This window comes from Cynocephalus volans, chromosome 7 (genome assembly GCF_027409185.1).
Source record: "Cynocephalus volans isolate mCynVol1 chromosome 7, mCynVol1.pri, whole genome shotgun sequence".
Lineage (NCBI taxonomy): Eukaryota > Metazoa > Chordata > Mammalia > Dermoptera > Cynocephalidae > Cynocephalus > Cynocephalus volans.
This window is the reverse complement of record NC_084466.1, coordinates 5784340-6937772: the sequence shown is the minus strand read 5'-3', so window position 1 is coordinate 6937772 and position 1153433 is coordinate 5784340. Positions and strand designations below refer to the sequence as shown.

Below are 1153433 nucleotides of genomic sequence, written 5' to 3'. Positions count from 1 at the left end.
TGAAACGTGCTTCAGCAGTTATCTCTTACTGTGCACATGGGGGCTCCACGTCCCGCCACTCTGGTCACAAGGAGGTGCGGCTGTTGACCCCATAATTTGAGTGCCTCAGCTGTGTGCCTCTTAAGTCCTTAATGGGCAGGGAGGACACACTAAATTAGGAAAGACTGCTGCTTCATGTATCCACTACACAATTTATAAACAGCAAGTATATTACTTGTTTCATGTATTATTTGTTAGGGTCATTTTTAGCAAGAGCTGAGCACATGGACCCACGTACAAGGCAGCTGTGACTCTGGTCAACCCAGCAGGGAAAAAATTGCAAACACTGAAATGAGATTGGCCGGATGGTTGCTCTCCAGGAGCACGGGCTCCCACCTGCTTTCCCTGGGCCGCCCCTTCGGGAGAAGAGGCTGCTCTCTGCCTGTCGGTTCCGCAGGGCTTTTCTCCTCTCCGTTTCTACCAAAAATAGGCATTTGGGTCTGGAAGGGAAATGCAATAATCCAAATCACTGGTCTCAGACTTTGAGAGGTTTCTGTTATACTGGGAAACTGAAAAGGAAAGCAGGGAAATTCAATTGAAAGAAACAAAAAAAGAAAAAAAAGAAAAGAAAGAAAGAAAAGCTTTTTCCTTTCTCTTTAGTAATAACAAAGAGAGAGCGCAAGAGCGAAAAGGAAATAAGACTCTTTTCTATTTTAACACTTGAGTGTATAATGGCACAGGAATAATATCATCATTTTTCTGCCACTTATTCAGATGTGAAGGAACTCAGCGAATAATAATAGCTGCTGTCAAAGGTATTTATATTTAAAAGGTCTTTATGTTAAAAAAATTTTTTTTTGTCAGGACTGATTTTTCTCTGAGAGGATCCCTTCATCTCCTAGCAACCAATATGGCTATTTTTTGAATAGATGCTGCATTTCCAGTGGGTGCATAACCTTTATGTGGAACCATTTGCAAATTTAGCAGTCAGGACTCAGATGAATTCAAAGCAAGTTGTTAAACTCATCCCAGAGCCAGACTTCTGACAGAAGTCTCAGGGGGTCTCTTCTCTTGGCAAAACCGAACACATATGACTCCCCTTCCTGTGTTGCCTGAGCCTCATGTGTTCTGCAAATGAAAAATGGCCCCTTAAAGAACCTGTTCACAGAACTTTTATCTATTTAAAAAGAAGAAAAACAAGCTAACCAGAGGAAATCCAAAGAGTTCACTTTGCAAATTACTATCCTACTGGAAAGATTGTCTCTCAAGAAAGAAAATGTCCAGCAGGAGTTCATTAATTATTTTTTTTTAAAGAATAATGGAAACATTTGGAATTCAATCATCTCTTTTGCTACTGCATTTTGATTATTTGTAATATATTAATGCCATTTTCCTTTCTTCTAAGTCTTACAACAGGGACTTTCTGCATATTCTAAACACATTGGCAAAAGCTCCTAATCTTTCTCTGAGATAAATATTGTAATAACCAAATGACAAATGAATCATCTGAGACAAAATTCATAAAATGAGGGGAGATAAGTGTAAATGTTCCCATCTCTATCCTGTAATTTCTAGTTCTATGAGGTTGTGTTTAACAGCAGAATAGATATTATCATTAAAATTAAAAACAAACCATATTTATCTCATGTGGGTGTGCACGCTATTAGAATGAGTATGTGGTTTTAAAAGAACATTTAAATAATAAAAAAAAAAAACTTTAAAAATGAGCCCCCTAGAACAGAACTTCTATATGTTAAATAGTATAGAAAAGAGCACACAGAAACCCCCATCCCTCCACAGCACACAGTGATGCACAGCTGCCTGCACCTGCACACTGCTCTCCTGCACACTGCTCTCCTGCACACTGCTCTCCATTGTCTTGCCCCACAGATGCTGAAAGAAGGCTGTGAGGTCAGCAGAGTTTGTCATCAGACCATCCTCTTTCCCCCTTTTATGCACTTTCTCCTTCCTACCTTTTCTGATTTCCACCTCTCTTTACCATCCTAAACAGGAAATGCTCAGATAACCAGATATGATACTTGTTTATTTATTGAATCACTTTAGTTTGGTTTTAATTGACTCACCTTCCATGTAACAATGCATTTTAAGTCTCTATTTGTTGCCCAAATCTAGTTCCTCTTATTAAAAAAAAATCTCCGGAGTCTAGAATAACAGTTCCTGACATTTCTGCAGTGCTTTGCAGCCACAAAGGGGCTTTCTCTTTATCTCATTGATCTTCAGAATGACCTTGTACAGGTACATTATTTTTTATCAACACCACCATTCTTACACCTGAGGAAACTGAGCTTTGCAGAGATTACCTGACTTGCTCCAGCTCATAAAACGAGTAACAGACAGTGCTGGAGTTCAAGAGCAGGTCGACTGTAGAAACCATTTGCTCTTCCCTGTAGATCACAATACTTCTCAAAAAAGTAGTTGGAAATATAATTTTGGAGGCAGACATTAGGTGAAAAATGACACGAGGTTCTTAAATGAACTCTGATTTAGTCCTCTGGGAGCTACCTTGAAGTCGGGGCAAAGGAGGTCAAGTCTCCTCCTGCCGGATGCCACACATCTGGGGGGCTGACTGCAGGGCAGTGTACCCAGACCTGGAAGCCTCTTGGGGTGGGGGAATCTGTACTGCTTCATCCCAGGCTTCCGGTAGGTTCTGGAGATGATCCTGCAGTTGATCAGGTCTCTGTCCTCAGACCAGTCTCATCAGCATCATCTGCAGGCTGACAAATGCAGCATTTCAGACCTCACTGCAGACCCACTGCGTCAGAATGTCTGTGGGTGTTGGACAGGACTCTGTGTTTTAACAAGCCCTCCAGGAGATTCTTAGGCACTTTAAAGTTTGAGAACCACTGCTCCATAGTCCTGCCCTGTGTTATGCCTGACTAAAGGGAGCCTTCATTCCCAGTGTCTGAAATTTTCACCCTAAATAGACTTCCTTTCCTCTGTTCCAAGACTCCTAGATCTGGATGTTGCTTCTCTTCCAGAAGAGCTCATTTTTATTAGTACTTAAAATCCATTATCTCCTCTTAACTGACTTTCTCAAGCTCATTGATTTTATTTCTGTAGTTTTTTTTTTAAATCTTTTATGTGAAGTTTCTAACTATGTGTTGGAATTTAAAAATTTCCCAGGTTTCTGAAAGATATTTTTACCTTTTCAAAATAGATTTGGAGCAAGAGGGGTGAATGTTTCTGAGAAAAGAAAAAAAAATGTATAAAATAAATTAGAAAGGAAACTGTTTTGAAATGTATGTTAGATATTGATATTGATTTGCTCTGGGAGTGTCTCTGCAGCTCTTATCCAGGACACAAAAGGATGCTCTATATGAGGCGGTCATAACCACAAAGCTGGGTCTGGCTGCCTTCCTGTAAGTATGAGACAGTGAATCGATTCAGTTAAGAATCTAGTTAATTCAGAGAGAAAAGTCTGATTGTTTATTTGTGGTTTCTAGGTCAACAAGCCCACCCGACATTGCTTGAGACATTCTCTTCTAATGAACTATTTTGATATCCTAGAGAAAATTTTTAAATTATGTCACTATAAATTATCCATGACTAAAGCACGGAAAAGGTGGATTTACTGTCATTTACCAGCCAAGCTTTATGTATGCTTAAAAAAGACACCAGTCATTTAAATATTTAAAAGACATTATATTTTATTCTTCCATACCTTTATTTAATCCTAAACACACATGCATGCACACACTCAGAGAAATTGCCTTTTTTAGCAAATGTGTCCCAGAGCTTTGTTTCAAACTATAGAGGGAATGAGATATCGTTCATACTGTTTTCCTCCCAGTTGAAAGCTTTTCCTTTGTAAATTTGCACAGGGTGAAGCCAGATGGGAGAGCTGAGCTATGGGGAGCACTTAGCCACATGAAGACAAATGTGCCCAGCAAAGATTTCTAGAGGAAGGGGCCACTACAATAAACTTTCCTGATTCTGTCCAGAAATCCTCAACTCAGACCATAAGAAGTGGGTTGAGGGGCAATTTGAATACATCTTTCTCCATAATCAAAAAGCATACAATTGAAGATTGAACTTGAGCTATAGCTGAATGTATTGTTTCTGTGTTGCTCTATTTTAACAGCTCCATATGGAGCCAATAAAGTGACATGACAAATAGCCTGTTGTTAAGTTTCAAGGCTTTCTCTCTGATTCCCATTCATTCTCTCCTGTCAGGTTACCAATCCCATCCCCAAACTTTTCTCCCAATTTATAGAACTTGAACAAATACATTTTCCATTTATACCTAACTGGCAGACTGACTAAAGACAGCAGAGCTACCACTAAGATCTTTTTCTTAAGAAGCTTTTCTTTTGAAGAGAAGAGGAAATATTGACTCAACTGGGTTAGGAAGATGCAGAATTTAGTTATCTTTACATGATGCTTTTTATTTATTCCTTCTCCTTAGGATTACTTTCAATTTATTTTTAGTTTGCAGACAAGTATCTTTCTTTCACTTCATGTTGACTTCACTATTTTTCAGTTTCTTAAAATGTGGCAGTTTCCCATGCATTTTTATGAAGGAAAGTTTTATCTTGATTTCAGATATTCTGAAATTTTTTTTTTAATTGAAGAACTGATTCAAAATACTTCAACTGATCGTTGTGGTATTCTGTCTGATCACTCACCATCATCAGGGCTGTTTATAGTTTTTACTTTTTTTCATTAACATGCTCCCTGGCAATGCAAAATTGCAAAATGGCAAAATTCATAGTTTTGGTTTCTAAAATGATAAGGAAAGCTTTTCTGGGGTGAATAAGAATTAAAATAAAATACAACCCTTCAAAGAACTGAAGGACACATCAAGGATCTCTGTCATCCAATTGTGAAGTTGTTGAATCAAACAGTTTATAAAGAAAGTTAAAAAGCAAACAAAAACCCCCCCTCTAATGCTAGACAGAATTCGACCTCACCATTCAATGAATGGTTTTCCACTCCAATTTTTAGAATCCCAAAGGTAGAATTTCTGCATCTCCTTTGGTAGTCTCTGTTGTCCTAATAGTTTTGCTTAGTTGCTGTGGTCTCTACCTCACAGAAGTAAGGATGCTGAGGTCACTCTCAGGACTTAGAAGTTTTCTGTTGTAAAGGAGGCTGATTCCTTTATCATTTCTTTATGGTTCCTGTGTAATGAAGGGTCAGCATTTTGAGTGCCACTGTATGGATTACAGGAAATTGCCATTACACCCTCTTCCTGGTCTCTGTGAATGAGTCCATGCTGTCACTGGAGAGTCATGGCCGACTCTTTCCTCTCCCTGCCCACTCACTCTTCCAATCTTTCCAGCTGTATCTTCATTGCCAGTGCCTATGTTCACGAACCGTTTATCTCTCTCTTGATCTTAATCAACTTATGTGACTGTATTTCCTTGTCCTAGAACTGTTCACTGGCTCCTCTTTGCTCTAAGGATATGTTCCAGGCCTACAACAGGCACAAATGATGCTTTATACATAGTTCCAACCTCGTCTCTACCCACAAATCTGGAGTTGGCACTCCTGTGGCCTCCGTACATCGTGGCTTTCCTCCGATGTAACACCCAGCACTTTGTGTTGCTGCTGCTCGCTTACCTACAGCCTCTGCTAGATTCTGTGAACACAAAAAATGTCTTATGTACTGGCATATTCCCAGCTTGTCACCTGGCCCATAGTAGACACCCAGAAACCATCTGATGACTGGCAGAAAAGAATGGTCATTTTAGGCTGGGGTGGTGAGGGATGGTTTCAAGGATGAAATTTACCACCTTTTACTAGGTTGAAAAGGTACCTGTTGGACTGCTATGATAATGTTTTCATTGGTTCCTTGTTCTTTCTGTATTCCGTTTTCTTATTATTAAGCTCTTTGTGCAGAGGGCAGTGAAGACACAAGCTGGCATTTTTTCTGCCTCCCTAAGACAGCTCATACAAGAATGAAGTTCACGCCAGAGTGAAGTTACTGAAACATGGGAAAAGAGGGCTCTGCATCTCACATAACTACAGCTAGAATCTCCCTCGAATTGAACAATTGTGGGTTGCTATAAATTTCTTTAATTTATGGAGGCACTTATTCCAACTTGGAGGTGGTGGGGTGCTGGGGGTGTCAGTAAAAGCTTTCTAGAGGGAGGAATAACTGGATTAATCTGTGAAGGCAGAGCAGGGGTTAGACCTGCAGTGTTTGGGGACATCAGAGAGCTGATGTCCCAGGCAGATGGAACATTTTGTAGGATGGTTTGAAGTAAGATGTGCTCTAGAAACCAAAGAAAGTTGGTGCAAGGAGGTGATGGTAAGGGATGAGGATAGAGGAGAGAACAGAAGTCAGATGATACTGGGCTTTGCAAGCCACGTCAGAGTTTTAGACTGTACATTTGAATAAGAAGGAGCAGCGGAGGGATTTTAAGCAGCAGAGGGCAAAGTTATATTTGCATTTTAGAAAAATAATTCTAGAAAATGGAATAGAAGTGGGCAACAAGAGAGGTTGGAAAAGCAGTTAGGACACTTAGAATCCTGAAGGGAGAAGGTAGTGAGTGTGAGCAGAATACTGGATGGGGTTGAGAGTCAGGTAGGAAACAGAATGGAAGTGACTTGTTGATTGGGAGGAGAGAGAGAAAGGAACAGCAAAGAATCAAGGTGCTGCCCTGGTTGCCAGCAAGGCCATGGGAGCTGATAGTTACATCATCCACTGAGATCTAGCAAGCTTCACGCTGGACTTGCTGAATTGGAAGAATACCCAAGGAGAATCATCTGCTGGACAGTTAGCTATATGGGTTTAAAGTCTAGGAGCCCCCTGGCTGGAGATTGAGATCAGACAGCCATTGGCAGAGACAGAGTTATTGAAACTCTTGGAATAAATGAGACCAATTGGTGAGAATGGGCGGAAGAAGAAGAGAAAGACTTTAAGACAGAAACTTGTAATATTCTAGCTTTCAAGAGGTTGGCAGAAGAAGGGTTGTGCAGAGGAGACTGGGAAGGCAGTCAGAGAGGTGGTGGGGAAACTAGACGTGCGGAAGCCGGGGGTCATGGAAACCCGGACAAGAGGGGGTGGTCAGCTACACAGTGGAGCCAAAGGATAGAGCGGTGATATTTGTGAAAATGGATTCTGTAGAGAAATCAAGGCGAAAGGCAGCTGGCAGCGGGCTGGAGACCCAAGGGAAGATGATGAAGATGATCGGGAAAATGTAGACTAAACTTTCTGAAAGTGTGGTTACGAAGAAAGGCAATTTCTAGGGAAAAAGATGATTTTGAAGTTAGGTCTCCTTCCCTTTCTCTCTCTCTTTCAATGTCAATGACTTGCATTTTTAAAAAAGTAGTTTTCGTGGACCCAGTAGAACACTAAAGTTTGAAGGAACAGAGTAGGTGGTGATGATGACAGTGGGGGAGTGCAGGGCACAGCTGTGCACCACAGAGGTGCCTGGGGAGGGGCACGCAGGACTGAGATGCAGCCTAGGTGTAGCACTTCACGAGCCTGGAGAAAGTGATGCCTTTTCATGATTAATCTTTGCACAAAGATGCACCACGGTGCTACAAGTGTTAGCAAGACCAGAGTGGAGGGGAACGGCATTTAGTAATCGACTGAATGAGGCATTGAACACATGGAAAGGGATGAAGTCTGGAGGGTGGAAGAACAAGGGACCCCAGGAAGAAGGACCCATCTTCCCAAGAGAACAAGTAAGAAGGAAGGGATGGCATCATGGTGAGAAGCTGGAGATTCCTCTCCTCTTGTATGCATTTTCTTTGTGAAAAAGGAAGAGAGCATGGGTCAGAGGAGGCTTGAAGAGAGGTGAAAAGTTTTGGAACAGCCACTGTGGTGACCTGGAGAGGGAGCTGATCGTAAGAATTGCCAAGTTCTTACTGTGCTGTTCAATTTTAGTGCTAAGTAACTAGTACAAAATTACACTACCTTACAGTTCCTTACTTGTTTTTCTCATGATGGCATCAGCAGGAGAATGTTGTTTCTTAAATTAAACATGTTTGAAATGTTTGTTGAATCTTGTTCGTTCAGTTGTATATGGTCAAATTTGTCACAAATCCAGTACTGTCTTGATTCCCTCCTTACCTCTGGGTCTCAAGCCTCAACGCTGCAGGCCACGTGGCTTTCTCCAGCATGCGGTCCTGGGGAGGCCGTGCTCTTCCTGTTTACTGTCCCTGTGCATGGCCACTGTTCTCCAAGCCAGGCTAAGGAGACACAGTGAGGCCTGGCTGGGAATGTAAAAACAAGATGGGTGGGTGACATGAGAATGCTCTAAGTGATGGATTCTGAGAAAGTGACAATGCTGACCAGGGGTTCAAGGAAGGGACACTGAGAGGATGTCCTCAGAAGGACTCCTTGAGGTGGACTGGCCATGCTTTGTCACCAGCTCTGCGGCTGATGTCTTCAGATGCTGGCTTGCTGCGAGTTATGAGCAGTCTGTGTTTTTATGATAATGGTAAATGTGTGGGCAGATGATCTCCCATCAAGCTTCCGACCTTTCATTAATTTATAATATAGTCGATGGTTGTCACTAAATATAAAATGATCTACCTGCACTTAGAAAGGAATTGACTTCATACCCGGCGTATCCACAGGGCATTTGTCTATGCCATTTCCCCTGCTGGCTTTTCTTTTCAAACTGTCACACTGCCGGGCACAAGGAGTCCACAAAAGTAGCTGCCACTTTGCCCGGGCAGTCCACGTGAGTTAGCGCTTAGCGTTCACTGTTTTCTTGCTTTCTGTATCTGTCTTACTCCTTCCCCCGCCCCTGCACCATTTAGAGAAACTGAGCAAACATATACGTGAGTTGCAAGCTATTGCTATATCAGGAACACGTATTCTTAAGCACGACATGCATCTGAGATTTGTCTCGATGTGGTCCGTTTATTTTAGTTTGGGACTGTCAGCAGAAAAAAAAAAAAAAAAAAAAAAGAAGAAGTAATTAAACTTGTGAGTAGCAAGGAAAAACATTTAAGTCCTAGGCTGCAGCCTGATCCCCACATTTCTCCTACTCGTCACATCAAAGTCTCAACGCCTAGAACTCAAGCGGTGCTTTGATTAATTACTTTATACAATGAAGTTGTAAATTATAGTTCTATGTGATTTATGTCATTTTGGCTTCAATAAGATTTTTTTTTTTTTAGGGTTGCTCTATTCACCAAGCCAGTCTGCCTTCACCTTGGAGAAAGCATGTTTTTAATATTGAATTACAGTGTTTTGTGTTTAGAAAAAAGTCATATATGAGGGTTTTCAATAATATGTTGCATCTTAACAAGAATGTAGAAAAACCTGTTATTTTACCTGGAGATAGACTTGAAAAAATAGGTTTCTTTCTATCTCCGAGTCTATTGAGCTGCGCCTCGCCCTCTTTTTCTTATATGACTCATATTCTCTCCCTTGCCAGAATAATTCATATAAGAAATGTAAAGCACTGATTTTAGGCTTCTCTCCCTATGTTCCCCCATCTTCAATTTCTTGTCAAGATAAATAAGCCTACGCTTATTTGAAATTATTAAAAATTTTCCTCCAACATTAAAATTGGGGACTGATCTGGACATAGTATACAATATTTATCAGAAAAAGCTCAACACAATTCGGGGTGTATCTTCTTGAATACAGGAGAGGAAAAGGCCTCTTCCTCCCTTGCCAGCCCAGATCCTTCACTGAAACTGAAAAAAAAAAAAATTCTCCCGTCTGTCACCTGAAGTCTCTTGTCTGACACCTGAGTCCTTCCTTTCGGAATGTGATTTTAGGTAGAACTGTCAGCCTCTTGGCTTCTGTGCTCTTCCATGTCCCCGGAAGTCTGGGGTCTTGGTTCTTAGAGAGGTGGGGGGTTCATGGAGTAGGTAGCTGTGCTGAAGACGGGTGGCCTGCAGAAGCAGAAATGGGAGAAAACCCACAAACTGAAATTGGAGATCTGTCAGGAGATTGTCAGCTGCCAGCAGGCTGACTCCGCTCACATGCACTGCTCACAAAGGTGTGTGTTTGTAAATTAAGTAAATTAAGTAAAGTAAGTACACCAAGGAATTTGGGTCTCAAAATGAGTACAGGTCAGCACAGTTTGTCTTGCATTCTTTTTTTTTTTAAACAAAAGAACCCCACAACATTGATATAAACATCATAAACATTAATATCTCCCTTCTTATTCAAAACGATTCTCAGGACAGAATTGCTACCCATGAGGACAAAAGAGAATATTGCCAAAAAATTAATAAAATATTTTTTATTATAAAAGTGATAGAAACCCCATTACAGATAATACTGAAAAGAGAGGAACTAATCATCTGTAATTCCGCTTACCTTATTCATCTAGTCTTAGTTTTTTGGATGTATTTCTTTCCCAAGTCTTTTTCTTAAGCACAGGTTAACTTTTACATTGCAATCAGAGTTTAAACATATTTTTACTTATTATTTACTTCTCATTATATCATAAACACTTTTTATGTTACTGTAGTCTGCATAATATTTCTTTAAGTGAATATACTATAATTTTCTTACCCATTTCATTATTTGCAGTTATTTAATTATTTTCTAGTTTGTCAGTATCACAAATAATGCTGAAATGAACAGCTCAGGGTATATGAGTATTGGTTAGTTTCTTAGGCTAGATTCCCTTAAGTGCAGTTACTCGGCCAAAGTTCTTGATATATCTAAAATTATCTTCTATTCATTTATAATGCCAAGAGCAATATATAAAATACAAATCTTGCTTCAAATTGGCTGATATTTTGTTATTAAAACTTTAAAACCCTATTTACTAATTTATTGGTAAAAATGTTTTTCTCTAATCTTTATGTTTTTGATTGTGAAGGTCTACAAGGGTGCTTCAAAAAGTTCATGGAAAAAAATCACATTATCTTTTAATTCCCTTTTTCCATGATTTTTTGGAAGTACCCTTGTGTGTGCTTCATATGTAGACTTACTAGCTGCTGCTCTGCCTTCCTGAATTATCTAGTCATGATCTTTCCCGTTTAGTGATACATTGCCAGATGTCTTTTAATTCATCCCCCTCTTCCCATCTTGAAAGATGAAATTTCAGCTCTCATCTTCACTCGCATTTGATTATTCCTCTTTCCTGAAACATATCCTTCTTTCAGCTTCTCTCACACCGTGCTCTCCTGCTTTCTTTTTGCATTAGCTCTTTTTTCTCTGTGTCTTCTTGGACGGGCTTCCCTTCCTCTATCGCACCTCCAATATTTGGGATTTCTTTGTTCTGTGCACTGTTCTCTTTTCCCTTGCCACCCTCTTGCGGAATGATTTTATTCTTCCCCAGGGCTATAAATACAATTCATGTATAGATGGCTCATGTATTCACCAGATTTCTTCTCTGACTCATATGCCTAATGATCTGCAGTATATCTCAAAGTAAGAATCTCGAAGCTCATATGGCTGAGGCTGAATTTTTAATTTCCCCACAAATGTTTTCCTCTCTGTCCTATCTCAGTAATGGTGCCCTCCCCTCTTTGGCTGCTCCCATGAGAAATTTGGCACTCTCCTTCACTCCTTCCTTTGCCTCGTGCTCGTTCAGTGAGCCCCATAATCCTCCTCCAAATCTATTTCCTTCCATCTTCTCTGCCACCTCCATAGTTCAGGCCATTGTCATTTGTCTGGACCGTCACAATTGTTAGCTAGCTTTCTCTCTGCTTCACTTTCCATTTGTCATCAATGCAGCCAGAGGCTGTTTAAAAAAATTTGTTTGTGTTTCTCCCCTGCTTATAATTCTTCAAAAGCTTTCCATTGCACTTGTAACAAAATCCAAGTTCTCAGTCTGGCCTATAGACCAGGCACGATTTCCCCCTGCCTGCTTCAGCACTGTGCTCTCCTTTCTTTTAACTATCCAGTCATGTTGATCTTCTTGCCTTTTCTCTGATGTGCCAAACACGGTCCTGCATCAGGGACTGAGATGTACCTGGGTCACATGCTCCTTGAGTCCTCACCCAGATCTCTACTTTTTATCTGCCAGGGCTTGCCTTAATGCCACCTTTTTCTCAAAGAAAAATTTCCTCCCTTTCTTACTGAGAACATTTTCCCATCCTTTTAATTTCCATGATAGCACTTGTTTCTTTGATAATATTCACCACAATTTGAAATTCTTCCATTCGTCACTTTATTTGCTCATTTTTTCACCCTTTGGACCATGAGCTCCGCGGTGACAAGGATCATGTCTGTTGACATTGACACCAGTGTGCTCCAGTACTAACACAATACTTGGTACAACCTAGCGCTCAATGCACGGTTACTAAATGAATATACACCAAGAGCGTTTTATGTTATCATTTGGGTAGCAGGGAGCCACTGAAAGATCTCAACCGTTGCGTTGGTGTTTGGGAAGAAGAATGGATTTGGGTTACTTGACAGAAGCCTGGACAATGGATTACAGGAGTGCGTGACTGGAAACCAAATGCCCCAGTTGGGTACCCATTGTAATCGTAAGCCTAGAGATTACGAGAGTGCAAACTAGGTGGACACGACATCTAATATACTAAGTGTAATGCCGGCTGCAGACTCAAAATGGTCCCCTCAATTTGGCAGCCAGCAAACTTGCTTTGTAACAGCAGGTTTAGTGGATTGATAGGGGCCACTGGTGCATTGCTTAAGGTTGCAGGCAGGGTGACAGCTGAGGCCAGCAGGGGTTGGGATTCCTTTAGGTGTTTGGCTGTGTGGGAAGGAGAGTGAGGGTGGTAAGAAGGGAAGGAGTAGTATTGAGGGAAGGATTTTAATCATAAAGGAAACAACTTGAGCACATTCTCATCTTCTGTAGGGGGCACAAATCTGATAGACTGAGAGACTGGCTATAGTGGAAAGGAAGAGGGCATTAGGCCAGCAAATCCAGGAGTTTGCACGGTGGAGTGTGGCGTGCAGGTGGAGGGGCCCATCTGGAGCAGGGGAAGGGAAATACTTCTCTCTCTTTGAGACTGACGTGGGCACAGAAACAGCTGAGTTGTCAAGGTTGCCATTAATGGCGTCCTTATCCTTCTAGTTTTGGTGTAAGTTCCTTGAGGGTGGGACATGATTTTATGTTCCTTTGGCATCTTCCCAAATGCAGTCCTAATTTGCCACCACAGAGAAGTCAATACACGGTAGGTTACTACGTGAGGTGGGGACTCAACCCCGTAAGGCATACTGGCACTAATTTGCTCGAGCTGTAGAGCTCACACCCACTTGTGTGGTTGGCTTTTATTACTCTAGAAACCACTCGCGAGCCACATGTGTAACATTTCTAGCCAAAGAAAGCGCCTCCCCGCCGGCTGTCTGTCAGGTTATCCCACTGCGGCAGTTCTCAGCGTGCCCAGCCGGGCAGTGTCGCAGGCCTCACTGTCTCAGCATATTTCTCCTGCCACCACCCATGCCCTCCAGCACAGATCAGCTTCTCCATTTTTGTTCATTCACTGAAGCAGGAAGAGCAATGACCTGTAAGAGGGAAGGGTGGCTTTGCTTTTCCTCCACCAAGGACCAGGCTGTGTGACCATGGCCTCATATCTGCTGTTTGGAGAGACCATCCTACATCACCTCCTTGGTCTTTCTCAGCTTCCTGGCCTCACGATGAGGTGCAGGACAGAGCCATGGTACAGCCAGGACAGTTACAGTCCTCCTGCAACTGCACAGTCAGCTGTACAGATGAGGACAGGCTCTGAGACAGTAATCAGCCTGCTGCCATGTTAATGTCAACAAACCAGATCACCTGTGGCAACGTGCTGTCCTCCAGGCTCTTTATGCCAGGCTATTAGCTGCCTCTCACTGCCACACTTGTGAACGTGGGAAGAAACCCCCAAAATACAGCAGCTCGTGTAACTGTCTGCGCTTCCTCTGCTCCAGCTCCCTGTTGAAGACGGGAGGATTTTGTTCCCACGGTGAAAGTCACTTTGCCTAGATCCAATCTATTGGATTGTGTTTAGCGACCTCTAGTTAATCCTGAGGGGATATTGTTACTGGCTGCACAGGCTCAGGCAGGAAATGGCAGCTTCAGGAGGAAAGATTCTTTAAATGATAAATTTCAGCAAAAAAGGTAAAACTCTCTATATTTATATATTTAGTCTCATATGTTATAATATTACATATTGTGTGTACTATACAATATATGTGTATAATATATATTACCTTGTATTATAGCATATTATATATTATAAAACACGAAATACATAAAATACATATTGTATGATACTCATTATAAAATGTGAGACTATGTTAATATATAGAGAGATAGGATATACCCTCTTTCTTCATGTCTTTCAAACCCAGAAAAACTCTTTTCTTTGCTTGTTTATGGTTGGACTTTTCTGGGAGAAACAGACTTCAAATTGGCATGGGGGAAACACCCAAACACTCACTGGGCAGCAGTCCTAAGCTTCAGCGGACCTACAAGCACAATCTTTTGTAGGTGGCAATGTGCCTACAAAGGTTTGAAGCTTCATTAATTCTCAGAATTTTACATGTACATTTTCTCATGCCAGTGGAATTAATGAGCAGTTTGAGAATGCAGTGCTAATTCATATATGTTGATTGGTTTACATTCACAACTTGCATAAATATGTAAGAAGTTGTTTGGAAATGTAATCCCATAACATGGATTCCACCTCTAGACCTTTGAAAGTATCTGCATATGGTTTCTTGTTTTTTAGCACTAATATCCCACCAATAAACAGGTGTAAACAGCTACAAGTGGCCTATAAACCTGAAGTGCAGCAGGCAAATATTTCACCCAGGGTCTCGGCCTGGCAAACACCACTTCTGCCTCCCTGCACTGTGGGTGGCATCCTTAGATTCTGGGTTATGCTATCATGTCATCATGGATCTCAGAATCAGGTAGGATCTCTGAGTGACTCGGTGTTGGAACGACTTTGCTTTCCCAAACTAGTGGTCACCCAGCCTGTCCAAACACTAACTTCTCAGTTCACTGTAATTTACAGGGATTCTAAGAAAAAAGTTAAGCTAGAGGTGACTATTGTTAATGTTTTGCTTATTTCCTTTCATTCTTTTAATTATAGATTGACAGAATTAGAAATATACACATATATAGTTTTGTTATCTTTTTCACACGATATTCCATTGTAGGCATCCCTGCTCTTCATGAAGACGAGCCATGTCGGGCCTGCCCGGCACTGTGTTCTGCTGTGAAATCCACCCTCCTGATCTTTGACATTAGCAATGTCTTAGTACCATAAATAATATCGTCACAGACATGCTTGTGTCTGAATGTTTGTGCCCGTCTATTTCCTTCACATAGATTCTGAAAAGTGGGATCAATTTTAGTGTTTTAATGCATATTATTAACAACTTCTAGGAAGAATCTTCCAAATTATAGACCTAACATGCTTCTTTTGCTAATACAGGATATCTCATCATTATCAAAAAAATTTTTTATAAAATGCTTTTGTTAATTTGATAGGAACTAAATGATAGCCCATTCTTTGAAGCCTTATATCTTTTTACAAGAGAGAGTAATTGTTTGTCATTATCCATTTGAAACTTTCCATGGTTGATTAAATTGATGCTCATTCTTCTTTTTCTTTTTAATTAAAATGGTGATATATATTTTCCTGGACCCATCTCAGCCATTCTCAACCTTGGCTGCACATAAGAACCATCTAGAGTGCTTTTAATAAATATGCTAATGCCAGACTCCTCCCCCAGTGATTCTGATTTAATTGGCCTGGGTTGGGCCCTAGCATTGGTATTTTTTCAGTTCTCCTGAAGATTCTGATCTATAGATAGAGTTGAAGAATACAATCTAGACTCTCCAGATAATAACCTGATGTCTTGTTAGTTTTTCCTCTTTACTTTTTAAAAATTTTACAGGTAATTACATTTTTTTATAAAGTCTAAGCATGGATTCCATAGAGTTTAAGATATGTATATACTCAGAAGCCAAACTGCTTGGGTTGGAATCCTGCCTTTGTCCTTTATAAACTATGTCATCGTGAGCAAGTCATGTTCTCTCTCACTGTCTCAGTTTTCTCTGCTGTGAAGTGGGATTAGTTTGTAGCATGCACCTCCTATCTCTGTTAAAAAGATCGAATTGGTTGGTATTTGTAAAGTGCATATAATAATGTCTAGTACATTATAAACATTTGATAAGTTACACAATTTTTAAAATCATTTCTTTCATTGATTTTATTCTAGGAAAGTCTCTTCCTGCTCTAAGATCAGGTAAATATTAATGTATATTCTCTCTCAATTTTTTTTGTTTTAGTTTTTCTGTTTCTCATTGCCTCTTAAGTCTATATTTCATTCATTCCTGGGATGAAGTTGATGTAGAAGGAAGAAACAAATCCATCAGGGCTCTGAGGGGCTAATGTACAATTTCCCTAAGTCCTAATTCCAGCTGAATCACTTACTTCTAATTTCAGGATATCAGTAAAAATTGTTTTCTAATATTATCCCTTAATTTTCAACACCCACGTAAACTGGCTCTGATGCGTACTTTATTGTATATTTGAAGCATGCCCTCTACTTGACTTGGGCCTCATCGACCCATGTTCGTCTGCATACCTCTCTGGAGCTCAAAGACAGACCAGTTGTCAAGAGGTTGCAAATTGCTTCCAAATACCTAACCATGGCAGGTCCAACATACCTCTGCAGAACTCAAAGGGAAATAATATTATTGCAGGCACATGAGTGGATGCAAAATGACCCAGGCCATTATTACAAAGCATTTTACTTCCGTGGTATCCAGAAGAGGTGATTAATGGTATGAAGATTAGAAATTTGATTATGGGATGTGAAATGTGCCTCCAAACGTTATGAGAAAGCACATCTTGGTAGGTTTTGTTCTCTCACTGTTTCCTACCTCCTGCTCACCCAGTCATTCCTTCCTCCAATTCTCCCATGTGTTAAATGTCAACCTCATTGTTTGAGTGCATGAATTACATTGCGCAATAAGTTAAACGAAAGGAGTTGAATAGCAGCAAAAACAGCAGTAAAATTTTTATGAATTTCACTTTAGGGAAGAGTATAAACATCTTCTTTGTCTTTAACTTATCAATTTTCAATCAGCTCTTTCGAGCAGCCTGTCTGCATCACTTGCTTTCGGGAATGATAGCATCAGCAAACACAGGAGAGGAGGCTGGTATGTGCTGGCGGCTGTAACGACGCCAGGATATTGGGAGTTTCGGTTGGTGTGTCGAGTCAGCCTCAGTTCTGTGGTCTGTTTTTCTTTTCCAAAACGTTTTTATGGTGATAGAGGTTATTGAAACGTAGGGCTATCTTGGAAGTACCAGGAGCCTCCATCCAGGTTAGCAAGGCTGTGCATATTTGCATTCTTTACATCTTGTAAGCTGTAATCACCAAGGCTTTTAGAGAATCTCTGAAATAAAGTAATAGGGCACACTTTTTAACTTTTATGCCTGTCACGTTTTTAGGTACAGGATTCTTAAAATCATAAATGCTCACGTTTGCAAAGGTCCTGAGAGATCAAATGCTGGAATTTAAGTCCACTGCTGAGTTAAAAGCCTGGCATAGAAAAATGTGTGTAGAATGAATGAAAGATATTTTATATTAAACAACATTAAATGTATTATCTGAGTCATTGAATTATGTGCCATTCCTTTAGTAAGTGTAGTATCCACTTAAAATATTGGACTATACTGTACTCGATTATATGTTGAGTCAGATTTCTCCCAGTCATAAAATAACTACTGTAAGTTGCATTAATCTTTGGAGGCCACTGGGGTACCCTCTGGTGCAATAGGTTTTTGTTGATTAAATTTCCGCTCCGTAATTGCAGCTTCGGTAAGTCTTTAACTTACTCCCAAGGAGTAGTTGGAACCTTAGGAAAACCCAGTTCTCTGGATTCCCTTTCTCATGGCGATAGGCTAACGATGGGGGTGGGGTGGGAGTAGAACAACTATTTTTCACCGACTGCAACTGCTGCAGGAAGACGCCTGTTACAGCGGGTCACGTTTCTCTTGTTTACCGGCCCTGGACGTTTCTGTTGCGTAGTTCTTTTGTTTTCTCTGCGTGTAATCTCTGTTGCACATGGAGTTCAGACAATGTAGATGACCCTGTCTTCTATGCACAGAGTTCTCCGTCAAGATATTGTTGTCCCTCACTGGGCTCAAGTCCCATTTTAGTACGAGAGAGAGAAAAAAAAAAAAAAAAGGAACAATAGAGACAAATTTAGATACTGATGGGAAAAGAAAAGCAGTTCACTGTCCACCCAGCTCTTTGAAGCTACACCCACCAGGCAATTTCCTTTAACCTTCCCAGGGATTCCCAGAGCTGCAGAAGAGCCTGTGGCAGCCAAGACGGATGACAGATGATTAACAAGTGGCTCACCCTTCCATGTTAAGTTCACGTCCCAGGCATTTCTTCCAAAAAAAAAAAAAAAAATACAACTTCACATATTCCAAACAGAAGCAAGAGTAATCTTTCCATTAAGATCTAGCATGGATCTTTATCAGCTTTTATTTTCCCAGCCGTTCTTGGCCGGCATTAAGCCTTGCACCAGATGCGTCTTAGGACTGTCCACGTTCACAGGCCTCTGTCCCATGATGGTGGGTAAAGGGGCCTCTACTCGGCTCACCTTTCACTCCATGTCCCCACTCTAAATGAACAGCTTCATCTCATGTCTGTGTGTTCTCTGCTCCTCCTAACTCCAGACGATGTAAATTGATCCAGTGATGTGTAGAGACATTTATCAGCACGTAAGATGGATAACAGATTTTGAAGGTATCAGAACTGTGTGCTGTTTAGGCTGGGATCTGTGTGTATGCTGCAGTGCCCTAGATAATAAGCGCAGTAAGCAGTAACAGCACAATCTCCTCTTGGACTGTCTTGTTAATGAACTGTGAAACCAGACAGATGCAGTCATAAATACATAATATGAGTGTACTCACAAAAGTTTGTGGAAGAATAGAATTAAAAGACAGTACAAATCTCTCCAAGAGCCTTTCGAAGTGTCCTTGGGCTACTTCACATAATGCTTGGTTTGAAATCATTTATCACATCACCGGGAGGTCTCATTTTAGTTGGTTACTGAATGTCTTCTACTTTTTAATGTCTTTAATAATTATGTACATTTTTAATGGGAAATACAACTCATAGGTGCATATCATCAGCGTTAGCACACATGTTATTGCATTAGTCTGTTTCTGTTGCTTAAAAGTTCCTGGAACTGAGTAATTTGTAAGAAAATGAGATTTATTCCTTACAGTTTCAGAGGCTGGGAAGTCCAAAGTCTAGAGAACACATCTGGAGAGGGTCTTCTTTGGTGATAGCTTTACGTCAATGCGGGGGTCTCACATGACAGAACATGGTGGAGCAGAGAGAGATAAACTAACCTCCTTATTCACTCTCCTTTTAAAGCTACCAGAACCACTCCCATTATTCCAAGAATGGATTGATCCATTCACAAGGGCACAGTCCTCACACTCTAATTGCCACTTTAAGGCCCCACCTTTCAATTACCATAATAGGATTTCCCACCCTCAATGGTCAAAGTGGGGATTAAGCTTCAATGAGTTTGGGAGGGACATTCAATCTACAGCAATTATATATATATCCAATTTTTCAAGCAGATTTAAAAATCTCATAGAGCAGATTCTGTGCATACATATCATAGTTACTTGAGCATCTACATGTATCAATATATCATATCTTGCTTAAGTAGATGCTCCTTCCAGAGCACAACTTTCTAGACCTGCAAGCTTTTCTCCTACTCTTGGTTCCTGATGGAGTCATTTCCTTCCATTATTTCTCTCCTTAGGTCTCCACTTCTCAAACAAGAAAGCGAAGGTGGTGGGAGGCAGAAAGGAAAAAAGTAGTTAGCAATCAGAGGTGCATGATTGGATGAGGAAATCATGAGTCCAGGGCTGAGGGAAAGAACGCCAATGTTTACTTGTTTCATCTTCACCCTGAAGAAAGATACAGCTGGCTGATTGCACATGGAAATGCAATTACCACGTCTAAAGTGGTTTAATGTGCAGAAGACAAGGGGAGGCAGGGGAAAGTGCAGACCCACACTCTTTTGCATGGATATTTTACAATTTTCCTAAAACACAAACACTTTCTAATTTCCCCCAAAACATTATCCCACCAAAATCCTAAACATCCTTTGCTACAAAATTGAGCGTATTTCACTTGATAGGCATTGAAAGCACTGTATAATGAAAACCTGAATTTTCAACCTTTGAATTTATCCATGTCTCTTTCCTTCTATTATTTGTGCAGTATTTAGTTCGTTCTTGACCAGCAAAGTCTAACTGGGATGGCTCTGAGCTGTCTTTGCCCGGCAGTGCCTGTCATCTGAACCACTCCGTGTTCCTGTGTCTCTTCCGCCCACCCCCTGGTGCCCCATCTCATTTCCAAACTCAGTGGGCTGCATCTTCTCTTCCTTCCTTTTAACTTGTTATTTTTCTTTCCCTGGGTTGTTATCAACCCTTTTAGTGGTTACTGCACTGTTTGCTGCCAAAATTTTAGAATGCAAATTAGAAATGAAGAGGTCGTGCTACATCACACGAAACAAAGTTATGCCATGCAGCCAGATCAGGAGAGGCAACATACAGAAGGTTCAAAATGGGTAAGGAATTTATTCTGTTTGTTATTTATATTCCCCAATATAGCAGCTAAAGATATCATTAAGGTGACAATGGTTACATATCAAATTTTCGTTGTTTGTTCCTTTGCTATGTTATACCTTCCTCTTCATGTTGTACAGGGAGTGTATGGCCAGTTCACTGATCTTTTTCCTTTATGATAAGATGTACACAACCTGGGACGGAAGCTTGTTTTTGGTCTCCTGTCTAAATTCTCTCCTTCATCATGGGGCTCCATAATCACATGAAAAGACAGAGCAGTCGGTGTCAGACTGGAGAGGAGAGTTTAGAACAGGGTTTCCCAACTGCAGACACGATTGACATCTTGGGCTGGATAGTTCCTTGTTGTGGGAACTGTCCTGTACATTGCAGGGTGTTCAGCAGCATGCCTGGCCTCTACCCACTAGATGACAGTCACTCATTCTCCCCACCACTGTGACAACCAAAAGTGTCTCCAGATGTTGCCAAATGTACCCAGGGTAGCAAAATCTGAGAACCACTGAGTTAGGGTCTTATAGAGATAATTTCCTTCTTCCTGCTCCTTGACCTCATCAAGCTTGTTCTGCCTCTAAATATTGGCACCATTGCTCCCTCGTCCTGGACCTGTCTTCCCGAGAACTTTACATGCCTCATTTCCTGAAATTGTTCTGCCCAAACTTACCTCTTCCCTGACCACCCCATCTTAAATAAGGTGCCACCCCCCTCCAGTTCTACTGTGTCTCTCTTCTTAAACTACTTCTTATTTCGTGGCATTTATCCCTCCCTGAACTTATATTTTTATTTGCTTTTTTGTTGTTGGCCTTACTCACTAGAACTTAAACTCCTTAAGGGCTGAAACTTCAACTTGCTCACAAATATATTCCATGCAGTCAGTACCTGGCATACAGATTGTGGTCCACATGTAGTTGTTGAATGAATGAATGGATGAGTGAATGAGTGATTGAATGAGCCACCAACACGGTTGCAGGCAAGTCCAGAATCTGGAACCACCGCTTGGAGAGAAGCACATGAGGGAATTTGCTCGCGTCCAAGGCTGAGGTGCCCACACGTTTCTCAGAGAGTTCCTGTCTATTTATAATTGGTTCATCCTATGAATTCTTCCCACCATGAAAGATTTATCAAAAAATAATTCGGTTCTCACATTCAAGTTGAATAGGTCTTTGGTATTTAATTTTTCTTTCCTGTGGAAAAGAACACTGGGAGACTATTATTGCTCCCTTTTCCTTGTTTAAATCATTATCAAGATGCTAAAGGAAGTGATGTTAGTGATTCCATCTTACTTCCCTCCCTGTGGCAAATTTCAGTTCTTTAATTAATGTGTATATTTGTAGTATGCATGTGCTGCCTACATTTTTTTTTTTCTATCCATTCTTCTTCCTTACTGAGCCAGTTTCTACCCTGCAAGGACATGAGCTGTGGAAGTAGGTCAGTGCAACATGGGCTGGAATTCTCAGAGTTGGCTTGCATCTTGCATCAAGAGCATCCTTGTGATAACTAAAGAGATGATGATTTTGCAAACAGCTCAACGTCTTTGTGGCCCCCAGGGCATACGCGTTTATCATCTTGAAATGCGATGTTGCTAGGGAGGAATGTGGTTTCGCTTGTGAGCTGGTCTATTTCAGGCTGCCTTCAAGCCTTCATCATCTGTGTGCCACTCTTACTGTCTCTTGAAGGCAGGATGGCTTCATGGTTGGGTCAGGGCCCACAGGCCAGACAAGTGGGGTATGATACAGCCTCTGCCGTCCACTGCCACCCACTGCTGCTGTCACCTTGGTAAAGACACTAATCTCTAGGTCTCAGTTTCCTCATCTGCGAAGTGAAAATACCTGGCTTTATCTACCTCATAAGATTGTTGAATTCTTAAATGAGATTGTACGTATGAAGCCCTGGCTTACAGAAAGTTCTTAAAACTGGTGACCTTTGTTGTTATCTTAACGCAGTTTAAGCCACTTCTGAGTTAAAGGAATGCCGTAATTACTGCCGGGAATATTTTCTAGTTTAACGGTCTTCAGTTCTGGCCTACTTGAGGTATGAAATGGAATAAAACAATAGGAAGTTCTTGGTTTTTTTCACTTAAAAATAAAATAATATTATTAATACTCCTTATTTATACAAATAATGCTTATTCATTACAGAAAACATGGAAAGTAAAAAAACAGAGGAAAAAATAAATGAATTGCAAATCCTCGACATTCATGTTTGTTTTTCTCTCTCTCTGTATGTTTAATCACCGAGAAATAAAGCGAACTAAAGCATATCTCCCTTTAAAAAATAAACTCATTTATTTATTTCCTTTCCTTGCTATTTAGTTAGTAGTTATTTTGTAAACACACACACACACAAGAATACAAAATAAATCACTCCTGTCTCCTCATCCTGGAGCCACACAGTTAGCATTACGTTCTGTTTCTTTTCAGGATTTGTCCCACACACAAGTTTTAGATTTGTTTCAAAAATCTAATTTTCACACTGTGAATTTTTTTTATTTGCAAAACAAATTTGAATAATAAAATGGGTGAAACACAGAGAACTGTCCTAAAATGACTTTGGAAAGGACACATGTGGAGTCCGCATTTTGTGGAGTGGGAGGAGCTTCAGCTTGGCTGAGAGGCAGTGGCTCCAACACTGTCCCCAACGCCGGGCAGCCGTGCAGCCTTCAACAAGGAGCCTCATGACATGCAGTGTTCCTAGCAGTGACACGGGGGTGACAATGAATCAAGTGTATGCAGTACACACCTAAAACAGGGACAGCACCTCGCATAAAATGGGGACGTGATATTACCTTGGCTTATCATAGTTCTTCCACATCCTACCCCATCCAGGGACATCTGACCTGGCAGCAAATCCCAATCTGCTTTTAGTTTAACAGCGGAGAGAATTCCACTCCCATCTGCCTGCTTTCTGTTTTTTTAAATTTGGAAAGAATCTTAGAGGGACATTTCCCAATGTTATGGTTGAAACGCTGAATTTGGGGGTCCCCAGAAATGCCTACTACCTACCTAAGAGCTGCCGACACTAACTTAAGGACCTATAGCTCGGGTGGGAGAAGTAGGAGGCTGGGCATTTCTAACCTGCTGGATGATGAAGTGCAGGACCGAGCTCAAGCTGCAGCTGCCAATCTGAAGCCAGAATCGAGCTTCGTGTTAACCACCAGGGATCACCCAGCCCCAAGGACCCTTTATCAGACTTTCTATATTGGAGTCTCTCATTTGAAAAATAAGATTCTGTTGCTAAAAAACGCTCAAAAACAACAGCTGTAAACAATATTATTGTTATAAAGAATTTTGAAAACTTGAAAGCATTTCTCGTGGTTTCTGTTTAATAATGTTCAGAGATACTGTCTTCCTGAGTTCTCAGATGGTGTTCCAGTATGCTGTCTGCTGCTATTTTTTATAGACCCTATTAGAGTTCGCCCCCCCTTTACTATTTTAATATCATGTGTGTATGTTTTTGAGTGTATTTCTTTCTTAAATAAGGATGGCTTTGTCTATACCTGGTGTTTTCCAACATTATATATGGCCTGCTCTTGGTTTTTCTCTCATTATCTACTTTGATAATGCTAACAGACAGTTTGGACAAAAATAAGAGACACATGTTTCTGAAAAAGTTATACAGTACAGGAAAAGTTCACAATTTAATGCTAAGTAAAAAAAGCAGGATGGCATCCTCTGTGATATCACCCCAGTGCTGTCGCGTTTTGTGCTGTCACACACACACACAAGCACTCAGTCAAGTTGCTGTCTGAATGGGGTAGTTAATCATGTCGCTGCGGGGTGGGGGTTTGACTGTTTCATTTGTTCTTTCATAAACCATTCAGCATTTTCCAAATTTTCTACAGTGAACTCGCAGAATTGTTGGAAAAGAATATAATTTCACAGAGATCTTTTCTAATTTCCCAAATGATGAAATGACTCCTACGTTTCTGAGAAATAGTGTCTATTTTATTCACAGGATCATGCTTTCCATAGAATGTAGGTCCTTTTTCATTTGTATGCTTAATTTCTTTGCTAGATTAGAAACAACTTGGGGTCAGGAATGGAATCTTCTATTACTGATAAATTACCCCTAAGAGATGCTCAAAAATGCTGTTGGGTGACATACTCAACTGTGTCAGAATGAGCCCAGTAACGACTAGGTATTAATAAATAGTTCTTCCCTCTCCCCATCAAAATTACAGGATCTGTCAAAATTGATTTTCCACTATTACACAAAAAACCAAAAAAATTATAAAATTGACTCTGACCAAGTTCTTATTGGATTGTTAATGGTGACATTGATGTGATAAAAATTTTAAGTATAAAAAGAGCTGATGGTCTGATTTTTCCATCAGGACACCTAAATGTAAACGATTCTGGTGTGTCATGTATTTAACTCAGAGAATTTTATTTCTGTGCTGTAGGTAGTTAACAAATAATTAAGCCAACTTTGATATATGCCTGTAAGATGCAATTAAGTAAATGCCCAAAGCCCTGTTTACTTCAAAATATGTTTTCCCTTCTGTGGTTTTTTTTCTTGGTGCCTGAAATCCCTACCAAATGAAGCCAACATTTGTAGGGCTAAACTCATTGTCTGTAGAAGGCTTCTATTAAAATGGAAATATGATACATGAGACGGGCACCATTAATACATTAGGATCGACTAACACCTTAGACCTGATGCACATGCCAGATGAATTCACAGACAAGCAAAGAGCAGCGTTCTGTGAGATTAGGAGAGAAACAGACACTTTCTAACAAGATGAAAGAAACTGAGGGTTCCAAGCCCTAGGTTCATGCAGTGCAGATGTGGCTGAACAACTCTAGGTAGCCAGGGGTCAGCACAGGGCTCTGGTTGCTTAGACATTTCAGAAGGGGTAGTTTTCAGAGCCTGAAGATAGTTTTCTAGGTGGGAGGCATTATGGACTCTCTGAAGGCTTATAGACACACTCACTGATCTAGCTTGTTAATAGAGGAGCCTGTTTCACAATTCCGTGCTGTTGCAGACATTGTCTCCTCTGGCATAGTACTGGTCTGAAGAGGAAGATACTGGCCACAAGGGTATGTGGTCAGTGTCCTCCTTCAGGCCAAGAAATGCAAAGTGTTGGCAGCAGTTGCACAGTCTCTGAGACCCACTACTTCTTCCTGCTCCCAGTGAGGGAACAGTGGGATTCCTCGCCCCTCACGCAGGAAAGCCCTTCCTGGTGGACTGGGAGGGGGCCACTGTGCTAGTCTGAGCTACTGGTAACATTAAGAACACTCCCCTAGTGAGCAAGTGTGATGATCCGAGCAAACGGGGACCTCAGACCAACTCCCAAGGAAAGATGCTCACGTGGCCGGGAGAGGCTGAAAGTTCTTTCGAGGGCACCTTGTCAGAGGATGAAGTGTACACACAGAGGTGAGGGCAGTTCTTATGGGAAAATTCGTGGAGATTGAAGCACAAAGGTAGTTTTAAGTATCAAGTGACTGAGAAAGCACCCAGAGAAAGGAAAAGCATTTTGAGTAGAATATAATATTTTGAAACATAGTAACATAAATGTCCAGTTGGGGGACAGACAAAAGGCACAGCTCTCACTCCCAAATGTGGCTCCTAACAGGGACACCTGAGAAGACGGTGATGGCATGATAGTCCACCAACCATGGTCTAACATGTGACTTCAGGGAGCCGCAGATGTCTCTTGTTTTTCTCACTCAGTGTTCCTTTTGACCTGGGTTCAGTGTTTCAGCGATGGCTAAGCGGCTGGACATACTGTCTGGCAAGTGCACAGGTCCTCTGCAGAGCAACTAATCTCACTCTTGCTAAAGGAAGAACATTGTTCACTAAAATAGTTTGTCTTTTGATGCCAAAGGAAATCAAATTGTAATCAAGGGCTGAGAACGGACTGAAGTCGTCAAGGCTGTCGTGCTTGCTTTAGATTGGCAACTTTACATGTTCCCAGGCTTATTAAATATAATTTACGTTTACAAAAGGGAGAGGCTTTATTGCACTGGAAATTTGTTTTAAATAATGCTTAAGTGAACCACTGAAGGAACAGCCAGCGTCAAAATCCACGGTGGCTGCTGTGAATCTCAAGGAGAGAGAGAGTCACAGACAAGGAAGAATTTAGATTTTGTTGGAACCCAATAAAAAGAGGATAGAGCTAAGTGAATTGTGCAGCCTTATTGAAATAGTGCAGAGACACCACCGTGGGTTTGTTTTGTTTTGTTTTGTTTTTATTTTTGTTTTAGTGGAGGTCAGGATATAAGAGCATGGAGTGAGAGGATGTAAACTCTTCTTTGTAGCTCTGATTTTCTTATGCTGCCCTAAGGATTCAATTCAAATTAAAACTAAACAGTGATGATTGAATGAGTACTCTACAAAACTGTTCTTTAAACGTGTTGTCTCATTTAGCCCTTAACACCAAGGTTTTGAAGTTATATTTGTCCCATTTAAGGAATCCAGAATTGAGGGTCATATGATTAAGTAATTTACCCAACGTCTCACAGCAAGTAAGTTGCAGACACAAGATGTAAGTTCAGGTCCTCTAGAGTCCAGAGATATACATACTCTTTCCCCTGTGCTCCCTGTGCTATCCTTGATGTAAAGGTCAAGGAAGGAAAAAAACAGAGAGTGAAAAATGTTTGTATCCACCACCAAGCTTTCCCTGAGAGTTGCTGTGCCTAAAAAGATCACTTTTTGCCCTTGTAAAATAAAGCAGAGAACAGAGGCAAATTGTTCATTTCCCCCAAATATTTTCCTCAGTTCTCTCTTGCGGAGCACAGGGCATTAGGTTAGCCTTGGTCATCTATATATAATATTGCCCCATTTTCCTTTGCTTTTGTAGACATGGTCACAAGCAACGATAGTGAATCCCTCTAGGTCTGCAACTAAGTTCACACACCTGGTGGGCACAGAGAATGTAAAACACAGAAGGCAAAAGGAATGTCGTCTCACTTTCGATATACAGAGGAGAAAGCATTTTCCAGATTTTAGGGAATAATCCATTAACATCTGATTTATTTAAAGTATTTTTTTGTCTGAAAAAATGCATTCATTTTTGTTCAAACTGTGGAATGATGGAAAAGATTGTTTATCTTCATCTTTTTTGGATGATATCCAGTTGGCCTCTAAATTATGGAACTATTGTGATAGTCACTAAAGTTTACTCGTCCTTCACACGTTATTAAAAAAAATGCAATTATTAGATTATATAGAAGTCACAGTGTAATCAATGAGCTTGTGTTTATTAGCTCCAGTTTTATTTATTTCTTTTAATTTAATATGATTTCATTTAGTAGTGTGCCATATTTAGACACACAGTTCACTAAGTTAAAAGAGACAACAAGAAAAAAGCTTAATGCTTTGAGGACTAATGGACCAGGATGTTTCATTATACCATCATAATGAGGTTTATATATGGAGCCAGTTTTACTTGTTGGCACAGAGTCATGAATGTTAGAAACAGCCTACTATAAAACAAAATCCTTTACATACGCATCTGATTGCCAGGCTGTCCTCTGCCCTTCACTCAGCAGCTTTGTAGTAGTTTGGGTCACAGAGCCAATGTACTTTTCTTCACATAAAGGAAATTATGATTTCTTTGGAGGCTTGGAGGGGAAAATTAAAGTCATCAAAAATCTGATTTGAGCAGGCATTTTCTTTGAGAACGTGACGCCTGTTTTGATTGACCCTGATCCCTTGCCGAGTGTGCTACAGAGAGGGCAAGTTTGGCTCTCGATTTCAATGGAATCATTTATACTATTTAATCGCACCTTCCAAAAAAGAAGGGGAAATGCTTTTTTGGCAGAGGGGAGTGAGAAGGACATGCAAAATAGGGTACAGAATTGAAATAGGGATTTTCTGCAGCTGTTCTAAAATGGAATACAAAACAGTGTCATGCACAAATAGGGTGGTGTTGGCCTGAGGCCCCTCCGTGCAACGGGAGCAACGCAGTTTCGTTCTGCGGGATACCTCTGATGCCTCCTGCTGGGGGACACTCTGGACCACGGCAGCTGGCCTTTGATCAAACGGCCACATCCTCTGGGTGGGTGCCCTTGTGCCAAACCTGACAGCCACTTGGAGCAGATGAGTAATTTTCCTCTAGTGACAGAGACATTCTCTCCCTGTCTCCTCTCAAAGTGTGTGGGCAGTGATTGCATTTTATGATAATGAGAATGAAGCGTGCAGGTAAGGTCAGGAGAATTTTCCCCTTGGTAAAACAATTGTCGCACGTCTTTCCATGTGTTGCATCCTCAGAAAAGACACTCCAGCATAGACTCCCCCCAAGAAAATCCTTATTCGAATAAACTTTAACAATAAAAGAGTATACCTGAAAAAAACCCACTGTCTATAGAAACCTTTAATAGCTTTAAAGTACTACCAAGGAGGAGCCAGGAAAGTCCACCCCAGCAAGCAGACATTTGATATTTCCTTGAGTTTATGAAATAGGGATTAGCTCTGGAATCCTGAGAAATGTCCGTGAATTTAAGCTGGTCTCATTATTCAGGTAATGGTATGATGGCGAATTTACTGAATAATGTCATTACTATGTGTTAAATATATAGTATATTGTCATCATTGTTAGTGTTCACAATCAGCACCTTGAGGCATGAACTGCATCTCATAACGATCAGAATTCAGACGGTTTCAACAGCACTTCCTTTGAATCATGATGTAATGCAAGACACAATACAGTGCAAATAAATAGATTTCCTCCTCTTTGGCCACTTGAGTTTTTCCCATTGTGTATGTCTTCGGTGGGAGTGAAAAATGGGAAATGTCTTGACAAAGGGCTTCTCTCACTTCCAGGCTGGAAGTCTCTTTCTCACTATTCTTTGTTTCTCAGATAAGTTCAGATACTTTTTTCACTATTCAGCTAAGACCATGACTAACTTCAGGAGCGCTCACCACAAAGTCTGCACCAATTGTTGGTGTGGCGAGAGAAGGTCAGGCGGGACTGTGGGAACACCTTAGAAATGCCAGTTTGTTATTTTCATAGAATGGACCCATTCATTTTGGCCTCTATGGTTGATCCAAAAGATGAAAGTCAAGGCCCAAGATGTGAACTTTGCCTTTGGTTATCAGACCACTAAGACATAAGAGCCCAGAATGAACCCTCTTTTCTGCTTTGCATGCACAGAAAACTTCCCGTCCTGCTCTCTGAGCTGGGAGGAGAGATGAGTTTTGCTGAATCCCCCATCCCCCCCGAGCTACCTGTGTGCTCTGTGCACAGCAGGAGTGGACAAGAGCCATCCAACTTCCCCCAGAGGAACACTTCTGACCCATCCTGCAAGCTAAACAGCAGATGTCACCCCAGGAACTAACCTCGAACACATCCAAGAACACTGATGCATTCAATGAATCAATAAATATTTGCTATGCACAGAGCATTGTTTCACAATTTATTTATTGTGAAAGATGCAGATGTGTTTAAGACATGCTCCCACACATCGGGGGTGATGTCACCACCTAATTTAAACTTGTGGCAGGTCTAAGTGACTTCATCACAGAAAGACAACTGCCTTGGCTCCTGTTAGACTGTGCAATGCTTTTCCTGAACATTCCTCAACAAACTCTGCACGCTTCCTCATCTCTGCCTTTGTTAGCCACCCCAGGCCTGGAACACATTTTGCCAAGAATTAATTGCATGCTTTTTGAAGGCCATTTAACCTCTGTGGCTCTCAGCGTCCTCGTCTCTAAAACAAGGGATGTCCTTGTGCTGTTGCTGTTGCTTTCCTTAGTGGGTGTCCCAAGGGTGACTGCAATGACAGGGTCCAGGTGCCTGGCTCACAGGGTTGCTTCCCTTTATCTGTTCTACATATTGCTAATTTGCTTTTAAAAAATGGGTTCCATTGCTTTCAATTTACTGAACTAGACAGTATCAGAGGCCCCTATGGCTATACAATTCTCTGATTCTAGCAATGACTCAAATTTCTGGGACTGAGGGTCCAAACTGAACTTCAGAGATATTTTTAGGGCATGCATCCTTCAAAGCCCTCTGGGCAGCCATCACTAACCCTGCCATGGGAACTTCCACCTGGACATTCAGGGTCTTCTGACATCTTATTATTCTAGCTCTGCAGCCTTATCTTTCCAAACGGTTCTACATTTAGCCAAATGAGACCATCTCTAATTTCCAGATTAACTAATGCTTTCTGCTCTAAGTCTTTGTGGATACTATATATTTTTCATTTGTTAAAATCATGTCCATCCTACAAGATTTTTCTTAGAAACTAAGGATTTATGTCTCACCATACGTGTTATATTTTGCTTTGTTGCATTCTTTTTGCTTATTTTTTTGTAAGTGTACAATTGAGGAGTTTTTATTATATTCAAGAGTTATACAACCATCATCACTTTCTAATTACAGAACATTTTCATCACACCCAAAAGAAAAACTGAACCCACTAGCAATCACTTCCCTTTCTCCTCTCTACCAGCCTCTACCCAACTTCTGGTGACTGCTAATCTACTTTCTGTCTCTCTTCATTTGCCTGTTTTGGACATTTCATATAAATGGAATCATACGAAATGTGATCATTTGTGATGGGATTCTTTCACTGATCATGATATGAACTTGGAGAAAGATTATCCGTGTTGTATGTATCAACACCTTCTTCTTATTGGTGAATGCTATCCCGCTGTATGGACATCCCATATTTTGTTTGTTTATCCATCATATACTTGGGTTGTTTTCACTTTTTGACTATTATGGATAGTACTGCTATGAATATTCATGTACTTGTTTTTGTGTGAAAATATATGTAGCTCAGAGTAGAATTGCTAGGTTACGTGGTACCCATGTTGTCATGTTCGACTTTCGGAGGGGCTGCCAAACTCTTTCCACAATTGCTGAACTATTTTACGTTCTCACCTAGAACACGTGAGAGTTCTGATTTCCTCACATCTTTGCCAACGCCTTTTATTGTCTCTCTTTTAAGATATAGCCATCTTAGTGGGTGGGAAGTAGTAACTCAGTGTGTCTTTTGTTTTTTCTTTTTTCTTTTTGGGTCTGATCTGTACAGGGATTCGAACCCTGGACCTTGGTGTTATCAGCACCATACGCCTACCAACTGAGCTAACCGGTCAGCCTCCTGGTGGTTTTGGTATTCACTTCCCTCATGACTAATGATGTTGACGATCTTTTCATGTGCTTAAAGGCCAGTCGCATATCTTCTTTGGAGAAATGTCTATGCGTGTCTTTTGACCATGTTTTAATTGGGTTATTTGCATTTTTGTTTTTGAGTTATGAGTTCTTTATATATTCTCAATATAAGAACCCTATCAAATAAATAATTTACAGATATGTTCTCCCATTCTTTGGTTTGTATTTTCACTTTCTTTATAGGGTCCATTGAAAAATAAAACTCTTTAATTTTGATGAAGTCCAATTTATCCTTTCTTTTTTGTTGCTTGTTCTTTGGTACCATATCTGAGAAATCATTGCCTAATCCAAGATCAGGAATATTTAAGCATATAAGTTTTCTTCCAAGAGTTTCATAATTTATCTCTTACATTAAGGTGTTAGAATCATTTTGAGTTAATTTTTTATATATATATATATGGTATAGAGATTCAAGTTCATTTCTTGGAATATGGATATCCAATTTTTCCAGAATTATTTATTAAAAAGACTATTCTTTCCACATAGAATTTTCTTGGCAATCCTGTTGGTAGTCAGTTGATTACAAATATAAAGGTTTATTTCTGGACTGACATTTTTCATTGACCTGTATGTCTATCCATGCCAGTACCTCACTGTCTTAATTACTATTACCTCTGTGGCAATTATAAATTTGGGAAATGTGAATTCCACAACTTTGTTCTTTTATTTTTTTTCAAGATTGTTTTGGCTATTGTGGTTACCTTGCATTTCCACATAAGCTTAAGAATTAGTTTGTCAATTTCTGCAAAAAAAAGTTGAGTTACAATTTTGGTAGGCAGTGCATGAAATTTATACATCAAATTGGGGAGATTTGCCATTTTAACAATATTAAGTCTTTGGATTCATAAACACAGAATGTTTTTTCTTTATTTAGATCTTCTTTGATTTATTTCAACAATATTTTATAATTTTTAGTGTATAAGTCTTGCACTTATTTTTCAAATTTATTTCTAATTATTTTATTCTTTTTGATGCTCTTATAAATAGAAGAATTTTCTTAATTTCACTTTCAGATTGTTCATTGTTAGTGTATAAACATACAATTGTTATTTGTATATTGATCTTACATCTTACAAACTTGCTGTGTTTTAATATAGGCGTTTATAGCTATAAATTTCCATCTAAGCTTTAGTTGCATCCCATAAATTTTGGTATGTTTTCACTTTTATTCCTCTAAAAGCATTATATAATTTTACTTGTAATTTCTTCTTTTACTCATTGATTATTTAAGAATGTGTAGTTTAGCTTTCACATGTTTGTGAATTACTCAAATTTCCTTCTGTTATTGATTTCTGTATTAGTCTGTTTCTGTTGCTTAGAATAGAATACCTGAGTCCGGGTAATTTATAAAGAAATAAAATCTATTTCCTACAGTTTGGAGGCTGGGAAGTCCAAGATCCAGGGAAAACATCTGATGAGGACCTTCTTTGCAGGGTGTCCCATGGCAAGAATGGGCTGAGCAAGAGGACTAACCTTCTCACTCCCTCTCCTTCTAAAGCCATCAGAACCATGGCCATTGCTCCATGGATGGATCAATCCATTCACAAGGGCACAGTCCACACAATCTAATCACCTCTTAAAGGCTCCACCTTTCAATTACCATAATTGAATTTCTCACCCTCTTTACACTCTTACAATGGGGGTCAAGTTTCCATTTTATGAACTTTTAGGGGAAACAACTGACTGGTAGCAAATTCTAATTTTCTTCTATTGTGTTTGGAGAATATACTTTGTACTGCTTCAATTCTTTTAAATTTATTGAGACTGTTCTATGGCAAAACATATAGTCTATTCTGGAGAATATTTCATGTGCACTTGAAAAGAATGTGCATTTTGCTGCTATTGGGTGGAATGTCCTGTAGATGTCTTTTAGATCTAATTGGTTTATAGTGTTATTTCAAGATCAAGGTGTTGGCAGGTTTGGTTTCTTCTGAAGTCACTATCCTTGGCATGTAGGTGAGCATCTTCTCACTGTGCCCTTACATGTCCTTTCTCTGTATGCACAACCCAGTGTCTCTTTTGTGTGTACAAATTTCCTCTTTTTATAATGACAACAATTAGATGGGTTAGGGCCTACCCTAATGGCCTTATTTTAACTAAATCACCTCTTCAAGGCCATATCTCCAAATACAGCCATATTCTGAGGTACTGAGAGTTAGGACTTCAATGCAAAATTTTTGGAGGGGACTGAATTCAACCCAGAAGAGTGCTATTTTCCTGTTTGTTTTCCGTATGTCTGACATCTGTTTTGTTCCTCAATTCCTCCATTACTGCCTTCTTTTGTGTTACATAGATGTTTTCTTGTGTACCATTTTAATTCTTTTGTCATTTCTTTTACTGCATTTTTTTTTTTTGAGTTATTTTCTTAGTGAATTTCTGGGGATGACAATTTACATCTTGGTTTATAGCAAGCTAGTTCAGATTAATAACAATTTAATTTCAACAGTATACTAATTACATCTTTATACATTATCAACACATCAACACAGTTTATAATTATTGCTTTATGCAATTGTCTTTTAAATCACATAGGAGAAAATATACATTTATATTTGCCTATGAGTTACCTTTTTGGTGCTTTTTATTCTTCATCAAGTTTTTGAGCTACTGTTGAGTGTCCTTTAATTTCTGTCTGCAGGGCTCCCTTTAGTATTTCTTGAAGGGCAGGTATGCTAGTGAGAAATTCTCTGTTTATCTGGGAATGTCTTAGTTCCTCCTTCATTTTTGAAGGAGAGTTTTACTGGATATAGAATTCCGGGTTGACAGTCTTTTTCTTTCAGCACTTTAAATATGTGATCACACTGCCTCTGGTTTCCATGGTTTCTGATGAGAAATCTCTGTTGATCTTACTGATGATCTTTTACAGGTGATGTCACTTCTCTTTTGATGCTCTCAAGTTTCTTTTTGTCTTTAGCTAATAACAGTTTGTTGAGATGATGCATTTAAGCACAGGTGTTTTTGAATTTATTCTACTTAGAGTTTGTTGAGCTTCTTGGATGTGTACATTAATGTTTTTTAAATCAAATCTGGAAAGTATTTGATATTATTTCTTTAATATTTTTTCTCCCTTTCCTTATTTTCCTATTCTTCTGGAAATCCTATTATGCATATGTTGGTAAGCTTGATGGCTTTGCACAGATCTCTGAGGCTCTGCTCGTTTTTCTTTATTATCTTTTTTCTTTGTTCTTTAGATAGGATAATATAATTTACCTATCTTCAAGTTTGCTATTTCTTCTTCTACTGGCTCAAATCAACTGTTAAGACCTTTAGTAAATTCTTCATTTTAGTTATTACACTTCTCAGCTCCAGAATTCCTACTTGGTTCCTTTTTGTAATTTCTATCTCTTTATTCATATTTTTATTTAGTGAAACATCATTCTCATACTATCCTTTAGTTTTTTAAATATGTTTTTATTCAGTTCTTTAGCCATATATAAAATAGCTGATTTAAAGTCCTTGTCTAGTAAGTCCAACACCTGGGAAGGTTTTTTACTGCTTTTAAAAAGTGTGTATGTGCCATATTTTTCTGTTTCTTTTTATGTCTTATAATTTTATGTTGAAAACTGGGCATTTAAAATAATATAATTTGGCAAATCTAGAAATCATATCCCCACCTGAGAATTTGTTGTTGCTGTTTGTTTAGTAATTTTGCTAAACTAATTCTGTAAAATCTGTATTCTTTGTTGTTTATGGCCACTCAAGTCTTTGCTCAGATAGCTTAGTGGTCAGTGACTGGACTATTTCCCAAGTTACCTTGAACCAATAACTATCTCAGACTTTGCCAAGGGTCTCTGAGTGCATATTGGAACATGCTTTCAACACTCCAGAGGGAAGGTTGCTACTCTTTGGTAGCTTTTACTTCCTGTTTTTGTAGAGGCTCAAGGTCTACCAGAGGTGAGATATTAGGACCTTCTCAGGCCTTTCCTGGTCCTGCCCACAGTTCTTGAACATGCACATGGGCTTCCTGATTCCCAAAATTATATCAGAGCTTTCCAAAGACTCTATGTGCATCTTATTCCCCAGATTTTCCTTTAAGTTTCTTTGTCAACTTCTCATTTGCCCCAACTGTATCACTGCCTCAGGCAGCCATGACATTAAGCAATTGGCAGTGATTCTTTTAAAGTAATGTCCTGGGGAAGAGACTGCTTGCAGTGAGTTTGTTCTTATCATCAGATAAGAACTAGCCCTGAAAGTTAGGGTTACCATAGAGCTGCAAAGCAGACCAAATGAGGATAATTCTCTGGGAATGGGTCTTTTGGGGTAACTCCAAACTCTTTCTGCATCATCTAGTGGCTCCTAGGGTACTGATTTTCATAACTATCAGAATTGCATGGCTGTTGGTTTTCAAGGTTATCACAGAGCTAGAGAGCAAAGGATAGGAATAGAGCAGGTAAAAATGCCACAAAGTTACTCTTGAGCTCACGATCCAAAATTAAGCTGCTGTTATTGAATAAACATTTATCAGATTGTTGCAAGCCTTTAGATAATTTCTGTAGTTCCCAAAATGTTTATTTTGATCACTTTGTTAGTGTTCTCATCAGTTTGATGGAGGAGTGAATTTTCAGAGGTACTTACTTTCCATTCTGGAATTGACTCTTGTTGTCTTATCTCTACTAACTCACTCTAAACATTTTTTTTTCATTTTTTTTTTTAATGCCAAAGCAGCTATGAAATCTACTGGATCTTTTGTTTTGCTCTTTTGTTTGTTTTTTGCTTGTGACCCATGATCTTGGTGTTATTTATTTATTTTTTTTAATCGAATCATAATTGATTACACATATTTTGGGGATTCAGTGTAGACTTATATTGATCAAATCAATATTACTAGTATGTATGTTGTTACAAATTGTACTTATTCTTTATGCCCCTTGTCCAATCTCTCCCTACCCCCTCTCCCTCCCTCCCTCCTCCCACCACTGATAACCCTAGATCTCTTCTCTCCTTCTGAAAGGGTAATGGTTACTCTGTTGATTTGTAGCCTAGGTGATCTGTCCAATGCTGGAGGGTGTGTTCAGGTCCCCCAATATTATCATAGAGCACATGCTTCTTCTGTCACTCTGGAATGGGCTTTGTTAAGACAGACATCCTGTTCTTCTCTTTGGTCTCTGCTGGTGACTCTCCTTGTCAATGCACTCCAGTGGCTAGTGGACCATCTGCAGTTGGCTGTGACATCTAGCCACTTTTGTGGCAGCCATGGTTACTGTGGTGGCTGTGGTGGGCCACCCACATGGAGGTGATGTTTTTGGCATGCTCTGAGGCCCTGGTGGTTTGCCTGGTGATGTGGGTGGGGGGGTTCTGGTCCCTGGCTCCATACCCCCGGCCCCTGGGTGGGGCTCTGAGATGGTGGAGGTGTGCCTGGATATGGGAGTGGGGTCTGGTCCCTGGCCCCATGCCTCAGGTCCCCTGGAGGGCCCCGAGGAGCTGGTGGTGTGCCTGTGCTGGAACTAATTTTTTGGCCTTTGCTTACTTCTAAAACGGGGGAACTTCCTGTGGGAACCAGTACTTGAGCTGTGTGGTTGAGCTAAATTGCTGCTTTGCTGCTGTTTCCCTAGGGAAGACTTTGTGCAGCTCAGCATTTAATGATTGACCTTATAGGTACTTCTGGCTCTCTAGAGACTCAGTGCACCTGGGTTGTGTAGAAACTCTGATCTGGGCCTGAATCTTTTCATCAAACCACATCCTATGCAATTATGCATTCCTGACCAGTCTCCTCTGAGTGGTCCTGTGCTGATTGGGGTGCGGGTTGGCTGTCCTTGCTGTGTCCCAGGGTTCTCCTGGTGGGCCTGTCCATGCTCCAAACACTTCCCATGGGACAGGCCCTGCGCCGGTCTCTTATGATGAGTCACTGGCCTCTCAATGGCTCCCCTTTTTCAGCTGTTCTGGCTCCTCACTCCTGCATGGGTTCATGGGAACTCTATTAGTGGTCTTGCTGTCCTGGGGACCACCAAGGCCCTCTTCTCCCCTGCTGCCTCCAAACAACTCCATCTGAAGGGCTATGGCTTCCACCGGCTCCTGCTCCATGCACTCAGCAGCTCCAGCCTTAAAGCGGCCGTGGCCCAAAACACTCTGAGCAGTTTTTTTCTTTCTCTCATCGTGGCTTCTCTACCTTCATGAACTCTGTAGGTCTCTTCTCCTCTTCTTCTGAGCTCCAGCAGCCCCAGCTTGGCTGATGTTACATTTTTATAGTTGTAAATTTGTTGATTTGTGGGAGAGGGTGATGCTAGGGACCATCTATTTCACCATCTTGACCGGAACTTTCTGACCGTGGTGTTATAAGGCTGAGCTCTACCAATGAGCTAACTAGCCAGCTCCCTACTGGATCTTTTGTGTCATGAGTTCCTACTACTGGGATTTTAAGTAAAGTGCTCCTTGGCACAGTTTCACAGCAAAGAGTTAAGGAAAGAAAGCAGAAGCTTATTGAAGTGCAAGCAGGGTTTAGTCTTAGCTTCCAGCCCCAGGACTCACAGTCTTGGTATCTGATCAATGATTAACTTTGGCAGACGTTTTCTTGACATAGCTATAAGCTCTATTTATTCTTCAGGTAGTCCTTCATCTGAATCCAGCAGGTTCTTATATATGTGCTTACACAGGGAGAATGAAGTTCATTCTCTGTTAAATGATGATATTGCTGCTATAATAATCAAATTAAAAGATGAAAGCAAAAGTTATTTGGTAACGGGAGTTAAGACAGCAAAAGAAATTTTCAAAGAATACTGTTCTATTATTTCTACATTTTAGCAATAATTTGCAAATACATATACCATTATGAATGGAGAGTCAAACTAATTAAAACATAAATAGCAATCCTCAAGCTATGTATTGTGTCGGCCATAAATGACAATCAGAGGTGCCAGGCAAGTTATTCTCTATTTCTTTTGTACAAGTTAAGCCATATAATGAAGAAAAACAAAGGACTGAACTGATATGCCCACTTCCAAATTGCGTTAATAATACCTGATTTTGTGAGAAGTGGAGTATTACTACTTTATCTTGAGGAGTACTTACAATGGGAGAAATTAATTTGTTTATTTACTTTTTTGTGTGTATGTGTGGAGAAAATAGTCTGCATATGTCTAGCAATATGCCGATTTTAATTCAAAATATTGGGGTAAAAATACTAATAATTAAGTTATATTTACTGTCATTTATTGTTTTGATGAAATACCTCCTGCTCTGTGGCTCTTTAAAAACTGTAAAAAGTTTCTCTAAAGTAATTTAGGTCTCATTGTAATTTAAAATTAATTGCCACACTAAAAAAAAAATAATCCTTTTCAGTACCTTCTAGTTCTAAATTTACAGTAGACACAGTTTTCAGGAATACGGATTTTCTTTTTTTGTTTTTTGGTCTTTTTCGTGACCGGCACTCAGCCAGTGAGTGCACTGGCCATTCCTATATAGGATCCGAACCCACGGCGGGAGCGTCTCAGCACTCCCAGCGCCGCACTCTCCCAAGTGCGCCACGGGCTCGGCCCAGGAATACAGATTTTCACTGTTTTATCCAACTCCTACTATGAGCACCTGCTCTTTGGGACATGGTGCTATCCCAGGCACTGAGGGTACCAAGCTGGTTTTCTCCTCTTGGAATTTTAACATTTTGGAAGAAACATCGGAGGGAACAAATATATTACACCAAGCCAAGTGTAGTCTGAGGGCTATTTTTTGGGAAGACCCAGAGGAAAGCATGGTACAAAGGGTTGAGAAGAAAATATAGTGGGGCTTTCTATAGGAAAAACATCTCAACAGGTTTCGTGGGGCATGGGAAATTAGACAGAGATGGAGCAGGCGTGTTACACGGAATAGTTTATTTTGGAGCTCTGGAGCTGCATTGTCCAACAGGAATATAATGTGAGTCACATATAAGCCACAGTAGCCACATTAAAAATGTAAAAAAGAAATCAGTGAAATAATTGTAAAAATATGCTTTACTTAATCCAGTATATCCAGAATGTTGCTATTTCAACATATAATCAATATATAGAATTATTAATGAGTATATTATGATTTTTCATAGAAGTTATCAACATGTGTACTCTAACAGCACATCTCAACTTGTATACCGAATTTTCAATGGAAATAATTGATCTGTATTTAGGTTTCATGAAATGAATAGTTCACAATTGGATTCACCTGCTCATGTTATTCCAAACTTCAAGTTTTCTAATAACTGAATGAAGTATCAGTTTTTAAAATTAAATTAATGACAATTAAATAAAATTTGAAATTCAGATCCTCATGCACACTAGCCACATTTCAATAGTGCAGCTATTGAGCACGTCAAATAGGCAGCTTATGCCTTGAGAGTGACCCATGTAGGTCCCTGCTTTGAATGGGCTAAGTGCTTGGTTGACAGTGGGCATTCAAAAAGTGTTTGTTGCGTTAGATTAAATGAGGCAACTGAGACCCAGTGAGGTTAAATGACATGCTTGGCATCCCCCAGATAATAAAAAGTGATGAGATAAACTAGAATCCAGGCCTCTTGCCAACTAGTAAAATCTTAGAACAGTACCCAGTGTTGCAGTTTCAGAAAATACATTTCAAGAATTTGGATAGCAAGATACTTTCTGAAAATGTCTCTTTATTAGTCCATTTCTGTCACTTATCACAGAATACCTGAAACTGGCTAATTTATAAAGAAACAAGATTACTATTTCTTGAGGTTTTTGAGGTTGGGACATCCAAAGGAACACATCTAGAGAGGGTCCTCTTCTTGGTGGTGATTCCAACTGCACTGCAGAGTATCACGTGGCAAGAATGGGCTGAACAAGAGAGCTTACCCTCTCACTCTCCCTCCTTATAAAGCCGTTAGAGCTATGCCCATGATAACTCATTAGTTCATGAATGGATTAATCCATTCACCAGGGCAGTCTTCAAGATCCGATCACCTCTCAAAGGCCATACCTTTCAAATATCGTAATTTGATTTCCTACCCTCTTAACACTGTTTCAAGGGAGATAGTTTCCAACGCATGAGCTTTTGAGGGACACGTTTGACCTATAGCAGTTTCCAAATCTATCTGCTTCTTAAGTTTGGAGAGCGAGAGCTCCAACAGGAAGAGGTAAGACAGCAAAGGATACAAACATTTCCATTGTTGAAAGCTAGGAAAGTGCAGTAGTAATAGTCTAAAGGTGCAATATAAGGCTTAACTTAGCTCTCTGTTACCCACAGAGCTTTACAATGGCTCTGGGGAGAATCTAACTCGAGCCTGAATTGCACCTTCCTTTTCAAAAATGCTTGTCAGCAGAAGTGTGCAAAAATGTGTGATAGGTGCCCAGTCTCAGATGTGAGGCAAAAGCAAATGACCTCAGGGGGTGAAGGTGGTGCAACTACCTTCAAGAACAATGGTTCAGCCCAGCTCTTGGCTTCCCTGGGAGCTAGTAGGAATCAGCCTCTTGCCTGTCCTTAGCAATAGAGCACTAAGAGCTGGAGAAAGTTACATTTGGATCAAGAGTCTTCCTCGGGGAAGAATATAATCAGACCAATGAAATAATGGTCGCTCCTACAATGAAAAAGTTGATTCTATTCAACTTACTGAGAACTTCTCCCTCTAATTTTTTGGAGAAATGGGGGAAAAGGAACAATTGAGTAAGTACAATATTATTGGCTAGAAGTAAATCTTTAAAAAAAATTGTTTAATTAGAATATTAGTTTTCATCACAATTGAAATGATAATAAGTCATGGTAAGACAGTATATTTTAAACAAATATGGTCCATTTGAAATGAACTATCTTATATAAAATCTATCATATTTTTAAAAAGGACTGCAGGTTTTTTGCATCACATCTATTTATTTTTAGCTTTTCGAATTTTGCGATTAGAGAGAAAACGGTACCATTACGTAGATAGATAAATCTGTTACAAACAAACCCAAGGGAAATGACAACTACCACTGTGGTCATTTAGTCACTCTGTCCCCTTTAGGGTCTACATCCCTATGAACCCCTGATGGTTGTCTCTGTTGGTTCCATTGAAAGGGACCCATCTACTGTTGAATTACTGCAATGTTACACTTAAGTTCAGCTTCCTAATATATTATTTTATAAGGCAGATGGCAGTGAGCTTTTAAGAGACTCAAATGTAGGCTAAAGAAGGAGAGTATAACCCATATCAATATTATAAAGGATTTGGCTAGTTGAAATTGAGTGCTTTATTTGGGAGCAGAATGGCACCCACAAAATGTCTAAGTCATCTTGAGCACTGATGTGTTAAAGTCTGCTATGATGGTCACTGAATGACCGTCGATGAGAACAGAAGGTGTTTTTAATGGAAATTTGAGGCATATTGGCAGGCTGACCTCTGTAACTTTTGCTAGTAGCCATGATCTTTCTAAGCTTCCTGAGCATGTTTCTTTGCCCTTCATTAAACAAGTACGCATTTCTTCAACTTTTAAATGATTATTTTGATTTCTACCATGAGCTAAAAATAACTGAATGGCATGCACTTAAAATGAATGGTTGTCTCTCTGGTGTAATTAAAGAGATCAGTGTCATCCAAAATCGTCATTTATTTCAAGAAAACCTAGACAAAATCATCTACTTAAGTAAGGTAGAGTCTATAAATTGGATTAATTTGCTAATGTGGTTTTAGAATAATAAAAATTCTGATGTTTAAAATTGGAAATCAGTCTTGATAATGCTTACTGAAATAAAACTATTTTACAGAGAAACTTTTAAATTTATGAATGCCTGAATTTTGAGTAGAAATTTGCTCTAATTGTAATTATGGTATATGGGTCAAGATAAGTCTGCATTTTTGCAGTGTAGACTTTCCTTCCTTCATATATGAATTGTGTGTGGTGTGGGTTTGATGAATTTTCTATCCCGATCCAGCCTCACTCCCCAAATGATGCTATGAGTCAGAGTAGAAAGAAGCTTATATGCTGGACTCACAGGTAGCCCATGTGGACATGTTTAAGAGAGCCAGCCTGGGAGGTGGCCAGAAAGCATTGAAGGGTTGTGTAAGAATGCGGTTTGTAAACTCAGAGACAAAATGATGCTATCATTCTTAACATGAATTTAAAAAATCTTTGTATTTATGAGGGACAGAGAGTAAATCATAAAGGTTGCATAGCAAAAAATCTAAAATTAGACACTGTATTTCATATCATTTTGAGCACATAATTTTTGACTGTATTCCTTTTATTTAGAAGCATACAAATTTGCTTGATTATGGATAGACATAATCTCCCCATAGCTTAGAATATCTAAACACTTTCAAATATTCATTGAAGCAAATATAATCTTGTGTTTTATTATACAATAGGTAAAATTATACCTTATATGCAAAACAGACATTACTACAATAACACATCCTTTAACCAACCTCTTCGAGGAATGAAGTGTTCCATATAAATGAGTTTTCCTAATAACTAAAGCTTTTCTCTTTGAAATAAAATAAACTCAGCAATAAAATTTTAATTCATTTCTTCATTTTTGTTACATGTCAACTTACAAGGGTACGCGTACTTCTCAGCTACTTAAGCAGAAATAATCGACAATTTTTAACTTCTCCTTGATGAGTTAGGAACATTTACAGAAAACTTCAAAGCAATAGCATTTTTGGTACAGTGTGTCTTAAAGTTTAGAGCTCATAAGATTAACCTTGGAGCTTGTCAAAGATACATATTCTTGAGACCCATCAGGAATTCTTATTCAGTGGAGTTGAGACAGGTTCTAATCTGCGTCTGTAACAAGCTTCCTGCCTGATTCTCATCCAAGCGTGGGCATAATAATCACACTTTGAGGAACCTTATCTTCTGGAAGATCATGTAGAAAATAATGATTGTAACAACCCCGTCTTCCATTGTCAGGCACTGTTTTACATCATTCTGTGAATTAGTTCATTCAACACTCACAACAACTATATAGTGTAGGCAATATTTTCACCCCCGTTTTTCTGATTTGGAATTGAGGGCCAGAGTGATTCAAATGTCTTACTAGCGTCACCTAGTCACTATGTGGTGAGCTGGTGCTTAGAACCAGCTGCCTGACTCCAGTGTTTTGCCCTCCTGTTATTCTCACAATGTAGACATACGGAGGTAAACATTTCTGAACATTTTGTAGGTTTGCTGCTTCCATTCTCTGAGTGTGTGTTAGGGGTCACATTTACTAATGCGAGTCTGTGGTATCAATCATGTGTGACGGACTCAGCTGGGGCTGGGGGCTGGTGAGGACTACAGCTGCTGGGAAGCCCATTCACTCTCCTCTTTCTCACCTACAGATCCTAAATCAGTTATGCATCAGGAAACCAGATCACCATCTGCAAAAGAAGAGGATCTGTAAAATAACCAGGCTCTGAGCAGCTTCTAAACATAATTATATTTAGTGGGTTATTTTTCTAAGTATAATGTATAATGCCAATTATATAATAATCATATGGTCTCATTATAGAAAACTTGGAAAACCAGAAAAGTATCACGGAAAATGTAATATGCAAACAGGTCAGATAATGCTGTTAGCATTGGTGTCTCTTTAAACTAGATTTTGCCTATTTAAACATAAACATGCAAATACAGATTTGTGTGTTTATATATAAATATGCAGACATTATTGATACCTTTGATGCTGTAATCTATATTACATTGTTTCACACAATTGGGACCATACTGTATATAATGATTTGTATTATTCATTCTTCACTTAAAATTGTTCGATGAAAATTTTCCCAGAATATTAATACTTTTTGTAAACTTTTTTCATTAAAATTACAGGCACAATTTTCAATCATGGCTGTATTTTAAATTTGCCTAAATCTAAACCTATTTTGAATTTATCTTGTTTCCTTTTTTAGCTATTATAAATAGTGCTGGGAGAAACATCTTTCTATATAAATTTTTGCCCACAGTCTGAATTGTTGTTTTATAATAGAGTTCTAGAAAGAGAGTTACTATGTTAAAGAGGATGACTTTTATTAAGGAACTCAATACATATTTTCTACATTACTTTTCAGAACTGCTGTGCAGCTTTATATACCCATTGCCAGTATATGAGAGACCAACTTCACGTTGCCCTTGTACACACTGAAGATTATCATTAAAAATAAATATGTGCTTACTTAATAATTTAAATAATGTCTTTTATTTCAATTTGTAGTTCTTTGATTCTTACTGTAATTGAAATTTTTCCTATATATTTCTTAGTATTTTATTTTTCTTGTTGCATGACTTGTCTGTAGTGGTTCCTTATCTTTTTTACTTATCTATAGCAGCTTTTTATATGTAAGTTTTGGCCATGTTTTCTATAAATTCTGTAAGAGATTCTTCAAAATCGAGAGAATGGCTGTGAACCCCCTCATGTTATGACAGCAGTTTTCGATGTTCGGAAGTGTTCTGATTTATCTCTAGGGTCTTGGCTCTGTTACAAACAGTTGTTGACCACACAGATATGTACAATCAACTATTTCAATTTAAAAAAAAAAAAGCAAAACTGTAAACTAACACTGAAAAAAAAAATAAAGAAATAGTGATGCTAGCATACTAGGAAACTGACTTCCAAAAACACATGCTACGTTTTGTTCTGAATAACAGTTGTAGGTTGGATTGGTGTTCTACTAAAATGATTGATTTCTCAGAAAACTTTTCAAAGACATAAGATAAATCGGGTTTTTAACTTCCTTTTATTTCAACTGTGCATTTTCAGTTTCTATCTATCACATGCCAAAACACCGTGTCAATTTCTGCAATGGAATATCAAGCACAGAGAGGTGCAGCCAGTGTATCATCAAGTATCCATCTGCAATTTTTAAATTTTTTCTCTTGCATCAGTTTCCCTAGTCTCACAAATAACAATGCATATTATATGCTTTGGCATTTTCTGACAAATTAAATATATGTTTTAATAGTATTACTCAACCTTCTGTAAAAGCATCTTATGGATTTACTTTTAAATAATTGTGGAAAAGTTGCATTGGAATAAGTAGAACAGTAGTCTGTTCAAACTGACTTTCTGAGAATTAAAATTATACACCATAAAACCCTATGCTTAATTTAATAATAAAAAATCATTTCTTTATTCAAAAAATAATTATTTTATTTTAAAAGAAGAAGAAGTTGGTGAACCAAATTCCAAAGAATCTAATGAAATTGTCACTGGTTTCAATTTTATAGAGCTATCTGAAAACCTTTTATGATTGGTTCTTGTACTTTAAAAAATGAAAACATAGAATAGAGAAAACTTGTTTGAAAAAAATAAAAGGGACATCAAAGTTTTAATAGTTACCTTAATGGCTTTAAAATATTTAAGTTATAAACAGGAAAAAATAGAAAAAATAAAACAACTTTTGGTGGGGAGGGTGACTAGCCTGTAACAGAGATTGAACCCTGAAAATAAAACAACTTTTTATAAAGGAAATACATTCTTGATTTAATAAAAAACATATAACAGAATGGGTTGTGCCTTGGTTTGAGTGTTCCCCCAAAACTTAATCCCCACTGTAATTGTTCAGGGTGGGAAATCCTATTATGCTAATTAAAAGCTGGGGCTTTGAAGAGGTGATTAGATTGCGGGACCATGCCCTAGAGAATGGATTAATAATGGCGGTCAGGGGCGTGGTTCTGAGGGCATTAAAAAGAGAGTGAATGAAGAGGTTAGTCTCTGCTCCACCATTTTTCAAAATGTGATACTCTGCTGTCACTGTTGCAACCACGAAATCTCTCACCAGATGTGTTCCCTGGACTTTGGACTTCCCAGCCTCTGAAACTGTAAGCAATACATTTCATTTTCTTATAGATTACCCCGTTCTGTGTATTTTGTTATAAGCAACAGACAGGGACTGATACAGGTCCTATGTGGAGATTTTAATAAATCTAATTCTGGCAAACACTGCCTTATGTCCATAAACCTGGTGGCCAAATAAATAACCGTGAGCCCCTGTGCCTGCCAATTTCCTCGAGATAGCACATGGCCGTCCATCACTTGGAATCATACCATCTTTATTCAAGCTTGTCTTCGTAACTACATCCAATTCTTTTGCAAATCTTTGCCTTCCCTCATAACCGTATGACCCTGAACAGGATCTGTGGGTGACTGGGAACATCTGGTCTGCCATCCCATCCCCTCCCAAAGGAGGGACGGAACAGCACCACAGTGTCCACATGGGACACCCGTGCCCAGCCACGGAGTTGCTCAGCATGTATTCATCACTCACACTCAGTTAAGGACCCAGAGAAGGCAGACAGGTGGCCTTATCCTGTCAGTCTTAGAAGAAAACATCTTGTGCCTGTTACATCAGGTTTCCTGAGGCTGAATCAGCCAAAGGCGGGCCCAGTCTCCCTCTCCCCACCTGCTTGCATTTGACCCACTATTCATGTCTCTTTATTTAAAAGGGGGGTAAGGGCAATGCTAGGTGAGCAGGTACTTGATGAGCTTCTGGGGCTGCTTTGAAGATGAGGGTGTGTGTGCATGCATGTGCATGGGCAGGGCTTGCTGGGAGGGCCCCTCCCCTCCCCTCCCCCACCCCTTCCCTCCTTCCCATCCCCTTCCCCTCTTCCCTTCTAGTGTCTTGTGCATCTGGTTGCCCACCTGCTGCCTCACGTGCACTGAAGGGATGGAGAAGCCAGTGGGGCGGGGGTATCCACGAGTAGCGCCCCTCAGTGCTATGCAGTGAGCAGAAGAAAAAGGGTGTGGGGGATGCAGGAGAAAGGGACTCTGAGAGGAGCGACATGGAGGCAGGCGGACAGCAGGAGGGAAAGATGAGAAAGGGAACGGAGAGGACAATCATGCTGCTCATCTGGGGGGAGAGGTGCGGGTGGGGACAGGTACAAAGTACGTCTGAGGGTGGGGCTGCTGGCCTGCAAATCTGCTAAAAAGGGGTATCTCTATGGCTCTTCGCTTCTTTCCTGCTCTCCTCCGTTACCTGCACAGATGCTCTCTCCTTACAGGTGACTGTCAGAAGACACTCAGACGTCATTTTGCTCGCTGGCTGCCTCCCCCCCCCCCTTTTGGCTTATCCTCTTGTTGACTGCACATATTAAAAACAAATCAAGTAGCTAATCAGCCAATCACTCATTATGTGTTGTGTTCTGTCTTCCTGTAGTGTGGCTCCTGTCTGGATCCTGTGTGGTAAGAACTCCCAGTCATAGAAAGGGGCCATCACTGCATCACCTCCTGGGAAGGGGCTGTTGGAGGGGAGGCTGGTGTCTCGGGTGATGTATAGACTCCTATCAAGGCGGTGCTTAGCCTCCTTGCTTCAGTTGGGCTTTACTCATGACATCTAATTTATTTTGACATGTTAAAAAACATTAAAGAATGCATGAGATTTTTATGTTCATAAGAAGGGAGCAGAAGTTTAAAATAAATAATACTGAAATATGGAACTGGAGCAAGCCAGTCAGCACTAACACAGCCCCCCACCCCCTCTCTCCACCCACAACCAGGCATGCTCCCCGAGGACCTGAGGCAGGAGCCGAGGGATGCCCCTGTCTGCAACCAGGCAAGGAGCTCGCCAAAAACCCCACTCCTACTCGTGTGGCCCTCCACAGCCACTGCAATGGCCATGGCTGCTGCAGAAGTGGCTGACCATAGCAGTAGCCACAGCACAGCCACCGTGCAGGTGGCCTGCCAGCCACTCGACCATTGACACAAGGACAGTCACCAGCGGAGACCAAAAAAAGAAAATGACATCTCTCTCCCAAAGCCCACTCCAGAGTAATGGAAGCAGCACCTGTTCCAGGATAATAGTGGGGGCCTGAATGCCCCTCTCTCAGCACTGGACAGATCATCTAGGCAACAAATCAACAGAGAAACCACTAATCTTTCAGAAGGAGAGAAGAAATCTATAGTTATTAGAGGTGGGGAGGGGGCTGAGAGGGATAGGGAGAGATTGGATGAGGGGCATAAAGAATAAGTATGATTTGTAATCATGAGGTATTGCTGATAATATTGATTTGTTCATCATATGTTGTACACAGGTGATGTTAGGCAGCGTTGCACCCCCAAAATATGTGTAATCAGTCATGTTTCAATAAAAATAAATTAATTAAAAAAAGAAAAAAGCACATATACAGGGCAGGCAAGTCTGGAGCAATTCTGATGGAAATGGAAACTTTAACCAGTATAACCATATAACCTTCATTGTCTTTGTGCAAAGTTATGTGCAAGAATCCAGGGCTAGTTATTTAACTTCATATATGTAACATTGCACTAGCTGGTGTTTGTAATGTGCTGAGCAATACTAAAGATGGAAGATCTTTTTGCCTTAACTACATTATTCTACCAAAGGGCTTTACGTTTTATAGTTTTGCAGACTATCTCTATGATAATCTTTAGAGAATTTAAAAAATTCTGTCAAATTATCTTTTTACATTGAAATTCAAAATGTTTACTATTAAGGGAAAATAATAACCAAAAAACGCATTTAAGACTCAAGATCTGGGGATATTTTTTAAAGTCCTCTCAATAATTTGATGGATTTTGGAAGGCAGAGTTGATTTTTGGGGGATTTTAGGTTTTGCGAGGTGAAGACAAGATTGGTTCATCTTCCTTTGTAGAGGGAAGCATGCATTATGTCATCGGTTCTAGTCTGCTCCCTGCTGAAATTCACCCATTTGTGTGCCACCCAGCTCCCCTCTAGAATACCCATCATGGCCCAGGACTTTGATAATTGTAATTTTAAAAAGACAAGTACATGGTGACAAGATGACAGCAGGCTGGGCAGCCAGAATTGGAACCACAATAGGCCAGGGTGACAAAGACCAGCTGATGAGCACTTGGAATAAATAAGGAAGTCCCAGATAGAGTAGGCTTCTACAGTATAGCTGCAGGTACAAATGCACACACATGGCTCTGGTGCCACCTTCCTGTACCCTCACAGGTGAACCAGGCCAGCCCCGAGTGAGTGTAGCACAGATGGGTGCTGAGGCCACACCAACCTGTGCTCTGGTTCTGTAGCTGGATTTGCACTGTGATGACAGCTTGCTTTGTTTGTATGTGAAAAAAAACAAACCAACCAAACAAACACACACACACACACTCAAAGGGGATGGGGGTTCCTTAAAATACAGGTTTCTGTTATTTAATGCTTGTTAAAATGTCATAGATCAAATCATATTTTCCAAAACAACAAAGAGATTCAAACACAAATTAAATCAATTCACATCTCTTGAGGCTAATTATGTACTTGATTACTATAAGTGGTGAAAAGATGACTAAGATATTGATTCTGCTTTCAAGAAACTTACAGTTTAGTGGCAGAGGTAAGACCTAAATACATGAAAAACAAGAATAAAAAGAACACTAAAAAGCTTAGGTGACATTTTAAGAGTCTAATCTAAACAGTCCCTGACTTAGGAACATCTAACAAATTACCTGTGTGCATAAACCCTTCATCTTACTGTAGAAACCATTATCTGCTCCAGAAACTCTTGGAGATCCCAAGGCATCCCACAGAGATCCCCCAAAAGCCCTTGAAAAAATCCTAAGGTACTGGAAGAAGCTTTTGGAGTCATGTAGGGAATGTAGTTTGGGGCTTCTGTTGGGGACAGTGTGTTTCTGGCATCCCAAATTGAAACTCAGAGAGTATGCTCACATAGAAACAACGTAAGTATAGGTGGTCAGGTCATAATAAGGTTGATACAGGATTGTATTACAGTTAAGTTATAATTTCTGCTAAGTAAATACATAGGAGATTAACTAGGAGAATAACCTTCATTTACAATATTAATTTCTTTGGAAAATGTTTTCTAAGTACTGTATATAGGCTTCTTTACAAATACATGTTTTAGAAATCGGGGCTGACGGTGAAAGAGATGTCACAGACAGTCCTTGATTAATTGCCAAATTAGTAGAAATGACAAAAATTATTACAGCTCAGAGGCAGAAACGTGTCACTTACAGCTAGGATGGGCAGACTCCGAAATCTGGAGCTGAAGGATGTCAAGATTCCAGCCCTTCCATCTCCTTGATGGTTAAGGCAGGGAAAGTGTCTTACAGCAATCCAGACCCCAGGGGAGGAAGGATTTGCAAAACTCAGTAGCCAGGAGACGGAAGACAGGGAAAATCCTTTCCAGGCCATCTTGCCTTACTTTTCCCTTTAAAAATACATCCAGTCAAGAAAGAGTGAAATTCAAGCAGTAATAATTAAGAACCAATGTCTAATTTTGAAGGCAGAAGACCCAGATTCAAAATTTTATATTAAAAATTGATATAATATAGAGTTCTATAAGACAGTTGATACACATATTCCTTAATGCTTATTGTATCAAATATTAAACAACTAGAATAATTAAGTAGCTTACATTCTTTGCACCAGATTCTCCCTGGTTGTAAACGTGTCAGCTGGTGTGAATTGTAGATTCAGGGGCACCATCACTTATTTTTTTCACTGTTTTCGTGGATACCTGGTGGCCTGAGAGTTAACAGGGGACCTGTCTGCCTGCCCATCTGCACCAGCAACTTCCCCTTGGAACGATCCCCTTGCAGGGGACAACAGACTCCCTCTGTTTCTTATCTGGGGTGCTCTCCTCTCCCAGCTGCCCACCGCTAGGCAAGTTTACTTATCTTATCTGTTCAAAGGGCAAGAAAGCACTCTTGGAAAGCCACCAGAGACTCTCACTGCACTCTCTCTCATCACGGTGCTGTCAAAGGATTCTTTCTGAATAGCTGCTTCTTATCTCGCTTTACTTTGAAACCCCTTCAAAGAGACTTCGGACCCGGCCAGCACAGTGTGGATGTGAGGTCAGCTCTGCTTGTCAGGGCAGAGTTCCGAGCTCTGCGAGGAGAGGCTGAGGACCCCGTGTGCCGGTGGGTTGGTTTCCACGCTGACAACTTTGTCGGCTCTGTTCTTTAAAAACGACAGCCAGATCCGTTTCTCCACTTTGAGTCTCTTCTAGAATTTTGAGGTGGAATTCCTCAGCAACTTTGTGATGACTTTTTTTTTTTTTTAACTGACATTTGTGTCTGTTTTTAAAATTAAAAAAAAAAAAAAACCTTTGATTTATCTAAAAAGCTGTATCTACAGTGTCCATGCAAAATGTTTTGGAAATCAAGTTATTTTATAATGTGTCAAGATAAATAAATAGGGTGTTAGCATGGAAATGATACTTTCATGTGTTTTGCTCAAGATTAAAGTGTATGTGTATGGGAAATAAATCTTAAAGGGAATATACAAGGATACTTCAAAAAGTTCATGGAAAAAATAGAATTCAAAGACAATATGAATCTTTCCATGAACTTTTTGACATACCGTCATATTTAAAAAATAAAATCCTAACATATTGTCAGTATTGATCTACTTAGATATATTATAGCATAGCTAAAGGACAGTAAGAAAAAGTAGGTTTATGGGCTGCCTGTGATATATAGTTTTTCAATTTATATTACAAGCTATCACGGCTCTGCTACATCTTAGGAATGTAGTTTATCTAGTAAATAGTTATAGAATGCTACTTTAAGGTCAAATCTAGTAGTTTTTTTTTTTTAAACCAATAATTAGGATTTTCTTTTCAGCTTTTATCACAGAACAATTTTGCTCCTAGAAAAGCATTCCTAGGAAATGGCCAATTTATTCATTCTTATTAGCAGCTAAAAACAAACAAACAATAAAAAAAAAACAAGTGCAATTGTGACTAAATCTTGTTTCTTGGTAACTGAAAGTAGACAGATTTGAGCAAGAAAAAAAAAAAATTTTCCAAAAGGACAAATTTTGGTGACTTCTCGCACCCTGCTTGGCCTGCTGAATATACTTGTTTATGTGTTAGGTTCAGTCTTTATTTTGAGTTTAAGCCTCTGTCAGAAAGTGTGTGATTTCCAGGGGGGAGAAACTCATTTTACAGGGCACTGGGATGGTGTTGCTTACAGCGTGGTCCATGGGACTGTCAGTGCGTTGACAAAAGAAGACGCCTCCTGCAATGCGGCCACCCTGATGAGCTCGGACTTCTCTGATGTCATAGCTGGGAGTCCTGCTGGGATAAGCAGATGTGACTGCTTACACCCCTTCTCATGGAAAAAAAAGAGAGAGAACCCCAGGCTCTTCTGGTCATTAAGATTAGTAAAGCAACAAAGTCTAACTCTCACTGAGTTTTTTTTTTTTTTTTTTCCACGGCCTAGAGATTTTGGCAACATGTCCATAAATGGGACTAAATGGAAGAGGGACAGTGCTAAATTGGTCTCTGGAGAACATCACAGCAATCTTACCCCAGGGAGCCCCTGCTTAAGTAGAATTTGGAAGCACTGTTTGTGTTATTAAAATTATTCAAGACAAGCAGACTGGTCACATTTTGGAGTTGTGGGTCAGGCGTGTTGCAGTTGTACGTGCAGCTTAAAACCCATCACAGAAAAAATGTGGATTGAGCAGGAACTAATTCAGAAAGGAATTAGGAAGCCTGACATGTTTTTACTAGGTGTTTCAAATTGATTGGTTAATCCTCATAGCATCTGGAGTGAGGAACTACAGAGAGTAGCCCCACACAGGCTGCCACTAAACTGGGATTAGGACTCAGCCAGAGTAATTAGTCCATTAAACCCAAGAAAGTGGTGAGAGAATTTCTTATATTGTACTTGGTTGATAGATTGCAAGTAATGCTGCATTTTGGGTGAAAATGAGTTTTAAATGTTTTAAACCCAATTAACGTAACTCTGAGCCTTTGCATTTTGAGCAAAATAAGCAAATTGGCTCCTGAGCCTTTTTTTCACGGTGCTATTCAAATGGAAACACTTCCCACTTCTCTTTATTTATCCAACTTCTATCACCCTGTAAGGGTGAACGCAAATGCTAACTCCTCCATGAAGCTTTTTCGGCTTATAAAAGTAGCTATGATTTATTGCTAAGCACTTTATTTCTCATCTGCTCAACAAGTCTGTGAACATTTTAAAGATAAAAAGAGCTGGGATTTAATGCCTTTTTTTCCTAATGAAAATCAGAATCAGAATTCAAACTCATGAATCCTCTGAGCTAATGCAAATGTTTTCTGAAAAAAACAAAGTTTTCCCCAGCCCTATATTGTGGAATTAATCGACCATTTGGTTGTATCTTTATTATTATTTAAATATTTTTATATTATTACAATTTTTCAATATTGCAATTATTTGAAAGCAGAAACTATCATGATATTTCTAATGAAAATTTCCTAGTCATTGGCACAATTTACAAAAGGTAAATATTTAAATACTGGTGATATAACTTTACTATTTTTAAAAAAATGTAGAAAAGGAGATTAGGTGCTGGGGCCAATGCGGTTTCTTACTGCCACTGACATGGCCCATGTGTGGTATGAAAGGTAGAAACTGTCTCTATGCTTGGTCCTGTTCTGAATGTTCCCTATGTGGCCTTTCTAGGATCTTCACTCCAGGAGAATAATCCTTGTGGGGCTGTATGACATTGTATGGAGACTGGCATGGGATAAAAAAGGTTGTTAAGTAAATAAGTGATTGAAGGCAAAGATCACCATTATATGGGGAGACTACACTCACTCGTGAAAGAGAGAAATCTTTACTCTTTGTAGACAGTAAGCTCACAGCTACGAGTGTGCAGTTTCATCTCCTTGTAGAGAAATTTCTGTTTAAAGCTAAAAAAGGTTTCATAGCACTACTTACCTCTACTGCTTGAACAGAAAATACAATGTCGGGGCTGGGGTAATGGCATTGCCCTTCTAAGATTCCTATTATGCTCTTTTAAGATTAGTGTTAAGCTGGTGAGTGTGGTGACGGTCATCTTCCTTATCTTTAAACAGAATTTACGATGTTTACCTTCAAGTGAATTTCCTTTCTTAGTAGAGATGCTATTTTGGGAGGGTTCGTCTTTTCCTGTACAAATGTCAAAATCTGCTTAGTAAGGAAACATTAGTGAAGTCCTTCATCTTGAAAACTGCAGATGATCTTGAAGAATGTAGTTAATTGTATGACCAAAGTCAACACAAAGGCTACTCTCCCAGAGTGAAGGTAGAAGCTGCTATGAAGCATATGGCGTTGGGTGCACTTCGTAGAGTAGAGATAAACACAGAAGGAAGAATGGCTCCATGATGAAGCTCGCTGTATGAAGTGGAGAGAAAGGGACTCAGTGTCTGGCAATGCAGCATTGTTTTGCAGCATAGACAGCTTATCTGTTTCTCTTACATCTAGAATACATTTGAAGAATGCAGCAAAGGGAGAAATATGCCCCAATAATGCCACAACTCGATCATCCCTCATACATCCTACATCACACGTGGAAAAAGGAACATAAGAGATGGTTCACTGCTCAGACCCCTAAAAGTCATAAAATCAGATAATGACAGTTGGAAAAGATTTTGTGAACCCTCTCAGTCAGCTCATCTTTGTTTGAGATGGACTGTTCTTGCCTCCTGCATAAAATCCCAGAAAATCTTTTGGTTGTGATATAATCACAATACAAGGTGAACTACATAGCATTGGTTCAGAATAATGGATTCGTTCACTCTCTCATTCATTCATTCATTCATTCATTCAGCAAACATGTGTTGAATAATCACTGTATGTCAGTTTCTTTACCTCCAGTTTCCAGGAATGAAAGAATGAATAAGTCAAAAGCTTTGCCTTTTGGGAAGCTTAGAGTCTAGCATTGGACTCCTGCATGTAAACGTTTAATTCTGGTAGCACATCATACTCTTTAAAAGATGAGTCTTTATAAAACGTTATGGAAATACAAAGGAGAGAATAATTTCTTCTGCTTGGCATAGATGGGGGAGATCTTTTAGGAGAGGAGGCATTGGAATTAGGATGTTTGAAAGATGAATGAATGCTCATCAGTTAGAGAAAGGAGCGGGAAAAAAGAACAGTATTCCAGATAAAAGGAAGAGGTAAAAGTATGTGGTGAGTTAACAAAGCAATAAATGATCTGATACTGTTTGAAGGCAAGTAGGAAGGTAGAGATGGTATCTGTCATTTAACCTAAGGCTTTATTGATCAGACCTGTTGCAATTATTTTAGTGTGTGTGCGCACTCCATATCCTATTTCTTCTTTTCAGCCTTGAGCAGGAAGCTGTACTCATTTCCAGAATCACGAGGAATGTTATGTAAACAGCCATGGCAGCCTTTAAAGTAACCTTATTATCCTTGAGTTAGGTAAACAGGAACCAAACCCTGACACATTATCAGAAACAAAGACAGCTGGCAATAATCACACTCTACAAATATATAGCGGTTTTGACTTCAAAAAAAAAAAAAAAAAAAGAATAAAGAATTAAAAGTGCCACATTTCCTCAATAGATACTCTTGACACTGAAGTATGTTACATTTCCCATCTTTTCTTTATAACCCATTAGAAACCACATCTTTAATTCATGTTTGCTCTTCGATTTTCACAAATCCTACTGAGAGAGTCCCATTGTCCCTTTGACATTAACTTTAGAGTTTAAGTTGATGGTAAAGACACAAAATGAAAAAAAAAAAAAAAAAAAAAAAAGAGTACTTAGCCAAATGTAGGCAACCCAGCATAAAACTAAAGGAATTTTGACTTTTCAACCTTAAGAGAGTTGTGAAAAACGTGACCACTTTTAAGGACAAGCAGCAAATTTAAAAACAAGATAAAACCCTGTAACATTTCTTTAAAACATACTACTATTCTTGAGAGCCATTTGCATCTTGCTTTTGTGTTTGAATTTTCTCTATGAAAATATACTTGGAAAAATGTCTGCAGAATAGTAGCTGGGAAGAATAATTAAAACCTTTTCTGTCAGCCTTTTCTTAATCTAACTGAGCCATCCATTCCGATTAGACTCAATTTTCTTGCTGTAGGACTTTAGCAAAGCCCAGCGGTCTGCCCAACAGTACTTTGTATTTAAATAAAACCACAAGTTTATTTCTATACTGTTCCTTCCCACTTTCAGAAGCTCCAATGATTCCCAACTTGTTTTAATGCTGTATCTCTGGCTCCCCAGCCAGCATAAGACCTTTACTTTTGTAAGACAATTATGTCTTCAACAAAAATTACATGTGCTGAAGTGTTATTCCTCTTTTAAATGCCAATTTGGAGGAGCACTGTAAAAGTGGTCAAAGAAATAGAACGACCGGCAGAAAGAACAACTTCAGAGGCATGTAGCTGCTGGACAACTCACCCAAACCCAGGCCGGTGACGTGAATACGCCACACAAAAGCACAGTTGCAGAATTACCTCAGTTTTCTAGTTTGTGTTGTGTTTAATAAATACTGATTAATTTACTGAGAAAAACAAAAAGAGCCTTTGATCGTGCCATCAATTTCTATACTTCCTAGTATTCTAATAAAAGTAGAGTAATTCTCTTTGTCCATTTGTTTGCATCATATGTTTCTTAAGGACTGATGCCTTTTTGTTTATCTTTATGTGATAACTAGCAAATAGTAGGCACCTCCAGGACACAAATTATTCTGTCTTAATATTACTAGTGAACAGTACTTACTGTGCTAAATCTAAGCTCAAAATTTTTCTCAGGTAACTCTATGTGAACTTCAAGACATGCATTTGTAATCACATGCAGCAAGTTCAGAAACATTATTTGGTTAAAATCATTTCTTCACCTACACATCTTCATTTGCTTTATGGGTTTTCACACAAATATGACAATTTTCAATTCTGATACTTGAACATTTCAATCAGGCCATACTTGACTTGAAAACAGTGAAGTCTGAAGGAGCATTTGCCAATCCAGAGTCCTCAGTGCCTCCCATGGAAATATCCTTTTGGAAAGCTTTGGCACTTAAAAAAAAAAAATCCATGCGGTCATTATTTAAAAGATTTCATGCCAAAGTATGCATTAAACAAAAAGAGGTTAGATATTTTTAAAAGTGAGAAAGGCTGACAAATAGACAAAAAAAGTGACATTTTGGGAAGACAATTCCAAAACAGACCACCAGTGAACTTCTGTTGACGTTTCTTTGATATTCAGTTATTGTTCCTTAGTAGAAAAGGAACTCTCACCTGATGTGACATGGCATGTGTTGGCTTACATATGCAGTCCTCTGCTCCCTACAAATTTGTCACCAGGTTGCTTTCTAAACGATTTGTTATTCACTATTACTTTTTACTTTTTTTTTTTGTCTCCACAGCTGTCTGAGTTTATTTCCCCTATTGACTTTTTGGTATTATTCTTTCATCCATCTTGATGAATTTCATTTTGGGGGCTGGGTTTTGTAAGAGACTTCAAACTGGAGATAAACACAAAGACTTTGAGTTATCATAGGTAAGTTGTGTTACATTAGTCTTACATGTGCCTTTTCTCTGTCTTTTTCTAGTGTTATTATTTCTGTCTTATTGCCCCTGGGATTCCTTTTTTTTTCCCCTTAGCTGATCAATGGATTAGTAAGTCTATGACTCTTCTAGTGCAAGCTTTGCCTACAGCTCTTATTTTATTTCTCTGATGTCTCCTACCAGTGTGTATGATGCCAGAATCACATGAACGAGGACTAAAGAGTTGAGAAAGAAAATAGCTCATCAAATTAATTTCACTTTCCTGAAATACAACAAGCAAGTCAAATCTTCCAAAGAGAAACCCAGGAGTATAAAAATTTCAGGCAGTGCATGCCTTCATTACAGAGAAGTTAAAAACTGAAGAGATATTTATCTGGGGACATTTTAACTGAAGTTATTCCAAGCGTGGATCTGGACCTTGATCAGCAGACCTCTGAAACCTCCTTTTATTTGATTTCAAGTCACCATGACTTACATATGTAAGACCGATTTGGTTAATCAATGGTGTTCTGGTGTTTTGTGGTGGAAGGGAAATTTTAACCTCTGAAAGTTACAGTGACCATTTATTTTATATCCATTAGAATATATAACTGATTATAAAGTGTAGCTACATTTGGAAGCAAAAGTGACATTTGAGGGCGGAAAAGCATAAGACCTACAAGAAAGGAGGCACAATTAGGTGATGTAGAAGAGACTATGTCTCATTTCTCTAGTGAATTCACTGGTGTGTTAACCTACCTGTAACATCACCTGCAGCCCGCTAATATTGGAAAGATGGGAGGCTGAACAGCACTGCAGAAACTCAGCTCCCAGGTTAAGAATAGTGTAAATTGGTTTCTTTAACCTTGTTAAAAAAGTTGTGCTGAGGTTGGACCAATAAATGCATTGCTATTTTTGATTACAATCTGAATAGAATTTCATTTTATTTCATCTTTCTTATATTTAATAAACAAATGGACAGTATTTCACTTTGCAGTTTTCAAATGTTCACAATAAAAAAAATACATAAAATATAAAATAATAGTACAAAAAAGAGTGTTTGAGTAAGGTATCAATGTGACCAGGTATATTATTATGACCAGTTCATTTTTCAGAGCAGTTCTTGCATATAGCCAATACAGAATGGCTAGTGGAATTAGAGGGATAGTTATCTGTTTTTTGACACAATAGACTTGTTGGAATAGAAGCCATATGCTCAAATAAAATGTTTTCATTACAATTCTGTGTGAACATTCAGATCATACCTGTGTCTAGATCATCCATTGACAAAGCATCTCTCATGCTTCTCTAGATTAGTGGGAGCACATTCTCAGTACTCCAACTCAATGATCGAAATATAATTTTAACATGGCAGAAGGAGAATGTAAGGTACCAGACAAGCTGCAGCTATCCAAACTTTCCTGACCTTATTCAAAGGGCCTTGAACTTTTATAGGCATCCCTTTAATTTCAACGAAGATTGAAAAATTCACAGGTAGTTTTGCTAATTTGGATATTGAGTTTTAAAATAGAGTATCTACCAAGTACAGCAAATGTTTTAAAGTATTTTTGTTGTGTGAGAAAAAGGATGCTTTCTTTAGTCAGTGTATCTCATAAAGTCAGCAAAATGTCACTCTACAGGGACATCAGATCTTTAAAGGCCGAGGTGTAAAAGATAAATGAGTGGGGGGAAAATCAAAGGGTTACTGCTGTGGAAAATAATACTTCCCTTGATAAAGATAGCTAGAGAGAGAACAGGCAGACACCAAATCTTGTATTTCCTCCAAGTGTGGTCAGTGTAACTCTCCAACATAATCCTAGATGGTAAGCACCTTAGACAACACTTCTCTAAGTATGGGAAACCTAAGGGCAGCACGTGTGCCTCCTAACGCTGGCTCCCCACAGGCTGTCTCCATTTGGAAGACGTTTATGTTGACACTGCTTTCCCAGAGGACAGTGTGTCCATCAGCAGAGGTTCCACACTGTCACAGATGTCTGCAGACTCGGCTCCCCTCCTCTGTCACTGCCCAAGACTGGGAGCACGAGGTGTAACTCAGCAGTCGCTTTGATCAGATCACACTATTCTAGTGTGAGGTGGAATGTTAATGAAAGGGTTAGGCTTTTTTATTCCAAATTCTATCTCTTAAGGGACAAAGAGTAAGAGTTGAAGAGTGAAAGGTAGATTGTTGTGAATTTGTACTTTTTTCTCCTCAAAGATATTTAAGACCTTTGGTCTCGATAGTTCCAAAATGTTTACTGCCCTGGGGTCTACTAGGAATTAATGCCTCTTTGAAATCTTCTCAAAATCTAAAGGAATTTTCAGCTTTTAACTGCAGTTCAACCACAGTGGCAATAAAAAAAAAAAAAAGAATCAGCAACCAGATGGCAATTGAAAATAAGTTATTTATTAATTATTAAGTTTTTACTTATCAACTCACCAAAAAAAAAAAAAGTTTGAGGCATATTAAATGTTAAAGCATATCTAAAATGGAACAATTAAAATGGAAAGAGAACAAAGCTCAGTTAATGAAGAAAGAATGAATTATACCTCAATGTTGAGGGGCAAATTTAGCTTTAAGCTTCTGGAAGTAAGTTAAGAAATGATTAAACTGGATGAGATTAGATTAGATTTGGTCTGTGGTGTCAGACGAAAGGAAAAAAGACACAACAAAGCAGTGAAACACATTTTTAATTGACTTAATTCTACAACGTATGCTTAGTATACAGATCTTAACAAAAATATATTCAACAGGACCATTTTGACCATGGTTTTCAATAGGTCAAATTCCATTACTGTCCACCATGTTTCTTTCCTTCAAAGTACTTATCAGAACTGTGATTTGTGTGTGATTATCTGTATTTTGAACTAAATGAGTGTACGTTCTCTAAGCATAAAGACCAAATCTGCTTTTGCTCAACACTGTATTTCAGGGCTGGCATAGTGAAGTACTCAGTGAAGATTTGTTAAATGAGTGAATTATTTTAATAAATGTCTTTTATACCATCCTCTTAAATTCAAAGACATTACATTAAATTTCAACCTGTGTAATAAATTTTCTGCAGAAGAGTGAAGGTAATCTAGTCTGATTGCTTGAGTTTCTGATAATACAATTATTGAGGAATATGGCTTAGAAAATCTAGAGAAATGTATAAATGAAATGCCCCTTACATTGTTTCTTCCAATATTGGGAGTAAGTTCTGGAAAGTGCTACCCCCCAGGAAATTCACAGTTAAGTTTTCTGAAAACAAAATACTTGAACTGTCCCTCTTTAATGATATACCAACATTGAATTGAACCAGTGCACATTATTCCATAAGAATTCAGAGTTCTGAGTTGCGTCCTGGCCTAGGTGGAGAGCTATGTCCCTCTCCTTTGAGCCAGTGTGATATAATGAAGTCAGAAAGGGATTTGGGGGCCAGCCAAACCTGGGTTCAAGTCCCTGTTCTGTCACTTGATATATTTGTGTGACACTGAGCAAATACTCTTGCTTAAGCCACAGATTTGTTAATTGTAAAGTGGGAGAATGGCATCCGTTACTTCTTAGAATTATTGTAGAAGTAAGTGACAATAAACAAAAAGTAGAGTAATACATAGAAGTTTTTTAATAGATGATTTTTGGAGACCATCAAGGCAATGGAGCTGAATAATCCCACACAGCTTCACCAAAGGTACACCTAATTCTCTGGGGGGTAATTATGAAACCAAGATGATTTGGGGATCAATAACATGTCAATAATAGTTTCCAGAAGTTTCCACAATGCCATCTAGAACTCAATCACTGGTTGTTGAATTAAGAGTAAATGAATAAGCCAATAAATTTGGATCTGAAACCTCTAGATTTTGGTTTAGCAGTGTCTGGAATAAATCCAATGGGCCAGTAGCCATTGGAGTTTATTTTAGCTTTTACATTATTTTTTCCCCATCTACGGGCTTACTTTTTGAAATCTGGGTTTTTGAGTATCCTTGAAGGTTAGTGAATTTAAAATTACGATTAGTTTCTTGAAAAGCCAAAATATGTCCCAACACCTTCTTAACACTGTATAGCACATTTTAAAACAGGCTTTCTACGTGCATGGGCTTAGGTAACGCGCAATAAGGTTTATGTGCCCTCAAACTAAGTATTTAATGAAAAGAAAAGTACAGTTATTCTTATAGCATTTTTTTTTTTTTTTTTGGTGGTGGTGGTGGTGGGGGGAATCTTTGTATTCCTGGAAACTTGCAGGCTTTCAATTAACCTGGTGAATAAATGACCAAGTGCCTTCTATTTAACATTATTTAGAGCCAACCTTAATTTTCTTATGGTCTAGATGTCCCTAATGTGCATAATTGCTGTAGTTACTAAAGTCTGAATATTCAAAATTTGCTCTGCAAGAAATCTATGTTTCATTGAGAGGCAGATAGGTAGACTATTCTCTTTTTGCTCAGGAAACAAATTTAGATTTTATTAACCTAAACTTTCCCATCTGCTCCAACTATAAATTGTACATACAATTTGTCATCAGGACAGAATGATGCCAGGTCAGAACCACTGGGCAAGAGCCGCGTCCAGAGTGCACTCTTCTGAAAAAGCCATCAGGAAAAGCCAGCAGGTCTTTTGTCACGTAGAGCAGGTAATTTTGTTAGTTTGGAGAGCTACCGTGTGCTACGGAAAGAAGGGGCACATACTCCCAATAGATCTCAAAAGCAGTGTGTTTATTTTAGAAAGAGAAATGGCTAAATCTATAAAATAATGCAACTACACCAGTATATCAAACCTTAAACAATTACTTTAATTGTCTAAAAGCAGTGTGCACAAAGGAAATTATCCAAGTTTAGGAAATAAAAGGTTTCGTACAACAGGTACTTGAAAACAGAATGGGTGTGTGTACCACTATTTCAAAATGTTTGAAAAGAAACATAGATTGATGTAAATAGGAAGTTTGGTTCTAGACACTGAGTCTGCAGCCCATGAAATAAAATGATAGACCATAGTTGGTCTTTCTCAAAGTCTGTGACTTTGTGCTTTTAAGAAGCACATGCAGAAGTGAGCGCTGGGAACCCCAGGTCAGGTATTTTGAGATTCTCCTTCAGGTCTTGCTGTGCACTACGGCTGCAGGTGTCACCATTTTCTTACTATTTCTGACCAAATATGAGTTGCATTAAGTTACTAGTGGATTTATTTATTTATTTGTTTATTAGGTTTTTAAAGCCCGCAGCACCTGGTATTCCCAGGTGGTCTCCCATGCAAATACTCACCAGGCCAATCCTGTTCAGCTTCCAAGATCAGATGAGATTGGGCACATCCAGGGCGGAGTGGCCATAGACTATTTTTTTTTAAAAATCTGTTTTGTTTAAATCTTCTAGAAGATTGTGAATGCCACTGCAGAAACAAAGAAAATCTAAATGTCAAGAGAAAATAACAGAGGGACATCCTATGTATTTAAAGTACCTCTATTACATTCTAGATTGTTGGAGGCTGTGACTGTGGGACAGGTGGTCCCTAGAGATCTGAGAGCTAAACCCACCAAATCAGCACCTCATGAGGGGAAAGGTGATCACCTAACTCTGCAACTTGGTGCTGGTTTAATCAGGGAAACTGAGCATCTGCAAACAGAACAAGACAGATGAAGAGAAGATGCTCAGCATTGAAAGAGGGTGTTGGAGGAGCAAAGATCATGCAAGCCCATCCGGCGTGGGTTAAGACAGAACCTCAGTTTTGGAGAAACATGACCTTCCAGTCTTCAGAGATGGAGCATGTTCCTGGACCTGTCCAAAGCTGAGATCAAATATCATCTTCCAAACATTTCTATTTCTCCTGTTTGGATTTCATCATAGCACTTATTAATCAGGCTAAGAAATAATTTGACTTCTTAAGTAACACTAAAGGGGGGACACCTAGTCCTACGTAGAAGGATAGGATCTGACATGTTCCTAGGAAGAGCTGGCTCCATTTATTGATGATTGTAGTGGCTCTAGCATTTGTGGGACAATTCCCTGTGAATCTTGCAAGTGTGAGTCTGCTATTATAAGTGAGATCACCTCTGGGCATCCTATACATTTTTATGTTTTAATCCAGTTTTTGAAACTTAAAGGCTGAGGATGAGAGGGTAAGGACATGACCACTCAACTGTTTGCTGCTCCTGAGAGCCTCCACCTGCACTCGGATGGCCTCCCAACACTCAGGCCCAGGTGCTGAGGCACAGTAAGGTGAGACCCATGTGTGTACGGCTTGCAGAGTGTGTCTCTGAGTTGTAAACATGCCTGATGGACCCTTCTCACCAGAGATGCCTTTTCTTGCTCTCTTTCAAGTGAGATAGAAGGCAGGGTGGTGCAGTGGTCAGCAGCTCAGGTGCTGCAGCTGGCCTGGGTTTGACTCAGAGCTGTGCCACATGGGAACTTTTCTTAGTTTCTTTGTGTCTCTGTTTCCTCATCCAATAGTACCTGCCTCCTGGGGTTTTGGGGGGATTAAGTGCATGAGTGCATGAAAAGCAGTTGGAACAGTGCTAGGTGTACAGTGTAAGTGTTGGCCTTGGGTCTGGCATGGGTCTTGTATGCACCAGAGAGATTTGCATAGGAGGAAACTGAGGTCCAGAGAAGGGAAGTAATTCATTTGGGTCATGCTGGTCTCATTAGGATGGGAACCCAAGGCTCCCAATTACTCTCCTGAGCTCTCTCTACCTTCAATACTATTTTTCTTTAAGTTTAAATTTATTTTGTTATTAATACAAATAACAGTAACTAATTTTTTAGGAATTTTTTTTTTTTTGCATATTGACTTTAGCAAGATTTTATTTATTTTAAAGATAAAGATGAGTAGATAAGTCAGTTTAAATCTTTTATTTTCCAACTACAGGTTTATATTGTATCATTAAAGTCATTATCAAAATTTGTTATGATCGGATCTAGAATCTGTGCTTACTTAAAGCTGTATGATACTGTGGACATTACATACGGTAAGCTAGCTTTCTGAGCAGAGATATTATGAAAGAAAGCTTACTCATGCCCATAGACCTAAAGACATCTTGTGATAAGCTTTTAAGAAGTATTACTCTTACCACATGACCGCAAAAACTGGGAAGACAGGAATATTAAATGAATAGTATTTTAAATGATACTTTTATTTATTAGATTTCAGCATCGTCCATTTTAATTCTTCATTACAAAAGTAAGAAAAGGATTTTCAACTAATAGAAATAGCATGTACTACTTATGATAAGTAAAATGTTTCATTAAAATGTGTTTGAGTCGTTTTAGAAGTCTCAAGTTAAGGCTTCATACTGAATCTGACCTTTCAATGACAGCAGACATTTTATGGGCATATATATATATATATATGATGTCTTTATTAGTATCTATGAAACATTTTTTTATGTTTCCCTGTTGTATCAAAATGAATAAAACAGTTTTAGGTTATCCTTATGAATGATTATTTCATATTATCATGCATTGTTTTAAACGCTTTTCCTATATTTTTCTACAGAATGATAAAAATATAGGTTTAATATGTTCTTTCCAGGCAACTTCAAGTTAGCATGGAAAAATATATATACACATTTTCTATGGATAAGTATATCTCCCAGCCAGGATAAAGGAAATTATAATAAATCTACCCATTTCTAATAACCTCCTACAATTTCTCTGCTGAATTATGTTATTTTTTTCCATCAAGGAGAAAAACCAACTGAATAAGTCAAGGTGGGTCCGTGAGCACGAGCACGCATTTCCCACAGGGGTGTGTGTGTTAGAGTCTGTACATAAACCCAGACTGGTGGGAAATGGGAAACTAGATTTATGAGAAATTGATGCTGATTCTTAACTTTTCTCATTTTATAGCCTATTGTTTTCAGAGGAGTATCTGTTTCTCACGCACAAAGAAGAGAATCCAGAGTGAGCAGCTAAAGAGAGTGGAAAGTCCTAGACGGGCATGATTTCAAAATGCATGACACAGTGCAGGAGTGGTCCGCTTGGGGCCGAGGCCAGACTGCTCCAACTGCAGCACAGAGGGACTTGGTAAGAGCTTTAAAGAGCACAAGCCACTGGGCAAATGCTTCAGGACACTGGAGCTGTAAGAAAACCTAACAGCTGGCACTAAGCAAAGTGCTCCTGTCCCTCCCAACCCCCTTTTTGATGGTTTCTAGGTGTGACTGGGAAGGATCATAACAGAGCTATTGTCTCTCTCTAACCCAGGAAAGGAAATCCAACACTCTGGTGCATTCACCCTGTGAACAAGCTTCATTTCATTCGGGAAAACAAACTGAAATTTCAGCATAGGCAAGGTGGCTGTTTCTGTTGCAGAAATGTTGAGAATATTCCTAACAGAATGTAACTCTTAATCAGGGTTGTTTATTCACACCGAGCGCCACCGTGGGTCACGCCGCTCACTTGGTGCCATTTGGTCTGCCCTGACGCCTTCCTGGACGGGAAGTCCTTGAGATTAAAGATTATATTTTTATGGTCTCATGCCTGCCTACTCGAAGCTATTAACCGAAGAGAAATGTAAGTAGGAGTCAATTTGTAGAAAGGACATGAACAATCATTCGTGTGTGTCACGAGGAAAAATAGGAGGGAATCGAGGTAGAAACCAGTTAAGTTATTGTGTGGAATATTGGAAATAAGAATATTTCTGTGTTAAGGCAAAATTTTCTCATTTGAGGTCAGTACTACATACGTAATTAAAGCAAAATTGATAAAGAACTTAGGGGATTAGGACATTCACAGATAGGACAAATAAAGGAGTTCATCTTACTCTCTGTGACTGCCTTTTACAAAGCACTCTCTTTCCAGAATAATGTCTTAGCAAATGGAAATAAGAAAATATCTGGGAAAAGAAAGACTGCATGTGAGTGCAGGAGAGGGAGCTTTGTCCTTTTGCAGGCGGCCTTGATACTGCGGCTTCCCTACAACTGTTTAAATGGGACACATTTTGAAAATCTAGTTTCTTCCTATAAGCCTGGTGGGTGACTTATGGTTCTGCGTTTCATAAACATGCCAGCCGGGTTTATGCTTTTGCATTTACTATTTGTCAAAGTAAGGTAACAAGGTGCTGCGTATGATTACATTGCATTTTAAAAAATCCTTTCACTTTTCAGAATAAAGCATTATTAATACAACAGCAAATCCATATTTATTTCCTATGCATATTGCTTTTGTGATGGTTTTAAGACTCATAACTTGGAATGTAAATTTTGAGAGACGACTGAAATTATTAGAATTTTGGATGTGTGTGTGTGGATGCATGCATATTGGAGTATACACCTCAACATGGACATGAAAGTGTATTAACATTGTCCATGAGGAAAGTTTTAAGACATTTCATTTCTTCTAGTTCTCTGTTAACCTTTGGTGAGTCACACATTAATGTTACAAAAATATTAAAGTAATTCTTAATATAAAAATATTTTAATAACTTACCTAATTTTTGTGTTATCAATAAAGCACCTGCTCATTAGCACGTAACAGAAGTTATACACATTAGTTTAAAGTTCATTTTAATACTGGAGGATGAAAAGTTTGGCATTAATAGAAGGAATCCTTTCTAAAAGGAAAAGTGTAGCAGCTTCATTTTGGGGGGAGGACAAAATTAGTGCAAATTTTAAAAATAATATTTAAATTGAAAGCAGACGTGTATTCCATTTAAAAGAAATAAAAGAAAAACGCAAAGAGGAAAATCACAGTCATCAATGGTCTCATCATCCAGTAATAACTGCTAACATTTGGTTTGCCTAATTTCAGTTCCTTTTCTATACACATATAGATATATTTAAGTAGCTCTATACTAATTTGTCAATTCCAGTAATTTTGAAAATGGATTCTGTTTTGTAATTTCTTTTTACATGCTATAACAAAAATATTTTCTAATTTTATTATTTATCCACAACTTATCTTATAATTTATTTATTTAATTAGCCTCCTATTGTTGGCCAGTTAGTTTGTTACAGTTGTTTAATAGCAGGTATTTTAAGTGGGACGTTATCTTAATGCTTGCCACTTTGGCTCCTGACAATGTACCTACGTTTGAAGGATAGGTAGATACTGAGGACAATACATTTTTAGACCTGTCCTTGGTCTAAACCCCTTCCCTCTCTGCTCCCAATATTTCTACCTAGAGCTCTCCACTACAGATTCCCCCATTTAAAACTCTCTGTCTATACTCTTCTAGTAGCTAATATCAAATTGCTAAAGATATTTTGAACTTTACACTTTGGAAAAAAAATTCTAAACCGTTGTCTTGGATGTTGCTCTTTAGATCCTGTGGGTTTTTTAGACCCTGGATATTATTTTCATCCATTGTAGGTGCAAATTCTCAAATAGATCATCCTTGTGTAGATTTTCTTAGACACTCTGAATACAGCTTCCTTCCAGTTTGTAAAAGCCAATTTTGCACTTTGCTGACAGGGCTGTGAAGGCTTGCTTTCCTGTCGTTTGCCTCCACTTTGCCTTTATGCAGATTATTTTTTGTAAACAAAAGGTGGACATCTGTTTCCAGGGGCTGGGAAGCTTGAGTTGGTTAGGCACGGAGGGAATGTTCATATGCATGTGAGATGGGGGGTCTCTGTGCCTGCCACCCCAAACGTGATCTGCAGCTGGACTTTCTGGAGCCTCATGAACCTCTGTCCTAACACCTCCAAGGAAAGGAAAGTTTCCCACAGATCATGCACATAACCAAGGAAATGTGAATCAGGCTCCATGGTGAGCTAGAAATCCTGGAAAATCCGGGAGGTTTTTTTTGAGCCTCATCCATGAAAGTTTTTCCTATTGTCCTCTGTATCTGCTTAGAAAGGCAAATATTAGAAAATTGCAGCATAATTATTTTTCTTATGTATACTTTCCATTTTTTATGTCATCTTTTTTTTTTTTTTTGAGAAAGAGAAAATGAGCCATCATTTACTACTCTTAGTTGTTTCCCTATTTTTTTGTTTGTTTGTTTGTTTCCTCCAGAGCTAAACTCATTAATGAACAAATTGTAGAACCCAGGAAATAAAACAAGGTGCCTGACTTGGTTTAGGCTCTGACAAAAGCTGCTTATGTGAAATCTGTGAACACACTAAATGGATTCTCACAGGTGTCAATAGAGCGTGTGTGCATAGTTGCCAGAAAACTGTGAATCTACACCCAAGATCTGAGATTGTTGCCAGTGTTGTTCATAATACAGGGGAAAAAAGCTCAGTGATAGAAGGCATGTGGAATTTTGTTAACCCAAATGTAGTAAATTAAATAAAGTAAACCAGAGTGATCACAGAGTGAAAACAAAAACAAAAAGCTACCCAAACTAATGAAAATTTTACCATCCCTCCCCCAGCAGCTCTGAGGGACATTCAATAGTTAATCTAGTCCATTGTTTTTAAGGCCAAAGTTCCCACAGCATAAAAACAGCACAATGGCCCCTGCTGGGCAGCTTGTGGAGCAGCAAGGACGTGCAGTTGTGTGGCTGGCTCTCTGGAGAGGGCAGCTGTCTGCACCTGCACTTGTGACCGCGGGCACCTCTGCGCTGGCTGGGCCCAGAGCCCTTTCGCTCTGCGCTGGAAGCCGCTTGCTGCTCAGGGCACACACACAGGGCGTGGGCTGGTTTCAAATGCTTCCAGAATCAGAGCCGTAGTTGCCTTCGGAAGCAGCAGCAGGACAAACTTTGAGTGGTGGCGGCTTTAGGATGGTGGTCCGTCCAGGGAGACTTCTATTGCTGGTAATCCTTTTAGATCTTCAACACCAATTGATCGTCTTTACTTCAAGCTATTGTCAGTACAGATGGTGCTGGGTTTGGAATGCAGAGGCAGCTAAATCCTGCTTGTGTTTATACAATTTATACTTTCGTGCTAAGAGATTTAACTACAAATGCTAGTAATAAAGAAAGAATATTTTCATCAGATTTTATCTGCTCTTTGTTAAAACTACTTAGGATACCTACACAGACTCAGAGATAGGCTAATGTTAAATGACTGTATATACACACATATATACATGCACATGCACGTGTAGTATATCCCTATGTATATGTAAAAAGTTTTAAAAATTAGACTTGTTTTGTAATAAATCATTAACCTCTTTATATAGTAGCTACATTACCAATAGGGAGAGTTTGAAATATGTCCTTATTTAAAAAATGAAAAGCGGGCATGGTTCTATTACTTCTACACAGTCTTTGAGAGCAGTGCTCATCGAGCTTTGTGCATTAGAGACTTATGGGGCAGGTTGTGGCACCGACTCCCCCAGACATGAGGTCCTTGGAGGTCCCAGGATTCTCACTTTGGCCTGTGGACATGAAGCTGGACTGTGCCCCACACCTGGAGAAGCCTGCAGCGGTCCCCGGGCTCAGCAGCGTGAGCCGCAGCGCCGTTCCCTGCCGGTTCCTCCCTTTACCTGTCACAGCGTCCCTCCTGCCTGGACACTGTCTTCCTCAGCATCTCCCTGCTTACCCGGCCAGCTCTTCTCATCCGGGGGTGGGCTGGGACCCTCTTGCCTCCCTCGGACCCTTGCTCAGATGACGCTCTTTTGTGTTCACCTCCACCAAACTCTTGGAGCCCTTTGAACATTTCTGCCTGCCATTCTCTAAGCTGCTTTTGGACAGTGACTGTCTCTGTCCTCTCTGGCACGCCCAAAGTCTCACACTGTCCCCAGCAAATAGCAAGTGCTCCAAAAAAGTGTGTTGAATGAAAGAGATATGAACGGGGATTTACCCAAGGAAAGAACCTCCACTGCAAAAACTGGACCCGAGCGAAGAAGGCACACACCGTGGTGGGCTCTGCAGCACCTCTCGGAGCCGCCTCTCCAAACCCAGCCGCCTGTCCCCCTGGGCTATGGCCTGCTGGGGGTCCCCGCTCGGTGCTTCTCGGCATCTTAGCTTCCCAGGGCAGCTGCAATTCGTTATGGCGACAATTGTTTACAAAAGAAAAATAAACGGCAGGGCCTCGCTCCCTCCGGAGGCTCTAGGAGAGAATCCTCCTTTGCTTCTCCCACGTCTGGTGACTCCAGGCCCTTCCTGACTTGGTGTCACTCGGATCTCTGCCTCCGGCCTCACGCAGCCTCCTCCTTTTCTCTCCACGTCTCCCCTCTGTGCGTCTCTTGTAAGGACACTTGTTATTGGATTTCGGGCCCACCCAGATAATCCAGGATGACCTCTTCTCGAGATCTTTAATTTAATCACACCTACAAGACCCTTTTTCCAAATAAGCTCACGGTTTCCAGGGCTTAGGATGTGGACATATCTCTTGGGACAGGGGAACACCAAATTTGTGGTAATTTGCTATGGCAGCTCTAGGAAATACACTCAGGGATTTCCCTGACACAGCTATGCCCTGTACCCATGAGCAGACCTTGTCCAGTGGCTGGTCAATGCGGGGACTATGAAGGCCAGTCCCTCTGCCTCAGTTGGTGGCAGCTTGAATTGTCTGAGCTCCAGAGCTCTCACGGAACCAGCTCAGGACCCACTGCGACTCCGTCACAAGTCCCCCTCTGCCAGCTCCTGGAGGGTGCTCCCGGTGAAACCACCTGCGTCCATTTCATGGTCTGTTTTCTGCTGAACCTGACCTACCACTTGCAGGAGATATCCCTTATTCTTCTAGGTTGTCTTCTTGAATTCAGCCAAGAAAATATAAGTTCTACATAAATGGATGACAGTTATACTATGAAAAATTAATAGTGAAAGAGTTTCAATTTCTTCAGGACACTATTTATTCACACATAAGGGTTCCAAACACTGTCCATTCCAATCACATGAGTAACATCTGTCTGGCTTGTGTGTGAACAGGAGTCATTGACTCAGTATTTTTCCATATGTATGTACTTTTTTAATCTGGCTGCTGTTGGCTTATTTCTGAAGCAGTGAGGTATATGGGGTGATGGATGCTGTTCACTGGGCATCTGTAGATAAAAAGAACTTCCCAAACTAAATTGATTTTAATGATGAAAGCCCAGGTACTGGCATCTGTCTAGCCTGGGTTCCAGTCCTAACTCAGACACTGACTTGGTCTTTCAGAGCTTTCCAAGGCTTCCACCGCTTGGTAAAATGATGGCAATAATACCTGAGGTGGAGCATTGTGTTGAGAAGCTTTGGGGCCACCCACTGCTACACAGAGGCCATGCTGTTTAAGCAGTGGCTATTGTCATTCCTTGGCATCTCCGCCTCCACTGGCCTCTGAACGTGTGAGGAGGGGCTGCTGGAGGAGAGCTGTACTGAAATCGCCATGTTTAGTCCATTTGCAGGGTATGGACAGGGAGGCAGCAAACCCCCTCTTTTCTCCTTTGGTCTCCAGAGAGCACCCCTTCCCATCTTTGGCCTCAGGAAAGAGTCTTATCAGTGCGCTCTCCTGGATACACAGGGAACACGAACCTCCCTGCAAGCTGCATGGGTGCATTGGGTCTTGCTTTGGGGCAGAAATCTGTCTGGCTGGAAGAGTGACCTGGCACCAGGGTGCCCTTCAGCTGCCAGGGAAGCAGCGCCAAGACCTGTAGTCCTGAAATAATGACTCCCCCATCGATGTCAAGGGGCAGCGAGGTTGCAGTTAATCTGCCTTCCAGGGCATAGGGGTATATCGCCAACACCAAAACACCAAGCCTCAGGGCACCACATTTAGTCTACAGTGGGACAGTCTTTCAAATGTGATCTCTCCTCTGCTCTTAATTTGATTGGCTATCATAATTAATTTAAATCAATGGTTTCTAAATCTCCTTTTTACTCTATAATTTTGGTATAGTCTAAGCTCTTGATCTTTGGCTTATCCATGTTCAGTAGAAAAAGAACGGTGAAAATATTATATGGCCTGTATGATTTCCTCAGATATTTTGTTTGTTTGCTTCTCTGAGCTCTTTTACTAAAGGATAACATTCACAGCATAAAGAAGGCAAGTTTTCAGTGTACACTGTGGTGGGTTTTTATTGATACACACATTTTGGTGGCCATCAGGCGGGTGGAGATGGACCAGCATGATGACATCAGCGTCTAGGAAGCCCCCGTCGTGCTCCTCCCCGTCAGTATCTCTCTGTGAAGGCCCCCAAGATTCTGACTTCGATTTTTTTTCCCATTGTTTATTTAGATCCTTGAGGACTTATTACATGTTACTATTGAACTCTTTAATGTACATTATCTATTACAATTAGTTATAATTTTTTAAAAAATCTATAAGGCAGTGGGGAGAAAGGAAAAATAAAGCACAGCAAAGCTCAGTGACTCACTCAAGTTCATAGAGCTGGAGAGAGGCTGACCTGGCAATCAAACGGGGGTGAGCTGATTGCAGAGGCCAGTTGTGTTACCTCCTGCTTCTCCTAGCAATTCACACCTTAAACAGGAAAGCTAATAGACAAAAGCTGGTCAGCAGAGTCAGTAAAGGTGGTTAAACAATTATTTCCTAAATATGATATATTCCTTGAATATAGGAGCCCTTGGCCTCCAAGGTGAATTGAAAGGTGTTTAGAAGATCGACAGTAGGAATATTATGATACCTAACCAATGTGGTTCTATGTATTATCTCACATGTATCACCTTTAATCATCATGGCACGACCTTATTTTACAGTGGAAGAAACAAGCACAGAGTCACAAAATAATTTGCTCAAGGTCACAGAGCTAGTACCTGATGAATCCTGGATTTTAAGCCAGAGCTTGTATTCCTGAGCATTACACTATATATTTGTTCTTTTCTATGTCAATTCAAAATAGATAAAAATCATATGATTATAGAACAAAATTAAAGAATATTCAGTGAAAGTTGAAATACAAATTCCTTAGCCTAAATTGATTTTTTATTTCATTCTAGCACTAACGTCTGGATTTGCAGAAACTATTTATTAGCTTAATCATAAATGTCCCTTTTAGCCTTTCTGATAATATCAAGTATATGAGTTCTAGAAATGTTAAGAATTAAGTTAATATCTCAGGACCAAGGTTGTATGTGTTTACCATCAAAAAAACCCCCAGAATTTAGGAAACCCTGGTCAGATGTATCCCCAAGAGACCACCCCAGATATCTGGGAATTAGTGAATGCACCTGATGATTTAACTGGGGCTATGTATAGAGGCTTATGAAAGGCAGTGTTTCATGGCTAACACATTGGGTGAGACATTATGCTAAGTCAACTCTACCTCTTTATGATAGATAGTCTACCCATTGTCACACATGTCCATTTGATTTGTGAACTTGTCTTTATTTCTCATGGAAGTTAAGCTTATATCTTTATATGTCTCCTGCCTGTCTGACAGTTCACCCTAGATATCTTTACCTTGTATATCTTTACCACCTAAACAGAAATACCTTGTGCATTAGCCAGTTTTCTGTTGCTCATTACAGAATACCTGAAACTGGATAATTTATAAAGAAACAAAATATATTTCTTAAAGTTTTGGAGGCTGGGAGGTCCGAGGTCCAGGGAGTGCATCTGGTGAGGGTCTTCTTGCTGGTGGGGACTTTCAGCAGAGCCCCAAGTAGGGTGAAGGGCACCACATGGTGAGAATGGCAAGAGCACATCCAGGTACTCTCCTTATAGAGCCACCAGTCCACACCTGTGACAATCCAGTAACCCATTAACCCATTAGTGAATTAATCCATGAGGCCAGGCCCTCATGAATCGATCACCTCCTGAAGGCCCCACTTCCTCATACTGCCACACTGGGGATCAAACTTCCACATGAGCTTTGGAAGGGACAAACATTCCAACCATAGAGCACCACAGCTACTGGACAGCCATTAGTGTGCCTGTTCTGATTTTCATGATCAGATATAAAAATTTCAAAAGTCCATGCCTTGACCCTCAAGTGATTTTCCTCAAATGAAACATCTCTCATCACAAAATGATTTATGTGTGTTGAGATTGAGGGTGGAGGCCCCAATTATTCCCCAAACATGTCAAAGCAAATTAGAAATGATAGGAAGCTAAATCTGCAGAAAGCTATCCATTTACACACGACGCCCATTTCAACTAAAGCTTCTAAACTTTGTCAGCCACTTACTGAGGATCAATGACTCGACTTGCTGGGAGTGAATTACTTCTGTGCGTCTGGTTTACTTGGTGAAGATTCAGATTTAAAGGAGAGTATGCAGGAGTCCCAGCCGTAAACAGCTCCAGCTGCTTCTTTTTTTCCTAATCAGTGAAGTATTTATTACTCTACACATACACACACCGTCAGGGAGCCCTAAGATGAACACCGAAACCATACTTTAGGAAGGGATAAAATAGCGTGTGTGCTGAAGGTGGGATCCAGGAATTCGAAGGTCAAGACCAACGTGACCTGAAATATTCAAGGAGACGTTAGGGAGAAATGTCGAATTTGAGTTTGTCTTTGAAGAATGAGTAGGATTTGTATGAACAAAATCAGAAGCAGTATGGACACAGGTAGAAACAAGGTTTTTGTCGGGAAGTGTGAGACTAACTAAAAAAAATTAATAACACAGATTTACATTGCACAGGGTTGGTTTTATAAATTTTGGGCTAAATTATAAAGTTTCTGGGATTTTTAATGTCAGATGAGGAATTTGAAACTGATTTTCAGAACACAGTAATGTTAATGTCAGAATTAGGGAATGATTGATAAAAGCGATCTTTCAGTCTATGTTTTTTTTCTGAAGACTTTAGGCAAAGAGATCACTCTGAAAGCTAGTGCAATAAAGAAGCAAATAGCAGCGGCCCTGGAAATAGAGAAAAAAGAGCATGTAAAACATAATATCAAATAATAAATGTTAGGAAGGGATCAAACAAGACAGATGCGTCTGATGGAACTCGAGATATAAAGTCTCCCCGTGAGAAGCGAGAAGGAAGGAGCTCTCATTGAAGTACTCACGCTGTGCCCGAAACTCAGCATTCACTGACTCGTTCAGCTCCTAGACCCACGTGGAAAGGGAATATTGCTCTCGTGGTTTTGCAGATGAGAGAAATCAAGGCAAGTGTGTTGCTCAGGATCACACGGCTCATGAGAACTGTAGCTGGACTTTGTTCCAGAATTGCCTCTTGCTCTTTCAGGACTAGGTTTCCTATTTTCTGCCTTTCCTTGGACCTTTGCCCTGTAAATCTTAATTTAGCTGAGATGATTTCCCATAACCCTTTCACTGGGTCAGGGAAAGGCTATAAGTTTGCACATATCCAAGATGGAATTTGGAGACAGAGCTCAGGTTGTGATTTCTATGCCACATTTTATGGCATTCAGTGGGACTTGTGGACTTTGGGACTACTACCCTCTAGGAGGATTGTCTCCTTTGAAAGGCTTGGTACATTCGGCTGCAGAGGGAGGCTGCCATGAGCAAAGAACAATCTCGTTCCACTGGGGTTCTTTTTTTTCCTGATACAGGATTTAATTTTTGAGACATAGAATCATGGCCTTCTAAGTCTGGGACAAATCACTTGCTTTAAAAAAATTATTTGCTCTATTGAAAAAGATAATACATGCACATGGAACAAAATCTATAGAGTATAAAAGGAAATGTAGTGAAAGTGGTTGTTGCTTGTGTCCCTCCTGATTTAAGTTTCAGCTCTTTCCAGGCCAAAAAAATCATCTGCCACTCAGTTCCAGCGGCCACACAGGTGCTCACATCTCCTATCTTCTGCTGCCTCCTCTCCGGCTCTTTTTACGTGAGTGTGCATGTGCATATGTGTGTGTGTGCATATGTGTATGTGTGCATATGCATGTGCATGTGTGCATGTGTGTGAATTCCATCGTAACTGCAGTTGCATTTATAGGAGAGGCAGAAATAAAGGTGCTGGTATGAAATACAAGTTTTACCAGAATTTTTATCTTTTTGAATTCTCTTCTTTGGCTTTTTTCTTTTTTCATTTTCTAACTCCTTGAGTTAGATTTCTATCTCATTTGTTTTTATTCTTTATTCATGGTTAATATCAATGTTTAAGGCAGGACATTTTCTCTGAAAACTGTTTTAGCTCCACAATATCTCCATTATCACTATCTTTGAGAACCTATACTTTTTATTTTTTTTTACTTCTTTTGTTATCAATAGTTCTTTAAGAGAAAACTTTAAAATTTTAAGTGGATAGATTTTTAATTTTTTTGTTTAAAAAATACTTTTTATTACATTGTGATTACAACACATTATTTTATTTCAGTTCACCTGCTGGTGAGATGCCTTGGGATTCCAGGTATTTGGACATAACACAATTAGTGGCCAGCCAGGGACTCTAGCCCTGCGCCCAGTTCCTGTTTTCAGTTGGAGTGAGCTAATGTTTTTATCTCCCATGAAGTAAAAGGGTAGGAAGTAACTACTTCGTGGTCATTTAAGGTTTGCATAGTTCAGAATATGGCAAAATTTTTAACATTGTAAGTTTACTATATTTGTGACAATGCAGACCAAAAGACAAATATTATTTTTCATTGACTTACAGTAATAATACAACCCTCACATTCTGCATTATTAAGTTTGTTATTTAGATATTGTCTCTTTCCTTTGTTGATCCTTGAAATCCAGCAGTGCTACCAGGGTATGTCCTATTGTTAACAGTTCTTTGTCTTTTTGTTTCTGTTGTGTCTCTTTTTCTAAGAAATGGTGTGCCATTTCCATGATTCTTCTTGATTTATAGAAAGTTTATGGAGTTCCCGTTTAGGGGGCAGGTGTACCAATTACTTACATGTTGGAGTTTCTTTGTCTATCTTATATTATCTATCATTACCTATCATTTTCTCACTTATTCTTTTCAGTTCTTAGTTTACTTCCATTTTATTTTTCTTACTTTTTAAGTTGTATTTTCCATCACCTTTATTAGGTTTGTATAAAAATGTCTATTTTCTATTTGCTGCCTCCAATATGGCTTTCATCTTTGAGACATTATAATTTTTAAATTTCCCACTTATTTCCTGATCTCTGCTAGCTCAGGTTTCAACTTTTCCTGTTTTCCTGACATATCTTCCCTGCACTTTTGAATTACTACACGGAACTTTTGTTTGATAAAATCACTTTTTTTTTTTTTTTTTTGGCTTGTGTCATTTTCTCATGAGCATTTGTTTAGTTGCTTCATTTCTTTTGCTTGCAGTTGTACAGATCTGTTCTTCTCTTCCTCCTCTTCCTCTTATTTTCATTTTTGGACAAGGTCAGTTCAGACTAGAAGGGACTCTCCTTAAGAAAGAAAACTGTATGTGTGACCCTGTTATTTTAGCCTTTCATGTCTCTCTGTTTAACAAAGGCAGTAGCTAAAGGGCTGCCCATAATACAGAGCCTCTTTCTTCCACTCCATCTCAACTACAGACTCCTTCCTAGACCTATGACACGTGCATGTGGCTTCCCACTCAGCCCCCTGCCTTGCTCCTTCTTATAGCCAACCAAATTTGGAGTCACTCCTGCCTTCTTACCCTCTGCTATAAATGAGGGTGTGGGATATGACAGTTACTCTGAAATAACAGTGTTCTCCTGACCGAGTCTGAAATCTGCAGCCACTGGCATCTCAGCTACATAACTTTCTGCCCTCCCATTTGACCTTCACTATACTCAGCAGTCTTTGCTCATATATTATTGACTTTCCAGGTGTTAGTACTTTCTATAAAAATGGAATGTGCATTTATTTTTAAAAGTTCTGCTAGTTGCTTTTGGGTGATCATGACAAGGGAAGAGGCATATACCGTCCTGTCTTTTGTCTTATAAGTTGAAAGTCAATTAATAAGCAAGCTAATGTGACCTATTAAGAGATAAGTATAAATTAATGAGATATTCTTTCTCTTCTTAAAAATCTCACATTATGTTATTGTGGCTAAGAAATGCAAACATGAGTAGAAAACTAAAGCAATAATAGGAACATCTGAGTGCTACCAAGTTGCACTGAGTGCTACGAAGTCCATTGAGTGTTGAGACAAGAGTGTGGAAATTTGGACCAGGGAAGAGTCGTGGGGGGCTGCGTTGTTCATGCATGTTTGTTACTCTCCATTTGCTGCTTCTCTTGAGAAGGCTGCCAGGAGTCAGAACAAGCCAAGCTCTTCCCACCTCTGATCCCTGCTCTTCCATCCAAGGCACCTCCTGCAGATGGTGAAAGAGGATCCCCCTTTGAGGGAACAGGGTAAAGCAATGTGTTGTCATGAAGTGTTTCCCAAACAATGCCTGCTCCTAAGAATCACCTGGGAAGATGATTATGACTGACTCAGAATCTCCAAAGAAGACCTGGGATCTGTATTTTTCACCAGGGCCCAGAGTAATTTGCATAAAATCCCTAGTGCAGTGGATAGAGCACTATGCTGGAAGGTAAGAGACCTGTGTTCTGTTTCTGGTTTTGCTTCTAAGTAGGTGCAGGATTTGGATACATTTCAATGTATCTGAGCCTCAATTGTCTTGTCTATAAAAGGAGGGAGCTAGGCTTGGTGAGGTCTAAAATCACTTCCAACTTTAATATCCCATGATTCTCCAAAATACACAGTTTTTATAAAACTCTCTAACTCCCTTATAAATGGGAAAGGGGATAAAAGGAGGACTAGTGGCAGGGGACCAAGGAAAAGAAATTATGAAGGTGTGTTCCTCATAGACAGAAAGAGTGGAATGAAGCCGTTTCTCCTGCTGTGCCTGAAAAAAAGAGCATCTAGGAGCAGAGCTTACAATGGACAGAGGTTCAGTGAATCTTCAGTACGAAGCAAAGGAATTGGCTCTCTTCACTGGCCCAGAGCAGAGGGTGCACTATGTTACACGTGATTTATGTTGATTATTCTGTACTGAGATATGCATTCATAGAGCATTGATTTTCTCAAAAGAAATCATAAAGCACCAGTCATGTTTTCCCCCCTCACCACCAGCATATGAAAACATTGGTTTCCACTTAAATGAAAGTTTCCCTTCCGTTGATTTTTAGTAGAATGACCATTTTCTTCCTTTTGGAGTTTGATTGACAGTTCCCTACTATGGAGGGAAAATGAATTTCAAAGACAGACCTAAGGAAAACTACTTTTTTCTTCTGTCTCTGGACTTTTATTGCTCCAGGTGTTACAGGAAAAACAAATTTCTCGACTGGTCTAGTCCTTAAGAACAGTATTATTAAGATCCCCAAGCACATCTGAGATTGCTCTTCCAAAGGGTCTGGGGAGCACCGTTCATCTGTTGGTGCCGCAGTCACAAAGGGATCACATTTTGCTTTGTCTGGAGGACCCGAGTGCCCTTATTATTTTTGTTTGTAGGAACACTGGAGTTGACATGAAAGAAGGGGGGACAGGGAGGTGGAAAGAAGAAAACAAGCCTAGAATCCGGCAGCCCATTGCCTTTTTCATTCACTTGAAAAGCCTCTTGGCTGATTGATTTGTGGCTTGCTTAGTACGGCTCCCTCTCCTCCACTCCGGACTCTGAAGTCTGCGCGTGTCACGCATGGCTGATATTCAGCAGCATCCTCAGAAGGTGAATGATTATGATGTGGATACTAATTGGTTTGTTCCACCACATTTTCCTTGAAAGTGAAACAGACTTGCAGTTTTCAATGGCCATGGGGGACAGGAACAGCATGCCTAAGTGGAATCCACAGAAAAACAAAACTACTTTCCTGCATTGTTTCCAAAGTTCTCCTGGATCAAAAGTGGACTAATCCTAAAAGCAGGGACCAGCAACGTTGGAGTGAGATTTGCCATGGACACAGGCAAGTGGCATGAGGGTTGATGTGATGCTAATTTGTTGTTGTGAGAACTGAAGGTGAGAGGCTGCGGAAGGCCGGATTGTTCAGCCTAAGCAGTAGAGTGGCAGATGTTCAGGACAAACTAGGAGGGACTCTACCTGGGAGGAAATTACACATCTGGAAAACTCACCCTTGTGCAAAAGTTATGGGCCTTCGGTAAGTGAGCCCTGAGGAGCATGAGCAATCACTGTCACCAAACCAATTGCACTTCATCACAAAGGGAAAGTGTCATGCAACCTTGGGTCATTTTTGTCAAAACAACAGGTAACAAGCTATGAGGGCAAACTCACAACTGGGGGGAGAGATGGATGGCATGAGAAAGCCATTCAGAGATTGGTGTTGGCTACAGCAGGAGAAACAGTCATGAGTTAGAAAATGGGGGCCGACCCCGTGGCTCACTCAGGAGAGTGCGGTGCTGGGAGCGCAGTGGTGCTCCCGCCGCGGGTTCGGATCCTACATAGGGATGGCCGGTGCGCTCACTGGTTGAGCGCTGTGCGGACGACACCAAGCCAAGGGTTGCAATCCCCTTACCGGTCACAAAGAAAAGAAAAGAAAGAAAGAAAGAAAATGGGAAGACTGTGTTACAGCACAGAGAGACAATTGAGGTCACCTAAGATAAGATAAATTGCAATTGTAATGTCCAAATTGACTTTGTCAACTTCACGATCCCTCTTCCAATCCACTGATGGAAACAGAGCCCCTTAAAAGCAGACCTGGTTCTGGGGATGAGAGCCTTAGGGATTCTTGATATTCTGTCTCCTGTTCACCCAACACCCCAACACTTGCTCGTTTCTGACCCCAAAACCCCTTGCTCAGTGTCCATAAGAGTTTCATTTTTCTGCCCAACCCCTTTGGGCTTGATTCTTTGTAATTCTGTGTTTAGACTGTTTCTGTGTTTTCTAACTGTTCCCTCTGGATACTTTCTTGGATCTGCCCTTTGCTCCAAGTCCTGTCTGCCCAGGGCAGCTTTGACCACAGCACCTCGGGCCTTCAGCTTGCTGGGAAGTTTGGGCAAGCAGACTCTGTAGAAGCAGGCAGTCAAATGTGGAGGGGCATGCACTGACACTGCTTTACACAAAGGTTGCAAACTTAGAGCTTTGATTAATAATACGAAACCAGGGCAGATTTTCTTCTTCCTCTTTTCACCACCATTGTGTGTGGCTCTCATTAGACCTCTGCTGGTTTATCAGAGGGAGCCTGATAGAGAAGAAAAAGTACAGGGTCAGATAGACCTGGGTTTGAATCCTAGTCTTACTTCTTCCTACCTGTTCATTCTGGCAAATCTAGCCCCTCTGGGCCCAGCATTCCCATCTGTCAATGGTAAGTGTGGGGTGCAGTGGCTAATTTTGTTATGATGATTGTTCTTGGCTCTCAAAAAAGTATGTTTTCTTTAACAGCCATAAAATATTTCTGTGCATCTACCATGTCTCAGGAACTGTTCTAGTCACTGAGGATACAGGAATGAATGACACAGATTCTTTTCAGACACCTTCCTATTTCCTAGGCATCTGCCTCTTTCTGCTTCACTCCCATGGATGCAGTCATTGCCTATTTCTAAAAATCCCTTCTGCCCTCAGGCTTTAGCCATACCTGCTGTAGTAAGTTCGTGCTGAAAAAAGACCTTCCTAGACAAACTTTAACAGCTTTGTATTAGTTTGTTTCTGAAGCTTATAGCAGAACACTTGAAACTGGGTAATTTATAAGGAAATGACATTTTTTTCTCACAGTTTTGGAGTCTGAGAAGTCTAAGGTCCAGGGAACACATGTGGTGAGGGCCTTCTTGGTGGGAACTCTCTGTAGGGTTCCATGGCGATCAGGGTGTCACATGGTGGGAATGGGCTGAGCAAGAGAGAGCTAACCTTCTCACTTGCCCTCGTTATAAAGTCATCCGAACCATGCCCATTACTCCGTAAATGGATCAATCCACTCACAAGAGCACTGTGAATACCCTAACTGGATTTCCAGCCCTCTTACCACTCTTGCAATAGGAGTTGAGTTTCTAATACATGAACTTTTGGGGGACATATTTAACCCATAGCAAGTTTTTATTCAAATATTGCAGAATGCAATTGGAGAATCACTTACTCTCTGTCTCTCTTTTTCTCTCCTACACTTCGGTCACACGCACACACACTCATACCACTTCCCTACTGACTGGGTCACACCCATGTCCCCGAGTCTGCATAAACCCTCCGGTCACCTCTCTTTAAATCCCTGCATGCATCCCTCCCACATCTGCTGCACATATTTTCCATAGCTCCCCCTGCCTCACCTTGACTTGCTCACACCTAGCAGATGACCCTACTCTTTGGGTTTCTAATAAAATTTTGCACTAAATCCTCTAGGGTCTTAGTTTTTGCTTCTGTTTGTTTGTTTTTTGTATATATGTAGGATCATATATAGACCCCTGTGTTTCTAAAATCTATGATTAGACACATTCCATTTGTGTTAAAGTTTGAAAAGCTCTTTTCTGCTCCCGTCTCTACCTCAAAGCTTCTCAGCAGCACTATCCATTTTCTCCTTCTCTGTCCCTTGAAGAGGGAGAGGCTTCCTCCGTCTTGTTAGGGTGCATCCTTCTACCGGAGGTCTTTTTCCCAGGCTCCCCGTCCTCTCTGAGGAGGTGCATCTCTCTTTTGCCTCCCTCCCCCTGCTGGTCTTCCTGTCTCTCTCACTCAATCCTTTGTCTGCAAATGTGCTCAGGTCTTGCCTGACCCAATCAAACAGCATCACAAACCGACCTTTATTTTTACCCTGCTACACATTATGCTCCCATTCTAGTTTTTCTTTTAACTTCATATACAAACTTATTGAAAAATATTTTCAAGCATATGCATTTTACCACCTAATGTGTAGGTAGCTAATACATATTTGTGTATGTATATAAATATACACTAAAACTAATAAATCTTATTAAGAAAATTGCAAAATATTTTACTGCTATCCATTTCCTAAGGATTTTCTTATCAATACCTGTTTCCTACTTTTGCCATTTTAATAAAATATTTTTACCCCAAACTACTTACTGTAAAATCTAATGGTACCTTGTAGGTTTTTCTCTCACTGAACTTCTTACCCACATTGGACTGCTGGTCAATTGTAAGTTAAAACCTTGGAATTGCCCTAGTGTGATTTGCCACGTTCTGGCTTTAGCACAGGGACTGGTAACCTTTCTCTGTAAAGGGCCAGACAGTAAACATTTTCAGCTGTGAGAACCATACGGTTACTGTCGCCACTACTCAACTCTTGCCTTGGAGCAGGAAAGCAGCCACAGACAATGTATAAACAAACCAACATGGCTGTGCTTTAATAAAATTTTACTTATAAAAGCAGGCCTTGATCTGTGGGCTGCAGTTTACAGACGCCTGGTCTAACTAAATTTCAGCCCCGTCTTAGGGATCCTGCTGCTACACCTACCATTTGTGGTAAGGGGTTTGGTGCATCCCCTGCCTTACCCTGTACACAAGTGTTTTCTTTGCTAGTGTAGGCACTACCTGATGTTGCTCCTGTTTGCTTGTTTGTTTCCTGTAGCCACAGCTGCCTATATTGTCTCTAGTCACTAAAATTTCTTCTTTTGTATGTGTTTAACTGTACAGCCATAATTCTTTCCTTTTCTTGTTTGTGCACTATTTAGTGCTGGATCCTAGCCCAGGGCTCCACAGTGAACTCTGTAATGTTCTAGACAGTGAGGAACACTGAGGAGCCTCTGGTTTTTAATCCACTTGTGTTCCTTCATCCTCTTGTCGATGAAACCCTGCTTTACTGTGCATGAACACTTCATGAGGTTTAGATGGGATCTGGCTTCTTTCTTACTCTCTTCACGGTCCGCTACAGGGGGGAAGCGCTCAGCCCTGGCCCGCCGAAGTATCCCATTGATGTCAGAGGTGGGATCCGGGGGACCTGGTAGTTGGTCTCTACCTGCCCAGTCTTCTATCTAGGATCTTGACTCCACCATAGGAAAGAATTCAAGGGCAGAGTCACAGCAGACAGTGAGAACAAGTTTGATATAATGGATAAAAAATACAGGTTCCACAGAGACAGTGCAGCACAGCTCCAGAGACTGAGCGGGGCCCATACCAAGTTTAACACAAAAGTAAGTTCAGTACAGACATCAAGTCCAACACAGAAACAAGAAAAACATATTTAAAGTTCAATAATACAAAGTGCAGCCCGGCTCAAGAGAGTGAGCAGCCCTTTGCTGGGAGAAGGTTTGATACAAAGTAAAATCTGTGCACCTCAGGCAGCAAAGTGCAGGTTGCCTCCAGGAAAGTGAGCAACAACTCTGCCTTCGGCTGGGATTCAGCTTTTATAGTTTATGTAATGAGTATTCAGTTAAGGGGGTGGTTCCCAGTTATATACACCAGACATATTCTAGAATATTCTGTGCTCTCTATTGAGCATGCCTAGCCACTGGATTGCATAAGCCAGCCCATTATGGTCTCATTTTCCCCGGGTTGGTGCTGCAAATAGGTCTAACTGGCAACAGTACTATTCCTCCAGGGGAGAGCTCAGAGGAGGGGACCTGAGACCTGAGGGAGTGGCTGGAAACTCAGATGCATGTCCTGAAACCTGAGCCCAGGGAAACTGAGCACATCCTGCATCACCATCACTCTTGCTTTAGTAACTGGCTGCAGCCCAGATCAGGTCCATCAACACTTTCCACAGGGTTTTTGCTGGATTGATGGAGGGAAACACTTGAAACACTCTTCATTCTCTGGAACTGTGGACTGTGAAGGCAGTGCTAGAGTGGGCAGCCCATGGAGGTGTTTGACCCTAGCCTGCCAGAGAAAAGGGAGAGAAGCATTGAAACCATGAGCCAGCTTTGCACCCTGAACCTAACAATTTACATAAGCCACTACATGCTTTTAGATTGAGTTTCAAAACTTACAATAGAGAGAAAATTGACTAAATATCTTCCAAATTGCTTTTCTAAAACTCTGTCATTCAATATCTTCATGAGAAGATTCTAACTTATCTTCATTACAAAAAATAATGATCAGAAAAACACAAGTATACTCATCAGACATGAACAAAAAAATAACTCCTCAACTTTTCAATGCAGACATCACTTTGAGTTCAGAGCAGTCAACTATTCCACATATTCGAAGAATTGTCATTCCATTGGCTGAAAATTTACCCTTCTTCGTTGCTCACAAGGATACCATAATAGATCTTTTCACAAATTTTGCTAAAAAGTACATAGTGTCTATCACAGTCCATTGATGGACTTTTCTAGAAAAAGCATAAGGAAAATCATCTAACCAATGAACACATTCCTTTTCTACATGCTATGGACAATTAACTTTAATAATCTATTTTGAGATTTGATATTTAGGTCACTGGTCTGTAGCTTATGGAATTCATCTTCTCTTTCTCCTTCCTCCAGTATCCATAGTTTCTCAAAGATTACAACAATTCAGAGATTCTGTTTTTAAACTAACTTAATCATATATATATATATATATATGTATGTATGTATGTATGTATGTATGTATGTATGTATGTATGTATGTATGTATGTATTCATTTGGAGTGTCCAGATACTGCTTTATAATGCCCTCATCTACTTGAAGTTTCAATTTCCTCTCATAAATATTTGTTCTGCTTTTTACATTGTGAAGACTAATCTCACTGAAAGAGTCGAAACAGGATCGGAGGTGCTCACCTTGGTCTGCACCACTGATAGATGCACCAAGCCTAGAATCTATGCGTTTCTTAGTTCTAGTTTTTCCAAACATAATTATTGAAGACTATGTAGATAGTCTCCAATTTGCTTTCTACAACATTCCTTCATTTATTCAAATTTTACTTAGTTAATATTTTTATGTATTAGTGTTTCCCAAAGTATAAGACTCTGGTTTTGCAGGCAACTACTACAGTACCATGGGACAAGATGTTTTCTGCTTTGGAATCTGTTGGCAACCATAGTAGATTTTTGGCTCAAGTTAAGTTAAAATAAAATGTTTTCAAAAACCTAGCTTAGTGTGTGGATTCAAGTCATGTTTCACTTATCACTCTCTTTCCTTTATCTTCCTTTCCTTTATTGTATTAGGTATCTCCACATTTTATAAACTATAGAAATCATAGTATCTCTTATTAATGACATAAAAAAGCACCTTTTTATCTGCTTAAAACGCATATATGACCTGTTCATATTTCAAATATTTTTACATTATTATATATACAATTTTCCAGCAAGTGGAATAATTTGAAATGAGGCAGCAAACTATGAGCACTAGTTATGGGATATAAATAATGTTATCTGTACTGCAATTGCACACTTTTAATGCCATATGTGAGCTCAAAGGCATTTAGTGATAAGTCCTAAATGAAATTGCTGGGCAACTCTGCAGGTTCTGGTGGAGAATGCATTTGGAAAATGTTAAAAGTCAGAAAGCATCAGGAGCTGAAATTTACCTTTGATGCTGCTGTCTTGGGAGCCGACAGTAAGGGAGAAGGCGAAGCATGTGGCTGTCACATCAGGAGGCTGCACATCCCAGAGACTTTGTAGGACACTGATGCTGGTTTAGATTTTTTTTCCTCTAATTAGTTTTGCTTCATAGAACAGTGAGATTGAATGCATTTATAAGTTAAAACTCCATGTACGAGTAGTTCAAGAAACTTAAATTTATTTCTTTAATTGCATGTTTAGAGGGGACAATATAACTCTTAGCAAATTGAGATGCAGATATGTGTATTTTATACACACACACTCACACACACACGAGGGGTCTTAAACAGTTCATGGACAGATTAATATTATCTTTTAATTCCATTTTTCCCCAGAAATTTTCACATACCCTTGCATATCACCTATAATAGTTTGTTATTTGTCGGTTTCTGGTCCAAATTTCCTTGTAGAACCCTTTTGGATGGTGAAGGGAAAGTATTTTAAATTGCCAATTAAAGTTAAATTATTTTTTTAGAATTAGCCTCTTCTTGATTAACTTAGTCTCTTTCATGTGAATGCTCAGGTTTGTTTTTTTAATTAAAAAAATGATGATTATTATTTTAGTGTATCTACATAATCCTTCTCCCCAAGATAGCATTTGGGTAAGGAGAACCGCCATTGACCCTATGGCAGTGACATAGACCTCAAGTCCATCCAGGCTTGAGGCTCACACAGCTCCCTGCACCCTCGGATAGTCCACTCCATGCCTGGTCACTTGTAAGCTAGCCGGTATCCGCCGATGGAGTCCACTGCTGGTGCACTTGTTTCTCTTGGCACTGATCATGACCATTGCTTTCAGTCTCCCCTGCCAGTGAGTCTCACTTTGTTCTTGCTGGTGTGTAACATCTGTGGGTCTCAGCTGAGCTGTCTGGTGGCCTCAGACTTGGACATTCCACCCTTTGGCTTCTAGGGGGCAATCTTATCACTCATGAAGGAATCTCCCCTCATTTTTCTGGCTCTTCACTGGTTACTTTCCACGTGTCCCACTGGGAATGCTCAGTAACGTCTAGATCCCAGTAGGTCCTCTCCTCCTGCCCGTGTGCTGGTGCAGAGATACTGAACAGGACAGTCTCCTTCTCAGAGCTAAAATGGGAAGCAGGGCAGGAGACCTTCTGTATTCAGCATCAGTCTCGACATACCTGGGGTGTTTTCACCTTACCCCTTCAAGGTTTAATTCTGTGAGGTCCCTGCATTAGGATTCTTGCTTTCTTCCCCCATCTCCCCCACTATTTCTCAAGAGCCTCTTTCCCCTTCCTGTCTGGTGGAAACACACTGCACATCATGACCCCTTCTTCCCTACCCTGTATACTCTCTTGGTTTTAGATAGTACCTTCTCTTTTCTTTCCTGGGTCACTAAGCTTCAGAGCTTAAAGTTAACGGTAGAAAAGGTGCAAGGAATTTAATTTATAGGAGAATTAAAATACCTTGTTTTCATATTCTGAAAGTACAGTCTGGGTTGCACCATGAAGTGGTGTGTTTTAGTGGCCTCTGTCTTGTGCTTCTCACATGGGAGCATAAGCAACAGTCTCAAACCACTCTTTAAATTCATCATACACTGATGTCTGCACCATTTGGTTCATAAAATGACATTTTCTTAACACACCCTTTCTAAGATCATCCCACTTTTATTATTATTATTATTATTATTATTATTATTATTATTATTATTATTATTATTATTATTCACTATTCTAGGCAAGGACTTTCCCATTTTGGACTTAGATCTGTCATATGATTATGAAAGACAAAATAAAAGACTGGGCTCTGGAGAAAGTTTTCCTGGTATCAAATTCTTACTAATTGTGGGAACTAAGGGCAATTATTTAATGTCTCTGTGCTCTGGTTTTCTTGTCTTTAGTCACGGTGTAATAATAGTTGTTGTGACAATGAAATGAGGTAGCACGTATAAAATGCTTAGAACAGGACCTGGCATGTGGTTAATGCTCTGTACATTTCAGCTGTTCTTATGATAGAATCAAAGAATCCCACGTGTGGTAAGACGCTAGGTCCAATCTTGCAGTGTGTGAAATCCCCTATAACATTCCTGTTAAATATTTATACCACTTTTCCTTGAATGCCTCAAGTAAAAGGAGACTCAGTAATTTGAAAGGTAATTCATTTTATCATGGAGATCTCTGAATATCATGTTCTCTTTTATCTTAAGTAAATATCCATCTCCCTGAAAAATCTATTCATTATTCCTAGAAAGTCTTCTTGAGGCCATTTAGAATAAATCTAATTGCTCATCTATCAGAGAGCTCTTTTAATATTTGGGGATGGTCAAGATGCCTGTTTCTGTTTTATATAATATTCCTTTATGAGCTAAACAGTTAACATATCTCTAACAGGTACTTCCATGATACATCCTGACTATCTGGCCATGGAAGGTCATATAAGGTGTCATTACTCCAGCAAGATCCCATTGTTCTGGAAACAAATGGATTAGGAACAACTATTTATGTTGCTTAAAATCAGAGAATAGAAAAATCCTTTAGCTCTTTGGAAATCATAGTTCACATACAAAAATGGTAGTTTTCTTTCTATCCAATTGTCTTGTAAAAACGAGGTATTCTACAGTTGAGAATTTCCCAAATAACATTAAACCTTTAAGCACCAAACAATTTTTGGGTAACTATTCATTCACTTTGCAAGTGTGATTTGAATACTTCCCCAATTCTAAAATCTTGTGGTAAGTTCTGTTAGTGTACATGAAGTTATAGTATGCATAGTCCTTACCAAACCTGACAGTCAAAAAATCTGAAAGTCAGAGGTAACACGTACACACAAATCATTGCGCAGTTTGGCAGTAGTGATCCGTGTCAACTGCAGTAACTCCGGGAATGCACCGCGATTTAGAGGAGGAGAGATCATCTCAGGCAGGAGTGAACAGAGAGGATTTTATGGTCAAGGGGGAAGAGGGAAGGGCTAGAGTTTTAATAGGTAGAAATAAGTGAAACATTGCACAAGAAACTGCATTGAAGTGCTAGAGGGTGGGGTGTGTACAGGAAGCAAGAGAGTACAAAGTGAAGTCAGAAGACAATGGAACAGCATGCTTCACACAGTAATAAAAATTAAAGTGCACTTGCTGGGATACAGATCTTGCAGAGTTGAGCAAGGACACTTCAGTTTCAGTCCTGGTGCTGCTTATAGAATATTGGGACAGAGAGGCAGAAAGCAGATTATCACACAAACAAATTAATTATAATGTTGATAGATCAGCCAAGGAAAGATACGCAATGCAGGCGAGAATATATAGCAATGAGTCCTGCAGGATCAGTGAAGTCTTCCTGAGGTTGACATTTAAGTGGGGATGTAGCAGGAGTCCGACGGGTGATATAGAAAGGTGTATATTAATAAATTTTGCAAAGAGGACAAAGGTCCTGAGGCAGAATGCGGTGTTTCTTACTAAAGCAACTTGGAGTGGTTAGAGTTTAGGGACTGAAAAGGAGAAAATCAAGAGATAAAGCAGGAGAGGGTATCAGATTTTGGATATTAATCTTAACAGCAATAGAGTGGATAGTCTGTCAGTCAATTAAGAAGATTCTGAGAGACTGGGGATCATGGAGGACCGTGAGCTTTAATCAGCAAAGTCAAGATGTAATTTCTTCCAATTCAAACACAACACTCCTAAGAAAAACTTTCCAGATCCATGAAGCTAAACGTCACCTCTTCATCTCCTAGAATGCCCATAATATTTATTTTTTCCTTTTCCTTGTGAAGGCACTTATCACTTTCCGCCCTGAAACATAATTTTTTACAGACTCATCATTTCTACAGACTACAAGCTTCCAATGTCCAAATCTGATTCTCATTCATCTTTGAATCACCCAAAGCACCAAACAGAGAGATTTGCACATAATGAGTACTGAGTTCTTACTGGATAAAAGAATGATCTGATCTGTGTAGCAGGTAGATGAATGGAATAGTTACATACAAGAAGAATTGCTGAAGAGAGACCACACACCAGGTACAGAAGTACTGCACTGAATCTTTTGGGATACAAAGATTAATGGCAGGAGAAATAGTAAGAAGAGATGAATTTGAGGAGATTTCAAAGAGAAATTGACGGGTGACCTTACCTAATTGTGTAGTTTAGATACTTGCATACACTGATGAGTTGCTTATCATGTATCTGGCCTTTGGCTCTCGTCTGAGCTCCAAGCTCATGTATTCAGCTGTTGTTCGGCATCGCCACATGATTCTCCCAGTTCTGTTCTTCCCCTTGTCTTCGTCATTTCCTTTAATGGCTTTGCCAGTCACGAATTGCTCAGGAATCATATTTAATTTGTGATTTTCTTTCTTTTTTCCTTACCTGGCCCCATATTGAGGTCTGGCTCTACATTCAAACTGTATTCCAAATTTGTCTTTTCTCATCATCTCCTATTCTAGCTACCCTCAGCCTCGTCTTCTTTTGTCTGCAGAAATACAGGGCCTCCCGATGGTCTGCCTTTTCTCTTTTCTTTCTGTGGTCCATCCTCCAGACAGCAGCCAGTGATCTTTTGCAAACTTAAGCCAGAATGTATCATCCTGCTGTTTAAGACCTTCCAGCGCTTGCCACTGCATGTAGAATAAAACCTGAAATCCTTTCTTGGCCCCTGCCTACCTTTCTGACTTCATCTGAATATTTCTCCTACATACCACCCTCCAGCCAGGCCTTGTCAGCTTGGATTCTTTGACAGAATGAAACCACAGTGCCCTGAAGCATGCATTGTATATAGTGACTTATGTCCTGCAAATCTTGGATGGCACCGAGCTTGAGAGAACTGAGAACATTGTCATTCAGATCATTTCCTATAGGGCTTCATTCACTTGGAACTCCTGGTGGAGAAAGACTGCTGGACACATGGACCTAGGTACTCTTTTTGTCACTTGAACCTGAATTCCTGCCTCTAGGCATTTGCACTTGCTCTTTACTTTACCAGGATAGCACTTTCCCCAGATCCTCAAGGAGCTGGCTCCTGCCTGTCATTCAGGATTTAGTCGAAATTTTAATGTGTTAGTTCTCAAAGAGGTCTTCCAGAACCACCTTTTCTAAGGTAGCTCCACCACCCAATCTGACTCTCTCATTACCCTTTTACTTCCTCTTTATTATCTCTTGGTATACATACATATTTATTTTTTGTTTCCTTAACTAGATTTACAACATTATAAACACAAGTCAGATGTGCACAAATGTAGCTTTCTACATTTTCTTTAGCATGACGATGAATCTTAATTTTGCTTCTGTGGTAGACAGCACAAACAACAGAAAGTCTGATTCAAGGTAATACAGTCAATCATAGTTTCATTCCATCAATTCTGATTTTGGTATAAGTGCTCAGTCTTCCCTGTGTCCTCTGTTCTTTGTTCTGAGGTAGCATCTGGGGTTCACACCTTCATAGTGTCAATGGAAAGGCCTCTGTGGTTGGTGTCTTTTGCTGATGAGCTCTGTGCTGCTTGGACTTTGAGCTTCACACGTACACACTGGCTGAAGTTATCTGCCGTCCCTGCTGCAATCTACCCCCACGAGAACCACAATTATTATTATTTTTTAAATCTTCTATGAATGCACACTTTACCTCATCCAGTCTCACAAGGAAGACAAGCACACTTGTCTTCTCTGTTCTGCCCTGCCCTTCCTTTCTTGGGAAGCCCAGAAATGGTCAGATGCTGTGATGGTGATAAAAATTGTGCCAAGATGTGCATAGCATCATCCACTACGTGGTGGTTATGGTCTGGGGATTCGTGCACGGTCCTCAGGCCTAGTGTATCAGCCAGGAGAGGCTAGGTTATGTTGTGCTAACAAGCAACTGCAAAATATCGGTGGCTTCAGACAGCGATAGTTTATTTCATGCTTCTGTAACATGTTATCCGACAGTCTTCTGGGGCTTTGCTCCGTGTCCTTCCAGGTGCCAGCAGATATAGCAGTCATCATCTTCAACATGAAACATGTCATTTTTACTCACATTTTATTGGCCAGAGCAAATCACATGTCCATTCCTAACTTTTAGGATAAAGCCATCACAATTACTCTGCAGGCCCAGAAAAAGAATAGGCACTAATTACAAATGACCCCCGGAGCCATCTTGCTTGATACCTCCCTTGGTCTTACACTTGAGTGTGTGTCAGAATCACCAGGAAGACTTGTTAAAACACAGATTGCTCAGCCTCTCCCCAGAGTTTCTGATTCAGGAAGTCGGGGACGAAGCCCAGAAATTTGCATTTCACAGGTGAAGGTGTTGCTGTTCATGGTGAGACCACCCTTGGAGAGAGCCTGTACTCTAGAGCTCAGAAACTCGGCTGGCTTGTGAGGCTTCTCCAAGAAGCTTGCAAACTCCTGAGACTAAATTCAGAAAACAAAGCGTACATCCCTGTATTCCCTTAAAGAAACCTGGCATTTCTCCTGGAGCTTCTACTGTCTTGGTGCTGTCCCACCACAAGCTGATGCTCCGGCAGTAAAGTGGTGGTCCTTCTAGTGGTCTCCTAACAGACCCCAGTCATGTCCTATCTTCTTTGTCAGCAAGTTTTCTTTAAATAAATATTGAAATTAGTGTCTGTTATACAAGGTGCATACACATAGGCTTCATCTTCTTTGCTGGTGATCTTTAAAAAGGTTTAACTAGATAGCAGCTAACATCTCTTTTAACCTTTTGCATGGTCATTCTATGATTCTCATGTGAAGGTTTTTGTAAATTAACAACTGTAAAAACCATGCTATATTTGAATGAAAAAACATAATTTATTATTGCTAAGTACATGTAATTTAAGTTAGATCAATACAGTATTCCGTAAGGAACTTGCTTTAATAAATATCAAAGTGATGTTGTTTGAAAGATGTTCATGAATTTTAAACATTAGCCCTGTAATTCACTTGTAACATGGAGAAAGATCTTGCTAAGGTCAAAATTTGGCTCATTCTTGGTCCAAACTTTTACAAATGCCATAATATCGGAGTCCACATTAGAAAAGTTCAGCTGTATTTACAAGTCACATTGAGATACACTGGAATTTAGGTCGTAGGCACACTTTTGGTGAGGGTAGCGCTATTTCATCAGAGTTAAGTTCCCACCCGAATGCCTCGTCATACTCTGAATGCCAGGCTATTTTGGAAATATTTGGTTAAACCAGCTGATATTTTTAAATAGAGGCTGTTTAAAAATCTCCGCTAAGTCTGCACAAACATATTTGTCTCCTCCCAGGCTCGAGGGGAGGTTTAGGGGATGATAAGTGTGCAAATTAGATTAATTGTAGAACTTTACCAAATGAAATATCCTACTCCGTGATAGCATTTCTTCTTGAGAATATTAATCTGTTCTTAATCATTAAGGTAGAATGTTCTTTATCTTTATAATAGCTTTTGCTTTTCATAAAAATAATACATATTCATTGTAGAAAGTTTAGAAAATACAAGAAAGGGAAAGAAAAGAAAAAACGTTTCTAATCTTAGGGTTAAGAAGTATTGCCAATATATTAATTTATATTCTTCTATTCTTTTATTTTTCTTGTGCTTATAAAGATATCTTTTTTTTAAAAAAAGGTAATATACTTACTGTTGGGCAACCTGCTGTTTGAAACCAATATATCACAAACTTTTCCCCAACTCATTAAATATATTGTACACAATATTAACAGCTGCTTTGAATTCTATTTTAATAAACAGTTTACCTGAACAAAAGAAACCAAACACACTGGAGCTTTTCTTGTTTAAGTCATCGATGGTAAAAGCACTTTCTAGGTAATTCATGGTTTTTAGCACAGGATGTGTGATAAATTTAGTGGTCATATTAGAATTTTTAAGTACTTTTACTACTAGTCTCCATCATACCCACCAAATTATTTTATTGTAGTGACTTCCTATAATGAAAGTCGCTGTAAAAAGTAGCTGCAATAATTGAGGTTGGAATCAACTTTCTAAGACTTGCAGAAAGTTTGAAATAAGTCTAAGTGCCTATGACTTTCGCAATATTTGCATCTTTAGAATCATTGCAATTCTGAGAAATAGAAGAGTACCTTTTTGGCCCAATTTACCCTAACCTGTTCACTTTAATTTGTGCATCTTAATTTGGAGCATCCACTGTGCATGAATCTTCACAGATTTTGTCTCTGATATTTTAAGATCTATAAAGAAGATCCTATCCTACAATTGCTTTTGCTAGCACCTGCCTGTGTTAAATAACTCTACTGTCTGAGAGCTCATTTTATTTCCCATATAACTTAAATTCCTCCTGCTGCGTTTTAGTTACATGCCCCTTCCCTTCCCCCATTCATTTTAATGTGGAGGAAGAACAGCTGGTCACTAATTCTCTCTTTTGAAAGTGCTTCCCAACGTGTTAATGAGCATAACTTGCAGACCACAATAGACACTCAGTTGGGCTTTTGTGTGTTCCAGCTGAGATGACTGTCAACATGTCAGAGACATGATACCTTAGGAATAGGTATCGTTTCCATTTAATATTTATTCTTCCCCACTGAGTGTATGGCACTCTAAACAAAGTGTTTACCTTGAAAGCAATCTTGAGATTCAGTGAAACCAGTGTCACTTAACGTGCTACTTAAGTCTTCATTGTCGTATATTTGACACCACTGAAAGTGATAAAATGAAAAAAAACTCCATTTAGAAGCAACTACTTCCCCTCTGTGTTTACTCAGCCAGTGACGACTAATTGTTGTGCTGACAGCCCACGGCTTCAACTTCACTGGCTGATTCTGTGATCATTTGAAAAGTTAATTATAGTTTTCATGGAGCCATTGTTTCTTCTTCCACATTTTTAGATGAAACAGGTATCTTAACTTTATCTTTTTTGAATGGCATAACCTTACTGAAAAGAATTTTTGTTTGTTTGTTTGTTTACTTGCCCATCAGGGCTTTCACCTCCTAGCAGGGAATCCTTTGTGGGCTGGAGGGGACACACGTAAGGGTTTCCGCAACCTCTCACAAAACCGTTCGCTACCGTAATGAAGCAAACAGAGCGTAATCAACATCTCCACTCCTGGCATCTCACTACGGTTCTTCATCTCTATCATCCTGTTACTGGATTTAGAACAACTTTTGTAAGTTTAGAAAACAACTCTTTGTTATGTTAGTTTGCAAATATATTTTTTTCTCCTGTTATTTTATCCTATTCTTCCCACTTGAACTATTAATAAGTAAATTAATAATAACTTATATTATAGAGTCTCTCTATGTGCCAGCCACAGTTCTAAATGTTTACGTAGATAAACTCAGCTCATTTACACCCCCCTCTCCCAAAAACCTATGAAGTAGGTTCTGTTCTTATCCTCTCTTTACAGAAGAGTAAAGTTTTTCATAAGAATACGTAACTTTCCAAAGTTATGGAACCAAGTTATCTATTTCATGCTCATAAACTTAAAATAGGAATGTGTTTGAAAAAACAATCCTCAAGGGAACCCAGAAGATTCAAGGTTTGACAAAGCAATTGGGAGAGAGCAAGGTCCAGCTCCCCTCTGTGCCGGCTGCACACGGTTTGCCTGGTCTGGGTAGAACACCCAAGGGTAGGGAATGGATGAGAGCTATGAAAGTTTTCAGAACCAAAATGAAGTCACTTGTGTTAAAAAAATAAAAAAATACAACAAATAGAGCCGGGGAAAGGCTGTGAACAGGGACGTTTTCCTGCACCTATGCCTGATAATGAGAATTATCACAAAGGACACTGTAAACCCATTACCTCGCACGGAGGCCATGGCAACCTCGCACAAGAATTACTTCTGGGAGGTCATCTGCCTGCAACTGTCCAACTCCAACTGGTGTGATCCTTGCTTTTGATCCTTGTAGCCAAGAATAATTATCTCCAATTAAGTAACCCTCCATCATTTTTCCTTTAAAACCCTTTGTCTTCCCTTACCTCCCTGAACACGCACATAGTTTACCATGGCACACGTATTTTCATTGCAATGCTCTATTCCTGAATACATATCATTTTCTTTTAAAGAGCCTCTTTCTGTTGCTTAGGTTAACAGACCAGATGTGTAAATGATGCCCAGGCAGGGTGTTCCACAGCCTGCTTCCGGAGAGTGCTGGGAGGTGGAAAAGCCTAAGAAAGGCTCTTTAGGCTCAAATCCAAGGCAGATGAGAACAAAGAAATGGCTTCAGCAATTCCAGGGCCCTCACACCACCTAGAAGTTGCAGGAAAACTCTCAAGGGCTTCAGAAGTACAGGACACAGCTGCAAGACCTGGGAGTCTGAGGGACAGAAACAAGGACAGGCTCATGGCCTGCGGTGGGTCGCCAGCCCCATCAGATGGGCTGTGGACAGCTCAGCAGACACCTGCAGGACCAGGGGACTTGAGAGACCCACTAACCCTTCCCTGGATCCCCTCCCCATGTTTAGACACGACCCTCAGAAAAGGTTGATGAAACATAAAGTTGACTGAGATTAAAGTTTCACTGTCCTGGTGGAGTCCTGCATTAAAATAAGGAAGTAGGTTAGTTGTTGAGATGCGTCGACAGTTACATTTCTTGCACACCTGGTACTACAGATGTACATGAATGTACCTGATATATTCATTTAAAGTATTACCACTGCTACAGAATTATTGCTATATAAAGAAACTCTGCTCTTTTCTGTAATTGCTTTTATGATGGGCTGATTGTTAAGACTATGCGCCACATACACAATGCATTGCTGGTCAGGAGGACCAGTGGCGGGACCTGTTTGGAGAAGCTGAGTGACTGCTAATGTTTGGAAACCACCCTTAAAACCATATCACAGCACGCAGAGTTGATGTGTATGATTTAAACACAGCTCGAAGGAAAACAAGTCTATGCTATCAGAAGTTAGGATAGTGGTCACCCTTGCCTTAGGGGTGGCTGTAGTGACTGGACAGGAGGACGGGGGTGTATCCGGAACACTCATTGTTATGGGTTAGGTTGAGTCCCCCCAAAAATCTATGTTGCTGTTTTACCAGCAGTACCTGTGCATGTGATCTTATTTGGAAATACGAGTATTCACAGATTTAATCAAATTTAATTTAATATGGCTGGTGTCCTTATAAGAAGAGGAGAGGACACACAGTGACACAGACACACAGGCCAGAAGGCCATGAAAGGCGGAGGCAGAGATTGGGAAGCCATGGAATGCCAGGAGAGAGGCAAGGAACAGAGTCTCCGTCAGGGCTGCTAGAAGGAACTGACCTTGTCCCACACTTTGATTTCAGGCTCCTAGCTTCCAGAACTATGGAGAATAAAGTTCTGTTGTTTTTAGCCACGCAGTTCACGGAACTTTGTTTCAACAGCCCTAGGAAGCTCATACACAGGTCGTGTTCTGCACTTTTTTCCTGTATGCAAAATTTCAACAAAAAGGTAAAAATATATATCATAAAGTGTATGCTTGGAGGAAGTCGAGGAAAAAGCCCTTTTCATGCTTAATTGACAGAAAGAATTTCACTCATCTTTGGTCTTCCTTCATGTGTTTGGAAATGTACTGTGGAAGAAACCACGTGGGAACACGATATAAGAAAACAGTCAGATACAGAAGCGGTTCAGAGAAAGTGAGTGCAACTGAGAGGGCTTACTTTGCACAGAGATCGACCCCCTTTTGGGGACAAACAAAAGAAAACAATAGTTTGCAAATTTAAAGGAAATTTGATTTCTCTCTTCAAGTGCTTATCTATTCACGTGATCATCACTTTTAAGTTGGTTGTAATTAGAGCTAGTTCTCTGCCAGACCCTGCGTTAATGAGGCTTTGCTCACTTCTATCAGCCGCCAGGTTTTGTTACCTAATGGGTGGCCCCCTGTTTGTCATGGAAGCTTCCACAGATAAGAGAAGAGACTGGAAGGAAACAGAGAAGCCTGAGCTGCAGGGAGTCTCTCCAGGCCCTGGAAACACTTGGAAACTTTTCTTACAACTGTCACTGGTATTAACTTCTAACCCATTAAACTCACTTACAGGACAGCTTTAGTCAGTGAAGCAAGATATGCCTTTTCTAGGCCTCTCCGTTTCCAATTCCAGCAAAAAGAATGAAACACAAAAAGTTCACAGGGGAAGTGGCTGGGGAGGCTGTGCTGGGAACTGGGGTTGGAAAGGGCTTTTAACTTGTCTTAACATCGCTGTCCTTCCCCATTTCAACTCTTATGTGCCCATTAACTCCTTACATTTGCTCATTCATCTGTCCAAAAAAGAAAAAATGATGCGTGAAAACATCTTCTCGGGGTTTCCAGGTCTGGTGTGACATCTTCGAAGTTTGTCTAACTAAACACGATCGGTTTTTCAGGACAGATTGACTCTGTTTTAGGGACGTCCATTTGTGATTTTTTTAGAACACTTATCTTTGACGTTCCTTTAGAAGTATTTCAGATCATTTCTGTTTCTGACAAAACAAATAACTATCCCAAAATGTTGCAAGGTCAATTTTTATAAATGATGAAGAATGTTTAAGATTAGTTTTCAGTGACTGTATATAGTGAAGATCACTCACACAATCTCATATGCCTTTACTTTGGAATAAGTCATACTAATTATTATGTTTACGGCCTAATAACAAAATATTCGATAAAGTATTCAAAGCTTTGATTATAATATAAAATGAGTTTATTGTTCCTAAGAATATATGCAGGTCCTTCAAAAAGTTCATGGGAAGATTTGTATTATCTTTCAATTCTATTTTTTCACTAACTTTTAATATCTATTTAAAGTATATTTATTTACTAAGTTTATATGTGATAAGACCTTGCTCAGGTCTTTGCTAACAAACTTTTGTTAAGGTCCAAAAAAGAAAAAGAATAGACCTGGCTGATTAGACAGGTTTTCTTAGATTTGACTAATAGGATCAAAGTGAAGAAAAGTGTTAGTAAATAGCTAAGGAATTCAGACAAAACTAGTATTCCATCTGGATCAAAGACATTCAATCATTCATCCATTCATCCATTCATATAACATTCAGTAAGGATAGTAGGAGATGTAAAAGATTAAGTTGCTGTACCCAAATCCGTACAGTTTTGCAAGATATAAATGTAAGACTAAAGCAACTTAAATACACTTCAAGGCAGAACACAAAAATTTCGTAATCTGTACATACTACTAATTGCTGAGATGATGGGGGTATAGATAAAATCTCCAAAAGCCTGAGACAGATGCATTTATTCCGTGATCACTGTGTACAGACAACATGTTTTATACATCAGCCCTTCTCACTTAAAACAATAGATGACCTCTGTATGTCTATATCAACTTCTGTGACAGCTGTCATGATTGTTGTTCGGATAATGAGAGCAGTTTCTGCTACTGAAATTAGAGAAGCACTGCTTGGTCAGATACCTGTAGTACAGCATCATTTTTTAGGTCAAAGCTCATTTTTTTACATCGAATCATTTATTTATAACATTAGTACATTGACAGGTCAGGACAAGGGTCATATTTCACATGACTGGCAGGATAGGGACAAGAGTCGGAATCTTGATTCAACTTTAGACATGACCACTGTTTAGTTCAGCTCAGCATAACACAGTTTTCAATATGTGTTGAGCACTGTGCTATGGTTTGGGAATTATAAGGACAAAGAGCCCAGTTGCTTGATCCATCAATGAAATCTAGTGTCTTGTGTAGGTATTTACATTCCCACAGTGGCTTGTAATGGTTGCATATATCTAGCTTAGTTACTTAACACTGATCTCTCCTAGAGTAGGGAAAATGACGTTATTTGAGCAAAAGAGTGTATATCAGAATGAGGCCTGGCTTTGGAGCAGTTCACTCTATTAAGGGAGACAAGTATGTACACAACTATGACAGAAACCAAACTACGTACACTGACAGACATGTAAACCATGTCTCACATGAGCCCGAGATGGATTAACTAATTCCGACTCCAGGAGTGGGCTGGATGTGGGAGAGGAGGGGTATTCAGTTTAAGTGAAAAAAAGAGAAAAGCCTTTCATGTAGGAAATTATGGTAAACAGATGCCTCCCCACTTGTGTAATGACTTCAGAAATTCTTGAAACTGTGTAGGACCCCGCCCTCGTCCCACACGTTCACAGCTACCCTTTCAAGTAAGGAAAGTGACTCTGCAGTCACGATGGGGCAAGGTACAGGAAACTCTTTGAAAACTGTATTCCTGAGTTTACAGAAGGCATAATTCGTGTGTTTGCTCCAAATGATCTCTTGCATTGGTTTGCTATAGCATCATGCTTTCTTAGGAACGGCCTGATGTTCCCTCGATGAAAGTTATGCTGTTGGGTAGTAAACCTGGAGCTCGGTCTCTGAGGAGTTCCAGAAGGAGCCCGTCGCAGCCGGGACAGAGGTCTGCAGATTTTCCATTCATTTCCCACCTGCACTGTGTACGTGCTGAGCTCAGCTTTAGAGCACATGGAGCTGAATCTGTGGCAAGTGCTGGAGGCTAGATGACGCTAAGGCTAGAAGGTAGGTCCAGGTGATGGCAGCCCTCCTGGAAGGTCAAAGCAGGGCAGGCCTCCCTGCTTAAAGTCTTGTCTGCAGCAAAGCCTGAGCACAACCACTCTGAAAGTGAAGATCCTGGTCTAAAACTTGGCAAACTCAGTTGGCCCCAAGCATGGCATGCTATCCATGGATTTCTTATATTTATATTGTTAAAAGACTCCTTTCCCTCCTAACCTGCTAATTCCTGGGAAATTGAGATGATTGGAGAAGTCATCTCAATAGAGTTGATAACACTCTCTACACTAATGACAGTCAAGGTCTTTCTCTGCGGAAATTCTTTTTTTTTTTTTTTTTTTTTAAAAAAAAAAGGTTGACATGTTATTTTGTGTCTTCATTTTCCTCTGTAGATTTGCTCCCCAGGATTCCAGCAGGCAGCCATAGCTTTGGGAGACTTTGCCTGAGAGAGTTGTGCAGGGCTAGAAAATAAGCTGCTTCTCCGAAAGCCCTGATTTCCTATAGCAGAAGAGGAAGCACATTCAGGGGACTGACCTTGATTGTCCCTGATGAGCTCCGGGGAGCAGGCAGACACCCCAGATGGACAGATTGTTTGCAGACTTAGTAGGGTTTCCCCTTCACTCTGTGGGAATGTGAGCCCTGGAGAAGCCTGGCTGTGTGAAGACAGCCTCTGGACTTGCAAGGGCCATGTGGGAACTGGGTGGCTAGCTGCTCCTGGAAGGATCTCCACGGGCCCTGGGGACAGGGGATGGCACAGTAATGTCTGAGTTTGTATTTCTCAAAATGCCGGAACTCTGGCAGGGGTCAGAGCCACAGAAGATGATTTACAAAAAATAAAGTAACATTTTCTGTCCACTTCATTCTGTTGGTTAAAAGTCATTCTTTTTACACTAATTATTTTATAGACACTGTTAAAAAAAAATGAGTCACTTGATCGATTTTCAATTTATCAAAATAAGCATGCTTATAAACTGATTTTAATTAGAGCCTTGCTTTTGTGGGAAGTGGAAAAATACATAGTTACTAATAAATGTCTACTTCTTCCTTCATTATTTAATATATTTTATATTTAATAATGTTAATTTATGCTTCATAACAGAGCAACAAGGGAAAAAAACCAACACATTTCTGATGCAGAATGTTATAGTTTTAAAATGTGAGAATTTCTTTTGAAAATTATTTTATAGCCTATTTTATATTTTGAACTTTTTGTGACAAGAACATGAGATGTAGAATGGTCTCTTTAGGTATTTCTGTTGAATAGCTGATTTAATTAATGAAGAGGGACCTTGCAGACACTCTCAAATTTAATTTATTAGAGTATACAGTGCACAAATTTTGGAGGGTGATTTGGCAACATTTACAAAAAGCTTAAAATTATTTATAGCTTTTGACTCAGAAGTCCCATTTCAAGGTATTTTTGTTAAGAAAGCAATTATAGACATATTAACAGAACATGTTAACAATTAGCAGAAAGAATTCTCAGCTTAATGGGATTTGTAAAAAATGTATTAGAAGATTATAAAGAACTCAATGTCCCAGTATAATGCACTGGCCAACTAAGAATGGTCCATTGTATAAAGCAATGCTATTTATCCATTAGAAATTATGCCTGCATAAATTATGTACTTGTATATTTTAAAGATAAATGCAGATATTCAAACTAAAGAGATAAATATCTTTCCACTACCAGATCTATTTGACTTGTATTTGTTTATGGGCTTTTAACTTTTACTTTTTACCTGTATCTTCTTAATTTTCTACAATGACCAATCATTACTCTTAAAATAAGGAAAAAAAGTGAATAAAGTATTTAAGATCATAAATTCAAGAAGGAAAAGGATGTGGATATATGTTGCTGCGTTTCGTTTTGTTCAATGAAAAGAAAAATATAGTTAAAAGGGTAATGATTGTCAAGTATCAACCAAAGTTGTTTCTCTTGCTCAGGATTTAGCAACAAACCTTAATCTCCACAATACATTTTTTAAAAAAAAATTTTAAATAGAGTTTATTTTTTAGAACAGTTTTAGATACAGAGAAAAATTGAGGAGATAGTACAGAGTTCTCTTACCTCCCCCGCATTTTCCCCTACTATTAATATCTTACTATTAATATCTTACATTAGTGTGGCACATCTGTTGCAGGTAATGAACTAACATTGATACCTTGTTTTTATTGGAAGTGTGTAGTCTATTGAGACTTCCTTAGTTGTCACCTAATGTCCTCTTCTGTTCTGGAATCTCATCCAGGATTCCACAGTACGTTTAGTTGTCACGTCTCCCTGGGCTCCTCCGGGCTGTGAGAGCTTCTCAGACTTTGTGTTTTGATGCCTCCGACAACTTAAGGAGGTTTGGTCAGGTATTTTGTAGGTTGTCCCTGTATTGGAATTTGTCTTAGGTTTTTCTCATGAATAGACTGGGGTTTTAATAACACATTTAAAAAAATCTTTCCTCCATCCTGCCCTTCAAAAGAAGAATCCATATCCTCAACCATTAACAAAATCTCCCAGCTTAAACCCAGGGCAATGTTATGTGTCTTCTAATTCATTGAGAAATATGCAAAATGACACTAAATACTGCCGGCTGCAGGCCTGTGCATGAGTAACCTAACACCTAGGTGGAAATAGACATCATTTAATGGAAGTTACGTCCGTGGAGGAGCCTGATCTGTGGCTTCCTGGGTGACAGGACACTCTTGTTACTTCCCTTCAGCAGCACCTTCACATTTTGAATTTTAAAATGTGGCTTCAAAGTATACTGATGCTGTTTCCTGTTTCCGTTTCAATTAGCCTCTCAGCTTTCTGACTGGACATCAGTTTCAAGCTTGAATGTAGTGTAAATAGCAAGAGGCAGATACCTCACTATTTTTTTTTTTTTTTGGTCTTTCATATTGCAACTTGTAAAGGAAGTTGCAATTTTTAAAAAAGCAAATATTACACATTATGAGAAGAAAACTTTTCATTAAACTTGTTGAGACGTACTACGAGGTCCCAATCATATGATTACCACTCCCTGCTTTTTCCTAAGTAATGTGTAGCTGCCCAGTTCAGGTCTGTACATGCTTTCCTTTTACCACATGAAATCAAATTCCTGTCTATGCCCCACAGGTTTCTTATGTCCCCTGGAATACCCCCATCTCTTAACAGAAATCTGAGACAACCTTAAGGTTAGGAGAGAAAAAAAAAAAATTTAAAAAAATGATTTTGTCATTTAAGGGCTGGCCAGTTAGCTCAGTTGGTTAGAACATTGTTCTGATAACATCAAGGTCCAGAGTTCGATTCCTGTGCTGGCCAGCCACTAAATCCCAAAACAAAACAAAACAAAAATCAGTAAATAAATAAATTAAATTAAATAAACACTAATATTTTCTTTCACTTGTCATCCCCCAGATAGGCTAAAATCAGAGGCGTGCTTGTACCTTAATAGCAGGGTGATGGGAGGAATCCTGGGTGGATAGAAATTAATAGAGCTAACCCCTAAAGAAGAGTGTCAATAATATAAAGTATATTGTCACAGGGAAGTGGGACAAGGCCAGCTCTAATGCAATAAATGGGTCGAGGTGATCCCTTGGGTATTTGTGCTGGATGAGCCTGCACTCTGGGAGCATATGATAGGGTCCAAGCTGGGGAAGGGGAATTGTAAGAAATTCACTGCATATGAGGACCAAGACCAAGCAGTCAAAGGTTTGAGGTAAAATTTCTAAAATCAGTGTAAGAGCTTGGGAGCACATCAGCACACTGATACAGGAATGCAGTCACTGGAATAAAGCAGCCAGTGCAGGAACTGTTTATAAATTGATAGTGTGGTGGGCTTGTTGGTCCAGAAGAGCAAGGCTGGATTGATGAGTTTTTCCTTTTATTTAAAATATTTTTCCTGGTTTGTTTATTTCACCCACAAACATTAGTTTTGGATTAATCTCATCTTCCAGTCTTCAATTTTTTTGAGCTTATTAGTTTGGAAAGGTCTACTCTACCATCAAATTAGATACATATTCCCTTACAGTTTGCATTAGTTTTTTTTTTTAAACATTAAATTATTTAAGTCATTTGATATTTAGTTTTAATGTGTGGTGCAAGGTGAGAATCTAGACATATTCTCTGTCTTTAAGGAATTAATTTCCCCAGTACCAACCACTGAAGAAATACTCTAGTTCTAAGGAGGGAAAGAACCTTGTCTTACTTAATTTTGCATCATAAATGTCTGCACTGAACATAGTGTCTGATCCAGAGTAGGTGCCTGGTTATACAGCTGTTGAGTAAGTGAATACTTCTTGAAGACCCTGGCATCCACTGACCCCCTCCTCCAGCTGTTCACATCTTACAGACAACACGTTTGCGTTCATAAGTCTTTCTTTTGGAAATGGAGCTACAGGTCAAGGATGTGTAATGATTGTGGCTGACTAGGAAAGAAGAAACTAATCTTCTGAATAGTAGTCAGATGCTAGGAGTTAATAGCTACCATAAAAATCTTACAGGCTGCTTCCAAGAAGGTCCATATTCTCAAGCAAAGCATCTATAGGTCCGCAACATTGCCCCGTTGCTGCCCTACACAGTGGCTCCAGAGTGTCCCTGGCCAGCTTTCCTTGGGTGACTGTGCTAACAGAGATGGTATTTTTACCATTTATTCCTTCTAACAACATTTATTGATCACCTGTGGTTATTCTCTCTCCTGGGAATAAAACATTTTTTATATTTTATATTTTAAGGCAGTGTTGTATAGTGTTTGAGAGTAAGATAACTTCCCCATTCACCTCCCATGACTTAGATTCCCTAAGCCTCAGTTTTCTCATCTGCAAAATGGGGATAATATTAGCTAACATTTACTTACCATCTACTCTGTGCCTGGTATCATTCAAAGTGCCTTATATATATTAAATTATTTAGTGCTCATACAACGTTTTGAGGTGAGCACTATTTTTATACCCACTTTACAAAATGAGGAAATAGAGGCATAAAGAGGTAACTGATATACCCATCACCTCAACCCTGATTTGATCATTACACAATTTATACATATATCAAAACATCACATCATACCCCATAAGTAGTGCGGTTATTATGTATCAATTAAAAAGATAAATAAATAAATATATATATGTATATAAATATATTTTTTTTAAAGAGGTAATTGACTTGCCTAAGGCAAAATGGGTAATAATGGAAGGGTCAGAGTTAAAACCCAGGCACTCTGGCTCCACCGTCCACAGTCTTAACCACAATGCTGAGATGCCTCCCAGGTGTGACAAACAGTAGCCCCCTCAGAGGTGATCTGAAGACCAACTGAGATACCATATGCAAAATGCACAATGAATGTTTGAAAAATGTTAGCTCTGTACCAGGAAAAAGTGCCCCCTTGATTACTGATCTTACTTCATGGGGAATATAGATGCTTAAAAAGTCACTTCCAGCACAGAGGCAAAATAGTAGGAGAGAAAGAAGTACAGGAGCCTGGCATCCCCAGCCAGATTTGGGGGATCGGGCAAGGCTTCTAGGAGGAACATTATTTGTATCTGCTATTATTTGGGGGAAAAAATGCCAAATTAAATAGTTTTTCCCTGACAAAATCTCGGGGGCTACTGTCCCTCAGCGGTCCCCGTCGTTTTGCTGCTTCGTTCTCCCTTCCCTCACCTCTCAGAATTCCCTGTGGGGCAGGGCACGGTCACACACGTGGTCATGTATTTCCATTCCACAGACACTGGTGAGTGGGGACACACCCCAAAAGAGTTTAGTTGAGTTACATCCATGGGACATAAGTTGAAGAAGAGATGGTTGGAGGGAAAAAGAATTCAATGTTTTTAGGAACATTCATACTTTTCACATTTTAAGAGATGATAATGCCTAATTAGTTATCTCTAGGATTAGCCTGGGTGGGTCTCACCACGATTTTCTGAAAGCAGCCCAATATGGGCATTGTTCCTACAGTTACGCGAATCCTGGGTGATTACATGTACGCACACCTGAAGTGACACCTTTTCAACTCATTCAGAATATTTGTAGGATGTGACATATTACACTGAGAGACCTTATGGGTCATTCAGTTCAACTTCCAACTCATAAAGACTTTGCTTTTACCAGAAAAGTGATGTATCTTGTTTATCTGTTTTCTTTTAAATAATTGCAGCCATGTGAAGTTGCCTCAAAGCAGCTGTTTGATCGTTGTGCAGCTGTGAAACTAGAAGTCTTGATTTACCTTGTCCTGACCTAAGTCTACCTGTAATTGTAATTTCCAACTCTCTGGAGAGAGAGAGAGAAAAGCATATGTTGTTTTCTGTAAATTCAGACAATTTCATGGTTTCTCTTTGTTCTTTGAATGAAATAATGTAAGTTGTTAAAGGTCTTATTTATATTACAGTAGGCAAGCTCTGCTAAATATATTACCTATATTTTTATGTTTTGATACATTCTGTTTATTTCAAAGATGTTATTACCAAGAAACTTTTGAATAATCTTGAGAAAACTGAGCATATGACATTACAAATTACTTTTAAAAGCAGAATTACCCAATAACAGCTAAGAATTAAACAATATGTATAAGAAATGCATTTTTTATTATTGCTTTATAAATTGTTTATTTCAATGTAATTGATGTAAAGATGACACCTTAGAAAATAAAAATAGCTTAAATAATAAAATCAAATATGACCTCCTTGGAATTCAAAAGAAATCTCTTATGAACATACTTTTGTAATGCATTTATAAATACGTAAAAGTTTATATATTCTTTGGAGATAAAGATGTCTTATTTGAATTCAAGCTCTTTTTGTTAAACAATAGAAATAACAGTGATAGACACATTTTCAAATAACTCTTAAGCTTTATCATGATTTTTATATTACCTCTTTAGGTTAAAATATACTCATTAAAAAGCAGGTATATTTAATAATCTCTTGTAAGAAAACTGCAATTGTATTCCATATGTTTCCATATTAACATTTCAAATTAGTAAAAGAAAATAAAAATTACTGTTAAAAATAGATTTTTTTCCCTTAGAAATAAAAAAAAAACATAAAATCTCTTTGTTAGGTTTAGAACAATTCTGATTTAACATTGTATTGGTAACACTGTGTCCCTTTGCTACCTAACCATTCTCCAAAAAGCTATGACATTACTTCTATTAGGTCGTAGTTACTTTGTTTTTAGATTTTTCCCATTCACTCAGATGTAAAGCATGAGGTAATTTATGATTTATGTAATGTAGTTTTAGATCTAATTCATGGGGATTTTCATATAAGGGTGTGCTCAGTGATATGTTTGAAGATATGCTATTGAATTTTTAAAAAAACGATGGTTTTCTCAGAAATATTAATTTCATTTTACTGTCTCCCTCCCCACCCTAGGTTATGGTTGGTTTCTTACCTTGGATCAAGTCTAAGTGAATTTAATTCACTCATATTTTGAGAGTTTATACACTTAGCTTTGCAAGGCAGAGACATTGCAGACCTATGCAAAGCAAAGCCAGACCCTTCAATTTAACCCTTTTCGACATAACTTCATTGATCAAACTTTACATGTCAGATACAGTAACACAGAAATGCAGCATGAAGACAAATGATTGTTTCGAAGCACTGTATTTATATGTGATAATTAATCAGCTGTGTAATTTTTATCTTTTAACCTTTGGGACATTAGAATAAGGTGGCATTTCCTCTGTTTCACAAAGTAATCACTGTAGCATCTGTTGAAAGACTGTTTGGCTCTCAGGGACTTTTTGGTCTTGGGTCAAATTCTGTCCCTTAAGTATCTGTATTGTTGTATGTCTTTTGTTTTGTTGTTTGAGAAGAAAATGAAGATGTTTGGCATCATTTATTCTGGAAACAAGCACCAAGTGTGTTTAACAAGAAAAATCAAGGATGTAACTTCTGCCCTGCTGATTTGAAAATCCGAAGTCTTCTTCGCAAAATAGAGTCATTCATTAGTTACAACTGGATCAAAAAGTACAAAGTTTTTGTCTAAGTCTTTAGCCTAAAACCTCCCGTGCCCTCACCCGGATTAGCTCTGTCGTGCCTGTATTAAGCCCCAAGAATCCTGGTATTGTTACCCTTCTTTACGTTTACTCCCTTGTCTCCCATTATCTTTGCTTGTCATTAGTGGGAATAAACAGAAGATGGTTTTAGCCGTGATAAGCTTCTCCACCTTGTAGTATCTATTTGAGCTTCATATTTGACACTTGTTTCCCCTTTCAATGTCAACATTCATTTTGAATCCAATAACCTTGTCAATAGAAACTGTTAACGTTAAGTGCCGAGTAGGCCATGTGAGCAAATACCACTGAAGTCTCATTAGTTATACAAAACCTAGGGCCAGAGATGACAGTTCTGGAACCAAATCAATGGTCCATTGACCTGTTTTGTTATAAACAAATAGGAAAGAATATTAACATCTGAGAAACATATCTGTTTAATATGATGAATTTAAAACAAGTACAGTATGTTCCTGGAGCTTGTCAACAGACAATTATTCATAATACATTCTATTCTTTCACTTTAAACCAGATTGGAATATTGCATGCATTTAACATAAATTTGTTGGCAGGGCAATGGATTGAAAGGCAAAGTAAACATAACTTTATGCTGGCTGTGGAAAGATATAATTTCATTCTGATCTCTAGTTATTGTTTCAGATGAGGCAGCTATTCCTGACCTTGTCCCAAAGGAAATTTGACATTGATTAGAAAGGCCATGAGCATAAAACTCTGAACTAAATTCTGGGGAACGACGAGGGTAATATTATTTTTCTTAGAAGTGTCATGACAAAGAATCAATACTGGGATCATTCTACGATGTCATAAATGGATGTACTAGCTGACCTGCCAGCCCAGCAGCAATTGCTTAAGAGCCAAGAGAGCATCACCTGGTCCTACAAGCCTTGTTCTCCATTTACAATGAGAATTGCATGAGTCTAGAACACCCCAAAGATTAGTCTGTCTGTCATGATTAAGTGAAAATAGTCACAAAACCGGAAGCTTGAGATCGTGGGTCATCTATGGTTTGACATTGCTTAGGAACTTCTTTTCCATTTTTCCAATAACAGTGCAGACCACCAAATGTTTTTACGTCCTCTCTCTGAAATGATTCTCAAATGCAGTTCTATAGTCTGGGTCAAAATATAAGGACTCAGGCATTTTCTGGGAAAGGAAGCTAGTACATTTTACTATTATTCATATTAATAGCTAACTTGAAAGGAAAGATATATTCCTGTGTTCTTTTCCCCAATATGCAAAATGAATTTGTAGGCGAATTTTGACTTTGCCATTTTTATCAAAAAGGAAATTCAGTGTTTGGGGCAAGGGCCAAAACCAGCTGCATAATTTGTGGGGCCCAGTGTCTTTTGTTGAAAAATTATTAAGGATTTCAAGATAGCAACAGCAGAGCATTAAACCAAAGACGGGACCCTTCCAAAGGCAGGGAGGGCCCAGAGTGACAAGCCAGAACAAGGGCTCATGCAGCCAGCCTGAGTGGGGGCAAAATCTTAGTATTATTCAATGGTATTTGATTCAGGGCCTGAGGAATGCCTGCTTTCTACCTCAGATCCCAGTGATCCCTCCCTGGGAGGATCCTGAGGAAGTTACAGGCAGAAGGATACAAAAGGAGAAAAAGGAAACTCAGTCTACCACTCTGTTATTCACTGGGCTCATGCACACAGTCTGCAGAGTGCTTTGGTACATGTGGCTGGAGAATGTTGCCCAACCTAAAGACCCCAAACTCCTCCCTACACTAAGCCAAACCCAATTTCGGGATCCCACTGCTCTCCTGAAGGCTGATGTATTCTGGGGGTGTCGGAGTAGAAGGGGATAAACACAGACACCAGAACGACGGCAGAGAAAGCAGGCAGCCTGAGGCACGGGAGGGAGACTTGGCAAAGGAAGTGAGGAGAGGAAGAGAGGACAGCACACCTATGAGCACGATGTTTGGACGTACAGCAACCTCCCTCAGGAAGCCAGTGGCCATGGGCCATATCCAAGTGGATCTGCCAACCCTTCTGTGCAGGGCAACGTGGGGTGGAGGGCAAGGCAGGCAGCAGCCCTCCTCTCTAACCACTGAGTGCAGTAGGGAAAACACGGTGCAGAAATAAGTAATGTCTACGAAGCATTTTTCCAGTTAAAGAATTCTATACTATTTTAACTATTAAAAAAACACGTGTTCTCTGAAGAAAATACAAAACATAAATTAAAAATATAAAGCAAAGATAAAAAAAAAAACAAATTAAATCTGCCATTGCCTCACAAGTCGGATATAAGTGATGTTAACATTTTGGGAGGTATCTTTTCTGATCTTTTTTTCCCATGCATTTATGATATAATATTTAAATTAATAAAGATTGGGATTATGTTATATGTAGCCCGTCCCTTTTGCTTAGCAAAATATTATGAATTTCTTTCCAGGCCAACGAATATTTATCTACATCTTTATTTTAAGTGGCTAAGTATTCCTTCATAGATATTTCTTTAACTCCTCATTTTCGAATATGTATGCTGTTTACTTTAGCTATTACAAACGAGTCGGCATAAACATCTTTGTATGCACAACTTTTCAACATTTCTAGTCATTTCTGTTGATTAGATTCCTAAAAATAAAATCATTTGCATCAAAGTTTATGTATATTTTAAAGGCTTTTCATGCATTTGTGAGCTGCCCTGTGATCACACTCCCACCAGCAGGAGAGAGAGGACGGCTCCGCCGTGCTGGGCCTGGTTGTTCTTTTTCAAGTTTTGCCAGTTTCTTAGGTGAAAATGTTATCTTTTCATTTTAATTGCATTGTAAAAAATGCTTAGTGAGGTTGTTCCCTTTCTTCAATTCTTAAATAGACAATATGCACAAGATACAAATTCTCTTTCAATTTTTTAAATTAACTTTATCATCAGGGTGCCCATATTTCAGGGAAAAATTTAACTCACTGAATTCCTGAAACAACCTAATAAAATGCTATTGTTTAAAAACGTTAGACTGTGTATCTGAACTTATTTTTTTTTAAAATAAAACATCAGGGCTTTGATTATAAGACCATATCTTTTAAAAACTTTATAGTAAAATTATGGTAGTAGACTGAAATGAAATTAGGGGTTACTTTGGCATGATAGTATAGCATGAGCATCCGGAAATTGAGCCAAGCATAATCAATGTCAAAAATATATATTGAACACATATTCGAGTAAAATAAGTGAGAAGACAGACAAAAAAAAAAAAAAAAAAGTTAATCAAATTAGTAACTTAAACATCTACAAACCTTTGATTAAACCTAAATTAAAAGTAATGAACTAGAATGAACATATATTCTACAAATACATGAATTAATGCAAATTTATCTGTCATATAATTATTTAAATTCAAGAAAAAAGGAATTAGATTGTCATGTGGTTTAACCATTCCATCATTTATCCCTGTCACAGCCCTGAAAAAGGAAATCTTTCTCTTACTTCTTAAAGTAATATCACATTAGTAAATATCATTTTTTTTTTTCAATTACTCTTTGGATTTTTAGAATCCTTTGGAAGACCAATTCATGGGAAATGTCTGTTACTGAAAATCCATCACTTTGCTCCAAGGGAAGAATCTTCCTTTTGGGGGATTTAAAATGCCACAAGAAAATGGAATGCGAGGTGAAGGTGCTGAGAGCTGCCTCTGCAGTGCACACTGGGGGTGTCGCTACTCACTTCAGCCATTGCAGAGATCCTACCTTCAGCAAACACAGCCTTTTAATCAAGATCGATTAATACTTTCTTTTTTCTCTGGGCATGAGCTCCTACAGTCTGGAAGATTTGAAGGGCTCATCGTTTTCTGCTGTCATTGTGATGATCTCATGTTTATATCTACACGGGCACTAACTAGCAAGTGGTGAAGATGAAACAGAGTAAGTGAGGATGTCCCTAAGTAAGCCATGTGGAAAATAGTTATTTAATGGAAGGGTCAACTCTGGAAAAAATTTAACAGTGATTATCAATATCTATATTCATTATAGAACATGTATACTGTTCAACAAATACTGCTGTCAATAGCATAGGTCTTGAAGGGAATTAGCTAACTAGGATCCAAACAGGAGGGATTTTTTTTTTTTTTGGTATCAAAATAAGAGAAAAAAATGTTTTAAGCAACAGGCCTTGGAAATACACTTTGTAATGGACTTTGTGTATGTGTGTGTGTCCATAATACTATTTTGTGTATTATATTGCAATGGTAGAAATAGAAAGCAAAAGGACTTTAAAAAGTTCATGGAAAAATAAAATTAAAAGATAAAAAATTTTAAAAACTCATAAATTTTATTTCTCAACATAAGCTCCACCAAATTCTAGACACTTTTGAAAGCAATGACACCAGCATTTAGTTCAGCCCTAAAGAACTGAGAGTTCTATGTCAATGCAGCCTTTTTTACATTATTAACTGAAGAAAAATGGTTGCCCTCTAAATCTTTTTTAAGATTAGGAAACAAAAAGAAGTCAGAGGTAGCCAAATCAGGACTGTAAGGTGGATGCCTAGTGATTTCCTGTTGAAACTCACAAAGTAGACCTTCTTTGATGAGAGGAAAAAATGGGAGTATTATCATGGTGGGGAAGGACTCTCTGGTGAAGCTTTCCCAGGCATTTTTCTGCTAAAGCATTGGCTAACTTTCTCAAAACACTCTCATAATAAGCAGGTGGTATTGTTCTTTGGCCCTCTCAGAAAGTCAGCAAGCGAAATGCTTGGAGCATCCAACAAAAGTGTTGTGATGACCTTTGTTCTTGACCAGTCTGATTTTGCTTGAACTGGACCACTTCCACCTCTTGGTGGCCTTTGCTGGGATTGTGCTGCTTTCTCTTCAGGTTTGTACTAGTAAAGCCAGGTTTCATCTCCTGTTACAATTCTTCAAAATGTTTCAGATTCTTCATCCTAATTGTTGAAAATTTTCACTGGGGGCTGGCCAGTTAGCTCCTTTGGTTAGAGTGCAGCCTTATAGTCCAGACACAGGTTCTAATCCCCATATGGGCCAGCTGCCAGAAGGAAAACAGAAAATTTTCATTGAAAACTCTGCTCTTATCTGCAGCTCATCTGGGAGCAACAGTTTTGACAACCATCCAGAGGAAAGTTTGCTCAATTGTAATTTGGTAGTTTTTCAGTCAGAATTGAATAAGCTGAACCAGTTGAGATGTCTATGGTGCTGGCTATTGTTTCTGCTGTTAATCATCCATACTATTCACTTAGGGCATGAATACAGTTAATTTTTTCTTGCAAATTGATATGGATAGTTTGCTGCTGCAGGTTTCATCTTCGATATCATATCTTCTCTTCTTAAAATTAGTTATCCATTTTTACTGCTAATTTCTTTGGGGCATTGTCCCCATAAACTTTTCACAAAGCATCAGTGATTTCACCATTCTTCCAACCAAGCTTCACCAAAAGTTTGATGTTTGTTCTTGCTTTAATTTTAACAGAATTCACATTGCTGTGATAGGGACTCTTTTCAAATTTACGTCTTAGTGCCTCTAGCTAGATCCTATTCAAACGTGTTATGACAGCTTAGTACAAGTTTATTTTGGTGCAAAAACTGCTGCAATCCATGGATAGCTTTTTCAGCAGAGTCATTTTTCATAAAGTTTTGAAGACTCCTTGTATGTCGAATGGCTGAAATTAGAAGGACATGCTTTTGATAGCAACATATGTGTAAAAGTCAGACAATGCAGGCATGAAAGGAAGAGTCTGCAGAGTGCTGACTTGCTTGTGACCACAGAAGGATCTAGAATAAAACTGAGCAGCCTGTGCATCGAACAAAGACTGAAGCCATGATGCAAAGAGATTGAGATGTGGAGAAGAGGAAAAAACATTGAAGCACCTCTCCTGAGAGCATCTTGGCTATGTGCTAGCCTGTTCTTTTCTTTCCTTGGTAAGATGATCAGACTAAAAAAACATGTTTTTGAATATATATTGCTTTCCTTTCCTTTAACACACCATTACTTCATGGATAGAAATCTCACAGGAATCAAGAAAGGGGAGACAACATAATCAAAGTCTAATTTTAGATTGATTATTCCCAATCTTTCTTTAAACACTGTTACATATTCCAATTTTCTTTGGAAATGTTAATGTCTCTGACTAGCAAGTCAAAAAATGGTAGAAAGAACAGTTTGTCCTAACCAATCTTATTTTGCACAATAAAGAAATCTCAAAGAAGAATGTTTAATTTATTACTTCAGTGAAAAAACAAAGCTCTGCATTATAGATTATAATTATTTTTATGTGATTTCTTTTCAAAGGTTTTTAAGATGCATGAGCTTTGTGTCTCTATCAAGAAAAAATTAAAAAATAAAATTGAGGTATTTTTGTTAAATTTTTAAATATAGAAATTTATAGTTTAGACAGTTCTATAGAGAATATTATAGCACAGATTTTAAAATTTTATTTGTTTATTTTGTATTTAAAGACATGCCATGGACTGCACATAAAGCCTCTGAGTTGGACTTAAGAGAAATTTTAGCCCAGTTTTTATAATATAAGGATGTTAGTAAGAAGGACCTTTGAGTGGTGGACCTGAAGAGCATCAAGGGTTGAAGCATAGTTATGGCCACTCACCTGGTGAAGCTTTCTGCTATAACAAATAGAACAAGGTGGCCGAGCAAAGTTGGTCATACAGCTTGTGGCCATCGAAGCTGTATATATATATATATATATATATATATATATATATATATATATATATATATATATATATATATATATATATATATATATATATATATATATACACATACACACACACATATATATATGAGGGTACTTCAAAAAGTTTGTAACAAACTAGAATTAAAAGATAATACAAATTTTTCCATGAACTTTTTGAAGACCCCTTGTGTGTGTGTGTGTGTGTGTGTGTATGTGTGTGTGTGTGTGTGTGTGTGTGTAATTCCCCAAGTTTGAAACTACCTAAACCCAAAAGCAATGAACACACATCTACACTCCTAACTGGCTAAGATAAAAATCAGTTAATTTTGAAGAAAAAGTAATTCATTATAGAAAGTGAGTACATACTTCCCCTACCCACCCTTTAAAAAATCTTTACTTCTCTCTGTCATCCATCTATATTCATGTATGTGTAACATATGTTATGTATATAGGTGTACACCTGACATACACAGACATACAGACATAGTCATTTATATGCATACATAATATATCTATACATGTAGGTGTATATTTATCTATATGTGCATGTATCAATATATAGGTTAGGATACCTAGGAGATTCAATTGTCATCAAAGATGAAAGGATAAAATGATCATTGCATACATTGCTCTGTCTCAAAAATCTGTCTCCTTAAAATGTCTACAACTAAGGTCAACCACTCTACAAACTAATCCTCCATGCAGAAAAAGAGAAAAGCTACGAATAAAATATATGTATCTTTCTCACATTTCATCTGAAGACCTGAAAAAGAAAAGCAATGTCACATCAGAAATACAGAACTGAAGTGATACGTACTCTTCCCCAACAGATTTGAGAATAAGACATGGAGTCACAGCCAATAAATATCTTATACACTATTTAAGGAAAATACTGTCCCCACACAGGACAAGGTCAAAAAGTGCAGACTGTGTTGGGACCAGGCAGTGTATTCAAATTGATGTGAGGGAGGACTCAGGAATAGATAGAATCTGGGTGTGAGCCCAGTTCCACCAACAGAAGGACCTGGGACAGTCCCCTCGCCAGTGTATACCTCTTTTCTTCAGCTGCAAAATATGGAGTAGTACATATGTTGGGCTAATCAGCATCTGGTACCCAGTAAGCACTCCCTAAATATCAGTGTTTATCCATGGAGGGGAGAGTGCTGGATGACGTGTGTGTTGCTATCTCTTTTTTCCTGACTCCCAAATTAAATGGGGAAAGTTTGCCTAAGAATGTTTGGTTTACCATTCTTTAAATTCTCCAAAATACTTTTGTTCTCCACAGTTTTTCTCATAACGTCATGGGATCTAAAATTCTTTGAGTCTAGTATAGACCACTTATTTTTAGAGATGTTTTAGAATATGTAGCAATACTTGGAAAAATACTACATGAGATTTTTTTTTTTAATTTAACCTATTCCTAACTTTGAGACTTGTTTCTGTGGCGAGTTGTGCTGTTCTAGCATATTAGAAGGGCTGCTACAGGAACGGCACTGCAAGAAGCCTGGAAAAAGAACTGAAAGATGATGCAAAACTTTCCACGACTTTTTGAAGTGCTTTTGCAGAATCATCATTCATTGGTTCCAGCCTCTCTGTCCTTCTAGTCATATGGATTGGGGCAAAAAAACGTAACCCCTAAGCCTCAATTTTCTTCTCAGTACAATATGGGGAAAATAGCATCTACCTCATAAAGTTTTTGTGAGAATTTTGCTCCTACTCGTGGAAAACTATTTAACAAAGTGCCTAAAAAATCTAAGTGTTCGATAATGACTTCGTCCAATGTAGGATGAAAAAATATTTATTCACTTTTCTCTAGATTCATTATTAAACTATTACTCTGAAATTAATATTCATTAAGGATCTAAACTCACATCTGTAAATTATAATTGGCATAATAAAGGAGAGGTACTTTGGAATATTTTATTTTTATATGTGTTACATTTTCTTATGCTGTTGTATTCTGTTTATATTTCCATTACATCTTTGCATTTTCCCTCTGCTAGGCAGGAACGTCCTTTGGAGTAGGGTCTTCCTCTTAGTTTTTTCACTGTATCTTTAAATGTCTTGAAAGGGAAACTCTCCAAGGTTAAGGGCTGTATCTGTGCCTCCTGTAACCTCCAAGAGAGTAGATCTGGTGCCCTGTAGGCTGCAGGCAAATGCTTTATTTTATTTACTGACTGAATTAGATAATTAGGCTGTATATTTGAATGGGCCACACAAAATGGTTTACTATCCCAGCTGCTCAGAGGTAATGTTAAATTCAAGAGAAACATATATTTAAGTGTTTAGTTAACTGGAGTCACAGCAATATATAATGATCTACACCAGGAAATCTTTGATTACTTAGACAACTCTTAGGAGATATATAACATTTTATAGATCGATTATTCCTACCTTCTATATTTCTGTTGCTTTTCCAAGCAAATCATTAGGCAGAAAGAGCTCTTGTCTCAGACTTATGTAAATCTTTCAATGGGACGCTAAGGCAGTCAGGTTTAAAATGTTACACCATGATATTTAACGGGATTACCTTCTAGGGTATGAAGTGAGAAATAAATTATCTGGGGAAATCTAATCAATGATGCTATAAAAATTAATTGCAAAAGACTGCGCTCATTTATCTTTTGTTCTATAAAATTGGTCAGTGAAGGAAAATATGGTTAGTGCTAGTGTAAGGTAAATCTGTCAATAATTGTCAGGTAATATATAATACTGAGTTTTGAAGAACTCATGGGAACTTGTGTGGATTTTTTTTTTAATGGGAAATTATAAATGTGAAATTATTTTGCATGATGATAACCTAAATTAACATTTTTGCTAGACAACTTCTGCATTTTTTAACATACTATTATAAAAATGTTCAGATACAGCAGAGTTGGAGGAATTTTTTATCCATATACCCACCATATAAATTCTATCATTAACATTTAACTAAACCTTCTTTATCATGCCTATCCACCTTTCCATCCTTCTATCCAGCAATTAATAACTGTATGTTTTTGATGCATTTCAAGTAAATTACAGATAACAGTACAAATACCCCAAAATACAAAAGCAGAAATATCACAAGTTATATTTTAATATTTATTTATATTCTTTTGATGTACAATTTACATAAAATGAAATGCACAAATCATAAGTGTATATTCTCCAAATTTCAGCAAAAGCTTACACCTGTGTAACCCAATGCACTACCAAGATATGGAACATTACATAACCCCAGAAAGTTCCACAAGCCTTTCCCAGTCAATCTTCAGCCCACTTTCCTAGGGGCGAGCACTCTTATATTTTCTAACACTCCCCCACTGATTATTTTTCCCCCCTTCAGAATTTCATATCAACACAGCAGGTATGTTTGCTTTTGTGCAGTGTTTCTGTCACTCAGCATGATGGCTTTGAGATACATGCATGTCATTCCCTGTATCTCAACAGCTCATTCCTTTTCATTGCTCAATAGTATTCCATTGTATGGATATACCACAGACTGTTTGCCTGTTCCTTTACTGATGGACATCTCGGCTCTTTCCAGTTTGAGACTATAGTGAATAAAGCTTTTATGAACATTTTTGTACAAGTCTTTTTGTGAATTTATGCTTTAATTTCTTTTTGGTAATTCCTGGGAATATACCTGCTGAATCACCCTGTAGATGTATATCAAGTTGTTTTTTTCTTTTTTTCCCTAAGCATTTTATACATGCTAACACACTTAATTCTCAAAAAAACAATCTACGAGATGGACTCTATTATCACCCTAATTTTACAAATGGAAACAATTGCAGAGATGTTATGGACACACAGGTCATAAGTGATGAAACCAAAATTTAAACAGAAGAAATTAAGTTCCAAAATTCATGCTTTTGGCACATGATAGGTAAAGTAGTGAGAAATTGAACTGAAGATTTAACCAGGATTCAGATGATTAAAAACCTTGTAAAACAGCTTAAGGGATTTAGACTTTATCTTCTGCAGGGAACCTCTTAAGTTACTCACTTCGCTGCTTCAGAAGGTTTTAAAGCAAGATAGCAGGTGATATAATCAATCCGTGCTTTAGAAAGATCACCATGTTTGCAGTAGTGTGGAGAGACCAGAAAACACGCAGTTTAGCAGAGTTATAATCAATTATTCAGCAAATAATTATATAGACCATACCACGTGAAAGAAAGTGTTCCAGGAACTGGAAATACAGTACTAAACAAACAGACATCCCTCAGGAGCTTACATTCTGGTGGGTAGAAAAAACAAACAAAAAAATATATATAGTCTGTCAGATGGTAACAGATATTTGGAGAACAATAAATGTAAAGAGGAAAAGAGAGTATTGCAGGGAGCAGAGAATAGCTGCGATTTTGTTGAGTGACTCAGGAAAGCCTCTAATCAGAGGGATTTATGCAGGACATGGCGAGCTGAGGGAGGGAGTTGTGCAGACGTCTGGAGAGAGGGTGTTCTAGTCAGAGGAAGCAGCATGTGCAAAGGTCCTGGGGGTGGGGTGGGGAATGAACTTGGCACGTTCAAGGAAGAGAGTGAAGGGAGTAGGAGGTAAAATCACTCAAAATGTGGCCATTAAAACACAAATATATTCCATTCTAGAATAGTTGTTGCTAATATCTATGTATATATTTTACAGTTTTATCTGTCTTTGGGCTACCACTGTGGGGAGATTAAAAAAAGATGCCTAGATATTTATGTTAATGTGAATGTAAATATATTTATTTTATTCTTTTGGTGTTGTTGAGATTAAGTGGTGAGTGGTAGAAGTTAGAGAGAGTGTATCACACTTGTAAAATATCTATGTTTTTATGACTTTCCTATTATTGATTACCAATATAACATATTCCAAATATATCCTTAGCTCTTTGCTCTTTTTGAGGACATCCTGTGCTTCCAGAACTAATCTCCTGAGATAAAGCCACTTTATGCTTTCCATCTTGGTGTTGGTTTTTCAGTGCAATATTTGAAACTGCCAACATACATTTGTTGGCTCAAGTGTTAGGCCTTCATTTCTGTTTACAAACACGACTGCATGTACTTCTCAAATAGACAGAGGATAGATCCTCACCAGGAACCAGTCTTTCATTATCATTATTTGCATGGACTTTGTCTTGTGCTGCTATATCTAGGAGAAATCATCTGGTTGATATTTACAGAGGTTTGAATTGCTGCCATTAAGTACACAATTCATTCTGAGATACTGCGGCTTATCGTGGGATCTACCTTCAGGAACACGTTTCATGAGAAGATATCACACTAAATAGGAATATCATCTCAAATAAAACATACCTTAGCTGTTCTCAAGCACCAGAATAGCATTAACCGTGTCCTCATCCATTTCAAAGCCTCAGACCAAATCAGAACAAATATTTGGTTATATCATATGATATTGCAATTTTTGCAGGAAATATATTCAAATCAGTTCATTTCCCCCTTTTTTCTCCACATTCTGCCTTTTCTCTTTCTTTCCACATTTTAATGAGTTTTAATTAGTGTACAAAAACTGCACATAATTAACACATACAATTAGTGGGTTTGGACATATGTGCACACTTGTGCCACCATATAACCCAGCAATCCCACATTCTGCCTTTTATATTGAAGTAAACTTTAAGCACTACTTCCATTCTCTAAGTTGCTTTTAAAATCCAATAAAATAAAATAAAAAAAAATACTCTCTAGCTAGTCTCCATAGCGAAGGCATGAAGAATCCCTCCTAAGGATTGGCTTATCAATGTAATTATCTTTTTAATATTTTCATGTACCTTGTACTGTTCAGCTAGATGGTGAAAATAACTTTCTGGGAAAAATTGTAGAGACAAGATTCAATAGTTGAATCCTGTCGGTGTATGGCCTACTGAAGATGATCTGTTATCTAGCAGCTTTCAGTGAGATGCATTTCAGAAAGGAAACAGTACTACTGTTCTCCTTTTGGACTGAAAATGCTGGCAATACAGCTTCCATAATGATTCCTTCTTTGTATTAGCTCGTCTACAGAACACTTCCAGTGTGAACCTGTTTTCCTTCATATTTCATTTGAGCTCACACGGTTCCTCTCCCTCGCTGGTGGTTTTCCCCAGGCTCTTTTCCTCGTCTGCTTTCACATCTACCTTCCCACTGGAAGCAATGGCTTGAAACACCGCCATCTGTGCTTTCAGTGAGAGGACTCACAGCCCAGCATGCGAGGCAAGGACCCCGGAGCTCATGCATTCCAGCAGGCAGGCCACTGTGGAGCAGCCCTGCTGTCCTACAAGTGTCACTCCAGTGACAGTTTACGGGGGGAGCAGAGACTGCTCAGTGGCTGTTAGATGTCTCTCTTCCACTCCCTCCTGGAAAGCTGTGGAATACCCCCAAAGAAATGAGCTAAAATCTCTCTTGGCCCCCAGGCTATCTCTTGCAGCAACACAGAATGCCTGGGATGCAAGGGAACTGATTTAGTGAAAACAATAACTCAGCATCTCCTAGCTGCCTGCGAGAGTTGCTGAAGACAGTAGCAAATGTTGATGTAACCAACAGAGAAACAGCTCCATCGGAGAGACGTGACAGTCCCTAGGATGCAGAGAGAGCAGCCCACAGCTTCCACAGCAAATGTGCCGTTCTGTCTCCTTTTTCCCTCGGATGAAATCCTTGGAGGGAAGAAAGATCCTATATTTCTGGAAGTCCCTTTTCTTTAGTAATCAACACAGAGCAGAGGTCAGGAAATAATATGTGCATTAATATTTCCTAATTTTCTTGGCTTGTTTTCTCCCATTTTTAAAGCTCAGCTTTCACTGGACGTGTCTCCCCCAGCCTCACCCCGTGGCCCTAGTTACATGAGAGGTAAAAGGAGCTCGTCTAGTTCCTCGGACACTGTTTTTCCTTCCATACAACTCTTATGCATATTTATGTGTGAAAAGGTACAAAATTGCCAACTTATGAAGTGGAAGGAATTGACTGAGAAATTTAAATTTTCATCTTTCCAGAGATTAAAAAGTTTAAATTTGACCCATTGCCAAGGTCTTATTTTTGATGCCAAAGTAGTAGACTTAAACTTGAGGCAGCGGATGCAGAGAGGATTTATTTTTTATTACATTTTAAACATGGCATGAGCGATTTGCATATAATCTCAATTAAAAAACAGATGACAACGTTTAGAAAAAAGAATAAGTTATTATGTGTTTCCCCTGTTTTATTCCTATATTTTACATTTTATTTCCCGTTCTACATTTTGACCACAGTGTATTCAAAGAGTAATTAAAAAATAAACTAACCGTTCTCCCATTTCCCATCTTTTTGTAATCAATATAGGCTGTGTCATATCCTGTGTTTGGTTCCATTCTTTAAACTACCTTTTTTTCTTTTTTAAAGATTTTATTCTTCTTCTGTAGCCTGCTTTCCGGGCTGATCTTACTCTTTTCACTCACCTGCTTATTTTAGCTGCACTGCTCACCCCTCAGTGCACGTCCGAATAACCTCCCCACACCCAGCCATTAATCATGCAGCCACAAATACCTTGGGAACACGGGCTGAAAAATGAGTTCGATTCCAGAGTTTTCTGCTTCATGCTTTAATTGAACTTCAGTAAAACTACTTATATATACATATAAGTATACATATATATGTATACATATATACACACACATATTTTAAATTTAAGCCCCACCAAAAAAATAAATAAAAAAGGGCAACACTCAGGGAAGTGATTCCTTCCTTTCATGAGCCCTAGCATCTTAGAATCGGGGAAAGCACTGCTGCCGTGGGGACAGTCCGAGTCTCCGCTGCATCCCACACTGGGCTTGAACATGCTGTGCCATCTGGGAAGCCTGTGGAACCTGCTCCACATGGGTCAAGTTCAGGGAGAAAAATGAAGATCAAAGGAGAAAGAAAACGGAATTCATTTTTATTTTTCTGGCATATTTTATATTTGATAAGGCACGTTATACTTTTTAAATCTCAGAAGATACCATCTCACCCCAGTTAGGATGGCTAAAATCCAAAAGACTCTGAACGATAAATGCTGGCGAGGTTGCAGAGAAAAAGGAACTCTCATACATTGTTGGTGGGACTGCAAAATGGTGCAGCCTCTATGGAAAATGGTATGGAGGTTCCTCAAACAATTGCAGATAGATCTGCCATATGACCCAGCTATCCCACTGCTGGGAATATACCCAGAGGAATGGAAATCATCAAGTCGAAGGTATACCTGTTCCCCAATGTTCATCGCAGCACTCTTTACAATAGCCAAGAGTTGGAACCAGCCCAAATGCCCATCATCGGATGAGTGGATACGGAAAATGTGGTACATCTACACAATGGAATACTACTCAGCTATAAAAACGAATGAAATACTGCCATTTGCAACAACATGGATGGACCTTGAGAGAATTATATTAAGTGAAACAAGTCAGGCACAGAAAGAGAAATACCACATGTTCTCACTTATTGGTGGGAGCTAAAAAATTAATATATAAATTCACACACACACACACACACACACACACACACACACACAAACAAACCGGGGGGGGGGAAGAAGATATAACAACCACCACTACTTGAAGTTGATATGACAAGCAAACAGAAAGGACACTGTTGGGGGAGGGGGGGAGGGAGAAGGGAGGGAGGTTTTGGTAAAGGGCAACAATAATCAGCCACAATGTATATCGACAAAATAAAATTAGAAAAAAAAAAAATAAAATAAATAAAAAAATAAAATAAAATGAAATAAAAAATAAATCTCAGAAGAAGGAGGTGAACTCTAAACAGAGGGGACATGGAAGATCCCTTTAAAAAATCCACTCTGTTGTTGTATTGAATCTGGAGCCATGATTATTTTCTTCTTTGTATGCAGTTAAGAGAATGAGCTAATTCTTTGTTGTTATCTTTATTGTTACCATAATTAAGGGGAGGGATTTAAAGAGTTCTCCCACTTGTAAACAATTCCAAATATTTTTCTTCATTTTTTGATCAAAGTCATTTTAGCTTTTTGTCTTAAAAAAAAAAATTACATAGTGTATCAATATGCTAAGTTCTCACAGCAAGTATTTAAGATGTTAATTTGCTTCCAAGACCAATAAAGGTACATGTATAATATTAAATTGGATAGGGGATAATTAATAATAATGCTTCATGAAACACAGACCTAGTGCCTCATTTCCCTGAAACAAATCTGCCACAGTCACCTTTGCCTTGAACAAAGTCCACGTTGGTTGGCCAGGGGTCCAGAAACCCCCTCACTCACCCCACCCTCGACCCAGCCTCAGCCGAGCCCTGACCTCATTTCTCACCTGCTCCGCACCTGCCTCCCACATGTCCTTCCAGTCCTTGCGGGTCTTCATGCCCTCGACACTGAGCACTGCACTCACTGCTACTGCCAACCCCTTTGCTCAATTTGTTTTCTTTTCCTTGATTGTCCTCTCTCTTCTCCTGAAAGAAAATTGTATTCATTATCCAAGATTGAGAACTCTGAGAAATAACCCAGTCCTAGTGGTTAAAATGAATATTTCCCTACTGTAGCCTTGCACAGCCTGTATCAGTTCGGCTGTAATGAAAGTGAGGATGTTTTGCTTTGTGTTATAGACAGTTGTACATAGAGCTGCCTTCTTCATGAAATTTCAGGTTCGTGGAAGAGCACACTCAATGTGTATTGATTGAAATAGCTATTATTTATGGAATGCATAGGCATATTGCTCTATTTTTAGATGTTCTCTAATATTCATATTCATAAAATATTGGTCAGCTCCAACTTCTTTCCCCTGGCAAATAATTGTCTACCTAAATACTAACCTATCCAGTAATCCACCATGACTGTCTCAAAATAAATACTGTGTATTAACATAAGAATTTTGTGAAAGTGCTTTGGAAATTGTAAAGTATAATATTTTAATTAGTTGGTATTGCACAGACAATTTTAAATATTGACTCCAAACACCATACCCACTTCTCTCTCTTCTCCAGTCATGAAAATAACTTTATTTTATAAACTTTTACAAGCAAGTTTCCTTTTTTTCGTGGATCAACATCCTTTCCTAGTGCGTGTGAGACCAGGTCTGGACTTTTCCTGGACAACACACCTGCTCTGGTCAGTCCACTGGTGAAACCATTGTCGAAAGTGCAAAATGTGCCTAATGAACCTGAGTGTCCACCTAATACGATTTCCAGGCAGACTTGTTAAGGGATCACCTAGCTTCTATTTGCTGCTTACAGTAAAATTGAAAAAAAAAAAAAAAAAACACTAAAAGAGAGAGCGATAAATTAAGGAAGGTGGGAGTTGCTGGTTTTGAAAACCCCAGGCCTTCCAGATAGCAAATGAAGCTAAAGCTAAAAATAGCTCCAGGGCAAATATCAAATCCAGAGCATTGTCAGAGGACATGTATGAAAAACTAGTCGAGGGTATGGCTGAAAACTCTTTTGTTAAGACATCAGAAATATCTAATGTGTACCTCAGAGGACTCTTCAAACAATGAGGCTTCTGAGAAGATTAGCAGCGCTGTCCCTCACCAGTTGTCCTCACCTTTTGATTTCACCACTTTGTCCAGTGTCACTAGGAACAACTGACCAACATCACCGTATTCTTTAGATTTTTAAAAAATGCTCAAAAGTATTATATACATAGTCACTTAGCCCGTTGTTTGTTATAAGTGGTTGATTAGTTGTATGTAATGCAGATATTTCACATGCCTCTATGAACAGTTCACACCATGGACTGTCAGTGCTCTCTTGACTACTGGAAGTAGAGTCATTAGCATCTTTAAGTCTAGTCAGAATAGAGAGAAAAGTAGAAACCCTAAAGCCAATTCAGAAAACTCATTTTAAAAATTCTGTTCCTCTAGAATTGCTCTCAGTACCAAAATCTGTATTAGTCATGATTCTCTAGAAAAACAGAACCAACAGTATATATATATATATATATATATATATATATATATATATATATATATATATATATATATATATATATATATATATATAGCTAGATAGATAGATAGATATACATAGGTGAGGAGAGAGAGACAGAGAGATCTACACGTACAGTTTTTCCCCATTATCCATGATGGATTGGCTCCAGGACCTCCTGCGGATACCAAAATCCACAGATGCTCAAGTCTCTGACATAAAATGCACAGTATTTATGTATAACCTTGATACATCCTCCTGTGCACTTAAATCATCTCTAGATTACTTATAATACGTAATACAATGTACATGCTATGGAAATAGTTGTTTTACAGTATTTTTAAGGAAATAATGACATCAAAAAAAGTCTGTACATGTTAAGTACACGTGCAGTTCTTTTTTTTTCCAAAATATTTTTGAAACGCAGTTGAATGAATCCATAGGTGTAGAGCCCACAGATATGGAGGGCTGGCTGTATATGTATATACCTGTCTACCTACCTGTCTATCTATTTATCTATCTGTATATCTATATACAGTACATATATATACATACTTCATATATAAGAGAAAGAGAGAGATTTATTATCAGAATTGGCTCATGTAATTATGGAGGCCAAGAAGTCCATGATCTGCCATCTGCAAGATGGAGAAGTGGAAAAGCCAGTGATGTAATTCAGTCCAAGTCCAAAGGCCTGAGAACCAGGAGCAATGATGCTCAAAAGCAGGAGAAGATAGATGCCTCGGCTCAAAGAGTGAGAACAAATTAACCATTCCTCCATTTTTTGGTTCTATTTGGTCCCTCATTGGATGGGACAATGCCCACCCATATTGGAGAGGATGATCTTCTTTACTCAAGCTATTGATTCAAATACTAATCTCTTCTGGAAACACCTTCACAGAAACATCCAGAATTAATGTTTTACCAGCTATCTGGGCATTTTTTAGCCCAGTTTCAAGTTGATGTATAAAATTAACCATCACAGTCACAAAGGGCATTATTATTTCTTCCTTTGTTCCTTTCTCAGATCACTCAGTCTGGGGGAAGCAGAACTATATGTTGTGAGGACACTCAGGCAGACTGTGTGGACCTCTGGAAAAGAACCTGAGGCTTCCTGTCCATGGCCAGCAACAACTTGCCAGCTATGTGCCAAGCCAAATTTAAAGGAGATCCATCAGTTAGGCCTTCAAATTATGCACCTCTGGCCAACAATTTGATTGTAACCTTTCTAGAAAGCCTGAGTTAGAACCACTCAGATAAGCCACTCTCAGATTCGCAGCCCACTGTGTTAGTTTTTTATTAGTGCAAAACAAATTATCCCCAAACTTAGTGGCTTAAAGAAAAACATACATTTATTTTTTTCAGGTTCTGAAAAGCAGGGTTTCATGAGTGGGTCAGCTGGGTGTTACTGGCTCAAGGTTCCTCATGAGGTCACAGTTAAGATATCGGTTGGGGCTACTGTCATCTGAAGGCTTGACTGGAGGTGGGAGATCCGCTTCCAAGGTGGCTCCCTCATGTGGTTGTTAAGGAGACCCTGGTTTATCACCTACTGTTGTCAGGAAATCCCAATTTCTTCTCTGTGGATCTCTCCTCAGGCTACTTGAGTGTCCTCACAATATGGCAGCTGACTTTTCCCAGGCAAGTAATCTAAGAAAGGGGACAATGTAGAAATCACAATGTTTTTATGATCTAGCCTTAGGAGAAACACTTTGTCTTTTCCACAATATCCTATTGGATACATAGGTTAGTTCTGTTCAGCATAGGAGGGAACTGTAGAAAGATGTGAAAACCAGGATATGGGAACCTCTTTGGGCCATCTTGGAAGTTGGCTACCATGGTGAGATAATAAATGGCTGTTATTGATTAATGCCACTACATTTTGGGGCACTTTATTATGCAGTGATACATAATTAATATATAAGTAGACAAATAAGGACTATTTTGGTTATTCCTAATGATTCTAAATAAAGGATGTTAGTGCTGCATGCCTCCCCTTTCCATGAAGTACTGCAAAATGTCCTGGACCAGAAGGACACACACTTGTCTCTGTTTCAACAAAGCTTGCTGGTTAGAGTGGTATCCTAGGGACCAGAATCTCTGGAATTGGTTTGACATCCTAGCAGCTGGTACTGGGGCATAAATCCTGGCAAATCATTATCTATTTATCTATTTTCTAATTTTTGTAAGTCAGCTTTTACAGTTTTGCCTAAATTCCAATCTTAGGTTGTAGAACTTTTGTATTCCTTCTGATAAACAAATGTCATATTCCTTTGGAACAAGCTTTTTACACCATGCCTTTTCAAATATAGAAGATACTGGGTTTGTTTCCTATCCAGCCTTTTTTTCAGAATGGTATAATTTAAATCAGTCTCCCCAGATAGAAGCACAGAAAAAGAGAAGATCAGGAAAGTACAGCATGTTGTTTCCAACAAGGTGGAAAATTCATCTGAAATGACAGAAATCCTGCATAATGACGAATCTCTGAGGATTCATGTGTCACAGCAAACTAGCTGATTGGTACGTGCAATTGAGCTATAGCATAATATCAATACTTACACTCCCTTTTGAATTGAAAATGAGGCAATTAAAAGTTACTAAATCCCTTGTTTTGAATTGCTTCTGGTCCCTTTGGGTTTGCCATAGCCCAGTTTTATGCCTTTTATTTTGAGAAGGCCCATCTTGCAAATTTGAAAGTTAGCAGACTCTATTTTGAAATGGGCTTTGTTCCAGAAATAGGTTTTACTTTATTATTTTCCACTCCCTCCGGGAATGTCTTGACAAAAATGGCAAAACCTTAAAACTTCCTGAAGGCTAATCTTTTTTCTGGGTCATATGATTCCTTTCAGTTTTCATCTAGAGAGGGTTTTCTGATAACAATGGGTTTGGCTGTTGGTGAACTGGAGAAAATCCTGTTGATTTAGAGCTAACAATGAGTGGAATTCCAGTGCAGTGTGGCTGTTTGCTTAATACAATAGAAGTTGGTGCAGACTGGACTTGCAAGTGTCAAATAGACCGTGTGGGAAAATCTATATTACTGTAACTGAGTCAACACACAGTTCTGAAGGGAGAAATGAGGCAAGACTGTGGCAAGCAATTTGGTCAACTTCAATTCATATCCAAAGATTAAACTGGATTAAAAAGATCCCTATGAAGAAATGATTAAATGTTAAAAACAGCAGGGATCTGAAAAGTAAGGGGGGGGGGAGGTAAAGGAAGAAGAGTCAGTGAAATGAAACATTAGAAACACAAAACATATGCAATTAATAATACCTGTCCCAGGTGTGCTACAAGGTGGAACCACAAAGGAGCAAGTGATCAGAGAAGGAGATGATGTTCTCAAATCCACTACTTACACACATTACGAAGTGTAAAACAAACGGAGATTAGATTACAGAAAGACACTCTACCTTCCAGTATTTTTAAGCTTTTAGCTCTGTTGTGTAAACAGTTTCCAAGTGGATATAAATTCACTTGAGCTTGCTGCACCTGAGTTTATTGGCCAGACACAGGTCTTCAAATATAGCTTGAATAAATCACTGCCTTATATCAGAGCAAAACCTGGACTGAAGGGAGGTTCTGAGATGCCTGAGCAGTTTGGGACAGGTCGATTTAAAGCTGTGAGCCCCAATTTCCTCACTGACAAAAGGCAAGTGTCAATTCTTTACCTGCCTGCTTCACAAAGTTGTTGCGAATGTATCAAATGTAATCTTACACACACACACACACACACACACACACACACGCACATGCACACGCACGCACACACACACACACAGAAGCACATTAGAATCCATAAAGGAGAATGACAAATGCTGGTGAGGATGCAGGGAAAGGCGAACTCTCTCCTTCACTGTTGGTGGGACTGTAAATTAGTGCAGCCATTATGGAAAACAGTATGGAGGCTCCTCCAACAACTACAGATAGAATTACCATATGATCCAGCAATCCTACTACTGGAGATATACCCCAAACAGTGGAAAACATCGTGTTGAAGAGATACCTGCACTCCTCTGTTCATTGCAGCACTATTTACAATAGCCAAGATATGGAACCAGCCAGAGTCCATTGATGGATGACTGGGTAAGGAAAATGTGGTGCATATACACAACGGAATATCACTCAGCCATAAAAAGAATGAAATTCTGCCATTTGGTCTGGAGAAATGGATGAGTAGTCTGGAGAAAACTATATTAAGTGAAATAAGCCAGACAAGGAAAGAGAAATACTACATGTTCTCACTTCTAACTGGGTGCTAAGAAAGAAGGAAGGAAGGACGGAAGGAAAGAAAGAAAGAAAGGCCACAGGAATACATTGAAATCTCAGGAGAGAACAAACCTAAGGATACTAGAGATGGGGGGTGGGGGTAAAGAGGGCGGAGGTTTGGGGAGTGATAGGTTGGGTAAAGGGTATAAAGAAAAACAGCGATTTATCATAATGAATATGCTAATAATAAATAATAAAATTTTTTAAAAAAAGAATCCATAAAGAGAAGGATCCAGCTCACTGTAGTTGATCAAAACGAAAATAAAAATAATAAATTCTAATACTCGGGGTAAGTATTATTATTGTCCTCATTATTCAAACCATGTCTCTGATGTCATTATGTCAAATGACATTATTTGCCACAAGACAAGCAGATGAAAAGGAGCAGGCCCTGAGTTTCACTAGATTTGGGGACTCCTTTGCAGACTGTTATTCTCATTCTAAAACATGGGGAAAAGAAGGAAGGGACTGGAGGCAGAATTCATAAATGTGAGGTACGATGATCCTTTAACACCTGAGCATGTATATCCTATGATTTTCCTTAGACTAGAATTCCTGGGAAACACTTGGTAATGACCCAGTCAAAGCTCATCTGCCACACATACCAAGTGTTCTGATCACTTAAAATAATGATTAGTACATGTCCTGTGTGTTTGAGGTTTGGTCTTGAATAAAAACCAGTGAAAGTCATGGTGAAAGGAAGCTTAAATTTTAGGTGCAGTCATTTGGGGAAACTCGCACTTTGTTTCATAGCTAGTGATTCAACAATGGATATCACCAGTCATACAATCCCCCTTGGAACTATTGATGTATCGGGCCCTGTACTTCCTTGTGAGGGGGCTGTCCTGTGCATTGAAGGATGTTTAGAAGCATCCCTGGCCCCTACATGCTAGACGCCAGTAGCAAACACCCTTCTTTCTCATGCCGTGACAAACAAAAAAGGTTTTCAGACATTCCCTAATATCCTCTGGGGTGCAAAGTTGCTCCCATTTGAGAACCATTGCTCTAAAAATATCTCAAAAAATACAGATTATTAGTAACTTAGGGTATAAATGTATAGCAGTTGGCAGAGTTGATATCTTGCATGCAAATTGTATATTAGTAAAAGGTCAGTAGAACATTAAACTATTTTTAAAGCAATTTTCAAATTTGTGTATGCTTCAAATAGTGATAAGTGTTTTTCCAATTGATAAGAGTGTTACCTTCTATTAATAGACTATTTTGCAATTTAATTAGTGAGCAGAGTCCTCCACTAATTCTCCTACTCTTTCTTTAGTTTTATTTGCTTTATTCCAAATAAGATTCTGAAAGTAGTGTAGCAAGAAATAAAGTATTACTATGTAAAATAAAACACATCAAAATGTAATAGCTGAAGTTTTTCTTTTAAATTTTATGTAACTGAGTTTTCTTTTACCATGCTAGCAAGATGCTCAAAAAAAGAAAAAGATTGTAATTCTCCGCATACCGACAACAGGAATATAGCAATGCCTGTATGTATCATGTATGTTATGTATGTCTGTACAGTGGGTTGAATAGTGCCTCGCAAAGACTTTTGGGACTTTAGAATGTGACCTTCTGTGAAAACAGGGTCCATTGCAGATGGGTTAAGTTATAGATCTGGAGAAGAGATCATCCTAAATTTAAGGTGGGTCCTAAATCCAGTTACTAGTGTCCCTGTAAGAGGAGAGGATACAGAGAGACACAGAAAGAAGCAATATGAAGATAAGGCAAGGACTGAAATGATGCTTCCATAGCCAGGAAGTGTCAAGACCTGCCTGCCTCCGCCAGAAGCCAGAAGAGTGGTAACAGAATAGAACACATTCTCCTCTAGAGCTTCTAAAAGGAGCCAACCCTGCCTGATTTTTGACTTCTGGCCTCCTGAACTGTGGAGGAATAAATTTCTGTTATTTTAAGCTATCCAATTTGTGGTAATTTGTTATACCATAGGAAACTAATATGGTATGTGTATATGTACTGGTATGGGTCATATTCCCAAGAATTCCTGGGAAATTAATTGATTCCAGTGTCCTTGACCAAGCCAGTACAATTTTAATTTGGCTAATTCATCTGTGACCAGAGTGTAATGAAATATTGTTCTCAGGAAAGGAATATGACACTTTTTAAAAAGCATTAAGAAATATGGACACCATGTATTCTAACCATGTAGGATGTCCTGATTATTTCTGGAAATTGTGCTAATATTTGCCAGCTTCCATTGCCACGCAACATGTTTGCACTGTGGATGCCATAGGGACAACAACATCGAGGGTCATTGTCTCTGGCCTCTCTAGTTCAGTGGATTCAACAAACGCAGGTGAGGAGCAGGTATCCATCGAGCCCTGTGTGGTGTGTTCTGGTCCAGAAATGCAGCAAGGGTTGAGGAAAACACAGTTCACTGAGTCATAATACCTGAGTAAGCTTCTTCTCAAAGGAAGAAAGATGAGTATTTGAAGTCCTGTAACGGTGGAATAGACAAAATTGTGGATTGTGGGATGGATACAATTTAATCAAAATTTGATCCAACAAAATCAGCTGGGGTATAATGAAGAAGACCTGAAAATAAGGAAGGAAGGTCTATAATAAAGAATTAAAGGAGTTGTATGAAAAGGCAGCAGCATCTAACACAGAGAACTCCCAGGCTTTGGAGGCAGGGAGAGCTGGATTTTCAGATCCTGTTTCTGCATCGTATCACTCAGGGCAGGGGAGCTGAAATCATTAAGCCATGGTTTCACATCTATTGAAAAGCCTGCTTCATGGGCTTCTTGTTTGCCGTGGCGCAGGACGGTCATTCATATAGGAAGTAGCAAGGAAATCTGGGATAGTTCCTGATCCCCTCACTCTGCAAGTGAGGGCAATAAGTCAGGAAAACCAAGAGTCATGAAATTCGGTGGCAATCTGCTCAACAGGTCTTTAAACTGATTGCTCAAAAGGCACAGGTGTGTGACGTGTGAGACGCCTGACCTAGGAGTGCCAGCCGCCTTTGCATCAGAAGGAATGTTTGTGAAAATCCCAGGGTTCTTGTCTGTCTTTTGAGGGACCCAATTTTGGTTAAGAGAATCGGGGGGAAATGTCACAAATTTTTATTTATAAAGTAACTCTTTGAAAGTGCTCCTGATCTTCAGAAAATGGAATTTAATGTTCGTGTGTTAATCCTTTTGACGAGTAGCTAGTAACGATGAGTTCAAATAGTGAAATTTACAATTATAGTTTATTGCCATATTCAAACATCCAGAAACGGAAAGAAAATTCCCAAAGGATAAATAAGGTATTTTATTGTCCTGTTCTCTATTGATATTGAGGTATATTTGTATTTATTTTTAAAGCTTAGACTTCAATGCATCTACAGAAAACCTGGCCAACATTTTAAAACATGACAGCTATAGTGCAAACATCAGAATAAATTGGATCACATTAGATTAAATTGTATTATCTGACTCCACGTTCAATAAAATGCATTCCAAAATCTGTGCTGTCTTGTAAAACATAAGATAAAACAATTTCAATGTTGTAGTGATGAAAATATTTTAAGTAAGAGGCACCATGTATCTTTGAAAAAAGATTAAAAAAGCAAATTGCTTATTTTTAGTGTAAAATTTATTTTTGATGAGCATATTTCTCCTGAGAATCAAGGAAGCAGAATTGCTGTTGACCTTCACAAGGGGGAAATCTAAACCATTTCTTTTCTTTCCCCTATTAAAAAAAAAATAACATTTTCTTAACTCGCTTACTTTTTTGGTGCACAAGCAACGCTCTCAGTTTCTTTCCTTTTTGTTCTCTTAGTTCGTTGACAGGACCTCCAGGTAAAAGAAATGTTTTTAATAAAATATATTCCCTCGCACAGTGTGGAGTGGAAGGTAGCTGAGCAAGAATAAAGGTGTTCTTGCCGGCTCCTCCGAGACTTAGACAATGTTCACTTTAATCTATTTGATCGTCCCTGAATTGCTGATTGCTGCTCTTCTCTCCCAAGGCACAAAGGGGGAGCTTAATATATTTATATGTGTACATATGCAGAATATACAGCCTGTATCAGACACGCTCATTTACTTTCTCTTTACCTCTCTCTGCTTCTGCCTTTCTTCTCCCTGTGAGCTGAAAAATGGAAGCAATTTGCTGGAGCCATTCCTGATGCTCTCCTACCCGGCGTCTTGAGTTTTATAATTGCTGTGATATTTCACTCCTGCCAGCTAAAATGAGTGAAAACTGTTAGTAGGCCATAGTGAGGGTGCTGATATGTCATGGGCTGCAGCCTATAAATATTTGTGTCCCATTTCTCCTCGGACACAGAGAAACTAGCCCAGCAGCCATGCAGGGACTCGTAGGTTTGGAAACATGACGCCTTGCTTCCTCTGGGACCTGACACATTAGTGGTCATTGTTTAAATTGCTCTTAGACAAAGAGAGCATCTTGGGTTATGACCCTTTATCCCTTCTATTGCTCTGTACAGAAATCCACACTGGATGTAAAGATACCTTGGCCCTTATTATAAAAATTAAGCATCCAAATAAACCCTGAATTGTAGGATAATAAGTTTGATCCCCTTTTCGTAATGTTGTAGTTAAAGCCCTGTCTTTGTTTGAGCAAGATCTGAATTGTTGGTTAGCTCTGAGTCCCATAGTGTTTCTTGTGCTTGCCCAGACTCAGGGCTCTCTCTTACATACATTTTCCCCAAGGCAAATTTATTTTCTGCTAACTTCAAGAAGGATGATGATTCCCGACACTGTCTAATTAATGCATCAACAACTTCCCCAAGTGCATTTTACCACACACATCAATCACTACCTCATTGTCACTCTATTATATGTAAATATGTTTAGTCAAAAACATTGAATTGCCTCTCCATCATTTATAGTGTTGTTCATGGGAAAGCTGGAATCAAAGGCAATGTGCATTTATCAGCCTCCAACTTGAGTCGTCCCCGAATCTCTCTTTCTAGCTCCTGGCATTTTGCTATATTTCAAATCTCCAGGACTCAAGAAAGTTCTGGATATGCATTCATCCACTATTTTATATTGCACATTCTTTGGTCATGTAAAGATGAACTGACAGTAATTGCAAAAACATTGAAGCCCTATGTTCATCTGCACTTATTTGTTCTAGTTCGATGTCAGGTAGTTTCATTCATTCATTCCATCATTGACAGACACCTCGTTGGGCACAGAGGATAAAGCAGAGATGAATAAGATACGGTCCTTGCTTTCAAGGAGCTCAGAGTCTGAGAGAGAACAGCAGCCACGTAAGCAAATAAACACAACCTTTCCTTGCCAGTGCGTTGGATAGCAAGCTCCTCAGTGATCACCAGGCTCAGGAGTGTTCCTTTCCAGGTCTCCAATCTGCAGATTGGATGCCTCTGTTAGCAGAAGCCCTACTAAACCCACCTTAACAGAACGAGGACATTATTTCTTTTTCCAAAAGTGTGGGAGCCTCCATTGGAAGATTTAGGAGTGGTCATCAATACAGCAGACAAAAAGGCAAAAAGGATAGCTTTTGCACATTCAAGAGCCCTGTACCTAAGCCTGTGCACTATTGCTGTCCAAACCATGCTCAGATGTGTGGTAAAGTTGTAGTGATACTACCAAGAGATTTAAGAAAAATTATATATATATATATATATGTATATATATATATATTATATATATGTATTTGATCTTTGTAACATTAAAATGTCAGTTCTTTGACATTTTTACACTTCACTGGGATAAAAAATAGTATTTGAAAAAAAAATTTGTGTTTCTTTTATAATTTACAAAATATTATAGACAGTATAAGCTTCACATAATGAATGATATTTATAATATATAGCATATATTATTGTATTTGCTAAGATTCACTCTTTAACTAGTTTTATTCACAGGAAGTTTTTACAATTGTATTTTCTGGCTTACTTTTTTTGTTTTTTACAAATGGAAAAAAATGTTTTACAGCTAAAGTTTATAGCTTTTGCATGAGCTTTTAGCATGAACTTCTATACCAATCCGTACATTTCTCTGTTCCCAATTTGATAAGGCAGAGGGCACTTCCCAAACAAAGCAAAACGACTGCATAACTTGTGCAATGCAGTGGGACACATTTCTGAATATAGATTACATTGAGAGATTTCAGTATATAATAGAAAGTGCACGGGCTTCGAAGTAAAACGGATTCGATTTCAAGCTTGCTTTGAGCATTTCCTGGCTGTATGGTCTGAGGTGTTTACTAATCCTTCTGATTTTCAGTTTCTTCATCTCTAGGGAAGCATGACAATGGCTACATTATAAATTTATTATGAGGATTAAATTAGGTATATACAAAATGCATGGAGTGTATTAGGGACATAGTGAATGACATGTGTTCCTTTAAGACAAGAGACTCAGCACATTACAACCAGTGTAGTGACAGCACAAACACCATTTTCAAAGCTTTTGTCATGAACAATCTGAAAAATTAGATCTTTCTAGGACTATACCCTAGAAGAGTATAAAGAACACATGGATCTATTTGGGGAATTTCTTCTGATTCAGCAACTTCCCAACTTTATTTTTAATAGAAAAAAATAAAATAGTATTTTTTTTTTAGGGAAAAAAAAGGTCTTCTTACAAAAAAGGGAGAAGTAGGAGCAAGAGAAAAAGCAGGAAAACGAGAAGATAAAGATAGTGACATTCACCATATGGTTAATCACATAAAAATATGAAGGTAAAATCACAGTTTTAAAGGAGAAGAAAGCAGATGTGTTAATTCTGTGAATTGATTGAGTGTAGCTTTTGGCTTGAAGCCTCCATAGCTAAAGCAGAAAGGAAAATTAAATGAGCTATGCCACATAAAGGGATGGATTGCTGTGCCACAAGAATCTGTGCACACCCACTCGGTGTTCTTGGTCCTCGTGCCTTGAGTGTGTGTTGTCCTCCAGGCTGGCACCTGCCCCCACCCCTCACCCTTTTCTTGCTGGGCTGATGCTCCTCATTTTCAAAGCAGAGCAGGTCCTTCCCGAGGGCGAGGCCTCCTGTTCACTGAACTCCCCCTTGAGGTCCTGCTGGGACTCCACGCCACATCTGCTCGCACTTAGTTGTGCACCGCCTTGTCTGCTATCGCTGTGTTTAGGGTAACCTTTCCTTTTCTCACCCTATTGAATTGGGGCTCCATGAGTGCTTGATGATTCCAGGACATGAGTCTGTGAAGCTGACAGATGAGATACTAAGTCTTGGCTCTGCCGAAAGGCTACTGTGGGATTTGGGGGAACTTTATTTACGCTCTTGGAACTTTTATTTACTCATTGCTATGGGTTGAATGTTTCCCCCAAAAGTTCATGGATTGGAAACTTGACCTCCACTGTAGTAGTGTTGAGAGGGTAGGAAATCCAGTTATGGTATTTGAATGGTGAGGGCCTTTAAGAGGTGATGAGATTGTGAGGACTGTGTGCTCATAAATGGATTGATCCAGTCATACAGTAATGAGTGTGGTTCTGACAGCTTAATAAGGACAGTAAGTGAGAAGGTTAGCTCTCTCTTGCTCAGTCCATTTTTGCCATTTGACACCCTGGTTTCCATGGGACTCTGTAGAATTCCCACCCAGAATAAGGCCCTCACCAGATGTGTGCCCTGGGCCTGGGACCTCCCTGCCTCCAAAACAGTAAGAAATAAATTGCATTTCTTTATAAATTACCCAGTTTTAGCTATTATGTTATAAACAATAGAAACGGACTAATATATACATTGACAGACTGGAGACTGCAATATTTACATAACAGGCTGTAGTGAGGAGCAGGGACATGTAGGTAAAGACTAACCCAGCTTCTGCAACATAGTAGGCAAAGAAAAATTATTAAAGGATTGAAGTGGTGAATGCATCATTTAAAAACCAAAGATAGCAGCAGGTAAAAATAGAGACTCAATAAATAGTAACTGTTATTATTGCAGATTAGCTGAGTACAAACGTTCTACTCTCTAGCCCAGGCTGAGGTACAGATGTTACTTAAGGGCCTGGAATTAGAACAATTGGAAAGTATCTGAAAAGGGTTTATGTAAACATGGTTAACATAAGCATACACATTGCTCTAATAAGTAATATGCTTATTCCTGCACGGCATCCTTTGCAAATTTATCTGTAATCTTACACTACAATACATGAGGAAGGAAGATATTGGAGAAGACGTGCATCAGATTCGGAACGTTATCTATATTGGGTGATGGATTGAAAAAGACAGAAACTACCAGTGGAAATGTCATAATAGAGAGGTTCTTTGGCAAATGTACTTTTTATAGATTTTATTTGTATCTCAAGGTTTTGCTTCCAGCAACATCTATATTAGGAAGGGACTGCCACCAATTTCTATGCTTTGATTCAAAGTTAGGATAAAAAATCTCCAAATAAAATATTCTGAGAGTGAATGGTGACTCATTCAGCGGAGAAACATTAATGACACCACTTAGATGCTGACTGGTATTTCCGAAGATGATGCTTTATTTAAAAAAAAAAAAAAAAAGGGAAGGATATTTATTTTTTCCAAAATTAAAATATCTTAAATGTTTTTGTTGATTTTGTAAGTAATGTATTCTCATTGATAAAAACTATAAACGATACAGATGCTTTTAAATAGTGAGAGAAGAAAACTGCTAACAATCTGAGTTATATCTTCTCCTGCTTTTATCATACATCTATTTATTCTTGTAATACAATCATATTACGTATTTTTATAGAACCAGCTATTTCCACCCGGTATATTGCAGGCAGCTTTTCCTTTCCATCCACTTAGATATGCCTCATTCTTTCTACTGGCTTCATGGTGTTCCACTGTACAGAGCTCTTGTAATTTTTTAACCAATTCCCATTGCTGGCTATTTAGGCAGTTTCTTGATTTTAGTATTGTGCCTGTTTCCTAGAGCTGCTGTAACAAAGTACCAGAACTGGGTGGATTAAAACAACAGACATGTAATTTTACCTGGAGGCCAGAAACCCCAAATCCAGGTGTTGGCAGGGCCAAGCCCCCCCAAAGGCTCTAGGGGAGGAACCCTTCTGGCTTGTTCGTACTTTCTAGTGGTTGGCAGTAATTCTAGGCATTCTTTGGCTTTGAGACACCTCACTCCAGTCTCTGTCTCTGTCCTTCTGTGACTTTCCTCCCTCATGTGTCTGTGTCTTTGTCTCTCTTTTCCTCTTCTTATAACAACACCAATTGTATTGGATTAAGGGTTCACCCTACTCCAGTATGACTCATCTTAACTAATTGCATCTGAAATGCCCTATTTCTAATAAATTCACATTCTGAGGTTCTGGGAAGGACATGAACTTGAGGAGGAAAGGGGAGAAGACCCTATCCAACCAAATACAAGAGTCATAAATAAACTCCAAAAAACATATAATAAGCAAACTTCTCTGATTAGTTCCTAAAATTGATAGAATTGATAGACTCAGGTGTATAACATTTTCAAGGCTTGTAATGCTTATTTCCAGTGTTTTCTCTTGAAAGGTTACATTCCCCCAAGATTAGTGTACCTGTTTTTCCACATGCTTTTCAACACTGGGCAGGGTTATGTTTGCTCAGCTGCTAACTTAAAAGGGTTATTTCATTTTTTTATTCTGAATTCTTTTGATTATCTGTAGGTTGAGCATTAAAATGGAACAAAACAGATTTATGATCATTTTCTACTCTTTTACATCTCACCATTGTGGTTCTTTGCCATTATTCTATTGTGGTATTCATATTTTTCTTAATATTCTTTAAAACACTTTTTATATGTTAACAGTATTAAGCCTTTATCTGTCTTCTCTGTGGCAGAAATAATTCCCATTTGTCGTTGCTGTTAGTATTCATAGTTCTTAATAACTTTATTTTTGCTTCATAGAATTTTTTTGCTTTTTGTGAAGTCAGACATGTTGGTCTCTTTGTGGCTCCCTTTCCCTAAAAGTATAAGACCTCCCTCACCACAGGTTTTATAGGAGATTTTCTGGGGATTTGTTGGCAAAGACATCTCGCTAGTATTCAGGCCCAGCTTTTCCTGCCTTGTCTCCACTCCTGGGATATTCCATTCTGATGAGTCCTTCTTCTTAATCCCAGGTGCCTTGCATCTCTTAGAAATTCTTCACAGTTTCTGATTGATAGGCCTGTACTCTGCCTTCCAGGATGCTGCAGATTTTTAATTTAATTTTATTTTTATCTTTCTTATTTTTTATGTCTTCTGTCATTGCCATAGGATTTGGGGAGTGATGTAGGTCTTACCATAGGCTCAATTTGCCATCTGGTAAACAGAGGCCAGTGCTCTTTAAATAGTAGACATTAGGAAATTCTTGTAGACTAGGAAAATGAACCCATATGGAAGTTGTAGACTTTATATGTTCCAAAGGAATTAAATAAATTCATGTCTTTGTGTTTGTAGTTTGAGAATGACTTAATGAAGTTTTACAAATCTGGACTCTTCTTTAAAAATAAAACATAAACTTAGTAAACAAATACTTAGAATTCTGATTGGGGCACTATTACAGGTTTTTAGTTGGAAAATATAAGCTTCCATTTAGTACTTAAAATAATAGTTAGTTTTTCACAAAGTATGCTAGTTCCCTGCCTGCCCAGCCTCTACTAAAAGTAGTTCACTGCCTACCAAAATGCTACTGTCATGTGCTTTCAATATTAACTGGCTTAACCACTCTGCAGCTCACAGTCAGAGGGTTTATTGCCTAAGCAAAGCAATTTCTGCTTTTACTTTAATTGCAAATCTGATTATATCATACCCTACTTCACCCTTTAATGGCCTCCTACTGCTCTGAGGCTAAAGTACAAAAACCAGGACATGGCCTGCAAGAGCCTTTATGAGGTGGTTTGTGCATATTCCTTCTGGCTTTTCAAAGCTCCCAACCCACTGGCCTTTTTTCAGTTCTTGACTCCTACTGCCTCAAAACCTTCAAGCTCATGGTTGCCTATACTTGCAGAGTTTTTGTCCTCAGTGTTGGGCTTCGTGTGGATAACTCCTCTACATACTTTAGGTCTTAGGGATCTTTTTCTGGAAATTCTTTCTGGGAAAACTTGCCAGGTCCTGGATCCAGGTGGCTTGGGTCCTAATCCTGGATTTGTCCCTTCCTAGGTGTATGGCCTGGAGCAAATGACCTAACCTATTTGTGCCTCAGTTTCCTCATCTCTAAATGAGGATAATAGCATTCCTGATCTTTTCAGACTTTGCAAAGGTTAAGTGACATTATATATGTGAGATTACATATATATGAATTAGGATAGTGTCTAGTGCATAGCTAGTGATCAATAAAAACTAATTATTCTAACTTTTTCTTTTGAAATAATTTTAAACCTACAGAGAAGCTGCAAAAATAGTATACAGAGTCCCTGCAAACCCTTCACCCGGATTCTCCTAATGTTGACACCTTACATGATTATAGCACATTTACCAAAACTGGGAACTCAGCATTGATACATTGCTATTAACTAGTCTACAGACCTTGCTCAGATTTTGGCTGTTTCCCCAGGGAGTTTGTATTTCTGCTCCGTGATCCCTCATTGCATTTAGTTGTCCCATCTCCTTCTCGCCTCTGATCTGTGAAAGTTCCTCTGTCTTTCTTTGTCTTTCATGACCTCGACACTTTAAAGTCAATTATTTTTTAGAAAGTGTCTCAACTGAGGTTTGTCTGATGTGCTTTGCATGGTCAGATTGAAGGCTGTACATTTTGGGAGGACAGCACAGAACTGTCCCTGTCCATCTGGGGACATCACTCCATGGGGTGCATGGTGCGGTGCCAGCTGGGTGACATGAACCCACTGGGGTGATAAAACGCATCCACCATGTGTCTCCATTTTAAAGTTACCACTTTTCTCTTCAAAATTAAAAAAGTATCTATGTGGAAGTACTTTGAGAGAATGCATATATTCTGTTTTTCATAATTTTTTCACCAATTAATTTTACTGATTAATTTTCTTTCTTTCCTTCCTTCCTTGCTTCCTAGTTCTTTTCCAAAACATATATTTCATAATTGACTCTGCCAGTTGATGCTTGTGTGTACTGCAGTGATGTGAAAACCCAGAGAGAGCAGGCTACTATCTTCTATGCCAGGGCTTGGAGAAGAGCTGTGAGCTCTGCTTGGCTTCACCAACAGGCGGGGGAAGAGCCGGGCACACGCACAGTGAGGGGAGGCAGAGGCCCACACCTGTGTGCAGAAAAGTGAATTTCTTCGGGCCTGTGAACATGTGTTCCTCAATGTCTGAGTATTACTGTGCCGAGCTGTAGATCAGAGACAGGAGCAGTGATGTCAGTGCCTGAAAGTCTTAGTTGAGCTGCGCCACCCTTCAGAAGTAGCCAAGGGGAGAGTGCTTTGTTGGCCATGGTGGTTAGCAGAAGATTCTCCAGTTTAATCAGATGCCAGTGTCTAGAATGGAAGGAGAGGGTTTTTATCCTCCTCCCTTGGGGAGGTGCATTTGACATTTTGGCTCCACATCAATAGATAAGTTGGCCTTGGCTGGCATTCCATGGCTGTGCAAAGCTGCTTGTTAAGTAAACCCTTTGATTCTTCAGGCATCAATGGCAGAACTAAAGTCACCAATAAAATCTTCAGTGGATGTTTTAGAGAATTTTTTGTGACTAACTACACAGGACAATGATGTGAACATTTGGAGCACATATTGAGGAGAAAAAAATATGTATCTACAGTTCTATCTATTTGTTTATAAATTTCTTCTCAACATAACCCAAAGCCATGGGCTCTACTTCAGCTTTCTAGTTCACTTGAACGTAAACTAATATGACATCCACTCAGTTGTGGTCTCGTTTTTTTCCCAGTGTCTGGTGATTTCCATCGTCGTCTTCTCCTGTAATTAGATAACTGAAAAACATTCCTATTTAAATGCTGGTGGACAGCTTCATACATATTAGCTTTTGGACACCACAATAATTAAGATAGCATCTGGCTCTGTTTAAACACTGCGCAGTTAGTACACAGAAAAACCTGGAATTATCTGTTCTTCTTTGAAAAAAGACAGTAGGTTTAGACTCAGTCATGCCAAAACTAAACACCAATGTCCAGAATGAAAAAAACATTTTGGTAGAATATAAGCTGTCCTATGTCCAGTCCAATTTAAACTAATACCCATTACACATTTCAAGGTATGGGGAAGGAATCTATTTTTATTTTTTATTTTTTGTCCCTGGCAGGTAAGGGGACCCAAACCCTTGACCCTGGTGTTAACAACACCATGCTCTAACCAACTGAGCTAAACAGCCAGCCAGGATCTATTTAATGTTGGAAAATCTTTAACTTTAAGATGCTGGCAGAAGTGGTAGGAGTGAAGTGTTAACTGAAGCACAGAAATACTGAGAGAAAGTCTTCTGCATCTCATCATTTTTCTAGCCTCGGGTCTCAAACCAACACTGAAATGGAAGTTTTGGTATATTTTACATCAGGCAAAGTTTTCAACATGAAGGAAATTTAAGGAATATTTTTTACTCTCTTTACAACAGATGCAAACAGACATTTACACATGGACACACATATATACATTTTTCATGAGCTTTGGAACACTGAAGACTAGAATGAGGACAGGAGAGATAAAGTAAGATTTTCCTAGATTCAATACCTTGTCACATATAAGATTTCCAGCCAAATGTTGCAGCTCTGAAAGGGAAAAACTTTGGAGAAGATTCTAAGAAACAGGCAAACTTGAGATCTTTCATTCTGTTCTCTGCCTCCGCACTTCCCCATTCAGGCAGGTATCCCTCCGTCACTAATCAGAACAGGGATTCCTTTCTGTCCTGCTTTCTTCCCATTACAAGCTAACCAATTAAAAGTGAAAAATTGTGCTTCAGCTGTGAAAAGGTTCCAGCTTGCAAAGAAGATAAACTGGAACGAAAGGCTCCTTTGTTCATTTTTCTTTTCTCTGGGAAAGCTACCTTTAAGGGTTGCAAGAATATAGCATGCAATTATTCTAAAAGGATATGCTTTGAGATTTTTAGTTCATTTTAATCTCCCTTGTATTATGAAAGCTATACTTCTTTTTAAGGCTTTCAGACAACCAGCTTAATTTTCATATTGATTCATTCAGGGACAAAACAAAACTTTGTATAAACTGAGTGGAAAATGACTCTTTTGTGGTGAAGAATCTGTGCTTGCATTTAATTATAATGCATGGAAGTGTTCCTTCCTAATTAAACATTTAAATGAAGAGGGGGTATAAATAGAAATTTAAAGAGGAAAGTGAGCACAACACAGTTCATCCATTCCAAGATGAAGGTCCTTATCGGTTCTTATTTTTGACCATACCAAAAGCTGATGTGATTGTCTGGGGTTTTGAGTGTGTCTGCACATTTTGGTGGAAAATTTTTCTGTGTATGTGATGATTACTAAATTAGCAATATTCTTCACTTACACAGACTTATCAAGGAGGGGTTTCAAAGTGCTTTATTATCTAATTAAACCTCACAACATGCTGCAATTTTATTAATACATAAAATGAGGTACAGTACAGTCACGTGTCTGGCTTGATTGCATGTGATGAAAAAGGGATGAGGATATAAATTTGGGTTTGGGAGTAGAACATACCTCAGCCCCTGGACCATCCAGACTGCTAAAATCTCAGAGAACATGTATTTCTGTTTGTTAGAAAATTTTGGCAAAACACAGAAGTCTTTTTATACAGAGATACTCAGTTTTCACAATTACAAAATTTAAAAAATAATAGCCTTATCTTATTGAGTCATTTTGTCGATTATAGACCGAGACCTCAACTTTCTCTGCCTTTTTTTCCTCCTTGTCCTACTTTCATCCCCGAACACACCTTCTTGAGCCGTAGAGAGAGAAAACAGAGTAACACTCTGCCTCTGGTTAACAGAGTGATTTTTGCTTTGCTCTAGGAGAGAAGGACATAGACACGGTTTTTATTTCCTCTAGTGCGAAGTCAGTTGGTACCTAAACCACTGTGATGCCTCGTGCTGTCCCGACATGCTACTTTATGCACATCCTCTTAGCCACTGTACACCTTAGCAGGGTACCTTGCATGTAATTGGTGCTGAATAGATATTTACCAAAAGGAATGAAAAGTCCTTTCCAGAAGCATTTCAGGGATGTGAAGAATATGTGACATGCCAGGCAGAGGTGCTGTACCTCACACTGCACATGCCTAAGAATTTACCAGAAAAAACCCCAGCAGAATGTCAAGATGGAAGCAGAGGCTGTAGGACATGCCTTGAACTTATAGAACAAAGTCCAGAAAAACTGTATGTACCTATGAAGATTGAATGCATGGACCTGTTAGCCACCACATTAATCAAACCACAGTGGTTTAGGATAATAAGTATTTGTTATTATTGATGAACATACAAGCCACTTGGGCAGTGCTCTGATCTTGGCTGGTTTAAGATAGCCTAGGCTGGGGAATGTGGGCTTTTCTCTCTGTGGTCTCTCATCTGTTGCTTTGCCTCCCATGGATTTGTCACCCCTTTTCCCCTGGGTGATGGAGTCACCAAAGATTACTCAAAGCCCATCTCTTCTGAGCAGCGAGAAGCCCCAGAAAGGGGTTAATCTCCCAGAACACTCAAGAGTGAGGCATTCCTTCTATTTGGGAAATTAACCACTAATTGGGGTTCTCTTCCCACATTTATTCTCCAGACCAGGAAGTTACAGGAAAAGAACATAGGTGGGGTTTTTTCTAAGTACAGTTTAACAGGTTTAACAATAGACATTCCATAATGCAATTTTCAAGAAGTTAAGTTCATCCACCAACAAAAGCTTGATCTTAGCAAACATTCTCTTCTTACAGCGATTTCCCAGTATCTTTACATATCAATAAGTAACCTGTCTGTCTTTGAGCCAGCAACCTTGCTGTGTTACAATTCTTTATCTTACAACAGAGACTTATAGTCTGGGGAAAATTTCCTGTCCTTTGAAAGGTCAATATTTTAAACTGCAAGCCTTTGGAAAACCAGGCCCTGTGAAGTACATTTGCTTTATGCAGACTCTATGCTCATCCTCTAAGGAGATAATCCAAGCTTGTCGAGAGAGAGCGAGTAGGTGCATGTATGGCCTTCTGGGACTGGCAAACCATCTCGTCTGTTTTGTTCTTTTGGCCAAAGCAACGAGGCTCACCAGATTAAAGGTGAAGACACAGAGTTCAGCTCTTGGTGGAGGAAGGACATGGGTGCAGGGAGACCATTGATTAGGCACATGAGTGCAATCACCTATCACAGCACATGACACAAAAATTGATATTTCAAGTCCATATAGAGAGAATTATACAGGCAAGGGTGGAGAACAACTAAACATCTAAACCCAAATTAATAGAACTGCAAGTATAACAGAAAAAAATGGAAATTTATTTTATAAACATGAGATTGAGAAGACTTTCTTAAGAAAGGTACAAATCCTAGAATTTATACTAGGGAAGATAAATAGTGTTACTACATAGAGACTTAGAGCACCTATAAAAAATATGACAGCATAAAAAAAATTTAAAAGACAAACTTCAATTTTGGTGAAAATATGCAACTATATCCATATAATCAATATCTTTAACAGTTAAGTAACTCCTACAAATCAATGTTTAAAGAAAGACTACCAACACCACAGAAAAAAAATTAAGGGAAATGTAGAGACAATATGTTGAAGAGGAAATATGAATTGCCAATTAACACAAGAAAGGAGATATGATAATTAAAACAATAGTGAGACTAAAAGGTTTTAGCCATTACATTGCTAAAATTTCAATACTGCCAAAGGTTGAAGAATAAATAGTCACTCATATACTATTTGCAGAAGTGTGAATTAAAACTGATGTTTTATCTATGAATCACATACATACAGAAATATTACCTTAGTAATTATTGGACTTATATGTTATTCTTACATATGATTTTTTTCTATGGTCTCATAACCATCGCATTATGCCTACACGTCACCTTTGAGATGATAAAATAAAAGTAAATTAAACTTTTTCCAAAATGGTAATTTTTAAAATTTTTATTGAATCAAAACTGACTATACATATTTTGGGGGTTCAACATTGAGATATGTTGATCAAATCAATATTACGAGCATACATATTGTTAAAAGTTGTAATTATTCTTTATGCCCCTTGTCCAATCCCTCCCCATCCCCCTTTCCCTCCCCTCTCCCCACTCTAATCACCCTAGATTTCTTCTCTCCTTCTGAAAGAATAATGGTTACTCTGTTGATTTGCTGCCCAAATGATCTGTCCAATGCTGAGAGGCGTGAACAGGTCCCCCAGTACTATCATAGAGCAGATGTCTCTTCCGTCACTATGAAATGGGCTCTGTGGAGACAGACATCCTCCTCCTTTCTTTATCTCTGCTGGTGACTCTCCTTGTGTCAACTCACTTCAGTGGCTGGCAGGCCATCTGTGTGGTGGTTGAGGCATCTAGCCACCTTTGTGGCAGCTGTGATTATCATGGTGGTTGTTGTGAGCCACCCACATGGAGGAGATGTTTTTGGCCTGCTGCATGGTGCTGGCAGTGTGCCTGGTTGTGGAGAGTGTCCAATCCCCATTTCCATGCCCTCGGTCCCCAAGTAGGTCCCAAGGTGCTGGCACAGTGTGCCTAGTTGTGGGAAAGGGATCCAGTCCCCTTCTCCATGCCCCAGATCCCCAGGTGGGCCCTGAGGCACTGGAAAGATGTGCCTTGTTGTGGGAGAGGGGGCCCAGTCCCTGGCTCTATACCCTGGGTCCCCAGGCAAGCCTCAAGGCACTGGTGTGGGGTGCCTCATTGTGGGAGGGGGATCCAGTCCCTTTCTCCATTCCCCAGGTCCCTGGGTGGGACCTGAGCCACTGGCAAGACATGCCTGGTTGTGGGAGGGAGGTCCAGTCCCCTTCTCCATACCCTGGGTCCCCAGGTGGGCCCCAAGCTGTTGGCGAGGTGTGCCTGGATGTGGGAGGGAGGTCCAATCCCCTTCTCCATGCTTTGGGCCCCTGGGCAGGGCCCTGATGTGTTGTCACGGTGTGCCTTGTTGTGGGAAGGTGGGTCCGGTCCCAGCTCCTTACCCCAGGTCCCTGGGTGCGCCCTGAGGCACTGGCATGGTAAGCCTGGTTGTGGAAGGGGGGTCTGGTCCCCTTCTCCATGCTTCAGGTCCTCAGGCCAGCCCCAAGGTGCTGGCATGCTGTGCCTGGTTGTGGGAAGGAGGTCCAGTCCCCTTCTCCATGACTCGGGCCCCTGGATAGGGCCCTGAGGCACTATCATGGCATGCCTTGTTGTGGGAAGAGCAGTCCAATCCCTGACTGCTAGCCCTGGTCCCTGGGCAGGCCTCTAGGCATTGGTGGTGTGCCTATATGTGGGAGTGGGGTCCTGTACCTGGCTCCAATCCTCGGGTTCCTGGGCAGGGCCCTGAGGTGCTGGCAGTGTGAGTGGTTGTGGGTAGGGGTCCTGCCCATGGCTCCATGCCTCATGTCACCTAGTGGGCCCCAAGGCATTCATGGTGTTGTCTAGGGCAGGAACTAAGTTTTTGTCCTTTGCTTGCTTTTAACACAGGGGAACTTCCTGTGGGAACCAGTACTTAGGCTGTATTGTGGAGCTAAATTGCTGCTTTGCTGCTGTTTCCCTAGGGAAGGCTTCTTGTGCAGCTCAGGGTTTAATGGTTGACCTTATAGGTACTTCTGGCTCTCCAGATACTCAGTGCACCTGGGTTGTGTAGAAACTGTGATCTGGGCCTTAGTTTTTTCATCAAACTGCACCCCATGCAATTCAGCATTTCTGACCAATCTCCTCTGAGTTGCCCTATGCTGACTGGGGGGCAGATCATCTGTCCTTTCTGTGTCCCAGTGTTCTACTGGTGGGTCCGTCTCCCCCACCACCCGTGCTGCAAACACTTCCCATGGGATGGGCCCTGAGCTGGTCCCTTGCAATGATTCACCAGCCTCTGAGTGGCTCCCCTTTTTCAGCTGTTCTGGCTCCTCATTCCTGTGTGGGTCCATGGGAACCCTATTAGAGGTCTTGCTGTCCTGGGGGCCACCCAAGTCCTCGTCTCCCCTGCCACCTCCAAGTAATTCCATCTAAAGGGCACTGCTGCGGCTTCTGCCGGCTCCTGCTCCATATGCTCCAGCATTAAAGCGGCTGCGACCCGAAATGGTCAGAGCAGTTTTTTCTTTCTCTCATAGTGGTTTCTCCCACCTTCATGAGTTCCATAGGTCTCTCCTCCTCTTCACCTGGGCTCCAGCATCCCCAGCTTGGCTGCTGTTACATTTTTATAGTTGTAAATTTGTAGATTTGTGGGAGAGAGTGATGCTGGGGACTGTCTATTCCGCCATCTTGACTGGAACTCAAAATGGTAATTTTAAGTTGTACCTATAACCTGTATACCTGCTCTTAGATATTTTATTGCCTTGTGAAAGATTCTTAAACTTTTTAACCTCACTGTTTTCATCTCCAAAAAAAAAAAAAAAAAATCTTCCATATTTCTCCCCAAAAAGTTGAAGGTAAATTAATTTACCCAAATTCATGAAATCTGATTATCTCCCAAGCTAAGTTGTTTATTAGTGGTGAATGGCCTTGTATATTGATCCCAAAGTAGATGGATGAAAATTAATACATCTTTCTAATAATAACTACATTTTTTGAGAGCTGAGTTCTAGGCATGGTCTCTGGTCCTTAGTAAATACTCAGTAACTTCTGATTGATTATCTTATTGATCAATTACTTCATTTAATTCTCAGCAGAGTCAGGCTTTACAAACCCAGCCTTTTATAGGAGAAAACTGATACTCAGAAGCTAAACAACTTGCCCAAATGTACGTAGTTAGAAAATGGCAGGGCTGGTTCACACTGAAGTTCCTCTCTGTCTGTGCTTTGTGCTTGCAGCCGTGCCTTGATGGAACTCAAACACTGGGTTCTCTCATTGCTTGCAGGTGCACCTCGTGATGTACACAGGCACTCAGAACCACCTTTTACAAACAAAAATACAACATATTCTTAATAAAATTTATTGAAATAAAATTTTTGTACTATTCTTTAAAAATTCAGTGATAAGTCAAAATTTTTGACAAAGCCCATATGAATTTAAATAACTGCAAAAGTCTTGGGGTGTTTTCAAATTGTTAAATGAAAGAAATTGTAGGATGGAAGTCAAGCAAACCTTTCCCTAGGCTTACCTGGAGCAAACCATTTTAAAATGAAAAAGCAGAAGTAAAATTATTTTTACCATCATTCATCACTATTTAAATGATTACTTCATCAAAGAGTGAAATGGTGTGAAACAACTCGACCCTTAAATGATAATGCACCTGATTCTGATACTTTACCAAATTAGAAAATGTATTACTTGCATGGCTGAGAATAAGCCAGAAGTTGTTATACATTTTATTGCTGTTTTGCTGGTTTTCTAGTGCACATGAGAATGGTTCCCCACTGGGCTGCTTTCTCTGTGTTGGAGGGTGACTTCGTCATCCTCCCCACACACTGGTGTCACTAAACTTCAACGGTGATGTAGTCCATGATCCACAACCTTTTCTCTGAGTAGAAATCATTCCAGGGCTTTCTCCTGTTAACATTTCAAGGGAAAGACAGATGACTGCATGAGCCTTTTCTTGGTGCTTTTTCCTTGGCAATGTTGCTCCTTACTTTGGAGACAGAGTTGGAAGAAACACTGGAGACTTTAAATTTTAGACCCACTAAGTAGTATTAGGTTCATAAAATGATTTTTAAAATACTGGATTACACTTTGCTTCTTTGAGTGGGAATGTGATTACATTGAAGGCTCTGTTCTGCTACAGTCACAAATAATATAGTTATTTATTTTCCAAAGCTCAGTGTAGTAGGATATCAACACAGATTATAATCATCCAAACAAATAGGCTTCCGCTGAAAGAGCTGAAGTGTTTTCTTTAGGAGGAGGGGATTCATTCATCCATGAATCTGTTTCTATGTAGTGAAAAATCTGTGTATTTGCATAAATAACCACTAAAGAGATGTAAATGACTAAAGTAGGGTTTCATTATCACAAACCTTTCAGTCAACCTGAAGGTGCCAGGAATGCCGGCAGATCTGGTTTCAAGTACCCTCTTACGTTTAAAAGACCAATACCTTAGGTATTTCTGAAAAGAGAAAGAATACTGCCATGTTTCTTGGCAACAGTCCTCACATACTAACTAGCTGGGTCCTCAAAATAAAATGCATTTGAACAGCTCCTCTCGACCGTTTGTGTATTAAATATCCATCTGCAAAATTCTCATGTGTTTCATCGTGCGTGTGGGGAAATAGGTTGTGCTGAGAACATTTCCCGAATTACTTCTGCAAAACCAATGATTATAACAGCACTAGACTAATCAGAAAGCTCTCTCTGGAGCATGGTACATTTTTGCAAGGCACTAGCACAGATTTCAATTTGTTCCCATCATGAAAAAGGAAACTCATGTGGATTTAAAAGGGAGAGTGTCGGATCTGTGATGGCAGCACTGGCTGACGCAGAACATTAGCCCCAGAACGTTGGCCATGAGAAGGCATTCCCTTTCAGTGCTGTAAATACAGGCGCAAGGTGTTTAGCAAACACAGAATTTGTGAAAGGTGAGATTGTGCAGCTGATCAGTGTGCTAGGGTTTCATCCTTGGGCTCTGCCACTCGGTCTGCTCAGGTTTCAAGGGTTGGAGGTCTGTGCTTCAGCCAAACTGCTTCAGTTCATTTTAGAAAGGACCCTGGAAATCCTCAGCCCAGCTGCCCGTGTGTGACAGTGTGTGCACTGCACAGATGCTATTGTATTTACCTCCCCAGGCAAGCCTCCTTCTCCTATCAAATTTCCGAGAATTTCTCTCCCCTCCCTTGGCTTTTCCACTGCTTTGCTCAATGCCTGAAATCGCTCCTAAAGCTCAGTTGCTGATTTGATTGCCTGCTCGTTCCATCTACTTCCCCTGCTCCTTTCCTCCTTTCTATCTAAGCCACAGCACCACGACATCTAGGGAGAAAAAAAATAAATCAATAAGGCATTTCCATTCTGGTTAAAGCATATCTCCACCTCGTCCCTCATTTAAAAAAGAAGTTAAAAAGTAAATTGAAGTGCTCAAAATGTCAGGCATTTTAGTCCAGAAAATGATTCAGCTTTGTTTTTCAGCACAATTCTCATTAATCATATTGCTTCTGATATTTCGTAAACATCAGTCTGGTTTCCTCACTGAGATGACCAGTGTGAGACTGTTTTATAGATGTACATTTCCATGAAAAAATATACTAAGATAGATGGTCACGACGATAATGTCTCTTGTCATCAACAGTTCTGTATTTAATTTTCTATTCCTCCAAGCTCTTGAAAATAAAAACATTTAATACAAACATTGAAAATTATGAAATTATGATAATATTTGTTATATATTTGACTCAGAGTAATAACAATAATAGATGACATTGCTTGACCTACACAACAGACATTGTATTAAGCTTTTTACATATATTATCTCATTCAATTCTTCAGTCAACTGTATGATGTGGGTTTGGTTATTGTCCATATTTTACAAACAAAAACTTTAACAATTTCCCCAAAGTCTCACAGCCTGGTGAGCTGTGAGTGGTGGAGCAGGTCCAATTGATACCTGTCCATCATTTGACGGTACCATATTGACTAGTAAAGTAATACAAGCAGGATTGTGCACCTGGCTAGTTGACCAGTGACGGGGTTCAGGACACACCACCCCAGAATTCAGCACCTTGGCATTTCAGAAAACAGCAAAAGCAGAAAGGCCTTTCTCACATTCCCTGCTTCTTTTCCCTTGAAGCAGGTCATAAGACCCTCATTCCAGAAGTGCCCACCCTATACCTGGAGGAAAGGAATGTCTTTATCTCTGAAGACAAAGTGACAGAGAGAAGAATCTGAACAGGTTTTCTAAGTTTACCCCAGTTTATTACCATCAGATTACATCCCTTTTGTCCAATCACTTCTCCAAAACTGTCTACTTTTCATCAAAACTAAACATAAAGTTGCAGAAGTTTACCTGTTTCTTTGGATCTTTATTTCCTTATGAAGGCTCCTATGTCACATTAACCTTTGATATATTTGTACACTTTTCTGCTAATCTGTCTTTTGCTATAGATACCTCAACATGAACCTAGTGATGGGGGAAAAAAAAGATATTTCTTTTCAACCTCTATACCAGTCATCTGTGACTCTTAAAAATTGGTGTGGGGTGACTTGGAGAAGATGGGATGATGTCAGGGGGCAGTAGTGTAGAAATGGTTAGAGGAGATCATGTTACTAGTAAATGTAATGGAGAAAAGATTTCTCACTCACTGTGATGTTCATGGCTGAGACCCCTGTAACAGAGAACAGATCAACAAAAGAAAAAGCTTAACAAATTTATTTGAAAAGTTTTACGTGACATGGAGCCTTCAGAAATGAAGACCCAAAGAAAAGGGCAAAACTGTTTTTATGGACAGTTGTGCAGAAGTGGGGTGGAGGACAGAAGGGTATGATCAGCTGATGGTTAATGAACTGGGGAGACTTAGCAAGGCCTGTTCGATCAGATTCTTCTTGGTTTTTCTTTGAGGATAAGAATATGCTTTTCCTCTGAGTATAGAGAGGACACCTCTTGAATGACCCACTTCAAGGGAATATCAGCTAAGTTTTGTTCCCCAGGGGAGAAGGGGTGAGAGAAGGTCAGAGAGAACTTCCTCTTCCACAGCCTTCTCAATTTTCTTTGGCTTCAAATACTCGACATGCCATGATGCCACGTTTTGGGGTAGTGTGTCTTAACCCCCATCACTAGTGTTACTGAAGAGCTGTGTATTAGGCAGTGAGATATAAGTCAGCATATCTCTTTTTTGGTCCTGCCTTGGAGTAAGTTAAGGTTTAACAGGAGAGAGAGAGACATTGATGAATATACCGCAGTGATGCAAACGCTTTGATACAGTTGAGTGCGATGCACCGGGAGTCAGCTCAGCATATCCTCGGACACAAGAGAAGGCTGGGACAGACACTACTTATATCCCCCTTCAGCTGCCAGGTTACCATGTTCTACTTTTGTGGGACAATGTGGCTTAAGTCACCCAGGGTAGATCAGATTTCTTTGGTGTCTTTTTATTAGTTATACTTTTAAGTTGCACCCTATGTGAGATCAAATACTGGCTCAACCCCTTAATAGTTATATCATCTTGAGCAAATTATTTTAATGTCTTTGAGTCTCTGGGTCAACTAGTAAGTATAGTTAAGTCACTATACAGATTCATTAAAGTATGTAGGTTATTAGGGCTCAACCTGCTTTAATCCCTTTGAGTCTCTGTTTCCTTGACTAATAAGCAGGGTTAAGTTATTGTGATGACTCAATTAGGTAGTTAGTACTCAATAAATACTAGACATTATCCTCCCACATTCCCTGCATGTTGCTTATTTTGTTTTGTCAGGAAAAATTGTCAAATTCTTGGAAATAAAAAAAAGGATTGCTAGGTATTCTTTTAGTGGAGTATTGGCCATGGAGTAGTGCAGTGCTATTCTGTAGAACTTTCTGTGATCATGAAAATGTTCTGCCTCTGCCTGTCCAATATTGCAGCTACTAGGCACAAGTAGCTGTTGAGCATGTGAAATTTGGCTACTGCAACTGAAGAACTGACATTTTAAATTTATTTAATTTTAATTGGTTTAATTTAAAATAGGCATATGTGATTAGTGGCTATGTTAGGTCTAGCCAACAGTGGGTACTAATTTTATAGGAGTTTGAACATGTAATTGCCGTTTTATTGACTAATCTATTTTATAACTCTTTAGGAGTGAAAGTTAAGATATTCATGCAAATGATTCTTATCTAAAGGAAAGCAAATGGATTTTGTCTAGTAGAAATATAGCTGATTTCTTTCTTTCTTTTTTTTTTGATGGCTGGCCAGTACAGGGGTCCAAACGTTGGTGTTACCAGCACTATGCTCTTCCTAGTAAGCTAACCAGCCAGCCCAAAATGTAGCTGATTTCTACCTTACAGATAAAATGATCCAAAATACTGCATTTTATTTTCCTATTGGATATTTAATATCCAATCAGTTTTGTGTCTATTTGTAAATTTCTACTGGTTCCCTCTTTCATTAATGAGTTAAATAAAATCGTGAATATGTTCATTTTATGTTTACATGAAAGTGTTCATTTTATTTAAAAAATCAAGTAGTCCCACCCTCTTATTTCCTAATAATCAGTTCAGAACAGTTATGTGGGGAAATGGGAAACTTTTTTAACGTAACCTGTGTTTGTAGTTGTTTTATATTACTGTACCTAGTTTTTCACTTGATGTAGGGGTTGCAGGAAATTACATAATGTGGTTACTGAGGAGTGGAGGGTTAGTACTAGGAAACAAAACACACAAGTTCTGTGCCTGATACATGCATTGGCCATTCCCTCCCCTCCCTCTCCCCTCTGAAAACCTGACTTCCCTGGATTAGCAATTTCGGGGCCTTAACTACAATGTCACTGCTCGTTTCATTGGTGTGCATTTCACTGCCATGAGAATGGAACAACTTGTGTCTTGGGTGTGTTCATAATCTCAGCCAAAACTTGAGGGCATTATTAGACAGCACGCATGGCGCACGGAAGCACAGGAAACGTTGGCTCATGATGACAGGAGCCGATAACATGCGTATGGTGAGACCTCATTTATTCTTGTTTGGCCTTCTGTTTCCAGGCAAGTTGTACAAATAAATATGCATAGTTTCATTTAACTGAGAAAAGTGCTCAAGAATTAGAAACAGAAGCATTTCCGCAGATCAAGAAAAACTAGAGTTGGATTATGTCTTGAGCACCCTGAAAGCAGAGTAAAAGTTTAAGAAATGGCAAAGACTTTTAAAATAACTGACATAACACACACACAACCGCAGGTTCATATTTATGACAGGTATAGTGAACCATGACCCTCATCATCCTCTGCCTGGAATGGTTCTGTGGATGAAAAACAGTAACTGTTCGTGGGCACTCAAATAGCATTGAAGGTGGAGCTTTATGTTTGCCTCGTACCACTTATACTCCTCAAAATGACCCTAAAGCTAGTGAGTAGACATAAGTACACTTCATTTAGGATTCGTGAAAATCAGCTTTGAAACACAGCTACAGGAAAGTTATGCTAGAATTTTCCACCACCTGTTACCATGACAAAGGCAACTTCCCTGCTGGAGCAGAGACAATTAAAGCAGAGGTGTTTGGCCATGCAGAAAGGAAGGAGATGAGACAAAGTAAGAGGCATATCAATATAATAGACAGAATAGGTATTACATAACTATTAAAACAATCAATATAATAACATTAGGGAAAGGAAAAAGTTGTTTTCATTCAAAAGAACGTTGATCGAAAAAGTAGATCATGATTTCACTGAGATTTTATACATGCTATGACCATTAAAGGTGTAAAACTGCTGTATTTTTATGGATTAAAAATCAGAGGGAAGAACAAATTAAAAGGAAACAAAAAAGGGCCATTTCTTTTAACTTAATTTTTTTCTTCTATTATTCTTTGAACTTGGCTTAACAATACATTATTTATGTTTGAAAACAAAGTAAAAAATGTAAGAAAAAGTAAAAAGGGAGGAGAGAAGAGATGAAAAGGCCACAATCAAAGAATAAGGGGAGCCAAAGGGAAAAGAAGAAAGCTTAAATTAGAAACAAAAGTGAGAGACTCAGAGAGGAGGTATGGAGTCCTGGGAGCTGCTCCTTTGAAGCCTGTGTCTGGGTGGCTGGATGTTTGGAATCAGGTGTCCTGTTGCATTTTCCTTCCCCACTGCACTTAAAATTATGCTGCATCAGGATGGGTCTGACGAATTTTCTGGTTTTTGTTTTCGTTCTCCTGACAACAGTGACACAAAATCTCTTTGCTTCATGCAGTGAAAGGGAGCTAGTGTTCCTTGGGTAACCTTTGTTTTAGTAAATGAAGTTGTCTGAGCAGACGCAGGCAGTCATGAGAGATAGCGGGGAACCAGCAGGCACTGAGAAAGTGGGCATTTGAGCTCTTTCCTAATGGAGAAGTTTCAGTAAGATGGTAACTTTCTCTCTGCAGTGGATGGAAGAGCTCTCCCTTGTGAAGTTTCTAAACACAACCAGAAAAAACAAATGTAAGTCAAGGGGAGGTGCTTATCACATTTTTAATTTAGGATGTAGCAGCCAGAGGTGAACACTTGGAAGACTTTATGTTACAGCAGGATGCTGCCATGGTAGACTCCAATCAGAGTAGACAGACCCATCTTTGTGCAGGCAATATAGCATTTTAGCTCCTACCTCCAGAGAACTTGGAAAGAACTACAAACAATTGACAAGACAGTTATAATATTTACAGTTTTTAAACACAAGTCTCAATTGACTAATTTGGATTTCATCTTGGCAGAGCTAATTATTAACTTTTTGTGCTTGTTTAGGGCAGTAGTCAAAACTCTTATCTATGCAAGACTTGCAGTTTCCATGAAAGACAGTGTCTTGCAAATTGTAGATGCTCAATTAGGAAACCATGCAGTGGAAAGGTGTCTTTGAGGCCAGAATGAGTTCAGATTTAAGCTCAGCCCTTAGCAGTTTATGACCTTCCTTAAACGACATCTTAGTCCATTTTCTGCTGCTATAACAGTATACCTGAGACTGGATAATTTATAAAGGAAAGAGATTTATTTAGCTCACAGTTCTCGAGGCTGGGGAGTTCAACATCAGGCAGCTACATCTGGGGAGGGCCTCATGCTGCATCATAACATGACAGATGGCATCACATGGCAGGAGCACTTGCCAGCATTCGGAGTGGGGGTGTGCAGAAGAGACACAGCAAGAGGGGTGATCTTGCTTTATTTTTCTTTCCCCACCCTCACTGGATCATATCAAGTCACATTGTGTTTTTCTAACTAAGTAACAGTTATAGTCATTTGTAATGATACATGTATGCCATTATTGGTTTGATGTCTGCCTCTTCCCTAGACAAAAGCTCCATCATTTTTGTCACTATATCCTCAGTGGCTAGCATAGTGCCTGGTACACAATAAAGTCACAATGATTACATACCAAGGGTGAACTTGCTTTAAAACAATGCTCTCTTGTGGTAACTAAACCGGTCCTGTGAGAGCAAGGACTCACTCACTCCCTATAGTTAATTAATTAACTCTATTAATCCCTTTATGAGGGAGGATCCCTTATGAACCAAACACACCTCTTAAAGGTCATATCACCTCTCAACATCATTACACTGGGCACCAAGGCTTAACATGATTTTTGGTGGGGACAAACCGTATTCAAGCCACAGTGGATGACTTACTTAATCTCTTGGTTTCTTCACCTGTAAACAGGAGACTGTGCCTTACAATGATGAGACGAGGATTTAGTGGGATGACCCAACAAGCAGGGTGTCCAATGAACAGCTGGAATTTAACAGTTAAAAGTCATTTTGGTGAAGGCATTTCAACAGTTGTGTATCTGAGTGGGGCTTTTTCCTAACATTTTGTAGCTTAGATTTTCATTGTCTTTTATCAGACACATGTATCTGTCATCTTGCATCAATGAATAAAATAGGATAAGATTAGGTACTATGAGAAGTCATATGAATTCCTTTTTTACCTATAATAGAAAAAAAGAAAATAATATTTAACAAGAATAACAAGAACCTAAACTTAAAGGAGAACAAAATTTACTAAAAAAGTATTAATAAAAACATGAGTAGAACTTGGGATAAGAAATGAACAGAAGTCGTATCATTTAATCCTCATATCAAACCAAGGAGAAAAAGTGCTATTATTACATCATTTTGCCAAAGAAGAAACTGAGTTAATGAGATAGATTGCCCAAAGCAGCACACACTGAGAAAGTAAAAAAATTCTGGAATTAGAACTTCAACTTTCTGAGTGTAGATTCTAAGATTTCACAAATAATAGACTTTGTGACGTTGTACGGGGAAGATATGATCTTAATAGTGCACAACCCAAAACTTGGAAATGGAGAAATAATATTGTTCTATGATGATTCATTTAGCAGTATACATCCAGTGAATTAGAGCACTTATAGAGAATATTCTTCAATATGAAGGAGGGGGAGTTGGTCAGAAGCAGGAAAGAGGATAAGTTAACACTGGAACCAGAAAAGAGAGTGACCGGGAGGCCAACTCTGGCAGTGAGTCTCCAGCAATGAACCAGACACCAGGTGAGACAGTTTAACCACAGGACTGTGTGCAGAGATGTGGGAGGAGTGTAGAGAAACCACAGAGGGAGTGCAGACCTTCGGGTAAGAGGGCCTTGCTACTGCCTCTAGGCATGAAGGACACCGGATTCTGGAGACAGAGCACTCTCTGAAGAGGGCTGCCTGACAAGAAAGACATGCAGTCTTTGGTTGACGGGGCAGCAGGTAGCAGTGAACCTGCAGAAAGGCGTTGGGGGAAGTGGTGCTGTGACGTCCCTCTCTTCCCTTCTTCCCATTGCCTGAGCTCCCTGCTAGCAGAACCCAACTGGAAATAGGGAGGCCACTGAAATAATGCACACCAATCAGCCTCCAGGTGAGACAAAGGAAGCGACCCAGAGCCAGGTCGTGCAGACTCTCATACAGGATGTCAAGGAGCTGGGACTTATTTTGTAGGTGACTGGAGGACATTAAAAGTCTTAGAAAGATCACTCTTCTGCTCTGTAGCCCAACAGGCACTTCCACTCGTATTTTTTGTGACCACCCAGTTAGCTCCCTTTACTCCCATTCAGTGTGAAGTGATTTTGAAGGTGATGAAATTAAGGAGGGCAAAACTGGAGGTGGAGGAGCAGTAGGGAGGCTAACACAGTGATCAGTGTGAGAGTGGTACTACAGATGGGCGTGTAAAGAGGATGAGTTTGCAAAATATTTCGGAGGTAGGTTATGGAAGTTGAAGGGAAGAAGACACAGGTCAGTCTAGATTTATTGCTTGGGATTATGAGTAGACAGTCGTACCATGAAGTGAGATAGGAAATACAGGCTTGGGAGAGAGTTTAGTGAGAAATATAATCAATTTAATAAATTTAAATATAATTACAATCTCCTCAAGATAAATTTAAAGTAACCTTGCTGTGGTATATCTACACAATGGAATACTACTCTGCCATAAAAAATAATGAAATTCTGCCATTCACAGCAACATGGTTGCACATAGAGAAAATCATGTTAAGTGAAACAAGCCAGGCACAGAAAGAGAAATACAACATGTCCCCACTCATAAGTGGGAGCTAAAAAATAAACAAATAAGTTTAAAAAAAGAAAGAAAGATACAACAATCACAATAATACACTGAACTTTCAAAAGGAGAGAACAGAACTGAAGTTATCAGAGGTGGGAAAGAGGGAGGGGGGTAAAGAAGGAATTGGGAAAGGGCCATGAAAAACAATTACTTTGTATAACGTTGAATATACTAATTATCCTGATTTGAGCATTACATATTGCACACAGGTATTGATACTCAACTCTGTACCCCACAGGTGTGTACAATCACCTATATTACAACACAAGATTAAGTTAAAATTCAAAAAATGTTATCTTGCTCTTAGGGACCTGTGATCTTTACTTTTCAGTTCAAGATCATTCATGATCTGGTCTTTATCTTTCCCACTAGTATGCTGTCTAAAATTATAGACTTTGAAACATAATGCAGGTATCGCAAATTTTTGTCTCATGGTCTTTTTTTCTAATCAACACATATTCCATATTATTATCGTTATGGAGTAGTTTAGATTTAATTGCAGCGGTTTGATTGTACGTAATCTTAATTAAATCACAAAAGAATATATATTTAAATTTATTATAAGTATTATCCAAATAAACTAAAAGAATTAATAGTCTAGCACTCCTGGATTTTTCTTCTTTCAGGGACTGTTATTATGAGTGGCCTTAGGCAAGCTACTTCTGACTCAGTTTCAATAACACATAACCACTTGTGGTGTTATAAACGAGTTTTTACAAAGCACTCCCCTATAGGCAAAATAGAAATAATAATACTTTGCAAAATTGAGGTCATAGGTATTAATTATTTCAAGTTCTAAGCCGGGATGTAGCAAACATTTTGTTTCTAGGACAGGATGCTCGTTTGCTACAATGCTTTGTTCTCCTGTGTAATTATAGATCATTTTAAAAGTATATATATGAGTTTATGTTTAAATCTTTTAAATAACATGTTCAAAGGTAGCAGTTTCATTATGGAAACATGGTTTTCTTTATTATTATGTTCTTTCATTTAAATACTGGATCGTGAGTAACTTAAATTCATTCATGAATGTAACTATTTGACATTTATTTTTGATTTGATCTACTTATTACTTATGATTTTGTAAGTTAATGTCATATGATAGAGTTTGCAAGGCTTACCCTATAGAAGGTGTTTATTTCTTTCTTGGTGCTATGTTGATAATTTCAATAGCTGCCACACTAGCTGTAGCTGTTATAATAACCCAGTATTTTCAGTTAAGATGAATTGCCAGGCGTGGATAATTTAGAACATTTATTAGCTGATTCATTTAATGTTACTTTTTGAACAATATTTTAAAGACCTTGCTAATTAGTGCCAGTTTTGTGAAACCGGTTTTTTAACAGAGTGATATTTTACTATATAAAGGTAAATGCTTAAACCAAAAAAAAAAAAAAAATCTAGAAAGATATAAGGAACTTGTTACTGTAAAGTCAGCCATATGGAATGCCACTGCTCTGCCTGGAGTTCGTTCAACCTTGCAAGATCATGGTCCATCTTTTCCTGGGATTGTCTTTTGGTACATGTCCTGCTTTGGTGGTACATTGGGACTGAGAAAAAAATGTTTCTTTACTTCTGGGAAGAAATCCTTTAACTGGATGTTTGCCTAATTACTCCATAGAACTTCACATATTTTTGCTGGTTGTGGGGACATGAAGTTGTTCCTAGAGCCAGGCTACTCCTTCTAAAATCTCCTGCTTCCTGTCCTATTTTATTCTGTCACTCGTGGGCCAACACGGAGTCACAGGCATATATCATGATCCTCCGGAAGGGGCTTTCCCCTCTAATTAGCAAGATTTGACATAATTTCTCTGCTAATATTCCACCCTTCATTTTTTCTTCAAGTAGATGAATAGTAGTACTTTTGCCAAATGGTTTTAGTGCATGCATGACCACCAGAAAAGAAAAGGTTATAACATCTTGAATAATTCACGTACAATCCAGATATTTTTCTGGCAGATAATGTAGTACATAAGAAACTGCAGGAGATGATAACCTCTTCCTCACCATGACTCTGAGTACAACCTAGTCATTGGAAGCATATTTCTGGCCAGTTTATTTGTCTGAAAAAATACAGCTATTTTCCTTTTTCGAGGCTGCAGTTTGTGATTTCAAATGAGGTGGAACATAAAGAGTTCTATCTTCAAGACAATCCTGTTGTTTGTATAGAGAAGTGATCAGCAAAGGTATAATTAAACCTAGTTTAAAAGAACTCTATTAGTTTAAAAAAGAAAAAAAAAAGTGAAATAAAACTCCTAGTGAAAAGTAGCTGTAAGTTGTAGACATGATGTCTTTGGGTTCCCGAGCAAGCAGAGCTGGGAGGCTCGTTTACAAAAATAGCTCTCTTCAGGTCTCATCCTCACAGACACGGAGAAGTTTAGCCATCTTTTTACTAATAGACCATTTAAAATGGATTTCAGTAAACTATGATTTCCCCGTTTTATCTAATTGAAAAGAGATGAAAGAAATTCAGAATTTCATGGTTATGAAGCTCTCCCTGATGTGTCATGTTGACGTGGGACCCACCCCATGTCCTTTTCCTGTTGTGATATAAGCTGAATAAACATCAGGAACTCCAATAGCCAAAACCAAAAAGTACGTCTTTTTATGAAAAATCGAGACAGGTGCAATGAGGGCATATTGCTGTAGGAGCTCAGTAGACTCTGGCAGTGACTTCACCCTCATTTGGGTTTGAAGGAAATGGGAAAGTGGAGAAAAGGTGAAACTCAGTGTGTACATCTCCTGAATTACTCAGTCAACTGATTTTTACAGAAATGAGTCTTTCCTTGCATTCTGATTTTATTGTCAAATAATCAAAGAAGGGAACAGAAGATCAAAAGAAGCAAAGAGAGTCTTTGAATTAAGGGAAGCACGATGGGCCTTCCTGACACTATGGGGCTGCCTACTCTTCTTGGACCGCTGCCTTTGGAGTCCCCCCACCCCCTTCCAAGCCCCCAACCAGGAGACCCAGAAAGATGCAAGGGGTTGGTTGTGTTTTCTCCATCCGCCCCTGCCCTCGCCTCCACCACTCTGTTTTCCTTCCTCACCCCCCAGCTCCAAGTAAGAACCAATCCGTAGACCTTCCATTCAAGAGAAGCCAAAATTCCTTATCTACATCTGCATGGATCACTGTCTTTCGAGCACTGCAATTTTATGCCTGACTTTGTGGATGACTGTCATAAAAGAGAACTGAAGGACAATGTGGACTTGAGAGAACAGTTCTCGAGGCAACCATTTAAGGGCGGTTCTCGGGAAACTCCTCCTGGTGAGGAATTGGGGGAAGGAAGGAGGATGCTTCTGCTTTACTTACAAGACCCTCTCTCTACTGCCTTTAAAAGCTGACTGAAAACAACCTGAGGAGGCATCCAGTCATGCCACTTTAATTTCAGGCTGTTTTAATTTTAGGAGAATGAAAATTCCCTATTTGGTAATTTCCTTTCTTGCTCAAGGTTTGTACTTTTACAAGGTTTTCCCTTCTTATCAGCTTGGCCACTGTCACAGCTATTGTAACTCAAATGTTGACAAAGGGGAAAAAAACCTCTCCCAAACAAAACCACAAAAACAGATTTTAAAAAGACCTCTTTTTTTAAAATTTATTTTTTATTTATTTTTTGGCATGCTGCCTCCAGAAGGGTGCAGTTCTGGGTAACAGAGACGGCAGCAAGTCTCAGGAGCACACACAAGAATGACATGGAAGGAGATGACTTTAATCTTTTTGGAAAATAAATTGAAGATAACTCCAAATATTTTCAAAGGAACTACTACACCTTGAGGTCCTCACACCCCAGAAGAGTGAGTTATTTACTCACAGCATCACTGTTTAAAACTTTTGTTTCAACCATTTTTAAGTATATTTCTTGCCATCTACAAATATGTCACAATGTGAGATGAGCTAGCGCCGGCTTACAGCACACACAATAGACGTGACCGTGTCTTACGGTCTCTGTTACACTCAGGGCATATCAAGTAGAGTCTGGAACAGAGTGGAGGCAAAGCTCGGGGAGATATCCAGTAGCATTTTCTATGAAACATGATTTATTTAGGAGACTCATTACCTTTGACTAATATTAATTTAGTCTTTTATCATGTGTCAGGGACGGTGCTGGGCTCTGACAATACAAAAACAAGTAAGACACCACCGCTCCCCCTAGAGTTGATAGAGAAGACAAAATAAACAAGCGATGCCCAGGGAGGTTTGTGCTGGAAGGCAGGGACCACAGATTGCTCTCTGCAGACATGAGGGAACAGCTCTCTCAGCTGAGACCAAGGGAGGGAAGGGCTTGGTCCTGTCTCTCAAGTTGGCCAGAGAAGAAGACATGAAACATATGGGTGGAAAGGGCATTTTCCCCTGAAATAGCCTTAATGGCAGTGAGGAGTGAATGCAGAGTCTCAGAGCTTTCCACCCACTGCCCACAGCAACCCTTTGCAAGCTTGAAAGAGTACACGAAGTCTCATGTTTTAACTTGAAAATTAGTGAAAAAATTGTATCCTATTCTGTAAGAGTAGATTGGACCATACAGAATTGCTGGTTTGTAGGTCAAAGGCATTTCAATAGTGGTAATTTGATAGGGTACAGGCATCTGAAAAGAATGCTTTGAATGATTTTGCTATTTGTATTTTACCCTGTTGTCTCGTGCACCTGTGGCACTGTCATGTTGGGGAGCAGGCATGTGGGAGAATGCCGAGGATCTTTGAGATACATGGGGAGCTGCGATTGTCTGGACTGGCTAAAGTGAGTTTCCATATCAGGGAGGTGGCAATCAGGTGGACTTAGCAGGTGTGGGGCAGAGTGCCAGGTGTGCATATTATCCTGGACTGCTCTATCAGTGTAGGTGACAGGAAGCCACTGGAGGACCGAGAGCAGGCAGATGACAATTATGGCACATGAGCTCATTCTGGTGGAGAGCTGCAGATGTATGTGAGAGCCAGAGGCTGGGGGTAGAAAGCATTTAGGAGATGAAAGGTGGTAAGGAGGAGAGGAGATATTTGGGAGTTTTTAAGGAATAAAGCAACAAAACATGGAAAGTTATTAGTTGTGAGAGCTAAGAGGAGGAAGAGGAAAATTAAAAAAATAATTGTAATTACTTCTTTATTGAGTACTCATGATGTGCAAGGCATTGCCCTAAGCACTGTGAGATTTGAATTGTTTCACTAAGTTTGTGTTACAAATCTATGTAAGACACATTTCCAAATGAAGACATGGGGACTCTCACAGAGGTTATGTAACTCACCCAGGGTCACAGAGCTTGTAAGTGATTAGTCCAAGATCCGGATCCAGGTTCATGTTTAAATTGCTGAGCAAATCCTGGTGCCATTCATTGAAACAGAGAAAAAAAGAAAAATCAAAATAGGAGAATATAACATTTATTAAGTGCTTATGATATGTCAGGCAGTACTCTACACTCTCTGCAGAAATTAATTGACTTAATCTTCAGACATCTCTATGACAGTGTGCTATTATCTCCCCAACATTACAGATGAAGAAACTAAGGCACAGAGAGGTTAGGTAATCTGACCAAGGTCACACAGCTCATAATGTAGAAGAGTGAGGATTTGAACTCAGGCACTCTGGCTCTAGAGCCCATACTTTTAAAGACTTCATTATATTAAAAGTTTAGAAATGTAATTTAAGGGACCTGTGCATATCCAAAGTGTAATGTCTTCAAGAAAGTTGGATTTATTGGGTAAAACTCAGAAGAGTTATCTGGTCTAGGCAAGTAGACTTGAAAATCACTGCTTTACAGGTAAAATTTGAGATCTTGAGTGTACAGGAGATCAACCAAAGACTACCATATGCTACACATATTATAGTGATCAGAGGACGACACCCATGTTTATGGGGCTCCTTAAATCTCCTCTAGCTGGAAGAGCACTATTTAGATATCTGTTCCATAGCAGAAAGCACTGCCACCACTCTATTCTTTCAGAGAAGTTGTCATGTCATCACTGATGTTTAATCTCATACACATGAATATTTGTTTACATGGGAAAATGTATTATAACTGAGAACCTTGGCAATGCAGTTATTTGTCATAGGTTTTTTAATTTCATCTACATCCTGTTTTTTTGGTGGATGGAAAATCTTAATATTTTGTTCTCTGAGGCTGTGGTGTTTATAATCAGAATAAAATGAAGAACTGAGGCAATTAATTACATAATTAAGAGAAAAAATATTATTTGGATAGCACAATAGTGGAGGGAAGAGAAATTATTTTTAATATTCAATTATCTCCCAAGTTGTCTCAGTTCTCCAGTCTGTGTGAATATGCCTGTGGCAGTAATATCATCATTACGAATGAAATTCAACCCGTTGCTGAAATGTTGCATGCTACAGTGGAAGTGAAATCCACCTACATTCTTCCCCAAAGTCAGTCTTTTTCTCAGAAAGGAAAGATTCAAGAATATGTTGAGTATCATAGAGAATGTTTATGTAGTTTAAAGGTAAATTTTGCTATTTTTTAGATCCTCTGTGATTATGCCTAAACAATGCCAAAATAATTCGTTAGGAAATCATGCGACCAACGAAATAGTTACTTAGTTTGTGGAAAATAGAACCTGGTAAAATCAACTGAAATCCATTCTGTTTTCTTTCTTTTATGGAATCATTCATATTGTTTTTAGTGTGTAGAAACATTGTGAACGAAAGTGAGAATCACAAAATTTGATATAGGTTCCCGTAATATTTTTAAATAGCCCCATGGGCCTTTATTTTCCTTGTTTTAGCTCACGTAATGTTTATCGCCACTGGGTGGAATAGATGCTATTTATTATTCTGACTATAAAGAAGAGAGACCAGGTTTCTGACTTTCTGCTGATTATACAGCCCTCAAGGGCACAGACAAGATTTTAAGCAGTTTTCTACGAGAAATCCAGCTGTTTTTGCTATATATTGGATTCATCTAGGTAAACACTTTCTAAATCCCAGACCATTTTTGATAATATGTTTCTACTTTTAGTTGTTGGTGATCTAATACTATAAGAGGCAAATTGTTACCATGATGGCAATTTGTTAACTAATAGGACAAATGCCTTGTGTTTATAATTGAGGAGCATGAAGTACAGATGTTCCTCAACTTACAATGGGGTTAAGTCCCAATAAACCCACGGTAAATTGACAATATCATTAAGTTGAAAATGCTTTTAATACACCTAACCTTTGCATCTAAGGCACTAGCAAGACTTAGTCCTTTAAGCCTGTTTAGCTTATCATATGCAGAAGGTGTCCCATACTCTTTAAACCTGCATGAATACCTCCTCATGATTTTTTTTCTTTCTCCCACTGAAAGAGTATTAAAAAGAACAACAATAAAATAAATTTTAGCTGAGCAATTCAGACTCAATCCAAATTCTGGTTAACTTTAGAATTGGTATCATGGGATACCACCAATGTATCATATGTTCATAGTATACACAGAAACTTTCTTATAAATGGATGTATTGTTAAGTATGCAGAGATCAGCTGGGCATATTATGGGGATTACCGTATCATTTCCTCCACAGATGGAATAATAGAAATGTTCCTAGTGATGATGTCCATGTTATACATGAAGACTTTGCTCTGACTGAGAAAAACAGGTCACCCTCCTGTGATTTTTAATTAGTTAATTAAAAATTATCATTTTTTTCTGCTTAAGAGAGTCCTCCTTGCCTGAATTGTGACTTCTTTTTATTCCTATTTTTTAATTCCTCTCAACACTGGTTCTTATCTCTAGGATAGTTTAGTTGGCTATTCTATCACAGATTTGTGTACATGTAGTCACAACTATATAGGAACAGAGATTTATTAATGTCTCTGCATAATAAGTCAGCATCCAGCAAATTTTTAAGAAGGCCTGATTTTCCTGATTCTGTGGTAATGACATTTACGCATAGCACATCTGGAATAGGTAATGTGGTTTTTATTGCAGACAAGGTCAGTAAAATGCAGAAGAATAGAACCTAAGTCTCCTCCGAGATTCTTATGCCCTGACTTGTCCGAAGTACCAGGAGCTTAAGGTCCTCACAATATGAAACATAACATAGATGGCAACAGATCCCAAAGGTCATTGTCATTTTTCTTGTAAAAGTTTGGGTAGGTAAGAGATATTTTCTATTCATATTCATGGCCAAGCCAGGGCCACTCAATCTACACGTGCTTGAACATGTGCTGATGGGTCATTCACACATTCGTTGTTGTTTTTCCTGCTTATGAAATGTGCCAGAAAAACAATTTGATTGTTATGTTGGTTCTCAATCAAAACATGTCGGTTCTCACATCAAAACTGTCCAGGCTTTGCCATATCTCAGGACTGAGACTATTTTAAGATCATATAAATAATCCCAAGGTTTCCAAGAATAAACACAGAGAATTACTCATCAAACCCAGCTATTTTAGGTCATATCCATCTACGTTTCTCTTATTTCTATTTCCCAAACCATGGATCTTTTTTTTTTTTCTGTTTTAAAGATGGCTAGCTTTACTCTTTCATAGGTCCACAAAGAGAAAACACTATGCTTCTTTTTTTAAGTTTACCACTTTGTAAATGAAGAAAATAATATGATTGCTGTTAGCATATGCTAATTTTGGCTAAACTGAGGTTACCTAAAACCTTGGCCCAAATCCTGAAGACCATTAGCAAACACAAACAAGCAGTGGCTTATGTGCATTTGTATTAAATCCAAAGCTAGTTGTCTGTTTACAAAATATACTGGTTCCTTAAGAGGACTTCCTGGAGCCTTTGCTTTGGTGTTGGGTTTCTTAGCCAGCACATACAATGCCCTGGAATTTAGAAAGTCCTGGATTATCCAGTCAGCCAAGCCAAAGAGTATGGACTAAAACAAAGTAGAAAGAAAAAGGATTTCAATGAGGATTCTTTTGGTTTTCCCTGCTTAGGCCTTCCCTGAAGGACTGCTGGATGGACTTCATTATTCAGAGGGCAGAGGTCACATTCTTGGTTTTTAAGGCAAAACGACTAGCAGTAGCCGATGGTTACTGAAGACATTTTCTTCCTTCTAGTTTCAAAGTGACTTTTATTTTCAGCTGGGTGGCAATGGACGGAGCCGTGCACACATGTGATAAGGCAGCACTTGCACCTGACAAAGTCTCCAGCAGCCCCCTCTGCTTCCCTCATCCCCCAAACATTTTGTGTTGTCTTCGAATGTGTTAAACCTCACCACCTTCAAGGGGAAATCAGTTGATAACGCTTAAAACTGATGGTTCAAGGCAGCACTATGATCATATTATTTAGTGATATCAAGATAACCAACAGAAAAGTTAAAAACAATAGAATGTTTAAAAATGGTTGTCTCTAGGAGGCAGGGCTGCTGGGGAGCAGGGAACTATTGCTTTTCTTTGTAAGCCCTTAAGTACCTGCTTTTTGTTTGTTTTTATTATTAAAGACATTATGCAGTATGTGTTACTGCTACTAAAACCAAAAAAGTATATATAATTATCTTTGGCTGTACTTATGTTATGAGCTTAGTGAGTGTATTCACTCTGAAGACAAACCAACTTGGATTTAAACACTGGCTCTTTTGCTTAGCTCTATCAGTTCATGCTGCCCTCTACATAAATGCACCTACCTACAGGGTTTTCATAAGGATTAAATGGATGATCCCTTTAAAGGGGTTAGCACATAGTAAGTGTGCAATGAACTTATAAATTATTGATAAGAAAAGCAAAAAATTTGACAAATGAGATGAACATATGCACATACGGGGTAGTGGACAGGCATAGAACTACACAGAATACGAGTGACGTTGCTGTCATGGAAGTTGGATGCATTTTCACGTATTCCCCAGTGCCACAGAAGGGAACATTTTCTTCTGAATGTAGGCAGTTGTCAAAAATTGGATGCTCATATCAATGCCTGAAACTACCTAAAGCAAAGTGACTTAGTAAGAGATAGTAGTTTCTATTAAAGTAACATCATGAAAGAGTTTTCTCTTGCTTTATAGTTTTCTAAGGACGGTTTTATTTTCCTAAAAAAATTGAGCATACTTGGTAGTTGTCCAAATAAATATCCAGTAAATCATTTAGAAATTGTATCCCTAAGGACAAGATATTCCAAAAATTAGGACCCAAGGGTAGATCGTATTCTTTCTCACTTCATTTTTTTTCACTACAGTTTCATAGGAAACAGCCTTAGCCAGGTAGACATCAGGGGAAGGAGAATTGTTTCTGTTGTATCCTCTGTTTGAATTGGTTCATGACTTGGCCTGTCCTTTTCTCAACCTTAGGCAAAGCCACATAACACTTTAGAACATGCTGTCCATCAGAGAATTAGGCCCAGGATATGTTTCACAACTGCAGTGATCTGCTCTGTGTCACACACGAATGCACACACTTCTATAGCTGTAAAGTATGTCCATGATGCTGACTTTGTTTATAAGCTTTCAAGTCATAAAAGTTTTAAAAAATACTTACTTATTAGAAGAAAACAAAAGCTAGTAGAAAATCAGAAAAAGGACCATAGGTTATTGTTAGAGAAATTAGATATTAACCAGGCATTTCTTAGGTCTTCCTTAAATATGTGAATATTGATTGCTGTTAAGTCTGTGGTGAAAATAGTCTAAAAAAATAATCTAAAAAAGTGGTTGCGTCTTTACCTATCTATGGTGCTTTAAGTAATTTGAGTACCTAGTCAATAAAAGCAATGGGAACTCACCTCTAAAAACAGAAAATACTACTATTATTGCCCAAAGTTGATTTCAAATCAGGATGTGCTCAGGATTTCATAGACCTTGCATCCTAGCCTCTTTCTTGAAAGCATCTTTGTCATTGTCCTGCATATGGTCTGCCTCTAGCCTAGATTTCCAGGATCTCCTTAGCTCTCACTATGTGCCAAGTCCTCAAGCTGAGATCACTTTTATTATCCACCTCTAACTAGCTTTGGAAGTAGAAGTTGAGTGAAATAGACTTTACTTCCATTTTGAACAGGGCTAGCTGCATCGTCCATGGGGTGCTGGTGGGGTAGGGAAGCTAGTCCCTCCTTCCCACCACCCAGCACCCCAGCCCAGGTTGGCAGTCCACACCAGGCCGCTCTCAGCACCTGGGTAGGGGTGGGCAAGAGGCCCCTCCCAGTCATTTGCTGTATGTGCCTTGGTGCTGTGGTGCTGCCAGACAGGGAAGGGGACAGCAATACTTCATCCACCTTGAGACTCTGGGGGGCTCTTGCCTGACCCCAATGTCCCCACATCATATTCAGACCCCTAGGGGAAACAGAGAGCAATGGGGGATGTGGGCCTCCCCACAGCAATGAAGCCATGGGATCTGTGTGGGGAGGGACAGGCTGGGCAGGGCCTGGGGGCACAGGGGTGACAAGCAGGTGAGCCGGTGCATGAGAACCGTGGCGGAGAGGTGCGGGTGATGGAGGGCAGAGCTTCCAAGCTGTTTGGGTGGACTTGTTTACAGAACATAATTTTCAAGATAAAATGATGAAGAATTTCAAGATGGTAAAATAGAGCAGTTTCCCTGTAGGAGTCTGTCTCTTGATAGGACTTTGTTTTTCTTTTTTCACTACCTCAGATCTAAGCTTAAGTCCTCCAGTTTGAATACTGCTCACTGATTTTGACTCTCCTGGACTCATGACTTTCTGCTCCTCATGCCCCAGGGCACACTCTTGCTGTCACCTGCTTTGTTTCCTTTCTTCAGATGACTGCCCTTGCGGGATGCATTACTTCTGACCCCCCAGACCCCAGAGCATTTCCCGTCAAAATCACATTATCTGGCCCTTGGTTATATACCGTGTTGTATTGTTACCTATTTCCTTATGTGTTGTTAGTCTTGTGTTCTAAGTTTGAGGCCAAGAAAAAAAAGTTTTAGGTTAATCTTTTTCCCCCTAAATCTTCCTCATATTTAATAAGATTTTGAGAGATACTGGGTTCAATAAATTTTTGCCATCTTAATGGACAATAAACTCATAGGTGTGGCTTTATACTTAGTCCCCAACATGGGGCGTAGAAAAGAAGAGGACAGCCAGGTTGATTGTGGACATTCTGTGTGCTGTAGAGAACTAAGCGATTCCCCAGGGATATTTTGGAATTTTATTTGCACGTGCTCCTCAGCAAAGGTTGGAGTATTTGGGAACAAACAGAAGAGAACTGAGGGGAGAAAACAGAAAATGTAAGTTAATGTGGTGTTATCAAAGCCCCAGTTCCCCAAATTTTGAATGATTAAAATATTTGCAGATACTATATTAGTTTTTTTATGGCTGCCATAAGAAAGTGCCATAAACTGGTTGGCTTAAAACTAAAGAAATATATTCTCACAATTCTGGAGGCAAGAAGTCCGAAATTAAGGTATCAGCTGGGTCGTGCTCCCTCTGAGACTCTGGAGAATCCTTTTGGCCTTTTCCTCAATTCTGGTGGTGGACATCAATTCCCAGTGTCCCTTGGCTTGTAGCTGCATCCCTACAATCTCTGCCTCTGTCATCACATGGCATTTTCTTCTTCTTATAAGGACACCAGTCATATTGGATTAGGATCCACCTAGTCATTCATCTTAAGTTGATCACATCCACAAAGATCCTATTTTCAAATAAAGTCACAGTCAAAGGTATTTTAACATATTTGCTTTGGTGGACACAATTCAATGCATAACAGAGTTATAGAAATTGAGATATGCTGTGTCAACTTTGGTTTCCATGGGGTAATTGAAGTCCCCAAATTCCCTAATGAAGTACTCAGTAGATACCCGAACCCTGCTGAGGGCCATCTGTGTTAAGAAATGAGGCCACCCTTCAGCAAAGACTCTGGGGTAACTTCTTGAACAAGACATGGTACAGACAAGGCATCTATGATACCAGTGAGAGTCAAGGTGAGATCCAGTTATCCACAGAAGGTACAGACTCTGGGGGTGAGAGAGATCAGATCTTGAGCTAAGCCATTGCAGTCTTGAAAGCCAGATGGATATGGGACATCACTCTGGAGAGCAGAGGAGGCGAAGGAAACCAATCTCAGTGACCCTGACTCTTATCCTTCACCAAGAGGTCATAAATGCTCCAACCTTCTCTTTCCTATCGACCCAAATGCTATGGAGAAGATAAAAGAACTTAGTACATAAAGGAACTGTTTCAATTGTGGCATTGGATTGGACTCAGGGCTACCTCATGTGGAGTGTTCAGGTTTTCCACTGCAAAATGACAGCACATCTACATAGGGGCTAGTCCCATGGTTGACCTGTACTAATCTGCGTGAGTGGGAGGGACCCCTGCAGGCTAGTTGGGGTTGCACCCCTGCACCTCACTCTTCTCTGCCTTCAGCAGTGCATGGGCTGAGAGGCTGAGAGGTTGAGAGGCACTGTTAGTCTCTCCTCATGGGTCCTAAGGGGAGATCAGGACTCATCAGAAAGGCATCTGGAGCCCTGGTACGGGCAAGATTGATGTTATCATGGAATTTTTTTTCAATATGTGGACCAGAGCAGGAAGAAGTAGGAAAGAGCTGAGAGGAAGAGTGAAGGATTGGGCGAGGGAAGACTGCTCTGGGGAACTAAAAGAGAAGGTCTGTGAGAAAATGCTGAACAGGCAGCAGGCCTCGTGTCATTCCAGCTGAAAAAGGGCTCGGCCAGCTAAGCCCTGAGACATACTCTTTGGACCAGAAGCTTCTGTGACATACACCCTCTGCTTGCAGAAGGTTGCTGCCTCAGAGGAACTGACTGGACCAAACTCTAGAATGAACCACATTCTGTGCACTGAGAACTAAGAAATGAAAAATTCCCCAAGGGAGATAGCACAGAAACATCAGTAACTGGAATTGGGTACAACTGGGGAAACCCAACGCTATCGGTTGAATCACAATTCATAATATTCTTTGAATTTATCATCTTTTATTAGATTTTTTCAAATATGTTAGAAATGTACTGAGACTTATAGGCTGACTATAAAAGTTGGAAACCTGACAGAGCAGCTCCTTTTTCCATTTGGTTTGTGAATGCATTCACTGCACACATGACCCGTGATCTATTAACAAACAGATAAAGAACCATTTCCTGGTGATACAGCTCCCCAACATTCTCAAGCAGAATCTCTGAAACTTTATCCTGAAGAAAAATTGTGACAATCTGCAAGTGTCTTAAAATTGACACTTGCAACAGCCTTTTGTACACTTTCTGTAAATACGGTGTTGGCTACTGTATGTGTCTCCTGAGCAGAGTCAGTCTCTGTGAATTTTTCTAGAAACATTTCTCTTTCCCCACATCTTATTCTTAGTTTTGTTCTTTTGCTTCAAACACTTAAACTTGAGCTAGATTGGAGAAGGAGAGAATTATTGTTTCTGACAAATGTTATTTGGAAAACATGATTTTTTTCCTTCCCAAGTGTATGTAGGAGGTAAATTTACTTTTAAAAATGGGACAAAGACACCCCTAGGCTTAGCAAATAAGAATATATAAATATTTTAACACCTATTTATAGTTTACTATTTAAATTTACTTATTCCTCTCAATATCCTAGAGAGATAAGGAATATTTATTTACCAAGAGGGATACAGCCTCAGTGATACATACATACACATATATAGACAGATAGGTAGATGTACACACACACAAGCTTATTTCAAAAAGTTCATTGAGAATTTGTAACATCTTTTAGTTCTATTTTTCCACAAACTTTTTGAAGTATCCTTGTACAAAATCACATCTGGATTTTAAAATATTTTTCACAGAGAGATACTAGGAACTTTTCCTCCAATATCACTGGGATGCTTATCAAATATGCAGACTCCTGGTCTCCTGCAACAATCTGCAAAATTAGAGCCTCTGGGGAGGACCAGGGAGCATCCCTTTGTAAACAACTCCCCTCTGCCCTCCGTGCACAAACACATTCTAATGCAGGGGTTGGGAATCGTTTTCTATAAAGGACTAGATGCAATGGTTGTAGTAAATGTTTTTTTAGATGTTTCAGTCAAAAACAGATCCATAAGATTATAATAGAGTTGAATAATTTCTGTTACCTAGTGGGGTTGTAGCTGTGACATCGTAGCACAATGTATTACCTTTTCTGTGTTTAGATGTGTTTAGATACACAAATACAATTGTGTTAGCCTACAGGATTCAGTACCGTAACATGCTGTACAGGTTGTAGCCTAGGTGTGTAGGAGGCTGTAGCGTCTGGGTTTGTGTGAGTGCACCCTATGATGTTTCACAATGATGAAATCACACCTAGCGATGCATTTCTCCAACTGTATCCCTGTCTTCAAGTGATGCATGAATGTAAATGACTATGCATGGATACGTTCCTAAATAACTTTATTCATGTACATTAGAATTTGAACTTTATAAATATTAATATGTCACGAAATATTCTCCTTTTTTGTTTTTTTTAAACAATTAAAAAATATAAAAATTATTCTTAGCTCTGATAAGGGCCGGATTTGATCCATAAGGAACAGTTTGAGGACCCTTAAAGACTGAGGACACCTTAGCCAAATGAATGGCAAACAGTACATACGATGGATATTTATAAATATCTGTCTAGAGCAAAAGATAGTTATGGTTTCCTGTTATTTCAACTAGAAAAACACTCTAGTTCTTTCTAATTAATCTTGTTCTGTGTTTAACAAAAGATTAACAACTTTGACAAAGGATTTTTACATGTTCAATTTTTGCTGCTGTTATAAATGAATACTTAAATTTTTCAACCTGTACATAAACAAATTAAAATAAATAGCTACAGTCTCACATCTTAAACTTTTTTCTGGCAGAGAACAGAATAAAATACACAGCATGTGGTGATAAAATGACTAGGCAGACGGCCTGGACCGATCCGTCCTTTGTGTAGCTTTATGTGGTCAAAGGAGTGAGAAAGCATTATCACAGCAAACCTTCCCCCTCATTTTGCTTCCAAATCTTTCCTCCCACTTTAACTTCAAACGACTCTAACATGTCATCTTTTTCCTGTGGATTCATGTGTAACAGGAAGACTTAATGAAATATTAATTTGTGCTGTTTCCCACCTCCAATGAGAAAGCCTCACTGATGGTTCTGTTATAGATACTGGAGCAGAAGTTGCCTGTGGAGACCCCAGTCCTGGCCATATATTCTAAAATCTACATTTATTGAGAGGATAGTGTTTGTCTGTTACAGACAGGAGGGAAAGGAGATGTTGCCCTTGCAGGGAACAAAAAACTAAAGCAAAGGAAGAGAGACGTGCAGGACAGGAACAGTGGCTCCACTTGGACCGTCATCTCTTCTTTGCAGTGAAAGGGGGAGACTTGGAAGAAAATGGATCTCAAGAGGATGACCCTGCCATGGAGCCTTGAACAAAACCCTGGTACTCACGCTTGGCCCCGAAGCAGCAGCCAAGGGATCCTGCTTCACTGGACAATAAGCCAATCAATGGTGACCAGAGTGGACAGGTGACTGAAGGACCCATTCAGCATGTTTGGACCATACAAGTCTTTGTATCTTCACACAACTTGAGGATTAGAAAGTATGAATAATGATAGAACATCATCGCCTTGGTGGACAAGATTAAGGGTTAGATTTAATAATATTGGAATAAAATTCACCCCTTCTGAACAAATATTTGTTTATCAGTTGATATAATTTAGATTTTTTTAAGTATAATTAGATTTTGTTTACCTACTTTTTTGTAACAATTATTTCTACGTCATTTATATTCATATCGTTAATTCACAGCAGCAATCACAAACATTTCAACAATTAATCATCGATTGTGAGTATAGTGATTTATTTCAACCGCTGAATAAAAAATAACATTTATGGAAGAAGACTTAATAATTTAAAAATCTCAGAATAAGAAGTAGATTTTTATGTGGTTATTATGTTTCAATTACACTGAATACTACTGTGAGCCACTGTAACTGACAGAGGAAAGAACAAGTAGTTGAAAGTTTAGAAGGAATGATCTTCTGCAATGAAGATACTGTTTAAGATTCCTGTATAATTTAAGCACAGGTGAGATTGAATGATAAATTATTTAAAAAGCAATTAGACCACAAGAATTTCTTTACTTTAGTTTTATCAAATTGGCAATAGGCCCTACCACATTTGCTAATGCTTGACTGTGGGGAAATTAAATTTGCCTCATAGGAGCTGGTTAGGGTCTGTTGGTGCAATAGGTAAATGATGTTAATTGAATTATTCCTCAGTTTTCTCTATAGAGCATTGCTTCAAGATTTCCATTCCCACTTTCTGGATTTTAAGGCCATAAAGAATTCAACAATGCTTTTAAATGAACTCATATTTTGTTAATTATAGTATGTGACAGGTTTATAGATACGGGCAGGCAGGTTATCCTTTGGTCCACAGAGACCACAGGAGAGAAGTAACCAGCCCTGCTCAGCTCAGCCTTGGTTTCTTTCTACCAGCCATGTGATAATTTCCATATGAACAAGCCACTTAATTTCTTGGGATCTCATATTTTTCATCTGCAAGTAGAAGATTCTCTACATCAATGTCTTCAAACCTGGCTTATTAGGATCACCCAGTAAGCTTTTAGAAAATATGGATTCTCTGTCTGATTCTCCAAAATTCTGTTTTCAGTGTGTGGTGAAGAATAACTTTACCTGTAGAGGGGTCTGGACTTCAGGAAGTGATATGTTGGCCCCCTAAAGTGTCTGTCTGATAGAAGTGTCTTTGTTTGCCTGGGGCCTTGGCAAAATGATTTATAATGGGGGATTCGGGGTATACACCATTAGTTTCAACCTTTAGAGAAACAGAGACAAAAGGTATTAACACAAACCTCCAAAAGGTGACGGAAGAATAAAGGTCAGCCACACAGGCAGAACGGAGTTGAGCTCCTGTAACAATGCTGGACACAAGGGTTTGGGGGAGTCCCCCTTGTGCGATGCTCTGTATGTGTCTTTGATGCCAGGAAGTAATGCATCTCTTCCTCGCATTGACTCGTTCTGATTGATATCCTTTGCCTGTAACAAATGTTACTGTGAGCATAATAGCTTTCAGGGAGTTCTGTGAGTCTTTCTAGTGAGTTATCAAACCTAAGAGTAGGCGTAGAGACCCTTGAATTTGTAGTCAGCTGGTCCGAAGTTAGGGTGCTCCCCAATCTTGGGACTTGTGTCTGAAGCAGTCCTGTCAATTTTGTTTCCTTGGACTTTTCCACTTGCCTACTCATCGTTCAATATATTTGAAAGGAGCTGCAGACTGTTAAGATACAAAAACTCAAAGGATATTGTTGGGCTATTTTATATTTAAAGGTCCTTTCCAGGTCTAAACTTTATTTATTTGTGTATTTTGTCCATTTGGCTTATACATTTGTTTTCTATTTGGACCTCAAGTGCAGAAAGATGAGTGATTCATATTCCTTAATTCATGGAACATTATCATTCTTGGTCCCCTCAAGACTTGTTCCTTTGTTTATTCTGCTTTGTTTTCCCTTCATCCTAGATTGACATTCTTGTTTCATTTTGCTGTATGGTCTTGCATATGCAGGTATCCTCGAAGGCTACATAGCACTGATTGCAGTTCATGAATTTTTATTTCACATAAATGTTATGTTATTATAGAACCTATTCAGTTTCTTACTAGTTCACGCAGTGCTAAGTATTAAGATGGGTTCCAGTTCTTGTATTACATGTGATTCACTTTTGGCATTCCTCCAAAGTATTTCTTAGTGTGCTTCCATGACATTTTGAGTATTCTTGTGCTAATGTTGGACAGCTAGATGCCTCAAACTCCCCACTACCCCGTGCAACCTGGGATGAACATCATGGTCAGTGCTTTTATGAACTGGGGTGAGAGTTCCTCTGAGACACATATCCAGGAGTGGTATCTGGGACACAGTGGCTATGCATACCTAATTTCACCAAGGACTTTGCACAGAGGTTGTAACAAATTACGCTTCTATCAATGGTGCGTGAAGATTCCTAGATTGCTACTCTTTCCAACGTTTCATTTAGTACTATTTTGCTTTCTAATTTTTAATTAACTGATGATTTCCCCTCTGAATAGTCAGTTCATATCCTTTGCCCAATTTTCCATTGCAGTTTCTTTTTCCTGTTCAATTGCTGGAGTTTCTTGTATGTTAAAAACAGGTTTAAATATTGCAAGTATCTTCTCTCAACATGCCTCTGGCCTATAAACTTTGTACATGGTTCTCTCATTTAACAGACATCCTCAGTTTTGAATAGCTAAATTGCCTTATGATCTGTCCTTCTGGGGACATGTTTAAGAAACTATTCTCACCTCGAAGCCAGTATCGCTTATGAAACAGTCTGATCTCACCCACCGATTGTGATGCTCTTTGATCATATATATATGCCAGTTTCCGACATTCAGGAGTCATTTGGGATCTATCTATTTTCTTCCTACTATTTGTTTCTGTGCCAGAATTTTTATTAATATGATTTTTAGTAGGTCTTAATATGCAATATGGAGAAATCCACATTTTGCTTCACTTCAAGTTTTTTAGGTTTTTGAGTTTTTTTCTGGTGGCTGGCCGGTATGGGGATCTGAACCCCTGACGTTGGGATCATAACACCATGCCCTAAGCAACTGAGCTAACCAGCCAGCCTCGGTTCTTTGGTTTTTAATTTAAATTTTTAAGTAAGCCTATAGTATTTTGTTTAAAATTCTGTTGTAACTTAGGTTAGATTTACAATAAGGATTATGCCATTAAATTTTTGTTGGTTTTCTGCTTTTCTCTTTAGAAAAATCATATTCTGAGGCTAATAATCTGTTTCTTCCTTTTCTGTCAACGTGCTTTTACTTCTTTGGTGTGTCTTATTTCACTGGCTGTGTCTTTCCTCCCATTACTTTGAATATTGAAGGTGACAGTAAACCTTATCTTGTTCTTACTCTTAAAGGCAGTGGATTTAGTAAGTCTACATCGAGTACTGTGCTTGCTACTGTCTTGGGAATAGTCTTTTTCAAGTTATAGAATTTATATCTATTCCTGATTCTATGAGATTTGGTTTCTGTCACTAATATTTTATTTGGGATTTCTATTTGCTTTATTAAACATAAGTAAAATAGACTTATTATACTTTTTTTTTACATTGTCCTTATTAATCCAGTCTGTAATCAATGTTACATAATTGATTATAAAGTAATTAGCTAATAAAATGTGGTGGGTAATATTACTTCTTTAAGATAGGAATAAAATGTTCTTTGAATGTTCGTTAGAATTCACCTGTTAAATTGAGTGTGCGTCTCTGTGATGTCTTTGATTACTATTCATTTCATTTTTTTTATTGATTTCTGGTATATTTGCATTTTTATTTTTCTGGCAAAAATATTGGCATTTTATATTTCCCTGAAAATGTATTTATTTCTTCTGGATTTTCAAATTTATTGGCATGTAGCATTTCTAGTACTTTTTGCTATTTTTTTCAAACGTTCATTATGTCTGTTTCTTCTTTTTCATTTTGTGTTTTATTTATAACTTCTCCCTCTTTCTCTTTTGTGAGTCTTGTCAGAGTTTTTCTTTTCTTTTACTTTTTTAGTAAATTTATTTTCAGTTTTTTTGTTGGTTATGTTGTAATTCTCTATTTCTTTGATCTATCCAAATACCTATTCTCTTTCTCACTGTTTCTTTGAGTTTCTTTTCCTGTTTTTTTCCCCCCAACTTCTTAAGTTGAACATTTACCTTATTTATTTTCCAACTTTCTTGTCCACCAAATATTCATTGTAAGCTACATGTTATTTCAGTTGAGTTGCACAGATTTTTGGTGTATAGTAATTTAACATTTAGTTTAAATATTCTATAATTTCCAGTGCAAATGGCTCTTAAACCCAAATATTCTTTGGTGATAATGTATTTAGTTTCCAGATATACAGACTTTTGCTCAGTTCTTCTTTTGTAATTGATTTCTAATTTACTAAAGTTGTAGTCAGAGAGCTTGGGTCACTGTTGCCTAAAGTTATTATATCGTTAAAAATGGCAAAATAGTGATTTTGTAATTGTCATTCCTTCTGCATTTATTGGCTGGCATTCCTCCATAAAGAAGAAATACTTCTCATCAACCATTTTCTCACCTGAAATAGGTAAAAGAAATTCAGGATGAATGTTTAATTTTTTGTCTTTATCAGTTTTCAGAATTACAGGCTGCTGCCTTATCCATCTCTAATGGTGGCCTGTGTGTGTGTTTTAATATCACAAGGCCCCGTGAGCTTTCATATGCTTGGAGAGTTTCCATTTATTGTCCATAAATTAAGTAGCAGTATCTCCAAGGTGTCCAGGCTACTTTTAGTGGAGCTTATTTAGAGACCACGGTTTGGGTGCTAGCAGTGCTCATGCTTCTAAGCTCACTGTTTCTACTCTAGAAAATACATAGTTTTTTTTAAAGCAAAATGCCTCATAAAATTGTGCTAATATTCCCAATTGAAATTCAATATTACAAGATTTTTAACTTGCCTATTTTAATTTGCTCAGAAAATTTACTTCTCTCCTTCTCCCTTAAGTAACTGCTTCATTATTTATCCTTATATTGTTTCTTTTGGAAAAAAAAAAAAATATTGTCCTTCCCTTTACTTACTCGAGTCCGCATATAGTAAACACTGATTTTCACTTGCTTCTTTTATCTGATAATAGCCTAGAGGCACATGTGACTGTGCAGAGTTCCTCTTCAGTGCTTTTTATAGTTAGTTGCATGTATTCCATTTTGTGGATGTACCTAAGTTTTCTAACCAGTCTTCTGTTGATGGACATTTGGGTTGTTTCCAATCTTTTGCTGTTAGAAGTAAATGCTGAAAATACATTCTGAGCAATTCATTTTGTGTTTTTGTCAGTGTATCTTTAAGATAGATATTAAAAAGTAGGATTGCTAGGTCAAAGAATTAATTTACATGCAACTTTCCTATATATAGCCAATTCCTCTCCACAAATGTTGAATGATTTTGCATTTCCAACAGTAATATAAGAGCACATATTTCCCCACTATCTCACCAATAGAATATAGTGTCAAATATTTGGATTTTTACTGGGCTTATAAGTACTGCATGGTATCTCAATGAATTTTAGCATACTTTCTTTTCCCTGTGAGCTAAGCTAACTGTTTTGAATCATCTCTTTTTCCTTGTGGTTTTGTTAGTTGCTTCCTTATATATTGTGAGGCAGTATTGTTAGGTTAATTAATGGTTATAGTAATAAAATCTTAAGATCTATTGTTATTTTATTATATAACGTCAGCTATGAAAGTTTTGCTTTGAATTTTTATTTTGTGTAATGTTAAAACCACTGTCTTGGCTTTCTTTTGGCTTACATTTGTCTGGTGTATCTTTCTCAATCCTGTGATTTGCAAACATCCTGGATCCTTTGGTTTTAAGTGTCTCTTGCAGACAACATGTTGCTCATTCTGTTTGAATTGTAGATTAACAATCTGAGAATGTCTTGATCACTGAGTATAACTCATTTAAAAATTCTGAGTCTTATACCTACATTTATTGTTCTATTTTGTTTTTGAACTGAAAGCACATATTTTGTTTTCTCTTTAAAGTAGATCAATATTTCTCACCCTTTTCTATTTTGTTAATTTTTACCTTTTCCCAAAACAGCAAACAGTAGTAAGTTATATTCCTCTGTAATTACATGAAATATATTTATTTTTCTTATTTTTGACCTATTTTTTTAAAGAGGGTTTTTGTCTAGTAGAACGTCTTTGGATATAAATGATTGAGAATATAATTAAGTGGAAAAATTCTAGTTTCAATATTATTATCAACACTAAAAAAATTTTCAGCATCTTCTACCTTCTTTGGTTGCTGATTAGAAGTTTAATGTCTCTCGACTTTTTCCTTCTCAAACTTTTTAACTTGATGGGGAGCAACAATCTGCCTTGAATTAAGACCAAAAAAGAAAAAGTCACCAATGAAATGCTCTGCTCAACCTGTCTCCCATCCACGCTCCTGCCTCACTTCTGTCCTGGGCTGCTGTCTTCCCACATTTCCCAGGAACCAACCACCTCCCTGGGCTGTCAAGTAGCTTTAATGATATTTTCTCACATCCATTAACTTATTCTCACTTCCATGGTGTCTCCAGACCTGGGTTCTGGAAAAGGAGCCAGCTGTCCATGTTAGTCTGTCATCCTGACAGAAACCGGAACAGCCCCGATTTCATGTAATCCTTAAACAAACAGTCCGGTTTGTACACATGGCTTTAAAACAAAGCTCTGTAACTTCTGAGTTGTTTTTAATGCTATTATTTAATTCTTTTAATATTCCACAAAAAACCTACCTCCATTTCCGTGATATATGATGATTATATATTTCTAACATAGATGATCAGGTCTTTGTTATTATTAAAAATATTTTTCATCAGTTTGGTCTTTTGTTTTTAGTCTTAGGTTACATTGTTTTTAAAAATTGATATATGTATTCATGGGGCACAGAACTGTCAGCACCTATGCCCAAGTCATGACATCAGATCAATCCTGCCATGTTTTTTATCGTTATGCTGGATAACAAGCGATGCTCAATATGTCGAATCTGATTTTGAAAAAATGACACCTTTGGTCAGCTAATCTGGATGTGTATTCTTGAACTGTTGTCAACAAGCAGAAGAAAACCTTTTATCGGTTTTGGTGAAAGGAGAATTTATTTCCTCTCTAGCAATGCTAGTGAGATCAGAGCGATTCTCCATGGGGCTATGCATATACTCCCGAATATTCTCTCCAGGCAAACTGATGATCTTTTTATAAGTGGTGACAGCTCAATGTTTCATAAAGCAGAGGCCTGAAGAGAGAATGTGGTCTGACTTCCAGTGTGGATTAGAAGTCATTTGAGGTCACTGGTCCTCTACCCTCCATATGTGGGATCACAGATGAAAGAGAAAAGCAGAGGAGACTATTCTTATGTATAAATTATTGGGCATAGTTTCTAGTGTTTGAAATTCTGATTTAAATATCCCTTATTTTGAACTCTTTTTCTTCCATTTGTTGTCGGGCCATCTTGCCATCATGAATTAGAAAGATAATTTTGACAGAAAAAGAACTTAAGAGAAGAAGCACCCTGACTGGAGAGACCCATTGGACCTGAAAGAGAAATGTAGTGAGAAGAGCACTGTAATCAAAACATGTGTTTGCAAACACCTGGATAATCCAATCATAGGAACAGGGGCATAGGTGAAGCAGCCAGGCTAAAATGGCAAATTTAAACTAGTTTCATGCAAAATTAAGAAAAATTCTTCTGTCTCTTAGATCTTCACACCTTTTAGTTTGTTTGTGTGCATCTGCTTTTCTCATGCTTTATCATGACTTATGGTAGTTGTGGCTTTTCTTACTAACTCAGGTGGTGTTGATAAAACTAATCACCTGAAGACTGATGGCACAGGAAGGCAATTCAGAAGCATCCTGTGTGGTCAGCAGAGCCTAGTGTCAGGCACCTGCTAGAAATAATCCATAAAAGGAACAATTGTATTTGGAACATTAAAACTCATTACAGAAATTATGTAGTTACCACTTCAAATAAAATTTATTACTCCAGAATGAGTGTTTTATATTTGAATACCAAAATATTGCCAATATTTAACAGATGAGAAAGAATTAAAGCAATGGATTTTATTATTTTGTAAATAATTTTAAGTACTAGGTAATAAAATAGAAATTTAGGAGAAAAATCTGTAACTCTACAAACCACAGATAAATATTGTTGAAGATTTGTGGGCATTTTTTCCATTTTTTTTCTACATGTTTTATAAATTAGATTACACATATGTGAATGTATGTTATATATATATGCACACACATATACACAGAAATATACACACAAGGGTCTTCAAAATGCTCATGAAAAGATGTATACTGTCTTTTAATTCTATTTTTTCACAAACATTTTCAAGTACCCTCATATACATATACATATATATGAGTTATATATATATATATATATATATATATATATAAAACTCTCTATCCTGCTTTTATTAATCAGATATCATTTTTTCCCTTCTAGCTAGCTGCTTCATAACACATTTTTAATGGTTGTATAATACTCCATGCTGGGAATGTGTTATAATTTATTTTTCATGATGCTTTTAAATTTTGAGACATTATTGGTTTGGCAGTTTTAATTAGAAATAGAGTTAGAAGGCATGATTAAGTTAACGGCTTTTTGATGCATCATTTAACATATTTTGGTTTCTGACTTTTTACAAGGGGGCTAATAACACATATATGACATCTGCTAAGATATGAAAGGCTGCTCTTCAAAGATAGAGAAGACAGTTATTACAACCAGGTGAAATTACTTCAATTATTTTATTCAACATTGAATTAAATTTTTTTTTTAGAAAATTTTCAATATTCCCAAGACTTGTTGAAAGATAGCCACGATCTTACATTTTGCCTCATTCTGCTAGGGTGTGTGTTTATGTGTATGCTCATTAAGTGTGCATTAATTCTGTGGAATGAACACAAGTGAGGCATTGAGAATAGAAGGTGTTGGGAATCTGTTTTATCACACCAAATGTCCTTGGTTGTTTCCAAAACTTTGCTTTAAGCCAAATATTGGAGCCTTAATTTTTAGGACCCAATGTTGCATTGTGTTTAGAATTTTCATTTAAATACAATTAAAAACATTTGGAAAGTTCATCAGTCTTGAGTAGTGATATCCTTCTACATCAATGATGGATAATGTTACCTATGATGGAAGCAAAATTAAACAATAATTGTTTTTCTTTAATGCATGATGGGTACAAAAGGAAACCATATTTTTAAAAACACTCATTCTACTCATGAAAAATCACACAACACATAGACATGTCTCATGAAAAGTATGATGTATCTATCACGGTTCGACCAGAAAAGCAGCACCTGTAGAAGATGGATAGATGAGCAGACAGATGGATATTTAGATTTATCACAAAGAATTGGCTTGAACAATTGCGGGAGTTGCCTAAACAAGCCTGAAGTACATAGAACAGGCAGGATGAGAAAATCACAGACAGGCTGGAACTTTGGGAGCTAAAGCATGAAGTCTGCGGGCTCTGTAAAAACCTCGCTCTCTTTTAACGGCTCACCTGATAAGGTCAGGCCCATCTAGGATACTCCTTTTTGATGACCTTAAAGTCAACTGGTTAGGGACTCTAACCATATCTGCAAAATCCTTTCCTAGAACTGAGCCAATTTGCCACATTAAAAAAAAACAAAAACAAAAAACATCACTTATAGAAATAAAGTAAACTGAGTTTTAAAGTCTAATTTTCAATGTGGATGAAAGAAGTCTGACAATCTTATTTATTTATTTTTTTATTTCAGCTGAAAGAGTTAGCAAAGATAGCATGACTTTTAGCAACTCATTGTTAGTCCTCTGTTGGGTTTGTAGGGGATGTACAGTTGGAAATACTCAAATTTTGTATAATTTTTCTCCATCTGTTATTGACTTTTACAGTTCTTCTTTAGGCTCTTAGCCATCATTTGCCTTAATATTAATATTTAATACAATTATGGCTAATATTATCCTCTGAAATCTTTTATATGATAATAGCTTTGAATTTCCACAATACCTCTCTTCCAAAAAGCTGTTAGTGCTTTGTCGACAGAGAGCCAGACTTCTCCCCTGTGTAAGCTGATCTCCATCATCTACCCCCACTTTAGAACATGACCTTGATTTGTACTTGTAGCAGAAATAAGTAATCAGTGTTCTTATAGCTTAAGAACCTTCTTTAATAGGTCCTAGGAGGATTATTTGGTGTTTTAAGCATGTTACAAAGTCATATATGGAATAAGTTGTTCTTTACAGTTGTGAAGTTGAACACAGAATACTGGACGCTAAGAAAGTCAGTACTTTTGCATGTCAGATAAGTTATGGCTAGAATGATACATTGCTCATATCAATGGAGTTTTCAGACTGGTGTTTGAAAAGCAGTGGTTGAGCTTGCTTAGGGTAGCAGTCTTCCTATTACATACACAGATTTTCATAACTGGGGAGAAAAATGTTCTTGGTTGTAGAGATAGTCATAACCTAAACCTCTTTGGCTGGAAAAATTAGAACCCATCTATTGTGTTCAGACTAAGATAATATCAATGGTATGTTCTAGAAGAAGATATCATCACTAAGCAGTAAGTAAAGCTGATGACACAGTTAAGAACACTAGACTAGGGGGTCGTGAAACCTCTTGCTGGTTTTGCCCCTAAATAGTCTCGTGGTTTAAGCAATCTCTTAACTTCTCTGAGTCTCTGTTTCTTCATTTATATGATTACAAAATCCTCATTCATTTTCTTTCTTTCTTTTTTTTTTTTTTTGGCAGCTGGCTGATACAGGAATTGAACCTTGGACATTCAACACCATTCTCTCACCAACTGAGCTAACCAGCCAGCCCTAGAGAACTATTCTAAATGACATTCCTCAACACATTTGTGTCTAAAAAGTAGAGGTTAAACATGTCGTAAGTAGCAAAATTACCTAGAGAAAGAGTATGGCTATTCCCATTTGCTATTAGAAATGCTTCAGGTTTTTTTTTTTTTTTTTTGTCCTTAATGCCAAATAATTTCTATACTTTATGGGGCAAAGATATAAAGGATAGCACAATATAAATAAACAAATTCAATAATTATTCTAGAGCATTAGTAACTTTAGCTGATTTTAAATATTCTAATATTATTTATAAACTTGGTAAATTATCTACTAACTTTCAACTTAAAGTTACAAATCTAAGTCAATTGCAATCCCACGGCTATTCTCCAGGATGCCAAATCTTCTTAAAGAATATAATTGTTTAAAATATGAAAATCTATGGATTATTATTACCAAAATTAACACAAAGCCTTCATACTATGAATTAGATTTATATCAATAAATTTATTCTAACCTTTTGGGTTATTTATAGTCACCTATTTATCTTTTATGGAAACAATTTCACATCCCAAGTAAACCAGGTAACATCATGTTTTGGGCTCAGTTTGTGTATTAAGAGATTTTAGCTGGGGTATAAGATCTGGAGCAGTAGATATCAATGGCAATTTTTCTTAAAACTATGAGACAGACTGAGCTTTCTTTTATAGTCTCTTGGTCAAATTGGGCTCCAAGTGCAAGCCCTACAAGTGGGATGGATCATACTTTGCACCCAGTCTGCAGTTCCCCTGACACAGGGCTCTGGTTTGTGCCAGCAACCTCCATCTAGGCTACTTCACCCCTCGTTTGAAACCATCAATGCATTTGCTATTTAGTTTGTTCTGAGTTTTTTCATACTCACCTTACTGGGATTTAAATGTCATCGGATGACTATGGATTTTTACTTTAAATATCCTATCTCATTTGAGCCTTACCCTTTCTAATGGAGAAGACAAATGTGTTAATAGTACTATTTCTGTCATTATTATTCCTAACCCGTTTGTTGAGTTTGGAGAACATTTCTAGAAACTAATACAGTAGTTACATGGTTACCTAGCAGGTCTTGCTAAACTTTTGCTTAATGAATAAAGAGCAGCTCTGAATCTTTACTGTACAATATCAGAGTTGTATAATAAGAAATATTTAATTTTTTTTTCTCTAACTCAGGCAGATCTGTTCCAAGATCTCTCCCAGCTAATAGAAAATTGAGTTCTAAAATCACAATTAAGTGGGGCATGGACCTTGGAGAGCGAGTTCTGCTGCTCCAGTGACCAGTTGGGTGAGCACCCAGGACTGTAATTCTCAGGGCTCAGTTTCTGCAGCCTCCGTCTTACAGGGCAGGTCTCTTCCTTGTAGGGTGAGCGGGAGTGGGGCCATGATTGCTGCTCCTGCACAGTCCTAGACAGGCTTCGGAGAAATTGCTTCTATGTATTATCCTCCCTCAAACCCAACTCCCTTCTTCCTACATCTGGGCACTTGGCTCCAAAGCCTCCATAACATAATCCTGAGGCTCCAAAGCCTCCATAACATAATCCTGACCTCCTCCCCCATAAGTTTAGGCTTTTCCAAATCGCCTGGGTAGGAATGGCTTCTGCATTCCTGGAAACTTCTGTTTTGTCACACACACACACTCACACACACACACACACACACACACACACACACACACACACGGAGACGAGTTCTTACTAATTTAATTTGTTAGGATGGAGGGAAAAATAGCAATAGATTAAAGAATGAAACAGGTATTAATAAATCAACAAATTACCTTGCAACATGTATTTTGAATTATTAATTATTATCATAAAACACTCTAAACTTAATTGTGATGCATATTTTACAAAGTGCTTTCATACACATATCATATTTAATCTTTCTAACTACCTTGGTGAGTAAAAAATTATAACCCCTCTTTCACAAATGAAAAACTTGAGACTTAAGTGCTTGTCTCAGGTTTCACAGGTGTGTGTGTATGTGTGTGTGTGTGCTCTCAATGGTGATTATACATTAGAATAATCAGAGAAGAATTTAAATAATGCCAATGCTCAGGACTCATCTTAGATGAATTAAATCAAAGTCTCTGGAGGTGGCCTGGTGTTATTATTTTTTTAGCATTTCCCAGCTGATTTTAATATGCAAGCAGAAGTGAGTAACAGAACTGAAAACACAGGTTTTCTGATTTCCAATGCCATGTGTTTTACATTATATGGCAGTAATCACTTGAATATGGCTAATGAGGATGTTAATTCTTGCAACTCTGTGATGTGGAGGGAAAATGATTTTGTCAGACATTTCTCAGAGTGCTCAGCCATCCAGGGAGAGGATCCTGAGATAACAGCCTGGCAGCAGGAAGCCGGCCAGGGTAGGACAGAGCACCAGGTACTCCTTGAAGTCTCGCAGTTTCTTTTGACTGGTTACATACAGTTAAATGGTGTGATATCATTAGCTCCAGGGAATTTATAGTTCCTAGGCATAAACTCTTGCTCACCAAATCCCACAGTGTTTGAAATGGGTCCTGGATGATGGGACCTGAGAAGGTGACACCTAGAAACAATAGCACTTTTGTGGCCAGAATTGGCAAGAGTGTTCTACAAGCCTGATGAATAATGTTCTTACGATGACAGCAGGTTGTCGGCTTTCTCTCTGCTAGCAGGCCTCTTTGTCATCATCGGTCATTATTTCCATCACCGCTGTTCCTCTTGCATCTTTTTGCATGTGGGAGGGACAAGAAGGGGAAAAAAAGAAAGCTGTGATTTCTTGCTAGGCTCTTGCTGCATTTATCTACAATGTAGATTCTCAGGGAGGACTAAGTTCCATTGTCACTGTGAAGAGCAAGTAGCATTCCAGTGAGGACAGTCTTTTTATTTTAGAGCTCTAGGCTTCTTATTCGGGTGATACTGATTTCCTTCTATCAGTTCACTAGAAAAATATATTTGCCACGCAGATGAACTTGGTTTTCAATGTACCTGTTTTATCGAATGGAGTATGGAAATCTTATCTACACAAGAGATAAATCAGATGATTAAGGGACAAAATCATTTAAAATGTGTGCTTTGAATTCTTTAGCTTTGGTTTTAGAAACGTATGTTCTGTGCAAAATGGTAGAATCCCGTTCACTGGGCATGTAAAGACTTGAAAAGTATAAGGGAGTGAATAAGAAAAGCCATTGTTTGTAAAATAAAGATTTGATCAGGAAAGAGATTGAAACTTGGAGGAAGTTGTCTCAAAAATAAGAAAAGAAAAGGAAATAAAAAAAAAAAGCAGCAAGAAGGAAATTGCTGGAGACAGTGTGGGGTAGAGGGGGTCTTCTAGACTTGGAGATAAAAAGCAGGCTGGTTTCTCGTCACCTTAATTGCTTCATGCCTGTTGGGTCCCTTGCAGAGAGTGAAAGCCAAGAGATTAGAGGAAGAGCAGAAATGTTCTAGAATGACAAGTAGAGGCACATCGAGAGACCCACTGCTTAATGAATGCAAGTTGCCTCCACAGCTGAGCGCATCTACGGTGGGTGATGCGGGAAAAAACCGTGGCAGGAATGAAACCCCAGAGTGGCCTAAGAATACAAGTTGGTGTACAGTCCCATGGCCAAGGATTCTAAGGTGCACATGAGCCCTGGAAGGGATATAACCCTAAAATCCAACCTCAGGGCAGGTGAGGAAGCCACTCTCTAAGAAGAGACAAGAAAGTGACAATTTCATTAAGTATGTTAGAGTTACCAAAGGCTAAAAAAGTTAACACTTTGCTTAAGCATTTGAATAATATCTTAGTCTTTAAATATCTTCTTTGCAGTGTTATTTATATCCTATTTAACAATTATACTATGCACAAAAAAATGAATGAGTATAGATCTGTGCAGTTATGTCTTTATCGTCCACTAGTTAAAAGTTTGGTAGTTGAGGCCACTCAAGTGAAGAATCTACCCGTGAACTTCTAGGGAAGCCTGTTTGATGAGGGAACAGGAACTCCCGAGAGTTCAAATCACTATCTCAGCTGTCATGTAGCTATTACAAATGTCCCTCCACAGGGCTAAAAAGCCGTTCAGAGAAGATTCCAATTTAGTCCACTGGGTGCCACTTGCTGGGAACTGACGTCTAGGAGGTACAGAACACCCTGTCCTGCAGAAGCCCCAGCCTAGAGCAGAAGTCGAAGCAACCAGTGGCTACCACGTGCTGAAAAGGGCTGACTCAAGACACTACTCCAGGCCTGTGGTCCAGCCTGAAACACAAGATGAAACTTATGAGAAGAGGCACGGGCTGCTTTCCTCCCCAAAAGCCCATTTATGTGCAGATTTTCAGATTAATTTACAGCTTTACAGATTTTCAGAAAAAAATTCTCTCAAGCACATGTGGATGTAAAGAAGGTGAGTTTTACAGCCACATAAACCTAGGCTTCAGCCTAGCATCTGGGACTAAGGCCTGGGTGGAGTTGACAAGTGTCCCTCTTTCCTGCTTGGGACACAAGGTCACCCATGATCGGCGGTGACCTACTTCTCCATCTTCTCTCCTGCCTCTGAACTTCCTCCTCCACCGACACCAAACAAGATGTGAGGACTCGGAACACAGAATATCACCCCACCAGCCTATTCCTTTGTGTGCTCTGTCCTCTGCTGGAATGCCCCTCTACCTCGACTTTCTGTAAACATTTTTTAAAATACCATGTGCTCGTGGAAAAATTCCCCGGCTATAACCGTTCCGTGATAACACGGCTGTACTCTGTACTGGATGCGCACAATTGTGTAACCGCGAGATGTTTTCATGGGCCCTCTCCCTGTCTGACTGCAAGCTCCTCAGGATCTTGTGTTTGCCTTTGTATCCCCAATTCCCAACCCAGTTCCTGGCACATAGTTGGCACTTGGGATAGTTTATTGAAGCAAACTTAACTTTGGGTGCTCACTTTTTGGTTTTTTTTCCTTCTGATTTTGTGTCGTATTTACAAATTTTTGTTTCCCTTAAGATAAAGCCCTAACAATTGCTACAGTTAATGTTAGTATTACTGATAACTACACATCTTGTTTCAGGCAGTTTATCTCCATTATTGCATGACTCAGAACTGATCTGCCACACATCATAATTTGAGTCTCCCTCCTCTCCATGTCCTTGCATAGTCTGCAGTGACCTAAGCACATCTCTAAAGCAATGTTGTCATTATTTTCTTCCTCTGGTCCCGATGACATCTGGTGCCCTCTGACCTCTTTGACCATTAACTTTAATTACATTCCATCTTTCTTATGAATTGCTATATATTGCTCCGTGGTCCCGTGTCTCCACTGTCATCTGAGGTCCCTGGATGATATATTCTGGAACCAACTCTGTGTGTCTGGAATATGCATCTCTTCATCAGAATAACCTGCGCTCGTCACCTACACTGTCATACTAATAGCACTTGGGGATATTTATGGGTCTTTGTAAATACCACAATGGCTTCTGCCACACAGCCTGATTGTTCTTATGATCCTAATGTTTGGATGTCGGCTAATTTTCTTAAGCATAATGCTGATAAAATAGTGCTATTATATAAAAGTCCTCTCCACAGAAATGTCTATTGACTCCTTCATCCTGCATGGTTTCTTTAGTCTTCTTTTTTTTTTTAGACTTTCTAATCCTTGAATCCTTTTTGACTTTGAGTTTCTTTGTAAGACATACTTGAAACAAATCATTATTTTCATGATTATCTCTATGTCACTGTCTTAAATTTAAATCACTGATTCTATTTGATGAGATTTGCAATGAAACAAAAATACCATGGACATATATTAGCACCTCTCACATCTCTAAATCAAAAGGTAGACTTGTATACCGAATATTGCCTTTGACTTTCTCGTTAGTTTTCTGTCATCACTTAAAATATATAACGTGCTCTCTGCTCTCAGTTTAATAGACAGTATTCTCTTGAATATTGGTATTTTGATGTCATTCCTTTCCTTTTACTTAGACAATGTGAATCACTGATATTGTCAACTGAATTTCTGTTTTTCCATCCAAGGCATTTTTTGGTCTTTCTCTTTCCCATGATTATTTTATTTTATTTACCTTGGATTATAATAAAATCTCATTAATTACCGCTCCACAGATTTGGGAATTGTTCTAGATCTGGGCATGAGAGGTGGTAATATGTCTTAGTTCTGCAGCTAAAAGACATGCCAAGCCAAGCATCTACTCTAGTAAGTGTTGAGACCAACACCTACCACACATCTCTTCCTCATCCTCAATGCTCCATGCCTAAAGTGAAGCTCTAGCCATCTATGCACAACTGTGCCTTCTTTCATTTCCCCTGCCCCCAGCCCTCCACCTTGACCCATCATCCACAGCCTTCCTTAATGCAAATGCCCTTGTGTCACCACTCTCTTCTCTTGGCATCCCCTCCATCTTCTTGCATTACCACCTGGCTCTCACCTGGAGGCATAACCTTCCCAGCAGCCCATCTGTAGTTGCTGTGGACATTCTTTTCCTTCATGTACTTCTGGGACAGCACATGACATGGGCTTTTCCCCTGATCCCATTGCTGCTCTCAGACCATCGTTCTTCCACTTTTCCAGTTGTGAAAAGGAAATGGAGCATCAAAAACAAACCGTGGTTTTTGAAGCTCAAGATATTTCACACTAATCACTATCTCTTTTCCTCCATTGCTATCATCTACCTCCAGATCTTGAAAATATCATGAATCTTGCACAAGACTTACAATCTTCTTCTTTTCCCCAAGTCTTGTCATCAGTGCGGGTGACTCCTCTGTGCTGTGGGTATCTGCCCATCCTTGCCTTCCACCTCTGTGGACCTCTACCCTGCTTCAGCCTGCCACTGCCACAGTGATACTGGCAAGCTCATTACCGGTCATGACTGTAAACACTTCTAAACAAGTGTTCTCTGTCCTCTGCTACCTTGCTAATTTGTTCCTACTGAGACTTCCCACCTTGCTGAACTTCCTCCTCTGTCCTCATCCAGCTTGCATTTAATGATCCATTTTTTTAAAACAATTCTTGTCAGTACCCAAAGCCCTTTCATCCCCTTCCTCTCCCACTACCTTTTGCTAATTGGCCTGACCAAAAACACACTTTGGAAGGACCCAGCTATCTCTCCTTTGCCTGCATCTAAGCAGTTGAGTGCTTCTGGAGAAAGCCACATATCAGGGGTGAGTGAATCAACTTTAAATTCATGATCACTAAACTACCATGCTGCTTGGCAATCCTACGAGATTTCTTTAGTCAGCTATTACCCCACTCTTCATCAGAATGATTTCAAACTCTTTCCAGTTTCTGCAAATCTCTGAATGTTTGGGGACACTTGGATTGTGATTCTACCATCACCTGAAACCATGCAAAAAAACCCACCTTCAGTTCTGCCTACTCTCTCTTCCCTTCTCCCCACATAATACAGTAAACCTTCCATGTATCCTCTGGACTTTATCCTCTGCCATCTTATTCTTTTTCACTGGAATGCATTTAATTTCTTTTTCTCCAGGATAATTTTCACTGGCTTCTAAATACATTTCCATTCCACAGAAATAGTCAGTTTAAAAACAAATTCAAGCACAATCCATTTTAGAAAGGAAGTGGAGCGCAGTGGTTAGCAGCACACAGACCCACGTCGCCAGGATCAGGGCCCAGCCTGGCCACTCTTCAGCTCTGCAGCTTTGGCAGGTCGCATGAACTGCTGTGGTTCATCTATAAAGTATGAAAGGTGACAGTAGAGTTGTGAGGAATAATGAATCGTATACACACGGTGATTAGAACAGTGTTTGACAAAGAATAAGTTTATAGACATGTTTGCTCTTATTATTAGGTTTATAATTGGACCACAATTTCCTTACAGAGGTTTTTGCTTGTCCTAACATTTATAGTTCCGTGCCTTTTCCATATGGTCCAATCTGTACCATCTGCTCTCTGGACTCATCCTGCTGTCATCCCGGGACTTGACTTGACCTCCTCTTGGTTTGGATCAATTGTTTCCTGAATCCCATGACTTACGCTTTCATGTTTTTTCCACCGGCTTTTCTTGGCTTATATTTGCAAGAACTTTCACAGAAGGATGTACAGGATGTGATATTTATAGATCTCTGAAGTTTGGAAAGGCGTTTAGCGTCCTTTCATGTTTGATTGATAATTTGGGTCAAAAATAATTTTCCTTTAGTATTTTATTTATTTTTATTATGCGTATGTATATACATATATCTTTTATTTAATGCTTAGATAGAAAATTATTTTCTGAACATAGAAACAAAGGAGAACATCATAAATTAAATTTAAAGTCCCTTGATAAGGAACAAGTTTAACACTCAAGGATTAACATCCTCAATGTAAAAAGGACTCTTAAAAATGAATTAGAAAATTCTAAACAGAAATTTGGTGAAGGACATGAGCAGATAAGTCACACACCCCAAAGAAACACATGTGGCTCGTACCTATATTCTAAGATGTTGTGGGGGACGGGGGAAGGCTGGCCCGTGGCTCCTGTCTCAGGTCCCTGGGTGGTTGGCTCTGTTGCTTGCCTTGTTGTGGGTGCGGTGGGGCTGAGGCCTACAGTCCCCATCTCCCTACTGGAGTTTTAAAGGCATTTCTCCATCATCTCCTATCACCAGTGTTGTTGACATCTGATATTGGTGTCACTCTTAATCTCTGATAGGCTACCACTCCCTCTTCTGCAGCACTGAAGAATTTTAACTTTGCTGTTGTGAAAATGCACTTCAGCATGGTTCTTTTGGCATCCATTTTGCTCCATACTTGTTAGATTCTTTTTTTTTTTTTCTGACCGGTCAGGGGATCGCAACCCTCGGCACGGTGTGGGCTGCACCACGCTCAGCCAGTGAGCACACTGGCCATCCCTATATAGGGTCCAAACCCACAGCCTCGGCGCTACCAGCGCTGCACTCTCCCGAGTGAGCCACGGGGCCGGCCCTGTTAGATTCTTTTTGATATGAACACAGGAGACTATTTTTCATGTTTGGGGAGTTATTTTTCCATGTCTTTGTGTATTTGTCCATTTTCTGTTGCTTATAACAGAATACCTGAAACTGGGTAATTTATAAGAAAATGAAATTTGTTCTTACAGCTTGGAAGTTGGGAAGTCCAAGGTCCAGGGGACACATCTGGTAGGGGTCTTTTTCTTGTTGGAGAGTCTCATGGTGACCAGAGCATCACATGGCGAGCATGGCATGAGCAAAAGACCTGATGGCAAGCATCACATGGCTCACTTGCTCTCCTTATAAAGCCACCAGTGCCCCTCCTATTACGCCTGCTAAACTGTTAACCCATTACTCTATGAGTGGATTAATCCATTCACAAGGGCGTAGTCCTCATGATCCGATCACCTCTTAAAGGTCCCACCTTTCAAATGTCATAATTGAATTTTCTACCCTCTCAGCACTGTTACATTAAGGATCAAGTCTCCAATACATGAACTTTTGGGGGACACATTCAACCCATAGCATTTTGTAATCTCTTCTCCACTATTTTTCTTTTCTTATTTTATGAAACCCTTACTATTTGAATATTAGATCTCCTGGATTTGTCCTCTATGCCTATTTCCTTTCATATTTTCTCCTTCTGTTATTTTGTTCCACATTCTGGGAGATTTCCTATACCTTATTTTTTGTCCCTTTCACTGATGAATTTTTTAAAAAAATTAATCAATTATCTCTAATTTCTCACCTGTTCTCTGATTGCAGCTTTTTTTCATTGTACTGTATATATTTTATAAATACACATTTTCTTAAATCTCTCTGACTCTGTCGATGAGAGGTTTTCTTTTTCTTTCTTTTTTTCTTTTCTTTTTTTCTTTCTTTCTTTTTTTTTTCTTTTCCTTTTTTAAAGTCTCTTTATTCCCTAAGTTGCCTCTTTCTTTCTGGGTTCAGATTTTCTGTTGTTTCTCTCAGTCTTGATTTTTTCATGCTTCCTCGGCAATTACAAGACTAAAGGACATGATCCTGGCTGGGACCTTCTCTCTGCAGGGTGAGAAAGTCCCCCACCCCAAACACACGCACTTCCAGGTTTCTTCTTTTCGTGGGGCAGACTAACTGGGAACCCCTTAAATGTGGGCATAGACTATTACTTTCTCGCTGGCTTCTCTTAAGTGTTGTATGGGCAGAGAGCCTGCTATCAGCTGCAAGGTCCACAAGAAAATGTCAGAACTAGAAGAGCTTAACCCAAGACTGCTGGCACCCCTGCTGTTTTTCCTATTTTCTTGTTTTACTAGAAGTAGATCTCTGGTTATCTATGTGCTAAAGATCTTCAGTGAAAGTAAACATTCGTGTATGTGTCCTGTTGTTAGTCCTGTGGTTTTTTTCTCATTCCCTGCTGTACCTGCCATTTCTCTAATGAATGACATCTCTCGGTGCAGGTGCACAGAAACACTCCCCTGTGCCCTGGAGCCCCTTCCTAGAGCAGTATGCTGTGGGCTGTGTTCCCTTGTTTCTGTTTCATGTGCCCATGGGCTTGGCTTGGCTTTTATTATTCTAATAATTCATTGATAACTCCTATCTACTGATGACTTCCCCTTTTCTTTTCTTTATAGCTATGGATTTACTCTTTTCGCACTACCCATGGGCTTCAAGAGGGATGGAAAGCAATCCAGGCACTCATTTCTGCCAATTTGAATTTGAAAGTCTCATAACTAGTTAAAAAATTCTTGAATGAAGAATTATTGTTTGAGGAATTATCAATTACTAAGCACAAGGCTTGGGACTTCCATCTGTGTCATCTCATTGACTTCCCTACGAACCCTGAGTATTCCCATTTTACAAGTGAGAAAACTGAGGTTCAGAGACATCCATTAATTTGCCTGAGGTTATACAGCTCATAAATGGTAGAGACAGCATTGGAACCCAGGTCTTCTGATTCTGAGCTGTGTGCTTCTTTATATGCTACAGCTGAAACTTAAATAGCCATCATGGGGAAGGTTGGACATTGTGAAGAAAAATGGAAATTTTGTACATAATCACTTGTGTGAGATCTTGTTTAACAATGGATGTGGAAACATCAACTTTTGAGCTTGTCCTTAGAAACTTACATAAACAGAGTAATAACAGTCAGAAATAGTAGCAATATTTGTGAGAGCCAGAAATACTTGAGGACAGAATTGGGATCCGAAATGGTCATAACAGATATAACAAGAAGAATGAAATTTAGTCAGAGTCACTTCATAAGCACAGGATTACCAGATTAGCAAGTAAAAATACAGGACACCTAGTTAAGTGTGAATTTCAGATAGACAACGAATAATATTTTATTATAAGTATGTCCCACTAAAACATTCATTGTTTATCTGAAATTCAAATTTAACTGAGCTTCCTACATTTTATCTGTCAGTGCTGCACAAGCATAAATGCATTATCTTGCATTTCAGCCTTAAAAACTCAGTTATGCAACTGCAGGATGGGGGACTGATAGGAGTGCATGTGAAAAGACTTATTTGTTTAGGTCAATTGTAACACCAATACAAGTCTTACAGTGTGGAACAAAAGAATAAGACACGAGGCCACATTAAGACAAATAGAACCCCTAGGAAATGTTTCTAAACATATGGGCTAAGGAGCATTGGCTCATAATACATGAGCTGTTTGCTTAAAATGCAGTTTTCTGGGCCTCTAGAAATATGAATGTCTCAGAATGGCTTAGAAAGTGTCCATTTTTAACAGTTCCCTAAATAATTCTTGTATAATGACAATTTGAGATTGTTCATAGGGAAAACAAGGTGGTCTTCTCAGGCACTGTGCTGACCGGGCCAGACCCAGCAGGCTGTGTGCCATTTCCAGGGCTCCATGTTATCAACACACCCTGAGCAATGAGACCGTGGTGGTGCAGGCATTTGCTGTGGTGTTACACGCGAAATATCAGAAGGAGCTAGTTCTTTTTAGCCCAGAGGACTTTTGAGAAGACATGAGCATTTCTTTTTTTTTTTTTTTTATTAATATTATTTTTTACGTTCTAGGATGTTGTTGCAGAGCAGTTGGGAGGGAGGGAGAGAGGGGAAAGGGGAAGGAAATGGGATGGAAGAAGGAGGCAGGAGAAGGGGTAGGATTGAGGCCCATAGCACCCCCCACGTTCCCACAGGGGAGACCAAGGGGCTTCCTGTGCAGATGTCAGGAGGGTATAGCAAAAGCCCTCACCCCCCACTATCTCAGCTTGGGAACCAGGACCCCTCTTGCTACGTCTTGGTGGTTGGTGTTGGGCTAGTTGTGTGTGTTGGGGGGGGCATGACCGAGGCTCAAGGCCCCCCACCACCCCAGGTCAGGAGGCCCAGGGCACTTCCTACAGCGGCTCGGTGGTCATCACTGTTCTGGCTGTGGGTGTTGGGGGGGCATTGCCAAGGCCTGAGGTCCCCCACTGCCCTGGCTCGGGAGGCCTGGGGTGCTTCCTGCAGTGGCTCGGTGGTCAGTGCTGGGCTGGCTGCTGGTGTCAGGGAGATGTGGCTGGGGCCTCACACCACCCCAGCCTGGGAAAGCCTGGGGTGCTTCCTGCAGCAGCTTGGTGGTTGCCGCTGGCTGGCTGCGTGTGTTGGGGGTGCTGAGCATTTCTTCAAATACAATCAGAGCAGAATGTTTGTACTTTCTTCTACTGCATGCCCAGAAGTTAGAATTACAACCAACGAAAACAAATTATGAGCAAAGTTGGGTTTAATATAAGGATGCATTGTGTAACATTATGCTATCTGAAAATAGAACGAGCATCCTCTGCATATAGTGACTTCTCCATCACTGGGGGTATTTTGAAAATGAAGAATGCAGAATTGCCAGACATTCTGTTTCTGGGATCCTCTCAGAGGCCAGCCTTAAGGTCAGTTCTCTGAGCCAGTGCCAGACACTTCCGAAGGGCCTGGCCCATATATCTCAGCTTCAATATTGAGAACCAGCATGTTTTCACTGAGATCAATGAATGTAATTACAGTGTTGAAATTTGATAAATAAAATAAAATAACCAGACCTTTGGATTTAGATCAGGGTAGAAAATGTTGACAGTGATATACTGATTTTCAAAATCACGTTGGATGCAGCTGAGAGTGAACTTAGGCTCTTCATTTTGGAGCTGAAGAGAAAAATGCCAGTGTCCAAAGGTGATGTTCAAAGGCAGGTTTGTGCAGGGGGTAAGGTGTGGAATTTCCTCTTCCAGAGTGAGGTCTTTCTGAACCGGCTGAATCAAGTTCATCTGAGTGGGAGGTGGACAGTGGAACATGGGAAATGTTAAGACTCTGTGTTACTCTTAGAAATCGTATGACCCTGATTTAGCTTTTTAAAATATCCTTTTCTTAAAAATTAAACATAAATAATCTGAATGGCAGTGCAACATTTTGTTTAAAAATATGAATTTTTAATTTTATTCGTTTCTAATTTGAAAGATTGGAAAGTGCTGGCTATATTTCATCTTTCGGGACAAACCAACACGCCGTCCAGCAACCTTGCATTCCATATAGAAAGTGAAGAGCACTAACTTTCTTTGAGAGAAAGGGAGACACCTTTGACTTAAGCATGTTACAGTTCAGGTCGATTTCCATGGGAGATGCAGCTGCTTGGGAACTCATTTTTTTTTTATTCCTTCTTTTCATAATATAATGAATTTTAAAAAGCGAGCCCACTCATTACTCAGAGTACCAAAGTCTTACTCACCACTGTGGAGCTGATGGGAGTTCTGGAAATCCCATGACGCCTCTGCTGCTCCGGTTCCTGCCCTGAGTCGAGTGTCCATCCTTATTCTTGTTATGTAATAGTCAGCCTTTGCCTTTATCTTTTGCTTTGCTTTTCTAAGGAGAGGACCAAACACACAAAAATAAAGGAGAGCCACAGAGACGAGCAGTACGACCCCGGAGTAAGCAAGTGGAAGTGCAGAAGAATGGGTTGGAAGTCGGGGCCTGGTGGGCTTCTGTGATCATTGCTTTAATTCCATGTTCCAAGATTTTTAAAGGGAGAAAAGGGAGAGGTGGTGGTCATGGTCATGCTGGGGGCAGGCAGAGGACAAAGGAAGGGTGGAGCTGTGGTGGGAGGGGACCCAGGCCGTTCTGGCATGGACCCTGTGAAGGAGGAGACGAGAGCCAGTGCCTGAGTGCTAAACGAAAGCATTCTATTTTTAATTCTATTCTAGACACAGAAGACCCAGAGGACCTGGCTGCAGATGTGGTTTTATTTGGGGATCAGGGCTTTCATCCCCACCTTTTCCTGCCACTCAGAATGTTCTGGTGATTCTGGTACACAAACCAAGATGTGACACCTCAGACTTGGAGAAGGAAGAAGGGTAGAGATGAGGAGGATGCTGCCCGTGGAGAGGCCCCGCACCTGCTGCAGGCACAGGGACAAGGACAGGGACAGGGACAGGAAGGCCGGCCGTGCTCCCAGTGCCACATGGGCCAGCCAGACCTGGCAGGGCTCCCGCTCCTGCGGGTCTACACTTATTGAAGGCGCTCCAGGTTCTCTTCAGAACGTAGATGCTTTTACTGCTCAGGGGGACCAGATTTAAACAGAAAGACGGGATGAGGAAGTCAATTACTGTTTGTGGCCTGCTTTTAGACAAGGTGGAGTCAGGGAGTGAAGACCAGGCTTCCTCAGGAGCAGCACTAAAGTGCAGAGGCTTCTCCAGGGGACGTGGATGTCCTCCTGCTGCATTTTGATTCTAGCATTTTCATTTTGGGGGGTCAGAAATTCCTTTATGTTAAGGCTGTGTTTTTTGGAGGGTAAGGGGCTTGGTCGAGCTGATAGGCTTTACCATTTTAGTAAACAGACATTTGTACTGTTACATGCTGCCCTCTGCTGGCTACTTGAGTTGTGTTTTACCAGCGACTGAAGCGGATGCTTGCAAATGAGGTTGGATTAATTGAAATCAACCAAAAAGCAAAAAAAAAAAAAAAAAAAAAAAAAAAAAACTAGGGAGTTACCAAACTTAAATAATACATAGATTGAGGGATTTTATTTTTTAACCTGTATGAGTATACTTGTATAGCCTCCTAAAACACAGTGGAAATTTTATTTTAAAGTCAGAGTTTGGTTCTCTGGTGTCTCTTTTTGCTTTAATGAGTTTAAAACCGTGTTTATGAGACTAGAAATTCTTTGGTTAATTAATTAGAGGCTAAATCATATTACTGTCCAAAGTGTTAGACTCTATCAGTAATACTTGATATTCAAAAAAAAAAAAAAAAAATCCCATATTGGTCAAAACCAAAGGGCAAAACAAATATGCAGTAAAGTATCCTTGAACCCCAAACAAAATTTTACAAGGCTCACTTGACATACAGCTTCTCAATATTAGGTTATGCGGAATTGCTCACTAGCAACCATCACCAGATCATTTCATGCTTTGTAATAACTTAAAGCAAATGTTCCTAAACGGTGGAGTAGAATAATGCTGAATTGTTAAAGGAACTGTGCTGGGTGAAAGTGAGTTGCAAAGCCTGGATTAGAATTCATTGTCTCAAAATCCTCAGCCTATCACTTCATCTACTGAACAATGCTCTGCCTTTATTAGTTATTAGGAGAAAGAATTTGGTGTGTCAAACATTTTATCGCAAAACCAAGGTTCAGTGGTAAATTCTAATTAGAGTCATTTTGCTATTAAAAAAGCCCAAACTTTAAACCTTTTTCAAAAAGAGTAGCTACTATGGCATGGAAATGGATTGATCATTGTTTATTTAACTGAAGTCTGGTTGAGAGTTAGGTTCTGTTGTTTGTCGTTTTGGGGGGTTCAGAGGAACCTCATGTGGCTTTTCCTCAGCTTTTCTAAATGGAACAGCCGAGTTGCACAGCCTTCATCTGGTTCTGCTTGAGTGAATTTCTTCAGGGCACTGGGGTGTCACACCCCTTCCTGGAGGAACAGTTGGTTACTGAGAGCAGGTTTATTTAAAGCAAGAAACTCGTTTAAATAAGTCTTTGGTCACGCTGTCGAGGGGGTTGTTAATGCCCTGTGAGCAACGACTATCCATGCATGGGGAAGTTTATAAAGACTCTCTGCTTTTCTGTCGATGTAGGTCTTAACGAAGTCTTTTTTGTCAACCTAAGACTTTATGTTCATTTTATTATACACAGTCTTAATTTGAGTCTGAAAAGGGGAGCTCCAGGGCAGACATAAAATTAACTTCTCTTTCAGTGTCCTAACCTTTCGGTTTTAATTTATTCACTTGTCAATCTTATGAATGCCTCATGAACTCCAGCTATTGATTTCCGTAGCCAATGCTATTTTTCCTGTTTATTATAATATATTGTCCCATTGTTGCCGGCCGTTTGCACTCAGTTAAATTTCCCACACAGTGGACAGGAAACTGCTCCATGGCATCAGACTTCCTTAGATTGATTTTCACAGAGGCAGGGAGGGCCCTGCCCACTTCTGGGCCCTTTGTGCTGAGACTACACAAGGGCCCTGTGCACGCCTGTGCAAGGACACTTCCTTCCAGGCACCCCGGTGCAGACGGCAGCCTCATCAGACCCTCCCTCTGTAGTCCCACGCCGCCCCTGGGAAAAGCTCCCCTTATCAGCGCTGAATGTTATGTCATTTCTTTTTACATACGATGTTTATTGTCTTTAGAGCCCCCTCTGTGGGAATGTTCTTTTCAAGGGCGACAATGGGAACTGCAGAACAACACTGGTGAAATCACACAGCCTGGAGCGGCAGGCCTTCCAGTCCCTTCATAATTGGAAAACAAAACACTCAGCTACAATACAAATGATGTTTTTACATTCTCCGGCTACTGAATTATTAATTAATAAAAAGCTTTATCACCAATGCATTATCCAACACCCTAAGTGTAGGTTATGTAAGACACTGAGAACTCATTGGAAATGAACCAGAAGACTTAGAGTGCTTTCTTTTTTTTAAAAAAAATTCAACGTTTATGTTACTATTTTGAGTTTGCTATATGCCCTTAAGCTTTTAAGGCAAACGTCAGCATGTACCCCAGTGAGCTAGGATTTAGGAGGCACCTGCCCTACATATCCTCGGCTCTCAGTCTGAAATAATTTTAAACTCAGCAAATTGTCTGAGACAACACATGTGGGTGTTTTATGTTAAAAAAAAAAAAAAAGTAGGTCACCACAATTATCAGTTTGCTTACATGTGTGACATCAAACTCAAAAAATTTTTTTATTGTAAATTTGCCTTTAGGACAAGTTTATTGCAAAATATAGCACACACTATGCAGTAGATAATACTATTAAAAATCAGGCACCATCCTTTGAAAATGATTACAAATTTATACTCTGAAATCATGTTCCCCCAAGGAGCTCATTATCAATTAGAAAACCTCCTGTAGTTGACTGTCAACAGATGAAGCCAGTTCCATAACCACAGCAGCAAGCCTATGGAGGCATCTGCATGTACAAGACACTTCAGGCTTTTTGGTCCTTTTTTTTTTTTTTTTTTTTTTTTTCTAGTGCAGAAGATTTTAGAAGTTGTAGGGAGAAAGTTGGAAATTTTATGGAGACTTTACCAGGGGAATCGAGTCAGTGTTGCCAAAACAAATGAATCTCCACAGAGGAAACTCAATTTCTATTTCAGAGTTGTAATTGTACAGAGTGAATCATTTCCACCTGTGGAAAGTGATGACCAATCGACCAAACTTGTTCATTTGCATCAGCAATGGGTATTGCTCATAGGATTTGACTGTTTGATTAAATCATCTCCAAAGTTTAAATTTAGTTGAATTGGCCAAATCACGAATAGGTTCTCAGGCAGAGGTTACAGACACATGCATTTTTATTTCACTAACTTGGAAACAGAAGGTCACAGGCATTACGTGTGCGATTGAACTCTATCTATAGAGCAGGTCACCTGGATGGGAGGCAAACTCTTCTTTTTACCAACCTAAATCTTTAATTTTATTTTTCTCCATTTTGGGGGGAGGGATATATTTATCTTCCGGTGAATGCATATGAAGAGTTAAAATGGATGACCAGACAATTTAATTTTACACGAATAGATACTGGGAAAGGTCTCAGGAAGGTTTTGCTTCAGGGTGACATACGGGTAAACAAAATACACACTGGGAGAAGTTTATTCCCCCTCCCTCCTCCCTTTGTAAAGTGATTTATATTGTAGTTTACAGATTTACAGATTAACAGGAGAGGCAGGCAGGCCATACAGAAGGCAAGCTACCATGTTAATAATGGATTTCAATATTCATTCTGTAAAGGATATTCCTAGTGCTATATTTCTCACTTGTTTTCTAGATTAATCTTTTATAAGCTTTGGCCAATATCAACAGATTGTGTGAATTGGATCCCAAAATTTTTGTTTACAATTTTTCTTACATAACAATTGAATGATGCCAGATCTAAGGATACAAAAATGTTGTTTTGAATTATCTTTAAGAAAATGGTTATACTTTCCCTGGGAGAGTGCATAGGCTAGAGAGCCCAGGGTGTTTCTTGGCTCTCAATTTTGTAGTCAAAGGTTGATTCAGGGAGAAATGGGGAATTTAAATTTCTGAGCAAAGAAGGCCACCAGAGGCCTGGGGCAAGGGATACTTGCCTAGTGAACTAAGGGTTCATTTGCAGGACTAATCTAGGAGTTCTCTAAGTTTCCGGCTTGGGTGATTGACTTCTTGACGATACAAGAATCTTAGCTTGGGAAAATATTAAGAGGCACCACTTTGGTTGGGAAGTCGAGTAGCTCACAAGCTTAGTTGAGGATGTGTGGGGTTTGGAGCAAGGAGCCTGAAGCACATGCAGATGTCTATGTCCAGAAGGCAACTGTCCCCAGCACAGGAGGAGAGGGAAGGGGAAAAGGTTGTGAATCTCCCGTCCTTAGATGCCTGAGACCACCTAGGGAGAGGTGACAGAAAGGAGACTAGTGGGTCAAGAGAAAAACTCCAGAAAATACCAATTTTAAGGGTAGGAAGAGGAGCACCTCAAAACAAAATAGGGGGAAAAAAAGATATAGGAAAAGAATGGTGAGAGAATAATGTCATAGAAATTTTATCAGTGAACCTTTGTGAAATCTTGACTCAGGAAACCATTCGTCATAGAACAAAGTCTCTTTTATCTGGAAACTTCATCAGGAGTTAATAAAATCTTGCTAGGGGAGCATGAGGTTGTGAGGCTCGATCTATTATCCTTTCTATAAATTATATAAATTACACAGTAAGGAGGAGCTACAGACATAGGAATGTTCTTCGCTTTTTGCCCTGTGCCTGGATAATTTTTTGCAAGCTTGTTTCTCAGAGCCCCAGAAGACATTAAAAAGAAGTTGTAAAGCATATCATCATTGAAAATCATCTCAAAAATGAAGGAAGGAGGTAGGTCACTTTATGAGGGGAGAGCAATTATGAGGCCAAGTCCACAGAGATTCATGGTGGATGAACTTCTTTCCTTAGGTAGCTTTTTCTCTGCCTACATTATGAAACCGTTCAAGAAAAGAAACATCACCAGCAAAGGGCAGAGAAATTAGCTAAAAACAAACAAAACTCTTTTGATTGAGGGCTGTCTTAGGAGCTTTACAGTCTACCTGTCACTGCCTTGAAAAAAAAAAAAAAAGACTATTTAATATGCTTATACTTTGGAAAGGAGAGTGACTCTTCCTTGATATTTGGCCAAGGAGTGTTCTAAGACGTTGAGTGATTTTGGAAGTCCAGCAAGATAAAGTCTGAGAAGTGTATGTGAGCTCTGATGATAAAGACATCTTTGTCACCCTTTGCCAGAGTCATTTCTGTGGAGTCCTGGAGGCAGAAAGCAGATGGCAGTCAGTAGAGAAATGCATGGGAGGTGAGGAAGGGAAGGAAGGGAATGGATATGTCATTTTTATCACTTTGAACAGCAGCTTGGCTGAGAAGAGAAAGGAAGCTAGAAAGTGACACAGAGTGAGAATGATTTTTGTTTATTTTATTTTAGAAAATAATTGAGGTTGCTTAGATGCTAAAAAGAATTGAGAGCAAGAGAGAGGTATTGAGAGGATACAAGTAAAAGGAGAATATCTTTGTCCCTTTGGGCTGCTATAACAAAAATAGCGTACACTGGGTGGCTTATAAACAAGAAAAATTTATTTCTCACAGTGGTGGAGTCTTCAAGATTTAGGCACTGGCTAATTCCATGTCTGGTGAGGGCTGCTTTCGGGTTCATAGATGGCTGTTTTCTCACTGTGTCCTCACATGGCAGAATTGTCAAGGAAGCTCTCTAGGGCTATTTTTATAAGAGATTTTGTTGTCCTATTTTATAAGGGATTTTATAATCCCATTCATAAGAGTGGAGCCCTTATGACTTATCTACCTACCAAAAGTCCCACCTTCAAATACCATAACATTGGGGGTTAGGATTTCACAACATGAATCTTTTTATGTTTTTTTATTTTTTTAAATTTTTTTAATTTTTAATTTTTATTTTATTTTATTTATTTATTTTTTTTAAGTTTAATTTTGTCGATATACATTGTGGCTGATTATTGCTCCCCATCACCAAAACCTCCCTCCCTTCTCCCTCCCCCCCTCCCCCCCAACAATGTCCTTTCTGTTTGCTTGTCGTATCAACTTCAAGTAGTTGTGGTTGTGATATCTTCTTCCCCCCCCCCGTTTTTTTTTTTTTTTTTGTGTGTGTGTGTGTGTGTGTGTGAATTTATATATTAATTTTTAGCTCCCACCAATAAGTGAGAACATGTGGTAGTTCTCTTTCTGTGCCTGACTTGTTTCACTTAATATAATTCTCTCGAGGTCCATCCATGTTGTTGCAAATGGCAGTATTTCATTCGTTTTTATAGCTGAGTAGTATTCCATTGTGTAGATGTACCACATTTTCCGTATCCACTCATCTGATGATGGACATTTGGGCTGGTTCCAACTCTTGGCTATTGTAAAGAGTGCTGCGATGAACATTGGGGAACAGGTATATCTTTGACTTGACGATTTCCATTCCTCTGGGTATATTCCCAACAGTGGGATAGCTGGGTCGTATGGTAGATCTATCTGCAATTGTTTGAGGAACCTCCATACCATTTTCCATAGAGGCTGCACCATTTTGCAGTCCCACCAACAATGTATGAGAGTTCCTTTTTCTCCGCAACCTCGCCAGCATTTATCGTTCAGAGTCTTTTGGATTTTAGCCATCCTAACTGGGGTTAGATGGTATCTCAATGTGGTTTTGATTTGCATTTCCCGGATGCTGAGTGATGTTGAGCATTTTTTCATATGTCTGTTGGCCATTTGTATATCTTCCTTAGATACATGCCTACTTACCACTTTTGCCCATTTTTTAATTGGGTTGCTTGTTTTCTTCTTGTAAAGTTGTTTGAGTTCCTTATATATTCTGGATATTAATCCTTTGTCAGATGTATATTTTGCAAATATTTTCTCCCACTCTGTTAGTTGTGTTTTAACTCTGTTAATTGTTTCTTTTGCTGTGCAGAAGCTTTTTAGTTTGACATAATCCCATTTGTTTATTTTTCCTTTGGTTGCCCGTGCTTTTGGGGTCGTATTCATGAAGTCTGTGCCCAGTCCTATTTCCTGAAGTGTTTCTCCTATGTTTTCTTTAAGAAGTTTTATTGTTTCAGGGTGTATATTTAAATCCTTAATCCATTTTGAGTTGATTTTAGTATACGGTGAGAGGTATGGATCTAGTTTCATTCTCCTGCATATGGATATCCAGTTATCCCAGCACCATTTGCTGAAGAGGCAGTCCCTTCCCCAGTGAATAGGCTTGGTGCCTTTGTCAAAGATCAGATGGCAGTAAGTGTGTAGGTTGATTTCTGGATTCTCTATTCTATTCCATTGGTCAGTGTGTCTGTTTTTATGCCAGTACCATACTGTTTTGGTTATTATAGCTTTGTAGTATAGCTTAAAGTCAGGTAGTGTTATGCCTCCAGCTTTATTTTTTTTGCTGAGCATTGCTTTGGCTATTCGTGGTCTTTTATTGTTCCATATAAATGTCTGAATAGTTTTTTTCCATTTCTGAGAAAAATGTCTTTGGAATTTTGATGGGGATTGCGTTGAATTTGTATATCACTTTGGGTAGTATGGACATTTTCACTCTGTTGATTCTTCCAATCCAAGAGCATGGGATATCTTTCCATCTTCTTGTATCCTCTCTAATTTCTCTCAGCAGTGGTTTGTAGTTCTCATTATAGAGATTTTTCACCTCCTTGGTTAACTCAATTCCTAAGTATTTTATTTTTTTGGTGGCTATTGTAAATGGGCAGGCTTTCTTGATTTCTCGTTCTGCATGTTCACTATTGGAGAAAAGAAATGCTACTGATTTTTGTGTGTTGATTTTGTATCCTGCTACTGTGCTGAAATCATTTATCAATTCCAACAGTTTTTTTGTAGAGGTTTTAGGCTGTTCGATATATAGGATCATGTCATCTGCAAACAGGGACAGTTTGACTTCATCTTTTCCAATCTGGATGCCCTTTATTTCCTTCTCTTCTCTGATTGCTCTGGCTAGTACTTCCAACACTATGTTGAATAGGAGTGGTGAGAGTGGACATCCTTGTCTAGTTCCTGTTCTTAAAGGAAAAGCTTTCAGCTTTTGCCCATTCAGGATGATATTGGCTGTGGGTTTGGCATATATGGCTTTAATTATGTTGAGATACTTTCCCTGTATACCTAACTTATAGAGGGTCTTTGTCATGAATGAGTGCTGAACTTTATCAAATGCTTTTTCAGCATCTATAGAGATGATCATATGGTCCTTGTGTTTGACTTTATTAATATGGTGTATCACATTTATTGATTTGCGTATGTTGAACCCACCTTGCATCCCTGGGATGAATCCCACTTGATCGTGATGAATAATTTTACGTATGTGTTGCTGTATTCTGTTTGCTAGTATTTTAGTGAGGATTTTTGCATCTATATTCATCAAGGATATCGGCCTGTAGTTTTCTTTTTTGGTTATATCTTTACCTGGTTTTGGTATCAGGATGATGTTTGCTTCATAGAATGAGTTTGGGAGATTTGCGTCCGTTTCAATCTTTTGGAATAGTTTGTAAAGAATCGGTGTCAATTCCTCTTTGAATGTTTGGTAAAATTCTGCTGTGAATCCATCTGGTCCTGGGCTTTTCTTTGTTGGGAGCCTTCTGATTACAGCTTCAATCTCCTTTATTGTTATTGGTCTGTTCAAATTCTCTGCGTCTTCATGGTTCAGTTTTGGGAGCTTGTGTGTGTCCAGAAATTTATCCATTTCCTCCAGATTTTCAAATTTGTTGGCGTATAGTTGTTTATAGTAGTCTCGAATGATTCCTTGTATTTCAGATGAATCAGTTGTAATATCGCCTTTTTCATTTCTAATTTTTGTTATTTGAGTCTTCTCTCTTCTTTTTTTTGTTAGCCATGCTAATGGTTTGTCAATTTTATTTTTCTTTTCAAAAAACCAACTTTTTGATTCGTTGATCTTTTGAATTGTTTTCTGGTTTTCAATTTCATTCAGTTCTGCTCTGATCTTAATGATTTCTTTCCATCTGCTAACTTTAGGTTTGGATTGTTCTTGTTTTTCTAGTTCTTTAAGGTGAAGTGTTAGGTTGTTCACTTGCCATCTCTCCATTCTTCTGAAGTGAGCGTTTAATGCGATAAATTTTCCCCTCAATACTGCTTTTGCAGTATCCCACAGGTTTTGGTATGATGTATCATTGTTTTCATTAGTTTCAATAAATTTTTTGATTTCCTGCTTGATTTCTTCTTGGACCCATATGTCATTAAGTAGAATGCTGTTTAATTTCCATGTGTTTGTATAGTTTCCAGAGTTTCGTTTGTTATTAATTTCTAGTTTTAATCCTTTGTGGTCTGAGAAGATACATGGGATAATTCCAATTTTTTTGAATTTATTGAGACTTGATTTGTGACCTAATATGTGATCTATCCTGGAGAATGATCCATGTGCTGCTGAGAAGAATGAATATTCTGAGGTTGTTGGGTGGAATGTTCTGTAGATATCTGCCAATTCCAATTGGTGTAGAGTATTCTTTAGATCTTGTGTTTCTCTGCTGATTCTTTGCCTAGATGATCTGTCTAATATTGACAGTGGGGTGTTCAGGTCCCCTGCTATTATGGTATTAGTGTCTATTTCCTTCTTTAGGTCTAATAGAGTTTGTTTTATAAATCTGGCTGCTCCAACATTGGGTGCGTACATATTTATGATTGTTATGTCTTCTTGATGGATCAGTCCTTTTATCATTAAGTAGTGTCCCTCATTGTCTCTTTTTATGGTTTTTAGTTTAAAGTCTATTTTGTCAGATATAAGAATAGCTACTCCAGCTCGATTTTCTTTCCTGTTTGCATGGTAAATCTTTTTCCATCCTTTCACTCTTAGTCTGTGTGAATCTTTATGGGTGAGGTGGGTCTCTTGTAGGCAGCATATAGTTGGTTCCTCCTTTTTGATCCAGTCAGCCAGTCTGTGTCTTTTGATTGGGGAATTTAAGCCTTTTACATTAAGAGTTGTTATTGAAAGGTGTTGATTTATTCCTAGCATTTTATTGGTTGTTTGGTTGTCTTAGGTGTCTTTTGTTCCTTGCTTTCTGATTTACTGTTTGGTTTCTGTGTTTGTTGGTTCCTTAGGTTGTAGATAGTGTTTTTGTTTTGCTTGTTTTCTCTTCATGGATGCCATTTTTATTATACTAGTGGGTATTGATTTTTCTTAGGTTTTTATGGCAGTGGTAGTTATTTTTCAGGAACCAAACCCAGTACTCCCTTGAGGATTTCTTGTAAGGGTGGTCGTGTGGTAGTGAACTCCCGCAGTTTTTGTTTGTCTGAGAAATATACTATTTGCCCTTCATTTCGGAAGGATAGCCTTGCAGGGTAGAGTATTCTTGGCTGGCAATCTTTGTCTTTTAGTATTTTGAAAATATCATCCCATTCCTTTCTAGCTTTTAGGGTTTGTGATGAGAAGTCTGATGTTAGCCGGATTGGGGTTCCCTTATAGGTGATTTGATGCTTTTCTCTTGCAGCTTTTAAGATTCTCTCTTTGTCTCTGAGTTTTGCCAATTTGACTATGATAGGTCTTGCAGAAGGACTTTTTGGGTTGAATACATTTGGAGGTCGTTGAGCTTCCTGGATCTGAAGATCTGTGATTTTTCCTATACCTGGGAAGTTTTCTGCCACTATTTTGTTGAATATGTTTTCAATGGAATCTCCATTTTCCTCCCCTTCTGGAATACCCATGACTCGGATATTTGAGCGCTTGAGGTTGTCTGATATCTCTCTCAGATTTTCTTCAATGTCCTTGATTCTTTTTTCTTTCTTCTTGTCTGCTTGTGTTATTTCAAACAGCCCATCTTCAAGTTCAGAGGTTCTCTCTTCAACTTCGACAAGCCTGCTGGTTAAACTCTCCGTTGTGTTTTTTTATTTCGCTGAATAACTTCTTTAGTTCAGCAAGTTCTGCTACATTTTTTTTCAGGACATTGATTTCCTTGTACATTTCCTCTTTCAGATCCTGTATACTTTTCCTCGTTTCATCATGATGTCTAGCTGAGTTTTCTTGTATCTCATTCAGTTTCCTTAGAATTATCACTCGAAACTCCTTGTCAGTCATTTCAAGGGCTTCTTGTTCTATAGGATCTAGAGTTTGAGATTTATTAACTTTTGGTGGTGTACTTTCTTGATTTTTTGTATTTCTGGTATCTTTTTTTTGGTGTTTATTCATTGTGGCAGGGGGTTTCACAGACCACTGGTTTGAGACTGATGATTAACTAGGATGTTGCTGTGGTTGCCAATTTCGTATGGCTCCCTCCGTGACTGTTCAGTTGGCCTCTAGTGCCTTGTGTGTGTGGTTGCCTTGGGTCTTGGGCTTCTCCGGGGAGCCACCTTTCTGGTCAGCTTGGACTCTGCTGGGCTCGTGGATCACGTACCACAGGGTGTGTGATCTCTGTTGAGCTTTCACTTCCTGTGCAGGACTTCTCCCTGTTCCGTATGCTCTGGCCCAGGCTGTTGGATCGTGCAGTGGCGACCCCACCGGGTGTGTGGTTTCTGTCAAGTCTCCACCTCCCAGGTCGCACGTCTCCCCACTCTGTGCGCACTGTGCTGGGCTGGGGCGTGTCTTCTGCGCCCTCTTCTATCAGCTGGGCCTTCAAGACCGTGCTCGGCACCGCCTCGCCCAGGAAGCCTGCCAGATTTCTGCTAGGCACAGACGACCGGTCTCTCTGGGTGCCTTTGTAGCACTGTGTAGATCTTTCTCGGGTCTTGTTCACCTTTGTATCCTCCCGGCATAGACCGAATCTAGCGCCCACCTGCAGCCTGCTCTCCGGCAGGTTCAAGTGGACCTGGGAACTCTCCTACCACACTATTCCCAACCAGAAATTGGTTAGGCTTTTTTCCCAACTGGTGGCTGCAGAGATGGTATCTGCCTCCCAGTAACAGGAAGTTTACTGGGGGCCGGAGTCCAGGGTATGGGGGAGTGACAGTTGGCCTGCCCGTACTTCCTTGCCCTCACGACACTGGCCGGGGATGCCCCCCGCCACCAGCCCCGCCAGAGAACTGCGGAGGGAGTGGGAGGGGAGGCCGGACCACAGGCTCCGGAAAGCCCCGTGCCGGGCCAAGCAAGTGGGAAGGCTCAGTGACGGCCGAGCCGGGTGGAGCTGCCCGCACCTGGGAAAATGGAGGCAGCCCCGGGGCGGTGAGTGGCCTGGTGATGCAGGCTGGAGCCGGGTGGGCATAATCCCCCCGAACAGAGCTGGGCCAAGGGTCACTCACAGTGTTGTGCCAGGTCGGGTGCTCACTCTCTGTCTCTGGTTTGCCGCCTTCCCTGTTCTCGGCCGCTGCCGCCTCGGGCTGTTCAGTCACGGTGCGGCTCGGGCGCTCCCAGGAATCTTCTTTAATGCCAGCCTGAAACCTCGAATCCTGAATAGGGCAGCTGGCTGCCTTCAGCGTGGCCCCGGCCTCCGGGATCCTAGCTGCATCCACAGCAGCCCTGGAGCCGTGTTCCCTGTTTAGAGACTCGCTTTTGCAGCTAAGAGACAGTTCTTTTCCTGCTCCACACTTCAAAGCTGTTGCCTGTAAATGAGGCAGCCTCTCCTGCCGGGGGCAAAGTGGCGGTCATCCCCCATGACCGGCCACCAGCAGCGGTCCTCCCTTAAGAGATGGCAAGAGGAAGGTCCACAAGTTTCCCGGCTGCCTGAGGCCCAGTGGCCGCCTTTTCCACCTCAGCTACTCCGTGCCAACCGCTGCAGCCACCGCCATCTTGAAACTCCCCACAACATGAATCTTGAGGGGATACAAAGATTTGGTTTATAGCATTCTAGCCCTGAACCCACCCCCCCAATTCATACCAATCTCACATGAAAAAAAAAAATTCCATTCATTACATTCCAAAAGCTCCCAAAGTCTTAACTCATTACAGCATCAACTCTAAAGTCTAAAATCCAAAGTCTGATCCAAAAATCATCTAAACCAGATATGGATGAGACTCAAGGTACAATTTATCCTAAGGTAAATTGCTTTCTGCTGTGAAACCAAAGAAACTATGTGCTTCCAAAATACAATGGTGGGACAGGCAAAGGCCAGACATTTATATTCCCAAAGAGACAAATAGAAAAGGAGAAAGGGGTAACAGCCCTAAGTTCAAACTACAGGCAAACTCCATGACATCTTAAGGTTCAAGAATAATCCTCCTTGGTTCAATCCTTTGCCTTCCAGCCTCACTGGGATGACAATGTCACTCCCATGGCTTGGTGGGATGGCCCTGTGTCTGCTCTCTGCTTGGGCTATGCCTCTGTGGTTCTGGGCATCTCCATCCTTTGAAACCTAGGTGGAGTCAGCCTTGCCCCCAAAGCCCATGTACTCTGTGAGCCAGTGGAGATGGCACCGTGTTGGACACTGCCACATTTGCTGCTTGTGCTCTCCAAAGGGCTGGCCACTGTGGCTTATGTCTCACTGGGACCTGCTGGAGCCACATCTGGGGTGGATGAGGACCTCAGCACTAGGGTGAAAGGGACAGAGCCTGTAATGTGAGGAGGCACTAGGTAAGGTATGTCAAGGTCCTACAGGTGTCAGTGGCTCCTCCTTTGAAACTGCTCTCTAGCACACCCACCCTTCCATCCCTGAGCCCTTGCACTCTGGGCCTGTAATGGGAATGGCAGCTCTGAGTATCTCAATTGCCTTCAAGGTCACTCTTTCATTGTTTTGGAGAGTACTGCCTGGTTTCCATTGAGATGGCTGATCCACACTAATCTCCCTAGCAAATGGTAGCTTGGTCACACCTTTAAGTTGTCATCATATTTTGCCAAATAAACAGGCTGAAACATTTCCAAATCTTTAAATTCTACTTCTGGTTTTGCTTAACAATTCTGTCTTTAAGCCATTTCTCTTTTCTTGCATTTTACTATAAGCAGTCAGTAAGAGCCAAGCTATACCTTTAGCACTTTGCTTAGAAATCACTTTGGCTAAATATACAATTTCATTACATCCAAGTGCTACCTTCCATAAAACACTAGACATAAGCACAAGTAGCCAAGTGCTTTGCCACTTTATACCAAAGATCATCTTTTTTCCACTGTCTAATAACAAGTTTCTCATTTTCTGTCTGAGACCTCATCGGAATGGCTTTTACCATACATATTTTTTACCAACGTTCTGTTCAGAATTACTTAGGTATTCCCTAAAAAGATTGAGGCTTTCTTTATAAATGTCCTTTTTTTCTTTCTGAGCCCTCACCAAAACCATCTTTGACAGTTTGTTCATGTCAATATAGGCTTTTTAAAGCATACACCTCAGAACTCTTCCAGTCTCTACCCATTATCCAGTTCCAAATATATTTGGAACATTTCTAGGTATTTGTTGTAGTAGCACCCGTACTTCTCAGTACCAATTTCTGTCGTAGTCTCTTCAGGAACATAAAAATCACATAGACTGGGTGACTCATAAACAACAGACATTTATTTCTCACAGTTCTGGAGTCTGGAAGGTCTAGGATCAAGGTACTGGACAATTTAGTGTCTGATGAAAATCATCTTCCTGGATCATAGATGGCTGGCTTCTTGCTGTATCCTCACATGGTGGAAGGAGTGAGGGAGCTCTCCAGACTCTCTTTTAAAAGATATTAATCTCACTCCTAATTATCTAGCAAAGGCCCTATTTCCAAATTCCATCATGTTGGGGTTAGAATTTCAATATATAAATTTTGGTGGGGGGTGGGGGACACAAATATTCAGCCTATAGCAAGAGCATAAAAATATTTGAGCAGGGAAATGGGAAAAAAGATGAGTCTTTTCTCTTATTACTTCTAAGTGATCTTAATAAGCATAATTACCAACCCTCTGGATTATCATATGTACAGGCCAGATTTCTCATCTGAGTTGTAAATGTCACACCACCAGGTTGTCTCCTCTTGAAGCGATGGCTCCCAAGTCTCCACTGGGCTTGATGAATTTTAGGGGATTTTATTGGACCTGTGTCTTCTTGACTTTTCCATCACAATTGCCCTCTAATTTCTCATCCTCCTTTCCCCCAATTTACGTATGCTGCTGGAAAAATTTTTCTAAATCATGTTTAATTCTCTTGTTTAAATTTCTATAATGGTTCTCTATCAACTACATTTGGATACAGCCCAAACTCTTTACTATAGAAGGGAAGACAACACATATCATATGTCTCTTTATGAATCTGGTTGTATTCCTTTTTCCATATGCATCTAATTTATGGTTATGCCAAACTATGAACTTGTAGTCCATTAAACACAGTGTATGGGCCCTGCAGAGTGTCAGCTAAGGCCAAATTTCTCATTCACCACTTATAAGTTTTGTAATCTTGGGCAAGTTAGTTAACATTTCTCCAAGTTTCTTGAAAAGTGGGACAAATGGTACTTATCTCATTGGGTTGTTGGGAGGATTAAATAAAGCAGTATTTTAAAGCACTTAGGACAGGGTCTAGTTCAGAATAGAAGTTCATATGTCATCCGTCATCAGCATTATCGTTATTGCTGTTACATTTCTTCATTCTCGTTGTTTTTTCTTTGCCTGTTCTCCCTCATTTCTTCAAGGTCAAATTCTTGTCTTGTTAGGATTCAGTTTAAATGCTAACTCTTCTCTCTAGCTTTCCTGAATGTCCTCAGGCAGTTAGCCTCATCCACACTTGTTTTCTACCTTCTACCTTCCTACCTTGTTTTCTACCTTTTCTACATGCTTTTCTGAGTGTTCAGATCTCCATGATAGCTGTTTAGCTTCAGTGGAAAGTATTTGTTTACATGACTGTCTCTTCCAGTGTGCTATAAAATCTTCAACAGCAGAAGCCATGTTATTATTCACTTTTGTTCTTCTGGAACTTTATAAAAAATGTTATCTTCTCATTAATGTTAGTAAAATACAAATACTATTTTTCAACAGTTAATGTGTTTGTGTTCTATATAGTATTATTTAGACAAATCAGATGTATGACTCCATAAACAGATAAAATGTACAAGTCTTGATTTTGGGTGTCCTCTATAACAGTGTTGAAAGCAGAATTTTAGACCCTTTGATGGAACCAAACCAAACAAAAACCATAGTTAATGCTAAAGATCAATGCATAGTTGTTAAGAGAGAGAGAAAAAAAAAAAAAAAAAAAAACCCAAAAACCAAACAAACAAAGAATTCGAGAAGGCCAAGTGAAATCTTTACTTGAGTTTTGTGAAGTGAAAGTTTCCCATCTGGAGGATGGCACAGTGCCTGGTATGTGTAGAACATTTAATACATCAGGAGTTTCTTTCTTTTTTTTTTTTTTCTTTTGTCTTTTTCGTGACCGGCACTCAGCCAGTGAGTGCACTGGCCAGTCCTATAGAGGATCCGAACCCGCGGCGGGAGCGTCGCCGCGCTCCCAGCGCTGCACTCTCCTGAGTGTGCCACGGGCTCGGCCCTACATCAGGAGTTTCTAACACTATTTGTCTAACTTAGGCTGAGGCAGTCAGTCCTTTACCCTAACGTATAACAATTTGAAGTAACATTATTTTATTAACTTCTCACCTTTTTAACAAGCTGACATGCTCTTGGTTCCATCCTAATATTCAGACATAACAGACTCATTTCCCTCACCCTCATGTACTAAGATTTCGCCTGCATTCTTTGGTGTTTAAAAGCGATGTTCTGAGTGTGGATAATAGCAACAAACACGGTGCGCCCTCTGAGGGATGTGTCAGATGCAGGATATTGTGCCTTTAGGGGTATTTTTTGTACTGGAGTTGGTGAGGCAACAAATAATCAGCATTGTGCTTTCCACTAACATGTAGAAATGTGATTGCTCTCACTTGAGAGTAGTAAGAGGCAGAAAGTAGGTCAAACCTTTGGATGAATTAAAACTTATTTAACTAAAACTTTCAATACTTGTAATTTGCTCGATGTTAGGGTGTGATGCTACAGAGTTATCAAAGGCTGTGGTAAGGTGCTCTTTGCAGGAGAACTGCAAACTTCTCCCAAGTCATTGCTAAGTTTCTGTTGTTTATAACAGAATACCTGAAACTGGGTAATTTATGAAGAAATGAAATTTATTTCTCATAACTTTGGAACCTGGGAAGTCCACACCAGGGGATGCATCTGGTATAGGGTCTTTTGGTGGTGACTCTTTACAGCAACGCAGGGTGTCATATGCTGAGTATGGCAGGAGCAAGAGAGTGCTAACCTTCTCACTCAGTCTCCTTATAAAGCCATCAAAACCATGCCCGTGGTAACTCATTACTAAGTGAATGCATCAATCCATTCACAAGGGAATAGTCTTCATGATCTAATCACCTCCCAAAGGCCCCACCTTTCAAATGCCACAATTGTATTTCCCACCCTTTTAACACTATTAAAATGGAGATCAAAGTTCCAATACATGACCTATTGAGGAACACACTTGACCCATATCACTTTCTCGTTAAGTTTACTGTACCCAGAGCTTTCCTGTCTCCTTTCCCACCAGGAGACATAGCTAGCCTTTCCTGTGGTCACCAGCTGTCCTTGTCTCTTGGCTGGAAAACTTTCTGGGACTGGCATAGTGTAGGTTTCTAGATGTCTTTCTTTGATGTCCAACCTGGTCCCATGAAAATTGTGCTATATTTTTAATCAATAGACCCTTATGATTTCATTTGGTTCTTCTCACTAGTAGTACTATTAGTGATCTTTATTGTCACTCTTACTATCATTATTTTACTTTAGAAATGTGCTTTGAAAAAGACAGGTAACTCAAAAGGGAGGCCAAAAACCTGAGCTTGCTAAATTGATTGTTTTTGTGGTTAACTGGGTTATCTGCCAAACCATTATGAACAATGTATTAATATTTTCTCTATCCCCTATAACATTTCTTCTCTCAAATATATCTTTTCAAGGTAAGTACATAAAAACTTGGATTCTGTTACAGACAATACATCAACTTTAAAAATGTGTCATGGTGCGTGACTCTGAGAACTGGTTCTCCCTAAAGGTCCAGAAAAATGGTGACAGTATAATTGCATACTCATCACATAAAAGTGTGAAAGCCATCACAAACGTTGAATTCATCAAATGACAGATGTCCCACAATACCAGATCTGCACGATACCTGTGGAAACTAGTAACCATAATAACTCTTGGTCTGTATAGATAAATCTGTGAAGAAAATAACAAGCTTTATTTACTTTCCTTCTCTTCCTTTTATCCTAATTATATCCAGATTGTCTGTGTTCAAATCCTTTCTTCTACTATGTCCTCTGATTTTTGCACATGAAGTCAAGTTAATTTTTTTTTTCTTTTGATGAGCTGTGTAAATCTATTATTCCTTTCCAGGTACCACTAACTAGTTCCTTCATTTGCAACACAGGTTCCATAAATTCTAAACAGAAATAGGCTTAATCATAAATGTAATTGCTTATTTATTACTATCTATGTACATTTAAATATGTTAAAATATGTGTTTCTCTATTTTACCTAGGAAGGTAATATATCTATCCATCTATCCATCTGTTCATTCATTTATCCCTTCCTCTATCTCTATTTGTAATCCTTGGTTTCCCATGCCATAATAAAAGTATTAAGAAAATGTGAGTCTTAACTGCCTCAGGCTCTGAAACCTTACCCAGAGAGTATTTTAGCCCTTTTTCTTTCCTGGGCTTTTGCTCTCGTATTTTTCTCACAAGTGATTTTCCTGTGGAGATACCACTTTTACCCCACCACCTGGGTCTCCATGGGGATTGCTTTACTCCCAGATATTTCAGGTATAGAAAGGAATCTCACCACTACGGTTTCCCCCGTCCTTCCTTCTCTCTCCCCCTCCTCCTTGTCAGGCATCATTGGCAAGAGGGGAACGATTTTCTCCAAACATGTCTTATATTAATAATATATGATCAGATTACCATATGGTGAACATTGCCCTTCCAAAATTTGTTGCAATCCCCTTTTTCTTACAATCCTCACGTTTCCTAAAGAACTTAGGAAAAGATCCCATAGGACTGAATAAAAAGGTTTAGGATACAGTCAACACATGTTCTTGGAACACATGGACGCAATATTGAAGGATAGGGTCTAGCCTCTTAAAATACCTTCCAGCTCAGTGTCTGCGGGGGGCAATCTATATGTTCTTCTCTCGTTTCCTGTAGAATTCATAACAGCTTTGCCTTATTCTCAGTTCATGAGTCTAGGATTCTAAACTTCCACAGTCTGGCATATGTCATTTCCAAAGTTTCTTCCCTGTTTCTCTCAGGAAGCTTATGGGATCTGTGTGCAAATAGGACTCCCACAACTTTTTAATAGGTAATTCATACCAGGAGTCTTTGCAACCCCAGCCCCTTTGCCTGCCAGGGACTATACATCTGTGTGTCATCGTGGGTCATAGGATACAACTCATATAATTCCCTCTTCCCTGATTTTGTTCAGGGTTAAAATGTAGTTCTTTGAAATAATAGAGTGAATCAGTCTCCCCAATAGTGGCTTTTAATCTTTTTCTGGACCATTGAGTATCTGAAGAAACATTTTAGTAGAAAATGTACATTAATAGAAGATTTTACCTTTCATTTTAGTTTTTCCAGAGATCCTGAAGTTATCCATGGGTTCTGGTACCTTCTACTTTGGAAATGTTATTTATGTAAAAACACTTTGTCTCCTATTAATGGATTATGGAAATATCTTTCTTCTGGATTCATTCAGGATTCTTCACGATAACCTTTATCTTTGTATCAAAGGAAATTATTATATTTCATTTCATCTTGGATAAGGAGAGTATTTATCTGAAATGAACAAATGATAATTTATTTTCTGCCTTTTGGGGGGAACATTGGTAGGTTGAAGTAATGGAAATAAATAAATGCAATCAGAAAGAAAAATAAGAAAAAAAAAGCATTAGTATGATATAGTAATAATAATGTAGATAGAATGTTCCAAATCACATAGAATGAATAAACATTGCATCTTATAAGCAAATAGTTCAGCAGTATAATAAGGTAAATAACAATTTTTGTGGGGTCAGGTAACACTTTTGAGAAAATGAATGACACAATGTTAAGTGCTTTCTCACATAGCACTTCAATGATGATGGCTACTCTAAATTACTGACATATATTTATGTACTTATCTTTCAGAATTAGCCATTGTATTAAGAAAGGAATTGTGGAGGGACATCATATTAGAAAATAGAAATAAACTGTAAAGGATGAATACACATTACAACTGCAAGTATAACTACAACTAAGAAAGCATTGAGGAAGACAATAGAAAAGGTCAGTAAGGCAGTAGTGACTACTTTCTAGAAAAATAAGTAAGTTCAATACATTCTCCTTTTAGAGAGGGGCTAACTTGTTTCGTGAGACAGTACTTTGTTCAGTTTTAATTCAAAAGAATAAAAGCTTTAGTCGAGAAACTTTATTTCCCCAGAAAAGTTTTAGGCTTCTCATATAGAAAAAATAAGTTTCTTATGCACAGTCCATAAAACTGTCTAATGAAAAGCATCTCCTTTTTGTCATGAGGCTGAACAGTGAAAGTTGGAATGTTTTGCAGAGCTGGTTTCATGAAGCACACCCAGGAAGGGCTGGAAAGGGAAGTTCTGTTGAGATGCTATTCTTCAGTTCCATCACAAGATCATTTATTTTCCATCATGCACTGTAAGAAACATCCTTGCACTTAACGATGTAACCAGCCAAGGCTAAAGCAATTAGGCACATCCTTTTGTGATGTCCTGGAAGAGATGGTTGGACGGATCTCAGCTGCCCCGTGGTGATGAAAATGTGGTTCCAGCTGACTGCAGATATTTTTACAGTTGTCTCCAAATAAATAAAGACTGGCCTTGTAGCTTTTTTTTCCCCCCAATTTATCCTCAGACTAGAAATCATGTCAGTTGGTTCTGTTTAATGCACTCTACTGATAAATCCATTTTCTTCACTCCATTTTAGCACCTTAAAATGACATTACGGATGCAATATCTATTTCTAAAGATTTCTTCTTCTTTATTACTTTCTAAGTCTTTAAATTTGCTTTAAAATCTCTTCACTATCTAACTGATTAGTTTCCTTAAAGAATGTTCCTGTTTTTACCATAATTTCCTTTTCTTCCTGGAAGTGACTGAGGAGTGAAGGGTCCTTGAAATATTGTGAGGATATTAGCTATATAAAATGAGAAAATGGGAACTGAGCTATGAATTTAGAAAGAGAATTTGTGACATGTGGATATATGCCAAAAAGAGGCCATCAGAAGAAGTCAGTTAATTGCAATGCTGGATTACATTTTCCCCTTTGCTATTGGTTTAAGAGAACTTTTCCTCTTAAGAAGGGAAATTGCTATTTATTAGCTGAGTAGTGATTTTTTTTTTCTTGCTTAAGGTCAAAGACAGAGCCATCTATCTACTCAGAAATATGAGGAAGGTGAGGGGTAGGGAAGGGGGGAGTTGGACATAAATGCATTGTGTTGATCTAATTATTAGTGGACTAGGGTCTATTGAAGTTTATGGAGATTATTTCTTCACCCCTGCTTATTACTTTCTTATTACTTTCTGGATGTGATTTTTGATGCAAGAGATAGAAACTCTTTTTCTTTCAGTTGAACAATTTAGGGATAAATGAAGATAAAGATAATATAGCTATTAATCCCAGCTCATCCATAAAAGAAGCCACAGAGTAAATGTAAAGGATATGGATACTTCTTTATTTGTCTGAGAAACATTTGATATTGGTTTCATAATTACCATGGGGTAAAGTGTCATACATTTTAATAATGTGATTTGATTTTTGAGAATTTAGCAAAAATGTTCTTAATCTCAGTGATTTACATATATTTCCATTTAAAAAGTGAGAAGGTATGAAAGATAGGAAAACCTAGGCAGTTTATAGTCCTCACCTCTTTTTGTAAATTAAAGCTTTAGCACGTTGATGACAATTTCTTGGCATATTCCCTCAATAGATAGATACATTATTCTGGTCTGTGTTAGCACTGCTTTCCAGAAAGAGGTGAGGGGAAATGAACTAAGAACAATTCAGCATTAACACACCTTTTATATAGTCATAAAAGGTTTCTGTTTTTTTCCTTTAATTATTCAAAAATGGTTCCTCATTTTTTGGGGTCAAATGTGTCCCCCAAAGTTCATGTATGGGATACTTAATCTCCATTGTAAAAGTGTTAAGAGGGTGGGAAATCCTATTATGGTATTTGAAAGGTAGGGCTTTTGAAAGGTGATAAGATTATGAGGACTGTGCCCTTGTGAATGGGTTGATCCATTCATGTATGATGGGTGGTCATGGATGTGCATCTCATTGTAATAGCAGGACCTCCCATATTTGGTTCTTTTCTTTTAGGGCTGGAGCAGGTCTCAGCCTCGGAGGAAGTTTGCATGGCAAACTCGATGGGTGGATCCCCAGAAATAGGAGTATGCTTGTCTAACAGAATATGAGATGAGCATAAAAGCTAGTTTAGCATGCATTTCTCTGAGTTCCTTCTTTTTGCATGGCTACTCGATATTTTGGACCTTGGTTACAGAGCGGGCTGGGATTATTTACATAAGCGTAGAACTGTTTTCCAGATCCTGAGAAACCGAGAAAGACCCCAATAAAGCTATGCTGATTCCACCCTGGAGTAAATCAAAGTCCTGCAAGACCCTAAGGTAATATCAAGGACAAGAACAGAAACCAGATGAGCCTTGGTGAAATTTTGCTACTGGCCCCTTACATGGACCCCCACAGCTCATGTCCCCCTCCCTCCTGCCTTTCATTTCCAGCTTCTTACCCCTTAAAACCCCTCAGTAAATCCGAGCCTGGGAGATGGGTTACTACCATCTCCTTCAGGTGTACCAGTCCTGAGTAAAGCTGCCTTTTCTTTTCCCCAACATTTGACTTTCAAGAGTCTTTTATTTCTCTTTGGTGGCAGGTGGCTGATCTTGGGTTGGTTAACATGATGGAATTATAAGGAGAGCGAGTGAGCAGGTTAGCTCTGTCTTGATTGAGCCATTCGCCATGTGATACCCTGTGTCTTTATGCAGAGTCACCACTCCCATGAAGGCCTTCACCAGATGTGTTCCCTGGACTTTGGACTTCCCAGCCTCTGAAAACTGTGAGAAATAAATTCTATTTCTTTATAAATTACCCAGTTTTAGGTATTCTGTGATAAGCAACAGAAACTGACTAATACACTCATCGTCAAGGAATCTTGATAATGATTATATTAAGAAAGATAATTTTTCCCCCTAAACTCTCAGGTAGAAATTGGCAGAATGCCATTTCTCATCAGTTAGGAATAATATTATTCAAGTAATTGAATCCATCTGGTTCTTCATCTATGTAAGAGTTATCTACATTCTCACAGGCTCTTTTTTCTTAGGCCATTGTGCAAATCTCTACACAGTTTTAATTTCACCTTCATCTTCCCTGTTAATCGGCCTTTGCATGGTCTTGAGTCAAGGAAAGGTGAAATCCACTCTTGAGCTAAAAAAAAAAAAAAAAAAAAGCAAGTTCAGTACACTGGGCTGTTGATCTTTGAGGATGGAGAAGGGTGACTCGTTGTAATGAAGTGGATAAGTACATTATGATTGGGGCTACAGAAGGTCCTCTTATTTAACTTCTTATCTCAGATAACTTCCTGTCTCCAAGAGCCTCTTTTACCTCCCGCATATGCTACTTTAAGACATCCCATCCTAATAAAGTGTCAATTTGGGGATAGGAAACTATTCCACATAAACGATTATTTTCCCGATTTTCTTTTGAAAAAATTTCCAAATCGTTCCCTTGGCCCTGTGAAAACAGGGGCATTTGGTTCATCTTTCAGTCACATCCTTGATTCCAGGAAATCTCTAGAGTATAGAAGTAACAAAACTAAGGCTTGGACTTTTGTAAGATATGTGAGTCCCTGTGGGTCAGTCAATCTGATGTGAAGAAAGGAGGGTGGTAAAAGGTGACTTTTAAGTGGGAGAAATCTCTCACTGTCAAGAAGGGCTATGAGGAGAGTGTTCTGATGGGAGGTATGACGAGAAGTGGGGAGTAAAGTGAGAGGGGAGGAAGTGGAAAACTGAGTGTAAAAGTAAAGGAATGTGTGATCCTATTTTTATATTCAGATGAGCTCTCTATATACAGGTTAAACAGTGTTCTACAGTGACAGGGGCCATGCCCATATATGACAAGGTACTGGAGCAGGCCTTGGTGAATATCATGGTTGAATCTATCACATGGCAATTTTCATGACCTGTGCAAATAGCAGAAGTATTTTATTTTTCATAGGCCTAACATAGGAAGTATATGTGTCCTGAAAAGCCACAACAAATATATATGCATGCACCCCAACCAGGGTGACCCACATAATACTACCTTCTTTAGAAAACTCTTCATGGCCTCCCTGTTGTTGGGTGGGTAAACTCCAGGGTGCCTGGCTGAGCCTACAAAGCTCTCTACCATCTGAGTTAGAGACCAGTTTCTGTCTAACTCTTCTTCCCTGTCTGCCTGTTCCAGCCATGGGAAGACCATCAAACTTCTCTGAAAGGTTATGTGAGTTCACCCTTCTCCTTTGCCATCACTCTTCCATCTGTCTGGAATGCCCTGTCCACCAGAGACTCCTGCTTACCTAAGAATCTCAGCTCAGGCATTTCATCTGCTGAAGACTTTCCAGATCTCCAGAAAGCAGTATTAGCTTTCTTTCTAATTCCATATTGCATTTTTTATTAAAATGTTTTTGACCAAGGTGCATTATGTACATGTCTGTCTCTTCCCCACTAGATTCTGAACTCTTCCAAATAGGCACCCACCCCTTACACACCATCATACACCCCCCACACAGCAATACCTGATAATTAGTGAGTGCCCTGTTAAAGGTTAGAAAGGAACATATGCATAGCTCTGACAGGACTTACTTGATCACCATATTAATAAGTAGTGCTTCTAGTACCTTCAAATATCTCCCACATAGATGAGTGAAAAGGAAGTCTTCTCAGCAGTTAATACCAAACAAAAGAAAACAAAACCAAAAACATACACACAAACAACAGAGTTCCTTGTTATGCAAAAAACTTTATACTCATTTCCTTTTTAGAAAGAATTTGAAAACCTTTATATTCATTTCCTTTTTAGAAGCCATTGAAAATAAAAAAGAGATTGAGAAATTAGCACCGAAAATATCAAAAAGTAGGAAAGAGGAACTCTGAGCAAGAAGGAACAGGAGAAAGTCAGAGCCATCGCGAAGGAAACACCCTGGTCACGACCAACATCTAGAGGAAGAGGAAAATTTTAAGGGAGCAGGAAGTCTTGAGTCTGAAACTCTGTGTATCTCTTTTATAGACACAGTTTGGAATAATAAGCTTGAAATATACGTTAGTATTTGAATTCCAGTGTACTTATCTTACAGTATCCAAATACATTTGCAGCTTCCACCTAATCTGAGGCTCAATTATTATACTGAATAAAGTAGTTATGTTGTGTTTTGAAAAATATTTTTTTTTCATGGTTGCTAGTATAAAGAGTATTTTATATAGAATAAAATTTTAAATTGGGTAAGGTGGGAAACCGTCTTTTTAATTAGGATAACAGTAAATACTTTCTACATTCTGAAGTGTGAGTGATCATTTGTATTTGGGGTGCTATCCCTTTATTCTGGGCAGAAGCACCTTGTGAACTTTGGAATTTTGTGATATGAAAAATAGACCTACCCAGTGTTACTGGAGAAGATTGCTTTAGACTCATAGTCTAAGTGTTCTCTTTTTTAAAATATAAATTGGCTAGCAAAGCAGTGTTCACCTCCTGTGCTTAGAGGAGCACTATTTTTCTTACAAATGGAGTTGGACTATACCTTCTTTGAAAAATTGTTTGTTTCATGTGTGTGTGTGTGTGTGTGTGTGTGTACGTGCATGGGTACGTGTACTTTCTCTCCAGGAGATGCCCACAATGCCCTCGGGATATTGGGAAGTTACTGAACAACAGCAGGAAGGGCTGAAGAGGCTGCTCTTACCTTTTGCCACACAGGAGACAGAGCACAAAGCCTGCCTGGCCATCCTGCTGCAGACCTTACTCTGCACTGTGTAACTCACACTTGGGAAACAGTGCCTTGAACACCAGAATCAGATGAACGGTCACATATTCACTTGGGTGTCTAATCTCAAATGTAAACTCCTAATTGCCTTCAAACCAAGTCCTCCTGCATTCTTCTACATCACAGCAGTAGGCAAATTTATCCTCCAAGGCTGCTTAGGTCACAAAAATCTTGGATTCATCATTAGGTTTCCTCTCACGTATAGTGTGCGTTCAATCCATCAGCAAAACCAGAATCTGCCTTCCAAATACTGCTACCCCATTGCTAAGTTCAAGGACCAACCTGCTGTCAACTCTTACGTGCACTATTTCAAAAACTTTCTGATGGATCTTTTTCTTCTTTCTTTGTCCCTACGTTATGTGCTGAATGCAGCATCTCAGGTTATATCGCTCTAGTCAAATGTCCTCCCATTTCACTCGGAGTAAGAGGCAATGTCTTTGAAACATTCTTTTGGACACTCTAGGTCTTCACACTTTCTAAAACAATGTCCTGATCAAGACCCTCCTACCTCATTCACTTTTTTTCCAGATCCTCCAGCTGGTTCTCTGAAACTCCAGGTGGCCCTACCTCAGGGCCTTTGCACTCTCTGTGCTCTCTGCCTGCCGTGTGCATCTCCTGTTTAGCTGTTTACAAGTCTGCTTCCATCTCACAGGTTTTTGCTTCATCGCATATTCTATTTGAGTCCTTTCCTGGCAGACACCGCCTAAAGCTGTAAACCCTCCTGACTCCCTATTTACTTTCTTTAATGATTTTCTCAGTATCTTACTTTTGTATTTTGGAGAACACTATACTCCTATATATATATATATAAACCCTATAGAGACATGAATTTTTATCTTTTAACATTTATTACTGTATCTTATTATCTGTAATTTTGCCTGGCACTAATAATTACTGAATAAGCTGTTCTGGACAAAAATAATGTTTTCCTATTCCTTTCTTTAAAAGTCATATATTAGGGTAGGGGAAGCTTTAAGCTAGAATGATAGAAGAAATAAAAAATGTCCCTCCCTTTTAGCATGTGTGATGTGATATGACAGAGATCTGTAGAAATGTTCTGGACATGCCTGACAAAGAACAGAACGCCATGAGGCAGTGGATACTGTGCAGTTTTGGATGGTGACGGTTCCATCCTAGACCCACCACAGAGAGTTTCTTCAGGGGAATGTGGATGTTTGGGGAAGTGAAACTGGCTGGATTGTGTAGGCCAGTGGTTAGATACCCTGCTCTCCTCAGGCTCAGGGATAGGCTACACCTGTTGGTGGTGTCATTATAGCAAACCTGCTTTTATTCAGAACCTATTTCCCTCTGGTTGTACAATTATTGTATTGCTTTAAGGATAACGTCATAGTATATAAGCTATGTGTGTGTCTCAATTACAAATACACAAGCGAGCCAAAAAAGAAATGAATAAATAAATAGAAAGGTAAAAGCACCTGGGCTATTTCCTAGAATCAGAGCTAAAAACAGGCTTCTCTGGCCTCCCAGCTGGCTACTGTAATTTTACAGAGAATTAAGACCATTTCATGCATTTGATCATTCTGTTAGATTGGCCTGCGAGCTTCAGTCACCTCCTGGGATCAGCACACAGATACCTATTAATTGTTAAATGTTATGGGAGTTGCATTTTGTTGGAAGTCTACCCTGTTGTGATGCGTGCAAAGTCACCTGTAACCACACGCTAAAACAGGCCAGGGGAGGATGTGTTATTCTTTGCAGTGGCTGTGATATTTCCATCACTGTTGCCTACATCCATGGCAGATCTCAACTCCTAAGCTTCCAAGGTGCAGAAGCACTTGAGGAAGTTTTGGTGAACTCTTAAAGGGCAATAAACCCCAGAAAAGAGCTCAACCAACACCCCCCAGGAAAGCCAAATAAAGCATAGAAATGTAATTTAATACTGCTTATAGCCCATTTTAAAGTAAGGAATATAGCTTGATTCACTTAATAATAATAATAAAAAAAAGTAAGGACCCTAGCACTCTTATGGAAGAGCCAATGTTCTAAAAATCAGTAATATGGTGAGGAAGCAGCTGGGGAAAGAGGAAAGAACAGGGTAGAAGGGTGGAGATTGACTAGAAGAGCCTCAGTGGAGGCCACATCCTCTCCAGTTTCTCAGCAGAGGTAGCATATTTACCACCCACTCGCAACCTAAATTCAAGGTCATTATGGTGACATTTGGTTATATTAGAAAACTATTTTGTGTTTTCAGTAAGTCACACGAGATCTAACATGTCCAAAACTCACTATCTTCTCCATTTAGAAGGGCTATTTCCCCATATCTTAATGTCGCCTTCATTGAGACTTAAAATCTCAAAGTGATAATTTCCTCTACATTGATTAAATTGTTAAATCCTGTTGGATTTGCCATTAAAATAACATTTTTAAAAAATCTTCAAATTTTCATTTCCCGGGAAGAACTTGAGGACTTCACTACGTCTATTGCAACTGATCACTCTGCTTCCAGCCTCGGTTTTTCCTTTCTATCCTGGATTCTGCTATCAGTTATCTTTGTATGCCCAAAGTTCTCCATGTTTTATGTGCTGTGACACTCAAGACAGATGACTTTCATGCAAACAACACACTGACTCCATGAACAAGGCCAGATTTTGACATAATTATAATTAGAAATAAAGCATATATGGATTTTTTTTTCAGTGTGATATTCATTAAAATATCCTGAAAGCATGAAAATAATAAAATCAACCATTTGGAGATGTCAAAAAGTGTCATTTAACTGAAAAAATAAATATGGCATTTTTAATTTTAAACATTTTTGTTTCTAATGAAATGTTTTAAACATACAGGCAGTAATGAAAATACTATAACAGATATCCATGTACTGACCACCCAGGTTTAACAGATGTTAACAGTTTTTTGTATTGGTTTCAGAGTTCTCTTTTATGTTTTAAAGAAAAAAAATTAAAGATACAGCTAAACTGGTTTCTCATCCATATTACTTCTTTTCCTCCCTAGAGGCTGAAGATTTGTGTACCATTACTGTACATAATTGTACTTTCTGCATGTTTATATTCTTAAGCACTTTATATTATTATTCTGCCTAAATTTTTACTTCCATTGTATCACACTATATGTGCCCTTTTGAATCCTGCTTTTGTAGCCAACATGTCACTACATGTTGACGTGGTTCATTTAATCATTCTTCTTCTGCTGTTCTAATATCAGAATAAACCAGTTTGTTTGTACATTTCCCTCCCAAGGAATAGTCATTTTGTCTCAGCTCTTTCATTATTTCACTGTTACAAATACTGCTGTGACAAACATCCTTGTTTACATACAAGAGACCTCCTAGTCTAGGGTAGAGAAAGTCTACTTTAGAAGGAAGGAATCTTTGTACTCTAGAGTAGATACCTCAAAGTGGACTCCCTAAATTTAGGGTGTATATACATTTTCAGGTTTACTAGGTATTGCTGATTTGCTCTGCAGATGTTTGTATTAAACACCCAGTGCATTATATCAGATTTCTTTGCTTCTTTATCACACACATTGAGTGATTAATAGTTTTTCCAGCCTGCTGAGTTGAAATGGAATTTTATTATTGGTTTAATTTGCATGTTGTTACTCCTAAGTGGGAGGAAAGAAGGAAGGAGAGAAGGAAGGAAGGAAGGAAGGAAGGAAGGAAGGAAGGAAGGAAGGAGAGAAGGAGAGAAGGAAGGAAGGAAGGAAGGAAGGAAGGAAGGAAGGAAGGAAGGAAGGAAGGAAGGAAGGAGAGAAGGAGAGAAGGAAGGAAGGAAGGAAGGAAGGAAGGAAGGAAGGAAGGAAGGAAGGAAGGAGAGAAGGAGAGAAGGAAGGAAGGAAGGAAGGAAGGAAGGAAGGAAGGAAGGAGAGAAGGAGAGAAGGAAGGAAGGAAGGAAGGAAGGAAGGAAGGAAGGAGAGAAGGAGAGAAGGAAGGAAGGAAGGAAGGAAGGAAGGAAGGAGGGAGGGAGGGAGGGAGGGAGGAAAGAAATAGAAAGAAAGAAAGAAGGACCACAATAAAACATTGAACTTTCGGAAGGAGAGAACAGACGTATAATTTCTAGTGGTGGGAAAGGAGGAGAGGGAAGGGGTTAGGGAGTAACTGGGTAAGGGATACGAAGAACAATTATGATTTGTGATGATGAAAATGCAAATAATATTGATTTGATCATCACACACTGTGCACAAATACTGATAGTCAACTCTGTACCCCATAAATATGTATAATCAAAAATAAATAAATAAGTAATTTGCATTTCCCTGATTCCTAATGATATTACAGAAATATATTTATATATTTATTTGGCTAGTCTCATTTTCTTTTCTGTGAATAGCAGAACACTCACAATTTTTGCCCACTTTTCTATTAAACTGTTGGTCTTTTTTTAAAATTAACTTGCAACATGTTCTATATTCTAATCTCTAATAGGTTATACAGATTCCAAATATTTTCTTTTGGTCTCTAGTTTTTCACTTTACTATTGGAGAGTTTTTCATTGATAAGAGTTTATTTAAACTTTTAGTTTTAATTAATTCAACTTTATCAATCTTTAGTATTTCATATTTCTTTGCTCAAGAAAAGCTGTCCAACACTGATGACATATGTTATCTTATATTTTCATACAAATGTTTTATTGAAAATAGTAGTTCAGATAAAAGTGTGTGTGTATGTGTTTGTGCATGTTGAGATAAGGATTCAGTTTCATTGTTAGCATTCGTATGGTCTGTGATCTCAACACATTTATTTAGTAGTTCATCATATTTCCACTGATTGATGATGCCACATATGGCGTGTGTTTCTGCATATATGTAGAACAAATATATATTTTGACAAAATAATCTTACGTAAAAAATAGTTCTAAAATACCCACTATGCTTTATGCACTTTTCTGTATTACATATTATATTTTATAATAAAAATTTTAAATGATAATTTTGAACTTTTCCCAAATATCAATAACATGCATAATATGAAGGATTTTCAAAAAGTTCAAGGAAAGATTCGTATTATGTTTTAATTCCATTTTTCCAAAATCTTTTTGAAGTACACTTACATAACTTTTTAAAAAGCAAGTATATACTATTAAACAATAACTACAAACAACTTTTTTTATTTAAAAAGATACATCATTGAATTTACATCATTTAAACATATTTATATATGAATACAAAATGCCAACTTCACATTAATAATTACTTTGCTTTGGTTTTCTAGATTGAGTGATATATTCATAGAATTATTCTAACCTAGGTACAATGTAGAATTGAATGACCTTTTAGTGGACATTTTATATCTGTTTTTGTCATACTAAATTATCTATAGTTTAAAATTGGAAGTTAATGTAAATATAATAAAATAATATTAGTATTACTACTATTAGCATAATAGTGAAGGCTTTTTAACTAGCAATGTATCATAGATAAGCTCGCTCTGAGCAAGCACATTTCTGTGAGAGCTCCCTGTAATTTTTGCCCCTCTTACATAAAATAATTTGAATGCAAGTAATTGGGAGGGACATTGTTATAATAGGTTCATATTTTGGCAGAGATATTTATTGCTCTCTGGATACCCATTAGCTCCCGCACATTTCCCAACCTTCTTGCAGTTATGTGAGGCCATGTGACCTGTTCTAGAAAATGGGACAGAAACAGAGGTGAAACATGTTCACTCCTGAGCCAGGACCTCTGGGAGCTGGGGCATGACATTTCACTGCTCTATTCCTCTGTAGCAGCGAACATCAAGCCGTGTGTTGCAGATGGCACCATTATGAGATGTACAAGCCTGGACCCCTGAGCCTGGAGAGCTGCTACTGGGAGAATACCATTGAATACACTTTAATTCATAAGGCTGTGGTCTTTGCATATAAAAGAAATACTTTCTACGTGTCAAGCCTTGATATTCCTGAGTTTGTTTGTATTGATATTCCACAGCATAACATACCCATCCCAGCCAAGGCAAGTATTACACAGACTGATGTATTTCTTGAGGTGGAGGTGGGAGCTCCATGAAATATTAAAAAAAAATATTTCTGTCATGATATAAAGAAATTTGAAATAAACACACTCTGGATGAGTCATTTAGATCCCTGCCTTCCAAATTGTGGTCCCAAAACATTGGCATCATCTAGGTGGGACCTGGCTAGAAGATCAGGTCCTCCCCAGACCTATGAGTCTGCATTCTAACAAGATACCCAGGTGACTTGTGTGTGCACACTTGAATTTAAGAACGATTGATCTAGATTACCAAGTATAAACATTACCGACTTCCAACTCTTTCATTGCTGCCAAAGTAGTGCTATCTGAATTGCATAGGCTAATGAGAAAAGGACAAAACAGACTGTATACATGAAAATTAAATATTTAACCTGGTGAGTCTCCATGAGCTCTTTCAGTAGTTGAACTGGAGAAAAATGGTGGGAGATTTTAAGTCAGCACATGACACCCCCTGCAGTTTAGGCAAGTCAAACTTCAAAGAACTTGGACCATGACTATAAGAGCTGTGTTCATATTGCAAACAGTGGCTCAATGTTTGCAATCTTCAGTCACATTACATTCCCATTACTATTGAGTTTTATTGGCTATACTGTATTTGTTTTACTTAATTTATAAGTAAGGTGGGATTTTGGAGATGTATTATAAGCATAAGAACAAAGAATTTATTCATTGTTTGATGTTTATACATCAACATTATAATAAAAATAATTGGTAATTGTATTAGTTTCCTATGGCTGCTGTAAAAACATAGAGCTATAAAGCAAAAGAAATTTAGTCTTTCATGGTTGTGCAGATACAAAGTCCCAAATCATTATCACTGGGCTAAAATCAAGGTGTCAGCAGGTGTCAGCCCTACTTTCTCCAGAGACTCAGAGGAGAATCTGTTCCTTGCTTCTTCCAGGTTCTGGTGGCTGCTGGAGTTCTTTGGCTTGTGGCTGCACCTTCAAATCTCTGTCTTTTCCATCACACTTGCCTTCTATGTGTGTGAAATGTCCCTTGACCTCCCTTCTATAAGGATAACATTTAGGACCCAACCAGATAATCCGGGGTAATTTCTCCATCTTAAAACCCTCAATTTAGTCACATATCCAAACCACTTTTTCCTTCCTTTGCCATATTAAGGTAACATTTGTGTGTTGCAGAAAACAGGATGTGGATATCTTTGGGAGTGGGAAATGTATTCTTCAGCCTATTACAGTGATGTTATAATGGAAATGAATGGTCAGTATTGGAGATTCAATAGAAGTCTGTTTGCTTTTTATTTTTTTCTTTTTTAGGGTCTATATACTACTCAAGTTTGAGAAATTCTATTCCTACGGGAATAATATCAATTGCACATTAATAGCATAGCAAATAAATCATTTGCAAATTTGGTACTGTGACATTATGTCACAAAGTTAGTAACACACATCAGAGTGTTATCAGTAGCTGGCATATGAGCAATTGTTTTAAAAGAAAGATGTCATCGTACTAATTCTTCTCAGTTGGTGTTCATGCCCTTTACAACCTGGCTCTTGTCTACCTTTCTAGTTTATTTTTTTACTGCACTTCTCTATTTTCTTCTTCTTCTCTTTCATCTGCCACCCATGCAGACACCAGAGGCAACATGCAGGCAAAAATAGTGGGGAATAATTGTCAGAAATTTAGTTCAAGCAAAGTCTCACCAAACCCATCCAGTTACGAGGGGAGGGATGGGGCAGAGCAGGTAGCCATAAGAAGGAGAGGTTTGGAAGAGAGAGGGGGAGGGGATGATGAATGTCAGCATAGACGTGATTGGCACCTTCATTAATACAGGGCAAAGGTGAAACTCCATTAGCTATTAGAGTGACTGATGTACAACTGATAGCTCATCTCCTAATGGTTCCAGAAGAATTGGATGCTGGGTATGAACACGCCAAAGGAATAGCTGGAATGGGTCTATGGCTGGTGCAGGAGCTCATATTTATCTGTTTTTGATTTATTAGATTTTTTTCAACTGCTCCTCTATGGGTAATAATTTTTATTAATTTCTGGCTTGTTCTTTTATGTTACTTTTAGCAAAAAATAAGTAAATATACATGCACATTCTTATTTTTACTTCTTCTTTACAAAAACATGTTGTTCATTGAATTAGTTTTCTAGGCCTGCCATAGCAAAGTCCCATAAACCCAGTGGTTTATAATAACAGAAATTATTCTCTTATAGTTCAGGAGTTCAGAAATCCAAAACCAAGGTGTCAAGAGGTTTGGTTTCTTCTTGGGGACTTAGACTAGGGAAGACCTGTTCCACGCCTCTCCTAGCTTCTGATGGGTGCCAGTATCACGGATGCTCCTTGGCTTGGGAAGCCTTGCTCCCATCTCTGCCTCTGTCTTTGCATGACCTTCTCCCCAGGTATCTGTGTCTCTGTGTCCAAATTTCCCTCTTCTTATAAGGACACCAGTCATTGATTAAGGCCCACCCTAGTCCACTATGACCTAATTTTAACTTGATTACATCGACAAAGACCCTATTTCCAAATTAGATCACATTTATAAGTACCATATCTCTTTGTGAGACAGAATTCTACCATATCGTATATAGTGCTCTGCAACCTTACATTTTTCACTTAACAGTGTAACCTAGATCCCCATATTGGTCACAGAAATGTTCCTCAATTTTTTTTTAATGGATGTCATAGTACTTTATTATTTTATTCAACCAGTCACCTACTGACAGATTTTGGGGTTATTTCCAATCTTTTGCTGTTGCAAGTAATGATTCATAAGTATTTTATGTTTGGGGAAGTGTGTATCTTCGGGGGAATTGCTAAGTCAAAAGATAAATGCAAATGCAACCTGGTTAGTTATTGCTAAATTATATTTATTGATATGTTTACCTCTTCTGTCTGGATAATTACTGAATTACTACTTGGTGAAATGTAGTAAAATAAGGGATCATGTTCATTTTGCCTTTGTATCTGAAGCTGTGAAGACTAACATGTTTTGTACACAGCAGGAGCTCATTAAATACACTGATTGTGAAAACCTTCCTTTGGGTCAGAGGCCATTTCACTCATACAATGCTTTCCACCAGAAGACTGAAATTTTCCTAGAAAGAGAAGCTTAAGTGAAAAAAGAGAAAGCTGCATCTGAAAACTGACTAATTATAGAATCCAGAGGCCATGCTGAGATTTTTTCTTTTTGGCAGGAAATTATGAGGTTTTTGGCTAAATTTAAAGACAGCTATTGTAACAACTTCAGAGATGTTTCTAGGTCAGTCGTGTGGGTGTCTATATTGCACATTGTCCTTGAAATTCTCCTCTCGTATATTGTGTGTTGTTTCTTTCTCAGAGACTACTGGAATAGAATATATAGTCCAATACTAAATATTTATTGTAGAGGGAAAATAATGCTGCCTAAAAATTATATGGACAATATGTTAAAATTAAAATAAATCCAATGTACTTTGTCTTGGAGAATTAACTCGAGATCTCTGTTATGTTTACTTTTGGAGGCTGTTTCCAAATTGACAGTCTCGATGTAAAATATTCAAGGTTCAATTCACTTTCTTTAGTGACAATTGAGAGAGAGTCTAATAACTAAGTATAGATTCTGATGAATCTCACATAAAGCAAAGTGACAAATATAATTCCACCTGTGCTTGTTATATCATCATACATCATATGTTTCAATAACCAGATATAAAAGATTTGACCCTTGACTTTAACTCTTCTTCCTGATTTTGAGCTCAATACAACAGCCCAGTTTTTTACAGGATCTATGACAAGGGTTCAGCATGGGGGCAAGAAGGTGGTTAAGTGGGAAATAATAAAGATATTCTTATTGAGAAGGTAGACTTATATGATAGTTTCCTAGGGTTGCTGTAAAAAAATACTATAAACTGGGTAAATTAAAACAACAGCAATCAATTTTCTTACAGTTCCAGAGACTGAGAGTCCAAATTAAGGTGTCAGCGGGGTTGGTTCCATCCAAGGGCTCCTGGTAGAATCCTTCTTTGCCTCTTCTTAGTTTCTGGGGTTGGCCATCAATCCTTGGTGTTTCTTGGCCTGTAGATGCGTCCCTTCAATCTCCACCTGTTGTCACGTGGAGTCCTCCCTGTGTCTGTGTGTCTTCACATGGCTGTCTTATCTCTGTGTCTTTCTCTTTTTCTTATGAGGACGCCTGTCACATTGGAGGGCCCTTCCTGCTGCAGTATAACCTCATCTTAAACTAACTCAATATATCTGCAATGACCCTATTTCCAAATTGGTTCCCATTCTGAGATACAGGTTAGGACTTCCAACATGCCTTTTTGGGGAACACAATTCAACCCATAACAGCTTCTGATGGAGAAATTCTTCCTAGAAATACTTCTGCTGATTTTTTTTTTTTTTTAAAGATGACCGGTAAGGGGATCTTCACCCTTGGCTTGGTGTTGTCAGCACCACGCTCAGCCAGTGAGCTAACTGGCCATCCCTATATGGGATCCGAACCCGGGGCCTTGGTGTTATCAGCACCGCACTCTCCCGAGTGAGCCACGGGCCGGCCCTTCTGCTGATTTTTAGAGCAGCACTTTACACAAGTAATTTTTGATATGTGGAGCTACTGGAAAAGAAGAGAGATTTACTAACAGATTACAGGAAACAAAATCACAGAACCTTAGAGCTGGAAGATACCTCAGAAAACCTTAAGTCTGGTAATTTTTCTTTTATTTAAAATGATAAAGAAATAGCATGTTTATCATAGAAAAGTCCAATTGTGTGGAAGACTGAAATTTCCTTCTCATGCTCTATTCCTGGTTTTGGGAAAAAAATCAAATGTATGTTTATTCTTCCTGAAATATTCTATGTTTATTTGAGAATATATATATATATGCATGAATATATGCATACATACATATATATATATGTATACACACATATGCACATACATATATATACACACAGGCATATATATATATACACACACATAGATGTGCATATATAAATAGATTTATAGTAAATATCTTTCTGTACAGTTTACCTTTTTTATCTTATAAGGCTTGTAGCCCAAAGGCATAGCACACAATTTTCAAACAAGCTCTGTACAGCCCTGGGCTCCATACAAGTGTTTCTAGGGCTATAAAAATTAAACATTTATTTTTGCTAAACAATTAAAATGCATACCGCCAAAGGGTCCCTTTTATCAATTTTATCTATTTTCAAAAAATGTTTTTAAAAATAAACAAACATCAATTTTGTTTAAAATAAGAGTTTTATTGCAAAGAGGAGCAGGGTAGAGAAAGATAGAAAGAGTAGATTAAAATGGATTCATCTATTTTAATTCCCTTATTTTATTACTGAGGAACTACAGGCCCAGAGAAGGGAATTAAAGAACTCACAGGAGCAGCGAGTGTGTCCTGCTTTGCCCAGCATCCTGCTCACAGTAGGTAGTTCATACATATTTGCTGGGTGTCTGATAGTGTATTAGTGAGACCTTCATCCTTTTTTTTTTTTTTTTTTTTTTTTTTGTGTGTGTGTGTGTGTGTGTGTGTGTGTGTGTGTGTGTTTGTTTTTCGGTGGCTGGCTAGTAAGGGGATCTGAACCCTGGCTCTTGGTGTCATAACACCGCACTGTAACCAACTGAGCTAACCAGCCAGCCCTAGACCTTCTTATGTGTCACTTTTGTTTCTCAAAGCATGGGTCACTTGGCTCTGTGCTCTTTGCTTCAGAATTCTGGAGAGAAGCAAGTGTGGGATTTAGTTGGAGGGATGAGTGAATAGGAGCGAGAAGGTAACTGAGGTGATCACACAGGGAGATTGACCAGGTGGAGAGGAGGGAAAACAAGAGCGTCCTGTAGATAAGGAGGGAAGGCAGGAGGAGGAGCCAGGGTTTAGAGAAGGTCCAGTGGGTACCAGTGGTGAACATGGTGGGCGAGGAGGCTGATATCAGACACTGAGCCCCCATGTTGGAAATGCAACACAGAGAAGATGTTCCGGGTAACCACACGCTTTCAGCTCTGGCTGTGGGCGAGGATGAGCCAACTGGAAGGGAGGTGAAGGTCTTAGGGAGTGACCCTGTGGGAAACTCCACGTGGGTATTAAAGACCTCCATGATGCTGGTGTAAGGAGGGATATAGATGGACACTGTCACCTTGTGCAAACCTTCAATGACTGGAGAGCCAACAGGGGGCTTTGCAGACAACCCTGACGCCGTGGGAGGAGGCCTGGACCTTGAAAGGAAGGGCGATGTCACTGAGGGGTGGAGGAGGAGGAAGGCCACCACAGGGACAAATTTTTACCTCCATTACTCTAACCTTGGTGCTGAGGCTCAGGGACACAATTCTCAAGAGGACTACGAGGGACGTCGTTTCTGAATGGGCCGAGAAAGAGGAAGAGAATATTCGTGAGAGGAAGAAGGTGCAGGGAAGTATGTTTGCAGGGGATGCCATGAAGCTCTGGGTAGGGAGGAGAGCCGAGAGGATGTCCCCACAGAACAGGAGCTGAGAGCTGCAGAGGGACCTTTCAGGGACTGTTCTCAAGAGAGCCAAGGAGCAGGCAGGACACGGGACGTGGAGGGCGCTGGCCTTCGGGTTCCTGCTGGGGCTTTGGACTCTCTGCCGCCTCGGTGGCTGCATCCGGCCGAATGGAGGGACAGACTCGGCCCGACCTGGTCGCTCTCCCAGGGACAGCAGTGGCACTGTAGGAGGGAGGACAGAGGCACGGCCGAGAGACGGTGGGCACCGCACAGCTAAGGTGTCCACAGGACCAGAGGGGGACACTGGAGGGACATGCTGTGGGGTGCAAAGTAGGGCCCCTGAGGGCCAGACTGCAGGGGATGGGTGTGTCTTTTGGTCTTGAGTTTTTGAGGAGGTGACTCTCTTGAAGTCGTCTGGGCAGGAGTCAAATCCTAAGGAGGCCCTGCCTGTCACCTTGCTTAAAGAAACTTTCTGCTCTTTGGACTTAGGACCTACAGGGTTGCTCTGTGGACGTCACTGAGAAACTGACCACTGTTGGTTAGGAGGACAAGGGACCAACCTCGACCGAGTCTGTAAAACACTGAGTTACACACAAGGTCCGACTGACCTGTGCCCAGGTGTCATCTTGGTTCCTTTAGGACGGTATGTGTACATTTCTATTAGCAACACCAATGCAATTCCCATTTTAGGTTCACTGCTGTTATCTGTCCTCCTGCCTTTCCCTGAGGATGTCCAAGGACAGTGTCATAAAGATGTTAGATGGGGAAGAAGAGATGGACTTTTACCCGTTAGGCTACTAACCTGTGTTTTTTTTTTCCCCCATAGTTATTTTCATTATCCTTAGCATGTGTATTAAAGGAGATGTGGCTTTTGACGAAAAGTGCCCACTTGGTAGATGAAAAAGGGTGCCCGTCACCTCGGCGTAGAGCAGTGGCATCTAGCACCCTCCAGTCCCTCCCATCAGACCACTCGAACCACGTGCACGGTGCAGTGACAGGAGTGCAGATAAGGGGAGACACATGGACAGCATGTGTGGACCCAAGACTTTTGACTGTGGATTGCACCCAGCAACTGATTCCACACCGAATTTAGAAGCAAATAATGACGGGACCAGAATTGCTTAATAGTTTAATAAATAATCTATTAGAATGAAGATCTTGAAAAGCATTTTGTGACCATTGACACTAAAATAGACATGCTTGCTAAAGTATTCCGGAAGAGAGAAATACACTTTAAAACAACCCTGAAGAATTAGAAAAATTATATCACAAAACAGAAAGACATTTAAAGAGATCATTTTATGGCAATAGATTTATAATGCACTGGTCAGTCTCACATCTTACATTCGAACCATATTCATAACTCCAAATCTTTTTGATATTTTTTCCAAATACTGCAATCTTTCTGTCTGGAAACGGTCTTAAATAAACATAATCAGTGTTAATATAATGACAGAATTTAATTGTTCCCATTTTCTGTATGCTCTATATCGATTTTTTTCTCAAATTATCTCTGGGGAGAAGACAGGTTTTTAAATTCCCACTTCATTGCAAAACCAGGTAAAGGAAAAGAAGTACTAGGAAAAGGAAAGTAAAAGAGAAGATGTACAAAATACAAGTGTCAATTGTTTTATTAGTGAACTCAACGGATCCACAAGCCCTTTGTCAAACTGTTCTAAATGGTTGTACAAGCTTACTCTCAACTGCTGTACCTGTCTAGGTGAGGAAGAGAACAGGTTTTGACCAGCATCATAGCACTATAATCACCACCTGTATTTATAAACTCTCTGAGCACAGAAGCCTTCCATTCGTCCCTCCTGTCCACGCAGTGCTGTCAGGGAGAGAATGACCTGCCTTTCCCCGGCAAGGCCTCCAAGAGAAATAAGACCCACTTCTTCTCCTTACAGGCTTAGAGTCTGATGCTAAATTTCTGGAGAATTGGGTGCTGGCTAACTCTACCTCTATACAATTTTGTTAGAAGCCTCTTTTATTAAATAATTATTTTTAAATGTAAAATAATGAATCTGACAGTTTGAAATGCTTTTCTATTTCCAAATTTTTTTGTTCTATAATGATTTGTTTTTTGTTGAATAATTATCAACATGTATTCCAGTTTGAACACTAGATTTTTTTTTCTTTTTAATTTATACTTGGAAATTCTCTCATTGCCTTCTCTTTATGGATTTATTTGCTTGTTGTTTAACAACAAAAACATCCTTGCATCTTTCCCTATGCTGCTAAACTCCATTTTGTTTACAATTTCAGCATATTTGGATTTTAGTACTATTGCTGAATGTGATAATTATACATCCTAGATTATCATTGGTTCATTTAATAAATGAATAGTTTATTTTCTATGTGATAAAGTTGAAATACTAAATAGTAATAGATTCCCAAACACACCTTTTACAAAATCATACTTTATTAAGCTATAAAATTGAAATGTAAGTATAAATTGATTCATATTTGAGTGAAATGCCACAATTACGTTTGTGCCCATGTAACTTTATTATGACCTCTGGTCCTAGTTTAAATTTACTCAGATTATATGGGAATGTTGCAAGAGACAATAAACTTTATTAGTGAAGAAATACGAGGCCATTTCTGACCTCTAATTTAGCAGGCTATCACTGTCGTAGGAAGAAATTATAAAACTTTGACAGTCTTTTGCTTTGCGATGGTCAGTGAATTATTATCTAGCACTCTGCTCTCCTCGGTGGTGCTTGCAAATTGATTTTTGGATGATTTGTTTCAGTTTTTCCAGGTAAGGAAAATAAGCTGACGCCTGTAGTTCCAGGGTCATTGTTCATCCCATTTTTAAATACAGACACTGCATTTGCCCTTTACAAGTCCTCTGGTACCTCTCCTGTGCCCTCCATGAGTTCTTAAAAATAATATCTGGTGGCCTTATAAATATTTCGGCCAAGTCCTCCAAGTGCTTTGAAATACAAAGTAGTTAGTCCTATGAATTTGAGCAAATGTACCCTTTTAAAATGCTTTCTAAAGTGGAAAGAAGGAGGGAGACGATGTAATTAACAGGATAAAGATAGGAAGCCATTTAATTATAGGAGCCTATCAGGTTCTGATAAAAGAATATCAACCAGGTTTTGACAGAAAGTTGCCATAAAATGTGACTTCTATTTTTTCTTGTATAAACAGAACATGGTATTCCAATAGTGGTGTGTTAATTTTGTGTCCCCTCCTGAAACAGATGCAAAAAAATGAATAGCACTTGTCACTTTTACCAAGACTCTAAACCAAACTGCAAGTCCGTATGGCCCAAGCAGAGTCTGAGCCCTTGGCAAGAACTGTCTCGGCTCATCAGAGCTAAAGTTGATATTTAGGTGATAAGAAAGGGAACTGTGAGCTCCCTGAGAGCAGAAACTGTGTTTCTGGGAGAGCCTCAGGACATTTAATAAGTGCTAAACAAATAACAGCTCAGCTCTGGAGGTCCGCTCAGCTTAGGGCCAGCCCAGGGACTGGGTGGTCTGACCTCATCCCCTAGGAGGTACAGGTTCTTTCCAACATTTATTTAGGAGGCTATCAGATGTTTCTCCCAGAAACCAGCTCTATGTCTCCACTCACTTATGGGTATAGAATTCAGTTCAGAATTCTTTTTTAGATATCCATTAATCCCTCAGGACCAACATAGTGATTGGCTTGGACCTTTAGGGAATTCCGTGTATTTTATACATAATTTCAAGGTGGTTTGCAGCCGCTGCAGTGATGAGAACCTGAGGTACAAGGGCCTCAGATTCAGTCTCATGTATCTATGCCTTCAGTACCTACTCCAGAAGAATAGATGTACCAGTCATCTGGCAAGCTCAGTTTACGGGTTAATTTGCTTATACAATATTTGGGGTAAGACTATCTGTTTCCTAAAGCATGTAGACATTTACACACATAAATCTGGCTACTTGGAGCAGTAAATTTTGCAGGATTCTTCTTAACTATACATTTCTGGGAGAGAGAGAATGCATGTTTTTCAGGTTTTCAAAACCATCTGGAGTTGTGGGGATGGGAAAACTACATTTACTGAATGAAGCTTTAAATCACTCTGTGGATGCTAACCTTTCTCCCCTGGTTCCTTCTTCTAGCAAAAAGTGACAGGTGGACTAGAGGTGTAACACATGGAACTCTTCAGCACCAATTACTGAACGCCACTCTACAATGCACCTGTTGGGCATGTTAGTGCATTGCTGAGATCCATTTCCACTTAAATCCCAAAGGAAGATATTTGACACACGGTGGTGTGTCCCTCATATCGAGGGCCTAATGGTCAGTGAGTAGACCAGCTGCACGTCCAGTGCTCTTGGGCCGCTACTCTGTGGCTGCACTTTGTGAAAGTTGAGATGACAAGGGTTTGTGTGCTTTTGCCCTCCTGCAATCCTGGCACAACACTTCCGTCCCTCAGGGGTAAGTCCATTTGGTCACACTGAGTATTTTAAGCTTCACTTGTCCCCACATGAAAAACAGATGTATTCACTTTTTCAGGACTGAGAGCCATTCTTGCATTTAATTCTGGGTGTTACTGGTTAAAACACCATGTATGCACTTTTGTAAAATCTATACTCGTATGCATAGAAAGCATGTAATCGCAACTCGGTAGCATTTTTATTAAGAATGTAGTTGCAGCTATGGAGAATCTACAGACATTAGTTTTGTGTCACCAAGGGCTTTTGATTTTCAATTAAAGGGAAAAAAGAGAAATGGAGGGGTAGTGGTAAAGATAAAAGGAGAGAGAGAGACAAGGGAGACAGAGAGAGACTTGTTTCATCTTTTATCCAATTGCATTGGACAAAAAGGGGCATTTGACATGCCTTGAACCCAAGGTGACCTGGCAGAGCCAATAGTAAGCAGCATTTTGTTATATAATTTAATGACCCTCGCATACTTCTATCAAGGTGTCTCAGGCAGTTTTCCTCTTTCATACAAATCTCATGGTGACCTTTGCTCCCCAGTGGTTTAAATCACATTCTTAAGGGATTAAACTGTTATGACAAAAGAAGAATGTTTAGATATTGTGCTTTGCAGCTCAAAATTTGTCAGATTAGAAACTGTGTATTTTATAATCTTTAGATCAAAGAAGCTCTCCATCAAAGCTTTATGTCTACTACAATATTTTCCCAACCTTTGTTGAACCTGAATTGTTTTGGATTATCTCACATTGGGTTCACTGAGCATGCCTAGACTAATGTGAAGGGAAAAGCTTTCTTCCAAATATTTTAAACATTCCGCATGTACAGGACTTGGGTGCTAAGCCCCAGGTATTAGTTTACAGAGTGGTGCAGCCTGCCTTGACAGTCTTTTTAACTCTAGTTTTATATGAGATGCTTTTTTAGATTAGCATGACAGATAAAACCCTACAGGGCAACCGTTTGTCTTCCATTAAGAACACTGCTCACTTTCTTTAACCGGCTGACCGGAATGCTCTGTAAAGAGGCCTTTTTATAGAGTTTTTACATCTCGATGGATTAGGTATCATTACCCCGTTGGAAAAAGAACAGTTCAATTTTCTCAGAAGAATGTTTTGTCAGAGTAGAGCAGTTTGTCTTTATCCATCTCTAAATCCAGCAATCATGTTTCCCAAACAGGCACAAAGCAATGATCATTCAGTTCAAAATTGCCAATTAATTTAGAACCCGCTCCCTGAATTCTTTTATTATTGTACTGCCATAAATCCAGTAAGGCAAGCATGAGGCCAACTTGGTGGTATCTATTATAAATATCTTTGTATGATAAAGGGAAAAAAAATCAGTGAAATCTTTCTTTTAATGGAAGACTTTTAAAAATCATATTTATGGATGGATAAAATGTTTCTAAGGAAAAAAAATTAAGATGAAGTGCTTTAAAAACCACTTTTTTGATAGAATGAAAATGAGAATGCAAGGAGGTAGCATATGGAAAATATAATTCCATTGTATTTATTTCTGCATTTAAAGTGTTTTTATTCATATATCATGAAGCATTTGTTTCATATACAAAGCTAATGCAGTGAATCCCTTATCATTCTGTTCCAGAAAAGCAGAAGATGAATGCTCTTTTTTTCTTTAGACCATCACCTTTATTGTAACATGCTTAATATATTTCTCAAAGGATTCAATGAGGACTAGTTTTGCAAGGATGCTGCCTTTTAATTCATTGTGATACCCATAGGATTATGTTTATCACATGAAACCCACAGGAGAATTTTCTTTCTGTTTTTGGTATTAGGAAGAGCCATGACTCATTTTAGCAACTGCTTTGCTTATAACTTAGGATCATTGTAACTCCTACCCCTGATCAATTCCTCCCATCTTCTGGGTTCCAGAACACTTGTGGTCTAGCTCCTGCAAGATGTAGTGGAATGTATGATAAACACTTTGCAATCTAACTTCATTCCAAATTTGATCTTACTTTTCAACCTTTTATGTTATCTTTACATTATCTTCATTACCTATATTAATTTGCTTTATTTTACTATATTTTATGCATCTTTGTCAGTTGACATGCTCTTGGGAACAAGAAAAGCATCAGCAAAAAGAAAAAAATAGACATTGTCTTCTTGTGAATAATCATGTGAAGTTAAAAGGTAAAAGGTGAAAATGCCAAAGCACATTGACATGAGTAGAGCATGAAGTTGTGTAGTCTGAGTGCAGTTCACCAGTCTCTCTTGCTCTAGCAGGAGCTGTACGTCAGCTTATGCCTGACCAGAATTCTCTAGCAGGTCTCAGGAAAACAGCCAGTTGGGCAGCAAGAAACCTTCCCATACAAAGGTCTGTACTGTGACTATAAGAAGATTCATGTGTCAGAAAACATCCTCCCTGACCTTGAAGATTCAGTGTTTTACTGAGAGAGGCAGATTAAACATACAATAATAAAATTTCAACACAACTAACATTTATATAAATACATACATGACCAATTATAGTTTAAAAGAGGTGTCTTTATAACTTCAGGAAAAGGAGCTACTGGAAGGGTTGTAGAAATAAGAATGAGGGAATGCTAGGTGAAATTATTGGGATGCCATTCTAGGGGTCAGAGAGAACATGAGACTCACTCAGTAGGTGACCTGTCATGCCTAGATGACAGAGTCAAATTTAGCACACCTGGATTTTCTCCATGTTAAGATCATTGGAAATTTAAGCTGATTCAGTTTGGGGAAATGTTTTCTTTATTTTAATAAAAAAATGGGTGAGATGTCAAAAATTATAGAATGTAGGAAAAAATTAATAATTTGAAAATTAGTGTCCATAACAAGTACTACTTACTGAAAAAATTTTTGTGCTCTCTACTATGCTTTCCGTTTTATAGTCACTATCATATATAATTTTTATGACTATCCTGAGAAGTAGCTGTTACTACTTCAATTTATAGTTGAGAAACCAAATACAGGGACATTTGTGGTCATCGTATTAGTCAAGGTTCTCCAGAGAAACAGAACCAATAAGATATTCATATATATATATATTATAAGGTACTGGCTTACATGCTTATGGAGGCTGAGAAGTTTTACAACCTGCCTTCTGCCAGCTGGAGACCCAAGAAGGCTAGTGATGTAAGTTCAAAGTCCTGAGAGTTAGAGGGCCGAGGGTGTAGATTCCAGTCCGGTCTGGGAGGAGATTGAAGCACCAGGTCTATGGGTCCGACAGAATTAATTCAAAACTCCTCCTCCTTTTTGTTTTCTTCAGGCCCTCAGTGGTTTCGACGATGCCCACCCACTTTGGGGAGGGCCATCTACTTTACTGAATCCACAAATCAAATGTTAATCTCTTCTGGAAATCTCTCACAGACATACACATACACAATGTTTAACCATTTATGTGGGTATCCCTTAGCCCAGTCAGGATGAGACATAAAATTAACTGTCACAGTCACCCAACAAATAATGACACGAGCAAGACTCCATCCTGGGTCTATCTGATTACAGAGACCATCTTCTTAACCAGTAAGTGACATATTCTTGGACTGGTTCATGTTGACTCCCATCAATAAACTCTACTTTTCTGCTTTTTTCTTTTTAAGCTTTATTAAAATTTGCTTCTCCTGAATCTTTCAATAAATTAATTATACGTGGTCTTTTGTGATTAGCTTCTTTTAATTAGCATATGTACTTTATTCCTTTTCATTGACTTGTAATATTGTATCGTAAAAATATACCTCATTTAATTATCCGTCCATCGACTTGTGTGTATTGGGACTATCTCCACTCACTGGCTATTAGAAATAAAGCTGCTATGAACATGTGTACAATTTTCTGTGTCTACGTATGTTTTCATTTCTCTTGGGTATATACTTAGGAGTGGAAGTGCTTACTAATATGGTCACTATGTTTAATATTTTGATGAACTGCCAAGCTATTTCCAGAATGGCGTCACCATTTTTCATTCCCAGGAGCAAGGCATGAGCGTTCCAGTAGATCCACATCCTCACCACTGACTGCCTTTTTGGTTATAGTCATTACAGGGCACGTAGAGTGGTATTTCATTGCGGTTTTGATTTGCATTTCCATAATGGGTAATGCTGTGGTGCATCTTTTCATGTGCTTATTGGCCACTAGTATATCTTCTTTGGAGAAACTAGTATATCTTCTTTGGAGAAATGTTTGTTCAAATCTTTTGCCCGTTTGGTCTTGTGTATGTCTTTTTGTGTTTCCTACTGACATTTGCTGAGCCTTTTTGATGTATAGCTTGATGTTTTTATCAAATTTGGGAAATTATAAGCCATTGTTTGTGTGTATATTTGTTCTGTTGTTTCTCTCCTTTCCTGTCGGTTCTTCTGTTACACACATGTTGAGGTGTTTAACAGTGTCCCACCTTTCTCTGAGGCTTTGTCATTTTTTCTTTCTTTTTCCTTTCTGTTCTTTAGATTGCAAAAACTTTATCAATATACAGTCATCTGCCTCAATGATGTTTCAGTCAACAATGGACCACAAATATGACAGCAGTCCCATAAGATTATAATGGCTATACTGTGTAGTCTAGTGGTGTAGCAGGCTATACCATCTGTTTGTGTAAGTACAGTTTATGATATTCACCATCATTAAATGATTCATGACCGTCTGTTCAAGTTTGCTGACTTTTTCTTCTGCCAGCTCAAGTTTTGGTTATTGATTTTTTAATTCTAGAATTGTCCGGTTATTTGTTTCAATTCTTCTTTACAGATATTTTCTGTTAGTTGAGACATTCCTATAACGCCTTCCTTCATTACTTTTTATTGGTTGTCGTAAAAAACATATAGCATAAATTTACCCACAACGGTTTTTTAAATGCACAGTGCAGTATGCACATTGTTACGTCATACCTCTAGAACTTTTTTATCTTGCATGAGTCTATACCCGTTGAGCAACAGCTCCCTGTTTCCCCTTCTCTCCAGCCCCAGGCAACCTGTTTCTACTTCCTGTTTCCACAAGATGGATTAAATACCTCACATGACTGGAATCATGCAGTATTTGCCCTTTTGTGATTGGCTTTACTTAGCAATGTCTTCAAGTTTCCGTGTTGTAGATTATGACAGAATTCTCTTCTTTTTTAAGGATAAATAATATACCACCTTTTCTTTATCCATTTATTCACTGATTGGCATTTAGTTATTTTCACATCTTGGCTATTGTGAATACTGTTGCATCAAATGTGAGAGTGCAGTTCTGTCTTTAAGAAGATCCTGTTTTATCCTGTTTTCAGTACTTTTGCATATGGGCCAGAAGTAGGATTACCATATCATAAGGTAGTTCTATTTTTATTTTTTTGAGGAATCTAAATACTGTTTTCCATAACAGCTGCACCAGTCTGAAATCCTACCAACAGTGTCCAATTTTCCACCTCTTTGACAACAAATTTTCTGTTTGTTTTTGTTTTTGTTTTTTGATAGTGACCATTCCAAGTAGTGTTAGGTGATATATCATTGAGGTTTTGATTTTCATTTCCCTGATTAGTAAAGTTGAGCACCGTTTCATATACCTGCTGGCCATTTGTAAGTCTTTTTTTTTTTTTTTCTAGAAATATCTACTCTGGCCTTTTGCTCATTTTAAAAATCATATTTTAAATCAGACTATTTGTTTTTGTACTATTAAGTTGTATTAGTCCCTTATGTATTCCAGATATCAATCCTGTATCTAATATACGATTTTCTAATATTTTCTCCTGTTCCTTAGGTTGCATTTTCACTCTGTTGATTGTTTCCTGGGGCATGTAGAAGCTTCTTAGTTTGAAGTGGTCCCATTGGTCTATTTTTGCTTTTGGAACCTGTGCTTTTGGAGTCATACCCCAAAAAACATAAAGCAAACCAATGTCAAGAAGTTTTTTCCCCGTGTTTTCTTTTACTAGTTTTATAGTTACATGTCTTACATTTTAGTTGATTTTTGTATATTACGTGAGATAAGGGTCCATCTTCATTCTATTGCATGTGGATATCCAGTTTTTCCAATTTTTTTTTTTTTTATTGAAGAGACAAGACTTTCCCCATTTTGTGTTCTTGGCACTGTGTTGAAGATCAGTTGACTGTAGACATGTGGGTTTATTTCTGGGCTCTCCATTCTGTTCTACTGGTCTATCCTTCTGTTTTTATGCTAGTACTTTTTTGATTACTGTACTGCTATGGTTTGAATATTTGTACCCTCCAAAACTTATAGTGAAATTTAATTGACTGGTATTGCAAATTTAATTATGATGGTATTGCAAGGTGGGACCTTTAAGAAATACTTAGGTCATGATGTACCACCCTCATGAATGGATTAATGCCATTATTGCAAAGGTGGGTTCACCTCTTTTGCTCTCTCTCTCTTGTCCTTCTGCCACTTGATGCCTTCCACCATGGCATGATGTAGTAAGAAGGCACTTGCAAGATGGTGGCACCTTGGTCTTGGACCCTCCAGTCTCCAGAAATGTAAGAAATAAATTTATGTCTGTTATAAATTACCCAGTCTGTGGTATTCTGTTATAGCAGCATAATAATGGCCTAAGATAAGATTGTCCATGTGTCTGTTTTTATGCTAGTCCCATACTGTCTTGATTATTGTAGGTTTGAAATATATTTTGAAACCAGAAAGTGTGATGCCCCCAGCTTTATTCTTTTTATTCAAGATTGCTTGGGGTATTTGGGGGCTTTTGTGGTTCCATATAAATTTTAGGACTTTTTTTTTCTAATTCTGTAAAGAACACCATTGGGATTTTGATTAGGATTGCATTGAATCTGTAGATCACTTTGGTTATTGTAGACATTTTGCTAAAATTAATTTTCCAACCCAAGAATGCAGGATGTCTTCACATTTATCTGAGACTTCTTCAATTTTCTTTATTAATGTTTTATAATTTGCAGTGTACAGGTCTTTCACTTCTATGGTTAATTTAATTCCTAAGTATTTTATTCTTTTTGTTGCTACTGGGAATGGGATTATTTTCTTAATTTCCTTTTTGGAGAGTTTGTAGTTTGTGTGTAGAAACATACTTTTTAATGTTGATTTTGTGTGTGTGTCCTGTGACTTCACTGACTTTATTTATTAGCTCTAATAGATTCTTTGTTAAGTCTTCAGGATTTTCTACACATACCATCATGTCTACAAACAGAGATAATTTTATTTCTTCCTTTACAAAGTAGATGACTTTTATTTCTTTTTATTGTGTAATTGCTCTGTCTAGGACTTCTAGGACTATGTTGAAAACAAGTGGGAAGTGGCGTCCTTGCCTTGTACTAGATCTTAGAGCAAAAACTTTCATTTTTTCTCCCTTGATTAAGATGTTTGTTGTGGACTTTTCATATACGGCCTTTATTGTGTTGAGGTACATTCCTTCTATACCTGTTTTGTAGAGAATTTCAGTCATGAATGGATGTTTAATGTTATCAAATGCTTTTTCGGCATCTATTGAAATGATTGTGGGGTTTTTTTCCCTTTTACTTGTTTAATGTGCTGTATCACAAGGACTGATTTGTGTATGCTGCATCCCTGAGATAAATTCCATTGGCCATGGTGTATAATTCTTTTAATGTATTATTTAATTCAGTTTGCTAGTATTTTATCAAGGAATTTTGCATCTGTGCCTATCAGGGATATAGGCTAGTAGTTTTCTTTTCTTATAGTGTCTTTGCCTGGTTTAGGTATCAAGGTGATGCTGGACTTCATAAAATGAATTTGGAAGTGTTCCCTCTCCTTCCATTTTTTTCTGAAGAAGGATTGGTATTCATTTTTAGAATGTTTGGTAGAATTTACCCATGTAGCCATCGGGTCCTGAGCTTTTCTTGTTGAGAGGTTTTTGATTACTGATTTAATTTCCTTATTTGTTACTGTTTTGTTAGGCTTTCTACTTCTTCCTGATTCAGTTTTAGTAGGCTGCATGTTTCTAGGAATTTGTTCACTTCTTCTAGGTTATACAGTTTGTTACCGTATAATTGCTCATAATAATCCCTTATGATCCTTTTTAATTCTGTAGCATCCATTGTAATGTCTCTTTCATTTCTGTTTTTATTAATTTGAGTTTTCTCTTTCTTTTTCTTAGTCTAGGTAAGAACTTGTCAGTTTTGTTTATTTGTAAAAAAGGAACTCCTAGCTTTCTTGATTTTTTTCTATTGTTTCTTGGTTGTCTATTTAAATTATTTCTGCCCTAATCTGTGTGTGTGTGTGTGGGGGGGGGGGGTTGGCCTGTACAGGGATCAAACCCTGGATCTTGATGTTATCCACACCTTACTCTAACTAGCTGAGCTAACTGGCCAACCTTATTTCTGCTTTAGTCTTTATAATTTTCTTCCTTCTGCTAATTTTGGTCACTGTTTGTTCTCCTGTTTCTAGTTCCTTGAGGTGGGAAATTAAGTTGTTTATTTGAATTTTTTCTTTTTTTTTTAATATAGGCATTTGTTGCTATAAACTTTCCTCCTATTACTATTTTTGCTGTATCCCATAGGTTTTGGCACATTGTGTTTTACTTTTCATTTGTCTTGAAATAGTTTCTTTTTTAAAAATTTATTTATTTTTAAATTAACAAATACAAATTGTACGTGTTTGTGTACATATTTTTCCCTTATTGTTATAATTTTTAATTATTTAATAAACATGTATTGATTGTACATATTTGTGGAGTACAGAATTATTGTCTTAAAAAACACTTTTCAAATTCTATTTTGATTTCTTCTTTGACCCATGGTTGTTCAATAGTGTGTTGTTTAGTTGACACTTATTTCTGAATTTTCCTGTTTTCTCACTGGTTACTGAATTCTACTTTCTTTCACTGTGGTTGGAAAAGATACTTGAAATTATTCCATTTTCTTAAGTATGTTAAGATCTTTTTTGTGACCTAACCTGTGATCTATCCTGTAGAATGTTCTGTGTATGCTTGAGAAGAAAATATACTCTGTTCTTGGGTGGAAAGTTCCGTATATATGTCAGTTAGGTCCATTTGCTTTATAGTATTGTTTGAGTCAACTGTTCTTTTTTATTCTTTGTCTGAATGTTCTATTCATTATTGTAAGTGGGATATTAAAATCTCCTATTATTATTATGTTCTTTCTTAAATTCTGTCAGTGTTTCTTCATATATTTGGGTGCTCTGATATTAGGTGCATACGTATCTATAGTTGCTATAGCTTCCTGGAGAATTGACCCTTTTAACATTATTTAATGTTCTTCTTTGTCTTTTATAACAGTTTTTGATTTAGAGACTATTTTGTCTGATAGACAAAATATGTATTTGGCCACCCCAACTCTATTTCATTTACCATTGGCATAAAATATCTTTTTTTGGTCCTGTTTACTTTTATCCTATGTGTGTTCTGTCTTGTAAGGTGAAACAGTTTTGCTAGATATAGATTTTTTGTATTGACATACTTTGATACTTTTATTATTTTCTTTTGTGTATGTTATTTTCTTTGCCATTACCATGGGGCTTACATAAAGTTTCTTGTAGTGATTTTTATGCTTTTGACTTTTAAATTCTCTACCAGAATTAAAAGCTCTTTGCACACCATTTTTACAGTATAAACTATTCTGTATTTTTCTATATATTTACCTTTGCCAGCAAGCTTTGTATTATTGTGTGTTTTTGTGTTGCTGTCTAACATTCTTTCATTTTAATATGCAGAACTCCCTTTAAGATTTCTTGCAAGGTAGGTCTAGTATGATAAACTTTTCTAGATTTTGTCTGGAAGTTTATTTCTCCTTCATTTTTGAAGGACAGTTTTTCCAGATACAGTATTTCTGTTTGGCAGTTTTCTTCTTTCAGCATTTTGAATATATCATTCCACTCCCTTCTTGTTAGTAAGGTTTCTGCTGAGAGATCTAGTGATATTCTTATAGGAGCTCCTTTGTGTCTTATGAGTTACTTTTCTCTCCCTGCTTTAAAATTTTTCTCTTTGTCCTTGACTTTTTACAGTTTAATTATAATATGTTTCTGTGTGGGACTCTTTAGGTTCATTCTTGTTAGCGTTCTTAGAGTATCTTGCGTTTAGATGTCAATTTCCTCCTTTACTTCTTATTTTTTTAATCGGCACATAACAATTGTACATATTTATGGGGTACAATGTGATGTTTTGATACATGTAATATACATTGTGTAATGTTCAAATCGTAATTAGCATATACATCGCCTTAAACATTTATTATCTCTTTGTTGTGAGAACATTCAAAATCCATTTTTCTAGCTATTTGAAATATACAATGCATTATTGTAAGGTATAGTCACCCTAGTGTCTTTCTTTACTTTTTTAAGCCTGTTTTTATTTAGTTCTTTGAACATATTTATATAAACTGCTTGAAGCCTTTGTCTGCTAAATGTAACTTCTGGGCCTTCTCAAAGCCATGTTCTCTTGTCAGTTTTTCTTTCTTTCTTTCTTTCTTTTTTTTTTTTTTTCTTGTGTATGGGTTACTCTTTCCTGTTTCATTGTACTTGTAATTTTTCATTGAAAACTGTACGTTTTAGATCATGTAATTTACCGTCTCTAAATACTGATCTCCTCCTTGGAGTTTATTGTTTTTGTTGTTTGCTTGTTTACTTGTTTGGTTTCTTACTTGGATTACTTTGGTAGAGTCTATTTCCCCTTAGTGTGCAAGTTCTAATGTCACGTCTCAAAGGATGCAGTCTAGTGCAGTCACCTTGGGATAAGTGGTTTTTCTCAGTGTTCTTTGACAGTTTTTTGGTGAACTCTCTGTTGAACTGTCTATCTCAGTTGGTGTCACACCAAGGTGTTAACATCCACCAATTTCCAGAAGATTGCTCTATTATTTTCAGGAGTGCCCTGGGTGGATCATAAATTGCTCCACTGTCTGATCCAATTTAAGCCTGTTTTCAGGGGAAGTCTTTGGGACAGTCTTTGAGGCTTGTCCGACCAACAGTGCTCCTCTTATCCATCTCTTCCCATGATTCTCTTTGGTAATAGCTGACCTGTGGTTTAACTTGCCACTCGTGTGGTGTTGCCAGCCTCTTTCAATCGCTTAGCATGGAAATCTCCATTTCCTCAGAGTTCTCTTAGGCTCCCCCACACTGTTTCAAGTAAAGTCAGATCACTTGGGGGGAAAAGTAGGGAACTCTCTGTTTTTACAATCTGCCTCCACCCCAACTCTCCCCCATGCAATACCTCTGCACCTCTGTTCCACAGCTGAGAGTGGGCAAAGTGGCTCACTCCTTTTGGTGTGACCCCACTGCTTTATAAATAGTATACAGGATGGGACCAGGAGCCTCTAGTCTTTTCACTTTGCATCTCCCAGCATGGAATTTCCATGCTATAGGTGAGCTAGTACAAGAATGACCGGGGCAAGTTATCTTCACCTGCCATACCTGAGGTAGAGCTTCTAACCTTCAAAATGAGGGTTGGAGGGAGAAAGGGCACCTTAGACCTCTAGATGTCTCTTACCTGGAATATAACTTGTGTAAAATAGAACTAGAGGAATGAGAAACACTTCAATCTGCCCCTTCTGGGAAGATACAATAGCCTTAGACTGCTGGGGACTTGTGGGAGACAGAGCTCTGCATTCTTGTATGTGCCACCTGAAGAGGAGCTTACATTATGTGCAGGAGATTCTGGAGAGAGTGGGTCATGGCCCAGATACCACATACTCTGAGTATTCTTACTGAGATTTAGTAGGTATTCTTGAATAAATGTTTCTTCATTTGCTGTACATACTTAGGACACTTTCCAGAGACTCTGTTGAATGGTTGTGTGTTTTGTTTTGTTTTTAAAGTAATTTTCACCAGCTACAGTTGTTTTGCTGGGAAAACAGTTTATTGAGCTCTTTATACTGCCCTTTTAGAAGTATCTCCTCTGTTTTTTCCTCTTTTTAAAATTTTTACTTAACTTCATTGATTACTCCTTTAGCTTGAGGTCTATCATAACTGATACTGAGTCTTTTTGTTAGATTCCAGATTCCAGCTTTCCTAGATGTTCAACTGATTTTCCATTTCAATCACATGTGCTTATTACTTCTCTTTGTCAAGCACTTTGCATTTATCCACATTCTATCTCACTGCAGTTTTATAGAGTCATATTTCAAATTGATATGGTAATTCTTCATTTTACATCTATATTTCATAGAGTAAGTATCAGGGATTCTACCTGATGTAGCATGTAAGGAATCCTAAGATTTGCAGTAGCTTCTAAATATATCTTAACATTTGATTATCAGATTCTCTATTCCTCCATATAGCTTATTAATACATAAGCTGAATATCATGGGTCCCCAAATCATCCATATAGCATACTACAGATTGACATCAAGCTACTGACATCTTTGGAATAAGGCAATTAAGTAAAATGCTCAAGCACAGTTTGTTAGTACATAGGGACCATACCACACATTCTCAACTAGGAAACCTGATCATGGTGTGGTACAGAGGTCAGAATACAAAGCCTCATCAAAATCCAGACTGTTTATTGTTTCCCTTTTGCTGGCATGTTCTGCCACTCTTTCAGATAAAACAAGATGTATCAACTTGCGTCATTTGCTTTTTACAAAGACGTGTGATTTTTTCACAGTGAGGAGCTCCTGTAGCACTTACAGACTGACCAACAGAGGAGAAAACTGCAGAGGGTGATGGTGTTGATACTAACCTGTATCTGTGGCTAGAGTTATCCTCTAGCTAGCTTTATTTCTATATGTGTCTAGAATATTGTTAAATATTCAATATATTTGTGGAATGAGTTAATAGACTCTTACATCCAACTTTCAAAACTAACTTTTCTTACTTATATGAAGATACTTATTAAATTTACTTTTATCAGTTTCATCATGTGTCATCATCATATTTATGATTAAGGATTTCCCAAATTATATATACCAAACTTGTAAGTATTCTTTTCCCTTTTTCCTCTTCTATCTTTTCCGGCTTACAGATTTCATTGCTGCTTGAGACGTCCTTTTACAGACCCCCTCCCTTTGCACGCACGCATGCACACGTGCACACACACACACACACCCCCTTCCCTTTTCTTTCATGATAGTGGTGGGTATGTAAACTGTCTATAAAGATCCCCAGGAAGGTAAACCTCAAGGGTGTTCTCCCTTGCCCCTATAAATGGTGCTTTCTCAGCTTTGATTTTGGAGGCTGGCCCAGAGAGATGAAGCAATACTCATGAACTTCAGCTTTACGAGGCAGAGAAGGGTGAATAAGCGCTCTGCAGACAGTGAAAAAGCACTTAAGAGGCACTCAAATTTGTGTTTGTAGCAAAATTATGAATGATGACCTGTCTTGTGCTGCTACAGCATTGGCCAGAGAGGTAAGACCTCAGTTGTAAAAAGACTTTGAATGGCATGCTCGCAGTTTTGCCTTTAATTTGTGAGATGGCAATAGAGAAAACCATTTTTTGTAAAGAAGAAGGTAGTCTTATATTGGCTGTGTTTTATACAGATAACACTAATATCAAGGAGAGATGGATAGCAGACCAGAGGGAGAAAAAACTGAGGACAAGGAGATATAATAAGGAGTTTTCTACTGTTGTCTAAGACAGATAATATAGGTCCCAGAACTGAAGCAGTGTCAGTTGAAAAGGGGGTAAATTAATGTCTTTTTTTGGGGGGTGGGGGCAGCTGGCTGGTACAGGGATCCAAACCCATGACCTTGGTGTTATAAGGCTGTGCTCTAACCAACTGAGTTAAACGGCCAGCCAAATGGGGGTAAATTATTGGGTTTAAAGTTCTCCAGAGTCAGGAAGACTTAAAGGGACCATATTGGGTTTCTGAGCAGGCAGAACTGGGCATGGCTCTGAACTTTCTAGTTTGGGTGAGCAGGTTTGTGATGACTTGGGTATGAACCTCTGCAATGTGAGTGATCTTTGTGTGGAAGGTAAAATGCTCGTGTGACACGGATTTTGAGATATCTGTGGCACATCTATGAGGAGAAGACTAATCAGAACTTAAAAATGTAATATTTGGAGATCAAGAGAGAATTGGTGGCTGAAGAAATGAATGGAAAATCAGCATAAAGCTGGAAATTGAAGCCACACGGATGAAACTTACCAGGAAGGAAGAGGATATAGGATGAGAAGTGGAAAGAGGATAGAGAACTGAAGAAAATAGCTACTTAATGGGCAACAGATGGCAGACGGACTAATGAAAGTAATTGGAAGGTGTAGACAGAGGTACAGGAGATGAAGATGATATTGTTCAGATGGTCAGTGAAGGATTTTCAGACAGAAGACAAAAAAAATAAAATAAAATAAAAGGCAATTACGTTTAACAATAAAGTGGGCATGAGTGACCTTAGTGAAAATTGTTTGAGCAAAGCAGAGAAATCAGACTGCTAGAGAGGTAAGAAGTAGAAGGAAGTTAGGGAAATGGAAGTAGTGCAGAATTCTTGCAGTTGATTTAACAATTTAAAAGAGCAGGAGAAGATGGGAAAAAGGAGTAAGAGAATCTATAGCAGAACAGATAGATATGGTTACCAGCTGAAGGTGCCTCCACCTCATCCACAGATATCCTGCTCCCTGATCCTGAATTCTCCGTGGCTGCCCTCAGGCTTCGATCACTCCCTGGTGAGGTTCTCTTCCTACGTCAGTGGCTCAGAACTGAGAGCGGCCGTGTTTGCCTTGGACTGCAGGCTCTCCTGCTCCCAGGATGCCAAGTTTGAAATTTGTGTTTTCTATTGCATGTGGGTCGAATAATGTAATGCTAAGTCAGCGTACTCTGATCCGGTTAAATCTTTAACTAAATAGCCATCTTGTGGTTCTGTCATGAATATCATTGACCTATGGAAAAAAAAATTTTGATTTCCAAACAAATTTCCAGAATAGAATTATCTGTTTCTATATCTAGAAATCTGCATACTATTCAATAAACTGTGTGCTCCTTATTGGAGGTTTTTATGTATCTGTTCTCCTCGATTTCATACTATCATCTCACTGAATTCTTTTCACTTTCTATTTAATCTTTAGTAGAGTTAGAGCTGGTTCAATTAGGGAAGGAAGAGCTAAATATCTTAATGTATGATATTTCAGCAACCAAAGATGAGTTTTTATGCTCTGGGAATTGAAATTCCACTTACTATGATCAGAGAAGAAAGGAAGCAGATGAAATTCGGAGGAGCTTGGAACCCCCTCATCAACAAAGATTCACTCCAGCCCTGCACTAGACGTGAGTCCATGTTCCATAGAAGTGTCACGGCCTTGCAAAGTCCATGTGACCAGCATCACAAAATCTATGCCCCAGATCCTCTATTTATCCCCACTCCATGCTGCCCAAATTTCATGAAATAAGTAACAGTGCTGAAAGATAGAGATTTATCATTTGTTGCTCTGGGGAAGAGGGTTAGAAACATTGGTCCTTCTTTATGTTTCCTCATTTCCTGGGTGGCCTCAACTCTTTAAAGGAGGCAATTGAATGCATGCTGAATTTTCCCAATGGTGAGGAAAATCAGACTTTTATTACGTATTTCTTGATTCATCTTAAAAGAGATAAATCTAGTACACAATTATAAACAAAACTCCCAATTCTCTTCTTCAGTACTTTGATATCTGGATATCTGGGCCTGATCCTTAGAAAGATATGTCTGGAAAATCACTGATATAAACTGACATTAATATGATTTGAAGGGGAAAAATCCATAAATAGCAGTATCTGTTATTGCAACCTACTTTTCCTTTCTAAGGGATTTGCCTAGGTAAAATTCATATGCTTTTGCTAATGTACACAGGTGAAGGACTTTGAATTCATGTCTTTTAGTTGGAGTCCTGATTTTAAGGTAGCATGGCAATTGCAGTGCAATTCTACTTAATTTTCTGTAGAATTAAAAAATTCATGAAAATTTTTAGCTACAGATAGTCATTCTCTTTCAAATGTTTAGTTATTGCTAGGTGCTCAAATAAAAAAATTATAAGAAATACAAGCATTTAAATGACCTCAATGTTGTGTGTGTGTTTGTCTGTGTGTACATGCATGTATACATATTTCATATTACATGTATTAGATGATTATGGCTGAATATAGTTAGATAGATGGATAGATAATTTGTTTAGTGTCAAATGAGATAAATTTCTAAAAGAACCTTGAACACTATAACACCCTAAATAAATGTAAGGCATTATTATTATTATTACTACTATTTTTAATGAGGAGGATTCTACCTTTATGCATACTAGATCTATTTCTGTTCCATTTTCAACCACTTCTCCTGCTGTACATAATGCAAAAAGAAAGCACTTTCATATTTCCCATCAGTATTGGTAATATCAGGGAATTTGTTAGAAATACAGAATCTCAGTTCAGACCTCAGGTTGAACATGCACATTTTAACAGTGTCTCCAGGTGATTCTTACATTTGAGAAGCACTGGTTTGACAGTACAGGCTACTAATCATACCTAAGGTGGCAGCAGAGCGGTGGGGAAATGTATTAGGATTGCAATCAGATTTACTTAATCACCTGATCCTCAGCTCTCCAGTCGGAAAAGTGGATTCTAGTTAAGAATCCACATACGATGTGTAAAGGTTTCTAATTCTTTATAGATGGATGGCAGTTGGCTCCCAGCCAGATGCCCAAATTGCCAGTTTGTAAGCTCCTTAGAGAAAGAAGTGAAAACTGGAGAAAGTAGGAACTTGTTATTTAAAAATGTGTCAGCTTTGTTCTTCCAGCTTCCCAGCTCTCTCCATGCGACCGCTTCACCAAGGCACTTCTGTTTCTCATCAGTGACTGTCAAAGCAGCAAACACAAATTGCTCTGAATGGCTCGTGTCATCCCCCACAGTAAGACCCCAGATGATGTTCTCTGACTTATTTCTCCGTGTACCCTACACACGTCCTGTGCTCAAACTCTTCTTCTTTGCCTTAATATAAATTCTCACTTTCAAATTCTTACTTTAGAGCACATCTCACCTGCTACCTTCTTTATACCCAGTCTCGATTCTCTACCACTGGATGTCAGGTCCTCTTCATTTGACTTCCTGGAAACTTAGTAACTCTCTTCTGGCACTTCTAGTCTGTCCTTGAGGTATATGTTTAGGAATAGGCTGTAAAATCTAAGAGATTTTTTCCTCTTTGCAATCCTGGCCATACCTGGGACATTTACCTGCCCAGAGTGACGACTTGAATGCAGTTTAGGGAGTTGAATGGAGCCAGAGATTTTAGGAATGTGATTTTGGCTCAGGTGAGGAGAAGTGGGGTTCTGAGAATCCTCAGGCCCACTGTCTTCTGTGCTTAGATTTTCCCTTCATCCCTGACATTCCCATATTTCCTGTATACACATGGCATCTCACAGTGTCTTCTTGAAACATTGGCGTATAAACTTTAAGAAGAGAGGAGCTGGGCCTGATTGAGCTTTTTTCCTTCCCATTTCTTTGAAAGCCCATGGTGGGATAATTTCACATCCTAATTTTAGCATTTCATGCCACATTTTACAACTCCACGTTCAGTCCTCTGGCTCAGTCTTCATATTCAAATTATTCTCTTTCAGACAGAAATAGAATGACTCATCCTCCAGAATGTACCAAAGAATGTAAAATAGGAGAATTTAGTCATGTGAAAATTTTCACTCAAATTATCTCAGTAGTCTGTGAACACTATTAGAGAAATGTCTACAAAAAAACCTGTAAAAACTCTATATCATCAAAGAAATACATTGTGTGATTTTCAGTTCATTTTAGCAAAAAACCAGCCATTTACACATTCAGAATGTGTAATTCTGATGTGCAAATGGCTATGTGAATTCAGAATTCAACCGAGAAACTGTTTAAACATGAATCAAACGTAGATTAATACTAGAATGATTCCTCCAGTTTTTATAATTCTTCCTCTGGTTTTGTGGCAGTTTTGTTTGTTCAGTGGCAGGGTTTTTAAGTCTAAATTTTTATTTTATTTATTTATTATTATTTTTGTTTTTTTGCAAATATTAAAGCATTTATTTTATAAAACAAAGCAAGTTCCCTTGCTTTAATGTTACCTACAAAAGCATGTCTTGATTTACTGGGCTATAAAAATATTAAAGAGTTTGCGATTTTTCAGACAAATGAAATCCTTTGGACATGAAGAAGTGAGTTATAGCAAACAGATATGACTTGAACCTTCTGAAATCCTCCTCCCCTGCTTTAGAAGACACCGTAATGTATTCATTATCAGGGGAATTTAGAGACTTCTCCTTGAAGTTAGCTAGAACTGGGTTTCAAAACAGTGCTGGACTTTTGTGTTTGGGTAGCACAGAGATAATTATTTATACTAGCTGTTGCTGCCTTAGGGAATGATGAAATTAGGAAACTGTATTTTCAAGATGATTTATTACTTTTCACATTATTTTAAGCTAAAGTTGGGGTATAACTAAAACGAAGTCTTTTGTTTTCTTATTTTTTTTTAATTTCTATTTTTTTAGCAAAGATAACAGGTTTAGGCATAGTAGCAACTGTTCTTTTTTAAAACTTTTTAAATTTCACAATAAGATTAACCAAAACACCTTTTGATGCAAATGTATCAGCACCTAGTCAGCTTATTTTAGGACTCTGTGATTGACTGTCATCTTCTTAGTCATCCATCCCACTAAGAAAGTTTCAATGTCCATCCACATTCTTAGAGACCAGATAAAATTTGCAGAATTTTGCTTAAAACTGGGTTTGCTCTGGAGAAATTAACAATTTTGGAAGAACTGATAATTTTCTAAGTCATTCACTTACCCACTTGTTAACAATGAATGTCATATCTTTCAGGTTTTAGATCAAGGTTTTGTTTTAGATTCAAATTGAGATGGACAATGGTTTGTCATTTTATGTTTTATAAAAAGCTTTTATTGTGTGTGGATTACTCATTCTCTAGTTACGATCCTTCTGAATGTTTGCCACCATGATCAGGTAGGGGACCTGCTAACGTAGTAGCACTCATCCAATTTCTTGAGCCTTTCTGAGTTGTTAGCTGGTGTGTTTGCTGAACAGTTCTACAAGGTCATTGTATATATTTAGGGTTTGGAAACTTAACAACATCATTTAGATGATTATAATTTTATTTTAATGTTGACAGATGTGATATACATGAAATATATATGTTTACACATATATATTATAAATACAGATATACACATCTGTATTTATGTTTTTATACATTTTATGCCTTTTATAAAATTATAAATATTTACTGAAACATTTAATCAGAACTCTTTGAATGATGATATAATGTTATATTGGAAAGGGTGACAGTTACAGTCTACGTAAACAGTAGTTATATTTTCTACATTTGGAACCTAAAAGAGAAAACTCAGAAAGAAATGAGTGACCAAGGCTAATGTCATCAAAGCTAATTTAAGTTTAATCCTTTATTGAAAAATACAAACAAAACATATGCTTATTTGATCAAAATCCTTAAACCATGCCAAAATTTAGAGTAAAGAATAAGATATAAAAAATCATCGAGCCCAGTTAGATGATAACATTTTGTTATCAGTCGGTATAATTGTAATTGAATATCATTAAAATATGTGAATGTAAATGTTGAGCTTATGGATATCTAATTCCCTGTTAACATAATTAAGATAATAAGGTATTCTACAAACTCTCTCAATGTGGTGAACACAAGCGTAGGACTGTAATTCACTGATCATTTGACCCTTCAGAAGTTTCTTGCTATAACATCTCTTTGTTACATCTTGGACCCAGACATTTGTGTAAAAGCAAAAACATTATATTCAGCATTTCACCCAGCAGCTTCAAAATGTTCACTGCCTGATATTACTGAGAAACCACTATAAGGCCTTGTTTAGATAAGGTGACCCTGCTATCTGCAAAGTTGACCTTACATTGGAGCTGATCTGATTAAATGGCTTTAGGTTGCAGTCAATAAATAATCTTGGAGCTAGGGAAACTATCTTAAGCCAGTCCTTGGATGAAGGGCTGTACAAACGCAGACATCAACACTTTATGCTTTCCTTGCCACGAGCTCTACCTCATACCCATACCCTCACTGTTTAATGAAGAGAGGACTCAAGTTCTCTGCATCTGTAATAAAACAACAACAACAATAATAAACAAAACCAAACCAGCAACAATCAAAACCTATTTCTTTTTTAGTTTATGAGTGTTCTCTGGTTGATTCTGGGTATTATTTCAAGTGAAACAGTCCCCTCGTCAGTGGATCTGAAACTTAAATGTGTACCAGCATTGGGTGGAAGGGGCAGTGTGGTTGAAACACAGACCGCTGGGCGCTGCTCCCAGAAGTTCTGATTCAGTGGGTCTGGCTAGAACCTGAGAACTTGCAGTTCCAACCTTGTTCAGGTGATGTTAATGCTGCTGAATCCTGAGGAATATTTTGAGAACCAATGGTTTAGTTATTATTAGTTGTTTCTTGGTTCTGCATGGTAACAGTTTTGTATCATGTTTTAGAAACAGTAGCCCTCTCTGAAAGGAAAGTTTATTCTGTCATTCTGAGAAAGGAATCACAAAGATCATATTCACATATCTGTGTGCTTTGTGACACTGTTCTGGTTGTTGCATATAATACAGGACACTCATTTAAACTCAACTTTAAGGTAAACAGCAAATGTTTTTTCAGTATAAGTATGTCCTATGCATAAATTTGCTAAATTTGGAAAGCCTACATTTGAGTCATAAAAAGTTAATTTCTACCCTATTTGTTTCATCCTGAAGTGTAATATTTTCAATTAAGCAAAGTATCATTTTAATAAAAATATGTAGATACATATGTGTATCTATGGCTATATCAAAGTTTCCATGATTTCTGTAAATGTAAACCAAATTTGAGATACTTTTTGAATTTAAATAAAATATTGCAAGTTTGAGATGCTCACTTTCAGTCAATTATGAGGTCTAATTTTATTTCTTAAATGTCTTTAAAAGATGGTTCCCCCCAAATGAAGGCAAGTGTTACAGTGTTAAATCAGCAAACTGATTTGACTTTGCTTAAAGAAGTTTAGAACCAGATGCAGCTTTGAGCAATGAGGAGGCACAGACAACTGTGGGACCTGGAGGTGCACCTCGGTTCTAATCACGAGTCACTGCAGGACTTCGAGGAAGCCAATGGTGTCCATTTTCTAATGTGTGAGGAGGACTGCAAGGGAGCAAGGCTGCACATTTGGTAAATATTAGGCTTCAGAAATTCAATGTTGAATGGGAGGTCATTGATCACAGTCGAGCTGATGGATGACAATCCACGTTAGAAAGGTGTTGCCCATGTGGATTTCAGGTGGTGATTGAATAGAAGACCCTGTTTCATATTAATGTATAACTTCTAATAACATTGGTTGGAGTTTCAGAAGTTAACGAGCCTCAGGTCTGTGATTTCTTAAATGGATCAAAATTCTACTTCAAAACTCACGTTTTCATCTTCCTTCCCATGCAAAAGAACCTTTCTAGTAGTTATAAATTGATAGCCATGCATGTTGGCCTTGCACTCATGTGCTTCTTATTTATTAAAAACAAAATGTGTTTTTAAGAGAAAGCCAGGTGGTGGCTGTTATTAGTGAGATTTCATTAATATATGTTTTTAAGTATAATATGATTCTTTTAATTGCCTGATGTGGCAAAGGTGAGGTTCCCTTTGAACTTTGACCTTTCCAGGTACACAGTCTGTAGTTGTTGAGGTTGATGTATCTTTTTTTTTTTTTCAGAGTGCAAGTTTGAGTTTTTCTCAGGTTAAGAAATGTTTTCCATGAAGTGCTATGAAAACTGACAGGAAAATTAAAAAATGATGTTGACTTTGGTGCTTTGGTTCTTAATACACAAGGAAAGGCTGTTAGGAGATTATTAAAAAAAAAAAAAAAATTGCCTGCTTTCCAGGATTTCTTAGTACTCATATTCCAGCCTACAATTTACAGGGGAAAAAAATGTCTCAAGCTTTTTGGATTAAAAGCTACTCGAGTGTTGTTTTGGAACATCCTTGCTGAAGGAACTTTGCCACTAGAATTTCTGGAAAGGAGACAGCATTTGTCAAGCTGCTTGAGTCACACCTCAGCTAAACAAGTGTCGCTGTGTCTTTCAAACATTTTTGCAAGAAAACAACCCATTTATTTTTTTGCTAAAGAAAAGCTCTTATTTCTGACACACTCAATCAAGAAAGGTTTGAAGGAAAAAGAAAACTTCTGGCATTTAAGAAGCCAATTTCTTCTTCTCCTTCTCCCCGAGTCCACTCCCATTTGGTTTTCCACCACCACCGTCCATGGAACGTGGCTTTCTCACAGTCACCACTGAGCTCCACATGTCTAAGGACAGTGGCCATTTCTTAGTCCTCATGTTACTCCTCTCCTAGCAGCACTTGGTAGAGATGGTTTCGTTCCTGGCAACACTTTCTGCTTGTGGTTTCCAGGATGCCACGTTGCCTGGACTCCTTCCCAGCCTCCCGCCGTCCCTTCCCAGGCTTCTCTGTGGGTTTCTCTGTCTCCCTGACAGCTCCAAGGCTCAGACCTCGTACTCTTCTCTTTCCTCTTACTCTTCTGGGTGATCAGACTCATGACTTCATCATCTGTAGGGCATTTCCCAGGTTTGTATCTCCAATCCAGACTTCTTCCTCTAGGCCCAAATATCCAACGAGCTTCTGGATATTCCTGCTTATCTCTCATACTAAAAATACCTAGTATACCAACTATTCTGATAGTTGATCCCACCCACAACTCTACTCTGCTCCGGCAGTCAGCAATCAACTCTGTACTCCGCCAGTTGCTCAGGCTAGATGCCATGGTGTTATACTAGACTGCCCTCTTTCTTTCTTCTCTCATTCCCCAGCCATCCAAAATGTCTACTTAAAATCTCATCTCAAACAACTACAGATAGATCTTCCATATGATCCAGCAATCCCACTTTTGGGTAAATACCCAGAGGAATGGAAATCATCATGTCATAGGGATATCTGCACTCCCATGTTCATCACAGCTCTGTTTACAATAGCCAAGACATGGAACCAACCTAAATGTCCATTGACAGATGACTGGATAAGAAAACTGTTATATATACACCATGCAATACTACTCTGCCATAAAAAAAGAATGAAATTCTGCCATTTACAACAACATGAATGAGCTTGGAGAAACATGTTTAGTGAAATAAGCAAAACACAGAGGGATAAATACTGCATGTGCTCACTCACAAGTGGGAGCTAAGAGATAAAGAAAAAAGGAAAGAAAGACCACAGTGGTGTGTTGGATTTGCAGAGAGAGAAAGCACACCTAGGGATTCAAAGTGGAGCAGGGGAAGGCAGAGGGGGAGGGAGGTTTTGGTAAATGGTTACAGGGCACGGAATACAATCACAATTTGTGGTAATGGGCATACTGCCAGTATGGATCTGGCCATCATATCCTGGGTGTGAGTGGTGACAATTACCTTTGTACCCCATGAATATCCAAAACCAATAAAAAAATGAGAAAATAAAAATAAAAAAAATAAGCCCTGTTGGGGGAAAAAATAAAATCTCATCTCGACCCCACGCTGTTATTTCATGTTCACTTTTCCTCCTTAGCATTCAGGGTTGACTAACATTCTACACATTCACTTTCCACCTTATTGCCTGTTGCCCCCCAGCTAAATGAAGTTCTATCAGAGCAGAGATTTTTGTCTGTTTTTTTCACTACTATATCCCTAAACCAGGAATAGTGCCTGATGTTGAGTAGCCACAAAATAAATGCTTGTTGAATAAATGAACAAACAAACATTAAATTACATTGTGGGATGGCTTTACTAAATTTAAGTGAGATTAAAACAGTTATATACACAAATCCAGGCCAAGTAGCAAAATGACCGCAGTTGACTCCAGATGCTGCAGCTGGAGAAGGGGATTGTTAAAGCTGGGAGGGATACAGGAAACATTCATAACATTTGTACAATGAAAGACTTCAGAGTAAGTCTTTCAGAGCAAGGAATCTTCCCAGTAAGTAAGACTTCAGAGTAAGGAATCTTCCCAGTCAACACTCTACCCATGAATTCTGTCCAATTTCTCTCAACTATTTGGTCATTGTCTTTTTGTAACAGGTATTTTGACAGAGGGCATTGATGTTAGAAAGAAGTACTATTTCTGGCAATGCAAGGATGTGTGGAACAGTAATTAGGAGGAGAAACTGCTGAAACCTCAGAATCACAGTGGTAAAATCTATACAATTTGGAGACAACTTTGAGATGGAGACAGACTGCTACACTTCACAGTGCATGCACTCACCCTGACTTAAGGATTTGATCAATTGACAAGACCGTTGAGAACAAATAGCAGAACCAAAACAAAGAGAAAGGCATCTTAAGGCTGAAGATTCTCTAGTGCTGGTCATTTCCTATGGCTTGTTTCACATTTTTGTATGTATCTTTAGTATACTGCTTAACATACTTCATCATAAAGCTCCAATGTTTTCACCTTTCTGATCATATAAGATACTTCGTTCAAAAGAACACTTAAAGTATTATTAGAAAGAGGCACTTGAACTTAGTATTTAATTTCTATTCTGGTACCTACAGTCAGGAAAGAAGGAAAGAAACACTTTCTTACAGATTGGCACCTGAATCAGATCCATTATTTGGAAGGGCTGCACGCTTCTTCTATGATTAGATCACAATGGTTTAGAATGTTCAGAAAAGGTACACGGAAAACTAGGGATGAGAAATGGAGCATGAGGGATTTGTCAGCAAATGCTAATCTCAGTTGACAGCTAGTTATGTACCTGGACTTGTGGCGTCAGCCACTATGTGTACAATCTCATTTAATGCTCACAGCATGAGGACATCGTCGGGAACTGGTGTGAGTGAGTGCGAAGGTGGAGACGTCTGCAGTGAATGTGGGGAACAGGGATGAGGTGTAGTTAGCACTGAGAAGCTGTTTTTCAAGGTAAGGGAGATTAAATTTGGAAAGGAAGGTGGATTTGCCATGGTAACAGACACTGTCTGCAACTCCTATTTCCCTGCTACCTAGGAGATTATTTGGGTTTCCCTTCTACTTATATTCCCAGGGCCTCTGACAAAATAAGGTTTATTTCCACAACCACTGTTCTTGAATCAAGGCATGGCAAACTGTTCCTGAGCATGAGCAGTAGAGAAAGGAAGACTGCCCAAACAGGTCTTAATGGAGGAAGAATTGTGCCCTGAAGGCAGAAGATTAATTGATGACTTACGACTCTTTGTCATAATCCTCAAATCTGTCAATGCAATCAAAATAATACAATACGGTCCAATTACCTAGCTGCTTTTGACCGTAATGTGAGAAACAATATCTTAGGACAGAGCAACTCAAAATTTGGAATAGTGTTTTAGAAGTTCAATGAATTTTTTTTTTATATCACTAAAGTAATAATATACTTGGACTATTTCCTTCAATGTTTTCATAAAATTAGTAGCCATGGGCATAATAGGTGTAACTTAGTTCTACCCACTCTTCTACCTTCTTACTACTCTCACCTAAGCCCACCTGCTCAAGAAGACTTAGTGGGGTAATCCCATAATTTCCCACCCCCCAAGAAAGTCCTTAACTTCAATCAACAGACGAGTTCTTTGAGCTTTAAAGCATTTATCTCACTAAGATTATCAGTAACAGAAAGTCAACTCTACTCTGCCATATTGCTCAGCATACAGAGGGTCCTCAACATATGATTTTTTACTGAGTATTTAGTAGCATTTGCGAGGTATGTTGTTGCTATTATTGCTGCTGTTATAGGGGGAAAAAGAGAGGCTGTTTTAATAGTAACATAGTGGTATTGCAAATTTCACAGCTAAATTCTCCTGTTGAAATATTTCTAAATTAATGTGTGACACTTCACTGGGTATCACTTTGAACACAGCTATAACTTCTGAAGGAAATAAATCACTGAATCAGACAGTGTTTATTAGCTAATGTGCTGTTATTTCCTAAAGCACCACTTCCACTTGTGATAAAATTGGCAGCCAGGGGAGATAAAGAGAGTATGTGCAAGTGTTATATCCACGAGTCCTAGATGAATTGCAGAAATACGATGTGTGCTACATCAAAATTTCTGTACTTTAATTTCACCTTGTTGCTTTAGAAAAATATTATATAATCTATCTTCTCTCCAATTCTGTTTAATTAAAGCATTTCACATTTATGATTTGAAAAGGGAAATCAGCATTCATTACTTTATTCTTCTTTTCAACAATGAGCTCCTGGTGCTTGCAAATTATAAAATGGGTTTTTATCTGTTTTGCAGTCCATATTCTATAATAATTATGCAACTGCTAACACTGCCTTCTCTCGAAGTCAAGGGCAGCATATCTCAGTTTTGATTGTTGCTTTCTGTTGCAGCTTGAGGGAAGACAAAAGGGCCAGTCAAATCTCAAGAGAACAAGGGCTAATGAGTGACAAATAGGTATGAGGCAGGCTGGAAGGACACTGTCTTGTTTGAACCCTGAATGTGCTCAGGTGAACCTGCTCAAGGACCCAGTGATTTTTAGGTTTTGCCATGCATTGTGGATTAGGGACCTCAAATAGTGTACATCTCAGCAAACAGTTGTAGGGAGCAGATGAGAGGTTTGCTTGGTGGCCTGTGCCTTTGTGGCAAAGCTGGCACCTCCACATCTTCCCATGTCTTCACTCCTTTACTCCTGCCTGGAAGCCAAGTTCTCTGTTTATCTACATGTCTTGGCTGCACCTCAGACTTTTTCTAAGAGTCTTGCAAGCATCCCATTTCCCAGCCAATCATTCTTCTCCGCCCTTCGTCCTCCTCCTGCCTCACAGAACTTCCAGGATCAGCAAGGCGGGGAGAATAAATGATAAATGATTTGGGGCTGCCATGGGCGAGGGTGTCTGGTAAGTTCCTGCATAGGGTGAGGACCGGCTGTACAGCAGACCATTTTCTCTTCCAGTCTGCATTCAGAGTTAGGTAACAAACTACCCTTACAAAGATAAATGTTAATTAAAAAAAAAAAACAAAAAACTTTACAATCAGAAAGCAGTCATCTTCATAGGAGAAGTATAAACTGCTCTGATGGCCATCCCACATTTAGAAAAGGTTATGAGACCCGAGCACTTGCTGAGAAAACTGCTTGATGGGTTGTCTGGAAGCCTGGTCATCTAATCTCCACCCCACAGCATCACTGGCCTCCCAGATGGGATTTGTTCTTGCAACACATTCTGTCTTTTGAAATGTGCAGGCTGTTTTCTGAATTTCATGTCAAATTTACTTTATTTATTTATTTATTTTTAAACTACAGCATCCTTTGATATCCGTGGGGAATTGGTTCCAGGACCCTCCCAGATACCAAAATCCACAGATGCTCAATCAAGTCCCTGATATAAAACGGTGTGGTATTTGCATATAACCCCACCCACATCTTCCCTTATACTTTAAGTCATCTCTAAATTACTTATAATACCGAATAGAATGCAACTGCTAGGTAAATAGATGTTATACTCAACTGCATAGGGAATAATGACAAGGAAAAAAGCCTGTGCACATTCCATACAGATGCAATTAAAACATGTACTTCGATAGGTGGTTGGTTGAATCTACGGGTGTGGAGCCCGCGGATACCGGGGGCCGACTGCATCACCGTAAATACTGCTGGATGCAACAGCGAGCTGAGTGAGCGGATCTTCCAGTGCAGAGTCCTCAAGCTATGCAGGCGACACGAGATGTCCCGGCCGCCGCCTGCCTGGGATCTCACGGGTGCAAGTGGCACAGTGAGCGACGCACACGTCCCCCGTGAGTGGCACCGAAATCCTTCGTTTTCTCTCTTCTCAGCTTGCAGCGAGCAGGGCTTCGGGGTCTCTTACCCACCCACATGCAACCTCACGTGCACCACGATGCATCATGTGGGTGAAGCTGCTGTGTCCTAAGAAGTCGTCCTATGGGGAAGTCCGCGTGGGGATCGAGCTTCAGCTCAGCTGGCTTAGCAAGGACAGAGGCGACCACCGCGTTGCCAGCTCCCTCGTGCATTGCGGCGGGAGGAACCCGCTGGTCTCGGGCGCGGTCGCCCCTGGATCGCTGCTCGCCCATCTGCGGCCACGCCGCGCCAATAAAAACAGATTTTCCAAAGCGCGGAGCAAGAGCGTTTTCTCCTACTGTGCACACGCTTCGATCTCACGTTCTCCTGCTCCCCGCTGCCCTCGCCCAGGCTGGACTCCCCGCGCCTTTGAGAACTGGTGTAAAACAGGAGCGGAGCAGCTCACCTGGTCAGCTACAGGAAATCATTTTTCAGGTAACTTGGAGAAAACAACACCTATATCTATTTCTTTTTAAAAAGTCATGCAATCGTGTAATTTTGGGGGGGAAAAAAAACTTCTCATGAAGTTTAAAAATCATTGTTTATGTTTTAGATTTCATCTTGAAACCACATTTTGAACTTTGAAAAGCACAGAATAAGTACCTTTGGGAAATATTCCAAGATTTTTTCATTTTAGTAACGTTAGACGTTCATAATCCACAGTTAAGGAACACCATATCCCAAAAAGACCCTCTAGTCCCATGCTTTCCTTTCCAAGGTCATTGAAGATCATGAGAATTGAACTTGTGGGACAGTCTGAACAGATATTCCATTTTATAAAGAGATACCCATTTAAATAAATGTGAATTCTAGAATGAGGATTGTTTAGAGAAGTCAATCACTTACAGAAATTGTTTCCTGCTGGAAATGAGAAGAAAATATTTTCCCACTCTTTTGTGAACAACTCAAAATACAGATGGCGTGAGGCCAGTGGTCATGAGGATTGGAGGTGGCACTCAGTGGTAACTCAGAGATGGCAGGGCCGCCCTCTAACTCAGACCCAGCTCGCCTGCCGGTGTGGCTGGGTGCTTTTTGTGACACAGTTACCATTCTGTTGACTTTTCTTGGCAGGACACTAGCTGCAATTATGGAGGAGGTGATGGGGATACAATATCTTCATTTTTCCCCCCTATATCTACTTTTTGCTCTAATCTCTGAGTTTCCCCCATTACTATTAGAAGTATTTCGTATTTACATACTACTTAACTGTTTTAAAATGCCCGTTATTAAGCTATTGCATTTAAAGACATGCCCAGTGCAGAAAACTGTAGTGTCTCTTGGAAAGTGACACATGCTAGCACTGAACTGACCAAGCTATTTGGTGACATGTTTATATATTATCCTGAACAGAAGCCAAGGAGCCACATGGCATAGTCTTTACATGGAGAGGCACTGGAGAGACCAGTCCAGCTGCCAAGAAGTAGATAAAAAGAAATTTCATTTTTCAAAGAACATTGAAGGGAGTCCATTTTCCTATTTTCAGCAACTTCTGAAGAGCTTTCTTTCTCCACTTTCTGTTTACTCATAATCCAGATTCTGAATTACAAAGAACCTAGGAACAGGCTGGCAAAATCTTTTGCTGACATCATAGGTGTAATGTGTGTGTGCTCACATGAGTATGTATGTAATATATTATACACATTCAGATATAATATCATTCAGATATATGTGCACATACACACATACATATGCATGTATATTACATGATGCATATATATGATACACATGAATACATAATAATACACCTATATTTATACATACATGCAAACACATGAATATACAAGAGTACTTCAAAAAATTATGGAAAAAATTTGTATTGTCTTTTAATTCTATTTTTCCGCACACTTTTTGAAGTATCCTTGTATGTATTTCAGTTTAAGCATATATATGCATAGAAATTACTGCCCAATTGGAAGTAATTGTAGCAACATATACTTGTTAGTTATATTAGGGTGGTGGGATTATACACAATTTGTTTAATTTTTATTTCCATTTATTCTCCAAAAATTCTACAACAAATATGCTAAAAACATGCCCCAAATAGTATTATTGCATATGGCACAGGCAAAAATCTTTGCCCTAGTCATGAGTCACTAGAGTTTAGAGAATCCAGAGAATATATTGATATGGTTTATATTAGTATGTTTCTGTTCCTTATAACAAAATACTTGGAACTGGATGATTTATAAAAAACCAAAATTTATTGCTTACAGCTTCTGAGGCTGGGAATTCCAAAGTTCATCTGTTGGTGGCAACAGTGACCCAGGGGTCTCACATTGCAAGAAGGTGGAAGCAGAGAGAGCAGAGAGAGAGCAAGAGAGAGACAGAATCTCCTCTTTTATAAAATCTCTCAGAACCATGGCCCTGACCACCATTTTTAATCCATTCACTAATGCATGGTCCTACAAACTAATCACCTCTTCAAGGCTCCACCTTTCAATTACTATAATAGGATTTCCCACCCTCTTAACAGTCACAGTGGGAGGCTAAGTTTCTACTACCTAAAACTTAGGGGACGCAATTCAAGCTTCAGTACATTTTTGGGGGGTATATATTTCAATTTACTACAGGTGAATATAGTCAGCAGAGCCCCAAATGAAGGAGGTGTCCCCAACTATATCTCTGCAAGAGGTTTTGGGGATGTGCATAACAGCAGCAGAGACAATCTCTGCAATGAGGGTGTCTTAGTAGCTTGGGTTGCAATAATAACATATCATAGACTGGTAGTTTAAACAATCAAAATTGATTTTCTCACAGTTCTGAAGACTAGGAGTACAAGGTCAGGGTGCCAACATGGTCAGTTTCTGGTGGAGACTGTCTTCCTGGCTTCTCGCTGTGCCCTCACATGGTGGGGAGAAAGAGAGGGAGAGAACACTCCCTGGTGTTTCTTCTTTTAAGGGCACTAATCCCATCAGACCTGATCCCCACCCACGTGACTTCATCCAACTCTAATTATCTCCCAAAGTTCCCATCTTCAAAACCATCGCAATGGGGATAAGAGCTTCAACTTATGAATTGGGTGTGGGGAGAAAATAACCACTCAGTCCTAATAGAGGACATGTGTAGATCTATTTCCATAACCACTTTAGGCTTATGAAATATCTTAGCGGGAGGTTTTCAGGGACACATTGTTCTGTTTTTGTCCCCTAACACTGAGGTGACTGCATTGCAGTGGGCAACACAATCAATGTAGAGGTAGCACAAATATCCTTTTGGAGTCCCCTGGGGTGAGAGGTAATATTATTCTAGAAATGGCAAAGAACTTTTCAACCCAACATGCTATTTTCAATTCAGTGCAGATGATAGAAAAAAGAGGCGTACACAGAAATTAAAAGAAAAACAAATTCAAAACAGATGTAAGGAAATACTTTGCTCCCCAGAGGAAGCAAAAAATAGATGAGAAGAGTAGTTAAACAAGGCAGTCTACTGAGTTAAGAAACTGGGATCATCATTTAAAAATAGAGACTGCTGGGCTGGGGGTGAGGTAGGTAGTCACTAAATTTAGAGATGTGACCTTGTGCAGAGAAAAATGAACCCAGTGTGAGTGAGTCCTGTTTATTCTGCCACACTGCCTCGCTGCCTTAGTCTCTCCTTGGGTGTTTCAAAAGGTGCACTAAAGTTGTGTTTATGAGACAGGAAATACGTGTTTTCGCAGGAAATAAATCTGTCCCTATAGACGTAGATGGCTGTGTATTTCATTAAGCTGAGAGCCAGTTGTGCCCCTTTTCACCTTTGTTTCCACTTCGGATTCCATCACATTGACAGGGGTTTCCAGACGCAGGTCTCCGGGCTGGTGCTCTGAATGACTCCAAGTCAGGTTTGCAGACCGAAATTTCCTGAGTGGTTATCGTGGGTAAAACCCCCCATTCAGCCAAGGGTTTAACACTCTCTCCTGTTTCGAGGGTGAGAGGAGCATGGGTTGAAAAGGTGAGGGGCTGTTTTGGACCAAGAAAATTCTAGTTTATTTTAGAAGTGCTTGTCCAAGAAGATTAAACATTATTAAGCTCCTCAGGCACATGATTGTGGGTTACTTCATCTCTGTATCAGTAGGTCACTTCCTTAATTACGATGTATGTATAAGGTCCCACTTTAGAAATTGAAGGTTTTGGTAAATTTTTGCATAATTAAAAAAAAATGTATGCCCGATATCAAAATATTCACAGTTTGATAGAAGTCAATGAAGTACTTGTAGTACAGAGTGGTAGGTTCCGACAAACTTTCATACAGATTACCATCTTATCTCTGGACATGTTGCCGGTGCCTAGCATAAAACTTGGCACGTAGTAAATGCTCCATAACTTGCTTTGAAGAAATAAATATTTCATGCCCTTAATCTTTGTTCAAATTACTACTTCTGTTTTTTCTCTGTTTTCCATGCAACACATTGTTTGATGCATCTAGCATCATTTAAGCACCTTTCCTGGAATCATTCCCAAAGAGCTTCCCTGCTAACTCTGCTCCTATCCCACAAAGAATTTGTCATTTCCTTCTCGAATCTCCCAGACAGCTTTGGGCATGCTGCTCCTATAGCAATTATAATAGTCTATTGTGATGTGTCTATTTGTCTCTCTTAAAAAAAGCTACTATCTCTTGAGGTCAGGAGAATTTGTTATTGCGTTGCTTGTCTGTAGGCTCTGGTACATTTTCTAGCACAGAGTTAATGGCCAAGAAAAGTTTATTGAACTGAAGTGATCCGAGAAATGGCCTTAGTTTAGGTTCATCCCCCAAAAGAGAGTTTCATACAAGGTCTTGGGTGCAGGCTGGGTATTTTAAAGATAATTCAGGAGTGAGAGCATGGGAAAGTGAGATAAGGAGAAAAGACAATATAGGGTGCATTATTAAGATGGTGATAGGTGTGAGCACAGGGGCTCCAGCCCTGTGGGGACCCTCTTAAAAGCTGAATAGCACGTAGCTCAGGACCCTCCTCCAAGGAAAGAGAGGTGGGGTCCTTTATCCACTCCCCCCTCCACTCATGAGTAATGATTGTCTTGGGGACAACACCCCACGACTCCCTGGATGTCCCAGCTGCCCAGATCTAGTGAGCTACCAAGGTGTCAGAGAAAAGCCTGAGACAGAAAAGCTGAGAGTCTCACAGGACTGCTTGGGAAGGGGAGCTGTCAGTAATGGGGGATCTGTCCATCCCAGCTGCAGCTGAAGGCAGAGGTGGGCTGAGGGGTAAAATAGTGTCTACTCAATATTCAGGAAGTATTTGTTGAATGGATGGAGAATGTCCACACAGTGCATGGACCAATCATGTCCAACTAACATCATGTGATAAACCTAGAGTGATAGATTTCATAGGTATTTCTAGTGGTCTTTCTTCCTTCCACTCATGCTGATAGGTAATGACTTTAGAGGGTCATGGTTTAAGAAAATGCAGAATTGCAAGGCAGATTTACAGCTGTGTGTGCGTACATCGTAGAGGTGGACAGGAACAGCAAGATGTCTTTCTTGCTGCCTTGAGGAATAAAGAGGGGCATGCGTGCATGTGTTTACACGTTCACAGGCATCTGTGGGGATCCCACATTCATATCCATCAGACCTCTGGTGCCTCATGTTCAGTTGTAGAAGTAATAGGAAACCTGTGTTATAATGTATCAGATACAGACATAGAAGGATTCACAATCAGTGAGTGAGGGAAGCACTTTTCCTGACTTTTATCTCCAGCACTGTCCACAGAGTTCAGCAACAGGGCTGAGTCACGCAGACCTTTCATACAAGGCAAAGTGAAGGGACTTGTAGAAAAGGACCAATGAAAATCGTCCAAACAACAAAACCATCTGAAAAATTCTGGGGGCTCCCTTTGTGGCAAACTTTTATGACATATTTTATTTGTAGAATGTTTGAATTTGAAATCAAATCATATTTGAATTTGGAGTCAGGGGAAAATTGATATTTTACTTGATTTAGAATTTAAAGTTTGGGATTACACAAAAAAACCAAGGGTGATATGTAAATAAAAGAGGATTTCAAAGATTTGGAAAGTTTGCTATATTTTAAAAATAAATGAGCTGTGTGTTTTCTGTAAGACATATTCAGACTCATAGTACATATTGTTGAATACTATGAATGTTCTTCCGTTTGAATCAGAATCAAATACAATGTTGCATTCCTGATTAAAGGCACATTCCTGTTCTTGCCATATAACATGTGGCAGGAACCCACCAATGCTGCAGCATTGAGTCCATTTGGGATCACAGGTGAGTTAAACCTAATACTTGAGAAATATGTGACCGAGAAGACTCTATTTGTAAACAGGTTGACTCAAGAAATAAGGAATGCAAGAATTAGGAGATAATTGTGGAAATTTGTCTCTGAGAGCATCTTCACAAGTCTGCTCTATTAGGACAGCTTTATTGATGGAGAAATTTCCACTCTTTCCAATCATATTTTTAGCAGTGACCTTCTCATGGATAAACCCAAGCTGTACAAATAATGGTATACTAGGTAACAAAGATTAAAGCTATTTAAAAAAGATAAATTCTGTGGTATTAGAGCAGAACAGTCAATAACTTATTTGGTCTAGAATGCACTCTGCATGGCTGCGGAAGCTAAGTAGGGTAAACCACGGAGGTTGATATTTATCCTATTCTTAAGAGAATAAGATGAGAAGAGTGGCTAAACTTTTACAAAGGAGTATTGAGTGATTCATACATCTACGAAATCCAAATACAAAGTGCAGTTATGGTTCACTCCCCATAGATGGCTAGGAAGGCCTGCTCCCTCACCCTTCTGGTGCTGGTCTTAAATGGGCCAGAGAGAAAAAAGAAAATGATGGATCATTTTAAGGAATCTCATCTTCTTCAGATTAGAAGGAGAATCAATATTCAAGTTTAATGATGTATATGAAACAATACTTTTCTATAACATCCTTATCAATAGTCTACAGGTACGTGCTTGAGTTTCAGTATTATTTCAGTATTACTCCATATTACAAGCATCCCAAACCTCCTAAGGCAGTTTCTTTTGAATTGAGATAGATGATTTCTCTGATAGCTTAAAATTCCTGGGTATTTCTCAGTATATTTCTAGACATTCTTAAAATGTAGTCTCAAAACATTCCAAAAATGATTTTAAAGTACAGAATCTTAAATTCATCATTTTATAAATTATGCAACTCTTAATGCAGCTGAATAACAAATTAGCTTTGGTTTGGCAGTAAGTCACTTTGCCCTGTTAGTTTATAAGAAGCTTAATCTACCTGTGACCACACAAGGCACTTTTATGCCTGCTACCCCCAAAGCATGAATTCTCAATTGCCTTCCTGTAGAAGTTTTGAAAATTGAAGACTGTCTAATAACTCTGAATCTGGGGGTTAATTTTAGCATTTACATTCCAGGATTACTGGCATGTTAGATTGTACCTATGCCCCACGTACACTTCCTGGCCTGGCATGCCAAGATGATATGGACTGTTTGGGCTGGAACGTTGTATGGGTCTGTGCCATTTCCCTGCTGTGGTCAGCTTTATGATGAACTTCTGTGCCTCCATATATCTAGAGCATTGGTTCTCAGCTGCTGGTGGTTTTGCCTCTCAGGAGACATTTGGCCATGTGTGAAGGCATTTTTGGTTGTCACACCTGAGAGTGGGATGTTAATGGCATCTAGAGGATAGAATCTAAAGATTCTGCTAAACATTCTACAATGAACAGGACATTCCCCACAACAAAGAGCTATAGAGTCCAAAATGTCAAGGAGTGCTGAGGTCCCTAATGTTAATCATTATTATTATCAATAATATCAATTAAGTGCCCTCCTGTGTGCACCATTGTACAAAAAGGGTTGAATTTCATTCTTGTTCTCAAGGTATTAATGCTCTCAAACAACCAGTCCCCATCAGTGGAATATAGAATGTATTGAGAAACTGCACAATAATAAAGACAAGTATGTTTCTCACTGTATTTCACACTGACACATTTAAAAGAAGAGCTGTGGCAATTTCTTCTGAGATTAGATGTCAGAAGTTTTTTAAGTTATATTCACAGTTAAACAGACAGAAGAAAAAAATGTGAACTCATATGCCAATCTTCAGTGCTGGTTTCTACAATGTGAACTATAGGTATTAGAACTTATAAATTCAGATGTATGCAAACTATAACCCTTTTAGTTAGGTACCACTAATTGTAATTCCAGAGAGATAAAGCTTTTTATAAGACTCTTCCATATTTTTTTTAAAAAATATACATTTGCAAACACAATCTCAAATTTCAGATTGTATGGATTCTCTCTCAGCTTTGATAAGACTTTTACCTTAGGTTGCCCTAATAAAAATGTATATCTTCTATGGAAACATTAACTAATTATTCAATGCAGTAATAGAGCATCCCAATGGATTTATAAGGTAACTTGATACCCACTTTATTGCAATGTTCCACCCTTCAGATTAAAAATTTTGAGACATTTCAGGAGGTAGCATTGATTGCACTTGATGACTGACTGGAAAGGGTGCAAGCAAGATAGGGAACACTTTAAGAGAATTCCCCCAGGTCTGACTTGAGCCACTCATCCATGGAAGTTCCATTCACCGGACGCGGAGGAGAACATCAGAAGTTCAGATTCGAAAATACTCAGTTTGAGTAAACTGTGTGGCTTATAAGTGAAAAATTCCATTGTACAGTTGGGTCTAGAGCTCACGAGAGAAGCCTGAGTGGAAATGTAGATAAAAGACTTTGCATAAGAAGTCATGAAATTCAACCAGATAAATCAGTTGAAAATCCACAAATTGAGGAAGTAAAGTCAGCTAAGGAGATAGAGATGGATGTAAATCCAGGTGGGTGTGGGAAATGAAAAGAGAGAGAGAGAGCAAGGTGTTTCAAGGAGCAAGTCATCAGTGGTGTTGCATGTGACAGAGTGATCAATAAGACTGTAAACTGCGGCATGCCCATAGAACAAGCTTGCATGGATATGTGCAATCACACTTATGAGCAAAAAAATAAATTTAACAGCAGTGTCTGAGCTATGCATTGACTGAACATGAGCACTGCAAATGGAGACTTGGATACCATGCAGTGAGAGTGCAGCATTGAAGCCCGGAGTCAAGCAGCCTCTCTGTCAGTGTGAGATTGTTATCAGTGGACAGCAGGATGAGACGGCAACCCTACAGGAAAAGGGATCCAGCTGAACCAATTACATTTTCTTGACTATGATCTGTACCAAAGGACTGCCCATAATTCTGTAGCTAATGATCATGTTTCAGATTCTCTCTCTTGCATGAGACCCCACTCAGGGCTCTGGAAGGGCCCCAGCAATTTGGTATTCATCATTTTGCATTACATTTGTCAAAGAAGGTTTAAAAAAAGTGTTAAGCTTTGGCTCTACAAAACTTGGTTTAGTTCCAGATCTTTCCCATTATTCATGATGTGAAGAGAGGTTGATAAATATATTTGTTTATATTAAGGGAAACTGTTGAGCATATCTCAGTTAAGCATAATGTAATATAAATTTAGTTCTATTCAATGTATTGTTTTCTGATCTTTTAAAAAAATATGAAAGTAAAAAATAGAAAAACAACCAGCATGTTCTTCAGACACTGAGAATCACAAGGTAAATCCAACCGTCACTCTCATGGTGTCAGGATCCTGTAGGTAAGGTAATAACACTCATTCAACATTTCACAGGAGGAACGCATCTGTTTTCAGTTGCTCTGTATTTAGCCTAACACATGCAATATGTTTGGATTGTGACCAGTTTAAAATGTAAGCATTCAAAACTAAAGCCATTCCGGTTGGCAGAAAAATATTAAAGGATAAATATGTGAATTACTTTCTTTAAGAATGAACTTGGAAGTTAATCCTTAGAGTGGTGTGCTTACAGATTAGAATACACAGCAAAAAATAGAGATTGAGCAGCAAGTTTTGTCTGATAGAAACAAATTAATGCATGTTCCAAGTAGCACCGCAGCATGTGAAGAATGTCCATTTCATGGTTTATTTCACGAGGCCACAATCAAGGTTGCCTAACAACTATTGTTTGGCATTTGCGGGAAGGGTGGTAGATGGAAGCTTGTTTTTTTTTTTTGTTTTTTTTTTTTTCTTTTCTCTTTCTGTCTTTCATATATTGCCTTCCCTGGGCATATTCCTCCATGCTACGAGTAGGTGCAAGAATAAATAAGACTCATGACTCCCAGTTTCTGGGTCTGGATACTCCAAGCCCTTTTAACTTTCCCACACACAGCACTGCAAACATTGAGTGTAGTGGAGCAGACTTCAGGTAAGGAGCTGGGCAGAAACAGCCACCTGGAGGAGTGGAACGGGCAGGAATAGTAAGATCAAAAGCAGGAGAGAAAGTGCTGCTGAACGTGGGGCTCTCTGGTCACCCGTAGCACACTTCATTTGATTTGAAAAGAGAATCTTATGGTTTTGATTTCCATCTTCTCCTCTCTGTTTTCCTTCTTCCTTCCTTCCTCCCTCCCTCCCCCACTCCTTCTCTCCCTCCCTTCTTTCCTCTTTCTTTCATTCCTATGAAGTAACTCCATAAAGTTAAGCTGCTGCTGGTATCAGAAATTTGCAATTAATGGACTAAAAGTTGTTTTTGTTTTTGTTTCTCCTAAGGTCAATCCTGTTACTGGCAAATGGGGTTTAAGGCAGGTCTTCATCCACTCATACTTTAAATTATAATTTCTATTTTTATTTTTTTTAAAAAAGCCCTATATACAGAAAACTGAATACAAATTAGTCAACTATTTCCCACTAAAAAGACGAAAGTGAAGGAATTAAATGAATGCAGCATGTCAAACAGAAATGAGAGTATACAGTGTTGTGTTGTTCCACTAGCTTTGTTAGACCAAATCTGAGGGTACTTGAGACAGTTGATAACATTTACTGCAGCTCTGATAATTAAACTCTCCAAATAAAAGTTTTAGCTGTATCTTTAAAAAATTTTGCCATTCAATATTGTAAAGATTTCTTCTAGAAAACACACATACTCATTTCTTTATGTAAGTCTAACATTAGCCAAATAATAGGCCAATAATTAGATGCTTGACCATTTATGAAAACTGAAAAAAGAAGAAAGCATTTGAGACCATTTAGTGTGCATTAGCACAGGAAGTATGATGTGATGTCTTACTTTTTAGACACCTATGTATCTAGAGATTACTTCACCTGTTCTCAGTTATTGATATTGATGGGACAATTCTTTATTGTAATATGGCAGCTTATTAAATCTCAGGGCCACCCATCATAATTTATGTTGCTACAGTTTGAAATATTGAAATCAGTGTTGGTACTTAAGATGTTCTTGGGTGAGGGATGGAAAGAAACGGGTAGTTTCTTTCCCTCATTTAAAAGCCTCCCTTTCCTCCGTTAGTTTAGGGTAGCTTTGCCCATATAGGAACCTGTCTGTTCAACATCTGACTGGGTCCCTTTGGGAATTTTCTTGTCACCTTGTCATTTTGTGAACTCCTTAGCCTGTTTTGCAGAAATAGTCTGTCTCTATGTACACATCCATCTCTGTTGCTCATCTATTTTGTCACTTCTATGCCGTGTTAAAAATCAAACTAGAAAAATAAAATACCACACTGGTCTTAGCCACCATTTTCTCTTGCTGGACATTCCAGTGGCCTCCCAGTGCCCTTGGCTCTCACCTTTGCCCCTAGATTACATGCTCAACAGATGAGACAGATGAACTTTTTATTATCCAGGCAGACCAAGTCACCTTCTTCTCTGTCCTCTGAGACTTCCCACATCAATTCAAGTGAAAGCCAACATCTCTATAATGGCTTTTGTGGCCCTTCCAGTTCCATTTCTGACGCCCCCCTCTTTCTGACCTCTGTCCCTTCTCCCTGAGCTCTTTCTCCCTCTGTTCCAGCTGCACTGGCCCTTCGCTGCTGTCCCCACACTCCGGGGCCTTGAACCTGCTCTCCCTTCCTCCTGGAATGTTCTTCCCAATTATGTCAGGGTGGCTTGTACTTCACTTCTTGCTGCCTGGTCCTTACTCAAATATCACTTCAGTAAGCCCTTTCTTTGACCACCTTATTTAAAAATTTTAGCCCACACATAGCACACTATGTACACATATAATGTGCATTATGTATTTAGTTCATTGTCTATCTCCCTCCCCCCCGACATAGAATATAGAGTCTATGAAGGAAGGAATATACATGCATTTTATTCAGTGTTGTATCACTGGGCAGAGAACAGTGCCTGGCACATATATGAACCCTCCCAAATGTTGGCTAAATGAATGATTGATAACAAATATTTCTAAAATCTGTTATCAAAACCTTTGTAATACTATTTTCCATCTGTTACAGTATGGTTTCCTTTGTGTTGCTTGAGCTTTCCTGCCTCCTGGGACACTCTACCGCCTGTCTTTGCAAGCACCTCTCAGTCTAACTGCTCCTTCTCCACCAAGCTGGATGTATTTTCCCCTCTTCCTGAGACTTATGGGTACTACCATGTTATGCCTTGTTTCCGTTCAATTCTTCTAAAGCAAGAGCACACCTTTGCACCTGGTACATCTTGTGGCTACTATTTGTTCAGTAATTATTTGTTTGTTGATTAAAGGAAGATATGAATAAAGAAAAAAGATAGGTGAAAAATGCTGTGTCATTTAGTGAACAGGAGGAGTCTGTAAAATCTGGAAAAAATTCATTTATAAGCATATTAGAAATATCCCAAATACACATTGATGGATTACACTGCTGATACTTTTTAATCACACACATCTTGGATGCTTTTTCATCTGATTCATCTGATTGAACTTCTTTTAGAAGAGATTACCTATTGAAAACTTACATTATCAAAGCTAAGAGCCATGTTTTAAAGAAACTTCCTCCATCCTCTTACAATGATTCATTTTTTTTTTTCCTACTGCAAGTTAACTTTTTTATTTCTTTTCATTTTCTTATCTTTAAACTATCTGGAATTTAAGTACATTGCATTTGAAGATGTTCTCTAAGCAAAGCTAAAATCATAGTTACACATTCCTGAAAAGAAACATTTTTATAAACTAATGCAGATGTTTGTTGCAAATTTTATTTTTGATACAATTTAATCACAGGAACCGAAATAAACTGCACTTGGGTTACTCCAGGAAATGAAGTAATATTTGAGCTATTAAAACAGCAAAGTTTTTGTTCTTCAGCAAAGGATACTATGCAAACACCAACTGGGCAAACTCCCATCATTTTTTAAAAAAGTAATGTATATGCGAATTTGTGTAAGTTTATGATTTGTGTGTATGTGACAGTGTTTGTGTGTTTACACGTAAAATCTGTTTAAATGAATAACATGTTAAATGAACAAGAGGTGTAAATGGAAGGGGTTTTCACCTAGAAATCAAAAGACATGAGTTCTTAAGTAATCAAGTTTATGTATCTGAAGTTAATTCTTGAATGTACGAGAATACTTTTAAAAGTTTGAGAAAAAATGGAATTAAAAAAATTATATGAATCTTTCCCTGAAACTTTTGAAGTACCCTCATATATTTATTGCTAGGTGCTTTGCATACATCCTCATTAACACTCCCAACGCATGTGTGAAATGACTACTATTATAATCCCATCGTGCTGATTAGGAAACTGAGACACAAAGAAAATGAATGATTATGGTGATAAACATAATGGCCAAGGTTATGCATTTTGGCAAATGCCTGTCTGACTCTGATTCCCCTGTTCTTTTTGAAGCTTTGCCAACAAGATCCAGCTCTCTCATTAACCAGCTTTGTGATTTTAGGAAAGCACTGGCTGGCTACAGTGAGTGGCGCTCTCTGGAATTAAGTAACACAGCTGCCACGCTTCTGTGGTCCTCAATGTCTTTATCTGTGCAATGGGGACGTAATAGCTGCTCTGCTATCTCACACTTAATTTGTGGTAGAATGTTCACACCAATTCCATAAAGGACACTAGTGCAAATAGCTCTACTATAGTTGTGTTTTGAAGACATAAGTACAGTAATGGCAGTATGCTAGTTTGAATTATTATTATTTTACATAATTAATTAATAGTAGCACAGCTACTATTACCCTCACTCAAACAACACTTTCCTGACTGCTAATTTTATTCTTTCCCTTATATTACTTTTTTATATTATTTTTTCCCGTCCTTGATAGTTTCAGTGAGGGGAGGAACCTCATACTTTTCATGATTCTAAGTCATCCTGGGATGCTCAGTTCTAATATACATCAATGTCATTTATTTCCAGACCAGGAATGGATGGATCTCAAACTTTTTCTTATTTATTTATTTATTTTTTCAGAATTTACTTAATTCCTTTAATCACCAAGTTGACTGACAATAAAGCATGTCTTCTGGTTGCCTCATGTGTACTCCACAGTATAGAACTGTCACTTCAAGTCTTTTCAGACCTTTATGGCTAAGTGCATACAGGATAATAAACAAATCTTTTATTCATATAGTTTTACTACATGAGTTGTTATTTAAACAATTTTAAATTGTTATTTAAAATAGAGGATTTAATTATTTGTATTTCAACTACTATAATTATGGGTTTAGAGTTCACGTTTGTAAACCGATGTCTTTTGTCTACTTGAAATACATTCACAATGTATGAAAGTTTTTTTTTTTTTTTTTTGACTTGCAGAAGTAACATTACATACCACTGCTTTGAGGAATTCCTGTTGAAAAATAGATGCTTTAGATCTGCACTAGGATGGTATTTATTACGTAGCCACCTGGTGTGGAGGGAAGAGTTCAACTTCTGAAATTTTTTCCCAGCCTTGCTTCCAGCTCACCCACTAGGAGGGTGGGAGGCCTGAGCGTATGGCCAGCGCGGGTCTGTGGGGCGGGAAGCCAGGTGCGTCCCCACCTGTGTGGCAGCTGCTGGTGCTCTGAGCCTAAGCCAACGGGGCACACAAGCCATCTTGAAGTAATCACAGTTTTACCTTCGTGGAGGAACCTCCACAGCTGGGATTTACACTTGACCTTGGACCAAGTCCTTAATGGCTCTCGTGCGTGGACAGAGGTGGGGCATGCTGAAACAAGATCGGGGGGACGATGCTAATCGTCCTCTGCTACACAGGAGGGGAGAGAACATGGCCTGGAAAGGCCTGTGAGAAACGAGGAATGGAAATGGAAAGCAGAAACTGCCTAACATCTTCCGTCTATTTCTCCATATTTAGCTTAGCATTGACAATTGACCCCCCCGACATTTCAATTCAATTCATGAGTTAATTATAGTGTATAGCTCTTTACTCATATATATATATATAGTTTTTTCTTTCTTTCTTTTTTTTTTTTTTTTTTTTTGAGAAACCATGACATCTTTGTTTTGCATAATATCCACGACGAGTATCATTCAGCACCAACCTACTGTGCATTCATACAACAATCCTGGCTCCGGTGCAGGATAGAATTATCTGATACCTCTTTTCTACTTCACAGCCTCTAAGGTCTATGTTAGCCTAATTAGGGACTAGTTAATAAGTCATCAGAAAGAATTTACCATTTTATAGTTTTAATGTTCTTTCATTATAGCTGCACAAAATGTAAAGCAATAAAATACAATAAATCTTAGTTTAAATGACTTTAGAAGCAGGAGACTACACTGACCAACTCTGTCTGAAAACTTTTGGTGGAAAGCAAAGTGTGATCAGCTTATTTTCACTTCTTCCAGCTCGTTTTCTTGTAGCTTGCATGTTTCATAAATATATATTGAAATATAATTCTCCAGGAATTCTGTTGTGGTTAGAACAGTCTTCAGTGAATGTCCATAGAAATAAACTGCAGTGAAGATTCTGCAATTCTAAATCACAAAGTACTATCTATGTACATGAGTAACTCTACTGGAGCACGAATTCCTACAGCTGATATAAATTTATAACATTTCTACAAAGGACCGACAAGTAGATATTAACAGGTCAAACAAATGTAGCCATCCTGGTCACTTAGTTTAAGGACACAATTTAGAGTCTTATGAGTTCACACGTTTACTTAGCAAAATGTTCACTGTATCATACCAGAAAACTAGGGGATTAAATTTCTCAATACAAATTATATTACCAAGAAGAATTTCATAAATAGCAACCATAAAATCAGATATAGGAAGAGTTAAGCCAAGCATAAAAATTCAAAAGAAATATTTTTGCTTTAGATCTGAGAAAGGACACCAACTGAATTATACACATCTTAGAGAATATATGCTTTTAACAAATGTGGAGTACACACATGTACACATACACATATGCACACACATATACACAGGAACACACACATATCACACATGCAACTATACACTTGACACAGATTTACATACCAGCACATACTCATACCACCAATAGTATTAACTCTTGATCAACAATAAATTTCATGCTATCTTTCTCCCGAAGGGCTCATACTTTATACTCCATAGGACTGAGCATATGCTCATACTGGAGGCTCTTAATAAATATTTGTTAAGTTTAGCTTAATTGAATTAAATGAGTTTAGGACTTTGTATGGACTCTTTGATTTATGAAAAGCCATTTAGATTGTTAGTGGTGACTGAACTAAGTAAAAAGATGTTTAATGTCAAATTCTCCTGCTGTGCTTCCATAATATGTAACACACTTACGTAGACTCAGGTAAAGTGGACAGAACATTCTAAATTGTTGACAGTATGCTCATTGGTAGTCTCCTAAAATTACACCATTAAAAAAAAAAAAACAAAAGCAGGTGACTATTTTGAATTCATTTACCTAATCATCTTTTCAGCTTCTCTGGCAGTTTTTCCCACAAGTCTCCAATTTAGAAAGAAAACGATGCCCAGCTTTCTGTAAGTGGGAGAAATTGTAAATTTTCCGAACACTAAAGGAGAATTCACCATTTTGCCAAACCTAGGGAAAAGTTAACATGAAAAAGACAAGCTAAAACAACAGTTCTTAGGATTTTGCTGTATGGATGTCCACATTTGGCCTGTTTCCACCTAAGGACTTTTGTGGAACCTGTACTCCTCTTTCAAAGCTTTCTTTTTATTTTTTCTCATTGACGGATAAACAAACTATAAAGAGGGCTCCTATTTTTTCCCCAGGGGTTAACTTGGCAAAGGCAACGGTTTGCTGACTTCCTGAGTGCAGTGCCGTTTCCATGGCAACGCGTCAGGTGCAACCTGTGGCCTCTGAAGTGGAGGTCCTTTCCCTGCAGGAGGCGGGAGCATGACTCCTCTCCTTAAGCAAGAGCTTCCAAAGCACCTAATCTAAAGTAAATAACGTTTCAGCGTCCTCAGGTAGAGAGCCCACATTCCTCAAAGCATTCTTGGACAAGGGAAAGGTCAGCAAAAATAACCTAAATAAAACGGCAAACCAGAAGGAATGGGTGAATGTAAGCCTAGTTACTTATACACAAATGCCTAATACAGATGTATTAATGTAAATGCATAAGCTCTTTCCTGAATTTTGCATTTACCATAAAATGATGGGGAGTCTTTAATTTCAACCCCAGAGTAGATTTGACTCTACATGGATTCCAGGTACAAATACTCATTTTTTTACAGATACATTTTCTGAAAGGAGAGCCCTTTTGAAGTACAGGAAAAGAGATGAGACTAGAGCAATGCCTTTTCTCCGGAGACTGATCTTATAGTCACTGGATAATATGGACAACAAGGGAAAGCATTTTCATGAAAATTGGGATCATTATGATTTTCAGCTTGCTGTTTAGAATAAAGCAGAATGACAATGTTATTTCCTGGAGTACCAAGACGATCACTTTTCCCACCATTAAGTTGTCTGACTTCAGACTCTGTTTAGTATCTACCAGACATCAAAATACTTTAAGAATGGCTCATCCATGCTGTGTGTCTCTTACCCACTTGGCAGTTTATTTTGTGTTCCCAATTTGCATGGAACTGCCAATTCGATGATAAAAAAAGAAAAAAGAGAAAAGAGTTTGTTTTTGCTTCGTTGCCATCTTCCTGACCTGAATTCTGACAACACAATTGCTGTGAAATATTGGTTTGAACTTAAAACTAGAATTCCTGAGTATAGCTTTCTGCCAAATAGGTGCTAGTTAGAACCAGCTGCCTGAAGCGGAACTGCTGAATGCTTCAAGGCTGCCTGTGATCTGAGCACATCCCAGACAGTGCCTTTTCAAAGGGGCAGCTGCCACTTCAGATATTTTTCTGGGATGGATTAAGATTTATCTACAGCACAATCGATGTGTTATTTCTCTTCGTGTTTAATTTATCATTGTGGTGATCCCAAACTTAAGCAGAAGTAATTGGGATTTAGATAGTGGTGGGAAGATGTGTGTGCGTGCGTGTGTGTGTGTGTGCGCGTGTGTGTGTGCGTGTGTGTGTGTGTGTGTGTGTGTGTGTGTGTGTGTGTAGAGCATGAAAGGAAAGAGATGGAATATCAATAAATCTGCAAAGGATGGCCATAGGACATATGTTTTGGAGAAGAGGCCTTGATTGTGGATATATAATGGAAATTGCAAGTCCAGACTCACTCAATGCACACTTTTACATATCTTCTTTGTGCAACAGGTGACCTTGGATCATCAAAAACAAATCATAAGTTTAACTAATAAAAAAAAAATTCTCTCTGAGGGTGGAATTGTCTTTGGTCATCTCATTATGAACACAGTTCTGTTTTCAACATAATTAGCCATCTAATTACTCATCCAAAATTAGTGCATTCATAGACCTAATTAATTATAATTTCATTCAAAGTACCCTGTTGGTAATGCTTTTGTTCTCTGTTCTGACAAATCAAATTACTGAGGGACAGATTTGATTTGGAATTGGTTTGGGTTGAGTCTCATCATAAACATATTAAAATATTAATGAATAAAACAGTGAGAGCATTAATTTCCATAATAAAGATATACCCCCAAATGTTAACTATTTCTAAGGAACACTGGTCTTAAACATTAGTGTCATAAATCTAGTGTGTCAGATTCAGTGCTGAGGTTGAAAGAGCAAGACATGAGTTCAAATACCTCCACTCCTGGTGAAGAAGCTTTGTGCACGTAGGAGTGAAAATTAGCAGGCCCTGTAGCAAGCCTGGGAGTGTGGAATGCAGTCTGGTTTCTAATGACCAGATTGTTCACTAGGGTTTGTACATTATCTATTGCTACCAGAGAAGGTTATCCTAAAAGGTAATTAACTTGTAGCGATTCGTTTAAAACTAAAGCATTTCCCCAGTAAAGATAGTAAGCTGTTGTTATATGGGCCTGATCATGCACTAGTCCTTACTCGAAGGGCTTTTCATGTTAACTCATTTAATCCTCATAATAGGCCTTTGAAGTAGGTACTATTGTGAGCCTCATTCTATGGAAGGGGAAACTGAGGCACAGAGAGTTATCCATAACTTGCCTGAAGCCACTGGAGCGAAGTGATAAAGAAATGTTTTCTTGGAAAATCAACCTTAAGGATGCAATGTATCGTGAACTTTTTATGGGAAGTGTCACAGAAGAAAATACCTCTGAATGTTAAGACTGATTATGGAGTAGATTAATAAGGATTTGCTCTTCTTGGGAGGAGATCCATACCTGTGTGATTTCCATCCATATTCAGGCATGACAATGACAAAGGCATGAGGCAGGTGCCCACTGCCTGCCTCGAAGTCTATGGGTACTCACGGGACAATGTATGAGAATGTAATCCGATCTTTTCAGAAAACATGAAGGATAATTATCAAGGCTCCCTTCTTCAAAGTAAAGCTTCATTCTAATAGGGGATGAGAAGCTGAAATGAGGAAGGAAATACTGGCTGCATTCAGCAGTTGCTGTGAGAAAGACTGGAGTGACAGGACCTGTTCTGAGGTTTTTTACCAAACATCTGTTACCGGTCACTGTCCTAACAATTTTCTCAACCCCCAGAGTACTGGCGGTGCATTGCATGGCCTGGGGCTGGCCTTGGATCCCCACCGTCCCTAACGAACCCTCACGATTTTATGACCTCTCTGGTATCAGCCCACACCATCTGAAATAGTTTCAGCAAGAGATCTCTGCTTTATGAGCTAGTTGAAAAGAATGCTGACATGGAAGATATTGGTGTTTGTATGCTGGGGTGGGGGGAGGTCATCCTTGTGCTAAATAAAGAGGTGGCTTGGACTAGTGGCCAGAGCCCTCTTTAGGAGGTGAGTTCCAGTTTCAGATTGGCCCCCAGTGAGTAGTGTATACTAGGGGGCGGGACTTAATTTCTCTGAACCTTCATTCCCCTTTTCCAAGATAAAGGTATTAATCCATTCTGGTCTAAAAATGTACTCTGTAAATAACCCAGCAAAAAAGATCTGTCGTCAATTGCCTTATACACATAACAGAAATAAAAATAGAATTAACAATAAACCTACCATTTTAAGTGAAGTGATTGTTTTGATAATATAAAATGACCTGAAGAATTTTGTTTTGATAGGTAATATAATATTATAACATATGCTTACCGTTTTTCCCTCACTCAAAATTAGCAGCTAAATGCATTCCCAGGATGCTTAATGCACAGAGAGGACCCTGGCATGAATTGGGACCATTTCATTTCTATCTATACTGTAAACTATGTTAAAAAAATCTACTTTTTGAAAAAACTAGGCCAATGACTCATCTTTGTATTATAGTTATAAAAGGAAAAAATTGAACTCAAGGGAGAGAGACAAAGTGAGAGAACCCAGTTACTGAGCTGAAACTGTACAAACATCGGTTCGCACACCCAGCCTGAGAACAATAGGTATTGTAATGAGTTACCTTTTTTCATGAGAGCCCTTGCTTCTGCCCCCCAGCTTGCTATTTTCTCCTAAGGTTGCCACCTTGCCTGGGCTGTAAAGGAATGACACACTGGTCTCCTTTCCTCAACTCCACCTCCTGAATTCAGTACAAACATTAAACCATTCATTTCCATTCTTCTCAAGTGTTTCCCTGCCTTAATGAATGCTTTTTATAAGAAAAAAGGACAGAAAAGAGTGAAGGTGAAATATACGAATAGAATACAGAAAGTCTTGAAGGGGCAAACGTGTGAAAGAGTAAAGTAAAGGTGCAGGAGAGAGAGAGAAATGGATGAAAATGAGAAATTCAATGAGAAGAGGGGCTGAGAGGCAGGGTTTCATGCCCGTCTGCCCTCATGGTGGGCTTTCCACATCTCTCCTTCCCCACTTTCATCTCCCATCCCTGTCCCTCCTGTTTCTGACTGTGCCCTTCAGGACTCAACCGAACTAGAAAGTCTCCTTGCTTTTCTTCCCAGATCCACTTGGAATGATGAAATCATAAAAGCTCTATGCATAATTGCTCTGTGCTGCTCATAAAGCATGTTCTTGAAGGGAGTTTCCTTCTGCTCCTGTGTCAGCTGTCGCTGTGTGTGTGAACATGCCTGCAGTCCTGCTTATTTCGTCACCGTTTTGTTAAGTGTCTGGGATCTGCATCTGAACCAAGACACTTCAATGATCAAATTAACACAATTTCATGGTTGATAAGTTCAATTTCTCACACTGGACTTTATATTTTTCTTTATCTTTATTAACTGGTTCCTTTCTGTCCCTTTCCCCTAATGGTACAAAGAAGCGAGTAATGTCCCTGTCTCACATTCATGAATACTTTCCATACATATCCAAGAAATTAAGCGTTGCTACAGAGCTCCCATTCCTGCAACAAAGCCTTTCCTTGTGTTTTTTCTTTATTGATTTTTAGCCTATCCGTGACATATTTATTCACAGGTTAGAAGCTTCAGTGCAGTGGGAAATACAAAATTTTCCTAGCTTTTCCTGCAACTAATTGCTTGAACTCAGTAATTTCATGTCCAAAAAGAAAATAATTTTGTGTCAATGAAAAGGGGCATCTAAACCTCGAGCTGACATTAAACTTTGAAAAGAAGAAATACAAGGAGTTATTTTTTAAGTTGCCAAACAGAAATGATAGGCATGAAGGCAACAGCTGAATAATAAAAAAGAAGGTAATTAAAGGAGCCAGAATAATTTCCCAAGCTCTCTATAGAGCTTATTTATTGCAAAGTACTTAGCACAGTTTCCAGCCTGTGTCAGGGGCCCACACATATTTGCACTTTGCCTCCTGTGAAATTCAGTGCTGCCTCTGATGCAAAGACTCAGAGGCGAAGTAACTATAATAATTCTCAAGTTTAGAAATTTATTTTGATGATGCCAACTGGCTGAGTTTATCTGCCTGCAATGCCATCTTGATAAACATCATTTTTAAAAACAGCTTTATTGAGGTATAATTTGCATACCATAATATTCATTCTCTTAAGTACATAATTCAATGAATTTTAGTAAATTTACAGACTTATGCAAATATTACCATAATCCAGATTTAGAACATTTTCCTCACTCCAGAAAAATTTGCTGTGTTTATTTCCAGTCAACTACTGTTTCCATCCCCTGGCCCCAGGCTCCACTCATGTACTTTCTTCTTTTATATTTTCCTTTACAGACATTTCATGTAAGTGGAATCATATAATATGTGGTCTTTGATGTCTGACTTGCTATATTTAGCATAATGTTTTTGAGTGTCTTCCATATTGTAGCAAGACCATTTTATTAACTTCACTTTTACTCTCATAGCTGTTCTTCCAAGAGGTTTTGGTCCAAATTGTTGTTTCTCCTATAGTCAGTTTTGCTGGAGTCTGTTTAGCTATTATGAAGATGAACAATACCAAATAACGTCAAGGTGAAAAAATAATTTTTAAATGAGCAAAATAATATTATCAAGAAGTCATTGAGTGAGATGCAAGAAAAAGTACAACTGGAAGAATGGGTTGTATATATACATAAAACATTTACAGAGAAACATAGCAGCATTTAGTGATATAACATTTGTTAAAAAACACTACTGTAAGTGAAGGCATATAGACAATGCCTGTGAAAAATACTCAGGCTGAAATATGTACATATTTCAATGTTAAGAAAAATCAGAAATGGGAATATCCTCATTTAGAAAGCAAAGAATTAGATGCATAAGATAAAATTAATTAATAGGAAACAAAATGAATGTAATAGTATCTTTTGAGTAGTCATCATTTTAGATACTAGGAAAATGTACAAAGGGTTTTGTTTTTTTCTTGAAGTATTCACAAAATGTACAGATTTCTATATGAGACCTACCTTTTAATCGATATGTTTTATTAACAGCAACAGTAAATTCAGTAGAAGTAATTTGCATGAGAGGGAAAAAACCAACGTAGATATGTCAGACTGTGTCAGTGGTATTTTCTGAAGATGAGACTTTTTCAATATAATACTATTTTTATTTTTTAAAATAAAATTACCTGCAATTTTTAAAAAGTTTTATTTTATGGCTACTAAATTTGAATTTGGCTCTTTTCTGTAGACCGTAATTTTTTTGTTGTTCATTTTTTCACAAGGCATCCATTTGTTGAGGGGTTAATGGACACGAAGAATGATTACATTCTGTAATGATGAATATGCTAATTATCCTGATTTGATTATCACATATTATGCACAAATATTATTGATAGTCAACTCTCTACCCCACAAATATGTATAATCAATTATGTTTCAATAAAAAAAAAAAAGATAGCTCAAAATCATAGTATGCTATGATTCAGGATTATTTCTGGGGAGTAATCCTGATACAAATTCAATGGAAACACCTTTACAATCTTGAAATGAATGTACAAAATATTGAGAACTTACAGTTGAATGAGTTAGGGAAATAGCCAGGGCCAGGTTGAGCCTTGTTGGAGTCCAAAGCAAGAGGGAAATGAGCACCTTTATATACATACTTTTATTGTTTTTTAAAACAGACTTTGTTTTTTCAGTTTGAGAGTTACAGAAATATTAAAAATATAGTACAACGAGTTTTCATATTTCCCCTCCCCCAGTTTCTCTGTTATTATCTTATATTAGTGTGGTAATTTGTTACTATTAATGAAACAATATTCATACCTTATTATTAATTAAAGGCAATAGCTTATTCAGATTGCATTAATTTTTACCTTATGTTCTCTTTCTAGTCCAGGATCTTATCAAGGGTGCCACATTACAGTTAGTCGTCATGTTTCCTTAGGCTCCTTTTAGGTATGACACTTTCTTAGACTTTCTTTGTTTTTGATGTCCTTGATAATTCTGAGGACTACTGACCAGGCATTCTGTGGAATCCCTTTCTATTGGAATTGGCCAGGTGTTTTGTACACGATTAGACTGGAGTTATGTGTTTTGGGGAGGAAGACCACAGAGGTAAAGTGCCATCCTGATCATACCACATCAAGGGCACAACAGAAACTATCACAGTTTGATGTTAACCTTGATCACCTGCCTTAGGTAGTCTTTATCAGGTTTCTGCACTGCAAAGTCACTCTTTTTGTCCCCCTTTCTTTTCTGAACTCTGTCTTAGAAAGTCATAATTCATAACCCATACATAAGGGGTGGGGAGTTATGCTCCACCTCCTTGGGGGTAGAGTATTTACATAAAAAAATTCGAATTCTTCTGCATGAGAGATTTGTCTTTTATTTATTTATATTAATATGGGCTCATGGATGTCTGGATGTTTTATAATTTGAGTATATTGCAGTATTGCTTGAAATTGTTGGTCAAATTGTTCCAGCTTTGGCCATCGAGAGCTTCTTTAGTTGGCTTTTGTGTTCCTTTGACATATCCCAATCAGTGTGGGGTCTTGTTTTCGTTTTTGTTCTGTTTTGTTCTATTTGTTTAGCACTTCCTTATTTTCTGGCACTACCAGAAGCTACAGCCTCATCATGTGTATTTCCTGCACCAGTCATAGATTCAGCCAGTTCTCCAAGGATGCCTGGTTCCATGGTGTTAGACACCAAAATCCAGGCCTTAGGTGTGCTTGCTTCTTCTGGGGTGTCATTTCTTCTAGGTCCTCTAAGCTGACAGAGAAAAATATATACGTATGACCATGACATTTTTAGATGATAAAATACACTTTTTATAGGTGCTGAAATAGCTAGTAAGCACACACAAAAAATTCTAAATGTATAACTTTCTTATTTATAATTTTCTTTATATTAAAATGTTTAAATATTTAAACTAAATATTTTCACATGTACTTCTATTTAAGGTACTTTCATTCAATGAGCATTTTAACAAGATTCCTTTGAATGTTTTTCAGGGGAATTAAGTTTAGATGCTGCACAATTGTAGCTCTTCTCAGTTCACTTTAATTTGTTACAAAATATAAATCTATTCCATTGAAAACAGGATTCTAACAAATGATATTTATGCTGTCAGTTTATTCCAAAATTCAATTATAGAATATCAAAGTCAAATCTTGAACATCATTCGACTTCCTACCAATTAATTAGTTTAGTTCATTCCTTTCTTTTTAAGGAACAATTTGCAATATCTTCCAAACCAGAAATTTTGTTGTAAATAATTGCAATTTGCTAGAAGCTTCATAAGCTAACATTTTTGGTCATTCCATTCATTAACTAATCTGATTAAAGATTTTCATTGATTTTGAACAAAATGGCAACCAAAACATAAAGGATTATATCACTAAAGTTCAGTGCTAGTTTAGATAGATATTAAATGGGATATTAGATATTAAACTGGATTCTTCAAAGACTCAAATATTGTACTCCATAGATATGTACAATCAATTTTGTTTCAATTAAAGATGAATTTAAAAATGGCTCAAATTCTACAAAACCTCTCACTGATGATGGGTAGCAAAGATAGTAAACCACCACGATGAAATATTTTTTGTATTTAACATTGACCTTGTCCACAAATTTTAGAGTTGAGCTTTTCTGAGTATGCATATATCAAAATATTTGAAATCATTCTACATTTGATGAAACATTATAGCTTGTTTGGGTGCCATTATGAATTATGTGTACCCCATAACTAAGTCCACTGGCTTCTCAATTTAGTAGAAACACTGTTTTACCATGATGCTGTACTTGCCCAGCATTTATATTATGCTTTACTGGTGGAAGCAAACAAACAAAACAACCGCTACTTTAACTAGAAACCCAGTCTCAGTTATCTTGTTACAGCAGCACAAATAGACTAACACAGAGATCACAGGCTTGGGAATTCATTATTGAAGGGACTTGTTCCCTAAAAAATCTCTGAGTAGAAAATAGATGCTGAGGAATGAGCACACAGGGCATAGAAAGAGGAGTCTGTCCCCTCTTTGATGTACAGTGAAAATCCATCAACAGCCTTTGTTTGATGAGGCTTTTCCTTATTTTTAATAAACACTTTCAGAAACTATAAACTAGATCGTCATACATTGAAATATAACTCTGTACTCCATAAATATGTACAATCAATGTGTTTCAATAAAACAATTAATAAAAAATAGGTGCATTTTCAATGTAAATGGAGCACTGGGTTTTTGGTGTCCAAGAAAGTTGATGGTAAATGTAACTTTCATAGATCGGATTGATTTTCAACACTGGCCCCATCCAGAGTGGACAGAAGCAGGCCCTTTGAGACACCTTCGAACCCCAGGACAGAAACAGCTTCTGAGGAACTGCAGCATCCACTTAAAAAGTGATGCTTTGTTTTTGAGACTTGGCCCAAATAGAGAAAATGTCCATTTACAAATCCCTCAGTGAAGCCTGATGTTTTATTTAGACCAATGGCTCTTGTTTAAATTAATTTCACTCACTTAACATAACATAAGTGAAGCAATCCCTGCCCATGCATTGGTAGGAGAATTTCTCAAAGAGTTAAACAGTGCCAGCTTTTTATCAGAGATGCTTGGAAGGGAAAATGAGTTGTTTCCAACAGTGGTTCTACTTTTTCATTCGGTTCACAGAATCGAAGTAAGGCTTCTGGAAGTTAATTCCGCCAAAGGTAAAACATGGTTGTAAATGTGATCTGGGGCTTCAAGGCAGTTGTTGGTGGGGGACTCAACAATTAAATGGACAATTAAAATACAGTGATACTGCTGGGGTGTATCATGGGGGTGAGGAGGGAAGAATCCTTCCCCCATCCTGGAGGAGGTGACAAATGGGGTATCTCCTAAGGATGAGTGAAAACGAGCCCAGTGAAAAAATGTGGGAGAGAGTTTGAGCCAAATGAGAAGCCTATGCAAAGAGCAAAGCTGGAGAGAGAACATGATGTATTTACGCACCTGCAGGAAGTGAAGGGTGGAAGAAGTGTGAGGCTTCAGGGATGGGGGTGAGAAAGACGCCCAAGCAAGGTCAGCAAGGCCAGGCCAGACATTTTAGGCTTCCCTTAATTAATTTCCTAATCTACTGCTGTTAGTGTTGAAAAAAATCAATCACAACCTAGCTACAGAAAAGGAAAATAGGTCCACATAAAACTTCCGTGAATTTAAGAATTGAGCTAACTGCTGCAAGGATCTAAGACCATCTTCCTTCCAGGGTTATAGATTTCTTTAGTGTCCTTTCCTTCTCTGAACATCTCAGCTATTTTTGGGTGGTATATTGTTGAATGCTATAAAGGCAGGTAATTTTTACTTAGATCTTACAAGTAATTACTTACATACGACCATAATATGTGATACAAAACTTCTAAAATATCTTGTGCTTTTTATGCAAGCAGGATGATGCTATGAATTGTATATATGTAGATATGTAGATGAGCAGTAAGGAACATTGAGCAGTCTATTTAGGAACTTGCAGTAAAGTAAAGCTAAAAGAAATAAATGTACTTTTGATTTTAAAACATGCTAATTGATAAGTGAGACAATTCTGGGAATTTTTTTTCCCCTAAAACTAAACATAGGTCAGGATGAGTGAGCATCTCAGGTGTCCCTGGCTGCGAGGGCTCAATTAAGGCTTTGGGGAGAAGAGATAACAGAGCTGGTCCTTAGTGATGGGCAGAGTTTTCAACAATGGAGAAAAACATTTCTTTATGTTTTGGGAATTGAGGGAAGAGATTTGAGCCAAAGCAAAGGAATAAAAATTTCCCCAGATATTTCCCAGGGACAGGAGAGTTACAAACATTTGTGTTGGAGCTCTGATTGGAAAAGTAATTTTGGTCCATTGCAGAAGGCTAAGGAGTGTATCCTAATTGCTAAGGCAAAAGGAAACATTCGAAAGTTCTTGTGTAAAGATGTGGCTTAGATGTACACACCTTGCAGGAGGGTATAGGATGCACTGAAGTTAGGGAAAGTCTTATTTTAACTACTACTATTGCTGAGGGCTTGAAGTGTGGTGGTGGTGGTTGAAGCTAAAAAGGTTTAGCTGATCGAAGTACAGAAGAAAAAAAAATAAAGGCAACTTGGTACTTGGATGTGGTTGGAATAAGCAGAATGGAACTTTCATGTCTGAATGTATAGACTATTTATCACTGTTCTCAGCTCTAACACACAGCATGACACAGAGTGGAAAATAAACACTTGTTGAATGAATGAATGGAAGGATGAAATTGAATATTCCAGAATTTTGACCTTGGGTAACTGAAAAGGATAACCCTATTGCCTAGAGAAACAAAGTATGGGGCATGATATGGTTTAGGAATAAATATAACAAGTTAGATTTAAACATGCTGAGTTGGCAGTGAGGATATTCCGACCAGGAGAAAATACACAGCAGGCAGCGCAACTCAGCAGAGAACTGAGGGCTGGAGAAAGGATCTGGCAACCTTTTGCATAAAGACAATAGAAGAAGCCTTGGGATCGGATGATGTGTTCAAGGAAGGGAGAATAGAGAGGACAAATGCAAATTAAAATTTACCTGCAACTGTCATTTAAGTTTATAATGTACAACAGTACTTACATGATCTCATTTACTGGTCACCATAATTTTGTGAGAAAAGCATTAAAACCTCACAACGTAGTGAAGGAGAAACCTGAGGTCGGGCAAGGTCGAGATTTATTGAAAATCACAGCATTTGCGACCAGGACAGCCAGGGGCAGCCCTCCATCCTCAGGGCAAAGTGGCCTCGGAGCAGGGATTAGCAGCTGAACACACAGAGCCAAAGTCAGTCATCACCGAGGTTCTCAAATGCAGTTGGTTTGGCTGGTTTTGATTTCAGAAGCAATTAAAAATCACACCATGCTCCTATTCCTATTCTCACAGCTTGTCCGTTTTCTGCTAAATTTTCCTGTTCTGGTAAGAACTTTCTGTGTATTTGTAGTCACTAGTTTAGGTATCCCACATTTCAGTTAAAACACGAGCCATTAAAATGACTTATAAGGTAGAATGTAAATGTCTTCCCAGCAAGATACCTATTTATAATTTTTTTCTTGAAAATAATTAAGGCCTTATTCATGCTTTTGTATTTCTTTCTTCCAATGGGTGCACATTTTTCTATCACTATTGGCAAATGATATCAGACGGAAAATAATCTCCTCCAAATACCACTACACCATTTCTCATGATTGTTTATTGCACTGAGATATCAGTTGAAATCAGATGGGGAAACTAGGGCCTTTATAATAGGTTGAATTTTCAAAATATTTACTTCATAATTTTTGCCACATCTCTCTCCTCAGATTTTTAATATATTTATGGCAGAAACCTATATTTTGTCTTGGAATCCCCAAATGCCTATCACAGAACTTGGGAAAGTAAGTGCTAGAAAATACTTGAATGATTGCATGAATGAGTCAAAATACAAGATAAAGGTCCAAGAATGTGAAGCTGGATGACATTAAAGTCTCATTTACTTTCTATACTTCTTGAAATTTATCTTTCTCCCTACCTAAGACAACACTCATAGGGTCTGTGGGCCTTTTTCTTCCTCTCCATCACACCCATGCACAAAAACTGAAACAACGAAAACACCATCAAAGGAAGCCAAAAGATAAAAATTTGCTAAAGCACAAGTAAAAAGAGTCTGAAATTTGATTGTCACTCAGCTTAATTAAATAAATTACTGAAAATAACAAAAATTGATATAATGGTAAAACACTAGGGCTTACTTTGTAGACCATCATTTTACTGCATGTAGCAAAGCAAGGGGGTGATTATTAATGTACTGTTTCTCAAACTGTGACTGAGACTCACAACGGTTGAAGAAATCAATTTATGGGTTGGAAGTGGTGTTTTGCAAAATTAATAAAATGCATAGCAGTGAAATAAAATGAAGAGATGAAAGGAGAAAATTCGTGAAACTTTTAGTTCACTTATAGATATGTATGTGTTAAAAAGGTTTGAAAAACACCAATGTGAAGAAATGCTTAAAAAAGTTATGCTTTTATAGTTGGGAGATTTCATTTTTTTTTCTAGGCCTAGATAAAAGGCATGGATGCTTTCTGCCTAATCACTTTTGGCAGCTTGTGTCTAAGGTCTGACAAGTTACTAGCAGACCAGTTCTGTAAAATCAGTGACTTGGTGTGATATAGGCATAGCCTCACTCTATAAAAGCATTACTTTTCATGTGGCACTTTTTAAAACACTGCAAAACGTCACTAGTTGTGGCGAAGGTCAGACTGATTTTGTTCCACAGCAGAAAAGCCTGCTAAAGAGCACATTAAAAGAAAAGCACATTCATTACCTCTCACCTGCTTGGCTCTCAGCCGACAGGGGAAGGCATTGAACACCTGTTAAGTGCTTCACAAAATAACGTAGGAGCAATCGTGAGGAGCACACTCATTGTTTGAATGCAAGTTGTAGCTAGAATGGCTTAAAAATAATTTACCTACCTTTACTGCAAAAAATGCTCACTAATTATTCTTCATTTTTTAGAAGACCCATTTTTTGCATAGCTTGCTATTATTAAATATATTATGTCCATGTTTAATTTATGATTTTGTGACTGATACTAACAGTATTTCATCCGCTTCTGCATACATGCATTCGTTTGCTCATTCTTCATTCACATTTGCTGAATTTTGATCCATTCCAGGTTATGAGCTAGATGCCAGGGAATAAGGAGACACAGTTTCTGCCTTTAAGAAGTTTGCAGTTTGGTAGGGGAGAGAGACAGGGAGACCAGCCAGTACAGTCTATTGTGATAGATTTCATGCTAGGGTGTTATGGAAATACTGAGGCGGGGTATCAAGATCAGAGTAGGTGTCAGGGACAGCTTCCCCCAGAAGGTGATGCTTGAATTGAGGTTTGATGGATGGAAAGTTGCTGGCCCGGTGAAGAAAGGGGTAATTGATGGGGTTCAAAGTGGTGGAGTGGTGGAGGGAAGACAAAAATAGCAAAGGCCAGAACGTTTAGAAAAAACCACACCCAACCAGTTGCCGTCACATCACATTATTGTAATAGCTTCTATCTGGTTTCCTTGACTCAGGTTGCTTCCCCTACAATTTATTCTGCACCCTGTGGCCAATGTAAGAACCCAAAGCCTTTGTTCTCATCTTATAATTTCCCTCAGTCATGGAAGATAAATGTTATCTTAACAGTTAAGGTCCTCCCTGAGTGGGCCTCATTTCTCTCTCTAACCTTGTCTTCTATTCCACAGTGAACTACATGCATCACCAACGCTGGTCCATTGTCTGCCCCTACTTCTATTCCTTCCTTACTTTTGGTGAATTACCCTAAAACCTGTATCAGAGAAAGCAGAGATGATCAAACATGCCAATTACTTACCCTCTTCCCAGGTAAAATTTTGGCTATATTATACTCAATCCCTAGTGCCGTCTACTGGTTCAAGGAAAAGGCAGATTTTCTCTTTCCTCTCCTTGCCCCTGACTGTGTGTGTTCCCTGTAGATTTGTCCTCAGCTCTCTTTTCTTCTCACTTTGTGTGCGTGTGTATGCATGTATTTCACTGGGTGATTTCATCCATACATTTGACTTCAGTTGCTACACAATGACTAGTGACTCTAAAAGCAATGTCCAGTTAAGACTTATCACTCAAGATCACAAAATGAATCTCCAGCTGTCTGTTAGACACCTAGTCTTATTCTTGGTAAAATGATGGAGGCTGGAAGCAGTCCTGCTTTTTAGCTTGAAAGAAATTATAATATATATATAGATAGATAGATAGATAGATAGATAGATAGATAGATAGATAGATAGATAGATAGATAGATAGATATAGATATAGATATAGATATAGATATAGATATAGATATATAGATATATATTAAACCTCAACTCAAGCATCATCTTCTGCGGGGTAGCTGTCCCTGACAACTACTCTGATCATATTTAGATGAAAATAGATTTATCAACTAATATTTATGCAGCAATTAATTGTCATCAATGCCAACTGATTCCTGAGATCCAGAGTATGTGCTAAACACTTTCTCTTCCTATCTCATATAATCCCCATGGCAACCCTATGTGGCAGGTATGATTGGTATCCTAATTTTATAAATAAGTAATCCATCTTGGAGAGGCTAGGTTGTGATTTCTTCAAGATCACATATCTCACATTTAGCAGATCCCGGTTCTAAACACAGGCCTAAATGTATTACAAAATCCTTGTTTTTAAATACCACACCATTCTGCTCAAATATACATGCTTGTTTTTTAAGCATTAGGAAGTGATCTGCGTTCATCTCATTAAAACTCCTGTGGGTAAATGTGTTGTTTGTCTCCAGTTTTGCCAGCTAGAAACAAGAACACAAGGAACAAGATGAGAGGCTTTCAAATTAAGCATGTTCACACAGAGAACGGTAGATCCAGGAATTAAATTCAAATTTAGTAATGCATGTAATAGAGCATAATAAAATAAAACAACGCAGACTGCAAAAATTACATTTTAAAAAATTGGCTTTAACTTCTTATATATTTTGGATTTTCATAAAGTTTGAAGACTGTCTACAATATTGATAAAGAGTATTTCATAGAGTATAGTTTTTGAAGCTCGTATGGAAGAAAGACAAGTAATTCTCAAAACCATTAATTAAAAGAGCTCTTTTCACCTTATTTTTAAACTGGTATCAAGGAAGTACTCTCTTTTAGTACATTACGAAGCTGTAACCTTTTGTGATCTGTTATCTGTGATGACAAAATGAAATATTACTGCAAAATTTCTTTCTTTTTTCCTAGAATAAGAGCTAACTGCTGAGACAGCTCCCACGAAAAGGCAGATAACACAGGCTTTAAATGTCAGAAAGAGTAAAAACTAACATATCAAAATGCCTTACAGACTTAAGCAAAGGGAAGATAATTTTGTTCCTAAATAATCATTGAGGTCATGAAAAGAAACAATATTCGACTGATTGCTTAAGGTTAACCCAGGGAACGAGGCTTTTAATTTTGTGGACACATACCTATATCCTGATCCTATGAACTCTCTCACAGGGTCATAGAGAAAAGACCATTATTCCATGTTGTTGACAAATCCAAAAAAAAAAAAAAAAAGTTTCTAAAGAAGTAACACTAAGTGAAAAAATAAACAGGAAGATGATAAAATGATAAGTGCTAAAGCTGAGTAAACTTTCCTGGTGGTAGTTTAAAAGTCATTTATGGAAAAGTTGCTAGTTATTTTCATAGACCAGTTCAGAGTGCCATAATTTCTCATTTCCCCCCAGAAGTGAAAGACTCACAAAACATACATGGTAGCTAAATATAATCTTTTATTGGTATTTGTATTATTATTGTTCCCAAAGAAACCCCTGCCAAAATCCCTCAACTTTATGCCATCTCCCATCCGTTGATTTCAGAACATTCCAGAAAGTTCTAGCTGAACCTGTTGCGCTTTTTCCTTGGATTTCAGTCAAATGTCTTGCTGCTAGTTGCTGATTTCAACTTCCAAGTTTGGGATCGAGAGTCTGTGGGTGACGTCTACTCCTGTGTGATGACTCAGACGGCTACTGCCCACTACACAGTTCATGGCAACCAGTTCCTCCTGCTGCAAGAACAGCACCTGGTGCAGAGCCAGCCGTCTAATAGGTTCTCAGTAACAAATTCAGTACAGCTTAGCAGGCAGCTCTCTAGCTACGTCTACATTTTGGAGCCAAGTTATCCTTAGATAAGAGATTTTGTGATTTCTGGCTCTTTCTCATTTTAAAGTCATATGTGTCTATCCTGATTCTTAAACACACGGTTTCATTTGTGCTGTATGGCATACCATGTCATCCATTTGAAATGCGTTGTAAGAAGAAGTAGCAAAATTTTCCTTGAAAGCTGTTCTTCAGTCTTTTCTTAGACATATTGAATTTAGATACTGAGTAATAAATAAGAAACTCTCAATATCCTGTCTAAAGTAGTTTGGAACCTAGAACTGAAAGAAACATTGTAACAATTGTTAGAGCATAAACTTAGTGAGGTAATATTTGGTTGAAATATATCTTTCTAAAACCATCATAACATCAAATGAAATATGGAATGTAAACATTCAATTTTACAAAAGCTTGGGCCGAGCCCGTGGCGCACTCAGGAGAGTGCGGCGCTGGGAGTGCAGCAACGCTCCCGCCGCGGGTTCGGATCCTATATAGGGATGGTCGCTGCACTCACTGGCTGAGTGCCGGTCACAAAAAAGACAAAAAAAAAAAAAAAAAAAAAGCTTAAGTTTTTCCTTTTATAAATCATCTTTAATAATTTATTATGAAACGCCAGTCATGATGCTGATGTACCCTTGCAATCTCTAATACCTAAGTTTAGGAAACAATCACCTCCTCGATAGTTATGCTCTTTAGAAAAAATGTGAGCCCTAATATGTAAAGAATTACCCCACACTGCCTACATACATGAGGTTAGTGATTTCTTTTTTCATCTGAGTCATTTGGCAATCTGATTAACAGTAACAAAATTCTCTTTAGTTCAGAACTTCTCTTTTGAGCTCCTATACTATCTGTTTTTAAAGATAGTCAAGTTCTGTGGACTAATCAGCAGTTCAAATCATTATCTCCCAATTCCAAAGTCAATCAGTTGTGATTCTGTTAATGAGCAGTCCCTGCAGAGTCCTTCTTTATTGGCTCCAGGAAAACTTGAAGCTTACTCAGATCTGGAGGTATCTCTTTGCAGCCTGCACAGCAACGTTGCAACAGAAGGTAATCCTAACATGTGGAGTACACAGTCAATTTATAGCCAAGAAAGATTAATTTATTTGAGAAGTTCAAACCATAACATTAGATACTGGTACAGTTAATAACAGGATTTATTCACATTTAATTCATCAAAGCAAAATGGTGACCACCACTTACCAAGAACCATCTATGTTATGGGAGCTTCATACATATATCATCATGAATTTCCATGATATTTTAAGGTAGTTGATATTAGGTCTAGTTCATGGATGGGAAGATAGGGTCAGAAAAATATAAGTTGCTCATAATTAAAGTTAGTAACTTGCTGGATTCAATCCCAGAACTGTATTGTTACAAAGTTCAGTCTCGCAAACACTTCACAATATTTGAGAAATGGCTAGATTGTTGTATAGTGAAGGTTTTCCAGATAAAGAGAACCAATAGGAAACGTGCGTGCGTGTGTGTGTGTGTATGTGTGTGTGTGTGAGTACATATATGTATGTATGCATGTGTGTGTGTATATCTGTATGAAGGGTCTTCAAAAATTTCATACAAAGATTTATGTTATCTTGTAATTCAATTTTTACATGAACTTTTTGAAGTATCCTTGTATATATGTGTGCATGTAGAAAGAGAAAGAGAGAGGATGAGAGGAGAGAGAGATTAGTTAACAATTTGCTCACGTGTAGAGAAACCACAGAGCAGGCTGAACCCACAGAAGAGCTGATGTTACGGGACTGAGCCCAAGGCCGTCCAGGCACAGAATTCCTTCCAGGAGGTCAGTCTTTCCTCTTAAGGTTTTCATCTCCTTGAATGAAGCTCATCCCCATTATGGGGGGTAATATGCTTTACCCAAGGTTTACTCATTTAAGTGTAAAGCTCATCTATATTTTCGTAGATGTGAAATGTAAATTCCATCCAGATTTTATGAAAAAATATACCTTCATTGCAACATCTAGACTGGTGTTTGACCCAAAACTGGGTACATTTGCCCAGCCAATTGGACAGAAAATTAACTACCACAATGACCATTAGACAGGAAAGTAGTAAAATGTTGAGAGTCTAATTGGTGATTGACAGTTCTGGGGCTCTTCCAAGGTTCTATGATTTTATTCTTCTACACGTGAAGCAAAATGCAGGTGATCCAGATGATTACAGCCGAGCCGGGAGACACGTAACAGTCTTCAGAGCATGTCTATGAACACAAAGACGTCCCATTAGAGGTAAAGTTCACAAAGTGGCTTTCCTGATCTTTAAAAAATAGATCATGAACACTTGCCGATGTTTTTTGGTCCTGACCCCTTTCCTGAGCTCTAGTGGCCAGCCATTTCTCAGAATAAGGAAGCAGAAGACAGAAAAGTCAGCACCATAAGTCAGTATGACTGAGGCTGAGCTGCGATGTGTTATCTTGCTCCCGGTCCTTTTCCTGCTGTCCTGGTTTCTGCCTCTGCCTTATCAGTCCAGTGCAGTTGGGTGAAATGAATGATTCTGGGCATGAAGTCAAAATCTGTGTATAACTCTGCCTTGGACTTCTTGTGGATTTACAAAGCTACGTTCATTGCATACTTAGTTTCAGGTGAAGAATGTGGGAAGTGGTTAGTGAGGATAGAAGACTTTGCTGAGCGGAGATCAACTGCACTGATCCTGATGAAACCAATATCAAAAATGATCTTCATGTCCCTGATATAACCTTGACCTGTTATTCTGTCATCGGAAAGGGTTTTGCTTGTTAGGTACCCCTTAAACCTAAACCTGGAAGTAACATTGCATGAATTTTAGGTATAAAATCAGTTTACAGCAAATATGATTAAATATGCTTTCTACCCCTGCCTGCTCCAAAATTATTTTTTCCAGGAAATCTTAGTAATGGCTGGAAAATAAATAATCCTCTTTTATTCATAACCAAATTTATTGTGCCAGCTGGTTTACTGGCCCTTTATCTTGCCAAAGGTCTCAAATCATGACCTGAAGAACAGCAACAAAATTTATTAGTGAGGCTTTTTGCAAATATTCTTAATTTACTTTTAAAATGAATAAGCCATTAAAAATCAAGCCAGTCTTCTGAAAAACTAAATCAGCCCTCAGCACCTTAGAGTTTCTAATGTAAAGATAAGATTTTAAAAACCAAGTTACTTAAAAATCTGAACAGAAACTTCACACCTGCAGATCATCTTAGAAATGTGCAAAACGCAGACACATTTTAAACAAATATAGAAATAACATCCACACGTTAGAAATAGAAACTGAGAAACATGAAATCTTACAAACTTGCAATAAACTTTTGAGATGAAAAAATTAAATGGCCCCCAAAAGAACAGATCAGTGACTTTTAATCATTCCAGTGTTAAGATGGAAAGACATTTACTATCTTTCCTAACACATTAATTTTCATCTGAAGACATTTTTAAAAATCACTTGACTGAAAATATAAATTTAAAACATTAGCGGTTTTTCTTACGAGGGAGGCTTTGCTTTTGCAAAGGGCTTGCTGAACTTGAATAACGGATTGATTACTATAAGTTCACTACCTTACCTTTCTTTACGTTACATTAACCCACCTGTAATCTGTGAAGAACAGCCCACCCTCATGGAGATTATACTAGAAGTACTGGGTGCTTTATAGTAACAAGCAAGAAATAATTCAACAGAAATACATGATCAGGCATGAAGTGGTATGTTAGTCTAAATGTGCCAAATGTCTAGGCAAAGGGAGGGAGGACACTGGGACCAGCCAGTGGGAAATCACGGTGCATTTAAAATGTTCTTGCAGGAAATGAAGCATGAACTTGAGTTAACGGGTATATGTAGATATAGCGGTGAACTTTACGTCTACTAGCCTCTCAGTAAATAACAAGAAAATTTAAAAAAAAAAAAGTGCTTCCTCAACTTTTCAAAATGTTCTCTGTATTCCATGTTTGATAACGTTAATCTATGAATGGGCATTGTGGTCACCCCAATAAAATTTAAGGGGAAACTGTAAGTATTTTCACTACTTCTGTCATAAGCCATCAAATTATAAAGTCCAAGCAGTCGGCAAGTCTAGTTTATCTTCATTGCCCCGGTATCTGTTTTCTGGCTCCCACTTTCTGCTCCCATTCTCCCCTCTGTAGCTCAGGCCGAGGCTAGCCCACTGCAAGCACTGGGCCCTGATCCCCGTCCTTACTGTCGCTTCTCTGCGCTCTCGCTGCCGTTTTATCTGCTCACCTCCTTCCTGTTTTTGTTTTGTTTTGATTTTTATCCCAATCTGCTTGCAAGACAGACACAATAATTATCTTTCAAGTATGCAAATCTGACTGCACCATTCCTCTGTTCTAATTCCTATGTCACTCATTCCTTCCTTCATTGATTCATTCATCAAACAGCTACCGTGTTGCCCCAAACTCAGTTTTTATAAGAACTACTGTACTTCTCAAAATAATGTTTAAACTACTTGCCATAGCTTTTTTTACTTCATTTCAAAAAGTGTTTGATTGTCACATGCCAGGGATTTTAGCAGACCCAGCAACACTCGAAGCCTGCTTGATGAGACCCTGCCCTTCTCTCCAGACTCCCAGCCACTCCTTAGCTTGAATATTATGCTCCAGCAGTTTTGAAGCCTCCACAGCTATTGCCTATAACCTATCATGCTGTTCTCTGACTGTCAGCTTTAACATGTGCCATTTCCTCTACCTGAACTTTCTCTGTCTTTTCATCATGCAAAACTCTTTTAATGTTTCCAGTGTCAAGCTGTGGAGAGCAGAGATTTTTGCTGTTTGTTTACTGATGTATCCCAAGCACCTAGAACAGAGTCTGGCACATAGTAGGCACTCAATAAATATTTGTTGAATGAATGAGTGAATGAATGAATGAATGAATGAAGGCCCACCTCGCACAGCTTCCTCTGGGAAGCACTGGAAATTTCTTAAAACAAACACTCCCACAGCTAACAGGGGTGATGTTGTGGAGGCGTTTGAGGGAATCCTAGGGGCTTCCCGTTCACAACCCAAGCAGAGCAGCTGCCAGCAACTTCCCCCAGTAAGCCTTTCCTGAGGAACGACTCCTACGCAAGGAAGGAGGTGGTGAGATTGGGAAGTGGAGTTCAGGGAAGCGTGTGTGCTGGTCTTCAGATGTGCCGATCTTGTACAAACTCGCACTTTTTGTTTTGGTCACTGTATTAGTCCATTTCTGTGTCTTATAACAAGATACTTGAAACGGGATGATTTATAAAGAAAATGAAATTTATTGCTTACAGTTTCTGAGGCTGGGAAGTCCAAAGTCTATCTGGCGGTGGTGACAGTGACCCAGGGGTCTCACATTGCAAGATGGTGGAATCAGAGAGAGCAGAGCGAGAGAGAGATAGACTCTCCTCTCCTTCTTCTTTTAAAGCCCTCAGAACCATGCCTCTGACCACCATTATTAATCCATTCACTACTGCATGGTCCTACAATCTAATCACCTCTACAAGGCCCCACCTTTCAGTTACCATAATAGGATTCCCCACCCTCTTAACACTATTCATAGTGGGCGCTACATTTCTAATACATAAAACTTGGGGGACAATTCAGGCTTCAGTGAGTTTGGGGGGGCCATAATTCAGTCCACTACAGTCCTTTCATTTCATGTCACTCGTCTATGACTACACTTTTGATGACTCACATGAAACATGCTTATCCTCGGTACGTAAGTGGGACATATGCATGTAAAATTAATGAGGAAAGGGCGAAGCAAACCTGTAGCAACAATGTCAGGAAAGACTCATACTCATGACGGATGAAGTTTATAAAAAAGGCTGGAAAAAAAAGGAGCTTGTTCTGTTTGAGGAACACGAACAAAGAAGGACTAGACCTTTGGGAAATATGATGTAATATCGGCCAAGGGTGAACTGCACAAGTCCCTTTGGTTCTAATGCCCTCAACTCAGAGAAGGGCCCTAACCTGTAACAGGTGGGGCAAATCTGATGGAAAAAAAAAGCCACAGCTCAAGTCAGCTGCAAACAATGTTCAAAACAAAAGCTTCTAGTTTGCATGAGTTTACACAATACATGAGATTATCCAAGAGGGCTAAACAATTTGTGTGAGTTCAGAAAAATCATCTACAGTTTTTAAAAAATATATGGATTATATGAAGGGGATATTTTATTTTGTTTTATTGGCTGGAGAATGGCAAATATGGCAAACCCTTTTGGAATTTTCAGAAAGTATAGACTGTGGTGAATTTTGTCAAAATAATAACTTTTCAGAGGATTGTTTGTAAGTATTTAGGAAAGAATCTGGTGGTTCTGGAGTTACTAAGAACATGCTGTACCCAAACAGACCAATTTAAAATTTTTCGTTAGAACTATGAGGTACGTGTTTTGGATGTACCTGATGTGGTTGTGATATTGCAGTGTTGAAGGAATAGAAGATTCTAGGACTATCACAAAGACTGACTACAGCTGGATTCCATCTGCTGTTTAATTATTGGAAGCGACTATGAAAAAGTTCAGAAGTTCAACATGCACCTGTCCTTCGATCCATCTTTTTTAAGATGTTTATTAATAACTTAAATGAAGGCATAAAAGACAGGCAAATCTATTTTGTGTTGACAAATTTATTTTGAGGAATATCTAATATACTCTACTGCAAGAATAGTGACATTTATAATTTATTGCAGAATATGTGGAACAAAATTAAGGCACATTTGGGGGATAACATCTAATTGATAATGCTAGGTGATGTAATATTTAAAATTTCTAAAAATTTGAGACACTTTTATTATTATATAGCTGTGTAGGCATTAATAATATTTTTCTTTATATTATGACATTTCATGGGCTAGATTGAGGTCTACTGATGAGGCCATCTTTGTCGCCTCTACAACCATGGCTAGCTTCATCAAACCATTCAGTCCCTCTCTGACGAGGTGCAGCTCTGCTAGATGTTGTGTAAAATTACTTTGTCTAGTCCTACTTTCTGGGTTTGTATCATGTCCATCAGCAAAGCTTTATTAGAAGTATCATGGAGAGGAAGCTGACCAATATAGAAAGGATCAAATACAAGAATGAGCGTAAGCTTTTGTTTTGTTTTGTTTCGTTTTAGGATCTACTCCTGTATTAGTGGAAGATCTTCTGTGGGACTCCCTAACGAGGTGTGATGGAGTTGAGAAGCCTATCAGCCTTCTGGCTGTTATCCAATAATTTTGTATAAGAATTATGCTTATTTAAATGGTTTCACTTTATCTTGATACTAAATGTTAGTAATTTTGAAATATGGCATTGTGGAAGGTGTGAAATATCAGTGATGATGCATGTGTCTTCATTTTTCCTACCTAAACCCAATTTAAGGGCAGTTTTCTAAGACTGTTTTCAGGTGAGTCTTTGGATGCTGGTGTATTTTCCTGCCCATTTCTGCATGACCTTGCTGTTTGAAGCTCTGACCCACCTTTTAATTTCCAACTCTGGAAAGGTAATTGTTTTAACAGGTGAGGGATTCCTCACATTTATCTTATTTTTTTTTTTTTTTTCTTTTTAACAATCTTCTAATACAGTTCTAGAAGAAGACAGTGCAGGCTTTTCAGTATTAGCTAAAGCAGCAAGTCTTCCCTTGGAAAGTTCTAATAGTGGCTAGTATCTATACATACAACTTTAAAATAAACTTAGAAACAAAACTACTTAGACTTTCTATTCTTGATATCTGCTACTTTTATTTTAGGTAAGAGGAAGGCTATGAAATCTTTTGCAAGAGGTGAGAAGTTATGTTCCATCCTCTAAGTTGATTTCCCCCAACTGGAGGGCATTTTCAACCCAATGTGAGCAGTTTTCAGCAAGCACATTTTTAAGGTTCCTTTCAACTCTCTGTTTTAGACCTATGGTGAGTGGACACGTATGCTAATAATGCATGTTTACCACCAAAGCTGAGGCTGAAATACAGCCACTGGCTCTCCTCCCATGCTCATGCCTGTCTACATTGCTGATGTGCCCAAGCTGTGACTGTTCTTTTCAGCTTCTACACATTCTTTCTTTCTTCACCCACTCTTCCTCTACCCGAGGAGATGATTTATGCTGACAATGCATTGACTCGCTCATCCTGCTCTCCCACCTAGAACGTAGTCCATGCTCCAGGTCGGGCTTCGCTCGCTCTCTGTAGAAAACCTTCTTTCCTGTGATCCATTCCCACAGTTTTTGCTTTCCAAATATCATCACTGCATGAGCTGATACTCCAAGATGAATTGCATACAGTGATTCAGTCCGGGCTCTAAAAGAGGCAGACGGCCCACTCAGAGGGTCTAATGGAGGCGAGTTTAAAAAGGAACTCTTTGCCAAGGAAGAGGCAGGGTGAAGAGAACCAGACAAGGGAAGCCAAGCATCCAGGCACTGGCCATGGTGGGAAGCTGTTCCCAGCCCTGGGCCTGAAGAGGAAGGGTTGGGAACTGTGCTTCTAAAACCTGGAGAAAGTGTCTCTCAATAGAAATGATCATTCAGCTGCTGTGAGAATTAAATGTATGGGAGAGCCCTGATTTTAGGTTGAACCCACAAGAAGCCAGAGGACAAGGGAGCCTGGGTGGTGTAGAGGTCATCCTCATTATCTAGAGGTCAGTCTCCTGCCTCTAAAGGCATAAAGCAGGGCAGAAGGGGGTGCAGAATGACCTTGGTGTGGTGGGGCAGGTGGAGGGAGAGGAAGAAGCACATTCCTAAAGAGAGACTTCTGGAGTCCCAAAGGAATTTGCTTTCCCCAAAAGTAGGGTTTCAGGCATAAAAAGGAAATGCTCCTATGAGGACAACACTAGCAGGAGCAGCTGCAGTGGTCCCAAAGCTTATGTAATGCACTACGGGATGCGAGGGAAACTGTGCAGAAGGCAGATTGATGAATTGTTCAGCTCAAATGGGAATCTGAATTCTTGCTGGAAATACTGGAAAGATAAAAATTATGCACGGCAGATATTGAGATTTGACCATCATGACTTGTGTGAAGCAGCATCTTGTTCCTGACAATAGGTGAGAGAGATTACACAACATATTTTTTAGAACCATAAAAGCTTATTAGAGTGGTGTTAAGTAGAAGCTCTGAAGTGACTGAGTTTCCTTTGCCCCGAATCAGACTCTCCTGGTTGCCAGGTTTCAAGCTAAGCTGAGACAAACCTTGCAAACAAGTTTCTGTTCTATGACTTTTTCTTTCACTTTAAAAAAATTTTTGAAACAATTTTTTCTTATAGAAAAGTTGCAAGTACAGTACAAAGAAGCTTTTTCCTTTTGAACTACTTAAGAATATTTCGTTAATATGATGCCCCATTACTTCCTGATGTTTAGTGGGCTTTTCCTATAAACAAGGATACTCTTCTGTGTAACCATGATGCAAACACCCAAATCAGGAAAATGGTATTCATCCTGCACTATCATCCACCCTCAGAGCCCATTCAAGTGCTTTTGAATTGTTCCAAAAATATGCTTTATAGTGAAACGTTTTGGTTCTGAATCACACATTGCACAATTGAGAAAGTTTTGAAGATTACAGACCATTTATTTTGTAGAATATCCCTCAATTTGGGATTGTCTGAGGTTTCCTCATGATTGAATTCAGGTAGTGTATGTATCTGGCAGGAACATCTCAGAAGCTGTGCTGTGTTCTTCACATCACATCGTACCTGTCAGAACACAACTTCGATTTGCCTCATTATTGATTAAGTTAACTCTGATGGTTTGATTAAGGTGGTGTCTGCCAGGCATCTCCACTTTAAAAGTCTTTTCCCCCCTTTTTAATCGACAGTTACTTGGATGTGTGTGGGGGTGTGGAGTACTTTAAGATTATACAAAAATCTTATTTCTTATTAAACCATCAAATTGTTCATATGTATGCACTGTTATATGCACTCATAGATTCCTATTTTATTCAATGGTTTATAATCTGTTATTATCATGATTTATTTTAATGCCCAAATTGTCCCAGATTTAGCCAGCAGGACCCTCTTTAAGATGGTTTCTGTGTCCTTTTGACATGTTCCCATGATGTTTTTAGAACATTTCTTTATTTTCTGGCACAAGATGTTTGAGGCTTATTGTGTACTTTCCTGGCTCAACCTTGGAATCGACCATTTCTTCCAGAAACCCTGGCTCATTTTAATGGAGAATAGCATTAGAAGCCAAGGTCTGGGCACAAGGTGTGCTTGTTGTTTATGTGGTGCTGTTAATCTTGGGCACTCTTAATGGACTGAGCTAAAATCTCATCAGAAAAAGTAACAAAATTAAGGACTATATGAGGCGGTTTTCTCAGTGTTGGAAGAAGGGAATTATGTATATATACATGCATTTGCACCTAAATTATTTCTCTCTATATTTGTAGATATTGAAAACCATGAGTGCACTCTGATACCTCATTTCCCGTCCAACAGCACAGGATTCTTTCTTGTTCTTTCCTCTTCCTGTTTCTAATTCTTCTCTTCCAACAGTGAGAAAGCTGACTCATACCTCCCTGTATTATTGACTTAGATGATCAAGTCCTCTTTTGGTAGCCAATCTTTCATTGCTACGACTGCCTCACCTCCACTCAGGCTGGGACTCCCCCAGCTCTGCCCACACCCCCATGCGGATGCCCTGCTCCCATTGCCTCAGCTTCAGCACTCACCCTGGGCTGGACCTTCTCTTCATGTAAATACCATCCTGACTCCACAGGGATCAGCCGCCCTGCGCTGGGCTGCCTTCTCACCCAGATTCCCCCCTTGCCTCGTCTGTGTCCCAGCTTCCTGCTGGGCTGTCACTTCCATCCCGTGTGGGTGCCGTTCTCACTCTGCTGGTCCTACATGGCTTTCAAATAAGGCTTTTCCTCCATTCTCTGCCTGGGGACTCCGAAGAACTAGAAAAGTAAATGTTATGAGTAAACATAACCATCAAATACCAGGGCAGTAAAGGGCTGATGCACTGGGCCATTGCATGCAGATTGTTCAAGAGCTTTTGCTTTATGTCAGATGATAATTTTATAAAAAATAATTCCATATAACTGTTAACCAAAAAGATTTATCACAAAAATCTTCAGTTTAATGATAGTGGTAGAAGCTGGTTTTTTTTTTTTTTTTTTTTTTTTGCTTTGGTTTGGTTTATTCTACATCTTTAAATGTGCAGCTGAGCATTTTGTTAAAAAGTGAATTTTGACCCCTTAGTTTCTACATTGCACTCTAGGAACAGTTACGAAGCAGTGGAGCTAAAGCAGTCATGCAGCTGTTTCTGCTATCTTATGTACAAAAATCAACCTTTCGTGACAGGCAAACAGTTTAAAGCAAACTTTATGTTCAAAAGAGATCCTTTAAAGTACAATCATACTTTCAACAAAATTATTTTTCACTTTTTGAAGAATTTTTATTTATAATGAGTTTGCACGCATTCACTATTTTCACCCACCTGCTTAGCTTTGTGTTCAACTCTGCATCTAATAATTCTTCCTCAAATTAGCTTTGTGTTCAACTCTGTGTCTAATAATTCTTCCTCAAATGTCTGGCCTTTGGAAATGCATCCACCCAGATTCTTGACTTGCCACCAGCACTCCTTGCCTCTGTTCTAGTCAAACGCCACTGAAACAACATTGCTACTAGGGAAATCTAAAAAGTAGTGTCTTTTGTTTTGTTTAGCCACTCACTATTTTTAAATTTCCTGCTTCTAAAAATAAACTTTAAAGGAAAGTCCTTTAGCCCAGTTAGGTCACATTTTTCAGTCTTGTCCATTTAGAATGGAAGGAGATGTTTTTACCCCACTCACGTTTGGTTTCCACCTATAATTTAACAACACCTCATGAGCATATCTCATTGTGACTCTAATCCTTGGGGAGGAATGGCTGTTTTTTCAAACAGAAAATTAAACTAGTTTTATTGCCACTGTGGTTATAATGTTCTCAAAATATGAGGCAGGATTTATTGCACTTTTTTTATATTTAATGGTCAATATACTTGATCAAAAACCCATCTCCAGCTTGTATTTTTCCATCAGATGGAAATAGAGTAGAAACCACATCAGGCCGCTGGTAAGAATTAATGTTCTTTCGTGTATTAGGAGCACATCTGACTTTCAGCTTCATTGTTCAGACAGGAAATCACCCAGTTTCCCCATATTCTATATTTTCTCTCTTTCAAAGTATATATTTAAAGTGGATTTTTATAAACGGGTATCATACAATCTAGCTTTCACACATGACAAAGGCCTTGGGGGAAGTTAATGTTTTGCTATTATTAACTTATCAAGAAACCTCAGTCCCAAGGCATTCTTTCGGGCAATAAACCATATTCCTTTTGTTGTTGGCTCACTCTTTATTTTTATGGCCCATTAACCAATGCTGAATTAAAATCAAATTTGTATAAATGATATAATACCCATATAAATAGTCTTGGAAACTAGTTAGTCATCTGAACATCCAGTACATTGCGATGCCAGAACAAGGTCATGAATCAAGTTCAAGAATAGAGTTGAAATGATCGATGGTCAAAAAACATTCTTATTTTAAAACCTATAGCAAAAAATGAGAGACAAAATGTTGAAAAAGTACCAAACAAGAGAAATTTGGCATAAACTTTAGAAAACGTTTCATTTACATAGCAGAGCAGGAATTTTTGGCTGAATAAAAGGCACACTCTGTGTTGGCAAAAGTGCAGAGTACTATTTACTTGTTTCTTGGTGTTCCCTTTTATTGGCCTTTGGAGTGGTTGAAGGTTTTTGGATTAATTTGCCCACTTCTCAATACTAATGCCATCAAAATACACTGAAGCTTTTCTTTGTGAATTCATTCATCATCCTGAAAAAAAAAAAATGAAGACTAAACAGAATTTTTTAATAAAACAATTTCTGTGATCCTAATGAGAGGTTTGGAGTTCACTGAACCACTAATTATAATGATTTGATTCTAATTTTCTTTCTCAAATAAGCAGTTCTTATTTCTGAGAGATGAAGTTAACTAATTCATTTCCTCCTAAATAAAGGTGAGCCAATCAGTGCCCATGTGACTGGCCAGAGTTTCTCCTCTGCTTTGCCCCCACCATGGCCACGTGACTGTTGGGAGAAGTAAAAAATGTCACTTGAGGTTCATGTAGTCATGTGACAACATCATCACTAAGTAGAGGATTTTCTCAGATCATTGACTCCTTGCTTTGGTGCTAGGGATGGGGGTGGGGGTTGTAATAGGACTGCTGTGAAATATTTCTTCCCCCAATGAAATATGCCTTTTCATGGTATACTTCCGTAAGAAATTTTACCAAGCAGACATCTATTTTGACTGAGATGCTACACTTTGAAATGGGAGGAACTTGTGTGGGCCTCTGAATCAGGTGAATTTGGTTCTAATCCTAACTCCACCATTTCATATACAGGCTTGTTGAACTCTTCTATAAAATGGAGATGATGTTACTTGTCACTAGGTGAATGGCAGGAATTAGATGAGATAACATGTTCAATGCAGTTTGATGCCTGAACATAGCAGAAGTTCAAGAATAGAGATTAATAAAGTAAAAACAAATAAGAGAAGACCCAGGTATTTGAATTTTCAGTTGGATTGATTTAACCTGTTGCTCTTCTCTGGGTTTCCGGAGCAATTACTTTAGCTAGGGAAACAAGGGAGGATCGGGGTCCTCAGCGCTCATGGACCCAATGCCCCCCTTTTAAAGTCAGAGATTGTTTTACAATTCTCCATTTATTATCTTCAAATGAGATGCATAGGTTAAGTTCTACACAAGTAATTTTTTAAATGCCCTAGTGATAATATAAAAAGGTAAGAAAACAAAGTAATTTAAAATAAAATAATATATATTCCAGAGAGTACAGGCTCAATAAGGTATACTACTCTAAAAGAAAGTAGTCAGGTGCTTATCCCTTGATATGGTCTGAGTATTTGTGCCCCTCCAAAATTTAAACCTTAAAACCTAATCCCCAATGTGGTGGTACTAAGTGGTGGGGCCTTTGGAAAGTGACAAGGTCATGAGAGCAGAGCTTTTGTGAATGGGATTAGTGCCTTTATAAAGTGGGCCCGAGGGAGCCTGTTTGTCCTTTTTGCCTTTCCAACATCTATGAGGAAAAGGCTCTCACCAGACACCAAATCTCTCTGCGCCCTGATCTTGGGACTTATTGGCTCCAGAACTGTGAGCAACAAATTATTTTGTTTATAAATGACACAGTCTAAGGTATTTTGTCATTGCAGCATGAATAGGCTAAGATACCCCTATATGCATATTCTCCATGAATGCAATAGATACAATGCTAACTGATTCAGATATTTCATGATGGTAATGTGAAGACCATAGGCAACTTCATAGAATTTTCTAAAATAATGAATAATTCTCGGAAAAATTCAGGGAGGAAAAAAATATCTTTCTTGTTTTATATGTAGTCGCATGCCTGGAAAAGACAATTTATATCAAAGCTGTAGAAAAGTAGTTTGCATTCACAATTAAATAGTTTTTAGGAGCAAACAACTATCCATAAGTTTTTCTTCTGCACATAAATGTCCTGTGGAATGTGGAAAGCCAAGAGGGACTTGGGACTAGTCTTCCTTTTGCAGAGCCATTCTGTGCTTTGCCAGAAGCAGCTTTCCAGGTTCCTTTTTCCTAAATGCTAGTAGAGGAGTTAATGAGTTGACAACAAAAAAATATAGCTTTGTGGGTTTTCAAAATCTCTCCTTTGGTCAATTCTTCTTTCTAGAGGAAGACATTACTTTAGAACCATAGGCCCTGCGGGTAAGAGCAGACTGGGTAAAACTAGCAGGGGAGAGGTCCTCAGATATACCAGGTACCTCAGGGTAGAGAAAAGCATTTAGGAAAAATACTGAATGGAAAGGAAAACTTGTCAAAGGTAGTTATCTGAGCACACAGGAACTTGCCCAGAAGCAGAAGCTGCAGGAGACATGAACTGGGAATCCATGACTAAGCCTGCACAGGCTCTTGACCAAGGGCCTGTCTTAGTGCATTTGGACTGCTGTAACAGAGTTTCATAAGTCGGGTGGCTTATAACCAACACAAATTTATTTCTCACAGTTCTGTAGGCTGAGAAGTCCAAGATCAAGGTGCCGGTAGATTTGGTGTCTGGTGAGGGTCCACTTCCTGGTTCATAGACAGCCGTCTTCTCCGTGTAACCTCACATGGTAGAAGGGGTGAAAGAAGTCCCTCAGGCCTCTTTCGTTAGGACACTGATTCCACTCATGAGGCATTTTGATATACGAATTTGGGGTGAATATAAACATTCAGACCATTGCAGGGACTAAGTGGGGTTGAGTCTCAGAAACCAACACTGAGTCTGATCCCAAGAGGTAGGTGGCCCCAATGGGGGAGAATAGACAGATGTTAGAGAGGGGACATGGGAGGCCACTCCTCTGCTTCCCCCTGTTCTGGAAAGCAAGGATGGAGCTCCACAGGAATCTTCTGTACTAAGGGTCTTTTCTAGTACGGCACTTTTCTCCACTGGTGACAAGAAATATCCCTAAACCAACCACTAGAACCATTCTCTGTCCACACGACCTGGAGACAGAAATAAGTTATCTTCAGAACTGATCTGCCTTCTAAAAAGTCTATTTTGAAGATCCAGAAAAACATATCTTTTCTATCTTTGATTTTGTCTCTTGTTGTATTATTCTATTATGTCATTTCAGTAGAGGAACAAATGGGAAACTGAAAGGTTACAATTGTCATTATAAATGTTTTAGAACTGTAAGTAGTGAAAGTATAGCATTTTCTTATTGTTAAAAAATGAACCAGCCCAAATGTCCATCATTGGATGAGTGGATACGGAAAATGTGGTACATCTACACAATGGAATACTACTCAGCTATAAAAACGAATGAAATACTGCCATTTGCAACAACATGGATGGACCTTGAGAGAATTATATTAAGTGACACGAGTCAGGCACAGAAAGAGAAATACCACATGTTCTCACTTATTGGTGGGAGCTAAAAATTAATATATAAATTCACACACACACACACACACACACACACACACACACACACACACACACACACACACACACACACACACACACACACAAAACCGGGGGCAGGGGGAGAAGATATAACAACCACAACTACTTGAAGTTGATATGACAAGCAAACAGAAAGGACATTGTTGGGGGGGAGGGAGGAGAGGGAGGAGGAAGGGAGGTTTTGGTAAGGGGCAACAATAATCAACCACAATGTATATCGACAAAATAAAATTTAAAAAAAAAATGAACTGCTCACAGAATATTGGTTCTTGGTATATGACATGTACCCCATAACATTAACTATATTAAGAGTCTTCCATGAGATGTTTCACAAGTGGAAATATTTGAAACTCAAGGTTTATTTCTATGTAACGAGGGCTCAATATCCTCTGGCTACATGATTAATTTTATTTACCATTATCAGTTAATTAAAAAGCCAAAAAGTTTATCCAGATCATGTGTGCTATTTTGTTTAGAGGTCAGAGCACTGGTTGTATTTATCAGTAAGGTGCATCCTTAATCCATCATAGCTCAAGAGAATGCATTTACTGGGATTTCTGCTTTGACTGTCCTACTTTCTCATTTACTTGGCTCATTTACTTTGTACTTCAGTATGTCTGCATGACTTAATAGGAATTCTGGAGATATATTCAGGCACATGTAATCTTCTCCCATATGGATCACATGTTTTTGCCCTCTCTTTGAGCTCCATGATTACAGGGAACTTGGCTGTCTGTCCATCTCTGTATCCACAGCATCTAGAATAGCTCCAGACATGGATTAGGCACCCATAACTAGCCGTTGAGTAAAAGAGTGACAGGAACCAATTTTCCAAATGTGTACTTTTTGCTCAGCTTTCTAAGCCATCTACTGCACTTAGATTTTTAAACAGCTTTATTGAGATATAAATCACACACCACACAATTCATGCACTTAAAGTGTACAATTCAATGATTTGTAGTATATTCACAGGGTTATGCAATCGTTACAATGATCAATTTTAGAACATTTCGTCACGTCTAAAAGAAACTCTGTAGTCACTTCCCTGTTTTCCCACAGCCCCTGAACTTCATACAACCACAAATGTACATTCTGTTTCTATAAATGTGCCTATTCTAGACAATTTATATAAACAGAATTATATATGGTCTTGTATGTCTTATTTCTTTCACTCGCCATAATATTTTCAAAGTTCATTCGTATTGTAGTATATCAATACCTCACTCCTTTTTGTGACTGAATAATATTCCACTGCATAGATATTCACATTAAGTCTGTTCATCATTTGATGGAAATTTTGGGATATTTTGAATAACTGTACTATAAACATTCATGTACACATTTTTTAATGAACATATGTTTTCAATTCTCTTGGGTATATATATATAAGTAAAATTTGGGGGTCATAGTAACTCTTTATCATTTTGAGGAACTGATAAAATGTTTTCCAAGTGACTGCACCATTTTAAATTTATATGGGCAACATATGAAAGTTCCAATCTCTCCACATTTTCACCAACATCATCCATCTTCTTTTATTATAGTCATCATAGAGGTTTGAAGTGGTATCTCATTGTGATTTTGGTTTACATTTCTCTAATGACTAATGTGCTTATTGGCCTTTAGTATATAGTCTTTGAAAAAATGTTTATTCAAATAATTTACTTATTTATTTATTTATTTTTTTTGTCTTTTTGTGACCGGTAAGGGGATCGCAACCCTTGGTGTGGTGTCGCCCGCACTGCGCTCAGCCAGTGAGTGCACCGGCCATTCCTATATAGGATCCGAACCCGCGGCGGGAGCGCCGCTGTGCTCCCAAGCGCTGCACTCTCCCGAGTGCGCCACGGGGCCGGCCCAATTTACTTATATTTTAATTGTGTTGCTTTTTTATTGTTGAATTGCAAAAGTTCTTTGTTTATTCTGGATATTAGACCCTTATCAGACGTGTGATTTGCAAATATTTCCTCCTGCCCTGTGGGTGTCTTTTCACGTTCTTCTTAGTGACCTTTAGAGCACAAATGTTTTTAATTTTGATGAAGTCCAATTTATCTATTTTGTCTGGTTGCTTTTGCTTTGGTGTCATATCTAAGAAACCATTGCCTACTCTGAGGACACAAAGATGTATACATATGTTTTTTTTCCTACTAGTTTTCTATTTTTATCTCTTACTTTTAGATCTTAGATCCATTTTGAGTTAAGTTTTGGATGCAATGGAAGGCAGGCTCCCACTTCATTCTTTGCAAGTAGAAATGTAGTTGTTTTCAGGCCTCATTTGTTGAAAAGATTTTTCTTTCCTTATTGAATTGTCTTGGTACCTTTGTCAAAAATTAGTTGACTGTAATGTATGGTTTTATTTCCAGGCTCACAATTATATTCCACTGATCTATGTGCGTATCCTTATGCTGGAACCACCTGGTCATGATTACATTGTTGTGAATTTTGAAATCGGGAAGGGTGAGTCCTCTAACTTTGTTCCTTTTTTTTCTTGAGATTGTTTTGACTACTCTAAGGACCCTGCATTGCTATATGAATTTAAGAATCAGCTTGTCAATTTCTGCAAAAATGGCAGCTGGGATTGTGTATAATCTATAGATCAATATGGGAAGAATTGCCATCTTAACACTATTAAGTCATTTAGTTTAAGAACACTGTATGTCTTTCCACTTATTTAGGTCTTTAATATCTTTCAATAATACTTTGTAGTTTTCAGTATTAAAGTCCCTTTGTTAATTTAAACCAAAGTTGTATTCTTTGATGCAACTGTAAATGGAATTTATTTCTTAATGTTATTTTCATATTGTTCATTTATAGTGTACAGAAACACAATTTATTTTTGTTTACCAATCTTCTATTCTGCAATCTTGATAAACTTATTTATTATCTTCAAAAGATATTTTTTTGTAGATTCCTCAGAATTTTCTGTATATAAGATCCTGTCAAAAGATTGTTTTACTTCTTTCTTTGCAATCTGTATGCGTTTTATTTATTTATTTTCTTGCCTAGTTCCCCTCATTAGAAACTCCAGTCAGTTTTGAACAGAAGTGGTAAGAGTGGTTGAATTTTTCTTGTTCCTGATTGTACATGGGAAGCTTTTAGTTTTTCACCAGTAAGTACAATGGTAGCTTTAGGGGTTTTGTAGACATATTTTAAAAGGTTGAGGAAGTTCTCTTCTGTTTCTGATTTGTTGGATTTTATTTCTTTATTTATTTATTTTGACCATGAAAGAGGGTTCAATTATATCAAAAACACATTTTTTTGTGCATCTGTTGAAATGATCATGTGATGATTGTTATTCATTTTATTAATATGGTGTATTGTATTAAATAATTTTTGTGTGTTGAACTAAACTTGCATTTCTGGGATAGATCCAGGAATGGATCATGAAATTTCCCCTCTTTCATTATCCATTTTAGTAATTTGAGTCTGTTTCTTTTCTTTCTTGGGCAGCTGAGCTAATGTTTGTCAATTTTGTTGATCTTTGGAAAAACATTTTTTAGTTTTGTTGATTTTTTTCTATTGATTTTCTATATTCTATTTTATTTACCTTCACTTTAATATTTGTTATTTCCTTTGTTCTGCTTGTTTTGATTTTAGTTTGCTTCTCATTCTAGTTTCTTAAGGAAGGCAGTTAAGTTATTGATTTATGACTCCTTTTTTATATGGGCACTTACACCTATAAATGTCCCTCTAAGCATTTTTTTTAGCTGCATTCCATAAGTTTTGGTATGTTGTGTTTTTGTTCTAATTCATCTCAAAATATTTTCTAATTTCTTTGACTCACTGGTTATTTAGGAGTGTGTCAAATGTTAATAAATTTCCCAGATTTCTATCTGTTATTGGTTTTTCATTTTATTTCATTGTGTTTTAAGAACACGCTTTGTATGATTTCACTACTTGAAGATTTATTGAGACTTATTTTATGGCCTACCATATGGTCTGTCCTGAAGATACCCATGTTCATTAAAGAAGAATGTCCATTCTGCTGTTGTTGGGTGGAGTGTTCTATAGATGTCTCCTGGGTCTAGTAGGTTTATAACGTTGCTGGTACTAGCCTATGATTTATAAATCCTCATTAAAAAGTCAGTTTTAATTAACAATTCTACAATATGCATCTTATTTGCTTATATATGTTGCTGGAGTCTTTTATTTTCTGTCTTTGTTTGTACTTTTTAAACCGGTTCAAGTTTTTTATTTCCTTGTTGAGCTTCTGACCAGTTTTTGTATTCATTGGAAGTGAGGTGGTCAGGTATTATTGTTAAACTGTTTATTTTTCCCTTCAGTTTTGTCGGTTTTTGCTTCATACACTTTGAGACTATGTTGTTATGTACCTAACATTATGATGCATATAATTGTTGTATCTTCATGGTGGATTGACACTTTCATTATAAAACATTCTTCTTTGTCTCTGGGAGTAATTTTTATTTTAAAGTCTGTTTTGTCTGAAGTAGCCACCCCACCCCTATTTTGGTTACTATTTGAATGGTACACCTCTTTCAATTCTTTTACTTAAAACCCATTGTTTGCTTGAATCTAAATAAAGTATGTCTCTTTTAAACAACATAGCGTTGAACTACTTTAAAAATAATCCATTCTGCCAGTCTCTACCTTTTGATTGTGGTATTCAATTTTTTAGTGTAGTTACTGATAAGATAGACTTTACCTCTGCCCATTTGCTGTTTGTTCTCTATATGCCTTTGTCTTTTTTGTTCCTCTATTTCTCCTTTACTGTCTTCTTTGTGTTAAATACATATTTTCTACTGCACTATTTTAATTCCCTTGTCCCTTCTTTTACTATTTTTAAAGTTATTTTCTTAGTAATCCTGAGGATTAGAATTGACATCTTAACTTAAAATAAGCCAATTCAGATTAATATTAATTTAATTCCAACAGTACACAAGGTCTTCGTGTATGAACATTCCTTTCCCCCCCCGCAATATAGAAGCACAATATATTGTTGATGTTAGTAAGTCCCTTGATACCTTTTTAAAGAAACCAAATTCACCTTTTAATTTCAGAATTAGGTGGTATATGTAATGTTTGTTATTGGCCCTCTTATGTATAATAACTTTTAGGCTTGCTTTAGGCCATTTCAAAATTCACAGTGAATGCATTTAGATCACTAATAAAATACATTTTTTTCTTGTGACTTATTCATAAATATCTTCATAATACATTAACTTATTATTTTTAAATATTATTTTTATTTAATATCTCTCACTCATTCTTGTCAAATGTAGAATTCCTATTTAGTTTCAGAATTCCCTATACACTAGCTCTTCGATTAGATGTTTGCTGAGAATAAATTAATATTGTACTTCAAGTTGTCTTTTCACACAATATATTGATTTGAACTTATACATGATCCAACTTTCACACTATAATTTAAGCTGTTAGAAAATACTACATGTCTATAAGGATATTTATCTATTCAAGTTGGCAAGTTTCAGTTTTCGAAGAAAAGCAAATGGGTGATAATAAGTTGCCTATCCTATGTTTTATTCAAATGCATTAATATATTTCAGAGGTCTTGACCCATTGGTTTCAGGTGGTCAAATGATGCCAGAATAAGTCTTATTTATACAGTATTCCTGTAGCACATGCACATACACACACACACACGTATTATTACCAGCCTATGATTTATAAATCTTCATTATACAATCAGTTTTAATCAACTCTGCAGTGCATATCTTCTTTGTTCCAAGCGAGGAGGATGATCATTGTGGAGGAACACAGAGAAGCCTGTGTCCAGTGAGTTTATCTGAAGATGAAAAAAGTAACATGAAGTAGGTCCAGAATGAAGACGTAAATTAAAACAGTTTAATACCTGACATCACTGAAGTCTCATCTCAAGCTATTAAGCCTAGAGACTAGGGAACATATAACAGTTGTCTGGAGTATTTAAAGAACCCCCATTTCATGGTGGAGTGATTAGACATTACAGGCGTGTTTCCACCATGTGAAAAGTTAGGAAGATGAGTGTAAGCTACAAGAGAGCAAACTTAAGGTAATCTAGAAGGAGATTATTTAATGGCTAGATACTTACAATGATGAAGGAGACAGTGAGCTCCTTGTTCCTGCCATGTTCAAGTATGAGCTGGGTGTACACTGGGTGGGTATTTATGGAGGAAGCTCATACAACATACCAGGTGGGTATTCGAACATTTTGGCCTTTAGTATCCCTCCCAAACCTGCACCTTTATGATTTTGTAAGTCAAAGTACCAAGGATTATTAAACTATAAAGTTAATTGTGGTACTGGCTCTGAGAAGTAAATTTCAAAGAAGATCAGAGGGTTTGAGGTGGCCCTAGCAGAGTAAGGAAAGTAGGCATCTGTAGAGAACTGGGGAGGATGTCAGGGTTGTGAAAGTGTTCTGAGGGAATCCACAGAGGAAGAAAAACAATCACCAAAGACACTCAGAGATCAGTTTGACTAAATGAAGTTTCATGTAGAATTGTATAAAAACTAGGCTCAGTGAGGTACAATGTGATACAAGTTACAGAAGCAGAAGAGATTTTGTCAACTGAGAAATACATCCAAGTGTCAAGTGTTATTTTATTTTCAATATCAGACTTAGATCTGTTAGTGAAGTGTCAGGAAGACTGGCACCTGGTAATGCCCAGGTCCAAGGCGGGTCAAAAGTGTGTGACCCAGCAGAAGCAGAGAACTCCATTTTCCAGGAAATGGGGGCCCACGCATGCAGGTGGCTTCAGAGGATAGAAGTCTGGCTGTCTGGAGAAACTAGTAAGAATAAGGAAACACCTAATCTCAACAAAATGATTTATCCTCAACAAATAACCAAGACATGAACTCAAATCTGACACCAGATACTAAAAATCCCAAGGAACAAGTCAAAAGCCCAGTGAATAGAGCTAAAATATAAGATCAGAGTGGTACTAATAAAGAGACTGACTTGTTTCTGAGCCTTTAAAATACTGATCTGAGGTTTCTTAAACTATTATCCCTACTGGAAAGGTTGACCTAGGATACTGGGTAGAGCTGAACTAGAGATGGAAGTTAAGGGGTCCTAGCCACAAAGATTGAAAAATAAGGCAGAAAGATGACACCAAAGAAGCGCAGACACAACTCATGCTCACTTTGATTCATCACTAACCTGGACCATGATCCTGAGAAGGTTTAGAAGGTGTGCTGCTACTCAGCCAAAGTAATGCCGACATTAAGTACCTGTGCCTACCCTGGCCATGGGACAGAGGACAACACATGCGTCAAGTGTTTATCATTCTTGTAGAAGACCATTCTAAATTAGGGATGAGGTTCTGGAATATATTAGAGTCAGAGTGGGACAGATCTTGATTCCCAAATTGAAAGATCATGACTTTGTATAAGAGGTAAGGGAAATCACTGGAAGATTGTGGCTAACAGAGATGTACACTCCTCCTTTTAATGAGTTAACTGAACAGGTTTGCAAAGAAGATAGGTTGGTCAGTATAGCAGTGATTCTTCAACATCTGTGTCTGTGGCTCTCAGTTTTCAACATAGTGTGAGAAATGGGATTCCGTGCCCTCATGTTCCATTTTCTATGCAGTGAATTGTAAAATCAATTGCCAATGAGAATGACTTCATGTACACATAATCCCCTGTGCAGCAGGCTGCAAATTTATTCATGATCTTCTCCAGCTAATATGAGGAAACTCAGCTGTCGTGCCAGAATGACAGGATGACTTATATATAACAGTGAAATCCACATTAAAATTCTTCCATTTGATCTGCTCTGGAATTTGAAGGGGAGTAAAAGGATGTTTAAAAAATAACCTTTCCTGAGGTAAGATGTGCAGGCAGGGGATTAGCATCATTGCTGATGAAAAGTAAAATTTGTGGGTAGTTTGTGAATGCACAGGATAAAAATAATGAAGAAATGACACCAACGCTAATGTGTAAACCAAGCAAAAATTTTAGAATTTTACCCTTAAAATTAAAAAAAAAAAATAGTTCTACTGCAAACCCATTTTATAGATGAAGAAAATGAGTCCCAGAGAACTGTAGAGATTCACTGAAGTTTTCATACCAATGAATTGACATTAGACCTGCCATGTAGAAAGCCGTTGTGCTTTCCATCTCACCATGATGTGTTTTGAGTTTTCTGTTTCTTGGAGGGCTGTTGTTATCGTCCAGTTTCTAAGATGAAAAGTCTTGGTTTTTGTTGACTGCTTCACTCTGAGTTCTCCTCCCTTGACTTCTCCCCACCTCACCCTCGGGCGCCCATTTACACCTCTCCCGCTGCTGACCCAACATCTGCATTTGTCTTTTCCTTTCCTCTTCATTTGCTGTTAAATTTTTCTTTTTTCGCCCCCAGATAGTAACATATCTGTTTTTTAAAGTTTTGTAAGTTATTTTATTTTTTTCAATTTCTTTTATTACTGGTGCTGTTGGGGTCCTACTCATAAAGTCTTTGCCCAATCCTACTTCCTGAAATGTTTCCTCAATCATTTTTTTGTAGCACTTTACCATTTTCTCACCTTCTCTTCTCCCCCTCCCCCTTTCCCACCTCTGTTCAATTCCCAGCATCAGTTCAATTCTTTCCTTTTGAAAGTTCAACAAATTGTTGTGATTGCTGTATCTTTGTTTCTTCCTTTCTTGTTGTTTTATTTTATTTTATTTTATTTAGCTCCCATTTATGGGTGAGGACATGTGGTATTCCTCTTTCTGTGCCTGGCTAATTTCACTTAACATAATTTTCTCTAAGTTCATCTACATTGCTGCGAATGGCAGAATTTCATTCTCTTTTATGGCTGAGTAGTACTCCATAGTGTATATGTACCACATTTCCTTATCCAGTCATCCACTGATGGACATTTCGGTTAGTTCAAACTCTTGGCTATTGTAAATAGAGCTGCAATAAGCACGGGAGAACAGATATCCCTTTGACATGATGATTTCATTTCCTTTGGGTGTATACTCAGTAGTGGGATTGCTGGATTGTAGTCTATTTGTAGTTGTTTGACAAAACTTCATACTGTTTTCCATAATGGTTGCACTAATTCACAGAACGATCAACAGTGTAGGATGGTTCCCCTTTCTCTGCATCCTTGCCGGCATTTGTTATTCTCTGTCTTTTTGATAATAGCCAATCTAACTGGCATGAGATCATATCTCAGTGTGGTTTTGACTTGCATTTCCCTCATGCTGAGTGATGTTGAGCATTTTTTCATGTGTTTGTTGGCCATTTGTATGTCCTCCTTTGAGAAATGCCCATTCAACCCCATTGGCCATTTTTGAATCAGGTTACTTGTTTTTTGTTTTTTTTCTTACCATGAAGTTTTTTGAGTTCCTTGTATATTCTGGATATTAAGGCCTTGTGAGATATATACTTTGTTGGTATTTTCTCCCATTCTGTATGTTGTCATTTCACTCTGTTTACTGTTTCTTTTGCTGTTCAGAAGCTTTTTAGTTTGATATAATCCCACTTGTTTGTCTTTTCTTTTATTACTGGTGCTGTTGGGGTCCTACTCATAAAGTCTTTGCCCAATCCTACTTCCTGAAATGTTTCCTCTATGTTTACTTTTAATAGTTTTATGTTTGGGTCTTATATATAAATTTGTAGTCCATCTTGAGTTGATTTTGACAAGAGGTAGAGGTTTAGTTTTATTCTTCTCCATGCTGATGTCCAGTTTTCCCAGAACCACTTACTGAAGAGGCCATCCTTTCTCCATGTATTCCCTTGTCAAATATTAATTGGCTGTAACTCTGTGGGTTGATTTCTGGGTTCTCTATTCTGTTCCATTGGTCTATGTGTCTGTTTTTATGTCAGTACCATGCTATTTTGGTTGCTATAGCTTTGTTGTATAATTTGAAGTCAGATAGTGTAATGCCTCTGGCTTTATTTTATTTATGTTTTGCTCAGGATTGCTTTGGCTATTCAGGGTCTTCTGTTGTATATGAATGTTAGGATTGTTTTCTTTAATTTCTATGAAGAATGCCAGTTGTATTTTCATGGGGATTGCATTGGATCTGTACATTTCTTTGGGTAGTATGAACATTTTCACAATGTTAATTCTTCCAATACAAGAGCACAGGATGTATTTCTATCTTTTTTTGTCCTCTTTAATTTCTTTCAGCAGTGATTTATAGCTGTTGTTATAGAGATAACTCACCTCCTTCATTAAACTGATTCCTAGTATTTTCTTTTGTTGGTGAGTATTGTAAGTGGTCTTGCTTTCTTGATTTCTTTTCTGCTAGTTTGTTATAGGAATATAAAAATGCTACTGATTTTTGCATGTTGATTTTGTATTCTGTAGCTTTACTGAAATTGTTTATCAGCTTTAAGAGTATTTTAATAGAGTCTTCAGGCTTTTCTGTATATAGGATCATGTCATCTGTGAACAGGGAGAGTTTGACTTCATCTTTTCCAATCTGGATGTCCTTTATTTCTTTCTCTTTCCTGATTGCTCCAGCAAGTACTTCTAATATTATGTTAAACAGGAGTGGTGAGAGTGGGCATCCTTGTCTTGTTCAGGATGATAGTGGTAGTGGGTTTGTTATATACAATTTTATTGTTTTGAGATACTTTCCTTCTATATGTAATTTTCTGAGAATCTTTATCATGAAGGGATCTTGCATTTTGTCAAATACTTTTTCTGCATCTATTGAGATAATCATGTTTTTCTTCCCTGATTTTGTTGATGTGGTATATCACATTTACTGACTTGCATATGTTGAACCATCCTTGCATCACTGGGATGAATCCCACTTGATTATAATGTATAATTTTCTAAATGTGTTACTGTATTCTGATTGCTTATATTTAGATGAGGATTTTCACATCTATGTTCATCAGAGATATCGGCCTGTAGTTTTCTTTTTTGTTATATTTTTGTGTGTTTTTGGTATCAGGTGATGCTGGCCTCACAGAATGAGTTTGGGAAATGGCCTCTTTCAATTTTTTTGGAATAGTTTGAAGAGAATTATAATTAATTCCTCTTTAAAGCTTTGGTAGAATGCAGCAGTAAAGTCATCTGGTTCTGAGCTTTTCTTTGTTGGAAGACTGCTGATTACTGGTTCAATTTCATTCCTTGTTATTGGTCTATTGAGGCTTTCTATTTCTTCTCCTTTCAGTCTTGGTAGTTTGCATGTGTCCAGAAATTTGTCCATTTCCTCCAGGTTTTCAAATTTGTTGGCATATAATTGTTTATAATAGTTTCTGGTGATTCTTTGCATTTCTGTGGTATTGGCTGTAATGTCACCTTTTTCATTTGTGATTTATGTTATTCGGGCCTTCTCTCTTCTTTCTATAGCTAGCCTAGCTAATGATTTGTCTATTTTGTTTATTTTCTCAAAAAAAACCCAACTTTTGTTTCATTGATCTTTTGTATCAGTTTTGGGGTCTTTATTTCATTTAGTTCTACTCTGTTCTTAATTCTTTCCTCCTGTCTACTAATTTTGGCATTGGATTATTCTTGTTTTTCTAGTTCTTTGAGATGTAGCAGTAGGTTGTTTATTTGAAATCTTTCTATTTTTTTTTTGAGGTAAGCATTTATTGCAATCACTTCATACAGCTTTCGCAGTACCCCCCAGATTTTGGAATAATATGTCTCTTTTTCATTAGTTTCAAGAATGTTCCTGGTTTCCTGCTTAATTTCTTCTTGGACCTCTAGGTCATTCAGGAGCATGTTGTTTAACTTCCATGTTTTTGTACAGTATCCAGAGTTTCATTTATTATTGATTTCTAGATTTATTCTGTTGTAGTCTAAAAAGATACTTGAAATGATTCTAATTTTTAAAAATTTGTTGAGACTTGATTTGTGTCCTAACACATTGCCTATCCTAGAGAATGTTCCATATACTGATGAGACGAATGAATATTCTGTAGTTGTTGGATGAAATGTTCTATAGATATCTGCTAGGTCCAATTGGTCTAAAGTATGGTTCAAATTCTGTGTTTCTCTGTTGATTTATTGCCCAGATGATCTGACCAGTGTGAGAGAGGGGTGTTTAGGTGTTATTATATTAACATCTTTTTCTTTAGGCTTAATAGTGTTTAATTTATATATCTGTGTGCTCTGGTATTGTGTGCATATATATTTATGATTGTTGTCTTCTTGCTGGATAGATTCCTTTATCATTAAATAATGGCCTTCTTTCTCTTTTTCATGGTTTTTGGTTTAAAGTCAATTTTCTCTGATATAAAAATAACTACTCCTGATCATTTTTATTTCCATTTGCATGGTATACCTTTTTCCATCCCTTCACTATTAATCAGTATGTGTCTTTACAGGTGAGGTGAGTCTCTTGAATACTGCATATAGTTGGGTCTAGCTTTTTAATCCAATTGGTCTGTTCTTTTGAGTGTGGAGTTTAATCTATTTACATTTAGGGTTGTTACTGAAAGGTATTGTCTTACTCCTGTCTTTTCATAGAAACTTTTGTTCTTCCCCTTTTATTGTTTGTCTTTGTTGTTTACAATTTTGATTTTCTTTGATTTCCCAAGGTGGTATAGTTTAATTTCTTTCTCTTTCTTATTTTCATTTTCAGATGCAGGAATCCCTTGAGGATTTCTTCCAGGGCTGATTGTATGGTGGTGAACTCCCACAGTTTTTGTTTGTCTGGGAAACATGCTATTTCTCCCTCGTTTCTGAAGGATTGCCTTGCTGGGTATAGTATTCTTGGCTGGTAGTTTTTTCTTTCAGTGTTTTGTATATATTATCCCATTTTCTTTGGGCCTGTAGAGTTTCTGTTGAGAAGTCTGCTCTTAGTCTGATCGGGGATCCCTCATAAGTCACTTGATGCTTTTCTCTTGCTGCTTTTGGATTCTGTCTTTGTCTTTGAGCTTTGCCAGTTGGAATATAACATGTCTCAGATAGGATCTTCTTGGATTGAATCTGTTTGGGGATCTTTGAGCCTCGTGGATCTGACGGTCCTTGTCTCCCCCTATACCTGGGGAGTTTTCCATTATTACATTGTTTAATGGGTTATCAATGCCTTTTCCTTTGTCCTCCCCTTCTGGAACACCCATGATTGGGGTGTTTATGTGCTTAAAGTTGTCTGCTAGCTCTCTTAGACTTTCTTCATTTTGAAAAAAAATATTTTTGCTTTTTTATTCATCTGCCTGAGTTATTTTGAAAAGACTGTGTTTGAGATCTGAAATTCTTTCTTCTGCTTGCTCTAGCCTGCTGCTTAAGCTCTCAGTTGTGTGTTTTATTTTCATTGAATGAATTGTTCATTAACATGAGTTCTACTACATTCTTTTTAAGGTGTTAAATTATTTGTAAATTTTCTCCTCCATCTCCTGGATATTTTTTCTCATTTCATTATGTTGTCTAACTGTGTCTTCTTGTATCTCATTGCATATCCTTAAGATTGTTGCTTGGAATTACTTTTCAGTCATTACAAGGTTTTCTTTCTCTATGGAGTCTAGTACATGAGAAATTACTCTATTACTTTGATGGTGTTACATTTTCTTGATATTTTGTATTTCTAGTATCTCTACATTGATGTCTTGTCATGCGGTAGAGCAGTTGCTTCTTCTGTTACTCTATTACTTCTATTACTGGTGTGGGCTTTGAGGAGAGACTTCCTTTTATTTTTCTGGTCTCTGCTGGTGACTCTCTTTGTGTCAATGTTGTCAAGTGGGTGGTGGGCCATCTACATGGTGGCTGTGGCTGCTATTGTGGCATTGAGCTGCTCTTGCAGTAGTAGTGGCACTGGTGGTGGTTGTAGTGGACCATCGATGCAGAAGTGCTATTTTTGTCTTGCTCCTACCTTCTGAGAGGTGATGGAGGCTTCCTATGACTCCTGACTGTTAAGTTTTTCAAATGGGCTTTTGCATGAATGTCTTCATTAGCTTGTTGGCTTTGAGGTTATTTCCTCTTTATTATATCCCAGCAACCACCATCAGATTTATGTTTATAAACATGTTTTATGTCATCTCTCCCAAGTTTGAATGCCTTCAATGATATACAGTTTCCTCTTGATTTAGGCTCAACATATTTATAACCTCACATTCAAGGATGGCTCTCCAAATCAAGCCCCAACTTCTAACTCACCTCCAGAGAAAATCACCCCTTTAGTCTACAATGTTTATATATGTGTGTGTGTGTGTGTGTGTGTGTGTGTATAGGTGTGTGTGTGTGTGTATGCATCTATATATATGTATATATGTATGTATATATGTATGTGTATGTTTATATACAAATACATAAAATATACATGTATACACACGTAATATACATATACACGCAGATATGTGTTGCTTTATAAAATTATACATATTTGTTCAGCTACACTCACTCTACTGAATTTCATTTCTTGGTCATATACTGGTCTTTCCTTAGAGGTTTTGTGCTCACAGAACGTGCCTAACTCAGTCACTTATGCTACTCAGGTTCTTGACTGCTGCATTTTTGGTGCTCAGGCATTTAGCAAATAAAACTCCCCTCCCAGTTATATGTCCTACCAATTCCTTGCACTAGCATTTACATTCCAGCTGAATTAGTCTAGTCTCTGCCCGAGTCTTATACGTTGTACTGTCCCTCATGTATGTACTTTCCCCCACCAACTTCTTTCTTTTCCTCTCTTCACAGCCATCTAGACTGGATTCTTTCCTACCATTTCAGTTCCTACCCATTCTACTCAAATGCTATTTCCTTTATATAACTTTTCTTTTTTTTTTTGTTTGGTCTTCTTCGTGACCGGTACTCAGCCAGTGAGTGCACCGGCCATTCCTATATAGGACCCGAACCCGCGGCAGGAGCATTGCTGTGCTCCCAGCACTGCACTCTCCTGAGTGCGCCATGGGCTCAGCCCTATATAACTTTTCTTGATTATAACAATTGGAAGGGATCTTTCCTACTTCAGACCTTTTATCACTTTAGAATTTCAATAGAAGGCACTTAAAATAATTGTCCCAAAAGCCTTGTGTTGAAATCATGTGTTCGCATGTTTTATTTCTTTCTAAATAACAGGGCTTGTCTTACCTATACATTTTTTCTAGAGAAGTTAGTGCCAAATGAAAGAGAATATATAAACTGCTAGTTAAAGACATAGCAATGAGTATATTACTTAATAAAAATAATAACAAAAATTACACTGCCAATGAAAAGAAAGGGTATTATAACAAACTGAAATTTTGAGGAATTTCTGTAAAAGCAAAAAAATCCAACAACCTTAAATACAGATATAAACTGGTGGACATTTTGGAACTCCACAGGGAAAGAAAAATCCTAAATTCTTTAAAAAAAAATAAGAGCAAGTACTAAACAAACACGAGTCTTCTTATTAGCAATATTGCATGTTTTACGACAATAGAGCAACAAAGGTAATGAGAGAAATCACACTAACATTCAAGGATGAGGACAAAGTTAAGGTGTTTTTTTAATATAAAGAGGCTCAGAAAGTTTATTTGGTCATGCACTTTTTTAAAAATTTTAAACAGTAAAAATTAAATCCAAGAAACAAATCCAAATCTGAGAAAGGAGAGGATACCAGTTTCAAGAAAGGTGGAACTAACTTATAACTAGGAAGAAGAAATAAATATCAGAAGGACTCCTCTACTACTGGCATAGAAATGATCATTCCAAATTAGAACATGAAGTCTGAGGGCTACATGAAAGTGTCTTCCTGAAGAAAACAGTTTCACAGAAAATGAGTGATTATTCTTTCTGTCAAGAAAAAAGAAAGGCAATTCTAAAGCGAGGTTAAATAAAAAAAAGGTAAAAATAAATCATGGTCCCAAAATGAAATTTTGACATAATTTTTTTAGCAGTTGATGGAGTTTAAAGAGCAGTGCCTTTTGAAATAACAAAGTCAAACAAATACTAGTCAGGTAACTCATAGGAAAAGAGAAGGCTGGCTGATAGTCTCAATTTCTTTATGATCACTTTGGATTTATGATAGCCACAAGTTATAATTACTTTACCATGATTTTCTTCTGTAGGAAGTGATTTATTACTTTTTACATAATGACTCACCTCCTAGTGTTTTTGAAAATTTTGACTTTATGGGGATCTTTAAAAATTTATATATATTGGTAAGAGAAAATTTTTATTCTAAATTCAGCAAGTTCTTCAATTTTATTTTTCTTTTTCCAATAAGTTTGAGTAAACTCAAATACAATTTTTAATTAAAATATTAATAGTTATTTTTCCATAGTTATTTTTCTCTATTTTTTCAAATTTTGTAGCACAAGCATATATCATTTTTAAAACAAAAACATAATGCATCATCTTAAACATGAATGTACTGGAAGTACCAAAGAATTATCTTTAATTATTCAATTTCAGGTGTTGTGACCCAACTCCAGAAACAGCTTAGAACTTAAGATAGAGGTGAAGTGGCTTCTTGGCTCTCTGTGCTGTTTATTTCTTCTACTTTTTAAAATCAAAAATCAAATTTCCCTTTTAATGTTGAATTTAAAATTTCATTATCTCTGAGCAAATTAAATAATTATTATTAATATTTAATTGTAGATTATTTTCATTTTATTTTAAGAAAAATAAACCTTAAAATTTTTAATGAAAGTCATCAAGATTCAATAAGAAGAAATGTTGCTCCAATGGCAATGGTGAAGGCAATCTGTGTATTAGGCAATTTTTATGCTATTGATTAAACATAATGCATTTAAACATAGCCCAACCTATAGTGAAGTATACTTACAGCCTTAAAAATCAAAATGAGAGATACAGAAAATTCAAAGGAACTTAGATTGGTTAGTGGGAAACAAGAAGACACAAAAAGATGAAATCACATTCCATAATCTTGGGTTGAAAGACTCAGCATTGTGAAAATGTCTATACTACTGAAAGTGATCTACAGATTCAATGCAATCCCCATCAAAATATATTTCTTCACAGAAATAGAAAAAACAATCCTGACATTCATATGAAACAACAAAAAACCACGAATAGCGAAAGCAATCCTGAGCAGAAAAAGTAAAGCTGGAGGCATAACACTACCTGACTTCAAATTATACTACAAAGCTATAGTAACCAAAACAGCAAGGTACTGGCATAAAAATAGACACTTGGACCAATGGAATAGAATAGAGAACCCAGAAATCAACCCACAGACTTATATGCAACTAATATATGACAAAGGCAACAAGAACATACAAAGGGGGGAAGACTGCCTCTTCAATAGATGGTACTGGGAAAATTGGATATCCATATGCAGAAGAGTGAAATTAGACCAGCACCTCTCACCATATACCAAAATCAACTCAAAATGAATTAAATACTTAACTATAAAACCTGAAACTGTAAAACTACTAAGGGAAAATATCCAAGAATTAGGACTGGGCAAAGACTTTATGAATAAGAGCCCCAAAGCATAAGCCACAAAATAAAAAAATAAATAAATGAGATTATGTCAAACTAAAAAGCTTCTGCACAGCAAAGGAAACAATCAACAGAGTGAAATGACAACCTACAGAATGGGAGAAAATATTTGCAAACTATACATCTGACAAGGGATTAATATCCAGAATATACAAGGAATTCAAACAACTACACAGTAAAAAAAGAACCCAGTTAAAAAATGGGCAAAGGAGCTGAATAGACATTTTTCAAAGGAAGAGATACAAATGGCCAACAGGTACATGAAAAATGCTCAACATTGCTAGTCATCAGGGAAATGTAAACTAAAATCACATTGAGATGTCATCTCACCCCAGTTAGACTGACTATAGTCAAAAAGGCTGAAAACAACAAATGCTGATGAGGATGTGGAGAAAGGGGAAAACTCCTACACTGTTGGTGGAACTGTAAATTTGTACAACCACTATGGAAAACAGTATGGAAGTTTCTCAGACATCTACAGAGAGATCTACCATATGATCCAGCCATCCCTCTCCTGGGTATATAGCCAAAGGAATGGAAATCATCATGTCGAAGGGATACTTGCACTCCCATGTTCATTGCAGCTCTGTTCACAATAGCCAAGACATGGAACCAACCTAAATGTCCATTGATGGACGACTGGGTAAGAAAAATGTGGTATTTATACACTATGGATTACTATTCTGTTATAAAAAGGAATGAAATTCTGCCATTCACAGCAACATGGATGAGCTTGGAGAAAATTATGTTAGGTGAAATAAACCAAGCACGGAGGGAAACATACCACATGTCCTCACTCCTAAGTGGGAGCTAAGAGAGAAACTAGGAAGGAAAGAAAGACCAGAGTGGTGTGCTGGACTTACAGAGGGACAGAGCATACCTAGGTTTGCCTGGGGTGGAGGTGGGGAGGAGGGGAAGTGGAAGGAGGCCAGGGAGTAATTGGTGAGGGGATATAGGAAATAATTGAAATTTGTGGTAATGAGCATGATGACAGTATTGATCTGATCATCACATCCTCAGCACAGGTGGTAACAGTCAGCTTTGTACCCCATTCATATGCATAATCAATTAAAAAAACGAGAAGGTGGCCTGTGGATTTGGCCGCTGTTGTACCCCAGCTGGACACACATGGGATCCAGAATCATGGTACAATGGGAACAAGGAGGCCAGAGGACCCAGGCAGAGCTGGGTGGGACCAGAACCGCAAAATGGCCGTGCTCTAGAGTAATTGGATCCAAACTCGAGAGAAGGGAGCTGTAGACCAATGTTACTGGCTGAAACAGACAAATGTAGACTTTGGAGTCAGAGAGACCTGGGATGAAATCTAGCATTGCAATTACACAACCAAATCATTTAACCTCTACAAGCTTGATTTTTCTTATCTTTGAAATGGTAATAATTTTTACCTAAATCCTTATCTCATAAACTTGCTATGAGGTCAGAAGCTATTTGCACAAAGCAGGTGACATAGTGCTTGGCATGTGGCATGCGATCAATACACAGTAGCGATCATCACTGTTCTCCTGGTGCCCATGGAAACCAGGGAGACCCACCTGACTCCGTCTGGAGAGGTGGCATTATCATGACACCAGAGGATCTGTTCTTGCAGAGCAGAGAAATTTAAAGATAGGTCAGGGTTCAGAGAAGATCTGTGGTCCTCATAGGTGGAACTGAAGTGTTGATAGGATATACTTGGGGAAAATAATTTGTGTGAAATTAATGTGCACAGGAATTTCTGGGGAAAAGCTGAGCTGTGTTGATCCCCAGTGTTCCTGGGTTTACTCCAGACACATAAGCTACTGGACATATTTGGAAAAAGCATTTGTTTCAGACCTCTGTCTGCTTGAAGTGGGCTGGGTCTCATAATGTCCTCTAGACGTCATCACGTTTGGTTCAGAATTCATTTGAACTAAATTTACAAGTAATGGCTCTCAACTGTACATCTGAATGATTGATAAAAAAAAATTTCAAAAAGGTATTTATACGTGGGCCCCACTTTCTATGATTTTTGTTTAATTGGTCCTAATGTGTAGCCAGGATTGAAAACCACTGAACTAAATTCATTAGTGTCTACAACTAAATGGAATTGAAAAATTTGGGGCTGCAGTTTGATTCCTTAGTTATGTAAAGATGCTACCAGGCACTTGCTCTTGACTCTAGTTCTAGAAGTGATCTTTGTCTTGGGTTCAATATCAAATTCTACTTTAATATAGATACTATTAATGCATTCCACATTTTAAAGGCTACATGATAGCTCTTTAAGTAATTCCCAATAATACACCCTTTTGAATAAAAGTTTAAAGTAATAGAGAACACCTGTACAAAGCAACTGGGAAAGCCTAATGTCATGTAAACGTGTGAATATGATGTAAAGATCACAGCCATGTTTGCCAAGTATTTAAATACACATTATATATTTATGCCAAGACAATCTCCTCGGGAATTTGCTTGTCTATACAAGGCTCGCTAAGACAGGGCGAGGCTTCGTTCAAGACTTGTTCATGGATGTCCTTGCCTTAGCTTTTAATAAGAACAGTCTTCACCCTAATGACGGTACTCCTAGGGCTAAAGTGTGTGCCTTTAGCAGATCTCTGTTTGCAGATTTATTATCATTGCACCCTAACATACATTATTGATTAATTAATTAATATACTTATTTATCCCATTCAACTTTCCAGTAAAGATTAAGAGAAGATGGCTTCTGACCCGTCCCATGACCCCACTTCCACCCCTTCCCTTGCAGAATGCATCTGCATCTGAGGGCTGCGGTCCAGGCTGAGGTGGCTAGTGAGTGACTCACTGGTTTGCCTGTCTACACACCCTGAGTCTGTGTGCTGTGGCTGCAGTCTGTTCGTTTACTCATCACTCCATATGGCCCATTGACAGCCAATGGCAACTATGCTCATCATTGCAGTTGGGTGGTTGACAGATGCCAGATGCTGGTTGGAGATGGCACTCTTGCACACGGCCGACCAATCGCCAGGTGCTCCCCAAAGGTGGGGACGAGATCCCAGCCAACAGATGGCCTGGCCTGTCTAGAATAGGCAGTAATTAAACATTTTTGGCTAGAAACCTCCCTTTTTAGGTTTTCATTAAGAAGTTGTCACTTAATCCCATATGCACTGATTTTCTCTATCCCCAAACATTCTTTCACTGTCATTCAGGCACTTGACAGAAGTTGATATGAGCTCATTTTCAGAGATTCCAATCAAACAAACTCCAGAAAACCAAAAAATGAAGGTAGTAGTGTTTAATGCATTGCAGAGAAATAATTGAATTATTGGTGACAGCTTATGAAACTCAGACGTTTTAATAGAAGACTCATTGCTTCCTTTCAAATAAAGATATTCTAAAAGGCAGTTTATTCTTTTTTTAAAACAGCTTTCTTCATATTATTGCTAATGTTTATGTTTCAAGAATATCAAGAATATTGTTCTTTTTTCCCAACTGGGGTTCTCCATCTGATTATTTGTGTAAAATAATTCCATGTATTTTTGCTGAAGACATATTTCAGATTGGGTCCCATTGCAGAACACAGGCCTGCAACAGAAAGGAACAACTTTATTCATATGGAAAGGAATCAGCTTTCTCTGGAACACTCTTCATCTGAACACTTCTTCCAGACCCACCTCTGGGGATTTTCTGCTTTGTGATTCTTTTTTCCATTTCATAGAATTTTTCTCTGTTTCACAAATATAAAGAACATTTTAAAAATCCTGCATATCTACCTAATGGAGGATAATGCATAATTTAAAAGGCTATAAAATATTTTGAGATAAAAGTATGAAAGATGCTGTTTAGCTCAGTTTACTAGAGTCTGGTGCTGATAACACCAATGTCTGAGGTTGGATCCCTGTACTGGGATAAATAAATAAACAAGTAAATAAATAAACACAAAAGGTGCTGTAAAAGACCTTGTTCTTGTCCACTAGTAAAGGAACTAATTTTCCCCCATGCAAACGGTAATAGTTTTTAAAAATCATGCTGGGTAGGGGTTTTCCTGAGAGAAATAAAAATCTCTCTTCAAAAGTCTGAGTATCCTTGTCTCGGTGAGTACTCTAGAGGAAAATATATAGACATGCATCCCTTAATGACAGGGATATGTTCCAAGAAATGTATCATTTGCCAATTTGGTCACTGTGTGGACATCATAGGGTGTACTCACACAAGCCTAGATGGTATAGCCTATGACACACATACGCTATATGGTGTAGCCTATTACTTTTAGGCTGCAAACCTGTACAGCACATTGTTGTACCAAACAATGTAAGCAACTGTAACACAATGGTAAGTAATTATGTATCTAAACATAGGAAAGGTACAATGAAAATAACATGGTATAAAAGATTAAAAGTGGCACTGCTGTATAGGGCATGTACCATGAATGGAGCTTGCAGGATGGAAGTCACTCTGTGTGAGTCAGTGGGCAGTGAGTGACTGTACAGCCTAGGACGTTACTGTGCACCTCTGCAGACTTTATAAACACTGTACACTTAGGCTACTATAAATGTAGATGTATATAAAAAAAGTAATTGCACAGCAATGTTACACTGGTTGAGATGTCACTAGGCAGTAGAGATTTTGCTCCATTATAATCTTATGGGACCACTTTTGTATATGCAGTCTGTCCTTGACCAAATCCTTGTTATGCATTGCATGAATGTATATGTACCTTTAAAATAAATTCATATCCATGATTTATTGGAGGAAAGGCTCCTGCATGTTAAATGATTATCAACGTGCTTGCATTCATCAAACGTTCTGTGTTACAGAACTTTAATTCAGTTTAATTTAAGAATTGTTTTTCTTAAAGAAAAACAAAAAGGACCATGATCAATGATAATGCAACTCTGGAACTGGATTGTACACCTGGGGCTTCTTCACAGTATCACCACTAGTGACCACGCTCCTCTCAGGTGCAGCCACCGTCAATCACTTATCATTGACATGTCGAAACGTCATAGCTTCTGCAAATCATTACCACATGTGGCAAAGGTGTGCACTGTGGAACTCTCAATCCATGGATCACAGACAGAACAAGGAGACACACTCCTTCAGAATTCTACAACATGCCAAGCCAGAGGCACTAGTAGGCCGGCACATGTGTCATGCATATTAGCACTGTTGCTTATCCCACAGTACTTCCTACGCAGGTGCCCTCATTCACGGTGTTTACATTTATTCAAGAGTTCCATCCTTGGGCTAGTATTAGGAGCCTTTTGGAAATTATGCCTCTCATTTAAATAATATCTTATGTAATCTGCCTATTTGCAATCCACATACTTGAAAATCAAGTCATTAGAAATCATATTGAAAAATAATGTATAGTAATGTATGTTCCATTTAACTTTACCTTCAAATGTTTTGACTTAAAATTCTACCTTCTAAGAGTCCATAGAATTAGTTTGTAGAAATGAAGTTATGTACAAATAATGATTTCTATCACTCCAGTCGGAAGCTGTTGGCTGTTGCGATGCAATGAAGCCGGAAGATATAGATCAAATCTGGGCTGGGTAACCTCAACTTCATACAGCTGGAACAACTGAGTGTGGGCTCACCCAGGGGCAGTTTCTGGGGCACAGTTTCTGGTGCAAGTGATTTATGAGGGCGTTCTCTCTGGAGTCAGGAGAGCAGACAGAGTGGGATGTCAGATGAAGACCCCATCCCAGCAGCATTCTACAGGGGCCCTGGAGAGTGTGTACAGCCTCAGGGCAGAGTACTGGGTGTTTGCCCTTCCACACCAGTCATCATCCTGGAGCTTGTGGGAGTGGAGTGGTCGAAAGTGATTTGAACTTCCATGCCGTCTGGCTCTGCTGTCTGTCCCAGCTGGGCAGCCAACCCATTGCCCAAGAGCACTCTCTAAAGGCAGCTGATGTGAGCCTTAGCAAGCAGTTCACTGCAGCTGAGGGAAGGACACACAGATGCAGAGGGCTGGTAAAAGGCTTAGATTCTATGTTGCCTGGGGACAGGGTGAGGTGGGCACAGACTATGCCTGCTGCAGTAAACTTGGGAAAAGTACTCACACTCTCAGAAAACCAGGTTCCTCCTCACCTGTAAGTAAAAAGGTGTGTGAGGGGGAAGAGTGGATAAAACACAGTGCAACTTGGAGGATGGAAGGATTTGTGTGTGTGTGTGTGTGTGTGTGTGTGTGTGTGTGTCGTTTTTCGTGACTGGCACTCAGCCAGTGAGTGCACTGGTCATTCCTATATAGGATCCGAACCTGCGGCGGGAGCGTCGCCGCACTCCCAGCGCCACACGCTACCGAGTGCGCCACAGGCTCGACCCGGAGGATGGAAGGATTAAATGACATCAGATGCAAAAGTGCCTGGCACAGTCGCTCAAGTACAGTAATTAATTAGCAATTGTTACTTTCTCTCCATGTTTCTTATACATATCACTTCTGTGCTTTGGAGGATTCACTGTTCCTTGTTTCCTACAGAAAACAACTTACCTTGGCATTCAAAGGCATGTCCCAATGTGAAGCCAACATTTTTACCAGCTACTGCATAGACCAAAACTGTTTAACCTGAACATGTTGGAACCCATGAAGTCCACAAACCCTATGAAATTGCATGGGAAATGCAAAAAGCACATTTTTCTAGAAAAAGGTCCCATCACTTGGAGAACCAGGATTGTATTTGAGCTCAGATTCCTGCTCCCCCATTTCTTGCTGTGTGACCTTGGGCAAACCTTATTTAAACCATTTGTACTTCAGTTTTGTTGTCTACTAAAAGGAGTCAGTGACGATACTACCCCATGGGGTTGTTGTGAGGATTAAATCAGTTAATATATGAAAAGTGTGTGTTACTGTTATATTACTGCTATTATCATCATTACTATTATCATCATCGTATATTCGTATGCTTAAAGGGGTCTGCTGTGGTCTGAATGTTTATCCCCTCCAAAGCTCACATGGAAGCTTGGTGCAATGTGACAGTGCTGAGAAGTAGGAACTTTAGGAGGTGATTGGATCATGAATGGATTAATCCATTAATGGGTTATAATGGGAGTGGACCGATGGCTTTATAAAGAGAGCATATGAACATGCTCTTGCTCAGCCCTCATCGTGTGACACCTCGTGTTGCCATGGGTCTCTGCAGAGTTCTCACCAAGCAGAAGGCCCTCACTAGATGTGCCCACTCAACCTTGGCCTTCCCAGCCTCCAAAGGTGTAAAAAAAACCAAATTTCATTTTCTTATACCTAATCCAGTTTCAGTTGTTCTGTTATAAGCAGCAAAAACCAACTAATACACATCCGTGATCAGAAATGTTTGGGAATTACTGATTTGAGACATTTGCTAATCTAACAAAGTTGATTTGACTTGCATGCCTTTGTGCCTTTGCTAACTTCCTCCTGAAGTCCCCTCTTCTCACAGCCACGTGTACTATCCTTCAAGGGCCAGCTTCTCCATCAACCCTCCCCCAGTCTATGACCCCCAGCAGTCTGGCCCGCCCTCCACTGAACTACCATCTCACCAGCAGCTGATTCAGCCAGTCGCCTGTAATCCAACACTATGTGGGCTCTCACCAAAGTATCCAATTATGTATGTCTCTTCCCCTTTAAAAAAAATTGTCAGCACTACGGGCGGCAAAGCGACTTTTTCATCATCAGTCTCATAGAATAAGCAAACCCTAAGCCTACAGAGTGGACATGCAAACACCAAGTATTAAATTCTAAAGCAGGACACCCCTGTTGCCAAAGTAAATACCAAATGAGAGTGAGTCCGTCACTTAGAAAGAGACTATTTGTTATAGGTACCTAACAGAATGCCTGACACACAGTAGGTGCTCAATAAATATTGACTGTGGCAGAGTTTTACTTAAATAACTGTGTTTGAAATTGGTACCAACATGGACGAATTTTATGGTTAAAGTTTTAAAGCAGAACTAGAAGTAAGAGAACACACTTTTTAAAATATGACCATTTTTGCCCTAGCAAAGTGTGTCACTATCTATAGCCAGCTATTGCATGGCACTAAAATAACTGTTGCTGTGGGGCCAGTTGATGATAACTCGTTAGTGATAGAAGGTAATGAGATGATAAGGGCAAGATTCATTGACCTTTCAAAGGCTTTTGATTTACTAAATGACACTGTTGGATAAGCTAATTAAATTTGGCTTTTCTCCTGCAGTGATAGCTGGGTTCTGATCTCATTTGATTTGTAAGAAAAATCAGGGGCTGTTTTAAGGCTATCAGTCTGATTTATTACTATTCCTATCTGATGGTGCCTTAGGGCTCAATAACCGATTGGCTTTATTTTATTTATTTTTAAATTATCTTTCTGATGCTAGAGATAAACCAGGAATTTACTTATAGAGTAATGATAATTCCACTTCAAATAATGTTTCTCTTAGTGTCCCAGAACTTAATATGCTTTCCTTCTGAGTCACTACATTTGACAACAAGGAAGATTTTGAAAGATAAGCTCACTGATGGTGAAAACATTACTTGGTGGCAAACTCCTTTAATGCACATAAAGGCAAATATGAATCTCAAAAAAACAGAAAAGCAAAGAATTCAGTAGTAGTTTAGTTAGTGAGCAAGCCTACCTAATTTTCAGTTCCCACGTAATTTGCTGCAATTGTATTTCAATTGTAAAAATTAAGCTTTTTTCTCAACAAATACTGATTTATTTCTGCTTACCCAAGTCCTACATTGAACTACAGACTTCTCAGTAATAGGAAAAAAATAGCTACATTTATTTTTTAGACAGAGGCATAGATTTAAAATGTTTGATACCTACAAAAAGCTTTAAATTCTATTCTTCCTTGAATATAAACTTTACTTCTATTCTTATTGACTGCAATTAAATGCAGATAATGTAAAGCAATTCTCTTTTTAAACTAGAATAAGTTTACTTTTTAGAACTTGAGAGTGTAGATTTATTTTCCTTAGGCTTTCAAAAACTCATCTGCAAATAGTCATTCAAAAAGTTGAGCTAAACTCTAGGAATAAAATAAATCATAATTCACAGCTAGAATTTACAGGAGAATGATAAATTGGGCTTCTCATCTTTCTATTATATGATATAGAACACAGCAGAGCTAAAAACCTGTTGGCAATATACACCTACCTTATGACCCCACAGACATTCTACTTCTAGGATTTACCCAAGAGAAAAGAAAGCATATTTTCATATGAAGACTCGTATGAAAATGTTCTTACTAGATTTATTTGTAATAGCCTCAAACTGGAAAAAACTCAAATATCCAACAACAAGTGAATGGATAAAAGAAAAAAAAAAAACATGGCATATACATACTATACTACATGACTCAGCTACTTAAAAAAAATGAATTACAGTCTCTCACTTCCAGTGGTTTGAGTTATGATTTTTCAACTTCACAGTGGGTTTGTTGGGGTAGTAAATGCATTTTGACTTAAGATATTTTTACTTTTATTGTGGGGTCATCAGTACACAGCCCCATTGTAAATAGAGGAGCACTGGTACTGATACATGTAACAACAGTAATGATCTCAGAATTATTGTGCTGAATGAAAAAAGCCAGACAATAAAAGAGTATATACTATATTACTTTGTGTAAAGTTCTGAAAAATGCAAAATAATCTATAGTGACAGAAAGCAGATCAGTGGTTGCCTGGATAAGTGTGGAGACTGGGTGGAGAGTTGGGGAGTGTATTAGTCAGGGTTTTCTAGAGAAACAGAATTGACTCTGTGTGTGTGTGTGTGTGTGTGTGTGTGTGTAGGGCAGAGAGAGAGAAAGAGATTTATTTTAAGATTGGCTCATGTGGTTGTGGAGGTATAAGTTCAAGATCTGCAAAGTAGGCCAGCAGGCTAGCGACCCAGGGAAGAATCCCAGAAGCAGGAAAGTCAGTGTTCCGTTCAGGCCTTCAACTGATTGGAGGAGGCCCACCCATACTATGGCAGGCAATCTGCTTTACTCAAAGTTCACTAATTTAAATGTTAATTTCATTCCAAAAACACCTTCACAGAAACATCCAGGATAACGTTTGACCAAGTATCTGGGCACAACAGTCCAGAGACGTTTATACACGGAGTTACCCTACACAAAGAGGGACAGGAGCAAAGGATCATAAAAGGGCATGACGAAATTTGGAGGGTTATGTATATACATGCTCATTACCTTAATTGTGGCCATGGTTTCACAGGTGTATATATAAGCTAAAGTTTATCAAAGTTTACATATGCACAGTTTATTTTATGTCAATGATATTTCAATAAAGTTGAAAAATAAAAGTCAGTCTTACCCAAAAGACGACAGCTGAGCCACTCTGGTCAGCACAGTGAAGGGAGAGACCTCACAGTCTCACCTACGTGTCCTAGATGACTTCTAAAGAAAATGCTCATCAGCAGAAAAATGAAATTTTTACATATGAAAATAATCTATGGAAACTGTCCAAAGGTTCTGCTGTTTGAAAATTGCATACTGAAAAAATTATGTGTGGGATAAACATACTTTTGACACTCTTCTGGGCATAACTGAAGGTCAGAGTCTGGTGTACAAATTCATGCTGACAGGGGCACTATGTACCCATGGAGGGTGACTTCTGGCAAGATAATTAACTTCAAAACGAAACATCCTGCTTGTTTTCTCCTTTCTCCCCATCCCCACTCCCACCCCCACTATAATCGGTAAATAATAATTTTAGTAGCAAAACAAACCTTCAAATTATGCACTCTTTCTTCTGAAAAAAAAAAATTAAATTCATTTCATGGTTGTAAATGTGAATGAGAGTCTGAGAGATGTTAAGTGAATGTCCAGACAGGAAGTTAATATAATTTAGGCCCAGTAGGCACACTGCCTTCTAAAAGAGTGATTAGTCATTCTTGATATGAAGTGGAATCTTTAAAATACAAAGTTAAAACTTTTACAATTTCATTTTTAAAAGTTTTCTAATCTTATATGTCAGTATTTCAAGCTGCAATTACTATCCGTAGGTCCGATGAAATGCTTCTCTTTATGACTGCTTCTCTCATTAATCTGCACCTCTTACAACGGACTTGCTGAGTTGACCCAGTATTCGCCTAGATCAGCAGAGTAACAATGGAGGTACTTTCAGGGATCATGTGGACTCAGAATCCTACTTAACACTGTGTTCCAGGAAGCCATAACAATCAAGGGAATTGACACAAATTTCCTATCATGCCAAATGGCATAGTAAATACAGGAGGACCAACTCTGTAGACATATAGTACAATCACAGGTATAAAATATCATCGTACCCAAATGCTTCTCTACCCTGTGTCTTCCAATCACACCCCTTTCTTAGCCTACATACGTAGAAAGTATCTATCTGTGTCTAGAAAGCTGAGGTTGGAGGAGATAGGAGTGTGTGTGGAGAATACTCTCCTTTTTCTGGGTGGAGAAATGTGGCACAAGATTATTTCAGTCTGCTCTTGGTTTCGGGGTGTCAGACTCCAGGAGAAGCCACAGCAGGCTGTGCTTCCTCATTAGTATTCTCCACAGGACCATGGAGTCCCTGTCGTCAATAACCAAAAGGGGATATTCATTTGTGAATCTTAAATACCTTTGTAGTCACTGAGTAATTTATATTTTTTAATAACACTCCTGTAAAGGAGCTACTGTGTGGTCAGCATTATTACTCGCATTTTACACGCAAGGGCGCAGACCTGGAAGGAAGTTGAATGACTTGGTCAGGTGCAGACCAGGCTGGGCAGAGGACGCAATGCCTTTTATTGCTGCAAATTAGTTTTTTCTCCTGGAAGTCCAATCCCCTTATACTCTCCCATCTACCACTCTCTAGTTTCTTAGTACAGAAAAAAAACAATGTTTTTTTTTTTTTTTTTCCATTAGTATTTGTCTTCCCTCCTATAACACTGTAACTAGGACCTAGAGAAGTGGAACCCAGGTACTGGCCTTTTTCTCTTGTGGCATCCATTCATCGATTGCTGTTTCTGCAGCAACACTGACAAGCACAGTGGGGCTTGAACTACCTTTTACATACAGGCTTGAGTATTCTGTTTGTTCTGAGGGAAGCAACAGTGATTGGGGAGGGGAGACATTTGCTTTACGTTCATTTATTTTGCATCACTATAGCATAGAGGGATACTTTCTATAATGTTTGTCTGAGGTCCCCAAATAAAACCTGTGTCTCTGAGCAAGCTTTCCTACTCTCGCCCTGCATGTGTCTCCTGTGATCACTTCACATCCAGAGGGGAGAAAACAACTTCAGTAATTGCTGACTTAATTGGTAAGCATGGCTCTCTAGGCTACACTTCTGTGTCTCATCATGTCAGGTGGCTCCACAATTATCTGTTGCTCCCGAATCACGTTATTCCCAAGATGGGCACTGTTCATGACTTCCATTTCCAGACACTGCACTAAATCCCACATTCTGCTCCCACTGGTTTCAACTGCCCAGACTGTAAGAAAGAGGGAGAGGGGGACACACCTGCGGCCACTTTGGTATGTCACAGGAGACTCCTTTGTGCATATGCACGTGTTTGTTTGCAAACCCTATCCACGAATTCAACTCCTTGGTGGCCCTCCATGAGCAAAGACCACTTTGGGTGTTCACCATACACAGGCCCCAGTGTTGTGGCTGGGGAATGCAGGCTTAGAGTTTCTCAGCAGGCTGAAGATTAAATTGCTTATTGAAACTGGAAATAAAAATAATGAAACCACAAGATCACAGAAATCCAAGGATTTTATAGTTGAAAGGGACCGTAGAGAACATCTAACTTAATTCCCTCTTCTATGATAAAATGTGAATCTGAGTCCCAGTAAGGTTAAAAGACTTTAGAAAGAATAATTTCATGTTTCTCTTTGCTTTCTTTTTTAAGGGCATACAATATTTTTTTGTTTATTTTGTCCTGTTTGGGTGTTTTCTTTTAGAGTCAGCTCTTAATTATACTTGATATTGAAGTGGGAAAGGCAGATACAAGGAAGAGTCTTTATATCTTTATTTTTGGACTTTACACAAGAGTGTACCATGTCTGAGAAATTCACACTGCTTTATTCTTTCACATAAAGAATAAAGCTATATTGCTACTGTACGGCTGTCCTAATGTCCTCATGTAAACTTAATGAAAGAAGTCCAAGTTCTTGATTTGATCTCTGTTCATCTTTAAGTCCTGTATTCTTTCTTCCTAGTCCCCTGACCCCAACTTAGACTATGTCAAATTAAGCCATGAGGAATCAGTTTATTGTCTCCCTAAACCATCTAAAATAACTATGTATTTTTACTAATTTGAAAATTAGATATCTGTATGTTGTTACCAGTGTAGGCCACATCTTTCAACACAGGACATGAAAACATCAATACAAATTCCAAAAATCTCAAAGCTTTCCTTGGTTCTGCTCCTGGTTCAGTACCTATTTCTAGAATATCTACTATTCCTTTGGAGTCACAAGTATTTTTGAGGATCTGACAAAGACATAATCCCACAGCTATGAAAAAACATAAATGCATACACAAAATTCTGCTTACAACTTTTTTAAAATTCAAAATATTTTAACACTTGCTTGTACATATTTGTGGAATACAGTGTGTTGCTTCAATACATGCATACACTGCACAATGATTCACTTAGGGTAGACAGCACAGTTTTGTACCTGTTAGTCCATGACTTCTTCTCTCAATCCCTCCACTCCCTCTGTCTGGTAACCAGTATTCTGTTCTCTACTAGAGAACCATTTTTTTTTTTTTTTTCAGATTTCACATATGAGTGATATGCAAAATTTGTCTTTTTGTGCCTGACTTACTTCACTTAACATGATGGTTTCCAGTTCCATGAATGTTGTAGCAAATGATAGGATAATGTATATAGTAGCTGATTAGTATTCCATTGTGTGTATATACCAGTTTTTTTAATCCATCCATCCATTGATGGACATTTAGGTTGATTCCATCTCTTGTCTATTGTGAATAGTGTTGTGATGAACATGGAAAGTTGGGTGTCTTTTTGATATATGGATTTCATCTCCTTTGGGTATATACTCAGTAGTGGGTGGTCTGCTTACAACTTCCAAGGAGTAAAAGAGCCTTGGGTCAAGAACCCCTATTATGGATTATTTATAGGAAATTGATTCCATTTTTTTTTTAGTGATTTAAGAGCTTAACTTAAATTTAACATCGAGCTGTACTAATCGTACCCCAACCAATGTTAAGAATAAGGAGAGATGCTGGAGGATTTGTAAACAGAACTGACAGCTGAACCTGGTGAAAAAGCCATTAGCCAGACCAAAGATATTTGAAATCACTGAAACCTCTTGCAAATTGGCATAATGGAAACTCATTAACGAAGAATGTGACAGTTAACAATAATTACCTTAATGGTAAATATACATAAAAATACACATGAGATGAAAAGTTGTTAATGATGTGTTTTCATAAATTCTATTATTTCAATGGAACCAAAATTAAAGGATGCACGGTGTGATTTAAATAAAATTTTCTAAATCAACCCTCCCATCAAAGGTGAGCCAAAGGTCAAAATAATATAATCCATGTAGAGTGTGTATATTTCAAGAAAAGCAGAATTATGCAATGAAATTTGCAATGCACAGAGAGTTAAGAAAATAAATATATTGCACTGGGCCTTGAAATTCCTAAGTTTAGTCTTTGAAGAAATACCAGAGACACTTTAGAAGGGGGATCTTGATGAGGAGAATACATTAGTCAGGACTTTTAGGAGTTCTAGAAAATGGAGCAAGTACACATTTCATTTAAAGATTCACATATTTTGGAAATTATACAACTCAAAGGCAAGCCATAAATTATAAATTTAAAGAGGCATAATTTAATGCAGTTATTTATTTAAAATTATTTTTATTTTGGGGCATGAGGCTAGACATGATAGAGAGAGGGGACAGTGACACCAGTTAATTACAAATCATGATTTCTATACTCAGAAAGATTATCAAGAAGAAATAAGGTACATAAAACTGCTGAATAATAATACAAGGCAGTACTTGAACATTGGCACTGGGAACAATTTAAAAAATAGAGTAAGAAATGTGAAGGAAGACATCATGGAGATATATTTTGGGGAAATTTTCTGAAGAAGCTTGAAATTAGCTGAAGTTTCTGGTGTGGAAAATATTAGAAGGGGCAACATGGGCAAGAACAGTCTATTGTTTTTTGCTTTACCTCAAGCTGTATTAACATAGTTTCCTGCCCTTCAAATGACAGGCTGAAGGAGAAGTCCTAATCACTGGACCAGTTACTGAGCCACACTAAGGAATTACAGCAGACCCTCCTACAGGCTAAGTTTAAATGGAGACCAGCCTTCCCACCCCTGACCCCTCAAGGTTGTGCATGCATGCTCCTGCCACACTGTGACCAAATAACTCACAAAAACGTTAGCTGACAGGGTTGTGTGGTGTCATGTAGACAGAACAACAGGTAGAGTGTCTCAGCCTACTTCTGGGGTGCAGCCACAGCACAGGGGGCTGCTGCCAAAGACCCACATGATTTTCATGGGGAGGGGAAACCAGGGGGCCTCTCACGCCACACTACAATAAACCCTGAATCTCTGTCCAAGTCAAGAGGGAATCAAGACAGTCTCTGAATTCTCCAGTTGGGGACTGGGCCAGGGATCCTGTTGTTGTTAACCCAGGAAAACACGGGACTCTCCTATTCTCAGTCTAGGCCAGGAAGCTTGGGGGAAAAAAAAATGTTTCTCATGTCTCTAATTTCCCTGAATAATAAACCGTGTTGGTTTCCTCCAGTTCTGCCAGGAATAAGACTTGCCAGGGTTTGAATTGTAGCTCCCACTGTTTACTAGCCATCTGGCTTTGGTCAAGTTATTTAAGCTTTCTGAACCTCCGTGTTTTTTTATCTGTAAAACATGGATAAAATAACTACCTCATCAACCTATGTGCAGATTAAATGAGATGTCTGTAAGACGCTCACATAATGCAGTTGCTGGAGCTGGTGGCCCCTGTACTGTGTGTTGGAGGACAGCGTGTCCATACCCTGAGAAGCATCTCTGTCCATGCCTGTGTCACTGGTCAGTAACTAAGACCCCAGGAGCTGACCAGCTGGTCTACACTGATGACCCCCATGTTACATCTCCTGGTCCAATCTCAACCTTTAGTTCCAGACTTGCACACCCAACTGTCTGCATGTCCAAGTAAAGAGAGGCAAAGGAAAATAAGAAATCATCTCCAGGTGTTTAAGATTCAGTGGGAAAGAGATGTGTGAGGAATACATTACAATACAGCATGGTCATCACAAATAGGTAAATACATACAATTGTATGGAGACACAGAGGCTAACCCAATGGTCTTGCCTTGTAGTCAAGGAAGCCTCCATTAGGGAGGTCAAATTTGAACTGACCCTTCATAGAAGTTTTCCCAGCAAGGAAGAGTGTGAGAAGGGAACACATGGATGCCTGAAGCACAAAGAGGACCTGAGAACTGGAGAAAGGGCTGCCAAGCCTGGGGAATGCAGAGGTAACCTAGTGTTTGAGGACAAGTGGACAGAGATGCCAGAGCGGGGGCCGGTAGGTGCTGAGTCAAAGGTTCTTGCACAGAGTTTTCACTCTGTATTCTGGAAGGTCAACAGATGTAATAAGCATGGAAGTTCCTTGATCAATTATTTTTAGAAAGATTGTTTTGACAGTGATATGATAAAGGAACTGAGGTGTGCATGTTTGGAAACTAGGACTAAACTATTGACAGGAAAACTTTATGGAGACTGTTTTAGTAGTTTGGGGAGAAAATAACAGGGTCATAGTAATGTCAGAGTAAATGAAATGGAGTGCCACAATTCAAGAAGCCACTACAGAATCAGTACAATTTAGTTGTTATTTAGAAGAGTGCCAGTTTTCTAGTTCGGAAGGCTAGATGACAGTGGGGTTATTAACTGAGATCCAGAATAGAGAAGGCAGAACAGAATTTAAGAGGAAGGAAGTAAATTCTACTCCAGACCTATGTGGCATGCAAGCATCACTATGTGTTACAGCATGCGAGAGAGATCTAGAAAGTGGCAAAGAGTCGGGCAGGTGATTTGTCATTCATAGAGATGGTGTTCAGAGCCTGTGGATGGGTAACATCCTCCAGAAAGAGAGGAGAAAAACCAATAGAGACACAGCGGGGCCATGCCAGCAGTGGAAGGGAAGTCAGGTGCAAAAGGTGTTTTGAAGAAGTGAGAACCGTAAAGGAGGTATAAAGAAACATACAGATACAGCAAAAGAGAAAGTATAAAGTGGGCATGTCTAGAAAAGTGTATGGAGAGAAATGTAACGAAAATCCAAGAGGACTCACAACTTCTGATCTGAATTGAGAATGGTCTCTTGATAGTCCTTTTTTGTGTTCTCTAATAATTTAGTTTTCTCCAAGCTCCCTTCCATGTGTGTTTTTATAACACCCTCACCTCATCCCTAGCACTAAAGAAACTTGAGTGGGTGACTGTTCCTTTTAATTAAAAGAAGCCAGCTTTTAAACTGCTCCTGGGAGAATAAATTACTAAAAACTATGTATTTTTATCCATGTAGCTTAGTATAATTATGAATATATGTACCTATAGACCTAGAACTTCAAAAGGAAATAATCAGAGATGTGCAAAAGATTTACATACAAGGATACATGTTCATTAGAGAGCTGATATTATTAGCAAAAATCTGAAAGCTACCTAAATGTATAACATATCCTCAAAACTCATGTCCACCTAGAACCTCAGAATATGACCTTACTTGGAAATAGGGTCTTAGCAGATGTAATTAGTTAAAGTGAGGTCATACTGGATCAGGGTGGTCCCTAAATCCCATGATCGGTGTCCTTATGAGAAAGGAGAGGGCCTGCAGACACACACACAGGGAAGCAACCTTGTGAAGACGAAGGCAGAAATTAGAGTGATGCAGCTGTGAGTCACGGAACGAAGGATAATCTTGTCACAGCCACCAGAAGCCAGGAGAGGTAAGGAAGGATTTTTCCCTAGGACTTTCAGAGGGATCGTGGGCCCGCTGACACCTTGATTTCAGACCTCTGGACTCCAGAACTGTGAGACAATAAATTCCTGCTGCACTAAGCCACCGCTTTCGAGTGTCGGCAGAGTTGGTTTCTTCTGAGCTCTGTGAACAAGTATCTGGTACAAGCCTCTTCCCCAGATTCTGGTGGTTTTCTGGACATCTTTGGCATTTTTTGGCTTATGGAAGCATCTACCTTAATCTCTGCATGTTCTCCCTGTGTGTGTACATGTTTGTGTCTCTGTCTCTGCTTTTAAATTTCCCTTTTTTATAAGGACGCTGGTCATATTGGACTAGCACCAACCCTAACGATCTCATTTTAACTTGATTACCTCTATAAAGACCCTAATTCCAAATAAGGTCACATTCCGTGATAGTGGGGATTAGGCCTTCAACATATCTTTTTTTGGGGGACACACTTCAATCCATAACACAGGCATTCAAGACCCATGGGTGGGCTCAAGTATTTCCAAGTCACTCCCCACCTTTCAGGAGTGGGTTCTAAGAATGCAGCAGAACTTCCACCGTTTAACCTTAGGGGTGACATCCCAGGCAGTAAACCCAAATGGCTGCCTGTTCTGTCTGTGGTCAGAGGGTTCACAGTCATCTGACTCTCATGGCTGGTCACAGGAAACCCGCCACCATGACAGTGCTGTGCTTGCCCCAGGTAAATCCTTAGCTCAAGTTTTCTCAGATCCCCAGGAAGGAAAGAGCTGAGACCTTACAGCTCATGTAACAGGTTGTCTGTCTATCTTACTCACCATCAAACACCTGCAAGTACGGCAGCGTTTTGCTGAGATCAATTATTCTCACGACGAGGGTGACCCTAAGATTGGATGTGCCCTGCACAGCTGTGATTTGTGTCTGTTCTTTAGGTGTCATTACTAATGGCTCTCCACTTTCAGTCTCAAAAGGGACCTTGTTTGGTTGTATGTTTGGGAGAAGTCCCCAACTCATCCCATCTACTTGTAAACCATTGACAGAACATGATTCTTGCACCTCATCAGATTGTCTTGGGTGAGATCATAACAAGGCACCACGTGGATTCTGGTAGACAAAACCCCCAAAGCAGTCATATTGGAGCCACAGTAGAACAATCCTACATTCACATTAGCTATGAAGAGAAAGGAGCTGTTGGTCTTGAAGGAAGACTCATGCTTGAACAACAAGTAGCCGATTCATGGTGCTGCCTTGGCTGCTAGAGGTCCTTCTCCAAGTTTCTGAATTTAGCAGCTCCAATCTCCACTTGTGGGTTGTCAATATCATATGTTAAGGCTTCTCAAGCCAGATTCGATTTAATATAGAAACATTTGATGGTTCTTGTTTCCTTGTTTGGCAGTGCTTATTATTATTATTTTATAATTTATTTTTTGAATTGAAACATAATTGATTATACATTTTTATGGGGTACAGAGTTTACCATCAGTATTTGTGAACATGTGATGATGAAATCAATATCATTATCATGTTTGTCATTACAAATCATAATTATTCTTTACGTCCCTTACTCGATTACTCCCTAACTCCCCTTCCCCTTCCTCTTTCCTAACTCTAGTAACTAGGCCTGTTCTCTCCTTCTGAAAGTTCAGTGATTTATTGCGGTCTTTCTTTCTTTCTTTGTTAGCTCCCAATTATGAGTGGGGACATGCAATATTTCTTTCTGTGCCTGGCTTATTTTGCCTAACATAATTTTCTTCAAGCTCATCCATTTTGCTGTGAATGGCAGAATTTCATTCTCTTTATGGCTTAGTAGTATTCCACTGTGTATATACACCACATTTTCCTTATCCAGTCATCTGTCGATGGACATTTAGGTTGGTTCCATATCTTGGCTACTGTAAACAGAGCTGCAGTGAACATGGGAGTGCAGGTTTCCCTTCGACATGATGATATCCACTTCTTTTGGTACATACCCAGTAGTGGGATTGCTGGATCATATGGTAGTTCTATCTGTAGTGTTCAAGAAACCTTCATACTGTTTTCCATAATGGCTGTGCTAATCTACAGCCCCACCAACAGTGTAGAAGAGTTCCCTTTTCTCCACATCCTTGCCAGCATTTGTTATTCTCGGTCTTTTTGATATTAGCCAGTTGAGCTGGTGTGAGATGATCTCTCAATATGGTTTTTATTTGCATTTCCCTGATGATTTGCGATGCTGAGCATTTTCATGTACCTGTTGCCCATTTGTATGTCTCCTTTGAAAAATGCCTATTCAGCTCCTTTGCCCATTTTTCAATTGATTCTTTTGTTTACAGTGACGTTGTTTGAGTTCCTTGTGCATTCTGGATATTATTTACCTTCATTATGGTAGTCTAAAGAGAAAACAATTAAAATGGAAAGTTATGTTTGGCCCTTTTTCAGGTTGCTCAGCACAAATATCAGTTTAACCCAATGTAGACTCAACGACTTATGAGAAAAGGAAGATGAAAATACCTCTTGTTCTTCAAAATATATATTAACTAAGTTTATACTAAATTAATTATAATAAATATTCACATAGTTTTTTAATACCCAGTGGAGCCAATGGCCATTTCATGTTGTTCTTCTTCTTCTTATTATTATTAATTTTGGCTACTGAAACCTCAACATCATTTAGTTTACTGACTGACATACAGTAGATATCAAATACTTGTTGGATCGAATTTAAGTTTGAGCTTCTGTTGATCAACAGTTAGGTTAAAATATGAGCAGTAATTAGCCTATTACCTAACCAATACCTAGTATATATGGAACATTGGGCTGAGATAGGTTTCACCTGCAAAATTACCTACTATTAGGCAGGTTAAAGACTGCCTGATCTATTCCTATGAACTGTCTCTTTCTATTCATAAATAACTTCTGAAATGTCCCAAGGACTTGTGTAATAGCTACCTACTGCTGCATAACGAAGTATCACAAACTTAGTACTTAAAGCAACACACATTGTTCTTTTCCCCTCTCAGTTTGCATGGGTTTGAAGCATGGATGAGGTTAGTTGGGTCCCTTCTCAAGTTCTCATCAGGATGAGAATCAAGGTGTCAGCTCAGCTTTAGATCACATTTGAGGCTTGGGGTTCTCTCCCAAGTCCACTGGTTGTTGGCAGAATCCAGTTCTTTGAGGTTGTAGGACTGCAGTCCTCAGATCTTAGAGGCTGCCTGCCACGTGGCCCTCTCCACACCATGATTGTTTGCTTCTTCACAGCCGATAGGAGAGTGTTTACTGCTGCTTTGTGTCTCTCTGCCTCCTTCCAACTCTGACCTCTATACTCTCTTTTATGGCGCTAACCTAGTTAGACCAGACCCCACCTCCCACATCTCCCTGAATCATCTCCCTTTGATTAACTTAAAGTCAACTGTTTAGGGACCTTAATGGTATCTAAAATCTCTTTCCCATTGCCATGTAATGAAAACTAATAAAGTGAGTGATAGTCACAGGTCCTTGCATGCTCAGAGGGAATGAGTTATGCAGGGTATGTACACGTGCATGCTCAGAGGGAATGAGTTATGCAGGGTATGTACACGTGCATGCTCAGAGGGAATGAGTTATGCAGGGTATGTACACGAGGGGGAAGGAATCTTTGGGGCCATTTTAGAACAGGGAGATAGGGAGGACATCTCAGGTTCCATCTGGAAGAGGCAAAACTTTTGTATTCATCTGTAAAGTGGGCATTGTAATACTTTAACTCACATGAATCTTATGAGGATTGACTGACATAAAGTACACATTTAGCTACACACCTAGCAACATGGTTGTACTCAGTATAACTTCTTGAAAACAAAAACTCAACCCACCGGAGACCTTAGTATTGCTTCATATTTCTGCTTTACCAAACTTAATATATTTCAAGGCCATTATTGTGCCCTGCCTTCCACCCTTCCTGCTAGGACTGCCCAGGTAGATGGGGGATGAAAAGCTGCCATAGCACCATGGCAGTTAAGAAATGGCACTTGATACAATTATGAGTAAAATTCAAGCAAGCATTTAATATTTAGCAGGGGTGATGTAGGGAGGGGCATCCAGAAGTCATATTCCAAATATTTAATAACTGAATAAGCACAGGAAATTTCTGACAAAACTAAGGCTGAATTGATACCTGGAGCTAGATCTAAAGGCCTCTTGTGGGCCAGACATTAACTCTTCAGTTTCCGGATGGTGGTAAGGTTCCATGATCCTAAGGTTGAGATCTAGGGGCTAGAAGCAGCTGCTACTTACCAAAAACTAGGAAGGCAACTGGGTATTTTATCAATTGGTATGCAACATGTGCATTCTGGCTGTCTACTGGCCCTGTTTTTAGTTTAAGAATATTTACTTCCCAAGAGCATTCCCAGGAGAGAGAATCTGTTAAGCCATCATCAGTGTATGCTGGAGATTAAACTGCAAGATCACGAGGAAAAGGCTGTTTCATACAAATGTGTTGATATGGTCCAGGATTTTGTGGTAGGGAAGGGAGAAAAGCCATTCAGAGAATAAAAGGGGTTGTTCCTGAGTCCAGCCAGTTCTCTTCCCCTGTGTCTTGTTTTTTTCCCATGCAAACCTCTAACATCTGTTACCTGCCTTAGTTACATTGCTACAGAGTCCTGGTCCCACTCTTGAGTACACAAAGCCACAGAAAACTGGCTTTATTAATTAGAGTGCTTGCCCAGTGGAACTATTTGCTTCCATTCATAATTCATCGACATCCTTGCTAAATAAATATTGGGGTGTTCACTCACCCCAAGCAATTATCTAAAAGAAGCTGCATCCATCAGAAGGTTTCATAAATGGGGAGACTCGAGTATAAAGAATCCTAATTAAAAAGAAGCCTTTTTTAATAGCAAATGTCCCCATTCTCATTCATATGCGTTAAGTTCTTACCAGTACTGGAAATGAGATGCCAGCTGAGATGATGCATGAAAACACAGCAACAGGCCTTTCTCCTTGTGTGTGGCTGTTACAGGGGAACACTGAAAAGCTTTCTTCACCTGTCTGGCAGTGAACGGTGCGAGTTCTGGGCATCCACTCTGAGCATCCTCATTGTGTGTGTGCACCAAGATTGGGGCAGAACAAAGCCCGGTCCCAGCAGTCGTGCTTGTGGAGCTCAGCCCTCCTTTCTGGGTTACAGGACTCCAGGACCTGCTTACGCTACACTACTGGGACACCCAGCAGCCATGGGGCTGCTTTCAACATTTAATGAAATTCAGGCAAGGGAGCAAATCGGGACCGACATGTGTTTCAGGTATCAGAGATCAGAGGTGCTCAGCAGGAGAGCTCTGTCTCACTTCCAGCTTGTGGAGCCTTGAAGGAAACCTCAGCACCAGCACATCCCTCTTATATCTTTCTGCTTTTGAAGGGCAAATCATTAGGGCTTCCTCTAGGGCCTGTGTCAGCTCCTAAATTAAACAAATTATGCATGGAAACTAGCAGTTCCAGCTACACTTACCCTCTTCACCTGATTACAGCAGACTTCTCCTGTGAGGTAGGTTCTGTTCTGGATACAGTAAAAAAATCCCCCTGTTGGCGGGAGGAAGAGGCCTGGGCAGCACTCCAAAGAGTTCTTTCTTTTGCCAAAACTCAGTCCCTGCTTTTATTCCTACCGAACAATGAATGGACTTTTTATTATTATCCTCAAAAACATTATTGATACTGGTATTGGGTCACTCACAAATATTTGTGCCACAATCAGTCCTGAAAATTGTCTTAAAAATCTTAGCTTCCCAAATATATACTGTCCGTTCTGGCTCCACCATGTATTCATTGATTGACAGGACATACATAATTAAGTCCCGATGTCCCAAGGACCCATTGTGCCTACCTACCACCTTACACTTTACCAGACATTAATGGTAATGTGGAAAATGATGAATCAAACATTCCGTGTTACTAAAAATAGAATAAAATATTAGTGAAAAATCTTATTTTTAAGATTTCACAGAATCATATACAACTAAAAGCAAATTAGCTTCTCTTTCCTAGTCTGAATTTAACGTTTTTTTGTGTCTTTTTGAGTCAAAATCTTTGAGAAGCATAGGATGATAATAATTTAACTATAGTCAACAATAATGTATTGTATATCTCAAAGTAACTAAGAGAGTACATTTCAAATGTATCATCACAAAAAGATAAGTGAGGTGATGGTTATTTTAGTCAACTTGATTTAATCACTGCACAGTGTATACATGTATCAAAACATTACAGTGGACCACATAAATGTGTACAATTATGGTTTGTCAATTAAATCAAATAGCAATAAAATTTAAATTAAAATAAGAAATTGATGAGGGCCAAGCCCGTGGCGCACTCAGGAGAGTGTGGCGCTGGGAGTGCGGCCGCGCTCCTGCCGCGGGTTCAGATCCTATATAGGAATGGCACTCACTGGTTGAGTACCGGTCACGAAAAAGACAAAAAAAGTAAATAAATAAATAAATAAAAGGAATTGATGATACAAGAAAAAATAAGTTTGTGAAAATGAATATTAATAAAGATGATTATAAAATGTAGAAACATTCTAATGAAATTGTGTACTGGGTTTTCAAAATAGAAGATAACACTTTGGCAACAGGTGACTGGTACTGCTAGTCTAGTCCTGGCTCCATATTTGCAGGTGTTTTTGTTTCTGTTTTCCACGTTGAACAGAGAAAAAATGTTGTCTTCCTGCCTCCCATCTGTTAAAACGATTAATGAAAAAATACTTGCTTGGCATTTGGAATTTTTCGCATAAGTTTTAATCTAAGTGTTGAGCATTTTTAAAAAATGTATTTTACTTGTTAAAAGAACATAGAATTAAAAACATCACTTCTTGGAATTTCTTCAATAGTTTTGCCCCACAGTGTATGTCAGTTACAATTAATATTAGCTAAGAAATGAGGATTGAATACATGGCATTGTGTAGAGCAGCAGTGTTGCACTTCTAAATGACAAAACAGCAATTCTCCATTGTAAACATGAAGTATTATACAATTACTTAATTCTGAGAGCAGCTATCATATCCTGCGAAGCCTCTCTCTATAGAAAATAGCAAATTAAGCCTGTGTGAAAGTCCCTCAGTTATCAGAATTTCAAATGGCATCTCCCAAAAAAAGAAATAAAATATTCATATTATGAATTTTCTTCAGAAATGTGTACTTTTGAGAAAACATATCTTTTAAATTTCAAAAGATGGCTTGCTACTTTGTGATGAGTCATTGCAATGTGTCGCTTGCATAGTGTAATTCAAAGCAACGTAAGCAAAATAAAATTATTATAATGACAACATCTTAAACTTATATAAGATTTACTCTGAAGAATACTTAGAGTCACATATAATCTTATTTAGTTCTAAAACCTCGAAAAGTTAGCAGGATGTGGTATTCTGAAAGATAGAAGTACAGGAATGCTATGTAATTCAAAAGTTGGCAGTAAGTTGAATGTAGATTCATAATTCCAATCTCCTATAAAATTATTCTCCATCAATAATTATTTATAAAATATTTGTTTGGCAAAAAACAATTAGTTTTTAATGAGGCTGTCTTGTTTCTCTCTTCTCTTCCTTTTATTTTTTCCCTGCCTTCCACAAACATTAATTTTATTTATTTGTTCACTCATCTATTTATTCATTAAGTATTTATTGAGCACCTGCTGCATGTTATATATTGTAATAGGTGCTGGGGACATAGAAGTAAATCAAAGAGAAAAAAGCCCTACAGTCACTGAGCTGGTATTCTGGTGGGTGTAGACAGGGAATGAACGTTCTCTTCTCTGTTTCTGTCTCATTCTCTCTCTCTTCTCTTTTTTTCTCTCTCCTTTCTCTTCTCCCCTTTCTCTCTCTCTTTCCCCCACCTCTATACACACACACATATAAATTGCAAATACATATTTATGTATTTATATTTATAGTAAATGAAATATTTACAACTACTATTAAAAAATACTAAGCTAGAAAGTTGGTAGGGAGAGCCAGAGGTGGAAATAATGAAGAGTGTTATATAATTTTAAAACAGGGTAATCATGGAGGGACCCATCAAGGCAGGTGCAGGGATGAGGATGGAAAGTTACGCAGCTCTTCACTGTGGGGAATGTTGTGGCAAAACAGGAGGGAGCATAACAAACAATGAACGCAAGTAGCAGACACCAAGGCTTGTTCTCCACAAGCCATTTCAAACTTTGCCCTTTCATCTACCTCTACTGTACTGGCTGGAAAGGTAAAATCCTTGACATTCCAGCCTTCATTGCTGCTTGGGGTAGTCACATGGTTCAGTCCTGGCCAGCAAGATTCAAACAGATGTCCCTGGAGCAGCCTCCCCTTTGCAAATAAGAAGGCACGTCTGTAGGAGAACGTCCATCACGATTCCCTCTTCTGCCATACGCAGTGCTGCTGGCATGCCTGGGAGTTCCACAGGCCCATGTGTGATCCTAAGTGTAGAAGGTGGAGGCACTTGAGGTAGGAAGAGGAAAGAAGCAAGCCCTGAGCATGTGCACAGCTGCCCCACCCTGGACCATAGATTCTGTACCTCTGTTGATGGCGGGAAAAATAGACCCTTATTTGTTTAGGCTGTTGTTAATAAAACTCTCTATTCTTTGGAATTAGCAGCAGTTCTTACCAATACAGGGTATGAACTCAGGGCAGTAGAAGCCTCAAGAAAGATCTGGATAGCTCTACCAAGGGAGGGAGTCTTCCCAGAGAGGATAACAATATAAAAAATAGCCAAGGACTCTCCTAGCTGAAGAACTTGGGGGTGGGAGGTGGCAGGAAATGCCCCCATGCTGTGGTGTGACTGGCATTCGGTGGACCACCTGACAGGGGAGCACTTCCTGGAAGAAGGTCACATTTACAGAGGGTCCCAAAGAACTCTTGTTTATGTGAGTTATAACTACAGGATCTATAATATTAGGCTACAAAAGAGAGAAATTGTTAATATATTTATTTATTAAATATTTTAGAATTAACAATAATAAAATCATTATATGTTAACACAAACAACATATATGTGTGAAAGTAACTATTTTGCAACACACAGAAACCGTGAGAAGTGAGACACTGTTTTACATTTTCTAAATCTCCTTAATGTCCGGCCTTATAGAAAACAGCTGGATTCTCATATCTTCTTTTATATTCAATCTATTATGAATAGGATAGGAAAAAGAAAACAAAAACAAAAACAAAAACAAAAAAACCCTGGCCTCATACAGACATTGGGTTTAAGAAGAGAGGAGTGTTACAAAATCCTTATCAGATGATTGTGCATGGTTTTTTTAATACAAGAGTACTTCAAAAAGTTCATGGAAGGATTCATCTTATCTTTCAATTCTATTGTCCAAGAATTTTTTGGACAATCTCCTGAAAGGTCAGGAGATGTGAAACCTGAAATCGCACCCTCCAATGTCCCATACACCAAAGCCATTGGTTGAGCTTGCCCTTTGGAGATTTAATTCTTGCCGAAATTAGGCAGTCGACATATATTCACATATAATCCTTTAAAAAACACGTGTCATTCTCATTACTGATCTAATCAGAAAACTCTTTAAATATTAGAATATTGTGAGGCTCACAATGGTAAATACCAGGTGTCCAAAATTCTAATTTTTGCTCAAAACTCAACATTTGACAACAGATACTGTCCATTGTTTTTCTTGCAATGATGGCCTCACTGTATTCATTTTGGAGAAAATCTCTGCCAAATACCCAAATCTGGATAAATATAGGTTGTCTGTCAGTTGTTCTTTCAAGTAAAAATATTGCCCCATGGAAAAAACCTACTAGCTCAGCTGGCAACTCCAGCAATATCATTAGTACCTCCCTCAGACAACCGTCATACTTTGGTTTTCAGCAAAAGCACTTCATGCATACTTCCCATTTCGTCGCACAGGAAAATAAAAAGTACCCACTCCAGGGTCAAGTTTAATAAAATTAATTTTTTTTCTGTGTAATCAAGAACATATCTAAGTAAAACTATCATTGTTAAAAATTGCATGCTAGTGTTGGTTAAAAAAAAAAAATGCTTACTAATAATACATTTTGCTGCCATCGAAATATATATATATATATTTTTTTTTTTTGTCTTTTTTTCGTGACCAGCACTCAGCCAGTGAGCGCACTGGTCATTCCTATATGGGATCCGAACCCGCGGCGGGAGAGTCGCCGCGCTCCCAGCGCAGCACTCTACCAAGTGCGCCACGGGCTCGGCCCGAAATATATTTTGCTGCCTTGTTAAAGCATTAGGAGTGCCATTCATTCTTGCATTTGTACCCAGAGGGCAAATATTAACACCATATGAAAGGCAATAACATTTTAGTATTATTATAAAAGTATTTGATCTCACAGCCTGGAAAGGTCTCAGGGATCCCCGGGGGCCTACAGCCATAGTTTTATAACTGCTGCCATAAAGCTGTGGTTCTCGAACTTTAGAGTGCATCAGAATCACCTGGAGGACTTATTAAAATGCAGATTGCTGCATCCACCACAGAGTTTCTGACTTAGTAGGTCTGGGGTGGAGCTCAGGTATTTGCATTTCTCCACTTTCTCAGGTGATACTGATGCTGCTGATCTGGAGACTACAATCTGAGAACCACTGCTGCCAAAGAAGGTAAATCAAATTCTTTTATATATACGCTATCTCTTATTTGAAAGTTAAGACCTGTATCTGTGCAGTTAAGAGCATGCCCTTCCCCTTCATGTCAACTAGCATTGCATTTTGCATAAAATTGACATTAAGTCAATGACTGGTCATTAAAGTAACTTGAGTATTATTATTGCCAGAAATATCTTTTCAGACAGGTAACTTGAAAGAAGACAGGGTATTATAAATATACTGCAAAAATCTAACTAGGGGTGCTGGCTGATTTTACATGTCAAATTGGCTAGGTCATGGGGTCACCAGATGTTTGGTTAAATGTTATTTCTCGGTATATCTGTGAAGCTGTTCCTGTATGAGATAAACAGTCAAATCAGTACACTGAGTAAAGCAGATTGTCTTCCCCAATATGAGTGGGATTCATCCAATCCATTGAAGGCCTGAATAGAACAGACAGCTGAGTAAGAGAGAGTTCTTTTTCTCTTTCTGACTGCCTTCAAGCTGGGGGCATTGGTCTTCTCCTGCCTTTGGACTTAGCCTTGGACTGAAATTCATGCTCTCATGTGTCTCCAGCTTGCAGATCTTGCACTTCTCAGCCTCCGTAATCATGTGAGTCAAATATTTATGTACAATCTCCATATCTTATTTGTTCTGTTTCCTTAGAGGACCCAGACTAATACATAGACTACTTGATACACCACTTTTTTTTTTTTTAAAGATGACCGGTAAGGGGATCTTCACCCTTGACTTGGTGTTGTCAGCACCACGCTCACCCAGTGAGCTAACCGGCCATCCCTATATGGGATCCGAACCTGTGGCCTTGGTGTTACCAGCACCACACTCTCCTGAGTGAGCCATGGGCTGGCCTTTGATACACCACTTCTCATCGAAGTTGTTGATGAAATTACAGGTAATATCATGTATATTATTTCAAGGACTACATAGTTTTTACTCCCTATTTCCTGAAACATTTCTGGAACGAGTCTCAATGGGGAACTGCTTGGTTGCATCTTTGCAATCCATAGAAACATGGTCTTTGAGGAAGGGCCCTTTGCGCTATAGAGCCTAGATCTCACTCAATGTCTTCAGTTCCCAGTGAAAATGAGTGAGCCTATGAATTTATTTTACCTGTCAAGAAAATCTCACTGCAATAAAGAAGGGCTGCGTACCAAAGTTTTAGAACTGGTCTTCAAGGTTACTTTGTCTGAATAAGTTTAAGGTCATTTCAAGTTAAAAAAAAAATGACGTTTGATGAATGAGAAGTGGTAGGGTAGACAAGTTCTCATTTCAAATATCAAAATAACTCAAAATGTCCACACGTTAATTACTTTTGTCAAACCACATATTTTAGATTCATTGAGTTCAGGAAAGGATGGTTAAACGTCATGAAAAATTGAAAATGTATTTTTATTTCTGCAATGATGAAGTGACATTGCATTTCTCAGCACACTGCTGTTAGCTGGTTTTTCAAAATTTATTGGCATGATATCCCAGTCAGCACCAACGTCAATCAAATTTATTAAATATTTATTTTCTGCTAAAAATACCAACATGAAAGTGAGATATACTAATAATCAAGGGCATGAATAAATAGCAAAAGAAATAATTTTTCAGTGTCTGGTACCAGATGTGTCACTATTCATTTCACTTATAAACAATGTTTCTAAATCTTTAGCCCATTTTCTTATCTCATAGATACTATTTATATTAGAATAGCACAAATACGTTTTTATTTATTAAGGTTAGGTTTTAAGACATTCATTACACGCTTGAATCACGAAAGGTTTTAAGTGTAAAAATAGTATGCCGTCAAAGAAAGGGAAGAGGGCCAAGATCCTGGTAGGAAAAGATGCTAAATCACACATTTTAGCTGCAGTGGATGAATAATTCTTAGGAAAGAATAATGTCCAATTTACTAGGACCAATGAAGGTTTTATTTATCTAAAATTATCACCACCAGCACTGACTTTCAGAAAGTCACAGAACTTGAATAGGTCATTCTAAGCTACTCTTACACATTTTCAAACCAAAGGATTAATAAACTTTAATTAAAATAACCCATTACACTGTAAAATCTAATGCAAAACTCTCTACTTGGTGTGGTTAACACCATTCATTCCCTTTCAACCGAGTTCTGATTTTTGTTGCTTTCAAATAAAGGTTTGTGCTAAACCATTGATATCCCCTCGATTGTCCTCAGTAGCATCGTTGACCATTTACAAGCAGGTATAAGTCTGGTTTCTGCTGATGTAGGTCTTTGATACAGAGAAGATGATCAGAGTGTGCTGGAGCTCTCAGTGTCATTTTGATGGGGTGTCCCCATATAGACCTAGTCTGTTGCATCTGGGATGCCTGCACAGTCTTTGTTCGTTTGAGAGTCCCGTCATTCAGGGACATATGGTACAGTTCTAATGAGTTTGATATGATAGATCGAAATAATCCCAAGTAATTGCAGAATGGTGGCAGCTGTTAGTTTGAACAGAATAAATGCAACTAGGTGTGCCTCTTAATCAGTCTCCCCCTCTTCGCATCTTCTTTTTCCTTCTGACATTTAAAGACCTTTGGCAAGAGGCTGGATGCAGATGGCACTGAATAATTGCTTGGGGATGGTGGTTTCTCTGGATTAGCTTTGTACCTTCCTACCTTTGGAAGATTATTTTAAAGCCTATTTAATGAAGTGTGACATGGGCCTGTTCTCTGGATATACCCTTTGGTCAAGTCTCTTGAAGGAGCCCTCTGTCGACAAAGCAACCAAACAGTTAGTGCTGCTGCTATCTGTTTTATGCTGGTTGTGCTGAGAGGCAGTTTGTCCCCTACAGATCCACCGCATTGGTGGCTGAATATGTTGTTGCCATTACAGTGGCAAGAATATGCATGTCAGGAAGCCACTGTTGACAACCACCCACTGCATGTTCCTGACGCTCCTTTTGGAATTAACACCGAGCAAAGTAGTATTTGGGTTAAGGTAACCTCACTGCTCAGAGATCATGAGGTCATGGCATTCAAGAATGAGTATGGAACTTAGAGATTATTATCAGGAATTACCAACAGGTTTCGACTCCCAGGCCATGCCCAAATGATCAGCAGTCGCCACCAACACAGTAGTTGATGCTCTGTGTTAAGAAAAATCTGAAGGTATGTCTGACTCAGTGGCAAGAGTGCCCTGTTGATTTGTCACACGGGCCATGTGTGTAAAAAGAGGCTTCTTGGAATACATTCCAAGTGTCAGCAATCCCTGACCTTGTTCAAGCCTCTCACTTCAACACCAGGGAAACTGAGATTTAAAAGGATGAACTGCCTCTGTGGTGGTTTACCTCTCCACAGTGAATCATTCTGGGAAGAGAAAATAAATCACTGATTTCCTAACCTTGAGGATATCTGATCTTTCATTACCGTTTTCACTAAGAATAATTTAAAAAATCAGTCCTTATGGGATCTGAAAATCCAACACCTCTGGTTTAGGTATAGTGTAGTTATAAGGACTTTAAGCTACAGCTTGGACCTGAGTCTTGGTGAAGATTTAGGAGAGGGAAGATTTTATGTCCCATAAATTGCTGTAATGTTTAATTCAGGTCATACATATTATTAAAATTGGCAAGGGATAATGTATAATGAGGAAATCAGGGGCAAGTTATGAAGAACTTTGGTGGTATATGGAAGATGAGTTTTTGATGAAGGATTTTGAATGCCATGAAGGATTTTGGAGTCAGTCATTTAGACGGGAGTTTCTCTACCTTGGTGCTACTGACATTTTGGGCTGGATAATTCTTTGCAGCAGGAGGCTACCCTGGACATTACAGGATATTTAGAAGCATCTCTATCCTCTAATTACCAGATGCAGGAGGTAAGTCCTCTTCAAGTTATGAAAACCCAAGGATGTCTCCAGACATTGCCACATGTCCCTTGGGGAACAAAATCATCCCAGTTGAGAACAGCTGGCCTAACTGCATTAGTAGCTAGAAGCCTCTGGGAATTATTAAGAAAAGAAGTACATGATGAGGGCTTTAAGGAAGATTGATCTGTCATCTGTAGAAGAATAAGTTATTTACTTGACCTTTATAACCTATCTATTTATATGACAATTTAGAGTGTTTTAAATAGATGGTCTAAAAGGAAGATAATATAAGAAATTTCTCTTAGCCATTTCATTCATTTTTTGGCTCATTTAAAAAAAAATGTTCACTTTGTTATTTATTAACCACCCAATGTGCTCCAGACACTAGGAATGATAGGGTGACAGGAGCTATGGTTCTGCACATGTGGGCCCCACAGTCTATAGGAGAAGGCAACTGAACAATCACAACAGAGCAGCGGCTCTCAAAGTTAGCAGGATCCGAATCACCAGGAGGGCTCCTTAAGCCACAGATTTCTGGGTCCCATTCCCAGAGTTGTTGATTCAGTAGTTCTGGGGTGGGGCTGGAGAATTTGCATTCTAGCAAGTTCCTGGTGACACTGTTGCACAAGAAACTGCACTTAGAGAGCAATGGCACTAGCGAGCTGTAATGAGGCCGTCACCAGCGGCAGTGGGAATTTGCCTGTAAGCCACCCTAAGGGATGTAAAGGATTCAGCTAGACGAATGGGGGTTGGGTCTCAAAGCCCAGAGAAGATGGTTCCAGACACAGATCTAGGAGTGAAAGCCAATGTGGCACATAAACAGTTAAGTTGTTCACAAGTTTAAACAGAAAGCTATTACAGCTTGTGACAATATGTCAATGTTAAACATAGTATGGATTTTCAGCTCAGCAAATATAAAGCTGTGTTTTGTGAACATGAAAACAGATACAGAAATATTAGGGAGAAACCTTTGTCATAATATTGATCCCATGGTATTTTATTTATTTTATATTTATTTGTTTATTTTTAATTGACAAATAATAGTTGTATATATTTATGGGATACAAGCCATATTCTTTTTAAAATTTTTTAAAATGTTATTATTATTATTTTTTTATTGTAAGAGTTGATTGTATGTATCTGTGGGGTATAGAGTTGAATATCAATACCTGTGTGCAATATGTGATGCTCAAATCAGGATAATTAGTATATTCCTTATTATACAATTTAATGGTTTTTCATGGCCCTTTACAGATTCCTCCCATACTCCCACCCCCTCCACTCTTTTTCCACCTCTGGCAACCTCAGTTCTGTTCTCTCCACAGAGATAGTTTGATGTACATACACATTGCTGCATAATTAAATCAAGCTAATGAACATATCTAGCACCTTATATACTTATTTTTTTATGGGTGTGTGATGAGAACATTTAAAATCTACTCTCTTAGCAGTTTTCAAGTATATAATATATTACTATTCATCACAGTTACCAGGCTGTGTAATAGATTTCCGGAACTTATTTCTCTTATCTAATTGAAACTTTGTACTCGTTACCAACATCTCCCCATTTCTCACTCCTCTCCCTGCCCTGGCAACCACCATTCTATGCTCTGCTTCTATGAATTCAACTTTTTTAGATTCTACCTACAAATGAGATCATGCAGTATTAGTCTTTCTGTCCTATCTCGCTTAGCATAATGTCATTCAGGTTCATTCATCCATGTTGCAAATGACAAGATTTCCTTCTCTTTTAAGGCTGAAGAGTATTCCATTGGATTACACTGCATTTTATTGTCTACTTATTGGCATGTTTTTCTAACTGAATTGAGTGTGGAGATTGGGTGGGATTTATTATTTCGTCCAAGTCCCCAGCCCAGCGCCAGGCCCAGTGAGTGTATCAACTTGCCTGAATAGCGCTAGAGAAATACTGATCATAGCTTTTCAAGGTTTTTGTTTTCTGGTTTCCATGTCCACTACTTTTATATCCAGCTTACAACTCTGAACATGCTAACACAGTCATGATTTCCTGAAAATGTATAAACACATGTCTCTTCCCAGCACTTCTGTTTTCCCATTGTTGGAAGAATCTGTCCACAGCATTTTATAAATTTAAAATGATGCTCCCACATCACAGATAGTTTGAATTTTAAACATGGCATCTTTAGAAGTGACTTTAGTGATTGTTTCCTCCAATATCTTCCTTATGACAGATGACAATCAGTCTAATCAGGATGGATAATTTGACTCAAACACACAGTAATGTATGGGAAGGTCTGGGATATGAATGCTGGTCTTCTTAAGACCAATCAAATGTTTTCATCTCTTTTTGTTAACTTGGTTATAACAGTTAATAAAATAAACTGTGTATAATTTGACAAGTTATGTTAATTAGTACTGGCAACTAACTCCCAGAAAAACTTCTACAGTTCCTAACCAGGGTTGTACCTGCACTAACAGGTATTTAAAAGGAGTTATTCCTGTTTTCCTCCTCTGTTGAGGCACCTCCTATGTGTGCTGAGACAGGTACTTACCAAGAGCTTTTCCTCACCAGGGATCATAGCATTTTCTAGCATGCTTTCTAAGCTCCTCAGAACCACCCTGCTAAACTAGGATTTCCACTTGTATGTCTGAAAGGGAATCCTTTACCCATAATCAGATCACAGTTTGCTTCTTCACTTTCTTAATTTGAAAGTGAAGCATGATAGTTAAATGCATCATGGTGTATTTTTCAGGTGAGTATTAAAATTCAGTGCTTTTGGAAATTGGGAAGGTTGCTTTTTAACATTCAACCTATGCTGTACTTTTGAAATTCAATGATCAAAGCATGACCTCCTGCATCTTTGATTATCTTGTTCTACCAAGCATTATGTGGATTTCCTAAAATGCACTTTACTTTAGATGAATCTTACAGAAATGCTTTACCAATGTGTTGTAAAACAATGTGGCTTCCAATGGAGGAGAAGATGTTGAGAGAACAAAGTCCTTTTCCAGCTCTTTGCTTCATTAAACAGTCTGAAGGGCCTATCTAGAGGGCAAGGCCTTGAATGGCTAGGTTATCACAACGAAAGCCTCAGTCTCCAGGAACCTCCTTCAGCAAAGAGACCCCTCGGTGTCTGTGTGTAGATGATAAAAAGGAATAAAAGCTCCAGCCCATTCAAAGAAGAAACATTCATTGAGACAAGCCTCACTAAGAGAGCACCGTGTAGAATGTGCTTAAAGCACTGCAGAACTGAAGAAATAATTTACTCCAGTATTATTACAATCTTAGAGAAAAAATCTTCTCGAATTGGGAGACTGGTTTTAAGAGCAGGTGCATGATGGTGATTAGTCAGTGCATATATTACAAACGAAGGAGACCTGCCTGATCCCAATCACAGATATAAATACAGATATAGATAACTGAATGGATCTAGTGCCTTTAAATAAGCAGCATGTGTTTTATGCTTGGCTATGGGCTTGTTATCAATAGAGTAAATTGTAAGGTGACCAAATGACAGAATAATATTCATTAGTGATAAATCCTCAGTAAATCCATTTTGATAAGTATTATGAGCTTTTGGAATTATACTGTTCCAAGCATGCAGTAAAGATAAGAATTATTATTGTTCACCGTGACAGGTAGTCGTTTGACTAGTTCTTTGCAAAGTTAACATAAATCACAAAATCTTTTGATCTTCCTTCAGGAAGATAAAATGAAAGTGAATTACAAATATTTACATAGAATTTAATGTCCCAGGCAGAATGGTTGTGAAAAATTGAGACCTACGTAATAAATAGCAAAACGCTAGGAATGTTTTGAACAGGGAGACTAGATACCCATCTCAGCTTTTCCGGTTGCTCCAGCAAACAAAATTGATGATGGAAAAGTGGTTTAAATATATAAATAATAATTTTCTCACTCATAGGAAAATTGCTCTGTCTTTGTTTTTGTCATTAATTTAACAATTCAAATTTAAAATAATTTTTTTAGAACCGTTCATGTGATGATCAGAATAAGGCTGGCTGTGTTTCATTAATTAATGGATCCTTCTAATTATTGTGTGTTATGGAAGTGTAGGCAAGAGCCAGCCCATCTCTAGGCACTGAATCTTCTCTCAATGCTACTCACTCTACAGATGCAGAATATCGCATTGGAAACAACGGAAAAACAAAACAAAGCAAAAGACAACAAAAAAGTTGTTTCTGAGTCCTGGTGCCACATTTAAATCTTCAAAAAAAAAAGTTGAGTGTGTGGCAGGGAGGGGGAAGGTGTTATGTAATAGGTGATATTCTGATTAAATTACAAGACGATAAGAAAATGTTTGTTTGCTGTTTTAAAAAAATAGCACTGCAAAAGCATTCTACTAGTGCTGAAAACTTCAGTGCACCCACCTAAGTACACCCAATTCTCTTTTAGTTTTAAAGGTCTCCCAATCTTTTAATATCATTCACACTTCAGATGCTCTATATCACTGAGAGTAAATTGAACTGAAATGGAATTCTGAGTAGGCATAATTTTCTCCACCTTTATAAAGAAGAATTCTAGCCCAGAATCCAATGAGCTGATCTTATTGCTACTGCAACAGGTAGATAAGCTTAGAACTAGCTTCCTCATTTCTAGAATAGACAGAGCTTGAGAAAAATCAAGGCTTAGCCTGCATCAAATACATTTATCTCTATTAACTTATATTTTTGCATTTTTAAAGTCAAAATTCAATTTGTTTAAAACATCATTTTTGGTCTTCCATATTTTATGAGTCATTAAATGGGGTCTGGCTGTGATGCTTGCTTAAAGTCCTGTCTTTGGGGCCGAGCCAGTGGCGCACTCGGGAGAGTGCGGCGCTGGGAGCGTGGCGACGCTCCCGCCGCGGGTTCGGATCCTATATGGGAAAGGCCAGTGCACTCACTGGCTGAGTGCAGGTCACGGAAAAGACAAAAAAAAAAAAAAAGTCGTCTTTGTCCTCGTGCGTCCGCCTCTGGCTTTTTGTTCATATTCCTGTAACTTTACATGATATTATTGATTCAGAGGATCTGAGCCATGCTCATGTGAGCAAGGACACAGCTTCTAGAGTCATCCACTTTGGTCATTTAGCCACAACAACCCTTTGCCTTGACACCCTGGCATTCTGATTTAAAGCATCTCTTTCCCTGTAAGCTCAAAAATCCAGCTGGGCCGGGGCTCTTCCAGGTCCTGTCTGTTCCTTCTGTGGTATACCATACTGGTCACCTTCCTAACTTCAGTCACTCTTCAGAGAATGGGTTGCAGAAAAGTTGAAATGATGTTGAAAGCCTGAGCACAAATAGAGTGAGATCATGATGAAGCTGTTCACCAGCACAGTGCCTGGCACAGAGTTAGAGAGTAATAAATAACTGTGTGTCGAGTAACGTTGGCTGCCAAATAACTGCTTGTTGAATAGAACTGACCACCTATGTTGCTGTTTTAGAGTTTCAATTACCCTACAGCTTTGCAGATCTCATTGGGCAAGGTTAATTCATTACGTGACGTTATTTGTTGCTCTTCCATGTGTTGTCAAGAAACCAATCACCATAATGTATTTGTTTTGGTTTATTATATCCAATAACAAAAATTAGTCAATCAATTGATCTGTCCTGACATACAAATATGATCTATGATTTACCACAACATAGATTTCCAGAACAACTAAATTTGAAGTGAAGAAAGGTAGGGAATATTCATTAGATTTATTTTATAGCCTTTTACTCCCCCCCCCCTTTTTGGGCTTAGTACCTGATTATCACTAATTCAACCCTGTTTTCTTTAAGACCCGAGACATATGGACCTATTTCAGTTTCACTGTAATATATTTGATTTTATATTTCATTAACAAAATGGTAATAAAATTGACGCCCAATTTACACAGCCAGCCTGAGACTTTGAGATGTTTGATAGCTTAGTGTCAGCCAAATGAAATATGATGTTGGACAGAATCCTCCTCATGATGTGTGCTACTGCACATTTCATCAACACTAACACATGATTTATAGTATATTCATCACTGAAATAAAACCCTGAACAGATCCCCTTCACTATATCTAGATCTTGCACCTTATTAATGATCTTTTACAGTTGAGAAGAATGACTACTAACAACCTCTCCACGCCGATTATAATAAGGTAATAAATAATTATCTTTTAAGGTTATGTCCTTGCTGATTTTCTCCCCACATGAAATTATATGAGTATAAATATAAGAATGCACAGAAATGGGATTTCTCGGACTTACACATAGACCATTGGAATGATCCCATCAAATGACACCTGCTATTTAAGCAACGTAAAGTCTGCACAGCCTTTTACTACTCACCCCAAGCTATCTTTGAACGTCCTAAAACCCGTCTTTCTTCCCACATCCATGTGCCCATATTATATGCTGTTTCTAAAATGTCTTTGATCAGGTACATTATTCGTTACTTCCAAAATATGTTTGTGTTTATCCTTACTGCTCCTGTTCCTGGGAGAGTTTCCTTGAGTTCATCATAGTTTAATGAACTTCTGCTCGACTTCATTGAGACATTTCCTCTCCTTAGAAGCCTTCCCTAGGTCCTGTAGATAAAATTAAGTACTCTTTCTTGTAAACTCCTGTAATGGGATATATTACAGGAGTACCTTGGGTAAGTGAATGAATGAAGTGGAATGTAATGATTGTAGAAATATTTTAAAGGAAGGAGCCAGTAGTGATAGAATTAATTTCTAGGATTGTTGCTGGGTTTTAATTACCTTAAATGTGCTAGTTCTTCGACTGCTGCGGGCCATCTACTATAGCTAGAGTTGCGGACCAGGGAGAGTGCTCTTTTGTTATTTCTTGCTTGTTTTATGTCTTTCCCACAGAAATGAGGGTAGAGTTCTTGACTTGAGTTTAAATGTATCCCCAGCCTATTTTGTTCATGGAATGGAGCAGGTGCTCAATAAATATTTGTTGAGTGAATGAAAACATCCAGTCCTAATTCACTACTGGTTCAAAGCATTCTTCAAAAACTCCCTCCACCACTTAACTATTGCAAAAATTTCAATAGTGATGGTAAAACTGATCTTTTCTTCACCGTGGAGACATCCTGAATCAACCCTCTAGGGTAGTCTGTAGCCAAACTGGTGGTTTTTTTCCAGCAAGGCCCAACATAAGGCCTATGTGAGTGTGTGTGTGTGTGTGTGTATACATTGGGGAAATGCCAAGTCGGGTCATATTTACATAAAATACAAATGCTAGTAATTTTTTTAGCAATTGCTAATATTCCCAGGAGAATTGCAGAATTGCCGATACTTGGGGTGCAAGAGAACTAAAACAATCATCTTTGCCAGAAACCCCTGTAGAAAATTGCCGGTAAGGTGTGTATTGCTTTAGTAATTTATAGTATGAAAAATTATGAAAATTAGAAAAATATGGGAACTACCCGCAAATGGTATTATTCTGATGAACAAACTAAAAATTTCAATATATGAACTACTTGTCACAAATCAAGAAATGGTTTGAAAGATTTTACTTTAAACCCCTAGGAATTTGATTCCCTTGACAATATATTTGAATATCATCCAGATGTGGCCAAATTCTAATTTTAAGGTTACCAATTTTAGACAGATTTTAATCCCACTTTCCATCTGAGAAGTTTGTCTGAGAATGTTTATCCAGTGACGTGAATATACTAAAAACAACCAAGTTATTGCTATTGCTTTGTTGGAAGATAGAATTGACTGGGATTTCTTTTCCAACATTCATGGTAATTGAGCTTTTGGACAGATGGGAAATGCAAAATTTTCAGAAATAAAGCTAGTTAAAAAAAAAAATATTAACATTGACTATTTGAAGTTGCCATGTGACAATTGTCTTTTAAGGCCCAATGTCACTTCATCTCGGCTGAGTCCTCCCAGCTACAGAAGCTCTTCAGCGTGCAGGTCCATTCCTCAGTGGGTGGGGTGTGCAGTTGGTCTCTCTGCTCCTGACCACCCTTCCGAGAGCTTGTGCAGAGCCGTCTTCACTCCGTTCTTCAGGTTATGACCTTGCCCCTCTACCCTACTACGTGTGTCTACTCTGGGGCTGAGCGTCTGCTTTGGCTTCCTGTCTTGTACCATTATCCCCTCTGAGGATGGAATCCTGCCCTGGATTTCAGCAGACTTGGGTCTGGCCTGGTTAATCTGTGCTCCCTAGGGATGGGATTGGTGCCCATCTCCCCCATCACACATTACTTGAAACTACATGTTTGTGTCTGGAGGAAAAATCCTGAATTGTGTCTTGTTCATCATTGTTTTATCCATGCCTAGTGCTTCATCTAGTACAGAGTAGATGATAATTATCTGGTCGATGAATGAAAGAGAGTGTTGTCTCTGTGTCCTCCCAAAATAAGGAGCCTGTCTCCATCGTACATCCCTTCCCTTTACCGTCTGCTTTCTTGGAAGAGTTGTCCTCACTAACTTTCTCCAGTTCCTTGCTGCAAGGGTCCCAATGGTCCTTGAAGTATCCAGCACTCCTTATTTTGAAGATTCCTCTTATGGTGTCCATCTGTCAGGTTGGTCTTCTCATACATGGGGAAAATACGGATTGAAATCTATTTTGTGCCATAATTTAGGAAACTGTGATTTTGATTTCTGGTTTTCCACCCTGGGCCTCCGTTCTGCAGTCAGCGCTCCTGGCCCCGCTTGGCTTGTTATGTTTCCCCGACACCACAGCCCCACACTCTTAGGACCACAAATGGTTCTTCTTGGATCTGGATGTGCCTCACAGGAGGATGGGGGGTGCAAACTAGAATTTCCACAGGCTTTCAGGCTTCAGAGGGCTCTCTGGAGAGACGGAGACTCCTCCCGTGCAAGGAGACACATCAGAAGTGAGAGTGGGTAGAAAAATGTCAAAGCCTTTTGTGTTAATTATGTGACCTTGTAGGATCAATTTCCTCATCTGAAATACAGTACTCACAAAGTTCATTTTAAAAGTTTGGGGATTGTTTTTAATAAAGAAATGTAAGAATAATTGCTGTAAGTTGCTATTCAAATTAGGCTAATAATATCAAAGGTCTACCAAGGCCTTCTTATGAAGGACTCTACAAAATTTACTCATTGCATTGCAAATTACATTAAATATGATATCCAAAGTATTCTTGGGAAAATCTCTGAAAATTTAGTCCATAGGATGAAATGATTTTAAAACAATTGAAATAATTTTAGCCATTAATTTTATGAGGTTTTTAAAATTTAACTTAAGTACTGGACAGTTAGGAAAAAAGAATTTGCAATCGTCTTATGCCAACTTAATCATGAGGTAGGATTCTTTTTCCAATTCTGATATTAATTTTGAAGTAAAAGTTTATTTGATTCTTGTAATAGTAAAGAAAATGACTTCACCTCTATCGTTTCCCTGTTTTCTTCAGCTAGACTGAGAAGGAAGTCAAGGTGCTGGGAGAGCAGGCACGTCCCTAAACTCCAGGTACTGCTGGCAGATTTCCTTGCGGGAGGAAGTGACATTTCATGGCTTCCACCTGGCCCTTTAGCACCGCACTCTGACCGACAGCTGGGCCTGCCATACCACAGACACACGGTCTGTCACCACAGGGCTCGAGGCTGACTTCGGCAGGGACACGACGGGTGCCGACTGGAACCGGTGACAGAGGCCTAGACGGCTCAGGTGCGCGTCGCCCCAGGTCCCTTTGCACTGCAGTCCCAGTGATGGTCATCAAGCTCATCTCACAAACGACAAAGCCGAATCCCTAGGACATCAGATAACCACAGCCTGATACTCAGGTGGCTGTGAGGTGTTTGCAGAGAGCCGGAGCAGGCGTCCCAAGTTCTTTCTTGCAGCCTTGTGCTGTGACTGTTTCCTTCCCCGTGTCCTTTTCTTAAATCCAAAATGTGATCCTAAAACCCTAAGGTTTCTGCTTGTAGTTCTGCACCAAAACAGGCTTGGGCAAGGTCACCAGCGTCCCTGTGAGGCGACAGCTCCTGCACCCCTGTGCACCTGCTGTGGCAGCTGCAGCTTCGCTTTGGGGCTGCGGATCCTGAGCAAACGTTTCCTCCTTCTGTTACCCCTTGTTTCTGGGGTCACATTATTCTGTTTCCTAAAGTGAGCAAATTCCAGGATTCAACGCTGAAATCCATTATTTTTCCTTTTAATCTCTTCCTTGACAATTTAATCTCACAGAATTAGTCATCAAATTTGTGTAGATAACTCCACAGGGTCAACTTGTCATCTATTCCTGTCAGAGTATCTCCACCTGGAGGCCCCGACTGTTTGTTTTGATTCACTGACACAATTCCTTCTTTTTGTTTTAATGTTTTGAAATGAACTCTCATTATGTGTATCACGCTCTCTTCATTTGCTGCAGGCCCCACCACGCTGTAACTTACACTAAACGGATCCTCACGTTCGTGTGACCTGATAGACACCACGGGCACTGAGGTGTGTGATCTCTCAAAAATCAGCCTTTTCAAATGTCAACACATCTTGATGACTCATCCAGAGTTGGGGTCAGCAAACTACTGTCTATTGGCCAAGTCTGACCTGCTGCTTGTTTTTTTTTATAAATAAAGTTTTACTGGAACACAGCTGTAGCCTTTTGCTTACATATTACCTACCACGGCTTTTCTACTGTAACAGCAGAATTAAATATGGCCAACAGAAACAATAGGGCCACAAAAGATGTTTAGTATCTGGTCTTTTACGGAAAAAGTTTGTCATCTCAGATCTTACTCCAATTCCAAAGTTCTGTGTTTTGAGTGATGACACTACAATTCTTACTATTCCTCAGGTTAAAACTACATGTCATTCTGATTCTTTCTGATCTCTTTTCAGTTTATAATCACAAAAACATTTTGTAAATTTCTTTATTTTTAGGTCTCTCACATTCCACACTTTCATTTTCTAATATTCATCACATTAGTCCATATCATAATTATCAAGGTCTTTGACGAATTTCTCAGGTTTTACACTTTTGCCACATCCTGTAATACACTTATAGTCTTCCTAACTCCACAAAGTCATTTTTACTTCAGAAGTCTTACTTTGTGATTAAAGTAAATCACAGACTCACCTTTTTATATAATTATATTTGATCTCTAAAGGCTTTAGCGATCACCAGTTTACATCTACCTTAACACCAAACACATAGAGAGAGCAGTTTAAATAACTTGTGAAAATAGAACAATTTGTCTAAAATCATCTATCCTGGCCATGAAAGGGCTGGAATTATAATCCAAATTTCTCAGCTGTCAATAAAATGTCATTTTTGCTATTTAGGCTCTCAGACAAGCCCTTTATCTATCTGATCTCAGTGCATTCTCTAAAGATTTTCCAATTACCATCTAAATAAAACTTACAGGCTATAAAACATTTTCATCTCCCAACTTTGTGTTTTAACTTTCATCTCTGTTTTGAATACTAGCCCCTTTCTACTTTTTATTCCTTCATAGGCCACCTCAAAAATCTCTCCACCTATAAATCTTCTATGAGTTTCCTAATTTCTTATGTTCTCTGATTCCCTTTCTGTGAGATATATTGTTTGTAGCAATACTGTAAACATAACTGACTTGTATTTTATTTATATTTTGCCAAATATAATCTTTGTAACTATGTGATAGCCTGTGCCTTCTCTGGGGTAGGAGCTCTGCGGTGAAGTGAGTTATGGAGCATGCTGCAACCCAGGAAGCTAAAGCCGGTGGCAGGATGGGGAGAAAGAAGTCAGAATTGGGAAAGGACTGAGGATGGGGAAAATGAGACTGACCACTAGAGGACATGCTTGAGGAGGTTGACCAGAAGGCTTAAGTTTTTTTTCCCCCCCTAGCAAGTGTTTTTATGTACATAGTTCCCATCTTGGTTGGGGGGTACACCAGCATTGCTATGTGAAATACTCAGTGTCAGGTGGGACAAAGGAGGGTGTTCAGCCCCTCAGTTTACAGAAGGTAGAGCTGAAAAGACATAGAAATGAGGGTGGGGCACTAGCTCAAGGGGCTTGTAGTCATGTTAAGACATTAATCCCAAGAAGGAAAAAGAAAGCTGACCTGAAAAACAGAGCCAGAAGTCTAGTTACAGAGACTGGCTAGTGGAGGGGTGGGGAGGAATTCCTGTGACTCTGTGAGTACATGGCCTTCTTGTCCTCATGGGGTCAGCACAGCCCATGGCCTGGTGGGTATGAGAAGACATGACACACAGCTCACCTTGGTCAGTTTGCCTTGTGAATATCAGGCTGAGTGACTTTGTTGAAGTTGAGGATGTCCCCAAATCAGAGGGTCTGGGGAAGACATGGTCTGACGTCCTTCTGCAATGTGTCTTTTGATCTCGAGCACTTATCACTGAGCTTGACTGACATCAGGCTCCTAACACCCCTGCTGCTGCTGCTGAAGAGGATTGCAGGTCCTCGTGTGCTTACTTAACACGCTTACGAAGAGTGATGCCAGGGAGAGTGGGGGTGCGGAGAAAGAATAGGAAGAGAGTGCCAGGTACAGGTGAGGGGTGAGGTGTTGTTGCTTTGCGTTGCTTCGCCCCCCATGGATTTGTCACCCCACTTCCCCGGGGGGTGGAGACACAAAGGATTACTCAAAGCCCATCTCTTCTGAGCAGTGAGAAGCCCCAAAGTGGTTATCTTTCCTGGGACCCTCCAGCAAGAGGGATCCCTTCCTTGGGAAAATTAACGCCAAATTGGGGTTCTCTTTCTGCATTTATTTTCCATACCAAGAAGTTACAGGAAGAGAACAAAGGTGGGATTATAGTTTAACAGTATAGGCTGGTAACTTTCAGTGAAACAAGCCAGATGACATTCCAGTAGACAATTAAGTGGTCCTATCAACACAAGCTTGATCTTAGCAAACGTTCCTTCTTTTAGCCATTTCTCAGTATCTTTATATAACAATCAGTAATCTGTCTTTCTTTAAGCCAGCAACCTGCTGTGCCACAATTCTTTATCTCACACCGGAGACTTATAGCCTGAGGAAAATTTCCTGTCCTTGCAAGGTCAATATTTGAAACTACAAGACTTTGGAAAACCAGGCCCTGTGAAGTACATGTTTTATAGTATATTCCACAAGGTGTCAGAACTTAAAACTGCTTCCCGCAGGGTGAGCAGTGTGTGGCCGAGATGTAGCTCTTCAGCAGCCTGCATGAGAAGGCAGACGTTAATTACTAATAGGTAAAATGAAAGACAGGGGGAGAGGAATGGGCATGGGAAGAGGAGGATGCAAGATCCCAGGTCAGGAGCTGTGACTCCATCTCCCAGCACAGGTCTGGCCCGTGGTGGATGCCTGGGGATGTGAGAATTGATTGATGGAAAAAGAAAACAGCTCTTTTGAGAGGGAAATGAGATATTCCAAAGGAGGTGGTGGTCAGGAAGCTGTCCATCTCTACTGTGGATCTGCGGAAATCTGCTGAAGAACTGTCTTCTCGATTTGTCTCCCACATCAAATTCACATCTAGTTGAAGACAGAGAAAGGGTACTGAAGGTAGGAAATGTGCCTGATACCTTTCCAGTCGATGGCATCAATTTAGATAAGGAAATGACATCACCGAGAGACCAGATGCCCGAACTGCGACCACTCAACGAGTCTGAGGTGCACCCAAGGACGTTTCATCTCATATTGGCTCCTTGTCACCTCACGTCACACTCTGCCCTGTGACAGCAGCACATGGGGCCTGTCGTCAGATGAGAAGCTGTATCCTTCAGTGAAAGAAACGGGCAGGCTTCATGGTGCTTTCTGCTTGTATAAATGATGGATTAACATTGAAGGTGAGGGAGGCAAAGTCCTGCTTGGCTTAGAATCCCATTTTAAGGTAGCTTAAAGCTCTGTTAGTATTAAAATTTCACTGAATTTTTTTTTAGACCACTTTCAGCCCCCATGGAATCTCCTGCTGTTCCTCCCTGTCTGAAACCCTATTCCCAATAAGACTCACAAGTGTTTATTTAAACTATATTCTTTTATAACAAACTGGGATTTATTCTTAGAACTGCTGATTGAACACTTTAATTTACAAAAGGGGTTCCCAAAGCTTCATAAAGCCACCAGATGCACACAGAAGTGGCCGCATCACCGTGCTCAGCCTGTTTAATGCAGGCAATATTGTAAACAGCACTCTGGGGGAAGGTTTCAGAAGTGCATTTAATTGCATTTTCCACTTCTCGTAACAGCGAGGGATTAAGCTGAGATGGAACGTAATGGAACCTGCTGTATCCTATCACCTTAGAGGGAGAGGAGAGGAATGCATGATGTTGTGCTTAACAGGAAAAAATGCCATCATCTCCATGTGAATAATTTCATGAATGATCAAGAGCAAATAAATTAATTTGTATTTTAAGTTTTCTGGTGGTCAGTTTCCAGTGACATATATCAAAAGGCAGCTCACATTAATTAAAAATAATTTTCATCTCACATAATGGAAACTTCATTTCAAAAATAGGTAAATTCTACTAGGCATTTTATAAACAGCACCATTTAAACTGTTTATATCGTATTGATCCATACAGTATATATAACCTGGAGAAACGGGTAAGTCCTAATTGCTAAACTTTCAATTCATTTGGGCTGTCGTAGTGCCATGAGGGATAAGAAGAAACAAGGATGAGTTAGACATTCATTTTCAACATTCCCATTGAGGTTAAATCCTCTTAGCACTATACTCATTATGTCATTTCCATAGATTCTGCCTACACAGTCCTCTGTCGTGCATGTCAGATTATATTACTCTATATTCTCATATTTCATCTCATAGTGTCTAGGCTACATCAATAGATCAGACTTAGGCATTTTTTCTCAAATGGGCTTGGCCCTTGACCATCTGTGCCAGAACCACTTGGATGATTATTAACAGAAAAAAATCTCAGGCCTCAAGCTTTGCAAATTGGAATCTGAATTTTTCCGCAACTGATTATTCTACACACTAAATTTGAGAGCTGGTGCTCTACAAGAATATCAAAGGTCTTATTTGGTCTATTCATAGTATTGTATCGGACCAACTAGAAATTGTTTCAACAAGAATTGGCAGGTAGTCCCAAAATGGCATAAGCTAAGGTTTGCCACTTAAATTAAAAGATCAGAACTTTCATGTCCCTCCCCACCCCATAACTTGTCATCACTGTCAGTTCATGCCAAGCAGCTGGACACCTCAGAGTCATCTTCAAAGCACATGCTCTCTTATTCTGACATCAAGCTGACCTCCAGCATACTTAGGGTAAGCTAACTGCTCTAACAAATCATCTCCAACTCTCAGTGACTTAGCTCAATACAGGATTATTTGTCCCTCCACGCAATTGTCAGAGATACAGGATTCTATCATATGATGGCTCTGCCATGGCCTATGGCTTACAGTTCATCATGGGGTGCTCTGTTTCCAGCTGGCAGATAAAGGAAGAGAGAAAGAGCAGGTGGGAGCTTGTAGAGACAGGCCCAGAAGTGACGAATATGACTTATGCCCACATTCCGTTGGCCAGAAAGCAGTCAGGGGAGCCCCCTTAACTCAAGGAAGGCTAGGGAGTGCCCACCTGGAGAAAGTGGACTCTACTATGTCAAGGACACTAAGTGAGAGGCATCTCCAATTTGTACCTGGCCATCCCAGGCTTTTGCTGCTAAGGTACATGGTTTTTCAGCATTTTTAGAATGGAGCAATAATAGCTTCCTTAGAAATATAATTTGATCATCAAATGAGATGATAAATGCAAAGTGTCCAATATGTAGGATGGCATGCAATACGTACTCAGTATAAACGAACCCCTCGCTCCTTATAACACTCAGTAAATAACAGTATTTTGAAACTAATCATATTACAGTTTTTTTTTTTCTTTATATGTCATCTTCTAAACTTTTTATCTATGGGAGATAATTTCTTTGATTTTACTTTTCTAGTGACTTGGCAAAATCCTTAATAAACGCACAGAGGTGAAGGCTCTGGCTAAAGATCTAACATCTACCACTTACCAGCTCATGTTTAGTATCTCTTTGCTTTAATTCTCAACCCTATAAACTGAAGATTATAATAATCCCCACTTCATGGGGCTATGTAAGAGTTAACAAACACAAATGCTTGGCAGAGTTTCTGGCAAATAAAAGACAATACATGTTTCTGTAAGTCTTACCTCTATTGCATAAGGGGGAAAGTTTGATGAAAGAATGCGTGAAATAGAAAGCACTGAAAAAACTAGCACAATTTAATGCAGACATTCTGTTCAGAAAAAAGTCTCCATGAAATAACTATAGATTTTGGTAGCACATTAAACAATCAACTAGAAAATTTAAAAGTGTGCAGGAGGATACACACATGTGACACTTTAAATGTTATTGACAAGACTGTAAATGTTCTAGGTAAGACCAAACATGCTCACAGTTTTGTTTTGTTTTTTTCTTAATAAAAGGATTTTACATTCATTTTGTCAGATTGCAAAATTTAACTCCCTCTTAGAAGTGAACAAATCTGAGATCTCATATGTTGAGATGGGGGTGGAAGTGGTGTGGAAGTTTCCAATATACGTATATATAATGAGTCACTGGTAGGTAAAAAAATCCAGAAAGTTCTCAGGAAATCAGAGTTTTGATTTATCAGCTAACATCTAAATACTGGTTATACTTTCATTCAAAAGAGAGAAAGAAAGAAAAGACATAAACAATTCCTTGAACTTTCAGAGTACTAAAGATGGGGACGAGGCGGGGGTCGGTGGTTTGGGGAGGGATAGGTTGGGTAAAGGGCATAAAGAAAAATCATGCTTTGTAATAATAATATGCTTATAATAAATAATATTTTAAAAATGAGATGTTAATTTAAAAAGATCAGAAAAAATATGTAGCGTAGTTGTTAACAGATGAATCCACTTTCATATCAGTAATTATTAATACTTCAAAGTGTATTTGAATTTGCTTAAGCCTAGTTAATAAGAAAACCTCCTTTCTTTTTGCTCTTTACCAAATTAAGCATTAACCAGGCGTTTCTCTTGACAATATGTAGCTATGAGCCGGGATACAGACTTTCATCCCAACACAGGCCCCTCTGTCGTACCTGCACATGCACAGACCAGACGTAGAGTGCAAGGTAATTCTACAATTCGATAAGATGTTTTGGAGTTTATAGTTAGATAATACCTGCCTCCTTCCTCATTGTCCTCACCCCACCCCAAGTATGACCATATGATGAAGGAAAAAATAAACTAAGTTAATTAAGGAATGATTTCATTCATTGTAGCTGATTAAGAGATCTCAGATAGATGACCTTTAAAACATGTTAGGTTGAACATTCTTCCCTTAGAAGCATCGACACCTTGGACCCAGGTGCTCCTGTGTCCTTGCTCTGACACAGATAGGAAGCCCCACGGGGTACGCAGTCAAATGGAACTGAGCAAAGAGTGTCAAGGTCCACCTGTCACACCTCCTGAGAACATGACAATTGGTCAAATCTGAAATTTGCTAGTCAGGTCACAAGCCTGGTTTTCCAGTCTGTGGGATACCAAAATCACATGGGGGTGGGTTGGGCAGAGAACCGTCACGAGGTTTCCTCTAGACCTAGGAGAATATAACAGGGTAAGTCCTGTAATAAAGAGAAGGTCTGGTTTAAAATATAGGATTAGATGAACAGTCACAGGCTCATGAGGACAAAGACTACCAGGGCAACCCCTCAAGAAGATCTTGGATTTCCACACTGCACTACTAGATAGCCCTAGATAGTGTGCGCTCGCTCTCTCTCTGAATTACAAATTTGTCCCTTCTAAAACTGTTTCTGATGCTAAACACTTACACAATGGGGTTTTAGCTTGGTTTTGTCAATATCAATTTCCCTTGTTGCCTACCCCAATACATACCCAGCTAGATCTTTTTTATTATTATTGTTGTTGTAAATTTGTTTATAAAATACATGTCATTTTAACTTGATTTGTTTTTCCAAAACTATAAAAAATCAACATTATCTCACCAGTAATAATTTAAATTCCTACTGAATATAAATGCCTATTCTTTTATATGAATGCTAGATCTTGAGTATCTCTCAAATACATCGCTGGTCTGAGGATGCCTTCGGCCAGCAGGATGGCTCCTTGGTCTGAATGTCGACAAAGTGCTAGGGTGACTGCCTTCATGTTAAATAAGACTGGTGGAGGTTGTAGTGTAAATATATGCACATTACATATTTTTTTCAGATTTGTTCATACCAACCACCACTTAACCAATTAGTTAACCAGTTGTGTGAGTGCATTGTATTTATTTTAAAACAGCCTACATACAACCAAGTATCATGTGGCCCAGTGCTGACAAATGTGGTTCAGAGAATCAGACAAATCTTACTTGAAACCCAGCATTGTCACTTGGAGAACTTTGTAAGTTTACCTTGGAAAAGTTACATAAGTCTTTGAGACTTGATTTTCTCATTAGTAATAGCTCACCTAGTGAATGATTATAACGTAGCCCTGAATGTACTGTTAGGACTAACAATTTTATCTCAAGTTGTTCTATTTCCACAGTATAGAGATGATATTATAATTGTAGTTAATAATTATTTACCACTTATATTCCAGGGGTTTTCTAAGTATTTTATAAGCATTTTCTCATTTAATCCTCACAATACCCCTGTGAGAACATTCTTGTCATGATCTTCACTTACAAAGGGAGACACAAAGGTGACAGGTGGCTGAGTAGCTGGCCACAGGTCACACCACGCTGGGTGGACGCACGGCTATCTGAGTGGTCTGATGCCAGAGCCGACACTGTTTCTCCTTATGCTGAACCCTGTTCAGCAGCTGTTTCCTGAGTGTGTGTGATGTGCCAGGCACTGTTTTAGGCCCAAAGACTCTGCAGCGAGTAAAGAGACAATACGTGACTTCAGGAATGACATCCTGACTATATTGCTATAATAACAGCTGACATTTATTGAACATTCCCTATGATCTAGGTGCTGTGATTATCTTACATATTTTCTAAACTATTCCTTTGAGGTAGGTAATATTTTCATTCCACTTTACAAATAAGGAAAGTGTTATCTCTCAGCTGCAAGGTTTTGTATCACTATATAGACTAATGATAGTAAGAGAAAAACGTCATTCTCTGCTGTTTTGAACCAATGTAGGAGACTGGAATCAATTGAGATATTGATCGGGATTAGTTTCAGCTCTGGTGACTTTTTAAGTCTCCTTCAACAGTTTTAGTGAATTAAGCAAATTAAGCCTAGTCTAATTTATTAAACACATTATTTGTTTTTCATTTCTCGTCCAACTAAATTGGTGTGGGATGTAGCAGGCTTAGTTTCCAGATTGGTTTTGTTGGTTGGGGTTCCTGACATTTGTGGCTAATTAATTCTCATAGTTAACTTCAGAGAGTTGCTGTTAAGTGAAATAACTCATTTACAGCCTGATCTAGATGCCTGGTTCATATCCAGTGCTCAGTACATAGAAGCTGTTAAATACCCACAGGGGACATCTCACAGGCCATTTGGAGAGTACTTCAGGGTGTCCAGCCTGTACCCCTCAGCGACGGGCACAGGGACTGAAGAACTGACAAAGACCCACAGGCATTGGGGTCTTGTCCTGGAAGACCCAATAGGCATTGACTGATAAAGAGAACTTGGGGAAACAAGCCCTGTGCAGGGCAGAAGCCATGAGATGAAGGGTAACTCAACTCTGTGCCTCAAGCAAGAGGGGGTTGCCATAGAAAGGGCTTACACATAATGAGAACACATTTGCACGCTTCAGGGGAATGAGGACGATTCAGAAAAATGATGGAATATTTGAAGGTGGGTTGGATGTTCAGAGGAGGCACCACACAGGCTGACAATTCACACTCAGCTCTGCTGCCACGGACTCACCTGCGGTCACCAGAGAAAATGAGGGAAAGATTCATTCATCCCACAATTTTCTTTGTTATAGCTTGTACCTAGTTGTGAAATTCAGAAACCAGCAGAGTGTGCAGAAATGTGTCAGTTATAGTTTGGAAGAAAAAGGTAAGCCTGTTGATTGGCTCTTCGGACGTAACCTCTAGCATGGCACCGCGGTAGAGTGTGGGCACAGTGAAAGCCCCACGGTCCACAGGGACAGCACCTCGTACCCAGCAGGCGCCCGACAGACCAGTGTTGACCTACAACATTCTGTGTTTGCAGAATGATTTAAAAGCCACCTTTTTGACCTTCATTAGCTGCCTCAGTCTTCACTGTCTAGTTCCTGTTTGAAGCTCAGGTGAAATCCATTTCTCAAGAAAATCTTTATTCCTTTCAGCGGTTCTAACCTACAAAGCTCTTGTCTGAGTTGACTTGATCTGCTCTATTGTGGTTTCCATCCATGGTTCCTGGTTCTGTGAAATTTGATTTGAACTGGGATGTTGCTACCCAAACACATCAGAGTACCCCAAGTGCACTGCCTACTGAGAATTCTGGCTTGGGTTCTGCTGCTCCTCAGAGTCACAAGAAAGTTATTCCTTCATTAAAATGCTCCTCTATCGCATCTTCTGTTCAAACTAACTACGCTCTGTGTTTAAGACTCTGAGAGAGGCGTGATTCAAACACAAACACAGTTCACCCACTCAGTGAGGTGAGAGGCCAAATGGACTGTTTTTAGTTCTTTTACATACATTAAACTGTAAAAAAAAAGTACCTCGCTCACCAAATCTAAATTTGTTGCTTTTAGTTTTATTTTATTTAAGCAAATTTGTCTTTGGTGAGAAACTCAGAAGGTACAAAATTTAATTTGCAGTGATTTGAACTATGGGAATAATAAATCTGATATTCAAGTTATACCACAATGTGTGGAACTTAATCCACAAAGGATGTTGGTAGCTACCCTTTGTATCGCCTGTGATATCTCATTCAATACAAAGATGAAGAGTAAAACCGAGAAGAATCAAGCACTTCCAGAGCATACAATGCTAATTTTACATGTAATTAGAACTAACAATTTCTTTTCATTTATAGAACATACTCTGATGACCTTCGAGGTTGGTGGCAGGATAGGCCATTAGCTTATAATTATGCTTTGATTTGCAATGAAAAATTGAAATGACTATTCCTGTACAATCTAAGGAATAGCAGAACGTTTAAATTAAAGTATGAAGCATTACTGCCCTCTCCTGATGTATTCTGGTATAACATCTTCTAGAAAATTGCAAAAAGATTCCAAATTTTAAAAATCATTTTACACACTCGAAATGAATATTTCCCTTTGTGAATTTACACCTAATTCATTTTAAAATCATTATTTCACATGTTTTTTAAATTAACAATGGTGTATTCATCTTTTCAAATCCAGATATAAATTAATGAGCCAGAAAATGTAGGAAAAATAATGATGGCTGTTAATATCATGCATTTATACAACATTTTCAAAGAGCACTTAATACATGTTTTCTCATTTAGTCTCACATCATCCCTAGGAGGGAGCAAATCGTTATATTTTATTTGTTCAACTTCTTACGTCTGTTGTTGAAGCTCATAATTGACTTTTCCAATGCAAGTCGTAGGCATTTAATTTGCATGCTTTTGTGATTCAGTTATGTTTTTTTATTCTACAATACCCGCAAAAGACAGCACTTAAATATATGTAAACAAGTGAAGTCTCTTCAAATAATACTGATCTTTCTCCAGAACTGAAGGGACAACCACACATTTTCCAATGAAACATAATTCATTTAAGGATTTCTACCATTTCATCCTGTTGTTAAAATGAAAAACTTAGATCAAAAGATGAGATAAAGTACCGTTTATATTTAATTATGATTTATGATCCACTTAGCCATTGACACCTGCTCCAAATCAGAGCTTAGGTTTTTCTTTTTTGTTTTTGTATCCAGAAAAGAAAATTGCATTTATTCTTTGCTAAGGACTTGAGGGATTACAGAATGATTGCTTTTACTCTGGTTTATATCCATGGCTGCACAAAGGGAAATACAGATGGGGAATATTTGCCTCAAATTTGTACAAGAAATTTCCAAGATATTGTTTATGTCTATTTTTTTTCTTGTCTTCTGGAAACTTCACATTGTTTAGGGTCTGTATTCATTCTTGCAGAAGGATATTTCTGACTGTACATTTGGGTCATTTCATTAATAAGGATCACCTGGACAGTGCAGTGATCAAATCTTAAAGACTTACCCTAATTGTACTGCTAAATAAAAACCAGTTGCCTTTTATATGGTTTCTTTTATAAAGCCCTAGTGTGTTCTTATGCAAAGTGTCTTACAGCAAATTTGTTGAAGTGTTTCATAACCAAAGTCTATCAACCGACTGTCTTTACCTCATTTTAGCCTACAGCTACTAACATTCTGTTGCTAACATACAGGACCTCCCCAAAGGAGAGTCTTCATTCACTGATTCAGTATATCCATGAATATGTAATGAAAGCCTCTTGGGAACCAGCCGCTCTGTTAGCAGAATGTATGATGGGGTGCACCAAAGAGATGTGGGTTGGCTTTCAAAGACACCAGTCATAGAAATAGCTATAAAACAGATAAAGAGACAAATGAATTTATGATTGAGATAAGCCCCTGGAGGAGAAAAGAAAAGAATTCCTGCTAAGAGAGAATAACAAGGAGTTTTTGTTTTGAGTTGGGTGATCCATGAAAACCTCTGAGAGTCTGTGACACCATATTTCATCACAACTCAGATGCATTGATTATAAAATGCACTGATATTATATGTTCCACTAAGTAAAAAAGTGGCTAATTAAACTATAACCTGATGCTTTTCTTTAATCAGAATCTTTATTTATACTCATCAGAAGAGATTGTTCTAGACATATTTAGATGGAGCTTTTTTTTTTAGAAAAAACCTATATCTCCTTTAGGGAAACATAAAAAGGAAAATGTAAGCAAAACAAATTGACTAAGTTAATTCCAGAACTTGCACATGTTTAGAGTTTGTTTGGGAGTGAGTGACACAAGAAAAAACAGAAAGAGCTGGTACAGAAAATGCTGAGAAGCCTGGCTTTTAGGAGAGCTGAGAAGGAGTGGGATAGCTGTATAGAAATGCACACGAGACATGTCTTGGGAGGAATATTGGGAATGTTGATGGGGGGAACTCCACAGAGCAGGAAGGGGAGGGAGGCCAGAGTGGCAGTGACTGAAGGCACGTGCATTGCATGTCATTCTCTGATAAGGGAAGAGACACTCCTCTGAACAGACAGGAGGAAGTGGGAGCTGACTCAGGTAGGACTTTAGACTGGAGATGAGAAGATCACGGAGTTTCTGTGTGAAGTTTCCTAATTTGTCATGGGATATGAAGCAAAATCATCAGTTGAAAATGAGGATTGTGGAGAGGAGGTTAGTGGAGCTTTGGCAATTGAGAAATGCTATTAAATAATCTTTGCAGAAGAGCAGATTGTTGCCGGACTAGACAGGCTGTAGTTTTGTGGAGAAGTGTTGCGGGACCTCTCGAGGCTGAGGCCTGTATACTCAGTCTCCTTGTATGCAGGAGGAATTCAGCAACCGTGTCCTATAAGGGGATGGATCAAAGACGTATACGTTTGTGTTTTTCCTGAGTTAGAGTTTGCCCAGCACAGATCTTAGGGGAAACATCAGGAGAGCCACAGCAATTGCCAGGAAGTTATTGTAATAAAATACTGGGTGACACTACCAAGCACTTGACTATGTGCCAACCTCTGTCTTAAACAGTTTGCGTGAGCTTACGCATTCAGACCTATGAGGTAGAAACCATTTTACTGGCATCCCCTTTCTACAGGTGAGGGTTACAAGTAGGTTGAATAACTTTTGCAAGGTAGCAACCAGTAAGTGATAGAGCCTGGGATCAGGATCCAAAGGCCGGGTTGGAAACTCCTGTGTGACAATCCTTCTAACTTTAATGCTAAATCCTGTGGTTTCGATGAAATATGGTCACAAATAAGAGAAAAAGGGGCTGATGGATGGAAAGAAAACTATAAGTTCAGATGGATTAGAGGATTTGATTAGGTCCTTACCAGCCATGTTAAACGTTTAGATTTTTACTTACGCATGACCCAAAAATATAAAAATAATTTTATGCACTGGATAGGATAAGATGATTTGTGTCCTTTTAAAAACTCACATTGTCACTGTGGGAAAGGGACTGGGGATGAACAAGCCTGGAGCAGAGAGATCCTTTAGAAGCCACTTCCAGTACTTTACTAGGAAAACTAGTGTCACACTAGAAAGTGGACTGAGGGAAAAGCACTGAACACACAGGAGAGGTGTTGAAGAATCAACAGGACTTTAGGTTTGATTGAGAGGAAGAGGGTTCCGTGAAGATTCAGGACTGTACAGTTCAACTCGATGTTGAAACCACTCGTCAATATAGAGACACAAATTCAAGGACCATAGGTGAGAATATGTTTTCATCTTCTGTTTGGGGCACTTTGAGTTTGAGATGCCAAAAGGATACGTAGTTTTAGTCGGCATTTGGTTATGTCAATATTAATCATGACAGAGAACTCTGGGCTGGATTTCAGTAAGAATGAATGTGACCAGCTTATTGGTGGGAATGGAAGCCAGGGAAGGGGGTGGGTCACCAAGGGGCACAGGGACAGGAGGGGGAACCAGACACGGGCTGAGGAGCTGGCGGAAGCGGGAAGGAAGGTGGGGCAGGCCCAGTTCAGAGAGGCAGGAGAGCCAGCAGAGGTGGAAGGCATGAAAGCAGTAACTAGGAAACATTTCCAGAAGCAGAGCATGACCAAGGGCTGCTGAAAGTTCACAAAAGATAAAGCTCAAAGTGTCCACCGGATTTATTGACAAGAAAGCCATTAGTGACCTCAAGAGAGACATTGTATTGAAGCAAAAGGTGGATTTCAGGAGGTGAAATAGGCACAGGCAGGTGAGGAGGTAGAGCTGGCAAGTATAAACAAGCCTTTGAAAACATTTGGTTAGAGTGGAGGAGCGAGACAGAGCTGTTGCTGGTGGGGTCAAGTGGTTATTTTAAGATGGGAGAATGATGCATGTTGAAGTAGTGCTTAGAAGAATCCAAGAGGAAGGAAACACTTAAAGATAGGAGACAAAAATAACTGAGAGAGGGAGGTCCCTGAAAATGCCAGGAGGGGACTATGTCCTGAGCACAGATGGAGACGGTCTGAGAAGAGAAAACCACGACAGAAAGCAGGAGCGAGAGAAAACAGGAGAGTACAGAAGAGTATCTGCTGTCCTTGTCACACAGTCTGTGCTTGTAAAGGCACCAAACGCTGTCTTGTGTATCTTTTTTCTCCTGGTGTTCTCAGGATCCTGGGTAAAAGTATGGAAAGACATTCATCAAGGTTGGAATTGTAACAGGCAAGTGTGAACGAGAGAAGCTGGTTAAGGGAGAGGATGACCCCAAACCATAGTGGTTAAAGTCATGGGCCATCGGATTTAAACTGGAAAAGGAAGGGAATCTATCCGGATGGGCCTTATGAGGAGGTTCCTGGAGTGGGGCTCTCTTACTGCAGGTCCTAGTGAAGTCAAATGACGTGTGTGTAACTAGAATGCTTAAAAAAAAAAAAAAAAAAAGGGCAGACCCCGTGGTGCACTCGGGAGAGTGCGGTGCTGGGAGTGCAGCAGTGCTCCCGCCGCAGGTTCGAATCCTATATAAGGATTACTGGTGCGCTCACTGGCTGAGCGCGGTGCGGCCAGTCACAAAAATGACAAAAAAAAAAAAAAAAAAAAAAAAGATCTTAGCTTGAATATTGTGATCACAAAAGGACTTGCCTTCCGCTTCCCTATCCCTTTAAACGTGTGCAGTAGGGTGCGATCTCGTCCTGCCCCCGGGCGGAAACTCTTCCACACCCTGGCCTTTCCCTGCTCACGGTAGATAAGGGAGAGCCCTGCAACCACTTCATGTTCCAATCACGGTTTCAGTTTGGTATTTAGAGCATGCATTACCATGTGATGGCATAAATTCCGTGGCTGGTCGGTGTATTTTCTTTCTGCCAAGCTCCAGCCTGCTTCAGGCGCAGTCCTGGGAGGCAGGGCCTTCCCTGCTGTCCCCTGTCCTCCTCTCCTCCCAACCCGACCTGATCGCTGCACTCACTCCGTGCGGTTTGTCTGTTGGTCTCAAATACACATTATTTTGGTTTTTGTTCACTGTCTGTGTCCGCATTTTCTTTTCTAAGTTAGTGTCCATGTAGATTTAGAATGTGTGACAATTATTTATTTAAACGGTACTAATTGTTTTCTTATGGATTCCCTTTTTCGTTTCATACATTCCTGGCTTTGTAATACATTCCTTAAAGAAAAACAAAAGTAGCTGAAACCAACAGATTTTCCGTCTTCTGTAGAAAACCTCAGGCTTTTGCAGGGATTAACCTGGTGTTCCTGGAGGGAATGGGCAGGGGAAATAGAATGCATGGAGAAGCCGAGAGACTGGGATGGGTTCAAAGGCTCACGAAAGCTCGGGGATCCTGATCCAGACACGTGGGTGCAGCCTCTGTTCATTTGCTAGGGCTGCTGTCCCAGAGTACCCCAAACTGGGTGTCCTTAAACAACAGAAGTGTACTCTCTCTCAGTTCCGGAGGTCAGAAGTTCAAAATCAAGGTGTCAGCAGAGTGGTTTCCTTCTGAGGGCCCCATGCCTCTTTCCCAACTTCTGGTGACAGCTGGAGATCTGTGGCGTTCCTTAGCTTGTATGTGCACGGCTCCAGTCTCTGACCCATCATCACGTGGCTGTGACTGTGTCTACACATGTGTCTTCACACCTGTCAAAGTGGATCAGAGGCCTGCTCTACTCCAGTGTGGCTTCCCCTTTAATTACATCTGCAAGCCCCCTATTTCCAACTAAGACTGCACTGTGCAGTAGTGGGGGTTAGGACTTCAACATATCTTTCTTGGGGGAACATAATTCAACCCATAGCACGGCCTCAAGAGTCAGTGTGCCTGATGGGTCCCCCCTCGCTGGAGGACTGATGAGGGACAGTCGGAGCAGCCTCTTTAGTGATCAGAGAACTCAGCTCAGGGGTTCTCCCATCATTGCCTGTGAGTGGTGCCCTCAAGATAATGGGACTGAATTTTTCCAGCCTGCCAGGTCATTTTAGAGGTGTTGGAAAACTGGGAAATAAAATTAAATTGCTTTAAAGAAAGTATAAAACTACAATACATCTTGTCACTTTTATTTCTGGTCATACCTTCTGCAAGTATAACTTTCTGGAAGCCAGGAAAATAATGTTCTAGCTTGTGTGTCAAGTACCTAACACATGCTAGAGTCAAGTAAATAAATAGAGAAATGCTTTTTGTTTTTGTTATTGTTTTTTGGTTTAGTTTTTTGTTTGTTTGTTTGTTTGCTTTTAAAATGACATTTCTCAATTCCTAATCTTTTGATACCACTATTTGGAAGGGGTGGAGATGTGAGTGGAGATTTTTTTCTTTCTACGGCAAATACCTGTATGACAAGCCCAGGACCCACTTGTCCCTTTCTGGTACTTTCCTGTGCATCTGGCATGATTCTGCCTATTTCCATGCCCCTTAAGAACACGAGCGGCATTGTAATTGGGGCAGTGTGCCATGACATTGAAGAAGAAAGACTTATGTGACACGCTTATTCAGAAAATAGTACTTAATGGAATTCCTGGATTAATTTAATTTTAATGTCTCTTGAGTATTTCTTAGCAAAATATCATGTAAGTTCTTTTTGGATTTTCTCTTGGAGAGCTTAATTAGCTCTGGCTCCAATTTAGGTATCCTTTATAGCTAAAATTGCTTTTCTATGTCCTTAGTGTTTTGCTTCTAATGATGATGATGATGATGGTGATAACAAAACATCTAATTTCTATTGAGCCTTTAAATATATCAAGCCTTTTTATAAGCACTTGATTCCCATTTAACTGTCAAAAACACTCATGAAGTAGGTAGTATTATATTACCTATTTGATAGATGAAGACATATAGGCACAGGGAGATTCAGTTATAACTTGCCTTGGGTCACACAACTAAAACGTGACACATCCAGGATTCCGACTCAGTAATGTGGCTCTAATGAGTGTGTTTGTAACCCGCCAACAATATGTTCTCATGAACTATAGCAAATTTTCTCTAGTTGATGCCCCTGCCTTGAAGGTAAAACCAGGCTGATTATTTTGAACGTGTCAAACTTTTTGTGATTCCCTGGGCTCCTAACCTCTCCAGTGCCTCTCACCCAGCCAAGGAGCTCACACACTGAGAAGTTAGGGGGCACGATCCCCCTCCTCCTCTCTACTCAGGTTTACTTTCTTAGCGTCCGTGGGCTCTTCTTTTCAACAATATGAGTGGAATCCTTGTGTAGCTTCGTTCCAAGGCTGGCTTTTCTCGCTGCACTCTTTACCCCCTTGTCTTCTGCTATTTGAAATCTTGCTTCTCTTCCATTTTTCTCCATCTTCATTCATCCAGTTTCAGAAACCCAAAACCTAAGAATCAGCCGTGATTCCTTCCTCGTCACCCACACATCCAATCGCTCAGCCAGACCAGCTGTCTCGACCTGAGAAATGTATCCCCAAACCAATCTCTTCTCCTTACATCCGGCCTCAACCACAAGCCAAAGCCCCATCGACACTCAAGCGGTGTGGTTTTATGGTTTTCACTGGTGTATTAGTGTGCTAGCGCTATTGTAACAAAGTACCAGAGACTGGTGGCTTAATGAGATGTTCTCAGTTCTGGAGGCCTCAAGTCCAAGACTGAGGTTTTAGCAGGCTTGATTCCTTCTGGGTTCCTGCTCATTGGCTTGCAGATGGCCATCTTTTCCCTCTGTGTGTACATGGTCTTCCCTCTGCTTATGTTCTAATAACTTTTCCTTAAAGGGCCACAGTCATACTCAATTAAGGCCTAGCATAAAAAAACCCCATTTAAACTTAATTACCTCTTGAAAGACCCAACTCCAACTACAATCACATCCTGAGATACTGGGAAATAGGACTGCAACATACAAATTTTGGGGGGACACAATTCAGCCTATAACAACTGGCTCCCACTCTTCACATTATAGTCTTTTTTCAACACAGTGTATCACATCATATTACCCCAATGGCTTTATCTTATGCTTGGGATAAAATCCAGGCCTGTCGCTGTGGATTTTGTAGCCACTGGCAGTCCACTCCCTGCAGAGGGGGTGCTTTTCATGCCTGCTGCTCTGCTCCAGCAGCCACCCTTCGTTGTTCCCCAGGCAGGTCCACTTGATCCCCAACTTCATGAGGAATGGAAACCTGTTATTTTTGCTGCCCAGCTTCTGTCCTTTTGTTAAACAAGAACACGATTTTCTTCCTGAAAACCACTTCTTTCCTTCTCTCAAGCTCTGTAGTTCTAGTGTCCTCCCACCATGGATGCTGTGCATATGGGCCCATGTGACAGCCCTGGAATGGTTGGGTCTGACTGACATTCACAGGTGGGTCGTCTGGTGTATTTGATGGAATGCTCCCTCTGTAGCATGTGCTTCTTGGTAAACACTCACATGTGACCTAAATATGTTCACATGCTGTGCCCATACTGAGAAGTTTTTCTACATGCCTGTCTTAGTCTGTTTCTGTAGCTTATGACGCAATACCTGAAACTGGGTAATTTATAAAGAAATTAAATTTATTTCTTACAGTTTTGGAGGCTGGGAAGTCCACAGTCCAGGCAATGATTCTGGTGAGGGCCTTCTTATGAATGTAAACTCTCTACAGGGTCTCATGGTGATCAGGATGTCACAGGGCAAGAATGGACTGAGCAAGAGAGAGCTGACCTGTTCACTCGCTCTCCTTATGAGGCCATCAGAACCACACCCAGGACTCTGTGAAAGGATACATCCATTCACAAGGACACAGCCCTCACAGTCTAATTACTTCTCAAAGGCCCAACATTTCGAATACCATAATTGGATCTCCTACCTTCTCGACTCTGTTACAGTGCGGTCAAGTTTCCAATGTGTAAACTTTGGGGGGACATATTCAACCCATAGCAGTGACTCTTCCCCAATACCCCCCATCATTGATCTTCCATTTTTATTTTTATTAATTCCCTCAGAGCCAAATCTTTAGCCACTTCTAATAATTAGCATAACGTTTTGAGCTTGGCATTCTCTCCTCCCAGCTGTGGTGTAAAACTGAATTTACTGATTTTTCTTTAGCATTCTCTTTCAGGACCATCCTGATAGGGCTGTCCTGTGGCAGAAATTTAGGTTTGGCTGGTGCCAGCAAAATGTAAGCCAGGCCAGGATATTTTCTACCTTTGTCTACTTATCATAGGAAATGCCTCATTAGTCCATAGGTGCGACTGAATAAAAGAGTCAGTTCAGCCAGAATAGGTCTCATGGGAGTCTGAAGCACTTATGATACAACATGTGCTAGTAGGACCATCTTGTCACTAAATGTGTATGTACAGTTGTCCCTTGATATCTGTGGGGGTTGGCTCCAGGACGCTCCATGGATACCAAAATCCATGGGTGCTCATGTCCCCGATAAAATAGTGTAGTATTTGCATATAACCTATACACATCCCTCTGATAGTTTAAATTATCTCTAGATTACTTATACCCAATGCAAAGCACACTCTATATAAATAGTTCCTACACTGTATAGTTTAGGAAATAACGACAAGAAAATAAGTCTGTACATGTCCAGTGCAGATGCAACCATCCATCTTTTAAAAATGTTTTCTATCCAGGGTTGGTTGAATCCATGGATGTGGAACTCACAGATATAGTGGGCTGACTGTATGCAGTGTGTGATGCATAGTTGTGTGGTAACTCCATGTCGCAGCATGAATTTCTTTTTTTGTCTTTACCAGGCTTAAATTACATGACAAGCAGTTTTCAAAAGTATCATAGGTATCTGTAAATGAGGAGATGGCATTGCTCCAAAATTCTGAGAATCGTTCTTGTGATTCTTTTGTAGGATCCTGTAGAACATTCCATACTGCATTTTTATTTGATCAACTTCGGATCTGCCAGACCCTAATACTCAAGTAGCTGAGCAGCTTGCTTTGAAGTCTTGCTACTGAAAACTCTTTTCTTGCTCTGGACACCACTCAAAACAAGTAGCCTGAATTATTTCTTGGTTATTGGGTTGTAGCAGCATATCCAAGCATGGTATAAGTTGCCTCTAAAGTCCAAAAAGTCACAGACAATAATTTGTTGTTTTTCTAGTGATAGGCTATGAAAGGGACAAGATTTGTCTCTTACTTTAGGAGGAACAGATACCATATCTGTATAGTACTAGAAATTTCATCTGCCATTACAGGGTCTGATTTTGGTGTTTTGTTTCTTCTCTCACTCTCTGGTATATAAGTGTCTTATGGCATCTAGATTACTTACTGGCTCTTGAGCTAGTAAGGTCCAGTCAACATAATATCATTAATGCAGTGGAGTATTGGAAGGTTCTGTGTATACCACCATGTTGGTCAAGATCCCATTGGACTATATTATGACAGGGCAGTAAAGTTGACTTAGTTCCGAGGCAACACTATGAAGGTGTACTGCCATCCCTCCCAGGTAAAAGTCAATTGCTCTTTCTGGTTGGTTTAGAGTGAAAAATAAATCATGTATGAAATGGTAGCTTTTCTTAAGCTGGGGGACTGTACTTGCAAGAGTAGCTATAATTAGGGTCACTACTTGAATGAGTTTATAATAATCTTCAAGATTGTCTTGATCCATCCAGCTTTTTCTAAGACCAATCAAGTGAGTTAAAAGCAGATGTGTACATAATACCCGCCTCAGCATTTTTCAAATTTTCATTGGTGGAATTAGCTTCTGTAGTTCTTCGAAGGATGCGATATTGCTTTAGATTTACTCTTCTTGTTGGACAGAGCAGTTCTAAGGGCTTCCTCCTGGTCCCTCCAACACCACTTCTTGACCGGAGATCCAATGTGGGAACTGCTTTCCAGAGCACATCTATTTTAACCATTCATTCAAGAATTAAAAAAAACAAAAGAAAACACAGAATGAGTTTTCAGACTCACTCAACTGATAATCGAATGGTCTTAGACCATCCCAGAGGTGATGGGAGTCATTCCTTTCATTAGCACCCCACAGTGATGTTTTGAGTTCCCAGGAGTTAAAGTCACTCCGAATCAGTGATCAATAATCTCTCACAGTCTAGATATCTTCCTCTCTCCAGTGTAAAGCCATTCTGATTTTAAAAAGAGGAGTATGATAAAGACATAATATATAATATTTACTATCGCTGTGTTGATGGACACTTCCTCAAGAATATCCAGCCTCACTTTCAGCCCAGAAGATCTGCATCTGCAAACATACTTAATTCTGTCAGTTAGGTGTGAAGACATACATTTTTATTTCAGAGATTTATGTCAGGATTCAAGAGATTTTGCAGTTAAATAAAACAACACTTTCACATGACACCATCTATTTAATCCCTAGGGACAACATGACCAATTAATCACCTCTTCTGGTCCCTTGGGTCAAACACTGTGCTCCTGCTGTTCATTTCCATAATGTTATCCTATTGTCTTTGACATTTAAGCCCTGCCAAATGGCCTCTGTCACTCATAGCTCATTATTTCTACTAAAATCAGGGAGCCCATTTTTTTCTTTGTTTTTTTTAAAAAAATATTTATTTTTATTGGAGCATAGGTGATTGTACATGCCTGTGGGGTACAGAGCTGCATATCCAAAGCTATGTGCAATATGTGATGCTCAAATCAGGGTAATTAGTATATTCAGTATTATACAGCGTTATCATCTTTCATGGCCCTTTATCAGCCCCTCCCTCGCTCCCCGCTTTTCTAACCTCTGGTTACCTCTGTTCTGAAGGGAGCTCATTTCAATAGATATACCTCTCACTGTTATCCCCAGCTACCGAACAGTTGCAGTTACCAAAGAGCTCTTCGAGGAATCTAATATTAGTTTCTCTCAGTTATGTACTTTCTAATATCTTAGGAAACTGAGTGTCTTCTGGGCCCTGTCGGTTGTCATAGTAGAGGAGTAGATGAAAGATTTGCTTATAATAATCTACTCCAACATTGCCGTTCCTCTAAGGCTTTGGATTCCTTTCTCCAAGTGATGTCAGCTCTGGAATGTCAGCCTTGTTCAATTTAGTACACCTCTGAGTCTATGGTTTAGTCATTCAAGCAAACAAACAGTTTCTTCTACTTTCTGCTGCTTTACCTAACACATTAAATTCAGTTTCTCAGAATAATCTACCCAAAACAATACATTTGGAGTGATCCAACATTATATCATTTTTATTGGCCCAGCCATCTTAGAATCCATTTCTACACATATTTGTTAGTTTTCTGCCAATATAAATTGGCATGATTTAGCAATGATTAGTATGTAGAAGTTATCTCTTCCAAGATAAAATTTTGCAATGCCCCCCCGCAGAGAATGCTGGAAGGTAAATCTAGAGGAAGGGGAATTACGGATACCTCCATGCAGAAGAACTACCTCAAGAGAGATTTCACGTGACTTTTAAGCAAGGGGATACTAGTCTCCTTGTACAGGGAAACGAGGTGGAAATCTAATGGCCAGAGGAGACTCAGAAGGATTTGGCTTTCAAAACTCTCACTTTTATCCTAGTCCGAAATCTCAAGGTCCTGTTCCTCTCTAATCCTTTTTCTAGCCCCACTTAAGATATTTGGCAAGGCTGTGAATTCAGCTGCCTCATAGATATACACCCTTCCTAATGTAGTATTTGGTTGATGTCTTTAACATTCCACACAGTGGCTGTAATTAATAAGACATTCTTGAAGCCGCTCAGGAAACTTTAATTCTCTGATTATAAGTTGAATTGGGAATACAGAGTGCTGACCTTACCGGTTCTTTGAAGATCTACCTTGCAGTCAGAAACAGAATCCCAGGCCACAGTCCCTGTAGTCATCTACATGCATATATACTTTGATGGTCAGGTGCAGCACCTGCTTTGTATATCAACACCCTTCTTTCAACCAGCCCTTCATCTCTTGGTACATTATCTCTTGATTTATTAATATTCATGTCTCTTGGTATATTAATACACACGAAGGTGCTTTGAATAAATACATTTATAAATGAATGTGTTAATATACAGTAAAGTGCTTTTAATAAACAAATATTTTTTTCAAATAATACTTTTAAAGTTATTAACTTTAAATGTTAAGCAGATTTCTCTACTGAAAAAATTTTCAGAACTTTCATATACTGAAATCCAATGTGTATGAAGAATCCTTTCCCCCAGACAATTCACTGAAGTATGTTTCTCAGGATGTACTTTGGAAATGCTGTTCTAAGTCTTAGTGTCTGATCTAGCCCCTTTCAATGTACCTGGATTCAACGTTTGGAACTTTTTACTTTATTTTTTGCTTTTTACTGTTGTGTGACAAATTACCACAAATTTAATAACTTAAAAACTCTCACACCTATCACAGTTTCTTCATGTTAGAAGTCCAGATATGGCTTACCTGGGCCCACTGCTTAGGTTCTCACAAGGCTGCAGTCATGTGTTGGATGGGGCTGCAGTACCGTCTGAGACTCCACTAGCAAAAGATCTACTTTTGTTGGCAGATTCCATTTTTGAGATGACAGAACTGAGGGCTTCTATTTGTTGCTGACTGTTGGCCAGAGGCCACTCTCAGCTCCTAGGGGCTGCCTCCAGTTCTTTGCTATGTTGGCGTCTCACCTCTGGCAATCCACAACATGCAGCTTGCTTCTTCAGAGCCAGCCCGGGAGTGAGAAACTCAAACAAGGTGGTTACTACCCTTCTATAAAATGTAATAATGTAATCACATATACATAAACACTTATACCCATAACCTTTCCCTATGCTATAGTTAGAAAGATTCCAGGAACCCCCACCTCCAACACATATACACATTCAAGGGAGGGAATTACCCAGAGTGATGAATACCAGGAGACAGGGATCATAGGTGGCTACCTTAAGACTCTGCCTGCCACATTTCCCTTTCTTGAAAAGCCTTTTGTTTCTCTCTGGTCACAGCCTATTAATTACTTCACTTGGTGGAAAGTGATTAGGTTTATCTGTATTACATGGCCTGATGTTAGGTTTCCATTTTCTGCCACCTAATTCCTTCAGAGAAGAACACACCTAGACGTTACTCCATCACTGTCAATTCAACAGACTAAGTTTTTAAATGTGTGTGTGTATGTGTGTGTGTGTGTGTGTGCGCGCGTGTGTGTGTGCGTGTGCGTGTGCGTGTGTGTTTGTGTGCGTGCGCGTGCGCGTGCGTGTTTGTGTGCGTGTTTGTGTGCGTGTGCGCGCGTGTGTGCGTGTGTGTGCGTGCGTGCGTGCGTGTGTGCGTGTGTGCGTGTGTGCGTGTGTGTGTGTGTGTGTGTGTGTGTGTGTATTGCTATGTCTCATTACCTACTCTCTACTGCCCAGACTGTTCTTGCTTCAGCCCTAGATCCATAAGGTAATGAGGAGGCATGAGAATCAGGACTTCAGTCTAGAATTGTGATGTGCAGATGTCTGTCCTGGGAAAATTTGGGCTACGTGAAATGTTGCAGCATTTAGCAAAAGGAACTTGCCGACGGAATCTAGAAGGTTTTCTTTTGTGGTTAAGCTAGTGCTCTCTTCATGTGGCAAATAATGGTAGCTATTAATATTCTACTTTTATTTTTCAATACTTCCAGGCATTATCCACTCTGATATATTATGACAGCACATTTTCAAATTCAGGGACATCTTCTCTCAAGCTGTTCTGTTCCTAAGTGGCCTCGCCCTGCCATCATTTGTTAGTGCCCAGGAAATATATTTTTTAATATTAAGTAAATATAATTGTTTAGGTGAATCAGGTGCCAAAAACACATAGTGTGCACACCAAAGGCAAGCATAGATGACTGGGGTTATTCATGTTTTTGAAATCTCTACTACTTTTCTTCCCCATTAGCATAGATAATTAATGGTTGATTGAAATTTCAAAGCAGCATCTGTGTTAAAAACCATCCAACTCATAACATTCAATAGTTTTCTACTTTAAAAATATCCTCTTAACTAATTTGCTTTATTATCTTTCCAAGACGTGTCCCTCCTGATTTGAGTAACCTGGAACAAATTGGCCCATTTGGCTCCATCCAGTATTTCTTTTGGCTCCAATCTCATAACATAACAGTATGATTGACTTCACATTCAGAGCAGAAAAACTGCCCTGCCAACATTTGCTAATCACACTATCCCTCTTTACCACTGAGCAGCTAATTATTCTCCAGGTAGAACTCGAAAGTAAAGAACTGCACATTATTTATAATTTATAAATTTTTTAACCCAGATTTTTTTTTTTTTTTAAATAAAGGAATTTTTGGAATTCTTTTGGAAAGAAAACTGGTTATGATCCAAAGTTGATGTTAAAATTGTCTGGAGTTTTCAATGCATTTTGCCATAGATGCAATGCTACAAATTGTGATCAGATTTCTAGCATAGTAATAATTTGTCTTCTGCCTCCTTCATCAGTTTTTTACTGTTCCACTCTTCCCCTAATTTCTTTTTTATCTATTCCAGAGTTTGGCAAGCTGTTTCTGTAAAGACCCAGCTAGTACATCATTTAGGCTTTGCAGGCCATTCAGTCTCTGTTGCAACCACCCAGAGCTGCTATTATAATGTAGAAGCAGCCAATATGTAAATAGACAATATGTAAATGAGTGTGGTTGTATTCCAATAAAACTTTATTTATAGACATTGAAATTTAAATTTCACATAATTTTTACCTGTCAGAAAATATTATTTATCTTTTTCTACAACCATTTAAAAATGTGAAAATCAATCTTAGCACGTCAGCTGTACAAAAATAGGCAGCAATGGGATTTGGCTCTTGGGCCACCATTTGTTCATATACACCTGCTTTCTTTTAATTCTCTGACACTAACAAACCTTTTGATGTTCAGTGGTGTGTCCAGTCCTGTATTAGTCTGTCTCTGTTGATTGTAACAAAATACTTGGAACTGCATAATTTATGAGGAAATAAAATTTATTTATTGCTTACAATTTCTGAGGCTGTGAAGTCCAAAGTCCAGGGAACACATCTGATGAGAGACTTGTTGGTGAGTAGTGACTCTTCACAGCAAAGCAGGTTGTCACATGGTGAATGGTTTGAGCAAGAGAGAGCTAACCTGCTCGCTTGTTCTCCTTATCAAGCCATGAGAACCACACACCATTGCCACCCATTAAACCATCAACTTATCACTCCATGCATGGATCAATCCATTCACTAGAGCACAGTCCTCACAGTCTAATCACCTCTTAACGGCCCCACCTTTCAATTACCATAGTAGTATTTCCCACCCTCAACAGTTACAGTGGGGGTTAAGCTTCAATGAATTTGAGGGGACACTCAATCCACAGCAAGTCCAAAGCCTTTTACTCTACAAAATATGGTAGCTTCCATATTTTTCCACACTTGGCTCCATGCTGTTCAGAACTCAGATTTTTCCACACTTGGCTCTGTCCCCTTCAGAACTCACCTTAGTGGTTATATTCTTAAGGAAGCTTCCATGAACCCAACAGCAGGTCTCTTCTACCGTGAACCCAACAGCAAGTCTCTTCTACCATGGCCTGCTGTCACAGTTCATCCTGTGCTTTTAAATTTTAGAAAATTTATTGTAACTACAGTAAGTAAGTAATTGTAAGTTCATTCATGCACTATCTCTATGCCATTGCAGTCTGTGTCTATAAGCTCCTGAGAACAGTAACTATACCTATGTTGTTCAAACTGTATGTCCTGCACTTAGCACAATGCTTTCTATGGGGGCTCAATAAATGTTTTAATAAAGAAATCAATCTCTTAATGCTTAATACAACCCTGCAAAGTAAGTATCCCAATTTTATAGATGAATAAACTGAGGCTTCAATAAGACAAATATCTTACTTGAGACCACAAGGCTAATAAGATCATGCCTGACTGACTCCAAAATTTTTGCTATTTCCACTATGTTTCTACTGTATTAAAAGTTGTATTGATCTTTTCCTGCACTGTATTAATCTGTATTAAAATATGATGCATTTTTATTAAAATGATGAAATCCATTTATTGCATCTAGAATAGTAAGAGGTGTTATGCAAAACATAAAAATAACAATATAAGAGCTCGTTTTTCTATCTATGTATACATTGATAGGGATTTATGTTCATTCTTGTGGTTTGAAGATTTTGGACTTAGTCTATGCTTAGATGTTTTTCTTTTCGTATCAAACCTGTCTGGAACTCAATGATCCCTTTCAATCTGCAGACAAGTTTTTCTTTCTATGAGGAGAATTTTCTTCTATTATTTGTTTAATTGTCTATCTTCTATGTATTAGTTTTTTTCTTAAGTCTTGCAGATCTATCGTTCAAGTCTCCTAGTTTTGCCATCATGCTCTCTATCATTTTAAGTATTTTTCTGTGACTTGTAATAATTCTTTGATTTGATTCTCTAGGCCACTAATGCAATCCTTCACAATACTCAATGTAACACTTGACTTTTTAGTTCAAAAATTTAAAAACAAAATTCCAAAATTGTGTATTCTTAAGTACCTTAATATCCAGGAAGGCTCTTAATACTTAGTTTTTTAAAAATTGTCATTTCATCAGCTTTAATTCATTAGAGAGCCATTCTGTTTCCTTTTCCTCTCTCTGACCCTTATGCAATGTTTCTCCGGTACTACAAGTGCAGAGGTTTAGTTACCTCAGCATCCTGTGCATTAGCATCTTCAGTGTGACACGAGGAATAGCATTTTCGGCTCCCAGGGCTTGTGGTGGAGAAGATTGAAAATGAGAAGTTTCCACTGAGACTCATGAAAAATGCTTTCTCTGTTCCCACATGTCCTTGCTTTTTCTCTGCCCAAATGTTGAGTGCCCCTCATTTTCACTAAAATGATGAAATGCATTTATTGCATCTAGAGTAGTAGGAGACATTAGACAAAACATAAAAAATAACAATAATAAGAACTCACTTTTCTGTTTATGTACACATTGATAAGGATTTTTGTTTATTCTTGTGGTTTGAAGATTTTGAACCTAGTCTGTGCTTAGATGTGGGGCCAGAGTGACGGGCACACCTGCAAAGCCTGTGTCCCTCTTTTCCCTAAAGGGATGAAGGGTCACTGAAGTCCAAGATCCTCTGTGGATCCTTAACCCCCCAGCCCCCCCACCCCCGGGAAGAAAATCACCTTCTTCATATGAATGTTTTCCTGAGATTTAGAGGAAGCTTCTTTTTAAAGGTGTTCCTCAAAAGCAGTGCTGTGTTGGAATCCAGGTCACTGATGAGTCCTTTATACTATTTTGGATGTAAATGAGTTGTGTCTGATGCTGTAGATTTCTCTTCTTAATAAGCTGAGTGTCAGATTTAAAGTTCAAAACTATGTCTTAGTGAACCCTGAAAACACCTATCTTTTCATTCCTGTATCACATTTAAGTAGTAATCTGACCCCAGGCCAGCTGCATGGCCTGGTGATAAAAGATCCCCAGTACTGGAGAGTAATGGGACAGAAGCCGCAGAACTACCCTTGTTAAAGCAATTCTGAGCACACTTTCTACCACACTGTGGTAGTGAAGTTATCATATCTTTGTGTGAAGAGCACATTCACTCATTTAAAAGCACATTTTCGAAAATCTCCATAATCTCACTTCAAATTACCCTTTAGAAAAGTGTTAATTTTTAGTAAAGAATCAAAACCTTAGTTTCTAGCATTTGTGATCTTTCAGGTTAGATAAAATAGTTTTCATACCGTGAAGACAGTGCACATAACAGCTTGAGAAGATTGTTCGCCTTTTAGTTCACAATTTTGCTGTTGTTTGGGCCTAGCTTCAGACTCGCAAGTGAGTATGATTTCATAATATTTTTACTATCTTTTTCTTTTTGTATTCCATTTCCCTGAAATTCTTTTTGGATTGTAAGTAGCTACGGTAATGCTTTCATTTTGTGGTGTTTCCTGTTTGTTGCTGGAGACTGCTAGCAGCAATGCCTCCTTGTGCTTGTTAAAGATAAAACTTCATTTTTTAAATAATGCTTAACCATTTTACTTAACTATTGTATAAGTCAGAAGACATGAGCTTCAACTGCAGCCAAATACTTATAGAAACAAATGTCGTTGGGCATAAATACGAATTTCGGGGTATAGTCTTTGAAAATGAAACATAGCATGAGGTAAGGTTCTCTTAGGTTTGGGTCGATAAGACTGATCATTTATATGTAAAGCAGTTACTTCACATCTCAGAATAGTCTTGACTTATTTTTCTAAAGAACATGGACAGCAGATCCATTGCAAAACAATCCTGAGTATTTTAGAGTTTTGTAACAGATTTTTTGTCAATATGTTAAGTAAAATTTTAGGCCTATTGAATAAAAACAAAATAATAAACTATTGAGCCACCACAACTGGGTCAATTATTTTATTCTTTACAAATTATTTTCTTTACCTAAGGGAAGATAAAATAAAAATAAATCAAAGCAAAATATTTTCAAAACATTTCCAAAGCATCTTCCATCCTAAAGTTCATCTTCCTCTTTTTGCCTGTTTATCTCACATATAGCTGGTGAGCAAATGATTTCAAGTAGGACACAACTGTGCTTCATAGACTGGATTCCTAACTGTGGCTCCCTGTGTGAGAGAACAGAGAATTCAGTTCTTAATCACAAGCACTTCCAGACAAAGCTCCTTCAAAATGACTCCAGATAAAATGTTCATCAATGAATCATGCCATTTTATCAATATCAATATTATTCATCAATCTCAATAAATAATACCAACACATACATTGTGTGTGTGTATGTGTGTGTGTTTTTCTTAAATCTTTCTCCAAAAAATAAACTAAAGAAAGACATTAAGAGCTATAACATTGTTTCCAACACTTGTGGCATTTCTCTGTGAGAGCTCACTGAGTTTCCTTTAACACTAAATAAAAGCTTTTATTCAGTGTTCACCAATGTCAGCACTAATGACATTCTGGATTCAACAATTCTTTTTGCAGGGGCTACCCTGTTCATTGTAAGAAGTTGCTAATCATCCCTGGTCTGTACCTACCAGATGCCAGTAGAGCTCTCCCTCTCCCTACCTTGTAAAGAGCAAAACTGTCTGCAGAATCTTCCCTGGCTGAGAGCCAGTACTCTGGATCGGGTTATAATCCCATGAAAGGAAACCATGTTATAGTAAAAAGTCCTCAGGGAGCTTCTGCAATAAAACCTAGAAAGAAAACTATTAGGAATCTGAATATCCAGGAAGAAAACCTTGTTTTAAGAGTCCGCCTGAGCTTGGAGGAAAGAATTAGAGTCCAATTCATGTTTCTCAGAAAGTCAAATTATGTTTGGATAATGGTAAAAACCAGGCTTGAGATTCCAGTGACCTCTGGTCCCATCCAGACAGTTACTACAGTCACTTTGGCTTCACAAAAGAGAATAGCTGAGACATTTATGATTATTGCTTGGATACTAATCTTATTTGTATTGAATATTCGAATCATTAACTGGTCAAATCAGTACTAAGTTATGTTGCTAATTAGAACTAGTTGGTAGATAATGTTCCTATATATGAGAAAATGGGCTTTGTTGAATTCAACAATATTGTAGATTACGTCTATAGATTAGTTCTCAAAAACTAATCAGGCAATGCACAAATTTGCAGAAAAGAATAAGGGGGAAAATAGTGCAAATTTAAACTTTTTTATTAGAAAATTAACACTAAATGCCTGATCGACTTATTGATAGTGACCACCATTAACACTGCAGGCAAAATACTATTACTTTTATGGGTTGAATTGTTTCTTCCTCAAACATATGTTGAAGTCCTAATTCCCAGTACCTGTGAATATGACCATATTTAAAAATTGGATCTGTGGAGGTTATCAAATTAGGACAAGATCATTAGAATGGGTCCTCATTTAATATGACTGGTGCCCTTATTAGAAGAAGAGAGAGACCCAAAGAGGAGAAGACCATGGGAAGACAGAGGCAGAGACTGGAGAGTTGCCACCAAAGATAAGGCCTGCCCGGGGCTACCAGAAGCTGTAGAGTCAAAGAATGACCGTTCCCGAGAAGTTTCAGAAGGGGCATGGTCCTGTGAACAGCTCGATTTCAGAATTCTGAATAGCTTTTTGAACTCTGACAATAAATTTCTATTGTTTTAAAAAATCCAGTTTGTGGTACTTTGTTTTGGCAGCCCTAGGAAACAAATACAGATTTATTAATGTGAGGAATTCTTTGTGTGGGACTGTAGAGAGATTTTCCCTTCCTAAAAATTCAAAATGACCAAAATTATGGAATTATTAGGTAGCTCAGTTATTTTCTCTCTTTGGAAGTATGATCTAAGGACACTCACCCCCTTCTCGTACCATTTTCCTTCAGTATGAAAACTTCGTTTAGCATTTTTTTTATAGTTCAGGTCTAGTTTTTCTAAATTCTCCTAGTTTGACTTTAGCTGAAAATGTTTTTGTTTCATTCTTGAAAGGTATCTTTACTGGTTATAGAATTTTTGATGGACAGTGATTTTTCTTCTTTCAGAATTTTAAAGGTGCTGTTTTGATGCCCAGAGGTTCTGATGAGGTGGTCCCAGTCCTCTGCACGATCGTTCCCTGCATATAGTGTCTTGTCTTGCTCCAGCTGCTTTTAAGACTTTTCTCTTTATTTAGACTTTTTTTTAATGTTGCTGTTTTTTTTTTTTCCGTTTCTTTTCCTCATGTCTCCAGGCGTAGGGCCACACTTCAATCATGTAATCAAAGTAGAATCCATCATTAATGGAACAGGTTGGAATACTGTTTTACATGATAGGATAAACTTTTCTGATATTCCAAATGAAGATATATAATCTCAAGATAATAATGTGGAAAGATCAGACAAACCCACATCAGGTGACTTTCTAAGAAATTACTGGCCTATAACTTTCAAAAGTGTCAAGGTCATGAAGGTAAATGACACACTGAGGACACGGTTCAGACTGAAGAAGACAAAAAAGACATGGCAACTCAATGCAGCAAGTTATTACAAACTGAATTCTTTTGCTCTAAATGTTATTCCAGAAAAACGGGTAACACTTGGATAGAATCTGAGGATTAGATCAATATTAATTTGGGGGAGGGGTTGAATATCACATTATAGTTACAAAAGAGAATGTTTTTATTCTTAGAGAATATACACTTAAAATATTCAGAGATGATGAGGTTTCAGGTCATCAATTTATCAAATGGTTTGAGAAAAGAGGGCAAAACATCTGCTGAACTGTTCTTGCAACTATTCTGTAACTTTGTAATTGTTTCAAAGTAACAGCAAAGTTTTTCATAATCAAAAATAGATTTTATTAAAATAACTAGAAGCCTAAATTAAAAGAGTTACAATTGGCTAAAATTTTTCTTCAGATCATTATATTTAGAAGTATGACACCACAAAATTGGGTGAATCATAAACATTTTGATTAGTGAACAAGTGACCTGGTTTTCTCTCCTTTTTATTTGGTAATTAAATGAGAATTTTTGTTTGTGTGTTCAGTAGACAACACATCAACAATTTTCCTTTTGTTATCTAAAATAGGCAAAATGTTTCCTTTTCACTAAAAATCTGACATTTGTCTATATTCTTTTATACTATTTTTATTACATAGTTTTACTTAGTTGTGAGACCAATGTAATTTTTGGATAGCTTTTAGACAGGTAAGTGGTAACTTTATAAATGTTGGTTTCATGCTGTTGAGTAACTGCTAAGTAGGTATCAGTGATTACTAATATGATAGATAGGTAGGTAAGGTTACTTTAGATGTTTAGCAATATTGAAATCAATTTTCATTATTTGGTTTTAAAATATCCCATTATATGTAATTAAATTCCTGTTAGCAAAAGCCCTGGTCTCTTAAATGTACACTGAATAGGAGATGTTCTGTTAAGTTGTAATGTATTAATATTAATTTGGGAATTGAGTTTTGATCTTTATACAGATAATTGCAGACAACCTAAACACAGGTGTATTAGTTTACCATTTCCAAAAGTATTGTTCCTCAACCAGATTTATATCAAACGACTTTGCTGTAGTAACAACATATATAGATTCATTAATCTCTAGTGAGTTCTTGTTTGGTATGTTAACTCACAAATAAGTTTGGGATTTTTGTAATTGCCCTATTACCATATATGATGCAAATAATTTAGAATTGCTGCACATAAAACCTAGCAGACATTATAAAGATACTGAATTTTGGTTTATTCTCAGAAAGTAGGCTAAAAAGCAGGACAGTTTATTATACCCAGAGTCTGCTCTATGCTCACATGATGCAATTTTCCTCATTAGTGTAATCTAACTGAAGGTGAGTACAATGCCTAAAGCCCTGCGGTGACTGGGAAAGCCAACTACTCAGTTCTTCCGAGTTTAAAGCAGATAAACCCAGAATATATATATATTTAAAACTATATATCTTGTTTTTGTTTCTGAAAATCAAGTAGAAAACAGACTAAAGGGTCACTTAGAGAAATTGTAGTTTTCTTGAAAAATGAGGTTTTTATGACATTGTAGGAATTTTTCTGCACATGTGCAGATTTCATAGAGAATTCCCAACTTCCTCCACAATTACCATTGTTGACACTGAGCTGGATATAGTACTAGTTTTATAAGGAGACATACCTTAAGTATGTAAGTCCTTATTAGTTTCGTTGATGTTCTCTCTTTTAATACTTATATATTTCCTTCAGGAGAACAGTAATTTTCTTTTTTTTTTTTTTTTCTCTTCTTTAATAGCATCTTTTTAAAAATATATTTATTTTATTTTTTATTTTTATTTTATTTATTTATTTAAATTTTATTATGTTGATATACATTGTGGCTGATTATTGCTCCCCATCACCAAAACCTCCCTCCCTCCTCCCTCCCCCCTCCCCCAACCATGTCCTTTCTGTTTGCTTGTCGTATCAACTTCAAGTAATTGTGGTTGCTATATCTTCTTCCCCTCCCCATTTTTTTTTTTTTTTTGTGTGTGTGTGTGTGTGTGTGTGTGTGAATTATATATTAATTTTTAGCTCCCACCAATAAGTGAGAACATGTGGTATTTCTCTTTCTGTGCCTGACTTGTTTCACTTAATATAATTCTCTCAAGGTCCATCCATGTTGTTGCAAATGGCAGTATTTCATTCGTTTTTATAGCTGAGTAGTATTCCATTGTGTAGATGTACCACATTTTGCGTATCCACTCAACTGATGATGGACACTGCAAAATGGTGCAGCCTCTATGGAAAATGGTATGGAGGTTCCTCAAACAATTGCAGATAGAGCTACCATACGACCCAGCTATCCCACTGTTGGGAATATACCCAGAGGAATGGAAATCATCAAGTCAAAGGAGAACAGTAATTTTCTTCATCGAGTTTAGGAGAATAAATTACAATCACTAAATCGTTGGGCACAAAGGTAATTTGATTACTTGCCAACAGGAGACCAGGACTATAGGATGAAAAGTGTGGCTAAATTCTCTTTAAGCCATATGCCTGTAGTGTTAGCTAATTTATAAACTTGTCAGAATTGGAGATAATGTCTATTATTCATCTTGACTGTAAACCTGGACACAGTGGTAGTATATTTCATTTAAGGTTGACTGATTTTCTTAGTAATTCTATAGAAATGGGAGTTGATTATACTTAATAGATATTGAATGTAACCTTTCAGTCTGAGATCAGAGGTTTGATGAATATAAATAGGTGGATAGAAAACTATAAATTCACTAAATTTGAGTACCAAAAGGCAAGAATGGAAAAACGGTAACCTCCTATCACTAATCAATCTTAGTGCATTTTTCGTATATTTTAACAGATAAAAGTGCAATTTGTTTATTATTTAAGGCTAAAGTTGAATTTTAAATAATTTCATTTATTCGCATCTTCCCAGATTGAGAGCAGGATTGTATTAAGTGTGCTGTAATGAAAGAACAAAAGCCTGGAATTAAACCAAGCACAGATGTTTACTTCTTCTGGGACCTTAACCTGTTTTCATACTTTTTCTGAGACTTGTACCTCCTCCAAAAATTTAGGATTAAAAAAAAAACCCTTTTATGCAGGTTTGCGGTGAGGGCCAGAAATAAATTACGGAAAGTGCCTGGCCCTGACAGATACTTAAAGAAAAGTTTATATCTCCCTTTAGCTTTTTTTTTTCCTTCTAAGTAATATGCCCCGATATTATTCCTTTTCCCCCAGAAGTCTTATTTTTCAAAGCTTTAATCATTGTCATGTTCTTATAGCACATATTTCTTAAAATATAAAGTTTAAAATTGAACACAGATCTTCACAAATCTGATGTGTATTACTGGACTGAAGACAAGCTTATGGTTACCATCCTTTGGTTGTTTCCTCTAAAATATTAATATAAACTAGAAAACTATTTTTCAAACTTTGGGGCATATCCCCCTGGGAACAGGAAGCTAATATATATATATATATATATATATATATATATGTATGTACGTATGTATATATATATATGTATATATATATGTATATATGTATGTATGTATGTATGTATTTTAAGTATGTAGAGATAATACTTTGATTCACATGTAAATTTATTTTCTATAATAGAAGAATTACATTGTGCATTAATATGTAATATGACATTTTATATTATGTATTTTCTTGGTTAACAAAAACAAAAATTATAACCAGTGTCACAAAGAGTGGGTGGGCCCTTCAGATGTTTTAAATCAAAAAGAGATCTTCATAGCAAAGATTATTCAAATCATTCACCTAGACTACAGTTTCTTTTATTGATCATAAAGTTATGTGGAACCCAGATTTCAGGTATTACCTGGTTTTTTTGATTTTTTTAAAAAAGCACTTGAAAATGACTGTCCTCTTGCAGTTCAACTACATTTGCCACTTCTGTGTTTGGAGACTTGAAGTCTTCTAGTCTTGTTTGATACGTTTTTCCTCAATAACCCACTCTCAGATAAAACCAGGAACGTATCTACTCACATTTATACTAAAATCCATAGTTTAGAGAATTGAGTGACAGACATGTTTTCATTGTGGAAAAAAACTGTCAAAGAAAATACAGGAGGTAGAAAAGTTGGTAGGGCACATTAGAAATAAATATCAAAAGTATAAGGGTTATATTAGCCCATAAGCTTTCTTTAGAGAAGTGTATCATGAGAAGTCCTCAAAAATGTATATAGGAGAGTGGTCATTGCAACATTAAATACAAAATAAATAATGAAAACCTCCAAATACGTCGTGGTTGGAGACTGATAAATAAGTGTGATTTGCTGACAGCAGAATCCTGGGGCAGTGGTGAGAAGGGAGCTGGGGTGACTTTTATTCCTCTCTTACTCTGAGATCAGTGGGTCAGTCAATATGCATACCTGTGAGTCTGGGTGAACCCACATACACACATAGACAGATGCACACATACATCTACAAGAACAAGCTCTTTTTTCCAATCTCCCCTGCCCATCTCTGCAGGGAGACAAACTTGAGAGCAGCCAGGAAATCCCCACGGTTATACTCTCCCTTCCTCGGCAGATCACTACACCTGCATCCATCCTCTGTTTCCAATAGTTGTCATACTTTCCTTCAATCTAAAGCTAATCATGTGTGCTATATTGTAACCCCCCCATCTTCCTTCCTGCACTGATTTTGTTCTTTGCACATGACCACAATTTCTGTCTGTCCTTTGTTTGATGAGCTCCTATTTGGTTATTAAATTTAGATGTCACTTTATCTGTGAAACTTAAAACTTCTGCCAATCAGAGTTAAATGCTTCCAGAGTTTGTCATATTCTTGACATAGCATGCATTTTAATTGTACGTCCCTTGCCCAGACTGGTCTTAGAACCTCTGGAAGACCAAAAATTCATCTTTTGTATCCGTTTCTCCAAAGCCTAGACTGGTCCTGGGTACGTGGAGGCTGCTCAGTAAGTTTATTCAAATAAACGAATGAAAACCATGAATGCAGGTAGTTGATATGTCTATTTTACATAAACTAATATATAGAAGTCCAAGATGTATATATTGTTTCCAAAATGAAAAGCAGTAGGTACTGATTTTAACCTTTAGGATTTGTTTTTCTTTCTGGAAACTTCAATAAAATATAAAAAAGAAGAAAAGCTCTTGAATGCTGACTCTAAATACCTAAAGACATCTTTTCATTTTCCAGAAATTTTATTGGTGTTCATCACATGATTTAAGTAGAAACAGCATCCTCGCCTCTTGTTCTGATAGCAGCCTTCAGAACTTGGTCTAGATTCACTCCAGTAGAATCGCCTCACTGGGGACGGGACGGGCGGGTGGTGTAGCACGTGCTGTGCAGCCCAATCAAGTGATGGACACTGGGAAGACCAGCTGCTTTGTGATGGGGATGTAAATAATACTGCACTCAAGCTTCACAATTTTCCCTTTGGTATTAAAAAAAATAAATTTCACCTTATACTTGCCTTTGAGAAAAGCTTGCGGGACAAATAGAAGATTAATTGGCCAAATTCACAGGTTAAAAAAAAGTAGAAAACTTGTGTTTATCTGTTTTTATGAATCACATGCTGATTTGTTACCTTCCATATTTTGCAGATATAGCTATTATTTGTAATTGCACAGGAGTAAAATATTCTAAGTAGATTATTCTTAAAAGAAAAAATTGCTTAATATGTTTTTGCTACCCTTAGATCCTTTAAATATATATCTGCACATTTAAAGCAGAAATGCTACAAAAGTATATAGTTCACCAAGAATTTAAATAACTACAAAATCAGTGTCATTGTCAGGGGTACTGTAAGTTTTGAAGAAGTGGACTAGATTCATATTAAGGTGGTAGCCCTCCCTAGAAATACAAAAACAAAAATTTTAAAGAACTGTTTTATATAATCTATGAAACAAAACTGGATTTTTGTGGAGGTTAAATTTCCATTTCAGTTGAAACGTAATTTTGTTTGAAAATCAAATTTTGAAAGTAAGCTTTCTTTATTTTATTATAATATATGTAAAGCCGAATTGTGAACCCTGAAAAAGTCAGAGTCATTGCTTGCAACTTTAAATTTATTCTGAGAGTATTATATTAGTATATGTCACAGGCCCTCTCAGTTTCCCTAAGTCATTTTGAGAAGGATATTTGTTTGTGAGTCATTGTAAGAAATTAACGCATCAAAGTTTTTAGTAGAAAATTAAATAGTCTTGGTTGCTTGACTAAATTTATTCTAATAATATAATATTTAATATGTTTTACATCTTTTAATGTATTTTTCTGATAGGACCATTCAATCCTCTTTTCAATTCTAAGAATCATGGGACAGTCTACATGATTAAATGACCATGACACTGACACCAGTGTAGCTCATTTCAAATAGGATATGCATTAGTCCATTATCTACCACTCATAACAGAATACCTGGAACTGGGTAATTTGTAAAGAAAAAAATTATTTCTTACAGTTTTGGAGACTGGGAAGTCCAAGGTCCAGGAGACTGACCTGGTGAGAGCCTTCTGTCGGGTGGGAACTATCTACAGAGTCCAGTGGCAGCACAGACAATCACACAGTGAGAATGGCAAGAGTGTTTTTTGGTGCACTCCTTATAAAACCACCAGTCCATTTCCATGATCATCCACCAAACCATTAACCAATTAATCCACAAGTGGATTAATCCATTCAAGAGGACAGAGTCCTCACAATCCAGTCACCTCTCAAAGGCCCCATCTTTCAAATATCATAGTGAGATTTCCCACCCTCTTAACAGTGTGACAACAGGGATCAAACTTCAGTGAGTTTAGGGGGGACATTCAGTCCACAGCAAGATCCGTTCCTGAAGCTGAGTTGAGAGGGAAAGAGGTAAGAGAGATAGACAAAAAGAGAGAGAAAGAGAGAGAGAGATCAGAATAAATTAATGCAGGTAATTAAATCTACTTCTAACAATATGTGTTTTCTGTTTGGTAAATATTGGGACTAACTCTGAGCAGAGAGATTTTAATTTTATATATTTTTTAACATAGTTGTGATTCTGCATATTTCTATATGAAATTTGAAAAGACTCAGAAAGCTACATAAAAATTTAAAAAGCTATATTTTCTTAAGGGGAACAAAAAGCTGCAAAAAAAAAAAAACTACCAAATTTCAGATACCAAATATGGTAAAAATATCTGAGAATATTTTACATATATTTTGCTTATATAAATAAGTATGATAATATCATAATGTGTTTTTTGCATATTCAAAACATCATTTCACTGTACCACATATCAGAAGAAAGAAAATTGCATTAAATCAAAATGCTTTGGCTAAACTTGGCTTTTGTATAGAACTGTAGCAAATGTTTCACTGAAATTTTCATCAAGAATAAATCACCACTTAGAAACTAACTCTGTTCCTGTTAGATTTCATTGAATGATAACTTTTGCATACTCTTTAGACTAAGTGGAAGGAAAAAAATAAATACAAATACTAATTATGCTTTTACTCCATAATAAAATCCTCAGCATGTGCTTTAGTAATAGCCATGATTATATCTCTAAATCATCACATTGTTTATCTAGCGGCATCATGAAGGTAATTATTCAGCTTTTGAGCAGAGATTGCAGCAGAACTAATCCAAGTCATTTACATTTTCTGCAATTCATAATAGTCCTTGTCAAATTGATAAACCATCAAGTTAGTAGAAATTATTAGTTTAACTGTGCTGCTCTACTATTCTATACCATGTATATATATATATATATATATATATATAGCCAAAAATAAACAATAAAAATAAGATACGAAATAGAAAAGGAAGTTAAGTAAAGCACTGAAAGCTTTATAGTTTTTTAGATAATTTTCCTGAAGCTCAATCAACATAATGATCAGACCTACTATAAATATCTACATAAAGCACTTTAGCCAATTCTATTTTGGCATGAGTTGAATCAACAACATAATGATAAGGTCAGAAAAAAGTAAATTCTCCTAAAATGAGTAGGCAACCAAAGAAACAAGGCATAAGCAAACTTTAGCAGAGGCCTCTATATCTTTTTACTAATTGTATTTTAGTAATTTTAGAAGTTGAAATTTAAGAAAAAGTCATTTCTCTAGCTAGTGGCATGCTGTATAATGGTATGGGGAAACTTACTTCTTTCCACATTCTTCTTAGTCTCTCAGAATTGACTGGTACTAGTACTTTTGTTCTATGTTTCTATTTACTTTAAAATTGTTTTTGAGTGAATTCAGAAAAATACTTTAAAAATAACACGTGTTTATAATTTACCCCTATTTCCAATATATCACACATCATCAACATTTTTCTAAGAAAAAATGGAAATGTGGAAAATTAAGTTTAAGTGCAAACCTTAACATGCTTATTATGATATGGAAATAAAATCCATATGGAGGAAAGGAAGAAAATCAAAGAGCAAAGGAAAAGGGGAATGAATAATTTTCAATTCAGACTTTTTCTAACATACATGTAGAACTTAAATTTTTGCTATAATTTTCACTTCCTTGTATGTTATTCATTTTGTAGTGAAATAGTGTGAAATGGACATAAGTTGAAATTTGCATTTCAAGACAAATGACCTTGTTAGTGAAATCTCAGACAACTGGAATCTTGAAGCGGCCAGTGTTGCAGCAAGCTAGAAATTTTAGGAGAAAGTCACTGAAAAAAGTCCATATTCATAGATCAATGTATGTAGTCTTGCTTTCTACTAAAGTTGTAAATTTGAAAGAATTTGGAGATGTTAGTTACAGCCAGAAATATGGAGTGGATAAAATATATGCAAATACATCAAAATATCTATAGGGTAGGTAAGATGTAGAAGGAATTAGAAAAGATAAGAATTAGTGAAATAATTTTTTTTTCACTGTGATTTCATGGAACGAAAATTATATTATTAAGACAAAAGTGATGTCAGTTCAATTTAGACATATATTCATGCTGAATAAATTTAAGATTAGCATTTTTTGCTTAAGGAACCCAGAGGCATCAAAGATTTACATTTTTTTAAATCTGAAAGTACTTTAAAAACCACTTTGAGGTTGTGTCATTTCCTCTACCACTCTAGATCAATTTATACTTGTGTACAGAACCACTTCTCAATCATGCAGACTTCTTAAACTTTGCTTATCATTAGCAATTTTTTGAGAGAACATCTAAAGAAAAGCTGCTTACATCACAAGTTTTCAGAGCTCACTTTAATTGTGTGATGTATATAAGCTCTTTCAAACTGTGTTAAAAATAACGGATGGTCAGTTTGCTAGATTAAAGATGTGAGGTATTTCTAAAGATACGTAATTAAGAGATAAAGTGGTTGTACTAATTTACAGTCCCACCACCAGTGCAGTAGTGTTCCCTTCTCTCCACTTTCTCAAACAACTACATATCTATCTTCCATATGATACAACAATCCCTCTTCCGTGTATATATCCAGAGGAATGGAAATCATCATGTCAAAGAGATACCTGCACTCCCGTGTTTATTACAGCTCTGTTTGCAATAGCAAAGATATGGAACCAACCTAAAAGTCCATCAATAGATGACTGGATAAGGAAACTATGGTATACATACACTATGGAATACTACTCTGCCATAAAAAAGAATGAAATACTCCCATTTGTAACAACATGGATTAACCTGCAGAAATTTATGTTGAGTGTAACAAGCAAAGCACAGAGGGATAAATACCGCATGTGCTCACTCATATGTGGGATCTAAGAGAGAAAGGAAGGCAGTAAAGAAAGACCACAGTAGTGCAGTGATCCAACAGAGGGAGGGAGCATTCCTAGGGCTACAAATTGGAGTTGAGGGGAGAGGGGGTAGGGGAGGGAGATTTGGGGATAATTGGGAGGGGACATAGGGTACAAAAGTAATTTCTGGTAATGGATATGCCCCCAGTATGAATCTGGCCCCCGGCATCATGGACAGGAGGGGGGACAATCAGCTTTGTATCTCATGAATATTTGTAATAAATAAATTAATTAATTTTTTAAAAAAGAGAGATAAAGTAGTACAATTCAGAAACTCTGAAAGACTTTCAGGCACAGTCCCTATAAGCAAGCAGATACAGTTTCACTTTATGAGTGAATAATCTTTATAACTATTACTGAGGACCATTGGGTTTAGGCACATTCACATTACTCATCCCATTTAAGCCCCAAATAGTTCTGTGAGGTATTTTCACCTTTTGAGGTGTCATGTTCAAATACATAGTTGACCTCCCTGGGTCACGTGGTAAGAGTGCCAAAGCTCACACCCACAGCCAAGATCCTGTGCCTCTTCTCTACATTAACAAAAAAACTTTAAATCCCATAATATCACAATTTCTTGGCTAAGCATTTTATCAAGACAGTTCCATAGATCCCCTTTTTCTTAACTTCCAAAATATTGAAGAACAGAGCAGCAAAAGAGTGAGGCAAAATGTCATGTGAGCAAGTGGACCCTAAGACTTTGGATAGCTCTTTTCAATAGTTTTGATTTTTTTTTTAAATTTAAAAATTAATGATTTTATAAATATCTTAGAATTTGGAGAAAATACAGAGTATGTTCGAGACTTAAGAATCTCACTGTAGTCCAGAGCCAGCACGTGTCATTTGCGGTCAGAAGATCATCTCTGACTTCCACCTTTGTACTACCTACCTGTATGACCTGGTCCAAACTAAGTAGGTGATCTTTTTTTCAGCGTTAATCTGGATGTCTTGGATAAGGTAAACATAGTCCTAAAGTATCTCAAGAATGAAGAACACATTTCCTGTATTGTTTTATGCCTTAAGTTTATTCCAAGGCTGAGAGGATTATCTACACAATTTATTATTATCTGGAGAATTTCTAGAATTTGTAGCAATGTTTGATAGTTCTTATCAATGTCATGGGCATACTGCTTTAAACTGTACTCAGTTTTTTTTTCCCCTTCCTCCCACTTAAAGTCACGTTATTCATCATCTCCCAAAACCTACATGTTGTTAACGTTATTAAAGCTTGGAAGATGGGGGAGATTATTTTTTTAGTTGTTATTTCTTCACCAATGGAGACATTTTGAGTGTCTGCTTTTCATATCAAAGTAGGTATGGTTTTTAAATGACCATGCTGCTCAAACTTTAGCAAACAAATAGGAATCATTTATCATGATGCTGTGCATGTGTTGTTATGGGCTGTATAATTTTATGGTTAAAATTTTACTTGTAAGTGATGTATGTACATATATATCTTCATATCTCTGTAAAGATATACTGTGTATATAACCCTTTCTCTTTATTTATACATATGCATATGGATGAAATCAAATACCTGGCTGCAGTAAAAACAAGATGCATTTTTCATTTCTGTGCCAATTCAATGCTTCCAGTAGCAAGAACACTGTAAATTTAGCTATTACCTAGAAAGAAAAAAAATCATGCCTGAGACTGTTTGATGTTTTGATGTTATTCATATATCAAATGTCTTCTGCCAATTCAAGTATTTAGCACATGGTTAAGGCTTCCAACGACATCTCTTATTTACGTTTTACCCTGGCAAAAATGATGTTCTTATTCATTTACATTAAAACCCCTTTCCCTCTCCCTCCCTTCCTTCCTCTCTTCATTCTTTCCATTTCTTTCTGTCTTTCTTTTCTTGCTACCTGCCTACTTTCTTTAATTTTAATGACTATATGTACTAGCAGTTAAAGGTACGAATTCTTTGGTAAGAAACCAAATTATTTTTGTAATTATGTTATTTAAAAGAACAACTTTTACTTACTATGTTGTGAGAGAGGGGAACAATACTATCTTTTTAATGAAAGAAAAGTCAGTAGAATGTATCACCAAATGCAAATGCAATGAAGAATAATATTTATCTCTACTTATATTATTTGACTTTTAGCTTAACAGTGCCAACATATTCCATAAACTGGAATTTCTCTATTTCAGGAAAAAAGACAATAATAAACGTGGGAAAATCTGTTTCATACATTTATGAAACAAATATTTTCTTGGTTTTCAACTTTCTTGAAGAAATAATTATTTTAATATTGTAGTTTATTATCCAGTTAGCAGTGGATATCCACTACAAGAAAAATGGAACAAGATGATAATTACAATGGAGCAGGGTCTAAATTTATTCTGCAAAATCTAATATGTGTACAATATCAAACATGGCCAAGTGTGTGCAGGAAAACTACTACAAATGATCAATGGATGCAGTAAAATTTGCATCATCAGTGATTGTTTCTTAATTTTGTAAAGGAGTTGTTTCCTATCTGAATCCTCTAGATGACCCAGGAAAAGCTGCTTTACTTCACTGTGTCAAGTGGAATTATTATGAGAAAGTGGTCACACACTTACAATAATAAATACCAGGCACTGAGATCATTCTCTTGTAATAAAAATAAATGAATATGACAAGAAAAATAAATCCTATGGGAATTACAGGTTATTTTAGTTTTGGCTGACTTGTTAGAGAAAAATACCAATTTCCTTTCTCTCCTTACCGTCCCTTCCTCCCCTAAATTATTGTTTTATCTTTGCAATTAATACTGCATTGTTTTCCCAACTTTTGAAATTGTCTTTTGGGTGGCTTACCTCTGAAGCTAAAACACAGGCAAGTGGAACCTTCTGATCTCCTTGTGTTTGAAAAGAACTTCAATCAGTCACAAAAGATATTAACAGAAAATGTGAAGTGTTTTTTAAGGGATACTGTTTTTCATCATTTTGCCCAATGTATAGATGGAGTAACTTGTCATTCCAGTAAAAGTGGGTAGAACTTACACGGGTATGAATGAATCATTTCCTGGCAAGAGTGGAAATGCCTATGGCATGAACAGAAGAAGAGCAACATTAGAGAGATGGAGTGGGGAGTGGCCTTTCCACAGCAGAGGTAGACAGTGGTCATTTATGTAAAGCTGTGAAGAGGTCAGTTGAATAAGAGTCACCTGGTGCATTTTTTCTTCCCCAGGAGTTCCACAGGTGGCCCTTGCTTCTCTGCTTCTTATCCCCTGAGATAAACATACATTTCACCACTGGTTGGAGCTATTAAAACATTCATCTCTCAAAGTGTTTAAAGTCAACAATTCAATGCAGTCAACATGTCCCTCCAAGACCCTCACTCACCCACTCATGTCTCCAGAAAAAGACACCTTGTTTTCATAAATTAAAATACCTTGTGTATGTGTGTGTGTGCAATGTGAGTGTATTTGCATTTACAGGAAAAAACAATTTTAAAAAACAGAGCAAAAACTAGAGAATTTTGTATTTTGGGTGGTTTTTTTTTTTTTTTTTTTTTTTTTGTATTTACGCAGACCATTTTAGGATTTTCAGTCTCAACAAAACACTATTAAAACAAAGAATCTAGTAAAATATTTGTGCATGTACTGCTAAACAATTCTAGCAATTTTATTAAGCAATACCTTTATTATTTTTTGAATATTCTTAACAGACTGAAACAAAACATTTTTTTCAAAACAAAATATGCATACTGTACGCATGTCGCAGGGTTAAGTATGATGCAGAGGTTAGAGTCTGTTTGAACAAAAACAAATGCCTGGGGGAATTTCATAGCTATAAAGTTAATAACTAAATTTTGTTCACTAAGAGGACCTTTTCTATGGATTTCTTTCATCTCCCAGCCACACAGCAAACTTATCTGAAGTGCACTTCCCAAGTGTAGTTAGAGAATAGGAAGGAATGTAAAGTGTTTTTTTTTTTTTTAGTTGTTTGTTTTGTTTGTTTGTTTTTTTTAAAAACAGCCCTTATTAACTCTTCCTTCCACTGATTCTACTGTAAACTCATAAAAGCCTTTTTTTTAGAAAGCAAATTCATATACACTCAGCAGGTGAAATGTTCCCATAAAGAAAAAAAATGTACAGAGTTATCAGACTCCTCTTATCCTCAACTACCTAGAGTATGTTAGGGTGATAAAGTTTTTGCGCTTTAATAAAAATGGCTGAACTATTTCTTTTTTAAAAAAGAAGTTGTTCCTTTGTAATAATGCAGAATTGCATACACTTTATACCTTCAATAATTTTAAACCATGTGTTGGGGAAATACTGGGATAAAATTGTACATATTCTGTATACTGCAGGTGTTTGAGCATTTCTAGTATCTCTTCCACAACAATAAAGGAGGGTAAGAAGTCCAGATTTGGATCTTCAGTCTCTTTGTTCCCATTACAATGGCCAAAATGTGCTCACGTATTACTGCAACAGAACTGAAACCACAGGGAAAGCCCACCTCCATCTTCAAGGGAAGGACTTCCGTGCTCCCCACACCCTCATCCTGGAGGCTGATCCCATCCAACTGACCAGCAAGAAAGGACTGGACCACTTGGCAATGGGAACTGGAGCAACACAGTTCATGATAGTTTTTTTTTTTTTCTTTTATTTTGTTTTCAACATAAAAATGTGTTAACTGTCTGATTCCACCTATTATGGAGAGCTCTTGTTTGTTCAGCTAAAATGGAACCCCCGCCAGACCCCCTTGGCTTCACTCTGTTTCGGGCTTGTACAACAGTGGCTCAGAGGCCGGCCGAGTGTGCACAGCCATTCACTGTGGTGCACAGACAGAAGCAAGCGGATGTTGTCTGCTTAGGGGACAAGAAGAGGGCCAGGGAAGGGCGTTGGTTCCATGGGTAGAGGGGAGACTTAGGGAATTTTTTTATTTTTATTTTTTGTTGTTTTCTTTTTTTTGTCTTTTTTATTTTTTATTATTTTTTTGTTGTTATTTTTTGCTATACCATGAGGCCATAGCAATCATTCCTCTAATAGAAACTGACAGGACATAAAGACAGAATTATCTGATGAACACACACAATGACTAGAAATATATATAGAGAGAGATAGAGACAGTGAAAAGACTTGGTTTACCTTTGAGAAACCATCCCCCAAAATAAATCCTGTATTAACAAGTGCAAAAAAATAAAATACACAAACAAACCCAAACCAAAACAAAAGCAAATAAAACCTCCAAACATTAAAACACAGTGTATAAAATGGTGTGAGAAATTTAAAGTCACTTGACAGCCTTTTAGTCAATAAAAAGCTGTGGTTGTGTCCTTGTTTGGATCCAGGCCCATCTTTTTAAATTTTACCCTAAAGGCCTTGCAAGAAGTATTTAGAGGGTAAAAGCACCCAGTTTCTGTGACGCTGAGCAGCAGTTGTGTTCTTCCCGGTGGGCCAGCTGCTGCTCGGGTGACCCTCGATCCTTTCCTTATTCCTCATTGGTTGAGTTTTCCTCCAGAGTGTTGAGGCCTCCAAGGCTCAGCGCTGTCGTGTTCTGAGCTGCTGAGGCTGTAAGCACTGTGTGCAGGAGGATCAGTACAAGGACACACAGTTTGAGTCTGCTGTTGCACAGTCTTGTTGCTGATGACACTGTGAGCGATGTCCTGTGACAGGAGTCACTTTTCTCCACCGTCCCTTTGGATGGGTTGTTTGATTGCTCTTCTCTCCTGACGTCACAGCATTCTGGTTCATCATTGGTTAGAAAGGTTTCGTAGAGCCCTGTGGGGAGAAGGGAGAAGAAAACTGAGAGTTAGACAGAAGGGACCACGTACAGGCAGGAGATCAGAGTATCGTGGAGCTGCTACTTTAGATCCTGATCCCCAGAATCAAGCTATTAAACTGTTCATAAAGGAAAGTGAAATCAATACAATCTGGAGAGTCAACCAGGGTCTCACACCAGTTCTGTTAGGTTCCTCAGAGTGTTCTTTTATATTCCTGCCAGTCATTATCAAGAAAGTTCTGGACTGTTGTGACTACAGAATAAAAGATTTCATAAGGTCAAAATCAGAACTTGTGGTTCTGGATGAACTTGGACACCAAGTATATTCAACAACTCTTTTCCTTTAATAGAAATGTGATCCATTAATGCAGTGCAATAACATTAACTAGTTACGCTAAGTGAGATCAACCAATCAAACGTCATAGCTATAGAAACCCTGTTCAATAATCACTTCCTCTCCTAAACCTCATCACGTCTTATACCCACCTGAATGATTATAACCATCTACACATGCAATGGGTGATCAGGTCCTTTTGATTTACTTTCTAAAAATTTCTCTATTTTTCTCCATTTTCCTCATTTGCCTTCTATTGATGACCGCCTAAATTGAGGCTTTGATTATCCTCGGCCTGGACCCCCTCAGAAGGCGTCTCTCTGATCCCAGTCTCCCCTTCCTCTTTTCTACTCTCACACTTTGCCTTCCAGTGATTAGCTACCTCTCTCCCTCTCTGGCTCTCTCTTCTCGTTCCTCCTCCTCATTGAATCTCTCCACTTTTTCCCATTTTTCCCTTCTCCCTCTAAAAACACAGGGATTTTTCTTTATCTTAAAATCGATAAATGCGTATTTGGAAAACCTTCAAAGCAGTGAAAAGCATTTTAAAAACTGCTTATCTATGATCCTTCCCATCTTGTACCTTGCTATATTAAATAAAATATTTTTATGTACCTGTGTTAAGCCATGTGTATCTTATCTTTTTTTCATTTGGCTGAAACATTTTCTCATGAGTGGTGGAATGAACTTTCTACACAAATTTTGTCATATTACTCTAATGCTTGAAAAATTTTAAAATGGGAATAACGATAGTTGTAAGGATTAAATTATATTTTTTATGTACAGTGCTTGGCTCAGTGCCTAGCACATAGAAATGACTTGAAAAAAAATGTGACTACTATTAATTATAATAGATATCAATGGTATCTTATTACCTCTGCCTGAACTTCCCAGGAAACCCAAGTCTACCACTAGCCAATCTGCTTTGTCTTCCTGGAATTTCCTCCATTGACTAATCTAATTTTCATTTGTCCTTCAGGTTTGGCTAAGAGGAAACTTCTACACTCCTGGACTACTAGGGCATCCTGTGTAACTCTTCAATAGAGCAATTATTATTGTTTTCTTTTAATCATAATGGCTCATTTTCATGTCAATTTCCTTACTTATCTGTCAACTTAAAAGTATGAACTATACAGTTTCGACTTTGCATTCCCAATATGTAGCAGAATGCCTGAACAATATAGATACTTAATGAGCATTTATGAGGAAAATAAACTCAGTATGTCTATTTGTTTAATTAAAAAGAATCTACTGAATAAGATGCACTTCAATCCTCAGTCCCTTTTAAAGAAATGACCAAAATATCCTTATAATGATGCTTACAATATTCATTTCTTCTTAGGCATTCAAAGGTAAACTTCACCTTCGCCTAGGTAGAATATGAAAAAAGAAAAAAAAAACTGAATTAATGAGGTCTGCAGCTCCGACATTTTTACTGTATGATATTTTCTTTTTTCATATAAGATACCTCCCTGGTAATCTAATCGTTTATTGAAGAAATACATTTTCCAATACTTTATTCTAAAACAAAAAGAGTTTATACGAATATTATAAAAATAGAAATCTAAAAGTCATTTAGATCAACATTTTAGTTAATAGTCAGAACATCTTTAACCATATCATCTATTAAGAAGCTCTTCCAAAGTTGCTCAGAAGCTGGTTTTCTGATTAGTTTTATAACTAAAGTCATCTCAAAAAGAATAAGGCAATTCATTCAGGTTAATAAATGAACCCTTCCTTTTTGACTGGTATAGCTAATCTTTCTTTTTCTTCCCCTGTCCACCTTTTTAACAAGAGTTTTTATTCAGAGTCACAAAAACATGCACAGATATGAAAGATCAAATAATTCCACAGACTATTTTACAAAATAAAAAGAAATTCCTTCACCTTCCCCATCTCAAATTCTACCTTCTCAAGGGCAACGAATATTTGCACCTCTTCTAGCTGTTTCTGTATTTAGCTCCATTTCTGAAAATAATATGTTTTATGCTTTTCTTGAATTTTTACTTTTTAGCATTATCTCTAATAGGAAATGAAGGGATCAAACATTCGTTCCCCTCTTTCCTCCAGCAAATATGCTTCCCTCCAAACCATTACTGCTTCTCCGTAAACAGTAAGTTCGATATTCCGTGCTCTCTTTTTTTGGATGATGCAAACACAATTGTCAGCTCAGCCCTAAGGGGAACTCCAGCTTTCCATTCCTATACCACTCTGTTTTTCTTAGAGCAAATAATTATATTGTCGTCTTCCACGTACTTACTAATTAAGCCCCAAACACGTTGCCCATTGTTTGAGTTGCACCAGGGGCTCTATCCATCTACTGGAGCATCTCCTGGGTCCTTCTACCCTCAGGACCCACTGCTTTCCAGCCTGACCACAGCACTAGCTGGGACTTCCAGAGCACCCCCACCTGGAATCATCGCCACCTCTCTACTGTTGGATTTCCAAATTTTCTCTCCTGTTTCCTCTTCTTTCTCATTTTGGGAGTCCACACCCTCCAGTACCTTGAGTAAGAAAAGCTCATGGGGATAGATTTCCAAGATACTGCATGCCGAAAAATGTGTTTATTCTACCTTATATTAAGTGTTTGTTTGGCTGGGTTTGGAATTCTAGTGTAGGCATTGTGATCCTGCAGTGTTGTTCAAACATTGCTCCCACATGTGGTTGCTGCCACTCTGGGACCTGTCCTTTCACCTGCTATCTCACCTGCTGTGCATTACTTCATGCTTGTGCTCAGCTTTCCAGAGGATTTGGTGAGTTTTAGCATGTCATAATTTTATCGAGTTTTCTCTTTTTCTCTATATTTTAATTTCTGAGATCTTTTTTATGTCATATGAATGTTGCTTTTTTATAGAGACCATTCTCACTTTGTGGTTGCAATATATGTATTTTTACCTTTCTGAGAAATTTGCAGAACTTTTATTCTTTGTGTTTTATTCCCTCCCTGAATGGGCTCTCTTTCCTCTGTATTACTTTTTTCTACTTTGTTTGTGTGTCTCTTATTTTGCACATAAGAAGGCTCTGCATTCTTGATTATCTGCCCATATTCAACGTCTCCACAAGTCTGAGCCCCTCAGAGGGCTGTTGACTATGAGCTGCCATGTAGGTTGACGTGCATGAGCTGTTTAGATGGAGAAACTTTAGAAATTCTGTCTTTATGTTGATCAGACTCCCCAGAAAAGTCTACTCAGTATCTGTTCAGGAAAGTGAAGGCCAGGCTGCCAGTTTTCTGAGAGCAAGATGGCAGAAGGAGGCTGGGGATGCAGGACGTCTCGGCGTCACTGTGTAGACATTCATTGACTCCCGTGGTCCCTGAGGTCCTCCTTCCTTAGCTCATCCTGGGAATGCTCCGTCCAACAACCCTCTCTTTACTACCTCCCAAGACTAGTTCCCACCTGAAAGTGATATGTCACCAGTCTTTCCTGTGGGTGGAGCTGGGAATGGGATATGGGGCCTGACTGCTTAAACAGACAGCCCCCAGACCCCCTCACTTTTGCTCTCCTCCACAGTGTCATGTGCTGTCAGTTCCTGTGTCTGGAGAGAGCCTTGGGTCTAAATCTGGTTGACTTTGTTCCCTCTCTGCTGCTTCAGCAGTAACTTTCCCAGGTTTCAGCAAATCTTTTAACATACATTGATTTTCTTCCTAATTTCAAAGCGATTTCAGTTGTTGTCTCCTTGCCAATTCTTCTGTCCTTTTGGATTTATGCCTTAAAATAATTTCATTTTTGTTGGGACTGCTTAGAATACGTTGCTGCCCTTTTTTCTACCTCATTCTGCTCAGTCCTGAACTCTGACAGAGGACTATTTCTCTGTCAGATACATTTCTGAATAAGCAAGGATGTACAGCCTTCTGAGGCAATTAATGTTTTGTCTTATGTACTAGACAATGGTGTTCATCACCCTGAGGCCCCCGGGGACCCGGGGACACTCATTTCTCCAGCTTGGAATGCTGCCTGCAGATGGCATTTACCTCAGAGCCTTCCCAGGCTCGGCCCTTGGCTGAAAAGAGCAGCCTTGCCCAGGCAAGCTCCCGGGTGGCCTGCCCCCAAAGGGGATAGAAGTCCCAAGGCCCCACCTGGTTGATTCAAGTCAGGGCAGTTCTGAAGAGCCATTCCAGCCTCAGATATTTTCTCTCGGCCAAATTTTCCTTCCTTCATTCCCTCACAGGTGTTGCTCATGAGTCGTTACCCCGCAAAACTACCTGCACACAGATATCCTGCTCAGGCTCGTTTCCTAGGGAAACCTACCTGCAGAATCTCACCCTTCCTCACCATCAAAGGAGCTATAAAAACATATCTCCAAAGGAAAATAAATGATTTTTCAAACAATAACCCCATTGCACAAATATATATGTGATTGGGGTCAGGAAAGATCAGAAGCTGATTTTCAGGTAGTAAAGTGTTGTTTCTATACAGTTTGCTTAGAAAATGTTCTGCTTGAAATCTCTAATGAGTTACCAGCTGTTTGACATTGAGTAATAATAATAATAATTATTATTGTATCTTATGATACCAACCTCATGGAGTTTTTGCGAAGATTAAATGATATTTGTACCTATAAACTGTTTAGACCAGTACATAGCAGCCAGTAAAACCTCACATAATATTAATTATTCATGTTATAAGTTGAGATAAATAGTAAAATCAGAATTTATTATTAGGAAGGGCTTTAAAGAATATCTAATTTAAACTATATTTCTATCATTCAATTAGTCTAAGACACTCACAGAAAAACCTTATATTTCAAAGCTCAAAACAATTATTCAAGTGTGGTCATTATAAGTATTATCTAAGCAGAAGAAAGTCAAATACTCTATGGAAATTCCTAGAATAAACACATATTATTTAAACATAATCTTTCTTTATCTCAGTAATTTAACTTTTACCATATTTAAGCCCAGAAATATATTAGACTTATTTTTCAAATATTTGAATTGTAATATACTTAAAAAAAAATAAATTTTTGATTGCAAAAGCTTAAAAAACAGTAACTTAAAAAGAAGGGGAAAATTACCTAAAATCTGACTTTGTGAGGATGAAAAAAGAAATGAGAAGAAACTACTAGAATTTGTTTTCCTAGTCATTTTTATTAATGCAGATACACACACAGACCCCACAGACATATAATTTATAGGTTTCATATATAAAGGTATATTTAATATGAGTTTGTATTATACATCGTTATTCTTTATTTGATTTGCTAGTATTTATTTTATATTTCGCATATATATTGTCAAGTGAAATTATATATATAATAATGTATACTATATTTTATATACAGTAATAGTGTTAGAAACAGTGACTTTTAAGTATTTTTACCCTCTAGAGTAGTTTATAAGGCATGGAATTTATAAAACTTTCTGGACATAATTATTTAAAGGTAATTTTCATAATTTTTAGGATTTCTATTATGGTTATTAATCTGTCAAGGTTGTTTTATGTCAATTTTGATTGTTCATACTTCTCAAAAAAATAGCCTGTTTTATAGAAGGTTTACATTTATTAATATAAAGTTGTATATAAATATTGTCTCATTTTTAAACTCTTAATTTGTCCATATCCCCTTTTCATTGTTAACATTTTATTCATATTTTATCTCTTTTTTCTCCTTAATTAGACTTGCAATTTTTTAAAATTTTATTTGCATTATTGAAAACACAGCTCTTGAACATATCAGTACTTATTCTGTTTGTTAATGCATTGATTTCTCCATTTATGTTAATTCTTTCATCTTTTGTTTATTTTTATTTTTACTATTCTCCTTCCCACTATATTAGGTTGAATGACACTTTATGCATTTAAATTTATTTTTTTCTTAAAAAGAAAAACACTCATTGCTCTAAATTCATATCTGAGAATAACTTTAGCCAATTTTTTTATGATTTCATATTCAGTGATTTAACATGCTCTGTATTTGCAATATATACTTCCTTTTGTATCTAAAAAAATGACTTAAGTGGTTTTTTTTCTGTGTTTTGTTTTATTTTTAATTGATACATTTTAGAAAATACTTTTGTCACTGATTTCAAAATTTATCTATATTAGGGTCAAGAATATGGCCTTTGAAAAATACTTTTTCCCCAATTGTTTCTTTTGTCTTGTTATATCATCTTTTTTTTTTTCCCCAAATGTTAGCATTAGCTAACCATGCTTAGTTTCTATTTTTATGTATTTTTTCCCTACTCAAAATGTCACCAACTGAGAAATGTATCTTCTACAAATGTTTCTATTATTTTGCTCTGTGCATTTTGGTGTTATGTCAGTAGGTATAGAAAACTCATAAACATCTACATGTTTCACTAGACATTTACTATTAATCAAGAAAAAATAGCACTGTCCTTACAAAGTCTAATTTTTTTTGGTTTGTATTTGTTTTGAAGTTTTTGTTATTGCTGTTTCTCCCTGTTGTGGTTTTGAATATATTTTGTTTGATATTAATGTACCTTATAAATATTAGCACACTTGTCTGATATATCTTGTTCATTATTATAATTTCCTTGCTTTTATCTATACTTTTTAAATACTTTTCTCTTTACTGCATTCTACATCAAAGAGCTTCACAATAATGGAAAAGGAGCATTTAATCCATTTATGTTACTGTCAGATCTGCAGTGCTTGGTCTCGCTTTCATCACCATATAATAACATTTCCAAACACTAAAAACATTTTTTTGCCATTCCCTTTGTTTTCTACTTTCTGTTATGTGAGCATATTTAAATGCATACTTTTTTCACAATTCATGAAATCCATGCTGCCATTAATTCTATTAGAACTTATCTTTTGAAAAACAAAATCACACACTTGAACCTGTATTTTTCTAATTATCAGGGATCATTAGTGAGACTATTAAAAACATTTTACTTTCTCCAACTTATCCCTCATCATTTTGTGGCTAGAATCAGGTATCTCAAACCTAATAATATATTTTCAAATTGTTAACATTTTATATCATCCCTCCCAGAATGTTTAATAATTTTTTGTATTGTTTTATTTCTGTCTTATTCAGGGGTTATTTGGTTGTAATGAACAGAAACCCACTGGTGCTAATTTAGGCAAACAAAACAAAATGAAAAAGGTGATGGGAGAAATGTTAGCAAAATCCAAGCCTGTTTCATGGAATACAGAGCCAGGAGCACTCTGGGGAGCACGAAGAGTGAAGGTAAGGAATCGAATGGCTGTCAGATTTGAGCATGCTGTTCACCTGGGGGAGACACATGACCTATCTGCTTCCTGATGCACACCTGCTTCACTGCTCTCCTGTTCGGCAGACCATACATGACTTTGTGACTTTGCTCTCCCAGGTCAATGTCATCAGAAAATGACTAGAATCCCTTGGTTCCAAGGATACACTCCTGGGGAAACAAGTCTATTGGATTTATTTTGCTCACCCATGCCAGTCCAACCAGCCACACCAGAGGGATTCTCAGAGAGCAACCCTACATCACTAAGTCATCCAGTTTCATAATTGTACCAGTTTCAAGGTTCTAATAGGAACAGGTTATTTTTGTTGCACAGATATTATCTTATGATGTATTCTCACTCCACCACCAACACTAGTGTTCTGTGTTGTCCTCTTTCTTGGATTACTCTTTTGTTATACTAAAGTAAAACTTTAAATAACTTTTCAAATAGGAGATGTGGAAGGTCAGCTTTCAAGAGTGTTCATATTGAATTAATAAAAAAAAAAAGCTTTCATTCTCCTATTTGAAAGGTATTTTGTCTAAGTATAGGATCTCAGATTCACAATCTCTTAATCTTTTTCTTCTACTAACTTTGAAGGCATCGTGTCCTAGTGTACAGTGTTGTGGGTGAGAATTCTTCCTATCTCGAGTTCCCCAAACACTCCACCCAATAAAGCATCAGCTCAAAATGAAAAAGATCTCTAACTCTCATCAATTCAAATTCCCACAATCTCATTATCTAAATCACCTAAATTAAGTATGGATGTCATTCTGGGCATAATGCATCCTGGGAGAAAATTCCTCTCCATCTGTAAAATGAGAAAGTAAGTTATTTGCACCCAACATGCAATGGTAAAACAGGCATAGGAGAATAGTTACAGACATTCTGCTTCAAAAAGGGGGAAAATGGAAGGAAAAGGGGGTCACCAGTCCAAATCAATTTTGAAATCCAGATGCACAAACTCCCTTAGGTTTCTAAGCCTGAGAATAATCCTGTGTCATTCTCAGCTACACCCTCTTGGACTTACTGCTCTGTCTTCTGTCATCCTTCTTTTTTGTATGAAAAGTAGCATGTGTTTGCATCTGAGTACTTTCATTAACGTGTCCTGACAGTATGATTTGGGGGTCCAACAGCCTTCCTGTATTTCATCAGTTTCTGTCCCTTTCGGTCTAAGCTGTCAGTGTTTTTGCTGATATAAAATTCTCGATAACTTTTTGGCATACTTGTCTATGTCACAGGGATTCAATCCATTAGACAAAAGGCTCCACCACAGGTCTTTCCTGGATAATCCCTCCTCTATTTCTGGATGCTGCTAGGAAGGCTGAGGGGATCTCTGCAATACACCTTTAATCTCCTCAAAGAGTATTTTGTGTTACTTCACACTCTGACCTTTCCAACTTTCTGAGGGATTAGCAGAGATTGTAGAGCAACACCCTCCGTTGTTTTTCTAAAGTAGATTTTCCTGACACCAAATCTCTTAACTTTTGTATCTTTTGCTGTTTTTTAGGCTGAGATTTTCCCAAATCATCTATTCTTAAATTCTTATTGTTTAACAGTTCCTTTTTCTCTCTCCTTTTGCATTTCACCATAAACAGCAAGAAGAAATCAAACCACACCTTCAACACTTTGCTGGCAAATCTCAGCTAAACAGCAAAATGTGTCTCTTGTTATCTCCACTTTACATATAACTACAAGATACACTTCTGCTTAGTTTTCTGGCACTATATAACACTTTTCCAATTTCCATTAAATTATTTCTCGTTTATTTCTGAACCCTCACCTGCAGTCGTAAACATCTATTTATCTATGCAGTGCCTGTTTGAGGCAATTTGAGCTTTTTCTATCATGCTCTTGCAAATTTTTCCAACCTCCTTCACTGCCTCATTTTAAATCAACTTCTACATTTCTAGATATTTGTAATGACAGCACTCCACTTCTAGTACCAAAATCTGCATTCGTTTTCTATTGAGGCTTTAAAAAATTGTCATAGTGGCTCTAAATGACATCAATTTATTATCTCACTCTTCTGTAGGTCAGAATCTGGGTTGACTTGAATGGTTTATTTACTCTGGGTTTTGTGAGGCTGAAATCAAGGTGTTGGACTCGATTATCGAAGGTTATTTAGGAGGTTGGCCAGAATTCAGTTCCACGTGGTTGCAATACTGATATCCCTATTTTCTTGTTGGCTGTCGTTAGAGATGGAGATTCCCAGCTTCTGGAGGACACCTGAATTCCCTGGCTCATGTTCCCTTTCTCCCTTTTAAAACCCAGTAACAGAGGGTTGAGTACTCACACCTGCAATCTCTCTGAACTCTCCTTCTGCCTCATCTCTTTGACTGACTCTTTAGTTTTTTTTGTAATTACATTGGGTCCATCTAGATAATCCAGAATACTCTCTCTATTTCAAGGTCAGCTGATTAGCAATCTTAATGCCATGCACAAAGTCATTTTGGCCATGTAATGTAACGTATTCACAGGCATAACATCAGGGGAGAAGATCATGGAAGTTAAGATTGTACCTACCATGGTGATGCTAATATTCTCATTTCATTAAGGATTTGGGTCTGTTATACCTTATAAAACCTCATTGAACATTCCACAGTTTATTATATTCTTAAATTTCAAGATGTGTCTACATGTGGTTTCTTTGTAGCTTTTTCTCTAAAATCCTTCAATCTAAAACCATGTTTTTCTTTTACTCTAGCATTGCTCTGATAATTAATTCTTCTCCAACTTCCACCCTTGAGAGATCAATTTAAGAAATCTAAAAAAGAGTTTCCAAATTATAGTGACCATCTGCTGAAAGAAATGAGACATAAATATCTATGTATTTATAATTTCTATCTTTTTTTATGCAAAGGCAAATTTTAAGCAATTAACACATACATTTGAAAATGGGTAGTTTTGGGGCGAGTTAAGGCAGATCTGTAATGATGAATAAAGGGTTAGGTATTACTTTTCTTCTAGATGGTATTGTTGAGAATAAGGATTACTCCCCCACTCCATCCTGGTCTTCTCAACACCTAGCAAGCTACTCGCCTACAAAGGAACAATAAGACTTTGTTTTATGAGAGAAGAAACCAAGGACTAGTGCACTAGTATCTTGAGTTGTAAGAGAGTGAATTGAATGCATTAGATTACAAATCACCTAGGTGTAGCCTAAGAGTGAAATATAATATAAGCACACACAGCAGGAAGAAAAGTGACACATACTCTTAAGAAAGGCCCATAAGGAACCGATTACATAAAGACCATTCAGAGCTGAAAGCTAACTGCACATCGGATAGAATACAGATTGCTCTAAAAACTGAAAAATGATACTAAGTGAAATTAAAATCAAAAGCCCACATTAAAATGGCAGAGAAGTTATGCAGAGCATTTACTCATTCATTAAGGCCATAGCTAAATAGAGGAATAAAGTGGGCATTCGAAATATCTAGAAGCTAAGCAGAGAATTTCCTCAATCGATGTTCCTAAAGTTTTTCAGTATTTTACTAGGAGAACAAAGACTGTCTGCAGCCTCAAAGAATATAGTCTAAATGGAAACTTAACATAAGCCATTAAATATCACATTTCACGTTGTGATTTTCCCCAAAATAGTTACAGGTTTTTTTTTTTTTAATTGCAAAATATTTATTCTAAGAAAACAGAAAAAAAAATAATAATGGACAAAGAAAATGTACATTCACCAAATATATCATTTGATTTTCCACCCTGTCCCTAATGAACCCTTTGAGAGTTGGGTGATCATTGGACTTTATGGGATGGTGTGCAGGAAAGCCACATGGATCCTGCAGAAGAGGCCAGCATTCTATAGTGCAGCTGTTTGTGTCTGTACCAAGCCTCAAAACAGAGGGTTCGTGGCAGTGGGCATTGCCAGGATAAAAGACTCCTGTCCCCCTTCCCTATTCTGATAAATTACCCAGTCCTGGGAACTCCAAGTGGAGACAGAGTCACCTGGGAAAGAAACAACAATTGCAACTTCATTACCTTCTGTCACTATGACCCAATCATTGTTGCAATTTGCTTTCACTTTCCAGGTTGGACTACTCTCACAACTGGGAAGGGTGTTTAAGGAATTTCATGAAGTACACTTAAGAAGTCAGAGTAATTTAAGGATTTCATATGAATCTCCTTTACAGGAGGATGTGAAAAACTCGGATCTCTCTCATGGGTATTTCTATGACTTCGTGTGGAGTGCTAGCTAGCTCAGCACTTGTTTTCTTCCCATCATTGCCCAAGAAGCCACATAAGGAAAATTGTATTTTCCTATTGAGAACACTCCCTATTATGTTCTATTTCTATTTATTTTTGTCATTATTCTCTGTGAATGGCACTGTGGGGCTCACATATTGTAAATCAGTGTCCTCGTTTAGTATATTGCCCACAATCGTTTGTAAATTGGAAATCCCTGGAAACTGCAACTCTGCAAAGGAAATATCCTTGCATACAGAAACTATATAAATAATTCTGTGGCTGTGTTATCTCAAACCACAAGTTGTAATTGAAGAGACAGTATTGCTAATGCTTTTATCCATCAATGTATTTAGAATAGAAACATTTCCTGCTTTTCTTTCTAAAAAGAAAACCAGATTTTCTGTGTAATCACAGAATTCATAAAACTATCCCAAAGTCTGTGTACACTCATGCATATGCAGACACATGTTAATAGCTTCAAGGCATGTAAACACCTCATAAATAGACCCTGACTTCAAAAATATGCTTTATGTTCAGTGAGTTAGAGGAAAATTATTTTCCTAATTTGACTCACCAGTTTTTGAAACATTACATGTTAGGAAAATTATGATGATTTTAATAAAAATGTTTTTACTCAAAAGAAATGCTAAAACTCAAGTTGGTTTTAGTCTGACTCTAAAGAAAAGCAATGATCTTTTAAAGCAAATATGCTAGGACAGTTTATAGACCAAATAAGAAAATCAGTCTCAATATTTTAGAGTCAATATTAAACTTAAGAAAAAGAAGATTAATTAGAATAATTAGCCAACTTTATTTTTTATATTTAAGTAAGCTGACTTCCAATAGTTTTAACATTTGAGGTAGAACTATCAAATAAAAATAAAGTAATATAAAACAGCAATCTTCAAAAAAATTACAAAAACTTTGGAAGCAGTGACATCATTGAGAGCAGGAAGGTAGGAGTTTGGGGAGGATGTAGTGTAGGTCCATTTGAAGAGGTTATCAATTGTTAGAATTCCATATTTCCTTTAAAAATAAAGCTATTTTATAGTCACATATATTTTCCCCTGAGTAATAGAAAATAATAATTTAGTTCAGATTCTGGCATATCAGTTGCCATACGACATGTCTAAGGTGACTTATCAGTTGTGTAATCCCCTAGTTACAGTGCCAGGTAGAGTGTCATTGGGGGGCACATGGAATTATTTCTGTTTTGCTTCCCAATCGCTGCCCTTTGGGGTCATCGGTTTATACCTGTTATTGAAGACACGACTCTATCCAGCTTTAACACAATGTGAGGAAGTCTGCCAAGGTTCACTAATTAGTCAGAGAAATGAGTTAAAAGTGATAGAGGTAAAATACCAAGAAATTATTCTTTTTTTCCTTTGGAAAAATAAGGATTTAACACTCAGTTATAACTTTTATTTGAGAGACCTCGAATATATGGGGTTTTTTTTAACGACAAAAGCAGTCATTCTTACAATAGCTTAGATACGTCCTGTCTTTCTGCAGATTACATTTTGTTTTCCAAAAAATATCTGGAAGGATTGGAAAATCTATTAAACTCATAAAATATGAAGAAATATAAAAATTAGTGTTTGAAGTGTGTTTCCTGGAGGCAACACACTATAAGCTAGTGTGTCAAGAAGCTGGGCTCCTGGAGTCTCCTGCATTTGACATTTACAGTGTTTGATTCATCAGTCATTCTACTCCATGTTAGTAAAACAGCATTCTTACAATTCTGTGTTTCCTACAAGAAACAGAGATGCACGAAAAAGGAGAACATGCGTGAGTGATGAGAAAAAGAAAGAGAAAGAATTAGACATTAGGAAGCAATATTAGAGAGAAATAAAAAGGACCATGTAAAAAGTTCAAATGCCAGTATTTAAAGAATTGAATAAATAGTGATGTGGAACATTTTATTTATAACAAGGCAATATTAATTATAATACCCTATGTCCATAAAGGAGTAAGAAAATAAATTGCTAGTGAGAATCAATGTAGTTATAAACTTTCTGAATTTTTGGTAACGAATATCAAAAGGCTTAAACTTTTGCATGCCCTTTGATCTTCACACTCCAATTCAAAGAGTTTATTTTAAGGAACTAGATAAGAAGTACGTGGAAATAAGTAGGTACATATGTTCATAGCAGCATTTTTATTAAGCAAAAAATAGAAATGAAAAATATCTCATAATTAGTAAAACACAAGTGATTTACATCATACTCATATATTACTATTATGCAGACATTAAACTATGCTGTGGAAGCATGTTTAATCATTTGAAATACTATTAATGATTATAACATGTTATTTTCCTCTTGGTGGTAAATTACGATTTTCCTTTTCTTTTTGCTTATCTGCACTTACTAAGCATTTTTAAGTGACTATGCATACATTTTCTAGTATCAATATAACAATAGATATGACTTTACAGAAAGGATGCTGTGGCTTTTTAGGATATCTGACCAAAATGTTTAGATTTTCAAAGAGACTAGTTTTTGCTGTCTAGAACCGGCAACATGTGAACATTGAGTACAATGTTTAAAATGAAGCTGGAAGGTCAAGGATTTGGACCCCTGCACGGGCCAGCCATCAAAACCAAAACAAAAATATATAAACTCAAATGAGGCTGGTTTGGGCTTCACTCGGCCACCTGTCAGAGGAGACCTGCTGGGAAAGTCATGTAGGATGTCTTGGTCTCACTAGTGACAAAGACATGCAGTATAGTGGGCAGCTGCTGTTTAGTTTGCTAAACGTTCATTACCTCTCCTGAAAAAAGCACCCGGATTTTGTTTTGAGAAATAATCTGGCCTGACTGGATGGATGCAGTTCAGGTGTGGCTGATTGAACCCTCTCCCCCATGCATGAGGACCCTAACTAACCAGACTGACCAGAGAGTCCCAGCCCCTGGCTGCAGTGATTGCAGAAGTATGGCACCAACCTAAGCCCAGATGACAGCCTGCAATGCAGGAAGGCTGCGGAGAGGATCAGGAAGGAGGCCCTTCTTCCCGTGGTGCTTTCTAAATGGAAGGTTAAAACCTGTATCTGCTGCTGAAATAAACTAACAGAGAAAATTAGAGCTCACAGATGGAGAGAGAGAGAGAGATAAAGCTAGAGATGGAGCTTGAACTAGAGAGAAAGATTCATTTATATGTGCATATCTGTATCCAATCTCTCTATCTACATATATTGATAAATGAGTGTCTTTCTATATCAGTGTGTCTATCTGTCTCACAAACACTCATACTTTCCTCACAGAGGCATTGCGCCAATACATTGAGATAGTCCACCTTAAATGCTTAGCTGAATGTCTTGCGCGTACTAAGCTCTCAAAATTAGCGGCCAGTAAAAATGCTGGTTACAGTTATAATAGTAGTGGTAGTGGCATACAAGAGTACTTCCAAAAGATTGTGAAAAAATAGAATTCAAAGATAATACAAATCTTTCCATGAACTTTTTGAAGTACCCTCATATACTAGTATCCACAACAAGGTAGCAGAGCAGCTATGAATTAAGTCTTCACCATGGATCTTATTTTTTGTTTGTGAAATAACCTGTTTAAATCAGGGGAAACTTATTTCCTCTGTATCTTCTTTTCACATCTGTAAAGTTGCGATAATAACACTTTCCATACCTACTTCTAAGATTGTTCCCTTCCTCCTCTATGCTTTATTAGTACTTTACATGTAAAGCCTCCAGGCTTGCATAGATTTAATTTGCTTTCTTCTGAAGATGAACATTCATCTCTTATGTTATAAACCACATTTATTTATCCTCTTTGTATCACTAGCATCCAGCACAATGCTGATACATTATAGCTGTGGAAGGCAAAATGATGCTCCCTACCCCAACCCCACACCCCGAAAAATGTCTATGCCTGAATCCCCAGAAGCTGGGCATATTATATAGTACATGACAGAAAGGAATTAAGGATGCAGATGGAATTAAGGCCACTTACAGGCTGATCTTAAAAATAAGGCAATGATCCTGGTTAAGTGGGACTAATGCAATCTCATGGCCTCTTAAAATGGTAAGAGGGAGGCAGAAGTGTGGGTAAGAGAGATGTGATATACAATGGACTTCTCCACCATTGCTGACTTTGAAGACGGAGGAAGGAGCTGCAAGCCAATGAATGCGGGCGACTTCTAGAAGCTGGGAATGATCCTCTGCTGACAACCAGCAAAGAAACACGCACCTGGGACCTACAAGAGCAAGAAACCAAATTCTGCGAGCAATCTGAAAGATCAGAAGACAGATCTTCTCCTAGAGCATCCAGAAAGGAACACAGCTTAATTTGAGTTATAAGAGATCTGCGTCAAACTTCTGACCTACAGAACTTTGAGTTGGTGAATTCATGATGTGTTAAGCCACTGAGAGTGTGGCAATTTGTTAAGGCAGCAATTGAAAACTAATACAATGGGTCTTTAGCAAATGTTTGTCAAATGAGTGAAAATGAAGAGAAAATACTTAGGAGGAAGGAGGCAGAATGAACATTATAGTAGGAAAAGTATTTTGAAGGAGAAGGAACATATACTTATATAGATTCACCACATTTATTCTTATGAATTTCCCCTGCCTACAGCAAGTAGAGGAGGTATTTTATTATAAAAGCAGAGAAATAATTTATAACTGTCCAGAATAAAGCAAGTAATGAGAAAGTCACAATTAGGAGAATGTCAGCTACTCTCATTACAAAATAAAGTTCTGGTGTAAAGAAAGAGGACAGAAGAGCAGTGAATTATGCGAGACAGCAGGTCAGAGGGCCTGGCTTCTGCTGCTGGCTTTCTTAGGGACTTGGAAAGCTACTTCATTTCTCTATTTGTCAAGTGTTCTTATTGGCTAAGTTTAATCACTGAGCTGTCATGTTGAAATATGAGTCAGGAAAGCCTCTGAGTGCTTCTTCACTCATGGCAGGCATTTCTAATTGATCACTGAGCCCATTCTCACCCAGCCAGTCTGAAACATCTCAGTTCTGCAGCCCAGGCCCAGCAGTCAGTCCCGAGCAATCAATGGGAAACCCACCCGCTGGAGCTGGATAAGCAGCTTAATTCCCGTCAGCTCTGAAGCCCCATGGTTTTACATGCAGAGTTTCTCCAATCATATGTCCACATTTGCTTCTTTTTGTGACAATTGGTGGAGCTCATGATTTTTTATTTTTTGAATTTTATGATTTTCTTGATATGCTTTTGTAAGTTGTTTATGTTATTGTGGAAAAGTAATAAAAATGAATACAGACAGTGACCATTCTTTTTGTAGAGATTACGATCAGGAATTTGAAAGCTGTCCAAAAATTTAGTTTTTTTTTTTTTTTTTCTGGTAGTTTTACACCCATTTTTTTCTTTCTGTTTTTTAATTGAAACATAATTTTACATATTTGTGGGGTACAGAGTTGACTATCAGTATTTGTGTATAATGTGTGGTGATCAGATCAGGATAATTAGCATGTTCATCATTACAAAATGTAATCATTCTTTGTGTCCATTAACCAGTTTCTCCCTAACCTCCTCCGCTTTCCCACATCAGTAACCACAGTTATGTTCTCTCCTTTTGAAAGTTCAACACATTATTGTGATTGCTCGCTTTCTTTCTTTCTTTCTTTCTTTCTTTCTTTCTTTCTTTCTTTCTTTCTTTCTTTCTTTCTTTCTTTCTTTCTTTCTTTCTCTCTTTCTTTCTTTCTTTCTCTCTCTCTCACTCTCTCACTCTCTCTCTCTCTTTCTGCTTCCACTTATGAGTGAGGACATGCAGTATTTCTCTTTCTGTTATCGGTTTATTTTGTTTAACATAATTTTCTCCAAGCTTATCCATGTGGGTACAAATGGCAGGATTTCATTCTTTTTTATGGCTGAGTGGTATTCCATTGTATGTATGTACCACGTTTTCTTTATCCAGTTGCACATAGATGGACATTTAGGTTGGTCCCATATCTCGGCTATTGTAAATAGAGATATGATGAATGTGGGAGTGTAGGTATCCCTTTCACTTGATAATATCCATTGCTTTGGGTATACACCCAGCAGTGGGATTGCTAGGTCATATGGCAGTTCTCTCTGTAGTTGTTTGAGAAAGCTCCATACTGTTTTCCAGAATGGCTGCACTAATTTACACTTCCACCAACAGTGTAGGAGGGTTCCCCTTTTTCCTCATCCTCATCAGCATTTGTTATTCTCTTTTTGATAATAGCCAGTCTGACTTGGGTGAGATGATATCTCAGTATGGTTTTGATTTGCATTTCCCTAATGATTACTGATGTCAAGTACTTTTTCATGTACCTGTTGGCCATTTGTATGTCTTCCTTTGAAAAATATCTATTCAGCTCCTTTGCCTGGATTACTTGTTTTCTTTACTGTTAAACTGTTTGAGTTCCTTGTACATTCTCGATATTAATCCCTTGTGGAATGTATAGTTTGCAAATATTTTCTCTCATTCTGTATGTTGTCTTTTTGCTCTGTAGATTGTTTCCTTTGCTGTGTAGAAGCTTTTTAGTTTGATATGGTCCCATTTATTTATTTCTTTCTTTTGTTGCCTGTGCTTTGGGAGTCTTATTCATAAAGTCTTTGCCCAGTCCTCTCTCATAAAGTATTTCCTCTACGTTTTCTTCTAGGACTTTTATAGTTTCAGGTCTTAGACTTAAGTCTTTAGTTCATTTTGAGTTGACTTTGGTATATGGTGAGAAGTACAGGTCTAGTTTCATTCTTCCGTAGGTGGATGTCCAGTTTTCCCAGCACCATTTACTGAAGAGGCTGTCTTTTCCCCAATGTGTGTTCTTGGCACCTTTGTTAAACATAAGTTGACTATAAGCAAATGGATTGATTTCAGGGTTCTCTATTCTGCTCCATTGGTCCATGTGTCTGTTTTTATGCTGGTATCATGTGGTTTTGTTTAGTATAGATTTGTAGTATAATTTGAAGTTAGGTAGTGTTATGCCATTGGCTTTATTTTTTTGCTTAGAATTATTTTGGCTATTCAGGGTCTTTTATTGTTCCATGTGAATGTCAGAATTGTTTTTTTTTTTTTTTTTCTATTTCTGCAAAGAATGCCATTCGTATTTCAATGGGGATTGCATTGAATCTGTAAATCACTTTGTGCAGTATGGACTTTTTCACAATGTTAATTCTTCCAATCCATGAACACAGAATGTCTTTCCATCTTTCTGTCTTCTTTAATTTCTTTCAGCAGTGAGTTTTAGTTCTCATTGTAGAGATTAGCAAAACTGTTATATAAAACTATTAGTCTACAATAAATAAATTGATTTATTTGTACAATACACAAATCCTGTAGGATTGTCAATTTGCATGATTTACTTTTTCTAACTGTTCATCCCATGAGATACACAATTTCAGGAAAGCCACAGCTCATAGGTTATTATGAAGAGCTGGCTTAGGAATAGTAAAAGTTACTTTATTTTGATAAAGTAAGTAAAAAGTTATCATACAAATAAATATGATAAACTGTATTGCCATCTCAAAAAAAAAAAAAAAAAAAGAGCCACGAGTCTATATTTCCCTTAAAAAAAACCTGAAGACTAGCTGATAAAATTAGGCTAGAAATGATAGAAGAAATGTATTTCCAAATAAAATAAAATTTTTCTACAGATAGAAAGTTTATTTGTCTGGATTTTCTTTCTTTTTCCTTATTTATTTATTTGTTTATTTTACCCTTTCTTAAAACTTTTAAATAGACTTTATTTTTTAGAGAAGTTTTAGGTTCTTAGCAATATTGAGTAGAAAGTACAGAGAGTAGCTAGATTTTTTAAAGAAAAGCATTACTAACTGCAGTTTCCTGAAATGAAGATTTTCAGACTTAGGTCTAACAGCTTCCAATTATTGAACAATGAAAAATTGGACACAGCTCGAACAATAGCATTGCAAATTGATTGTCCTTCTAAATTCTTTCAAAAGGAGATTCTTAAAATTTACAAAAATAATTTTATTTTACAATTAAAAATGATCTGTAATGTTAATAACCTTTCTTCTCCATTAGTGCTCTCTCCTCCTAATTATTACCCTCTAAATCCTCTCATCTGTGTTCTCTCATCACCTTTATAATTCCTTTATGTTGCTTCCTGTCCTCCAATCAATCCTGTAGAACTTTAGAAACATCTGCACAATTTGCCCTCATGTAAGACTTAGAATTTATTCTATTCTTGAACAAGCAATATTGAATGTGTCTGTTTTATTCCAAAATTGCGAGGTGTCCCTTAGTCTGCTAGGGCTGCCTAGTACCATAGACTAGATGGCTTAGGCAACAGAAATTTGTTTATTTCTGGGTGCTGGAAGTGCAAAATTGGAGAGCTGGCATGGCCGGCTCCTTCTGAGGGCTCGAGGGAAGGATCTGTTCCAGGCCTTTCTTCTTGGCTTGTAGAAGGCTGTCTTCTCCCTGTGTCTTCTTCACGTTGATTTTCCTCTGTGTGTCTGTGTCCAAATGTCCCCTTTTTATAAGCACCCTGTTATGGGCTAAATCATGCCACATCCCCCTCCAATTCATATATTGAAGTCCTAATTCCAGTACCTCGAAGTGTGACTACATTTGGAGATAGGGCCTTTAAAGAGGTGATTAAGTTAAAAGAGATTTTTTTAGGGTGGGCCCTAATCCAATACGACTGGTGTCCTTACAAGAAGAGGAGATTCGGACACACAAAGAAACACCAGGGATGTGAAAACACAGAGGAGAGACTGTGAGAGGACATAGCGACACAGAGGCCATCTACAGACTATGCAGAGAGCCTCAGAAGAAATTGAACCTGCTGACACCTTGATCTTGGAGTTCCAGCCTCCAGAACTGTGAGAAAATTAGTTTCTGTTGTTTAAGCCACCCAGTTTGTGGATTTGGATTTGGTTCTGACAGCCCAGGCAGACAAATACATAAACTAATCATATTGGATTAGGGCCTCTCCTCGTGACCTCATTTTAACTTGATGACCTCCATAAAGTACTTATATCTATGTAAGGTCACGTGCTGAGATACTGGGAAATAGGGTGCCAACATATGAATTTGGGGAGCCAGAAGACACAATTCAACCCATAACACTCAGTTTGGGGCACACATTTAAAATGTAAATGCCAGAAAGTTGTATGTCATATCATTTATTAGGTTTCTTTCTGAGTTCCAGTATTCTAGTGATTCCAGTAGTGTGGAGTAAGGAAGCTGTGTGATGATGGTGGGGACCTGGATCTGCTGGAGCCTTTACACTGCGTGTGACAGGAGGACGGAATATGAGGACCAAACATGGCATTCAAAAGAAATACTATGTGCTTTGTTGACTCCAAAGGGAGATCCTTTTGTTAGAGTGCACCTCACCACCACCCCCTTCCGTGTGAGTCCTCATGACATGGCCAGCAGATGCACACAGGTGGAAAGCACCTGCCGGCCACTAGCCTGTAGGCTTTGCCCCACCTCCCCCTCGGATGCCTCTTCTCTCTCCAGGATGGGGAGCACCACAGAGCATTTTGGGCTGCTACCCATCAGTTCATTCATTCAACTTTAGTTTATTGAGCACAAACTATGTGGCAGACACTTTCTTTGGGGTACTGGGGATACAGCTGCAAATAACATAAGTTCTCATCCTAAGCCAGTTCGCCAGCAGGCGAAGGAGTCAAGCAGGTCCCTCATGACTAAAAGCAGCTCAGCAAGTGCTATAGTAGGAAAAGCAGAGGGTTCTCTGAACACCTGGCTGGGACAGTCAGGGCAGGCCTCATCATGGGAGTGACAGGGGTAAGGATTGGCCAGAGGAAGATTTAAGGGAAGAATGTACCAGGCAGAGGGGACCTGCATGTTTGGAGTTTTGGGTTCCAAAGCGAACGTGAGAAGAATCAGGCTGGGGGAAGGGGAACTGGGGTCAAGTCAAATCTTGTTAAGGGGCTTGGGGACTCTCCGAAAGGATGGAGGACATTGAGGGAGGGGCACAATCGGTGCCAAGTATGGGTACTAGGCTTCCAAGACCGAAATGCACAGAGCTTCATTTCCAGCTCTCGGTATAGTATTTATCCTACAGAAAAAGTCACAGGTGTAGCAAATAATGCCACCACAAGAATATCCCTTGCAGAAGTGGATTTACTAACAGAAAGTAAGAAATCACCTAAATGCCTGTCAATCAGGAACTGCATTCATACGTTACGACAAGTTTGTAACCAGTAACTGCGGTTGTCAGTTGGCATGGGAGAGGAATTGACTTAATTTTCCCTCTTTTGGTATCTTTTGAATTTGGTGTCATGTGCATGTATTAATGATTGAAACATAAGTAAACATAATTCATTTAAATATTTCAAGTGGATGTAATATCAACTGCTTTGGACCTGGTGATTTTAGTGTGATTGCATGATCTAGTTTCTATTCATGTAGGCATCCAATGGCAATAATACTGTTGCTCTTGAAGGGTACAGGGGATGGGGGAGGGGTGGGACACAGTTAAAATGACTGTCCAAGCACTGAAAATGACTATTAAACATAGTGGCAGACATTGCACTGCAAGAGAAAAGACAGGTGTTGAGAAATATTTTGGCTTTCGATCCAGTTCTAAAAACTTTGTCTTTAAAATCTGATATATATATATATATATATAGTCTTTTTGTGACCGGTAAGGGGTTCGCAACCCTTGGCGTGGTGTCGCCCGCACCGCGCTCAGCCAGTGAGTGCATGGGCCATCCCTATATAGGATCCGAACCCGTGGTGGGAGCGCCGCTGTGCTCCCAAGCGCTGCACTCTCCCGAGTGCGCCACCGAGCCGGCCCTTAAAAATCTGATATTTTTGGTAAAAATGTTGACTCTATCATCTTACATGCACATAGACCTTGGAAGAGATCAGACATAAGAGTCTTTGGCTCTTCACAGTTCAGAATGGCACTGTACATTTTACAATTATCTCTGTAAGAAGAATTCATTATGCAATAAGAAACAAATTGAAGTTGGACTCTTGGGTGCCCAGCCCACATACACAAAGAAAGAAAATATCATGGCACATGCTCTGAGGTCAACTTGAGCAAAGTTTTTTTTTCCCCCCTCTGATAATAAAATGTTTGGCAAAGGAGAGGATATGAGTGAAGGTTACCGTGAACCCTGAACTTCCTGGCAGGAGTGAGCATTGGCGGTGAGATCGGTATTTTCAGACTCTCTTATGCTTGAATTGATCACTATATTGACGGCATAAATTGGTGAGGACCAATGTGATGTGTGATGTTGGGAAACCAGGACATGTTTGTTGAACTATTTAAACCTGTGTTGCAAAGACCACAAGCTGGATCTTCTGCCATTTAACCTACTGACTGACCGACTTTCTCCAGCTGTACTGTAGTGAGGAAACATTTGCTTACAGACTAATTTCAGGATGGACTGACTGGCTGTTTCCTGTTCTGCTAAGTGATACAAATGCTGGACTAATAGCCAGGAAATGTGAGCTATTCTTGTGTCTGCAATAGCAGGCTTGGGAGAGGCGTTAATCCTATGTAAAAGCAACATCAATCTAGATGGCTTTATTCATCCAGGCTTGTTCTCACATTGGCTGAAGCAATAATCATGGGAGATAATTGCATTGCTTAAAGAACTTCAGTGTCCAGAACTGCTACAAAGTGGAGATAAATTCTTCACAAAGATGTCTTATTTGCAGATAGAAGAAACACCTTCACTGAATGAGATTTCACTCGTCCTGGGAAATCTCTCTTTGCTAATGTTATACTTCCTAAACTGAAATTCCAGAATTGGAATTATTTCTTTAGCTGACTGCTTTGACTGCTACCACACTGTAAATACTTCTGAATCTTATCACTCACATAGAGTTCAGGGGAGCCTATGTTACGACATGTGTGTCGTCACCCCCTTTTTCTGGAGCAGATCTCTAAATCTTCCACCTAAGCACAGACTAACCAACCCAGCTGTCCAGGCACCCAGCACCGCCCCTCTATCGGGGAATGTTTAATAGTCTGACTTGAGCAAAGTGTGGGTTTTTATTCAGATAGTTCATAGAGGACTGAACATATTTGTCAGACACAGTAAGTGTTTCTTCTGCAGCAAGGTTAACAGGCAACTGTAGGGTGATGCCACTAAGATCTTCCCTCAGTGGCATCAAAAATGACAGCTACCATGTTTTCTGCTCAGTCCACCTCCAGTGCTCACTTACGTGATGACTGGCCAGGACATGGCCACAGACCGGGACCTCAGGGGCTCCCCGGAGCAGCAAGCTCAGGGCTCCCTGTGACCAAGCCTGGACACTGCTTGGGTCTGAGGCTGATTCAACACCAGTCTGTGCAAATGCTCTAGGAATAGTTTTCTCAACTCTCCCTGGTTTAATCTCCATTTCATTTCCCCTCTTGGATTAGGCAAGACATAGAGATGAAAAGCAGGATAACGTGAAAAATGCTAGAATTTCCCCAACGTTTGTTGAGATGAGAAAGCTTGGGAAGGGTTTGATTGGCTTTACCAGTACACCTGGAAGTAGTTGAATGCTCCCACCAGCTCTTCCTGGCTCTCCAGCAAGGATCATTCAGGATGTGACGGAGGCAGGGATCTTCCTCTCCCCACACAGACAAACGTGAGTCCCCCATTATCCCCTTCAGTGGCAGTTGCCTTTCTGCAAGGACTGTCGGCTGGACCAGAGGTGGTCCCTGTCTCATTTGGGACTCTGCTCTCAGCAGCCGTGTGGACTGAGTGTCCCACCAGGCTCAGCACTGTTACCACTTACAGAGGTGAGAGAATGCAAATCTTAGAGTGGCTGTGATTTTCCAAAAATTATAGCTACTGGCAGAACCCAGACGTCCTGACTTCTACTTCAGCATTCTTTCCTTTGCCAAAGGCAAACCTGAGCTGTTGGGAATACATAGGAAGGTAGAAGTCAGAGAAAGCAATCTTACGGACCAATGATCTGAACTCAGACCTAAAGATACGAACTTGAAGAAACCTCAAAAAGTACAGTATTTTAATGGAAGATGTCCCAAACATATGAAGCTAGTACATTTCACTTAAATATTTTTTTAAGAACCTATTCTCATATTTCTCTATTTCATTCTGACCATACCATCTCCCTTCACATTTCTTTTTTTGGCCTCAACTTTAAAACATTTATTAAAATACTTTGTATCACATCAAATGATGCTATAACTAAAGTGGCATTTCAATATTCTTTCTCAGAATAAAAAAAAAAACACTTACATTTTTAAAAATAAATGCATGCACACACTGGGGAAAATATAGAAGTTGAAAATAGCATAGATGTACAAATTAAAATCTATGAGAAGCAGATTCTTCCCACTAAAATGCTCTTTTAACGGAGAAATTGTTTCTGTCTTTTAAACATTATTTTCAAATCACTGATCATGTCAGAACTGGATTTTGGAAAGGTTTCTTCTCTGCCAGTTGTGAACTCTCTCACAAGCGAATTATGTGAGACGTAAAACACTGAAATGGATTTTCTAATTTTATCAATTCACTTGTCTGCAGTGATCTTTCAGATGCTCTGCAATAGCACAGCGTCGCCACCAGGGGTCTCCCATCTTCCATCACGTCATCCCTCCTGTCAAGGTAAGAACAGCAGCCCACAGTGTTTTCCGAAGAGTCGGAAACATAACCCTAGTCTTGTCACAGCTAAAAAAAATGGGACGCAGAATTTACATAGAATTCTCAAAATATGTTTTATCTCCATTGTCAGTAACCCCCAGCAGACCAACTTTTGCTTTTACTCTTCTGATAATTTCCCTATGAAAAATACAGCAGCAAATCATGTCTAGTCTATTCTATCCATCAATCACATGGTGATTTTCATAATGTTTGTTACCATAGCACCCACAGCCCGCGGTACTCTGCCTCTTCTGTTTTCCTCATCTTGGCTCACTATTACAGGTAAGCAATCACGGATTTCTCCAGGGGACTCTGGGATGAGGCAAAAGAGTGTGGGGAGGGAAACCCACATAATTTCCACAATGATGGCTTGACATCTTGGAATCCAAGAGTGACTCCCACCCCCTCACTTTAAATATGAAGAAACTGAGTTTCTAAAATAGCAGTGTGCTATGTGAACAGAGCTTGCAAACAGAATAGAACCCACCTTGAGAAATTTTAGCTCAGTAATACTTAGCATTAAATGACAGGTTTCACCCTGACAACACTTTAGAATTTCTCCCTAATTAATTTTTCAGACACTCCTTTAATAATGTTTCAGTTTTATTCTTTAAAGAAAAACCAAGAGAGAGCTCAGGCAAAGTGCCTTTCCTTTATCTCCTAAAACAGAATCGGAATTAAACATAGGAAGAGGCGATCTTGTCATCTAGATTTGTGGTTAGCACATTTGGTCATGACCTTCTGTAATATTCTCAGTCAAAGACACTGCATAGCGACAGACATGCGTTCTCAGGTATTTCATTTTTTAAATAATTACTGGCTTACTATGGATCATAGGTACACAAAGAAACAGATGATTAAAAAATAGGAATTTAAAACTTTCAAATTTTGGACATGGGTAAGTGATATAAGCACCATAAAGAAATGATGCACTAGAAATTGAATATAATAACTGCTACCAAAATTATAAACAACTGCTGATTACTTAGAGATAGGTTATATGTTCTGAGCCTTCCAGATGGTTCTCCAATCCCAAGGGCTGACATTCACTTTTCATGGATGATAGGATTTCTAAGTATTGATATGTGTTTAATAAAACTGTGAGAGGGAGAACAGGAGGTCCTATAACTTCACACTCCTAAAATGCTAGTCACAGGGGACTCTCAGGAGAAGTAGTCACCACACAACTGGTTTGTCACTAAGGAGAAGCACCTTGAGCAACACCGGTGCTCACTTGGACAGCATCTGGCAGGGAGGCCCACGTAGTCCTGTGCTTACTGAATACTGCTTTTTGAGGCTGACAAACCAAGTAAGTGAAGAATCTTCAGTATCTTAGAGGGGAATCTCTGTCCTTCTAGAAGCTGCAAATTGAATGCATTTCAAATAATAGGTAAGACATTACAAATAGATTTGCTGAATTCGAAGGAAACTACACCTTCAATTCTTAATGATGAATGATTATATTTTCCAGCATATAAAATGGAAATAAGCTCATTAATTTTTTTAAAAAAAGAAGAATTACTGGAGGCAAGATTAAGATCAACATACTTGGTGGATTTCTTTTAGTAGAACTGTGTTGAATGATTTTCATTGTACCTAATTCAATGAGGAAGAAGCCAACAGATCTGCTACCTCTTGTGAACATGAAAAGTCTGGATGAGGCTGCTATCGAGGTGGCTAATTGGGAAACTAGGAAAAATATTTCTATTTCTCTTCTATGTTTAGTCTGGTCTTTCTTGAGTATGGAAGATGTTTCATTCCAAATGCATAAAGATACATGAGATGGCTCACATTTACTCCAGCCTTACTTAAAAGATAAGTTGTTTGAAAACTCATGTACATCTGTAAGAGACAAGCCTCCCAAAATGTGTGACAAAGTTTGGGAACAAACTTTAACTTTCTCTGGAAGCACGGCAAACCACTCGGCTCTGTGGGTTTAAGGAGTGGTCCCCTGGGAGCTGTTCTCTATGGCCGTGCCTGGGACCGTCATCAGCAGTAGCAGGGTGGGGTGAGCAGCAGATCCTGTGATGCCACTCGAGGGACACCCACGACCTAAGGTCATGAATGAGAATTCTTCAATGGGGCTGGTTACACCACAGAGAAGAAGATCCTTCTGAAATTATTACCCTTTTTGTCAAATAATTTCGTAAAATGTGATGGTAAGATGCCTTCAGGATTTCTTCTGCACGTTTGTGAGCAGTTTAGTAATAAAAGAATCATGAGCCCAGCGGAAAGCAGTGAAAGGGCAGTGAGGTCCCCAAGTGTCCAGTCATGGGATCAGCCCAGAGGCCTCTGATGGAGGTGGCATTTTTCTCTGGCCCCAATGGCAAATCTCTTTTGCTGCCATTTCTTCTTAATGACACAGGTATGGTGATGAGGAAGCTGTTGTTACAAAACTCAAAAACAATTAAAAACACAAGTGGACTTCTTGCCTGTGTTGTGCAGAAAGATTTAATTCCGCTTTAGCTTTCTGATGGCCTTGAAGGTGTGCGGAGAGGCGGCGAACTTTCAAAAGTATATTTCAGCTTCACAAATGCAGAGAAAGACCAGGAAACAATTGGAGATAAGGACAGATACCTGACCCTTCATTTAGGATTTTGGTCTACTTTAAGAATCTGGTGAAAGCTACCAGCCTTCTCTAGGCAGAAAGCAATATGTGTGTGAATGCACACCCATATGTTTGCCAACAATTCCACTTCAGTTTCTCTGAAGCTCTAACATCACAGACACCTCATTAACCCATAGTCAAAACTTGAAGGGCTTATCTGGATGGTTACTTATGGAAAGTTCCAGTGAATGTCAAGATAAATTAATAGACTTCGTTGCATTTTGTCTCAGACTCAAAGCAGAAAGATATTAATTTCCTCTCTCCCTGCCTCGCTCTCTTTCCTTCCTTTTTCTTTTCCTTCCTGCCCTACCAGAGAACAGCCAGATGAAAAACAAGCTAAACATCAAGTGAGTAGATTAACAAAAATTATTGTTAAATTGTTTTACATTTAACAGTTCACTTTCTTGTGCACAATGGCTATTGCCTATTAATGACTTATCTTTTGTTTCTCCCTTACCTGTCATCCTCACAGCAAATCGGCATGTGGGGGGACGTATTGCTATTACTCCTTTACTAATGAAGAGATGGAGCCTCAGAGAGATGCATAATAGAAACAGAAGGAAAGCCCATGTCTCCCAACCTTCACTGAGATGTTCTTCCCACAAGGTTGGGCAATGTAAGAAGTAATCATCCAGGTCTCAGGGCAGGTTCCTAGGGGAGAACTTTGGTGGACTATCTCTTGAGAGCTTATCACTTAGAACAGTATGGCTAAGAGACAGGTATTCAAATAAGTGATCTAGAAATAATTTCATAAATCCTCACATTGAGCATCTCAAGATGTCACTATGTTTTAGAGGAGTTTCACAAAATCTAAGAAGAGAGTATTCCTGTTTCTCTTTATAATAGTGTTCCATCCTTAAAACTTGAAAACTAAATGTGCTACAACTCAAGCCATATAGTTGTAAGGATATTGGATGGTATTCTTTTACTAAAAGAGAATATGGAGTCATAATTCCAATTATCACACTTTCCTGACTAAATATCTTGTTTTCACTGTCTATTCATCATTTATTTAAAAACAAAAGAAAACAAAAACTACTCATCTTTTACATCTATTCTGTTTCTAAATTATGTAATGCTTATAAATATCCAGAAAATGAGTGCTGATATTGGTGTTTTGCCCAGTCTGAGTCACTTGCTGAAAGAAGTAAACATTGTAAAGGGGAAATATCAGATAGAATTGTAATTGGCCCTTAACCTGTGTGTCTAACACGCATGCGTGTGTGTGCATACACACACACACACACACACACACACAAATAACTTAGGCAGACATTTCTTTGTGTTCTTGATACTTATTTGAGATAAAATAACATAAAAATTCTCACAAAATAGACACAGGGACAAATACTTGTTATTAATTTAAGAAGCGTGGTTTTACTGGCCTTCTCACTTCCTCTGTTCTTGTGTAAGGCAAACATAATGCAGATCGACTCCAACCCACTCTAAGTCAAATATGAATATATCCAAAGGTTGCTGACATTCTGCCCTGAGAATTATCCTTTTACACAGTGAATGGTTGTGGTCTCAGTTATAATATAGACAATGTGGCATAGGAGCTGAATCATTTCCAAACCAGTTTAGGACTGCTTTCAGTGCTGCTACTAATGAAGGCATGGAAAACTACCAGCCATATCTTCAAAGTTACATCTGTGCAAGGAAACAGCAGAGGAAACAAACAGCACATAAGAAAGCAAAAGCACAAAAGACTCGTGGCCGAGACCCTGCGCTGCACTGTACCTGTACAGATGAAACTGGAGAGGCCTCCGTAGATGACTTCATCATTGTCGGGCAATATAAACGGACAGCGTGTCTGAACCTCCAAACAATATTGCTTGCAAGGAATTGTCTTTCTGCAGTTAAACTGTGTGACTTCAAAATACTGGGAACAGAGCCAGGCTTTGTAGACAATCTGAAAAAAAAAAAAAAAAAAGAGAGAGAAGAATCAAAAATATGAAGGGTTGACAGCAGTTCTGACTCCAATAAAGAACATGCTGTACTGTGAGCAGCATGTTGTGGTTTCAAGTGGATCATAAGAAAACCCTCATTTCCAGAAAGCTTATTTACCCAATGGAAGCTGCAAGTGATATAAACATAGCAATGAAAGTCTTTGCAATAAAAGCAAAACACTGTTTGATAGAGCCCTTCATTAAATGCAAAAGGTATTTTCGTGTTTAATTTGATGTAGCTCATTTGAAAAACAGTAGATTTAAGAAGGAATTGAAGTTTTCAGAATCCAACAATGTATAAAGTAAGAGAAATGAATGACCCTAGTGATACACTGTCGCTATTTACTGCACCGTGCAAGGTGGCTGGCGAGTCACTTTCCTAAACACTAGATGGTGCTGAGTCCTTTACAATGACGGCCCAGCAGGGGCTGCAGAATCAATGTCGGCTAGCGAGAGCTTGGACTTCCAGGGGCACAGAACAAGCAGAAACCGACATTTACATTTATGACACATATCAAATACATTAAAAATCTCATTGTCTGAAACCCCGGAAACACCCCACACAGACCAAACATAATATGCCGTGATGTGGTGAGGCGCAGGAGGAGGGAAACCTCACCAAAACCACACCTGCAACCTTTCAGATCCAGAGTTACATCTACACCAATATCTGTTAAGTATGTACATAATCTGATAAAATTTGAAAAGACTGTGACTTCATTTATCATTTTGTTTCTGGTGGCTATTTAGGAAAATAAACATTGGGAAAAATTACCTTTTTCTGATATAAAGAAATAACCTGAACCTACATTCAAATAAACAGTGTCAGAAGTACCCATCTGCAGAATAGATCACTGAAATTTAGTTATTTCCCAGGTCTTTGGCACTGATGGGGTTCTGTGTGTCTCTTGCTAGGGTTTATACCTTTTAGGTAACATTTTGTCAACTATAGTTTACCTAGAAAAATGAATGGCTTAGAGTTAAATGTGCACTAAGAGACCATATATACTTGATAATAATAGCAAAAATAATAGCTAATGTTTACCAACTTTATACTCCTCTCAAAAAATGTTGCAAACATTTTTGCCCATGAAATTCTCAGCATACACTTAGAACATAACTATTAGTCACTTTTTTCACAGGAGTAAAAATAAGTAATGGAAGTAAGTGGAAAATTCAGAATTCAAACCCATGTTCTGGATTCCATAGTCTGTGCTCTTAACAGTTATGCTACATTTGATCTGAAATAAAAATGTTTTAAGAACTTATGAGATTACAAGGGAGTTTGCAGGTGAGCCTAACATCCACATGGACTCGCATGCTCTTGGTTAATGTCCATTTAATATAAGAAAGACTATATTGAATTTTTATTCACAACTCATGAGTTTGATCAAAATGAAACTTTATTCTTTGGTCAAATTGCCTCAGAAGGGGTAAAATGGGATAAAGGTGAAATTCAGATATAATTTTAGATAGCCCAAAGTAATTTTTATTTGATAAGTTATCAATGGTTCATAATCATGGTATAACTTGTTAGGAAAACATACAAATAAGTAGTATTCCTAAAGGTCTTTTGAACGGGTCTTAACATAAACATAATACATTGAAAAAAACAGTAGAAAAAGTACTGTAACAGCTGAGGATCCCCCTAAGAATTTTTATATTTCAACTGAGAAACAGGAGAGGTGTGGTGGGCACGTGGTGGTTTGAGGCAGGCAGGGGTGGTGCTGCGTAGACGCAGACGGAGCCTGGAAGCACCAGTTTCAAAAGAAGAGAAAATAAAATGGCTTCTTAACCATACTTTGGAGAAGTTAAAAACATTTAAAAAATATTATTGATATTTGTGTCACATAACATCATATGTCATATGACATAGGACATCTATGATATAAATGGCATGTGTATACTTTGCGATTCCTAGTTCTAATTACCTCATTTAGGTACTAGCTAAAGTTGGATTATGTTTATATGTACAGTTCTAACAAAATTCCACTATAAGGAAAGCTCACATTCTGCATATTTCTGGTGTTCTAAAGTCTAGAATCATCTGTTTTCTTTTAAGAAATGCCCTTCCAGAATACTTCTGTGGGCTACCCTGTGCTCTCTGTTCCCAGTCCTGCTCCCAGTTTGCTTTGACACAATTGTTCAAATTAAAACGTTTTCTGAATAGCTAGACATATCCTGTACCTGTAAATTCTTATCTTAAAAACGATCTCTCTTCTCTCACAGACAGTAGGGTGTCACATACCGACGTCTCTCGGAATATATACACACACACATCCTCTTTTCAGTCATTTTTTTCAGCATTGCCCAGTTGGAACAGATCCATTTTTATTCTAGTTCCTTCAATTTTATTTCAACTGTATTTTCTTTGCAGATTTTTTACTCAAAAATCTAGGAAGTGATCAAAGCAGTTTTTAAATATCAGGTAGAGACTATAGAGAAAAGCAGTGATCCCTGCAGCGCTGCCAGCAGAGTTCTGGCTCTCACACTGGGCCACGGCCGCCGCTCAGCCGGGTTCCCCAGCACCTCGGTTCCTACAATCCACCTCCTGGGCTTTTGCATACGCAGTGAAGATTTTCATTTGAGTATTAAACATTTTCTAATTTTTTTTCTAGAGATAAGATATGTCAGAAAGCAATCAGGAAAAACTGTGTAGGCCGAGACAAAATAAGGCTGGGACAGAGGCACATTTTATTGTTACTTAAGAGATTAAGGCTGAGAAGCAATTTCTATATAACTGAAGGATTTATCTTTTCTCCGTATAGACGTATTTATAATAAAAGAGGGAAAGCATGTATACAGCACATTTACTAAAATATTCAAGAATAAACTGGAAAGGGAAATAAGAAAATTCTTTTCTCCTATTGAAAAAGATTATTTGAAAAGTGAAATGCCAGGTTAGTAAAAATCTGAAAACTATGTTACATGGAGAACAGAGAACTACCTGAGACTATGCTATGACTGGAACAGAACAAGGCAAGAGCTACTTAGTTATTTTCCATATTTTCCATATCTGAGAAAACTCCTATGGGCTGCTGACAGAGGCTTTTTGTTTATTTTTTATTTTAATGTGATGTCAGAGATAAAGCGGAAGAGGGAAAACCACTAGGTAAATATTGGCATGGTGTACAGGAGCTTTCTTGCCAGAAGAGATATACAGAAGTATCATGGGCTCTCTCCTGAAGCACTGAGTTCTCTCTGACTGGAAATATGCAAGTAGACTTTTTTTTTTTTTATTGGTTATAAATATTCATGGAGTACAAAGCTGACTGTCACCCCTTGTGCCCAAGATGTGCTGGCCAGATCAATACTGGCAGCATGCCCACTACCACAAGTTGCGATTATTCCCTGTGTCCCCCACCCAATGAATCCCCGACCTCCCTCCCCCTGCCCCTTTCCGCACCCCACTCTGCAACCCTAGGTGGGCATGAAGTGTTAGCTAAGAGAGAAAGAAGGAAGGAGAGAAAGATCAAATAGACTTTAGATAACTTCTGTCAAAATGAAGGGGGGAGAGGGTTCCTATTAGGAAAATGAGAGAGACAAATGGCCCTAAGATACGTTCCAATGTGTTTGTTGAAGTTTTGAAAAAGTGAGGTTGAGAAAGTTAGATGTTTTGTGGAGGCACAGAGCTAGAAGGAACAAAATGATTAGTTTTTTAAAGTACTAAAGGATTTTCAAACTAAAGTACATAAAAAATGAATATACTGGTTTTATTTCATAAGAACTATGTAGTATAAGGAAGGTCAGAAATCTTTTTTATAATGACTTAGCCTTCTCCTATAGAGGTAAATTAAATATTAGGTAAATCACTTCTCTATGCATCACTGTGTAATATAAAAATGTATGAAGCTAAACAATAACTTGAGGAAGGAACAAAATATATGTGTAAGGTGACAGGTGACAAAGTTATGGCTAACCAAACCACCCAAACACTCTCCTTATCGCGGGCTCGTGCCTCTTCTGTCTGCAGAAGTAGTCAGGTTTGTTAGGAAGTAGTGCTCTTAAGGGATATTTCAAATGACCTATTCACCCACGCTCTGTCCTCGGCTCTGTGCCCTTGGAAATAACTGTTGACCGTACAGAAACTTTACTCGATGACTGACACCACATAGTCAATGGGAAATATTCTCAAGTCGCAGCATAGTAAAGAAATAAATTCAATTATAGAAGAATTACAGAAGCGGCCTAAATGAGAACATGTTTGCTTAATATTTAGTTAATGGTTTTCTCTTTTTCTGCCAAAGCATTTTCTCACTTGCTATCTTTCCTCATGAAACTCTTGAAACTTATAGGGAAACATTTTACAAAGAAGGAAACTGAGGTGCAGAGAAATTACACAGCAAATGAACGGAATTTGACTCCCTCATCAGCACGGCCAGTACTTTTTTCACTGAGAATTCTTATAACAGGAACTATTCTGAGAGGATGCAGAAAGCGATGAAGACGTGAACAAGTCATAAAGTGTGACACTCCAGAGTAGAAAGTCCTAGAGACCATCGAGCTGAGCCTCCAGATTTTAAAGTGTGATTTGGAGCCTGGAAGTTTCCAGATGACCACAGTAGGGAAGTCGAGGTCCTGCAACCCAAATGCACTGCCTTTAGGACTTGCCTTAATAATGCACCTTGTTATTTGAAAGCATCAGCTGAGTATTATTCATTCCTAATATTCTAGCAGTATCCTTTTTCTTTTGCAAGCCACTTCATTTCAGAACTGCACTTTTGAAACTTTTTCACTTGTGACTCAGCAGAGTGGGCTGTCCTGATCTCCTCCTCCCCTCCCCCTGGGGCTCTGGGCTTCTCTGAATTTGCTTCAGGTTAGAGGCCCCTGGGCTCCACGAGCCTGTTTGAAGATTGGATCAAGGCTGGTGAAGGGTGTAGAGAGGAAGGCGACCAAGTGAGCTGTGTCTAGTCATGCATTTTCATGCTCTTGATGAGGACATGAAGACTGATTTTTTTTTTAAAGATATTCCAGCGGATTGAATGTCCCCTCATCCCACCAAGCCGCTGAAGCTTAACTCCCACTGTAGTTGTTGAGGGTGGGATATTCTACTATGATACTTAAAAAGTGGGGCCTTGAAGAGGTGATTAGATTCTGAGGACCACGCCCTGGTGAACGGATTTATGATGGTCTTGAGTGTGGTTCTGAGGGCTTTCAAGGGAGCCAACTGAGAAGATTTGCTCTCTCTCTGCTCCACTATTTTCTACCATGTGAGACCCCTGCATTGCAGTAAAGCCACCACCAAAGAAGGCCCTTGCTAAAAGTATTCCCAGAACTTTGGACTCTCCAGCCTCTGAAATGGTAAGCAATAAATTTCACTTTCTTACAAATTACCCAGTTCCAGGTATTTTGTTGTAAGGAACTGAAACGGACTAATTCAGATAGTTTTCAGTTTTCAGGAGATCTTTGGTTGTAATGGCACAACCTTGGGATACAGACAGAGGGAAGGTTCTTGTCTGCTCCCCAACGGTGAGAAGCAATGTTAAGCTAGGAACTCCAGAAAGGAATGCTCTATTGCAAGCGAGGATGACCCTGGAGTAGCTACCACTGGTATTTGCCGATAAAATGGCATAGATGGTGCCCACGATGTTTGTGGTTAAGAGTATTGCCATTATAAATGACTGCCAGGCTCATCTCTGTCATGTTTTCTTGACCTCTTGGGTTCCGGACATTCCCCTTGATGACAGCTAATCTTGTGGCAAACTTCTCACAAGATGCCTACGATTAATATTTTTCCAAGAAGGTTAGTTTCTCATTACTTTTAAAATGTGTTTGCCTTACTCCCCCAAATCCAAATCAATATCTTAGAGCTAAATAGCATATTTATATTGTAAATATACATAAGGTGGCTGAAAAAAAAAAAATCTTGTGGGCCATAATTTTTTATTATCAAGAAAAACGTCAGATATAAAAATTGGCTGTCATCTTCATATCAAGAGGTTGTTTTCCCTTTCCCCACATATTAGGAAGGATTGACACTTTTCATATTTGCAACACTTACGGGTACATTTTATTAGATCCCTTTCTGTCAGCTCTAACGCTTTAGAGGCCGGAGCTTTAAGGGAGTGTGGGTGAGATAATTGGTTATGTAAGCATTAGTCTGCTCCAGCAATGGCCCAGGCAAAGGCTCTCAGATGCAAAACGCATGTTGCTGCAGTTGTCAGTGGGGTGAAACTCAAAGTAAGTGCTCACATTCATGCATTTGAAAGTCTGCTTCCTTCTATATCTGAATCTGTTTGGTGAAAGCACGTTGCACCCAGAAATTGGAGATAGTGATAGATTCTGAGAGGAAACAAGGAAAACAACCCACTGGCTAGAGCTGAGCTGCATGTGTAGAGGTGTGTAAGGGATGGACAATGTGCCAAGGCCAGGTCCTTGATGCACAAGACTTAAACGATGGCACACCTTTGCTTCCAGGGCTGTGTCTGAGCTCCCTTTCCTGAAGGAAGGTAAGTGCAAGTGTCTTCCTGTTTGCTGGTGACCCGCTTTCCAGGTCCTGTTACAACACTTGGGCTGTACCTTTGCATTCCGAGCTTCCTGAACTTCCCGGCCCTGCCCTGCGTTCTCAACACCGGGGCAAGCGCCTGCCCCGTGCCCATCCGCACCTGAGGCCCAGGCCCAAGACACACAGGAGAGGGGACCGTTGGAAAGATGCTGGCCTCCTCCAGCCCAGTGTGCTGATCAGGGCACAGCGTGACGGAGGCCAACAGACGTGCGACTGTACAGAAGGTGAAAAGCAAATCAACTCTGCTGTGCTTTTTTGAATAGAGAATGATCCCATCCAGAGACGAGCTGCACGGGGCTTGGGGAAAAAGGGAAACCTAGGAATTTGTCAGTATGTCTCCAGCACCACTGAAGAGAAAAATGCCCTAATTCTGATACGAAGCCGACTGAGCTTCCTCTTTCTCTTTCTTGCTCATTAATGGCCCTATCGCGGTTCGCTTAGCATCCCTTGTCCGTCCTGCTCTCACTCCTCATCACTATGGGCTGGTCTGGGAGCAGCTGGGAGCACCCGCTGAGATTCTTGCCCAGTGCCACGGCCACACACTGATCGATCCAGCGGCTAAAGTCACTTGTTTTCTTGCCCAACCTCTGGCCAGCGCTGACTGAGCTCCTCCCTGAAGGCAGCCCTGGTGACACGCCTGGCTCTGTCCTGCTCGCTCCTGTCCTCCTGCCATGCCCTCTCGGTCCTCCTTTGTGTGTTGTTGAGTTTTTATTGGTTTGTTTTCCCTGCCATTCCCCAAAATGTTGGTATGTCTTAGGCTTCTGTTCTAAACCTTCTGCGCCTGATTTCTGGGCAATTGTCCACTCTTGTCATTAAAATAGTGGAGCCTGAATCTTTATTTCCTGTACCGATCTCTCTCTCTCTCTTCATGTATATATCTATGGTATATATATATATGCCGTTCTCTCTTCCTTGAGGACCTGGCCTATCTACAAAAGCAGCTTCCATGCTCTTTAACATCTCAGGCTCTACAAAATGCAAAGTGGAACTTGACATTTTCTCTTCAGAGAGAAGGGAGAAGTGAGAAATCTAGGCATCATCCCGACCCGTCTTGTTCACTCTCCTACAGATATTTAATCACCAAGTCCTATGAGTCTACCTTGTCAATATCCCTAATGTCTGTGCCAATCCCTGGATGTCTACTGACACTGTCACTGCTCCTGCCATTTCCGCCGCTCACCTACACTTCCGCAGTGAGCACATCCTGAGGGTCCTGCCTCTGTGCCTTCATTTATAAGCTCTCCTTCATGCTGCAGTCAGAGTAATCTTTGCAAAATTAACTTGATTATCTCACCACTCCATTCTAAATTGTCCAGGACACCCCCACACCCTCAGCACCCAGGAAGGAGGTCAAAGCTTTGCAGCTTGCCCCGCTCCCCTCCTCTCCCCTCCTTACGCTGCCCTCTCCTGCTGTGATGAGTGACAATGAGTGGTGTGCAATTCACCGAATGTTCCAGCCCTCTGCGGCCCCTGCACCCACGCTTGCTCTTCCTTCCACCTCCTCACATAGCCCTTAGTCTGGTTAACTCCGACCATCCTATGGGATCTCGACTGTGGCCTTGCCTGCACCCTTCTCAAGACTCCGAAATTCATTCTCCGAGGGACGTGCACTAGCAGCAATGCTGTCTTCTCATGTGCCCCCTTTCGAAGCTGCACACTCCGGAATGAAGGCCGGAGCCTTGTGCGTTTTTGCAGTCTTATTGCTCTGGATGTACCTGATAGAAATTTACCTGTGGCTGAATTCTCGCTGGAAATGAGTGACATGGACCTCAGGTTTGCACAGCAATGTCTTGTGATGTGGTGAGTGTTTGAGAACCCGCCCTGGGGCGCTGAGACCCTGCATAGAGCTTAGACTCAAACCATGAATTTGGCGAGCTTCCAACATATAAAATTTTAGAAACCCCTTTCCAAGTGACCAATAAAGTGGCCTATATTGAAAGCCAAATCATTCCTAAAGAAATATGTTTTTAAAAGCCTACTTCATAAAGTCAACCTCTCTTTAAAAAAAAAATCACGGTTCAGATCCAGAGGCACAATGTGGGGTTGGGTTGCATACAGAAAGAGTTCCACACAAAGACAAGGCAGGGTGTGCGCTATTGCATACGACTCATGGAAGGCCCATAGAGCTTCAGAGGGAGCAATTTTTCTTAAAATTGTTATTTAAATAGACATGCTGCTTGGGTTATGGCAAAAATGTTCAGCAAGCAGATGATACTAACTCATCCCTTTCTAAAACAGCTCTATTGTACATCCACAAATGAATATTAAACAATGATGGATGGTCACATGTGATTTAAGTCACAGTAAATAAGCACCCATTTATTTGGTGTGAAGGGAGTTCTCTTTTAATGAGCTGCCTTCACCAGATCATTCTATCGGTGACAAAGATGGTGGGAGCTCGGTTAGTGGGCATTGAAAAGGAAGGAAGTTCTTCTTGCAGGCGACTTCTAAGTTTTGGCCATGCATGGATATAGCTGCTCTCTCTCAATGTCCTTTTCTAAAGCCAGAATGGGACGGCAATAAGTGGAGGTGGCTTTTGTAGACTGTCACCCAATCAACACCTTGGGAATGCAATGATATTACATGCCACGTGGTCCTCTAAACACACTACTTATTTAAAACTGCTCTGAACTGCCTGTCATAAAAGTGCCAGTGATCTTATTAGGATTTATAGCTTTAAAAAGGCAGCAAGCAAACACTTCAATATAAATTCAGTTTTGGGATCCACGTCTCAAGTGAGTTAAGGATGTTGAAAAGGGTTTTAAAAAGTGGTAAATCAGTCTTCCAAAGAAGGAAAAATGGAAGTTAGTCTCAGACAAGAAATCTGAAACTAGTCTTAAGCATATGAAGGGATAATATATTCACCGAAGGTAGAAGACTGAGTGTTTAGGATTTCCTTATTTTGCAGGACTCATATAGGAATGAACACTTGATTAATAAATGAATGAGTGCTATGTTCCAGAACTTATAAGTGTGTAGGAAATACCAATGCACTCAGTAGAACTATAAGTAACCAATAAATTCACTATAAAATGCAGATGTATTTATTTTTTCATAAAACTAAATAGAATGGAACTTACTACAGTCTTAGTTAGTACAAATGCACAAAAAAGCTCTAAAGAAATTTAACACATAACTTTGTCATAGAACCCAAAATAAAGTATGAAAAGTCTGGAATAAAGTATAATTAGTTATCTAACAATCTGATCATTTTACATAGCTGTATAATTGTAAACTAGAATAGAAAATGCTTTTGATATATATCTAAATTTTCTACTTTTTGTCATATTGCCAGGACATCTCTGTACCAATAACGCATGATTGCAACCCTACTTTACCAATACCAGACTCACAAGAGTTATCAGTTAAAACAATGAAAATCTGTCTTTACTCAAGAAGGTTCTGCTGCCCTTGGTCAAGCACTGTTTGCATGCTTTATTTTCCCCACAATGCAAGCATTTCTGATATTGTCATTGCCATGTGATTGTCACTATTTTCTGCTCTATCCTAATGTGTTCTGCTAGTGAGGAGCAGAGACAGGAATAAACGAAAGCCCCTTTTGTGGGCTCAGAGCAAGCCAGCACCTTGGGAACAGAGCAGTATCATGTGTCACATGGCTCTTTAAACATGCTACCTATTTAAATCTGGTCTGTGTTGATGTCAGAAAAGTGCCAGCGATCCTATTAGAAATTAAAGTTTTAAAAAGCCACAGAATGAACAATTCAATATCCTAATTAGAATACAGAGTTTTTATTCACAAAACAGAATGAAGCTGATTCCTGTGAGGACTGGCTTCATAGTATCATTTAAACTGTCTGTTAATCCAACTTTTTTTATTGACAGCCCTCTATTGGCCTGCTAGCAGATGGGTACCCTTGGAAGCAGGGGTGGGGAACAGGTTAAAAATTTCATTATAAGACATTTTCCTGGGCACTGAAAATAGTTCTGTCAACTTCAAAGAGCCAAGTAAGATGTGTCGGGCCGAGAGTGTCACCACCACTGCAGTTGGGGTGGAGGAAGCAGATATCAGGGGTAGCCGAGGGTTTTGGGAGAAAGGAACATTCTGTGTGGACGTATCAAAGAGAGGAATAGAGTGGAGGTTAGTGTGCCTATGATACAAGAAAAATAAAAGAAGGGCAGAAGAGCATGGGAGGAAGACAGCGAGGAAGGACGTAATGAAATACTAATGTCAGTAGTTTTGCCAGCTGTTTCAATGCACTATCTGTGATGTGAGTACATTGCTGTAATTTTACAAATGTGAAATCTAAGGTTCAGAGAATTTAAGCAATTTGGATAAGATCCCACAGCAGAATAAAACAGAGGCAGGACGGGATTTTAGGACATTTTACCCAGCACCCCCATCCAACATCAACACATCTTTAATTCTACATCACAGACAGAGCCAGATGTAAACAAATATTAACTCATGATGCTTTAAGAAAAGTTGTTTGTAGGTTGCAAGACATGTCTCTTGTGGGGTTAAGCTTTCAAGATTCGAACATTTTCTACACATCACTCCTTAGCTTGGTAAGCTCCTTCAGCAATTGTTATGTGCCTTTTGCTTAGTAGGGCACATAACAATTTAGAGATGGCAAAAGATTTTAAAGATGCAAAAGATCACAATGTTTTTGATCTTATTAACACAAGCTTGAAACCCTATAAATTGGTGACAAGAGTAATATTACTCTTGTTAATGAGGAGGGAGCCAGAATTACATCTGGAAAAAAAAAAGCCCCACAAATTGCCTGTCACTAGATTTAGCTGCCTCCAATTAAGCAGCTTATTTTTCTGGTTCCTATCCTAAGTCCTCTTCCTCTCTCTCTCTCTCTCTCTCTCTGGTTATTTCTCATATGAATATTCATTTAACTATTTAATTATATAAAAGTGACACTAAATCATATATGTTTTACAGAACTCACTAAACATTTTCAGTACTCAATCCACCCATTTAAAATTTATAGCACATTTCTCTTACATAAATGTTCATTTATAAAGTACACAAACGAGCTATTATATAACATGTGCATTATAAAAGGTACACAAAACATATGTGATTACAAGGGATGAGATAAGTGATAACTGTAAGTAGAATTTAATACTTTTTTGTCATATTCCAACAGATCATTGTGTGCATGCCCTGGGTGCGTACAGCCCACTTACAAGAGGCTTGGCTTAAGTTAAATAGCAATACTTTTTAAGGCCTTCAATAAATCAGGTAAATTGTCAGATTGTGTTGCACAGACAATTAAAGCTGAGTACTCACTTGAATTATGTGCGATTTTAATGAATTTTATCTACTAGAACAAAAGTCACCATGAGGGCAAGAACCTAGTCTGTCTTTCCTCACCAGTGAATACCTCGCAGTGGGGGCCGGGCCTCTGGCAGGGCTCAGTCACTATTTCCTGAATGAATGAATGAATGAATGAGTCCCTCTAGACACAAACTGGAGGGGAATCCAAATGTCCAGGACTCCAAACAGGCCTATCCAAATCCCTCCTGTTCTATTTGGTAGGACTTATTTTCTCGACCAAACTTTTACCGTCATCATAATTATTATTTTAATCTGCAAAGTAATGACATCCATTTTCTCTGATGCACTTTTTTTAAGGCAAGCATTGAAACTGGGCTAATAAGTACAATTTTGGATAAGCCACAATGGTGCTGACTTTTAGTAGCAATGATAGTAGTGAAAGCTACTATTTGTTCTGGTTGGTATGACTTAATCTCTAGATCCTAAGTAAGACATAAATATGTAATTTCTAAGACTAAATTTATTGGCATCTTGTGAAAATGTTGTTACATACAAATATATTTAGTTGCTAATACAAATTATGATATGTATGCAATAACAATACAGTAACACATATATACAAGGCATCTTCAAGAAGTTCATGGAAAGATTAGTATTATCTTTTAATTCCATTATTGCACAAACTTTTTGAAGTATTTGCATATGTGTGTGTATATATATGTATGTATATATATACACACATACACACATGTATATACACACAAGGATATATTTAAGAAAATCAGATCATTTGTTGAATTTAATCAAGATAAACTGTTTATAGCTCATTTTCTGCATTCTTAAATGTTTCTCCAAATTTTGGGAACAGCAGAAAAGGGAAACATGCTTCTTCCTGAATTTTTTCACGTTTTTGTATTTCCTCAGTAAATACTGAGATTAAGCAAAATGTTTACTTTTGACATCTTTGATCATGTAATTGTCTAAGCAATCAGAAAACACACCTCTTCAAATGGTAAGATTCAGATGTTTTAGGTAAAATAGAAATAGATTTTACTCATGTGCTATGGTTCCAAAATTCAAATTAAAAGAAACAGTTAAGTTGGAAGGTAGGACTCCTGAATTCCTCCCTGAAACATTTCCCAAGACAATTTTTAACTGGGTGTCCCTGTGTTCCATTCACTTTGTACAGTTTCATCCCTGTGAAGTTAGCAAAAAGTATGACACATTTCCTATTCTCTAAGTGTGCTTGCTCTGTGTGTCTTAGAGAAAAATAAGTGTCATAGTGTTCATCGAGTTAAGAATACAAATGTATTCTCTATGATTCTTTGGACCCTTCCTTGAAAATGTGCTCAGGAGCACAAAACTCTAGCAGAGATAAAGACTTTTTCCCCTATTTCTGCAGAAACAGAAGTCACATCATCTTAAGCCTGTACTCTGAGCTTAATTAGCATGCCATCAGAAATATATTTCTAATATAAAGTAATACTTTAAGATAATGCAACATCATTATTATGAAAAATTATAATTAATGGGATTCACAGTCATTAATAATAAAACTGGTGGCAACAGTGGAAAGCCCAGCTTCAGAGCCGACAGTTGGTTACTGTATATTTGGAAAGAAGCAGAAGTATCCAGTTTTACTCTCAGAGTAAAGGCTGACAAAAAATGCATAACATTACTGAAATATGCCTACATCGAATTAAGGAAGCCCTTCTTATATCACTACGTAATACTTGTGTCATGAGATCTGGATGTTTAATTTTAAGAATTTTCTATCTTGAGAAGGCATGTTTATACTCATCAATAAAATATGTCATTGCATACAAAATGTTACTTCCACTTTTGAATATTAGATATATATATTAGCAGCCCAAAACAATGCTAATTGTTTTTTTAAAAAAAACTAATAAATTTTGTGTTCCTGGCAATGTCTTAAAATTTAAAACTAACAGCTTGCTTTCATATGGTGTGTTTTGCTGTGCTGATTGCCACAGGCCCTCAAATAAGCAACTTAACAAATTATTTTTATCAATTGCATATAATTTTAGAAGGTCCAAAGATTATTTTAAATCAATAGCAGTGATAAAGATTTATAGCTTAGTACTGATAGGGATAAAAATTGTGTTTTTTAATACATAAATTCAAAATCGAAATTTGGTTTAAAAACCAGACAAGATATTAGTTATTAAAAGATTATCACTATGCAAAACAGAGCATATCCACAGCTTAAAAATTGGTATTCTTTATGATTTCTCATTGGAAAGCAATAATAACAATGAAAAGAACAAATGGGAATAAAATGAAGCAAACGTATCAATTTTATATCAAAATGGGAAGATGCAGGTCACATTTAAACTTAAATATTGACCAACTAATTGGAAGAGAGTAGGGGACAGTTAAGTGTGTAAATGGGGTAGATTATAAAATACCCACCCTAAAACTCAAATAACACAGTGAACTTATTGTTCAGCCTTCTCTTTATGTAAAGATTCTGAAATGTAAGTCAAAGGACCATCATTTCTCCTGAATTTTGATTGCCATTCTCTCACCAGAACCCCCCTCACACACACCCCACTATACGCTTTCTTTACATTTGTCCAGATTCCCTTATCTCATCAAGGAAAAAATGCTTCTGCTTATGTCCCCTACACTAGAACTGGAACTGGGCTATCTCTTAGATCTTAAAACAAACAAAACTTAACTACGTGCCACATACAGGGACATTGTTTTCCCCTGGCTAGAACTATGAGTCCAGTTGTCTTTCCAAAATTTAGGCCCCCTCATAAAGGTGGTTTTCTTGAGAGTCAGTGAGCTGGAGGAAAAACAATTTACTATAGTAAGTACCTGGGATTTAAACACACGTGACTACCTGAGTAAAAGAGCATCGGACAGAAGAGATATCAGAAAGGGAGGTTATTTGTACATAAGGAAGGGGAGAAATTAGAAAATTTGGGGAAAATATAGTTTAATTTTATTACTTGGAGGTTTTTTAATGTAGTTTAATTTTATTACTTGATTATTTAAAATCAGTTCAAGGCAAAACATTTCTTTTACTTCTTTTAGTGTAAGAATAAAATAATGCTAATTACATATTTATTGAAATGTGTAAACAGGTGGAAATTGTTTCTTTTACAATGAAAAATAACCCAATAACCTTTTTTTTTTCACATAGCACAAATGTAAAAGATCACTCAAAGTGGATTCTTATAACAGATCTAGCAGTCATCATAGATGTTATGTAGCCAAAAGTCTGGGTGCATGGCACTGGGATTTGAATTCTGGCTCCTCCACTTAGTTGGGTAACTTCGGTTCGAGACAAACTTTCTGAGCCTCATTTTTTACATTTGAAAAAAAAATAAATATATATATATATATATATATATGTATGTATGTATTACTATGTGTCTCAGAGCAGTGTCGTAATTCTTATTCACCGTGGAATAAAGTGAGCAGGTAACAAAACAGAAGATGCTGATGCTTGCATTTCATAGACCTATAGTCTAAAAAAGTTTTACATCAGTGTTCTGACTTTTCTTAATCACCAATAATCTGAGGCAATGTAAATGATGATTATAGGAAATAGATGATTTCAAATCTCACAAACACAACATGTGGAGCAAAGCAGATGACAACCACTACCACCTGCATAGCACTCACCATGCACGAGACACTGCTGGTAAAGGTACCACATGTGGTAGCTCACTTAATGCTTACAACACTGCTCTGAGTCACATAGTAATACATATATATATATTTTTTATTTCTGATGTAAAAAAATGAGGCCCAGAAAGTTTAAGTCTTGAACCGAAGTGACCTAACTAAGCAGAGAAGCCAGAATTCAAATGCCAGTGCCCACGCACCCAGACATTTGGCTACGTAACATCTATGATGACTGCTAGATCTTTTATATTCACAAAGTATGCAGTTCACTTGTGTAAGTTGTATGTGGACATTTTTGTGCTACATTATTTGAGGAGATTTAGCAAAATAGATTTAAAGTATAGACTGAGCAACTCAACACACCCTTAGAACAGCACAGAAAATTCTTTGAGTCTATGCATAATCCACTTCCAACGGTTCTCTCACTATTTATGCCAAACCTCAGATCCGTGTATACATATCTTCCATTGTACAAAACGTAGATACTATGTACTTCTATTTAGACTATCATATGTGTGTAAAATTTTCCCTGATATTTTTTGTAGAATAATAGCAGGATCATCTTGAGTTACCCTGTTGCAAGCACTACTGATGCTTCTAGATCCTGCAGCTCCGGCTAGTTGTGAATCATGCACCATCTCCTAATACCTGCATTTTGGCTGCCTTGATTTCTCTTTTGGAAATGGTAGTGTAAAGGTAGTTTATTATCTTCTAGATTCTTCCTTAGCACAACACTTTGATACTTCTAGAGAGTCCTCCATATCTAGCACTGTCTTGATCTACACTAGTTGTGAATGGGTTGAATTATTGCAAGCTGCTAAAGAGGTTTAAAACACAAAGTGTGTAAACTGCTAAGGAAAATGCTTGGTAAAAGCCATGTCTGTAGAAGGGCTTTTAAAGCATCAAAACAGTGATCAAGAATTGAATTCAGACCTTCTGATTGAACATTTTTGATAATCACATGAAGTTAAAATTTCAGCAAACTGCTTCTCTGAAACATCTACTCCATTACACAATTCAAGATGGCATAGTTCTCAGGTATTAATGTTCAACTCTGTACCCTGCAGATATGTACAATCAACTATGTTTCAATAAAAAATAAAAGGGCAGTGGGGAAGATTGTGTAGTTCTAGTGATTTTTGCATCTTGATAGACAAGAAAGGAGGTATAGTTAAAGCAATCAACTCCCCCCCACCCCATACATGCCAGTTTTACATGATGAGATTGGCAATGAAATGGAAAAGACCACACAGTGAAAGGATAAGTGTCCTTCAGGTGAGAAAGCCTCAAGCATTTCTTCCTTGTGATGCACAGGAGAAGTGCCTTCCTTTGCACTTAGCTTATTTGTTTGAGTTTCACTTGGTAATACCAACCTCATAGGATTTTAGAGAGTATAAAGTAACCATGTATGTGTCAGAAAACATTAAACACAATCAAGTCTAACAAGACTTTGCTAATATGTGCTGATGAAGACCCATATTTCAAAACACAAGCTCTTCATGTGTGACACTAACAATAGGACTAATGGAATCACCTTTTGATTAACCTATTTGTTCCACCAAGATTTATCTATTACATAAAAAGCATATTCCCAGAGCATTGATAAAAGAAGTGATGCCGTTACTGATCAATTTATATTTATTGGTTCATTTAGATGAACAGTGGTTTTAATGAAGGGTGATCTCAAAGGAGGTTAATGGCAGCTACAATCTATTATAGCCTATTTGGAAAAATATATAATAAAAGGAAAGGAGGCAGATGGAATTAAGAGTATAGCATCTCTTTATTGCCAAATTGACAGTCTAATTCACTGAAGTCCCAAAGTGATAGAATGGGTGGGAGAACACAGTCTTGGGAAAGTAGTGAAATTAGAGAAATCAGGAAGAAAGGCAATCCCATTAGCAAAGGGAAAGAGGCCCCGAAGTTAAATGTAAACTTCTGCCTCGGGGGTGAACCATGACATGAACCATGCTCTGCTGTTACATTTATCTGAAGCATGTGCAAAAAGTAATTCAGTCCTCTTGAGCTGTTTATATTGTTATTTGGAGCAGCATCAAATGCATACACAAGTTGAAAGGATTTGGTGACTTTTGTTTGCATGAAAAACCCTGTATTCCAATTATTGAGATTTGCTTCCGAAAATTGATTTTATTCTCTTGTTGAAGCCAAGCAGCTCATAGGAGCTCTGTCATGTGGATGTTTTATAGCATTTTCTAATATTGTTTTACTTTTAGCTCCCAGCATAATAGTATTTGAATTTGTGAGATCTCAGACAAAATATAAACCATATTTTAGACATGCACACCCTCAAATATTTTGAAGTAATAATAGATCTAAGTGAGCATATTCATTTAAGGTTTCATTTTAAATTTTTTAATGAGGAAATATATCATGGGAAATACATACTAATCTAAAACCAATACCCATTATGATGATGGGGACCACATGTTGCTGAAGAAAGCGCTGTGGGGTGGGCATTTTCTCTACGAGGACAGGAAAATTTTCATCCTGTCAGCCCTGTGATCATGAGAGTGTCGGGATCATTTTTCATGCTGGGGGACGTGCAACACCTGCAGCATAATTAGGTACTCAAAATCTGTTTGTATTTTAAAAGTGCTTTATATAACTGTTATTATGCACCAGGGGGTGCCTTTGGCTCAGCTGCTAACCTTTTCATTGCAGAGTTCAAGAGAACAGGGTGAGCAGACCACAGGAGATTCAACGTGGGCGAGAAATTTGGAGGAAAGATTGTTTACCAAGAGAAAGCAGCAAACCATACCAATGAACATGTATATTTTCATCCCTGGTGTTAAATCAATTCCCCTCTCTACACCCTGATTCAGGGAGCAGAGATCATTAAGAACACATTTAAGTGCTTAATTGGGTTTTGAAGGAGGTTTCTCCATTAACATTAATTAAAGTCTCCCTGGGCTCAGGAAAGCTCATTTGCCAGGTAGGGCTTTTCCAGGTTCATTTCTCTTCCGGTTGCTACCTCAGCAAACTGTTTTGTTGGCCTGGATTCTGAATGAAGCTTCCAGTGCCTGCAACAAAAAGGTAAAACCAAGGAATAGCATTCCCTTGGGTGGTAGAGGATTTGGCATATTATTGAGAAGTTCTTTTTCATATGATTTTGCCCCTGAGAAACAAGATAATTAGAATTATGGTGGAATAATGTATTTGTTGCTGCCAACTGCTTGCAGTTAACTTTTCATGGAGATGCATGTGAAATTCCTCATATTCAATCCTTTTTTTGTTGTTTTTGTTTTTGTTTTTTGGTTGCTGGCCTGTATGGCGATCAAAGCCTAAGCCTTGTTTGTGCTGTCAGCTCCAGGCTCTAATCAACTGAGCTAACTGGTCAGTCCTCAAACATTATTGATCTATAAAAATAGCAGTCTCACATGGCTCAATCTAATAAATTCTAGATTTTAAACAGGTAGAAAAAATGCATTCTACTCACAAAATGTAAGGAGTCCTTATTTTTCTTTTCCTCATCTCTGTACTTCCTTGATTTCAAAAGCCAGTCTATATCTATGCATATGAGCTAGAAGCTTAAGATAAGGTCAACAACTTTATCTTTGGTTGCCTGTTGAGGTGAAAAAAGCCTGTAAGTCTTTTTGTGTGTGTGACCAGGAAAAAAGGCAGAAACCACAAAAAGAGCAAGAGAAGGAGTGAGAGAGAAAAGAAGACGGCCAGGCTAGGCAGTAGAGAAAATGAGCCAGAGGACACTTTGATATAAATATTAATAAACCGGCAATAGCTGTGGGTGGGTCTACATTTAAGGGCTTGCAAATTATCAAAGGAAAGCTGAGTAGCATTTATCTTGAAATGGAAAATTGACAAATGCAGTTTTTATACAAATATTTTTCCAGGGTGGGAGTAAAGAGAATAGAAAAAAGAATATAGGATCTAAGACTGTCCAAAAGCAGCTTTTGAGCTATGGAAAAAAAAGATCTTTTTCCTGGAGAGAGAGCTATTAATTGTTTTATGATTTTTGAGTACTGATTTGTGCATTTGAAACAGCAACCCAGACTATAAAATATGACATGAAGTTAAAGGGAAAGGAGAACTGAAAACACTAGGTGCCCTTCAAAAATCTTGTACGTGTTCTGCTTACTGATGACTACAGAGAGCAATCCTAGCATCAGGAAGATTTTGATTTTTCATCTTATGTGAAAGTAGTCTGGCATTTTTAAGCACTTCTAATCTATTTCTTTTTATTTCCTAATATCATAGTGCAAAATGGCTGTGTTAAAGAAATGTGCTGGAACTACTATGAAAGTCAGGGCACTTATGTGCAAGCCTTGATCAAGCACTTCGATCTAAATTTAAGCATTTACAAATAAGGTCTGGAAAGAATGGAGAGATCATATGTACGTCAGTCCTGCAAAACACAGCACTTTCCTCCTTTGCATGCAGTCACCGTTACATAAGCACTTGGAAATGAAGCTGAGGTGATTTGGTAGGTAAGGACACAACCTGTTATTCCTAACATGGTGCCTGGCATTGCCATTGGAGGATGCACAAAGGCACAATTAAAAATAAGGGGAACGATGGATCTAATCAGTAAGGCTGTCTGATAATAGAAAGTCTGTTCCAGGGTGTAGAGAGTCTCACTCAGTAGATATCATCTTGGAGGTTATAGGAAGTACTAGAGTTTTCAAATATGGGAGAACAGAGAATGATGATGCAATTTACAAATTCCTTCTATCTCCAAGATTCTATGCTAATTCACCTAGAACAACAGACCTAGATATCAAAGGAATACATGGCTTAATCACAAATCATCTTATCCAGTCCTTCGAAAAGGGTCACCAAGAGGCTGTTCTGCTCAATACCTACCAATAAACTCAAATTGCCAAATGTGTACTTAAAATTTAGGAAATTACATTATTTAAATAATGTCTCTCATTTCATCAGCAATCTAGGCTGAAATGATGAAAGCACTTGCTGGGGATGGATGCAGAGTACTCAGAGAGACAGACAGCCAAAGTCCCACGCAGAAAGATTTTATTCATGGCTTCTAGAAAATTATAAAATAAATGAGCACTTATGCTTTTTCAGTTATTGTTCTAGATGGATACTTTATATACTGTGCTCGTATCATACTCCAAATTATTCCATGCAGTAGGTAGTGCTGTTATCCCAACCTTTGCAAATAAGGAAAACAGACTCAGAGAAGTTAAGTAACTCGCTGAGATCACACAAGCAGTCAATGTCGAAGCAAACAGACTGGCTGCAGAACCCATATTCTTCCCTGCTCTGCTTCCCTCCTTCTCATTTTGGAAACTGTTCTAGGTTCAAAGGAAAGCTTTATAGTCCAAGTCAGTTAAGAATTAATATGAAACAACTGAAAAAGTTAAGTTGAAAAGGGATCAGATTTAATTTTAAATTTTGAACAGGTACAAATGTAAAAACAGAGATATCTCCCCAGGTCATAATCTGAACACTCATTTCAGGAAGATTGCATAGACTGGCAAGAGATTTGGAGACACAGGTACAGGGGCAAGTGAGACACAGGGACAAAGGCAGAACACAGCAAGGGACCTCGGCAACAGCATTTTCATGTTCCTGTATAGCCAGAGGTTTGGTCCTTTTCCAGTGAGAAAAGATTCCGAGTTCAAAAAAGAAACATCTGCAGTTTGCAATACACGGAAACATAAACTAACCATTTAGTCAAAGGGATAAAGGTATCACATTCCACAGTGTGGGCCCACTGGTTCTCAACCCATTTTAATCTTTATAAAATCTTGAGTTACAAAAACCTCCTTGGGTATTGAAATACATATCTGAGTGGAAAACACCCCCAACAAACAATTGCAGCCAAGATTTGGGGAAACAAAGAGGACAAAAATACTTGTAAGTGATTTGCTTACAGCGTTCCAAAGGCTTATTTCTGCCTGGCTCTGTACCATGTTACATAAGCAGGTCTTCGGCAGGAAAAGCAGAACGACAATCAATACCAGCTAAATTGAATTCAGGGCCTGAACAACTACATTCGCCACACGGGCAGAGAGAGAGGGAAACCTTACAACAATGTACATGGAGAGCTCCCTACTCCCAACATAAACTACCAGATAATGAAGTCAGCAATAATTTTATCCCCTATACTTAAAAAATATTTTATTACTGAAATGAAATTATAGAATCATAGATTCTTAAGGTTAGAGAATACTTTTGTACCAACTCTCTACCCAATGAAAGAATTATTTCTTCTGCATCTGTTTCTTGAAAATCTTTGCCTGAAAGTTATTTGCCATTTAAGAATGCAGGCTTTTTTTGTTTTGTTTAAAGTCAAAGGAAATTGACTCTACAGGTATTTAAAAATGCAACAAAGGGTTAAGTAATCATAATTGTAAATAGTATGATTTAAAATATGTGTATCAGACTTGAACTTAAATCACTTTTGAGAGTTATTTTTTATCTTCAAATCAAATGAATAAAACTATAATTAAGAATATCTATTGTCTAGTAAAAAACGACAAAGAAGATGAATTATAGATGAAATAACATTATTATCTGTTATACCACATGGACTTATTCTATAATTGCATTGTTTTATTACATTGTTATTCAAATTACTTTACTAAATAAATTATATGAAAAACAGAACAGCAAAAGAAATAAAGTATACTGCTGAAAAATTCTTTAGTTTTCCAGTAGTCCATACTAGCTATGGTTTTTAGTATTCAGAGTTCCAATGAGAATTGAAACAGTAAGGCCAACTTTATATATTAAATGGAGCCAGCACAATTAAATAGAGATTTTTTGTGTGTTCTGTTTTTAAAGAGTAATAAACTGGCATGCTCTTCCAAATGATCTCTATCTTTCCTCCTTATATTTTTAAATAAAGCAAATGTGCATCTTATTGAAATCAAAGGAAAAGGAAGTTTTGGGGAGCCCCCCTCTTTCACTGGGGAAACACCAGGCGACTTTGACTGCATACTCAGGCAGCAGAGAACAACCCACACAGCTGAGTCTGTGACAAACGGTGACCTGATTATCCTTTCACAGAGGGGTAGTGTCCTTGAGGTGGCAGGATTTTGTGTTGTCTGCTTTAATGAGGATGCCATTTTTTTAAACATCAGAGACAGGCTGGACAGCCAGCCCCGCAGGGCTGCAAGGTCCTGCCCAGCACTGTCTGCTACAGGCCTCGTGCTCAGCAGCAGAGCAGGAGTCTGCAAGTTCATCTACTCCTTCACTTGCTGAGCAAAAGCAAGTGACTTTCCCCAAGTGCCTGCTACTGCATCTGGCATAAGCTCAGTGAAAAACAAAACAAAACAAACAAAAACAGCGCTAAGCTCTTCTCCTTGTCTGCTTTAAAATTTTTCAATGTCTTCCTATGTGATTATTCTTTTTTTTTTTTTTTTTCTATGTGATTATTCTTAAGAACTGGTCTATGACATCTCTATTTTTGGTAATTACAGTTTGACTGATTGACACACAGAATCCCTTCCTTAGATTTCAGACAGACTTGATGACATGGAAATCCTCCTGCTCTGCTTTCCTGAATGCTGATAAGCCATAGTCCAATCCCATGCCCCTTTCTCTCCACTGCCTTCATCCTAATGATTCCCATATCAAATCCATCCCTACTTAACCTTCCTCTGAATGAAGAAGCCTGAACATACCCATCACTTCCACTTTTTAGCTTTTACATTCCTTTTGTGTACAATTCTGTTTTTAAATACTTTAATTGGCTGATGTACCATGATACCATTAATCATTTTATAACTTATTAGAAGTCTTAGTAAAATCCATAAAACAAGTAATATTTATTATCAGAATACACTGTCTTCCTATTATTCAAATGATCCCTGCAAGTAGCTAGATAATTATTATATATTTGCTAATAATTCCACCCTATTGAAACGTTTTGCTGCCTAAACAATAACATAAAAATAATCCAAGTTTATGAACACAATTTTTTTAAAAGCTATTGCGTCCAATGTGACATAATTTGTATATTTTTTACAATTCAAAGAAATACTGTATTCAAAAGCATTTTCAATCAAATGTTTTTGAAAGAATTATGGCAGAATTGCATGAAATCACAAATGGTGGGTATTGATATTCTGTTCAGTTCAATTAGCATTTAGTGTAGGTTTGCGGCATGAAAAGCTTGTGTTCCCATTGTCAGCTGCCATGCTTTGGAGTCATGTTAAGGAGTTTTCTTCACATGTAAATACTATTGTGGAGAATAAAGTCATTTTTCAAAGAGAAAGCATTCCCAAAGAACAGCACACATCTCGTAGATGCACTCAGTTGCTCACTGTCTCCTCGCAGTGCCAGGATATGGTGGTGGCAGGCATCCACGTCTGCTGCCTCCTGCTCTGACTTCTGTCCCCAGTCCCATCTGCTCAAGAGGGCAGCAAAGGCTGGCGTAGGCAAAGGTGGAGGTACCTACGTGAAGTCCTATTGTAGGTAGCTCTCTGGTTTGTGCTAGAGTCTGTAGGTCACAGCATTCTGCCTGGTCACAGGCATGCCATCTGCAACAAGGACACTGAGAAGGGATACGGGATGGGGATAAAGGACCAGTGAAGTATTAGACTTGCTCAGGCTTACAAAGCAAACGACCTCAATTTTCTCTGTAGAGGAGTAACTTTCAAATGTTCCAGGTAGTTGCATTTGGCTTGAAATCAGTCTCTTCTTATTCTGTAGAAGGATAACGAAGAATAGAAGCATGGTCCCTTTCCTTGGCGGAACCCAGAGACAGCAGACGTGCAAACTGCCAAGTTATACAAGTCCCCAGAACTCATCACATTGCCATTTTGAAAACTATAATACAGATGTAAAGGGACGTGCTTCTCAATGCCACGCATCAGATTAGTAGAACGGAGATTGTAAATATCATTTCTCCATTCAGTAGTTTGATTATATTTAACCAATATAATTGATGAATTATGTTCATGGGATGACATATATATATATATAAACATATTTTTTCTCTGTTATTTTTTCATCCTTGATTATTTTTATAATTACTAAACACATACAGAGAACAGAATATAGAATTTATGTGTTATAAATAATTTATGCTGACAATTATATTGAAATTACAGAACTAGAAATATTTAATAAGAAAGATGGAGATGGGTATGGAGAAACTTAAACTGTGAATAGTGAATTCTAAAACATACATTTAGAATATAAATATGTAGAACTTTAAAGAATTAAGCATGTAGAAATATAAAATTTCAAAGTACTTAGTGTCCTAACTTCCTAACTTTGTTTTAATGTCTCAATTTTACCCAGAAAGACATATACATGGTTAATATATAATGATCAATATGATTGGTATCATATGTATATATGTCATATTGGTTGAAAAGAGCTGATGGGCAGTTGGAGACACTGGTCTAGTGCCAGAAGAGGGACTGGTGTTTAGGATGTACGTCCAGACTCGTAACACCAAGGTCAAAGGTTCAGATCCCTGTACTGGCCAGCACCCCCACTCCCTGCAAAAAGATGTAAATCCAGGAGCCATCTATACACACACACGCGCACACACACACACACACATGCACACACAAGCACACACACACACGGATGTTAGATAGATGATAGACAGATCAATAGAGTGTATATGCATATGTGTGCTTTTGTGTAACACCTCCCACTGGAGACACATAAACCATGATGAACACACTTATTATCTCTAATCCAGAGGACTGTTAAATATATAGGGTAACAGTATAAAATAAGCCTCATTTTCTAGGATGGAGCTGAACTATGTACAACAGGGGTTCTGCCTGTTAAATGAAAATAACTTGTTGCCAGAATCAAAAATCATGACAATGTGGAGCCCACGTGGCACAGTGCAGTGTGTGCTGCTCATCCGTCATGTGGCCTTAGACAGGTCATGTCACTCTTGAGTCCTCATCCTCCTCTCCTAGACACAGGGCACTTTGAACAGCATCCCCCCAGTAAGTGCTGTTTGCAAGAACAGAAGGGCCCAAGTACCAAGGCTGTTTTCTGAGATGCATGGCAGGTGTATTTGTCAGCTCAGGCATGCAGGTCCATGTGGTTTCATTAAACGCCACCAGCTCTGCCAGGCACTCTGCTGGTTGAGGACGGCTTCTGCCATTAAGGAGCTCTCAGTCCACTGGCAAAGGTGACAAGGACAATGACCGTTTTGATATAAGATAAGAAACTGTGTGAGTATATGTGACTAAGCTTGGGTAAGTTCAAGATGCCTCATGGAAGGAACAGCTCCTGAGCTGATGAGCAGGTGTTATTCCAGGGAATTAGGAAGAAAAGGGCTTTCCAAACAGATGGTACGAGAGCACCAATAGAGTCATGGAACAATGCGCTTTTGTGTAGGTAGAGAACATCAGGCAATTGCTTGTTCTTGTAAATTGCAGGGCAGGCAGTGTGTTCGATGAAACCGAACAGTCAGGTCATGGAAACAAGGCCTTGTAAGTCATTCCGATAAACCTGGACTTTAACTTTATTTGAAGACGGAGTAGCAGAATAATACAAGACTTTAAAAAATATCAGAGATATTTTAGTTAGATTATTTTAACAGCTGTGTTTGTGGGGGGGGGGAGGCTTTAATAGTGCAGGATTATAGAAAGAGAGATAACATTCAATATTCAAAAAGAAAAAGTACGCAGGCCTGAAGTGGGGCAGGGACAGTAGGGATGGAAAGGAGCAGACAGGTGTGAGGATTTACAGAGGGTTCAGTAAACACGAGACAAAGTGATCAAATGTGGGGGCAAAAGAAAAAATAAGAGCTTTTAGATTGAGTATTGTCTCAATTTCCTCGGTCTGCTTTAACAGAATACCACTAACTGGGTGGATTAAAACAACAGAAATTTATTCTCTCACAGTTCCAGAAGCTAGAAGCCCCAAACTGGGGTGATGACAGGCTGCTGCTATCGAGTCTTTAGGAGAAACTGTGCTAAATGCCTCTCTCCCAGCTCCTGGCAATCTCTGATGTCCCCTGGCTTGCACCACATCACTCGTCTCTGCCTCTGTCCTTACATGGCATCTTCTATACGTCCGTGTCCACACATGGCACTTTCCTTTTCTTACGAGGCCACCGGTCATATTGGTTGAGGTCCCACCCTCATGACACCATTTTAACCACAGTTTCCTTATTCAATCATCTATTGGTGGACATTTAGGTTGGTTCCATGCCTTGGCTATTGTGAACAGAGCTGCAATGAACATGGGGGTGCAGGGATCCCTTCGAGATGATGATTTCCATTCCTCTGGATATATACCCAGAAGAGGGATTGCTGGATCATACGGAAGATCTATCTGTAGTTGTTTGAGAAACCTCCATATGTTTCCAATAGTGGTTGTACTAATTTACAGTCACACCAACAGTGCAGGAGTGTTCCCTTCTCTCCACACCCGCACCAGCATTTGTTATTCACTGTCTTTTTGATCATAGCCAGTCCGACTGGAGTGAGGTGGTATCTCAATGAGGTTTTAATTTGCATTTCCCTGATGACTAGTGATGCTGAGCCCTGTGGAATACTACTCTGCCATAAAAAAGAATGAAACACTCCCATTTGCAACATGGATGAACCTGGAGAAACTTATGTTGACTGAAACAAGCAAAACACAGAGGGATAAATACCTCATGTGCTCACTCATAAGTGGGAGCTAAGAGAGAAAGGAAGGCAGAAAAGAAAGACCACAGTAGTGCCATGATCCAACAGAGGGAGGGGGGACATTCTTAGGGCTACAAATTGGAGTTGAGGGTAGAGGGGGAAGGGGTGGGAGGTTGGGGGATAATTGGGAGGGAACAAAGGGTACAAAAGTAATTTCTGGTAATGGCTATGCCCGTGATATGAATTTGGCCCCCACATCATGGGCAGGAGGGAGGGCAATCAGCTTTGTGCGTCATGAATATCTGTAATAAACAAACAAACAAATAAATAACCTTATTTCCAAATAAGGGTTCATTCACAAGCCAGGGATTAGGACTTTAACATATCTTTTGAGGGGACACAATTCAACCCATATCAAGTATTAGATTTCTAATTTGGTTAAGTTAGTGCTATTTATTGTAAAAAAAAAAAAAAAAAGTATTAAAACATGGTTTTGGGAAGAAGCCAATACATACAGTAGGTCATATTGGGTGAAAAGAACTAATGGGTAGTTGAACACATTATCCAGAGCTGAGGAGAGAGACGGACTAAGACGTGTTAAATAGAAATTGTCGAAGGCCGTTGTTTTGGGCTAAGTTCCTGCTCTAGGTCACAAAAGACCAGACTAAAAACCAAAACAGAGTCACCCCTGCTAAGTTCCATGCCACTTAGGCTGTGGTCTGACCTTCTGAGAAGTCAGGAGAAAGGTAATAGCTAATTTCCCTGAACAGGCCAGTTTCAATCTTCAGTAGGTGTGATAGTAAAGTCCTTCTTCTTTAATCCTTACACAAAAGGGATAGCCTGGAGAGACCTGGTGTTAATTTTCTATTGTTCTGTCTTCCTGTCCCCAGCTGACAAGGACAGTAACTTTAAAATGACCAATCTGCTTTTTTCTTTTGTTTCTGCTTTCTTTAGCCTTTTTCTATAAAGCCAACCTTCTGTGCTCAGCTCATTGAAACACATTCTATTTTATGGAATAATGCATTACCTGACTCTAGAATTCCAACAAAACCAGTTGAGATCTTCAACTAGATTTATTGTAATTTTGTTTTTAGACAGACGTAAGTCCAGGAGCCCACAGCACACGCACCCCTGCATTTCCCCTGTAGTTACCAAGGCAGAGAAGAGTGACAAGTGCCTGGGGGAAGCAAGGGCTTATGGAGCAGGAAGGAAACACCTGCTGGGACAGGCCCGAGATGGCAGCCATGAGAACGCCTCATGGAAGCCAAAGGAGGCTGGAGACTTCTCTGTTTCTGAATTTGAGAGCTCTGTTAAAGCAAATCTGGTACAGAAGTTAATTTCTATGGTGAGAAATGAACCTTAGAAGTCAGTCTATGTCAAAATGAGAGGTAAATATAATGATGGTGCTATGGACTGAACTGCATTTCTCCAAAATCCACGTGTTGAAGTCCTAATCTGCAGGACTTCAAAATGTGACTGCATTGGAGAGATAGTCTTTAAAGAGGTAATTAAGTTAAAATTGTACCATGTGAAAACCTAGCAAGAAGACAGCCATTTGTGAGCCAGCAAGCAGAGCTTCAGCAGGCACCGAACCTGCCAATGCTTTGATCAAGGACTTTCCAGCCTCCAAAACCAGGAGAAATAAGTTTTTACCATTTTTAAGCCACCTAGTTTGTGGTTATTTTTTAGACCAGCCCTAATAGACTAAGACAGACACATTATTTGTCTCTATCTCAGTATCCTAACCTATAAAATGAGGATAACAATAATAATTATGGGATTTTGTTAGATTTAAAAGAGTTCAGGCCTTTAATGTGTGTATCGAATAAGGGCTTATCTATTATTATTTGCATGAAAAATGAGGAAATAAGCTATAGAAACTGAATATTTGTTCATAAATGATGGCAGCCTTGTTACAAATCCTTGCAGAGAAGACTCCAAAGACATAAATGTTTATTTGTTATAGCAAAAATAAATAAATAAATAAAAGGATAGCTAATATGCCTTTTACCTTAAAGCTGAAAAATAAATATTAATGGTAGCTAAATAAAATTCCAGGATAACTTTATGGGGCCAACCTACTTTCCTCAGAAATGAATTCAATTCTAATGCTATTTCAATACCAGTCCAGCTTTATACAGTCGTGGTATTTATTGAATAATACTGATTTTGTTTTTGGTTTTCTCCTATGTAGAGAACAGGGGGACAGAATTTTGGAGCCGGGAGGGGCATGGTATTGGAGAATATCAGGGTCAGAACACCTGGGTATCCATCTCAAGGCTGTTGTCACTGACATTTACTCTCCATTTAAAACTGAACACATTGTTTAATCCATTTGGACTTTGCTTTCACCAAGAACAGAGTTAATATCTCCCCTGCTGCCTTGAGAATCTTCCAACTCTGATATTCTATGGTTGATTGAAGTACACTCCCAGCCTAGCCAATTCTCAACATTTTTGACATAAGACTGAACTGAAAAGTGTCACTGCAGTTACATCACCTCTAGCGAATGGGGGGGAGGTCACAGAGGAAGCTGACATACTTGATGTTGGTTCTAAATAGTTCTCTGCCACACAGTAAAGTCAGTGAAGGCTGCTCGATAAGAGTGTGAATTATCTGCAGCTCCTGGCTTAGCTGCTCATTAGTGCTCGTGTAACCACGAGCATGTCACTGACCCCCTCCGTGCCTCGGTTTTCTCCCATGTATAAAAATGGGCTAATCATGATACTTAGATCATTAGCTGTTGTGAAGATTTAATGATTAATACAAGTCCTCACAGCAGTGCGGTATGCTGTAGGCGTCTTTGTTCCTGCATTTGGAAAGCTTGCACAAACTCATGCTCTGTTGCTTATTACCTGCAGGACCTTGGTACAGTCATTGAACTATTCCAGCACTCACTTTCTTCGCCTGCAAAGTGGGGGTACCTATTTCATGGGCTTATTGAAACTGGTTTTATGAAACACATCCATGCAAATTGCTGGGCTCAGTGGGCAGCAGAGGTTGCTAGAGAGCAGTTCCCTCCCTCCCAGGAGACACACCCGCATGGAGCCCTTCCCCAGGGCCAGCAGGAGCCTGAAGCACGTCCTCAGAAGGACCTGTGGGATGTACAGCGGGGCCTGCTGGCCGTGGAGGACACTGAGAAGCACTAGGTTCCAATCAGCACTGCTCCTGCTGTTGAAGAAAACTCCAAATTCTTAAAACCCCCAGTGAACAGAACACTCACTCACTCACCCTGCTTTTTAAATGGGTTCAAATTGGCCTTGAGAGCCCATTTCCTGTCTGTGTTCCTAGCTCACAAAAGTGTGTCAACAAGGTCTCCAAAGAGGGTCTTCTAGGACCAGCGACCAGCGTGTGATCCTGATCACAGGCTTTGTGGCTCTGAGCACGAGCTGGCCTTCCTCCTCCTCTCCCTGCCCTGGCTCTCCTGCAGCAGTGGCTGTCCCCTCAGTGTGGCCACAGAAGCTGGCAGGGGAAGGAGGCCCCCGCTGAGAAGTCTCATCCCCCTCCTTCTGTCCTGCCTGCTCCAGGTGAGCGCCCGGCAGGTGCTGTCAGGCCGTGACAGCAAGGAGAAATGAAAGGGAAACAGGGACATGCAACTAGACACCTCTGCTACGAAGGGGTTTATTTTACTATTTTACAGCATGTTGTTTCTTTTACAGTGAGAAATTACTTTTCTTATATAATATCTGAACAAGTTATGAATATGTTTTGAGTTAATTCACATGTACTTTCATTACTTAACACAGAATTCATAAAGAATTCAAAGTGATAGCCGTGTGCACATTTTTGATACCTCTGTGTTTAACTAACAATCCTTTTCGCGGTGTGGCATAGTGGAAACCAGAACACAGTAAGAAGACTCAGTTTGTAGCCTCCACAGCTCTTTAGATGTGAGACGTAAGCAGGTTATGTAAGCTCTCTGGGTCTTCTCCTAAATACATTCAATTTGTTGGACAGGTAATCTCTCGATAGCCTTCCAACTTTTGCTCTTTTAGCAAGTAGCCTATTATTCTTACTTGTCAATCATACCTCCAATCAGTATCCCCAGGTTGTCCCTTCCCTCCACCACCATTGCAGCTTTAGGCCAAGCCACCCCCCTTTCCTCCCAGACACCCACTCTGACAGGCAGGCAGTGTCACCCAAGTTCATCATTCCTCTTTCAAGCACTTCATAGCCCTCTCATTGCACTTGGAATGCCACCCAAATGTCTCCCCTCAGGCCTTGGTATGACCTGACCCCTGCCTCATGCTCCCCTGTTTTCTGGAATCTCTCTCTGTAAAGTCTGCCACTCTGTCTTTGTTTCCTTTCTTCCAACAGGCGGAGCTCTTTCTGTGCCTTACACATTTTATGAGCTGTAATGCCACCTTCCCTGTCACCCATCCTTTTTTTCTCCTCTTCTGATCTCAGCTTCAATGTCATCCCCTCAGAGAGAGCCCTCGTCCCTGCACATGCAGGTTATTTCAGCCTGTCCCCGACCCTGTCTCCCGTTGTCACCTGTCACAGACCTACTGCTTTCCTCTGCCACCATATATGTCTTCGTGCACTCGATTGCTCTCTAACTCATCCAAACTGCGTCTACAAGACCTAGGTATGAATCACGATTGTGTCCACCTTCACTTACTGCCCAGCATGGAACATAATTCTTGGAACACAGTAGGCACTCAACACTCCATAAACAATTTTTAAAGAAATAAATGAACAAATGAATGAGCTGTGCTTCTGTACATGCAGAAAGAGCTAGAGAAGGGCCTTCAGATATTTAATGCCACCTCATCTTCCAGTCTCCTCATTTATTTTAAAGCTTTATTTCTATTTTATTTTTTATCTACAGTATTAGATAAACTAATATCTAGGCTGTGCTGTACATGTCTGTGGGGCTGAGGGTCAAAGATCATAAACTGAAGGGTATTCTCTGCTGTGGCTGCAGGAGACAGCTGGAGGCAAGACAAGGAAAAGCAATGCCCCTGCTCGATTCCTGCGCTGTGGGTTCCGTGAGTCACTGACGTTTGCTAGAGAAGTGCTGGGTGGCTGAAGACACTTCCCACCAGCACGCTTCCCTTCCTGCCTCCTTCCTTCTTCCCCGCCCCTGATTAATCACTGAGAAAAAACATTGGATAAAGCAGTACCAAAAGCTTCTGAGTTCTCAAAAATCAAGTTAGTCTCACGGACTGTACAGAAGTTGACTTTTGTATTGAACTCATCAACTAAAAGGCATATCAAGGACTTTGTAACACTCTGTGCCATCATTTTGTGTCAAAATTAGCTATATAATTTTCCCTCAACTGGAAGTCATTTCAAATTCTGCAGTAAATTATTCCACTGTTCATATTGACTCTGTGCAATGACACTGCAAAAACCTGGGCTTGTAGCAAAGTTATGAGGTTTATAAAATAAATATTAATTGCTATAGTGATTTCGCTAGGGAAAGGATGTTTCTTGTAATTTTCTGATGGTATTATATCCACAAAAAAGCACACCACTGATATAGTACATACTGTCACTTGGAAGAGTTGTACATTAATGCCAAACTCAGGTAAAAAATGAGTTATTTTTCAATTAACAGATGCTTTGTAAATACATTTGCTCTTCTAGAAATAGACTCGTATTGTTACAAAGCCTTCATGAGGAACAAAATTATCCCACACTGGCATCTTAGATGCATCTTTTTGATTCTAGTACTTCAAAATCAAATAGCTATCTCCAGCTATTATAATAGCTATTCTATAAAGTTAGTGTTAAATTGAAAAATGACAATTTTTTGCTGAGCCAACACATTGTAAAGTACAAATGGCTCTTAGTGAGGCCATTCCACTATTTATTTCTTATTTAAATGCTACATGAGCTTGATCGTAGTGACCAAGCATGTTATGAGAGTAGAACCATTTTTCATCTGAGAGGCAAGAAAAGATGAATATGAATTTTAGCCTTAGGATGATGGATTTGTTTTGTGCATGGGTAGATGAATTTATCCCTCTGACACGGATTCTCCATGTCCACGGTCAAGCACAGCCAGTACACTGGGCATTTCCACGATCTGGTTCTTGCACAACTTTTGAGGCTTCTCTCTCATCTCCCCTGTTCCTTCAATCTGAGTAGCACCATTTCCATAGCTGACCCAAACTAAATGCTCAATGAGGAAATCTGTCTGTCTTCCTCATCGTGTTGTTCTTCTGCATATAGCAGAAGATAAGTCTGCTTTTCCAATAATTTATTTAAGTAAGAGCCTCACTAAGGGCCATTTGTACTTTACAGTGTGTTGGCTGAGCAAAAATATTGTCATTTTTCAATTTAACACTAATTTTATAGAGTAGCTATTATAATAGCTGGAGATAGCTATTTAATTTTGAGGTACCAGAATCAAAGAGACACATCTAAGGCGCCAGTGCGGAATAACTTTGTTCCCCATGATGGTTTTGTAATATTAAGAATCTATTTTTAGAAGTGGAAATCGATTTACAAAACGTATTTTTAAATGAAAAAATAAATAATTTTTTACCTGAGTTGCTTATATAAAGAAAACTTGGTTTTCATGTTGATCAGTGGCAAGTCACAAATTTGTCAAAATTTTAAAATTTACTTTTCATTATGTTTCTAGTAGAGAGTGAAATCTAGATTAAAGTGTTATTTTATTATGTTTTTTAGAAGTTATACCAAGAATTTTTGTGCCCTGGATCATAGTTTTTTGTCTGGATTTAGGCCTCCCAATATATCTTGCTCTGTCCCATATTTCACCAAGAAATAACTGATTTCCAAGTCAATGCATTTTAATAACAGTTTTATCTAATAATATATCTTTACTGTAAAATAAATCCTGAGATCGTGTTATGCACTGATACCTTATAAACTCTTTTTTTCTGTTTTTCTCCATTGTATCTATTTTCCCAAAAATATTAGCCATAAGAGATTAAAAAATAAATCGAATAGAAAAAAATACTGTCTGCCCATCACCCATACAAGAAGAAGGCACATTTTAAACACTTTTTTTTCAAAATAATTCCCTCCCTAAAATTTTTAAATGAAGAATTCTTTTTCTTTGACATGCAGCCCAAATTAAGTCCCCCACCCCATGCCATTTATGGAGACCTGTCCCTTCCATGTGGATGACTCATGTGTCCTCCTGGATGAACAAGCTTGTGCCCAGCACATCTAAGATAACACTGGCCAGCTTTCTCCCCAGACTGTCTTTCTTCCCCCCCCATCTGCTGGCTGGGCTGGTTCCTACGTGTCCCCCTACTCTACCTCCACCACATGCCTCCATCTCATTCTGCACCAACAGTGATGTTCCACTTCTCCGAAAATCATAGCCTTTGGTCTACTCTTCATCTGTATAATTTTTACTTAGTCCGAAGACGTGCCTCAAGAGATGTAAAACATTCTTCTTGCAGATTGTCAGGTGTCAGTATTCCTCACAACAACAATAACAACGACAGTCATTTCCTTTTCCTTTCAAGGCCCAGCTCTTTTCTGTCTTATCTTCAGTTCATATTATAGAACTATTTTTTTTTTTTACATTATACCCACATAGTCATTAGGTTAGGATTTATTGTTATATTTAACTTTTTTTTTTCAAGATAACAAAGAACAAAGCAGGTAGAGTCAGAATCCTGCTAGAATATCATATGCTAAATCTTGAAATCCTGTTAAAGAATGTAGGGTGGTTTTATTCTTTCATCTTCTCTACTCCCTCTTTCAAAGACGATCAAATTGTTTCTGTAAAAATCCTGGCTTTGTTTTTCAGAGCAGGGTAAGAAGTTACAGAGTATTCTCATGGGGTAGAAGTTACGCCTTTCAAAGATACAGTTCAATCATGTTTATGTACTTTGATTCCTCATGAGTATCAGTAAAGATTGTGGTTATCTGATCAAAAACATTTCTCTATTCGGAATAGTCTTGCCAGAGTCTTTTGCCACTGAATATACAAAAACTGAACAAGACTATTTAAACAAAAGAAAATTATAGCTTATATTTTCTCTCAAAGAAATACACTACATTGGAGATTATTCTTTGTGATAAGTTACCAAAATCATGCTTGTGTTTGGATGTAGGAAAGAAGGAAGGAGAAAGTTTTATCTTGAAACTCAAGGATACTGTCCAAAACTATAATAAACAGATAGTTAAATGGTAATTTTTGGATTAAAAATACATTCCTTTCACAATTGGGTTACATATTTACATCTTCCATTCGAGAACTTGTATTTAAGAAATTCTAGTATTTCCGTACAAAACCAATTTCCAAGGATTTCTCATCTGTAAAAATTCACTCTGTGTTGCAACTGAACATTTCCTAGCCAGGAAATAAGTTCTTCTAACCTGATTTAATTTTAATTAGTTTGGACTTCTTATCTTCTTAGATTAATAAAAAAAAGAAAGAAAAAGAAAAGTTGAAAATGCTGCAATGAAAAATAATCCATCAGTTGAGATATATAATGACAAAATATAATATATCATTCTGAACTTGTGATTCTTTTCTCCTCTTTAATATTGACAAGGTCAAATTTTAAGAGTCAAGGATGAAAATTCCATTTATCTTCAAAATATGTTCACCGTCATCTATTAAAATAAATTCTTGGAATGATTGTGACAGATATAATCTGTCTACTTCTGTTATCTTGATGGATATGGACAAAGTTCTTGATAATATATCTCCAAATGAGTTTAGTTAGTATACATGATCAAAGCAAATGAGAGAAAGAACACAGTGCACTTATTCTTTAGAAATTCTAATATGAAAGCAACTTTCAAAAATCCTTGGTGAAAAGATGTTTAATGGGGAAATAAATGAAAGAGCTGTCTTAAATAGTAGAAAAAGAAGGATATTCTGCACTGAGGTCACAAGTTAAATGTACAGCTGAATCCCATGCACTTGGAAGAGCTCTCTACTTCTCAAGGGACACATGGGAATGTCTGTTATTTGAACTGAAAAGCAATTTAATTAATTCAATGTAGAAAACAAAAGGTAATGATGATGAAATGAGATTAGAATAGTAGAAGGGAAAATATGGATACTGAGAAATGACTATGGGATTTTGAATTCGCAGAAGCAGAAACAAATAACAACACAAACCCTCCATTGGTTCAATCTGTCTGACTTCTGTAACAGAAATGGGCTGAATATAAATTAGTTGTCATTATGCAGTGTCTGGAGAGGTCACATCTGGGGCATGATGCTTAAGTTTAGCACGTGACAGCAGGTTAGGGAGGAAGCAGAAAGCAAGCTACTAGCACCAACAATTACCAAGAATCTTGGGGGTGATTCATGTTGCCAGGAGAACTGTAAGCACCTCAGAAAAAAAAGGTGCCCTACCAAGGGTATGATCATTATTATTAATGTGACCACCACTTGGCTGTAGCAGCAATGAATAGAGGAAAGATGATTTAGGTAAAGATAAAAAGAGGAAATGAAGACAGTAGAATGTAGGCTTTTCAAAGAGAATGCAAAGGGGACTGTCACAAAACAAAAAAGACAAAAAAGACCAGGTATTTAATGAGATTTGGAAGGGAATTTTATGCAAAAGCTTTTACTGTACAATACCCAGGTGCTCTCTGTAGCAAGAATACCATGCTTAGAAATCAGGCAACAACCTATCATTTCCTGCTGAGGTCTTGCTAATTTAGTTATCCAATTGATTATAGCTTACTCTTAGGTATTGTAGACAACCGTTAAAAGTCACCTCTTCATAGGCTTAAATTCTTGCAAAACTTTAGCACATCAAAACTTTCCAAATTCCCTGTGGCCTAACAAAAAGGTTAACAGTAAAACTTAAGTTAATAACCACTAACATTTCTAATTTTGTTTTTTTTTTTTCTGGAGATGCACTATCCAGTATGGTAGCCACTAGCCACATGTGGCTTTTAAAATTTAAATTTAGATCATTTAAAATTAAAAATCAATTTTCTCAGTTGTACTAGGCACATTTCAATTTCTCAATGGCCACATGTGTTCATACTAAACAACACAGAAAGTTCTAGTGAACAGTACTGTTCTAGAGCTTAATGCAACATTTGGTAGACTATGTAGTGACATTATTCAAAAGCAAGTGAATCCAAAACAACTGTATACTTAGCTAGGTAGGTCAGAATAAAAAAGAAACGTTTTTCTTCCAAAGTCAGTTAAAAGCATTCTCTGAAACAAAATGCCTTCATTTCAACCTCATTTGAATGGAGTAAGTTAAGAAAACAGCCAATACAGAAAGTCTAAGAAAGTCAAATATCCATCAGATAGAAAAAGAAGTCACAGAATTAGAAGAATAATAAAAGATAAAATTCTCCCTTTCATTTCAGTTTTAAAAGACACAGATTTGGTAAAGCTGAACAGAAGATGGTTCATCTGTTACTACTGAAGGAGACTTGCAGCCTTTGCCAATTATGACTCAGTGCTCCCATTAAAGAGCTAAGCCCCTGCCCGCAGCCATATCCCATAGACAGCAGCCTCGGGACCCACTCTGGAGTAAGAGGTTCCCAAGAGGTTACCAATTCTGATGTGGCTTCAAAGAGAACTGTCAGCTGAAGGAAGGAGAGCACAGAATTTTATTAAGGAAATTCAAAGAAGGTGGGGTCATGAGCACAACTTAAGTTAAAATATGTCAGGAATGTACAGCATAAAGATGTATTGCATTCTGCTCCCAAGAAGGGCTTTTTTTAGCCATGTTTAATTCATAGTTACATAGTTGAATTTTGAAAGAAAAGCAAGTATACCTGCCTATCAAAGAATGATGTTGGGAATGTGTAGATTTTGATTTCCTCTAATACCTTAATTATTTTGTTGGATGATTTTTTTTTTTAAAACCAGAACATACAAAGACATGTGCTGTGGAGAAACATAAAGGAAGTCATCTGGATGTGCTCAGAGTGTCCCATGGTTCCTAGGTCCTCCTCTCACAACTAAAAACCCTGGACAAACACCCCAGCACACATAGGAGAACTCTGAGAGGCAGAAAGAAGGCAGACTGCCTTGGGAGGGGCCTCCACCCACTCCTACTCCACATCGAAGGCTGAGAGGTGGTGGCAGGTGGGGCTTGTGGTCATCTAATCCCCTTCCAAGTTCAGTCATGTGGTGTGGGTGTTGGAAGGTGTCAGTTTGTCACAGGTGTCTGGATGGAGGCCTCAATTCCTGTGAGCTCTTGGCAAAGAGCCTAGTCCCTGGACATGCCACATGGGCCTCTTCTTAGGATGCATACAACATGGTGGCTTGCTTCTCCTGGTATAAGTGTTGAGAGACACAGAGAGAGAGAGATGGGGGGTGGATGGAGAGGACAGAAGGAGAGAGAAAGAGAGCAGAAGATGAAAGCCCATAGTGCTTTTGCCACCTAATTTCCAAAGTGGCATCCCATTACTTCTGTTGTATTCTATTCCTTGAAAGTGGATCAGTAAGACCAGTCCACACTCGAGTGGAGATCAGACAGGAGCATGAATGCCAGGAGGAGACCACAGCTAGGCATTCTTGTTGCTACAGTTACTATTTTCATCCCACTATTAACAATGTAAATTCTCTAAAGATCACTCAAATTTACTGCAGACATCTGTTCTTGCAACCCCAAAAGTGTCTGAGTAGTAAAAAGCATGTTAAACAGCTAGCATAAAATACAGTGTGGTATAGAGTGCTATCTTTGAACATTTTTAATATTTTAATATCATCATTTTAAATGGCAATGTAATTGTACAACTGCATACTTTCTCATTGTTCTATTGAACTCAATATACACTAAAATAATACATTTTTTCCTGTTTATTGTTCCCATTACTTAACCTTTCTTTTCTGCAAAGAACAATTCTTTAAAATATTAGTAATAAAATGCAAATTTAAATAATACTCAACCTTTTGTAAAAAAAAAAAAAAGAAGAAAAAAGATTTGAAGCAATTCTTATTTGCAAAGGTCCTTGACATAATGGGTCCTTTTAGTTGTATTTATCAAGTGATAACTTTGTTTTTGGAGCACCGAAGCACATCTACTTAGCAACAAATTAGACTCCCTGCAGGCTGTTCCTGAATCCACATGCCCATAAATCAAGAGAGACACTAAGTGACCAATGGCTTGTTCTCTCAATAGCAAGCAACTGTTGAGATTTTTTCCAGATGCTCTTGTTGCTTCAGTGTATCACCCACAGTAGCAGAAAGCCACCTTCCTTCCTTCCGTAAGTTCCTAAGTTCCCTACAGAAGTAGGGGAGTCCCCTCACCCTATCACTTCCATGGATTTTGTTCTGCACATCTCCAATGCTTGTTTGCATGTGTAATGCAGGCCATGGTACTCTGAACTACTAATTCTCTATCATGGCCCATCAATGGATGTATTAAACACTGACGACTCCTTAGCGTGGCGCCTGCCTTTTTCTCTAAGCCGATCTCCTGTGGTTCTCTGGCTTGATGATTTCTCCCAGTCTCATGGGTCTCCTTGCACCTCCGAACACACCATGTGCATTCCTAACTCAGTACCTTTTGCAGGCAGCTCAGATCTTCACATGTCACTTTGTTTCTACTCAAGTGACACCTCTTCAGAGGGCCTTCCTCTCGTTGCCCCACGCCATCACTCACAGCTCGCCATCCTATTGTACATCAATGCATTTACCTGCTTATCATGTGTCTCTCCCATAGAAGAGTACAAGCTGCATGATGACAAGGACTTTGTTTACCATTGTACTCCTAGCGCCCAAAGTAGCTCTCACGTATGACAGATGGTTACGTGATTAAGTAGTTAATGCGTTTATATAAACTATAAGCCGAAAGGAGCTTGGTGCAAATACAACAAGTCAACAATCGTTGAATGCCAACTACAAGCAGGCCAACTCGTGGAGATTTTATGTGTTCCAACCCATTTCATCCTTACCGTAGTCCTATGAGCAAGAGCTTGTTGTTGTTCTCATTTTACTGAACAGAGATTAAAAGTATTAAGTTGTCAAGGCAACACAGCTATGAATTAATGAGTCTGAATTTGAAAACACACAGCAGTAGTTAATAAATATCATTGGATGTAGGGAAGGCCATATTTACTTCACCTTTTTCTTTCTTTTTCAAAATTAGTTTATTTCTTAAATAATATAAGATTGTTAAACTCAGGACATATTCAAGATATTCACTATATCTTAATTTCCTCATTGGCAGGCATTTTACAAACATCCCTTATAATCTTCCTCTCCCAGGGAAGAGCGTGATAGGTGGTGTGTGAGGATGTCTGCACATTTCACCTGCAGACCTGAGATTTCTGTTACAGAGCAGGAAAAGTAGACCAATCTCTCACAGATGGCTCATTCTCTGCCCAATGGGGCTGTGCTGGCAGAAAACACTATCCCCTGCTTCATCCTTTTCTACCTCTTTGATCTTTTATTGGCAGGTTTTTTTTCTTTCTTCATGTTCCACCAAAAGCTTTTATGTATATTTTTTTCTGTTCATAACTTTATGTTTTAATATCCCCTAATACTGAAATATCCCCATTTAAGTAACAATGTGGGTCAAGCATTCAACTTCTTTGCAGTTGAGTCCCAAATCCACAGGTGGGCTCCTCCCCTCTGAGTTACAGATCAATAGTCACAGCCTTCTTGAGCCATTGGCTGACATCATCACCACGTTTGGGATGACATCATCATCACATTGGGAGATGACCAGCCGGACTTATAAAGAAAGAAATTCAGCTTCTGTATAAACACGTGGAGAGGACTAATCCAAAATGTGCAGTAATTAGCATTTATCAAGTTCTTAACATACATCATCCACACACAATATGTGCAGTCTCTAATTTAATGCTCCCAACAACTTTCTATGTTATTGTTATTATCACCATTTTATTTATCATTTGAAGCAACTTGGAGCACTTCCTCAGTTCTTCACACTCAGCAAGTGACAGAACCAAAATGGGAACTCGGTTCTCTTTCCTGTGAAGCCATCCTTTTAATCTCTTTTCTTTATTGTCTTCAAATAAAGGAGAAGTAGAATCTCTTCAATCGATCAACACACTTACTGGTCTGATATAGGCAGGTGTTGTCAATATGTTAAGAACTTAAATTGGATATTGATACAGGCAATGATAACTAGCATTATTTGACAGCACATGTTCAGTGCCAAAGTATACTCATTAGTCAACAGGGATTTCCAATGGCGTGTGCAGCCAGCTCATACTGGGTTGGGAAAGCCTGCTCTTAAATTTTCAGGAATTTGCAAGCTAGTTGTCAAAAATATACACTATTAAAATTAAATTATATAAATTTACAATTAAATAAATTATATTAGAAACAAAGGTAAACACTGAAAACATATTACTTCTTCATTTTACTATGTTTTGCTGTTATCTGCATATTTACTCTTTATGTCGAGTGTGCGTATGTGGTGGAAATACTGCATAGTGGTGTGCAGCTGTGTCTCCTCCCTACTGAGTTGACTTATTGTTTTGTTGGTTGTCTAGTCTTAAGAAAGTAATGGAGAAAATGTTAATAAATCAGATTAAACAAAAAAGTGTTCCATGTAGGTAAATAATACATTGTGAGTACAATTGAAGAAATCTTCCAGTATTCAAAAACTATCATCCAATTCAGGAAAAAAGTTGTTCATATCACTGCCTTGACAAATGAGTACAATTTTAATGTATGTCTTCACTGTATTATTTTATTCTTGTTAATGTAGCTAAAAATACCAACCAGCATTCATGTTGGGATTACACTTGTTTGTCAGTTGCAACCATAGTTTGATAGCAGATACAGAGTTTGCAAAAATCAACAAAAGCATCTGTGAGAATTAATTGGCTATATGGAATTTACAACAAAGATTGTTGTATACGTTTAGTTTTATAAAGTGTGTACTACACATCTTTTATATCAGTAAAATGTATAATAAACATAGGTCCATACACACATGTGTACCCCTTCCTGGTAAGTCTATTGAGAACCATATACCAGTACACCGCAGGATTTAGTAGTGCATAAGACCATCACAATCATAGTGATCTCACCTCTAATTTAACCAATAACAGGAAATTTAGAATACTCTATCCATCTAATGCATTCTTCATATTCATTTAACAAATTCTAATTGGAGAAAATAGTGTGTAAAAGAGCTACCATGGGCACTAATGAGACTTCATAACCATTCTTTCCATATATTTTTTTTTTTTACCGCTTTGAATTTAATCTCATATAAGCTGTAGTGGAAACCACTGGGATAGTTATTACGAGCCTCAAAGAATCACTGACATGTTTTTTCCGTTTGATCTTGAGAAAATGCAGCAGGAAACCCTACTATCTGTTAAGAGGCCAGTGACCTATTTCCTACTGCTGGGTGCCCTGAGGTGACCAGATGTGAGCCAGCTGTCTCTGCAGAGCAAACTGGTGCAGCCGAGTCACGTGACTGCAGAAAGGCTGGCTGTGGGGACTGTGCAGACGGCTAGGGCGGGTGGAGGGTGAGGTAACACTGGAGAGCTTCAGAGCCTTCCTGTGGCTTCTGAGAGTCTTTCTCTGACCAGAACTGGAAGGAGAGGGAGAACTCTGCTCTTAGTAACTCACACTTAGTTGGAAGCTTGTGGCAAGTTGCAGAGCTCCTTTTCACAGTGAAACAGGTTTCTGTAGCAATTAATCAAGAGTGAAGGGTCACGGTTTATATAAGCAGTTAAGTTAGTGTAGTTTATATTGAACTGGAGTAGTTTTTGAGGAAGACACTTTGCTTCACATAAGAATATACTTTTGCAAACAACCTAGCTTATCATTAGCAAAAGATTGCAAGGGAAATTTGATTCTGATCATAGACAGGTAAAATAAATAGAAATTAAATGATATTTTTATTAACTTCTAATGAGTTGAATGTGATCATTATTATATTTTATGGGTTTTGATTACTTTAGGTTGCTAAATCTGTATTTCAAGCAAAATGAACATTGCTTTTGTTTGTTTTTGTTTTACAGTGTAGAATCCTACTCCCATTGCCTCTCTAACACATTTGAAATCCAAAGTAAGACAAAATGTCTTACATTGCCGTGTCTCACTGCTTTACCTAAGTAGAGAGCTATTAGATAGCCTCCAAGTCAAGAGCTCATAATTAGCTGGAAGGATTGGCCAAATCTGCAATGGTTAAATTTAATTAGGAGAAATACAAAGTCTCTTCCCAAGCCCCAAACCCAACTTTGCCAGCACATGAAGTGTTATTAATCCACAGCTAACTACATAAGCTTGATTTAATCCATCAGGATGATATGGAGGCCAATATCCCAGCATGAATTTGGCATTCTTGGAAAAGGAGATATTTCCAGGATACACAGACAATAGTCTAGATTTATGCTGCACTAGTGATACTACATAAATTGTACTGAATTCAGTTCTTATCCTATATTCAAAATATGAAAATCTCCCAAAAGCAAGGGGACCAGAATGAAGGATGGTATATTAAAAAAAGAAAAAAAAAACATGTTTATGAAAGATTTAAGAAATTAAGGATGTTTAGACAACACAGACACAGAAAGAACTTTAAGCTGCCTCTTAGCATTTAAAGAATGTTCATGATGAACAGGGATGTGCAGTCCACTATTACAAAATTTTTAAATGACTGAGTGTAACTTCCAGCCTGAAGAGTCAACTTTCAGCTTGAAAGTGAGAAGAGAACTCATGGTGGAGCCCTCTGAAGTATCCTGGGCTTCCATGCTTGGCTGTGAGTTTTCCATCTCTAGAAGGATTTAGGCAAAAACTGGACAATAATTTTGTTGAGAAACTTAAAGCTTCAAGAGTTAGACTAGAAAGAATTTGTCTTTTTTTTTTTTTTTTTATTTTTTTTTATTTTTTTTTTATTTTTTATTTTTTTAAATTTTATTTTGTCGATATACATTGTAGCTGATTAATGCTCCCCATCACCAAAACCTCCCTCCCTTCTCCCTCTCCCCCCCTCCCCCCAACAATGTCCTTTCTGTTTGTTTGTTGTATCAACTTCAAATAATTGTGGTTGTTATATCTTCTTCCTCCCCGCCCCCCGGTTTGTGTGTGTATGTGTGTATGTGTGTGTGTGAATTTATATATTAATTTTTAGCTCCCTCCAATAAGTGAGAACATGTGGTATTTCTCTTTCTGTGCCTGACTTGTTTCACTTAATATAATTCTCTCAAGGTCCATCCATGTTGTTGCAAATGGCAGTATTTCATTCGTTTTTATAGCTGAGTAGTATTCCATTGTGTAGATGTACCACATTTTCCGTATCCACTCATCTGATGATGGGCATTTGGGCTGGTTCCAACTCTTGGCTATTGTAAAGAGTGCTGCGATGAACATTGGGGAACAGGTATACCTTCGACTTGATGATTTCCATTCCTCTGGGTATATTCCCAACAGTGGGATGGCTGGGTCGTATGGTAGATCTATTTGCAATTGTTTAAGGAACCTCCATACCATTTTCCATAGAGGCTGCACCATTTTGCAGTCCCACCAACAATGTATGAGAGTTCCTTTTTCTCCGCAGCCTCGCCAGCATTTATCGTTCATAGTCTTTTGGATTTTAGCCATCCTAACTGGGGTTAGATGGTATCTCAATGTGGTTTTGATTTGCATTTCCCGGATGCTGAGTGATGTTGAGCATTTTTTCATATGTCTGTTGGCCATTTGTATATCTTCCTTAGAGAAATGCCTACTTAGCTCTTTTGCCCATTTTTTAATTGGGTTGCTTGTTTTCTTCTTGTAAAGTTGTTTGAGTTCCTTATATATTCTGGATATTAATCCTTTGTCAGATGTATATTTTGCAAATATTTTCTCCCACTCTGTTGGTTGTCTTTTAACTCTTTTAATTGTTTCTTTTGCTGTGCAGAAGCTTTTTAGTTTGATATAATCCCATTTGTTTATTTTTCCTTTGGTTGCCCGTGCTTTTGGGGTCGTATTCATGAAGTCTGTGCCCAGTCCTATTTCCTGAAGTGTTTCCCCTATGTTTTCTTTAAGAAGTTTTATTGTCTCAGGGTGTATATTTAAATCCTTAATCCATTTTGAGTTGATTTTAGTATACGGTGAGAGGTATGGATCTAGTTTCATTCTCCTGCATATCGATATCCAGTTATCCCAGCACCACTTGCTGAAGAGGCAGTCCCTTCCCCAGTGAATAGGTTTGGTGCCTTTGTCAAAGATCAGATGGCAGTAAGTGTGTGGGTTGATTTCTGGATTCTCTATTCTATTCCATTGGTCAGTGTGTCTGTTTTTATGCCAGTACCATACTGTTTTGGTTATTATAGCTTTGTAGTATAGCTTAAAGTCAGGTAGTGTTATGCCTCCAGCTTTATTTTTTTTGCTGAGCATTGCTTTGGCTATTCGAGGTCTTTTATTGTTCCATATAAATGTCTGAATAGTTTTTTCCATTTCTGAGAAAAATGTCTTTGGAATTTTGATGGGGATTGCATTGAATTTGTATATCACTTTGGGTAGTATGGACATTTTCACTATGTTGATTCTTCCAATCCAAGAGCATGGAATATCTTTCCATCTTCTTGTATCCTCTCTAATTTCTCTCAGCAGTGGTTTGTAGTTCTCATTATAGAGATTTTTCACCTCCTTGGTTAACTCAATTCCTAAGTATTTTATTTTTTTGGTGGCTATTGTAAATGGGCAGGCTTTCTTGATTTCTCCTTCTGCATGTTCACTAGTGGAGAAAATAAATGCTACTGATTTTTGTGTGTTGATTTTGTATCCTGCTACTGTGCTGAAATCATTTATCAATTCCAACAGTTTTTTTGTAGAGGTTTTAGGCTGTTCGATATATAGGATCATGTCATCTGCAAACAGGGACAGTTTGACTTCATCTTTTCCAATCTGGATGCCCTTTATTTCCTTCTCTTCTCTGATTGCTCTGGCTAGTACTTCCAACACTATGTTGAATAGGAGTGGTGAGAGTGGGCATCCTTGTCTAGTGCCTGTTCTTAAAGGAAAAGCTTTCAGCTTTTCCCCATTCAGGATGATATTGGCAGTGGGTTTGTCATATATGGCTTTAATTATGTTGAGATACTTTCCCTCTATACCTAACTTATAGAGGGTCTTTGTCATGAATGAGTGCTGAACTTTATCAAATGCTTTTTCAGCATCTATAGAGATGATCATATGGTCCTTGTGTTTGAGTTTATTAATATGGTGTATCACATTTATTGATTTGCGTATGTTGAACCAACCTTGCATCCCTGGGATGAATCCCACTTGATCGTGATGAATAATTTTTCGTATGTGTTGCTGTATTCTGTTTGCTAGTATTTTAGTGAGGATTTTTGCATCTATATTCATCAAGGATATCGGCCTGTAGTTTTCTTTTTTGGTTATATCTTTACCTGGTTTTGGTATCAGGATGATGTTTGCTTCATAGAATGAGTTTGGGAGATTTGCGTCCGTTTCAATCTTTTGGAATAGTTTGTAAAGAATCGGTGTCAATTCCTCTTTGAATGTTTGGTAAAATTCTGCTGTGAATCCATCTGGTCCTGCGCTTTTCTTTGTTGGGAGCCTTCTGATAACAGCTTCAATCTCCTTTATTGTTATTGGTCTGTTCAGATTTTCTACGTCTTCACGGTTCAGTTTTGGGAGCTTGTGTGTGTCCAGAAATTTATCCATTTCCTCCAGATTTTCAAATTTGTTGGCATACAGTTGTTTATAGTAGTCTCGAATGATTCCTTGTATTTCAGATGAATCAGTTGTAATATCGCCTTTTTCATTTCTAATTTTTGTTATTTGAGTCTTCTCTCTTTTTTTTTTTGTTAGCCATGCTAATGGTTTGTCAATTTTATTTATCTTTTCAAAAAACCAACTTTTTGATTCGTTGATCTTTTGAATTGTTTTTTGGTTTTCAATTTCATTCAGTTCTGCTCTGATCTTAATGATTTCTTTCCGTCTGCTAACTTTAGGATTGGATTGTTCTTGTTTTTCTAGTTCTTTAAGGTGAAGTGTTAGGTTGTTCACTTGCCATCTTTCCATTCTTCTGAAGTGAGCATTTAATGCAATAAATTTTCCCCTCAATACTGCTTTTGCAGTATCCCACAGGTTTTGGTATGATGTATCATTGTTTTCATTAGTTTCAATAAACTTTTTGATTTCCTGCTTGATTTCTTCTTGGACCCATATGTCATTAAGTAGAATGCTGTTTAATTTCCATGTGTTTGTATAGTTTCCAGAGTTTTGTTTGTTATTAATTTCTAGTTTTAATCCATTGTGGTCTGAGAAGATACATGGGATAATTCCAATTTTTTTGAATTTACTGAGACTTGATTTGTGACCTAATATGTGATCTATCCTGGAGAATGATCCATGTGCTGATGAGAAGAATGAATATTCTGAGGTTGTTGGGTGGAATGTTCTGTAGATATCTGCCAATTCCAATTGGTCTAGAGTCTTGTTTAGATCTTGTGTTTCTCTACTGATTCTTTGCCTAGATGATCTGTCTAATATTGACAGTGGAGTGTTCAGGTCCCCTGCTATTATGGTATTAGTGTCTATTTCCTTCTTTAGGTCTAATAGAGTTTGTTTTATAAATCTGGCTGCTCCAACATTGGGTGCGTACATATTTATGATTGTTATGTCTTCTTGATGGATCAGTCCTTTTATCATTAAGTAGTGTCCCTCATTGTCTCTTTTTATGGTTTTTAGTTTAAAGTCTATTTTGTCAGATACAAGAATAGCCACTCCAGCTCATTTTTCTTTTCTGTTTGCATGGTAAATCTTTTTCCATCCTTTCACTCTTAGTCTGTGTGAATCTTTATGGGTGAGGTGGGTCTCTTGTAGGCAGCATATAGTTGGGTCCTGTTTTTTGAGTCTGTGTCTTTTAATTGGGGAATTTAAGCCTTTAACATTAAGAGTTGTTATTGAAAGGTGTTGATTTATTCCTAGCATTTTATTGGTTGTTTGGTTGTCTTAGGTGTCTTTTGTTCCTTGCTTTCTGATTTACTGTTTGGTTTCTTTGTTTGTTGGTTCCTTAGGTTGTAGATAGTGTTTTTGTTAGCTTGTTTTCTCTTCATGAATGCCATTTTTATTGTACTAGCGGGTTTAGATTTTTCTTAGGTTTTTATGGCAGTGGTAGTTATTTTTCAGGAACCAAACCCAGTACTCCCTTGAGGATTTCTTGTAAGGGTGGTCTTGTGGTAGTGAACTCCCGCAGTTTTTGTTTGTCTGAGAAATATACTATTTGCCCCTCATTTCGGAAGGATAGCCTTGCAGGGTAGAGTATTCTTGGCTGGCAATCTTTGTCTTTTAGTATTTTGAAAATATCATCCCATTCCTTTCTAGCTTTTAGGGTTTGTGATGAAAAGTCTGATGTTAACCTGATTGGGGCTCCCTTATAGGTGATTTGACGCTTCTCTCTTGCAGCTTTTAAGATTCTCTCTTTGTCTCTGAGTTTTGCCAATTTGACTATGACATGTCTTGGAGAAGGCCTTTTTGGGTTGAATACGTTTGGAGATCGTTGAGCTTCCTGGATCTGAAGATCTGTGATTTTTCCTATACCTGGGAAGTTTTCTGCCACTATTTTGTTGAATATGTTTTCAATGGAATCTCCATTTTCCTCCCCTTCTGGAATACCCATGACTCGGATATTTGAGCGCTTGAGGTTGTCTGATATCTCTCTCAGATTTTCTTCCATGTCCTTGATTCTTTTTTCTTTCTTTTTGTCTGCTTGTGTTATTTCAAACAGCCCATCTTCAAGTTCAGAGGTTCTCTCTTCAACTTCGACAAGCCTGCTGGTTAAACTCTCCGTTGTGTTTTTTATTTCGCTGAATAACTTCTTCAGTTCAGCAAGTTCTGCTACATTTTTTTTCAGGACATTGATTTCCTTGTATATTTCCTCTTTCAGATCCTGTATACTTTTCCTCATTTCATCATGATGTCTAGCTGAGTTTTCTTGTATCTCATTCAGTTTCCTTAGAATTATCACTCGAAATTCCTTGTCAGTTATTTCAAGGGCTTCTTGTTCTATAGGATCTAGAGTATGAGATTTATTAACTTTTGGTGGTGTACTTTCTTGATTTTTTGTATTTCTGGTGTCTTTTTTTTGGTGTTTATTCATTGTTGCAGGGGGTTTCACAGTCCACCGGTTTAAGACTAATGACTAACTAGGATGTTGCTGTGGTTGCCAATTTGGTATGGCTCCCGCCGTGACTGCTCAGTTGGCCTCTAGTGTCTTGTGTGTGTGGTTGCCTCGGGTCTTGGGCTTCTCCGGGGATCCACCTTTCTGGTCAGCTTGTACTCTGCTGGGCTGGTGGATCACGTACCACAGGGTGTGTGATCTCTGTTGAGCTTTCACTTTCTGTACAGGACTTCTCCCCGTTCCGTGTGCTCTGGCCCAGGCTGTTAGATCGTGCAGTGGCGACCCCACCGGGTGTGTGGTTTCTGTCGAGACTCCGCCTCCCTGGCCACACGTCTCCCCCCTCTGTGCACACTGTGCTGGGCTGGGGCGTGTCTTCTGCACCCCTCGTCTATCAGCTGGGCCTTCAAGACCCTGCTCAGCACCGCCTCGCCCAGGAAGTCTACCAGGTTTCTGCTAGGCACAGACGACCGGTCTCTCTGGGTGCCTTTGTAGCACTGTGTAGATCTTTCTCGGGTCTTGTTCACCTTTGTATCCCCCCGGTATAAACCGAGTCTAGTGCCCGCCTGCAGCCTGCTCTCCGGCAGGTTCAAGCGGACCTGGGAACTCTCCTACCGCACTATTCCCAACCAGAAATTCGTTAGGCTTTTTTCCAAACTGGTGGTCGCAGAGATGGTATCTGCCTCCCAGTAACAGGAAGTTTACCGGGGCCGGAGTCCAGGGTGTGGTGGAGTGACAGTCGGCCCGCCCGTACTTCCTAGCCCTCCCAAAACTGGTCGGGATGCCCCACACCCCCAGTCCTGCCAGAGAACCGCGGAGGGAGTGGGAGAGGAGGTCGGCCCGCAGGGTCCGGAAAGCCCCGCGCCAGGCCAAGCAAATGGGCTCAGTAATGGCCGAGCAGGGCGGAGCTGCCCGCACCTGGGAAAATGGAGGCAGCACCGGGGCAGTGAGTGGCCTGGTGGTGCAGGCGGAAGCCGCGTGGGCATTCACCCCCCGAACAGAGCTGTGCCAGGGATCACTCACAGTGCTGTGCCAGGTCGGGCGCTCGCTCTGTCTCTGGTTTGTTGCCTTCCGTGTTCTCGGCGCTGCCGCCTCGGGCTGTTCAGTCGCGGCGCCGCTCGGGCGCTCCCAGGAATCTTCTTTAATGCCGGCCTGAAACCTCGAATCCTGAATAGGGCAGCTGGCCGCCTTCAGTGCGGCCCCAGCCTCCGGGATCCTGGCTGCATCAACAGCAGCCCTGGCGCCGTGTTCCCTGTTTCAAGACTCACTTTTGCAGCTAAGAATCAGTTCTTTTCCTGCTCCACACTTCAAAGCTGTTGCCTGTAAATGAGGCAGCCTCTCCTGCCGGGGGCAAAGTGGCGTTGAGCCCCCACGACCGGCCAGCAGCAGCAGTCCTCCCTTAAGAGATGGTCAGAGGAAGGTCCACAAGTTTCCCGGCTGCCTGAGGCCCAGTGGCCACCTTTTCCACCTCAGCTACTCCGCGCCAGCCGCCGCTGCCGCCGCCATCTTGAAACTCCTAAGAATTTGTCTTTTCCCCAAAATCATGTCCATATTTCTGAAAAATCATATCCAGAAAAATGTCAAGAGCTGGAAATCATCATAGCAAGAGAATTGGGTTCTAACTGAGGTTATGCAAAAAGTTGAGATCAGGAAGCCAAGAAGGAAAGTTTGCAAAAACCCAGTACCCTCCCTCCTCCCCGCCCCAAGGAAGAGACTGAGGAAGAGGAGGTCAAGGCAGTGATGAAACACATGGTAAGATATTGAAAGTCAATGTTGAGAATCAAAGCTCAAAGGTCCCAGGGTGTAAGAAGAGTGAGTACAGAACTAAGGAAAAGCAGCAAAATGTTCCTGGGCTAACACACAGAGCAATGTGATCATTCAAAAGCAGCTTAAATGTATCTGTTGGAATTGAGTACAGAGGAAGGAAGGCCCTCTATTTTAATGATGGCACCTGGATGATGTGGGCCATATGTACGATTCTAAGAGTTGTCACATTTTTATTGAAACCTTTCCTCAGTCACTCTATCTGCAAAAACCATCATCTCCCTTGAACTTTCGCAATTTCAGAAATTCATTTTCCACATCACAGAGAAGTGTGTCCTACACTCCTGTGTTGTTACTCCTTAAGTTTGCCTTTTTTCTCTACATGTTGATAAATTTTTGATGTGAAGGCTTTTTCTTAATTCATCTGTGCCAAGTAGAGTGTCTTATAAATGGTGGGTCTTCAATACCTATTTTCTCTGGGTTCACGTGGGAATCAGGAGTCCCAGGGATCTATCACTACTGAAGAACTCATTGCCTCTTCCAGTTCTGCTCTGGATCCTCTGGGTTTTTTTTGTGGGTCAGATGTCAGAAACACTGCAAATGTCGCTTATAATATTCTCAAGACCCATCCCTGAGCCTTTGGGGTGTGCATGCCCGTCTCTCCCCTGACCCTGCAGTAGTGCTGAAAGGGCGTTGAGCACATGAGGACATTGCTGGAGCGAACAGGGAGGTGGATGGCATTCCCTTTCTCTGACATTTGTCCAGCACTTGAGTCATCATAGGAAAAGAAATGAGAAAATACTTAGAAGAAGACTCATAAATGCCAAGTTTATGCATAATAGACACTACCAGAAGTGAAAATTAGCTATGGAGTTTTCTGCTTTCAATGGATTGTGTTTTCAATAAAGTAGAGAAGACATATACAGTGGTCTTAACTCGAAAACCAATTCATTAGTTTCTCATTTAGCACCTATGAGTAGAAATGGGTTAACTTATACACTATAGAGGGTTCTGGAAAGATAACAACATTCCCTATCTTAAAGATGTTTGAAAGCATGACCTACATATAAAAAATATGTACATGACAATGAAACCCACAGCTATTTGCTCCATGAGAGCAAGAACTATATTATTTTACTCACTGCTTTATTGCCATTGCCTAGTCCTTTACAAGAACTCAATAAACATTTTCTTCATGAATGAATTAATAGTACTGGAAAAGAGGTGTAGCTCCAAGACATAGAGGAGACATGGAAAGTTTCCTAGAGAACAAAGGACTGAATCTTGAGCTCTGTATTGTGTCTTATACATATGAGCTAACCTATGGTTATGAGTTAAAATAAAGATGACTTTAATCAAGTTTATAACTAAACTTAGACCTAACTGTCCCCATAATCTCCAGCTTGGATAAGCTGTAATTAAGTAAAATATTCTGGATGAAGTCATTGTAAAAATTAATGCATGCATCCAATAACTAGTTCTGTGAAGCAGTCTTCTATAAATGGTTACAGATGCGTTCCAGAAGACTGAGGTTTAAAAAGTTTCTTCTTTTATAAGGCATTTGCTATCATGTGTAACACAGACTCCCATGCTGGAAATAGTTTTGTTAGCCATTGAGAGTCAGAAAAAATTATTTGATAAAGACAATATCCTGTTAAAACATGGGCTTTTCCGACTTCAGTGCAATCTTCTTGCAGAGTTTTAGTTTTCAGAGCTCTTGTAAGTTTGTATGATAGTGACACATTCTGATTTTCCAGTCCTGTTTTTTTTCACTTCCTGATTGAAAATTTAAGCAGTACTGCCTTAGGGACACACTAATTGCCTATTGGCTTATTACAGGATAACTTGGTGAGTCGTGATAGTGTTCTTCCTCTTCTCATTGCCACTGTAATTTTCCAATCCAGATTCTGAATTCAGATGACCTGGACAGCCATGATTTTCTGAAATGACACACGGTGGCTATTTGTGGCAGACTGGGGTGCTTGGCTAGCTCTTTCTTCTCTTTTCATCCTACATCCTTAACCTTGTCTTCAGCCCCTTTTTCAGTTAAGGGGTGCCTGAGCCTGAGTTCTGGCCAGTGAAATATAAGTGTCATTAATATACTTCTCTTCCAAGTCTGGCCTATAAAAATCTCCCACACATGATCCTCTGTTCTTTTCTCTTCTCTTGTATTTTGGACATGGTTGTTTCCACGAGAAGAATGGAGCCTGGGGCCTTGAATCACTTCCTGGAGGAAGGTCACCTGACCTGCACTGGGTGGTAATATGAATGGGAGAGAAACGTTATTGTGATAAGCCACTAAAATTTTGGAGTGGTTTGTTAGCGTATTTAGTCTATCCTAACTAATCCTATTGATAAATGGTAGGTAAGTTTAACACGTAAATAAATGCAAACCTATCAAATTTATAGTCTTGTTGTCTGGGGTTCCCAGAGGAAGGAGATGGATGATGATAATGGTGGGTTAGACAGAAATCCACGTTTCCTTCTAACATCTGTAGTGGATTGAATTATGTCCCCCCAAAACTCATTGAAGCTTGAATTGTGTCCCCAAAGTTTTATGTATTAGAAAATTAGCCCCCACTGTGATTGTTAAGAGGGTGGGAAATCCTATTATGGTAATTGAAAGGTGGGGCCTTGAGAGGTGATTGGATTGTAGGACTGTGCAGTAGTGAGTGGATTAAAAATGGTGGTCAGGTGCGCACACACACACACACACACACACACACACAAACGGGGGGGGGGGAAGAAGATATAACAACCACAATTATTTGAAGTTGATACGACAAGCAAACAGAAAGGACATTGTTGGGGGGGGAGGGGGAGGGAGAAGGGAGGGAGGTTTTGGTGATGGGGAGCAATCATCAGCCACAATGTATATCGACAAAATAAAATTAAAAAAAAAAAAAAATGGTGGTCAGAGGTGTGATTCTGAGGGCATTAAGAAAAAAGGAGAGTCTGTCTCTACCCTCTGCTTTCTCTTCTTCCATCATTTTGAAATGTGAGACCCTTGGGTCACTGTCGTTGCTACCGGATGGACTTTGGACTTCTCAGCCTCAGAAACTGTAAGCAATAAATTTCATTTTCTTTATAAATTACCTAGTTCCAGGTATTTTGTTATAAGAAACAAGAACAGACTAATACAGCATCCCTCTGCTCTGTCTCTACGTGCATGTGCCTTTCGACATCTGGTTCACCTTCCTTGGACCCTGCATGCCACTTACTAGGCCAGTTCCCTCAGTGAACATTTTTGGTTGCCTATCCATTCCTCTCCTTCGTCCATCCTATCAGCAATTATTTTAAATTTGGTGTACACCCTGACTTACGTACTTTGGGAGAAGCTGCCCCTATACCCATAAGCTGACTACAGGACCCAAATGGCCCAATAAGGTAAATTTCAGAACTACTGCTTGGGAGCCTGGAAAAGAGGGCTTCGCTCCATTTTCTTTCTAGTGTCACGCTGTGTAGGACCTCCTGTGGATGTTTTACTACCTGGCAGTAAGTAGTCTGTGAATGAAATCAACACGTATGGAGGTCAGAGCTGAGAAAATGTAAGAAAATACAGAAAATAGGGACAGTAACCATTGTGTTAAGCTGACCTTAGAGACCAAACTACCTCTAGATTTCCAGTTACTTGAGCAAATAAATCTCTTCTTTATTTATCAAAAAATTAATAAATATATTAGGGGAAAGTATCTCAGCTATTGCAGCTTCAATATGGAAATTTCAAGGCATAGTTTTATAGGCATAGGGACTTTATTTATTTATTTTCTACTCTATTTCAACAAAGAAATATATCTAGGCTACAAGTATCTTCCAAAGCACTTCTGGGATCATTTGTGGACAGCTAGGTGATTAACTTCCGAAACCTAGATTAGCGCTCCCCAGATTTCAACATTATATTCCATTCAACTCATTTTATACTCACTGTGTGAGAACAGGATTTGCATTTTATAAATGTATTTTTAAATCAAGCAATAGTAATATTTGTTTATTTCCATGCAATAATAATGTGACTAAACAAATCACTTTTATTCATTTATTTATTTCCTTATTTGCTTACAGACTTAGGACTTACAATAAAAATAAATAAATAAAATTGAGCAAGTTTCTACATATTATTACAACAAGTAAAACAATCTATCACAAAGAGCAGTGTTTCTTTCAGGCAATGCTTTCACTACACATCAAACCAAAACAGTAGTCCCTTCCATGTATCTATTTTCATTTACTTCCAAGAGATATTTGATATAGGCACAAAAAAACACTTGTTTTTTTCCCAGCAAAAATGATTCTTTCCATACATGCAGAAATGTTACATTTTGATAAGAATAAGTGCTACTTACAAAAATATATCACTTAGGCTACCTAACAGTGTGGATGCTCCAGTCTCATGCTTTTTTCCAATATATCAGGGCAAAAACTGTACTATGGAACTCCACCAAGCTGCATAGCATATGGGTACTCTCTCTCTCTCTCATTCTTGGGCAAGATCAATTCATAGTACATGGGTGAGCTCAATAGATCATGAAAATCAAAGTGATGAGTCACTTTACAATATCTGCCATAATTATAATGCATGCACGTGGTACTCAACACATGATTATTTGGTAAACAAAGAGAATTACAGACCTAATGTCCATAAAGAATGGTGCAAGGCCCTACCATTAAATGTTTAATAGAAGGAGCAATGACATTAAATAGATAGAAAAGGAGAGGAAAGGCCAGGGAGGGCCAGCGTGACCTCCTGTCCTGATTTGCCAGGGACTTTATGAAATTCTCACATCCCTGGAAACTCTTAAGGATTCTTCTTCTTAACATAGCAGCTAAGGTCTATACTTTATGTGTAAACATATTGGTTTCCAACACGCCATAAAAACAACAGCACACACACACACACACACACACACACACACACACACACACACACACACACATACACACATATCAGTAGACTCACAGAAAATGTGTCTGTGAATCTGCCTGATTGTTACAACAAAAAAATCTTGATTCGTTGGAGTTTTTGAGCACACAGGCTGCCACATATTTTTATGACTGCTATATTCCGTTCATTTGTTAATGGTCCATAGAATCCATCATATTATATCTCTGTACTATGAAAACTATTCTAGGTTCTTTCTATAGATTAGAACCATGTGGGAAGAGCTTAAATTGTCCCTTTCTGCATAACTGATGTTCACAGCTATCTCATAGCAATAGCTGATGCAAATCATTTAGTTGTGTTAGGAACGTGGTTGAACATCCCTTATGAAATTTTGCCCAGCTTTAATTTTAGCTATATAGAGAGTACATTTGGCAGATTCAGATACAAAATAGATTTAAGAGATAAATGTGTCTTTAAATCTTTTTATCCATTCATAATATTTAGACCCCCAATGTGAGAAGCATGCCATTATTTTTGTGCTAATAATCTTTATTGTCTATAACAACTTAATAGAAATTTTTCAGTCATAGTAAATTAAATTTTTTTTTATCAGTTGTGTTGCTAGCTTAATATCTATTGTGACCATTTTATATAAGCAAGTTATAATAAAACTGGCTAATAATCATTGGTTTATATACATAAATAATTTGTTTCATGCCATGTTTTGAAGATTTAAATTCATTTAACTGGTTTCTTTCAGAAAGCCAATGGCAAAATTATATGGTTCTTTGACCAATTTAGGTATGACTAAGGGTTGATACTGCACAGGGAGAGGCAGCTTCCTAGGTCAAAGAGGTGGGAAAATACTTGGTGGTTTTGTTTTACTGTTGTTCATCACTAACTCTATTGCAAACTTTATACAATTCACCATCAATTGGACGATGTATCTTTCTTGTATTTGTTAATTATACAAATAGTACATAATTTCACCCTCATTTATTTTTTTTCTTTTTTAGACGTATAAAGGTATATGTGAGGGGGGAAAAAAAAGAACAAAAATGCCCAGTGTAGCAACTTTCACTCCAACCCAACATTAGTTCCTACTCTTCCCCAGAAGGGTTGATCATTAACAGTTTGGTGTTTATCTTTACAGTTGTTTTTCTATGTGTTTGTATTTATTTACATCTGTGTGGCTACTCATGTTTTTGCAATTTTTTTTTTTAATGTATAAATCAAATCACATTGGTGGTATTCTGTTGTTTAATTTGTTTTTTTGATCAATGCTGTCTTAGAGATTGTGATTATATATTGCTAATTTTTAATGGCTATATGGGTGCTTTATAATCTAATTAACCTATTTCTGATTGCTGGGCATTTAGGTAGTTTCTATTTTTTCACCCTTTCAAACACCGTTGCACTAAATATCTTTGCAGAAAGTTTTTGAGAGCTTATAGAAATATTTTTAGAGGAGAAATTTCTTAGTTTGCCTGTCGAGTGAGAAGGCATTTTACCTTGTAAGAAATGTTGTCAAACGCACCTTTACAAAAGCCAGATATTATCCACCCTTTTAAAAATTTTCCTAATCACTTGATTTTTAAAAAATGATTTGATTCTGGCTATATTTCTCTTAATAATATGAGATTAAATATATTTTCATATATTTTTGACCAATTATTTTCTTCCATGAACTGCCTGCAACAGACATTTTTCCAACTTTCTATTTAGTTGCTGTCTTTTCCATATGGATTTATTGAATTTCTTTCTGTGCTATTTTCCAGCCACATTGCTGAATTTGGTGATTATTAATACTAACATACAACTTGATTCTCTTCAGGTCAATGTATTTTTTTAAACATTAATTCGTCTAATAAATGGCAAAATTCTCTTTAAAGAGTAATTTTAAGGCATGTGATAAACTTTAGATTTTCTAAATTGAAACATATTTGAGAAATTGTCAAAAGTACTCTGGTCTATGAATAGGAGGTCATTTTCCCCATGTAATTAATATCTTGAAAGCTTTTTCATTTTTTTCTCAAGAAAATAATATAAATATAGACTAAGTAGTTTAAATATTTCTGAAGTATAACTTAAGAAAGGAATCAGCAGTGTAGCGTCAGTGTAGGGAATTAGGAAACTGTCGAATGAATATGATTTGGGTTTTTTTCTAGGTGTTGAGAGATCATCATTTAAGACGTTCTCTCATTTTGTCCTCTCCAGCTTCCTGGAAGTAATATCAACTGTTATATCTCTAAAACAGTTATTCCTAAAACCAGAAGGTAAGACACAGAATGGTTAAATGCTCTTGCAAAGAAACCTAGTGAAAGGGAAAGATTCTGTGATGGGGCAATGTAACATCCAATTTGTATAAGCAAGCTGAAAAGATGGATAAATCTCCTTTATTCCACTCAAAAGACCCCTTCCTACCAAACACTGACGGACATTACGCATCTGGTTAGTCCTGTGTTTTCTCAGGGGTGGATACAAAATACACACGTGTGATTTGCGGTTTTTCGTTTAAGTGAAAACTTGTCCCTATTACTTTATCCTCCTAAAATTAAAGAAGTTGCACTTTTATTGTACACAACGGATGAGGTTGTTTATCGTCAATTAACACAATGCTGTGCCTACACCCTTCCCGGCTTCCTGTATTGCCATAACAAGATTTCACACTCACGCAAACACCTGTTTTCTTTGTTGGCATCATGTTCTTCTAACTCAGGTTGTTCTTTCATTGTTCCAAGTTTTCCACCCTCTTGTTCTGGGGTTTCATCTTGTGGAAGAATTAGGTACCTATCACTAAGTGTGTGTATGTATGTGTGTGCACACAAGTGTGTGTGTATAGATAGATATACATATGCTCATACGTACATATGTACACATGTATACATACTTATAAACTATGAACACGGAAGTACAGTGTCATAGGAAAAGTAGTGACCGAAGTCACCAAATGTAATTTGTAACTGTCAAAAAAAGGACATGAAACAAGATGATGCACAAAATCATCTATGCAAATTATTAACAAAATTCTCTTCTGTCGCTCAACGACACTGTGGTGTTTTCTTGTTGGGTTAGATTCACTCTGAACATTGTTGCCCAGAGATACGCACGACTGCAGAGTCAGGCTGGCCTTCCTGTGATGCTGCCATTTCTGACATGGTGTACACAGTCCAACCTGGAACCCGGCCAACTCCATTTCTATCCCAGGATGGTGACTGATCAAGTGCTACTTTATGTCCTAATCTGCCTTATTTTACACCGGGTTAACTGAGGCCCGCAGGTCAAGTATTTCATTGCAGAGCCCTCCTAGAGTTCAGGCTTCTCCATCATCACTGAGCTTGCTGGTACAGGGATCAAACCCTGGACTGTGCATATTTTGTGGATTCCCTTAGAATCCGTCAACCAACCAATAAACGCTTATCACCTACTTTGTGACTAGCAATGTGATGGAAGCTGGAAAGACGGTGGTCATCGTAGAGCTTATAGTCCAGCTGGACTGTAGATACCAAATAAAGGTTGACAGAGAAGGTAATGCTGAGCAAAGCGATGTCAGAACTGCAAAGGTGAAGGAGAGTGCATGACGAAGAATTAGAGAACGGATGCGTGATCTCCAGGGGTCGAGGAGGAAGTGGGATGGGGGTGGGCATGGCTACAAAAAAAGCAGCTTGAGGGATTCTTACGGGGATGAAACTATTTTGTCTGTGGTGATGTGTACCTAAAACTACATACATGATAAAATTGTATACAAGTAACTACACACACACAAATGAGTACAACTAAACCTGGAGAAACATGAACAGGATTGATAGATTGTATCATTGTCAAATCTTGGTTGTAACATTGCATTATAGTTTTTCAAGATAATACCATTGGAGGAAACTGGGTAAGGGATACATAGGATCTCTCTGTTATTTTTACAACCCCATGTGAATCTAAAATTATCTCAATAAAAAAAATTTAATAACAAATGGAAGGGTATTAATTTAGTCTGGTGAATCAGATAACACTCAAAGATGTCATATTTAAACTAAGACCCAGAATATGAGTTGAGTGAATTAGGAGAAGAGGGACCAAGTAGATCATATTCCAGACAAAAGAAGCAGTGTGCTCAAAGGCTGTGAGGCAGGAAAGCCCAGCTTCTTAGAGACAGTAAGTCCAGTCTGCCTAAAATAGAGAGATCAAGCAGGAAGTCTTGAAGTGGGTCTCAAGCGTAAGCAAGGGGCCAGAGTTTTTAGGGCATTGAAGCCATAATATATATTTTGTTTTATTTTCTCTAAGGGTAAATTTGTTTTAAAGAGAAGAGTAATGTAATTAGTTGAGTATTTTTCTATTATCTTTCTGGCTGTAGAGTGAAGATTGAATCAGAAATCAGAAAATTGTGGTGGGAAGGAAGGTATTATAGAAGTTATAGCAATAGTCAAGAACTAAGCAAAATGATGACCATGTTTATGGACAAAAATGAATGGATTTGTGAGGTGTTTGAGAAGCAAAAAAAAAAAAATGGACTTGGTAATTTATTTAATAGACATATGTCTTACTGAGTGGTAGTAATCTCATTTGCTAAAACCAGAAACACCTGCACAAAAGTAAGGGTCAAGGGGCAGATGATAAAATTGATTTTAGAAAGGCTTTGGAGGTATGTTTATAGTATTTTTACATAGGTCTCTGTATAAAAGTTTGAATTTATTTTTATATCTGGAGGTGGATATCTGTGTAGGAAATTATTCCATGGTTCTTATAATCAAATTTAGAAATGTAATAACTAAGACTGCTCTTTTTCTTTTCCATTATATTTTGCTCTACATAGGTAATGATAGCACATCACCCAATGATGTAAGAGCAGGTGTATTGTTGGTCCCTGTCAGGCAGCAGTCACAGGAGAGAAGAGACATCTGCAGCGTGAGGAGAGATAGAGAGCATTTGTGATGTTACTAGCAATCCTATTTTGTTATATGAGAAAAAAATATGTTTCCTATAACACCAGTTTTAATTGTGAATGACATACGATCATTTGAAACTGAACAGCTATATGAGACCAAAAAATTTAAATGTTTCTATTCTGGAAATAATCAAGCTTTTTTCAGAATATTGAAAATTTAATTTCTTTCTATCTCAAACTTTTGGTCATTCCTTCAACTGAATTATTAATGGTTTCCAGGAACAATTTCCCAAAGGCCAATTTTATTGCAGTTTCATTCCTTGAGAAATATATGCACCATATGCAGGTGAATTTGAGTGGGGCTCAATTTAAAAAAGCTATAAATTTTAATACTTAAATTAAAATATTGCATATATTTTGATAAATGTTCACCCCAAACTATCACTTTTATTACTATGAGCTTTTAAATGATTAGAGAGAAAACATTACTAATTACTATATATGCAACTACACATACTTTATTTCTGATTTATAAACTGGCCATGAAGGAACAGACTATGATTTCTTATCATGATCGAGAGACCTACTGACATAGCCTCTGTCACTTCTCACTATTTCTTGACACTCTTTCCTTGCTGAATGCCCTTTTCGCAAGCTGACCTTCATGCAGTTCCTTAATTGCTAAGTCATTTCTACACTTCAGCCCTGCTCCTTCCATAGCCACTTCCTCTCAACCCTTTAGGCCTCAAATTACTTGACTTCCATGAACTAAATCAGGTCTCCAGTATAAATCAGCACACCCGCTTGGTTGTCATTATTGCTATTACCACATGATCTATTATCTACGTATCTGTCTATCTATCACTTTCTTTATCTCTATCAAGCTATCTGTCTATCACCTATCTATCTATTGCTTTGAAAGCAGAGAAACTCTCTTCTTTATCACCATTGTACCCTCTAGACTTAGAATAGCGCTGATATGCAGAAGTTGACCAAAAATTACAAAAGATGAATGAAAAAAATGAATAGTTTAAACTCTTGATTTTTCTAAAATGTTTGGTGTAATTTTATGTTTGAATATAGACGTTTATATTTAAATGTAAGTTTAAATATAAAATTAAGTTACTTTGATGAAATGAATTTTCTGTGATGTTTCACTCAAGGGAGAAAATAAGGAAAACTGGAAATTTTGTTGACAGGTATGTTTTTAAGATTTTTAAAGGCAGCATCAGCTGCACTAATTTTAAGTTTTATGTTCTTGAGTACATTATGTAATATCTGTTAATCTTGGTTTTCTTATGCATTAGATAACAATATTATTCCTCGTTTGGTAGTTTGTGGTAGGAAGAATTTTAAGATGGTTTCAGGACCTGTACCCCTGATATAACTTTCAAGATCATGGTACATTACATGACAAAGGCATTTTGCAGCTGTAATTAAGGTTATTAATCATTTGACCTTAATATGTGGAGATTTTCTAGGTGGGCCTAACTTTATTAATTGCATGAGCCCATTAAAAGTCTAGAGTTTTATTTTAGTGACGGCAGAAGAGAAAGTCAGAAAAAATTAAAACATGGGGGTGGGGTCAATATTTGATGTGAGAAGTTCTGGGCCTTGAAATGAAGGGGTCCACTTGGTAAGGAATGTGGGGGGCCTCTAGAAACTGAGGGTGGCCCTCTGCTGACAGCCCGCAGGGAAATAGCCACAGGAATGAAGGTTGTCCAACAACCTGAATGAGTTTAGAACAGGACTCAAGCTGCAGATGAGAACACAGGCCTGCTGACACCTAAAAGAGACCTTGTAAGAACCTGAGCTGGAAACACAGCCAGGCTGTGTTCTGGCTCTAACATGCAGGAATTGTGAGACAGTTTTAGGAAGCTAACTTTGTAGTAATTGGTTAGTCAGCAATTAAACATGCATAAGTACTTTGAAAGACAATCTGTTAACAATGAAGGCAAACCCTCACTAGCCTTGTGCCTGCACAAGCGCTTGCTTAGTAAATGTAGTCCCTTCCCCTCTCCTCCTGCTGTACCATCGTTTTGCAGTTTCATCAATCATATATGCATCACACTCTGTCAAACATGAGCTTCATGGAAAGTTATGCTTTGTCAATTAATTTTTTGAACCATGAAATTCAAAACTCTCTATGCTTTATAAATAAGAGTAGTTGAGAGATCTCCAGGATTCACATTCAAGAAGATCTCCTACCTCCTAATCCAGTTCTTGGGTTGTAGAGAGCAATTTTATTATACTTTCAGACCCTTTGTAATAAAATAAGCATGAAAGTACATGCAATAGCACGAATGTCTCAATAGCGTATTCATACATATATAATATACATATGCACTCAAATGTACACACACACAGAGGCACATATAAAATTAACACATTTGCTGACAAAATAAGCAGACCTGAGACATTTCCAAGACAGAGAAATTCATAGTTAATATTTTTGGGGGGATATATATTTAGTTATATTTGATGATTACCATAGAATTCTACACATTTTACAACAGTAATAAAGTTAATTAGCTTAAAAGTTTTTGTTTTGTATAACATAAATCATGCAAGACATGAGGGAGGGTCTTATTAATTCAGGAGGAATTCATCAAGATTTTGAAGTCTTATCAAGAAACTATAAATCAGTATTAAAATATATTTTCAGTCATTCAAGAGTTGTATCCATTTTGTAGACTATCGAAACCATCAAAAGTCCTTGAGAAAAACTTCAGGCAAGAAAACAAATGAGGTATGCTTCATGGATTGCTTTGAAATGTCAACACATTTGTAGAACTGTCCAAATTAAGGACAGCTGAAGTCATGTGGAAGCCTAAACTAAAGAACCCTATTATAGTCAATAAATAAAAGTTATCGTCAATTCAGAAATAAAGATTAATGCTGCTACATAGGATGACTAAGCTGTATAAGCTATGATACAGAAACCTGATATATAGAGAGCTTATTATATATAAAGCTGTACAAACTACAATATAGGAATTAAAATAAGAAAACTGTGTACGCTTTCATCAGAGAGAAAGTATATGGCATTAGCATGCCTTTGATGTGGTTCAGGACACACTATCCCAAAATATGGCTCCTTGCATGGGAGGAAACAGCAAAAGCAGGAAGGTCCCTCTCACCTTCCCCCACCCTTCTCTCCTGAACTGAGTCTTAAGGCCCAGGAAGGATGTTCTGATAGTCCCCTGAAGTAGGTTATAAGACTCTCAGGTGAAAGCTGCTCTCTCCATACCCTGAGAAAAGGAGCTGAAGTCACAGAGATGCCAAGAAGAGTCCGAGCAATCTGGCCTTGCTATTTCCCCCAGTTTATTACCATTGGATCATACCCCTTTGTCCTCCTACTGTAATTCTCATCTAACTGTGCACTCTTCATCAAACCTACGATAAAAATACTCAGGTTTACCTGTTTGTGGGGTCTTCATGTCCTTACGAAGACTCCCATGTCACATAAACTAAAATAAATTTGTGTGCTTTTTTCTCTTGTTAGTCTGTCTTTTGTTATAGGACTCTCAGCCATCAACCTAAGATGGATAAGGATAAGATATTTTTCCTCCCCTACACTTTACATCTTCATGCAAAGTTATGAGTTCATGGCATCATGTAACTTGTTTTTCCAAGAAGCTTTTGAATGTGTACACAAACCACTATTTATGATATAGCTATTTTATCAATATTATTCTATAATTCTTTTTTAAACAAAGATTGTCAGAAATTGCACCAAGAATAAGACCATCACAAGAGCCTGTTCTAGAAGGGCTGCTCAAAACATGTTGTTGTTGTTTCTGATGATTGCATAGCCATGTTTAATAGAATGTTTTATGGCATGTACATCAGAAGAAAAAGATGGATGAGGAGAACATTGGGTGCTAGACACTTCACAGAATATAGGAGGAGCTGTCTTGACCTTATGAGAAGGAAAGTTGTGTCTGCAGAAAAAAGCAGGTTGAAGACATGACCATGATGAGATGCTGCTAGAAAAATACTACACTTCTGCAGATTATTTGGTCCATAGCATTTTAAAGAACAAATTGTCATGCAGGAATCAGAAATACATTATTGGGAAGGGTATTGAGCATCCCATGTGACAGATGTGAAGAAATAGAAATAGCAGCAATGTCTGTCAATAGTACTTGTATCCATGAGCCAAAAAATAGTAATAGGTTTTTACAGCACCATACAACACAAAGTTATTCTGAGCCAGAGCAATTCCTCTAGATGGCAATGTGTCTTGGAGAGGGTTATGGACTGAATGTGTCCTCCCAAAACTCATATGTTATAACACCAATGTCCAGTGTGATGGTATTAGGAGGTGGGGCTTTGGGGACGAAATTAAGTTTACATGAGGACGTGAGGGTGGGGTCCTCGTGATGGGATCAGTGTCCTTATAGGAAGAGACCACATGCTTTTCTACTTCTTCTCCCACTTCTTTCTTCCTCTCTCCCCCCCTGCCAAGTGAGGGTCCTGAAAGTAGGCCGCCTTTAGAAGATTATATTTTGGCATTATGAATAGTTTAGTCAGTGTGTAACACATGTGCTTTTTCTAAAACCTTGTGTTTTGTTCTCATATATGTGAAACATACCCTGACTTTACATTAATTTAGTATTAAATTTAATTATGTTTAACACAGCATTAAATTCAAATATTGTTTGCCTGACCACTTATAGCCGAAGCTACTTTCTTCACAGCTAAGCTGCTGGATGTATTTTGTCCCTTTGACTTTACTGAAGTACTTATTGGCTATCTTGTGTTTCTAACCTTTTTCTTCTGCAAAATATTTCTGAAGTTGTTAAACACATACACACACACGCACACACACACACACATAAACACATACACACATCAGGAGTATCCCTTTCCATACATCATTGCTTCAGCTACATTTCTTTTCCCTCAGTTTTCATATATATACTTTTAAATCTATAATGAGATTGACCTTAAAAAACAAAGACATTAAGTAAGCAGTCATGACACTCATACATATAATATGCAAATAATTTCATCAAATTTTAACTGTGTACATTCTATTCCAACGAAAATATTACAATTTCCTCTTACTCCTTTCACCTAGATATAACATGGATCTAAGTTTTTCCCAATGAGAAATAGACTGGAAAATTGAAATGTTCTTATAGGAAGTAAGGATGCTTTCTTTACCCTCCTCCAGCAGCTTTGAAGGTGGATATAATAGCTGGAACTACTAGAACCATCTTGTAACATGAATATCATAGAAGCCACATCTGGAACACATGAGGAAAGCTGGGGTCTCTAAAACCAAAAAGCTGCCCTACTAGTCTTAATTCACTATTTCCACTTCACTTAACTGAGAGACTAATGCCTTCCTATTTCGGTTAAGGAACTATTGTGTAGGTCTTTGTGACTTGCAGCCAAACCTAATCCTAATTAATAGAACATAAGGACCTGCTAACACTGGTGCTCTAATCACTGGAAAGAAAATATTAGTTAATGAATAAAAATGACTTGTAAATAATGTAATATTCTATTTCCAATAGGCTTAAATTCTCTTTTTACTTATGCAGAACAGGTTATTAGATTTAGTATAAAGTTTCTACCACTGGACAGATGAATCAGTCTTAGAGCATCACACAAAAATAAAAATTAGATGGAACAGTACTTGTATCACCCTTTGTCTCTGTATCTTTTCTCACTAAACAAGAAATAAAAAAAGCCACTGACACATTTCTGTGTCTATATAGGAAGGATTTATTTCCACATTACACAAAATCAGTTTTTGTTTTTCGTGAGAATAATTAATGTATGATGCTATTAAAATAGACATCCAATTTGGCCAAAAATGGGAATTTTTGCAGATATTGAGTGGGGACACCTGACATGTTTGGGTTGTGAAGAGACGAGGCTCAGGAGAAAGAAAAATTACATTGTGGGAGAAAACTTGAGTTCTGAGCAAAAAAGAATGGCTAGTAACTTCCCTAGTGAAATAACCTCCTTTTAGATGGAATTCATAGAACACAACAGGGTCGATCTCTCTGAGAGAGAAGAGGACACTTCCCAAAGCAGAGGTGCTGAGCGCGGCAGCTTCCAACCTGCCAGGATCACAGGGGTGGAGTGAAGCACTCAGATTGCCCTCAACCGTTTGCAGATTTCTGTGGGCTCCTTCCCTTGCATTTTACTGGGGCCAGAAATCATCAGGGTCATTAGCTTCTCAGTGGAATCTATGACATCAAAAAAGTTAAGAGCTGCCACCTTAGAGAGGTTTCAGAGGAAACAGACCTAAATCTGTAGAGGTCCAGTGACCTGTTTTAATTTTTTTTTTCTAAATTTTAATTAACATTTCACTTTCATACATAAATGTGTACTGGTAAATCTGTATTTTTTTAAAAATAGATTCCCACAGAGCCTACATCCACCCTTTCTACTGCACGTAGTGAATGTCCACGTGGGAGACAACATGCTGCATTTCACACACTTATGTAATGACAGGGCTCTTGTCTTTTGTGGAACGTCTACAGCAATGAGTGTACCAGTGAGAGTCTGGCAATGCTAATGAAATGGAATAAGACAATGTGGCAAAGCAAGACAGATACACAAAAGGTTAGAGCCTCAGTATCAGGAAGTATTGCTTACCGTCCGTTATTTTTCTGCTCTTTGTGTTATAGAAGGCAGCAAAGCTTTCAGGCCAAGGAAGGGTATGATAATTACAGTATTTTGGAAAGGTGGACCCTCTGGTGTTATACAGGAGCACTGGACAGGTAAGACAGTATTAGCAGTGAGATCAGTCAGCAGACTATGGAAGTGGAACAGGCAGAATCGGTGAAGTTCTTGTGTGCTTCAGAGGAAAAAAAATGAAAAAAGAAAAGGAGGGAAGGGTCTGAGAAATGCTGCCAAGAATGGTAGCAATAATAACATTATGCAACAGTGATAGAGTTTGGACTTGTTTTTACCCCAAAACTCACGTGGAAGTCTGATCCCCAATGAGGCAGTGTTGGGAGCTGTTTGAGTCATGGGGGCAGATCCCTCATGAATGCATTAATGCTCTCCCTGGGGGTTGGGGGTAATGAGTGAGATCTCGCTTTATTAGTTCCCACCAGGGCTGGTTGTTTAAAAAGACCCTGGCATCTCCCCTGTCTCTCTTTCTTGCTCCATCTCGCCATGTGATCTGCTGGTCCCTACCGGCTGCCTGCTGCTTTCTGCCATGAGTAGAGACAGCCTGAGGCCCGTGCTAGTTGCAGCTGTCCCAGAATCGTAAGCCAAATAAACCTCTGTTCTTTATAAATACCCTATTTCTGTTATAGCGACACAAAACAGACTAATACAAAAAGTAATAATAATAGTTAAAATTATAATAGTAATAATAGCAATGTAGCGGCAATAATTGTAATGATATGAAGGAAAGGAAAAGAGAAGATTCAAAGGTGTTGCTCCCTTGCTGAAACTGTGTAATTGATGGATCAGTATAAAGTGCTTCATGGGGTTACATGCGTGAAATATGCATACAGTTTCAAAAGTTGTACCAAAAAATACGTACTTTTGTGCTTTAAAATAGCCAGTGCCAACCCTCTTTAGTCATCATTCTATTAGTTTTGCTGATCACAGATTTTTAAAGAGGTAAATTATTTAAAAAATATCTATATTTTTCCCTAAATATCTCTCTGTTGGGGCTATGAATCTCAGAAGCTGTGTTTCAATTAATAGTGTTTAAATGCACATTCTATATCTCTCATCTCCAAAGTAATGAACTACATTCTATCCTAGTGGGATAGACTAAGTAAAAGCATAATCATTGGTTCTGCACTTGAGAGACCAATTAAAATACATGTCAATCAATTTAGTCAACCTTGAGGGCTTGTACAGGGCCTCATCTGATCTATTGCTGCCTATCAAATTACTCCAAAATTCCACACCTTAAAACAATCTTTTTTTTTTAATCTCATAATTTCAGTGGGTCAGGAATTTGAGTGTGGCTTAACTGCACCTCCAGCTCAAAGTATCTCATATCTAGGGCTTTCAAATAAAATACATATTAAATTTAAATATAGATAAAAAACAAATAACTTTTTAGTATAAGTATGTCTCCAACATTGCATGGGAAATGATTATACTTAAAAAAACAAAACAATAATAACAAAAAACCATATTTGTTTAACTGAAAGTCAAGGTTATCAGGGTGTCCTATATTTTTATTTGCTAAAGCTGACCACATGACTTGTGAGGTTGCATTAAGATGGTGGCTGGGTCTGCAGTGTCTTAAGACCTGACTGGGGATGACGGGGCCACTTCCGATCTCACTCATGTGGTTGTCCTCAGGCTTCTGCTCCTTATGGGCTATTGAACTAAAGTCCTCAGTTCCCTGGGAGCTGTTGGATCAAGGGTCTCAGTTTTTTGCCACAGCACAATTGACCTTTCCATAGGGCTGATCACAACCCCCTTACATGACAGATCAGAGAGAGGAAGAGCCCAGAATGGAAGTCACTGCCTTTTTATATCATAATTCTGTAAGTGACCACCCCGCCCTTCTGCCATATTCTGTTCCTTAGAAACAAATCAATAAGTCCAGGCCATACTTGGGGGGCAATGGTTATACAAGGATATGAATACCAGGAGGTGGGGGTCATCAGGGGACAACCTAGAGGCTTCCTACATATTCCCAATAAATTAAATTTTCTGAGAAATGTGCTTAAAACAGCTATTAAACACATATGTCATCTTTTCCTGGGGTGGTTCCTCTCTCCCCTCAGAGCATGTCCAAAACAAGAAATAATAGTACATTGTGGACTCTAGTGAATCTAACACATGCTCAGCTAATTGTATTTTGTAAATGATGAGGAAAAATGGCAAAAAAGTTGTTTGACACTGAAATTCATACACACAAATTCTGGGTCTCATAAATGGTATTTCAAGCCTATGTTCCTGTAGGACTAGTTCAATATAGAGAGATGTTTATATGCCTGCTCTTTGATAATTATAAAGAATGCCTCAACATACTCCACTTTATCTTTGAACAGATTATAACAGGAAATTAAACTTCTTTTCCCCCAACATCAAGAGGTAAAACACAATTTATAAAGAAGAAAAGTAAAAAAATTATGCATTTAGCTTTGAAATTAAAAATATTCTATAATCTGAAAGCCATATTTTTAATTTAGCTAATATAAGAATATTAACTCAATTCTTTTTCTAATAAATATGTTGATATCTGCTTTGTTGACCCTAACAAGTATATTGTAATCAAAAACAATGAAGGAAGAGAAAAATATAAAACAAAATCTCCCAAGAGACATTTTCAGATTAACAGAATTATCTTTCTCCTAAATAAGTTATACAAGATGCAGAACATTGCATTCGCCTTCTAGTTTTTTACTGGGTTCTCAGAAATTATTTGAGCTTTCTGGTAATTTGAGGTAATTGTTTTCTTCAACTGTGAATTAGAAACAAGGTTTACTGAGTATCTGCCAGAAAACTTCCAATTTATAACTCTCTCTCCACAAAGCCCATTCCAGAGTGACAGAAGAAGCATCTGCTCTATGATAATATCAGGGGACCTGAACACACCTCCCAGCATTGGACAGATCATCTACGCAACAAATCAACAGAATAACCATTACTCTTTCAGAGGGAGAGAAGAAATCTAGGGTTATCAGAGGTGGGAGGGGGAAGGGAGAGGAGGATAGGAAGAGATTGGACAAGGGACATAAAGAATAAGTGCAATTTGTGACAATATATATGCTAGTAATATTGATTTGATCAACATATGTCAACATTGAACCTCCAAAATATGTATAATCAATTATGATTCAATTAAAAAAAAGAAAAGAAAAGAAAAAAAAATTACAAAGTCATTTTTTCCCCTTCATTTCTGACAATGATTTTGAGCACTGCAGTTAAAAATATCTTAATTATTTGTGCATGTCTCTTCCTTTACATAAAAAAAGCCCTAATGATTAAAACAGCTATAATTTTAGATAGCAACACTATACAACTTTTAGAGTTAGGTAATAGGTTATTATTCTTAGTTTTGCCTCAATTTTCTTCTCTCAGGAAAAGAAAGCATGACATATTCATTCCTACTTTAAGGAATTTTATCTAAAAACTCAACTTCCCAGAAAGAAAGCTTTCTATCTGTTCTCTCAGCCACGATACAGATCTTTTAAGATATCTACAGGCCACCAAGAGCCATTATCAGTGTCTAAATTTGGATCTTGGCTGTCAGGTTCTTATTAGCATTGCATCAGTTACTTGAAGTCACTTGTCCTGCTAATGACACTGGCTTCTAAAGCCAGCACCTAAAATATGTAACCATGTATCCTATTTCAGGCTCTCTCCTTCTCTATGTCCCTAGCTTCTACTTTGGTCCCCACCCATGTACCATCAACCAACTCCTAGCTTTTCTTTTACTCACCTGTTATTTAACAAAGCACCTGTGAGAGAATTTGTGGAAACAATTCTAACCGATAAGCATTAAATCAGCATGACTCTAAAAGAATAAGCAAGACAGTAAGAGTTTACCAAATGGAGTGGATGTGGTGGGCACTGGTAAATGTTTTACGTATTCCGACTTACACTGTCTTCATGTAATCCTGCCACAAATCCTTTCAGGAAGATGGTGTTTCTCCCATCTGTTACTATCTCTATGCCTTTGACCTTGCTGATTTAGTAATCAAGGGAAAAAATTGGTCAAAAGCAACTCTGTGTTTCCATTTCATACCATAACTTATGAGTAGAAAAAATAGTTTTTATAGGATGTTTAAAAATGTGTCATAATATATTGATTACGGGTTAATCATAGGTCACATGGATGATCAAGTCACCAGTCACGCACATTTGTGGGTTTAAGGGTATTTCATAGAAGGAAGAGCCAGTCATGGGCTATTTGTTTTATAATTTTTTTTAGCCACATTCACACTCAAAATAGCTCTGGACTGAATGTTGACTTTTGCCTTTTCTAAACTCCTGGTCTAATGTTCTTCTGATTATCATCTGACAAAGCAGGTTTTTCAGAAAACTGGAATCATTCCTAACCAGTCCATGTTATTTGATATTTGTTCATGCATTATGTATATATATGCACATACACAAACACAATAATGTAAGACATCAGATGGAAGACTTCCTGGAATTAGGGATTTCCTCCTTTATTTCTCTGACTCTTTCCTATTCCTTGACACTGAATCGCACTACCCATGTAATAAATGAATGAATGAATACAGGAGTAAGTGAATAAGTGACTATCATATTTCTCATTATCTAAACCTCTAGAGCAAAAAAGAATGTCATATGTTCTGAATATATTAGATAATTTTGGATGTCCAATAAAGTAGCTTGTTTGTATAGAATAAAATTGCTTAACAGCTAATTAAGAGACGTGAGTTGTTTTTGAAAAAAATATCTGATAATAATAGTACTTTTGCCTGATCCTATTACAGTACAAATTTGTATGAATCATAAGAGCTTGAAGAACATGCTAGAAGACCGTTAGCTATTTAAAAATATTTTAAATAATGTTTTCCACAATATATTGGAATTTTTTACCTGCTTTAAATATTCTGCTAAACTTCCCCTTCTGTACAAAATTCCCCTTTACATATTGCATCAAGGTTACTAGAGAAAGTCAGAAAATAATGCTGATTGAATTCAAGGCAAATGAATGTCATCTTCCCTCGACTGTGCATCTGCCTATTTGTTTATTCCAGGCATTATTTTTACAAATCACCTGCACTTCCTAAAACTCCCAATTTCTGCATCAGACTCTAACTGAAATGAGATCAAGGCCATCTGATTTGAGGTCTCTCCATTTTCTTCTTTTTCTCAAAACATTTATCTGCTCCGTGCTTTTCCCAGACACTGAGGAAGAAGTGGCTGTCCTGTTTCTCACTTTTTTTTTAAGGTAAAATCTCCCAGAAATGTTCTTTATCCCTCTTCTTCCCAGACTCAAACCATCAGTTATCCCATCTCTGTCTTCAATCTGTCCATCTCTAGGCACTCAACTCTGTCTACAAAATGCTTCCTTGTTCTAGAAAACATCCTGCTCCTATTCTTGCATCTTTGCAACATGCAGTTTTCTCTTTCCCCTTTTCTGTCATCAGCCCCTACAAACTTCACTTGCTACCTTGATTTCCCCTCCACCTGCTCAATAATGACTTGCAATCTACTCCCACAATTTAATAGAAATTATTCTTTTCAAGGTCTCCAGTTACCTTCTATATGCCAATTAGAATGGCATTTTCTCAATTCTTATTCTGCTGCCTTCTATAGAACCTAAACTTGTATATTCCTCTATAACTTCGTCATTCTCCAAATGGACTGAGCTGTTACACGACCCATACTGCCCTTTATGCCTGTGAACCTTGGAATTCTCCCACTGTCAGTCACTGTTAAATTTCTGCCTTTACTATGTAAGGTCCAGCTCCAATGCTTTCTTCTCCATGAAAATGATCTCTCACTACTCAGAAATTTTGAGGCTTTTAGATTTATAGCTCTTAAAAACTTTAATTATGTTATTAATTATTTGTGTAAATGCTATATTTCACTTAAATAATGAACTGCATGAGGGCTGTTTAGCTTCATATATCTTTTTTGTCTTTGCACCAATAGTGTGCTAGTTGGTGTTCCATCACACACTCAGGAGTACCCATGTTTAACCACTATGTAGTTGCTGACTGAATAAATGATAAATGCAAATATTTATTGATTGATTAACTTCCAAAACATAAACACAGAAGGTACAAACAGAATGTAATCTATAGTTTTAATGCCTTTATGTTTAATGGCAAACCATTCTTAGCATAAAGTTTGTTCAAACAAGCTCATTTGCCTTTATTTTGATACAAAATGAAGAATTTTAAGAGTCCTTGTACTCTGACTTTCTACTTTTAGGAAAATTGTGATTAGGCAGCTCAAACTAAAGGGCAAATATCATGAAAAAGAGTAGTTTGCATGCCTGTATTTTGTACTTCTTTACTGTGAACTCTATAAGAATGTAAGTTTCTGTGCCAAACTTGAAAGTCCCACAACTAGTTTTTCTAATAGGCTAAAAAAGGTACATGACCAAAATGAGAGTTGTGTAGCCTTTTGTCTTAACACTTGGGCATAACAGGACTTTATCTTTGCTCAATTAGTTTAATATTTTCTATAGAATATTCTATGGTGCATGTTTATCTTTTTCAATGCCTATATCACATGTGAATGTAAAGATCTATATCTTTGCAGGGGCTGTAGCCATACATATATACATTGATGAATTTTTAAGTTTATTCCAAAAATACTTATTGAGTGCCTGCTGCATACAAGTTACTGCTAAGTGCTTTGGGAGATATAAAGATGAATTAGACAAAAATTCTGCTCTTAAGGGACTCACAATGTAATAGGGAACATAAGAAATATATATATAAATAACTCTGGTACAAGTGCCATAAGAGCATTACAGATAAAATACCATGGGAGTTCTTGAAATAATGAGGTACTTTCCACAGAAGGAAGAAGAAGGAAAGACATCACAGAAAAATGTGGAACTTGAGCTGATCCTTTAACAATGGGTATAATTTGAACATGAGGGGAAAATATTTCAACTAGAGGAAACAAAATGAGAAGAGGCAAAGGGGACATTTCAGAGTGTGAATGGTCCTGCTGTAGGCCTCGAGATGCAGAAAGAAACAGAGCACAGAGGCATAGCAAGGATTGCTGAAAGTAACAGTAATTAGACAATTGAGAAGTGAACAGGGTATTGCTCCCAGCCTGAGTATATGAAGGCAGTGGCTCCATAGTCCTATCTTCCTCAAACAAGACACAGAAGGCTTTTCACTCTGCGATGACTGTATTGACCACTGAGCTGGTGCATCCCAATGAGAGAAGGTGGGGGGGGGCAATCAGGGAAATGCATGCATTCCCTGGGGTGTAAGCTTACTGATGTAATGCATACCTGACACCAATTTGAGCAACCCTGTACAACATCGAAGTTATTTAACACCAATATTTCATCCCAGACAAGCCTTTGAAATCAGACCTAACTCATATGGCAAACAAAAGAGTGAATAATAATCACAGCAATTGAGTGCTTACTGTCACTGTTATCAGGATAGCAAAGTGCTTTAAGTAGAATATATAATTACTTAAGTAAGGCCTGAAATTAGGGTTATAACAGAGGGAATGGATGGGAAGAGATAAATAGGAGAGGTAGAATTGGCCAACCTGTTGACTGTTCATGTACTTGGTGTGGTAGCCAGCCCCCAGGCTGGCCCCCAGCGGCTCTGGCCTCCTGGTAGTCACATCCTTATGTAGTTCCCTCCCGCACCAGTAGGGTTAACCTTTTTAACAAATGGAGCATTGCAGTAATTACAGAATATGACTTCCAAGGCCAGGCCATCTTGCTCCCTTCAGGATCACTCACTCTGAGGGAGGCCAGCTGCTGTGTTGTGAGGACACTCAGTCCAACTCATGGGCAGGCCCATGGGGTAAGGTGCTGAGGTCTCCTGCCAACAGCTGGCACTAACATGCCAGTCATGTGAGTGATGAGTCATGGGAGTGGATCCTCTGGCTCCAGACATTCTAGATGACTGAATGTCACGAGAGACCCTTAGCCTGTCCCATCCAGCTATATCAACTGCTCCTCAAATCCTGACTCACAGAAATTGTGTGAGATAAGAAATATTTATTGCTGTTTATGCTACTCAGTTTTAGGGTAATTTATTATGCAGCAATAGCTAGACAAATGTTAACATTGATCGGGTTATGTATTGTAGAAAGACTGAGCATTAACTGGAATCAAACTTCTAATTTTTGGCTGAGATTATCAATTGGACTGAGTAGAAGAATCTCTAAGGAGTTGATTAAGAATCACTTAATTTTGGAAGAAACTTGTTCAAACCCCATTTTCCGTACCAAGATTGTGCTGATGCCCCTAAAAATAAGTTGTCTGCCTGGGTTAACTGTTAGTTAGTTGGCTAACTAACATCCTGCTCTTTTTCTCCTTCAAAATGCACACAAATAAGAGGTCATAGGAGCACAGAGTGAGATGGTGGCCACCTACAAGCCAAGACAAGAGGCTACAGAATGAAACCTACTTTGCTTGCACCTCGATCTTGAACTTCCCAGTTTCCAGAACTGTGGGAAATAAATTTCTGTTGTCTAAGCCACTAAGGTGTTTTGTTAGGACAGTCTAAATTGACTGATAGAGTAACCAAATAGATATCCTGGAGGTAAGAAGTACAATAACTGAAAAATTCACTAGAGAAGTTCAACAGCAGACTTGAACAGGCATAAGAAATAATCAACCAACTTGAATACAGAACAATTGAAAGTTTCTAGTCTGAAGAACAGAAGAAAGAGAAATGAAGAAAACTGAATAGAGCCTATGGGACTTATTGAACATACCCAATTAGGCCAATATATGGATTATAGGAGTCTAAGACAGAGAGGAAAGAGTGAAAAGTGCCACAATAATAAATGAAGAAATACTGGACAAAAACTTCCCAAATTTGTTGAAATGTATGGATCTATACATTCAGGAAGCTCTATGAATTCCAAGTAGGATAAACCCAAAGAGATCCGCACTGGGACAGAATCAAATTGTTGAAAATCAAAGACAAAGAGAAAATCTTGTGCACTGCTGGTGGAAATGTAAAATGAGCCAGATGCTGTGCAAAAGTTTGGTAGTTCTTGGAAAGGTTAAATACAGAATTACCATATGACCCTGTATTTCTGCTCTTATGTATATACTCCAAAGAGTTGGAAACAATACTTAAGCAAATACATATATGTACACATTCACAGAAGCACTATTCACAATAGTCAAAAGGTGGAAATAGCTCATGTACCCATGAATAGCTGAATGGATGAAGACATCATGATATATATATATTCAATGGAATATTATTTAGCCATAAAAAGGAGTGAAGTACTTATACAGGGATAAAATTTGGATGAAATAGATGAACCTTGAAAACATTATTCTAAGTGAAAGAAGCCAGACACAAAAGATCACCAATTGAATCATTTCACTTATATAGATTATCAGGAATAGAGAAATCTGTAGAGATAGAACACAGATTGGTATGCCTGGGGCTGGGAGGAGAGTGACTAGGGAGAAACGTATTAATGTGTAGGGGAAATTACATTAGAGAGATGAAAGTGTTTTAAAATTTGATAGAAGTTGTGGTTGTGCAGAATTACAAAAGTTCTAAATGCCACTGAAGTAACTGTTCATTTTAAAATGCTCATTTTAAAGTGACAAATGTGAGTTTCACCTGAATAAATTATTTAAAAATAGATATACACATATTAACCATATTCTGAGGGAGGTGTGTAATAATTTTCTTGCTGCAGAACTGAAAAGATCTGTTAGTGATTAAAAGCATATGGTAACTATAGTCTTCACTCCATCTCTTCTACCACCCATCAACATAAACAGTTGGGAAAACTGACCTGGCACAAACATATCCAGACTTTGTGATTGTCAGTAGAACTTTACACATTATACAACACCATGTAGTATCCAATCTGGCCCCCTCTATTTATGAGTGTGCTTTAGAAATACTTTTTAGTTCAGGTTTTTCCCATGCAGCAGTGACATAGGCAAATCATCCATAACAGAAGCTAGTGTGTTACTGCACTTTGTTACTTTCTTAGGAACTGGGATTGTTTTTATTTTTTTTAGGTCTTCTCTCATACTCTGAACAGATCAAACAAGTAGTAAATAACTCAGATTTCATCCAGAATTTGCAGAGAACTTTTGAAGATAGGTTCATTATACTACATGGAATTCTCATTAACTAATATGAAATTTGAACCATAGCTCAAATAATCTTTTAAAATTTGTTTAAATTGTATAAGGTTATTATTAGTAAATTTCTGTGTGTTTCTAGCTCTGTGTCATCACTGTGACATGCAGATACTTCAGAAGCCTTCACCCTTGACATCTAGGTTCTTCTCTATTGGTATTGAAAATAAAATCTCAAATATAAAATTTTAATAACTCTGTGGCTTTATCATAAATTAATTCTGGCTAATCAAAATTCATAGCTGTAATTTCAAATATTTGAAGTCATATCTCAGTTGACCAGCATAAATTATATTTAACAGATTTGTCTTATGTCTTAGTAGAAAATATTAATGATTTTAAAACATTTTTTTATGAGTAGATGAGAAAGCAATGGCAAAGCTGACACTTTCACTTATTACTGGTATATCTTCCTTATTAGCCACATTTTGAAGTTAAAATAATGACAAGCCCATCAGCTAAGACTAGCAGTCAGCTTGAAAAATTCAGAAGTATTAAAAAACTATATAAAATACTCACTCTTTCTAACAGTGTATCATCAACAGTCAATAAATAAATTCTGTTTATTTTATTTTTACCTTATTTGCCATTGTAGAGGAAATTTCACTTTTTAATTTCTTTGCCTCAAGTATTTTTCCTGTTCCTGTCCTTACTGTGATTTTTGATCAAATGTTCCTGATGCCCTATCTAAAATAATACCCCTTCAGTTCTTATGAACACACGCCCTTCCTTTTCCTTATAATACTTTTCAGTGACACTATTTTATTTATTTACATATTTATTGTTTATCTACCCCTAAAATATATGCTCCATGAAGTATCAAAGTTTGTCATGTTCATTACTGAATCCCCACAGCTTAGAACACTACCTGGCACAAAATAGGTACTCAGTAAATACTCTGAAAGAGTTAATAAGTGCCCTCTCTTAAATATTTTAGTTGTTGCATTATTTTTGTTTTATAATGCAAGTTACGTTATGATGTACATTATGCAAAGGTACTTCAAAAAGTTCATGAAAAAATAGAAGTGAAAGATAATACAAATCTTTCCATGAACTTTTTGAATAGCCTCACATATGTATACACACACATATCATCACACATACATACGTTGAGGAGGTGATGGTTTAGAAACCAGTGAGCCAGAAGGTAACCAGATCAGAATTCGCTGATCCTTTCAGGGAGCAGACATCTGAACGTACACATGCAAAGCCGTCCTCTCCATCTGCAGTCACCCAGCTGAGAGCCATTTGGGGATAAAACAAGCTATTTCCTGGATGAATTCATCACCAATCCTCCACCAGAATAGCTTGGAATATAGACGTTTCAGTGACTAAAAGAACATTAAAGAAATATGGTCATCCTTGTGAGTCATAAAGTGTAAATGAATAGATATTGGAGAATAAATGAATTTAAAAGACAAGCCACTTCCTGGGACCAGCAATCACAGTAATGAGCATGTTTCAGTGTTGGAAAGTATTGAGCCTTGTCAAGGAACGTTCAGGAGAACAAGGATGGCAAGTAATGGATGCTGGCACTTCCGTGCTCTGATAGGATATGCAAAATCATACCATATCCGGTGGGTGCTGGGCTTAGCAGACTTTATGGGTAGAATTCCTTCATTAAGCTTTTGAATTTGCTAAGAATCTCCCTCACAGTAATCCTCCCCTCCTCCCCAGGACCCAGCTTCTGCCACAAACCAGCTGAGAAACTGAAATACATTTTGCTACAAATTATGTTAGTTGGATGATTTCACATCATGAAAGTTATTTTAGTGATTTTAGTAACCAGTGTAATTCCCTCCTTCCTTACAAAATAGGAATATAAGAAGAAAAATGATGTATTTCTTGTATCCATATTTCATTTTGAAATGAACTTACTGCAATTTAAGTGAACACATTGATATTGAGGCATGCCTTTATATGCTATTTATACACATGTTTATGTATGTATGTTTATGTTTTTAAGGCTGAAGTAGATTTCTGAGTTTATCTTCAAATTTGCATGTCATTGAATAAAAGGAAAAATAGTGCCACCCTTAAATGACACATTTGCAAAACAGTTATTAATTGAAGGTTTAGAGTACCCTGAAGTCCTCATTTGAGACTGTGAGGCAAATTTCAAAACACAAAGGCGTTTGATTAATCGTGGTTGGCTAACACTTACTCTTAATTAACTACATTGTACCTCTACCATTTGGCTCTCCTTAGGCAGATTATCTAGTTTGCCATATTTTGTAGTTTGATGATGCTTAATAACTAGTTCAAATACACAATCAAATATGTAAAATTCTCTTCCCAAATGTATTTCTTTAATCTGGAAACCAATTCTTTCTGCATTAGCTATACTGATATGAACAACAAATGACAAATTCTGACGTGATTTAATGTTTTCTTGCTCACTTAGTGTTTAAGCACTAAGTGATAATAAGAAATAAAACTCTGGGCCGACCCCGTGGCACACTCGGGAGAGTGCGGCGCTGGGAGTGCAGCCGTGCTCCCGCCGCGGGTTCGGATTCTACGTAAGGATGGCAGGTGCACTCACTGGCTGAGTGCAGTGCGGCCGGTCACAAAAGACAAAAAAAAAAAAAAAGAAAAGAAAAAGAAAAAGAAAAAAGAAATAAAACTCTTTCCTGCTATGGTTTAGATTGCCAAAGGAAAACCTGAAGTTACCTCTGAAACCAAAGAATTAAAATTACTTATCTCTTGAGGTACCTAGAAATTATTTTTAATAAAAAGGCAAGAAAAATACTTTCATATGTAATGTTTTGTTTATCTCAACTAAATATTTCAGATATTTTACTTCACTAGTGAGCGCATACTCTAAATTGATTTAATTTCCAAATAGAACGTGGTCGTGAAACATTTTTACTTCTTTCAGAATTCGGTAAGTAAGAACACTGAAATTATAAATGAAATGTAATATCCATGATTATTCTGTTTCCTACTAAAGTATAATTCTTTGAAAAGTATGCATTAGTTTTGTTATATTTTAGAACATTCCCTGAGAATAGAAAATGTTATGCTATTCTGCCATAAACAAAGGGCTATAGAAAACTTCATTTCTGTACTTCTTACTCACTAGGATTTGACTGATCTCCATCATAGAAGCTGGGAAAATGCTTCAAGAAGAAAAAAATCTCAACTTTATGCATCCAGGGGTAATTAATAGTGAGTATCCTTATTTTAGGGCTCATTTCGGTTGGTGGTGTTTCATAGCCATGCTTTAGGGTGGTGACTCTCAAAATTTAGTATTCCTTTGGATCCTTGTGAAAAATGTAAATTCCTGGATGAGCCATCAGAATTTCTGGAATGAGGCCCAGAAATAGGCATTTGTAATAAGCACCCTAGGTTGTTTTCAGCAGTAATGCTTCAGAGAAAAGGAAAACCAAAACAAAACCACATAATGTAATGCATCTTGTAGGAAAAGCAATTTTATTGCATGACTTGGAGGAAACTGCCTTATTCTTCTGTGTTAAAATAAGCACAAATATTTTGTAGCACAGGAAGCAAGTTCAGCAGACATTAGAAAGAGAAAACAAGAAGGGATTTAATCTTGTCTCAGAGCACACTAACTACATCCCGAGATGCCAAGAGGAATTTTTTGCTTTCCTTCACTGCAAGGTAAACTTAGTGGATGTGTTGGTGATGGCCCTGTCTGCAGATGACTGCTTCTCTGAATGTGCTGTGTGGCTATTGTGCAAAACTTCTACTCCAATCTCACCCCCACTGGGGACCCGCCCAGTCAGGGAACTTAGGGAAGGAAGGGACAGAGGAGAAAATTTGAGCTTCAGATGCTACAGACACTGAAAACAAATAGAATCCTGGCTCTGTTTCTTGCTTTTGACATTTGTTATTGCATTTAATCCTTATCTCCTCTGAAGGGCAGTATGGTTTTTCCCATAAATTAATATCATTACTATTAAGTAGCTTCTCCAAAGTTTTCACAGCTGGTATGTGATAAAGAGCTGAGCTAGAATTTTGGATCTAACATTTAGTAACTATGTGACAACTTGTCTAATAACAGTATCAACAACACTAAAAAGAATAGTGAAAATCTATCAGAAAATTCATTTATTTTACAAATATTCATTTCAAAAAATATTTTTTCATTCATTCATTTATTGATTTAGTTCCTAACACGTGCCAGGTCTTCTTCTCAGAAGTTTCCAAATTCTAACTCACATACTCCTTACCAATGCTGAGAGGTTGGTCCTTGTATCATTCCCATCCTAAAGATGTGGAAACTGAGGCAAAGGGCATTGAAGAAACTTGTCTAAGGCCAGAAAGCTGGCAAGTGACCAAGCTGAGAGCGGAACCCTCAAATGTCTGTCTCTCTCTGATGCCCAAGCCACTGCCACCAAACTTCCTGAAGTTAAGGGTACGAGTAGAACACCTAACTCTCAGGATTCTTGCAAGGATTAAGACAAGCCAGCGTAAAATGTGTGATAAACTTTTACTGAAGGAAGAAGAACGTTCAGAACAGGCCGTCTGGCTGAGCTCCTGATGTCTTGGAAGCCTGGTGCTTTCCCCCCGACCCCCCATGGCAGTGACATCTCCTCAGATCTCACCACCTCTCAGTGCCCATCCTGACACACCACCCAACTCCTTCTCCACCTTTGGCGAGAGATGAGCAGACTTCCTTCCCAATGTATCATGGTTCTCACGCTCTCTGTGGCTTGGGGCTTCTCCCTCATCATTAAAACGAAAGAAGAAGCAAGAGGAGGAGGGGAAGAAGTGGGTGGAGAAGTGGGGGAGGGGGAGCGAAAGAAATGGGGGTGGGAGAGGAGTGCACCAATAAGCAGGAGGAGGTGACAACATCTTGGCTTTGAAATGGAAGCATAGAGGTGCTTTGATTTTGAACTAAACTATTGATTTTTTTTAAATCAAATTGTATTTTTTTTTTAACTAAACATTAAGAGTGTGAGACCCTATGGGCATGAAACTCCTCTGTCGAAATCTAGTTATTTAAAGAAATGCTGGTTCAAAAGTTTCTCAAAAGTGTTCACAGAAACTACTGGTAACCTCAGCTCCTTTGCAAGTTGGTATTGTGAACTGTCAGTGTTAATTCTGAAACAAACTTTGACTGAATTTCTTTAAAATGCAAGAGCTTAAAGAACTGAAGAAAAATGCCTGCCAAAATACATCATGAAAATTGTTAAGCAAGATACAGGGAAAATTCAAAAAAATTTTTTTAACAAATCATTGCCAATATGGCTCTATTTCCAATTTCACATTCATTTCCATATCTAATTTAGTAAGACATGAATTAGTGAAAAAACACACAAAAAATGCATACTATACACAAATTAATAGCAGTCTTCCAACCTATTTTCTCTGCTGAGAAAAAGGAAAAAACATTGCCAAGGGAACTTGTAATGCATCCAAATGCATTTTCAAATTTGATCCATCATAGTGTTTATTCCCCAATTGTATTTGAATGTGTCAGAAGAAGAACAAGAAGATACACTACTGGTATGAAAAATAGTTGCAGTTAAATTTCATCATAGTTTATTTTTGTGGGAGTAACTTTTTAAAGAATATCTAGTGAACATTCATCAAAAACCAAAAATCTATGAAAGTGTAACATGCTACCTTGAGGATAATTGGGGTGGGAGACAGTGCAAAGATGAAGGCTTTAGTTTCCAACCTGGAAACTAGCATCATCCCCCAAAAAATCTTGAAGGGTTTCATTCAAGCTCTTTTTTCCAATTGTTGGAAATTTTTAAGGTAAAGTGTTTCACATTAAATTGACAAGCAATAGGTATCATCCGGTACCTAGACTTTGTTCTTTTCATAACTGTTTTTTATGGAATGACTCCTCAGGCTACTCCTAGGTCACAGCAGTGTACAAATGTGAAGATCTTTCCAGGGGGGAAAAGAAAATTACTGGGTAAAAAATGAAGAAAAGTGTAATCTAGGAGAGTGCCAAGAGCTGATAAAAAACAAGGTGATTTGATTGAAAGTGTTTGCAGATTCCAGGATTAGGCTGGTTGTCCTTCGATCCACCCTGAATGTCAAGGTGGAACCACCTACACAATGACTTGGGGAAGATGCCACTTTAAGTTACATTTCAGGCAAAATGCATCTGGAAAATTAATGCAGCATTGTTAGTTACCACCGGGACCCACATAGATCAGAGGATTATTTTTTTCATTGATTTAAAGGGTTGTAATAGAAAATACAAACGTATGCATATTAAGCATCCCTGAGCATCTCGGTTTGCATAGCTTCCTTTGGATTCTATTATAACCTGAGTTCTTCCTCTCAATAAATGATAGTCGGGGGGGGGGGCGAGTATCTTTTTCAATGTTTTTACTTCCAGTGCTGAGGACATAATAAGCAAAGAATTAATGTCCGCTGAATGAATGTTTGAGTGACTACTTTGATCCTGAAAAGAAACAGTGTTCTTTTGAATTTACCAGTAAAGACATTGAGATCTTGTACGATTCGTATACCTATCTGAGTCATATTTTTTCCTCCTTAAAATGAAGTACATCACTAAAGTTACTTCTATCTCTAAAACTTGAAGAGGAGGAGGTCACACCTCAGTTTATTAAAAGGAAGGAGGCAAAACTTTACCCAAGAAGGCAGCCACCAATTCCCCAAAGGCTAGATTTCAGAAACTGTAATTCACAAGAAGAAAGAAAAATCAAAGGATCTCAGAACTTCTGGAGAAAGACAGTGACTGACTGACTGATGAGCAATTTGAAAGAGGATCCATCCTGACAGTTATAATTCAACTTGAGTTAAAACCATTGACTGTATAATTTCCAACTTTAATAATTGGGCTTATTTTTATATTTTATAAGTACTTTTGAAGTTATTTCACAGATGGCAATATGAAGGAGACTTAATGAATTATTGATGAATAGATCATAGCCACATTGCATACATTATGAGTAAAATGAGACACAGGACACATTTATAAATGTCTTCATGGATCCACACAGGTCAAATAACGTTATCTGCATTTATGAGGAATCCTTGAACAGTTAGAGGGAGCATGCATGACAGTAACAGCCATCTGTTATCCATGCAAATAAGTCCCAAACTGTAGTTAAAATCATTGTTCTATTTATGCATTAAAATTTGGGCAAATTTAATAGATCAGGTTTTGATTGTAATGAGACAAGAAATAGATATGGGGGTACTTCAAGAAGTTCATGGAAAGATTAGTATTATCTTTCAATTCCATTTTTCCATGAACTTCTTGAAGTACCCTCACACACATACACACATATACACACACACACATTTATTTTTTTAAAAACTTTAAGAATAATTTTAGACTTAAAGACATCTACAAAAATAGTACAGAGATTTCCCATATACTGTTCATCAGCTTTTCCTACTGGTAACAATATACACACCTGTAGAACAATCCCCAAAACCAGGTAATTAACATTGGTATAATACTCCTAGTTAAGTATTAGAGTTTATTCACATTTGACCAGCTATTCCCCTTGCATCCCTTTCCTAGGACTGTGCCACGCAGTGCGATCCCATACTGTGTTTAGTTATTAAGTCTTACTCTCTTCGATCTGTGACAGTTTGCATTCTTTCCTTAACTTTCATGGCTGTGACACTTTTGATGGGTATGGGTCAGTTATTTCATAGAATGTCTCTCATTTGTGGTTTGCCTAGTATTTTTCATGCTTAGATTGACATTTGGCAGGACACCTACAAGAGTGATGCTGTGCCCTTCTGGGCACATCCTATCAGAGGTACATCATGAGAGTATGTCTTGTTACTGGTGATGTTAACTTTGATTATGTGGTTAAGGTGGTGAGTGCTGGGTTTCTCCACAATAAACTTATTATTATTATTATTTTTTATAACTGGTAAATATCTAGGGAGAGATTCTTTGAGCCTATGATAATATCCTATTTTTTTCCTCAAACTTTAACACCAAATGGTTTTAGAATCATAAGTGGGTCTCCTCTGTAGCAATTATTACCGTTCTTTTGTCTATATTAACTGGAGCACTTCTGTAAGGAAGAGCTTTCCCTCCTCATTTTCTTATTTATTAAGTTATTGATTTGCAGCCTAATGTCATGGATTTTTGTTCACTCCATGAATTATAATCCAGTACTGTCATTATTTTATTGCTCAAACTCTTCTACTTTTGTTGGGCTGTAGGAGTTTCTTGTGATTAACTCCTGTGTTCTTTTGACAAGGCTCTATCCTTGTTTGAACACTGCCTTATTTTCTGGAGTTACCAAAGTTTCAGGTTCATCTTGCATTTTCCCTACCCCAGCCCTAGAATGTCATTTCTCCAAAGAGCCCTGGTTCCTGCTCTTGGAGAATGATATTCGCCATTTATATTTAAGACTATATTTAAGAATTAGAAACGTGGGAATTTACATTTTAAAAGCAACATATTTACCCAAACCTGTAAAATGAAGTTTCTCTCAAGTTAGATACTAAATATGCTTTGAGTTAATATTAGATTAGTTAAACAGTAATGAGTATGTAATTTGCTTGCATTTGAGAGTCAAGAAATTTTACATCTAGATAATTATATAATGAAAATCTCAGACTAAGTCTAAAAGATTTACATATATGAGACAGGTCAGAAAAACTAATGTGAACATCATGCTCAAGTCTCGTTTCACTGGAACTAAAAAGGTTTCAGATAAAATTACTTATTTATATGCTCCTGAAGTTTAGACAGACCAATGAGTGGATGTGTGTGTGTATGTTTGGGTGTCCTTGTGGGAGGGGTGGGAGGCCACGGGGAAGATTGAAGCTTCCTCTATAACAGTCTTGGGCAAATAGAAGGAGTCAGGCAAAATGATCTTAGCCTAAATTTAAAATGCTTCAGTTATTAGAAGACAATTCTAGTTCCACAGTTTGAACCATAAGTTGAATGCATTCCTGTTAAATTTTCTGTGAGGGAAACATATGTCATCACTTTTTTTTAAGTTTTTCTAAATTCTTGCAATTTTTCATGCTGAAGGTGCAGGGCATCCCAGGTATGTCCAAGGCCTCAGGGCACCTCACATGGGCAGCAGCCAAGTCATGAGGAGTCTTGCCCATGACAGGGAAGAGGTTTTAAGAAAACCTTTGAGAATTATTCTAAAAGGCTTGCAGTGGACTGGAGGTCTCATTGGGATACTATGGGGTTATGAGTTCCCCAAATTTGGACCAACTGAGTCCTTTCTTACTTGGTGCCTGGAAAGGTTTGAGGGCCCTGAGGTTATAGCACTAAAGGCTATGGCTCTAAATATTTAAAAATACAATCTCCAAAGTTCCTGTTCTGGTCATTATTCATGCTACAGCCCTGCTCTCCCATCTTCATCCAGTTAAAGATCCAGGTTTAAAATTGATCTGGAAAATCTCCAATCCGGGATAAAGACATGATATAAATATATTCCCTGCTTTTGCAGTCTCAGGCCCAAATTGTAATCAGATGTGCTTGTACTTTCATGAAACAAGGTGAGTTATCATTCCCGCTGTTGCTTTAATAAAGCTCATTTAAACAATTAAGGTGATTCATATTAATAACGGTGTTATTTCTAAGTGACAAGAAATGAGCATACTTTACAAGAAAACTTGCTTTATTTATTATCATCTCCAAAGTATCTACACTTAGTTGGTTGTGATAAAAAACAGAAAAATATTATCTTCATTTTAAATTTTAACTGTATGCTAAAATTTCATTCTATTTGACTATTTTAACAATTGCTATTTCCTTACTGAGGGATCATGGAATGAAATATGAAGGTACTGCATGCATCTAAATGACAATGAGAAACAGTGCAATTGACTCCATAAATAGCTTGTTAAAATGTCTAATATTCATGATGGTTTACCTTCCAACTACCTTCCACTGGCAGTTTTAAAATGTATTAGGTAAAATATGGTCTAACAAGAGGAACAGATTAACTTTTCAAATGCTAATTTATTTCTGCAAATCCCTCAAAGCTAGAAGAATAGTTATCTAGAGTAATCAAAATTCAGGTGCATGTTAAATATACTAAATTCTTGTTATGCAGTAAATCTTTCTTACATATTCTTCAATCTATCAATACTAAATTCATATTATATAATAAATCTTTCTTATGTATTCTTCAATATATCATGTTAAAATATTAAAAAATAAGGTGCTAGAATTCAGAGTTTGGGATATATCCAACGAATTCTGCAATGTTTGCTTGTTTCCCTGTATTTTCCTTTCTTATCTGTTTTGTATTGTACATTATCTTTTTTCCTTATGTGCAGATTATCTCTATAAATTGTAACTATGGCTGCTGAGGTTTAGTTCCCCACCCTAATTCCCAATCTCACTTTTGTCATTCCTCACTTTGCTGCTCTTTGCCAGTGATAGTCTGTTCAACATTGATCCTTGCATTTAGTTACATGTTTATTCACTAATTCACAGTGCTCCGGGTGAGCCCTCCGAGGTGAAGAATAAAAAAGTGAAAAAGTGAAAGGTAAGGCAATAGCTTTCCATCTAGTAGGAAATATAAGACAAATGTAAAAACTACTGAAAATAACTGGCAACATAAGACAGTACCCTCCAAATTATGGACAACAAAAAATTGCTATAAAGAAACAAAACAAAACCAAACCCCAAACTCCTGCTCTAGATTTGCCTGTGATATTACTTACAGTGTGAGCTTGAAAGCAGCTCTATCTTCTCACCTGCATTTTTTCCCACCTGAAAGTGAGAATACTATATGGGATTATACTTTATGAACTTATATTGTTGTGTACTTATTCTATGTAGTTACTTGTAAGAATGTAGTTATTTCCTACAAGTTATTTTATATCATTTTTGTTCTGTGGTTCACTCTTAACATTTTTGTTGGCCAATATTCTTATCACCATATTTAATGTTAGTTATTCTCACATATTTTGCACAGTAAAAATAAGCAAGAAAACAAATGACAACAAAAAGAAATACCCTGGAACTTTACATCCTACCAACCGTGACAGACTAACTTGTAAGAGATCAACCCTACAGCCAAGAATGACCAGAGAAGCTGGAGGAAAGATCAATTTACGTTATTAGAGATTTACCAAGGATGTGAGGATTTGAGTGTCCAAGATCTTAGAAAGATTCAAGGCACAGAGGTGAACCCTTTATTTAGGAGAGTTTTTTTCTTTTCCATTTTTTCCTAGAAGAATCTACTGAATTGTAATTTGTGGTGTAGCAGAAGGTAAAACAAGAAATAATTGGTTTCCAGGAAGGGAAGAAAGCACAACTTTGGGAACTCAAATGGAGTTGAAAGGAAAAATACCAGTTTAGGGTCCAGCAAGGAGAATGGGATCTGGTAAAGATATCAGGGCTATCCAAAAGTAGACCAAATAAAAAAATAAAATAAACCTCAAACCTATGTCCCAAACAATTTAAAGCACATTGGATTAAGGTTACCCTCCCCTAATTAATTTGCTGCTGGAGCAAAATCAAGGACCAGATAGTAATTTTTTTATGTTCTGTGGGCCATATATGTTTTCTATCACACATAGGCATGCGTGTGCTTAACTTTAAACTGTAAAAAAAAAACTTTCTAAGCCCTAGGACTGTGCAAAAAGCAGCTGTGGGCCAAATTTTGCCTTCAGGCTGTAGTTTGCCAGTGTCTCACCCATAGCCTCATGTAATCAACGTCTCCTCCTCCTCTTCCTCCTTTTTTATCAAGTTGAACTTATATAACAAGCTCTACGCCCTTGTCAACACTTGTGATTTTCCATGTTTCATTTTGTTATTATTTGTTTTTATCATAAACATTCTGGTGGGTATGAAATGGTACCTCATTGTGGTTTTTATTTACATTTCCCTAATGACTGATAATGTTGAGCTTTGTTTTACATGGCTGTTGAACTTTTGCATATCTTTTCTGGAAAATTGTCTAAGTCCTTTGCACACTTTTGTTTGTCTTTTGGTTGGTTAGTTGTAGGAGTTCTTTATATATTCTGGATATTAAATCATTATCACAAAACTAAAAAAAAAAAAAAAAAAAAAAGGTCAAATGACCAAAAATCAAGAGAAAAACTCATCGAGCTACATATGCATGTGTATTATGCAGTTTTCTGTAACTATGTTATACTTCAACTAAAATTTTATGTTAATAAATAAGAATATTAAGATATTTGTGCCATAGTGAAATTGTTTTCATTTCCCCTTTGCTTCATTCTTCAGATACTTGTTATTATAGCTTTAGAGCCAACATGATATGAATTGTTTAAATCAGGTTTCTCAAGTTCCTAAAAGCCATGATACTCTTGGACTCAATACCATTTCCTGTCTTCATTATTACAAAGCAATGTAATTTCTTTTTCCAAGGTCCCCATTTCTCCTACACAATTACATAACCTATTACCACACTAATCCTTTCTTAAGGGACAAAATTCATGAAGGATTAGCTGTTCTCTTGAATAAGCTACTTTTTCACTCCTGAACAAATGCACTTGGAAAAAAGCAACTCAAAAGTATGGTAGATATTATCTTGTAGCAGACTGAAATTTTTTTCTAGAAGATATTCAGGTAGTTGAATAGTCTAAATACTATATTGTATTTTTAGTGACTACATCTGAAGTTATTTCCTTATTTTACTATTCCCTGTTAGAGTCCTTTTGAAAAATAAATCAAAACACAGCCCACTCCTCTGGGTTCAGTTTCTCACTCAAGATGTTTAAGTAATTAGAGACATATTCACAATTTCTTCTGACCATATCATTTTTTACCCATATCATTTCCCCCATATGGTTCAGGAGATATAGAAAAGAGTAACTGTGGACTTAAAAATTCAATCTGGCTATATTAATATCCTTAATATTGTAGAGATACAGTCAGAAAACATCACTCTCCTCAAACCAGGTGTCTTACACTCACACGTGACCACTTTCACATGCTCTGACTGTTACAACTGGTTCCTTGACATTGAATTTGAGGTACTGATGAAAACAGAAATATAAATATTGGAATTACAAGTTATAATTTAGTCCAAAAATAAAAAGGAATACAGTTTTGGATTTGGCAATCATTAACAAATAGCTGAGAGCTGGAGCTGTGGAAGTAGATGAACTCACTGAAACTATATGCAGACAGCATAGCAAGTGCATTGCCTTAAATTTGTACTGCACTTTAAAAAACATCAAGTGTTCAGAGTGTTGGGCACATTATCTCCATTGATGGTAACAGTAATTCACAGATTTAACAACAAAAATATTAAAATGCTCATTTTATAGCTGAAGAAACAGATTAAGAGGTTTAATGACATCCACTATAAATGTTTAAAATGTGGATCTAAGACCAGAATTCTTATTTTATCATTCCTAGTCCACTGCTCCTTAAGAAACTTGAATCACAATTACAATTATAAACAGGAGAAAAATCCAATTAAAGGAGACAGGTAAGCATCCAGAAGATGCTTGTGAGCCAGAGGAACAGTGTCAACAAAGCGGCAGGAATGGGAATGTCAGTTGCGGGAGAGAGGTCAGGGCTCTGTCAACACTGAAGCCCTATGCAAATATTATGTATGACTTATCTCTGCTGTTATTAGTCTATAAACGCACTAAAGACCATCATGTAATTATGAACACAGGCTAACTCCTGGAAAATATATGCAAAAGTCTTCCAAGGTCTTATTGGAATCCTTTTCTGAATACAAAATGATAAGAACCAAATGAGGTTGTTCAGTATGCACAATGATAATAAGCTATTAAAATAAATGTCACCAATAGTTTTCAAAATAGCAGTTGTTTGAACAAAATCAACATTTCCATTCAACCTTCTGCCTGCCCCTAAAGTCATAACCACACTCTCACCAATTAGCTGGTCTTAAGTCAGCAAATCATACCATTTCTTATTGCTGAGTTAGAAACACTTATTACGTTTCTGTAATGTATCCAGCACTTTTCTTTAGGGACCAAAAAGAAGCATAAGGAATTTATTTGTCTTCACTGTCTCTAGATTAATTGTATTAACAAAAACAACATAATAAATTATAAAATCTCATATTTATCAGTTCCTTTATAAGAAAAAAATTCAGAGTACCAATTGTTTTGGTATAAAAATTAAGTTAAAAATGCTGGAGGACTATACATTAATGGGATTTCTAAAACAGATGGCATCATTATATCCACAGTGCTTTTTTTTCTTTTTTTCTTATCAAAGAGCTGATTTTATTTACTCATGTTGAGTTAAAAATCTCAAAGTTTTTAAAACTTATCCCCTTCTCATGATTTGGATGTCATGAGAATACAATGCTTTTATCCATGAAATTACAATTCCGGGTTAGTAAGGTTGGCAGAAAAGAGCCTGTGTCCTTTATGACATCATGAACTTGCCAGACTGACCCACATATTCTCATTGAATACAACAGGCAAGAAATAGGAATGAAATTCCAACACCAGGAACTATGTGCATTAATCTTACAGACTCTATGTTGAGCAAAAGAAGCCAAACACAGAAGAATATATACCATATATTTCTTTACAACTAAAATTCTAGGAAAAAAATAATAAAATATGCAAAACATAAAAGAAGTGACTTTTCTCTTGTGGTTGACTCTGGAGGTTGAGGACTAATTGGAAAGTAATAAGAGGAAAAAAAGTTTGAGAACAGAAAATGTTCTATTTTGGGTAAAGCATATCCATTTGTCAAAATTGTACAGCTAAAATGTTCACATTTTGATATATTATGTAATTTTTACCTGAAACACTGTAAGAACAATAAGAAATCAAGCAGGGGTGTGGGGAGCGGGTGAATGTATAGATGAGATACAAATGACAGAATGTCAATATCTGTTGAACTTGGGTGATGTGTGCATGGAAGTTCAATAGTTCTATACTCATTCTCTTGTATATATTTTAAAACTTAAAAAATTATAAATTAAAAAATATCCCACAGTAATTATTCATTATATCCAAAAGAGTTTTTTTATTAACTTCTTTGAAAATAAAAATAAAGGCATCAGACAGAAACAAACAATAAGGACAGTAACAAAAACATGACTACTGCTCACATTGACATAAGATGGACGTGTAATGGTGGTTACAGAACCAAATCACACAGATGTTCTCTGCCTACCATGTATGGCAGGTGTACCAGAACTGTAATAGCAACAGTTAAAGTCCAGTACCATGTCCACAGTCATTTTCATATGTGAATTGTGGCTATGATTTTGTTATCATTTGATATCAATGATGATTTGGTATCAATAATGAAATCTGGTATTTCAATGATTTGAGAACACTCAAGGTTGAATAGACTCATTTATAATTTGGGGGCTACAGGAAGATGTGCTGATCATGTCCTCTCACCAACAGCAACTACAACCACCACCACAACCAAAATGGATGACATTTTATTTTCAACCAAGAACTGATGGGAAACACCATGTTACCTGATAATTTTACCATGAGAATTAAGAGCTACCTCTATTTTAAAAATACCATGTCTTTTCCATGTGAATTTTCACCTGAAAGCCCTGACTTGACATTTATTCCTTAATAACATATGATTTTTTTCGTATTTACATTTATTTCTAAAACATATGTGCCTACTTCTCTAATCAAAGCCATGCTACATGTGGGGCTTTTGGTCACTCGAATTGGCAGCATGCCCACATGGGAATGAGGTGCAGAGCCTTACACCAGATGGGCACAACCTTTACTGCCATTGGAGTTACCCAGGAGCATAGAAATCCCAGTGCCCAGACTGCACACTGTCGTATGAGAGCCAATCAAACCAGAGTCTCGGGGGTGGAACCAGGCAGCAGCAGTGTTTGAAGCTCCCAGATTATCTCGCTGTGCAGTTAAAATGGAAAACCAGTGGCTGTGAGCTTTCCTGCTTTGTGCACCTCTTTTCCCTTCACTAATAAGAAAAAATGTTTTATTTTCTGTCCTATTTGTCATGACAACAACGTGGTCATCCAGATTAAGAAGATGCACATTACATGGGACAGAGATGAGAGGACAAGGAGAGGAAAGAAAAAAGTGTAGTTTAATTGATTCTGCCTGGGCACTATCATCAGGAAGTCACCACTGAAATGGGTAGAAAAACTGAAAGGGAGGATCACATTTCCTGATTCACTTGATTGATTCATTTGATCATAGTTCTATGATTCCTTTTTTATTTAAAAAAAAAAAGTTGTTGGTGCTATGATGGCAGATTGAATTTGATGACAGTAAATTAAGCAAACAAATGAAATCAGTCTTGGAACCCCTGCTGTTTTCTATCATTCTTGTGGCACTATAAATAATGAGCTCATCCTTAAACAATTGAGGGAATTAGGTATTCTTTAACATAGATAGAATGGTTTTATGACTAACTGCTAAAGAATACTCATGACACATTTGGAAAAGAGAAATCATCCACCTTATGCAAATATTTTAAGTAGATACACAAACTTGCTGTGATTGATGGTCGTGGGCCATTAATTACTTGGAAGTGATATGTTAGACTATAACCTATGATATAATTTATAAACATCATCAATGATATTGTGGCTGTCTTCTAAGGAGCAATTAATACTATGAAATGTTATTTACATCCTTAGGATGAGTATAATACCAATGTATTAGGGGTGGGTAAGCAGTAAATATAGTATTTGTGCTGCCCATGCTGTTGTATTTTCACATTGTTTCTTACCCAGGAAACCACTGGAAATCTTTCTGTATTGCTTTTCTACGTTTTGCATTTATGCCCTCCTACACTTTATTCCTTTAATGTCCATAGAAATTATAACCATTTTTTTAACTGAGGAATATTTGTGACAATATGAAAAATTGTGGATAACTTTCAATGAACTACGAATAAAGAGATGCTCTAAGTTTCCAAACGTTAATGGGTAAAGGACATGGAATGATAATTTGGAGCAAAGGAAATACAGGTGCCCAGTCAACCAGTGGTTGAGTAGATATCTAAGTTTAATTGCCATTAAATTAAAACAGTGTTACCTTCTTGCTTACAAAAAGATATCAAAATAAATAAATAAATCCTAACAGAATAGTGGTGAAAATAGGACTCCCGGACACCATGGATAGGAGCATAACTTGGCATACTCTTTTGGAAAGCAATTTGCGATATATATCAGAAAAATCAGAAATGCACATACCTTTGTTCCATTTATTCCACTTTTGAAAGTCTTTCCTGAAAATCAATCTTGCATATGAAAAATATTTATTAACCAACAGATGTATTGCATTGCAACTTATATTAGCAAAAAGGTGGTTAGCTAGAGCAGAGACGACCCGTAGACTGCTTTCCTCAAGTCAATACCCAGACATGGATAGCCAGACATACCTTCTTCCTGCCGTATCAAGCAGCCTCTTTAGACGTGAACTCTGTCTTATCTGCCCATATTTTAATTCCTGTAACATTTTTGAGGTGTTGAGTTTATTTGACTTCTAATTCAATTTAAGGCATTAAGGTATAGACCAAATATGTTTTGTCTGTCTGTAGATTTGTCTTCTACAATTGCACCATTCCAAGAGAAATGTGCCTGTCTATGTATTTAACTCTCCTCGGAACTAATCAGAAAGCTCATTAATATCTAGTACAACATCTCATTCATTTTCATATCTATCTGAAACTTTCTGGGCTCTCAAAAAATGTTGATGAATGAGTAAGCAATACAACAATGAGCAAGAGAAGCATTGGCTTTGTTTGGTGATGTGATTTCTCAGTAGACAGAAAAGGTTAGGAAAAACAGCCCTGAACAAAGAGGTTTCCAGAATGATGTCATTCAACCCTCCTAATTTTCATTTCACATTCATTGACATGCAGAGTTCTTGACCACTTGAATTACGACCGGAAATATTCCTGCTTCTGAATGCCAAAAATCACAAAGACTATCATTTTACTTTTCTCAAAATTCTGAGGAGTCCTGAGGCAAACAAGGCTCACACTTTGACAAGAGAAGGTAGAGTTTATTATCTGACTCAGGAAAGTGTGAGCTAACATCTAATGTACTCATATTACCCTGGTAAGCGGTCACCACAAAGGTTCATTGTAAGAATAGATATAAGAAATGCACGGCTGAAGAATATATTCCAACATGTGGCAATATTGCTTAAACTTAACGTAGATGCTGGTGCTTGGTAGACAAAATGAGCCTGTTTCTGTGTGATCATTCCCAGTGCTGAGCCTCAGCTAACATTGCTCCTAGATCACTGACTATAATACAGTTGGAACACATAGCAAATTCTCTTTAAAAGCACGTTGCTTATTGAATGGATTTGTTTATAATGTGGCTCAAATTTCAGCCTCATGTTTATTATGGTATGGAGTGTTTTTCTTTTGCAATTATATCTGTCCTCTGAGTTTGACAGTAGTGGAGATTACTCTTAAGCAATCATTGATAGACATGTTATTTCTTCATTTTAGAAGCAGAGTACCTTGAGGGATTATCTCCAACATCCCAGATGTCAGTTCCACATGGTGCTTTGATGCATGGGCTAACAGCAAGTTGGAATGCAAATACAGTGTTAGTTTTTTGTTTGTTTTTTGTTTTTGCTTTTAATATCTTGGTACTTCATATATCAAGATATGATTTCTCTTGAAACATTGAAAAACAAGTAAACCTTCTTTTCTTTTCACCATTGATGTTTTTACATTGAATTATCACCGTGAATTTCATTCCATCAAATATAAAGTACACAGATAGCTCTCCTGACATAAAAGTAATGTTGAAATAACAACAACAACAACAAAAAACTCTGGTTTTATTTTTATATTGAGTTACATAAACATATTAACCACTTTATCATAAAAAGAATGAAATCTTCTGTGTTTATTAAAGACCACATATGGGCTAAAGATTAGTGAGGAAGTAGAAAATGTGGCTAAGGAAAAAAAAAATAAGGTATCAATCTGATAAGAAAACAACTCAGAGCTGGTCAAATATCCTGAATGACGTTATAACAGATTTTTTTCTAAGAAATGAGAGAGTTTTTCAGTTGTTTTCATCTCCACTATCAGTACTGTTTGTATTATTTCTGCTTGAAGGTACTTCATCTACAGTCCACATTAAAAAAGGAACACTAAAGGATGTCTAGCGCAGAAAGATAACTCCTGTTCCCTCTCAGCATGCTTCTTTTAAAGATAAACATGTTTACCAGCCAGGTTCAAACTGCAATTAAAACCACATGTCAATTTTAAAAGAATTGTCTGAAAATTAAAAGAATTGAAGTTGGTTCTTTAATCCGAAAACTGTCAAATCTTAAAACATATGTCTCAGATCTCATAAACTTTCTAATTAATATAAGATCTATTTATTTGGTATTCATAGGTTTACTGGCTTAGATGTGAATGTGAATGAAGACTGTAGCTTACAGACAAAAAAGAGTTTTCTTAAAACTAAACTGTATTTAATAGTTTATAAAATTATATGATGACCTCTGAGCAAATTCATCACAATTCAGTTTCCCAAAAGGTCCTTAAAAACACAAAACAAAACAATACTAAAATTTTTTTAAAAGCTGACTTCTGGTTTTAAGATAGCAAAATTTAGACATTTCTATAACTGTTTTATGCACTTACAAATCATATAAATTAAAATCAAGAAGACTCAGCACAGAAATACTACCTGCATTTTTTATGTAACTCAGAGACACATAAAACCCGGAATCACAATACATGGAGAAATGCAGCAGATGGACTAGTGACGGCAGAGTGAGAAACTGCAGCTTGAATTAGTGCCCGCATTGGTGAATTGCCACAGAGAACTCTGGAAAGACACCAAAAATCTATTTACCAATAAGAGATTATCCAATCAGCTTTTGCAGTGCCTTACTCCTAATTGAAAAAGATTAAGTATCACAGGATGTTTGAGGAAATATCCCTAATTAAAGAGACTGAAACCAAAACATACCAACAAGAGAAAAGTTGAAGTTATCGTATTACAGGAAGCACAAGAAAATGTCCATATCACACAACTTGATATTCTCAAGAAATAAAAGAAAAACCTGTGTTCATGACTTAAGGTCTAAATACGTCAATAGAAACTGGAAAAGAGGAAACATCTCTTAGAAACTTAAAATATAATAGCTGGAGTAAAGCAATTATATAATGTTTAAAAGATAAAATGGGGAAATCTCCAGAAAGTAACAAAGAAGAAAACAAAAGAAAAGAAGTAAAGAAAAGGCAAAGGACAGGAAACAAATAACCAACTAATGAAACTCCCTAAAATATAGAACATAGATAATAAGGGACAGGAGATTTTAAAGAAAATAAGGCAAATGTATTTTTCAGGACTCAAGGCATGAGTTTCCAGATTGGAAAGACTATAACCATAATCAAAACTTAAACTGACCTTAAAGCAAAACTAGAACAATGAAAGAAAAAGAACACACCAGCAAGTCACTGAGGATTCCTAATTTAGCAAGTCCTACTATCTTGTAAATAACTCCCAAGTCTACTCAGTTTCTCTTGAGCCCTACTATCATGACCCCAACAAAGGCCACCAGCATTCCTGTTCCAGAACGCTAGGACTGCTTTCTAATTCAGCTTCTGGCCTCCAGAATCCACTTTCCACCCACTGTCTGAATCATCTTCTACAAATGCAAGTCCCTTCATCTCCTCATTGCCTCAGGATAATGCACTAATCCCTTAATGAGACCCTGCACTTGTGCCCCTACTCAGCACTTTTTCATTTTATTTTGCAGCACTCTCTAAGCTCCCAATCTCTTCCTCCTAGGTACACCCTCCTCTTGATTCTATAGAAAGACTGACTTTCCTTTACATAGAACATTTTTTCTCCTATTCCCTCACATCCCCTCACATGTGCCTTTCCCTCTGAACAGAATGTACACTTCCCTCTTCCCCTGCACCAGGTCTTATCCTAATTCTCTCAGCATGAAGGGAATTTTCTCTTGGAAACCTTCCCCCACCCTAGTCTTGGTCAGGGGTACAGTTTCTTTGCCACTGAATGCATTCCCCAGGGTGTTAACCGACATTCACTCCCTTGGATTCCTCATCAGACTCTCCATTCCAGGAGGACCCTGTTTATTTACTGTGAACATCTGCAGGGCATAGCACAATGCAAAATCCTTCGGAGGCACTCAAAGCTAGGAGTTGAGTTAAGAAACAGGTCAGTGAATAACAGAGCAATTTAAATAACGGAATCAAAGCAAGACAGTTGTCAACTGACAGAATAAGGTAACTGATCTGCAAGTGTGCTCCTTTACTTTTCTGTGAAAATATCAACCCAGATACTCTCAATGGGGTTATTTTGTGGATCACAACACTCTCTCCAACAGTTACCTGGACCTTTCATGACAACGCCCTTACCTTAAATTCTAAATTCAACTTGAACAAAATTAAAAATATGACCTTTCCCGTCCAATTGACTCCTTTCTCAATGCCCTTTTATACATCAAAATAAAAAAAGGTGAAAGAATTGAGGAATTCTTCTATTGTTCATTTGTGTGCACACTCAGTGTTTTTTTATTGTTAGTGCCCACATTGGAGAATCGGCACAGAGATCTCTCAGATCCAGCCAGCTCTGTGACCATCCCTCTAAGCTTTCTCCAGGCTCTCTGTGGCAAGTGGTACTCCAATCCCTCCTCCATGTGCCCATGCAAGATTCATCTTGCTAACACTGTTTTTCACTGAGCATTTTTCATAATGGTTTCCCATCACACATGTAGCTTCCTGGGTCTGATGTGAAGAGCCTTCCAAAATCTTACCTTTGCTCACTGAGCAAGGTTACTCGCTTGGTGATAAAATGTAAAATAAAAACCACAGACAATTTTACATGCAACTCAGCAAATGCCATTTCTAATGTGCTTTCTTGGCTTTTCTTTTTTTTGGGGGGGGGATTTACTTTTGTGTAGTGCTTTCAATTTCAGACACTAAAATTCTGTGCTTCCAGGTCTTCTCCTCTTATCAAGAATTAACAACGAACATTTTTGCCACACTTTTCTGTGTTCAGCTTGAGCCTCCGTTTTTTCTTGGCGGTCTTTAAAAAAATGTTCAGCATTTTTCCTTGCTTAAAATTATTTTTGTTTTTGGCTTCTTCTTCCCAAAGTAGTAAAAACGAGCACATTCGCTTTCCAACAAAAATGATAAATGAAGTGGAAGCCAAAAATATCTTAACATTTTAGGACTTAAAGCTGTAGTTTTCTGTCTTTAAAAGTTCACTTTCCTTTCATACTGTCGATTTATTTGCAACTGACCGCCTCGTTTTACATCTTTCGTTGCCAAAGAATAACACCTAAATCTTTAATTAAGTCATCGCTGCAATTATTACAACAAACAATAAAGGAAAGTACTGAAACATTTACAAAAGTAAACACCTGTTTTGGTAACTTTTAGGAATATAAATGAAAGTTAATTTCTAGGAAGTGTGAAAAAAGATTGCTGTTTTATACAAAGGAACTTATCTAATATTATAGTTAAAACATTTATAATCAATACTGTAATTCTGATTTTGCAAGTGCTTGAGTAATACTTAGTTTTACATTTAATTTTTTATCATCTATGACAAAACTTACTCAGAAAAATAAAAGATTATCTGGAAGTAGATTGTGATTGTTTGGAGATAAGCTAATAATCAAGTAATCTTTTACATAGTTATTATAATACAACTATTTTCAAGAATTAGTCAGCCCATGCATAAAATCATTCACAGAGACATGAATACTAAGTATATATTTTATTCATGTCTGATAAAATATAATTAAAGTACATGTGGTTGCCAATCACTGATTTTAAACAAAACCATTCTGAGATCCCGTTGACATAGAGACTGAGATTTTTTCTGTAATATTGATTACAATTTTACATATGTGAGGTTTAAACAAATTAGAGGTTTTAACAAAAGGAGAGTTCTTGGGAATCATCTTTAGAGTCAAGTTTTAAAATCAATCTATGTCCTAAACTTACTAAAAATACAAAGCTTAATCTTAGTTTGGAAGAGGTAATAAGGCATATCTTGTGCAGAACGGATTATGTTTCTATTTTTAATCTTTAAATATTAAGTTCTATTAAATGTATATACTAGACTATTACAGGAAATAATAGTATATAACATATACATATTTAGAATATCTAAACAATAACATTGAAAAATAGGAAAACAAATTGCATCAAAGTATAATATCCATGCCATAAACAAAGGATATTTACGGTAACTGAGATATCTTTTATATAAGATAACTGAGATGAAACAAAGATAAAATCAAAATAAATTAAAGCATAAAGGATTAAGATATGAAATCTAGAATTTTCTAAAAATAAGGTCACAGAAATTCTTCAAGTAACAACAGAAAAGAAGCAAAGACTAACAAGCACGTTGAGTAGAGCAATAAAAAGTTAAATTTTTGGAAAGAAAAGTGTTTAGAAAGCATGCAAAATCCAACAGCAAGAGTTTACAGAGCTGACGCAGAGAACAGTCACTGAGGAGTCCAGTCCTTTCCTGTTGCTGCTTTTCACCAGCAGCGTGCAAGATGCTGAGGAAGTAGACTGCATAGTAACTACCAGAAATAAAGCAAAGGAAGCAAATCTTTTTCTTTTCTATTAACTTTCTTTTCATTTTATTAGAAAAATATCTCCAACCTAAGGAATTTTTTATGAATGACAATTTTATGACAAAAATCAAGTCTATATCATTCAAAGCATAACAAACAAAACTTTTTGGAGTTATTCACCTTCTTGTTATCAACTGCAAAATTTCTGCTTTAAAGACATATAAGCTAGGATTCATATTAGTAAATGTTGTTGAATTCATGCAAATTGCAAAAACTGTAACTCACTGTATAGTAAGCCATGGTATAGGTACCACTTTTTTCAAACCTTAAAAATATCTGAGAAAAGAGGACATGTTTTTAAAATATGACTTCCACATGGGAATCCAGACTAATACAGATTAAATTTTAAAGTCTATATACTTTAGAGGAGGGAGAGGAGGGCAGGAACTATCTTGTACTGAGGTGGGATTGAAAATTGGGGCTGCCTTCCTGTAGTGCCAGTTGAATATTTGTACCCTTTGCCCTAACAATTCTACTTCCAGTGATTTTTTTCAATTAACATTTTGCACATATAAGCAAAACTATGCAGAAGGATATGTTCATGGCTACATTGTTGATAGAGCAAAAATAGAGGAACCAACTAATGGTTGGTGAGCGGAGAATGACATAAAATAAAATTCATAAAACAAGAATTAATAAGTATTTGATATATATGCTCTTCCTATAGAACAAAGCCCACTTTGTATATCAAATTATAAAAAAGCAATATGAAGCACAGCATACATATAGTTGAGCCCATTTGTACGACTATTTTTAAAGTAAATAAGTGTATATTTCAAGACACATACATACACATTCCTATGTAGACTTACACTTGTCTAAAAGTTGATTCGGGAGCATAGTCCAGGGACTTCAGTTTGCTAAGCCTTCACAACCCTAACATCTTAACAAGATAATCAAAGACAGACACAGGGCATTGATCAGTATTGTTTGATTGAAAGATTTGAAGGAGAAAGTGCCAAGAGATAAGCCTGGACCAACTGTTAGGCTGATTAGTTAGTACAGAAAGGTCTCATCAAAAACACCAGTGGGTCAGGTGATAAAATAATGAATCATGGAAGAATATTGAACCGAGGGACATGGAACAGAAGAATGCTGTGTTTTGATCTACATATTGGAAGATCACTCTGCCAGAAGCATATAGGATAGATTCAGGGCAAGACCAAAGGTGGGAAGACTGAAAAAATGAGAATGGCAGCATTGCACGGAGCAATGACAAGGGCCTGAATTCGAGTGACGGCAGCCAGGAGCTCCACTGGATAGACAGGATAAAATGGATGAAGAAGAAATGTAAAGAGCATACTTGTTAAAAATCGATTAATCAAATGTAAGGAGAAAGTGCATATGATATGCTCTGTCTTGATCTTAAAGATTTATAACTATAAAATAATATAAATATAAAATATTAAATAATTATTAATTCATTAAATCCTCATAGCACCCATGTAAGGTAGGTTCCAATATTGCCATTCACTATTCAGATGAGTACACAACAGCATTAGATTTACCTTGCTTGTCCAAGGTCACGTGGTCAGTAAATGGGGGGCTCAGAATTACAAACCAAGGCAGCTTCACGCCATCATGTGTGTGCTTAACCACCACCCGCTACTGTTCCTCAGGCTCCCCCGATGACCCCAAGCTGCGAAGATGATGCCTGCTTCCCACTGGGGTGAATGTGTTAAAAAAGCCACCAGTCATCAAAAGGAGGAGAAGCTGGATTAAATGGAAAGACCAGGAGTCAACGTAAAGGGTTTACATGTTAAGTACTCATGACACATGCCTACTGAGACACTGCAAGAGCTTAGAGAGGAAAGCAGGGCACCAGATCTACATTTCAAGCCTCTTGGAAAAAACATGGTATTTAAAGATACAAGCACAGAAGCGATTTTCTAGGAAAGAGGATTCCCCAATCTTCCAGCTTGTTAAGTGTAATGCGATGCCTATACTCTTCTAGAATGGCTTTTAAATACATACATATAAAATAAACACACATTGACTGGCAGTAGAAAAATATGGCCATTTTAGTGCTTAAAAATAAATCTGAAAACTATACAGTGGAGAAAACAAAACACCCCATCAGTAACCTTCCCTTTGGACTTATTTTCTTAGTTTCTCTGACCCACGAAGGACAAAATCACAAATAAAACCAACCAAACAGACAAACTCATATTTTGGTGACCTGCCCCTCCTCCCCACAACCATGACTTCAAATGCAGTTCTTCCAAATCTTTGAGGAATTCTCTGCTTCCTCACACCAACTCCTTAGTTACAGAAAATGAGCCCAAAGACCCTAAACAAAGTTAAATAATTAATCATGAAAAACCTGTGATGGACAATAAATAATAAATAATCACTACAGCAAAACAAATCTTGGGATAACCAGGAATTATTTCTATAATCTTTTCACTGTTAAGGGTGACGTGTGTCACCCTTATTGATGGCAGGTTTTCATCTTATGAGAAAAGTACAGGTTGTGTAATCTCCAATGTGAATCTCTATGAATTTTTATTAATAATATTGCCTCAACGGGAGCTTTTGTATCTTTAATAATATTATTTTCTATCAATATTTACTTAAAAATGTATATGAATAAAAATAAGCTAAGGAAGTTTAAAACTTGGAGAAATTCAATATTTTTGCACAGAGGATTTTGAGATGCATAGAAGTTAAAGTGGATAAAGCAAATCTAAAAGATGTTTATCAAAAAGGATGGCAAATGTTTTCATTGTTATTGGTAATGTATTCATTTTACTTTTCCCATCAATATTAAACACCCTAATTATAGGCCTTTAAATTTGAAAAGTGGAGCTTCCGAGACAAATTAATGAGTTGAAGGGAACAGCCTGGCTAAAAGAACAGAACAAGCAATTTTGTTTTTCTGAATATTGAGACAAAAATATGGGAACATTGCAAGTGATTGATAATGAGTATCAATCGTTTTCCCTGTGGTTCATGCAATTTTCTCTGCTAGAAGAACATCTCGAACTCCACTGGAAACATGAAATTTGCTCTGCGAGTTGAAGAAAAGGCTACACTTACAGAGTTTGTTCCAAGAGTTTAAATGCTGATTTCAGAAATAATTAGTGGGATGACTTTCTGAGGGTCAGAACATTCCCCCAATTTTCTCTGTGAAAAAGCAGCTCTTTTCATTTTCAGACAACTCTACGTGGGAAAAGTTTGCCTCATCTTGGACTGAACTTTCATTCCCACTACTTTCTGTGGGTTGCTCCTGGCCTCGCATCTGGAATTATACAGATTTTATGCATGATTTCTTTCATAAAACAACCTTTCAGGTGTTTAGAGAGCTCAAGACCTTTCTAATGACATCTTTTCTAAAATAATCACCTTTCAAATGCTACCATGTGGCATCATTTTGAGACTCTCTACCTTTTAATGCTTTTCTGATCATATTTCTGTTAATATCCTTGTTTAAAATTAGGCTTCCAAAACTTAAAAAAAATGTGTATTTCATTTCTTCCATAATTGAGCAACTCAGGCACAGTAAGATTTTCACCTTCTCTATTAATGCACCTAGTGTCTTAGTTTTTACATTTGTTTCTTTGTTTTTGCAGCCAGACCTCCCACTCATACTGGAAATAGAATTTTTGTTCAACCAGGTATCGTCTTGTATTTGTGAAGATTTTATTTGAAGCTAGGTGTAATCACTGTATTTACATGTGTATACTTGTTATTTCAACTGGTTGGTCAAATTTCCTTTGTTTATGTCCTGCAGTTCCTTCCTTCCTTCAGACTGGTATTTTTCTCTGTAAACAACATTCTCTAGGGAGAACTTCAAACAGTTATGAACTCACGTATGTGTAATGTGAATAAACCTACACCCTATCTCTTATTCAAAATGCTGCCGCAAAAGGCTTTGTTAAACATATCATTGAAAACAATAAAGCAGTCCTAGAAAATAAATAATCTATGGCATCAGATTGAATAAACCAATTTTGGATTCCTGTGCTGACTTCTTATTTCTTAAGCAACCACAGACCCATCTCTAGAAATCAGTGATGGATTCCCATTATGCCACCTGTCCTCTAACTCCTTCTGTTATCCCTCTTGAATTTTAGAAGAGCACTCTTTCTGTAATTTCTGACACCTCCACTCTAATCCCTGGTTTCTGAATGAATTATCAAGGGTGATTGAAGACCGAACTGGTAAGGGAGTTCCTCGAGCAGCCTCCTGGGAGTGATTCTTCTGGCCCTGGGCACTTTGGATGATTTCACGTGCACTTTCGTTCCTCGCCCAGTTTAGACTTCACATTTCTTAACCACGCTTTTTCTACTCTGTCACAGCAGACAGTTCTCTCGCAAGGGAAGAGAGAGACAGAGTGAAGACTGAGTTGCTTTGGCATCAGTAAATTACCTCCATCAAGAATAATTCTCAATAAGATGTCTTTTCTGACCCAGCAGTAGCATTTCCTCTACCAAGTGCCATATAGAGTCAATGACGTTCCTGCCATATCAGATATCTAATAGCTCTGAATGCCACATGCCACTATATACACAGACCTTTAATTTTCGAGATCCACCATGGACTTTGTTTTCTCATTCCAACTAATATTGAAATTAGCTCTTCCTTTGTTTGCAGGGCACTTATCTTTTCATGAATAAAGGTTTTCTATCACTTCATTAATAAAGTAGACAAGTAATGACGAGATCTGTTAAGAGACAATTGCCAGCCCTTTGCTCTCATCTTCCAGAATTCCAGCAGCAGCATTGAAGTGCTCATCCTAACAAAGTTGTAAATGTCTCTCTGCTAGAAAACTTCTGACTGGCTTTAAAATAGTTCTATTAAAGAATATTATATACATAACTCCTCACTGTCTATTGAAGAGCTCTAAAAATTCCACTCTGATTTTAGGACACTTAACCAATTTTGCATCATTTTTAGCTTTAATCTTCAAATCACCATTTTAAAATCTTTGAGAAAATTCATCCACACTGCTCCCACATATTCCATCTTATATAACTATTGCTCATTTTTGGAGAGTGGGGGAAGGGTTATTTTATCAGCCTCTGAGTTAATTTCTGATTTTTCCCTCTCCAATTCTTCTCTACTTTGTCCTTAGAGAGATCTTTTAAAAATGCAAATCTGGTCATTATTTCCTCTGCTTAAAATGTCCCAAAGGCTCCTAATTACTCATTTGTCACCCACATCAGATTGTAGGAGATGAAGTCCAACTTGTCTTCACAGCCCAGAGCCTCCTACAAGATCTAAATGAAGGTAGGTCAGCAATAAATATTTTTTGAACAAAAGCAATGCATAATAACTAAATTATGAAAACCTACCATTATGTTTATCCCTGGTCTTTTGTTTATTTTAACTTTTTGCCTAATTTTTTGTTTTAAATTTTAACTTATCAGGGAGGCTGTTGGGATATATTTGCCCTTTATTTCCTGTAGAATTTTTTTCACTAGTAGGGAAAAAAACGTGGCTCTAGAGAATCTATGTTTTTATTATTGTCCTAATACTTTGACAGTATATTCCAGTACTTCCTGTTATGTTTCAAAGTCATAGTATCTTATATTTGCAATCAAAGATTTACTTCAAAAGGTCTATCATTTTTAAATATTTTGCTTTTTATCCATGAAAAACTTTTTAAAACACATTTCATCTTTTTCTTCCCTCTAGGTTTAATACGCTTACTTAAACTCACCAGGGACAACTTCAAATTTGCATTTCTGAGGTCTCTTTTAAAATACCTGACCTTATAGTTGACTTTCTGGTTAACAGATTAAAGTACTAGATTTCTGAAAAAAACCTCTGTTTAAAACAGTATCCAGGCACCTGTGTGTATTTGAAGGCAAAATTCTAGAGCAAAATCCCCAAATTCCCCAACATCATTCTGCTAGATAATATCAATGCATAATGGTATGACTGTGGATTAATCAAAGCATCCCAGTTCTTCACCATACATTAACTCATGGAATATTGAGTATGAGTTGTGTATGTGTTTATGTGCGTGTGTGTGTATGGGTAGTAGAAGTACATGTAATCTCATGAAACAACAGCAACATCTTCCTAAAATATTTTCCACTTTTCAGTGGTTTATACTACTTCTAAAGAAATTGTCATTCATTGCAGAAGAGCCAAAGCTAAATTTACTGAAAAAGGGCAGCTATGCCAAAGTATCAACTGTCAAATAGCTCAAGGTATATTATTCAATACCACATAAACCATTTCTACACTATGACATTAACAAAATCTGGATGAGTCAGTGTTTACTTTAACCATCTGAAATGATTTATGTCTATTACCTCAAAATTGATTTGCTGAAGCAATTGAATCAGTCGTAAAGACGGCTATTGCAATCCACTCCATCCTGTCAAAGATAGTCTGCTTGATCAAGTACTGTCTTGAAATTGTCAGTGGCTTCTTTAAAAATAGCAAAGTGTTCTGTTAACATATGATTTATTTTTTCATGTTCTAAAATGTTTTTTCAAGACACTAAATTATTTACTATATTTTTGAAAAGCATAGTGTGGATATTATAGTACAAAATTATGTAATACAATGTAAGATATGTAAAAAATAAAAATAGTACAAATAATATAATATCATATAATGGTCTGATAATAGAATGCATAAACACCTTTTCCAAGTGTTCATGTTTTTTTCTAAGTTCCTTCACATCTATTTTTAAATTAATTCTCAAGATAATCCTGTGAGACATATTTTATAATCCTCACTTGACCAAAGAGAAAGAATTCTTGGAACATAATGGCTTGTCCAAAATTAGTCAGTTTCATAGCTGAGATCAGCAAATAGAAGGAAGACTAGACTTCTCTCCTTTGACATTTTATTCTGTAGTCACTGCTAGCTTTTAAGACTGTAATCATATTTCAAATCAAATCATTTCACTAGCATTAAGTCATTAGAAAAGAACAATATGAAAGTTCTCAAACAATTTCAAAAAATCTGTGGTAGTGGAAACAATTTTGAAAGCTGAAATGCTAGGAAGCAGGAATCAGGAGGTTGGGATTTTAGTCCTAAGTAATGTAACATCTGGGAAAATTAGCATTAGTCATCTCTTAACAGTGCAGGTGAAGCAGAGTTTAATGGATAGGAGACCTGCTTACACAACAAAAGCACTGTCTTCCGTTCTCCTTCAGCTAAAAGAAGATGTTGGAGCACAGCTAGTCTGAACAGGGCTGCCCAGGCATTCCCGGCCCATGAAAATATGGCCAATTATAGGTGTTAGAGCAATGCAATATAGGTTACCACTTTTATTAATGACTAACTTTTCCCGTCTGTATATGCACAATTTTAATTAATTGTTAGAACAATTTCTATTTTGCCCATTTTACTGAAATGAAAACTGAGACTGGCTTAAGTAAGTAGCCTATTCTTAGCAAATGAAAAACTCCAGATTTGAACTTGGGTTCTTTACCTCAGCCCACCCTCAAAGAACTGAGTAGAATAGTGGGTATTGTAATGGTCTTTCTATTAAAATGAGTGTTGAAGATTTGATGGGCCTCAAACACTGCAGGAACAGGATACCAAAAACTAGCAAGCATAGAATGTGTGCTCTTCAGCCTGTTGCTGCCATTGGGTCCTAGATGCGGCCTTAATCAGAGGATTCACTCAGATGATGCAACCAGGTAAACTTTGTCCTGCCACTGAAACACCTACCCCATGCAAACCCCGCATTGATGATTTTCTAAGGGTCAAGCAAGCAAGATGGGACTTTACTGAGCTTATGGAATAAATGGTATGACTCTCTTTATTACCAGTTCCTAATAAGTATTTGTTTTTAGGTAGAAATTTGGTTCCATTATGATATACTACCTAATAGCAGAGTTGCAGGAAAGAACTACAGTGTTTGCCTGTCTCTAAATAGCAGCAGCCACCAAAATCTATCAAATGGGAGTCTAGCAACCGGCATAGGCTTACAGGCTGCAGCTGTCCTGGCCTTTTTTTTGTCCCCACCCCTGCAGGCCTGGCTCGTTGACTTGTATGAGGGGGGATTTGGATGCTGCAGTCGTTTGACTCGAAGCTCTGTTCAACTAGATTCATTTCAAGAGAGATCATTTATGAGACCGATGCAGTATGAATGAGATCACTGTGTCTGAGCCATTCTATAATGGGTGAGGTTCTAATAGGTTGTCATTCAGACATTTTAATGCATTCTTTTCTATTATCAGGCTTGTGGTATAATTACCACTTAATCAAATGTCACTGAGTCCTAGATATGGTCATATATCAGGCTTGTGAATAATCTCAGTTTGATGAAACGTGATGACAGCAATACTTTTAAAACTTTTTACTGATTTGAGCCACTGGACCTCAAATGCATCTTCCTGTGAGTGACCATTACATCTTTTCTCTCTCCTACTTGGGGTTGCAATACCATCACTCCAATAACTAATGGTTTCTTCTTCAGTATTTAACAATGAACCTAAAACAGCCATCAGATATTAAAGGTATACTGGTGACTGTGGACAGATGACTGTGTCTACCTTTTTGTCCCTGTCATTCCCTGTTGACAGAGTGACACCCCCTCCACCCGAATCCTGGTTGTCCTTTAGATCTTAGCTTAAAAGTGATTCTTATTTTCCTAAGTACCTGTTTCCTTTTTCCAATGCTCCATCCCATCCAACACATGCACATATTTTTGTTTAGCTCCCAGTGCTGTATTCCTTCCCAGCAACCTGCAATTTCTCTTCCTAGACTTGTCACACAGATACTTAAAACAAATTTTCTTGTAGTTTGTTCAAATTGTTTTTCTTATCATTTCAAATTTATCTCAAACTCAGAAGTCCAATCCAATATCAGAAGCCCTCACATAGAACATTTTTCTTCTGCCAAATATTACAGAACACTTTAAGGAATGACTTTAACACAACCTTTGGTTTCTCTGCTCTCCTCTCTTGCTTCTACTATGACACAGTGTTTGGAAGAACAGAATGCATTTCTTTCTTTTACTTCTTTTGGCAGTGGGCCAGTGCTGGGATCTGAAGCCTTGACTTTGGTGTTAGAACAGTGCGCTCTAACCTGCTAAGCTAACCGGCCAGCCCTGACAGAATGCGTTTCTAAATGAACAGTACAATGCCTCATACATCTTTTTACCCATGTCCTGGGAAAACAATTTTCTAATCTCATTTTTTGAAGGAAGACATAGAGAGATAACCTTGCAATCCACAGCCTAAGCCTCTACATTACGAAATAAGGGAAACTGGACTTACGATCTCTGGGCTCATCCACACACTGTGGCCTAAACTATAAAAATTGTACTTCTTTTTCAGAATCTTTAGCTACCACAATTCCAATGCAAATCAAGAAGAGTTTTAGGGGCAACACTTTAAGCCAATATCTATGTCTGCCAAAAATATAGTAGCTAGGTTTCAAGGTAGAGGTGCGAAGTGTTTCACCAGGAAGACATTGTAACATATCAGCTTTTATAATGAAGCAGAGCTTCTCAATAGAGTTAAATTACCAGCATCATGAGATGTGCAATATTCAAAAACAAAAGCATACCATAAATATAAAGTACTTCATTTCCTTAAAATATTGTTTGAAACATAAAGTTAGTTAGAAATTGACAGTATCCCTGGTGGAGTTTAGAAAAGCACAATTTAAAAATGAAAGTATAATGTACGCTAAAGTTTGATTTGATAAAAGAGATTGAAATTTCAATGCAAGGCAGTCTGAAGCAGTTTTCTATAAATTTATGTGGCAATTTAATAATCAAATGGTGTGAAAAAGAACATTCTACTGAAGTAAAGGTCGCCTGATACCAGGTATGTGGGAAGCACCATGTCCTAACTTGCATAAGGGTTTTCCTAAATTTCCTAAATTTCCTAAATTATTTTCAACTATCCAGTAGCTTGGCTCCTGGCGGGGGGCAGGGGGGGATTACTTTTTGAGAGAAAGAAATTGTCCTCACGGGTTTTATTGCCTGTTTTCGCCTGTTGAAATCGTAGACCACTTTTTTCCTCCCTTCTTTCATTTTAGGTCATAGCAAGTGATATTTGGGAATGAGGTGCTTGCTTTTTGCTTTAGAGACATCTTCGGTTCTGGTGAACTCAGGAAAGGAATTCGCAGAGAAAAGCATTTAAATGATCCTGTCCAGAGTGGACTGTAGGCTCAGGCTCCCTAGGGAAGCCTGCATTGATTTGCTACATTGACCAAAACCACAGGAAGACACTTCAAGGTAGTAGCCCTGTGTGGCTGCAGGATATCTTTGGGAATGCTCATCTTGGTACAAACCCGGGAGACGGCAGCCGCCAGAAGTAAGAGCAGCTGATCTGGTTATTCTGGCTCTGATGACAAGGAATTTGAGACTGTCTACTTGATGCCAAAAGGGAAAAGATGTTGAGAAATATATGGATACATTGTCTCCTTGATGTCTCATATTCAGTATTTATACATATCAACATAACTGAATATTTAAATTTTTCTCTATATACTTCATACTATTTTGAAATAGATGAAATTAAAGAGAATAACACCCTGGACCAAGCTAATTCTCATTTGATTCTCAAATGGGGTAAAAAATACATCAAGGTAACTATGAGAGAAGTAGTTTATATTTATAACACTACTCTAGAAAACATAATATAAAAAGCACTGTATATTTGAGGCTTTAGTCTAGCATGCTTTCACCCTCTTCTCTAAACTGATCTCTCAAATGCAAAATTACCACAGGAGGGTTTTTTTTCATAGATGCTAATCCTGTGCATATTGTGTCACCATAGTTACAGAGGGACACTGGAATAAATGTGCTTTCAGCAATAATTGTTTCATATTTGTGTACAATGGCTGAACTGTATCTTTCGATCTCAAATGCGATCAGTCTAAATTCAAACCCTGTCATGAAGAACATCACACAATGCTCAAGCAAGAATAAAAATGAAGATTTATGCTAACAAAATTCTTTCAAATACATGAATATTTCTATTATCTTATCCTCTTGTGCCGTAACCTTTTTCTGATTCTACATCTATTTTTCCCTACTCGTTAATGAATCTTTTCAATGGTTGACTATCACTTGCATCATGAGTTACAGAAATGTAAGATGGCCCAGAATCCACATAAGACATGCAATAATTGCAATGCATTTAGACTAGCATGGTAAAAGAGGAAAAAAAGATACTGATAGTTTTGAACATTCACTTTTTCTAAAGTGTTTGAAATCAAATTTACAGAACAATAGTAAATGCTAATCTGGGAATTTTAGTTTTACAATTCTAAATTAAAATGTCTGTATATTGATTTTTATATTTGTTAGCATTTAGAGAAATTTCAAACCTAACGTTTTTTTCTATCTTTCTCAATAATGTAATATTTGAAGACTAGACCAATTGTTCAATTGTTTCTGACAACCAAGGAACAATTTGCTCATAAATAAAGGGAATAATTTAAGATATAAAGGCAAAGTTCTTGGGACATAATTAATGTTTACCATGTTCATACGGTCACATTTTTTCCCCAGATGAAATGAACTGTAGAAGAAACCCAATCTTGCCACCTCATTTCACAATTGGGGAAACTGAGGCCCAGAAAAATCAAGTTACTTGTATAAGTTTATTCAGTTAACTCGTAGCAGAGTTAGTACTAAAATCTTATTCTCCTGACAGTTATTTTAGACTTTTTCCTCTAACCTTATCATAATATAGCAATAACTTTTAGATGATTATTCATTAGAACATGAAGCAGTTTTTACATAATAGATACAATTTCTTTCAACTAATAGTTAGATAAAATTATTATGCATATTTTTAAAGACTCAGAAGGAATCAGACATGTAGAAAAGAGAATCAAAATGTTTATAAATGTTTTCATAAGACATCACAATTTCATGTATCCTAGAATATTAACTCTTAGACCCTAAAGAACACGTGTTTCAAAGGACATCAAAATAGATCATGAAAAAACAGGAGCAAAACTCATTAGCATACTATGTCTGTTGCCATTTCAAAAAAGAGAATTACTCACAATATTTCCTTTAAATAAATTGTCAGTAGATTTAAATTAAATTTTAACAAAAGAGCAATTCCTAGATATGGATATTAGTGCTTAATTCCTGGAATTGGGCCTTTGCAAATAACCACATTCTGTGCATAAAACAATTAGCTTTTGAATACACAGATTTTGTGAAAAGCAATAAAGAACCCAGTTTCAAAAATATTCATTTATCAGTTTCTTAACGACTCTGGAATGACTTTTCTCTTTGCTCACCCTGCTCAACTCATCCTGCTTTCACAGGGGACAAAAACATTTCTATTTAACCACAATGTCACCTGGCATACAAATAGAGAATTTAAATGTAGAAGGGAATTAAATCAAAACTGTTTAAACAGCAAAGAAAAAAATTCTGCAGAGGAGCATCAAGGGTAGAAAAATACAGCCAGAAGACATCCTCAGTCACTGCTGTGTTGGCCTTTCCACAGCTACATGCACAGGAGCGACACTTCTGCCACCTCTAGCTGTGTGGGCCTGGGTACCCAGAACAGGAACTGAGTCTGCCACTTGGGGAACAGCTAAGTGGTGAGCACAGTTTTAGGAAAAACTACTACTCAGACTGAATTCCGGTCAGCATTCAAAAATGATTTTACAACAGTAAAATATTAGTGCAATTCTACTTCCTATGGTAAAAGGTGCTGGAAGAACTGGCTAATCCATGTGTGGAAGAATGAAACTAGACCCTTACCTCTTGCCATATACCAAAATCAACTCAAAATGGATTAAAGACTTACATATGAGACCTGAAACTATAAAACTCCTAGAAGAAAACATAGGGGAAAGAGTTCAGGATGTAGGACTAGACAAAGACTTTATAAATAAGACTTCAAAAGCATAGGCAACAAAAGAAAGAAATAAACAAATGGGATTATATCAAACTACAAAGCTTCTGCATAGCAAAGAAAAAAATCAACAGACTGAAAAGATAACCTATAGAATGGTAGGAAATATTTGCAAATTATACATTCATAAAGGGATTAAATCCAGAACATACTGGGAACTCAAACAATTTAACAGTAAAAAAACCAAATAATCCAATTAAAAAATGGGCAAAAGAGTTGAACAAACATTTCTCAAAGGAAGACATACAAATGGCCAACAAGTACATGAAAAATGCTCAACATCACTAATCATCATGGAAATGCAAATCAAAACCAAATTGAGATATCATCTCATTCTAGTTAAACTGGCTATTATCAAAAACAAACAAACAAACAAAAAAAACAGAGCAGCAAATGCTGGTGAGGATGCAGAGAAAGGGGAACCATCCTATACTGTTGGTGGGACTGTAAATTAGTATGGCCATTATGGAAAACAGTGTGGAGTTTCCTCAAACAACTACAGATAGAACTACCATAGGATCCAGCAATCCCACTAGGATTGGTATATACCCAAAGGAAAGGAAACCATCAAGTCAAAGGGATACCTGCATTCCCATGTTTATCACAGCTCTTTACAGTAGCCAAGAGTTGGAAACAATGTAAATGTCATTGATGGACAACTGGATAAGGAAAATGTGGTATATTTGCACAGTGTGATACTTATTCAGCCATGAAAAAGAATGAAATTCTGCCATTTGCAGCAGCATGGGTGAGCTTGGAGAAAATGATGCTAAGTGAAATAAGCTACATACAGAAAGAGAAATACTGCATGTCCTCACTCCTAACCTGGAGCTAAAATAAAATAAAATTTTAAAAAAAGGAAAGAAAAGAAAAGAAAGAAAAAAAGCAAGAAAGAGTAGGCAGTGCTTCAGTATTATGCCTGGGGGCCACATAAACAATGAAATCACCAACAGAAAGCACCAAAAAAATAAAATAAAATAAAAATAAGAGGAAAAAGAAAAAATCATGGCACCAAATAGGCTACGAAAAAGGCACTTGTTTACAGTATGAGGGCTGAAACAAGAGGCAGAACGCCTTTCTATGACCCGGGCTGGGGACCAACACATTAAGAGACACAAATTATCCACTGCTCTGAGTGTGTCCATGAATGACTGCAAAATTGACTTAAGTAATGATTGGGGGGGCTGCAAATAAATTATAGCAAGTAAGTGAATTCACAAATAATGAGGAATGGCTGTATCTGGAATAAGCACATCGGATATTCATATATTTGAGATATTTTAAAGGGGCTCCTCCATAAAAATGATGCTTATAGTGTGTTCAAATGCAGAGTAAGTAAAAGTCCAAATAGAAGTGACGAGCTGCTCCTCTTCCTCTGACTTGGAAACACAAAGAACACTTCCCTTCTGTAGACGGGATCATTTCTGTTGGTTGAAAATGGTGGTGTTTTCCTTACTATTCTAGAACTTACTGTGAGTTGCAAGTTTCAGAATTCTTTACTGCTGAATAATCGCGAATACATTTCTGTATGTTTATTTTCTTTAGTGTTTCCCTTAAATAAAAAGTATTATGTTTATTCATGCCACTGTTTCATTCATGAAGTTATTTTTAGAAGTTAAGAAATACCTCAGCAAATTTAGAAATACATGTTTTTAAAGTGATCTAAACAAATGAGATATTCTTGTATTTTAATTAATGTAATGGGAGATCAAATTTGAGTATTACAGACATTTTTAACAAAACTTCATTGAATATACCATTAATTTTCTAAGATTTGCATTGAAGGATATCATTACTCGGGCATCTTCTGAAAAGAGAAACCATGGAACATGTGTATTATTAAAAATATTTCATTGGTGAATCTGATAATCTGAACTGACTTTTTAGTTGAGAACATTTAGCCCTTACAATCAAGGACCGAGGCCCTACTTCTCAGTCAGAACCTCGCTTTTGTATTATGAGCCTTTTCCAACCACTCTTTCATAAACACTATGCCGAATAAATGAGCTCTCATTTTCTAGAATGTTCCTTCATATCTTCTTTGATTTACACATCTTCCAGAAGGTTCTGTCACCTGCTTAGTGAAAGTCTTCAGGAGTTTATAAGTAGTACAGTTATTTTTCAACCTTGAAAACTGAAAGCTGGAGGAAAAAATGTATTTAAAATTCACAAACAGCTTTTTCTTACTAGAAATGGAGGTTTAATTTACATTTAGGATTATTTGTATTTTTTAAACTTCTTGAATGGCTCTTTACACAAAATGAAAAAAAATCACTCTTCTATTGGGGGGGGGGTTGCAAATAATGAAGCTACTTAAACTCATTCCTAACTCATGAAATGCACTAGGTTTGTTTTCTAAGTTCTTGTTGAGACAATTTTATGGTGTGTTGTTTTGCAGAACAAAAGAGAGTAAGTTTTCTGCTAAGGTAATAGAGTAAGAAGGAACTAGAGAGCAATTTTCATGATCTCATCTTAAATCCCCTGGAAGTTAAAATTAGTGGCCTTGGCTGTATGAGAACATTAAATTCCTCAGGCCTTTGTATTAAGTGATACTTGACAGCTTCTACCGAGCACTGTCCCTATAACAGCAGCTCCTGAATCTCTTGTATTATACCCAGTGCAAGTAAAACTGATCAAGTGTTTTGAAGTTATAACTAATCTTCACCAGTTTTCAGAGCTGCTAGAGGAAGCACGTAGAAGATCTCCTATTAAATCTTACAGAGAAATGACCTTTTCCTTTCTTTCATCTAAAATTGAACATTTCCTTTTAATGTCCCACCACTTTAAAAAGTAATTTTAAAATCCCATCGTGAGGCATGTTTGTGACTTCTTCATGGCTGTCTTGAAATCCGTAGCCATTTAGAAATATAATTGATTGCATTTCTTTTAACCTCAAGCAAGATACACTCATCTTTTTTTTATCCTTCTAGTTAACTGTAATGTACTATTTTGGCTCAAGTGGGTACCAATCATGACAAATAGCTGGAAGAGGAGACAGCAGGTGGCATGTGCCTCAATTCTCTGTACCGACCTTTCCAGCCAATTCTATCCCATGATTAGACTCCTGGACATACTTTACCCCAAGTGAGGTATTGACATACATTTACTTCAATGACAAAAATATGACTTCCAAATTTTAACTTGTTCTTTCTTTCAGTTTTATAAATTGCATCTTTCCAAATTTTAGTTAACTATTTTTTTCAGTTTTAGAAAATGCATCTTTCAATTAAACCAGTCAGCTAGTGTGGCAGAAAACTGTGGAGTGTTGATAGATTTCTTGTAGTCTTCCTCTTTCTTGAAGAATTAGTATTTTATTAGTATTTAAAATGTAATAATAACTTAGTAAGTAGAAAAATTATGTTCCAGAAGCGTCACAGCACAAATATTTTAAAATAAATAAACTTTTATAATATTTTTTATTTGCTGGCCGCTACTAGTACAACAGCCACAAAAGTTTTAAGGTGGCATGTTTGCTTCATATAGAGGGGAGGATAATCTGTTTTCTAACTTACTGTCAGGAAGACAAGTTGGGAGAACTCTCAGATTGTCAACCAACCAGGCCTTATTTTCCTTTTTTGTACTAATGTCACTCAAACATTCATTTTATGTAGCACAAAACTGTAAGAAAAGTGCATTACCAGTAGCAGTATTTTTTTTTTTTTTTAGTTATGAAACAACCCTGATAATAATCTATTGCTGAACAGGTTTAAAGTTTTTTCCAGCAGTCTAAGTCGAGCAAGAGTCTTCTGAATGAAAAAAAAAAAAAATTAGGTATACATGAGCTTGATTTGAAATGTCTCCAAGCTATTTTGTTTCCCCTTACTTTATTTGACAGTCACCACAGGATTAAGATGGAAAATTAGGAACACCTTTTGGAGTGATGCTTCTAATCAATATTAATCCATTCAAGCATAACGATCAATTTAAGGAAAAGAGATTCCTCAAGGAAAATAAGACATAAATCTCTGTTATAAAACAGTGTTGCTGTTCTTTTATCTTTAATAAGGTCTTCCTGAAAATAAAATATTTCCTTTCTTTAGCTGAGAAAACACGTTAGAGGAAAAGAGAGGGTTCTGAGAAGGGTGCCCATCGTGGTGTGACCTATACTTTGGAAAATGTAAGTATCTGGATGGCTGGACATTTTTTTCTGTTCAATCAGAAAGTCTAGAACTGGTCCTTTAAATACCTTGGATTTCCAGGTGTTGGTGTACCAGATCTCAGACCTCAAGGCAATATGACAATACATGATTCTATTATTTCTTCAAATATAATGATGGATTATTTTGCAGCAGAACAAAATCTATTGTGTAAATGTTTAAAGACTGAAATCCAGTGCTGTATCTGTATTGCTTTTAAGTGTAAATTTCCTTTAATTTATTTTTAAATTAACCTCTTTCTTTTTAATTTATTGTATATTTTCATGACCCTTGGGACAGTTGAGATGTATTTGGGACTCCCTGAGGTTTATTGACATGTAATGTGTTTCCAGAGTGCAGTTCATGCTGATAAATAGGGAGAAAGAAATACCTCACCTTTACATCATGCCTGACACTCAACCTTTCAACGCTCATGTCTCTTCTCTTCCTGAACCTACTATGAAAACTATTTGAGGCCATTACTATAGCTATTTTCTCTGTGAAAAGGTCAAGATCTGAGAGCTGGCCAACTTGCACAGAGAAGAGATTTGAGAAAAGTATCCACGGGTTAGGCATCACGGATGCATCATAGCACCGCACAGTCGAAGACTTTGGGATCAGAGAGACCTGAATATCGGTCCTGACTCTAACACTTAGTTTGATTTTGAAAGAGTTGCTTACCTTTTCTAAGATTTAATTGCCTTCTATGTGCAATAAAATAATAATAATGCTTTAGTAGATTACTAAGAATGCCAAAAATAAATATGCATACCTATCACTCTGTCATGCACATAATAACAGCTTAAAAAAATTGTAGTGGCTATGGTTACACTAGGAAAATCTGACATTCACCACTGATTGAAAACCTATTATGTATAAAGTGCCATATTTCATCCATTATAGGATGCATGCATTTGCATACCTTAACATCTCTGAAACTGGGATGTTTCTTAGTGATAACAACTCCTTAAATTCAACGAAATACAGTATAATCCTTGTCTACTTCACTTCACATAATAATGAAAAATCTTTGCTAAATTTGAGCTCTTGCTATGAGCTAAGCTCTGAGCATTTTGTATGGATCATTTGACCTAATTCTTTCTGTAACTATGGGGTAGAATTCCTTTATATAAGAGGTTAAGTACATTTTACGTGGTTGGTAATTAGGGAGGGGCTGGAACAGGAGACTCTGCAAGTTTTGCGGGTTTGATAGAACTGGGTTTCCACTTTCCCCTTTCTCACCATAAAATAACATAAATATATCTTCAATAAAGTCACTGCACTTAGAGTTAAGACATGGACTCTGGAGCTAGGCTGCCTCCTTTCAAATACTGGCTTTGTTACTTGCTATATATTGACCTAACCTCCCTGAGTCCTGATTTTATCATCTGTAAAATGAAGATAATTATTGAACAACACCTCATTGGCATGTTGTGAGGATTAGATACGTTAATATTTGCGAAGCTTCAAGAAAAATCCTTGTCACCTACTAAGCAATATTTGAGATAAGCTACTATTATTATCCAACATAGTTGTGAGATTTAAAGGGAATTTGTTTTAAAAGTACCCAACACTGTGCATTGTTGGCTCAATGTGTCCCATGTCTTTCCTGAAGATGTAGGTATAAAATAGACCTAACAGAGTCACAGCTTAAGTTTATAAGGCATCTTAGTAACCACAATGAAATAATTTACAATTTATCTTATGATGTTTTTTATCTTATAATTATTGTTTATTTTTTGTTAGCTTGGAGATTTCTGTATTGGATTTATTTGAAAACACGATTACTTTCCACAAGGCACAGAGGGAGAAGAAGAAGACAAGGGTACAAGGTAATCCAAGAGTCTTATTCACTTCCTTTGGCAATGCTTCTTACATTTTAATGTCCATGCAAGTCACCTGGAGGATTTATTAAAATAGATTCCTGCCCCTCCTTATGGTTTTGCAGGTGTGAGATGGGGGCCTGGGAATCTGCACTTTAACAAGTCCCAGGTGACAAGGGTGCTGCTGGTCCATGGTCCATTCTTTTAGAAGCACTGGCCCAGGACTCCCCCAAAATGATGTAAAAAATCACACCCCAAAGAAACAAAGGAATATGTGATTCATAGTATTTGTGGAATAGGCTCACACATGTAAACTTTGTGAAACTGGAAGCTTCAGCAGCATTGGACAAGCCATATCACTTATTTTCTCAAAATGAGACTCCATACTTTATCTCCCAGGAATGACAGGCCATTTCGTAGCTAAGGCAAACACCAATTTTAAAGAATAAGCCATTTACTTCCTCCTTTATCTCTTACTAGATTTGTACTCTTATTAGAAGATATTGTGTTTTTGTTTTTTGCAAGCCATTAATTGATAGAAATATTATTCTATAGATTTATATGAATCTATGTTATTCTATAGATTCTATAGCACACACATTTCCTTTTTTTAATTTACACATTTCCTAATTATGTTCCATTACAAATTTTCTCTTCATTTTTGGAAAAAAAATCCTTTTCAATTCTTTTACCATATTTCCTATTCCTGGGTAATTCTACTTGCCTTTTGAGGCCAGGCAACATTAAAACACAGTTTCTCATTTGCCATGTAAGTATTGCAGACAGAAGGTTGCTGCTGACCTGTCTCAAAGCTATCAGGACTTCCTCAGAGATGTGTTTCTCTAGGAGTCACCATTAGCACATTTGATCTGCCTCTCCCACTTACATGTGCCTCTTGCCATATGCACTCCTTTAAATCACTTACATTTTGTTCTACTGTTTCTTTTTTTAAAAAAAATATTAAACTGGAAAATCGAGCATGAGAGGAAGAAAGCATTTGCAGGGATTACTCTGCATTTCTCTGAGGGTGAAATACAGATAGTGTCACTCCGTTTGATGGGTGTCCAGGGCAACATGACCACATACAGCTCTGGTGTCTCCTTTTCATTTCCACTGTGGTCATTGGAAGTCTTCATTTTGTCCATTTTCAGTTTTGGTGTTTTAATATTTCTTTTATATTCCTGATTTACTTTTCCCATTAGTTCAATTTAATGCAGTTATTTTAAACAGTCTCTGCTTCCTTACAGACCGCAAGGGGGCAGCCCTTGAGCTGCATAGTAAGAGACTACTATGAACAATTATGTGCCAGCAAATCGGATAATGTAAAAAAAAATGGGTAAATTCCTAGAAGCATGCAATCTATGAAAACAAAACCATGAAGAAGTAGAAAATCTGAACAGCCCTATAACTAGTAAGGAGATTGAATCAGTAATCCAAACCTCCCAACAAATAAAAGCCCAGAACCAGATGGCTTCACTGAAGAATTCTACAAAACGTTTCAAGAAGAATTTCTAGTCTTTCTCAAATGCTTCCAAAAATTGAAGAGGAGGAAACACTTCCAGACTCGTTTTATGAGTCCAGCATTACCCTGACACGAAAGTCAGAGAAAGATACTATAAGGAAGCAAAATTACAGGCTAATATGACTGATGAATATTGATGCAAAAATCCTCAACAAAATGCTAGCAAATCAAATTCAAAAGCACGTTGAAAAGATTAAACACCATGGCCAAGTGGGATTTATTCATGGTATGTATGAACAATGCAACATACAAAAATCAATAAATGTAATACACCACATCAACAGGACAATGGACAAAAATATCACATGATCATCTCAATTGATGCAAAATAAGCATTTGACAAAATTCTACATTCTTTCATGATAAAAACACTAAACAAACTAAGAATAAACGGAAATTACTGTAACATAATAAAGGTCATATATGAAAAGCTCACAGCTAACATTGTATACAATGGTGAAAAACTATAAACTTTTTCTCTAATATCAGGAACAAGCAAGAATGGCCACCGTCACTGCTTCTACTCAGCATAGTTCTGATAGGCCTAGCCAGAGAAACTAGGCAAGAAAAAGAAATAAACAGCATGCAAATTGAAAAACGAGAAGTAAAATGATATCCATTCACACACAACTAATAAATTCAGCAAGGATGAAGGATATAAATCCCAGAAATCAGTTGTTTCTATACACTAACAATAAACAATCTGAAAGAAAAGAAAACAATCCCACTTACAATAGCATATATATATTCAATTTTATATACATTATCTATAACAAATGGTGTTGGGAAAACTGGATCTCCACATGCAATAGAATAAACACGAACCCTTATCTTACGCCATATACAAAAACTAACTCAAAATGGATTAGAGACCTAAATGTAGTATTTAAAAACTATAAAACTCCTAGAATAGAACATAGGGGAAAATCTTCATGACATTGAAATGGACAGTGGTTTCTTGGATATGACTCCAAATGCACAAGCATCAAATAAAAAATAGACCAATGGAACTACACCAATCTTAAAATCTTCTGTGCCACAATGGAAACAAATCAACAGAGTTGAACAATCAACTTATAGAACAAGAAAAGATATTTGCAAAGCCTTTAGTAGATAAGGGGTTAATATCCAAACATATAAAAAAAAATCCTACAATTCACTAACCACCGCAACAAAACCAACCCAATTAACAAATGGGCAAAAGATTTGAGTAGAAATTTCTCCAAAGAAGACATATAAATGGCCAACAAGCATATGAAAAACTGCTCAACATCACTAATCATCAGGGAAATGCAAATCAAAACTACAAGGACACATCACTTCATACCATTAGGATGGCCACTGTAAAGAAAACAAAACAGAAAGTAACAAATGTTGGTGAACAAGAGGAGAAATTGGAAACATTGTGCACTGTTGGTGGGATTGTAAATTGGTACAGCTATTACGGAAAACAGGAGGTTCTTCAAAAAATCAAAAGTAGGACTACCATATTATCCACACATTCTCCTTCTGGGTATATAGCCAGAAGAATCGAAAACGGGATTTCAAAGAGATATCTGCATTCCCATGTTCACTACAGAATTATTCATAATAGCAACTTAAACATGCATCAACAGATGAATGAATGAAGAAAACATGGTATACACACAGTGAAACATTACTCAGCCTTAAAGAAGAAGAAAATCCTGATGTGTTCTACAACAATGATAAGCCTTGACATCATGCTCTGTAAAATAAATCAATTACAAAAGAGAAATACTGTGTGATGCCCCTTATATATGACAAATGGTTATGAAGTAAACTCGTAGAGACAGAACATAGAATGGTGCTTGCCAGGGGCTGGGGAGGGGGGAACTGGGGAGTTGCTGTTCAATGGCTACAGAGTTTCAGTCATACAGGATGAAAAAGTTCTAGATATCTGTTGTTCAATAATGCATATATAGCTAACAATACTGTACTGTATTCTTCTGTTTTTGGCAACTGGTCAGTATGGGGATCTGAACCTGACGTGAAGGCTATGCTCTAGACAACTGAGCTAACCAGCCAGCCCCTGTACTGTACTCTTAAAAATTAAGACAGTAAATCCATGTTATGTGTTTTTTACCACACACACACAGACACAGACACAGACACACACACACACACACACACACACACACACACACACACCCTTATTTATTTTGTAACTAACAGTTAAAGAGATGGATCTATCACTCACAGTCACATGAGAGCAATCTAGGTCACTGCTTTAAAGTTAAATCATAAACAGAGAATTTTAAAAGTATGGGATGTCACATCCCAGTGAAAGACTTCATAGAGACTGAATTATGATTTCTCCCATGAAATAGAAGTTTCAAGAGCAGTGGCCAGGGGAAGGCCCTCTCTCAAGGTGTGCAATTCACTCTTCCTGCTCACTCTCCTGCCTGCCAGTCCCTGGCATGGCTTGGCTCACAGCACCATTCCAGTCTCTGCCTCCGTTGTCAAGTGGCTGTCATCCCTCTGTGTGTCTGTGTCTTTTGTTGTTTTCCTATAAGGATACCAGTCATTTTGGAATTAAGGCCCACCCTACCCCAGTATGACATCGCTTAAATTGATTATTTCTGCAAGATTCTTATTTCCAAATAAGGTCACAGTCACAGGTTCTGGAGGTTAGGACTTCAACGCATCTTGTTGGGAGATGCAAATTCAAGCCATAACAGATGGTATTGAAAATTAAATGAGGATTGATATTTGTGAAGGCTTAGGCAGATATGCCACCATTGTGAGCATTGTGTGTTTGCTAAATAAAATAAAGTATAAATGGTATGTAGTACGTATGTATTCAGGCTTTATAATGGAAATGTGAATTGACAGTGCTATTCTCATGCTTGCAATGATATTTAAATGCTTGGAAAAAAAATAAAACATACAGAAAGTAGATTGTCATAAATTTGGTGTATCAGGGCATAATTAAAATGTCTAACATTGATGGTTTTTCTCTGATAGTGTTAATCTTGAGGAACAATCTGATTTTTACATTGTCGCAGATTTAAAATGGTGACACAATTTGAAGTACGCTGTAGCAACTCCATGTTTTATGGATTATGTAATTTGGGGCAACTGAACATTTTTTCTCTCTTCTGGGAATTTGGGGGAGGGAATCACAATTTCACCAACGGTCTTTAATAACATTTATGTCCAGGATTAAGTTAGTAATCTTAAATCTTTTTCAATTAGGAGCACACTTTTTTTTTTAATCAGAGAAAAGGTGGAAGTAATTTAGCCTGGATTATGCTCATCTTTACACCAATGCAATAATAACATACAATTTTTCATTATTTTTTATGGAGGAAGGGGCCCACTAAAGCAATAATGTGGCCCTAGGACTGCATGTATTTTTTTTAGTTTTGCCAGACTCCTCTCGAAAGAGCCTCAGGCCAACTGCTGGGTGACTTCTTTGACTTCTGAGGGCTCCCCTGCCTGTGGATCACCCACTGCTCTCTGCTGGACATCAGGTGCCTAGGGGACCACCACCCATTTGAGGACCTTTCCTTTGTGTATTTCTTTCTGCCTGTTGAAACAAGCATCCTTTACATATTGTGCTGAAATTCCAAGTGGACGGGTCTAAACTCTTGCTTTCCTCAACAGAACAAACACACCTAGCCATGTTTTGAGTTATGAAACAAGGTGCACAAAATGTCGATGTAATGATTACAAGCCTAAGACAGGCTCTGCTCATCCAGCGACAGCACAATCTATTTTAAAATTCCATTATCTTCTCTTTCACAGGCAGTCTATCCAGCCACATCAAATGACAAGGAACATGACATGCCCAACCGTGAATCAGTAGGTCTGTCCTTGTTTCTGGACTCTTGTTTAATAATATATAGTGGAAATAAAAAGACTGCATTGAGTGAAATGAAAAGAAAAAGACTTTCTAATTACTAACCATACCTCTATGAGTGACTGCAGATATTACACTCAATGCTAGCAACAAGGGATAAATTTAAATTTCAACAATGTCCACAGAGCACGTTATGACCCTAAGAGTTAATTATCGGTTGTCCATGAGATGCTCCCTGCTTCTAAGATGCACAGTTGTTGTGACGCAGATGCTGCAGCAAGAACACTCTCCAAACCAGCAGCTCCTCCACACTGAGTTGGGCTGGGTCTGCTCTGTCTTACCTCCCGGCAGGAGGGGGAAAACCACAGCCACCCCTTCTGATTCTGAGACGTGTCTAACACCACTGACGTGCTTCCCGAGATATCCATTTCAGAACACTGTGGTTATCTTTTTGGTTGCACTTAAGTATCTAAAAAACATTTCTCAATTGTTTTGAGACTGTCTGGAAATAGCTTTGAATATTTTTTTATTTTATTTCGCTTCTGTAGAAAACATAAAAGAGTTTCTCAGTATTTGATTGGTTGATCAAGTTGACAGGGTATTTTCAAAAGAAAATTAATAATAAGATGACTATGTACTTTAAGGATCAAATAGTTTAATTAAACTTTTATAAATGATAAATTATTGGGCTTTTTAAAGAAATGTTTCATTGGCAATAAAAGTGTAAGTTTACTCAGAAGAAACTTTAACAGTTCAATGGTTATTATTAAATGTGTCAAATTATTTGGAAAAATTTAAAATGCATATTATAAACATCCTTTTCTTAGACGTTAATAAAGAATGTTCACTTATTTCATTTAGTGACAAGTTGTATATTTTCAGAGGAAGCAGGCATTTAATATTTTAATGGTGGTTTTTGCAAATTGTGTGGGATGATTTTTTTAGATAGTTTAAAAATATAAAGGTAAGAATTGAAGAAAGCTGCACCCCTAATATCTTGCTCATTTTCCTTACATTAAACCTCTCTTTCACTTCAGATCTTGACTCTTTCTCTGTAGAATGTAAGAGCACAGATGCTAAGACCCCCAAGACCCCGCTCATTCTTTAAGAGAGCGTTTTTATTGATTTTGGCAAGCTGTGTGTTATAAATGACACAGTTACTCCAACACTAGACACCAGTGTGGTAGACACCTGTCATATACAGGGCATTTGGCATTTAGGGACATCTTTGAATCACAATTGTGAAATAGGATTTCCTGGGGACATTTCCATTAGCCTGATTATTTCTTACATTTTCAAGCCTGTGCATTTTCAGATATTTCAAAAAAGAAAAATTGCTTCATTCTTTACCTTCCTCCTGCCCACCTAGTCTCCTCTGCTAAACTAGTCAGAGCCATGTTAAATGGGCTCTGGACACACAACCCACAGCTCCCAGTCCTATTACTTATCTCTGTGTCTCTTAAATAGAAGCCACTTCTGCCCCTGGTTGATGTTGAAGGGTTCCCAGTACCCAGAGTGTCCCTTGGAGAGTAAAAGTTCTGTGGCAGACAGACCTAAGACAGGAGATATTCTTACAGAGAGCTAGCTGATCTATCTCCTTGAAAGATGGCCCGAAGTAGACCCTCTGACCTACCTGAGATTCTCGTTTCATGTACATTACTTTGCTTATGTTCTCCATATTATAAGACAGTTTTGAAAATCAAGACAAATCTATTTACTAAAACTCAAATGTATTTTCATAAATTTAAGTGTGCAATGATATTTTACTTGAGTTCCTGTAAAAGAAAAAAAAAATCTTTGTATATGGAAACTACTGATCTTCATGGAAAACCCACAGCAGGCTTATTTCAAGTGCTTCACACGAAAGCAATACTCTTTAAGAATTAGGAGAATAACCCCTCACACAGCAGCTAACCTGAGTGTTAGTCATCTATTCAACTGCAAGAAAGAGAACTAGGACAGTCAGTGACACTGGGAGGAGGTAACTACAAGTGGTAAACTGTGAAAGAACAGATGTGCAAACATCTGGCTTTGACATCTCAAGCTGATCCTACCACATGATAGAGAAAAGTGTATAAACATTTATTTAATTATGTGTTAATGAATATTTTAGATGATTTGCCTAGATAGACTAATTCTAACATGTGTGTGTCTCCATTTTGTTTCTTCCTGAATACTTCCTTAGTAAAGGCATAATTTTGAGTGGGACTTGCTAGGCTATTGCAGTCATCCTCCAAATGCATCCATCAAAATCACCCAGGGGGCTTGAAAATGCACAGATTGCTGGCACCTACCTTCAGACTTGCAGGAGTTCTGGAAACTGCATTTCTAACATGATGTCAAGTAACATCAGGTAGCACTGATACTGTGGTCCCAAGATCACACCAAAAGACCTCTGAGCTATAGCAACCACCAACGAGCTGCTGTCATGGGCTTGACACTGCACTTTAGTAGCCCATTAAGTGACCCCATGCTCAATGCAGAAACTTTTGAACTCTAAGACATCAGTAACTATCAAGCTTTCCTTTATTGTTGAAGCAGCTACAATTGCCAGCCAACCTTTCTCTGCATTGATTTATTTTAAGAAGCTATGCTATGGGGAAGGAGAGCTGGGGAGTTGCTGTCCAGTGGGTATAAAGTTTCAGTTATATAAGATGAATAGGTCTAAGATTTGCTAGGCTGCATTATGCTAATAGTTAACAATATAGTATTGCAGACTTAAAAACTGAACAGGGTAGACCTTGTATTAAGTGTTCATATCACAATAAAAAAATGATAAAGGAGATTGTAGTGATGGTGTCTTAGTTGGCTCAAACTGCTATTACAAACTGCCACAGTCTCAGTGGCTATAACAACAAACATTTCTCACAGTTCTGGAGGCTGGAAGTCCAGGATCTAGCATGGTCATATTCTGGTGAGGGCCCCTTCTAGAAGGTAGACAGCCGATGTCTTGTTGTATCCTCGCATGGTGGAAAGACAGCAGGAGAGCTCTCAGTCTCTTCTTATAAGAGTACTAATCCCATTCACATCGGCTCCACCCTCACGACTTAATCACCTCCCCAGAGCCCTACATCCTAAACCCATCACCATGAAGATTAGGGTTTCAACATATGAATTTTGGGGGAAAAACAAACATGTATTCCCTTGTAGATGGAAACTGTCTTCTGAGACATGATGCATCATTAATAAGCCATACCACCACCTTAGAGTCTGCCAGAGTTTTCTAGTCAAAAGCTGTCTGCTTATTTAGCAAAAAAAAATCACCAACAACCTTTTCTAAAAAAGTAAAAGTACATGTGCTCTGTTCAGAATAATGTTGAAATGGTCAGAAGAAAAGATCTGCTTTCTATAAAATAGAGCCAACAAGGACTTCTTCTGATCTACAGAACTAGAAGATAATAAATTTGTGTTGTTCTAAGATGCAAATTTTATGGTGATTCATTTTGGCAGCAACAATGAACTAATCCAAATATTGGAGTGCTCACACTTACCAGCAACTGTGCTACATGCAACTGGGTGGATTAATCTATAATATAGGAATAATCTGTGAATTCATGAAGAAATTGATAGATATTTACAAAAAAAGAGATGAGAAACAGCATTTATTGAGCATCTAGTACGTGCCAGGCATAAATCTAAATGCTTAACATTTGATGGTAGTTCTGCTTTTCACACAACTTCAAATTATTGTTCTACACAATTGAGGGGGCTGATGGTGAAAATATAAGTAACTGTTCAAATACATGCAAAAATTAGAACCTGGTTCTCTCAACATCAAAGTCCTAATTCTTCAACAACTTATAGTAAGTCTTTGGAATTGTAAAATAACGTAAACAGCATTTTTATTTTACTTACTTCTTAACTAACTATTTATCTCTGTAACGTGTAGAGAGGGTGGAGCTGAATGGGACGAGCTGTTAGACAGTTGGACTTTGGCAGGGTTGACAGTCACAGCTGCTTTGAGCAACATGAGGGAGTTATTACTGGGGTCCCTGGAAGAGGAGCAGAACAGAAAGGCACAGTATATAAATAGAGAGGAAACGAAGACATCTGAGAACAGCATGGTGGTTGGTCAAACAAGGGTCTGCTCATCAGGGGGGTGACTCAGAAGGATTTTGGAGCCTGAGAATTTGAACTTCTTTTCCTGTGTCCCCTTCCTGAGACCACTGTCTCCTCAGTAAAGTGCCTTATACTTACAAGTGTTTGTAAGAGTGGGTTTTTGCCTGTGTAAAAGCCTTTGAAGAGTTTGGGTTTCACATCTGCAATGGTATGGGGCCTGGCAGCAGCTCTGCTGAAGAAAGAAGATTCCAGAAAGCAAGAAATATGAGAACATAATCACTCACTCCAGCTAAGATCCCCAACCCCAGGATTTTGCTGAGGATTTGGAGAGGACTAAGGATTTCGGCAGGTCACAGAACTGAGATCTTTAAGCCAGTCTTCATGTCAGGGAGGCCCGGGTGAGCATCTGAGAAATGCCAATCTTTGTACTTAGTTATCTGCCTGTGGATAGCCATGTCTGTGGACTTGTTACAGTGAAGTGGCAGGTCTCTCAGCACATGGTCCTTACACAACCAAGTTTGTAAACTCAAACTTAACAGTACATCATCTTAGGGACAAAGAGTAATTGAGCACAGAAAGAGAAGAGAAAAGAGTGGAGAAGGGCCCAAATTAAGTCGCAAGTTGTTCCAAGTAAGGCTACACGTGGGGATCAGTCTTGAACATCAGTTTGAGAAATATTGGCATCAATTCTGGCAAAATGATGATAGTTTTCCAGAAAGTATTTTTTTTTCTAGAAATTTCCAAATAAAATGCTTGTGGAGAAAATGTTGACTGGAAATTGAGAACAATAAAAGATTAAGTATTTTAATGTTGTAGGGCATCTGTTTCTTAATCAAGGTAGGTTAGTGCATTTAATCATTGTTAAGGTTCCTGGCCCCTAAAAATTTCAATGGAAATCTAAGACCATTGGCCAGATAACTTCTGTCTTACAGCCCTCTCTACTGTGTCAAGTTATTGCCTTTCTGAAAGCCTGTGAGTTGGGGCCCTGAGTGCCACTCCTCAACAAACATATGAGCAGATCCAATGCTGCTAACACAGGTACCACTAGAAAAGGCTAAAACCTCAGAGACTTCACAGATTTTCTGTGAAACTCTATGGATGTGACCACTGCTCTGAAAGTAACTACATTTTAGTGATGGTTTATGTTTTCAGTTTAGTTCTCACAGATGATCGACAGTAGTTAGATATTTCAGGATATATAAATCTGTTTCAGATTTAATGAAAACATCAACCTACTCCATCATACCACAGGGATGCTCAATTAACTTAAATTTTCAAAATATTAAGGGTGTACAATAAAATGAATTAAATCTCTAGTGAGTTCAATTAGCAAAGTGGTTTACTAAAACTTAGATTATTTTAGATTACTGTATACCTGCCAAGGAATTTTGCTTGGGTAGCAAAATTGCAATTTGGATAGTCTTTACTAATTCCAAATTAACACACTCTATCTACACTATTTTTCTAGCACACATCTGTTCCATAGCCTGGTACCTTCCTCTGATCATCCCCTGTCCCTCACTCACTGCTTAGAAATCATGATCAAGAAAGGTGTATTAAATATGCAGACTGTGCAACTAACTCCACTAGGACTAAGTGTTAGAAATTAAAAGCTTCCAATTGTAGTAGTTGGCACCTGTCTTTTTTAAAGTTCATGATTTAACAATTTTAAAAAGTATGTAAAACTCCAACAGAATAATTCTCCTATTAAGAGTAGAAAGGGACATGTTCTGTGGTCAAATCAACAGGAGCCAACAAATTCAACCAAACTGTCTAACTCATCACGAGAAATTTGGTTGGCTTTTGAACAACAATTTGAAAAACAAAAATCAGCCATGCAAAATTCACTGATTCTGCTTTACCCAGGCCTTTTCAATGTTACAATCCTACTGTTTAAACAAATATAGAGTAAATACGATAGTGGTCCACTCAGTACACACCATGAGGGAAAGGAAGAAGAATCAAGCACAGAGTGGCCTGAAATCTAATGAAGAAGGTAAAATATATAACACAATGTAGAAAGCAACAGCTGCCTTAGGAGATATATTGTTAAAAAAAAAAAAAATTGTTGTGGCAGGTCTTCAGAGAGAGAGATTACTTCTAGCTGAGGGACCAGGGAAAACATTGTTAACAGGAGCAGCTTTGACATGTTTGAACAGATAAATGGAGAGGAAGGACACTTCAAATGGGGGGCCCTATTATGTATTTTCTCCACAGTACTTCATTCATTCCTACAAAAATAAATGTCACCACCGAAGAGCAGAGACATAATGTGGAATAGTAATGGCAAATAATTCCATATGTTTCTTGCAGAGAGCAATGCAACAACCGTGGACATAAATTAGGGAACTTAGTTTAATGAATCATTTCTTGAGGGGTTTCCAAAGAAACAGCTCAGCAGGGCTCACTGATACTTTAGGGGTTGCAGTGAGGCTCTCTGTGGCCTGTTATTTACATGGATAGTATCAAGTTTAGGTGGATAATGATTTTGGCATGCCATTGGGCTCGTTCACAAAAATATGCATTTGCTATAAGCAAACAAATGACTATATATAAAGAATGTGTACACACATATACAGATATGCATGTTTTACACACGCAGATATATATGTGTATACATATATATATATACATGTTTCTTTGTATATATCTATTTGTATGTATACATACACACAAATGCATGTGACTCAGATTCTTCGACTGCCAAGAGAAGATAATCATAACTGCAGCAAAGTCTTTGAGCTTCAGTGAAGTAAAGACAAAAAACACTTTGCAATGCATGATACTTAGCAAATGCTCAGAAATACCCCCTCAAATATATTTGTAACCTCAATCATTGGCTATGCACTCATGTCTACCACACTCTAAGAACTATGGAAAGCTAAGTGAGCTAGTTGAACACTAAGCCTCATTGGTTAAGAAAGCCTGAAGAAGAAACTGCCAGAGCATGTCTTTTTAAAATGACCATAGAAACACAGTGTAGGAAATTAAAAACACAGTGTCTCCTGCCACCACCAGCAGAGAAACATATGGGTGGCCACTGCATCGCTGAACACAATGTATTATGCAAGCAGATTTCGTCAACGTCCCCAATGCGGGATCTATGCTAATGACAAGTTTGAAAACAATGGCATAGCGTAATTGGGATGTTGATTTTGATGAGTAACATGCATTTTTCCTACCTACACACAGGTTTCTTTGGGACTGGGTGCAAAGACAAAGTAGTGAGGGGATTGGTCACTGATGCCAGCCACGCTTTGTGAGCATTTCAATCACAAAGCATATTCTCAAAAATGCCACTGTTTGTTAATCTTTGGCTTTAAGGATGGCTAAAAATCCTAGACCTTTTTGGAGACCCTGCACTCTGCTGCTGAGTCTCTCTTTAATCTTATGCTCTGTCCTCTCAGTGAAATCTCTCCTCCAGGCAGGTTGGTCCAGTAACTCCCCAAAACACACTATGAAAACTCTCCTTCCTGAAATTGTGTTCATCCCTTGTCACTCTTACAATTTGTTCTTCTATTTCTCCCAGATCAAATTATTGTCATCCTTCTCTCTCAGTCCTGTTTCTCCCATTGGAATTTCTCTCTGGACACTCAAGCCCACAGTGAACACCTCTCCCCTTAACATTCCTATAGTGTACCACTGATTCGTGGGGCACTGACGATCGATCTGTTTTGTGGTTGCGTTTGTCCTGCCTCCTCCACTACCTTCCTGAGTTATGTGGGCTTTGCCTTCCATCTCTCAGTGTTTACAATAGAATGAAGGATGCATTATATAGCTATATTTATAACTGAAGTGTTATTTAGTGATGTTATTCTATAAAAGACAAAAACAAGATGCCTTTAAAGTTGGCCAGTTTACTAGGTATTAAAGAAGTATCGTGTGTCATATCAACGATAACAATTATGAAATTCTGCTCTCTAAAAGTTCTCTCTTCCTCTCTCCCTCCTTTCCTTCCTTCTGTTGTTCATTTTTTACTCAATGGCAATTTCTCTCCAGTTTAGGAGACAAATAATATTGCTGCCTCTAGGTGTGGCATTTTAATCACTTTTTAAGTAGGGTCTAAATCAAAGTGCCCTTAAGGGCTCCGAAGCTTCAGCCTTCATCCGTCTGTCTTCAGAATGGAGTGCGTATTCCTGACAACAGTGGCAGAAGGAAGCTACGCAAACACCTCCGATTATAATTTGTTCATTTACACTTTAATGAATAAATTAGTATGCCATATCAGCTCTGCTCCACTGTCACGATAAAACTTGCCTTTATATAACCTGTAATCATTTTCACTTTGGGCACAAGGGAGAAATTGATTTTTAAAGTGGAAGACAGCAAATATGGTTATGCTACTGCACAGATGGGAGAATTTGCAAATGACTTGTACCAACATGCAAGAGACAAGTTACAATTAAATGCATAGCAACAGAAATAACCACTTTGATGATGGCTGCTATGGCACTAATAAAGAGACAATAAAAGTAGGCACTTGTATGCATTTACAAGTCAACAAATTACTTAGGAAATAGAATGAATCAGAGTCAAAGGAAGTTTGCATAGAGTAGCTAGTCATTTCTGACTCAGTAGCATATTAAAGTCTAAACTTGATTTGAATTGCAACACAGTCTCCAGTTAGCGGCCCTGCTCAGATCCCAAAAGAATTCAGGCCCCAAATTGTACTACTCTTCACTTCTGTATCAAAAACCCATTGGAACCATTGAATCCATTTGAGGATGAACTGCTAATGAGACATCTCACCCTTTTCACAGCATGAAAATTGGTGGAGGCTTAGTTGCTATTTACCAAGTTCAGTCTGTCTCTTTTTCCCAGTTATCAGAATGTTAGATACACAAAAAGAAAAAAAGAATGATAAATAAGTTTCACATCCCATCGCTCAGCTCCATCCCACACCCCATCATATTTGAACTATGTCCATAACCCACTTTTTCACCTGGGATTATTTTGAAGTAAATGCCAGACATTATGTTAGGACACTTTATTTGTAAAAATAATATTTGAAATATACTTTTAAAAACATAACCTCAATATCATTAATTATCTTACCTAAAAATTAAGTAATAACAAATGTAATCAAATTCCTCTTGTATTATAATTTTAATAGTATGTTTAAATCAGAATGCAGCAATTGTAACAGGTTGATTTCTTAAGTCTTTTCTAATCTGTAGCTATCTTTCTCTCTCTCTCTTTTTCCTTTCTCTCCGTTACTGTCTTTTTCTCTTATAATAGTTTTAGTTAATAAAACATGTCATTTTTTCTTTAGAATTTCTTATAGTCTCAATTTACTAATTACATATCAGTGTTGACTCACTTTAGGCAACGAAATGCGAGTGAAAGAGAAAAGGCCATTATGGTTTGAAGCATTTTAAAACCAGTGCATGATTTTCTATGCCCTCTTCTGTAGCCTTGTTCTCAGATGGAGCAGACATAAACTGGGTCCCCCCAAAGCTGTGATAAACAGAATTCCCACTGCTGACCTGCATTCCACAGGTATAGATGGGAGAATTAAACTTTTATTTTGTAAGCCACTGAAATTTTGGAGTTGCTTGCTATTAGAGCATAATCACCTTCTGTTGACTGATACACCAAATGACAAGGAAAAACTGAGTCAGGTGATGACTTTAATTATGATATTCATGTAAAGAGAAAAGAAAGGTTGTATTCATTTTCTAGGGCTACTATACCACCAATTAGGTGGCTGAAAACAAGAGAAATGTATTCTTTCACAGTTCTGGAGGCTGAAAGTATAAAATGAAGAAGTTCTTTGGGCCAATTTTCTTTGCTTGCCTCTCCTTTGCTTCTGGTAGTGGCTGAGAGTCATTGGTGCCCCTTGGTTTGCAGCTGCGTCACTGCAGTCTCTGCCTCTGTTGTCACATGACGTTCTCCCTGTGTGTCTCTGTCTTCACATAGCCCTTCTTCCCTCTTCTTATAGGAACACCAGTCATATTGAGTCAGGGTCCATGCTAATGATCTTATCTTAACTTGGTCAACTACAAAGAATTATTTCCAAATAAGATCACAGTCATATGTCTGGGTGTTAGGACTTTGACATATCTTGTTTGGGGGACACAATTCAGCCCAAAACAATGGTGTTCATAGGAATGTGGAGCGCCTAAGCCCTAGCAAAGCACTGTGTGTTCTGTTACAGATTTCCCATGGGCGAGCATGCGAGTGTTTGCATGGCATACACATGGAGGGAACATGTTGAATGTGAGTCTTGGTATGTCTATGACAGGCAGAGTGTTTGGGTTATCTGTTCCTATCTTTATGCTCTTGACACAGACAGATACTCTATCTTGCATCTGCTTTCATAGAATCATGATGTCCCAAAATTCAAAGGCTAATCATATATCAATTGTAATCATAAAGTAAAAAAAAAAAAAAATAGATCTTAACCAGGATAAAATAGAACACATTCAACACCTGAACTTCTTCTAGAATAATTACATAACTCAAGACTGTGCATGTTTCAAAATTCTTAAGTCAAGCATTTTTTATTTAGTTTGTCCTTTACTGTTGAAACTATCAAACATCCCTGTAAAAATCTTAGAATTCTTGCCAGGTGCTAAGCTTAACATTTTCCAAATGGCCAAAAAGAATTGCATGTAGCCTTATTCAGAACTCTGTTTGTCCTGGGTAAAATTGGTAAATTTGATTGATCTGATTTGTTCAGAATAATATATGATTTTATTTTTGGCTTGCTTATGTTTAAGATCAATAATAAATGAGAAAAATTTTTGTCTGTTTTAAAATTGGTTTCAGTATTATGAATAAATTAGGTCTAAATACTTCTTGGGTCAGAATTTCCTCAGTGGGCTTGATAAATAAAACTGCATGACAATTCTATTTCATTTTGGAGAAAAGCCGCAGTAAAGTCTAGTTCACGTTGTTTCCTAGCCTCTCAGGATGTAATGAAGGGCAACCTTGGAATCTGATTGATAGGTAGCTTCTCTTACTGTGTACTTGAGTATGAATAGAAATTGGCATAAATGAAAACAAGGCAGCAAGCATGTGAGTGTCCGCATGGCACACACATGGAGGGATGCTGGTTTTGCTCATTGCACTTTTCAAGCATTCTAATGAATCTCTAAGTAATAAGAAGTTAGAAAATAACATATCTTAAGTACCATTCATAACATCATATTTAGGATGTTTTTCTTTACACTGAGAAACAAAAACTACTTTGTACTATTTAAAGTATTTTCTTTTCTTAAACAATTGATAGAGCTTACAGTGCTTAAACATTTGTATGGAATGTCCCTTCAGGCATTCAAAACAATTTTGATAGAGACGTCAAATTGCCCTAGATATATGCATTTGCTACCGATCTTGAGTGAGAAGATGGCAATTACTCCATTTTACAGAATCTTAAGAAAGCGTGGAGGATGAAATGCTGTAGCTGTGAATGTGAAATGCATGGTATGGAGTATACACTGAATCTAAGCCAGGCCACGTGTGTAACACACATAAAACATGTGAAAGTACTAGGGGTAATGTAAGCAGCATCGCTGAGCCACCCCCAGGCAAGCATGTTTACCCTCAACTGTCTATCCTTACGTTGGTGTTCACAGCCATCGAGACTCTGAGGATTTGGTTCTGCTCTTCTTTAGGCTCCTGGAGGGCAGACGTGCCAGGCTGCTGGGCTCCGTACCTAGCACATTGACTTCCATAGAGTATGGGCCCAATATACCATATATTTTTGAACAAATACACAAGTGCTTAGACAGTAAAGTGAGGTTTAAGCAAGAGAGTCAAATTGTCCCTTCTGCTTCATTTTAAAAGTAAAGGATCTTAAGTTTAACATGGAAATAGGGTTTGACACAGCATCTATTTATAAAAGCCTGACAACCTTATCTAGGAGGATGAGGGTTTGACACTGGGAAAAGAAGGTAGTTTTCATCAGTCACTTCAATATCTGAATTGTGTGAATTTTTCTTTTCTTCATATCTTTGCCTCAATAAATAAATTAACAAACAAATAACAATTAAGAGCAAGTTTGAAAGTGCTAATCCATGTAAATTATGATGGACAAGGTTTCAATGCAAAAATGGTCAGACGAGGATTGAAAAGGCACAGAAAAATCACAGCTACAGAAAGACTGTCTTGCCAGCTCCTAGCACTCTGTCTGATTTTGGAGAAAAGGTGAATGGGTCTTCACTGCTTTCCTTTTGTCAAAGAACCTTAACTCTTCTTCAAAGTTCAGTCCTGAGCTGGGTTTGCTCTAAACCTTTTATCTGGCCTCTGTACAAAGTAACTTCACATCGCAAATATGCATTTCCCAGTCCAATCTACTTCCTTCACTTTAGGGCTTTGACCCCAGAAACCATGCAGAAGCAGAGAACACAGATGCATGGATATCATATTTATGGTCTTTGCTTTGTTGGCTCTGAGGGTGCCAATCAAAGTTTATATTTCAACGGTCCTGCGGTCTGCAGTCAGGTTACTGGGGAAAAGGTGACCTCTTTGAACAGAGGTATTTTGACCAATAAAGAGGATGAAGTATTAGTCTCGTTGCATTCATAGACTGGGCCAAACAGTGGATAACTAGGCTGTTCAAATCTAAGCAGAGAGATCTTCTAGAAATCACCATTTATTAGACCCCCGAGCTACAACCTCATTGGCTTATCAACTAACCCCAAAGTATGCACTTAAATATGTCATTTCCTACTCTTGTTCATTATTTAGCATTATTGTTTCCCACAGACCACTTTGCCTACATGTCAAGCACCTCGTTGTTTGGATACGACACGACGCAGTTAGAAGTTCAGATAGCAAAAGGCGATGGGATCACAGAGCCTCTTGCGGGTGGGCTCTGTTTAGCATTTTCCTACATGCTGAATGCCACAAAATGCATTATGCAACAAACAGAAATCATCCTAATGCACACATAGACACACAGAGTGATCGTGAATTGAAATTTATTTTGATAGGAGTGGTAAAGTTATTCTTAGTATGAGCAGGGGCCTAACACCAGAGAGCTAGTGTAACACCCTCATTTATGAAGTGCTTCTCTAGGACTGATAGTTTCTGCGAACCCAAGATTCTTATATGCAGAAAGTGCTTACTGTGCTATAATTTTAACACAAAAAAATTTCAGATTTATTTCTTCTCATGATGAAGAATGATTTTAAATACCTAAACTTGAAGGGGGAATTGTAATCACTTCAGTTTTCATTTCCATTCTGTTTCCCCAGACCCTGGTCTCTGCTCTCTGCTGAGTTCTCTAACACAAAGCCTTGTCTAAACCTGCAATAAAAAAAAAAAAAAAAAATCAAAAAAAGGCCTGCGTGTGTGGAATGAGTAAGTTTATAGTGCATTTACCAACAAAAGGTCTCAACCCAATTTTCGAGGCAAGAGATTCTTATGACAGCCGTTATTTTGTTCCTTCGGTGACAGATTGTGTATCAATATGGCTAATTTGGTCCACACCTTCAGATCTGCCAACTGACTTTTGTTGTGGAAGGGAAATTAGCCTATGGCTAACAGAAAATCGAAAATGACAGTGGCTTAAGCAGTATGGAAGTTTATGTATTTCCCATTTAGCTGTAAGCAGTCTAGGGCTGGTCTGAGGCCCCAAACGATCAGGAACCTCAGCTCTTTCTCCCTCGTTGATCTGTTGCCCTCAGTATACAGTTTCCACATCATTTTCCAAGGCGGCTGCTCATATAATGCCACAGAAAGGAAGAAATGCAGAAACATGTACCCACATTTAAAACACCTCCCAGTAACCCACAAGTCATTTCTGCTCAGATTCCATTGGCCAGAACTTTGTCACATTGAAAATTAAGTCTTCATTCTGAGTGTCCCTGGGTGCAGCTAAGTTCCAGAGGGTAATTTTAAAGAAAAAAGATGAAAAGAGATTTTGGGGACGACCAATCTCCAATTCCAGGATGAAAGCAGAATGTCAGGGCAAAGAAAGAAACGCTGCAGCTGAGTCTCATGTGCTTAAATTTGGGAAAGAAAGATAACTTTTCTGAACACACAGTCCATCTCCATCATAAAAACACAAGCCAAGAATTTTTTATTATTATTAAAGATTGAGTTGTAAAGGAAACCTCACAGAGAGAGCCATTGGCCTCTCTCCGGCAGCACCCAGGTCCTGCAGCAGCAGTTGGCGTTACTGAGTATGCGCAGGTCGCTGGGGCCTGAGTCAGCCTGTCCCCAACGTTGTTTCAGAATTCACATTCTCTGGACTTCTCCTCTCAGGCTAAGCTGGAGGACAAAGTCTCGTCTTCATTTCCTGCTCAGATAAATGGATCGATCGGGAGTTTCCCATTTGATTAGCATCTCTCCCGGCTGACAGAAGAGAACCCGAGGAGGAATTAATTACAAAGGTGGCCTGAGTTTTGCTCCGAGTAGAAGCAAGACAGACCAGATCTGTGGCTTCATTAGGAGCTGTGTGGGCCTAGAAGACTAATATTCAGCCCATTTCCAGAGCACCGCGCTATGATGGACGGGAGTCATGGGGAGCACATTCTCACATCTCACATCACCCCTTGTGCAAAGTAATGAAGGGCTTCATTTTGATGTTTATAACTATCCTGAGAGGCAAAGAGGGAAACTATCATTATCCATGGACCAGCTACTAGGCAAATCATTCAGACGTTTTGTTTGTTTGTTTGTTTGTTTGTTTGTTTCCAAATAGATAACATTAACAGGTTCTTGAGCGTAGGGTGTGAACATATATTTTGGGGGCCACTATTCACCCTACTACACTCTTTATGCTGTGGGTCCCTATGTGCATTTTAGCTTCATCTCCTGCAATGCTCCCCTCCCCACCCATGCATTATTTTCTACCCACTGACTTGCCATTATCAAATATGTTAATTGTTCACAGTTTTGTGCATTTGCACATTCTGTTCCCTCCACATGGAATGCAGTTCCCTTTCTTGTTTGTAAAGTCCTACTTGTCACCTGCTGAAGATCCCCAGTTATTGGCTCTACATCCCTTTCATCCAGGGAAAGCACAGTGCTCTTCCTCTGAGCTCCCATAGCTCTTTTCCCAACTATGTTAAAGCGTGAATCAGATGTATCCTAACATTTATGACAAATGTCCTCCCGCATCTGATTGGGTTTCCTCTGCCATTGAATCTCATAATTCATCCCTCTATTTATGTTTCAACGTCTGGAATATAATAGCTTTTACTAGGTGCTCTATAATGTCTTTAGTAACTTTTCTTATTACAAGCAACTTTAGATGATTTAGATAAACATAAAAGAAAAAATAGAATCTCCTATATTTCCATCATCAAGAGATAAAAGCAGGAAATATTTAACTGGCATATATCTTTCCAATATTTATATATTTTTTCATTTTGTATATGTTTGTGTGTGTATATAAAAAGTCACTAAAATCAATCATTCTGTATATTCTTTGTCCTCCTGAAATATAGTATACACTTAATAAATATTTGTTTAATGAATTAGTGAATTGATGAACTAAGGAATTAAAAACTACCACCTAAAAGAGGGCTAACATGGTCACAGAATAAAATGTTTGGAGAAGTCGTTACCTTGGCACAATATTGGGCCTCTGCTTGGTTTCAAAACATTTATTTATAAGATCCTATCAAAAGGGGCTGAATTACTTCCATATTGTATACAGTTTTTAAGAATAGAAATAGAAGAACACTTCTGAATAGTGAATAGCATGAAAATAGTTTATTCTTGAAATCATCTCTCCTTTATGATGTTCCCAAATATAGTAAGTAATAGTTGGTATGTTTTCTCCACATTTTTAACTTATGTGTCTTTCTGAAGATGGTCTTGGGGCAAATGTGAAAAGACAGTAATTGAAGCATTATTATAAATGTCTAGTTCATTCATTTACTAAGCCAATGGAGGAGCAGAAAATAAACAAGCTATCATAATTTTTGTATTGTATGAATTCAAATTAACACAAGTTGCCCTGCAGGAATGAAAATAGACAAGGAAAGCTTGTAGCTGGAGTCCCATTCTTCCGAAACATGCACATTTTACTTTCAAAAGCCAAATATCTATTAGCCCGAAGCACAGAAAGTGCAGATCTGTGAACCTGAGGTAAGAAAAAACCCTACTTTCATTTTCTGCCTTCCAAATTGCAGTTTGGGGAAGTAGTTTTCCTGCAAATACTTGTGAGGAAGAGCTCGCTGAGTCCCAGGTAGCCGGTGGAGGCTCAGGCGCTGAGATGCATCTGCAGGAGCTGAGGCACCGTTCTTCTCCTCCAAACAGGCTGCTCCTGACTTAACTTGCAAAGAAACTCGAGTTTCCAGAGTTCCCTCTGAGAATTTAAGCACCCTCTTGCTAAGGTCTGACAATCACCTTGTGTTCCCCAAATGAGAAATCTCGAAATATACAAAACCTAAATCAGTAGATTCCGTAATGCTGTAGAGCCAAAATCTATCAACGGTGGTCGTAATTAACTGAGGTCAACATAGGCTTCGTTTAATCAGGTTTAGATGGTTCTGTGGGTAGACCCAAAAGTGACTTCACATAAAGAAAAAAAGAGTTAAAACTTTATCATTTTTTATCTTTTTTAATGTATCATCCACTAAACAGCTCACTTCCTCCTCACACACTGCCTGGTGCTAGAATTTGGCTTTAAATGAAAGCATCATAGAGTGTATTGGAAAGCAAAACAAGAAACGTGGGGTTGAGAGATCCAGATCTTAGTCCTGATTCTCTGGGCCAGATATTCCTCAACTGCGAACCCAGGGGAAAGTTCTGAAGTAAGAGTCTCAAGATACCATCACAGGAAAAAACACGAAATATAAATCAGCAAAAGCGGAGCTTCATTAGAATAAACATTTTTCATGAAATTGCTTTTAAACCTCTCATTATGATCAGGTCCATCAAGCAGAACAAAGAGATTGTTTTGACAAAGAAGTCATTTTGAAATTAGTAGTTATGATTGAAGGTTGCTGTTTTACAAAGATCTTAATATACAGTTTATTTTCTTGTGGTTGTATAGATCCTGAGAAATCCTAATGAAAATGATTAGTAATTAACCTTCCAATCCAGAAGATTCTTCAATCGGATAGAAAGGTTAGAAGTTAAACATACAGCACTAGCCAAAAGAAAAGATCCAATGTGTTAAAATTAAAAGTTTTAGAAATATTTAAATGTATCTTTTGAAATAAAAATCTGATTAAACTTTCCCAGACCTTCTTCATCCTAGGATCTTACGTAGTTTGAAAATAAGCTAGTAAGATGGCTTCTAAGGTCTCTTCCAGCCTGAAAATGCTGTGACTCAGTGTATTTGTTCCTGGAGCTAAATAGAGTCCCGTTTCCTAAACTCCTGCTTTGGAACTCTGCAAAATGCAGGGGAAGTCTTCTAGATGCATGTGCAGCCATGGAGTAGGCGAGGTGCTGGAAGAATAAAATCACTACAGATGAACTGAAGTCCCTATTTTTTTCATCTTTCAGACTCATATAATCTCTTCTAATACTAAATTTTAACAATGTGCATAGAATTTTAAGGGCCTTGAAATCTCTTTTGGATCGAGTCCTTCTCTGACAATATTGTGATGTCTCTGATTTCTATTTTAGATACCCTTAGGGTCAGATACACAATACCTCTGTTGAAACAGTTAAACTTTGTCTAGGATATGTTTTCCCATGAATATCACAGGCAAACTTAAATATAAATTGTAATTTGCATATAACCACATCATTTTATTCCTATATTCCACAATTATTTACATATAATTAAATTATGTGTCTGTTCATTAAAAGGCACTGCACTTATCTCTAAATTAATTTCTGCCTTCCAGGCATTTGAAACTTAGCAGAGAACAAATATTTAACTAAATTAAAATAATAAGACAAAACATATGATAAACAGCATAAAAGATAGTCATAGAAAGAAACAGGAATTCAGAAAAAAGCTCTTAGAGATAGAATAAATTATTGAAGAAGATCTTCCATCAGATGAGACATTGGAAAACAATCTTTGAATGTAGAGGACTGCTTTCAAAACATGGTTCCAAAACACTAACCTGTTATCAAAGATATTTGCAAGGTGCAACAGGGCATCACCATGAACTTTTAGGTATCAAAGGCCATAAGAGACTCTTTGAAAATCTTTAAATACTCATTTAACTCAGCATATCTCAAACATATGTAACCACTAATCTAATTCTCTTTTTCTATGCATTACCTATTACTATAATATCAGATGCATCTGGATTGGACCCTAACTTCTCCACTGCCAGAGAAGTCAACAGCTTCTCTATTAACTTAATGAAGTCATTTAACCTCTCTGAGCCTTATTTTTTAAATCTGTAAACTATGGATAATAATACATACTCTATTTGATTCTTTTGGGATTAGCTCATATAATTATATGAGTTGCATAATCATTATATAAGTAATAATGCATTCACATAGGATATACAAAGCATCCAGAAGAGAATAAGATTCTTACTAGGAGCTCGTTAAATGTTGGGTTTCCCTTCCCTCTTTCTTTTACTCTTCTTTAAAGAATAAGATCTAACAGGAAAGTCACTTTAAGTATCACAAATGAAAAGCACATCTGAGACTAGCCTCCAGTTCTTGTGGCAACCAGCTCAGGGACCTTGGAAAACAGAATGCTTTAAATAACAGATGATCGTGACTTAGAGCAAGAAAGACCCGAGGACAGACTGAAGATCTAAAATAAAATGAATCAGACTAAATAAATTGAACTTCCAATTTTTAAGAGTCTCAGATCGAGAGATCGTATAGTCACTTACTCAACATTACAGAGAGCTGGGATCCTAACACCAACCCCCAAACTCACTTTGCATTATTACTGTGTTTCCTACAGCGGATGGAAGATGGAACTGCAAAGGGGTCACAACCAACTGGTCCAGTGGCATTTCCAAACAGACATAATAAAAGAGGCTCTCTAAATTTCCAGGGCTAACTCTTCTGACTGTAAAAGATACTCTGCACATCAGGCCTCTCCCATTATCAACCTGGCCTTAGAAATAGCCACAAGAGGGCAACACGATCATCTCTTTCTTTTTCTCTTTTTTTTTTTTTTCTGAACATGAGATTTAGTCTGACTCTCCACACGAAAAGCACATGGTTTCAATTTATAAAAGCCAAAGAACCAAGGTGAAGGGTTCATCTGCACAACAGCCAGCTGCCAAAAAAAAAAAAAAAAGAAAGAAATCTGACAGCATGGCAGGTTATCAGTCAAATCTTATCAGTAAGATTATCAGTCAAAAGGATCTACCATATTTATAGCAACTTCTATTCATTAAAATGATTAAGAAAAATAGATTGTACACGATGAACAATAGTTTTCACATCATACTTAATATTCCTTAAAGTGAAATATAGTTTTTCCTCCTATCACCTAAAAAATACATTTGGGATGCATTCTTCTTAATGAAAATTATCAAGGTATATTAAAATATTCAATTTTCTGAACTTTTCAATGTTTCTTAATTAGCATGTGTCCCATGTTATTTTATGGTTATAAAGAGCATATATTGTAACATTTGTCAACATCCTTTTCCCTCTTACTTTTCTATGCAAATCCTTCTCTGCTCTAGTCAATCTGGATTAGTTCCCACCCACAAACACATCGGCCTTCCCCAACATCCGTCAATGGTATGTGAGAGCATTCTGTGGGGAACAATTCACTATTAAGAACATGGAATCATTTGCAGAGAAGAAGTAATTATCAGATGACTATATCAGACCATTTTTATTGGGCTAGTTTTCAATCCAATAGGAGATCAAAGAATAGATTGCCTATCACATTCTGGAATACAATTTATTACTTAATGTATCAGACTTTATATTACAAGCTAAGCTGTATTTAAAAATTGACAACTTAAACATTATTAAAAAGCTTTTACTTCAAAAAGTGTTTTATAATCATCATGGTATTTTTGCAGAAATACAGATGCTAAGACCTACTTCTGTCTTTTGCACACAGAGACTGAGGCTCTGTCCTAGTTTCAGTAGATCAATAGCAAACAAGAAAGAAGTATTCATTGCCTAAAGTTTATGTTAATTTATTCTCTGAGGTAATTTGACTGACAGCCTATTTTGAGGAGATGAGAAATGTTGTCTGATTGTTATGTGGGCTTGGCAAAGAGGTACACTTTTGAAAGTTTTTTACGTTTTTAAGAATTTACCTTAATGTAGCTTCTAACGGTATAAATGGCTCAATGATGTTTTCCCTAGTTTTACAGAAAAAGAAATATGTACATAAATCCCATTGCATTAGTTTGAATAGGATAAATGTAGCCCATTTAGAATTTTAATAATTATGATTCAAAGAATAAAAATGAGGAGGATTGCATAAATGGCATGGGCTTTGATATTGTGTGTATGTCCATGGGTCTGCATGTGTTTAGCTTTCAAGTATGGGGCTTCAAAACCACATTCTTTCCTGCCTAATTGTATCCATTAAACACATGGAAGCTGCACTTGACATTTTCTGTTTGACCCAGCCAATAAAGACAAATTGAAATTTAATCAATATTGCTCATGCTCTCAAAAAGTAACTCAGAAAAATATCTGGTCACATTCCACAAAATATCATTATTTATGAAAATGTACATTAAAAAAGAAAATGCATTCCAAAAAATATGTATCATGTATATAATTAGGAAATGTCTCATTTTTGTGCTTTGTCCAATGTCAGTTATCATTAATCACTGCTTTACATAATAATACATTGCATATTTTTCATCAATTGAGAAAAAAATATGTATAAATAAGAATATATGGAAACTGATTTATTTTGAATTATTTAATAGTTTTAATATTTTTAAAAATAATATGAGAACTCTACAATGAAAAGAATGAATAGAAAGAAAAAGTAGCTCCACGTGTAAGAAAAGTATCTACACAGAACATTACCTTGTTACTCGGATAAGCCTTCACAGCAAAAAAAAAAAAAAAAGTAAAGAATGTTCTAGAGAAGGTTCAGAAAGGATATACCAAAACTACTGGGGTAGAGAGTGGGACTGGAAAGCGGGAAGTGGGTGTGGGAGCCAGCCACTACATTGGCCCCCCCTCCCCAACACACACTGAATAGGGCTGACCTGTGTAACCAGTCGGACTCTGCAGGAATCGTGGTGTGTCACTTTAGGGCTAGGTTGTGAAGAATGTCATTCTGTCTGAATTGCTCACTCTGAAAGCTAGACCTTAGACATATGGAAAGTCCAGCAGCCGTTGGAGAGGCCCAAATGGGGAGGAAATAAGGCCTCCAGCCAATCTCAGAGCCATGTGTGTGTACTGTCCTGCAGCCCATTCCCCATCCCCAGTCGGCCCTTCAGATCGCTGTGGCCCATCGTCTCCTCCCCATCAGAGGAACTGCCAGAGCCCACCTAGTTAAGCTGCTTCTGAAGTCCTGACCCACAGAAACTCTTTGTGCTAATAGATATGAACAGTCGTTATTTCTGTGGACAATCGGCATGTCTTCTCCTCATGCAAGTACCCCGAGAGCAGCAACCATAGAACTTATTTACCTCTGTACCCCTTTGCCTGGAGCAGTACCTGACACATAATTTGTTTTCAGTAAATGTTGAATAAACTCAATGATTAAGTGTTTTCAATTAAAATTATGCTACAGGTCACAAATGAAAATGGCCAGCAGACTCTGCGCAAATGTAATCTTCCACCTTCTCTCTCCAGGGAGTTGCTGAAGGCTGTAATGTAATGGAGTCCACAAATTATGTCCAATATTTCCAAAGTACTTAGCTCTTACCAATAATGAAGTGGGCTATAAATTCATCAATGTTTCAAAAACCTAAAAAAGAGAGTCCATGTACCAATGATAACTCACATCTGCCACAGTGGAAAAGTGGATAACATTTACTTACTTTTTTGTTTTGGGCAGCTGGCTGGTACAGGGATCCAAATCTGTGACCTTGATGTTGCCAGCACCATACTCTCACAAGGGAGTTAAGGGGCTAGGCCCACATTTATCTACTTTTATCATATACAGTCTAGAAAATATTGGAGAGGTTTGCACCACTTTGAAGATTAATTACATTGTAAATGCAGTTATCACTGACATCATCGAGGCCCTCCAAACTGCCCAGCAATTGTTCTGTGTTTCTATTTCAACTTGCTCCTGTTCAGCACAATAAAGATTGTAAAACCTCTTTATTCTCTGGCCACCTTTAAATGCCAGCCAATCTCTCTGTCCCCTCCCTCCCAGCAGATTTGGCCACCTGGCCTCCTATTTTGTCGAGAAGAGAGCGGCCATCAGAGGGCAACTCACACTTCCTGCGGCTGAGACCACACCTCACCCTTCCCTCTGATGCAAGAGCAGCCCTTGCCTGGCACCCTATGTTCACACTCCTCTCACCTCTGAGGACCTGCTGCTTATCAGAAACAAGGGTTGGTACTGTTCACCTACCCTCAGGTGTGGTTTTCCTCCTGAGGGAAAGCTGAGATGAGCCCTAGAACCAGGGTGGGATAGGGAAGTCATGGATTTGAAGACAGGGAAGTATGACACAGACACAGCTCTGTGCTTGGCACGTGCATGATACTTAGTGAATGAGTTTTCTCCTGTTTTTATACTAATCACTCAATGATGTACCTGCATCAAAAAAGGAGGAGGAAGGAGAACCTAAAGAGAAGCATTTTGTGTCTTCATTGGGCAGGGAATTTTTCAGGGAGTCATGGAAATAAAAAGGATCTCAGAGGTTTGCAAAGATAAGAAAGCAAGAGATAAGAAATCTGGAAGAAAGCCAAAGCCTCCTGATTCCAGTCCCTGGGCCCTGCCCTGATTCAATTTTTTTTCCTCAAATTTACATGGCAAAGCATAGACTGATGTGAAAAATAGGCATCTATATATTTTCAAAATAATCTAGCAGTTTGGACTAAAGTTTTTAATTATGCATGCTTGGATGAGCTCTCAATCATTTCTGAGTCCATGTACAAATGAGAAATGACAGCAGCTCGTGTACAAAGGGTTTATGTTGTTATTCCTTTCCCCAAACATCTTTTCCTTTTCCTCCTCATGCTCCTCTCTGTACCAGCTTTTATCAGGTATGATTTCTTTTTTGTTGTTGTTGAAACATAATTGATCATACATATTTGTGGAGTACAGAGTTGATATCAGTATTTGGGTACAAGCTGTAATGATCAAATCAGGATAATTAGCATATTCATCATTGCAAAACGTAATCATTTTTTGTGTCCATTAACCAATTTCTCCCTAACACCCCACACCCTATCAAATATGATATCTTTGCTAAAACTTCATCTTTTCATACTTTCTGCTTTTCTCTTGTGGCCCGCTCAGATTTTAAACAGAGTTAGGGCTTAAAATGTAACAGGCAATAAATTCTGGGATGCTATGCACAGGAGTTGCCTGAAAGCTCAAAGTTTTAACACTTTTTTGTTTTGCATTCTTCACAATGCTAGGAGAAATGATCAAAATTGTCTCCTAAGAATAAACCAAGAAGTTCTTACAGATATGAATAATATATGTCTTGGAAGTTCAGTTCCTCAGGAAACATCATGAACACCACCAAATAGTATTGGCTTCGTATACTTGAGTTATATATGAAAAGTGAATGGTGGTCACTGCTGTAAGCAGGTTAATAACTTTTTTTCATAATTCAAAATTTAGTTTAATTCTCTAAAGTTAAACAGCTGGTAGTGCATATGTCATCTACCTTGCTTATATTCTGATTTTAAATGCATATATGAAGACCATTGAAAAGAATCATTGGAAAAAGGTGCAGAAAAATCAGTATAAAACTTATGTAAAATGCAACGATACCTCATTTCCAGTCCAGAATTCATTTATTTATTTATTTATTTATTTATTTATGTTAAATTGAATCATCGTCGATTGTACAGATCTGTGGGGTACTGCATTGAATATCAATTTCATGTGCAAAACATGATGTTCAAATCAGGATAATTAGTATATTCAACGTCATACAATGTAATTATTCTTCCTGGCCCTTTGCTAATTCCTCTTTTACCTCCTCCTCTCCATTTCCCAACTCTGGTAACCTCAGTTCTGTTCTCTCCTTTTGAAAGTTCAACACATTATTGTGATTGTTGCATCTTTTTTTCTTTCTTTTTTTTATCTATTTGGTTATCTTTAGCTCCCACTTATAAATTAGGACATGTGGTATTTCTCTTTCTGTGCCTGGCTTATTTTAATTAACATAATTTTCTCTAAGTTGATCCATGTCAGCAGGTTAATAGTCATATATGTATGTGTATATTATACATACATACAAATAAAAAAATTTGTAATATGGCCAATTTTGATGAGTAACTACATATTCAGATTAAACACGCATGGACATACTTAAACGCACTTAAAGCTTTTGGGTGTTCTGAGATAAAAATCAATTTCTAAATTTACCCTAAGAATAAAGTTTCTGAGAATTTTTTCTCTTTTTCTAGCCATAAATGCTATGAGATTTTGTCTCAAATTCTGTTTCAAAGTGATAGAACATTCAGCTGAATATTTTTAAATCTGACAATTAATTTGAATTATTGTCAGTGTTTGTGCTGAAAAAATATGTGTGAAAAGAATAGAAAATATATAATTAATCTTGCGAGAAATGTCAGGCATTACAACAGATTTTTTTTTTCAAAATATTTAATATTATTTTTGAAAAACAAAAATAATAGACACATTTACTGCTTTTTTGAATGAGGTTTCATTGGCAGAAAAGCAAACGGTATATTAACTATCCTGAAACACAAAGGAGTCGTGGCTCAGTGTTTTGAATGAAATATAAAATTAAGATCTCATTAATTTGGCTTCTTTTATCCTTCACAGCACTTTAAATAAGGTAATAATCACCACCGTGGGTTGATAAATCCTTGCTAACACTATTCTTCATCGTATCTTGAAAGAATAACCACTTTGCTAGGTGATTTACGGGGTCTCTTTCAAAAAAAAGTATTTTATCTTTATAGACCACCTTGCAATTTACAGCTGATTTTAAATAGAGTTGGAAGATTCCATGTTTTATGTAGCTCAAAAAACTCACTTTATGTTCTGGTGAGTGATAACCCAGAAATACCCGTTGTAGAGGCTGTTAATTAATTATAGCTTCTCTTATCACCAAGGAAACGTCCAAACACAAATAACAATGACTTCAAATGTCCCTCTCTCAAACCGGGCCTGATTTTGTTATTGCTATAGTAACTCTCCATTAGTTTTTCAAAACAGTCTAGAATTTTTATGTTTCCACATAGCCAAAATGTTAATTTACTGATATGACGATTCTCACTCTTTAAATTATGCTCAGAGTGTGAGCTCTGAGAGCTTGAGATTGGAGAAGCGAGTTGGAGGAAAGCAAGAGGAATCTGAAAGGCAGAGGGTGTCAAGCTCTGCCACAGCACGGGTACCAGGAAACCTGCACCCTTCTCCAGGAATGCTGCTAACGCCAGCATGGCCACTGCCTCGTCACCCTCTTCACCCAGGACATGAGAGTCTTGCCTCTAAGCGGTAACCCACCTGCAGAACCCTCTTCCCCCTCACTGAGAACTGCACACCCGCCTGCTCACAGCTTTATTCAACACCTGCTCAGACCTAACTGGGCTGGACAAACGACACCCCTCACGGTGACCTATTGCGGAAGGCACTCCTGTTTAGAGGGAGAGATGATAGACTGAGCAGGTCACATGGGATTTACACTCAAGGCTGAGTTGCAAATTCTCTCTGTTAAATCAATATGTCATGGAGGCACCAGAAATGTCAACACAGGTGAATAAATGCTCTCTTCTAAAGACACCAAACTATGGTCAATTTATTAACTCCTTTTGAGTTTCAGGAAAACAAAATTGAACACATTCCAAAACATTTTTATTTTTCCAATGAAAGAGATGGCCCTTTTTTTTTTTCTGTCTGATGCTTGGAAAGTAACAGATTATTTCATAGTTATAATATCAATTCACATTACTACTAATTTATGTTATTATTTGTGGTATTTCTGAGTCGTTAAATGAAGATACCCCCTAAAATAACAATTTCTTAAACAGCACTAGTATTTTTAATGTTCTCAGTTCTGCAATTTAAGTCAATGTAACCTGAAAAATTCCAGATTTCTCGGCCTTTACAAGATTTTTGCATAGTTGGAATACTGTGTTTCCTTTGTGTTATATGTATTTTAAAAGCACTGGTTATTTATTTGTGCTGCAGTGATTACCAAAACAAGAAATAACAAAGCTACGTAAACAAATTGTCTTAAAAGAACTCTTATATGAGGATAGAGGAAGGAGTATGACGTGGAGGCTTTAACCCACGAAACACAAAACGTGGGTGTGTATTTCTGTGGCATGAGACAGGCAGGTATTGACTTAGGTGGTTCTGTGGCATCCATGAGGATGTGTTGTTCTGATGTCCTCTCCTGATATTTTCCCCCACACGCCTTTCACTGTGAGAGACATGGGTTGCTACTTTCTTGATGGAGTACTTTTCTAGAAACAGACAAAGAAAAAGAAAATATTCCATTTCAGAGAAAAAAAAATAAAGGATTTTGCTAAAAGATAGGAATGAAAGAGTGGATGTATTTTAGTAAAACTGGTTTGTTTTCATTTTTTTTGTGTGTGTGTGTATATATACATATATAGAGAGGGAGATAGGTGGATATTTAAAAGCTTTGTTATAGAGGGGAACAGGACTTGGAGATGATAACAGATAAAGAACAAGGAAAGGGAACCTTAGCCCTTTCTACCTCCTGACAACCCACAATCCCTGCTTCCAGAGATCAAGTTATGAATAGAAGGGCTAGGAATGATGGATATCTGGATATCAGGGACCCCTGAGTAGCTTCTGGACTCTCTGAGAACAGCAGGCTTTCAATAGACTGTTTTCAAGCCACGTGCCTGCTGACGTTACCTGATCCAGCAGGGATGAGGAGAGTGGTCTTTTTTCTCTCCCCTGAGCTCAGTCCTGGTGCCCACGCTCACTGGCGTGTCTGTGTCACTCAGTGCTCTGTGCTGGGTAGCACCACTTAGGTCTCTGCCCTTGAACTCTTCCCCCTTGTTGCCTCTGTTTAAAGTGCATTCCCACCCTCACCTCCACGCCCCACTGCTGGCTGCTTCTCCCCCAGCATTTTCCTTCTCAGAAAATGGCACCTCCATTCACAAATAAAGAGCCCACTCCTTCTACCTATTTGGCTTTTCACAATGGGACTGCTGCCAGCCTATCTCAAGCCACTCTCATCTCTTGCTGGGTTTCTGAAACTGTCTCCTTCTTCCATTCCATGTCTACTCTATTCTTTCTAGTCTTTTCTTCCCAAAGCATCCCGAGTGACCTGTCCAAAGCCTGCGTTAATCAGGTTGTGTAACACCTCATCCCAGTACCCTCCAATGGCTCCCTTCGCAAACCTTCTTATCAAAGATTACAAGGCCCTAACAATCTGGACCCTTCCTGATGCTTCAATATCATCTCCAACTAATCCACCTCGCTCATTTCCCTGTCGCCAAATTGTTCTTGTTGTTGATTCTCAAATATTCCAACCTGTTCCTTCCTGAATCAAGGCCTTAGCTCTTGCCTTTCCCGCCAACTAAAACTATTTTCACATTTACAGCTTTATGCAAAAGTCACTTCCCCAAAGAGGCCTTCTTCGACCACTGTACTTAAAATGGCCTGCCTCACTTATTTATTTCATAGTCCTTATCACTCCTGGAAATTACACTGAATATTTGTGTGCTTATTAACTGTCTACCTGTCCTATTGGAATGGAAAATCCATAAGGGCGGGAAACTTATCTTTTTTCCAAGTGTGTACTCAGTGTCTACAACAATGCCTGGAGCAAAGTAGGAGGGTCATAGATGGCTGTTAAGTAAGTGACCACTATAATGATACGGAGCACCTGGGCATACGCAGTGGCTTCTGGTCCCTTCCAGAGGAACATTTTCACCTGGCCAATCACTGTCCATGATGAAAAAACAAATTGGATGACTACACAAATATTTCATCTTATTTGGAGTGTACGTGAATCACTACAGGTAAAAAACAAACCAAATCAAAACAAAAGAACCAGAAATCTACTTTGTCAAGTGAGTTACAGAACAACTGGAATTTAAAATAATTCAAAAAATATAATCTTGGAGAATAAAGCTGTAACATAAAAATTGCATTCATTAACTAATTTAACGTTATTTTTTGCTAGATGATTAGCAGTAAATTCATGAGAGTTTTAAGACAATGATGTCTGATACCTCTTCAAGCCACTAAAGATTTTTTTTGCTTAACATCACTAATATTATCCCTTTCTATAATTTGTTTGTTTGTTTGTTTGTTTGTTTGTTTTTTGGTGACCGGTAAGGGGATCGTAACACTTGGCTTGGTGTCGTCCGCACCGCGCTCAGCCACTGAGCTCGCCCGCCATCCCTATATAGGATCTGAACCCGCGGCCTTGGTGCTCCCAGCGCCGCTGTGCTCCCAGCGCTGCATTCTCCCGAGAGAGCCATGGGGTTGGCCCCTATAATTTGTAATTAATGATTTGTCATCATGAATTCTTGAAAACATTAGCTAATGACATAAGAAATGAAGTATTCATTAAGGTATTATGTTAAATAGACTCAGAAGTATTGTTCTATGTGATTGACTTTTGTTTTTCAAGCTACATGTTCCCAGAAAAAGGAAGAGGATCATGGATTTGAAATGAAATATTTACTAAAAATATATATTTAAATTTATAGCACTTAATGTGCACAAGTGTGAAACCATTGTAAAATTATGACCTATCTGGAATGCACATGATATGTACATGGTGCCTACATGGTACATCATCCCTTGAAAGTAAAATTTGTGTTTGAATAGCCATATTAACAACTCAGTGCGAGAAAAGAGTTTTGACTAAATATTCCCATTAGTATTCTGGAATCATACAAAAAAAACCTGTATCTTTTTCAATGTGATTTACTCCTTATTTTCTACTTTTTATTTTGAAATAATTTTAGACTTCAGAAAGTTGCAAAAATGGCACCCATCACCCAGCTTCTTCTAATATTAACATCTTATATAATAGTTTGTCAGAACTAAGAAATAAACATTAGTCTAATGCTATTAACTAAACTACAGTTCTTACTTTCCTCCTTAATGCTTTTGTTATGTCAGGAACTAATTCAAGATCCCACATGTTTTTTTGTTGTCTGCCCCATTAGCCTCCTGCAGTCTGTGACAGTTCCTCTGTCTTTCCTTATCTTCGGGACCTTGACACATTTGGAGAACACTCGTCTGGTGTTATGGAGGATGTCTCCCAGCTGGCCAATGGACACTAACAGCAGTTTGGTCTGATGTTGAACTCAATCTGTTTTTGTTTCCCCGCCCCCCCAAACTGTTCTACCCTTGTGTGCCTCATTAGCTTTCAGCTAAGTGGCTAGTGTTAGCTCTGCTTTAAGGTCTAAACACGGGTGTGAAACAGGAGATTGCTGCAACAGCGTGAAGAATTGATTACAAGACTCCCAGAGACAGCGGCTCCGGAGTGCCAAGCTACGGCCACCAGTGAGAAGCAAAAGGCCACATCAGGATTGATATGTGGGGCATGTAAGCCCTTCTCAGACTTCTTAAGGGTTTCAACACTTCATGTTAGTAGTTGGGTACATGTTGAAGTTGTCGTGACCTCATTAAACCGTAAAGATTCTTTGGAGCACATGTCTGTAAGATGTCTGCAGCTTCAGAAAAGGGGATTTACCTTAACAAGAAGCAACGGTGGCTGAAGGGATTAGGTGGTTACTGCTCTCTAGTATCTTCAGGAATAAAATGGCAAATTAATTTTGTGACCCTTTTTTCTGAAAGTACAGTCCTTGCTTTTATAACACGCAATTGAGCTAGTCTACTTTAGCTTCTTAATAGTATCTTAGGATATGATTTTACCTCATTTGAAAACTAAAACTATCTGGTGGGGTTCTACTGACCTGATTAAAATTTGAAATGTTTATTCAATTTACATAAATATCAGTCACTGTGCGCATACTCACTCTGTATATTTACTATGCACGATTAATTAACTTTTGAGCTTCTAACTTTAATTCGTCTAAAACTATTAAAAGTTGAAGTTCATCATTCTCAAGAACTCTGTAATTTCACAAAGTTTTTTTTTTTTTTTTTTTTTTTGAGAAGTAATTGATGTTTATCTCCTTGTCATGCTCATAAATATTTTGGGGGAATAACATTCAGACCTAGGGGATAAAATTCCTATTTTCTTGCACTAGAAGAGCAATTTAGCTGGCAACATTTGCTGGGTTTTTTTGCTGAAACAATGACAGATTCACGGTATGTAAGTATAGTCCAATTTAAGAAAGAAAAAAGCTTTTGAAAAATTAGTAACTTAGAAAATTGAGAATTGATTCTTAAATTGCAAATAGATTACACACTTACCTGAAAGATAAATTGGTTGATTTATTTTTAATGCATTCTAAACAATAGGTATTTGGAGAAAAATTTCAAGTTAAAAGTCGTTTAAAAATTGCATGCGCTGTATTAGGACAAGTAAATCTATAACTCTTAACATCCATGCACATTTTCAGAAAACTACATTTTAGCCTCTTCTTCTTTTCAGAGAGTCTGGGAATGTAGTACTAAAACTATTAAATGATTATTAAATTTTCAAAGAATCAAGTTACTCATCTGAAATTTTATGTGATGTATGAAAATTTGTTTTTGTTTTTTGGGGTTTTTTTTGGCTTTTTTTCATATACTTTATATCTCTTTATACCGACTAACATAAAATTATATTTCTTCCCAAACTAGGAGAAAGTAAGTTATAATTTAAATAAGTGATAGCAAGCAAAGTATTTTTTTTCTAATCAGACACAGCTAATATATGAACCTTTGTTTGTGAGTATCCTATACTCATATTGATTTTTCTATTAACTTTTCTCCCTTCAGTGTAAGCATATTAAAAGCAAAACAAGCTGAACCAGAGTGATAAAGGAGAATGTTGAGAAAGATCTGTCTTTATCCACATGATACAAAGAGAAAAATAAACCAAATACATTTATAAAGAATTGTGCTTTGTAAGGCAGAATGCAACGCGTAGTTTATTTTCCACTGATTATGCCTTTAAGATTGGGAGTTTAAATCTCATTTCTACTACTCGTCTGTGGGACTTCCAGCAAACAAATTATTCCCTGTAAATCTGTTTCTCCATCTGTAGAAAGCAGATGATAATATCCATACCTCCCCAACATGGTTGTAAAAATTACATAATCAAATTTAGGTGGTTAACAGTGGTTCTGCCACATACTAAGGGGTACTTAAAGGTTAGCCATTATTTCTGTCATTATTATTTCACAAATCTCTAAGGTTAACAACAAGAATCTTCTTTTTTTAAGTGTTCAGTTAAAAAAATAAGTATTTTCAAACCTTCAAACAAACCTTCCTTTGTTTTCTTTTTGTGTTTCCTTTCTAAATAAAGAATTCCTTAATTTAACTCAGCATGCCCATGATGAGGAAAGGTAAAGGCAATATTTTTTACATTCTTGGAAATTTATTACACTGAGAGTTTCCTAAAAGAACAGGTTTTCAGGGGGAGAACGAGATTCTGTTTTGTTATGTAGCTTGCAAACTGTATATATCAATTTTAAAAAAATAGTGTTAAAAAGAGCACATTCCATATTTCTACATATGGTTCCATTTAAAGAAAGTTCAATTTCAAAGCATATTTTTAAAAAATTTCTTCTCACTTAGTAATGATAATTAAATTAAAAAGAAATGACATTTCTTAGTCAAATCCAGACACAGAATTAGAAAGAAATAATCTATCTTGAAATCCGAGCAGTCCATTAGCTTACAACCATAAAATTTGAAGTGGTCTGTTCCAACATGAGACCTTGAGATGGGTGAAGATAGTTTAAGTTCTATAACTGATACTTTCCAACATTTAGTTTTGATGTAGAGAAAAGCTTCAATCTTTAAATGACTTAAAATTTTTATTGAATACTATTGAACACAAAATTATTATTGCTTTACGTGTTCTGTCTTCTCAGTGAGAACTTGCTTAGTAAACTTGGGGCTATGGATTAAATGTCCCTCAAAAACTTGTTGAAGCTTGGTCCCCATTATAACAGAGTGAAGAGGGTGGGAAATCAGACTACAGCAGTGTTAAAGGTGAGGCCTTTAAAAGGTGATTGAATTGTGCCAACTATGCCCTCATGAATGAATTGATCCATTCATGGACGAATGGGGTAATGGTTGAGTGGATTGTCACAGGAGTGGAACTTGTGGCTTTATCAGAGAGCAAGTGAGCATGTTAAGGAGCTCTTGCCATCGTCACCACGTGGTTGTCTGCAGAGCCACAAGGATCACCACCAAGAAGAAGGCCCTCACCAATGTATTCCCTGGACCTTGAACTTCCCAGCATCCAAAACTGTAAGAAATAAATTTTATTTTCTTATAAATTACCCATTTTCAGGTATTCCATTTATAAGTGACAGAAAACAGACTTGGCTTTCGGGCTGATAGTAAAAAATAACAATTAAATGATAGATATCTTTACTCAAAATATATTTTCCTCCAGATTACATTAATGTAATTTGTGGATTATTTACATAATAAAGTATCTAAAGGCAGATTCTCCTTGCTGACTGTAAGTCCAATTGACATCTTGCTTCATGCTCAGCCACCTTTCCATTACTCTCAGAGAGACATGACTGTGGAAGTTACATTTCTTCTCAAGTTGGTGTGCAACCCGATCTCTCTCATAACTGGGCTCTTGCACAACTGTTTCCACTACTTGCAAGGTCTTTCCATAGGTCCTCCCCAAACATTTATTCTCTCTGGTGTCACTGAATTGCTACCTGCTCAATGAAGCTTCTTCTAAATTCCTAAGTCTAGTTATTTCTTGATTTTGAGATAAGTGTTCCAGTCTTCACCCTTATTTTGTAGTAGCTCACTGTGTGACCTTTGTCGGTCACCTGAACTCTGTCAAATGAGGGGAATGGCTTGCTGATCTGAAAGCTTGAACATCCTCATGCGGTTCTGACGATGCCATCCCAAATGTGGCCACACATTTCTCACTGGCCACTCCCTAAAGTTACGTGAGATTGTCCACTCAAGTACTCTCACCTGTACCTCAAAAAGCTCTTAGATCTCCATGCAGAGAGCTCATAGGCCAAAGGAGAGTAATATAAAGGACAGTTACTCCAGGAAAAGCATAAGAACAAAGTTATCTTTTAAGTAAAAGTGGCATGTTAGAAGGAAACGGGATAGCAATCAGGCTCTCGTGAGTAGTCGGCATCCCAGACCAAAGAGTGACACAGTTCCTCAGCTGGGAAAGACTGAAGTTCACGTCTTACCCACATGCCACAAAAGGAAAAACAACAAAAACCGTGAAAACCAAACCTGTAGCAGCTGCTTCAAATAAAGACAATGATAGAGAGACACATCCCTGGGTAGAGAGAAGAAAGACACTTGATAAAAAAAACTTTTCAGTCATTTTAAATGTCTCGGAGATCTGGGAAAATTTGGATATTAAGTGGATATTAAGTTATTTTCTGGAAGTGATCAAAATGCAAACTTTTTAAAACTCAGAGACATTTCAGAAATCTGTATTTCTCCGTGTTTGGATTCATCTGTCTGGTTGCGTGAGCACAGATGCAGAAACACCTGACAGTTTCTGTCCCAAGCTCAACGTTTATCACACAACACCAAGTAGTATGTCCCTTTGTTACTTCACGAAGCTGAAGTCTCTCAAATGAGACATGACTTATCTTCACGTGTCTAATGGGCTATGTCAACCCCAGCTGATTGGGGTTCACTGCTTGCCTGTCTACTGATGTCTTGTTCAATCGAAAGCATGCTGCTAGATTAAAAGGAAGATCTCGGGGATGGTACAGAAAATATGTTCAGTGTCAGAAAAATGAATCCCCCCTCCTGAAAATGATACAATTTCAATGATCGTTTCTGATCTGAGATGAGATTTATATAACCATGTGTCATAAATGTCCAAGCCTTCCCAAATCTGACAGCAGAATTACTGACTCAGAACTCGTGCAAGCATAGAAAGCTAAAACTAACAGTTATTTAGGCAGGCTGCCCTAGCATTGCAAAAAGTTGCTAAAATTCATAGGTATTTGCACTTTTTAAAAAAAGCTAAATTGTTCTTCAGTACTATTAAAACGGAAGTCGTGGAGCCCTAGAGAACCTTCTGGAGGCAGTATCTCCAAAGACCTTCTTGCCATAGTTCGTCTCCCTTTCTACCTTTCTTTTTCTCTTACTCTCTTCATTCTGACTCGTTCAAAAAGCATTTGCTGCATGTCTGGTGTGCACCCCTCACTATTCTCTGTGTCTCAATGTCCCCTCCTTCTCTTAAGGCCTGTAGCATGTCAAAGGCTCCAGCCTCTGTCTTCTGTCTCCCCCATCTCTCACTGCCCGACTGTCAGGGGAAAAAGAAACAAAACAGGTTGCTAACCTTTGATCTAGTTATTAAAGGATCCCAGGCAAAACATAATGCTCCTGGAGCTTCTCTTTTAGTACTTAATCATTTATAATGTAGATCATTTGAAAAACACTCAAAATCTCATGCAAGAGAAAAGCCGTCATGGATATTTTATTACCCAGAAAACTTTCTGTCTATTGACCAGGGTACTATATCAAGGCATGAAAGCTTAGGTATTTCTGTGTTTCAAAAACTCTATGCTAAAAGCTCTGTTCTTGACTCCTTTGAAAACTGTAAAAACTACAGTGGACTAGGGATCTATGCTCGTGGGTAAACCTGTGTTATATTCTTATCTGTGTCTTTGTCCTAACACTAACCTCTCTTTGAATACTTAAGAAATTGGGGAGAATGACCCTATATATCTGAGAAAGTAAATATTTCTTAATAAATAAGACCTTGATGCTATACAAAACAAATCAGGTATAGTTTAACACAAGATTTTACAAAGGGAAAACTCTTGCCCCGAATAAAGACACTGAAAGTTTTACACTGAACACCATTTAAATAAGTGCACTTCATCAGGTAAAAGTAAAATGTATTTAGTTGGAATGGTGATTGCTTCTCCACACCTTCTTAATAGTGCACAGAATTGTGAGGAAGAGAGAAAGAGACATGAGTATCTGATTTTATAAACTGGTGCAATCCAGGAAACAATTGTGCTTTAATCTACCAGGGCAGGGATAGCAAGATCTTCCCAATCAACAAGAAAAAAACATCTCAAGAGTTGTTCTAGAGCAAAAATTGCAAGGATATACTGTATGTTACATTAAACATTCACAAAAACTATTCCTAAACCTGTTAAAACTGAAAATATTTTTAAAGCATCACATCTCCCATAATACAAGGAAGTGTATCACACACAATGTGATTCTCAAGCTTCTGGGAATTCAGGGTCCTATAGCTGATTCTTTGCTGCACTGAGACAGCCACCACCCTGCCCTCATTTCTATAGCTCATGTTTTTCCTAATGTTTCTCTTTTGTTTCATTGAAACATAGTTGATTGTACATATCTGTGTGGTACAGCATTGAATATCAATACCTGTGAACAATATATGATGCACAAATCAGGATAATTAGTGTATTCAACCTTACATATTATAATCATTTTTTGTGGCCCTTTGCCAATTTCTCACTAATCCCTCCTCCCCCTCTCTCTTTCCCACCTCTGTTGGCCTTAGTTCTGTTCTCTCCTGCCCAAATTCTTTCAAATTTGCTGAAAATTCAACAGATTATTGTGATTATTGTATCTTTCTTTCTTTTTAAATTTATTTTTTAAATTTTTTTTAGCTCCCACTTATAAGTGAGGACATGTGGCATTTCTGTTCCTGGTTTATTTCACTTAATATGATTTTCTCTAAGTTCATCCACGTGGCTGCAAATGGCAGGATTTCATTTATTTTTACCATAGAGTAGTATTCCATTGTGTATATATACCAAATGCTGGCAAGCATGCAGAGAGAGGGGAACCCTCCTACACCGTTGGTGGGACTGTAAATTATGCAGCTGTTATAGAAAACAGTACGGAAGTTCCTCAAACAACTACAGACAGAACTGCTATGTGATCCAGCAATCCCACTGCTGGGTATATACCCAAAAGAATTAGAAATCATCATGTTGAAGGGAGACCGGTACTCCTATGTTTATCACAGCTGTGTTTAGCCAAGAGTTGGAACCAATCTAAATGTCCTTTGCTTTTCCTAATACTTGACATTCGGAGACAGGCTGAAGCAGCAGGGAGGTGGGGAAGTGCCTCGCAATTGACCGTGTTACAAGACTGCTTCCTCGCAGAAGGCCAGTAGCTCACTTCCACACTCTAGATACCTATCCAAAGCATTTAGTACATTTTAACATACTGTTCAGGATTAAATTATGTCCCCTAAAAAAGATCTGTTGGATTCTTAACCCCCAGTACCACAGAAGGTGACCTCACTTGGAGAAAGGCTCTTTATAGAAGTAACCAAATTAAGATGAGGTCATTAGAGTCGACTCTAATCCAAGATAGTTGGTGTCCTCATGAAAAAGGGGAAACTTGGACTCATGCACAGGAGGAAGATGAAGAGACACAGGAAAAAGACACAGGCATCCACAACCATGGAGAGGGACCTGGCAGTCCTCAGAAGCAGCCAACCCTGTCAACACTTCGATCTCAAACTTCTGGCCTGCAGAAATAAATTTCTGTTGCTCAAGCCACCCAGACTGTGGAACTTTCTCATTGCACCCCATAGTAAACTAACACAAATACCATCTAATTTACTCAACTATTTATTACTGCAAGATTCACTCTATACCCATGCACAGAAACACACTAGTATGTAAGCTCAGGAATCCAAGATTGTCGTGTTTCTGACATGTCTTCTGTTGTGTTCACTGACATATCCACTGTAACTGCTTAGAACAGTGCCTAGCATTAAGCACCATTCAATTAACACTTAATAAAAGAATGAATTATTCCAAGAAACTAAATTTATAATATATTTGTAATTTGATGTGACAGTTGCTGCAAAACAAAAAAAAAAAAAAAAAAAGAGAGAAAAAGACCTTGGATTTAATAGCCTAGTTACTACTTAATTATTGCCTCTAAAACATGCCTTATCAGATACTTAAACATGAGAATATGATTTTTTTTTCTAAAAATCTCTCCACTTATCTCACAATTTCTGGGTTAAGTGAATGTTGGCCCACTTTAGTGATAAAATGTATCCCTTTGTAGGATTGAAACTCTTCCCTTTTGATCAGGAAAATAAATTGACATTGGAGAGCCTACAATCTTTTGATTTTCTGTATCAATTAAGTATTTTGAAGTATAAATAAGATGCAAAACCCCAAAACATTAGAATAATAAGAGATAAGCAACAATATTTGTAAACAAGTGGTATGAAGCAAATTGTCAGATTTCCCAAGAAAAGGACAGCATGACGCTACAATAGCAATAGGGCACTTGTTAAACTCTCCCTTTTTCACATCCGAAAGACCAGAAGTCAAGAGAGATATATAGCCAGGAGAAAATGTAATAATAATAATAATACTAATGATAGAGACTCTTTTAGAGATTAGAAGGAAAGATAAAGATGGATCACTGCATTCAACATCGCTTCAAAACAGTTACTGTGCGTCTAACGTGAACCTGGCACTGTCACTATATCTGGGAATAAAGTGGAGGAAGGAATGTCAACACTGAGGTAACCCCTGCCCTGGACAAGTAGTGTATTTGGAGGTGACATTGGAAAGCAATTCTTTTCTTTCTCTTTCTGTCCATTTAAATCTCCTCCACATGAGTAGTTTCTTCCTACCTCTGGGGATAAAATCTGGGCTGGGTCCCAGGAAGCACCTCCTCCTTCTCAGATGATAGAAAAGTGCTCTATACTTTGTCACTTCAAGTCCTGGTCTCGATTCAGGAAAATAAAATACATAGTCTAGTGTAAAACTGCCATTCCTCATTTGGCAGTAAGACCCCCCCTGCTTCTCCCTTACCCATCTTGCCTCCCGTTCTTGCTAACCTCTATCACCAAACTTTTAAGCTGGGTGGGTTAGCTGAAAGTGAACCTTTCTTCCATGGGGGACTTCTGAGGAATCTTCAGAGATTCTTTCCCTTCCAGTCCCTGGAGATTCACCCTGGTAGTATTCCTCACTCTGGCCAGTGCTTCACTGGCACAACTGGTTAATTGTGTGTGCATCAGGAGGTCCCATCTGCTTCTGTACACAATGCCCTCTGCCCCTTCAGCCGCTCTTTTTCACAGGACCTAAAGCAACCCCTTGCTCCCTGATGTACAAGCCACATGCTCAGTGCTCCAACATTCTTTCTCCTGACAAATTCTGATAAAAAGGACAGCCTCATGGAGAAGTTTCCTTTGGCTTTGTTTTGAGAAGTGGCCAGACAGACTCTCATTGTGCAGATTTTTCAGGGGTAAGGGAAACACCATGTCTCTCTATGTCTGTATGTTATCTTGCTAAAGTCTCTGTCTTTGTCCATTTTCTGCTGCTATAACAGAATACCACAGACTGGGTAATTTATATATATGAGTTTCTTATATATATGTAAGAGTTTCTTATATATATATGAGTTTCTTTGGCTCATTGTTCTGAAGTCTGGACAGTCCAAGAACATGGCATCTGACAAGGGTCATCTAGCAGCAAAAGGCATCACATGGTGAGGAAGTATATACCCATAAGAGAGAAAGTGAAGCCAAACTTATCCTTTTATTAAGGAGCCCACTCCCAAGATAACTAACTCACTCTCTAGATAATAGCATTAATCAGTGCATGAGGGCAGAGCTCACCTATTAAAGGTCCCACTTCTTAATACTGTTACAATGGCAATTAAAGTTTGAGCACATAAACTTTTGGGGGTTGCATTCAAATCATAGCAGTTTCCTTTTCCTACATTTGAGGTGATGGGTAGGGGTCTTTAGGGTTGGGGGTGAAATTTACAGCACAGCAAAAGATTTTTTCTGTGTTTGTGTGTGTGTTTGTAATCCCAATAATAACTTGGCATTTTTACGAACTGGAGGTGACTGGTTAACTAGCATCACAAAACCCATTGGATACTGTGTCCTTTCAAATTCTGTACACGTGGTCTACAATCCGTCTTGGGCCCTTGGAAGAACCACCAGTGAAATAGTTCCATTTTAGCATCCTGTTGTGCTGGGATTGCAAGAAGAGTCTAGACAGAGCATTAATGACCCCAGGAGGGGAGTGGGGTAAGAGCAGCATTAAAGGGAAAAATAATGGCTCATTCTAGGAACTGAAAGAATGTTAGAGTGTGACAAAGTGTGGCAAAGTCCAGAAGAAGAAAGGAAGAGAGAGTGGAGGGAGGGAGAAAAAAAGCACATTGTACATCCTTCTATATGTGCTAACTACACGATGCATTAAAAAGATTTGAGGTCTGTGTTGATATTTTAGTTATTGTAAAGGGTTATATGAGAGAACTTCTCTCAACTTTGATTTATATCTTATTCAGCTTCCAAAAATTTGAGAATTATTTTTAAATGTGAGTGTTTTTGCTAATAAGGAAGAGGAGGAGGAGATTTATTTACCACTGTTTGAGGTCACCTGATTTGGTCATTTGGCTTCATGGTAATTTATCTAGATTTTATAAGAGTTTTCAAACTTATTAATACTTGGTGTAAGCAATGGGGAAGTAAAGGTCTTCGCTGTGAGGCTTAAACAGTTAACTTGCTTATGACCTGACGCCTCTCTAGAAATTCCTTTCCTCGTGGGGAAGATGTTACTTAATTTTCAATCACTCCATGGCTCGCTCGATGGGCCCATGGCTTCTTCCCCTCAATGAAAGAGAAAGAATAGAGATAATTAAAATGAAATAGGTCAATTAAAAAAAAAAGGTAGGGATTATGTTAATGTTTATGTCAGCCAGCAATAGTTATTGATGATTAAATTAACCACAATAAAGAAAATAATTCTCAGAGAAATCAGCAATGGGATTCAGCCAGGGTAATTTGGAAGAATTTTTGTTTTCTATGAAAAAACTAATCTCTCAAAACTACATTCAGTTTAAATCAAGGTTGATAGAAATGAAAAAAAAAAATGACTTACAAAATATTCTCCACCTAGAATTTAGAGTATCACAAATGACAAAGAAATGAACACAGGCACTTTCCAAGATATTTGACTACAACAATAAAAAGTAAATTGCTACATATTAAGTGTAGAGATTGATAGCTCAGAAAGTAGTATTAAAATGGGTAGAAAGTGAGGAATTGCAGCCCCAGCTGGAGGAATTCTTGTGCTGATGCAACATATCTACAATGTCAACACCAAAGACACTTTTTGGATTTGTACTAAGCACTTTAGTAAGTTGTATCATGAGTTTCCTTATTAGCATTGAATTTAATAAGTTACTATTTTAGTGGATGCTCATGTGAAGGTATTAATTAAAAACTGTATTCTCTATTTTACTAGGAGTCACTAGTTCAGTAACTTATTAAAATAATACTGGGAAATATTTCTACAGCTTTCAGACTAACTTTGGCAGTGAGTAGCAATGTACTTGAGGAAATCTCAACAACTTAAAATAAATTATACCTGAAAATAATGAGGTGTTTTTGGTGTCAAAATGGTCTTTGTATATGTGTAGACTATATGTAGTGTGACCATATAATATATCCTTCAAATTGGGGCACTTTTGAGAGTGAAAGGAGGAGCTGTTATTAGTTAAGCTACTACAAAGGTGTAAATCGGGGTCATCAGAGGTCACATAGAGACAATCTATCTGATTACCAGGGTAGCACGGCTGGCAGTCGTACATAGTCTAATTTCACTCGGGAAGTGTTTCCTTAAATATCTCTTTTTGAAATAAAAATGCACCTGCAGAAATATAATATACTGTTAACATTATGGAAACTTTGAAACAAATTTCATTATTAGAGACTTTTTTCTCATGAAAATACCTACAATAATGTGAGATTTTCATAGGGAAAACACAGGGAGCGTTATGGACAATAGGGCATTGTCAAGAAATGTATGGGTCATGCTGGGTGAACGCTGGCAGCCAAAAGATGGCCCAGAAGGAGGAATGGGAGCAGAAACAAAAGCAAGAAACAGGTCAAGAGAAAGGAGAACAAAACAAACTCCACCAATAGTTTGCTTTCGGCCAGCAAAAGTGGCAGGAGATGTGACAAGTTGAGCACTCTAATGGGCACATCCAGTGATGTCCTGCTTTCTTAAATCAAATGACATACTTTGGGCTTCCCATTATGTGCCAGATGCTAGGAGAGATACACAATGATAAGGCACAGTTCCCCCTACTAAAGAAATTAATGGGCTCTTGAGGAGCCACACGAGAAATGAGGATGTTAATATTCTCAAAGATCAATTCTTATGTGACAAGAAAAAACTAATCTAATTAGTAAATGTTCGCTGTCTTTCTGTTCACGACAGCTGTCAGTTGAAAACTGATTTTATAAAACTGAGATAATCTTACTGATCCCATGAAATGAGTTGATTCCACCCGTTATACTTTCACCTTTCGTGGTGGTTGTTGAATTGACTCATGACCCTGTTCACTCTAGGAAAAGTCAAAATCTTCCCAACACTAAAGCCAATAGGCTCACTGACATGGGGAAATAATAACACAGGGCATTCACGAAAAATATGCTGAAAATGGACATCGTTAGCAACAGAAGAACTGTTGTGCTATTGTGCCATTCTTGTTAATATAATATCAGGACAGTAAATATAGTCCTCTTCCACTGTAACAGAGATGGGTTTCTCAGCAGTCTATACCGCTTACACCCTCACTTCAGGAGTTCTCTGGATTTTGTGTGTGTGTGTGAAAAATGGACTTCTGGATGAAGTACAAAATAGGAAATTATCAATATCAATCGATTGATATTAATCAAGCTATATGTGTGTGCATATATATGTATGTATAAAATTCATATAAGTATATGTAAAATCACTTAAGATCACGCAGAGGCTGAAGGAAGCAAGGTTTCCCTGCGGGCATTTTTGGAGGAGAGAACATTACCTTTGGTGAAGGTCTAGCCCCTGGGACTTGGGCTCTGAGGTTCTGGTTTGCTTTGCCCCCTGTACCATGCATATCAGTTGACTGTCAGCACTAGCCAGCCATCCCAATCAGGAAGCTTCAAGGAGGACCATTCCAGAAGTGGCTGCTCCAGACTCTACCCATTAAGAGACTACTTTTCTTGCTAAGTCTGTGCAGCCCCAATAGCTGATTGCCTTCTTCCTGCCCATTATTTTTCTCTTCTCCTCCATAGGCCTGAGAGGTAATGAGGAGGAAAATTTACTTGGATAGGCACCAGGGCTCTACCTTTGTTGTGTGTGTTACTGACATTAAGGAAAAACTGTAAGCTATGGAATGCCACATAACCATGACGAGGACTCTGAAATGCTTTGCAAACTCATGATACTTCCAACTTGTCCTGCATGCCCATGTACCACAGGTAATGTCACCCAACAAAAACGATTCCCAGGTAGGTCTTTGTCTTTGGGGCAATCACCCAGGATTCTACTCCCATGCTGTCTAATGTGTTTCCTGCTCTGCTCAAGTTTCTGTCTGTATTTGAATGTTACTTGGTGTTAACTTGTGGCTTTCTACTTTGATTTTTGGAGCTCTCCAGAGACATGGCCTTGAATTCATCCTTTATTTTATATTTGTCAATTAGAATGACCTGTAACAGTTTGCAACTTTATGCCTTAAGACCCATGCCCTGGTCCTAGCCTAATTAACTAGCCGTCATAAAGTGGATGAGAATAAAAAAATTACTTTGGTTTTTAATAATAATATGTCTTTCTATATATAGAAAATTCAGACATCCTAAAAATAACCCAGGGATTGGCATATAAGGCTTATGATATAAATGATGGCCACCTTTAAAAGTGGTTAAAATTGGAGTAGTTAATGCGCTGTTACATAATTGATCCTGTTACAGATGAACTTGACTGATATTTATTCATTCTCCCTCACCAACTTGACAATTTTCCAGAAGCAAAGAAATAATGAGCAATTCATACTTCACCCTCAATGTCATTTTCAAAAAAAGAATTTTGTATTTTTTTCCCTAACCTCGTGGTCACACTCCCCACCCTTAAAAATCCATTTTGAAGGAAAAAGTCTGGAATGCAGCTACTTGCAAAATGATTATCATTTACATATTTTCTTACTATTTTACCTATTCAGATCAATAACCACAAAAGCTTAACAGTGGTAGAATTCAGATTTCTTCCAGTTATCCATTGGATTCAGAAAAAGAATATTTTTGCCTTAACCCAGAAAAGGAGACATGAAATCTTAAATACTGGCAGTTGTGATTAATTCATCCATAAACAAACATCTAAAATTACCTCAGACAACATAGAATAAATGGACAATTGAATTTTAATGCCCAAGAATATATATATATTATATATATATTATATTCATATATATATTATATTCATATATATTATATATATATATATATATGCCATCTTGTAGATACTTGTGGAAACTGAACAGAAGCATTTTTAAATGGCAGTTTTTACTGTCACTCTTCTTATGCAAAATAAGTAAATAAATATTAAGGCAGGTTTTGCTAGTTTAGAAGTTCATTTATATTTCTTTATTTGTTGCTGTTCCTAATATAAATCATGTATTAATATGTTATTGATATATAGGTATGTTATTGATAATAAGCAAACTCAGTCTTAATTCAGAGTAAACAATTTGACATCCATGAGGGTTTTGGTCATTGATTTATCCCTCAACACATAGTACAATGACCAATACATAGTTAGTACTTAGCAGATGCTTGCTACATGAATGAAAGAACTAATGAAGGTTAAGAAAGCAAAAGCTATATATTAGTCCTGCTGCATGAGACGGGAGAAAGAAAGTCATTCTCTTCACATTTCCTACCAGCTAGAAAACTAATTTCCTCATTGATGGCCATGAGCAATCCTATGTGAGGAAGGCTGAATCCAGGGGGTTGTAAGAATCTTCTGTTCAGAGCAAAAAGTCATGGTGCAAATTAAAAATGTTCCTTCCTAAGCCTGACGACTATCTTCATAAGTGACATCATCATTATAGCAAGCACAGAACTTTCAATCATAATCGTAGTAGAACCACTACAGCTATAGACCCCATGCATCATATTTACTGTGGAAGCTGCAGACTCTGTGGCCTGGCCAGACACGAGAGACCAGAATAAAAATTGACAGGAGCGGCTGTCTTACCTTTTGCTTATTGGAAAACAAATGAAGGTGGAGGGTTGTATACAAAATATATAATCTAAGATAAATATGCATTATGACATACTCTAGGAAGGAGAGAAATGTTGAAACTTTCACATAAACATGTGAAAGTGTCTCCATACAAATGGGCACTTACTTTGGAATAAACAGAGCACTCATGATATAGTGAGATGTTCAGCATTCGTAATTCATTTAACCTATACTGTACTTCCCTAAAAAGGATAACTCAAAACTAAAACAAAACAAAACAAAGTACACACACACACACACACACACACACACACACACACACACACACACACACACACACTGCATGGACAGATGACATCAGTCCAGCTGATGAAAGAAAAAGGTCCCTCTCCTGCTGGCTCAGCCCCTTCAAAGCTCTGTGGCCCACCAAGGTCACCATCACAATCTGTTCATCCTGAGTCTTTTCCCTGAAAAACTCTTGTTGATCCAGATTCCTTGGTTTCCAGATCTTCACACCCACCAACCCCTTCAGAGTTTAAAGTAATAGGGAAAGCCCGAGATACACCACTTACAGAAAATCAGTAGCAGAATACCCTATCTCCTAGCACAGATTTCTAGGTTTAAATGTCTATTTACCTGCTTTGGTTCCTCCTTTACAAATTGTAATAAAAAAGACCTAACAAAAAGCAAATCAAAGAAGAGAACAACGAAGTATGCAACGATGATAGCATTCTGTGAACCTATCGCTGCAAAGGTAAATTATTCATACGACATTATCTCTCAACTACAGTAATTTCATAATAGTGCCCTTTTTAAAAGACCATAGTGTTTCATTCCAAATAATCTGAAAAGACCATAATGGAACAAAAATGAAACTAGAATTAAAGTTTTTCTAATTGTGTACCATAGCAATCATTTAATACTATATTTAAACCTCTATCAGAATTGTATAGAATGTTTCATGCATGTAATTGTTTAATAAATGACCAAATATTGAATTTTTAGCTTTTTAAATACAATTAGGCCTATTAACATATATGAATTTAGGTTATTAACAATTGTTTATGCAAATTTGGACATGGATTATTAAATTAATTATTCCAAACCATTTTTTATAATAGTTGATTTACTTGGTGGTTCTTTTTTTCTATATAAGTATGCTTACCTTAGGCAAACTTTAGGAATAACTTGTGTTTAGAGAATAAATATCAACAAGGAGGATGTGGACTTCAACTACGGTTTTGGGAAGTGGTTCTCAAACTTGGGCATGTACCAGAAATGTCTAGAAGGCTTGTAATAACACAGAATGCTAGACTCCTGACGTAGCAGGTCTGGGCTAAGACCTGCAAAACTATTTCTAACATCTCAGGTTGACACTGCTGGTCTGGGGGACACACTTTGAGAACTATTACTTTAGAACAGGGTTAAGCCCTCGTCCTAGTTCTTAATTCCTTGATTCCCAACACTGAAATTTCAAAGTATAGTTCACCCATAGTTAACTTTTATAAACGTTGATAACAATGTCATTATCATCAGATGTTTCAAATTAAAAATCAGTTCGTTCCTGTAATAGTTTGATTTTTTTCCTGCCAATTCAGGAAATCAAAGAAAAGCCTTTGGAGATTAATTCTGTTAATAGTGAAACATTTGTTATTCTTTTTCTTTTGTATTAATTTCATTCATTTTCAATTACAATTTTGGGACAATTTATGTAAAGTTGCCTATTGATGGCATGATGTGGTTTTAGAAATCTTTTAGCTTTGGAAGAAATGCTTTGTAAATTATTCCAAGTATACTACTAACTGGTACTGAATGTTTTCTGAAAATGAAGCCTATAAGTTTTTGCTACACTTGTTCAAAATAAAGTGGAAATTTTTAAGCAAGCTATTTGATAAACAATTCACCAAAACACATCAGCCTCTGATGTTTTTACTGCTTTCAGCAATTGAAAATAAAGTATGTTTATTCTGGATATTAAACGTTTGTAAGATGTTTATTTTGCAAATATTTTCTCCCACTCTGTTGGTTTTCTTTTAACTCTTTTAATTGTTTCTTTTGCTGTGCAGAAACTTTTTAGTTTGATATAATCCCATTTGTTTATTTTCCCTTTGGTTGCCCGTGCTTTTGGGGTCATATTCATGAAGTCTGTGCCCAGTCCAACTTCCTGAAGTGTTTCTCTTATGTTTTCTTTTAGTAGTTTTATTGTTTCAGGGTGTATATTTAATTCTTTAATCCATTTTGAGTTGATATTGGTATATGGTGAGAGGTATGGGTCTAGTTTCATTGTCCTGCATATTGATATCCAGTTATCCCAGCACCATTTGCTCAAGAGGCAGTCTCTTCCCCAGTGTATAGGCTTGCTGCCTTTGTCAAATATCAGATGGCTGTAGGTGTGTGGGTTGATTTCTGGATTCTCTATTCTATTCCATTGATCAGTGTGTCCGTTTTTATGCCAGTACCATGCTGTTTGGGTTATTATAGCTTTGCAGTATAGTTTAAAGTCTGGTAGTGTTATGCCTCCAGCTTTATTTTTTTTGTTCATTAATCATAGCAACAGTACCATACTATTTATTGTCAGATGCTAACAACAGGTGAAACTGGGTGTGGGGTATATGGAAACTTTCTGTACCATCCTTGCATCATTTCTGTAAATGTAAAACTTTTCCAAAATAAAAAATGTATTTTTTAAAAGCAAAAAAAAAAAAAAGGAAAAGGAAGCATGTAAAAAGAAAAAATAGAACTATACCTTTACAAAAGCAAGGAAGAAACCGAACAAATTAAACTGAACAAAATAATAGAATAAGAATTCAAACATGGTTCAGGATTTGATTTTGATATTCTTACTTTAAATATCTTAACTTATGGGAAGAATCTTTTGAAGAACTATTTGTAATTGGGTAAGTTTACAATTTATACCAGAATTACATAAAATTTGGAAAACCTGTAGTTTTGGAGCATCTAAAATTGGCAAAATATTGAAAAAGCATAATAAAAAGGCAAATTAATATGTTTTATCACAAAAGTATTTTCTACACAAGAACAGTACATATTGAATAAAATACTTGTGATAATGTTTGCACTCAAGTATTTATTCATTTAAATATAAACAATGTTATATTGAGAATAACTTCCAATTAGCAGAATTTGCTCTGAATTTTTCAGATACCTCAGCACCAGTAAAAACTGTTTTCATCAATAAAAATAGCATAGCATGATCAGAGTTAATGGAACATGTCAATATTTTCAAATTTTGTGAATATAAAACATGCAGCTTTGATGAAGATTGCAGGCAACTAAAAATTTATAAGATTAAGAAACTTTTCTAAGAGAGGGTTGCATAGTATTTGGGAGAAATGTGACCAATATATCAATTAAAAGTATATGAAACTGTAACAAGAATAACTATTCTGTTAATGTTACTGTTTGTGTTCAAGTGATTCATATAAAGTTTATTAGTTTTTTTGTTTTAATATTTATGAATGTTTTTATTTTTTATATTTGAAAGTAATTTTATTAAAAAAAAATTTATATAACCTTTTAAACTCTACCAATATAATAAAACAATTTGTTCATAAATATATATGTATTTTTTTAAGTTACATATTTCTAACTTAAATTCTTATCTTTTATTCTCAATTTTTTTTCCAATTGGGACATAAACTATATGGTCGAACACATTTTCTATATCTCTTTTTAATTTTTCTAAAACATATGTTTCATCTCTCTGAATTGTCCTCTTTTAGAGCTCCAGTAAAAAGTAATGCAGACAAATTTAAATTTGCCTTTTGTTTTACTTTGCCTTACCAGTTCATAAACTTTACTTTTTAGTCTTTAAAAATCGCCTACAGGCTTTGTTAATAACATAGCTTATAGAATAACTTTCTTATATCGCTGTGCTCAAAAATAATTCCCTACGCCTGTTTGGTTAAGTCCCCACATAGACAATCCTCCCCCAAAGAGATTGCTTTAATAACTGATGAACTCAACCTTACTGACATGGGCTCCAAGAACTCTAAAGCATAAACAAAGACTAAAAAATATGCATATTCTGACTTGGCCAACATATAAATCTTTGTTGAACATAGGGAACCTAAGGTTAAACCTGGGATGCTAAAATGATTTAATTTCTTGCCCACTAGTAACTACACTGCCGCTTTTAAAATCAAATCTGAAATATCTTTATTACAACAAATACTGGAGATGGATTAAAGCAAATTACTATTTTGTCAAATGTTTTTTGTATGACAGGCTTTTCCCTAGAGTTTCTCATTTCCATGTCAAAGGAAAAAAAATATTATGCATCTGTAAAATAAACAAACCACTTATAAATTATTCTCACCCAATTGAAAGAATTGTCACGTTAAAAAAACAAAGTAGAACTTTTATTCCTGCTGTAATAATTGCCAATCAGCTCTAATGAAATGTGACTGCAGATATATGATTACACAATGCATTCAGGACAGCAATAAAGTCATAATCGAACCCATATAGGGCAGCTCGAAGTTAAGCAATTTTTACACAAACAATTTGATTTTTAATTGTTTCCTAATTATTTAAATTATTTGTTTATTTCAGCATCATCCTGACTATTCAGAGTACATCCTTATTGTATCTTGTAAAAAGGTATTTGTATTAGTCCATTTATGTTGCTTATAACAAATTACCTGAAACTGGGTGATTTGTAAAGAAAATGAAATTTATTGCTTACAGTTTCTGATACTGGGTAGTCTAAAGTCCATCTGGTGGTGGTGACAGTGACCCAGGAGTCTCACATTGCAAGATGGAGGAAGCAGAGAGAGCAGAGGGAGCAAAAGACAGACTCTCCTCTTCTTTTAAAGCCCTCAGAACCATGCCCCTGACCACCATTTTTAATCCATTCACTACTGCATGGTCCTACAATCCAATCACCTCTTCAAGGCTCCATCTTTCAATTCCCATAATAGGACTTCCTACCCTCTTAACAGTCACAATGGGGGCTAAGTTTCTAATACATAAAACTTGGAGGACACAATTCAAGCTTTGGGGAGTTTTAGGGGGGCATAATTCAATCCACTTCAGCATTTTACTTTTACTCTCCAAATCTGTTGAGCGTAGACTCTAAGAAGGCCCCCAGTGAGCTCCACCTCCTGGTTTCCAGGCCCATGTGCAGTCTCCAACTTCTGAATGTGGGATGGCCTCACAAAGCAGATGACGTGTCTCTTCCACTTTTAGGTTTCATAAAGTGTGACTTTGACCTTGCTAACAGGATCTTTCTTTTGCTGGCTTTGTTGAAACAACCTCCCACTTTGGTGAGGTCCATGCATTCAGGAGCCGAGTACAGCTTTCTGCCAGCAGACAGCAAGGAACTGAAGAAATTAGTGCAACAACCCATGAGAACCTGAATCCTGCCACAAACACAGAGCTTGGAAATGGATCCTTCCACAGTCACACCATCACATGAGGCCCCAGCCTTGCCAACACACAGAACATTATCTTGAGGATACCCAAAGCATAGGATCTGCCTAAGCTCTGCCTGAACTCATCCACAGATGCTGTGAGATAAAAAATGAAGGTTGTTTTAAGCCATTAAATGTGCTGTATTTTGCTATGCAGCAGTAGATAATTAATGCAATGCCTCACATTATCCCCTGGTATTCTCTGTGTTCTATAAGTTGCTAAATGGTTTCAGCTCATTGGAATATAAGCCAGAGGTATCGTTCTGCTTCAGCCACACTTTTGAGAGATGCCACAGAAGCGTACAGGCTTTGAAGTCAGAAGAGTCAAAAGAGAAATCCGTGTGCTTGTGTAAAGTAGTGCAAAGCAGCTCATCTCCTTGCCTCTAAACGGCCTTATATTCTTCGTCTCCTTCCAGAGGGTTGGAGGAAGTACATGAACTGATCCTACATTCACTCAACAGGCTGTCTGGAAGTAACACTACTGAAGTTCTGAGTGAAACATTACAATCCATGACTTTTAAAAGTTTTCCTTATTTCTAGGTACTCTGTTATTCTGCCAGGCCAGCTCACCACCTCTTCAACACGATCTATGACCCCAATAATGTCATCAGGACTCAACCAGAATGGCAAAAGAAGCACCCCCTGGATGCCGATAGTTTCTCAACACCAAGATGCATCCAGCTCTGCAGGCCTCAGGATCCGACCTTCTCCTGAAGGATGCAGCTTTTTGCACTTACAGACCTCATGTCTGACCCTGAACTTCACTCTCCACCTTTCTTTCTTTCTCTTGTTCTGGCTTTTCAACCTGTTTCCATAATTCCTTATGGTTTGGATGCTGAGAGGTGTAAGCTTGGAAACAAGTCAAAGAAAACTTTCTAATTCTTGTACTTAAAAGCTTTTGTAGGCTAATTTTTTGTTACCTAGCATCTAGCCCTTCCTGGAATGAATGCATTTGCTCCAACTCCACACAGCGCACATGCAGCCAGTGGGATCCCACTGACCAAAGAGCTGCGCTGCAGACCTGTCTGGCCTGGGAAAAGAGCAGCGTGTCTGAACTGATCAGAACCCCAGACTACTCCAGTCCTCTGTTTATTTGGTCCTTAAAATACATAATCTAACATTTTTAATGTGCTCTGAAGATGAAAAAGAATACATTTTTCATAGCTTACACATGTTCACTGTGATATTTAAGCAAGTTGCTGAATCAGTCCTGCAAAGTAGGGAGAAAAAGTGGTCAATCATTTTAATAAATGCTAAGCACTGAAGGCAAATTCTTGCATAAAGAAATCCAATACCTTCCTTCTCCCGAAAGGTCAAAGAAAAAAATAATGACTCACCTCTTTTAGGTACATTATATTTATGATTGAAATTATATACCTCATTAGCTTTTTTTCTTTTTGATCTGAACTAACAGAATCTATTTTTTTCCACATAACCACAATCTCTTATTATTGAAAAAGTGATCATGAGATTGTTTTTGTCCATGGAAAAGAGAAAAAAGAGTTACTATTATCCCTTAACTTCTTCAATGTGTAACATAAAACAAAGACTGAAGATTCATCAGTGTTAGCAGTTGTTTTTATCTGAATTTATATGCATCAGAATGCAATCAATCAAAACTTTTAAAAAGTAAAGATTTATTTTTACAGAATTTTCTGTAAGATGCAGATGCAAATATGAAAGTATAACATTTTATTCAGGAAGGTAAACTTAAAATGTGACTTCACACTACTTTCCATCTTTCTAAAAGAGACATGGGATCAAAATAGTGTCCTTACCCCAGCGTAGAAAGTTTTCCTCCTGATGAAAACTTGATGCTTAAAAATTATTTAAATCAGATTCTATCATTGTGCAATTTGCAACTCCGAGGTAAAAGCACCTCCTGAAGCCTGCATTAACCATTTCAGAATAGGGATCATTTTAAAGTAAATGATCACTCTAGCATTTTCAGCAACCCCTTGATAACTTCACTTAATTAAAGATGGCTTCAAAGAATTTGCCTCATGAGTGAATGCAATTTATTTTTGAAAAAGGAAAATAAATATTTTAGCAATTATTGTAATGGTCTTATAAAGCATTAAAAAAATAAGGTTAATATTGACCCATAGAAAGCAAATTCTAAAGACTAAAAAATTCAATTTCTAAGAAGGCAATTCTTAAAAAAGCATGCAATGAGTGTTTGTGGAAAGCTTAGGGAACAATTATGGGTACTGAATAATGAACAGGGATGTCAGAGATGATATTAGAAAATTCACAAACTTTTCCATTAATATCTAGCATGCATAATTCAGCAGGAATTCTGAATTTGATAAAACATGAGTCTTAGTCCTATTATTTGTTTCTTAAGTATTTTTTAAAACTGTATTGAGTATATTTTTTCATTTTTTTTCTCTGTAAGATGAATATTCCATTTATATGACTAGCAAAAATGTCTTTTAGAAAGAGGGTATAATTAAGTTGACTGAGAAAAGAATGTAGCCTGTGACCTCAGTGCCTACGGCATGGTTTTGACCCTGGGTAAATTTTATGTAATTTTTGCAATGCTCCTTCCACACCTGAAAAACACACAGAAACCATGAACTTTATAAGATGCTACTATTCATCATTCACTCCCTTATTTTCTTTTATTTTGTTAGTAAAGATGAACTCCTGTAATCTGACTGATGGGTAGTTCTAAAAATGATGTGGCTATTTCCTGCCTTCTTACTGGTTGTGGTGATAACTTGAGAGGATGTGTTACAAGGATCTGGTGTGTGGCAGACATTTGACAACAACAACCACAACAACACTGAGAGGCCATGTCTGAGACATCACAGCACCTTATCGTAAAACAGGAATATCATTAAAAGGTACAGTCTTCATTAAGTACCCTTCGAAAGGTCCTTTTACCTTATTTAATGATCAAATAAAGATTTCCATAAACCCATGTAGAATATGAAAAAGGCCAAACTATGATCTAGTATCCATCCACCTCATTATATTCCATTTACTGCTGGATAGATCCACTCTCTCAGCACGTCTCTAAATCCTCTTCTAATCTACTGCCTAATGGTGCTGTTTTCTATTTCTTAAATCCCCTTTAGCTGCATCACCAGACTTCAAGATTACTCATTTCTCCTCCCATTGAATTCATCAAAATTCCCCTTTCTTTCTGAGCAGCTAATCTCAGCCAATTAGGAATTTAGGGTCTGATTAAAAACTGTGCGACTCACACCAGAACTGCAGAGCACTTGGGAAAGTGCTGTTTGTTTTCAAAAGAGCATCTTGCAAAAGTGAATCCATTCTTATAGGACATTCTGTGTCCTCATTGAAGAGGGAGGCAGGAGAGAAGTTCAAAAACACATCCCCTTGTGCCATTGAGGGATCAGAAGTACTTGGCTTATATTAAAAAAAAAAAAAAACAAAAAACAAAAAAACACTTGAGAATGGAGGTGTCTGTGTTGGCAAAGATAATTTATTTAAAATTGTAGATTACTGTCAGGGATCTCATGGTAAAACAGGAAACCTGTGGTTTGTGTAAAGGTAGCAATTAGCAAATTCAGTGAATGTAATTACCTCAATACTCCTACCATTCTATGCATGAAATGTGAGAATCTTCCCTCTCTCTGGAGGTGTCTATAGTGAGTTAATACCAAAACAAAATTTTTAATGGTGTAGATCTCTCACAAAATCATCACCACCACCCAGAACTGATTTATGTTTTCTAACTTACGTGGCCACTCAGTCAACTAACTTAACATTTAAGGTAGAATAAACACATCTATGAAAAGTAGCCCACATACTTCTTTCTGAAGTCTCTTAGTTATTAAAACAATAATTTTACGACTATCATTAGGATTATACTGCCCTTAGCTCGTATTTTCCATGTGTTTTGCCATTACAATATATGCATATTTAAGAAACTTTGTTGTTAGGCAGTAGCTGATAGTTATCATTGCTCGACATGCAGAGCTCACACAGAGCTGTGGGCAATTCTGGGAGCTGGTTCTACATAGCCAACACTGTACAAGACAATTGGAGCAAGTGACATTCTTCATGCCTATGTGGGTTCTATACGCTGACTGATGACAATCACCAGCTTAACTGAAAGTCATGGTCAGATTGGCTTCCCAATTCATGATATCTCTATATGCATTTGCAAAGGTGGGTTTTACTGAGAAAGAAAGACACATTGTAAAATACTATGAAGTGAATAAATGATATACCAGGAGCTCCTTACGGAGAGCTTTGATTTAATCACATGACAGTAAAGTACAGAGAAAAACTGGATGCTGATAATTAGGCCAAATGCAGAAATCAGAACTGACTTTAAATGAAATGTTTCTTTTTACTGTTGAGTTCTTCTCAGTGCTGTTCATATTAACACATACCAGTTGTGTATAGAAGAGCAAGAAAATGCTATTTTCCTGAAAAGAATAGCAAAATAAAATTAAGCAGGATTACAAAAAGGAGTTTAAGAAGATAAAACAAACATGCAAAACCCAACACAAATATGCTGTCAGTTTTACAGGGAAAGTAGTTTTCAGGGATGGTAGGGATGGCTACTGACTTGGCCCCAAGTGGTAGATTTGACATCCCTCAGCTCAGTTTAATAGGTTCTTAAGAAAGCCCTACCTCCTAACCACACTACAGAAAAAAAATGAAAATATTCACTCAACATTCATTCATTTATTCAACAAATATTGATTCAGGAATGTCAGGCTCTGGGCTAGATGTTGGAGATAAAACAATGTTCCCCACTGAAACAATTTCTCACTGAGTTTGGGGTCATGGGAAGAAATTAATTAAACCACCACATAAATAATATAAGATTTTGAAATGGTCAGAAGTAAAGAAAAGGTACAAGGAAATATGGGAGAGTAGCTGGAGGACTAATCTGTCTGGAATAAATTCAGAGAAAATTTTCTTGGGGAACGAATGCTTGGGTTCAGCTATGAGGAGTGAATGGATGTGAATTAATGTTGAATATTGAGCCCAAAAGGGTGTGTGCCAAGGTCTCAGAGTAAAAGATAATTTAGGTGCATTCAAGGAACTAAAAAGACATCAATGATGGCAAATTAGATCAGAGAACTGGACCTACGCTACATGTATTGTATGTATCATCTCATTTAACAATCACAACAACCAATAGAATTGGTCTTAATATGATTCTCATTATATTCATGTGGAAACCAAGGCTTGTAGAAAGTTTAAGCAACTCATGCACAGTCACCCAGAAAGTAAATTATAGATCTGGATCTGATAACATCAGTTTAGTGTGAGATACATAAAGATGACATACAGATAGACCAGGGAATTTCCACATTCACTCTCATTTCTCAAGTGCTATTCTCTCTTTTAAGTGCCCACCCCATACACGCTCTGCTCAGAGCAAACCCACCTGTTACCAACAAGGTATCTTTACTGATTATCCAGAGTGAATTGCTTTTTCATTGGCATCATCAGATGTTGGCAATGACACACACAGTAATAGCAGGTGATGAGAAGTGATTTAATAGAAGTGCAAGGGATAATAAAAAGTGTAGATTAATTTCTATAAATTCCAAAATGCTAGAACAGGAAGATAGACCATGAGCTTTCAAAGATGCAGTTTTATGACAAATTTACAAACATACTCTTTTTCCATATACATTAAGTCCTAATGCTTGGTGCTTGTCCAGAAGTAGTAAAAATTTAAAATATATGTGTGTTCAAGAAAAAAAATTTTTAAGTTGGAAGATGGAGCCATGAAGATTGATTCTCATTGCTCAACTCTTTTAAATTCTCTGTGTCCGCTGATTCCTCTGCACTGAACATCTTTTTCCCTTGGCTTCCAGGATGCCACATTTTTGTGGCCTTCTCTTAATTGCTCAGGCTTCCGGTATGGCTCCTCATCTTCCCTGTTGGTGTGTCCATATCTCTGAACATGGACACACCAGTGTTATACCAACCATTGGTCTATCAAACCAAGACAACATACATTCCACTGGGAGGAGATTGGCAACGTCCAGTAGTCTGGACGATCACTCACGTTGGCCTGGCCTTTAAAAATTTCACCAATTATACATGGAGAGACTTAGAAAGGACCAAGGAATCCAAAACAATGATATACACACAAAAGTAATAAAGATATTAAACTTGAAATTTTCTCTGGGAAAACTAGGGAGAAAGATTCTAAATGTCTAAGAAAAAACAATAAACCATATCTGCATGTCACTTAGGTGCAGACAACCCGAATTTTTATGTCAACAAGTTTCAGAAGATTTACTTCAGCTGCACCCACTGTCTCTTATTGAAACTGATAAAGGTAAGGAGGCCTAAAAGACACAGGGAAAATTATGGCAATTCTTCATATATTCTGAAAAATACTATGCAGAGCTACAACTTCTGCCCAAATGTTATTTCTAAATTAAAGAAGTAAAGGCATTTGGTTTGAAAGAAACTTTAAGACCCCAGATCTAAAAGAGCTCCACAGTCATCAGATTTTCAATAACGGTAAGACTGGGGGATGCAAGAGGGCACAAGAAATTGAGAGTTAACAAACTAGCAACGAAAATTCTTGGAACTGCTCATGAAATTTGTTTTGACTGCATATTTACATGTGAAAGAATGTACTTCCTTTAACAGTAAGGTTACATCTCAGCTTCCAAGACCTTGGGGGTGGTTTGCACTAAGTCTCATATACAAGGGACTGTTGGAAAGGAATGTGAATCTCAAGGACACATAAGGACATTTGAGGAAGGTGTGGACTTTCCTTTGCTGCAGGGCTCAGGTCGCATTTCTTCTTTCAGAGGTTCTTGTAATCCTGCCTACAGGTTGAAGGTGAAATTTGAAATCCTAAACTGACTTGAGACCATGGGTTTATTTCTCATTCAGACATGCAGGTGTTCAGCTCTCATGGCATGCCGAGTGTTGTGCTGGACACTGCAGATGGCTCAAGGGAAAGCCACCATCATTTGACCTGTGTGCTCTTCCTCCCGCAAGAAAGGCAGATCTTGGGCAAGTGATAGCAATTGTGATGAGTGTCACTAAGAAGAGCAGGAGATCAGAAAGCAAGAATTGTCATACCAGCCCTCTTCTGCACCCCCCACTACACTACTGCATTGAAATGGGGTGCGTTTGGAGACTAACTTCCCTAAAGAGTTACATTGTAAAGGATGACAACAGACCAGGTAAGTGAGATTGGAAAAGAGGGACCACGTCAGGCAGAAAGGACAGCTTGGGTAAAGTCAAAGCAGGATGCACACATTGCTGGCAAGAAGTTCAGAGCACCTTTGTGGAGCGTGGGTGGAGGTCATGGCATGGCGAGGGGGGAGCAGCTGCCTCTCTTTTTCTTTATTATCCTAAGAAAAACAGAAAGCCATTGACATGGTCTGATTTGCATTTTCAAAAACCTGACGATCCTCAAATTATGAGTGCCTGTTCAGCTCACAATTTCACAGCTAATGAGCTATGACTCCAAGTGACAGGGACAGAAACACCAGTAGGTCCAGATTTCCACACATGTACATAATAGTTTAGCAGATGAACCTTGGTTTACTGTGCAACAACAACAATAATGATAATGGCTAAGACTTATCAAACATTTATTTATACCAAGCACCAGTCTAACCGTGTCACCAAAATTGTCTCATCAAATCTTCATACTTAATCTTCTGTTGATCAGATGCTACTATCACTTTTGTTTAGTAAATACAAAATTTTGTGTTGGTGACTTTTCTTTTTTAAGCTTGTCTCAAATTGAAAAAAAAAAAAAAATCAACAAAAATAAAACAAACAAACAAAAAACAAGCAGTCATCTTGTTTTGGCATCCCCTATGTTTGCTGCCTCCAGGGCAGTAATTTCATCGACCATTTCATACTGTAATATTGACTTGTTGCTGTTATTGCATTGTTATTGCAATGTTATTATCACTGAATTTACAGATTGCTGGTTAAACCACCATCCCCAGCACCATATGTTCTCATAAAGGAGGGTAGTAGTAAATTTCTCGCTATGTTTGTGCCCGAGCAGCAGGTCACAATTGCTGAGTTCATATTGCATTTAATGTGTTTTGCATGTCACTGTCACATAATGTTATGGCTGTAGCACAGCATAAGACAATTGTTCAGTCAGATGTTGCCTCGAGAATATTTACAATGCTTCACTATCAGGAAAATGCAGATTCACCCGCTAACGTGTTAACAAATGCAGCAGCTGTGAAGGCGTCCATTCTAGCTTTACCACGAGAGAGCATCCTGGCACAATAATGTCACTTTAGAAGGGAAGTAATGGATTTTGTGCTATTTGAACTTGCAGAATCTTAGTTTTTAATAGTAAAATAAATTTGCATTTTTAGAGGTAGAGTATCATCTTGTTTTTCAGCAAAAATACCATTCTTCTCACTAGGGAAATATGATGAGAATTTCACGTTGAGTGTGATCTATGGAAGCCATGTGAAATTTTAAAAAATGTAACCTGGAATTGTTGAGTATATTAATATTAGTCTTCTTCTCAAAAGCAGGAACATCTTTTCCAGAACCAGTCAGAAGGGAACATAATATAATAATTGAATAATCCAGTTTCTATCTTCTGCCAAAGTGAAGAGTAGCCTTTGACTTTTCCATGAAATATTTATCATTCCTTATTGCACGATTTATGTTTATGTACTAATATCATATTTTAGAATATGGTTCTGAATAAATGAAACTTGAGAAGAATACTTAAGAACCACATAAGTCTAAGTGTTTGTTGTTTGCAATAATAAAAAGGTTAAGTGCTAATGCTCTTGTTAAACTTTTAGCACAAGAAACAAAATCTATACACTTAAACGTCATCCATTAAGAAAATCTAAGTTAATTTTATAACCAAGTGATAAAGAGGAAAATATTGAAAGTAAACTTATTAATTTTCTTAAATGATCTCTGAAAAAATTAGCTCAAATATCTTTAACAATAGGAGTGATATAATTGAATTGGGGATCCTGGTTAATTTAAGTAACATTACGTGATAGACAATAAAGTGAATATCTCATCTGTTTATGGCTATTTTTCTCCTTCCATAAATCAACTCTTCATGTATTTTAATAATTTTTCTATTTGAAGCTATTTTCCCTTGACATTGATCATATACTGAGATGACATATTAAGAAGATAAGGACTGTCTTATTTGCTGCAAATATTTCTCTTCAATTTTTCACTCAACTTTCAATCATCTAATATAAGTTTTATTATACATAAATATTTTATGTAAAAATGGTATGTCATCAAAATTACCTTTTTAAAATAATTTTGCTTTAATCATATGTCTGCAATAATTTTCCCTCACTGAAAATTATTTCAAAACTTTCATGTTGTCATGTTGTCCGTCCCTCCTTCTCTCCCTCTCTCCCTTCCTTCCTGCCTTCCAATATTTACTCCATATGAATACCCCATTATCACAACTTCACTTACACACACACACACACACATTTGAGCTCTCAATTCTCTCCCACGACCTGCCCTTCTCTCCCTGTGCCAATATCACTCCAGACTGCTTGATAAAGACAACATTGCCAAAAGCCAATTGCCTGGAGTACAAATTCTCTAAAGGAATAATTTACTTCATTGACAATTTCTCACAACTGTGTTTCTTGAAGGGTACCCTGGTGGGATCTGAGCCCTGGTCTTTGGACAGACCTCCTCATCTTTTTTTTCTCAGACCCTTCCTCTCTCTGCTCTCAGCCTCCCCACCTTTCTAGGATTTGTAGCCCCTGCTTGGGTAAGTGCTGCCTTTTTCCTCCTTAGCTTTCCCCCAGCAGAGAGTTTCCTCTCTCATTCTTAGCTACCGCTGGCTATATCAGCAGCAAGCAAAGGAAGAGATGATTGAACGCTATTTACAATAAAACTATGAAGACAAAATGAAAGTAGGCAATGAAACTTTTTAAATAAGTGTACAGAAATACAGTAAAATTTTTCTATCCAAAAATATTACAGTAAACTTTTAAGTATTTAGAAAGAATAAGACTTTGGTAAATTGGTAAATCCAGAAAACTGGCAAAAGTATCTTAAAATTTGTTAAGTTATGGGGAAAAAAATGACTTTAAAAGGATTAGGATGAAAACTGAAAAATTCCCATAGAAACACTGAAAATTTTATTGTAGTAACAGCAAGAATAAATGTATTGAATATGTCCATGGAAGATATTATAGATGAAAATATTGAGAATTAAAATCTACTTAATCTCACTGAACATATTCATGATGACCGTATTTATTTGAAGACCACACAACGACTCTTGAGTTCCAAGAAATTAAGTATTTTTTAAAGAATTTCTGTGATGACAAAACTGGTTGAAAACTGGTCAACTAAAGCTTTGCATAAATCATCAAAAACTATCATAACCACAGCATACAGTAAGAATCATTGTTAACTGTGTAAGTTTTAAGAAGAATTGACAATTTAGCAATTTTGCCAATTGAACATTTTGCAAATTGCCTTGTGCTGAATTGAATTTCAGCACATTACTTTGGAGAACTGTCTTGTTTCTCCCATCCCACATGATTTTTACTACTAAAACTTGATTTCACACTTCAAAGCGTAATTCAAGTACAAATTAAAAATTACAGGCTTGATTCTCTCTGTTGAATATGAAGAGAGAGATTTCTTCTCAGAGCATTTACCTTAGAAAATTTGTAATCATAAGCCCTTCTCCTGTCTTTGTATATAAATCCTTTTGAAGAATAGATAGGTTTTTGTAGCTGGTCTTTTTATCAGCATTATTTCTGAAGGATCTGAGAGCCATCTCTTTAAAATGTAAACATCACAAAAGATAGTGCCCTGTCTCTCAGTTTTGTGTGAGTGCAGGTGTCTGACTTCCATGGGCACCTGGCTCTAACCTGCAAAGGGCCCTCTTCTCACGAGAGAGGAGAAGTTAGCTAACACAGATGGCCACTCCAACTACCAGGTAAAGTTATGATGAACTATGTGTGACAAGTGGTGTTGTCAAGTCTTCCTACTTGAATGTTCTTATTTATCTTGAAACAATGAATGCAATGAGGTGTATCAGTCTGGCTATACATAAGTGTGAGATTAATTTCTGTCTGAAATCACATAGCAGCTTGCCTATGATGCACATTATTTTCTGGTTTTAATTTATTTAATAATAAATGTGTTTTCTTTATCTACCACCTTTGTGGAGAGGATTTTTCAGTTAGGAGCAGATTTTGTTTTCAATTATATTTCCACAATAATTGCCAGGTCAACCAATTCCTTCTACAAATCTTTTTCAGAGATTTTTGTGATCACTTTCTCATGTGATTCCTTCACACACAATTCAGAAATATCTTCTGAAGTTTACAAGAAAAAGTGAAGGGTTCAGAATGAGATTTAAAAATATACAAATAAATTTAAGAAAAATTAATGTTTTTGGAATATTGAGCTTCACATTAAGAAGGTAATTTTTTTTCATTTATACTGTTCACTTTCATTTTCCCCAATAGTTTATATAACTGTCTTTTTATAGGTTTTGGACATTTGCCAAATTTATATCTATGTACTTTATGAGAAATTGTTATTGCTTTTAAATTAAATTTGTAAATGATTAAGTTTGCAATCATGAATATGCTAATTATCATGAATAAATCATCATGCATTGTATACACGTGTTGAAATGGAAGTCTGTATCCCATAAATATGTAAAATCAATATGTTTAAATAAAAAAAATTAAATCTAATGAATACCACTCAACATTCCTAAGGTCCTACTCTAAGTAAAAAATTAACTTATTATGACCATTAAAACTTAATTAGTTACTTAATTAAGTTTGTAGGCCATTTTATTCATTATACCCAGAGATTACCATATACATATAGGAAATTTATTTACTTTATTAATTAATTACACAATCAGCCACATCATTAACCACTCTATTTTTTTTCCAATGAGATTTTCATTAAATTACCTTGAGTTTTACAGGGATAACATCATATTATCCCTAAGTAATGATATTTTTTTCTTCTTTCCAATTAAAAGGAGTGGTGCTAAATATCACTAAGTGCATAGTTCACAGTCAACTAAGTGTTTTATTTATTTTTCTTAATGTACACATTATGTCCCGAAAATTTACTTCTCTATCTTCATCATAATATTTCTGTACAATTGTGGTACTGTGTGTGTGCTTAATCAATTCTTAGAAGTAAAAATCATAAATATTTAGACTATGATAATAAACTTTTAAAAATAGTCCTATTCTAAATTTTTATTTTAACTAATATTTGTGAATGTATTTACTCTTGCACGGTATTCTAGAAACAAGTGTTTCATATCTTCAGCACATATAAAGATAAAATCAAAATTGTCATTGACAGATAAAGATCCAAATGACAAATTATGATTAACTTAAAATCAACCTAAAAAAAATACCCTAGCAATATTGGCATTTTCAGAATTATCTTTCTAAGACATTTTATTAGGTATAATGACATAATTCTTTAAACGTAAATTGTAAACTTATTTTTTAAACTTATATCATAAATTGGCAAACTGGGACACACAATTTTTAATATAAATTTCTATACAGGAAATGCATCATTGAAATTATCTGCCTCACATATATGCTATGTTCACAAGCAAGAACTGCCTTAATTTCTTTTATTATAAGGGTGAGGGACCAGTATGTTAAAAGAATAAAATAGGAAATTAAAGAATATATACACTTTGATATAGTGAAAATTTTTTGGATTTTATGTCTACTTCACAGTGCCCAGAAGACAAAATAAGGGCCATCATGAGAGAGTTCTTCTGCATGAAACAAAGGCTCCCCTACTTGGAAACAACAGTACATACTGTACCACCTAGACTGAGACAGATTTAGGATTAGTAGTGGGTGAAACCTGGCAAGTTTTCCTTCACAGTAATCTTGTTAACAACATAGCAGATTTTATTATCTTGATAAAAAAAAAAAAAAAAGAACAAAACCTTGAAACTTTCCAAAGCAAAAAGAAATAAAATATTTATGACATTTCACCTAAAATAATTACTGCTGCCCTGTGAATATGTGGAGAATTAAACTGTATAGCCTCATTATGTGGTGTCATAATTTATCTTTCCTCTACCTGTAAATATAGAAAAAAATTAGATAACTCAGCTCTGCATTTTATTTTCCATTTTAAAATCAGCTGTAACATTCTTGGAAAGAGATACCCCGATTAAGTGTGTTTTTTTTTTTAATTTAATTTAAAATTTTATTTTACCTGCTATTCATCTTGGGTGTCCAATGGAGAAGAAATATTCTCTTATTATTCTTCCTTTTTTTTAAAAAAATTTTATTCTGTCGATATACATTGTGGCTGATTATTGCTCCCCATCACCAAAACCTCCCTCCCTTCTCCCTCCCCCCCCCCAACAATGTCCTTTCTGTGTGTTCTAATATGACCTGGCACCAAAGCAGGTTTTCCAGTTCCTCCTGAAACACTGAGTAATCCTTCCAGGGCACATAAACCCTAGAGTGCAGGTGAACTTCGTAACCTGACGTTTACTTGAAGTTAAAGACGTTCTTCCCAGTGTTTTCTGTAACCACTTCTTTCCTCCCAAATATGTGTTCTTCAAACCAGGATTTACATATTGACTTATACTTTTTCTCATGCTTGTGTTGCTCTGTGTCGAATTTATTCAATGTACCCTCTAGGGAAGAACTCCGTCCTTTCTTGCTGCCTGTGAAGAACTGTTGCTGGACGGACCTCACCTCCAGGGAGCTCCCGTCACAGCGGTGTTCACAGTGCTTATGGCCGCAGTCAGGCCGACATCACTCAGTCAGTGGCAGGAAACTTTCCTCCCATCCCTGACATCTTCCATTACAGCTGCTTTATTCTCTCAATTTCTTCCAGTGGATCTGTGACACAATGCATAATTTTGTGTAACTTTTTTATAAGCACCTTTTTTTTCCCCCTCTAACATTTTCTCTAATAATGCTGACTTTACTTCCCAGTGCTGGGCTAGGAGACATTCTGAGTAGCCTGTTCCATTTGACACTCAAAATCATCCTTGTGTTGGACCCCTAACCATTGTCTTTGCTTTTGAGCATTGATCCTAATTTCTCAGAGTGAGTTCTTTTCCTATTTATCAGATACTGATTTTGGTTGAGCCATGGACATCAACCATATAAGACTGTCCAAGAAGTATCCCAGGGCTTCGAGAAAGTAAATATCTATCATCTTCATGTAACAACCCTGAATTTGTCTAGACAAAATAAAATGCGGCTTATCATTTCATGATATCTGTATTCCTATAACATTTATCATTTGTGCATTTCATTTTAAACATTTAAGTAATCACATAAATGTGCTTATCCAGCTCTTTGTATTTGTGTCTTCCTGACCTAGACGTAGCGTGTAAGATCTGCAAGGGTGTATGAGGCCCTTATTTCTGTCTACTGCAGTGGTGTTTGTGTGTAGCTGTAACTCCTCTCCAGCCTTTGTCTTTCCTGCCTCTTCTCTACTAATAGCAAAAAGGTGTTAAATGACAGAACTTTAAATAATTTAAATATGGCCCACCGGCTCCACCTCTTCTCTATTATATTAAAAATACATCGGCCTAAATAGATGAAAATGTTTTCTATTTATAATGGTACTGTATGTTCTTGACTAGCTTGGCCCTGTAGAAAGCTACCATTTCTAGTCACCTGACCTTTCTATGTTCTTTAGAAAAGATCCATGTGGTAGGTCATCTCTAAGACAGTCCTCAGTGATTCCTGCCTCCAGACCCCCATGCCCTTGTGTGATCCTCTGCCCTTGGGTTTGGGCAGAGCTTAATTACTGACTTATTTCTAATGAGAACAATATGGCAGAAGGGATGGGATGCCACTTCGACGATTAGGTTATAAAAAGATTGTGGCTTGTGGCTTGGAGTCTTTCTCTCTGTTTTCCTGGATTTTTGAGCCACAGAAATTATGAAAAAGTAAGAGTTTGCTTCTTTCAGTTGCTAAGTTTTTAGATAATTTGTATGCAGCAAGAGATAATGCAATTCATTTCTTATACACATACATGTAATACTACTGAAACAAAAATTACTTATGCATATCCTAAAACTAAATATAAGTAATCTCATTTTAGAATTCTTAACTTTGTTTCCAAAAAATTGCTTGGCAGACATTACATTTTATCTTTTATTGCCTAAGATGGAGTAGAAAAGCAGATAGCAAGAGTGGCACTTTGGATTGAGTTAAGTACATAAAATTGTAATTCGATGCAAATACAATAAATAATTAATAGGAAAGCATCAGTGGAGTTTCTTGCCTTTCAGAGCTAAGGTTAATTGGCCCCACAACTAAAGTGCAGATTCATTAAGCTACATATATGCTAAGTAGATTTTTTTTCTTCATAGCAGTTTATAGTTCTTTCTTATTTTAGTTTGCAGATTTGTATATGATTTCTTTAAAAGTAATTAGTTGAAATTTAATCAAAGTGACAAAATTACATTATATCCAAAAATTTCTAAAATTTTGAAGATATTTTGAAGCTATTTGATAATGAAAATACTCTAACATAATATCAGGTATTGGGTGTATCACATGTGCCTAAATTTAAAATTAGGCAATTTTCTGCATGTAGGCAATGACTCATGTAATATCACTATAAAGCTAATCCTGGAGTGAACGGAAAAAGAGATATAAGTCGTGTATGGAAAATGATGGTGTTGAACAAAAATGAAATTGGCTCTTGTAGAAGGCAGCAGATCTTGTATCATTGAATATGTTTGTGCGTAGACTGGAAAACTGCTCCGTGGGGGTGGGCAGGGCAGTGGGGGCGGAGAGGGGGAGCTGGGAGGGTGCTGATGCAGAGGTGGAAGCCTGTGTTGAATTCTTGGACTTTTTGGTCCCTTCCAACTTCAAAAACTACAATACGGATATAATAATTAAATGGTGCAATGATTTTCATTTACTTGTTTAGCCCTTGTAAAGGCATTTCTTTCAACATATTTAGTAAGCATGATATATAAAACATTTCATTAAGAATAAAGAGGCAAACTTCTAAAACATTGTGGAGGTAATCAGTCACATTGGCAACCATTATAAGCATATTGATTATGAAAATATTTCTCTGATGTTTAATAACATGGCTTTTGTTGTTATCTGCAAGCTCAGTTGTTTCTCTGTTGATTCTGAATCTATTTGAAGAAATGAGAGGTCAGTTTGCCATGGAGTGTTGGGATAACAGTTTACTTACACCTTACACTTCTAGTTCTCTTCAGGATCAGCCTCAGTTATACTTGAAACCTTCAAAACTCAAAAGGAAAAGTAAAGAAATGGAAGTCACTCTGGGTTTAAACTCTAAAAAGGCATTTTGTCTCTTCCTGTTCTTGATTGCTATTAGGACACTATAGGTATAAAATCCAATTTCAATGGACCCCAAGGAGAATGAAAAGATGACTACTAAATGGAATTTCATTTTGAACGGGCACACTTTGAATTTCTTCCACGTTTTTAAAATCAGCAAAGGCAATAAAGTTTTTTTTTTTTTTTCAGTTTTAACAGGAAAAACCACAAATGAATGCAAAATAAATCAAACTGTTTCAAAGCCATACTTATTTTATTTAGATCATTTCCCTAATATAAATTTTCTCATGCATTGTTAATCTACCATTATAAAAGAAATGTATTTCTTCCTTCCTTGAAGTAAATAAATTAATAAAATAATAATTATGCTATTTGTATAAGGGAAAAAACAAATACATGTTTTTGTTTTTTATATTATGAAGTCAGATATTATCCATCTTTAACTGATAAAAATTAGTTCTGTTGAAGCTCATGTATCTTTGACACTTTTCCCAGAAAAATTACAGCTGACAAATGACAACATAGTGTCAGTCACCTGTAAGCTGACGATTACATATGCACCTTTATTTTGGAAATGACAGTGTCTCCTTAGGGTTTCTAATTGAATCCATTCAGTACGTTAATCTAAGGAGGGTCAACCATACACACAGTCATGCATACATTCATCTTCATTTTAATGTGCCTTGTTTATCACTAGCTAGGAAACATATAATAATTTCCTACTTTTTGTGTTTTGTTTATTTCTAGGCATGCCACTTAATATCCCCTGTTGTGTGCTCATTGTCTTTATCTGAGGAGCTGCCTTAGCTACTTTTACTAAACAATTCGAATGAAAAGTCATAAAGGAGAGCTGGGATTGGTTTTTATCACACCAACACACAATGCTAGAGTGGCTTTAAATACGACACTTTTATCCCAAAATACCCATTTGGGGGCATGCCATACTCTCTATTCTATAAGCATAAAAGTGAAATTCACCAGTTTCACATAATTTCATCATTAGTGTTGAGATCTTAAAAAAAAAACATTAGTATTCTTAGAGCCCTGAAGATTTATAATCTTCCAAAGCACATATTTTTTTATGCATTTTCTTTGGTGCTTCCTCTTCTGATAAACACCAATATTCGCTGAAAAAAAAAAAGAGAATCATAATGCTCCTGTATGCGTTCCTTGCCAGATAGTCTTAGTCTTGTATTTCTTTACTGAGGATATGTTGTGCTACTTAGGGATGTAAAACATCTCCTTGGTAAAACAGGGCATTGCAATTCTGATTTAAAAAAAAAAAACACTAAAGTAAATGAAAGATTAAAAAAAACTGTGGCAAGTACAGCTTATTTTATTACATAAACATAGAAATCCAGAAAGACAGACCGGAGGGTAGTTAGAGCTTGTTTTCACAATGATGCTGTTTTGAGCATATCATCCTGGTAATATCAAAAATGTAAGGTCAAGAACGCTCCTTGAGTAGACTTCTGGAGACAGCTGAGAAACAGCATTAGCAAGCATGCTGGCAATCTCCCCTTGTCGATTCAAGTGCTTCCTTCTTTCTCTGTCAACACTGAAAGAATGCTCCAGGATGGTGGGAAAGGTCAATGTGCTGCCGGTTTTCAGAACAATCTTCACCATATCCCTGACTGATACATAAAGTTAGAAAAGGCAAACTGACAATATTGGGGATTCAGAAGCAGAGCAACATGAATTGTGTCTCTGAATGTGACAGTCAATAAGGCTTAAAATCCTTTTTTGGCATCGTGTGTCTTGGGAAATACTAGTTCTCTTCACATCACTCATCGATTCTACTCATGAGATATATTCCATGTGCTTTACAGATCATTTCTTAGGTGAAGAATCACTTTTCCCAGTCATCATCATGGGAACAATCACTCTTAGGAGAGGCATTTACCAAAGTCCTCTCTAAACTTGACTGTGCTAAGCATCGTGGCAAAAAAAATCAAATTCCTATGATGCTCCCCTTTCGAAGTTTACTGTATAAAACTGATTAAGACTGGTGTGGAAATGCATTCTTTATCGTATGTAAGCCTTAGGATCTCAACTGTTTTCATGCTTTTTAGTTTACTACATGAATATGATGAAGAAAAGCTTAAATCAACCAACCATCCACTGATGATTATTTTAAACTAGACAGAGAGATATTTCATGACAGCTCCCATTCAGCACATCAATGGGCCTGAATAGGGTAGATTGCTTTCCATGTCTTCAAAATCCTGCTTCATATTGTTCTTACTGCATAATGACAGCAAGTAGAGTATAGGAGGCAGAATAACAGACCTTCGAAGTATCCATTTTCTTATCCCCAGAACCTGTGAAAATATATCTCACATGGCAAATGAGACTTTGCAGATATGGTTAAGTTAGGGACACTAAAGTGGAGAGATTATTCTGGATTGTTTAGAGGGGCCCAATGTAATTATCAACGTCCTTATTAAGGAAAAGGGAGACACAGGAGTGCTAGAGAAGGAGAAGTGAGTGTAAAGACTGAGGTCAGAGACACGATTTTCCAGGTTGGGGACCGCAAGCCAGGAAATGAGCAGCCTCTGGAAGCTGGGAAGGCAAGGAGATGATTACTTTCTTAGAGTTTCCAGAAGGAATGCAATCCTGTCAACATTTACATTTTAACATAGTAAAACCTGTTCTGGTCTTCTAACTTCTAGAATTGTGAGGTAATAAAGTTGTGTTGTTTTAAGCCACGCATTGTGAGGTGATTTGATACAGTGGCCACAGAAAACGAATACAGTGAGGATGTACTGACTCTCAAATACATCATTTTTGTTCACATCCAGGCTATGAATACGTAAATCCCTGCTTGGGAGGCTGCCACACACCAGTGCATTTCTTCTCAATACTGACAATGAAAGAAACCCAATATGGGACTAGTAATGTAGTTATCTGAGAGCAGAGTCCAAGTTGCAGAGTTTAGGAAAGCAAAGACAGATAAAATGGAACAGGTCATTTGAAGTAAAAGGTCCTAAATCTGGCAAGTCCAATACACGGCGAGCAAAGGAGTGAGCTGGAAGCAGGAGAGAGAGCCCTGTGGGGAGGGCCTGGTCTAGTCATGTTCTGCAGCCCTGGCTGCGGCCCCTGGTGGTACCTTGCAGAATGTTCCATTTTCTCTAGTGGGGAAAACTGGGGCTCCCAAAGAGCAGCTTCTTTCTCAAACAACAAATATAATTTCAAAAGGAAGAAAACAACTTGAGTTTTTAAAAATACATTTTTTATTTTCTTCTCAAAGGATAGAAGGGGAAGATCAGAAGAGAGAAAATGTGCAAATAAACCCCACATTGAGCCTTACTGGTGTACCTCACCACAGCTGCTTTAGACTAAGAGTCTGTAATATTTTCCGCTCATGTAAAAAACAAAATAAATCTTGAAGTCCTAATAGCATTTGAGCTTTGAAATTGCTCTGGAAAGGCAATAAGTTATTATTATGAGTTTACTTAAGACATATGTATAACCTTGTATATCTGTCAAAAGCTTTATAATAATTCTATAGCTGAATATAAATCTTCAAATTATTTACCTACAAGTGTTTTCACTTCAAAGCAAAATTGTATTATGTGCTCAGGATGATTTGATCCAGTAGTCTCCAGAACAATTATTTTTACTTTTAGAATATCCTTCAATTTGCATTTGTCTAATGTCTCCTTACAGGTGATATTACTTTGATCGCTTGGTTAATGTGATGCCTGCCATGTTTCTCCATTCTAAAGTTCTTATTTTCTCCTTTATAATGAATAAATATCTATGGGAAAATATTTTGAGACTACGCAAACATCATCTTTCTCATTATACTGTAGGCTACTAGGTCAGCATTCGTTGATGCTAATTGTCAAAAACAATGATTCCTGGGATATTTGCTAGGTGGCGATTTTCTCTTTCACCCTTTCTGTATTTATTAACTGTAATTCTACTGTAATAAAGAAGAGACTGCTATTGACTCCCCCTATAATCACTGTAGAGGGAATGGGGCAGATGATGGGGATACTGGAATTTCCATTTCCAAATATAGTAGCCACATACATTCCTTCTTCTGCTGTTACCAAACATAATAGCGTACATGAGAATAAAATGGTAAGAAGAAGATACAGAAAGAGAAAGACAAGAAAGGAAAGGAGAAGAAAGAGACAAGCAAGAAGCAGAGCAATAGCATCCACTTCTGGAAAATGGACACATTCCAATTTACTAGTTGATAATACTAGCTAACTTCAAACAAAAAGCATGAGAGAGATAGTTGGTATTTCTCATCCACTACTCATTTAAATTTAGAATCATTGGTCTTATTAATCTACCTTCTCTCAATTTATTTCCCTTTTTCCAGCCTCTTATGATCCCTCTTAATCCTGCAGATACAAAATGTTAGCAGAGATTGAATTCTCTTAGTCTTTCACTACTGGCAAACAAAAGACAAATTCTCCATTAGCAAGAAAAACAAATTTGAAATTACCTATTCATTTCCACTTAATGAGATATCTCCCATCAGCTTATGTTTCTGGGTTAATAGTATTTGCCTTCTCCATCCACACTCAATAAGCAGTTTCTTTCTTATCCGACAGATGCTTTTTCTTGCAGACAACGGTAGCTAACATGGAGCAGATGCCCACTATATTGCACAGATACTCTCATGGCTATATGTATAGCATTTTATTTAGACTTTCCAACAACAGTACGGGTTAGGCGTGTTACCATCCCCACCACGCAGACAAAGATAATGAGACAAAAGTAGCTTTGGTAGCAAACATAAGGCCACGTAGGTCATTGGAGTCAAAGCAATCTGACTCCACAACTCAGCTCCTTACCCGTAGGACACACAGACTCCCTCATGGGTATGTCAACTAGCACATTCCCTGTAGACTTTAAAGCACTGTCATCAATTATTTAAGAGCTATGTTCCACCTGTGCAGAATATTTAAAATATCCTAAAAGGACTAAAAAGCTTTTTCACGTATTCCTTTAGCTCATAAAAACTACCTGACAGTTTACTGAGCAGTAATTCAATAACAGATACAGTGAGTACTGAGTACTTATACCCACCTTTTGAAGAGTATACTAAGATTATCTCCACTTTGCAAATGGCTTAAAGCTATAAGATATTATTTTTCCCCCAAAGTAACAGATAAATTTAAGTGGTCAAGCCAGGACTTGATCCCAGATTTACTTATTCCAAAATCTGTTTCTAATCATTTTGCCATACTGACTAAGCATTTTCTTTGAAGGTTTATCTGGTCTAAAGGATTGAAAGGCTACAGAGAGAAACACTTTATCACTAATTTAAGAACCAGAACTGGACTAGCTCGTAAACAGGAAGCAAACACAAATACACACAAATACTCTGACGCTGCCAGAAACTCACTGCAGACTTCTTTAGTTTGCCAATTTCCTGGGGCTACCAATCTTAGATAAAGAGTCTATTCCATGTAATTTATCAAGTTATTTTTAAAGAATATCAAATTACTCATTGATAGAATCATTTATGTCTGTCAGTATTCACCTAGATTTTAACAGTGTTTCTTGTTCTAATAGAATTCTTTTGCTGCTTCAAATTTTTAATTTTTCAAATGCAGACTTTTATTAGCAGATCTTGTCCAATACTAGTGGATCGTTGACTCGTGGATAACTTTCCAAAGTGACCTGAGATTCTCCATAATCCTCCTCCATCTGGAGAGAACCTGCGTTTTCATACACATAAAGGCAGTTCTAACATACTACGCATGCTTAGATTGCTCTTGCATGTGATTACAGAATAGCATTTAAATTTATTATTGATGACCCTATTACGTAAGGTATCTATTTCACCCTGCTTGGAAAAAATAATTAGCTTGTGTAAAGTAATTACTATCATTGTTTGGGGAACATTATAACATTTCAGATTTTACTTGCACATGTGCCATGGATAATACGGCATCTTTCTGTTCAAGCCCTGTCAAACTCAAGGAGAATTCTGTGAAAGGCCTTTCAGTTTCAAAACTTCAGGGAATTTTAAGATTTCCCATTTTAGGTCACTAAAAATGTTCACTTACAAGAGCTTTGGTATTTTAGGTGAAGAGGTGAAATTGCTGGGTTCCTTAGTATTTCCCTATAAATGGGACACATGAAATATGTCATCCTTTCATTTGTCAGTTACAAAGTTTGCCATTCTTCCTTTGTGTGAAAGAGTATTTCCTCTCATATGCTTGCTCTGTTCACCAAAACAAACCTTCTCTAGCAGATGAAAGTTATTTGCTCCTAATTTCCCCTACTGACAACATAGAAAGAAAGTTGATTTGCATAAAGTCCAAGTTGACAGTCAATAATAAACTTTGAAAAAAGAATACATTTTACCAAAGGCAAAGAAGTTTGGAGCTAAATTGAATGAAGCAATATGCAGAGCCACAAATCAAATGTGGGTGAAATTTTAGATATATTCTTCCTGTTGGTTAGTAATTCATCATGAACCAGGTGCATTTCTAAAGAGGGAAACCTCATCAGCGAATCTAGCCTAAAGTATTACAAAAGGATATCCAAAATAGCATATAGAGAGCATATAGTTAATGTAAAAAGTACAAAAGGAAAAGAAAAGTAAATGGACAACTTAGGAATAAGTTATTGGGAAAAGGTTGACTTCCTATGGACTCATACTTCTACTTATTTATTATTTTTAAAAGAACATATTGAATATCTATGTTCCAGAAACTCTCTTAGACATTTTTCTACTCAATACTTAACTCAATCCTGCCATCCACAATCTCCTCTTATTGCTGGAAAATTCCAGGCTCTCTCCCAGCCCAAGACCCAGGCGCTTTATGTTTCTTCTGTAGAAAAGCTCCCCGATAGTGAGTATCCATCCCTCACTCCCAGCGTTACTCTTATTCATCCCTCAGATGTCTAAATTACTTCCTCAGGGAGGTCTTCCTCAGCCTCTCCAGGCTGAGCTTTTTGTTACATGCTGTTGTAGAACGAGGTTTCTTTTCTTCTATGCTCCTGGGCATCGTTACGTGATCAACGTCCATCTCCTGGGCATGACAGTATGTTCCAAGAGAACAGGAGTTGTAGAATAAATGAACAAAGGTAGTGCAAAAAAATTTAGAAAGTTTACAAAACTCAATGGACAGATATTTGACCCTTCCTCTGACACTAGAGGCTGTGAGCTCTTCACCGCTTCTGAAATGTGGAAGTGTGTTTGGGACAATTTTTTTTTTCTTGTATTTTCACAAGACATCATTGTATACACAGAAACCATAAAAACATGAGGACCTCATAACAGATTAAATCACATACGCTTTTGAGAGAAATTAAAGAGCATGGCCTCCACAAATGCCTATGCATAACCAGGTTCTATCAAAGAAGTATTAATGTAGTTTCACCATTTCTAGATTTTTTTTCTTCTCAACCAACCAAATAAGTAGTCACCACAGACAGCTTTCACTAGAGCAATGGTGAGTGGAAACGTGGGGTCGGAGTTGCTGCTGAGAAACACCATCAGTGCCATGCCTAGTGGAGCTGTGAGAGGTAGGACCAGAGTGGAGACCCCAGATCTGTCCAACTACTGGCATGCAATGCCAGCCTGCAAGAGCTAAAGCATCACCTGAGACCAGGAAAGCCATAGGAGTGGAGCTGCCCAAAGATTTGAGACCCAAGCCACACCCCAGCACGCAGAGAATGTTGAACATGGAGTCTAAGTACCCGATTCTCCAGCTTTGAGATCTAATGCCTGCCCTGCTGGGTTTCAGACTTGTTTAGGACCTATTACCCCTTTCTTTTAGCCTATTCCTTCCTTTTTGAGTGGGAATATGTACCCTATGCTTGTTCCATCATTGTATCTTCGAAGTAGATAACTTTTTTTAAGTTCACAGATGGAACTCTGAGACATTGGATTTTTGAGTTGAAATAAGTTAAGACTTTGGTGCTATTGGGATGAAATGAATGTATTTGTATGTGAAAAGGACATGAGTTTGAAGGGGCAAGCAGCAGAATGCTGTGAATTGAAAGTCCCCCCCAAACTCAGTGAAGTTTAAATTGTATCCCCCATAGTTCCGGGTATTGGAAACTGGCCCCCATTCAACCGTGTTGAGAGGGTGGGAAATCTTTTTCTGATAATTGAAAAGTAGGGCCTTGAAGAGATGATTTAGTTGATGGTTTAATGGTGGCTGTGGGTGTGGTTCAGAGGCCTTTTAAAAGGAGAGCACACTTGAGGGTCTCTCTCTCTCTCTGCTGTTTTCTACCAGGTTAGACCCCTGTGTGGCTGTAAAGCCACCACCAAAGAAGACCCCCACCATATGTGTTCCTTGGACTTTGGACTTCCAGCCTCTGAAACTGTAAGCAATGTTTCATTTTCTTAAAAATTAAAAAAAAATAAATAAAAGCACTATCTTTAAACACACAAACCAAAGCATTTCATTAGATTTCTTTCAATAATTTCCCTGATAATATTTTGATTTCTTTACCCCACACCAGCTTACTTCTTAGAAAAACTTGCTCAATGATATCATGCTACTTTGAGTCATAAAAAAATTTAGATTTTAGGTTCTTGATGTAACAGAATAAAGTATAATATAGTTATTAAAACATCATTGTAAAGACTGAAAACCTAAGATAATGTTGGTCATCTTATATTAAGTGAAACAAGTACCTAGAACATTCTACAACCAAAATAATATTGGCCAATTAACTCAATTATTATTATAGATTCTAAATTTTCATTTTAAGAGAAAATTAATATGCATAGCTAAAATTGTGTGATGATATCAGCATTGTGTGTTAATGGATGTTGTTAATATAATTTTATCAGTAAGGATGTTGACATTTCAAATAGGTAAATACACACGAATTGGTTAGTTGAAATTTCCTTTTTCATTAAATAATTGTCTTAATCAGTTTCACATACATAATCACACTCTTTATCCATTGTGTTTTAGAACAACTTGGATCTAAAATACTGTGTTTTTTTGTTCACTTTTTAATACCCCTAATGCATTTCATTAAAAAATATTTTTTAGCTCAAGAGTGTAGCAGCAGAACTTTTTATTTTAAGGTAAAATAAGCAATCCAATACAATTTGGCAAGGAATTATAGTCACTTTGACTGTTGAGGGAATTGTATTTTATTTTTCCAAGAGACATACTTCCTGAAGAATTAAAAAAGCACATTTCCTCGAATTTCACTTTTTAAAAGACGAACTTCCTAAGAAACAGAATGGATATTCAGGAAATTAGAATATAGTTGCAAGCTTTTGAGAATAAGTTCTTTGATCGTTCTTCAAATCCATCAACTTTAGATGAGAAGAAAGAAAAAAGAAATGAAATTAGCAAAACGATAAGAAATAGAGAATTTTGAAGAAAATTTTGTGATATGTTTGCTTTTTAAAATTTAAACCAACCAACAAACAGAAAACCTTCATTGTGCTTTCTCCTTGGGTTTGCTTGGGCTGTGGCTACAGGGCACAGAGGACTGGATTTTCTTTTCAGATCCAATTACAAAGCTTCCTCTTTTGAGTGGCCTAACAAGTTTTTCATAAGCTGGCTGAGAGCTGGGCTCCAGGAATACGAAGCCTCAATCTAAATACTATTATGGATGGAAAAAAAGATAAAAGCTATCTCTAAAACTCAGTATTCTAAAGGATGATATGATTCAATCCACAATCATATATTCAATTTAGGCCTATAGGATGAAAAACCTTACTTAGGGAGAAAGACAGAATCTAGTTATCTCAAGCAGAATGAAGTAATCAGCAAAACAGAATTCCTGGAGAAGAAACAATGGAAACTGGTTGGAAAGATTTCTTAGAAGAGGGGTGTGTGAGCTGTCTTGTAGGAGTGCGGTAATGTCATATCAAACCAGAGCCAATTCCAGCTAATAATTGGTGCTTCCCATGAGCAGGCCAACTTCTAAGCCTTTCACGTCTACTAACTCAAGTTAAGCCTTATGACAGCCCTATAAGGTCAGGGATATTATCATCCCATTTTAGGAGGTCACATAGCTTCTATGAAAAACTTATCCAGGAGTGGAACTGGCTATTTGTCCCCAGAATCTGGGATTGTTACCACTATGCTGCCTTCTGTTCTGGAAATCAGAAAATGTGAATTTGTTGACAGCCTCATGTAAAAAATTGTTTTCTGGATCTCACTTTTATCATCTATAATTTGAGAGGTACAGCAGTTCCCCCTTATTCTCAGGGGCTACGTTCTAAGACCCCAATGGATGCCTGAAACTGAGGATAGCACCGAACCCTACACATGCTATGTTTTTTCTCTCCTTTCACCTTTTCTCTTAAAAGAATCACTTGATGGCTTCTCCTTGGCATATCCAAATGCCAGCATCACTGCTCTTGTGCTGTGGGGCCATTACAAAGTACAATAAATGTTCCTTGAACACAAGCACTGCAATTCCATGACAGTCCATCCCATAACTGAGAAGGCTGCTAAGTGACAGGGCAGCAGGCCCCCAGCACGGATCCGCTGGACAAAGGGAGGATTTGCTTCCTGGGTGGGACAGAACGGGAGATTTCACCACACTCCTCAGAATGGCCTGAGGTTCAAAATGTGTGAATTTTCTTATTTCTGGAATTTGCCATTTAATTTTCCATTTGGACCATGGTTGACCACTGGTAACTAAAACCACAGATAAGGGGGACTACTAAATATGAGACTGTATTATTCTTAGGTTCTCTTCCAGCTCTAAAATTCAGGGGACAGGACCTCTCAGAATCTGGAAACAGCCCAAGAAAAGGCAGCAAGTAACAACAGAAAAGGAAATGTTAGGATGGAAGACATAGTGGAATATCATTAAATCCTGCATCCTCAAGTCTCTAAGCAAGTATTTTGAACAAACCATCGCTACCTCCAGTTACTCAAACTACAATGCTTTTGAGAAAAGTTTTCAGATAATATTTCATTGTTAATTAATTGTTTATGGTGCCTTTTTGGTCTCTTATTTTAACAAATTTTTCCTGCAAATTAATACAGTTCAGCTAATAACAATCTTCTATCCTTTTCAGTATTTGAAGAACCCTCTATATGATGGCTTAATTAAATTCTCAGACATTTAGAGGTAAATTTTTCATTATGGTTATTGAGTGCTTAATATGGACCAAGCATTTTATTGGATCCTACTCACATAACCATGTCATTGAAATGCTTGCAGTCTGGATTATTCAAATCTTTTAAAGAAAAGAATTATAAACCAGTCAAAATATTTTCGTGTGTTTATCATGCATATCTGGCAAATATAAAAATTAATATCACTTCTAGATAGAGCACCAATCACTAAAATAGCCAAGGGAGAGTGCAGAGGGCACCTACACCTGCTGCCTAAGACACTGTTCAGACAAGGCAATGACATCAGGGTATTGGTGACAGTGCTGTTGGTTGATGTGCTCCTAACTGGAGAACTACACTCACTCTTGTTGATAAACTAAATGACGTCAGAGGAGAGAAGAGTCTAAAGTGGAGGCACCAAATTCTTCCCTTCTTACTCAAAATTGTTATTGATGACTTAAGACTAGTCCCTAATTAGTGCTTCAAAACTGGTAACAAACAACAGGATGATAATGATAGAATCAAAATTTAAAGCAATCAAATATAGCAGAAAGATAGAACTAAAATACCTGAAATAAAATTTAACAGGGATAAACGTAAAGATCTAAAATTCAATCTATCAAATACATATGCACAGTTTTTGAGACATTGTGAAAGCAATTTGCTTTACAAAGACCTGGGTTTTTTTCAGTGCCCTAGCTGAGTAAGAACAAAATTTGATGAAGCTGTTAAACAAACATATAACATAAGACTGCTTAACTTTTCTACATATGAGCTCATAGATTGCATTTGGATTTAGGTGTTCAATTCTGAGCCCTAATATGGAGACATCAATTTCTACAGAATATATTTATAGCGGGGAAAATCAGAGAGAGAGAGAGAGAGAGAGAGAGAGAGAGAGAGAGGTTGATTGATTCTGAAATGTATTTATTCATTCATTTGCTCATACTTTCAAACATATACATTAGAAAGATGTTCCTTAGCAGACAGTTGGAATATAATAGTAGAGAAGGCAGACAATTAAAATAACCAGCATGCACATAACAAGGCGACTGAGCTACTCGATGCTGAAGTTTCTAATCAAACCCAGTTCTGTCTGACTCCAGAGCACATACTTTCATCACTCTGCTACTTTGCTTTCCATAATTTGTCCCTCTTCCTGTTGGACAAGGGATTCTATTACCTATCTCCCTTGTAATGACACTCCTATTGTGTGGCACTAGGATGAGCATGACTCTTGTTTTGCTTGAGCAGGTCGCTTGTGGTGCCTGATGTTTCACTATAACTGTTAATGCTAGCTCTTAAAAACAACACGCACACACAGTCCCAGTTTGGACAATAAATAATTAGACCACCTCACATGGCACAAGGCCATTAGGTTTCAATGTATAGCATAACTTGAATTGATTGGGTGTTTGCTGGAACAAGTGTTAAGTGGGACTGTATGGTGTAGCTTTGACACAATCTGCAAGAACACCATGACCACTTAGCTATGCCCTTTATGATCACAGGAGTGAGCAATGCTGACCCACTGTGGTCTAGCCACACAGGACTTTGCCCTATTCCAGCACTAGGTATCCCCAAATGTCATCACCCCAGTACATGCAGTTTTCCCTCCATTTAATGCCCCACCCTTGTTCTTAACTGAGGCTGTGTGAGAGAATTAAGCCCTCATGCTCTAAGACATCCATTGTATGTGATCAATTAACTTCTCTCTTATGCATCTAGAATGGCAGTCGTTATAGGCATCCTCAGAGAAATTTATAAACAAAACACAACACTAAAATTATTTTTGATGTTCTGTGGTTAAAGTGAGGAAGCTCTTTGAAAAGTTGGGCCATTTCAAATTCCTTGGTTGCATGATATTTTCATCATTATATTTTCTGTTGTCAAAAAGTTCCTGGCAAAATAAGCACTAGATTGGTTCTTCTCAGTCTTGGCTACATGCTAGAACTACCTGGAAGCTTTACAGTAAGGCTGATGTTCAGATTCCACCCAACAAACATCACAATCTCTAGGGTGGGACCCAGACGGTAGTAGGTGTTATCTGTCACCCAAGTTCATTCCAGTCTGCAGTCCAGGGGGAGAATGTGAATGAATGAATGAATGTGTGAGGAAGCATCCCAGCCTTAGACCTCCGCACAGGAAAGGCACAGGTCCAAAATCCCATGTTGATAAGAATTAAAAATCCTCAACAAGATACTTCGACTTTCTTGGGGCCTTATGTTCTCACAGTTGGCTCTGCCCCGGGGCTCTTGCATCTACCTGCGCTGCTTTTCTTTTGTTTGTTTCCTTTGGAATTCCACTAATTCTTGGTAATGAATGATTTTATTTATTATTTTGTGGCAATGGGGAAGGTATAAAAAAATACATTCATGGAGGCAAATAACATGATAGTAATTCAACATTCCTCTCCTAAAGTATTCTCAGGCACGTTATTATAGACCCCACACTTCATCCCATGGAGCCCCTCAGTTTACACCATCTGACTGATTCTTTTCCCTCAGTCCTGTCATTTACTTCCTAATCTCTTCTTCCACTCTCATATCAAAATAAACTTTTTCTTTGATTTTAAAGAGAGATTTGGCTATTATCTGGTTGTTGGGCCATGACTAGACCACCTTCATTTTTAAGCAAGTTATGGAGGCATTTTATCAAAAACAATCTGACCATAAGAAGAATTATAGTATCAGTAATTAATATGATAAAAATGCTCATTTTATTATACCTGTTAAGTAAATTACTCTTATTGTTGTACTTTATAATACTTTTATGCTGGACAAGAGACTAGATGCTGTATGAGTCTGTATGTTAGCTGTATGTTAGCACGACTGCTAACACTTTAAAGTTAGATTAGATATATCCCTACAAATAAAATCATCTTCATTTGTTTGAACCTCATCTTCTTAACTAGTCACAGACTTGGTTTTCAGGCTCGTTTGCCAAATTAGCCTGCTTCTAGAGTTACAGATTATGGAAAGGAGATTAAAGAGATAATTAGTTCTCTTTTTTCCTGGAAGTACACTTCCCATTTGTTTAGTTAAAAATAGTTAATTTTGTGTCATGATAGAAGCACTATGATCGCTGATTATACACTATCCAAAATTCTTAAAGAAATGGAAGAAGAAATTTTCCCTAGAGATTCTTTTTCCATTTATTGTATAAGGTGAAGTAGACTCCCAGATGCTCTGCTGAAATGGAAACGCATCTGAAGAAACACAGCAGCCAATGTGTCAACTGATGTTGACATGGACACTCGGGAACTAGCAGATCTCTGTGCCTTTGAAGAGGACACAGGATTTCACTTAAGACTATACACCATAAGAAATACAAATACGTCAACTATCTATTGTTCTAGGAGGACGTAATAGAACATTGAGAAAATGTCAACTGAGAACCAAGAACTTGCATATCTCTGCTCTAGTGAACAGTGAAGTAAATGGCCAATTCCATATCCAACTCAGAATTCCAGAACCACATCATTTTGTAATAAGAGGTCTGTTTCAGTGTTGTATTATCCCATTCCATGTTGAACATTATTCTGCTACATGCAAAGACATTTTTGAGCAGTCGATGGACCCAACTGTTTCAATTTCTGTAGTTATGAAGTTAAGAACTTTATACCAATTGATTAGCTTAATTATCATTAACACTTAAATCAATGCTCACTTGTACTTTTTTCTTTCCAGTAGGTAAAGAGAAATGGGATCTTTTCTCTACCTATTCATAAAGATCCATCATTATAAAGATGATGGCATTTTCATTAACCATAAGTGTAAAAGGAGACCATGCAATTCAGATGAGACTATTTGAATAGATTTTGCTCTCAGTTCATTTTGGTCTCCTGTACCTTTCTATCAGTTGGCTCTAGAATTCTAAAATGTTTTCTCTTTTTTCCAAAAACAGGCAACAATAAAAGCTCACAACTTGCATCACTGGACGTAACATATGGGAGTAGAGCTACTCAGGGAAGCAGCATTACAGTGTTAGAAAACACAGAGCTCAAGTCAGAAAGTTCCTGGTTTAAATTCCAGGTTTGTTGCTGACTGGCAGAACCCTAAGGGACTGGAATATCCTCTCAAAGACACATTATTCCTATTTTGTAAATGCGGAGAATATTATATCTCAATGAATTACTGTAAGGATTCAACAGGATACCGAATATAAAGGCTTAGCCTAGGGCCCCAAATGAAGACTATGCTCAGTAAATGGAATTGTTGCCAATTTTCACATGCAAGTGGGGTGGGGAGGGGGGGGCGGAGAGCACAGACACTGCCTGGCCATACCGTTTCTTCATGACTTCGAACTTCTCATCTCCAAGTCAGCTTCGAAATGGTGACAATCACCAAACATCAGGTGGATTTCTGGAGGCAACATGGATGTTTAGCAGATGCTTTTATTCATGGGCATCTTGATTGGGTTCCATGATGGGATTAGGAAGGTTTGTGGGGGGACATAGCACCTTGGCTACATAGCACCATTTATAATTTGGCCTCTCTAAGAAACACTCGTATGTAGAAAAAAACTCAAGGTGTCAAGGACAATCCCACAACTTGGGAACTACAAAATAGTCATGTTCCCATAGTCTGACCCTAAAACAAACCATTGAAATGCTCCATCTGTTTCTGAAAATCTTTTCAATCTGTGGAGATAGGAAAATATTAAAAATAACAGCACCTTAGAGATTCATTAGTTTAAAAAAATCAAAAGTCAAGTTAGCTCAAAATGATGTTAGTAGACCCATTTTTAAGTGTTTTCCTTCATCAAGTTAATAAATGCATGCAGCTGTTTTAGCTGCTTTTCTGAGTGATGAATCTATTAGTCTCTTAAACATCTACTGAATGATTATATAGAGATATAAAGGCTTATTTTTTATTCACAAAATGATCACGTTTTGTTTTAACTTGCTGACAAATCTGGCAGTTTCAATGTAGTTATTAACCTAGCCATTTACTACCTGAAGAAAATTACAATAGTACCTGAGCTCTTACATAATTCAGATAGGTTGGTGGTATAGTGATCTTAAAGATGTATTAGAATGACTTGACGTAAGTAACAATTTCATGTCTAAGACATGGGAGATATGAGAAAGAGAGAGAGGGGGCAGGGGGTGGAGAGGTGGTATAAAGAGCAACAATTTGAGGAGAGAATAGCCACTTCTTTTCCAAAAGCTTTGATCATGGAGTACAGTGCTCCACGATTCTCAGGAAGACCTAATGGCAACCTGCTTTGTTTCTCTAATGCTTAGTTTCCTCTCTGCTCAGCTAATGAACATTGCTGCAGTGGCTGAATAGTGCTGTAGAACTAAGGTGCAACACTGGAGAGTAACTGGATGATTTGTCACATGCAAAGCTGGGTCAGGAGTTGACCTCGTTAGGAGGGCCATCTTTCTAAAACCACTAGATCAAAACTTTATCTTAGAGGGCAAGAAACACTAACGACAACTGTAAGCAAAGCAATTTCGGCCGATGAACTTTGCGTCCTGATTAACATATTTATTTTGCAATTTGTAGTGTCTTCCTTATAACTGTTTTTTTAAATAACTGCTTAAACGTGTTCTCAGAAATAATACTTGCAGGTTCAATTAATAGCTCCGAGCATTATTCAGAGAGAAAATTTGCTTTGTTGAGATAGTAAAGGAGGAAAACAATTAGGAAATACATCTCCTTGAATTTAGAATTTTTTTTTTAAAAGGTAGAATCTGACCAAGTGGGATTATCTCAGACAACATGACTGTTTTAATATTTGAAAATAAATCCAGGTCTTTCACTATATTAACCCAAAAACAGAAAAGAAAAAGCAAAACATCAATTTTTTAAAAAGTGATCATTTTAATCAATTCAGTAAAAATATTTGACATAATTTAACACCCATTCATGATTAAAAAAACTCAGCAAACAAAAAATAAAGAAGAACTTCCTCTATCTGATAATAACAATCTATAAAAATATCTAACAACTAACATTATTGTTAATGGTAAAATATTGGATGTTTTCCCCTAAGATTAAGAACAAGGCAAGGATATTCATCCTCACCACTTTTATTTATCATTTTACTATGGGTCCTAAGTAGTACAATAAGGCAAGAAACTAAGAAAAGCATAAAGTTCTGAAAGGAAGAAGTAAAACCATCTTTATTTGCAGATAACATTATTGCTTATGAAGAAAATCTAAGCAATTTATGAAACAATTACTAGAATTAATGCAAAATACGAAGTCAGTAAGCAAAAGTCAACTGTGTTTTGTTGTATTAACAACCACCTTTTGCTCATCAAAATACAACGTTAAGAATATAAATAGCCAATGTGATATCTTCTCACTCTGGTTAGAATGACTATTATCAACAAGACAAAAAATAATAAAAGCTGGTGAGAATGTAGAGATAAAGGAACCCTCCTTCATTGTTGGTGGGAACATAAATTGTTACAGCCACCGTGGAAAACAGTATGGATTTTCCTCAGAGAACTAAAAATAGATCTACTCTATGAACCAGCTATCCCACTACTGGGTATATACCCAAAGGAAAGGAAATCAACGTATCAAAAAGACATCTGCACTCCCATATACATTGGAGTGATATTTCACAATAACCAAGGGATGGAATCAACCTGAATGTCCATCAATGGATGAATAGATAAAAAACAAAACAAAACAACAAAAAAAACCTGTGGTCATCAAACAAGATAGAGAACCCAGAAAGCAACCCACATACTTACAGCCAACTGATCTTTGACAAAGGCACCAAGAACATTGACTGGGGAAAAGACTGCCTCTTCAATAAATGATGTTGGGAAAACTGGACATCCATATGTAGAAGAACGAAACACCTGTATCTCTCACCATATAGCAAAATCAACTCAAAATGGACCAAAGGCTTAAATATATGACCTGAAACTATAAAATTCCTAAATTAAAACTTAGGGGAAAAACTTCAGGAAGTAGGACTGGGCAAAGAGTTTATGAATATACCCCAAAAGCCTAGGCAACAATAGAAAAAATAAACAAATGGGATTATATCAAACTAAAAACCTTCTGTAAAATAAACAATTAACAGAGCAAAGAGACAACCTATAGAATGGGAGAAAATGTTTTCAAACTATGCATTCAACAAAGGATTAACACCTAGAATATACATGGAACTCAAACAACTTGACAGTAAAAAAAAAAAAAAACCCAAACAAGTAACTGATTAAACAATGGGCAAAGAAGCTGAATAGGCATTTCTCAAAGGAAGACATACAAATGGCCAAGAGACACATGAAAAAATACTCAACATCACTCATCATCAGGGAACCACAAATCAAAACCACTTTGAGATACCATCTCACTCAAGTTAGTCTAGGTTTTATCAAAAAGACAAAATAACAAATGCTGGTGGTGAAGTGGAGAAAGGGTAACCCTCCTACACTGTTGATGAGACTGTAAATTGTTACATCAATTATAGAAAATAGCATGGAGGTTCCTCAAACAACTACAGATAGAACTTCCATATGATCCAGCAATAATGCTGCTGGGTATATACCCAAAGGAATGGAAATCATCACGTCAAAGGGATACATGCACCCCCATGTTTACTGCAGCTCTATTTATAATAACCAAGAGTTGGAACCAACCTAAACGTCCATTGTTGGATGACTGGATAAGGAAAATGTGGTGTATATACTCAATGGAATACTACTCTGCCATAAAAAATAATGAAATTCTGCCATTCACAGCAACATGGATGAACTTAAAGAAAATCATGTTAAGTGAAATCAGCCAGGTACAGAAAGGGAAATCCTGCCTGTCCTCAGTCATAAGTGAGAGGGGAGTGGGGGGGGGGGTGGGAGAGAGAGAGAGAGAGAGAGAGAGAGAGAGAGAGAGAGAGAGAGAGAAAGAATCACAATAATATGTTGAACTTTCAGAAGGAGAGAACAAAACTTAGGCTACCAGAGGTGGGAAGAGAGGGGAGTAAGGGAAGAATTGGTAAAGGGCCACAAAAGACAATTGTATTATTTAATGTTGAATATACCAATTATCCTGATCTAAGCATCACATACTGCACACAGGTAATGATATTCAACTCTGTACCCCACAGGTATGTACAATCAACTATATTAAAAGAAAAAAAAGAAATATTTACTTAACTTGTATAATGATTATATATTGTTATAATAGTACTTTGGACATATTTGGATAAAGAAAATATTAAAATTTAAAAACAACTGTGGTATATATAACAACAGAATACTACTCAGCTAAAAAAGAAAGATATCATTTGCAGCAACATGGACAGAACTAGAAACCATCATGTTAGGTGAAGGAAGTCAGACACAGAAACACAAATTCTGCGTGATATCACTGATTTGTGGAATCTGGAAAAAAAAAGGGGGGGTCTCATGGAAGTAGAGAGCAGAATCATAGCTACCACAGGCTGGGCAAGGAGGGAAAGAGGAAAAGTGGTGGATGAATGGGCACAGAACTATGCTGTCTACTCTATGTGAGTCATTGCGCAGTGTATGCATATGTTGAAACGACACACTGTACCCACAAACAGGCATAAGTGAATTTTAGAATATTAGGGAAAAACAAAACAAACAAACAAACAAACAAAAAAAATATATATATAAATAGACAAGACATGGTCTGGCAAAAATATTTGAAAAATGTATATCTACAAATAACTGGTATCCAGGATATATAAAGAGCTTCTACAACTCAATAATAAGAATACAAGCAATCCAATTTTTTAAAAAAATGTCTAAAGATCTAGAAGACACTTCACTAAAGAAGAGATGTTCAAAGAAGCCCATGAAAAAGTGTTTGGCTCAACACTGTTAGTCACCAGAGAACTGCCAATTAAAAGCACAATGAAATACCATTACACACTCACCCAAAGGGGTGTATTTTAAAAACATACACAAGAAACTGACAATGTCAGACTTTGCTCCACATGCAGGATCATACTCTCTTATGCTGTTGATAGGAGCATAAAGTAGGCCAACCATTTGAAAAATGGACTACTGACTTCTCATAAAACCAAACATACACCTGTCCTGTGACACAGCATATCCATACTTAAGTATTTCCCCCAAGGGATTACAAAAGAGCTACAAAAAACTTGTACAAAGATGCTCGTAGCATATTATGTGTATTATTCATAATTGTCAAAAACTACAAATTGCCTGAGTGTCCATCAACAGAACAATGGCCACACAGATTGTGGTACATGTTCACAGAGATATGCTACCCAGAAATGAAAAGGCAGAAGCTACCGACACACGCAACAACACGGAGTGTCTAAGAACACGATGAAAGAGGCTTTACATGGAAGGGCACGTGCTCTGTGAGTCAACCTGTAAAAGGTGCTAGAACAGTCAAAGCTAAAGTGTGGTGGCCTGTGTGAGTAGAAATGGCAATTTTCTAGAGAAGGACATCAGAACATTTTCTGGAGTGACGGTAATAGTCTAAAAATCAACAAGTGTTCGTGTTACTTGGGTGTATGCGTTGTCAGAAGTCATAGAGGCGTAATGCAAGATTTGTGCGCTACAGACTTTAATGTAAATTCTACCTCAGGACAAAAAGGGAAGGAGAAAAGAAAAAGCGAATTCCGACCTTTGGTCAGTGATGTGCATACTGAAGGGTTCACTGGTGAAGTGTACTGACGTACTTTGAAATGCATCAAAATTGGTAGAAGGACAAATTGATGCATAAGCATGCGATAAAGCAAATAGAGTAAAATGTTAATTGTATGATATAGGTGATGGGTATAAGGCTGTCCAGTTTGAAAATTATTCTAAATGCTCTGAATATATTTTTAAAATTACAAACCTTGAAATATATTTTCAATTGTATAAATTTATTGCAGACATAGGTTTCTAGAAATACTTACCAAGTTTAATACAATCAAACATTCCTTGGGAAAGAAAATTCATCTTTGAGAAGGAAATACATTCCAAAATTTTTTGATATAGATATGTTCTTAGTATCCTAGTTTGAAGGGGAAAAAAGTACACTTTTTGTTTTCTGGACAAGAACTTTAAAAAATTTATATAATCTGATTAAAGTTGAGATTTGCTGGGTTTGTAAAATTATAAAGGAATTAGAACTTTATTGAAAAATAACTTCTAGACTGCTTGCCAAAATTGTTTTAGAAACAGAGATAGGTAGAAAAGTATCTCCTATGTTGCAACCTAACTGGAAATCTGGGAATTTGGAATTTTATATAAAAATTTTGAATTTTAAAAAATATTGTTCACTAATTCATCTTTTTAAAACATTATCATAATTACATAACCATTGGTCATATTCAGTATTGACACCACTTTGTATCCTCTACAATAGAGGCTCACAGGACAGATAATATGTAGAATAAGTTGGGCACATGGGGTCCGGACACAGACTTTCCCAGTTTAAATACCTTCTCTACAAAGCTGTGTGACCACTTGGGGAAACTTAACCTCTCTGTACCTTTGTTTTCTCATCTATAAAATAAAGTTCTTAATGAGACCTATTTTATAGAGGTTTTGGAAACATTAAATGTGTTTGAACTGCTTGGAATATTACCTAATACCTAACAAGAGTCATCAAGTGTTAACTATCAAATCTGCACTGTTGTTTTGATGATGATGATGATGATGATGATGATGATGATTTACAGAATAAATCCTGCTTGGAATTGGGCAACAATTGGAATGAGTAGCCTGGGGTCAGAAGAGTAGATGGTATCATGGAAAGAAATAAACATTTTTAAAATCTCTATGTTTTTAAGACATCTTCTACAATTTCATTATTAATCCTCACAGTGTTATTAGATGATATAGATATTATTCTCATTTTAACACTGTGGAAACCAAGGTTCCAAGATTTTAGGTAACTTATCCAAGGTTGCACTATATGTTTTATCATTGGCTGTTATGGAAGCCCTTTCTCTACATAGGAAGCAGACTGCCTTTTTCAAAAAATTGGAACATAGTTAGCTGGCAGATGAGCCAAAGATCACATCTTGAAGATGAACTGGAAAGAACCGAGTCTTTCAGAGAGCAGAGAGTTGAGGCTGTGGGAATTGAACCCAGGCTAGGAGCTTCAGGAATCCAGGTGTTAGATCTGCACAAAACGTCAAGCACTAGCAATTGTCAAAGCCCACAGGCCACCAGGAACAGGCATGCAGTCTGATAAAATTGCATGAATTGGCTGGATGCAAGGAAGGAAGGCATCCCGGAAGGACCGTGGAATGCTGCTCCATGAGAGGGAGGTGGGAAGCATTTTTTTGTCAGGTTCTGCTGACTCTCAGGAGGGTCTGAGGGAAGAGGGGGTCAGTTTTCAATTGGTTGCTGTTCCTGAGTTGGCACTGAGTCAAACTGGAGGCACTGGGGATGGGATGCCCTCGTGAGGCCAGGGCAGTTTGACAGATGCACATCCCAGTAACAGATGAGAATAGCAAAGTGGGTCTGGGGCTTTCCTGGTAAGAAAGAGGGATTGTCATCATCTTCAACTGCTGGGTGACTTCCAGAGACCCAGCATTTCTGTCTCACTCAGCAGCTTTCTCTGAGTGTGCATTCCCTGTTGGGTTAACAACAGGCTGCTTTCTTTCCTTTTTGATCCACGAGCTGATTTCCACAAGTCCCACATAGGTTTCCACTCCTTCAAACACTAACGAGTACCACTGGTGTTGAATATTGAGCCGAAGGGTGTCTGAGCCAGGGGGACCTTCCACTCTGGAACTGGCCTCAGAACGTGCGCAGAGCGGAGGGTCGGCCTGTGCAGCACAGCAGGGCAGTGAGCTGGGACAGGGCTCAGGCTTGGCCTCTGGCTTTGTAGGTCCAGAAACCATACTTTTCAGCAAGCTGAGGGAATGGTCTAGAGGGATTCTAAGAACATTGATGACTGATACTAAAATCCCAATTTAATATTTACCGTTAGAAAGAAAACAATCTTAGGATTGGACAAAATGACTCCATGGATAGAACTACATGGCAAAGCCTGTCAGAACTAGAAGGTTGCTTCTAATGAGTAAAGGTAGGCTCAAGGATGGTAATGTTCTCAGCATCAGGGTGAGGCGTACTGGTGCATTCTTCTTGCCCTGGTAGAGCACGGACCATGGGGTCAGATTACCTGTCGTGGAATTCTGATTCCACTCCTGTGTGATCTTGAATAATTTACTTGACATCTGTGTGCCTCTGTTTTCTCATGTGTGACTTGAGGATAATAACCTACTTCATAAAGGTGTTAAGAGGACTAAATAAATTAATATACATAGATTACCTAGTGCAAAGTCTGGCACATAGTAATAGTAATCTGTTTATTATTCTTATTATTAGAGGTATTGCTATAGATTCACAATTCTGACCACCTTTGCTGGACAGACTGTGATGGACACTGCCAATGATTTTTTTCTGTGATTCTCATTTTACTAAACTTCCTCCCTGCTAAATCTTTTTTTACTTATTTTTAGTTTTTTAAATTTTTTTTACACATTTAATTTGTATTTAAATTTTGATGAGAACATATCTCGGTCCACTCATGAAATCTGAGCAGTGTGCCTTACAATCTTAAGTAAAGAAGTAATAAAGTGTTTGTTGCATGACATAATTTATTCAGTACTTGGAGTTTCTTTTTTTTTAAATTAACACTTTCATTTGAAAATATGCTAATATTTGAATTTGGTAATGATAAAATCTTATTGGATTGGGAGACATTTTTTAAGGTGACTTTGCAAATTTCTTGTCTGATTATTTATATGCTAATGTTATCTGCAGTTTACTAATAGGGGGCAATGTTTCCAAGTTCCCAGAGAGAGATGATGATGAAGAAGGCTGAGAAATTTGGAGGCAGTTCTGTGTTCGGGCCTGGTTTTAAGAAATCCAGCTTCCCATCAACCTAATTATTGTTGGGGTTTTTTTTCTTTTTTTTTTTTTCTGTTTGAAATTATTGTTCTTTGTACAGTTCCATTCATAGCTAAGGCATCAACTCTGCTTTTGATGTATTCTAATTACTGGGCTCCAGTTAAGATTTATTTGAAGGAAGAAACCTACCACTGAAGACATTTGAAAACCACTGTCCAAAGACATGATCCTATAATACACATTTACATGTATGCATATGTTATAGTACACACGGTCATGGTCTTGCCTACATAAAGAATGATAAAAGCTCTCTGTTTCCCAGGTCTGTTCTATGTTACTCTGGATAGAGGAAGCTACATATGCATCTAGAAATCATGGAGGATAAAAGGACACAGACATTGGTCACCAAATACAGTTCTAATGTACCCTTGTCTCCTATGAACACTGCTTGACACAAACCATGCAAGAATGAGAAAGGTGCAATTGAATGAGCAGATAGGGGAACATCCACAGGGCTGGGGTTCAGTTTTCAGGACAGATTCACACACTTTTCTGAATGACATCTTGCCACCCCAAGAGCTCTGGTTTTATCCTTGCACAGACTGCAGCTATTAGCACCCAGCACATTTGGTTTGAAAAGCAGAATGCAGACAAGAGCAGAAATGTAGACATCAAGTAATTTTTCCATTTCTTTTATTACTAAAGAGCCCTTATATACATGATATCAGATTCTGTTTCTTATTCTTTGAAGGACTAGAAGAAATCAGTTGCCAAATCCTGGTATTGCCTCTGTGCAAATGTTCACATCCTTTACTACTCCTGCAGGCCCAACTATTTCTTAATTGATCAAAAGCATCTCTTAGCTGAAAGATGTCCAAGGCTTTCTAGTAGGTTTCCCTTCATGTTTTGATTTTGAAATGAAGGCATGAAGACATGTTCACCTGAGCAGTAACCTTTCACGAATCCTCCTAAATTTATGATACTCAGTTGTGAATCAATGCAGACTAATTTGAGAGTAATTCAGGACTCAGCCCATATCAGTGCAGTCAGTTTACTAGCTGTAGTACACGTCTGGGCTTCAGTTTTCCCATCTATAAAGGAGAGATCACACACACCTCTCAGGGTTGTTGAGAGGAAAACTGATAAAATATATGTCTCCTATGTTGATACTTTAATAAACATGCACTAAACTCCCCTTGTGATTGTTATCTACAATTAGAGAAAAACAGCAAGGGAAAAAAAGAAAAATAAACCCATAACTTGACTGCTTTCGTCAAGATGATGACAAACAAAATATTTTATTTTGTGCTATGTAAAAATGTTTTAATGGCTGTGAGCTGAAAGGTTGTTTCACCGAAAAAAAAGGCAATTTTATGTTCTGCCACTATTCTGACTAGGCATTAAATGAAGTACCAAGAACATCATCTAACAGACAGTTAAAATGTACTGTAATGTAAGTAGGCTTTCCAAAAATGTATCATTGACAAGTAGTACAGCCTTTGGTCAAATAGGCCTTATACAAAATATTCAGACACTAGGAAATGCTCATGAATGGGATATGATTCATGGAGAGGTCTTGGTCCTGGATATAAAGCTCAAGAGAAAAGGGTTAGTCCATGAGTACATAACCAACCCAAATTATTCCAACTAAAAAAGGTCCCCTGGGTCAAGCAAATAATCCTGAATTGAAAGATTCATAATTTTTATTTGGTTGTTTTACAGTGTGTATGAGTAAAAGCTAGAACTGATAAAATTAATTCTCTGAAATAGATTTTGCTTTCAACTGAGCAATATTCTTAAGTTTTTATTTCTTTTACATGGGAAGTTGCTTCACAAATGTTTCTTTGAGACCTTTTAAATGTTAAGAGTCTTAATCCTAATAAGTAATAAGTTTTTTAAAAATCTTAAATTGCTCCATGACTTGAAATGACGTTCTTCAAATAGTTTCCTTTACCTATCTAAAAGTTCTGCACCACTCTCACACTCCCTATCAGGTATTTAGGTGGTGGTCTCAGTGCTGGTTAAACATAGGTAAGATAAGGATTCAGGAATGTAAAAAACAAAGGCATTATAGACAGGCCGACATTCTCATTGTGCTAAAGTATAATAATAAGAGAATGCCATAGTCCATTGTGTTGTAAGTTTACTTGTATTTTCTAGTTAAAATGACTTTGAGAATTTACCCTTCAATACATAAAATGTTAGTGAAAAAGACTGAGAAATTATGCCATATAGTTTGTGCACTACTAAAAATAAAGTGAAATTAAGAGAGTTATTTATAATAACTTTAAAATCATCAAGTCTCCGTTTGGAGAAAAAGAAAACACACATTCTCAAGTGCTACCTTGTTGGTCAATAGACAGGAACTAAGTCTCTCAGTTAATATTTACTGGGTGTATAATGTGTGCAAAGGCCGAGTCATGAAGAAAACAAGGTCCTTGCTCTCTAGAATCTCATGTTGCACAGCAGAGAGCGAGACAAGGGGCAGAATCCCAGAGCTTACTGTGGAAGTGAACTACTGCAATGGCAGGGAGACAAATCCAAAGTCCCAAGCCCTCATGGTGCTGGGTAGGGTGGTCCTGTGATACAGCCAATGTGCACTTGGTCTCTGCCCCTGGTTCCTGGCACACGGCTCCTAGAACCCTTGGAATCTCTGAAGTGATAAGTGTCCTTTTGTATGCTCACGACATGAATGACATGAGTGACGCTGGGGGCTCCTGGATAGCTTCAGGATGGGGACAGGTTTCCAGGGAAAGCAAGGATGTGATTAGAGGGTTGAAACTTTAAGTCCCGTCCCTCGACCCCAGGGAGAAGAGAGGCAATGAAGGTTGAGTTGACCGCCAGTCATGACAGTCTAATGAAACCTCCATGAAACCACAAAAAGACAGTGTTCAGGGAGCTTCCCGATTGCCCTGTACAGAGGTGTCTGCAGGTGTCTCACCTGGACAGGGTGCGGAAGCTCCGCCCTCTCCCCCATACCTAGGCCTACCTATCTCTTCTGTCTTGCCGTTCTTCTGTGTCCTTTGTAATATTTATTATAAAAAACCTGGAAACTTAAGTAAATGTTTCCTGAGTTCTGTGTGCCATCTTAGCAAATTAGTAAAAGCCAAAGATAGAAAGAGAGGGAGAGAGAAAAAATATAAGCCTTGTTCTCTTGAGGACCAAAAGAGCCTAGCAAGATTTCGGTCTGGGCAGAAACAATTTAGAATGAGCATGGGAATGCTGTTTACTTTGTTCGCTTCTATGTACCAGCTCCTAAATACATAGTTGTTCTAGAAATGATTTTTTTTTGCATAAATAAACTAGAAAAAGCAAAGCAGGAGAAAGACCAGCTTTGCCAATTCACAAATCATGAAGTTCTCTAAGTGTAGGTGTACCTGAGTTTGACTCGTCTACCTGTCTGGAAACCTCTACGAATTTTTCACATGATAAAATAGGCTCCTGTTCACTGCACAGGTAACTGAGTTTAATGTAGCAGATGGTGGAAGAACAATGGAAGAACATTAAAGGACAAAGCTACCTGGCTCAGATGTCTTCAGGGTCATAATTCATTATGCACCTGGTACTTACTCACAAAGTCCTGTTCTGATACAATCTTTCCGAATAATGCCAAAAAAAAAAAAAATATATATATATATATATATTATTTTTAAGAGAGATGTTAAGCAGACTAATATTTTGACCACTTAAAACTGGTTCATATTAAAATTTCCATTTATAAATAAATCCAAATATAGAGAAACCTTCCTCTTCAAACTAATTTTTATTGATTTGTGATTATGTTTAGCTATTGGTAAAGGTTTTGGAATCATCTATTTGCAAGTGGCTGTGTCTATAAAAGGTAATTTCAGTATATTTCTGATTATACAATGGCAATACAAAACAGGTTTTTCTTGACTGTGTTTTTAATAAATACTTGGTAGGAAGTTTATGTTATTAAATCCATGAGGAGGGGTCCTAGAGAAACATTTAGATAGTGATATTTAATTTGTTTGTAAATGTGCTTATTTTAATGTGCTTAGCATAATTCAAGCAGTCCTTTCGGTAATATATTTAAATTTGCAGCTTCCAATTTGATTAGCAACATAAGGCATTTCATTTTTAGTGTTCATATTAACCACACGAAATGATTTTCTTTTAGTTTTGGTTTCCTGCAATTATCTTCTCCTGGTTTTTCTTGCGTATACTTGAGTACTTTGATATATTCAAGATAAAAATGTATTATAAAATTAGGATTTATTTATTCATAGAATACTCACCAAAGTCTTTTACCAAGAATATAATGAAAATTTTCAGTTTATTATGCTAAGATAAAGAAAAAGACATTTACTTGGCACCTTACTTTCACTGGGCATTTTAATCTAGTAATATTATTTTATGCAAATGCTAATATGAATTTTCAGACAGATTTTGACTATTTAGAAAGAAAAAAAAATTAGTTAGAGCAGTCTGTATGACTTGATCTCTTACCCTTTAGCAGACTTAAATTTATTGATGGGTTTGAGTTTGTAATTTAATGTGTCAAATTTGTTTTGCCCACAGACATCAGGAGATTATATTTTTCTATGAAAAAGGAGCTGTGCCAACCATGAACCCAGCAAATAGACTTAATTTTAATTTTCTTAGGTCTTAGTATTCTTATATTCTTTAAAAAAAAAAAAAAAAAAAGAAGAAGAAGAAGAAGAAGAAAGTTGGAATAATGCAAGAAAAAAATCCCTTAATAGCAAATAAAAGAAAACATAAGTTAGGGCCTAGAATAAACCTTGAATAATTCCACATGATCGCTAAATCTCTTACTTGTTAAGCTATGTCTTAACTGCTACTGTATATTTATGCAGGTTTTTCCCACATTGCAAAAGAAGTTTTTCTTTCTGTTAATTATTTTTTTAAAATAAGGAAAACAGCGTATTTATGTAAGTCTTGCAAAATCATAAAAAAAAAACCTCATTTTTAAACATGTTTTTCTTTAGTGTTTTATTATGGGATTTTCAAATAAAGGTAAAAATAAAATAATAGTATAATCACCCTGCAGCTACCAGTAGGCAGCTTCAACAATTACCAATATTTAGCTAATCATATTTCATCTATTTCTACACACACACTTTTTTTAACAAAGCTCTTTATTTTGAAATAGTAATAGATTTGCTAGATGTTGCAAAAAAGAGAAAAAAAAATCCCAATATACAAGGAGATTTCATGAGCCCTTCTTCCAAGACTCCCGCAATGGTAATACCTTGCATAATTATAGTGAATCATTAAAAGTCAGAAAACTGGCATTGGTACAATCCACAGAGTATTTTCAGATTTCACCAGTTTTGTAAGCACTTGCGTGTGTGTGTTCTATGTGATTTTGTCACCTGCATAGCTTCGTGTAACCACCACCACAGTGAAGATGCAGAGCTACCCCATACTCTCTAGTAGTGGCCCTTTATAGCTACACTTGTCCTTTCCCTCCACAGTCCCTGACCCCAGAAACTGCTAATCTGTTCCTCACCTCCATAATTTTGCTATTTCATGAATTTTATACCAGTGGAGTCATGGAATATGTAACCTTTTGCAATTGGCTTTTTTCACTATGATTCCCTTGAGATCCGTCCACGTAGTTGTGTGTATTGATAGTTTGTTACTTGTTATGGCCTATTTCATGGTACGGAGGTACCATGGGTTAATGTCCTGGAAATGGTACTGTTTTCTCAAATGTTATTTATAGTGGTTAATAACTGCTAAATAATTGTGAAGTCGGTAAGTTGTGCAGAAGCATTTACACGTTAAAAATTCTGGAAATGTCTGAAATAATCACATGGTGAATATTAAGCCAGTGGATGGATATATGTTTGACTTCCTGAGAGTAAAAACGGTGACTTTTCTACGTGTCCTTGTACGCTTAACACCTAGCAGAGTGTCTGTCAAATATTAAATGTAAAATAAATATTTGTCTGATGAACCGATGAGCTACTGCACAGGTGTTTTGCATTTGTACAAGTATGTGTCAGTCCTCACTGTGACCAAGGATGTTCTCCTGTATTCCCTTTTCCTGGTTTGCTAAGCTGGTTAAGGCAAGAGGAGCTGGTAGCTAAATATGAAGTAGCAAAGTTTTGCTTTTCAGGTGTCATTATTATTAATATTTTCCCCTTGTAAAGATCTCTCAAGGTGAATCAGACTGCTTTCGTGCTGCCTCGGCCTTCCTCTGCAGAGCTCATCCAACCGGACCATCTTCAGGAGTCCTCAGGCTCTCAATTTCATCTCTCTTCTCCTCAGCAAAACTTAGCATTCTGAGTCCAGTCACCTTGGGAAGTTATTGCTACTGAGTGATAGAATCTACCAGACACATTCAAGTTTCTGCACTGCTGCTAGTAATCATGAACTTCAACAATATGCAAGGTGACATTCTGAACTCTTTGCACTTTTTAGCTTATTTATTCCTTTTTATAACTCTTTCAGGGGGCTGCTATTATAATTCCCGTCTCATAGTGAGGAAGCTGAGGCACAGAGAGCATAAGGAAGTGCACAGGGTTGCTCATCCAAGGAGAAGGGTCCACAGTGTGTTTACTGTCCTGCTCGACACCAGGGGCAGCACCTGCAGTCATTCCACTTGCCTACATTTAAAACCAGACATTCAATGTCAAAGCTCAAGGTTACTAAATTCTTCGACAATAGCCACAGAGTCTGCAGCATCAGCACCTGACAGTTCGTAGCCATTGCTGAATCAGTGTGGGCTCTCTGCACTTGGCCTTGACTAGGCTGCACCACAGGAGGTGTTTGCAGACTCCTGCTGCAGCCAGGAACATTTATCCAACTCTTGGTTCCAGAGAACCTATGTCTGCTCTTTCACATGCGGAGTGATGTTGGCCACTCAGCCATCTGCTTACTTCCTGACAGCTCCCCTAGACTTGAATTTGCTGCTCTCCTTTCTCATATAGCCTTCACCCCTGCCCTGCAGTCAGGCTTTCTGCACTTTCTGGAGTCCTACATTTGGCACGTATCTTAGCCCAACATTGATCATAACTGGCTTGTACCCTTGTATACTGGCTCAGACTTGGCATCAGGCCATGTCTGTATCAAACTGTGCTTCAATCTAAAGAGAAATCCCAGTAATAGCAATTTTAGTCACAAAGAATCCAAGTCAGGGGGATGATTTTTTTTTTTTTTTTTGTATGAAGGCACGTTAGACCATTTTGCTCCACCTTAGGAAAGAGTTGATCTTGTCACTGGAAGTGTAGAAATAGAATATTTATATAATGTTTACATGGAAGCATTGAGAGGGTAATATCCAAGATGGATCACCTCCAGACTGGTGGTCATATGCATGGTGTACACATCTGCATTTTCTTTATGTATCACAGTGGATTGAATGCCCCATCCCAAAGTCATTGAAGCTTAATCCCCACTGTAACTGTTTAGGGTAGGAAATCCTATTATGGCAATTTAAACATGGGGCCTTGAAAAGGTTATTAGATTCTGAAGACTACACCTTAGTGAATGGATTAATAATGGTGGTTATGAGTTTGGTTTTGGGGGCTTTAAAAGGAGAGCACACGAGAGTCTCTCTCTCTCTCTGCTCTGACATTTCCATATGTGAGACTCCTGGGTAACTGTCATGACCAAGACCTTCAACAGATGTGTTCCCTGGACTTTGGACTTCCCAGCCTCCAGAACTGTAAGCAATAAATTTCACTTTCTTATAAAGTACCCAGTTTCAGGTATTTTTTTATAAGCAACAGAAACAGACTAATGCATGTATTTTTATGCATGACTGATTCATCCCACAATTTGAGAAACATACAATGAGCACCTCCTACCTGCCAAGAGCTGTATGAGGTGACACAGCATTTAGGACTGTGTAGCAGACCTGTGTTTGTACATAGAGGCAGCCCTAGAGTCGCTTTTGAAAGGTAAGTGTCAAATTGACACAATAGACCTACATGTTAGAGTCCCAAGGAAAAACGATACTCTTATGTCCTTAATTATGGCTCATGTAGGTGTCGCCTTTCTCAAGGTAATGGATAAGAGCTGACGGGGCTTTTCCTGGCTGTCCTCAGTCCTCCGAATGCCACGTAACAGTTCTGCAGAGCAGGGTGATTCTGTCAGGACATCACAGGGCTGAGCAGGACCCAGAGGATGTGCTGGGTAGAGACTGAAACAGGAACAAGAGGAGCTTGTTGGGAGAATTTCCAGGGATCCGAACTAGGGAAGGAAGCCCGACCTACATTACTGACAGTGGAAGTATCAAGAATGGAAAGGGTGGAAAAGGAAGAGGTAATACTGCAAAGATTGTATGTGGAGGGCAAACAAGATAAAGGAATTAAAAGCGACTAAAGAGTTTCAAGCAAGCAGCCTGGTAAGCTATAAAAATGCTTAAAAAAATTGAAAAGTCCAGGAAGATAATGCACAAGGAGATCTGTAGAAGTAGTCAAAGAGGAATTTTACTTTGAATTTGTAGTGAATATCTTGGGGAACATGGAGGTTGAGACATCAAACTGATCCTGGAGCTCAGAAGAGAAATCGGTGCTAGGAATATAAGTTAAGGAGCAAAGGTGTATTTAGTCATAAAGCATTCACACAGCACTTAATATGTATTAGACGTTATTCTCAGTCCCTTAAATATAGTAATTAATTTTATCATCACAATAACTGATAGAGTAGGTCTTATTAACACTCCAAATTTACAGAAAGGAAGCAGGTTCACATAGAGCTGTCTAGAATTCCACAGCTAGTGAGCAGGCAGAGGTGACTGTTCCCGGGGACACATTTTCATTCACCATGGTACACTGGCTAATTTCTGCACCATCAATTTTCTTCTAAGTATTTTTCTCAGAAGAGGTGGGGGTGGAGAGGTGGTAATGGACAGATGATATACACAAGGCAAACAGAGCTTAAAAGACAACATAAGTAACTACACAACATGTGCCATTGGTCCCCTCTGGAACCCAAGCCCAGTGGCTCCATTCAAGGTAATGTCCTGAATAGGAAATCGATCTAAGAGCTGGTGCTGACACAAGAAATGAGAACACCAGGAGGGAGAGTGTACCAAGAAGGTAAACCTTAAAGAACCCATATGTGAAGGCCTGGAGACAGCAAAAGGAGCACAAGAGAAAGATGAAGAAGGAACCATCAGGAAGAATGTGGGGAAACTAGAAAGTGCCTGCACAGAGCCGTGGGCACTGAGGGGGCAGGAGGGCCAGCGTTGCAGAGGGAAGCGAGGAGGACAGAGAAGAAAAGTGAACACCAGTGTTTGGAAGATTTGGTGGGCTTGAGGGCTGAGCGTTTAGGAAGCTGTTTCTGCAGTGGGATTCAGGAAAACCACCTGCGAGAAGACAAAGTATGAGGGTAAGATGAAGAAACGAAAGCCTTCAGTCTAGACTCCCTCCTAGGGCAATCCCGGTGTGCAAGGCTTATAGACAGAAGGACTCAATGCAGGGAGAGGGGAAGAGAGTATGAGAAGGGCTGCAATGTGCAAGGCTTCCTAGGGATGCCTTCGTGAATCTGCAGCCTCTGTGGCCTGAACGGGTTTCAACTGGAGAAATGAAGTGGGGCTGGGCGTCGGAGAGGAGCCCTATTTTTTGCAACCTCATTAGGCACCACTAATAGTTATAAACAGATAATTTGCAAGAAGATGAAAGAATCCAAATTCATGTTGCCAATACTAAATATTTAACTAATGAAAAATATAGGCTTTCATTTGGCTGTGAAAACCTCAAATGATGAGTTAAATTTTAAGTACTTCGTGCCCTGGAGATGATGGTTCAATGTCTGATTTTGCCAGATGGGGTGTGAGTCACAGCACAGGAAATAACGCTGGAGTTTAAATTCTTTTGCTTACACAAAGGATGAGAACCTTCAGAAACCAGTCGCCCTGTGAATGAAATGAAAACCCAGAGGGAGGCAATTAGAAGCACTGGGCTCCACTGAGCAGACCCCGAGCGCTGCACGGACACCGGGTCAGAGCTCTGCGGCAGGAAGCCGGGATGGCAGGAGCCTGCCAGGGCTCGGCAAGCGGAAATGTTTGCTGCTAGCAGCACCAGGATGCAGATGCCAGACAAAAGACCCATCCGTGAGATTTATATAACTGTGTAGACTCCTTGGCAGGGGGGAGGTGTTCTGGCATGGCTGGGAATTGATTAGGTTTTCCTGATCTCCCCTCCTACTTATATTTTCTTTTGAAGCCCATATGCTATCTTAGATCAATTTAAGGTTTTATATTATATTGTATCCAGGTCACTTGGGGGTTACAATCCTCAGAACAAACAGCAGCCACTAAGTCCTAAGTGCATGAAATAGAGAGAGCTAGCTGTAGGAGCTTAGGAAAGAACAGGGCATCGTGCCATCTTAAAGACAGGTACGATGAGCAGCATGTCTGAATGAGTCTCTTTGGTCTCTGCTCTTCCCCAGCATTTATTTACTCTCCTGCTCACAGGTTTCCTCACTTTTGCTATGTGCTTCGACAGGTCTCCCTTTCCCAGAATTATTTTTCTGTTACTTCATTTATCTCCCTAGTTTCTGATGTTGCTTTCCTTTACCACTCAGACTTCTTAATAAATTGCACATGCCATTTTCCACTACGTTTATCTTTTCTCCCTCCCTAAATGACATCTATGTCCCTATTAATGCCATATCGTCAAAGGTCAGAAGTAACTCTACTGGCCAAACCCAGTGGATTATCTTCCTTCTAATTTGGGGAATGCAAATCCCAGAAAAAGAGTATGTATTCTACGTGGTACTTGACCCCATCGCTTGGCTTCTGTGGCGTTGCTTCCCTGGTTTCATGCTCCTTTATTCCCTCCTCTTTCTCTCTCCTCCACCCACCCGTCTGTCACGCTGTTCTTTCTATCATGCAGCCATCTATATGCTTTGTTTCTCTGACCTCAGAGCAGCTGCCACCTCCTCCTCTCCTCCTTCTCTCATGTCTCACGGTGTCTGTTTCTAGCTCAGCTCTTTATCCTCAGCCCAGGACTGCTCAGTAGGGTCTTTCTCATGCCCATTCCCTTGCTCTACAAAGTAAGGCCCTGGTGGTCCACAAGCCGCATTGGTTTTACCCATGTGTTTGCTATGGCTTGCTGAGTTTTCCTTGACAGTGAGACACGGTGATTAAATTAAGAGGTTTTTGAGCTACTCTTGCAAACTTTGGAAATCCGGAAATGTTGTGCTGTTTCTAGCTGACAACCAGCTGGAGTGTCCTTATGGATGGAACATGGTCTCTGCAGCTCCCCCTAGAGGTCCTTCCTGGAGGTGGCTGGACATTTAGATCAATAGCCCCCCAGAGCCTCACATGACTGCTGCTGTTCCTGACACTGGTGTTTGCTACAAGCTAAATCTTCATGATTAGCCCTGTGAAAGAGATTTACGTGTTCATAATAATATTAGATCTGGTCAGTGAAATTTTTTATTAAATTAAAATGAAATAATAGTGGTTTTATAATTCTTTTTAATTGTTTTATTAAGCAATGTCACATATTATCTCTCCAGTTAAATTAAGTGCTTAAATGTTACTGTTTGTTAGGAATCATAAATAATATCAGACATCTCAAAAATTCTATATTTGAACATAATTTTTGCCTTAAAAAAAAAAGACTTTGTTTTTAGAGCAATTTTAGGTTCAAAGCAAAATTGAGTGGAAAGTACAGAGTTCCCATCTACTTCATGTCCCCACATAAGTGCAACCTCCCCTCTATGGACATCCCCATACAAATGTACAGTGGTACATTTGCTGCAATTGATGAACCTACACTGACACATCATTATTGCCTAAAGTCTGTAGTTTACTGTAGGTTTACTCTTGGTGTTGTACAATCTATGGGTTTTGATAAATGTTTAATGACATATACTCACCATTACAGTATCATACAGAATAATTCCATTGCCCTAAAAATTCTCTGTGCTCTGCCTATTCATCCCTCCTCCCCCCAACTCCTGACAACCACTGATCTATTTACTGACTTCATGGTTTTGCCTTTTCCACAATATCATATAATTGGAATCACACCACATTAGCCTTTTCAGATTTCACTTACTAATATGCATTTAAAGTTCCTCCATATCTTTTCATGGCTTGATAGCTCATTTATTTTCAGCACCGAATAATAATTTCTTGTCTGGAAATAACAGAGTTTATTTATCCATTTGCCTACTGAAAGACATTTTGGTTGTTTCCAAGAGTTGGCAATTATGAATAAAGATGCTATAAACATTTGTTTATAGGTTTTCGGGTGGACATACATTTTCAACTCCTTTGCACAAACATCCAGAAGTGCGATTTCAGGGTCATGGGATCTCATTTTCGCATTGCTCTCTTTTTGGCCACAGCTTTGTTGAAGGCCATGCAAGTGGGACAGGGGAGCGATAAGGACCTTCTTCATTCTCACAGACACTAAAAAATCCATCTCAGAGGGTGAAAAGCAGCCTGGAATTGGAATTTGTTAAGAGTTAGGGCTTTCTCTCACCTGACACTATAATGCCTGTTTAATTCAGAGCTAAAATACAACATATTTTCCTGCGAAAGTGCAAAGCACACACATGAAAGTAATGGTGAACTTTCAGAACACAGTGTTGGCCAGATTTATGTGGTCTGTCACATTAATCATTAATTTTTAAGAATTCATTTATTATTCGAATAATCTCCTGTCTGACAAAATAAGAAGTCATTGCCTGGGACCAGTAAGATCAGTCAAATAAATCATCCCACATCAAAATGAAACTCTCTACTTGGACCTTTTTTGCCTAGTAAACTATGCAGGGGTTCTAGACAATATTTCCTGTCTCCATGTCAGGATTTACTACTTAGTGTACAGATGGGAAAACCTTTTCTACCATTTGTGGTTTTATGGTAAAGATTTATTTTCAGTGACAATATGTAGTATCTTGTCAACTCTTTGACTTCTGTTTATAGTCTGAGATTTCTTGTTGGTTTTATTTCAGAAAAATGACAGAGAACCATTCGTAAACTTTAACTCTAGGAAAAGTCTACATGATGGATCATGGTAAGTCTACATGATGGCTCATGGTAAGTCTACTTTCATGTTGATATTTTTTTTAAAATGATATCTAAAATCACAATAAGCTGTAGAAAAAGGTAGCATCTCATTAAAGAGATGAGATTTGATAGATGTGAATCTTCACCTACAGATCCCATAAAAAGGAGCATTAGAAGCATCCTTTGTCACCATTGAGAAGTTGTAGAAATTGCCATGTCTTTAACTCAGGAGTTTAAAATGATAAGATTTATATGGCATCTGTTGATGTGAGATTGTCAGAAGGAAGGTGATGCATAGAAAAAATCTGAGGTCAGATAAAATCATTGGAAAGTCTGTTTCCTTACTTAACTTTTTCATTAAAGTTGACTAAATGCTACCATAATGCTAAAGAAATTCACATTCCAACAGTTTATGGTATGATTTAAAGTAAAACCCTCCATGAGGCAGTGAACATTAAAGATATCCGCTGGGGCTTAGTATTAGGAGGGACATTCAAGGCATTTGATCTAAATACCTCATTTTATTGGTGAGGATCTAAAACTCACAATGACAGGGTGATCTACCCATGATCACTCCTTTAACCCCTGATGGCCCAGAACAGAACCAGTGTTGTCACAGGACCTAAAAGCAAAATCAGGAGACTGTGAAAGAGATTTGCAGACGTTTAGAACTAATATTGGCATCATGAAATACACAGAATAATCGGATAAGTGAATTAGCTTCTACAAACACTGTGCTAAGGCCCAAGAACACACAGCAGGCAGGAGAGATGAAGGAAGGAATTCTTCTCCCTGATTCAGGACACTTATGGGAATAAACTCTTACCATTTAGAGTCTTCAGAGGATGCTTAATATTTTATTTGCCAAGGTGGTAGCTATATCTTCATAGGTCAAGATAAATTAAAAGCATATTCATGCTTTTTGAAGACACTACAATCTATTCATCACTCAAGCTTCAATGGCCAAATGAAGACAACAGAAAATAATGGAAATCTAAGAAAGACTTTCAAACCAATGTTTTAACATTTGGTTTGTTTAAGGAAGCCCAACAAACACTTTCCAAGCATGCTTCCGTGGTTTTGGTTATTTATTTTTGGCAACCTCTGTTCACATTTATTTTTCCACTTGTGCCACTGCAAACAGTGATGCTCGTAAAAGACATTCCCAAGCTCAAACTCAGATGCTGTCTCCACCCTTCCTATTTATTTCTGCATTGTTAATTTTTTTTAAAGTTGTTCAGACCCCATTGTCCAACTGACACACATTCTGCAGCACCGTCTTACAGTACTAAGATGTCCTTTCCTTGCTCTCAAAAAACAAAGCAGCCAGAAGAAAATAATACAGAGGAAAACATTCTGCATTTATTAATTTGTTCATTTGTTTTCTGTTTTGAAAACATCTATTTAGTGCTAATTTCCTGCTAGACACAATATTAGGAAAACAATGGAAAAGTGTATTTTTTATCAGAAAAACAATTCAGTTTTGAGTGGAAGAACAGATAAATAAGAGACCAGTCCCCACACGTAGCATAATGAGCATTTTTAAAGCTGCAATGGCAAGAGAGATAAAGGACATTTTGCCCAGACTAAGGAGACCAGTGAAAGCTCCTGGCAGAGAGGACGCTTGAGCTGGGTCTGCACTCAGCAAGAGTGATCAAAAAGAAGCAATAGGGAAAGACACTCCAGGAGAAGGAACAGGATGTGCAAACGCCAAGAGACGTGGTTGTCTCAAAGCAGTGGGGAGTGTAGAGGGCACAGGGAACATTGGAACATTGGGAGGAGACTGGAGCAGAGGCGGGAGCCAGCCCTGTGCAGGAGGTGTGTGCTGGGTAAATTCAGCTTCAGCGAGTTCCACAGGGAATGACAGGAAAGCACAGAAAGAGAAGGAACCAAGCCCAGAGTGCAGTTAAACAGGAAGACGTTCAGTAAAAAAGCTTCCTTCACCTCCAGCATACTTGGGAAGACAACAATATAGAAAAACTGCTTTGATTTGCCCCCTTTTAAATGTTTACCTTAAACATTTCTAAATAGCACATCAAAATATATACACAGACATAAAAAAATAGCAAGCCTGGGATGAAGTTTCAATTTCTGGTGCATGACGTAAGTGGTATTTCAGGGTAAAAGGAGGGATTGTTCAATAGTTATTTCTGGCCCAATAAATTGTTTTTGTTCATTAATAGATTACTATTTAGAACAGTTTTTAGTTCATAGAAAAATTGAGCAGAAAGTGTAGAGAGTTTCCATATTCCTCCTCATTCTCTCCCCTCCCCGACTTCCCATACTAGTAACGTTTTGGATTAGCGTGGTACATTTGAATGGCTTTGAGCTGTGATGACTTTTTAGATACAACACCAAAAACACAACCCAGGAAAGAAAACATCAATAAGTTGCATTTCATAAAATTTAAAACTTCTGCTCTATGAAGGCACTTTTAAAAGAATAAAAAGACAAGCCACAGACTGAGAGAAAATATTTGAAAAACATGTTTCTGATAAAGGACTGGCCTCCTGGTATCCAAACTAGACAAGAACTCATAAAATTCAACCATAAGAAAGCAAACAATAAAGCCTGCTTAAGTATGGGCTATTGAGATATGAACAGACACTTCACCAAAGAAGCTATGTAGATGGAAAATAAACATCAATTATTTTTAAAGTAGATCTCTTCACCCCTTAGACTAATAAACTGTAAACTCATAAAAGCTTCTCAAATAAAACAGAAAAATAAATAAATAAAAAGAGCCATCAATACGCAATGAGAAAAGCCTTTCTCAGTCTAATACTGAAAGAAGATACGGCAACGCAGAAGACTGATATATTTTACTACGTAAAAATAGGAAAGAAATATAAAACATTTTTTATTAGGGACCCTGAAATACTGTACTGTTGTGTTTTTATAGTACATTTCACTTATTTTCACTGACAGAGTTCAAGACATGCTCTCATTCCCAAACTGTAATATAGAAAAGCTGTCTATGCCCTACGAGCAGAGTTTTTTCCTGCTGAAGCAAAAGTAAGCAGAAGTCCCTTGTGTGGAAGAAAATTCTTTCTAAGCCGTTTTTGCCATTTTTCTGACATCCTTTCTGTGCATGGGAACTGCAGTCTTATATTTTGGAACCAAACCAAATGTTTAATTAAAAAGTGAAATGAATATTCTCTTCTATCTCACTTCTTTCATCTCAACCCCAAAGAGGCAAGAGTGGGAGGGTGACAAGGTGATAAATTAAAAAGCAAGAAGCCTGACATGTCTGGGGACTCACGTCCTCCACAATCCTCCCCCAGCGGCCCAGCTGTGTATCCCTCGGACAAGGCTGCACACACTGCACAGGAGCTGTGCATAGGAGCTCAGCAGCCAGGGATATCGACTCTTTATATAACATCCAATTATTGTCCTAATTTAACTCGTATCACAAAAATTTTAACACTTGGCCCCTACCTCTAATATTACGAGCTAACAAATTTCCATTCAGGGTATTACCCTGTACTAGAAGAGGATGTGCTCAGTCCTGATGTGTTTACTTTTTTTTTTTTTTCCTAGGCCTTTTGTTCTGTAAAAGATGTTCCCGGGCATCAAATTCAATTTCTGCAAAAGGTGCACAGAATTTTGTTGTTAAGCAAATCATTGATCCATTTTGCACCTAGCAAATCTCACCATAAATTTTTACATAGTACTATTCTTTACAGAGAGGAACATATTGTAGGCCTAAAATATTAAAGATGTTGTAATCATATATGGTATGATATATACTAAATTGGATAATGTTAATAAAAAGGCACAATAGATTTTTCAATGTGATGCTGCTTTTCTCTCAACTCATTTCTCAAGACAAAATTATTCTTAAAAATATTTTTCTTTTAAAGAATCTTACAGACTAACATATTTTGTCTTTAGCTGTAAGAATGTCTCTGATTAATGGCAGTATAATCTAATCATGGGTATTAAGGAGAAATATAGGGCACTGAGGTTGTCTTCGACGTAATCCTATTTTTGAAGAAGAAACTGGTTGGCACATGGAGAGACATCTTTTAATACTTAAACATGGGACTTGCAAAGCCACCTTCAAAATATAGAGTATAAAATCAAAGAACACTTCCTAGATTTTAACTATCCACCTAAAAGACCAAATTTCAGAGGGTTATTTTGTTAAAAGGGTTCAAAACACAAAAGTCTGAAGGCTAAACAAAGACCAAAGCTATGCATTAGGACCAAGGTTCCAGATTTATCATTAATATTTTAAGTAGAAATAATTTATATCTCTACTTTTAAAAGTTAGATCTAATCAAATTTCTTTTTAGAAAATTACAGTCTTCTCATTGGATAGAAAAAATAATTAAATATAATTGGAAATGCCCATGTATTAATCAAAATTATCATTAATATGAAGTAGCTAAACGGGTGAAACCATGCTATGATTCATATAATATTCACATCTAATGTCATTTAGTTCATTAGACACATTGTCCAGTTGCAGAAAACGGGATTAAAAAAATGCTTTGAGAAACATTCCCTTATCTCTGTATTGAATTTCCAAACACTATTCTACATATAAACACTCTGAACATTTCCACTCTCACACCATGATATAGAAAGAATAAGACATGTAACCTTTCTTACATGCATATTTTGTTTTAAACTAGGTCAAAAACTTTTTAAATAAATTATGTCTGATTTTTTTCTTACTATTTACTCATTTCAGTGCCTAGTGTCCACTAAGTATACTCTGCAAATATTATATCCAAACATGGTTTTTGAATGATGCTTATAAGACACAATGCTATACTAAATTGAACGAACAAGCATGTATTTGTTCCGTGTTTTTGCTCTGGTCCCTGCTCCCAGCCCACCCCAATCATCTCAAAGACTGAATTTAAATAAAGCAGTAAATTCCTCACCTTCCTACCTTTAGGCAGTCCCTTATTTAAGTTATCCAGGATAACATAGCTTAGCAAGTGGTAGAGCTGGGAATCTAACCCACCCAATCGTGAACATGAGTTTTGGTGTCAGATAGGTTAGCACCTACAAAGACTATCTTATTTGTCTATACCTAATCACTTGGGTTTTTTTCCCCCCCCCCCCCCCCGTCTAGTTTCTAGCCCTTTATACATAGCTCTTTCCTTACAGTGATCTATTATCAAAGTAATTTGTTTGCACATTTGTTTTTCACAACAGATTATGAGCTCCCCAAGGGCAGGAAACTGAGCCTTACTTATCATTATACCCAACAACAAGCACAGTTTCTGGTTAGATGTGAGGCTTAACTTCTGTTCCTGCTTTGTTTGAATACTTTTTGCTCTCTGCTCCCACCCTCCCCAGCCAGTGTGAATATGACCCATGCCTATTCCCTTTCTTATTGAATGTTCCCTGACCTGTGGCGTATTTCTGCTCCCCGCAACCACCTGCCCCATTTTAAACCTTTGTAACACTGCTTTTGCCACATGTTGTAAATATCTTGTCCTCCATTACAATATATTATGATACCTGGAGGTCATTTTCAATCTCCATTCATAAACTTCTCAGTTTAGAACCTTCTTGAAGGAAAAAATAAAACAAAAACAAAAAGAATTTTTTTAAAAAGTGCCCTTTCACCTTATTCAATACACTTGTATCACCTACGGAGTACCGTTCAAAATTTGACATGCACGCCTTTTTGGTCAGCAACATTATTTTTTCCACTCTCTTCTGTATCTTCTCCCAGACATTTACAATTTCCCCAATAAACCCTGTAGAGTAATGAGTCTGGGCCCCTAGACTGTGAAAAACTTGGACTTTGGAGCCCAGCAGACATACTTGGAATCTCATATCCAGTCCTTCAATGCATCTGTTTCATTTACCAACTCAGATAAAAAACTGATATATCACATGACTGATGTGAAGCAAGCAAACACTCAGTGAAAGTCTGCTGTTACTATATTCCATGTGAAAATCAATGACATTTAAGTAAGAAATATTTGGCAATGGAAGAGATGGCACACACTGTTAGAAGGAGAAAGCATCAAAGACACTCTGAGGTGTCAGAACTAGGAGGTTGGGAGAATGTATCATACTGTGAGCTCTGAATTCTTACATGACTTTTACTTTGAATCTTTGTGTTTTGGGAAATAATGCCACTGTTTAAATAAATGCAATATAAAATTTTAAAACATTTTGTTAAGATATGATTAACATATAGAAAGCTATACATATTTAATGTATACAACTTGGTGAAATTTTGAATGAATAAATTCATCTAGTAATTATCTGATCCCTTCTAGTCATTATAAGGTGGCCTCCAGTTTTATTTTTCACGATGATTATTCCTACAGGTAACACTTTTCCTTTTTATTAATTTTATATTTTGTTATATGACCTTTACTTTCAACTTTTACACTTTTAAATATAGCATAAAAGTCAGTAAATCTGATTTATGATTTTTTTTTAATTTATAGCTTCTATTACTATAAGCATGAGGAACTTTGGTAAGGTCACAAAAGTTTTCAATTTAGATATTTTTTCATATAAAGGTGAAATGACATGAGGCATATTGGTTTATTAAATACTTTAAAAAAATTTATTAAGTATTTCCATCTTTGTAATACATATCATTAATCAAATGATATAATTATTCATATGTTTTTCTGTTTACATTTTTGCTTAGAATCCTTTAAAAACCTTGAGATTTTCCGGTTTTTCACTTGACACTGCACCCTGCTAGTTCAAGCACTTATTATACATATCTTAGCAGCTGCCTGGTCCTCTGCGCTCTAGAGGAAACTTTATAACAGAAGATTCTGATGAACAAAGCACCTTGGAGTAGCTGTATCAGACTGCTGCTTTCACCAGTTCATCTGATGTGTTAATGCATTCCTATGCAACAAGCTTCAGTATTTTCCACCAAACAGAACATGGAATGGAATTCTGCTCCATATGTACAGTTGTGCAATGGCTGTTGATTAACTAGAGCATTGGGAGTGTCTTAGTCTGTTCAGCTGCCACAGAAAAGCATTTTAGACTAGCATATTCATAAATAACAGAAATTTATTGCTCACAATTCTCAAGTCTGGGAGTCTGAGAGTTCAAATCCAGACACCAGCAGATTCCGCGTCTGGTAAAGGCCTGTTCCTCATAAATGGCAACTTCTAGCTATGTGCTCACATGGTAAAAGGGGCCAAAAACCTCCCTCAGGGCTCTTTAATATGGGCACAAACCCCATTCATGAGGGTGAAGCCTTTATGACCTAATCACTTCTCAGAGGCCCCGCTTCTTAACACTGTTGCATTGGGGATTAGATTTCAAACGCATGAAGACTGGAGGAACACATACTTTCAGACCATAGCAGGGAGCAAGTTCACAAATGCCATGGATAAGATAACAAGGGCAAGCATGGTGGAGGTGGGAATCAGAGTGGTAGGAGATGGAGTAGCCACTCAGTTGCAGGTTCAGGAGCGACACATCTTGGGGATGGTCACCGGGGATCTCAGAATTGTGGTCTGGATTGGTGCTGACACTGTCTGCTTGCTAGCAGGCCAAGGATGCCTCACTTTTGTGGCTTAGAGAATATGGAAATCTTATAAAATCTTCAGATTTTTGGTTGTCTTGTCCATTCAATTTCAGGCAGATGCAGGGGACTGAGAAAGTTTATTTGATGGTTTAGAGGTACAGTCCTCGAGATGAGATACGAAAAACATTGGGTTAATCTGAAAAGGGGCTTTGAGTTATGGAAAATCTCTTCCATTGTAAGGTTTTTTGGAACTTCTTGTTAAGTGTTGTTTTTGTTCTTGTTTGTGTTTCTTTTCAGGGTGTCTTCTCCGTTTTTTACCCTGTTTTGGGTGTGTAGTCAATGTGCAAATGAGGTAATGGGATGGGCACCTGCTTTGTGTTTCTTTCAAATTGCTCTGTTAGCTTTATTCCAAGTTTTCCATATACTTATGTCCATGCGGTATGGATTGCACTTAACTGATGAAGCTGCATAGTAATTACTTATAGATTTGATTCCATCCCTTACCAAAGTGTCACTTTAAATCTTTGACCACTTTTCCTTTCTCAGAAATTTTAATTATTTTTTATGTATTACTTCAATACATTCTTTAAACACAGAGTGAATACTTGATATATTCTATAGTATAATACATGTTGTTGGCCATTTGAATTTTCAGAGCAGATCACAATGTTCCATGTTGCCATGGAAATAAGTGAATCCTGGCAACATTTCTGTTACAAATAGAAATGATAAATATAGAGTTAAAATCTGTACAATTTTGGCACCTGGTATAGATATACAATTTTATTACTGAAAGAGTAAGATTAAAATATTTCACCAGTTCTCCAGAAGAACTATTACAACTTTATCTTCCCTCCATTTCTATGTAAAATCTATTAGAACTTTCATGACCTACTCACCAAGGTATAGCAGTGTATTCAGTCTTACTTGCTGTTTCCGAGTGTTGCAGTAAAATCGGCTACTGAAATCCATGATAAAAATCTCATTTTCTTCTTCTAATTCTTATGTCATATATATTTTTTTTATAATTAGTGAAAAGAAAGTATCTATTAAGAGGTTTATGTTATAAATACTGCATGTAGCAGGGGAAATAGCTATATGGGAAGCAAATAGGACCAATGGAAAGCCAAATACTTTAAACCATCAGTAAAATTCTTACATGACATAGGAATCAATATTCTAGAACTATTAAAATCAGTAACCATCTAGCCAAGAAAGGTCAGTTGACTGTTTTTACCTCTGCCTTATACCGTGGAAATGCACTTGATTAATGCAAATTAGAAGCAAATTGCTGACGTGTTTTACAATTTAAAGAAGAAAAGTGCTAAACAATCCTGTGAACTGTAATAATTTTTGCTTTAATTTAATCCAATCCTAACTCATTAAAATTTACTTGTAATTACCTGAGGGAAAATGAAGGCCACTGTACCAAAACATTTGATTCTGTTCAGCAAATATTTACAGATATGAAGATGAATACATGACCGTGTCATTACCCTCATAAATCTTAATATCTAGAGAAAAGAGACAACACTTCACTCTAGCACACGGCAGATTGAAATTAATGCTGAGAATGTGCTGCTTGCTGTTAAGTCTTGACAGTCATAAATCACTGTTACACTGGCTAACAATGGTTCATCCACGTAAAAGTGTGGGCCTAAGATTTTGCTTTTCAAAACTAGTCAGTATGAGAAAAATATGAGAATAAAATGAAATAAGATGTAAATGGATTTCCATTTTAAGAAATATAGCTGATCGGATATATATTTTCAAAACTCTAGATACAAAAGTTTCTAGTGTCAAGAATTCCTAGAGTTTCCATATAAGATAATTATATAACAAACACTGTTGTATGTTTTAATGAATAACTGAGCTTATGAAATAGAAAGGGAGAAATCGAGGGTGCAGACAAATACTCGTAATTACATTAACGAGTAATTTTAAGAACGGGGCATGAGCAAAACACTTTGAAAGCAAAGAAGAGGGAGAATCCTAACAGTGGGAGGAGATAATTACTTTATAAGTGTATAAGGATATTTCAAAAAGTTAGTGGAAAATTGAATTAAAAGATAATATGAATCTTTCCATGAACTTTTTGAAGACCCCTCATATTTGTATGGTATTGAGTCACAATACACACATGAACACAGGCACAATTAGCCATTGAAATGAATATATTTTATAATTCTCTAATAAATATAAAACAGCAGGATTATAGTTAAAAATATACAAGAATTAGCATGTCTTGCTGAATTTTGAGCAAGTTTTCCCAATACAATTTTTACCATGAAATACAATCCTTGATTTCTTCCAAAGTCACTGAGGTCTTACATTCACAAAATACCCAGCTTTTTTTTTTTTTAAGTAACTTAAAAATCTACTCTATTTTTAAATATCACAGTCATGACAAAAGTGTTATAAATTCCTTCTATTCAACAAGATAGTCTACTTTAGATTTATTATTTTTCAACCTGAGCTACATATAAAGTCTTCGAATAAATCCTTTGAGTGAGATATAAAAGATGATATCATTTATAGATGATAGTTCTTACACATGATGCTTCAAGTCTTTTTTTTTTTTTCCAAGCTTACAAAATATGACAAAATTTCTGTATGTCCAATCATGGTAACCAAAAATATTGGAAGTATCTACCATGTGAATGTAACATACATCTTTTCGATCAAGACAAATTTATGACAAACCTTTTAGAGGGTACAAATCAATATTTATGATTGTTTTTGAATCTCACAGTAATTTCCAAAAAATAAAACAAATTATTTTAAAACAAACTATAATCATTGAGGCTTATCTGGAAGGGTCTAATGGTTCTTAACTCAGTCTCTTTCTTTTTGTTTTTGGACATAGTTATTGCTCAGCTATTTATTTTGTAATTTCTTTCTTTACTGATTTGACAGTTTAGTAAGGCAGTATAGAAAAGTTTCAAACTTTCAAAGGTTTATGAATCATTCTCAAAAATTCATTTAAAAATTTATATGAGGAAGATGACGCTCTATTTTATCTCTCAGGCAAATGTAAGTCATTTATGCCTTGCAGATAGAAAAGCAAACTACAGCTGTCATACCCGTTTGTTAGAGTGACAGGCTGCATACCCTAGGAGAGTCAGGATGTTTTTTATATTGCTCAGCTATGATCCATTATCAATAAAATCAGAGCTTAATTTGACTCAAATTTTTAATTCTAGAAAGCTGTTCTTCAGTTTTCACATGCATGCACGTATATATGTGTACAAAAATGTTTATTGGAGTATTATTGTAAAACTGAAGAAACTGGAAAAACCTAAATGCCCCTTAAACTTAAAGGTCAATGGCTAAATGAATTATTTTCCATACATGCCATGGAGTGTGATGCAGACATAGAAAAAAAATATTAAGATGATTCTGTATGAACTGATACAAAAGGGTACCCAAGAAATATTCTTGATATAGAAAAGAATTATACATAATTATATTATTTATAATATGATACACATATACTTATATGCACAAAAAGGATAATATCAGATTATTAATAATAGTTATTCTTGATAATTTGATGGTCAACTTTCATTTTATATTCCATATGCTTTTATATTGTGCAAGTATTTGTAATGAGTATAGACTGCTTTTGCAATTTGAGAATAAAGACTAAAATAAAAAGTCTATGACTGAGCAGGAAAAATAATTCACATAGCTGCAAAACTGTTCTTTCAGAACTATTTAAAGTATGGTTGCTTATGACAGTTTGACATTTAGTAACTCTTTTCCAAACCCTGTTGATAAAGTTTTCCGTCCTACCAGAGATGGTGAGAGAGAAACCCATAGATCTCTACATTTTATGAATTATGGCATGTGTGAGTGCAGAACACCATTTGTTGTTGTGACCAAGTTACCATGTGGCTCAATGGTTTTACCGAAATCATCAAATTCACAATATATTAAATGTGGGTTATATTCCTCCCCCAATATGAAGAGTGAGAAATTTTAGAGTAAACACATTTTAGCTGCATTCCTTCTAATAGTAATGCACTCACCATCGCTTTTCATAAAATTAAGACACATGTATATAGAAGAAAGTACATTTTAAATCATGTGACTGTAGAACTGTCCAGGGGAGTAGAAGGTGGACGAGATCAGGGAGGGCATTTTGTTTTCATACGTAAGGTTTTAAATACTATAAAGCAATCAATCCCCTGATGTTTTGAAGTTTTTGACAATGGGTTTGTTGGAGACTTCTTAGGGTAATAAGGATGCACTCTTCAACTCAGCGTTTTAATGATTCTCTTGAAATGCCAAGGAATGAACTAATGAAAATAAGCATAATTATAACTTAATTTTATTTTTGAAACTCCTAGAAAAATTCTCAGAGGAATTACTGTATTTTTCAGTTTAATGAAATGGACACAATTAAATAAAAAATGTAATGGAGCTTGAGGGAAAATTATTTCCTGCGAGAAGCTCTTTATTGAGCGTTCTTCAACCAACACTACATAGGAACTCAAAGACAAAGAACACATACCTAAAGACTTTGCAGTGCTCAAATACAATTTTCCCCTGTTTTTTCTTCCTTTTTTTTTAATAGACAAAAGAGAGGTAGAAATGGTAGAGAGAATGAGAAAGAAACCATTCCAATAACCTATAAATCACTGGACAGCACACCTCTGGAGACAGACTCACTGAGAAGAGGAGATTCTAAGTCTGAATAGAACTGCGTATTTTGGGAAATGTACCAGTACTCAGTTGACATATTTAATTTGTGAAAAAATATGTATTTGAAAAATGAAATATGTTAGGATTTACACAATTACTTTGGGAAGGGGGGTACCTTTGAGATATGAAGAATGCTCCATCCACTCAGGAGGCAGCCTCTTAAGTTTAATTTGACATTTCATGGACACAACTTACTTGTCTCATCAAAACCACTCATCAAACAGCGTGATTGTGAAATAAAATACTCCAAATCAGCGTGTTATATGGCATAAAGAGTTACAACATGCAGGTTAAGAATTTCTGATTTTCCCACCAACTGTCTGACTGTATCCTTGACTAACTGAGCACATTTTTTTCTCATGCATAAAATATAAGAGGAAATTAAATTAGATTAAGAGTTATTTTGGCTGCAAATGTATATAATCCGGCCTCTAAAAACAGTTATATTATTTAATTAGTGTAGTTATTTTAATGTTGTAAACAAATTGATCATTCTAAGAGTAAGAACCCTAAAGTATTCCTTTGCTATCTGAACAATATAAAAGCATCCAAAACATTTGGAATAGCCTTTCTTATAGAAGTGAATAAAGTTCATGTAATTTGGGGGCATTTTACTAATTATATTTAGAAATATACTCCACTTGAAACATGGAGTTTGGAATTTTTGCATTCAATATCATTGGGTTATGATTACAGATTTATATTAGAATCCCTAAATGGACTTACCTAGCAGAAAATCTCTGCAGCAGAGACAACCACAAAGACCCTCTGCTGGGTCAATTAGTATAAGTGTTCCTCTAACGAGCCAAGAAGTATTTTAGAAGCTTAGGGATCAATTAATTTGTAAGTCAACAAACAATTTAGGAAAGTAACTAGAGCGTTTAAATGGACAGTAATTCCTTTAAAAATACAAATCATATTAATGTGACCTTAAAAAAGCATTTTCATGCAATGCTTGAGGCTCTTAGTAATGGCATATGCAGTCAGGAACAATGAGTCAAGAAAAAAATACTAGTGAAATGAAAACTGTATTTTCTATTTCAATTTCTAAGAAGTAAAAGTTGTACAGTTGAATGTTCATTTAAGTACTACCTATTAACTGAGACTTCAACATATCCCACAGTTTAACTACCAGGACCAAGAATTAAGGCCTTTTACATTAACAAGACTTTACTATCTGTTCCAGCAAATTCTTGCTCAGGAAGATAAGCTATAAGACAGTGAATAACTTCATGGTTTGCTTCAGGAACTTTTCCACAATCAACATACTGCTCCAAGAGCCCCCTCTCTGTAAATTGCTCTCCAAACAAATGTTTCTTTATCAATACTTGCTTCAAGACCCCCACCTCTTTGGGTCCACCAATTCTAAACCACAGAATCATGAACTTGGCTCGGTTCTACTCACGTCCTCACATGGAAAGACTCATCTTCAGTCCCTTCAGTCTGGACCTCAAAAGCCCACAAATATCCATCCCTGTGATCTCCCTTCCAAAATCTACCGAAAGACTTTCTCGTGTGTCCTCCCTCAGCAGGGGTAATAAACTGAGCTTTGCTTGATCAATAGGTGGTTATTCTATGTGGTCGAGCAAAATGATCTTAGTATTCTCCTCCATGTGGCTAAACTTCTTCCTGACTCTAGACCCTGGGCCTCATTTTCTTAGAGAATTTACTTTAGAAAACTTGTATGGTAAATTCTTTCTCTGCCTCTTTAAGATATATACATTCTACTAGTCTGTTGCAGTTTTATAAGCCAGAAATGTCTTTCTCAAGGACCTGGCAGACATCCCTTCGAAAATGTAAGGAAGACAAGGCCCCTGTCTCCCAGTCCCTATGGTTGAGTAGAAGCCTAACTGCAGCACGTGCCTCGCTCCGCATTGTAAGGGCCTCCTGTCAATGGAAAGTTTAGTTTTCTTAGGGTAAGGATACTTAGCAAAGTCAGAGAACCTACCATCCCTGATCCCTGAACCCCAGCTCTTAAAAGTTCTTCAGCCCTTTGTTTCAGCAGAGCTGAACTCCTACTGTCCTTTCTCCCCTATTGCAGTAGGCTTGAATAACGTCATGCTTGCAAGTTTTGCTTTGTCATGGTTTTTCAGGGAGTTGGCAGTCCACGCTCACTTTCTCACATGAAAATGTATATCTTTAATGTACATGAACACTGTTTGCAAAACTCAAACATACTTGTTGAAATGAATGCTATAGAATTCCCAAATGTGATTTTCATTTCTTGTCGTACCTTATCTTTTACTTAGGGAATTCAGCAAGATCTACTTAATTATACAATCTCATTGGTAAATATTTAGAAATGATTCAAAACAAAAATATTTCAAATAAAATTATTTACAAATGCATTACAAGGTATTAAGAAGGTAAGAACATCTATGTGAGACTATAGGTAAAAATATTTACCATTATCTGTTGAATATTTAATGAAAGACACTGTTCTTTGTACTAATTTATTTTAAACTTGCAAAAACACTGAGATTGGTGGAATTATTGTTTTCAAAATATGCATTTAAAAACAAATAAAAACAAAGTAAAACAAAACAAAAAACGAAGAAGACGCAGTGTGCCCAAGGTCACATAAAAGACTCCAACATAGAAGGTCTGGTTTTCCAGTTGTGTTTAAACCACTATGCTATACTTACACTCTTCCTTGTGGTTAAAAGCTTCCATTTATTTCTATAATGCTTTTTATTACATTTTCTTTTTGTTTAACTGGGAAAATTAAAGAAACAGCCTTTTTGATTTTCAGGAAAGTTTCAGATGTATACCATTTTATCACAAAAAGTCACTGCTATCAAACTATGTTCTATTAAGTATTAAAAATACACATTTGAGAAATACACAGAATCTTTAGAAATAAATGTGCTCATTCTAGATCCTAAAATAAAATATCTTCCCATGGAAGTTACAGGTCAAAACTATCTTTAAAGCTTCCTCATGCAGAGCACCTGCCTAACAAGAAAAATAAAAGCTCTTCACAGAAAAGTCACTTTTTAATTCAAATGAGTTATGAGTGCCAGAGGAATGACTTAACTGTAGTTCCAGCTTCTTTAGAAAGTGCCGTCCAAGTCAGTCCATTAAAGCAGGTGAGGGTCAGCCATCCCATTTCCTGTCCCACTTTCCTCCTTCCCTGACAAACCCTTTAGTTTTTCAAAATACCCTCGATGTTTGAAAGATCTTCAGGTAGTGCAAAATCCTTACAACATCTAACACATAATCAAGATCTGGCTTTCAGGAATTTCAAAACTCCTGACACTGTAACTATTAGCCTCTTGTGATTATATTATTTCATAATATCTCTGTCTTGTTTTACTTTTACAGTCACATTGAAGAAACACAATAAAGCATCTCCTTTATTTTAAAATATTGTTATTACTTTAACATATCCATCAAAGGAGACTAATTCCCATTCTTCCTTTGTCCATGCTAACTTTTTTCATAGAAACCTTTGTTGCTGCCACATATTCTAAATGGATCTACTTTCATGGTTGTGACTTTTTGCTCTTTGGTGATTAGAATTGTTAAAGACTTAATGTGTAAACTGATGGGGTTTGAAGTGAGATCTGCTCTGGAAAAAAAAAATTGGAAAGAGGCGGAGCTAACGCTTGCTTTCTAATTAATTATATACACAACTAATTAACATGCAGACTTTCAAGGATGATATTATGTTCCTACAGTTTTAGCCTATTGTAAAATAATATTTTAAGCATATGAAATGTGACAGACATACATTAGAAACTTTCGTGTGACTTTTTTTTAAGTTGAAGTGGATTATTTTTCAAGGACTCAGGAGAAAATGTAGTAGAAGAAATAGGTCATTTTTTGAAAGTCATACACAATTATTTCCATTTGATTTCTCTCTCTCTGTCTCTGCAAGTTTTACCTTCATGAAAAGAGCTCGCACTGCCAAGTGTAAGATTGATACTCAGGAGGAGATGGGTCATTTAAGTAATTTCTGGCTTGATGTTGGGCAGGAAGAAATGTTTCCAAGGATCTAATTTCAAAAAAGAACCACAAATTCTAATCAGCATAGGGAATTACTTTAATCATAATATGGAGACAAAAATTTTAAAGCCAAATTGGGTTACTAAAAGCTAACATATTTTGAGCATCATTCCTGCTAATATTAAACTCATTTTATAGTTGAGGACACTGAGGCCCAGTGAGGTTAGTAAACGGACCAAGAACACACAGCTACAAGTGGAGGAGCTGAAGTTTGAAACTAGGCCCACTGACTCCAGAGACCCTCGTTCAATATCAACACTGACATTGCCCCTCTGGTGGTTAAGCTCACTCATTAGCTGAATCATTCATTTACTAATTCATTAATTATTTAAATAACTCTAGCATATTTGCCTTACAGTATTTTGACTCAAGTTTGTTCTTCAGTAAAATTCCAAATTGCTAAATGTTATGGAACTTTGGGATCTCTACAGAACATTTAAATCCATTTAAACAAAAGGTTTGTTGTATTTTTCATTCTGGTATAACATGAAATATTACAGAATATGAATAGAGATTATGTGAAATAATATAAACTCTAAAGCTCCTATGAAACCTAAGCATATTTGGTAAAAATAGTATTCCCACTAAATCTCTAATTTTAAACAAAATATACTGATGGAGACTTTCCCAAATCCTTTGGTCATATTTCTACGGATCCTACTACGTTCTTTACAATTATTTCAAAGTAAAGCAAACTCGATGAAAGCAACAACAACAACAACAACAAAATCTTGGATCATTTGATTCTGAAGTAACCCATGGATGTTACTGAAGAAGGTAAAGATTTAAATGCATTGGTCCTTTTGATCATCCGAAGAGGTTCTAAGGCAGCATCTGCTTTTTGAAACTGAAGATTTTCTCTTTTATTTATTACTATTAAAGTGATCTGACAAACATATTACCAGTGGATTGATTGCTAAGAGTTTGATTAGTGCAATTAAAGAGCAATTGCATTATATGTCATTGAGATCAAGAGAAAGCCACTGAAAGATTCCATATCATGATCTAAGACTGAAAATTGCCCATTCCCCAAATTCCTAACATATGGAAATACTATCTTGAAATGGTTAGCTACGAATAAATCTTGGTCACAATGATTTATCTCAAATGATTTAATAGTCTGAAGTTCTTTCTTACAGTGCTTTCAAACCCTAATAATAATAATAATGATAAGCAACCAAGTGATTTTCTCTGTTAAAAATAAGTTATTATTATATAAAAGCACTTGTACTGAACTAACAATTTCTGTTACTAGTCTCTAAAGCATGTAAACGGTTATACTGAATGTGACTTCTTACTTGATTTTGTAGTTCAGTTAAAAAGTATCAGTTAAGTACATACTAGGTAGAAAGACAGAGGGTAAGTAAGCAACATGCTTTCAGCCTCACAGTCTCCCGCTGAAACATCACGAGTGAACGTCCAAGGCGGAAGAGTGTGTCAAGTGCTAGCAGGGCTCAGGGAACGAACTGGGTGCATCTAATTAATAACAAGAGCAACACTTCTTGAAAAAGGTGACATCTGAAGGGTCCTTAAAGGACAGAAAGTTTTCAGGCCTCTGCTCCATTACATTGTTGTTTTTAAGTGTTCTTACTTAATCAAGGCATGAAAGTACCATGAGCTTTAGTGGAAGTAGAAAATGTTGACTTAGGTCATGAGGCAGATGTTCTATTGCCCTTATTTCTGCCATCTACATGAAACTGATTATTTTAACGTGATGGTTAATTTTATGTGTCATCTTGGCTAAGCCATGGTACCAGATATTTAGTCAAACACCAGTCCAGATGTCATTGTTAACGTACTTTTTAGGAGAGATTAACATTTAAATCATAAATCTTGGGCAAAGCAGATTACCTTCTTTAGTGTCGGTGGGCCTCATCAGAGCAGTCTGGCCTTAAGAGGAAAAAACTGACCCCCCCTGGGAAGGAAGGAATTCTGACTCTAGACTGCCTTTGGGCTCAAGCTGCAACATTACCTCTTTCCTGGGTCTCCAGCCTGCCAGCCTTCTCTGCAGCCTGTGAATTTGCTGGCCTCTGCGATTGCGTGAGCCCATTCTTTAAAATAAATCTTTTGCTCTCTGTCTCTCTATCTCTTTCTCTCTCCCTCTATATGAAAACACACATCCTATTGTTTCTGTTTCTCTGGAGAACCCTGACTAATACACTCAGGGACCTCCATGAGGATGTCACTCTCAATAAAAGACGTGTTCTAATAGCCTTCTACATCTACAGTGTAGAAGAGAACTCAGATACAGTATGGAGAACACTTAATAAGAAACAGAAGAGAGAAAGAGAAAGAAAAACTGCATCAAGCACCATTTTAAGTAAAGCAGGTAGACACATTTTGCAGAATATATAGTAAACAAGGCTTTTAAGCAGTATAATTAATTAAAACTGTACATTCAATGCATTTTCATTTAGAGCATGGGGAATGACCCTCAATAGTTTGTCCTGGGAAAACAGAGATGTACGAGTATTTTGGCCCAGATCAGCATGGGAAATGGATAGAGGTCACACACAAGGAAGAGAAACTGTAGGGCTTTCACAGCCAAGAATATGAGCGACACCAGCCCTGAAGCAGTTCCCTAACAGTACTGGCAAATTTCACTGCAAATAATAAGATAAGAATATCAATCACAATCTCCTTCTTTCCCTTCCCCAGTGCCACTCTCTCATCCTTCTGGTCTTGGCTCCATGCACTTCATCCAGGGAGGCCTTCCCCAACTTCATGCCAAGCGCACCCCTATTAAATGCCCTCCTGGAACTATTCAGAACTGGTAGGACATATGGGTATTGGGCTCTATGTTTATTGGTGAGATTATCTGATTGATTTCTGCATCTCAAATACTACATGAGTGTCCATGTAGAAATATACTCCACTGATTATGTTTTTTATTCATGTGGCACAATGCCTGCACATAGTGAGAACTCAATATCTATCAGTTAAATGAGTAGATGAGTGAACACTGTATAAATAGAATTATGAATTCTTTAAGTTAACTTAGGTAAAGTATATACAAATCTCATTCCAAGTCCCAAATTTTTCTTTGATTCTAAGACAACATCTGCACATTTCTGAATAAAATCTATAGCTTGTCATATTTTAATTGTTCATGTTTTTCCCCATAGCCTTATAATTGATAATATATTAGATTTCATGAAATGCAATGTATGTTTACTTTTCATTTCATTAGATTTCCATCTGTAACATCTAGAAATCCATTTTATTAAAAGAAACAATGTATAAAGGGCATTTCCTACTTTTCTTTTAACCTATATACACATATATAGGCCTTCTAAGGAAAAACACTAGACAAAATAAACTTCAGATGATTTTAGAATAGAAATGATTTTATGAACCATGTAATTTGGGTTTAAGAGCTTTGAGCCAATAATTTCTACTATATGACATTACAATGAGATTTACATTGGAAGGAATTGGAGCTTCAACTTGGAAGCTAATCTTAAAGCTCTTACACCTGTGACTTGCAACATTGTATTAAAACTAGTATCGAAAACATCAGCAAGCTTATAAATATAAATATGTTACATAAATATAACAGTTGAAAAGGTTTTAGAGGTTAAGAAAGCTATCTTGAAGCATATATACATAAAATCTTATAAGACTCTCATGAGAATTCTGAGGAATAGGTTCTATGATATTACTATTATTATCATTATTTCCTCTTTTCATAATTTTGGAAGTTAAATTCTTTATCCATAGTCTCACAGCAAGTAAATGGAAAAAGTCAGCATTAATTGTGAATTTCTTAAATCTAAAAATCTCATTCTTCTTCCACTAAACCCTAGTGTAGAAGGCCAAAAAAATATATATATGAGAAATCCATCACTAATTATAGCTTGCTGACAATGGAAAGGTAATTGAAGTGAAGAAATATGTGTCCAATATTCCTATGTATTACTGTATTTCTAGCCGAAAAGTGGATTATTTATTTTTTCCTGCATATCCTATATTCAATATAAACTGGAACTATTTTTGTGCCCATTTGTGACTCTTGCTTTATAAACACTTTTGGCAAATTACTTTAGGGAATGGTCATATTTTCAATCAGAAGAACACATTAGGTGTCTGAAACTTAAATTATTCTTTCGTATTTTGAAATCCCCATAAGACCTTGACAAGGAGAACCAGTTTGCAGGGAGAGGAGTGTGTGCTCTGGAGTGAGGGAGACTTTCTGCTTTTCTCTTCTCCTTCGTCCAGGTCAAGTGAAGGACAATCATCACTCCAGCGGGGCTTGTCACCCCCACCTGTGGGTTCCCAGGGCCATCAGTGCATATTTGTTGAGTGATGACTGTGTGAACGGCTTTTCCCCATGCACTGGCAGCTCCCCCTCACATCCTGCATGCAGGACAGCACATCTGGCATCGTAGAGGCAGGAAAAGATGAGCACAAAGGAAATGCAGGTCTCCTCATGTTGGTGCAGAGTTCCAAATGGAAGAAGCAGCGTGTAAGGAAGTCCCTGAGGACGGCTCCGTTATGGACAGCAGAAGGCACTATTTATTGTTTGAATCCCAACTCCTCCAACACATAAGCAGGGAAAGTCCGCAGAGACACTGGAGTTCACAGCCATAATCATTTTAGTTGGAAAGCCTCTCAGAGGGATCACTGTGGCCGAGTATTTGTCTTTAGGTGTTTCCAGTGATCAAAGTACTTGACCTGTGGAACATGATGGGATATCAAACTCCACTTGTGTTTATACTCCCACAGCACTTGCTAGCCTCATAAATGCTAGTTGACTCACATAGGGCTTGAAAAAGATCGTGTTTTTCAACAAATTTCCTAAATGTGCAGCTCTGACATACGTGTTCAGAAGTAGACTTCGTGGGCAATTGCTATCCTCCCTATAATGCAGGTGCCCCCAAGTGAACTGTGTGTATCTGGGTTTTTTTGGAGATGAAAGCAGTGCATCTCATTCTTGCCCGTCTCAGTGATTGCCAATTAGTAAAAATTAATTAGACATTTTACTGGCACTTCTGCTAGAGCCTCGGCAAGCTCAGTACTTGGAACCCATTTGTTTCTTCTGCATTTCCCAGCATCCTAAAGCTCCAGACATCTGCAATGACAACATTCCACATGTTTTGTAAGGTGCTAAGCAGTTCTTTGCAGGGCACACATTTGAATAGATAGCGTTACATTTTAACCAAAGACTCTACCCTCCTCTGCCTTAACTGGAGTTCATTTCCCGCATCTCATCCACCATCAGATATTCAACGATGAGATTATAAATACATTCGGGACTGCACTGCTTGGGAGCCGGCAGAGGTTGTGTCTCATTCGTTTCTGTATTTCTTGTACCCAGTAGAGAAACAAGTTTGCAGAGGATTTTCAATATTATTCACTGACTGCACAAATAAACAATTCCTCTAAAAGAAATATATTCACTGACTGCACAAATAAACAATTCCTCTAAAAGAAATAGAGATGCATCTGGACACAACTGCTTTAAATAATTTCATAGGATGTTTTCACCTAAAATTTAAATTGTCAAAAATCTATTATGTCCTCTCAGTGTCTCTGTTTATGTGGCTTTTTGTCAACACTGTGCTCCATCCTGAAGGGGTTGGGGAAGGACTTTGCACATGCAAATCATCTCATCCTGCCTTCCCATCACTTCTTGTAGTTAACTCCGAGATAATTACTTCTTTGAGGAAGCATGCCCACATCCCTAGACAAGGACACGTTTCCCTGTGATATGCTGTCATGGCACTTAAAAAAACTATTACAATTTTCCATAGATTTGTGAAATTGCTTGTTTATCCTTTGTGTATCTCCTCCTCGATCTCCCAGCCTTCTAAATCCTACAACCCCCATGTTTTTATTTCCCAGTTTAGAATCTAGCTCCATGTCTGGCATACAGTTGAATGCCAAAAATATTTATCATTTGTAAGAAGGCTCGGCTCCCCCTTGGCCATGAGTGCACACGTATGTTGGATGATCATCTGCCCTCCCGGATCAGAACAGAGCTAAACAGATCAGATAAGTGCCAGTTAGCTAGACTCACCAAATAATTAGAAACCGGTAAAGACAAAAGATTATTTTTCAAACCACAGATTGAAGGTAAAAGAAATAGATGAGAATATTTAGGGGAAAGATTATAGGAAGAGTTATCAATATGTTCCAAATGAAGACTGAACACTAAAGGTATAAAAAAAGATATCTATCCATAAAGATTCTGAATCCTAATTTTAATAAGGCCATTACTAACATACAAGGAGAGAGAACTGATTATATGTAAACTGGACAATAACATACATATTGCTTTGGATTGAATGTCACCACCCAACTTATTGAAGCTTAAATTATATCTCCCCAAGTTCCAGGTATCGGAAACTTGACCCTCACTGTGACAGCGTTAAGAGGGTGGGAAATCCTATTATGGTAATTGAAAGGTGAGGCCTTGAAGAGGTGATTAGATTGCAGGACCATGATGGAGTGAATGGGTTGATTAATGGTGGTCAGGGACGTGCTTCTGAGGGCTTTGAAAGGAGATCACATGAGAGTCTCTCTTTCTCTCTGCTCCACCATTCTGTCCATGTGACACTCTGCACCGCTATAAAGTCATCTCAGTAGATGTGTACCCTGGACTTTCCATCCTTTGAAACTGTAAGCAATAAATTTTGTTTTCTTACAAATTATCAGTGCCAGGTATTTTGTTGTAAACAACAGAAACAGACTAATACAGGTTTAGAACATAAACTCCTAAGGGCGGTTCCTGTCTGTGTGGGTCCCTGTGTTATCCTCTGTACCTAGGGTAAAGGCTAGTCTCAGCATCATTTGACTAGTTTGAGATCACGTGTGGACGAGGTGTGTCATCGACTACCTACATGTTTGTTGCAACAGAAAAAAAAGTGGCTTATTTTAAAGTTTGTGGACTCTGAATTCTGGATGGACAATATTAATATTAGAAAGTTACTGGGGGTAAGTAAAAGTGGACAAAGCATTGGTCATTTTCACCCACAATGCCACACAGCCATATCTTAGAAAACAAGTTTCCAGGTGTTGGGGCATATCTTATTCTTTTGGACTGTACAGGTATTGTTGATAAGGTACTTAAAAATAAATAGGATACTTTGTTAAAAAATTGGGATGTGTGACTGACAGTATGAAAGCTTTGCATACTTAAAGAACATTTTCTTTTGTTCAGCACACATTAATGTCATGTGGCAGATCCATCATGTCGGAAATGTATATCCATCTTGTGATAAATTCAGAGTAAGATTTTCTTATTTTCCCACAACTGGCCATATTTAAAAATAGTACCATTATTCATATAGTCAACACCCACTTGGGGTTTACTCTTCAAGTTTATTATGTAGAAACATATTGCAATGTAATAAAATGGTAAGTAATAACATAATATACTTGAGAGACTAATCAATTAAGTTGATCAATTCAACTTAACTTCTACATATTCTACAAATAAATCTTATGGTATTGACTAGGACACCAAATATTCCAGAAACAAGGACACCTGCATTCCTATCCCAACTTACTGTTTTACTTCAGCAAAATTAAGCTACATGTCTTCCATACTCAACTCAAAAATGCAACAAAATTCTCCATCTCAAAGGCATATAATAAACTCCTTATGAGTCTACAGCTGGAGATGTTTGCTTCAAGAAGAAAGAATCAATGAAATTGTGGCAGAGAAAATGTCCCGAGTCAATTGATAGCTTAATGGAACACTTAGTTGAGATGAAACCAACTAAAAGGACATTTGTAGTGAGACAGCAGCAGACCAGGAGCTGTAGTTCAGAACAGTGATAAAGGCTTAAAGAGTTTCTCTGTTTCCCCTCTAGAACCACATACAAATGACACCATCAGTTACAAGGAGTGACAGACATTGCAAGAAATCCCTCTAGGTGGTTGACTCCAGGTCTGAGAATGAAAAGGAAAAAGTGAATGATACCTGCAGAGAAGATGTCATTTCCAGAAGAGTATAGAATACTGACATTACAGCTGCATGGGTTTTGGAGGGACCATGGGCCCCCTGCCAAGACAAGAAGATGGAGCTGAAGTCCATCCCCCTGATCCATCCAATTCCCAAAAGGCACCCTGTGAGCTAGGGCAGTCCCGACTTTCTAACCCTGTGAAGATTAAATCACAGATACAACTGTGGAAGGCAGAGATAACAACTGGAATGTGAGAGTCATCAAAATAAGCACATCAGAGATTTCTGCTGAAAAACCTCATCTGTCTCTAGTTTAGCCCATATTGGATGCCCTGTTTGTACCCCATTCTCACCTACACCTGCCCCCGACACACTCCCTCTCTTGTTACCACATTCCATGAACTTTTAGTAACACAAAATGGTATAAGTTGTAGTGCACATTTAATTCTTTAAAAAGATTATTGTAGAAAGGGAAAAAAGAAAAAAGTGGAAGACAGGTAATGAGTTGAAGTGAAGAAATGATAGGAGCAATGATTTTAAATGACATGAAAACTATTATCATCCTGTTGAATGAAGTCTGGGCACATATACCCTTGAAGACACTCTGGTAGGCTCCGAATGTATTCACACCTCATTTCTATTGGTCATCTCAAGCTCATGCTGACACGGACTATTGATGGCACCAGAGATAGTACCAGACTGATGGCCTAAAGACTCAATTATCTGCTCTTGCTGCCACATGTTTTCTCCTGTGTCACCTGCACCATGACCTATTACACTTCTTATTCTATAAAACCTCAGTCCACAGTCACCTTCATGAAGATACCTTCCTCGCCTTGCCAAATGGCTTGCTATAATATCCTATCCACAACTCTAGGACTACAATTCTTCAGTATCTTTCTAATTGGCTCTTTATTTGTCTCTCTCCCTACTTTTCTATCTGTTCCTTGCTGTCTGTCAATAGGATGTTTTCTTAGTTACCAAAGGAAAAAATCATGATGCAAAAGATTAACATGTAAGACTCTGTTGGTGGACGTACATCATAAATAGGCAACAATAGATATTTCTGTAGTTCTTTAGATTCAAAACTGCTTCAATCAGAACTCCAAAAACAAAATCGTACACAATGTCATTTTCTTTGAGGGTAAAACATCTGCGACCAAAAAGAGACAGCTGTTGTAATGACTTCACTGTGATATTAATATGTCGAATAATTATGAAAAACAGAGCAATCTGTCATTAAGAACAAGCGAGGCTGAATTAGAATTTATCAGTGGGATTTTATGTAATAGTGGATCATACACCACTTTACAATCTTTAGAACTGTTTGAAGTACTTTCAAAACCATTATCTAACTTTATGGTTTCATCACCTCGTGATAGCCCTGATATGCCTGAAAGGACATTACCACTTCTGTCTTATGTACAAGGAAAATAAAAATCTTAGTGATCGAAAGACTTTCCTAAGTTGAGGCTCAGTGCTGTTGGACAAAGCAAAAAATGGGCTGGACAAGGAGTTATCTGGAAAAATGTGTGTGAGAAATGACCCCAGGAAAAATATGATACAAAATAAAATTTACTGTGAGCCTTTTATACCATGTCATGTAGACTCGTGGAAGCTGGTATGCTGCAGACTCTCTCAGGTATGCTGCAGTGCTGTGGTGTCTGTCTGGGAGTGCCTGCTGTTAAGTGCATCACCTTGTGTTTATAGAGGAACCAGTATGAAAAATGAACAGTTAAAAATGTTTAGAAATAAAGAAATATAAGTGTTCTGAGGGGGCTGGGAAAAAGAGCAGATAATAAAACAAAAATATTAGAGGAAACTATGGACTGTGCATAAGATATATTGTTTGTTTGTTCTCAGTATTCAACTAATTTGGTTGTCTATGAATCAAATCTAATTTGATTTCAGTACACTAAAGTTTATTTATCTTCTACTTTATAAATTTGGTTCTGAAAATTATGATTTGAGACTCAATAGCTAGAAATACTGACAAAAAGAGGTGAATGTGATGCATAACAAAAAAATATTCACACAGGACCACCCTGCCATGGTTAAATCGATGGAAAAGACTTACCATGAGAATCTACATAGACAGGATAATCTGTTTTTGACAGTCATTAAAGAAGAGATCAATTACATGGCTAGAGTAGCTAGGACCAACAGATGGGTAAACAGACAGGGTGACAGGCAGGTTCGTGGTGTAATTTTTCACTTTAATAGCTCTGCGTATAAATGGCTTGGATATGAAGAGGCACCTGTTGACTTTCTTTATAGAGGGCAACAAGAAACAGACTGAAAGGACCCACCCCAAATTTCAATCACACATGGAGTCCTAACCTCTGCCTCACCCCAAGCCTTTATTTGCATCATGCCTACTTTCTCTGTAACTATTGCCACATGGGTGTTTTCTCAGCTCCTCAAAAACAGCATACAGTTCCCCACCTCGGGGCCTTTGCACATGCTGTTCTTTTTGCCTACATCACTTCCTCTGGCATGAATAGCTCTTAGTTTTTCTTCCAATATCAGCTCAGTGGTTTTCTTCCAAGATAAACATTCCCTGATCCCCTGACCAGGTCCGTTGTCCTTTACCCTACTACCACATGCTCACAACATCATGCCATTCTCTGCAACACTTATTACAACAGCAATGTTAAATGTTCTGTGTGTGATTCTTTGAAAAATATTTGCTTCCCCATAGTGGACTGTAAGCTACAGGAGGACAAGAACCAAATCTACATTTTGGACTTTATGTGTGCTAGACATCCCTGCCTAGTCTGACAGTTGGAATTGGCTCTAACCTTCAAATTGAGTTGACTTTAAACAACTTCATCACTATCTCTAAGGCTAGCTGCTCTTTGGCTGGAGATTCCATGTTCCTTTCTTCATGCTAAAATTTCCTTCAAAAAAGTAAACATAGAAGGCATCAAGGTCCCTTAGAAGAGGAGAACCTTGGGAACCTCTTTACAGTGGGGAGGTTTTTCTCCAGTACTCCCTGACTCTTTCTGGGGTTTTGAATGATGTGCTCAGTTCACTCCATAACCAGTTTGCTCAAAGAGCTCCTGCAGTCTCCTGCTTCATTCTCTGCCAGACACATTCATGACAGGGGCAAGTCACTGGTAATCTTCATGTCTTATACCTCTTTATAATGTTTGCATTTTCTTGGAGATCAAAGCCTTAACCTGAAAGAATGAATGTTTATTTGAGGGGTTTCAAGCTGTCAGTGTTTCCCACCTCCAAGCAATCATGATACACGAATTGTCAGGGTGAGCTAGCCAAGCTTCCTGCTCTGCCTGGGAAAGTTCCATATCCCAAGAAATGTCTCCCTGGAATGAGAAAGGTCGAGAAGTCAACCTTTGGCAATAAGCACTGAAGGTCGGGGGAAAAGTACAAAACCCAAATGACAGTCCAAAACGTGAAGCTGAAAGTAGCACTATTTTTAATCTCAAGAAGATATGGCACAGATCATCTACTTTCCATGGTTGCCACTGCTGCTTGTGCTCCTGGTCCCTGATGTTGACAACCCTGTTGCAGTACAAAGTGACGGATCACCCATTGCTGCATCTGAGTGAAGGGACTTAAGTGCATTGTAATCTTGAGTCTTAACAGTCTGCCTGCTTTCCCTACAGGTTAGCTACAGTGCATCAAGGTGGTACCAGTTAAATCTTTAACATTATGAATATCAGGACCATGTTTCCTCAGAGCTCAGACAGGGAAAATAAGGACGATCACACCAAACCAGAGTGACCCAGACGTCATTGAAGAAGGCTAAGCGACTGCATTAACAAAGATGGTAGGACACGTACAGCTGACTGGATTAGGAAGGTCAGTAACCCAAGCAGAGTGCACCACACAGTACATGGAGATAACTTGGGCATGGTACGGTGCAGAAAGGGGTGTAAACGCACACATGGAGACTGAAGTACAAGTTCAACGTATGACAGCAGGTGCTTGTAAATCAGCCAAAAGATTGTGTCTCCCCAAAAGACACCCTCACTCAGCTGAACGCAGAGCTGCTGACTTAGTCTGAGCCTGCTACACAAGCACACAGGGTCCTATTATTCTCTTCGTTGCTCCGTGAAACTGACTAGTTATACTTCCTAAAACGTTCTGTGTGTGAACAGAAGGTAGAATTTTGGCAACAGACGTGTAGGTCTTTATCGCGTGGAGCTGATTTTGTGAGATCTTACTAAAAATTGTGCTTTTTGTAGAATATAAAGAAATGTGTCTAATAGCAATGGCCGAAATATTAAAAATGTTCCTCCTAGCTCTTGGGTACTTGACTTGGAAAATAGAGTTTTAAATCACAGTCTTGATTTTTATGATTATTTTAATGAAACCAAAGGAAACACAAAATGAAAATTTTTGATTGTGGATATCTTGTCCAATGCAAAGTAGACTCTGTTCATTTATATGTATATTTGACAGAAAGCAGAAATGTAAATTTCGGCAAATTCCATTCAGTCTATAAACTCTGTATACTCCCAGCCCCCTCCAAAAATCTTATCTTCTAAATGTCCCGTATACCTTGTATACACAATGCTAAAGTTGGGTGTGATTTCCTTCCCCGTGATGTGGAGGCTTTCCGGGTGAAAGTTTTGGTCGCTGTTCTTGTCCTCAAAACATACGGAAGCACTTTATGAGATTTTTGAATTCACAGATAGGAGGAAGTCAGCTCTGTAGACAAGACGTTTATCGTAGCTGCCAGCCATAGAAAAGATGTTGCAATGTTGACCTGCCTAAGACAATACTTTCAAAGTGTGGGACAAGAACTTGTCCTTCATGAATTCGGATGGCCACTGAAGATGAGAGTGGGGAAAAGAGTTACAGTGAAACAGACATATGTATGCTGCTCCTCTGTCACCATCTGATGACCTTGGAAAAAGCCAGAAGGAGCCTGGAAGTGCATGAACTGCTACCCCTGAGTTACTCAGTGTTATGTGCAGGTTGTGACAAAAACTCATACAGTTAAAAAATGACATTTTTTTTTTTTTGAAACAAGCCTGCTTCAGAATTTTATTTTTTATTTTTTTAATGTTACCAGAAGGGACAAACAAGTTAAACAGTCTTTGCTTTCTTTTCTTTTTTCTTTCTTTCTCTTTCTTTCTTTCTTTCTTTCTTTCTTTCTTTCTTTCTTTCTTTCTTTCTTTCTTTCTTTCTTTCTTTCTTTCTAAACCTTTTCATTATTTTTTTCCTTCCTATTTTGAAACATAATTGATTATACATATCTGTGGAATACAGAGGTGAATACCAATACCTGTGTACAGTGTGTGATGATCAAATCAGGATCATTAGCATGTTCATCATTACAAAGCATAATCATTCCTTGTGTCCATTAACCAATTTCACACTAACCACCACTTTCCCTCCTGCTTTCTCACTTCTAGTAACCACAGTTCTGTTCTCTCCTTCTGAAAGTTCAACATATTATTGTGATTGTTATTTCTATTTACCTCTTTATTTAGCTCCCACTTATGAGTGAGGACATGGTACCTGTCACTGCACCTGGCTTGTTTCACTTAACATAATTTTCTTCAAGCTCATCCATGCTGCTGCGAAAGGCAGAATTTCATTCTTTTTTTTATATCTGAGTAGTATTCCATTCTGTTCTTTACTAAAATTGTAACGTATTTGGGAATCAACTTTGGTTCCACAAGTTCAAATTACCTCTGTACTTTAAAAGCATATTTCCTGAGAAAGAGCCATTTCAATCGTAATACCAAATCAATGTGTTTTGGAATGTTCAAAAATGTCAGACATTTTAGGCACAGTTAGCTGGTATGATGAATTTATGGATAGAGTGGACCTTATTGACAAACAGGTGATCTACCAAAACAAGCCTTTATAAAAACAGATGGACATTTTTGGAGAGCAGGAAATTAATTCCTACAAGTCTAAACTTGCTGTTGCTAGTAAGCAAAATCCCAAGTACCCCATGCTTTAATACTTTTATGGAAATATGTTTAGTTTGATGTCATCACATTGGATTGACTCCTGGAATCAGTGTCATGTGTGTCTGATAAGATCAAAGCTTTAAGTCAAAGTGAAATTTATGTTTGACTGTATTCAGTTTTATCACAGCATGAAATTAAAAAAAAAAAAAAAAAGCAAGGCCTAAAGGCTGCAGGCAGTCCAGATAAGTATAATTGGAAAAGCAAAAAAAGATTCAAAATATCCTACTGTACCATAAAACTAAAAGGAACACATCATTGTTTTCTTTTAATATAGATAATATCTGCTAAATTAGTCCTATTTTAAGCATTTTCCTTTCTAAAATTCTAACATTTCTGCATCTTAAAAATATACAATATACACACACTACAAAATTTAAACATCTAATAGAGAGTTTAACAAGTTAAAATAAATTGTTGTATCTGAGAACAGAAAAAGATATTATAAAAATATTGTTACATTCTTACCATACATATTATTTGATTAGTTATTTCTACTCAATTACTATTGACTCAGTTAACTAGTCTTGTTGTTTCATTTAAATAATTGCTTTCATGTAACAGAAAAGTCAAGAATACAGAACAATATATAATTTAAAGTAAACAGATGTTCATATCAATATTTACTAAATTCATAACATATATCTATCCTTATTATATAGTATTATGTTTTAGTTTTATCTGATATGGTGGATCTTGGATTGTCTGTCTACAAATGTGGCCACTCTGATCACCAGATTTATCTGCCATTCTCAGGGCAAGTCACTCCCTCTCTCTGATGTACAATTTTAAATTATATCTTTCAAAATGATTTAAGATCCACATCCAAGGCTATCCTATCAGCAAAAGCTTTTTCAATCAAAGCAACCAGAATTAATAATCTGCAGTTTCCCCACAGCACTTTGGATCTAGCTTTCTTATAATTTGATCGGTATTCTAAATATTTGTGTGCAGCAGATCTTCCCCTTCAAATATAGACAGTCCAAGGTCACGAGCCCTGGCTGTGGTAACTTCACATGCTTACAGCATCTCTGGTAGGTGAAGGTCTTTAATTAATGATGCTTAAATATGTCTTTGCTGCATCTGGAAATTAAATACAAAACAACTAAATCACAAGTTAGGAAATCTGCCATACACATACAAAGTCAATAATTGCAAACTTTCTTTCCAGATAATGAGTTTTTGCCCTTTTAAGAATAGAATATAGTTTTATGAAACATAATAATTTTGTTTGACTGCCTTATAGGTTCTGATTTTTATCCAAAAAAAAAAATCAGATAAAGCTACTCAGATGTGATATTTTGATGTCAGAATAAATGAAATATTAATTGTCTAATTTAAAATATCACATATAAAAATCCTGTGCACAGAATCTATACGTAAACAAGAAAAAGGAATGAAGAAAGTTATATCCAGTGATGCATTTATCCTATCAAAAGGAAGAAGCAGAGACAATATCAATCAAAGTGCAAAAAGAGTCAGGCAGATAATAAGTGTCAGACTGTAGAAAGTTCAAAGAGTCCTTCCCATTGTGGATCCATGACAGAAAAATGACTCGTGAAGAACTTAAAGGCCTTGGGAGAGAACTGCGGCAGAATAGAGCAATTTGTGTTGGAGAAAATAAGAAAGCCCTGGAGATGTCTGCTTTCTGATCATTGTTAAAAATGGCTTGGGATTTCTAAAAGTCAGTTGAATTTGAGTAGTGAGTTTGGAGGGTAAGCAAGTTTTGTGCGCAAAGAGATATGCGAAGATGATGATTTATGATCAAAGGGCAAGATTTATTGCTGCAATTTTAAGAAAAGAAAACAGTGAAAAGACTGGGTGAGAACAACGTGGAATGGAGAAGTAATTTCAGAATGGAGGACTGCTTGAAAATGAGACTCCCAATTACGAAGGGAAGGAAAGTAACCAAGTACACAGAGATTATAAAAAATTACATAGGAGTTTCATTATGTTTTTCTTGTTGATATTGTTGTTTTAACAAGTTCAAATTTCTTTGTCATGAAAAAAGGAAACAGCAATCCTGACAATTGCCATACAAGCAGAGTGCAGAAGGGATTCTTTGAGGTTAATCTAAAAAATCTCTGGAAAAACAGCGAGAAGCTGTGATCATTCAGAGCAATTCAATCAGAATAAGTATCTGTAGGAAGAGCAGAAGAGTAGCAGTGATGGCATTTTTAAATGATTAAGGCTTCATCATATGTTGTGTGCATGTGTGTGTGTATAGTACGTGTCTAACACACACGCACGCACGCATGCACACACGCACACGCACACACACGTGCGCACGCACACGCACACACACACACACACCCTTGATGCAGCCAATTACACTACACCATTGAAGAAAAAAATGATCAACACACTCACAGGTAAAACTGAGATGATGTCTGACTCTGAACTATTTTTATTGTTTTAGTCAATACATTAATTCCAGAAGTAAAAAAAAAAATGCATATATGGTCACTTTATAAACTTTATTAATACAGACCACCTAAATGACAATTTGTCAGACACTGGAAGTACTTTTTCCTCCACACTTTGAGAATTATAAACCTGTGAAGTCCAAAAACTGTCAGAATTAAATTCCTGTCTTATATTTAAAAGTTTTATATACAGTAAAGTCTTTTTTAAGTCACTTTTTCTTAGAAGCAGTAGAAATCTGACTTTTTGGTTAGAGATTCTAGTTTATGTGCCACACATAGGATCTAGATTAAGTCACAATTACACACTAAATTTGTGATTTTTAGTTTTATTCTAAAATTTAAGGACATTGTAAATACTGAGATTTGAAGATCAAAGAAAAAATAATAGAACAGTTACTTCCTTATGCTTTGCTCTCTTTTTTATTTTTAATTTGACATATTTTTCTTTAGTTATTCTAAATTTGTTTTACGTGCATATTTTCTTTTTTCCTTCAGATGTGCTTGACTTTGGGACTTTACTTATATCTATATCATCTCATATAATGTTTGTTATTTTCAAATGATATGCTGATAGACAGCTCTACTGTTTCTCTGGTGCACCTCATTATTTTTCAAACTCATCCTAACATTCTACTTAAAAGGTCAGATATAAAAGTAGCATCAAATTATCTACACCATCAAAACAGATCACACACAGTTTACAGGTCATGTGTATCAATTATTATGTATTTACAAGTTTACAGCTGGGCTTGTCAGCAGAAGAATACTTGGAGGCCTGACAGTCTTATATACATTAGTTCTAAGGTGAACAGGGATGCAAAAAATACTCCACGATTTTGCTTTTGTTTTTAAAAATTATATCTTAAAACATTATTTTATGCTTGTTTTAGTCCATTTGGTGCTGCTATATCAGAATAGAGAGACTTGGGTAATTTACACACAACGGAAATGTATTTCTCAGAGTTCTGGAGGCTGGGAAGTCCGAGATCAAGGCACTCATGGGTTAGGGCCTGGTCTTTCTGTTTCCAAGATGGTGCCTTGAATGCTGCATCCTCTGGGGGTGAGGAACACCATTTACACACATGGCAGAACAGCCTAAGAGGGAGGACCTGCTCCCCTAAGGCCTTTTTATAGCAGCATTAATCCATTGATGGGGCAGAGCCCTCATGACCTAAACACCTCCCAGAAGACCCCACCTCCCAATACTGCAGTGCAAGTTTCCAACACATCAATTTGGGGGACACATTCAGATGATAGCGATGCCTAACATTACTTTGCTATATAACTCATTTTTTCCATTTTGTTTAGTATCTTTTTAAAATTTCTACTGTGTCCCATCCTACCTCTGCATGAAGATGTCTGCTAAGAACTAAGCTGCTGAAACAGCAAATATTTTGAAGAGTGACTCAATATGCAGAAGTATTTAAAGAGAAACTCCATTTTCAGAGTGTTAAACATATCAGGTAGATGTGATTCTATGCATTTACCAAGCCAATGTCCTCATACAATTTTAAGCATAAGTGTGAATTATTTAAGCTGTCACTGATGGGACCAGAGTTCTACTTTCTTCTGAATGTGTGTGGTTTAAAAAGAATAAATAAAACAGTGATATACTAGAGAATAAGAGAGAAGGAATTATTTTTGCATCCTTCCGTCATGTGAAATACATGATTTCAGGCATTTCTTTTAATGTGAATAAGGCTTTTTGATGTATAATGGAAAAAAAAAAAAACAATTTATCTTTCCAACTGAAAAGACAGAACTCCTGAAGGGCATTTCATTGCTTTTTGCATGGACAAATGTAAAAGGATTATGGTTTGGGGCTCTGTTTTGGAGGAGGCAGCAAGAATCTTTACAAATTTAAAATGACTGAATAAATCTTTTGTCATTGGCAGGCAATATTTGACCGAGAACAGCATGAAGATTATTTCTAAGCTCAAACTTTCAACAGAATGATCTGTTTTTGCTGCTGAGAAACTGCTTCACAGTGCGAAGGATGCCTCGTCTCCAGTGATAAGCGATATTGTCCTTTCTCTTTTTCAATCTTCTGAAAATTCTTATGACAATATAAATGTGAGAAAATCACTTTGAAAATTTTTCATATTGATAGTGTGAAAAACAGAAAAAATGCAGTTAAAATCCATTTTTTTGTTTTTCAGAAAAGACTTTTAAGAGAGATTTGAGCTTTCCAGACTCCCTTTCCTCCTTCAAGTACCCCATAGTTTCACAAGCTCAAATGCTCTGAACCTCCTCTACAAGTTTCTGAATTAAATCCCTGGGGAGATTTTTATTTAAAGAGATCATTATCGTTTAGTTCAATTGTTATTAATTTAGAAGAGTAAGCTGCATAGAAGATATTTAACTAAGATCGTAAAAAGAGTGAGAAATATAAAGGCCTTGATAAGAATACACCTCTATGGAAACCACCTGTTTGCACCAGGTTACCATTACTACAGGTGATCTGCTGTGGTCCCAGAACTCATTAGTCCACACTCTTGGGATTAGGGTGCATCCCTACCTGTTAAAACCTTTGTAGAGTATTATGCTTCTTATACCCATTTAAACAATAAATTCTATATGTCATACATTTTTTCAGACAATGAGATAAAAGTGAGAACAGACACATGGTTCAATCTAGATATTTCCTCCTAAAATTGTGCCTTTTCATGAACTTAACTTCCTAAAAGCTTTCATAAAATTTACCTGAATTAGTATTGATACTGTTATGTAACGAGTATTTAAAAAAAAATCTATGAAAATGGAGGTATATGTAGCCGATTCACTTCTGTATTTGTGAAAGTAATCATTTTATGTTCGACGGGGGACAGTTCCCCTGAAGGCAGCCCCATGTCCTGTGCAGTTATCAGCTTTGGTTATATCCATATTATTGTGAGAATTATTTAGTCTTCGTATCTCAAGTATATGTGGACAAATCTGTTTCTCATCATATTAAAAGTTCACTGGAGAGAGAACATCTTCTCCTAAGCAGTTTGCATAGTGACAGATAAATGTAAAAAGATACATAGTTTAGGATTAGTAAATACTCTGGTTGAATTTTTGATGGTAAAATTTTCTTTGTAGGTAATTCACTTGATACTTTAAATTTTTGTTCTTAAAACCAATTCTAAAGTCTTTTGAGCATGTGTGATGTTGCTCCACTGGCCTTATTCATTAACAATTATGACGTAAAACATCTTCCCATTCCAGTTCTCAAAGCTGGAGAATATTTTTATTGTCTCTTTTGTTAATTTACGACATCAGAGTATATGAGAAATTAAAGATTCGATTTAGTCCAGAAAGACCTTTAAGCAGCATTAACTTAAGAAACTGTAGTCATATTTAATTATTCTTCCCTGAAGTCAAATCTAATCTTACTCTATTTCTTCACTGACATGTTTTTAAAAAACACTAGGTTTAAAAACAAAATAGTAATTTTTGAAATAAGCAGCTTTGTTGAGGTATAATTCACGTACAATACAGTTCACCTGTTTAAAGTGTACAGCTCAATGTGATTTAGTGTAATTACGGACTTGTGCAATTATTATCACATTCTAATTTTAGAACATTCTTGTCACCCTAAAAAGAAAATCTGTGCCCATTAGCTGTCACCCACGGCATGCAGCTCAAGGTAAACACTGTTCTACTTTCTGTCTATATTTCTTATTTTGAAAACTTCATATGAATAGAATGACAAACTATGGATGTCTTGTGACTGGCCTCTTTCACTTAGCATTGTATTTTCAAGGTTCATCCATGCTGTTACAGGTATCAGAATTTCATTCCTTTTCTCCTGAATAATATTCCATTTTATGTACATACAATTTTATTTATTAATTTATTATTTGATGGACATTTGAGTCATATCCTCTTTTTGGCTATTGCACATAACACTGCTATGAACATTCATGTATAAGTTTTGAGTAGACATACGTTTTTTCCATTTTTCCCAAGCATATATAAGAGTGGAATTGTTGGGTGACAGTATCTTTTTTTAAAGCATCTGTTTTTTAAAACTATTGTGCAATTCAGAAACAATTTTTAATTGATAAGGAAAATAATATTTTATTGTTAGAATATGGATGAGAAAGAATACTGAATTTTCTGGGTATTTCTAATTTCTAATTGAACAGGTAGTTCTTTCATGGAGCATGTAAAAAATACAAGTATTCCTCACCCGACATTAAATGAAAATACCAAGCTATTTTCCAGAGGAAAAATTATTGTCTGAAAATGATTTGCAATAGAATTTTATGTTAAGCTTACTTAGTTTAAGTATTTTATTAGGGATTTTCTATCAGTGGGTTCTAGGGTAATTGCAAATATTTAACTTTGAAAATGGCAGCAATATCTAGGGAGGAGATAGGACTCCTTCAAGTTTTCTTTCCTTCATTTACTTAGAATGTAGGACATTTGTTTATAGGTGGCTCCAGAGGAGATTCATGTATTTCATATGTTAGAATTTATTTTTTACTAGCTGAGGAAGAATAGTTACCTGAGAAATGAGCAAGTCAGGAAATCTAGCGATGAGAAACCTGTTTGTGTATGTTTCAAATCCACATCACTCCTGTTTTGTTTATTATCTTTACCTTATCCCAGTATGTACTAGTTTTCCGTCTTCCATAGAGAAAGGAAGAGCAAACACACTCAAGACAATGAGTACCGGCCATGTGGCCACTTTTTCTAGTGTGCTGAAGTTGCTTGGAAGTCAGGCCTTTTGGTTCTTAAATTGTCTCATCATCTTGATACTGAGATTTCTTCAAACTATACCCTGCTATATTTACTGAAATAGTAGAAAATAACTAGAATTTATGGTTGAATTGGCAATTACAGAGCCAAATAAAAAGTCTATGATAAAAAAAAGAAAAAAAAATGGATGGCTGTGGGAGCTAGGAGATCAGACATTGCACAAGTGGACTGTGTGCTCCCAGAATGTGATGTCGTGACTCCAGCACCGGATCTCAGCTCCTCCCACACCACACACTCTGGCTAGCCCCTTCTCCTCTGAAATCCCACCTTCTGCATAAAAACGGATAAGCCTCAGTAATTATAAACAAATAGTAAATTATACTGTTCTGTCCAATTGAAAAACGCATCATGATTTCTGACAATTGGAAATATTTATTGGAATGTTTGACTCAATATATTATTGTTACTTTATCATTCATGCGATGGTAAACATTAGTGGAGATTGTGCTTCTTTTATGAAATCTTGAAAAGCACTGATTAAGTTCTTTATCTTACCTGTATAATCACAAATATTTGGATTTATGAGGTTAGTCATGAATGCTTTAGGCAAACAAATAATATAAGGAACTTACTAGTATATAATATATTAATGTGTATTAATATATACACATTTATTATATATTAATATATGTTAATATATTAATTATATTACTAAATCATATTACTATGTATTATATGTCAGATTAATATATAATCATTGCACTGTTAATGGATAATACTAATAAATAAATTTCTATGATAAAATAAGGACTGCACTCTTGCTTGGTAGAAGCAATGAGAATTACCAGGTGTGAATCTGAAGTTGTTTAATCTCTTCAACTTTGCATTTTCACCAGTGAATTAATTTGCACATGTTGATGATAAAATGCAGTGCTAGGTGTTCTGACTTCATCGTGACCTTTCAAATTCACTCTGGTTTTCCTTGCACTGTTGCTGAAAAAGCAATATCACAAATAACATCTGAAGGAAAAGTCTAGCTGTGTATTATTAAAGGTTTCAATTGTACACAGACCCCAATCTCACAACTGACACAGAATCAGAAAGAAAAAGCTCACCAAATCAGCCTCAAAAGTGAAAAACAGAGCCAAACGAAAACAAAACAAAACAAAAACAATTAAAAAAGACGTTTTCTGTGCTTAATTTAAAACTTGAATTTGGGAAACATTTGCCTTTTTTTAGAAAATACTATGCTCATTTGCCATGAAAATAAGCCTAATATCAAACAAATAATAATTTGCAAATTATATTTAAATAAATTATATTTTAACAGTTAATAAATACAATAATAAATCATATATATACACATCTTTTAAAAAAAAATCAAGTTCTCTGTTTCAGACAAAAATTGTCTCAAATATACAAATTCAGCCTGCTGGTTTATGTTTAAGTGATCTCTCAAGATTATGCCATTAGCGTATATACTTATATTTATTAGTATTATACGTACATACTACATACTGATTTATAATATCATACACAAACACACACATGCACACAAACAAACCAGACACTCTTGGAGATCTTATTCCATATTTGCTCATTGAATCGACTGCTTTATTTTTCACTATTTTAGTGCTTTAACTCCAGGAAATCTAATGATTAAGAAGCAGATTAATAATTATGGAAATGCTGATGAAATTTCCTGTTGCCAAACCCTCACAACAATGATTTCAGTAGGAAAAGACTTACAGGAAATAGATTTGAAATTGAAATATGTGAGTTATAAAAATATCCCTTTCATTTTTGTAATATTCACTCTTTAAACACCAGTTTGTCCTTGAGCTGCATGTACTTTCTACAATGTCTCTATTTACAATGTCATTTCCAGTTCTTTTTTCAAAATTTCAGCATGTCTTATTAGATGTAGATTCATCTCCTTACTTTTAGCCACTATAAAAGGAGGGGGAGGGATGCAGTAAGAAGTAAATTAGCAATAAGCTACCATAAATATTTCAAAAGATTTTCTTATAATTATCAGACAAAATGGACTCTCCCTTGACATTCCTAAAACAGTAACTGCTTTAACTAAACTTACTATTGTTTTTCTTTAATAAAATCCATATCCCTGCATAACTTCTCCAATATGTTTATAATGAAAGCTCCAGTATGTTTGTGATGGTGATGGTGCTATTTGAGAGTTAACATTTATCTTGCCCTGATGTCTTCGTACTTAATTCCTACTCCTTCTTGTCAATAACTCTTGAGGAGAATCAGCAATTAACTCAGTTCATTGCATGATTCTCAAGAGCTGCTGCTGCCCAATAGAAGTTGTAAGCAAAATGGAAGAGGGATGCTATCCCATCTGAGCCTACAATAGAGGGTCTTATTTCATTATTTTTAAGTGAAAATCAAGGCAAATCAAGGTCAGGATCACAACAGAAGTAAAATGTGCTTTGTGTTCCACACATGCCTAAAGCAACACCAAAATAAAACTAAATTTTATTATGTACTTAATATTTTTCAGATGCCATGTAAAATATTTTAAAACCTGTCTAGTTTAGTCTTTACTGTAATCCTGCAAGATCAATAATATTATGCCCAGTTTATGGACAACAAAATAGTTGAGAAAGATAAAAGCCGCCTCCATCGTCCTACAATTAGCTCATCCCTCACAGTGAGGCCTTGGCATTCTGCTGCTGAACACAAACAATTCCACAGGCCATCCACATTGAACAAGCTCGTTCTGCCACCGTGATAGATCGAGAGCATGCTGTAGTCATGTCTGAACACAGATGAAACATGAACATCGTCTGAACATTGTCCAAACCATAGAAGTGTCAAATGTCTCTATCCTGGCTCATGTGAATGAAAAGATTTATTAAGATCCCCAATCATGGAATCCCCCTCTGCCATCCTGAATCCAGCTCCTTCACAGCAGCCAGCCCAGAGCAAATCCTCACTCTTAAGATCTCCGCGTGTCACCTGACACAAACCTAAACCCCGTAAGTCCATTCTAATGCACTCTTGCTGTGACGTGCCATGTTTCCCCATGAGGGCTTCTCCCTGGCTGCTGCACGAAGTGATAATCCAATTCCTTTAACTACAGCTGTGCTCCCAGTGGTATTGGCTGGAGATCATGGATGTAGTAAAATTCAAGGAGGTTTAAGTGACTTCCTGAGGTGACAAATATTTTACTTGGTAGAAACAAGTCTCAAAACCTAGTCTTCTATTGTCAGAACCTTGTGTGACTAGATGATATTGTGTCCAGGTATTTCTTTTGGACAACCTTAGGATATATAGCATGTGATTGGAGTCACAAGAAACTCAACTGTAGATTTGCAGGCATTCAGAGGAGAGAGAAATTATGTTAGCCTGGTGGAAGGAGTTTGCAAGCAAAATCCACGGACCAAAAAAAATCTGCAAATGTGTAGAGGATAAGAAACAGGATAATACTGCCATGAATGCCCAAATACAAGGCTAGTCAAATGAGAATAGTTAACATGTCTGTTACAGGGAGCACAGTCTTAAATGCCTTAGGTGAATTAACACATTTTTTCAAAACAACATTATGCATCAGATACTATTTTTAGTCATACTTTTCAAATGGAGAAGTTGAGGTAGCAAGAAGTCAAGCATTTTGGCTAAAGTCTCACATAACTAAATGGCCACACGGTGATTCAAACTTTTGGAACAATAGATGAAATAATGACATACCTACTTATAATATTTATCAATTTCTTTTCCTATGTTGAAAATTGATTAAAATAATACAGTGATTTTACAAGTATTGCCGTTCCATCCATATTTCATGAAAACAGAAATATGGATAGAACAGCAATACTTTTTCCTCTTGTCACCTACATCCAGGGCTTTCATTATTGACTAGCATTCTGAATATCTGAAAGTAGAGACCCAGAGCACCTTACCTTCACGACCCGATTGTTGGAGTGGCAGTATTTTTGTTTGATGGCATTATGCCAGTCTAATGCTGAATTTTGTGTAATGTCAATACTTCATGTTGTTGTTTCTGTTTCTCTGTGAAGTTATATATCTGAACCATGTACTTCATTGACAAAGTAATCTTTAGAAAAAAAACTTGTTTTCTTCAATATCTGAACTTACCATTGTAAAGTCATACCGCAAGGAGTAAATATTCATCTGTATCAAAGTTCATTGATTTTAAAAATTAATTAGGTGACCTGTTATAATAAACATCAAAACAGCATTGCTTGAATTTACTCCAAGCCAGTATGTCGTCCCATGACAGTACTTTCAAAATAAGTATTTGAAAGAACACATTATAGTATGTGACTTCATAAGGACCCATATATAAGACAACACCAGTTTTTCAGTGATAATTTACGGAAAAATAAAGCTCTCCTTAATATTTGGGGATAGAGGATGGCTGGTTAGATCAATTGGATGGAGCACAGTGATATGACACCAAGGTCAAGAGCACAGATCCCCAAACCAGCCGGCACCAAATAAAAAGAAAACAAAACAAAACAAAAACCCCAAATCCCACCACCAACAACAGCAAAAATCATAATATTTGGGCACAGAAGGTAGTTACTGATTACTGCATGGTTGCTACGTATCACTGTTTGGGATGCTTTGAGACAGAATAATCTGTTCAACTATTAACTTGGTTAGTTATTTCTGTCACCTTTTATTTTCAAAATTCTTTAAACCTACAGAAAAGTCACCCGAGTGATCTATATTGGGGTTGTTCTTAGTCCACAAATCTTTCTTTCCCTACCACTCCAAGTACCTAGCAAGGATTCTATATTTCGTTGCCTCAGAGAAGGCTCATATTGTGGGAGACGATGCAGCTGTTTAAGACCAGCGCATCCTGGCTGTTTTCTTTTCTTTTTCTTTTTTCCCCCTGCTATCAGAGCTAACAAAAGTTTATTGCTGTTGTCATAGAGGAAGAATGTGCCTTTGAAAGATGAAGGTAGAAGTAACAATACAGAGCGTAAATATTGCCTCAAGCCTAAAATGGTGAAGATCTCTGAGCTGAGGAGATCACAGTTTCTCTCTTTCACGTTGCCCCCACGCGCAGACGTCGCAGGTCTTCTGGGAGAGTGGCTAAGGTACCTCAAGGGATGCTGAACTGGAAGTGGCTGGGCTTGTGGGAGACCAGAATATGCCATCCCCAAATAGGAAAGCTTGTTCAGCCGAAGACAATGAAGAAGAAACAGAACAGGAAAGTGCTCTGCCTTCCATGTCTTTGCTCCTAAGAGCAAGACATAGATTTACAAAAACGAATGTTGTCCTGCCCCTTTTCTGCCAGGAGAACAGACAACTTTAGACCCCTGTCATCTGGAGATGGCACCGTAGGAATCCGCCTTAACAAGCTGTACTAACTGGCCTTTATCTGTCATTGATTTGCCCCTAGAGAGACTCCAGGTCCTTTTCAAAGTCTCGTTACTTCTCTAAAAATTTACTGTTCTCTGTTGAAAATTCTGTGTAAGCTTGAATTCAAAGCCTCCTCTTTGAGAACTTCTCACTTTCTGGTGTCTCCCATGTATAGGTATCTGTTTATATAAATGTGTGAAATATACATGTTAATAAACTTCTGTTTTTCTCTTGGTAATCTGTCTTTTGGTATAAGGGCCCATTCCAACTAAGAATTATTGTTGAAGAAAAAAGTGATAATTCTTCCCTTACGGGCCTAAGACAGTACAGAAGATCCTGATATTAGATTTCTGGAGACACACAATGGACAATGAGTGCTTTGGTGGTTATTAGACCTACGATTTGAAAATCTTCATATATACGTATTTTTATATTTATATTATGCATATTTTTTGTTATTGTTGCTCAACATAAGAACCTTGAGGTTTTCGAATGACCCCAGGTTTAGGGGCCATCTGGGCCAGCAATAAAATTGAAGACCAAACTTATGGCTCAGACTTGATTTAAACAAATGTAAGGTAACTTTTCTCCCACACTTGAACTGTCCAAGGAAGATTTACATCTTCCACGTGGCAGTGTGGTATAAAACAAGATATATTGTTTTTATTCACTGAATCCTGCCTTTCTCTGCATAGAGAGTTTAAGGCAGGCGTTCAAGGTCACACAGCTAGTAAATGGTTGAACTTGTACTCAATCCCTGGCCGGTGCAGTTTAAAGCCCATACTGTCTCATTTATCTGCAATAGATGACAGGATATAAAAGGGAAAAAGTAGTCAGGCTGGAAAAGCATAGTTTGTTGCTAGGCAATGGAAAGTATGATTAAATCTGATAAAAACAGGTGTTCATCATCTGCTTACTATGAACAGCAGAGATGGAGACCCTATCCTGAAAGAGTTCACTGCCACGTGCTCCAGGGCGATTGAGCTGACTATGTAACCCGCAAGTTACACACTCATTTACACACTATGAGAGGTAGGTGTGCCCCCTCAATAGCAGCTTTGACGATCAAATGAATTCTTTTGGCAAAAGTGTGGTTACAAAAAATTGAGTGGTACCTGGTGCCTGAACCTTTGCAAGGACAATAAGCTTGCAAAGGTCAGGTGTGGGAGATGGTTTGAGAGAAAGATAAAAAGATCACCAGAAATTTTACATTTGGAAATTCAGGCTTACCGTATATTGAGTATTAGATACTGGTGCAGTGAGTGCTTACTATGTGCTAGACACCATGTGAAGTCCTTTATGTGAATTGGCCCATTTAATACTTGTAACAACCTCACATGGTGGGTTGCAATCCCCACGTAACAGGAAAGGAAACACTTAGTAAACCAGAGAGATGTGCCCCAGATCAGATAGCCTTCTAATAACCAACAGAGTTTGAAGCCAACCGTGTCCAGCCGCGAAGCCCCTGTTCTTATCTGTTGCTATGACTAACAGCATCCAGGTGTTGTTAGACACGTGTGCTGTAACACAACATCTCAACCATGAGTATCAGGTATTTCTTCTCCCCTTTCCCCCTCTCCACCTCCCACCCCATGGACTGCGTGCTTCTCACACCCAGGTGTTGGGACAGCTCCTCCAACGGGCTCATTTCTCGAGTTGGGCTGGAGTGGAAATGGCCCTGCTGTACTCACTGTGTTAACACGGATTTCAGGAAGAAGAAATAATTTCAGGTGTGGGAGGATAGGAGAGTAGACAGCTCTGTTGACTTAAAAGGAAATTGTATCTTGGGCATTGCCCATGGCATGAAAAGAACTGAGAAAGCCTCACAAAGAAGCAGTGAATTGACTATTCCAGACTAAGTAGAATGTGATAAGAGAGCGGCACATTTCCAGGATGGCCTAACTCAAGAGTTCCAAAAATAAAATGAAAATATTCATTCTGTGGGTTAAAGCTATTGGGCATGACCTGCAGGGTTTTAAGGAGAAAAAGGCTGACATTGATCCACAAGCAATAAAGAGTTTCCATCCAGCTTTCTAAAATGACAGAAGACCAAAATGACAATGAGCAGAGTCAGGGTTTGAAAACTTAGATGTGAAGAAAGAAAGGGAAGAATCCAGAGTAAAGACCATACGAACTTACCCATTAATGTGGCAGACAGCAACGCTTGGAAGCAAAAAAGCACATGCTATTTGCCCATTGTTTCGTGTCCATCAAACATGCTATATGAACGAAGAACTTTGAGTGTAGAGAAACTGTCTTAAATACCAGCACATACCATAAAATGAGCAAAGGAATTTTATTTGACAACTCGGTCTAACTGTTTTTCAAGTTTATTAGCATATACAGCTTTCATAATTCATTGTCAGCCTTCAGATCCTGCAAGATAATAAACAAAACAATTTAAACAAACTTGTAGTGGTTGGCAATCCCATTTAGAAAAAACAAAATTTCCATGGTGGTGTCTATCCTTTTAAGGACTCTATTATTAAGAGACAAAATGATCTTAGAGTGCAGCAACTCTGAGTATAATCGCCTTCTCACTTTTTAATTGAGCACCACAGGAAAGCTTTCTGAAACACCCACCATGATTTCTGACCATCTAATGAGGCTTTACCAAACATGGGGAAGTTCACTGATATTTGCCCAAATAAAGAAATTTGTGTTTTGTCAATTTGGAATAGTGAACATGGATTCTTTAATAAACACCATATTTCAAGGCTTCTAAATTTCAGTATTTTGCATAACCTTAGATTGGATAAACAGAGGAATTACCGTGCTGACATTAATGGATGAATAGGAAGAATGGTGAATGGCTGCAGGTGGAAACACTCTTTCCATTAGTGTGAAATAGGAAAATATCCCCTACTAGTCTTCTATTTCTTCCTTACTACGTATTTTCTTAATTTTAAATAGTTTGTGTGCATGCGTGTGCGTGTGTGCACATGTGCGTACCTTGGCTCCTAATCTCACTGGTCTTTGATCAAGTTTAGAAAAAGATTCTAACCTATTTAGCACAAGATGTATTGAAAGAAGAGTTTAAAATATTAGAACTTTTTTATAAAATTTAAAAAATAGAATTGAAAAACTAAAGAAAAAGAAAAAAAAATGAAGCAAAATAGTGGCAAACAACATCCAGGATTAACATCCTCTCCCAGATTCATGGAAATTTTTTAAAAAATTATTTTAAAAATCAAATTAAAACTTAATGTAAGCTCAAGAAAGAAGTTTGGAGTAAGGCAGAATGTAACATAACAAAAACAATCCACGAAACCTTCACAGAACGCACCATGAAAGAGACAAAATTTGATAAGATTCGATGCATTGGAATACAAGAGTCTTAATGTTGGGAAGAAGTGAGAAATAATATATTTCCAAATATGAGAAAGACAGTTTTTATTTTTTCTCCTGTGAAAATGTTTTTTTTTTCAAGTCAGAGAATTAAATGTTTAAATGAAAAGGAAAGAAGGAAAACAGAAGAAATAAGATGAAATATTGCCCTCAAGTGAGTAAATATAAAGTAGATAATTTTTATAGGAGCTATATACGGTTTTGATTTCACTTATTTGTTTGTACTTCTTTACAGAACAAGCTGAAATGTTGCAATTTGGGGACATCGAGGAGTTAAGTGTGAGAGCAGTCTTCATGAAATCAGTGAAATCAAATTTGAGGTGCTCATATATGCACTTGGGAAGAAATAGATTTTTTCAAAGTACGTGAAAATAAATATATCTTTTCATTGATGTATTCATTGATTTAACCAATATTTATTTATTGCATCACATGTCAGTCACTTTTCTAGGTACTTGGGGTACTTCAAGTTACAAAACAAAGGTCCTGCTCCTCTGGAGCTTTGGTTTTAGGGGAAGAGACAGAAGACAGACATGAACATGACTAATGAGTAAATGTACGGTTTGTCAGAAGGTGAGGGCTGCTTCAGGAGAAAAACGAAATGGTAGAGCAAGATGAGATGCTCACGACTGCTGGGCAGGGGGGCCAAGTCAGCATTCAGTAGGCGGATCAAAGACCCAATTTGCTCCCTCTATCTGAGGCTGTATACAAGAGAATCTCAATTAATCTGAAATTGCACATTTACTTATTTTGGGTATTCAATACGCATGATGGTTTTCAGATGGAACATCTGAACTTGAGAACATTTCCACATCATGGTCATTTATCTGGGAAAGTGAATTTGAAGTAGAACCATACAAGATAACAAGGCCAGAGAGATACACGGGAGAATTGAAAGCAGGACACTGCAATACTGAGAGAAACATGAGGTCACAGTGACCTTTATGGGAAAGCAAATTGAGATGAGGCCGCAGTAAAAAGCAAAGCAAATGCCCACACGAGAGGACCAGCACTCAGATGATATGCATCAAGCAAAACTTTGGGTAGAAACTTAAATGTTCAGAATGTATGATAGGCCTTCCAGACAGCTTTGTTAACATCCAGTAAAAATCATTAGGTAATGACTGGTGTATTTACAGTCAATTACAAGGTACAGAAAAAAATTATAATTATTGTTTACTTTGGTCTCCAACCAGAATTCTCAAAATGGGATGAAAATTCTCTAGGCACTTAATTCCAATTTATTTGGTTGGGAGTTATTAACACTGAGCTTATGTTATATGCATGATACAGAAAAAGAAAATGCTTATGTGATACTGTATCAGAGCATCTGGGGGAAGAAAAAAGAGCTTTTCAAAGAACATTCATTAAAGTATATAACTACTAAAGCCAGTATAACTGTAAGTTATAACTTACAAAGGACGAGTGTTATAAGAATGGTGTCGATGTCCCTGAGGTCATTGCTCCCGGGGACTCTTTCAGGAGGATAACAACATCCAGTGTATGGCTTACCAAGGGGTCGCCATCTGTCTATTATTAGGAAGGCAATACACGTTGTTGGTAGTTGCTGCTTTTTCCTGGGACAGAGAAAGTTGCTGAAGGACCCTACTTAACTCCTTCCTAGACAGACTGAAGTTTCAAAATACAATATTTAATATCAAAATATTAGATGGAATTAAATCTATATGACCTAGTAAATACCTGATATTTTCTTTCTTTTTTTTTTTTTCTGTGACCGGTAAGGGGATTGGAACCCTTGGCTTGGTGTCGCCAGCACCGCGCTCAGCCAGTGAGTGCACCGGATCCCTATATAGGATCCGAACCCGTGGCCTCGGCACTCCCAGCGCCACACTCTCCCAAGTGAGCCACGGGGTTGGCCCAATACCTGATATTTTCTAGCCAAAGTAATGCTTTTCTTCCACTGCAGCCAAATCCCTTGATATCACCAAGAGAAATAGATAGAAAAAAAAAAAAAAAAAAAAAAGAAGTAGCTTGAGAAACTCTCTTCAGGTGTTATTCAGAATTAACTATCAGTTAATGTAGTTACTATCTCAAACTGTCGTTAGAAAATGGACATTTTAACAAATGTAATACTCTGGATGAAGTCACCAATAATACCATGCATTAACTCAGGTGGTATTATGGTTTAAGTATCAGAATTCAAGAAATAAAACAAACGCTTTAATGATTAGACTTTATTTTTGAATGACTCAGAATGTGCTTCAGAGTTTTGGAACCAGTAGGGTCAGCACTGTGAATAGCAATTATAAGCTTTACGGGAGGAAATTATTGGAAATTGTAGCTCATTTGTACTGGCCCAAGTCATACCTTTGAAGCTGCTTTTTGAGAGTCACATAAATATTATTGTTTCCCTACACAGGTAAGGAAAAACGTGTATGAAAACAAAGATGATTAACTGTTAAATCTGTCAGTCTCATTGGTTTTTACACGGATGAGGATTTCCTATTCTAAGTACAAATGTGGTTCAGTACTCCTCATATAATTTCCATTTCTTCATTCAATCTATTTTCACAGTGAGTGTCCAGAAATTAAATGTTAAAGAAGAAGCAAGATTATTACAGTAGAAAGGAAGAGGGAGATTTGCAACAGACCTGGAATAAATGAGCTCAGAGATGGAGAGATGTTATTCGACCTAAATCTGAAAGCAGGGAAACATTTTATAATATAGTATTAGTAGTAACGACAGGAGCTAACACCTACTAAGGAGTTACGTGGTGCTTGACACCCAAATAACCTTTTCACATTCAAATCCTCATGCATGAACTTCATTCACTCAAAACCCTTACGACGTGCAAGGCTCTGCACACAGTGGTGCTCAACAAAAGGGCTTGGGCATTGGTGGGACAACTCCTGACTATGCACAAATGCTCATGGGTTGCAGAACATCTGGCATCACTACCTGCTGAATGCTAGTAGGGGTCCCCAGTCCTAGTGGACAACCAAGATGCCTCCCCGCACATTTTCAAACACATAGGCGAGGTGATACTAACCCCAGCGTAAACGCCCACTTGTGAGAGCTGGAAAGACATTTTCTCTGCTCTACAAGTTCATGAAGCTTGCTCTTCTCCGCATATTCATGGTATAATGTTCGAAAAGACATACCAAGTGGCCTATGCTTTACACCACGTATTTTATGACCTACTTCTGTACTATCTCTGAGGTGTGAACTCATATCATCCAAGCATTACAAAAGTGAATAGAAATTTATAAATGAAGCTTTACAAAAAGTTATTTTGCATTAGCACAGCATGACTGAAAGGCCTCAAGCTTTCTTGATAAAATGTCTGAAGCTGTAAGCTGCAATGTAATACTGACTCTAATATAAAGCAATGCATCTGTGCTGGCAAAATATGTGCTATTCCAATTAATCAGAATTTACAAAATTAGAATTTCATCTACAGAAGAAAATTCTTCAAGGCAAAATCTGAATTATATAGTTCATTTCACTACATTAAAACAAATCATAAATCCCAGTAACTTCACACAGGTCAGAGAACACCATTTACCTTTCTATGATTTACTTCCTAATTTAACAGAAAATTTATATAACTTCTTTTCCCTAATCTTTCCTTAAAACTTAATCACTTAAAAGTAAAACTAACTTTGTAATTCCTAATAAAATTCCTTCTTTTCATTATAGTTATATACAAGATGACTTATTAGGTTAAATGTCAATTATATCCTCCCTGATAAATCACCAATTTAAATACCAAGTTCAAATGTATTATTTTATCTCATAAGTCACAGTTTTAGTAGCACTGCTGTCAATACTTAAATTATGCCTATGCCTTCATGTTTTAACAGGAGTATATATATATATATATATATATATATATATATATATATATATATATATATGGTTCTTAAATCTCTAGTGGGGAGATGACGAGACTTCCAAAAGTCACTTCAATTTCCTGTGGGTCACTGTTGCTGGTCACAGCCTTGCCCATAGCATCATGTGACTCATTTTGGTGGCAGATTTAGTTCAGCATGTGATGGGTGCTATCAAAAATACTCAGAACAATATGTAGTAAAGCAGAAAACTGACCACTGCCCTTTCAGAGAAACAAACACAACCAGTATCTTGTAGAAATGGTCAAAGGAAATCATGTCAGCAGGCCTGATATATATATATTTTTTTCATTCAGGCAGTCTTTCATTTTTTTTTTCAATCATCTTACACATAAGATATTTATTAAGACTTCAATGTCCACAACTTTTCATGCCAGATTCTGTAGGGGACCCACAAATAAATCAGGGCAGCCAGCGGCAAAGCCATTGTCATCCTCTTAGCTAACACTGACACATTGTTTGAGTCACTGCTATAATTACCTTCTGCATTACCCTCTCGCTAATCTGCATGAGGAGTTCTAATAATATTCCCCTTTACAGATGAGGAAACTGAGGCACACAGAGGTTAAGTAACTACTTAGAAGATCCACTAGGCTGGAAGGCTGAAGAGTCAACGGGCAGCTCCCAGGGTTCGGTGTTCTAAGAAATCCCTCCCAGGATTGCATTTCTAGACATGCTAGATTTCTTTCAATTAAAGTTAAAAAATGTTTAATGTGTGGCTGAGCTGGGGGCATACATTTGAAGCAAGGTCCTAAAACCATATAGATACAAAAACTCTGAAATTAAATCTTTTTTTTTTTTTTTTTTTTATCAGACCACAAACACAGGCACTAGGATTCAAACCTGCTAACCTCAGCAGCGTGGCAGATCTTATCAGGAGACACCCAAAAAAGCCATGAATTGTAAATAAACCTGCCCAGGAGAGGGTGAGATAAGGATCTCTGTTCAGGTTTTCCTTCAGACATATTAATGAATAAGAAAATCATTAGTTCTTTCAAGTCTGCTAAAATACCCTTTCCTTCTTGATGTATCCCATACTGACTACACCATTAAGAAGTGCATATCATCCCAAATTTACATTACCCTGATATATTTTCCATAGCATGCACCATCTTTTCACATATTTAATTTATAATAACTACTAAATTATTAATATTTTTAATCTAGCCATTAGGGATTTTGTCTGTTTTGTTCACAGATATATTCCTTGAACATAGAACCAGTGGCCGAATGTTTCAGCTTTGGTACAGGTGCAGTGGGGAAGTAGAGATTTCTATGAGTGTATTCAGTACCATGAACTTGCTCTCATTGGCTGGTTGGTGGGTGACTATCTCAGTGGCCTCACAGTTTAAATTTCAAGTAGCCAATTGTCAAAATGGACTATGCACACCCAGTAGTACAAGAAAGACTTTAAAAAAACTTCAGGGCATAGACCACCTCTAATTCTGCACCTTCCTGAAATTGATCTGTCCGAGAACTTGCTGGAGATGGAGGGACTGGTTCTCCCTTTCCACCTTGCTTTTCACAAGCACCTTCTTCTTCCAATTCAGACACAGACACACACACAAGGCACGTCTCTCACAGATACTGAATCTTATGATGTGCCTTTCTCAAGGGATAAAATCTTCCAGGGTACAAAAAAAAAGAGGACAATTAGAAGTACTGGAATAGTTCATGAAGATGTAAATCCTCTTCTGATTGTATTACAAATTCTTTTGTAACTCAAGGAGAAAATAATAGACTTATCAGTTGAAAAGTATAAAAAAATAATTTCTAAGAATGAGGCCTTATTTCCTTTTTAATCCTATTGGATTTTTTTTTTAAATTTTAACTTCTCAATATACATTGTAGTTGATTTTTGTGACCTGACCCTTTACCCATTCCTCTTTCCCCCCACTGCCTCTCCCCCACCACACTACATCATATCTGTTCACTTCTCTTAACAAGTTCAAGGAATTGTTGTGATTGTTGTGTCTTCTTCTCCCCCCCCCCAACCCTTTATTTGTTTGTATATTTATTTATTTATTTATTTATTTATTTATTTATTTATTTATTTATTTATTTTTAGCTCCCACAAATAAGTGAGAACATGTGGTATTTCTCCTTCTGTGCCTGACTTGTTTCACTTAATATAATTTTCTCTAAGTCCATCCATGTTTTTGTGAATGGTAGTATTTCATTCTTTTTTATAGCAGAGTAATATTCCATTGTGAAGTTATACTAGTTTCCTTATCCATTCATCAGATGATGGACATTTGGGCTGGTTCCAACTCTTGGCTATTGTAAATAGAGCTGCAATAAACATTGGGGATCAGGTATCCCTTCAACATTATGATTTCCATCCCTCTGGGTATATTCCCAGTAGTGAAATAGCTGGGTCATATCGTAGACCTATCTGTAATTGTTTGAGGAAACCCCATACCATTTTCCATAAAGGCTGAACCATTTTGCAGTCCCATCAACAGTGTATGACGGTTCCTTTTTCTCTACAACCTCATCAGCATTTATCATTCACAGTCTTTTGGATATTAGCCATCCTAACTGGAGTGAGATGGTATCTCAAAGTGATTTTGATTTGTGTTTCCTGGATGTTGAGCATTTTTTCATGTCTATTGGTCATTCATATGTCTTCCTTTGAGAAATGCCTATTCAGCTCCTTTGCCTATTTTTTAATTGGGTTATTTGTCATTTTGCTGTAAAGTTGTTTGAGTTCCTTGTATATTCTGCATATTAATCCTTTGCCAGATGTATATTTTGCAAATATTTTCTCCTACTCTGTTGGTTGTGTTTTCATTCTGTTGATTGTTTCTTTTGCTGTGCAGAAGCTTTTTAGTTTGATATAATCCCATTTGTTTATTTTTCCTTTGCTTGCCTGTGCTTTTGGGGTCATATTCATGAAGTCTGTACCCACTTCTACTTCCCCGGAATGTTTCCCCTATGTTTTCTTTAAGGAATTTCATTGTTTCGGGATGTATATTTAATTCTTTAATCCATTTTCAGTTGATTTTGGTAGATGATGAGAAGTACAGGTCTAGTTTCATTCTCCTGCATACAAATATCCAGTTTTCCCAGCACCATTTGCTGAAGAGTTAGTCTCTTCCCCAGTGTGTAGAGTTGGTGCCTTTGCCAAAGATAAGCTGGTTGTAGGTGTATGGGTTGATTTCTAGGTTCTCTATTTTATTCCATTGATCCATGTGTCTGTTTTTATGCCAGTATCATGCTATTTTGGTTATTTTAGCTTTGTAATATAGTTTAAAGTCAGGTAGTGTTATGCCTCCAGCTTTACTTTTTTTGCTCAGGATTGTTTTGGCTATGTGTGGTCTTTTGTTATTCCATGTAAATGTATGGATATTTTTTTCCCATTTCTGAGAAAAATGTCATTGGAATTTTGATGGGGATTGCACTGAATCTGTAGATCATTTTGGGTAATATTGACATTTTCACAATGTTAATTGTTCCAATCCAAGAGCACGGGATATCTTTCCATCTCTTGTGTCCTCTTTAATTTCTCTCAATAGTGGTTTGTAGTTCTCTTTGTAGAGGTTTTTTACCTCCTTGATTAACAAAAATTAGAAATGAAAAAGGTGATATTACAACTGATACCTCAGAAATTCAAGAGACTACTATGAACAACTACATACCACAAATTTGAATATCCAGAGGAAATGGATAAATTTCTGGACACATACAAACTACCAAAACTGAGCCAAGAAGATATAGAAAATCTGAACAGACCAATAACAATAAAAGAGATTGAAGCTGTTATCAGAAGGCTCCGAACAAAGAAAAGCCCAGGGCTGGACAGGTTCACTGCAGAATTCTACCAAATCTTCAAAGAGGAATTGATATCAATTCTCTACAAACTATTCCAAAAGATTGAAACAGAGGCCATTCTCCCAAACTCATTCTATGAGGCAAACATCACTCTGATACCAAAACCGACAAAGATACATCAAAAATAGTAAACTACAGGCCAATATCCTTGATGAATATAGATGCAAAAATCCTTAATAAAATTCTAGCTAACAGAATACAGCAACACATACAGAAAATTATACAGCATGATCAAGTGGGATTCATCCCAGGGATGCAAGGTTGGCGGATTTTTTTGTATTTCATAACTTTTCCTCCCCTTCACCACTGAAATAAACAAAAATATTTTTTTCTTGTATTTCTTGAGCTCTTTCTCAAGTCTCCCATAGAAACTCTTCATCCTATACCACCTCTAAAAGTCAGTGTTTCTCTTCACTGTAGCTTAGTTGTCTTATCGTCTCTCCTTGCTTCCATCCTTTAAAGCATTTCATCCATTCCTAAGGCTTTGGTGATAGAGATTTGTTTTTAATCTTTTCCAGTATGTATTTGCATATATCTGGGCTCCTCTCTATAGAGCACCTACTAGATTTAATTTTGGACAAACTTTCTCTTTCAGTTCACATCTTCCTGGTTGAAGAATGTTGAATGGTGTGCATTCCCTTGGGAGGTTTGCAGTATCCAAATTCTTTCCACAGAAGTTCTGCAAAGATGACAAGTTAGGGATGTTTAGGAATATGCTCTTAATCTCAGCACATCACAAGCCGGGTCCATCACCTGCTTCCCCATCTCAAACTATGGTGTGGCAATCGTAATGACAGAAGAGTGGATAAACTGCCTTGGGGTTGCTAAGGAGAGGAACGTCAGAGAATAAAGAAGGGAAACCAATGAGGTCATTCTTACAATTATCCAGGGAAAAGTACTGAGTGGTGGAGTCATAAGGAAGGGATCAATTCAGAGCTTTGGTTCTGAACATTTGCTGTTGCCCTGGGTCATTCACAGATGGCAAAGCTTTGCTGTCAGTTTAGACTTCAGGGTGCACAGCGATTCTCAGGGTGGCAGAGGAAAGCAGTTCACAGATATTTCAGAATCTCAGTTGCAAAAGTGCCCTTGCACACCACTGCACAATGAGCATTTTGATGCACAGATCCAACCCCAACCTCTCTGGAGAATCGCTGTTGCAGAATTCTAGGTGACAAGACTTGTCAACAGTGTGAAGGCTGGAGCAGGAATGATTGTGTCTTTAGTGTCACTGCTCTCAGTTTTTACATCTAGGTGTCTGGAGGGCTGGTGGTACCTAACAATGAAAGTAAGATGAATCAGAATGATGAGTACATTTAAGGTAAAAATAATAAGGTAGTTTTGTTTACATTTTATCCTCCAAATGAGGATAGATCTCTTTTCTGATTATGAAAATAATATCTGATAAAGCCAAGGAAAGTCATTATTAAAAAGAAACAATTATATGCTATGTTATAAGCTCTTTACATTAAAAAATATAATATAATAAATGTTATAATAAATACTATTTTAAAATATAATGTAATAAGTGAAAATATAACAGGGGTGTATGCTATATCAACAAATATAAACCCACAATAGTTGCATAAAATTGTATTATATGAAATTATCTTTAATTTATGTAGACAATTCCCTACTGATGAATACAGAAGTGTTTGCAATGTTTGGCTATGAAATAATGATGAGCTGTGATTATACATCTCTGTGCATAGGTTTTTTTTAATTATAAAAATTCATATTTTAGGGCCAAAGGATATGTGTACAGGAACTTTGGGTACCTCTTAACAACCTGCCTTCAAAATTTCCACTTGAAGTTTTCACAAATAATGCACAGAAATTTCCATTCCAACCCATAGCAGTAATGTGAACTTTCAAATACAGCTGAATCCATGAATAAACAAATGAACAATAAAGAGAGACAGAAAAAGAAAGAAAGAAACAAGCAACAATCACAGTCATATGCTGAACTTTTAGAAAACTAGAGGTGGAAAGGGGGGAGACCAGGGAGGGGGGCTAATGAGAAATTGGTTAATGGACACAAAGAACGACTGCGTACTGTAATGATGAATAAGCTAACTGTACTGATCGAACCACCACACATTGCACACAATTACTGAAAATCAGCGTTGTTCCCCACATGTATGTGTTAAAAACAGAAAACAAATACAGATAGTTTGAGGTGCTGTCAGACAGAAAAGTCAAGTAGAGAGGACCCAATTGACTGGAAATGGATGTCAAGAGTTCAACAAAAAGGCCAGAGCCGAGAGTGCAATTTTGGAAGCTATTGTCAAGGTTATTTGCTAAAAGATGCCATGGCAAATAATGTAGTTTTTCAAAAAACAAAACAAAAAAAAAGTGTGTGAAAGAAGATAATTGATATCTTAACAAAATGTCAACATTCAGAGGGTGAGAGAAAGAAGGTCCATAGAAAAAGTTAGAATGGAATAACTTTTTCAACTCTAATAAGAAAAGGTAGTATAACAGAAGTCAAGGTAGACGAGATGATTTTAAAAATGGAATTATTATACCACATAATAATAATTAGCACTTGAGTCGTTCTACATCCCAAAGTCTCAAAGCACTTTGCAGCCTAATCATTTGAATTTTAGAATACCCTTGGTACAGAAATAGTAACTCAACAGGAAAACTAGGATAAAAAGAAATAAGATGATGGCTTAAAAGTTTACTCGACCTTGGCAATTTCAACTCAAAACCTTGGGTTAAGAAAGGAAATGTTGACTCTCTGCTAAATTACTGTATATATAATATTTACACATTCTCAGTTTTAGATGATTTCCAGAGCCATAGTTCAGCAGCTGCAGCTTAAAAGCTGTGAATTTAAACATCTCAGTATAACAGCTGAGGAACTTGCTCTCAGAAGAAAAAAAAAAAAAAATCCTAAGAGACACGAGCTTGGAAGTTTCATAATAATATTTCACCATCTCTGACTCTGTTTCCCACATGGGGCTTTGGAAAGATTCATCTGTAGAAGACTCAGTGAATCTTCAATACTTATTTCAATAGGCTATGTGAATCCCCTTTTTAAAAATTGCATTTTAAATTAACATACAGTTAAATTATTTGTGTGTGTGTGTGTACAGTTCTATGAATGTTACCACATGTAGATGTGTAGATTTGTGTAACCACCACCCCAAACAGGATACAAAACAGTCCCATCATCTAAAAACACTCCCTCATACTATCCCTTTAAAGAAACGTAATTCCCTCACCCCTCCCTCCTAGCAATGTGTTCTCCATCTCTACAGCTTTGTCTTTGCCAGAATGTAATGTAAACGTAATCTTATAATATGGGACCTTTTGAGAACGACCTTTCACTCAGTATATGCCTTTGAGATTCACGTACGTCCTCGCATGTCTCGTCAGTTCATTGCTTCCTATTGCCGAGTGGTGTTCCATGGCATGGAAGTTCCACACTTCATTGATCCATTCACCCACTGAAAGACATCTGGGTTGATTCCAGTCTGCAGCTCTTGTGAATACAGCATCTATAAGCATTTTGTACAAACTTTTGTGTGAATGTACACTTTTATTTTTGTCTAGGTAAATACCTAGGGGTGACATTTCTGGGTCAGATGATAAATACATAAGAATATTTAATTTTATAAGAAATTGACAAGCTGTTTTCCAGAGCAGCACTACAATTTTGTGCTGTTTTGCACTGTTTTGCTTCAGCAATGTACAAGAGATCCAACTTCTCTGCATCTTCACCAGCCCTTGGCACTGTCTGTATTTAATTGTCCTTACCATATACAGTTAATTCCCGTCATGCTAATACATTGCGGTATCTTAGAGTGATTTTAATTTACCTTTCTCTAATGACTAATTATTTTGAACATCTCGTCACAGGCTTATTTGCTATTCATATATCCTCTTTGGTAAAGTGTCTATACATGTTTTCCTCCCACTTTTTAATTAGATTGCTTGCTTTTTTATTATTATTGAGTTTTTAAGTGTTCTTTTCTTGGATACAAGTTCTTTGTCAGTATATACTTTGCAAATAATCCCACCCCTCCACCCCCTACCCTCGTTCATGGTTTGTCCTTCCACTTTTTAACTGTCTTCCACAGAAGAAAAGTTTTGAATTTCTTTTCTTATCATCTCATTTTTTATGTAGTTTTATTGTAAGGGCTACTTATTCTCCATTTCTTTTTTTTTCCACGAGCATCCATGTGTTCACATAAACTGAACTATGTTCTTAAGATAATTTGACTTTTTTGCTCAACCTAAAGCAGTGTCTCTGAGCTCACCTTTTCTGTGAATATTCATCTTCTGAAAGCTTTTTCTGGCAGCAACTGTTGTACGTCTTTCTGATGCCTTTATCTCTTAATTCTGTTCCAATTGATTGTTTTATGTTATCTGTGTATCCCCCAGCAGAGATAATGGGAGTCCTTGCACAGGGTGGTTATTTACATGGATAATTTAATATGCATTATTCACCTCACGCCTTATTTATTTTTAAGGCAATGTAGTAAGCCTGACAATTTTTGAGGATCAAGTTACATTCTAACTACAATTAAGATTTTTGTAGTTAGATACACAGTGGAAAATTATTGTTTGGCAAGGGGACCCTTAAAAAGTGGTAGGAATTGCTGTGTTATCAATATAATTTATACAACTTAAACGTCAAAACAACAGAAGATAATCTGAAACTACAGGCCTGGAATTAACCACGGAAAGATCTGTATGTAGCTCATGCCTCGGTGTTTAGATAGGATTAAACTTAAGCCACTCAAAATCAGTAAAAATCTATCCAACTTTTAAAGAACCTTTACGATTAAGAAACCACATCTGGTGCTCAGAAAAAAATGAGTCAAGGAAACACTTTCAGACACAAGACAGCTTGGAAAGTGTTTGTCTACTAAATGACAGGATGAAATTAAATTGAGAAGAAGTGTAGTCTAACCTAGTGATGACCCAATCGATCTTACGCTGAAGATCCACCGAGACTTATGAATAAGAAGACTGAAAAATTAGGACAAACGTGACTCGTATAAGCCACAATATTTGCAACATGTCTTTTGGAGTTTTTTAATTAACCCCAGTGAAATTTCAAACATGATTTTTCTATTGCCTTAAGTGGCAAGGACAGAAAATGTCAGGCAGGACGATGATGTGCTGCTCTTGGAGAACTGCAGCAGCTGCCCCACTGTCGCTAGGGGTCACGCAGATGCGTGGAGGAATGAATGTGTGTGTGCTCATCCGTCTCCACGCTTATCTCAGCCCCTTTGTGATACATTGCTAACATCTGCAGAAGGGTTCGGAGGACACCTTTGGGAACATAGACTGAGAAACTCTGATGGTCCAGGGGAAAAAAAGAAAAAGCTCTGAAAGCTGGCACAGATGTGTCCGATTTTGGAAGTTTAAATCTGTAATTTTTAAACAATTAATTAAGACTATAAGCATAATTTAATCACATACATGCATGGGCACACTGGCACAAACACACACATGCACACACACAAACACGCTTTTCATGGCTAATAATTAAAAACAAATTCTTTTGCCTCAATTTGAAAAACTCTGGGCAGTGTAAGCCTACCTGATTTTTTCTTTTTTAAAAATTGGATTTCTTATATTTTAAAAGTAGTTTACTACGAAGTAATGTAAACATAAATGATACGTTAAAATGAATGAGGTCATTACAAATATAATTGAAAGAACATCCACTAATTTTAAAATGCAAGTGTATGTAAACATAATATTTTTAAATTACTAATAAATTATTAGAAAAAGACAACTCAAAATGTTCTCTGCAATTAATCCAGGCAATAATACAATAATTTCCCTGCTAGTAATAGCAATTTAAAAAGTCAAAATATTTTACTAGTTAGGAAAATTAGTTTTCACAATGGGGCCAATTTGCTCATGTACATGATAAACAGAAATTTTATGTTTATGCCATACGCTCAGGTAGGAAAAAGAAAGCCTATATAAAAACATTCTAACAGTGTAATATATCAGTTACTCATAATCTTTAATGAAATCATATGCTTTTTAGTATTAAAACATGTTCAATTAAGGAGGGATTCACTAACCAAGTCCTAGGAACACTTGCTCATTTTTTTTTTTATGTTATGAAATTATTTGAATCATCCAAGGGTCCAAACTCTCTCTCCACAAAACTCCAGGGTAACTGCTGATCTCAAAGGAGTCAAGCCTTCTGGAGGCAGCCAAGGGCAAAGGCCCTGTCTTCCAGGTGTGTCAGCCAGATTGGAGGGTAAGTCTGGGTCAACATGGAGAGCTTATTAGGCCCTGAGGAATTACCCATCTGATGAGGACCACAGATGAGATGCCCTCCTAACAAAAGCTGATGTCAGCAGTCACCAGCTTATGGAGGAGTCATTTATAATACCACTTATCATACAGATAAAATTCATTAGGATGTACGGTAACGTAATAAGCATCAATCACTTGTAATTAAATGGCTACTGCTGTGTCACTCGAAATTTGAGGATATGACTAAATATCTAAGAAACCAAAGCACAGGTGAATATTTTAATGAAAAAAGAGAGCACAATACCTTGAAGCACGAGCTAGCCAGGCTGTGTGGCCTTTGTGCATGAGTTTTCTCCTCTTCCTGGCTAACTCTGCTTATGTTCCAGTGGACATACAGATTCCACAACCCCTTCCTGTAGGGTGACTCAGACCCACCACTGTCCTCACAGTGCTCTGATCAGAACCCTCTGTGTTCACTTACATTTCATTCCATTTGTTTGACGAGGTCTTCCCACCAGACGGGCAGCAGCCCAATATGGGGGACTTTGTCTTAACCACACTAGTTTTCTCAGCGCTCAGCATGTGGCTAGTAGGTCCTCAGCATTTGAGGGAATGAATGAACACTGCATGAGGGAATAATTGTTAACAAGCAGAAGAATGAGCCCATAGCTCTAGCATTGACAAATCCTGTAACTTTGATATGTCACTTAACCTTTCTAGGCCTTAAGATAAATAATAATAATAATAACAAAATAAAAAATAAATTAGAACTTGGGTAAGCAGTCAGGAAAGAGAACTTTCCAGATAGGGGGAGAATTTGGAAACAGGAAGTCCTAAGTGAACGAAGGACCTTCATGAAACAGCAGACGATCCAGCAAGCTTTGGTGTTCCTCCGACTTCATGCTTCTGACTTTTCCTTCAGCCTCAGACTTGCACACTGTGTACTCTGAAACCCCTAAAGTGTAGTTCTGAGGTCCAGTCTGTACTTTCAGGTAAACGGCGAGGAAAGCCACTTCCAGCTCCCCTAGGACGGCCCTGCGTGGCTGCAGCCAAGCCTTTGCCCGCTCTGCTGTCCCTGCAGTGTTTGTGTGGAAGGCAAACTGATTACATCTCACTCCTTTTATTTGGGTCTTGAGTCTGTGTGGAAGGCAAACTGATTACATCTCACTCCTTTTATTTGGATCTTGAGTCGAGCTTGATTGCCACATGACAGATGAACTGGCATCACCTGAAGGAGGGGATGGCATCTCAGTAGAACTTGACAATGACAGAATTGTAGAAACTATCATTGTAGGGGACAGTTGGCTGGTCACCATGCCTGACATCTTTGCATCTGGTGGCCATGGGGTTCCAAAGTACCTTTTCCTAAAGAACCAGAGCCAGACCTATCATTTGCCTAAGCCACTGTTCTCATTTTTTTCGAGCAGAAGAGAATGGTTGTAGCGACGGAGAAAAGCGAGGGTTCTTCGGCCACCCCACGTTTTTCTATAGCTCACGCTCATTCGGCTTCCTGGGCTCCGATCTTCACTGCAGCCTCTCACATCCCGGCCTCGGGGACCTCTCCTTGCTTCCTCTTTGCCCGAGGTCACTCTTCCCCTGCCTCCTGACAGCTGGCTCTGTCCCCTTCTTTCTATCTCAGCCACCTGCTCAAAGAGCCCCAACAACTCTATCCAAAGCAAAAACCCAATCCCAGCAAGATAGTCTCCCATCATTTACTTCATAGACCATATATCTCAAGTGACAACTCTTTCCCTATTTGTTCCCTGTTTACTTCCTGTACACCCCACTAGCATGGAAACATTTAAGCTACTTTATCAGCACTATGTCCACAGAGCCATGAAGAACATGACACATATAGTAAACGATCAGCAAATAATTGTTAAACGAATGAAATGCATCCATGCAAAATAAGGCAGAATCCAAGAAATTTCCCTTTTTTAATACTTCTAAGGCTAAAGCAAATTACTTGGGGTTTTGATGTATGAGCTGTGATTATTTTAGTATATTCATAATTACGCATGCGTGTATAAGATAGACTTATTCCACACAAAAATGCCATGTCAAAAATACCAACTGTTGGGACAACCCAGCAGCTATTACAGGGTAAACATGAGGCAACGAATATTGCAAATCACCAAAGCTATAGGGAAAACACATATCAATTACATAATAATTATAGAAATTGGGATCTGTACAGAATGCTAAAGCTAATCATCTGTGACAATATAGAAAGATACTTGTATCTAAGTACTGTATGTGAACTATGAACTATTTTCACCATTCTCTCAGTGAAACTTCAAAAATAATATGAAATCAGCATTATTACCAGAAATTTACAAAGAATACTGGTAATTTTTATGGTGGATTTACTTAAAAATTTTGAGTTATGTAAAACTCTCAGAGATATAGAACCCTGTCCTCTGCACTCTAATGAAAATAGCTCTGCTGAACGTCCTCATTCACAAATATTTATCTGCATCTGAGATATTAAGATGCATTCCTATAAAAGGAAAAACAAAATCAGAGGATAGATTTTAATATATATCTCAATGTGACCTTCCAGAAAGAGAAAAGTTCTTAATCACTGACACTAGTCACCAATGTTCTCTCATCAGTTTTTCTCATTTATTCAATTTAATATCAAATAATAATACACTTTGGTTAAACTTACATTGAATATTTGCATGTTTTTTTTTTCTTTTATGAGTCATCAGTTTATATTTTTTATTTGATTCTCAGTATGCTCATCTTTTTCCTGATTTGGCTGGAATTTGTGTTGTAAATAATTTCTTCAGTTTCTCACTAACATTTTAATTCCATGGTACTTTTGGATATGCCAAAGTTCTGAATTTTGTAAAGACTTATTTATTTTTTTCCCCACACTTATTTTTTTTTTAAATTTCCCCATTTTTAATTTTTTCCCATTTTATTTTTATTTTTTCCCGTTACTTTTATTTTTTCCCATTATTTTAGTGCTTACAAATTTCTCTCCCATTTTGCAATCTGAAATATATGTATATGTTTTCTAGGGGATTAGGGCATAATTTTTCATTAATTTTTTAATACATCTGACTTAATGTACTGATCTAACATACAATTTTTCTCTCAAATATTCCAAGAAGCATTTATTTCCTGTCTTAGAAGCCACTGTCTTGTACACTAAATCTTCTGAAGTGCTAGGGTCCAGTTAAGGTTTCTCATAGCCAAGCAAGAACAAAACAAAAGAGAAACAGGAGAAAGTGAACAGAAGTAGTGTCTAAAAAGCTACAGGCTTTCAATCAACATTTTAAAGTAATTTCATGAAAACCTTTGAAACTTTATGAATTCCCCCGACGTTGAGACATGTTCCTATTCAAGGATGTCTCAGAGAATGCATCCAAATTGTTCAATGATTTTTGTTTCCCTTGGCTGGGTTGTCATCATGGACTATTTTGCTACTTACTTTTGATGAATGAAAATCATTGCTAGTATTTTCTGGGCATTACAGTATTTTTCCCAGAAGTGCTCATTCTAGGGGTGTGTGCTCCCTCATCAATAAACATGAAATCTATCTTACTAAAAATCGAGAGTTCAAGTTATTGCAAAACATCAAGCTTTTAGTGTGGTGCAGTCTAAACTCGTACTTCATAAACTACTGGAAAATTAATCAAAATGCACTACATGAAGTTTCTATATACCCATATCTTTTGACATGAGTTATTTAAAATGTTTGATTATTTCTCATAGAACCTATTCCAATTTTAATTTTTCTGTCTCATATGTCTGGTCCATTTATATGTCTAGCCTTGGATATTAATGAAATTCTCAAGAACTTCAATTTAGAGAGAATATGAAGCCCTGAAAAATTAGAAATTTGGAAAATTAAATTTGGAATATAATCATATTTTCATGCTGGTTTATAACATACAATTGCAATTATAGTAACCAAAGACAAAATGTTCTCCCCTAGACAGACTTCAAAACTTACATTAAAGTTAGTAGCAGAACTATTAAGAAAACTATATAAAAATGATAGCTATAAAAATATTTAAAATGATATGAAAACAAATTAAGTATAAATGATAAGATAAAACTTTAAGACATTTTAGAAAACATGTTGCTTTGACTAAATACAGTTGTTGTTGCTTCTTTAAATTTGAACTTTTATCAATTTTACCCAAATACAAATATTACCACTAAAAGAGACAGTTATAATGATAACTTTTAAAGAGGCTTGGTTTTGTCTATCTCTTTTTCTCTTTTTATTTATTTTGATTGTTTTAAAGTGACTGGTAGAAATCTTTATAGAAATTTACACAGTTGAAATGTATAGTGATATAATTGTATATAGTACAGGTTCTTTGCTGTGGTTTGAATGTTGTGTCCCCTCCAAAATTCATGTTGAAACCTAATCACCAAGGGAATGGCATTGGAGGGAGGGGCCTCTGCTTTGGGGAGGTGATAAGGTCATGACAGTTTCACCCTCATGAATAGATTAGTGTCCTGGGATTTTTGCATGTGCAGACACAGTATTCCTTCGATTTGGAGTTTGCAGCCCTCACCAGACAGCCAAGCCTTGATTTTGGACTTGCCAGCCTCCAGAACTGCAAAAAAAACAGATTCTGTTTTTTATAAGTTGCCCAGTCTATAGTATTTTGTTATAACAGCACAAATGAACTAAGGCCTTCTTTAATGTGTGTTCAGATATCTTTCAAATTAGAAGCCTCTGGATTACATAGTCGTTACACTGTTTTGAGAATACTAGACCTTCCTTTGGTAAACAAAACAAAACAAACTGTCCAAACAAAAACATACAGCCCCCAAAGCTGTTCTGCAAGGGCATCGTAGATATAATAACTTTGGTTAGTATCTCATTGAAAATTCCACACCTCTAAGGGAGTGTCTTTGTAAGTCATTGGATGACATTAGATTAAATTAGTTCATCTGATTGATAACAGAATGAGTCGATTTTATTGGGCAATGGGGAAGAGGAGGGATATAGATTGTTTTCCTGGGGAGAACCAGGGAATTAAATATCCTGCAACAAAAGGCTGCAGAAGGAAATTCTTTGCACAATGGAGAAAGAGAATAAGATGGCAGACAGAAATGGAATGTGAGAGGGAAACTAGAGTAATGACTTTGAAAATGTGGTTTCTTGGACCAGCAGCATCAGCAACACTTACGTAAAATGCAAGTTCTTGGCCCTCCACCCAGACCAACTGAGTCAGAAACTCTGGGGTGGGCCCAGCCATCTGTTTTAACAAGCCATCTGGAAGAACCTGATGCACGCTCGGGTTTGAGAATCACAAAGGTGTTTGCTTCAGAATTTTTATCTTATCTTCTGATTAGAAACAATTAAAAGAAAATATTAACTTTATGTGCACATGAACATTTTTTCCCTAGAAAAATTTAACATACTGTTTGTAATGTAGTTGGAAAGACAGGAAGGAAGAAAGAAAGAAGGGAGAGATGGAAGAAGGGAGTACGGAGGAAAGAACAGTTAACATGGAATGCTGATTTTCTAATGTAAAAGGGAAGCCAGAATTTCCCATAGCTTAGCCGAGCAATTTGTTAAAACACACAGCTCTCAGGCAGCCCCCTCAAGGATCTCTTTTAGGTGACTAGAGGGCTGTGGATGACTCTGCCTTTCAAACAAATCCCAACAGCAACTCCGATGCAGTAGACCCAAGGACCCACCCTGACAAGTACCGACCTGAACCTTCTCTCAATTGGAAGACACCCAGTGTAAAGTACTTTTCCTTCTGACCCAAACACATCACCCTACTAAAATTTCTGCAGGTTGCTGACATGTAATCATTTACCTCGCAGCCCGTAGGCATCCAGATGAGCCATTTTTATAGCAGTGCTTTGTATGTTATTTGCTAGCCCAATTTGGAAACTAACTTGAACGTGGATTCCCCTTATACACTTGATATGTTATATAACTGGGATGTAACATCGGATTACTCTTTAGCTTCATTATCATAACTTGTTTACTTAGTGGTTGGAATACGTTCATCATTATTCCACTTGAAGACTTTAATGAAACTCGCACTTCACCAAATGTTTCCTTTCTACGATACCAAGGCATTGTTGTTTTTCACTTGGTCCTTTCAACAGTATTTTCACAGATTCACGCTAAAGATGATGTGATTGGCATCCTGCAGGAGGATGTCAAACTCAAAAGCCTCCAGGGACCAGCCGGGCCATATGAACGAGATGAGCAAGCCAGGGTTCCCCAGAGACACGACGACTGTGCTAAACCCCACAATGCTGCCTCCGTGCAGTAGGGTGGGGAGCTGCGCAATAAGTGCAGATAAGTTTTTCAAGCTTTCCACAGCAACCGAAAATTTTAGTTTATGTGTAAATTTTTTTTTATTTTTAAAGAACTTCCAGAACCAATAAAATATGTCTGAGGACCACAATAGACTCACGATTCATCCATTTTCTACATCTCGCCAACTGTTTCTTACATTCCAATCAAACCATTTAACAAATGCATCCCATGCTTTCTGTTCTTACAGTCAATTTCCCTTATTTGAGAATCTTCTTTCCATACTCCCAATGCACCTTCACCGTAAGTATTTCACGGGTCATCAAAGCAGCAGTAATTCTTTAACCCCTTTCCTTTGAACCCCCGTAAGTGTACCCCTTAAGTATATTTTATAAAACTTCTTATAAGCATTCATTTAATTTTAAATTAAAGCATCTGCATGTCCTGGGAGGTAGAAAGCATGACTTTTCTTATGTTAAAGCTGAAGCCTTTGAAGCTAAGGTTAAATTACTTTCCAAAGAACCAAGTTAGTGAAGGGCCTGTCTGGAGTTCTTATCATATGAACTCAAATATAGATCTTGTTTCTCATTGGAAAATATATTTAAAGACTCAGTCACTGGAGTCAGACCTCAGTTCAAATCTGGATTTCCCCTGAGAAATAAAAAAAAAAAAAAAAAAATTACGTAATTTCTCTAAACTACAGTTTACTGATCAGTAAGAAGAGGAACGTATCTATCCCACAAGGTTGTTGTAATAATTACATGTAACAGATGATATTTATAAAAGGTTTAGCAGAGCACTTGGAGTATAGTAAATGGGCATTATAGGTTCGCTTTTATAAAATAATATAGGGATTATATTAAAATATACATAATATAACATGTAATACATAACATAATACGTATAATATACATATATAATATACATAATATAATATATGCAGCATACATATAACACCATGTATTAAGTGTTTATCTCATCTGAGAAATACTAGGTTTGTATACATTAGTAAACAAAACAAAGATTTTTAATCAGTGAAATTTGAGTACTTGACTTTTCCCCTACTACACTCTGTGCTCCACAAGGGAGTTCCCTATGCCTTATCTTTGCATCCCCTAAAGTATCTAAGTATCATAGTGAATGTTTACTCAATTTAACTTAATTTTCTCCAACTTATTTCTTCATTTACAAATCAGGGAGAAATAAGACATGTTGTACCCAATGACTATCACACAACAATGTATTAATATTCTGAAGTAGTATTAAATACACAAAAATACTTTATATAGAATTAATGGAATAAATGTTTTAATATTATTTGTATTCGCCATTGATTTACAAAGGAGTTTTGGAATGTTCTAAATTACATGACTTATACATTTATACCTGTGGTGGTTGTGATTTTGTGCCTGTATCATAATTGGTAAAGCTGAGACTCAGACCCTGTTCTCTCTGGCCCCAAAGCATATGCTCTTTAGCATGACGTGATGGTTTTGCTCTACATTACTGAGATATATAAACTTACAAAGTCTTTTTCTGTACATTCCTAAAGATAGCATAATTTTAAGGATTGTTCTAGTCAATGAACAGTTCCTTAAAATACCATTTAAAACCCAACAAAACACAAGGTAAGCAACAAAAAACAGCAACCAGGCTTTTGTTAGTCCAGTGAGAGTTTTAAGTGTTCCTAAGATATATGAGCTTAATCATAGGCAATTTTTAAAAGCATTATGATTCTGAAGGCAATACCCAGAGGAGTAACACTGCTAAATCACTGTTATGGTCTGAGGGATGCTCTTTCTACCTTGCGTAGGTGTGAATGGCATTCTCTTTGAGCATAGCAGGGATAGGATTTTGTGAAACTCTGTCCCTCACAGTAAGGCTCTCAATCACTGAAAAGAAATATAATCCCCAATTTTTCAACCTGTGCTAAAGCTGGAAATATCTAACATATAAAAACAGTTTAATTGACAAACCTGAAGAGACTGCCTCTGTGTTTTGATACATTTTTAGTATATTGTACTACACAAATAACATTTGAAAGTCTAATTTCTCTGTCATTACCAAAAGAGTATCATGTATCCAAAGATGCATTCTTGATTTCCTAAAGTGAATATTTTATATGAATGTGTGTACAATTACCAGTAGGCAGAAAATACTGACCTTCTAGAAAAGTGAACAATTTGCTTTTGAAATGTGCAATTGATTGAAAGCTGTGATATCAGTTTCCCCAGTGACTGCTAACCCTGGTGTTACCTGAATTTTAAAATGTTGGATTTGTTAGGGGTAAAAATAATTTAATCTTTTTCCACACTCCAGACATTTAATACAAACTACACTAATCTAATTTACAAAGTCTTGCCTACGTAGCAACCATTAAAGTCTGGAGATATACCTGCTCAGAGACATATACAACATTAGCCAAAAAATGTTTTCAGATATGCTCAAACCATAAGCATTTAGAAGTACACAAACTTGAATACATGAGCCAATTTAGATGATAGGAGATTCTGATTAAGAATCCACGAAAGCCGATGGCATTCTTTTTATAAAGACAATTCCAATAACACTCCATTAGGATTTCCCACTGTTAAATTAACTTTACAGACTTCTAATGGGTTTCTTAATTAGACTTGTTATTAACAAGAATATTAAATAAATTAAAAACAGCCTTGACAGTCATTTGTAATAAACAAAAAATGAAAAGCAAGATTTATGCTCCTTACTTTTCCCCACCCAATCTAGAGCTTTTAATAACCTTACAAATGTATTGCAATTAATTACTCAACTGTCAAAGAATAAGAAGCCAAGATCATTATACATCTGTTTGAAGAAGTCATTCTTGTTATTTTAATGATGAAGCTGGTGACTGGAACTGCTGTTCTAGTCTTGCTCTTGAGAAGGCTGCTCTGTGTGGGTGGGGCATTGTCCTTTAACACTGTTATTGCTCCAGGACATTAATTTAGTATGTCTGCATCTGCAGAAGCAGCCTTTCTCTTCCTTTATTTTCTAGATAACAAAAAGGGCATTTATTTAATCAACAGAGAAGAATAGTTTAATTCCTGATGGAGAACCCTGAATGACCAATCTCCTTGAATTTAAAAAGAGAGAGAGAAGGAAGGAAGGAGGGAGAGAAAGTGGGCACGAGATTCTTCCCTGTGGACCACACCAAAGCCCTTATGATTTGATGCGGACTTTCATTTTATACTGCTTTATACGTGAAGTGCCCACCTCATTTTTATTGTGGTGATAAGTATGTATAATTTGAAGCAATAGATGTGAATGTCTCAGATAAAAGACTAGGTAGAAGAAAATGTTGATCTTATTAAAATAAATGGCCTGATAGTAAAGAGTTCTGCAGATGAAAAGTGTATTAGTCTGTTCTTATTGCTTACAACAGAATACTTGAAATTGGGTAATTTATAAAGAAATAAAATTTATCTTACATTTTCAGAGGCTAGGAAGTCCAAATTCCAGGGAACACATCTGATGAGGGCTTTTTCCTTGGTGGTGATTCTGCACAGCAATGCAGGGTGTCACATGGTGAGAATGAGCTGAGCAAGAAAGCTGTTCACTCACTCTCCTTAGAAAGCCATCAGAACCATGCCCAGAGCCACCCATTAAACCAGCAACCCATGACTCCATGAGTGGATCAGACCCTTCACTAGGGCTCACTCCCCACAATCTAATCACCTTTGAAAGACCCTATATTTCAATTATCATAATAGGATTTTCCATCCTCTTCACCCTGTTACAATAGGGATCTAATTTCCAACACACAAACTTTTGGGAGACATATTTGACCCATAAAAGAATGCATCTCCAAATCCCAGCCAACAACTTTTCATAGTAGTAACATGACAGTCTTCCAATATATACATGGAACAACAGACGGAAAAGGGAAAACTGTTACGTGCTTTCCCGGAGTACAGAAAACCCTAGTCTCTACTATACTCATCAACTGAGCCTCTGTTCCTTGACAAGGCCTGCTGTGTGTCAATGAGATTTTAGGAGTAGCTCAAATATTTTAGGTGCAGTATGTGGCCACCCGTGCAGTATTCTACACACCTTCCCAAGAATTCAGAAGGATCAATTGATAACTAAGAATAGGGATATTCCAGAAGAGTAGCTATAAAATAAATTTTCACACATCACATGCTTCTTCTGCTTAGCATAAATATATGTTTACGTGAAGAAGGAGAAAAAATAAACAGAAAACCCCCAATACAAATTAACATTAGAGCAGAATTTGATGGAAGACCTGAGGTAACACCAAGTTTATGTCATTTACCAAACTCTGGCACTCAGCAGCCTACATCGGCATGAACTCATTTTCTTCTCCCAGAAGAACAAGAAAGAAGCCTTACCTGTCACCTTTATGACTGTAATGTATGGAATTTTTACACCATAGAGATGAATTAGAAAGCTTACTACACGAGCAGCTAACACCTTATTCAAAATCTAACTTTTTAGGCCTGAAGAGCCTAATTTTTTAGGAAGTACTTCATATTGGTTATTAATTCTAAACAGCTAAATTGCAAATATTTGCTTGAATGCAATTGCAGTGATTGGTGACTGTACAGATATGCCATGACCAAGATTTACAAAGTCCAGACAGTTCTATTCACTCATTCAACAAACACATACCATTGTAGGTACTACAGGCACAAAGAATTCATTCCTTTCTTCTCCCCAAAACTCACAGTTTATTTTGAGAGTCAGACAAAGCAAGAATTAAAACTCAGTGTGGTGAGTGTTCTGGTCTTGGGAAGCGGAGCTGCTTTCCTACATGATCACAGGGCATGGGATCTGCTTTAGGAGGCTCAGCTTCTAGAAGAGATTGTGTCTGATCTGTGTTCTACAAAAATGAACAAGGGTTAGGCAGTCAAGGGAATTCTGCAGGCTGGGAGTCAGGGAATTCTGCAGGCTGGGAGTAAATGTAATGATCACCTACTCAGTGGTAAGGATTATCAATACCATGGCGAGCACAGAGACCTGGTGTCTGCGCTCCTGAGTATCTACAGTAGCTAACTAACTAAAATAATTAGATACAGGAAAGAGGAGCAAAATGAGCTGGGATTAAAAGCCTGAGCTCTGAAATAAAATACTGGGGTTTGAATCCTGGATAGCTGTGAGCTCTTGGGCAAGTTACTTAGCCTCACACATCTGTAAGGCTGAGTAACAAAACACAGAGAGCACTTGGCACGACATCTCACAAGGGAGTGTTACAAATGTCAGCTAATCAAGTGCTGCAAAGATGAGCACACTTTTCATGGATGGGCATGAGATGCCTGCACGTGGAGGTGGTGAAAGGACGGAGCAAGCAAGAAAGGGGTGCAGGAGGAAGAGGAGTTTTCCTCATTCTCTTTGATAGAAAAGGCTTGGCTGTTGAGACTTGAAGTTAAGGGCAAGAGTTAAATGCATCGAGGTCAAAAATAAGTTGAGTTAACCCAATAAATAAACATGTAAAGGACTGAATTTCTGTTTCTCTGAGGAATATACACAAATGTCCAATAAATACATGAAGACATGCTTGACATTATTTCTCATCAGAGAAGTGCAAATCACAACCACAGTAAGGTTCACTTCACACTCACTAGGATGGCTCGAACCAAAAAGTCAGATAGTGACAAATGGTCTACGGCCATACCACCCTGAACGTGCCCGATCTCGTCAGATAGTGACAACTGGGAAGGGGGTGGAGAAATGGGAGTCCTCGTAGACCGGGGATGGGAATATGAAATGGCACAGCCACTTTGGAAAGCAGTTTTGCAGTTCTTCAAACATTTAAAGATAGACTTATCATGTGACCCAAAAATTCTCCCCTGAGGAATTTAAAACAGGTGTGCAAATAAAAACTTGTATGCAAATGTTCATAGCACCATTTGCAACAGCCAAAATGTGGAAAACCAAATGCCCAACAAAGGATGGAAAATGGATCAACAAAATGTAGTTTGTCCATACAATTGCCTATCCCTCAGCCATAAAAAAGAATGAGGTACTCATACATATTTCCACAAGGATGAACCTTGAAAAGGTTATGCTAAGTGAAAGAAGCTAGACAAAAAAGCTGGATATTATATGATTCAGTTTATATGAAAAGTCCAGAATAGGCAAATTTATAGACACAGAATGTAGATTAGTGGTTGATTAAGGCTGGAGAGGGGACTAATGAATTCACAGAAAGGTAATAGATAAAGGAAACAGAATTTCTCTTTGCAGTGAGAAAAATGTTGTAAAATTGACTGTGGCTATGGTTCTCCTTATCTGTAAGTAAATACACTAAAAGCCATTGAATTGTACACTTCAAATGGATGAATTTGAATGTACAGTGTATCGATTATATATCAATAAGGTTGCTTAAAAAAATAAGTTAAATCAGATTTGGTCCAAATGTATTCTTGTCACTTTAAAAGAACCAGATTTCGATATCAATAGTTCCACTCAATCAAATTGACTTATTTATTTGACACGTGATTTAGTAGAAGTCCAAGCCTATACATTTTTATCAATATACCATATTAATTGAAAATAAAATTTAAACAATACATAAGTTATTCTATACATATTGCTGCTGGAGTATATGCTAATAATTCCACATGGCTACTCAAAAAGTTAAGAATAAAAGTTGAATTTTTAACTTCAAACTTTTCTGAAAAAATCTTAACATATTATAAGTTTATCTATTGAGATGATCCTATAATTTATCATTTTAATTCATATTTCAAAAACATTAGAAGCCAGGGCATTCAAATAGCTTATATTCCATGACAGTTTATATAAACCCTCTTAATCCTTTCATCTATCATGACCTCCTTTCTCCTCACAGTTTATAGTAATCTCTGTTCTACCTATCACCTTGACAAACATTATTGTTGCTAAGTTTCTCATATCTGTGCATTTTCTAAAGAGCTATAATTCTCCCAGATACAGATATTAGTTGAAATCAGCCTACTTGCATTCTGGACAAAAACTAGCAGACTCCGTGAATATTAATTTAAAAGTCAAATTATTGTCTTTTGAGTGAATCACTTGCTAGAAACATATTCAACTATTTTACAGGTTCAGTATTCACATTTAAAAGTGCTATCACTAAAATTGTATACTTTGAGACATTTAGCAAACATTGCCTTTTCTCACGGCAAACTCTGTTCTTTAATTCAGAATAAATAGCTTCTGTATCAGATACCAGACTAGAAACAAGATGATCAGGATATGTTTGGCATTGAAACCTAAAAATAATGCTACACCATATGTTTACTTTTACTCCAGCTCACTTTATATAAAATAGCAACGATCACAAAACCAAAAAAAAAAAAAATATATATATATATATTTATATATATATATATATAATTAATTCAACAGTAATTAACTTTAAGATGCTATGCAGGCCTACTCACAAGGAAAAGGATGCAAGTATGCCCTGTTCCTTTTATATGAAGAGGCAGTTATAATTCAACCATCAGAGGCCTTCACTTGTTAGAAATCTTCCTAAAATTATCTGTCATATATCTATGACACACTCATATATATACTCATATATATATATATGAGTATAGGAGGGTACTTTAAAAAGTTCTTGGAAAAATACAATTAAAAGGGAATACAAATCTTTTCACAAACTTTTTGAAGTACCCTCATATATATACATATACAGGTATATACACAGGTGCATAAACCTGTATATGAGACAAATTTTATAGTTCTAGACCTAAACAGCTATTTAGAGGTTAAGAGAAAACTAGAAGTAAAATGTGAAATAGTGGAAATACAGTGGCAATTTAGTGCTAAAATATTTACGGCTGATGAAATACTTTTATCATCTCTATATAGCCAAATATATACATACACACACACACACACACACACACACACACACACACACACACACACTTTCAAAATCTAACAGTAGGATGGGGTGATGTTTCTAGCCAGTGAATGACAATCTAAAAGTCAAAATACAAAACAAAGTATTTTGATACTCAAATTTATCAGAATTCACCCTTTTGCTAAAATGAGTGAGATAACTAAGTGCACAAACAAGATAATAGCATGCTATGTATAGGGCAATCTGAATTAGGAAAAATCAATCTAAATGAGCTGTCTATTTTGCTTTCATAATGGAGGTGGGCTGACACATGCTTCTAGCTAAGTGGCCTGAAATGTTCAAATACACTGTCTGGGACATCCAAAGAGAATACCATTTTGACTTTACCATATCTTTTAGTTAGAAAACCTTGGCATTTGTGAATATGATCAATATTCCCAGTTCATAGACTACTTTATTTCCCATTAATCTAACAATAAATGAGAATAGATGTGATAACTATCCAGAATGAAGAAAAGCAGCAATTTTGCTCCAACTTTTCCACTAGAATAAACAAAATTTTGTCTCAGAGGCAAAACAGGAGTACGGACAACCTCCAGCATCAGAATTTCAGTGTCTTCTAAGCCATTTTTGCTGCTAGACTTGGCCACATCTAGAATCTAACAATATGTATTGGTTTAACTGGCCAGAATGCCAACATGGGCATGCAGCAGCAGGGACCACTTACATGACCTTTGGTTCTATAATCACTGCTTTGTGGCAGCTTTTTATTTTCTTCTCACATCCAGGGAGGAGCCCACTAATGACACCAACTAATTCGGTGTGGCAGGACTTCTTTTCTCCACCGTGGAGGAGGAAAGGATGGGGAACATTCTGCACATGAGTTAGAAGTAGAAAAGTGATTCATCTATAAAATATTGTGAACATGCCTCTTGCGCCCATCACAGTGTGAAGAGCTGGATCTAGAGGTGAATGACGCGGAAACCACAGCCTACTGTAGGAGACAGACTGCCGACAATAAACGATCACACAAATAAATGGACAGTGGCCAACTGTGCTGAATTCTCTAATAGAAAAACCAGGTTGCTCTGTGTTGTGGGTTGAATTGTGCCCCTCAAAGGATATACCCCCCGGGACCTATAATTGTGCCCTTATTTGGAATAGGTCTTTGCAGATGTACTCAAGATAAGGTTAAGATTAGGGTAGGCCATAATACAATATGACCTGTGTCCTTATAAGAAGAGAAGAGACTCAGGGCCAGACATGTGCAGAGGGTAGACACGTAAAGAGACACAGGGAGAATTCTAGGAGCTGGCGGAGGCGGAGGCCACCGGCGACCCGCGACACCAGAAGCTGCTGGAGAGGGCAGAGCAGCTCCTCCCCTGGAGCCCTCAGAGAGAGCCGGCCCTGCAGACGCCACATGGCAGACCGCCAGCCTACAGAAGGTGAGAGAACACATCTCTGTTGTTTTAAGCCATCTGGTTTGTGGCGCTCTGTTAAAGCAGCTGGGACAGACTTCATGGTAACAGACCCTGGGAGACCCCAGCAGGGATGCCTGAGCTTGTTCCTGAGGTGTGGAGGGAGGCGGTCAGGACAGACCTCCCTGAAGAAGTGGAGTTGGAGCCTGAGGTCTGGGAGGTGAGCAGGGTCAGAGCACATGGTGGAGTGGGGGGCCAGGTGGCATTTCCCAGCAGGGAGCGGCTGGACTGAGGGCCTGAGGAACCGGGATGCAGGATGCATTGCATCTGCAAAGAGGGGGTGCAAAGGATGCCCAGAGACCCTGCAGCGTGGCGAGATGGGTGGGCAGTGCCGGGTCACAGAAGTCACAAGGACTGAGAAGGAAGGCCACTTAGCAAGCTCACGGCCAAGCAGGGCACAGATTCCATGCACACTTGGGAAGAGCATTGGCAGACGCTGGTATCCCTGATAAGTAGCGGCCTCTCCATCATGGCCTTTCCTTACAGCAAACGTCTTGAATGATGTGGCATTTTTTTTTCAGGCTTCTCTTCAAATGAAAACAGGAGCTTCCTTCACGTTGGAATATTCACAGTCTCCAGCTCAAGCATCCAAGAACATTTTTTTAGCTTTCTCTGGAGTCCTCCACAGATAGTCTGAAACCGTGGGGACTTCATCCTTCCCAGGCACTTACAGCAGCAACCCAGCCACGCGTGGAAACACCCACTGGGCCTCCAGCACCCTGAGCAGCCCTGGGGACTGATTGAGTTGCTACTTAGATGCTCTGCAGACAGCCCTCATGCAAGGCTGGACGGTTGCCACTTGATTTAGTGCTCTTAAGAGACACCTCCTGCGCGTGCCCTCAAGGCAAGAGGAATCAATAGTAGGCGCAAACACACCCTGCTGAGGTTTCCAGCCTTTCCTCTCACAGGTTTGCCCAGAAAACCGCTTACATGATTCTTCTTAATTGACCTCAGGGGTGAAAAGTGTACAGAATAGAATGGCCTGAATTATTTCATTTTAAACTAGGATCAGCTCTTCTAAATACTGCATTCCTCTGTAGACTCATATTCTATACTGACCTTTTTATTTGCACTTCCAGGGGACAAAAGAGCTCTCGCTACAACCTCAGCACTGCTAATACAAATCAATCATACTTCACTGTGAGGCAAGTTTAATTATTTTGTGGTTGTTTCTCTCTCTCTCTCTCTCTCGATTAGCTTTCCAATCTATGCCTGAATAAAACTCTGAAGGCCAATGATGAATTAAAAAGTAGATAAACAAAATCCCACTCTTGCAGCATATAAATAAAATACCTTTTAGTGAAGAATACTAATGCGATAGATGACATCCAAGTTGTGTGTATGTGTATGTGTATATTACTTCGTATACCCAAGTGCACTTCTTCTAGCATTCAGTATATTGGGTACCTCCTATTATAAAAGCCATATTATTGTATAGGGAGGAAATATAGTAGAAGGATTTGCAGAAAAACATTGGTAGGCCTGCTTTTCTAAACCAAACTTAAATATTAGCTGTGTGATAGGCTCTGAGTTACTTAGTCTCTTCTATCGTCTCAGGCTATCATTTGCAAGTGGAGATAATAATACCTGCCTCATAATTTTGTTAAGAAAATTAAATGATGAAGTATTTGTAGAGGTCTTCTCTGACACTTGGGGAGAATCCAATAAATGGTGATCATTAATACATAAATAGAATGCACAAATTACTGTGTAATCAGAAGAGGAACTCATGTGTATAATAAAATGGGTTACAATATTTACATGACTTGAAGGGGCTGGGGGATGAAGTGGTCGTTCTGGTGTTTTCTCAAAAGATCAATGCTTCGTTGAAACTGAAATCCAACAAAGCTGAATTCTGTTATGAAACCCCAGACCCTTTTATTGTATAATACGTGCTAGAATAATGTAAGTTTCAATTATTTTGGAATTTAAGAGACTAATAGGTACCATCTATGGGTTACCAAATTATTTTTTGAACAATGATTGAATAACATAGCTAATAATTATTGAGTGTATACCATTGGCCAGGTACAATGCAAAGTACTTCTCATGAATTGGATCAATTAATCCTCACTACAGCTCCATGAGGTGGTAGCTATTATTACCCTCATTTTATAGATGAGGTTCCAGAAGCATAGTTCACCAATGTGACACAGGAAGTGAATGGTGGAGCCAGGTTAGACTATAGTTCCATGTTCTTGACCCACACATACTGTCCTTCCATATAGATCATCGTAATTGTCCAACACTTGGGACCACATTTTCTTTCAGGGTTTGCACAGAGTTTAACAGAGTAGTAAATACATGCTTCTCTTAAATTGAAATGTAGTGATATAGTCTAAAATCCGATAAGACCATTAGTGGGATAAAACAGTATTTTAAAAATCTATATAGAAGGGCTGTGTCTGCAAGCTCAGTAGCGGGACGAGTGATGATGGAATAGAAAAAAACTCTATTACAAAAGAAAAAAAAAAAAAAAAAAACAGTAGATGGCCCATTGTTGTCGTTGTTAGCGCTGTCTAGAAACCTTCTCCCATCTTAGTGTTTTATTTAATGCTTACTCATCTTCCATGATCTGTCAAGTTCGTTAAAGATGCTTCCTCCAACTCTGCAGACTGCTGTGTTGCCTTTCCTGTCCTCTATAAGTTCCATAACACACAATGGACCGCTGCATTGTGTTGGACCCACTGATGTTCTTCTTGACTGTCTTCGAACTTGTAGAGGAATATCTAGGTTATCTCTTTATTATATATATACTCGTGTGTATGTATGTATGTGTATATATGTCTGTGTTATACATATAAATTATGATAAATAAATAACTTAATTGTTACAGAGACAGCTTTGATAATATTTTGAGAACCCAAATATGGGTTTTGTACAACTTCTGGGTGGAAAATATAATGTGGAAAATGCATCCTGGTAAAGAAATGTTAAACTATTAATAGGAGATTTTACCTCCCAAAACCAGGATTTAGAATCATTAGTATGTTCTAGGACTTTGGATAATGATGATTACCTTATAAAATGTTCTTTTGTCAATAATATTGATGTGGAATCACTAAATGCAAAATAGCTCAATTACCATTGAATAAAATCAGTAGAAGTTAATATCCTTCTGATACCTGTCTATGACATGTGTCTTTGTACTTAGTAATTGAGGGGTAAGTTAAAGCTGGCAGTGATTATGGTAGAATCAGAAGGATATGCCTTTTTAAGGGGAAAAATATAGAGTTATTTTCTGTATTCATAGCTATATATTAAATAGGTCTGAAATTTTTAAGCAGTTGCCATAAAGAGTCTCTAATAATATAAAGTTAGATGTCAAATCAGGTGAGAATTAATCACTACAAAAGGTATCAAATTCAGCTCTGAAGAACATAAGTACATATTTCAGGCTTTATTTTTTAACTTTGAAAAGATATTGATCTTCTAGAAAATTTGCAGAAATATTACAAAGAAACCTAATATACCTTTCCCCCAGATTCCCCAAATGCTAACATTGTAGAACATTTACTTCATCATTCTGTGTGTGTGTGTGGTTGTGTATATATAATTTCTCTCTGAACTAATTGATAGCAAGTTGCAGATATAATGCCACTTTACCTTATGTACATCAATGTATATTTAAACAAGCCATCTTCTACATAACTGTAACAATGATCAAATCAGGAAATTAGTATTGATAAAGCATTATTATCTAACCCATGGAATTTACTGGAATTTTGCCAATTTCCCTCTAAAATTATTTCCACTCACTTTTTAATTTTATTTTCTGGTCCAGGATCCAATCTAGTCCCCACACTATATTTCCTGTCATAACTCTTCTGTTTCTTTAGTCTGAAACACTTACTGAGTCTTTGCTATTTATGACCTTGGCATTTTAAAAGAGCACAGGCTATTTAAATTTTAGAAACTCTCTTTTTTTGCCTGTCTGATGTTTCCTCAAGGTGATCCTAAGTCGTTTTAATAAACGTTAACAATGTAAGGAGCATGCAAGCCATCACATCACCAAAACCATGCCAGACGGTGCTTCTCTTGAGGGTCTTCATTATACAGACATTGTTTACAACCTCTTTGGATAATTATTCCTCGCCTTTGCCTTAAATTTTCTTTCCTTCATGTCCTCCTGGTTAATTTCTAACAGTTTATTTAAATTCAGCTCCAACACTCACCACCCTTCCAAGTCCTCTGTCTCTGGATCTATACCTTGGGCTACAGACTCTTCGTCTGCACCTCTAGAGCATTGATTGACTGATTGATCATGAATTCATTCATCCCTATGGTTCAAATAATCATAGACGAACCACTTAATGAAGCATCGTGATTTCTAATCATTTCTTAACACATAGAATAATTCATCGTTTTGTTGTTAACACTTGAACACATTGGGATAACATTTGATCTTTTTCCTTCCCTTATTACCATAGCCCAGGTCACTATAATGTTAGATTCTTGTTCCCCAGGACCTCTCTTATTGATCTGTTCCTCGTTACTCAAAACTCACCACCTTGGTTCAAGGCCCCTTATCACACCACTTCTTGAATACTGAAAGGGGTTTCCAAATATTTAGTTATACTTGTTTCAGACCATGTTGTGAATAAGTGATCCTTAGACATTCCTTTGATTCAGAATGTAAAGAGCTAAAAAAGAAGAGTGGCAGGTGTGACTACACCAGAATGGAGAGCTAGACCCAAAATCTGCAATCCTAGTTCAGGCTCTAGTTCAGGGCCAACAGATCTGAGATAAAATTCAAATTTCATGGTCAGGAGTTTAAGGTCTTCTGTAAGTTGGAGCCTATTTCACTATCTATGGACTTTTTTGAACAATTTTTATTTTTGTTGCTGTTTTTATTTTCCCTTTATTCTGTTTATCCTTGCATGTTATTCTTCCTGTATATAGCACAAACACCTTTGCATGTTAACACATATCTCCTGCATCTTAGGGTTCCTGTACATGGCACTGTAACTTGGCTTTCCCTGAATGCACTACTGTGTCCTTGGTCTCGCTTGCCTTTCTGCTTTCATGTCCCCCAGCCATGCTTTGTTACTTTCCTAAATCTGGTAACACCATGTCCAACTCATTTATTCAGAATCAAGTTTATATGCCTCTTATGATGTCTCCTCTGTTAATGAAAAGAACTCAGTTACTTGAATCTTACATGTGTTATAGTCAATTTCTTAGTTATTTGGATCCTATATTTATGAACCACTTTATTTATTTAATTCTATGTTTATGTAACATCCTACTTATTTGCATTTTGTCATCTCAGCTTTGTGTGCTCGTTGAGGGCAAGGACCATATCATTATCATCCAGGACATGAATGCAGAGTAAATTAAAAAAGAAAGAAAGAGAGAGAGACAGAGAGAGAGAGAGAGAGAGAGAAAGAGAAAGAAAGAAAGAAACCTGAGCTCTTCACCCCCTGCCTCGCATTGTGCTAGGGATAAAAATGAATGAGAAAAAAAATCTGCTATTATTTAATACAATTCATAGATGTGGAAAAAATTTGTAAACTGTAGAGCTTCATTCATTCTATTGGATAAATATTACATTGCATAAGGCCATCATTTCCAGTGCCCCCACTATTATTTTCTCAGCGAACTGTTAAGTGTGAGGGATGGGTGGTATCTCATAACCATACAGCCATAACCTGAAGACCCATTAGATAATTCCTGGAATTTTTATTTTTTATCATGAAATACGTAACTCCCAACCTTGACGATAAAATGAAACAGTAATATCTTAGCAGTCTCTTGTTTTCTTAAACCTCTCTTTATAATTCTTTCAGTATTTCTTCTATTCTACTTATTTCTGTTACTTAAAAGTTTCTGAGAAGGTGACCTACTATGTTAATCAGGTCAGATCTATATCTCTCCAAGTTGCTCTTCAGTCATTAAAGTTTCTTACCTGAAAGCAAGTGGGAATTAATAAAAAGATCAGAATAAAAAGATCAGATTGGGCTTTCTTTTTAATTAAAAGGTAAGAAAAGGTAAGAAAGCATCACATTATGCTATTAAAGGTTAATAAACATCCTCTTTAAAGTGTTAAGAAGTAAAAATTATGCAACTAAACATCGAATTCCCTGACAGGAATATGTTGCCTCCAGAGATGTGCTAAAAAAAATTCACTTTAAATCTAAAATAGGAACGTATTAATACTTTATTAATAGATAAAGCATGTATGCAGAATGTAAACTGAAGGAGGGTGGCCCCTACCTATGCTTTTCCAGCACATCCCCAATACCCAGGCCATTGCCTGATACTTCTTACATACCCAGCAAATGTTGCCCAAACATATAAGTAGATATAAATGCAATATGTAACGAATAAATATACTACATGCTTGTTATTTAGTCTCAAAATATGCTCATACGGTTATTTACGTAAATTAGTGCACTAGGCAAATTAAATTATATCAGAAAAACATACAGGTCATATGACAGAATCTCCTTTACAGATGAGGATCGTTATTCTAAATGCCATTCCAAAAGATAAGGGAAACACGAGCCCATCCGTCTACAACGTAAACTAGACTACTTTATGCATAGCATATTCTCTTATCATAAGGATGTTGGGAACACAAATTACAGGCAACAAAGAAACACTCCCTACTTCAATCTTTCTAAGTTGCAGCCCACTACACTGTAGAACATGCAAGGCACTATAACATGTACGTTCATAATGATTCTCGGCATCCTATAATAGAAAAGAATATGTGAAAAACATAGATAATTATGGTATTGTTTTGAATAAAACAGTACAAGTTTTTTGTTGTTCTTTAATCAGGGTATTTAGAATATGTTTGACACATTTTTAGGCATTAAAATATGTATGCTTTATCAGTGGTTTACTTCTATCATGTAATATTAAAATATGGTACACAATAATATTAAATAGAGCTTAAAGGGTATAAAAATATTTAATTAATCACCTCTTAAATTCTCTGAATTGTTCTCTAGTAAACCGAATGATTAAAATTAATTATTTAGTAACCCTCCTTTAATGCATAAGATTTAGAGGCTCAGTTCTCAAATACATGTAGATGAATCTTCAACATCAATCTATAGTCAATGAAAAACAACACAGGCAAGGCAAAAGGACAGAAATGGTTCATAGAGAAAATTCTACCTAATATTTAAAGATAGAAGGTGTTTGTTGGCTTATAAAGGCTAGACATTCATTACTAAATCTTTTCATAAATCTGTTTTATAACATGTAAGAAATCCCATTGTAACTAATGCACTTGAGTTTTCAAATAGTAACGTTTATGTTGTCATGCCTGGAACAGTTGTCAAAAACCACATCCAAGACACTCACAGTTTGGTAGACTACATACGTGATACCTACCATTTTTGATATTAGCTCATTAGGAGTTGCGTTGTACGAAGAACATAGCTACATTTTAGGCTAGTATTTATAGAGTATCTAATGTTACAGGAATTATAAGAGACCCTTTACATGCATAATTTAACTTTTAAAAAAAACTTTGCAATTGCTTCTGAAGTTAATATTATGGTTAACTATAGATTACTACGCTTTAAAATTTATTTAGAAATTATTGTAATTTGCTCTTCTTAATGTCCTGGCTAAATTGTCATATCAACAAAACCTAACCAATCAAAATATTCATTGATTGACTTGACATTTAAATTAATATGGATAAGAGTAATTAAGTGTCATTAATTTGTACATACCTTATTGGTACACCTAAAGCAAATAATTAGTGTGTCACTAAAGTTATGCCAGATAGAAGTTCTTTCAACTCTGCTTTAATTAGAAAACGGCGAGTATCTCAATGCCTTGAAGGGCAACCACGCTTCTCCCATCCCTGCAATGACCGATTCTACCTTAAGGCAAGTGCCCAGCAGAACCCCCATTTACTTTAAAAGAGCACATTGTGAAAAAGAGAAAAATAAAATAAAATAAAAGAGCACATTGTGAGCTGAGAGCCAGGAGGTCACCATTCTCAGTGTTAGTGCCTTGAGGCTAATCAGCCCAGAGCTGCCTCGGTTTTCTCCTCTACAAATGGAGATAACCCTATGACCTCCTGCAGCTGTGCAGATGAGTGGGCGACAGCAAAGAAAGCACCCGACACCACGGGGGTTTCCTGATGTGCAAAGACAGTCTGAGCTGAGCCCAGAGCTGAGTTCAAGGCCAGAGCCAGGGCCCATGGCAAGAGGCAGCTGGTGGAGCCCTGGGCTTCTCTGAGAAGGAAGCTTCATTTTTAAATTTTTGTAGATGATTTGAGAGGACAGAACTGTGTCTGTTCTTCTGTCTAGTTCCATAGTGTAGGCCAGAATTCTGGGGGAGGAAAGCTACAAGGAAAAGCTAACAATACCATTTTGGGGAGAGTTTGTAAGACCCTAGTCCCAGGGTCTGCTGCCTCAAAGAGGGGGCGACGGTCAGTGTAGAGTTAAGCAGTCCCTCACAGAACACAGGGTGCCTCCAGCCCAGGAGCACTGAGGCCGGGCGGGGACAATCAGTCACCAGGAGCGTTCCCAGCTCTGGGACCCGGAGGCTTTCCCTGCGGGGATGCTGACCCTGCACGCAGCGCCCAGGAGGCACGACAGTGAGGCCCAGAGAGGCTCAGACAGGGGATAAGTCAAGATCCGGGAGAGCTGGGCAGTGACCCCAGCAGGCCAGGGCCCCAAAGAGGCTGATACATTATTCACAGAAGCTTTAACTGCAGAGCTTGAAATGTGCTCTTCCTTTCTAATCGCCTCCAGTAGTGGGTCCCCATTCACATTCGCTGCCTCCGGTTTCATATTGTGTCTGTGTGAGTCTCTCTTGCTCTCCAGCTGCCACTGAGGCTTAATGATAAATATCGCCAGCCTTTCAGAGGAGGGAAGGCCTCTGCCTCTGCAGAATGCACAAGCAGGCGGCTCGCAGGCTGCAGAGGCAGAGAATGCGCAGAATGCTCAAGTAGGGGCACCCGTGTCGCCAGGCAGGAGGAATGCCAGGCAGCCCTGTCTCTGCAGCCGCTTTGCAAGTGCTGGGCACAGACAAGAACCTCAACTGCCCACGGAGGCTTCCTCCACACAATCTTTCTCTCTCCTAAATAGTACAGGTAAAAAAGACCAGGCTGAGCTGAAAAACAAGCACTTAAATTTGAGTGAGCATTGCAACTCTCTAATTATTCCAGTCGGCGGCAAACAAAATTATCCAATTGATCATTTAGGAGGCTGCTTAATTATACTGTGATTCACCATGCCTGGCCATTAGAATAGGGTGATGAACAGGATAATGCAAATTTCTTCGTGCAGAGTATCACTCAAAATTTATTTTGTGAGGGGAGATGTTTGATTGTAGTAAAAAAATAAAAATAAATAAATAAATAAGGAAGTTCTCTAGAAACCTGAATTCACTTTGAGTGACAATCATTAACTTTTCTCTGCTCTGCTCAAATTATCCTATTATTAATTAGTGCATCATTCATCAGTCGTCCTTTCTAAGCATAATGAAAAATAATTGTGCATATATTGGAGAAAGCCTCTGTAAATTAGAAAAAAAAAATAAGCTTTACAGAAAAAATTTAGAAGAAATTCAGTTTTACTACTTGCAAGTTTATAAGGTTATGTAAAAATTAATAGCTAGCAAAATATATTATCAAATACAATCCATGCAGATCTCTTTTGTTGACCAAACCAAATGTCTTAATAATCTTTAAATTTACTTAATAAATATTTTTAAAGGACATTTTTACTCAAATTATTATGGAATATTCTCAAATTCTAAATCAATACATTACATTTAAATTTAGTTAAAGAATGTACTTTGACTAAAATGTTCAAAAGCAACATTCATTCTTTGACAGATATGCTCATTCTTTGACAAAGAATGTTCAAAAGCAACGTGATACATCTTCTCTTGAAAGTTTTCATTCTGATTTTATATTTAAGCTAAACTTATTTTAGCTTAACAGAATGCAAATTCTTATACAGATAAGAGCTCTTCTAAGGTTGGTTGGAAACATACCAATTGATTAATAAATGAGAAGAGAGGGACAGACGGGGGAGGGGATTGATTAATAAAGGAGAAGAGAGGGACAGACAGGGGAGGGGAAGATTATATTGGGTACGAACGTGAGACTTAACAGTTCTTTTTGCTTTTCTTTAAAGATGTGACAACATTTTTTTTGCATATATGTAGAAAAGCCTTGGGAAATAATATTTAGATTAAAGCTTTTTTCCCATTTTTCTTTAATATTAAAACTCAATAGGCTTTACAGAACTGCACTGAATTCACATCTATTTTATTGTTCAGCAGTTCCTTGAGATTAGGCTCTGCTTATCTACCAGTATGTGGTAGAAGAAGGTGATGAAGAGAAAGAGGGGAAAAGAAAGGTAAGAAGGAGGAATAATGTGCTGTGGGTGCAGGAGAAGCAAGTACCTTTAACACTACACAAGTTGTATGATGCAATTTTCTGGCCTCTGATATACCATATGTGTTTGTTATGATTTAGTGGACAACAGTTTCCTTTCCCAAAAATATCAGAACAGTTTAATTCGATTTTTAAACATTGCAAAAAAGTAATATCTGTTCTTTAATTTTTTTTTTTTTTTTTTATGGCCAGAGGCTAGCTTCTTAACAGATACTCCTTTCTTATGTCTTTTATGTGTTTGTTTGCTTTAAGAACATTCATTCACCAAAATTTAGTGCTTACGATGCCTTGGAACTTTTAAGCACAGAAGCTACAGCAGCAAAGAAAACTAACAAAACGGCAGGGACAGGTGCAGTCTATACTGAGCTCCTAAGTTAACTCTTCTCGAGGCATGTTAGATGGGGAAGTGATAACTTCACACAGCCCCATCAGATCAGGGAAAGGATGGAAACTTTGGGAAGAGGATGGGTGACAGCAGTCAAGTTTTGCCTGCAGCTGGGTGGAAGAGGTAGAACCTGCTCTGTACTGGTTATGTCTTGTCTTAACCTTCGCCCCAGGGCGTGCAATAGATAAACCCCCAACTCATGTCTCCCCATCTCTAGCTTAACTGGGAATATTTTATATTTCTTTAGCCCTGTGACCTTTTAATATTCTCAAGTTTAGCAAAGGACCTTAATTGGTTGTTAGCATTTATATTATCAAATATTATATTCGACACATTTTTTACTGTTCATTGCACAGTATTTTTTATTCACTTTACCAGTCTTTTAAAAGTAAGCTATCCTTTGCTCTTTTCAATAGCAGAGAAATTATCATTGAAATCAGCTTGTCTGACAGCTACTCCTTGTACTAAAAAAAGAGCCTGGATGCTTTTCTTCCCAGCAGGTAAATCCCCAAAGATTATCCTAGTGCGCTGAGTCTGAGCTCCTGTCTTGTTCAAAACAGTTCCTATGGTCTAAGCAGAAACTAGCTGGTAGATACTAACAGCTTCACAACTAAAATCAACAGGACTGGAAAATCGGAGGCTTTGCCAAGGAGCATGCTTACCGTTATATAGAAGCTAGTTCAAGGAGATTTAGAGAGTATCACTACCATCAACAGTTGCTTTAAATTCGGTCTTTTCTTATAAATGTGAAGGAGATTTCCCGGGGTTGGGATTATTGCCAATAGGGTCAATAGGACTTGGAGCACTTCAAACAACTCAATAATATGTGGGCTTTGGCCCCACCTAAGATTCTCCACAGTCCAGACATCATCACCATCACCATCATCTTCCTCATCCCCTGGATTATAGTAGGGGCACCCATGTTGCCAGGCAGGAGGAATGCCCGGCAGCCCTCTCTCTGCAGCCGCTTTGCAAGTGCTGGGCACAGACAAGAGCCTCAACTGCCCATGGAGGCTTCCTCCACACAATCTTTCTCTCTCCTAAATAGTACAGGTAAAAAAGACCAGGCTGAGCTGAAAAACAAGCACTTAAATTTGAGTGAGCATTGCAGCTCTCTAATTATTCCAGTCGGCGGCAAACAAAATAATCCAATTGATCATTTAGCAGGATCGTCCTAGTGTGCTGAATCTGAGCTCCTGTCTTGTTCAAACAGTTCCTATGTCTTGTCTTTCCATTTGGCTTATTTTCACTCGACTTAAATTCCTATGTCGTCCATGAATTATAGGAAATACAGATCCTAATATATAGTAAATGCTCAATAAAGCTATTTTTATTAGTGGTAACAATATTAGTATTATCATTTATAGACCATGAGATTTGCTGCAGTTTCAATATTAAATGTCCAGGGCATCTTTGTTTTAATTTTTTTCTAAATCTTCTGTGTGGATTGTTAACTATATAAATTGACAGAATAAGGCAGAATGCAATATGACCCATATCACAGTCAAAATCATGCTACAAACTAACCTACTGAGGACACTGCTGCCCACACAATGGACACCAGTGCTTGTGTATACTGCAGACTACAGACCACGGGACTGCTGCAGACTACACTGTCACCAATGCCCCAGAAAACAGATGATGGTTATTACTCTCCTAATTATTTTGGTTTCTCTGAAGCATGGCCTTTTTGAGATGGAAGAAAACACACTTTGTAGAACAGAACACTTGGGCACAGACAATTTAAGTGTTTTTCCTGGGGCACAAAGTCCATGGGTCCCAAATCTTATTTCAGTATGCTTTCTACATACCACACTGTATAAAAACATACAAACAAAAAGCAAACAACTCAAATACATACAAATAGAAAAAAGACTCCACAGTGACTCTAATTTGCTTTATTCCAAACAAAAAGACTTCATATTTTATCAAAAATGCCTATTGCCAGTATTGTGTCTATGCATTATAGCTGTGTGTTTGTATTTGGAAAAGCACTGGAATTCAGAGAGACTGAGTAGATGAAACAAAAACCCCAATCCAAACTGTGTATCTGTGGATCCACTTAGGTCACTGGCTTAATAACTCTGAAAGCCTTCCCCTGAGCATTTTCCAAAGGGGGGAAAAAAAAAAACATATACAAATGTTGATGAAGATGGGTTCAGGAGAGAAAAACACTCCAAAATGCTTCATAAAATTAATGGTAAATATGTGAATTAAACTTGGGTCTCTTTTTTCTAACGATAGCATTCCAATATACTAACATTTATCTCTCTACATTTCACATTTCTTGAAACAAAGTACAAGGAGCAAGGGAGTTTGCTTAGGCTTACTTCCACAGTAAGAGTGTAACACAATCATTCCTACCCTTGCCATTGGTTTCAGGTGTAGCTTGAACTGGAATTTGGTTTGGAGAGGTGGAGGTAATGGAAAAACATGGTGGTTAATTTTATATGATGACTTGACCGGTCTAATGCCCAGATAGCTGGTAAAAATTATTTCTGCGGGTGTCTGAGAGGGTATTTCCAGAAGAGATTAGCATTTGAATCAGTAGACTACATAAGGAAGATCGCTCCTGCCATTGCCTGTGGGTATCATACAGTCTGTTGAGGGCCTGAACAGAGCAAAAAAGCGAAGGAAGGGCAAGTTTGCTTTCTTCTTGAGCTGGGATGTATTAGTTCGTTTCTGTTGCTTAGAGTAAAATACCTGAAACTGGGTGATCTATAAAGAAAACAAAATTTACTGCTTACAGTTTCTGAGGCTGGGAAGTCCACAGTGCAGAGAACACACCTAGTGAAGGCCACCTTCGTTGGTGGCTTTACAACAACACAGGGGTCTCGCATTGCAGAAGATGGCAGAGCAAAGAGAGAGACTAACTTCTCATGTGCTCTTCTTTTAAAGCCTTCAGACCCACATCCCTGACCACCATTATTAATCCATTCACTATGGTATTGTCTTACAATCTAATCACCTCTTCAAGGCCCCACCTTCCAATTACCATAATAGGATATCCCACCCCCAACAGTTACAGTGAGGATTAAGTTTTGGGGGGACATTCAACCCAAGGCATGGGACATCCATCTTCTGCCCACAGATGTCAGGACTCCTGGTTCTCAGGTTTTTGGACTCAGCCTGGGACTACACCATTGGTGCAGTGCTTTGGGGCCAGTGGGCTTGGACTGGGCTAAACCAGAGGCTTTCCTGGGTCTCTAGCTTATAGATGGCAGATTGTGGGACTTCTCAGCCTCTATAATCAAGGGAGCCAACTTCTCATAAAAAATATTTTTCTTTACATTTACATGTCCTATTGGGTCTGTTTCTCTGTATAACCATAACTACTATCCATCCCTTGTGAAAGAGACATTTCTTGGAAAGATGACCACAGAAGCAAATGCAGAGAAGCAGAGAGGAGAGATTGTGTTCAGAAAACAGCCAATGTGGTTGAAGATGGGGTGTGGAGAAGGCTTCAGAGAGTAACTCCCCAGGTTTTCATGGTATGAGGGGACTGAGACAGGGAGTGCAGTCCATATAATGAGCAATGCTTTGATTGCTTAGGGATTTTGCATCATAAAAACAAACAAACAAACAAAAAACAACAAACAACTTAAGGCAGCTGACAAAATACAAAAGGAACAATAAAATATAAGAATAAATGATGGGAAAGGGAAAATAAATGCAAGAGAAATAAGATGAAACCAAGGGAAAAGTAAAAATCCAATAATATATGATTTGTTTCTACCCGAGCTTCCTGGATCCAAAATAAGGAAGAAAACGTAACCAGACGTAGGAGTCATGGGGTCTGTAACAGACGATCCACAGTGTCCGTGCACATCACTGAGTTGTTTGGGGAAGGAACAACTACTCGTCAGGACAGAAATTTATCCTCTGGATCCTTATAAGGTGTATAAGCCTCAGTGTTAAGTCTATAGGACAACAGCAACAAAATCTGTGGGGCCACTACTCCTGTCATTCTTGGACGTTCTCTATTCGTAAACTGTTAAATTAAAAACTAAAATTCACCTGAAACTCTTATACAAGAGGAAAGGATATTGGAATAGATACTGGAATTATGTTCTATATTGCTTAGAAAGGCCTTCTTCCCACCAAGAATAAACATATTTTACGGTGTTTTTAGTACTTTTTTATTTTTCACCTTTAGTTGTTTAAAGGGTCTGAAATGTATTTTTAACATAATATTAAAGTAGGGTTAGACTTTATGTTGTTCTAAATGGAGAGCAACGTCCCAAGTTCTTTCTGCTTATGTCTTCGTCGTAAAGTAAATTCACACACATGTGCACATGCATGGACACACCCACGTGTGCAAGCACATGCACACACACACACACACACACACGGCGTGTGCACTGTCTGCTCCCCTAGTGGTCTATTGGTGCTCTGCCAAGATAATTTATTTTTACATTTTCATATCTTTACCTTTGCTAAGTCACAGAAACAACTTTCTTACAAAAGATAGTTTACAAGTCTTCACTGACAACCTTATGTGTATGGGATAAACTCCCCTTTGTGGTTGAGAAGAATGTTAGTTACTTGTTTTCCACAAACCTTTTCCTAGCCTTGTTTCCTAATACCACCCACCATTAACCCCACATTTTTTGCCAAAAAGTCTTTTTAATTTTTTGAAAATATTTTTGTTAGTTCATCATTTAGTGTCATTACACATGTGTGCTAAGTGTTAAATGAATACTGAACCATCTATCCCTTAATACTTATTGAAGTGCTCATTCCCCAAGAACAAAGATATTCTCTTATATCACAACAGTGCAGTTATCAAAATCGGCAGATGTAACACTGATATAATACTTTCACCCAGTATACATTTTGTACTGCAGTTCTGACAAACGTCCCAATTGTGTCCTTCACAACACTTCCCCATTCCAATAGGGACCATATCGTACTTAGATGCCATGCATCCTTATTCTCCTTGCAATCCAGAACAGCTCCTCAACTTTACTTGGTTTTTCATGGCAAGTTGACATTTTGAAGACTAAAGGTACATTCTTTTATAGAATGTTCCTCACTTGTGTTTATCTGATGTTTCCTTGTGATTAGATTCAAATGTTGTACCCCCACCAGGATAACACATAACTGCTATTTCTGAAGGCATCATATTTGAGGGACCCAAAGTCTCTCTACTCCCACTGACAATGATAATTCTGAATATTCGGTCAAGGTGTCATCCAAGGTTTCTATCTCTTTCCCCTTTATCTAACAAGTAATCTGTAGGGAGAAACTTTGAGAACATGCAAATAATCTGTTCTTTGCTAACCTTTTTAGTTTGTGAATTCATACCTATTTTTTTTTAAATCACCATCTTTCCTGCCTGAAACTTTCACCAGTGCCAGAGCATAGCTAATTATTTTGTCTTCTCTACCCCCTTCCAGAAGCCTGTGTACGTCCCTGCTGTAGGACTCATTACAGGTTTGTGTTTACATAACTGTCTCCTCCCTTATGGACTCCTCAAAGGCAGAGAAAACATATTGCAAGCAATTAACATTTTCCATCTTGCAAATTTATTGCATTATTTATTATTAGACTTAGTTTATATTAAGAGAACCCTTCCTAGGTTTGGCATTTTAGATTAATAAGGCAATATGCAAAATGGAGCCCATTTTTTTAATTAGTAAAATTGTATTTAGTAAAACTGTATTCATAGAATCTAAAAATGGCTGCCTAATAGACTGTCAAAAAATTTTTAAAAAGAGATTTCACTGTTTTGACCTTGCCTTGACAACTTCAAAATGAAAATATTACCTTTTACTTCAGGGTCCACTTTTCTTTATGTATATTTTCCCATGTCTCATTTCAAAGGTATAAGTCCTGTGAAATGAATTTGTGTTGAAATGGATTTAATCTTCATTGTCATTCTGTAACACATGCTATTTTGAATGAGTCCTTGTGCTAGCATCTGTGCAAGTTTTATTTCTAAGAGGAAAGACAGTCAAAGGCGTGTTTTTAGTTTGTATATTCTGTCTTGATCTGCCACTCAATTTCTGGCCGCATGGCTGTTCTAGAAGACAGGTGATTGTAAACTTGGCAGTACCTGTACTTCTCTGGTTCCACCCCTGCTGTGCCTCCTCTCCTGCTTTGTGTGTGTCCCACAGCAACTCCAGCTCTGGGGTTTGTGATGACATCAGATATAAACACAAAAGTTTCTTTTTTATTTTGCACTGAAAAAAATCCGTTGCTAAGTGCTGTGGATGTATGTGGATCTTTAAAACCATAATCTGCTTCTCTAGCATCGCCAGGTATCAGCCTGCAGATGTGAACCTCAGAAACTTGAAAATATCAAAGATAATGCCATTTGTTTCCAAGACCACATGAACTCATTGTGTGGACATTTTTTGACCATCTGATATGCTCCAGGCCGAAGGAGACTACAGGGATACATTAAATATGGTCTTTGCCCTGAAGGAACACTGGATAACCCGATGAAGCAGGAGTGGGTGCGGGGAGTTCTCTTTTTCATTTCAAAGAAGAAGTTACCTCCCAGCCCACGACAGCCTTTCTAGTCCCCATATCTCGTTTCCTCTCTGTTCTTCTTCAAAACTGCCAAAGCCTACTTTTGAAATTCTGGAGCTGAGCCCTACATAGAACCCAAATGGGTAGGCTTTTGAATCAGAGTTTGGAAGGCTTCTTCAGGCACACACGTTAATGTGGGTGAAAATATGTTTAATGAGTTTTAACAATCGTTTATTCCAAATCAGATGTTTTAAAAAAGCATTTACCAAGCACAAAGTTTAAGGCATACTACTTGGTATTGGTGAAATGGAAAAAAAAAAAAAGAAAGAAAGAAGAAACACAGCTGTTGCCTCAAGGTGACTCCAGTCTGTTAGGGATGACATCTTTATGGGAACCCCAGTTTCTGATGAAAATCACAAGCCCCAGGTCAAAGGTCATCTCCCACAGATCTGTAGACTTAAAGACGAGCCAGGCCACATTGGTTTTGACAAACACCATCAGTTGTGTAGACTCCTGCTGCTGAAGAAGTGGTTTGGAAACCATCAGCACCAACCAGATTGGAGAGCTCGTCAGAAAAGCAGAATCTCCGGCCTCAACCGAGAACTTAGAATCAGAATCTACATTCTAATGTGTTGCTCAGGTGATTTGGTGGCATATTAAAGTTTGAGAAGCAATGATGTTGTAATTGTATTCTTTTATTTACATTTTAAATTGTGACATAAATTCCCTAAGTTTATTTCATATCAGAAGAGGAGATTGCACTTTATACTGCAACATATTATTTATTTACTCCTATAAAGCCCTAGCGTCCTTTAGCTCTGTCCCTCTTTGCTGAAAGTCTTTGAAGGCAGTGCAGCTAAACAGCCCTGTTCAGTTACAAGGGAATCAAAAGAAAACATTACCATTCTGGTCACTGGTGGCAGCAGCAGCTGTTATGTAATTTTGTTATAAAGCTATTTCCTGCTACTGGAGGGTTTGAAATAACATTTACTTGTATAATTCTAATTCTATTTAGTTTATCCATCCGGGGCCAAATAAAAAGCATAAATTAATCCACTATGAATATGTCAGGCAGATAACCATTTTAGAATATGAGAGAATTAAATGTTGTTTACAAATACTTTATAACCTTATAAAAATACCTTTCCAAAGACCTGTAAACATTCATTGTAATGTTTCATATTTGACCCATTATTGTTCAGGAGAGTGGTGTTTTCCGACTTTCACAGTTCTTAGTGCACTTTGAAATAAATGAGATATACTGAGAAAGGTGGCCTGGAAAGAAGGAATTACTGAAAGAATGAAGGTATTAACCCATCTTAATGAAGCTTGAGGTAAAGAGAATTTCTCTATATCTGCAATCTAAAAGTTTATCTCTTAAATTTAAATATACAATTAATCAATGTTAAGGCCTTTTTAGCTCTAAAATCCATTGATTCTAAATTTATTTTTTTGTTTGATTTCAAAGGTTTTAGAAATGCTTACTATTACATACAGCAGAGTGTGTGTGTATGAAGAGAGACTGATTCACCAAAATACTCTTTTTTCTTCAAATTGGGAAACGAGACAAAAGAGAAGTAGCCAGTCACCCTCCAAAGTCTTCTCTACCTTCTGACCCTCCTGGAGTAAATGCTAACCTGCATCCTTTCAACGGCAAGGTGGTTCTGAGTGGCTGGGCCTTTCTTAGTTCACACGGGTTATTCTTCCTCATCCACAAAAGAATAAAATCTAATTCCAGAGTTGAGACAGCTCATTTTTGGAACTTTATTCTAAGAGGCTGAACCCTGCTTTCCTTCAGAATTGCTCAGATAAACACTCCACAAATGAAGCGTGGACACTGCTTGAACACTACAAACTGCTTCTCCCAGAGCCTGTATGCATCTTTCCTCTTTGTGCTGCATGCTGGAGGCCACTGGGGGTGAACCAGCTGAGAGCTGATTCTGCTCTTGGGTTGGAGGAGTGTTGGAGGCAAGAGGATGGGGATTCTCCTTTGGTCAGTTTTCCCAATGCAGTGTCCAGATAGCAGCATCCTTGTGTCTAAGACAGAGCCATTAGGATCCTGAGCCCAATTCCCCCCACATAGGTAAGGCAGTAACAAAACTCAAAGACGAAGAATTGAGGTCACTTCTACCGGGACCGTACATGGCCCCTCGCTACAGGAATTTTCCTCTTCCCACATCTAAAGGAACATGACAGATGTGTTATGGGAGCAGGACTATCTATACAAATATAAGCAGGATTTTAACTTTTACATTGACCAATGAAATTAAACATTAATGCAAATTCCTACAATAAAGATATTTTCATTTTATATCAAATTATACCTAATCCAGGAAAGAACTGGGAGGTAAAACTGGTTATACTGAGAGAAGACTGTGACAAAGAAATGTGTCATTTGATGAATTGAGAGAACAAATAGAAGAGGAAGGTGCAGAAACAGAACAAGTAAAATGCAGTTAAGGAAAAGGTGCAGATAAATCACAGTGACTTGGAGCATGGGCAGGAGGAAGGTGACGGCAGGAACAAAGGAAGGTGTATAAATACGGAAAAGCAGGAAGCAAGGGGTAGAAAGCTAGTGTAAGTTAGAGGGGAAAAAATCAAAGACATAAACAACCAGTATTAAATGAAAATAAACAGTGCCACACAAGAATAACAAATCAAAATCCAGAGATTCCTGAGAGAAAAGAGAAAAATGGCCAAAAATAGGGAGTTATTAATATTAAGGGGCATAATATGACTGGAACTCCAGGAATGTGATAAACAGAACATGATCAAAAGAAAGCAATGCTGAAATAAAAAATAAATAAATGAAACAGAAATCCTACTTAACATGTACTAGAGAAAAAGCACAAAGATATTTTGAAAGTAACACATTCCTGAGAGTTTGATGTATTAGCTCGTTTCTGTTTCTTATAACAAAATACCCAGAACTGGGTAATTTGTAAGAAAACAAAATTTATTGTTCTGGAAACTGGGAAGTCCAAAGTCCAGGGAACACAGCTCGTGAAAGCCTTATTTGGTGGTGACAGTGACCCAGGGGTCTCCCATGGCAGAAATGGCGGAGCAGAGAGAGTGACTGTTCTCCATTTATTCTCCTTTTAAAGCTCCCAGAACCACGCCCATGACCCCCTTTAAACCATTCACTATGGCAGGTTCTTTACAATCTAATCACCTCTTCAAGGCCCCACCTGTCAATTTCCGTAATAGGGTTTCCCACCCTCAACTGTTACAGTGGCGTTTAAGCTTCAATGAGTTTGGGGGCATGGGGGGCATTCCATTTACAGCATTGGAAAACCTCCTTTCTAGGCCTAACTCTGCCACAAATTCATTTTGTGACTCAAGCAAGTGATTATTCTCAATGGGCTTCAATTTTCTCACCTGTATAATGGGACAGTTACCATAAGCCTAAATCATGTGTATGTGAGTACATGCCTATGTGTGTATATGATCATGTATGCATGCGTGTATCAGTATCAGGACATGGCCTGTTTTCTTTTCCTTTCTGTAATTTATAATCTCGAGTTGTAGCTTTCTCCCTAATCTGATTCATCTTGAAATTTATTAGGCATTATAGCCTAATACTTTGTCCAAGCCAATTTTTGAACTTCCTGATGAAACTTGGCGATTATTTTACTTGTGACTTCTAGCAGCCCCTTACAGAAAAACATTCTGATCATTGAAATTTCTCTTTAAAACAGAAACAAAATTTTCTCAGTCCCAAAAGTAATCTAACATATGACTAGAACTTAAATTTTCAGTCAAAAGATAATTCTATTTTTCCAGATAGAGAAAAGAATATATGTTTTTCAATATCCATGAATTGTAATTTATCTCAGAGTATGCCAAAATATTCTCTCCTATTGAGAGGTTCAAGGGAGAACTCCTGAGTGACAGGGAAATTTTTCTCAGCAACATTAAGCTGAGAAGATGTTCTTTTCTCACCTAAAGTCAAGAATTGCTATAAAAATATTCACCTACAGTGATAGGGAGGATTTTCTAAGAAGCACTTCACAAAAGATATTCACAATTTTATAGGCAAGGCAGGATTTTATGGTAGCCTTGAGCAGAGTGCATTCTATTGAAAATGAGGTGTACATCCAGCATTTGCACAATGAAAAATGTCATCATAAACAGCTACCAGCACAGAAATAGAGGTGACGAAGGCTCTGAAGTCGCAGAAGAAACTCTCTGAACTTTTAACGCTCTACTAGGACCAATTGCAGTTGTGCAATGGCCTCTGCAGGGTTTACTGAGGCTGCCCGAAGCACCCAGCAGTGTCCAGGTCCACAGGCAGAAAACCATCTCAGAACACGAGGCAGACCAACGTGATCAGAAGAAGGAAGCAGGTGGCAATGGCCTGGGCAATCCACCCTGAGCAGTGTCTGGCTAACCTCATTAAGTAGACTGGACGTTGATACCAGATCCACGTATCTCAGGAGTTTGCTTTCAATATATTATCTCTTGCTTGTATGCAATGCACTCCAGGAGTGCTGTTAACCCATCCTTTCTAACAAATGATTTTGTCCTATTTTTTTTAGTTTTCAGTTTAGTAGATCACCATCAGGTAATCTTAAAGAGAGCTGTGTGAACAGGGGTGTTTGACATTTGCAGACATGGTCCTGTTTTCAAGGCAGAAGACCCCAGAGGCAGTACTCTGAGCAGATTCTGTCCAAGACAGCTGCCCAAGCATGCATATATTAATACATTTGGAATCTTTTTATTTAAAGAAATATAGCAATGTTTTGTATATAGGTTGATATCAGGCTTCATTGTGTTTTTTCTTATTTGACATTTTTTCCGATTAAAGGAGTATTAGTAAGGTATTCAAATGACAAATACTAAAGAAATACATAACGTAGGAAGTGGAAAAACATATTCTATACTCCTGAAATAACTATCTTCAACACATTAATGTACATTCTTCCAATATTGTCCACACATGTAGTAACATTTTGTTAAAATTATTTTCTAAAAACTCAGTTACATATTTACAGTATATATTTGCTTTAAAAATAAAAATGGACTGTATATATGGTATCTGTATAAACACACACTCTATATATTTTTCCCATACATGCATTAGACATTTTGATTGATAACAAATTTTAAATCAAGTGATTTACCAAAATTCCACATAATATTAATATTAAATTTAGCCTTTAAAAAAAAAAAAGAAAAAGAATTATCAGGACCCAAAGTCAGGAATAAATTAGATATTAAGTCAACATACATGGATTTGCTTGATCATCTACTTGAAATGACACCCAATTGTATATTTTTGTTAACTTTTTATTTTGAAATAATTATAAATACTCAGAAGGTTACAAAGAACTGTAGAAGGAAATCCTGTATTTGTTAACTAAAGCAAAATGATCAAAATCAAGAGAGCAACATGCCTGCAGTCCATAGAACTTACTAGGATGTTACCATTGTACATGTGCTTTTCTGGGTGTGTTTGTGGTTGTGCAGGTGTGTCTGTAGCCCTATGCAATATTATTACTTGTGTATCTTTGCATAACATCACCACAGGCAAAAGCTCTATAGTAACATCAGTACAAATCTCCATTGAATTACCTTTTTATAGCCAAATTCACCCCATCCTACAGTCCTAACCCAGGCCAATCACTAGTCTTTTTCTCCATCTCTATGATTATGTTAACTCAGGAATGTTATATAAACGGAATCATGCAGTATGTATCTTTTTGAGACTGGCTATTTTCACTTATATAATTTCCTTGATGGTCAGCCATTTATTGCATGTATCAATATTTTGTTTTTTTTACTGCTGAGTAGTTTTCCATGCTATAGATGTACCACAGGGTATTTAACCTTTCACCCTTTGAAAGACATTTGGGTATTTTCCCATTTCCCAAATAAAGCTGCTATAAACATTCATGTATAAATTCTTGCATGAAATCTTTATTATCTGGGATAAGGGCCTAAGAGTGTAATTACTGAATTGTATGGAAAATCCATTTTTCATATTGAAAAGAAGTACCAAACTATTTTTAAAGTGGCTGTACCATTTTACATGCCCACCAGTAATGTGTGATCAATCCACTCTGTTGCATCTCCACCACATTTAATGTTATCACCATTTATTATTTTGGTCATTCTGATAGGAATGCAGTGATTTTTCATTGTAGTTCTAATGGGCATTTCTCTACCTGTTAATGACATTGAACATCTTTGTGTGCCCTTATTTGCCATCTGTACGTTTCCTTCACTGAGATGTCTGTGCATGTATTTATACATTTTCTAATTGTATTTTTTAATGTTGAGTTTTGAGAGTTCTCTATATAAGAGTACTTCAAAAAGTTGTGGAAAAATTGAAATAAAAGATAATACAAATCTTTCCATGAACTTTTTAAGTAGCCTCATATATTCTAGATATAAGACTATTGTCAGATATGCAATTTGCAAATGTTTCTCTTGGTCTATAATTCTCTTCTTATCTTTTTAACAGTCTTTTGCAGAACAATTTTTAAAAATTCATTTTGATAAAGTCCAGTGTATCAAGTTTTCCTCTGTAGATCATGCTGTGGATCCAGTCTAAGAGCTCTTTACCCAGTTTTAGGTCCCAAAGATTTTCTCCTATGTCCTTTTCTAGAAGTTTCATAGTTGTATGTTTTATATTTAAGTTTGTAATCTATTTTGAGTTAAGTATGAGATTTACGTAAGGTGTGAGATTAAGGGCAGGGTTCATATTTTTGCTTTTGGTATCCAATTGTTCCAACACTATTTACTGAAAATGCTAATCCCTCCTCCATTGGATTGCTTTTTCTCTTTGTCCAACGTTGGTTTGCGCCTATTTGTGTAGATCTATTTCTGGAATCTGTGTTCTCTTCCTTTGACTTATGCGTCTATCCTTCTGCCAGTACTACACTGTCTTGATTGCTGTCACTGTAAAGCCAGCTTTAACATCAGCAAGACTGATCCCTCGCATTTAATTCTTTTTTTTTTCAAAATTGTCCCAACTATTCTAGAATCTTTACCTTTCCATGTAAATTTTAGAATAAACTTTAGAATATGTAGTCTGTCTACAAGCAAACTTGCTGAGATTTTGACAGGAATCACATTAAACCTATATATTAATTGGTGAGAATTTACATCCTTAGTATATTGGTAATCCAATCCAAGCACATGGTATGACTCTAACTATTCTTTGATTTCATCGTATAAAACATGGATATGTTTCATTTTCTTTGGAGAAATTGTAAAAGCTGCTGTATTTTTCTTTCTATCTCCATTTATTTCTTGCTAGTAATAGAAATGTAATTATTATTATTATTATTATTTTAATAACCCTTTGTCCTATGATCTTACTGAACTAACTTAACAATTCTGGTAAGTTCTGTGGATTTTCTTGGTTAGATTTCTTGGTGCTTTTTATGTCATCTACAATTAGAAACAGTTTTAATGGTTGCCTTCTAATCTGTGGCCTTTTTCTTTTTCTTGCCTTCCAGCAGTGACTAGAACTGCCAGTACTATATTAAATAAATATTAGTGAGAGGAAACATCCTCACCTCGTTTCTGATCTTAGAGGAAAATCGTTTAGTCTTTCAGCATTAAGTATGGTATTAGCTGTAGGTTTTTACAGATATGCTTTATGAAGCTGAGGAAGTTCACCTCTATTTCTAGCTTACTGGGAGTTTTTATTGTAAACAACTATTAAGTTTTGCCAAATGCTTTTTCTGTGTAAACTGGTATGACCATGTGATTTTTCTCCTTTAATGTCTTGATATGGTGGGTTACACAGATTGATTTTCAAATGTCGAGCCAGCCTGAGATGAATCCTACCTGATCCATATTTATTTTTAAAAGCAAAGAAAGTATATAACCAGGTAAATCAGATATGCTTTTTAATTATTACCTGATATATTTCAAGGAGGAAATACTCAGTAACTTTAATATTAAGTAATGGACACCTGCAGTAAAAATTATTTTGTATTTTAATATATATTTTATTTAAAGGGAATAAAAACAACTATGTCCTTTGAACTAAGTTTTTGTAGGAACTTAGAAAGAGAATTAGAGGCACCCCAAATGCATGTTTTAAAAAAAAGAGAATCTTAGGATTCTTAAATGAGATTTGTATGTTTTAGATCCTTTGAATTGCTATGGCAACCGAACCCTAAAATTACAGCTGTATTTAATGGAAAAACACTAGTTGACATGAAACTTCTTTTACAAACATCATTGTATAAGATGAGAAATTAATATTACTGTGACATAATAAGAAATATGTATTAAATCTCTGCCCCAGTTCTTTACACCGAGATCCTAAAATTCTTGGAATTTTCTGAGCCACTGGGGTGAGAGGAGTACCTTTTGTTACTCATCATAAGTCGTTTGCAACCATACCTGAGTTTATGCTGATGAGGTGACCCTGGGAGCTTAGAGGCTGGTTGCCAGAGACAGCAAAGCATGATTAGAAGCTTGGCAGTCTCAGCCCCACCCTCGGCCTCTGGGGAGGAGAGAACAGCTGGAGATTGACCCAATCATCAATGGCCAATAATTTAATCAATCACAACTAGGTAATGAAACCTCCATAAAAACCCTAAATAAATGGTATTAGGGGAACTTCCTGCTTGGTGAACCCATCTAAGTGCCGGGAGGGTGGTTCACCCAAAGAGGGCATGGAAGCTCCATGTGCTTTCCCCGTACCTTGCTCTATACATCCCTTTCTGAGTTGTATCCTTTATAATAAACTGGTAATAGTAAGTAAAGTATTTCCCTGAGTTTTCTGAGTCATTGTAGCAAATTACCAAACTTGAGGATGAGGTTATGGGAACCCTGATTTCTACCTGGTCAGCGCAGGTGAGAACGTGGGATTTGCAATCAGTGTTTGAAATGGGGACAGTCTTCTGAGACTGAGTCTGTAGTGTGGTCTGCACTAACTCCAGGAGGTTGGTATCAGAATTTAATTGAATTGCAGGACACTCAGTTGATCAATGCAGAAAATTGGAGAATCACTTGCTGTGGGAGAAAACCAGACATTTGATGTCAAAAGTTCTGTGTGAATAGAAGTGATTAGCTTTTTTTCTTTAATCACCTTTTTAAAACTCAAGTTCTTCCAAATCATTAATTTGCAGAATTTATATTGTGAAACTTGCATTTGGCATATTATAAAGGATTCTCAATGCTGCTAAGATGTCTTAACATTTCAACTGTCAATATAAATAGCATTTCACATTTATATCCTAAAATGGTGCTCAAAAATCTGTAATTCACATTAAAATGATAATTTATAAAAAATGGGATTGGCATATCATGCATAAATACTTTCAAATGATACTACTAAAACTGTATTTATGGAGAATAATTCTTCATGAGTCTCCTGCATTTCTGCATGTCTTGTGAGGTGGCACTGAATCTCTTTTGTTCTGGTCTATTTTTTCAAGGACTCTTGTATAAGGAACAGCCTTGGAAGACAGGGAAAGTGTCTCTCCATGGAGCAAAGGGCAGGGGCATGCTCAATGCCTATGATGAAAGATTTGTTTTCCCTAAGCTCAGGCTTCTGCTGTAATGCCACGTACTAGGAGGGCAGGTGTCACCTGACCCTGTCTGTGTTGCTCTGTGGAAATTGGGGCTTAGCAGATGGGCACAAAAATGATGACAGTCAAGCTGTCACTATTCTGTGAATAATAAACTTCTCTTGTTCTGATCCCGTTTTCTTGTGACTTCTACCAGCATCCACGAAACTGTGGCAGACTAACTTGTCAGCTTTCAAGTAAGGCAAAATCTTAGGCCATTCATATTTCTCGACAGACATGTAATTTAACTAGCCCTACTTTGAGTAAAGTAATTAGCAAATAAATTTCATCAATGGGAAACAAATGGCATTTGTGAAGTCCCTAGAATATGGTTATTTATAAAATGGCACATCTATGTCTGGGAACCAAATCCATCATTCATTTTAATTTTACCTCTTTTTAAAAATAATTCATACAAGAAATACTTTCCTTCTAACATCAGTACGAAGTCATGTCACTCCTGTCCTCAAAAACATGCCAGTGACTTCGTCATCCCACTCAGAGTAAAATCCAAAGTGCTACTGACAGCCTACAGGCTCTTCAGGCTCTGGTCTCTGGTTACTGCTCTGAAATCATCATGAATCACGCTCCCCTTTGCTCATTCTGCAGCTACCCGGCCTCCTTGCTTTCCTTCAAACACACAATAACACTCCCTTCTCGGGGCCCTTTTACTTGGTCCCTCTAAAGCGTCCTCCCCATTTTTCTGTCCTTGCCTCCAGCAATGCTCCAGACCTGTGGATCACAGCAAAAAATCAGCCACAGCAGTGCTATTGAAACAGAATTGCTTCATCTGGTAATAAGTAGACCGAAGAGTGTTAACATTTTCCCAACATGCTTCTGCCCTTCTATTCATTGAATTTTTCTTATTTCATGCATTTTGGTGTAGATTTTTCTTACACTGTGACCCAAATTTGGCTTTTCTTATAATTCTTATATTGCTAAGGTGTAGGGCAGTAAAAATAACTGAGCTGCGGAGTCAGAACACCGGCAGTACTTGGCACAAAACTCGTGATTAGGGCAGGGACCTACTGCCCCAAATATACTTCTCTTTTTATCAATGTCCACAGGTAACAGACTGCAGTTTCTAGTCACTCTTGCATCCAGGTATGGAAATGTGTCTAAATGTTGAGCAGCGAGGTGTAAATAGAACTTACAGGTGACCTCAGGAATTCTATTCACAGAACACTTAGCCAGACTTTTATTCTCTTTTCCTTCCTGCTGCCTGAAATGTGGACATGATGGCTTGAGCTTCTGCATCAATGACTGTGAGGACAGAAGTAGCTTGTTAGGTTGGTAGATCATAAAGAGGAAGACCATAAAGACATGAGGCACTTAAGTCCCTGATGTAACAGCTCTGTACTACCTACCTCTGTATTCTACAGCAGGACACTTCTGTCCTGCTGTAGCCGGTGTATTTTGCAGTTTCTATTTTATGCGACAAAGCCTGACCCTTAAGGATGCAGTTCTCAAAGAAATTTGATTGACTAGACAAATGTCATGGCTCTATTACTCTCTGTTACCTCACCCTAAACCATTTTTATTCTATGACTTACCATCACCTGATGATGATGTCTTTATTATTAATTGTCTGTTGCCTGTTTCTTTCCCACCCCAACTAGAATATAATCCCCAGGAGAACAGAGGTTCTTTCTAGATGATATATCCCTAGCACCTGCAAAATCAAGCACTCAATAAATGTTTAATATGTGGATGAATGAACTGATCATTGAATTTTTTCCAAGTGATCTTGCGTTATAAACATTTAAAGACAGACTTTTTATTTAGAGCTAAGACCATTACTTCTGCATTAGAAACACTTACTGAAGAACGGGCTTTGCTTTTTCATGCTAAGTGAGGCTCACAGGTAAAACTGAGTGACTCCTTGGTAGCAGATCAAAGTCTCACAATCATAAAAGCTCAATGGTTCTTTTATTCTGCAGACCCTTAGTTGATTCCACAACTTGAAACTCCTGAAGGACACAATGAGTCCTCAATCTGCATATCAATGAGAAGCCTTTCTCTAGCAAAGATGTTATCTTGAAATTACAAGTGGAAACTTGCACTTCAAGTAAAACAGATGTGTAGAAAAGATCAGGCAAACAATCAGGGTAGGCACAGGAGTTCTTGACATCTCAAGGAAAGTAATGTGACCAATAATTATTCTCCCACTTGAAGTATCTTGCATTTATACTTTATAAATACTCCCCTCAACTTACAGAACTCCAAGATGCATATCCTAAAGTTTTTCTTGAAGCTTAGAAAGGGGATCTAACTCCTTTTACTGTACTAGGAGTAAATTGAGACCTAAGTGTATAAAGCCCACTTAGAAATTCTGTTTTCCACTAGCAAAAACAAATTGGGATGATAACACAAACTCTGGTAATATGGGTCATTGTGTAATACAATGGAGCCTTAGGACCTGGTGAAATTTTCACATTATCAAAATTAATAGGGTTCAGGGGAAAAAGAACAAAATCTTAGACTTAAGGGAACTTCAAGGCCATCTGGTAGAATGCATTCATTTTGAATTTAAGAAGATTGAGGTGGAAAGAGATGGAATAAGTAGCCCAAGGTCACTGGTCCAGGAAAAACCAGGACCAGTACCTGGTTCCAGGTAGCTCCTGCCTCTCCATGGCACCATTCCTAAGCCCCATCCCACCATGTAAGCTCAGCATAGCTTCCTGATGCTATACCTGGTTCTTCTATGCATCCTGGAGAGTAAAAATCACCAGAAATACTAAGGCCCATAACACAGCGACTGGGAAACGGAAAGCCCAGGAGGCTCAATATAAATTGCTGTTGTCATCTGCGTGATGCCCCTTTCCTTCATAGACAGGGCTTATTTCTTCCACCCCCTTCACATGTTTCAGGATCCTTGTTCTCTTTCTTTCCTTTGGGTAAAGATGGACCCTGTCTGTCACTTTCCACCACCAGTCTGCGGTGGGGGGAGGATTTGGGAGAAAATCAGATTTTGCAATCTTACCAAAATCACAGGATTTAAGGTGATTTTTTTCCCCGTCTGTAACACAAGCCGTGGAGTTGGAATTCCAGTTAGAGGTTGACATAGAACAAAGTTGGGTGTAAAACAGTACATGAATGTATGTTTGGAAAGAGGTGTGTGGGTGTGTATGTGTGTGCAGGTTTGAAACATTTAGTGTCTGAGTCCTTATCAAAAGCAGGGGCATAAATAAAACAGTGGCAGGATCAAACCTAATTAAGGTCTCTGTCCTACTTGGATCAGGAAATGAGAACACAACCTACCACCCTCTTCAATTCTTCATTTAATGATGAAAGGGGTCTCTCCAACAGGTCTTATCATTGCAGATAATGATTCAGCTCTTGTTACACCAGATTTAAATGCACTAAAAAGTTTCATTTCAGAGAATAACCATTGAAGTAATAATTTGTACATATTCACTAACATCCTTCCTTTCTGAATCTAAAATTCCTAATAGTGAAACAATCATTACTGAAAAGGAGAGAACATTTTCTTTCTGTATTCTCTTGAGAATTCTCTGCTTGCACTAAGTTCATAGCCAACTATGTGTCAGGAACTCTAAAGGGTGAGAGGGTGGGAAAACAAAGAAGAATAAATCGTGCTACCTACTTGCATTAGTCCATTTCTATGGTTTATAACAGAATACCTGAAACTGGGGAATTTGTAAAGAAACAGTATTTATTGCTTACAGTTTCAGGCTGGGAAATCCAAAGTTCAGAAAACACATCTGGAGAGGGCCTTGTTGTTGGTAACTCTACACAGTAATGTGGGTGTCACATGGCAGATGGCTTGAGCAAAGAGAGAGAGCCAAGCTCCTCACTCCTTTCCTTTTAAATCCCTCAGAATCACACCATGACCACCATTAATCCATCAGTGGATTAATCCATCTATTAGGGTATCGTCCTCATAATCTAATCACCTCTCCAAGGCCCCACTTTTCAATCACCATAATAGTATTTCCCACCCTCAACAGTTACAGTGGGGTTAAGTCTCAATGAGCTTTGGGGGGACATCCAATCCACAACACTTCTCAACAAAGACTTCACAGTGTAGAGGAGACTAACATAAAAATATAGTTACCATACAATGTGATCGGCTCTAGTAAGACTATGAATGAAGTCCTACATGTGGGTCACTTACATATAGTACAACAGAGGGAATGACTAATTTTCTGGCTGATTCAAGGAAGGCTTTATAATCTGGATCTTACACAATTGAATGGGATAAACCAAGCTAAGAATGGGAAAGGGCATTCTAGGAAGAAAAGACAATCTACAAAATATAGGAAGGTATGAAATGGCATACTGTGTATTAAACATGAAAAGTGAAAAGGACTTTGGAAGGACAGAAAACTACACAATATCCCCTAGTCACAATTTGGTATTGACCCACCAATGGTTCCTTCTCTGTCAAAATCTCCTGTGGACAGGTGTTCTTGTGAGATAGAGTAAACAGCAGCCAGCACTGCACAGATGGCAGCTGCTTGAGCTCTGGACCACATTCCTTGTATACGTAAGAGGATAGGCAAAGCTTTGTAACAAAAAAGCATCTGCTGTTCTACGGCTTAAATAATATAAACATGTGTTTCTCTTTCCATAAGAGACTGGGAGTGGACAAGCCGGGCTGGCATATAGCTTGGCTCCATAAAGAAATTCTGGATTCCAGGTTATTTCCATCTTCTGTCTTCCTGTAGGGTTTCATTCCTTCTGCGTGATCAAAGTTGATTCGCCACCAGGTCCAGATCCAACATTCAGATACAGGGAAAGGAGAAGAACATGGAGAGCAATTCCAATCAAGGGATATGCAAATCTCAAATACCTCCCTGTTCACCTCCCATTGGCTAGATCTTGATTACATGGCCACACCTGGTGCCAGGAGGGTGGGGTATATGTTTCACTTGGCTAGCTGCAGACCCAGGAAGAAATGGATTTGGGGGAGAAAACTAGCAGTCTGCAATTCCCCAAGCTATCAAAGTCATGAACAACATCTCCAAACAGGTAATCTGCTGGGAAATATATGTTCACCACTATTTTTTATTTTTGTTTTTTGTTTGTTTGTTTGTTTGTTTGTTTTTATTTGCAAAGGGATGTACCATATTACTTCAGACTCAATGTACATGCTGTGTGATTTGAAGAATTTACCTAAATATTCTCACCTCTGCTGTGAAGATCTCCTTATTAGCTGATTTGATAGATTTGTTCTTTGCCACATTTTCTCTCCCTCAAGTTTTCTGTGGCCTCTGATGTTACAAACACCACCACCCAAGCCCCTTAGCTTCTTGAATGTTCGACTGTCCCAGGTCTCTTCCAGTTCTGCTCCCACCGCTCTGTGTGCTTTCAGACTCATCCTCTTCCTTCCACCCTTGCCCATCCTGTCAGAAGACACTCGGCCTTTCATTAGGATCTTCCCCCATTTCACCATCAAGTATCGCTTTGTCTTTGGATGCAAATTCCCAGCCTAGAACTCTTTGAACCTCCACTCTTTTAAAAGTATCTCCTTTCAATTTTACCAGGACATAAAATTTCTCAGGTCCAGAATTGAGGTGATGCTGCTCCTTCCCCAACTCCTACCTCATCCTTTCACTCACTGGCTGCTCATTCTCTAGTCACTGGAATGTAAAATCTGAGTCTCTGACTCCACCCACTCCATCCATCCACCTTACCCAATCTGTTGACTTGTTCTGCCATATTTTCTTTTCAAGTCAGTCTAAATCAGTCAACTTTTAACTCTTCTGATTGTTTCTGCCCTAGCACAATAGTCTGCCCCTCCTCATGTGTGAGGGTCCCAACTGGTTTCTTTGACATCAGTCATGCCACATTTAGTTAGATGTACTAGTTTTGGACTAGTCTTTTTAATTCCTGTCACTCTTCCATTCATTCCACATTCTCACAGAGTGATTTTTCATCCTTCCTTGTGATGCTTTCATCTACCCAGTACACTTTCCTCTACTATAATTATTTGAATGGGATGTATGTTTTGAGGTCTATCTCAAAACTTCTACGCTGTCTTCCACAACATCCTCAGCCCAGCTAAACATTCTGGAACTTAATTCATACTCATTACATATTTCCTTGATATTTTTAATATATGAAAATAGGGTTTTTTTATCATTGTGACACCAATCATATTTATTTTATCTTTCTGTGTTTCGTAGTTCACAGAAAAATGAGTTACCCTTAGTATATACATGATAAATATTTGCTAATCATCTAAATAGCATCTGAATTCTGGGGACTGGAATGCAGGTACAGATCACTAGAAGTTTGCTGTCTGTTTATAGCCACAGAGTCTTAGCTGAATTTTATTTCATTTCTTAGATAGGCTGCTATGTTTGTACGCTTTAGAACCCCAAGCCCAACGTAAGCCTCATCTTGGATTTTTTTCTCCTTCTTGCATTGTCCACATCTAACCCATCAGCACGTCCTGTTATGTCTACGATACCCCTTCTCAACTATGATCACCATGGTTCAAGCCATCGTGACATCTTTCCTGAATGACTATGAAATCTACTAATTGTTCTCCAAGCTTCCATATGGAGACCCATAGAGTCCCATTTCTATTTCAATATTTATTTTCATAATCAGTGTTCATTCAGTATTTCCTGAGTACCTACTCCGTGGCAGGCGCTGGAGATGGAGGAACATGAAAAGCAAAGTCCCCGGTCTTTGAAGAAAACCTATACTCTACAGCACCCGGGGCCTGCCGTGTTTTCTCCTGCCTCCCCTCCACCTCGTAGTCTGCTGCTTTCCTTCAAATGTCACACTCCAGTGCATCTTTCTTTTGCCTACTTCCTGCCCAGGGCGTTAGCACCTGTTTTCCTCATTGCCTGGAATGCTCTGCCTCAGTTCTGTGTGTGGCTGTGCCCTTGTTATTATCTGTGTCCCAGGGCTCTCTCCAAGAGCCCTGCCCTGGCTGATCACTCCCAGTGAGGACTTCCCCACCCACATGCATCACAGCACCCTTGTTCATTTGTTTTATAGTCCTTTTCACTCTCTCAAATCGTATTATTCTTTGTATGTCCGATTTTTGTGTGTCTTACCTTAACAATATGTCCCATGGGAGAAGGGACTTTGTCTTGCTCATTGCTTTATTTCTTGAGCTTGGCCCAGAGAAGGCAATCAATAAATATTTGCCTAATAAATAAAATTAATCATATATTCTTTCTGGGTTTGGAGGAAAAATGCTTAAAACTCTGGGGGATTATGTTGGATGCACAGGTTTTCTCCTTTTTCTGAATTATGACTAGACATTTTAACAGCAGTGGGAAGAGAGCCAGATTTGACCAGTGAGGACTAGAGACTTGGTGGCAATTCAGGAGTCAAAGAAAAAGCAGATGAGGAACAAAAGGAAAGAAAGAGTCACTGTAACAATAGCAGCAATACTGTCCTTCACGGTGGCAATCCAAACAGGAGCCAACAGAGGCATTAAATGAACTGGAGACCAGAGAAAAATGGTCGGAACACAGTAAACCCAGATAAGAGCTAAGTAAAAGGCTCTGGCTGTGAAAACCAAGGCCAAGAACTAATTTCTTTTTTTCCAAGAAAAATAGAAAAGTGTTACTTCTCCTGTTTGGTTGGCATTGTTTGTCCCTCGGAGGCATTTTGATTAGGATAAGGCAAGCTAACCACTGTTTCAGGACAGTGTCTGTCAAAGGCTGGGTGATTGTTGCTGTGTTATTATTTCTTCTTCGTGTTGCTTGAATGTAAACATGTGATGTGTTTTTATATAAAAACGTAACACTATTAAGAGCTGAGAAAAGGAGAGCAAATCATCAAAGCAAAGCTCTGGCACTAGGTGTGCCATTGCTCCATATCTGACTCAAACCTTTTGAATTACCTCCTTAGCACTTACCATGATCATTATTTGTGTCTTAAAAGTTCAGTGTAGTGTTTATCTATTATGTCTAGAGTGAAGCAATCATAGGCTCTCCATAAGCTTTCTAAATCAGTGGTCTTGCTAACTAATTAAAACCAACATATACAACCTTGTGCAGTACAGAAAAATTGTATAAAAAAAGAGGTACTCAAACTATGAACGAAGGAAGTAGGTCATACTAGTTCTAGCTGGAGCAAAATAAGACAAAATGAATGTATATTTCTATAAGTGTCTGGATAATAGATGTGTTCTTGCAGAGAAGTCCTGTTGACTCCTCCTTCATAAGGAATATCGCATTGATTTTTCTACTCCCACGCCAACTCAGACTTTCACCAGTTCACATACAGTTCATAAAATCAGTCTCCTATTTTCTGTGACTCTGTTTTTACCTATCATCTTATGTAAGTCCATAATAATGATCGTTCTTGTTTCTAATAATCCTATCCCATGGCGGTCATTCACTCATTGGATCCCTTTGGGCACTTCTCACATGACTCATTTGCTATAGAATTATAGGCGTTTTTTTTCGGAAACCTTTGTGTTTCCATTCTATGCTGTTGCTGAACTCTCCAAAGCCATAGGTTGCTTAGTCCAAAGCCATGGATGCGGAATAAGTCATCTACATAATATATGAAATTTTAAAAAATGGGAAAGGTAATTTTGTTGACTCATGATGCCTAAAAATTATTATAAATGATATGAATACTTAAGAAATATATTTATTTTTCAAAGTCATTAGGGGCTACTGCGAATAGGCACTAATAAAGATGTGGGAGAGAACCTGGATAAAACATGGTTTCTGCTCTGTCAATAGGCTAAGACTACTGAGGAAACACACAACACCACAGAGAATAGCAAACATGATAATGACGCAGGGAACACACGTATTACAGAAGTGTCCCTGCACTGTTAGAGAAGCAGGAAAGGATTCACAGACAGGTCAACACTTGTGTGTGGTCTCAAAGGCTGACAACATTCTAGGCCAAAAAGAGAGTTCTTGCCAAACCATTCAGGACCAAGAGAAAATAAGGGAATGTCACAAGTCCAGCATGATGAAATGTAAGTTGATTGGGGTCAGGAAGTACAACTGGTCACAGTATTAGAACTTTTAGAAGATTGTCCCAACTTTAAACTCTGATTACAAATTGTTTCTTAAATTTTCGTTTAGGGAAAGATTTAAAGCAAATCTAAAATTGTATACACAAAATATTTCTTTGACACATAAGCAAATGTATATATCCCAAATGTGGAGAAGTTTGTATTGAAGAGCAAAGAACCCTGAAAGCAATACTTTAATTATGATTTTCCTCCTGTAAGTGGGGGAAAAAAAGTTCATGTGCAATCCAGACAGTTTGGAACTTTCATCTGTGGTCTATGTGTAGTCTAAAATGTGTCTACCCTTGTATATTCATGTACCACTTTCTCAGTTTGGTTTTGCTGTTGAGACATCCAAAGCTTTTCTGATTCCTGATTTTTTGAATGTCATTCACCGCCCCCCACACCCCAACCCCTCTCTGGAAGCTTTTAGCATCATCCTTTTACCATTAATGGTTTGAAAGTTCTTACTAATGCAGCTAGGAGTGGGACTATTTTCATCATTTACAGGAACATTTTCTGAACTATTTCATCATAACTTCCTTTTTCTTTTTTCTGTCTCTTTTACCAAATTACCCAGTCTTTGATGTAGAAGGAAAAAAGATCCTAAATTTGATGGATAAGACACATATACACATAATATTATAATATTTATAAAAGATAATGGATATTTATTTAAATATGTAATTCATAAGATTTAACATGTATTATATACATATTTTTGCAAAAGGCACTTTAGTGATGCACTTCTTGGTCTTTAGAATCTGTGCATACATTTTACCACATGAATAAGTTTTCAGATAATTTTGTCAGTAGTTTTTAAGTTGTCAAATAAGAAATTTTTTCTAAGATATTTTACTTTAGATCAATTGCAAATTATAAAGTATAATTTGGCAAAACATGCATGGCCTGTGTTTCCATGTAATAAATATTTTCTGTCTATTGGTTGTATGGCCAGTGATGATAAAATACAGCAAGAGTGAGCCATTAAAATGATACTTTTAAAATGGCCTTGTGATTTTAAGTCTAGTTTCAGGACATGCACCTCTGGGAATAAACACATTGAGTCCTCAGTGTAGCTGAGGTTCAAAATACACTAAGTTAGCGTGTAGGATGCTGATGGCCTCTCACATAAAAAGACCCAGAGTTCTCAATCTCACATCAGTGGATGAGCATTTTTGGAAGTACCTAAATTCCAGGAAATTGTACACAGAGTTTCGTGTGTATGCATGTTTTACAGGGGCGCAAATACACAGCTTTCGTCATATTTTCAAAGCAGTCTGTGTCACTAAGAGTTACTACCCACGAAAATATACTGTAGCCTTTCTTCTATCTGCTGGCTAGCGAGGCTTTACCGCGCCTGTGTGTTTATCTTGTCCCTGCCTTACCTTTCCTCCCTGACTCCGAAGTGAGGAGGGAGGTTTCCTATACCCTAATCCTAAGAAGAAAGAATTTCCGTTAATTTTCTTTTATCTGTCATAAGGGAGTGTACCGCAGTGAGGCCTAATTACCATACAAGACCTTAGGTTAAATTCTGAAAGTTCTCTGGTACCTGAACATATAGAACCTTTGGTTTTGAATTACAGAAAAGTATTTTAAAATGCACCAAAACCTATGGACTCTCCAAATAAACAACTGTCCCTTTCCTGTTTCCAAAAGGAATAAATGTATTTTCCCTTTTTTTTTTTTTTTCTGTTTGTTTAAATGTATTTCTTGAGTGAATGACACATGGGGATAAGAGAGTCAGTCAAATAATTACTTGTGAATACAAGATTAACATGTATCATGTACATAAGAAAATTGGACATTTACCAGACTTATTTAAGAGGTTGTAATAGGAACTGTGATTTGGAATGTCAGATCAAGTAAAACTACCACTTATAAGCAAGATTCTTACAGTGTAGAATTATTGAAAGTATTTTCATGCATCCCTCTTTTAGGAAATGAGCTATTTTTTTCTAAATCTTGGATTAGAAATACCTATATTTTTCTGCATTCATTTATTGCTTCATACCTGCAGTTTAACATCATAAATTCAAAGTCAATAAAAGCAGTGATCATTGTGTCACATGCAGACAACAGTTAGAAGAGGCTTTTAAATTATTGCTTCTTGTGGGAATGTCAAGTATCAAAATGGGTCTCATTCTGTATCACTGCATTAAATAGTATTAAACTAGACTGAAATGTTAAACAAACTGCCGCATTTTGTATTCTTGGGTGATTGCACTTTTCACGTGTGATGGATGGAACGGTTCATTTTAGCCAGCAGGTAGATCTCACTGCCATGTTGGTAACTGCTCGATTGGAAGGTCTCTGGGTCTCCTGCTTCAGTCCTTTGGATTACTATGTAGCCTGTTTCTTCCACTGTATTATGCCGTCATGATTACTATTATAGCAATTACTTCTACTATCACTAATACCTCATATTAGGCTACCGTGTAAGTGCCTATTACCTACTCCGTAGTGCTGGCTTTTGTAAGCAATTAAAGATACTTTATCTTTTGGGCCGAGCCTGTGGCGCACTCGGGAGAGTGCGGCGCTGGGAGCGCAGCGACGCTCCCGCTGCGGGTTCGGATACTATGTAGGACTGGCCGGTGCACTCACTGGCTGTGTGCCGGTCATGAAAAAGACAAAAAATAAATAAATAGATAAAAGATACTTTATCTTTATAGTAGCTTTATGAGGGAGAAATTATTTCCATTTTGCAGGTATTCAAACAAAGGCCCAGAAAGATAAAAGTATTGACTGTAGACACACAGATAAAATGTGATAAAACTAATTCAAACTTATTCTGACTCCAGAGACTTTAATTTTTTATTATTTTAAGGCACCAATCTCCCTTGAACAAGAGATACGTCTCATTCATCTTTGAATCCAGCCCAGTCATTTTTTAAAAACATATTCCTAATAATCAATTGTTTAAATAAATCAATTGTTTGATCTTAAAATAGATACTGCTGTGGGTTAACTGTGTCCACCAGGTCATATATTGGAAACACAACCCCTACTGTAAGGGTGTTAAGAGGGTAAGAAACCCAATTAAGGTAATTGAAAACTGGGACCCTTGAGAGGTGATTCGATGCTGAGGACTATGCCGTTGTGAATGGATTGATCCGCCCATGGGGTAATGGGTGTGGTTCTGATGGCTTTAAAAGGAGAGCTAGTGAGCACATGATCTCTCTTGCTCAGTCCTTTCTCACCATGTGATACCCCAGTCTCCAGGGAACTCTGCAGAGTTCCCACCAAGCAGAAGCCCCTCACCACATGTGTTCCCTGGACCTTGAATTTTCTGCCCTCCAAGCAGTAAGAAATAAATTCTGTTTCTTTATAAATTACTCAGTTTCTGATATTCTGTTATCAGCAACAGAAACAGACTAATACAGATTCAGATAAATTTGGGAAGTTACTAGACCAAACCTTAAACCAGTCACTTTTGGCAGAGAGAACAAACAAGAAATAGTCAGCAAACCTAAGTGCTTATAGAGGGAAAGACCCGTCCAGCTAATCTTGTAAGAAATATGAGGTTTCCCCTCTTAGATAAGGCCCATAATTTTATTTCAGGAGCAGACAAATTATTGTCAGTTTTCTGAAGTTTTCACAGAGGCAAAGGACAAGACTTCTGCATTTTTCTCTTCTTAAAGAAAAAAATAAAATATTGGACCAGATTACAGGGATGATGTTTCACCCCACTATCTATTTATTTCAGCAGAGCCTCTGTATGGTTGCTCCACTATGGGAAATTACCAATCATTTATCATCACCTTCTTCCTGCTTACTGGGGCCTCATAACCCAGCTGACAGCCACTGCCATCTGTTCTTGGATAATAGTCAAGGACAATAAATACCTCAGAACAACAAAGCATCACTCCTTCTGTTTATTTTTTTCTGCCATTACCACATACCAACCTCATAAACACACTGTAGGATCTTTGATTAATTTAATCACTCGTTTCACAAAATCTTTTCTGTTGGGGAAAAATATCAACTTCCTGAAATCTTACAAAAAGCATGTATTTAATTACTTTTGACCATATGTTTAGCACTGGCACACTTGCATATGACAAAGGTGGGATTCAAAGTTAGTACTCTAAATCATTTAATGTGAAGAGTTAAGATCTGGAAGAATGCCTGTGACCTCAGCAGGTGACAAAAATGGAGTCAAACAATAGCATTCATTTTAAACTTACTGAGTACAGATGGTTGTGTGTGAAAGAAAGGGAGAAAGGAAAAGAAAGGGAATTCCGGGCACCCGCAGTCCATGTTCCTGATGAAATCGTGGAGCTCTAGAGAAGAGCCATGGGGAAGAGCTGGTTTGAGTTAGCAGCTTCATTACTTACTACCATGCAATTGTAATCACACTTTCCTCATTTACAAAGTACGGTCAATCATCTTACCAACTTCACAGAGTGGTTAGTAAGACAGCCGAACCCTTTAAAATGTAGTCTTACCATCCTTTGCTAATGAGAGTCACAGCAGTCAATGTGGCTTAAAGATGTAGGCATCCGAAGACGGCATGTCATGGCCCCTCAGTTCCCTGTGGCTCCAAACTCTGAACACAGTAGCTCCAACACGCTCTTAGAATGCCATTCTGTTATGCGTCCATTTTATATTATTTTACTGGTTTTTAAATAAATTATTGTATTTATCCATTTATGGGAAGTAGGCTATTCAACTTGTCTTATAGAAATATATTTTCAAAAAGCAATCACTTGGAGATCATGCCTTTATTCAGAGCTCTCCTATAGAGATGGTTGCTAGGAACGAGTTTATAAAATGCATTAGAGCAAACAGTATAGACCAGTGTAAGGAATCTTGTCCAAAGGACTACCAAAACACCAAAATGCTACTACCTTTTTATGTTCTACAGCTCTCAGCATTCTGTGTTGATTATCTGTGGGCTTTAAGATTATATACAGAGAAGAAAAAATGGATGAGAGTTAAATGAAGAAAAAAAAAACACTAAGGTGCTTTGGTAGAAGGAGAAACAGAAGGTCCTTACATATGCCAAGATTAATGTATTATGCTGGTGTACTTCTATAAAGCCATACATTAGTAGTAGATCAGATGAATCTTATGAGTCTCTTCATTTGAAAAAATAAGTCTTAAAAAGTCATTCATTTATGGCCCTTTGCTCCTTGATATCTGATTCTTGCTTCTAGAGTTGGCTGAAACCACCACTTAGAACCCGACCCAGGATGCCACATGGTGTGCTGACCATTGAAGCTAATGAAGGTTCCAGTGCTTCCCGCAAGGGCTATGAGGTTCCAGAGGTAGAGGGAGTCATGAGAGAGACACAGACACACCACAGATCTTGTAAAAGTTTCTATATATAAATTGCAGGGTGCTTTTCACAGCCATGTGTAGATTCTTTAGAAGCAAAGGCCTCAATAATTAGGCAGTGCAAAAATTAGTTATCAGTCTCCTAGGAAGATCAATTTACCAATGTACAAAATACACATCCTGCTAAGCTACGTCGTTCAGAGTAATCCTTCCCTAATTCAATTGTGTTTTGTCTTATAACTCCCGTTTCACTGTAGAGAAAATAAGATTTCAAATGTAAATGTCACTTTAGAGATGGTAATTGTGGCTAAAAGTTCAATTCAATCTGTTGTACCTGGGCAGAGGGGGCGTGAGAAGAAAGGAGAGAGTAAGACTGGACAAAAAGCAGTTTTACAAGTGGGTCTGAGAAAGCAATGCATTTACATCTGATATGAGGAGAAAGGTACTGCCATTGTTTTTACTAGCATTATTGTTGCTCCTATTTTTATTTTCCCCTGGGCTGGGGGTGAGCAGAACAGAAACTGTGCACACATGGGTGCATCTCAGTCAGACTGGAAACCACAGTAGGAGCTGAAATGTCTGCTTCCTCTCTTCTGTATCTCCAAGGCCCAGCACAATAAAATGTGCTGAATAAGTGAATGCATGGATGATGAATTGTGGGCCAGCTCATAAATATTTTCTTGCTTGTGTTACCATGAGACTTTATTCTGAGAGACTTATTTAATTAAGCTACCATTGTCCATCCATCACGAGCTGTTTACACAATTCTTGCAAGAAGTGGGCACACTCATAAATATCCTCCTTTATTCTCTCATGGTGATACACCCAACAGCTTCCAAAAGCAGAGCGTCAGCGGAAGGCCACTACTGACATACACAGATTTTAGCTGAAAGTGAAACTTCAAAGAGCCTTAACAGAAATTAGTTTATCAAATAATTTTGTGGTCCATATCACTTTAGGAAATTTTGAGTCTCTGTCTTGGTATAATATGACATAGGATCGTATTGATGCTCCTTGATTTACAATGGGGTTACATCAGATAAGTCCATCATAATTAAAAATATCCTGAGTCGAAAATGCATTAAATACACCTACCCTGCCAAACATGAGAGTTTGGCCTAGCCTACCTTAACACTTACATTAGCCTACAGTTGGGCAAAATTATCTAAAATAAAGCTTAATTTATAATAGTGTTGAATGTCTCCTGTAATTTATTGAATACTGCATTGAAAGTGAAAAACACAATGAATGGTTGTAGGGCTACTTGGAGTGCAGTTTCAAATGACTGCATTTCACTTTTTTACCATCAGAAGGTCAAAAAATCCTACATTAAGCCACTGTAAGTCAAGGGCTGTCATACATGAATATGTTGCAGGGTCTGGAAAGGGTGAGTTTTGAAACATGACCATGACAACCTTAGAGGTGGAAAGGTTATAAAAGAAGCCCTGGAAACCAAAACAACCTGACCACGCCTGGAAATAACAGACAGGCCCTAGGTAACTGGTCACAGAAAAGGCACCTGAGTTACAATGGTTTGGGCATGGGTGGCAGAAAGAATAAAAGAACCACTTTCCCACTTTATTGTTTTGATTAAGGCTACTCGGTATTTATAAGTCGGTTATTTGTGAATGAAAAGGGAAAACAGCGTAAATAAATTTCACTTGAGTAAAATTCTGGCATGTAATCTTTTAAATGTACATCTGTGTAATTTTGACTGTGCAGAAAAAGAAATGTCCTTTTAATTTTTTGTTTTCTTTTTGAATGGAATACACTTGGCACTATGTCAATGGCATTCTGCATGTCTATAAAACTGAACCAATAATATTTTCCAGGAATAATGAAAAAAAAGAGAGAGCCAAATCTTTAAATGCATCAAGAGCATGTGAATCTCTGTAAATGGCAATATCACAATTTGATGTCATTTTAAGAAATAGTTTAGGCATTTAAAAATGCTGAAATGATTAACTTAATCAAAGGTTAAGACACATCTCTGCCCAAAATAATTTAATTACAGTCCATTTTAATTGAAAATTTGCCTAAAATATTCGGGACAGAGAACAGCATACACATTACTGCCAAGATATTTTGGACCACAATTTTTGTACATGGTTTTTCTCGTTTTTGGAAGGGTAGCGAATATAATGAATTCTCAAGAAGTTAAGAATCAAATGCCAATTTATGAATTATCCAAATTGTTGTTTATCTGTATTTTATTTTTTCTGCCTTTTAACATTTTTATGAATATTTGGCTCACTAGGAATGGTTAGGAAAATCCATAAGAAGATAAATTTAAAATGTGCTGTTTTTACCATAATTAAAATTTTGGTTACTCTTCCAGATCAGGTCACAAGAGAAGATAAAAGCAAATTCCCACTGGCTGAATTTTGATAGCTTTTTACTAATACCAACTAAAGTACTTCCTACTATAATAAATGCATATAGAAAAGTAACTCCTGAAACATTTTGTGATTCTACAATGGCATTGAATCAAGGGAGTATTTAGATAAGTTTTTGGAAGTTTTAAAATTTTATTTTGTGAGTTTGTTTTAACATTCAAACAGTTATCTATGACTTAATGGTAAATGATCTATCCAAGATCTTTTCCCCTGTACATTAAAGGATAGCTGGTATCTGTTCCAAAACTTAAATTAATTTTATTAGATCACACCTGCTATTGTTTAGTTTTCATAACATTTAACATATTTTTTTCTAAATTATGTGTAATTAGGCTGCAGTAGTGATACTAAGTATGAAATGATAATATTTCCCAAACACAACAGTACTTTTAGACACTGATTAAGGTGGTAGATTATCCAGTAAACCAGCATTTGCTTTGATTGCCTAATTTTCGGAAATTCCCGAGACAATGCCTACATACTGTGATTGGGCTTGCAATGTTTACTAATAACTTGTAACATTAGGCAGGATGACGAACAGATTGTGTATTTAGACTAGTTGGACCATTGATTCGTAGCTGAAAGGACGTAGTGGTAGGCTGATAGGTGCTTCTACCACTTCTATTAGTTAGGCTAATATTCCTGACTTTTTTACTTAAATGGAATTATATTTTCTTTCTATTTCTGTTCTCTGCTGCCAGGAAAAACAATAGAGCTACATCAAGATTGTAATTCTAATAGTCATAAGTATCCTTTTGACAAATATTCTTATCATGAACAACGCGACCATCATATAGTTAGAAAATGTTTAAACTTTATTTTTCATGTAAAAATAAATGAAATGATTTAAAATCTTTAAATGAATAGTAACAATTCCATGAAAATTGCAACATCTGGCTTGAAAGATGAGAATTTTATTTGCATAAGTTACTCTGATAGGAAAGAGATATGAGTTTGTTAACCTCTCAGTTTCTAAAATATTTTAGAGACACTTAGGAAGAAAATGTATGACATTCAAGATAACTATTGTATTGTGTGGCATTTTATTGCCTTAAATATCATATACTGAACAAGGTTGTTATTGATTGAAGAAAATGAAGTTGTGTGAATCACAGTTGACCTTTGAACAACACGGTTCAAACAACATGGGTCCACTTACAGGCAGATTTTTCCAATAAATACTGTACAGTACTGTAAATGTTTTCTCTTTCTCATGATTTTCTTAATAATATTTTCTTCTCTGTAGTTTACTTTAATGTAAGAATATAGTACATAATACAGATAACATATAAAATACATGTTGATTGACTACGTTATTGGTACGGCTTCTGGTCAACAGTAGACTATTAATAATTAAGTTTTGGGGGAGTCAGAAGTTATGTATAGATTTTCCACTGTGCGAGAAATCAGCGCCCCTAATCATTATGTTGTTCAAGGGTCAACTGTATAAAATGTTAATTATATAATAAACTATCTCTATTTCTATTAATCGTAAGAACAAAAAATGTCTTTCTGGTTTACAACAATGTACAGTACAACTGAATATTTCGTATATTTGGTGACATCAAAGAAATAGTTAGAACAAAGTAAAGCGTGTCGTTTAATGGTGGAGTTCTTTTCAGAGGTTAGAAACAAGCCTCACCCGTTTCTAACTCATTTTTAAATCTATGTATACATCAATCACGTGTAAACTTCTATAAGCAGCTAAGTGGGTATCACTTTAAATTGTCTTATGAGTCAGAAGCTGAGGTGCGTCAGGCTACAGTGGGAACTTAGAAGAACTCAGGTGCCTCCTTCATGCACTGTCTCATTGACTCGCTTTCTCCACTGCAATCACCACCCTCCACAGACTCCTTATAGACACCTGAAATCCCCATGCATGAGCTGTAGTTGATAAATAAACTATGATGTCACAAGATTGGTGTGAATATTTTCTAAGCATACTATTATAAACTCTAGTATTGAGTTTATAAAGACTATGATAAAACTTATTGACTGAAGAACATGTAAAATGTAAAATCGAGAGACGGGATAAAGAGGCAGATACCAACAAGGGGCCAAATGCCTAAAAAATGAGAATAAAAACGGAATTCCCATTAAGTTAATTCATGATTTCAGTGGTGGCTCCCAAGTATTTTTGTAATAGAATCAAAGTATATTGCATAACCAACCTGATAAAGTTATGCTTAGCTCTGAATCCTGAAAAGAAGTAGTCAAAGACATATAAGACAGAAATGAGTATAAGATCAAGTGTGGATGGAAATATTCCAGACTTCTCTTCCACAGCTTTAGTAAATGCCGTGACATATGAGTGACAATTCTCATTTGAATGACCAAGTTTAATATCTACTCTGCAACATAATAGGCTAAGAGCATTCCTCATTACTTCAGACTTTTTCAGAGACTGACTGAAATATTTGAGCACATCTGAACCCATCTATTAGATGAATGACAGAATGCAAATGTAAAATTTGATTATAGCATTTTACTTATTTCATCATACATGTCGATTAAATGCCAGATGCAGCATATGGAGTAATTCATTTTCATTTTCTTTTAATTTTTATTACAGGGTTGACTTTACTTGCAAATGAGTGGAATGCAACTGAATTTAAGTTTGATTTCATATTTCTCTCCACTAGTTTTTTAATGAAAAAAAGAAAGCCATTTATCTTTTCTTCACCCATTTGTAGTTTTAAAATTGTAGGTAACCACCACTTGCTTTATTCTGAGAGAAACCAAGCATGAAAGAAACTTCTTGACTGATTCTCTATATCTGTTTTTCAAATATGAAGGTATACTTTAATCAATTAAAACATTTAGTAAAAAAGTTTCTGAAAATGAAACTTGGTCTGAACATTTTTCTTTTCCTAACAGTCAATCTATATAAAGAAGAATTATTATTTCTGATGCTATTGAAGATGCTGGAGATTCTTTAGCCCTTGGGACACTCAGATAGGTAACTGACAACATTTGCCCTTAATTTCAAATATTTTCCTAACCAAATAAAAGGACTTTACTCATATGAGACTTTCTCATTATTTTGTTCAGTGTTTCTTGGAAATCTGCTGTATTTTGATCCCATTTCTTTCTGGCAAAGAAAGTTTGTGTGTGTGTGTGTGTGTGTGTGTGTGTGTGTGTGTGTGTGTGTGTGTGTGTGTGTGTGTGAATAACAATAACTTTTTGGGGGGGCAAGGCTAAATAAAAGTATATTAACTGTTTTAAAGCATTATATCTATATGTAGCTAGAAATATACTGATAAATTACTAGAGTCTCTCTTAAACATAATCTTTAATTATTTTTAATCTACTTCAAAGTGTTATATTTGTTATGATGACTAAGAAAGAAAAGATGGATTGTAGTCAAAACTAGTTGATCTGCAGATATATTGAAAATCCCATGATAATTATCTTCATGAACTCTAAACTTTAATTTATTTAAAAAATATTTTAAAATATTATTTCAACTATTTTTATTACATAAAATAATTTAATAAAAAGTATGATTTGTTCTTTGACATTATTTACACAGTTGCTATTAAAAAATAATAATTTGTATAATTCCAAGAAGGAAAAATGTGCTGGAACGAAACTGGCATACCATGTAAAACCAGCAAGGTCTACTAGCAGAATGAAAAATAAAGAGATAATTGCATTTCACAGCAAAACAACAGGATGCTTTATTCCGCTTCACGCAGGCTCATTTTGATGTACTTGGAATTAAAATTCTGTATAGAAAACATAGACTCATTTTTTAGTTAGTATCTCCAACCTCTGAAATTCAATAGGTATCAAGATCCAGACAGATATTTGACAGATTTCAAAAGCAATCTTTGCATGACTTTTAACAGCATTTGTAGTTAACTGTTATTAAAAAAAAAAAAAAAAAAAAAAAAAAACCTAAGAAATAAAACTCTCTCAGGATTTAAGCCATCCGTCCTTTCCTGACATCTATACATATTCTTTATTTTCTTTTGCCGAATTCAAAAGTTTTTAGTGTTGTTGGCATTTGGGTAGTAGTCTAAAGAAATACAAGCAAGTGTATGTCTTTAACAGATATGTAAAAATAATCTTGAGTTAACACCATTGAGTTCTTCAGCACAGGTTATCTTTAATATATATATATGATTCAAAATGTATTAAAGGATAATTTTAAGAATTAAAGTGGTTCTGTAACCTTTGATGGAATACATCTTTTGCTAATTTTTTTCATTAATTATCTAAATCATAGATTCCAAATAAACACTCTGAACACATTTAGGATCATAAATTTAATCTAGGAAGTTAAAACTATATATCATATTATTCTAAAACATGTTATTTCATGTGTATAAGTCAACTTCTAAGGCACTAAATTTTTTACTTGATGAAATAATATTTAATATTTTTTTCTTAAATATTTGCCAATGGTTATTTTTAATCCCAGAATTTTATTATAATGCTTGAAAAAAAATGTTTATTGAATTAAATTTTACACAGAACCAGGTCATTACCCTCTATTCACTAGAATTTCTCAGTGGAAGTAAAAGTTTTTAATAAATTCAATTAGTTGGTTATAACCCTAAATGAAAAAAATATATATAAACACATAGAAGTTTAGAACTTGAGAGACTAATTCACCTCCCAAAACTTTGCTCTTCATACCATTTAATAAATGCCAGCACTGAGATCTAATGAGGCTAAATGATCTGTTTTGGGGTACATGCATTATTTGCTTGATATCATACACAACATAATACCTTGAGCAATAATAATAACATTACTGTTTAATGCATTACTACAAATTCAGAAAAAAAAATTAGTCGTAATCAAAAACTAGATTAGGATCGTCTCTGGTGTTTCACCAGGAAAAAAACAGAAATGACGACTTACATTTATTTAGAGACTATCATGGTTCAGATACTATATAAAGTCTTTCTAAATATATTTAATCTTTACAACAATATTGGGGAGAGAGCATGGCAGGCAGTAGAAGCTCTAGAATACTGAGCTTCATTCAGGCCCTCAAATTATGTGACAGATTTGCATCTAAATAAAACTTTCCTGTTCTAAAATATGATATTACCTCAATCTTCTAGCTAAACATCTGTTAATCCATCTCTCTTTTGTCACATCCAAACTCTCCAAAACTGATGATCGTAACTAAGCCCTTCCCTTTACTCTCCAGTGTATTGAAGTTGGGCTGGCAGCGGACTGCAATCCCCAGATTCTGGTTCTGTGCTGTCTTCCACAGACTGGTCAGCATGGCAGAGCAGAAGGGCAGAATCTCACTATGTAAGTTCTCCTCTTAATATGCTTTCCCTTATTTTATTGTTTGGGACATTAGGCACTCAATAAAGTTTGATAAATTAATTTATGAATAATAAGTAAGTAAATAAATTATTTGCATGTGAGTTATGCAGTCAGTCACTTGGTGCCATTAGTAGTATCAATCTCTGCCCCTCTCTCTCCTCCTTCCTCTGTTTCCCTGTGTATTTTTTTCAGCTAAATTAATCAGCTTGCGTGTTATCAAAGCACTGTCCATTTACCAGCCCTCAAAGAATCTTAAAAGAAAATTCTACTCATTAGAATTTAATTTATAAGAGCAGGTAATGATGAAAATCATGATAGCCAAAACAATTTCATATATACATGTAAGTTTATGTTTAAAACATAAAAACAATAATATTTGGATGACACAAAAATCAACTATGACAATTATCTCTATAAATTAGAAAATAAAAGTAAATTAATATTGTTCCTTTTCCTTTTAAATAATGTGTTGAAATGGTGCATTCCCAATGACAACTCTGTTAAAAGTTAGAAAACTTTGACAAAAAAAAAAAAAAAAAAAATAGCATGCACTGAACTTTCTGTACACTCTCAGGTCGGTAGTTTACTATCTTTTATGATCATACATTTTTAAATGTGAAATGTTCCAGTAATTAATGAGCCTGTTATCATTTTAACATGCACACAAATGAGGAACATGAGCAGCCCAGACAGCTGCCTGTATCTATGAATTGTTTTAGTGTCATAGGAAAGGGGAACAGAAACTTTTCAGCCTCTTTAAATTGAATCTGCCAACCTAGTCTTTTCGACATCGTCAGGCTGCTCATAACCAGGGAAAAGTTTTCCTTTTCACTGGAGTATATCTAATCTAGCACATAATGAGCACACAATGTGGCCCTAAGAGAAATTATTTTTGTATGTAATATTCTAAATGACAAGGACAAATTCAGGGAATCTCCTCTCTAGTCCATAAACTTTAGTGTATTAAAATTTTAGAAGGAGGTTTCTCATATTTTCTGTTGATTGCACTAAAAACAGCAATGGTATAGATTGCTGAGGGACATTTTCTGATATTGCCTGGATAACAACAAACCAAAATATTTGGTACTAAAGTAATGCATTTCCATAGCTGATTTTATTTTCATACAAGCAAGAAGGGGTTTCTTTCTGATGGATACTTCCTAATCACCATATTTTCCAGGTAATCACTTCTTACGAAGATAAACACAAAGTTCTTAGCAACATGTTCAGTCTCATACAGCTATCACACGCATCGTCCATGACCATAGTGGAGTGTGATAGGAAACCCAGAACAATTTCAAATACCTGCAAGATTAAGGCTTGAAGAACTTGAGTACTCAACACAACAAGTAGGAAGGTTATATTCTATGGACACTCACATGATCCGTCTGCCACCGTTTTCTGAAATTCTCTCTTAATAGGATATTACATCAACTAAGCTTTTCTGCTTGATTTTTGGATATTGTTGGGGCTCCAGCTTATATATGCAGCTATTAGACACTGGTGTAATAATCAAAAAGAATAAAATTAAAGATTGTGAGGTGCAAACTGTCAGAACCCAGCCAAGTGTGTGCATGTATGTGAGTGTGTGGTGTGTGTTTGTGTGTGTTAAGAGAGATCAGGCTCTGATGGCAATAATGAGAAAAATATCTTCAGCAGAGGAGGAGGGATGAACTATGGGAGAAGCCACCTAGGCAAATACAAGGTAGCAGGTGTCTTGCAATGTTAAGGTCTCTGTCGATCTCATCGGGAGGTTAACCGTAATATGTCACATCTTCTGAAGAAGCTTACATGCCTCCTCATTAAAAAAGGCAATATTTTTCCTGTTTATTACTATTTTTTTTTTTCAAATTTGCAGTAAGTTCAATGTTATACTTATCTTTGGGAAAGACATTGTTCTTTTTAGAAGCTGAACTTTCTAAAGTTGTCTCAAGTCACTCAAAATAAAAAGGATGATTTTCTATTTATGCAACTCCATTTCTCCTGCTTCATTTTGGCATTTACTTGAGATATTTTGATATATATTTAAACGGAGATAAACCTTAAGTGATATTTTGCATATATCGAGGGGGCTACTTTTCATATATATTCTCCAAGAATATCAGAAGTGCTTTTGTGAATAAGGTGAACAGTTTTTCAAAGTCAGTCTTGGAGAAGATTGATTATTAAAGACACTAGTATAAAGCAGCCGCTGTATTGCCTTACTGCCTTGTGGCTTGCATAACTAATGCACACACACACACACACACACACACACACACAGCCCTCCTGCCCATGTACAGGAGGTAAATTAAAGCAAAGTTGGTACAAGATTTAGAAAACATCTACCGTAGGTTATCTTATTTAGTATCTCCAGTCCAACATAATTTATTTGAAAACTTTCTTTTATATAATGACAGTGAAAAATACACAAATCTTCATATGTATATTAAAGTTCATCTGAAACTATGTCTCATACTCACCGAAATTCTCTCTTTCTAGGGCTTTTGTTCTTACAAAAAATAGAGGCAACATAAAGGGTATTGAATTGTGCAAATGGCTTGCTTCTAGGGAGAAGATACAAAAGCTTACAAAAGAAATAGTCAATATCAGGTAGTTCAATACAACTGTAAATGAAAGCAGAAACTTTATCCTGGGATGAAGAAAATGCTTGTCTGAGTTTTTAATGAAAATAGCTTTTGCTGCTAATTGTAAAAATAATACATAGTTATTTTAAAAATGAATCAATATAGTAAAGAATAAATGATAAAGTAAAATTTATCTGAAATCGTACATTTCATCACCTACATGGTGAAACCTAGTGTTAATATTTTGCTGTCTGTCCGGAACTTGCTCTATGGACACCCAAACACACACATACACCCATGAACACACACACAAAATGCACACACGCATCTACACAATCCTAATTTGTCATAGATGTGTGATTTCCTTTTTATTTAATTTTATATTATGGGCACCAAAGTCTCTTGGTTTTTCACTTTTATCTTAGGTAATAATGCCCTATTTTCTTTGCTGAATTCTCACATCATCCAATCTCTAGATATCTGAGTAAGCCAAAGCTCAGTCTTTAAATGTCTATATTCACTTTTTAAGTAGTTACAGTCTGTTCCATGGTTTTAAAGCAGTGTATAGACTGAAAATTGCCAATATATACCTCTAATCCTGGACTTTCCCCCTTGAACATCAGCTGCCATGACAACATCATTAATTGGATGCCTGATGTGCATATCAAATGTAACAAGTTCAAAACCAAACTTATTCCCATTCCTAGAATGTTCCTTTCTCAGTATTGTTCAGAGAAGCAAGTTGTACATTTTATTATTCCACTTTCTCTAGCTAAAAATTGCGATCCGTGATGGCCTGGCGTCCATGCTTTGGAACTGCTCTTTCTGCACAGGATCGTCCTCCTTGGTGTAACTGGCTTGCACACTTACCTAATTCAGGCCTCTGATGAAATGTCCTTTTATCAGACCGGTCTTACCTGGTCACCCTACCTGAGATAGTGGCCTTCCCCTGCATCACTATTTACTTCCCCTGGCTGATTTGTCTTCTCACTTTTCATGACCTCGCATAATTTTCTTCCCTGGTTGCAAAGTAATCCAAGCCAAATTATATTTAGGACCTGGTGCTGTTGTTGTTTGCTTTTTGCTGCTCTTTCCTCCAGTACTAGAAGAGTACATGATGCTCAAAAAGTATTTGTTGAATTTAAAAATCAAATCATTTAATGTGTTTCATGGAAACTCATAGTATGAGTTTGCTAAAACTTATTTTACTGATGAACATTTGTGCTGTTTCCAAATTTTCACAACAGAAATGCTTCAAAGAACATAATTAGACATGATTTTGTGCAAATACAAGAGAGATTCTCTAGGAATATGCCTAAAGGTAATATTATTAGTATGTAGTGTATTCAATGTCATCTTTTAAAAATATTGTCAAAGCACTCTCCAAAATTGATATATAATTTTGCACCTCTTCCTGCTGCCTATCACTTGCCATTTTGCCACATTCCAGCCAATACTTGCCAAATATTTAAATTTTCATATATCCAAGAGTATAAAATGACATTTTATTATTTGTTTTTACTTTAGATTCATTTCCAAACTATAAGAGAAGTTAAACATCATGTTATGTGCTCTGGTTTTTGTTTTTGTTTTGGCCTAAACAATCTTATTTTACATGTGAATTTTAACTAGTATAATGGTATGGAAAGCTAAGAAATACTAATTATTAAGAAGAAATTCAATGAAGATATATTTGGTTTCTTTATTAAAGTAAGTTATATGGTGCAGGTTAGGGTAACGATACATGCATACCTGTAGGCATTTGGTGAGTCTTTTAATTAAATTATAGAAAATATCTGTGTGCAAAGAGGCAAATTTAAATGACTTTAAACATTTCCTCATTAGATAGCCTAACTATGATGTAATTTCTTATTATTACTCAGATGATACCATCATATCTTATGAAACAAAATCACAAATACTGCAGGTAACTGTTTCAGTTGCTTTTTTAATTGGTGGCCGATTATAACGTAAATTAAATTCTCATCTCTGGCTGAGAAGCTGTAGGAAACTAAGCTCTGCAGGAAATATTGTAGACAAGATCACCAAGACATTTCACATTCAAGGCTGAGCATCACGTGCTACAATGGCAGCTAGATGACAAGAGTATGGCATTCAAATTTAATTGCTTCTCTAAATAATATGATAGTCTCCTATATAACACACATGGACCAGTGCCTCCCTTGGCTATCAATATGTTAGAGTTAGGACGACTCAGTATTGTCATCCCACAAGGAAAAATGCCGGTTGTACAGGAAGGTCATGGAAATAGACCTCCCAAAACGATAACGTGGATTAATGTCTTCTAAAATAATGGTCAGATGTTCTAATAGAGAATTTTATTTTAATAAATGTTTTAATATAATACTTATAAAAAACAAAATAGTTTAAGTTTTGTTAATAGCTAACTTACTCCACCGACTGAGATGCTGACTCATCCACCAGTTTATGTTATAAAATATACTTATACTTACTTACTGGTGCCTATTGTATACTAGGTGGATAATGAGCCCAGATCTAGGAAGAGAGGTAAGTAATATGAACATATGGACCCCGACTCCAAGAACATACAGGCAAATAAAAGATAAAAACAAATAAAGTAGTATAAGATTCACTAGGACAGGGATTAATATATCACCAGTATTTTGAAATACTCTCGGCACATAATTTGGCCTTAGCAGTACTTGTCGAATCGTGTATGCAGAAACCCGACGACTGGTTAGAAGTTATCCCAGTCAAGTGCAGACGGAAGTGTTTATGCTTTGCTGGGGTAAAATCCTAAAAAGACAGAGAGCTGATGAAAGAAAGCAGTATTAAGGAGAGGGTGCAGATCACACGGGTCCTTCTAATCATGTGAAAGATTTTGGCTTTTATGGCAAGAAAAATAGCTCCTGAAGTAACGTCAGTTGGGAATTGAGAGGTCCAATTGCCCATTTAGGAAGATTGTTCTAGTTTTCGTCTGGGAGATGAACTGGATTGTACAACCCCCCACCTACCCCAAGAATGGAGCAACCCATTAGGGGGTTAAAGCACTATTCTAGGCTAGATCATGATGAGCTCAGCTGAGATGGTCCCCACCAGGATGGAGAGGAGATAGACTCCAATGTAAGAATTCCCTCTGTAATCCAGAATGAAAATTTGAGACTTTGAAATAATCTTATAGATTATTTTACCCTCTCTTTTCATTCGCAGTTTGCTCATACAACTTCCCTTCCAGCGCTGTGCTTCTGCAGCCCTTTGGAAAAAACTATTTTAGCTTACCTCTAGAGATGTCTTTCTTGACTAACCCAAATGCAGCTAGAACTCACTATTTGTGTTAGGAGGCTGTGTTTGCTTATTTTTGGTTAACTAAATGATTAGATTACCTCCTGACTACAGTTTCTCAAGGTGACTAATAAAGCCCACGTCTTCATCACACGTTTCAAAGAACGAACGCAGTACCTTATTCATGAACTGTTTTAGGGCATTTTCTCTATCGGAGCTTCTGAGACAAAACAAAACAAAACACACACACACACAAAACAACAAGAAAAACAAAGAAAAAGGATCACCTTTGCCTGGGAAAGGGGGATCCAGAGTATGTTGTTTCATACAGACTAATCCTTAGATAGGAAACAATCACAGTGTGACATGAACCCAGTATTAGGTTTACCCAGCAGAGTGAAACAACTCAGGCTTACTTCCTTCTTTCTTTCTCTCTCCTCTTCCTCTCTCTCTTTCACACCCCTCACTTCCCCCTCCCTTCTTTTTTTTTTTTTTAATGAGACAGATGGACAGATTTCTTATTGTTTTCTGAAACATATTTTTTTAAAGATCAGTAATACAATTTGGAAGTTTCTTAAAATAAGGTTCATATGGTTCAATTGCATAGAAAGTCTTCTGAACTGCACACAAAACACCTGGGTTTTAACTCTTTCTCTGCCATTCAGAAACTCTGTGTTTGAGCAAGACATTTAAACTCCCACGGCCTTAATGGGTTTATGAAGTAAATGCCAGAGTTGAACAAGAAAATCTATAGATCATACAATTCTAACCATCTATGAAGCCAGGGGAATTGAATCTCAAACCTGTATGCTCAAATCATAGGAAGGAAGGCTTTGCAAGTATTATGATTGTAAAAGGGCTGAGAATGGATTAAGTTTTTAAAAAGAAGACATGGCTATTAAAAAACAAAGCACACTCAGCTAGAATCACGTCTGAGATCTATCTAGAGTGCTTGGGATTCTTGGCCCAGTGGCTCAATCTCCCTAAGACTGAGATTAAACTAGTCTCGTCTATATGAAGTAGTTTTAGGCAGATCAATTGAAAAACTGATATAATCCAGGTGTGTGTATCATGTTGACATGGCTTATTAATATTTTCCTGTTTTACTTAAATGCTATTCAACAGATTTCCAATTGTAATCTAGTTTGCCCTTAAACATGTGAGGGATATTTAAAGATTTAGTTAATATTTAGCTTGGTTCTATAAAAGGTTTAATTCATTAAACTATTCTTTGGCATCTAGCCCTTCAATTCATGTGCTTATATCTGCAAATTTGCACATGAATCCATCCATCTCACCAACACTGCTGATAGCATTGCAGGACCAAAAAACATAAACACACAAAAAGACATGAATCTCTATGTTCATATTTCCTTGCAGATTTATCAATATGTGCATATTTCCTATCTTATCTCCTTTAGTAATTTTGTGGCAAATCTTTCTATTATGCATAAACAACTTGGTACGGCAGCCAATTTAGTGGGAAGAGCAACAGATCAGTTTAGCAGTTTTCTTAATACAGATTCTTTGGCCACACTCATGTCTACAAAAGTTAATTTTGGTAAATCCAAAATTGTTCCTTACTGACATATCTTGTAAAAAAAATTTTTTTTTTTACTCCTTGATTGTTTTATAAAGCAATGTTAAAATTAATCAAAATGACCTTTCACATTTTTATTGTACATATTTGCAGTTTAATAATTAGTTGTAAACTTTGAATGTCACTGAAATGTTTCTTTAAAAACATTTCTAATAAAACTCACTTCCTATTTGCATTTTCCAGGTGACTTATGGATGCATGACTCCATTTCATGTTAGTTGAGTATCCATAGAGGAATTAGTTCATTTCTTTAGAAGAGAGATTGCTGTGTTGTACCCCAAATTGCTCAAGCTTAATAACTTACTCTCAGGATAATCAGAAAAGTTGGACAAATATGAGGGGTTATTTTTATCATTTTGAAGCAAGAATGAATTGTTTTGGAAAACTGGAGTCATCAAATGAGCAAATATTAGTATGAAATCAACAGTATGGGGTTATTTTTTCATATGCCAACGTGCATCAAAACTAAAAGGGAAAATGGATTACCCGATATTAGATAAAGACTACACTCCTCTCCTTTTAATAACAGATCAGTAATGAATACATTAACAAAAAGCTGATTTAAAATCTAACCATAAAAACTAAGTTGAAGAAGATAATAAAAATTAAAACCAAAATACTTTGACTAGCGTGTGGGTGACCAGCGAACCATGGTCTCTCTGTCTGCTGCTCCATTTTCTATTTTTCCATCTGTGACTCCAAATGCCAACAGGATTCTGGTGAACACAGTCATCTATTTTGAAAATGCCATGCTTTCTGCACATTTTGACACTCTGATGACTTCGATTTCCTAAACTGTGCACAAGGAGATGGTTCCACGATATTGCCCTGGAGTAGGAGGAACGCTGTGAGAGGAGACACACCAGTCACAGGCAGGAGGCTGTGTTTTAGTTCAAAGAACTTATTTATAATTGAGGGAAAAGGCATTCTCAATTTCAGATCTTCCTGAAATAATTTATCCCCTAACCATATTTGAAGACAAAAATAATTCATGTAGCGAAAATATGTCTAAGCCATCACAGAAAGCATTCAAGCACACAAAGGTTAAAATACTAATATCATTCCACCTCCAAACATTTTCAAAATCAGTGATGTTTAGATCAGAAATAATTGTACTTTTTATAATTGCATTCTTGCCAATATAATAAATTATTATCCCCCAAATGCAAGCACAGTAAAATTGCTGGGTTTTGCTGTTTAGAGGACATTAGGGGTTGCATTTAAAACTATTCCCCATTAATCCAACTAATTATTTGCTCATTTTTTCTACCCACATTTAGAATTCAGTAGTTTTTTTCCTCTTTTTTCCCCAAGGAATTTAACAACTATTTTTCCCATTTGTGTAATCAGATATTTTAGAAGACTCAGAATCAAAATAAAAATACTTAGAGCAGTGTAATTTCAACCGGAATTAGTGTGTTTTTCGTTTCTTGGGGAACATCTCTGAACAAAACATTGCTGATTTCAGAAAAGTATAGGTTGTGTTCTAGTTGACATGTTTGGTATTCTTTTGGAAAAGTTAGCTAAAAAGACAAATAGGAAAGCTATTCTTTATATTTAAGGCTGGGGAGTAAAACATGGGATGAGGAAAGAATCAGAATGTAGCAAGTTGCCTCGTTAAAATTCCATAATATTTTGATTTTCGAAATTTAAATTAACGGCATGAAACTTATTTCAGAAAAATTTCTGTGCTACTTCGAGTTATCCAGTGACAATGCTAGTAGAGTGACTGTCATGAAGCTCTTCTGCAGCCTCAATATCTCAGCTAAATTCCTGTATAGAACAGATACGGCATTTCCCCCTTTCAATCACCTTGTTAGCCATGAGATAATAATAACGCTAGGAATAGGAATGAGAAGAGCTTCCGTTTTTCTGAGTGCTTCTCATGTGCCAGACTCTATGTTAAGCATTTTACATGCATCTTCTCATCCAAAAAAAAAAAAAAAAAAAAGAATATTCTGAAGTTGATAGCATAATGTTTTTGTTTATACATGAGAAAATTGAGCATTAAAAATTTCATAACTGATCCAAAGTCACAGGTTGGTTGAGCTGTGAAGTTTATTACAGGTTGACTCCAGAGATGAGCTCTTAACTTCTTTGCCCTACTATAAAGATGATTTAAAGAAAGTGTTGATCAAAGCATGGTTCCCATTTGTGACAAGGACATCATTTCATGTAATTGCATCTAGCAACATCCTGTGCTTTTCTTAAATCAAAATTCTAAGAACTTGATGTGCTTCTCTTCAGTGAAATAGTTTAAGCGATTACTATTCAGGGCATTGAATATGCGGTACATCCTCATGCACCCTTTCCAGCTTAACCAGGCATCATAACCAACTGCTCGTAAATGAAGTAAAGACGTTCTCCTACCTTCCTATCAACTGATGCAGGAGTTGGTTTTGCAAATCTATAACAGATTTAATGACAAAGTTTTTATTAGGCCTATTTGTACATAATCATGTTTTTGTTTTTATTATTTCAGTTATCTATGGTATATGTATTTTCAACTAGCTTTTGCTATGGGTATCTTTTATAGGCTTCATCAAAACATGATTTATTAAATAAAATAGGACTCTATTCCTAGGAAGGAAAGAATCCTAACTTGGTGCTTCTTGGAAATTTCCATCTGTGTACATATGACATTAATGTGTTTTACAACTTGAAAATATGGCTTGTTTTTCCAGTTAGTGTGTTTCCAGAAGGCTAGACAAGGGTATTGCGGATTAAACAAAGTGGGATCCAGTCACTGCTGCTAGGAAACGTCCTCTCCATACAGTGAAACATATTAGTTGAAGAAAATGTTTCTTAAAACATTTTTAAGTAGACAACCTATTCCCACGCTGAGAAGGTAATGCCTCGCCTCATATGCACCAGCTAATTTATTCCAGAAACACATGTAGATCCAGCCAGGTTGTGTCGTTGTCATAGTCCATCATGGGACACAAGCCTGGCATGTTTGAATTTTAGTCTTCAGTAGGCAGAACACCAAAACATTTTCTGAAATATCCTAGAGAACATATTCTTCATTTATACATATAATAAAATGTGTTTTCTACTGCTTAAACTCACATATACATTAAAAATTCTCCAGATGAGTTTTTTGTATTCCTTACTACAATAATTACTATGACAGTGGTCCCATATACCAGTGACCAAATTAAATAGTAGATGTGGATCTGCTGCTCACCGAGGACACATTTTCTATCAGTTTTCTATTCCTTAACATCTTTTGAGAGGAAATAGTTAAATTAAAACTGTTAATGTCTTAATGCAAAACTTGTCTCCAAGCTGAATATTTAGTCAGTCGGTTGGGTGACTCCATATTTTCTGTGCAGTGAATTGGGATTTCTTTAAAGCCAATCTTATCTGTCCTGAAAAGTGAAATGCTTTATTAGCCCTCATTTGTTTTTGTTTCACAGAAATCTAACTTGGCTCAATTAACAGGGACATTACTTGAACTTTGTTCTGCTCCAGTCTGCTTGTAACTTTAGGTGATTCTCTTTCTATTACTCTGAAGGCTGATTCTTGTTATATTTAATAGATTTTAGTTACTGGGGAATTTCTAGAAAATGCTCTGAGGGTCTATAATGTATGAGGCTTAAGCCCAATCCCAATGATTTTGAGGTGTTTCAACTAAAAAGAGAGACAAGTGAAAACCATAACGAACTCATAAAGTATTTAGAGTTGAACAGCGAGGATACTGCATATTACAACATTACGAATTCAGCTACACTAGTCCTAGAAATTTGTAGACTTGAATGGATTTGTGGAATACGAGAAAGTTTATAAATAAATAAACTAAGCATTCGGTTCAAAAGGCTGAAAAATAAATGTATGTACAACCCAAGGAAAGAAGGAAGAAATGAATACTGAAAAGAATGTAGATTTAATTAATTAGAAAGCAAAAGAAGAAGTGATATTTTCATAAAATCACAGGCTGGTTCTTTGAAACTAGTAGTAAAATAGAAAAACTTCAGGCTGGGATTTTTTTAGAGAGAGAGAAAGAAGTCCAAAACAGACAATAAACAGAGGAGGAGAGAAGGTTCATTTGATTTTATGGGCTCTTAAGGACAAGCACTCAGCCCCCCCACCCCCTTCTGCTCTGCACACGCCCTGGTGCACGTCTTTACTGCAGAGGCAAGATAATGACATGGTTAAAAACCTGGATTCTGTAGTCAGACCAACTGGGTTAGGGTCCTGGTTCTCTCACTTCCTAGTTATGTGACCCTAGGAAATTTACTTAACCACCTTACCTTACTTTCCATTTCTTTAGAATGATACTAATAATAGATACTACTTCAGAGGGTTTTATGAGGATTTGATGAGCAGTAAACATGGAACCATGCCTGTACACACAAAATATATTTAGTCAATAAATAAATTCCCCTAATTTTCCTCTACAGAAGGATAGGAATTTTTCCATGAACCTCATTGTTTACATTTAAAAATTGGACTACAAGGACTGCCCTATGAGAAACTTTGTCCTTTCCTTAATTTCCATCTCATATTGTTTTAAAACATGTCTGCAAATTCTTTGATATTTGTCCCATTCAAAGGCAAAGAGTAATTTATCTCCCTCTAAGTATGGACCAAACTTAGTGTCTTATTTTGATGAATAGAATGGGTTGGAAGAGATGCTGTATGGCTTCGGAGATTAGGTCATTAAAGGTGATAATAGCTTTTACTGGCTCTCTCTTGGGAACTTTCTCCTTGTAATCCAGGCACAACACTGTGAAGAAATCCAGGCATTATGGAGAAGACACATGATAGTGTTCTAGTCCACAGCCCCAGCTAAGGTCCCAACCCATAGCCAGTATCAACCATCAGACATGTGAGTAAAGAAATATCCAGATGATTCCATCCTTCAAGCCACCCCAGCTGATGCCAAGTGGAGCATGAGGAACTGAGCCTACAGAGCCCCGCCCCACTTGCACATTTACAATAAAAATAAATGTTGGTGTTTTAATCTGTTATGCTCAGGGGTGGCTTGTTACACAGGAATGCATTACTAGCACAGATCTTATTACTAAAAGTGGGGTGTTGCCATATCAAAAACCTGAAATACATATGAGTACTTTTAAGATTGGGTGGTGGGTGGATGCAGTACTTGATGATACACAGCTAATTCTAGAAATGTAAGCAAGGATTATATAGTATTTAATATATATCAAAGGCAATTAAGCACATTTAAAAATGAAAGGAGAAAAAAAATCATACGATCTTGTGAATTGATTAGAAAAAAAAACTCAATCAAATACCCATTCGTTTAAAAAAATCTTAGCAAACTATTGTCAAAGAACATCATAGATTTAAAAAGTGACACACTTGGAGAAAATATTTTCATATACATATCAGACAAATAATAATTATACAGAATACATACATTTACCTAAGTTGATAGACACATGTGTGTGTTCCTAAGCATCAAATTTAACAAAAGAGTAAAAATTAAAAAAAAAAAAAAATAGCAGAGAAAAACAGAAGAGAACACCCAAATAGCAAAAAGAATATAACAGGTAATGATAATGACAGAAAAATAATCAACTTTAGAGGTAATAAAGGAAATAAAAATTAAAACTACAGTGAAATGCTGTAGTTTTGCTCTTAGGGTTGCACAGATGTGAATGGTCTGAAAAATTAAATGATGATAAACATATGGGGAAAATGAACTCACAAGCAGTGTTGGAGAGCACATTGGGACAGCTCCTCTGACAATCACCTTAGCAGTGTCTAGTATAACTGAAGATGCACATACCACATATGGCTTATCAGTTCTCCTTCCAAAAGGATACACTACACAATCGCTCAAATTGCACAAGGAGATTGGAGATTTATACCAGGTGTCGATTGAACCAATCTTTATTACAAGAAAAAAACCAAAACCAACCAAAATACCCACTTATGTAAGTGGATGAGTAAGGTATTGAGAACAGTTACAAGAAATATTGTATATATCAATGAAAAGATCCCTAAAACAATTTTAAGTGAAAAAAGACGGTATGATACATATGCGGGTACTTCAAAAAGTTTATGGAAAGACTCAGGTTATCTTTTAATTCTATTTTTCCACAAACTTTTTAAAGTGCCCTAGCACAGCATTTTGTCATTTATAAAATTTAAATAGATGTGAAACCATAATAAATGTTGTTTCTGAATGTAGTATATGGGCAAATGTTTGAAAATTGCACTGGAATGATACTTGTTAGATTAATGATAGTGCTGCCTCTGGGTTGTCAACAACCGTTTAAGAAGACTTGAACTTTATTTGTTATTATTAAAGTTATATGAAAATAATTGGAAACAGATAGTTCTTTTTAGCAGAAATGAAACAGAATGGTCTTTGTGAAATAGGGAATGGGTTCATGAGCCCATGGATAGGAAACGCCAACCATTATGTCAGTTGTCCAAGTCCCCTAACTCTGAGACATTATTTGAGGAGGAATGGAGTCACCATGGGAGATGCCTTTTCATGGGTGAGGACCAGCAACTAAACGAGCCGACACTAGATAGGCTTGAGAATTATGTCAGCACAACACGGACGAGTGAGACGTCAAGGAAAGCACTTCCTCATGTTTGGAAATGTGGTGCTGCCTGCCTGGTGTAGATTTGCAGGAAGGTGGAGTGAGAAAACCAAAGCAGGGGGTGAAAGAATTGAGCACACTCTTTGCGACTAGAGTCCAGATAGAATCTTAAGAAGCAGTAACTGCCCTTTTAGGCTTAGCTATTTTCATGTTTCACTTTGTGCAATCGTTTTATTATTTTCTTCCCCCAAGGCATTTAGTAGTTCTTTTTAAATATGTCAATCTGTCTCATCTGTGCTAAGGGAAAACAATGAAAGGTGTTTTAGTCTGAGCTTTAAAGGTAGTGCAATCTCTTTTGGGGGGATGGTAAAGTGGTGTAGCTGCTATGAAAAATAATATGCAGGTTCCTCAAAGAATTAAAAACAGAACTGTCATATGATCCAGCAGTTATAATTCTGGGTATATATGTAAGCAAAGTGATTACAGTATCAGGATGAGATATTTGCACACCCATGTTTATTACAGCATGATTCACAATAGTCAGGAGGTAGAAGTAACCCAAGTGTCCATGGATGGATAAATAAAGAAAATGTGGCATGGACATACAGTGGAATATTATGCAGCCTTTACGCAGGAGGAGATCCTGTCACATGCTACGACACGGATGAAACTTGAGGATGTTAAGCTGAGTGAAGTCAGCCCATCACAGAAAGACAAATAATGCACGATTCCACTCATATGAAGTGTCTAAAGTAATCAAACTCAGAGACAGAAAGTAGAATGGTGATTGCCAGGGGCTGCAGGGGAGGAAAAGGAGGAGCTGCTGCTCAGTGGGTGTGGAGTTTCAGTCACGCAAGATGAAAATGCTCTAGAAATCTGCTGTACGACTAAGTGCATATAGTTTACAATAATGTAATATGCAATTAAAATTATTAAGAGTGTGGTGGTCAATTTTATGTGTTGGCTTGACCAGGCCATGGGGTACCCAGACTTTTGGTCAAACATTATTTTGGATGTACCTGGGAGAGTGTTTCTGAAGGAGACTAGTATTTCATTTAAATCAGTAGACCAAGTAAAGCAGGTGGCCCTCTCTAGTGTGGGTGGGCCTCATCCAATCAGTTGAAGACTTGAATAGAACAGAAAAGGCTGAGTAAGAGGGAACTCCTCCTGCTTGAATGTTTGAGCGAGGACATTGGTGTTTCCCAGTCTTTTATCACAGACTGAAGCATCAGCTCTTCTTGAGTCTCAAGCCTGCTGGCTTTTGAACTGGAACTTATAGCATCGGCGTTAAAACTGTGACTGGAAATACTGATTGGCTGCCTTGGATCTCCAGCTTGACAACTACAGATCATGAGATTTCTCAGCCTCCGTAATCACATGAGCTAATTCCTTATAATAAATCTCCCTCTCTCTTATAAGAGATATATGTATATATGTATGAATGTATGTGTGTATCTATATATTAAATAGGATATATATCTCTATACATATCCTATTGGTTCTATTTTTTGGAGAACACTGACTAACACAGAGGATAAATTTGTGTTCTGCTTTTTTTACCACAATAAAATAAAAATGAAATAAAAATGTGCAGCTTCCCCTGGAGGAAGGTGGGAATCCAAAGTTGTAGGCATCAAAGGAGAGGATTCATATCAGAGGGGAAGGAGAAATTCCTGGGGAAAATTTTCAAACCTGCTGTTTTGTTTTATTTCTTGCTTCTCCTTCTCACCCAGATACTAAATTTGGAGCTTTTGCTTGATGAAACTTTAAAATATTTGGTTAGTGCTGAATCAGAGAAAGCGTTACAATTGAGGTAACCACTTTCCTTCCATCTTTTCTTACTATACAGAACATTAAAAAGAAAAAAAAAAAAAAAAGAGGGCTGAGATTTGACAGGTAGACCTTTCCAAGAACAGCCCTGACTGGCTAAATTTCCTCCCTGTCCAGGCCAACCCCGGGATTCCCTTTCTTGAGAACGCTGTAGACTCTAGCTGACAGCAGGATATTCAACTCAGAGGTTCTAATCCAATGTCAAAGGGATATGACCACCAATTTACTTTGTGCAATAGGGAGGGACTGAAATTAAAGTATATTTTTGCCAAAATAGCTCTATACTTCTCTTAGATTTTGGTCTCCATTTTATTTGAACTACCTTGTTTTTCTTATTTCCGAACCCTATCCCCATCCAGCTACACCACAAAAACAAATCACTACTTCATCTGTGCACCCATAATTTTTTGCAAGTACGTAATCTGGTTAATAATCAAGTTATTTCAGTTAACCTAGTATAGTGCTTAACACGAAATAGCCATCTCATAAATATTTCTCAAGTCAAATTGAGATAGGTCTTCTTGGAAATAACACTGGATTTCATCAGGAATAAAATGTTTTGTCCTATTTCTTATCAGGAGGAAGCAGGTGAAGAAGAAAGAATCTGCACTGATGGAGTGACTGCTGTGTGCAGGTTTTGTGTTCATTACTTCCCATTGCATGTCAATTAGTTCTCACAGCAACCCTGAGCAGGAGACGCTACCTCCATTTTAAAGATAAGATCACTTTCTGTGTGATCTTCGGCAAGTTACCTCACTCCTCCTTGCCTCATTTCCACATCTGTAGAACGGAAATAATAATGAAATACAACATGTAAGGCTGTCATGAGGATTTGATGAGTCAATATTTGTAAAGTACATAGAACCATGCTGACAAAATAGAATACTACTATTTAAATGTCCATTCAATAAACAAATTTACCATCTATTCTCCGGATGACGATGTGTTTGTCCATGGTTGACATATACTCTCTTTTCTACTCTGAAATATTGGAGTGCAGGTGCCCCCTTTTGAAACCTTGTCCTTTCCTTGCTTCAGTCCTGCATCTCTTTCTCTTTCTAACCACAATCACCTAAATAGGAAGCCACCATTTTAAAAACCAGTCAACATAAATTTGACCTCATCTTTCTCCTATAATTCAGCTAACACTTGGCACATTTATTTCTTTCTGGTCAAACAAAAATAATGTCTCTGGATGTACCTATCCTGTCTGTAATATCACAGTGCGTTGTTTCCTAAACTCTGCACGCATCATGAATCACCTCTGTTCCTTTCAGCCCTCTCCCTTTACACTCCTATGGCACCTATGGACTATAAAAATAAAGTTGTGAGCCACTGGGCAGGAAACAGGCAAACCAGCGCCAAGGTATCAACTCCCCCCACATTCAGGGCAGCAGGGCACAGCCTGTAGTGACTAGTGTCCACAGGGACGTCACTTCCTCTGATCCACCCTCATCGATGTTGCATGCACACGAATTCTCTCATGCCCTGATGTGAAAAGACCCGGGAACACTGGTCCATACTAGTCATAAGATGCTTAGAAATGGTTGTCTTGATTATTGTTTCTTTTAACGTAGATGTGCACTCTGCTTAGTTAAGTTATAAACCCTTCCAATACCGATGAACACTGTCACTTGTATCTTCTTTGTCCAGAAGAAATACAGTAGCTATGCACTCAGATGTACTTCTTAAATCAAGCCTCCCCTGGCCTGTTTTAAATTCCACCTGTCATTTAAAAGCTCTGTGGTCCCTTACACATTCATAATGCCCAGTCTATAAAATCCTAGTCCGTAAAGTGGGTATACTCCACACAGGACTATTGTGAGAATTAAACTATCAAATGTATCTAAAGTCACACAGTGAATGCTCAGTAAATGAAAGCTGCTGTTTTATGTAACTTCAGGCTGCTGCTCAAGATAGAGAAGGAGATGTGAAATTAATACCTGCATCAACAAGATAGAAACTTCCTGGAAGAGTAAAACCTATTAACAAGTTAATAAAATTTATCAACTTAGAAAATAAAAATTTAAATGTTAAAATTAAAATTCCAACACACACACACACACACACACACACACACACACACACACACACAGAGTTTAGGTTTAACGTGTGCACCTGAGCTCTAGTTGATTTCTGTCAATGTGTTTTTCTGACAGTTAGACTATTCTTTCTAAGATAATTCTGTCACACACAGATATCATCACATTCAATAATAAATCATGAGCATTTGCTAATTTTAGTTCAATAAGTGCTAAGCTTTCTCTTTTTTTTCTTTTTAACCATATATAGTGTAGCCAGAATTTTTAAAATAATTTTAAAATAGCTTTTTCAAAGTCATTGATCTCCTTTTCTTGTGATTGAAAAATGTTAAAACTGAAAACAAAATACAGATTTGGTTCTGAAATAGATTTCAGGGAAGTCTTCTGAAAACACAACTGTTACAAGACTAAACTCAGATAACAAGATCCTTATTCTTCCTTCTTTTAGTCCAAAGCAAATGTCAGTAGCTGCTATTTCATCCATCCTTTGTAGAACAAATGCCAGACAAGCTGACATATGAGAAGACACACAGTGCTTTGGGGTCATTGGGAATATTGATAAAAGTAAAAGGACAAGCTGGTCCCCGTGCTGCCTGGGAACCCTTCCCACTACAGTGCAGTGAACATGACCAGAAAAAACAAGTCCAAAACTGCGTTGCTGTACTCCCTTGTTCCTGGACAACAATAAAACTCTATTTGCAGTCAGATGCTACCCATAGATGGAAATGCAGGAATAACAGCTATGTATGAAAAAATAAAAAGCTTTTATACTGTAATCGTTTTTTTTCCATATATACCCTGAAAAGTAATCATTCTTAAGAATTATTTTTAATACAAAAATGCCAGAGTACACAAAATGGTATTTCACCAGTACATACAAATAAACACACATTTAGCAAGCTAAATCCATCACAGATAAATCAATTTGTAATGGGATTTCATCATTCAGATAAAAAAAAATTAGGCATTTTACATTTTAAAACTTGCGTCTTTAAATTTGAACATATACATATCTTTCAATATTTAAACATGAACAATTGAAAAAGACAAAGCTGGCTTCCTCCCTAGGAAGTGATCCAGGCATGCTCTGATACGGAGGCCTTTTTTGTTAATGCTCTGATTAAATGAATCACTTAATTTACAATCTATTGATTGCATTCAACTGTCCTACCAGAGAACCATTAGTTACAATCAATCTATACAATCATTCTATGATTTCCCTTTTTACGTCAATAAGGAAAAGCATCATGTTTCCTATAATGAGTTGTTTAAATAAAAACATATCAGAAGCTTAATGAAGATTTTATATGCTTCTAGATGAGATAAGAAAAATAATACCCAAGAATTAAAAGTGTTTGCACATCACCGTGGTGGGTGGTGAGTGAATCCCTCTAAAGGAGCTCAGGGGAGATGAGCCACAAGGAAGGGTGCCAGGGACATCACTGGGTGAGGGAAGACCAGAAATAAGTAAAGGGCCATGAACTGAATAAAAATATAAGCTGAGGCAGGAAAGCCGGGTAGATATATCAGCACAGGGAGGATAAATGGAAAGCAGAAAGTCACCAGAGAGCCAAAGTATAGAAGAATTAATTATTGTACGTGTCCTGATATTTTTTTTTCCATTTTCCTCCTCCATTTTTCTTTTTAGTATTTCTACAAGCACTCAAGTCACCAGTGTGACTATGTTGACCCCAGATTGGCTATAATTTGCCATTCTGAATACCTGACCTTTTGCCAGTTTTCTGTGTCCAGCTTTCCTTGTTGAAATTTTGCTGTATCTCATTTTCAGAAGTGCTTGGTATGGATAACTAAACTGACAAATGCATTTTGTTGATTTATTCATATGTTCAACACATATTTATTAGGGCAGCCCACAATGAATAAGATAAATATGACCCCTGCTCTCATCTGGCAAAAAAAAAAAAAGAACTCAAATGCATTAAAAGCTACTGACAGATTGTGATAAGTGCTACAGAGCATATAAACAAGGTGTTGAGATAGACAATAAAAAAGGGTCTAAAGTAAGATGGTCAGGAAAAACATCCTTGAATAAAAATTTCAGCTGAGATTGGAAGAAGCCGGAAGAAATCACCCGTTCACTGTGTCGGCAAAACATTCCCAGAGAAGGCAAAGGAAACTGCAAATACAAACTTTCCAAGGCAGGAAAAAGACTGATAGAAACTGGGCATGGTGGAGGGTCACTGTGGCTGCAGTGCTGTGAACATGGGTACGGGACAGGTGGCTGCAGGGAGGGAAGACTGGAGTAGTGGGGAGCATTTGGTTTGTGTTTTGTCACAATGCAAAGGAGAGATCCTTGACTTTTAAGCAGAAGACATATGCTAATTTGCACCTTAGAAAGATCGATTGGCCATTGTATAGAAAATGACTTGGAGTTAGTACAAGGATGGAAGACAGAGACCACTCTGAATGCTCTTGCCGCTGTCCAGGTGAGAGGAAAGAGTGCTGGCGGGAGTCATGGCTGGAGCACTTGCTGGTGGACTTCAGGTGTGTCACAGTTGGGAGGGAGCAGACTGTGAAGGCAATAAAAGAATGAAGCACTCTAACTGGGTCGCTAGTTGGGTGGCAGTACCACTTAGGGACATGGGGAATGTTGGGGATGGATAGAGGATTAGGGGGTGATGGGCTGAGAATTAGTCTGTATCTGGTAGGAGCAGACAAGATTGACAGTTTGGAGATGAGCTAAGAGGTAGCAGTGATGACACAGGCTCACCAAGGGTTTCTTAATATTATTCCTAGTACTGCAGCTCTAGAAGATATCATGAACAACGCTGTCCTGCAGAACCTCTGCGATTATGGCAATGTTCTGTATTTGTGCCATTTAATACAGCAGCTGCTAGCCACATGTGGCTATTGAATACTTGTGACTTCACTCTGTGACTTAGGAAGTGAACTTCTAACTTTCATTTGTTTCACTGAAAGAGCCACAGGTGTCTAGTGAACAGCTTACTAGGGAAGCAGGTCTAGCATATTAACAATGTCTTCTAGTTAAGAGACATGTGGGAGCTATATTTGCTTGCTCAGATAGGTGACTTGGGATCTGGCTAGGAGCAGGAGTCCATCATAAGGATCTCATTGTCTCATAGCAAAGCCATGTTCTCCTAAACCCTGATAATCACAAGGACTTTGGAGGAATATAGCTCGATGACCAAAAACTGACTGTGTTGCCTCAAAATGTCAAAGTAATCTTTTGCACGATGTGATTTTCTTTATTATCTTATGGCCAAATATATATTCTGTTACTAAACTTGAATTTGTGAAGATAAGATAAAGTATTAACCATCTATCAAATTTGTAGAGAAAATCACAGACTATTTGAAATGGAAGGTACTCAGACATCATTGAATTTGCCATCTGGGAGAAGCTGAATGATGCACCTCAAGGTACAGAACTAGAAAATAGCAGAACTAGAGGGAGGATGCAGGTCTTCTTATTCCTGGTGTGGATAATTCAGATTCTACTGTAACCATGTTATATCATAAGATTTAGCCAAACAACAGAAGCTGAAGCTATTTTTTTTTTTCCAGCGGAGGCCAATATAAAAACTTCAGAAGCTCAAATACATGGACACTCTGTTTTTCTGTCAAATTTCTCATATCATAAATAGATTAGAAGAAGAAAGAAACAGGTATCCTCTTTTTTGTGTGTTCATTATTAAGTAATCTGGCACATATCAATTGAACATTTTTTTTCCTGGCATTTTCCAATTGTCTTTTATAGGGCCTTCAAAACTGAATAATCTCTAATTGTGATGTCTGAAACCTGTTCCAAAAAATATATCCTCTAGGACAGGAAAAAAAGGTGCCATTGCTTAGCCAGGAAGCTTATCATTGAAGTCCAAAAGTACACACTGGAACTACGATTTCATGATGAGCCAGAGAAGGGATTTCAAAAGAATGGGGATGATTTGGTCAAGTGGGAAATACTTCTGGTATTTAAAGCTGTCAATGCCTGAGCCACAAAGAGACACATCACACACTAAGAGATAATCCATGGAGGGAATAATGTGCTATTGTTTGCATGAGACAGGATAATCTCTAATTGTGTGGGTTGTTTGGAAATCCTAGGGTAACAGAAAAGGCTCCAATCTTGCATTTCTGTAATTGAATGTTCACAAATCTTTAATAGAATTCTGTGCCCGTTAGACTCTTTCTCACCTTTATCAAGCACGGGATGTCCTCCCCATCCACGGTCTTCCTGGTGGTTGGGCAGAGGTTTCTGTACTGTTGCACCAACATGACTTGGTCACAGCAGTAAGAGCCATGGTGCCTATGTTCTCTCTTCCACCACCCACTTTTTGGTCGGTTAAGGTATAAATGACAATCAGTGAATGAATGCAAGGGTAGTTCAAAAAGTTCACAAAAAATTAAAATTGAAAGATTATATTAATCTTTCCATGAACTTTATGAAGACCCCACGTATATTTAGTACACATCAATGCTCAACCAACGAATCTTGCCAGACATATATGATCTTAAATATTAAGTGTGTTTCTAGCTCAACCAATACTCTTCCATTGGTGTTCCATTCCCACAGGACCACATGACAGCAAAATCTGGAGCTGTCTGTGCAGGGGGGGCATGAGGGAAAGCTTCCCCATCATCCTTACTCAAGGCTTCTCCTCCCAATTAATCATCATCCCTGGGTGTTTCTGAGTTTTCCAGAATGTATTCAGTTTATTCGAAGAGAAACTTTAGTCCCCAGTACTAGAATAATCCTTTCTATTTCCGTATGTGTGTGTGTCTGTGCGTGTGCACCATTGTGTGTGTGTTGACTTCGGTATGCAAGGACTCATGCCATCCACATCTTCATATCTTTCATGGTACCTATCTTTTTAGGAATTCCAGTACAGCATATACATAACTGACAATTCCAGGGAGCACCATTCTGCCAAGTAGAGTATATGATTAAGATCGGACCGGCTCATGATTCTGAGAGTTTTGCTGTTGCCTCATCCCACGATGGAAGGTATGTGGTGTTCTGGGTGATCTTCAAGTTATTACTTACATTCTGACTACTTAAACTCTCCCTGAATTACATCAAATCCTTCCTGTCCTAAATTACAGCATTAGCACTGCAGTCCACTAAGAAGTGGTTTGCATATTTTAAGATCGATAAGGATATTTTATTATATTTTTGATTTGATAACTATTTTCTAGTACTATTAATAATTTTTGATAGTATCTTTGATTACTGACAATGTTAAACTTTCTAATCACTATCGAGAAGCTATGAACTGTAAGAAACAAAATGGCAAGAGAATTCTGTTTGGTGAAATTGTACACTAGTTTGGACAGGCATAAAATTATAGAGGAAGACTGCTTAGTCATTAGAACAGTCCTAGCAAACCAAGAATCATTTTTCATGCCTACTGAACCAATTCCCATAATATGCTATGGCCAAGAAGTTCGAGCTTTCAGACAATTCCATTATTTTTTCTCCTATTATAGCTGTTGGCATATTACTTTCTATTTCTAGTTATTCCTGTTCCTCAGGGATGATATACATTTACTCCCAGGCATGTCCAAATGCCTGGGTATCTGATCTGTTACCCCTACCTAAACACTGAACCCACAAAATCTATGAGAAAAATTGAGGCATGCTATAATGAATATCTCAAAGAGGCCATGATCTCCTGAGCAGGTTTCACATTGAAATTCAATCTGTCAGGTTCTGATCCAAATTTTATCATGGATGATTTAGTCACACAGCTTTGTTTCAAGCATCAATTCTGCCATGTATAACTGGGAATGAAATTGTCCTCGATGTGGGGATGTTGCTGTGATTCACAGAATGATGTCTGGCATATGCTCGTGAAAGAGTTTTTCCAAGAATGAGTACCCTATTCCACCGATCCTCTGTTTCTGGTGAATTTTGCCTGCTTACCTCAGAGGTAAGCTACTGAATAGAGAAAAACACACCACACAATAAATACCCCAGGGTTGATTTCAACCTGGGAGTTCTCAAATCATTCTGAGCAGGTGGAAATTTTAATTATTAGTCAGCAAACAAATTACTATTCACCAATAAAAATGTTCCATTTTACATCCAGCTCAGGTTAAGTTAATTCATTGATTGTTTTTTCTTTCTGTACATGGCACACTTTGCAGGGAATGGTTCTCAGGAACTACTACAGAAACTAGTCATAGCAGTGGAAGAGAGGTCTCTACACTCTACAGAGTTCTCTACAAAGGGAAAAAATGCATTTATATGAAACCACATGCATCTGGGAAACAGGTTCATTGCATCGTACAAAATTGCAGAGATATCAAACCAACCTGATTTTAAAACAAAATCTACAGTACTCCAGTTTACCAAGAACTTCTGTGATAGGTTAGCACTGTTGCCAAGAAGATGCTCTTAATGCAGTGAGTCTGGTCCGAGCTTTATCAAAACAGTGTGAGTCACCTGGGTCTATAAGTTGCTCACAAGAATCCATGGATGGCATAAATTATAATAAACACATACATGTAATCAACTGCATATTATCTGTGATATGTCTTGCTATCAATTTCATGTTAATATAATTAAGCTGGAGGGTTTATAAATCTTCCACTGTCTTAATATCTCCTATCATGACTTTTGTATAGTCTGCATTCAGAGTAAAGAAGTAAATAGCAATTTTTCCTTTTATGCGTTTTTCTCATGGAAATATTGTTTTTTCATGCAATATCAGGCTAAGGTGATGGTTGCATCACTAGAAAAAAAATATTTCGAAGCTTGGGAACAGGGTAAAGGAATTAGAAAAAAAAATCAACTCCCCTTGAGCCATATCTCTAAAGTTACTCATGGAAATATTCCGAATGCTTAAGAATTTTAAATTCATAAATATTCCAAAGTCTTAAGTGAAATATACATAAATATATTGTTGGCACTATTGTTTCTTTTTGTTGTGTGCATAGTTCTAGAGAACTGCACAGAACATCTGCAGAAATGCAGAGCTGTGGCGTGTTTGCTGTGAGCCAAGGAGAATGGGGTTGGGTTGATTCTCTGTGCCCCCCGACATTGCTTGAGAAGTCTAAAACCCAGTGAACGGTCAGTAAATACATATGTATTCACTAATTAAGCGAGTGAAATAGCCATATACAGAAAACAACATTAATTAGGAAAGTCTTTGTGGACTAGATAATACTTAGTCAGGGGATACAAGAAAGGAAACTGGTTTGGCCCAAAGGATAGGAAATATTTTTCTAGATGGAGAGAAAACGACATGGAAAAGCATTTTAAAGCAAGACGGTGTCTGAAAATGCATACAGAGATGGGTATAGTATGTCCACCTAGAAATGCAACTGATGGAGGCCTGAGCGCCATTCAGTCACAGGACAGAAATAACCATAATATCATCAGATTCCATTTGCATAGTACTTTAACATTTGTAAAAATGTTTTAGATTATGATAGCATTAATATCTCGATGGTGAATAACTCAGTCATGGAGAAAAATCCTCACTTTACAAACAAAGAAACTGTGAGGCTCAGAAATGTTAATGAATTATCTAAAGCTATGTTCATGAAGTGGTAGAAGTAGTATTCACAATTCTGCAGACTTCATAGCCAATGCCCATCTACTAAGCCATTGTGTGGTTTACACAAATGAAAGTACATATCACAGGTGGCTAATGGGGAGGAAGGATGGGAAAAAACATAGGAGGCAACTTTAAGGGCTCTTAAAATTCTAATTATTTACAATAACTTGCCTTCCACAGTATATTGGAGTTTCTAGGTAAAAATTCTTAAGAAATCAGAAGCTTGTAGTTCTGGGAAAAAACCACAGGATGTCATCCTGTGTAATGCTCTTTTTAGGCAAGTTATTAGCTTTGAGATAAATAATATAAAATTTTCTAAAGCAGCATAAAGCTTCACTTTTTTAAGAGGAATTTTATTATTTTGAAAAGCAATTCATTCATATTTTTAGAAATTGAAATGATTCAATAAATTATAAATTAAGAAATTTTCTCCTGCTATGATTTCTGTTGATTTCAATCTTCCTACCCATCGACCGACCCTCACCTCCTATAAGTAATACCTCCCCTTCAGAATGGTTTACACACACACACACACACACACACACACACACACACACACACACACTTTTCCTCTTCATGACATAAAAGATAGCATAGTGGACACATTACTGTGTATAAGTTTTTAATTTAGCATATCCCATGGGCTTTTATAACTAATATATAAAGAATACCCCATGATTTTAACAGCTACAGAGTATTTCAATATGTAGGTGTTTATGGAGGGATGCTAGGGTTTTAAAATTTTTGGCATAAAACTTTTGATAGTGAATTGTAAAACAGACACAGCCAAAATGTAGTTTGATTTACCCATATCTGCTGCCTTTGACCTTTAGCACCCATCCCTCACTCTCTCCCTTCTTGCATCATTGGGCTGTTTGACCACTTGTCTTTTTAATAAAGGGGGAGGAAAGGGGAAGGAAGCTCAGGTCATAAAGAAGAGGCCCAGCTCCAATCTTGGGGGAATGTTAGGTTATATTTTCAGGCCAAAGTTAAAAGAAACACATTCAAATGTGCTAGCCATAGACGTTTACAAATCTCTGTTGTTAAACATAGATTTGTTCTGCATAGCCCTGGGTCTTCCCAGCGTGCATCAATCTAACTCTCGGGATAAGATTCGTGGATCCTAAGTCATTTGTGCTGAGGAATTAGCAATCATCATGGGCAGACACAGAACTCCCATGCAGGGTAATTCCTTTTTCTTGCCCTTCAAGATTAAATTTCTCTAGCGCCTGATTATCTGATCCTAACCCATCTCTATTTGCAGCTTTACCTAGGTTCCTCTCCATCCAGAGACAATGTGACTTGAAAACACACACACACACACACACACATACACACAAAATTTTGGTTCAATGTTTTTGATAAAAAGGGCTAAATGGATAGCATCTAATAATTCAGAAAAGACAATGACTTTCTTAGACTTAGATTTTCCTGACTTGCAGAAAACAGCATAAAAATATGAACTATCCACTGCAAATAATTAGCTATGTCTTAAGCAATGAAACTAGTTAATGTGAAAGTTATTATTTAAGTATTATATATTACAGTATGTCCAAAAGTACCTTAGGGACATTGCAAAACACTGTAATTTCCCATCTTTCATGTCTACATGGGTTAGTGCTGCATTTTACGTGAGGCACTGATTGTTTACACAAAATGTTTCTGGGATATCCAGGTTTATAAATGATGTGCTTAAGAAAATAAATAACCAGATCTCATTTGTTCCATTAGCTATTTAATCCCTGGGTTCATTTTCTTATCCTTCCCTCAGGTAGTCTTTCATCTGTCCTGTAGGTCAGGGGAATGTTAGAGTTTCCTGAGAAGTGTAATATTTCTTGAATAAATGTACTTTTTAGTCTGGAGCTATAGGACAGCAACAAAACCTGTTAAAAAGTGAAAATTCATTCCTACCTGACACCAAATAACTGTTTTGACTGATTATTTTCTCTGAACTGACAGGTTGTTTTGGCAATGTAGACATAAGCTTACTCAACTTAGTGCACGAATGGTGCATGAGGGTTCCATACTCAAAGCAGAAAAATGTTATAGTTGCTCACTAACACACAGGGTATTTGTCTGGCTAAACAACACCTACTAAAAAAGCATTCACCACGTAGATAATGAAAAGCTTTTTATAAAACTTGTTACTCATATGCACTACATAAAACTGGGAAATACTGGCGATGGTCATTTAAAAGATTTCATTAATGACTGATGAGGAGACAATTACATCAAAAGCTTCAAAAATTATACGGAGCTCATACTTTCTATCCATCGTAACCACACACACTGTAAATGAGTTATACGCAAAAATGCTTCTTGCATTATTTGTAGTTTAAAAAAGGGGAAACCACCAAACACATCTGCAATAGGAAAGCGGTTAAATAAACTAAGGCACATTTTATTTTTCATTCTTCTCTGCCACATACTGCAATGACAAATTCTAAAAGTTGAGCTTATTTCAAACTGGCACATTATTCCTCATTCTTCCCCATAAAATTATACAATGAGCACCTCTCAAGGTTGAATCTATTTCAAAATGGCATAGTACAATAAAAATTGAAGGAAAACCTAGTGACTAAGGTGATTTTGTCCCCTGTTGAAATATTTCTAATCCAATTGCTTTTGTTGTTGCTCTATGTTCCAGTGAATTCAGGAAAGTTTTAATTACATAGAAAATATATTATTATTTCCCCCGAGATATGGGAATTAGAGAGTGATTTTCAAAAAGCGTATGAAAGGAAATGAATACCTTGCGAGATTAAGCACTGTACCAGCTTGATTTTTATCATACTAATTTATCAGACTCTGTATTGTTTAAAAGAACAGATTTCTTCAGGCTTTTTTCTCCTTATGATTATTACGAGAAAAGGCTATAATGGGGTCCATGATTTAGTAGAAAGTCACATTCTTTTCAGTGTTATTTACCATGGGTGAGGAGGAAGCTGTCTTTTAATACATGCCAGTGAAACCTTACTGGGGAGCCCCTTTTGTACATATATTTTCTCTACATGAAAGCTGCATGAATGTCAGCAACTGGGGCACATTCTTTTCTATAAGCCCACTAGTGCAATTTCCTATATAACTTGTATTTTAAAGCCTACACATGAGGCTTAAAGAAAAATGCCACTCAGAAAGCAACTTGGAACAAAGAATTCAATGAAATATCACTACGGATAAAGAGCTTCAACTGCGCACTCTATGTTTCTTGCCCTCTTCTCCCATTCATTATTATTAGGATTATCAGCACCCCACTTTCCAGAGAGAAAGTACAAATTTGCGTTCATTCAATATAAATACCTTCCATAAGTTTGCTTAGTCTTCATTAAATCTGAGGGCACTTATCACCTTTGAGTTGTTCTGAAATTCAGCCCATGGGGCAATAGAAATGCAGTTTTAAAGGTTTCCTCTGCCTTCAAAGTAAAAGGAAAACAAAATCTGACCAACCAAAGCAATTCTACTTTTATTTTCTGGTAATGTCTACATAGAATATGTACATGGTATAAAAATAAAATTATTCACTCATAAGTCTAAAAATGGACAATATCACACAAACCTGACATATATGTCTTCAATAGCACAAACACCCCTTTCTTTCCCATATGATTGATCTTTTACTAAACGTTCAATGTTTGTTTTTAATAAACCGTCATGAAGGCTGGCTTTCCTTGTAATAGACATTTGACATCTTCTCAAAGCAAGGTGTTTCATTTAAAGAGACAGCCAAGATTCATGGCCTGGTCATTTGGTGTTATCAATCACCTGACACTTCTGACTGGTTTGCTTTGCTTCTGTACAGTGCATTTTAGCTGATTTAAGGCCAAATCCCAAGACCTTTCATATAGTGGACATTATACATTCCCAAGCCCCAATTTCCCTTTCACTAGGGGAATTTTATGTCGTTATTTCCATCAAGGAAAACATCAAGTGATACACTAATGGATCCCTGCTGTTGTGTTAGCCTCAGCTGGAAACTGAGACCACTGGCAAAATTATTAGTTAACAGGTTTTTATTCAAGACTGAGTATCTTTTTCTTCACCTCCTTTCGTGCTACGAAAATGTCTAAGACACACTTTACTGTTTTTACATTTCATGAAATATGTTTCATATTATTAAAAGGTTCATTGATTCAATGGGCTGACAGCTATAAAGAAAATGTAAAAGATAATTAGCTAAAATAAGTTTACCAAAGTATTTTGCATATCAAAAGATACCACAGTTCTTCAGTTGCTTGAGGTAATTTTCAATGCTTTTTTAAAATAAGAGACTATCACAGTTTTATGTGATATCTTGAACATGATTTCAGTAACAATTTTCTTTCTTCATTCAGGAAAGAAGCCATTGTCTAACGTGACACTGCCAATTTGTAAATGTTACTAAAAGCAAAAATATCTAAAAAATCAAACCAAAGAAAACCCCAATTAGCTTTCACATGGAACACCAAATGGGATATCTTTAAAAATATATTATTCATGTTTTTACTTCAAAATAATATATAAGAAAATTCTGGGCAATTTTTAATAACCAGGACACCTAGACATCAAAGTTCTTCTGTGACAAACATATTTAGCTGAGAGTTAAGAAGTGATATTAATGTGCTCTTTCTCTGAAACTTTTCTTACCTTTTTGCTACCAAAATAAATTTCATGTTTCTTAGGACATTTCCTTTACTTTGTCTGTTTTAAGTAACAGTGTGCTTACAGTCTGTTCTATGGTACATAAAAATGTACTAGAGAAATGTATTTTCCACTTTCTTAACCATCTCTTATTGCTACACTGCAAAGGCCTTTGCTTGGAGTTGAATCTCTTAAGACTAACATGCACTAAAGAAGACAAGTTTCTAGATGCCTCATCAAAGGCCAGGTTAACATTACAAAATGTTCATGTTTATATCAATAGTTGCAATTCACTTTCATGTATTTGACCATTGACTCTGAGATGCTGCTTGTGAAAACAAAACTAATATAATTGTACTTATTAATGTATCATTCTGCTTTCATCGATTATATACACATTTTTTTTTTTCAGGTCAACATGAACAAATAAAATCTTTGAAATCTATTTTTAAATTATCTATAAGAAATTCATGATATTGTTTTCTATGGCATGAAACCGTATCACTGAAAATGGAGATTGAGATTCTTGGCAATTATATAATTCTAACTAAACTACTCTTTTTTTTTAACTTTTATTTTGTCGATATACATTGTGGTTGATTATTGTTGCCCCTTACCAAAACCCGCCTCCTTCTTCCCTCTCCTCCCTCCCCCCCAGCAATGTCCTTTCTGTTTGCTTGTCGTATCAACTTCAAACTACTCTTTTGATTCATATGTCCATATCAGGCTTCCACTCTGGTCTTGCTCTTGAGATTCAGGTCCATATTTTTGGATTGCCTGCTGAACATCACCTCCTGGATCATGACTTGCCTTATAGAAAACCAGCCAAAACTCAGTGTGTCCCTCATGTTCCCAGATGCTCTCTCTCCCCATCTTCATTAACAATGGCATCATTCATCTTGTCATGAAGGTATGTAAAAACTTCAGAGTCATTCTCAATAACTGCTTTTCCTTTATTGTATCCCTTTTCAATTGATGGAAATTGAACCAACTCCTATGAACTTTTACTAGATAGATGATAGACAGACAAATGGATAGATAAGTAATAGATAGAGATATTACTTCAGATATACATCCGTAGTACTCTCTGTGTGTGTGTACTCTTTCCCATCATATTTTTTCTATTTTCAGTGAAACCCATATCATTATTTTCTGGATTTGTCTAACAGCTTTCTAACTAGTACCTTTGCATCCAAAATCTTCTTACTCCAACCAAGCAGTCAAGACATTTTTTTTTCTAAAATATCTATCTATCCCTCTATCTGCCTATCTATCTATCTATGCCTTTGAGGGATCCTCTCTGCCTAATCACAGTAAGTCCATTCTCTTACTAGAATGATACGGAGGAATTCTACAGTTTGCTAAGCTGTCCACCTACTCTTACATCTGTCCACCCCTCTTTGAATCTACTGCACAACCCCAGGCAGCCATTCTGGTTACTTATCACTCTCAAAATACTATGCACTCTATGACTTTGGGGCCCTTTCTGAGCTCATTATTTTTCTTGTAAGGTTTCACTATACCATGTCACTGGAAAGGAGCTCAAATATCATGCTCTATTCCCAAAATAGCATTAGACTACAATTGTTTCTTAAACTACTCAAAAGCCATCATTGTATATAGTTAATATATCATTTTTATCCACTAGAGTCCTTAAAAGTAGTAATATTATTTTTATTATCTTTCTTCCTGCTCTCCCTGCCATATAGTAATCTCTCAGATATTTGTCAGATGAATAATAGAAAAACATATATTTTTGTTATAATTATCTAATAGCAAGTTTACATTTTATTTTGTGTGTAAAGGTATGGTCTACGTCTGGCACAAAAAGGCAAATGTTTCAAGACAAAAGGAGGGCAATTTGTGAAATGTATATTATTTGTTTTGTTAGGACATATTTTTAATACTCTCACCCCTGGGATAATTCAGGATTAATTGCTAAACAGGAAAGATGAGGATTCGTGCTCACCCAACTGCCCACCAGGACAATTACCTAGGTAGGTAACTAAACTCAAACCTCCCAGCCATTAGAGTCTATAGATCAGAACTTGTAAATATAACAGCGTGTTGGAAATATTATCTTATCTTGGTAAATTGGCTTGCTTTTTTTTTTTTTTTTTTTTTTGCTTTTCTTTGTGCTATACTTTCAAATATTTTTGCAATATTGTATGTAATAATAAGACATGCCAAGATGTTGTGCCTGCTGTTTGCTAGCTCTGTCCTGGTGCAGGCATGCCTTCTCCCACTCCTTCCATTTGGGTATTGCTCCCTTAATCTTGTATATGAGGATGAGAATCTGAGCATATACTACTTTAATAATGAGAAACATTTTTTTAATGACGAAAAATTATCTTTTAAGACAGCAGCAAAATACATAATCATTTTAGTTTTGATTTTTACTTAAATATGAGGAAAACATTACTTTCAAAATTTGGTAAACATAGCAGAAACAATGCCACTGAGGTCACTGAATACTCAGAATTCAGATAGTAAGTCCCTCTTCAAAGTTTTTTATTATAGAAGGGAGGCTAAGACTCACCAGAACACACAGTGTGAGTCTCCTGGAGATCACTTGGCTGCCTGACTGCACTGACTTCAGTTGTGCACCGATGTGCCAAGAGCTTAGGTAGCAAAGTGATTTCTTTACTCTATGATAAGCCCCCACATATCTTTGTTAACATCAAGTTTAGGGAAAATTCATATCCCCTGACACAAGTTACAGATAGCCAGAAATATTAAAAATACTTAACAAGTTACCTTTTCTTTTTCAAAGGCAACCCAGGAAAACAAGTCTCCTTTGATTCCTCCCTTCAAAGATTTAGAAAAGACGAAATTCCTATAGGCCTAAGAAATGACAATAAGCCATGTTTTCATCCTTCACATTTTATATTCGAGTTCTAAAAATTTAAATTTATGTGTTAATAACAATAAACTATAGTTATCATTTGCATAGCAACGTGTAGTTGACAAAACATCTCTGTGTATGCTCTTTAAACTGACTCTGATGTACCACCTCAGGATATTATGTCTGTAATAGATTAGAGGCATTTTAAATGCTCTGGTGATAAATGCTATATCTATCTGTCCCCACAACTACCTTTGTATCTATCTGTCTGTCCTTCCATCTACCTAGTCCCACGCATGTACACACACATATTTGATTGGTTCATCTCTGCCTTTACCTGCTTGGGTTATTCAAAGCTCCATGTGACCTTCCGGACTTTGGTGCCTGGGGAAGGAAGTATGAATGACGGTGAGCTGGAAGGAACTGTCCTTGGCTGGCATCTGAATAAGACCCCTTTCTGGGTTTCCTTCAACCTCCTTTGTCCTCTATTTCTCTCTCCCCTTTCTAAGGAAACCACCTCCGTAATAACACTTCCAAACTCTGTAGTTTTCCACACATTAGCATTCTCCAAAATTATTAATCCTCTCTCACTTTCTCTTTCTCCCCCATCTTTTAATAATTGCTTCTTCAGCATGTCTTCAACTGACTGTCTATGATTATGTCACTTGCCCCTATGACTTCACCAAACCCAGTAATAATGAGCGAAAAAAAAAAAAAATCACACTTTAGCTAACTCTTCCAGAAGTCTTAAAGGCTAAAATTGATAGCATTTATACTTACAGAGATTATAATACCAGTAACTTAAAGAAAAAAAAATTGAAGGTAAACATTACATTCAGAATGAATGAGGAAATAAATAAATAGTTCTCTAGAGAAGGAAAACCCAGAAAAAATGGAAATGAAAGCAGAAACTTTTATATCAAGCCTCATGGGGGGGAAAAAAAACATGAAAGTCCAGGCGTTTTGGATTTCATTGACAGATTACAATTAGTACAGCTCATTTTGAAATTAGCATCTGTCTTCAATGAGGATTAGCATGCAAAATAAGCCACGCAGGTATTTTTAGAAGGAAAGAATAATCGGTCTGTTGATCCTAAATTCATACCCCACTTTCTAATTTTTCATTTTTGAAAATAGATTTTATTTGTAAGTGAAAAAAACATTTGAATACATATTCAGATATACAGGTGTGTATATTTTGATATAAAGGCAGACAATTTCAGTAGTTAGTGACTTTTCAAAAATGAGTGTTTAAATGTCTCAGTGTATAATAAAGTACATATATAAAACACAGATATAAGAAGTTCTGAAAACAATAATGTAAAATGTAAAGAAGATTGGGTCAGGACACCTAAAAACTCAGATGTGCTATGTTGATCCTGACCAAATCATATATACCTTGACATTTCAATCACCTCACCTAAAATGTAAATGTCTGGAATGATCACTTTTAAGGTCATCTCAAGCTCCATCTTTCAACAAACAGGCACCATTTGATAGATCATCATTGTGAATAATCATTCTGTGCTGATAACACTGAAACATTACCTGTCATTAATATTACTCCATCCGACCCATTCCCTCCCTACCTGGTCTTTGTGATGCCTTATGGCTTGGACCTCTTAAAGGTCAAATTACGTCTTCCTAAACCTCTTTTTGTTGTATATTTCCTTTTATTAAGAATAGTATAAAAACCTATCCAGACAGTTTTCTTTTGTCTACCATGTATTTGATGAACACTTTATTTTTTACAAATATCTACATCTGTATCTATCTATTTATATGTCCTGTTTTACAAAATTGGTCTTATATTGCTGTTCTAGATACTATTCATGTTCAGATAGTTATATGCGTATTAACAATGTTTTAAAAGAATCAAGATATACTAATCACCAGCTCTTTAGTCCTTTATGGCACTGTAGAATTATAGGGCTGACTCTAAGTAGAGAGCATTAACTGGTTAATCAAGAAGCATTTACTATAATATAAATTATATTTTGTGACTATGCTCTGAAAAGGGAGGTAATGATGGTGGGAAGGCAGTGACAACCTAAAATTCTAACTTAATCTTCCTCCTCTTATACATATTTATATGTCATCTAGAAAAAAGGAAATTAATATATGTGAGCACATCAGAAAATACATTTTTTTCTAAAACATGTAGTGTTGCAACAGATGTTTAGAGAAAGGAGAAAATTGTAGCCCTTGGAGCAATGTAGGGGACTTGTTTTTGGAGGTGGGGCTGCAAGATATTCAGTGCCTTAGAGGTCTACATCAGATGTTACAGTATTATTTTTTTAGAAGGTGAAAATTGAGCATTAGGTATAGCAAGATAACCACAGTTAAGTTTACAGAGAACTATTTCAGGAAAGTGGTGGGTATATACCCTGTAAGTATGGTTATACAAACAAGGTTAAGAGTAACTGGTATATTTGTCAATTAACTTTTGATTTCTCCTTCATATTTATCCAAATCACAATTATTAGTACATATAAGTAGTAATTAAAATGTGTTTACCAAATACGAGTATCTGAATGTCCTAACAACTCGCGTTCCTCTACAAACTGTTGGGCTTTTGACCTTCCCATACCTGCAAACTCAAATTCCTTTATGTATCGATGTTCACCGTTTCAAGCTAATGCAAGTTTCTAAAGTGTTTTCTGTATTCAGCCCACTACATAATAGCTGCTTATCCTTGAACAACTCACTTAGCCTTTCTAAATTTCAATTCCTCCATTTGTAAAATGGGAATGTTCATAATAGTAATGAACCCAAAGCTTTGTTTGCAAAATTGAACACAGCAGTGTGCATGAAGAATTCTTAAACCGTGAATAGCACATGACTGTTATTTAAAGTTAGTTGTACTTTTTAGTAGTAGTTCAAATCAGAGCACAACCTACTAGTTAACAAGTGATTGATTGGACCAGTCAATTGATCGGACTGAATAGGAAACAGAAGCTTTTTCACAAATTTACAAGTATGATTTGGTCTTCTCTAGCTGACTCAGTTATTAAACCTTAAACCTGAATCAGATTGAGGGATGTGTATGAAGAAATCCATGTGAAGGAGCTGTGCAAAAGAGCATTTTTTGGAGGTATAAAATGAAAGGTAAGTAGGAGATTCTACCAGTTCAAAGAATAAATGTCCTAATTATTGAAGTTTGAATCTTTATGCTACCAAATGAAGCATCAAGAAGATCATTTGAGTCCTTCCTACATAGCTGAGAAGCACAAACTGTCACCACAGCAAAAAGCTGAATTATTGAATCCTTTGTACAGAATTACTTGATCCAAAAATCAAAGTTGCCAGACAAGAAATAAACTGAAATGAAATATGGATGAGTTTGCTCAAACATCCACCCATTGAAAGCTTTCAAACACACAATTGTGTGGAATTGTCTGGCAGTTCAATAGAACTCACAAGATGAAATAAAACATTTATTCATTGCATGTTATTTAAAAGATTGATTTGTAGGCACCCAAATAGACATCAATAAAGCAGACTATACATTTAACCATTTATTTTGAAGAAAAAATGATGAAAGATAAAACCTTTTAATTATTTCTAACTCTAACAATGAAATACCTTCATAACTCCGTGACAGTTTAGTTGTCTGTTTTTTATCATAGATCAATGGTTTTGCTTTCTGATTGCTTTTTGAAGCAATGGAGGCTTCTTAATTTTTTGTTCTTCTTACACAACTTTGTATAAAGAGAAATAGATCTTAAATTGTGAAATTATAGGTCTTTAATTCAGTCCTAATTTTATAATTTACTTAATTCATAGCCTCTATGTGTCTTGTTTGATATACCAAAGTTTTATTTTCTATTTTTTTAGTGCTTCCTAGTATTTAAGTATCACTTTTTTTCATACTTAGAAACACAAAAAACAATATGAGGTAAACCGTACCCATTGAGTTAGTCTTCTCATGAGAATATATTATATTATATGATATGGATATATAATTTCTTAAGGCATAACTCCATTTTTAAGTAATTAGGGAATTTTATTCAATATGTAATTATCCTATCTTCGGGATTTTTGTTATTTTTCTCCTACACTCAAATCTCAAACCACATAACCAGACCACAAGTCAAACCATAATCCTTAGACTACTATTTCAAGGCATTTTCTTCCAATAAGAAAAGGCTTCTCCAACCGTGTTATATCCTGGCCCCTTTAAAATGCTTCAGTAAGATGATCTCTCTGTAAGCAGACTTTCTTCGTCATCCTCTCTGCCAAAAGACATTCGACCTGACTGTCCTGTGCTGGTGTGTCCTGTACGGTCTATGTGTTTCACTCCACTGGGGCCCCTACTTCTGCCAATCACTTTATCTTCTGGTGAAAAGTTTTGACCCACACTGGCACCAAAACTATGCAAATGGCAGAGTGGAACCAGCCACAGATAAACCAATGAAGAGTGACATGTAGGATGTTCAAGTGCAAGTTTTTGTAAAGACACTAGGCAATGTTCTAGAAGTCTTACATATGTGCACATTGCATAGCATCCAGTGGGCATCTTATTCTTAGCCTCAGTCATTTTTCTTACCTGCCTAATGTCCACTGGTATTTCAGCTGCTGACTCCTGGGCTAGAGAGCCACATTAACCTGTAAAAAGTCAGCATGATGACTGCAAAGACTAAAACTCAACAGATACGGTTTTAACAGAATTGCACCATATAGTGCCCTTATGATCAGATGCCACTTTTCTGATTTCAACTTTCTTCATAACTGTCAACTAAAAAATATATCATCTACTCCTTCTAGAATTGTTATGGAAACTGAATGTAGCAATGAACCCATATATGAAAGCGCTATGAATATCAACTGCTGTAAAATATATATTTATAGCTCCTGGAGAAAATATATCATTTAAGATAAACATTGATAGAGTGCATCTACCTTCCATGGAAATAATTTATCTCCAAGAGCAGATTCTTCTTTTGTTTAGCAAAACATGTTACTAGACCTGTTTGTTTATGGGAATGGAGAATTCCAGCTGTGTAACCCAGATGGGGAAGTCTCATTCATTTATTCATTCATTCATGTAATCGTTCATTCAGTAATTATTGAATGCTTTCTCTGGGCCAGACACTGCTCAGAGTGCTGGGGAATAGCCTTGAGTGAGGCTGAAGACCTCCCTGCTTTAAGGAGTCCTCCAACCTGAAATAGGACACAGGAAGGAGAGGATGACAGGCAATAACAATATGAAATTACTGCTGAATAAGACAATTTCAGAAAGTGATACAAGCTCTGCAAGAGAGGATAGAAAAGCCAGCTATGAGGTAGGAGGGTAGCTGAGGGTGTTTCTATGACAGAGTCAGGGAAGACTTCTCTGAAGAGCTAGAATGTGAATGAGTCAGAAGGCAGCCCTTTGACGATTTTGGAGAAGAGCTCTCAGGGCAGAGTGAATGGGAAAGGGCAGGGCCCTGGGGTGGGACCTGGGTTGATTTGACTGAAGCACTACAGCAGGCCTTGAGGCTGGAGAACAGTAAGCTACATGAAAGGAGGAAGTGACGAAACCACAGACAGAAGAGGGGCCAGACCCCACAGGGAGGAGAGAACCAGGGACACCCAAGTGGCTGACATCTGGCTTCTATATACACACATAACATGAGAAATGCTTTTCATTAACAGGAGCTCAATAAACAGTTGTTGATTGATTACTGTTAGAACAGCTGATTGATTACAGTACATTCCCAGTAAAAGCAAATTGTTCTCCTGAGATAAATAATAAAAAGGATAGCTGTTCTCGTGGCAGAGATAATTTACCTAATATAAGCTATTTATTTTGCTGGAGGCCAAATGGATTACTTGTAATTCATCCTCCAAGGCAGCCTGACTGACTTGCAAGGTGAAATCTAAGGCCATCCCCCTCTGCTCCTTCGTGGAATATGACCAGGGGGCTTCAAACTATAATACAGATCTTGCATGAGCTGACTCTTGCCTATTCTTGCAAACCCATCTCTTCATTAAACTTGCCTTCCTGTCTCTCGAATGGCCCAGCCAAATAAAATTTTATGGTTCTGTAGACACACCATGTCGTCTCTGCATTTGTTCATGGTTATTACTCTACCAGGAGTGTCCTTACCCTATACCTCCAACTTACAGTATTAAGACTGAGCTAAATTCATGCTTTAAAATTTCATCTAAGAAACTTGCTAGCCTGTACTAGTAGTTCACTGCACTCCCGGTGCCCTTACAGTAGCTTGCACACATTCCCACACCACTGCATGTTTAAGAATGCACCTTCTCCTCATCAGATCCCAGTCTTCTTCAGGACACAGGTTTTGAGAATTTAAATCTTTCTATCCCTTGTACTAGGAACACATCCTGACATAGAATAGGTATTCAAGAAGTAATTGACAGTAAAGTAAATTTCTTGATGCAGATAGGATGTCATGCATGATATTCCAAATGGAAATGACCCTGCCCAACTTCTGGACATCATTGTTCTCACTACATTCTTTTATTTTTATTTATGAAACAACCTATAAAGATTTATTATGCGTGGGATTGTGCTCTATTCTTGCTGGTATTCCTAATACCCAAGAAAGATAGTTGGCACCTAAAAAATGTTTGTTCAATGTTTAAATATTTGAGAATTACCATTTGCTTTGGGCCATATGTGTCCCCCAAAAGTTCTTGTATGGGAATCTTGGCCCCCATTGTAACAGTGGTAAGAGAGTGAGATATCCAATTATGCATTTGAAAGGAGGGACCTTTAAGAGGTGATGGGATCATGAGGACTGTGCTTCCTGAATGGATTGATCCATTCGAGGAGTAATGGGTGTGGTTCTGATGGCTTTAAAAACAGAGCAAGTGAGAACGTTATCTGCTTGCTCAGCCCTTGCCATGTGATACCCGGGTTGTCACAGGACTCTGTAGAGTTCCCATCAAGAATGCTCTCTCTGGATGCACCCCCTGGTCTGTGGACTTCCCAGACTTCAAAACTGTAAGAAATAAACTTTGTTTCTTTATAAATTACACAGTTTCAGGTATTCTGATACAAGCAACAGAAACAGACTAATACACCATTAAACTTATTTTATATTATGGTTGTTTTGAACCAAACTTTATAATAAACATCATCCAAGCAAATGCATGATAAGATAATGGCAAATCATATATTCAGAAGGATTAAAATCACTGAATGTTTTAAATATTTATAATGTGGCCCTGCCTTCTTGTTATTATGACATAGCTTTGGTGAGTGAAATGAAAATCATTTAAAACTATAATTAGAAGATCCTTCTGCCAAAGAAGAAGAAAACAAGTTTACACAGTGTTGAAGATTATAAACAAATTCTATGTCTCAACCACTAAGAACTATGGCATTAGTCAGAGGAACAAAATAAAAATTATAACCTGCACTACATGACAGAACCTATCACTAAAGTGATGAGAACATGGCTTCTTTTTGCAGTAATGCAAATATTTTTAGCATTAAAAAGTCAAGGCAAGAATTTAAGAATATAAATTAAAATGAAGTATTTCTGGATGCATCAGCTCATTTGGTTTTATTTTATTTTAACATGATACTTTTATAACACATTAAGAATGCATCCAACTTTCCTGGCAGCATTCTCACAATCTTTAATTAACTTCACATCAGTTTTACTTTATATTATTTGTGATTAATAAATACGAAATAAACAATCTATACGTCAGGTGTTGTTCAGAGGTGACTTTTATCCATCAACTCATATATCAGAAATACATCAGCAAGGACACAGTATTTGTGTAAAAACTCCTGTAATATTATTTTTTTCCTTGAGACTTCATTTGTATGAATATTTATCTAAGAATAATGCTTTAGTGAAAGAAATACATTTGGTGTATCATCATGCTGTATCATTTCATGTGAGACCTAAGGACAATAATAATGAAAGACCTGAAAAATGGAAAAGAGTTAACGGTATTCATCGTGTTCTGCCTGGATCCTGAGACTGGCCTGAGGCCCTGTGGTACAGTACAAAAGATGACAGGTGTAAAACCCGTCTTTAAAGAGTCAGCGTGCGAGTTGGGGAAAAAATACAGATTTGGAGATGAAAATAATAGTGACAGCAACAGCGATGGCTATAAATGATTGATCCCTGTATTCATTCACTTCTGTTGCTTACAACAGAGTACCTGAAACTGGGTAATTTATAAGAAAACAAAATTTATTTCTCACAGTTCAGAGGCTGGGAAGTCCAAGTCCAGGGGCGCATCTGGGGAGGGGCTTATTCTTAGTGGGACTCTCAACAGGGTCCCCTGGTGACCAGGGTGTCACAGGGCGAGAATGGGCTGAGCAAGAGGGAGCTGATCTTTCCACTCACGCTCGTTACAAAGTCATCAGAACCACGCCCAGCACTCCAAGAATGGATGAATCCATTCACTATTCCTCAGATCCAATCTAATCAGGCCCCACCTTTCACATACCTATATTAGATTTCCCACCCTCTTAACACTCTTAACATCTTAACACTGTTACAATGGTGGTCAACCTTCAGTGAGCTTTAGAGGGACATTCAATCTATAGTAATCACTTAACACCATAGGCAAGATATCATTCCAGGCTTTCAAACTGACATAATTTAAGCCTCTCAATATCCATATCAGGAGGACACCTTTTTACTCCCATTTCACAGAGATAGAAATGGAAGCTCAGAGAACCTGAGTAACTTGCCCAGGATCACACATCGGAAATTGGCGGAGCTTTAACTTGAATGGAGACAACCAGGCTCTAACTCCTTAGTCCATCACATCAGCACTTGAGAAATGATACACAAGTCAAAGAAACTGTACTGGAATCTCACCAATGATAGGAATCACATCTGGGTAGCATTCTTGCCTCTGAAAATTACAAACCATAGAGCTAAGAACATAAAAAGAACATTATTTAAAGATTAGTCCACACCAACAAGTCTTATGTTTCACGGTTTTACTTCTCCAGGTATCTCCAGTTAATTCATCATCAACAAATTTTATGTCCCTGAAATTCCACCATGAGAACTTAGAAGACAAACTCGTCCCTTGCCCTTCATATACCTTTTTTTTTTTTTTTTTTAACTTTCAGGCTTTACTTAAATTCACCTTTTATTTTTTTTATTTTATTTTTTAATTTTATTTTGTCGATATACATTGTAGCTGATTATTGCTCCCCATCACCAAAACCTCCCTCCCTTCTCCCTCCCCCCCTCCCCCCCAACAATGTCCTTTCTGTTTGCTTGTCATATCAACTTCAAATAATTGTGGTTGTTATATCTTCTTCCCCGCCCCCCCCCGGTTTGTGTGTGTGTGTGTGTATGTGTGTGTGTGAATTTATATATTAATTTTTAGCTCCCTCCAATAAGTGAGAACATGTGGTATTTCTCTTTCTGTGCCTGACTTGTTTCACTTAATATAATTCTCTCAAGGTCCATCCATGTTGTTGCAAATGGCGGTATTTCATTCGTTTTTATACCTGAGTAGTATTCCATTGTGTAGATGTACCACATTTTCCGTATCCACTCATCTGATGATGGGCATTTGGGCTGGTTCCAACTCTTGGCTATTGTAAAGAGTGCTGCGATGAACATTGGGGAACAGGTATACCTTCGACTTGATGATTTCCATTCCTCTGGGTATATTCCCAACAGTGGGATGGCTGGGTCGTATGGTAGATCTATTTGCAATTGTTTAAGGAACCTCCATACCATTTTCCATAGAGGCTGCACCATTTTGCAGTCCCACCAACAATGTATGAGAGTTCCTTTTTCTCCGCAGCCTCGCCAGCATTTATCGTTCATAGTCTTATGAATTTTAGCCATCCTAACTGGGGTTAGATGGTATCTCAATGTGGTTTTGATTTGCATTTCCCAGATGCTGAGTGATGTTGAGCATTTTTTCATATGTCTGTTGGCCATTTGGATATCTTCCTTAGAGAAATGCCTACTTAGCTCTTTTGCCCATTTTTTAATTGGGTTGCTTGTTTTCTTCTTGTAAAGTTGTTTGAGTTCCTTATATATTCTGGATATTAATCCTTTGTCAGATGTATATTTTGCAAATATTTTCTCCCACTCTGTTGGTTGTCTTTTAACTCTTTTAATTGTTTCTTTTGCTGTGCAGAAGCTTTTTAGTTTGATATAATCCCATTTGTTTATTTTTCCTTTGGTTGCCCGTGCTTTTGGGGTCGTATTCATGAAGTCTGTGCCCAGTCCTATTTCCTGAAGTGTTTCTCCTATGTTTTCTTTAAGAAGTTTTATTGTCTCAGGGTGTATATTTAAATCCTTAATCCATTTTGAGTTGATTTTAGTATACGGTGAGAGGTATGCATCTAGTTTCATTCTCCTGCATATCGATATCCAGTTATCCCAGCACCACTTGCTGAAGAGGCAGTCCCTTCCCCAGTGAATAGGCTTGGTGCCTTTGTCAAAGATCAGATGGCAGTAAGTGTGTGGGTTGATTTCTGGATTCTCTATTCTATTCCATTGGTCAGTGTGTCTGTTTTATGCCAGTACCATACTGTTTTGGTTATTATAGCTTTGTAGTATAGCTTAAAGTCAGGTAGTGTTATGCCTCCAGCTTTATTTTTTTTGCTGAGCATTGCTTTGGCTATTCATGGTCTTTTATTGTTCCATATAAATGTCTGAATATTTTTTTCCATTTCTGAGAAAAATGTCTTTGGAATTTTGATGGGGATTGCATTGAATTTGTATATCACTTTGGGTAGTATGGACATTTTCACTATGTTGATTCTTCCAATCCAAGAGCATGGAATATCTTTCCATCTTCTTGTATCCTCTCTAATTTCTCTCAGCAGTGGTTTGTAGTTCTCATTATAGAGATTTTTCACCTCCTTGGTTAACTCAATTCCTAAGTATTTTATTTTTTTGGTGGCTATTGTAAATGGGCAGGCTTTCTTGATTTCTGCTTCTGCATGTTCACTATTGGAGAAAAGAAATGCTACTGATTTTTGTGTGTTGATTTTGTATCCTGCTACTGTGCTGAAATCATTTATCAATTCCAACAGTTTTTTTGTAGAGGTTTTAGGCTGTTCGATATATAGGATCATGTCATCTGCAAACAGGGACAGTTTGACTTCATCTTTTCCAATCTGGATGCCCTTTATTTCCTTCTCTTCTCTGATTGCTCTGGCTAGTACTTCCAACACTATGTTGAATAGGAGTGGTGAGAGTGGGCATCCTTGTCTAGTGCCTGTTCTTAAAGGAAAAGCTTTCAGCTTTTCCCCATTCAGGATGATATTGGCTGTGGGTTTGGCATATATGGCTTTAATTATGTTGAGATACTTTCCCTCTATACCTAACTTATAGAGGGTCTTTGTCATGAATGAGTGCTGAACTTTATCAAATGCTTTTTCAGCATCTATAGAGATGATCATATGGTCCTTGTGTTTGAGTTTATTAATATGGTGTATCACATTTATTGATTTGTGTATGTTGAACCAACCTTGCATCCCTGGGATGAATCCCACTTGATCGTGATGAATAATTTTTCGTATGTGTTGCTGTATTCTGTTTGCTAGTATTTTAGTGAGGATTTTTGCATCTATATTCATCAAGGATATCGGCCTGTAGTTTTCTTTTTTGGTTATATCTTTACCTGGTTTTGGTATCAGGATGATGTTTGCTTCATAGAATGAGTTTGGGAGATTTGCGTCCGTTTCAATCTTTTGGAATAATTTGTAAAGAATCGGTGTCAATTCCTCTTTGAATGTTTGGTAAAATTCTGCTGTGAATCCATCTGGTCCTGGGCTTTTCTTTGTTGGGAGCCTTCTGATAACAGAAGGAAATGGATAAATTTCTGGACACACATAAGCTCCCAAAACTGAACCGTGAAGACGTAGAAAATTTGAACAGACCAATAACAATAAAGGAGACTGAAGCTGTTATCAGAAGGCTCCCTTCATATACCTTTTACCTGCACTTGCAGTCTCTCTGGTGAGGCTGCTACAGGCACTAAGAATTGTCCACTACAGCTGTAGGATAAAAATGGTCAGGTGTCCTCGGGAAAGAAGCAGCTGCCCCTTTTCCTAGCATCTTACCTCCTACGTGCATTCTGCTTTCTTTCTTTTTTTTTTTTTTACAGCATAGGCGCTATTTTTTTAGTATACTTCTATATATAAAAAAGTGAACATATGTATTCATTCATAATTTAGTAATCAGTGGGACCTTCAAACTCTGATTTGATAGCAGTTAAGAAAAAAACAATAGCTAATGCCCCAAAGGGGTGTTTCTTCCAAAGATGCAGAAATATTTTGTGGAGGCTAAAGTCAGTTAAGGGAGCTGGATGATAAAATAGAAGATCCCAAGCCCAAGGTCCCAAGATCCCCTCAATTCTATTTTGGTTTCATTCCTTAGTCTCTACGCAGACCGAGGCTTCTATTCCTCAAGTGTCAGAAAGCAGCCAGCAGCCCCGATATACCCAACTCTCCATCTTGTATCAGGGAACAGAGTCGCACCATCTTACTTGTACAGGTTCCTGGACAACAGCACTTGTGTCAGGCCTCACAGCCTGGTCTTTGGCTGGGGCCGAGTCAGCAGGGCGAGGGGAATCAGACGTGGCAGGGGGTTCATGAACTGGTCCTCCACAGGGTGCTTCTCAAACATTTCTGTGTATTAGAACCACCTGGGAACTTTAGCAAAGCTGATAACCAGGTGTCTGGCCATGGCCATTAAGTTGGGATCTGGCATCGGTAGCTTTTAAAGCTTCCCAGGTGGTCCCAAGGTGCAGCCAAGAGTGACAAACCCAGTGCTCATTCCCAGCTAGGTCCTCAGACCTGCAGCATCTGCAGTGCCCAGGAGCACATCGGAAAGGCAGAGTCTCCCCGACCTGTCGATCAGAATCTGCATCTGGACACAATCCCCAGGCGGTTTTTATGCGCAGAGAAAGCTGAGGAGCACTGTTTTAAATGCCCATTAAGAACAGGTGGGGAGTGATTGCCATAGCTCATGGAATTATATTTTTACTAACAGCAAAGGTAGATCTTCACTTAATTTCTCTCTGGTTCAGTAAATTGAGCTAGAATATCGGCTACATCTGTGTAGTAGGAAAATCTCTGAGTCGAAGTCAGCATTTATCCATTTATCCAACAAATATTTATTGAGTCAATCCTACATGTCTTGTACTATAGCAAACATTGTAGAGTGTTGGTTTCTGATAAATAAAACACTAGACTTTGTATGCCCAGCACATGAGATGGTGATCATTGTTCACACTGCATGCTGTGGAGGTGAAAACCATCGATTTTGTTCACTCACAGCAATGGATTCCTGATGTTTATCTACGTATATCAATATACGTCTCCTGAAAATATGACTAAGATTTGTCCCAGATGAATCTGTATTTACCTATTTTGGAAATGCGTATGGTTTCTGTGAAAAGACATACCAACATATCACAGAGGGATCCGCAGGTGGAAACATCACAAAGACCCAGGTGAGAAGGCACCTGCTGCCAAGGGGAAATGAGAGAGAGCTGAGCACACGTGAAGCATTGCCTAACATTAACACAGCTACAATACATAGTTCACCGTCCACGGATGTTGCATTCAAGCATTTTCATTTCATTTTATGTGTTTATGTCAGAAACTCCACCTTACTTAAGAATAGCTCTTGTGCTCTGCTCATAAGGGTGTTTCAGGGAAAGGAGCTTATGCTGAGACCTCGTGTTGGGGTTTCTGCCTGTCCTAATGGTCACAGGTATGAGAGCCGTAGCACGTGGAAGCAGGTAGTATGTATGTCCCATAGTGTAAGACGGTGCCTATCACAGCCGAGTGCTGGCTCAGGAGCAGGGTTATGCCATCAGGTTTTCTGGTTTCCTGTCTGCTTAGCGCACCTGGCCCCAGGGGCCTGCCACTCACTAACTCAGCCTTTGAGCCCTCGCATGGGGAGTGGTCTACATCCAATGCCCATGAAGATGCTTTACGGGCTAGTCATGATTCTCCTCAAGAAAAACATGCCACCATTTCCAAGTTACAGAACATAAACACTTTCATTAAAGTGATTATTTGCATGGATGAGGCAGCCAACTGGATAAAGTTAGAGATGAGAACTTTATAGACAAAGTATTAGTGTAACTAAAAAAGGAAAGTGTCAGAGAGCAGGGTTTGCAAACCAACAGGTGGCAGTTTAATAAACTATTCCCATTCAAAAATGAAATATAATAGTTATTCCTAATTGTTTTTTCAAAGATATGCAAGTCATAGGAAAGGCTTCCAAATAGAATCAGATAAGAAAAACTCAGGATATACAAATGTAAATACAGCACAATTCCCATATATACTATGTGTTTGTTGGGGTGGGGTGAAGAATGGCAGAAAATGAACACAAATTAAAGTATGGTTATTTGGGGCACAGGGAATCAATAAAGGCTGAGGATTAGTTTAAAATGAGTAATTTTATTTTCTCCTTTATGATTTTCTTTGTTTCCAATTTTCAAATTTCAATATATTACTTTTGATGATGAGAAAATTACATTTTCAATATTTTCAATTTTAAACATGGAGATGGCTTTTTGAACCACAAAGAAAAAAGTGCCGTGCCCGCTGCCAAGAAACATTTGATTTTGTAAGCGAATTCCTTTGTTGCGTTCCCTGCTCACTATGCAACCTTCTGCTAATTCACTTCCTGTGCAGGCTCCAGGACGATCCAGGCCAGTCAGAGCCTGGCCTACTGCAGTTGGATTTTGCATTGAGAAAGAGAGACGTCCTTTTCAGGAGACTGAAACTCCTCCTGCCACTGAATGTCAGATAAATTTGAATGGCAGGTTTACACAGCTGTGTAACAGCTGCTAACACACGGAGCATAACTGTACACTCAGAACTGGGCTTGTCCTATTCCCCAGTTTCACAACAGCCTGTCAGGTTTGGTGTTATTTCCCTCTGTTTATAGACACAGATACTGAGGTTAAAAATCTGTCCAATGCTAAATGATCAATAAATGCCTGAGACTGGATTTAAACCCAAGTCTAATTGATATTAAATCATGAGCCTGTTCTGCTCAATCACCCTCTCCTTATCTAGTTAATAAATTCTTCTAGATGACTTTAGCATCTTAGAACAGAAAAAAAAAAAAGCTTTAAAAAAGATATTTAGAATATATACGAGGGTACTTCAAAAAGTTCATGAAAATATTTATATTGTCCTTCAATTCTATTTTTCCCAAACTTTTGAAGTACCCTTGGATGCTTTTACTACGTTGTAAATCATAAAATGTCCCAGTAGCCTAAGGAGACTATTCATAGGTCTAAAATTTTGTCTTAAAACTATGTTTATTTTTAAAATTTTTTTTCTTTTTCTTTCTTTTTTATTTTCAACCATACATAAAGGAAAGCAAACATCTCTCTCTGGAACCACTGCCCAGAACAGCCACTGTCTTTGCCCCATCCTATTTGCCAGCAGAAGTAACTACTACCATAGATTTGTTTTGCCTGTCTCTGAACTTCATGCAAATGGAATCATATACTCTGTTCTACTGAGTCCATCTTCTTGTCATGTGTGTAGAAGGAGATCGTTCCATCTTATTGCTTTATTTCATTGTAAGAATATACTGCAATTAATTTGTCCTTTTTACCACTGGTGGGCATTTAGACTTTCTGGTTTTAGGCTATTATAAATAGTGCTGCTATAACCACACACAGACATTTTGCTGGTGTACCTGAGAGTAGAACTTCTGAGTCTTATGGGATGCATTCCTTCAGCTTTAGTAGATACTGCTGATCAGTTCTTCGAAGGGACTGTTTACAACCCCACAAGCAGTTACAGTTGTTTCACCTCCTCACCGACACTTAGTATTGTCTGTTTCATTTCAGCCAATCTACTGGATATAGAGATACCAAACTGGTTTTTAGTGTGCTTTTCTTTAATGATGGTGGAAGGCAGAATAAAGTGTCCTCCCAAAGATGTTTACCTCCTAATACCTAGCATATGTGAAGATGTTATGTTATGTTCTATGGCAAAGGGGAACTGAGGTTACTAATCAGCTGATCCAAATAGTAATGTTATTCTAGGCTGTCTAGGTAGACTCGGTGTATTCACAAGGGTCCTAGCAGTGTAAGAGAGAGGAGACAGAGAGTCAGAGAAACAGATCTTGTGACAGAAGCAGGGTCATAGAATGGCTTCACTTCTGGACTTGAAGACAGAGGAAGGGGGTCACAAGCCATGAAATGCAGGCAGCCTCTAAACGTTGGAAAAGACAAGTAACATTTTTTTCTTCCTAGAGCCTTCAAAAAGGAATGCAGCCTTGCCAATACCCAATGGGGCCCATGTTAAACTTCTGAACTACAGAACTATAAGATAATAAAATTGCGTTGCTTTAAGCTACTTAATTTGCAGTGGTTTGTTAGAGCAGCAATAGAAAACCGATAAGATGACTAATGAAGTTGGGCACACTTTCTGTCACAGATTTATTGGCCATTGGAAACCTGGTGAAGTGCCTGCTCAAGTCTTCTCCACCTGTTTTTGCATAAGAGATTTTTTTTCTTTCATATTAAATTGTAGAAGTTATTTCTATACAGTAGTCTAGATATTACATTTTTGTCAGGCATATGTGTTGGAAATGTTTGAATCTCTTAATCATGACTTCTGATACACAAACATCCTTTATTCTAATGTAGCTCTATTTATCACTTATTTTCTTTATGATTAGTGTTTGTGTCCTGTTTAAGGTCTCTTTGTCTATGCCAGGAGTGTGAAGTTGTTTCTGCTACGTTGTCTTCTAGAACATAGATTGTTTTACTTTTTACATTTAAATCTACAATCCAATGAATTAGATTTTTTTTTTTTTCTGCCTAGAACGTGAGGTAGAATTTGAGATTCCCTTTCTTTTTTCATGGATGCTCAGCTGCCCAGTACCATTTATTGGAAAAGCCATGCTTCTCTCACAGTGCTTTAGTGAAATACTTGTCACAAATCAAATGATCATGTATGTGTGAGCCTGTTTTCTAACTTTCTATGTCATTCATTTGCCTATTTGTCTAAACTTGCACCAATATAACAATCATAATTTTTGTAGCTGTGTAAGTATCCATATTTAGACAGAAGTTATCCAGCTTTCTTTTTCAAATTTTACATGTTTACTTGGCACTTGTTATTTTCATATGAAACTTAGGATCAGATTGTCATTTTATACATGTGTGCACATTCACACATGCATCTACGCTCCTAAGATTTGGAATGAAATTGCATGTAACCTATAGTACAATCTATTGCATGAAATACTTGACATTTTTAGTATGTTGAGCTTCCCAAGTTGTAAATATTGAGTAGCCTCTATTTTATTTATGTCTGTGTAGGAATCTTACATATTCTTCATTAAATGTTTTCCTGGATATTCAGGTTTGTTTTTTTTTTTTTGACCTATTGTAAATAAAATTCTTAAATTGCATTTTCAGATTGTCTGTCTTCTACATATACAATTTTTTTTCTGTAAATAATATCTATTATTTCTTTCTTTCCAATTCCTATATCATTTTAAATTTTTTTTTTCCTTGTAAGACTGGCTGAAACCAGTTTGAAGAACTGGGATATTGAGAGCATCCTTGTCTTAATTTTCATCTCAAGTAGAAAATTTCTAATATTTTACAATTTACTATGTTGTTTATTGTAGTTTTATTTGTTGTGCTTTACTCTGGATGTTCTAAAGAAGTTTTCTTCTATGTTAACTTTGCTACAAAATTTTAAAATTATACAAATTATAAATATTGAATTTTATTTTAAAAATTCTCCATCTATGAGGGAACTTAAAATTTCATGGAAAAAATACAGTGAAAAGATAGTACAAATCCTTCCATGAACTTTTTGAAGTACTCTCTTATTAAGATGATCATAGGAGTTCCCCTTTATTCTTTAATAGGGTAAGTGGCATTGATTAATTTTTGCATGATAAACTTGCATTTCTCAAGAATAAACTCAACTAGGACTAAACGTGGTAATATTTTGCTGAGGATGTATGCATTGAGGTTTATGAGAGAGACTAATCTATAATTTTCCTTTTTTACAGAATCCTAGCTGAATTTTGGTGTCAGGTTATGCTACACTCACAAATTTGGAAGTGTTACCTTTCTCTCTGTTCTCTTGAAGAGTTTATGCAAAACTACTGTTATTTCTTCTTTAAAGGATCAGAAGAATTCACTAGTGATGCTGAGTCCACTGGATATTTCTTACAGGAAGTATTTATATATGTATTTCTTTAATCGGCATGGGACTATTTAGATTTTCTTATTTTGTTTTGTTTTTGTCTGTTTTGGTGTGTGTATGTATCAGTTTTAATAGGTTGCATTTTTCTAGAAATTTTCCATTTTATTTGAATTTTCATATTCATTGCCAACAAGTCACTTTTCAAAATGTCTTTTGAAATTTTAAATGTCTGTAGAATTTGTTGTGATGATCCATTTTTTTCCTTCATATTGATAATTTGCACCTTTTGTTTTGTTCTTGATCTTGATCAGATTTGCCAAGAATTTGTCAATATTTTAAATCTATATGAAGACCCTATTTAGAGAGTCTTTGTCTATAGATAGTAACTCTATATTTATATTCAATTTAATTAGCACCAGCTCTTATATTTATTATCTTCCATCTACTTTCTTTGAGTATATTGTACTAATGCTTCTCTAATTTCTGAGATGTACATTTAGTTAATTAATATTTTTACCTTTCCTTTTTAGAAATATAGGTATCTATGCATATAAGTGTCCATCTAAGTATGAATTTAGTTGCATTCAGTTTGGATATATTTTCATTTAATTATCATTCAATTAAAAATGTGTATACTCTGAACAATTTAAATACCCTGCAAGTAGCTGAGACTTGTTTTACGGCATAGCCTGTGGTTCATTTGTATGCTTCATGCGTATTTAAAAGAATAGGAACTTCTTCTTATCAGGGGCAGTATAAATTAGGTCAACTTTGTTAATCCTGCTGTTTAAATCCTCAAAATCCTACTGAATTTTTTCTGCTCATTCTATCAGTTTTTAAGGGAGGGTAGAAAGTTTTTCTCACTGGTTATGAAGTTGTCTATCTTTCCTTTTAGTTTGATTGCTTTTACTTATTTTGAAGCTAAAATATTAGTTACCTGCATTTAGAATTGTTACATCTTCCCATGAAATAATTATTTTAACAATACACAGTGTTATTCTTCACCTGTACAGTCTATCTTGATTTTCGTTAGTATAGCTAAACCAGTTTTCTATTATTCATAGTTTTATGATATATATTTCATCAGTACTTTTAATCTTTGTTTCTGTGTTTATGATATATCTCCGTGAATTTCATACAATTGCATTTTTTAATCCACTTTTGGTATTATTTCTCAAGCGGAATATTTTGACTGTTGACATGTTTTACTGCTTTTAAAGAGTTTTACTGGCCACGTTGGTTTGGGTGTATGTATATTATATCACAATTTATAATTATCTGTTTATTCTACACATTTAATATTATTATTTTTTTCTCTTTTCTTGCTCTCTTTTGACAACAGAGAGCCGGGGCTGTTTCTAATCATTTCTCCTCCTTTGCAAGCTCCGAACACTAATTTCTCTGTCCCTAGCACCAAAAACATGCTGGGGGGAAAAAATATCTGTTTTACTTTCAGATTTTCTTAGACTTTTGCCCTGAGCCGCTTAATCAGCAAATAATTCAAGGCAAAACTGGTACTGGTTATTGAGTGTATTTCTTTGTGCTCTTTTTCCTTTCTTGGATTTTGACTCCTCATTCCTGGGTATCATAGCAGAATTCATCTCCAAGTTTTGTCTGCCAAGCTGCAAGAGGTTGCAGTCATCTCTGTTCCTTTCTCTGCCTCCTAGAAGCTGTCCTCAGCCTGAGTTCTTGAGAGTCCTTGGTCTCTCGTCCTGCATCAGCAATCAGCAAATGTCACCATGAGCAAAAGGGAATGCAGCAAGTTTTCCCCAAGTGAAGGTATTTCCCTTCTGTTCTGGTAACAGCCCTTCTAGTCTGGACTGTGTTTCAGTACTTGTCTGATAGTATTAAACATTTTTAAAAATTGTATCTGACTTTTCTAGTCAGTGGGAATATTGGTCAACTACATCATAAGTGGGAGAGTAATATTATTTTCTAGATAAAAACATTAACATTCATATCCTATACTCTTTCATACATACTCCTTGGAAAATTGTCAACTATTTAGAAAAAAATAAGTAAAAACAAAAATATACACAGTTAAAAATCTTTTTACGTTCTAAAATAATAACAAATGTATTTACCTAATAATGTTGTGAAATAAGATGCCAGGAGATGGGATTCTAGTCTTTCCCATCACTAAGAATCTGTTTTCTTAAAATAAATTGTTTGAAAAGATTTTTATCCCTTCTTTTCTATTGTTTCTCATTTTATATTATATCCTTCACAGTTAAAATTCCCAATAACTAGTTGATCAAGTTACCTAGATTATTTCCTTATACTTAATTACAGAGTAAAATATTACTTCTTTTTACATGAATTATTTTTTCTACTAATGAAATCTGTATAATATTTGATTTTTAATATAAAAAAGTAACATTATATATCGATCAATTTGATAAGATTCCTCATTTAGCCTCAATTCCTCATTTAATCATGACATAGTTAGAATATTAATCTTTTTACTTTGACAGCTATCTTTAAGACCTTGTCAGTAAAATTCATGAGGTTCATTTATAAACCCATTAGTTTAAACCAGAATGGTCTCAGTATGAAAGAAATTCATATGGTGATTTTAAATTTTTTTCTAAAGAAGAATGATATGTATTTATATAATCTCTTTTTAAAGACTTGGCAACACCTGTCAAAAATTGAAATTCACTCATGTGTTGACCGAGCTATTTTATTTATAAGAATTTACTAAACAGATATAATCACTTATGTGAAAAAAGGCATACATACTAGAATATTTATTGTAAATTTATTTATAAAACAAAATTTTGGAAATATTCTAAAGACTCATTTATAGAGACTGGTTAAATAAATTCTGTTAAATATATTTAGTGAGTCAGTGAAAACCGAGATAATGTGACATATGATAATATCTGGGGTCTTCAAAAAGAACATGGAAGGATTCGTATTATCTTTTAATTCTATTTTTTAAGTGAACTTTTTGAAGAACTTTAGTAGGAATGATCATCAAAACATATTGGTAAGAAAAAAAAATTTAAATTAAATTAAATGCCAAGAAATTACAGAGTTAGAACACACCCTGAAAAAATATACAAGTAACTGTGGACAAATCCTTCCTTATTCCTCACTAAGAGAGAGATTTACTTTTTTTCATGTGCTATTTATTTTTTTTCTTTTTTATCATATAGATAATTACATTTTCAGTAAAAACATTCTACTAACTGAAAAAGAACCCCATTGTGTTGATACATGGAGCTCTAGTTCATTCCTTTAAAATTGTTGCATGTCTTTCTATGCTGTGTTGTTTTGTTTTGTTTCTTAATAATTAAACATTCTTCTACTAATAAATATATTAATTGCTTCTACAAAGTCAGAATTGCAAACAACACATCCCCTGTGAAAGCCTTAATAACATAAGATATTGCAAAAAATGTAGTATATTTTATAACAACATAAAATAAACATGGGCTTTAGGATCAGAAACTTCTTCCAGAGACAACTTACATGGCCTGAGCGACTAATGTCTCTGAGTTCAATTTGTCATAAATAAATAAATTAGAAAAAATATGAAAAGGGATTACTTTAAATATAATCTAGGACTATTTATATTTTGAGTGTGCTACACAATGCGAACAATGGCGTTACAAACATTCTCCAAATTTTAAGTCATTGATCTTCTTTATGTGTTAACATTGGAGGAATATATGTTATTATAAGCCTGTCTATCCAGGAATTAATTTTTAAAACCGAGTTTAGCAAATAAAACATCTACTCTAAATTTTACCTGAGGCCTCTTCCAGAATGTCATATAGTTGGAATCTCACAGTAGGTAGCCTTTTCAAACTGGCTTTTTTCACTTACCAATACGGATTTAATGTTTCTTTTCTTTTTTCAGTTTGATAGTTCATTTCTTTTCAGCACTGAATAATATTCCATTGTATGGATGTACCAAAGTTTGTTTATTCATTTGTCTATTGCAGGACATCTTGGTTGTTTCCAGGTTTTGGCAATTATGAATATGAGTGCTGTAAGTATTTGTGTGCAGGATTTTGTGTGGCTATAAATTTTTTATTTATTTGAGTAAGTACTAAGGAGAATGATTGCTGGATCATACGGTAAGGGTATATTTAGTTTTCTAAGAAACTTCCAAAACACATTCCAAAGTAGCTGTATCATTTTGCATTCCCACCAGTGGGGAATTAGAGTTCCAGTTTCTCCACGTCCTTGTCAGCATTTGGTGTGGTGGGTGTTTCAGATTTTAGCCATTCTAATAGGTGCGTAGTGGTATCTCATTGTTTTAATTTGAGTTTCCCCAATGACATATTTGAGCATTTTTTTCATGTGCTTATCTGTCCTTTGAATATCTTCCTTGGTGAGAATCTATTCATATCTTTTTTCCATTTTCTAATTGGGTTTTTGTTTTCTCAGTGTTGAGTTCTAAGAGCTCTTCATTCATTTTGGATACGAGTCTTTTATCAGATATATGTTTTGTAAATATTTCTCTCAATCTATTCTTTTTTTTTCATTTTCCTAATAGTCACTGTCTTTAAACACTAAAAATATTGATATGTTACCAATTACACTGTGAATTAATGTAGTAACTTTCCTTTTTATCCCACTGTGTGGGAACTTTCAGTCTTCACTGTTTATGCAGATACTCTGATTCTCATATAGGGATTTTGATATCTTGAATTATACATCTGGAAATTAAAACATCAAGAAACATATGAGGATATAGAACTATATTCTGTTTCCACTGAAAAAGTTTAAAGAATACTCTTCAGCTTTATGTGTTATATCATAAAATTTACATAATAGGTTTTTAAAATATGCTGCTTGTGCAGTTATTGAGGGTTTTTTTTCAGTTACATCTTGTTTTGTTTAAAATGATTAAATCAGAGAGGTTCTTTGTCACAAATTTATGCTTAAGTCCTGGGTTACAGTTCGTTATTTTGTATAAATTATCTTCCCATGAGGCATATTTCCTGAGTACTTTACATGTTTACCTCTATTCAACCCTCTCTATGTGCACATAAAATTTTCCACATAAATAATAAGTTATTCAGTTAGAAAAAACAAAACAGTATAACTTCGAGAATCATTTTTTAAATGTCATGGCCACGTTAAATGGCATTTAAAAAGGAAGCTACAGTATAACTTAAATAGTACAGGGTATTCATCTTTTATATAACAGACTATCTTTTAGGAGACTTTATGTTTTGTCGTGTGCTGTGCCCTGAAGTCCATACTACAAAGATGGTCCAAAGCATAATGATAAATACATGGGTCGGACCCTAGCTGCCAAAATCAGCTTGTCGTCTAAAAACATAACCCTATGTAGACTGTTGCTGATACTTGTGGCTTATTTTTGCAATAAATCATAAAACTTAAAAGGAAAAGAACTATAGATTTAGAAATTACTTGATAATGTACTCTAAATTTTAAAAGGATTAAAATTGCCCTGTCAATTCCCCCATTCTCAAAATGAGTATTTTAAAAGTTGCCTGTTCAGTCTAGAATGGGAGATTTTGTCCCTCCTGGCATATCCCACATGGTCATTAATAATATAGTCTTGATTTATCTGAGAAGATGAAGCTGATACAAATGGCTTTCAAGTAAATAGTGTATGTACAGAAAGGTCACCTGACAGGGCCTAGCTCTGCCTGGCCATCTAGAACCGGCCTGGTGGCAGAGTAGAATAAATTGGTGCCACCTAGTGGCTGTAATTTAGAGTCTCCTCTAGCAAAATCAGATGATTCTTGGCAGGTGATGCCATTTAAATAGTAATTTATATTTATGAAAAGACTTATAAATTTGTGACCTTATTTGATTCCAAAAAAATTATGAAATAGAAGTAAAATGAGTTATTGTCTCTATTTTATATATGAAGAAAGAGTATGGGACTTGCCCACGGTCACACATTTCGTTACCTTTGGCTGTGACATTTGGTCCAGGGCTCTTTCCATTTGGCATCTTTATTTGCAAGGAGCAATAATCAGAAAGCAATGACAATAGGTCAGGTCAGGGTGCTTCAAAACACTGTGAGATTCTAATTATACAGTTCAAAATGTCAAGTCATGAAGCTCAGTTTTGTACATCTTATTTGAATGAATATCCGAGATTTTCGTCAGTATTTTGATGTCTTACAGGCTTGATTTACTTCTGTGTTTGGGCATGGGGTATCCCCTGAAATAAACAAGATTACCTATGAAGTAATTAAGATTATACATGCAGATACAATAATGAAAATTGTATGAATACAAGTATTAAACAGAGATTTAAAAGCTGGCCTGGTCTATAGAAGAGCACATTAATTACCTTCGAAACGGAGCACACATTTCAGCTTGCTTATCTCTTCTCTGGAGATTAAACAAATGTCCCACTCATGCCTTCATCTTCCAGAACTTCCAACTGTCTCTGAATGCAGCTGAAGTACTGGATTATTATATGAGGTTCCCAAGGAACCATTTCGCAAAGCTGTGTTCTCAATAACACACATTTGAGGATTACTAAGTTTCAAGTACTAACATCTAGTCAAATCGAAATCAGACTTCAGGATAGAGTGAAGGACAGACAGAAGGAAGACTACATCTTACCAGCCTGAGGTTCAGACGTTCAATCAGAACTCTGGAGATTACACTTTGTGACTACGTCAAAGCTAATTTTAAACTTCAAAGTTTTCCCAGTTTGGAGGTTCCTCAGACAACTAAAAGTAGATCTAGCCTATGACCCAGGTATCCCACTACTGGGAGAAAAAAATGAAATCACTACATCAAAAAGACACCTGCACCAACATGTTCATTGCAACACTATTCACAGTAACCAAGAGATAGAATCGACCTAAATGCCCATCTACTATAAATGAATCATTGTTCAGTATTTGCCCGTATTGAAACAACACACTGTACCCCACTAATATGTACAAGTAAATATTAAAATTAAAAAAAAATAATTTTAAAAATCTTAAAAGTTTTCCATAGTAATGAATGTGAGAAATAAACTGGAAAACAGGATGTGATTTTCCTAAAAAATCATTACAGACATAGGTATGATCAATGTTGTAAATAGCTTTATTATGCTTTGCTGAAAAAATACTTTGCGTTACAAAGCAGAACTGACTTCAACTTGTGGTTCTAGCACTAAAAAGGAATGAGCACTTATCTGTGACTCGGCCTGGTACTTTGGACAATTCACTTCACCTTTTGGGCCACAGGCTTCTCATTTATGCAAATAGATGATTGGAATACTTGATGACTAAAGTCTCTATTTGGTATAAATTTCTATGACTCTAATTTGTATGTAATGACACTGCTATACGCAGGTACTTCCAAAAGTTCAGAGAGACTCATATTATCTTTCAGCTCTATTTTTCCATGAACTTTTTGAAGTACCCTCAAATTTTGCATTCTGGCCTTTATTGTAAAGGTTTCAAAGTTCAGTATATACTCAATAACTTTAAAAATATTTATATATACTTGGAGAAATAATTATGATTTTTACAATTGGAGATAACTAAATATAATATTATTTCAAATTTATCTAAATTTAGGTTTTCTTAAAAGCACACACAATACATCTCCAAGTCTATTCTCACATAAAATTTAACATATTCACAAATTCTGGGGATCAGGACGTGGACATCCTTGTGGGGTCATTATTTTGCCCTTGACAGTGACTCCCTGGCTCTAAAGGATCATGCCAATCCCACATGTCAAATGCATTCAATCCCAGCCCAATACCCCTCAAAGTCTCGACCTATTACAAAACCAACCCAACATTCTAATATTCATCAGCTCAGAAGTCCCTAATTTCATTATCTAAGTCATCTCCTTCACACATGGGTGAGATTGGGTGTTATCCATCCTAGAGGAAAATTTCTCTTCCTCTGTGAACCATGAAATTAGAAAACAAATTATCTACCCCCAAAATACACTGGTGGGCCAACTACAGAGATATGACTGCTCAAAAGGGAGAAACTTGAAAGCAGAAAGGAGTCACCAGCCCGAAGCAATTTTGAAATTTAGCTTTCAAGGCCTGGGAATAATTCTGTGACTTGAGGCTCCTCCGTCTGCTAATGTACTGCAGAATACAAAGCATTACTTGGTGCAAAAAATCCAATTCACAGAATTGCCTCACTTAAATAATAAGACATTTGGATATATGAAGACATGAACTTTAACAACTTTGAAAAATAGGAGACTGTTGAGGACAGCCAACCATCAGCACGTTTCCATCATATTGGATAGCAGATGACATAGTCTCCTCTTTCTAGGCCTAATAATACAGAACTGTACATTCATGATGATGAAGGAAAAATTGGGCACAACATTGAAACTCACTACAGTGTGTACTTTAACTGATACCGTATCATGAATGAATTCATATTAGATGTATTTGATGCTTAAAACTTGTGTTTGGTGTGCAAATTTAGAGCTTATGTCAAGGTGGATAATGAATAGGAATCTTTGGAGGAAATAGGGCCCATATTCATTGAGATTCAGGTTAATGGTTCTTCATGGCAATGTTTCTAACAAGCAGTCCAATACTACGTTGATTTCATGATTGAAATTTTGTATCTTTTTCACCCCCTAATCTTCCAAACATGTTTATGACCCTTCTTTTTAAAACTTCAAAATACCAACCTGGTCCAGAAGTTATAATTTTAGACAAGGCAAGGACTTGACGATCTAACTTTATTTGTTGGTCTGAGAGACAGTCCGGGGTTACCTCTTAGTGGCACCCTGGATGTATGTCAGCTGTATGCACATAAGGCTGGGGGTCTTTCATTTCCAGGAGGAGCAACCCTTCTATATCATCACGAGAATATCGCCTACTTATTATGTACTTCATCATCAGTATGACGAAATTACTAGACAGGGTTCTTGCTTGAGTTCAAAATATTTTGCAACTTAATTCCATAGAGCGGGTGTGAGCAAAAGTGTAAAAATAAGAAACTAGGTATCAAACGGGAAAGAGTTGCAGCATATGTGCAGGAAGGTAGCATAGAGTTTACAAAGACATTATTTTCATTATTTTTATTTTATTTTATTTTTTTAGTTTAGAGTTGTGAGGCCCTATCCCTTGTAACACTCCAGGCGTGAGTATTATTTACTTCTATTCTTCTGCCTACCTCTATACTGATAAATTTATCATCCTTATACTGTCAGTAAAGGCCTTTAATCTTGGAAGTATTTTATAGAGTACCCCCTTTCCACAATACCAAAAGCACCTACCATCTGAGTCTTCAGACTGTTGCTGTCTGAATTTATCCACAGTTTATCTACTATCTATGGCCACTGGGTTGACGTTATTTTTCCCTTCATGACTTCTGCCAATGATGTTGAGACAAATGCGGGTTGAAAGACACTTTATTCTTTAAGGAATACAGATTGGGAATAATTATGACATTCCGTTACTTATCAGGAAATAGAACTCCACTATAAAAACATGGAATGCTTATGTGAACGTAACTTAAAGGATAATTCTAAACAAAGGCAGGAAAAATGGTATAAAGCACTCTGGGTTTCTTTACACATTGCTTTTGGTTTGTCTCCAGGTTTGTAAAGTCCTGAGAATTTAGTTCACTTCTTTTGGGGACTCCATGAGACAATTCAATAGAAACGTTCTAGGGAATATTTTGATGTTGCTGTAGAAACTCAAAAAAATAAACAAACATTGGAATGGGTAAAGAATGATTCAGCCACACTTATGGTCTTGTGTTCCCATTTGAGTTTTAAATATCATTGCTACTGTTGAAAAACTAAGTAAAAAGAGAGAGAATTTTCAACTAAAGCTATCAAGTAGTTGGAAAAGCAGCAATACAATATGGCAGTCAAGGGCAGTAACTCTCTATTATAGAAAACCCAATAAAAAGTTACCCATTGATTTAAAAAAACATTTAGTCCTGCCAGGAAATCCCTAAATCCCAAAACTTCTTACGCTGGTGGAAACCCCCTCATAGCACTTTTTTTCCCCCCACATTTAGAGATTCTTGTACCATGATTTTTATATAGTGTTAATATTTTGTGTAATTTCTAGGAGCAAATACACTGTATGTAATTCAGTCTCATTAAAACAAAGATCTTTCTTTGAAAAAGAGTGGCATCGGAGAATAAATTTCATTTATCCTTAATAATAATGAAAGGCACTCTGTCATTTGGGAAACATATATTTATAGAAAACAACATTGGCCTGGATTTCTCACCACCATCTAATCATCTAACACTCTCAGCCAATTGGATCGTCTTCAACAGTCAACAAATCGCATGAATTATAAGAAGTTAGACAAAGATCAGAATAATTTACCATTTTAAAATAAATGTTTTACTAGCTCCATCTTGTAATTTTTTTCTGAAGCTAATGTAAGACATTACAAAATGTGTCTGTGCTCCTGACTATGCGGGATAAGAAAAATAAATCAAAGAAAAAAATCCGTACTTCTTTGAATTCAATACCAATGCTCCATAATTTTAATAACCTTTGTTTCTCTAATTTTCAGCTGCTGCCTTTCTGAAAAACAGACAGCTGGATGAAATGAGTCTTTCTTTTTTTAATATATGGAAACTTTTGCATATAGTTCAAAGTACTCTTGGCATAAACTCGGTGTTTATTTATTCTGTTGTTTGTTGCATATATGTGCATGGGAGTCTGATATGTGGTAGGGATCAGAGAGCAGCAAGAGAAAGGTAAAGGTTATGAAAAATAAATGCAATGTTCATGTCTGTACATACTTCTTCAGTACAAAGACGTAATGTTCAAACTACTGAAAGATGATCTCTAACCTCAAATTCTATCAAATGGCATACTGCCAAAGGGGATAAGATAAATGTAATAGAATGGAAATAAGAAAAACAACAACAACAAAAAATCATAAAAATTAAAGAGACAACTTTTAGGATGATTAAAATATTATTGCTTTGCAAGCCTAATTTTGTCAATGTTAAAATGAAAAATAAGGTATTGACAATGATTCAAATATAATTTGCAGAAATTATACCACTATGATTAAGTATAGAAACATACTTAATGTCAACGTGAAAGAGCCCTAACATCAAATACAATATGTTTTATTACACTCATTCTTTATAGAATATTTTATTAAATTCTTCTATCAGAATTTATTAATATCAATCATTAATCTTTTGAAACATTATAATTTGGAAATTCCAAGTAATTGCATGAGTCTTTTAAATGAAGCCAACTTAGATACACTGTGCAATTGGAATATCTACTCAGAAGACCAATGTTGCTCTAAAATAGTGCTCCAATTGCACAGTATCTTTTAGATTACATCACTTAATTTAAATTGCAAAGTTATTGCCTAAATATATATAGCAATCCTATAGCTTCCTATTTTAATTTCCACTGTCACCACAAACATGACAGGAATGCCAGTGGGAATATAAAAGTTGGAGACAAATAGGTTTTGGACTCAGTAAATACATATTAAAAAGATAAATACTGGTATAGGTAAACAATAATATTGATTATTTTATGAGGATAGTTTTTCTATATAACAAATTTGTACTCTGCTATAAACAAAATATTAAAACTTGAATAGGTATCAGCAAATACTATATGCTATAGCTAATAGAGATTAAACACCTCAAATCTCTTCCTTTTTGGATTTTCTATACCTATTTCTTACATTATGCAAACGTTATTATAAAACTCGTCCATAGGCTATCAAATTAAGGACAGGGATTTTATAGTAGACACTAAATGCCAATGCCTTCTCTACCACAGCACTTACTATTCTGTTTGTTAATTGTTTATGTAATGATTTACTTTGCCTGCAGACTAACAGTTGGCAAGGGTAAGACCATATCAACTTATTTGTTATTTTATTTTCAACTCCTAGCAAATGAATTGCACGTAGTCAGGCCTCAATCAATCTTTCTTAAAAGGACGCATTAATAGACAAAATAAATCACATATATGGGGGAACGATAAATTAGGAATTTTGCATTACACAAAACGAGTTTTTCATTTGCAAAGAAAAATCATCATGGGTTTCTTTAAGGAGCAAATATTCTCTTTGAGATTAAAATAGAGTACTATAAACAAGGATGGACTTTTTCAAGCATTTGTAAGAACGTGACATTTCAATAAATACAGTCTATTCTGTTTTTCTTTACCACACCGAATTAAGTTAAATGTGTGAAGTTTGTATACTGAGTTGGGTATTTTGATGTTAGTTCAACAGCTAAGACTCTCTCCTTTTCCATTGATTTTTTGTAGGGGGAGAAGGTAATTGGGAATTACCCAGTGGAGACTCAATTCACTGAACATTTCCTGACTGTTCTAAGAGAAAATTTGGTGATGGAAATAATTATCTACCTATCTTTACATGGGGGCATTATTCATTTTAATCCCTAGTCATCTAACACCAATACATATAATCAAAATATTATTCTTAGCATAAAGCTATTTTCTCTTTTCTTAAATACAAATTAGTGTGTAAATATGTTGGAATATGCCAACTAAGTCATTAGCTCTTTTTTTTTTTTTTACTTCTCACGCACTTTGAGCTTTTCATATAGATAGCCCATCCCCAAATAAAATGATATTCTCTCTACTTCTACCCACACACAGTACACACACAGAACAGTAATCTCTGAGACATGACCTGCACAACTCTAGAGCACAAAAGACCACCTTAGCTGCTCAACTAGAAACAGTCCTGGAAGTATTTTCAAGGTCAAACTTACTTGCCTCTTACAGGGCTCCCCACCTTCCACCACACACACGCGCACACACACACACTGAGGGAGGGAAATGCAAATAAAAATAAAATTCTCAAGCAAGTGAAAACCCAAGTTCCCACTTTAAACACTGTGAGCCCATTTCCTCCCTGCTGCTGCATCTCAAAGTGGGAGGGTTCTGTCTTTCCCTCAGGATACTGTGATGGGCCTGCAGATAGCTGCCAAGTTTAGTCACCTCTCTGTGGCAGGCAGGGTGGGTGGTTTCAGGATAAGATAGCAGGGAAGTTATACCTATCATACCTAATCTCGCCTACGGGGGGTTCTGTAGGTCATACGTAGTGGGCATCCTGTGCCTCAACCTAGAACCTGTGCACACATATTTCAAAGGGCAAAGAGAATGGAAATTGTGCACTGGTGGCTACCAGGGACTTCACAGTGGCAATCTGTAGGTACTTCAGAATAGGAGGAGGGACATTGGGAACCCAAATTCCTGTGTAACAAAGGTAAGGAAAAAAGTACATCAAAATCCTCAAAAATCTCTTCTTTCATTTGCATCCCAGAAAGCATCATTGTCATTACCCCACCTGAGTACAAAGTAAAAAAAAAAAAAGAGGAATTAACTAAACATATTAGTCTGAAAACACACAATCCCTATGATGAAGGGGACCCTGTCTTGCTGGGTATTACTAAATGGCTATAGCTGCATGATACCAAACTACACAAATGAAAAATTGAAAAGCCTCTTGGGTTTTGTGTACACATGGCACTGATATTCATCTTTAGTGACATATTTATGTGCTCTATATATTATCAATAAAACTAATATTTATTATCAAATCCTTTCCTGAATTTTCTGTAACGATTGCTATTTTTACCCTCAAATAGCAGCTCTTCAGGTGGTTTCTTTGGTTGACAGTTCATGTTGTATTATGTCGAATAAGGAGATAGTGACAAAATCATTTCAGTCATGTGCTGGAATATATACTTTTCCCCCCAAAATCCCAATTTTGTATAAACATCATAGTTCACTTACAGAAATAATTTAAATTGAATACAATATATATTTTTTTCTATTCAAGCAAACTGTGAGCTCTTCAAAAGAAGTAAGTAGCACTCTGTCCCTTACAGTCTCCACCAGGGCCTAGCATGAGGCTGGAATTGAACAACTATTTAGCAATTAAAATAGTGTTTATAGGTGGGAAACAACTTTGGGGAGAGGGCTCCAAACCAATTTTACAGACAGAGCAAACAAAAATAATAATTGTTAATGGAATAGCTAGGCAATTGAAAATAAAGAGGCATTTTGCATTGACTTTTGTACCTTATTTTCAAAGATTAAAAAGAAAAGAAAGCTTAGGAGGAGGGTATGAAGAAGAAGGAGAAAAGAAATAGAAGAAAGATATGCTGAACTCAACTATCATCCCAATTATTTTGTGTCTTTGTCAGTGTCAAAACACATACTTATAATGGCACCTACTCTTACTTGTTAATATCTATGGTAATTAAATATTTGGTTTAATGTTATAAAAACACATGCTCATTTTTATCACTAAACTTTAACCATCCCTTTAATAGTTTAACAGACGTGTAACCTTAGAATAATACCAACTAAATATTTACCTGAAATCTCAATCTATTATTTTCTCTAAATAAATAAAAAAAAAACTAGTGTTGATTATTAGTTGATTAAGCATATATGTGAATCCATTGAAGCACCATATTAAATTTTTGTGTGTTTATTATTATTTAGGAGTAATGCTTCTATAAAATTATGTATCACTTGCAAACTTTGTCCTGAGCCTCAAAACATGTATCCAGTTCTTTACATACATTGTGAAATTCTACAGGTACTGCAAATATTTTTCAAAACTTAATGATTTGCTCCTTTCCATACCACCACCACCACTAAATAGCAGCTGTTTAGAAGGTAATTTGGTTGACTATTTTTTGCTGGTATTTTGTGAGTGCATGTGTGTATGTTTCCAGATGTGTGGTAATTGGGGGGGCAATGGGACTGATCAATAATCACAGTGAGAAAAGAAAGTTTGCAATGGGAGTTGTGGAGAGATGACCACATTTCATTGGCTTTGATTTTACTGCTATGGGTACAAAGTATTTACCAGGCTTCGTGGGGACGCTGCCTCCGCACTGCTAACCAGTGACTACTGCTGAATACTCAGCTGTGTGCTCCTAAACAAGAACCTCTCACCTCCTTCTGATTCCATCTAAGGATGGCTATTCATCTTTGTTTTTCCAAAGTATATGTTTCAACCTCATCTTATGTCAACAATTGAAATATGAACACCAAGCATAACTTTGTTTATGTTTTATCTCTTTACCAATTTTCTGGTTCACTGCTCTGTTTGGCACTTTTGACCTACTTGAATGCCATGTTTTAAAATTCCCTTGCTTTAGTGAGGTTTTTGGTGGTAAACTCTCTCGGTTTTTTTTTATCTTGCCCTCCTTTTGAAGCAGAATTTTACTGGGTGTACACTTTTAAGACGTTAGTTATTTTTCCTGGGCACTTTGTCTCCTGGCTCCCATTGATGCTTTAAGATGCTAATGGTGAGTCTGACAGTGGTCCCATTATAGATTACTTTTAAGCTTCTCTCGTCGTCGTTTTGCAGTTTTATTATGATGTCTGTAAGGTGTGAATTTCTTTTTATTTATCTTTGCTGGGATTTGGTAACCCTTCTGGATATGAGGATTGGTAGTTTTTACTGATTCTGCAAAATTCTCATCTATCTTTGAATTTTACCTCCTGCCAGTCATCTCCCTTTTCTTTTGCAACTTTCATTTGCTTACATAAGAGCCTTATCTGTCTCCCCCATGCTCCCTAATCTCTTTTTCATATTCTTCATCTCCCTGCCTGCTTCTTTAATCCTTGGGCTTCTATCGCTTTTCTTAAAAGTACATACAATGATCAGGTCATTTCATATAATTTCTCAACACGCTGTACCACAAACTGTACTTTCTGTTGAAGACTGAATTTATACCTTACTCTCTCAACCAACTGAATTGGTCCCTGCATCTCAAACTCTGTGATTTTTCAACAGACTAGTGACATTTTCCATCCCTGCTTCCTGTCATCCCTTGAAATTGTTGTTTCTGAAAATTCAAACCCCTAATTCTAACCCTTCCGATAGCCTTGTATTGTTCTAGATTCAGATTCCCTGAGTCCGACTACACCAGTTCTTCAGTCTTATTGAAGCTTTCTTACGCTTGGCCCACTTTTATCATATTTTACAAGTATTATTAAAACAATTCCCCTGCTTTCAATTATTCCTCGATTCTAGTTCCTCTCCCTTAACACCATTAGATTCATATTTCTATAACAAAAATGTGATGATGCCGTTCCTGTACTTAAATGGTTTGCTCAAAAATTTCCCATACAAGGTGGCCCTCAACAATCTGAAACATGACCAAATCTGCCACTCATCTAGTCCATCTGCTCCATAAAGCTCACTATCGATGACAATGGGACTATTTGTTGCTACCCCCACACACCGTTATTTCTCCATTTCTCTGTGTGTTTTCTTAGAAACACCCTCCTCAACCAGCTGCCACTTACACACACATGCATGTGCACACAATTCCTAATTAAATCCTGTTCAACTTTTAAGAATCCGCTGAAGTGTCACTTCCCCCTGGGAAGCCACCACACCTCCCAGGATGAATCAAGAGCCCCTTTCTTTGTACATCTACCATCCTATTTATCCTTCTAGCCTGTAATTTGCATGTAATCTTTTTTTCTTCACTAGATTGCTGGCGCCTTATCAATAGAGTTCCTTGTATCTTCATGTCTTTGGTACCCAGTGGAGTGTCTTTCATTGTTCCCATTAAAGGAAAACAGTTAAGTGAATCGACATCTAAAAAGACCGTCCTTTTTACCCCTCAAACTGAACTTTTTAATTATTCCTAGAGACCCACCTTCTCTATGGCACTTACTTGGCATCTTTATTTGAAATATACAATAGTCTAAGTTGTATTATAGTGGAATTGACTATCTCTGTCCTTAAATAATCAATACTCTATTGGCAGTGAATATGTTCTTTCTCTTTATATGGTGCCCAGAATAGTGCCTTCTAAAGAATGGAATATGTTTTTTAAAAAACTTAATGTATGAGATTGTTCTGACCACCAGGAAATTCTAAGTAATGTATTCTTTTCTAAACATTTGCTTCATAACCAGTTACAGGTGTCTTTCATTTTTAAAAAGGTATAATTTGCCAAATATTTTCAATATAGTGGAGGAAATTTTTAACCTAGTGAAGACCTGCTGTGATGTCCGTCTTTTTAATTGAAATGTTTTTTGATAATGCAAACCATAGTTCCTTCACTTAATTTATAAAAATCTTACAGTTAACATGGATGTTTTTATTTCTTATTTATTTTCTATCGGTAGGCACAAACTTAGCCACTGTCTGAGAAACATACCTAACGAACAGTCAAGAAGTATAGTTTTTAGGCACAGAGGATTTTTAGGACATTGAAAAAGACTTCGTATGATACTATAATAGTGGATACGTGTCATTACACATTTGTCCAAACCCATGGAATGTACAACACTAAGAGTGAACCCTAATGTAAATGATGCACTTTGGATGGTAATCTAAGGTTCATCCATTGTAACAAATGGACCACTCCGGTGGGGAGTGTTCATACTGAGGAGGCTGTGCCTGTATGTGGATGCAGGGTATATGGGATATCTCTGTATCTCCTGCTTGATTTTGCTGTGAACCTGAAATTGATATAAAACATTTAAGTCTTAAAAAAAAAAGTTAGGGTTGCAAATATCACATGACTCTTTTCTTTACTGCATAATTTCATTTGGAAACATTGCATGGTTTGAATTCAGCAGGTTCTGCAGAACTAGGTCTAACTATTTTACAAGGAAAGGGAATAGAGCCCCTCTCAAACAAGACGTGTCCAGTACTATGAACTTCTAAATTCTAGAAAATTTCAAAAAAAAGTTTGTGTACAACCCCAGAAGAGATTTATTGAGCAACTTTGGGTAGAATTAAATTCCAGGATTGCTTACTCACCTTCAGCCGCCTCACACTCCTTCCTTCCAAATCTTAACAGCATAACATGAAATCCTTTTTATTGCTAGCAATCAGTGCTAGCAAGTACAGTCAATCAGGTAGCAATGGATACTTCCAATTTAATCTGTAGAGTATACCTTTTTGTTATCTTGGAAAAGCACTTTCATAGCTTATTTTTACTTTCTCCTCTGTTGTTCATGGTATGTTCAAGGAGGTAAAGAAAACTGTCCCATGCAATGTCCACCAACCAAATTGTGGTCATGTCTTTTGCAAGGGGCCATTTGAACTAGGACAGATAAGTAAGTTTGAAATGCACCATGGAGAAGCTTCCTCACAAATAAAAACACTGGCAATGTACTATCTTAAACAAGACATTCTGCATGGTCCAAGGATTAATTCAATTAGCATTACATAAATATTCTGTGAGACTGAATTACCTCCATCTCACAGTTTGAAATAACATCCTGTCATCCATCAGAACTGGGAAATAATAGGTTCCCCAGCCCAACTCACATTGAGGTAATTATGCCTACCTAATAAGAAATGTCAAGGAATAAACATATATTCCATAACACTAGTTTTATGCATATTTTAAACCTGCCACGTCCCTATCAGAAAGAAAATGAAAAAAAAAGACAATAAAGAAAAAACAAACTAGAGACCTTCATAAATTTCTTAATCTTTTTCACTCTTCAATACAATCTATAATTCCCATGGATTAATTTATATGGCTACAATCTTTTAAAAAATTGTATGAAGAAGTTACTAAAATTTACTTCTGCTCCAAGAAGGACTAAATTCATGAATCCCCATTACATATAAAACGGGTCAAAGTAAAGGGTTACAGAAAATAGCTCTATCATTCCATTAAAGTTAAATCATTTCTCTCAATATTGTTTGGGTATGGAAAACTTCAGACATAGGTTTTCTTTCCTCTCTCACCATGGCAACCCGTCCTCTCATTTGCTCAGTGTCCCTCCCCTAGTCATCACCTAGGGTTGGTGATGAACGTGTTGGGGGTCATGGTGTCACAAGTCACTCCAGAAACCATCCACATGGTGTTCTAGGCACTGGATTCAACCAGTTGTCAATAAAACTCATTATTTCCAGGATATGTCTCAAGGATAGACTAGAGTAACCAATAATGTCTACCCAACCTCCAGTTCTATTTAGCAGACTTTTAAAAGTGTGCAAAGCATTAATAGTATTTCCCTAAATAGGGAAAATTAACCCTGGTAACTATCAGGTACACAAATAGTATAGAAAAATATGGGAATAATCTTTCTTTAAAATTGGGATTGCTTTTTAGCTATTGAAATATCATTCCCTACCAATGTGTTTCATGCAGTTCTAAAGCACCAGGTCCATTAAAGATAATTTGAACAAAGAATTCATGTCACAACATTTCTTTTTTTATTATGTTCTATGATTTTAAAGATTCTAATTCTAAAATTTAAAATGTTTAGCAAATTAATAATAAATAAGAAATTTTTAAAAAGGAGTGCATTTTTATACATATGTTAAGTGAAAATGATACTATTGTAAGTTGCAAAAAGCTACTCTCATTTTGCAGAGGCTCAACATATACAAGGGTACTTCAAAATGTTCATGGAAATATTCACATTATCTTTTAATCTATTTTTTTTCCAAGAACTTTTTGAAGTACCCACATATCCAATGGCAAGCAAATTTAGTTCAACTAAATTAACTACTTATGCTTTTCCAAGATACGTATATTTGGGAAATTTTGAGAAAAAATTAAATGTCTTTTAAAATTTTTCATTTTAATTTAATTTTTCAATTTTTTTGATATTTACATATTATTCATTTTAATGTGTCTACTATGCAAACTTAAATTGAATTATCTAAATTAACAAAATACATAGCCTCCCACTTACTGTGATACTAAATAACTAAAAATTCCATTTGAATGGTTCCTTTTCATTAAAAATGAATTTTGTTGGTATTACATAGGTATTGTCTGATAGTATTACAGTAGTAAGGCTTAACACATAAATGCACTGTGATATTAGATTCTTTTTTTTTCCTTTCAAGGTACATTTATTTATTTTATTGAAACATAGTTGATTGTACATATCTGTGGGGCACAGAGTTGAATATCAATATACCTGTGTGCAATATCAAATCAGGATAATTACATTACACAATGTAATCATTTTTCATGGCCCTTGAAGAAGGATGTTCAACTGTGTTTGGAGGTGAAAATAAATTCTAGTGATTCTTTTCATAACTTAGCACATAAAAGTCATGCATCATTTCCTTAGGGGACAAATGTGTCCTTTCTGTGTTCAAGGGTAATAGCCCTGAATTGAAAATGGAGGAAGGATAATTGCTTTATCCTACAGCCAAGAAAGACCTTCAGGAGACATGCAGTGGATACACCGCTGCAGGAAAAACACACAATGATGCCATCTTCAGCGGCTGAGAACCTAGTTAAAGATTTAAAAGACTTTTTAAAGATCCTCAAAGCAAAAATCTCCAAAGAAGACTATCAAGACAAAATCTGTTTCTTACACTTAGGAAACAATACAATATTTTATTATAGAAGATGTACAAACTTTTATTTTATTAAATTATGTAAATCATCACACACTGGTCAGCCTTTGGACCTCTCCCTTCTACAGAACTGCTATTGACAGTGTTACCTCCTCGTTAGCAAATTTAATAAGGAGTCCTCAGTGACCTCACTGGAGCTATTGGAGTCATTTTCACGGTAGATCTCTCCTTCCTTTACTTTCTTCATTTGGCCTCCCGGGCACCATCGTGTCCTTTTTTTCCCTCCCATCACCCTGGGTATCCCCCTCGTTTTCCATTTCCGGTTCTCCTTCACTCCCAAACTTGTCGCTGTTGGAGCAGCCAAGGCTCTATCACAGGACCTTTCCCCCCACTCCCTCACTCCTTGGAGATACCACCCCATGCCATGGCTTTAGTTATCATCTGCAAGCTGATGACTGCATGTGTATGTCTCTAGCTCAGAACACTCCACCGAAGTGTGGAGTTTCTACTTAACGCCTGCAACTGGCTACCAAACAGACATTGCAGAAAAGCCCCCCGATATTTTCTCCATCCAACCTGCCTCTCACTCCCCACCCACAAAGTCTGCTCCATTTCAGTTAGTGAGGGTCCCTGTTATCAGGACAAACCTAAGAAGGATCCTCTATGCCTCTCTGTCTCTCACACATCTGATCTCTCCACATATCTACTCTGATGGTTTCAGCACCTTCTACCCCCTCATCCAGGCCCCTCTGACGTCTCACGTGGACCATTGCACTAGCTCTTGACCCAGGTCTACAGGACTTACGGTCTCATCATCCACCCCCAGTCTGTCTTCAATGCAGTAGCCAGTATGTCAGGTCATTAACCTTTTCCAGAAGAAACCCTCCGCTGTTCTCATTTCATGCAGAGGAGAAGCCAACACCATTATGGAACCCTGCAAGGCCTTATCGTATCTGCATACCCACCACCACACCCCAACTCTTGTCTACAAATGTTTCCCTGTTACTTATAGGAAATGGCTTCTCTCCTATTCCCCTCAACTCTAATTCATGGCTGGTTTTATATATCTTCACACCCTTTGGTTTCACCATGTGAACATACAGACCTCTCCAAATAAGGTAGAACGATGGTGGGGAAAGTGAAACAGAAAGTAAAGAGATGTAAAAATTTCCAGTGGACAAAATCGTGCTTAACACTGGACATACTTTGGTTGCCGTAATGGGATAATAAATTTAGCTTTGAACTCTCTGATAATACCATCTGTCAGACTGGAGAATACACATCTGCACTCCAGGTTAATTTTTTCCCTCTACTTAGCACTGATTTTCTACATGTAATATAAGAAGAGAATTATCATCACAAGCAGCTGATGAGATTTATCACTGTGTTTGCTCCAAGATTGTTGAGACTATTTCTAAGGACAGTAGTCAACAGAAGGCTTACACAGTTAGTATCATGACAGTTCATCTTCTTGAGTAATGGTTTTGTATTTTACAATATGGGCGCTGGAAATACTGTAACTGACAGTTTTCCTTATTAGATTTGGCTGCAATAAAGCTTAAAAACAAATTTGTAGACCCTTTCTAGCAAGTATGTAGTATTTCATGGCATGCTAATTCTCCAGAAAATATATTTTTCCCCTCTCTGACCTCGCTCTGAGTTCTAAGAGTAACCTACAGTCAGATGTTTTGCTGTCATTGATAAAAATATCTTGCTCCCCTACATTATTTTTCATATTTATTTGTATTTTATCTCATCTTATCATGATGTTTGTGTTCTGTAAGTTGTCTTGAATGCTTTTAAAAATATTGAGAACAAAAATATGTAAAGACATTGAACAACAGAAACTATTAAACTATTTTAAATAAACAATTGTACATTTTTTTAGATTTCTGTACTGTCATCTTGATCCTAATTCTCCCTTCACTTATATTACTTGCTCAATAAATGTAGTTTCAGCTAATCAACAAATACCCAACCATTTAATTGCATTTAACATTATATTTAATTACCATAAAGGATATTTTTTTTGAGAGTCAATATAAATTTTATGAGAATTCCCCCAAACATACACACAAAATTAAACATTGATAGGCCATGAAAATATCAGTATCTTTTAATTCACAAAATCACGGTGCGGGAGGAGACCGTACCGTCATTCACTCCCTCCCTCCACACTTAGGTTTTACTTTGTTATTGTTTTTCCCTCAAGTGGAATTACAATTTTGAAATGCAAGTCAAAAGGAAAGGAGGCTTCCATATCAATGCTGATTTTGTGCTATTTAAATGAGAGATATAGAGATTTGATTTTCATTTTATTTGTTTATGTCACTTAGCTTAGACCTCAGTTTTGTCATGAATTATGTGAGAATTTAAACTAAATGATTTCTAAGTTTCTTGAAGTATATTTGAAACTAAGGAAGCAGTATAAAGGAAAGCAAAATATTAATATTCTCGGTTTAAGAGATAAGTTCTTAGGGCTCAGAGTCAGTTTTTAAAATTCAATTTTTCTAATTTCCTTTTAGAAAAAAACAAGTGTTGTCCACTAGAAATAAACTTAATTCGTATAACTTCTACAGAGTTCAGAAACAAGATGCTTATAGAAAATGTGAGGTGCTATAATAGTTTGAAAGCAAAAGTCACCTAACTAAACCACTATAAATTCATAGAAGAGAATTTGAATCTTTAAATATATCTCTCCATATAATCAAAAATAGGAGAGTACTTCAAAAGGTTCATGGAAATTTCCCCATTATCTTTCACATCTATTTTTCCATGAACTTTTTGAAGTACCTTCCTATCTTCCTATTTTTTGTGATGGCAAAAAGTGTATGAATAATTTTTTCTTGTTACATATTTCTCTCTTGATTATGTATCCATGTTCCCAATTAACATATTTGAAATTATAAAAGTATTAATTATTATTTTTAAGTAGTAATGGTGAATCACATATTTAAGTGAAAACTTATACTGGTAGTTCAAGTAGTTTTCAACTTATTTCAAAATCAGCTCTTTCAAAAATTACGAGGATAGTAAAGCATATATTGCTAAATAAATCCACCAAATAAAATAGAAATGGAAAATGAAAAATTATTTCATTTTGTCTACCCAAGGAATAAGCATGCAGGGTTTAAAGAAATGAAAACAGTGCATAATTATTTTTTTACTTGTCTTTTTCAGCTCAGCTACTGACTCATCTTTAGGTTTTGAAAGCCACTGATCCTTTCTCCCTCTCATGTCTGGCTGAGGCCCCACTCCCAGGCAGTTCTTCTGTCTTGTCCAGCTGGGTGGGGGGTACAGAGGCTCAAAAGAGCGGGGCTGCTGTTGAGGTAGCACCTTTTCCTACCCTGAGATCACTCAATGTCAACATCCCTAGAGACCCCACTCCTGAGAAATGTTTTACCATCAGAAGCTGGTTGGTTCTTCTGTTTACCCAGTACCTAGATAACTAAATCTGCCTTTGTTGGTTTGTTTCCATTTGCCAAACAGAGTTGCAATATTAATGAGTGATTCTATGTGTTAGGGGTTTCTGAGTTAAGGATAGCAATTATTTCTTTCTTCCCACTCTAGAACTTACACATGGGGACACTAATATCAGAAGCAATTCTGTTTTATGATATCTGAGATGTGCTCATGTAGAGTCCAGGCCTCTCTGCCCTATGAGACTCCATGCATGAAATGCGCTATTATAAATCTAACAGCTTTTCATTTATAATTTAGCCATGGCTCATCACCTACCTCAGAGGAATACTATGAAATTTAATGAGATCAGGTCTAGGGGATGCTATGAGCTTCCTGGAAGACAGACAGCACATAAATAGTGCACTAAATACTAGAATGATCTCCTGAGGTTTCACTTTCAGATAATTAAAAAAAAAAAAAAAGTATTGACACTCAGCTTACCAAAGTCGGAAATCACTAGATCATATTTAAAAAATTCTTGCTTTTATACTTTTCATATTTATACACTAAATTTCTGGGGGAGAAACTTTATTATGTGGTACTGATATCAAGCTTGTGTTTATTTTTTGTATTTGAACTTCTGTAGTCACATTGCAATCAACAAAAAATTTAGTGATAATCTATTCTATGTTAAAGACTATCCTAGGCCTGACACACAGAAGAAAAGAAGAAAAATCTGACTCTGTTTTCAGGAAAGATTCAATATACTTGGGAAATGCTTGTGATAGCTTTTCTTATATATAATTTTTGCAAATAAAGACACTTTTTCACGTCATAACCAGTAATCAAAAGCTACTTTTAATAGTCACTATTTAAAAGATTGTACAAAATTGCAGAAAATGCTTGAAAACTAGAAAATGTAAAACTTAGCATGCTACTTTAAAACTGCTTTAAACATAGTCACCTAAGTCCCATCTTTAAGTAATTACAAACAGGAACACGTGATTGCAAGAACAGGACATGAACTGAGCAAACCAATTCAATCCCACGTAAATGAGTCACTAGGGGCTGGTGAGGTCCTTGATCCCCTGGAGGAGCACAGAGCTATGGCGTGAACAGTCAATCATCTGTTATTGACAACAGGTTTTCAAGCAGAGTTTGCATGAGCTCATTACAGAGGTTTACAACACAGCTGAATTTTTGAGATGAACAATGTAAGAGCATAATTTCTCCCTCATTTCAATAGTGTTTTCTGCTCATGTTCACATGCTTAATGTAGTAACCAGAAACTAAGAAAGCAATTTGTAGCCCTTGTTTGGAAAAAAGCCACTGAGGAGAAGTGGAAGCACAGTGAGGTGTAGTGAGAGTCAGAACACACACAGACACAATCCAGGAGTCCTGTGGCAGAACCCACCCTCCCATCTTCTAGCACGGCACAACTTTACTGTTCTCTCTAGGTCACAGAATTGTGTGAATATTGACGTGCGGATCATTAGTTATGAAAGCTCAACTCAACTAAAATGATTCTTGGACTTGTTTGGCTTCATGCTATGATTTTTAATGACTTACAGAAAATGCAAAATAGTTTCTTTTAAATCCTCATTTAGAAAAATGAATCTCTTGGACTTCACCATCTATTGGTGTCCAGTGATAAGTTTATGCTTCTAGTTTAGAGTCATTTAATAAAGCTACTCAAAAGTCTTAGTAAATCTAAGATCACCTCAAGATCATTTGCTGGTTTGCATAAAAGAGAATCCATTATACAGATGGGTGTACTGAGATAGGCATCGACAAGGTGGATGTAAAATTTGTCTTAGTGATTAGTAAAACAGTCCTACTCCTAAAACATTCTCTTACATACACGTGCACGCATCAACTTGACACACAAGCACGCACACGTGCACACACATGCACATGCTCACAACAGTGTAGGAAGGGTCATAGCCTCCCATTTATTTCTTCACTTTCAAGATAAATGAACATGAGGTAAGAGACTTAAGTGAGATCTCTAAGGAAGATGGATTGGGACTTAACCTCTTCGAGCCTGCCTTTCCTCATGTAAAAGAGTGACAAAGATATCTTTTTTCAGGCTGTTATAGTAAATGAGCTAATGGATATAAAGTGCCTAACACAGCTCCCTATATATAGAAGGTACTACCTACATGTGCCTGGTAATCACACTGCTGTTGCTGTTGCTGTTTTGGGATTTCTCACAATCATCATCATAGTCCATGGATGACCTGTAATTTGTCATTGTCTCTTCTAAATCATGGTGTCCAGATCTGCTTAGCATTATTTACATAATCAGAGGACTGCAGTAGCTGTTATGGGCTAAAGGGCAAAAATGGTGCAGTGAGGCTCATATTGAGATTACAGTATGAAAACCCAAAGTCATTTTCTAAAGAATTATTGTTAAGCAAAATCTCCTTTACCTGCCTAAGAGTATAATACCCTGTGCTGGCAGAGTTAAAACTGAAAGTAAGGTTTTGATCTATACAGCCAGTCAAGACATTTTTGGGTCTTGATTCTGTTGTCTAGTCCATCCTGTATCCTTTTCTGTGTTCTTAATGAAGATATACCTGGAATTCCCAGCTCTGTCAATTTTTAATTGTGCCACTTTGAATCACTTATTGAATCTCTCAGATTTGCATCTTTCTTATCAATGATAACAATGGGCTGGTATGTACTCAACTCTATTTTAATAAAATGAAAATTCTATTTGTTTTTCTAATTTTAGCAAATTATTTTTTAAAAACCTTGAGTAATAAGTGCTTTAAATAGCAGAGGGAATTTGAGGAGTTTGGGAGAGGTTTTACTTTAAGATAGCAATGTACCTTGTGAATTTATGATAATTAAAATATTGGCATCAGTAAATAAATTGACAAAAAGATCCATGATAAGGAATAAAGATGGTAAAAAACAAAGTAAATCACACAAGAAGATTTTGTCACATGATAAAAGTATGTTATAATGCAGAAGTAAAAAAACAGAATTTTCCAAAGTCAGTGCTGAGGAAACTGGATAACCACTTGGGAATAAAAACAAGTTGGATTTATACCTCATAAGCATAGTCTTTTATGCTTTATAAAAACTTTTAATGTAAAAATTATCAGCAGAAAATTAATGAACATAGTTTTATAGAAGTTGCTTGGGAAAGACCTTTGGAATCTAATATCAAAGGCAGAAGCCATTAAGCCAAAGACTGACCAACATGATTAAATAAAGTTTAAAACTTTTATATAACAAACATATTTTGAAAAGTTAAAGAGTAAATAAAATACTTGCCATATATCAGTAAAAAAGACTATTTTTCAAAAAAGAAGTTAAATATAGTAATATACCACAATAGGAAATCCACAAAAATAAAACTAATTTCAAATAATTCCATAAAGATGTGTGTAAACAATTCAGCAATAAAATCATATGTGTTATCGCGGTGCAATGTTTCTTGCCTTCGTCCTGCACCTGAAAGGATACATGTCAGAATGTTAACAGTGCTCATTCCTGTGTGATAGGAAAGGTGGCTTTTTTCCTTGTAAATTTCTGACCTTTTATTTTCAAGAAACAATGATTTTTGTAATAAAAAGAAAAACGAACCCTGCTTCTATCTGGGGATAAAACTGCCTTGAAAATACCTACCTCGCTGGTTTGTAAGCAATAGAATCACATGAAAACTGTGAGGGCCCTAAGATGGGCCTGGAACAGAAGGCATTCAGACAGCCTGCGCCACGCATCTCGTCTCCGTGAATTCTCCAGTCTCCACGTGCACATGCATTTATCAGCGAACACTCTCTGAGTCTGCTAACGAGCTATAAATCATCGTTGCGTGTACTACCCAGTCCTCTTTTCTCCAGTATGTCCATAAGGGTGTCATGAGACTTGCCCAAATAGCTTCCAAAAGTAGAGGAAGATCTATTAACATAGTTATTAAATTTTCAGTCTAATATTACCTTTCACCTATCTGTTGAGCCCTTCAGTTTTTAGAAGTTGATGCCATGAGTATTATCCTAGAAGGTAAGCTTTGGTCCGGGTCCTATCCACAGAGTCTAGTGGACTGCGTGGCATGGCACAGGTGCTCACAATATAGATGTGCTGAGTGAAAATCCTGTCTTTTATCCTCATTCTACAGAAAAGCAAAGCTGTGGAGCAGAGAGGGTGACTCAAGAAGAGCACCAAGGCTGGGAGACTTAGGTATATTTGATATAACCTTCAAACAAACAGAAAATTATTGCCTTTTTAAAACCCATGATTCTTTTATATTATTGTTTTTCTTATTACTGCAAAAATGTTTATTTTTTTGTATAGAAAAGATCCCATCACCGGTGATATCAAACAGTCGATCTGTCAATACTGTCACTCCTATACAAACTCACTGATTAAACTCTGGCAGGCTAAAATGGTTTAAATTCTCCAGTGGGAAGCATCCTTTGGGGTGACCGCTGACCTGCAGATCAGTGACGCCCACAGTGGCGCTCATCAGTGTCTGGCAGGGGCGATTAGCTCGTCTTCTGTCTGTCTTCTCCGTCTGTCCTTCAGCCCTGACCTTTTCCTCATTGGTCCCTCTTGTGTTCCTTCATCTGCAGATATATTGATTCCCCCACATCGAGATTATCACCTCTAACTCAATAGTGCTGCAGCCACACCTGACATCGAACACACCTGTAGCACTTACACCCGAAGTGCCTTCCTGCTTCCTCCCTTCTGTGCCTGTGGGGCTGCCTGTTAGGGCCTTTGCTAGTACCTCTGAGGACTTTTTATCAGCCCCATTGCTCAGCCTCCTTTTACTTCTCCTCTTTCTTCCCATCCTTCTACTCTGTTGTTACTTTAATGTGTTACTTTAATGGATTTTAGCTCTCAAGGCAAATGCTTCAATAAACTTAGTAGGGGAAAATTAAAAAACAACAAAACAGCCCTCTTGTAACCAGAGGGTGGAACTCATCCCAGGGAAACGCTCCAGTTGCTGCCTTCTGGAAGGTGGAGGGGGGTTGGGGATACCACAGGAGAAGCTCAGTCCTTACTCCCATTTGACCACATTATGCTGTTCGTGTTCCCTCAGGAGCAAGACAATTCAGAGCCTTTCTGCCAAGCTGTGAAAAGGGATCTGTGAGCTCAAGATCACAGCATTTCTTAACTAAAAATAGGTGGAGACCATAGAAGGTGTCATTCAGATGCACCTGTTGGAGCTGATCCACTTGCAGAGGAAGAGTCAGGTAAACCATATAAATGCTCTCCCCAAATTAGGGGCCAGAATGTTATAAGCTGAGCAGCAACAATTAAATGTCACCCAAAACATATTTGCCATTTTCTCTACTAGTGGCCCAAAGACAAAGGCAACACCAAACCATCACTTGATTTTCACTTTCAAGTTTCAGTGTGGAGCTCAGAATGTGATCTGGCTTCCTGGAATTGCCTGCCTTGCCTGCTCTGTAGTCCTGATATGACTAATGGAGAGGTTAAAAAAAAAAAACACAAACACCTAAACAGAATCCCTGCCTCCATGTTCTCTGCTATCCTGCTATTCTGCACTGCAATCTTGTAGGTCACTGAATGTGACCTACAGACAGAATAGGGCATGCCACTTAATTTTTCTGCATTATAGAAAATTCTGTTCTGAGAAACACAAGCGCACTGTTGACCATCTTAACCAAACCAAACATCCCAGCCTCTTTTCCATTCCTTCTTGAGCATGTCCTATTAGTTACTCCTCCCTGAATCACTCATGGATTTTTGAATATGACACTGTGCTTTCATAACTAAGTTTTGTAATGCTGTTCCCTCTGAACTTTATGCCCTTATTTCAAATTTATTTTTATTGGAATAATCAGCATCTGTTCATTCATTTATTTGTTTATTTCCCAGATAATACTGATTGGATCCATTCTACATGCCATGCAATGGGTCGGTCCTGTGCCTGTCCTCCAGGGGCTAAGACCTTAGACTGGGAAAAGACTCATAAAGAAAACAATTGCAAATCTACAGGACGGGTTACAATGCATGTGCAAACTCAGACAGAGGCCTGGAGGGATAATGAAAACCTTCACTTTAAATATACACAAGACCATAAACACCATGTTCAGAAGCATGGAAGAGTAAAGGGCTTTCCCAATTCAGAGACCAGGGAAAAGTCCCGCATGGCGGGAGTGAAGGCCAAGGCATGGAAAGCGTGTTGTCCACGTGGGAGTGGATTTGTTACGAAGTGGGAGGACGCCTCGAGGGAGGCCGTGAGAGGTGCACTGTTGCAGGCACCAGATAAAGAGGCACAAACGAGCAGCCTCAGAGCGGCCAAGACATCAGGACTAGAGAAGCATTTCTACTGTTCTATTGGTTTATTTTATTTTTTAAATTTCTTTTGTTTTGGCAGCTGGCCAGCGTGGGGATCTGAACCCTTGACCTTGGTGTTATCAGCACTGTGCTCTAACCAACTGAGCTAACTGACCAGCCCTTCTACACTGTCTTAAAAGCTCACTTTGAACATCATCTTTTTCCTTAATTTTTTCCTTCTAGAAGAAAACTGACACTCTGTGCACTGTTTCCATGGCTCATTCTTTTGCTCTCCCATCATTCGTCCCTGCATGTTATCAGTCCATTCAAGTTTGCTCTCCCTCGGGTGTAGGCCCCCGGACTGCAGACGCAGGTCTGGACCCCTAAAGTCCCCATAGCACCTGCTCCTAGACAGTGGCACCCCCCCACAGATGCTTGCTGAAAAATGGCTTTTCTGTGGGAAAAACAACTTTATGTATCTGTTAAAAACGTTAAAGTCATCTTTATCATAGTGAATTACAATGTCTTAGTCTCTTGTTTTTTTCTCAGAAATCTCTATATGTTTGAAACTGTATCATTAATCATCTTGAAGTTTTAAACTAGGTGTTGACCACAGCATTCCATGCAAGCCAAGGATTTTCAAAGTTAAAATAACGTTAAGTAGAAATTTCTCAAACTAAGAAAGAGAAAAAGGTTACAGCAATTTTAGCAATGGTGTTATGCATATGCAGAATCTGTACCTTCTTTCACCCTTCAGAAAGTAATCTAATGCAAATAGTGATTTCACCCAAATCATCTGTCAAGTATGTAACATTTTTAAGGATGAGGGTCTTTGTGCTGAGCCAGTGATGAATGTATAGGCTGGAGACAACCACATGGCCACTGAGCAATTCATGCAGAGATGTAGTCTTAGTCAGCAAGAAAGTCACATATCAGTTATCAGTTATATAACCCAGAGAGCCTTGAAAAGACAAGGAGAGAACTCCCTGATAGCAAGGTCTGGGACCAGAGAACCTAAGCTGACAACTGCCAAGTGGAAGCCAGATAACATCAAGGCTTCTGAATTAGTCCGTTTTCTGTTGCTTAAAATGGAATACCCGAAACTGTATAATTTAGAAAGATATGAAACTTCTTGCAGTATTGGAAGCTGGAAAGTCCACAGTCCAGGGGGCACAGCTGATGAGGGCCTTATTCTTGGCAGTGATTCTCTACAGTGATGCAGGGTGTCACATGGCAACAATGGGCTGAGCAAGAGGGATAACCTGCCCATTTGCTCTCCCTATGAAGCCATCTAAAGCCATCAGAACCATGCCCATGACCACCCATTAAACTATTCACCCATTGCTCCATGAATAGATCAATTTATTTACCAGGGAAAAGTCCTCACTATCTAGTCACCTCTCAAAGGCCCCACCTTTCAGTTACCATAATTGGCTTTCCCACCCTCTTAACACTGTTACAATGGGAGTCAAGTTTCCAACACATGAACTTTTGGGGGACACATTTAACCCATAGCAGCTCCCTTCTGGAAGCTTGTGATCTGGGGATCACAGGGGAAAAACAGGAACATCTCAGAGTAAGGCCTTTTATATGGATGTGTGGTTTTAAACCCACAATTCTACTTTTCAGAAGGAATTCAGGTGGCTCTTTGGTATCAGAATTCTTATTATTGAAAATACATTCACTCTCTGAACAGTTTATAACAGTCATCTTGATCAACTGACAGACAATCTTGATGTTGATTCTTCTAGGCAAAAAAACCCTAGGCTTGGGAGTTAAAATAACATAATGTTCAAGTTCACATTAGAAAATGTTTATACAAGTTGTCTCGAAGTATGTAAGGAAATGACTGCAGAACAACCATTTGTGAAAAAAAAGCACGTTGTTATTATTTGGACGTAAATGTTTAATTGAAATCTTGTCTAGCATCATCTAAATGATACAAAAATTTCTTAACGATTTTGGCATTTTGAACATATCCTGAAAAAGGATTTGTTGTTGTACATTTAATGACAAACAGTTTCTATCAGAGGAATACACCAGTCAATTTGGTCATGACGAACACGGGACTTCTTTAACGTTAGCTATTACAGTGCTGCCCCTGACATGTGCACAGTCACTCCTGCCAACTCTTTCTTTGCACAGTTTTGTGTTGTTGTTACAAGGAACAAGTAATGTCAAAAATCACCATCATGGAGCAGTTTCCGGAGATTGCCAGGAATGTCACTCATGTGCGGGGTGCATCTAAGAAGGGGTGCATGCCTCGACCCTCTCAGTGGCACTAGTTGCAGGCTGTCTGGAATGGAGAAAGGCAAGGCTTTCCTTCTCAAAGTAAGGAGCCACTTGCTATCAGATTTCTAGAGGGGCTACTTGGAAACTGACAGCCACAGGTAGAATTTCAAGGCTTGTGAAGTGACAGGTCTCCTGTCCCCATTCCATTGTTTCTTGCTTCCCAAAGGTACTAAGGCCCCATGAACTTTCACCTCGGAGAACCAGAGCCCTGGAGAAACACTCCAGCCTGGTCAAGAGGGTCAATATTATTTATTCTTTCCCTTCCTTGAAAGAGTGCAATCAAATTAAACAAATGCACCCTATGACCAAATGACCACACGGAACGACTTACCACCTTTCCAGTATATTTGCTTTAAAAATACTACGTATTCAACCAATAGGATCATGTATACTTAATAGGATCCAGTGCCTGAAGGCAGAGCCTAAACAGTCTGCTACCGGGAATTCTTTTGTGAAGATTTAACATTTGGATAGTCTCAGATATTTAGTGGAGGAATAGTGGAAGATAAAATCTAGGGCGTGCTTTCTTTAGGCATAGAAGACAATATAAAAATATGTGCAATATTTGGAAAATATCCATCAAAGCTGGCCAGAAGGGCTGGGGACAGCTGGGAAGGGCTGCCGACCCCATTACAGACAGACCTTTGTCACAAAAACAAAATGTTGTCATCACAGCATTTTAAAGTGAGAGGAGTTATATGAGTATCTACATTTTAGAAATGCAGTTCTAGCTACAGTTTATAAGAACAATTAAAGGGAAAAAGATTTATATTTGAAATATATATACATATGTATTTCATATTCAAATGCACACATATATGCACATTATTATTTTTAAAACTAGTATAAAATAGTTCTTCTGTTTATTTTTGGTTATAAGCCTATATAATTTTTTGACTTTCAAAAAATCACATACATCTCAATTTTTTTAAAATGAGGAAAAGAATAATAAAATTCCAGAAGGATAAAAGAGTGCCCATAGACTACAAAATATCTACCTGTTAAAACACCCTACAGATCTATGGTTTTGATAAGACACTTCTTCTAATTTGGGGGTAAGAATAACAAGACTCCTGAGGCCGTGGATGTGTAAATATGTGTAAACTCAAATGAGGAAAATACTGTAATATTTATCAAGAGCCTTAATAAGGTTTAACACTGAATTTTGTAATTCCCCTCCTAAAATTGTGTCATAGTAATAAAACAAAATTGGGCACAGAGATGTATAAGCAATTATGTGAAGTATTATTTATAATATATAAAAATGAAACCTAAATTTAGTGTTCAGAATCAGGGAAATAATAAAATACTTCATGGAGAATTTGCATAATGGAATATTACATAGACATTAAAAGAATTTCTGATAAGAATATGACAAAACATTCAGAAGATAACTTCTATAAGAATTTCTTATAAGAATAGAAATATAGACTGTCAAACACAAATGCGAGGCACGAAACAAAAATATAATCAAAATGTTGCTTAAAAACTTTCTGATCATGTTTTTGCCTAGTGTTTTTCTAATCATATTATTCTGTCTGCATATCTACAGCCTGGGATTATATCCTAAAGAATTAAAACGTGAAATGTGAAATAATGGCAGCAAACACCAGCAAGCAAACAAAATGAACTAACTAACCAAAGGTCTCTACCTTTGGTTCAGATTGCTTAAGGAAGTTTGAATTGGATTTTCTAGAACACTTTACATATTTGGGTTTAGAATGACAGCCTCTCTTTTCATTTTGCAGCCTTTTACATGTGTTTCTGGTACAGTAAGTATATTGTGAAAAATATCTATGTACAGCAATAGCCTATTTTTACAGTTGAATTATTAATTTTCGGATTTCTTAATTACCAGGCCATAAACAATGACAGAAACTCCAAAGTCCATCCTCTATTTTCCTGAATCAAAATGAAAAACCACCGAGACCAGACGATTTGGGAAACCAGTGATCTTCTCAGAAGCACTTCCATCCAGCTTGCACTTTGAAGGGCTTTTGTCTTCCTGCCAATGAATTCCATAGACTAGAGGACATTGTAAAGGCCAGGGATGAGCTGTGCACTTGGCATAGTGCTGCTGAGAGGTGGAAGGTGTGTGAGAGCCTGGAGAGGGAAGGGACGTGGGCAGTGAATTGCAAGGTTTCAACTGCACCAAAAACTCTGGAATGATCCATTCACTTTGTATAAATGTCTAAACAGCTCTTGCCCCATCATTACATACAGACATGGAGCCTGACTGTCCCAGGCAAATCCAAACCTCTGTGACCTCAAATAAGACCCTGACTTCTTTGAACACTGCTTTGATTGGATGTGTCTCATGAGCCTATTAATAAAGGGTTTGGCAAATAATTGGTGTTCGATACATACTTGTATGTGTTCCCTTTTCTAGAATGGTCTTTAAGGCAACTTAATGATGACAGTGACTGGTAATTTTCATTCAAACTCCATTTTTCTGATTTTTTTCTCCAGGCTCATACATTTTGTATATTCTGGGATAGTTTATAGTTTGAAAAAATGTTCAGAAATGATCATTAGGTCTAAAATTTAATGCTTAATTTTTCAAAAGCTTTTCAGACTTTTACATCAATACATTTATAGTAGGAAAACAGGCCTTTTTCAGAAAATGTTTACTTGACTTGTGTTTGGAAAATGTAGTCATCTTTGACTAATAAATGCTCCTAGGGTAGGATCCAAGGTGTTTTTCTCTTTATTTATTCCTTCCAGCTATACCTAGTCTAAGTTTATTCATAATTGCCTCGTAAATATTTGTTGAAGGAATGAATGTCAATCACTTGGACTGGATGGGGACAGATAGATACAGAGCCAGACTTCACTGCGCAGGTGACTTTTACACAGGTGAAAGCAGGTGAGAATTACAAAAAACATTACAAAATGTGACTCTTGGGAGCAGACTGCCCCTCTGAGTGGGAGTGGGCCCTGCACATGGATGAAGTGTGTATACCACCCTTAGGACTTCCTTAGACTTTTCTCAGGGTGAGCAGTCTCCCTGCTCCCTCCCAAACCTCCCTCCCAGCGGTGTCCACAGCTCCCAGTGACCACACGGCTCAGTACCTTGGGTGTCCTGGTTTTACTTGGCTTCCACGTGTTTGTGTAACACTGCGGGACCTCTAAGTGGAAAAGGTGGATCCTAGCAATGGAGCTCCACCAGCTCACTGTTCCTGGATGCACAGGGCTCCTCAGCTGAATAGTGTGAGACTGAGGGTCCTTCAAAGGACACAGTGCTGTGCTCTGCTTTTGCCCTGTTCTTTTAGAGAAAAGACCCAGCTCCCTCCCTCAGACATCTCTCCTACACCTGAGCGTGTCTCCTCGCTGGCCATCGGGAAGGCACAGAAGACCTTCCGGGGACAGCTACCCAAGGCTCTGCCCAGTGCCTGGCCACCGGCCTCTCCTGCCACCCGTGGCTCAGCAGCACCTTCTGCAGGAACCGCCACTGCCTGCTCTTCCTGCAACCAGCTGCTTTACCTCCACACAGAGGAAACGTCCTCTCTGCACAAATGCCCGCAGTGACTGTGAGGACAGGAGGCTGACAGGGTGGTCACGAAGAAGGATCAGTCCTTTCTTGGCTCCCTGAGGGCTGAGGTCTTCCTCCTCATGCACTGACTCATAGGCACGTGTATGTACACACGCAGGCACGTGGCTATCGTGTCAGTTATTTTTCCGTTTACTATATGTTGTTTATAGAAGTCCACATTTCAACTCTCATTACAGATGAGTGAATGTTTAAAGGCTTGAGTTTTTAAACAGTCACTATCAATAATATCGTTACCCATGAGTGGCCTTTTCCTTCGTATGGGTGCTTGACCCCACATTACATAGCAAAACAACTAAAGCATGCAGGCATAGTCCAGAGATCAGCTGCTCCAATGCTGGAAATGTGCCTTTCAAGCCGTGTTTCTTCATCAATAAAATAAAGAAGTTGACTAGGTTGGGAGGAGTCCAAAATATTTGTTATTTAAAGATTGACCATAGTGACTCCAAATGAAACATGAGGGCACTTCAAAAAAATTCATGGAAAGATTGATATTATCTTTTCATTCAAATTTTTCATGAACTTTTTGAAGTCCCCTCATAAGTGGGCAAAGACTAATGTATGAAAGAGATAAAAGAGATGCTGAGCCTGGGGTTGGGGGACAGGCTGCCTAATCTAACCTCTCTCACTCCCTAAATCTCCCAGGGGTACATCCATGAGCCCTATGGTTTCAGGGAGAAAGTTTGAAAAAAAATCACTATTTTACATCATCCCTATGCCCTGTTAAACTCTCAATTTTTCAACACCACCCTGAAGACATGAGATAGAGGCAGGACTGTCTCTGAAGGGGGCTGGGGGAGACCAAGTTAGAAGAAATGCCTGGCACGGCTGTCTATTTCCCTACTGGCTGGTCCAAACTCCTGAAACTTCATGCTGTCATCCAGACCTGGCTCTGTCCTGACTGCTTCGGGTGCCCAGCAAGGCCGCCCTCTCCAGGGAGCCAGAAAGGCTGCTAATCCTCCTCTGTTTCTCGTGTCCTCAGCCCTGACACTTGGCTTGTCCCAGAAGCCTCAACTATTTATAGGTGCAGAGACAGGGAAGCAGCAAAGGAGAGCGAGGCTGAGCGGCCTGGTTTACCTTCTCCCTGTCTCCTCAGAACTAAATGAGCTCCCGGTCAGCATCGCTCAATGTCTTCCCTAGGAGTCTGTGTGTACCAGACTCTTGCTGAAATCCTACTGCCACAGTGCACCCAAGTGACCTCATGTCACTCACAGGCATGAATAAATAAAGCACTGGAAAGGGATTGAAAAGGGCAATTTCAGGATATGTTAGTGTGTTTGTAAATGCTCATCCCAAACTTAAAAATTCCGTATAGACTTAGATTCCAGTAAAATCCAGTGAGCCTCTGCCAGCTCCTAGGTGCAAACCCCTCATCACCCATGCATGGATTCTTTCAACTGGCAAATGACTCTATGAGGAAACAAAGTATTATTGCCTCTGTTTTGAGAATAACAGGAAAGGCAAATACTGCAATGCTTTTTTTTTTTTTTTTTTTTTTTTTTTTTGATCAGTAAGGGGATCGCAATCCTCGGCACCACGCTCAGCCAATGAGCGCACCGGCCATCCCTATATGGGATCCAAACCCGCGGCCTCAGTGCTACCAGTGCCGCACTCTCCCGAGTGAGCCACGGGGCCGGCCCTGCAATGCATTTTAAGAAGCTAGATAACAGCCACAGTGATCATGACCTCTTCTACGAGGTGGGATCTGCCCTGCCTGCCTCCCTGGCCCGTCCGTGTGCTGCCTTTCTCACAGCTCCTGAGAAGGCAGCAGCAGCTCGTCCCGCCCCAGCCCTTACATGTGCTCTCCCCACACATGGCCTATCAGCGCAAGTATTCCAGGGCACGAACAGATAGTCTAAGATTCACCCTGGAGATCATCTTAATCCAAGAATACTTTCCAATGGCCTCATGCCATTGGATGGCCCCAAACTATTTCAAATCCTATTTTATTCTGAATTATAAATTTAAAGTTTATATTTAGGGCTTATTTTAGTAACAGATATTCTCTTTTATATTTCATTTTTTGAAATGTAACCCATGTATAAATGATAAGTCGAATAAACACCGTCAGTGATGTAAGAAAGCACAGTTTTGTTTTCCCACCATCCTTTTAAAACTTATTTGGTGGGATAATCTTTCCTTGACAGTGGATAACTTGCCATTTCTGCCTATATGTAGTCAAGAGACAAGGTTAGGTCATTTAATGTTGCAAAATAATCTTAATTCTGTGATTACAATCTACAGTTAAAGGTGCTATTCCAAATCCCCAAATTAATTTACCATCAGGTCCTGCCTTCCCTGCAGCTCCCAGCTGGCAGCCTGCAGTGGGGAAGGAGAGTGTAGTCCTTTTCTCCCTGCTCTTTGCTCCACATGTCTGCATGGCTTTGACCCCTCTCAACTGGAAAAGTGTGGATGCAGGGGTCCCCAGAGGGCCCTCAGCCTAGCTGAAGCAGATTCCATGCAGGGCCTCTGCAGAAGTTGCTGCTAGGCTCCTCTCTCCTGGCATTCTCCTGTTCTGCACAGATGCATTTCTGTCCTCGGTGGTCACCTGTGGATTCCTTCCTCAGCCTCTGGGCTTCCATTCTGTGCAGGTCTCCTGGACATCTGGGTGACAGGACCCTCATTAACCCAATACCAGCTCTTGCCTCCAAGGCTCTCATCTCTTTCAAAAAAAAAAAAAAAAAAAAAGCACTCCTCATATATCCTTGTTCCAAAAACTTTGGCCGCAGGCCATTTCTCATGCCTCTCCCAAAGCATCTTCTCAGCCATTTGCTGCCCAGACTGCATCCCCCCTCAACTGTCCAGGCCAGGGTGAACCCCCAGTTTTCTGAGAGGCTCCCATGTGCAGAACACACCTCACATGGCTCTCTAGCTGTTTAACTACCCCACCCCCAACAATATGTTCATGGTAATTATTAACTCCCAGCTCATCACTTCACTTCATGAAGGGTGCTGGGGAAGGCAGGGGACTTGCTCCTTTCTGAACTTTTTTTTCTTATCCTTGACCTTGCTAAGGGGTCTGAGCCTCAGAAGAGTTGCTCTGGGTCACTTTCTGTGTAAATGTGCAAAAAAGAGAAGGGTGTATCACACTTGCTTTGTCAGCTGGTACCTACGTATTGATGTCTTAGGAATCCAAAGTTATAAGGATCCCATTCTAACATTTTGTTACAATACTTCGAAGATAACATGCTAGTCCTCAACAATTCTACATCCATAGTATTTGCTCAGGAAGGGATGAGTCCCAAGAAAGTATCTAGGAGGATTCTAGGAACGAGTTGGGCCAGGAATGTGTTCCCTGCCCAGTGCTCCTTCCATCTCAAATTCAACATTGACACACAGGCGTCTAAAATAGAGTACCATTGTTAGACCCTCAGGCTGGTGCAACTCCTAATTGGCAAGATATGAAAAAACTTCATTTCAGCTCAGTCATCTCTAGTAAATTACTTATCTACCAATGATCAGGGATTAAAGGAAACTCAATATTTGTCAGCAAGCACAGAATTAGGCAGATATCTTCAACTTGGTGCAAAGCTTCTAATTAAAATGACACCTATGTCTCTCTGGATTGCTGGCGCTAGTGGACCTTAAGCATGAAGGAACCTTACCGCCCGTGGATGCCTTTGCTGCCTGATTGTACCCCGTCTTCTCATTGCTTATCAGGGCTTTATTTCTCCATGACCCACGTAAGTTAAAAACGAACAAAAACACTTCATGGAGACACAAACTGCCACTTTAGTGATTTGTTTCTCCAATACTACTAAAGGTAGGGAAGGGGTATGATGAATCTTATTGAATTATAGATTTCAAGAAATTGATCGAAAGATTATATAAAAAAAAAATGTTGTAATTTAAGCACAGACTGACGGTAGCTTGAAATAAAGAATGGTCCCAATTTTAAAAAAAATTATTGCACTTGGATTCTTGACAGATGTGTTTAGATGCAAAGTTTGAAGAGAGAAAGAGGGAGAAGGCATGTTCTTATTACACATGGTGTTTAACAAAAATTTTTGTAAATTAGTTTAACTATGTTTTAATTCTTTTTGACATGAAACATTTTTTTTAAGGGAAACATTTTTCTCGTTTGAAGCTAACTTTTATTTCAGCAACATCTCTTTAAATCTTGACAGGGTCAATGCATCTCTCTATAAAGAACAAACTCACACCTACTAAAGGACAAGAGCAGAGAGGAAAAAGGACAACCAATACACGAACACAAAGCACAGAAAGGCACCTCTATTCGGTCACCCTGTTGATTCATTCACCAATACATTTTGAGCAACTAGTCTCTGACAGCTCTGTTCTGAGCTCTCGATATTCAATGGTAAGTTAAATAGGATTCCTCTCTTGCAGACTTACATTCTAGCTGGGGGTGGGAAGATAAATAAATAAACCACAAATTTTTATGATGGAGCTGCACTGGGGCTGGATGAGATGGGGCCTCTACGAAAGGCCAAGAGAATGTCCGGGGAAGAGTACTCTGGAGTAGTCTCTCGTGGTTAAATGGTAGAAGCAAGCTTGGCATGTAGGAGAGACAGCAGGGGTAGAAGGTGGTGTAGGTAGTCTGGAGCACCCTCCTGGCAAGATAAGGACTTTATCTTAACCACACTGAGACCACATGAGCAGAGTCTCTGCAGGGTTGTGTTCAACAAAGTCTGCTTTGACCGTTGTGTAAAATACACTCATGATAGCAGCGATAAAAGCAGAGCAAACACAGCAGCCTTGCAGGCGTCCAGATGGCCTACAGAGCTGGCAGAGACAGGTGTGGAGAAAGAGGTCCAGAGGTTTTGAAAGGATATCTGGTTGCTAGGAGTGAGCAACAAAGAAAGTGAGAAGTGTGCTGGGATCACCGGTATTTCTAATACTAATGTCCTCACAAATCATCTCACATGCATACAGGGTTTGGCCGCCCATGCCATGCATACGTACTCCTTCAGTTTTTGCCGTAGTCCTGCAAGGTGGGCTTCAGTACTAGCATTCCTCCATCACCCACTGCAGGTTGCCTATTCCATAATGATGCACACTTCCCCCGTCGTAATGATAGCTTTGATAATTTAGCAAGAAAAACCTTTTTAACCAATTTTGTAGACACACTAGACTACAAATAATTATGAGTTTGATCATAATGATAGTTGAATGACTTTTTCCTAAAGACTGAAAAATTAGAAAAGATATTCTGCAGAGAAGTGTGATAAAAATATGCAATCTTCTCCTTTAGTTTTATTTCAAATCACACCTGCTATCTCTGTTGAGAGCAAATGGTTCTTGGTGTTTCAAATCCTTTATGCTTGGGATTTATACATGTGGGCAACTAAGGAACTAATATTACTTTATTTGAATATGAAACCCTTGCTTATTCAGTCTCTACCCCAGGGCCCAGCTCTTCCGGTCACTGCTGACCTGTATGTTGACCAGACAACCTATGTGCTATAAGACTCTGGTAATATCCTACAGAACTCAGAGAAAACTAGTCATTTCCTGAAGTTAAACATTATTTCAATTATTTAGCTTCTCTTTTATAATAAAGAGATAAGACTCAATTTAACATTCTTTGAAGTCTCTGAATCTTCCATAACATCATCAAGAAACTGTATTTTTGTTTTAGAAAATGGGTCACAAAACAAGTTGGGGGATTAATTATAGTGATATGTCTTATATATTCTTTTGAATTGGTATGGTTATTTTATCTACTTAAAAAAATGTGTTGCCTAAAGCAATACTGTAAGCACTCATGACATGCACCTATTTCAGTTTTGCAGATAAAAGACTTCAGTATAAGTATGTCCCATGCAGTATTTGGATGTTCTTATACTGGAATATATATTTGTTGGTTTTTTTGAGTCAAAATTGAACTGTATTTTTATTTTCTACATCTGGCAACCCTAGGCTATTTAGATTAAAATGAATAAAAATTAAATAAAATTGGAAATTCAGATTGTTAATTGTACTAGGCTTATGTCAAGTGCTTAATGGTCATGTGTAACATGTGACTACTGCAGACCTAGAGCATTTGCATCAGAGAGTTCGATGGAACTGCACTGGGAAGAACACTGAAATCCCCAAACCAAAAACTAAGCAAAGAAAAACTACATTTTCAAAAATAACAGTAGTCTTCTAGAGATCACTGGTATTGCATTTAAGCATTTTTGAAATAAAATACAACAATAGTAATATGACCATTCTAAACACTACTACTACTACTACTAATAGTAATAATAATTGTGGCTAAGAATCGTGGATTCCTTTATATGTGGCAAATGCTGTGCTAAACATCTCAACCACATTCTCATGGCATCGTCATTTCAATCTGATGGCACAGGCACTGTCATTATGTGCATTTTATGACTGTGAAAACTGAGGCTTGACATCATTGATTAACCTCCCTGAGGCTGTGGAGATATTAAATGGTGGCCCAAAGTGTCAGAGCCCAGGTAACTGCCTCCAAACTCCATGTTTTAAACCCTCCTCCCCCTGACATTACTGAGAGTCTAAAAACCTTTTACATAAGCATAAGGTAGGATTTTGCTCTGAGTACTGACAAGCTTAACATTTGTAAATTCAAATTATATGCCATTTCTGTTAAATTAGATGAGTGTTAAATAATCACAGAAATGCCAGCTATAGAAAATATATATAACTATGTTTTCAACAATATAAAGTGCCTTAGCCATTCATGGCAAAGTTCTATTCAATTGTTTTTAGAGCTTAACAGAAAAAGAAAAAAATGACGAGGGATGACAATTCTAAGCTGGCTATTCAAATAAAATTAAACCAGATTTGTTTTTTCTGCATGAGAAAGGTTTTCCAGGGAAAAACCTCAGGGGCAGTGTCCAAGGCAGCACATCTCTGTGCGGTTCTACAGCGGTGGTGCAGGTGCCCCTACTGCCCCAGGCCATGCACCTGTTGCTAGAGAACTGGATTAGAAATCTCAACCCATAGGAGGAATCCGCTGCTCAGAGTATAGAGAGGTCACAGGCAGAGGCTGGCAGAAACGTGGCTCCTGGGTCTGCAGCATAACTGCATTACCTAATGAAAATGTCACCAAAGTGAGGCAGACAAGAGTGTGGAAGTGAGGGTCATTGGTCAGAATGATGGGAATGAGGAAAAGCAGAAGGGAATGTTTTCAGAGGAGAAGAAGGTCAAAATGACACAGAACAAGAAGAGCAAGCCAGGAAAGCCTAGATTCTGCTCTGTCATTCACCCGAGCAGAAGGTCGATCAGACAGATGCTTCCCTGGGGATGCTTTTCCCATAGTCCCCGTGACAACATCCAGAGAGAAGTCACCCTGCCAAGATCCGCAGCAACGCAGGAATCTGCACCTGCTCTCCAGGAGTCAAGGCCATCACCTTTTCTTCTGCTTCTTGTCCCCAGTCTGTCCTCCCTCTTCCAACTCCCTTGTCCTCCTTTTTCTTTTTCTTTTTCTTTTTCCTTCCTTCCTCCCCCTTACTCAGCTTCCAAGACTTAAGTTTTGTGATGATAATGTTTTATAAGCAATGTAATATAACCCGTAATCTTCCACCATTCTTTGTTTTAGGATCCCAGTAAATAGAGAACCACATTGGAACTGAATTTTTGCAGCTGCATTCTGAAAAATGAAATTAAAATACATCAGGAATAGGTTGACAAAAGGCATCTACCTTGCACCAGTGGACCTTTGCAAAAGTGGAGTTTCAAGGCACTGTTATTAGAGCATAAATTGGAACTCTAAAAAAAAAAATGGAAAGATTTGAAAAAGAATCAGACATCAAAGACTTGTGACAGATTTTTTTTAACGGATCCATTTTGGAGGATTTTCAAACTCTCCAAGTGAATCTGGGAATGGGATATTAGTACAAAGGAAAGTCCCTTTTTCTTCCGGAAAAAGTCTTGAGATTCTTGTTATGCGTAAGTGAATATCTTAAGGCAACTCTGAGAACATTCTAGGCCCTGTCTCTTAACGGGCTTTTATTTATTTGCCTTCATTTCTTTTTGCAGATTGAAGACACCATCAAAGGTAACATCTCACAAAGATGGTATATATTTTATCATTTAATTGACCAAACAATATTGCTCCCTGTAGATAAAACTAAATCTTAACTTGTACCTTTTTGATGCAGTTATTATTTAACTTTAGCATTTGAGTAAATAAAAATGAAAAGAGATCATGCAAAGTTTAAGGAGCTAAAAATGTATTGATTGCCTTTTGCTGTTAAAAGTTAGCTGATTTTGTTCTCATAGCAATCCTTAAAAGTAAGTCTTACTGTCCCTATTTATTTATTTTTTTTAAGATAGACAATATGAGAGGAGGGGAGTTTAAGAAAATGTTTGAGAATTAGAATAAAGAAGAAACTAAACTAAGATTCTAATCCCATTCTGCTGTGTCCCGACATCCATGCGTGGCCCACTATATTACAGTTTAAGGGTAAGGCAATCAAAACTTGAAATGAGGATGTTTATAATGAAAAAAAGAAAGAAAGAAAAAAGACACAGTGCTTCATCTAGAGGGGAAAGATGTAAATTAGGGAGCACCATGTTTTTAATATGGAGTTCACAGGTTTGACAGCATCTGAAAGTTTTCAGGACTTGACATCCCCAGGGAGAATTTAATGTAGGACATCTGGAATGATATCTTTTACGTGTATTTGTTCTGAGAAGCTAAAGTGGTTTTTGCATTATCTCCTGGGGAACTGGTGAATGATTTGAACTAAAGAAAGCATTCAAAATTACAGATATTTTGAATAAGTGGAACAGATGAACTGTGTACACTGAGAATGCTTGTCTTAAAATGTGGGGGATAGACACTAAATAGGGAGTAATGGTACTGCCTCAGGTAGGACGGACTGGCGGTGGAAAGAAAAATATCTTTGGGCTGTTTTACCAAAGCTGGTCAGAACAGACACTGCAACAGTACAAGAGGATGCGTAACTGATGTGCCTCAGAATGATGTCTTAACAAAGGACTGAGTGCTGCACTTGAAGATGATGAAAAATGCAAGGAAGAATTTTAATTGTTCACACTATAAACACTTGGAGAATTTGTTTAATAGTCATGAAGATACAGTCACAAAACGATGGTAAGAATATAGGTCACTTGTGCATTCTTGCAGTGATAGGCAAACTGTTTAGCTTTACATAAATCTGAGTCAAGAATTCCTTATGTGTTGTGGGATGAATTGTGTTTCCCCAAAATTGGTATTTTGAAGTAACTCAGAATGTGAATTTATTTTACAGATGCATTTAGTTGAGTTGTAATGAGGTCATACTAGAGTAGGGTGGACTCGTAATCCAATATAACTGGTGTTATAAAAGGGGAAATTTCAACTCAGATGCATACACAGTGTGAACACCAGGTAAAGATTAAGGCAGAGATTGGGGTGATGCTTCTACAAGTCAAGGAATGCTGAAGATTGCTGGCAAATTACCAGAAGCTAGGAGAGGAAGAGATTTTCCCTTGCAGACTTAGAAGGGACCACCCCTGCTGACACTGACACCTTGATCTTGGACTTTCCAGCCTCCAGAACTGAAAGACAATACATGTCTGCTGTACAGTACACTCAGTTTCAGGTACTTTGTTACTGCAACCCTAGGAAACTAATAAAGTATCTCAGGATGTAACTCACATCTGATCATGTATTTGGACTGAATCAGGCTGTAAAGATACGGCACACACACACTTCACATTTGAGATCAGAATGAAAGTAGAAAGAAAAGGTCATTTCAGTCTCACATGAGCAGAGTTCAGTTTTTCTTAACACAATTTTTCAAAGTCAGAAAAAGGGCAGCAACAAATTAACAACTAAATATTGAAAAAAGCAAGTATCTGAAATCCATTTACACTGTACAACTTATTCTCAAATATTGTACACAGATGTTATGCTTTGATGGGTTTGTGATACATTCTACTAATGTGAAAATAACAGAAAATTTATATGAATTTAAAAAATAGTCAAAGAGAGTCTAAACAAGGTTATGCAAAAACAAAACATAATACATAAAAACAAAAATTGTATGTGAAGGAAACAAACATATACGAAGAAAGTTTAAATGAGAACAGTAAATATGTATGTTCCTTTAAACAATATTTAAACCATGATTTAATATTTAAACAATATTTAAACCCTCCATTATTTTGTGGAATAGTTGAGGACAGTACACATATCTATCTTTTCTACCTTCACTTCTAAGAACAGACATTAGTATGTTGTTTTTGTGCAATAAAAGATTCTCAATTCACTGAATAAACAAATGAAATGAAAAAAAATTTTACAGACAAATGAGCACACCACCACCATATTAGCCACAAGTACTTACGTAAAAAAGAGATGAACAGAATGTATTGAGATATATAGATCGTTCTTATTACTTAAGATCATTCATCTGATGATTTTGATTATAAAAAGTTCAATGAGAAAAGAAGTTTAATTCATTTCCCTTTTAATTAGACTGTCGTGAGACTGTAGGCCAGTTTTCTACTACCTCCCTTTAACCAGCATCCATGTGGAATACTTTATTACATATAAAATGTAATGGTGAGTGTTCCAAATATTGATATCATATAAAACAATTCAGTAAAGAAATTTATTGGACATTCATTTTGATAACAAATATACCACGTAGCCAAACACAAATCTTTTACATTTAAAATCTCAACTTTTTTCTTATCAAATCTAAATTGATTTTTTATTATGCCAATCTGGCTCAGCTTGAAGCAACCTCGAAATTACTTTAATTCTGGCAATTTATGGATGAAAGTGTTATACTTGCTGCTAAAGAAACCCAGACTATGTCACTCTTAATAACTTCTTCAGTGGTCTCGATCACAATCATATAAAATGTGAATCTAAAACCAAACAATCCATTATAAGTAAAAGTTTTCTCACAAACCTTGAGAGAGAACTACACAGCTGACATATTTAAAAATAATCTTAATTTAACATATATTTATGGGTATGGAAAACTAACAATGTCTACTTGATATGGATGGATGACTAGAAATCTACCTTCTCACTGTGGGTCTGCATTACTAAAAAAGCAATAGTGGTTCTTAAATGAACTACAATCAAAAGAGGAAAAAAAGTACATTTCTAGAAGAAGCAAAAGGGGGAAAACTTTGTTCAGTGACAGTTGCGTGGATTTTCCAATGTGCTTATATGTGAGGCAGAGTTCTTTTAAAAAGTCGTTTTTCTTTTCTTTGTTTTCGTAGTGGAAGTAAGAGGAAAATTTGATGCAACTAGTTCAGGCTCATTGCTTATTTAGTGCTTTCTACCATATCACTATTCTAATTCCTGGTGGACTTTCACTTCATAAATGTCACGTATTTCCGCCTTTCCTCCAAGAAAAAGTTGTCATAAATAAACACATCAAATAAAAGGCAGTCCAATTGCAGAAATCCTTGGATATGACTCAAGAGCTATGGTCTTGCTAAATGCTGGGCTAGTTCTTTTCTACACTTTCCTCATGAATTCCTGACAAGATCTCATTGTGTAGAAATTACCACATTCATTTTAGAGAGAGGAAGCTAAGGCAAATGATGAAATTGCACGTGTGAGGTCACAGAAGCAGCAGTAATGTTGCAAACCCTTTCATCACACCAACTGACTGCTCTGTACCTCGGCATCAGTAAGACAGAACTATATGGAGCAGGGCTTTTTGCTGCTGGTAGGAGGATTACTCTATGCACTAACCTGCAGCAGGGTCCGGTACTTCCTGTTTAAAACACTGATAGGGGATTTTTCAAACAGATGTTAAAGCTAGAAAGGATTAGGAGATGCTGGAGATACCGTCTCAAATCCTATGAGCTCATGTACTGAACTTCTCAGACTCAGTCCTTTTAAAATCAGTTGTCAGACTATCTTTCACTTTCTCCTTCCTCCACAAGCTCCTTACTCTACCTATCTTATGAAGTCATTCTTCCCTGGATTTCCATTTCATTTTTTATTCGATAATTTGTTAAAGAAAGGTAAACTGCATTTGCTATCCATCTGTTTATATTTTATTGGAAAGTCTAAATCAGTTGTGAAGCCAATGACTGGTTTGTGTGGAAATAAATTCCTGAAAATTGTGATATATTTAATTTTATTTGGGGGTGGGGGGATGGGAATCTGCATATAACAGACTGGAATTCAAAGTATTCATGTTCTATCAAATTACTAACAAATTATTCGGGTTTGTGAGGCAATCATTTTATCAGTTTTTGAACTTTTCTTTCTCAAGTTTCAGACTGCATTTTAATTATATCAAAATAGTCTTAATTTCTTCAAAAAGCAAAGCAAAACAAAACAAAACAAAAACACCCCCAATTCAATACTGTATTTATCAAATCTTTAGAAAATAAATTTATTTTCTCTAGTCTGCTTCTATGACATTTTGAAGTTGTTCCTGATTATAGATCCCAGCTCCCCAACAAACTTGAATTTGGAGGAAGCCCCATACCTCCCCCAAGCCTGTTTCTCACACATGATATAAAACCAATAATAACTACCTTTACAATAGAAGGAAATGAAAATACAAGAAGCACCTACTACGTGTCTGAAAGTCAGAGAAAAATGAGTATACTCTACACAATTGTCAAGAGAGCCACCATGAATTCAGATGCCTAAGTAAGGGAGGATGCTTTATGTACCATAACTGTAGTTTTGTAGAAATCCAACAGCATTAAAAACAAACAAACATAGCGGGTTATGGTCACCTTAGCACAAGAGAACATTCAATGACTTCCCACCCATGTATCTTCTCACAAGTTGATACTTACTTTAGTGGCAGATTCATGGTTCTGTGCCCAAATAATTTTGCTTATTCCTTCCTGCTAAGACGCCTGCCTCATTTAATTTGTTTGTGCTTGTTCAAAGCCCAGAATGAGTTCGTACTTTTTTTTTTATCCAACTCCTTTTATAGATGAAAGAGATTGAAAATAACACTAGTAGCCAGTGAATGAGCAAAACATGTAGTTCTCCTAGGTTCTAGTTGAGTAGTATTTCTATCGCACCAGGTATCTTGGTTTATTATTCCAGTGGTCTTCTGATATACTGTTTTATTTAGGAAGCCTATACAATTAAGCATACCTTTATCAAAAGTATAAAAACGATGCAATTTTCAACACACTGCCTGATTCAATAAATTTCTCTTGAGTGATTAGTGCAATTTTATGGTGGAACATATGAGGCAGGTTTGCTTATCCACAAATTTTCTTAACAGGAGCCTTTATGAGTTAGTCATCTTTGAATCTGTGAGACCAGAAACACTAGGAAAGACAAGAGGGACTCTGAAAAAAGATACACGTAATTTACATCTCAAAATTTCCAACCTCTTGCAAATGTTCATCATGGTGAATAACTATTTGATAAGGGGTAATTCAAAATGTAATTTCCATCTCACAACCAAGAACCTCACATAAATGGAAAACAAAATGATCATAAACAAAAGAGGGTGGTGTAAAGACCTTGGGAGTCAGACACAACCCAGCATCCCAGCTCTGCTGCATACTAGGTGGGGAAACATGTGCCAGCGACTGCACATCCCCAGGTGTTCAAGCATGTGTGTGTGCGTCTAACACAGAAATATCAGAATCAATCAGATTTCATAGAAAATCAGATGACGTAGTGTTTGCTATACAAAAATACCCGATAAATAGCTATTATTTGATTGTTCTAATTTACATGGTGTTTAGACTTGGAATCATTTTCTTGTCTTGCAAGGCTTTATTTTTCTAATTGTCATGGTTTTTATATATTATATATATTGTGTCCCAGCCTCTAGCCACCCCACGCATTTATGTTCGTGCACACTCTTTCTCTCCTGTATCCTCCCTCTCCTCTGTAGCCTGTTTTCTTTTTTTAAAATTTTCTTTGTATGAGCAAGAAGCTAGTACGTGCAATGATTAATAATGAGACATAAATGAGGGACAAATAATTTGGCACATTAAGGTAATTTTTATGAGTTTTAGAGAATGTCTAAATAATGATTACATAGAATGTAAGTTACTCCCTAAGTCTACCTATCAAGGTCACATGAACGAAAACAGGGAATATAAAAACCCAAATGCCTAATTTACAAGTACCTAACACTTCAGTAGAATGACTATTCCACAGCACACATATTTATAAAAGACTTCTGATATGTTTTAAGTCTACGAAATGATTCTCAATAGTATTGGGTTTATGAAGAATATCTCGTATTGAAGATACTGATTTACCAAGTCTCTTGTTTAAGTGAAAAAAAAAAAATCAATTCCAAGTGTTCAATCACTAACTTGCCCTGACCTTTAACCAAAATCTTTAATTTTAATCCCGTGTTCCTAGATTAATATAATTTCTTTTTGAATTTTATACGTTAATGTGGTGAAAGTTTATTTGCATTGTATAATATTGAGCCATACATTCCACCTATAATTGCTTTCCTACATTAAGCATTTTTATTTTTTAGCCTTTAAATATTTTAAATTAAAATTTGGTATTTTCTGTCCCATCCTGAAAATAGTATTGGTTTAGATGCCTTTTATTTATCAAGTAAGCTGTCTACTAAAATGTTTATAGCGGAAGAAGGAAAGGGATTTCATTTTTTCAACAATACCTATACACACAAATAAAAGTAAAAAGAATCATTAGGTACGAATTATTACAAGCTGAAGTAGCACTTAAAATGAAATCATGTTTTTCTCTGCATTTTATCCTTGACTCTAACATTTGTACTTACACTACTTCAACCTTCATTTAGCAAAGAAATTCACTCTTCTCTAAACTGTCTTTCACATAGTAGCAAATTAAAAATCTCAAAATATAATGTAAGTGGAGACAAGCTCTCTTCGTCTCTGGTCCTCATCTGCCCATCTTTCCAGTTTGCAGAGTTTTAAACAAATACAAGTCAACCCCATCCTTTTTATACAAATAGCATCGACACCATACATACTATTTTGCCTTTTATTTTTTGCTTGTTTTTCTTAATAATTTCTAGTTGAAATCCCTTCATGTTAATTCAAAGACCACCCTCGCTTTCTTTAATATAACAATTACCGCTCCATTAAATAAATGTATCATAATTTATTGAACCAGTCTCTTGGTGATAGAAATTTAGGTTATGTCCTATCTTTTGTTATTACAAAAAAATAATGTAATGAATATTACATTATTGAAAATATATAATTCCCAAACGTCTTAGTTGATGAATTTATTGGTCAAAGGATATAAGCTGTCTAAATTCAGGAGGGACTGCCAAATTATCCTCCAAAGTAGTTGTTCCAGTTTACATATCCAACAGCATTTGTAGTCTATGCTTTATTCTTCAGCTTCCTATCTAATGCCCTTGGTGGAGCCAGCAAAAATAATCTAACTGGTCACCACAGTACTAACTAGTGTCACCTTTCTATTTTCAGAACTGTTTCTTTACCAACAGTTTTCTCCCATCCACTCCCATATAAACCATGATGGTACCCACCCCTCCAACATGTGTGTGTGCATGTGTATAAAACCATCATATACTCCCCACTAAATGCTTATTTGCATCATGATTAAAACTTTTCCAAAAACATTTTTAAAATGTAAAATATCATTGCCTGTGCCCAGGATTACAAGTTACCTCTCCCCCATTAATGGTGATTAGGATTTTTAGTTAGGAATATGCAGAATAAGAACTATCTTTCCATGACTCCTCTATTGCTCAGTGTGGCCCTAGTCTAATGAGATATGAGCCAAATTGTATCCAACTTCTGGGTCTTACATGCAAAGTGAGGGGGTATTTCTCCTTTTTCTTCCTGCCAGCTGTAATTCTGAACCAGTGGTGATGGACTTCTAGGATCATGAGCATTTGGAATGTCAGAGCAATAAGATCAAAGGAGGCCAGGATCCTGTCGACTCATGGAGCACAGTTGCCTTACCAGCTTGGATTTTTACAAGAGGGAGAAAAATAAATAAATCTATCTTATTTAAAAATCTGTCCTTTTTGGTCTCTGCTATTCATGGCTGAACCTATTTCATAACAAATATCCCTTCCTTAACATATACAAAGTCAATAAATTGTTTAGTTGATTAGAAAGACAAGAATGATGGTTAATATAGAATGGAAGTAATATTAATGTGATCTTTACGGCTTGGAATAATACTGGTTTTTGACCTCTTAAGACAATAATTATTGAATTCTCCTCAAATAAATATGTCATTACACTTGAAGAAGATGCATTATTGATAAATGAATTCTGTTTTATAAAGAGGGGTAGAGAAAGGAAAAATATTACAGAGTACTAAATCTTGATTAGAAGATGGATACTCCATCATATAAAACTCAATTATTCTGAATTACCTTGGAAAATTTCTATTCATAGACACCTTTCTAAAATAAACAACTGAAAGGTCATGATCCCTCCAGCCACATTCATATTAAGCAAAAGCTCACATGGACTGTGCCAGTATGTTGTTCTGGCATGAGGGAAGGGATAACAGGGGGAAGGCACATTTGGAAAATTTTCATTGTTTTCTACATCTAATCAAAGGAAGTATTTACTCCTATTCAATATAGTACTAGAAATACCAGCAAGAGCAATCAGACAAGAAAAAGAAATAAAAGACATCCAAATTGAAAAGGAAGAAGTAAAATTATCTCTATTTGCAAATGACATGATCCTATAGGGGAAAAACCCAAAGATTTCACACAGAAAAAGGCTCTCAGAACTAGTAAATACAATAAAATTGCAGCATACAAAATATACAAAAATCAGTAGCACTTCTATACACAATAATGACCTAGACAAAAAAGAAATCAAGAAAACAATCCCATTTATGATAGCATTTTTAAAATGCCTTGGAATAAATTTAACCAAGGAGGTAAAAGATTTGTACACTAAACACTGTTAAACATTGACAACAGAAATTGAAGACACAAATAAATGGAAAGATATCCCATGTTCATAAGTTAATATTGTTAAAACATCCATACTACTCACAGCAATATACAGAATTAATTCAATTGCTACCAAAATTCCAATGGCATTCCTCACAGAATTTTTTTTTTTTAATCTAAAATTTGTATGGGATCACAAAAGCAACTGAATAGCTGAAGTAATACGAAGAAAGAAAAACAACGTTGGAGGCATCACAGTTCCTGATTTTAAATATTACAAAGCTATAGTAATCAAAACAGCCTGGTACTCACATAAAAACAGAAACATAGACCAAAGGAAAACGATAAACAGCCTAGAAATAAATCCAAACATATTCAGTCAACTAATGTTCCACAATGGCACCAAGAGGACGCAATGTGGAAAGGATAGTCTCTTCAATAACCAGTGCTGGGAAAACTGATTTGTCACATGAAAAAGAATAAAATGAACCCTTATTTTACACCATGCACAAAAATCTTCTCAAAATGGATATATACCTAAATGTAAGATCTGAAATCATAAAACTCTTAGAAGAGAACTTTGGGGAAAATCTCCTTGACATTGACTTCAGCAACGATTTTTTTTTTTTTTTAATTAAACCAAAAGGTCAGGCTACAAAAGCAAAAATTTTTTAAAAATGGGACTATATCAAACTAAAAAGCTTCTGCAAAGCAAAGAAAACAATAAAAAAAAATGTAAAGGCCGTCTGTGGAAAAATATATTTGCCAACCACTTACCTGACAAGGAGTTTAATACCCAAAATTTATAATAAACTCTTACAACTCAACAGCAGGAAAACAAATAACCTGATTAAAAATTGGGCCAATGACCTAAACAGATGTTTACCTGAAGATGACAAAAATTTAGCCAACAGGTTTATGAAAAGGTGCTCAATGCCACTAATTGTCAGAAAAATGCACGTTAGAACTATTATGAAATATTCTTTCTGCCGCTTGTCCAATCTCTTCCCTTTCCCCATTGCCTCCCCCTCCCCCCTCTAATTACCCTAGATTTCTTCTCTCCTTCTGAAAGAATAGTGGTTACTCTGATGATCTGTCCAATGCTGAGAGGTGTAAAGAATAATTACGGTTTGTAACAATATACATGCTAGTAATATTGATTTGATTAACATATCTCAATGTTGAACCCCCAAAATATGTATAATCGATTTTGATTCAATAAAAAAGATTAATTAATTAAAAAAAGAACTATTATGAGATATCATCTCATACCTGTTAGGAGGGCTATAAGCAAAATGACAAGAGATAATAAATGTTGGTGAGGGTGTGGAGAAAAGAGAACCTTTGTACACTGTTGGTGGGAACGTAGATTGGTACAGCCATTATGGAAAATATGGAGGTTCTTAAATAAATAAATAAAAGAACTACCATATGGCCAGCAATCCTAGGTATATACCCAAAGGAGATGCAATTATCACCTATTAAAGATATCTGCACTCCCATGTTCATTGCAGAATTACTTATAATAGCCTAGATATGGAAACAACCTAAGTGTCTGTCAACAGATGGACAAAGAAAATGTGATATATATATAATCTGGAATATTATTTAGCTTTAAAAAAGAAGATTCTGTCATTTGCCACAACATGATGAAATTAGAGGACTTTATACTAAGTGAAATAAACCAGAAACAGAAAGAAGAAAGTATTGCATGATCTCACTTATATGTGGAATCTAAAGAAAAAAACAAGTGAGAGAGAGGGAGTCAAAAGAGTCAAACATGGAGATAGAGAATAAAACTGGTTACCAGAGGTGGGAGAGAGGGGGAGATGTCGGTCAAAGGACACAAAGCAGCAGATATGTAGGATAAAAAAGTCTAGGGTCTAATGTACAACATGAAGACTATAGTTAACAAAGTTGTACTATATTGGGGATTTTTGTTAAATAAGTAGACATTAGCTGCTCTTGTCACATGCAAAAAAGCAGCTATGTGAGATGACAGATCTGTTAATTTACTTCGCTTTAGCAACCATTTTAATATTTATATGTATCCCATAACATCATGTTGTAAACCTCAAATACATACAATAAAATTTATTTCAAAAATAATAAATAAAACAGTATTTAAAGTGTGTTTATTTTAATGGGCTCACATTGGTTGTGAGGGGGATGGTCTGAAACTATGCAGACATCTGGAGCAAAAAGATAAGAAAATCACTACTAGCTGTGAACTATAACAAAGGCACACATTGATCAATTCAAATGATCAAATATATCTTTATTTGAAAGGAAATAATCCTACATTATTTAGTGAAACAGGGGAAGAGTAAGTCTATCCAAGCATGTATGGCAGTGCTGAGGACGCTGTAATGTTGAAAGTGTGGAATTTTGATGTCAGACAGATCCGATCTAAATTATTTGTCTTTCGCTGACTATCTGAATGACATTAGAAAATTTTTAAAATTTTCTTCACTTTGCACTTTAAAAATAATTTTGTAAGAAGCAACTACTGTAATTAATACAACAGAAGTTTTAAAATATCAATTTCTATTACAAAGCTTATTATGAAAAGTGTCCTCTACAACCACTTCTGACTCAGTCTTGCTTCTCTGAAGCAACCACAATCATATTCTAGTTGTTTTATTTTAGTATTTAAATTTATATTTGTAAGAAGAAAAGCTCATAATCAGTTCTTAAGCTATATATATTTTATGAATTTTTTACTGATTTTCTGATATAATAGATGGACAGATATTCATTACTAGGTATTCATTACTGAGATACCCCTCTCTTTCACCTACTTACCCATTTCCTATCTTTCCAAAATAATTACTTTACATAAATATCTTTATATAGGTAATAAATTACATTCTCTCATCTAAGCTTTCTATTAGGCATATTTAAGAGGAACACATATCACTCCCTTTGATGTACAAGGAAATAGAGGTATCCCAGGTTCGAGACAGTATAAAACGGTGGTGGCAGGACCCAGACCCAGCTTTGTCCAACGAGGAAGTTTATACTATCAGCCTCTGTGTGGTAGCACTACCCTCACAAGAATGCAGTACAAGTGCTGCCATAATGGACTCCCAGTGCACACTGCAATCACTGCTGAGTGTTTTTTAAAGAAACTTGAATTTAAATAAATTCCCAAACCACTCATTGTAGTTAGCCCCAGGAAAGTACTTGCGAGACGAGCATACACATGGAAATATGTACTTGTTTTTGCAGTATTGACAGATTACGTAGCCTAATGCAGTGAGGCGTGGAAGGCTTATATGCCAAGCCAGCAAAATGATCGTTATATATATTTATTATTTTATACATACTTAATATATATTTATACAATACACAAGCGTACCTCAAAAAGTTTGTGGTAAAATAGAACTAAAAGATAATACGAATCTTTCCATGAACTTTGTGAAGTGTCCTGTTATATTCAATATATATTAATATATATTAATATATAATACAACATATAATATATAATATATTGTGCATATATATACGTATTTACAGTTATGATACAAATTGGACTGTTTACACAGTGCTGCATGATGCATAATTTTAAACATCGAATTTGTAATTGATCCAATAAAATCATTATTAGACCAAAAAAAAAAAAAAAACTTAGGAAGAAATACAGTGAGAAAGTAATATAATTATCCTCACAATTTATTCCTAAACCAGGGTTATAACCTTTAAAAAAAGGTTGCATTAGTTACCAACTTGTGCTTAGCACGAAATGAAAACAATGATGCCTTTAGGCATAAGAAAACAAACAGATGTTTTAGTGAACACTGTGTGCAAAAGTAGGGAGGCTTTTATTATTATTTCTTTTTCCATTGACATCCTGTATTTGGTAATAGGTAGTGATGAGAGAAGTTGGCTAGTTATTTTTTTCAGCTGATACATGCTGCAGATATTTGAGAGAGAGCGCGAGCTGCTCAGTGGTGCAGTGGCTTAAAACACTGAAGGAGCTGTCAAAAGCTTAGCTCAACGGGGAGTCGAGTTTTATTTCCAGTGACACCAATGCCTATAACCTAGACTCTGGATAAAAGATAAGTTATTCAGTTCAAGGACACATTATCAACATCCTGCTAAACTGCAGAGAAAGTGGAAGCTGATGCCTGCAGTATTCTGGAATAATAGGATTCAATCGTCAGTGGCAATAAAATGTCTGGAAAATACTTTCCCTGACTCCCCATGCAGAAGGGAAAGTCAATTACTAGTCAGAACTGTAGCCAGAACTCTGCTCCCTTCCAGACATCATAATTTTCTTCTTTTACCCTCTTTTTCTGTTTCCTAGGAATACATGTTATGTAGAATATATGGACAAGCAGGCAGCTCAACAAAACAGATTACACATATTGGCAGTTACTTCACTGAGTCTAGTAAGGCTTTGTATTATATTTGGATTTCCCACATGCATTCCTTTTAAGTAGATGAGTATTATCCTAAAAATGTTTCATTTTCATATTTATTGCTTCATGCCTATCTGCCCACTCCCCACCCCCCAGAAATGTTCTCCATGTAAATTTAAATATAGCATTAAATGCAATCTATTTAATTTGTTAATTTGAAAGCAGGATTATTCCTGAGCAAAAACAGTGTTGACCAGAAAAACAAAAGAGTAATTTTTTTAAATGGAGAGGATATAACCCGAGTCCTCATTCACAAGGAGTAGGCTGAACTAGAATGAGCAGATACATTCAGGCAGGTTCAAAAATTAGATACACTGAAGGTCTTCAATTCTTCCACTGGGAACTTTCTATCTTCTAACTTAAAACATCAACAAAATAGTTGCAATAGTTAAAATCTCATTAGCAGTTGAATATAATTGCTTAATTGTATAACATATATTGGATGAGAATTATGTCCTCCAGCTTTTAGCTTAAGGTCATTAGCAGAATATCATGTCACTTGACCCCTCAGATAGGCTGAAGTAAACCTAATATGGGAAAATTTAATTTCCTTCTTGAGTCATTAAAATGATGCATCCAATATCAGTGATAAAAAAATTTAGTTAGATTTTTTTTTTTTTTGTACATTAGGGCTTTGTCACTATTTTTGTTTGCTTCATTTTGGAACCCCTGTTCATGTTTGCAAAGTCTCCCACCTTTTGCACATCATGACTCTTACAACTGAAATGAAAATTCCAGATACTCTCTTTCAGATCCTGCCCTATAACTAGAACACAGACATATGATTTAGGTTCTGCAAACTGCAAGCACTCACTTTCTATTTTGAATAGGAAGTTACTGATGCAAAGCAGGAAGGCATGCACAATTTTAGTGAGCGTGCAGCAGCAGTGGTGCCCATTGTCACAGAGATGGGGGTAGTGGTGGTATCTCTATCTGGCTACATACTGGGGAGATAGATTTTGTTGTTCATAGCTACTTAGCCTTCAAGTTGGATTAGTTGGCTTTTTGAGAGTTTCTATTAGCTACCAAATAGTCTTAAATGCACTTCACTTTTCTGCTTAAATTATCCACACAATCAGCCAAGGTTTTTTTTTTTTTTTTTTTTTTGCTTGCAAGTAAGAACCCTTATTGATACTCTATGTTTTCTGTTTTGTCTAATTTTTCAGCTTTGGGACTTCTAAACCAAGAAGATACACAGCGATCCCTGGCTTTAGAAATGTATGTTATTCTCATATAAATAATGATAACATCCCCTGAACTGTTTGCATGAATAGGTGTATGTTTTTTCTGGATGGCAGCAAAGGAAGAATGAATATAATCAATTTGCTATCTAGAAAATGCTCATATAAATTTTTTTATGTCATCATAATGGCACAGACCTTTGAAAGTTATGATAATATTTGCTTGCTTCTAGGGAATAGTCTATTGCTCACATTTTTCTCCATTATGACTGGAATCAGGGGATGTGATTCTTATTTTAGACTACGCCTACCCTTTAAAGTCATCCTCTCTTTTTGGCCGTAATTTTATTTTTATGATGCCCTCATTTACTTTTTTTATGCTTCTGCCTGGTCTTCTGACACAGTCTCTATATCTAACATACACACAGTCAAGAACACTGGTTACAGCAGACACCACATAAGGCGTGGAATGAAAGGAAAGACAACTAAGTCACAGATTTTGCCTTTATTCTCTAGGGTAAGATTAGTATATAAATAATATTAATAAAGACAAGCTGTAATTATTTTGAGAGAGATGTACGCTAAGTGTCATTGGTTTAAAGAAAGAAGTTCTCACTATTTTTGTAAATCACAGAAGGAATTATGGATATTGTTCTAGACAAAAAAGTAACTATTATTATTCCATATACTATTGTTGAAACAATTTCAACCACAAATTTGATCTAACAAATTCTTCATCAACCAATTATTTTATACCCCTTTCTCTTGCTCCTCATTTTAGATAAGGTTTCATTTTCAAAATATGTATTTATCAATACTAACATACTTTTCCACTTATATTTTCCAGAAATACATAATAAGCAGAGCTCATGAGGCAACATAAAACAAATTACTAAAACTAAATAACAACAATACCAACAATGGTGTTTTAAAGTAAAAAATAACTAAAGCAAAATTCAAAGAACCTTATAATACTTTAGATGATCTGTTTCAGTTTTGTTGAAAGAGTAGCTCTTATTTGCTTTATGAAATATTAAAAATAGCTTTTTAGATTGATATAACACATTTGATTATTTTTTCTTTTGTTGCTTGTGCTTTTTGGAGTCTTATTCACAAAGTCTTTTCCCAGTCCTACTTCCTAAAGTGTTTCTCTTAGGTTTTCTTTTAGTAGTTTTATGGTTTGGGGTCTTATACTTAAATCTTTAATCCATTTTGAGATGATTTTGGGATATGGTGAGAGGTACAGGTCTAGTTCCACTCTTCTCCATATGGATGTCCAATTATCCCAGCACCATTTATTAAAGAGGCAGTCTTTTCAATAGAGCAGAAAGACAACATACAGAATGGGAGAAAATTACCCAAACCACATGCATTTTACAACTACACATCTGACAAGTGATTAATATCCAGAATAAATAAGGAACTCAAACAAATATACAGTAAAAAAAACAAATAATCCAATTAAAAAATGGGCAAAGGCACTCAACAGACATTTTTTGAGAGAAAACATACAAATGGCCTACAGGTACATAAAAAAATGCTCAGCATGACTAATCATCAGGGAAATGCACATCAAAACTACATTGAGGGCTGAGCCCGTGGCGCACTTGGTAGAGTGCTGCGCTGGGAGCGCGGCGACGCTCCCGCCACGGGTTCGGATCCTATATAGGACTGACCAGTGCACTCACTGGCTGAGTGCCGGTCACGAAAAAACGACAAAAAAAAAAAAAAAAAAAAAAAAAAAACTACATTGAGACATCATCTCACCCTGACCATTATATAAAAAGAAAAAAATGGCCATTATTACAAAACTGAGAATAACAAATGCTGGTGGGATGTGGAGAAAGGCGAACCCTCCTGTACTGTTTGTGGGACTGCGAAGTAGTGCAGCCATTATGGAAAACAGTATGGACGTTCCTCAAACAACTACAGATAGAACTACCATATGATCCAGCAATCGCACCTCTGGGTATATACCCAAAGGAATTGAAATCATCGTGTTGAAGGGACACCTGCACTCCCATGTACATCAAGCTCTGTTTACAATAGCCAAGATATGGAACTAACCTAAATGCCTATTAATGGATGACTGGATAGGGAAAATGTGATATATACACACAATGGAATTCTACTCTGCCATAAAAAAGGAATCATGCCATTTGTAGCAACTTGGATGAGCTTGGAGAAAATTATGTTAAATGAAATAAGCCAAACACGGAAAGAGAAATACCACATGTCCTCACCCATAAGTGGGTGCTAAGAAAGACCACAATAATACATTGAACTTTCCAAAAGAGAGAACAAATCTATGGTTACTAGAGATGAGAAATAGGGCAGAAGAAGAGGGCTAGGGAGAAATTGGGTAAGGGGCACAAAGAATAATAATGGTTTATAATAGTGAATATGCTAATAATAATGATTTGATCATTACGTTTTATACACAAATAATAACAGCCAATACTGTACCCCCAAAATATATATAATCAAATATGCTTCAATTAAAAAATGAAATATTAAAAATAAAGCAGTGTAGAGTTCAGAAATATTACTTCCAAGGACTCAGTGTCACTTATATTTGGATCAGGATGTCAACTAAATTCCACCAAACTCTTGTGTGTATCACGATGCGCAGAAGGTTGGAATAGGTAAAGTCTACATGGCACAAGGGGAAATGAGGTATGGGCCTTAGTCCCTGTGTGGGCAGCACCATCCAGGGAGCTGAGCAAGTTTCCTGGGCACCACACAGGTGTGTTCTCCACTGAGATTGGGGAGAATTCAAGGCATTCTCAGTCCTGCCCCAGGTCAAATGAGTCTCAAAGCCTTCAACTCTGATTGCAGGCTAACCAAGCAGCTGCCTGGCCACAAATGTGTTTCACAGGGGAACTTGTTCTATAAAGGAGATAGTCTAGCTTGCAGGTGTGTCAATGTAGTTGTTGAGAGAATGCCTTCTCTAGAGTAAAATCCTTTCTAAAAGTTTGGTTTATGAATTAGTCTCTTGGGAAATTGGTTTCTTTTAGCAAGTAGAGTCAGCATCAATAGTCTCAAAACTCACATGGGTTTCAGAAACTCGTCTACGCTATTTCACCTTTTGGAAGCTCAGACTATAAGCTCAGACTAAATAGTCAACAACGCTTTTCCCCACACAAGTTAATACGATTACAATAAATCATTACAATTACAAGATGCCAAACTCAACTAGCTGCTGGCAGTGTATCACAGCACATTTCCCCACATTCAGGTCTATTCCACAGCTCTCAGGCCCGAGTATAGGCTATTTCTAACATACACCTTAGCCAGACCTCAGATATGCTTGGAAAGGACTCAGTGTAAGTACATGCACCTGTATCTACATCGCAGACACACCAAACCTCTGGGTATCTATTCCCTGTTGGAGAGTTGGCAACAATTCCCCATTGGATAACAAAAAAATCAAAGCCCCCAGATTGGCTTGTTTTGGGTAAGATATTCTTATTTGGTTATCATCACCATAGCCCCATCATCATTATTTTTCATCACTGTCACCACCACCACCACCACCACCACCACCAATATCCATCATCACTATAGCTTAGTGTTTACACTAACAGATTTTCAAAGGCCAAACTTTTACTACATTGTAACTTCTTGCTACATTGTAACTTCCCAGAAGACAGGAAGTTCTGGACTAGGACTGTCCTTCAACTATTTAAAAAACAAATTTTTGTTTCCTTGCGGTTGGCCACGTATATTGAACCCTGAACCGTGATGTTATCAGCACCACGCTCAAACCAATCGAGCTACCCAGCCAGCCAAAGAAATACATTTTTTTAAATTTCCTAAGCAGTGAAAAATTATGGTTCAGCCCACAAATAAACTTAGTACAATACTGTTCTGTAGAACTTTCTGCAGCTATGGAAATACTCTGTATCTGCACTGTTCAGTATGGAAAACGCTGCCCACATGTGGCTTTTGAGCACTCTAAAATGTGTCTAGTGCAACTGAGAAAATAAATTTTTAGTTTTATTTAATTTTAATTAATTTTAATTGCAATTTAAATAGCCAAACATGGCTAATGGCTGCTGTATTGAACAATGTAGGTGTAGTGTACTATTGCTAAGGTAGTAATTTGAGAGTGTCAAAATATTTATCATTTTATCATTTCCCACTCTTTCAACATTTGCTGTTTAGGATACTAAAAAATGGTTAGTTTATAAATTCCTTTCTCATGATGGAACAATTGGAGTGTTACCATCAGAAAACGAATGACAATTAGCTTTGTTTTGTTTTTTTACCAACTTATTATATTTATATATAATACTATAGAAGAGAAATTTATAAGTGTATGTAGAATCTTCATTATTAATTTTATGCCTGTTCCTGTGATGATAGCTTTGTTGGGATTCAAAAATTTGGTCAAATTTGGCAGGCATAGGCATTCAATAGAAGGAGATAGGTAGGATATCAGCTCTTTTAAGTTGCTTTGTAGAGAACCCAAGTTTAATTTTTCTTTTCACTTTTTTGGTGTACAGCTAAACTGTTTCCACATGGCATTGATGTGGTTCCATAAAAATCGATATGAATACTTCCCTCTGGATATATCTTATATGGACTGGTAGTATATAAAAATATTTTCCTACTTTATATGTCTCTGTGGGTCTTATTTTCTTGGGAATACTGAATGTAGGTATCGGTCATTATTTTATAAGAAACCAACTCAAATAACTTCTTTTGAAATGTTCGGTAACTTACCACTCACAGACAATATTTATAATTGTTATTTATTTACCTTATTTTTCATAATATTGTAAGCAATTTGAGGGAAGAGTTGGATCTTACATGTCATTGCATTTCCTACATGGATGATAAGAGTACCCTTCTTCTAGCAGAATATTCCATAAATATTTATAAGATTGAACTATGTATTATATTGTGATACTAGACCAAATGCATAATCTTTATTCTTTTGTAGAGCTCTCTTTAGTGTCAAGTAGATGCATTCATGCAGGGAGAAGCAGTCGGTTGTTTAAAGCACCCCAGAAAATGTTCATGAGCATATGATCACCTGCTTTCCTTACCACGTGGGGATATCTGTGGTCTATCAAGTTTGTGTGGCAGCTTTTGTAAGAAGAAGAAATATTTGGTATGCAGCAGGAACTTCAAAGAGAATTCTCAAGACTACTACTAAATACTACTTTCTATAGAAACAGAAAGGAAGACAAGCTAAAAGAGTATATTTTGCCAGTATCTATTGATCTGGGTTTTATTCCCAATTAATAAGAAACATGTGCTTAGTAACAACAGCCTATTTCTCTCATAAAAACAGAACTTGGAGGCCACTGTTTAAACTAAGAGTATATTGATGAGGCAATTTTAGATTGTTTTCAGAGCAAGAGAAACGGGTTTTTATATGGACTACTTAAAATCACACACAAAAAAGTCTCTAGCAAGAATACACAAATAAAACCCTAATTACATCAATTCCTTCCACACTGAGAAATAAAAAAACTTAAAATTTTTACTTTAATTTATATTTTAATCCAACAATAAATACACACTATAAATTCTTTCTCAATTTGGCAATAAGGATCTGAAAACACTGTCTAAATGAACCAGTGAACCTCTTTAAATTCAAACATTTACATTTGAATTTGAAGAATTTTTGATGCCTATATTCTTCCTTTTTCTGCTCTTTCCTAAAAGATATATTAATAAACAGTGACATTCCCTAAAAGGATTCAAAACCCAGAAAAAGAAATGAATCCAAAACAAGCAGACAGTAATAACAGCAATAAAACAGAGGCCCAAGCAATACAAAGCCAAAAAATGTGTTTGTTAGATGTGAGCCATACACACGAACTAGATTCTGAGCTAAGCTGAAACCCAGGATGACACACGGAGGTTTTAGGAGCCATAGAAATTAATTTTGAAGGTTCTTTTTTTGAAATTTGATTAAAAAGTGGAAGAGACAACACAGGCTCCTACAGATGTAGGAAAGCAGAAACGTAAGCTACAAAGCATCTTCCACGGCCCCAGCTTTGTTTCAGGGAGGGTGAGAGTCTTGCCAGATGGTGGACTGCTATACTTATAATTTTACTGTGGCATGTGCTAGAAGGATACAAAAAAATGAAAGCACTGAAATGTCACACAGTGTGAAAGGCTTGTATGAAAAGGTACAGAGCTGTCTTTCAGTACACAGTCTACAAAAGCTTTTCAAATTGTTCCCTCATAACAGCTGCAGCGGTTTGATTCCTTAAATTCAAAAGCCTTGCTCTCGTATGCTATCAAAGACAGAAGCTGACTTTGCTAACCCACAAACAGACCCTGAATCTTAAGGTCCAAGTGTGATTCATTTCCATCTGCCTGGAGATGGGCTGTGTCCGGCACGTTAACCTAATGCTGAGGAGCGAGCCCTAATCCTCGGCTCTAGAATAGTGCATTCTGAGCTGCAGCGTCCCTGCAGCTCCAGAGAACGCCTTTACGACCCAGATCAGCAGGTCAGAGCCACGTCCACACATAAAGGACGACAAGTGCAAGGCAGTGTTGAATTTCCTCTGGATGTAGCTCTCTGAAATGTTTTTTATTTCATTATACTCTTCTAAGTCCCCACTCCCTGCAGAAAGCAGAACATTTCACATATTGATTATCCTTTGAGGGAAATGAACACAAACAAGTGTTTTTCACTTGCACAGAGAACAATAATATAATTGGGCATTGTTCCTTCCTTAATTCATTACATAATATTTTCCCTCTCTCTTCTGAGGATTCTGATATTATTTTCTATTGAATATAATGATATCAACATATAATGAGAAGGGCTAATATTATCCCCTTGGGTATACAAGCTAGGCACTATGGCAAGTGCCTTACATGAATAACCTGATGAGAACCTCACAGCAGGGTTGTACGATAGACTCTGTCATTATCCACATTCTATAGATGAGGTTCCTGATGTTTACAGAGATTAAATCTATAATGTGAGGTCACAGCACTAAATTTAAGAGCAGGTTATACAAGCTGGTGTCCTCAACACTGTGTTATCAACTTACCCCAATCTGGCAACTCAGTCCCAGATTTATTTAGTAAACAACGTAGTACAGAGGCAAGAGAATGATAAAATGGAGAGTTGAGATTAAACAGCATATACAATAATTTTATTATACATTTGTCAGTAATTTTTTTTATATTTTTTTTTAAAAAAGGGCAAGTGACAGCTTGACCCAATACCCTATTTCCTCCTGATGTACAGTTCTGCATAGTTAGAAACAAGATCTTGACACTGAAAAAAAAACAAAACAAAACTGCATAATGGGCAGTATGCTATGTAGACTAAGGAGAGAAGTGTTCCTTAACAGTTGAGTGAAAAGAACAAAAATAAAGATGGGGAGAAAGAGAGGACAGGGAAGGAGAAAAGGCTGCATGTTTGGAGTCAGAGCCCTGGACACGAGCCCTACTTTCAGTTTTCACTACCAATGAGGCCTGGCACAAGTTACTTCATGCCTTGATTTAAGTTGACTTCACCGTATAATAAATAGATAATCTCTCCAAAAGCCTCTTGGAATTGTTGATTCTTTGACTACAAATTTTAATGTAAGCAATTTCTTTCATGACGAACATTCTATTTATGGTTGATCATAAGATATGATGAGGAGGACATTCATGTAAAGCTTAGAATTAACAAGGTCCAAAGCTGTCCGTCAGGACCCTGTCACTAGCTCCTACTTCCTAGCTTCTTTGCACCATGGGACCAGGCACCCAGACATGCCCTAAATGACTCCTTCCTCATAAAATGGGGCGACTTCTTCATCTGAACAGAACAAGGTCTCTTTTATTTATTTATCTTCTGCTTTGATATTTCAAGTTTACTTCCTATGAATTTTATACAGGTGTGACTATCAGTATATCTCCTTCTCTTAATTCCAGGGGTTCTGTTCATGGCATCAATTTTTACCCATGGGGTTTATGCCTGAAAGAGTTTCATAGTGTGAATTGTCTCAAGAATGAACCAGGTTCTTCTATAAATAGCAGTACTACTCCAAATGTGGCTATCAACAATTAGTTATTGTCCACAGCAAGGAAGAACCAACATTGAGCATGTTTAGAAAAAATATTTTATAACAATTTGATAATGCCATGCAGCCCCAGCAAGTGACCGGGGCATCACACTATTGAACAGGGCATAGCCGAACTGAAGTGTTGGACTCACGTGACGAGTCACATGTGGCAAGAGCTTGTGCAGTACTGTGCAGGAGGATGGGGCTTTGTTGCCATGCAGCAGAAAAGTAAACTCTTCTACTGGGACAGGTTGCAAAGCATGGCACTAGCGTGAGCATTTCCAGCATAGAAGTCTCTAGTGTCTTTATGCTCACCAGTGCGCTTGGCCACATATGAGCATAAATAATTATGCTGGATTAGCAGTGAGTATCCTTCTTTGAAGTGTTTTAAAAATGAAAACAAACTTTCAAGAGATTGTGATGCAAGGCTTCCTAAATGGGGATAATTCCCCCTTCCCCACCATAGTTGTAAGTATCAATGCAGAGGAAAGGAACACAATGGAGCAGTGTAGAAAATATGGTGTGCTTGCTGTTTTTTCTGTCTTTACCAAAGTTTGCTAAGTTCGGTGTATGGAACATAGTTAACTTGAAAGCTAAAAGACTGATATTACCTACAAAATTTAGGGTGTCCATCTCAGGCAGCAATTCAAACCCATTTATGTCACCTTTCAAGACAACATTCCCATCTCAGATGGCCTCGTCAGTGCTTCCATCAAGACCATTCAGATGTTCTCAAAGGCGTCAGACTCATTTGCACGTCTCAGCCGGAGTTATCGCCAAGAATGAAAGTGTTGAAAAGGTTCAACATTCATCAGAGTCTTTGCATTTGGGAAAGAGAACTTTCAATCACTCAAGCACAGTGCTTCCTGATTTCAGACAGGTGGAGGAGTCACTGGGGGGTGAGCGTCTCAGCATTTTCTATCTCAAAGAGCCGTGTTTTTATCCTTTGCTCTCACTGCAGAGGCTTCATCAGTGCTCAGTGTACAGGAGAGAGGACAGCTTGATCAGTGTCCCCTGCCCCTTTCATTCCCAGTTCATCCAGGGTCATGATTGACAATAAGAGAGAAACTCTGTACTTAAGTCTCTCACAGGTTGGTTGGGCAAATTGCTTCCTCTTCACTTTCTGTATGGGTAAGTGACATTTTTCGAAATCTTCACAGGACATTATGCTGAAAATACCTCCTTCCCAAAAATGAATATGCAGGGACCAGCTTAACTGGAGACAGAAGGTGTGACTATATTTTAGTACAGACTTTTTAGATGAAATGCCTTTAATGGCTGATATGTTATTACACAGCAATTACATGTGTGCCCAGAGAAAGTGTGGACAGTGTTGAGTTTGGCAGAAGAGAGTTCAGATGCCAAGTGCTGCTACTGACAGTGGTGGTAGAGGAGAGAAGTTATAAAGGGAAACACATCTGTACAGGTTTTTGTTTATTTTGGTGGAGTATTCTGTAAAGAGAAGAGGGCCTGGGATATTTTGAATGGAAATGTTGAAATTGGGAAAACCAAAATCACTGACCCTCAGAGTTGGGAGGAAACGACTCCAATACATGGACGCCCATGCTAAAAAGTGCTTCAGAGTGCTCAGGTAGATGTCCCAACTGTCCTCAACGTGTGCCTACGTCACCCACATCACTACTTCTTCCCTTTGAGCTAGATTCTTTATGTTCTGTAAGATTTTCTTGTACCCTGTACTTATTAATTCTAGTTGTACCCACTGGGGCCAAACATCAGCCATTTCAATATTTGAAGCAGTCTGTCACAATCTCCAGGGTCAACCCAATATATTCTTAATCTACAGGCTTCCTCAAGTGCAATGCTCTGACCAGCAGTATAAGCATCACGTAGGAACTCACTGAAGATGCACTATCTTGGGTCTGACCACAGACACACTGAATCCAAAGCTCTGGGAGTGGAGACCAGAAAGCTCTGGTTTGACTAACCTTCCAGGTGACCCTGATGCACCCTAAGGTCTGGGAACCACTGAGGTAGAGCATCTTTCAGAGGAAGGAGAAGAGAACCTGGGAAATGTGTGAGATGCAGAATCAGAATGGAGCCCAGTGTGTGCATCAAGGGAGCCTGGGGATGCTGAGGGAGAAGCTTTGTCTGGTGCTCAGGTAACTGAGGTTATAAGCAAGAAGTAAAAAGGATGGATGGGGCTGACTCCAGACAGGTAAGGACTGATTCTCAAAAAAAAAAAAAAAATCTCTTAGCTTTTAGCATTTTTAAGCTCCTGAAAGCAGAAGGTGGGGAGAGGAAAGCAACACCCTTGGTACCTTTCCTCTCCTCCTCTCTCCCCCAGATCCCCAGTCTCAGCCTCACCTTGACTACTGCAGCAGCCATGACCAGGACATAGTGATGATTATGATGTGATGTACTTAGATTTGCTTCAATCTTTCTTCACCAAGTGATTTTTAACCATTTTTCTCCAGATCTCAAATCCGCTGGTCCCCTGTGCTGCTGCCTACGTCTGCTTTCTCCCAATTAGACCCAGCCCTCTGCTTGAGGATTGGTCCAGCTGATGAAATTGCCTTTGGTCTTTGGTTCCTAAATTCTGGAAACAGAACCAGATTGGAAACCAGGTGTCTCAGCAGAGAATGTGTGTCCCTCATCCCGAGGCCAGAGCCCTGCTGCTGTAAACACATGTTCTGGATGATACTGTCTTCCTGCCTGACTCATTCTAGCATCTGTCCCACTCTAGATAACTGATCATGACATTCTATTTCTCTGTTATGATTCTTTCTCTTGGTCTCAGAAGCTTGGTTGAAATATTGTATGCAGTTCAGACTAAGACTATTACGGATAAGTAGGCTTTGAATGTCAAAGTCTCTGCCATGTTATCACAGTCAGCAATGGCACCAAATCCATTCCCACGGAGTCTACCTCATTCAAGGAAAAAAATAATCTCAAACTCTTACACCCAATCTATCCAGTTGGTGCCAAACTTGTGATTATACCAGGTACCTGTGTCCTTAGATAAATCTCTTGGGGAGAAAATCTGCTCAGCTTGACTGGAGCACAGACATAGAATAAATGGGTAGATTTAATGGACTAGTAGAGAGAGTACCTGGGAAGAGTATTTAGAGATTTAGATGAGCACTGAACTTACCGAGTTTCATGAAACTGGTACAGTTCACACAGGGTAGCTGAAAGAACATAGTCTTTGAAGACAGTGTCACTTAGGGTCAACTCTCAGCTCCAACGTTCCACTTATTCAAGACATACCTATGTCCCTCCTACTCTGAACCATGCCCTATGCTGTCTAATGTGGTGGTCAGTAGCCACGTATCACTATGTAAATTTAACTAATTGAAATAAAATAACATTAAAAATTCATTTCCTCAGTCACCCTAGCCACGTGTCAAGTGCGCAATAGCCACAGCTACTGGACTGGGCTCGAAAGATGCAGAACGTTTCTTTCATCTCAGAAAATCCTATCCCCCATGCCAGGTGCTAAAACTTTTACTAGTTGGGTGGTCTTCAATAAGCACCGATCTTAAATTCTTCATTTGGAAAATAGAATCATAGTTCTACTGTTTGTGTTTGCATTGAGATAATTTACATGTAATGCCTACTCCATATAGGAGATACTAAAAATGGTAATTATCATAATCACTTTTCAGGTTTTCAATTTTGTTTTCCCCCCAACAAAAATACTTTGAAAGAGATATCTCTTTCTTCATGATGTACTATCTGTAACTAATTGAAATCTGTTAAATAGGGAGGTTACCAATTACCTCATATTTTTCAAATTACCAGGGTCCCTTTCAGATTTCTAATATTTAATCCTATTGACCACTTTCACCTCTTTGAAATATTATCTTAACTGTTTCAACAGGGATTTTTCCTGTTTTCCCACTTCTTCCATAATTGCTCCTATGGAGTATACCTAAAGTCTTCTCTCTTTTATAATCCCCCATAAATGTTTGCCATTCTTCCTTCTACAGTTACCTCTTTTTTTGGTGATATTGGCATGCTTGCCAATCTTATTCTGATCTTTCTCTCAGATCCAAATCTATGTGTCTACTTAGATATCTGTACTAGATGTCCAAGCAGAAATCAAGGTAAACATAATGAAAAATCAAGCTCCTGATGTGCTCTCACTTCCAACTAAATTCCCTGTCTCTTCTGGACATTCCATTGCTATTGAGATGCTAACCAGGGATCCAGGCTTGAAGCCTAGTCATATTTTACCCTTTTCCTCCCTTTTCCCGATGTTTACTCATGTGCTTCAGGCCCATTCAGCCCTCCATTGCCTCTAGCCCAGACAATAATGGCTGTCTAAAGGGGTGTCCTGGGCTTCCCATGCCTGAATTCGCTGCAAATATGGCTCCGTGACTCATTTTCTGAATACATTGTCAACCATGTTCCCTTCTGCTCTCTCATGATAGCTCTCTACTATTCCCTTTGCTTGTGTTTCTCTCTTGGTTTGGAATACCCACCCTCTCCACTCACTACACCCCAACCCCAATCCAATTCCAGCTTTGTGGCTTCTCGTGTTTGCCCCCCATGCCCCAGAGAGCCTGTCCTTCCCACCTCCCACTACACACACTTTTCATTCCATAGCACTATAGCAGCCTCTGTCCTATGCACTTCATTAGACCTGTGCATGACTTATCTGCCTTGTTAAATCTCCTTGAAGACAATTATGTACTCTGTTCAATTTTATAACAGCCACACCTCCCAGCACAATACCAAGAGAAGATTAAGAGTCCAGTAACACCTGTTGAATTGATTTTTTAAGCTCTACATTTGACCACCTAAACCATTGCAGCAGCAATGAAGAAAATATCTTGGATGGGGAACCAGAGAGTTTATTTTCACAAGTATTACCGACCTGCCTGCATGCAGTATAGTCTTTCAATGATAGATTACTTTGGAGCAAAACCATGCTGAGTGAAGGGGAGTGATTACTCCCGTCTTCTGGATAAACACAGGTAGGAGCACATCTGTCTGCTCCAAAGGTTGTGTATGTGCATGTTTTTCCGTACCGGGAGAATAATCCAGTGTATTCTATTTGTGTACAGTCAAATCTGAACTGAAGCCTGAGACAACAGGCTAAATCCTGTTACTTCTAAATCCATTTGTATCCATATGAATGTTAGTGCTCTTTGTGGGCATCATGAGAATAACATGGGTAGTACACTGGAATTTGAGAATTGCATTATTTACTCCAAAGCAGACATTAGTTTAAGACTGGTTTGTCATCCGATCTCAATATATGTAAAATAACACATAAGAAAATAATCCTAACTTTCATTTTTGGAATAGGTATCCAGGGGAGCATTGCGAATGTTCTGGATATCATGCACCAAATTGTATGAAATAAAGTTAGTGCAAGAGAAAATGATAAAGGTTTTTAGGGGACACTGTGCAAAACCAAGGTGGCTTTGCTGACACTACTGTTCCCTCCAGTCATCTCAGAAAGCAATTTGGTCCCTCGTTACCACCAGGACCGAGCAGTAAAGGAAAACACAGTCCTCTACAGTCTAGCCCAGCTGATGTGGCAGTCCTTCCAGAGCACAGAGAAGAAACGAACTGTTGCCCATTTAGATAGAAAGCCGAGCAGGGAGGCTGAGTCAGTGCCTACAGACTTCCTAATGTTCAGTGCTAGACTACATTTCAAGTGGAACAAATAACAATATCTCAGGTTCTATACGTTCTTGGAAAAAATATGCAGAATACAGCCGTCTCCACAGTGTGGTGCAATCTGCTTTCTCTCTCCCTGAGGTAGAAACCAGCGTGCGTGGCCTGTGCTGCAGGGACTTGCAGGGGTCTCAGCCCCTGGGAAGGGAAGGGATTTCCTTCTTCTGGGCTCGGCCCAGAATGCACACCGAGGGCTTCTCCAGCAGGATGCAAACCCCAGCCCTGGGAGTGACAGTCTCCAGTGACCTCTTTTATCTGCATTTTCACTTCTCATTATAATAATCTCACTGCCAGGCTGTGTCAGGCAGAATGTGTAAAATCCTCCTGTTCTCTCCTGTAAGAGAGGAAACTGCAGCACAGACAGGCAACCTGTGACTTCTGATGTCCCATAATCACAACACCTCCCTACCCTAGTTTCATGAATATTTTTAAACTTCCTCGAGGCTTTTGGCAGGCTCTGTTTATCTACACCCTCTGGCTAGTGACACATTAAAGAAGTCATCCTCGAGGGTTTTACCCCCTCACCTTTGAGTTTAAGATGATTGTAAACTCAAGACAAAGCACTCGGCAATTTAAGAAGTAGAGTCATTCTGGCAGAATTATATGCAGTGACCTAAATAGAGAGAGAGAGAGAACTCAATAAATCTACCTTAGTAAACGTGGTCTCACTCATAAAGCGAAAGGTGCTGGCCCGTATCTTTTCTGTATTCAGAATCCAAACTGAAGGATACAAGGAGAAACCATGTCCCTGAAACTGGATGATCTGATGGTTCATGAAATTGGAAATGAGGGGGAGCCTCAGCAGCACCCTTTAGAGTTCTGGATGCCTGCTCTTTGGTGTTCCAGAAGAGGACGAGCCCCATCTTGACTTCTAGTGGGGCTGCCAGGCTGCTCCTCCACCCGCCTTCCCCGCTGGTGGCTTCATGGAGTGCCTCTTCCTACACTGATATGTTCCTCCTTAAAATGTTTGCCTAAAGTTCCTGCAGCAGAGTGTCAGAGAAAGGCTTTGGATCCAGATGGGCCTAAGATCAAACCTTGGTATATCTAGCTGCATCCATTTGGACAGGTTAAGAAACACCCCCATCAAATGGAAGTGATAAAATGACACTTCAGGGTTGTTGTAACAATCTGAAATGTTGCATAGAATGCACTCAGCCCAGTCAGGTTGGACTGTTACAACAGGGTTGTATTTCAGCCTGTACCTTGCTCCATGCCTGGGTCCGTGGCAGAGGCATTGCTTGACATGGCAGCTCTGAGCACAGTGCCTGGTGCAGACCCTAAGTAGTAGTGATTATGATTATCACACCATTTAGATTTTCTTTTCATGTATTCATCATAAATCCTCAAAACTGAAAAAAAAAAAAATCTTAAAATCCATGTAGTTAGAATTCACACCCAAATCTGGAATTTCTTGTGCAATAACCCTGATTAATTATTGCCTTCATTCAAATACAGAGTCAATGGCTTGAGTCCCAAGAAGACAAACGTGAAGTTGGGCATGTGATCTCTGGCTTATTCCTCCTCATGATGATATCCCAGTACCAGAATGCCTGGTTGCTTTTGTGGTTCTAGACTGCTCTCTATATATCTTTTCTCCTGCAAGTTCCATTTCTAGACATGTAGGTATCCTCCAGCCCCTGAAAACTCAGTGTCTAGTGTACCAGCTCAAAAAAATCCTGTTTTTGTAAACTCATAATTGTGTTAAATATTAAATTCCTTCGACGTGACTTCAAAGCTGGAAAGAAAGAAGCTCGGTCTGTTTCTGTTGCTGATAACATAACTGGAACTGGGCAATTTGTAAAGAAAATGAAATTTATTGCTTACAGTTTTAGAGGCTGGGAAGTCCAAAGTCCACAGAACACTTATGGTGAGGGTTTTCTTTGGAGGTGACTTTGGTGACAGAGGGCCTCACTGGGTAAGAAGGGCAGAGCAGAGGCAAAGAGCTCCTCATGTGCTCTCCTTTTAAAGCCCTCTGAACCACACCCATGACCACCATTAAACTATCAACTTAATCACCTGTTCAAGGCCTCACCCTTCAATTATCATAATAGCATTTCCCAATCAAGGGAATCAAGCTTTTGATACATAAAATGTGGAAAACACAATTCAACCCACAGCACTCAGAAATTCTGAAAGATGGAAACTCAAAACTTAAGAAATCCTGTATATATCCTATCTGCAAGACATCTTCTGGGAACCATTGGGGATATAAGCAACCAGAACTTCATCCAAGTTGCATGTAACTATCACCCAGTGACCTGCTTTGAAACCTTGAATATGGATAATGCATAAATCAAACCCAATAACATTTCCTGGTATCAGGATAAAAGTTAAGATAAACCTACAAAAAATACTAATTTTGAATTTAGTAATTTGAAGGGAACACTGGTCTATATGCAAGGTCTTCAAAAGTTGAAGGAAAGATTCCTACTATCTTTTAATTCTATTTTCCACCAACATTTTGAAGTACACTGCTACATAAAATAATATATGATATATTCTATATAATTTATAACACATAGCTTTGTTTTATATACATTATAATATACTACATGAATACATATTATACTGTTTGTAAATATATACCATATCATATACTGTATTGATATTTATCATATAAATACATATAATATAATATTGTATCTTGCTAATTTCTTGCAGGTTGCCCAAAAGTTGAGGCTTTTAAGTACCTATCAGAAATTCAGCTTTTAATTACACATTACCTGCAAAGGCAGGGAGGATCACTACAGTCAAACTTCAAAATTGATAGGGCTCAAAGAGATTTTTTTAAAAAACATGGCCCCTTGTAGCTCACATGCAAACAGAATAGACTTGTGGAAAAGGAAGAAAAATATTGGTTCAACGCAGGTATAAGAAGGTTGATTAAACAAACAGAGTGAAACGGAAAATAATATTACTCATGTAATTTCCGGTTAAAAATATTCAGCCTGAAGCTATAGGCAATTAAATAGAATTAGTTTAAGGGCTTGATTTGGTGAATTAACCTTATAGCAATTCCAAATTTCCAGTTGGGCTCCACGGAAGACTCTTTTTCATAAAGTGGACCCAATCTGGGTTGTGATTTTTCTTTGGTTTTCCTCAGCTCGCTCCCACTTCTCTTGAGCTCCAGAAAGACACAGACATTTGTTGTCTTGATCAGAAATACATGTGTTTTTTTGGATATTTTATCTATGATATGTGTTCCCTAGCTCACAACTTTTGTCTAATTTTATATAATGAGATAAATTGTCTAATTATCTGTTTACCTAATTTTAATATAACAGCTATAAAGAACACAAATATTCTTGAATGTTGTTATATTTATAAATATTCCTTAGCCTACCATGCAAATATTTGATTTTTATATTGATAATGATATCTTCAAAGTTAAATTTTAACTTCAATAATTTAAGTTGAAATTTATAACCATCCGTCCTTCTATAGAAATGAATCTCTCATAGGAGATGAAGAGATTCAGTTCTCATAGGAGGACGGATGGTTGCAAATTAATTTTAAAGACATACTATTGCTTTCAAAGGACATACGCACAGAAAATTGAAGATAAAAATATGAGGTTTGTTTAATTTATCCTTTTTTCAAAAATGAATAAACACAAGACTGTTTTTATCCCCAATTTCCAAACATTTCTGCCTCATCTTTTCTAAGATCTGCTACTATCAAGGTTTGGAATTTTGTGCTTTATTAATTCTTCATTTTCATTTTTCCAAGTTTGGAATTCATGCCTGCCTGATGGTGTAAACTACACATTCCTGAAATTTTACTTGCTACAAAAACAAAACAAAACAAAAAAAACAAAACAAAAAAGAATCATCTTATAGAAGGAAAATAACCCAGATTTTTATTTTTTTTCTTTATAATGCAGCAAATATCTTGATAAAACCCAGTGTATTTTTTATTTAAGATGTGATGTTAGTTCCTCAATTTGTCAACTTCAAGATTTTGCTTTAAAAAAAAAATAGCACACAAAACTTGCATTTTCTAGGAAGTGCTTTTTCAGACCTATTAACAATATAATTCAGAATTTCATCATGTTAACAGCTTTCATTCTAGCTTTTAATTGCTCGTTCTTAACAAATCATCCAGAAATGGAAGGTAATAAATAATATATTGATAACTATTTTGTAATTTTTATGTGTGTATCTGGAGGAAAACAAGTGTAAATACAATTTAAAGTTCTACTTTTTTTTAACTTTTAAAATGTGTTTCCTCAGCCTCATAACAACCAGCTTTATTTTTGTTTAAAGTATAACTCACTTAATAACAATATCTAAGTCCTCCAAATCGCTGCTTCTGTATTTTTTTTCTCTTTGGATAAGTTCCAATATTCAGTTAATTCTATGGAATTAACACACATTAGTTTTGTGGACTACATTTTAACCCACAAAACTTTTTCCCACAAAACTTTTTAAAAAATTTCTATTTGCCCAGCAATCAGAAGAATGTCTATGATGTGCTTGGTATTGTGAGAAAAATGTCAACATTTTTTTTTTCTTGCCAAAGGGGACAACTTAGAATAGAAAAAGACGAAGTAAACAGCCTTATTTCAACTTCAACTGCCCATTCACACAGTGCAACCGGGAGCTCTAGGACTGTGATTTTTATACAGCAGACCGAAAATACAGCATTTCTTGTTTAAACTGATATTAGTGGTCATAAAGTTCCAGACTGGGAGTAAATCAACTCTTTATTTTAAAATTTTTTTGTCACATTGCTGGATATCACTTGGAAAACCCATTCAGCTAGGTGTTTCTTTGGTCATAAAGATTTTTACATTGAAGGCACAGCAGTGACACTAAGTTAGGCATTTAGCACCTTTCACGTACCAACAGGTCTGCACACACGCATATCAGGTGGGGTGAATGTGTACATTTGCATATAGTCATGTGTCACCTGAGGACGTTTGGTCAAGAACTGACTGCATACATTAATGTGGCTATACCATATAGCCTAGGTGTGTAGTAGGCTCTACCATGTAGTAGGCTATACCATATAGGTATGTGTACATGCACTCTGATCTTCACATAATGACAAAATTCCCTGACACCTTTCTCAGAGGTGTCCCCGAGGTTAAGTGATGCATCACTTTATTAACATCTGTATGTATCTCAACCTATGATCTGGGATTGATTTACCTATGCATCTATGTTTCTATCTACAATTTATAGCTTACTGCCACTCAATATAAGTGTTAATTAATATGGAAGGAAACTGCTGTAGATCGGATGACTCCCAATTTCATTGAGGCTTAATTCGCATGAGACTGTTGAGGGTGTGAAATCCTATTACGGTAATTAATAGGTGAGGACTTGAAGAGGTGATTAGATTGTAAGACCATGCCACAGTGAATGGATTAATTATGGCGGTCAGGGCCATGGTTCCAAGGGCTTTGGAAGGATAGCACATGAGGAGGAGAGTCTCTCTCTGCTCTCCCATTTTGCAGCCCTGCTGTCACTGTCCCCACAATCAAAACCCTCACCAGATGTGTTCCCTGGACTTTGGACTGCCCAGCCTAGGAAACTGTAAGCAATAAATTTCATTTTCTTTATAAATTACCCAGTTCCAAGTATTTTGTTTAAGCAACAGAAATGGACTAAAACAGAAACGAAGACAGCAAGATGGACATTTTTCACTTCATTCTATTTATTTCTCCTTCACCTTTATGTCCCTAATGTACAATAACATGATCCACTTATGATTTCTATATAACCAATAGTGACTACAGAAATGGATTCTTTCAAATTCACTTAATATGCCAGACAAAAATATGGTAAAGCAGAACTTGAGTTTCAGCACCTCTTCTCTTCTTTATTGTTGCTCTGAGGTTCAATATCCATATTTTTTAAGCCAAAGGAATTATATTAAGCTGTCTCGCAAAACCAAACAAAAAATATCCTGATATTCAAATACACTGAGTTCATTCTAGATACAGGATATTAAAGTGCTAAAATTCAACATGAAGCTGTATCACGTAAAGAAATGCTGTTGCCCTCATATATGTGTAAACAATTTTAAAGTTTTACGAAAGTGCTTCCTCTTATATTTATCTGCATCCTATCTTATGAAAAGGCAAATTCTTATGAATGCATTCTGTGTGGTATGGCTCCTTCAAAGAATATTAATAGAAAGATAAATAAATTATATATATATATAAAATATATATATATGAAGGTTTAGACTTTCACCAAAACAGAGGCCCAGGCATATGTGCGATACCCCCACTTCTCCCTCAGATTCTCTAGAACTATCAAACATGGCAGAGCAAAAAATTGAGAAAAAGTAAAAAAAAAAAAAAAAAAAAACAGAAAATCCTTCACTGATACTAGAGACCATCCATCATAGTAATGGCTATGGCATATTTAAAGAATAGACTTGAGACCGATGTGTCTTTTGCTAAAAGAGAGGACAGAGAGCTTGCCATGAAAAAAAAAATGTGATTATACACATAAAGAAACAAACTAAAATAATCTTGTAAAAGTTAACATCTGAAAAATGAAAGCAGTTAGATGCATTATTTCTTTTTCTCTATTTGACATTCTGTGGTTGTTCCACAAAGTCTCCATGAAGAGAATCGTAAGTCCTGTGGCACTTCTTGTGTGAGTTCCATAGGCTGAGGTTTTCAGAACTTGGGCATTGCTACACACCCTTTAGGACCTGCAAGGCCTCCTACCGCATACTCTGTGGCTTTAGGAGCACCCTGAGGACATTAGGAAAAGAGAAAAAGCTTCCATTGTGTCCATCAGTAGGCATCTATTATAGTTATCTATTGTAGTTCTTTTTCTGGCACCAGTTTCTGAAATTTTGTCAGCTTCCGAACCTAAAGAGGAAGAAGAATCCAGCCATGAGGAAAAGGCAGCAGAGATTTTCCTCTTTGAATTGCTCTGCCTGGTTGGAAAGTGTAAAACCAGTCTCTTTGTCAGAAGATGGCAAGGCAGAGATGTCAGGTTCAAGGGCAAGGGAAGGGTGCGTGGCCAACAGGTCGAAAAACATCCATTGAACAAGCTACAATAAGAGAAAAACAAGGACATGCAATAATTGGGAAATATTTGATGATAATTTCTTTCTTTTTGTGTGTGAGAATTGAGCTGATGTGAGAATAGTGCTGATGTCAGAGAAGTAGTGATGTCAGAGTAGTGGTAATGTTTTGACGATAATTTCTTAAGAAATTGCCTGTATATGTGATATATTTGTTCATCATGGCAGGGAATGGCAATTTAAACGACTCCTTAGGGGATGTAACAAATAGCCTTTGAAGAGAAAAGAGTAAATCTCTTTGTGCCACCAACCACACACTGAATTAGATCAAGTTGCCAAACTACAGCCTTGTGTCCAAATGCATCTTATAATGATGATTTAAGTGAAATCTATTTTTTTTACATTTTTAAAGGATTCATTAAAAACATGTTCATCACACACACACACACACACAAAGAAGAGTATGTGATATAGACAATGTAATGCCTGCAAAGCCTAAAGCCTAAAAACTTTACCACCTGACCCTTTACAGAAAAGTTTGCCAATCCCTGACCTAAACTCTACTTTGGCCTATCACAATCTCCTCTTCTGCCTCCTCCCTCAGCTCTGAGTTCTGTAATGAGATGCTACTCTTTGTTGTGGTACATTACAGTGCTACTAAAAAATAAACAAGTAAATATGCAAATGTGATGTAGGAAGATGCTCTTAAAGTGTTAGGGATTAATGAAATTTTTAATTTTAAAATATTCTTTTAAGTGAGGCTAGGGAGGGCGGTTGGGGATAATTGTGTGGGGGACACTGGATATAATCACTATTGGTGGTAACAGGCATGTTGCCAGTTTGAATCTGGCCATCAGATCTTGGGCACAAGTGGTGACAGTCAGCTTTGAACCCCATGAATATTCATAACCATTTAAAAAATAAATAAATAAACATGATAAAAAATTTGGTGAATAAATGAATGGAAAAAAGAAGAGAGTTGTCATATTGCAATGAAATACTGTGAGTTTAAAATGTGGTATAAAATTTGAATTCAAGGAGAGAGTAAGGAATAAAAACATTTGAAGCTGCCCAAATCCTTTTACAAATAAATTGGAATGCAGGGCACTGAAAACAGTGTTGAGCTCCATTAGCCAGAACTGAGGACAAGTATGACTCCTGGGTAGCAATCAACAAATAAATCAAAATATGGACTACAATTATGGAGGCTTCAAAATAAATCAACATTTCAAAAAAGTACCAAACTGAAGCATCTAGTGAGATAGAATTTCCTTACAGTAGTAAGACTTATCAGTATGCAACAAGAAGAGAAACAAGGTTTAGAATTAAAGGTTGGAGGCTAGTATGCACTGAATATTGAAGCTTAACCCCACTGTGATGTTTTATGGAGATGGGGGCTTTGGAAAGTAATCAGGCCTAGATGAAGTCATGAGGGTGGGGCACTGATCCTATGGGATTAGTGCCGTTGCAAGAAGATACACCACAGAGCCTTCTCTTTCTCTCCCCAAGCTCACAAAGAGAGGAAGTCATGTGAGCACACAGCAATATGGCACCCACCTTGAAGCCAAGAGAAAAGGCGTCCGAATGAAACCTACCTTGCTGGCAGCTTGATCTTGAACTTCCCAAGTTCTAGATGTGTGAGAAATAAATTTCTAATGTTTTAGTCAAAAAATAAACTAAAATAAAATAAAGTAAAACAAAATAAAATAAATAATTGTTTTAAGAGAAGTATCTTGGTCTGTGCAGCTGCCTTTGGTCATGAACAGTTAATTGTACACTGGAGGGATGGACACACGCCTAGAAGAACTGATGCAATCTACCAAAAGAAGTAATTTAGTGTCTACTTTATGCAATGTAGTCCAAATATATTACATTTCCTAGATCTATGAAACTCTTGGCCAATATGACAAAAGCCATTCCTGTTGATTATTAGTAACATAATCTCTGTAACACCTATTTTCCAAATCTGCTATTAAATTTGTTACAGGAAAGATCAAATAACTGTGTATTCCAGATAAAATGAAACAACATATCCATAAAGTAGACTTCAACATATAAAACAACTCTCAAGAATTTTCTCATTATTATTATTATTATCTTGTTTTAGGTAAAAGTGATATCTTTTTATAGAGTTATTGAAAATGTTTCTGATACATGATATGTTTCTCACATTTTGCAAAACACAGCTGGATTCAGGCCTCACCAACACTCTCCAATCTAACAACTTAGTCGTATCCTCCATAACATGAAAATTGAACAGGACTCTGATTCTTGAATTTGTTTTCATTTTTGCTGTGACTGACATCCGCTGTTTTTGTTTTTGATTTTTGAATCTTTAGGCCATGACATAAATTAAACTTGGGACTTTAATTTGATTTAGAGCTTTCCCAGTACTTCTGTTTTTATTGATTTAATTCATTGGTTGGAGTTGAACGTGACTTTCTCATAATTCCCAGTGTTCCAATCTAATGCTTGCTTTCCCTAAAACACACTCAGTGTTACTTTGTATTTATCTGTGATATCTCAGGAACAATTTCTGAAACGTCACATGGAAATCATTTTTGATATGCTTTTTGATAAAAAGGACATGCTTCTTTAATGTTGGGGGGTACCTGATATTAGTACATAAATTCAGTTAACCATCTCTGAATGAATTGCCCTTGTTTACCTTTTATTCTAATTCAGTAAATGAATAATATAGTCTAAAATAAGTACTAGTGATACTGCATGAACCAAGCAATGTACCTCTTCGAAGGGTTGCATGCACTGAAATTTTTGGTTTCAGAGTGTGTGCACAATTAGGGACAATATAGCTTATAAACACTATAAGTCACCCCTGGGTTTTCATCCTGAGATCCGTGCTCTACCTGTATGCTAATGAATGCTCATCTCAGAGAGGGACCTGTCTGCAGAAAATGTTGGGAGTGCATGAGAGCTATAACCATGGTATGAATGACAGGAATGAGCATTATTAGAGCATTGTGGGGTACTATTTTTGCCGTGGCCTTTCTTAGGCAGTTATATGCCTATTAGCTTTCCAGAAAATGAACTGTGGAAGGAATCTTTGCACAAGTGTGAAATGCATCCTTTACCTTCACAGGAAGATGATCCAAATTATCCCTGTTTACTATAAGGAAATTTTATCCCAAGTTAATATGGCAACAATATTATAACTCACTCTCCCTAGTAGCCTTTATATTATGTGTGAATTCTAAATAGAACATTTTGCTTTGGGGGTTATAACTGAGAAAAGTGAAGTTGAGAATAATTATCAATTTATGCTAAAGTAAATTTAAAATACTCTTAAAAACCTTATTTCCTGCTTCCTTTGAATTCTTCATAGGGCCATGCAGATTTGGAACTGTAGGAATTTGTGTGATAAAGAACAAACAAGGGAAAATAGGAATTAGTGATTGTTGTAGGGATCCTGCTGCTTTAAACTGGCTTATTCCTCGTAGGTTATTAACTCCCCACATATTATTGCCCTTATTTCTAGTCACCCCTGACTCTCAGACCCCTGGTCAGCAACTTCCCTCATCCTTCTTCATGAAGCTTATGTGGATTCTCTCTCTTGATTTTTAACTCTGTACTATATATACTATACACATACTATAAATACAAATGCATACATATATAAATCAACATATGCATTGTGTATATGATGTGTACCTCATACATACATATACATATCTGGTTTTTGCTGTTTTGATTTCATTGGACTTTAGGTCTGCATGGTGTGCAAGTAAACACAGTGGGTTTTTCATTTGCTGCCAGAGCTCTGAACAACACGAGAACTTGAAAAAATGCATTAGCTGCCTGGAAGCCAACCTGTCGAACAGCTAGGTCGGTCTCACCAGGAACAGTCAGCTGCCCAGGATTTAACAAGTCCTTCTCTCTACGCAGGAGTGAGAGCAATGCTCTGATTGCTACTCAATAGGTCTGGCCTACCCCCTTCTCATTGCCTCAGAAGATTGCCACATGATTATTCACCCAGAATCTAGGACATGTACTCAATAAAAGTGCAAGCAGCTTCTCTTAAGCATTACACAGGAGTACAGAAGATAGGAGAATCTGCGCCTTCTGGTGCTTGTTTATGCTAACCTACTTTTCTCAATAGTGAGATTTGAAGCTGTCTCTTAACTTTCACCTACTTTTGTTGCCATGATAAATAGGTATGCGAAGTAATATAAAACTATTTCAGAAAACACGTGAAGACATAAAATAACACGTGTGATAGGTCCTAATCATCGAATATTGGCTTTATCTCAGTCCTTCCTCCATGAAGATATGAGTGTGCAGATTTGCACAGAGCTCACCCAATTCTGTAGAAACTTGATTTTCTCAACTTAATTATTTGTTCAGAGAAAGATAAGGAGTGTTGGGGGGTGGGGGGTGTGAAGCACCATCGTTTGCAAATACATTGCGCTAATTTCATGGTTTAATATGGAAATTCGTGAAGTAAGTCAACGCACCCCCATCCCCCCAGAAAAGAGAAGGAATTGCCTGGTTTAAGAGCATTTTCACTAAAATACTTTAGAAAGATTGGACATTTCTTTAGGAAAATAATTTCTATTAAGATAAAACAGTGTCAGGAGCATTAATTCATTAGTCATTCATGACTTAGGCCAATTTCTTAAATTGTCTAGTCTCAATCAGCCTAAGTGACCTATGATAAAGTCAGAGTCTCCAAAGATGGCAAGAGCACATGGCAAAGCCCCTTTTTTTTATTGTCCACCATAGAAGACACCTAGGTTTTACAACAGACACTCCTGTATCACCATATTCAGGAGAGTAAAGTCATACTATAACAATTGGGAAGGCTTCGATTTATTCATAATAGCTTAACTCTCAGTTATTTTGTCTTCTTGTTGAATTTCTACAGGCAGTGACAGAATTTTAGTCATATGGAAGATTTTTAGTTTATCTAGATGTGTCTTCAAATACAAAAACAAAATTACACACAGAGTCAAAGGCAGTGATACATCTCAAGTCTATTTTTTCTAAAATCAAAGGTATACATCTGTACTACCTTAAAACTAAGAAAATAATTTTTTACTAATTCCTAATCTAAATAATGAAAATAAATCAATGACATAAAAAACTAGTAGAAACATTATACCATTAAAATCCACTATCATTAGTGAAGCTTAATTTATTTAGGTATCTTTAGACATAACGGGATAGCAAAAGCTGTTCCTAGGTTATAATTTGTATCTACATCCTAGAAGAGAATAGAAGATACACGAAGAGGAATCTGGTTCGGCCACCGTGTCACTTAATTATGCGAGTTCAGGCAGTGGATCAGCCACTGATGAATCCTACAATCTAACTAGGGAGAAGTCGTCACTAGGGAGCACCGTGAGGCAAGAGAAAATCCTTTCTTAAAAAAGCATCACCATGGAATTCAGGAAGGAGCCAAGAGCTAGAGGCAGGGCAGAGAAAATATATTTACTTTCCTGCTGCAACACCAGTGGTGTTAGGAAAAAAAAAAAAAAAAAAGTCCTTATAAGAGTTATTATTTTTAAAAGCTGTGATACATTGGTAAATCTGTGACATAATGAAACCAGCTTTGGATGTAGGAAGAGGCAGTTTCAAATCCCAGCTCATCCAGTTACCAGACGGGTGACTTGAGTAAGATGCTTATGCCTGTGAGCCTCAGTCCTCTCAATCATAAGACATGGATAACAATGCTGATCTCTTGATTGTGAAGATGAAATAACATATGCAATGTGCTCGCATTAATAATGATGATGATGGTAACTGCCATTGGCAGCACACTCACTTTATGCTGGCGATTTGTATAACTAACAGCACATTAGAGCCTTCCGCCTCCTCTCGTACTTTCTCCTGCAGCCCAAAGTATAGACTCTATGTGTGGAAGCGTGGAAGTAAGTTGGTTGTTGACTAGTGAACTAAACTCCATCTGAGTGTGTATGGAATCAAAGACTGCCTCTCCTGGGAGCAAAAATTACAAGTGCACATTGGTGAGCCTGCCTTCCCATCATGAATACAATTTTCCACCAGGAAACATGGTGGGCTGAGAGCCCAGAAACACTAGACAAGGACGTGATCCAATTGCAAGGGCCCCTGGTGAGAAATTGTAAAATTGTAACCCAGACCACACATTCTCTTCGGAGTCCAGGGAAATAGGATTGTAATAATAAATTTTGGTTTTATTAAGTTTCAGCTACACATGTGACAGCTAGACCTATGTAGTAAAGGCACACCAAAGCCAACGTGTCTTTGTGGCAGGCTAAATAATGAACATTTCTAAATTCCAAGTGACCAGAAATATAACATGGTTGGATGAATAAAATAATTAATTTGCAGAGAATGGCCAAATGTTTTCAGCCACTGTTTGAGTTTTGGCGGCTTGCCTATTTCTGCTGGCTTTAGAATGCTGACTAGCTCTTTATCCAGGAAGAGACCATAAAATCAGAAAAACTCATCTCTGAATTCCCCATCTGAATGCACATATGTTTAATTTCTCTTTCCTCTTAGATTAAGTTGGGAGAGGGGTAAGTGGCAAGAAAGAAACAAAAATGGTTTGCACTGTCTCAAACCAGACCCCTTTAGAAGTCATGGTCATAAAATCAGTTTTTTGACTGAAATATCTAATCATTTTAATAAAAGCAGTCATAAGCAGATGTAAAAAATCATACAAACAGCAGCAGCCTTCTAGATCTGGATTTACATCATTAAGACATAAAGAAAGTAGCTTTCCCTTCCAACACTCCCTTACCTACAAACTTTTCATGGTATGGGGATAATGTAGAAATGCAGTGAGTCCTGGAATGCTGCAAATGACGTTTAATGTAGAATGAAGGCTGTGCATTCTTACACTCCTAACACTTTCTTTGTAATTTTTCTCTACTTTGACTTGCATGCCCCTCTTACGGCATTTATCACCTATTATCTTGACTAAAGTTATTTTATGTTAATCTTTTATTCTCTACTAGACTATAAAGATTCTGAGAACTGTGACAATAAACATCTGCTGATTGCACTTAAGACATCACGATGTGATTTACAGCCTAATGAAAGGTAAAAGAACAAAGATGTTTTCATGGCTTCTCTAACAATCACACCAGGATACACACGTGCACACACATCCCTGATAAGCTATATCTAAACAACCGCACTGTGTTTGTAAGAAATATGGACACCTCCATACCACAGTGCAGTGCCAACAGCAGCAGCAACATTTGTTAGGTTGTGCGGTATTCCCTTGCTGGAATTTGCGTGTTAAATTGTTCACCCAGGTTGATTAAGTTCCTGTTGCTGCTGCTGCTGTCAGTAGGTTTCTTTGAAAATAAGACACTGCAGTTCAGTAGGCGGGAATAAATCAGCACAAATAAACAGCAAACCTACTCATTCCTTTGTGCTTTAAAATATTTAGCTATGAATCTCTCAAAAATGTACATACTGTTAGTTCTCTAAAGAACTTCAAAGTATGGAGCACGACACCAAATTATGTTTCACACTCTCACTGTTCAATTTGGGTGTTATATTAGCATTCAAATGTCAGGGATTTTAAATGGTCTCTTCTTTCTGCTCAGACTTGCTGAAGGTCCAGTCATTTAAGTTACTGCTTTTAGTCAAGTTATGAAAAAAGCCAGAGTGAATCAAAGACTCGTAGGTAATTTTGGGTGTGAAGAGGCACCAACAGAGGAGCAAAATAAAGGCTGAGAAAGAATTGCCTCCATAGAGACCACAGCATCCTTCTTCAAAATTTAACACAAGACAAAGTGGAAGCAATTCTACCCTATTAATATCGATTTTCCTAGACTAACTTGGCAAGGGATTCCCATGCAGTGAGGAAATCCTAATGGCCTGCCAACCACTGGAACCGCTCGGTGTTTCTAATTACACATCTCCATGAATTATAACTTTGTGTTTCATTTGTTCAACCAATTTGGAAGCCAGCTGAGAACTGCATCAGCTTTTCCATGTTCTTCCTCTATTCTGAACATTAAAACAATTTTATGAAGGCTTTTGTAAATGACATTGTTAGTAGCTGTGTAAGCATATAGCACACAGAAGCACCCATGTCCTCCTTATTAACCAGTATATAATTTCCAGGTCTTCATGATTGTTGTAGATGATTTCATGAGACCATTCCTTAGCAGTTTTCTGTTGTTTCTATAGTATTGCTAACAATAAATTAAATTCCTATGTCAAAAGTGATTAATATTTATAAGGTTAGTTAAGCTAAATTATTTTCAACGTAAGTTTTATCAACATTCCAGTGTGATGAGGAATTTCTATCCATTGAATCCTAAATAGCATCAGATATCTTTTTTTTTTTAAATTACAAATACCATGTTAGTGACCTACCTACACATTACTCTAAGTCATACAATGGTCATGATAAAAAACAGTATTACCGATTTCTGTGACTAAAGTCCTATGTTCCCTCACATATGCTGTGTAAGAATAAAATCATAGCTATGAGTGCAGTCCCAGGATAAGAGGGTGCAAACTTCAGCATATATCTCATTTTAAAACTAATTAATTTTTAAAACAAACTATGGGAAAAATTGGAAGATCACTACTATTAAATTTTACATTACTTTGATAATGACGGGTGATCATTTCCCATGCTTATTAGCCATTTATATTCTCTATTTTAAAATTATTATTTTTTTCTTAACTCTAAAAATGTGCTGGTTTCCGAAAGGAGCCAAAATACAACTCTAAATTTTATTTAGTCTGATTGTATAATTTTGCATAAGTAACCTCCCAAAGAGCCGAAGAAACTAGAGTGGAAACAAATTTCCTAATTATTTGTAGATTTCTTTTTGCATTTTGTATGAGTCCATCAGCTACCTATAGAGCAACTGTAAAATAGTCCATCACACTGTAGGGTACCCTGCTGTCTGGGATTCCGTGTGCCTAATGGAAACAATTACCTTCTTCCTCATCTAATGTAAAATCAGAATAGTCTTTCTGAAGAATGGAGAATACATGCATGAGTGATTCGGGAAGAGGCGTACTAAGGTGAAGTCACATGGAAAAGACAAATTACTGCAGTCGTAAATAGAAGCATACAAGAAGCAGCAAAATTAGTTCTAACTCAGTCAGTCTGATACTAAGACACAACACTGAAACAGTTAAAAGTATAGGTCTCTGTGACTCAGCATTATTTAACTGTGGAAAGGCAATGAAATAAAACATAAGTCACCATGAGTTACTCACCATGTGTCTCATTTAAGTGTTTGTTTCTAAGAATAAGTGGTTGATATTTTTGAAAATTCTCATAAAAATTAATAGCATATCCAGTTCATTTATGTCTTGCCACAGAAAAGGTGGCTGAAAACACTTTCTAGAATGTTCCCCAATTGGTGTTTATTCCTACATATGAGAAGTTTGCTCTGGAGGAGAGGTCACCACTTTCTGTTCTGGTTGGTTTTTATACGTTCTGTAGACTCATGATTTAGATGGATAGAATCCATTTCTCTAATTGAACAGTAATAGATTAGTCCCACATGATTCTAATCACAGTCCTGGACTTTTCCCTCACCTTCTTTATACCCATTTCCTTGTCCCAGAACACCTTCTCATTCTCCTAACAGTAAACTTGGTTCAAATAATTAGTAACTTGAAAATACACAAGGAAACACCACCACCACTTTGTTCAGTAATAGTAGAAAGAGCATTTTCCACAATCTTAGAATGGATCAATATAAAGGCAGTTAGAAATGAAGTCAATACATTTTCAAAAGAGCTGTGTACAATTTGCAAATAGAAATTTAAAGTTAAATGTTATAATCAAAGAGCATGTTTGCTCAAAAATCTGGATGCAAGGATTTTTGGTCATATGTTGGACAAACTGTCTCACCTGCTGACAGTGACTTCATTGAGTCCTCAGAGAAATATATGGTAACAAATATGGACCTAATGCATTATTGGACTAATGCCAACCTGATTGTAAAAGCTAAAATGTGTTATTTGTTATTACCTAGAGGAACGGAACTCTACAGTGTGTAATTCAACATATACTTTGTACAATTTCTATTCCAGAAATAATATTTTTACAAATCGCAGACAAATAAATTATATCTAGCTATATATAGATTTGGAAAACTATGTCTTTTCTCATTGGAAATGATAAATGAAGAATAAGAATATCCCATTAAGAAAAAAAAACAGAACCATAGAATATGTAATAGAATCAGGATAGATACGATCCATGAGGTATCTGTTGATAATATTGTATCTGCCCTCTTTATCTTTAGAGATTAAAGAATGGAAATTTTCAACTATTATTTTTGGTTTCGGAGACTTACTATGAAATACTTAAAAATCAATTAAGTTTAATTTACATTGAATTTCTTGAAATTACATAGCATCTATTATTGGATTATTAATCAATATTAATCGTCCAGTCTTGTGAAAAACTATAATAAAATAAATTCATGTAATTACAAAACTAAAAGGGTTTACATATTAATTATACCCATTTTCCAAGTTATTAGTAACCTGGGTTGCTCGCAGATGATACTGAACATGCTTACTTTGTCCACATGATCATTTTATAAGTAGGCAAGATTTTCCATGCATCACTGGCCCAAGAATGGTTTGCCAAATTGGTGGAATACTTGCTAATTCCTGCCAGCTTTCTTGGGGATCAGAAAAACAAAATCCTACTGGAACTCTTATTGGGAGGTATAAAATATGATATGCTTTGGAATGTAAACAAGAGAAGGGTAAACTATTTCTGTGGGTCGGGGGGTATGAAGGTAGTGGAGAGCATCTTCAAACATTGAACTAAAGTCTAGAGTGGCAGTGACTGTGATATTCATTCATTCATTATTCATTCATTCATTCAAAACATGTTTACTGTGGCCCTACTATATGCCAGGCATAACACTGATTCTCCTGTTTGATATAAGTATTTTGTTAATTATAATGCAACAAAATAAAAACAGTATTAAGTCAATTTATTGTGACAATATGTATCAGCTTATTAACAGCATCTTTGACATATAATTCTAAGATCTATTATTTATATTTTATTCTGGTGCTAATTGGATTCTGGAATTCTGCTAACTATTGAGAATTTCTGTGAGCATTGGTTTCCCAAATAAAAATGCAGCAAAAATATTTTCTACCCACTTCAAAATAATTTAGCCTCTCCTAGAAAAAAATACTTGCAAAAGCATACATTAATTAATGAAATGATCAATTTATTGTTAATTTTTATATATTTTTTTGTGGATAAAGTGAAGGCATAAAAAAACAACTGCTTCCACTATTAATAAGAAAAACCTATTGAGTAGTGCCTTAACTAACGTACAGTCTTTTGGAGAGCCAATCTATTGGATTCATATTTTAAAAATTATATAATAATCAAAAACAATGCTTTAAGTAACATAGCCTATGATAACATTTTTTTAAATATAAGAAGACAGTCATATTATATTATGCCCACTATCACATTTCTCAATCCTGAATCAGAAATACTTGGATTAAAAAATAAATTGTTTTTGATGTAGTTTTTGCTTCTTCAACTTAGTTGTGGGCAAACAAAATTTGCTTACAAATGTCCCATAAGCAGTAGAACACTAAAGGGAATCGTGAGACATCCCCTTCTCTGTCCACTCTCAACTATTTGTCTCCCGTTATTTGATATGTACAATTTTCAAGCTAATGTCAAGAGCTGTGGGGAGGCAGTATTTTAAAGAGTGGATTCAGCAGCAGCTCTTCTTTGTGGAAATTCGGTAGTGATTTCTACCTTTTGAGTCACCTGAGGAATGTCTGTCTGTACCATGCTTACTCCTTTGATAACCAACTCTCCTTAAATCAGAACTCAAGTCTCTGAGTGAAAGCAATCTGGTGAGTTTTTGTGACAAGAGAGGAAGATTGTTTTCTTCTGCTGAATTTGTAGCTTTGGAAGAGGTAAAGGTGGGAGAATAAAGAAACAGCCACCTTTCCCTTTCTCAGCCAAGCATAAAAATAAGGACAATGATTAGTAAAAGATACAGTAACTGGGTTTTCCTGTCACCCAAGAGACACAATTTAAACACCAAGTGCTGGTAGGATTCATGGAAGAAGTGTCCTCTGCAGCAAGAGTGACACATAAAGACAGGAACTAAATTTGAAGCATTTCCAACAGAAATAAGTGCAAAGGCATTTCTATAGAAATTTGAGTATGCAGTGAAGAGTTTGAACTGGCTGAAGTGAATGGTTTATTTGAAGGGGAAAAGGAAAATAGAGATTAGTGAGGTAAGTAGAAGTTGGATTTAAAGGGCTATGAATGCTAAAAATTTGGATTTTATACCCAAATGGTTTAGACAGTCTTAATGATTTTGAACAAGAACATTATATCATTAAAATTCTAGAACAATTAGTTAAAAATAAAAAACTTGAAGAGAGTCTTAGGATATGGGTGGTTGTAACAGGGCTGGGAGAAGTGAGGAATCTGGAATGAGAACAGATATTTAAGCCTAGGTCACTGAGAAAATGATGCTACCATGGGCAGGACCACAAATATCTTTCAACAACATCAGACACTATTTAGAACTTATGAGTTCATTTTGAAACACTGAGTTTAGTAATTGGTGTACTGCCTGGTTGGAATTGTCTGGTGTAGGACTACATGCAACTCAAGAAACAGGCTAGATGGCCCAGATTAATAAGAATAATTGGATGAGAAATTTGTTGAAAGTAATTTGGTACATGAGATCTCTCTCACGGAGAGAAGTTAAAGCCAAAGGCAAAGAGATTCACGGTCTGATACTTGGGTTATCTTCTAGCTTATGGATGAGAAAGTGAAAACAGAAGGAGTTTCAAGAAAGACATGGACATGGACAGCTATGAGAACCAGCCTCATGGAAGGACCATTTCTCATCCTTGCCACCACAAAAACTTAGTCTTATGTGACTAAAGATAATAACAACAATATCAATAATGAATTTAAAAATTAAATTAATACCAGAGGTATTTGTTATATAATTTATATGATGTGATGATCTGTCTTCAAGAAACAGTGCACCATGTCCCCAGGAAACAGCATGAGAGGTTGACAGGAAGTCATCCTCCCCCTCTCTCAGCACGATCCAGTGCATTAGTGATTGGAAAGCCTCACCAGCCTTCATACCCTTTAATGAATCACCACTGCCCTGGCTATTTACACAGATGGCTCTTTCTTATTCTCCAGGTCTTACCTCCAACATTACTTCCTGTAGACCAACCATTCCACCTAGAGTGAGCATCTCTCCTTTCAGGTTGTCCCGTTTGTTTCCTCCAGTGATTGCTGACCCTCTTTCACTGGAGTGTAAGCTCTTTCTTAGCAAATGTCATGTCCATTTTGTTCATGGATATATATTCACAACCCCTAGCTGAGGGCCCAGTACCAAACAGGCACTGATTTTAAATGAATGAGTAAATGATCAAATGGCGCCATGCTAAGAATTTTGGCCATGATGAAGAATAGAGAGAAATTCTCAAGGTCTTGCTCTGGAGGAGTATGGAAGACACTGTCAGTCGTACCCCTCACTGCAGGGCACACACACTTTCCAAACATACAAGTGGATCTTTGCCTGGACACCTTCTCTGACTGCTTGATATGCTCAGTCTGCACTGGCCAAGGTGGGAGAGCTGAGGAGTTAATTTTACCTGGGTGTGGCCTCTGCCAGTGCCAGAGAGACTCAGCACATAAACGTCCCAGCTTCTTCCTAGCAGGGACACTCTACAAGGTCTTACAGAAGTTTTCAAAGGGATTGAGTTTCAGTTTCCCAGGGCATTGACTTGCTCATTAACACATATCCTTTCCTTCCCTGTCTTCTCCCCTCCTCCCATTGCCTGTAAGTGTTTTCAAAGATGAATTCCAAAATAAGTTACTTGTACTCAAAACTTCAGTCTCCACTTCTGGGGGAATGAGCCTGTGATAAGAAAATTGCATTTTGATGAGAAAAAGCACACTTAAGTCACTCTAGTGTAGTATTAAATGTAATAAGTACCATAATGAAGGTGCAGATCAAGTTCTATGAAAGCTCTGGAAGAACTGGGTATAGATGGCATTTTTAAAAGAATAAAAAAATGCATGATATCCAAGACATTTTCCAAAATCTATTGCTGCAGTTTAAACCTTACCTGGGTTAATTTGAGAGAGATGGTTTGGATATAAACATGAAAGAATTGGAGATATTGCTAACAGAGTAAACAGAATGAGAAAAGTACAGAGGCCATAGAGTGAACTTGGTACAGAATACAGCAAGTGTTTCTGCTCAGCTGGACCATAGGCTGTGTGAAGAGGATTAGTAGGGTTGGAAAAGGACTCTGAAGCTAGACCTGGAGTACATTGTATGCCCAATCATGAGTTGTGATTATTATTGTATAGATAATAGGGAGCCTCACCACTTCTTTAAAGATATGTAACATGATCAGAATGTGCCTTAGGAAAATTAATCTTTTAATTATGTAAAATATATTAGAATTGGGGGACGGGGGTGTGAAATCCTTGTAGAAGACTAATACAATAACCTAGGTAGCAAATAATAATAACTCAGCATTAAGGATACAGCAGTGGCAATGGAAAAGAAAAGACAGAGATATATATTAGACTCAGCCTTGTTGGCTGTGAGGCAAGGCAGGGGCTATAAAAAACAATCACAGAAAGTTCAGCAGCCAGAGAGAGCTTTAATTCAGACAGATTTGGGTTTAATCCAGTGTGAGCTCTTGCAAGCTGTTTAAACCCTCTGAGATGTGAGAATTTTCATTTGCAAGAGAGGAAAGAAGACATAGCCCATACGCTTGTGAAGCCTGAAACAGATAATGCAGTTTAAGTCCAGCAGAGTGCCTAGAGAATATTAAGCATGCAGATAATGGATGGCAGTTATTGTCATTGTTGTTAAAGCATAAATAAGTAAACAAGGTCTTAAACAATAGTATCCCCAAGCTCCAAGTTTAGCCAATGGTATTACTCTATTAAAATATAAAATTAACCAATTGGAAGATCAATGTGTTTTATCAGCCTGGAATTAATTCTTAAAGAAAGAGGGCAAAAGACAGGTGCATTCCTACAGTAGACTCCAGTGCATTAGCCTATGTGAATCACGGGATTTATGCTCTTTCCTATGCTTTGATGACCTCAAAACAACCTTGAGATTGTAATTTGGTTTCCCATATAAGTCTGAACACAAGGACCCAAGATGCTAGCATGCCAACTTGAGAAACCTGCCTTCCGTGAAGTGATATTTTTATTGAAATTTAATAAATTTTCATTTTAAATTTATATATAGTCTCTTATGACATGGTTTAATACTGTTATAGTCTCAATATCAAGACAAATTTAAGTTTCTAATAGTAGAAACCTTAAGATTAGGCTCTAGGCCGAGAATAATTTACCAAAAATATTTGTTTATTTATGTATTTCGTTCATCTCATTGTGACTGGCACATAGTGGCTCTTGACAGTCTTTAATGAGTAATTCAACCACACAGCATTTTCATTCTTCCTCCTTTATACTCATAATCAGTTGCAACAAATAAATTGGACCCATTATCGATGTCAATAAAAGGACTTTAACAACATGATACAACAGATATTTCAGTCCATGATGAAGAAATTATGTAGCACTAGTACCTAGAATCAGGGAATACAAAAATAAGCTTTTAACTGCAACCAAAACTTAAACAAAATAGAAACAAGGTAAGCCAGAGATTTTATTATTCTTCTAAACAACTTCTGAAGCAAGGTTTTTCCCCACCGTAGAAAATTACAAGACTGAAAATTACAAGACAGGACTGAAGGGAGAGGGGGCATCCTGTTATAGTAAAACTAGCACTGGATTGAGAGTTAAGAGACAGGGAAGGGATCTGCTCTCACCTCTCTAACATATTAGCTGCATGATATTAGACAAATTATAGATGCACTCAGCTTCAATAAATGTCTCGGAGATTGTCGGATTCGATGTTTATGAAAATCTCTTGTACTTCTTACATGCTACTTAGAACTACTATTGTTCCTTGGCCAATATAGACCTGATTCTATCTCTTGCTCCCTTTTCATTTCATAATGGGATACACATAGACAAATAATAAAATATTCATAGTGACCTATGTTTATTTTTCTGATTTAAAGAAACTCAAATCAGGGAATTCCTCTTCTTGTGCATAGCCCCATTATCTATTATTCATTATTGCCTGCAAGGCAGAGTGATAACATGGACCCAGGCCTCATACCAGGGTGCTTAATAAATACTGATGACTAAATCTGTGTCCAAAGGAAATATATATTCTGTTGGGAGAAATAAATCAGTTTTCTTTTCAAGATGTTTTGGAAAATCCCATTGATGAACATACTTTTTCACTGCTTAGCACTTTGTTTTAGCATAGGCTTTTTCTGATATTAGTTGACCATTACTTCAACCCAACTATATATTAGCACACAACATGAAACATTCATATTACATAAGAATTTTACTATCAAGAAACATTTGTATTTTTAAGCAGTTATTTTCTACATCTTTCCTGGAGATGCACTAAATTTAGAAGTCTGTTCTCAATGTTAACGGGAAAGGAACACTTGGTTTGATAATGCTTTAGAAAGGGCGTTTCAATTTACTGTAAATGACTGGATTTATTTCTGGGCTCTCTATTCTGTTCCAAGAACATACAATGGGGAAAGGACAGTCTCTTCAATAAATGGTGTTTGGAAAAGTGGATATCCACATGCAGAAGAATGAAATTAGGCCTTTAATTCCCTCTATATACAAAAATCAACTCAAAATGGATTAAAGACTTAAATATAAGAACCGCAACTGCAAGACTACTAGAAGAAAACACAGGGAGAAACCTTCTTGATATTAGTCTGGCCAATGAATTTTTGAACATAACCCTAAAAACACTGGCAACAAAAACAAAAATAAACAAATGAGAAGGCATCAAACTAAAAAACTTCTGCACAGCAAAAGAAACAATCGACAGAGTGAAGAAATAACCTAGGGAATGGGAGAAGATATTTCAGTAGACAGGGTGGATAATTGCTGGAGCTCTATCGTACAGCATGGTGACTACAGTCAATGATGACATACTGTATGCTTAAAAATTACTAAGAGATTAGATCATAAATGTTACCACCACCACACACACACATCCAAAAGTTATTAAGTATGTGAGGTGAGGGATAAGTTAATTAGTTTGATTTAGTCATTTCACAATGTATTCCTATATCAAAAGATCACATTATGCACTTTAAACATATACGTTGTTTATTTGTGAAGTGTACCTTAATAAAGCTGGGGAGAGAAAAGGACCTATCCAGGACACATCTGTATACTTCACAGTGATCTTATTGAATGAAGTTTGAGTGTTTCATTCTGCATGTGGGTGCTTGGCTATCCTTCAGAGATTAAAAAACATTTCTACTCTAATAAATGTAGCTAAAAAACTATTGTAGTATATGTAATAAAAGACTACCATGCTGTATACTTGGTCAAAAACTCTATGGACATATATACCAAGACCCAAACCCAAAGGCAGCGTGTCTGGCCTTCACGGGAAATTGGCACTGAGAGTAAAATTGCCTAAGCATGAGCAGCACCAGGCTGTGCTCCACAACGTACAGTCATGCAAGCTGTCACCAGTGCTCTAACCCAGTGTCCCATAAGAATGCATACAACTCTGAAGCGAACCAGAGGCTTGCAACCTGTGCTGTGCCTGCCAAACAGGGAAGGAGGGTGGCTGCCGAGGTGCCTATGCCAGTTTCCCCCTGGTGCTGTCACCTGTCATCTATGATTTGTACAAACACCTGCAGAGCTGCCAGTGACAGAACCAGGGCTGACAACGTGGCTTATCCAGTGCCTGAAACTCATTGCTATTACCCAACACACTGAAGACAAAACAGAGGGGATTTTGTTGCTTTGTTTTGCTTTGTTTTTCATCCTTCCTTTGCCTAGCTACCCCTCTATCCTTCTCCCAAGTTTTAGTCTCCTTTTTCCCTTTACCTTATTCATACCCTTCCACTCCCATCCCCATCTGGATCTTTATCTAAATCGCCTTCGGTGGTCTTGCCTTGCAAAACGTAATGCTCTGAAAAAACTATTTCCTTCCCCGTTGCTCAAGGACTACACAAAACTTCTATTATTTCAATAATAACAAATTCCTAGATAATTTTACTATGTTCCAGATACTTTTCCAAGTGTTTTCCACATATTAATTTATTAACTTTGGAGTATGGAATTATACAGTGGAGCCAAAAATCCCATACTCTTAACCATGAAACCCTACTGCCTCTCTGTATCTTTGTATGATATGAATTCTTTAAAACTTATTAAAATTTGTTGAGATTTGCTTTATGTCTGTCTTAGCAGATGATTTAAAAAATAATTGGACAATATATAATGTAAATTATATATATATATATTCTCTAGTTTTATGTACAGATTTTTAAATCAGACTTGTTCTTAGTATTGTTCAAATCTTCTATATCTTTGCTTATTTTTTAGTTCTTTGACTGATACTAGTAATTCAGAAAGATGTGTTAAAATCACCCATTGTGATAGTGGATATGCCAGTTTCTTTCTGTAGTGCCATCATTTTGCTTAGTTAATATTTTAGTGTTTGTTGTTGTTGTTGTTGCTAATTGCAACCAATTATAGAATTGTTATATCTTTCTGGTGAGTTGTAATGAACTCAGATGGGAGAAAGAAAATGGGCTAAACTGATTATTACTTAAGTGTGAAGGAATTCCCACTTAAACATTCTAAGGCCAATTACATTTTGAACCAAATGATTAAATTAATAAGTAATATTTTTCAATTTAATGATCTAAATGAGCCTTTCACTTGTGAATGTTTGGAAAAAGTGTGGCGGAAATCCTTCTGTGCAGAGTGCTTCCTGCAGTGCTCAAAGCTCACCAGGACTTTGATCTCAGAGGAAGCTGGCTTCATGCTCGCAACACTTGCCTCCATCGAAACCAATATATCTCCAATTCTATCTACTCTGAACCATTCTACTGACAAATTCATATTTAAAATTCATTTATTAATTTTTTTTCATTGTCTACTTAATAAAATAGTGGCATGATATTCAAAGCCTTTACAAGGTGACCTCAATTTCCCATCTTGAGTCCTGTTTCCTTACACTTACTTTATCCTGTAATCCAAGCATTATTTGCTATACCCTGATTGTGACTTAGGTTTTCTCCCTTATGTCCAGATGGTTCTTTCTGTTTGCAAGGTTTCCTTCCCCTTCTCTGTTTGTAAGCCTGCCGTCTTGTACGGCTAGTTTCAAATGCTGCCTATTTTGTAAAGCACAAACTTTCCACCAAATGGGATCTTACTTCTACTGTACTGAAACTAGGGTTCTCTTCCAGCTGCTAGGACATGAACATCCATCCTTTTGTTCATTGTATGTGTGTTTGCTTTACTCTCTCTACCCCAATTATACTCTAAGTACAGTAAGCCTTCCAAGTGTAAAGACGGCCTTACTCTTTCCCCATTGCCTCAAACACCTAGCTCAATACATATTTTTACAACTGACTCATACTTTTGCAAAATGGCCAAACTCTGGTGCAAATCTAATATTTGAAGTGACTCTTGGAAACTCATGGAGATTCATATGCTCATACACTATGATCTGTACTCATTTTGTCTCTCACTCCTGTTAGACAAAGATACCTAAAATTCTGCCACGTAATAGGCCCTCTTTTAGAAAATATTTCTTCAGGAGAAAGTTGCTTTTACTGAACAATAGTTGCAGGGCTTTTTGTTTTTTTTTTTTTTTTTTAATACAGGAACTCATAATTAAAATGTACATATGACTCCCTACTGAGACTATAAAATAAAACAATAACGAACAAAAAGCAAACCAAAATAAAATCCCAAAGTTTGTGGCATGATACTTTATTCTAAATTTAATTATTTCTCAATTGTTCTCTGTATACAATCAGTGGTCTATTTTACAAGATTATTTCACGTCTCACCAAATACTCTCATTCTGATTACTAAAGAGGAACATCTTATGTGAGGCAGCTACAACTGAAAGAGCCAATGTTATTTCAGTAACTAAGATTTTCCATTCTAACAAAATGACAAAGTTGAATCTCGACTACAGTAATCTAATTCATCTTCCTTGGCACAGTGGAAAACATTCCCAGTTTCCTTATTTTTCTTCAAGGATCAAATGGGATGTTAAATCACTCTGGAAAGAGTCAAAGGCACACAAAAATAAAAAGCAGGGAAATCCTGCCAAAAAAAAAGTTCAATCTGCTTTTATATTCCTTATTAAATATAACTTTATATTCCTTATGAATTTGAAGTGTATAAAATACTTCAAATACAGTTTGTGGATTTTAAGTCAAAAACTCACTTTTAAGTTATTATGCAGCTGCTTTGCAGCTCCATATAAGTTAGCTTCTTTAATATGTAAAATCTGTCAAATCAAAATGGAGTCACCTATGTCAAAGTCTTACCAAAAAATGAATAAATAAAGTCTGAAGGCTGAGAAGGGAGGACACTCGCCCATGCGTGCTTGTGATATAGAACTATGACAAAGACACTTATGCACATATGGCTGTGATGAAAACTTTTGCCAAGGACTTTTCAAACTGCAGCTTGCTATATGAGTCACAAGGACAGCTAGCTGGTTGCACAAGGACACTTGCCTGACACCATCTCCACTGATGAATTGGCATCAATTCTTGTGATAAGCCCCTGTAACCAATGCTCTCTTGGTTTCAAAACAAATTAAGTGTACTTTTCTCTCTTGCCTTTAAAAATTTTTGTCTTCCTTTGTCTTTGTGAACACACACATAGTTGACTAAGGCATGCACATTCTCATTGCAATGTTATATTCTCAGTTAAACTCATTGTTAAACTCTCTCTGCTAGAGAGCCTCTTGCTGTTTGCTTTTTAGTTTAACAAATATAAGGAGCAAAAAGAAAATCTCAGAATAATAATAAGAGAAGTCTTTATACTGGCATTGACTATTTTTGCTCATGTATAGTATTTATTTACTAATACAATTATTCTCTCTGAGGTCAAATTATTAAATTTTATGTGTCTCTTACTGATGAATCACCCGTGTCTAGAGAATAATTCTTTGAGCAATGTAAACTCTCAATAAATATTTATTAACTGACCTGAGAATTAATTAATATTCACTAGTCAAGAATAATTTTTAAATCAATAGCATTGAATGCCCTATGGCATTTAACTTAATGCCTTGAATGTTTAATTGAAACTAATGATAAGAATTAGAAATGGTTAGCATATGAAAATACTAAATGCTGGGGTAGAGATTTCACGCACATTATTTGGCTTAGTTATATTTCTTGTTCTTTTATCCACAAAGGATAAATCTGAAAATGAGGGAAAGCATGAGAAAAGGAACCAGAAGAATCTAAATCTAAAAGGAACCAAAGGAACCAAAGTCACTGAGCTGGAAAAGCCATTTAGCCAAGGGGAGGGCATCAAACAGCATAAAGAATCAATGTAGTATAATTGTGGGACACTGCGTGAGTTACTGCATTTGTAACATTAGAATAAAAGATGATCAAAATAATGAGTAACATGGCTATTATCATTATTATGAAGATATGATCTACAGAATGCCATTCCTGAGAAGTGTTCCTTGAAAAATGGGAGATGAGCTAAAATCAATTTGGAAATGACTCAGGGTATAATGTATATAGTGTGTGTGTGTGTGTGTGTGTTTGTGTGTGTGTGTGTGTGTGTGTGTGTGATATCAAAATTCTTAGAAACTCTTCTAAATTTAATTTTGTGAAACACATTTTGTAAATTCTGCATTGAAGATGTTTTTCTATTAGTAAAGTATAAAGGAAATGGAGAAAAATTTAAATTGTTCCAAGTTCACCTCTACGAAGAGAACTACAACTGTCTCCCTCCATCTGAACAGCCAGAGAAGCACTGCATAACAGAAATATAACAGAAATGAGATCTTCTTTGTGCTCCTTATATTTGCAAACCAAATAAGCATTTTTAAATATTCTAGTAACCACATTTGAAAAAGTAAAAAACAAAAACAAAAACAGGTGACATGAACTAAATACGAAAATTTATTTAATGCCGTGCATTCAAAATCTTATTATTCCAGCATATGATCAATATAAAATTTATCTTTTAGACATTTTACTTTCTATTTTCATTCTATATCTTTAAAATCTTGTGCTTCACATTTACAGTCTATCCTAATCAGATGCTAAATTTTCTAAGTGTAAGGTAAATATAGTTCTAGCAAATCGAGAAGGTAGGCTTAATGAGAAATTATTTTATACCGTATCAGTTTTTAAATATAAACTGATTAAATTAGATGAAATTTCTAGCAAATCAATAAGATATGCCTAATGAGAAATTATTTTATACTGTACCAGTTTTTAAATTTAAATTGATAAAATTAGATAAAATATTTTAGGAAGGATCTCCTTAGTCTCATTATTTCCACTTTAATTCCTCAATAGCCACTGTGGCCAATGGCTGCCATGCTGGAGAGCCCAGACCTGGACAGGGAGCACGTCACCAGTTCACCACAATGACATCCACTGAGACTAGAAAATACAATCAGGTCTTCAAGGTGTCAAACAGGGGTCTATATAGTCTTGCTTAAAGTAATCGTGGGAATTGAATTTTTTAAGAAAGGGATAGAGGAAATTTAACTCATAATAAATTGAGCTGCATTATAATTCCTAAATCCTCCTAAATTACAACGCATTTAATATTTTAAATCTAGATGTGTTTTGGAATGAAAGTGGATAATATGAAATTCTATTTATATTATTTATAGAAAATAATAAGATGAGAAGAAAATAAATAAATAAATAAATAGACAATACTATTTGTGGCAAATTCCTGGCCTCTAAAATTTATCTTGGATACCATTAGCATAAAAAAAAAAAAAACTAAAAACAAAGGAAAGCAACAAAAAACCAAATCCACAAATAGTGGTTTGATTGTAACAGGTAATAATACCTTTAAGTAGATCAGAGCGTTCCACAAAACAAATAATAACACTGTAATCACTTATTTGAAAATTCTATCGGAGAATAGCAGATCCTAAACGATATTTTTTTACATATTACTATGGAAGTTCTTTACACTAAAACGTCATAAAATAAAATATTAAACATTTCAAAATAAACTTCTTGAAAAGAAAATTATTTTTTTATTCAGAAAGCTAAGTGGTATTAAAGTTGAAATAACCGATTTTTTTAAATGTGCTCTATAAAGCAAGTAACCAAAAAAAAAAAAAGCAACATAGAAAGCCTGAAGACTCCCTCCTAGTGCACAGAGGTGAAAGTCGGACAGGTGGCAAACTTAATTTGGAAGCCTGTTGACTAAGGGATAAAACGGGCCAGAAATTGATTAATCTCTTTGAAGTACAAAGCTGAGTGGAATGTGCTATTAAGCGTTCTAAAGTGACAACTTCATTTCCTTCAGTGCAAACTATACTTAGGAAGGAAAACTGCTTTACTATAAAATCATCTATTTTGTGGGCTTAGGAGATTTCAGCGGGGTGACATGTCTTCACCTTTCTGGAGTGGGTTAATTATTGTAAGGCTCCTAGCAAAACAGCAGACTATGTTCCAGTGATATTTCTCATTGCTTTGCCCAAGGTAGAGGTAAAGAGAAGTTGCATTTGTATGCTGTGGAAGCCTTCTTTCAAGGTTGAAGATAATGGAAAACTGATCCTGAAGAACATTTGGACTTCGTAAGGAGTTAGAGACCATTATTAAGGTAAAACAGTAACTGCTACATGATGCCAAGAGGCTGGTCTTTGATTTAAACACAAAGAACGACCTGGCTTGACTATTTTGCTTCAAAAACATTTATCAGTTGCAAAGTTAGACAAACTATATATGCAAAATTTATTAAACTAAATAAATAGTTATTCTTTAAAACAGACCTAATTAATGTTAACTGACTTTTCTATTGCATATACATCGTTTGCTGGATGGTATTGGACATGTACAAATTGAAGCCCTATTAAGACACTACCCTGTAATATAGTTAGGTCTAAAAGGCTAAGTCACAATGAGGAGTAGAATACAGAAATTCATGGATATTACATTCTGTCCGTGGCTGCTCACCCCAAAATATACTTAAACCAAACCCCAACTTAGTCAGTGTTTTACGATTGACTTCTAGCATATTTTATATGGATTCATAATTTAAAATAATATCAAATCAAATTCATGTAATCAAAGTACTTAGAATTTTACCTCTGCCTATAATAAGATATAAATTTTAAATTTCGAAAAGTACATTCATTTTTAATATGATACAAATTTCAATTTTTTTAAAAAAACACCAAAAGTGTGTAGAAATGATTTTATCATTTTTATTTGATACCATATGGGAGCTAACACTCGAGGGATAAAACTTTTCAACAATTTTTCAAAAGCAAAAACAAAAAACAAAAAAAACTTTAAAACAACAAAAACTGTTTTGTTTTGTTTTTCTTCTTGCCAGATTACTCTGCTGTGTGCTCAGTTTAGATTCCATGACCCTCCACACAAATCCCTGCCTGTGGCTCTCTTTTGTCTTCTAAATAAAACTTAAGGTTTTTAGTCTAGTATTTGACACTTGCAGGATCTAGCTTCAAGCTGTCTTTGCTCTCCCAACACTCCCTTAGCGTGGTCCACAGTTTTCATCAGTCAAACTGTTTCTTCTTCATCCTTAGAATTTTTGCTGATCTTGTCTTTATTTGCACTGTTTCTTCCAGTTCAAACACTTCTGTTGTTTCCTACTTCTTGGAGTGCCATGTCTTATCCAAGGTTCAGTTAATTACTAGTTTACCCAAAACTGTTTTTTGACTACCCCATCCCAAAACAATCAGAAGCTCTTTTGTTGCATTTTCACACTGAGGTGATTTCCGTTCAATTTCTATTGCATATCAGATTATAAATGCCCAGAAGGTAGGAATTATTCTCAACTTATCTTTGCAACTACCACAGCACCCATAATGAACATATGTTGACAGACAAAGCTTTTAGAGCTGCTCAAAATAAAATCTAAACATTTTTGAGTACACAGGAGTGCATACACATATGTAGATACGTGTACAAGAAAAGTTTCACACACACATATAGACACGTAGGGGAAATGTTACAACGTACTACAGAGATGATCCAAAGTTTGTTTCAGCTGGTAGCATTTGTCTCAGAACATAAAAGTTCTGTTGAGCGTTAGGACCAGGAGACCTGTTACTTTAGGAGAGTAGCAAATTCATTTAGCCCCAAATATTATTTATATGCAATTCTTTGACAGTCTTTTAGATTTCTACATGAAATACAGATGTGATAAATAAGAACAAAGGGGTCACTGAGGAGAAAGAAACTACTTTCTTTGATATAGAGGCCTGTTGCACTCAAAATGTCTAATGAAATCTTGCTTTTTAGGTTACTAAAGACATTGTACCTAGTGTTTCTTTGTAATCTTTTGTTTGTGTGACTCCCGAATACAGTCTCCATCTGGCAGGTAGGAGCTAGAAGACAAAATGTTTTTAAGAAAAACATTAAATTATTATTTCTAAGGGCTCATGCATCCCCCAAATTACGGCAATTTTCAAAGCCAAATACTAATTCATGTCTATGCAGAATGCATTTTATAGAGACGTAGAAAAGCACTCAAGCTTCAATGTGTATACAAAACCTTGGGAGTGGGGGTCTTGTTAAAAATTCAGATTTTCACTTAGTACTTCAGGGTGGCACCTGGATTTTGCATTTTAAGCCAATGCTTCCAGTCCAGGAACTGCACTTTGAGGAGCAAGGACATCGAGCAGACACTTGTATTCGACTCAATCATAACTAAGTATTAAATAAGTTTAACGGCAATACATATAAAGCATAAATACACAAATGCACACATAAATCCTGGTGGAGACACCAAATGTTAACATAAAATAAAATAAATGTTAGTGCGGGGAGGCCTGACCCAGCATTTGTATCCTTACAGCTATCATTTTAAAATTTTTATCCCGTAATCAACAGTGAACACCTCCAGGGATTGTCACCGTTCAATTATTCCTTGTGGCCTATAAACGTGAGTATCGATTTTCACAAGTACGTCATGGGTCAAAGTTAGTCCTAAAGGGGAGCAAGATGGAAGGTGTGTCCTCAGCGAGAGCAGCAATTTATTAACCCTCAGCACGAGGATCTACACTTTCCTTTCCACACAATAAATGTGACAAAACCTGTACTGCATTGTGAAATTCATTGTTTGGTCACATGAAAAGGCTGAAGGATCTGACTTTGTCATAATATGATCAGATCTATTTGTCACACTTCACAATTCATCTCGTGGTTTCTTGGATGCATTTTTGCCATATGTTTCATTTAACAAGTCCATATTAAAGGCTACAAATTGATATGTGTCCTAATTCCCAGTTGCTTCTCATTATAAATAGCTGTGCAAAGATACTTTGTAAAGGAAAGAATTATATACAGATGTAGCTCTGGTTAAAGACTTGTGTGGATACATGCCAGCCTTGCCATGGACAAGCTTCTGATGAGAAGCAAGAAATGGTCCATGACTTTAAAGAATGAACCAGGCCATAACTGAGGCAGTGTGTACCGCTGCGTGCAAATAAACATGATACAGTTGATAATGTAAGGTTGACTCTGTGAGTACACGTGCGGTAAGGGAGGGAGACAATCCATGAAAGTTGCTGGGGGAAGAGGAAGGGATGTGCATTTGTGGAGAGGAGGGACACAACCGTAGCAGAGCCTCCATATGGGAGAAACAGCAATTTGGGCCAGATGAGGACATTACGGAGAGATTCACATTCCAGTTAACAACATTGGCTTTGCTTTATTTCTGTTTTAATTATCATTATTTTTAATTTGACAAATACTATAAAGATTTAAGTGAATAATGAACTAGAAATCTACAAAAATGCAGGCCATAATCTTAAAAAAACTGAATTTAGTTTAATAGATAGTAAGGAGTCATTGTAGACATAAGGACTTGTGCAGATCATTAATCCCAAATTATCTCCGTCAATAATTTTAAAAAACTTAAGCGAATATATGTTTAAAAATACACACACACATGCACACACATCTTTTCCCCTTGTATAACTGATTAAATTCTTGTTTTTTGTCACTGAGGTATAGACCTGTTCTAAGGACTTAAGAAAAACTCTTAGAAGTTTTATTACCTCATCAGAAAAATAAAACATTTGTTACATGAATCACTGGACTAACTTGACATTTATTCACATTGGATGTTTAAATGATTCAAAGACTTTAAAAAGTTCCATCAAGCTATTTTGAGTTTTGTAATTATGTCATCCTTAATGATAATAGATCATCAATAACCTCTTATTTTAAACATTATGAATGGTATTAAATTATTTTCCACTGTTGACTGATTGAGGAGATAAATTGATTATTTTGTTACGTGGCTATTGACAAATTTTATATATCCACTGAAACAGAATCTCTCCCCTCACCACTCTGCAAAAGTTACAAGAGGAAGTAACACCAAAATACATCCACTCTGTTCTGTTACCTAGGCAATGCAAACAAAACATCTGATCGAAAAATAGACTAAAAAGATCAAAAGAACTCTGATTAGATTTTGATTTCAAGTGTACCTGCTTATCTATTTTGTTCCTTCCACACTGCTATTAATAGACAAGTGTGGGTGTTATACTGACTACCTGAAAATGCCTGGAATAAATATCCATCTATGTATCGATGCCATCCTATTCATAAATTTTGATCATGTCATCACAGCTATCAAACAATTCAGTTTTAATTTTTATAAAACACATTCACTATCTTATTGCACCTTATTTGCTGATTCTATAAAAATCATGTTTTACTTGCCTTACTTTTACTTCCTTTGCTTTTCCACAAAATACACAGAAATTATTTAAAATAATTTCTTATGCATAATGCGGAAAAAAAGTTTAGGTATGAAATTGTTTTATTAAGAATCTCAATATGGATTTCAAAAGAACACCACCCCTACAAAATCTACATCCAAATTGCAAGAACATAAAGTGATGTAGGATTATCTAGGCTGTGAGAGTATGAGGACAATTTATGCAAACAATTCTAGTTGCCCGCCAGGGAATTACCAAGGTCTCAGGGCAGTGGCATGTAAGATGCCTGTGGTTTTGTAATAGATGTCTGTTCTTTAATGTCAAACAGACAATGGGTTAACAAGAAATGGCAAACAGCAGAGTTAGGAAAAATATCTGCGACAGTCTTTTAAGGATCTTCCTCTTTCTTGGTAGGAATGGGTACAGTAAATGGGTCCAGGTGTACCTCTGATTTCTTGCATATGAGTCGCATTCTAATGGGCTCAGACCAATATTTCATCTAGTCCCACGGGGCTGACTGGTTTCGCTAGTGCCTATCAGATTAAGTGCTGATCCCAGCCCTTCAGCTTTCACAGAACCCTTCAGCCAGCACTCTACCACGTCTGCTCCCCACTTACCTGCTCAGCACCTCTCTACAGCCTCTCTGCTTAGGGCCTCAATTAGCTATCTCCAGGTGCTATTTACTTTGCTTCTCTTTCTGTGACTTAGTGCTTGAAACTGCTGATCTTTTCCCAGAGAATCTGTCATTCTTACCAGAATATTTTTCCTCCCTCCTATCGGCATATTTCTCCAGTTGTGTTCTACTGAGAATAAGGAAGCCATATAGACAGCACTGTGCCGTTTAGTTTACATGCAACCAGAGAACGTCGTGATAAGAACTCATTTGTTGTATTCAACATTCTAAAGTACCTGTCTGGTAATAATCGCAACTTCTACTGAAATACGAAATTATTTCCCACTCCAATTAACAGCCATTCATGACTAGAGGAGAAATATAAAATGAATGTCAACATAAAATTCTCAGTAAAGCACTAATACAATTTTTGTAAACTTAAAAAGAAAAATAATTTCTACATCTTAAAATACAGCAAGTCAAGAAGATAATTCAAAGAAAACATTTATTTTAAAATAACTCTACTTATAAGTTCTGTGTATAATAAAATTGAGTTCCATCACCATCTTTTAGTCTATGAAAAGGAAGAGTCATGCTGAGGTTATTGTTTTCATCAGACTCAATTAATTCTTATATCTTCTTGATTTACTGAAATATAAATTAAATTGAATGTTCTACACAGACTGGGCAACATGGGCAAATCCCCCTGTAGCATGATTGAATTTAGATGTTTTTGCTATTCATTATGGATTAAACTGTGTCCCCCTGCCAAACCTGTTGAATGTCCAACCCCCTGTACCTCAGAATGTCACACTATTTAGAAACGGGGTCATTGTCAACATAATGAGTTAAGATAAGGTCATAGTGGGGTAGGGTGGGTGCCTGATGCAATATGCCTCGTGTCATTACAAGAAGATGACCATGTCGAGATGCAGGCACAGAGTAGAACACCACATGTGAAGACAGGACTGGAGGGGTGCGGGTCAAAGCCAAGAAGCAGCAACATGGACGAACTTGGAGAAAACTATGTTAAGCAAAATAAACCAGGCACGAAAAGAGAAATACCACCTGTTCTTACTCATATGTGGGAGCTAAAACAAACAAACAAATGAACAAATAAATAATAATATTAAGTTGAACTGTTGAAAGGAGAGAGAAGGACTGTGGTTACTGGGGGTGGGAAGGGGGGTGGGGCCATAGTGAGAGGCTGGTTAATGGACGTGAAGTGACAGGGAGGTAGAAAAAATGAGTTCTACTGGGGTACAGCTGACCCAGGAACCTATAATTCACAATACTGTACTGCATGTTATCAAACAACTACAGGAGAGGAGATCAAATGATCACATCACAAAAAAATGATTTAGTTTTGCAATGATTAATATGCTAGTTATCCTGGTTAGATTATCACACATTGTGGACATGTATTGAAATATAACTGTATAACTCATAAATATGTATAATTAATATGTTTCAATAAAAAATTAATTTAAAAAAAAACTAAGAAATGTCTGCGGCTACCATAATCTAGGAGACATCCATGCAACTTCAGGGCATTCAAGAAGAAATAACCCTGCAGACAACTTGATTTTAGACTTTTAGCCTGTAGAACTGTGAGAAAATGTTCTGTTGTTTTAAGTCACCCAGCTTGTAGTACTACTTTATGGCAGCATTAGTAAACTAATATATCATTTAATATAGGTGATAAAAGGAGGTTGAAGAGAGCAAAAAGAAAGTCAGTCATAGAAGCAAAGAAGCAAATCATACCAAGGTATGCCAGCCTTTGCAGCGTAAACTCAAGACATTCTCCCTCTCTCTCTCTCTCCCTCTCTCTCTCTCTCTCTCTCTCTCTCTCTCTCTGTATGTGCATGTGTATGTATATACATGTATGTGTGTGTTTATATGTATACATATAATGAGGTAGATTTCTCATTTCTTTTCAATGTGATTCATACTTGATTTTCGCATCTGTGCATGTGCATAATAAATAAAATTATAAGTGCCTAAAGAGAAGGGATAATTTATTCCTTATAGATTAAAGAAGTAGATGATTGTAGATCAATGTGATGCTTATTGAACAGGTGCACAAGGTAAGGAAGTGTATGAACACGAGGAAGGCAGACCCCCACCTCCTGATTGGCTCAGGACAGTCCCAGTTAATGTCTGTTGTCCCAACTCAATTTTTAAGTTCCTTGTTCCACTCTCAAAAAGGTCCTGGTTAGATGATGAATTATATTTTCAGAGAACAAGTAATGCAGAAATATAATATCTAGTTCTTATTTGGGCCCTGACTATTCTTATCTTCAGCAAGTCACTGAGGGCTCTTTGTAAAATGAAAATTGTAATATTCTATTTTTCCTCTCAAGGTCAGTATAAAATAGAAATGACATGAGTGATGTGGACGTGCCTCCAAAGTTATAAGTATTACTCAAATGCCACACATTTTTACCACAGTCCCAGAAAAGTGCTAGCACCCAGTTACAGGATGCTGATTTCTTCTTAAATGTGTGCTATTCTTCTGTAGCTTGTACTAATTATAACTCATTTTCTTGGTAGACATTACAATATGTCCCTGACCTAATTCTTTTGCACTAGTAGTTGCCTCTGACTTGTTCTAATTAACAGCAAAGAGAGAGAGAAAAGGAGCTAAAATTTATTGAAAGCCTACCTCATTATAAGCACTGAGCAAGCGCTTGACATAGATTACGACAGTAATGATTGACATTTGTCGAGATTTCACTACATACCAGGGACTGTGCTAACCAGTTCGCATAGAATGAAATATTTAATGTTCATCACCCGTCTTTGAAATGGTTATAATTACTGCTATTACAAATAAGAAAATGGGATCCCAACACATCAAGCAATAATATTTCAAAACATGATTTCATATTCAAAGTGCCTGATTCTCATGATGGCTCTGTTTCTTATGAACCGTGTAACATGGACAAATCACGTAATGTCCCTGTCCTCTTTACTCATCTGACAATGGGCATAATCATAGTACCTACTGTAAAGAGATATTATCTAGATTAAATGAATTAATATAAGCAAGGGTTAAAAAGTGCCTAAAACCTAAAAAGTGCATTGTAAACATCAGTGGTGGTTGCTGCCACCAGTGTCATTACTCTTGTAATTAATATTATTATTGTCATCATGATTATCATTATCTTTATGTACCTAAGGGCACACAAATAATAGGTGACAACACAAGATTCAAATCTAGATACCTTAAGCCCTGACCCACTTATTCAGTCAAACAATGCTTATTTAGTGTGTGCTATGGTGCCAGGAATAAAACAATGAGCAAGACTGGATGTCTTTATGTAGCTACTGGTTTTGGTTCAAGAGGCTCACATTCTATCAGATAAAAAATTAGTAGCTAATTATGTAATTAATATAAGTGCATACAGTAGGTGTACATCTCCCACTCAAGAATGCCTTTCAAGTCTATATCTGAAAGGTGAGTTAGAAGTTAACCATACAAAGGATAGGGGAGGGTGCCCCAGCCAATGGGAAAAACGTGGGTGAAGGACCTGCAATAGGAGGGAGAATGGGAAACAGACGTTGCGTATGGCTGTAGGGCATGTTTTGAGATGGGTTAGAGAAAATTAAGTAGCACAAACAGGAACCAGATCAAGAAGTCTTATGGAATAGTGGTTGCCAGGGGCTGGAAGGAGGAAGTGGGAAGTTGTTTTCCAATGGGCACAGAGTGTCAGTTTTGCAAAATGAAAAAGTTCTGGAAATCTGTTGCACAGAAGAGTGAATATACTTAACACTACTGAACTGTAAATACTTCATGTAGTAAATTTTATGTTGTGTGGTTTTTACTACAATAAAATCTTTTTTTAAATATTAAAAAAGAAAGTTTTATAGATTTTGTTAAGCAATTTTGATTTTATCTGATGGGTGATGAGAAACCATCACAAGCTTTTTAGAGTGGGAATTGACACAAGCAAGATAGTTTCAGAATTTCCAGCCACTGGATACAAGCTTCTGTGGATGCTGTAAGAAATAACAATAAGCAAATCTGTCTTGATACCTTTTTTTCTAGGGGGTTTCAAATTTTAGCTTTAAGAAAAAAAAAGAATTCATCATTTTTCTGGTATCTAACAAATGATTTGAAACCATTTCATATATTTTAAAATCTCCTAAATGTCATACAATAGAAGTTATAAAAATGATAAATCAATATCTACACAAATAGGAGATATTCAGTTAAAGTGCTTTTTAAACCTCTTCCTCCTCCAAGAATTACTCACGATCAGACCTCAATGGATAAAAATAGCAACTCCAGTAAATTAAGTATCACTAGATGACATCCTCCATATAATGTCCACTTGTAACCTTAAAATAGTTATTTAGTTGTCTTACTATTATTTGCTTCAGACTAAATCACTATGCTCTCAAATTATGTATTTTCAGAACATCTGGGATCTATATCAAAGTGTTCTATACTGAAATTAAAAATAAATAAATAAAATGGCAGGCCTTTCCAGTTCACTGGGGAGAAAAATAGTATATAGGATTATTTCCATATTAATTGTGCTTCCAAAAATATTTCTTGAAGCTCTAGGGCTGTTTCTGCTTGTCTAAAACAACATTAATAAAAAAGCAACACATAGATATTACTAGTAAACTTAGAAATAGCTGATTATTTCTGTCATTTACTTGTGTATTTATGGCCATGGTGACAGATGCAGAAATATCATACATACACTCTACTAGTAAAAGATGTACTATTTTGTAGCACTGAATTAGTACCTCAATAATGTACAAAGTTACATAAAGACAGAACAACTAGGCATCCTACTGTCTTCATGAGTTTTCCAACCACTGGCGAAGGTGTCCATCTCACTTAATCATAAGCTGTCCAGCCCTGCCGTCACCCTACCCTATGTGTCTCGTCTCCTCTTTTCTTTCTCTTGCTCAGAAAGTCTTCCAGGCAGTGTATGTTGAGGAACCCAAACATCAAGTACATTTCCCACTGGTTTGTTTCCCACTTCTTACAAGTAGGGTAGAAATATTATAAAAACTGAGTATGTGAGGACAATAAGTAGACAGGCTAGATGCTGCAATACCCTTAGGTTATCACTTGCTTTAAAATTAAGTAGGTGATACATAAGAGTATATATGCACGTATGTTACACATAGAGAGAGAGGACAGAGACAAAGAGAGAGACAGAGACAGAGACAGACAAAGAGAGAGACAGAGGGAGAAACCTTGACATCCATACATCAACATCTGGTAAAGTGTTCTAATTGAAAGGACTTGTCTCATCCGAATGACACTAATGTAGAAAAAATCACCAAAGGCAAAAACAAGTATATGTGACTTCTTAAAACCAGCACCTAAAAATTTCTGTACCTGTGTCAAAATGGCCATTCAGTGTTGTGAAACTTGTGAAATATAATAACCAATATTGAGAAGTCTCTTCTGCCATAGAAATATTCATTAGATGGCCAAGATCGGCATCGTTGGTGGAAACTGGGCAAAATATCTGGTGAAGGGTTGGGATTTACTTTAGTGGAGTTCACAATTCCTCCAGCAAGATATTCTCTGTGCTTAAGTCAACTATGTGATCTCAAGACAACCCCTTCAGACAGCCACATTCGATTAGTAATTTTCCAGCCATTGGACTGGAAGAACCAATATAGATTATGAAGTAATTTATTTTATAACTTGTGATTGCTTTATGCATGGAGGACATCTGGTCCCTGCTTTTCAAGTCAGTGCAAATTACTGCATCCTTGCTAAGTTCTCTCTAAAACAAGAGCTGCTCCTCACCCACTGAAAGGGATGTCTAGTAGATATATTTGCCACTTCTCTGAATGATAGTTATAACTGAATGAAAAGAAAATATGTTGCTAGGATTAGAATATCCCAGAGATTCCTCCAACACACACACAAGTAGCTCAGCCGCAGAGATACTGAAATCTCACAACTTTCTTCATTTTTCAGCTTTGTTGTGTTAATTGCAATTTACAGATTTTCATTGCACCACAAATGTTCAACAAGCCATAAATACCCATTTCCAAAGAGCTGGGTATCATCAGAAACTGTTCTGAATGAATCTAGTCCAATGGGGTGTCTAATTTTCTTTTTAAAATATTTATCCAACAACAAAACTCCAAAGTTCAGTGCTAGGTTAATGTGGATGGGATAATATTGTTTGGTTTTATAAGTAAGGCATACTGAAGTGCCATTTTACCTTGGCTATAGAGTTATTACAGCTTATATAGCTTACCACATAAACTTGCAAATTCATTTACATAACATTTATTTATTTAGTTCCAATTATGTGCATATGTATATAAATGCATATGTGTATATACAAATACACAGTATTTAAGGATTTAAAAATGAAATTGAGTTTTCATCTCTCATAAAATCCTTTAATAAATAGGATTCCTGCTGATCCACTCTTCATATTCATAATAAATGAAAACAAATACCTTGTTTGCATCATTTACAAAACCTGGTCTCACTGAATAGTACTGAAATATTGTCCTAGTTTATTTGAGCTTATTAAACAAATAAATATTTAAAGTTATAAATATTACCTAGGTATTGGGGGGTTGGGGGGTTAAAAGGAATGAAAGATTCAGTGAATGCCTATTGTTAAACCTTTATAAATATTTGAGGAACATATTATGTCTATGACAGGTCACATTCTTCAGGTTCTAATCAACTAGCTGCTTTATATTCCTCTTTATCTAGGTCACAGTGCTCCCTTTTTAAAAAATAGCTATATTTTAGCTGTTTTTTTTTTCTTCACTCATTGTAAAAATAAAAAGCATAAAGGACAGAAAAATCATCCATAATAGCACCATCAGAGGCAGCCACTGTTTACATTCGGTAATTACCCTTCATATTGAGTTGGGAGGTGAATGTAATTACACATATACGTGCACCGGTAATGAGGCCTTATTGCAGTTCCAGTCCCTTTAGACCACAAAGGGACTGTGGCTAATGGTCATCTTAGAAGCTTGGCAAATCTCTCTGAGGACAGTTTTGTGAGATGAATCTGTACCATCCCCAGTAAGCAAGTAAATAAAATAGATATCTTTCATTTTAGGCAGCAAACCAAAGCAAACAGTGGCTTAGCAGATGTGCTGAAAATGTTGCTTTGCAAAAAATAAATAGTAGATAACAATGTGTTTACCAAAACATTTGTTTTAAATCAACTGAAAATCAGACATACAGAAAATGTAGGATTCAGTCACTAAAAATTAATTTTCTTTCATGTGAAATGTTATTACAAAACCAATTGAAATACGGAACTATTAACATTAATGATGATAGAAGAAATGCTTATTAAAATCTGTAGTGAATTTGTTGACTTGAATATCTGCTGGGTTAATGATATGTTATAATTGGTCCAGATTTAAGCAGGTGGGTTAAGTGTCAAGCGGGATATTTTGGAATTGGTTTCAAGCTATGAGAAGATTTATATTTGTACATGTAAAACATAAGAAAATACCACTCTCATATTATGAACATATTGATAACTTTGCTTTAAAGCAACAGACTGCTGATTCAATTTAAAATACAAGACAAATTCCATTAAAACAAATCGAATGTAACAAAATTTCTACATTCTTGATTATCATATATTTACTTCTTGTATTCAATTCAAAATAGTTTATGCAAAGACAGAGAATGTACGTTCATGCCTCATTCTTTGTTTTAATGGCATCTGACCCACAATATAAAAGCTATAGAAATAAAAACAAGTTTGTTTATATTTTCATATTAAAGACAAAGTCAAAAAACTACTCAGAGCTATTTGTTTATAACTTTACTTTCTATTATGGCTAGAGGAGGCAGAAAACTGACAGCAGAAAGAATTAGAAATGTGTTGAGAAAAACAAACAAAAGAGTATCACATAGAGAGAAAAATCCAACAGATAAGGAAAAAAATTATAATGAAAGAGAGATTTCTGCCTATAAAAAGTCAAGGATGTACCGCATGGTGTTTCACTCACACAGAAGCAAAATAAATGCCACATACGCACAGAAGCCGGAAACAACATTAACAGGATTGAAATCCACAGCATATGACCTTCTATGATAGTTTTTCTAAAGTTAAAGTCACATTTTGCTTTGTGACTAGGTGCATAAATTGCCTGTCACTTCCTGTTACTTGCCTCCAGGGCCAGACCAAATTAAGTCAAGGGCCTGGGATTCCCTCCCGCTGCTGTGCATCCAAGTGTAATGGGCCAGCAGGGCGGACTCTAGCCCTGTATTAGTCTTCTACAGCAGTAACTGCTTACGAAATGCAATTCCAGTGTCCTAAAATGCCCTAGAACGTCTTACAAAGATTTAGCTTTTAGGTTCACATCAGAATATTCTAGAAGTCCATGTGTGTCTGTATGTAAATTAGGAGACAATTACATTCCTGAGAAGTATCCTAGAACCTCATTGGTATCTTAAAGTCAGGGGACAGTTTTCAACTGTATTATGTATTTTCATGTAATAATGTAAAAGTTATATGGGTGCTACTGAAAGTCGTTTCAATTATATATATTTTGTTAAAAGTAACACAATTACGGGCCGAGCCCGTGGCACACTTGGTAGAGTGCTGCGCTGGCAGCGCGGCGACGCTCCCGCCCCGGGTTCGGATCCTGTATAGGACTGACCGGTGCACTCATTGGCTGAGTGCCGGTCACGAAAAAACGACAAAAAAAAAAAAAAAAAAAAGTAACACAATTACTAAATTATGGGACTACTATTATGACAGTTTGGTTTGACCTCATAGTCCATTATTTTTTAGTCATTTCCTGTTTATAACAGAATTTTTCTCTCTTTGCATATGATAGCATGCTCCGCTCTAGTATCTATTTTAATTCATTGCTAAATCTTTTTTTTTTTTTTTTTAAAAAAAAGCTTTATTCATCAGGGTTTTTTTTTTTTTTTTTTGTCTTTTTCATGACTGGCACTCAGCCAGTGAGTGCACCGGCCATTACCTATATAGGATCCGAACCCGCGGCCGCGGCGGGAGCATCGCCACGCTCCCAGCGCCGAACTCTCCCAAGTGCGCCACGGGCTCGGCCCCATTGCTAAATCTTTACAGTGTTTTTCCCATTTTCATGTTTCTTTATAATGAGAGATACATTTTAAGAGTGGGGAGACATATAAAGGAGGGGACACGTTGAAAAGCAATGACTACCAAAATCTCTCCCTGGGCAGTCATTCCGGAGAACTCTCCTACAGACCTATTCTAGGAGAGAGGGCATGAGCAGAGCTGAGAGTTAGATGATGTGTATGCAAATCTGAGCTCTGTCACTCAAGAGTCCTGTCGCCTTTAATGAGTTTTCTCACTTATTTCAGCCTGAGCTTCCTTAACTAAAAACGGAGTCAATGATACCTATCTCATAGCATTATTCTGAGAATAAACTAGATAATGCACGCCCCTACTTTGATCAGTATCTGGTCCATAGTAAGCACCCAATAATACATGGATAATGATTTATTCCTAAAGTTATGGCTCTGACATGCTAAATACCATATAACTGTGACAAATTATTTAATTACTGTGATCCTTGGCTTTCTTCCACAAAAATAAATGTACATACATACACCTGAGATTCATTTTAAGGATTAAAGATAATATATGGAAATATTCTAACATAAGGGAACACAATAAGTTAATTGATATTGCATGGTAGTTTAAAAAAAATATTTAGGATGTGACCAAAATTATTGAACAGAAATGGACAATTTGAATCATTCTCTGAATCAGTTTCCTTCCATTTTTAACAACAAATAACAAGTAGAAGAAAATAGAGTCAAACTTTTTTTGGAAGTAAGAGCATAGATTCTTAAAATCAATACTACTGATAAAATTAATAAACAACAGCAACTGATTAGCAGATATACCAATTCCTTCAGAATTCAGAAATAAATATAGTTTTTAACCTTAACAACTGTCCCATTAACCTTATTATAACCATCCAACGCCCCATTAAATCACAAACTATGTATAGACACAGCAGAAGTCCTTGCTGGCTGAGCGTAAAGTGTAGCCGGGCTACCATCACTGCTTGTACAATTTCATCAACGTAGACCCTCCAAATATCTCAAACTTCAAAATTCACTTTTGTTTTTTCAATTACAATGACCTTCAACATTAGCTAGAGATACCTAAGATGTTCTTTCAATTATTTCTATTATTTGGAGCTACCTGAAAAACAAAGGTAGTTTAGTTTTTGTAATCCATTTAGTCTTGCATTCTAAGTATGGTTTAGGGGTAGATGGTTAACTTTATAGGTGATATAACTTTTGCATGCCTAAGACATTTTTATGTCAATGTTATTTAATAGTATTTATGCAGAGTAAATTATTCATAGATACATAGAACAGTAACTCTAGCTCATGATTCAAGAAGAATTCTACCTCTTAAGAAAAGATATTTTTCATAAATATCTATAACTGGGCTTTAACTTCCAAAATAGACTTCAAGCACATGGGTTTCACAAGTCAATAATATGGACTTTTATCCAATGATCTTTCTAATCGCTTTCAAGTCACTACCCAATTATGTTCTCCAAAGTGCAGGGTTTATGAACAGCCTTTCCGAGAGTTGCTAGTGTCATTAGGAAGACAAGTTAATAGTCAGGGTGAAATCTCAATGGGACCACTGTAAAAGTTTACTTCATGGTTTTGTTCTATCTGACTTTAATTAGTCAATTCAATCTTTCCTGACCTAAGTTTCATTTTCCTCCTCTTTTTTTAAAGAACTTGCTGGCTTCCCTTTTCACTGTGTTTTCTTTGCTTCTGGCAATTCTTTTGTTGCATTCTTCCTCTTGGCCTAAATAGTCTCTGACCTTGAGCAGTCCTGTGAGTACCTTGTGCCCCTCCTTCTGAGGAATAAGGGAGCAGGGGTTAGCACCTTAAATAAAATCACCTGACATATGTTCTGTCAAAGGGGCATAAAGCAGTTTCATTTGAAAACGTACTCAATATACAGAGATACGTATACATTATCTTGAAGTTGAAATTTGCATTATGTTAATGATGAAAATTCAAAAAATCTAAACAAAATATAAAATTAACAAAACTTTGAAATTTTACTTTCTGGATGTTTCTAAATCCTAAATTTCTAGATTGGTTTGAGATTATATTTTAACATAAGGTTTTATTTGTCAACATATGGTAATTACTGAGAATCTGAATTTTTAAAAATGTTTTGCAATTAAAAATATCAGTAGATTTTAGAAAGTCTACAACTATGATCATAATACATAACAAAGTTAATGGCTATCAGCTAGTTTGGATGCCATTTCATACACACACACACAAATATAAAAATAGCTGTTTTCTTTAATGGTGTAAATATATATGTGTGTGTGGATGTATTATATATATAAATAAAAATAATATAATATATAATCTTCTATATTAGCGTTGAAAGTAAAATATATATTGAGGTAGGAGGAACATTTTTGGAGAGTTTCCATACTTGATATGAAAAAAGAAACCCTGTCCTGGCACAAATAGTACAGTGTATCTTCATTTTCTGAGATAAATTCAATGTAAAACTTAAATTCAATGAGGTCTTTGAAGAGTTACATGAAATGTTATGTGAAAAAAAAAAAAAAATCCCTGTTAACAATTTAGGAAATATATCAGCAAGGCTAATTAATTAATGTGAAATTTACAGCAGTCTTTTCTAAAATATCTTTAATGAAAAAAAATATTCTGTGGTGACATAATTGTGGAAAACACAGTGAACTATATCCCTGTATGGGTCTTAGCCTTGCATATTAGCCTATTGTATTAAAAGATCTGAGAAATTTGTGTTGCATGTGAAATACCTATTAACAATCTCTGAAATCAGTGTTCTATGGAACACACTTTGAAAAAATAATACATTTAAAATTTCTATACAGAATTGCTACCATATGTGATTGTTCCCAGTTAAAAGTTAATGTTTAAATTTTATGCAATGTAAAATTTCAGGATAGCTCTTTATCACTTTTCACACTAAAAAAGGTTTCTTACATCTTATGTTTGCTTTATTGAATGGAGATTAAGTGAGTATCTATAATGTACCTTGCTAAGCACAAGAAATGCGGGATGAATAATCACAGTTCTTGTTTTTAAGGAGCTCGATTTCATCAGAGGATTAAAAAAAAATTATTAGTTCATAATTAAGGTAAGCAGCGTATTGATCATTTGTTTGTGGAAGTTATTTGACTTGTGATATATGTTTTTGTTCACAGACTTTGACGTATTTCACCTTGGTCATATTACAGTATGATGGATATTTTTTCAGTTTTCCCATCAGAAACATGAACTGAAACAAAGACAGTACTAGAAAATGTGAAACCATCTCGATATACATGATAAATCATATGTCAGGATTATAAATCATACTCAGAATAAGCAAGCTCAAAAATAACGCAGAAAAAAAGACGAATGTCTTTGTTTAAAGCTACAGTATGGCTAGACCTTGAAGTTATTAATGGAATAATGTAGTGATTACTTTGCTATGGGGTGAACAAGCTGAGAATTTGAGAAAATAATCTCAAATGATTGATTTCTTATTTTTGTCCAAATTGTACCTCTCCATTTATTAATAATTTTTCTAAAATAAAACAAAAATTATTCTACAAAAAACTCTCATATTTAATAACAGCATGTGTGTTTTAAGCTTTGATTTTCTTATCATTTAAAATAACGGTGTCACTATTTTGTGCAAGTTTAAGACCAATATATAAAAGGTCATTTATATTTTTAATCCTGCTGAAAATCACTTTCAGTTATTTTCAACCATTCATTATTAAATTAATTACTTAATCAAGTCAGCCTGTTATACATGTATTCATCAGCTATTAATTGCATGCCTACTATGCTCTAGATGCTGAGCTAGAATGTTTACTCAATAATGAATGTAAGAAAAACACTCACTTCAGTCATTTCTCTTGATGTCTTCAAGGTATTAAAGGAGACTGCAGTAATTCTGGGTCAATTTAAATGTGTATATTTGTGTTTATGTGCATACCTGTGTTACAGAGCTCCAATTTTGTATGTCACACTATACATTTTTCTGAATGGTTTGCAGGTATTAGTAGCAGCTCCTGTCCTTCTTAGGGTATCTCAACAGATTCAATGGGTTTTTAAATCGACTTGAAAAGTGAAGTCCACATACAACCACAACCAGATTCCAAAATCAATGTGAACACTTGATTTTGCTATGGCATTTCTTTCCAAATTAGAAGGATAAAACCCAAAAAATTATAGTCATAGATTTTACAGTCAGAAATTCTATGTTCCTTTCTCTTTCCTGACTAGATGAACTATTTTGATCCAATTACAACCTCTGTGAACCTAAATTTCTTATCAGTGAAATGGAGTTAAAAATACTTCTTACCTAATGCTTGTCTACAACCTTTGGTTATGACATTTTCTATTGCTCAATAATTCATCCAACAGGAGTCAATGAATTCCTATTATGTGCAAGGCTTTGGGGCTAGGCAGAAGGGATGGAGAACAGGGAAAACAGTCCATGTCTTTGTCCTCATGGAGTCTATGGGAACAGATCACTATTAAATTAGCCATGCTCTGAAGTTGCTGAAAACCTCCTTCAAGGACCAGCCAGAAATGCTAGCACTTATGGGCCTTCCTCACTTGTTTCTGAGTCAGGAGGGGTCTTTCTTCCCTGATATCACTATATTATGTATATTCTAGTGCAACACATCTCAGAGATTGCATCACACTACAGTTATTGATTAAATTCCTGTGTCTTCATTGGATTGTGAATTTCACTGGGGTGAGAAACATAAAGGTGTACTCCAGGCTAGATGACTTTTTTAGATGCTTTCACATTTTGTTTCATTTATTCTTTACAACAATATGGAAAGTGTTGTGCTCCCCATTTCAATGATAAGGGTCCTGAGGTTTGGGGAGGCTGAGTAATATCTCAGAGGTTAGTTAGGAAATAACCAAGCTAGGCTGTCAGAACAGGTTGGCTCATATGCACCTGGCTTGCATCAGCTGAATGGCAATTACCTCAGTAACTCTAACATAGTGAAATTGTCCTAAAGTGACAGTTGACCTCATTTTTTTCACATGTTAACTGTACTATTTGTTGGCTTCAGCAGCCAGAGGGAATGAGAAGGTGACATGGCCCATCAGCTGTAGCTTCTGAAAGCAGTCAGGAGAGAACAAACCAAATATATAAACTGACCTAAACCTGCAGCATTTAAGAAAATCATTACTATCATTAGAAGCATTGATCTTGAGTGATTTATCAAGGTGGGAGGCAACAGAGGGAAATGATAAACTGTCTGGCTCTGGAGTCAGACAGCCTGGGTTCTAATCCTGCTTCATCACTCACCAGCTGAGTAACTTTCCTTGGGTAAGATTCCCATCCTCTAGGTCCTCAGTTTCCTCATCTGTGAAGAGGGACTAGTGGTGAAACCAATCTCAGAGCGATGCCGTGAGGATTAAAGGAGAAATTGTACATAGACAGTTTCTAACATATGGTGAGATTTCAGTAGTAACTAAGGTCACTGTTAACACATAAGGAACAGGTCATGGGTCTACACTAGCATTACATTATGATAAGCATTATCACTGAACAATAGTATCGTTTGACCAATGAGCTCTTGAACTGCACCATTTTACATTTAGTAATCCATGTTTTACGTTAATTTTACAAGTATTTGTTGAGTACCTACCATGTGCCAGGAGTCATGATAGATCATGTGAATACAAAGTAGGGTAGAAAACAGTTCCTCAAGGACGTGGCAGATTTCAGGACAAACAAAAGTGTAAGCACGTGCTTGAAATATACTTGAATGTGCTTTAATGTAAATGCTGAAATATAGAGAAATACCAGATTTGGTGGTGGTGTAATAAAAATAGCTAATATTTACTGATGCCTTTCTGTATCTGAAAATTTTCCTGACACTTCACATAAGGTATGTTGTATGGTTTTCATGGCATCTTTACGAGAAAGACACTATCATTGCCCCTACTTTATAGGTAAAGACGGTTAATAGAAATTTAAATTTTGCCCTAGATGCACAATTAGTAAGTGACACAGCCAGAAGTTTGCCTCTTGAGCTCTATCAATCTATAGGGAAGAGGTACAAAGAATGGGAGATACACCCATCAATATCTTTCAAGAAAAGAAAATTAATATGAATATAGAAATATGAATAGGAAAAGAAGAAAAAGACAGATATTAAAGAAATTTGAGATGATAAACTTTAAAAAGCTCTTTCATAATATAGAGTTTATATAATGCATATGTTAAAAAATGGTAAGCATATTTTTACAACATATTCCCAGAAGTGTTCTTCCTTTGACTTTCTGACGTTGTGCATAAATTTTGTCTTGTTCAAATTCTCTGTTGATTTATTTGCTGATAAATTAAGAATATAGCTTAATGAGATAGATTTAAATTGTACATTTTAATTTTTAAAGAATCGATTCCAAATCCCAAGATGAAAAGAGACCTGGGTGAATAAAAGAACTTGTGAAAAATAACCAGGACTTTTGGGATGACTGTATACTTAACAAGAAAAACTCTGCTGTATATTTCGGCTGCATGAACAGAAACACAGGATTGAGAACAAAAGAAATGGGCATCGTCTTCTGTCCCTTGGTGTGTGGAATGTATTGGGAGCATCATGCCTAAATCTAGGCACCACACTTTAAGAAGGAACTTAATTAGAGTGTGCCCAGAGAAGGGAAATCAGGGGAGTGGAACGTCTAGAGAGATATTCTGGGAGGAGTGGTTAACGAAACTGGGAACATTGAACTTGAATGAATACGTAAAGGGGTTATGATCACTGGATTCAAATTTTAAATACCTGAATGTTGAACACGCATTGGAATTGGTGTGACTCTTGACCTCAGACCCACAGTCAACGGTTAGAAGTTTGGTGAAAGGGGATTTCAAGCTAGAGCCTAAACAGGAAGTGAACTGCCTATTCCTAGAAGGTCCTAAGCACAAAGTATTCTGTATGAACAGGAGATGAAAGTTATACACTCAAAGGCCCCAGAACTCAGTTTCTTTTGTGATCCTTCTTTCTTTTTTTTCCCCTCTCATTCTGAGAGCAGAAAGGACTCTGTCTTATCACCCATTGTGAATTGGCGGTTCTTTATAAACAGCCAATGGCTCTCAACAGTCTCATTTCTCACTATCACCTCCAAAATCTACATTTTTAGCCATAAACTCTCACATTTTTGCAGTACCAATTATTTTTACTAAAAATAAAGGATTACTATTTAACATTTTTTAGTCAATATGTCATCAAGTTCTGCTGCTTCTTTCTTTTTTTAGGTCAATCAGATTTATATGAACCTCATTTCATATGTGAAAAATTTTGGCTGAATTACTGTAGAGAGATGCAATATTTTCACAGCTTTATGCATTTTTCATACATAAATCTCACTAGCCTTCTTTCACTTTTCTGCTGTGTATTCCATTATCTGATCTTACAGATCTAAATAAGAGTTGGATATCTTCACACCAGTGTTCTTGGCATATTAATTCAATTATCTGAGTTTGTGGTTTTCTCTTAGGCCATTTCAACCCTCTCCACATTTGCTCAAAACCAGAAAAGACCACCTCGAACATCACCTTCTCTATTGCATGTGGAAAGGAATCATGTTTTCAGGTGATTTTCCTTGTCATATTTCACTGAAGGAATATCCAGTACAGATCCTATTCTTTATAATGTGCCACCCATGCATATATTAATATTGCTTCCAAATTAGATCTAGTGGCTTTCAAATATTGATAGATTTCCGTGTGCCTTTCTGCTCATAATGAGTAAGTAAAAAAGCCTTCCCCTATTTTTTCACATTCTTTTCACATTCCACCTTAGTCAAACCACTCAAGCTAATAAAAGTGCAGTGCTTTCCAGCACACCAAAGGCTCCTTCTTAACTATTCTTCCTTTTAGGCTAGGTGTTACATTGACATTTACATACATTAAGCTGAGATCTTTGCACACTTGGATGATTTAATTAATCTTTTCAAGCTGCCTTTTGAATTCCTTCTCTTACTCCTTTATCACCACCTTCTTCTAAAACCTCAGCAAACTTCCTTTTACTTATTGAAGCAGTTACTACTAACAACTCGATATTTTTTTTTCCATTTTATTCTGGAACCAGAAGTTGGACACTCTCTGCTGTAAAATTCAAAGTATAATCGATGGTCTTAAGCCATTTGAAAAACAAAATTGTACTTTTAAAAGTTAATATTGGGCTCGCTGGTTAGCTCAGTCGATTAGAACGCAGCCTTCTAACCCCAAGGTCAGGGGTTTGCACCCCCTTACCATCCAGCCACCAAAAAAGTTAATAGGAAATTTTTATCTTCAGAAAAAAATGTGCTATGATTACTGTGTTCTCTATATTCAAAATGTACCTTTTCCCCCATGAATATGCTTTACTATTGCTGTTGCTATTTTTGCTATTGTTGCTGTTATTGGAGCAACATGTTGTCCTAACCAATCCTCTAAACAGTTCACTGCTCTTAAATTTACAAACTCCTGGCAGTCAGCCAATCTCAAGCTTTCCTTGCACTTCCCTGTATAATCCTTTAACTATTTGTAGTTTGCTTTCTTCATTTTTTCGCTCTTAATTTCCATATCTTTTACCCCCACTCATCAAAATATTTTAACTTTTGCTTAAGTTTCTCCTCTTCTTCAAAGTGTTTGCTCACATCCACACTAACAACTAGCACAATTTTTCCACGCTTTAGAAAAAAGTCCTGACTCTGATCAATTTCAACTTCCTGATGTGACAAATATGATAGTTATTTTTCAGAGACGTTGAAAGCATCAAATGAACAAATGTATTTTAAAACAGTTTTAATTTCTGTAATGTGCTACATGATAATGACTACTACCATGTAACCATTTTACATGAGCCTAAGACTGACCTTAAAACACTTTTCCCATGCCTTCACTGATAGAATGTGAGCTTTTGGAAAATGGAGACCATATTTCTATTCATCTTTACACTCCTTGTATTTGGTATATTGGAGGTCAAACTTTAGATATTCATTTACTGAATTAGTTAATCAATATTCTCATTATTTTATCGGTTGCATAAACCAGAAGGTAGAAGAACTGTCAAATATTTACCAAATTTATAGTGGATTTGCATCACTTTTTACTGGTGAAAATACTGCATCTTTTTCTCACACAGGTAAAAAAATAGATGGTATTATCCATGCTAATATTATAACACAGGAGATCTCATTTCATTTCCATGTTTTTTGAAACCAGAGACATCTCTGCAAAAAAGAACACTCATTTTTAATTCAATGAATCTTTCCCATATTAATCATTCAAAGGCAGAAGAGGGTCCTACAAAAGAGTATGCCTGTCTGTAGCAGAGACTGTATTGCATAAGCCTTAAGAGAGGTAGAAAACAACATTCTGTGGAAGAAACAGCCTGAGTACGATATTGATGTTTTTCATCTGATCTGCATTCAGATCTGGACAAAACTTCGATTCAGCTTGCTCCCACCACCCCCAGATACAAAATCTGTCCCTTTTCTAACTCCAGGTGCCATTTGACTCTCTCCACAGCTTTTCTTCCCTCACTAATTATATTACATGTTTGAATTGTGTGTTGAGAATGGGATGCTTGGTCTAATCACTTAAAATTTATCAGCAACTCCCATTAATTGGCAAAGTCACAAATTTGCCAGCTGACTCAACTGTGCCAAGAGCATGCCAACCTTAGGCTCTGTTCTTTGTAGCACTTCTTCTGAGGATCTGAGCTAGACACTGCTCCTATCAGCCTCTGAATGTTCTATTCTTTGATTTTAATTATTTACTTAATTGCATGCTGCCTGCGTTGATGGTAATCATTACATGGACAACTATGTTTTATTTTTTATCTTATCCCCACTGCCTAGCTCAGAAAAGTTTGTTGAATGAATATATGAACCAAACAGTGCAGTAATCTTGATCATATTTTTAATTATTTTTCTGCACAAAACTGACTTACTACCATGAACCAAACGCTGTTTTTTGTTTATTTGTTTTGTTATATTTTGTATTGTTTTACTCCTTAATAGGTGGTAAAAAATAAATTGAAAAAAGAGAAAGGTTACATTTCTGTGGACCAATTTTCGAAGAAAATCTCATGAAAACCCTTCCTTGTGAGAGGTGACCTCACTTCTTTTTCTACCTGGCACATCGATGGAGCTGAGCTCCTGGAGGCAGCAGGGTGACCGTGCACTGATTCTATGCTACTGCTCCCCTCAATTAGGGTGAGTGACTGACAGAAGAGCTCTCTTCTCAAGAGTCATAAAGAAGTGACAGTTGTCGATGGTGTTCCAGTTGACAAGTTACATCAGATATCAGCAAAACTTGAATACATTAGGCTCTGCACCTATTTGTTTGTTTTAGAAGAGTAGATTCCCACAAAGACACACAGAGGGTGACTTAAATAACAATTGCCCTCTGACTTTGAGGGGTGGGTCTTAAATAGAAAGTGTGGTTTTGAGCAACCGAAACAGGAGGGGAAGTGGAAACTGCATGCTACTCGTCACCACTGGAGCAGCAACCATCCTGTGCTGTCATACAAAAGCATCCATGACACCAGAATAGCTGCTCCCAGGTGTCAGTTCATGGAAACTTTTCCAGTAAATTACTCACTCTTTTTTGTCTTTATATAGACTAGAAAACTCAGATAGTCTGAAAGTGTCACAGATGAACCATGTTAGGGACCATTCTAATCAATAGTTGAAGTCAAATTGAAAAGAGATATTGCTCCACTGAGATGCAAAAGTAGTACCTATAATTATTGTTCTGAACAGACTGTTGGATGGTTTTACTTTGATGACAGTGATTCTCAAAACTGACAGACACGAAAAATAGTTTTCTGGAATTCTAAAGATCACTGTGTCAATCAGGATATGACAGGATACTGATGGCACTCAAATTGGGATAGCGTGGGTGGCTTTATTTACAAAGGGAGAGTTGTGGGGTAAGAGGTAAGGGTGGTGTAAAAGCCAAGAGCCAGCAGGACCCCAGCTGTTCCTACAACTGAGACCCAAAAGACAAGGGTAAGGAAGGGGAGAAAGTTCCAGAGATGTACTCCTCTGGCAAAGCAAAGGCCTTGTTGAGGACAAGGCACCATCAGAGGAAAGGAACCCAGGGGATGGACGCCTGATCTCAGTCTCCTCCTTCCCTCTCGTCTCCTGCTGAGGCAACCACCTGTCCTCCCCAAGTGGTTAGGAAACTCACTGAAATAAAGTTGAGAGTGTTAGAGTGAATGCCACGGGTTCACCTCCTGGGCTGAGAGAAGAGCAGAGGATGCTGGAGGGGGGATCTAGTGGGACAGAGGGATGTCTGCCGTATGTCCATTTCAGAGATGAGAACTCCAAAGTCCCGAGAATTAACACACCTACTGCATCGCAGATGCACCCTAGAGTGTTAACGTAACCATTTCACACTATTTTCCCATTCTATGCTTACTACCAACCTACGTGAAAATATTAGATGTGTTACGTTCATCTAATATTACTCCTTTGTTATTATATTAAACCGTCATCACTATTCATTACCTAGGAGTTAAAAAATTCTTTTAACCTGTTCTTTGCACTCTTATGACAGAAAAACATTCTTATGCTGATGAGAAATCCATATATATGCATACACACCAATTATTTTCAACAATCTGAAACTCTAGCCTTAAATTTTTCAAATAATACCTGCACGTGGCAGAAAATACTATCATCACAATTATAAGATGAAAATGTCTATGTAATTATGCTTATTCAAAGATACAAACTTCATATGAGGCTCAAATTCACATGATTTCAGTCCTGAATATGCCCTTTATTCTTCTCGTTATGTGTCACAATTCATATGTCTCTAGTTTTACAACCAGTGATACCAGACCTATTGTTCTGTGGCTAGTAGTAAAGCAATTAATTAGCTATTGCCTGTGTTTCCTTGTCTTCGTAGGAGTTTTAGGGATTGGAATTCAGGGCTACCTGACTACATTCCCATAATTAGTGTATCATTTATTGTAATGAATTAGTAAGTAAAATTGACTATTTCCAAAGTTATTCATTTAGGGAAAAATTACTACCAATCTGAAACTTCTCACAAACTAATAGGTGTGGCTCATGGAAAACACAAATACCATTCTTTTCTTTTCTTTTTCTTTTTTTTTTTTTTTTTTTTGTCTTTTTCGTGGCCGGCACTCAGCCAGTGAGTGCCCCGGCCATTCCTATATAGGATCCGAACCCGCGGCGGGAGCGTTGCTGCGCTCCCAGCGCTGCACTCTCCCGAGTGCGCCACGGGCTCGGCCCATCTTTTCTGAATACTGTAGTGTATGTGCTTAAATTATTAATAAGTGCATCTGTTAACCAAATCTTCCTAGTTAATCTCATTTTGTTAGACCCTGGCAGTTTCATCCATTATTGTGATTCATGAAACTTTAACTCATATTTACATCCTTATCTCCAGATTAGATATGCATCTGCCCGCCAGCTGTTTTCACGAATAATCCCCTGACTGTTGCAAAGCCAGTGTGTCCATAAGTCCCATTCTCACCCATTTGGTCAGCTGCCCAGTGGAACCACCGTTCAAACATTTGAGTAAACTGTCCTTTGGATGCCATCCTTAGTTAGCATTTAAATCTTCTTCATCTTCCGTATTTAAATCCTGTCAATTCTACCCTCTAATTTTTCTCTTTTCCTCCATCCCATCATAACCGAAGGAGCTTGTCCTCATTTTTTTTTTTTTTTTTTAATGTCAACCTGATCACAATGTTTGCCATTTTTAATCCTCCTACTTGGGCCATTCAGGATCTGGTTTCACCTCTTTCTCTCTTCCTCCTCCACTGGTGGATATTGTTGAATGAATGCACTTTCCTGAATGTGTTCTAATCACTATCTCCTTTCTTGCAATATTTTCCTCCACTTTTTTCTTCCCATAGTCAATCTCTACATTAAATTCCAGATTCAGGGGCCGAGCCCGTGGCTCACTCAGGGGAGTGCAGTGCTGGGAGCGCAGCTGCGCTCCCGCCGCAGGTTCAGATCCTATGTAGGGATGGCCGGTGCGCTCACTGGCTGAGCGGGGTGCGTACGACACCAAGCCAAGGGTTGCGATCCCCTTACTGGTCACAAAAATAAATAAATAAATAAAAATAAATTCCGGATTCACTCTAGTCCTCTCCTCTTCCAGTGAGTCTTCCCTGATTGCCCCGTTATTCCTCACATGTGACAATGCAGTGCTTGCAATACACCTGCACATGGCAACAGTCACTACACAGCTCTGCTCGATGCGCCCATCTCACCCACTACAAGGTGAGCTCCAGAAAGCAGGGACCTACCTTGGTGAATTCAGCACCTAATTTAGTGATTAGAAATATCTCCCAATCAATGAATGCAGTTTGATTATAAGCATGTTTGTTTTTGTTTTTGTTTTGTATTGTTTGTCATGTAGAGGTTAGATTTTGTTAAGTTGCCTAAGGACAGTGGCAATTGGCAAGCATTTGTTAAGAAGAATTCAGCAATACGTGACAGTTACTGAAAATGCTGGACTGGAGGCTGATTATAACAAAAGCAAATATGCTTAACCTAGTTAAGTTAATGGAACCTTAATTAGATTGAAGAGAAACCTGAGTGTCTGCCACAAATGACATCCTGATGGTGGTGAGGAAACAGTCAGGGGTGACAGGGAGTCGGTGGTCTGACTTCACTGCTCTTTTGGGTTGCTGTGGAGCAGATCACAGCCTTATCTTAACTTGACCAAGAAAAGGAATAAAATTTTGAGATCATAGTGAAATAAAAGGAATAAATTGTGTGTGTGTGGGGGGGTGTACAAATATAGGACAAGAGAGATTATGATATTAAAATTAAATACTTTACTGGCTTGGCTTGAATTTAGTGAAATTAAATTTTCATGAGACTGTGATTTCTAACCCCACAGTTTTATTACTATAATCAGTACAGACTGTTTTAACAAATTTAAAAATCTCTTTTGCTTTAAAAAGTATTTCTTTAATTCAGTTATTAATGGGTATCTTTTGTGGCAGGCAATTTATTTTGTCTTATTATAATCATATCAAGTTCCACCCTACAGGGTAATTGTTTGGTAGCTATGTTACTTGATCTTTAATTCATGATTTCTTTGTCAATCTATTTCAAGAAATGTATAGAGAGGCTAGAAAAGGAAGCAAGAGGGATAAAGAACTAAAATTTAATGAGTATTGACTATGTGACAAACACTTTATTTTTTAAGCCTCAAAATTATCCTGAAATAGAAGCAATCTATTTTTATCTTCCATTTTGCAAATAGTAAAATTCAGACTCAGAGAGATTCTTTTCCAGGATCAGACAACTAGAAAGTGGCAGAGTCCACATTTGAACCCAGGTCTCCCGTAATTGGACACCCGTGCTCTCTTCTCCACAATGTATTGATAGAGGTAGTGGTTATAATCAACTGGATTCCTAATAAAGTGTAATATCTGGCTAAAAATCTGCCAATCAATTATTTATTCATTGAGTGGCATATATAAGTAAAGAATGACAAAGGAAGCTGAACTTTACGAAAATAAAAAAATAAAAATGTCAAAGTGTCTGTTTCAGGACTCACTCACACCAGTGTTCTTTGTACATAATATTTTTGAAATGTTCAATAGTACATATTTATAGTGTTGCCTCACACAGTTATTGCTATGTTACAATGCAAAACCAACAAGACTCATAAATCATAGGCTAATATAGGAAATTACAGTGGTTTGGACACAATATTTGAGAATATTCCTAATACATTTATAATAATAACAACCAATAACATTATTGAGCTCTTATTCCAAGCACAGTTCAAAGTCTTTTACGTGTACTTATGTATGCAAATTGACCAAACTAAAGGGAAAATAATTAAACATAACACATGACAAAAACTGTTAACAGGAAAAAAGTGGAATAGTATACAGAATATGTCAAAATTAATGCCTAAATAGGCAGCGAATTGAAGAAAGCATAGAGGATAAAAATTGAAATATATGAAAAGATTAAATTTATTTTGGAAGCTTAGATGGAAGTATCTATAAAATAAATTATACATTATATTAATAATTTAAATTTTGTCAGTAAGAAATCATATACCAATCAGACCCTATATGTAAAATTTTATTGAAGGAATAATGATGAATAGAATAACACAAGGCTGAAGTCATTAGGTCAAGTTACATACACATAATTCAGAAACGGTAGCGCAATGGGAGTCATAACAAGATACTCTTACTGTTCAGTTATTAAAAAAGCATAGCAATTCTGCACAAATTTATGTGAATAAAAAAGCGGCTGTTTCACCATCATCATGGTTAACCAAGGACTGTTAATTTCTACACGTATATAGGAAGAGAATTAAATAAATTTTGGAAAAATGCATAGAAATTGGGTGCAGGTTAGTTATTTAATATATAAAGCTAAATAGAAATCTGTCAATATAAGTTTATAAAAATAATACATATAAAAATCTTGGATTCTTATTCTATAAAGAGTTTATATTAACATTAAGAAAAAACATAAGACAATATAACAAAGAAAATATATGACATCCCCAGACAATACACTTTAAGGAAAACATGAAAACTACAAATAGACTTGAAAGTGTAATCAACCTCCCTTATAAAAAAAAGTTTGGAGGAGTGGCAAACTAAAGAAATAAAGTCTACTTTCCACTATTTATTTTGCTTATGTTATTTAATATAGAAAAAATATAAAGTCATTAATATTCACTTTTGTTGAAGATATGGTAAGATTGGTGAGAATGTAAAATAGTAAAAAAAAAAAAAGAAAGAAAAAAAAATTTGCAGGAAATTTTGCAATATATATGTATATTTGCTAAAAATTTTTAATAATGTAAAAGTGATTATGCTGTTAAAGGAATGAGTAAGATTGAAAGCAACAGCTACATTCTATCCTGTTTATTTTTTATTTTTTATTTTTTATTTTTTTTGTCTTTTTCATGACTGGCACTCAGCCAATGAGTGCACCGGCCATTCCCACATAGGATCCGAACCCGCGGCAGGAGCGTCGCCGCGCTCCCAGCGCCGCACTCTCCCGAGTGTGCCACGGGCTCAGCCCTATCCTGTGTTTTTTTAAACTGTCTGTCTGTCTACCCTTTCTATCTATCTATCTATCTATCTATCTATCTATCTATCTCTCTCTCTCTCTCTCTCTCTCTCTCTCTCTCTCTCTGTCTGTCTATGTATCTATCCATCTATCTATTTCCCCATCTTACAGTGATTATTCCTGGATGTGTATGATTATTGTTTTAGACTTTAGGTTTTTTTCCAAAATTTTCATGAAGGTATTTGTTACTTTTACAATTAGAGTTTTTAAAAATGCAGAGCCAAAAAATTATTAGTTTAGGGTGTGTTATGATCCTTCAGTTATTCTCATGGTTATTTTATCTTTAAAATTTATTTTGCAGTAAGTCATAAAAAGAAATGTGATGTACTCAAAATGTATAAGGATATACAGTGTTGGGAAAATGGAATAGCTGATTCATCAAGAATCCTTAAACTTAAAGCCCATAATACACAGAGTCTACAAATTTGCTATGTTTCATATTTTGATCAGGAGTTGAAATGCAATTTAAATTGATTTTCTTGTAAATATGCAAATGAGAGGAAAGGTGTGGAAACTGAAAATGTGAAATTCTTGCTAGAAACCTATAAACACTGTTTTTACTTCATAAAGTCAAACTTGTTTTTAGAACGTTTATAATAGTTTGACAACTTAATACATTTTTCAGAGTGTGTAGACATTGCACTTACGGGGTTATCCCCATTTTAGCTAAGAGAAGTCTTGGATTAAGCCTGGGAGCAGGGATTGCTAGGCTCAAAGGCCAAGATTCTATCTCAGGATATTGGAATAGAATCTGTATCCTCTGATCCCAGCAACATTTTTGTCTTTCTCATCAAGTGGCGCTAATAATTCCATTCAACACATCATCAAAACTTTATAACTTGTCGTGATGCATAATTTAAAAATATTTACAAATGTAATATTGTACATGGAATATTTCAATGTCACATATACATACATATATATGTAATATATTAACGTGACATTTTAGAGTAATTCTAATAGATCTTTTCCTCAGTCTGTGCCACTTTCTAGGAGAAATGAAGACAAAAAGTGAAAGGGTCACTTAGCAAAACTCAAAGATGCAGCCCTTTCCCCAAAAAAGATCTCCATAAAATATAGGTGTAGGTTAGCTAATGCTCATAAAAGAGATGAGATATTTATGTAATAATCATACTAACTGAAGGCTTTGGTGGCATCACTCCATGTTTTACAATATGCTATGAAATCAAACTTCATTCTTTAGCTTCAATATCTTGAGGATTTTTTTTTAATATTTGTGTATATCAGTAAGAATTATACTTAAGACCACTAATAAAACCTTCCTTTTATTTGATAAGATCCAAATTAAGTATTGTCATGGTTTAGGTAATAATTTATACAGTTTCATATTAATAAGAGACAGTGGAAGAAACATAAAAAAATGAGAAAATTTGTCCTTACCCTTTTAACTGAAAGTGAGTGAGTTTATTTCAGTGGGGTGGCAGGGCTGTTGACTGTTCATACTCTGCATATTCTACAATAAAGCCATCAGAAGAAATGCATACCTGTGACTATCTTATGTGTTGAATAAGCACTCTCTACAACAGCGAAAAATTTGCATTAACACTAGAACTGATTACAATGTAAGAATTGTTCTAACATGTAAGTCAGGGTATGAATTTAGGATCCGCCAATGCCGTCTTAATGTATTTATCAAATAAAATGACTCCACCAAATATGATGCAAAATGCTATTCTGAATGTTTTACTTAATCTGTTTTTACAATTTGCCTAAACTACTCTAGCTGATTCCAAGCAGACAGCAAGTATCACCTGATTCTGCTTCTATTAAGAAGTAGGTTAATGTCAAAATCTTAGTATTAGTACTTTTAAAAAATATCAGCTTCAAAGTTTCTACCATTAATATGTCATAAGTTTGAGTCAGACCTAGTTATTCTAAATCAATTTCATGCAATGTTAGGTTATAAAGTCTCTCCCACCTACATAACCTATTATAAATTCCAGACACAAATAAACCCACTTCAACTTAACTACTTTCTTTAGTCTCTAAATTGACAATGAATTATTGAAAGTTTCTTTTTTAATGTCAGTCTTTGGAAGTTGCTGGAAATTGTCTGAAAAAAATTGAGTGTGAATATGAATTTTATTAACTCTTATCCTATTCACTCTTATTTTAAGCAAAGTAACACCTAAACCATGCCAAACAGGTGAGAAAATCATCTACTGCTTTAAGTTATGTCCAGGAAAAGGAGTTAAATATCATCTTGACCTAGATTATTACCACGGACAATTTATATTTAAACTGCACCCAATGTGTGTTTAACCTAAATCCACTGTATTGTAGCAGACATCTTACTTCCTGTTCGATGTCACCTTTTCATTCAATCTGCAAGCCCCTGGCTATGTCACTCATTTGGCTTTTCTTTTCCAATCTAAACCACTGCTGTTTTCCTGTGAGCTTTTGACCTCTTGAATAATTGTATGTCCTTTATTTCCCAGGACTATTGTACTTGCTCAACCCCTGAACTGAAAAAGAGACACACAGGGTCTGATAATGCCAATTACAGCAGGAAAAAGTCTTTCGTTCTCTATTCAGAGTAGCACCTAGTTCGTCTTCTTTTTCCATTGCAAGTGTTACAATGTTTAACACAAAATACGTCAAAGATTTTTTTTTATTATTATTTTACTTCTCAATATACATTATAGTTGATTCTCATGCCCCTTGATCCGTTCCTCTCCACCCCCTCTCCTCCACCCCCACATCATATCTGTTCACTTGGCTTAAATAGTTCAAGGAATTTTTGTGCTTATTCTGTCTTCTTCTCCCCTGACCTTGATTTGTTTGTGTTTATTTATTTATTTATTTTTAGCTCCCACAAATAAGTGAGAACAAGTGGTATTTCTTTTTCCACACTTGACTTGTTTCACCTATTGTAATTTTCTCTAAGTCCATCCATGTTGTTGTGAATGGTAGTACTTCATTCTTTTTTATAGCAGAGTAATATTCCATTGTGTAGATTGTCATTTTTTCCAAAACTCTCCCTCACCCACCAAAAGAAAAAAAAAAATTCTACTAAAATCTGACATGGGACACCAGTTTCCACAAATATTCTTGGAATCCACATAGTTGAGTAAAAAAAGAAAAAGAAATACTATCCCTATTTTCTACCTACAGCCCATTAGGACTAATGGCAACTCCATTATAGAATCATTGTAAGAATTTAAGATACAGGTACCATAAGGCAAACTTCTACCACTTAGGAAGCACTGAACATTTCATTTATGTTCTTTGCATTATTTTTGAATGTTCGTACCATTTCATGCCTAAAGCTATGTTTAAATTGCACCAAATAATTGGCTTAAGTTTGTAACAGGAAAGAACAAAAAACCAAAAAAAAAAAAAAAAAAAACCAAACAGAAAAAGGAGGCAAAGTGAGCAAGCACTTTCATCTCATAAGGTGTTTATTTGCAAGTACAAGTAATTGCAAAAAGAAAGACTACACATCAAGCAAAACAGGCAAAAATTAGCTAAGGTAATGCTAGAGATAAGCATTTGCAAATTTTCTTTTGAATACAAGAGTAACTAGAAACCTAAATGCCAAACCAAAAATGCCTATGTTTCTGGATGAAATAAAACACAGGCAAGTAATATTTAGGTCAATCTAATTTGCTCATTCCCAGACAATGACAATAAAAAAAAAAAAAAAAAAAATCAGTGCACATCTTCTGAAAAAGAGGCAAAAAGACATTGATCTGGGGAAGAGAGAAGTGTTAAGCAGGCTCATCACTCACACGTAACTTACTGAGTTAGGCGCCCTTTGGTAGAAGCTATAGATCAACACAGAGAATAATAGAAAGTCTCATTGAACAAAGTAGTCCATCCCTCTCTAGCTTAAGGTTCTCCTCCATGGTACCACATAGTTCTAACTTTCTAGTCTAAAACGCAGGAAGAAAAAGCCTTTACATTTTTCCTTATGAAGCCATTACCCTCAAATGAGCTCCAAATTTAGAAAGCAGAAGGTTTCGTTATTTATAATCTCAACAAGTTCCCTTTATCTCAGCATAATGCTATACACTGTAATTACCATTGTTATTATTCCTAATAATACTATAGTTCATACAGCACTTTACATTTTGCAATTTGTAAACACAAGTTATTGCTCGTTAGCAATGAAGGAAGGTTTGACAAACATTTCCACTATTCCACTGACCCTAATATTCCTTGAATACAGAAGAAATTTTTATACTCTGGTTTTGTCTTAGAAGTCTTGTGCTGTGTCAGTATAAGTCAAGAAAAATCCCCAAACACCATTCTCCAACATTGTTAAACATATTTCCTTTTTCTTCTTCTTCTGTTTGAGGATTCTTAAAAACCACCTTGTTTCTCACCTGCTGAATGTCACAGCACATGGATTACTGCTAGACTTAAAGGAAATCAGTGCTGACTTTGGTGAGTGTCTTACAGTGTTCCTAAGTCACCACTTTCTTAAAACATCAAATATTGATGGTTAAATCATTTTTAACATTAAAACATGTTTAATGCTAATACAAGAATAACAATCTTTATGTGTGCTGTTTGTATAAACTAATAATTCTTCTTAAGTATATTTCCCTCTTAAAATGCAAAGCCATAATTATTGGATTTCATTTTATCTACCTTATGTACTTTGCTTCTTATCACTTTTTGAGCCTCTTAATAAATTCCCGGTAGTTGTGTTCACATCAAATAGCATTCAGTTTGTCAACATTCATCTTTCCTTTTTCTGGTATTGCTCAGCCACATTTCTTAAATTGAATTTTTTTCTGACTTTAGTATAATGCAGATGCTTCCTTGACTTACAATGGGGTTACGTACGTCCCAATAAACCCATTGTAAATTTGAAATCTGATAAGGTAAAAATGTGTTTAATACAGCAAACCTACGAATAGCATAACTTAGACTGGCCTACCATATACATGCTCAGAACACTCACGTTAGCCTGCAGTTGGGCAAAGCCATCTAACACAAAGCCTATTTCATAATAAAGTGCTGAATATCTCATGTAATTTACTGAACACTGTAATGTACTGTACTGAAACAGAATCGTTGTACGGGTACTCGAAGTACGGTTTCCACTGAATGCAGATCAATTTCCTGCCATCGTAAAGTCCAAAAATCCTAAGTGTAATCACTGCAAGGCAGGAACTGTCTGTACTTTTTTTTCTTTGCCATTATGATTTTGCAAGTATTTTCTTCTTATTTGATATGAACAAAGGATTGAGATGTGTTTAATCTCAACCTTTCACTGGCCAAGATTTAATTATACTTTGCTATTTCAACTCTGTGTGAAACTTGTATTTCTCCCAGTAATTCTTAAGAATCTCTAAGTATATTACTTTCTGTATTTGTTATTGATCTTTTGTGTTCTTTCCCCTTCTCTAAATGCTGGTGTTAGTTCTCTGTGTACTCCTTCACCTGTCATGGAAATCTCCATCTTCCCCATCGTCCTCATCCCAGTAAACTTTCCATGATACTATCAGAGCTATTTTTCTAAAATATCATTCTGACCTATCATTTAGATTTACTTAAATAAAATTTTTCAAAGACACCCCTCTAATGATATATGAAGAAAAATTTCTTAACAAGAAATGCAAACCTCTTGCACATTCATACTTCTCCATCTTTTTTTTTTTTAACATTTTTCACATGCACCCAATACTCCTGTCATGACAAATACCCTCATTGCCCACAAAACACCAAATTTCCTTAACCATTTACACAAATGCATGCTCCCTGCAACCAGAAATGTTCTTCAGCTGTTTATGAACCTTGAGAACTCATATCTGGTTCAAAGATCACCTCCAGTGACAAGTCTTCTGAACCAGTAAGTGATAGAGTGTTTCCTTCCACCAGATTTCCTCGATCTCCTTACTTTGAGAGGTCAACATACTCTTGTTTTTTTACACTTACATTTCTATGTTTCACCACCTCCCATTTCCCAATGCCAACCTATACAGACATTTGCTTAGCAACTAACCCACAAGTGTCTGTGATATATGAGTCAGTGTCCTGCACCCTGGAGAGACAGCAATGAAGAAAACATATGTCTTCATGTAATTTATAGTCTGGTTGAAGAATGAATGAAACTCACAAGATAAAGTATAGTTGATCTTCAGATTTTATATTCACAGATGAATTTTGCTTATATTTTTCCAATATCTAAATTGAGGGAAGACGAATACAATGAAAGTAAGAAAATCTTCTATAAATCTAAAGAATTAATCTTATATTTGAATGATATACATGGACCATACTTCCTATGTTATTTTTCTCTTCTTCACATAAAAGAGTTTTCAACAGACCTAACGAAATGCCTTTTAATATAAATGCCCGAGATGGCTATTTTTTTTTTTTTTTTTTTTTGCATTTAAAAAGTTTGACAGCAATTTACAATGATTTAAATAGCATCCCCACAATTTTTTCAGATTGGGTTACGGCAGATTGCATGAAGGCATCCTGCTATGCTTTGGAAAACAATATTCTTGGCCACAGAAACTTGTTGACATGTAACAAAGTACTCCCCATTTTCCCCAGGATTTATACTTCTTGTTTTTATGCTTATGAATATGGGATGTCTTGGCATGTGTCCATTCACTAACAATGAGTGGAGATCATCAGTCTCTGATGGCAGCCAATTATATAGTTTTGTGTATTTTCTTGTCCTTTGCATACAAAGTTATTTTTCAGAGGGCACAATTAGTAAAATGCACATTAAATACATGTTGTCAGTTAAATATGCTAACTTCTTGTCTCTAGCGGTTAATATATTTTCCATTCAGATTTGAGACACTCCTTTTAAAACAGGTTTTAAACACAGGTTTCCTAATAGATTAACAAATTCCTGAAACTATAGTTGCAAAATTTTATATTACAATAGTCCCTTGAGATAACACCATTATTATCAGTCTTCTTTCTTTCTCTTACCATCTTACATATTCTTTTATTCCTCCATTACTTTTATTTGTGTTCCTAGTCTCTTTTCTTCTTAATTTTGGCATATGCACGGGAAGCAGATGAATCAAATGATAGTACAGTTTAAATTATTAGAAATAGTGTATCCAGAATAGAAAGTCATTCAGTTTGGAATATATCTACAGTTTCAGTGTAAACATGTCTAAATAGAGTTTGCCAATGTGAGATAAAACAATACTGCTCTTGCAAGTTAAGTCTTTCTGGCCAGTGCTACTCTGAACACAGTCCATGAAGTCCTGGTAATAAAAAAAAAACAATCTACTCAAAAGTATTGTGGAAAAAATGCAACTTTTTTCTAATTAGAAATAAAACTAAAAACATAAGTTATAGCCTTTTGAGCACCTATATATGTTGGGAACTTTGTTTTCTCTTTTAAGCTCTCCACGACTCTTTTAGTTTCATTTTAGAGAAAAACCAAGCCTTTAGAGCCCAAGGTATTGAAAGTCCCACAACCTGAAAACTGTGGACTAAGTCGTCCACTTTGGCTTTTTTATCCCCCAAACCTATGTTCCTGACTGTTGTATCCACTGCCTTCTACTCAGTGTCTAATCCTCTCACACCAGGTTGGGGAAACTTGCAAAAATGACTGTGGCCTTGGACATTTACTGCAGTAATTTAAACACCTTCTGTTGGGATATGAAGGCATGCATTGCAAAATCATGAGCACGTTGTGTTAGTGTAGCCACTGCCTCCTCTCATATGCCGTATTTACAGCTTCTTGTATGGCAACAGAGGATCCCTTGTCGGTACTGCTGTGAATGGGACATGTCTCTAAACAAGGGAATGTGTGAGGAAGTGCTTAGCTCCATGCCCAGGACATGGGACAAGTTCAGTAAATACTAGTTTTCTTGAACTTCCTTTAATCTTTTTCTTCACAATCTAAACATAGCAATGATGAAAGCAACTAGAAGCAGTTTTATGTTCATCAGGTTTCTACGTCACTTACCACCACCATCATGGTTAGAGGCTAGAAGTTTGGACTCATTTATTTTTTCAAGTAGCTTACATTTAAAAGGGCTTGTTTACTTATAATAAATCTTAGGATAGACGGATTTATGAACTGATTATTAGGTGCTTGTAAAAATGAATTAACGCACGTTAAAATGTTTAATGCCAAAAAGCAATCAAAAGAATGCTGACAATTTAAACACTGTATTATGATTAGGTCTGTGGATGGAGGCAAAATAGCAAGATCAAGCATCCAAATGTCTATCCCTTTACTTCATAGAGAAAGGTAAATGCTACAGCAGTGATGGTGAAAAAGCACAGGTAAAGAATCTCTGGAACTCTGGTTAGTTACCTTTTTTTTTTTTTTTTGACTAATTATTCGAGACAAGAGAAAACAATTTAGATTGAAGACAGTCAGACAAAGAAAAAAATAGGGAGGAAGAAAATGGTAAAAAGGGAAGAAAGACGGAAGGAAGGAAGGAAGGAAGGAAGGAAGGAAGGAAGGAAGGAAGGAAGGAAGGAAGGAAGGAAGGAAAGTAGAGATGGAGGGAGAGGAGAGCTAATAATAATTTTGGAGAACTAAACTGTACCTGACACTTCTTTTGCAATCCCCACACTTAAAGAACACACAGTTGACGTTTATTGGCTGACTAATATACAGAACTAAAAAAGAGGGAAATAGAAAGATAAACAGAGCAAGGTAGTGGAGCGTGGTCTGAACTTTCCTCTCAGGTGTCATCCAGATTTGTACTTTACCTAACTTTTGTTGGCAAGAAAATTAATGATTGAAGTGAAGCAGACTGTTCAAGGTACTTGATTTTCAAATCTGATGTTGGTAGAAAGCCCACTTGAATTATTTCCTTGTGTTTTTGTTATTAGTCACATTATTTTTTCAGAAGCTCTGTCATGGTTTGCACTCATGCAATTAAGTGAATGTGAAAATAGTCGAAGTGATTTCTAATTTGCAGGTAAAATAGATCTGACTCTTCCTCTTAGCATTACTTGGATTGAGTTAAAGTGTTATGTTTCTTTTTAAAATAATAAACTATAGATATTTGGGGCAAAGTCTTTTATCTAATAGATAAAATCCAACAAAAGAACAGAAGCCTGTATCAACAACCTGTCTTGTATCAACTCAATTCCTCAATCACATTTCAAGGTAATTATTTTGCATAATTTATCTTGTACAGGTTCTATACAATCCAACATTCATGCTCATAAATAACACTTGCTTTCATATGTTCTGACTACTCTCATGGATTTTTCTACACATTAATACCAAGCACAAAGCTACACTGCATAGCATAATATTGAGATGTTTGTTAAGTAAGCATTGAGTACTATGTGTCATTTGCTGTCACAGAAATCTAGATATTCTAGATGATTGAATATAATTATTTCACTACAACCTTCTACACTGCCTCCTTAGTTAATTTTCTTTCCTAGGTACCCAGGGATACAATGCATAGCAATAAGACATCTATCAGATATTTTAGAATAGTAAATTAACCAGTGTACTAGGATGAAGTCAATTTGTTTTAAAATATTGGGAAGAAAGGTTTTGAACAGATTAACAATTACTAAAGAGGGATGGTTCAATCATAACAGTACTGGTGATGCTTCAGTAGTGTTCTTGTGCACAAGGAATTTCAGGGAAATGCAGTGAAAGTCAACAATGGTTGACAGATGGTTTTGGTGCAGCCTCAGCAGCTGTCAATAGAAAACACAGATCCCTGCATCCATTCTTCACAAGGTTTTCCTAGAAACTGACGGCAGAAAATTAAAATCCTGTCAGGGGCCAACTAACTATGTGCCCTATATTGCTGACATAATATTCAGTTGGATGTGAACAGATTTTAATTTCATATCCTAATTAACATCGATAGAGAGCAATTTAAAAAATGTTTCACAAGGATGATCTAGTCTACTCAGTCTCTGTCTAAAATTGGCCATGAATATTTGCATAAGCCGCCTTCTTAGATGCCTCTGTCTCCCTGTCTTCATCACCCGCCCTGTGCTGTGCTGCTTGAATGACATGATTTCAAATTACCTTCTCCCTTTCACACATTTCACAGCCTAAATTCTATAACTGTTTGTGTATCAGTGCTTTGAGGAGCCTTCTCTTTTGTCTATGTTTTTAGGTGGAAATATATTTTAGAATTTTTTTTTTAATTGCATAAAATCTGTCGTACACAAATACCTCTATATGAAAACCTCTTCACTGGAAAAGTCCTTAGCTCTATTATCATGAAATTTGTTACTAGATGTGTCTCCTCTCCCAGATAAAAAGACATTTGTATCAAAGATAAATGTAGACCATCAGTCTTTTATGTCATAATTGTTTTCTTTCATTTTGTAAGACTCTCATTATTATTTTATTTTTTTGCTTGGGTAAATTAATTATTCACTTAGCATATCACAAATTAGTATGCTGTGTAGATATGCCTAAAAAATATTTTATCACCACAAATAGAAATGACAAAATTAGTCTTCCCAAAGCATACCTTTGGGGTATTTTCATTTTTCCTTTTATAGCCTATATCTAATTTCTCTGCATGTATTTCAGATTGTTAAAAAAAAAACTTACACACAATACCAAAATCACATTATTTATAAAATATATCCTTCTAACCATCCTGCATGTAGATTTTCTCATCATAATTTGTGAGTGATTCTATAAACATTAGAACTAGAATATTTTATATTTATTTTTTTCTCTCAAGCAACCTTTTTTTTATTTTCATTTTACTACCAGTCATCTAAAATGTATTCAAGCATATAATCACTATAGACATACACTTCCTAGAATGGAAAAGAGATGAATGAAATACAGGTCCTTGATGAAAGGAGATGTGTTTCTCATGTATCAATTTGCAGTACCTAGCATGGTTAGAAGAGAGTATATATTTAATATATGCTAGAGTGTGGATAGATGGGTGGATTAATAAATAAAAGGAAGGTTGCTGAATGTGCTTGATAGAATACAAATAAAAAAGCTATTCTTATACCATCCACTGCTAGAAATTTTATTAATCTAAATGGTTGGCTTTAAGACTGAGAATGATTATTTGCCTGATAGGGCTAAACAAAAAAATCTAAGTGAAAAGCTGGGTTCAAATGAATAGTGCATTCAATGACTCGTAAACTCAGTTGTACTACATAGTCAAGCACCTTTTGGGTAGAAATGGAAAGATCTCTTACATGGAACTGCCTGGTAAACTTCAACTTTTGTCTTACGCATTCATCATACAATTAACCAAGAAATATTTACTGAACACTTTCTAAGTTCTAGCATTGTGCTCTCAGGGGATAACCATCACAGGTGTGAAAGAAACTGCCCTTGCCCCTCAGATGACAAGGTGGATGGACTGTGCCTGATATTTGAAATAAGCAAATGAATAGCCTGGATAACAGACAGGTGGATCAATTTTGTAAGCTATATTAGTACGAATTCAAAGGAAAACTAATGACATTAAATTTCTGAACTCAACTCAACTTGAACAATTTTTTCTCTCAGAGTTCTAGTTGATTCCAGAAAATAGTAATGTGAGCTAACTGGCAACTTGCTCAAAAGTTAGCAACAAATTTATGAGATCAAATTACTATTTTATGGCCTAATCTGAATTAAGAATCTTGAAAATGGCTTTACAATATTCAGGATAAAAACATTAAGAAATATATGATAAAAATTTTTATCCTCTAAATATTTATTTTCAAAATATCGCAATTTCACTTTGCTGTCCTTTGTGGCACGTAATTGTATAATGTTTTCCAGTGCCAAGTAATGCTCTCTCTTGGACATGTGTTGAATTCTTTGAACTAAAAAAGTTTCCTTAGAAAAGTTGCCTCAAATGTATGGGGGTTTTATTTGTGTTTGCTGTTCTGATTTGACAAACTAACTAGAAATAAAATGAATCCCAAAACAAGTTTAATTAGCTTTTAATGAGCACCATTACCATTCATCTGCATTCATTAATTTAACTCTCATAACAACACAAGGGATTCAGAGGCAGCAGTGTCCTACCCAAGGACACACAGGTGAAAACAGCAGGGCCCAATTTAAACACCGGCTTCTGATATCAGCCCAGGGCTCTCTCCACATACCATAGAGCTTCTTAGACCATTTGGTCTCCATCTCACTGACAGAAAACCGGTCATTTCATTGACTTGCCCTTTTTTGTACTCAGCATCATATTCCATCACCAAGTCCTGCTCGTTCTCCCACCCCAGAATCACAGCTGTGTCCTCTTCTCTCTTTTCCCAGAATTGTCATTTTTAAGCAGAAATGTAAGCACGCAAATCCCTTTCTATGAATCCATTGGTGTTCCTGCATTCTTGGTGCTCATCCCAGTGCACATGAAAATACTATCCAAACACATCGCCTGTCCCCCATCTCAGGGCTCTTCTCTCACCTGCCCATCTCAATCCAAGCAAGTGCCCTTCCTGAAATGCTCAGTTTGCTCTCTGTCTCCTAGATCTTGCATGCACGGATCTCCTGTCTGGTGTGCTCTTCAGACATTCACTAAAAAATGTCTCTAGCAACAGTGATGCTCAGGTTCCAGCTCTAGTGCTGGGGAGACAGAAGTAAAGGATGGACAAGTTCCTATTGTCATTTCTTCCCACTTTCCTTTCCTTCAGGCTGGAGCTCAAAGGTCATTTCCTTTCTCTGAGAAGCCCTCTCTAGTCTCTGCCCCACCATGAACATATTTCATACTCTCCCCATACACATGCTTTAGCTCCCTGCAATAAAATGTCTTCCACTAGTACCTGAGCTCCCTAAAGAAAGGCAGTCCATCCATCCTGCTCGCGCACCTTCAGCACTCTCCAGAAACCCGGCGGGAGGGGCATTCAACTGTGCTTGTTGGGCTGAAAACGTTCTTTTTTCTCCATGGGAGAACATTGGTGCACTGTACTGTTCTCAGTGTGAGGGCACTTTGAATGTCCGAACATATTAGTCATTTTGAAAGATGATAATATGTGCATATTACAATCTCAATCACTTAATTTACAATGAAAAATTAAGGTGTTTGAACAACGGTATAGTGACTCAAATCCGTTTAGTTATCTAAAAAACTACGTACATGTAAGATTGCCTTGAAGAAGAAATAAATAGAAAATAAAATATGTATTTGTCAACATAAACAGATAAATTGTGCCCGATTCTCATATATTCAATATTTATTTTGCTTCAAATTACATTTAAAGGGATTTAAGGAATTAAATGCTATAACATACAAAAGCAAACTCTGTATCATAATTTATATATCAGAAATATAGTATAATTTAAGTCATTGGCTTACGTGATGGGTCATCTGACTTGGAGATGACCCTAGACAATTGACATAATCACCCTTGAGTTAGACAGCTAAAACAGTGCCTTAAATATGTTTAGAGAAGTATAATTATCATTGGTTTATGTTTTCATGTGTCCCACTGTATAATATTTTAAATGACATTAACTAAATTACACTGTACGTAAATTTTATAGGTCACCTCAACATTTTTTAAATATCTCTAAGAGCTTCACCTTACAGCTTATAGGCAGTCCTCTTAAATGTATGTGTGTCAGCACTGACTCCCCCCTCAAGTGAGCCAAGACCTATCAATTACATTAGCACCTGTAATTTCAGACATGCTTTTCTATGCATTGTGCCACTTCTATGCTTTATGTCAGAAACACAGACAATATTTTTAGAATGTCCAAGATAATTTGACTCCTTGCTAATTACAAAATAAGCATGTTCATTCTTCACCCTCTCTAGGGCTTTTTGGTTCTTACAGAGGGACAGGAGAGGGGACAGCTACAATACAGCACAGAGTCTACCTGCCCTCTTCCAACCCTTTCTTTGTTTCCATCAGAAAAAAAGATGCATGGTTTCAAATTAGTAAATGAATATTAAATTGAGAAATGGTAGGCTTTATTTAATCTCATGTGCAATTAGCCCTCAGAACGAGTGGTCACAGTAGCAAATTTACACACAGATAAAACATTTTCAATTACCTTGGAAGTCTTAGAAAAACATTTTGCAAACATCTCCTTAATGAACTGGTAGAAATTCTAACTCCTGCTGGGCTTTTGGCTTAATCATCTGTGGCTTCTTATCCCGATCCCTGAAGTGCATAGGGCTGCTGATCATAAAATTATAAGGAAAATATCATGTACCAAATTAAAAGGGCCAGTTCAAACATCTGTACATTAAAAAAAGAAAACGTGAAAACAGATCGATTGCTTTAAACACATTTTTACTGTTGTTCAATGTTGTAAATAAAATTTTGTAGAATTATACTGAAAGAAACATGGAGAGGCATGCAGAAAACTTTTTTTGCCGGGGGGGGGGGGGTAACAGTTTCAGATCACAAGCATTTGTAACAGTTTCAGGTGGCCAGCATTTTGCACTAAGCATATAAACCTCAAAGTGACCTAGAGAGAAAAGCAATGGGAGGGAAGGTACATGCATTCATAGAGGGCTGACCTAGTTTCCAATACTAACAATTCTGCTATGTTCCTGGGTTCTGTGTTTCCGACAGTTTTAAAATACTCTGTCCCTTCTGGTGTTCTGATAATGTAGTCACTGATGATGAGGCTTAAATATTGATCTTTTAAATTTGGTGGAAGATAAAATAGAATATATCCCGTTTCACTACTTGTAAAATTAATAAAAGACCTAAATGTTAAAAAACTCAACATCAAATTAAAGAAATGATCTCAAAGAAAACTATAAAAAAAGGAATAAAGCTTGAGGCACACCCACTTTTATGAAAAATCAATTATATATTGTATCTGTCTTTTAATATTTCATAAAACTTAGAAATGATAAGAATACATAGCTTATGAGTTTTATACTCCAATGGATTGTTCATATATCATTAAATATGGTGTGAAAATGTGACATCTTGTCAGAAAAGCAAAAAATGTCTTTATGTGGGGTTGATTCAAAACACCAATTGGATGAGAAAATTTCAAATACACTTCCAGAATATATCTTTAAAAAGTCACTTCTTAACCCCTGACCTACCGTTATGGTAGTTTCCAGTGAAACTGAAATGTCTGCATTTTATTTTCCAAACTACCAACTACAAGAAATTGAAAATGATGACTTTTTAATAGCCCTTTTTTTAAACCCCTGAGTTTCAATGCAATAAATCAATAACATGTGCTTAAAAAGTCCTGACTCAGGAGCACTATGGTTTATTTCTTTTCTTTCAAAATCATTTTTATAAATTAATTTACCTTTGCTAGTAGACACTCTATGATTCTTTTACAAAGTTAAAACAATTTTTGGCAGTTTCATCTTATTTCCTATTTTGGTGAATTCTCATATATGTGATTGAAGCTCAAAACATCAACACAGGAGACACTTACTAAATAACCTAATAGTGACATACACTTCCAAAAGAACATGATAGTGTATTTCATTTCTTTTATCCCTTCATGACTTATTCTTTGTAAATTCAAAATATTCAATACGTAAGAATGAATTTATTGACATGAAAGTTTGATCATTCAGCTTTGTAAAACATTTTGTATTGTGGCAAAACACTATTTTCAGTATCTAATGTATAATATATGCATCTGAAGTATGAACTATCACTATGCATAAATATACATTGTGATAAATTATTGACTAATGTTACTCCACCTGAATGATTCTGCAAGACTGATGAAATCGAATCAGTAAAAACAAAAGGTTTATTAACATGTTGAGTAAATTATCCACAAATGTCTAAACAAAAATGTGAAGATGCCACATCTTTGTGAAAATGAAAATTTTCACAAAATTCATTTCTTTGTGAAAAGAAATGAAAATTTTCAATACTGATGAGCATTAATTTTCACCAAAAAGAAAGAAATCACTAAGAGCCAGTGATGGCTGCCATCAAAGCAGCACTTGTAGATTTTATACTATTCTTTCAACACTGCATTACCTAAATATTGTGATAAAGTGAAAAATGTGTCCATAATAAATGAACTCCAAAGATTACAATGTGTTTCCTTCTACAAACAATAATTTATGCTGGAAGCAAATTGTCTGGTGAGTTCTAAGCATCTCTCATTAAAAGGCTGTCTGATTTAGGAAAATTACTTTTTTCTCTTTAGGCCTCATTTAGTTTATTTATCAAAGGAGACCATAATGATCACTTAATTTCCAACGGTATAGTGGAACCCGAGTAGTTTGCAGTCTAGATATATACCCAACAGGGAATACCTTCTAAAGACAACCATATAAATGATTTACCAATGTTTACAGTGAAATGTGTGATATTTATTTAGATTTTTTCATACTAAGAAAAGTCTCCCTATCTTATTCTTTTTTTCCCCTGGAAAGTATAAACTTCTTCTTGTTTTATGCAAATTTCTTCCAAGATTTTTCCTACTTTCTGCTTATAAAAATCTTTTTCTTTCTCCTGACTTCCTGCACATCAGAGTTACCTTAGCTGCAGTAGATCCCCTTGCTGTAAACATCAACCTTGAACAGAGGTTCTTAAAAAAACATAGATGACTAATGAGAAAAGAAAGCTTAGCTGACATAGGGAGTGGTCTTTCCTATCTCCATTTTCACTTGTAGTTGTGATAGAATTCCCACTATACAGATAAGAAAGACTCCTTGCATAGATAAAGAGAAGAATGTGGAAAACTATGTAGTTAAAGAAAAAGCAGTGTGGAAGACCTCTTCCTAAAATCTCTCAAAATGTATCTCTCTGCTTCTGGTCATAAAATTAGAGATAACTGGAAGTAACTTCAAGAAACTTTATAAAGCACACTCAAATCAAAGTGCCTTTGACACGATCGTCCAGTGCAGGACCCACTCCCAGTCCTAGAAATGTGACTAATAACTCCGTAAACATGCAAACCCGCATTTATTAATTAACTTCAGGAACAGAGCAAAAAAAATGTGTTTTATGAAATCGTAGACCGCACAATATTTGCAGTGAAACAATCAACCTACGAATGTGAATCACCTGGCTCACTGACACAAGGAAGCAGACTCAATTTCAGAATAAGGTGCAGAGAGCCTCAGACATGGAATTGGGGGATTCAGCATGCCACGTTTGTTTTCATCACATAGTTGCCAAAAAACCAGAACCCTAATCCAAGTCCACTTCTCAACACTGCTATTAATCGGACCATGAATTTCCTAACACAATGTAAAGTGACATTTTCAACTAGATGTGGACAAGGCCAAGCAAGCCATTTTTCTTCGCAAGCCACACACCCCTCTTCTTGTGCAATCACAGCCTTGTTTCCAATGATATCCCACCCACCCCCCAGGTCCTCCCAACTCCCGAACAATTACAAGAGAAGCAATTACTGAAGACTGGTTCTCGTGACAATATCCAATTTGAAGTCATTCCCACTTCACTTAGACTATACTTACAGTCATTCAGCAACATTTCAAACTCTAAAAAAGCCCTTCTCCACTCCCTCTGAGACGCCCACTGATCATACGGGCTGGGCTCCACTTTCAGCAGCAAATTTAAGAAGCTAACCTTGTCCTTGACAGTCTTTGGCTGGTGGTCTTTACCATCTTAGAGAATCATGACATGTGCCCTCAATTTCTGGAAGACCCATTTTTGCTGCGATCAGCTGTCTCATAATGGATCTGAACATCACGCCTACTCTGATATCTTCATAATGACTTTCCCGAAAAGGACTTTCTCTCCCCAAATGTGAAAACTCCACTTTCATACAACTGGCTCTCAGCCTATGTCCACCCATACACGTCTCTAAGAAAAGAGAACACATACTCATGCGTACGTGCTCCACATTTCTCAGTTACACCTCACAGTTTATTATCCTCATTCATCTTTGTCCTGTCTCAAGGAAGAGGTAGTCCCACTCTTTTTCAAGGCAAATCACTGCATCGTGCTTTTGATCTGCCGTGTTCCTCCTTTCCTTTATCTCTCCTGTTGTACTGATCCTGCCTCTTGAGTTGTGCATGTGCTGGGACCATGTCACACTACTATTCCAGCTAATTCTCTTTGATGACACATTTTTCTAAAAGGTGATTTACATTTTCCAAATCTACTTCCTTACCCTTTTCTCTTTCCTACATATACTCTAACTACTTTCTCCTCCATTTCTCCAGAAATTGTTTTCTCCAAGTCCAACAAGACTTCCCAAGGGCAAATCTGTGGTCTATGCCATTACTCAATATCTCCACAGATTTGACACCTTGGAGCAATTGTGGAATTATCTCCTTCCTCACACTTTTATGATGATCCACTATTTTCCTTTTCTGTCACTAACAATTCATCTCAGAGTCTCTTCATCCCTTGTTCTGAGGCCAGCCTTCTTACTGACAATCTCTCCAAGGTTTCTGACGTCATTTCTCTCTCTTCTTGCTCTCTGTATTTTCTCCTATAGTTAAATGACATGACCTCTATGCAGATAATCCCTAAATCTATATTTTGGCCCTGATTGTCGAATTTGATATCCATGTTTCCAATAGTTTCTTTTACATTTATGCATAGATGTCCTGACAAGATCTTAAACTGCGTGGATACAAAACAAACATCATCTTTAAAGAAAACCTTCTTCTGTCATCATCTTGGTTACTAGCATGACCGTTCTTTTCATAACCCATGCTAAGCCGTCATGTTTGTGTATGATTGCTTTCTCTGCTACATTCATGTCATTCAGTCAGTCACCAATTCCTGTCAATTCTTAGTTCAATATCTCTCATCCTGTTGCTCCCTTTGCACCCAAGAGTCGTTCTGTAAACTGTACCTTCAGTGACTCTGCCTAGAGATATTGCACTAGCATCTTGACCAATCTTCCTTCAGTCTGCTGCCTCTCCAATCTATCCTCCACACAACCAGATTAACTTTGTTCAGTTCTCCATCTATATTGTTTATGTGCAATCATATATAATGTATATATAATCAATACATAAATTAATACACAAATATATACTGTGATGTATGGCAAGACATTACATCTTTACTCAGAAATTCTTATCTATAAAGTAGAATCCAAAATCCTCTCTATGAAATTTAAGAGCTTCTGTTTGGTGGACATTTTTGACTTTGCAGTTTTTATTAAACCAATACCTATCCCCTAGGGAACACTGTCTAAGCTGTAGGCACACTGGACAATTAATAAACATGGTGTGCAATTTCACACTTCCTTGTACTCATGCCATGTCCTCATGGGAATGCTATTTTCCTTTTACCCACTAAGAAATTCTACAAACCCATCAACCCCCAACTTAAATGTCACTGTCTGTAATTGTCCCATATTCCTGAATCTGAAATAATTGTTCCTTTTACTCTGATTACATACCTTTTAGGATCTATGTTATACTTTTTATATTTTATATTGATGGACTCGACATACATTCACAGAGGGTGGGAAACGCATGTTATTAATCTTCACAGCCCCCTAAGATCTACAATATGCCTTTGGCTTTGGCAAAATTTATAACTTAAATGCCTTTGCATTTTTGCACATTTACACTTTACGTTAATTTCACTGACACCTAGGAAAATTAGTCATAGCAGCTGAAAATTTTCTCTACTCAAAATTTCATTAGGCCTGAGAAACAAAATCTAAAAAATAGAAAATATTTTACTGTTGGTTAGCATTTAGTGTTAAATACTTAAACAATTATTCATAGCAGGATTTTAAAACCGATGAGATCTTAATATAAAGTTCCATGAAAGAACAAAACTTCACTTGTTTCGACTAGATATATGCGAAATTAATGAAACGTTTGTATGTAGAATACACACTGTACCATCCAAATATAAATGCAGTTTTAATTTCACAGAGATTAAGTAACTATAACTACCAACCAAATTTTGCCTGCATAAACACTGTTGACCTACTTTAATGAATTAAATGTTTCTCATATAATGGTATTTGTTAACTATTTGAGTGAACACCACTAAGGTATTTGAAGATAGTTTGATCAGACTAGTGAAAAAGACCACCTGAAAGGAATTCATTTGATTAATTGGCAGAGAACTTACAACACTGACACAGCTCGTCCTAGGTCTACCTAGCAATGTGATTTTTAGTCATGTCACTAAAAAAGCAGTTTTCAAAATGGCTACAAAATTTGTGTTATAATATTAGTATTCAAATATCTCCTTCTTGATGTAGATTTTCTACCTGGATCTATTTAGATAGAAACTTTATACAATTTATTAAATATTCAGCTTGTAAAAATCCTCACAGTTGTAAATAGTATTTGTTTTTATTTTTGCCAAGCCAAAGCTTCTGTTTTCAAGCAGTTTAACCTTCTGAAAATTTCTAAGTAATGCTACATTGTATCTACTCATGTCATTATTAGATTTTAAAAAGCTTATTCTCCCTTGGCCTTACTGGGACAAGACTAACAACTTTCTTAATAAATAATCACTGTGGCACAGGCTTGACCAAATTTTCATAAATTGTGAGTTACTGAACTTTGAATAAATATGCTTATTTGTACGTGTCATCTGCCCACAGCAAATTATCACAGTGAACAATAAAATCAAATGTATAATTACGTTGATTGAAAATAAGTATTATACTCTGTAACAGCATCACAAGTCTTGAAGGTGACCGGTTTAGAAACCCAAGCTTACTACATAAGGAAACAATACACAAAATATATGATGAATCTAGCTGGAGAAAGCCAAAGTATCTCATTCCTCCTATAACATCAATTATATTTTTAAAAGCTCAAAAATAAATTGTGGAAATCTCAAACTTGTTTTAATGTTTACTTATGTACTTTCACATTTTCTCATAAGGTTGGCTGTATATTAGGTACTGCTACACATTATTACACATTATTATTATACTATGTACATGTAACAGGTGATATATATTTCATGCACAGTAGATACTGAATTCAACTGGTTGTCAATACTAGAAAATTTCTGCTGAAAATTCTAGAAAAGTGCATAAAGAAGTCAAGCAAAGATTTCTTTCTGTTATGACATTGGGATGGGGGCTGTGGGTTCAAACAAGAAGAGGAGTAATTTAAAATGAATCCACCAGAGCATCCATTTCTATGAGTCAATACAGACAGAAGATGGACATCAGGAATGGAGATGGTTCTGAATTGCTGGGGTTCAAGATCATGAATTAAATTAAGACCAACAGTTAAATGGATGATGTTAACTATCCTTGTTGGAAATTAGATGTAATGGACTTAGGTATCCAAAATGCATGCATTTTTCAGCTTATGGCATAAGAAGACAAGATAAAATATGAGGAGGTGGAATAGAAAGAAACTAGAGGCATATTCTTTTATATTCTGCCAGTTGGGGAAAAGAAACCTAAAAGGGGAACTGGAGCAACAGACCATTGATTCAGGTTTAATAAGAATTTCTTTGTGGCTAGACAATAGAAGTTGTGCCTGAGGAATGTGGATGGATTTGCTGATGTTTACGCTGAAAGCCATTAGTAGACAGGGCTTTGAGATCTGATTTACCCTGCCACAACATTGCCAATTCTCAGTCAAGAATAGGGATAGGTGTTTATGTCCCATGTCCCTGACAGTCATTATCAACCTCTTCCCACTACAAACATAAAAAGTCCCACAGGGAGGCTCCCCTCTGGGCAGTCCAGGTCCTGGGAAGAGAATGTACTAACAACCACTTTAGTTTTTCTAAACTTTTAATGGACTGTATGCAGTACACACTTCAGATGAAAGTGCAAATAGTTTGAAAGTAAAAGGATGGAAAAAGGTATATTGCACAAAGAGCAGCCATAAGAAACATGGAGTCATTATACTAATATCAGATAAAATAGATGTTAGAACAACAACAAAAAGGTACCATAGATTAAAAATACATTTTATAATGATAAAAGGGTCACTTGACCAGGAAGATATAACAAGTGTAAAAATATATTCGTCTAACAGAAGCTCAAAATCCACGAAGCAAAACCTGAAAAAATTGAAGGGATAAATAGATAATTCAAAAACAATAGTTGGACACTGCAAGTCTTCATTTTCAGTAACCGAAAGAACAACTGAGCAGAAAATTAACAAGGAAATAGAAGACTTGAACAAACCTATAAACCCAGGAGACTTAGCAGACATCTATTGAACACTACATTCAACAACAGCAGAATGAAGATACTTCTGAAGTGCACATGTGACATATTCCAGGATAGACCATGTCCTATGCCATAAAACAAGATTCAATAAATTTAAAATGGTCTCGGGTCATACACTGTTAACTCAAACTAGATAATAAGCCTAAATGAAAAGAGCTAAAATTTTAAAACACTTAGAAGAAAACATAGATGTAAATATTTGTGTCCTTCAACAGGCAGTGTTTTCTCAGGTATGACACCAAAAGCACAAGCAATAATATTTTTTATAAAAGGATAACCTTGGCTTTATTGAAATTAAAAACTTTTGTACTTCAAAGGACACTATCAAGAAAGCGAAAAGACAACCTCAACAATGAGAAAAGATATTTGCAAATCATATATGATAAGAATCTTGTATCTAGAATATATAAAGAACCCTTACAACTCAGTAATAAAAAAAAACAGCCTAACAAAACATTGAGCAAATGATGTAAAAGAATGTGTACAAATGGCCAACAAACATGTGAAAAGAAGTTCAACATCATTAGCAATCACTAAAATGAAAATCAAAACCTCAATTAGACAGCACTGCGCACCTACTAGAATGGCTATTACCAAAAAGACAGATGATAATGAGTGTCAGGGAGGAGGCGGAAAAGTTGGAACATGCACACATTGCAAGTGGGAGTGTAAAATGGTGCAGCAGAAAACAGTTTGCAGACCTTCAAATGGCCAGACATAGTCTCTGTATAACGCAGCAATTCCACTCCTAGGTGTATATCCAGGAGAAACGAAAACATATATTCAAACAAAAACTTGTACATGAATGTTCATAGCAGCAATATTCACAATAACTGAAAGCAGTAAACAACCCAAATGTTCATCAACTGGTGAATGGATAAAAAATACATGGCATATTTACTCCATGAAATATTATTTGGCAATAAAAATACTGATACATGCTACAACATGGATGGACCTTGAAAACATTATGCTAAGTGAAAGAATCCAGTCACAAAAGAATCCAGGCACACAGATTGTATGATTCCATTTAAGGTAAAATTTCCAAGACAGGCAAGTCTCTAGAGGCAAGGAGTTTATTGGTAGTTGCCAAGGACTAGAGATCTTAAGAGGAAATAGGACATGACTGCTAGTAGATATGGGTCTTTCTTTTAGAGTGAGAAAAGTGCTCCAAATTGATTATGGTGATGGTTTCACAACTCTGAATATAGTGTACACCATTAAAGTGTCTAATTTAAAAGGGTGAATTGGATGATATGTGAACTACATAGCAAAAAAAAAACGTTAAAAAATTACTGACAAGAAAGCATAAGTGATTGACAAGCATATGACAAGGCTTGTTTATTTAGTGTTACATCAGAAAATAATAGCTGTAAATTCAATGTACCCTTGAGTTATGTTAGATTTTATTTTTATGCTGGATTTTATTTTTATCTAATTCATAGAACTAATTTTCTGTCTATTCCATACAGAAGTAGCTGCAGATATTTAAAAACAAAATGTAGTTCTGCTAATCAAGCAGATACATTCATGAGCAGCATTTCCAATTTTATTCTATTACTTCACATTTTCCCTATTCTTCTATATATATATGAAATCTAGAGAGTTTAAAGCAAGTGGATTTTTTTTTTTTTTTGGATTTTTAAAATTTCTTCAGGACTAAACTATTCTCGGGGGAAAGAGAGAGAGGGAGGGCACTTTCTATGAAATATCAGGACCAATAAATGAGGTCAGTACGGGACTAAAATGTAAGTAGGTAACAAAGTAAATATTATGGTCTTCCTACAAAATCATCTAACATCTACCTCACAACCAAAAATGGACAGCATTGTCATTAATAGAATGTCATGAAAAGCAGTGCATTTGAAATTGTCATCAGTGCAAAATGGCACATTGTGGGTTTGGAAACAAGGACGTATCACAGCTGTGTATTCTTGTAATGTTACTTAGAATGACGTTTCCCAACTATCTGTAGACTTAAACAAAGATCTGTGATTGTGATACAGGAAGTATAAACAAGTGAATGACACACAACCAGAGCTGTGTAAAGAAATACACTACGGTGTGTTCAGAAATGTTCTTCTCTTTGAAACATTCACCATGAGAAGTATGGGATTTTTATCCCTGTAAATACTTTCTATTTCCTCTCCCAATTCCCTCCTTTTGAAGAAAGCTTTTTTCCTTTTTTAAGGTAATTCATCCATCTGTGCCATTGCACTTCTTTTTAAAATTTGTTTTCCATATCTCTCAATAATCGAGGACATCCCACCCATCCGAACTCCTGCTCAAATCTCCTAAACTCCAAATGGCTGCACTTGCCCCTTCCTTTCCACAGTGCTTGTCTTACACTGTCCTTGTGCACATCATAGCCAAACTTTGTGAAAGGCCACTCTCTACGTGAGCCCTCATTCAGTTTGCTTTTGTTTCCCTTAAACTAGGTACTCTCTTATTGATGCATACGCCCATTGCAACCTGTTGCTTTTGCTGTACTGACCACGATTGTATGGTTTATTGCTCTAATTCCTCAGCATAGCCCAGTGTCTCATGGATAGTAGGCTCTCAATACATATGTACAAATAAATGAATAAAGGATTTGTAATCAGTTGAGCCTTTCTTTCCCACTAAAGTATGCATAATATGAGGTAGGACACAATATTTAGTCACTCTGGATTTCCAATGTTAACACAATGACTGGCACATAAAAATTAGGCACTCAAGAAATACCTAAACAAAGGAATAATTATATAAATAGCTATAATTTGTCAGAGTCTACATCAACAGCATTCATGGCATTTGTGTGTTCTTTATTCCAACCTTCAGACATCATCACCTTTTGTGCATACTATTTAGGTGGTATCCCCCACTATTCTACCTACCTAAAAGTTATTTTATAAACTTTGGTCAAATTAACCTTCCTAAAGTACAATTCTGTTTATGTTCCTTTACTGCTGCTTACAAATATTAAACCCTTTCCACCGATCACTGAGTAAAGTCTGGGCTTAAGTGACTTTAGGAGTATCTTATTAGAATATTAATTGTTCTCTGACAAAACATTCCATAGAAAAGAATATGCTGTCTCCAACTGAAAATTCATTCATTCATTCATTCATTCATTCATTCATTCTCTCTCTCTCTCTCTCTCTCTCTCACACACACACACACACACACACACACAGACACACACACACACTTTATTTCTCTCCCTTCTTTCCTCCTCCCTTCCCTCTCTTCTCTCAAACATATTCCATAATCTGTACTTTCTTATGGCCCTTGCCACTTTCTATTTTATAGGGTATTCATGCACAAGGAATTTAGAAGTTAAGCCCTTGACATACACATTACGCATTTCTTGTTTATATCTCAAAGCCAGTGCTTTCTCTTTCCTTACTGGCCCTGCTGCTTGTAACCCAGCATGGTAGAACCAGCATGTCCCCTTCTTACTTCAGAAAGAAGTTCAGACACCTAGACTCTTACTCACATGCTCCTTGTGAGTAGGTTCTTTATCTGATAAATCATCTGTAATCTCTACAGTGGCATAGGTATTGTTTTGCACCAAGCTCAATAAATACATGTTTCATGAAAGATGTTCTGTATGATGTTTTGTGCATGCAAGAATTTTATACTCTCCCAAACAAATTTTATAGTCAGCTGGACTCCTTGCTAACCATGTATTTTCAGGAGTGTGAGTATCTCCAATTGCCTGAATCACACTCATATTTTTTTAAAACTGAATGCACATACAGACCTAACATTTACTTTGGATGAATTATTCTAAACTCTTTATAGTAATCACACAAACAGACTAAAATTGCCCCCAGCCTTGTTACCTGCAGCTCCCTATCTACCTTGTCAAAGTGTTGACATGCAGACTTATTTTTTTCAAAACCTTCCAGGCAGAAGCTTATAGTGTTTAGTGAATCTGTAAGCCTAAACGACAATTTCCAAATGAATATTGGGAGAGTTAATCTTATTTCCCCTTATCTACTATATAGATCTTTCCCTTCACGCTTAAGGGCTTTACATTTTAATAGAAAATACATGTTTCCCAAAACTCACTACATTGATATTTCTGTCACAGTGCCTGCTTCTTACAGTGATTTTCCAGTTCTAGTCTGTAGTTTAATAACCACAGGAGACACTGATTTGGCAACATACATTATTTCGTGAATTACTCCACAATCAATGTTAGAAACCTGGCAGCAAAATGCCCCTGCCATATATTTATCCCAGGTATTGGAAAAAATCATCCCACATTATGTGCCCTCTCATATATGTGATCAAAATGCATAGCCATTTATTTTTCAAACTCTCTCCCCTCAGTATTTCTCCAAAAATAGGAATATGAGAACAAATGCCGGACATGATATGCACGTGTGCATCACTCTCTATGCTCTTTAAGGTAAAGGATGCTTCTAGAGCTGAAAACAAATGTTTCTTCAGAGACTAAAAACATGTCTGTACTTAAGTATGATTTTTTTTTACCTGTTAATTTGTAGTTTTACTAACAGAGTTGAAGAAATTTTGCTTTATTACAGCAATATTTATAAGAAAGGAAATTTTCTTCCTGATTTGCTGATGGCTTATACCCTGATATTCATCACCTGCCGAAATATCAGTTTGCTCAGATGTTTACTATTATGCATTTATTCCCACTTAGCATCAATAATTATGCCTGTAGTTATAGAAACACAAGCATAAATCTAAAGGTAGATGATAGTGTAATGTCATGTTGTTACCATGAAACTTCTGATATGATGCAATGACAGGGACATTTCTTCCCTGTGGGATTTTTTCCCAAAGTCTCATAACCCAAATTAAATGCTGAAAAACATATAGATAAATCTAGATTGGGAGACATTCTATAGGATGCCTGACCGGTACTCTTCAAACTGTCATGGTCATGAAACGTAAAGAAATATTGAGAAAGTGTCACAGACCAGAGGAGACTAGAGAGATGTGACACCTAAATGTCATGCGGTACCGTGGGTTTGATCCTGGAACAGAAGGACACACCATGGTGACTGATGAAATTCAAATTAAGTCACATCATTAATCAAGTTAACAAAAGTAAGGAAATAAGAGTCAAAACTAGTAACTGAATTAAACTGATTTGTGAAAACATTGTGTTATTCTTGTCTTTTCTTAAACCTTTAAACAACTTATCTTTATCATATCATAATTAATGCTCACAGTCAAGCATATTTTTAAAGGACTATGTGAATCAATTGGCCATGGTGCAATATAATATTCAAAATAACTGATATCAGAACAGATATAGATAATAACATATGAGCACATTTTCTCATACCTTTTAGGCTCTCCTGTGTGCATAGCTTTAGTTACAAACATGTCTCTCCTTTAGAAAATTTAAGAGTGCATCCTTGGAAGCCTGGCTGACTTTTTACTTAACAGAAAGCCTCTTGTTATAAAACTGTGCCCGGGTAGCTAGGAGATGGGGTCATCATGCTGATCTTCTGCAGCAAGACAGTGGAGCCCAGCTTCACTTCCTTTCCTTTTCATAGAAATGCATCTGTGTGGTTGACCTTTGCTCTCTCTCCAACCCAGTCAGGTGCCCAAGACCATGTGAGATGTTTTAAGATGAACTTTCCTCTCATCTGATGGTTCTCAAAGTACAGTCTACACCACAGCAGCTCAGCATCACTTGCAAACTCCTTAGAAATACAAACTTACGAGGTACCGAATTGTAAATTCTGGAAGGTGAGGCACAGCAATCCGTGTTCTAACCAGCCCTACAGGTGATTCCTCTACACACCTGAAAGTGACACTATGGCTTTGCCGTCAGAGCACTTTAATGCATTATAAAAGTGGTCGGCAATGCAGTCTTCTCATTGCAGTTGACAAATCACAAATACTGTTAAGTGCTGAGCTTCTTTTCATGACCTCCTTCACTTTCTTCATCATCTTTTTGCACTAAGGTAATTGAAAGTGTTCCAAATTTTGGCACTATATTTAAAGAGATAGATTTCATGAGCATTCTGGAAAGATATAAAGATTTAGGAAAATTGTTAAACATAAAAAGAACAATGAAAAATTCTTGCTGGAAAAAATGAACCCAAAGATTGACATGGTCAGTTAAACTGCTGTAGTTAAACTAAACATTTATGGAGTGTGAATATTAATTCATCTTTCTGACAAAATCTGCTCTTTCTTTGAGTTGGATTTTAATAAAGCATCTACTAGTGGTCATGACAAGTAACTGAGTACTATTGTGACTTGCTGAGAATGAGACTCTATAAATGTGCTTGGACACAGACAACCAAGGGACATGCTGCTGTCAAGAGCATTCCTTTGGTTTACTGTGACAGTTCCATTTACCCAAATTTCCTTTTTCCATATCTTTCTCTTTCCTCTACTTAGAATGGACAGTCAACCTCCTGTCTGTCTGGCAAACCCCTACCTTTCAGGCCTGGAGTGGCTGTTACTTCTCCATTGTGTCTTTCTTTAACTGAGAACTCTAATGCAATTAAAAACTCCATTCTGTCGTGGTCCCTGACATTTGACTTCACTGCACCCACCTCGTTCACACCACTGTCATCTCTTACCCCAGTAAGTGCAGTGACAGCCAACCTAGGAGCCCCTCTGCCCCTGGCTCCAGTTTGTTCTCCAGGCATAATCAAGCCAACTGCCTGGTTGCCCACTGTTCTTTGGATGAAAACGGATCTTCTCACTACGGCCAAGAAACCTACTTCTGGACATGCCCCAGCCCACCCTTACAGCAAGCTCCTGGGCTTTGCTCTCACTGGCTTTTGTGGGCATTTCCCACAACCAGAGCTCCGTCTCCAGAGGGCCTTTGTGCTCTGTCCCTCTCTTCTCCACCCAGTTATGCTCTACATGTCCTTCAGAGCTTCACTCTTCAGAGGAGACTTCCATGACCTCCCTGAGACCCTGTGTGCTCCTCTCTTGATGCAATTTTACATACATTTGTTTGTGTTGTAAGTATATAGGTTTTGAAGCCAGACAACTTGGATTTGAATATTCATTTTGCTACTTACTGCCTGTGTGAACCTGGGAACATTATTTAACCTCCATTTCTCAATTTCTCTTCTGTAAAATGAGGATAATAGCAATGCTTAGATCACAAGGCTGTTGTGAGTAGCCAAAGATTCATACATTGTGTTTCTTGTACTTCTGGCATCTAGAAAATGCTCGGTATTATTATACTTGTTTTTTTATTATCATCATCATCTTCCATCAGACTATACATTCCTCAAAGATGGTTTCTCTTTTTCCTGTCCAGTATAATATGCTGTCGGTTACATACCTGACTTGCAATAAGTTTTTGTGTAATAAACAAATGACTATTTCCATTCTGTGTTTACCTTATATTAAAATAATTATAAGTATATGATTCTGATTTCCACTAGATTGTCTGATATCAATAGTAGGGACCATGTCAACGTGGGGACCATATTGGTTTTGACCGTAGTGCCTAATATAGTACCTGAAATGTAATAAATATTTGCTGAAGTATGAAATTAATAAATGAGAAAAAACTGTAAATAGATGAATTCTTTTAATGCTATTTTTTCCCACAGTTTCCTGAACTACTTGCATTTTGTGTGATGTATCATTGGATCGAAAGAGCTGTAATAAAATTCATTCGCCATTAACATAAAGCCTGGGAAAACATTCCTCAGATTTGAGAACACGAGATAAAGAGAAAAATATCATGAGTCTGATATTCTAGACAGGAAATTCTGGTCTGTACTAATCCAGATTAAAGGATTACAATAACTGATACAGACAGAAAATTGCTTGTCTCTCAACTCCATTCCACGTGTTGAGAAGATTCCTCCATGCTGCGTAAATATAGGCAATCACGGAACTCCAGGAAAAGAAGCCACAACTGCCTCCGCAGTCCATGTCTGCAGTCAGATGCTCTACCCCTCAGCCATACCCCCATCTGCAGTCCATGTCTGCGGTCAGATGCTCTACCCCTCAGCCATACCCCCATCCGCAGTCCATGTCTGCGGTCAGATGCTCTACCCCTCAGCTATACCCCCATCTGCAGTCCATGTCTGCGGTCAGATGCTCTACCCCTCAGCCATACCCCCATCCGCAGTCCATGTCTGCGGTCAGATGCTCTACCCCTCAGCTATACCCCCATCCGCAGTCCATGTCTGCGGTCAGATGCTCTACCCCTCAGCCATACCCCCATCCGCAGTCCATGTCTGCGGTCAGATGCTCTACCCCTCAGCCATACCCCCATCCGCAGTCCATGTCTGCGGTCAGATGCTCTACCCCTCAGCCATACCCCCATCCGCAGTCCATGTCTGCGGTCAGATGCTCTACCCCTCAGCCATACCCCTATCTGCAGTCCATGTCTGCGGTCAGATGCTCTACCCCTCAGCCATACCCCCATCCGCAGTCCATGTCTGCGGTCAGATGCTCTACCCCTCAGCCATACCCCCATCTGCAGTCCATGTCTGCGGTCAGATGCTCTACCCCTCAGCCATACCCCCATCTGCAGTCCATGTCTGCAGTCAGATGCTCTACCCCTCAGCCATACCCCCATCCGCAGTCCATGTCTGCGGTCAGATGCTCTACCCCTCAGCCATACCCCCATCTGCAGTCCATTTCTGATGAGAATTCTCTTGGTGTGTGAACGCACAGGGTGTCCAGTGGGTGCGGATTGGGATTTTCCATCATTACGGAGCCATGAATCACGCTTGCTTTGCTCCATTGCTCTTATGAATTTCAGTTTGCCACTTCAGTGACCAGTGTCAGAAGTGTGAAAGTGGCAGAAAAAGTAATAAAATGCTTTCCACTTCTCCAAATGCAAGGACATAATCCAAATCCACAAATCCAGTAGGTATAACACTATTGTTGGTTTTTGCATACTAATTTGCATCCCCATAATAGTTGGGGTATTTAGGGAAAAAAGACAACACTGGTGATAGTAAACTCATGATTCACAAAAATAAAATACAAACAATATAGAATTTCTACAAACAATATAAAGTAATCAAAAATTAGGCTGGGTTGGGGATAGTTAGGAGTTCTTGCCTGCTACTAATGAGTTTTGTTGTTTTGTGATAAATAGCCTAAAATCTGCCTTCCAGAAATTCCTTCAGCTATAAAAAGAGGATATCGGTCTACTTTGGATGGTGTCTGGCTAAAGGGCTATATAACTATAATCTCTTGTGTGTCTTTCTCTGTATAATTTCTTGCCTCTAACCTAACCTGAAAGAATCCTGCTAAGTCTAAATTTCCTCATCTGTAAAGTGGGGCTCATAATACCCTCTTCCTGGGGATACCTTAAGGATAAAATTGGTTGTCACTGCTTTAATAGTACTTTTTCTGCATGCTGCTAATGCTACTGCCATGCAGGACTTCAGAAATATTCTGGGTCCAGCACCTACTGCGGTGAGTGGCTAATGGCAGAGAGTTGACAGAGAGTGTTAAGTGTTATCCACCCAAGCTTTTCTCTTCTCAGAGACCTTTCTTCAAGGAGGATTCCATTCATACTACCAATTTTTAATCTTGCTCTTTGTAATGATTGCTCTTACCAATATTTAATCTTCTCAAATGAATTTCCATGTTTTTATAAGATTATGAATCTCTTCACATAATCTAAAATATCATATTGACCAGTAAGGACATCCAATGGAAACCACTCATAAAAACAAGCCAGGACCCAGAGAAAACTGCAAGCTTTAATTTATATGTAATTTGTGAAATGCCAAGCCTGGAATGTAATATGCACCTGGAAAAAAAAAAAAAAAGCATGCCCTGTGATAACCTTATCCTAGAAGTGAGTCCATCCCAAGTAGGACACCACAAACCAGTCTAGGACGTGGTCCATGGCACTGGCTACTGATACAAGAAAAGGACTTGAAAATGGCAGCAACGGAAGTGACTCTCTGTGTGCGTGTGCACAGGTCAGAGAGGGGACAGAGAAGTGTCTCAAGCAAACTCACTGGTGAAAGAAATACAAACAGGGGGACGCAGGAGGAAATGAAAGGGAATAGAGATACAAAGGAAGAACCACACATTCATAAGACATCTTCCCCCTCAACCGGAGCTGCAGTATCTATTGAAGAAACCACTCTTCACCACACCACCAAGAGGGAGATGTTCAGTGACAGAAACCAGCACGCCTTCCAAAGCCTCGTGGCTGGCTCCAAAATTATGACACTTCAAAGTGAACAGAAAAGAACAGGTAACATGCATAATGCAAGAAAAGGACAAACATGAAAATAAAAACTTTCAGATGATAAAAATTCTCCTGGCAGGGACTGGGAAAGAAGCAGAAGAAAACTGATACAAAACCCCAAAGTGGAAGGCAGCTATGCTCACCACTATACCACCAACGCCAAAACCCCAAAGTGAATTAAACAATGTCTCCCATTCTTCCCAAACGAGCAGATCTCCGATCCCCAGGCCTCTGCCAACTCCAAGTATCCACAGGGTCCTGCTCTTCTCAAATGTCCTCAGTGAACTAGTGACACTGGTTTCTGCCTGACATGCATGACTGTCTCTTCTTATTCCTTAACCCAGTTAATTGGCTTCTGCCCTTTCTACTCTCAAGAACCTGCTGGTAGAGGTCTAGAAAAATTGCCTTCTCGTTTCCTGCCTTACTTGACCTCCCAGCAGACCCTAAAGTTGACTCTCCCAGCTTTGTAAGCTGCCTCTCCACGTTTCCCATCACATCCTTCCGTTTCCTTTCTTCTTTGACTTCTCCTCATTCTGTTTTATGGACTCTTTTTTACTCTCTTTCTTTCCATTAAATGTTATTTTCATGCAGATTTTTTTATACCCCTTCTCTTTTCTCAATTTTTTTTTTTTAAATTTGGGCAAAATATACATAATGGTATTGACAAATTTAGCCATTTTTAAGTGTGCAGTTTAGTAGCATTAAGTACATTCGCACTGTTGTGCGACAAACACCACCATCCATCTCTAGAACTTTTCCATCTTCCCAAGCTGAAACTCTGTACCTACTAAACAATAACTCCTCATTTCTCCCCACTTCAGACCCTGGCAATCATTATTCCACCCTCTATCTCTGTGAATTGAATTCATGCCACTACTAGGTGCCTCATTAAGTAGAATCATACAGTATTTGCCCTTTCATGACTGGCATATTTCATTTAGCATAATGTCTTTGTTATTTATTAATCTTGTAGTATATGTCAAACTTTCCTTCCTTTTTAAGACTGCATAATATTCCATTGTATATGTATATACACAGACATACCACATTTTGTTTATCCGGTTATCTGTCAGTAGACACCTGAGTAGCTTCTACCATCTGGGTATGCTATGAACATGGGTATACAAATCTCAGTTTGAGTCCCTGCTCTCGATTAAAGTAAAATCGCTGCCTCCTATGACAATTTCATGTTTAATATTTCGAGAATCACCATACTGTTTTCTACAGTGGCTGTGACATTTTACATGTCCACGAGCAATACACAAGGATGCCGGTTTTCATATCCTTGTTGTTTTAGTCCATTTCTGCTGCTTATAACAAAATACCTGAAACTGGGTGGTTTTTTTTTTTTTTTTTTTTTTTTTTTTTTCGTGACCGGCGCTCAGCCAGGGAGTGCACTGGTCATTCCTATATAGGATCCGAACCCGCGGCGGGAGCGTCGCCGCACTGCTAGCGCAGCACGCTACTGAGTGCGCCACAGGCTCGGCCCGAAACTGGGTGTTTTTAAAAGAAAAACAAATTTTATTGCTTACAGTTACTGATGTTGGGAAGTTCAAGTCTATCTGGTGGTGCCAACAGTGACCCAGGGGTTTCACACTGTAAGATGGTGGAAGCAGAGAGAGAGAGACAGACTCTCTTCTTTTAAAGCCCTCAGAACCACACCCCTGGCCACCATTTTTAATCCATTCACTCCTGCATGGTCCTACAATCTCATCAACTCTTTAAGGCTCCACCTTTCAATTAGCATAATAGGATTTCCAACCTTCTTAACAGTCATAGTGGGGGCCAAGATTCTATAACATAAAATTCGGGGGATATATTAAAGCTTCAGTGAGTTTTGGGGTATATAACTCAATGCACTGCATTTGTCAACACTAGTTATTTTCTGATTCTTTGATGGGAGCCGCCCTAATGGGTATGAGGTGATATCTCGCTGTGGTTTTGATTTGTGTTTCCCCAAAGACTGGTAATGTGGAACATCTTTTCATGTGTGTATTGACCACGTGTTTATCTTCTTTGGAGAATGCCTATTCAAATCCCTTGCCCAATTTATAATCGGGATTTTGTTGTTGCTATCGTTGAGTCCCCCCTGCACCAGCACCACTCTTCTCTTGTCCGCTCCAAATATTCTCCCTGCACGATCTCATCCATTCCCATAGACTTAATTAACTTCTGGACTTCAGGTCTCCAAAGGAAGGTACAAGCAACCCAGGTGTGCACGAAAAGATTGATGGGGGAATGCAAAGAAAATACTAGAAATTTTCTTTATACGTTCATGTTGAACTATGAATAAAATTAGGCTCTACTAATATTTAATATTTTTATTAAAAATGGTGCCCTCATTCTATCCTTATTTCAGATGACCCCGTGACCTACATAGAAAATGAGGATGCTGGAGGAAATGAGACATTCCACCACAGAGTGGAGATGCTGACAGGGTCGACCTCACTCTGAATGTGTGAATTAAAACATTGCCTTATTATGCGAGTGTTGATTTCTGTAAAGAAAATGGAATTGAAGATATCCCTGAACATGCAAACACGTAAATCGACAAGAAAATAGCAGTGTTGATACCTTCCCTACTCTGAATAAGAATATTTTATTATCCATGTTTCAAGGTAAAAACCATGACAACCCATCCAGACCTGAATAATAGACAGCTTAAAATAATAGCTTAAAATTATCAAGACAGTCTGAATCAATTTATTTACTACTGCTGACAATAAACTTTCCCTTAAATGTATAGTGTGCCTTCAGAAACTACCTAAAGAAAATAAAACCAGTTAAAAAATAACCTTCAGAACTTAACAAATATAAACAACTATTCATAGCTTAAAGAAATAATATACTAAGATATAGCAGCACTTTATAATAATTTGGAAAGAGATAAGAAATAGCCATAACTTTTTGTGCCGTGCAGAGTTTCATTGGTTTGACTCAGGTCAAAATACTTGGAATAGTTGCTTTAAAAGAGTTTTCAAACTCAGAAGTGAATAAAGTATTTTTTCCTTAGGAAAAAAGACACATCCTAAGTTTTCTGATCAATGTACTGCTATTCAATAGAAAAGAGTAGAGTGTGTATGATGGAATTAGAAAAATAAACATATTCAATTGCACTTTCAAGAAAAGCAGTTATATGAAGATAATGGGGAAGCAGAGAAACTAATTTGGGGAAGACATTTAGACTTTGGAATAAGCATTTTATAGAAAAATGTTTGGATATATTTGCAGCCTTTGGGGGTTTGCTGTTGAAAAGGATGTATGTCACCTCTCATCTCTACCCAGACGGAGATTGTTCTAATACTTTTCAAAATTTTGCAGAGTTTAACTTAGATTTAAATTCAAGTGAGTGAATTTTAGAATGCAAAAATTCAACTCCTTTTTTTATGTTGTCAATAAACCTAATTGATTTTAAACAAAATGGGAATTCAACAGTTACATTTCAATAATTTCAGGTAAAAATTTCCAAACTTTGTATACAAATTTAAAATAGAATCTAATAATTTAATTAATAAAACCCATAATGTGCTTCCATTTGGGACTACATGTTTTATGGTAATCTTTTAAACTATCATAGCCAATATTAAAAACAAAATTTTTAAATGAACTGAACTTACACTTCTATTTTCCAAATGCTTTATCTTAAAATATTAAAGCAAGATTTATAAAATAATGATAAAAATTCAATCCCATTATTCTCATTTAAAGCTTCTTATTTCTAACATCTTTTTAAGACATAATTTATTACGTTTTATCCATTCTATTTAAGTGAAAGTAATGATATTCTGCATCATTAATAGACAAAAATATTTAAAAATATCGTTTACTTCAGCTTTTACACATCTTACATACATCTTTTATATATGTACTTAATTTGCACCAATATACTACTGCTAATGTAGATATAGATCATGTATAAACAAAATATGTATATTTGGAGGTATATAGTGAAAACGTCCCCCCCCACAAACCTCAAATTGAATATGTATAAAACTAAACCCCAAGCCATCACCATTCAACTTACGATTAAATCGGTTTTCCCGTCTATGCTATCTTATGGAATGGCACCCTGTTTTTTCTTCCTGTTGTATGAAATGATACGCACTTGCCTAAGCTGGAATGCTACGAGTCCTTCCCCATTCCTCGTCCTGTCCCTTCCCTTCGAGTTCTGTCCATTTTAGCTACTAAAGGCCTTTCCTCCCTTCCTCCAGTCCTCACAGCCTCCATCTAGTTTGGCCTCTGATATCCCCTGTGTGGTTTAGTACAGGAACGACCTAAGTGATCTTCCCTCTGACAGTGTTGCTGTCTTCTAACCCCTAATTCAAGCTGCAGAAGAGTGATCTTTCACAAACAATAAAACAATGATGCAGTGCCTCTTCTTAAGATCATCCAGTCGTTCCCATGGCTCTTGGATGAAGTTCAATCTCTTTAACCTTATCCTCGTCCTGCCTGCTGGTCTCTTTGGCCTCCCCCGCCCTCCGATTCTACCATCCAGACAGTATACTTTCTGTTCCTCGAGTGGGCCGTGGTCTCTCTGGTGATCTGCAGGTATGCCCCCTCTCCCGTCTGCTCAGATCCATCCTCCAGCTTTCTGTGCAGAGATCTAATCCTAGCAAAACCCTTTTAGCTGTCCCCTGAGCATCTACATGTGCCTCCTTCAACATAGCACTTTGAGCACACAGAAAGGTGTCTGTTTAATTATCTGAGCTGCTAACCAGTGTAGACTTGGTGACTTGCACAGTATCTTGCTCACACCACACATTTGATTAACGTGTGTTGAATGCATGTATAAACACTATTGATATAATTTTATATCAGGTTCAGAATAAGCTCACTTCTGTACATCATGCATTAGCTGGATGAAAAGTCATTTTTTCCTTTTTCTTCCTCCACCTATAGGATTATTTTTGTAAAACAATTATTTGTAATTCTCTTATCACATCATTACTGCTGTCTCTTAAAACTAATCTTCTGCATTCAAAACTTAAATTTTTGTGTGCCATGTTTAAATTTATTTTTTCCTCATGTTCAGTGATCACCATCCCCTTCTGAATCCTTTCAGTTAGAAAAATTTAAAAATAAGATACTTGGCTTAGCAAAAAGCAATGAAGGAACAGAAGACTAAATCATGAGTCAAAAATTTATCAAACAGGTACTAAAAGTGTTGAAATGAAAACCAAAATTTCTGATCCCCTTGTTATCTAATGTCATCAGAACGCTTCCCATGTAAAGGTGTATTGTATGTCAGTCCTTTTACTTTCTTCTCATAAGTAATATTTAAACTTCCAGTTTTAAAACAATTTTTAATAATGCCATTCACTACCATAATGTGTTAATTATGACAACTTTGAGGAAAAAATTTCAAACGTAGTACTAAATTAGATCATTTTGTTTTACATTCGAGTTGGAGAACATGAGACTAAATTTTTTACCTTTATTTTGTTATAACAGTAAAGCTCTTTTTACCATTGATGTCAAGACTGTGGAAAAATGCAATGAATCATTTCCCAATTTATCAGCCACACTGTGAGATAGTAGTCATCAGGGTACTAGTCCAAGAAGGTTGGCAATTAATGATGCAATAACTGGGTAAACAATTAACTATTGTAATTAACAGGATTCTGAATCTCCCATCTAAGTGTTACCCCAGACACTCAATCATTTGTCTGGAGAAAAGCTCTACTCTCCAATTTTTGATAAGAAAACTGGAATGAATTTCCATTATTATATCCCCTATTTGGATGATAAAGGTAACTCTCTCAGGAACATATACATTAAGATATTTCAACTCTGCTAAGGTATGGTTTGCAATTTAATTTTGAAAATTCTGTCAAAACAGTATTCATCTGCAGCATTGCTTTCCTCACGTGGGATGATAATTTCCTGTATAACGAATCCCTCAGAAAGGTTCCTAAGGAAACAAGGCATGCTCGCCAAACTAATTCCAGGTTGAATATGACAGCAAATGGCACAGGAGAACACGGGGAGATAATTGACAGGAGACATGCTATGGGTGATGCCATTAACGATTGCCTGGAACAACGCAGCAGTCACGTATATGTTAGGATCCTCCTTTTTCTTGAAAATATGTGATTGAATATCATCCATGACGTCTCACATAGAGTTAATCACTATTTAGTTGCTTATGGTTTTCCTTTGTTGTGGCATGATATATATTTACAAGATAGTTGACAAGATATAGTCTTGTCAGGTTAAAAATGAAGGTCACAAAAGAATGTAAGAGCACAGGTTCACACACGAAATGGCACATTGAAACATTTTTCTATTCTTAGATACAAGGAGAATTTTAAAAGCTTTAAAATTTCTTTCCTCATGTTATCAATATTCCCCACACCCCCAATAGTGAAAGGGCAGATGAACCTCGCATTTCTCCTCTTAACTTTCTGCACTGCGAAAGCTCTGACGAGACAGCGTGACTTACTGCAATTAATAAAAAGAGCCATCTGATCCGGAAACCCACTCCCCTGAAAACGGGAGGTAGAAACCTCGTCTTTGAGATCATCCCTTCCCTAAGCTGATGCTGCCCTGCGAAGAAGGGGACCAGGAATTCTGTCACTTCAGTCTTTGGGGGTCACCTATTTTGAGGCAGAAAGTACAAAACTTTATGTATGGTTAGCCACTGGAGCGAGCCTAGCAGCGGGACAGGATGAACAGGCAAAGGCATGACTGAGGACTTAGCAAGTTATTAACTTTTTTGAGGTATATAAATTACACGGGTCGAGTATTATGACATAAAATATGTAAAGCGACAATGCTAATGAAAAGAGCCAGCACTCCCCAAAGCTTACTCGGTGCCAGGCTGTGTGCTTTACATTCTGACTTTACTCATCGCAACCCTAGGAGCACATGTGCTGCTGCTGCTCCCATCTTACAGATACAGATGAGGCAAAGTCTAGAAAATCACCAAGAGCCCGCAGATCTGCAGCAAGGATTTAAACCCAGAAAAAGCCAGCCTGACTTTAAACACAACACAGAAGCAATTTTGTGTAAATATTAGAAAATATTTTGCTTGCAAAACTGCCTTAAATTATCCATGTTTGATACCAAAAAAAAAAGCTTAGAAGAGTGTGATAAGCCTTGAAATTAAGAGTTGAACATTAATATTTATATAGTATTATTTTCTTGTTAAATATTGCCAATAAGGATGTCATCAGAAATGAGAAATTTCTCACTGAAAAATGGATTAGCCCATTTGCTCATGAGATGAGATTTTTTAATTTTATAAAATTATGGTCTAATTAGGATAAATAGTAGATATATATCATAAAATAAAAAAGAAGCAAATCAGGATTTAATAATATTTTTAGTTAACTATTACTCTATATTTGAAGGGTGCTTAACAGCACTTTTTTAAGCAATGAAAATCTTGGTCGAACTTCAAAAAATCCTTTAAAGTATGACTAGCCAAGTGACCTCAGGTGGGTCGTCCTGCTTTTGTTATTGTGACCACTTATTGGAAAAGCTTTGTGAGTTGTCAAGCTCCCTGTGAATGTTGGACATTAGATGTTACTCACAACATTTCTTATGAGCTCATCAATCTCAGTCGGGCATACAGCACATAGAAAACACCGGGGAGTGTGGTGCCCAGGAGGGCAGGACTAGGAAAAAGACACTCCCAAGGTTTCAAGTTCTGATTTACTGAATGAAAAAGACATTGCTGCTATGACAACTCCTGGCAGCAATAATGGGTTTTTCCTGCTTTTTTCTGTTTCTTGCCATTAGTGGCCCTCTTCATTTGTACCCTTCCCACCATCAAATGAACCTCTGTAATTTTCCTTAGGCACCTGCCTATTACCCTATTTGGGGTGAGTTCTATAAATAGAGAGGATGTTGTATACAATGCACCCTGCGAAGAGTGGAGAGATGCGAGAACGCAGAGAAATAGCAAAGTCTGAGCTGCACAAATGACCTGAAATAGTCTGGGGAGGGTCTCGGGACCCTGAACGCCTCCCCGACTGTACACACTCTCCCTGGGGTCAGCGTGCCATCCGCTTTCACTTCTCCTGTCTGGTACTTCACAGAGCCACCAGGTTTCAGAAAACACATTTGATGGCATGATGAATGAAGATGATACTTCACCAGTTCTTTCTGCAAAATAACGCGAAAACCTCTAAGATCATTGCACGAAGTTTCCCTGTGCGAAAGCAGTCACGAATGATTTACAAGGGAGCTTCCAACATGAAGCTTTGCAGATTTTTTAAAACATAGGTGCAAAAACTCATGGTGGACCCATGGTGCTTCAGAAATGTGCTGTGGTCTGGTATTTACATTAATTAGGTGCTTGGAATGAGAGTAGAAGTGGCTGTCGCTTCTGTTTAGACTGAACTTCCAAATGCAGGACGCACAGTAAACCAGACACAAGGAACCCTCTTGAAGTGGTGGGGTTCCTACAGCCTGTGGGTGATCCCTACTCACACCTGCAAAGATGTCATGCAGTTATGCTGGAGACCCTGGCTACTGTGAGCACAATCAAAACCCAGCATCACCCACATCACATGCAAGCTTGTTAGAAACACATCTCTTAGGGCTGGCCAGTTAGCTCACGTTAGAGCATGGTGCTGAGAACATCACGGTCAAGGTTTTGAATCCCTGTACTAGCCAGCCACCAAAAAACAAAAGAAAAGAAAAGAAAGAAAGAAAGAAAAAAGGACTCTTAGACCCTATCCCATCCTACAGAATCAGAATCTGCATTTCAACAGGATCCCAGGTGATTCACTTTATGCAATAAAATTTGAGAAGTACCACTAGACATCACTTTTTCCTAAGCAATAAAGTAAAATAAAATTGACTGTTTTATTTTTCCTTTTCAGCTAAGGTACTTTTTTTTCTATAGTTGCTTACACCGTATGGAGCATCCTACATTTGGAAATCAGTTGAAATTTTCTATTCAAAGGTGGCTGGGGACAAGTTTCTTCAGGCTTTTCAAATCGTGTTGCACGTAACAGCTAATTGGTGGAAAGCAGCTTACAAGAATGTGCATCCAGCCTATATCACTGATTAAAGGGATCTTAGCAGAAACAATGGAAACAGGAATGGTTTAAAAACTGCTTTAGAGACCTGTTTTATTCAAGCTATCATTTAAATTCATGCCAAACACACCTCCACGCTAGTCTCTCCTAGTGATCTCACTTGGTTTAAAAAAACACATGCTGTTAGAGGTTCCAGTTATTCCTGAGCAGGTGGGAGGATAGTGCGGAGTTCTTCAATCACTCATCTGCAAGGAGTTTGGGGATGTTTTGAGTATGAAAGTCATTATACGAAAACAAATCCTCTTCTATCACATTTCATTGGTGAGTAATTATTGTGTTCTAGCAAGTGAAGGATTAACAGTTCTGCCTCGCAGGAGGAGAGAGCACACCAGGTGCTTCCCCCTCAGGAGTCTGCAGGTGCCTTATCTTTGGCTGCAAAACTCTGATTCCGATTCTGTGTTTGATTGTGGGTCTTGCCCTCTCGAAGGGCGAGGTTGACCTCCACTACCATGAATCAAACTAATAATTTCCCTCTTCCTGAGAGAAAAATATTTGCTCTGTAATAAGACTGGGGGTAATGAGTTGGTATTCAGTTTGCCTAGCTAGTTTAGTGCCATGCAGATAAAAGCAACCTTCCTGCTCTAATTCTGGTCACCTTGAGTAAAAGTTTAGCTGCTACTTGAATGGTTTTTTAACATCTCTATCCTTCTTCCAATCCATCGTCCAGGCTCTAAACTTTACCAAAATTCCCAGTTCTCTCATTTATATGCTTCCACTTTCAATTTAAATAATTTACTATTTTATGCACAAAGTCTAAAGTCTATGGCTTATCATGAAAGGATCTGCATTACAATAATTGCTGGTTATTTGATAGTGTTTACTGGCACCAGGCACTGTATAAGCGCTTTCCATATATTAATGCAATTCACCCTCTGAGTTAGTTCTATTATTCCCCATTCTACTCCCAAGGAAATTAAAGGAGAGATAGTTTAACAAATTTGCCTAAGGCCACATAGTTAGAAAGCAGTAGTGTCAGATTCCCAATCCTGGGTCCATACTGTAAAAATTGTGTGCATGTTTTAAAAAAATCTCTTAAATACTATTTAAATTTTAGATAAGGGATCTTCCTGACCAATAAAACACTTGGGAGACAAGGAATACATTTTTAAGACAAGGAATAAAGTACAATAAATAAATAAAAATAGTGAAAGGTCATTCTTTTTTGTCTTGTGTGAGACGTTAAGACTATTCCATGGATATTTAAAGTGGTAAAATGGTATAGTATATTATATTCAGTTTGCCTTTAAACTTGTATCCTTCTCCCTTTAGTCTACAAATAAAAAGTTGTAAACACAAATACTTGGCAAATGCGCATACACCATGAACTTCCAAAGTTCTTGAGTAAAGGGAGATCTACAAATTGATCCTATACATATCCTAAAAGGTAATGAAACTAAAAGAAATCAGTACAGTTGATAAAGCTCTTTAGCAATGTCATATATATTTTCCATACATATTTATATTCCATATATATTTTTCAGTCATTTACTTATTCACTCATTCCTTACTCAGTTAATAACAGTGTGCCCTGCACCTAAGCCTGGACATGCAACTATGGAAATAGGAAAGAAACAGACTGAACTCCAAGAGAATTATGCTTTATTGGGCGAGTATTTAAAGGGGTTATCTTAAGCTACATGTAGCAATAAAATCCCAAATGGGGCTTTCAAGCAAGCAGTTCATTTCACACATTAAAAACAAATGGGCTAGGAGGTCCACATTGGCTTAGTGGCTCCAGATTCTCATCAGGTCCCCTGGCTAAACTGCACCAAACTTAGAATATGACTTTCCTCCTCAAGGTTCAGGATGGCTGCTGGAGCTCCTGACATCCCATTTGCATTACGGGTAGCAAAATGGAGAGCGAAAAGGAAAAGGAACACCCTTTCCCTTTAAGAAGACCCCACTGAAGGACCCCACTGAAATTCCCTACACATGCTTGGTAGTATTGCCACAGGTAGCTGCAAGTGCATTCAGCATATGGAGGTTCTAATTAGTACACAGTAAAGAGAGAATGACAATAGGGGGACGGTTATCAGTTTCTAATGGCTTTCAGTACATCTAACCCATCAGAAGCTTCAAGCTCATTCCTCACCACATCTCCCCCCTTCTTTCTGGTCTCTGGGTTTTTGTACATGGCTTTCTGTCCACCCTGAATGCCCTTCCCTTTCCTTTCTCTGTACGTTAAGATCCTGCTCCTCCTTATCGTTCGATTTAAAAAGCCACTTCCTAAATAAAATCTGTCCTAATCCTTCCCTGTAGAACTTGACCTTTCCTAGTGATCCCAGCATCCTGGCTTGGAATACAAATACTTCTTAAGCAACTGTTTCTCCCATTAAATTATACACCCTGGAGGGACAGGGGTCACCATGCATTCATTCATTTATTTAACAGGCAGGAATCAATTGACTATTATGAGCAAACCCACCACACTTTTTGCATATAGAAGATATTCAATAAATAATTTGTTAAATTATGCAATTACATTTAAGCAGATTTCTAATAAAATTTTATCTGCACTTCAGGTTTTATAGTCCAGTGGGGGGGGGGGGTACAGGCAATTAAGGACTGTCCCAGCCTCTGTCTATCATTGGCCAAGCAACTGCCTAAGGAGTTTGCCATAGAGAGGCAGCCCTCGCCATGTCTGCCTCCTGGCACCATCCTAAGGGGCAGAGTGCATCAGAGACAAAGATGGTCACCTAGCATAGTTGGTGACCACAGGAAGTGCTGTTCAGGGGCATTTTCATTTAAGTAGAAAAAATATAAAAATGCCGGATGGGAAAGAAGGGAAAATCCCTGACTCTGAAATAATCTAATAAATATTGCAGGTCATAGATGTTCTCCCTTTTACTAATTCTTTGTTCTTCTCAGTGAAAATTACTCTGGGCTTTTCTGGGCTTCAACTGCTCATGCAAAAGAAAAGTGCTTAAGAGAAGCTGGAATCTCTCTTTAAAAAAGAAAAAAAAAAAGGCTTAGATTAGAAAAAAAAAATGTTTTTACTTTTTTGTTTAACTTTGTTTTGCTTTGTTTTTAAATACCACATTTCACAAGGGCTGTTTTCACACAGCCATGGGGAAAGCATATTGTCTGAATAAGTTCTGGAAAAGAATAAGATTATGTGCCTGTTTTACTTTTTGTAATATTTCCTTCACATATGAGGTATCACGGAAATCCCAAATAATCTTGCAAAAGAATGCATTTCACAAACATATGTGGTAATATGCATCTCTACATAATTTACTCTCATTTTAGAAGTAGACAATGTGTAAATAAAATATTAATAAAGTTATACATTAAGAATGAAAAGACATTTATTTATGCATTTTTTTGTAAAAACTTCTGTTTTTTACTTCATGAAATATACTATTCTTTTCATATACATAAATTGATAAATTTTCTTAAATGTTGATCTCATTTTAGACAATTTGACGTCTACTTGTATAATAAAGTAAGATAAACAATAGATAACTATTTTTCTTTAAAATAACCATCATATCATTGACGTAAATGTGGTCCAAAGTTCATATACTCATGAATGTCAGAATTGAAATAAAAAAATAAAAATACCTGTGTCATCATTTACTTGTATGAAAATATTGAACCCTAGAGACCAAATTATTTGGGCAAGATCACAAAGAAATAGTGTCTAATACAGAAATTTGGTATACTGCCCTTTAAAAATTCCTTAAGAGGTGGTGATTATCATGATGCAAAATTATAATTGCTTTCAAAATCAAATATGTAGATTAAAAGAAAATTACATATAAAACTTATATGTAGAATTTTGTACACTGAGCAAAAAATAACAGCATTCGTGGTAAATTCTCTTTAGAGTTGTTTGATTTATTTTACTGTCTCAAATTGTACTGGACCTATGTTCCTCACAATGCCTCTTAAAAGAATTCCTTTGCTAATTGAGTTTGGAGATTCACAAAGCACATGATACACAAAAGACTTTGAATAGACCTGCCATAAAGAAATATAATTAACTTTCTTTTTTAAGCTAGTAATTCTCAGATGTTCTTGAGCACAAAATCCTTCATCTTTCAACATCTCGTAACTTCCTATGTAATTAGCCTTTCCCCAGCAAACTCTTTGGAAAAACTTGAGAGTGATTTAATCCAATCTCTGCAAATCTTTGGGAAGAAGACATCTGTCAATGTGATATTTGTTTATGGTTTTTCATTTAGGTAACACTAAGACATTCCCCCTCCCCCAATCAGCTTTTGTGTGTTCTCTTCAAAAAAAATTCATCATCCAGGTGTTCCCCAAACCAAGAAAATTCTCAGGCTGCATAGGCCATGTGCATAGTACCCAGCTACTGATACTTGCCTAGGTAGTAGAAATACATCTAACATCTAATTAACAATGTCTAGTGACTAATAATGAAAAGTGATGGCTGGCTGCTATGTTTTACATGCAAAGCATATTTTATTTATCTAACAAATTCACCTATGTTACTTATAATGTTTCAGACACTATTCTAAGTGTTTTATTCATCTGAATTTATTTAATCTTTATAAAAACCCCCGGAGGTAGGTGCCATTATGATCCACTTATTACAGATAAAGAAAATTAGAGTCAGAAAAGTTAAGTAAATGGCTAGAAGTCACACAGCTTATAAATGGCAGGGCTGAAGTTTGATGTTAGACAGTCTGATGACATAGTTCACGCACCACTTAGAGAGGCATCCATGTGAGTGGCGGCTCTACGAAGGAGACACTATTCCATGAAAGGAGCTCCTCCAATCTCACTTTACCAATGGTCAAGTCCTCTTATTTGTACCCTTATTATGGTCATGATCCGGAAACTCGGGAAATGCAGAAGCTCAGACTCATCCTAGACCTACAGAATCAGGCTTGACTTTCTAACATGATACTCAAGAGGTCACCTGTAAAGGTAAATGAAGTCCACTGGTGAATGAGTTTCATCACTCTGATGTCTTGTTTCAGCTTTGCTTTCTATCACATACATCCTGCAACTTCTAATGTACACGTGGAAGACCTCTTTGCTACCCTCCCTGGGATGAAGGCTGGACTGACCAGAAATCAGTTAAGAAAAGAACAGAAACATAGTCCGTGAGTGGAATCAAGCCAAAAAAATTTAAAATGCAAAATAAAAATGACAGCACTTTAAAGATGTTTGGAGAGAAACTAGTTGTTAACAAATGATCAAAAATCTTATTTTGTAAAATGGACATTGCCCCTAACATCAAATGCTATTGCTTCTAGAGAGACAAAGTATTGTAAAAGTATTTCATTATTTCCCACTTAAGTACTGAAGCACCAAAACATGTTTGATCTTTACCTTCTCCATAATTAAATCTGATGTGAATGAGTAAATAATGGGCATTAATACTCAATCTTATACAATTTCTAAAGAAATCTTTTTTGAAGGGTTCTACAGATAGTTGAGGAGAATAACTTAATATTCCCTTTTCTAATGTTTATGACTAGAAATGAGGACAGTTCTCTGAGTAGCAAGTTTTAAATAGCCAAAAATAAAATATAGATTTCAAGAAAATCTAAAAAAGATCAGTAACTATACAAGAGAACATTATGGAATGACCTGAAGAAAATTGCTAAAAATAAGCACGGATTTAAATAATAAGCTAACTCATTATACCAAGGTTTTTTTTATATTTTTTCAGGATGCTAATAAAAATTTGAAAGTTCATGAGTATGTAGGTCATTCTTAAAATACACTTCAATGAAGTTTTAAGGAACAAAATGTCTTACCTTTGAATTCAATATTATTAAAAATGTATTCAACAATAACCAAACTTATGCAAATAATGATATTGCTATAAAAATAAGAGTACTCATGAATATTTTCCTTAATTTGGAGGGATCAGGTAGAGAGGAAAAGCAAATGTTTAAATTTTTGTTTACAGAAGTGTCCTTTACCAATTGCTGTATGCTATAGATAGCTTAAAAGAAGAAAGTTTTCTTAAATCTGGAAAACAGGCTGACTGGTTAGCTCAGTTGGTTAAAGCTCAGCTGTGTAACACCAAGGTCACAGGTTTGGATCCCCATACCAGACTGCTGTAAAAAAAAAAAAAAAAAAAAAAAAAATCTGGAAAACAAAACATTAAAAGAACCAGCAATGTTTCAAATAAAAAATCTGTAAAAAAAAAACCAAAACAAAACAAAACAAAACAAAAAAACAATAACTATAACTGAATTCAATATTCGGCAGTTCTCACGACAGACTAGCTCTTCACAGTTAATCTTTTCATTCATCACAAACCATTAAAATATCTTCAGTCCTCTAATAAAGCTCATCTTAATACAGTAATTATATGAATCATGCTTTGATTTGAAGAAATCCAACAACTACCGACAGTTTGACAATGAAACGAATATACTTTCAAATGACGAGATGGATTTGTTAAATTCTTTTTCTCTAATTCAAACAAGATTTTGACATTGTGATCCCACATGACTTCATCTGAAAACCACGCAGAAAAGCAACTGCAGCTGAATTATGGCTGATTTCCTCAAGAGCACAGCCTAAGGATAGGTGTTTCTGAGAGTCACAGCAGAATTGGCTACCAAACAGGTTTTTAAAAATACTTTTGTAAATAAAACTATATTTTCCAAATGAAAAATATCCATTCAACAAATATTTAGTGAACACTTAAGTACTGAATATAGTGCAAGAATAAATAATACTTAGAGTCCTGGAGATAATTTTACATAGCATGTTAATTCTAAGTCAATAATCACGCATAATGATTCCATTTATGGCAAAAGGAAAAATCCAGGTTGTTGTTGTTTTTTTAATTCTATTTGAACTTATTCCTTTTATTGCTTTGGTATGACCCAAATTCAGATGAAATATTGCTAATTCTATTCTCTCCTTTAAATATCAAGATAATGCTATTAGGTGGCACAGGCTTGGAATCATTTTTCAAATAGTAATGATGTGTTTGCAGTGATATATTTCAACTTGTTTAAATAGCCAGAACGTCCAGTTTGTGCTGAGGAATAGAGCTACTTGATGACGAAGAGTTGGTGAAAGCTGAGGTAGGCAGGACACTAGTAAAACTTAGCCTTATTTTTTGTCCAACATACCAATGTAACTGACACCTTCATCATAAAAAAAAAAATTATACAAGTTCCTCATTGAATACATTGAGTACAAATCCAGAATTTAAAACATTATCCCTGTGTTTTCCATTTAAGTATAAAGCATTTTATTACTCTCCACCTATTTGGATAATTTTAACTCATAAAATCATAGTAATATAAAGAGGGATAATACAATTGAGAATAATCTTTCAAATCAACTCCTGTCCTTTTTTAGGAGAAGATTCCAAAATGTTACTATACACATATCTCCATTTTATCTCTTGCACTCCCAGAAGAGTTATAATTTGCTTTTGAACTACTGACATTTTAAATTTACAGGTGGCAAAGTCTCATCTATCCGCTATGTCAATTTTATCTCCATTATAACACTACCCAAAAGAATACCACTAATAAAGTATTCTTTAGAACACTTCCCCAAGAAAGCTCAGCCTTAAACATGGAAAACAACATTGGAGTTGTATTAAATTCATATATACATAAAAAAATAGTATGAATCATAAGCAAATGTAATATAAAATACATCTTCCTTGAGCCCAGATTCTCTGCATTTTATGTTTATCTTTCTGGTAGATAGTATCTGCTTGTCAAATATGCCGTCCCCTTCCCTGCTCTGTTGAACACAGGCGTGGTGATGTGACTTGCTTCAGACAGTGAAATGTAGCAGCAGATGTTGTGTCACTTTTGAACTAGATTTTTCAGAGCCAAAGTGTGGCCCTGTCTCTTTTTCTTCTGCCATGAAACCGACAATGTTCTAGATAGAGATTGTTCTGTCAGACTGAAGCCTGGAATAAAAATGTATAACAGAGTTACTGCCAACCCACAAAAGGCATAGAATGTTAGCAAGAAAGAAACCGTTAGTAGGAGTTGATTTTGTAAGTCACTGAGATTTGAGGGACGTTTATTAATTCACCATGGCCTGATGCATCCTGATTGATACATCCTTGTGGTTCAATACTCCCATTCCTCCCCAGGGATATTTTTTCCTCTTTCCTTAATAAGATCATACAGTAAGCAAGAGTTTGGGGAATCATTTTACTTCAAAGTAAATGTATAACAGAGATAAGCATGTAGAATTTGTGCTTTAATGAGTATCAAGAACTGAAGACAAAAGATGCAGCTCCTTGAAGAATACCTGGCATTCCAGAACTGAATAATTCTGCTAGTAGTGTCAGAACGGTTGAAGAGAGGGAGTTTGCAGACCTGTATTCATAAAAGCAGTTGCTCTAAAGCACCTTCATGTGTATTTCAAATCCCATTGCTGAAACTTTTAATCTGAATTTAGTTTTATGGGAAGCATTCCAGAAGTGAGGTTGAGATGGATGACTAAGTGGGCATATGTGATTAATGTATGGTCTAAATAAGTCAATCTTATTATGAGAATTATAAGTCACCACTTAGAAACTACAGGTTCTAAAGATTCATTCATTTACCGTAAAATACATTCTTAGGAAACTGACTGTATTCTTTTAAAGCAATTATGGAACATTTATTACTCCATAATTATAGCAAATTTCTTAAATTAAAAAAATATTTCAAGCCAAACTTAGAATTTATTTTGCCCACAAACAATTTGGAATAAATAATAAAATTTGAAAAAGACCATTTTCAATTTCATTAGTTAAAATTCTATTTTCCCTATGCAGAATAATACCTAATAAAATTTTATTTATCTATTTTCCTGCAATAAAATTCATTTGTACTTGATAATGCTGATGGTCTCTTATACTTGTAGTTAAACATTTACCAAATATTTTTTGATTTGTTGAAAACATAATACAAAAATAAACATCTTTCTTGCCTGAGATGATTTATAAATATGTGAAAGTGTCTCTAATTATCTAAATAATAATGTAATTGAAGGACCTTCAAAATTAAAGACCTGCAAACATTCTTTATGATAGATAGCCTTGTGATTCCTTGTCTTGGTGATAACTTCCTTGTTTAATCCCTTCCCTTGAATGTGGTCATGACCCATGAGTTGCTACTAACAAACAGAATACAGGGAAGGTGAGGGATGTCGCTTTGTGATTAGATTACATAAGACTGTAACATCTGTCTTGCTGAGAAACTTTCCCCCTTGCTGGTTTTAAAGAGCAAGCTGCCAGATTGTGAGCTACTCCAAAGAGGGCCACCTGGCAAAGAAGCAAGGACAGCATCCAGCCAACAGCCTACAAGTACCTGGGACCCTCAGCTCAACAGTCAGCAAGGAACTGAATTCTGCCAACAACCATGTGAACATCATATCTGACCTTTTCCAACTGCAATCTCAGACGAGACCCCAGCCCTGGCTGAAACCACGACGGTCACGTGTTGAGCACCCAGCTAAGCCATATTTAGACTTCTGACTCACACACGTATGAGATAATAAACATGCATTGTGTTAAGTCTCTAAGTTTGTGCTAATTTGTTACACAGCAATAGAGAACTAGCACAATGGAAATCTCTACTTTTTTCATAAAGCAAGAAGAATACCATGAAGCCTTTTCACTTTTACCTAAACTTTAAGAAGGAACCAACTATAATGTGATTCCATTTTTGGAATTACCCATGGAAAATGGTGACCACTCTATTGAATACAAAGTCTATAATCACTCAGAAAATGGATGGATGCTTTCCTTCATATGACTTGATGCCTCTTTACATACTATCCACTAATGGCTCTTGTTCCTTATTATACCATAACCAACTTTTCTTTAGTTATACTCTTTTCGATATTCAAAAGTATAGTTTGAGAGGTGATAATCTTAACATGCACACGAAAAATGTAACTACTTTCTCCTAAAGAACTGTAAAAACACTGTGGCTATGAGAGAATATTTAATGTTATAAATGCAGAGTAAGTGATTCAATTTCAAAGGATTAGTTCACTGTGGTTTCTTAATTAAATAACATAAACAATAACAGAATATGATGATTTCAGCAAAACTTTCCAAATATTGCAACCTTAAAATTATTTTTCCCTTACAAATGTCAGCAGATATGTTTTGATGCATTAATTGTTCAGACAGTTAATTTCCATTTTACTTGCACCATAATGAAACATATTGGTATAATCCAGTGAAAGACACAAAAAGGTTGTCTATCCTAAATTCCCAGAGCATTGTGCCATATCTCTTTATGACACATATTCAGTTTCAAAATGTATTTTTTCAGGTATACTGTACACAACCTGTTCATAAGCATTATGTCTTATAAACATCATATATCTCATAACTCTGCAAATGATAAATTGTGCACAAAAGTTTATACAAGAATATTTGCTGCTAAATGATTTAAATAAACTGGCAAGAGAAAATGTCATAACAAACAGCTCCAAGAATCTGCTTACCAGCATTACTAACCAGGAAAGGAAAAAATCCAGTCCAATATATGAGTGCACGTAGGTTTCTTTTATTTCAGTTTTCATTAATTTGGTTCAAAGGAACCTCTCACGTAATGGAGCATCATTCAACACGCTATTACTGAACAACATCCCAGTTATCTATTGCTGAATAACTGCCCATAAATGCAGTTTAAAGCAACAACCATTTCATTACATTCTAGGATTTTGCAGATCAGGAATTGAGGTACTGCATACTGGGGGCAGATTTTCTCTCCTTTGAAATGTGAGAGGTTTGGGGAAGATTTGAATGGCTCAGGGGGATTTAAATGTCTGGGTGCTGGACTCAATTCATCTGGAAGCTTCATTCACATGCCTGGTGCCTGGCCTGGATTCAAAAGCTGGCCTCAACTGAGACTCTCTGGGAGAAAGTCTACCCATGGCCTCTATGTGGCTTGGGCTTCCTCACAGTACAGTGGTCTTGAGTTTTATTTAAACATCATGACACGACAATTAAACAACATGACAGCTTAAAGCCTCAAGAATACATGTCCCAGCAAACAGCATGAAAACTGCATGGCCATTTACCACCTCACTTGGAAGACACAGAGCCTCTTCTACCCTAGTATTTTGGTTGAAGCCATCACATTCATGTCCAGATGCAAAGAGAGTTCATGCTGGAGCCCTCTCAATGGGAGGGGCGTCAAAGAATCTGCCGCTATGCTTTACAACCACCACAAGTTCGTTGTCTTTTTTCTTTCTTTTCTTCTTTTCAAATGATTAGACAGAAATGATTAAGACATACTCCTATTTTAAGAGTATTCTCTATGTCGAATAGGAGAAACAAATGGACTGGTATATATGCACGAGATATATTTTATAGGTTTATCATGTAAAATATCTGCACATGTTGCTAAAAACTGTCTTCAAGATAATATTTTTAGTGATTTCTTTTCTTTCTTTTCAATAATCTGTAACTTTTGAATGCCTATAGCAATCCAGTTTTTGAAATACCATATAAATCTGATAGAAAACAAATACAAAATAGTTGTAGAAAGCCTTAGTTAAGAGGCCTAGGCATTAGTTTCCTCATCTGCAAAATAGGGATAATTATCAGTCCTACTTCACAGATTTAAATAAATTGTCCTGGCATCATCACTATGTGCCCATCGTGAACTATTATTATTTTATCAGAGAAGAAAACTGTCCTCTAGCTTTGGGCATAACTTTGCTGCTTATCTGTAAGTCAAGTTAAAATTTAAAAGTAAAATTTAAAGTACTTATATTTACAAAGACAGACTATTAACTTATATCAATTATTTTCCCTATACTTGGATTGTTGACTGATATCAAACTGTCTTTGAATGAGGTAGCCAAAGCAGTCACAGTACTTATTTATATTTGTTCCTATGTGAGTAACAGACTTTCCACGAAAAGACAGTTAATGACCATTGGGGGTTTAACTTCTACCTTCTTTTATTGGTAATACTCTAACTTATTCCATAATGTGAAATAATACAGACCATATTTGGAAAGTCATATTTTTAAAACATTTGCTGGTAGTGATCTGAATTTTTGAAACTATTTGACCTGCATAAGTGATTTCTCAGATGATGTAACAATTTTGCTGTTCTGGACATCCTCGGTAAGTTATCTGAATAGCATCTTGTAATAGTAGAGAAAAAATACATATCTATAGTTTTATCTGAAAGGTTGGATTATTCAAAAAGTTTCTATTATGTTGTCAAATAGTCTCTTGCTTTTTTCCGTTAAGTGAAATCTTTTCTCTTCCAATCTCCTCTCAACATGGTAACTTTATAGTATCCTTCCAGTTTTGTTTTGCTTTTTTTTCAAATTCATAAACTAACAAGCAGAACAGTAGCATTTTTTTTCTAACAAATTCCAAATTTGGAAAACAAATAGCATCAACTTTAAAAATTGCTTCTCTGGAAAGTTGCATAGATGAACAGGTGTTTTTTTCTTTAAGGCCAGGTTAAGAAAACACACATCCCCTCTGCAAGCTATGGCGTAATTACACTGTTATTTTTTTACTTTTCAAACCCATAATTAGCCAAAAAGAAGCATGTAAAAATAAAATATTGTACTTTTATTTCTCATATAAAAATCTCTGTTGTTCAGCTATGAAGATATCAAACACCACATTTTATAAAATTGGTATTTTGTAATTATCTGACTTAGAGCCTACTACATTTTAAAAGGGAAACAACTTTCAGAAGCAAGTTAGAAAGAAGAACTTCGGGTTGGAATTGTGGCACTGTCCTGATTTCAAGGATCTGAGTAAAATCTAATTTTCACTGATAGGTTAGAAGTAGGGCCATTTGAAAAGGAAAAATCTGTTACCAAGATTTTTCTTCAGTAACAGATTATGAGCACAACAGCTTTTTGATTAAGAGATTTACATGTCTTTTAATCTTGTACTCATTAACATGCATTTATTTAGAAAAAGAAAGCAAATTTTCTCCAAGGTTTTCTCTCATATTTCTTCCTTTCCTAGGTTTAATAATCATCCTGTTTATATATGTGTCTTACATTTTTTTCATGTCCATGTATGAGTCACACATGATGAAATGCCTAATTATTTATTCCTTTTTTAACTAGGTGCACTGTGGGATATCTTTTATCTCAGAGCCTAAATTACTATTGCCGTATAATAACAGTGCTCAAATTATCCAAGAACAGTTTCCACTAAAGATCTATTTATAAAAAGCAATATTCATTTGTCTCTCTACTATGTTTCTTTTTTCCATGTAGTATACCATAGCTATATAACAAAATGAATTCCCAAAGGAAATGATCACAAATTAAGATATTAAAATATTCTTTATGCAGCATCTTTTAATGCATCTGGATGACAATTATCAGATCCTTTGCAAACAACCACAGTGATAATTCTGAGAAAGTACATGTGTTCTCTTCAGTGCTGACAGTTCTTGGTCCCACCAATCCACCTGCTCAGTCCACAACAATCACAGGCAGCCCTATAAGATGACCCTGCATTATCACTTGGAGAAACCAGAAGAACGTGGTTGAACAGCCCCTTAGGAAATTGTATTTAATAATTTGCCACATTAAATGCATCATGTATTGTCATGGTACTGAAACACACACACACACACACACACACACACACACACACACACACACACACACACACACACACACACACACACACACTGTAGAATAAGAATAGGCTCAGGGCCATACAGAACAGCCCAGAATGGAAAAAGCATTACACTGGGAAGAGAAAATTGTTATAATCAGTCAAGCATAGGAAATGAGAACTCTCAAATATCATTTTGTGTTTTTCCTGGTCTATTTGCAGCATCAACTCAGCTATCTCGTCTGTCTCATATATTTCAAATGTCAGGCCATTAAGATAAATTAGTATATTTGGATGAAGATATGATTTTTTCCCTAAACCATATCCATCATGAATAAACTTTTCTAAAATTTATCTACTCTAGTCTCAATACGGAAAAAAAAAGGAAATTGTTGAGTGTTGGATAATGTCTTTAGCTATATCGCTTTAATATCATCAATATTATTAGTTGTAAAAGAAATGCAAATTTGCACTGCTCAGCTTTTGCCTTTATCTGTTTAAAGTGGATATTGTGAAAAAATTAAACACCCATCTAATTAAAGTTTAATATTGAACTGTGCATCATTTCCTAACCAATGATTCACCATATTTCTAACAGACTATTAGCCAAAAAAAGTTGATTGACCAGTGTTCCAAATATTTGCATATTTGTATTTGTCTCAATTGTAGTTATTTATTGGTCTTATTTTTCTTTTCCTGTGAGGACACAGTCAAAAAGGGAGTTAGAAAAAGCTGATCACACCAAAATTACTCCTGCTATTAGGATCTTTTTAAAAATTTTCTACCTTTAGGAAACAATTGAGGAGTATCAAAAATTAATCCCCACAGCATTAAGAAAACATTTAAACTTTACAATGAAAAACTTTAAGTTTTTAGTATAATATTTTAATCATTTTAAATGTGCAATTATTTGAGACATAAGTATAAATGGACCTTCTTAACTTCACAAAGATTTTGAAGCTGTTTGAAAATGAGAAATTAAATTGACCTTGTCAAAGACAAATAAAATAGGCAAAAAGAAGTTGGGTACTCTTTTTTAATGTTTGCTTTTGTCAAAAAAATGGATATATAGTCCCTTAGATTCATTGTAGGTGAAATAGTATACAGACTATTGGGCCATTTCACCCATTATATCATAAGGACAACAAAATATCCAAATACCTGGAGATTGGATCAATTATTTTAATCATCTTAATGAGCCAATCAATTGAATAGAGACATTGAATTCATGGCCAAGCAGTTAATAAGGGTGACAATTAAAAAATCAAATATTCCAGATACTCATCAATGAAGCCCAACTATGCAGACAAGGATTTTGTTTACTCAGACTCGAATTCCCTCCTCTTCACTGGAAATTTCAGGCACATTGAATTGAACAAAAATGAACATTCAGTTTAAAAAACCAAAACTGAAATGATATGAAAGCATTCATTTTTTCATAAGTGACTTTTACATTTTATATATGTTTAGAAACTTTCTGGGACAAATAGAATATATCTGAAATCTGTCGTAATTTGCCAAACCTCCACAAAGCAGATCAAATGTACAGTCTGACGAGCAGAAGATCATTTGCGTTGCGTGTCGTCTTTTTTTTTTTTTTCACTATTTCACTTGGACCCTGCCATGAAACCACAGCCTCAGACAACACATGTGCCCAACAATTTCCTGCCTAATGGCCCATAGCAATTAGCCTAGTGTTCTCTATGGGCAGGAGAAATTCTGTTTTTAAATGGTTTAAGATTCAGATTTACCTTTTTAAAAACATTTGTTTCTCTCTAGACTCTCATACTCTCATAGCTTATCTAGAGCCATTGTGACTCTTGAGGTTGAAATTATCACCAGTGCCTTTAAAGAAATGTCTACATGGATACCAAGCTCAAGATCTCTGTCAGGCAGTTGATCTAGACTAAAAGAAGGACAAATTTGATTAGAAACCGTTTACTGAGATTACAAGGATAATAACCCATCATTGTTTCCTACCAGCTCAGTATCTGCGTGGTAGAGAGAACAGAATGTAATTTCAGTGTGAAGCAGTCAGCTCTCAGAGCAGCTTAACTGAGAGGAACACAGGTCGCTGGTGACATTTTATTATGCACTTGTTCCTTCTCTTTGTGACTCCTCAAACTGGATTGACATGTCCCCCACATCACAGGATAGGTGGAAGAGCCACTTATTCTAGGCCTTTCTAACTTCTAGTCCCATGCTCATTCCTTATACCAAAGTGCTGCAATGACAACATTTGGGGGATGAAGAAAGTTACATTATCTTTTATGTGCCAAATAATTCTATATTTTATCCAATCCTGCTGTTATCCACTCCCCTCCTCTCCTCTAAAACAAAAACAAAACAAAGATGCAAAAAACTAGATGTGGGCAAAGATTTGAGACACAGCGGACAGTGTAACATAATAGTTGAGTTAAACCCATGAGATTAAGGGTCATGCATTACTGGGTTTAAATTCTGGCAGTGCCATGGTTACCTGTGAGAACTTCAGCACATTCTTAACTTCTCCACATGATGTTCGATTGTTGTGGGGAATGAACAAGATAGGGATGCTAAAGTGATCAGGATAGGGCTTCTTTATTGTACGAATGAGACAAATGGGTGAAATTCTATGGAAGAGGGGATTTCTATACAGAGACTTCAGTCCTGTTAATAATATCCCCAAAGTACCGATGTGGGCCTGAATTAGTATGTGAGAAGATGTGATGTGAAACCAACAAAGAAGGGTCATATTAAACTTTTTTTTTCTCAGCTCCACCAGATCGTTGAGTCCTGCTTTGCTCGAGGGGGTAGTTGGAGAGTTTATAACAGTGACTGAAGAGTTTGTAATCAGAAGAGATGAAAGCTTATTTATTCTTGATATCAAAAATAACAAAAATTACATACAGATAGTCTCAGTTCCTATCTATCACTAGGATAAGCACATATAATCGACTCATTATTTTTTTCAATTTTCAGACAAATAACAACATGAGTAGAAACCCGAGAAATAATCTAAAGTTGAGTTGTCAAGACTTCCCTTTTTAAAAGCAAATTACTATTACTATGGCAAGGTGTTAGGCTGAGAAAATGGTTACATTTCCTGTGTAATGGAATTTTATCTTTGAGATCAGCATCTAGTGCATCTCACTGTACAAAGTTATCCCTTCTGGATGCCTCATTTTATGCCAAAGAACATTGGATAGATGTTTAAAATCGTCCAGTCCAGCCTGCAACCCACAAGAAAGATTGATTCCCTCTAGGGGGAAAGATGCCATTAGGGTCATGGCAGACAGCTCCCTTCCCATTTGCACGTCTTCTGTAGTAATATGCTCCCGATCTCCTCAGAAAACCCTTTCTCTTGTAAGAGAGTAACAGCTCCTTGAATAGAGTGTTCTTTCTTACGAAGACCAGAGATCTTCCTGACTAAAATACCTACACACACACCTCATTCTCAACCTGAAGCTTTGTACATAAAGAATCCCCTTCCACGTGACGATTTTCATCAAATTACAGAACTTGCTGTGTATTCCTGTTGTCTTCTCTTTCTCAGAGTAACCATGTTTCCATCAATGGAGCACACTGTACAGTCTCCTCTCCTACCCCACTCAGTCCTCTCTGCCTCTGCACTCACCATGTTCGCATGTCTGGAGCTCTAGGACAATGCCAAGGCCGTCTGCTAACCCACTTCCTCTCCCTCCCCAAACAATAAAAATTCTAATAATGGCAGAGTGGGTAAATGTGGGGTGGAGCAGAGAGCATCAGAGATGGCAAAAACTGATACAAATCCAGGAAGCTAGAGTGCAGGGCACAGGTCCCACCTTTGAAGATGGAACTTAGAGCCACATGACTTTCCAGTGCCTGACAAATACGTATGTAATGTAAAACTTTTCCCTAGACTATTTCTGCCCACAGAAGATGGAAGATCATTACATTGGTTTTTCCACTTATTTTTCCAGAAGAGTTGAGAACAAAAGTGTTCAGGTGCCTTTGGTTAAGTTCCCTGATAGGATGCACTCAGTCTAAAATTCAGTACATGTTCATTTTTAACCTGAAATAACAGTGAAAAAATTTCAAGCTTTAGGAGTAAAGCACTTTTACTCCACTTGCACTTTTGTTTTTCACTTTACTCTAGAGTGGTCCAATAATTTAGAATCACCCTTCTGGAGAAGCAGAATGAATGCAGATGCAATAAATCAGAGGATTTTACTATGCAAAATGCAAAATCTGCTTATAAAACTCCTGTAAATGTACATTGTGTAGGAGAGCATTTATATGGGACCTCAAGTGAGGACTATATTTATTTTACCAAAGTTTCCTGTGGGTTTTAATAAATTGCTGCCATTTATTGGACATCATCCAGTGCTAGACTAGGTACTCTTGTGAGGTCTCCAAGACTCAATTGCCATATTTAGCGACCTATTTCTATGCTTCACCTACATGTCCTTTCTGCAATGTGGGACAGTCCTGACTCATTCTGTGTCTTTCTTAAAATCCTTCCCTAGGCCTTTCAGATTATCACAGTCTCATGATTCTCTTCTCCCTCTCTCCGTTTCCACCTGCCTTCTCTTCTCTCTCTCTCTCTCTCTCTCTCTCTCTCTCTCACCCCTCTCTCTCTCTCCTCTCTCTCTCTCTCTCTCTCTCTCTCTCTCTCTCTCATGTTCTTATTCTAACTCTCATTCCTTATTTCTTTTCAGTCTCCTTCCCTGGTCCCTTTCTGCCAAACCCTTGAATATTGATCTTCCTAAGGATTTGTCTTTGGTATTCTCTGCACATGATCTGTTATCGTCAAGTCATCTATTCTCTGCCTATAGCTCCAAATCAAATGCACACGTGAAGAGTGAACTTCACATTGAGGCACCCCATTCACCTGGGATGCTGTTCACTGGACTCTCCCAATAGTATCTCCAGAAACGAACTCCTTGTTTCTCTCATCAGTCTCAACCCCACCTTCCTCTTCCCCTTTATATCCTATCTCATTAAATGGTAGCAACATATACCCAATTTCACATTTTATAAAGTTTGATTCACCTCTTCCCCCCACATAAGATTGGTCACTAAATACTGTAAATTTGAACTCTGAAAATTCTTCCAAATATGGCCTTTCTTCTCTAATTCTATAGCCACTGTAGTCACTTAGAATTTTTTGTCCAATATAGGAGATACTAGGCACATGGGCTATTTAATTTGGGGCTAATTAAATTGAAATAAAATTAAAAACTTGGTTCCTCATTTACCTTTGCCACATTTCAAGTGCTCAGTAGCTACACATGGCCAGAGGCTACCATATTGGACAGGGCAGGGTGTGAAACATTTTCATCATCACAGGAAGTTCTATTGGAGAGTGCTGACTTAAAAGACGGTCCTGTTACTCCTGAGGAAGGCAGCAGCTTCTGAAATGATCTCTCTGCCATCACTTCACCCTGTCCCAGTCTATTTCCACATTGTTACCAGAGCTAAATTTTGAGAAAAACAAACCATCCCAAGTGAATACCTTGATTAAAATTCCTCTCTGATATTTTATCATACAGATCATGAAATTCAAAGACTTTGTTATGAGAAAGGTGATCCTTTACAATTGCAAAGTAACATATCCCCAGAGGTATTTCCCACAACCCTTAACACATACCTTACTCAGTATTATGAACTGAGTGTGTCCCCCTAAATTTCTGTGTTATAGCCCTAACTCCCAATGGGATTGTATTTGGAGATAGAGCCTATAAAAAACTAATAAAGGTTAAGTGACGTCATAAGGGTGAATCCCTAATACTGGAAGATTGATGTCCTTTAAGAGGAAGAGACACCAGAGTTCTCTCAGTGCCTGAGCACAGAGGAAAGTCATGTGAGAATACAGTGGGAAGGAGGCTGTCTGCAAGCCAGGAAGAAGAGTCTCACCAGAAACAAACTTGCCAGCACCTTAATCATGGAATTCCAGCCTCCAGAACTGTAGAAAACAAGTGTCTGTAGTTTAAACCAACCAGTCTGTGGTATTTTGTCATGGCAGCCCAAGCAGACCAATACATTCAGAATTTATGAATTCAGTGTGAAGAATTATCACAAATCTCCAAAGTTTACTTTCCTCCCACCAAAACTTTACACACATCCTCTCTCTGCTCATCTCTAATTGTGAAATCAGAAACCTAATTGCTCTTCTAATCTTCATACCATTCATTCATAGTTATATCCCCTAAGAGTTTGACTGATAAACCCGGCCACCCATCCCAGCTGCCAACTCTCAAATTTCTGTCTTTTTCCCTTACTATATCATCTGTAAAATGTTTTTAATGATAAATTCAAACTAAATAGAAGAAGCAAATATAGCAAGATTTTTAACAATTGTCAAATCTATGTGACAGATATATGTGAGCTTATTAAACTAATCTCTCAGTTCTTTGGGATGTTTGTAAGTGCCATAATTAAAAGGAAAAAGTACTTAAAGTGATAAAGTGAAACTGATTCTTAACATTACCTTAATGTTTGACCTTGGGATAGTTAACTTTATGTCCTCGCTTATATTCATATGTAAACTTTGTAATAACACTTACTTCATAAAGTTGACATAAGGATTAAATGAATTAGAATAGTGTCTGACTTCTAATAAGATCTATAGCTTGTTAGCTGCTGTTGAAGCTTGTTCTAGCACTTACATTTTCTGCGTGATTCAAATTATTTTCTGTGAGAGTTAATACTTTGTCATCATCATCCATTTACATCTTAGCTCAATTTTCTTTTCAAAAAAACAGAGTCAGTGATCATTAAGACAGAAAGAGACTGATCATTTTTGATAGGAGTCGAGGTGCAGAGAAGAAAGCATCTTGAAGTCTGGGTTTCCCATGAGACACAGGCCCTGGAAACACACCTTCCAAATGGCAGGAGAGGACACAGGTAGGTGACAGCAATCAGGCACACTGACAAGGAGAAGAGGAAACCGAGGGGCGAAGAGGCTAAAAGCCATCAGTTTCGCAATTTTGACAGAGCCCATTTTCCTTCTTGTACAGGAGGAAGCAGCTGACTTACAAGATCCCTGCGTATTTGCATAGAAGTGATTATTGAATTCACCCATCACACTTATGTGTGGATATACCACTGCTAAGATCAATAGCAGCACTTAAACAGATATTAAACGTCTATGTTTTGCAGGATTTTTTAACTATCTGTTAAAGTTTCTATAACAGTTTGCTTATAAGTGACTGAATGTAGAAACGGACCACCACGGGAGAAAAAACAACTATTATTTTCTAAAACCTTAAATACCCAATAGTTAAATGTGTTTTTGCCTTTTAGTATAATACATTATATAAATCATGGACTATTAACCAAAAAAAGACACATACAACCACCGCTTGTTTCCAGTATTAAAGAATCAGAGTAAATTAGAACATTTCATTAAAGAATTTCCACCATTTATATTGTAATGATACTTAATTTCTTATTAGATAAAATTTGATTTACTTTTTCATAATATCTTGTAATCCAAAATGTTAAAAAATAAAAGAAGAATAATATTACAATCACTTCAAAATAGAACAGTCATAAGACCCCTTTAAAACAAAACTAATTCCTGAACTAAGCATGGTAGTTATCTGTGACTACTTAGCAGTTTGTGTCTTCAAAAAACTACAAAATCAACTAGTCATTTTAGTAATACAGAAGTAAAAAAGGGAACGTGGTTTATTACCGCAGTGAAAAAAAAAAAAAGATAAAAAAGAATGAGTAATTTCCTAGGTTTAATAAAATGAATAAATGAAGAAAAATAGACAAACCATATTAAATACTATGAAACCCCAAGAGGTTTTCTCTTAAAACCAACCATATACTTTCAAAAATATATATAAATTTTAGACATTTGAGTAAGATAAAGTTGGAGACACAAATAAGAAGACTGGGGCACCTCTAATCAAATAGATGATTAGTCTCATAAAGACAGTCAATTTCTGTGCTCATGTACTCAGACCATTATGTGAACACTATCATAATTACTCAGTCCTAGCTAAAAGATTAAATCCACAGTCAACAAACCCATCCTCACACATTCAAAATCCTGGTCTTCAACATACCCATCTCCTTCTCTCCACGTTCTCTTCTGGCACATCCACTAACACTGGCACCCAGTTAGTTCACTTCTTATTCACTTCTTCAGCCTAGCCACTGCCCTTGGGCTATGTCCTATTGTCTTTGCCCCTTTTGAAAACATCTGTTGAAGTTCTGCTCTCATCAGCTGAGCAAATGAGATTGTTATGTACTACTGAGACATAGGAGCTAAAAAGTCTTTTCACACTGTCACTGTCAACCAGAACAGTGGTTCTTAATCTTGGCTGCACGTTAGAAACTTTGAAAGAGCCCAAACCCATGACAAAAGCCAGACCAATAAAATCAGAATCTCTTGCAGCTGGGGGTGCCCAAGCCTCAGTGCTTTCAAAGATCCCCAGAATATTCCACTGTGACCCTAATGACCGCTAATGTAGACTATATAATGTTCACTTATACTGAAGAAATATCCTTGCAATGTAAATCAATGAAACAACAATATATTTGGTGCTTAGTCATTGTGAGATTGACATAGAAGATGAAGATTTAAAGAAAGAAATTGAGAAATCAAATGAAAGCAATAGCTAGGATAATTCAAACCAATATAGTCCTGTGTTTAAAATAGTTATATATTGTAGTTATATATAATAGTTAAAACACTTGTATATTTGTCCTTGTATATGAAAACTAGCAAGAAAAAAATTATCTTAATGTGTTATGATTTATATGTGGGGAAGGATGAGACTGAGGGCATTGCTTTGTTTCCTTTCCTTCATATTTTAATTCACCTTGCATGTGCAGACACTAACATCATCTAATAAAAGTGATTAAAAAATCAATACATGATAGCAATTATTAAAACTTTGTGGTTATGCCCTATATAGCTAGTAATTTGACCCAGTTACAAGTCCAAAGTAAAAATATTTATTTTTTGGCCTGTATAACAACAGTCATTTAATATTAAGATAAAATTTTGGGTGTTTCCCTATAAAAATAAAACAGATAATAAATCAGGAGTTGTACATGAAGCAAAAATATGAAAATCTGAGTCATGAAAAATGATTATGATAGTATTTTTGACTTTTTGAATAGCCTCACTCATGTTTAAAGTAATCACCTGCATGATTGGGCTGTTTGATTTTGTAGAGAAGCAATTCAACTATAAAAGTAATTTCAAAATAATAAAGTGGTAGAATGTAAAAGGGATCTATTTATGGATGTGTATTCCAAACTTCTGGACAGTGATACAATACATATGAAAACTTAATCCACAGCCAAACAATATTTTAGGTTCAAAATGTAAGTGAAAAGAATTGTGAGAGATTTGATTTTCTTTTTTAAAAACAATGGCTCTATGAATCTATGGTGTGTTATACTAAAATAAACAAGAATTTAAGATATGCCTTTTTTTCCAAATTGTACATTATGTCGATCAAACTCTGTGTTCTCAAACTGGTTGTGAGTGTGGCTTGAAAATAGGACAGTAAGTCTCAGGTATCACGATTTTGCAAGCTATTGCCTAGCATTTGCAAGGTTTGCTTTTGGTCAGTGTCTGTTAAATAAAATTAAGCAATGTAATTTGTAAAATTGTAAAAATAAAAAATATGACAATGTATATTTTCTTGAGTATAAAGATTAGAATGTATTCTGAGAGAACTAAAGTATAGATTTGTAAAGTGCAATGATTCATTAGAATCTCAAATTCGCTTTCACTAACCAGCTGTCTGAAGACATACGATAAGTAAACAAAGCTATCAGTCATGACAAAAGTTTATCTGTAATATAAAAATCTATATTCCCTAAATACCTCAATTTTATAATATGTTTTCACAATAACCCTCAGGAGATGAAGAATGACATATATAAGAGAAAATCTTTATTTAAGTAAAAATCAAGCATGTTTATAATATAAATTTGTAATTTTGTAGCTTAAAATATTTCATTTTTTAATATTGCCAGCAAACTTGAAGATTTTGACAGATTTGTCAGGTTCTTTTACATATTAAAAACATTGTTTTGAATAATACTGCAAACTATAGAGGAAAATAAGTGCCATAATTTTTGCTACTCAATTTATGTAATATAGCAGCTTAAATGCTATAGTACAAATGATATATGTGACAGTTCTTATTCTTTAATTCTCTATAAATTACAGCCCAGATAAATGTATGCATTTACTTTTTTAAAAAATTAAGCCAGTTGTTTCTTAGAATATTAAAAAATATTGTTGGGTGCAAATGATTTCTGTGATACGTTGCAAGACAAAGGTTTACCAAAGTAAATCCAAGCTGTATTTGATCTCCAATTACTGTGAATTCAAGACACTATGATTTTACTAGTTCTATTTTAAAGGTTTTATTTAAAATAATTGGTCAAATTTTTTTAATTTTAAAAGCTTAAATCAAAGTTAATTTAATCCATTTTATTTTATACATATATTAAATGTAGCAATTATTTAATGAGGGGAGAATATAAATCTAGAAAGTAGTAATGCATCCTAATTCTAAGAAGTTAATCACTGCATTATTTAATTATATATGCATATAATAAATTTAATATATTTCTCCTAAAATATGAACCGAAATAATTTGTATTGCTATCATGATTTTATGTATTCTCCTGTTTACAATTTTAGAAAACATGTTCATGAACTATCAAAATTGGATTTTTGTGATTATATTACCAATTACTGAAATATAATGCATTTACTTTTAATGTAGCCTATGACTTTGAAGATGCCTTAAAAAATGGAAAATTCTGCATAGAACTGGTGTCTTGAACAAGGCTCCTGATGACAGCCATTTCATAAGTATTTTTGAAATAAGTAAAAGTGTTCAGAAAGAAACCCAGACACATACATCAAAGACAACAAGTAACGTTTTAAGCCATGTGATACAGTTTATATCTGGTTATGTTTGTGGATTTTTCAAAATCATAAAGAAATTATATATTAAACTAAAGACTATAGTTGTATACATTTCTACATGAAACCAATTGATTTGTGAGTCTTAAAACAAGAACACCAGCCCTTTGAATTTGAAACTGTAATTTTTGAAAACAGCTATTGTAAATAAATGTTTCAAATTAACAGACGACAACAAAAAATCCTACAACCAAGAAATATCTAAAAGATATCACAGGTAGTAAATTCTGAGCCATGGTGATGAGAAACTCAAATGTTTATGCTTATTTTCAATGTGAGGAACTTTTCAAAATGAGTTAAGATTTTTGTAATGTCCTTTTGTATAGACAGTTAGCACTTCCTACTTTATACAAATATATAATCCAGAAGTAGGCCATAACATAAGATGAGTTTAACTTACACTATACCTTATAACTGTGATAATGTAAATGTAAAGTTAAGAATTAATTCAGGTCAAGGGGAAAGAAAATATTTGATATATTTATGTGGACATTTGAACAAAGATATATTTGACATGTTTTTTTTTTTAAATATGCTGTAATCAATTGACAACACAGACTATCTTTTAAACACTGAGCTATGCAAATTAGAATTACTAAAAATTTCCATGAGAGCTTACACTTAGGGAAGCAGTCAAATTTAAATTATTACAAGATACCACTCTTGAACATAAATATACTGAAATGTCTACAACCTTTTTAATAGTAGTAAAATTAGCAGACATCAGTTTTCCTATCTTTACAGTTCCATCGCAAAATTTTGGTCAAAAGAAATAACTATGCAATAAATACATTAGTCATTCATTATTAATTTTTACCTTTAAGATTAATTCTCAGGCATGAGTTATAGTGGTATGATTTTTTTAAAAAAAGAATAATAAGTAGGAAAGTTTAAGATCCACTTACCTAGTGAAATAGAACTCTAAACTAATGTCATAAATTCAGAATTATTATTTTCAAAGATCTATGCTTCTGGTCTCAAAGACTGATGATAAAGCGAGGTCAATTTGAGATTAGCTTTATTGCCATAAGCACAACTAATCAATCCAAAGTAAAATACGACCCTTGAACTATGTTCATTTAAAATAGGAATCCCTTAGTCCAGCTCTTTTATCAAAGCATCACAAAATCCTTTGATCTATACCACACTTGACTGTACTTTCCCAGTACAACGCAAGTGAGTCAAAGAGGGACAGTTGTTCTGTGTGTGGGTCAGGGGAGTAGGGAAGGGAAAGGAAGAGAGAGAACGTGGTGTAGTATTTGTTTTGAAAAGCAATGCTATCTTATTTTGTTGTTTAATAAATTAGCGTTGGAACAGAACATTGAGGTTTATAGAGATTCTGCCATCATTTCTTCCTTATTAAAGGTCACTGCAGTATCTTCATCTTCAACAGACGTCTTGAGCAAATCCCGTTTCAGCACCACGGACAGCACCACTCATACTCGGACATGTGCCCATAGTTGTATTGAATAATTCAAAGGAAACTTGCATAGACTTCTCCTTTGACAATCAGGAAGGATTATATTGTTTATTATATTCAGCAGGGAGGGCTTGAATATAATACATTATTAAAGATTTCAGTACATTTTAATTCATAACATGAAGGATTTGCCATTCAGTACTTCTGAAGAGCATATTGAAAATCCAAGCTAATTATATAAGGTGTCTGATAAATAATCTAACATTGCTAATATATCACTAGATACCTAATTACAGCGTCCCACTTATATTGAGTCTCAGATCAATAATTATATAAATGTCCAAGAGAAAGCAGGAAATTTAAGGAGAGTAAATATGCTCAGGTAGGCCCCCAGACTTTCCAAACAACCAGAACTACCCCTGTAAAAACAGGTATTTTTGTTTTCTGCATAAACAACTACAAACGCTTTCTCTTGTCCCTCTGGCCAATCAACTTAACGATATAACTATCTAGAGTTCGTGTGTGCGGGTCCACATACCAAACCATGCGCACCTATCTCTGGCTCTTCTGACTTGACCTGTGGTCACCACAATGCAGTCCCATTGCTATCTTCCTGACAAACCTAAATCAAATTCCATTTTTAAAAGATTTCTAGCAGAGTTTGAGCCAATTGCATAGCTGTAAGAAGTAGTTAAAACACCAGATTCATCATTTCAGAAGACAGGGGATTGCCCTGATTTTCCAAGGATTCCCGGAAGAAGCCATCAGTCCAACAGCAATCCACCGGGATTGCCTACCCAAGCAGCAAGTCAATCTCTCCTAACCCCCCAAACAACTATTGCACTAACAAAACCAGAGCCAAATATATATACGCGTGTGTGTGTGAGCGCGTGCGTGTGTGTGCGTGTGCGCGCGCGTGTGTGTGTGCGCGTGTGTGTGCGCGCGCGCGTGTGCGTGTGTGGGCGCGTGTGCGTGCGTGCGTGTGTGTACTTGTGTGTGCGCGCGCGTGTGCGTGTGTGTGCGCGCGCGCGCGTGTGTGCGCGTGTGTGTGTGCGTGTGTGCGCGCGTGTGTGCTTGTGTGTGCGCGCGCGTGTGCGTGTGTGTGCGCGCGCGCGTGAGTGTGTGTGCGCGTGCGTGCGTGTGTGCGCGTGTGTGTGTGCGTGTGTGCGCGCGTGTGTGCGTGTGTGTGCACGTATTTTAAAACTCCAAAAGACATCTCAGCCGAGCAACGAGATAGAAAAGCGCAGGAAGAGGGCGCGCATCCGCCTTCCTACCTTGCAGTCCTCGGGACACGATTTCACCGAGTACTCCTCCGACTGCAAGTACTTATGGAGCACACTTTCGAACTCTTCGTATTTCTCCTGAGCGTGATGGTCGTAGTCTTGGTAAGCCTCCACGCACTGCCGGCAGGTAGTCATCTCTTCGCCCTCCTTGAGCACCACATCCAGACTACAGTTCAAAGTGTTGGGGCTGGACAACCCCGAGAACAACTCCCAAAGTGTGTAGGAATTACAAAACGAAAGGTAAAAATCCGACAAGTTCCAGAGCGGAGTTGGACGCCGGCCCCTCGCCGCCTGCCCCTGCCCCGCGGCCGCCGCCCCCCGACTCCAGTTCCTGGCGCACACGGCGTCCGCGTTGTCCACCGTGAAGCACTGGCCCGAGGACGAGCCCTGGGGGTAGCACGTCTCCAGGCGCCACAGGGGTTTGGCAGAGTTTCCTAGAAAAGGAGCCTTGCTCCGGTCATTTTTGCCTCGGGGGCCCTTGCCGCCGCCGCCGCCGTCGTCTCCCGGGGAGGGAGGCAGGGTGGGCGACGACGGGGCGGAGAGGAGTCTGTGTGCCTGGGCGGCGGGCGAGGACGCCCCCATGCTCGCCAGGAGCGCGGGCCAGGAGGGCTCCTGCTGCCGCTGGCGCTGCTGCTGCTGCTGCTGTTGCTGCTGCTGCTGCTGCTGCTGCTGCTGCCGCTGTCGCTGCTGCTGCTGCTGCTGCTGTCGCTGCTGCTGCTGATGATGCTGCTGATGCTCCTTGTCCCGGGTCCGGGTCAGTTTGGCCTCGGCGCAGAACCACAAGTGATCAGAGAGCAGGACCGTGAAAAACAAGAGAGATGCCAAAGACAGTCGCCATTTCTGAGCCCTCTCTGAATCGATGAACGGTTTCTCGTTCTCCCGGGGTGCTGCCAACCAGATTTTTAAGCCGTCGTCATACTGCCGACACATCCAGGCACCCCTGGTCATATTTTGGGAACGCACAGCCCTGGCTGACTCCACCGTGAGGGCTCCTGTGCCAGTGTCACCACAATATGCATTGACTTAAAGGGTTTAGTTTCCTTATCCCCTCCTCCAGTCCCTCTCTCTCTTTCCCTCTCTCTCTCTCTCTCTCTCTCTTTCCCTCTCTCTCCCTCTTTTCTCTCTCTCTCTCTCTCTCTCTCTCTCTCTCTCTCTCTTTCCCTCTCTCTCTCTCTCTCTCTCTCTCTCTCTCTTGCCTACATAAATATTACCAGGCTATGGAGGAAGATCTGACTTGCTTCCGACCTAATCATCAGCCGACCCCATCGTCTGTAGAGTGGGACACAATAATGGAGAGAGAGAGAGAGAGAGAGAGAGAGAGAGAGAGAGAGAGAGACGGACAGACAGAGGGACAGGGACAGGCGGTCGAGGCTGGTGCTGGTGGCCGGTGCTGAGGCTGAGGGCAGGAGGTGGCGGTGCAGGTGGCGGGGTGGCTGCGCTGCTCCTGTCACCCCGGCATTGTCAGCGCGCGGGTCCCCATGGCGCTGCCGCGGACAGCCCGCTCTCGCCGTCCCCTGCCGGGGACATGCCGCGTCTCCACCGCCCGGGGCGCCTCCGCCCCTCCGCGCCTCCTCTGCTCCTTCCTTTCCGTCTCCTTTTCCTTCTCCTCCGCCTCCAGCTCCTACTTCTCGCTCCTTCTCCCAGAGTCCGGAGCCTGGGCAGCCGCCGCCGGCAGGGCTGTCCCTCCCCCCCACCCCCCACCCCGCGCTCTAACTGCCGCCGCTGTCGCTGTCGCTGTCGCCGCCGCCGCCGCCGCCGCAGGTCTGCCCGCGGGCGCCGCCGCCGCCGGGGCTCCGAGTGCTGACGCCGCCTCCCCCGGACCTCGGGGCCGAGTCGCCTGGGCTGGGCCTCCCGAGAGCCACAGTCATCTTCAGTCCCCGGGCTAAGTTGCCGCCATCTTCGTCCTGGAGACACACTTTTTTGGGGGGAGCGCTGGCTTTTGCGTCATCTCCTCCCGCGCCGAGGTCGCTCCATCCTGGCGCATTGGCGCCGGGCTCGGCCCCGCGGGCGGCGCCTCTGGGCTCGGGCTCAGGCTCGGGCTCTCGACCCCTCCCCACTATTTTCATTTGTACTTTTTCTTTCATCACTGGAAAAAGTCAGAATGGGGACTGCACGGCTGAGGATGCTGTCCGGGGTCTGCGGCGTCCCCCGCTCTCTGTCTCTGGGAACGTCCGAGCTGCAGGCGAGCGGGGACAGGTCTCCGCTGGGGACAGGGTCTGGGTATCGTCGCCGAAGCCCAGGAACGATCTACTGCAAAGGCAACGTTGGGGTCATGGGAGGAAACACCAATCGTCTAGAGACGAGGTGACATTCGGTCTCTGAATGTGCCTCGGGATCCCTAGACGACTAGAGATCAGCAGCTTCCCGAGCGTTCAATTATCTTGTCAATGGATTTATTACATGAAAGGGACGGTGTGTGTGTGTGTGTGTGTGTGTGTGTGTGTGTGTGTGTGTGTGTGCGCGTGTGCCTGTGTGTGTGCGTGTGTGTGTATGTGCATGTGTGTGTGTGCGTGTGTGTGTGCATGTGTGCGTGTGTGTGCATGTGTGTGTGCGTGTGTGTGTGCATGTGTGTGCGTGTGTGTGTGTGTGTGTGCATGTGTGTGTGTGTGTATCTATGCATGTAGCCGTATATATGACAACCACGTATCTGTCCATGTTTTCATATTCGCAAGTAAATGATTAGAAGGGGCCTCCCAGAGTCTTCGGGAACAAGACCAAGACTACCTGGGGTCACCGCCTCGACCTGCTGTCCGCGTTCAGCGTGCTCATCTCTGAGGATTGCTCCTCCGATCTGGAGCATCCCAAGCTCCTGTGACACCCCTCCCCTCCCCCACACGCACCCCAGCCGACGGCAAGCGCCCCAGCCCCCTCCGAGGTGGGCTCTCCTGTCGCCCAGGACTTCCGCAGCGGCGGGCGAGTCGGGCTGCCTGGGAGTCGGTGGCTGCAGCCCGCGTCTCTGGTGCCCCTTAGCGTTGGCTCTCGGAGTTCCAAGAAAGGAAAGCGACAGACACGCTAGGAAAATCTGGGGTGCCCTAGATTCTGGCACCTACGGGTCGTAGCTGTGGGCCAGCATCAGTCTCCTATTATCTGAAGACCCTGTCCACGCCACCCCTTATCCCCACCAGAGCAGGGGGCGCAGGAGGCTGCGTTGGTGACAGCTGCTGCCTGCGCGCGCCCCGGGAGCGCAGCGCTGTCCGGGCTCTCTCTGGTCCTGTGTGACAGCGGTTTGCTCCAGCCGGTATACTATGTCGCCCTACCTTCCCCGGTTTCTAATGACCCTAATGCCCTGCCCAGGTGCACATTCACGTGGGCCTTATTAAGTGCCATCGATCTTGAGAAACCAAAGGGATGGGTCATCTGTATTCATTTTCTGTCTTTCTTTTTTATTTTATTTTTATTATTATTATTTTTTTTTAAGAGGTGCTGTGGGTGTTGGGCAATGTAGTCAGTATTTTTTAAATGGTAGTTGCAAAACGCAACGGGCTGGATTCAACCGACTGGTCCCTTCCGTGGGGCAAAAGGTACATACTGTTTTACCCAAGTAAATTTTAAAGTTCGTAATAACGATATGTAATGACCACCAAAAAGCCGTGTCCAGTTTACTTCTTTAGTTGTTTACTTCCAGTTTACTGGTTTACTTCTAGGTGTCATGTACTGTTTTAAATGACCATTTGTGTAAGTGCACCATTCTAGTACTTGGCTTTCAATGTGTTGAATTTCTGGTGAATGTCAGAATTTTTCTCCATAATTCAGAAAAAAATATTATTTATTAACCAGATTGTTTTTAATTATACAGCTGTCTATAATTTGTATGTAAAGCTTCAGCAGCAATATCTCATAAACTAAACTAAACATATATGTAGTTGTGTGTGTGTATATATATATATATACACACATGCATAACTATTATTATACAAGTACTGTATGCACAATGTAGAAAAATTATAAAAAGGAAAAGAGTAATTAAAAAGTCAAAGTTAGTCCAACACCCAGATATAGTCACTATTTACACTTTGTGGTATCTCCCTAACATTTGTTTTATATTACTAATCGCCTGTTTTGCGATATTTACTAATCCAGATTTTTTGAAGGATTGAAAAAGGAAGTATGATAGAATACATATCCATGTTTATTAGATGTTAATACATTTTCCCTTCAATATTGCATTGGAAATGTTAATCAGAGACACACAAATTTTGGTGGTGGCCCAGATCATTAGCATCTCTCTCTTACTCTGAGTGTTGTTAAATCAGAAAGAGAGCTATTAATGGGGGAATAAAAGAGATAAACAATTAAAATTAAAAGTCCATAATTCCCAAACAAGAAGCAAAGGAGGGCTCTGTTATTTTTCCTTATTGTTATGCAGACCTAGTCAAATTATGACTCAGAATATTTCAGTGATACTTAGTAGAACTCTTATATACTGCATTTAAAAAATTGTGTTTAATCTGATTTACTTCTATTACAGACTAGAGTTAATTCTATTTTTAAGTAATCTGGGACTTGCTTTCTATTAATGTTTCTCACGAATGAGGACATTTTAAAATAAGACAATTTTAGGAACGCAGGCCCACTGGCAATCAACTGCCAACAGCCAATTTCACCTTTGTTTGCTACATGTTGCATTTAGAGTGAACCATGGGAAGCCTGAGATGAAAGGCTATATCTGGCCTCTTGAAATTTAATCAAGGGGTAGAGAAAACCAACGAGGTCAACAATCACAACACGGCGGAGAATCCCCAAGGATTAGCAATGTTTGTTAGGAAAGTGGTGACCTCCAGTCGGATTTTTGAGAAGGACCATAGATAGGAAGGTATTGGGGTATTGGGATCAGAAAGGACTCCTTTGGAAAGTGGAAAAGGGCATTTCAGAAAAACAACAATGTTCAAGGACTCAGGAACCTGAAGGAGCCCAGGGCACTGGAGGACCTATGGGTAAGTGAGCTGTTTTGGCATGTTTGGGTGTGGGATGTGTGCATGGGGAAGCGGAAGGGAGGAAACTAGAGAGAGGGGCTGAGGTTCCATCATGGAGAATATTGTATAATAAGTGAAGGAAACTGGCTTTTTTCCTGAAAGAGATTAAGATTCATTAAGAAAAAAAGTTAGATTGTGATTTGAATGTTCATTTTCATTAACATCACTGTTCGTTAAAGTCAAAATGAGAAATATTTTCAGAGAAGGTGCTAAGCAGATTAGTAAATTTTGATTCTTGTTAATTTATCAGCAACAATATTGCACAGTGGAAAAGAAGATCAAATAGCTTGGCTGGAATATAGGTTTCATTTGTCAGGAAAAGCAGGCTGTGGAGTCTAGAAACTCCTACGTAGGTTTTACCTAGGAGTGTGACTAATGGCATGAAGAAGTTTAATAGCACCGGCACATATCAGCAGGATGCTTATAATACACAGTTGCAACTACATTATATTGAGGGACCTGGCAACAGGATGTGCTTTGTGTAAGAGAATGTTGCTGAAACAATCTGCACGTGTGTCACAGCTCCATGTTTACTGTTCAGGGTGTCATTTACACTTACATCTTTCAAAGATTCAAAGTTCTTCAGTAATGTTTATTTTCATGGGAATCTACTTTAATTTCTATTTAAATGGCTAAAATTTTAAGCAGTGGGCAGGAGGTGAGTTTCTTACTTTGCCTTTATATTATAAAATGAAAATGATATGCTTGTTGACTTCTCAAAAATGTATTCTTACCCCATAGAGTTAACATCTGCCTAATAATTTTACCATAGAAAAGAAGTCAAATCAAGGAGAAATATCTTCTTTTCTAGTGAAAGCCATTACTTAAATTTGTCCACTCCGTAAAGTAGATACAACCCTGAGAAACTATTTGTTCACTCTGAGTGCTTTCTAGATGCACAAAAATAGGCACATCTTCCTTGCTGTTGTTACATACACACTGTTTACATGCCACACATAAGCGAAATAGAGAGTACACTCTCCTACACGTATTTATCTAGAAAAGGAATTTTGTGCTTTCAGAATTCACAGATAATGTGCAAATTTTTGACCAGCATGTCTATATTTTTAAAAACAAATTAAGCATAAAGAGCTAATAAAGAATAGTCTACATTTATTTACAAAGAAAATAAGATTAAACCATAAGCTTTTAAGCCCACTATAATTTGCTAAGGTAAACCTCTCTTTAAGATAAAGCAGATTCTAGCATCATAAGATACCTGAGGACTCCCCTTAGTTTCCGAGATGGTAAATGTGCCCAGGGTCTCTGTAACCTTGTTTCCACCATGACTTGATTGGGTTGATTTAGCAAAACCAGTTTTCTCTCTATGTACTTCCACTGTGCTCCAGCTCAGTGATTTTCAAATTTTGGTGGGCAAGGAATCAAGTGAGGACTTTGCAAACCTGGGCTCTTCCCCAGAGACCTGCTTCAGTAGAACTAGGTAGGGTCTGAGAAAACTGTATTTTTTAAAAGTCCCCCTGCTGAATAGAGTGGCCAGTGTTAGTCAAACAAGGGTGCATGCCCGAAATTCTAGACCAATATCAACGTTCATCTGTAGGAGAGTGTAGTGTTAAATGATCTTGTTTGTGCTTAAGAGAGAGCACATATAGAATTAGTTCATGGATACTTCATACAAAGCTAATATACAATACCACACATAACATTAAAATCTGTATCATAATCATCATCGAAATCATTTATTATTTGTCAAATACTGTTCTGAGAATGTGTGTACACACACAGTTTTGCAAGTTAAAAAGTGGCAGAAGCAAAGGATTTACTTAAAGATAGACAGAGCAAGGTCCATATGGAAAAATAAACAGAAATTATTGTGAAATACAAAAGATTTGAACAGCAGGAAAAATCTGCCTCTATCTATACAGGAAGATGACTATTATGAAGATGGAAATTCTCAAATCAATTTACATGTGCCTGAAAACCAGATTTGATTATTGTTCCCAGGAGAAATTATCCATCAAAAAAGAGGCAGCTACCTTATATTTGAGTCCTAACAAAATCTCTCGTATTACAGGGGGTCTCTAATTTTATTTCAAACTTCTTTTGGCAAGACATGTTCTCCTAAAATAGCATCCACCAATGTTAGTTTTAGCTGCTTATAGAGGTGACCAGATGGAGCTGTTAACATAAAAGAGAATTTTTAAAGGCAAATTTAGTAATTATCTGCAGGGTAATAACTTTACAATAGCAAGTATTAGGTATAATTTTAAACAAGAATTTTAAAGATCATATATCAATATGATATATGTGCAATATCAAAAGTAAGTGGCAGTGGTTAAGAATATACATTTTCAGGGGTTTTTTTTATACACATAAAAAGATAAAAGAACAGTCTCCCCCATTATACACATGGATTTTCTGGTTTGGTACAAAGTACCACAGTGGTTCTATTGAAAATAAAGAGTCTGATGTCACATACACAAGTGAAGAGTTTGAATAATACTGTTTAATGACATTTGACAGTATCAAAAAGGATGTTTTAAAATTAATGTGTTACTTTATGTGCCACTTTAAATAACTGTATCTAAATCAATACATAAAATGTTATGAGTAGACATTCAGCCATTTAATTTCATTTTTAAATTTGATAAGTACAAACTTAGAAGGCTTATAGGGGAAGATTTTTATTCATCAAAAGGGATGGGCTTTGGACATGTTATATTTGGGATTACCTCATATTCGTGTGTAATGAAGATTGTTTGTTTAATACAATTTCAATTATTATTTTATTTTATTATTTTTTTTGTAGAACCTGACAAGAAGTTATAATGGTTATCTGTAACTATAAATAGACATGAAAATGCAGCCACCCTGGATGTGCTCCTGGGACAGCTTGCAGCTGTCATAGGAAACATCTGCTCCACCTTCAGTCAGCATTCATGGCTCTGTCACAGAACTCCAGAGGCTCCTGTGGAAAGCAAAGCATGTGGGGGAGGTGAAGGGTGACTAACTCACCCAGTGAATATTTGATTCAGTGTCTAGCCTCTGCCTCCCCTTCTCTCTCCAGTGTCCAGAGAATCTGCAGCCTGAGTGTAGGTGAGGCCAGAGGGGCAGGTCTCCGAGAACCCTCTGGGCCATACATTCCCAGACTTTACATGGCACTTGCTCCCCCAATACGATACAGAGAACAGCTTTGTGACACTAGCTACAGGTTTAATCATAAATTGAGATCCAGTTTATACACAAACAGTAGACTGTGTGACATATTCCTCTCACTGGTTCTCAGACTTTAAAACCAACAGGGGTGGTAGTGGGCGAAGGTCAGGAGGAAATTAATTATAAACAGAGAGAGGAGAAAACACACCTAAGATATCCACATCCAGAGGGACAGGCCACCCATTTGGGGAGCACTCCAGAGCAGATGAGTTTTAAAGTAAATAAATAAATAAAAGTAATGAGGTTGATAACTCTACCAGGTGCTAAAACAAATCTTAATGATATATTAATTAAATCAATGAATAAGTGCCCCAAGAGTAGGCAAATAGTGGCAAAAAATAAAAACTACCAAAAAAATAAAATAAAATAAAATAAAATAAAATAAAACAAAAGACCTACTATATATATATAATAGTTTAGTATATGATAAAAGATTGAGAAACATATTAACACAATATACAATAAATGGTTCTGGGATGTTGGTTTAGGTATTTGGAAATGAGTTGATTTAGATATTTACATTTTTAACATGATATCCTGGTATGTTAAATGACTAAACATGAAAATAATAAGCTGAAAAAAAAGAATACATCTATAAAAGAAGACATAAAACCAATGGAAAAGTCACATGATAAATTGTAAAATTTAAATTTATGAAATGGTAAATCTTTTGTTTGCCAAACATTTATAGCTATACTAAGAGGAAAACAAACTCTTATCTATTCAAGAATTTTATATACATATTGCAGATTCACTCCCTGATACTGTCACACATATTATCTCTAAGTTTACAAACATACAGGCCTGGGTCTAAAGTCCTGTGTAACGTGTATTCATTCATCCATGTATCATTGAAACATTTTTCTATTGCATACCACTAAGTGTCGGGTAAATGTCTTGTTCTTCTTGACTCAATGATGAACAGTGTAAATACGCTTCTTTGACCACAGGCTTACCGTCTAGAGCTATGGGTAGATATTTTTATATTTTACTTTTAATGGCTCTAAAGATAATTAAAGTAAAGATTATGTAAACTCATCATCACAGTAAAACAAGCATGTCATCCACCCAGTCTGCTTTGTGAATTTCGATTCATTCATTAAGTCTGGGATCACACATCACATTTTCTCTGCTATCTTCCTAGACTTTTCCAGACAGAACAAGTTAGTCATTTATTAATTCATTTAACCTATGTATGTTGAGCAGCTACTCTGTTATTTTCTTGAAATAGAAACGTGAGCATGTCGTCAACATGTTCTGAATATAGTTGCAAGTTTACAGTTGACTATTTCCTTTTTGGTGTCCTTAGGCAGCAGTAATTCTTAACCATTTAGGGGTGAAGATGGCCCTGCTCACTCTCCCTGAAATAGGTTGACAGGCTCATAAATTCAGCATTTTGTGTATAGTTTTACAGGGTTCACAAAATTCCTAAATCTCCATCATGGATCATTCACATCAGGTCAGCACTATCTGCTGTAGACACTTGTATCTTGGCAGATGCCTATAATTATTTCCTGTGTTCATCTGTATGTCTGCCTTTTTTTCTGCCTTTTTTGACTTCTTGTAGGCTCCTCTTGGGCAGTATGTCTTTTTGTATTTACAGCAGTTAACATAGTGACAGTACATATTAATATTTATCAAGTGAAAGTGGATGTGTGTAAAGACACATAATTCACTAGGATCTCACATAACTTTTCTGCTAATACATGTTCCATGAAAGATGCTTATGCCTATATAAAGCAAGTATAACAGGGACCACTAACCCCATACAGTATCAATTAGGATTCCTCTGCTGAAAGCAACAGGAAAAAAAAAAAAAAAATCCTAACTAGACTTGAGTAAAGAGGTAAAGATCGATTTATCGACTCATGTAAATGGAAAGCCCAGAAGTAAGCTTTCTTTAGGCAGTATTGCTGGATTTGGGGGTTAAACAACATCTTCTTGAACAGTTTTATTTATTGTCCAGCTCTCTGCTCTGACTTCTGATTTTTAGCTGTGCTCACATGTAGGTGCCTCAACTCATGTGGCAGTCTTGTGTCAGCAGCCACCTTCCCACATGCTCCAAAGTTCAAGACCATTGGAAATGACTAATCCTCTGCCAGAAGCTCCCACAGAAGTCCTGAGATTCACTGTGATTAGAAAGACTTGAGTCACGTGCTCGCTCTTGAACCAATCACTACGGCTTCAGGCTGCCTCAACATGATCCACACATGGAGAGCAGGTTGATTGCCACCCCCAGCCACCTCAATGAATGCAAGAGTGGTTGATCTGAAAATGAAAATATAAGGCTGTTATGAGGATTGGGGAGAATGGATGAAGAATACTCCAGGAATGGCAAACATTCACATATCTTCTTTTTCATCCATCTTCCCTCAAAAAACACAGGGTTACATGAGCTGCTCTCTCCCCTCTACATATACAGACAGGCTCTATCAATTTGCTCTACTTTATTTGCAAGTGAGAGAAGATTTACTTACAAAACAATTAGAGAGAAAAGAAAAGGAATATATTGGCTTTAATTACCAAAATGTCCAGAAGCAGAGCTGGCCTCATATGCATCTGTATTCAGCCTAAACAAAGCCAGTAAGACTCAGCCTCTCTCCCTCTCTCAGCTCTGCCTGCCATGTGCTGGCTTCATACTGAAGGTCCACATTGTGGTCTCTGGTGAGCCAAGGTTAAACATAAGTCTCCGAGTTAGCTCTTCCTGATTTGGTCCTGGAGCCATCCTTGAACCAATCACTATGGCCAAGTATATGAAACATGCCCAAGGGCTTAGTCTGGAGCAACTGTTCTATTTGGAAATCCAGGAATGAAATTAGTTTTGCAAAAACCACATGGGCTGAGGAGAGATTCCCCAAATAAAGCCATAGGACTGTGTTCACAGGAAGAAAGTGGACACTGAGAAGAAAAAAAGAATAATTATTCAAACGATATAATCTACTTTCCTGTTGCGGAGTCCCAACAGCTGACCCCATGTCCATGATCTCTATATGCCATAATCTTGGGTACAGATAATAGCTTCTCAAAGTCTGGCAACTGAGGATACATAATATGCCTGACTACTCCCAAACACCCCCAGTGCAACTCTGTGGAAAGTGTGGTACCATTTGTCAAAAGATAACAGATTTCCACTTCTACTGTCGGAAGACAGGCTTGTTACAGCTAGGAAAGCTCAGTAAATATAAAATATATCAGTGTGACAGCAATGATGTGCTATAGTAAATCTAACATTCCAAGTTGCTCGTCAGGAATTTGTCAATTCAAAATCAACAGTGTAGAGGCTTTGTAGATAAGCTGAAAGAATCAACCATGGGAGTCAGGGTAAGGCAGGTGATACAGGTCTACTAAAGAGGAGAGACCACGGTAAATACGGGATTTTGGTTGGGAGCCTCAAATATTCACAAACTAAAAGAAAAAAAAGAGAACTAGAAAAAAGGCACATCCTCATAAGGTCTGAAGCCCAAATTTGAAGCAACTTTATTCCTGATTACATTAATGTATCCTTATCTACCCTAACTGTCTACCTGGTGCAAAACTAAATCTTTCTTAAGAAATATAACATCACCCAGATTCTTAAATTACCTCTCCAGAGGTTCATACCAATATTTGAAATGTAATAAAAAATGATCAAGCTTATCAGAAGATAGCATGACAGAATTTCAGGAGAAAAATCACACCATAGAAACAGATCTGCAGGAGATCTATAGACTGGAATTACTAGGCATAGAATTTCAAATAATTTTTAATTGATATGCTCATAAAAATAGATAATGCCATGAAGAATTGTATCAGAGAAACCCTAAAATTGAATCAAACAAATTCTAGAACCAAAATGATAAAAGTAGGAGTAATGCCTTATGTATGTTTAAATATGTAGAGTAACCATTAAATAGTGGTAAATGAATGTATTACCAAAAAGCTGGTGTTTTCCTGGTCATTTTCATAGAATACTGATGAAAGCCAGAAATCTTGACCAATTGTAAACTCTGAATTTGCAATCTGGCCTGTGAATGTACGTTTCTTTACTCATAAGCATCTATGTTCAGACCGATAAATTAGAGTTCTGTAATTTAGCCTGTGCCTCAAGGCTTGGAGTGAGAAAGTATAGATCTTCCTCTGGCCCTCAAGCTTCATCCCAGCAGCAACCTGACAATGAGGGTACCTGGCTGTTGGTCTGGCAGAGGTGAACAACAGCAGGTGCTGAGGACCGGCCTTGAGAAACAGGATTTTCTCCGGTTCCAAGATACATGTAAATGTCTAATTTTCTCCTCTATATTTTCTCCAAAGAAAATGTACTTAGGACTGGGGATTTGGCTTTTTTAAAATTTATTGAAATATAATTGGCTGTACATATCTGTGTGGTACGGTGTTGAGTGTTCAATACCTGTGTGCAACATGTGATGCTCAAATCAGGGTAATTAGTATATTCAACATTACGCAATGTCATCATTTTTTGTGGCCCTTTGCCAATTTTGCGCTAAACCTTCCTCTCCCTCCTCCTTTCCCACCTCTGGTGGACTCAGTTTTATTCTCTCTTTTTGAATGTTCAATGAATCATTGTGATTGTTGTATTTTTTTTCTTTCCTTTTTAAATTCATCATGTGTGATTGTCTTCTGTTGTCATTTGCCTTAGGTGCAGCTATTGCAAATGGATTATTTATTGTCAACTTAGAAAAAGTTAAGGCAGAAGCCAAATTCTTTTCATGTGATCTCTTCCAAGCTTCAACCTAAGCACATTTCTCTGTATGATGATATCTTACTTCTATATGATCCTTGAGGACCAAAAATGATTCATAAACCTCTATTATGTGAGAGCTGCTAATTAAAGTATCTGAGCAGATAAGCCTATTAAAATTATGCTTTTGTAACAATGTTGTGGTTGCTAGAATAAATACCATTAAAAATGAAAAATATATATATATATATATATATATTTTTAACAAGGATCATAAAGCTTTATTTATAGATATAACCAAAAATTTCAAAATGCTTATTCCATATGTAGCCAATTAGAGAAAGAAAAAAAAAAGAGAAGGAAATGTTCTTCTTTTCAGGTCAGGAGAAGGCTATTGTAAATGAGCAGGCTTTCTTGATTTCTCTTTCTGCATGTTCACTATTGGAGAAAAGAAATGCTACTGATTTTTGCGTGTTGATTTTATATCCTGCTACTGTGCTGAAATCATTTATCAATTCCAGCAGTTTTTTTGTAGAGGTTTTAGGCTGTTCGATATATAGGATCATGTCATCTGCAAACAGGGACAGTTTGACTTCATCTTTTCCAGTCTGGATGCCCTTTATTTCCTTCTCTTCTCTGATTGCTCTGGCTAGTACTTCCAACACTATGTTGAATAGGAGTGGTGAGAGTGGGCATCCTTGTCTAGTTCCTGTTCTTAAAGGAAAAGCTTTCAGCTTTTGCCCATTCAGGATGATATTGGCTGTGGGTTTGGCATATATGGCTTTAATTATGTTGAGATACTTTCCCTCTATACCTAACTTATAGAGGGTCTTTGTCATGAATGAGTGCTGAACTTTATCAAATGCTTTTTCAGCATCTATAGAGATGATCATATGGTCCTTGTGTTTGAGTTTATTAATATGGTGTATCACATTTATTGATTTGCGTATGTTGAACCAACCTTGCATCCCTGGGATGAATCCCACTTGATCATGATGAATAATTTTACGTATGTGTTGCTGTATTCTGTTTGCTAGTAATTTAGTGAGGATTTTTGCATCTATATTCATCAAGGATATTGGCCTGTAGTTTTCTTTTTTGGTTATATCTTTACCTGGTTTTGGTATCAGAATGATGTTTGCTTCATAGAATGAGTTTGGGAGATTTGCGTCCGTTTCAATCTTTTGGAATAGTTTGTAAAGAATCGGTGTCAATTCCTGTTTGAATGTTTGGTAAAATTCTGCTGTGAATCCATCTGGTCTTGGGCTTTTCTTTGTTGGGAGCCTTCTGATAACAGCTTCAATCTCCTTTATTGTTATTGGTCTGTTCAAATTTTCTACGTCTTCACGGTTCAGTTTTGGGAGCTTGTGTGTGTCCAGAAATTTATCCATTTCCTCCAGATTTTCAAATTTGTTGGCGTATAGTTGTTTATAGTAGTCTCGAATGATTCCTTGTATTTCAGATGAATCAGTTGTAATATCGCCTTTTTCATTTCTAATTTTGGTTATTTGAGTCTTCTCTCTTCTTTTTTTTGTTAGCCATGCTAATGGTTTGTCAATTTTATTTATCTTTTCAAAAAACCAACTTTTTGATTCGTTGATCTTTTGAATTGTTTTTTGGTTTTCAATTTCATTCAGTTCTGCTCTGATCTTAATGATTTCTTTCTGTCTGCTAACTTTAGGTTTGGATTGTTCTTGTTTTTCTAGTTCTTTAAGGTGAAGTGTTAGGTTGTTCACTTGCCATCTTTCTATTCTTCTGAAGTGAGCGTTTAATGCAATAAATTTTCCCCTCAATACTGCTTTTGCAGTATCCCACAGGTTTTGGTATGATGTATCATTGTTTTCATTAGTTTCAATAAACTTTTTGATTTCCTGCTTGATTTCTTCTTGGACCCATATGTCTTTAAGTAGAATGCTGTTTAATTTCCATGTGTTTGTATATTTTCCAGAGTTTCGTTTGTTATTAATTTCTAGTTTTAATCCATTGTGGTCTGAGAAGATACATGGGATAATTGCAATTTTTTTGAATTTATTGAGACTTGATTTGTGACCTAATATGTGATCTATCCTGGAGAATGATCCATGTGCTGCTGAGAAGAATGAATATTCTGAGGTTGTTGGGTGGAATGTTCTGTAGATATCTGCCAATTCCAATTGGTTAAGCTCCCATTTTTGAGTGAGGACATGTGGTGTTTCTCTTTCTATACCTGGCTTATTTCACTTATCATAATTTTCTCTAAGTTCATCCATGTTGTTGCAAGTGGCAGAATTTCCTTTTTTTTTTTTTTTTACGGAAAAATAGTATTCCATTGTGTGTCTATGCCACGTTTTCCTTATCTAGTCACCCATCAATGGAGATTTAGGTTGATTCCAACTCGCTATTATAAATAGAGCTGCATAAACATGGGATGATTTCAATATGATGATTTCCTTCAATACAATGATTTCCCTTCCCTTGGTATATACCCAGCAGCAAAGCACAGGCAACAAAAGAAAAAAAAAAAAATAAGCAAAGAGGATTATATCAGACTAAAAAGGTTCTATACAGCGAAAGAAACAATTAACAGAGTGAAAAGACAACCTAAAAATGGAAAAAATAATGCAAAATATGCTTCCTACAAGGGATTAATATCTAGAATATACAAGAACCCAAACAACTTAACAGTAAAGAAACAAGTGACCCGATTATAAAATGGGCAAAGGAGCGGAATAAATATTTCTCAAGGAAGATATGCAAATGGCCAACAGACACATGAAACAATACTCAACATCATCAAGCTTGGGGAAATGCAAATCAAAACCACGTTGAGATGTCATCTTACCACAGTTAGACTGGCTAGTCTCATAAACACTGAGAATATCAAATGCTGGTGAGGATGCAGAGAGAGGGGACCCTCCTACACTGCTAGTGGGACTGTAAATTACTGCAGCCGTTATGGAAAATGGTGATCCGGCAATCCCGCTGCTGGATTTGGCTTTTCTAACCATGCAAGATTTGCAGCTATGAGATATCTAATTCTTTTCAAGCACAGGCTAAGAGCAGAGATTTCTCTGTTGTTGTATGGTCTAGATTTAATCTCTGCTTGACACATCTTCCTTCCTGTTGACTGTAATATCCTGATTTTTTCGTACTTACTTTGCAATGCTTTGCCTTCCAGGTGTTTATCTTAACCTCAGCATTTACGGGTGTTTATATCTACTCAACCTGTGAATAACAAAAATTCCCAACTTTTTAATTTAGGATATTGCCTACCATAATCTCTAGCTCAACTAATTTCATGATTTAGGGAGTAAGTCTCACATTGTATGACATCACTAGTCTCAATTCAAACCCTAGCCTCGTGTTAAAATTCGGTATTAATTAGAATTCTGGAATTATGTAAACTACAAAGAAAAAGAATAGTATCAGCTTCAGGTTTGGTTAGATTCAGGCCACCTGCTTCTTTTTATCACCTGTCACTTGAGCCTGCACTATATTGTACTGGGTCTATTCTCAGACTGCTTCCTGCCATGGTGAGATGATCACAGCAGCCTGAGCCTCACATTCTCTCAGGTTTAAGCAGCCCCGGCCAAGGTTTCATTGTCTTTTCTCTACTCCAACATGCTTAAATGCTTATCTCTGAACCATTACTCTGGAAAGAGGAGTGATATGTTCTCATTTACTGGGGCTGTCCCAAAGTACTAATCATCATGCTGTGTGGAGTCCTAGGAAAAGAGCTCTAAATGAAATTTAGGATTTCCCACCAACCGGCTGGCAATGGGGACTCTGTCACTGGTGGACAGTGTTGTGCACTGTAGCAGTGCAATTTTTAAAACGCTCATTGAGGGTAAACTTGAAGGGAATAGCTGTGGAGAGAAGTTCACTGATGGATGAATTATCTCAGGCATTTGAGAGGTATGAGGAAGGTATTATCTATAAAGATCATAGCATTGGATGGCCGATGCTCCATGCACTGGAGAAAGACAGTCAAAGACCAAGGGTAATTAACCCAAAACCTAAAGCAGTGTGGAAGTCAGAGGCTCTCCAAGGCAGCAAATAAAGAAATTGTATCTCCTGCAACCAAAAGGTGAAAAACCTGCTGATTATGCCAAAGCGTTAAAGATAATCTCCAGAAAAAATTAAAATTTCAAGTCCAGTAGACCTGCCATACAAGCCAGAGTTCTGATGCAAAGGAAGAAAACCCTGACACTGAGGATGAGGACATCTGGGTCAAGGCACTAGAAAATCCTGCTGCCATCCTAGATTCTCCTGACCCTCTGAGACTGAAGAATGTGCCCATGTCTCTCTGTTAAGGGGTAGTCCTCCCTGCTGCAAGCTGGCACAGAGGCCCTGCTTCATAAGGCCATAAATGTTTCCCTCAGGATCTATACCTACCTCTCCCAAATCTCAGCATATTCAAATTAGGAAAATACTGGGCCTTCTAAGAGACAAAGAAAAGAGTATAAGCTAGAAACGCTGTAGGACCTAAGCAAAACTGACAGGAGCCAGGAACTGAATCCAGAGGATGGAAAATGAAGTTGTGTGAGGGAGAGTTTGTTAAGATGGGAACACTCTCTTGCAGCACAAGGGTAACACCTTCGCAGGATCCATTGGAAGAGGTGCTAAGACACTGCTAGGATGGCTCTTTGAAGGTTGGAAGAAATGGTGGTCTGCTCTCAATGAGGTGATAATGCAGAACCACCATGGCAGACGATGGAGGAAAAGTCACAGGGCCCAAAGAAGAGAAAATGACACATGAGGCCAGAGCTCCAGAGCTGAGTACAACCCAGAGGAAGTCCCTTAGGACACTCAGTTGGCCAGAGAAATAAAGGACGTGCTGGGATGGTGGGGACAGCATTACCAAGATGCTCAGGGGTGGCTGTCCTCTGTGATAGAATAGGGCTCACAGGTACCAGAAGGGAGGACAGGATGTCAAAGGAATAGAAGCTGGTGACACATGTAGGTGGAAACATGCAGTAAATAGAAAAATCTGCAGATCAGAATGAGAGGAAAGGGCATAGTGGGGGCTAGCCTGTGTGTGAATGCTATTTTAATTGGCATAGGTTTTTGGAAGGGAATTTGAAATATGTGCATCCTCAGTCCAGAATTCCACTTCTAGAACTAAATGAACAACATTATATTTAATTGATATAAAAAGTAGGGAAAACTAATTTTCCTTCAACAGAGAACAATTAGATCACAGTGACATTTTCTGTAGAGAGTATGGCCATTAAATAAGAAAATACCATGCAAATTCACCTGAAAGGATTTTAAAAACATGTTCTTAAAGGGGTACAAACAAATCACTGTCAACACAAATTGATCCAAATTAGATTTACAAAGCCTTGCATGTCCATCTCTTATACTTGTATGTGCCTAGGAAAGTTTACAGAGGAGACTCACCAAACTGTTCACAGTAGGTACTTCTCTAGAGATTAGTATGATTAGGGAGATGGGGCCGAGGGGGGAGGAAATGAAGTGATGGAGTAAATACTTTATTTTATTATGGTAAAGTACACATAACAAAATTTACCATCTCAATCATTTTCAAGGTTACAGTTCAGTGGCACCAAGTGCCTTCACGTTGTCGTGTGGCCATCACCATTCTCTGCCTCTAGAACTCTTTTTTTTTTCCTGCAAAACTGAAACTCTGTACCCATTAAACAACACTCCCCCATTTTTCCCTTCCTCCAGCTCCTGGCAACCACCTTTCCACTTTCTGTTCCTATAAATTTGACTATGCCAGCCTCATATAGTGGAATTACAAGGTAATTGCATTTGTCCCTTCTTTATCTTTCTTGTTTGTTTATTTTTAATCACTTAGAGTGTGTCATGTACTACTTTTTGTAATTGCTTTAAAAGAGAAGTTTTATATATAGCAGTGACTTATGTAGTTTGTGAATGAATAACAAGAAAAAAAATTTACAATCTTAAGATAAATCTTTATCTGAAATTGTTTAATTCCCTATTTGTGACTTATTTTACCAATATTCCTTTAGCTATTATAATAAAATAAAATGGAAATTACAAAGCATCTTGAGTAGTTCTAACTAGAAACCTGGAGAAAAATTGAAGACCAAAAACCAGGACTACTGACACCCAATCACCCCTGTCTAGAGTTTAGACAACCAGAACACTCTACCAATTTCATCCTCTCCACAACTGTGGTTGATAAGGGACAGTGACAGAAGCCAGAGAAATACACAAAGAAGAGTTGAGACTGAGAAGATCCAGGCTATCTAATGTTTTTAACCCACAGCTACAAAATATGCTAGTTTGTGCTGCCAACTTTTTTACCTCACAAGCTATGTATTCCTCAGAGGTTTGTTTGGTTTTCTCTTTTTGAGGCATTTTAGGAATGATGCCTCAGCTATCCCATTTAGTTAAGGTTTCTGTAGTGTTTCCTTCCTGTTTTTTTCCTGCGATTAACTGTCCTGCCATCTACAGAAGCTGGAGGCTTGCAGGTAGCATGGACTGCATGATGGCGAGCTAATTAGTATCTAGAACTTCATCAGTAGTAATATTTTGTATCACATGGTGGGTAATCAGAGAGAGAGATAATGCTGATTAAATTGCTCAAGTTTTAAGTCCAAAACTTGTCAAATATCCTTGAGACCAACACATAAGAAGATCTTAACAGAAAAAATCCTAGAAAAGTAGTAGTTATGAAAAAATTTTTTTAAAAACAATGACAAAAATACAAGCAGCTGTGAAAAAGCATGAGCAAAGGAAGACACCAATGCCTGAGAATTTCAGTGGTCTAGCAACAATTACTAAGAGTAAGAAACATAATACCTAATCCACCAATACAAATTAAAGAAAAGTTTAAAATACATCACGGTACATTTAACACAATATTACCATTCTTGTCCAAATCATACTTTCAAACTGTGTCTAAATACAGAAATCTTTGGCACTGGATATTGCTGATTAGTTGAGTTCAACACTAGAGGTATTGTGTGCAGGGAAGTCATTCTTGGTAAATTCATGGTTAGCAAGAATGTCAGTTGATACAACTGTTCTGCAAAGTAATTTAAAACTATTAATTAAAATTAAAAATTTTCATATCCTTCAGTAATTTTGGAAAATCTATATTTAAAAATTGATTTTTTTTAAAAAAGGGCATGTATGTAATTGAACATAAATAAAGAACATAAATACTCTAGTGTATCAGTTAGCTCCAGTTGCTGTAACAAAATACCACAAAATGGTGGCTTAAACAACAGAAATTTATTTCTCACAAGTCTGGAGGCCGGAAAGTCCAAAATCAAGGTGCTAGCTCATTTGGTTTCACAATGAGGGCTCTTTTCCTGGCTTGAAGATACCTGCCTTCTCACTGTGTGCTCCTCACATGGCAGAGAGAGAGAGAGAGAGAGAGAAGCTCTCAGGTGTCTCTTTTTATAAGGGTAATAATCCCATCATGAGTGCCCTCATGATACCATATAAGCCAAATTACATCTCAAAGGCCCCCATCTCCAAATAGCCTCTCATTGGAGTTTAGAGCTTTAACATACACATTCTGGGGTGACACAATTCAGCCTATAGAAATTAGTATATATCTGTTTAAGTATATAATAAATATAAAAGAATACAATGAAATCTTAATAGTGATTATTTCTAGAGGGTGAAATTCAAAGGCAGAGTGGTAACTTATATTTCATATAATTGAATTAAAACTTATGAGTAATCTCAGTGATTGATTATTTTGGCAGCGTAACTTTTGAATATTCAAAATATTCTTTCTGAAAAAAAAAACAACTCAATCAGGATATTGAAAGGAAAATAATGACAGCATAGTCTGCAAAACAATGAAAGATCTTTGAAGACCCTGAAAAATGCTTGGGTGAATCCAGATTCTGAGTGCAAATCTGTATCTGCAGGGAAAGAATGGCAGGATATTAACAGGTATATCCTGAAACCTATAAACCCTGCAGCAATCAGTGCACTAACAACCTATATTCACCTCCAAAAAAGATCAAACTTTGAATTTAGAAGCCTGGCAGGATTAAGAGCCTCAGGCAAAACTGGAAAATCTTCACAGTCAAACACTATTGCCAAGCACAAGAAGACAGGAGGTGGTGGCTTTAAACAATGCCAGAGTAGAATAAGTAGAGAATCTCAGAAATAGCAGCGAATACTCTCTTCCAGAAGACGAGAGCTTCATTCTGGGAGAAAACTAAAGAGATAGAATCCAAACTGAGCAGAGAAGGAACACTGAGGACAAGAGGGAAAGAAGGTCCAGATGGCCCAAGAAGGAGAATCTCAGGAGAAACAGACCCAAGAAGTACTGAGAAAGTAACATAATGTCTGGCTCCTGGGGACAGCCAGGCCCATGAAACCTGGGCTGGGGCATAGGGCAGAGGTAAAAAAACCATCATGAGTGCATTAGTCAGGGTTCTCCACAGAAACAGAACCAATAGGACATATAAAGAGAGGTACAGGGAATTTGGCTCACGTGATTATGGAGGCCTAGAAGTCCCACAATACAACACCAGCAAGCCAGAAATCCAGGAAAGCTTGTAGTGTAATTCAGTCTGATTCCAAAGGTTTGAGCAACTGGGGAGCCTATGGGGTAAGTCCTAGAGTCCAAAGGCCATAGAACCAGGAGCTCTGATGTCTGAGGGCAGGAGAAGGTGGATTACTTTCCTCAAGAAGTGACAGAGAGAAATTACCCTTCCTTCATGTTCTTGTTCTATTTGGACCCTCAATGAATTGAATGATACCTACCCACATTGGTGAGGACGATGTTTGCTCAGGCTACTGATTCACATGATAATCTCTTCTGGAAACAACTGTCACAAACACACCCAGAAATATTGCTTAACCAGCTATCTAGGCATCCCTTGGCCCAGCCAAGCTGACACATAAAATCAACATCACACTGATGAAGATTTCATTGAGAGAGACCAAGGTATGGCTTCCCATAGAGAGGGGAGGCCGTATTTTGAATTCCTCAGGAAAACAACAGATGACAGAGCCCACAAATCAGCCTGGAAACTGAGAAATCATTCCTACCTGATCTCTCTCCCAACAGCTCATGCAACAGGTGATCAAAAAAGGAATATGATCCAATTTATATCCTATTTAATCTATTATAAAGAGAAAGAAGAAAGTAATCCCACTGACATGTTGACAAATAAGGAAAACACACCAGAAACATGGGACCACAAAGCAAATGAACTGTATTCTATTATTTCATATTGATCTAGAAGAATTAAGAAAATGATTACAAATCTGAAATAACTAATCAAAAGTAGCAAAGTTCAGAAATATGAGGTTAAATCAAATCTAAAATGGTATTATTGAATCATTTCATAAATGCATTATCAAAATGTCTATTCTATTTTGTTCAAAATTGGTTGGAAATCTTTAATCCAAGTACTCAGTGAATAGTGTGCAAAGAAACTTCAGCTTTGAATAACTGGGTGAAATGTGATTATCGAAAATAGACCTCGTAAGCAAAAACACATTGAAAATTATTCTGAGAAAAGCAAGGAAGGAACTGAACAAATCAAAGAGGAAGAGCTCAGTGGGTGCATAGAATTTAGTTTTGAACTTCTCCAAGTGTGATTTGGAATATCTTGGATTGTGAAATGAATTTTTGATGAACTTTCTATTTTAATTGGATAAATTTATGTTCTGAGTGGAACAGAATAAAACAGAGTTGTTCTATGGTTTTCTAGCATATAAAACATTCAAAAGAAATATAAATAGAATCAGCTGATTTAAAAATTTCTTTCAAAGAAAGATGATCTTAATAGATGATAGAAGACAGTTCCTGGAAAATATTTTTGTAAAATATTTATACATTTAATGTTTTTTTAAAAGACAAGAGCATCCTCCAATGTCGTAGAATTTGCTCTGAACATACCAAGTAACTCAAAACCTGAAAAGAGTATCTCAAATATATTTGGGTACACAGAGAACATTCAATCAAAATTCTCAACAAACAAAATTATTAACCATAAATTGAAAATTTGAAGAAGATTGCAGTAAATTTCATAACTGATTACAAATGATTACATTGAAAAAAATCTTTATTTATGAAAAATAACAGTGATAGGCTATTACAAACAGATATAGGTAAGAAACAATTTTGTGAATATTACCATGATGAATTACTCTGCTTTGGTTATCTTTTGATGAAGAGAGACAATTTATAAACTCTAAAAATTTGTTTTTCTATATACAATGTTTACACTGTAAAATGATTTTACTTTTCAGAAATAATTTTATTTTTAAAAGTAGTTTTAAGTAGAATTTTCTATAAGTTCACCCATATAATAAAATCGAGTTACACATAAATAAATATTTCTAAAATTTATATAATTTGGTTTTTTGGTGCCTTCTTTCATTCCCAAAATTACCCCATTTTGGAAAATAAATTATATGGTCACCTTAATTATTAACTGATAGTAATTATCACAATTTTGTGTTGGATGATAGAGATTCATAATGGCCAGTGGACAGAATGGAAGGTCTAGAGAGAAGAAGAGATCCCTCTCATATGGTACTTGGCTAATGAGTGACACAGCCATGCAGGGCAGTAGAAGATCTTCATTAAATATTTTGGTAATTGATTTCAGTAAATGGTTCTAAGATAATTATATTAACATAAGATAAAATTGAAGTTTGAGTCTAACCTTGGAAAAAAATCAACTCTAAGTTGATTAAAACCAACTGTAAAGGGGAAAATTACGAAACAAAGAACATACAGGAATAATTTCCTTACTTCAAGAGAGGAAGTAATTGTTTTAGCAAGACACAAGAAACACCTATTATAATTTATACTGTTTAGGCAGCAATGAATTAGTATCATAATATATAAAAACAACTTAAATCTTTGAAAAAAAAAAGAGAGCATGTACATGACAAAGACCTAAAAAGAGACAAAAATGTGCAAAATAAAGAAGTACTTTAGAAAAGAGGAAATTCACATAGTAAATAAACATGTGGTAAAGTGCTTAACTTCTATAGAAATCAGAGAAATACCAAGAGAAGTGGCATTTGTTACAAGTACGTGTAAACGGATTATTAAAAATCTGACAATACAGAATGAAGTAAAGATGTAAAGCAATAGGAATTCATGCACATTACTGATAGGAATGTACCTTGTTACAAATACTGTGAATAACAAACACTTTGGACTTATCTTTTTAATTTCAAAACATGCACATCCTGTGACCTAGCAACTCAGTTTTAGGTGCATGACCTAGAGAAATGTTTGCTCTTCATATAGGATATACGTACATAATTGCCAGATTTTTTGTACTAGCCTCACAATGAAAACAGAACGTCTGCTTTTTTTTATTACATTTATACAAAATTTAAAATCAGGCAAAGCCATAGTGTATTGTTCAGGGATGTGTACAAGCAATAAAACTATAAAGAAATATAAAAATCGAGATAGTGGTAGTCTTCAGTGAAAAGGAGGGACAGGAACACTCACCACTCATTCATAGTCCAGGATTAAACTCTCTCCTTTCCTCCACTGGTGAACGGGAAGCCCAGGCCTCAATCAATATCACATCCATCTGATTAATGGGACTGATCATGTAGCAAATGGGCCTGAACCAAAATAGAGCCAATGAAACTCAATCTCAGGATTTTTAGAACTTCCAGTTCGAAATTTTTAGAAGTTTTAGAATTATCTTCCTCTCACATAATCAGATAAAACCCAAGTCGTTCATGCTTGAAATTCAGCAAAGCAAAGTGGACCTTGAGCTCAAATGCTGTCCCTTAAGCCTCACTTATTCCTTTGGCGATTGCTACTAGTTACTTTTACCACCCATGCTAGTCTCATCATACACAACCACTACCTTCCCTTACTTTACTAACTTGAAGCATAATTAACACAAGCCTCACATATTTAGTAAAATTTGTGATGTCATACCTAGGTTTAAGCTCTATACATGTCACGACTGATTGCAAGTTTCTTAACTCAAGTTAATTAACATGAAGCAATTGAAAAACAATGTCCTTATCTGTAAAACTAGTGTTAATCATAGTATTTGCTCATGGAATTGTTGAAAGGACAAAATAAAACACAGCATGAACAGAAGCTTATACTGAAGTGCTTAAAAGGGCCTATTCTTAAGAGAGTTTTCAGACCCTGGCTGTGTCACTACTGGCTGTGAGACCTCGAGCAGGTTGGGGCTTCAGAATTCTCACCAATAAGGTCAGGATGATAAGCAACCGCAGTAAACGCACAGTACTGCTGTGAGATGTAGGTAACAAGGATGTTTAGAACAGTGCTTAACACTTAATAATTCCTCAAGAATAATTTGCTTTTATTGGAAAACAATAATTTGGAAAGAGGCTGACATATAAAAAATGTTAAATATTAATATTAAACAAAATTATTAACATCAAGATCAAAAGATTGGATAGTACTACTAATTCTACAGGCATGAAAGAATAACATGACAATTTACAAATAACATTATGAAAATAAATCGGACAATTTAGCAAAATTGACAAATTTTTTGAAACACGTGATTTACAAAAATTAACACAGTAAGAAATAGTCTGAATAGCCTCATACCTATTAAAAAGACTTAGCTCCTAATCAGAAAATTTTCCACAAAAAATTCTGGTCCCAGATGTTTCATTGTTGAATTCTAAGAAATGTCTAAGGAAAGAACAGTAACAATATTATAAAACATTTTTCAGAATTTAGAGAAGGAACACTGCTCTCATTTTATGAGGCTAGCATAAGTATTATCAAGGGAAAAGTTGGTTAACAAATACAAAATCACAGCTAGAAAAATAAGTTCTAGAGATATACAGTAGTGCTAGGCATCCATAATTAACAATAATTTATTGTATGTCCTGAAATGGCTACAAATGCTCTCAGCACAAAGAAATGATACATTTTTGCAATGATGAAAATGCTAATTACCCTGATTTGATCATCACACATTTTATACATGAATTGAAATATAACTCTGTACCCCATAAATATGTACAATAAATAAGTATCAATTTAAAATAAATATTTTTTAAAAAGCCCAACACTGATATGACAAGTAAAATCAAAACAAAGCTGTAGGTCAAGAGCCTTATGAACATAACAAAATATTAGAAAGTCAAATCAAACAATGTATCAAAAATATAACCCATGATGACCAAATAGATCTATCCCTGAAATGCAAATTTTATTTAACAACTGAAAATCAATAAACGTAATCCAACGTATTAACAGAATCAGGATAAAAAGCATAGAAATATATCAATAAATTCAGAAAATGCTTTTGACAAAATTCAACAAGAATTCATTATAACGACTCTCAGCACATTAAGACATAAAGGAAATTTCTCAACTTGATTAATGGTATGTGGTAGATTGAATGGTGACCCCATAAAAAAGATATTTCTACTTTTTAATCCCCAGAAAATAGGAACGTCATCTTATTTGGAAAATGTTTATTTCCAGATGTAATTAAGTTAATTTGAAATTATGCTGGATTATGTGGGTGGGCCCAAGACTTTGATGAGCAGTGTCACTGTAAGGTAAACACAAAAGAGAAACATAGACACACAGACGAGGAGGAGGCAATGTAACCATGGAGACAGAGATTGGAGTGACGCAGCCACAAGCCAAGGAACGCCTGGAGCCATCAGAAGGGGGACAAGGCAAGGAACAGAATGTACCCAAGAGTCTCCAAGGGGAGCAAGGCCCTGCTGACACATTAACTCTGGCATCCCGACTATGAGATCACAAATTTCTGTTGTTTTCAGCCACTAAGATTATAATGATACATTAAGGCAGCTATAGGAAACAAATACCGAGCATTTACGAAAGTGCCACAGTTGACGTCATTCATAATGGAGAACTATTGAATAATGCAAAGTTGTTGAAGTCACTGCTGTTATTAGGTATTTTAGCTGGAGGTTGTAGCAGCCAGTACAATAATGCAAGAAAATAAAATAAAAGGCAAGAAAAGGAAGAATTAAAAATTGTGTGTTATCTATATAGAAAACTCCGTGATACATACAAAGATCTCTAGAAGTAAAAAGGAAATTCATTAAGCTTGAAGGATACAAGATCAATGTAAATAATAAACTGTTATTTATATATAACAGCAGCAAACAATTATAGAATTCAAAAATCCATTTATGGTGTTGTAAAATATAAAATACGCAAGAATAAATTTAGCAAAAGGAATGCAAATTTTGTACACTGAAAACACTGTTGAGAGATTCAAGAAGATCAGAATAAATGGAGATCTGTAACATGTTTATGGATTGGAAGACTCAAAAGTATTAAAATGTCAATACCTTCAAATGTATCTGTAGATCCAGTGTAACCCCAATTACAATCTCTGTGGGCTTTTAAAAAGCTATTAACTATTTCGTTCTAAAATTTAAAAATGTAAAGGATCTATAATAGCCAAACATAGATTATAAAAAAAGGAATAGGAAAGATTTACATACCTAATTTTAAGCCTTTCTATAAAGCTACAGTAATCAAAAATACTGTGATATTTTTAAAAAAGGATAAAGCAGTAGATCGATGGAACAAACAGAGATTTCAAAGTGTAAAAGAAAATATTTCCAACAAATAGCATGGAAGCAAAAAGATGGAGAATGGATAAACAGGAGGAGAAACAAACAAATTGCCTCTTTCTCATACAGAAAAATACTCTTGGCCATAAGATGAACCTACTGGTAACATGCATGAATGCAGACAAATCTAAAAAAGAACTGAGCCATAAACAAAAGAGTATATACCAAATGGCCTTACTCTTATAAAGTTTAAGAACAACACCAGAAACAACAACAAACTATGGCAACAAACTAAGAGCAGTGGTTATCTATGATGGGCAAAGATTTACTAAAGAGGATAAAGTGGAACTGCCTAGTATGACAGAAATGGTTTACATCTTAATATCGATAGAAAGATGTGTTCCAGGTAAAACCCATCAAATTTTATAATTTTTAAAAATCTACATAAAATAGTGAAATGGGAAAGTATTAAACAAGACTTAAATATGCAAGTATAGCAGAGAGGAAACTTACCCCTAAAATAACAGAACACAGAGTTTGGCTCCCTGCAGAAATGTGGTAGATTAGAAAAATCGTCATATTGAATATATCCCCAAATATTTTTTTAAAAAGGAAAATCCAAAGAAGGGAGATTGATATTTGGTGTAATTTTTTCTGTCCAAGTATTGCTAACTTAAAATTTGCAGCTGAGAAACTTACTTAAGTCAAAAACAGACAAGAGGCTAAGAAGTTGAGCAGAATTGTAGGTAGTTGCACAGGATTTAAGAGACAAAATTAGATACAGTGTAAGACAAGCATCTTCTTTATAAGACCCTCTGCAGAGTTCTTTTTTTTCCCCCCTAGGATTTACCCTACTGTGACTGAAGTCTTCTAGGAGTCAGATGATGTTATGGACTGAATGTCTGTGTTACACCAAAATTGGTATGCTGAAATCCTAATCCCCAAGGTGATGGTATTAGAAGGTGGGGCCTTTGGGAGGTGATTAGGCTTGAGGGTGGAGCCCTCATGAATGTGATTAGTGCCCTTATATAAGGGACCCCAGAGATCTCTCTTGCTCTTTCTTTCTGCCACGTGAAAGTACAGAGAGAATTCAGCAGTCTGCAACTGGAGAGACCTCACCAGAACCCGACCAGTGTGGCATCTGATCTCAGACTTCTCAGCCCTCAGAACCATGAGATATAAATTTCTCTTATTTATAAGCCCCCCAGTCTATGGTATTTTATTACAGCAGCTGAAACAGACAGACGGTAAATTCAAATGGGGTCAAGCCTGCCCTCTTTTGACCAGCTCCCCACATCAGAAATAAATCACTCGTTTATAACCAGAGTCCTGAGCAGGGGAACCAGCCATAGGGAGCCTGCCATTGTCTCAGGATTTCTATGTGGGGCTGAGTCAAACCCACCTCAACCACAGCTTCTGGATCCCAAGGTTGTGCTTCTGATGCCAACATCACTGCGAGATCTTGTTTGCTGCCATTCAGTGTATTTTTTGAATTAGCTTCAATAATTACAAGAATTAAAGGGTATTCTTTAATCTTTCATGGAAGCTTTTTTTTCTTTAAGTAAGACTTCATTCAATATATGAAGACTGTGCTTTCACAGCAGTTTTATCGAACCAGGGCTGATTTTTCCAAACACCACACTATAGCAGTTTGTGTGAGAACTGAGACATTTTCTGCTTTCTTTGCCGCATGGAAGAAAATTGACGTCAAAATTCTGGCAACTCTCCATAACACTTCATACTAGTTTAAGTGCACCGTGTACTGGTTCAGAAACAGGAATCCGGGGTGTGGGACCAGGTATCATTCCTAATGCCAGGCCCTGAAAGCTTTCCATTTATATCTGTCATTTCTGTCTGAGGCCTGTCATTTCTCTAAAAATTCAGTGGCATATTGTAATGCCAACTCAAAATTCCCCACTCCTGTTTCTGGCACTGTATTTCCTACAAATGTTTCTAGACTCTGGTAACACCAGGAGTTCAGAACTATGCACGATGGCCAATACCACAGAAACTCTCTGGCATGGAGTGTCTCCTTAGTCAGAAAAAAAGGTTATTATCACACTGCTCATGGCTGCCACAGACATCCCTTCCCATAACTAGATAGACAACTCCCATTTCATGATATAGTTTTCACTTTCAATGCTTAGTCGTGCCCCATTTTTCACTTTTTCTGGTTCCACATGGTTTGTTAGCCTTTCTCTAGTAAATTTACTCGGTAGTCCGGGGTCTGGGTCTATACCTGAAACATCCCTCTTAAAATGTGCAATTCACAATAGTTCCCTTTAAGACCTCAGAGAAGTTTTCAGAATGTCACTGACTTTGAGGCCAGCTATTTATGAATCATCTTGCCTGATCTGTCTCAACTTCTAATCACCTCACATTCAAGGATTTAACAGGCATGATGAGAGTTCATTCTTGATTCAATTGTAAAGGATGGTTTAATCTAAAACATATCTAGGTATTTGCATCTTATTATAAATATCATATGTGAAAAAATACACAACACAGAAGACTCCCAGCTACTTCAAGATTTGGAAACATTTAGCTCTAAGCACCTCTTCCATAGCTTTGAAAATCCAGGCTGTTTCCGAAATTCCTCTGAACTTGTCAATCTTATTTTTGTATCTACTCTGCTTCTATGTCTGTGTCCAGATGCATTTCTGCTCAGCCTAAGCAGTTCTCAATCAACCGTGCCCTTTCCACAACCATCCTTTGGATTTGCACATTCCTGAATGGGTGAAAGTTTACAGTGAGGGTCCAACGAAGCAGTGTGTAACCTTTCACTTTCTCCCTGGGCCCCCTCCTGCTGCACCTCTATTCCTAAAGCCCCCACACACTCTCTTCCTGTGTTAAAAAACCTGGGAAGTGATTTGATTGAGTCCTTTGTTCCCCTGTTCTTTCAAGTGGCTGCCTCACCTTACTGATCATTCTTCTAGAATTTTGTTGAAAAAATCTTTGTTCATTGACTCTTGTTGAGGGCCATGTACACAAGAAGTTATGCTTGGTGGCACTATGTCAGATTCATGTAAGAATTTTCATTCTAGTAAGGAAAATGTTCTCATTTCTTCATCTTCCCCTAATTTCCCAGTCAATTTGTAACATTGTTGACTGCTCCATTGACTGTCTTAGGTGCTCTTACATTCAATTCAATCGTATATTCTCCATTATCCCAGATTCCTAAATTCTGCCCAATCCTCTCTCCCCACCCAGCCCTGTTAATGAGCTCAGAAGACAGGGACCTACTCGAGACCTCACCCCTCTCCCCAACCTGCCATTAATTTCTTCCTCTGGTGTCTGCAGTTCATAAAAGAAGTAGGATTGTGTTGCTTTGCTCTATTACAGATCAATGCCTTCTAAAATTAATTTTGTTTTTTTCTACCATTTTTAACCATTTTATTCACCCTAATTGGTTCCCAATCAAAATACTCACAGCAGCTAGTCTATATTTTAATTTTTCTACTTAATCTTCTAATCTTTTTTAGCAGAAGGACCACACTACATAAACCCCCAAATAAGCAGTAATAGTCCCAGCCACGTATTACTCTTTATCCTTGAATTTTCACTGGTCCCACATCATCTTGGAATACTACCCTCTCTTACCAGAGTGTTCTTAACAGTGAGTACAGTCTCTCTCAAGCATGATAGGTGGTTGTATAAATTGAAAGAACCTTCTGGAGACCAGTTTGGAAAATATACGTCATAATGTAAAATGAGAGCAACATGTGATTCAAAAGTGGTTGTTTCCATGAAATAGTGTCGGAGACCGGCTCCGACGAGAACGAAAGTAACCTGAAAGTAGAAGACCGCTGAGAAATAAAGACAGAGAAAAGCGGGGATCGAGGGGGCTAAGAGCAGGGATGCTGCTCACTAGCAAGTTTATTCAAGTCACAATCTTATTTATATCCTACTGGCTGAAGTCTACGTGAAGGAATGTAACAAACAAGCTTTTTCAAAAACAATACAGGTGGCCTTGGTATTTCTTTGTTCCCTGCTCTCACGTCAATGGCTCATAAACATCTGAGGAACATGACGTTTATGGCAAATACCAGATCTAATCTCAAGGTGTATTTCTAGGCAAGAAGTATGCATACACTGACCTGTGCATGACCCTTAGCAAGGACACCATTATTCCAGATCTCCTTACATACTTACAGGACATACAAGAAGGACCCTTTTCAAGGCCTTCTTTAGCACCCCGCAAGCTAGTCAGGCCTGCACAGGTCCCCACAAAGTAGTTAGAAGGAAATAATCCTAAAAATAGAAATAGTCACATACCAGGATGTTCTTTGGATTTTTTTTTTTTTTAAATAGCAACAAGTAAAGGAAAGAAAAAACATGACTTAATTATCTATGAAAAAAGAGAATGGCTAAGTAAATTACAATGTATACACATGCAGCAGAATACATTTTGATCAATTTGCTGATGTGCTTTCAAGTCTTCCATGTTTTGTGACCCTGTGTAAGAGACACCTTTCATACTTTGATCATCAGTATCCAGTCTCCTTTCTGTTAAAATGCTGATTACTTTTGGGAGATGGTGGCTGCCTTCCTCTGCAGGAACCAAAGCAACTTGACCCTCATTTTCACATGTGGCATAATCAAGAGGCACACATGAGACTTGGTCTCAGCAGTTGAGTGCTGTCTCACAGGATTTGAAACTCTGAGCAGTGGAAGATTTGAAAAATGAATGACTAGAGAGCACATTCATCAGTATTCAGTGCAGAACCCGACTGTGGCCTGCTCTTCACTGGAGGAGCTGCTGCTTGATATGCACAGCGCCCTTGTTTCCGTGCCTGGAGGTCTAGCTCCCAAGATAACAAGGAAATAAAACTCAACAGGGTGTTTGATGTATGTATACCCATTTATTCTGCATAAAATTCTCTATTTAATTTCAATTATTATCCCATTTCACAGATAAGAAAACTGAATCTCAAAAAGCTTGGATGACTTGCTGCGGATCACCAAGATAGTAAAGAGCAAAGGCAGGATTTTGAAACCAGGAACTCTGGCTGCAAAATCTATGCCCTTAACTACTGCCTACTCATGTATTCGTTTGAAAACAAGGCAGTAATTAGGATGTTCTATGTCCACAGCCTCAGGAAATGAATATCAGTTCAGTATGGGTAAAGGCACAAGACATGTACAATAAGTTTGGAGCGCCCGGGTGCTATCCCTCCAAAATGAATCTATGTTTTCTCATGGGAAGGATGTTGAAATAAAGTAAATCTTTGATCAAAGGTTTGTGCCTTCACACAACCCAGTTTAAAATCCAGGTAGGCAGTGACAGGGGAAACTGCAGAAATCCCAGATATTCTGAGCTCAGAAAAATCACACCCTAGTAATAAATTACTCTAAGAATAAGACACCCTAGTAGTACCATACTCTAAGAAGAAGACAAAATTGAAATAGATTTCCCTCCTCTCAACAAAGCCTATAACTAAGACTTGAGAATATCAAGGTAAAATGCGGGTCTATAATTGCCATGAACAAATGAATGAATGAAACCGTTTTTACAAAGATAGCATAATCCAGAAATTCTATGAGAAGTCATCTGTAGTGTCCAAAATGCATAGCATTAGAAATTATTAACTGTGCAAAAAAGAAAGGAAAGATTAAATATTAATTGACAGAAAAGATAGTGAATAGAAACAGATGCAGAGTTGGTTAAGATACAAGTTAGCAGACAAGGACTTGACAAATGATGACAGAGATATTAAAGAGAAAAATGTACAGAAAAAAAGACAAAAATGGATAATTTCAACTAAAAATAGGAAAGTACTTTTCTTTCTTTCTTGTTTTTAAATTTTAACTTCTAAATGTACATTGTAGTTGATTTTCATGACCCTTTACCCGTTCCTCTAACCCACTGCTTCTCTTCCCCTCATCATATCTGTTCACTCCTCTTAACAAGTTCAAGGAATTGTTGTGATTGTTGTGTCTTCTTTCCCCCACCCTTTATTTGTTTGTGTGTTTATTTATTTATTTATTTTTAGCTCCCACAAATAAGTGAGAACATGTGTTATTTCTCTTTCCATGCCTGACTTGTTTCACTTAATATAATTTTTTCTAAGTCCATCCATGTTGTTGCAAATGGGAGTATTTCATTCTTTTTTATAGCAGAATAATATCCCATTGTGTAGATATAGCACAGTTTCCTTATCCACTCATCTTTTGGTGGACATTTGGGCTGGTTCCAACTCTTAGCTATTGTAAATATAGCTGCAATAAATACTGGAGTACAGGTATCCCTTTGGCATGAGGATTTCCATTCCTCTGGGTATATTCCCAGCAGTGGAATAGCTGGGTCATATGGTAGATCTATGTGTAATTGTTTCAGGAAACTCATACCATTTTCCATAAAGCCTACACCATTTTGTAGTCCCACCTGCAGTGTTGGTGAAAAAGAGTTCCTTTTTCTCCACAACCTCACCAGCATTTATCATTCTCAGTCTTTCGGATATTAGCCATCCTAACTGGAGTGCAATGGTATCTCAAAGTGGTCTTGATTTGCATTTCCCAAATGCTGGGTGGGGTTGAGAATTTTTTCATGTATCTGTTGACCATTCGTATATCTTCCTTTGAGAAATGCCTATTCAGCTTCTTTGCCCATTTTTAAATTAAGTTACTTGTTTTTTGCTGTAAAGCTGTTTGAGTTCCTTGTATATTCTGGATATTAATCCTTTGTCAAATGTACATTTTGCCAATATTTTCTCCCATTCTGTTGGTTGTCTTTTCGCTGTTGATTGTTTCTTTTGCTGTGTAGAAGCTTTTTAGTTTGATATAATCCTATTTGTTTATTTTTCCTTTAGTTGCCTGTGCTTTTGGGGTCATATACGTGAAGTCTGTACCCACTTCTTCCTGGAGTGTTTCCCTTATGTTTTCTTTAAGGGTATTTATTGTTTCAGGATGTATAGTTAATTATTTAATCTATTGATTTGGGTATATGGTGAGAGGTGTGGGTCTAGTTTCATTCTCCATATGAATATCTAGTTTTCACAGCACCACTTGCTGAAGAGGCAGTCTCTTCCCCAGTGTGTAGACTTGGTGCCTTTGTCAAAGATAAGATGGTTGTAGATGTATGGGTTGATTTCTGAGTTCTCTATTCTATTCTATTGATCCATGTGTCTGTTTTTATGCCAGTACCATGCTGTTTGATGACTATGGTTTCGTAATATAGTTTAAAGTCAGGTAGTGTTATGCCTCCAGCTTTATTTTTATTTATTTTTTTTGCTCAGGATTTCTTTGGCTATCCATGGTCTTTTGTTATGTCATATAAATGTCTGGATAGTTTTTTCCATTTCTGAGAAAAATGTCATTGGAATTTTGATGGGAATTGCATTGAATCTGTAGATCACTTTGAGTAATATGGACATTTTCACAATGTTAATTCTTCCAGTACAAGAGCATGGGATATCTTTCCATCTTCTTGTGTCCTCTTTAATTTCTCTCAAAAGTGGTTTGTAGTTCTCTTCATAGAGATTTTTCACATCCTTGGTTAACTTTATTCCTAAGTATTTTATTTTTTTGGTGGCTATTGTAAATGGACTAGTTTTCTTGATTTCCTTTTCTGCATGTTCACTGTTGGAGTATAGAAATGCTACTGATTTTTGTGTGTTGATTTTGTATCCTGCAACTTTGCTGAAACCATTTATCAACTCTAAGAGGTTTTTTTTTTTTTTTTTTTTTTGGTAGAAGCTTTAGGCTGTTAATTTTATAGGATCATGTCATCTGCAAACAGGGACAGGTTGATTTATCTTTTCTAATCTTGAAGCCCTTTATTTCCTTCTCTTCTCTGATTGGTCTGGCTAGTACTTCCAACAGTATGTTGAATAGGAGTGGTGAGAATGGACATCCTTGTCTAGTTCCTGTTCTTAAGGGAAAAGCCTTCAGCTTTTCCCCATTCAGTATGATATTGGCAGTGGGCTTATCATGTATGGCTTTAATTGTGTTGAGATAATTTCCATCTACACCTAACTTGTAGAGAGTATTTATCATGAACAAATGTTGAATTTTGTCAAATGCTTTTTCAGCACCTATAGAGATGATCATATGGGTTTTGTCTTTGCTTTTATTGATGTGGTATATCACATTTATTGATATGCATATGTTGAACCACCCTAGCATCCCTGGGATGAATCCCACTTGATAATGGTGTATAATTTTGTGTAGGTGTTGCTGTATTCTGTTAGCTAGTATTTTATTGAGGTTTTTGCATCTATTTTCATCAAAGATATTGGCTTGTAGTTTTCTATTTTTGATTTATCTGTTTCTGGTTTTGGTATCAGGGTGATGTTTGCCTCATAGAATGAGTTTGGGAGAATGGCCTCCATAGTGGGTATCATAGGATGGCCAAGTGCAGTGAGTGAAATTAAGAGCTCATTGGACTGTTTAACAGCACACTGAAAACAGTAGATGGAAATGTGATGAATCTGAAGGCCAATTAATAGAAAATGTCTGAACTAAGTGAAAATGGGGGAGAAGAGAAGAAAACTCAGAAACAAAACAATACATAAAAATCTGTAGGACACAATGAAAAAGTCAAAATATGTGAACTGGAGTCTCTGAAGGAGAGTAGAGAGAGTGGAACAGAAACAATATTTGCAGAAACAATTATGCGGAATTTTCTGAATCTGATGAAATATCACTACGGTTAGAAAATTCAGTACCACACTTTTAGAAAACCCATAACTTAAAAAGAAACACCTGAAATAAGAAAATATTTTGAGCTGAATGATTTTGAGATACATACACACACACACACACACACACACACACACACACAATAAATGTATATTTGTATGTGTACATCTCTACCCTTGGGAATTCTCCTTAGAGGGGAGTTTACAGCTTTAAATCATATATTAAAAGACAAGAAAGTTACAAAACAATAATTAAAACTTCCAATGTAACTAGATTTTCTTTAAAAAATAGTGTAGACCAATGGAAAATAGGAGAAAAAGGAAGTAATTAAAAATAAAAGCAAAAAATCAATATAATACAAAGACACGTAATAAAAAAATCAACAAAGCCAAAAGTTGATACTTTGAAAATATTAATAATGTTCATACTGAAAAACAAATTATTTATACAGAAATTAAAAAGAAGACATTATTATAGATAATGCTGACAGTAAGAAGAAAATAAGAGTATGTTACAGAAAATTTTAAGTTGGTAAATCTGAAAATTTAGGGAAATGAACACAGTTTTTAACAGTAAAGCCTACCAAACCTGTGATAAAAAGAAATAAAATATCTACATAATCCAACATTCATTAAGGAAGTTGAATCCAAAATTAGAAGCCTTCCCATTAAGAAAATTTCAGGTTCAGATGGCTTGATTTGTGAATTCTTTCAAGCATTTAAGAAAAAAATAACACTAACTTTTACATCAAATTTTCTAGAGAACAGTGAAAGGAAAAATACGTTCTTCATTTTATGGAGCTGGCATGATCTTCATGCAAACACATAATGAGAATATGATAAGTAAAGAAAATTGCATGTTGATACATCGCATATGTAAAGATGCAAAAATTCTAAATAAAATTTTACAAAATGCAACACATGAAAAATATATTCATGACCAGGTAGGAATTTAGGAATTACTGCATTCTTTCAGGAATGCAAGGCTTGTATAATACTTAAAATGAATGAATGTGGATCTTTGCATTAAAAGAATAAAGCAGAAAAAAAATTTGATCACCTCAATTAATGCAGATAATAATATTTATGAATGCATTACTTAGTTAGCAATACAATATGTGAAACCTCAGGGGCAAAGGGATAGCAATAATAATAATGATAACAACAGCAAGAAGGGAGAGTTAACCCAGTGATCAATCGTGCCCACCAGTTACCTGGGGTTAATGTCTCATCCCTGGTTATTTTGATTTTAATGGGCAGTGGTATTTGACTGGAGACAAAGTCTAGGTCTCCAGCAAGCTATTAATTTGTATCAGACGACTGCGTAAAGTAAGAACCCCCGAAGGTTGCCCCTCCTGTGGGAAGTGTGAGCTGAGGTGGGAGTAAACTATCGTTCTTTTAATAGAAGTGAACAGGGTCAGGAGCTACCGTTGCGATCACCTTCCCACTTCTTTCTTATGTGGGAGGAGGGGTAGAGGAAGGTCATTTCCTGGTACTTGGCTTGTTTTACATCTACTGAAACTCTAATGGTTTTTTTGCACTTGCTGAGGAAATTATTTTAACCATTATGCGAAAAAATATGTATACTAAGAGAAATCCATTACTTCTCCTTTCTCACCTGAGTTTGGTGACATCTGTCTGGGTAAGTCACATGCAAGCAGATATGACTAAATTGGATTTTATAGATGAAAAAAATCTAACTAGGTCTAATGTGTCTGAAACACTTGCAAGACTTTTTGTGACTTCAGGAGAAGGGGACTGACTGGACCTTCAGTCTGTGGTGTTTTCTTGGGCTGCAATTTGTGAACTTAGATTGTGAATCTCATTCAAGGGCCAGATATACTATTTTTTCTTACTATAATATCCCCTTATAAGAAGTAAGTATTCACTTTAGACATGAGCTTGACAGATATCCCTGGGCCTTTACCATGGCTTTCTAATATTGCCACCAGGCTTTAGACAAAAAAAATTTGTTGTTCTCAAGTAGGTTTGGTACTTAGACCATCCTTACCGGTTTTCTAAAGATGACTTCTAGCCTGGAGGCTTTACAAAACTCTCGGATGATACTTGCTTGTAGTGACCGACTGCATATTTTTAAGTTGATCTTCTTCTATATCAATTTCTTCTAGACTATTAACTTCTTCTCAAAGTTAAAACAAACACAGGCACAGCCAATGTCATCTGCTTGTGCTGATTTTTTTATTATTGCACAACTTTTGGGGGGTGCTTACTTGTTCGGTTTTTGGTAGTTCTACCACATTCTCTGCCACTTTTCTTAGGCTGACAAGGAGAAAAGGATTTTGTTGTATATGTACCCCATAAATATGCACAATTATTATGTGTCAATTAAAAATAAATGAGTTAAATTTAAAAATCATGATAAAAAAAGGTTTTTTAAGGGGGTCCTAGCACCCTTTAGTGGGCAGTAATGCTGCTAAGAGCATCTGTGAGCCCGTTTCTGAAATATCGAGTGCCAGCTGTCAGTATTCCTGACCACCTTCCTTTCCTTAACTCTCTACCACTCTGAGTCTTTAAAAAAATATCTCTATTGGAATCAAACCCTTAAAAATGCCTACTTGCTCTTCCTTATTTTATTAAGGAAGGTCCCTGTAGGCAAAAGAAAAAGATAAACATGCTAAAATGTTTGTTTTTTCAGTTTTTAAAAATTTAGCACTTGAGGTGCTTATGTTTTTGATTGTCCCATAGATCAAACATTTTATCTTGTTAGTGCAGCATTTCAATTTAGTATTTACTAAGAAATACTCTTTGGGGAGATTAATATGAGATTGGAGAAAAAGTCCTGTGGTCGAAGAATCTTGGGAAACATAGAGTATTATACCACATTGTTAGAAATGCAGATTGCTCATTTGTGTGCCCAAAACACCAAAATATCCTATTGTGGAAAAATCTGCATCACTTTATTAAACAAGACTTTCCCAAATTTACTTGACAAACTATATATCGGGGATGTACATTAGTTTCTTACTGTAAATAATCCACTTACTTACTTCGTATTCCTATCATCTAGCACCAGTTCTAATTCTTGGTAGGCAATTAAATGCATATTTTTCATGAATATACAGAGTAGGTAACGAAATATGCGTATTTAATTGAAAGACAACCAACAGATCTCTATTGGACTTCTGTCCATTTATTTCCTGAAAACTTTATAAATCAATCTAGTTAAAACTCTAACTAAGTCTAGTTAACTCATTTGTTCTATTGTAAACAGATGTCTGTCTGCTGCCACGCCCTGTTACATTTTGCTTTATGAAATGGTGATTCCCACACATTTTTTCCTGCTGCAGACATAAATGAAGAAAGATATCCCCAAGCATGACACACTTCCACAATGTACCCATATTTATTGAATCCAAATTGCTAATTTTGTTGAGAAATTAATCTATGGTATTTTGCCACTAATCCTGAGGGAACAACAGTATTCATCAAAATTAACTGACCACATATTTCAATTATTTTTTGTGCATGTATTTCTGTAGGTTGTGCAAACCACTTCTTTCTCTCCTATTCAAAAGGACAACTCCAAATGCACGTTAGTGACAGTGCTGTGGTGTGATGAAAAGCTTGCATGTATTTTAATATTTAAAATGTATTGAAAAGCAAATAATTCACAGGAGTATTCATTATATCACATATAATGGCAGTGACTTTTTCCCTCTATTTTGCCCTTGTTCCTTTGTGTCCATTCTTACAATGTGTGGTTCCTTACTCATTAACTAAGGAAAGGAAATATTCAACATGTATGGACCAACTAGCAAGAAATGTATTGTTCCCCATTCCCACACTCCCCGGTCCCTGACTCTTTGTAATACTTAAAACCCTTTAGCTACGTCCCAATGCAAGAGGGGAAAAAGTTAAGGATATTGTATAGGAGAAGAATGAGAGCTTTGGATTCAATATTAAGTTGAATAGTACAATGGTAGATTACTGAGATTATCTGCTCCGCACATTCAACAACTGATGAAGAAATACAAGTGTGTTCTGACATACTGCTAGAAAAAGCTGTTCCAGCAGGAGAGGCAGCAGCCAACACCTGGACCATGACATACTCTTTCAGTAAAACACCTGCTTCAATAGTTAGCTCTCCTTTCCTAATGGACTTTCCCACTCAAAGCACCTCATAGTCAGCATTCAATGACAAATATATAGAGGAATTAGGGCCATATCTCTACACATACATACTGGTTGAAGACTTTTTTTAAAAAATTAGATTCAGTAAAACTCAAACATGTTTTCTGTTAAAACTCTAAATAGCCCACTTGATCAAACTCAGTTTTGATGGACTACTTATGTCATGTATATATTATGAGTAAAATTAATTACTGAGTCAGAGCAACTGATGCACCGAAAGAAAATATGAATCATTATAAATGATAGGCCATGCTTCTGTAGCCACTGGAGGTAGTCCAGATGACTCGGCAGGTGGAACTCAAAGCTGGTAATAATGGTGGGGTTTCATTAAATAGCTTGTTGATGACCACAACTCCTGAAATAAAAGGAATAATAGATTGGAACCTATTTTAACAAGTTGATTGCTTATATAATAGAACATGTGGAGTATGTATTACCTATTAGAGGAATAATTATGGAATACATCACTGCATCAATTGTACTCATTTAGTCGGTATTCGAATGTCTACTTTGGGCAAGACACTGTGATTTTCCTGGATGTAAAAAGGTTAATGTAATTTTGTGCTTTATGTTGAGAAGCTCCCTCCTAGTAGAAAATACAGATGCAGAAATAACTAAAAATAGAAATTATGACATATCCCCATCATCCGAAGAGCTCTCCAGATCAATAGGGAATAGAAAAATGATGCACTGGCACAGTGTATGGAAAAATATAAGTGACCTTCAAAGATGAAGTTGTGTTTAATCTCACTAGTAAACAAGGAATAAAATATTAAAAGAAAGGAGTGGAAGAAATTTGCTCCCATAAATTTGGGACAAATTTAAGAAATGAGCATGTCCAATGGTGACAAGGGCAGGGGATAGAGCAAACAGCATGCATAAAATTTTGGTGAAAGCATTTATTGGTAATACATACTTACTTGTAAAGATAATCTGGTAATATGTGTAAGTAGTTACAATTAATGCTTCTTTTGAGCCAATAATTCCAATCCCAGAAATTTATTAAAGTGAAACAATCGTACAAATATACAAGGTAAAAATATATATCTCATGTGTGCAAGGTTCTACGTCCATGATTATTTGTAATGGTAATGACCATCAACAGGAGATTGTTTGAATAAATATTAGTACTGCCACAATATGATATACCTCTCAGCCTTGGAAATAATGGAGCAGGGTTACATGAACTGATGAACAAAACTGTTCACTTCAGGATGATAAAAGGGAAATATGTGCTGTTGAAAAGGAAAAAAGCAAATTGCAAAATAAGAATAGTAAATGAGTTCATGTGAAAGATCATTGTTTCCACTGCAACAGAAAACACTGCATAAAATAAAAGCATTCTTTTCTTTAATGCCATCAAAGTGCAATGTATGCAAAAAAATCTAAATTAAGTAAATTCTAGAGGGAATACATCCCTCATAGATAAGCAAAGACAGCTCCTGTGATGGTTAACTTTATGTGTAAACTTGACCGAGTTAAGGGATGCCCAGACAGCTGGTGAAACATTATTTCTGAGAGTTTTTGAGGATGTTTCAAGAAAAGATTAGCATTTGACTAAGTAGTTGAAGTTAAAAAGATCCACCCAAACCAATGTGGGTGGCCATCATCCAATCCATTGAGGGCCCAGATAGAGAAAAAAGAGGGAGAAGGGCAAATTCTCTCTCTTCTTGAGCTGGGACAATCATCTTCTCCTGTCCTTGGACATCAGAACTCCTGGTTCTGGGGCCTTCAGAATCCAGGACTTACATCAGCTGCCCCCAGTTCTCAGGTCTTCAGCTTGGACTGGGTGTGACAGCATTGGCTCTTCTGGTTCTCAGGCCTTTGGACACGAACTGAATCACATGCTGGCCTGCCTGGTTCTCCAGTGTGCAGACCGCATGAGGCCATGAGACCTTCTCGTTCATGATTAACTTGAGACAATTCTCATAATAAATCTCTTCTTATATATCTATGTGTGTCTTATTGGTTCTGCTTCTCTGGAGAACACTGATATAGATGCTGTTATATTTAGGCCATTTTTCTGAACTACATATGGACAAGCAGAAGGACATGACTGCTAAAACAGAAGAAACCTTTGTAGGAAAAGGAGAAAGCAGCTAAGCTCTTATTAATATTATTGACCAAAAAAATCTCATTGGTGTCTAGAACAGCCTCCAACACACACATGCAAAATGAGCATATTGACTTGACAGTTCTTCATTGGAATTTTGCTAAGTTGGCTGAGGCAGAGCAGAGCTGGAAAACAAAGCCCCACTAGAGCTGAATTTACAGCTAAATAAATATGCTCACTAGCTGGTTAGCTCAGTTGGTTAGAGTGCCCTTGTAACCCCAAAGTCAAGGGTTTGGTTCTCCATGCTGGCCTGCTGCCAAAAAATAAATAAATAAAATTAGTTTAACTAAAGCTGCAAACGAACTCAGTCCCAGATAACCAAGGAAAGATAAAGGAGCACAGTCCCTCTGCCAACGCAGGAAGCTGAGGGTTGGAGAAACGGGCAAAGACACATCTTGTAATCTCACTTAAAATCAGAGGTGAAGCAAAGCTGATTAAATGTGCGGTTGTCCAGCCCAGTTCTGTGTGACTCACGGTGTCATCTATTCCACTTATACCCCTGCCTAGGGAAAGCATGTGGGGAAAACCAAAACAAAACTGAAAAACAAAACCTACATTAGTTTTTGCTGAATCTTTATACAAAATGTCTAGCTCATTATAATGATTATAAGCGATGAAAATAAACAGAAAAATGTCACTTTAATGAAAAAAATAGTCAATAGGATCAGAACAAAAGGTGTTCCAGATATTGGAATTAGTAAGCACAAATTAAAGGATAAGATAAAAGCATTAAGATTAAAGTAAAACATATATATACATGAATACTGTTTGGCCTTAAAAAAAGAAAAAAAAAAATCCTGTCATTTTTACCAACTTGGATGAACCTGGAGGACATTATGTTAAATGAAATAAGCCAGGCACAGAAAGACAAATACTGATGACCTCACTATATGTGGAATCTAAAAAAGTCAACATCATAAAAGAGGAGAGTAGAATGGTGGTTACCAGAGCCTAGCAGGGGGTGGGGAGATTAGGAAGGTACTGTCCAAAGGTCACAAAATTTAACTTAGGAGAAATAAGTTCAAGAGGTCATTTTACATCATGGTGACTATAATTAATAGCAATATATTGTATACGTGAAAATTGCTGAAAGAGTAGATTTTAAGTGTTCTCTCCACACACACAAAAATAAGTATGTGAGGTAAATCACTTGTTAATTATCTTAATTTAGCCATTTCTCAGTGTATACATACATCAAAACATCATGCCTCACACCGCAAATCTATACAATTTTTCTCTTATGGAACTTCACATAAATGGAATTATAACGTGTGTACTCTTTCATGTCTAGCTTCTTTCACATAACATGCTGTTTGTGAGATTCACCACTGTTATGTAAATCCTCATTTCATTTCTTTTTGTTGGTGAGTACTCTGTTTTATAAAAATAACATAATTTGCATGTTCATTCACTTATGGAAGGAAATTCGGATTATTTCCTTTCGGAGCTATTATGAATAAAGTGGTACGTGTGTAAAAGTCTTTTGTGGAAGTATGTATTTTTTTGAAAAAATATGTGGAAATGAAATTTTTGGATCCTATGATAAGTTTGTGTTTAAAGAAACTGTAATAAAATTCACCAAACTTACGGTATCCTTTTATGTTACTTTTAGCAAAATATGAGCGTCTGGTTGCTTCACATTCTGGCTAAATACTCTTTTTGTTGAATTTGCTCTAGTGGTTGTGAAATAGTATGTCTTAATGGCTTTATTTTGCGTTTTCCTAATCACTAATGCATTAGCACTCCTGTCATTGCTGTTATGGCCATTCCTATGTCTTTTTGTCCAGTGTTCAAACAAGACATTTGCTCATTGTTTTTGTGGAGGTGTTACCTTCCTGAATTGTAAGAGATGGTTATATACTATGGATATAGGTCCTTTATCAAACAAATGTATTACAGATATTTTCTTCCAGTCTATGACTGAAATTTTCATTTTACTTAATAGCGTCTTTTGAAAAGCAAAAGTGTTAAATTTTGATGAAGCCCAGTTCATCTGTTTTCCTTTCAAGATTAGTAGAATTTTGTTTCTAAGAGATTTTTGACAACTCAAAAAGTGCAAAGATTTTCTTCCATTTTTTCTAAAGTTTCATAGTTACAGCTTTATGTTTACATCTCTGACGTAATTAATTTTTGTGTATAATGTAAGGTAGAAGTCAAGGTTAATTTCTCCCCCACACAATAATCAAATTGTTGCTAGGCTGCTTGTTTGAATGATTGTTTTTCTCATTGAGCTATGTTGACACCATTGTTAGATATCAATTGACTGTTAAGTCCAATTCTGGACTTTCTATTTTGTGCCAATTTTCTAGACATATATGTTTACACCAATACCATACTGTCTTGTATACTATAGCTTTATAGTAAGTTTGCATCTGCTTAAATTCTAATCTGAGGCTTTACACCCCTGAGCTAGTGGATAAATTCAATCCCATTCATTTTCAGAAAACCTTACTGTAGCCTAAGGTCTCATACCCTGTGATGCTTATGGTATCTTCAGTTAAGGGTCTGGCCTGCTGTTGCTGCTCCCTCATTTCGCCCTCCGGAGTCTTCATTTCTCCAGGAGTCCTTTACCGACAGGTAGTTCTGCAGCTCCTTGCATCATAGGAATCTACCCACCTAGTGATCCAGGGCTGTGTGTAGAGTTTCTTGAAGTACACTGTGTCCTGCCCTCCACTTCTCTGGGGTTTTTCCACTTATAAGTTGAAGCCAGGAAGCACAATGAGATGTCCCTTACATAAGGACCTGATGAGACCACGCTCTTGGGGAGCCGTCCCTTTTCCCATCTCTACACTCATCTGTAGCCTGGATAGCAGACCCTTCCTATCCCCTTCCCCACTAGAGGGTCCTAGAAAATGGTCCTCCTATTCCATCACTTTTCTGGATTAAACATGATTCTATTTGTGCTGTTTTATTTGTTCATTACTTTCTTTGTTAGACCTCATATTGGAAGAACAGCACAGCAATCTGAAGAACCAGTCCACCCAAACCCATTTTCTGTTGGAAGAACATGTTAGTTATACCTATAGAAGCCCAAAAAAGAACCACTCCATCTCACAAACTGTGTCAGGAAAGGCACAGAATGAGTTATCTGAAATTGTGAGAGAATTTTATTGCCCAGCTGAATTTGGTATTTATTAAATTAAGTGTGACTAATTACAATCAGGTATCACTCAATGATGATACATTCTGAGAAACATATTGTGAAAGTGTATTATGAATAGGAACGGAAATAAATTTTCCTATTATCTACACTGGCCACTAGTTGCACATGTGTTGGCCCTCTACATTACTAAGTCTTTCTGTGCCTCTTTCCCCATCTGTTAAATGGGGATTATAATAACACCATCCCCCCAAAGGTATGAAAATTACATTACAGGTGGGGATTGTGCCTGGCACTCAGCAAGCACTCAGTGACTGCTGGTTATTATTAATGATTATTTTGCCATAGGAACAAGTAGAATCATTTAAAATGCAAGAATTCTAACGCAGACAACAACCCCTTCACTTCAGTTCAGACCTAATGTGTTAAACTACTGGCTCCCTATCTAAAGGTCTGAGCTGACTTTGGGAGGGCCTCCCTGTGGGTAGGCTAGGAACTCCTCCTCAGCAGATTCTGAAGTGGGTTTGTTCACAACAGCATCACCACAAACATGTGTTATATGCTGTGCCACAACGTCACTAGGCAATAGGAATTTTTCAGCTCTGTTATGTCTTATGGAACTGCCATTACATATGCGGGCCATTGTTGACCAAGACATTGTTATGCAGCCCATGACTGTACATAATGTTTTAGGTCAACAGGTGCCATGTTAAGGAATCTGGCAACATATCCAGGGCTTACTATAATCTAAGATGCAACTACAGAGCCAATAATCCAGTGATGTGCCAGAACTGGCTACTACCCACACGGCAGAGGTGACTGTCAAAGTACATTGATGATTATGTAGTGCCATGTGATGGTACCTGTATTAGTCCATTTTTGTTGCTTATAACACAATGCATTGAACTGGGTGATTTATAAAGAAAAACAAAATTTACTGCTTGCAGTTTCTGAGGCTGGGAAGTCCAAAGTCCCTCTGGTGGTGGCAACAGTGACCCAGGGGTCTCATATTGGAAGATGGTGGAAGCAGAGAGAGCAGCAGAGAGAGAGAGAAAGACTAACTCTCCCTTCTTTTAAAGCCCTCAGAACCATGCCCCGACCACCATTTTTAATCCATTCACTACTGCACGGTCCTACAACCCAATCACCTCTTCAAGGCCCCACCTTTCAATTACCATAGTAGAATTTTCCACCCTCTTAACAGTCACAGTGGGGACTAATACATAAAAATTGGGGGGACACAATTCAAGCATCCCAATTCAAGGAGTTTTGGGGGGACATAATTCAATCCACTATAGTACCAAAGTTAAGTGTTCGTCTGATGCCTTACAAAGACTTTTTGGGTACATTATGTTATTTAATCCTAAAAAAATTCTGCAAGGACAATAATTATTTGTTCCCCCTCCCCTTTTTCCCCCCTTTTAGTAGGTGAAAAAATTGGGCCCAGGCAAATTTATGACTTTCACTGGGTCAAATAAGAGGTAATAATTTCTGGGGGACTGACTCAAACCTAGTTACTCTGTCTTCAAAAAAAAAATATCTTTCCATCACAATCATATTTAGATCCATTTTTGAAATAAAGTGCAATGTATAACTTTAGGTATATTCATAACTGAATTTGCAAAGAGGAGAAAACGGCCAATCCTTCCCAGGCTTCACACGTCATCGGGTGTCTCTGCATGTAAGGGAGGAGGCAACGACGCTTACATTCAAACTCTACTGCATTAGAGGATGATGACTGTACGTTTATTTCATATTAGCATTCACTGTATAGATTTTTCTTTCTGGCTGGAAATATCACTTCAACTCCACTCACCATGGCAACAAAACAGCTGAAGATTCTTACAGCTTGCCTAGTGAAGAAAAATACTTGAAAATATCCTTTGATGCTAAAATTGGTTTTGTTTTCACACTACCACATGAAGCAACTGAGGGGTGAGGGATATCACCACACATTTCAAATGGATTCACCCAGCAGCAGAATTGAGGGTGCACTAGAATGAAAGAAAAAGAATGAAAGAAACCAAAGAAAAAAAGGAAGGGATGGAGGGAGGGAGGGGGAAGGGGGGGAGGAAGGAAAGAAGGAAGGAAGGAAGGAAGGAAGGAAGGAAGGAAGGAAGGAAGGAAGGAAGGAAGGAAGGAAGGAAGGAAGGAAGGAAGGAAGGAAGGAAGGAAGCCATATCTTTATATACTTGAAGGAAGCCATATCTTTATATATTTACCCACATGTGCTCCCACAAACCATTCTTCATTTATATCTTTGCATGCACATTTTTGCTGGGAATTTATCGCTGTTATGGCTGTCTTCTACAACTGAATTGTAATTTCCTTGAGGAAAAGGACCATACCTTATGCATCCTTGGAACCCCATTGTTTTGTCTTAAGTGTGTGTTGGGTAAAAGAATAAATTAAGATTTTTATCAAAGAATCAAAAAAATATAGAAAGTAAAGAACAGCTAACTTCAAACAATTTTAGAACTCTTGCATGAAAGGAATTGTAAGAATACAATTTTTCTTGAGTGTATTATTCCTGGCAAAATATGTTAACCAGTCTCTTTTCTTTTTCCCCCAGGTTTGGTTGTAGAGTCCTTCTGCCAAAGGATATTTTCTCAGAGGGTTGATACTTGGTTGGATTAAACTAAACACATTCATGAAGGTAAACAAGTTAGGTAAAGGGTTACAAAGCCATAGTAAAATGATTGTGTTTATTTTTTATCATGCTTGGTCCTTGTTTGTGTGTATAACTGAGGTGGGATCACGTATCTTAAAGAATGTGCAAGTGGCAGATTACCATGTTTCCTGTGAAGGAGAAAGGTTTTTCAGGAACTTAGTTTTCAGAGTCTGTTCTTGGTTCCTAGTCACCAGCAACCAGCCTACGTTTGGGGAGAGTTATAACAGTGGTGTATTGTCAAATGCTTAACAATCAGCTCTCTGGGAGAAAAACATAAAGCTCATGCTTGCAGTATTTACCAATTTCCAATGTGTAAATACTCCTGCCATGACCAAATGCAGGATTTCATCACAACATTGCTGAACACAGTTGGAAAGATATGTGCAGTGGTACACGACGTTGTAGCAGTCCCACCATGTGGATATAACAAATGTGAACAATACCAAGACCATAGATGGGGTGGTGAGTCTCAAGGACTTATTTTTATTTTATTATAATTCATTAAATTGTAAGTTAGCATAATTTAATTTGAAATAAAGGCTGCATTTGAAAACTGTAACAATTATCTCTCCTACATGGATAGGAGCCAGTTCCAGCACTGGACACTAGCTCTCTAGTTTCAACTTAGATTACAGTGAGACAGGGGTATGTTGCCTGATTCTTCATGGTACCTCTTGGTCTAAGGAGGTATGCAGTCTTCCCGTCAGTGTACAATGCTGGCATAGACGCACAGCCCCAGGCATGCCATGCACTGTAACTACAAACCAAGGGTCACTGAGGAAGCACACAGGCAGAGAAGTAGCAGAGTGCAATGCTCCTGTGTCCTCTTGCCATTCTGCAGGAAGATGGCTTGTGTTGGGCAGAGCTTACCACACCAAAAAAGTAAAACCAATAGAAGGACCCAACCTTCCATATCACTCCACATTTTATAGAGAAAGGAGGAAAGAGAACATGCCGTCTACTGTGTAACAATAGATGTTTCCTGCTGAGGAAACAGCCTTATCTGAAAATAAAAGTTTCTGGAGTTGTTCTTCCCTTGAATTGACTCGAACATGCTGAACTGGATTCTGGTGAACTCCAGAAAGGGAGAAGGAAATGAAAGTCTAGAGCATTCTGGCTATGATTTTCTTCATGCTGCATCAACTTAGGACCGTCTCAGAATGAAGATGTGGTTATACAATGTAATTGTTTCTTCTCCCAGGCCAAATTTTCCCAAGTTATCCAATTTTCTGGTACAGTGCAGACGGATCCTAAAAGTCCTCGGATCTCCTCATGAATTTTGTAGTAGGGTTGAGGTCTTCTCGTGGGTTCTGAACTGTTGAAGGGAAGGGTGACTTCTCAGTCAAAGCTGTGCCATTGATGGCCTGGTGAAAAGATGGACAGAGGAGGTGGAGATAACTGAGAGAGGGTGGAGGGACCCCACAAGAATCCAGGGGTGTAATGTCAACGTGGAAGATGACCAGGCTTTCATAAAGCTAAAAGGAAAGGGGCTATATGTTTTACCAGCTACATTTTTTAGCAAGATTTAGAATAACTAAGATTAGATGTTACAAAAAACATGGTTTTTCATCCAAGTCTCTTTTATTTCTACACAAGAAAATATTAATAAATAATTGAGATAAATTACCTGCACTGATTTCATGGCTTTCTGCTGGTGAAAACATCTGGGAGAAACACCTTTTAGGTTATTGCTATTGGACAACTTTCCTTAATTCTTCTAAGGTAATTGGTGTGTTTAGAATTTCTATATCTTCATTAATTAGTTTGGGTTATTTCTAGTTTTCTAGAAAATCATGCAAGTCACCCATGTTTTCAAAATCCTTTGCTTAGTGTTGAAAAAGTCTCGTGAGTCTGAATTTCTTCTGTGCCTGTGGACAGTTTCTCCCTATCAGATCTTGTTCTGAATAGTTGTACTTTGCCTCCTCCACTCCCTTTTATTTTTCTTTGAAAACGTTAACTAATAATTTGTGTACTTTATTGTGCCTTTTTGTTTTCTTCAAACATTAGTCTCTTACATATATTTCTTTTGACACATTACTTTCTGCCTTTACTTTTTGTTCTGTTTAGTGGGGGCGGGGTGGTCCCATTTTAGGTTTATTTTATTGTTATTATTATAACTCCTTGAGTTGGGTGTTTGCGTGATTATTTCTTCTTCATGGACAATGCTATTGTATCTGGCTATAATTTTTTTCTTGAGTGTAGACTTGGCTCTATCTAATGTAATATAATATTTTATTATAATTATTTTGGAGATATTCTGCAATAATGCTAATTCTTGCCTTCTACTACCCCTCTCCCCTCCAGCCTTTACCAAAAGTCCATAACGAGAATATTCATATTCTAGATGGTAGGATACTTTATTTCCTTTTTTTTTTTTCATTTACTGTTGTTGCATTTTGATAAGAAAATAATGTCTTTTTCATAATGTTTTCTTGTTTGGGGAATGGACTGAGGTTTTCTTTGTCATTTCTGTGGCTATTTCAGGATGAATGACCACTTTGTTGGCAAGAGCCAATAATCGGTAAGGATTGTTGGAAATAACACATGGAGACTTGGGAAGGGTAAATCGATCACTGTTTACTTATCCAAGGGATACAGACATAACAGCACAATATTGGCAGGTAGCAAAAAGATCAGTAGTATTTTCTCAAGCAGGGTGAACATTTAGCCCTAAAATTTCTCACCAGAGAATGCAAAGCTGTGTATGATGATGTGAGTGAACAAAAGTTGTGCTAGAACTCCTAGAAATATAAGATTTTCTTTCTAGGTCCAGCTTTGTATATATTATGCTTTAGAAATCCTGGTAACAGTCAAATGTGCCAGAGAACATCTCATCTGGGACAGGGGTTCTTCATTATTTCTGAGATATCCTGTGCAGTTTATCACTGTGAAGCAATAGTGCCCTCAAACATAAAAAAGTCACTCAAAGACCTGGGTTGTCCAATCTGGTCTGAGTCTGTTCCTAAATTCAGTGTTTGAGAACCAGGACAGGGGACAATTTTCCAAATAGCTACAAGAGTCATGTTTAAAATGCCTTAGACCAGCTGTAGTGCTCCTTGGGCTTGGGACTGGGCATATGATCCCTTGACCAAAAGACATATTCTTTGTTTTCAGGCTACAGAATTCATTATATTGAATACATCTTTTTGTTCATCAAATTATCTAGGTCTTATTTATCATTATGTTGTCCACATTCTGTGCAACAAGAGAGACATGAATTAAATAGCCCACTACGTTGTTTCTGTTTCCTTGCATTGCCTGTTGGTTTGGTTTTACAAATGTTTATGATATTTTATGACATGCACAGATATTCATTGCTATTAGATTTTCCTTTTGGATTGCACGTTCAATCAATACAAATTGCCCTTCTTTGTATCACATAGTGTTTGATAACTCTAAATTTACCATTGACTGATATCATAACTCTTGAATTCATTTTAAGCCTGTCGTGCTTTACCCATCTGACTATTCTGAGTCACTTTGTTTTAGTGGCTTACATACAATATACAGTTGCATTTTATTCTGTAATTTTTTTTCTGGAAGTATTTTTGTTTCAATAGTTTGGTTAAAATAATTTAAAGTCTCTTAATGTGATAAATGTAGTTGTTCCTGGTTTTGCATTCATATCTCATGTTATTATGTTTTATTGATTTCTTAAATTATTTTCAACATACTGCCTGTGTTGTTTTTCATGTGTTAGTGTTTTTCTTCTGATTGTTTGAAAGTCTTGACATTTTTTTCTATTGGTTGACTTTACTACTAAAACTTTATGTTATGTACATCGTCTAGTTTACTTTATCTGACTTAATTATGTAAGTCAAAAATGAACAGCAGAAATATCTTGTAAATAAACGTAGAAGTAATAAATGATGATACCAAATAGTAATTACATGCAGATATTAAGTTATTCTAGTTATAAAGACTTCTTCCTACAAGATAATTCTCTCCATTACAAATTTTGCTGGTTCCCAGCATAAGGTCTGTGTTTTTTGAGGATGTTTCTCTAGTAAGTTCTCAAGGTGATAAGTTGGAGTATGGATGAAGAGGGCTGGAAGTCTTGAGCTCGACCGGCATGATTTGATTTTGCTTCTTTGCTGATGGCAGTGCTCTCCCTACAACCATTTTCCCCTCCATTCTTGGCTCCCCATTTTCTTCTCCTTCAGGCTCTTTATTTCAGATAAATCTAGAGTTTATGTGTGCCATCTCCCTTTCCTTCTTGCCTCCCCCACACACCCTGACTTTCCATTAATTTATGAAGTCATGGTGTTGATCACACTTCAACCCAATTTTATAAAGATAATGTGATGAAAACTGTCATAACTGCTGAGGAAGAAGAGCATCATAAATACTCAGAACATGCTCAGGATCAGAATTGATTCTCAAACAAATAATTAATACTGCTGAAGCATTTCGTACTAATAAAGTGCCAGAGGAGCATCAAAGGCTTTTAAAATTTAGTGTGTATAAATGCAAGGAGATAGAGCTGAGCACAAACACAAACCGTGTCCTATAAACATGTGAGCAAAGAACAAAAGATGCCTGCCAAGCTTTTATACTATTACTTCAGAGGACTTAGTATAGTGTAGCTGAACTGCAAAAAAAATAATGTATTTATCTCAGAAATAATTCTTCAGAATAACAAATTTTTTATTCATTCATTCATCTATTGATTTGCTAAATGTAAATTAAATGCCAACTATTTTCTAAGGAGTGTGGGTGTCATAAACCTGGATATGACATAGCCTTTTAAAAACAAAATTTTTAATGACATAGGTAATTCAGTACTTACAGAAAACTTACAAAAGTAATAACAGAAGAAGAATGCAAAAAATGCAAAGTGGATTGACAGATGATACATGATAGGTAGGTAGATAGAATTAACATTGCATTCCTAGTATTATATAGCCTTTTTTCTTACTTGTGAAATCATAAATATGTATTAAATATATTATATTTACATATTTTAGGCTTTTTTCTCTTACCATAAAATATAATAATTTCCACATCATTAAATGGCTAATTTAGTGCTTTATAACAGTCTATTAAATACATGCATCTAATTTCTTTAAATGGCCCACTATCTTTGGACCTTTAGGATGAACTCTACCTTCCACGTTATGAACAGTTGGTCTACAAACTTTAGACTGTATAATCCTTTCAGTAAAATTTTCAAGCATGAATGTAATAAATATATATTTATTTATACATTATATACCACTTTACACACCTTTTTATTAGATTTAATTATTTATAAAATAATTTTAATTATTTTTCCCCAAAGTGTATAAAAAAACTAAATACTTTTTTTTTTTAAATTCTGTGAAAAATTTCTGCTGAAAAAACTCTAGTTTCCCTCTGAGGTCTACTTGCATGCTTCGCTAGGGTGGGTATGGAGTAGGCTTCACTGCAGAGAAAGTTCTCCTCTTTTATAAGGCATGACTGTTGTGGAGTTTCTGCTAACATCAAGGATTCTGTAATTGCTTTGGTCACAGCGTGAACACTTTTTGCCTCATGTGAGCTGTGGGAGGTGCTCAGCTTGCCATTCCTTAGCCATTTCTGCCCAGCCTAAAGGTCTGCCCTATGCATGCATGGCTTAGTTCTCAGCAGCTCCTCTAGGACACTGCCATGCAGACCATAGTGCACTTTCACCGAGACTCCTCCCTTCTGGAACTCTGTGCCACACATCTAGCCCCTCTCCTTTCCCATCCCCATCTCCTCAGGCCAGTGAGGATGTTGAGCTCTGTCTGCGTTCTCCCTTCTTATGCTCGTGATCCAAAAATTCCATCAGGCAGAAAGAAAACTGGAGGACTAGTCCTCAAACTCACCTCATTGGTGTGCTTTCTCCCCGAGATCACAGCCAGGGGCTGCTTGTCACCCAGTGTCCGAAGCATTTGTTTTATGTATTTTCCCCATCATTTTAATTTTGTATGGCAGTAGGTTAATCCCAGTCCTTGTCACTTCATCATGCTGGGAGCAAAATTCTATTTATATTTGAGTGCAAGCATAAAACTCATTGGGCACTATTTTTTCTTGCACACGTCTCACTCATCTTTTCACCTTGCTTTGATGCCATTTGCTTTTGCTTAGAGACCTTCCATGGTGAGTTTCTTCAGAATGACACCCTGGCTGGCATGTAGACTAAGCGCTTGCACATGGGGTTCCTTTCCTTCCTTTTTTCCCCCTCACATATAATTACTATTTGGGGTGTGTAAATAATCTCAGAAGGCTGCTCTGTAACTGAATAATCTGTAAATATTGATTTCACTGCCTTCAGGTTTTAGGACTGTAAATGAGAATTCTGATGATGCAATTCCTGGTCAATTTGTGGAGGCACAGGCGATATGAAATAGCTGGACACTACTGCAGGAGGACACTGAGCATGAGCAGAGCTCCCAGGCAAACTGGTCCAGTTCCTGACTCTCCTGTGTACTGGCTGAATGACTTTGGGAAGTCCCATAATATTTTATGCCTCATTTTCTCATCTATAATACAAGGCTATACAATAATACTACCTCGGGGGTTATTGCGAAAATGAAATATTTTTGTGGATTTTTTTTCCCACAAGTATGATTATGAGTCATTGTTTATAATCGTTAAAATTTGGAAGCAATCCTGATGTCTAAGTCTGGGAAATAGTTGACGTAGTCACTCAACAGAATATCATGAAGCCATTATAAAATGTTTTTATAAAACAGATTCTAATATATGGTCATGCTGGTGATATAACATTCAATTATAAAGGTAGAATTAAGTATACAAGTACATATATGTATATATGTACGTGCATGTATATATCATACACTATTCTCTTATAAATGTATATATGTACTCAAAGAAAACAGACACACCTCACAATATTGCACAGTGACTATCTTTGGATCATAGTTTATTGGTTTTTTTGTTGTCCATTCAATCTTTTTCAAATGTTTAAAAATCAACATATATTTTAAATTCAGAGAAAAAGTTGTTTAGACCAAATAATTCTAGGAAGTTGTTATTTATTGTCCTTCTGTGATTTTGGCACCACCTGTTCTGCTGGTCTTCTAGGTATATTTTCAGCCCTAGGTACAGACTCAAACAACATTTTTGCTGTATTTTTACACAGAAATGTAGATATACACACTCATAAATGTATCCCTGTCTGTGTATATATATTTGCATTATTTTCGTTCTCTTGCATAATTCTACCATGTGGTTTCTAAGTTACTTTGCTCTTTTTCCTGCTCTCTTCTCCCTTTTATATGCCTTTGGGAACATCTTAAGGAAGAAGTGGAGGAGATAATTTGATTTTTATTGTGTGAAAACACTGACAAATTAAATAAGACAGCTTAAAAACAATCTCTTCTCTTACAATATTTTAAACTCAGTACATTTCATAAACAAAGACCAATCTTATTTGCAAAGAAAGGACAGAATTCCCCTGGTACTAACTCCTTGAATTCTGATTATTCATTTGGTGTAGGGCCAAAATGTTTTTAAAATGTTTCTTGTCAGAATCACCAAATTTCCCCACACTTCTCGAAATTCATTTTGATCCCTGAGTTTGGCATGGGTTCAGGCCATCAGTCTCCATATATTATATTTGTTGGGCCACAGATTTTCTATGGTTAGAAAATGTTAAGTTAAAATGAATGAGACATTAAAGGGTTCTATGAAATTATCTTGTTTTTCCCATTTTACTAATCATTTCCAATGAAAAAATTCCGGAATGATGTGCCACAATTTGATCCTTGCCATCCGTTTAAATCAATTATTTCCTGTTGGGAGTAAAATTATGAGTGCAGGGTACTTAAGGGTTCTAGTTTTCCTCCTTATCCTTACAGCTAACACTCTGGGCACAGCTTTGTTTCGCTTCCGTAACAGTCAGAACCCTGGAAGATGGACAGACATAAATGGACAGAACTAGTAATTATTGGGAACATACACTTAGATTCTTTACAAACCTTGCTTTATTGTATGCTTAGATAAACTTCTGTGAAGTAGGTAAAGGAATTCTGCTTTCTTTCACAGACATAAGACAATTAGAATTCAAACTAGCTAAGAAATTCAACTGTAGACACATGCTCTATACGTCAAGGAGCCACCTTGCCGTTCCATGCACAATCTAAGGCTAATTTTACTCTCCTCATAGTTTAGTCAACCTTTTAGCTCTAAACTCATAAGTTCACCCCAAACCTGCTCCTAGATTAGTGTTTCTAAAGTACAGTTCTCAGAATACCAGCGCCTGGCTCAGAGTCACCATGAAACACATGTTGCCTTCAAAGCTTTTTAAAATACAGTCCCCAAATTAGCCTTGCAAACTTTCACTCTGTAAGTGCATATACATATATCCCAATCCAATCAAACTACTGTTCCTGAATATATTCTAGTGTTGCTTTATGTCTTTCTAATATATTGGCTCTCACAGGTAAGCTCTTTTACTCTACTTATTCAACTTCATCACAAATGTCACATCTGTGTAGCCTATCTGATTATCTCTCATATCACACAGAACTTTTGTAGCACTTTTAATTGCAAATTATGAATATTTGTGCACTCTTTGTGTTGTTAAATTTATACCCTATCTTGTATAAAAAACATAAAAGCAAGGTTTCCTTTAAGGATGTCTGCAAGTATCAATACTAATAAATAAAATGATTAAGAAAGGACTCTGAACCCCTGAGGGTAGGTATCTCCTATTTCTCACATCTATCTTCTCATATTCTTAAGTGGTATCTTATTAGAAGTGTGGATTCAGGGAATGCTTTTCAACTTCATTTCAACTTTTTTTAGAGCGTTCCTTTAAAAATAAAGATAGGCTAAAAACACAATTTACTCTGTTATAAATATTTTGTGCTTCTTTCTTTCATTTAGTTTTTTTTCTTTTAGTGGTCAATGCCATCTTTGGAAGTCCTGCCCACTTTAAAACAGGGAAGATTTTGATACTTAAATTTACAATATTTACCTAAGTTAATTATAAGTGAAATTCCATTTCTAATAACTTCACTTGAATCTTTAATTTTTTAATGAAAGGAAGCAAATGCTCACTATGTGGAGTTGGACGTGATCATTTCGTGAGGAAGAGAAGAATCCTCATCCCTCAAGTCATACCGGTAAACATGTCTGTAAATCATTTTGTGATGGGGTCACGATGACATTATGAAGCTGGGCTACACTTTTCTTGTACTTCCTTCCTCTTCTCCATGTATACAATCCAGAGGGTTTCACACTGCCAGAGACCTGCAAGTGGTGTTCTCTTTTCAGCACCACACTCAGCCAGTGAGCAAACCAGCCATCCCTATATGGGATCTGAACCCGCAGCCTTGGTGTTATCAGCACCACACTCTCCTGAGTGAGCCACGGGCCGGCCCGTGTTCTCTTTTCAAACCTTGTACCCATATCGCTGTGCATCCACCTCTATCTCCTGCATTAGCCTCACGGACCTTTCAACCTATGCCTGCTAGTGTCAGGAAGAAAGAAGAAAGGGTCAGCAGCACGTTGGCCAAGGATGTCTGAGTAGTGGGCTCGATACAGACCGGAGCAGCTCACTGGGTGCAGCTGACATACATCTTGCCTGTGGCTACATCCTTTCTTGGAGGCCCACATCTAAAGACAAGTCCAATGCCAGGCTGCAAAGACCCGGTCACCTTCACCCAACTTAAGACAGTTAGGAAGGGCCCTTTTGTTTCCAGAGCCCAATTCTTTGGGTGTTGCTGTTTGGGTTTCCTGAGAAGTATAATCTGTGAGGGAGTTTAGCATGGAGGATGTTTATTAAGACGTGCTCATAAGATGAATACTATTTGGAGATCTAATGCACAGCATGATGACTACAGTTAATAATACTGTCTTGTATACTTGAAATTTGCTAGGGAGTACATTTTAGATGTTCTCACCACATGTAAAAAAATGGTAACTGTGCAAGATGATGGACGTGTTCACTAACTTGATTGTGCTAATCATTTCATAATATATACGGATATCAAATCATCACATTGTGCACCATAAATATATACTGTTACTAGTCAATTGTACCTTAATAAACATGGGGGGGGGAAGAAACATGTCCTTGAGACCAAACTCTGTGAGAAAGAGGGGAAGGACAGAATAAAAAGAATCTCAGTCCCCTGAGTGTGCATCCCTGTAGGTGTATGTGTGCATGTGCCTGGTGATGAAATAGCTTCTGCTTAGTTGTGACAGAAAAATATGGTAAAATCAAAATGAGTCTTGAGTCTGTCAATGTGATAGTATTTCCATTTCCACATACTATTATAAAATTGCTGAATGGCTTATCTTGTGCTCCTCATGATGTATTTTGGGGCTAGAAATCCTGTCTTAAGGCATCATCCATTTAATTATAAATAAGTACGCTTATTTGTACTCTGGCTCACTATCTGCCTCCTACCTCCAGGGAGTTGACTCTGCAAGGCCAGGACTTTGAATGTTCAGCCACCAGAAGAGTTTATGTCACACAAAATTATTAATGAATTGTTAACAACTGTTGGATGAATTACCAAATTAATATTATTTGCGTATGGTTGTGTGAACAAATGCTTTGTCTGTATGCCCAGTCTTTATTATCTGGTGTTCATTTTTCATGGCTATCTTCTCACAGTTTAAACAAGTTAGGCAGCACATTGCCCTGGGACAGATGATTATTGCCAGAATGGTGAATACTTAAAATGTAGGGTTATGTCTGCATAGAAACCACAAAACTGAATACTAAGAATGACAAAATCTAGTCACTGCATTGGAGCACGGGCAAAAAGATAGACCCGAACTGGGTTATGCTGAACATGTGCCAGAAATTGCCCGGTGCTACGTTCTTCATATCTTGTGGCACTCTCGTTGTGTTACATCCCTTCTCTGCCCTTTTCTTCTTTTTGTAAATCAACATCCACATTATCAACATAGCTCAAATAGCCTGAATGAGAGAAAGAACAATAACTTCAGAAGAAATCACGACAGGCTTTTTCTTTTGGGCTGGAAGGAGAGCAGAAAGAGTGATTACAGGTTCATCGATACCCACCCTGTAAAAAACAATATTTTAACAATAACAAATACAATAACTGCTCATTGTAGAAAATACAGAAAAGTATGAAGAAAATGATCTTTTCCCTTATTCCAACTAATAAGAGAGAAGAATTTTTTTAAAACATTTTAGTATTTTTGGTATTTTTTCTTATAATCTTTTGTGTGTATGTGTATATTTGTGTATGATTGTGTGTGTGTACATGTGTATCTTAGGTCCTGATTTCTCTATCACACTTAAGCCAATAATGCCACCTTATAATTCATGTAATCAAACTATCTCTACCTTCAGAGCACTCTCCTCACTGTTGCAGAGAAGTGTAGTTTTCGGGCTTGTCAGTCAAGTCCTTTTATTAGAGGTACCTCAGCATTTATAACAGTCCAAAAACACTGGAAGCTGCTGGTCTCCTTATCACTGGGCTTCTGTCATAAGTGTGTGAAATCCACTTGAGTGTGCACAGCCATACTACAAATGCAACATCCTTTGAACCAAGCACCACATCCTTTAAGTCATCTGGGAACTTCATCTCAGCTCTCAGGACCTGTTCGACTGGTTTCCGTAGTCACTCTTAATTACATCTTATATTTACACCTACTTTTCAAGCAAATTTACAATTTCTAAAAAAACAAATTTTGAGCTATTTGAGCTTTTAGGATAATGTTACCTCTCTCTTCTTTAAAATTTTACTTTTACTTTATTCCTCTACCAAGTGCAAGCCCGTGGTTTGCCCAGGACCCTGATTTCTGGACAAATCCTCTCAGTGCTCCAGCTGAGTGGCACGATATTGTGCTGTTCCCAAATGACTTCTCTCTTCTGGAGGGTTTTATCTAGTGTCACTTTTCTACTTGAGATGAGACCATCTCCTACCTCAAAAGTCTGAGTGTCTAACACGTTGTTGAACGAATGGCACATAGACATCTTATTTACTACTATCATAAGATAGAAATAGTTATTGAAAAAGAGGGTATCCAGGTGTTACCAACCTAACTTCCCCACTTCATCCATCAATCACTTAGAAGAGGAATGTCAAAAGGCACAAAGTCCACTTGGCTCAAGCTTATCAAGCAGTGGACGGACGTTCCTTAGAAGTTTTGATGCAGCAGGTACTCTTACCCCCGTGCCACAGCTGGAGGGAGACTGGTGGATTTGCCAACTAACAAAAGGCCTGTGAGAAAGGACTGGGCACAAATTAACCGGCAGAAATAGGAGCATCAACTCTGCCCTAAATCACTTTTCACACCTCAAAGGCAATATGATCACAACTGAGAATGATCAACTTTTAAAAATAACAATGCAAAGACAGAGGTGCGGTATTATGATGACGGAGAATTTCTGTTTGAGACATGCTCCCACCCCCTAAACTCATCATAACCGGAATAAAATAGTCACAGCATTGACTGAAAACCCCTGTGCAGCACATATCATCAACTGAGGGAATACAAGCTCACAGGAAAAAATTAAGAGGCATTTTAAGAGCACAACTGTGTAAAAGAAAGATAAACAGAATTACTAAGAATAGGCAAAATAAAATTAATGAAATGTATAATTGAAGAATTTAAATTAGTCCCATTAAATATTCTCAAGGAGATAAGGGAATAAATTGTTATAAAGGAGAACCAAGGGTCTATATTGTTTTATGCTAATTTATTTTAATTAATTGCTTAATTAATATTGAGGAATAAGTAAGTAGGCAGACTGGGGAAGAGTTCAATAAATTTAAAGACACGTCGATGAACTCAAAGTTCTGATTGTGGTGCTTTCCTGGAGATGTTAGAAAGAGATAAGGAGGAAGATAACACAAAAGAAAGTTTAGAAATGTCATGGACAGAAGAATGCATCATCATTGATATAAACAGATACTCAAGGACAGAAAAAAGTGAAATAAAAGGGAAGACATTATCTGGAGATTTCCACATATACGAGAAAAAACACTTTTGAGACTGATTGAAAGTTTTCAAAGTACTCAAAAAAATGACCCCTGAAAACATTTCTGTGAAATTTAAGCAAATTAAAAGACAAAATGAAGTGTTTCAAAACCTCCCAGAGTGGAAGGAAATCTTCCCTAGACAGAAAACAAATTCCATCAGGTCAATCTCAAATTTTTCAACAGCAATCTTGATGGAGCAGGAAAAGGAGTTCTTCAAATGTTTAAGTAAAATAACCTTAAAACTAGTTTTACACACAACTCAATTATCATTGAATTAAGTACTTAAAGAAATGTTCAAACTTCCAAGGCCTGATATAGTTTAGTGTCTGAAGATGTGATTTACAAACACTTTTGGAGAAAGCACTCCAGTGAGACGAGAGCAGCACAGTGAATGGCAGGAATCAGTGGAAGTGAGGGTTTTCCATAACTTAGTATAATTTAAACAATGGCCACAACAAAACCAAACAAAGAGAAAGCATTAGATGCACGTCTGTAACAATTTAGGCCTATAATTCTAGATGTTGTTATCAACCCCTGGCTGAGAGAGGTTCAGTGTGCACTGGCAGAGGAAGGGACCTGGGTGGAAAACCAGCAAGCAGACTAATTCTGCTGGGGGGATGATATGGACAATGGTAAACTGAAATTGGTAGGGAAAATAACTTTGCTCTCTGTCAAGGAAAAAAGAAAAAGGAGTCCTGAGGTCAAAAAGCTCAAGAATCACTGCTTTTGAGCAGTGAAAATGATTGAAATAGGGCTACACGAATCACCACTGAGCCTAAAAACAATGCTGAGGAGTAAAGAGCAGGTCAGAGAAAAATAAATACAGGATCAGCCCATTTTTATAAAGCTCACGAGAAAGCAAAACTAAGACATGTGTATACAATTTAGGGATATCTGCTACTGCGATAGATCTGCAAAGAAACAGGAGGAAATGGTTACCACCAAATTAAGACAAGCACTAGTATGTGAATGACGGGGACCAAGATCAGCGAGTGGCCCACACAGCTCTCTAAACTGCTATACGTTGACTGCTCTAGTGCAGTATTGGCTCATGGGGTGCACTTTATTATTATTCTTTAATCTTACACATAGTTATATATACATTTTATGCATATTTCTCATTATATTTAATATCAAATATTCATTGTAATTATTGAATTATCTCTGCTTAATGTAAATCAATTACAATTTTTCATAAGCTACATGCTAAAGAAAAAATTTTATCATTGCCAATACAAAAAAATTACATTAGTGGAGGTGAGTTGTTATTTTATTCTGAGACATTGTGCAATTCTTTAACCTATAATGGTTTAACTAGTTTGTGCCCTGCTTTTTGATCTTTTATACACACTAACCAAAAAATTACATAAAATTGCCAAACTTTGATAATGTGACAGTGCTTATAAGCTGAGGCATACAAATATTTTGGAAACTGAAGTAGACATAAGAAAAATATTGTGAGTGGTGAAGAAATAATAAATGTTACTTGTCTCTTTGAACTTCTAAACAACTCTATGCCATCTAATGTGTTTATAGTCAAAGAGATCATCTCGCATGCTGAGAAAGTTGTTCTTTTATTTTAGAATTATCTTCATGATGTTTGGCAAATCAAGCAAGGAGATTTTATTTGAGACTACTGTAATAAGGGAGATTTATAAAGGGCTATTTACAAAGAGATGGATATTTTGAAAAGCTAGAATGAAAGAGAAATCATAGGCCACCTGTGTCTGTTAATTGGCCTTACCCAAGGGAAAGAAATCTCTCTTTACCCTCAGGACAGGAGGTTGTGTTACAATGGGGAACAAGGAATAAGTTAAAAGTGGGAGATAAGGGCTGTTTTCCTTGATGATAACATTTCAAAGGGATGGATCCCAGGTTCATTTTTTTTTTTTTAGGTTCCAATCCATTAATATGTATCAAATCCCCTTCCTCTACAAGGTACCGTGCATTGTACTAAGCACTTCATGCATGTCATTTAATACAATTAAAATCAAAGATATGGGATGAGTGTAATAACATGGGAGTTAAGTAGATAAATTCCTGGTGCACTATAGGCTGTTAGTATTTATTGAAAAAAAACAATCTGTGATTGAAAAATAAAATAATAAATTAGAAATTGACCAAAATTCATCCAATAAAGAAGCATCAGACCTAGGATTTGAGTCCACTATTCTTGGTTCTCTCCTCATTTTGCACATAAATATATTACACCTTAATCCTTCGTTCTGTCTGTGGTTTTTAGAACATGTCAGTGCTGTTTGTCTGTTTTCCCTGTTTTCCTTCTGACTGCCCTATGTATTAAAAGATTAGTTTAAATGAATCAACCTATTATTAACCTACTCTAAGATTCCAAGTGATGTCATTTCTCATGGCTAGAAACAGACATTTGAGTCAGTGCAAAGTCTGTATCAACAAATGCATGGAATAGCCGGGGGTGGTTGATTGGGTGTCTCAGGAAGAAGTGCATGACTATATCTCATAATAGCATTTTAAAAAATCACATTTGAGATGTAGATTTAACCAAGAAAAAAAAAAAACTTTTAACTGATACATGGAACTTGTCTCAATAATATTCTGGCTTATTCTGTACACCACTTTAGTGAATCACTAGGGAGATGTTCTCATGACAAGAAACGTATTGAAGGAACATGAGGGCAAACTGCCTACCTTCATTTATGCCAAAGATACTGACTGTTAAAAATGCAAACAGGCACACTCTTTTCTCTGCATGCCTAACACTACGCAAATACAAACTTAGGAAAAGCCCCAATACAATATGTAACAGAAAAGTAAATAAGCAAGCACAAGCTCTTGACACATTTTGTGGTTCAGTAATACTAGTCTTCTGTTTACAAAGGAATCTCAAAGTTCTGGCCTTCCTGTTTATACTCTGCTGCAAGATGTCTGAGTTGGAAGGTTTCTTTTTTTCTTTTTTTTTTTTTGGTCTGGTATGTTTTTGCACAAATCTCACATGAGATTACTGATCTAAAATCAATGTTTGTGAGATCCCACACGAAAATGGGTATCTTTTATTATCTAAAGAACACTAGCCAACACTGCAGGCTAACATTTACTACACAATAAAGGAAGGAGAAATAATCAAGAAGTTAAATTTAATAAGTGATCGACGATTTTAGCTTATGTTGAGTTGTTATGAATATGGTTATTCTGGTTGGTTCCACTATTTTCTAAGCCAAATTATTTCAGAAGGCATATCTTCTTTTAAATTTACAACGCTTACATAAAAAGCATGTAGACCAAAATAGTACAGTTGTCATTACGTATGCATAAACACATGGATGTGTACAGGAAATAAAAATATTCCAGAGAAAGACACATTTGATTCAGAAGAAAGATGTTAACATTTTTCTAAAATGCAGTATTTCAAAAGTACAAAACCAGTATTATATAACGTTTCATATATAATTTATATTTCACAATTGGATTATATTTGAATAACTGACTTAAATACAGCCCACTGTTTTTGTGTCGTGTATCAAATCTGCCGAAGAAAATGAGAAATTTAGGGAAATGCAGGCAGGTAAGGAAGAAGCTTTGTACATGAGGCCCATTACTTATCAGACTTCTCAGTCTCACCCACGTCAAATGTGTCTTCCACACAGCAACATACAAAAATAATTATGTCTCTCTACTTTCCGAATGTGTTCAAGATCTCTTACTTTTCTACAGGGTAAACCAAATTTTATTTGTTTTATATCATGATCTGGTTCTGCCCACACATCATACTCATTTCCTAATCAAGAGCTGTTTTAGTGTGGTTTTTAGTTTTGGTTTTTTTTAATGTTGTCTTTTGTTTCTGCTCAAAACCTATTTTGGATTATCCTCCTTACATGATTTTGCAATAATTCTGCTAATTTTATATATTCAGGAAGAGATTGGCAGTACACCCTTCACTTCCTTAAAGGGAGGCATGTAGACTCAAACCCAACAAGTCAGGACACCCCAGAAAAGAGAAAATGACCCAAAATGAGCCAATCCACCTCCCACCCGGAACTTTTACTAGAGTGTTTGGAAAGCAACCATGACAATAACAACAGCAATCTCAAACCTCACCCTCTAGAGTGGTCGAGGTGATGGCTGTGAATCTCTAGCTTTGGCTACCATTTTTGTCACCTTACTGTGAACGAAGCCACACCCAAGAAAGGAGAGAGAAAAAAAAAAAAAAAAAAAAAAACAGAGACAAAAAGAGAGTCCAGATGGTATGATTTGAATCCTAGATATTACTGTGCTCTGTGCTGGAAACCATATTCCTCTAAGCAATATGAGAACAAGTTTTCCTCTACTTCTTCTTAAATTTAGTTGAGGCAAGTTTTCACCTTTGTAACTGATGGAGTTATTACTATCTTTTCATTCTGCATCTCAAAAAATAATATCCTGAAATGCTGAAATTCTTATGTTTTCCAGAACCTGTTATTTCACACGTGCATGGCGTGGCGTGACAGCCCTCATCTAGAGCTGTCCCCCGTTGCTTCTCCCCAGTTATCACATCTTGCCAGTTTACTCCCCACTGGAAAGCTTTTCCACTGTCAAAATTTCTCTGATTCCATCAGAAATTCAGTTAATTCTTCCACTACTCTCTTCCTGCACACAAGATATAATTTGTGTCTAATAAAAATGTCCTTTGGCTTGGATGTATTCATAGGAATTCCTGCACTAGTTGAGAGCAGAAACTGTGAAAATTAAAGCAAATCCCAATAGTGTCTGATATACACAAACTGAACAAGTAAAGGGATTTATTCTCTCACAGTTCTGGTGGCTAGAAGTCTAAAATCGAGGTGTCATCAGGGTGGTTTCCTCTGAAACCTACAGGGGTGAATTCTATTTTTTCCTCTTCCTAGCTTCTGGTGGTTTGCTAGCAATTTTGATGTTCCCTGGCTTGCAGCTGTGAGCACTTCAGTCTCTGCCTCTGTCATTACATGATATTTTCCCAGTGTGTCTGTCTCTTTACATGGCTATCTTCCCGTCCGAAAAGGACACTAGTCAAATTGGATAAGAGCCAGTTCTAATGACTTCATTCTAACTTGATAACATCTGCAAAAACCTATTTCCAAATAAAGCCACAGTCACAGGTACTAGGGATTAGGACTTTAACATATCTTTGGGGGAGATACAATTTATCTCATAGCAGTAATTTTGGAGTGCATATCACAGTAATTATAAATCTATGTTAATAGGCATACAATCTATGAAGATATAATTTGAGAAAATAATCACAAAAAGAGGAGGAATGGAGCTGTATAGGGGCAAAAGTTTTGTATATTATTGATACTAAGTTGGCATTAATTTAAACTAGATTGTTGTAAATTTACGATGTTAAGATGTTAATTGTAACCCCCAGGGTTACACACACACATACACACACAGAATGAGAAGGGAATCAACTTAGTACACTGAACACAATCAGTTAAACACTAAAGAAAGAGTAATGAGCAGAAAAAATGGGGAGAAATAATTCAAACATATACTCTCTTCAAGAGACTCACTTTACAACTAGAAACACAAGACAGTTGAAAATAAAAGAATGGAAAAACATATTCAGTGCAAACAGCAAACAGTAACCAGAAGAGACCTGGGGTGGCTATGTTAATATTGAACAAAAAGACTTTAAGTAAAAAATCTTTTATAAGAGACAAAGAAGAACATTATATATTGAAAAAAAAGTGTCAGTTCATCAAGAAAATAAAGCAGTTGTAAACACATGTGCACTAAACAGAGTCACAAAATATATGAAGCAAATATGAATAGAATTTGAAACAAATAGTTCAACAATAATAGTTGAATACCTTAATATCCCACTTTCAATAATAGATAAACAACTAGGCAGAGGAGCAACAAGGGACGAGAGGCTCTGACCACACTAGAAATCGATTAGATTTGGAAGAGGTATGCAGAACGCTCCACCCAGCAAAGGCAGAAGACAACTTTTTCTCAAGTACACATGGAACATTCTCCAGGATTTACCATATCTTAGGCCACAAAACATTTCTTAATAGATAAAAATACTGAAGTTATGAAAAGCATCTTCACCAAACACAGTGAAATGAAATTAGAAATCAATAACATGAAGAAATCTGAAAAATTCACAGATATGTGGAAATTAAACTACCCATTCTTAAACAACTGATGGGTCAAGAAAGAAGAATTAGAAAATACAGTGAAATAAATTAAAATGAAAATACAGCAAAATTTATGAGATGCAGCAAAAGCAGTGCTTGGAGAAAAATTTAGAGCTTTAAACACTTATGTTAATAAGGGGAAAGATCACAGATCAATTATTTGGACTTTCACCATAAAAAACTAAAAAAGGAACAGCAAACTAAACCAAAGCAAGTAATAGGATGGGAATATAAAGATTAGAACAGAGATAAGCAAAATAGAGAATAAAAATTAATAGAGAATCAACATTACCAAAAGTTGGTTCTTTTAAACTGTACAAAATTTTAAGTAGACTTACCCCGAATATGAGAGAAGACAAAATTACTAAAATCAAAATGAAAGTGGGTATTACTATAAACTACACAGAAATGAAAATATAAATACCAACAGCATTTAATGAGGAAATGATAGTCTTTTCAACCAATAATGCTAGAACAACTTGATAGCCAAACTAAAAAAAAAAAACAAAACAAAAGAAAAATCAGACCGCTTACCTAATGCTATATACAAAAGTTAACTCAAAATTTATAAAAATTCTAAATGTAAGAGTTAAAATTATCAAACTCTTAGAAGAAAACTTAGGTACAAATCTTTGTGACCTTTCATTAAGCAACATTTTCTTATGTGACACCAAGCTCATAAGCAACAAAAGAAAAATAGACACATTGGACTTCATCAAACTAAAAGTGTGTTCTAAAGGTCACTATCAAAAAGTCAAAAGGCAATCCATAAATGGGAGAACATATTTGCAAATCATAAATCTGCTATGTCAAGCATTCAGAATACATAAGTAATTGTACAACCAAACAATAAAAAATACAAAAAAAAATTAAAATGGGCAAATAATTTGAATATAGAGATTTATTTAAACAAGATATACACATGGCCGATAAGAACATGAAAATATTCTCAACATCATTAACCATTATAGAAAAGCAAATCAAAATCACAATAAGAGACTACTTCATACTCACAAAGATGGCTATACCATTTGACTGTTATGGGTGTACCCAAGAGAACTGAAATGCGTACAAAAACTTGTACATGAGTGTTCATAGCAGTATTATTCATAATCACCAAAGAGTGGAAACAACTCAAATATCTGCAGTGCGATGAATGAATATACAAACAGGGATACACCCATACAATGAATTGTACTTGGCCATAAAAGGGAATGTATCAGCCATGACAAGGATGAACATGGAAAACAATATGTTCGGTGAAATGTCCGTAATAGGGAAATACATAAAGATCAAACTCAGATTAGTGATCGCCAGGGTTGATGGTGGGGCAGAAAGTGGGGACTGACTGCTTAGTGAGTGCAGGGTTTCTTTTCGAAGTGATGCAGGTGTTATGAAATTAGAGACTGACGATGGTTACTCAACGCTGTGAATGTACCAAAAAGCCACTGAGTTGTGCACTTTAAAATATGTTAAATGGTGAGTTTTATGGTATGTGAATTTTATCTCAATTAAAAATTTCAAAGTACAGTGGAAATGCCCAATGGAGATCCTGACAAGTTATATTAATGCTTTCTCTATTTGCTTAATTAAATACTGATGTGTGGTGATTTCCTCTCAGCACAATTATTTATTTATTTATTATTTATTTTTGGACATTTATGTACATGTAACACAAATCAGTATGGTACTGTGCAGACACTTTGTCTTTTTTTGACCACATGAAATTGACAATATACTTTGGTTTTCAAGTTTTCCAAAGATGTTTGTTTAGCTGTAACTGAACCAACAAATAATTTTTGACAGTGAGTTCAGCTGATCATCTTTTTCATGGAAATCTATTAAGCAGACATGTTTTTTTAAAAAAATAAACATGTGGCAAGAATTCTGAAAATTGTTTTTTCTTTCTGTATTATTGACAAGGGAAAAAAATCTAGATGAATGGATAAATCTTAAACATTTAGGTGACACTGAATAGAGACCCTGGAAAATCACGGGGGGGGGGGGTCTTAGAAATATGTGGAAGAAAAAAAAATATATAAGATTCACTGATTTTTCCAAAGAGATTGCCAAGAATGGAACCAGAATATGACAGGGCCATGTAACAGGAACAGAAGGTGGCACAGGTTCTGTGTCCCTCAGGGATGCAGAGGTTATTGGTTCCCAGTCATCCAACAGTTCTTTCATTCATTTCTCTGTTGGGTTTCCAATTATATCTAGAAAGAAGTGTTCGAATTTGCGATTGTACAGTGTTTTGATGGGGATTTTTTGGGTGGAAACTGTTCTAGAAAAATTTAGTTTATAGTTCCATTAATTCCATATCTCCCATTCAATACTCAGATCTGGTAGCAGGTGCCATGAAAGAAAGAAGAAAAAGAAAACAAAAAACATGAAAGATTCTGACATTCTGTCACTTGTTATTGAAACCTTTGAAAGAGTTTGTCCTTTTTTCCCATCATCAGGGCCGCTTAACTAAAAGCAATCATTGTGTCTCTTATAGCTGACAGTCAAGGCCTATGCATGTCCCTATCCGGTTACTCCACTGATTGATGAACATTTGCCATACATAGTGTTCTGTTGTAGTCACTTTATTTAAAACAGTACTCAACAATTTGTCAAAGCCCTGTGTGAAAAATATACCCTCTGGAAAAAAAATGTAGCTTGAAAATTTAGAAAGAAGACATCTATTTTATAGAAGACAATAAGATAAGACATGAATGAAAAGCACTGCTGTTGTAACTTTTATTTCCACTGCGTAGGTAAACTATCAGAGTGCTGTGAGTTCTTTCACAGTACAGTAGCAGGTTAAACACAAGACAGGAAAGGTGGCCAGTTATGATCTTCTCGTCAACACATAATTATCTATGAAAAAATACATGCATATGCACCTTGAGGTGAAGGACCTCTTCTATATCTAGACTTTCATCTCTGTTGAAATACGAGACAAATAAAACAGATATTCCCAAAACAATGGTTTACTGTGAATGAACACTCTTCCATTTATAGCTTCTTTAAATCTCTTATTTCTATTATGGAATGTGCAGCTAAAAATGGGAGGAATGATGTTGTGGTGAAAACCAAGCTAACAGTGTAGCTAATAGTGTAATATTTAGAGGGCTAATGACTGCAAGAATCCAAAGCCTATTTTAGAATATGTGAAAACTAAGCTTGCACCTGGTCATCAGTTCCATGGTACCTTACTGGAAGAACAAGATACACTACTACTTAACATTGTCAGATATGATTCATGTGTATTAATTATTAGAAGCATTCTGCATTGTTTATGACCATAAATATTATGTGCATTACTAAGAAGTCCTAATCGTATCTAATGCTGTTTATGTAAGAGGGGTAAAAACACCCATTTTGTGGCTAGTGTTAGAGCAGTTGACATCAGAACAAATCTAAAGGATAATTTAAATTAGACATATAGGGTTTGCATGGTGAATAAGGTAATTCTTATGCACATATGTGTATAGCTAGATTACATCTTAAAAGATATTCCTCTTATAGGAGATATTGCTTTCTTCCCCTAAAAATTGGCTATTTACTGGCAAGTGAACTCACAAGGCCAGATGGCCAAAGCCATAAGAGATCATTAGACAGTTCCTGTTGAAATTTTGGACAGCAATTAACAGAAGCCCAGCAGGATTCCCCACTGTTGACCCCTAAAGGGTGGCCAATCGGCAGCATATGTGTTTATTTATACCAGCAGGCCCTTTTAATTAACAGCTCTGAGGTGTGTACTTTTTGGAATTTAGTATAATATACTAGAAAACAGTTCTGTAAAGGCCCAGTTATAAAGCATAATTTATACCAAAATCGAAGGGAGAAAACAAAATGTCAAGACGTCTAGTCATGGTACAGACAGACAAAGTACTTATAGGATCTCAACAAAAAACCCCTTTAGCTAGCTCCAAGAGCTGCCAGGAGTTGGTCCTGTTTTCACCCTTCCCTCAAATCTGGACAAGTTTACATAATCTGTGGCCACAGCACTGCCCTTACATTTGGAAAGTTACTGCCAGCACTGAATCCGAACCATTCCCTCCCGCACTCCTTGCATTAGGCTCCTTATCAACATTGATGCAGGTATGAGCTGATCTCATGAGTGGACCTCATGATACACACACAATGGCAGTAGCTGTTGGAAATGGTCAAAGCGGATGTCATCATCCTTATTTTATAGGCAAGAGAAAGTGAGTCCCACAAACCCCACAGCATGTCAAGGGCTTCCAACCCGGCACCTCTGATTCCATGAGGAATGTTTTCCTCCTGTTACCATATTACCTCCTGAGCACCTTCTAATGCCCCAAGCCTCTTCAGGAAACTGCACTGTCTCCCTAACTTCTAGGGTAAGTACACATTTTCTACTAGGATAAGTACAAATACTGTTTATTTCCATATTCTCAAATCATGAAGAAGATAAGCACAATACTTGTTTTTAAAATGATTTAATAATATTGTTAAAGATGCAAAAGGTATTGTACAGGTATAATTGTTTACGATTATGTGAGATAAGAGGTTTTGTATGATTTAACTTAAATATAGATGGATAATACTTTCATATTTTAATTTGAATGTGACTCTTCAAATTTAATAAGAATCTTATATTGCTCTCAATTGAGATTAAAGAACAGTTAATGAGTTCAAGGAATAAAGCAATAGATGGTTGTATTACATTTAACAAATGGGACCCCCATATTTTTATCACAATAATATTATATTTGGGGGAAAATAAAATATCAGTTACCCATTAATATAAGACAAATAGTATTGCTCAATTTGAATGCTAAAGGCTGTAATTCTTGGTGAGAATATTAAAAAATCATACTAAATTTATTTTAAAATTAAGCAATTATAGCTCCTCTTTCTAGTGACCTCACCAAATCACCAACAAGCAGTGGCTACATGAATTGTTTGTAAAATGCTTGCGTTGAGAAGGAGTACACGCAGTATGAGGAGAGCAGTTATATACCTGCTAAAAAGGTAAAAATGTAAAGAGCTTACTTGAGTGAGAAGCAACCTATGAACTGGGAAACACAAAACCAAAAGAGGTCTAATGTTTTGATGACAAAACGTCAGGGACCCATATTTATGGGGTTAATGAGGAAATGAAATAAATAAATTATTTGATTGGTTGCAATTATACGTTTCTGTATTTGGTCTATCCCCTTGTAAACTCCCTAGTTATATCATGTTAAGTTAGTTTGCTACTTCTGATTAGTTGAGCTTACGTTTTGTATTTTTTTCATTTTTTAATATGTGCATTTACAAGAAATAGCTCCAGTTAATGTTTGCTTATGTTTGCAAATCAAGTAAGGTTAAGATCACTTATGAGGCCTACTTCATACCTTATGAGGTACGGTATCGATTTTAATTTACTTCAACAAATCATAACGTTATGTTATACATAAAGAAAAAGACATTGTTACCTGGAGTGTTAGTGCAACTAATTAGGTCTATGTTTAAATTACATTTGAGTAAGTCACTATTTTTACTTACAATGGAATAAATGTTAAGACAATGCCAAGATGTTCTGAACTGATACACCCTGTTAACAATGGCTGCTACAGGTATCGTACATTTTATGATCTGTTCAATACATCTCAACCACTATATAATACACCCTAAACATTGGGTGACCTATTCATTGTTTGGGGCCTAAGAATTAGGTTAACAGAAGGGTCATTTTACATTATAACTTTATGGGAAAATAATTTCTATGCTAGTGATGACATACTTGATATAATCCTATATAGAAAATATAACACCAGAGACTCTCAATATATAAAAACAATGTATCTTTTTGAAAGACAAATGTAATCTTGACATAATCTTTAAACAGGAGTGAAACTTTCTCAAATAGATCTAAATGTATTTTCTTTATAATTACTCAGTTACGCATTTATAGTTAAATATATTTATTTAGAAATGGATGTGTTTTCTAGAATTTATCTTTCACAGTAACTTATTTTTTAAATACCACATATATTAGAACTTTGAAGGAAAAATACTGTAGTGGCAAAGATAACCATAAATACATAAATTATGAAAACAAACAGTTTCATGCAGCCTTCTTGAAATTCACCATTCTGTTCTCAAAAGGAATATGCTCTATTACTCTAATGTCAGTGGCTATGGTGAGACAGTAAATCAGACAATCAGGTATCAATTTCAAAGACCAGAGGTATGCTAAAGTGACATTAGTTGATGGGGTCTATTTTAATGCCACGCAAAGGGCAGGAAAAGGCCTCAACAGTGGCACAGACAAGTCTCAATAAGAATGGAATTTCTGCAAATGCAACGCATGTCTAGACATGTTGGGGGAAAGACATCTTTTGCCTCAACAGAAGGTATCTCCTTCCAACACTAGTGTCCTACCATATTGTTGAGTCTGTTCACTTTCATATTTGTTTTTATAGACTCTATTCTTCTTAGCCACTACCAAATACTTTCATTTTCTGCAAATTGAACAGGTCTTTTTGAGATGAGCTGTGATAGGGTCATCCAGTCTTCACCAAGTGCAGGTACCTTATTGTGCACACGATTTCTAGGGTAGCTTGTAGAGCATTGATTAGCCTGTAGCTGTTGTATTTGGGTAGGTGATTATCTTTCAGACTCACATGAAATAAAGCATAATAACATTTTGGGAAAGTGTTTGCTTACATTCTGAGGCATTTGAAAGGGAAGTGATGAAAGTTTCAGGTACTGGTCTTAAATTGCTAACAGTGGCACCCAGTAAGTATCACCGTCATTACCGATCTGACGAGGATGATTGTTACAGGTCTTCTCACTTTCAATCCTCCAGAACTCTAAAGCGTAACATAAGTAATAAAAACACCCCTTATGCAAACTTAACCCCCTGGATTGAAGTACTGCTTATGAGGTCGATGGCAATTCCTCTCAATCCACGCCTGAATTCGGGGCTAGGCTTACACTTTTCATTTTGTTCTCCTCTAAATGAATGTGCTAGCACAAAGGACATCCCCAGCTATTAGTTATTAGCTGTCACACCTGTTTCCACTGTCAGAGCTGGCTTCTCTGGTCTTAAATTACAAATCACACATTTTTCCCATGTAGAGGTAGCAGAATTGCATAGGTGCTACGCCTTGTGGGACAGATTGACTATCACCTTTTTTGTTTTTGTCTTTGTCACAGAATAAATGGCCCATTATCATCAGCCCTTCCATTGATTTGTATCTGCGTCTCTAGGCTTCAGAGATTGCCACTATGGCTGTTAATCACAGAATCATTCAAGCTGACACCATACAGCTCTTCTGCTGATGACTGCTCTTTGGATTTTAGCATTTCTTATGCTTAAGAGTCTTGCAAAAATGAAAAAAAGTAATGCTTTCTACTAGATTTTTTTATGGAAAAGTGTACCATAGCTATATGCAAAATATGAAATAGAAACTAAAGTAAATATTTAGATAATAAAAGCAAAATAAGTCAATATCCAAATGTTTGAAATAATGCTCATGAGCACTTTTAAACTATTCGAAACATCCAATTTTATTTTATTAATATTCTATGGAATATTTCATGATTTTCTTATTACTCAATGCTTAGATGATGTCCAGATGGTGAACATTCCTGCTAGTAACATCAGCAAACCTGGATTTATTTTTAAAGGGACTTCACTTGAAAGAATTAAAAACAATATGTAATCATTGAAAATGTACACTAAATTGTTCTGATTTGTAAATGTGCATTTGTTAAATCTTAGTAAAATCCAGCTTTTTTTTAAAGTCAGAAAAAAAAAACACAACTTTAATTAAGTCATATGATCAAGTTAGAGGTTTTAATTAATATTCAACACCTTCCCTTTGGAATTGAAGTCATTTTTTTTTGCTGCATGTAGAAAGTATTTTAGAAATATTATACATAGGTTAAAGTAAACAAAATCACTGAAAAATTAATGTCTATTATGAATTAAATTGTGTTTTCCAAAAAAAGATAAATTGAAGTCCTAACCCTCTACCTCAGAATGTGACCTTATTTGCAAATAAGGTCTTGAGATATTAATCACATTAAGATGAGGTCACAGTGCAGAAGGGTGGGCTTCTAATCCAGTATGACTGATTTCCTTATAAGAAGACAGCCATGCGAAGGTGGGGAGATTACCATGTGAAGACAAGATTAGAGTGATGTGTCTACAAGCCAAGGAATGCCAAAGATTGCCAGCAAACCCCCAGAAACTGGAAGAGACAAGGAAGGATTCTACCCCGTGGATTTTAGAGGGAACACGTCCCTGCCAATACCTTGATTTCAGGCTTTCCAACCCCGGAACTGAGACAATAAACTTCTGTTGTTCTAAGTCACCTAGTTTATGGTACTTTGTTACAGCAGCCCGACAAAACTAATACAAAGTTGTCCATAAATAATTAGTAAATATCTATCAAATCAAAGACATGTAATGTGTTAGAGAAGATAAATCCAGAGAAAATCAATATATCTGTATTAGTCTGTTTTGTTGCTTATATCAAAATTACCTGGAACTGGGTGTTTTATAAGAAAATGAAATTTATTGCTTACAGTTTCAGGGGCTGGTTCCACAGTGCAGGGAACACACCTGGTGAGGGTCTTGGTGGTGGTGACAGTGACCAAGGAGTCTTAAATGGCAGAAATGGTGGAGCAGAGAGAGAGAGAGAGTGCCTCACACACTCTCCTTTTAAAGCCTTCAGAACCAAGCCCCTGACCACCATTATTAATCCATTCACTACGGCATGGTGGTATAATCTAATCACATCTTCAAGGCCCCACCTTTCAATTACTGTAATAGGACTTCACACCCTTATCAGTTACATTGGGAATTAATCTTCTAATATGTGGGTTTTGGGGGACACCATTCAATCAATCCACAGCATTCCACTTCTGGCCCCCAAAGTTCATGTCCTTCTGATGGAGTTTGGATGAGTTGTCCCCTCCAAAACTCATGTGGAAATTTGATCTCCAGTCTGGCAGTGTTGGAAACTGATTGAGTCCGCCATGAGTAGAAGCAGCCTGAGGCCCACGCCAGACGCAGCTGTCCCAGAATCATAAGCCAAATAAACCTCTTTCCTTTATAAATTACCCAGTCTCAAGTATTTCTGTTATAGCAACACAAAATGGACTAAAACACCTTCTCACAGGTAAATACATTCATTCTATCCCCAAAGTCTTAACAAAGTCCAAAATTCAAAGTCCCATCTGCAAAATCAAAACAAGTTATCCATTTTCAAGATACAATGGTGGGACAAGCATAAGGTACATATTCCCATTCAAAAAGGGAGAAAAAGGCCAAAAGAAAGGTGCAATAGGTCCTACACAAGTCTGAAACCCATCAGGGCAGGCATTAAATTTGAAAGCTGGCAAATCACGTACCTTGATTCCATGTTCAACTTCTTCTTCATGCTGGTGCATGGTTGGGTCCCCAAGTCCTCTGGCAGCTCTGCTTCTATGGCTTTCTTGGTCTGAGGCTATATACCTCAGCTCATGCAGGCTGGCATTGCACACTGATAGCTCCACATGTTTGGGGTCTCCGAGGGAATCCCACTCTCATGGTTCCACTAAGCATGGTGCTGATGGGGTTTCTCTGCTGCAACTCCAACTCCATGTTTCCACTTGGCATTGCCCTAGAAAAGACTCTATCCACTGCATCGACCCCTGTGATCTCTTCCTGGACCCCCAGGCTTCTCCATACATCCTTTGAAGTCAGCGGCATCCTTTGAATGCCGCTCTGGCATTCTGTGAGTGTGCAAGGCTAACACCACACGGGCACTGCCCAGGCTTCCGGCTTGTATTTTCTAAAGCTGTGGGTCCAGCCACACCTGGGGCCAATTTAGCCACAGGTAGAGCAGCAGAGGTGTAGGAAGCAGCATCCTGAGGTGGGCCTGGGCAGCAAGGCTGCGAGGGTGCCTCAGGCCTGTTCCCCAAAACTATTTTGTCTCCCTAGGTCTTTGGGCCTGAAATGGAAGTTGGCTCCAGAAGCTTCTGCGATGCCTTCAGGGCCTTTTGCCCCTCCACCTTGATAATCTCTCTATTTTGTACTAATCTTCTTAGCACCATTGCATTTTTCTCCTGAAAACACTCTCTGCTTCTCTACTACATGGCCAGGCTTCAAATTTTCCAAATATTTACAATCTGCCTCCCTTTTAAATTCTGGCTTTATGTCATGCCTTTGCCACCATAACTAAGCATAGGCTGTTGCAAGTAGCTATACAGCTTCCTTAATGTTTTGCTGCTTAGAAATTTCTTCTACCAAATACTCTGGTTGACAGTTCTTAAGTTCCAACTTCCACAATGTCCTAGGGTATAGGACACAATGCAGCCAAGTTCCTTGCCAGTTCACAACAAATGTGATCTTTACCCCAGTTTCTGACAAACTCCTTATTTCTGAGACCTCCATAGAATGGTCTTTACAGTCCATATTTCTGTCGACATTCTGCATACCACCACCTAACCAATCTTTAAGAAGTTCCAAACTTACCCTCATTTTCTTCTCTCTAAATTTTCACCAGCATCTAGGCTTTTCCTAGACTGTTCCTCTAAATTCCTGTAGCCTCTCCTTAACACCCAGTTCCAAAGACTTTTCTACATTTTCAAGTATTTGTTATAAGCAACATCCCCCTTCTCTGATTCCAATTTTCTATATTAGGTCGTTTCTGTTGCTTACAATAAAATACCTGGAACTGGGTGATTTATAGAAAATGAAATTTATTGCTTACAGTTTCAGAAGCCAGGAAGTCCAAAGTCCAGGGAATGCATCTAGTAATGGTCTGGGTGGTGGCAACAGTACCCAGGGTTCTCACGTGGCAGAAAATGGAGCAGCAGAGAAACTAACATCATTCACTTTCTTTTTAAAGCCCTCAGAACCATGCCCATGGCCTCCATTTTTAATCCATTCATTATGGCATGGTTGTGCAATCTAATCACCTCTTCAAGTCCCCAGATTTCAATTACCATAATAGGATTTCCCACCCTCTTAACACTGTCACAGCGGGGGTCAAGTGTTGGAGGGACTCAATCCAAGTCAACCACCTATGGGAAGACATTGCTAATCAATCTCAACTTGCTTTCCTGCTGATGAGTGAACATCTAAGAGTCCTCATCTCAGCTCTGAGGCAGCCAAGGTCAGTTAATCAGGGGTGGCATGCATGCATGCATGCATGTATGTGTGTGTGCCTCTGCATGTGTTAATAAAAAGGGAATGTGGATATCTTGCAAATGTAGATTCCTTCAGAAGGAGGAAAAGGAAAGGGTTGGGTAAGGATTTCAAGGATGAGAAAAGATGGAAAAAGAGGAAAGGAGCATTGTTTCAAATGAAGATGAGAGAAAATAAATTTTTACTTCCTAGAAAATATACACTCAACAAAATATGCTTTATTCATTTACAACAAGCTTTTGATAGCCTTTATGAAATTCTGCAGCAGCTAAACCATCATTAGCAGATGATACCAGCTTGCTTTCACAAGAGTGTTTAATATAGCATAATTTATGGATTTTAGTTTCAAAATAAGTACCACTTATCCTGTCTGGCACCTCTCCCTCCTTCTCTATCACGAAGTGTCAACTGTGAGTGGACAGCTCTTCTTGCCTTCCTGCTCACCAGCTCACTAGTATGTCACTCCTGGGTGCTCTCAGCAAAGCAGGTGTAAAGCTGGGTCGGTGCCACAGTCCAACCTGTGCAGAATCTTGTAATCAGAAACTGGTGAGTGTATTGTAATATCTGCCAAGAATTAAGTAAATTGAACAAAATGGTGATTCTGAGTTAGAAGGTTACATGAATTCTTCCAGCCATTTGAGTACAACCATTGAAAGGCACACATTTTTAACTATGTTTATCTAACCCTAAGCACACAGAGAGGAAACGTTTCAACATATAAGAACAATTAAAGTAGAACTAACAATTAAAGTGCCACATTACTTCAGATACCTACTTTCTTCATGTAGTACCGGCTACCTAATCTTTACAGCCCAGTGCAAAATTAAAATGTGGTGCCCGGTAAAAAATTATTAAGAATAGTAAGATGGCAACAACAGAGCATAAATCAAGGGCAGGCCCTTTTGAGCATGGGCCTTGTGTGACTGCACAGGTCCTATACCCATGAAGTCAGTGTGCCATCACGGTTTCATTCAGCCAGATTCTGTATGTGTTTCATGACTACTGGACCTAGTATTTTCATTACTAATGATCCCTTCTCTTTTTTTACCAAATGATGAATAAATTCCTCTTTCATTTATTCATAGTCTTACTTAAAAGTCACAAAATAAATGTTATCCAGTTTTTATCTTATCTACTATTGATAGATTATCAAATTCTTCCTACGCATAAAGGTTTACTAAAAAAATTCAGAATTCTGACAGTGAAAGAGGTCATAAATTACTGAAAAATTAATCACTGTTGTCTTTAGATAACAGTATTTTAGTAAAAATATATTAAATGGTAATTCAGAAATGCCCGTATATTAAACCCTAATTTTTCATGTTATCATTCATTGATTTACCACTCCGAACTCAGCACTGCTTAAATAATCTCTCCAGTTATTGAAATATTAAAAATATTAAGAACACAGGAAATGAAATTTTGCAACCAAGTGTGTTTCAAGACATGAGCTTTGTGCTGATTGACATGCAGATCTGCATTCCTATGGATCTAATCACACTCATATTTTGTGGGATGCAGAACCCACTGACTTCCATTTCTTTACTGAGAGAAAGAGAGAAATTAATATCCAAAGTAATGAATCTACCATGCATTTATCACTTACAACAATTTTACTGAGGTATATCTTATAGATCACAAAATTCACCCATTTCGAGTATATGATTCAATGATTTTTCTTAATTTTGCCAAGTGGTAAAGCCATCATCAAAAATCAGATTTAGAATGCTTTCATCCCACTAATAACATCACTTGTGCTCATTTACAAGTCCCTTTTCTCAACCCCCAGCCCCAAAGCACCACTAGTCCATTTTCTGCCACTATAAATTTATCTCTTCTGGACAATTCATGTAAATAAAATCATACACTCTGCATTCTTTTGTGTCTGACTTCTTTCACTGAGTGCAATGTTTTTGAGGTTTATCCATGATGTAAGCATATGTCAGTAGTTTGTTGTGTTTTTATTGCTGAATAGCATTCTACTGTACAGATATACCACATTTTGTTAATCCATTCCCACTTGATGAACATTTAGGTTATTTACAGTTTGGGGATATATAAATAATGCTGTTATGATTATGTATTTGCATGTAATTCTTAATGTGGATGTACATATTTTATTTCTCTTGGGTAGATATCTAGCAGAGGAATTGCTGGATCATATGGTAGTTTTATATTTCATTTTTTTGAGAAATTCCTAAACTGTTTTTTAAAGTGAGTACACCATTTCACATTCGCAGAAGAATGTGTGTAAGGGTACTCATTTCTCATCCTTTCCAACATTTGTTTTAGTCTGTCTCATTTATTATAACCATTCTTGTAGGTGCAAAATGCCATCTCATTATGGTTTTAATTTGCATTTTCTTAATGATTAATGATGTTGAACATTGTTTCATGTACTTATTAGTCATTTATATATCTTCTTCTGTATGTCTGTTCATATCTTATGCCCATTTTTGATTGGTTTATCTTCTTATTAAGTTTGACGTGTTATTTGTAAATTCTGGCCACAAATCCCTTATGAGATAAATGTTTTGCAAATATATCCTCTCAATCTCCTGTTGTCTTATCTCATTTTCATAATGGTCATTTTTGATATGTAGATTTCGAATTTTGAATTTTGGTGATGTTCAATTTATCTCTTTTTTTCTGTCTCATGGACTATATTTTAAGTGTCATATCTAAGAAATCAGTGTCTAATTTAAGGTGTCAAAAATTTCTGCTGTCTTTTCTTCTACAAGTTTTATTGCTTTAGTTACTTCAGTTTAGTCTTTTAACCATTTTGAGTTAATTTTTGTGGGTGGTACAAGATATCAGTCTGAGTTCATCTTTTTGCACATAGAACCAATTGTCTCAGCACCATCTGTTAACAGACTATCTTTCCTCGGTGAATATTTCTGGCATCTTTGTTAAAAATAAATTGACTGTAAATATAAATATTTATTTCTAGACTCTTAATTCTGTCCCACTTGTCCACATATCTATCCTTATTGTCTTGATAACAGAGCTTTATAGTAAGTGTTGATATTGGTAAGTGAAGGTCCTCCAACTTTGTCTATTTCCAAATTGTTTTGGCTCTTCTGAGTGTTTTGCACCTCCATGTAACTTTTCAGATTCATTTATTGATATATGGGAGGGGGAGTACCTGCTGGAATTATGATAGGGGTTGAATTGAAACTACAGATCAATTTGAAAATAATTGCCCTCTTAACAATAGTGGGTCTTTTCAATCAGTGAACAGGGAGTATATATCCATTTATTTATATCTTTGATTTATCTCAGCAAAGTTTTGTAATCTTTTATGTAGTAGTCATCCCTTCTTTTTGTTGGGAAATCATAAGTGCTCTTTTTGATGCTATTGTGAATGAAATTATATTCTTAACTTCATTTTTGGATTGTTTATTGCACACACAAGTATTACTTTTGTAATGTACCTCAGTCAAAGGGGAACAGAAGGCCCTGGCTGTGTAAATGAAGAAGGGGTAAAACATACAAAAGGAGAACCACAAGTTAATATCCAAGTGAATGAATGTGCCATACATGTATGTCTTTTAAAATAGTAATAATAAAAAGAACTGTATTTTCTTACTTTTTTTGAGCAATAAATAGTCATTGTGGAAAACACAGGTACAACAGAAGAATAACAATATTAGACAGCTGAGTTCCATCTGTGTCCACTGCAGTTCTCTGGTCCCGTCTCTATACATATACTCTTATGGAATTCTGAAAAATGACAGCAGGGTACTTCAAAAATCTGGAAAAGAACCAAAAAGAAAAGAAAAGCACCTATATTTCTATTATCCAGAACTCAACACCATTTTTAGAATATTGTACACATTTTCCTTTTCATATGGTTTTTCAATTATCAGATATAACCTAGTATGGAGCAATCAGGTGATTAAATCACATTAATGTAACCCCCAATAAATCCATGAATAATTTGAACAAGCTACTTTGACTTATTTTTCTTTGCATTTTATCAGTGTGATAAACGTCACTAACCTAAAGCCAGAAATGCTGATACTTTGCCAGGAATTAATTGCATGCTCTTGAGGGAGTTACTTCACTTTGGGGGTTTCACTTTTTCTAATTGTAAAAAAAAAGAGGTTGTTCTACTTGGACATTAAGATCCCACCAGTCCATTAATCTACACATATATGAAATATGTGTGCTTGTATAAATTATATACAAATCTAAGCTGAAAATGGTGACTCTTCTGTTTTAATAAAGAATATAGGCATTTCTTTTATTTAGTCCAATTTGAATTCCGTAACCATGAATAAAGATAATTTCATCACCGTATTTTGTGATCCTTAAATGTGCAAGAAAGTTTAGACAATGTAATTCCAAAAGTAAACTCAAAACTAAACTGGCACAGATTTTTAAATATCATAGATAATTTCTAGTGCAGATTTTAAAAAGATGTATCTGATACTTTAGAACACTGGTCCTTGATTTTGAATTTTGAGAGAACATTTAATGGGTTTATACTACAATTTCTCCATCATTTTTCAATAGAAGAGTAATTGCTAGTTATTTCTCAAAGGCAGCTTCATATCTTTAGTGATTTAAAATGATTTTAGAGTCCACATGACAATTACTCATCAAGGACAAAGTGTCCTAACACCACTTAAAGTAAAAATGAAGCTTAGCTGGTTCAGAGGGCTTAGAATTGTTAAATAAAGGGGTTTAAAGTGAATGTTCTTCGGTGACATTCATCTTGACTTACAGTCCTTAGACACTGTGTGGTGGACATTTATGCACTTGTTCTGCATAATAAACAGGATGTACAACCTAGTTAACAACAACAAAAAAAATGCTCCCTAGTAGTTAACCACCCTATTCCTTGTAAATGATGTAGATGCCTATCTGGGCCATCCATTTTTGCTGTAACAAACAACATAATTTTGCCATTTTTGTAGTAGCTTTCATTCTGTAGTTCATGGGGTAAGTGCTGTTATTAAGCTTGCCCTTAAAACCCTCACACTTGCCTTTTTACATGTACTGACTTTAACTATGATGTGCCTGGAAATAATTCAAAAAGGACAGAATTGGTGTTATTATACTACTTCCTAAGAGCAGCTCAGTGGCAATTTATTAAATGATCACTAGTGCCAATACTGAGATCCATATGGTATAAAAACAACTTAGTTATCAAGATTGTGATACATAAACATTTCCTAAGTTAGCACAGTATCAAGGATAGAGTGACTGTGAAGTAATCATTCCCACATGTACAAGCAAGTCAATCAGAAAAGTGTCACAAACCCAGAGGGAGGTATACCTGGGAAGAGCAAAATTAGTTGTAGCAGGGTAAAGCTTAGAAGCTTAAGTCCAGAAGGCTGAGGGCTGCTCTCAACTGCCCTCACAGCTCACTTCCCATCTCTCACCCCCACTTAATGTACCAAAGAAAGGCTTTTTGAAAGTATGACCTAAGCTAATGTCTTTATTTCAAATGTCTATGAAATCAATATAATCCCTGAGGTTTCTCCGGCTCTTGCATCCTGTGATTTTATGAAGGAGATGTGCAGGTGTGCACTTAGAAGAGCCACATGGTTAACCTGGTGCTGTGCTGTTGTTGTCTTAAAATTTCTAATAACTTTTGAACCCACCCCCACCCCAGAAATTTTCCTTTTGCACTGGGTCTTACAAATTTTGTGCCAATCCTGGGTTTAGCATTTTTGTTGAGTTTTAGATAAAATTCTAGGACTAACTATGTGATTTGGAGAAATAACATTAACTTTTCTTACATATAAGATTAGATGAGTGTGAACCTAATTGGACCACAAGGTTCTCAGGAAGCATGGCTTAAAAGAGTGGGGCAGCACTTTGAATATTGGACATTTTAATATGCCTTTCAAATTAAAACACTGAAATTGCAGTCTGTTTTCATTTGTTTTTAAGTGAGAGATTCTGTGTGTTACAGAAGAGTAGCCGGTTTCTAGACATAGCTGTATCCAAACAAACATTCCTTTGAGCATATCCAGCTTTGTCCAGAGAGTGGAAGAATAAACTAGTGTGTGAGAAAGGGGTGTACCTTGAAGCTAGATGGACTTGGTTTGACACTTGCCTCTGATACAGGTTATCTAAGAAAACCCTACACTAACATCCTTCTCAATGCTGGAATGTTGAACATTTTCTGTTTGTAGCAGCAACAACACAAAATCCACCTCCAGCATTTTATTCACACTGTATTAGAGTCCTAACTAGAGAAGTTAAATGGTTGTTAACAGCCTAAGTTGCTTAAACATAGGCAACATACTTAAAAGCAACATTTTAAAAATCATAAAGTATAGAGTGTTTCTAGGATTATATAATTTACCAAAATTGACTCCAGGTAAGTTAGAAAATTTAAACAGGCCAATTTCCATAGAAGAAATAGGAAAAGTTGTTCATGCTTCTTTAACAAGTATTACATCTAGATGGTTTAAAAGGAATTTTTATAAAATATTTTAAAAGAATATTATTTTGACAGCAATTACACTGTTTAAGATTGCAAAAGAAAATGAAAGCTGCTAACTTATTTGAATAAAAATAAAATAATATAAATGAAAACAATTGATCCAAAAAGACATTTTCAGACCAATTCTTCATAAATATAAAAGTCCTAAAGCGTTCTGGTCAAGATGGAGGAATAGACAGTCCCCAGCGTCACTCTCTCCCATAAATCGAGCAATTTACAACTATAAAAATGCAACATCAGCCAATCTGGGGCCGCTGGAACTCAGGGGAAGAGGAGGAGAGACCTACGGAATTCATGAAAGCAGGAGAAACCACGATAAGAGAAAAAAAAACTGCTCTGAGTGTTTTGGGGCGTGACTGCTTTCATGCTGGAGCTGCTGAGTGTATGGAGCAGGAGCTGGGAGAAGCCACAGCTGTGCCCTTCAGATGGAGTTATGTGGAGGTTGCAGGGGAGAAGAGGACCTTGGTGGCCCCCAGGACAGCAAGACCACTAATAGGGTTCCCATTGACCCATGCAGGAGCGAGGAGCCAGAACAGCTGAAAAAGGGGAGTCACACGGAGGCCAGTGAGTCATCACAAAGGACCGGTTCACAGCCCATCCCATGGGAAGTGTTTGGAGCACAGGTGGTGGGGAAGACAGGCCCGCCAGGAGAACACTGGGACACAGCAAGGACAGCCAACCCGCCCCCCAATCAGCACAGGACCACTCAGAGGAGACTGGTCAGGAATGCAGAATTGCATGGGGTGCAATTTGATGAAAAGACTCAGGCCGAGATTAGAGTTTGTACACAACCCAGGTGCACTGAGTCTCTAGAGAGCCAGAAGTACCTATAAGGTCAACCATTAAATACTGAGCTGCACAAAAAGCCTTCCCTAGGGAAACAGCAGCAAAGCAGCAATTTAGCTCAACCACACAGCTCAAGTACTGGTCTCCAGAGGAAGTTACCCCATTTTAGAAGTAAGAAAAAGACAAAAAATTAGTTCCAGCCCAGGCACACCACCAGTGCCTTGGGACCCACCAGGAGACATAAGGCATGGAGCCAGGGATAGGACCCCCACCCACAGCCACTCACAAAACCAGTGCCTCTGGGCCCACCCAGGGACCCAAGGCATGGAGCCGTGGACTGGATTCCCCTCCGACAACCAGGCATACCGTGCCAGTGCCTCAGGGCTGACCCAGGGACCTGAGGTATGGATCTGGGGACCAGACACTCCCCACAGCCAGACACACCACCAGCACCAAGGAGCATGCCAAAAACATCACCTCCATGTGGTGGCCCCACCACAGCCACCACAATAACCATGGCTGCTGTGAAAGTGGCTAGACACCACAACCACCATGCAGATGATTTGCCAGCCACTGGAGTGCATTGACACAGGAGAGTCACCAGAAGAGACTAAAGAAAAGAACAGGATGTCTGTCTCCACAAAGCCCATTCCAGAGTGACAGAAGAAGCATCTGCTCTATGATAATATTGAGGGACCTGAACACACCTCTCAGCATTGGGCAGATCATCTAGGCAACAAATCAGCAAAGAAACCATTATTCTTTCAGAAGGAGGGAAGAAATCTAGGGTAATTAGAGGGAGTAGGGGGGAGAGAGAGGGGAATGGGGAGAGATTGGACAAGAGGCATAAAGAATAATTACAATTTGTAACAGTATATATGCTAGTAATATTGATTTGATCAACATATCTCAATATTGAACCCCCAAAATATGTATAATCAATTTTGATTCAATACAAATTTAAAAAATAAAAAATAAAATAAAATAAAAAATAAAAAATATTAAAAAAATAATAAAACAAAGCAAAAACAAAACATATAAAAAAAATCCTAACTATTAGCACATAAAATCCAGCAATACTTTAAAAGAATAATAAAACTTGTCTAAATGGGGGTGATTCTGAGAATGCAAAATTTGTTTAGAATTGGGAAATATATTAATATAATTTACCATATCCATAGAATTATAGTAAAAAATAAAAGATCACCATTAATGCAATAAACATACAAGCTACAATATCAGATTTATCTGGGAAACAATAAACACATCAAGAAAAAGGATGTTTACTATTTGACATTGTACACAGTACTTTCTAACAATGTTTTGGACAGTACCAAAGCAATCTAACGAGGGGGAATAAATTAGAAGTACAGAGCTGTAAAAAAAATGGGATAAAATGATCATTATTCTCAGACAATTTAATTTTATTACTGGCAAGCAGCATGAAAACATTTATGATCAGTAAGACAAATCAGTAAATGGTCTGGGCAAAACAATAATATTCAGGAATCAATAGCCTTCATAAACACAAAAGGAGTGTTAGAAGATATCACTGAAGATGAGAGTCCATTTACAGTAGCAAACAACAACAACAAAGACAAGGAATTAACTTAAAACTAAATGTATGTTATCTACATGAAGATTTTAATATTTTTAACAGAAACAACAGGGTTAATGTTCTTAATATATAAAAAGTGCTGAAAAATCAATAAAAGTAGCAACATCCCAATAGAAACACAGGCAAAGGAATAAATCCAGAGAGAGTTCACAGAAAAAGAAATGTGCATGATTCTTGAATCTAGGAAACGTCAACATTCATTGTAATGTAAGAAGTGCAAAATGAAAACACAGTGAGATCTTTTTTCAACACTTAAATTAGCAGAAACTTCAAGTTTGATATTATGCCCTGTGGACTAGCCCTAAGATAAATAAACACTCTCTTACATCCCTCGTAAGAGTATAAATTGGTAGCATTTCTTACAAAGACCCATTTGCCAATATCTGTCAAAATAACAAATAAATTTACACTTTGATCCAGAAATTCTGCTTTCATGAAATTTTCCTTAAGATATTTTCCCACAATTTGGAGATACTGTTCCTAAAACAATATTCACTTCAACTCTATTGTTTGTTATAAAAGAAAACTGGGAACGTGCTCACTGACATCTGCAGAATTCTTTTGTTTGTTTTACTGCCACATGATGACATTGTGTGGATTTTAAAACTTTAATTTAATGTGTTTTATGTTAAAAATAAAAAAAAAGCAGTCATCCGTTCCTGTTTCCATGAGGTTTTTTTTTTTTTAAATCAGAAAGGGGTTGTCAAAATGGTCAAATGCCTGTGTAGTTTGTTTTCTTCTACTTTTTAATACTGTACATTGAAATGTGGTACAAATCTTGTCTGACCTTGGTGCTTTGTATTGAAGTAAAACATTGAAATTTTCTCCTATTCATTATATAAAATGGAGCTGGTAAGATATTCTATCATTACTGGGCCCATTTTGGAAAATGATATGTTTCCAATAATGTATTTATTTCACCCAGATTACAACTTGTCCTAATAATAGATTAGGTAATTTATTCTATTATGGTTCTTTTAAATTATTCCAGGTTTTTTCCTGTCATTCTTAGTTTTTTCTTCTTTTGTTTCTATGCAAATTTGAACTTAATTTTTTTTCTATTAAATTAGGCAGAAATGTATGTATTTTGTGAATAAATTCTTCATAAACTCAGCTTTCGGATTTATTTATTGCTTCTATTCATTCTCTATTAAAAATAGAGATAATTAATTAAATAAATCATCAAATTTTATCTTTATTAATTCTTACATTGTAAACTCCTTTTCTTTATTTTATTGCTAATTCCCTACATTTTTGAGTCAAATGGATAATTTGCTATATAGGTTACATATATTTATGTTACGTAAAATATATTTATTATACTATATATGTGCGTGTATATATAAAATTTCCTCAAGGAATTTTTTGTGCTATTTTCCAAAGGCTTTCTTATGTAATGCTAATTTTATTATTTTGTTGAGCAACTTTTTGATTCACAGTTTTTTTTTTCTTTTTAAAATTTTCACATAGAATTATTTTCTGATTTTATTATCTTTCACTTTTACTAGAGTTTGACTAGAGAATGTTGTTAATACTACTTATTTAGAACAGCTTGTGGTTTTCATTATTTAGGTTTATGGTCAGTATTGTTTTGGCCAAAGAAAATCACAAGACCAGTCCAGATTCCAATGAGAAAATCACATATTGTATATATTTGTTTAATCTATATTTTAGACATTTTGTCCACTTTTTGGTTGTGTTAGGTAGTGGGATAAATCTCGTTTCTGTTACTTCATGTTTGCCAGAATTGAAAGTCTAATCAGAACATTTTAACTGGAGGGAAGTGGTTAATTAATCACAGTGTCTCCTGGAAGAACAAAGCCATCAACACTGACTAACATAACTCTTGATAAGTATAACAGAGAGATTTCTAAATCTGGGGACCAAAAGCCCGGATCCCGACTTAAGTCAGCACCATGGACAGCCACGGCTTTTGTCTGTTAACAGACTGAGTCTCAGAACAGAGCTCCTGACTAAAGTGTAGGCCAGATCCCCTCGTGAAGGAATCGTGCAACACTGTTACAAATTTATGGTATAAATATTCCTTTAAACATTCTTCACAAGGGGTATGGATTCACCTAGCCAGGTGACTGTGCTGTGGAGAAAGGGTAACACCTGAGAGAACAAAGGCATCCCTGTGGTCCAACAGTCAAAGTGAAGGGCTATGACGGTCAAGTGATGGATGGAGTTTTGGCAGAGGTAGGTCTCCTGCGGTTATTTCCTTAGTTCCTAAATATAACTTGAGTAGATGAACTTAGCAACTGGCAGAACTCCCATGTTAGCTGTATGAACCAAGAAGTGAGGACTACCACAGGAGGTGGAGAAAATTTAGTGTCATGGAATGTCCCTGCTCTACAATATAGTGCACAGAGAGCAGTAAAGTGCTGGGAAAATGGCAGAGATTAAGATGACAATCAAAGGCTAAAAATGCAGGAATGGTGATCCCTCTCAGAACTTTCTTTAACTTGCCTGCTTTTCTCTACAGTAAATGATGGATCTTAGAGATTAACTGCAGATAGATAAAATTAATCCAATGATAGGTGATGTTTCAGATGTGGTATCTTAATGGTGCAAATCTATAGATCATTTAACCCTGCATTTAGTATGGAAAATATTTTTTTCCCTTACCAATTTGCAAGGACCCAAAGAAGCAGCTTGAACCCAGCCTGTAAAAATTTTCACTGCAGAACATCTCACTGCTCTGCTTCATTGACGATGTCATGCTAATTGAAACTGGTGAGCATGAAGTAGCAAAGACTTAAAATTCCTTAGTAGCAAATATGGATGCAAAGCACGTGGAATAAATCCGTGAAAATTCAGAAGATCACCAGCCCATAGAAATGCATTCCCAGGGATCTGGAGTGTGTTTATTCTATCCCTCTGTTTTAGTTCATTTGGGCTGCTATAACAAAATACCATAAAATGGGTAGCTTATGAACAACCAAAATTTAATTCTTACAGTTCTCGAGGCTGGGAAGTACAAAATCAAGGTACTGGCAGATTTGGTGCCCGATTAGGGTCTGCTTTCTGATTGACAGATGGTACATTCTTGTGGTGTTCTCATATGGTAAAAGGGGCAACCAAACTCCCTTGGGCCTCTTATATAAGGGCACTAATTCCATTCTTCCATGACCTATTCACCTCCCAAAGGTTCATATCCTAAAACCATCACATTGGGGGTTAAGATTTCAACACATGAATTTGGAGGGGGGACACAAACATTCAGACCATAACACCCTCCAGAGTGGAAGTTAAGGTGCTGCATGTTTCACCTGCTGTTACTAGAAAGCACCACATGATATGTTGGTGTTTTTTAGTTCTGTAGGTAACACATAACATACCGAGTGTGCTTATCTGA

At 37.4% G+C, this 1153433-nt stretch overlaps 1 protein-coding gene and 1 pseudogene across 1 annotated transcript; both read right to left on the bottom strand.

Annotated features, from left to right (window-relative positions):
• Nucleotides 1–62860: 62860 nt before the first annotated feature.
• On the bottom strand, nucleotides 62861–62978 carry LOC134382917 (5S ribosomal RNA; annotated as a pseudogene).
• A 366663-nt stretch (nucleotides 62979–429641) lies between these two features.
• On the bottom strand, nucleotides 429642–1063957 carry NALF1 (NALCN channel auxiliary factor 1). The gene is made up of 3 exons (XM_063101688.1): nucleotides 1063001–1063957; nucleotides 459534–459705; nucleotides 429642–429931 (listed from the first exon to the last, which is right to left on the bottom strand). The coding sequence occupies exons 1-3, from the start codon at nucleotides 1063955–1063957 to the stop codon at nucleotides 429642–429644; spliced, it is 1419 nt and encodes a 472-aa protein (XP_062957758.1).
• Nucleotides 1063958–1153433: the final 89476 nt, after the last annotated feature.

What these genes read in the sequence shown, in the direction of transcription:
- NALF1 (XM_063101688.1), bottom strand. Translation starts at nt 1,063,957, where the DNA reads ATGACCAGGGGTGCCTGGATGTGTCGGCAGTATGACGACGGCTTAAAA. An exon ending in CGTGTCCCGAGGACTGCAAG is followed by an intron (nt 459,706 to 1,063,000) that starts GTAGGAAGGCGG and finishes TTTTTTTTTCAG; the next exon opens with ATTGTCTACAAAGCCTGGCT. An exon ending in CTCCAGTTTCATCTGTACAG is followed by an intron (nt 429,932 to 459,533) that starts GTACAGTGCAGC and finishes TTCTCCCCACAG; the next exon opens with GGCTCTACGAAACCTTTCTA.